This window comes from Amphiura filiformis, chromosome 6 (genome assembly GCF_039555335.1).
Source record: "Amphiura filiformis chromosome 6, Afil_fr2py, whole genome shotgun sequence".
NCBI classification, from domain to species: Eukaryota; Metazoa; Echinodermata; class Ophiuroidea; order Amphilepidida; family Amphiuridae; genus Amphiura; species Amphiura filiformis.
In genome coordinates, this window is record NC_092633.1 from 56,039,812 (window position 1) to 57,074,511 (window position 1,034,700).

The following is a 1,034,700-nucleotide window of genomic DNA, read 5'->3' on the forward strand; positions in this document are numbered from 1 at the left end:
CTTTGCTTTTGTATAGTGGCAAGCTTTATTTTTCATTTCATTTCATTTTAATTCTTTTTGTTATGTCATTAAGCCTATTTAATAGGACAGCAATCATTTGTTCTAATTTTAATTTTGTTACTTCTCTAAATATTACATAAATTATTATTTATCCCTTCTCGGTATAGGGCTATGGCATTTGTTTGTTAAATTTTTCAACTTTGTTTTGATTGTTTGTTACAAAAAGTATTGCTTAAATAGATTATGTCATTTACAAGTAACTACACACTTAATGGTAATAAAATGATAACAAACTTAAGTGAGCATACATGTTCATTTCATACAAAAATAAATTTTATAGTATTTCAAGAGATGTAAATTATGCTATCTACCGAAGATAGCATTTTGATATCAACTGAAAACAATTACACTGATACATACTAATGGTATTTGCAGTAAATAAATACATTCACAGTTTCTAGATAAATTGTATGACATCCGGTGCGGATTACGACTGGTATTTACCAAAATAGTAAATGCTATCTTCAGTAGATAGCACTAACTATTTGATCAAATTAGTCAATGCTACACATGTATCTTCTGAAGATAGTAATTAATCAATAGATAGACTTGGAAAATAAATAAACATATCATGAAGGCTGAATGTATGCATGTATAAAGCAATGATATGCTCCGTATATAATTTACTCATGTGTGTACTACATACGTGCGTTTTAATCCATATTGGTTCAAATCAAAGCAATGCAGATTAGTATCATCCCAATAAAAGCGTAGATCATAGTATTGTGTTACAATCCACATTGATTCAGATCTGAGGCAATGTAGATTAGTATCAAAGTGTAATTCGTATGGTTTCAAATATGACAGACGCGTTTCAATCCATATCGGTTCAGATCTAGATAATGTAGATTAGTACCAATTGTAGATCGTATAGAATTTACATACGTCAATTATTAATAGTCCCTACACAGTTCTTCAACCTCATTATTTAGGCTATATTCATTGAATAACATTAATGGTTTGGGTATACAAACTCTCAGATTTATAATTATTTTAAAACATCTTTTGATTAATTGGAGGCTTAGAGGCCTTTCTTCCTTATTGCTATGTCATAAAACTGAGACTTATTCCAAGCTTATAGTTAGACCTACAGCCTACTTATCTGAATCGCCGTATTCTAAATTAACTACAATTAACTTTAACACCCTCGTAATTCCCGCGATGATGATGATGATGATTATATTATCTTCCCACTTGATCTTCAATTTCATCATACTTCCGTTTCTCCTTCTGATGAGTGACGCCCTGGAGTGGCGCTCCTCTAGATGTATTAGCGCATTCAGTCCACGTGTGTGCGTATACTGGCCCACAGTCAAATCGGCTTCCAAATGTAACTATTGTTTTACTGCGCAAAGAAGACGAAATCAAGTGGATATAGAATGAACTTTTAGAAATTAAAAATAGTATAATTAGCAACGTTACAAAACAAAGAAAGAAACAATTTACAAGCAAAACAATAATACAATAGCTAACCATTTTCACCTTACGCACTGTGGATAAAATTAAATTTAAAAAAAACATTCTTCAGTGGAAAGAATGTATTCTTTTAAGCATAAAAACAAACAGGTTATATTACCCTTCAGGATGCCTTTAAATTTTGCACATGTACAGATGCACATAATTTAAGTAGCTGACATAATTAGCGGGAAAAGTACTTTATGTGTCTACATGCACGAGCAATTTTATGGTTTTACTATCTTCAGTAGATAGCACAAAAGGAGTATAAATAAAAGCTTAAAATATAAATGATTAATTTAACTGTTTTTCACTTTCTCTATTTGTTTATTTTAATTGTGCAAATAATGATGCTTAATACAAACCTGTCATATTAAATTGCATTGTTTTTATTCAACAGGTCGAACACTACCAAATCCCGTACCGTGTAAAGTATGTGGTGACAAGAGCTACGGTAAACACTACGGGGTGTATTGTTGCAACGGTTGCAGTTGTTTCTTCAAGAGGAGTATTCGCCGTAACATGCGCTATACTTGCATCGGTAAAGGCAACTGCCTTGTAGATAAGGCTAGAAGAAACTGGTGTCCTTACTGTAGGCTGAAGAAATGTTTTGGTGTCAACATGAATAAAAATGGTAAATATTTTAATATGTGAATAATGTGTATAGATAAGAAGATGACCGCTTCTGGCCACCCTGGCCGTTTAGTCATCTCCTCCATGTCATTACTTTGTGTTTGTTTTATGTATTTTTATATTTGTTTTGTAACTAAATATATAAGCCTTATATAGTTAATGTCTTTACCTTCGAAATTTAGGTCTCAATTTCTATTCAGTAAGGGTTAGAGACCAAGTTCTATACGTCAATATGAGGGAGGGAGCAAGAGAGAGAGTGGGAGAGGGGGAGGTGGAGAGAGAGGAAGAGGCGGAGAAAGAGAGGGAGAGATAGATAGCTAACGAGAGGGGTAGTTGAGAGGGAGGGGAGAGCGGGGAGAAGAGAGAGATGGAGAAGAGGAGAAACTAAGAGAGGGCCTCTAGAGATTCAGAGAGAGCTGAGATTTATACATTTCAGTTGACCTTTTTATTTGCACTTAAGTCAAATAAATAATAATTAGTCTAGTTTTCTACAAAATTGCACGATTAATCCTCCCTTGTGTGCATTTACAAATACATCAAGCTTAACTCACTATTTGGACAGCATTAATCGAAACAAAAGGCAAAAACAAACTATGGCTTGATTATACAGACCTAGATATTACGCTATTCCAGTTAAGATCCATACACCCCCTATGAAAGACATGGCCTTAATCTCTTACACAAGGGGTGTAGATTTCAAATGGAGTCACCCTTTCAGGCAACCCATTTGAAATTCACACTCCCTGTGTGGAAGATTAAGGTCGTGTCTTCAATAGGGGGTGTATGGATTGTAACTGGAATGTCCCATTGTACAGAAATTGGGACCTGTCAAATGAAATGAAAACAGCTTTATTTACATAGGATTTGTGTAGATTTGCTTATTATGATGTATGAACTAGTTTATGATGAATGATATAAACCATAATTATATTATTATATTCTCATGTCAAACTAATTATTAACTAAGAGTGACATTTGATTTCAACATGACCCAAATCCACTGCTTGAGATGGTACATTGAAATGGTACATTCGAGGACTGAGATGTCGTGATTTCTACAAATGAACAATAGGTTATTGTCGGTTTCCCGATATATTGACGCAGAGCAACTTACTGCATATTTAATATCTATACCGTATCCTACTCATTCTTCTTAATAACAACTATATACCATTGTCAAATGCAAGTGTATGTTTGTTCAAGTAATCAAGCAGAAAACACAGCCAAGTAGCGTAAATAATTCCTCTCATATAAACCCGCAAAATGAGTACGATGCAATGAGTTAAGTCAAACACCATGCAAGCAGAGATTTTATAACCGCATATTAGATCCGGTTAAAATAATGTCAAACAAGAGTAACTTTCAAAGAAAGTGACTGATCAAAAAGGCACTTGTATACCGTTTATAAAAATGTAAAACCTATAATTTTAGAAAGCGGTTAAAATAGTATTGAATTCTGAAATAGAACAAAGCCGTTTTAAGGATTTAATTGTTATCCACCATAAAAGAGTAAATGCTATCTTCAGTAGATAGCAAACACTTGTCGTTTTGAAAATGTTGAAAATCTCATAGGAAAATTGCCAAAAAAACGGCTTGTGCCCTCAATATATTATTGGTCTTAACTCAAGAACGACAGGCCTGGTACCCCCAGTCATGGTCGAAGCCCCCCCACGATGACACACACTATACTGGTACAACCTGCAGAGTTATGAATGTCTTTTCGAATTCTTGGAAATGGAAAGAGAAATGTTAAAATTGACCTTTGTCATTGTTGTTATTGTTATTACTGTTTGAGATCTTGTACAATTTAAAGCAAGTGTTTGCTAGTCAACCAGGGTAATTCATCTAGTTAATTCTGATTTAGATGCACAATGTAATATATTTCAAGATCATATTTAGTTTTATAATAATTGTTGCAGACTTAGTATAAAAGTGATATATCCATAAAATATTATGCATATTCCAGGACAACACAAAGGTTTGTGGTTTGATCTCTCGTATGGTAAGTGATATGAAGCCAAAATAGGCGTGTATAATAACCATAGTTCATAATATCAAACTATCAATATTATAAGGAAACTGCGGAAGCACCTGTAAGATGGTCGCGGCTTATATTGCCATCAGTTGCGTATACTCATGGTGGCATCATATCTCGGGGGTGTCTCTGTCGTGATAAAGTGGGGAATATATTGCATAGATTAGAAAAACCATCAAAATGACGAGGAGATGATTATAAGTATCATCTATTAATTCTGATAAGGGTTTAAGAAAATATGTTTATACTCGAAACGTTCATCTATGTGATGTTAATTTCTCAATAGCACTATTATTTTTCAGCGTTATGACCTTAATGCTCTTCTTGCGGGTGTCAACTGCAGACGAAATCTTTCAATTTTTTTTAATTCAAAAATTTCATAATTGTAATTAGTACAAACAAGCCTAGTATTGGTTTAGTGGTTCTTAAAAAAATACCTCAAAACTTGAACTTAATTATATTGAAGACTTTAGACTAAATGGCTAGCACATAGAGCTAAAGTGGAAGAACTAAAGATTACGAAATGCTTTTAGGATTAATGTCATGAGAAAACACACCAATAAGTGATTTTCAAGATAATTATATACAAATATGCAATGAAATATCAAAACGTAATACACGAATATCAAATTAGAAACCTAGGTAGCTAAAATACAAAATAGTACAGCAGAATAAATACTAAAATAAAGAAATAATGTTTAATTAAATAACAATGAGTAACATTTAATTAAGATTCAGGGTACTAAAACATTAATTTCACTGGTTGAGTAATTATAAAAATGACTTATGATAATTACAATAAAGCTTATCAAAATTACTTGTAAATTCTAACTTGCCATCAATAATTAGAGCATCCATTTAAGATAGCATAGATGAAGCAATATATTCAATCCAACGACTCATTTATTACTTGAAAAAGTAAAACAAGTTTCAATTCCGTCATTGACTACCCCCGGGATAAGTGTTGTAGTCAAATTTGTTTCCAAAGATTTTGAATGACAGCGGAAAATTTAATAAAACTTCAGTAGCTCTCTTTCTCCCCATACTTTCATTGCCAAAAGTTGAACTGCTAAACCCTTAATAGTTCCTTCATTCCGTCGCATGCAAGCTTTTTCCGCTCTTCACTTTTTCCCTCTTTTTTTTTTCTTTCTCTTTCACACAAGTCTCAGCTAATATCAGTGTTGCTGACAAAAACCTTATAAAAATCGCGCCACTCACAACTTGACGTTTCAATTAAACAAATCGTGTGACATTTTGGGCTGTGAAATCTTATCCTTTTTGCCCGAAATTTGGTTTAACTCAGAATGTATCGTCTACGAGCACACCTGTATAGCTAGGAGGGTTATGATGCCGTAGTGTGTTGCCTTCTATGAGAACGAAGCGTCATCTTTTAAAGCACACTGCCTTTGCCTTTTCTTTCCTTCTAAAACCTAGGCAGAGTGAGACGCGCTAGTCTTAAATTAAGAAGTTAGAATTACGCTGATGTTTCATTGCAGGATGTCTTGAAGACATGAGGTAACTTGTCTTATATTAGTGCATGCCATGCAGGGTGTGAGATTGGTTTTTGATCAAGTCGTGCAAGAATTCAACGGTTATATTACGCTGACTTTATAAAGATGTGAAATGAGAGCTTAACCATTTCGGTGGCAACACCAGTGATGTCATGTTGTTGGCAGTTCAGGAATAAAGGAAAAACATTCCGAGGCATTGTTTTAATCATTACATAAGCAGTGGTAGCGCTAAGGGGGAGAGGCATATGGGCATTTGTCCTCCCAAAAGTTGAACTTCCACCCCGTGTTTCCAATGTACAATCAGAACCAAAAATCATCAAAATCCCACGTTGAGGGCTGAAAATGCAAATTATCAGGTTTTGCCCTCCCCCCCCACGTTGCCCCCCCTAAAAATCCTGATGCCGCCACTCCAAATTCGTCGTTGTCATCATCATTATCATCATCGTCATCATCAGCAGCAGCAGCATCAACACCACCATTAATCATCACCATCATCATCATCGTAGATGCAATATATTTGTTGAAAAATATTGCTGTCAAGCCAAACATAACCTATGATAAACAACACACAAAGAACTGAAGTCAAAGTTTTGCTGATGAAAAAACTAATCAAAATTTTCATTTACTAAATTACTTAACCGCGTAAAATTGTTCAACCGGTTTAGACGTCCATAACTAGTTAAGAATACTGCATGCGTGAAACACGAGAAGTATTTCAATAACGTTATATTTCCACATCAATCAAGGATGAATTTACCGATTTTCACAATGAGACAATGATTTATCAAAACACAAGTTATTAAAATTTAGGTCAATAAATAGCTCATTTAAGTTCTATTTCGAAAATAATATGGTGCCGATGGGAGCTTTTATCCCAATTTATGTCACATAGATCATATTCTGTCACGAGTACGTCGTATAATACAAAAAGAGAAATTAGTTTATTCCTATCGTTTTTATGAAACAAAAAAGTGATTCAGTTTATTAGAATTGAAATTCATTGAATCCACAGTTGGCTTCACATATTTGATTTTCTTTTCCTTGCGTTTTAGTGTTTAGTCGCAGAGAGCTGTAAAAACAGTGGGAGAAGCAATTAACGTCAAGCAGATCAGAGGCTTGAATTCTCTGGGAGTTTTGACGCGGAATAAACCAATCTCACCGGAGTTACTAACTTATACTTCTTAGCTCTATGATTGCAGATCACACAGTTAACTTTCATCTACGATTTCACTTTTTTAATTTGACGGGTGTAATTTCCCGAATACTTGCAAAGTATATTTTAAGTAACATGCCTAGTCCTACCAACCGAATCATTAGCTATGTGTTTACTTTTTAATCTATTTGTTGTTTGTTTATTTTTATTTTGTTTCATCTCTGTAAACCACCAAACCGCGTCAAAACAAATTAATTTGAGCAGACGACATTTAATAAGCAAATTTCCCCAAATTTGATATTTTTATAATTTCTATGAAATAAATCAAGCTAATTGCAAGCATGTGGGTCATTGGCTCTTGGGGTGGTCTTTGATATTTAAGAAAGCCATTTTCGTCAAGATATTTTTTGAAAGCTAGTAGCGATACATCCGCGGGTAATGCATTAAAATATATTTGTAATGGTGCGCGCCGCGGTGAAAAGTGCCAAGGTATATAGACGGATGTCACATAAGCGACATCAGTAGGGAGTTCCTCGCAAAAGTGCCTCTTTTGTTATTTGGTTCTTGTTTATCGCGTTAAGATAATGGGGAAAATGCACTTTGCTGACATTTTAGTTTTATCTTGAGTTTAGAAAACCGTCTTAAGGAGTTGGCGCTAGAGGTGTTAGACTGTATTCATATAGGATATGCAAGTATATAATAGCTCATGTAGTATAAAAATCAGGTAAACAAGTAAGTAAGTAAGTAAGTATAAGTAAGTAAGTAAGTAAGTAAGTATAAGTAAGTAAAACATAGCCGATTAATATAAGCAAACAAACTAATTAATGAGAAGATAGCTGAAATTATACTTAGTTCTCATGAACAAATTTTAATCTTTTCCCACACTGTAGCTTAAGCACACATACACGTTAAAATACACGCCTACCCCACAAACACACCCCCCTCCCACACACACAAGTATATATATCAGCTCGGATTCGAACCGGCAACTTGGGAAAGATTGCTATTACCATTTCATGTTCCCGATCTTAGTATATGAAACATTGCAAGCAAAAGAAAGCAAAACATTGAATTAAATTTAAAAAAGCTAAATGTGAATTGCAACTGCCTACATTTGGTGTATTTTTTGTTTAATTTGAGTTTACAAAGGATATTATTAAATTTAGGACCAAAATTCCTGGTTTTGCTATTCAATTTGATTTAATCTGTTGACATTTGAAAGGTAACACATCACCCCTTTAAGTTCATTATAATACACGGCACTTAAGAAGAACTTCATCATCATTAAACTTGATCAATCTTGACGAATCACCATATAGCATTGAGTTTTGGTTCAACAAAGCTGTTGTCACAATCCATCACATTCAGAATGACCTATTCTATATAATAATTTGACAATACTTTGAATTGAAGAAAAATCTTTTTTATAATGTTTTGTTAAATGCATTGAAAGATTTTCCTAATACTTGAGCACTTCCAACAACACAAAGAATATTGGCAATACAACCAAAGATTTATTTATGTATTGGTTGCGGTTGGTAAAATACTTGGTATAACTTTTCGTCGTTGTCTCAAAATTGCATTAAGAAATAAGAGATATGTTCAATGCAAAAGTAATATTTGTTCATATTTATTTTATAAAGAGAAACAATTATCTAACGATGTTTGCATTTGACTATACACTAGAATTGGAGTAATTCTATTATGAAATTTCCTTTAAAAGTATTATAGATACTCCTGAAGAATGAGCGGGTATGTAGAGAGTTAATAATCTGCATAGCTTGGAAGATAGGGGACCTTTGGTGTAGGGGAAAGCGACTACAGGGCAGCGATTTATCAAATGAGAATGTCAGCAATGGTTTGATTTTTTTTTTCTTCGTAATATCGCTAGTAAGACGAACACATGTCGCACCTGGTCGGGATCGCCGTGAGGAATTCGTGGTTTTGTGACCTCATAAGCCGATCCACTCACACGACAGTATCCGATACCCTTGCCTCCAAAAGTCTCTTTGCTTTTATCTAGGTCACCCGCCCGGCGCGGCGTGCGATTTATGCGAATTTGACGGAGGATGGTCGTAGTGGAAACTGAAAGTGATTAAGACAAGAAAATTACTTAAAAATCTATATCGTACTGGTTGTTTGCTGTTGATTAATCACGAAATTTGTGTGATGAGACGCTACTGCTACTCACGTATATAAAACTGCGCCGCGGGTTGGAGCAGGTATAGTCTCTTATGCACAGTGTCACAAAATGCCCCCACTACCCCTTTTTTCTTTTTAATATGAATAATAATCGAAGTGCAAAATTGAAAAACAGTGACGTGCGAAGTAGTTTGTACAGCCGTCACATTATCTAGTATACGGTTTCTTGCTCGCTTAATGTGTACCATGAATTGAGTCAAGAAAAAGCATCGCTGAGGCGTGATTTTTCGTGAGGCTTTTAAGGGGAAAGCATGGAAGAAGCGAGATGGTCTTCAGTTGTTAGTTAGAACACACCAAAGGCATTAAGATGCTTTAAGGAGAGAAAGAGCAAAGATCATAAGCACGCGGGGCAGGATAGGCGCCCGTGATACTTATAGACTCTTGCGAGAGACTCTGTTTGCCTTAACACCGGCTGCATGTGATTTAGATCGAAGTAGAGCCTTGTTAAAAAGCGAGGGAAAATTAGTTAAGTCGGGGCACAGCATTCAGTCATCGATCATTTCGTGCTGAGGAGAGACCGCTGGGTAAACTATAGAACTATGCATGCTATCTACGGTAGATAGCGTAAAAGTACACAAGTCACAATTTTGTGCATATATTTATTATGATCATTTCAGGGCATAAGCTAATCACCCATCTCAAATTCACACATAAAGACACATAATTCTATAGTTGAAAAACTTGAAATTCGCTATTGATCATAATTACAAATTTAACACTTAAAATGAACGAACATTGTAGCCAAACGTTTTGCTCATCTTGTTTCCTTCCTCAGGGTGTTATTGCCCATGTATGTCACCGCAGCTTGTTAGTAATATGTGTATGTCAAAGGCTATCTGGTAATCCATTAACGACTTCTTGATAAACCCTACTAGGAAGGAAGGAAATAACAAGCATAATAATTACATAATCTTAATCAATTTGCCTAAACTGCATCATGTATCTACTCTGAAAAAAGATAGGCACATGAATTATCGGAAACATAATATCATGTGAATAAAACGAAGATACGATTGCAGCTTTATGGAACATAACCTTTGTACATATATAATTATGGCACATATCTTACAATAAAATGTCTTAATTAATATTTTCCTGAAATGCTTTGGTATGCCTATAGACAATCACATAGTGCTGATTACACCAATATACATGAATTTGAAAAGTGAGGATCACAAAATGGACTTAGGTCTCAAACACTGACCTTATTGCTTAAATGATGTAAATTGTGCATCTAACTTGGCTGTTAACATACTGTCAGACATCTATTTAAAAAAACGAATATTTAAACAAAAATAACATCTCAACATCTCCTAAGTGAAAACAATACGCTGTGGTCGGCCTCTATGTTAAAAAAAGTCGGCTTCAAAATACAGAGAACATCAGACGTCAAAAAGCGCGTGCTTTTCGTTCAGAGCCATTGCCAGTAAATAATAACGTATAGCTTGATTTTATCGAGTGCTCTATCGCTTACATTGATCGGCTAGAGCAGCCTGTCACTTGGGACAACATGCCGGGGCTAAACTAATTGAATTTCTATTGGAAAGTCTATTGTTTTAATCAGTTCTGTGGCGATACGAGCGGAGACATCCATCCGACTTACTTACATATATGGACCTTTTTCCTCATAACAAAATATCAAATTGATTTGGAACGATGTCAGTATAATGAAAGGGCAAGATTAATATGAGAAGTAAAAGTCGATGTTTTAACATTGAACCGTTTTGCTTGATGTTTACTAAAGAGAGGACGTCTTCTGGTTTCTTGATTATATAAGGGTATAAAACTTGATTTCAAATATTGAAGAACCATTCCATGTTTAGGATTTTTTCTTAAATTTATGAGAGCAAACGAATTTGTGTTTTTATATAATAGCAATGTGCTGTCTACCGTAGATAGCAGTAAGTCAATGAGTCATTATCAGCTGTGGCTATTGCGATTAGATTTGATATTTTGCCAATAATCAGTATCCTCTATATAATTTAATCTAATAATATAACGTTTTCTTTTTTGTATTATTTTATTTTCATTACAGCAGTTCAAGAGGAACGCGGACCTCGCAAGAAGAAACCCACACAATCTCCAAAAGACAGATCTGGTGAAAATGGCCATCATGAACACTCATCGTCAAAATCCGGCGGCGGAGGAGGAAAACCATCATTTCGTCCATTCCAACCATGGGCTGCTGCCGTCAATAAACATCCGGGTCTTCTGGAACATCATTTAGGATTGGCGGGTTCAAATCCTGGCAGTGCTTTTAGAGTGGTGCAAATGAGAAACGCTTTGTTGCCGGGTGGACTGGCACACTTTTCAGCTCTCCATCATGCGTTAGTCCCCGGAGCTGAGGGGCAAGATAGACTAATGTTACCACCTCTGCCACCCCATCTGCCACCTGGTTTAAGGCTCGATGAATCAACAGGTAGGTCAATCTATATCATCAGCAGTGTAACCTATTTTTATAGCAACATGATTTGGTTTTACTTCCACTTGGAAACTTCTATATATATGAGACGGACAATATCTGAATTTTCAAATGCGAAGTCAACATACAGCAACCAAGAAGAAAGTCATGCTGCATCTTTTTTAAATGCAAAATTCACTATCATTGTGTACAAGCTTATATTGATATTTGTTGTTGATTTTTTGGTGTATGGCCTGCTCATTAATATAATACTGTGACTTTTTTCTCGGAATCCAGGTTTGGTAAAGAGAACGCCAGAAAGGCCGCCATTTCCATGGATGACAACACCCAATTCACCCACCGCACGGTCGCCCCCAGGAGGGGGAGGAGGAGGAGGCCCCTCCATGACAACATCATCAGTCACAAGTACCATAGAAGAAGCAGCAGCGCAGATTCTCCTTCATGCGTTACGGACGTCACGGTCTGTCCAACCATTCAATTCATTAGACTCTTGGGACCAAATTTCACTGCTTCAAGAATGTTGGAATGAACTGTTCTTATTACATGCAGCCTATTGGCCGGGAGTTGATTTCTGTGCACTTCTTAGTCATTCAAATCTTCGTGTTGAGGAAGGGAGCTCGAGTGAAGTCACGGTAAGAAGCTTATTCTCTCCTTCATCATGTTTCCTTTCATTTGTCTTATTCTTCTTGTTACTGTTCCTTATTTGAGCAGTTGTGCTTTATGATGATGACCTTCGTCATGATGTTTTTCCTTCGTGTTGTCGATGCTCTTGCTGTACTTCTTCCTCCTCCTCCTTCATTCGTCTCTTCTTTTTCAACTCCTTTTTACTTTCTTCTTCTTCTTCTTCTGTTTCTTCTTCTTCCTCCTGTTCTTCTTCTTCTTGGTCTTTGTCGTCATCTTCTTCTTGTTCGTTTTCTTCTTCTTGTTCGTTTTCTTCTTCTTTATCTCCATCTCCATCTCCATCTCCATCTCCATCTCCATCTCCATCTCCATCTTCTTCTTCTTCTTCTTCTTCTTCATCTTCTTCTTCTTCTTCTTCTTCTTCTTCTTCTTCTTCTTCATCTTCATCTTCTTCTTCTTCTTCTTCTTCTTCTTCTTCTTCTGTTTCTTCTTCTGTTTCTTCCTCTTCCTCTTCTTCTTCTCATCCCATATTTTCATTTGTTTACGCAATATTTTACGCGTATTTATATTTTCCACACTTGTCTCTTTGCAGGCTTCCATAAGACAGAAAAACGAAGTCATCGATGACATTCAAGAAATAACAGTCAGATTAAGGACACTTAATTTGAGCTCTTACGAATTCGCCTCATTGGAAGCCATCGTTCTTTTTAAACCTGGTAAGTATCTGAACGTTGTAATGAATAGTTTGTTTGTTGTTGTTGATGTGTTTTATTGTTTCTAAATGTATTTTTGTCAACCTGGTTTCTCTAATATTCAGTCTGTATGCGACTGAACACATAGTCGTAATCAGTCTACTACCATGTATTCAGTCTCATAGTCAGATTATGAGTAACGATTCAGTCGCATACAGGTAGAGTTGTCGAGTTGCGTATCAGCCCCACTGTGTATCAAATAAGTAATATAAACACGAGCGTACACTATACAACTGGTATCTTGGAAGAATATTTGAGACATGTCTTGTCAATAGACCTGTCTTCAACAATAGAAATCAAAGAAAATAGAAACAATCAAAACACAATCTAAGACACAGAGACATGTCTTCCGGCAAGTCATTTCACAAAACTGGCTTCAAAGACACGTTTTACAAAGCTGAAGTATCTTACATAAAAACATGACTTGGGTCTTGCATAAAAACGTGACGTTTTATCTTGTTTTGTATAGAGACACAACTTGTGTCTAACTAGACACATGTCTCAAAACTGGCTTCACAGGTCGTGTCTTTCGACAAGACACCAGTTTTGCAGTGTACCTATAAAGATTTGATTGAAATAAAGGAGAGCACTTTGTTAACGTGGACGTTTGTTTGACATTTGTAATACAAGCCTGATATCTTATATAAGTAACTCTTGTGTTATACACACACTATCACAAGACTTCAACTCCAATTGATTGAGTGTACGCTATTGTCAAAAGTATGGACAAGATTCAATATGGCTGCCTGCAGTTGGTCATCGTGTGCATGTATATATATGATGATATATAGCCTTTAGTTTGGAAGTACCGAATAAATGGCCTACCATTATTCTTAATCTTAGCCCTATATCTACACATGGATATTTGCCAAAATCGTTATTCAAGGGCATTCAGGTACAGGAAAACGGACCTTATATGCATGTTATATGTGTACACAAAAATGTAAACTTTTACCATGGAATATTAGCGTTAAAACGCTTATATGCCAATCCTTCATTCATTTACATTTCCTATTACCATACCATTTATTTTGTTCAATTGGGACTTATAAGTGATTTGATTTCATTGTCCGATGTACTTTGTGAATGTTTTTTTTTTGTTGAAACTATGTTATCGTCTGATACAATAGCCTACACATTTTTAACGCGCTTTTTCTGGAAAATCAAAGCGAAATACAAACTACTGCCTTAGGGTAGGAAAATACATACAATACTTAAAACAACAGAAAACTAACACTATACGATACGGAAACAAATGAAACATTTTGTTGAAAATGGCAAGATATAGATATTTGTTTTTAGATTAATCATTAGTCTTAACATTATTGCATGCAAATATTTTAGATGTTCATGCGTAATGTTGCGGAAATATTCAAAATAACATAAAAATATCATTATAATATTATATGATCATTCAATTTATGAAAATAGCAAGTTTGTAAGATTATATTGTTGACAAAATTTCACAGGGCAGCCAATGATGTGGGCTCTTTTGATTGGATATTGCGGTGGAAACCATTGTGAATAGTCAAGGCGCCTTACTCTTATCTCATATCAAACTCTTGTCAAGTTTAGCCGCGAGGTGCAAGATGTTTGGTGCAGTAAACACACTTAGTAAAAGTGAACCTCATATATCTATTTCACGCAATGGATGCATCATGTTTGCTAGAGTCAGCCCAAAAGTCAGTATTTGACGTCTACAAGCTTCACTAGATACATTGCACGCCGAGTCTTTTTTTTACCACTAGATCGTTATGTGGAGAAGTATCATGGTTCCAGTTTCGACGATAATATTGACGTTGATGATGTGCACAACTGTGGGTACAGAGATAAATTGTTGACTAAATAACTCCCTATATGCATGAATTTTGCTGATGATTTGAAGATGATCACCAAGTTTAGTTTAAAACACTGTAAATTGGAGGCCATTGTAATGATATACGTTTGTATTATAAGGTGCGCTTTCCTGTTCCTGGATGCCCTTGAAAACCGATTTTAGTTAATATATCCATTGTCGTTTCATTTAAATTAAGAATGCACCTCACTTCTTCCAACCAACCATTCATCCAATCAATAATCAATTACTTAATCAATCAGTCACAATCAATCACAATCAATCAATCAATCAATCAATCAATACATCAACTTATCAATATTAGCAATCAAGCATATTTCTTCCATTTTAATTGACACACAAATGACTCCCTTGTCATACAATGCCTCTGTGTTAAGTATCTGATGTTTTATCAAGCAACTGTATCAAGCCAAACCAGACTGGGCTTAGATGACTTAGCCTGGGGAAGTATGCTATAGTCAGTCCATCGTTTGCCTATCACTGATGGTGTATGATAATTATGATCAAGCAAATAAACGCGCGTAATCTCGGCTGAATTCCACAACTTGAAATTACAATTTGTGTTTTACAAATTAATGTTTAATAATGTTTTTATAAGTTGGATGTGACAGCAGTTCAAAACGAAACGCGTAGTTCTCGCGAGAAAATCTTTAATATTTTCTTTTTTCAAAACTGCAGCTTGAATGCTTTGTCCACGCGAATGGAGTTAAGGAAAACCTTACCGCCATAGGCGACCTGCGATGTTTTTTCACTTAAATCCTTCATCATATTAGCTCTCGCACTGCAAAACGCAGGTATACTTGATTCCCGATTTATGTTTTGAAATTCAGAGCCTTGTGTATTTTTATGTTTGATCTTTCCCGTGTTTTGTTCAGTTCGCGTGACTTGATTAACAACACTTGATCGAGATTTAAGGTTCACTATAACAAGAAATACCATTGCGACATCTTTCACATTAAATTGAAGAAAACTGTGGGAAGATCTTCGTATAAATGATCAAATCTAGGAGAAACTGCTATTTCATTCTAAAACCGACACATACTAGTAAATTAAATAATGCTAATAAAAAGCACATTTCACGTGGTTTTTTAAAATAATTTTAATACATAATAAAATAGTTTTCAGCCACAACTATCTAGGTTTAAATATCTTTCAGAGTCCGACTGCAAGACTTATCGTCAACACAGCAGTGAAACCGTTAGTATCCGTCCGACAACGTTAATTGAATTTTCCACCAAGTATACATACCAGCCTGTAGTATAACAGGTCCTCTGGCATATTGTACTTGAGAACATTGGAATCTCAAAAACACCTCAGTTATATGCGTGCTTAAAGCAGACACAAAAACACTCAACATTCTCAACGCTCTTCATAACGTCCATCATGTGTATACAAGAAGTCAACAAAAATAGTTATACGAGAATTAAATAAAGAAGAATTTAAAGTAATTACAAATGTTTGTTATCTTTCCTCTCCATATGCTTAAAAGTACACCATTAATAAGCTTTAACATAAATGTTTGATTCCATTTAAAAAAACATATAATCATCTAGATTTATGAACGCTTGTTGTGCATATGATTGTCGTGAGCCATGATGATTCTGGTCTCATGCGTCTCGCAAGAAGAGGTCCCTTCGTCACCCGACCTACCTCTTCGACGTCAAGTTTTTCTAATCATGTTTACTTTTCCTATTCTTGATATTTGATACAAAATTTCCCCTTAGTAATAAAAACAAATCAAACAAAAGAATACTTCAAATTTGACACTTTTAAAATAGCATTTTGACCTCTCCTCTACAGGTTTAAAAGTGACCATGGACTTGGACTTTATACATGTATACGTGTGTCGCGTATGTCTTGAGGCGAGGCGATATCCAGTCCTATGACCCGTGCCCTGGTTTAACTCGCATTTCAAGTCAAAGATTATTATTCTTAAAACAAAATTCAACCACTTGAGCAATAAATCAATTGTTTAAGTCAGTCGTAATTAGTGGCGTAAAATGAGTAGTTTGGCGGTTAGGAAAGTTTTTAATTAATCTGTAGTGCTAAATATTGCTACGCTCTCGTGCGAGTTGATTTTCATTCCATATTAAGGGTTTTTAATTGCAAAAAATCGGGTTTGCGGCATGCAGGTTTTGCCTTTGGGAGGCAAATCTGCAACAGTTGCATACTGATAATATCTAGGACAGATAGTTTGTTTTATTATAATATGTGAAATGTTATTAATGAACACATCCATATTTGTCCCCAAAACTAAACAAAATTCGTGTAATCGCGATGTGGTTTAATTTGTCACGTTTAATAGTTGAACAAATAAATATGACTGATATTAAGCAATATTTAAGGCTGCGAAGGCAAGCCATGTGCGAGTATAATAAATGATGTTGTGTTAATGGGATAAACTGGTTGCATAAAGGAAATATTTTGATTAAATTGATGATCATTATAAAAGTGTTGACATATTTGATTTCATCTTTGATTAAAAACATGTTAGGATACAAACAATTTTTAAACCTTCAAAATGTTTACATTCTGTATTACAACCGGCATGCTTTTGTATTGCATTGTGTAATGTGTTGTATTGTATACTGTATATCGTATTGCAATGTGTTGTGTTGTATATTTTTAATGCTGTATCGTATCGTATCATATCATATCATATCATACGGTATGTATATTGTATTGTATTGTATTGTATTGTATTGTATTGTATTGTATTGTATTGTATATTGTATTGTATTGTATTGTATTGTATTGTATTGTATTGTATTGTATTGTATTGTAACGTAACGTTTCGTATCGTATGTATATTATATTGTATGATGTACATATTTTAATGAAATAAAGCTATATACACAATCGTGGACATTTAAGTAATTCTTTTAGTAAAACACATAATTGCACGTCCAAAATGTAAACATGGCACTAAATGAGCTGTAAGGATTTCAGTAATCTTTCAAATACCAATAACTATTGTTTTACTTTACATGACCTCTCTGTTTCCTTATTTTACCATACATCTGTTTTGTTTCCTTAATTTCCTCATCAATGGTAAAATGGGGCGTTCAGTGGATGAAATGGTTTTTTCGCAACACGTTCTCCCAAGCAGAATATAATCGTTATACCCAAATGTTACATCAGTGTAATTCTTTCTTTTCAAAATCTATACTAATTAAAATATTAATCGTGACTCCTTTTGTTTACTTATATTTTACAGATACAACCAAACCACTCAGAGAAAAGAGCAAAGTGGAGTTCTTCCGCGACCAAGCACAAGTAGTCCTAGCGCAATATGAGAATGTTGTTCACCCGGAGAGCCCGGCCAGATTTGGCAAGCTACTGCTCACGATGCCATCACTCAAACGAATAAGCACGGCAGATTTAGAAGAACTGTTTTTCAAAAGACTTGTTGGGAAAGTGCAAATTGACAAATTAATGGAACGGATGTAACCATAACGTCCATATCATAATGCCATATTTTGGTTTGAGCTTGATTTACAACGAACAATTGCGCTGTTGCTATCTTCAGTAGATAGCATAGCTAGTATGTATTTACCAAGTATCAAGATAAAGCAATACGATTAAGGAGAAAAAAATCCCCGCCGCGTTTGTTTTCAAATGGCGGTACCGATACTTTGAAGGCCTATTTTATGTCTAGTATGAAATATCCCTTAAAGGTGCTTGACCCGATTTCATGCCTAAAATATTTAGGCAGCATAAACAAAAACATACTTACTTTGTCGAACTGAAATAAATTCACCAATCACTGGTTTTCAGGTAGAGGGAAAAGCACATTGCGTTGACGTTCAAATAGCGTTTGTCGCGACATTATCTACCTAGCACACAAATTTGAAATTAAAATAGAAATTAGTATATGTTATGCTATATTTTATAAAGTCTTTAATCTTACATGTATTTTCTTTATTCAGAGAAAATTGACCCCTTTTCAACAAAAGCCTATAGTATATTGGAAGGCACTGGTCTGAACCTGAGAGTAGATTGGTTTACTAGTCTCATTTTGATCGCAACCATTTATTTACATTTAAAAAATTAAAAACAGTAAACTTGAGAAAGGTTAAAGCATTTTGGGAACAGTGTCAACAATATCGTACTCTATACTACATAGCTTTTATCATTGTCACCAAGAGTATACAAGAAGAAACTCTGTGGAGTATTGAACAAAGTGCCGATTTGGAAATGATGAAATTTTCTCACAATTGAGATTTGAAAAGAGAGTTTGAATATTTTCAGTAGATATATAAATTGAATGCAAACACAAGATAGACTATCTTTGTTTGGCTATTTTAGCAATTATTGACACCCCTGAAACAACATCTTTTTCATAATATTATATGAAAGAAGATGGATAGATCGATTTCTCTGCATGCACTCTTAAAAATGGTTCTTGGCTGTCCTGGTTGTAGAACCCTCAAGAGAAAAGGGTCCTTGAAAATTGAAGAACATCAAAATGATTCTGTCTGATCTTTCCAGAATCCTTTTCAGGTCTAAAATGGTTCGTTCTAGCCTTTCCAGAAACCTTTCCAGAACCTTTCCAAATGGGTATCGGCGTTATTTAATGCTAGTAACATATATACTCGCTGTGGACGAGATGTAGCGATCCTTCTGCAGCATCATTATATGGAGGAGTCTGCCCAATTCGCTTCGAAAGAGAAAAGGGCACTCTAGCCTGCGAACACAGATTCGTCCTCTATACCTTTACTTTAAGGTTCCTGATACAAGACGGCTCAAGAACCATGTAAATTCTACTTAAGAGTATACAGACTTTCTCAGATCACTTGTATTCACAATTAAAATGGACGGCACTTCTATAACAACAGCCACCAGAGACACACTGCACAAACGTTACCCAACATTAGTTCAAATATCAACAGTTTAAATAAATGGGCAAAAATTACCCCAATAAACTTAAGCCAACCTTGGACAAAACTTAACCAAAATCGGCTAAATTTCGTTCAATAATTAAAACAGTTGATATTTGAATTAACGTTTTACTCTACGTACCCATGTCTGCTTATAGCCAGGGGGGATCACTCCCATTGTGGCCTGTACACCATCTGCGATAATCAACTTTTGAAAAGCACCCTAAACAACGGATTTAACCCTTGGCTAAAACGATACCCTAAACACGGATTTTCTTCCTTGCATCAAATTTCATACCCTAAATTTCATTTCCGCGTATTAGCAATTGCAATTTTGCTACCCTTTTTTCCAATATTTCATGTTTTTGACACCCTAAACACGTTACCCGCGTATCGTGCCTAACAACGAAAAACTACCCTTTTTACGCGTTTTCATTATCGCGGATGGTGTACAGGCCACAATTGGAGTGACCCCCCCGGGGCTTATAGCTGCTTATTTAGTTACTATACTTTGTATAAGATTATGGTGCAAAAATTGTTAAAATATTTCGTTCACTGTCTTTATTTTATAATGTTATACTCATGTTATTATTCCGGAGATGTTGAATTGTAATTTTGAATTGTACAAAAGGCAGCTATTTGTCATAACAAGAGCTATTGTATTCACACGACGAAACATTAAGTCCAAATTAATCAAGATCATGGTCTGCTTTGCCGGATCAAAGTTGGTGTGAACTCAAAAAGATTTTTATAAACCATTGTTGCTGTGTAAAATGATTTTTCTTTCCAGAAATCGGAATATATATATATGTTGTAAAATAATTATGTACATACGAATTAATTTATGTAATAAATATCTTCATGTTTACACAGGAAAATGTTATTATGATGTGATAATGCTGTGTATATAAATAAACTTGACTAAAAACAATAATAATGCAAAGTGTTTGTGTCAATTATTTCACACCCATTCTCCTTAACCGAGACAATTTATTTATTTATTTATTTAAACTTTCTTTAGGCAGGGTAGCCCCTTCAATGACAAAGCACTGATTTCCAAGGAGGCCCTGTAATGACCCAACCTCAACCTAAATCCTGACCTTGCACCTGACAACCCAACCGAACCCGACCGTCCTTGTACATAATACATCAATTACAAAACATAAAGTGTTTTCCTAGGGAGAACCCTCCATTTGAACCACCAAAACGTTCCTGAAAATCCAACAACTTTTCAGATAACCATTGCAGGTTCCGTAGTCTCTTTTAGAAACCAAACATGCTTCTCAAGGTGACTAAAGATCGTGGTTCCTTTTGGGCACCATCGATGTTTCTCCTGAGAGGCAAATAAAGAGCATGTTGGATCCTTTTTTTTTCAAAGAGGGTGTGGATAGCAGCACACGACTTTTCAATCTAAAAATTATGTAATCGATTATAGCAAATGAATAATCGAATGAATCATTGACAGACTATAATAAAATACACAAAAAAACACCCACCCACACACCTGTCTAAAATAACTCCTAATGCCCAGATAGCAACGTTTTCACGTATTTTCTGTGGGGTCTGAGAGCATTATCAGACACACCAAATTGCATTTTGGATACGAGGAATGTCCTTAATCAAATAATTTTGTTTTGTTTTAGAAATTCGCGATATAATACAAATTTTGTGGCAAAGTATTAAAAATTGATATTTTTGACATTTAAAAGCCCTCGAAGTAAATTTTATCAATCTAGTTATTTTGTTTATAGCTGGGAGGAAAAGCCGTCCATCATTTGAAAATTGTGACCCTTCGTATTAAAGATATATATTTTTTCCCAAAACCACCTAAACTTTTTTAGGTCTTTTGGGGGAAAATTTGTGTCTGCTTCAATACTTTTCATATGATGGACAACTTTTCCTCCCAGCTAAACACTTTAAGTACATATCATCAGATTTATAACGTTTACTTCGAGGACTGTTAAATGTCAACAATATTAAAAAAATATCAATTTTTGATCATTTGCAATAAAATTTGTATTACCGCGAATTTCAAAAAATCTAAAATATTTGATATCACGAAGGCCATTCCTCGTATTCAGAATGCAAGTTGTTGTGTCTTATATGCTCTCAGGAGTCAGGACCCACACAAATACTGTGCAAAGGTGAATGAATTCGAGGCCATAGTAACACGTGTGTAAGGTGCGTTTTCCTGCGTTTGTAGCGCGTGCAAAACCAGGAGTTGAGTGTTTACAAACACAGGAATTCGAGGAGGTTAATCCCAAAAAGCAGTAATTCGAGGAGCTTCTCAAAGTGGAGAACCCTATAGGGGGGTTAGGACCCGGGGTTAGGATGTCTTTTTCTGGCATTTTTGCCTTCAATTCGAGGAGATCCATAATTGTATTTGTGCTAAGTTCTCCTCACACACCTCCTCACATTCCTGTGAAAACTCCTCGTTTTGTATGTAGAGTGTGTACACCAAAACACACTTCACACACTATGTTTTTCTGTCTCCTCGTTTAGACTGCGCTACGAGTATGGGTGGTACCAGGGTGTCCTTGAATAAAGATTTGTTCAAAGTGAATTTCATTTCATGCATAAAATGGATCAGAGTGTTGTTACACTGTTTTAGCGTTGTTTAAAATTTTGTTTCAAAATCGGTTTGTTTTAAGTGACCTGCTTAAACAACTTGTTTAAAAATGTTAAAATATTAAACAAGTTATTTAAGCATGCAGGCGCCCCATTTCACAAAGACTTACGATTGATACCACACTATCACCTATTCAATCAATCGTAAGCATGGTAAGATCGATTGTAAATCTAAACATCCCCGGTTGTTTTTGAAACAGCGTTTTAACAATGTAAGTACAAGGTTCAAAAGAAATACCCCCCTAAAATTACAAAACATTTCTTTGCATAACTTGACGTACATTTTGTTGATTTGAAAAATTAAAAAAACTGTGAATAGAAGAGTCGTTTTGCTACCCTACCAAAGTTGTCCGATTTCCAAAAACAATTGCTATAGTAAAAAATAATCACATTTGTCAAAAATGATGCTTTCAGAAAAAGTTGCGCTTTTCAACATCCCATACATTTAATGTACAAAACGTTCTCAATATCAATGTTATGATTGATTTAATTGGTTTCTTTTCCTTTAACTATCTGTTTCTGATCCCTTGCAGTTACCTGCATGTAACCATCATGCAGTACAAAACAATGATTCGTTGAAATAAATTTTGACACAAATGAGGATTTCTAATTAAGTTTTTAATCAGTAGTTATTTCAAAATTATAAAGTCACTAGGGAGGGGAAATCTTTGCGATACATTTGACCAAAGGGGTGAACATTTACCTGTAAATGGGTAGGCTGAAGCATCTTGCATCTTGATCTAAAGTGATGGATTTCTTGGATAAAGGCGCAACAATCATAATGTGGCCAAAGTGTTAAGGGAAGGGGTATGAACGTTTGGACAGTATTTATTGTGGGACATTAGAGCACATCAGACATATCGAATTACATTCTGAATACGAAGAATGTGTTTCTGATATCAAATAATTTTGATTTTTGAAATTCGCAATGTAATACACATTTTATGGCAAATCATTAAAAATTGATATTTTGATATTTAACAGTACTTGAAGTAAACTTCATAAATCTGATGATTTATACTTAAAGTGTATGTAGGTGGGATGAAAAGCCGACGATCAATTGAAAATTTTGACCTTTCGTATTGAAGATATGGAGTTTTTTCCCAAAACACAAAAAAAAAAATAGGTCTTTTGGGGAAATCTTCAATATAAAAGGTCAACATTTTCAATTGATCGTCGGCTTTTCCTCCCAGCTACATACATTTTAAGAATAATCATTAGATTTATAAAATTTATTTCGAGGACTTTTATATATCAAAATTTGAAAAATATCAAATTTTAATAATTTGTCATAAAATTTGTATTATATCGTGAATTTCAAAAATGAAAATTATTTGATATCAGAAAGACATGCTTCGTATTCAGAATGCAATTCGATACGTCTGAGGTGCTCTCATGTCCCACAAAAATACTGTCGAAACGCCATAAACGCTCATTCTAGATCCCTTAAGAGGTTGGGAGGTCTATTAATTCAAACGATCTCTGGTGGCCATTTCGTCTTTCACTTGCGAAATAGAGCAGTCGTTCTAGATCGTTGCAACTGTCTCAGTCTACCATTTACAAGTAAATTTCGTCTCTTCTTGCCAACAAAAGAACTAAGCATCACACTACAAACCTTATTTCTCCTCCTATAGTGATTTTGCCGTTTTGAAACACCTCCTGAATAAAAATTTCAAAGAAAACCCCATTCGTGACCAAATTCATAACAATAAATCATTATTAATATACTGAAAGAGTTATTGGACATGCACATACAATTAAAGAAAACAAACAAACAATTAAATCAACGTTTTTGTACATATGGATACAGTACTCCTGTGCTTTTATTATTCATTTATCTTTATGACGAATCATACCAAGGCATTAATAGCATAATGATCTTGTAGAGACTGCTGACAGGTTTGCGCACAGCTATTGTGACCTCCTTGCTGAAGCTGGTCCAACGTCTGATAGCAAGGATATGCGCAGGGAGAGCATTCAACATGCGGGCTGTAGATATGGTAGAACAAAATCCTTAGCCAAATCGCAAGTAAATACTCTACCCGCGCGGATATTTCTTTGTTCAAAGAACATGAAAGTACATCCGTAATATTAGAAAATAATACTATTTTCCGCGAATGCTTTTGTTTCAACATTCTATATAGCAGTAGATAAAGCGCTTTTAAATTGATACAGGTCGGGTCATTTACACTCTAGACTTGTAATAATAATACACATAATCATTGCATTAAGGTCAAAACAGTCATCTTCTAATCGAATTGTTTCCTTTTCAAGTCAAAAAGTTGATATTTATAAGCCATAAAACAGGAAATTCTCCTCGATTTGACAATTGTTTTGTTGCAAGATCAAAGGTTGCCATAGGAGGGTGTAACACAACCCACCTGGGACAGCAGATTGGTCTTTGTTTAACGACAACTTGTACCTCCAACTTGACTTTTTTGTTTCGACTTTTTCTCAAATTCCCAAACAAAAAGTTATTAAATATCACGAAAACAATGACTTAATGAATACATTTTGTGTCAAAAAAGTTACAGTGAAACAAGAAAACGCGCAGCTATTACATCCAATGAAACAACGAGTGGCCTGCAGGTTTGTTGACTGTATTTTACCGTTGTATTGTTTGTATGCGTGTCGTGGAGAAAGAGAAGGAATTGGAAAGCAACTGGAGCTTCATGTCTGCCCCCGGCTGGAAGGAGCTGAACTAAGACCCTTTTGGCCATGAATCTAACAAACACGGTTGGTGCTCTAGGGATCTATACAAATAAAGCTAGCCCTTACAGCGTAATTAGTGACAGCAAATTAGCAAAACATTCTTGAAGTTATTGTCTTAACGAAATGGCAAAAGAAAGTTTTGGCACAAACCTTGCGGGAGTATATTTCACGCTAGATTTGTAGCAATATAGAAGGGCTAGTCTACTGTTCTCTATGTTTTCTTAACCAAATATAAAGAGAGGTTTTGGTAAAGAACTAGTTTCACTTTAAACAATTTAAAACAAAAGTATTTAGGATTAATTGTGAGCTGGTTATAACCGTAGGAGCAAACGTGTCAAAAATACAACAAATTGGTTCAATTCTGTGACCTGTTACGCCATTATTTTCTAATTGATTCAAAACATGGCACTGGTTCGATCGACTTGACTTCGCATAACCTCCTTCCATGTGCTGTATAATCTTTTCATGGGGCCTTGTCCGACTGGAATTTGATATTCAAAAATTGTATAGCTGAAATATAATATTATTGAATTGAAATAATTCTCTGTTACAGTACCCGGTACCATATATGACCCTGATATGACACTTTTAATGCTAACTTATTGTAAAGATTTGTTTCCATTTCGCACAAGAAATGAAAGATTATAAAGACCCAGCAAAAATTTCACCATCAGAATAACATATAGGCCTAGGCCTTTTCCTAAACAATCAACATGTTGCGACGGGAAACAATTTCTTTTACACTCCATCGTGTATTTTATGCGTTTTTTTCTCTATAAAAATCTTGAAATAGATGTGAAAGAAAGACTACTGGTAAACCATGCCGTCGGGACCAGATGCATGTCATGTCTGCGATTTCAATACAATTAGAATGCTAGTGTTTCTTTTTGCAGCTTTGAAAATGATACCGACATTTCATACAATGAAATGATATTTTATTAGACTGTTAATTCCAATTTAGCCCATCCTTTGAATGCCTTCATTTCGTTAGTTTTTGTACGCAACTGCATACACGGATTGATTGTGACCAGACAAATATGAACAATTGATTTGTTGACTAAATGTTTAGAATTTCTTTCAATTTTAACATAATTGTCTTATATTTTAACAATATTGCCTCTAAATTCGACTATTTTCCACAAGACCCCTACCGAAAAAACACCCTCATTCAAACAGGTAACTTTTCAATTGGTTCAAAGATGTCAATGAAGTAAATAGACCTTTTACTAGGTCTATATCTGTACTTTCACTGGAAACAAACGAGAAAATGATGTATGAATTGAAACGTAGCTGTTTTCAATAGACAACCACGCTGTATTTGCGTGTACACCAGTGCTACTACCATAACCTCTTTAAATAAATATTTAAAACAAAAACCCGAAACAAAAGAAAAGAAAAGAAAAAGAAATAAACAACAACATTATAATTATCCAACCAGCAAGGACGTCATTATTCTCAGAACAATTTTGCATGCAATGTTCAAAACCGAATTAATTGGAAGAAGTATCAATAAAGTGTCGCTTTGTTGAGGGAAATTTCGATGTCATTTCCAAAGCTACAAAATCGGTATTCATATCTGAATTGAAATTTCAAAAATGACATCTGGGCCCAGCGGCATGGTTTTAGAGTAACTATCCTTCATACATAATTCAGGATTTCAAAAACAAAAGCACATGAAATATATGATGGAATACTGTAGACATTTTCTGTCAAAACAATTAATTACTTTCAAGAGTAAAGAAATTAGAGATTATATTTTCGGCAGCAAACAAAATATATAAAATAAAACATTAGATACGGAAAAGTTTAAATTTGAATTACAGCCCAAATTATGCAGACAATACCAATGATGTTTTTAGCATAATCTTTGGCACATCCTCTTTTTGGCTTGCTCTCGTTTTGTTTAAGCGTTCGTAGAAAGCAGTGGGGGGGAGGACGTCCCGCATGGAAAAAATAGGAAGAAACCTCCCATGCCCCTCCCCCTGCTTTCGACGAACGCTTAAACAAAACGAGAGCAAGCCAAAAAGAGGATGTGCCTCCCCACCCCCAAAATACATAACCCAAATCCGAATAGAAGAAAAAAATAAGACATTTTCCTTTTTAGAGCGGAAAAGACCATGTTTTGGACCAAAATAGGGTAAAATTGCACATTTTTCCGAGCTACGCGCGCACTGGTCTATCAATTAGTAAAATTCACATTGATTTAGAGCTAAACTTGTCTAAAAATTAAATTTGTTTTGTGCCCATCGCGTGCAAATGACCCAGTAGGCCTAACGTCGGACTGACAAAATATGCTCGTACTCCCCCGAAATGTCAATGCTTCTGCCGTCACTTACCATATTGCATTTGAGTGCGATCTGCGCAGATAGAATATCTTTTAATGTCATCTATCGAAGATATCATAAGGGACCATAATATTTTTGTGTTATCTACCAAATATAGCACATTACACCATTATGATCATTCAGTGTGATCTGCCGTAGATACATTTAGCACGCTGGACCATCAGATTTCACACCACCAAATAGTATATATGGTTGTGCGCCCTTGAATTTCACTTCTCAGAAAAACCCATTGATTCTGAATTTACGCATTAAAATGAGCAGAAATTTGCATAATTTTAGCCAAATTTGGATTGGTCATGATTAGTAATATTAATTCCTGCAAGTGTACCACAGATGGGAGAGATCGAATAACTTTTAATGATTTTAAGCAGCCTTTTCTTTACAGAAACACCGGCATGGTTTTGCCTGAAAAATAGGAAATTCCCAGACATCGTAGACTTTGAGGGCCAGTCGTAAAAAATAATGACGGTCAACCTATATTTTTTCCCAGCCAGAGGGATCAGGCAAGGGCTGATTTCAACCATCATAGCTGTCGCTTAAAACTGAGTCGCTCCTGTGAAGAAAAAATGACGTTTTCTTAAGGCAAATTTAGCACATATCTCTATGGGACTCTGATTTGGTGGTGTGAGATCATCATATTTCGGTGTTGTGAGCGCGATCTGCCATATTAGTGCTATCTACCGAAGATAGCACTATGACTATTAGACCATTGTTTTTAGTGCGATCTGCCTTGTATGTATACATTTAGCATACTAGGACCATCATATTTCAGTGTTACCTATCGAAGATAACGCATAGATATTGCATTTGAGTGCGATTTGCCAAATATAGCATACCGGTATATAATGTCTTAGTGTTATCTACTGATGGTATATATTTGACCATTGTGTTTAGTGCGATCTCCCGAAAATATATTTAGCATACTGGACCATCATATTTCAGTGTTATCTATCGGGGCTATTGCATTTGAGTGCTATCTATCAAAAGTTTTAGTGTTGGAATTATTGTAAAATATATTGGAATATTAAGTGACTTGTTATGATAAAAAAAAAAATTACATTAACGGTACGAAACCTTAACAGAAAAAGAGAAAGAAAGAATATATAAAATATAAGAAATAAAGGCGTAAGCTCTAGACAATTTATTGTCAAAGATACACAAAAAATGTGTTAGTGTTATTTCCCGAATATATATATAGCATATTGGTCCATTTTTAGTGCGATCTGTATGCATGCATATATGCATACTGATGGGCCATCATATTTCAGTGTTATCTACCGAAGATAGCACATTATATAGGCTATTACTGCACTTGAGTGCCATCTGCAAAATATAGCATATACTGATGATATAGCATACCGTATTGGACCATTGTTTTAGCGTGATCTTCCTTTGATACATTTAGCATATACAGGACCATCATATTTCAGTGTTATCCATCGACGATAACGCATTATTGGGCTATTGGAATGCTATCTATCAAAAGTTTTAGTGTTATTTTCCGAATATAGCATATTGGTCCATTGTTTTAGTGCGATTTGTAGATGCGTTATATATACTGACCCAGCAAACACAAAACGTTTTACATAAAAGGTTTAAATGTCGGAAGTTATTTAAATCTTGACAAAATATTTTTTTTAAAGTGTTTGCCCAAAAGATTTTACAATAACGTTTTAAAAAGTATTCATGATATTTATATAACCCGATATTTAAATGTTACATAAACGTTTTAAATAAACGTTTTAAGAACATTTTTGTGTTTGCTGGGGGCCATTATATTTCAGTGTTATCTACCGAATATGGCATATTGGACCATTGTGTTCAGTGCGATCTGCCGAAGATACATTTGGCATACTGGACCACCATATTTTGGCGTTATTGTATCTACCGAAGATACACATTAGGCTATACTGTATTTGAATGCGATCTGCCGTAGATATATGTTTTAGTGTCATCTACCGATTATAGCACATTAGACCACTGTTTTAGTGCGATCTGCCGTAGATACATTTAGCATACTGGATCATCATATTTCATTGTTATCTACCGAAGATAGTACATTGGGATATTGTATTTAAATGCGATGCCATATAGATAGCACACGATTTAGTGTTATCTACCGAAGATAGCATATTAGACTAAAAACAAAGAATAAACGGCAGATCTTGATTGGCCCAATGATTTTGGTTCCTAGTTTCTGGTCAGACTACCTGTTTAATTAAGGGTTCCTTCAACCCGCTCGTTCGTTGCCCAGCGAATCAGTTGGTTGACAAAAATACGCCACTGAGTGATTCGAGTGGTGCAAAATGATATCAGTCCAATATACCCAAGCGAACTGAAGGTGGCGCTAGGACACTTCGTGATGTAGATTGAAGTACGTAAAAACTAAAATCGCGATGAAAATCACATCGTCATCTAAACTGATAGCACATTGAGTTGCTATCTACTGCCGATAGCACATTGATTGCCATCTACTGATGATAGCATATTAATTTGCTATCTACTGCTGATAGCACATTGATTTGCTATCTACTGCTGATAGCACATTGTTTTGCTTTCTACTGCTGATAGCATTTTGATTTGACATCTACTGCTGATAGCATCTAAACTATGCCATAGTCGATTTTGATAAATAAAAATATTATTAATCATGATGAACGCATTCAGTTGAACTCGAAATTATACAGATATTTATCACAAGTATTCAATAAATAGTCATAAAACGGTTTATATAATTAGTGACAATAAAAGTAAAGTATACGTATGTTATCGAATGCAACATCATCTTGGCATAATTATTATGATTATAATGAGGGCTCACCAACTGAACAATTCTGATTTTGAGATCTACCAATTTATTGATCGTGAATCCCCGAGTAAAACACTTGGCATGCTTGGGGAGCTTCCAAACAGAGGGAGTACAGTGACTGAAAAGATCAGATGTGAAAATTAATATAAATCAGAGTTAAATGTGTAAATGTTATAGCCAGAGTATGTACAATGGGCAAGTGGACTATACGGAGAAGTCTAATTGTCATCTAGAAATGATCTTCTGCTGAGTATTGTATATAAGCGCGATCTGCCATATTAGTGCTATCTACCGAAGATAGCATTATCAGACCATTGTTTTTAGCGCGTCTGCCGCTCTGATACATTTAGCATACTGGACCATAATATTTCAGTGTTATCTATCGACGATAACGCATTGGCGATTGCATTTTTGTTCGATCTGCCAAATACATAGCATAATGTTTTAGTGTTATCTACTGATAGTAGCTCACCTACTGAACAATTCTGATTTTGGGATCTACCAATAATTATTGTTAGTGAAATATATAATTATTTATACTGCTGACAGAATTTGGATTTGATATCGTGTCTATGCCTATAATTGTTGAATATCTATCAGGTGCGACAGGGGGTGCGACAAGTGTCGATCACAAAATACAGTGACATAAATATCATGACTTAATCAAAATTGGTTTTCTATTGTAGGATCTTTGATATAATGGCAATAGAATTTTCACGATGCAAGTCGCCAAGTGTGGCAGGCGAATGCGTAGGTTATACCAAGCATACATTAATACGGTACTGGTTGGAAATTGGGGATAGCCTACCAATATTATAAAAATATTAGATTATTATCAACAGTGGCGTAGATTTCTTTTTGACATGGGGGGGGGACAGAATAAGTGTGTGGTACAGGTGCGCGCGAAGCGCGCGAACATTTTGACATATTGAAGCTAAACTGGTGAAATATGGTGAAAAAGTGGTTTATAGCCTACTCGCGACGTGCGCAAAATTCTGTAAACGACCTGTTTTTTGGTGTTTTTGAAGTGCCTGACTCTTCCAAACACACCATTGGACCCACTTTACATGGAAATAGTTTTAAATAATAAAGGCCCAACGGATATAGTCTGGTCATTTCAGGAGGACCCAGTGGTGCATTTGGAAGTGACAGGCTTTAAAAAAACACACCAAATATTGGATGGAGAACAACCATTTTGATAAAGCTTTTATAAATAGCTTTCAGAATAGACTTAATGTATAAAAAGCCATTTTTTTTCAAACAAGATTTGTGATTTGTGAGTTTCTATATAGTTTCTCAGTTGTCAAAAATTGTATTTTTGGATTTCAATGTCGAATTGCGTAATCTGGAGTGGAGAAACAAGATTTTTTGCAGATTGCAGGCTTATTTAATTTGGGATGGGGCTGTGATGGGTTTTGGGGTTTTTTCCCCCATAAATTGTTTTCAAAAATCAAAAGGTGGGATGGTCCTAGAGGTGGTTTTGCATCTGTTTGTCCCATTCTTTTCGCTGGCATTTTATTCTATTTACTTTGTCTTGATTAGTATGTGCAATATTTATATATACCGGTAATATATTTGTCTTTGTAATTGTATATGAGCCAGTGATGAAGCATAATAAATAAATAAATAAATAAATAAATAAATAAATAAATAAATAAATAAATAAATAAATAAATAAATAAATAAATAAATAAATAAATAAATAAATAAATAAATAAATAAATAAATAAATAAATAAATAAATAAATAAATAAATAAATAAATAAATAAATAAATAAATAAACACATTTTTTGAAGGAAGTTTATCAAATTAAATGACACGGGCTGCTTATTGTTGGTAAACATTCAAATAGCAAATGTTAAATCAGGTAAGTTAGGAATAATTCTTTGATTTTGAACATTTTCTGTGTGTATTTATTTGAGTGTGGTGATAAAAATTCGTGCAAATTACTATTAATGGCAGGAAAACAGTTTACTGTCTTTTGGATTGTCATGATTAGTAATGTTAAATACTACAAGTGTACCACAGATGGGAGAGATTGAATAATTTGTAATGATTTTAAGCAGCTTTTTCTTTACAGAAACACTGGCATTGTTTTGCCTGTAAAATAGGCAATTTCCGGACATCGTAGACTTCGAGGGCCAGTCGTAAAAAATAATGACGGTCAACCTATATTTTTCCCAGCCAGAGGGTTCAGGCAAGGGCTGATTTCAACCACCATAGCTGTCGCTCAAAACTGAGTCGCTCCTGTGAGGAAAAAATCACGTTTTCTTAGGGCAAATTTAGCACATATCTCTATGGGACTCTGATTTAGTGATGTGAGATCTTATGGGGCGAGAATCAAAACACAAACAAACTATACGGCCTTATTACATTTGATAAATTTGGATGATGTTATAGCAAGCACTATAAACGGGATTACCGAAGTATAGTATAAATATTCCTAATATAATAATACCATACTTATTTGAAATATCACCATAATATATTTCCTAATATACAGAAGCATACATTGCTCAACAATTATTCGCGAAGTGTATAAACTACAGATTGCTGATTTCGCGTGAGGTCGCTATGCAAGAAAACTTCATGCGCAATCTTTATGTGGTGTGTGGAATAGATTGCCTGTGACGATAATGCTTCAGTGTGGATCCAGGAAACGAAATGCTCACTCTCTGCTATTAATGTATAGTTTTAGGATACTTTTAGATATTGTCTCTTAATACATCATTTATGTTAATTACCTAATTTAATTATCAAAATAAGTTAATTATCTAGGTTTTAATATCCACTTAAAACGCGCTGATGAAGAATGTTACCGACTATTAAAAGATTACATGATGATAACCAGAGTTACACGTCACGTCAAAATATAACAGGAAATGTGGTCAAATTATTTGCACCATAAAATTGAATGCTAAGTTAACAATATGCATAAAATCAGGCAACATTATATCCCGCGTGTACATTTAATTCACTTCTAGATAGTTTTTGGATGAGTTTCGGAGTTTAAGGCACACATCACCATCAGCAAACAACTTTATACCAATCACTACAAACAAAGACTGTTTCAAATTCAGCTTCATACCAAGAACTTTAGTTGATTGGAACAATTTACCTAATGACCTAACCATAACCCCGGACAAAGAAAGCTTCAAGGAGGCAGTTAAAGAATATCTCAAGACATCATCAGCAAGAATGTAACAAATAAACAGCAAGCATTACCTTTACAGCAAGCGTTACCTTTACAAAATGTACATAAATCATCTTCCCTTACATTAAATTTTAGCAACAAACTATTTGTTCCTAAAATCCTTTGGTTAATTTTTTGCCCCTTTTAACTTATTAATATTGAAATTTGTCTGAATTGCTCTTATAATACCGTTGTATTCAAGGAAGTTTGTGTTCACCTTATACATTTCTTCAAAATCATCTTTTGAAATAAAAGTCCCATTTTCTCTCAGAAAATCATTTATAAAAATAACCCCTTTTCCTTCCAATGAACATAATGAATTGAACTGCCCCCAATTTTGATTTTATCATCCCACCACAGTACTGCTTTGCAATACGATTAAAATCTAATTCACCATAATTAACAATCCCGGGTTAACAATATTTACCAAAGAGGACCAAGAAAAGAATACGGCAAACCAGAACTTATTGTCTACCTTATTTTTCGTTGCATTAAATCGGAGTAGACCTGTACAGCAAATATCGTTAGTCTTTACATTCAAACATAAATTTGACAATTTTATCCATTTTTTGTCACCTTGAATAACCCTCCGAATCCATATATATTTATATGAGATTCGACCTCTGGCATTTCAACTCCTCCATTCTCACAATCTTGTACAAACTGAGATCTTTTGATTTTGTCCGGCTTCCCATTCCAAACATATTTAAAAATGATGTGATTGTCATTAACTGTTTTGATAAAATCTATGCTCGGATTTGGAAGCATCTGCGCAATATAACTGATCTTAGGAAGAACCAACGATTTTACTACTACAACTCGACCCAATACAGTAAGATTCCTTTTTTTTTCAATTGAAAATCATCTTTTTCATACAAGTGATTTTTCATAATTTTGTTTAACCATTTGCACCAAATGAGTATTGAAAGAAATTCCTAAAAAATCAAAATTGCCCTAAAAATTCCAAGATAGTTTTTTATTCTCACAAATTTTTGTGATTCTATTTTTATGATCCTATCCATACTGCATATGTTGTCATTATTAATTTTCAAACCAGATATTTCACGAAAAATATTCAAAGTATCAAGGGCGCTTTTAGCGACTTTCTGTGCCATCTAATATCAAGGTTGTGTCGTCTGCGTATTGTGTAATTTTAAAATTCGTGTCATTTACTTTTATTCCTTTTAGGTTCTTATTTTCTTTTATCATTAAAGCTAAAATTTCCGCACATAAAACAAAAATATATGGCGAAAATGGATCGCCCTGTCTACAACTACGCTGAATTTGAAATGGTTTTGAAATAATTGCCATTTATTAATACTGACGAAGAAGCATTCTTATATAGGGTTTCAAACCATCTATAAATATCTGTCCCAAAATTAAAAGCTTTTAGAGTTTTAAATATAAAGTCATGTGATACCGTGTCAAATGCTTTTTTCGAAATCTATGAGTAATAGCAGACCAGGTATTTTATGAATATCTGTATAATTTAACAGGTCATAGAGAAGGCGAATATTTTCGCCTATAAATCTGTTTGGAACAAAACCAGTCTGGTCTTCCGAAATTAGATAGTTTAAAATTGATTTTACGCGGTTAGCAATATAATACAAGCAGATGCTAATTTATAGGAAACATTTAAGAGTGATATAGGTCTCCAGTTCTTTAGGAAATGACGAGTATTATCCCCCTTTGGTAGATGAGTAACATGGCTAATTTTTTGTTCTTTTGTAAGAGAACCTTTCCTAAAACCTTCATTTAGTGACCGAAGAAGAAAAAAGGAAATGTCGTCCCAAAACATTTTATAAAATTAATGTGCTATCAGCAGTAGATAGCAAATTAATGTGCAATCAGCAGTAGATAACAAATTAATGTGCTATCAGCAGTAGATAGCAAATTAATGTGCTATGAGCATTAGATAGCAAGTCAATGTGATACCAGCAGTAGATAACATATCAATATGCTATCAGCAGTAGATAGCAAATTAATGTGCTATCAGCAGTAGATAGCAAATCAATGTGCTATCGGCAGTAGATAGCAAATCAATGTGCTATCAGCAGAAGATAGCAAATTAATGTGCTATCAGCAGTAGATAGTAAATCAATGTGCTATCAGCAGTAGATAGCAAATTAATGTACTATCAGCATTAAACAGCAAGTCAATGTGATACCAGCAGTAGATAACAGATCAATACGCTATTGGCAGTAGATAGTAAATCAATGTGCTATCAGCAGTAGATAGCAAATTAATGTGCTATCAGCTGGAGATAGCAAATCAATATGCTATCAGCAGTAGATGACAAATCAATGTGCTATCAGTAGTAGATAGCAAATTAATGTGCTATCGGCAGAAGATAGCAAATCAATATGCTATAAGCAGCAGATAGCAAATCAATATGCTATTGGCAGTAGATAGCAAATTAGTGTGCTATCAGCAGTAGATAGCAAATTAATGTGCTATCAGCTGGAGATAGCAAATCAATATGCTATCAGCAGTAGATGACAAATCAATGTGCTATCAGTAGTAGATAGCAAATTAATGTGCTATCAGCAGTAGATAGCAAATTAATGTGCTATCAGCTGGAGATAGCAAATCAATATGCTATCAGCAGTAGATGACAAATCAATGTGCTATCAGTAGTAGATAGCAAATTAATGTGCTATCAGCATTAAATAGCAAGTCAATGTGATACCAGCAGTAGATAACAGATCAATATGCTATTGGCAGTAGATAGTAAATCAATGTGCTATCAGCAGTAGATAGCAAATTAATGTGCTATCAGCTGGAGATAGCAAATCAATATGCTATCAGCAGTAGATGACAAATCAATGTGCTATCAGTAGTAGATAGCAAATTAATGTGCTGTCGGCAGAAGATAGCAAATCAATATGCTATAAGCAGCAGATAGCAAATCAATATGCTATTGGCAGTAGATAGCAAATTAATGTGCTATCAGCAGTAGATAGCAAATCAATGTGCTATCAGCAGTAGATAGCAAATCAATGTGATACCAGCAGTAGATAACAGATCAATATGCTATCAGCAGTAGAAAGCAAATCAATGTGCTATCAGCATATCAATGTGCTATCAGTAGTAGATAGCAAATTAATGTGCTATCGGCAGAAGATAGCAAATCAATATGCTATAAGCAGCATATAGCAAATCAATATGCTATTGGCAGTAGATAGCAAATTAATGTGCTATCAGCAGTAGATAGCAAATCAATGTGCTATCAGCAGTAGATAGCAAATTAATGTGCTATCAGCTGGAGATAGCAAATCAATATGCTATCAGCAGTAGATGACAACTCAATGTGCTATCATTAGTAGATAGCAAATTAATGTGCTATCAGCATTAAATAGCAAGTCAATGTGATACCAGCAGTAGATAACAGATCAATATGCTATTGGCAGTAGATAGTAAATCAATGTGCTATCAGCAGTAGATAGCAAATAAATATGCTATCAGCTGGAGATAGCAAATCAATATGCTATCAGCAGTAGATGAAAAATCAATGTGCTATCAGTAGTAGATAGCAAATTAATGTGCTATCGGCAGAAGATAGCAAATCAATATGCTATAAGCAGCAGATAGCAAATCAATATGCTATTGGCAGTAGATAGCAAATCAATGTGCTATCAGCATTAGATACCAAGTCAATGTGATACCAGCAGTAGATAACAGATCAATATGCTATTGGCAGTAGATAGTAAATCAATGTGCTATCAGCAGTAAATAGCAAATTAATGTGTTATCAGCAGTAGATAGCAAATCAATGTGCTATCAGCAGTAGATACCAAGTCAATGTGATACCAGCAGTAGATAACAGATCAATATGCTATCAGCAGTAGAAAGCAAATCAATGTGCTATCAGCATTAGATACCAAGTCAATGTGATACCAGCAGTAGATAACAGATCAATATGCTATTGGCAGTAGATAGCAAATCAATGTGCTATCAGCAGTAGATAGCAAATCAATGTGATACCAGCAGTAGATAACATATCAATATGCTATCAGCAGTAGATAACAAATTAATGTGCTATCAGCAGTAGATAGCAAATCAATGTGCTATCGGCAGTAGATAGCAAATCAATATGCTATCAGCAGTAGATAGCAAATCAATGTGCTATCAGCTGGAGATAGCAAATCAATGTGCTATCAGCTGGAGATACCAAATCAATGTGCTATCAATGGTAGATAACTAATCAATATGCTATCAGCAGTAGATAGCAAATTAATGTGCTATCAGCAGTAGATAGCAAATCAATGTGCTATCGGCAGTAGATAGCAAATCAATGTGCTATCAGCAGTAGATAGCAAATCAATGTGCTATCAGCTGGAGATAGCAAATCAATATGCTACCAGCAGTAGATGACAAATCAATGTGCTATCAGTAGTAGATAGCAAATTAATGTGCTATCGGCAGAAGATAGCAAATCAATATGCTATCAGCAGCAGATAGCAAATCAGTGTGCTATCAGCATTAGATAGCAAGTCAATGTGATACCAGCAGTAGATAACAGATCAATATGCTATTGGCAGTAGATAGTAAATCAATGTGGTACCAGCAGTAAATAGCAAATTAATGTGCTATCAGCAGTAGATAGCAAATCAATGTGCTATCAGCAGTAAATAGCAAATTAATGTGCTATCAGCAGTAGATAACAAATCAATATGCTATCAGCAGTAGATAGCAAATCAATGTGCTATCAGCAGTAGGTAGCAAATCAATGTGCTATCAGCTTGAGATAGCAAATCAATGTGCTATCAGCAGTAGATAGCAAATCAGTGTGCTATCAGCATTAGATAGCAAGTCAATGTGATACCAGCAGTAGATAACAGATCAATATGCTATTGGCAGTAGATAGTAAATCAATGTGGTACCAGCAGTAAATAGCAAATTAATGTGCTATCAGCAGTAGATAGCAAATCAATGTGCTATCAGCAGTAAATAGCAAATTAATGTGCTATCAGCAGTAGATAACAAATCAATATGCTATCAGCAGTAGATAGCAAATCAATGTGCTATCAGCAGTAGGTAGCAAATCAATGTGCTATCAGCTTGAGATAGCAAGTCAATGTGCTATCAGCAGTAGATAGCGAATCAATGTGGTACCAGCAGTAAATGACAAATCTATGTGCTATCAGCAGTAGAAAGCAAATCAATGTGCTATAAACAGTAGGTAGCAAATCAATATGTTATCGGCAGTAGATAGCAAGTTAATGTGCCACCAGCAGTAGATAGGAACGCAATGTGCCATCAGCAGTGATAGCAAGTTAATGTGCTTTCAACTGCAGATACCAAGTCAATGTGCTATCAGCAGTAGATAACAATTCAATGTGCTATCAGCTGTATATAGCAAATCAATGTGCTATCAGTAGTAGATAGCAAAAAATGTGCCATCAACAGTAGATAGCAAATCAATGTGCTAATTACAGTGCTATCAGTAGTAGATATCAAGTTAATATACTATCAGCAGTAGATAGCAAATCAATGTGCTATTAGAAGTAGATAGCAAATCAATGTGCTATCAGCAGTAGATAGCAAATCAATGTGGTACCAGCAGTAGATAACAATTCAATATGTTATCAGCAGTAGATAGCAAATTAATATGCTATCAGCAGTAGATAGCAAGTCAATGTGCTATAAGCAGTAGATAGCAAATCAATATACTATCAGCAGTAGATAGCAAATCAATATACTATCAGCAGTAATGTGCTATCAACAGTAGATAGCAAATCAATGTGGTACCAGCAGTAGATAACAATTCAATGGGCAGCAGATAGCAAGTTAATATACTATCAGCAGTAGATAGCAAATTAATGTGATATCAGCAGTAAATAGCAAATCAATCTGTTATCAGCAGTATATAGCAAATTAATATGATATCAGCAGTAGATAGCAAATCAATTATATTATCGGCAGTAGATAGCAAATCAATGTGCTATCAGCATTAGATAGTAAAATAATATGCTATCAGCAGTAGGTGGCAAATCAATGTGCTATCAGCATTAGATAGCAAATCAATGTGCTATCATGCAGCAGCAGATAGCAAATCAATGTGCTATCAGCAGCAGATAGCAAATCAATGTGCTATCAGCAGCAGATAGCAAATCAATGTGCTATCATCAGCAGATAGTATATGGTCATTTTCACAGTAAAGGGTGTAACTTTTGATTTTTAGGGTCAAAATTTCAAACCACTTAAGGGATCTAGAATGAGCGTTTATTGCGTTTCGACAGTATTATTTGTGGGACATGAGAGCACCTCAGACCTATCGAATTGCATTCTGAATACGAAGCATGTCTTTCTGATATCAAATAATTTTCATTTTTTGAAAATCACGATATAATACAAATTTTATGACCAATTATAAAAATTTGATATTTTTCAAATTTTTGATATATAACAGTCCTCGAAGTAAATTATATAAATCTAATGATATATTCTTAAAGTGTATGTAGCAGGAGGAAAAGCCGACAGTAAATTGAAAATTTTGACCTTTCATATTGAAGATATGGATTTTTTTCACAAAAAGACCTAATTTTTTTTGGAAAAAAAAAAAAAAAAATCCATATCTTCAATACGAAAGGTCAAAAATTTCAATTGATCGTCGGCTTTTCATCCCACCTACATACACTTTAAGTATAAATCATCAGATTTATAAAGTTTACTTCAAGTACTGTTAAATATCAAAAATATCAATTTTTAATGATTTGCCATAAAATGTGTATTAAATTGCGAATTTCAAAAATCAAAATTATTTGATATCAGAATGACATTCTTCGTATTCAGAATGCAATTCGATATGTCTGATGTGCTCTAATGTCCCAAAATAAATACTGTCCAAACGTTCATACCCCAGCCCTTAAATATGTTTCTGTTTACTGAAATCATGCATAGAAGCAACTTAAATTCCAGTAAAATAATGTTTCAAGGCTTAAACCTTTTGATTTCTAATAAACAATTTGACATTTCCATAACATTTTGGTTAAAATCTAAGAAAAAATGTATTTTACATATGCTCAGAAAATTATGACATGAAAGCTGAAATACATGTGAAATCCCATTCCAAAGTAAGTCAACAGATATAAGTTAAATTTTACACCATGTTTTGCTATGTTTGTAATTGCAGTTTTGAAAATGTTTAACATCAAGTGTCATTTACAATGGAAATTTCCCAACCTTAAACATATTTTGTAAGTTTTAATTGGGTTCCTAAAATAATTTGAATGTCTAACTTCATGTACAAATACTACTTGATGAAAGGAACCTACCAGCCAAGTTTCACAGAAATTGGAGTTATTTTTTAGAATTGGCAAATCAAGCGATTTGTGTTTCGGAGGCTTCAGTTAACAACACAGGTGATCATAAATGTAAAATATTTGGCTAACTACTACAAGTTGACATGAAAAAATAGGTAAAAAATATTACAATTACCAATTTTCATGCTTTGCATCTAAGTATTGAATTTCAGTTGTGACAAAAATTAAATTATCACAGCAAGTCATTTTTGTTTGTTTCGGAGGCTTCATGTTAACAATGGTTAAACATTGCAGAAGTAGTTTTTTTTAAACAACACTGTTGGGATCAACTAAGCTGTTATTTTCTTGTGTGTATTGAATTAATGATTCTATGCAGCAGATATTGTAGATTAATCACACGTTAATTTTTTCACCCATTTGTTAAGTATGGTGTTAACTTGCATGTGAAGCCTCCGAAACAGGCTTTCTTGAGTATCAGTATATTTTTCAAACATTAACCATAATATCAATTTTTTTTTAAATTTATGACATTCTGCACATATCTTCGCTAACGAAGATTTAAAGGCTGTTGTCCACGTTTGCCGCTACAGGCTCGCTGTTGACTGACGAGGCCGATGCATGAAAGGCAGGTCCGACTGCAGTAGTTGCAGGTAAAAGTCTGATCAGTGGTGAGGGCCCTGTTTCTGTTCTCTTTCCGTCTCTTTTTCTTGTATTCCAACTGGGTTCTTCTCGTAACTTCGAAGGCAGAGACAGCTTGCTGCACGGCGTGTCTCCAAACAACACGATCAGCAGCTAAGGTAGACCAGTGTCTGGGGTCCATGTTGCAGGCCTTCAGATATGACTTAAGGCAGTCTTTATACCTTTTTAGAGCAGTATGTAGCAAATAAATGTGCTATTAGCAGTAGATAGCAAATTAATATGCTATCAGCAGTAGATGGCAAATCAATATGATATCAGCAGTAGATAGCAAATCAATGTGCTATCAGCAGTAGATTGCAAATCAATATGATATCAGCAGTAGATGGCAAATTAATATACTATCAGCAGTAGATAGCAAATCAATGTGCTATCAGCAGTAGATTGCAAATCAATATGATATCAGCAGTAGATAGCAAATTAATGTGCTATCAGCTGGAGATAGCAAATCAATATGCTATCAGCAGTAGATGACAAATCAATGTGCTATCAGTAGTAGATAGCAAATTAATGTGCTATCGGCAGAAGATAGCAAATCAATATGCTATAAGCAGCAGATAGCAAATCAATATGCTATTGGCAGTAGATAGCAAATTAGTGTGCTATCAGCAGTAGATAGCAAATTAATGTGCTATCAGCTGGAGATAGCAAATCAATATGCTATCAGCAGTAGATGACAAATCAATGTGCTATCAGTAGTAGATAGCAAATTAATGTGCTATCAGCAGTAGATAGCAAATTAATGTGCTATCAGCTGGAGATAGCAAATCAATATGCTATCAGCAGTAGATGACAAATCAATGTGCTATCAGTAGTAGATAGCAAATTAATGTGCTATCAGCATTAAATAGCAAGTCAATGTGATAACAGATCAATATGCTATTGGCAGTAGATAGCAAATTAATGTGCTATCAGCTGGAGATAGCAAATCAATATGCTATCAGCAGTAGATAACAGATCAATATGCTATTGGCAGTAGATAGTAAATCAATGTGCTATCAGCAGTAGATAGCAAATTAATGTGCTATCAGCTGGAGATAGCAAATCAATATGCTATCAGCAGTAGATGACAAATCAATGTGCTATCAGTAGTAGATAGCAAATTAATGTGCTGTCGGCAGAAGATAGCAAATCAATATGCTATAAGCAGCAGATAGCAAATCAATATGCTATTGGCAGTAGATAGCAAATTAATGTGCTATCAGCAGTAGATAGCAAATCAATGTGCTATCAGCAGTAGATAGCAAATCAATGTGATACCAGCAGTAGATAACAGATCAATATGCTATCAGCAGTAGAAAGCAAATCAATGTGCTATCAGCATATCAATGTGCTATCAGTAGTAGATAGCAAATTAATGTGCTATCGGCAGAAGATAGCAAATCAATATGCTATAAGCAGCATATAGCAAATCAATATGCTATTGGCGGTAGATAGCAAATTAATGTGCTATCAGCAGTAGATAGCAAATCAATGTGCTATCAGCAGTAGATAGCAAATTAATGTGCTATCAGCAGTAGATAGCAAATCAATGTGCTATCAGCAGTAGATAGCAAATTAATGTGCTATCAGCTGGAGATAGCAAATCAATATGCTATCAGCAGTAGATGACAAATCAATGTGCTATCATTAGTAGATAGCAAATTAATGTGCTATCAGCATTAAATAGCAAGTCAATGTGATACCAGCAGTAGATAACAGATCAATATGCTATTGGCAGTAGATAGTAAATCAATGTGCTATCAGCAGTAGATAGCAAATTAATGTGCTATCAGCTGGAGATAGCAAATCAATATGCTATCAGCAGTAGATGACAAATCAATGTGCTATCAGTAGTAGATAGCAAATTAATGTGCTATCGGCAGAAGATAGCAAATCAATATGCTATAAGCAGCAGATAGCAAATCAATATGCTATTGGCAGTAGATAGCAAATCAATGTGCTATCAGCATTAGATACCAAGTCAATGTGATACCAGCAGTAGATAACAGATCAATATGCTATTGGCAGTAGATAGTAAATCAATGTGCTATCAGCAGTAAATAGCAAATTAATGTGTTATCAGCAGTAGATAGCAAATCAATGTGCTATCAGCAGTAGATACCAAGTCAATGTGATACCAGCAGTAGATAACAGATCAATATGCTATCAGCAGTAGAAAGCAAATCAATGTGCTATCAGCATTAGATACCAAGTCAATGTGATACCAGCAGTAGATAACAGATCAATATGCTATTGGCAGTAGATAGCAAATCAATGTGCTATCAGCAGTAGATAGCAAATCAATGTGATACCAGCAGTAGATAACATATCAATATGCTATCAGCAGTAGATAACAAATTAATGTGCTATCAGCAGTAGATAGCAAATCAATGTGCTCTCGGCAGTAGATAGCAAATCAATATGATATCAGCAGTAGATAGCAAATCAATGTGCTATCAGCTGGAGATAGCAAATCAATATGTTATCAGCAGTAGATGACAAATCAATGTGCTATCAGTAGTAGATAGCAAATTAATGTGCTATCGGCAGAAGATAGCAAATCAATATGCTATATGCAGCAGATAGCAAATCAATATGCTATTGGCAGTAGATAGCAAATTAGTGTGCTATCAGCAGTAGATAGAAAATTAATGTGCTATCAGCTGGAGATAGCAAATCAATATGCTATCAGCAGTAGATGACAAATCAATGTGCTATCAGTAGTAGATAGCAAATTAATGTGCTATCAGCAGTAGATAGCAAATTAATGTGCTATCAGCTGGAGATAGCAAATCAATATGCTATCAGCAGTAGATGACAAATCAATGTGCTATCAGTAGTAGATAGCAAATTAATGTGCTATCAGCATTAAATAGCAAGTCAATGTGATAACAGATCAATATGCTATTGGCAGTAGATAGCAAATTAATGTGCTATCAGCGGAGATAGCAAATCAATATGCTATCAGCAGTAGATAACAGATCAATATGCTATTGGCAGTAGATAGTAAATCAATGTGCTATCAGCAGTAGATAGCAAATTAATGTGCTATCAGCTGGAGATAGCAAATCAATATGCTATCAGCAGTAGATGACAAATCAATGTGCTATCAGTAGTAGATAACAAATTAATGTGCTGTCGGCAGAAGATAGCAAATCAATATGCTATAAGCAGCAGATAGCAAATCAATATGCTATTGGCAGTAGATAGCAAATTAATGTGCTATCAGCAGTAGATAGCAAATCAATGTGCTATCAGCAGTAGATAGCAAATCAATGTGATACCAGCAGTAGATAACAGATCAATATGCTATCAGCAGTAGAAAGCAAATCAATGTGCTATCAGCATATCAATGTGCTATCAGTAGTAGATAGCAAATTAATGTGCTATCGGCAGAAGATAGCAAATCAATATGCTATAAGCAGCATATAGCAAATCAATATGCTATTGGCAGTAGATAGCAAATTAATGTGCTATCAGCAGTAGATAGCAAATCAATGTGCTATCAGCAGTAGATAGCAAATTAATGTGCTATCAGCAGTAGATAGCAAATCAATGTGCTATCAGCAGTAGATAGCAAATTAATGTGCTATCAGCTGGAGATAGCAAATCAATATGCTATCAGCAGTAGATGACAAATCAATGTGCTATCATTAGTAGATAGCAAATTAATGTGCTATCAGCATTAAATAGCAAGTCAATGTGATACCAGCAGTAGATAACAGATCAATATGCTATTGGCAGTAGATAGTAAATCAATGTGCTATCAGCAGTAGATAGCAAATTAATGTGCTATCAGCTGGAGATAGCAAATCAATATGCTATCAGCAGTAGATGACAAATCAATGTGCTATCAGTAGTAGATAGCAAATTAATGTGCTATCGGCAGAAGATAGCAAATCAATATGCTATAAGCAGCAGATAGCAAATCAATATGCTATTGGCAGTAGATAGCAAATCAATGTGCTATCAGCATTAGATACCAAGTCAATGTGATACCAGCAGTAGATAACAGATCAATATGCTATTGGCAGTAGATAGTAAATCAATGTGCTATCAGCAGTAAATAGCAAATTAATGTGTTATCAGCAGTAGATAGCAAATCAATGTGCTATCAGCAGTAGATACCAAGTCAATGTGATACCAGCAGTAGATAACAGATCAATATGCTATCAGCAGTAGAAAGCAAATCAATGTGCTATCAGCATTAGATACCAAGTCAATGTGATACCAGCAGTAGATAACAGATCAATATGCTATTGGCAGTAGATAGCAAATCAATGTGCTATCAGCAGTAGATAGCAAATCAATGTGATACCAGCAGTAGATAACATATCAATATGCTATCAGCAGTAGATAACAAATTAATGTGCTATCAGCAGTAGATAGCAAATCAATGTGCTCTCGGCAGTAGATAGCAAATCAATATGATATCAGCAGTAGATAGCAAATCAATGTGCTATCAGCTGGAGATAGCAAATCAATATGTTATCAGCAGTAGATGACAAATCAATGTGCTATCAGTAGTAGATAGCAAATTAATGTGCTATCGGCAGAAGATAGCAAATCAATATGCTATATGCAGCAGATAGCAAATCAATATGCTATTGGCAGTAGATAGCAAATTAGTGTGCTATCAGCAGTAGATAGCAAATTAATGTGCTATCAGCTGGAGATAGCAAATCAATATGCTATCAGCAGTAGATGACAAATCAATGTGCTATCAGTAGTAGATAGCAAATTAATGTGCTATCAGCAGTAGATAGCAAATTAATGTGCTATCAGCTGGAGATAGCAAATCAATATGCTATCAGCAGTAGATGACAAATCAATGTGCTATCAGTAGTAGATAGCAAATTAATGTGCTATCAGCATTAAATAGCAAGTCAATGTGATACCAGCAGTAGATAACAGATCAATATGCTATTGGCAGTAGATAGTAAATCAATGTGCTATCAGCAGTAGATAGCAAATTAATGTGCTATCAGCTGGAGATAGCAAATCAATATGCTATCAGCAGTAGATGACAAATCAATGTGCTATCAGTAGTAGATAGCAAATTAATGTGCTGTCGGCAGAAGATAGCAAATCAATATGCTATAAGCAGCAGATAGCAAATCAATATGCTATTGGCAGTAGATAGCAAATTAATGTGCTATCAGCAGTAGATAGCAAATCAATGTGCTATCAGCAGTAGATAGCAAATCAATGTGATACCAGCAGTAGATAACAGATCAATATGCTATCAGCAGTAGAAAGCAAATCAATGTGCTATCAGCATATCAATGTGCTATCAGTAGTAGATAGCAAATTAATGTGCTATCGGCAGAAGATAGCAAATCAATATGCTATAAGCAGCATATAGCAAATCAATATGCTATTGGCAGTAGATAGCAAATTAATGTGCTATCAGCTGGAGATAGCAAATCAATATGCTATCAGCAGTAGATGACAAATCAATGTGCTATCATTAGTAGATAGCAAATTAATGTGCTATCAGCATTAAATAGCAAGTCAATGTGATACCAGCAGTAGATAACAGATCAATATGCTATTGGCAGTAGATAGTAAATCAATGTGCTATCAGCAGTAGATAGCAAATTAATGTGCTATCAGCTGGAGATAGCAAATCAATATGCTATCAGCAGTAGATGACAAATCAATGTGCTATCAGTAGTAGATATCAAATTAATGTGCTATCGGCAGAAGATAGCAAATCAATATGCTATAAGCAGCAGATAGCAAATCAATATGCTATTGGCAGTAGATAGCAAATCAATGTGCTATCAGCATTAGATACCAAGTCAATGTGATACCAGCAGTAGATAACAGATCAATATGCTATTGGCAGTAGATAGTAAATCAATGTGCTATCAGCAGTAAATAGCAAATTAATGTGTTATCAGCAGTAGATAACAAATCAATGTGCTATCAGCAGTAGATACCAAGTCAATGTGATACCAGCAGTAGATAACAGATCAATATGCTATCAGCAGTAGAAAGCAAATCAATGTGCTATCAGCATTAGATACCAAGTCAATGTGATACCAGCAGTAGATAACAGATCAATATGCTATTGGCAGTAGATAGTAAATCAATGTGGTACCAGCAGTAAATAGCAAATTAATGTGCTATCAGCAGTAGATAGCAAATCAATGTGCTATCAGCAGTAAATAGCAAATTAATGTGCTATCAGCAGTAGATAACAAATCAATATGCTATCAGCAGTAGATAGCAAATTAATGTGCTATAAACAGTAGGTAGCAAATCAATGTGCTATCAGCTTGAGATAGCAAATCAATGTGCTATCAGCAGTAGATAGCGAATCAGTGTGCTATAAACAGTAGGTAGCAAATCAATATGTTATCGGCAGTAGATAGCAAGTTAATGTGCCACCAGCAGTAGATAGGAACGCAATGTGCCATCAGCAGTGATAGCAAGTTAATGTGCTTTCAACTGCAGATACCAAGTCAATGTGCTATCAGCAGTAGATAACAATTCAATGTGCTATCAGCTGTATATAGCAAATCAATGTGCTATCAGTAGTAGATAGCAAAAAATGTGCCATCAACAGTAGATAGCAAATCAATGTGCTAATTACAGTGCTATCAGTAGTAGATATCAAGTTAATATACTATCAGCAGTAGATAGCAAATCAATGTGCTATTAGAAGTAGATAGCAAATCAATGTGCTATCAGCAGTAGATAGCAAATCAATGTGGTACCAGCAGTAGATAACAATTCAATATGTTATCAGCAGTAGATAGCAAATTAATATGCTATCAGCAGTAGATAACAAGTCAATGTGCTATAAGCAGTAGATAGCAAATCAATATACTATCAGCAGTAGATAGCAAATCAATATACTATCAGAAGTAATGTGCTATCAACAGTAGATAGCAAATCAATGTGGTACCAGCAGTAGATAACAATTCAATGGGCAGCAGATAGCAAGTTAATATACTATCAGCAGTAGATAGCAAATGAATGTGATATCAGCAGTAAATAGCAAATCAATCTGTTATCAGCAGTAGATAGCAAATTAATATGATATCAGCAGTAGATAGCAAATCAATTATATTATCGGCAGTAGATAGCAAATCAATGTGCTATCAGCATTAGATAGTAAAATAATATGCTATCAGCAGTAGGTGGCAAATCAATGTGCTATCAGCATTAGATAGCAAATCAATGTGCTATCATGCAGCAGCAGATAGCAAATCAATGTGCTATCAGCAGCAGATAGCAAATCAATGTGCTATCAGCAGCAGATAGCAAATCAATGTGCTATCATCAGCAGATAGTATATGGTCATTTTCACAGTAAAGGGTGTAACTTTTGATTTTTAGGGTCAAAATTTCAAACCACTTAAGGGATCTAGAATGAGCGTTTATTGCGTTTCGACAGTATTATTTGTGGGACATGAGAGCACCTCAGACCTATCGAATTGCATTCTGAATACGAATCATGTCTTTCTGATATCAAATAATTTTCATTTTTTGAAAATCACAATATAATACAAATTTTATGACCAATTATAAAAATTTGATATTTTTCAAATTTTGATATATAACAGTCCTCGAAGTAAATTATATAAATCTAATGATATATTCTTAAAGTGTATGTAGCAGGGAGGAAAAGCCGACGGTCAATTGAAAATTTTGACCTTTCATATTGAAGATATGGATTTTTCCCAAAAGACCTAATTTTTTTTTTTGGTGTTTGGGGAAAAAATCCATATCTTCAATACGAAAGGTCAAAAATTTCAATTGATCGTCGGCTTTTCATCCCACCTACATACACTTTAAGTATAAATCATCAGATTTATAAAGTTTACTTCAAGTACTGTCAAAATATCAATTTTAATGATTTGCCATAAAATGTGTATTAAATTGCGAATTTCAAAAATCAAAATTATTGATATCAGAATGACATTCTTCGTATTCAGAATGCAATTCGATATGTCTGATGTGCTCTAATGTCCCAAAATAAATACTGTCCAAACGTTCATACCCCAGCCCTTAAATATGTTTCTGTTTACTGAAATCATGCATAGAAGCAACTTAAATTCCAGTAAAATAATGTTTCAAGGCTTAAACCTTTTGATTTCTAATAAACAATTTGACATTTCCATAACATTTTGGTTAAAATCTAAGAAAAAATGTATTTTACATATGCTCAGAAAATTATGACATGAAAGCTGAAATACATGTGAAATCCCATTCCAAAGTAAGTCAACAGATATAAGTTAAATTTTACACCATGTTTTGCTATGTTTGTAATTGCAGTTTTGAAAATGTTTAACATCAAGTGTCATTTACAATGGAAATTTCCCAACCTTAAACATATTTTGTAAGTTTTAATTGGGTTCCTAAAATAATTTGAATGTCTAACTTCATGTACAAATACTACTTGATGAAAGGAACCTACCAGCCAAGTTTCACAGAAATTGGAGTTATTTTTTAGAATTGGCAAATCAAGCGATTTGTGTTTCGGAGGCTTCAGTTAACAACACAGGTGATCATAAATGTAAAATATTTGGCTAACTACTACAAGTTGACATGAAAAAATAGGTAAAAAATATCACAATTACCAATTTTCATGCTTTGCATCTAAGTATTGAATTTCAGTTGTGACAAAAATTAAATTATCACAGCAAGTCATTTTTGTTTGTTTCGGAGGCTTCATGTTAACAATGGTTAAACATTGCAGAAGTAGTTTTTTTTAAACAACACTGTTGGGATCAACTAAGCTGTTATTTTCTTGTGTGTATTGAATTAATGATTCTATGCAGCAGATATTGTAGATTAATCACACGTTAATTTTTCACCCATTTGTTAAGTATGGTGTTAACTTGCATGTGAAGCCTCCGAAACAGGCTTTCTTGAGTATCAGTATATTTTTCAAACATTAACCATAATATCAATTTTTTTTTAAATTTATGACATTCTGCACATATCTTCGCTAACGAAGATTTAAAGGCTGTTGTCCACGTTTGCCGCTACAGGCTCGCTGTTGACTGACGAGGCCGATGCATGAAAGGCAGGTCCGACTGCAGTAGTTGCAGGTAAAAGTCTGATCAGTGGTGAGGGCCCTGTTTCTGTTCTCTTACCGTCTCTTTTTCTTGTATTTCAACTGGGTTCTTCTCGTAACTTCGAAGGCAGAGACAGCTTGCTGCACGGCGTGTCTCCAAACAACACGATCAGCAGCTAAGGTAGACCAGTGTCTGGGGTCCATGTTGCAGGCCTTCAGATATGACTTAAGGCAGTCTTTGTACCTTTTTAGAGCAGTATGTAGCAAATAAATGTGCTATTAGCAGTAGATAGCAAATTAATATGCTATCAGCAGTAGATGGCAAATCAATATGATATCAGCAGTAGATAGCAAATCAATGTGCTATCAGCAGTAGATTGCAAATCAATATGATATCAGCAGTAGATGGCAAATTAATATACTATCAGCAGTAGATAGCAAATCAATGTGCTATCAGCAGTAGATTGCAAATCAATATGATATCAGCAGTAGATGGCAAATTAATGTGCTATCAGCGGTAGATAGCAAGTCAATATGCTATTAGCATTAGATAGTAAATCAATATGCTATCAGCTGGAGATAGCAAAGCAATATGTTATCGGCAGCATATAGCAAATCAATATGATATCAGCAGTAGATGGCAAATCAATATGTTATCACCAGTAGATAGCAAATCAATATACTATCAGTAGTAGATAGCAAATCAATATCATATCAGCAGTAGATGGCAAATCAATGTGCTATCAGCAGTAGATGGCAAATCAATATGTTATCAGCAGTAGATAGCAAATCAATGTGCTGTCAGCAGCAGATGGCAAATCAATATGCTATCGGCAGTAGATAGCAACTCAATGTGCTATCAGCAGTAGATAGCAAGTCAATGAGCTATTAGAAGTAGATAACAAATCAATGTGCTATCGGCAGTAGATAGCAAATCAATGTGCTATCAGCATTAAATAGCAATCAATGTGCTATCAGCTGTGGATAGCAAATCAATGTGGTACCAGCGGTAGATGACAATTCAATGTGCTATCAGCAGTAGATAGCAAATTAATATACTATCAACAGTATATAGCAAATGAATGTGCTATATATAAGCAGTAGACAGCAAATCAAAGTTCTATCAGAAGTAGGTAGCAAATCAATATGTTATCGACAGTAGATAGCAAATCAGTGTGCTATCAGCAGTAGATGGTAAATCAATATGCTATCGGCAGTAGATAGCAAATCAATACGATATCAGCAGTAAATAGCAAATCAATGTGCTATCAGCAGTAGATAGCAAATCAATGTGCTATCAGCAGTAGATGGTAAATCAATGTGCTATCAGCAGTAGATGGCAAATCAATATGCTATCGGCAGTAGATAGCAAATCAATATGCTATCAGCATTAGATAGCAAATCAATGTGCTATCAATAGTAGATAGCAAGTCAATGTGCAGGAGATAGCAGGTCAATGTGATATCAGCAGTAGATAGCAAATCAAGTTGTTATCAGCAGTAGATAGCAATCAGATGGTTTAAATAACCTTTAAATTGTTTATAAAAGTCATGATTTTTTTTTATAAACGTTTTAGATGAAAAAACAACACAATATTTTAAAAAGGTTGTCAAAATGTAGTGGCAAAATATTTTAGGACAAACATTTTCGCGAAATATTTTGTCAAAGCTTAATAACACTATGATAGAATGTTTAAGCAATAGATAGCAAATCAATGTGCTATCAGCAGTAGATAGGAAGGCAATGTGCTATCAGCAGTATATAGCAAATCAATGTGCTATCAATAGTAGATAGCAAAACATTGTGCTTTCTGCAGTAGATAGCAAATCAATGTGCTATCAGCAGTAGAAAGCAAATCAATGTGCTATCAGCATTAGATAGTAAATCAATGTGCTATCAGCAGTAGATAGTAAGTGAATGTGATACAAACAATAGATGGCAAATCAATGTGCTATAAGCAGTAGATAACAATTCAATATGCTTAGAGCAGTACGTAGCAAATAAATGTGCTATCAGCAGTAGATAGCAAATTAATATGCTATCAGCAGGAGATAGCAAATCAATGTGCTATCAGCAGTAGTATAGCAAAATAATGTGTTATCAGCATTAGATAGCAAGTCAATGTGCTATCAGCATTAGATAGCAAATCAATGTGCTATCAGCAGTAGATAGTAAATCAATGTGCTATCGGCAGTAGATAGCAAATTAATGTGCTATCAGCATTAGATAGCAAGTCAATGTGCTATCAGCATTAGATAGCAAATCAATGTGCTATCAGCAGTAGATAGCAAATCAATGTGCTATCAGCAGTAGATAGCAAATTAATGTGTTATCAGCATTAGATAGCAAGTCAATGTGCTATCAGCATTAGATAACAAATCAATGTGCTATCAGCAGTAGATAGCAAATCAATGTGCTATCGTCAGTAGATAGCAAAGTAATGTGCTATCAGCATTAGATAGCAAGTCAATGTGCTATCAGCATTAGATAGCAAATCAATGTGCTATCAGCAGTAGATAGCAAATCAATGTGCTATCAGCAGTAGATAGCAAATCAATGTGCTATCAGCAGTAGATGGCAAATCTATGTACTATCGTCAGTAGATAGCAAATCAATGTGCTATCAGCAGTAGATAGCAAATCAATGTGCTATCAGCAGTAGATAGCAAATCAATGTGCTATCGGCAGTAGATAGTAAATTAATGTGCTATCAGCATTAGATAGCAAGTCAATGTGCTATCAGCACTAGAAAGCAAATCAATGTGCTATCAGCAGCAGATAACAAATCAATGTGCTATCAGCAGTAGATAGCAAATCAATGTGCTATCAGCAGTAGATAGCAAATCAATGTGCTATCAGCAGGAGATAGTAAATCAATGTGCTATCAGTAGTAGATAGCAAACAATGTGCTATCAGCAGTAGATAGAAATCAATGTTCTATCTGCAAATATATTTAATATTTAGTGCTGATAGCGAAGCAATGTGCTTCTACTGCTGATAGCAACACAATGTGATAGGCCTATCTATTTCTGATAGCAACGCACCTATGCTGATATCATATTGATTTGCTGATAGCACATTGATTTGCTACCGTATCTCCTGCTGATAGCACATTGATTTGCTATCTACTGCTGATAGCACATTGATTTGTTATCTACTACTGATAGCATATTGATTTGCCATCTATTGCTAATAGCAACGCAACGCGCTATTTCCTGCATATCGCAACGCCATAATCGCCATTTTGAGAGCAATGCAATGTGATATAAATTGCTGATATGAACGCATTGATTTGCAGCTGATAGCGACGTCATGTGCTCTCTACTTCTACTGCTGCTAATAACACTGATAACAACGCAATGTGCTTTATACTGCTATACTGCTAATGGCAACACAATGAGCTGTCTGCAGTTGATAGCAATACAGTGTGTTATCTACTGCTGATAGCAATGCAGTGCGCTATCTACTGCTAATAGCAACGCAATGTGCTATCTACTGCTGATAGCAACGCAGTGCGCTATCTACTGCTGATAGCAACGCAATGTGCTATCTACTGCTGATAGCAACGCAATGCGCTATCTACTGCTAATAGCAACGCAATGTGCTATCTCCTCCTGATAGCAACGCAATGCGCCATCTACTGCTATTCAACGCAATGTGCTATCTCCTCCTGATAGCAACGCAATGCGCTATCTACTGCTAATAGCAACGCAATGTGCTATCTCCTCCTGATAGCAACGCAATGCGCTATCTACTGCTAATAGCAACGCAATGTGCTATCTCCTCCTGATAGCAACGCAATGCGCTATCTACTGCTAATAGCAACGCAATGTGCTATCTCCTCCTGATAGCAACGCAATGCGCTATCTACTGCTAATAGCAACGCAATGTGCTATCTCCACCTGATAGCAACGCAATGCGCTATCTACTGCTAATAGCAACGCAATGTGCTATCTCCTCCTGATAGCAACGCAATGCGCTATCTACTGCTAATAGCAACGCAATGTGCTATCTCCTCCTGATAGCAACGCAATGCGCTATCTACTGATAATAGCAACGTTGCTATCTCCTCCTGATAGCAACGCAATGCGCCATCTACTGCTAATAGCAACGCAATGTGCTATCTCCTCCTGATAGCAACGCAATGCGCTATCTACTGCTAATAGCAACGCAATGTGCTATCTCCTCCTGATAGCAACGCAGTGTGCTATCCAATACAATGATAACAACGCAGTGTGCAATTTACTGCAATGATAACAACGTAATGTGCTATTTACTGCTGATTGAAACGCTATAGCATCTACTGTTGATAGAAATGCAATATATCTTGCTGATATGAACGATTAATGTGCTATCAGCATTAGATAGCAAGTCAATGTGCTATCAGCACTAGAAAGCAAATCAATGTGCTATCAGCAGCAGATAACAAATCAATGTGCTATCACCAGTAGATAGCAAATCAATGTGCTATCAGCAGGAGATAGTAAATCAATGTGCTATCAGTAGTAGATAGCAAACAATGTGCTATCAGCAGTAGATAGAAATCAATGTTCTATCTGCAAATATATTTAATATTTAGTGCTGATAGCGAAGCAATGTGCTTCTACTGCTGATAGCAACACAATGTGATAGGCCTATCTATTTCTGATAGCAACGCACCTATGCTGATATCATATTGATTTGCTGATAGCACATTGATTTGCTACCGTATCTCCTGCTGATAGCACATTGATTTGCTATCTACTGCTGATAGCACATTGATTTGTTATCTACTACTGATAGCATATTGATTTGCCATCTATTGCTAATAGCAACGCAACGCGCTATTTCCTGCATATCGCAACGCCATAATCGCCATTTTTGAGAGCAATGCAATGTGATATAAATTGCTGATATGAACGCATTGATTTGCAGCTGATAGCGACGTCATGTGCTCTCTACTTCTACTGCTGCTAATAACACTGATAACAACGCAATGTGCTTTATACTGCTATACTGCTAATGGCAACACAATGAGCTGTCTGCAGTTGATAGCAATACAGTGTTTTATCTACTGCTGATAGCAATGCAGTGCGCTATCTACTGCTAATAGCAACGCAATGTGCTATCTACTGCTGATAGCAACGCAGTGCGCTATCTACTGCTGATAGCAACGCAATGTGCTATCTACTGCTGATAGCAACGCAATGCGCTATCTACTGCTAATAGCAACGCAATGTGCTATCTCCTCCTGATAGCAACGCAATGCGCCATCTACTGCTATTCAACGCAATGTGCTATCTCCTCCTGATAGCAACGCAATGCGCTATCTACTGCTAATAGCAACGCAATGTGCTATCTCCTCCTGATAGCAACGCAATGCGCTATCTACTGCTAATAGCAACGCAATGTGCTATCTCCTCCTGATAGCAACGCAATGCGCTATCTACTGCTAATAGCAACGCAATGTGCTATCTCCTCCTGATAGCAACGCAATGCGCTATCTACTGCTAATAGCAACGCAATGTGCTATCTCCACCTGATAGCAACGCAATGCGCTATCTACTGCTAATAGCAACGCAATGTGCTATCTCCTCCTGATAGCAACGCAATGCGCTATCTACTGCTAATAGCAACGCAATGTGCTATCTCCTCCTGATAGCAACGCAATGCGCTATCTACTGATAATAGCAGCGTTGCTATCTCCTCCTGATAGCAACGCAATGCGCCATCTACTGCTAATAGCAACGCAATGTGCTATCTCCTCCTGATAGCAACGCAATGCGCTATCTACTGCTAATAGCAACGCAATGTGCTATCTCCTCCTGATAGCAACGCAGTGTGCTATCCAATACAATGATAACAACGCAGTGTGCAATTTACTGCAATGATAACAACGTAATGTGCTATTTACTGCTGATTGAAACGCTATAGCATCTACTGTTGATAGAAATGCAATATATCTTGCTGATATGAACGCAATGTGCTTTCTACTGCTTATAGCAACGCAATGTTATATCTATTGATGAGAGGAACGATGTACTAGATCTATTACTGATAGCAAAGCCATTTGCTCTTTACTTCTGAAAGCAACTTCTACTGCTGATAACATTAACGCAGTGTGTTATATACTGCTAATTGCAACGCAATGTGCAATTTATTGCTGATAGTAACGTCATGTAGAATCTATTGTTGTTAGCAATGCAATGTGCTATCTACAATTGATAGCAGGGCAATGCGATATCTACTGCTGATAGCAATGCAATGTAATATCTACGAATAGGAACGCAACGTATCATTTACTGCTGGTTGGAACGCAATGTGCTATGTACTGCTGATAGCAACGCAGTGTGTTATCTACTGCTGATAGCAATGCAATGTAATATCTACTACAATGTGATATCTACCTCTGATAGCAACGCGATGTGCTATTTACTGCTGATTGGAACCCATTGTGCTATCTACTGCTGTTAGCAACACAGTATGTTTTCTACTACTGATAGCAATGCGATGTGATATCTACTTCTGATAGCAATGCAATGTGATATCTAGTATCTACTGTTGATAGCAACGCAATATGATATCAATTGCTGATAGAAACGGAATGTGTTATCTGCTACTGATAGCAACACAATGTGTTATAAAAGCAATAGATAACACATTGCGTTGCTATAGTATAGTAGATAACACATTGCGTTGCTATAGTATAATAGTAGATAGCACATCACGTTGCTATCGGAAGTAGATATCACATTGTATTGCTATCAGCAACTATAACACGCATAATATAAATAAATGAACATTTTCATGTGTTCAAGTGTTAAAATAACAAAGAAAGAACAAAAAAGTGCTTCAAAAGTCACAGTGTTCATGGAATCATGCATGTGCCCATGCATGTTCTCATGTTTTGAAGTAGTCAAAACTACTGGTTAAACGGTGTTACCCGCATGTCAGTAACACATAGGCCTACTGCTGCTAGCTATCTACTGCTGATAGCAATGCAACCCAGCAAACATAAAACGTTTTACAGGAAAAGTTTAAATGTCGGGTTATATAAAGGGTATAAAACGTTTTTATAACATTTAGAAAACATTTAATAAAGGTTAATACAAAACATTCTAACATAGTGTTATTTTAACACTTAAAAGTGTTAACAAAATATTTTGCAAAAATGTTTGCAAAACATATTTGACAATAACATAGTAGTTGTTTTTTAGTAAAGAAGCCTCGTATACTCTCTGGATTGTTCGTACTTGGTATTACAGCTCGGTATTGAGCAAGCTCTATCCGATATAGACATGACCATGCACGCCCATATGGTTCTACATTAATCAATAAGCACCCATCAGGCAAAGGGCAGAGTGAATAAAAATACAACTTTACAAAGCATAATTTTTTTGTAATTTTTGACATTTAATAGAAAGCGATGAGAAAAATAATGTATTAGTTTGTTACGTATACGAGTGCACCTTCTACGCTCTCCGAAAAAAATCCAAAAGGTTTTTTGTATTTGAACTCATAAAGGGATTAATGGGCACACATAAGAGGCTGCAGAACCTGTAATAGTTTAGCTGAAAAGTTCTTGAATTTTCAGGAACTTTTGAAGGTTAGAACCCTTTCGGAACTTGTTTGGACGAGTATCACAGGACTATCAGAAAATGAGTTCTTGAATCAAATCATTGTGTGTAGGACCTATATACATTTATCATGTTTTGATTTTGTGCAAATTGTCTTCTGAAACATTAGAACATTAGTGTGTAGTATGGGGTGGATTTTGACAATTTCAAATAAATAATCCTTTTTTTTTAATTCTATATTATTTGAAGAAAAACAATATTGTTCTTTTATTGGAAGTTGGAAATGGTATAGGAGTCTACTTATTTCTGTGAATATATTACATCCGTTTCAGTTTCATTCGTCAGTTCCGTTTTTCTTCATTATATCCTTCCATTTTCGTAACTTGTATTTTTATCAATAAATACCCACGACGGTAGATACACCCCGATTTGCACCTGATATCGACGCGCAACACACACCCGATCACCTCGGCAAACATATCACCAGCTCGCCAACTCATATTGCAGAAAGCTAAATGACTAGCCGTAGATGAGCTTCACTTTGCTACCGTAATACTCGGGCCAGACAAGCCTCAAGCTATGCATTTGGCTTTACCTTTGTCAAAAGGGCGGGCGGAGATGTATTGCCAATACCCTATGTTCTTGTTTGTTATCAAATTTGAGATATGTAATTATTCCACCCCTTGGCCCATCCCTCCAAGGCTTCTCATATACTGATGCTTGTTGTTTCAGGCGTATGAGCACCAAAGATGCAGGTATACCGTCACAACTCATCGGTTTGCTTCCTCGATTCCATATTGAATCTTTTATATACAGGGTGTGTCGACGCGTGTTCAAGTAAATATTTCAGTTTCAGGCAATGTATTTATCATGGCAATTTTATTTTAGCCACGTGCCATTATAAATACTTTTCAAATGCCATTTTGTGTTACGCGTGGCTGCAATTTGTTGCTTAACTGAAATAAGTTTGACTTGGTTGTATTAAGTTAACAAAGATTTAATCTAGCGTGACTTTATTTGACTTTGTTTTACCTTGAACTATTGTTGATAATGTCAAAAAGTCGGTATTTTGTATCATTATTATCAATATTCATCTTCACCATCATTATACCAGACGTAGGAATGCAATTCGTCATGATTATAAAATGAATGGTGCCATTCTAGACCGTGTTAGTTCCATTAAAGATCTTGGTCTTGATATTTCCTCGTCTTTCACTTGGGATGATCACATTAACAGGGTTGTTAAAAAGTGTAACAAAAACTTGGTATGATTAAACGCACCATTGGCTTCAATGCCCCTCGTAATGTATCCAGGACTTTGTACTCAGCCTTGGTTCGTAGTGATTTGGAATATTGCAGTCCCCTCTGGAGTGGTACCTCAAAGCGCAACATCCAGAAAGTTGAGGGGTCCAGAGAAGGGCAACTAAATTCATTTTAGATTATCCGAGGCTGAGTACAAAGAAAGGTTAACAGAGCTAACTCTTCTCCCATTAAGTTTTAGAAGAGAATATGTTGATCTCAATATATTTTTCAAGTGCAATCTGGGATTATATGACATCAATCTAGATGATTATGTAGTTTTTAATGGTATTAACAAAGACCGTCCCACCACCAGATTTTCCTCTGATCCTTTGTTGCTGGTAAATCAGCTTTCTAAAACTGAGTGCCACAAGATGGGCTTTTTTCAGCGTATGGTGCCCATTTGGAACCAGCTCCCTAGTATTATCAGATCTACAAATTCTGTTGCTTCATTTAAGCACCAAGTTTTGGAGTTTTACCAGTCCAAATTTGCTCGCACCTTTGATGCAACTTCTGTTTGCACTTGGACCTCTTCTTGTAATTGTCCAAATTGCAGGCAAATGTAACTTTACCTGCATTTCCCCTCTAATTTATTTTTCCCTTCCCTTCTTTTTTGGTTTTGGTGGGGCGGTCTTAGAGGTGCCTGGCACCTGTTCGCTCCAGCCATTCACTGGACTTTTAAAACAAATGTTCCTTTCATAATATTGTGTAATTTTTGATGTAACTTATGTGCAATATTATATATTTCTTGTAATTCTGCGCCAGTGATAAAGTGTAATAAATAAATAAAATAAATAAAATATAGCAGCATCTTTTTTTCGTCATTATCATCGTGATTTCAGTTTAATTTTACATCATCATCACCTCTGTAATAAAAGAACAAAATGTCGCGGTGCTTTTGTCGCTAAAAATCATCTTAACAGTTAAACAAATATTTCACAACTTTGATGAACAGCTAGCGTACTTTTTATATGTAATCAAGTCTAACCCAATTAATTCCAAGAAAATGCGTTCAATTTTACGTTTTGCAAAAAATAATATTAATAATCTACATTAAGCGAACGAAATAGCAACAAGTTAGAATTGTGCTATCAGCAGTAGATAGCAGATTTATCACAACATTCTGCTTATGTGCCACCCTATGTAACTCTCCACCCCGTATGAATATCAACACCCTGTCCAGAATTAGCCATGATGAGTTATGATTAATACATGGTAATTTACATGGAGTAGTTTTCATTACATACTTAGTAGCATTTATAAACGCCCTGCGTCGGTTATTGAAGTGGATAAATTACATGATGGCGATGATCACTTGATACATCAATGGGCTTTTGGTGTAATAAGGAGGGTTCTAGGTTGTAAAGTGTGTATTTGGTTTCAAGCAATAAAAATTTAGAAAATACATATTTACATTTTAATAGCAACAGTGTAACCAAAGTAGAACAGGATCTTTTGAAGCAAAAAGTCTGATAAGACACATAATAACAAATCAAGCTGCATTACCGCGTAGACTAGTGCTATCTTCAGTAGACAGCAAAAATGAGAACTGGTGCTATTTTCAATCCTATACCGGACAATTAAACAGCCTCCAAATTCATAAATTTGGGACCCTCCGTTTTACACATCGGTCGCTTAAACATTATTATAAATGAACATAATGTTATTCTAAATTTCAAGACGCACGTTTATATATTTGCTATTGGTCATTGTTTTGTTTATAGGGAACATGAAACGCAATTTCCTGTTCCCAAATATGTTGACAATATGTTACGCATTTAATTTCTTTTCTGATAAGCGTCTTCCTTCCATCACGATTGATGGGACCATATAAAGATACATACTTGTCATCTTGACGTCAAATTTGTCAAAACCTCATCCTTTTAATTCTAACTTACCTTCCGTGCTTGGAATGTATACATGTCTCACATTTGATACTCATGCATAGTGGATGTTCGTTGTCACTCATGGTAATAGTGTGCTTTTTCCTGATCTTGAACGTCCTTGAATGAAGACTTATGTTTGGTAACACAAATATGTCCTCTTTTTCTCCATATCGCTATAATCTTCACCATGTTCGTCCCCCTCCTCCTCCTCATCATCATTATAACCATCACCATCATCATCATCATCATCATCATCATCAACATCATCATCATCATCATCATCATCATCATCATCATCATCATCATCATCATCATCATCATCATCATCATCATCATCATCATCCTCATCATCATCATCATCATCATCATCATCATCATCATCATCATCATCATCATCATCATCCTCATCCTCATCATCATCATCATCATCATCATCATCATCATCATCATCATCATCATATCGGGGTATATCATTAGGGCCTGTACGGTATACCATAATTACGTCATCATCGTCAACACATTATCGTCATCTTTGTAATCACATTCATCATACAGTAACATCAACAAGAACTAAAACAAACCACATCAACGTCACCATCATGGCAACGTCAACATGGTCGTCAGGAACAAGGAGAGCACAACAAGCAATATCAACATTGACAGTAAAAACAAACAATTACACAAGAAAAACAAGAACATTCAAACAATTTTCGTAAACAAATGTAAACCAATTCTTTATTTCAGGGTGTTTCAGAGACGGTAAAAGTGGGTTTTTCATCTGTCGTATATAGCTAAAACACACTCCAACTTTAATGCACGGTATATGTAAAATAAACTGGTAATAAAGAAGCGTGTGCGGAAATACTTCATTTTAAGGGGCGTTTAACTAATTACACAAATACTTGCCAGTTAATCAGGATTTAGGGCAATCTGTGTAGATCACGCCTTAAAACACAATGCAACTTTTATTGCAAAATACAGCTGGTATCCGCCACTCTTTGAGGCAAAAATATCAATTAGTTCCTGTGTTTTTGTGGCGCGACAAAGTATCTTCATTGCTTTCCTGGGGCTACAGTGGGGCCAATGCATGGTATAAACCAGCTAACATATAGGCAGAGATAGTGCACCAAAATAGCAGCTCAATTGATCATTCGTACGGCGATTAATCTAAAAGCGAGCAACTCGATCTCGCATGCATTATTACTTTTTTGGGTACAGAGAGGAAAAAGAAGCAGAGAGAGGTCACGAGATCTGGTGATTGACGGAACAATTGAACATCTTAGCCCTGTGTAGTCTGCATAACGATTGGCATCAGCAGACGACCACATTATAACAATTTCAAAAGTATATGAATATTTTTTGAAACAACACAAAATATTGACTCAAAATAAGCTCAACCATGCTTAGAATTACTTTATAATCTTGAAATCATCATTGATACGTTTTTTCTTCCAAATAATCTCGAATCTAATTCACTTTGGTATATAGAGCTTATTGCAGTGAGCAAAGCATTAGATGAAAAGCAGGAGAGTGACTAGAGGCGATTTAGAGGTAAAGTAAGTATGCGATTGGCCAAATAGGGGGAAAGTTCGTGGAGGAATTCCAATTGATATAGTTTGAGGCTATACAGCAATATTGCATACATAGATGCGAGTCTAGCTAAGGCAGGAAAAGTTACTTACTTTCCATGGGATGATCTCAGTAAATGAATCAAGACGAATAAAAGATACCTACTAATAGATTCTGAGCACAGATGCGTTAATGCTTTATATGCTGATTGCAGGTGGTTTACAAATCGGTTAGTTTACAGGTATGAAGGTGTGCATAAAGGTACCCAATGTTTTGGTTTTATATATAAAACAGAGATTAGGACATGCATGTTAGTTCGTATATGGATTTGGGCTAAATATGAATCTATTGTAGTAGCCTATACTATAAAAGTATCCGAAAAGTTTCAGGAAATGTAAGTTTTTGATGTGAACTTTTAAAACTGCTTCTTTGGACTTTGGTTTCAAGAAAATATATAAAAGTTATGAAAGTATACATTAATTAATAACATCAGTATTCTCCTTGAACGTCTTTACTTTCTATATAATAATGGGAACATATGACAGATTTCAAAATTTCTAAAAAATTACATTGACACAAATTTACTTTCCCGTCCAGATCGGACTATTGCAAGTACAAGCGTGGTCCGTTTGCAATGAGTTAAAGAGAAAATCAAGTTGTGTATGGTGAATATATTCATTCCGTTTGTCAAAGAAATTTGCCTGATGAGTCAGATTGATGCAATATAGTTGTTAGATGTAGACCTTTGATTTTGCCTCCAAACCTCGCTAGAAGAATTACTTGAATTGAATGAAACATGCATGTAGTTTTTACAACTATACAATTGGAAAAGACGTGCATCTCAAAGGGAAAAGCAGATAAAATATGAATGCCTGAGTGGTAAGCTTATTGAAATGCCATTATTCAAAGTTGAAAGCATTTCAGATCAAAATAGTCGGCGGGAATATAATATTCGTCATTTTCGACGGATTTCTTTATTAAAACGGAAAAATGATAACAATGAAATCTGCATAACATATTCCTCGTGTTTAAAATGTTTCAGGTTTTTGTGCTTTATTGATATGGAAAATAATTAGTTGGAATTAATGAGCTTTTAGCAACTTTTCAATTACCTAGACACATATATTAAATGTTAAACTTTTGTTGCCATCGGGCAATTTCAAACTGATTTAATTCAGTATGTTTGAATATAACAGAATGATAGCAATTTATCATGAATGTTTAAAAAGGATAACTTTCAATGCCCTACTTGCATTAATTAATAGTTCTGGGTTTATATATAACTTATGTTGTGACGGAATGTGCTGGTAAATTCTTTTGGGCCAACTGTTTTTCTTTGCAATCTCAACATCGATCAGAACGAGTGGTTTAGGTTTTTTGATTACTGTAATACCAACTTAGCTTTATAATAATATTAGTTATAAGCCTACTACTTCAACAATACCGATATCAGTAGTATATAAAGCTACTTCATCGACGCCGATATCAGTGGTAGATAGCTATCTACTTCATCAACGCCGATATCAGTGGTAGATAGCTACCTACTTCATCAACGCCGATATCAGTGGTAGATAGCTACCTACTTCATCAACGCCGATATCAGTGGTAGATAGCTACCTACTTCATCAACGCTGATATCAGTAATAGGTAAAACTACTTCATCAACGCCAACATCAGCAGTAGATATAATTAATTCATCAACGCCGAAATCAATATTATTTAATTGCTCTTATGTGTTGTTATTTATTCTTGATTTGAAATTAAACACCCAGGGAAATTGATTTTATTTGCTGCTTTGTTATTTCATGTTATTATTTAAGGAGACATAGTTTTCGTTTATACTCGCGCGTATATCAGCAGTAGATGTCTCTTCATCCCTGTCGATATCAGTTGTAAATGAAGCTTCTTCATCCACGTACCAATAGACAAGATATAACTCGTTTTCAAGCGCTTATATTAGCAGAAGGCACGGAGCATACCACTTTTTTACGCCGGTATTGCATGAAATAAAGTTACTACATTTTTACAATCTTGGTTATTTTATTCACGCCAACATGAGAGATGCTACATCTACTTTTAAAGTATAGCTGTAACTACTTCATCAACGGCAACATCAGTAGTAGACTAACTACTTCATCATCATCAACGCAAACATCAGCAGTAGATAACTAGTTCATCAACGCCGACATCAGCAGTAGATATAACTAGTTCATCAACGCCGACATCAGCAGTAGATATAACTACTTCATCAACGCTGACATCAGCAGTAGATATAACTACTTCATCAACGCCAACATCAACAGTAGATATACCTACTTCATCAACGCCGACATCAGCAGTAGATGTAACTACTTCATTAACGCCGACATCAGCAGTAGATATAACTACTTCATCAACGTCAACATCAGCAGTAGATATAACTACTTCATCAACGCCTATCAGCATTAGATATAACTACTTCATCAACGCTGACATCAGCAGTAGATATAACTACTTCATCAACGCCAACATCAGCAGTAGATATAACTACTTCATCAACGCCAACATCAGCAGTAGATATAACTACTTCATCAACGCCTACATCAGCATTAGATATAACTACTTCATCAACGCCTACATCAGCATTAGATATAACTACTTCATCAACGATGGGTCGCCGACATCGGCAATAGATGTAACTACTTCATCAACGCCGACATCAGCAGTAGATATAACTACTTCATCAACGCCGACATCAGCAGTAGATATAACTACTTCATCAACGCCGACATCAGCAGTAGATATAACTACTTCATCAACGCCGACATCAGCAGTAGGTATAGTTACTTCATTAACGTCGACATCAGCAGTAGATATATAACAACTTCATCAACGCTGACATCAGCAGTAGATATAATTACTTCATCAACGCCAACATCAGCAGTAGATATAATTACTTCATCAACGCCGAAATCAATATTGTTTATTTGCTCTTATGTGTTGTTTTTTATTCTTAATTTGAAATTCAACACCCATGGAAATTCATTTTGTTTGCTGCTTTGTTAATCTATGTTATTATTTATTAAGGAGACGTAACTAATAAGATATTGTAATGTAACAATTAACTTTACCAAGCACTAACAAAGTTATCCAAAACTTGACAATAATTGGAAACTATTAACTCCTGAAAGAAAGACACTTGATTTATATTTTCCTGCAAATGAAACTGCAACACTCAATATTTGCACCACTTTAAATCACTTTACTCAACCCAGATCATATTACCTAAAACACCAAATATTATGAATAAACAATTAATTTCCCCACCCGTTTCCATTGTGTGCCATTTGTAAGGACATCGTATGCAGGCTATAGCCGGGAGGCTAACGGTTCAATAGTTACATTATTATCCATACATTACCCGTATAATTATGACAGCAGGCGTTCCATTTGTTGAAATATGACGTCTGATATTCGATATATCTTCAATATTACGATAATCTTGCTAAAAAATAGAGAGATGTATATATATATTTGTGTGTGTATAATACAGAACTTACAAATAAGAGAGAAAGGATGCGCATCAAACCGAGGAAACATTAAAGTGCAAAGCTGCCCGGGGCGGCAGCTTTTTACTTCTCGCTCCTCCAATCAGAGATAGATTCTGTGCAAATGATCGCCGCAGTGCTAGAATTCGTTACATTTCACTCAGCCGTCCATTTGGGTCGAATTGAGAGAACAAAATATACAGCGAAGTAAGGGATTCCCTGAGGCAGGTTTGGTTTGAGTTTACCGAAAGTAAGGCAAATATTTGAAATCGAAGTAGTTTTAGGTCACAAGTGCGGCAGGTGCGTAGGCGCCGTGTAAGATTGGTGGTATACGTAAGAAGGAGTATCTAGCTATCGTATGATGCCATCAACAAGGCCTACAGCGAAATCAATCGTTATCATCGAGCCCTCGACGTGTTTTCTTCACTCGCAAGACTTTCAATATAGAACAAAAAATAAAAGTTAAGTGTAGGTTGTGTCATCTTGAAATGCCAGGCAAAGTTAGAAGACAAAATGAAAGGGTAGATCACTGATGAGTGAGAGTCTAGTGAGGAGGATCGCAATGCAACTTGGGTAGATAAAGAAAGAAAGCTGGCGCTTTTCAATTCGATCTACAAAGTTAAAAGTTAGCCCGGGCAAGGACTTAAATGTCAGGAGGAGCTCCAATATCGCAAACTCAGTACGTGGGACGAATACAATTGGATAACGACAAGCTATGTAGCTATATACATCCCTTGCTGCTGTATATAAATAAATTATCTAAAATCTTTAAAACTTATTGCACACGCTTATATATTTCTACACAAATATTTCATCGGTAAGCGCTGGTAAGTATAATCCATTGTTTTGATAACGAAACAATTCAAACGAAAAGTTGCCCAACTTGCAAAGTTGTTTTTTAAATGATGAAATTTACAAAATAAATTCACATGCCATAAAAAGATATATGAAGGTATGGGTAGACATGCTGCAATTAATAAAAGCACTTTCAAAATCGTCCTGCTGGCAACCCGGGCTGGCAACCGTTACCGAAATTGAGGAGAACACGTGTCTCACCAAGCCGTACACTAGATCATGTCCGTGGTATACCTTAATCGTATGCATGCTTACCTGCCGAAGTAAAACCATTAATGAATGCCCATGTATAACATACATACATTAATAACTTATTACACCATGACAAACAATACATAAAACTAACAAAATAATGACGAAAACTAAACTAAATATATCATGATGTTAAACAAAATGAAGGGATATACGTGCAAACAACGCTGACATTTATTCGCGACGTCATAATTATTTGAGGCTAGAAACAGCGGCTGAGACATAAGCGGTAACTCCGCTTCAAATACTCTACCTGAAAGCAGCATGCAGTGCGTACATACAAATTTGTTGTTTCTTACAACATACCGTATTTACTTGAAATGTATTCCATTGGTTTTTGATGTGGAACCGTTTACGGGGTTGTACTAAAGATGTTGACTAACATAACAACTTTTCTGTCCAAATTAACCGTTTTTAACTTCACTTCCTAGAAAGATAGAAACTAAGAGAACGAAAGTGCCGGAAGAAAGAAACAAAAACATAAACCAAGAGAAAGAAAGAAAAAAGAAAGAGAAAAAAATCAACTGCGTGAAGAAAAAGTAGGGATAGGGGGGTGCATGTGAGAGAGGAAGAGAGGACGGAGACAGAGCAGACTGAGACACAGAAAATGAGAGAGAATGCCGGAAAAAACACCTGTATAAAAAAAACCACAGATTGGACAACTCACAACTGGTATTTAATCCGGGTATTTAATAAACTGCTTCCCAACCATTTTTATATTTTATATATTCTAATGCATCACATCAAAAAGGAGGACTTTGCGGAAAAGTGCTTTGCAAGATATTAACCCTGACAGAAAAAATAAAGAAAATAATAAGAATTTGGAATGCTTTTTCACTAATTATGAAATATGAATGTCTTGATCAATTTAAGCGAATGAGGTGTCATTTTTTAGCTTGCAAAATGCTTTTAAAGCAGCAAATTTGAACTCAACATTGCTACCTGTAAATACCCCCCTTTTGATGCGCTGTATCATATTTAGCTATGCATCTTCGGTAAGACGGATGTAAGCTATGTATAGCTATGGAGTTTGACGAATATTTTCTGCCAACGCGATGCCACTCGTCACCCACTCTGCATGGCCGAGAATGATGCCTGCATGGCGATACGTTAACCCTATACCCATCTTCCAATTAAATGTATCTAGTAAACCCGGCTAGTAATGCGATGTAATCAAATGAAAATAATTATGCATCGTGTACGGGTATGGTGTTCTCGGGGACCGTTGCCAAATGATGAAACTCAGTGCCAAGAAAAATAAATAAAATTCAGGTATATTATTTAAGGTTCGGAAAAGAAAGGTGCACGATTGCATATATCCATATACATACTATAATACTAGGGCGGACAAAAATTCCATCCGTGCTTTCGCGTTAGTGTACGTATACCTACCTGCCCCAAATCTGAATCTTTGACCTACACAAAACTGACAATTCAGGTTTAAAGTGAACGATAACTCAATGGTCTGTCTTCCCAAAAATTCCACTGTTATTGTATTATATCTGTATTATATACGACTGTATCATCAGCGATCAATCAAGTGTTTTCGATGACAGCATGAAAATGCCGAACGTGTATTTGAAATTGAACGGATATGGTGATGAGTTGGGAGGCCGTCATAAGTTACTGTTCTGGCGGTGGAAGTAGTTGTAGCTTGAGGTGGAGCATAATGTGGCGGGAGCGGGGCGAGGGGAGGGGCGGCAATAGTAAAGTGACATGCATGTGCGATCGCATGCAACTGTCAACATGGAGGTCTTTCGGTGGAAAATGTGTGAAAATATGGGTCTTTTGGGGGTAAATTTTAAAAAAGTGGATCTTTCTCTGGCAGATGCTAAAGTGATGGGGTCCTTTGAGGTAATATCTTTAAAAATATTGGGTCTTTTGGAGGCAGATGCATGTTAAATGGGGGAAATTGAGGGAAGATCCTAAAATGGATTCTTTCGGGGAAAGATTATAAAAATTGGTCTTTTGGGAGCACAAAATGGACTTTTTGGGATAAAACAAGAAAAATATGGGGCCTTGGAGAAAAAGGAGTCCTTTAGGAAAATAGAAAAATGTGAGGACTTTGGGGCAAATGGGCATCAACTACTTCCCGGACTACTTCATCATTTATCTACCGCTTATCACCGCTTTATCAGTTATCTACTCCTGATAGCACAGTACCTCGTCAGTTATCTACTGCTGTGATAGCACATGCTTCTTTATCTGCTGCTGATAGCACACTACTTCACCAGTTATTTACTGCTGATAGCACACTATTTCATCAGTTATCCGCTGAAGATAGCACACTACTTCATCAGTTATGATAGCGCACTACTTCAACAGTTATTTACTGCTGATAACACCCTGCTTCATCTGTTATCTATTGCTGATAACACGCTACTTCATCAGTTACCTACTGCTGATAGCACACTTCTTCATCAGTTATCTACTGCTGATAGCACATTACTTCATCAGTTATCTACTGCTGATAGCACACTACTCCATTAGTTATCTATTGCTGATAGCACACTAACTTCATTAGTTATCTACTGCTGATAGCACACTGCTTCATTAGTTATCTATACTGCTGATAGCACACTACTTCACCAGTTATCTACTGCTGATAGCACACTGTTAGTACAAAATGCTGATAGGCCTTGATAATCTCTCAGATATCTACACTCATATTTAGAAATATTTAAAAGAAATCCCTAAAGGACCACTTATAAGTAATCTATAAGATTTTGACCTTCAATCATTAAAATTTAAACAAAAGTTTTTAGATTAAATTTTTAATCCAAAATAAAAATTTTCACAGACCACATCATATCTCCGCATCATATCGTTTGATTAGAATGCTCTTGTAATTTTAAACTAGTTAAATTTGATGAGTTTTTAATGTGCCATCAGCAGTAGATACTTCATCAGTTATGATAGCACACTACTTCATTAGTTATCTACTGCTGATATCACACTACTTCGTTAGATATATACTGCTGATAGCTCACTACTTCATCCGTTATCTATTTCTGATAACTCATTACTTCATCAGTTATCTATTGCTGATAGAACACTATACATCAGTTATCTGATGATGATAGCACACTACTTCATCAGTTATGATAGCACACTACTTCATTAGTTATCTACTGCTGATATCACACTACTTCGTTAGTTATCTACTGCTGATAGTACACTACTTCATCAGTTATCTACTAATAATAGCACACTACTTCATTATCTACTACTGATAGCACACTGCTTCATCATTTGTCTATGCTGATAGCGCACTACTTCACCTCCAGCTGATAGCAAAGTACTTCATCCAATATCTACTGCTGATAGCTCACTACTTCGTCAGTTATCTATTGCTGGTAGTACACTGTTTCATCAGTTATCTACCAGTGATAGCACACTACTTCATCAGCTATCTCCAGCTGATAGCACACTACTTCATCTGTTATCTACTTCTAATAGCTCACTACTTCATCAGCTATCTCCAGCTGATAGCACACTACTTCATCGGTTATCTACTGATGATAGCGCACTACTTTGTTATCTATTGCTGATAGCACACTACTTCATCAGTTATCTATGTTGATAGCACAGTAGATAGCAAATGAAGAAGTGTGCTATCAGCTGGAGGTAGCTGGTGAGGTAGTGTGCTATCAGAAGTAGACAATTGATGACGCGGTGTGCTATCAGCAGTAGATAACTAATGAAACAGTGTGCTATCAGCAGTAGGTAACTGATGAAGCAGTGTGCTATCAGCCGTAGATAACTGTTCATCAGTTGTCTATAGCTAACTACTTCATCAGTTATCTATTGCTGATAGCACACTGTTTCATTAGTTATCTATACTGCTGATAGTACACTGCGTCATCAATTATCTACTTCTGATAGCACACTACCGCACCAGCTATCTCCAGCTGATAGCACAATACTTCATCTGTTATCTAGGCCTACTGCTGATAGCTCACTACTTTATTCGTTATCTACTGCTGCTAGCACTGTACTTCATCAGTTACTGATGATAGCACACCACTTCATCCGTTATCAACTGCTGATAGCAAACCACGTCATCTGATGATAGCACAATACTTCGTTTATCTACTGATGATAGCACAGTTCGTCGTTATCTACTGCTGATAGCATACTATTTCATCATTTGTCTATGTTCATAGCACACTACTTCATCCGTTATCAACTGCTGATAGCACACTACTTCATTAGTTATCTACTGATGATAGCATAGTACTTCGTTATCTACTGATGATAGCACAGTACGTCCTTATCCACCGCTGATCGCACACTATTTCATCATTTGTCTATGCTCATAGCACTTTTACATCAGCTACTGCTGATAACACACTGCTTCATCAGTTATCTACAGCTCATAGCACACTGCTTCACCAGTTATCTACTGCTGATAGCACACTATCTCACCAGCTATTTCCAGCTGATAGCCCACTACTTCATTTGCTATCTACTTCTGATAACTCATTACTTCATCAGTTATCTATTGCTGATTGAACACTACTTCATCAGTTATCTGCTGATGATAGCACACTACTTCATCAGTTATGATAGCACACTACTGCATTAGTTATCTACTGCTGATAGCACACTACTTCATCTGTTATCTACTGCTGATAGCTCGCTACTTTATCAGTTATCTACTGCTGATAGCACAGTACTTCGTTATCTACTGATGATAGCACAGTACGTCGTTATCTACTGCTGATAGCACAGTACTTCATCCGTTATATACTGCTGATAGCACAGTACGTCGTTATCTACTGCTGATAGCACAGTACTTCATCCGTTATATACTGCTGATAGCACAGTACGTCGTTATCTACTGCTGATAGCACAGTACTTCATCCGTTTTATACTGCTGATAGCACAGTACGTCGTTATCTACTGCTGATAGCACACTACTTCATCCGTTATATACTGCTGATAGCACAGTACGTCGTTATCTACTGCTGATAGCACACTACTTCATCCGTTATCTACTGCTGATAGCACAGTACTTCATCCGTTATATACTGCTGATAGCACAGTACGTCGTTATCTACTGCTGATAGCACACTACTTCATCCGTTATATACTGCTGATAGCACAGTACGTCGTTATCTACTGCTGATAGCACACTACTCCATCCGTTATCTACTGCTGATAGCACAGTACTTCATCCGTTATATACTGCTGATAGCACAGTACGTCGTTATCTACTGCTGATAGCACAGTACTTCATCCGTTATATACTGCTGATAGCACAGTACGTCGTTATCTACTGCTGATAGCACAGTACTTCATCCGTTATATACTGCTGATAGCACAGTACGTCGTTATCTACTGCTGATAGCACAGTACTTCATCCGTTATATACTGCTGATAGCACAGTACGTCGTTATCTACTGCTGATAGCACAGTACTTCATCCGTTATATACTGCTGATAGCACAGTACGTCGTTATCTACTGCTGATAGCACAATACTTCATCCGTTATATACTGCTGATAGCACAGTACGTCGTTATCTACTGCTGATAGCACACTACTTCATCCGTTATATACTGCTGATAGCACAGTACGTCGTTATCTACTGCTGATAGCACAGTACTTCATCCGTTATATACTGCTGATAGCACAGTACGTCGTTATCTACTGCTGATAGCACACTACTTCATCCGTTATATACTGCTGATAGCACAGCACGTCGTTATCTACTGCTGATAGCACAGTACTTCATCCGTTATATACTGCTGATAGCACAGTACGTCGTTATCTACTGCTGATAGCACACTACTTCATCCGTTATATACTGCTGATAGCACAGTACGTCGTTATCTACTGCTGATAGCACAGTACTTCGTTATCTACTGCTGATAGCACAGTACGTCGTTATCTACTGCTGATAGCACACTACTTCATCAGTTATCTATAGCACAGTATGTCGTTATCTACTGCTGATAGCACACTATCTCACCAGCTATTTCCAGCTGATAGCCCACTACTTCATTTGCTATCTACTTCTGATAACTCATTACTTCATCAGTTATATATTGCTGATTGAACACTACTTCATTAGTTATCTGCTGATGATAGCACACTACTTCATCAGTTATGATAGCACACTACTTCATTAGTTATCTACTGCTGATAGCACACTACTTCATCTGTTATCTACTGCTGATAGCTCGCTACTTTATCAGTTATATATTGCTGATTGAACACTACTTCATTAGTTATCTGCTGATGATAGCACACTACTTCATCAGTTATGATAGCACACTACTTCATTAGTTATCTACTGCTGATAGCACACTACTTCATCTGTTATCTACTGCTGATAGCTCGCTACTTTATCAGTTATCTACTGCTGATAGCACAGTACTTCGTTATCTACTGATGATAGCACAGTACGTCGTTATCTACTGCTGATAGCACAGTACTTCATCCGTTATATACTGCTGATAGCACAGTACGTCGTTATCTACTGCTGATAGCACAGTACTTCATCCGTTATATACTGCTGATAGCACAGTACGTCGTTATCTACTGCTGATAGCACAGTACTTCGTTATCTACTGCTGATAGCACAGTACGTCGTTATCTTTACTGCTGATAGCACAGTACTTTATCCGTTATATACTGCTGATCTCAGGGGGGGGGCACTTCCATGACAGATATGCATCATGTGCCTCGGGATAGACCCCCTTTTTCAAACCGGCTTGTACCCAATGACCCCCTTTTTTGTGTTATGGTCCTACCTATTACCCAATGACCCCCTTTAAAAAATTCATGTACTCAATGACCCCCCTTTTTCTATTTCCTGCTATACCCAATGACTCCCCTTAATTCCCAAATTTAGGTGGTATTTGTGTTGTCCTCCAGAAATAATGAGATTTTTCACATTTCCAAGGTGGCTAAGTTGTTTTTAAGCAGTTTGGCACATATTTATGTGTACTTAATGATACTCTTTTGGCAATCCTGTACTCAATGACTCCCATTTTACTTTTTGTTACCCCAATGACCATCCTTTTTTCAAAGTTTCATACCGAATGACCCCATTTTTATTCAGGTTGTGTACTGAATGACCCCATATTTTTGTAATTGTACATTTGACCTGAATGCCCCCTACTTTTAACATGGCCGAGGCACATCCCTGCCATTTCAGATAGGGAGTGCCTCCCCCGGGCTGCTGATAGCACAGTACGTCGTTATCGTCTGCTGATAGCACAGTACTTCATCCGTTATATACTGCTGATAGCACAGTACGTCGTTATCTACTGCTGATAGCACAGTACTTCATCCGTTATATACTGCTGATAGCACAGTACGTCGTTATCTACTGCTGATAGCACACTACTTCATCCGTTATATACTGCTGATAGCACAGTACGTCGTTATCTACTGCTGATAGCACACTACTTCATCCGTTATATACTGCTGATAGCACAGTACGTCGTTATCTACTGCTGATAGCACACTGCTTCATCAGTTATCTATAGCACAGTATGTCGTTATCTACTGCTGATAGCACACTATTTCAGTATTTGTCTATGCTCATATCACACTTCTGCTGATAACACACTGCTTCATCAGTAATCTACTGCTGATATCACACTGCTTTATCTGCTATCTACCGCTGCATATACTTCATTTGGGTCACTGTGTTTGGGAGTAAGAGGTGTGCTTAGGAGTGAGTGGGGTGAGTGTGGAGTTAAGATTAGACAGGGGGTTTGCTTTCATCATTAATATAATATTTAATGTTTTTCTTATGCTTATTTCTTGCAATAATGTATTTTAATAACGTTTATGTGTAATAATAGTAAATAATTTTGATATTTTAAGATTGTAAAAGGTAACGCAATTTGGCTATTTGCCACGATGTTATTTTGAATAAATATGAAATGAAATGAAATGATAGCACACTACTCCATCAAGCTCACTACTTCATCAGTTCATCAATTATTTGCTGCTGATAGCACACCATTTCATATACTGTCTACTGATGATAGCACACTACTTCGTTATCTACTGCTGATAGTTAAATCACCAAATCACGTTAAATCACCAAATTCTCATTAACAATAACAAGCTTGATAATTATGGTTGTAGGAGAATTGCCAATCTTTGGATTCAAAATTACCTGAATGATAAGAAGCAGTTTGTTGTTTTTAATCAACATCGCTCTTCCACCTTACCAATTGAGTGCGGGGTGCCCCAAGGTTCGATCTTAGGCCCCCTACTCTTTTTATTGTAAATGACCTCCCTAAATGCGCTCCAAATCTCCTTTTTATCATGTTTGCAGATGATACTAATATAATTTATTCAGATAAAGACCAACAACCACTGGAGTCTAAGCTGAATAATGAACCTAATGTTATGTGTGACTGGTTTAAACTAAACAAACTTTCTCTAAATATTAAAAAAACCAATTTCATGTTATTTAAAAATAAACATACCCGCTTTCCCCCTTCAACTATTAAAATTTGCATTGACGATAAGTTAATTGAACAAGTTAATGTAACTGAATTTCTTGGTATTCTAATCGTGGAAACCACACACATCCCATGTTTCAAAAAATTGTCTCGAAATACAATGGTATCATTAGGAAGGTTAGACCATCCCCCTGATTCTTTGATCACTCTTTACAATACTCTTGTTTTCCCCTATCTCTGCTGACAAAAACAATTCACATCCCCATACACTTTTCTTAATGCAGAAGAAAATTATCAGAACATGTACCTATTCAGTTTGGCTCGCCCACACCGACCCCTTATTCAAGTCTCTCCGGACGCTTAAAATCCAAGACCTTTACATTTTTCCAAATAATTGCCCAAATTTATGTTCTACTACCTTCATGACCAACTACGATCTCATACTACTGACCTAGACTATTTTATAACCAACAAAGACATCCACGCCCATGACACTCGTTTTTCGAATGACCTTCATGTAAGCCTTACCAATACCAGGCTGGCTGAAAATATCCTTCACATTCAGGGTGCCCTGCTCTGGAACTCCCTCGATCAATCATTGAAACAGTCTCCAACATTTGCTATTTTCAAACATACATGCATGTAGACGAAAAGATTATTTAATCGAATCTACCACGACTGATTAAACTCCCGTTTTAGGGTATTTTCAAACTGTCCGACTTACTTGGATCTGTCCTGTCCTGTCTTGTACTGTTCAGTCTGTCAATACCTCATTAATTTTGTGGCATAATATATTTTGATTAATGATTTCGATCTTGTCCAAATTATCTTTAAGTGATGGAATCATACGCTTCTCCTTTCATTCAGCGTTGTGTCAAAATATGATTTATTATAATATATATATATTTATTATTGTACTTTTGCGTATCATTATCTGATTTAATGATTCCGTTCAATTAAATTTCATTTATTCTTATTTCGGCCACATGATATCAAGCTATGTCATCATTGTAGTACATATTAATATTGTAACGTAAGTTAAATTTCCATCTTGTTCAAATTGGGTGCCACAAGCTTCACGCTCTGCGTCTTTGCGGCATCCACATCTCTTCATTTTTCATGTTCTTATTGTGTTTCTATAAGTAATTATAAGTATTCCTTATCTTGCATTTCCATTTGTATAACTTTTTTTGTGAATTGAGATGAAAACAAATAAACTTGAACTTGATATCACACTACTTCATCATTTATTTATGCTGATAGCAGACTATTTCATCAATTATCTACTGCTGATAGCACATTGCTCCATCAGTAATCTACTGCTGATAGCACACTGCTTCACCAGTTATCTACTGCTGATAGCACACCTCATCACCATCTGTCTCCAACTAGTAGCACACTACTTCATCCGTTATCTACTGCAGATAGTACACTACTTCATCGGTTATCTACTGCTGATAGCACACTACTTCATCAGTTATCTACTACTGATAGCACATTACTTCATTAGTTATCTACTGCTGATAGCACACTGCTTCACCAGTTTTCTACTTCTGATAACACGCCACTTCATCAGTTATATACTGATGATAGCACACTACATCATCAGTTATATCTATACTGATGATAGCACACTACTTCATCAGCTACCGATGATAGCACAATACTTCACAACATCGTCACAATCATCCCTGCATCTTTCCCCGATAACACAACTGTATTTCTAACACATCAGCAAACTTAAAAATGACATAATGATAGCACACTACTTCATCATTTATCTATGCTGATAGCAGACTATTTCATCAGTTATCTGCTGCTGATAGCACATTGCCCCATCAGTTATCTACTGCTGATAACACACTGCTTCATCAGTAATCTACTTCTGATAACACAGCACTTCATCAGTTATCTACTGTTGATAGCACACTACATCACCATTTGTCTCCAGCTAATAAATAGCATACTACTTCATCCGTTATCTACTGCTGATAGCACACTACTTTATCAGTTATCTACTACTGATAGCACATTACTTCATCTGTCATCTACTGCTGGCACACTACTTCACCAGTTTTCTACTGCTGATAACACGCCACTTCATCAGTTATATACTGATGATAGCACACTACTTCATCAGCTACCGATGATAGCACACTACTTCACAACATCGTCACAATCATCCCTGGCATCTTTCCTCAACAACACAACTGCGTTTCTTACACTTCAGCAAACTTAAAAATGACATGAATGTTTTAATGATTACGCATATAAGCACCGAAATTATTGGGTTTTGTTATTTTGTTCATGTATTTTCTTGAATAGAAATGATATCAGTACAGATGAACGAATATTTCAGAGTGTTTTGTATAGGACTTTTAAGTCTCTATAGTACAATTCATATTCGACGGTAACGCCCAGCTAGCAGCAACGCTGCATCGTGAGGGTTTTCCTGGGATGAGTTACCGATAATCAAGACGAGTTTATCGCCGCGCCATGATGTTCACCGCTGATGCCGTTGATAAATTATGAGCCCCATGGTCGTATATAGAGCAGAACGCTTTTGAGGACCATTAGGATTGCATAAAAAAGGAGGATGTTGAGATTCGAAGTGTAATAGTGATGAAATATTTATTTGTACATATAGTGGTAAGCACCCGGGTAAGCTGTCAATAGAGGTTAGTCCCTTCACGTACAAAAAAGAACCCTGATGATAATATGATTATTGACATTTGTGGTTCCAAACATGAATGGACATTTCACCGGGACATTTCATTGCTCAAGAATGAGATGTTGTCTATATGCTACAGTCATACACGATCATGTAAATTTTTCTTTTTCTTTACAAGTGTATTCACTGTTTAATTTAACGGAATAACCTATATAATCCATTTTTAGAATCGAAATGGCAAATTGTTACTCGCTTCGCGCGCATTAACCTTTTAGAGACGAACAAACGCCACACCTCTAAGGCGAGTCGGAAGGAGCATACTCTAGCGGTACTCAAATATTGAGAAAAATAAAGCTGACACACTAGAGGAATCGTATGGTCTATGCGGTGTTTTTCGGGCTAAAATAGGAATATGTACAGGGTAATTCTTACTTTATTTTTTCTTCTATTAGGATTTTCAGGGAGGACGTCCCCTATGGAAGTAGGGGTGTGTCCCCCTGTCCCCCTCGCTTCCGCTGCCAATGCTTGATATTATGATGGGTGTCATTTTCGCCCCGATGATGTGCACGATTTTTCTCGGGAGAGGAAAAAACGCCCAATGAACTTTCGTTACCATATTATTATTGGCCATTCAAGAACTGCAAGACATTATGGAAATATAAATGCGAATATTGGCTTCTTTGACTCAGTTCCTATAAGATCAATGTAGTTTTGTAAGCCCATTCAGTGATTTGCTCATCATATCCGGACGATGTGCCAACATAGCCTGCTAGTTCAGCCGAAATGTGTGTATTCTCATCTTCTCTGGTGTATTTAAGATAAAACAGGGCTTACATGATTCTTTAATTTATATAGACCTACTGACGGTATATAAGTTAGCTACATGTATTAACGCGGCTTCAACTTTATACAGCTGTTTTCATCGTTTTTTGCCAAATTTTGAATGACTTATCCTTCACTTTTAAGCAATTTATAAACAATTTTAATTTTTTTGCACTTATGCTGGGATCACTGAATGGGACTTTAAATGCTAAAACTGGAAAAATATAGCTCGTGCCATCCATCCCACTCGCCTTCAATACGAGTTGATACAGTATCCTAATCAGTGCTAAACACACAATAAACTTCTATTGAAATTACTCATAATGAATATAATTTGTACACGTGTCACCCTGAAGCGTTTAATAATTAAATCTGCAAGCATTTACCGCCCTTTTTCCTAAATCATTCACTCGATCTTTAATAACGTCACAAACACGGGCAATATTATAAGTGTTGCATATTGACGAGCTGTAAAATCATAAATTTTTATCGCGTAATTGAAATGGGATCATGTTGAATACTTTACAACACATTTCTTGCTGTTATTCATGATGGGATGCTGCTTGTATTTAAGTCACTGGTCATTGAAAATTGAACGAATAAGCTTTCTTATTTCAGAATACAATTATTTTTATTTATTTTATTATTAGACTTTTGTAGTAATAATATTATATGTATGCTTTTATCTGTTCTGATATCTGTTAATGAAGTTACTATTCACTGCTAATAAAAATGCGACAAAGCTGTCTACTGCTGAAATCCGTGTTCATCAAGTAACTAAGTTATATTGCTGATATCTATTGCTGATATCAATGTTAATGTAGTAGGCTAGGTATATATCTATGCTGATATTAATGTAATGATACTGCTATCAATGTGATTAAGGATACTGAATGGATAATAGATTTTATGTATTCCATTTGTTTCACAATTTTTGAACAACATTTACAATTTTTTCGCCCTTTATTTCTTTAATAATTCTTTTTGTCGCCCCTTCTTCTTCTGCCGCCCTTTGCTTTTTGCTTTTACCAAAGCCCCCTCAATATACGCACATGAACAACATAGTCATCTACTGCTGATATTAATGTTGATAAAGCAGTCATCTACTGATTACGAAGTAGCTATCTACTACTGATATATTGGTGAAGTATATAATGTTGATGTTAAATCACTCAAGTCCTGATATAGGTAGATGATGATATTTGCCACATGTAGCTTTCTACTGCTAATATCATTTAAAGTAAGTTCTATCTCTACTGTTGATATCGAAATCCAATATATTCTTGATAATGTGTAGCAGGCATATGGTGAAATTAATTTTGCGACGTGTAGGTATCTTCTACTTATATCACTATGATCATGATGATTATACTGGGGATATTAATATCCCAGCAGACACAAAACGTTTTTGAAAATATTCGCAAACTACTGAGTTATAGATGTAGAAAACGCATAAAATGTTTTAATAACCATTATAACATTTCTAAACATGTCCAAAGTTGCAGGAAAACATATGCATAAAATGTTAAAAGTGTTGGCTAACATTTTTAAATGTTAATTTAAATGTTAAAAAAAATACAACATGTTAAAAATGTTGTTATAAATAGTGTTTTTTCATACAAAATGTTTTTGTAACCTTTATGCACCGGCGCAAAATTGCCAAATCGTCCTAGATACTGATCCGCTACCAAAATGACTTAAATGTGATGTGCGTGCAAGGCGTGTTAAAAGTGACAATTGCTACGCTAAAATGGGCCAAAAATAAGGACAAATGTGGTCGAAAAAGGTCAAAAGGAATATTGCCGAGCTGTAAAATCATAAAATTTATCGCGTAATTGAAATTGGATCATATTGAATACTTTACAACACATTTCTTGCTGTTATTCATGATGGGATGCTGCTTGTATTTAAGTCACTGGTCATTGAAAATTGAACGAATAAGCTTTCTTATTTCAGAATACAATTATTTTTATTTATTTTATTATTAGACTTTTGTAGTAATGATATTATTTGTATCGCTGTTAATGAAGTTATTTACTGCTAAAAATGCGACATAGTAGCTGTCTACTGCTGAAATCCGTGTGCATCAAGTAGCTATCTATATATAGCTGATATCTATTGCTGATATCAATGTTAATGTAGTAGGCCATGTATCTATGCTGATATTAATGTAATGACATACTATCTATACTGCTATCAATGTGATTAAGGATATACTGAATATGAATGGATAATAGTATTAATAGATTTTATGTATTCCATTTGTTTCACAATTTTTGAACAACATTTACAATTTTTTCGCCCTTTATTTCTTTAATAATTCTTTTTGTCGCCCCTTCTTCTTCTGCCACCCTTTCCTTTTTGCTTTTACCAAAGCCCCCTCAATATATGGACATAGTCATCTACTGCTGATATTAATGTTGATAAAGCAGTCATCTACTGCTGACTATGAAGTAGCTATCTACCTCTGATATACGGTATTGATGAAGTAGGCCTATATAATGTTGATGTTAAATCACTCAAGTCCTGATATGGGTAGATGATGATATTTGCCACATGTATAGCTTTCTACTACTAATAGTAATATCATTTATTTAAAGTAAGTTCTATCTCTACTATTGATATCGAAATCCAATATATTCTTGATAATGTGTAGCAGGCATATGGTGAAATTAATTTTGCGATATGTAGCTATCTTCTACTTATATCACTATGATCATGATGATTATACTGGGGATATTAATATCCCAGACACAAAACGTTTTTGAAAATATTCGCAAACTACTGAGTTATAGATGTAGAAAACGCATAAAATGTTTTAATAACCATTATAACACTTCTAAACATATCCAAAGTTGCAGGAAAACATATGCATACTGTTATTTAAGTGTTGGCTAACATTGTTTAAATGTTAAAAAAACTACAACATGTTAAAAATGTTGTTATAAATAGTGTTTTTTCATACAAAATGTTTTTGTAACCTTTATGCACCAGCGCAAAATTTCCAAATCGTCCTATACTGATCCGCTACCAAAATGACTTTATCGTGATGTGTGTGACAATTTCTACGCTAAAATGGGCCAAAAATAAGGACAAAATGTGGTCGCAAAAGGTCAAAAGTAAGATGAACATCATAAATTTGGGACAATTTTGTCTCGTTATTTCGAGCCGGGTGGGTGGGGTCAACTTGTCCCCTAAACGCCATAAGCCGACATTTAATTTTGTTAAAACGTTTTGACCAAAACAATTAATTGATTGATTGATATATCGTTTATATTGGGAACTCTATGTCTATCAACCGTCTATATCAATACACGTGTTCTGGTCCGGGAGGGGGGAGGGGCACTCGAATATGAAAGTGACGTACCTGTGTGGATACCGGAGTATGACACTAGGGGGTCATTCAGTGGCGGCTCCAAGCAAATGGGGGGGGGGGGGGTCATTATGTGTGAGAACACTAAAAATTGGGTGTCATTGACCGTTGAACATAACTTTCTGGCAATATGATGTTGATAGGAAGTAACTAAATATTGTTGATAATGTTGATATCAATGTTCATGAATTTGCTATCTACTGCTGAAGTAGTGATATCGAGTGTTGGTAATAAAAGGTTGATGAAGATAATATCTATTACTGATATTGATGTTGATGAAGTATTATATCGAGTGTGGATAATAAAATGTTGATGACGATGCTATAGTGATATTGATGTTGATGAAGTCATGTTAAAATTGATAATACTGTTGATGAAATTGCTATGAAGTAGCATGGAAACACAATCTGAACGTGTGCGAAATAAATATCGATAACATTTTAAACTTCAAAATGCGCAGAATTCAATTCTTAGAAAGCTGAAAAAACATTTTAAGCATTAATAATAGGTGGAAATAAATTTATCTTTTGTTTTTATTTGTTACCTTTTTGTATTTCTTTACATTGTGCCATTTTGTGTTTCATTTTTGCTAATTCTTTATTGATAGTCATTTTAAACTGTTGATTGAGGCCACATAGCTTGGAATAATCTCCCAAATCACATCCGTAATTCTCCAACAGTAGAAACCTTCAAATCTGCTCTCAAAACTCATTGTTTCAGATTTCCTATGTTTAGTTTCTCTTGCTTTTTTGTTTTTATCATAAGGCCGGAAAGTGAGACCCATTTCAGCAGCAGTGCAGCACATCCTCCCCGTAGTACTGAGTGAGGCAACGCAGAGGACCTAATCTTTAGTTTTTCCGGGAGTTTTCCATTAAAGTGAGAAACCACTATACTAGTCTATTATCATGTTATGGTCTATACTGCACTTTCCTTATCAACCAGATAGACTTGCCAATAAACAACCAGGGTGGTCGCCAGTACTATCGGTTTATTGAAGTTGACGACAGGTTATGAATAGCGATCTCGTCAGAAGGGATGTACGTACCATAATAATGTACATTCCAATGATCCCACTTGTGATTTATGACGGGGTTTAAGATTAATACCTTCGTCAGGTGTTTATCAACCAATTTATCTGACTGTAAACAACATTGTTTAAGGATGAGTTAAAATGGTAAAAATTAGAGGTGCGCGTGAAATGAAAATATTACGGGTTTTCTTCGAGTTTTTTCTATTTAATACCCTAATACATTTTCAGTTTAAACGGTGACTGTGCAGTGCTGAGTGCCCGGCGGAGTGCTGCCGTGTTTGCATGGCATGAGTGCGCACTCTACTTGGCATTGGCTTGCTATTTAATAAAGGAACAATTAATTATATATTTTAGCTCCGCCTTCTGACCTTCCATCAGGTCGAGTCAAAGAGCTTTGATAGGAAACAATATTAACGATTTTACGCATTATGACATAACTAATTATAAATACAAAATTTATTTTTTAATAAAATGCTTATCTAATTGCATCAGAAAAATTAAATCTATCCAAGAACACAAAAAACATGATCAGAATCGTATCGTGCACCGGGAAAACGACTTTTAACACCGGTGATAGTATAGGTTGCTTAATATCTATATAGTATAAAGTGACTCAAATAATCATACTTACCTGGCGCAGGGGTAGCTTTGATCAAGAAGGCAGCTCCCCCAGGGCGAGGCCTTTCCATTGCACTTCGGTTGGGCTGACCCCTGCGATTCCCCCAAACGTGGGGAACTCGGGCGTATAATTTCTGGTAGTGGGGGACTGCGTACGCGCTATCCCCTGATAATAAAATAAAGTTAGATTCCTGAAAAGACAACATTCTTCTGTATTCCATAGTACGATTGTCTTCTATTATCCATTGTATGATATTTTCTATATATTGGGCTATAACTGGCCCATAAAAATATCAAAACACACCAGTTTGGGGACAAAGGAGTCTGAAATTAAAACTTTTCATAGCAAAATAAGTCCAAGTAAAACCGGATCAAAAAATGCTTGTCTCCAGCTCCCGACCACCTACATTAAATGCTGCCATCGCCACTTGTAATTTGGAGTCAACTGTAGCTTAGTAGGCCTACAGGGTGTCCAAAAAAAAAGAGGCCACTCATTGCGCCCTTTTTTTTCTCCTATTTCTGAAAAGTTGATCAAATATATTTTGGTATGTAAGGAAACCTTGAATCGTTAGCTTAAATAAACCAAAACAATTATATCAATCGGCTCACAACTTTTGAAGATATGCTCTTTTAAAGAAATGTACCCGTTTTTCACTCTGTCCACGGAGAAGGTTTGGCTACTTCAAAGATTGAAAAGCGAGGAGTACACATACCATGCATGAATATCAAACATTCCTCAAAATAACTTTATTTATGGAATGGGCTTTACCGGTGGGTTATGGCAATGGATTTTGGTAATAGTGTAATTAATTTGTGGGTAAAATGGATGCCGAACATTGCCGAATGGGACTTCTTTTGCTTTACTTACTTGGTTATTTATGCCTTTTTGTTTTATTATGTTTCTTACTTTGTTGTTTCTTGCTTTTTTTCTTTTCTTTTTTTTCTTTACAACATAAGTCATTTCTCTTTTTAGGATAAAAGTAGCCCTAAAAGGCTGTTTGGTTTATTGGTTCTTCTGAAGTGAGTTTACTGTGCTGCTCTGTCCTCTACCTGGTTGCCTCCTTGGCGAATACAGGTTTCAGCCCTGGTTCTCATTGCATCAATTGCGTTGCGCATCATCCCTGTGCGCCGGATACTTGCGAATTCATTCAGTAATACGTTTGCGAAAATCTTGGATTTTGCCACAAAGGTATAAAATCAAGTGGTGTGAGGTCTGGTGATCGTGCAGGCCACTCCACAGCATGAGCCATCCCAACCACTCTGTTTGCTATCCGTGGACAGAGTGAAAAACGGGTACTTTTATTCAAAAGGGCATATCTTCAAAAGTTGTGAGCCCATTGAAATAATTGTTTTGGTTTATTAAAGCTAATGATTAAAGGTTTCTTTACATACCAAAATATTTTTAATCAACTTTTCAGTAATAGGAGAAAAAGAGGGCGCAATGAGGGGCCTCTTTTTTTGGGACACCCGGGACACCCTGTATATAAGAATATAATTTATGCAATTATGCACAACTAATAAAATAAAATTACGTTTCAGATTTGAAACAGTGGGCATTTTTGACGACAATTAACTTGTGCATGTTGTTAGTATTATTAGTTATTATTACTGTATATGGGTTAAAGATATGGCTGATAAAGGAGATGTTGAATTGAAAGGGCCCCGCACTGCAGCCTTGTCCCTGGGCCCCGAGGCTCTACTACGCCCCTGAATGCACGTTTTTGGTACCTTAATTCTTTTGCGGTCTGTAGTCTGTATCCCGGGGTCTGTATACCAATCCCAAAACAGCAAAAAGTTGGTATAGAGAAAGTCAGCATCCGAAACTCTGCGTGGCACAGCCCCGTACAAAATTTCTCGAAGACCCCCCCCCTAGACTATGCCATAGTCTATTTTTGATAAATAAAAGCATGTTAATCATGATGAAAGCATTCAGTTGAACTCGAAATTATACTGATATTTATTACATCAAAAATATACTAGTATAAAATTGTTATGAAAAAGTTTATATAATTATATTAGTGACAGTAAAAGTAAAGTGTACGTAGGCTTATATTATTGAATGCAACATAAATTATCATAATGTCATAATTGTATTGGCACTTCACTGAACAATTCTGATTTTAAAATCTGCAAGTTTATTAATCGCGAAATTCCAGGTTAAAAATAGACTATGGACTTCCAATTTTAAACGCGATTTTGAGTGGGCAAAGTCCCTGACACTCACACTGTCAATCACACTTGTTTATCAATCAAATTTAACCGCAAGCAAATACAATACGCGCTCATGCACTTAGTGACGCGTTCATGCAATTACACCACACAATGGCGGCAGACTTGTGTATCATGTAGTTATTAATGGTAATGATAGGTACCCGGAGGATTTAAACCATAACGAGATCTGGGCGACCAATCACAAGCCAGATCCATTTAAAGATGCATTACATCATGGCCAATTTTAGTAGGCCAGATTTCCGACAATCTCATCCATAGAAGCTCATAGACAGCCGTGTTAATCATATCTGACCGCAATCCAATGTCAGTAGTCCACTTGGGGATCTAACAAACAGAGGGTGTAGGGTGACTAAAAAGATCAGATGTGAAAATCTATCAATTGTGCACACATTAATTAAATCAGAGTTTTAAGCTCAAATACAATACCCAGAGTATAATGCAGAATGGGCAAGTGGACTACGGGGTAGTCTACCCCCCCCCCCCGATACCAATATACCTCAAGATACAGGTATCAAAGCCATTGCATAAACCTATTAATTGATATAAAGCAAACATCCCAATATATACCAGATCGTTTTTCTACTGTGTTTATCCAATTGATTCTAGAAAAATATATTTAGTTTCAATGACACTTTTACTGCGATGTACCATCAACTGAATGGAACAGCTATGGGAACGAAGATGGCTCCTGCCATAACCATGATAATGTCCCACTATTCGATATCTCATTTAACTTCAGCAATCCATATCCATGTATTTGTAATGCCTATATCACTCAGTTCGGGGGCACTCGTAATAACCGGACGTCTCTGATTTCAAAGACGGGTCAGTGATTTCACATACGGGGTCTGTGTTATCACATTCCTCGAGCTTTGTTGACAGCTCTGCACTCGATGCAGCACATCGGAACGAAGCTGAGTGTATTAGAACATAGATACTAAAAATTTTTAGTATCTATGATTAGAATAAGCTTTCCTATGTTTAGCAAATATCTACCTGTGCACAAATTATTTATATCTATATCTGTGCAAATTCTGACAAATGGTCCCAGAACACACTTAGATTGCAATGGCCAAAATCAAATGTTTTGAAGTAAAAAAAAATCCCAATTTTACTATCCAATTCATGAATTGGATAGTAAAATTAGCAGGCACTCAACATGCTCAACTTGGGCTAGCTACAACCCTGATAAGGCCTATACACAAAATTATTCCCACTGCGCTGGCACGTTCATCAAAATTACTTATATCGTTTTCGTTTGCGACTGGGTTTTGAAACTAGGGAGTATGTGATTTATGAGACGTCTCTGAAATATGATACTGTTATGCGACATGACGCTTCAAGAGTATTTGATATCAGAGACGTCTTTGAATTAGCAGTACCCCCGAACTGATATCAACTGGCCTGAATGATACTCACCATGATTACAAATCCCGGTTACAAATGGAGTTTTGATCAATCAAGCAAATGCTTTATTGCGCTGAAAATAAATGTGAAATAATTTTAAGTTCTTTCATCATTATAGATAAATTTTTAATGTATATAACAGATATGTTTTGAATGACTAACCATGCTATTGAATATGACGCATTTTTAATTTGTCAAATTAGACCACATTTGGACAAAATATGAACATGTGTACAGTGTAATGTCAATAATAGAATATGTTCACAAATATTTCCCAGTATACTACAATCAAGGAAAAATTAGACACCTTGACCCCGGACCTTGACAATAAGGGACACAAACACTTGTTAGAGGGGGGCTGATGCAAAAAGGTGGGGGCTGAAATATTTTGACCCTCCTAAGGGGGGGGGGGGGGGGAAAAAAATGACCACAAATTTTACTGGGAAAATTGAGTTTATATGCTTTTCTATGGGGTTGACCCATAATGTTCATGTCAAAAGGGGCCCTGAAATTTTGAGGTCTGTAAAGGGGGCTCCGAAAAATTTTCACGATGAAATTTTTTTGCATCAGCCCCCCCCCCCCCCCTAACAAGTGTTTGTGAATGGTCCCTAATGTTGGAACTCTTCAATGCCGCTCTGCTACTTCAGTGAAATTAAAACCTTGTTTGACGAAGCTACAAACCACACCCTTCCCTCACTTAAGGAGACTGGTCATGCTGGTGATCCCAATATGCCAAAAGTGCTTTCATCATAATTGAATAGAGGGAGAGGGTGGCGGTGTATACAAGAGTGTTCCAACTTTATTTTCTTTGATTGCAGTATATCGGTATTCATGACTTACCTATAACATAAAATGTCGTCCCTTTCAAACATTCATGCAAAAAGAACACGTAAATGTTCCTTGGAAATGTGACTAATTCCTTATGGAATTATTGCCATTTTATACAGCGTGATTTTGGTAGTCTACAGTGTTTCAAGATCATGTAACAAATTGATATCAAATGAGAGATCATATTTTTCTCATTAACATATTGAAATTAGGAGTTCCAAATCGATGTATTTCCGATATGATTAAAAAACTGTCGAATTAGTCTAAAATATGGTATATATATATTTGATGATTTCTCCGGAAATACACCAATATGGAACGCCAAATTTCAGCATGTTAATGAGAAAAATACAAGCTTTCACCTGATACCAAAATCAGCATTTTGATGGGGTAAAGTGAGGAGATGAGGTTGTCAATCAGGTTACCCACCTTTAATTTGAATTGAACCTATACAATAACCTAAAACCACGCGCCCAAAAGGTCTGTCACGCAAAAGACACTTCAGAATCATCAATGTAAACAAAAGATAACAAAAGAACGGTGCTTCATATCCGCTATTAGAGGTTTTCACAATAAAATCAAACCATCACGGTCCCTTCACAACAACTTAAAAATTTAAAAATGTATAAGGGGGATCTGGGAGACTGGTCTATTTTCAGGGCCCCGCATACCATGTATACAGTGGCTTCAACATTTCAGGTTTTAGTCGTGGAGGGGATAGCAATTTTTGTCAGAATTGTATTTTTCGAACTATTTTTCACCGAATAGCTATTGCGTCATACCACTAACGCACATTTAACAGCTTTTAACATTTATATAGCAATATTTCATTTGAACGGAAACATGCTAAAGGGAAGAAGCCAATTGGCAGATTTGGCAACAAGTAGAATGGCTCTTCCCCTGGACTGTCAGTACACCAAATTTTGAATTGTTGACCTCAATAATCACCAGAGACAAGAGACGTCACCAGACGATAAGGGTGTATGGACAACTTTGAATTGATTTCCCCCAATTTGTAATCCCATTTTTATTAACCATACGTGATCCAAGGTGCACATGGGTGCAAGTCTAATTCGTTAGGTGTCACCATGGTTACTGCAAGTTTTTAAAAATAGTTGTTTTTCACTGAAATTGATAATTACTTTTTGCGATAAAAACCTGAGAATTCAACAATTTTGGAGTAAAATTATTAGTCTATTATTGGCCTGCCTTATTATATGCATGATGCAATTCTGAACACGTCGCCGGGACACGTTGGCATTATTTTCCTATTTTTCACTTTTTTGTCAATATCATGTCAAATGAATTAGCATAGCACATAATTTACATAGCTTTCTGACCATCTAATTAAATGTTTTTCATCAATTTGAATTTTGTTTACTCAAAATAAAAGGTTTCTGTCCGAATCCAAAATAAAAAGGTCAATAAAGTTGAATATGAAGAAACCCTGCTGGCTATATATTTTAACCACGGAGTTAAGGGATCTAAAATGAGCGTTTATTGCGTTTCGACAGTATTTTTTGTGGGACATGAGAGCACCTCGGACCTATCGAATTGCATTCTGAATACGAAGCATGTCTTTCTGATATCAAATAATTTTCATTTTTGAAAATCACAATATAATACAAATTTTATGACAAATTATAAAAATTTGATATTTTTCAAATTTTGATATATAACAGTCCTCGAAGTAAATTATATAAATCTAATGATATATTCTTAAAGTGTATGTAGCAGGGAGGAAAAGCCGACGGTCAATTGAAAATTTTGACCTTTCATATTGAAGATATGGATTTTTTCCCAAAAAGACCTAATTTTTTTGGTGTTTTGGGAAAAAAGTCCATATCTTCAATACGAAAGGTCAAAATTTTCAATTGATCGTCGGCTTTTCATCCCACCACATACACTTTAAGTATATATCATCAGATTTATAAAGTTTACTTCAAGTACTGTTAAATATCAAAAATATCAATTTTAATGATTTGCCATAAAATGTGTATTAAATTGCGAATTTCAAAAATCAAAATTATTTGATATCAGAATGACATTCTTCGTATTCAGAATGCAATTCGATATGTCTGATGTGCTCTAATGTCCCAAAATAAATACTGTCCAAACGTTCATACCCCAGCCCTTAATGCATATCTGAAAACAGAGATCTGAATACGACAATGTCTAGACTTGTTTCAAGTCCTTTGGCGTCCATAGTTAGTGAATGTAAAATTCATGGAAGAACATCTTCCAAAAATGTCTATTTCTTTCCAAAGTTAGTTATCTATTCTTTCAAAATAATTATTTACCATCATCACTTTGTGAAAATCTATTTGACATTTGAATTGCCAGATAGTGGACTTTCTTATCATACTTTACCCCAGGCATACTGTGCACTGCAGGGGTAGTGTTTGAGAAAAATGCACACCATGCCCACAAGGTATACTATACTTCCTCCCTAGCTCATGTTGCCAGTGCAGTCCTACACACAAATTCTGACCTGACTAAAAATCCGAGGGAGTCCAGTATATGATACTTCGACCATGGGTCCTATTAAGAAGAGCATGAATAGAGAAAAAGTAAGAAGAAAGACTTGATCAAGGCTAGACAATGTCAAAATTGTTCTATTGATCTGCCAAACACAACAACTTCGCAGATTTGCTGATTCCATTTAGGTGAAAGTTCTGACATGTGTATACCTAAACATTACAATTACAAATATAGCGACAAATCAGGTTTTAAAAAAGTAATTAATTTCATATTATTAGATAGTACATCTGACATTGTGGCTTTCAAGAAAGGAAGTTCTCCTGGGAAAAGGGAAGCTAATCGTCAAAAAAGTGCCCTTTTAATCATGTTAATTCTTTGTGGATGACTCTTTCATTCATGTAACGCATAACAGAATTATTCAAACATGAAAAAGGATTTCCTCACCGCACATGCAATTTTATTTAATACTAAAAAAAAAAAAAAGTTAAATTAACCCAATTTATGGATGATTGAACCACCCGGTAGATAATATTTGACCTGACACAGGACAACTGGAAACAGCATGGCTAAGGTGCCAAACAGATGAGTCATATTGGGAATTCCCCGTCCCCACATATACAGGGCAGTATAAAATCGGATGTTTTTTTATTATATCACAAGACTGCTCTGTGCTCAACATGCTCAAGGTATAAGGCCCGGGTAAAAGGCATATCCGGCTCTAGCAATATTCCAGCGTTTAACCATATTAACGGCTCTTTTGTAAAAGTAAATAGGCATAGAAGTCAGTTGGTTTCTCTACGTTGGGAGTTATAAAAATATTTCTACTTTCATCCCGGCACACGTGGTATCTTGACATTACACACGTACCGGATACCGGAACAGGTGCCATTTACATATATAAAGACAGAGCGAACATACTAGCTGACACTTTATTCCGAACGATCAAGAACGGGAACATCCGGATTATTTTCACTCTCAAGCCCACATTAATTTTCTCTAAAGATGAGCGTTAAACGTAACATTGACTGCACATTTGACGGTATAGATCACCATGGGTCGCGAGGTACGCTGAAGAAAATGAAATCCATCTCAGACGACATTGGTCCTTTGCTGGACAAATTTCATGTCCAACAAAGTATCGAAGAAGTTGATAACGAAGAAAATGGTGCGAGCACACCTGATGCTACAGATGGCACGGGAATTCCCGAAATAGCTGCAGGCCAAAACCATGTTGACGATTGGCTCGGAGAACTCACAGAAGTGGATGGGTTCAGCAACGATAGTCTTTTTGGACATTTGGCTTCTTCAACTTCAAAGCAGTTGACGAATTTCTTTAAAAAGGTAAACCAAGCTGCTCATCATGGCCATAGTACGAGAACAGATGGTACAAAGGTACGTCAGTATGAAGTTTATGTTTAACATGCATGTTTAAGGTTAGCAACTATTTTAAACTGTTGCGATTTGGTAGTTCACAGTATCTTGCAAATGGTAATGAGCTTTGGCAAAAATTGCATTGATCATTTCATAGCGAGCGTGTAGAAGAATTCAAATATGACAGATATACTTTTGTAGGTCCTGTGGCAATCTTGAGTTACGTTGTAAAGAGGGCTGAACAACAACACTTTTGTAAAACGTACATAATTCATTAACAACAATAAAGCAAGTTTTCAAAAGTATATGATTTGTAGATTGAACTTTTGTAAAACATCAAAGTGTTATTTTTCAATAATATAATTATTGATTTAGATAATGAAAATGGATTTCGACCAACAATACCTATAGTTTACTCTTTAAGAGTAAAATGTTTCGATGCATGATCGGTCCCGGGCACGGGGGAAATCCCTCAATATAAAGGGGTGGGGTACCAAGCTTGACAAAGGGACGGGGAAAATACCCGAAACTTTAATTTATGTTTACGAGTACTAAGCCATTTTATGTCACAAATGATATCCATATTAGTATGGGCATGTATATGCAGCAAATTAATGATCAACCCTTAAGGAATCGGATAGCAACGTTTGCACAGTATTTTTGTGGGACATGAGAGCACATCAGACATATCGAATTGCATTCTGAATACGAATTATGTCCTTCTGATATATCATTTTGAATTTTTGAAATTCGCAATATATTACAAATTTATGGCAAATTATTTTAATAATTTGTTAAAACAATTGATATTTTTTATTTATTTTTTTTATTTAACAATTAATAGTTAAAAGACTAAAATTTTTAATAATGTAGGTCAAAATTTGTGTATGATGGACGGCTTTTTCTCCCAGATCTAACATATCATTAGATCTGAGGGTAGGCCTATGCTGTGAAACTAAGTAGTAACGGTTAGCCTTGCCAGAGGTCTATACTTTGAATTTGTATCATTAGATCTATAAAGTTTACTTTGAGGATGCAATGTTAAAAATATCAATTTTGAATAATTTGCCATAAAATGTGTAGGCCTATATCGCGAATTAAAAAAAAAAATCAAAATTATTCGATATCAGACGGACATTACTCGTATTCAGAATGCAATTCGGTATGTTTGATGTGCTCTTCTTATGTCCTACGAAAAATACTGTGCGAACGTTGCTATCCGTTCCCTTAACTCTATAGCTGTAAACCATGTATACATCATTCTGGATCTGATTTGATCTCTTCTATTTGCAGCAGCTGCAATTGGCCCCGCCTGGTAATAATGTATATGTGCCTCATCCAACCCTGGGGGTGTCACTCATGTTACCCATGGGTATGCATATCCAGCCCATAAATGATCAATTCATCTCTGGCATATCTGGACACAAAGTGGTACGAGTTGAGAAAGGAAAATTGGCAGAACAAGTTGAACTTAGGTAAGTGTAGCAGTCAAAAGTTTGATAATAGAGATTGGAGAAAATGGAAATAAGGCAAAGACAAAAAAAACAACAACCCAAAAACAAACAAACCTGAAGTATTAGTCGGTTCGCCCAGTGGCGTAGGTATTATAGTAGGCCTATTACCCCATAAGGGGACAAGGGAAGGCACGTGCCCTGGGCGCCATCTTACGGGGGTGCCGAATGGGACCAATTCAACGTAAATAGTCATTTGATGATGTTCTAATTTTAATAAGCTTGCTATCTACTCAAGATAGCAAAAAATTTAATTGAAAAAATCTACTGTCTTTTTCAATTTCTCAAATGGGGTATGATCAAGAAAGTTCATTTGGGCATTTCTATACCTTTTATCAAACTTTTTTAGAAAATCCTTTTGGGGTGTTCTAATTTAAGAAGCTTGCTATCTACTCAAGATAGCAAAAATTGTAAAAAAAAAAATATACTGGGTTTTTTTTTAATTTCTCAAATGGGGAATGAACAAGAAAGTTCATTTTGCCATTTTCATACCTTTTATCAAACTTTTTTAGAAAATCCTTTAGGGATGTTCTAATTAAAGAAGCTTGCTATTTACTCCAGATAGCACAACTTGTAATTGAAAAAATATACTGTCTTTTTAATTTCTCAAATGGGGAATGAACAAGAAAGTTTATTTTGACATTTTCATACCTTTTATCAAACTTTTTTAGAAAATCCTTTAGGGATGTTCTAATTTAAGAAGCTTGCTATCGACTCAAGATAGCAAAAATTGTAATTGAAAAAATATACTGTTTTCTTTTTTAATTTCTCAAATGGGGGAATGAACAAGAAAGTTCATTTTGCCATTTTCATACCTTTATCAAACTTTTTTTAGAAAATCCTTTAGGGATGTCTTGCTATCTACTCAAGATAGCACAACTTGTAATTGAAAAAATATACTGTCTTTTTTAATTTCTCAAATGGGGGAATGAACAAGAAAGTTCATTTTGGCATTTTCATACCCTTTATCAAACTTTTTTAGAAAATCCTTTAGGGATGTTCTAATTTAAGAAGCTCACTATCTACTCAAGATAGCACAACTTGTAATTGAAAAAATATACTGTCTTTTTTAATTTCTCAAATGGGGGAATGAACAAGAAAGTTCATTTTGGCATTTTCATACCCTTTATCAAACTTTTTTTAGAAAATCCTTTAGGGATGTTCTAATTTAAGAAGCTTGCTATCTACTCAAGATAGCAAAAATTGTAATTGAAAAAATATACTGTCTTTTTTAATTTCTCAAATGGGGGAATGAACAAGAAAGTTCATTTTGGCATTTTCATACCTTTTATCAAACTTTTTTAGAAAATCCTTTAGGGATGTTCTAATTTAAGAAGCTTGCTATCTACTCAAGATAGCAAACATTTTACATGGAAAATTATACTGTCCTTTTCAATTTCTCAAATGGGGAATGATCAGAAATGTGATTAAAATTATAAATAATCTGTCTTTTTCAATTTCTTGAATAAGGGATGACCAAGAAAGTTTATTTTGGTGTATTGGTACTTTTGATTAACTTGTTTTGAAGTTTCCCATAGTTAATGATAGCTCTATAAAGTGGGACCCATTTCGAAGACCCCCAGGGCTTGAAAGGTCCTGTTTCTCTATATGCTCCCCCTTGGGTGATCTTTTATAGTTTCGGATATAGTTTCACATTAGACATTTTCAGGTTTTAAATTAAGATTCCCCAATATTTGGCATGTGTATGGAGGCTTTTTGGCATGTCAAGGGGGTGGGCAAAGGAAAGACTTTTTGGCATGTCGAAAGAAGTGGGGTGGGGGCAAGGAATGTTTGGCAGACCTTTTTTAAAAGAATTAACTACCCCTGGTACATATAATTATTGCACATCCCCTATTTACAAAGCCTCACTTGAATCTTTATCATTTATATAGAGAGAATGATGTGTTGATTGCCATCGGTGAAACCTGCATCAGAAACCATTCATTGGAGGATGTACTGCGTCTATTTGGTACATTAGATGACACATTCAGAATGGTAAGTAACATATCAAAGGTCCTATCTGCAATAGCTGCCCTGTAGACATATCACAATTATCTGCATATATTAGAGTCACGCGGTAGCATGACCAGCAAGTTTTAAAAAAAACGACTGATAAAGAAGAATAAGAAGATGCACCGCGGGACTATATTTACACGAAACAAAACGCTATTGTTCTATGATATTTTTCGCTGCGTACAAAATATATCTAAAACCATGCTAAATCGTATTTACTATCCAAAGTGTAATATTTTAATAACTCATTAATTCAAAAAGTTACACCAATCATACAGTCAATCCGATTGTTTGATAATAAATAAACATTCTTGCTTTATTTCACGCGGTATTTCATAGCCAAAATTAGTGGAAAATCATAGCTAATCATACTGATATCCACAATCTTTCGTCACTGCTACAGCCATACATGGCTGTCACTGTCGCACTACCTTTTGAGATTCACTTTCAAATATACCCTAGTATATTCCTGGATACCCTACATACAAATTCTGGATCCCATTCGCCAAAAAATCAAGTTTTTCGCAATTCTTTTATTCTTTCCGGACCACAGCATACATTCATATTAATAAATACTCCACTTTCACACGTCGTTATAACGGGTCGTTATAACGGGTCGTCCCCGTGGCGAAGCGGTTAAGGTCCTGGACTTCCAATCCATTTATGAATTTTTGCTCAGGTTCGAAACTTCCCACCACTTTTTTTCTTAATGTTTTATTAACCAATGTATTGTCATAAATCAAGAATAACACCATCTCGAACATCCATTGCTATTATGATATTTTTTTTTTCATCAAACAAACATGTTTGATTTTTTATTCTCATTTAGGCCTAGGCCTAGGCCTACTTTCACCATCCAGATGCTTTCACCATGCCTGATTATCATGACATCTTCGTTATTTAAAACACATTTATCATTGGCTCTGTTCACAGTTCAATCTGAAATTATATTTGCAATAAATATTATAAATTGTCACAAATTAAAATCACAAACCGCGAAAGATCGCCAACAACTGCCGCTGAATATTGATATCCAACTAGATTTCACCGCAGGGCTATAAAGAACCACAAACCGCGACATTTGGATATCCAACTAGATAGCCCAGCAGGGCTACAAAGAACCACACACCACGAAATATGGATATCCAACAGGCTTAAACTACAAATTAGCTCCCGATAGAGGGCAGGGCCTGATAAGGGTAATTAAAATCAGACGATGGTGGACTACATTATTCAATGTGGCAACAGCCAAAAGCGTAAACAAAACAGACAATATGACGGCAACACTGCTTGCACGATGGACGCAATTATTTTTTCCCGGAGCCAAGATCCGTTTTTTAGCTCTATTGGCCGGGTGGCCCCATTACAGAAAAAAAATGCACAAAATATATTTCCCAGTGCAATATATACATTTTCATATGAAAATAAATAATTTTAAATTCAAATAAAGAAGAAGAAGAAAATTTTTCGCCGGGGACGGGAATCGATCTCGGGACCCTCTGCGTGGGAGTCGAGCTGCGTAACCACTACACCACGTAAACTCATTGATACACATAGGGGAAATTTTCAGTATATATCGTAACATATCGTGCGTTATTCATACAAAAAAAATTAAAAAAAACAATACAAATATATATGATAAAATAGTGCTTAATAACATACTAGTCCGACGAGTAGGACCTTTTATTTCTAAGTTACCAGACTATACACATTTCACACTATGATCACTATCTCACATGGCGCAAGAAAGACGAATCGCGAAAGTCCAGTGACCGCGCCCCCCAAAATAACGGGAGGAGCAGTTAGTGGACTTTTGTGGTTAATCTTTCTTGAGCGATCAGAGTTAGAGTATAGTTGGTAAACTAAGAAAAAAACAGGTCCTACTCGTCGGACTATAACATACGTACAGTTTTGGAATAATTTGAGACATTTTTGTGTTTACGTGTAAAACCAATGACAACGTCAAAATTGAGCCAATCTTGGCCGGCCCCCCCTGATTAAAATCACAAACCGCGAAAGATCGCTGACAACCGCCGCTTAATAGGGATATCCAAAGATATTGCCCCGCAGGGCTACAAAGAACCACAAACCACGAAATTTGCATATCCAACAAGATTGCCCGCAGGCTTATCGATTTTAAAGAACCACAAACCGTGAAATATGGATATCCAACAAATTAAGACCACAAACCGCGAAAGATCGCCAACAACTGCCGTTAAATTTGGATATCCAACTAGATTGCCTCGCAGGGCTATAAAGAACCACAAACCGCGAAATTTGGATATCCAACAAGCTTAAACTATAAATTAACTGCCGATAGAGGGCTTGATAAGGGAAATTAAAATCACAAACCGCGAAAGATCGCCGACAACCTCCGCTTAATAGGGATATCCAACTAGATTGCCCGCAGGGCTACAAAGAACCAAAAACCGCGAAATGTGGATATCCAACAAATTAAGACCACAAACCGCGATAAAATGAATGAAATGAAATGAAGAGCCACAAACCGCGAAATTTGGATATGCAACTAGATTGCCCCACAGGGCTACAAAGAACCACAAACCACGAAATATGGATATCCAACAAGCTTAAACTATAAATTAGCTCCCGATAGAGAGCAGGCTTGATAAGGGAAATTAAAACCACAAACCACGAAAGATCGCAGATAACCGCCGCTTACTAGGCATATCCAACTAGGTTGGCCCGCAGGGCTACAAAGAACCACAAACCGCGAAATTTGGATATCCAACTAGATTGCCCACAGGCCTATAGATTATAAAGAACCACAAACCGCGAAATATGGATATCCAATAAATTAAGACCACAAACCGCGATAAACGAAATGAAACGAAATGAAGAGCCACAAACCGCGAAATTTGTATTTGCAACTAGATTGCCCCACAGGGCTACGAAGAACCACAAACCACGAAATATGGATATCCAACAAGCTTAAACTATAAATTAGCTCCCGATAGAGGGCAGTGCTTGATAAGGGAAATTAAAACCACAAACCACGAAAGATCGCAGATAACCGCCGCTTAATAGGCATATCCAACTAGGTTGGCCCGCAGTGCTACAAAGAACCACAAACCGCGAAATTTGGATAGCCAAGTAGATTGCCCCGCAGGGCTATAAAGAACCACAAACATTCAAACACGATTATCTTGCCTAGTCGGGGCATTTAGACGCTTCCGTAGTATAGGCTTAAATATATGCGCATTTACCAGTTCCAACTTGGAAGTAAATCGGACTTACTCTCCGTATCTCTCTCTGGCATTGTCAACATTGGGTGTGTGTTGTTCATATTTACATTTTCTGTACATATTTACGTTGCCTTGAATAATTAAAGTATATTAAAATATATATTGATCATTGTGTACGCCTCAGTCACGCGTGACGAGTAAGTTTTAAAAATAAACGACTGATAAAGTTTTGTTTAATTATTTATTGTCATAAATCATGAACAGCAACTTCAAACATCTATTTTTCGTTTTATGGAGCACTTTGTAACCTGATGACTTTCCAAGCTTGGAGCTGCTTGGTTACATTCATAAAAAGAAAAGAAATCTACCAAAAAACGTTGACAACGTAAAGAAATCAGCAAGTTTAAAAAACCCACCTCGGCTCACTTTTTGAAACTTGGTCCCATTTTGAATACCAACAGCAAATCAGTGTTTTTATTACAAGCCTACTACACTTCTGGAAATGTTTTAAATTTATATAAATATGATGAAGTTTAAATCAATACCTTTTACAAATGGGACCAAGTTTCAAAAAAGTGAGCCGAGGTGGGTTTTTTAAACTTGCTGATTTCTTTACGTTGTCAACGTTTTTTGGTAGATATTGTATACATCTAAAGTATGACACCTAGCTATTACAGATAGGACCTTCATGTGTCAACCCCCTGGCATATACTTTATATTTGGCTTAACAAATAACAAGTTTTGATGGTTTTGATTTAAACTTTTGATCCAAACACAAGGAAATAATTCCTACCTCGGAATTTTCAGATGGTACTCCATCTTTCATCAGCGAGTGAGTGACTGTATCAGGTCGTGATTTTCTTGACCTTTGACCTGATAACAGACTCATAGACTCCTGAAAGCTTGAACCGGCCCCCGTCTTTGTTGAGAGATGGTTGGTTGGCTTTGATGTGAACTGCTTCTTTGACTCCACGTTGGAACCATCTGCTGTCTCTGTCAAGTATGCGGACTTTATCCAAATCCACAAAATGTCCCGGAGACTCGATGTGAATGTGATTCGAGACCTCTGATGCTGTTCTACTGGGTCTCCTGTGTTCATTGAAACGTGTTTTCAGAGAGCGTTCAGTTTCGCCAATATAGGCAAAATAACAAGTTTGTTTCTGGACGGCTGCACAAATTTCATTTACCACAATTATTTGAGAAAATAAAGAAAAATATAGCCTTACACTAATACATGAAAAATATTTTTAAACGAATGTGTTGACAAGCAAGTTGAAATCTATAACACTAATTGGTTGAAAACAGGCCCACCTATACAGGGGTGGAGCAAAACTTCTCACATGGGGGCAGCTTCACCCCTTTGCCCATCCTTTGGCTCCGCCTCTGGTACCGCCCCAAGCTCCAAGTCCCAAGCTCTTTTTCAAGCTCCATTTCCATTCAGGTGACCCCATTTGAATACTTTTGGTTACATTTTCCTCCAAATACCCCAAAAAGCTAATTTTTGGACATTTTCACCAAAAAAGAGGGCAAAACAAGGCCCCAGTTTAGTTCTGCAGACCCCAGAGGAGGCTTAAAGGCATTCCTACAATGCACTATGATTGGGAAATTTGATCAATATAACCTAATTTTAAAGGCAAAGTCCCCATTGCCACACACACAAAATGGTAATTTTAAAACTGCAGCCAACGAGCTAATAGTTGAGACTTAGGGCTGATATTTGATTTTCTTACAGGAAACATTCATATTGTCCCACTGCATTAATTTTATTCCTAAGTCTCGATGTTTTGAATGTTAAATAATAGGATGAAAACACCAGATATTTGCACACAATCCCAATGCAAGGTATGATCAACTGTACCACGTGTGTACAAAAGCCAGACATAACAAGGTCAGAAACCCCATTGGGTTGTGGGAATGTCTTTAAACATCCTCTGTGCAGACCCAGTTTTATGTCCACAAAATTGGATCTGTAGCCGCATTTTCGAGTGGCACCTGCCACTGAATATTATTTGAGTATCATCTGGGCCTTACCAACACCCACCTCATATAATGCAACTAATAAAGAGTTATGAAACGGATTATAGCACTTGAAAACTAAACTCATTTTGAATCTCTGTTTCTTATCCAGACTGTACTTCGTGAGGATGAAAAAGGAAATACAAAGTTTCTCAGCGTCACTATAACAGTGTCAATGAGAATTACAGGTACGTTATCATAACTGTCTATGACAGGAAAAAATCAAAACTAACAATCAAAAACTGAATATGTCGTAATACAGGAAATTATTCTGTCAGAGCAATATTAGATTTCAAAACTAAAACTTTTTACAATTCACAGATCATTTTTGCATAAGACATTCACATATACAGATAACCTTGAACAGTATGTAGATTGTTTAGATATCTATGAAACTGAAAATGTTTCTTGGAAATTGAAAGAAATATTATGTGACCTACAGTCTTTTTGCAAAAAGTCTTGGAACACTTTTGGGTGAAAACGGAAAATTGCCACCCGTCTCCTCCTGTGCAATGTTGAGAAATGCCAAATTATCTTCAGCAGTTTTCCCCAACAATGATTGGTGTGTAGGTGGAAAGGGGTTGGCCTGCTTATTAAACACTGTCTACACCATTCCAAACTACGGAATTTTGACAAAGTGTGCCAAGTGTTTCAAGTACTTTATTACAAGATTGTAGGACGTTTCAATTTGCTTGTCGAATGTTCTATATCAACAAGTCAGACAGGAAAACCAGATTTACTTCAATGCACTCATGTTCTCCGAAATCTAACATCATTATCATTCATATATACATGCAGAAAACCTTGTATGTACTATGTTTGAATGTCTATGAAACTGAAACTGTTTCTAAGAAATTGACTAGATGCAATGATACTTCTTATCCACTGGTTTCATATCCTTTTAAGTAGATAAGAATATTTCTATTATAGTAATGAATTCAAGGGATGGTCATGATTGTTTGCAAAGTTGAAAAGTTTATAAATCTGTAAAAATCTCTAAAATCTCCAAGACTGCATGTAACAGATCTATTGTGTACAGATAATACACACATTGTGAAAGTAGATCAGTGGCATAAGGGGGGGGCAAAGGGGACATGAGAAGTCTTGTCCCCCCTGTGGGATGCTGGCTGCCCTGATATGTAAGATTTTAGCCCTTTTTGTACTTCTTAGCCAATGTAAAAATGTCTTTATTTTCAGATGGAAATGTTGTAAGCATTACTATCATTGATATCTATAGTACACCCTATTACTACACTCAAACAGTGGATAAACTTCAAATATCACAAAAGACCAGTGATGAGAAAGTGCGACAATTTCTCAAGATTGATGAGGATGGAAGAGTCACCATGGCTCCTAAATATGTACCAGATCAATGTAAGGACCAAATCCAGTATTTTTTATAAAATAACACAAAATGTTTTGCATGGTTAAATTAAACTTAATATATTTGCATGACTTGTATAAGCTAAAAAAACCAGCAACAAATAAGATGTTATGGTAATACTTATTCAATTTATTTAGGGGCACAAGTGTGGTATACACAGAGAACTAATAAATGTTTGATAGTGTTTCTTGGTCAATTGGGAGGGTGTGTGCTAATTCTGCATCTTCTACTTTCACAAAATGTACTCAAAATTTGACATTAAACGGTCACACAGAAGGCAAAATTGTTTAATTTCTCTGAATCCTGAAAGAGGATTACTTTGGTATGTGTTTTAACCAAAATTGACCAACTTTGAAATTTGCCCCCGACTGACCCTTTAATGTCAAATTTGAGCACTTTCGACAACTTTTTATGAGAGTTTACATAAAAGATTCGGAATCGGCACCCAAAAAAAAAAAAAACACTCTCAAACCTGTTGTGGCTCTGTGTGGACCTCAATGTTTTTAGATGCTTTTTTGGCAGGCTGGCCTGGCCCTCCCAACTAGTTCTTTGTCAATGAAAGAAAAGATGAGTCTCAAATCTGTAAATCAAGCTAATATGCATGAATAAAATACTGTTGATGTGAATTTGTGAAAACAGATTTGATTTTGATTTACTCAATATAAAAAGTATGAACTTTTTGGTCAACTATTTCAACTGGCTTAACTTGATGATAGTTTTAAAGTAATTTACCACCAAACATCTCCATAATTATTCTATCGCAAGGCCTACTCGTTTACAATAGTTCCTGAACTCAAATTTATATTTAATATTTTCAGGTTTGTTCACAATGAATTTATACCATGCTGGAAAGGATGGCCTGAGGGCTTGCACATTATGTAACATCAGGAACAGCCAAGCATTAGATGCAGATGACAGGGATCAAAATAAGATCATCCTGGTAAGCATTTAGGGGGGGGGGGGTACTCAAATTTGGTTTTGGTAGAGGTGTGCAGCTGAGAATTTGAAAGTGGATCCATCAATATACCACTTTTTCAAGAAATTTGGACCCATCAATATACCAAGTTTAAATTTTCAGCCGAATTTGACCCCAATTGCCTTAGTTCTTACAAATGTTCACCCAAATTTTGGCAAAATTGGGCTATTTTCCGAAAAATTTGAGACAATTTTGAAGAAAAAAAAGGACCCATCTATATCTTTTTGGCCTAGAAAAAGGGTAGTGTTTTTAAAGAAAAATACCCACAATTAAAAGTTGCAGCCATTTGTACTGATTTTAATTCAGTGCAAAGATAATGGTGTGTTTTACATGCCACAAATGCTTGGCTATATCCACTGATCACTGTAAATTGCAACATTAAATTTTTTTTCTTTAAAAACACTACTGTGTTGTTAATATTAAATAACTTCAGACGTATGGGGTATCAAAATGCATAAATAAACCAGCATTCTTTCTGTGTTAAAATATTGTGAATATGACTAATAGTTTTGAAGCTGTAGGTGTATTTATAATAGCTGCATTATTTTATGGTCACTTCAATTTAGTCTACTTATGTCTTCCTTGTAGATTGTACACATTTTCTCCATTCCCACTGAATCCTGATTTTTTATTTAATTTGCCTACAACAAATGGAAAAAGATATTAAAACAAAACTTTCTCATACATGTAAGCTTGATAAACCCCTACACGTAGGCCATGGCTACTCTTTGCAGAAGCTGAGATATATGAGTGGAGGTAGAACTTTTTGAATGACCCTCCTATAAATGCTGACAAATTATTTGAAATTAATATTCTAAAGTGAAAGGTGTTATACACCTCAGTAGCGTACCGTGGCCGCTCCTACCCCGGGGGGCTGAAGAAAATTAAATTTTGCTGCCCCTTCCTCAACAGCCCTAAAAGGTTGACCCTTTTTTTTCCGGTGGTTTGAAAAAGTGAAGAGCAAAAAAAATTTGTTCACAGTTTTTTATACTTTTTCAAAATTTTCAGCCCTTTTTTCTTTACCAATTCTTTTGCCGCCCCTTCTTCTTCCGCCGCCCTTCTTTTTGTCGCCCTTCTTCTTCCGCCGCCCTTCGTTTTGACCGCCCTACTTTGACCCCGGGGCTCGTGCCCCCAAAGCCCCCCCCCCCCAAATACTCAGCATGCACCTACTCTTTGGCTTCTACTTGGACTGTTTTACATTTAGGTTTACAATTTATAGTAAATGAACCTAAAGTTATGAAATAGGACCCTAGCCTAGTTCAGGTTATTAATGTTTGTCACTATTTTGTTTGTTTTTCAGAGCAAGGCTGATGATCTTAGGCCTGAACATGATACAGTTGACTCTGACAACAGGTTCTTTTATGACTTAACCACAGGAGTAACACATGAACACGCTTTTGAGTCTATTGAAAAGAAAGGTACAGTAATGATAAACTGGTAGAACTAGGCTTGTTTCCTGAAGGCTGACCGCATTTCAGTTTTGGGAATTTTACCACATTTTGTCTATTTGAGAAATCTATAAAAAAAATGAAAAAAAATTATGATGCTGCTCACACTTCAGTATATGGAGCCGGGATATGGAGCAATTTTCCCACATTTTGCACTTTTATTGGAGAAATCTACAAAAACATGAAAAAATTATGATAAATGTTTTTACAGATTTTTTTTCTCATACTATTTGTTTACAAGCAATACTATGAAATCACTAAATATCCTATGAAAATCAATCTATTTCTAAAACTATCATTTTTTACATGTAACCTACTCTGCACTGATGACAATAAGTCATACGAGGTTTACCATATGTGTACATCCATATCAAAATGATGCACTTGTCGACTGCTACAAGTGTCTCATTTCAAATAGTAGCTACGAATAAATACCAAAATCAACTCAAGTGGAGGTTACTTCAAATCATCCTAAGTCACATGGTTTACGAATACAGAGAACATTCCTTAACCATGTGACTTGGGGATGATTTGACTGAGTGACCTTCACTTGAGATGAGTCTGGTATTTATTCCTAGCTATTGTTTGAAATGAGACACATGTAGCAGCCGACAAGTGCATCGTTTTGATATGGATGTACACATATTATGTTGATAGTGCTAACATGCCTCTCTGTTTGGGTGCTATCAGAGAGAGCTTAATCTTTAAGAAGAAATTCACCCTTAGGAAAATAAGGGTGCATTTTCATTGACCTGTCCCATCTGAATATCAAGCCATCCTCCTCAAGTGCTTGATGAGAAAATATTCAACGTTTTTCCACATTGTATTCTTTTCTTTCAGATTACTATTTGACCTTTGAAGACGGCACCTTAAATCTAACCCATCAAGATGTCAAGGAAGCCAGTAAGCTACCAAGTGCCTGCCGTTTCACTATGTGTGGCGAGAAATGTAATGTGATCAACGGCGAACACTTTGAGGAAAACCCCAAACAAGCCTAAGCAAGACTCAACTAAAGTTGTTTCTCATGTTTTTATGATGAATGAACTGTCCATTCCATTTTAAACCAAGAACTTCTTGTGAAAATCTGACCAATGTTGACTGTAAATAATACATGTTGCCAAATAAACCCTGGTTTCAGAAGGGAGCACAGTGGCCAAGCGGAACGGGCTCTAACTCATAATCAGAAGGTTGCGGGTTCGAGCTCTGGCGTTGCCATCGTGTTGTGCCCTTGAGTAAGGCACTTTATCTCGATTACTCCTCTCCACCTAGGTGTATAAATGGGTACCGGCATTCTTAAATGCTGGGAAGGTAACAGACTCGCTGTGGAAGAGGTGTAGCGATCCCTCTATAGCAACATTACATGGAGGAGTCTGGCCCAATCGCCAATGCAAGAGAGATGGGCATTCCGATCACTGTTTATACAGGATCGCCTCCTTTACCTTCAGTAGGTCTAGATTTAGAAAGAAAATACTTCACAATAAACATTCTAATCAACTGTTACTACAGAGAATGATGGCAAATAGTAGTTGCTTGTAAATATTCCACTCAATAAGCCATTCCCCCACATTATCTTTTCATTTCTCAATAAATCTTTGAAATATATGATAAAATAAATTATACAATATATCTGCCAGAATCACAAAGTAGTGTGGGAAGAATTCAAAAAGACATATATGCAGTGGTGTAACTAGGGTTGGTACCGCCTGGGGCAAGAAACAAAATTTGCACCCCGAGAATATCTTAGGCGTGGGCAATTCTTGAAACAATTGCGGCGTGGAGGGCGCGAAATTTTGGACAAATAAGGCCTACCACTAATTAATTTTGGACTTTCATCGCTTGGAGGGGCGCAGAATCGATGCTGAATTGATCAATTTGGCGCCCGCCTAAGGGTAGCGCCCGGGGCACGTTGCCCCCCGTAGTTACGCCACTGCATGTATGAATATTACTGTAATAATGGACGATGTTGAAAACAGGCTATTCCGACCATACACACCCTATGGAAGATACAACTTTAATCTTTCATACAGGTGCAGTCTCGGACCAGACTGTATGTGGCTATCACAAACATACATGTTTTTGACACAAACTGGCTGTGTAGGAGACTAACACAGAGGGTGTAGATTACAAATGGGGTTATATAGCCAAACTTATAGCTAATGTTAAGGTGGTAATTTTTGACTGTAATTTTTTACACTTTTTTCAAAAAAGATGTGTTTTTACTTTATTGGCAGTTGTTGAGTGTGAAAAGCATGTACATTGTAGAAATCCTCCCAATAGGCCTCTTCGTGGAAGTGTAAATTACTGTTGTGCAAAAATTCCACTTCTAACAGTAGGGCATTGATGTACACTCCAGGGTATTGTAAGTATATTTTTCCAGTAGCAGAGAGTAGATTTTAATAAATTTTATATTTATATGATAAACAGATTTATCTGTGTGTTATTATATACTGAGTTTTGTATCACATAAAAAATAAAGAAATAAAGGATGCTGCATGTGACTGTATTACCTGCATGTGACTGTATTATCTCCATGACCCATTATTGATGATCATGCACTGTGATTTGTCAAAACATCACATGTCATGTGAAAGCACAGTGTTATTCTGCAATAATGTGTCAAGTGCAAAACATTCTACACATACACTGTAGCATTACGCATGGTTATGTATACATGCTCCACCTTGAATTAACAACTTTGGGCAAAAAATTATCTTTAAATCTATTTTGTGGTACTGGTATTTACATAATAGAAATAAGAGGTGTAACATTATTGTTGAACCCCAAATAATGTGTCCTTGGTAGTACAAATGATTAAATAATGGGTAAGCTGTGCCTTATCATATCCATTACTTACGTTTTACTGCCTCAAACACATTATTTGGGTGTAAAGGTAACTAACTGCATTCTTAAATAATTAGCTGAACCCATTATTTAAATTCTTCTACTGCTAAGGAGTAAAGACACATTAGTTGGGTGTTATGATATGGTGTTATTATGATACTGTAATCTCATTTCTATTATATTACCACAAAATAGTGTGATGTTGAAGAGAAAATATTACTTTTTTGCCAAAGATATTATTGTTGACATTAAGGTAGAGTGTTCATGCATATCCACAGTTTAAGTGACAGCGTGCATCACAAACTTGTTATGTTACATGATTATTATGCTGACATATCAATCAATCTATTTTACACAAACATTTTGTATTAAAACAACATTTCTTTTTATTGTCACAACTTATTTCATCTTCCATGAAGTATTCACTAGTGGACTATAATTTAGGGCCCAATCCCCATTAAATAAGCCAAGGAGAATGCAACCATTCAATATTGTTACACTATAGATGAAAATGTACATGTAGCACCACAACCCCCCCCCATGTTCACTAAAATGTTTTTATTTTTCACCTTCAGGTTAATTTCCCCCATTTCCTGAAAAAAAACCTAATTCCCATTTCATCCAGCATAGAATAATGATTATTCCCCTTAATTACCTACATTTTATACCTATTTATAAGTACGAACATTGTATCACATTTGTGAATGAAGATAATGGCATAGAATACACTAACACTATACATACACATATTTTTTACCCTGTGAATCCTACATTTTCCCTGTGAAATATTAGTTTTTTTTACTACACACTGGTTTTTAATAATTAATGCTTTGCATGCTAGCCATACTAGGTTTCAACATAATTAAAAGTCAAACTTTTGAGGTATTTTCTCAAAATATGTGATATGATCTTGTCCATGGGGCTACAGGGGCAAATTTGAAATTGAGATAAAGGCAAGAATATGGAGTAAAAAACAACAACAATAAAATGCATAAGAAAATAGACATTGCAAAACTTCATACTTTGGAACTTTGTTGATTTGCGTAAGGCGTTTGATACAGTCAATCATGATATGTTGTTGAATAAATTACATGAAATGGGCGCAACTGACCACACAGTTAAATGGTTTCGTTCTTATTTACATGATAGAACACAACGAGTGTCTTTTAAGGGAGCTTTATCAAATGAACTTCCTGTAAATTCAGGTGTTCCTCAAGGTAGCATACTTGGGCCACTATTATTCATCATTTTTATTAATAGCATGTGTAAAGTAATTGAGCATGGTTATATTTCAATGTATGCTGATGATACCACACTGTCTGTTAGTGGAGATGATGCTCGTGATATTGCAAGTAAATTAAGGTGTGATCTTGAAAAGTTTATGATTTGGATGCGTACGAATAAGATGTTCCTTAACTCTGATAAGACAAAAATCATGCTAGTTGGTACTAGTGCTAGACTTAATAATGTGCATGAAAATGATTTTTCTGTTAGAATTGATGGTAATGATCTTGAATGTGTTGATAATTTTAAATGCTTGGGTGTTGTAATTGATAATCAATTAAAATGGCATAAGCAAGTTAATAATGTTGTTGAAATGTTTTTGTAAACTTGCTTTGTTACGTCGTGTTAAACCATATCTTAATGTTGATACTTTAAATGTTCTTTATAAAAGTATGGTTCAACCTCACTTTGATTATTGTAGCTTAGCATGGTATGGTCGTTTTAAAGAAGATTGTCATAGACTTGATGTAATACAAAAGCGATGTCTGAAAGTGATCTTAGGTGTTAATTACTACACTCCATCTAATTATATGTTTCAAGAGCTAAGGTGGTCACGGCTATCAGATCGTAATGATTATTTCAAAGCTCTAATGATTTATAAATGTCTTAATGGTCTCGCTCCACAGTATTTAAATAATATGTTTAATTATGTGCGTGACAATCACGATCGTGTTACGAGGCAAGCTGCAGCTGATTTGCTAGCTCTTCCACCCATTGTTCATGGTACTGACATCGAGTCTTTTAAATTGTCGTTTAGCTATAGTGGCGTTAAGTTGTGGAATAATATTGACCCGCCTACTAGAAATGCCGTCAATGTTCAGTCGTTTAAGACAATGTATAAAAGTAGCCATCTGAAGTAGATTGCATATTCGCTTGATTTGATGTGTTTTTAAAGTTGTATATACCTATGATTATATGAAATTACGTGCCATAATTGTTTGTATATATATCTAAATCATGTGTTTTTATGTATAATTACTATATTTTATAAGAGTGTCTTTTAATATTGTTGTAACTTAATTGTATATTGCAGGGCCCCGGTTAGAACAGCTTTAAGCTGATTCGGGTATACCCTGGGTAAAGATAATAAATAATAATAAATAATAAAAGTATTCTACAAATGTAGACCTTTGGCATTTTCAGTATAATGAGAGCCTAGAATGTTTGTATATTTAGTAATTATATTATACAACATTTGTAATAACTCGATTTTCAAAAATTCCTCCTTTGGCTCCATGGAGCAGATGGTGTCACATATCAAGAGCTACCTCAAGAACCACTGAACCAAAACTAGATTTGTTTGTACTTTAGGGGTGTGATTCAAAGCTTGTGAAATATCCAGGAAGTAGTAAAAAATCCTGAAAAACAGTGTGAAATTGGGTTAAAATACCCCAAAACGGGCTGAGAGTCAATAAAATTGCGTAAATTTTGGGCACAAAAATCCAGGAAATCTGGATAAATCCTAAAGAATCACATTCCTCTCATTTTAATGCATTTGTCATGCTTTTTCAAACATGGTCTGGAAAGGGTACCATTCAGAAATTTGTGAATTTTTTAATTTTTTTAAAAACTTGTTGTCTGCAGTCGACACATGTGTGGAGAGATTACCATACTTCTGGGGTGGTTTCACATCCTCTTTGGATCTGTTCCTCATATAGACAGAGTATGATGCCCATAATATTAGACATTTTTGTCCAGGAGGGGGGGGGGGAGTACTTCCATATGAAGTGTATAGGGATGTGGCACCCAAATGGGTCTGTTTTTCACAATAAATCTCCAGACATCATTGGACAGGGGTAGCCTTTTCATAGAAAACCATAAACATGTGTCCATGTTTGGAACTACAAAAAATGGGGTAGGTTTTTACAAAAAAGGATCCAAGTTCTAATAAAACACCTTAAAAGAGCATGTAATCTAGCTAATTTTTAGTAAATATTTCCCCTTAGAAATGAGGTAGGGTTTTGAAGCTGGGCCATATGGAAGAACAGGGGTATACTTAAATTTTCCCCTGAATATGGACCCAGTATAAAGAAGAAATAAACAAACAAACAAGCTCCGGAGGCACACCTGTCAAAATATAATGCAAGCATCCCCTGTATTTTTGCCCTTAGGAAGACTAATTCATGCTTAGAAATGGGATAGGGGTTTTGAAGCTCGGGCTTTACATTCCATCAAAATATAATGCAAGCACCCCCAGCATTTGTGTCCGTAGGATTAGGAAGACTAATTTATGCACAAATCTACATCAAATCATAAATAATTCCCCCACAAAGTCTTGAATGAGAATCAAAATTCAAATGCAATAAATGCTTTTATTTTAATCATATGGTTAGATTTATAGCAATTATAACAGGAATCAACCAATTCTCATATTAGTTTAAATAATTAATATCCGTTCACTTTTGAAACTTATCAAAACTGATTCTACTGATAAGAATGATTGAATGCAATCACTTAAAATTCCTGATATCATTGAACCTTTGCTTCACTTGTAAAGATAACTGACGCCAAGTGTAACTAATTACCAAAACAAGTATCAATGAAACTTTCATGTTTCGATGGTCTATGGTAGCACGGTACTACAATTAATCGCTTTATCAAAACAGGAAGTTGCAAAATCTTTCTTCCTTTTCTTTTTTCCTCTTTAATAAAACTGAATGCATGCAATCAAAAGTCTGTCAAGGGTAACTATTTTAAAGCTCCCATGTAAGGCCATATAAAAATATTTTCTCAGAGCTTGTGAACTGAGAGTTGACAATCCAATTCCAGTTTGAGGTGAAATGCATTTTACCCCCATTTTTCTGACTCAAGCTGTACCATAGATAAAATAAGCTTGAGATGCTTGAAACTGTTAAATTTAATATGAAATAATTAATGAATTATTTGAGGTACATCTTAATTGAGATGATAGGTTAAAAGGAGAATTTCTTGATCCTAGCATCCTCCTTTTATGACATTTTTCAGTAGATATCTACTACATGTAAAAAAGCTTATTCCAAAAATTTCAGTTCATTCCGATTTTGCTTTTGCGAGTTATGCATGATTATGTGTATTAGGCCACTGTTGTAATTTAGTAGTGGTATACCAAAACGAAATTCAAATTTGACAATATTTTTGGTAAAGGTACAATTGAAGAGCTTTGTTTCAAAACCCCTTACATCCATTTGCCCATTTTTGAGAACACATCAAAAAATCATTGTTGTAAGGTGGTTTGCAACAAAAGTAGTTTTTGGCGGGATGCTTGGGTAGGATGAGCATCCTGCCAAAAACTGCTTTTGTTGAAAAACATCTTATATCAGTGATTATTTTGATGGTTTTTTGATGTGTTCTCAAAATTGGGCAAGTGGATGTAAGGGGTTTTGAAACAAAGCTCTTCAATTGTTTAAATAGCCTAATCAATATTATGTACACTGTATCAAGCGCATTGTGGAAGTTTAGTCAAGTAAAATTATAACAAAGGTTACGAGGACCAATAATATAAAGTTAAAATTATTGCATGCAAGCCATGCATCATTGCAGAAACACAAGAATTCTGGTAATTTCACATTGGGTAAGGCAAAAAAAAGGTTTGTCTCAGAAAATTTAGTAAGGGAGCTACATACACTGTATATGCTATGCATTTTTTGCAGCCAAATTGTTGATTTTTTTCTTGACAATGAAAAAAAAGGACAATTGCAGAAGGTTATGCGGCAAATCCAATTTCACATACCTATGCATGCGAGTCTCCAAGACAATCTTTTTAGGCCTACATGTAAATGTTCAGTTATTACATTTACAAGGATTTATTTCACATACATGTACTGGATATATATTGCACACTACTAATTAAAATTAATTTTATTTACACAAAAATTTTACACAATTGTAAAATTGCAAACCCGGAATATTTACTGTCTTGTGGGAATCTGCAAAGCAAATAATACATAAACTGAGCTCAAAAAGAAACTTATAATTTTTTACAACTTGTGAATCACAAGGTCATATCTTAAAATAATGTCAATCAAAATGAACCAAAATTACACACAGGATTACCTTAATACTCTACTCAAAACACATGCCAGTAACCAAGCAGTTGTCCAACTGACACAACAGCAAAATGCACTGTCATGGGACAGCTTCCTGGACCTTCCTTCACTTTCACAGCCCAACATTTGGCACCCAGGACAAAAAATCTGTGAGAATGCACACGAGATCCTTGCACAGATGATAAAACGGTGCTGCTTTCTGCTTTTCATACACTTTTTTCATGTCACAGTCCTGGGCTGTGAATGTGGTCTAGGAAGCTGTCTCATGTCAGTGCATTTTGCTGTTGTGTCAGTTGGATAACTGATTGGTTACTGACATGTGTTAAGAGTAGAGAATTGAAGTAAATCTGTGTATAATTTTAGTTCAATTTGATGGACAGGATTTCAAGATATGACCTTGTGAAAAATTATAAGTTTCTTTTTGAGCTCAGTTTACATAGGTCTATTTTATAATCCTTTTTGATTTCATCTTGTAATGTGTTTAAAAAAACAAAAAAACTGAGTTCATTTCCCTGAATGAGTCATCCTTATTGAATATAGTATGATTAAGGGGGTACTACACCCCTGACAAATTTGTTGCCTATTTTTACATTTTTCACAAAAATTATAGCGCTTTGGTGACAAGTATTAAAGATATGTATATTATAGGGGCAATGGAATCTGGAAATTCAGCAAATCAAGGCAAGTGGTTATTGATTTATTGATCAAATATTGGGCTTCCCTCATTTTTGACTGTAACTCCACAACTGTTGTCTGTGCTGAAATAAAATTTCCAGTGCAGTAGTTGTAGTCTTTGCCCCTATAAGGCCAATTACAATTGATTCTTAGTTTCCTGTTTCCCGCCCGCGTCCAAAGTAAAGAATTGCAAAATATTTAATTATTTTATTTATATTTTGGATTTTCTCTTTAAAAATAACTTTTAATGACTACCATTTGCTACTTTCTGACTTTGATCATATCATCTATAATGATGAATAAACATAGAACCTAATTGTACCATTACTTATGTATAAAATCAAACATAGTAGTAAAATAATTAAATGCATGCTCCTTGTCAAAATGGCTTGATGTAGGTTGCGACCACTTATTTTAAAATAAAGAAAATAAAAGATAATTAATAATTAATAATTAAAAGTCGCCTCATCCCTGGTTTTCAAACATGATACAGGAAACTAAGAATTAATTGTGAAGGGCCTAATATATACATATCTTACTTGTTACGAATACGCTATAATTTTTGAGAAAAATGCAAAAATAGGCACAAAATTTGCCAGGGGTGTAGTACCACCTTTAAAGCCTACAAATTGTTTGATTGGCATAATTAACCTGACCTACCAGAAATAAACATGTACGGTACTGCATGTTTCTGATTCTGACCAAATAACCTATTTGCTTGAAGATATAATTTCTGGTAGTTAAAAGTATATTTTTTAATGTGAATTTTGACCGCCTCACGATACACTGCATTTAAATATTTAAAGTATTTGAACACAGGAGAAGAAGACCTGAAGAACTGAAACACATTTTCCCCCCATGATACACTTTAAAAAATAACAAATTCTCAATAAAAATGTCAAAATATGGTAATAAAGGTTTATTTTGAATACAAATGCAAAGATACATATATGTACACACTTTTGTAAGATACTCTGAAATTATCATGTCATTCATGTGTCATCTTTTAGAATATGAAGACAAAAAAATCTTGAGGGATTTCGTTTTGAAGATGAGAATAATCAAATCAAAGTTCACAGACTAATATTCATAACTCTATAATTCCAAGCATCCAATGCTCAAAATTCAAAGCCTGAAATAAAATTTATCTAAAAAGTAGTAAAGTGAATTTACACCCACATCTACATCTACATACATAATTTGATCAGCTTGTAATCAGCAGATGTGTAAAGGCTTTACCCCCGGGAGGGGTACTCACATAGTAAAGGCAAACAGAGATGTGCCGCTCCAATGGGTAGGTTTTCCATGCAAAATCCTCCTTTTTAAATTATCTGTGCTGTGTGAAAAACATGTTGCTTTTACTATTTTCAAGCTCAAATCCTTAGATATGGGTCCTTATTTCCTGAAAATCCTTAGATATGGGTCCCTATTTTCGAAAAATCCTTAGATATGGGTCACTTTTTCGGCAAAATTACCCTTGGAAATGGATTTAAGGTGTTCGGAAGCTCGAGCCGCACATCCCCGTTGAAAAATAATCCAAGTAACCCACTCGGGCTTTACCACTACAAGACCAATAATATTTTATGTAGTTGACCTGTCCGGTTTATATTAAAAAGAAAGTACGGTCAAAGTGTAGGACTTCAATAAACGTTAGTGCAAAATATTTTTTGGCAAACCTTTTTACAAAATATTTTTGTCAACCCGTAATAGTAAACATATAATGATAGAATGTTTTGTATCAGGTTTTCAAAAATATTTTCTGAATGTTATTAAAATGTTTTACATTGTACAGTATACCCTTGATAACCTGAAAAATGTTTTCTATAAAACATTTTAATTGTGTTTGCTGGGTTTGATATAATTGGACTCGCCATACATACTTAACACTAAAGCCATAATGTACAATCTTATAATATGAAATTGGACATTTTTTTTTTCAAACCTGATTTTTTGGCATATATTTGTAATTGTTTACATATGTCTCAACTTGCACCTAAATGGAATCTGCCAAATTTGTTGTGTTTGTAGGTCAACAGAGCAAAGAGTTTCTTTCATTTTACCTTGCTATTTCAGCTCAAAATGGACAGTTACCCGACAAATATTACTAGTATTATTTCAGCATTTTGAGTATAGAAGAACAAATTAAAAATTTGAAGGAAATCGTACATTAATTAAGGTTTTAATTGCAGCAAAACCCAAATCCTGAAATCAAACTGTGCAGTCAGTCTTATTTTACACATCAGAACATTGGATCCGAGTCATTTTCTGAATCCCAGCCAGACTCAATAGGAGGACCCTCTTTATCAAAGTCAACTTCAACTTCATACTCAAAATCATTATCACCTGGTTTCTTGCGATTTTTTTCAAATGTTTCGTCCATGACTTCTTTCTTTTTATTCAACGCGTCATCATCCAATTGATTTAGATCCTCTTCTGGGTCAATTGACCTTTCACCTTTGACCTTTTCTAATGTCTCATCCATGCTGAGTCCTTTTAGTCTCTCTTGAATAATCTGCAGTAATTTTTCCACTTGAGATTGTTTGATATTTTCAAGATATTTTTTATGCCTTGGGTTAGTGCACAGGTCTTCTGCTACTCGTGTCACACCTGACCGCTTGGTGAAGTTGCGTATTGGCATAGATCGCTGGCGCTTTTTCCCTGTTGCTTCGTTGATGTAGGTGAGTATTAACGTCGGTGGGTCAACTCGTACACCACACTTTTTTGGGGTGATGGACATCTTGAAGTTTAAAGTCGGTAACTTGTTCTTTGGCAATCTCACTTAATAAGCTGTTAAAGCTGGTGCTAGTTTTCATACATTACTCATTAGCCATTCTAAATTGCTGACACAGCTCAATATGTTCAATCCATTAGAAGATTTGACTTCTGAAAGATAAAGGAGGTACAGAATGGTTTGATCAAAAGAATTACATGTGAGACACAATCATATCCCATAACTCTGTATCTAATGTTTTATAATATTAAAATAGTGTTTATTCTTCTATACCCAAAAAGTATGGATGTGTCACGTTTATTTATGTGACCCACTCTGACAAAACCAGGAACAAGTAGCATTTTTGACTTTTCATGATTTGAATAAAAATGTAAGCACTAGACAATAAGCTTTAAAATGATATCAATATCAGCAGTCCATCAATACTTTTCAAGATGGATAATTTTGTAAATGATAGCTTGATATTTTTGCCAAATTGATATTCTGAGTAATGGGCCAATTTCCTGCCTTCCGCAGGATTGAATAGGGATTAGCATAGTTCAACTGTTATTTATTGATTTAAATAAACCTCTTTTTAAAAATAAGTACATGTACATTGAACTTTCAATGATTTGAAAGTTCACTTTTTTTTTAATTTTCCTAAATTTGATTTTTTGATGGGAATGTCATAGGTCTTTTTAGGCCTGTAACTCAAAAACATACCTGGTGACTTGTTCAGGGTTTTGTTGGAGCTGGTCACAGGAATTGTCCCTTAATATTTAATATAGGTAACAAAAAAAAACCCTGCTTTACTATCTAACTGACTTGTAGCCTGGTTGGTTGGTTGGTCTGGATTTTTTGTGACTTATTTAGTTAGCCTGAGGTACTCACACCTCCACTGATGTTTTAGTACACACAAAATACCACTTTTTCAAATCAACACTTCCTGCCATATCTCACGTGAAGATAAGACTTTTTAAGGGGGTACTACACCCTGGTGTTAAATTTGTGACTATCTTTGCATAAAAAAAAAAAATAATAACACATAATAATTATAGGGGCAAGGAATCCAGTTACTACACTAAAATTGCAGTGAACCAAGATAAGCGGTTCATTTTATATGATAGGAAATGAGGTACATCCTAGCCGTACCTCATTTCTTATCATAAATAACGAACCGCTTGTCTTGGGGTACTGCAAATTCCGGCGTAGTAATTGGATTCCTTGCCCCTATGATATACATAACTTTTGTTACCAGTGTATAATTAGTTTTTGAGAAAAATGCAAAAATAGTCACAAATTTATCGAGGGGTGTAGTACCCCCTTAATAAACAAAACATATGATGCATGTGTGTAAATTTTGAGCACTTTTGAATGTGTAAAATGACCAGATTTGTGACCGTATCGATCATCGCCATGTCGTGTCTCGTGTGTGCCCTGCATTCTTCCTAATTGACCTGCGATATGAGTTCAGGGTGCCCCGTTTCTACATTGTAGATGATAAGTACAGCATTCATGGCCATCATGCGGAAGGAACAAGTAGGGCCATGATGAGTAGTATCAAGTAGGGCTACCCGGTATCTAAACTTATTTAAGTAGTACCGGTACCGTATATACTATATACACATGTACATTTGTACAAGCAGCTAGGGGACGCAGGGGTAACCTTGTCAATCGATGGTTATTCTATTGTCCAACAAAGTTAAGCCCAATCGGACAGTCACCAATACGTTTATCTATGATCATTCCAATCGATAGGCAATTATCCCCGAGGAAAAATACCTCAGCCCAAAACAAAACCCTCAGATTTCACACAATGACCTCAAAATAGATGGTGCAAAGTTATTATTGTCTAATTAAAGCGTGCCGTCCTAGCTTATTATTCTCCGATCTTGATTCTATTTTTATGGATGTACATCGATCACTTATCGGATTAAGTATTGGACACAAATGAAGTATTTGATTGACAAGGTTACCCCTGCGTCAGTGCATCCCCTAGCCACTAGTTAGTGCCGTACTATTACGCTGACTTTCGTATTCGGCGAGGAGGACGATTTCGACCTCCTGGTTTGTTTACAAACAGAGAGGTAGACAAAAGACCGTTCCGCTTGTCCAAACACTCAAGTATCAGAAGGATGGTCCACAATAGCGTGATTCACGTAACATGAATAGGGATTAAAAAGCTGTCAAGTAGAACCATGTGCTTCTCTATTGTCCAATTTGCCATCAAGATTTCATATGGAAACAGTTCAGACCCAGAACAGGATCATGTCAGAAATTAATATTTTGTTCTGGGTCTGATTATTCAGACTAGCCGCTAGTATCTATATTGATATTGCACTGATTTTTGTAGAGAAGAACGGCACTTGTTTACATTTTGAGAGCGTGTCGGGCGTAAACACGGAAGTGGAGTTCTGATTGGCTGAATCAATCGTCTGACAATCATAGCAACAGACCGATAATCTGCAGACAAATCGTTGGTCGGCGCCGTTGAAGTGAACACAAATGTCAAAGCTCCGCGTATGTCGCTCATTGAACAGGGCGCTCGCGTCAATCTGAGCAATGGACTGCCGTTCTATTCTGAAAACAGATGACTGTGATGATTGTACATGTATATATTTAGACACAGACTTTAAGGTACATATTTCGAGGTGCATAACAAACACCAAATTGGTGTCATAACAAACACCAAATTGGTGTCGATGACCTGACATGCATGCATTCTTTTGTCGAGAGTTCACATTTTCTTTCAATTCATGCCGAGTGTCCTTGGCAGACTTGACTATGCTTCAGTGGTCATGAAAGGATTCAATAGATAACCTCTGCCCCACTGAATCCCCAGCTATTGTCTGAAATTGCACCTCGGAAGATATATTATAACAACTCAGTCCCTCAAATGATAGTCATATAACGACCAAAAGATAAATGACTGACTATCATTGAGGACTGAGTTCCGCAGTCTAATGTATATTAAAGTCAAAAAGTTTAGCTTTAAAAACTTAAGCTTATCTCCCCCCTCCCCCACCGGCCCCCCATGATGCATCAGTAACAGTATCCCGCGGGAGATACACACATCACCTCTCCTATAAAAGAACTCACCTTTTTCCTTTGATTTGAATACTCTTTTTCATTCACAATTTCTTTCATTTTGATGTTGTTTTATTGAAATCTACAACTTGGTCAAGAAGTTTATCTGCTTCCACCTTGACCTTTCCATATCTTGGGTCACCTGCGGAAGAAATAGCTGGTTTTCAATTAATGTAAACAACGCAAACAGTCGTTAGAAATAAAATATCGGGAACCACAACTGTGATGGTCACTTCGGAGTGAAAGAGAGAGAATGAGAAACCATCGATTTTAATGGTAAATTATTTGTATTTGGTACTTTCTTTCCTGAAGCATTAGCTCTCAAACGATTAAGTACTTTCATACCTACCTACTGATTCATTTTTGTGTAGTTTGACATTGAAATTAAGTAGATATATCAAAAAAACAAAACAGCCGAAAACTTCTGTTTACGCTGTCGTGGCTGCCGAATTCGTAGGGCTCTAGCTACATGTAGCTCTAGCCTATAGTAAAATGCAGCAAACCTTTGACGAGCGCGACTACCGTGATGTTGCAAATTCGGCCCTAACATCGCGTACGGCGCACAGTTCATTCATAAATTTCCACTCGGCAACAACAGATCGCCTCAGCAGCCAATCACTATGCGTGCAACGCAGAAAATATGTGATGTATCCTTAATACAATAGGTATGCTAGGTGAATTCAAATTTGCCATCAAACTGCATCATTTTACATATCAAGCCATTGAGTAAAGAAAGCCAAAACTGAAAACATTTTTGTCATAGCACTTTCCGTAACAAAGTTACCTCTTGTCAAAGATTGACTTTCATCAAAAAGATTCTGCTAGCAAAATTCCCCAAAAATGGCATTTAGGGGTATTTCTAGATCTTAGTCTCATGGCGATAGCAGCTTTTTTTAATGGAACTGCTATCAAAATCCCTCTAAAATTCCATGTGCGACTTGATTATCACCATAAAAAATCATATATTTGGGTCAAGTGAAGTATAGAAAACATAATTATGTAGGTTTCCTTCACCGGCCTATTCTCGAAAAAAATTCAAATTTTGATGTAAATATGCATTGTGTTTGGGCCCCGGTCTCGGCGAATTTCGCCGACTAGCAAATGTGTTAACTAAGGTTTGCCTGGGATACCTACTTACAATCACTGACAATACGCGCTCGTCAAAGGTTTACTGCATTTTAGTATAGACGTTCGCTTTTCGTATCTCTTTCCTTGTTGGAAACAGTATTCAACATTGGCCTGTAACTTTTTGGCCTGGCCGGTAACTTTTCTGACTGGCATCTAGTTGCCGACCCGGCTGGCGGTAACTTTTTAAGGTCAAGCCGGTTGGCCTGTAACTTTTGAGGCATATTTGAACACTGGTTGGAAAGGTATAACGTTGACGAGATAGGAACATGTACCGAACATCCGGGACCTGTTCTTCTTCTTCTTCTTCTTCTTCCGGTAAAGTGCTGCTTCATCTGGATGAAGATAATCGCACTGCGGAAGCGCACATGCATGGAACCTTATCATGGTGCAAATATATACAAGTGCAAGTAAAAAGTCCTGGTCCTCTGGTGCAGGCTAGGTGGTTGGTCCCAGCAACGCAGTCTTGCATGCGTTGAGGGAAGCTAGGTGAGCAGGATCGAATACCAGGTTGTTCCAATCTCTGCATGTGCGGAAAGAAGAAACTCTGCCGTGTTTGGCTGAGTAATGGTACATGAACACGGTCTTTTGTGCCTATGTAAATTAGTCATTGTGTAAAGCTGTGTTTATACCCATGGGTTGCTCATCATCAGACTGAGTCCTTGTCGTTAACTGCATGCACAAGTTATGTGTGCAATTCTAGAGAACGTTGACCGACAGAGGGTGTCAATATTATAGGCCTACGTGTCGCTTTTGAAAAACAGCGATTCGCGCATGCTCAGCAGGCAAATCGACGGCGATTTGGTACACTGATCATGCGTGCGATTCAGATTTCTGCAAAAGCGATTGAGTATAAATGCATCTTTAGAAATGACTGGCGATTGTTTGTTCTCAAGTGGGTTTTATCATGTTAATTAGTGACCTGTCACACATTTGTATTGGTTCGATCAAGCATTGATTTTTTGTACTGGATCGTTCAAGCATCTCCAACAAATTTTTCAACGTAAGTGCCTCTGGCCCTAGTGGACGTAAAAACGGATACTATGGCCAGAGTTCTAGGGCTACTCTAGCCTGAAATAGCTCGAGATACTCTAGCTAAAATACAGGTTTACATTTACTATCTTACATTATCTTGCTGTATTTCAGCTAGAGCGCCAGACAGCAAGTTTCCGGGTTCTTTTGGAGAATAATACTGTTACGTAAAGATGAAGAAGAAACCCGCCCGGAGCCTGCCCTACTCATTATTTCATTGTACTTATTGCAATTTGCCTCCACACATTACGTAATTAACACAAAGCTTTTGTGAGGAGTAGTGAGTGGATAAGAAATTGACAGCGGAGGATACGAACGACCAGTGTTCGATTTTCATCTATTTTTTTGTGTAGCAAAAATTGCTACTCACTTTCAGATTTGAGTAGCAATTCCAAAATTTTGAGTAGCAGTTTGTTTTCACCATATTTTATCGATTTTTTTGTATTTTCTTATCTTCTCACAGATTACTCAATCCCAGTACTCAATGCTTAAAAAAATGTTATGCAACTGCAGTGTTGCAGACCGAATGTGGTCAAAATTCGGCACCTAAACTTCCTAAGCTGATTATCGTGTGCCCTTTCTAAACGCGAATTTTCCTTCAGTAATCAAGAGAAGTCCTACATTTTTGAGTAGAGGAAACTCACTAATTTATTAGCTGAAGCATTAAAATAATGTGAGGAATCTATGAAATCCTAACAATCTTGTATAATTTTGGAAGATTGTCACCAAGGACACACGATATTTCCATCTCACCACTGAACTATACACCATATAAACAGTGCTACTTCTATGACGTCATAAAATTAATATGCACGTTTTTAGTTATCTGGTAATACATGGAAGTTTGTAACACAACACGTCATGGAAATAAATTTGCATACAAGGGAGGATACTGTATTTACCGTAGTTTAATGGCGTAAACATCACGATTTAGGGACTTTTGAGTCATATTTTTGTGGATTATTTTCTTGGAAATAGAATTTATGGAAACATTTTTGACTTGACAAATGGCAACTTGCAAATGATGGTATATCAGCGTGGTTCACGATCGCAAGTAGACATTTTTCCCCAATTTTTTGGGATCGCATTTTTTGCTACTGTTCTGTGTAGTTGAGTAGCAGTTTGTAAAAAATGACTCGCATTTTGCGATGCGAATCCAGGTAAATCGAACACTGCGAACGACACACTGATTTTTAGTTGTCAATCATGAATTGCTGCAACGTTTTAGTATTTTACTGCATGGCATTCCGCAAGCACCATGAAAAATGATGCCGTATTTTTCCAAAGATCATCTCATATGAAGTAAGCTGAATGCGATCTGTACTTTTGTAACATTCCGATCGCTTTTGATCGCCTATTATCGGCGAATTTGCTTGAAAACATGTGAGTTCATGTTGTGTAAACATAATTAGCATGGACACAAATGAAATCGCGGTGCAATAGAATGCAATTTGAATGCGCAGCAGATCTATAGAAATAACGTTGCCCGGTTTTATGCAGAATTAGACCACGTCTGGCCCGAAACATCATTCATGGCCCTAGTTGTTCCTGCCTCGCCACTTCGTACGGAGAAGGACAGTGGAAATCGTAGTAGGGGCTAATGTAGCTCGCGCTCTGGCTTTCTTGATCATGTAAGGATTGATCGAGAATTGAAATCTATCGTCCTATCCACAACGTCAACAACACTCGCACTCTCGTCAGCCCTGTGTTACACTTCCACATCTTGTCTTGGTACTGTCCAACACCCACTGTGAGGCGAGTCAACCGCACAGGATACTGTGCGCGTGCGTATCTTTCTTGGATTGTTGTGGTTACTGGTTAAGGTGGTGTTGTAACTTGTATGGCTGCTTTAATTTGAAGGCTTTCTTGTCTTCGATGGTTTATATCGACTATGGCAGCGCGTTCCGTTATCAGTGGCCTGGATTGAGGATAGACTTTTCGATCAGACAATGTAGGGATGTATGTAGCCCGAGCCGAGTTGATCGAGAAATCTTATCTGCTATCCACGACCACGACTACACAATATATAGGTATGCCAGGCAAACCTTAGTTAACACATTTTCTAGTCAGCGAAATTTGCCTAGACCGGGGACCAAACACAATACATATTTACATAGAAATTTCAATATAGGTATGCCAGGTGAATTTAAATTTGCCATCAAACTGCATTATTTTATATATTAAATTAAAGCCCTTGAGTAAAGAAAGCCAAAACTGAAAACCTTTTTGTCATAGCACTTTCCGTGGCAAAGTTACATCTTTTCAAAGATCGTCTTAGATCGACTTTCATCAAAAAGATTCTGCTAGCAAAATTCCCCAAAACAGCATTACAGGGGGTGTTTCTAGATCTTAGTCTCATGATGATAGCAGCTTTTTTTTAATGGAACTGCTATCAAAATCCCTCTAAAATTATGTGTGAGTGTCTCATCACCATAAAAAATCATATATTTGGGTCAAGTGAAGTATAGAAAACATATTTATGTAGGTTTCCTTGACCTGTTCTTGAAAGAAAATTGAAATTTCTATGTAAATATGTATTGTGTTTGGTCCCCGGTCTAGGCGAATTTCGCTGACTAGCAAATGTGTTAACTAAGGTTTGCCTGGCATACCTACACAATAGTTACTGTGTGGAGTAGAGAGGGGAACGATAACTCCTTCACTTCAGTCACTTTCAATACGCCAGCTTAACATACATGTACATCATTATCATGCATCAGTGATTGCAGTTCAGTGACCGAAAGGCACAAAGCTCTAGTCCGAGGTTGCTTGGACTGATAACCCTAGTACCGTACCAATTTGGACGTAGATCAGGGGTAGCGCTAGAACAAAGTGCTCCAGAGTCCGCAGGGACCTCAGAACTTGCAGAAAATCTGAAAGTAGAGTTCTGTAGTAGGGTTTAGTGAGTCAATCAATTTTTGAAAAATCAATTTTGGCGCCTTTCTCAAAAACTGCTCATTTTTGCAGAAATCTGCCGTGCTGGTTGGATTCCCTGTATCCTTTACTTTCTGAAAATGTATACTTTTATGTACTTAATACCATCAGTTCCGTACTTTTAAAGATACAATACAAAACAATGTCTAAAATTTCCAACTTTGAGTGATCGTGCCTGCCCCGTTAAGGGTAGACGAGGTATTGTTGGTCGAAGCAACCTAAAAATCGATTTTCATTATTTACAGGTCTTAATGTTTTGCAAAAGTCCATTCTACAAATCGTATACTTTGCAAACTTGCTTAATTTATTGTTGTTTTATGAGTTATGTACGTTTTACAAAAGTGTTGTTGTTTCAGCCCTCTTGACAACGTAACTCAAGAACCGCAGCATCTATAAAAGTATATCTGTGATATTTTAATTCTTCTACGCTTTCGCTATGAATTGAGCAATGCAGTTTTTGCCAAAGCTCACTACCATTCGTAAGATGCTGTGAACTACCAAATCACAACAGTTTAAAATAATTAATAACCTTAAGAAGAACCATGATCTAAAACTGGGTACAAGTTGTTCTTGACTGTCTTCCCTGTATTACCGTAGTCCCGTATTCGTTCCATTGACCACCCAGGGCACTTAACGAAGTCATTTTGGTGGGCGCTTATTTTTTACATGGTTTAAGGTGGTACTACACCCCTTGATAAATTTGTGACTATTTTTGCATTTTTCTCAAAAACTAATAAAACACTGGTAACAAAAGTTATGTACATTATAGGGGCAAGGAATCCAGTTACTACACTGGAATTTCAGTGACTCAAGGCAAGTAGTTATTGATCAAATATTGGTTTTCCCTCATTTTTGACTGTAACTCCACAACTGTTGTCTGCTGAAATAAAATTTTCAGTGCAGTAGTTGTAGTCCTTGCCCCTATAATATACATATCTTACATGTCACCAATGCGCTATAATTTGTGAGAAAAATGCAAAAATAGGCACAAATTTGGCCAGGGGTGTAGTACCACCTTAAGGCTACCGACAATACATAAAAAGGCACAAAATATTAATTATTTATCCATCGTCATCATGTGTGTCATGTTTCAGGCCATGATTCAGATTTGCATGGGCAGTTGATATGATAAACTAATATCATAGTTTGCTTGCAAAGTCACTGGGTGGGCACTTATAGGGGCATAGGCGGTTAATGAAACAAATACGGTAAAAAACCCTGAAAAATTACACTTGATATTGTTTTTGTAAAACTTAAAATCTCCCCACTTTCCTCTTCGCGATCGTATAACATAGGGGGAAAATCTGATTAAAAACTATCTCTGCTTGCCCTGAGAAATTAATGAATGAACCTCCGTCCCTGACCTCCGTAGCTCCTCCTAAAATAATATCATCCAATCTGTGTACAAACCTGCATGGGAGAGACTAGCCAACTTTCTGCAACTATGAATTTTTTTTTCCAAAATCATCCAAATTGTGTAATTTTTGTTCATTGTCCAATAATTTAGCAAAAGGCACCAAAAATGGACAATTATTCTAAAGCGTTTTTCTCATAAAATGGATCTCTAAATATTTTTCCCGTTCCAAAAATCAGAGGAGGTCAGGTTATTATGCCAATCTTTTGGTATAACAATTTTTTGGCTTCATACAATGTACTTGGAGCTCAGTGCAAATTTTGATGTCCATTATTGAAATGCAAGAGTTGTGTATATATCTATTTGACTGTGGGACTAAGTGGACTTTCAAATCATTGAAAGTACTATTAAAAAGAGGTTATTTAATCAATGAATAACAGTTGAACTATGATAATCCCTAGTCAATCCTGTGTAAAACTAATTAGCCAATACTCAGAGTAGCAATTTGGCAAACATATCAAGGTATCATTTTCAAAATGATCTTGAAAAGTATTGATGGTATTTATATAAGTTTGGTACCATTTTAAACATTATTGTCTAGTGCTTACATTTTTATTCAAATCATGAAATGTCAAAAATGCGACTTGTTCCTGGTTTTGTCAGAGCGGGTCACATATTGTATTCCAAAAATGTGTCTCATAATGGTAATATACTGTGAAGGTTGCATCATTTTCCTGTGAAATATAACGTATCACCCAAATTGTTTAATATTTGTTCATTGTCCAGCAAAAGGCACCAAAATGGACAATTAATAAAATGGATCTCTAAATATTTTTCCCGTTCCAAAAATCAGAGGAGGTCAGGTTATAATGCCAATCGTTTGGTATAACAATTTTTTGGCTTCATACTTGGAGCTCAGTGCAAATTTTGATGTCCAGAAATGCAAGAGAATTGTGTATTGTATTCCAAAAACGTGTCTCATAAATGGTAATTATACTGTAAAGGTTGCATCATTTTCCTGTGAAACATAACATAAACTTTTAACCTTGAAAATGCTACTGAGGAGTGTAACAAGTCTCACATCCTGGGGATTGTATACATGTATGAAGGTGATATTGATTTGACATACATCCATGTATCCTGTATTGATATGGGTGATTCCATGGAAAATAGGATATGACCCAAAACATGAAAACTACAAGTGCTACAATGGCAATTTGGTATCAGATGAAAAAGTTCAACGTTCTTTAAAGCCATGATGTACGATCTTATAATATGAAATTGGTTAATTTTTATCGAACCTGATTTTTTGGCATATTTGTAATGTTTACACATGTCCCAACTTGCACCTAAATGGAATCAGCCAAATTTGTTTTGTTTGTACCTGTAGGTCAACAGAGCAAGAGTTTGACATAAAAGTTATAATTCATAATTATGACTTTATGTCCCATTGTCCTCCCATAGAATTGCACATTAAACGGCCAAAATAAGCAGTAGAGTTTCTTTCACTTTACCTTAGTATTTCAGCTCAAAATGGACAGAAACCCTTCCCGACAATTATTACTAGTAGTAGTATTACATTTTTGTATTTCAGCAATTTGAGTATGGAAGAACAAATTTAAAATTTGAAGGAAACCGTACATTAGGCTTTAAATTGAGCCATTTTACAAATTATATTGATGTAAACCATGAAATTTCTTGAAAACCCCTATCTTTGTTCAATGAGGGTTGAATTTCTTACATTCTGTTTTTCATGATTGTCATTTATTGATGTATGGGCAGACAAATTGTAATGCGGGTAACCTTAATGCAAGTAATTAGTAGGTGAACTTGAATGGAGTTTAGTAGGTGAATTTGAATGCTACAAAATTATAAAAAAATGTTTGTCTTGAATATTCAAGATATCAGATGTAAATAATAAAATAAAATAGGTACCTTGAACATTATACTCAACTGGTTATGACACGTTCTGTTTGAGGAAACTTTTGAATTAAAATCATGCCCATTTTTGGCATGTCCTGTTTGCATAATGTATGAGTAATTAATCAATTATCTCATCAGTGTCATGCTCAAAGTAGAGAACATTCGGCCTTTTCAGTGTCATTAGGTCAAAGCCTTTAATATTGGGTTTGTTACCACAAAAATGAAATTGCAAACCACAGTATTCTGATTTATAGTGTAAAAATTGTAATGCAAGTAAGGCCTAAAAAAAATTGCTTGATTGGCGTAACCCGACCGACCCTAAAAATAGGCCCGACCCTAGACTTTTTTTCTTATTTTTTGCAAAAAAAGGAATAAAAAAATCAAAAAAGATTAAAATTAAAAAAGAAGAAAAAATTTGTGATTTTCAGCTTAAAATGGGTGTAAAATTTTTTTTTTTAAATAAAATGCCGACCGACCTACCCTAATTTTGTTTTTTCATGTTACGCCAATCAAACTATTTTTTTTTAGGCCTAACCATGGAATTACTGATGCTAAAAAGCATCCTTTCTCAAATATTATAAAGACAACCTGATTATATCTTACAGATGTGGAAGTAGAATCCACGCAGTCATCATGTGGCCCAAACTATTAGACATGAGCCGTGATGAATGCAAGCGCCTCCTGCGCCGTATGGAGCTGGAGGCGTATGCTGGAATCATCAGCGCCTTTAGAGCACAGGGCGCCCTCACAGATGAGAAAAAGAAGATGCTGAATGATCTGTGTAATATGTTGAGGTAGGTTTTGTAAAATGTTTGTATTAAAGACTACAATAAAAAACCCTGTTTTATGGTCCCAACTGAACCAGATTTTGTATTTTGGGAGATTTTTTTTTAGTTTTGCTAACATCATGTAAAATCAGCTGTTTTTTGGCCAAAATTAATTGGTTTTGACTGAAATATTTTGAAAAAATTCAGAACATTTTTCAGAAAAAAAAATCCTGACTGACTGACTGACCCTACTCGAAAAGTCCAGAAAAGTCTGCCCCTCCCCTGTAAAACTGTTTTTGTTTCATCGCCTTAAATACACCTGTGCAACACTCTAACAGACACTCCTAGCGAGTAAAGACTTTCATATGTTGATATTAGATATCCCATGATGCAAGTTGACTACAATAATATAAATATCAGTACTGGTAAGTGTATAATTGCTAATTAATTGATTAATATTGGTTAAATTTAACTGATACTTGACACCTGTTAATGATTTAGGCGTAAAATAATAAAATTGAATGCTTGTTATGTACTTTAATTACTCCTGGAAAGTTACTGTCAGTTTTGCCATGCATAACCTTTTGGTTTTCCCTGCTGCAGTATATCAACTGAGAGACATCGAGCAGAAATCCGTAGAGCTGTCAATGATGAGAAACTAGCCACGGTTGCAGAGCACTTAGCTGGTAGTAACACAAGTAGTGAATGGGCTATAGAGGGCAGACGTCTTGTGCCGCTTCTACCAAGACTGGTCCCGCAGACGGTGTTTACCATTGCTGCTAATCAGGCTGCTTCAATGGCACAAGCACATAATATGACACTACCACATCCAGCAGACACAGCTAGAAAAGAAGGTGGGCCTATGATATACATGTATTTGGTGAACTGAGGAGATTTTGTCAAATGTCATTTTGAAAGTAGTGATAAAGATCAGGGTTGTAGCTACGCCGGGCTCTGCCGGGCAGGGCCGCCCGGCACCAAAAAAAGAAATACATATTTTTTATTTTTTATATATTTTTTTTAATAAATGATTTTTTCATCATAAGAAGAGCAACAAAATTTTTTAGGGGGGTGATACCCCTTAAGCGGGCCCCTGGACCCCCGGCCGTAAGCGTGAGAGCTCCACGCTCTACGCGCGCTCTGCTTCACAATAATTTGCCACCTGGCATAGAAATTGGCCTAGCTACAACCCTGATAAAGATGCAAATTTTTGTTAACCCCTTTGTTGTTTTATATAAAATCCCCATAACCCAATTTTAACTAGATTTTGTTGATGTTACCATATATATATATATTTTGTTGATGTTACCATATATATATATATATATGACAATGTGTATTAGACGATGAAAAGAAACCATCCTGTTCAGACTGACCCAGATTCTGCATTTTGTTGGATTTTTATTTAGCTGTTTGCAAGTAGAATCAGTCATTTATTTGCCAAAGTGGATTGATACTGATAAACTGAATTCAATTAATTTTGACTGACATTATTTTGAACAAATTTTGAAAATTTAAATATGTTATTGTCAAAATGTTTTTGCCCATTGGGCCAACATAACACTTTTTGTTTGAAGCCAACATAAAAGTTGGTTCTTCCAGTTGGGTGGCTGATTTTTCAAGCCCTGACATGGTATACTGCTTTTCTCTTGGCACATGGGTAATTACAGAAGGTTGACTTTGTCTCAACCTGTCTGTGCATATTATTTTTCCACAGACAAGAAGGCAAGAATTTATCTTCCTTAATTGATAATGTCAAATTTTCAAATCTGATGGATATTGGAATATTCAATATCAACATTAATTAAAGATGCATTGTGGGAAAATGTTGGCAAATTTTGATACAGCTGAACTTTGACCTGTCAGGAAAATTACTCTTTTTGTGATTACAAAATATTGTTTAAAATTGTTTTCCACTAAAATTGTAATCTCACAAATATATTACCGTACTTTAAAACATTGTTAATGATACTATTATTACAATAATAAATAAATAATTAAAGCACTTTTCCTGATGGGTCAGAGTTCAAATGGACCCAAATTGTCCCACAATGCATATGTGTGTGAAACTCCAATATCACTTTAAAATATTGGATCCTTTAGAATTTGAAGGAGCTAAGTTCATTAAGGTCAGATACCCGATACATCTGTGGCATCATAGCCAGCCAGACTGGTTAAATCTGTTGAAAACAACTCCACTGGGTAATGTTGACCTTCTCTTCTTGAGGAGGGCTAATTTGCATGTCTTGGTACTTTAATTTGTTATGTGTAGTTGCCACTCCACCCATGAGCAGTCCATCCAATGTTAAGCCAGCTAGGTGCCCTAGTCCAAACTCAGGAGTTGTGGTTCTACCCAGCGGCCTATCCATTCCAATCAAGTGTAAGTACCGTTATAACTGGTTTGGATTAACAACCTTTAACCTCCACTATAAAGTGAATTTTGATATAGTTAATGACACTATCAATTCTTTTAAATGATATCAACCTCACTAAATTTTTCTTTCATGATTTTCATCTAATGTTTACAACATCTGTGTACAGAAATAAAAAAAATTGTGTTCTTATTTACTACCAGAAAGTTGTTGCAAATACACAGGAGTAACACAAGAAGTCTGTGTTGTGCTTTTTTTTCCTCCTCAACAGCCCCCTCAGATCTTAGCGATAATGAGGCTGGACCTCCACCTGCCAAACGAAAGCGTTCTGAATCGCTGGGGAATACCATCTTGAAATCTGAGACTCAATCCTCTCTAGGTAGCTCACTTATGCACAGTCCCAAACCAAGCTCACCGTATGGTAGCAGTGTACCGGCAACATCCAAGATAACAACGGGGTATGTGACTCAGGCTATGGGGTCATCTGGTCAAGGTCAAGGGTCACCAGTCAAGATTACTTTTACTAAAGGAAGTGCGTCGCCTAGTCAACAGTCGATGCCATTATCATCTGGTCAGAAGGTTGGTAATTTGTGATTAGAACTGACATTGTTTATTTGTAGGAGTACCATTGATCAATATGTTTTTCAAGCAGGATCTTGGATTGGCAAATTCGCCAACGAAGTGGTTACATAACTCCCTGGTAACTGGATCATGCACCTTTTGGAGTTGGTAATACATGCCATAGACTTTGTGTTGCGATCATTTCGATCGTGGTGCAGAACTCAAAAGCGTGATCCAGTTGACTTGGTGATAATCGGATTACACGTAACACTTCGCTGGCGAATTGGCACGCTGCGCTCATGGGTGGTCCTCTTTTAGCACACCTTATTGTGTTTTCATGGTTTGTTTGTGTAAGGTTCCTTGAGACCCTGTTTGGGTTAAAGGCGCTTAATAAATGCGGCTTATTATTATTGTTATTATAATAATGTCACTAGTAGCAGTTATATATTTTGAATTTAACAACCTGCGAATATGAAATTTTGTCATATAATAACATTGACAAGGTATAAATTTTGCAAAAATATCAACACGCCAAGAAGTCTTCTGTGTTGGAAATCGTAAAAATATCTGTATGCAAAAATAATCACTTATAGAGTGTCCGTCCATCCATCTGTCTTCTCAGGTGATAATAGTATCCAGTGGAAGTTCCTCATACCCACCCACTATCTTGCAGAGATCCCAGAGCCTACCAGCCAGTCGTGCCTTATCTACTATGTCAGGTGGTATGCACGGTGGTAAGCAGTCTGTTGTCTTGACAACCATTGCTGGGCAACATGGGATGATGGGAGTACCAGGCAGTTCAGGCATGGGGACAGTGGTGTCATCTGGAAGGACATACACTACTACCAGTAAGTGTTACAATGTCTTGATACTCAGTGGGATGAAGAGGATATTTAAATGACAAAGAAGGTACTTCACACTCAAGGTAGTAGGATATGCAATAACTTATCTTTCTCTCAAGATGACCGACAAATGAAAAAATTCATTCCTTAACGGGGAATTGAACCTGAGTACTTCGTTTATTAAGTAGCTGCTCTTACCACTGAGCTATCAAGGTTGATGTAATGTTTTGATAGTACTCAGTGTGATGAAGACAATATTCAAATATTTGTTATTTGTGTGTGTGACTATGTTGAAAATGTGAATTTTGTGTATATTGGCATAAGATGGATGTAAATGTGTCCAGAATGTGTACAATTTGGTGTGTTGTGCATTAGCTTCAACTTTGGCTTTTAATTTGATTATTTGTAATTCCATGTTTATCTGTTTATGTATGACCATATTTATGGTTTACTTGCATAGCATCTACTGTGGATCCTTCTATGGGCAACTTCCCACCTCACCCGTCCATGCTACCGGTCGGCAGGCCAAGACCAAAGACAATGACAAAACAAAAGGTGGTGAAACCATTTAGTATCATTGGAGGGAACAATGGGGGTGCTCAAGGTATTGCTGGTCCAAGTGGCATCACCATGACAACCCCATCCCCTACAGCAGGTGGCAAGAAACCAACCATACACATCAAGCAAGAGTCAGGTAAGTGTACACCCCCTTAAATAATGGCCATTATTCAAAAACGGGCGATTGTATTACAAATCTGTAAAATTGACTAAATATTGATGTCACAGCGACAGCGTACATTTAAATCAATGTAACCCAAGATTTGAAAGTTGCAATAAATTGTATTGATTTTGTATTCAGTATAATGGAAGGAAATCTGTGTAATGATATCTGAGTGTTTTTGTATTGTATGTAGGTGCAACTTTCAAATCTGTACCTCACTACATTAAATTGACTGGTGTTTTATTGTTTTCTGGGCTATCGTATCAAATGAGGTGTCAAAATGCTCAGAAATCAATTCTGCTTCCAACACATATTAAATTTTATTGTAATACAATAGTCCTTTTTTGAATAATGGCCATTATTTAAGGGGGGTTAGTTACTTTTTTTGAGATGTTTATATTAGTGAATACTGTACCTTCTGGAGAAGTTTGGACTACTCTTGCTCTGATCGACGTGTGCGCCCTGTAAATGAGGGACATATTCCTTTTGCGACCCTTCATGAGGGCTGTACGTAGCTTTGCTGTGTAATAGGCCAAGCTGATGACCAGTGTATGGCTATTATTGTTTGTGGAATGATTGAATTAGCCAATCAGTACCCCAATTTGATGTTTACGCTGCCTACAAGTTAGAATTGTAAACAAAGTCTGTTCTCCTCAGGAAGCAATTGTAATCTTTTCAGTTGACACCACAGTGACACATATTTACACTACAGCTATGACATACAATACATGCATGTTTTATTTAGAGAATGAAAGTATTGTTTTGAGACTCAGCCGTGTCTCTATCACCTGATATAACACAGGAGATAATATTATTCATTCTCATATCTCATTCTTCAGCATATCACCTCTAAAATCATATTTGCATGTGATTTACATCTACTCTTTATAGCTATTTTTATCATGTACAACCATGTACTACAATTGGTGAATCCATTGAGTCCATCACCTATGAACACAAAATATTGCACCATGTTGATGCACAAATTTATATCACTGCACCTATACCATGTTACGCGCAACACAAACGATTCATGCAGTCACACAGTTCAATATGCACCCAGGTGTGCTCTATATTCTTATTTAACATGGTCAAGAACCAATGAAATTAAGGAAAACAATGTTTAAAAATTGTCATCCAAAGCAGTTGAAAGATTACACACGGTATAACTGGATAAGAAGAGAAGCTGGTTATGTTGCATCAATATGTCTTCCATTTTTACCATAGGTCATACCATGTATAATTATATCACTCATACGTAAATTCTAGACAGTTCATTGGTTGATTACCATTTATCATGTTTACCATCACCCTCTCCGTGTGATAGTCTTTACCATCATAGTGCTCTGCCGTAGTGCGCCAAGCCAAGCCGTACGCTGACTCTTGGACTTGCCGATTTAGTTATGGGGTGGACCCCAAAATGTGAAGTATATCACGGCAAAACATGGTGTTATGTTGATGAAAAAATGTATTTCCTACCTTAAATAGTATTTTAGTAATAGAATTTATGCATGAGTGATATAAAACAAATATTAACTGTCTTAAATTTGTGTAATGGTCAAAATATAATCACTCCATGAAAGATGTATTGTTCCATTACACTCGCCGTTCCGGCTCGTGGAATGGAACAATCCATCTTTCACTGAGTGATTATATTTTGACCATTACACTCATAGACAGTTAATATTTGTATAATAATCATCATCTGTTCTCTATATTCCATCTAGCTGGAGTTAAAATCATCACTCAGACCATTGGCAATACTGGCAAGATCATACCCAAACCTATCACCATCCAAACAACAAGTGGTGGTTCTGTTGTCATGGTTACATGTGTACCATCTTCCATGGTGATGTCTGGGAAACCCATAGTTACTAATGCAGGTGTGTATTCATTATGGTATTCACAATAAGGAGACAGACTTTAATTTCATAGTAGATGAATGGCAGTCATTAAGTAATCAAACAAATTCCCCATGTTTGTAAGTTGCTTTTCCTGTCCAGATTATTTCATCATTTCTAAAACTGAAGAATATCATCAGCCAAATATGATCATTGTATAACTCATGTTTAAGGGTATTTCCTCGTCCACCATTCTCGGGACAAATGAATTTATGTTCTGATTATGGATCATGACTGGTCAATGATGACCCAGTACCAATGCATATGGAAATGATTGAGTTGAAGGCAAACATCCAATAGGGATCAAATATGAGTTATGCAAATAAATTGCAGCAAGTATCATATTGATTACTTAGGGTGTACATGTGTATAGATTTCTTTCTCCATGATATTTAGTATGTGAGTTAAAAAAACAGAAAGATCAATGAAGCTGTGTTGCTGAAACTCGTTTTGTGAGGGGGAGCGAGTTTAAATTTCAATTCAAGTATGTTTCTTGTGAATTCTTAAAACATTGATGTTGTGCTTGTCCCAATTCTGGTTTCATTACAAATGGGGAGGGGGAAAGGGGTAAGCTTTGTAGTGAAACTAGATATGTATTTATTAAGGCTCAACCGATAATCAGATTGGATATTAGAACAGCTTGATATTTGTATCGTTGGTAATATGTTGGATCAGCAGAAATTAGTTAATGCTTATCGATAACAATAATGCTTTCAGATATTGTGGTGAAAAAGCAACAACAGTGAGGTTTTAAATGGTGAAATTGAGTCTTTTTCGTGTAAGAGTACTCCATCCTCACAGGTTGCGTTGTTTTGACAGGGGTTTGATAAATATTCATCAGTAGCTCAAGAAAAAACACAGTGTAAACAAACATTGTCACCATAATTGAGAGGCAATAAAATATCAAATCTGATCTGATATTGGCCGATATTATAAATCAATATTGGATCTGTGGGCAAAAATCATTTTGGTAGAGTCTTAATATCTATAGGGGTTCATCCATTTGTTTTTGCCAAGTGTCCTAATATTGTCATTTTAAAATGTTGTTTATATGTGCCAGTGTATGATATTTTGTACCTTCTACCTTACATTGAACAGGGTCTCAAAGTGGAACCACGCGTACCATATATGGCACCGGGACAAGATATGTGACAGGACCAGTTGGTACTGGTAAACCACCTGGTTCTGGAAGTAATGTGATTACTGTGTCTCCAAGAGCCTTACAGACTGCCCTGGCCAAGGGATCAATACCATCTACTGGTAGGTCATATAATATGGCTACTTCACCTGGCCCCTGGTATAAGCCTGGTATATCATGTTCCACCTTGATGTGGCAGTGATGTCAATGCGTCGAGGTAGTTGTTTTGCACACACACATTTATGGGCATGCTAGTGGCATCTTTAAATGTGTACATGTGTAAGCATGTGGAGGGCATGGTGGCTCAGTGGTTACGGCCTTGGACTCATAATCTGAGAGCTTGCTCGAAGTGCGTGGGTTCGATTCCCCGTCCCACCACCGTGTTGCGCCCTTGGGCAAGGCGCTTTGCATCACTTGCCTCACCCCACCCAGGTGCAATGGGAAGCTGTTAGGGGTAGTCACAGTTGTTGTACTGATGGACCATTTGTAGGCTGCAAACGTGGTTCCGACATATTCTAATGACGGCGGAATAAATGTAAAGCGCTTTGAGGCTATTTACGGCATAAAGCACTATATAAATATCTACATGTATTTATTTATTTAAGCCAGCACTCTGAGCGAACACTAGCAATTTGAAGCTGCACCCAATGAAATGCACTGGCGTCACTGCCGCATTGGTGTGGAAAATGGTATAGTAATCTAAAATCAAAGAAATTAATGTTGGCACACTCTGGCATAATAATTGTAAATCGCTGCCCCAGGCTCCCCAGTCCCCCCAACATTGGTTGAGGGGAAATGGGGGAGGGAAAGGGGAAGGTTTGTACTTCTCATCAAACATAGTTATGCTAGTTTCACTGAACTCTCAGAGCAGCAATGAAGAGTTCCCAGTCCAACATATTGTCAAAGTGTGCCAACTATTAATTTCTTTGATTGTAGGCTGAGTTCAATCCAAATAGATTTTAAACAACTTGATCTCACTTGCTTGCCCATCTGCATTTATGCCATGCAATAGCTATACAATAGTGACACTGCAGAAACATCTAAAATAAACGGAGATGAAACTAGCCTGGTAACATGCAGATGCTATTATATAGTAAACTCCCTATATGTGTAGGTTACCTATCATGTTGTGGTAGCCAAGTATTCTAACATGTTCTAACCAATAAGTTCATAAGATGGGCTGGGCTCATATCTGGTTCCTTACGTATGTAATCCCAGCTTACAATCCCTACCAGTGGCCCACATATCCCTGTGGTGAAAGTACTTGAATAGTACACAAGGGGAGGTAGGGTGTAAATGACCTTGTGCATTATCATCTCAAGGAGAACTTGCAACCTTCTCAAAGAATAATTACCGTATTTCGTCAAATAGTCGCCCCCTCAAATAAAAGCCCCCCACCACTTTTTTTGAACCAAGATGTTTAAAAAATGCCAATATTTCCATGCTATCTTGTGTAGTAAGCTTACCAAGTTGACCACATGGTCGGTAATAGCGTTAGTAATTGGCGAAAATCTGGATTGGAAACCCGGAAGTGAACCAGAAGTCAGTGTTTCTAGTTCATAGTTCGTCATTTTAGCATGAGTTTTAAGTTAACCTAATTATTTTAACGGGAATTATCGTTCTAAAATTGACCTTGAATAAACGCCCCCTTGGGGAAAATGTAACGCTCGGGGCGTTTATTTGACTAAATACTGGTTGATTTGTTGACAGATGCTCATTGGTAATTTATCTATAATCAGTCTGTATTGATTATTTCCTGTAGTGGTGGTGACTAAAGCATCAGGCCAAGGTGGACATCTTGGTTCAGGCAAAGCTAATGTAATCGTGGTCCAGAAATCTCAGATGCTTCCAAAGACAGTCAATATACAAAGAAGTCTGTCATCGCCAGAAGTCCAAAAACATCTGCTGGTAAGTTGCCTTTATCTGGTCGCAGTTCAGAGGGTTTCGTTTAACTCTAAATTCACTGCACCTTACAAAACACTACAGCCTTGGTGCATCCCCTTCAGCTGGGCAGGTGCAGGCAACACATAGGGCACCTCCAATCAAAGCAACCCTGACAGAGTTGGGGTTAAAACTATCCATGAAATTAAGTGTTCCAATGGTTGAGGAACTTGTTGTGTTGTAACCTTTATTACATGTCATATTCATGAGCAAATCATGCCACTTTTTTTTCATTTTTTCCCTGTAGTTTTTCCCTATTTCACTACAATGTCAACTCTTTTTAAATCAAAGTAAGGTGTAATAAATAGGCCATTCCATTTTCAGAACATAATACTACAACATTTCATCATTTCATTCCTTCTCGAACACTATTATAAGAATTACAGCGTTGTTGTATGGCTGCATTGTTTATTTTCAGAGTGGGACAAGTTCTCTGTTGACACGGCCCAAGATTTCCATGGTAACAACAACAGCAACCATGACAACAAGCATGATGTCCCCGATGTCACCTACTGTACGCTTTCCCGTTCCACCACATCAGATGGTAAGAGGTCACCAGAGTGGTGTTACTGCGGCAACCTCCATGACAATGACCCCTGTAGCCGGAGGTCAATTTCAAGGGCCCCCTGGTAAAGGACCTATGACTGTTGGTGTCATAGGAGGGCCTAAAGGTGGCCCAGAAGCCACATCAAGGGCTGCTCAGGTATGCACTATTTGACTTAATTAAATGTAGATCATTATTGATATCTATGTGGAATTAATTGCTGTAAACCTTTACTATTGTACATCACGTATTCACGGTGTTGAACGTACTTATTTCTGATTGACTGCTGACGTGATCTGCTGTTGTCGAGTCACTGAACTGTGTTATATGCGTTGTTAATTCCACTTTGTCGACATTACGGAAGTACACACTTGTCAAAAGTTTACAGCAATTTACTATAGTGTGGATTTACTAAGCCTTCTCACTAGTAATACTACGTCTAAGAAATTATAGGTTATCCCATTATCAATTAAAACAAAATCATTACATTTCCTTTTATTTGCACATTTACTTGTAGGTGGTGATTCGATCTAAAACATCGCTATCCCAGCCTGGCCAACCAACAAGGCGTCGCTCAGGATCACCCGCAGCAACGGCTTCTTTTTTAGAGTTCCCGTCACAACTGACCCCCGCTGGCAGCAGCACAGAGGGGAGAGGCTGACACGCAGCGTGACGGTGCAACGTAGATCAGCCTCGGTATCACCGACTTTGGTAGGTCAAAGTTCACCTGGAATGGTTGTAGAAGACAATGGTGCAAGTAAGTGATGTATTTATGAACATGTTATATCCACATACACTCTATGTAATGGTCAAGTTAATAACTCACTATAATAAAAAATTTCAACTTTTTCAACTCAAGATTATATGTACCTCAAGTTTTCAGTCATAACAGATGTATAAATGGGTACCGGCATTCTTAAATGCTGAGAAGGTAACAGATGAAAGAGAGATGGACACTACATCCTGTAAAAAAAGCAGGTTTGACTCCTTTACCTTTTTATATTGATATTTTCAGCTGGAATTGCTAGGTTACCCGGCAAGGAACATCCAGGTCAAGTACCAATGTTATTCCACACAGTATCAGCAAGACAACCCAACAAGGAGTGGATTGATTACGATGGCAATCCACCTGAACAATCAGCTTCTTCTGCAATCAAAGCTTTGCTGGAGTTCAGGTCACAACCTCAAAGTCCCGGTAAGTGTTTAAATTGCAACTCAGGAATAGCGATAATTGAAATTCTTCCTGAGAGTATTATTAAATTACTGTAAAAGTTAAAATTCCTGTGGAACACGCTTTTGTGCTCAACACACAGCTCCCGCAAACACAAAAACACAAATCAGCTCATAGGTCTCTGTAAGAAAACTCAAAATTTTGAATTATGAAGCAGGTGAAGTAACCCAAAATCACAAATTTAAAGCAAGCGAAAAAGCTCTAAATTGACAAAACCGCAAAAATCTACACATGTGAAAACTACAACATCTGTAGTAGCTAAATGGACTCAAATTTCAACAGAACTTTATATGTTCAATCAAAAAAGGTATATCTGCTGAGAAAATCTCCCGAGTATACCAGTGCCAAAGTAAAATTCCCTCTCTATGATACCTAAAAGATGTGCATAATTCATGAAGGAAGTACACACAGACTTTCTGTAGGTATTATTCTTGGCCAAGCGTGAATCCATGTATCAAATAAGAAGTGTGTGTAGTTTAAGGTGCGTGCATGCAATCTTCAGGACCTTGTAAAACTTGCGTTTGTTTATTGTGGGCTACAAGCGTACCGAATATTCCTTCTTGGCCAAGAATTGCCTAATATACCTATAGCTTGGGAATATAGAGTTACTTCTTTGATATAATCACTTCATATCGCTGTGATCACGGCATATTGCCAAATAGAATCCAAGTATAAAACCTTTCACTGATAAAATATCAGTAGCAACGCTTGATCACTACTCGTGCTTGGCAGGGTTGTCGATTTTTTTAAATTTAAATCGGATTTTTTAAAATTTAAATCAGATTTTTTAAATTTAAATCGATTAAAAAAAAAAAATTTATTCCAAGAACTGCTATACCCCATGATAAAGTCAAAAGAGTCAGTGGAATGCTAGTCATATGCACAATCATCCTACCAAGTATTTAGAAAAAAAATCAAAACATGTTTTTACATCATAGGAAAAAACCTGTTGAATTCTGCACCTTGAAAATGAATTTTTAGCAATAGATAAAGTGACATCATAGAGGTATTTTAATTGTATCCAAAAGTTGTAGAAACATTAGGAATGAAGTAAAACAGTCATTTTTAGAAAGAAATTAACTTGCATTTATCAAAAATGGTAAAAAAATGAAATAGTTGATTTAAATCAGTGAGTTAAAAAAAAAATCAAGTGACGCAATTTAAATCAGTGATTTAAATCGGCTTGATTTAAATCGAACAACCCTGGTGCTTGGTGAATCATCTGTAGCATTTCACACGTTAGATAGGACAGTTTGTAGTAAACTGTCATTCGCCACTCTGTTGTATTCATAACATTATTTGCCTAAATGCGAGATGTTGGAATAGATTGATCAAGATTGATACATTAAGAACGTCACATTAACAAGCATACATATGTGATATATGTGTATTTTCGTCTCAAGTTGAGAGTAACGCCATGTTGGATCTTGCAGTAGCAGATTTGAATCGTGTGCACAAGCCTAATCCTGCAGGGTGTATACACATACGTAGAAAGGTGATATCGCATATCATGCACTGGTGACACGCTGAGCCATTCTCAACAGCTCTCAACTTAAGACGAGATAAAGCATATAGAAGTAATAAATCATTATTATTGTGTATGTTACCATCCTTACAGATACTATAAAGCAAAGACAGGCATCACTAGATTTAGGTCAAATAGGCAGACCCTCATCAAGTCAAGCAGTCAAATCACCATCAATGACGACACCAACACATTCTGGTAGCAGGCAACCGATATCACAACATATTTCTATTAAGAAGGGTGCCTTGACCGGTCCATTGCCTGGCCCATCACGTCCTGTTATACAGCAAAGTAGTACACCACCCATGACCACAAGTCCTAGTGTGTTTACTGGATCACAGAGTATGATGACTGCACATCAGTTCCAGAGAAAACAAGGTAGGTTCAATCAAGATATTGCCTTGACTGGTCCATTGCCTGGCCCATCACGTCCTGTTATACAACAAAGTAGTACACCACCCATGACCACAAGTCCTAGTGTGTTTACTGGATCACAGAGTATGATGACTGCACATCAGTTCCAGAGAAAACAAGGTAGGTTCAATCAAGATATTGCCTTGACTGGTCCATTGCCTGGCCCAACACGTCCTGTTATACAACAAAGTAGTACACCACCTATGACCACAAGTCCTAGTGTGTTTACTGGATCACAGAGTATGATGACTGCACATCAGTTCCAGAGAAAACAAGGTAGGTTCATTCAAGATATTGCCTTGACTGGTCCATTGCCTGGCCCATCACGTCCTGTTATACAGCAAAGTAGTACACCACCCATGACCACAAGTCCTAGTGTGTTTACTGGATCACAGAGTATGATGACTGCACATCAGTTCCAGAGAAAACAAGGTAGGTTCAATCAAGATATTGCCTTGACTGGTCCATTGCCTGGCCCATCACGTCCTGTTATACAACAAAGTAGTACACCACCCATGACCACAAGTCCTAGTGTGTTTACTGGATCACAGAGTATGATGACTGCACATCAGTTCCAGAGAAAACAAGGTAGGTTCAATCAAGATATTGCCTTGACTGGTCCATTGCCTGGCCCAACACGTCCTGTTATACAACAAAGTAGTACACCACCTATGACCACAAGTCCTAGTGTGTTTACTGGATCACAGAGTATGATGACTGCACATCAGTTCCAGAGAAAACAAGGTAGGTTCATTCAAGATATTGCCTTGACTGGTCCATTGCCTGGCCCATCATGTCCTGTTATACAACAAAGTAGTACACCACCCATGACCACAAGTCCTAGTGTGTTTACTGGATCACAGAGTATGATGACAGCACATCAGTTCCAGAGAAAACAAGGTAGGTTCATTCAAGAGATGACATTCAGTTTGAAATTGGATATTCATACATATTGATATAGACTAGATTAAAGACTACTAAATCGCTTACCGAAAGTGCTTTCACAGTAGTAACTGTGTCCTCAGATGGATGTTATGGCTCTGACAAAATAGAAACAACTAAGCAGTCTGAGACTCAATTTTTCACCAGGTTCGCCGTCGCAAATAATAAAGGAGACAAGTAGAAAAAGTGATCCCGCCTTGGAATCGAACCCATGACCTCAGATTTACGAGACCTGTCCCTTAACCACTCGGCCACGGGAGCTTCATGATCAGGCTGGTTGAAATTCAAACCCATAAGCGGTCACTTAAACTTATCTCCTCCCCACAAATAGCCGATAGTAGCTAGGGCTGTAAATGCGAGAAATAAATTGCCATCCTCCCTGTGAGGAAATATTACATGGAAAAACAGTGGCATAATTCCCTTCGATCATGCCACTGTTTTTCCATGCAAGTCTGAGACTGTCTATGAAATCTCCTGTTTAGATTGTGATGCTATGTATATTGGTGGAATGGGCAGAAAGTTGGAAAAATGGCTAAACAGAACACAAATCAAAGGTTGCCGTTTCCAAATCTGCTGTACATATCTCCAGGAGTAAATTACTCAAATAGACTGTGGAAATGTGAAAGTGCTGGAAAAAGAACCTAAACAATTTTGCAGAAGGATCCTAGTAGCCATTCACATCAGAAAAAGGACCAAACTTGAACAGAGACACTGGACTGGACTTGGATCAAGTTTGGGACAACCTTCTCATACCCAAGACCGCCAGGTGGGGGGTGGGGGGGGTGAGGAAAACACATTTGACATCATCTAAAAGTGTGATGCCATCCAAAGCTATCAAGCCATACATCAGCAGAGCCATAACATCTGGCTGAGGACGCAGTTAGTACTGTGAAAGTGCTCCCAGTTAGCGATAAAATTTAGTTGTGTTGAAGTTACAAAATTCTTTTGATGTAGTCATTCAGTTTGTTCTTGGGGTTGCCACAAATGTTCAGCCCTTTTTGCATGAGGGACATTTGAAACGTCGCACAAATTTACAAAAATCTGCCCAAAATTAAGAAATTAATATTATTTTATAAGGCATTTGAAGACAATGATTGTCCAAATTGTATTATTTTCTGTGAATTTTTATCCAAAAATCATCTTCAAAAACTTGTTGTTTTATTAGCAAAATTCACTGAAAAACGTTTGCAAGTTGTGGGACAATAGTTCAAAATCACCAAATTGGGCTACCAAATGATGGGTGCAGCAATCCTGATAAAACTGTCAATGGTATGCTTGGTATATTAATATTTCAGTCATATTATTGTTTTCAGTACATTATCATAACTTGAAGTTATACCCTAGTTGTTGGCTTGCTTTAAGTACTTTATGATTTATTTAATAATACATTTATTGTCTTGGGACAAACTTAACCTGTGTGTTATTACTTGAGTGGTTCTAAAAATATATATATATATCATAACGCTATTTACATAATTATTATGTGAAAGAGAGAACATATTTATTAAAGAGAACGATTACTAGAATCGTACCATTGGATGGCATGTGATTCCTTACGTTGCATAAATAGTCGTCACAAGCAATGAGTAGGTCAATGTGAGAAATCGTTATTTAGATCACAGCAGTATGAGGATTGGACCTCTAATTAAAACTGAGGGCATCATCATATGCACTTCAAAACTTGCCTGTTCATGCTTCCAATTTCAAATGATGTTGCACCCTCAACCTCAAAAATTTGGCGACACAAGTTAGACATGTTTTTTGGAGTTGATCGCTGTTGAGTCATTAACAAAATGTGAATATTTATATGTTACTCCACATGCAGTAAAAGAATGTGGTCAAAAATTGCACCTGTTTTGTCAAATTATCTTTCAGATATGCAACGAGTTGGTGCTACATCATTCTTACAAAGTGCCACGATGGAGGTAGAGAAAGCTCTACAAGAACAAAATAAATCCACACATCAAGCAAGAGAACTTTCTGCCACATTACCTCAACTTGTAAACCCTCCAAAGCCGCAGACCACACAAGTGTCTTCACAGCAACAGCAATTGTCACAACAGCGGCTGTCACAACAACAGCAGCTGTCACAACAACAGCAGCTGTCACAGCAACAGCAGCTGTCACAGCAACAGCAGCTGTCACAGCAACAACGGCTATCACAACAACAGCTGTCACAGCAACAGCAGTTGTCACAACAGCGGCTTTCACAACAACAGCAGTTGTCACAGCAACAACAGTTGTCGCAGCAGCAGCTGTTGCAGCAACAGCAGCTGTCACAGCAACAGCTACAGCAGATGTCTCGAGCATCAGGACAGCACATCCTGCCACCCAAGAAACCATCCATAGTAACCATTGAAGACCACGGGGTCATATCAGAACAGGTGGCGCTGAGTCCGGCAGAAGTTAGCTCCTTTATTGATCAATTTGAACGCTTTCTAGAAAGTGAGGGGCTAGAATCAGAAATGGAAGGATCAGAAAAATTGGCTGTTTTGAGAGCTCAAAAAGAAAGAGCTGAACTACATGAATTAATGAAAGCAGCTGCACAAGCATCTAAACCAGTTCAACAAGGCACTAAACCTGTTTTACAGGACAGTAAACCAGGTTTGTTAGACCAGAGTGGATCTAGTGGATTAAAATCAGGATCAGGAGCCAGTGTGGCTGTTGGACAAATGGGATCTGTGTCTGGGTCATCTGTTGGCTTGAAACCTAATAAGAATGTTGACTGGCAGGAGATCTATGCACAGTCTGTGGAAAAGATGCAGCAGGTGAGAATCAACTAGTCCAGTTTTTAAATCCCATTATTTTAATATGCATCATAGAGAGCAGACCAAAAAGACTGATGAAGCTCTATGAACCAGACTAGTTTTGTTATGGAGATAATGTGTTAAAAATATCCATCATATTTCTTATATACCCTTTTAAAATCATTTGATGTTATTTTATACTCTTTTCAAGTTCCATTACAGACGGGGTCATATATCGTAACTACAGTCCTTGAGACAGCAGCATCCGCATGTGATACATGCCTGATCAAAGGCGGTGTATCTGTAGCATGCAGTCATTTCACTCCACATCATGCGCTACAGATGCACCGCCTTTGATTGTGTGTGTATCTCGCACAGACCCTACTGTCTCGAGAAAGCCAAAGGGACTATAGTTACATTTATAGAGTGGATTAATTTTGGAATATCCTTTGCACCACACTAACCCTAACTTTAAGCCCAAGCCTTAATACTAACAGTAACTGTAGAACACAGTGTATTCAGGGTATGCCATAATTATGTATACAGCTTCATGAATCTATTGGTTTGCTCCCTTAATTATTTTCATCATTTACAACATTAGACTAGTGGTAGGTCAAAAATCCAAATACTTTAGACAGATGAAATTATTGTATGTTTTATGTAATTGTTTACACATACCATACAATTAATGCATAAAATTGAATTGACATTAAAAAAATTGTATTCAAAATTATAATTATATTCCAGGGAAGGAATATCAATAAATCTACCGAATCTTTGTATGTTTCTTGTGCTTTATTCCCGACAGAAGTCAATTGGTGGCCAGAGTAGACCGGCTGCACCTGTCATAACAACATTGCCTGCAACTGTAGTGGAATCAACCCCTGCTGTCACTGTAGAGTCGGTACAGAAGCACTCTCAGTTCACCCAATTACATGAGATGCTCAGTAAGGGCAAGAGTGCAGTAGCTGTAGAGGTATGTTGGACTTATCCCAAGCGTATGGGACAGGGTTGGCGCGATTTAAATCAATTCTCGCTATTACGCAATAAGGCGCCGCCAGCGGTTTGCGATAATCGTGATGTATCATGGGAAAAGGTCGACATCAAGTCGCATAATCTGAATATTACCATGCTATTACATAGGAACACGTGACAATATTTTTCTAGTTTGTCAAAATACAGATGTTACACGCAAATCGTTACACAATAATACTTAATAATGTGATTTGAAATGTGCACAATTAATTTTTTTTCTCTATCGATTTGCGTAACATCGTTATATTGACCAACTAAAAAATATTGTCACGTGTTCCTATGTAATAGCATGGTAATATTCGTATTGCGCGGACTTGGATATCGACCTTTTCCCATGATACATCACGATTTTCCCATGATACATCACGATTACATCGCAAACCGCTGGCGGCGCCCTTATTGCGAATAGCGAGAATTGATTTAAATCACGATTTAAATCACGATTTAAATCAAATGATTTTTTTTTTAAATCACTGATTTAAATCAACTTTTTCAGTTTTTACCGTTTTTGATAAATTTAAGTTAATTTCTATATTGAATTGCCTGTTTTACTTCATTTGTAATGTTTCTACACCTTTTGGATACAATTAAATACCTCTATGATGTCATTTTATCTATTGCTAAAAAATCATTTTCAAGGTGCAGAATTCAACAGGTTTTTCCCATGATTTTACCAAATTTTTTCTTTGAAATTTTCATATCTGAAAACATGTTTTGATTTTTTGTAAATACCTGATAGGACTGTGCATATTTCTAGCATTCCACTGGTTTCTTTAGACTTTATCATGGGGTATAGCAGTTCTTGGGATAAAAAAAATCGATTTAAATAAAAAAAATCTGATTTAAATCAAATAAATCGATTTTTTTATTTCTTTTTTTAAATCAAAAAAATCGCCAACCCTGGAACATTTTGTGTGTATTTTTCTGCATTTGAGCCATTCCATGCCATTTCAACAAGGCATCTCACCACACCTCTTAGATTTTACTCACACATGGTACATGGTTTCAGATTATAGTTGAATAAAAGATAACCAAAGGAAAAATTCAGATTCATTTGTGTTGCATGCTTATTTCACATCAAAGTTTAACCAAAGAAAAAATAAATTCAGATTCATTTCTGTTGCATACTTATGGCACATCAAATTTTGCTAGTCTGCATTAAAAGTGCCTCTTTCAAACCTGCTGTTTTTTAAAAGCATGGTTAAAGAGCAATATTTACTCCATCAAGTTTGCTGTTTTCTCCATCAATTAGTAGTTCACACAGTCTTTCATGTTTCTATCTTTCAGCCTGTTGTTTCAGCTGTGCAAGCCAAGCCAGCGACCAGTGTGGTGGTAGAGTCTAGTCGGTTTGACACATCCCAGATGAAGATGGAGGATTTCACCAGTCAGCGTCTGCAAGATGATTTTGATGTTCCGTTGGCAAAGCAAGAAGATATTGCCAGCACTTCAAGCAGTCCAACACCTAGCCAGAAAAGTCCTGCCAGAAATGAAGGTAAAAAGTGACATCAAAACTTACAAATTTTATCCGATATGTACAATAAGAACAAAAATCTATTACTGAAGTCTTTACTTAGTTCTTCAATGTGAGAACTGGGGTAAATGAGAATAGGATAGGATAGGGCAAAATTGAGATTTGTGTTGTGGGGTTTGGTGGTTTCGTATTTTGTATGTTTCTTTCCTCCTCCCCCACCAAACTTAAGTACAGGTAATAAAAACAAAAGAGATGGGGAAGAATTGACATAATTATCAAAATTCTTCTTAAATTATCAAGGAATATTGTGGTATTAGAACAAAAGAACAATTATTGTTTTAGGTTGATTTACATTCAAAATACATTAGAAGTGTAATTACCAACTTCAGACTCGTGTACTGGCACTAGGTCATATATACATTGATTCAGTATTGTCAATTGCTTGTTGTAATAGCTTGAACATTTATATTTTTCGATTATTTTAAATGACAGCAAGCCTTTTGATGTTAATAAAAAAATCATTATTTGTTCCCATCTAAAAATGTGTGTACATTTAACCCACTTTCAATTAATACTCATGCTTTGTGTGTTTATGTACAGGTCCCGATCTAGGACAGGCAGGGAGTGGCTCTCAATCAGAGGAATCGCTGTCTCCGTTTGACTCACAAATGGGAACACGCAGCAGTAAACGCAAACGTAAAGCACCCGTGCCAATCGATGAGGATATAGGACCTATGTGTATGCCTAGCTGGGCAAGGGCTGCTCTCAAGTAAGCAATGACTGCCCATTGAATGTTGTGTTACAAATTTATACAAGTCCCCTGCCAAAATGTTGCAAGAATTGTAGTAAATTTAGGAATGTGATCCTGATCAGCTTGTAGCTTTTAAAATTGATAATCGGTTGCTGGAGCGCATAAAAGTTAACTTCTTTGTTTAACTTGAGGTCTTAAACCTTTTTGTGTTCCAAGCAATCATAATATGATGTTATGTTCTTTAACACATGTGTGGCAGTGCTGATGCACTTAGCAAGTATCTGGGTTTATACTTGTACATAGTAATCCCTCTGCCACTTGAGCTTGGGTACTAGATAATTTGATTCATAAACTACATCCTAAATTACCAGTTTCAGAGTCTTAAAGTCATTTTTCTTGTGACAATAAAATTTGAATCTTAAATTAATAGTCTACTTGATTTATCATCGTTCAAGAGCAATACTCAATTAAAATAACCCACGAGATATTATTTTTACTGCTAAAAAAAGGTTTCCTACAGCGTAGGGAATTTTGCTACTCCTGCATGCCCAGCAGATAATCTTGGCCATGGTACCAACATTTCCCAGTATTTCTTGTGTATTTGGGAAAGCAAAATCCACCCCATGAACGTCTTATATTTTCCATTTTTTCAGCTTTGACTGGTCTTTAACTTAAACTTGACAAAAGATATATGTTGAATGAATTGATTTATTTGCTCCCTCCTCATTTCAGTCTTCTCCATCGAGTGATGCGTTTCCGTGGTGCCAATCGTTCCAAAGGAGATCTCAATGCTGCCTCATGGTTCACTAGACCTGGTAAGATAATGATGGGTTTATTCACACACCTGTTCAGAACACTTATTTGATGAATAGTGCTCATAATATGACAGAGGGCTTTTGTAATTTTGAGCTTGCTGAGCAAGTTTAGGGACAAGCTTTGGCTGTTTGGAAGCATTTTTGTAGGGATCTCTCGGCTTCTAGGCCCAGTTATTTTTTCTTTGCAACAAATGCAGCAGCAAGTATTTCACAGCGGCTCAAATTTTCCGCTACAGAAGAAAACATTGAGAAGGAGAACAAAGCTGTGAACAATGCTAATCACTTAGGCAGGGTTCGCAGAGATACCAACTCTCCCGAATCTGGCGGGAGACTCCCGAATTTTGTGTGTTAAAGAAAATAGACAATGTATAGGCCTATAGGACTTGAATAATTTGTAATGCTTCTGGCGAAATGTCACAAGACAATTCTAGAAATAAAATATAAAGATAATAATCTGTGATGTTAAAAGGCTTGCCGATTATGAGTTGATCAAAGTGTAAAACCCATGAAGTTGTACTTGGCTCTTAGACCTTCAGCAATTTGTTTCTAGGCCAACAGTTTGATAAATGACCCTCTATAAATTATTTCTAAGCCAAGAAAGTAACCAATTGTATAATTCATTTTCATTTAGTTGACCCATCCGAAGCTCCTGGCTATATGCAGCTGATCAAGACTCCCATGGATTTCAGTACAATCAAAAAGAAATTAGAAGTAAGTAAACGCATAGTTTGTTTGCCCTTCCACTTTTTTTGTAAAATCCAATAAACAATCTAAGCCCCATGACTCAATAACGTAAGCGGTGTAGGCTAATATTATACATCTAGATTAACTATTTGAATGTTCTATAAATATTGGCCCACCTATGGGTGTACGCCCACACCTATTTTTCAAAATATTCATGAAACAAGGGTGCATCTGGGTGTAAGTCCAGTGGTATTCTAGGCTTTAGCTTCATCAAATCCACAAAAACATCGTAACCATCAAAAATTGGATTTAGAGGTTTAGTCTTAAAGCAATAATATGTGATTTGCATAAAGAATAGATTCTTATTTAAATGTTTGTTTTCACTGATCACATTATCCCCTTTTAATTTCGAGCCAAACAAATGAGGTATAACGAAGAAAATTGCGATTCATTCCAACGCCTACAATGCGTGTACTACGCTCGCCGATCGTATTACATGGAACTGCACGGAGCATCGCGCTCGACGTGTGTACATACAAGCTGACATCCACGGTACATGTTAGCAAGTACTCGATCGTTGAACTCTGAACCGTGAATAATACAAAAAGTTAAATTTTACTGTTATTAAAGCACTTCAGGCTTAGTCTTTTACGTGGTATTTTAGTATACCACTGGGCATTATAATTATGCAAAAAGCAGAAATCCGAGTAAAATTGAGGGCGTCACTGTGAAGCAAATCACACATTATGGCTTTAATACTTTTGTAGCCAAGTGTCCAATATCCTTCCTTGCTGTTTTTTTATAAATGACCGTTGGATCTGATAGGTTATCTAAATTTCCTCTTAAAATATTTCACATACTATCCCATCCGCTATATTTTGGGCAGATTCTATGATCTAGGGGTGGACTTATAGTCGAGTGGTTACTGTATTAAGTTTGTGGATCATAATGGTTACCACAATAAATCCATTTACAATTGATTTCATTGCTTATGAATTGCTTGACAGAATAACCAGTACAATGACTTATCGGAGTTCCATGATGACATGATGTTAGTGCGTGGTAATTGTCACCTGTATAACCCACCAGGCCATGAGGCACGCAAAGATTGTGAAGAAGTATTCCAGTTTTATACAGCAGAATATGGTAAAGTGTTGGACAGAATGCAAAAGGTATGTATATGTTCTATAATCTGTGTGGTGTGTGTTTGTGTATGATTACCATCAATTGAGGAAATCTTAGGGAATGCATGCTCAACACATGTACAGCATACACATCCTCCTATAATATTTTGCAGTAAACCTTTGACGAGAGCGTATTTTAAGCGTACATCGCGTATTTACTGCGTTGAAACACACTTGTCTCTGATTGGCTGCTGAGGCCATCTGTTGTTAAAGAGTTTGCGCTGTACGCGTTGTTTGCTCTGACTTAGCAACATCACGGCAATACGCACTTGTCAAAGGTTTACTGCAAAATATTATAGTTAGGCACAACTGTATCTACTGGTCCAGACAGAATTCTTTAACTCGTGCTGATGGGCACACCCTGGTTGTAATGTCAGAAGACTCAAGTCAGGCGATGCAACCTTTTAAGAAAAAGTTTTTTAGCTAATAAGCTTTATTTATGCAGCAAACAGTCTACATTTAGATAATAAAAGATAGGAATTTTTGTTTAAGTATTGTCTATTATGTCATAGAGGATATAACCAGGTCCAATATTTTGAGTAGTGGATGCCGACACCCTACCGTAAACATTTGCCTAATTGCGCTATGGGCTCACTTCGCATAACTGGAATGTTAGACACAAATTAAAAGTGCCCTCAAATAAAAATCCCACCAGCGAATGCGGGCACATACCCTTAATTCTTATTGGGATTTTTAGAGGAGGGAGCTCTCTATTTGTACATGAAATTTACTCCCAGGCAAAGGAGCCAAGGTGCGCCATTGGCGAACGTTTACGGTATAACAAAATAATCGGTTTGCTTATACTCTATGACATGAATAGACAATACTCTAGCAAAAAATTGGTATCTTCTAATTCTTTTTCAGTTAAATTTTATTATAAACATTAAAAAACTAATTTAATGTTGCAAAAAATAAAGTTACTGTCATGAGAGATCCCTGCAGTCTAACATGAACAAACCCATCACAGACTTGCTTGCAACTTCAGTCGAGCATACTGCACTCACATAATTATGATGCACACAAGTACTGCGCTTGCATATTATGCACTGTGGTAAAAGACACAAAATACAAAATATGTGAAACATACATGCTGCTATGTGCTAGTGATGGTAATGACCAAGCACTTTTAAGTTAATCTATGTTTATACCACTTTACATCAATATTTTTGCACTGTTTGTTTATCATTTGAGGGGTCTCTCATGAATGCATGGATTGTGGGAGAAGACAATAGTGTAGTATAGCAGCATGTGGTGATTTAATTTGAATGCAACATGATATAAAAAGGTAAGGAATTTTCTCTAGGTAAATTAAAACTGTTCAGCGGACATTCGCTGTGTTTAGCCCAACTGTGTCAAAGGTGTTGATCACACGTTCTGAGTGCGTGCCTCTACAAGGATATTAAAAGGGCATTTCGTGATCCACAGCCTCATCCCCCCCACTTTTCTCAAAAAAAGTTGAGATTTTTATACCACTGGATAGCTCTGGCTACATAATGTTTATGTACCAAAAATTTCTTGCAGATTAATTCGTTTAGCAAAAATATATTTCGTTCTGGTATACTAAAATAGCTCATCTTTGGGTAGCTTTCTGTCTGCAATTCGCTGGACTTTCTTCAGCCCCAATAAAGATGTGGGGGCGCTGTTGGATGTGCTATTGAGACTCGACACTGTCAGACAGTGCAGGAAGTCTCAATAGAAGATCAACATTGACCAATATTTTTACTTGCATTTTACAAACATAATCAGACTTTTTGAACCCATCCCCCAAACAAAAGGACTAACATTTATACGATGTCATCAAACTTTTGATTTGCTCACCAGCCACATAAATCCCAAGTTATATGGAAAGATAGATAGATAGATTAATGTTCTTAAACTTCTTGAAAATGCCACATACATATTGATTTCTTATTCCTATGTTGGCCTTACAGGATGAGATGTGTTTTCACCACAGACTACCACAGACGAATCTTTAACAGTCTCTGCTTTGTATGCTTTGAATTATTGCATATATTCATGAGGGCCGATCATGCGTTTCTAACTCTAACAATCATGCCAGCGTTGTGTGCAATATAGCGCCACGTGACTACATGTTTATGCAAAAGACCGTAAAAATATGTGTTATATGCATAGCAGTTTTGTCTGTTGCACTTCATGGAACAATCGGCCCTCACAAGGTGATGCTGAGACTTTGACTGGTTGTGATATGTCTGTGGTAGTCTGTGGTTCTCACCAACAAGTAGGGGGAAATTTAGTTATTATTATGTTTTTTCAAATTAATTTACAGGCATTGCAGTTTAACACACCAAAGTCACCCAAGAAAACCAAAGATGGCTCCTCACCAGTTCCAGCTAGCCCTACAAAGACATCCAGCTCTTCATCATGACACCCATGTGATAAACATTTGAAGCCTATAAACATGTGACACCCATGTGATAAACATGTGAAATCAATAATTATGATAAACATGTGGCATCCATATGAAACATGTGAAACACTTGTGAAACCCACATGATAAGCATGTGAAACCCATGTGCTAAACATGTGAAACCCATATGATAATCATGTGAAACCCATGTAATAAAACATTTGATACCATTTAAATGGACATGATAATAATGTTGAATTATTCAACACAGCAAAGAAAATCTTGAGAATTATGGTTACTAGCTTTGCATCTTCCACTTATATAAAGAATGACAACATCACATGTCAAGACTAGAGATCCATTGCACATGTACTCGTAACACAGTGCTAGTACCATGGTGAAGTGCATAGCAAACTATCCTCAAACTATTTATGAGTAATCAATACTCAAAAGTTAGGGTGCAGAAAAAATCATCTGTGGTCTTTAATAGATAATACAATGTCAAGTCACTCATATAAATGTCATCCATTTTTTTAAGTTATGAACTTTCTTAGTGTAAGATATTTCTGTTTATATGCTTTACAATCATGCAAATCATGTTAAAGTTGTCATATTTGACATAGTAATTGTAGTACAGATTAATCTAGGCATTTCAACAGTGGAAAAAGGTCATTGAACTTTACACAGAGGGTCAAGTCCAAATTACTCAAACTTGTCCACAACCCACACCACCTTGATCCGCTGGCAATAAGGATTTTAACAAGTATGCTTTCGACTTCTTCTTCTTCTTGGTTGAGTCGGTAGATACAGATTATTAGCTGCAGTTCACCAACTTTTTGGGTCATGGTCGCGGATATATGGTGCGTGTCTGACGGTGTCTCTATCTAATTGTTCTGTTTGGTTGCACTGTTGAGCCGGTTCTTGAAGCTGTCAATTGTGCTTGCCTTGATTGTTTCTTCTCCTGTTGCGTTCCACTCCCTAATTGATCTTGGAAAATAGCTGTACTTGTATGTGTTGAGTCTTGCATAAATTGGTTTATAATTGCTGCTGTTCTTCTTCCTGGTTCTTGTTTCTTTTATTAGCTCCATATGGTCGTTCTTGTTTATGCCCACCATGTTGTTTGTTATCTTATACATCATTGCTAGTCTTGCTTGCTTCCTTCTATCTTCCAATAAATCCCATCCTAACTCCTGTATCATCTTGGTCACACTACTTCTTTGCTTGAAGTCCCCCATGCAAAATCTGGCAGCCTTACGCTGCACGGCTTCAAGTTGATTTATTGCTCCATCCTTGTATGGCCCCCAGACTGTGCTTGCATATTCGAGTATTGGTCGCACTAAAGCCATATATGCAGTTTCTTTAACTTCCTTGGTGCAGAACCATAGGTTTCTTCTGAGACAACCAAGCACCCTGTTTGCTTTAGAGATTGTGTTTTTCCTCTGTGTATTCCAATTGAGCTTGTTATCAATTTCTATTCCCAGGTATGGGTGCGATGACATTTCTTGCAGTTTTTGCTGGCAAAAAGTATAATCCATATCCGGAGGTTGCATCTTGTTGCTAATTTTCATTATGTAGCATTTTGCTGCATTAAAGGACATTCCCCATCTATTCTGCCATTCTTCAAGCTTTCTCAAGTCATCTTGAAGAGTTTGAAGGTCCTGCTGTGTTTTTGTTGCTGTGTAGATGACACAGTCATCCGCTTGAACATTCTTGCCTTGTTTGCAAGGTTATCTGGAAGATCATTTATATAGATCAAAAATCCAGTGGTCCTGTGACTGTACCTTGTGGTACGCTGGAAGTAACTTGCTTGGTTTCAGATGTGATCCCATCGCAAACAACTCTTTGTGTTCTTTCTGTTAAAAAGTGACGAATCCATTTTTGCAGATTCCCTCAGATTCCATAAAAATCTAACTTACTAAGCAGACGTTCGTGCGGCACTTTATCGAATGCCTTTTCGAAATCTAGAATAGCCATGTGTACAGTTTCTCCCTCTTCCATACTTTTTGTCAGGTCATTCAATGTCAGTATTAACTGACTTATCTATATATGACATACAGTTAAGGATTTATGGGCAAAAGAGTAACATTGTGAGGTCACAGGTCTAATTTTTCCCTCGCAGGGGTCAAAAATAAAATTTGCTCTGATTTTGACAAAATGATCTCAAATTATTTAAAAAAAAAAAAAAAATCGGAAAGAATAACTTCTTATCCAGGCAACACAACAATTGTCCAGTGGAAAAGGACTCGGTAGAACTCAATGTGACTCAATGGGTATTGTCCTATTTAAATCTTAAATAGGGCAAAATATTCACCTTCTGATCTATCATGGGAAGACAAATAATTTGAGACCATTTTCAACAAATGAGTAATTTTCATTTTCACCCCCTGTGGAGCCAAAATGGGACCCATGAAATCACAATGTTACCATTTTGCTCATAACTCCATAACGGTATGTCGTAGATGTCAAACTATACTTTTTCTGAATCCTTGTCATAAGGGACAATCTCTGTCATAAGGATACAGCAAAAAGTATAGTTTGACATCTATGACATACTGTTATGGAGTTATGAGCAAAATGGTAACATTGTGATTAATACTTAAAATTATTGTTTTTAACCAATTCACAGCAATTTCAGACTTGACCTTCAACAACCTTTTCCCACCAAATATGAGTGTTATTGAAATACCTCCATAGCCTATATGATGATCTGGCATTACATGATTAAGCACTGTATCTCTGCTAAATAGAGCAAATTTAACATGATTTGTACGATGGTTACTGGTATCTATTGGACTATTTATCTAATTGAGTCAGTAATTAATTAATGGTTATGGATTGTGTGGTATTAGGCCGGCAGCATATTTGCTCTTCATAATGGGGTCAGAATTTCTCACATTACATTTTGTACCTCGCATTGAAGCCTGTACCATAATTATCTGATTAGTAAGTTTTGAGTTATTTGCACTAGCAGTTTTGATGTTGGAAGCAAAAACATGTTTCACAACAGCCCATAGAACAGTACATGGGATCACATGACTAGAATATTATTGATAAATGCTATCACTGCCCTCTTAATAAAGCTCCACATGCAAATGTCAGTGCATACTCTGTAAGTATGCACTGTATCATTTTAAAGATATATTTTGGGAAGTTTATTTTTAAGGATGAAATGACTGGTCACAGCAGCTAACAAGATCTCTACATCAAGATCAAAGGGAGCCAAAATTGCTTTTACCAGTCTTAAAAATTTAATAGTGGTCATAATTATTATGACCACTCAGTTAAGTGGCGACTTAATTTTTGTGAGGCATTTATTTGTATAATGTAATGTATATATGATACTGGTTTTTAGGTCAGTCGCCCTGGAATATTATTACATATTTAATTGAGATATCACATAATGGGAAGCATCTTCCATAATTAGAATAGCTTAAGGGGGTACTACACCCCTGTGGTAAATTTGTGACTATTTTTGCATTTTTCTCAAAAAATAATTACACACTGGTAATAAAAGTTATGTATATTATTGGGGCAAGGAATCCAATTACTGCACTAAAATTTCAGTGACTCAAGACAAGTGGTTCAGTATATATGATAGGAAACGAGGTACACCCTAGCGGTACCTTATTTCTTATCATAAATAACAAACCGCTTGTCTTGGGTCACTGAAATTCCAGTGTAGTAATTGGATTCCTTGCCCCTATAATATACATAACTTTTGTTACCACTGTGTTATTAGTTTTTAAGAAAAATGCAAAAATAGACACAAATTTATTGAAGGGTGTAGTACCCTCTTAATGAACAAGATCTTTATTTTGATATTTTGTTTAAGCACAAACAATAACCAAGTGAAATAAAGTGTATATAGACAATCGAATAGCTAGTTGTCTTGTCTTGTCTCATTGTGATTTCATTTCTTTTTATGGTTTTCTACTTTGTCCAAATCTAGTAAAAAATGTCAGACTGAAAATCAATGAAAAGTAGACAAATATCATGAGAATAAGTAATGGAGAGGTTGATGCTGTCAAACTTGAAGGACATGACAGCGAGGATGCAGATGAATTCAATTATTTGAGTGCATTTATATGAGTAAAGATGGTGATAGAGGGAGTGGCGTAAAAGTAGGCTTAACAATGGCAGGATTAAAAAAATTAAAGAAGTGAAATACTCTAACAGTTATAAGCCTATTACATGTAAACTCATCCCAAAAAGAAAGTATCCAGTTTGATTTTATTCCATAAGTCACAGATGTGGCCTTAAATCAAAACCTACTAAAAGTATGTTATATATAAATTTTTTCCGCACAGTTTGATACCTCATTTGTTCAAATCGATGCAGAATTGATGACACAGTGACCATTTAAATGCAATCACCTCAATTTAAAAAGTTGCAGTAATTCCTATCCTGCTACTCAGTTATGGGCAGCGAAAGATCAAGGGCGCATCAGACTCACGTCTCACTGATAGCATGCGCCGAAGATGTCTGACAGTCATTGATGCAGCAGGAGGACATACCAGATATTGCCTGTGAAGAGCGAAGGGCAAAACATTGAGGAAGGAGTAAAAGAGTATCTGTATTCAATAAAACACATGAAGTGAAATCAAACAGTCTTACTTCGTCTCTGTTATTCTGTACCTTTATGACGAATCTTGAGAAGCAGGAAAACCACATCAATTATGAATTACTGCAACTTTTAAAATTGAGGTCGTTGCATTTAAAAGGTCACTGTGTCATCAACTCTGCATCGATTTGGACAAATGAGGTATCAAACTGTGTGGAATAAATTTATCTGTAATATACTTTTGATAGGTTTTGATTTAAGACCCCATCTTTGACTTATGAACCAAAATCAAACTGGATACTTTCTTTTTGGGATGAGTTTATATAGCTTTGTACGTGGTTTTCATATCATTTCTAAAATCTCTGCATGAAAACAAAGTTATAACAATAAATAGCAACCATCAAAAATGTTTTCATCTGCAGATCACAACACCAGTGACCTAGAGTTCGCCCAACACACATACCCACTTAAAGGAGTATTTCGTGATCCTAGCATCCTCTTTTTATGACATTTTTCAGTACATATCCACGAAAAAAGCATATTCCCAACATTTCAGTTGATTCCGATTTTGCGTTTGCGAGTTATGCATGATTATGTGTATTACACTGCTCCATGGACAATACGTTGTAATTTAGTTCTGGTGCACCAGAACGAAATTCAAATTTCGCGATATCTTTGCTAAATGAATTAATCTGCAAGAAATATTTTGTACATAAACATTATGTAGCCAGAGTATTCCAGTGATATAAAAATCTCAACTTTTTTGAGAAAAGTGGGGGATGAGGCTGTGGATCACGAAATGCCCTTTTAATACCCATCGGATAGCGACGTTTGCACAGTATTTTTTGGCACCTGAGAACACATCTCAAATTGCATTCCGAATACGAGGAATGCCAAATCAAATAATTCAGATTTTTTTGGAAATTCGAGATATAATACAAGTTTTATGACAAACGATTAAAAAATGATATTTTTGACATTTAACAATCCTGGAAGTAAACTTATAAATCTAATGATATGTACTTAAATTGTATGTAGCTGGATGAAAAGCCGTCCATCAGATTTGACCTTTAGACATAGATCCCCCCACACAAAAAACCACCGAAAAAAACACCAACAAAATGTGTATCTTCAATAGAAAAGGTCAACATTTTCGATTGATGGTCGGCTTTTCACGGGGCTTTTCATCCCAGCTACATACACTTTAATCATTAGATTTATAAAGTTTACTTCGAGGACTGTTAAATATCAAAAATAATATCACATTTTAATAATTTGCGTCAAATTTGTACTATTATATCACGAATTTGAAAATAAAAATTATTTGATATCAGAAGGCCATTCCTCGTATTCAAGTGCAATTTGGTGTGTCTGATGTGCTCTCAGGCCCCACAAACAATACTATGCAAAGGTGGGTGACCGACCCACACCGACACCGCCTGGCTAATAATTATTTGGATCGATACACGTGAATTGCTATGCACGATTTTGATATCAGACGAAAATCTTCTGATACCGGGTTAGAAAATGATGAATATCTCCCGTCATGATTTTTTTCTCAAGAAACCAGATTTGGTCTCATAAACTTGGAAATACGTGTTGAACAGATATGATAGTCGCTAGAATGCGCTTTGAAAATTGGCCGTGCGCTTTGAACTCAAAATTTGACCATTTTATATTGCGTTGGTCCTGTTATGGACTACAGCGTGCAGCGTGTAGTACAGCTGCACTCACTGTAGGCAGTATAAAAGTCGATGACCATTGACCTCAATGGGGTATACAAGCTTAATCACGCACAACCAAGATCGATTACCCGGCTATTGTGAGTAGCCTTAGTTATGTCCCTCGACTAATTATTAGTTTAAAAGAGCTTTAAAGGTTTGAACCAAATGGCTAATCGTGGCTGTGGATTTAACCTACCATGGCGATTCCTGCCATGAAGATATAGGGTCGAAGACACTGTGCGACCCCTACCCCTTAAAGCTGGTCAAAAGATCGAGGAGGTTAAAATGTGAATACCTGGGTTCAATGATAAAAAATGATAGACGACAAAGGTGATAGCTCATCTGAGATCAAAAGAAGATTAGCTATGGCAAGGACAGCAAAAGAGTATGTCAAAGATCTGGAAGATTCGTAATTTGTCAATCAACCTCAAGGTACAGTTACTTCGTGCACCAGTCTTCTCAATTTCTACATAGGCCTGCGGCTACGGGTGCGAATCCTGGGCAATTACAAAGAATAACAGGAAGAAGATAGATGCATTTGAGATGTGGTGCTGGAGGCTGCTGGGAGTATCTTTGAAAGACAAACATCTGGGGTCCTGGAAAAGATTGACACGGACTTTTAAGTCCATGCCAATCTTATCCAAAACCCAGATGTTTGTCTGGGTACTTCTTAACACTTCTGGATACTTCTTAATACTTCTCAATGATGGACTTTCTGATGTTTTGAGAGGAAACTGCGCTACTGTGGCCACATTGTAAGAAAGCATATTCTTCAAAGATCCGTGGAAGGGTCCAACCATCAACATTAAAATTGACAAAAAGGAATGCACATGTTTGTAAAAATTATAAAAACGGAATGCAACGGCAACAAAATGTTTGTGGACCAAAACAGATTAACGCTTTTCATCGTAAACGTGTTCGTGAAATAACACATTTCTAGTAAAATCTTCACTTTTAATACAATACTTCTTAAACGAAAAGGCAGAATTTAAAGAAACTGTGTCGCTTTAATTCAACTATTGTCTCCTTTGAAAGCATTTGATTATTGCATTTGTTTGATCTTATTATGCCAAGGTGACAAAGGTCATCTGCTAAGTGCTAATAATAGTGCTCTCTCTCGGTTATTCCTTCATGTAATTTTACACGAAATTAGGGTTAGGGTTAGGGTTATGGTTAGAGTTAGGCCAGGGTTAGGATTAGGGTTATGATTAGAATCAGGCTTAGGATTAGGATTAGTATACACGAAATAATTATTACATTAAGGATCGACCCACTGTTTTCTTCCTCTCTAATCTTCTCCTCTTCGTTTTGTTTTCTTTCCGCTCTCTCTTTTGCTCTTATTCTCTTATAGTCTTATTCTATGCATTATCATCATTCTCGTTGTCACCATCCTAGCAATGATAGCATCTTCATCGTGAGAATATATATGTTTGCTAAATTTATAAGAGAAGCCTTACAAAGCGTTAAATAACATCATGTGAGAACGTCAATTTGAATTACACGATAAAATCCAATTTATATTACTAGTCAGAATCCCAGGGAGATTGTTAATTGATGTATAATTCGCGCCTATACACAAGAGACAGACTGATATTAAATTGCAAGTTAAATCAAATGTCTATCTTTTCTTTTCTATCTTATCTTGCAATATAAACATCTAAAAAAAGTAACTAACTCCCTTAAATAATGACCATTATTCAATAACGGGTGATTGTATTACAAATCTGTAAAATGCGTTGGAAGCAGAATTTATTTCTGTACTTTTTGACACCTCATTTGTAGCAATTGACTAAATATTGACATCACAGCGTACTTTTAAATCATTATACCCCAAAATTTGAAAGTTGCAGTAAATTGTATTGACTTTGTATTCAGTATACGCTGGCGAAGTTACGTAATAAATCCGATTAACTACCATAGCAATAGGTGAAAACAATTTTGAACATATCGCGCTGCACTACAAGCAGATTGAACTAATCACCTGTGTATGTCTGCACTCATAGATTGAACACAATACTGGTCTTTTCAAAGATACTAATCTTACAGGTGCAAGTGATCAGCATGATACGGTTCAATGCAGAGGTACCGCGTGAAAGTATCAGTGCAGCGCGGTATATTCAAAAATTGTTTTCACCTATTGCTATGGTAGATAATCCGATTATTACGTAACTTCGTTATAGTATAGATACTAACGAAGATACGTAATAATCGGATTAAATACCATAGCAATAGGTACAAACAATTTTTGATTATATCGCGCTGCACTACTACGTTCATGCGGCACCTCTGCATTGAACCATAGATGTCAAAGAAATGCTAATCACTTGCACCTGTAAGATTAGTCTCTTTGAAAAGAGCGGTATTGTATTCAATCTATTATATGATTGACGACAGGTGATGAGTGCAACCTGCTTGTAGTGCAGCGCGGTATATTCAAAATTGTTTGTACCTATTGCTATGGTAGTTAATCCGATTAATTACGTAACTTCGCCAGCGTATAATGGAAGAAAATCTGTGTAATGATATCTATAAGTGTTTTTGTATTGTATGTAAGTGACTTTCAAATCTGGCCCTCGCTACATTAAATTGACCGGTGTTTTATTGTTTTCTGGGCTATCGTATCAAATGAGGTGTCAAAAATACGCAGAAATAAATTCTGCTTCCAACGCATTTTACGGATTTGTAATACAACAGCCCCCTTTTGAATAAATGGCCATTGTTAAGGGGGGGTAGTTACTTTTTTGAGATGTTTACATCTCTATAGTAACGTCCCTAATAAACTAGGCTGAAATCATCTATAGCTGTCTAATTCACTTGGTGACATTTTATCATGCTTGTTATCTTATCTTGTGTCACACAGCAATCAACGTATATTTTATCCTTTTACTGATACGCCCATCGTTTCTCAGAATTCTTTTCTGAACAAAATTAATATATCACTAGCGATTCAATTTCTTTTCATGCACGTTTTCCTGCTTACCCAGCAAACACAAAAATGTTCTTAAACGTATATTCATGATATTCGAAACGTTTTAATAACATTTAAATGTCGTGATATATAAAGATCATGAATACGTTTTTAAAACGTTATTGTAAAATATTTTGGGCAAACATTTTTGCGAAATATTTTGTCAGTTAAATAACATTATGTTAGAATGTTTTGTATCACGTTTTCAAAAATGCTTTGTGAGTGTTATTAAGGGGGTACTACACCCCTTGATAAATCTGTGTCTGTTTTTGTATTTTTCTCAAAAACTAATAACACAGTGGTAACAAAAGTTATGTATATGGGGGCAAGGAATCCAATTACTACACTGGAATTTCAGTGACCCAAGACAAGCGGTTTGTTATTTATGATCAGAAATAAGGTACCGCTAGGATGTACCTCGTTTCCTATCATATATCAATCAAATCAATCAAAATATATCAAATATATACTGAACCGCTTGTCTTGAATCACTGAAATTTCAGTGTAGTAATTGGATTCCTTGCCCCAATAATATACATAACTTTTGTTACCAGTGTGTAATTATTTTTTGTGAAAAATGCAAAAATAGTCACAAATTTACCACATGGGTGTAGTACCCCCTTTAAACGGTTTATAACACCACATTTAAGGGATCAGGAATGAGCGTTTGAGCGTTTCGACAGTATTTTTTTTGTGGGACATGAGAGCACATCAGACATATCGAATTGCATTCTGAATACGAAGAATGTCTTTCTGATATCAAATAATTTTCATTTTTGAAATTCACGATATAATACAAATTTTATGACAAATTATTAAAATTTGATATTTTTCACATTTTTGATATATAACAGTCCTCGAAGTAATTTTTATTCTTAAAGTGTATGTAGCTGGGAGGAAAAGCCGACGATCAATTGACAATTTTGACCTTTCATATTGAAGATATGGATTTTTTTCCCCAAAAAGACCTATTTTTTTGTGTGTTTTGGGAAAAAAATCCATATATTCAATACGAAAGGTCAAAATTTTCAATTGATCGTCGGCTTTTCATCTCACCTACATACACTTTAAGTATAAATCATCAGATTTATAAAGTTTACTTCGAGTACTGTTAAATATCAATTTTAATCATTTGCCATAAAATGTGTATTACATTGCGAATTTCAAAAAATCAAAATTATTTGATATCAGAAGGACATTCTTCGTATTCAGAATGCAATTCGATATGTCTGATGTGCTCTAATGTCCCACAATAAATACTGTCAAAACGTTCATACCCCATCCCTTAAAACGGTTTATAACACCACATTTAAACATTTTCTGTAAAACGTTTTGTGTTTGCTGGGTTACGAACATGCAACAGAAGCATTCTGATTATTATGTCACCAAAGATTTTCATTAAGACCAGAGAACATGACCTACTTTAAGGGGGTACTACACCCCTGGCCAATTTTGTGCCTATTTTTGCATTTTTCTCAAAAATTATAGCGCATTGATGATAGGTAAGATATGTATATATATTATAGGGGCAAGGACTACAACTACTGCACTGAAAAATCAGCAACTCAAGGCAAGTAGTTATTGATTTATTGATCAAATATTGGTTTTCCCTCATTTTTGACTGTAACTCCACAACTGCTGTCTGTACTGAAAGAAAATTCCAGTGCAGTAGTTGTAGTCCTTGCCCCTATAATTTATATATCTTACTTGTCACCAATGCGCTATAATTTTTGAGAAAAATGCAAAAATACGCACAAAATTGGGCAGGGGTGTAGTACCCCCTTAACTATACAAAAATGCAAAATTAATGGGTTTGTTTTTTGTTAGAGTATCTATTTAAAATTTCAAACTGGAATGCACATTTTGTAAAAACAATCAAATTAGAAGGAAACCACGTCAAATGTGTGCCTAGCAAAACGGATCAACGTCGGAATCAACGTGTTTCATCGTACGCTTGTCATTTTGGTTCATGAAAAATTACATTTCCAATTAAGTCTCTACTTTTGAATACAACAGTTTATTAGGACCTTCTTAAAACGAAAGGCTAGCATTTAACATGTTTAATGACATTATGTCACCTTAATTAAATTATTACTGAATTGTGTCCGTTGAAAGCATTCGATTATTAGATTCGTTTAGCTTCACCTGTCAATAAGGTGATAAAGTCGTCTGTAAATATATGATTGCTCTCTCCACTCTCTCTTTCCTTCCATTCCCTCCCATCCTCTCCCTCTTCCCCCTTTCCCTCCCCATCTCTCTCTAACCCTCACTCCCTCTCAGTGGAAAAGGGTGACAAGGCAACTTTCAAGAAAGGGGCAAAATTGGACGAAAATGGTAAAAGTAGAGGCCTAAAATCGTATCAAGACAGCCAGTGGTGGGGCAAGGGGCACGACTTTTCACAGCCCACCAGCTGCACCATTGCTCACTCTCTCTTTCTTTCACTCTTTGTCATCCTCTCGTTCCTTGCTTCCCCTTTCTATCTCTTAGTAACTATACTCTCCTGTCTTCTATACTCTCTCATAGTTCTCTGATCTGAAGATGATGATGATCCATGCTCGTTGTCACTATCATCCGCACATATCATCATTGTCATCGTGATAATATCTTTGCTAAATGTATACATGAGAAGCCTTAGAAAGCATATAATACAGCGAGAACGTCAAATTGAATTACATGATAAAATCCAATTTAACTAGCCAGAATCCCAAGGTGATTGTTAAGTTTTCGATCTTTAACTCACGCCCATGCACATAAGATACTATTATTAAATCAAATTTTATCTTGTCTTTTCAATCTTGCCTTACTAATAACATCCCTTAGAAACGTCCCTGGTAACTAAGTTGAAATAATGCATGGTTCATCTGTCTATTCACCATGCTTGTCATTTCTTTATAGTTGTGTATTTAACTGAACGGACATTATTTCAATCCATGGATTTTTTTTTCCTTTTCGCTCATTTGATGCGCATTGTTTCTCAGAAATGAACTCTCTTAGAGTGAAAACCTTACTCTCCAAACGATCATTCTCCATAAGAGTGAAAATCACTGCTAAAGTAAAAATCACTCCTAAAAGAGTGGAAACCACTCTTTCAAAGTATGATATAAGGGGCATTACTTTTAGGAGTGATTTTCACTCCTTCAGAACCGATTTTCACTCTTTTAAAGTGATTTTCATCACCCTTCTCTCTCTTTTGGCTTTTGGAGAGTGAGGTGTGCACTCTTTTACATTAAGAGAGCAAACAAAATAAAATATATATCACTAAAATATATGGTTTTGATTCGCTTTCTGTTAATGCATGTTTTCCTGTTTTACGAATATCGTTCGAATGCTTTTGAATTTGTATATAGCCAATGATCTTTATGGGTTTCTTGCAGATATGCTAGATATGTGGATTCCGAGGAATTTGACAAACGAAACCCTTTCTATAACTTGGATATTCATGTCTACTAGTACTTTCAATGTTACTTTTATATCGTCCCTGGTATAAACTAATCAGAAATAGGCCTAATGCAATTGCATGGTTCAATTAATAGCTGTCTAATTCACTTATATTAACTTGGTAATCATTGCTATCTCTTTATATTATTGTGTGTCACACAACCATCAACATATATTTTTTTATCCTTTTCACTCATTGATACGCTCATCGTTTCTCCTTGTTCTAAGAAATCTTACTGACTGAACAAAATATCACTGAAGTACTAGTGATTCACTTTCTTTTCAAGCACGTTTTCCTGCTTTTCGAACATGCAGCGCGCGCAATAGCATTCTGATGCTTATGATTTCACACCACCAAATTGTATATATGGTTGTGCGCCCTTGAATTTCACTTCTCAGAAAAACCCATTGATTCTGAATTTAAGTATTAAATTGAGCAGAAATTTGCATAATTTTAGCCAAATTTGGATTGGTTATGATTAGTAATATTAATTCCTGCAAGTTTACCACAGATGGGAGAGATCGAATAACTTTTAATGATTTTAAGCAGCCTTTTCTTTACAGAAACACCGGCATGGTTTTGCCTGAAAAATAGGAAATTCCCAGACATCGTAGACTTTGAGGGCCAGTCGTAAAAAATAATGACGGTCAACCTATATTTTTTCCCAGCCAGAGGGATCAGGCAAGGGCTGATTTCAACCATCATAGCTGTCGCTTAAAACTGAGTCGCTCCTGTGAAGAAAAAATGACGTTTTCTTAAGGCAAATTTAGCACATATCTCTATGGGACTCTGATTTGGTGGTGTGAGATCTGAAGTCACAAAAGATTTTTATTAAGACCATAGAACATGAGCTAACATGACCCACTTCAAATGTACAAAAATGCAAAATTGATGGGTTTTTGTTGTTGTTAGAGTATATATCTATTTAAAATTTCAAAACTGGAATGCACATTTTGTAAAAACAGTAAAATCGGAAGGCAATCACTGTCAACGTTGCCGCGCAACAAAACGTATCAACGTCGACGGGATCAATCGTACGCGTGTCATTTTGGTCCATGAAAAATGACATTTCCAATTAAGTCTCCACTTTTAATACTACAGTTTAATATTACAACCTTCTTAAAATAGGCATCCTTTTTGGTGAAAACGACCATAAGTTTGGTCTTGCTGGCATTTGCTGTTGTGAATAGTGTCAATATCGGATTGAAATGAGACAAAGTCACAGGTTTGTAAAGGGTTGTGTCGTATGATTGTAACTCACGGGATTAGTTTCACCTAAAAAAGGGCTTGAAATAATATCACATAATTATACCTATGACAAGTTGGCCTATTCAATCGTTTTAATAAAGTAAAAAAACACAATGGTATTTGTTTTCTTTACCATTTATGTAAGCATGGAGGCACCCATCGTATCCATAACTGTTAAAATTATACTTCGCAAGTATAATGATAGCCTATCTGAATTGATGAGGTATATTTTGCGAGACGATCCAGGAACAGGAAAATCAACTTTAGTGACACATAATTATGTAAATTATATACTGAGAACAGGGCCGTTCCTACCATTAGGCCAGGTAAGGCGGTCGCCTAGGGCGGCAAACGCAGAGGGGCGCAAAAAAGGGGCGAAAAAAAAAAAACGGGAATGGAGAAAGAGAAGGGAAGAAAAAATGAGGGCGGATAAAAAGAAAAAATGGGAGGGATAAAAATACAGAAAAGAAGGTAAACGGTCGTGGACAGCAGTGGCGTAGCGACGGGGGAAGGTGGGGGCACGTGCCCTGGGCGCCATCCTTAGGGGGCGCCGAATGAGATACACGTAGCACCAAATTGAAATACCTATGAATATGACCTTCATGCCCATTTTACACTGTAACTCGGAATACAATTGAGGACATTTACGGCTCATTCGTGCTGTACGGTCACATATTTTAGTTTTAAGCAGTATGCAGACTTTTTATTAGACGTAAAATATTTGATGTAACATATCTACGTTATTTAATTTATTGCTATTCTATTTCCAGTCATGTTTTAGTTCTAACGAATGTTTGATGACGTAAAATCGATAGTATATTTCTACCAGATATTATACGTAACATATTATCGATTTTACGTCATCAAACAATATACTGCTATCACACCTGCCCTGCATACTGATGTTATATTCGAAATCGTTTTGTGTGTATTCACATCAGATTGAGTTAAGGGGTACTACACCCCTGCCCAATTTTGTGCCTATTTTTGCTTTTTTTCAAAAATTATAGCGCATTGGTGACAAGTAAGATATGTATATTATAGGGGCAAGGACTACAACTACTACACTGGAAATTTTATTTCAGCACAGACAACAGTTGTGGAGTTACAGTCAAAAATGAGGGAAAACCAATATTTGATCAATAAATCAATAAGTACTTGCCTTGAGTTGCTGAATTTTCAGTGCAGTAGTTGTAGTCTTTGCCCCTATAATATACATTATATATTACCTGTCACCAATGCGCTATAATTTTTGAGAAAAATGCAAAAATAGGCACAAAATTGGCCAGGGGTGTAGTACCCCATTAAAAATATAAAATCTTTATTGCTCCGAGGATCATTCAAGTTGCAACACTATGTACAGTCGATAAAGCTTGGTCGATGTTTTGCCTTTGGCAAGAAATCAATTTTCTTAAAACCATCCGAAATTGATGATGTTTCCACACTACTGTCTGTTCAATTAGCTTAGATTCTTGAATTTTAAAGATATTTGAAAAAATAAAAAATTGTGGTCAAAGTCATCAAAGAAAAGTGTTAGCACAGCCTTAGACCTAACGTAATTTATACTTTTCAAATTCTAAAGTTCAATCTAAAACCCCTTTCCTTTTCAATTTTGGTCTTTCCCGCGATATTTTTATAAAAATCCGTAGAACGTCGGGTACCATAAACCTTTTTGAATCAATCCATTTAGAGCAATGGGGATGAATGTCATAATGCGATGAGATAGTTTTTATTCTACCATCCGCATCAGGAAGTATTGTCCAACAAAATAGCTATTTGCCAGTAGGCCTACATGAGTATGCCTAAATTGTGTTGAAACCCTACTGTTGAAACATTACGTTATTATTTATTAACTAAGGTTTTCTAAAATAGGCCCACCTTATGTAAATACCTTCCTTGAGTATGTATTTATCTTTATTTACTTTTATTTATTTATTTATTTATTTATTTATTTATTTATTTATTTATTTATTTATTTATTTATTTATTTATTTATTTATTTATTTATTTATTTATTTATTTATTGTGCGAATGGGTCTGAGAAGGTGTAGACCTATAGGCCTATTATAAAACTACACATTTATTTTCAATTTGTTATTTCGTTTTGTTTGTTGAATACAAACTATGAGAAGGACATTTGGAAACAAAAGATCTTTTGTACAAGAAAATATTATTTAAAACAATCAGGTTGCAGAAAACAATTCTGGTAAAGTCACTGTATCTGAAAATGTCAAGCGAATGCTGATATTCTTGGGAAGGAATGATGGTATTAAACAAAACTCAATTTACATTGTAAACCAGTTGAAATAAGAACGAAATCCATGATTTTAATGTCATTGTTTAGGAAATAAATAATGCTCAGAATAATGTTATTCATAAAACGTAATCGCGCTATATAATAATATGTAAAAAAAACCGGTGGACCATCATCAACTATAGAACCTATCCAATAACCGGAACGGTATAACAATTGAAATGGCAAGACAGGTTGGTGGACAGATTGCTTTGCTAAATTAGATAGGGTCTATGCCCTAAGTTGAGAATGGACCGCCCCACTCGATTGGTAAAAGGTCGCGAACCCTTTTGGTGGACCCAAGTAACTGCCTAAAATGAGGCAAAATTGAAAAGAAATGGGGTTTTTACTTGAACTTTGGAATTTGAAAAGTATAAATCACGTTAGGTCTAAGGCTGTGCTAACACTTTTCTTTGATAACTTTGGCCACAATTTTTTATTTTTTCAAATATCTTAAAAATTCAAGAATCTAAGCTAATTGAACAGACAGTAAGATAAATGGGTTAGTAAATGAATTGCAAAAAGCAGCAAACACAGTGAAATAATACCAGCCTCCTTGAAAGTTTAGAGATACACCAAAATTGAAGGCCAAAAACGTGATCTGATTGGGCGTCCAACAAATAAGGTACACGATGAAGAAACTAAATAAAGTGATGGTCACGTTCTTGATTCGTGCTTGTCTGATTTCCGACGATGCTATATTTCCATTAGGAGCCGGATGGACATTTTGAGTTTGTTTGCGAAGCTTTGACAATATCAAAACGTAAGAAATAATCATAATTATACACGGTAAAAAGTATTCCCACATAAATATAAGTAAACCAGTTGTTATAGCAAGAGTTGATGTCCAAGAGTTCTGATCAGTGCACATTCCCGATTCGTTGATGTGATACTGGAATATAGGCTGAATATATTGAGTTATAGGAGCGATTATCCATACCAATATCACATTAATAACTGTATTTTCCTTTGAATATACTCTTGTATATGACATAGGACATGTTACAGCAACGAGACGCTCAATCGACATGGCAGTGAGGTTAAAAGTAGACATTGCAAAACAGGAGAACAAAAAGAACCGTGACCAAACAAATCGACACAAGAATTCCGCCAAAATCAAATTTTCAGTCGTCTGAAGAACTTGGTGGAATAAATGCGACGTGCCCATTTGTATAACAAGAAACACACAAATAATCAAGTCTATGACGACTTGATTCAAAATTAAAATATTGATATTACTGTGTTTTGATCGTAGAAATTTAGCGATGACTATACAGACAATACCGTTACTTAAAAATCCCAATATTCCAATTATGACGGATAAGATGGCAAAAACATCACTTGTCGGTGTTTGTATGTTATACGTCTTAGTTGTGTTAAGTGCAGTCAAATCATCAGTGTTTTGTAGAGGCATTGCATCCATTTTGCCGCATCAGCAGGTCTTTTAAAAGCATTATTGCTTTTGCAGTATTTCAACGAAAATGTCTACTTGTATAGTGCTGCACTTAAAAGTGTATTTTGTATAACGTCACAACCAATCATAAAAGCGTCATTGTAATCTCCGTGATTTATCAAGCAATTGCCAATAAAACGACCCAGGACATTGTACTGTAATCAAATTTAAGTATAATGGATTTGTATAATAATTGAAGAGAGTATTCATTATTCGTTGCAAATTGAACTAACGTTTGACAAGCGATTGATCACAAAATGAATTATTTGGATGAGAATCCTCAAGATTCGAGATAATGCACTAGTCTCTGAGATTGATTTTTAAATTGGTCTTTCGATGTTTAGAAAATATAGCAGTATTATTGCGATTTATGTATATATATAGAGGGAGACTTCACTTTTTTTTCAATTGCCATTACTCACTTTTCCTAGATCCTCCGCATGTGTCCAAAATATGTTTACTCGTTCGCGTTTATATTCATCGTCAGAAGTTATGCTTTTAATCATGTTAAAACATTATGCCTCTCACATGGTTACATTTGTTGCGATGTTCATCATCAGTTGAAGGCACACCTGCTTCATAACTACATTTCCTGTGTGTCATCTTCAGCACATATGCACCCTGTTAACTGCTTTTCTGTATTATCTTCAGTAGACAGCACATGCGCTATAATTATACATTTTCTGTGTGCTATCTTCAGTAGATAACACATCTTCAGTAGACAGCAAACCTGTCATCTGACTACATTTGCTGTGTATAAACACATGTGCCTCATGATAACTACTTTTCTGTGTTATCTTCAGTAGATAGCACATATATAGGCCTATACCTCATAACTACTTTTTCTGTGTATTATCTTCAGTAGATAGCACACCTGCCCCATGATTACATTTGGTGGGTGTTACCAGTAGATAGCACAACTGTGCCATGGCTACATTTGCTTTGTGTGATTTTCATTAGATAGCACACCTGCATCATGGCTACATTTGGTGTGTGTTATCTTCAGTAGATAGCGCACCTGCCCCATGGCTACATTTGGTGTGTGTTATCTTCAGTAGATAGCGCACCTGTCCCATGACTACATTTGGTGTGTGTTATCTTCAGTAGATAGCACACCTGTCCCATAGCTACATTTGGTGTGTGTTATCTTCAGTAGATAGCACACCTGTCCCATAGCTACATTTGGTGTGTGTTATCTTCAGTAGATAGCACACCTGTCCCATGGCTACATTTGCTGTGTGTTATCTTCAGTAGATAGCACACCTGCCCCATGGCTACATTTGGTGTGTGTTATCTTCAGTAGATAGCGCACCTGTCCCATAGCTACATTTGGTGTGTGTTATCTTCAGTAGATAACACACCTGCCCCATGATTACATTTGGTGTGTGTTATCAGTAGCTCGCACACCTGTCCCATGGCTACATTTGGTGTGTGTTATCTTCAGTAGATAGCACACCTGCCCCATGATTACATTTGGTGTGTGTTATCAGTAGCTCGCACACCTGTCCCATGGCTACATTTGGTGTGTGTTATCTTCAGTAGATAAAACACCTGTCCCATGGCTATATTTGCTTTGTGTTATCTTCAGTAGATAGCACACCTGTCCCATGGCTACATTTGCTGTGTGTTATCTTCAGTAGATAGCACACCTGTCCCATGGCTACATTTGGTGTGTGTTATCTTCAGTAGATATCGCACCTGTCCCATGACTACATTTGGTGTGTGTTATCTTCAGTAGATAACACACCTGTCCCATGGCTACATTTGCTTTGTGTTATTTTCAGTAGATAGCGCACCTGCCTCATGGCTACATTTGCTTTGTGTTATCTTCAGTAGATAACACACTTGCATTATGGCTACATGTGCTGTTTGTTATCTTCAGTAAATAGCACACCTGCATTATGGCTACATTTGCTGTTTGTCATCTTTAGTATACAGGGTGTATCAAAATAAAGTATAGTTTGAAAAATGCTACTAGATTAAAAGTATGAGGTATTTGGTCAAAATAATTTAGTTGATAGCTGAATAAACATTTGGTCCTCTCACAACAGTAAAATCACTGGCGTGTGACCATTAATAAGGACTCAATGGCTATATTTATGAGCTGTGTAAAAATGCAGTTGCGCAAAGTCAATTCATATAACCATGATAACAGTTTCACAACTTTTTTTACAGTAATTGACAGAACACCTTACAGAATTGTTTGGTAATCGTGTGATTGATTTGAAACACCAAGTGGAATGGCCCCTATGTTCTGTTGATCGTACACCTCTGGATTTCTTCGTGGGTGGGGCTATCTAAAACCAAAGGTTTTCACAAGTCCTCCTGCAGGCCTTGATGAACTCCAGAGATACATAATTGCACAAGTTGACATCCCCAGGCAGGACTGGCCTCTCACAAGATTGAGCGTGTTTATAGTGAGACAATCTTTCCGTTATTTAGCTAAACTACCGCGTAGTCTAGATTTGCAATGGTTAGTAAAACATAAACAAATATAGACTGCGTGACAGTCCAGCTAAATACCGCATAATCTGGCTCACTATAAACACGCTCACTGTTATGAAAGAAGTTAAACATGTGATATTCATGTTCCTTTGAATTTAATTGACTTGGCGCAACTGTATTTTTACTCGGCTCTTAAAAATAGCCAATGAGTTCTTATTAATGGTCACATGCCAGTGATTTTCAAGTTGTGGGAGGACAATATGTTGATTCAGCTATCAACAAAAGTAATTATCTCCATTGTATATATTATTCTATTAACCCTCCTCGTCCTTGCATCTTCTCTAGGTGTTAGCGGCTTTTATTTGCACAATTGGGCGCTCAAAACACCAGGTTGGTGCTAGCGGGTAACCAAAGATGGCCGACCAAATCCTGACCATGACCTGGCGCGCTCGTTGGATTCGTCAATAAGTTGCTGTTTGTTATCTTAAGTAGCACATGCTTCCGTAGATAGCACACCTGTATCATGGCTACATTTGGTGTGTGTTATCTTCAGTAGATAACACACCTGCCCCATGTCTACATTTGCTTTGTGTTATCTTCAGTAGATAGCACACCTGCCCCATGGCTACATTTGCTGTGTGTTATCTTCAGTAGATAGCATGCCTGCCCCCATTCCTGTATTTGCTGTGTGTGTATTATCTTCAGTAGATAGCACACCTGCCCATGCCTATATTCGCTATGTGTGGGGGTGTGTGTGTGTGTTATCTTCAGTAGATAGCACACATACTGTCTTACGGCTGAATTTGCTGTTTGTAGTTTTCGAGATCCTGTCTGATTTCTTTGGTCCACTGTAAACTGCTTAAACCCGATGGCAACATTGTGGTACTTCTGACAACTACAAAGGCATCAAATATGATGAAAAATACAGTGTGGGCCAAAAACAACAATTTAAAAGGTTCATATCTCAAAATTTAAAAGTCTGCTTCAAATTGTTTTCACATATTCGTAAAAACACATTCTTAATGTATTTGGTGAAAAAAACTGTTCAAAAATGTATTAAAATAAAAACGTGACGCCAGTTTTAAATCAAAGGGTCAAAATTAACTTTGTCCACGCGAAGGCATACAGGCTGTCAACTTCATTCATCCCAAAGTTCGCTTCATCCACGACCACAACTTCTCTAAGGAAGCGCCGGGGCCTATTTACAAGCCAGTTGCAAAATGCCAATCTTCTACCTGAATCTCCTGGCTGAAGTCCATGATGCTTTGTTATCTTGTAAGGATGCCAATTGATGTCATGTTTTACTATTCGCCTGAATATTGTACGTGGTATGTTCGGCAAATTGTTGCGTCGAGAACTGACTCTGGGGTTAGCTGCAAGTTCCCTTTGCACCGCTGCAATATTGGCAGCTGATTGGACGTCCGCTCCGTGCTACTCATCACACTTCCGAAGTTGTGGAAGTTGTTCGTATGTAAAGTTACGGTAGGTTTTGGCGGGACTCTTATTCGGGAAACGAATCCGAAATTGACGCTGCACTTCTAAAAAGCTTTCTGTTCTTATGTATACCTCTGCCATAAAAGTCCTCTCGTGTGTTGTGAATTGCCTTATCTTGACACCTTGCAAAACTTTTTAAATCTAGAAATAAGCCACGCAGTCACAAAATGCACGATGGCGCCAGGTGAAACCTTTGCAATTGTGTAATTGTTATGCTAATCACGATTGAAGTTCGAGTACATGGCAAGTATATGGGGATTAACATCGATTGTATTTCGTTCATGCATGTAAAAGAAGTATCACTTTTCAAAGACAAGCCAAACGTGTTTACCAATTACATGTATGCCTAACGCATCATGCCTTACTCTTAGCAATCGGACATATCCCATTGAAATACGTGTGGACAAAATGATTTTTGACCCTCGGAAGTAAAACTAGCATCATTTTGTTAATTTAGCTTCTTTTGCTTTCATTTCTTCATCAAATACTTTTAGAAAGATACACATTTAGAATATGTAACAATATCATGAATAGCTCTTCTACAATTCGAGCAACTACCCTCTGAAATTGGGTAAAGTTGTTTTTGGCCCACACTGTACTGGAGTAATTTGACTGTATTGTAAGACAAATCAGTCACAATTATGGCCAATATAAGGTTGACCATTTATTATTCATCATGAGATAATCACAATACAGCCAATGTAAGGTTGACCATTCATCATGAGATAAAATGAATTACGACTGCTCAATATTCTGAATGGTTAAAGGAATTTGTGTTATGCAAGAAAATAAATCTTTTCTACCAAACATAACATTCTCTCTATGATATAAGCGTATAACCATGACCATGATTAAGAGTATGAATGTTGCTTTCATTTTGTCCTCAATACTAGAACCAGTATCTTCCATCAACAGGAAGTGGTTTAAAAATTCGCCATAAAGCAGAGTGTTAGATTTGTTTTTGTGTTGATATGATATTCCGTCAACTTCTTCATTTTTCACTAAATAAGGAAAGCTTTGGGAAAACTTGCATCACAACTAATATCTACATAACAATTTCACTATTAATTCTGACAAAAAATATATACTTTAAACTTGGTCGAACTGATAACCTAATTACATCTCTATTTTAAAGGCTGGTCTCATTTTATCATATGTCATTTCCATCATGACATTGACTGCACATGTGGCACATTATTTTTAGATCTGAGAGTCAAATGTGCATAGAATGGAATGAGAGTGACAAACATTTAATAATAGGTTACCATGTGCTAGGCAATGTACCAACATAAACATTTTAAAACAAATTATTTTATTAGAAAATTGGATTTTGAGGAAAAATCATTGCTTGGTTACATGAATCATAATTGCCATTCGACCGCCTCACCTCCTCTTTCCAATCAAAATGGTAATTTTGACATAAAATTAAAGCTCATATTTTTCTCATAATCTCAGTGACATTTTAGGCCTGAAATATGTTCTATTTGAACGAAAAGGTGATAGCCTCTTCCCCCATTGTGGTATACCACACATGCGAGGTACAAAACACAATATGAAAAAATCTGAACATGTCCCTTTAAGTGCCATCCCTGTCCTCTTGCTGTAATCACAATAATATTGTAATACTTTTTTGACTACAAATTTCCTTTTTAGTCAAAAAGTCATAATTTTTGCCTATTTGGTCAATAATGTAAAAAAACAACTAATGCAAGGCCGATTTCCAAAATGGAAAAATAATGTATGTCACCTAGAATGGGAGTCTCAAGAATAAGAATTTAGAATGAGTAACTGCTGTTTAAAAAACTGGGATAAAACACTTCCGTTTTGTGTGTGTATATTCTCCAAAATAGTTTATTAACACCAAATTTGTGTTTAGATTCCCAGAGACCCTTTTTCTTCAGAACTCAGAAGATATACTTTTGTCGTGCATGAATGATAAAGAATTCATAAATGGTATTAATATTATAAAAGCAATGGTAGCGGATCTTTGCTAAGCATTAATTTTTGTCAATGCATGAATACGATTTTACGCTCATGTACTACTGTGTGATATGTGTGCACATCTACGAAACACTGGCTTGGTCAATTTAATTACATGTGGACAATAATTCTGGGCTGCCAATGATGGGCTTTTTATTTTACTTTTGAATTTGGTATTTATAATACCTTAATAGCAAATACCTTCATATACCAATGATGGATTTATGATGTTTATGAACAAGCTTAAGGCGATATAATACCCTGATTTTCATCAGTACCCATCTTCTTTTTTTTGTTGCAAATTTATGAAGTATATAAATATGTTCATCATCTCATGTCCTGAACTTATAAAATATCTCTACATACAAAGTGGTTTTAAACCATTTTAGAAAATCATTTTAGCCCTATATATTTTTTTGTTTACTTTATCCTGGTAACTGAGATGTGTGTTTCATAACAAACCATAATTTATTCTATCGAACATGTCCAAGTAGAATACATGAATAGAATAGCCTTTGCATCGGGGCCTGAGATTGGAATTCCAGTTTCCTTTCTCACGAAGTAAGGGCTAAGAGTAAAATTGCACAATTGTGTTTGGGAGTGGCCTTCTCTCTTTTCTCTTTTTCCTAGCTATTTTCTTCCATTTCTTGCTTTGTTTATCAAAGCTATCTAGGCCAGCATGCATATATTAGCCTACACTGGCTATTCAGGCTTGTGCATTTGTATGAGCTTGGAACGGTCCATGGTTTTCCGTGGATTAGCATGTGTTCCTCACGGACCAACCTGGGTAAACAAACAAACAAACAATACATTAAATCCTTTGTTATACTATCTATAGAAATGTACTCACTGATTATAACACTGAATAAATTAAATAGGCCTAATCTCTTCCACATAGACAATTTAATACTACACCATGTATGTATCTTCTATAATGTGTTGTTAGGAAAAGAGATTAAAAACGGCTATAATCATTATAGGTCAGGTTATAGGTCAATTGGTTCAGGTCAAATTCAGGCATCAATTTTGAATACATGTGATAGTCTGTGATATCATACATGTCATAATGAGGCATCAATTTTGATATTTTGTCTGCAGTGTTACTGGATATATAATGGAAATGTGTGAGGTGGATATACTAAAATACCTTGAGATGTAAATGGTGAGTACAATTTAGATTGCCTAGTTGAGATGGATTGGGCAAATAAATATAAAATAGTTACCAAAATCACAAAAATGAAGCTTACGGAATACTACCTAATATGGTGGTATAGGTGACAAAAAATACAATCTTTTTCAACATTGCTGTAGTGTGGTTGTGGTAACCTGTTACCTATGGCTTAATTAAGTTTCAGTGACATAGTGTCGCAAGTTCAAAATACAAAATATAGCTCGACATTGAAAATAGAAGCATTTTAACCGGTTCGTTTTTTGATGGTTGTGGAGCACCAAGTTCATGAAGTCATAAAAGAAAGCAGGGACCACTTATTCCCATTTTACATATCAACATTATTTCCCTAATGTGTTAGCAACACATATCCAAAATTTTAACGAAATCCATTGATAGTAAGCTTTCCAAAATGAAGTGAATTTAAAACATCAGTGATGTACCACTTTTTGGCTTATACCATTAGAAGCATGTACGCGTCATTGATACTGATGCCACCAATTGAACGAGAAGATATGCCCCTTCATTTTGCATACCACTTTGTCCAATTTCTTTTTCTCATTTCTTCACAAAATGCAAAAAAATAAAAAAAAAAAATACAATGGGTGTAGTACCCCCTTAATGACTGATGTGACAAAAATCACAGCACTTGCCCTTCCAATTTTTTCCAAACATAATGCACTCCCTTTTTTCGGGGCCATGCACTTTTCTGGAGAAAAAAAAATTAAAGGGTGTGTGCATTGATTTTTATCATTTGCACCACAAAAAAAAATCATATGCAGTCATTAGCCTGTCAATGATGACACTTATAGTTTGATCAGCTCTTTAATAGGCGGGAAATGTTAGGCTTTTACCACCACGCCGAAAAGTAGAACCACGTTAACAGTGCTATTACAAACAAACAAACAAACAAATGAGATTAATAAGGCGCCTATTCAATAAGATCTAGGCGCATAACAAAAAGAGCGAACCTCAAACAAGCAAGATGAAACAAAAATGAGCAATGCAAAAAACAATTAATAAGGATACAAATATGATTTTAACAATGATTTGAAAGTGTTGGTGGTTGGTGCTTCCCGGATGGATATGGGCAGTGTGTTCCAGGTGCGTGGACCAGCGACATAGAAGGCCTGATCACCAATTGTTTTGGATGTCTTTGGGATGTGCAGTCGAGTTGTGTCCATTGCAGATCTTAGTATGCGAGTATTGGTAACAGTGGATGAGTGGAGACATATATCATTGTACAAATAAACAGGAGCCTCATGATGGATACTTTGGTAAATGAGAACCAAGAGTTTGAAATTGATCCTCTGTCTGACCGGAAGCCAATGCAGGGTGTGGAGGTAAGGTGTTATGTGTTCACGACGTCTAAGTCCATAAATTATACGAGCGGCTTTATTCTGAATGCGTTGGAGTTTGTGCAGATGAGTTTCTGTAATACCAGTTAACAATGAATTACCGTAGTCCATGCGAGATGTGACAAGAGATCTAATGATATGGTGGCAGGTTTCAGAGTCCAGGTATCTGCGGATGCGAGCAATATTGTGAATCTGATAATTGAGTCTGCGACAGAGTTCAGCAACTTGTTTGTCCATAGACATAGTCTGATCAAAATATATCCCAAGATTGCGAACATTATCAACTGGTTCAACTGTTGTGTTGTCGACCTGCAGCTGGAGAGGAGGCAGATTTTTGAGATGGTGTGATGAGCCAATTATCAGAAATTCTGTTTTGTCCATATTTAGCTTGAGTTTATTGACCGTCATCCATGAGTTGATGTCCTTAATACAGTCTTGCAGCAGCTTGAGTGCGCGTTCATGGTCATTGGGAATCTTAGGATCAAAGGAGATATACAGTTGACATGTCTGGCCTTTATTTTGTGTGTTAAAGAAAGTAGACAAAGTATAGGACTTGAATTAATAATTTGTGATGCTTCTGGCGAAATGTCACAAGACATTTCTCAAAATTAAATATTTTGATATTAATCCGCGATGTTATAAGGTCCGCAGATTACGAACTGATCAAAGTATAATGCATTTCTCAGACTTGTCAACCCCATACCTACAATATACCATCATTTGAAATCTGTGAAATAAGCACTCACATCACTCATTGATAGAGAAACACTGAATTTTTTTATTGTTTCTAAATAAAAATAGTATACTCTGGAATGACAAGAATAATAACACAATATAAAGACAGAGTTGATACAGAATGTTACCCAATAAAATGTACATGGAAAAAACATTGTCATATTTTTACAATACTACACCAGGCTGGCCTTGCTGATATATACATTACATCATAAAACAGCAATATTACATTATATTTTGTCAAACATATAACTTGATTGTTACATGTCCCAAACAATGTCAAATACCAGTAACAGGTTTGTAAAACTTTCCTTACACAATGGGCTATTATGGTTGAAATCCATGTGACCCACTATAGAAGACATGACCTTAATCCCCCACACAGGGGGTGTAGATGTCAAGTGGAGTCACACCCCATTTGAAATTCATACTCCCTGTGTGGGAGATTCAGGTCATGTCTTCCATAAGTGTATGGATTTCAACTGGAATAGCCCAATGTTGTTTCTGACATACATCTTTCCTTTTAGGAATCATAACTACACATTTTTGAGGCTGAATCAAATGCTTGGGCAATACATTTTTTTTCATCATAAAATTAAAGTGGAAGTGAAAAAGCAATTAAAAGATCAAACGGATGCAGTTGACACCACTCCTATGTAAAACCTCAGAGTGGAGAAATCCTGCATTTTATAATATTCTTGTAACTTCACAAAACAATCAATAAAAAGAAAACCAAGCAAAGAAAACATTGCATATAAACACTATCAGCAAACCATGAAACTAAATATGGAAACATATGCGCTTACACTACACAATAAAATTAAACGACCATATGTTATTATTAGCGTCAATCCAACCAAACACCATTAACAATGTAAGCCAGGTGAATGCCATTTCATTAGTAATGTTCTGGCAACATAACACTTCCGCTACCAAGTACTGAAGTTCCATTATCCTGAAAAAACAACACCTTTGTCTGCATAATGAAAACAGCAATGCAAATCAGGATTGCCAATTCTGATCATTTAATTTTGTTGAGTAGTGTAGATTAATACTGTATTCATGATGCATTATCAAGTATATAAAGTAGAGCTGAAGCCTTACAAATTATATGTGTTTCTCTTAATATTGGTGCTCAATGCATAAATTGACTTGTTGCTGCATTACTATTATTTGTCATATGCACTATCTTACAATTACTATGTAAATCTAATGTGTCAAATACAAGTCCAATTCATTATCATTGGTAATATATAAGGCAATATTATTAATTCTTGAACACAACATGTGCATGTGAAAAAGAGTGCTGCCCACAAGGGGACAGTGTAAACAATGCATAACACAAACAATTAATTCAATAACAAAACTTCCAAGTTGTTGTTACTAATAAACTGGTATGTGGCCGTGTGTCCCGAACTCGCCACCCTTAGCGTTACATGACAAATATTATGAATTTTTACACCAACCGGGTTTCTAATTAGATTATCTCGACAATCATCAACCCTAAACTAGCAAAAGTATACATTTTTGGAAAGCTGAAAGCATAAGCAATTCAAATATATACATTTCAACTCATTATACAGGGTGACCTGCAAGTTATACAGGGTGGAATAAAAAAGAAATTGATAAAAAATGGGTCACTCAATGCATTGCTTATTACCAACTTACAGTAATAAACTGGAAGTAAACAACATTCATTTGGTTAAAGGATATGGAGAGCCAACTGACTTTGGAAGAAACCAAAATCACAGCTGTTTGGTAATCTAGGAATATAGGGTGTCCCAAAGTATGTTAGATTTTTTTACAATTCAACATATTTTGAACCTAAACATTTTCCCCCTAACCCATACAGAAAAAATATGTCCATATTTAGATTCCTCGTCAAATTTCCCTTCAGAAAATCTATACTTTGACTATGATAGGATAAGTAATTAAAATTTTACAGTAACTTTTAGATTTTGAAGACATCTGCATTACTTACTACAGTGTTTAATATGACAACGGGTAGTTTTGTATGGAAAAGTTTGTATTTTCTAGACTAAACCAATCATAAATTATTAAAAACAATTAGTAGAATTGTTTAGCTGTAAGGCCATGAGTGTTTTAGATGCTAAATAGAGTCCAAATCCAATTTACAGCCTTTACAGAAGCAGATTACGCACTAAAAATACCAATCCCATAGAGTTTGTGTGTACCACATCCCCCACCACCGCCACCCTGCCCATTCTGAATTCTACGAAGCACAGTGTCAGTATTAAAAAGGTTCAAGTATTTCTTTTTACAGGGTTGAAAGTGCATTTTATTTAGCAATAAAATGAGACCACAAGCATGACAATACGTTTTGAGTCGACTTTGGCAAAATGTAACGTCGCCACCTTTTTTTGGTGGCGAGCTCAAGACACTCGACCATGTATATTACAGATATTGGTACATGTTTGCTTCTGTTGAACTGAGTTAAGCATGCAGGTAAATGTCACATACAGGACCTCTATGGACAACCAAACAATCATTTACCTCCCTTCAAAGGCCTAATTGTTGCCAAATTGATTGTACACTTATTTCTCTAGGCCAACATTCCTTACATAATATTCATTAAAAACATGAACAGTCTATATTAAAATATTCGCACAATGTTAAAACTTGAAATCCAACTTTACCTGAATTGATCAATACACACTGATCAACATCAAAATAGGGCAATGCATTTGGCTCACACATGATTAAATTTGGAACTGTTACTTTTTTCATTTGATCACTATACATAATTACAGTGTCATTTTGGGATTCAATAACATAAAATTGTCCAGTGAACGAAGGACATTAATATCATAATGGAATGTTTGTAATGTTGAATTTCGGATGACATTACACACATATATATATAGAATTAGAATGTTAACAATTAATAGTTTAATAGTGAGTTGTAATAAACTAGGCAAGTTCAATAGGTATTCAAATGCTTATGCCAAAATATTAATTTACTGGCAATCACAAGTTTCGGAACATACTTGTCCAGTTTTGTTTTTTTCACAGCAAAAAACATGTATTTGTGAGAAAGATTTGAAAAAAGCATTAAAATGTGTTTTTGAAACATGTATACCTTTGAAGCTATGGTATAATTTGTCAAGGATTCTTCAGATATTATTATCAATGTAATTCGGAGATATGAATTTGTCAAATACACAGATTTGAATGGAGATTAACAAGGGTCAACAGAAAATTACTTATTAAATATTCTCTTTTTCTGAAAAAACTCCTGTACTTTGATAAGTACCATGGGTATCAAAATTAATGACTCTGAAAGGTCAAATTCAAAATATGAAAATATTTTACATATGTAAGTATATTTTAAAGGCCTTTATCTCAAAATCAAGCCTGCCGACATAACACAGGCTTGGTAGGAATGCATCATATTTCTGCAGGTTAAGCTGGGGTGTGTGTATGTGTTGGGGGGAAGCGGGTGTGTTTGTTTTCACTAATGAATGAGGACCCACCAATGACATTTCTCTCATAAAGTACGGACCCACACAAACTGTGGATGTACACAGTCGTAAGAGAGTGGCAGAGGATGCTTCATAATGCATATGGGGTATAATAGGTCCCCCATCATAGGTGTAATACCAAGCGATTTGACGGTTAAATATCATATCTTACCACACAAGTCCACACTTTCGATAGTGAAATGTCAGGGAAATGTGTCAGTGAAATAGATTATATTAAATGTAGAGGTCCACGGTTATGCTGTTAACTACATAGGAGGCTCATATAGGGGCACATTTGTCGGTGAAACATGTAGGGGTGGGGGAGTGTTTGTGTGAGTATCCTACAAGATGTATATCAGTTGGCAAATCTGATCTTTTCTAATAGAGCATGAGCACCTATCTGCAACTGTTGTCAACATTTCTCACAAGGCAAAATGCTGCTGGGGCGAGATTCATCAAATACATCACAAGATATATCTTAAGTTATACTGTGTCAACCTCCCTATACTGAGTAGCTACTTGTATCGCATTGTAAAACCATGGACTGTAACTGTGGCCACCCTGACCACACTGGCTGTGTAGTGGATGCCTTTACAATCCATGTAAATCTAGGACAGCTTGGTAGGTGTCTTAAATTTAAGATATATTCCCATCTGCCGACTGGGTAGCCTTGGTCCTATACAGTATGGTTCCATACAGCAGCAAAGAGGTCACACGGTACATGAAGGTTGATACACAGCTATAAAATTCCCTCTAAGATGCCCTCAAATATACATGAATCTGCCCCCAGTGACATCCTAACAAGGCAGTAAAGCTATGATACAATGGCATACAAAGCATCTACTCTATATTATTACATTTTCGTACAAGAGCATGAATTTATACAAAAATGCATTTAGTGGCATATAATTATGCTGCTGAAGAACTATTCGTGGAATACAGTTCTGAAAGCAATATTGCACTTCTATAATGTATATACTAAAAGACTCCTAATCTAGTAAAAGCTGTATCTTTAACATAAGTAACTTAAAGGAAGTCTCCGGCAATCACAACATTATTCCTTATATGTTAGAAAAATAATTATCAAGCACGAATCACATGGTTTTATTTAAAACAAACCCATAGTGACCATAAAAACGAATATAAACATCCGTTTCTCAACACGCGATATTCAAAATTCCCGGCGCCGAGTGCAATGACGCCCCAGTAATACAATGAAGGCTGACGACAATTGAACACAAATAACCATTACGCCATTGCACTTAGACAATTTGGTAGCGCGGGAATTTTGAATATCGCGTGTTGAGAGCCGACTGTTTTTATTCGTTTTTATGGTCAATATGAGTTTGTTTTAAATAAAACAATGTGATTCGTGCTTGATAATTATTTTTCTAAAATATAAGGCATACATGTTATGATTGCCGGAGTCCCGGGGCCGGAGTCCCCCTTTAAGTAAAGTTTGTTCGGCTTATATAAGGCGGAAATTATTCGGCTTTTGTTACTGCACGAGTCAATAAAGTCCCAACTCACGCTCGCGTAAATTCACATAAGCGTGCAATGGTCACGCATTACGCAACGCACTATGAGCGCAAGCACTGCACCCAATAGCGTGCACGCCATTCTATATCACTACACGTTATGAGTCTTATTTTTCCGCCTTATATAAACCGAACAAACTTTAACTAATTCTATTTATTACAACCCACCCATCAAAAAATAAAAAGGTACAATGCAAAAAAATTACATGCCAGTCCTTACAAGTTAATGTTACAGACCATATAGACAGGGTCTTAGCTAGAAATTGAGGGTTGCCCGTCATTTGAATAAAATTTCCTGTCCTAATTTGACATTTAAAACATTTACCAGACATCTATAGCCCATTGGGGCTTCAAAGAGTTCCAATATGTGCTGATATGGCCTTGTTCTACAAATTGGGTCTACTAAAAAGGTCAATTAGCTTCTCAAAACATACAATTTATAATATAGCATCTGTCAAAGGCATTAATTTTGCCCGTCCCAGGAGCAAACTGGCCGTCTAAAATGAGGGCCAGACGGGTGGCTAGCTAAGACCCTGCATATAGACCATTTTCTCAATATCCCATCATGCAAACTCACTAAGATTCATGTTCTCTTTTCTTCATACATGAGTTTCATTGAAAATGCACAAAACCTGAGGTTTGAATGGGAATATCGCCAGTGGAAACAGTCCCCTGTAATCATGTATTTTGGGATATGGGGAAAAAGATGTATTCTGAAGCTCTATGAAATTTTTCCAAATTAAAATGGCTATATGTGACTGGACACCTCGAATCAGCCGTAAAGTCGGCCCCGGTCAATTTTGGTTTATTTCGTGTTTAGAAAATATATATCCTAAGCTTTAAAATGGTATATCATTTGACTTCAAATGATATCCAGAAGCGGAGTTATGGTTTGTTGAAATCTGTTCCTTCAACAAAATTTTATCGGTTCTACATGTGTCTCTTTTTCCACATTTCTTGTAATAAATATCAAACAGTCATAAGTGGCGGCCATTTCAAATCATCCCCAAGTCAATGAGGTTCAGGAATGTCCTTTCATTGTTAATTGTTGATTATAAGTACCTAGACAAAATACAATGCTTCGTTATCCACCGCTTGAACAGGATTTAGCCAAAGCAAACAAAGACAAGAACTATTTAAGGATTCTATAAAAATAGGTAGAAGCTTATTATCCTCTTCAGAAATAGGATTATTGATTGGTTTAAACAGTGTTTGATGAGATACTTATCGCGCCGAATTGAGATACCTATGAATATGATCTTCACGCATATTTTACACTGTAACTCAGAATACAATTTGCCGAGTTTACGGCTCATTCAGTAGTGTCCACTCACATATGTGACATGATCAAGGGGAATGAGTCGCATGTCGCTAATATTGTTTTTGAGATATTGGCAAAAATAGTGTTCAAATTCTTTTGTTTTATATTGTTTTTAGCCATTTATAAATTGCTTATAACTGGGTAACCAAATGTCCGATTTTGATGGGGTTTGTATCAAAATGTAGCATTTGCAAACTGCCAGAAAATGATGTAAAAACCTTCTAATTGAAAATTGCCGACATGTGACTCATTCCCCTTGATCATGTCACATATTATTCTTTGACATGACATGTACATTTGGAAGCAATGAGAGCATCACACAAGTATATAATGTTGTAAACTATGCAATCATACTGCACAATGTTGCTACTATGCATGTGGTTGCTACGAAGGTCAGAGCTTCTGTGCAGTTTGCACATGACACAACTCAAGCTACATGTATGTACACCTGTGTCATGTATGTACACTTGTGTGCAAGAATTAATTACAGCAACAGTTCCATGCATGAGAATATTCTAAAATTAATCAGTAATATTTCACTTCATGAATCCTCTCAAAGAGTAACATTTGTTAATTTTTGTTAAATAACATAAAAATATGCATCCCTTTAAACTGCAGACACATAATCATGTAGTGATACACAATCACGGTACCTTTAAAGGAGTACACATAACAGATACTCTTTGATCAAAATAAATCAAGTTACTCTGAAATGATGTACAATGGTAAAAATACTGCCATCTTTTACCATCAAAACATGGTAAAATTCAAATATTTCAAAATGTAAACTGAAAAATAGATAGTGCATACTCACTTTAAAGGCACCCAGAAATGGTTCAAATATACAAACATAGATACCCAAATTGTGTATTAAGGTTCAGCAATCACTGAATATTGGCCAGAGACAGATGAAAAATTAAAAAAACATCTTCTGAAAGAAAAGCTCTTTATCAGTTGTGAACTGCAAGCAAGAATCAGAATTACAGTGGAGATCAAAGTTTTAACATCTTGTCACAACAAGCAGTCTTATGTGACAAGCGAAATATGTACCTGCATCACCATCAACCTAGAGGTAAAACACGGTATGATGGCAAGAAAGAATACATGATGCTATATATAGCCCAAAGATTCAAAATCTTATTTCTGACCCTACCACTTCTTTAATGACGGATTTGAAAAAAAAAAAGATATTAATTCTAGTAAATAAATTTGAGGCAACATGTTGCTTAAAGCTACCCTGTACATTTCCCATAACCCAGTGGAATGCTGAACCTCACTGCAACACACAAGATAGGTATGTATGAGTTATTATGTAATACTAGAGAAACAAATTCGTTGGTAATCTTCGTAATTTTTGCAACATCATAATGGCAGGAGAGTTGTAACACTTTGGACGTGTTTGATGAATTATCCATAAATAAACCAATCTTGAAAGAGAATGAATATTTATACAATATCAAGCATTCTATTACTATTTTCCCAAACAGTAATGACCCTCAATCACCAAGCATAACTACATTTAATTTGACTACATATAACCACCAAGTCAAAATCTGACACTTTCCGGAAAAACAGATGGAATTGTATGGGTACCTACATTTCATTTTTTGCTGGGTGGATAAAACCTTGTGTAATTCTTTTTAAATTTATTTACCTTAAAAGGTCAAATGCAAACAAGTGGGGACCCAGTTACATAAACGCATGTACAATTTTGTTCAAATTCTTTTTTTTTAGTCAACTTGAAGAAAGTACCCTGACATACCTTCTGATGCTTCACCTTTAACTTTAACTGACAACCTACATAAGTGTCTATAAATGACCAAATAACCAACACAATTTGCTACATTATTATGTCTTGATGAATCCAAGTGTGTGAAAATATTGGATCCTAAACATAATAATGATAAAATTGGATGCTTTACGCCCAATATTTATTGGTCTCGCTATGGACCAACATATGGACCAATATTTATTGGACTCGACTACGTCTCGTCCAATATTTTAAAACTCATAGCGAGACCAATAAATATGGACTCAACCGATCCAATTTTATATCATATATGGAAATAAATTTGAATGGTATTTGGCATCTCATGCAATATGATAGTCGTTACATATGAGGTTTATGTAACCGGGGCCCACTTGTTTACATTTGACCTTTGGAATTACATATAAGGTTTACTCCAGCCGCGGCGATGATTTCATTTGTTACAGAGGTTCTCCATGCTTTTTAAACAGGCAGATCAAGTTGTCTTTTCCAGACAATGAATAATTCCACACAACTTGAAATAATAAGGACTACCTTGAGGTACAGGATACAAGCCCAATTTTTCCTTTCCAAGCACAAAAAACCTCTTACCAGTAACATGTTACACCCAGTTCCATCTGGATTTCCAGGTACACCACAATTTGATTGAATAGATTCATCTTGTCAAATCCATGGACTTTGCACTACCATGTGCTCTGACCGTCCATCGTGGTTAACCATCAATGCTCATTTTGCATTGGTCAATGAAAAATTGGCTGTAATGGTCACCGAGTGGTTTTACATTGATCAACGGCAAATTGTACATCTACAGAGTGATGATAAAGGGTGATCCAACTCCATTATAGCCATGGGGCTGCAAATAACTTTAAATTGATTAATAAGGTTGGAATTAATCAACATCACTCTACAGTTGACTGCCATCCAAGCCATATTTACAGAATAAAAGTATTGTTTTGAGACCTAGCTGTGTCTCCATCACCTGATATAATGTGGGAGATATCATTATTTCAAGTGGAACAACGAGATGGCACATCAAGTTCTTCAACGCAAAAATTATGCTATCTCTGTGTTTTAGCTGAGATGAGTAAACCAATACTAGTCTCAGGTTCTAGCAGGCTGCATGGGTCTCAAAACAATACTTTTATTCTCATTCTTAAACAGACCACTCTTAAATCATTTATGCAAGTAATTTATGTCCTCTCCGTGCACAAAATTGGCGAATCCATTGAATCCTTCACACACGGTCTCAAAATATCGCACTGTGCCGATGCGTGAGATCACTGCGTGCTTATCATGTTATGTGCAATGCAAACGATATCACTCAGCCATGTAGTTCAGTATGCACGAATGTGTGCTTTATTGTCTCATAATAAGTAAGAACCAATGAAACCACAGGAAAAACACCAAGAGACCAAGTCCATCCAATAAGAACAGGAACATGATTTCTACATACACTGTCTTAGACTGTGCCCAAAGACTGGATGCCAATACTGAAGACCAGTTGCTATACTTTGTTCAACTTATAAATGGCCAAAATTATTTTTTTGTTACTGTGCAATAAGTAGTATGCACTAGTGAAGCAGTACGAAATGCCCGCCATTCTGTATCAATCTACAATGACGAGTCTTGCCATTTATAAAGTTGAACAAAGTATAAAATAGAAATTTTCACATATAGAAATAAAGTTAGATTAGGTTATAAATCTTTGCAACTGGACTTACTGTTTTAGTAGACTACAGTATCACGTCATATCTCTGACGCTTCATCAGGCCTAGTGATGTGAATTGGCTCTGTGTTATATAGAGATATGACGTGATACTGTAGTCAACAAAAACAGTAAGTCCAGTTGCAAAGATTTATAACCTAATCTAACTTTATTCAACTACCTGGATGATTGAGAATATTCATAGACACATATAGAAATGTTCACATTTGTACAAATTCCATGGTTGTAACAAAACACACTTATTAAACTTGTAGTCGATTCCTACATACCTACTGCAACTCTTTGCAGACACATTCTCTTCTTTTTCTAAGCTACATCTCTGGCAGCTTGTATGTATATAATGAGTACCCTTGTTATACATATACATGATTATGCTGATATATATAAATATCCAAAAGTGGAAATATATACAATAGGGAATGCAGCTCAAATAGTTTCATAAAATAATTTGCAACATAAAAATTACGCGCATTGTCCAAAATTGCTTACAAAGAGAAGAAACAATTCTTGCTATTCAATGTTGGTTGGATTCCACACAAGCCCTTTAAAATGGAAAACCTTCCTTACAGCAGCAAAATACTTTGACCTAGAGAAGACAGGTACCCTACCCAGGTATAAAATATACAGTATAAAATAATAAATATCAGACAGTAAACATTGCTAAAAACATATTGTGAAGGCTGTTGATCAAGAACTGCTTGCATTTTGTATATACGATGTGCTAGGCTTGACTTGTTTGAGCATTTTACTAAGAATATACTGTAAAAGTGGTACTTTTCACACATGTAATTTTTCGTGCTTTGTCGTTTTTGAACTACATTGCTTTTTTTTTAATTTCGCGATTTTAAGTTTTTATTTCCACAGCTATGTTGTGCGCGAAAAGCACAAAAATTAATGTACCGTGAAAATTTCCACTTTTAAAGTAGCCTTCACATTTAAGGTATTTAAACGTGGGTGTACCCATTATTCTATCTTTGATATTTATTGAAAAGACTGCCTCTTCAAAATTCAACACTGATTTTATACATGATCAGTGTGTATAGTTTGAAATGACTTTCCCGCACAATAAATGAGCCACAGATCAGATCAGTTAAAATGGACATGGACCTGATGTTGCATTTGGGCCATTCCATGGTTTTAGGACAAAGGTACTTGTAGGTAACCTGAAACCTACCATTTTTCCTCTCTGTATGAAGCAAATCATAAGAATTCTAATATCATGCCAAAGACAAACCCAAAGTATTGACCTTGATATGATATAAAGTACTTTGTGGTTGCTTCACACAGTGATGGTTACCTACCATTGTCCCAAAAGTGTGGAATGGGCCATTTGTATAGCATCTTGCACAATGGAAACTAATATGTATCAGGTATTTTGAGATATACATTACATTGTTTTTCGATATATATTATCTTTTCAACCTCTTCATTTCACGCTTTTCCAACAAATCAAAAAGCAAGCCTTTAATGTAATTTCTTAATGACACTTTAAAGGTCAGTGACCCAACCAACAGAATCATCTCTCCCATTCTTCATCATCAAAATTGAGATTGGTTTCCATCTTGGGATTTACTGCCAATCCTGCATGCATCGATACTTGTTAGTAATGAATTATTGACTAATCAATATATTTTAATATGTCATAAAGACTTAATGGTAAAACAGGGATTGAGTTTTAAGGCGCTGAGATTGCACACCATCTCACACCTTAAATCGCCTGTCGAGTGCGATTTATAGCATACCTAAATTCCCTAACTTCTTACTGAGTGCAATTTAATAGCATAGCAGATAGCCTGCCTTAATATTTCCTGAAGTGTGGTTTGTAGCAGGCCTGTTATTTTCAAAACTCAACTCCTGGAAAAATTGTATTGGTAAATACATTGCATACAAAGATTATGTTTGCACAATTGATAACAGTCAATTATTTAATATTTCAGATACTGTAGCTACTAGCTAGGCATCGATCAAGTATTGACAGTCAATACCAAGATCGAATCGGTTTGGATGAAGTGGGTTTTTTTTTTACATGGAATGCTCACATTTCAGCAGAGTGATTTGAACAAAATGCCTACCACCACAATCAGTAAGTTCAGTATTATATTTTCATCAGATAAGCAGACAAAAATTATGGAATGGAAAATGCACATTTTACCCTGTTTGCATACCCCTCATAGAGGCACCCAAAAATTCACTCAGAAAAATAATCCCAAGGTCCAAATTAGAATGAAAAATTAAAAAAGGGACCACTTTTTAAAGTTAAAACTCCAAAAAGTTCATTTTAAGGGAGTGAAGTTCATTTTTGTTTGCATGTAAGCAATTGTTTTGTGGAAAAGGTCCACATTTGGGAAATTCTGCATACCTACACAAAAAAACCCGCATAAGGGCCTGCCCTCATGGAAGGGAAACTTCCAGAAAGGTACATTGGGATTAATAGTTATGCTATACACTCATCAAACTTTGCTTTTCATCCCTGTGATATCATATTATAAATGGCAAGCATTATACATTATATGGATTTCAAACAATTTAAATGTTTTGGTTCATGATTAAAAAAACATGTCACCAAAACTTTAGTTGACACAATATGACAATTGCACAGTGCTGAATAGCGACACAATTTCCCTGTTGCATTTTCAGCCCTGTATTTTGCTCTTATTCAATCCTGATCATCTCTATCAAGCACAAATGTCTACTTATCAGAACCCAAAAAAAGATGCCAAATTAATTTGCCTTTCTTTGAATTTGTCAGATTTGTCAGAAACGTACACAAGTTTTGCATGTGTCCGCAACAAGAAAGAGAGAGAGAGAGAGAGTGAAGGAAGGAGAAAAAGATCCAAATCTTTTCATCATGATTATATCATGTATTGTGTGGAAGAATTTTACAATTTACATACCCTTTATACACTGAACATATCTTATAAGATAACTTTGTTTATAGTTTTAATTAACTTGAATTAACGTCATTGCATAAGCAGTTCAACGACACTATTGCACCTTCAACGCCAGTACAAACTGGTTTGATGAGATTCTTTTTTCCCATCATGACAAGCATGTGCTTTCTGGCACGTCACAAACTACAAATCTGATGTTCTGCCAACTACATCTGACGGGCCATCTGATCAGATAGAGATGGTCGGATTACTACAGACAGACAGACGGACTCATTACATTTATATACATACACTGTAAGCTCATTCATCATCAGGTAAATACTAGTCTGTGTTACAGACTGGGAAACTGATTACTACCCACGAGCTACCAACATGTGTAGGAGTACAGCATGGTAAAAATTGAGTTGGTTTCCCAGTCTGTGCCAACATGAAACTTATCGATCGCATTGCCATAAGAAAGTTTCCCCAGTTTCCCAGACCTTATTTGGCATTTCTCAATCCTTATATGGTATTAGAGGTGTGACTTACGTATATCAATCACGCCCGCCAAGAAATTCACTCATGACCATCATGACACCCCGCTGCTTGGGTAACAGGTGGTAATTAGTTGCGGTTTGGACCAGACCTGCATGCAGCTAGCTGGCAATGCAGCATGCATTGCTCTCTAGCACAGCTCAGCTAAAATGGGTCGCAATAATCAAATTTCTTAATAAGAGTTTTGACTTCATTCATAGATTTTTAATACTTTTGGAGTACAAAATTAACAAGACAGGTTTGTTTTCCTCTGATGTAGGCCTAAGTTGTCTGAGTTGGGGTGTAAAATCACGTGTAATAATATGCTTCTAATTTGCTGTCAAATCAGTTCTTAGCCTACTACATGTACTACATGACTAGTTTGAAAAAGGCGACAATTTGTGGAATGACGGCCCAATATTGAAACAATTAGTGTTCAAGTTTTGACCGGGAGTTTTGACTATTAGTCCTAGGCCTATAAATTATTGCTTTAAATGATGTGTCGGTGTCTAAAGCAGAAACGAAAAGGGCAACTTCTTTATGCATACGCATGGGGAAATCTGAGGGAATGTTACCCCTAAGAATTTGGAAAAAATTGCAACATGAAAGCCCGATTGAAACCATTTGGTGGACGAGTTTAGAAAAAGTGAAAATGAAGGCCCAAATAAAGCCATTTTTGGAGAATATTCACTATTATTGTAGGCCTAATTATGAAGTTCCTTCTCTTTTGGTTTGTTTTCCGGGTTGTTTTCCGGTTGTTTTGTGACGAGGAAGAAAACACGGAAACAGTCTCATTTATAAAAACTCGCAGCTTTGTGGTCATATCGATTATCGACGCCGACTGCTGCAGCAGAAATGATTTGAAAAGAGAGTGAATGGTCCAAAGTGATTGGTTTATCACGTTTCAAATATTATATCAGAGAAGATGCGTCATACATGTACCTATATTTGTTTTATATAGGTCTATACTCCAGTATTCATATTAAATATTGGAATTCTAAACTTAACTTCAAGCATCATCACTTCACTTTCCGGGATCAGCTTCCCTGGATGTTCGATTGTACCAAACATCAAGTAAAAGGTCACCTCCGATCAACGTTGACCCAACCCGGACCAAGTGTTGTGATGGGTCATGTTACGCCATGCCATGCCTGATTAGCACAGTATGACGCAATCATGATAATTAGTTGATGATAGACGAAGTTATATTTTGGGTCTATTAATCACTGATTATTTGTGAAAGGGCGGCCCGACTTTGACAGGTAACGTGACTTAGTTGCGATACGAAAACACTGCACATTGGCAAAGACGACTCACCGGTCGCTCTCGCCGCTTCGCGGCGAGCTGGTTCTCACCGCTTCGCGGGGAGCTGTCGCGGCTACGCCGCTCCCCCTCCCTCGGCAAGGATCGTGAGTCGTCTTTGACAAAGACTAGGTAAATACAAGAAGGTCATACATATGTGCCATACATTTGTAACCATTATGATAACCATCAATGGGGTGGGGGTTCTTCTTGGAATGTGGCATGAATCAAAATACTTTTTTTAATTTTGGGGACTACTTTTGAAAAAACTTCCCCCATACTTTAACATTCAGCTCCAGGGTTAAATACCCAAAATCCCATTTACTTTGAGCCACAAGCCTCAAAATAGTTTCCTTTCAGGGGCTACTTTCTATTAAAAATTGCCCCCGTTATTTAATTTTTGAAGGTTATTTTGGCATATTTGGGGCAAGTCGCCCTAAGCCCAGTCTATTTTGAGCGCTGGATTGAGGGTTGTGTTCCAGGTTGACCGGTAAATACCTTGGCGGTAAATATTAAATACCACCAAAGCAAATAAATATCAATCTGCCTTAGGCTTAATCGATTGTATTTTCATATCTAGTTGGTATCTCCAGGGTATTTCCCAGTAATTCCTGGCATTTTTGCAGTATTTCCCAGAACGTTTTCACCCTGCACACCATAATTATATTACCATGTGCATGCAAGGGGTGCCAGAAGTGACCATAAACAGGACTGAATATTGTGAAAGTTACCCCATTCCTGGACCCACAGATGATACAGGAGAACCAATATCCTTCTCTTTCCCGGATTTTTTTCAGAAGAGCAAATGTTTGCCGGGGTTTGATCATTTATGTATGTGGATACTTGTAGTAAAACAATATTTTTCCCTGTTCTTAGACTCCTATGCAGTCTGCACCATTTCCAGCAAGCCATGTAATGCCCACTTTTGTCAATTTCAAGAAGTCTAAACTGACTTTCAGCACCAAAATTCACTAACCTTGAATTTTTGGTGCTGAAAGTCAGTTTAAACTTCTTGAAATTGTTTATCACCAGTACGTATGAACTTACATTCAAGCACTTTTGTCAACTTTTTTTTACATTACGTATACACATAACAATTTTTTATAAGCTTTTAAACATTTTTTTCCTTTGGGCAAAGAGTTCTGCAATTTTCTGGAGTGGTAAAAAATAGGTCAATTGATAGTTATCAATGTTGTAGATGGTACGCAAAGGTATAGCATGTATTGCTTTGCTTGGATTATGTGATAGAATCTGGTCCATGAAGGCCGAAGGAGGCATTTTTGACAATTGAGTTACTATAATTATTACCTTATACAAACATTACGCTATCTATACTGAAAACACCAAAGGTCTAGCATACTTGGTTCTAAAGTTATGAAGTTTTGTGATGTCTATTTACTTATGTATTTTATTGGTTTTTTAACATCATATTTTTGCCTTTATCTCAATTTTGAATTTGCCGCCTTTGGCCTCCATGGACCAGATTGTGTCACATATGAAGTAATTCAATTTTGAATCATTTTAATCATTAAATGCATCAACTTTGAATTCACAATAAGTGACCCAATTAAGCAAAATGATAATGATGTAATGGCCAAAGTCATTTTCAGGTTATGAGCCAATTTACCATTCAAATCCATGTGCTTTCTTGTTTAAGCACCCACTGTTTTCAATTACAGTATGTTCTTATTTCTTCTGTTCCTTTTTGATGACATTTACATCAAATTAAAGCTGATTAAAAATTCTTCATCTGAAAATTGACTTTTCACAACTTTCCAACCCACACAGGTAGTGTGAATTTTAAATGGGGTTTCCATTTGAAATATATACCCCCTGTGTGGGAGACTTAGATTATGTCTTCCATAGGGGGTGTATGGAGTTCAACTGGAATAGCCATTGTCTTCATCATATTGCTTGATCATATCACATGATATGCCATTTGCCTGCTATTTGTAATGAAGACTCCAGACATTTGTAGAACTTCATTGCGTAAGTCTCAATTCTTACTTCAACTTTCAAGGACAAACTTTTATAACCTAATACCTTTGGGAACTTCATTCCATTTGTAAGTCTCAATTCCAACTTCAAGACAACATTTATAACCCAACTGTCATATTAAGCAGAATTTTCACCTTTATACATGTATATATATATATATCTCTTGCTTGTTCTGATATATCAATCCGAAATCACTATACCATTTTTCACCTGGATGTGGCAGTGGAAGTGACGTCAACACGTGAATTGGCTGTTTCGCTTGCGCATCTATGTGGTATTTTTAAACCCTTTTTCACCTGTGCTTTGAGCAAATGCTAGCGATTTGAGGCTGCGCCCAATGAAATGCGCACTGACGTCACTGCCAAATCAAGGTGAATATGGTATAGCATGCCAGCATCAATTCGCTAGCAGTTGACTTCCAAGGCAAAGTTTTTATAAAAAGTTGCTAGCCATGACTGAATATTTTAAATGTACAATTGCTACAGGCATTTGATCACTATACATTTGTAGTCCATATACCTTCCTCGAGGCCGTAAAGTTATTTAAAATCAAATTTCCTGATTTTTTCAAAAACTGCCCATTTTTGCAGGAATCTGTTTTTACTAGTTGGATTTGTGCAATTTCCATTCTGAAAATTTATGTCTTATTACCATCATTACGTTTTAGAGATACAATAAAAAACAATATATTACTGACTCTGGAAAGGTATACGGACTATAGTGATTTTTCTGTCATTCATTACAACTAATATGATACGGCATAGGTCTGTTACCTATGACTTTCTCATACTCATCTGACATTATATTGCACTAAACATCTTTGGATTTCACCACCCCATTTTTCTTTATTATACCATTCTTGCCATTTTTTGCCTTAAAATTAATCACCATCACAGTAATATTATCTAACGATCCACGGTAGTATGCTTGTAATACGATACTTTTGGCACCAAAATGAGGCTCATCTAGACGCTCCTTTATATACATCACCGCTTCCTCGTTACTGAAGGCATCCCATAATCCATCAGTTGCTAAAATTAAAAATTGCGGCTCCACATCACCCAGATTAAATATCTGTATATCGGGATCTGCTATTAAGAAGTTTCTGTCTTTAAGCGGGAAGTCCCCGATTGCCCGTGAGGTGGCTAAGACTCCGGCAACTCGCCACACACCATTAAATGTAATGAAGCCACCAGCTTTTTTGATGCGCTTTCTTTCCTGGGCAAGGTGTGGTTTATGATCGTAAGAGAGCGGTATAGTTCTACCTTCACGGTCACACATGACACCCCGTGAATCGCCAACATTGGCTACAATGAGTTCATTGTCAGCTAGAAGTGCTACAAGTGCTGTGGTACCTGTCAAAATGAAAAGAAACACAAGAAAAAAACACAGAGGGTTATTGTTTTACAGAAGATAAGGACTAAATCAATCTTGAATACCATTCATACAGCTCTGACTCAGTTAACAGTTAATGTCGCAGTCTTAATTAATTTTACATTTACTGGAACACTGTTTATTTATTTTTTTAGATAATAGTCTTATTTTGCAAATCAACATGGACACATAATAATATAAAGCCAAGCACTGACACATGTAATATTGATAGAAGAGATGTTTATTTTTTAGGATCCTCCAAAATAAGCAACCTTATGTACACACTTTCAAAAACCAAGAACAAAATCACAAACAAATCTGTTCACAAAAATAATGACAACATATGGCCACATATTGCCACAGAGATAATTACCGGTAATAGAATTTAACTTGGAACTCATATTACACAGGATCATGAATGCAATTACAAACTAATTGAATATCACTGTACTAGCATGAATATCACTGTGTGTACATTTGCTAAACAGTAGCAAATTTTCACAGGGGTAAATTTTTGTCAAATTCTTAGGGCTCTAAACAATTTTTTGGTTGCTTCAAATTCACATGTTCATCTGATCCAAAATTCTGCTATACATGTATAGGGGTCAAAACAGGTTTTTTATGTTTAACCTGTCACTTGCAAAAGGCATTTAAACCTCATTAACATTTCCCAGCTAATCAGCTATACAGTAATTCTTATAACATTTTCAGTTTCTTCTTCTACCGAGTCAAAAAACTAAGTGACATTCATCCGCTTATCAACATATTTTTGCACCATAATGGTATTTTCAGTGCTTTTGTTCAAATGTCATCTCTGTTAAATTGAGTAACCTTTTCCTGCTGCAGAGAGTATGAAGTGATATTTGATATTGTGGGTGGTCAGATTTTTTCATATTGTGTTTTCTATCAGCGTATTTTCTACTGTGCAAAGATTGACGGTAAATGCGAGGTTATTCGAGAATACACCTCCGTTGTGTGGTTACCACTTTTCACCACATTTTTATTCACATTATCCAAGTGAAACATATCTCGGGCAAAACATTTTACCAGGGGTAATATGTAAAATATATGAGCTTTCTTCTGATATCAAAATCTGTTTTGATGTGGTAACATAGTGGGATGAGGCTGTTACAGGGTCACACTCCTTTAATATTTTCAGTTGAGGATTGAATTTCCATCTCAATACTGTCCGATTTGACATATGTAATATTACTAGATCTCATTTGATGTGCAATGCAACTTCTGAGTCTGTGTAATTCAATAACAGCTGCAAGTACATTTAACTTGTATGTGACAAAATACTTTGAAACCAGAAATACATTTTGTATAAATAGCCTCAGCTGGTACATGCAGTCATTCACTGAAAATGTTTCTTCTGTTAAAACAAAATGCATAGTACATGTACATCAGGCACAAATTTTGTTTCCATTGAATAAATGAAATCATGAAATTAATGATCAATTGACAGTTTAAAGGAGTATTGTGCGATTGTGGCATCCTCATGTTATGGTATGTTTGAGTAGATATCCATGAAAAAAGATTATTCCCAAAATTTCTGTTGATTCTGATTTTGCATGCAAGTAATATATGACTACATGTATGCATTATTACATTGCTCTATAGGCCACTGGGCTGAAATTTTGTTCTGTTAAGGGGGTACTACACCCCTTGCCAATTTTGTGCCTATATTTGCATTTTTCTCAAAAATTATAGCACATAGTTGACAAGTAGATATGTTTATTATAGGGCAAGGACTACAACTACTGTACTGAAAATTCAGCAACTCAAGGTAAGTTAGTTATTGATTTATTGATCAAATACTGGTTTTCCCTCATTTTTGACTGTAACTCCAAAACTGTTGTCTGGGCTGAAATAAAATTTCCAGTGCAGTAGTTGCTGTCCTTGCCCCTATAATATACATATCTTACTTGTCATCAATGAGAAAAATGCAAAAATAGGCACTAAATTGGGCAGGGGTGTAGTACCCCCTTAATACATTATAAATCATACAAATTTATGATATTTTTGAAAAGCGAACTAATCTGCAAGAAATTGTTTGCACACAAACATGTAGCCAGAGGTTTCTTGTGGTATAAATATGTCAAATTTTTTGAAAAGAAAGTGAGGGATGAGGCTGTGGATTACAAAATTCTTCTTTAACAGAGCATGTTGTGTTGTTTTCCCATAACTTTTACACTCTGACATATTAAGTCATTGTCATTCACAGTCAATTCCCTATGATTTTGAATTTTCCTCTCAATTTGATCAAAATATATATTTCCATTTTGGACCCCTTTCTCAATAATGTATGAATCACAAAACCTTCCAACGTTTTCCCCCAAAATGTTAACCTTTTTGAATTTTTCCTTCAAAAAGGGCGATTTCTTTAACCAAAAAGTTAAGATTTTTTCGGATTGACATTTGGGAGGGGGCTGCGTTGCACACCCTGGTTACTGCTCTGATCTGTATCCTGCCACAAGGTAATAAATGCCAACACTTTTCTTGTACATTCAAAATTCTTGTATTTGAATGCTTCAAAGGTTGACTTCAGCAGCATATAAAGCTGTCCCTGATGAATCGCAATTCATGCAGGAGAGCCAATCCTCATGAAATATTCAGCACTTTAATTAATCTGGTTGGAAACATGTATGCATGGGGAGATGATGGGACATTGGATCTGGCTGGGAAACTTGATATTGTAGCATAATACACTGACTGGAATCAAATGCCATTAAATGGCTCCATCATCATTATATGAATGAACACTACATCATGCTATAGGAAAAGATACATGTATGTAAATTCACATATGACATGTTGTAAAAATCTGATTGGTGAGAACAAGGGCAAACAGTTTGCACAAAAATCCCATCTTTCATATTGAAATGCCCTGAGCCTACGGGTGTCTCCCTATCTTTTTCAGGCTTTACCTTTTTACTTGTATATTTAAGCTTACTTCAAATGATGACTTGGGCGATGTAAAAATGCGTCGCCTTTGACTGACTTAACGGACATTGACCTGGAGAGTTTGTTGACCGATCGACTCGCGCATGATCATGACGTGATTGCTTCAGTATGCACAGGGCGCACATCCTGAATTGGCGTTTTCTGGCTATTTTATCTTAATGATAACCAAATTATTCCTTGTTTTATGCTTAATTAATGCTAATTGCGATGTTAATTATCCCTATAATTTCTTTCTACATGGTTGCTAATGCGTTTATCTTTGTGGTACACTTGATTGTGGCGAAAGGTAGACGCATTTATGCACGGCCTGGTAGACGGAAATTTGCGTCGCCCTCTCGTGGCACGTCCCTGATTGGCTGTACTGTTGTTGAGCAGTTGTGGAGGAGGGCAGGCTTTACTTTTTGGCGCATGTTTTGGCGCCTGCCTACGTGCCTCAGCAACAGTCGGTCATCACTTTTGTTTCGGAGCTTGTCATTTGAACACGTACTTTTATTTCTGTGCATCACTGTACGACTTACCAATATTTTAATGACATGACAATTCATAATAGCGGTTTTTGTCACATAGGTTTCATATAGTGTGAATAAATTGTTTTGCTTTGTGATACCGTATTTGATTTGTCTTTTGCTCCACTTTACGTTGTTCGTGTTATTTTATTAACCGGAATCCGTACCAACTTATAAATACCCCTTGGGGAAAAATCATTACACTGGTGGCAGCGGTGGGATTTCGATGCATTTTTCCGAAATCATGGATGAACCTACGGCGCTACCGGAGGTTATAATGGTAATGGATTTTCGTGAGTTCTTAGAACAAAGCAAGGTAAGGCTTGATGAAATAAAAAGCCGAAATGTTCCACAGATGAGCTTAAAACGCTTATAAAAGTAGGCCAAGACCTACAGGAACGAAGTTACCTTGACTTTGATTTGGAGTCTACAAGACCCAAACACACACAACCTGAGTCACCCGTGAATCAGAGGAAGGGTTTTACCTCACATGGCCCGTACAGATCCAGTACGGTAATGCGTTATATAATGAGTGTAGGTCATCAAAACCATTGATGAAACCATCAACTTATGATGGCACAACACCGTTGCCAGACTATTTGACACAGTTTGAGCTAATAACCGAACTAAACAACTGGCAACAAGATGCCAAGGCCATATACCTGGCCAGTAGTTTGAGAGGAGTTGCAAGAGCAGTTTTAAGTGATCTTGATGAAAAATCAAGACACTGCTATAAAGCTATAGTAGGTGCACTTGAAAGACGGTTCTGTTCTGAAAACAAAGCCGAGCTCAACAGAACGCTCCTTAAAAAGAGGATGCGACATAAAGAAGAGAGTCTCCCAGAACTGGCTCAGAACTTACGCCATGAGTATAGCAAAATATGCATATCCAGATGCACCATTTGCATTACAAGATAGCTTAGCCAAAGATCAGTTCCTAGATGCGCTATAAGACACAGACCTTCGCTGGAAAATTTTCCAAGCAAGGCCTAAAACCCTCGATGATGCACTTGAAATTGCAGTCGAGTGTGAGGCTTTTAAAAAGGCCGAAAACCAAAGAGCATCAGGATTTGGTCGTGTTAGGGCGGTCGGAACGGTAGAAACAGCCACCCCAACAAAACTGAAGAGCTGTTAACCACCCTGGTTACAATGGTCCAAAAGTTGGCTATTAATCAATCAGAGAATAAGGCTGCTCAGCAAACTCAACGTGCTGGTGAGAGTACAAATAGCGGTCAAAGATATCGCAACAATTTCAACACACGCAAAGCTATACATGCTATAAGTGTGGCCAGCCAGGTCATATACAAAGACATTGCAGGGCACAGGGTGTAGGCCTACCCCAGAATGCCGCTCAGTCTAATACTGGTATGACTTCAAATAGTTCGGAAAACCGTTAGAGACCGATCTCGAGGGTCAGAGGTCGGTGGAGAAAGATGTGTATGTAAATAAATGTGATGAAAGGCCCAAGCCTGAATTTGAAAAAGGCTCATTGATTATAAATAATGAAGGCATATTTGTCCATGCCGGTGTAAATAATGTTGATGTGAAATTTATGGTTGATTCAGGAAGCCGCCCGACAAGTTTAAGTTGTAAAACATACAATCAAATGTGTAAAAATACCCAACCTCGTCCGCAAGATGGCTCAGGCTTGAAAGCAGCAGATGGCCACCCTCTTCCTAATATGGGAATTGGCAAATTTCAACTAGACATGGGGGTCATAGATGTTGAACATAACATCTATGTCGCTGACATAGATGAGGAAGGCCTATTGGGGTATGATTTTTTACACAAGTATAAGTGTGATATCAATTTAAATTCACAAAAGTTGATTGTACATAGGCCTAACCCTGGACAAACTGAACTGACAGTGAGCACAAAAGATGCCAAAGAAGTCTGTCACCGATTGCTGTGAGGGAGACAACCATCATCCCCCAAACAGTGAAAAACTGGTGCCAGCAAAGTTATTGACAAAACCAGATTATGACGAAATGGGTGTGATTGAGCCGCGTGAAGTTTTTGTAAAAAACACGCTGTAATGATTGCCAGCACACTCATAAACCCACAAAGTGAAATCATACCGATTCGGGTGCTCAATCCAACTTCAACGCCTATTAAAATTCACAAACACACCATAGCTGCCACGTGTCATGGAGTGTCAGAGATTGTGAAAAACAACGCCGATCATGCCGATAGCACATGCTGTCAAAACGTGACCGATGTTGCAACAGATAAAAAGGCGGGAGAAAATAGCGTCCATGTGTCGACGCAAAAGTGCACTCCTGAGGAGGTGCAAAATTGCGCCCCTGACCATCTGCTTGATCTGTGGCGACGCAGTTGTGCAGAGTTAGATGAAACACAAACCGAAAAGGTTACTCAACTACTCTGTAAATATAGTGATGTGTTTGCAAGCTCACCCGATGATATTGGGTTAACTAATCTGGTTGAACACAAAATTAATCTGAATGACACAACCCCAATTAAACAACCCGCAAGACGAAAACCAATTCACATGCGAGGTGAAGAAAACGCCGTGTTGAAGACTTAGCAAAACGAGGGTTAATAGAACCTTCAGAGAGTCCATGGGCGTCACCAACAGTGTTGGTCAAGAAAAAGAAGGGGTCGACGCGGTGTTGCGTCGACTATAGGCGCGTAAATGACAAAACCATCAACGATTCATATCCGTTGCCTCTTATTGGCGATGCACTGGACTGTCTTGAAGGGCAAAATGGTTCAGCACTCTGGACCTAGCCAGTGGTTATTGGCAGGTTCCAGTGGCTGAATCTAGCCGACCTATTACAGCCTTCGTGTCTGAAACCAACGGACACTGGCAGTGGCGAGTCCTACCTTTGGCCTCTCAAATGCTCCTGCTTGCTTTGAAAGGCTCATGGAGAAAACACTTGCTGGTCTGCAGTGGAAAACTTGCCTCTTATATATCTGGATGACGTGATCAGTCACGCTACCACCTTTGATCAAGCCATCCAGAGACTTGAGGAGGTTTTCAGCCGCCTTCGAGGCGCTAACTTGAAACTGGGGCCAGACAAGTGTGAACTCTTTCAAAAGAGCGTCATCTACCTTGGGCATAAAGTATCTGAAAATGGTATAAGCACAGACCCAAAGAAGGTAGAGGCAGTCAAGGACTGGCCAAAACCAGAAAACTTAACAGAGACACGGTCATGGGTAGGATTCACGCCCTACTACCGAAGATTCATTAAGGGCTATGCAGACATAGCTAAACCTCTGTATACCTTAACAGAGAAAAATGTAGCTTTCAAATGGACACAAAAGTGTGACGAAGCTTTTCAAAAGCTGAAAGATGCACTTATAACTGCACCAGTCCTAGCATATCCAAGCTTGAACAGCAGCTATATTTTAGACTGTGACGCTTCAAATATTGGACTAGGAGCAGTCCTGTCAACCACACACGATGATGGCACTGAGCGACCAATCGCCTATTTTAGCAGGACTTTAACCAAGTCCGAAGGCGCTACTGGCGTAACCCGCAGAGAATTATTAGCAATAGTTGCCAGTGTCAAAGAATACCACCACTATGTGTATGGTAGACAGTTCCTAATCAGGACAGACCATGGGGCATTAAGATGGCTGACTAATTTTAAGAACCCAGAGGGCCAGACGGCTCGGTGGATTGAAATTCTGGGGACTTATGATTACGAAATTCGCCATCGCCCCGGTCGTTTTCATCAAAACGCGGACGGGTTAAGTCGAAGACCTTGCACTGCATGTAAGCAGTGCGAAAATATCGAGGCAAAAAGCGCGAAACCCGCCCAATGTACATCAAACAGAGGTCAGGTAGACCCAAGTTGTGTCACGACCACGACATTGATTGTGACAACAATGATTATTCATTGTCGTTGGGTGACAAAGAGTTGCCGGCAGCCCCTAAACCAGCAATGGTTGCTGCAGTTACAGAGGCAACTGAAGATGACCATAATCATGATAATGACGAAAACGATCAATCTTGGATGTGTCGGTGGACACCATCACGTTTAAGGGAAGCTCAAATGCAAGATCTCAACCTTAAACGCATCATTTCTTTGAAAGAATCAGGAAATGAAAGACCAAAATGGCAGCAAATTTCACATGAAAATCCGACACTCAAAACCTACTGGTCTCACTGGGACCAGTTACACGTAGTAAATGGCGTTTTATACAAGCGCTGGGTGTCGGATTGGGGTGATGAAGTTGTGTGGAAATTGGTCGTGCCAGAGCAAATGCGTTCAGTGGTGTTTGACAGTTTGCATAAACACCGCACAGCTGGGCACCTAGGAGAAAAGAAAACCATCAACCGACTTGGTGAGCGATATTGGTGGGTGAGCTGGCGTGATTTTGCCAGGCAAAGAAAAAAAAAGTGCGACTTATGCGCTGCCAAAAAGCCACCAAGTCGGACTCCTAGGGCTCCAATGCAAACTTATAATGTCGGGCACCACTTGAACGCATTGCAATAGACGTGATGGGTCCACTGTCCGAAAGCGAAAAGAGGTAATAAATACATCCTGGTAGTAGGTGACTACTTCACCAAGTGGATGGAAGCCTACTCCATGCCGAACCAGGAGGCGAAAACGGTTGCAAACGTCTTGGCAGAAGAGTTCATATGCCGATTCGGTGTCCCTAGAATTATCCATTCTGATCAGGGACGGAATTTCGAAAGCAACGTTTTCGCCGAGTTATGTACACTATTGGATGTTGACAAAGTCAGATCATCAGCTCTACACCCCAAACTAATGGGATGGTTGAGCGACAAAAATGCGTGTGATACAAAACATGTTATCCATGTTTGTCGCAGAAGAAACCAGAGGATTGGGATGTCCATCTCCCATACATGATGATGGCATACCGAAGTGCCAATCATGAATCCCTCAAGTGTTCCCCTAACGAGATGATGTTAGGGCGAAATGTAGAGCTGCCAATAGATGTCATACTCGGCAAGCCTCCTGGTGAGGGTATAGTGCATAACACTGACTATGCAAATAAGCTCCAAGAAAGGTTGGAGCTTGTTCACAATTATGCCCGGCAAAACTTAACCATAGCTAGCCAAAAACAGAAGAAATATTACGATCACAGGTGTGACAAAAGGGCCCTTTTTAAAAGAGGTGATGCGGTGTGGTTACACAACCCGCAAAGAAAAAAAGGCATCTGCCCTAAGCTCAGCCTCCAATGGGAGGGTCCATACCTTGTGATTGATCAATTGTGCGACGTTGTATTTAAGATACAACGCAACGCTAGGAGTAAACCGAAAGTAGTCCATGCTAACAGACTAAAGAAATATCTGGGCGATGAACCTCCAACATCTTGGTTGGTTCCACCAACCCCCTCCCCAAACATAGAAAATGTTGACGAGGAGGGTGATGACCCCACTGATATAGATGGAGTCTTCCCAGATGCTGTTAGCACAGATGATGAAATTGGTTTACCAAGCACCCCAAATGACAATGACGATGAAATTCATGCAAACTTCGAGCATGATGTCAGTGAAAATGCTGATTTAGCCACTGCACCAGAGGAAATTATCCTGAATTCCTCCATTGATAATGGTGACACTGGTAGTGATATTTTGATTAGGCCTACTCCTGAACCGGCTGCTACAGCTGAAGTAAGGAGAAGTACCCGAACCAGGACGATACCAAAAAGATATCAAGATTTTGTCTTGAATATAGACGGTGTTCCTGAGGAAGAAATTTATGTCTAGTAGGCCTATATTAAACATGTTAAACATGTTATGAGTGAGGTTATCTCTCCTGCAGTATTATATTTTGTTGTTGTTGTTAATGTATACAGATAAAGTATACATAAAAGTGAAAAATTTTCTGATATCATTAATTTAAAATGATAGAAAATTTTAACAAATGTGAGGAAAAGAAGAAATCCCGACATATTCCGTTTTTAAGACGGAAGAAATTTATGTCTAGTACATTAAACATGTTAAACATGTTAAAAGTGATTTTATCTTTCCTGCAATATTAAATTTTGTTCACCGTTGTTGTTAAAGTATACAGATAAAGTATACATAAAAGTGAAAAATTTTCTGATATCATTAATTTAAAATGATAGAAAATTTTAACAAATGTGAGGAAAAGAAGAAAACCCGACATATTCCGCTTTTAAAACGGAATTATTATGTGACTTTTATGGAAAAAGGAGGGTTTATTTTAATGGTGATGATTATGGCTTTATGGTTTTCCAATTAACAAAATTTGTTTTTGAAGATTCTCATTTCTGAAAATGCGTGAGACTGTTTGTGTGTTAGCCTGTAGGCAGTTGATTGTGTGTATTGGTATCCAGAAATGATAAACAGAAGCTCACAGAGAAGCTCTGGTGGATATCAGAAATAGGCCTCACGTATAACAGCTCAAGAGCTGATTTTGGATGAACTAGAAATCCTAGCTAGGTGTTGCTTAAATGAAATTTGGAACATAGAGCGCTCAAAATGTTCCTGATTTCATGCGATAAAAGTGTTTGTAGTTCATCAGTGCTAAATAAGTTCCAATGGTAACTTGCTGGCCGAGTTTACCTTAGTAGGAATGTAAAAAGGCAATTTTGTAATGGAATGACTACCGAAATCACGCATGACTGTTTGAGATATGAGAAAGGTGAAATTATTAATTGTAAGTGGTATCAAATGATAATAATGAAAGCATTTATTTTTTTTACTAAAGCCAGAATCATCATCAATTAAAAAATAGAAATGTTAGAACATTCTTTCCTCATCTTATTGATTTAAAGAAACCAGTGAAGTTTTTCACTGCGAAAGTCATATTGAACATGGTGAAATAATTATAGGAATGTTAGAACATTCTTTCCTCATCTTATTGATTTAAAGAAACCAGTGAAGTTTTTCACTGCGAAAGTCATATTGAACATGTTGAAATAATTATAAAATTTCAATGTATGAACTTGGTAGCAGAGGACGCTATCAGGATGTCAACCCTGTAGTACACTGCAACGCAGTCATGATCGCGCATGCTCAGTACACCTCCCGCGGACTTTCGAGTTGCTTTGCAACATGAAAATGCAGAAAGCCCGGGATAACTGTGGTCTACGCCGATCTGCGTCGACATAATTTTGGCCCAAAATCACAGATTTTGGACCAAATTGTGAGCAGTGGAACTAGTGGTAAGTTGCAATAATGTCTGGTAAGTCCTCTGACTAATGTTTTAAACAAATTAAAACTATGACTTTTTAATTAGGCCCGAATTTCGGCGAGGATGGTCGACGAAATTTGCGGGGCTTTGTCCGCCCGTAATTTTCAGGCCTTACTGTGCATTGCTAAGCTTTGCTACAAGGCCTAGTATATAAGCTTTTTTGTGTCGACGCAAATCTGCCACTTGATTTTCGAATCAGATAACCAAAATGGATCTGTGTGAGTTTAAATGCAAAGAGTGCAGCAAGGTGTACGTCAATCGGAAAAGCTTTTTCAAGCATGTTGCCGATACGCACCGGAATAGACAAAAGCTGCAATGTAAACTCTGTTCCTTTGCTTCAGCCAGAAATGCAGATTTTTCGCCGCACATCCAAGCTTGCAATAGGAGGCATGGCAAGACCACGTCAACCTTGTCATTGCCTAATGGGTATAAAATACCCAAGAAGGCAAAACCAGCACCAAGTACTTTGACAACAGAAACTTTGTATGCTGGGCCGTCAGACCTCCCAACAACTGGAGAGTCCACGACCAGTGAACCAGGGCCAGGCATCACATCTACAACAAGTGCTGTACCCATGACACCAGACCATGACGTCGAAGACCAGACAGACCAGCCTCCAATGACGCGCCTCTTACAGTGACTTTCAACAGCAACCCGACTGAGACAACAAATTCTACCAGCTACATCGTCAAAACCAAACCCACAGCAAATGACCTGGACTTCATGACAACGTTGGCACAACAAGACACCGACCAGACACCCAGACACCCGATTGGACAGCTCTGTCACCAAACACTCAAAATGTCTCGTTTGTTGGGGGAGGAACGCGCTCGCGAGATCGGCGTTGAGCACTTGAAAAGTGGAGTTGTAGTTATCCGGACCATGGAAGAATGTACCTTACCAGACGGAACACACTGTAGATATGGCGAGGAACGTACATACCATCCCCCAGCCAGCGATTACTATAAAAGTTTGGGATTTTAAACAACTAGGCCAAATTGAACTTTCAATTATTCAATTTTAATGCTACCAATTCCATCCAGCGTCATAAATGTTTTTTTTGCATGTTTTCTGTTTTTTTTGCTGCAGGAGGATTCATCTCATTTCATCGACATCGTGTGTTCAACTTCACAGAACTTTTACTTTTTTGTTTATGCCTTCTGAGTCTTTTTAAAGACTAGGGCATAAACTCAGCATCGTCATGAAGATTACCACAGTGCCAGGACTTTTATAAACTGTGAATATTTTATAAATTGTATTATTGTAGGGTAAGTGTAACTCGCTCCCTTTTCTGATAATGTTACAAATTGTATATTGAATGTTTTTGACACTTTTTGGCTATTTCCCTTTAGGCCCGGCTGTTGTTAAAAATGTTCCCTTGTATCCAAAAATTGTGATCGATTATTCTAGGCCCTAGCATTCTAGGCCTAGTGGTTTTCTGGTTTTCATTGGTTTTATCAAAATTTGTAAACAACAGCTAGCGAGTTATATTTACCCAAACTTAGGCACCGCTGACATGACAGAACTCAACGTTAGGCCTTTAGGTTGAGTTTAGGCGTAATTTTAAGATCTATTTAATTGAAATGAAAGCAAAATTTCCAAATTTGTAGGCACCCAAATTTAGGCCCATTTTTCATGAACTGTTTTCGGCACTTTCTTGTTTTTACATGTACCAAAAATTGAAATGCATTGACAGTAAACAATTTTGAAGCTTCTTGAGTAGATGCAAATTTGCGGGGCTTTGTGCCACCGCTATTTTTGATTAATGAAATTTTATATCTTGGCCACTGTGTGAGCTACCAAAATTATTGCTTCATAATGTAAATATTTGTTTCGGTGGAAAAATTTTCAATGCTTCTTTACTGTCGCCAAAATTATATGCATTATTTTTTTTTAAAATCATTTATTGTACAAGATTTGAGTACAAATCTTTTTTTATAGGTGGGGAGAGTGAAATGCCCTGAGCCTACGGGTGTCTCCCTATCTTTTTCAGGCTTTACCTTTTTACTTGTATATTTAAGCTTACTTCAAATGATGACTTGGGCGATGTAAAAATGCGTCGCCTTTGACTGACGAACGGACATTGACCTGGAGAGTTTGTTGACCGATCGACTCGCGCATGATCATGGCGTGATTGCTTCAGTATGCACAGGCGCACATCCTGAATTGGCGTTTTCTGGCTATTTTATCTTAATGATAACCAAATTATTCCTTGTTTTATGCTTAATTAATGCTAATTGCGATGTTAATTATCCCTATAATTTCTTTCTACATGGTTGCTAATGCGTTTATCTTTGTGGTACACTTGATTGTGGCGAAAGGTAGACGCATTTATGCACGGCCTGGTAGACGGAAATTTGCGTCGCCCTCTCGTGGCGACGTCCCTGATTGGCTGTACTGTTGTTGAGCAGTTGTGGAGGAGGGCAGGCTTTACTTTTTGGCGCATGTTTTGGCGCCTGCCTACGTGCCTCAGCAACAGTCGGTCATCACTTTTGTTTCGGAGCTTGTCATTTGAACACGTACTTTTATTTCTGTGCATCACTGTACGACTTACCAATATTTTAATGACATGACAATTCATAATAGCGGTTTTTTGTCACATAGGTTTCATATAGTGTGAATAAATTGTTTTGCTTTGTGATACCGTATTTGATTTGTCTTTTGCTCCACTTTACGTTGTTCGTGTTATTTTATTAACCGGAATCCGTACCAACTTATAAATACCCCTTGGGGAAAAATCATTACAATATTTTGACTTAACTGTCACCCAAAAGATTTGTATTAAATCAAGTATTTTCCCTATTTTATGGGAAAATAGAATTCTAAACAATCTCTACAATTGACATTTTCATTTTACAATTTTATTTTTGTCAAATAAAATTTATTTCCCAAAGCTCTAGGCAGACAGATTGAAATGCATGTATGGTATACACGCCCCATTTCACAGCTAATTCCAAAACAACCCCAGGCAGGCTTTCTCTCACCTCAGCCTACCTCAAATCAGTTCGTGTTTTGCTAGCTAGCTAGTTTCAATGACTACATTTCAGCCATGGATTATAGAAATGTAGGAGGTCTCATTTTCCTCTAACCCCTCTTTCATCTTCAGGTTGAGATTTTAATCTGATCAATGAGGGACAACCAAAGAGTATCAACTCTGCTGTGTGTTGCACAAGGAGTTACAACACAGGGCAATTTTGAGTTGGTATTCTTTGGATACAAGATCTTTGGGTGTGCTGTATTTTCATGAAAGCAAAAATATATGGAACATGGCATTTTAGTTATTTACACACCATGGTGAAACGTTTCAAAAATATCATTAGGATACACAATGTAACAACTAATCAACACAACTTGAATCTGTGCATTTGTTTTAGTCTAGATATTGTTTATTTTCTTAGGGTGCAGGTAGAAAAAACCCAAAAAACAACAAGGAGGAGTGTAAGTTTACTCAAGGGCAGGCAGAAAAGATGAAGCAAAGAGATGAGAAGAGATGAGGAAAGAAAACAAAGCAACCTTTATTTAGCACAAATACTGCTAACCTCAGGTCTTTATCATTTGTTTATTTATCTATAGATATTTTAGGAATAGGAAGGAAGCATTGCAGAAATTCATTTTAAAGAGGCGCTTAATTATATTTCGATGCAACATATAATTTTAAAATTAAAATTTGCGGTTCTCGGTCTTGTATGGTTCTTGGCACAAAGTGTAGGCCACAATGCCTCTACGCAAATTATTATCTGTTCCGGATTCAAGGACTTCTGAATGGGTGTTCGAGTGATTTGCTCCATTGCATTCACACAAAAAAATCTCCTCTGACAGTGAATAAAATGTGTCTAGCGTACAATGTAATGATCGTAATGATGCAAACTTTGGGATTTGCAGGGCAAATGTCACCTATAGTGCTTTAGGCAGTGTTGAAACATTTACAGGTAGTTATGTGCAATGCATTTTAGAATGTTTTAACCCAAAAATGTGTATAATTTTTTTTAACTGGTACATTAAAAAAAAATGTGCGGCATTATGCATCAAATTGGTCATTATCACTGCAAATTAGACAGTGAACTACCAAATCGCAACATTTAAAATAGTTGCTAACCTTAATTGTAGCACTTTGAGTTGTTAACTGTTCAATTTTTCCTAAGTAAGAAAGATTTTAAAACAGATGGTGCTTAAATTTGTTCGGCTTATGTAAGATGGAAATTATTCGGCTTTTGTTACTGCGCGCATCAATAAAGTCCCAAGTCACGCTTGCGCAAATTCACATAAGCGTGCACCAGTCACGCATTACGCAATGCACAACTAGCGTAAGCATTGTGCCTAACTGCGTGCACGCCATTCTATATCAATACACGGTGTTATGAGTCTTATTTTATCAGCCTTATATAAACCGTACAAACTTTAGTTAAGGAAGGTGCAGTAATTAGGTTACATGATGAACATTATAAACAGCCATTTGAAGGCAAACAATGACAAACATGCACACACAAACATTTCATGTGTGGGGTATGTGTAATTGCTCTACTTGTTCACCAATTTATCAAATCAAATGAGGTTGCAGCCACAATCAATTGAATTACCGTATATGCTTTATATTTACCTGCCACATCATTGTTAGAGCGAGCCACTGTGAGAAACTTCTCATCCAATGAAAGAATTTCTTCTATTAGTATCTGTGAATGGTTGACGCGCCCCCGTTGGTTACTCCACGTGATAATCGTGCCATCACCGCCTGAGATAACAACTTCTCACTGAATTCGGCTGCAAACTGTTAAATAATTATAATACAATGAAATAAATGAAAAGATGAAAAATTTATGGGAAAACTTGTAAAAAATTAAGACAATTTGTGTTAAGCTTGGCCGGAAATTTTAAATTTTGGTACATCAATGGGTCTAAATTTCATGAAAAATTGGTATATTGATGGGTCCACTTTCAAATTCGGCACACCCCTATACACACCAAACTTGAGTACCCCCAGGTTTTTGACACCCAAAGTTTTACGATGTATGCACATACATCGCTTGCCAGTGAAAAACTACATGTTTTACAAAAAGTACCTGTTTTTTTTTGCATGATTGATATCCACATTGAAATACAAGTGGGCTCTCCAGGGTTTGGAGGGGCAAACTACTTGTCATAAAGGTATTGGGACTAGCGAGAAGAGAACAAGTTGAGTTGCAACAAGACTGATTTGATACAATTTTCCATCACTTTCAACCATTTTTTTTCGGTAGAAATATCAGCAGGAGCAAGTTACATTCCCTGCCACTCACATGCAGAAATTATGTTTTATGGTGATTTGTCTTATAAACATAGATACATGTCAAAGCAGTGGTTGTACCACGGGGGTGGGGTAGGGGATTGGGTGGGGGTGGGGTAGGGGATTGGGTGCGGTTAGGGCATTTTCAGCAATTTTGCCCCCCCTCCCGAAATTCACTTTGCCCCCCCCCCCCATGCCCCTCCGAGAAAAAAATTCCTGGCGCGTGCAAAGAATTTTCTGTGAAACCTACCCATTGCCTAGACACACAATTTGTCTAGCCTCACTTGGGTAGGTCGACCTGCATACTTTATTATGAAGGCACACATACATGTACATACCTCTGGGGCCCCAATACCATGTGAAACCCTACTGTTTGAATAAAATATTAAATTTAAGCTCCATCCAAATCATTTTATGCCCACACTGGGAAGGAATTAAAACGCCACCGATTTTAACACCACATCTCTACAATAATAGGCCTACATGCTAACATTTATTCCAACCTTCCAAACATCAGTGGAATACGAATACAATATTATGTTTATATGACTCTATAATTTAATAAAAAGTAAGTTTTTAAAATTTAACAGCCTCCAGCAATGTTTCTGAACACGTTCTAGTGTGCCACAAATAGGTTTATCCAATGTTGTTAGTTATTGGTAAATGGTGAGATATTGAAAAAAGGCAGCTTAGGGGTATAATCAGTGGCAAAGATTTCAATAATCTCTAGATAGCATACATGTACATGGTTCACTTCAAAGTTGACTTGTTTTCCTGTTCGTTCTTTTCACTTTGCTTAAGTTTGTATTTATGGCGATCTATTGTTGTTAGGCCCAATCAATTAAAAAGTTTGTCTCAAAGCTCCTCCTATGTTGAAAATCTAATGCAGCTAATACATTTTTTAAAATTTTAACTGAGTTACGACTGACAGGAGCCGGGTTTTCTTGTAACATATTGCCAATGAATGCTCACAAAATAACTCTCATACAAAATATACATGTATTGTGAGTAGTCTTGTTTTCTTATTTCATGCTGTCAGGATAACATGCAAGTGACCTGTTTTATAGGCATCTTTCCATGTTTCAATAACCAGTAAAATAAAATGTAAAAAAAGTAAAATAAAATAAAAAAGGAAAAATAAAATTGCCAATTTTAATTATGTTTAATTAATGTGCACACATTTTTTCTAGTCAAGGCTTATATTAGGGGCCGTCCATAATTTTCGCCATTTTCACTTACATTACAAAAGCGTATGTAACTTTTTACCCCCTCCCTCCCTCGAGTTACATTACAAATAAAATGGCGAAGAATTTCCACGAGTAAGCCTACTACTATTAGCAAAATTGAGATGTTGGGTTGGGTTGGGGTTGAGGTGAGTTTAGGTTAAAGGTTTGATTAGGTTTAGGGGTAGGGTTAGGGTTATATTAGTGTCCAGGAGGCAGGGGTAGTGCTAGGTTTTCAAACAAGGGGTCAAAAACTTTGAATTTTTTGAAACTACTGATCCAAAACAATAGAAATAAGTGGTTTAAATGACCCTTTAGCAACCTCTAAATGGTAATTTTGTGCGCCAAAAGTAAAAAGAATGCGCCTATGACCCCATGGCGCAAGTTAGCGCTACCCCTGCCAGGAGGATAGTTGGTTCTGGATTAATGTTTTTACAGATAAGTTGAGAAATGCTTTAAAAACTTCCTTTTAAAACCATATTTTCATGAAAACAAAAGCCATCAATTAATTAAAATATAGCTTAAAATACAGCCCGAATCTAAACTAAATGGCTAATGCACTCCAAAATCTGCTGAACATCCTATACTCTCTTTTTCACTAAGAACCCCCAGGACCACATCATATATAGAGGGAACATCCCTTTGGTATGTTTGGTGTATGTTCTTGCAAAACTATGGATGTCAAGTCTTTTGTCGCCACAGAGAAGATGAGAATTCTCATCTTCTAGCCTCTGGTCGCAACAGTGACAATCCACACTATAGCCTTTGCTGTCATTGATCCTAGCGCAGATAGAAAATACTTCTTTAAGCATTTTAGTATGAAATAAATTAAGCATAATGCAAAATAGGACTACTGTGCACATCAGACTCAAAATTAAAGAGAAAATCATTGTTTGCATGACATGTTATAGGAATTGTTAAAACGAATTGGTCAATTGGTTATAACTTATGAATAAAATATTGGAAAATACCATAATTTTTCACTTTCATTTTTTGTTTTATTGCTCAAACAAATCGCCATTTTTCTTACGTACACTTGCCCGGGATTTATACCCCCTCCCCCTCTTACGTACCCTTTGTACGTAAGTGAAAATGGCGAAAATTATGGACGGCCCCTTAAGCAGGCACCCAGGCTTTTTTTACCCCATGGTTGCCCAGGTTTGGCTCCTGGTGTGTCCAATATTTTACAGTGTCAACGATAGGACCAGGAGCCATCTTTGGGAACAGGAGCTCTTTTCGCCAGCCCATTCTCGGGCTGGTATATATTTCTGGGATCGGGTCTGTTTGCTCAAGAGATTAACTTTTATTGGTATTGGAATGACTTATTTTTTTAAATTTTTTGCGGTGGAATTTTTAAAAATTGTTGTAATTCGATTTGTCAGGAAAAGTAAGTATGTTTTGCCGTTTCAACGAATGAAAACGCGTGAGTATTACCAAAGTTATGTTTGAATTAATATGACTTTAAAAGTTTTAGGTATAGGCCTAAAATGTAACAATAATACATGTAGTTAATATACAGCATCATATGGTCAGCAGAAGAAAATTACATCACCTATGATCCGGGGTCCTTGACCACTGAACAGCGTGATATCATGTTGATAACAGATCTATCATCTAAGAATCAAAATCTTCATCATATGGACCATATTGATGTCAAAGTAATTATCTATCCTATCCTGTGTCGTTTTATGGATAAAAATGACTCAAAATGCTATTGATGAAATAGTTGCTATCATAAACATCAGTTTTGTCTTTTCAACGGGAAAATCCGATGCAAAATAAAGTTTTAGGGCCTAGCTATAATATGGGCATAATTTATGCATGTGGGCATAATTTATGCATGCAGGCCTATAGTATTGAAAAAATGTACCCATTTGACATGCACTTATAGATAAATAAATTGTCTTACTTTATTAATTTAATAACTTCTATGTTATAAATAAAATGACACATAACGTAAGTGAAGCTACTTTCTATCATTTTTATTTGATTCATAAACTTACAGTCAAAACACACAAGAGTGAAGATTGCAGTGAGTAATCAGTCCTTTATAAATTCAAATTTCATGATTCCTTTGCTAAACGAATTAATCTGCAAGAAATATTTTGTACATAAACCTTATGTAGCCAGAGGTTTCCAGTGATATAAAAATCTCAACTTTTTTTGAGAAAAGTTGGGGGATGATGCTGTGGATCACGAAATGCCCTTGCAGTGAGTAATCAGTCCTTTATAAATGTGCTTGCCACCATCTATCATATAGTAAACTATACATTGCTAATTAATATCAAATTATTTTAAAATAAAATGTACATGTAAGGTGAGTTTAAATTATGTTATATGGCTTAATTAAAGGAGTATTTCGTGATCCTAGCATCCTTTTTTATGACATTTTTCAGTAGATATCCACAAAAAAGCTTATTCTAAAAATTTCAGTTGATTCCGATTTTGCCTTTACGAGTTATGCATGATTATGTGTGTAGACAATGTGTTGTAATTTCGTTCTGGTATACCAGAACGAAATTCAAATTTCACGATTACTTTGCTAAACGAATTAATCTGCAAGAAATATTTTGTACATAAACATTATGTAGCCAGAGGTTTCCAGTGATATAAAAATCTCAACTTTTCTTGAGAAAAGTTGGGGGATGATGCTGTGGATCACGAAATGCCCTTTTAACTAAAACCTGCAGTCAGTGCAGTGTAGTATTTGTGACGTGGTATATTGAAAGCAGACACTTTTGGGCAGGATCGTAAATGGAGAAATAGCCAAAAATCTACCCGGGGTGATTTTTTTCACGATTTGGGTTTATGATGTTATTAATGTTTAAAATATTGTCTGACCGTTTCAGACCAGAATAAAACTGGCATCTTGTATTTTTGAGACATTTTTCAAGGCAATTCCTACTCTCAACATTGTCAATAATATTTTTAAAGGCAGCTTATCTATTATTAATATTAAAGGCCCATTCAGTGATTTGCTCATCCGGACGATCGTAAAAATCATCAAAATGTTGGTACCGTACCTTTGTTATTACATGGATGTGCTAAGTCTGCGAATGGTTCAGCCGAAAGCCGTGTAGGCATATTTAAGACAAAATAAGACATTTTACACGAATCTGTATTTTTAGATCCTGACAGTATCTAAAATTAGCTACATGTATTTGAATGGCGGGGCTTGAACTTCGTCAGTACTGCTGTTTTCTTCGTTTTTTGCCAAATTTGGCATTTCAAAAATACCAAATAACAATTTGAATGACTTAGGCCTATCCTTCTCTTTTAAGCAATTTATAAACAATTTTAATTTTTTTACTCTTGCGCTGGGATCACTGAATGGGTCTTTAAGAAATGTGGCGTATCATGTCAAAAACAGACATCTTTTGACAGCTTATAAATTTGGAGGCTTTCACATAAAGAGCTATTTTGCTCCACAACGCCGTTTTCCCCAATAAAATCGGACATTCCTAAGCGAAGATATTGAGTTCGTAAGTTTGGTATTAAAAAATTGGAAATTGAGATATCGTGGGTAAAAAGCTGAAAAGACAAAAAAAAAAAAAAAAAACAGAACAGAACAATTTAGAGAACAATAATGAATTAATAATAATGAACAATAATGAATTAAAGAGTTGACATGAGATTAGGAGTTAATGTTTTCTGCAGTTTCAGTGTACATGTTCTCACCGTTGATGGTTTGGTGGACTGTCATTAAACATGGATGTAGTAAGCCGTGATCCTAAAAATGCCTTTCACATTGATCAAAACTAATTACAAGACCTCTTCTACATTGAGGCTGGCTTTCCCTTTTAAAGGGAATTTTTATTAGCTCCTGGTCCAGGCATAATATAAGGCCTGTTTCTAATGCATGTGGGAGCTTTGAGACAAAGTTTAAAGTTTATATAAGGGAGGCTTATTTTTGTGTGTCTTTTTGTGTGATCTCAAAGAGAATTTTAAATTTCACAACTTTTGGTTTATAAATTCTTTAGTCATTAAAAAAATACTTCCCTTTTCTTCATCTACCAGCCCAGCTGATTTTTGCTGAACCATGAAATGGTATCAGCCTATAAGTGTGTATGTTACTAACTAACCATTTGGTCTGAAATGGACATATCTCTAAATGCCACGAAGGTATGATCCCATGAGTGGTGTCATATGAAAGAGGAAAACATAAAGAATATAATAAAAATATTTCCAAACGTCAGAGGTCATGCAGGGGTCACAGGGGTCAAAAAAGGTCATTTTAACCAAAAATGCTCCGATTGAGCTTAAATTTAAATGCAATGATCCTTATGACATTCTAAACATGTTGCAAATATTGTAAAATTCATTTAAGGTCATTAAGGGGTCATAAAGGGGTCAAAGGTCAAGTTGTTCAAAATGCTCCAATTGAGCTGAAATTTAAAGCATAATGATCCTTATGACATTCTAAACATGTTGCAAATATTGTAAAATTCATTTAAGGTCATTAAGGGTCAAAGGTCAAGTTTTTCAAAACGTTCCAATTGAGCTGAAATTTATATGCATTGATCCTTATGACATGCTAAACATTTTAAAAACATTTTACGAATCATTTAAGGTCATTGAGGGGTAATAAAGGGTCAAAGGTCAAGTTTTACCAAATGCTCTGATTGAGCTGAAATTTAAACGCAATGATTCTTATGACATTCTAAACATGTTGCAAATATTTTAAAATTCATTTAAGGTCATTAAGGGGCAATAAAGGGGTCAAAGGTCAAGTTTTCAAAATGCTTCAATTGTAGGTATAGGCCTACCACAATATACTGCCGAAGCCACATGGTTCAGCTATGGTGCGGTTATCGCTCTAGTTTTCACATAATTTCATTCCACCCCAAGATATCATACATGTAGACTGTAAAAACACACTGTAAATACACATTCAAACCAAATAAAAAATGTCTAACATCAAATGAATTACTTTCAAATTAATTTAGCACAGCAAATTCAATAACAGTACACATGTTATACCACCTAATTCAATTTATTTATAAATGACACCGCTAATTCAGTGGAATGCAGGCATGCTATATATTTCACAAATCTGTAATACTCAATTGAAGAATGAAGACACCATCAAGTCAGTTGCCCCCTGGGGTGATAAAGATGAGTGTATCAGCATGTCACCTGGATTCCTTAGTGTAATGTCCGCCTTACAGTACATGGTACCGGTATATTAAAAGGCCACATTTAGAGTCAAACATCAAAAATACAATATTTTTAGGATATGGAGCAGAGTGTTTTGGAGACCTTTATTGGTAATGATAACAGAATTAAAACACGCATGTAAAAATTATGAAAATTCAACAACTTTTTTAATGTAATTACGGTAACTTGTTTCTGTTCTGACATTTTACCTGCAATTGTCAAAATGCTAAAATTAAGGGATGGGTTTATATGTGTGTTAATGGAGGAGAAATGGGAGGATTTTGGCATGTTTGCTGTGATTGTTTGCCTAGCAATATTGATCACAAGTACACAATTGATGGTGCATATCAAGGACCAAACTCTATAGTTTTATATTTGAGCACGATCACTTCTGTAAGGTCATGGGAAATTATGTAAATCGGCTTTTATATTTGATGTTGCATATCGGCTCACGCACTTTTATTTTGAACCCAGTATTTCACAAAGTCCCTGTACTCTGATGACCCTATGAATTTTTGCTGGTATGTTGAGCACTTTAAACAATTAATTATAGTACTTACCTCCTACTTTAGGAACATGCGTATGCCTTAATGTATGTCGACCATGTCAACAACCCAGTGTAGTTTTACATGGTTGGAAAAGTCTATTTCCTTCGCTATTTTGCCACTCATAATTCATAAATTGTCCAACTTTTTTGACAAAAAAGAGTTTTGCAACTATTCCGCCAGCAAGGAAACACAAATTTATGTGTATCCAGTGCGTCCTTTACGCTTAAATAGTTCAGTTTATTGTCAAGTTGTGCCTCTATACGCCATATTTACGGAATTGATGATACGAGCTGATACGGAATTTTTGAACCCAAATTTCTTGAAATATACATTACCTTTTTAACTTCTCGCCACGAAATTGGATTCATAAGAAGGTCAAATACAAGCCTTCCATTATGGCTGGTATCATCATCTCGATTGGTGTCTTGTGTTAGTATTATTCCATATTTTGCTGGTAGAAGTTCAATGAAACCCTCCATAATTCACGACTACTGTCACTTGTGTTATAAACTCGATGTGTTTACTATATTGTCGCTCGGGTCCGCGACTAATCGCAGGGACCGGTCTATCATTAGCTATTCTATACACTTTTCAATAGCCTTATTGTGATGTGTGGGAGTTTTAAAAGCCGAGCCATGAACAAAATATAATGCGAGCACCGGGGGCATCAACTTTAGAGGTGACGGTATGTGCCTGTCAATATATGCCTCTCTTTTGAAGCCGACTATACGCGATGACCAGGCACCTTCAGTTTTCAAAATATTATACCCAATGACCCTTTTTCATTTTGATTGTACATAATGACCCTTTTTTTATTAAAAAAACCCAACGTTTGTACTGATATCGCCTACTTAGCGACGCTTGTAGGCACATATACCCATCAATTCTAAAGTTGAGTGCCCTGGGGCGAAGCGCATACTGCGGGCCAATGAACAATGAGATAGTGGCTTTTCTGATATTGCTTTGAGGAACTGTTGAAGTATAAATCAGCCAACGAGTAGGTGTGTCCAAATTGCACATCTTGAATTGAGACCAAGACATGCTGTTATTTCAATTGTTATACCGTTCCGGCTGGTTTATTACCTACCATTGCCCACGAGATGCAGTTCTAAGGTGACAGAGGGACAGGTCTGCAATTCGATTCCACAACCATTCATACCTTTCATCTGTTTTATTGTATTATCGTGCGAATTGTTCGTGGTACCTTACGGGTACCTGAATTTTATTTGAATGAAGATGACTCTGTCATGCTCGACGTCATATTGCATAATTTCTATACAGTATATGCAATAAACCAACCAGAACAGTATAACAATTGAAATAATAGGCAGTTCTAAGATAGGTTAAGAAGAATATAACGTCACAATTCTGTATTATTATTCAAGGTTGTAACGTGTGTCTATGCTGTCATGTAGGCCTACCTGGCAACAGACACGCCCGGTACAAACAGATGAAATTTGTAGAAAAGCGTGATTATGACAAAAACATTAAAATGATACTTTGAGGTATTGTTTTTTAATTTTTGTATGGCAGATCATACATACACATGTGCTGAGGTCAAAAAGGTAAAAATTTTGTTTTTGACCCCTGACTCACCTGTCATTCCAAACAACCCCTTAATTTCATTAAATGTTGTTTTCTTCCAAATATAGCAAGTTGGCAACCTATTCAAGAGCTTTTTCTTGTGAGTTTAAAAGAAATTGTATAAATAGATAAACATGTACAAAATTATGGAAAATAGCCATCTTAATTTTTATCAACTTTATATAAATCTAAGCATACATAGGGCTGCTGAGCAAACACTACTTGCACTATTGCATGTACAGTGTAGGCAAAAAAATATTTTTTCAGTGTGGCCTCTGAGAGGACCAATTAGCTAGGCTGAATCAGTGTAGCACCAGCTCAGTGCCATCTGAGACCCTCTGAGAGGACCAATTAGTTAGGCTGAATTAGTGTACAACCAGCTCAGGGCCATCTGATACCCTCTGAGAGGACCAATTTAATAACTAGGCTGAATCAGTGTAGCACCAGCTCAGTGCCATCTGATATCCTCAGAGAGGACCAATTAGCTAGGCTGAATCAGTGTAGCACTAGCTCAGTGCCATCTGATATCCTCTGAGAGGACCAATTACCTTGGCTGAATCAGTGTAGCACTAGCTCAGTGCCATCTGATACCCTCTGAGAGGACCAATTGGCTAGGCTGAATTAGTGTAGCACCAGCTCATGATGACCAACCAAAAGTGACATCAGACATCAAGAGTCTCCTTGGACAAGCATCACGCTTCGCATAACCATTGATGATTGCATTCCTTTTTACCCACCATGCTGACAAGATTAAAAATGTGTTCATGATATTTTTCCCCGATGAGTGCCCCGTATAAAACTACGCCAAGTGATTGCTTTAAAATTCTTTTTTGTACTGTGCTAGTGACAAACCGAAATAATGTTGCCATTTTTCAGAACAAAATGCAGTACAAATTCAATTTCAGTAGCCTGTTTGGGGGAACATTTTCGAGAATCTTGCATGACAAAAAAAACTGTTTTGTTACATTATTGATATCTTGATTGTGGAATGTTAATTTTGACATCTAACTACCTACATTGTTTCTCAACATTCTGCCACTCGCTTTCCCATCATCTGTTCTAATCTTTACCTCTTCATCTATCACATAAAGATGCACTTGTTTTCCATGCATTTATAATATGTGATAGATGAAGAGGTAAACACAAGTTAATGGTTTGCATATATTATATGGATAACAAACTGTAAGTTTTCGTAATTTTCACAAAATTTCACATAAAAATTAAAATAATGTGCATTATTTTCCACAATAAACAAACATCTGTGAAAGAAATGTTTATTTTTATAGCACTTGCTTTTGTGCCTATTTTTGCATTTTTCTCAAAACTTGTAGTGCATTGGTGGCAAGTAAGATATGGCTAACTCCAGCGTGACAGACGTGACATTTAGATAGGCTCTTTTTTTTTCAAATGCCTCAACAAAAAAATCTACAAGACATATATCCCAAATTGTTATACTCCAAGTCAAAGAGAACATGTCATAATTTAATTTAAAACACACAAGATGAAACCATGTGATTCAATGGCTGTATGGTTGCAAATTGAAATACAGCGTGACAGACGGACGGAAAAAGCACCCATTTAAAAAAAAAAAGGACATTCTTGCAAAACTCTATCTGTTCTCAAGTGAGATTTATTGAAAAATGCTGTCAAAATTAAACATTGGTACATAAACTCTCAGTAAACATCATACTCAAAAAAAAAAAATAAATACAAAGCTGAGATTTTTATACCTGGGCTCGCCAAAGTCGTGACAGACGGGACGTGACAGACAGGACCATTTTTGAACATTTTTTACAGTGATCTTTAGAGCAATGGTGAGTTGCTCAAATATACTTTGTGGGATTTATTTTCATACAGAAATTACAAACAACATCTAATCATGATAAAATATTACCTTAAACATCATTTGAGGCCTCTCATGCAAAGGGAGTCAACCTCAAACAGCCAGTACCCATAAAAATGATCAAATTTTAGTGTTTACAATGGATTGACTGCCAGATGGAATTTTAATTGTCAAAATGAGCATTAAATCATTTTTTATTTGCCCAAATTTAGTGCAGAATATGAATCTGAAGTAAAAAACCAAAAATTTCTGGCTTGAAAATTTTCCCCCCATTTGATTGTACATGGTAAGAATGCTAAAATGTGACAGACGGACACATTTTGAGATGGAATATTTTACTTTGTTTTTTATATGTGGCCTACTTGATATGAATTAAGTTTTGAACAAAAAATATATTAAAATATGGAAAATAAACAACTTTTTGATGTTTTTCTGTGACAGACGGGACATTTCAATACCCACATTTGAAGGCCGTAGTACCGGTATACATTTATAATGTTACTGATGGGTTTAAATTTTGTTCTGGAATTGCAGTAGAGATATCAAAGCTAATATTAAACCACTAATACATATCTTTTGTGCATGTACACTGGGATCAGCAATAGTAATACTCATAAGATCAGCAATTTCCTGCAAAATTAGGGATACACAAACCTATTCCAGTTCCCCAAACATCAAATTGTCATAAAAATATATTAAATTGTGCAAGGCAAAAAACAAAAGTGGTTTCTGAAAGCTTTGTTAGTCTACTTTCCAGGAAACAATAACTTGGAAGCATTGAATGAACTTTTAAAATTTATGAAAATGTACCATTTCTGTGGAGTTAGCCATATGTATATTATAGGGGCAAGGACTACAACTACTACACTGAAAATTCAGTAACTCAATGCAAGTAGTTATTGATTTATTGATCAAATATTGGTTTTCCCTCATTTTTGACTGTAACTCCATAACTGTTGTCTGTACGGTACTGAATTAAGATTTCCAGTGCAGTAGTTGTAGTCCTTGCCCCTATAATATACATATCTTACTTGTCATCAATATGCTATAATTTTGAGAAAAATGCAAAAATAGGCACAAAATTAGCCAGGGGTGTAGTACCCCCTTAACTGAGAAAAAGCTTGAACTGCATAAGAATGAAACTGCTAAATTCGGCATACTTTGTTGAGTATTGTGAGTTTGTCGACAATTGTTGCCGGGAATAGGGCTAATTTTCGGGCAGTTTCGTGCATGCAGAGATATCAGCGGAAATCGTAGTGACAGAGGTGCAAGTACCTGGGGCTAGTTAGAGTTCTCAGACTCTGTCTGTCTGTGTCTTATGACTCTTGAAAGTAAACCGAAATTCTAATCCTACAAACATGCCTGACATTTCTCAACACATAAAACAGAAATAAAAACATAATTAAATATATAGGTATGCTAGGTGAATTCAAATTTGCCATCAAACTGCATCATTTTATATATCAAATTAAAGCCCTTGAGTAAACAAAGCCAAAACTGAAAACCCTTTTTTCATAGCACTTTCCGTAGCAAAGTTACATCTTGTCAAAGATTGACTTTCATTAAACAACATTTGTCAAAAAGATTCAGCTAGCAAAATTCCCCAAAACGGCATTTCAGGGGTGTTTCTAGATCTTTTGTCTCATTATGATAGCAGCTTTTTTTAATGGACCTGCTATCAAAATCCCTCTAAAATTCCATGAGCGAGTGTCTTATCACCATAAAAAATCATATACTTGGGTCAAGTGAAGTATAGAAAATATATTTATGTAGGTTTCCTTCTTCGGCCAGTTGTTTTAAATTTCTATGTAAAAATGCATTGACATTTTCGGCGAATTTGGCTGACTAGCAAATGTGTTTGCCTGGCATACCTAAAATATAACTAATTATTAATCAATTCTTAACACACTTACCTCTCCACCATGTCCATCAAAAATTCCATAAAACCCAACGCCAGTGTGCTGCGTATCATTGACAATATCATAGCGATCCTCCATGCGGGGTCTACGCCCCTGAATTGCATACACAGCTACATGATCTTCTCTGAACTCCTTCTGCACAGGGCCTCTCTCTGCTGAACCAAATGAAAAACTTGGTGATATTAAATCTTGTTGCTGAAGTGGGGCTTGCACTGGTTTACCAGGGGCTAAACGTGACCCATGTCCTCCCCCGGAAGACAACAGATGGGCCCTTTGGAAGACACTGCGTACGAGATCGCGATGAAAAACAAAACTATACACAACAACTAATGCAATAATTACGGCAACTGTTTCATATTTAAAAATTGCACCGCGAACCAGCCGGCTCGCTACTGCTAAAAGAGTCATCAGAAGGGTGATGGTGGTTATCACTTGACCATTTGCTGGGCAAAACTTGCATTTAAATTCTTCGAGTATTGATTGAAATCACCAACTCTTGTTTTTTTTCACACTGCCAGGTGGGTGACCGTGGGTCTTATATTTCAGATCTAGATCGGAATATGAATATTAATTTCGTTGCAGGTACCGTTCAAAGAGACGAGTGACGTCATCTACTTACATATTTAATTTCAACTCAACACTGGAATAGAAGAATTTTATCTGAATTTATTATTGTTTTAAATCTAGAAATTTGAATATTTCTCAAACATTAAAAATCTAATATAAATTGCTTTTTGGCACCAAAAAGCAAGGAACAATCAATTTAATGATTCAATATAAATATCTTGAACTTATTTTCTTCTTCGAATAGCAAACTAGAGAGTAAATGGCGCATTTTATTGTAACAAGTTAAAATTAAAAACGCTTAATTGGCTTTTTAGCAGGTGGCTACATCAGCGCCCTCTGTTTTACTTGCGGATGAGAAGCTACGGTGTTACATATGGGACAATAGAGAAAATACCGAGGACAATGCAGGTATTTATTTTACAATAATAGAACCCCGGAATAGAACCTGATAACTTCAGTTTCAAAACGTCACAAAATTACTAAAAATCAACATAATTAAATATAATAATATTCACATACTTTTAGATCGGGACTTAGATTGGAAACTATTTACTTGTACAGCCCTAACCGACGATGTTAAATTCTTACTGGACGACTTTAAAATAAAAAATCTTTATTATCAAAAAATTGAAACTGGAAAAACGATCTTATAGACCAACTTCATAAAATGATGCGGGTTTGGGGGAGGGGGTGGTAGGGGACAAAATCATCATCATCATCATCATCATCATCATCATCATCATTATTAATTAATTCATAAATAAATAAATTAATAAATTAATATATTAATAAATAAATAAATTAATATATTAATAAATAAATAAATAAATAAATAAATAAATGAATGAATGAATGAATGAATGAATGAATGAATGAATGAATGAATGAATGAATGAATGAATAAATAAATAAATAAATAAATAAATAAATAAATAAATAAATAAATAAATAAATAAATAAATTAATTAATTAATTAATTAATTAATTAATTAATTAATTAATTAATTAATTAATTAATTAATTAATTAATTAATTAATTAATTAATTCATTCATTCATTCATTCATTCATTCATTCATTCAACAATTCATTCAACAATTCATTCATTCATTCGGGATTGTTCAAAAAGTGCTTTGGTGGGGCTGAAAAATATGTAGGTGGTCATGCAATTTTAGTTCTGAATAGTAGTGGGGGGGTTAAAAAGTTTTTGGTGTATGAACAGGGGGTGTAAAAACTTTAGCAACGTTAGTCCTGAAGCCTGAAATTTGAAAAAAAAGTAGGCCTACATAGCAGATTAAGGTATTTGATCAGGTACTTAGATAAATCATTCAATAGTCAGATATATAATTATGTAGTGTTAAAATTGTCTTAACTTAATTTTGAGGTTTGTGTCAGTTCCTTGTTCCTTCAGGTCTGCTCTTTAAATCACTAAACGGCCGGCTGCAATGCAATGTCTTTGTTATTCTTTAGTGTTAACAATTTTTATGTTTCATGATTGTTAATTTATTATCACTGTATTTTGACCATTATATCAAATTATATTCTTTACAATTGATCATCATGTGGTATTCCAATCATTATGGGGGAAAATTTCCACAATTCCACATCAATTAAATCAATGACATGGGTACAATTTGATTGCACTTATACAAGTTTTTGTATCACGTTTCCCCTGTCCTCTGATATAGCTGGTACATGTACATTACAATGGGAGGGGGTCAACATATTTTTGTACCTGCTATAAGAGAGGGGGTCAAAAAATGTTTTAGGTCCATTAAAGCCTTAATGTACGATTTCCGTCCAATTTTAATTTTGTTATTCTTTATTCAAAATGTTGAAATAATATTAGTAATAACTGCCGGGAAGGGTTGCTGTACATTTTAAGTTGAAATAACAAGGTAAAGTGAAAGAAACCCCAATGGTTATTTTGGCCATTTAACATGCAGTTCTATGGGAGGACATATTATCATAATTTTTAAATTATGATAATATGTCGAACTTTGCTCTGTTGACCTACAAAGACAACAAATTTGGCCGATTCCATTTGGTGCAAGTTGGGACATGTGTAAACATTACAAATATGCAAAAAAAAATCAGGTTTGAAAAAAATTAACCAATTTCATATTATAAGATCGTACATTTATGGCTTTAAGAGGGGTTAAATTTTTTTGACATGACATGAAAAAATATTTTCCAGACCTCCCCCACCCCCACCAAAGTATTTCTCTATCTCTATGGTTGAGTCGGCAGGGAAATAAAACATCACCCGCAGTTGAACTTGAACACTCCGAGCTGAATGCGGATTTTAAGAATGTGGATATTGAATGGGTGGTTGAATGGTCTCAATGGGCTTCCGTATTCAATTAATTAAGGGGTAGTCTCGTTCCTACTAAATCTTGCCAACGATACGTACTTCCAACACACCTTTGCGTGCGTAGATAGATGTGTAAGAGTTGCATATTTACAAACATTGCTGCTGCAGTGGAGCGGGAGAAGCTAGTCATGCCAGGTAAAATTAATTTTGTTTTAATTACGATTCTGTTGTCGATTTTAACAAAAACTGTATTACGTATTGAGGAATTTTATAGTGCAAAATTTGATACCAGTAGAAACTGATCTTGCATTCCTCTTTCTGATAAATTAAACCATAGCGTCCGTTGCTATGATGACAGGTGCTTGCTAGCCCTAGAACTCTGGCCATAGTATCCGTTTTTACTTCCACTAGGGCCAGAGGCACTTACATTGAAAAATTTGTTGGAGATGCTTGAACGATCCAGTACAAAAAATCAATGCTTGATCGAACCAATACAAATGTGTGTCAGGTCACTAATTAACATGATAAAACCCACTTGAGAACACACAATCGCCAGTCATTTCTAAAGATGCATTTATACTCAATCGCTTTTGCAGAAATCTGAATCGCACGCATGATCAGTGTACTAAATCGCCGTCGTATTTGCCTGTTGAGCATGCGCATGAATCGCTGTTTTTCAAAAGCGACACGTAGGCCTATATTGACACCCTCTGTCGGTCAACGTTCTCTAGAATTGCACACATAACTTGTGCAGTTAACGACAAGGATTCAGTCTGATGATGAGCAACCCATGGGTATAAACACAGCTTTACACAATGACTAATTTACATAGGCACAAAGGACCGTGTTCATGTACCGTTACTCAGCCAAACATGGCAGAGTAGGTCCCGGATGACGGTACATGTTCCTATCTCCTCAACGTTATACCTTTCCAACAAGGAAAGAGATACGAAAAGCGAACGTCTAGTGCTTGCTGCAGTGCAGAATTTGGCAACCTGAGCTGAGGCTATGTATCAATCATGGTAATGATGGTAAATTGCTGTAAATCTTTACTTCCATGATGTTGACAAGGCTTACGCCACACAGGACGACACAGTATGGCAGCAGAATTAACAATGCTTATGAACTACGTACGAAGCATATCATATATTGGCTCATAAGGCTAATGAAAGTCAATGTTATGTTTAGCGTAACATTTTTTTCAAACCACAATGAGGCAACTTTTTCATTATTTATTATTCATTATTTTGCAACGTTTCATTAATTACAAAATAGCAGCCACTTCATCAACACTTGTCGTCGCACTATATACCCTCCAATATTCTATTAAAACAACTCTAATCAACAGTAGGCCTTTTTTGAAGGCATATGAACCAACAAATTTGTATTAAAAATATTTTTCCAGGTATTTATACCAGCTTTCTACCAGTTAAAAGGCCATAAATTGTTAAATGACTGTCCCCATTATTGGTCCGAAACCAGCCCTCCTTGGGGTAATGGCCAATTATAGTTCAATTTGATAACAGAATCTTGTTTTTAGTTCTTTTTTATGTTGGAATAGGTTGATTTATCATTGGCATTTGTGCTTGTGTCCCCACTGGAAACTAATTGTGTACAAAATACAAAATAATGAACTGTTTTGGGATTTTGGCATCACAAACGTGGCCAGAAAATCCAAACGCGGGCGGGTGACGCTAAACATAACATTGACTTTCATTTAATAGCCTAATCATAAACTATTATTATGTAAAGGTGTTTCTTTACTTTAGGGCGTTTTATTCTTACATGTTATAGCTGCCTTGTGGAAGTACAGTGTTATAACCCTAACCCTAACCCCCTTAAGTAAACGATGATATACTTTATATTAATTTAATATTATACTACGTATGTACTACCTTTCAGCATTATAACCAAAGCCAAGGTACTTGCACCTCCTTCACAAAATACCACTTCCTACCGTTCGTCACATGAAGATGAGACTTGTTATTGTACAAAACGTATTTGGTTTATGTGTGTACATGTCACATACATTAAACTTGAATTTTGAGCACATTTGAAGGTGTAAAATAACCAGAAAAAAATCCAATGCGAAAGTTGTCTCAGTCAGAAATAGCACGGGTTGAAATTGCATTTTTTGCGGTGAAATGCAAGAAAATCATGCAGGGAGTCTTTGTAAAACAAATCTAAAATTTTCTGAAGTCGCTTTCAACTTGTTGAAAATCAGAATAAATATTGTAATACCTTACCTTTTATAAATCATTATAGACAGTGGATCATATACATGACTTAGATTGTAGACTCCCTCATCTCTGTTCATTACTCCTTGCCCCTTCCTCCTGATCTGAATCGACTCTCTTATCAATTATGCTCCCCTTTCACTTTTTTATGTCTCTCTAAGATTTTTAACTTCCCCAATTGATATTTTTTTATTTGCCCTGGCTATTGACTGTAGATAGTATAAATAGCTGAGTTTTTCAGTAAACTGAAAACATGATAGACATGATAGACTATTTTGAATTTTCTTTTCTTGAGAACAGGTCAGCGTTTACTGAGTGTACATGATGCTGTACGTAGTGGGGATGTGTTGGAGTTGGAATCTATGATCAAACGAGGAGCAAGCATCAATGAAGTGGATGCACGCGATAAATTTACCCCCCTCCATTGGGCTTGTCATTGTGGGGCACTAGAGGTAAATATTGAAATATGAAGGGAGAAGTTTGATAAGTCCTGTTGCGCTTTTCTGACTAACCCAAAAATTGGAAAATCTAGGGTCTTGATTTAAATTTTTTTTTACATTTGAATTTTCATATTTTAATAATTTTTGGTATGAAAATGTTTTTCCTGCTTGTAATATGTATTGCATATTAATCTGATATATTCCAAAATATATTAGTCTCAGTGATAAATATTCCGACGTTGACTTTGGAGCTATAAAATGTTTTCAATGTTGTTTTCATTCATTTTCGTTAGTGTTTACATTGGTTATTATGGCATGGAGCTGACCCAACTGTTGTCACACCTCAAGGATGGACAGCAACTCATATTGCAGCTATCAGAGGACAAGATGCATGTATACAAGTAAGCACAGGATATTGATTTGGTACTATGCCATATCATAAATGACTCGGATGGTCAAAATAGTCAATGATTAGTGGAATTACCAAATCTCTACTACCTTCATGGGTAAAGTGTGTAAAAATTAAAAGCACTTTTTTTGATAATTGGAAATGAAAGTAAGAAAAGAAAAGAAATTACCAAAGGTGTAGAAACTGATCTCTCCCTATTCCACCACAAAACAATATAGAGCAAACAAAAACAAGTAAAGACAGCTAGTGTGTCAAAATGTGATTTCTGATGCCAATTTTTGCCCGACTTTCATGGAAAATCGGAAAATGGTTTTAGATTAAAAATGTAATGGCAAGTGGATATACTGGCAGGCAAGTTATAAAACACAGCAACTGGTCGCAGGTCCAAGCTGAAACAGTGGACCAGTTGATAAAAATATCCTGATTTAACCATAAAACAGGTGTATATTCAAATGGTGACATTGCATGCATACCATTTGCAGTGTATGGTCAGTGGGTTTAAATGAAGAAGTATTAAAATATGTGAGAAAATAATATGTTATTAAAAAAAATCTATCAAAAATGTGTAGGCCTAATTAACATGAAAACTGCAATTAGCAATTTTGCTAATTGCAGTAATAAATTATTTTTTCTGATTAATCAATCAAATAGTCATCTGTAACTGATATTGTTGTTATTCTATCCCTTTGGTGCATTATATAGGCATTAGCAGCCAGTGGTGTCAGTATGAATGGTAGAGATCAACGTGGCAACACCCCAGCACATCTTGCAGCTTCACATGGCAACTCTTACACATTGGGCTCTATTCTCAGAGCTGGAACTGTGAGTATTTGTGACCTGTTCTGTCAAAATCTGATGGAACTGGGTACCTACATGTTACTGGTTACAGAGTTTCTGCCTTCCTCAAACAAAAGCACAGAACTTGTGTCCTGTACCAATTAGGCCGTATAAAATTAATGTTTTGGTTATCGTCCAGAGGATTTTCATGAATTGATGAGGGAGGGAGGTGTTTTTTTTGTTGTTTTTTTCAATGTAAAATTAGCATTGTCAGTAGTTTTCGGTCTTCTCCAACAGTGCTCGAGGAAACGATGAGGCCCTTTTTTTTTTTTTTTTTTTTCAAATGTGAGATTCTGAGGATAAACCCCTAGAGTACCACAAAAAGACTTGGAAGTGATGCTTGTTCTCTAATAAACTTATTTATATGTATGAAGATTTCATAAATCATTCCAAAGTCTTAAAAAAATTGAAAAATCTAAAAAAAAAAAAAATCTGACAAATCCCAGAAATTGAGGAGGGAGGGGACGAGAACCAAATTATTAATTTTACACGGCCTTATAGTCAATGGTGCAAACCTATGTGCCCAGCTCCAACAAAACCCAGAACAAGTTGCCAGACATGTTTTTGAGTTGTAGACCTTTAAAGATTGTATTCCCATAAAAAACAACAAATTTTGGAATTCTTAATTTTGTAGTATTTGACTGTGGACTAAGTGGATTTTAAAATCCTTGAAAGTACGTATTAAAAAGAGGTTTGTTTGATCAATTATATATAAACAGTTTAACTATGATAATCCCTATTCAATCTTGTGTAAGAAGGAAGCTAATTGGCCCATTATTTAGAATAGCAATTTGTCAAAAATATCAAGCTATCATTTACAAAATTATCCCTATCTTGAAAAGTATTGATGCTATTATATAATTTTGGTATCATTTTAAAGCTTATTGTCTTGTGCTAACATTTTTATGCAAATTATGAAATGTCAAAAATGCGACTTGTTCCTGGTTTTGTCAGAGCGGGTTACATATATGAATGGACTGGATTGAGGGTAAAAGACAATTTATTCTTTGATTCAGAGCCAAACAAGAACTGCAGAATGTCGGTGCCCAGTTCCATCTGATTTTGTAAGAAGTGGTCACTTTTTTTTCTGGCAAAGTGTTGAGGAGGGGAAAGGAGTTTTAAGTTGGCCAGTTATTACATTAGATTATTCCAGTTGCAATCCATAGGCCCTCTATGGAAGACACAACCTTATTCTCCCACACAGGGAGTATGAATTTGAAATGGGGCTACCTGAATGGGTGACTCCATTTGAAATCTACAATCCTTGTGTGGAAACTTAAGGTCATGTCTTTTGACAGACTGCCGAATCTGGATAAATTTGTCTCTTTCTTAAATTCATGTTACGCATGAATTCGCTTAAAATTAGCAAACAGGAGATCGATCACATGGCAGTGATGGCACTGCATGGTTAACTGACTCTGCATGGGCGCTCTTTCCCTCATATCAAGCATTGTATGTGATTTATTTTATCAATATTGGGATTCGGTTCCTGAAATATCAATTTTTATGTTGCTGACAAAATTGAACACTCTATTTGGCTGCAGAGCTCTGTATTTAGCTGTATCACAAAATAAATCATGTAGTGAAGACTGCTTTTACTTGGTCACATCAAAATGGTTACTTTGAAGAAAATGTGACTTCAGCAGCTTTTAAAGATGACTTGAACAGCCTTTAAACAAGCCTCGAATTTTATCATATTTATTTTTGCTATCTACTTAAAAGGATATACACGCCAAGAATTTGAATGGTTGGACTCCAGTACATGTGGCTTCATACCATGGTAGAGTAGGTTGCCTTCAATTGCTGGTCAAATGGGGAGCAAGGACTGATGAGACAGATAAAAGTGGCAATGTACCAGGTATGTCATAATGATGTTATAATGTCAAAGGCCAACAAGTCCAAAAGCAGTTTGTAAAAAAATAAATCTGATTGATTGATTGATTGCAAAGGGTATCAAGTTACCTGTATACTAGCCCCAAACCTACATAAGGGTATTGTGTGTCACACGACGATTCTTTCACTATGGACAGTTATGCAAGATATCAAATTCTCGATCATGAGAGCCAACTTGGGTACGCTCTACGTACTTACGTACTGTGCAAAAGCACATGCTTACAGCGCGATTGTGTTGTTCCACGAAATGTACCCCTAGACGCTACAGTATGCAGAAGGTACATCCTCTCATGATCAAGAATTAAATATTTTGCCTATAGTAAAGGTAGTATATTGACAGTGGTCATATGCAGTAGGCCTCTGCACTGCTAGCTGGTGTGATCGGCTGGCTGTAGTATAAGAGAGATCAGTCTTGAACAAGTCTACCTGTATACATGAATAGTAAAGTAAACACTAACCATTGAACTGGTTTGTTTCAGATGACTGCACACATAGCTGATCACTTTGAATTAAATTTCAAATTAAATCAGAGCTTTTGTACTGGTTCACCTTAATTGTGTCAACTAGGACCTAGACTCGCTGCAAGTTTTTCTGTTTAGGAACTGTGTAATAATTTATATATATGAACCCAACAGAGGGTAAAATTGGGGTGTTTTTTTTTTGGGGGGGGGAAGCCTAAATGGGGAGGGCCAAACAAGTTTTGGCAAGACGACAGGGAAGGTGGCAAGCAGTTTTCATAATTATTGCACAGCCCCCAAGTCAGATGTGATATTGGTTTGTTATTGAAATCATATGTGAAACCAATGTTTATGATGATTGATGCTTTTGGTTAAATAGGCAAGTTGCCTTCATTCTCTAATTGTCAACTTGATAAAAATAATCATGTCCAGAGAATCTCCAGATAATTGAATAGAGCTCTAGTAACTAATCTATAAAACCTGTTACCATTTCCAGCTCACCTATCTGCTATGGAAGGTCATCTCATCTGTCTTAAATTCCTGGTTAGTCATGGAGCGAGTCTGATGGATACACTAGGTGCCAGGAATGACAATGGAGAAACACCCAAGACATTAGCTACACAATTCTACAAGCAAAACTGTGTAGATTATATCAATGCTGTTGGTAGGTAGTCTGTAATTACTTGTATGATGGAAATAGTCTTGACAATAGGAGCTGTTGTAAAATGATGGATTTGGATGTGATCCATCACCACCACTGCATCTTCCACCAGAAATGATGTTATTATATGATTGCCACAACAATTTATGGAATTTGCGGCACGTTTGTGGTGGCGCGAAAGTTAAACTCTCAGTGGTGCATGGACGTACATTTAGCGTGTCATATACTACCATGCTTAGCACTTGCGGTTAAATTGGATTGATAAACAACTAAAACAAGTATGATTGACAGTGTGTTTTAGAGACCAAAGTCCTGGGGTAAAGTTCTGCTTAAAATCCAATGTAGGGCTTTCGCAATAAAAAAACTGGTAGATTCCAAAATCAGAATTGTTTAGTATTGAAGTGAGCCATTATAATTATGCAAGATATGGTGCATTCGATAATCTTTATTGTCACTTATCATCTAATCAAAGTATTCTATACTTTGATCTAATTATATAAACTCTTTATGACCATTTTACTATTGAACACTTTAATAATTTTAACATGTTTAATAAACATCAGTATAATTTTGAGTTCAACGGAATGCGTTCATCATGTTTAAATAATAATAACATATTTTGTATCAAAATTCGACTATGGCATAGTCTAGGTATGCCTCTGCTTACATGTATGTATACACCCTTCCACATACAAACTAAGAAGCAAGCACATCATCTTTTGGTACCATGTCAGATATGTTTAATGTTGCTACTCTTTCTTTTTTGCACTTGCTACAGAGTGGGAAAGAGATCATCCTGAAGACCAAGAAAGTGAGTCGGTATATATTTTGTTAATACAAAATGCACACAATACTGAAACTGTAATTTACAGCTATTATAGATTAAAGACATGTTAAGTTATCAGTCATTCTCAAGCATGATGTCAAAGGCTGTATGGTGCTGTGCTGAGATCTTCATTACAATTGGACTTGCAGAAAAATTTAATTTTCTTCTTGCTAAAAAAAGACATAGGCCTACTCATTTCATTCATATTTTATTTTGTTCACTGTAACTTCTTTCAAATAAAACTTCAAATTCTCTGACAATGTATCTAGTGATATGCCTACTGTCTCAGGCTGAGAAGAAAGGTGCTTGTTCGCATTTTGAGAGCATGCACAGTGTAAACACGGAACTGTGGTTCTGATTGGCTGATTCAATCGCCTGACAATCATAGCAACAGACCGATAATCTTATTGCCGACTTACGCATCAAGGTATCGGTCGGTGCAGCGCGGTGCTCTTTAACTTTAAGGGAACACAATGCTGGCGTATGCCACTCATTAACAGAGCGCTCGCGTCAATCAGAGCAAAAGACTGTCATGTCATACTTCTGGAAGCTATAGTACACACCGACATCGCCTGGCTAATAATTACTTGGTACAGCAGAGATACTAAAATCAATACCGGGATCGATACACGTGAATGTGCTATGCACGATTTGATATTCAGAGGATAAATGTTTGGATACCAGGGAAGAAAATGATGAATATGTCCCGTAATTTTTTTATTCTAAAGAAGCCATATTTATTTCCTTGCACTTGAATATATGTGTTGAACGGATATGATAGTCGTTAGCTTGCGTCTTGAAAAAGAACCGTGCGTCTTGAACTCAAAAACTGACAAAAATTCTGATTTTATATGTGCGAACTATAGCGCAGTGTAGGACACTCGTGGAGGCAGTCTAAAAGCGGATGACCTAATGGTGCATATCATGCTCACTCACACACAGAGAGTCAGTCACCGGGCTATTGTCAATAGCCTTAGTCGGATGTCCCTAACCCATTATGCATCTCAAAACTATTAAACAGGTAGGAACGAAATGGCCATGCGTGGCTGTGGATTCAACCTACCATGGCGATTTCTGCCATGAAGATATCGGGGCGATGACACTGTGTAGTAGTAGGGCTTCATTTTAAAGAAGACTACTGACCACAGTCATGTCATTATCTAGCTGCTAAGATAACGAATTCAATATTGTTACTTATTACAAGTACTTGGTTTACATGTCACATATTGTTTTCCATAGATCTAGCATTTCCAGCACACATAGCATCTGCATCAGGGGACCTGAGCCATCTGAGGATGCTAATAGAACAAGGTGTTGTCAACATCAATGAGAGGGATGACAAAGGTTCCACTCCTGCACACAAAGGTAATGTGAATTGAACTAAGGACCTTTATTAATTCTATGGATCTGATAACGTGAGCACCCTCAGTAATGCTGTAGAAAAATTATGTTTTATGTAGCCAATTAAATTAGTGAAATATAACCTTACCATATTTGTTCATTTGGTAGCCCAATTGGGCAATTTTGACTGCCTTATAGTATGTATGAGGAGTCTATGAGGTGTATTAAATAATTTAGATTAGCACATTTTGATCCCACCATTTATGAGTTTTAAATATTTGCAGGGCTTGAAAAAATGTTAATTTCCCAGGAATCGAGCCAAATTTCCCCCAATTTATAGCATGTTTTTATATACAAAAAAAAACAATTTCCTCCAAATACCAGAATTTCCTCCAAACACCAACATTTCCTGGGAATGAGCTTCCCAAATTTCCCACTTTTTGGAGCCATTTGTCTGGTGGTTTTTAAAGTGATATTTGCATTTGTTGTTTTGTCTTACATTTGACCTACTCGTTTGAAGGATGGAGTATTCATCTTTTTAACTTCTTTGTGACTTAGATCCTGAATATCATAAATACTTAATTGGATTAATTTTGTGTCTCTTCTAGCTGCTGGAAATGGTAATTTAGATTGTCTGCAATGGCTGGTAGAAATGGGAGCAAATAGTAAGTATTGATTACTTGATTGATTGCTTGATTGATAGTCTGATTGATTGGATTGATTCACTAATGATTGATTCATTCAAGTAAAATGCATTATGACCAGAGCTCTGACTGTGAAACTTGGCTGGTAATGTGTGTTTCCATCATGCTGAATGCTACAGAGCCTATATGATATGGTGCATTGTATCACATATCTGACATGGGAACAATCAACATGTGTGCTACATGATCAGCATTGCGTAAAGTAGGCTGTCCCGGCTGTCAATCACAACATACCTGACCCGGTTGTGTTCCAATTGACCCGGTACGTAACATGATGGTAGCTTGCATAGCATTACCATCTGCTAGGGTCACTGTATACTCCAATATTTCTTTCTCTGTGTTACTTTGTGTTACTTCAACTTTTAGAATGAATATTTTCAACAGTTCTCTCAACAAAATTGAGACTTACCGGTACTTTAATATTTCATCACCACATCTGCAGGACTTCATCAGAATTGTGACAGCAGTAAAGCTGCCACTGTTCACACTAATTTAGAAATAAGATTGATTATTACTCATTTGCATTGTGTATTTGATTTGGCCAAACTTGTAGCTAAATAGTATTGTTCGCTTTACTTTATGGTTAAATTAAATTCTTTGTTTTCCCTTGTTTATTTTCAGTCCATATTGCCAACTCTGCAGGAGAAACTCCTCTTGATGTCGCTAATCGATTTGCTCAATTAGCTTGTGTCAAGCTGCTCAAAGCGGACGAATCAGGTAAGGCTTGTATAGTGTTCAAAATACTCAGGGGAGGGGTGAGCTAATCGATTTGCTTAATTAGCCTGTGTCAAGCTGCTCAAAGCGGACAAATCAGGTAAGGCTTGTATAGTGTTCAAAATACTCCAGGGGAGGGGTGAGCTAATCGATTTGCTCAATTAGTTTGTGTCAAGCTGCTCAAAGCGGACAAATCAGGTAAGGCTTGTATAGTGTTCAAAATACTCAGGGGAGGGGTGAGCTAATCGATTTGCTCAATTAGTTTGTGTCAAGCTGCTCAAAGCGGACAAATCAGGTAAGGCTTGTATAGTGTTCAAAATACTCCAGGGGAGGGGGTGAGCTAATCGATTTGCTCAATTAGTTTGTGTCAAGCTGCTCAAAGCGGACAAATCAGGTAAGGCTTTTAGAGTGTTCAAAATACTCCAGGGGAGGGGGTGAGCTAATCGATTTGCTCAATTAGTTTGTGTCAAGCTGCTCAAAGCGGACAAATCAGGTAAGGCTTGTATAGTGTTCAAAATACTCAGGGGAGGGATGAGCTAATCGATTTGCTCAATTAGTTTGTGTCAAGCTGCTCAAAGCGGACAAATCAGGTAAGGCTTGTATAGTGTTCAAAATACTCCAGGGGAGGGGGTGAGCTAATCGATTTGCTCAATTAGTTTGTGTCAAGCTGCTCAAAGCGGACAAATCAGGTAAGGCTTTTAGAGTGTTCAAAATACTCCAGGGGAGGGGGTGAGCTAATCGATTTGCTCAATTAGCTTGTGTCAAGCTGCTCAAAGCGGACAAATCAGGTAAGGCTTTTAGAGTGTTCAAAATACTCCAGGGGAGGGGGGAGCTAATCGATTTGCTCAATTAGCCTGTGTCAAGCTGCTCAAAGCGGACGAATCAGGTAAGGCTTGTATAGTGTTCAAAATACTCCAGGGGAGGGGGAGCTAATCGATTTGCTCAATTAGCTTGTGTCAAGCTGCTCAAAGCAGATGAATCAGGTAAGGCTTGTATAGTGTTCAAAATACTCCAGGGAGGGGGAGCTAATCGATTTGCTCAATTAGCTTGTGTCAAGCTGCTCAAAGCGGACGAATCAGGTAAGGCTTGGATAGTGTTCAAAATACTCCAGGGGAAGGGGTGAGCTAATCCATTTGCTCAATTAGCTTGTGTCAAGCTGCTCAAAGTGGACAAATCAGGTAAGGCTTGTATAGTGTTCAAAATACTCAGGGGAGGGGTGAGCTAATCGATTTGCTTAATTAGCCTGTGTCAAGCTGCTCAAAGCGGACAAATCAGGTAAGGCTTTTAGAGTGTTCAAAATACTCAGGGGAGGGGTGAGCTAATCGATTTGCTCAATTAGTTTGTGTCAAGCTGCTCAAAGCGGACAAATCAGGTAAGGCTTGTATAGTGTTCAAAATACTCAGGGGAGGGGTGAGCTAATCGATTTGCTCAATTAGTTTGTGTCAAGCTGCTCAAAGCGGACAAATCAGGTAAGGCTTGTATAGTGTTCAAAATACTCGGGGGAGGGGTGAGCTAATCGATTTGCTCAATTAGTTTGTGTCAAGCTGCTCAAAGCGGACAAATCAGGTAAGGCTTTTAGAGTGTTCAAAATACTCCAGGGGAGGGGTGAGCTAATCGATTTGCTCAATTAGTTTGTGTCAAGCTGCTCAAAGCGGACAAATCAGGTAAGGCTTGTATAGTGTTCAAAATACTCAGGGGAGGGATGAGCTAATCGATTTGCTCAATTAGTTTGTGTCAAGCTGCTCAAAGCGGACAAATCAGGTAAGGCTTGTATAGTGTTCAAAATACTCCAGGGGAGGGGGTGAGCTAATCGATTTGCTCAATTAGTTTGTGTCAAGCTGCTCAAAGCGGACAAATCAGGTAAGGCTTTTAGAGTGTTCAAAATACTCCAGGGGAGGGGGTGAGCTAATCGATTTGCTCAATTAGCCTGTGTCAAGCTGCTCAAAGCGGACAAATCAGGTAAGGCTTTTAGAGTGTTCAAAATACTCCAGGGGAGGGGGAGCTAATCGATTTGCTCAATTAGCCTGTGTCAAGCTGCTCAAAGCGGACGAATCAGGTAAGGCTTGTATAGTGTTCAAAATACTCCAGGGGAGGGGGGAGCTAATCGATTTGCTCAATTAGCTTGTGTCAAGCTGCTCAAAGCAGATGAATCAGGTAAGGCTTGTATAGTGTTCAAAATACTCCAGGGGAGGGGGGAGCTAATCGATTTGCTCAATTAGCTTGTGTCAAGCTGCTCAAAGCGGACGAATCAGGTAAGGCTTGGATAGTGTTCAAAATCCTCCGGGGGAAGGGGTGAGCTAATCCATTTGCTCAATTAGCTTGTGTCAAGCTGCTCAAAGTGGACAAATCAGGTAAGGCTTGTATAGTGTTCAAAATACTCCAGGGGAGGGGTGAGCTAATCGATTTGCTTAATTAGTTTGTGTCAAGCTGCTCAAAGCGGACAAATCAGGTAAGGCTTTTAGAGTGTTCAAAATACTCAGGGGAGGGGTGAGCTAATCGATTTGCTCAATTAGTTTGTGTCAAGCTGCTCAAAGCGGACAAATCAGGTAAGGCTTGTATAGTGTTCAAAATACTCCAGGGGAGGGGGTGAGCTAATCGATTTGCTCAATTAGTTTGTGTCAAGCTGCTCAAAGCGGACAAATCAGGTAAGGCTTGTATAGTGTTCAAAATACTCCAGGGGAGGGGTGAGCTAATCGATTTGCTCAATTAGTTTGTGTCAAGCTGCTCAAAGCGGACAAATCAGGTAAGGCTTTTAGAGTGTTCAAAATACTCCAGGGGAGGGGTGAGCTAATCGATTTGCTCAATTAGTTTGTGTCAAGCTGCTCAAAGCGGACAAATCAGGTAAGGCTTGTATAGTGTTCAAAATACTCAGGGGAGGGGTGAGCTAATCGATTTGCTTAATTAGCCTGTGTCAAGCTGCTCAAAGCGGACAAATCAGGTAAGGCTTGTATAGTGTTCAAAATACTCCAGGGAGGGTGAGCTAATCGATTTGCTCAATTAGTTTGTGTCAAGCTGCTCAAAGCGGACAAATCAGGTAAGGCTTGTATAGTGTTCAAAATACTCAGGGGAGGGGTGAGCTAATCGATTTGCTCAATTAGTTTGTGTCAAGCTGCTCAAAGCGGACAAATCAGGTAAGGCTTGTATAGTGTTCAAAATACTCCAGGGAGGGGTGAGCTAATCGATTTGCTCAATTAGTTTGTGTCAAGCTGCTCAAAGCGGACAAATCAGGTAAGGCTTTTAGAGTGTTCAAAATACTCCAGGGGAGGGGTGAGCTAATCGATTTGCTCAATTAGCCTGTGTCAAGCTGCTCAAAGCAGACAAATCAGGTAAGGCTTTTAGAGTGTTCAAAATACTCAGGGGAGGGGGGAGCTAATCGATTTGCTTAATTAGTTTGTGTCAAGCGGCTCAAAGCGGACAAATCAGGTAAGGCTTTTATAGTGTTCAAAATACTCCAGGGGAGGGGTGAGCTAATCGATTTGCTCAATTAGTTTGTGTCAAGCTGCTCAAAGCGGACAAATCAGGTAAGGCTTGTATAGTGTTCCAGATACTCCAGGAACTTTCATAATCCTTCAGATAATTGTTAACTTGGGGGGGGGCAACTTTTAAGGGAAAATTTGACCAAAATGAGCTAAAACATACAATCTTAAAAATCTTAAATATCAGGCAGCCAGCATCCCACAGAGGAGGGCGTAAGAGGGGAAAGACAAGGGAGCAGCTTTTCCTCTTGCCCCCTTGGCTATGCCACTGTTGATATTCAGTGGCTGGTGCAATATTACATGCCAATCTGGTTGGTAGCAAATTAGCCTGCTCATGAGAAGTCTTCAGGCAAGTTCCTGTCAGGCTGGTAATGTTTATTGGTTAATTGCCAACTAGTGTTTAAACAGGTACACGTACCCATGCATTGGTTCCAATAATGTTGCACTTTACACACTTCTAAATAAGATGAAATGCCAGATAGAACATTGGTTGCTAAACTAAAATTTCAAATTCTTTTTAAGCATAGTCCTCACGTAATACATGTGTGACATCAAGCGAATATGATGCGACCACATTTAAAATAATATGGGCTGGACTATAGTACCTGATGTGTTCGAGCTTCTGATTTACAAGATGAGATAAGCTTTCAATAACATTCGTGACTTGAAAAGGGAAATAGAGTACTTTGGCAAAAAAAACCGGGCCTGACCGACTCAGATTTTGCATTTGGGAGAATTTATTTTAAATTTTGCTAAAATCGTGTAAAATCCGCCATTTTGTGGCGAAAGTTGATTGATTTTGACGGAATTTTTTGCAAAATGTTTTTGCAAATATCATCAAATTATTTTGGTAAGATTTTTAAGCTTGCAGTGATGTTTTAAGGTAATTTCAACCTCCAGAAAAAAAATCCAGACTGACCCTACTTCTGTTAACCTGTAAGACAGGATTTCTTTCTTTGTCGCCATAGCTAAATTTGCTAATCTCTGCACGGTACTCCTCATAACATATGCAGACACATCTTAAAATTCAGACCATGTTTTGATATCATTATTTCAGATTCTGACATGGAAAGTGCTGCAGATTATGCAAGTGGTGACGTAGATAATGCAGGTAACTTTGAGGATCGTGAAGATCGCATTGCACGTCTGACAGCTGATCACGGCGTGGAAGGGGAGGCTCTACCACTGACTGGTAAACAGAAGGAACAATCTAGAGGTATGTATGTATGTACAGGGTAACAGGAATGATAACAATAAAGGACAACTCAACTTTCTTGAAATTTAACATTTTCATGTGGATTTATCCAGTACCATTACTTGTATGAGGACAGATAGGGTGTAGACAGGGGATTGATTACACCATATCCCACAATGCAAATTGATTTGGTCCTTGACCCGATCGACAACCTCATCCCCCATTTTTCTTCTATCAAAACTAAGATTTTGGTATCAGAAGAGAGCTCATATTTTTACCACAGAAAAAATTAATGCCTGAGATATATTTTGTTTCGATGGTGTGAACAAAAATGTGATGAATTGTGGTTACCACACCAGAAGTGTATGTATACTATCCTATGGGGCATTGTAATGCATGTTTTTGCTTCTCATATCAAATCCGCAGGAGCAATACACTCAAAATTTGCAAACACATAGTTTAATGGTAGGCCTCATTGTAAGTTAGAAAACAGAACATAGAGAAATTGGACCATTCCATGTCAATCTTCAGGTGCAGGTTTTGTTAACATTATGCAGAAAATGTGCAATGTCACACTGCATGATGGGATCATCTAGGATTTAAATCTCTTGCAATATGACAGGTATAATGTGTTACAACTGGACAGTCCAATAAAATTGATGTTTAAAACCAGATTTCCTAATTGGTATCATATTGAGCATATTATCACAGGCTATATCAAAATTAGTGTTACCCGTTAGTTGTGATATTTATTGAAAAGTCTGCTTATTCTGAGTGCAACATTGGATCTTCTTTAAATGACTGGAAAGTAGTATACAAATACCATATGGTTAAAGGGAAAATAGGGCAAACTATATTTCCTGAGGTAGGCCTACTGTCTACGAGCTTTACTGGCTACGGGCTTATCACCATGAACCTGGAGGGAAAATAGTTTGCCCTATTTCCCTGATATAAACCATGTAGAATTTGTTTTATTACACCGAACTTAGGCTATGGAAATGAGATTATCATGTAGATCAGGAAAACTATCGCACAATGAAGTAATAGGTTCTGTCATTTGCGATTGACCATAAAGTGGGATGATATGCTCATGAATATTTATGAGGTGTAATAATTTATATAGCATTAATCTATACAAATTAGGTAGACCTTGTATAGGCAGTGTTGTTCATAATCACTGGAAACTGTTGGGTGTTTGATACAGCCTATAGGTTATGATGTGAACACAATTTTTACTCCTATCTTTACAACCTTTTGCAGTCAAACTATATAGAAACTTTGTGTATATCATTTGGTGTTGCTCTCCTTATTGAAATCCTCAGGCAGGGCAATCAAGAGAGTAGAGGAGCTAGAACGCCTTCTGCGTGTTGCTAAGCAAAACTATCGTCAACTTGGTGGTCGTCTAGAAGAAGACAGAGAAGAGATGCATCATGAGAGAGAAAGTGACAGGTGAGAATAGTATACATACATGTACACAATACCATGCATATTCACAGCTCTAAGTGACAGGTGAGAATAGTATACATATGTGTACACAATACCATGCTTGTTCACAGATCTAAGTGCCTTATGAACCAGTACGCAAGACACAAATTAAACCAAACAAAAAGTACAAGAAAGAAAAGAAAATGTAAGGTTGTTTTCTTTAATATGAGATAGCAGTGACAGCAAATGATGCAGAAATAACCAAGTTATGAAAATAAAACTGATGAAAGGTACAAATTTAAAAGTTGCATACATCATGCATATCATGAATTTTTATTTCCCATCAATATGGCCAACATTTAGGGATTCAATCATGTTTCACCGTTGTTCATCACCGTTTAACAACGATGCGGCCGCGTCGTCTGCGTGGTTTACTTCGCGAGGGCAGCTTAAGCGAAGTAAACCACGCAGACGCGCCGGACGCGTGAAACATGATTGAATCCCTTTCAACAACGAACAGAAGCTAAAGATTTCACGAGGAATGTCAGTTAATCATTGCCACTCATCTTTACAAAAACATCGATGATTTCTCTGTTGATATCAGCAATAAAACTATGGCCTACAGAATAAAACGGCAATGTTTAGCCGCTACCTAAAATCAACTTCCAAGCTTGCACACGCACAAAAGTTCCGGACATGACGAATTTTACGGCGCTCTCGCGAACGCGTAGTCTCGCTGCGTTCGGCGATACGCTTACAGTAAAAGTGTGGATTCATTATGGATTAACAACGGTTGGCTCCTGTACAAAGGTATAGGAGGAGTTGTTGAATTACCATAGCAAGCCCATTGTCGCGATACTCTCCATGATTGAACATGTTGGAAAAGGTTATTGTCATGTGCATAAACCAATAGGGGGTGCAAATTTTGAATCTGTACTTTGTTTCGGTTTGAGTTTCATAACTTTGTTATTTCTGCATCATTTGCCATCACTGATTATTACAAACTAAAGAAAACATTTTTGCGGTCAATGATTTTTGAAATTATCCCTCAATAAAGCCATTTATGAGCTATTACCTTATTTATTGTACTGATTGTGCATTACTCCAATCAAATGACAAGAATCCTCTCAGGTGTTATATAACTAGTAATAGATAACTTTAACATTATTAATTCTTTTTAGGTTAATCAAAGAATTGGAATCTCAGCTGGAATATGAGCGTCTGCGCCGTGAGAAGCTTGAATCTCAATTAGATGAGTGTCGTCGAGAAATACAACATCTTAACACTCAGTTAGAGAGGTCATCCTATCTACCTGTGGTAAGTTATACGAGTTACTTCCCGTACTGAAAAAAAAGAGTATGGTGTAACAAATTGTGGAAACAAGTAAAACACATAGGGGGACACAGTGTATACTTTAAATATGTGATGCGATCAAGCAAAATCAGCCAGAACTTGAAAATATTAAATTTTCAGTTTCTTATAGGAGAGTAAAAAACATTTACAAAGTTACATTTTGCAGAAAACCCCATTGAAATTGAACAGCCAGTTTCAAAGATATGAGCAACTAAAGAGTTTCAGCAGGAAACAAATGGAAATACTTCCTTTATTTGGCTATATCTCAAAATCAACATTTCCGAGTTCCGACTGATTTCAGGTATCTTGATATTTTGTTTCCTTGATTGCGAGGGGGAAAACCGAAACTTGTTTTGTGTGAACAAACAAGGAAAATATTGCACTGAACCCATTTTCAGTATATTTCAACGATTCTTAAACACAAAAATTATTTGTTTGTCAGTTGACAAATTTCCACACTGACCAAAATGTTTTATATCTCTGTTTAACCAATCACAGCCAGAAGAAGAGATTAAACCAAAGAAGAAGACCAAGAAGAAGTCAAGACCAGGGTCAGCAGGAGGAGCAGGAGGGGTCATTGTGAGGCGCTCTGTTACCAAGACAACACCTAAAACTTTAGACCTCTTTTGATTATGTCCAGTCATACAAATGGCATGGACATTAGACATTGTCGATCTATCCTCCATGTAAAGCAGACACAAGATTAGCCTATTGTCAAGACTTTATTAGCCCAAAATATCATTTAGAAAAATGGGGCACCGGATTCGCGTAAATCCCACAGCCCTCTCTCGCAACTAATCAAACATGGAGATAACCACGCCGTGCCTGAGTATCAAGGACAGGCGGATTTAGACCAGCACCCAATTCTGATCAGCTTTTGCCCCAGGAAAAATGGCGACAATTGATACAGTCAAAACTCTGGTAATTTTACACCTTCAAATGTGCTCAAAATTGACACACATGCACCAAAATAAGTTTTGTTTAAGTCTTATCTTCAATTGAGGAATGGTAGGGAGTGATATTTTGTTCATAATTTTGGTTTCTGTGTGCCCTCAACGGATCCATGCTGTGTGTCTCAGACCTGCATGCATGTGTGCAGAGAAGTCAGTGGAAATGGTAGTGACGGAGGTGTGAGTACCTTGGGCAAAGACTTCATAAGCTGTATACTAGGCTAACTCTGTGAAGGCTTTAAGGTAATACCACATTTGCTTAAGTGTATTAGATGATGCAATAACATATAGGCCTATTTCCTACACAACAGTGGCATACTGTCCAGGGGCAAGTTGGTCACCCTCTAGGTCAAAGTGTTGTGGACTTGTCAAAATATAGGACCAAATGCATCTTGAATATGGGCAAATTCAAGTGAAAATTTGCAAACTTTTGCACAACTAAACCCACTATCAGTGATCAGAAAGTAAAAAAAAAAAAAACTGGATCAACACTGCTGTTTTCTTCCTTTTTCCCCAATTTTTTCATATGAAAAAAAAGTCCTTTTGTTGACTTCAATTTGAAGTTATTCCTACTATGTTTTTAAACACTTTGGCTGGGATCACTAATAGGTCCTTTCACATGTGTTTGTCACAGTTAAGTCATTTTCGGAAAATGTTTGCAGGCCAACTTTGCCCTTGTTGGAAATTTTGCCTGGTAAAAACACTATTGAACACTTCACTGCAGATAGGACCAGCAAACCTTGTTCTCATATACAATTTAAATGCATTAGTTAGAGACTATGAATGATGTAAGATTTATTGTTATGTTGATTATCTACTATCATGTCATAGAGGATAGAGCAGGTCCTATTAGCCACTTGCAGTTCGCCATTATGCACTATGTGCGGGGAGAGCCTCGAACTGGCAGCATACATGAATGGGAATTGAACCAGTCATATAACATTCTGTGTAAGGTTACGTAATTCTTCCTTTCATGTATGCTGCCAGTTCGAGGCTCTCCCGCATATAGTGCATAATGGATGAACTGCAAGTGGCGTAATACAGACTGCCAAAGAATTAAGGTACCAGTTATGAAGAGCTTATTTCCAAACCATGTTAAGTCCACAAACACATATTTCTGATTTACCTGTATGATATTACAATGGGCTGTGATGCTATAGGTATTATAATTTCAGTTGGATGCACCATTACAAAGCAAATTCAGTGGATGGATGCACAGTAACAATACTGTGTGAGGTCTTTGGTTCCCAAATGAGAACAATAGTCTGCATATTGTTATGCAGCATTGTTATGGTAAATAATGGCTTGTTGAGGGTTCAACTCATTGTTGCTAATGTCAAACTTGTCAAAGTAATTGTGATTGTATCACACAAGTAAATGAGAAACATGTGGTTGTGGACTTAACACAGTTTGGAAATAAGCTCTTCATATCCTAAACAGAGACAAATATGTCAAAATTAAAACCAGCCGCTATTACCTGTACCTTTTAGCTACGATTTATATGATAATTAAAGAAACGGTGATCTAAACCCCAAGAAAATCAAAAGTTGCACTTTAATGTTCTAATCAGTGGAAAGCAGTGCACTAGTTGTCTTGTTCTTTGTGTACAAATCAATAGGGCATCCAATGGAGCAATCTGCAACTTTTGAATTTGCATATCTGCCTTGGCATTTTGGATCACTATGTCTTTATTTCTTGACCGATTTCAACAAGCTAACAGATGCAGCTATTGTTTGCTATTTCTAATTATGACATATCTGTCTTTGTTTGGGATATACAGGGCTGAAAATACTACTGTACCTTATTTTTTGCAGTCGGTATTTTGAACACTACGATATTGAAAAGTCAATCTAAAACTAAACTTTCTCAATGAAAAATTATGTTTTATTAAGTTTTCCCCAAATTAGGCAATTTGTACTTTTGACACCTGAAATTCTAGAGAGAGAGAATTTTGCTATAATATAGGTTCAAGTTGTTTGTGCTTTAGAAATGTAATACAAGATTCTTTAGATTCTTTTCAGATTTACAACATTGGAAATCAACGCTAGCCTGTTATTTCTATATTTTTCTTAATTTTAGTAAGTAACTGTAAAGGTTGTTATTACATCTCATGAATATTCATAAACTAATCATGCGAAATCATTGGTCAATTACGGAAGTATTTCCCAACAACCTCATCCACAGAGTCACAGTTTTTAAAAGGTAAGGTGTACTGTAATTTAAAGCTACTTATGTGTACTACTAAATGCACCTTGATTTATAGTTTTGTAACATGATGCTATGCATGTTTTGTAAAGAAAAAATATGATAATTGTTACATAGAAATAATGTTTCATAAAATTATGTATTGTGTGTATATTTTGCTTGAACAGATATCTGGTTAATTTTGTGAACTTTTTATAGTGATATTAAACTAAAGTTAATTCTATAATTATATGTTGTGTTGTTGTGTTAGTCCAACCCAGTGTCTCGACTAAAGTGCTAATATTATGCACTGTACTGTACAAGTCTTAAAGTGCTAATATTGAGCACATTTGTGCAGTGATAGCGCCATTGGTCAGTCAAGAATCGGAGTGAAGCTTTTGTTCAATGCCAGAGTAGTAATGGGCTATTCCAGTTGAAATCCACACAGGGAGTGTAAATTACAAATGGGTATACCTGAATGGGTGACTCCAATTGAAATCTACACCCCCTGTGTGGGAGATTAAGTCATGTCTTCCATAGGGGGTGTATGAATTTCAACTGGAATTGCTGAATGTGCTTTTTACCTACTCAGATTAGATAGTACAGTCAGGGTTTGGGCAAGTGAGGGAACAAACCGAAAGTTTGATGATGTATAAATGAAAGTGCTTACTGAAATGTAAGTGTGAAATGTTGAAAATGTCAACACAATTTTGACCAATATTTTAACTAGTCTTTTACAAATGTAGCAAGACTTTTTACACCCTCCTCCCCTCTAATGAAAAGACTTTCCTTTATAGAACATCATCAAACTCTTGGGTTGCTCCCTTACTGTGAAACATTTGGAAGAACATACAGGAGGAAAAGGAAAAAAGGAAATATCCTAAGATGAAAGTTTATGAAGGGTGTGATGATGAAAAGGGCACAGTAAACAATGCACATTATAGTAAACAATGCACAAGATACCATGTGTCCACTGAAGATCTTTATACAATAAATGGACGTGAAAATTGATAACATCTATAGATTAGAATAGTACAGGCCTTCTCAACTGGCAGCGCGCGTGCCACTTGTGGCGCTTGCAGTCAGTCAAAGTGGCGCACGAAATGGCGCACAGTAATTTTAATAATTTTTTCACATAAATCTTGAACAAAAAAGGGGTAAAAATACCCAATCTGGGCCTTTAATTAAAAACCTAAAAATCCATGAGCTTCGGGGCCGCTGCCCCCTGGACCCCCGATAAAGCACCGTACCCGCTATGCACACGCACTACCTCGCGAAGTCCTACATTGACATGTTGGCACTTCATGATCACTCAAATTCTCCAGTTGGCACTTCAAATAAACAAGTTGAGAAGGCCTGGAATAGTAGATTAGAACTTAGAATTCCGCTCTTTTCTGTTACAGTAGCAACTCCTTAACACAAACTTGTCTGGGCCTAACAATTTAGTTTTTGTCGGGAATTTGTAATATCAGGTTACATTATAATGTAGAATTTAAGCTTGGGACTTTAAAAATACTTCATATTATCAGAAATTTAATGGCAACAGAGTTTGTGTTACCAAGTTGCCACTGTATATATCAGCCAAGTGAACCATGAAAGTGCACTGTCCTTTGAAGGGAACAGCAAGATGTCCGTCTGGAGCAACACCTGGATATGAAACTTGGTCAAGTAGAAAATGTTGAAACCCCTGAAACCCCTGACTGCCAATCCCAACCAGATTTCATAATAATCGAAGACTTCATTATAATTGTGAGGAAACCCAGTGGTGGTGCCAATCGGGTGGTGGGGGTAAAAATGTTAGCATAAGATCGACCGTAAATGCCCCCCCCCCCCAAGAGTGGCAATATTAATACTATTAACACCTGTATTAACTTCCTATTCTTTATAGCGCATAAAGGGAGGTAGAGGAGGAAAGGGTGCAGACGGGGGCAAGTAGTGGTGTATCATTTATACAGGGGCTTTGGAGCATGTTCCTCCAATAAAAGTGAGGAAAATCATTTGAAAATTCCAGGGTCCTTTTGAAATAAAACAGTCTTTATGGAGAAAACAAAGTATTTGGTGAGAACATGTTCGCAACTTCAGTAAATATAACAGTAAATATAAAAAGAACCAGGTCATAAGTGCAGGTTGAAAAAGATATTCCTGCAATTCGAGACAAATATTTTAATACTTATAAGAAAGACTAATAAATTGGGCATCCAATTTCATCATTAGGTTTTAGATCCAATATTTTCACACACTTGGATTCATCAAAACATAATGTTTAAAAGGGCATTTCGTGATCCACAGCCTCATCCCCCCACTTTTCTCAAAAAAAGTTAAGATTTTTATATCACTGGAAAGCTCTGGCTACATAATGTTTATGTACAAAAAATTTCTTGCAGATTAATTCGTTTAGCAAATATATCTTGAAATTTGAATTTCGTTCTGGTATACCAGAACAAAATTACAACACATTGTCAAATATGGAGCAGTGGAATCAACTGAAATTTTGGGAATAAGCTTTTTTCGTGGATATCTACTGAAAAATGTCATAAAAAGAGGATGCTAAGATCACAAAATACTCCTTTAAGTGGACTTTGGGGCATCATCCCCACACATCACGCTTGCCCGACAGAGGGATTGTTTCCGAGGGCCCCATTTGTTTGTTTGTTTTATTTCTTCTTTAACCAGAGACACTCAACCAGTTGAAAACACACTGAACCAGTTGAAAACACAATTTATCATTTGTTCTTCCTTGAGGCCCAGTGTTTCTGTGAAACCCAGAGAGATATGAGCCGCATTGGAAGCCATTTGGTACACATTTACAGTGGCGGCGCCACTGGGGGGGGCATGAGGGGAAAATGCCTCCCAGACAGAACTCTTGCCCCCTGTTTCCCCCGCCGGATATATATAGGGGTGAAAATACTACCTTATTATTTTTTGCAGTCGGTATTTACTATTATTATTATTTCGGTGCCTACTATTTGCTGTTTTTGCCACCCATCGGTATACCAATTTTTCACAAAAAGCATCCAAATTTGCCGTAATTGGGTGCTTTTAGGAGCACTTTTGACCAAATGCTAAAACCCACCCATCGATATACCAAAATCACTGAAAAGGTAACCCCAAATAGTGGCACATCCTCATACCTTGAAGCTGCAAAGTTCTAAAGACACAAAAAATTTCTCATATTTTAGAACTTTTGTTTGCTTTGAAAATATGGGTCTAAAAGGATCAAATTTAACTTATTTTTAATTTTAACCACAATTTGAACATAATATTATGCAGTTTTCTTCAATTTGGAAATTTAAGGCAAGTTGTTATAAGGCTAAAAAAAATAAGTTGACTAATATCAAACGACCCACAAATCTCAAAAAACACAGTCGCAGGTTTTTTGTTTTGTTTATTAACATTAACAAAATGTTTTATTACTTAAACGCATGAAATTGTCAGTTACTCACAAATTCTGACTCTTTTTCTGCGTAAGTTTGTTTAGCAGCGTAAAAACACCCGTTAGTTGTGTTTACAGGGAAATGTGGGACAGAAATTGTGTTCAGTCACGTTTCCTGCATTGATTTGAATCACATTTTCCATAGTTTTTTGATAAATACTTGCCTGAAGATTTTGAGCTCTAGAAAGTTTTTTGCAGAAATTGCATAATAATAATAATAATAATTAAAAAAATCGACTGACCAACCCAGGTGTTGGCACCTAAATGTGAAGTCAACTATTTATTTTTTTTAGCCTAATAGTGGACAAAAATATTGACATGGAAAATCAAATTTAGCGGTTTTCTCAGAATTGTTTTTTTTTTCAAGAAATCTGCTGTGCTTGTTGGATTCCTTGCATCATATTCTTTCTGAAAATGTATACTTTTATGTAATTTTATCATCATTACTTTTAAAGATACAATAGGCCTATCTTTAAAAGTAATATCTGTCAAAATGCCAACTCATGTTTGTGAGGAGGGCATTTGATATTGTGCTCAAGTGGAGGTTTTCTTGCAGTCATCCTGCAGTCGTCCCGTCTGAAAAAGCTTGAAAACCAGGGCCTACTCACAGGCACGGTGCAGCGCCACCGTTTCCACGGGGAGTGAGTTGCATAAATGTAAGCGCAGCAATACTTTTTAATGGACAAAGTTTTCTACAGCCGATCAATTTCACCAGTCGCCGGTTTTGCCCAATGTGGGTTTTGCAAATTGGCCTCAGTCGGTAGGCTAACGCATCCGTGTGTCACATCGTATATTTTTCCCTTCTCCGGAATTTGTCCTACAAGAGGAATCATTGGGTTGCATAAACATTTGTTTCCTGAATTTGAATTTGTTTTATATACGTCGCGTTGAGAAAGTTGTTGTCCTGCGACCAGCAAAGCAACTCGTGTAACGGTTCATAAGCTTTTATTGATGTCCGATTTTAGTGCAGCTGGGATTTCGATGATGATGCAGTGATGACGGTGATCATTGACTGAAGATGATTTTTGTGCGTACATCGAGCAGTGGAAGAGGGGAATTTACGATTGAACTTCAAATTGTCTTTACGGTCACCGGCCCTATCATCAATTGACGCTCCTCCTGTCACCATGAGAGTTTCACCATCTGCAGCCAAGCTTTTGTTTAGGTAACATCACCGCAAGATGATATTTGCTTTTGGCGGAACTTTACCCTAATCAAAGAGACATTTTCTCTGAACTTGGAGTCAAGTAAAAAGTAATTTCTGTGAATTTCTTAGCAGCAGATACCGGCGGCAAATCCCACGAATCGCGTGACTATATGACCTCAAAACATCCACGATGTAGGTCCCGTTAAGCGTTTGCATTATTGGTCATCGTTTATCGGCAGGAGCTGGTAGGACTGTGAGCTTTCCTTAGTCCTGCGGTTGAAGACATTGAAAAGGCTCCAGAAAGCCCATTGAAACATTTGAGAGCCGAAACCCAAACACTTCAGAACTCAAGTACGCATCTTCACCCGCAGCCGCAATGGCTCATTGTAAGATCCAGAAAAGCAAGAATCTTCGAAGATCTGGAAGTTCCAACAAATTGAAGGAGCCCCCGGCTCCAATTCCAGACAATAACAACGATCGAAAAAGACAATATAAATTGGAAGACTTTGAGCTCATGTCAACAGTTGGTAAGTAAACATAATCGTTTTAATCATGTTAATCATACATCAGCATGCAGAATGGATGGCACTTTTGGGGTGGGGTGGGGGGCTGTCAGACTCATTTTCATGGGGGTCCCAAATATATGACCAATCAATTTATATGGCCCACCTATCTTAAAAGGGGGTACTATACCCCTTGATAAATTCGTGTATATTTTTTAAATTTTTCTCAAAAAACAATAACACAGTGGTAACAAAAGTTATGTATATTATAGGAGCAAGGAATCCAATTACTACACTGGAATTTCAGTCACCCAAGACAAGCGATTCGTTATTTATGATAAGAAAAGAGGTACCTCTAGAATGTACCTCATTTCCCATCATATATACTGAACCGCTTGTTGTGAGTCACTGAAATTTTAGTGTAGTAATCGGATTCCTTGCCCCAATAATTATACAGAACTTTAGTTACCACTGTGTTATTATTTTTTGAGAAAAATACAAAAATAGTCACAAATTTGCCACAGGGGTGTATAGTACCCCCTTAAGTAAAATATACATAATTATAAACTCCCCTTTGGGCTGGATCACATCAGTGGCGCAGCATGTATGTAGACATGTGTGCACTGACCATGACCATGATATTGGGGGGGGGGGGGACACATGCAATTTTGGGCAATTTTCCCATGGGATTTTCTAACTTTTCAAATCGATGAGGGGCACTTGCCCTATGACCATACATCACTGAGTCACACACAGCCCGGTGTGTTCTATTTGTTCCCTTTGTGGTTTGAAAAAACTTTTAAAAATTCAGTATAGGGCATGATGTATAATTTCTCAGAATCAGGATGAAGGTTACATATTGTGACAAATAAAACATCAATGTTGCAGTCAATATTTCATATTTGGTTGGGTGGGAAATTGTAATTAATATTATTGATATTTTCATGTCTAACATTTTCAACAAAACTAAGATGTAGGTCTATATGGTATCCCAGTAAACACAGAACATGAACATTTGACAGAAAACATTTATTGTCTGGTTAATAAAGATCATGAAAACATTTTAATAACATTCAAAAACATTATTGAAAACTTTTTTGAAACCAAATTCTTCTAACATTCAAATGTTGACACATAAATTTTGCAAACATGTTTACCCCAAAATATTTCCAATAACATTTTGACAGCATTTTCAAAATGAGGTTGTAGTGTTTTTGTCCTCTAACAAAACATTTTAAATAAATCATTATCTTTCTATAACAACATTTAAAAGTTATTTTAATATGTTTAAAATGTTATTTTGTTAAAATGTTATTTTAATATGTTAATGTTATTTTAAATTTTTTTTAAAAACATTTTGACCACAACAAGACACATTTATAACATGTTTATAACTTTTTTTAAAACATTTTTGTTTTTGCTCCGTAGTCAACATTGAATCAGATCTGGAAAGGTGAACATTTTGAAAGGCATTCAATTAACCCATGCATTGAATTCCATCAATGGTGATATTTGATGATGTATGTAATCTGATATGATAACAAATTACCAAGAAGAATTACAATCTATAATCCCAACTTATTGTAATCCAACTTACTGACTGTGACTGACCCAAAAATGAGAAATGTAGATCAAACATTATAATTTGTATTTATATTTGAGAATTATTTTGCTGCAAGGTTTCATTCAACAAGGTTTCACCATTCTTGCTCATCACTGTTCATGATACAAGTAGGGGAGTACGATGTACATAATTGAATCCTTATATTATTGATGCTCACTATACCATGGCGAAGCCAAGAAGGGCAGCCCACCCCCTTGTGAGAAGTCTTTCCCCTTGTGGGGGGCCTTTTTTTGTAATATTTAGCCCATTTTTGACCATTTACATCAAAGTTTGCCCCCCCCCCCCCTGGAAATTTGCCTTGGCCCCTCCCCCCTCTGAAAAAGTCCTGGCTACGCCACTGCACTGTGTATACACATACATGACAGAAGAAGATTTGAAAAAGGGTGTGTTTTCATGACCATGCAAGAAACTCCTTTATATCAAAAAGTTCCAAGAAAATGGGGTATATTTATATATCAGTGGTCAATTTATTTTGGGTAGTTTTTCAAAAAATTGTAAATTAAAAGGGCATTTCGTGATCCACAGCATCATCCCCCCACTTTTCTCAAAAAAAGTTGAGATTTTTATATCAATGGAAACCTCTGGCTGCATAATGTTTATGTACAAAACATTTCTTGCAGATTAATTCGTTTAGCAAGGATATCATGAAATTTGAATTTCATTCTGGTATACAATGTACCAGAATGAAATTACAGCAGTGTAATACACATAATCATGCATAACTCGCAAAATTATGCAAAATCGGAATTGACTGAACTTTTGGGAATAAGCTTTTTTCATGGATATGTATTAAAAAATGTCATAAAAAAAGAGGACGCTAGGATCACAAAATACTCCTTTAAGTCAAAACTGTGTATATTTTTTAAACAAAAAACTTGCTTAGTTGTTTAGTAAGAAAAAAAAACCCTGTAATTTTCTTTGTTTAATATGGGGTATTTTTGCTGGTGCATGTATGGTGAAACTTGTTTAGGGGTGTGGTGAAAAAGAAGATGGTCATGCATATCATACTTGAAAATCAAATAGAATCTAAACCTCAATTTACCAGGAGGAAATATCATTATTTAATTCATGTGTACATAATGTGGTTACAATGAAACATAGGAATCTGATCAGATTTAATATTCTTTAGGTATTTTTTTTGTCTCAAATGTCCTAGAGAATCATCAAGAAGGTTTAGCCTATATTATTATTAGATGGTAACATAAGAGGATTATTCCAAGCATAATCCATCTCTTGAAATATTTTGGAATAGTTTTGAAGTAGGATGAAGATACTTTTGTCGTTTGGTAATTTCATGCATTATTATACCCAGCAAACACAAAATGTTTTCGACATTATTTGCAAAAGGTTAGAAAAGGTTGCCAGAAAATGTTTAAATGTTTAAATGTCCGGTTATACTTATAGGAGTATATAAAGGGTATAAAACATTTTCATAACATTGAAAACTAAACTGCAAAATATTGTAACATGATGTTATAATATATAGTTAATCAAAACAGCTGAAGATAGTGCTCGATACTATTAGATAGTAGAGCGTGTAATAAAATACATAAAACAGCGTAATAGAGGTTATCCACTTTACTCATGTGTGACTTCTAACAAAAGGCGCTGATTCCCGTAGTATTCCTTATTCAAAACAATTCAATGCATGACCTCGGAGTTACCTACATGACTCTTGGCGGGCTATTTTGAAACAGTCATGGTTGCACATGCAGGTACTTCTTTTGAAAGTCCTAAACAAGGTATAGCAGTCGTTGATAGGATATGCAGCTTATAGAACACGGATAACCTCTATTATGTTATAACAGCATGATTTATTACTCGGAGTTTCACGCCTAAAACGGCGATCAATATCATCAGCTATTTATCTGATGATATTGATCGCCGTATTAGGCGTGAAACTCCGAGTAATAAATCATGCTGTTATAACATAATAGAGGTTTTATGTATTTTATTGTAACATAATGTTACAATGTATGTAACTGTTGACAAAATATTTAAAAAATATTTTACAATAACACACGTTTTCATACAAAACGCTAAAATGTTTTCATGACCATTATAAAACCCGACATTTTATTTAGATTAAAAATGTAAATTCCCCTGACTGACTGAAAGTGACTCTCCGACACCCCTTGGCACATACCACTGTTCGATGCAACAATTACTTGTTATTTTTCAAACCATTTTTATCTTCTAACTAATGTTTTTGCATTTAAGTTTAACATCAATTGGTGGTGACTGTATTCAATGTTAATTATTTGAATGTGAACATTTTTTGTCATCAACATTACAAACATTTGTTGGAAAATGAGAATGATTTGAATTGAACAGATTGAATACTATTTGTTGAAAGTATTCAACATTGAATACCTAAGACAAGTGGAAGGCAGTCGCAGGCCAGAAATTAAAACTTAAAAATTGTCCTTTTAAAATGGAGGTTTTTGGTAAAAAATGCATTTCTCAACTTCACATTCACTATTTTTGTGAGCAAAATACTTTTTTCAATTAAGAATACTTTCTCTTACTCTTAGAACTGTTACTCAGTACAAATAACCATACAAGGATGTGCTGCAACAAAGAGTGTCACTTTGGGCATTTTGTATTACAATGGCACCCTTTTCTGGGTAAAATTTTGGTTTAAAAATTGGTAATTTTTTTCAAATTATTTGAAAACAATGCACAATACTGCAAATGAAGAGATACACAATACAGTCAATACTGAAGCCCAAATTGTTTTTGAAATTTTGCCAAAAATCTTGGTGTCGGGTAAAACAATAATTGTTCCATTTGTCTTTCAAAATTGGTATAACAGCTTTAAAATATTTTATAGTTTTAGATTCTCAAAGCCACATCCCTACCCAAACCAAACTTGAGTATTCCCGGGGCTGAATCCATTGATATCTAATGATAGCTCACTGATTGTCTAGGACATTGTTCACTGACTTGACTTTAATAATAGTGGACTACTGTGCAATGAGACCCCTGGAAACACAACACCAAGTTCATGTACCAGATTTCATTCACATACCATGAATTTGTAGAAAATACAATAAATTGGGCAAACGTGATGGCACGTAGGTAGCACGGCACATCACGACAGGGAGCCTATGCCGGGATCATGTCAATGACATTAAGATAGAGGGATGTCAGTGCAAATGGATAAAAACAATCAAAAAGTTTAACAACTGCGATTTGCCCTTCTGGCAAGTTCAACTGAACAGTCCTAGTTCTAACCATAGCATCCTTAAGTTACATATACCTCATATACATGATATGCAAAGATGATAAGTGTAAGAAAGGAACTATAACAGCCATGTTATTTTCCATCTGCAGTCGGTTTTAGATGGGGGGGGGGGGGCACTGGAAGGTACAAAAGGTCACAATGTTCAAATAATGGTCTGCTTTTCCTCCCAGCTGCACAAATTTAAGTACATATTATTATGTGATGGAGAGTATAATCAATAGAAAATAGATTCATGCCTCACATGTATTACCATGTGGATACACATCAGTTCAGTTCCAGACATCAAAATGAATAATGCAGCATGATATCATTTATTTTATCATATTATTATGTTACAAAAGTGATTATTAGATTCATAAAGTTTACTTTCAGGACTGTAACGACTGTTAAGGCAGCTGTGTACTCTAGACATTGTTTCTTTTGCAAAATTGAGTTTTTTTGATATGTTTGTACTTTGTTATGTTTTTTATAAATACAAGGAATGAAAATCCAGATTTGTAAAAGCTCTCCAACTGCAATATTTTAAGGATTTTATTTCACTATTCCACTCGTGTTTGAAATTGAAAAGGAAAGAAAATCTTTATTGTACCAGCAGGGTACATGTGCGCAATAACGCATCGCGTTGCGTGATCGCGCAATTTGTTAACGCACAAATACGCTACGACACGTTAACGCTTATCTGCATGCGTGGCGCATCTTATGGAAACACCACGAAGCACAAAAACCTAGTGGTCAAATGGCTCCGCTTTTAGCTGATAAAATGTGGGTTTTTTCAAGTTCTTTCCCCGATTTAAATATCAAGTTATGAATGGATTTCGCTCAAACTTCTCAAGGGGCCGTGGATTTACCCGATGTTTATGTAATGTAAGGTAGAAAAATAAAAACTGCTGCATTCTCCTGCGAGATTCGATGAAAGTGCAAAATGTGACCACTTTAAACTTCAACGGCCATTATTTCAATGTTCATTTTCTCGGTAAAATGACGATTTAGTTACACGAAAAACTCAATAAATACAGCATCTATAGGTAAGCAAATATGATCATCGTAAAAAGCATGATCGACTCAAGAAACGGTTTTCTCATTTTTTTATATTTTGGTCTATTTCCGATTTTAGGCATCATTTCGTGCAAATAGGCGTATGTGAATTTTAAAAAGTTCAATTTGATACCTTATATGGTCAATATCTCAAAAAATAAGGCCAATATCAAAAAAATAAAAAAAAGTTTTTGGAATGGGGCCTCAAGATTGAGCTAAAAACAAAATAAAATATTTTGGAAAGAGTGTTTTTTTGTTATGATGTACCTAACAAATATTGCCAAAAACTCACTTTTTGTGATTTTTACCCCAAATCTGTATTTATATTAAGATTTATTGATGTCTTGCCTTCATAAAATGAATACTTTTATATGTCTTGCGCGAATAATTACAAAGTTATTGCACTTTTACTACATGTATGTCTGAGAGTACACAGCCTCCTTAAATGTCAAAAATATCAATTTTTAATAATTTGCCATAAAATGTGTTTTATATCACACATTTTAAATGTTTTGATGGGGGGATGGTCCATACAATCATTCACCCCATTAATGGGCCAAAATAGTGCACATTGTCGTACCGGTAATAAAGCCCTTAATTTTTTATCCTGATAATGGGCAAAAATAGTGTAAAATACAAAAATTTTACACACTAAGATGTGGGCACATTACATTGTACCCCAATAAAGCCTTTGGGGAAGCTCAAAGACATGTACAATCTATATCAAAAACCAGCATATATATTGTATGATACAACTACATTTTTTTCTCGTCTGTGCCCCCTACCAAGAAAGCTGGCTACGCCCCTGGTTGCTATCCGATCCCTAAAATTCATTTGATTTCTGCACTCTTCGCAATATCAATTGTTTGTTATAAATTTTATGATCCATATTATGTAATACTGCAACAAACATTAAATATTACTACGTCATAATTTAAAAGTTTATTGGTAAATTTTGAAGTTCATAGAATCACCTTCATGTGTGGGAGTATGCTTACATCATACCTCATCATAGCATTGGTATTAATAGGGCTTCTTTTCACAAAAGTTAATCACCGAAAAAAGAAATAATGAAAAGAATTGAAAGGCTGGGATTACTGAGACAGAATTTAGTCAATATATGATGGAGAGTATAATCAATAGAAAATGGATTCATACCTCACATGTATTACCATGTGGATACACATCAGTTCAGTTCCAGACATCAAAATGAATGATGCAGCATGGTATCATTTATTTTATCATATTATTATGTTACAAAATTAATGTGACATACATTAAAATAGATATAGTCCTAATTAAAAGGGCATTTCGTGATCCACAGCATCATTCCTCCCCTCCCCCCCCCCACTTTTCTCCAAAAAAGTTAAGTTGAGATTTTTATACGACTGGAAACCTCTGGCTAAATGTTTTATGTGAAAAAATTCTTGCAGATTAATTTGATTAGCAAAGATATCGTGAATTCTGAATTACGTTCAGGTATACCAGAACGAAATTACAACACATTGTCTTTACAGCAGTGTAATATGCATAATCATGCATAACTCGCTAACGCAAAATCGGAATCGGAATCGACTGAAATTTTTTGAATAAGCTTTTTTCGTGGATATATACTGAAAAATGTCATAAAAAGAGGATGCTAGGATCACTAAATACTCCTTTAATATAATAATTTAGAGAATGGTAATGGTCAAAAATTAATATCTGCATGCACTGATATCATAGTAGGATTCTCAGCAATTCTTCTTTTGTCATCCTTGTTTGGCCATGCATCATTTGTTATCATATTATAATGAATGGTATTAACCATTTATCATACATCTATCATTGATAATATTATGCAAATTGCCGTGGCACTTGTGATTTTCTTTGTAGAACTACTTTTGGGGGGCTCAAAAATTGTTCATAATCTTCTGAATGTAGACAGTGGCGTAGATTTCTTTTTAATATGTGACACGATCTGGTCCATGGGGGCCAAAGGAGGCAATATTTGAAAATTGAGTTACTACAATCATTACATTATACTTACAATATGCTATCATTTACTGAAAACACCAAAGGTCTAGCATACTTCGTTCAAAAGTTATGAAGATTTTTGATGTCTATTTTCTTATGTATTAAATCGTTTTTTTACTCCATATTTCGTCGTCCGTATTCCATAGTGGCGTATAGTGGGCGCCCATGAATAAACAACTTTTCGAGAAAATCGGGTTTGAAGAAATGCCAATTTAAAATCGAGTTGTGTAAATCAGACATTCATTATATTTTGTAAATGATGTGAAATTTCTGTAGTAAACTAAATAGATTTTATTGTTATATATTTTTCAAAAGAAATAAATACATACTATTGCTGGCAAACTGAAAATAAAACTATCGTCACTATGGAAAAGCGAACAAAACGCAATACCCTAACCTAACGTTAACCGTCACGCCACCTCGGTCGCCGTGTAATCCCTATGGCGTTACTTTTTAACGTCGTTAAGTATTCCATAGTGGCGTATAGCTCCGATACGTGTACGCCACTATGACATACGATGTTTTTCATTTTTGCCTATATTTCATAATTATAACATGTGTATAAAAAGTGGCGTATGGTCGATACGCCACTATGGAATACAAAAAATGTCACTTTGTAACTATACGCCACATTTAATTAATTAATTACTAATTAATTAGCTAATTATGACTCATGAGACTTAGAAAAAATGAAAGAGAACATCACTAAAAACATATGTGCCAATTTTCAAAAAAATGACCAAAAATCACTATACGCCACTATGGAATACAGCCGACGATTTAACCTTTATATCAGTTTCAAATTTGCCGCCTTTGGCCCCCATGGACCAGATCGTGTCACATATGGAGGATGGGGTCGGAAAACATAAGTTCAATGTATAGTGAATTCAGCACCTTTTGGCAATTGGATAAGTTTGTGGTACATGCGCATGGAAAGTTTAGTTGCCATTATATTGATGCTAAAATGGTGAAATATGGTGCAAAGGTGGAACAAATTTGTGCAAGAGTGCAAAAATTTGCACTTTGTAGGCTAAAATGGCCAAATATAAGGCTTATAACACACATACAGGCCCCAGGCATCAACATTGTAAATGATTGTATGAACTATCCTATTGGGGGAAGATATTGTTAAAGGTATAGGTGACCTGATATTTGGAAAATCAAATTCTTGTGTATAACATAAGATGTCGTCCCTTTCAAACATCATGCAAAAAGAAGATGTAAATGTTCCTTGTAAATGTGACTAACTCATTATGGAATTACTGTCATTTATACAGCTTGATACTGGTAGTCTACAGTGTTTTTTATTCATGATAATCATCACGATCATGTAGGCCTAATAAATTGATATCAAATGCATGCATGATCTATTACATTGAAATTAGGAGTTCCAAAGTTGATGCATTTCTGAAGATATCATCAAAAAACTGTTGAATTAGTCTCAAATGTGGTATACCACAGTCGATACTAATTTGACAGTTTTTTGATGATTTCTTCGGAAATATACCGATTTGACACGCCTAATTTCAATATGTTAATGAGAAAAATATGAGCTTTTACATGTACCTGATACCAAATTTGCATTTTGATGGGCAAAAGGGGGGGTGAGGTGTCAATGAGGTTACCCACCTTTAATTACTCAATTCTTTGCTAATTTAAAGTATTAATTACATAATTACCCATCTCTCTTTCATTGGCGATTCGGCCAGACTCCTCCATGTAATGTTGCTATAGGGGGATCGTTACACCTCCTCCACAGCGAGTATGTTACCTTCCCAGCATTTAAGAATGCCGGTACCCATTTAAACACCTGGGTGGAGAGAAGTAATCGAGATAAAGTGCCTTACTCAAGGGCACAACACGATGGCGTCGCTGGGGCTCGAACCCGCAACCTTTCTCTAGGCCACCGTGCTCCCAAATTCATGGTTTATATTAAAAGTTTATTAATATTCAAACAAGGGGCGAGACCCCGGGGGCGAGACTTGCTTCCAGCAGCCAAATCTCAAGGTAAGAAAAGTCCACAGCTGAAAGTGCGGACTGCAGACAAAAGGTCCTGGGAAAAAAGGTGGAAAAGAGGTGGCCTCACCCACAGGACAAAATCATTCAAATAACCAATAAACATGATAAATAAATGGAGAAAACAATCCAAAACATATACATGTTCAATATTGCACATCAATTTATGAAATACAATATTCAGAATACTCATAACAGTAAAAAGATGTAGTCCTGCTGAGTGGGCCGAGTCATCATGATCCCAGAGGGGTGAGAGAATAAGAAATGGAAAAAGCACCAAATCCCTAATGAGGGCATACAGATGCGTTCACTCGCTCCAGAGCAACAAGACCAATAAAAATATCAAAGCACACTTAGTAAGATACTAAATTGCACATTGAAAATATATATAAGAGGTACATGGTTAAATTGCTGAAAGGCACATCAGGTATGGAAACAAATTTTATGGCAAATTATTAAAAATTGATATTTTTGACATTTAACAGTCTATAAACTTTATAAATCTAATGATATGTACTTAAAGTGTATGTAGCTGGGAAGAAAAACCATCCATCATCTGAAAATTTTGAGCTTTCATATTGAAGATACATTTTGTCCCTCCAAAAGACCTCTTTTGGGGAACAAATGTATATCTTCAAGGTCCGTAACCTGATCAACAGCATCATCCCCCCTCCTGATTTTTCTTATTCTTGATGAGTTTTTGATATCATATATTGGATCATATAATTATATCATGTATTAGGGTGAGCTGGTTATCAGTGCCATGGTGAAACATTCTGTTTCCATTGGCACATGTATTATCCCGTATATACGGCACACAGTGTTGTTTCCGGATGCCTGAGCAGAATGCAAGTATACCAACATATTGGCTTGTAACTTAATTATACTAATTATTCACATTTACGCTAAAAATGTTGCTGCTTTCTCATATAGATCCATAAAGGGGACAATATTTGACATTGCATGTAAGTTTGAAGACAATTAATCCATATCCTAAACCAATAGGGTTACCCCCTCCTCTTTAAGTACATATCATTAGGTTTATAAAATTTACTTTGAGGTCTGTTAAATGTCAAAAATATAAAATATATAAAACATATAAATTGTTAAGAATTTGCCATAAAATTTATATCATATCGCGAATTTCAAAATATCAAAATTATTTGATATCAAAAGGACATTCCATGTATTCAGACTGCAATTTGGTATGTCAGATGTGCTCTCAGGTTCCTCAAAAATACTGTGCAAACTTTGCTATCTGTTCTATTAAAACATTTGTACCAACATTTGATATTTTTTGTACAAAAAACATAAATGCCCCCTGCAGCTTTGAGACTACTAATTTTTTAACCTCATCACATGGATGTATTCAGTCTTCTGAGTAATAGTTTTAGCAGGACTTATGGTTGATTTTCAACAATTAGACACTATATACATGGGTATTAATATTTGACCTTGGAAGTAATCCTACTAATCTTGATGTGATTACACCATACAGGTATCTAAAATGGTTCTTAAATATTTTAATCCAAAAATTGATTTTTGCAGCTTCGTTTGGTATCAAGAGATGGTATGACCCTGGGTATGACACTGGCCTGATTATGCTACATTGTCATTATGTATATTGAAATGAAAAAAACAACCCTCAGTTAAGTTTATCTACTCCTGATTAGGGTTTTCTTTAAGCATTTGGCTGAAGAGGTATATTCCATTTTGTGTCCTTTCAATTGTGAATATTTTTCATCTGAAAGGGTATAACACATTGCGCAGAGGATATTGTTTCTATTTTAACAATGTGTGTCTCAATTTCACTGAATTGTTATGGCAAGAATCCCATGGTTCATTCTCTAAATAAGAAAGGTATATTTTTGTCATCTATCACTACCAGATGAAAATATTGGGTTTTTCTATATCAAATCATTGAATATATGAATGCGTATGTTTTCAAAATTTTGTATGCTTTGGACTTTTCATTTTGCATTTGAAGGGATACGGATAATGTGTGAACGTGTAAATAATATGCATGATTTGTGTGTTAATGTAAACCCTGCCCCTGATAGCATGTGGCTTCATCAGTTATCTACTGCTGATAGCACACTGCTTCATCAGTTATCTACTGCTGATAGCACACTGCTTCATCAGTTATCTACTGCTGATAGCACACTACTTCATCAGTTATCTACTGCTGATAGCGCACTGCTTCATCAGTTATCTACTGCTGATAGCACACAGCTGCATCCGATGTCTACTGCTGATAGCACACAGCTTCATTAGTTATCTACTGCTGATAGCACACACACTAAAAACTACGGGGTTATATTTTCCGTGGTCATTTTGAATTGACCACGTTTGGGGTTGTTTTGACCCTTCAAGGGGGTTGTACTGTTTTAATTTGACCACATTCACGAGGTCATTTTAGCCACGATTTAACGTGGTCAAAAACTTAGTGGTCATTTTGCCGATACCGTCGGCGCATTGATATCAGTTTCAATCTTCCGCTTTGAAAATCTCAATTCATAAATGAGTTTAAACATGAGCTGCAATTAATGTTTGTTGATTAATAAATAAAACTAATTTTTTGACCGAAGTTACCCAATTTGTCAACTTTATAATGACTTGCATTTGAACTATTTGCACACACGGTGTGCATCGGCTCATGGTCACATCAGCGCCATATTTGTTCTGATTGTGCAGCTCAGCGGATTGTCGTGTGTGCTTGTCTGCATGATGGAATATGAAAAGTTAGTTGAAAAGTGAGACTGCAAGGATGCATAGACCCTTGTCTATGCACGCAGATTCATTCCAATTTCATGCTGTCGTGGCTGGTGTCTTGGCTGCAGTTGTTATAAGCTTTAAGGCTATATCATGGTAAGCTTATAATACGTGAACTGTCATAGGCGAGGACTGACTGTGTGTGAGTGTGATACACAGATGCATTTTGCAGTTTGCTGTTTATGTAATGCTTTCTCTGTGCAGAAACACACTTATGTCCTGGTGGGATCAGCATGACCATAGGCCTACTAAAAAAATCCAAACAACCCCTAAATGTGGTTATTGAGTAACCCTATAAAACAACCCTTTCAAATGGGTCATTTCATTTGACCTCGAAATGAGGTCATTAAGTAACCCAATAAGGCAACCCTTTTGAAGGGTCATTGCATTTGACCCCGAAATGTGGTAATATTTTGACCCCAATGGGGTTACTATTTGACCCAAATACGTAGTCATTGCAATGACCCGACCAATGGGGTCAAAATGACCCCGTTAGTGGTATGGTGTTTAGTTGATAACTATGCTGGGGTCAAAAATGACCCCGTTTGGGTCATTTTTTGACCCCGTAGTTTTAAGTGTGCACTGCTTCATCAAACATCTACTGCTGATACCACATTGCTTTATCTACTGCTGATAGCACACTGCTTCATCAGTTATCTACTGCTGATAGCACACAGCTTCATTAGTTATCTACTGCTGATAGCACACTGCTTCATTGGTTATCCACTGCTGATAGCACACAGCTTCATTAGTTATCTACTGCTGATAGCACACTGCTTCATTGGTTATCTACTGCTGATAGCACACTGCTTCATCAAACATCTACTGCTGATACCACATTGCTTCATTAGTTATCTACTGCTGATATCACACAGCTGCATCAGTTATCTACTGCTGATACTACTTCATCAAATATCTACTGCTGATAGCACACTATACTTCATCAGTTATCTACTGCCGATAGCACACTGCTTCATCAAACATCTACTGCTGATACCACATTACTTCATCAGTTATCTACTACTGATAGCACACTGCTTCATCGCTGAAACAAATATGACATTAAAAAACAAACAAAAAAACAACAACAAAAAGAGCGAACATGTTTTTTCATATTTTTGGGGCAGTCAATAAGGGCAAGTCAATTTATATATTTTTTGAGCCTAATTTTCTTTGATGTGGTTTTCTTGCTCCTTTGTTGCCTGCTCCTTTCACTTAACATTTTCGCATTTCCTTATTGTGCTTGGCTCAAAACCTCTGCTAAAATAAGAATTAAATAAAGATTTAAAGGGTATGCCTATTAAATTCCAGCTACCATCTTCAATAACAGTATTCCAAAGATGTGAGTGGCCTTGGATACATGTGTCATGATTCCAAGTGAGACATGAAGACTGGACATGATTAGACAATCAATCTCTGAAATGAATGAAATAAGATTCCATTGTGTTCAGGTGATGTCGCTTCAATTGATAAAACCAATATTTATCATCAAAAATATTTCAATAATATTTTTGTTTGAAGAATTCTGGGTCATGGATTTCCTGGTATTATTATTGTGCTGTACTGTGTGGTCGGAGTATGTAAATAATGTTTTAAGTATGTAAACAATGTTTTAGGTTAATGTGTGGCAGATAAATCGGAAGAATAAAATTTGATTGTCACAAGCAAATGATATAGAATATATTATGCCTAGCGGTACTTGTATAGTGGCCTATATTCTAATGATATGATATATACGTATAGGACAAAGTACTTTTTCTAAGTAAAATTGTTTGAAGAAATATTAAAAAAATTGTCTGTTTCAATCTATGTTAGTTTTTTCTTAAAAAGAATCAATTTTAAATCTACTCCCCTAAAACATAACCGTCAATTTCTCAAAAAAATTCTTGATCCTAGGTGATGAAAAAAAACCCTGTTTTACTGACTCAGCCAACCCAGATGTTGCATTTTGGGATTTTTAAATTTTTTTGTGCTAAAATCATGTAAAATCAGCTGTTTTGGCCAAAATTGATCTTGACTAAAAATTTTTGGAAAAAAATCAGAACATTTTCAAACTATGTTTGCAAAAATTTATCAAATTTTTGATGCTTTAGTTTCCGTGATTTTATCCTCTTTATTGTCTGCCCGTAAAACGTTTTTTTTTCTCACCTTAAATCTAAACTGGGTTTTGTGCCATTGAAAGATTGAACTGTGCAAATTTGAAGGCAAGTTTGAGAAAAGTTTCTCAAGACTATTATAATAATTTGCACGATTTGCAGTTGGTTTGAACTGTTTGTATAATTAATAAATGCATTTATTTTTCATGTTGACAGGAACGGGGACATTTGGACGAGTTGTGTTGGCAAGAGACAAGAAAAACAAGGAATATATGGCACTGAAAATACTCAACATAACGGATATTATCAAATTAAAACAGACGGAACATGTACTAAATGAAAAAGCCATTCTTTCAGCTACCAACCATCCATTTATTGTTCAATTGTAAGTATATAGCGTGTCTTGTCAATTGCGAGCATGCATGGGGCATGCATGTTGCCATAACGCCTAGCGTATACACTAATGCGCGTAGGAGTCATTGTGGTGTGTAACACAGAGTTGTAGAAGTCTTTATGAGCAGTGGCGGCCGCAGGAATTTGGGGGTGGGCATTGGGGACAAAGTGAATTTCAGGGGGGAAAATTGCCGTATATGCATATTGCGTCCACTGGTCCTGGCACGGAAGTTGGCCTATGCACCCTGTGTGTGCGCGTCACATCGCTTGCTGCGTTACGTGAGCGGTGTTAGATACAACCGTTTTGTATGACGTGCGTGTCATAATTAGCAACCGACTACTATTGTTTACCTAGGATAGCAACCGACTACATTTTTGCTGTTTTTGCAGCCAATTCTTGACCGATTTCAACCAAATAAAACCTGAGGGGGTTCTTCGAAAAAAATTTGGATCCAAACTGACGGAGCCTTTCGATCTTCATACATGTATACATACTAACATGTATACATGTATACATACAACACTATTTTTGTCACCTGACGAAGGGCGAGGCCCGAAAATTCGTGTAATAAAATATTCAATTACGACATTTTAATTATTCTTCGCTTCTTTGCTTCCTTCATCAAATGTCGACGCAGTTAATTTTCTACTATACATACTAACAGCCATATAACTTTTCGCTATTTATAGTAAGATATGGGCCCCCTGGATTGCCCCCTTAAAGTCTCAGTTGGATGCACCTGATTGAGTTTGTATGACTCAGTACAATATATGCAGTGATGCCGCGCCTTAGTTGTACAATTGGGCTACTGGGAGATCACTTGCCGCTGCTCAAAAAAACAAAACCCTACATGCCTAAAATTGGGCTACTAAGTTTGCATATGTCAGGCCGCGGCAGTAATATTTTCCTTTCAATCTATAGGTGAATTACCCCTTTTTATGTGTTTTGCGAATCACGTTTCTTCAGCAGAAATCAGGGAATATTAAATATTGGGCTACTTGGGACTCTGGAGTCATTCACCGTGGCCTAGCAATCCAATTCATAGCGCCTTGGCACTGTCGGAATAGTTTTGGCAACATTGAAAATATGAAGCAGTTGTTATTCATGCTAGAGCAGGGGAATCAAAAATCAAAAATGATAGTTTCTAGAAGTTTATAGCATCCAAATTCCATGGAATGCTCCAACCTGTGAAGCTGTATATTCATGGCAATCACTAAATAGTCAATTTGAAATGTAATTGACTTTAAATGTGAATAACATAATAGGTAAACAAGTGCAAGTCAATATTTCATCTTTTTTGTATACAAAGCCAAAAGTGCAGGTGCATAACCTGAGACCCATAAGGTATTATGGTCTCTGGTATAACACCATGTATTGAACACATTGATAAATGTAATAATTACTTATAAATAACAAAACTTATTTTCAACTGTGCTAAACCACAGTATATTGACGTGTTCAGGTTGTCAGAGGGCCAACATTTTGGAAATAATGGGCTATTGAATTTGGGTTATGGACTTTCTGAAAATGTCGGGAACATTATAAATAAAATTTCGTATAATCATTCAAAGACTTTATTTATAATATTCCAGACGTACTGGGACAGAATTATTGTTTGCCGATTATTATTGTACTTTTTGACCCATGATTTAGAACCAAGGCGCTTGAGAATTAAAAAAATCGGGGAGTAGGGACAACTATTTTGTGAGATGCGTGAGATTTACTACCTTGGCATGAGAGCAGGAGAAAGTGCCTGAATGCGTGACTGTCACGCATTGCTGTTTACAGGTATTGCATGTTAACTTTGGAAGGCAGATTTGATAGGTTTTATGAAATGTTATCAGTCCATTTCATATCTGGAAATATTGATCCACTTAGTTATGCAGTCATCACACCTCTACATGTATGAAACCTATCCAGTGTTGCCAACAATTTTTTAGCGAAATTGTGGTCAAATAATCAAAAAGTCACCCAGTTTTTCTCTTAGTAGCAATGGGTTTCTGTGGGACAGGACACTACTATAATGAACCAATGTTAAAAAGTCATATTTTTCTATTAACCATTTGTTTCTATGGGATAAAAAATTGTTATAAGTCGCTAGGAAATCTTCAAAAGTCACCCTATTGGGCTACCAAATTGCAGGGTTGGCAACTCCGAACCTATCAAGCTATGTTATTTCTTTATAGTTTACTTTATCTTCATAACACAACAAAGCAATCAATAATTCCTAAAGTTGATCTCTTTATACATGATATTGATTCCATAATGATAATACACCTTTTACACATGACTTATCTCCTGTGGTTGAATACATGGGATGGAAGTTTTGCTGTATAGGGTATGCCATTTACTGTCATTACTCCCTCTGGAATTGGTAGAAGTTGGCTTATGCTCTTGATTGTGCTCTATTTGCAAAGGGCTTAGATGATTCCTGTTCATATTCACAAAATTGTAAAAAAAGAAGTGTATTGTAATCTGCATAACATAATTGAAATTTGTCAAAACGGGTGTCTTTGAACTATTTGTTTGGATGAGATATTCTGTTCATTTTCATAAGGTATGTTATCACTTTGAACCAACAGCCTTATAGTTTCTGTTTATTTTATCAAAATGAAATTGACAAGATATCAAACTCTCACTACTCATTTTCATTTTGAGGACAAGACAAACTATTCACATTTTTAGTTTGGTCATTGGCTTGTCTACTGTGGTTTATCATTGGGTTGGGCTTGTCCAGCTGGGAGTGAATTTGGCTAAAGGGGGTAATTACTAGTAATTGGTCCTGGATAAACATCCCTTTTTTCATAGAGCAAGAGGACTATATCAGTTCGGGGGCACTGCTAATTCAAAGACGTCTCTGATATCAAAGACTCTTCAGTGCCGAGTCACCTGACAGTATATCATAATTCAAAGACGTCTCATAAATCACATACTCCCTAGTCTCACAACCCAGCCATAAACGATATTGTGAACGTGAACTGGCTTAACGGGAATAATTTTTGAGTAGGCCTAATCAGCATGATCACAGGGTTGTAGCTAGCCCAAGTGCCTGCTAGCTCCTGCTAATTTTACTATCCAATTTATTAATTAAATCGTGGGCTCGGGATACACTCTTTCTAGTGAACGTGAGAAATCGAAGAATGCTAAAAAAAATGTTGCTCTTTTTCATAATTGAGCTTAAATGCTGCAGAATAACTTTGCTCCCTCGACAACATTTTGCAGACTTTCAATTCTCCGGACACATCAAAACTGTTTATTGGTTATTTTCGAGCATATATTTTTTACAGATTTCCAACTGAGCCGCTTAATTTTAGTTTTAGGCTTAGGGAAACTGGGGTAATTGTGGCCCCTTTTGCATTTTTACCATGTAATTCTTTAAGGGGTATAATCCATACAAGATCCCGCCGAACGATTTTTCTTAAACTTCGTACCAATTAAATTTCATCGATATACTTGAATATCTAAAATAAAAAGAGAGGTCACGGAGTTAGTTTTTAGAAATAACCATTTTAAAAATGCTGTTTTTGGGAAAAATTAGTACAGGCGTCTATGGGAAAATGACAATTTTAGACATGTTTTCGATTATAACAAAAAATCTACCCGAACAATTTTGCTTATTTTTTTATATAATATGCGCACTTATACGATATTTCATTAAAGCTAATAAAAAATAGGGTCACGGAGTTACTTTTTTCGTAATTTGAGCAGAAATGGCATATTTTTGGTTCAAAATACCAGTCCGATATCATAGCGCGTCACTCGCAAAAACTTGTCGCAGCTCATACGCAGCTAAATTGTCCGCGTATGCAGGTGATATCGCAAACACCTGCAACATGACAGTGGGTGATTTTCTTCGGTTTTATTAACCCTCTTGATTCAAAAGTTCTTTATAAATCGAAAACCTGAAGTGGTTAAGGGCTGGGGTATGAACGTTTGGACAGTATTTATTTTGGGACATTAGAGCACATCAGACATATCGAATTGCATTCTAAATACGAAGAATGTCATTCTGATATCAAATAATTTTGATTTTTTGAAATTCGCAATTTAATACACATTTTATGGCAAATCATTAAAAATTGATATTTTTGATATTTAACAGTACTTGAAGTAAACTTTGTAAATCTGATGATTTATACTTAAAGTGTATGTAGGTGGGATGAAAAGCCGACGATCAATTGAAAATTTTGACCTTTTCGTATTGAAGATATGGATTTTTTCCCAAAACACCAACAAAAATTTGGTCTTTTGGGGAAAAAATCCATATCTTCAATATGAAAGGTCAAAATTTTCAATTGACCGTCGGCTTTTCCTCCCTGCTACATACACTTTAAGAATATATCATTAGATTTATATATTTTACTGAGGACTGTTATATATCAAAAATTTGAAAAATATCAAATTTTTATAATTTGTCATAAAATTTGTATTATATTGTGATTTTCAAAAATGAAAATTATTTGATATCAGAAAGACATGCTTCAGATTCAGAATGCAATTCGATAGGTCTGAGGTGCTCTCATGTCCCGCAAAAAATACTGTCGAAACGCAATAAACGCTCATTTTAGATCCCTTAAGCCATGCGCCTACAAACAAAATGAGATATTTTACATAAATCTGTAATTTCAAATTGAATTGAATTTGAACTTTGTCAATGCTGCCGTTTTTTCTCGTTGTTTTGCATAGCAAAAATATTTGTAGGCCTACCTATATGACAACTTTAATGACTTATTCTTCACTCCTATGCAGTTTATATACAATGTTAATTTTTTGCAGGCTTTCACTGAATAGGCCTTTAATTATTAACTTAAATATTAGCGGATCCCGTTATTTATCATGTTTAGAATGATATTAATATTACTCAAATATCATCTCAGTATGTACCCAGCAAATACGAAACATTTTCGACATCATTCGCAAAGGTTAGAAAAGGTTGCAAACGTTTAAATGTCGGGTTATTTAGGGTTATAAAGGGTATAAAACGTTTTAAAAACACACAAAAACGTTATACTGCAAACATTCTAACATAATGTTATTTTAGTGTTGACAAAATAAAAAAAAAAAACTATTTGCATAACATATTTTTACAATAACACTTTGAAAACAATAATTTAGAAATATTATTGTAGTGTGTTTTCATACAAAACGTATTAAAACGTTTTCATAACCTTTATATAACCCGACATTTAATTTACTTAAATCAAAATCCAAATGTTTAAAACGTTTTAACGTTTTTTTGTGTTTGCTGGGACAACTTGGTTCGATCTACTTATCATTCTCGTTTTATCATTAAGTTATAAAGTCAGTTGCACGCCAAGTAAGTCAGATGTGAAAATAGCCATTTTATTTAAAAATTAAATTGACTTCATGTGATATATATTTCAAATTACAGAATTTTACCTTAAAATACTATTGAAATAATTTCATTAATCAGTAAAATAAGAAACTACTTTATAATAAAAAAATATAAGTTATATAATACTAGTTAATAAGACAAATAAAAAGGCCGTTTGATATCACCCCTTTTATATATTTTTTCGTATGCCTACTGTGCCTGTTTAAATGGACAGTATGCATAAGAAAAAAATATAAACCTAGTTTTATAATAATTATATATACCTATAAATAAATAAATTTTGGATTTATAAGCCTATATTATTTTTACGTATTATTGATTTCCACTTGCCCAGCCGTTACCAAAATTGAGTTAAATTGTGTTACATTACATTACGAAGTTACACTGTAACCAAATGAGAGATGTGTAACGCTAATACCATTTAATTACATCATAATTTTCTTTTCCATGAAATAATACATTTTTGGGATTTCTGAAATGGGCTCGCCCTAGTCTAATTAGGCCTAGGTCTATATATTTTGTTATCTTGGTTATTATTTTATCTTTATTTTCCCTCATTATTTAATTCTGTCTTCCTTCTTTCTTACCTTTCCTTCTTCTGTCTTTGTTTTGTTTTCGTTTCCTTTCTTATTATTCTTTCTCAATTCTTTCTGTCGTTGTTTATTTGATTGATTACATTAATTTTTTTCAGTTTCCTTTAATATTCTTAAATTTTCTTTTATTTCACTTTGTCTTTCTTTTTTTATCTTCCTTTTATTCCTTCTCTTTTCTTTCTTTCTTCCTTTTATTAGCTTTCTTTCTTTCTTTCTTTCTTTCTTTCTTTCTTTCTTTCTTTCTTTCTTTCTTTCACTCTTGAACTTTTCCTTGATTTCTTTCTTTAGTTATTTCTTTCCTTCTTTGTTTATCTTTCTTTCTTTTACAAAAATCACTGGTACCGGTAAATGGCGATAAAAACATGGTACTCTCGCGTAGCTGAACTTCTTACCAGCGTCTGCCGCACACTCCACGCAGTTTTTAGTTTGATCGCCTGGCGTGGCGCCAAGAACTTCTTGTGGACAAGATTTCACAGAAATTTCAGTTAGAAACGAGTGCGTACTAGACGCGTGGATTATACCCCTTAAATTTTAAATCCATGGAGACAAAGGGGCCACAATTACCCCGGGGCCACAATTACCCCAGTCTCCGCCTATATTTAACACTCGTGTTCAATAATTCCTTCAATTCAGCCTAAGTTTAGGCTTTTCTGTTTTGCTTGAGGGGGATGTGCTATAATAGGCCTATAGTCATTATATCTATGAAAGATAGGCCTATAATTCCTAACAAATTTCCTGCGGACCTGACTTCTGCATGGGTATGAACCTGCTCAATATATGGATAAATGCAAGTTAGCCTTTTCTTTTTTGACGGAGAAGGGTGCCTGAGGGGGATGTGCTCCCTCAGAAGTTGGAGAATTATTTTCAAAAAGTTATGAAAGGCAGAATAAAGTCATTTGGTGTAAAAGTTTACACTTATTATTCGTATTATTTTGGGCATAACAGATTTCAACCGACCCGACTTGTGAGGGAATATTATCCTCAAACTAAAAGCCAATTGGTGCATCATTTTGCATTAGGCCCCTATTATTAACTTATTTTTCCGACCATCATGATTAAGCATAGCCTATAGGCCATATAACCATGTCATGATAATGCATAATATGTATTTTAGAATGGATTTCCAGTGGATGCGACTTCCCGTCACAAATTTCAAGCATGAACATAATTATGATGCGCAATGACTCAGAACGTAGGCCTACTCTTCCTCGTTTCTTCTTGTTTTGTTCCTTGTTTTCATTCCACTTTTCCCCCTTTCGTTTGCCTAAAAATCCCCGGATATTGAAATGAGCCTGGGTGGCTGTGGCAAATACGGTTTTATTTAGCTTGTCTAAATAGAACCAATTTACCCCAGCAGAGAATGGTTGAGCCCTTTGATTATGGTATTGTTGTCAATGCTAATGGGCCTATTCCGTTCATCCAATGGGCGTTCTCTTCTTTGTTTGTGCACTGTGACGTTGGCTGCCGAGCTCATTTGAATCGTCACTTGTTTGTCTGCAATTGATCAGAGTGGATCGAGATGAAATTTGTTCGGAATTATTTAGATGAATTCTTACTGATTTTGCATTATCAACGGTAGTTAATGGCGTATAATCAGGAACTATTTATGATCACTCGTGAATGATTGCAAGGACATGATCAATGGTCATTTATCCATGGTGAGTCGTTTCAAAATAATGTAGACATAAACATAATAATTACATTTATTTACGTGGATCTATATTACAGTTGTATTAATTAGGTAATCAATAGATGGTATACATCCAAGAATAATGCACCGATTTCGCTACATGATAGATAGATAGATAGATAGATTTGGAACTTCACTTTTACTTCACTTTTACAAAAGTGGCACTCATCTACCCGATGGTGCGTCCACATCAATATTACAACATAAAATAAAAGATAAAGCATACAAAAGATAATCAACACAAAATAAGTCGAACTTCTATGTTAACAAATCAATAAGCCGTAAACGCAATGTTATCATAAGTTGTATCAATAAACGAGCGTTGGTATTTTAATAGATAGTTTATCGATTTGGCTTTTGTGTAAATTAAAGCAAGAAAGAAAGAAGGAAAAATTTGAATTAAATGTTTAAACGGAAGGAAGGTGAAATTGCAATATCAGTTCTGATGTAAAATTAGAGCCGGTTTTCTTACTTTCAAATCTTAATTATTATCGCTGAATGCGCTACTTTATGGAAGAATTAATAGTGCATACTTAAAATATTTCCTGAGCTTCAGAAAGTCAAGTGAACGAACATTTTGAACTGTTAAATAATAATGAATAAGGATAATAAATAAATAAATTAAATAATTAATTTAATAATAATAATAATAATAAAATAAATAATAATAATAATAAATATATAATAATAAATAAATAAATAAACCAAAATATAAATTAATGAATCAATAAATACAAATTATTCACAACTCAAATGGTTAAATAATTAAAATATTGGTCAATAGTGACGAATTACTTAAGTAGGGCATATATCATAGTGAATGAAAAGGGCACCATTCAATCGAAAATATAGCAGACTGTGTTAAATTTCACCTAGGGCTTCAGTAAAATATGAATTTTCAGCTGATAACAGAACATCAGTTTCGAGAATGGAATATGGGGGGGGGGAGGATATCGATCAGGCCGAGAAACCGAATATCATGAATATGGAAGAATCGATGATCAGTTAACAAAGCACAAGGAGTTTTACATGATTGTACAGCGGTAATTTTAATTGGATTGAAATCTGTTTACAGCGAGCACGGCGGGGTGGAACATACACAATTTTGTTCCCTTTTTCTGTTCTTTGTTTATGGTTTGTTGCAGGTATACGGGATGATGGGAAATGAATTAGCAGGGTACTGTACATTATATGATCTTCATGGCTGTATATTAAAAAATGACGGGATCACCGATCAAGTCTGGCAGCACGTAATACCGATCATCCTGCCTGTATACAACTGAAATTTGTTGCATATAATACGGACAGTGATCCATTGCCGAGGAATACACATTTATAGAAAAATAAAACATTTCTTCAGCTGTGAACAAATGGACAATGTTATTATATAAAACACGGGTCTGTGTTTGACGTCCTCATCTCGCTTACATTTACGTAGGTAGGGATATGGCAGTAAGATGACGAAGAACGCTAACTAGAAGTATAATGCATTATCAACTTAAATTCCACGCAGATCACAGCTGATTTTCTTCATCTGCAAACAGATGGACAATGTTATGTCTCGTCGTGCTCATCTCGCCTACATAATAAGTAGGTAGGGATATGGTAGTCAGTCGACACGAAAAGTTAGCTAAAAGGATGGTTTATTAACTTAAATTTGTCGCAGATCACAGATGATTTTCAACTGCGAACAGATGGACAATGTTATCATGGTTATGGTTCGTCGTGATTATCTCGTCTACATAAGTAGGTAGGGATATGGTAGTAAGTCGATGATGAAAAGTTGGCTAAAAGGATATGGTTATTAACTTAAATGTATCATAGATCACAGGTCATCTTCTTCAACTGCGAACAGATGGACAATGTTATGGCTCGTCGTGCTCATCTCGCCTACATAATAAGTAGGTAGGGATATGGTAGTAAGCCGATGAAGAAAAGTTAGCTAAAAGGATATGTTATTAACTTAAATTTGTCGCAGATCACAGCTGATCTTCTTCAACTGCGAACAGATGGACAGTGTTATGGCTCGTCTTGCTCATCTCGCCTACATAATAAGTAGGTAGGGATATGGTAGTAAACCATGAAGAAAAGCATGCTAAAGGTGTATGCGTATCAATTTAAATTAGTCGCATATCACAGCTGATAAATCTTCAACTCGAACAAATGGATAATGTAGTTTGATTTGACGTGCTCATCTCGCCTACATATATCGTAGGTAGAGATATGGTATTGGTAACTGATGAAGAAATGATCTGCGCATGAAGAATGTGAACATATAATCTTGAACGTTTTCTTGTGAGGACAATTACTATGCATTCCTGGATTCTTACATTGAGAACAGTAAACTATTTGAATCAAATCAGTATACTATTTGAATCGATTCAAGAATAGCAGTTATTCACCTCAAATAGTGATAACTCAACAATTAAGGTATTTGCTACTTACCATTAAGCTTGGAAGGTTCAAGTAAATGCGTCTTATGAATGGAAATACCAATATCGTAAGATTTCATGAATTCAAATATTTAAGTATAGATTAAAAAATTGTACAATAGTAACAATACATTGAGTGTTCAAAATATACTGCCTAATTTTATGTTACCAAATGTACAACTTCTGTTATAAACAAAAGTGCCTCTTCAGAACTGCATGCAAAATAGAGAAGATTTCAATTGGTCAACAAAAATAATTTGTCTTTGGTTCCATTGTTAGCATTAGATTTTATATCTTGAAATATGTTCATTTGTCTTTAAAATGATGGTAGCAGGCTTATTTAGTATAAGCATGCCAAAACGCGCTGCACTTGTTGAGATGCATGCTCGTTTACCATATAGTTCATTGGTAAGATATAATTGCGTATTCATGCTGCTCTATATTATTGTGTTTAGAATTTCGTGAAGTATAGTGAATAATTCAACAAGCAAAAATAATGAGACATGATCTTCATGGTGAACATTATTGTATAGTTTTAAATACTTTTTATAATTTCAGGCTTTTCACAAAATAACTGTAATATGCTCTATTGCACGCATACCAGTATAGTGAATTGTGGTAGGCCTATAGACATACCAAAGTGTGATGCATCTACTGAACAATTCAAATATCTAAATTGTGCAATACATTGAGCAAGCAAAATAGGCTAATAGCCTACTTTTTTGTTACCAAGGGTTACAACTTCTGTTGTAGGCAACAGTTTGTCTTTGGAACTACGTGCGATAAATAGAGAGTTAGCCAATTTGTCATTGTTTTCATGGTTGGCATTAGTTTCAAATCTTGAAATATGTTTGTAACTTTGGATTGTCTTTGACATAGTGGCAGCATGCTTAATTCAGTATAAGCATACCAAATGTGTACACTTGTTGAGATGCACGCTATTCTACCATCAACAAGATAAAAACTTAGTTAATTGGTATAAGCTTTTAATTATTTATTAAATGCGCATATTTATGTTATAGCTATTTCTTAGATGCAACAAAATGTTTCCAGAATTCTGTGAAGATATATTATGAATAATTCAGCCATATCAAAATCATGGGCCATTCACTTCATTGTTAACATTGGGTCAGTATTAAATATTATTATGCTTTGTTAGTCTTTGAAATAATTTGCAGTATGCTTTATTTCATGAAGCATACCAAATTTGTAATATTGTTAAGATTTCAATTCTGAATCGCTTATCTTAAATTTATATGGCGATTTATTAGATGCAAAAACGTGTTTCTTAAAATTCGTGAAGATGTAATGAATATTTCAACAAGCATATCGAAATTAATGTGGTCTAGTTTTATTGTTAACACTCTTTAGTTTCTAAATATGCTTTGATTGTCTTTTAAATAATGATACCAAAATGTACTGCATCTGTTGAGATGCAAATTCTGTTACCATCAACACGAGTAAAGTGTATAATTAATCCAAGGTTTATGAATATTATTGTATCAGTATAATTTTAGTAACAACTACATGTACGTGTAGGACTGCTTAGGAAGGATTATTGGTTATTCCTACGAGCAGCTTGGTATTTACAGGGATATTAAACTATCTGATCGTGCTGAATCACATTATGTTTCTAACTTTGTTATCTTTAGAAGTTAAATGGTGCTATACAGCCATCTAGAAATAAATTTAGGAGAAATCAATAGGCTGATCAATTGATCACTGGTACATGTATTAAACTAAAACCAGAAACTGACGAAACTTATACCTAAATTAATATGCTTTATACCGCCTCTCTCAAAAAAAAGGGGGGAATAGCAAGTTTCTTTTGCAAAGAAATTTGTTTGGCGGTTTATTGATCTTTATACTATTTCTTAATCATGTTAATGATACCAATTCTGATCATATGGCCTAATAATTAATATTAGGTTAACTTGATAAATATTATGTTATGTTAAATTAGCATTCAGTGGTAGTTTTACCGGGATGTAGTGGCTATCGGTATGATTTACCAGGTCATAATATATACAGTTAATTAGCTTTCAGTGGTATGTTTACCGGGAAGTAGTGGCTATGGATAATGTTTGCTCTCCGATTTATTCAAGCCCTAATATTATATTATATACTGTTAATTAGCTTTCAGTGGTATGTTTACCGGGAAGTAGTGGCTATGGATAATGTTTGCTCTCCGATTCATTCAAGCCCTAATATTATATTATATACTGTTAATTAGCTTTCAGTGGTATGTTTACCGGGAAGTAGTGGCTATGGATAATTTATTCAAGCCCTAATACTGTTAATTAGCTTTCAGTGGTATGTTTACCGGAAGTAGTGGCTATGGATAATTTATTCAAGCCCTAATAATTATATTATATACTGTTAATATTATATAGAGTTTTCTCAGGTCCAAAGATATTTATCCAATTATGTGATGTAAATGATCAGTACTTCAAACTATTGCTTTATGTAGAAATATTGGTATATGTGTATTAAATAAATGATCCTCTCTGAGGACAGACAAATATCGCACATTTTAGTCCAAGTTTGGATATTCTCTGTCTTGGGGTAATACGGTTTTATTTAGCTTGTCTAAATAGAACCAATTTACCCCAGCAGAGAATGGTTGAGCCTTTGATTATGGTATTGTTGTCAATGCTAATGGGCCTATTCCGTTCATCCAATGGGCGTTCTCTTCTTTGTTTGTGCACTGTGACGTTGGCTGCCGAGCTCATTTGAATCGTCACTTGTTTGTCTGCAATTGATCAGAGTGGATCGAGATGAAATTTCCTCCGCCCAGCCCTGATGTGAAAAATGTACTTCTTTAAGGGCGGTTTATTGATCTTTATACTATTTCTTAATCATGTTAATGATACCAATTCTGATCATATGGCCTAATAATTAATATTAGGTTAACTTGATAAATATTATGTTATGTTAAATTAGCATTCAGTGGTAGTTTTACCGGGATGTAGTGGCTATCGGTATGATTTACCAGGTCATAATATATACAGTTAATTAGCTTTCAGTGGTATGTTTACCGGGAAGTAGTGGCTATGGATAATGTTTGCTCTCCGATTTATTCAAGCCCTAATATTATATTATATACTGTTAATTAGCTTTCAGTGGTATGTTTACCGGGAAGTAGTGGCTATGGATAATGTTTGCTCTCCGATTCATTCAAGCCCTAATATTATATTATATACTGTTAATTAGCTTTCAGTGGTATGTTTACTGGGAAGTAGTGGCTATGGATAATTTATTCAAGCCCTAATACTGTTAATTAGCTTTCAGTGGTATGTTTACCGGGAAGTAGTGGCTATGGATAATTTATTCAAGCCCTAATAATTATATTATATACTGTTAATATTATATAGAGTTTTCTCAGGTCCAAAGATATTTATCCAATTATGTGATGTAAATGATCAGTACTTCAAACTATTGCTTTATGTAGAAATATTGGTATATGTGTATTAAATAAATGATCCTCTCTGAGGACAGACAAATATCGCACATTTTAGTCCAAGTTTGGATATTCTCTGTCTTGGGGTAAACAAAATTTTCAACCCAGTTTTGCTAATATTTTGTCCTGATTTTTGTAACATTTTCGTTCCGGTATTATTGGCAGTTATTTTATATATGTTTTCAGTTGTCGGGTTATTTCTTTCAATTTTTGGGAAATCAGACCGAAAAAGTAGACCTTTTCTTTTCCTCCCATTTCCGCCTTCAATTTTTGTAGGGGCACTATACTGCCCCACTGGCTATGCCCAGGCCCGTGCACGCAGAGTGGGGCCGTGCGGTGAGGCAAAAGTCCTCAAAAATCCTAATTTACGACCGTAGTGAGCAAAAAAATATGTTTTTTATGCTTTTTAGTCAAAAAAGGTCCAAAGTTTGTGAAGAAGGTCCACTTTTTACAAAATCGCCCCTGAAAAAAAAAAAAGAAACACTTTTTCAAAATCAGCACCATAAAAAAAAAAGGGCCTGGCTATGCCACTGCTCTATCACTCCCCTTCCTCTCCCTCCCTTTCCTTCTCTCTCTGTCTCCCTCATTTTTTTTTAAGACCGGGGCTGCAGGCCCCAAAGCCCCACTCCCTGGGGCACGCGCCTGGTTTACCGTAATTTGTTTATCTATTTTGAGCCACCTAATCATAACATAACCCTACCCCTATCAATAAAATACAAGTGTCCATATTTCTCCGAATTCATCCCATGCACGTGTGCAAGAGTCAGGCCACGAGGTTAGGCCCAGGCTGAACGCAGGCATGAGACTGCACTTTCCTAAAAAAAACTGAAAAAACTGAAAATGCGCGTGAAATTGGGCAAAAAGTACCAAAAACAGGCTGAAATTAAATAAAGTTGCGGAAATTTTGATTATAAAAAAAACTGAATTCAGTTTTTAAACTGAAAATTCTCATGCCTGTAGAACGTTTCCGTAGGGGCCTACCATTTTTCAAGTCATTTTTGAATATATTTTTGAAAAGTTGCCGCCACAATGCGTGCCAAAAATCGCTCCCTCCCCCCTCGTTGACTGGCCAAAATTCATTGTTCCCTCCTTTTTGCCTTGCCAAAATATTCACTCCCCCATGACTTGGGATTTTTGTTACTTCAAAGCGTTGGATATGGCTCGATTTTGCCAATCTAAGTGTTTCTGGGACCATTTGTCAGAATTTGCACAGATAGATATGATGTTTGCACAGGCAGATATTTGCTAAACATAGGAAAGCATATTCCGATACAGTCACCTTCTTTCCGATATGCTGCATCTAGCCCCAAACTGTAAAAAAAGCCACGACGTATGTGATATCACAGACCCCGTATGTGAAATCACTGACCCGTCTTTGATATCAGAGACGTCTTTGAATTAGCAGTGCCCCCGAACTGATATACTTAGGTTTGTGCACAAGCAACCCTAACCTAAACCATGAATACACCGAGTGTGTGGACCATGATCCTGACTGAACTACGGAAGTTGTAAATCTATCGCATCATGGACCGTATTCAAGTGACAGTTAGGCGTGTAAAATTAATATTTTGGTTCGTAGACCCCGGCGGCCGCTGCAGGGTTTGTCAGATTTTTTTTTTTTTAAATAGATTTTTCAATATTTTTAGACTTTGGAATGATTTATGAAATCTTCATACATATAAATAAGTTTATTAGAGAACAAGCATCACTTCCAAGTCTTTTTGTGGTACTCTAGGGGGTTTATCCCACAGAATCTCACATTTGAAAAAAAAAAAAAAGGGCCTCATCGCCTCCTCAAGCACTGTTGGAGAAGACCGAAAACTACTGACAATGCTAATTTTACATTGGGAAAAAAAAAACCAAAACAAAAAAAAACCTCCCTCCCTCATCAATTCATGAAAATCCTCTGGACGAGAACCAAAACATTAATTTTAATTTTATACGGCCTTATGCAAGATACTTGCAGTATGTGAAGATGTGTCATTTGAGTGGCTAGTGATCCTGGCTAGTGATGAAACATGTTTTGATTTTGTGTTAGTATTGGTTAGACATGACTCGCATGAGGACATGCCTCATTTGAAAATGTGTCGTAGATTGTATCAGACATGACACATTGTTTTTAATATTTTCTGTTAGCTAATATTATGTGATATGTGATTCATATTAATATCTATGACAAAATTTTAATAGTGTAGGGTGCCTATACATTTATTCTTTTATCTTGCTTGGGGACTGAAGTCAAGTGTAACATACGTCAGGCCTCAGTGGCGTAGCTGCCAGGGGGGCAGGGAGGGCAATTGCCCCCCTGGCAAAAATTGCCTATTTGGGCTCCCGCCCCTAGTGCAAGGAAAAGGAGGAGAAAGAGGAAAAAGAGAGGGGAGAGAGGGAGAGGAGGGCAGAGAGATGGGGAATCCATATGATATGCAATACCATATGATTATTATCAATAAGCCTGGCAAAAATTGTCTATTTGGGCGAGCGCAACATGCAAGGCATGATCGCACCTGAGCTTGCTACAGTTTAAGTCACCTACTAACTCATCACCTGTACTGTTTCTACTGGGTATGTTGCGTAGTATTAAACAACCAAGCCAATTTTAGCCAAAATCATGATAATTGTTGTGCTCATTGGTTAGCCCAACTTATCTTTTTCTGTAAAACAAACACTCACTTCAAAAATTACTATATAGAGTTTTGTAGAAAATGGCTGCTAAAGAGCAGGAGCATGCTGAATTGGAGGCCTAAGACCGGGAGTATGCTAAACAGCAGGGTTTCACAAAGGACTGTAGGGGGGAGCAAACTGGGGGACTTGATGCATGGTTGCGTTTCTATATTCATCTTATCAATATTTGTGAATGAGTGCATGGATTTTTGCATGGAACATCAATTAAACCTATTCCAGCTCCAGTGACACCTCATTAATTCACCCCTGGACCTTTGGAAGTATTGTATCAGGTATTAGTGTTTACTGTTTACTATTGAAAATCAATATCTGTAGGCCTATGCACCAAGAGAGAAAGCGATACTAAAGTATTCGCCTATTGCACGGTTCCGCCATATGCGAGGAGAGCCTCGAACTGGCAATAGACATGAAAGGAAGTATTATTTATAGGTTAATAATACATGAGTATCACTTGTTGAGAGTGAAATTGTACACAATAATGCAGCGTACTGAGATGTTGATGCGTCTAATGCACGAGCCCCGAAGGGTGGAGTGCATAAGACGCATCAACATCTCAGTACAAGTGCATTATTTTGTACAATTTCTCGAGCAATAAGTGATCGCATTATTAACCTATTTCATACTAGAAAAAAATGCTGTGATTTTTGCTATTTTTATAACAAAATTGTCACTAAAATGTTGAAAAATACGAGCAAATATAAATGCATCAACCCGCAAGAAAAATGAATCAATCTTACGTGATGTGAACGCGCGCAAAAGCACTGCGCGTAGTACGCGGAGTGCGCGCCCATGCAATTATACAATATTAATGCACTAAGCGTATTTTTCTAACGGCTTTTCTGATTGACTATGTGGTTCTAAGAGTGTATGAAGTAACTTTACGCAATGTTATATGACTGGTTCAATTCCCATTCATGCATGCTGCCAGATCGAGGCTCTCCTCGCATATGGCGGAACCGTGCAATGGGTGAATACTGCACTAGTTTTCCAAGGATATGAGACCATTGTAATAATTAAACAACCGTTCCTGCGCTTTATTCAAAATCTCAGATTTTAACAAAACGTTACAAAATCTTAATTTTTGCAGGGTGTGTTAATTTAATCATGGAAATAGTAGATAATCTACTATTTCCATGATTTAATAAAGTAAAGTACATTACAATCGTGTAAACATGATTTAACATGCGCTTCAGCTAGGCATGACCTAATTATCATGGTCAACCATGTTTTTGAAAAATGGCACCACGGCCAGAGACCATGGTCAACCATGGTCTATCTAAAGTGACCATGGTCAAAAATTTGCATGTTTGACCATGGTTAAGAAACAATTGCAAGGAAGAAACAATAGAAAGAAACAATAGCAATCAAGCTTAAACTTTAAATTAGCACCCGATAGAGGGCAGGGCCTGAAGAATGAGGGAAATTATGGGGTAAATATTTAATGGAATAAACTGCATAATCATATTATTTAGATTTATTCTGTTAAAAATCTTATTTTAACTTATCAAATTACTAGTTTTTATATTCTATGGTGTCAAATATTGATTCACAACGTTGTAAATACGCATTAAATGCGATTAATAACAACAGAGGGCACTTTTTCTCATTCACTACCCAGAGTCAACCATGGTCAGGTGAGGTGATGACCATGGCTGACAATGCTCAGCCATGCTAAAGCATGGTCGACCATGGTATACTTAAAAGTGACCATGGTCAACCATGGTCAGGTGAGGTGATGACCATGGCTGACCATGCTCAGCCATGCTAAAGCATGGTTGACCATGGTATACTTGAAGTAACCATGGTCAACCATGGTCAGGTGAGGTGATGACCATGGCTGACCATGCTCACACATGCTAAAGCATGGTTGACCATGGTATACTTGAAGTGACCATGGTCAGGTGAGGTGATGACCATGGCTGACCATGCTCACCCATGCTAAAGCATGATTGACCATGGTATACTTGAAGTGACCATAGTTAACCATGGTCAACCATGTTTTGACCATGGTTGACCATGGTTGACCATGCTAGCACGGTTGACATTTCGCCTAGGTTGAATCAATTGGGAATTAAGCTATCTTGCTCAAGGACGCAACACATTGGCCGTGGTGGGCTCGAACCTGCAACCTTTCGATTATGAAGCTCGCGCCGTAACCATTGGGCCACCGGTGCACTGTGCTTCTGTAAAAAACAGAATGTTTAAAAAATATTGATGTCCTCTTCAGCAAATGTTACAATATGGCTTATAATGTAAAAGTATTATTGCTTGGTTGTCCTTTCACTTTCTCTGGATTGGCCGGTCACAGCTTATCAAAAACGCCTATTAAAATTTTGTGATTTGAGATTAATACCATGATTACTTCATTTATGTTTTAGAGCAATTTAAAAGTGTGAAAAAATGTTTATAACATTTTCAGTATGTTAACAATTCTGAAAAAAAAAATCCCTCCTTATAATAGTATTTCCAAAATTGGTCCCTATACTTTTGTACAGCAAAAGCTTTTTCCAGATTGTCAAGATTAGGGTCGGTGGGAAAGGACAAGCATTTGTTTTTGCTAACTGCCTAGGCCATGTCATAAAGCCAAAGCGAATTCTTGCCATTAGTAATATAGAAATGCATCATTAATCATGTCATATGAAAAAGTCCATCCGTTGATGGTTGACAAATGGGATATGGCCCATATTTCATAATAATTTGACTGTGAAACTACAGCATCAATTCACACACACTGCATCTTGTTTATTTGAATGAGGATAGTAGGTTGATATTTTGTGTGTCGCCGGCTAGGCCATCTTAATTAAATCCTGTGTCTCAAAGCTGCCGCACGCGTTAGTAAAATCGTGCGTGTAAAAAAAAAAAAAAATCAAGAAATTCATTTTTTTTCTCTTTTTAGTTTTTCTTTAACAAAAAGGCGAAAATAAAACTCAAATTTCGTATTTGATTTCAAGTTTTCGATTTTTTTCGCAAACTTTGGACACGAAAATAATAAAAGAGAAGAATACTACTTTGTAGCAGTGACTTTATTTGTCTACTAAGTACTATTCCAACATTTGCAACATTGGATATTTTTTGCACAAATGCTTGTCCGAAATCCTGTACTGACACATAAAAAAAATTAAAATAAAAAAAAAATACAGTAAAAAACACAGCATTCCGCATTAGGTTTTCAATTTCCCACAAGCTTTGAGACACAGGATTTAATTAAGATGGCCCTAGCACCAACTCTTTTTTTTATCCATGAAAATTGGCCCAGTCAAATATAGTCATGTGTAGGCTACCTCGTCTGGCCGATCTTAATGGTTGTAATTCTAATATTATCACCATGAGTCTTTGCAGGGATGACGTCCCCCATCACCATGCCCACGGGTAGAAACAAAAATTAAACCCATGTTTCCCATGAAAGAAAGAATGTATATTTCATATATTCCTCAGAGATAGAATTTCCAAATGTCACAAATGATATTCTCAATTTCTCAAACAAACTGCCAAGGACTGCACTCAAAAAAACTGTATTTAGCCATTGAATGCATTCTTGCTGTCACTTTGTAAATATGTTTAGATATACATCAATGTTCAATGGCTAAACATTATCATCAATACTCGAAACAAGTATTTAAACATGTTTACAAAGTGAAAACAAGAATGTGTTTAGAAAAGTGTTAATGAAATAATAAACACTGGTTTTTTTTTCACACTTCAATATCAGGCATTTAGTACTTTTTGATCAGTTTTGATTTTTTGTGCAATTAATAAAGCCGTAATTGGCCTATTAATTCCTAGCACTGCTAGTGTACTAGTTCAGAAAACTTGCCAAAAATGATATTGTTGTATTGTACATCACATGACAAATGATAACCATGCATAGCATTTGTTTTACCCATACAATAAGCATTGTGGACAAGTGTCACAAAAAGTGGACCATTTTAACAACACATGACACTAATTAATCTTCCACAACAGTTTTGATCCAAAATTGTTTATTTTTCATTTGAAAATGTATACATTGCACTTTTTTCTGTAACAGGACCAATAGAGCTAAAAACGAACGTCAGCTCTGGGAAAAATATTGCGTCCAACGTCCAGACAGTGTTGCCATCACCTTGTCTGTTTTGCTTAAGATATTGGCTGTTGCCCACATCAAAAACTTTCACAACTTTGGTATTTCCTTTCCTCATACAAGTTCACCAACTTATTCAAGAAGTGTTACTAATGGATTAAATGAACCATTGTTTTCAAGGGAAAGGGTTTGTGTTTTGCTCAGGGCCGCTACAGATTCTGAGTAATCGACATATATATTTGATGTAACATGTCCTCGTTATTTAATCTATTCCCATTCCAATAATGTTTAAGCTCTAACGAATGTCTGATGACGTAAAATTGATAACTTGGTATATAGAATGCCTGATTATCAATTGTTATGTCATCAAACATTTGTTCATCTACAATGCTACAACAAAGACATGTTAATTGAATATTCTGCATCCACTAAAAAGTCTGTAGCGGCCTTTATCATCAGATGTTAGAATTATTTATTTTTCCAACGGCTCAAATTTTTATATATCAAGTTTGCTTTGATTTTGAAAGTGTTTTTCCTTATTTTCACTGGACATGTTTTCACCGCCATCATGGATCATACAAATGTTGCATCAAAGATACTCAATACATTTGGTTGCATACATCATATCTCATATGTGTTGTTAATCATGTTAATGTGTATACAGGAATATTTGTAAATGTCACTCAAATCTTCAGCTGTTTTGCAACATTCTAACATCCTAACATGTTTAACAAAATCTGTTTATAATATTAATGATGTGTCAATATATTTGACCAACCCTCTACTAAAGCCTGGTACATACTTTTTATTTGACTTTGAATATTTTAATATTCTATACCTTACTGTATGGTAAAAGAAGACCTGGAAGGCAAAGGACATCCGAATTGTGTGATGTACAAATATTTGTGGGCAAATTTTTGTGAAAAATATTTTGTCAATACTTTATGTTAGAATGCTTTTCTCATCAAGTTTTTTTTAGAGCTGAAATCATCAAAATCAATGGTCTTTCTGAGCTCTATTTTAGTCAAATTTAGGGGGGTCTTTTTGAGCTGCGAAATCCAAGAAGGGGGTCTTTCCCGGTGAACAGTGGCGTAGCCAGGATTTTGGGGGGGGCACAACTTGTAAATGTACATTGGGCTTAGCCATGTGCCCTCATTCCATTCGCCTTTCACTTTTAGGTTATGCCTCTTGTAAAGTTTGACCCAGTTTAGTAAGCGTTGCTGAAGTTTCAAATTGTTTGAACTGTTCATCTGATCAAGCTGAAATTTAAGCTATTATATTTTTATACAAATTACATTAGTATCTATTTGATTGTCTATGGGTGGTACCTTATTCTTAATGTTTGGAATACCAAAATGCAATATACTTGAACTGGTCATTTTGCATTCTTCATGGATGATTTCAACTGCCCATCACATAGCTACCCATCAGTCTAAATTTAAATTGCTTAAACAAATTATTTATAAGCATTAAACCATATGGATTGCCAACTTTCTTGGTCTTTGCCCACTGTGGGCTTTACCAGAAGATTTCTATTTATTTACTCACTCAGTACCAATCAGCAATGGGTGACTGATAATCGGCAATTAATACCGATGTGATGAACAACTGTGCCTCCGATAATGAACAAATAAATATCATTTTGATTATTGGTATTTCATGGGCACTTTTACAGCATTATTTGTGGCAGCACCACAGGATTGATTTTGTGGGTATGTGTGTGGGTGGTGTGGGTGGGGGTGTGTGTGTGTGGGGGGGGGGTCTATAAATGGGAAAATACTCCTAAGGTTCGGCATGTTTACTATAGATTGTGACTGGACCAAAAGACTACCAAAGTGAAAACCAGCTGTGGTAGTACATTTTGTAAATTGAAGAGTCATTATTTTGATAAGATTGAAACCTATGAATAACCATCACAGTGAAAGAGTATATAATTTTAAATGCCAGTGTCAAATATAATAAATGTATCTGCAGATAAATCTTCATGGAAAGTCATCTAATAAAGTTTGGGATTTAAATTTTTGTAGTGTGTGCCTGTGTTACTTATAAGCTCTTATAGTGCTGGTACTGGAAAATGTGAAATATACCAACAATACTGATGATGTCAATAAACAATTAATCAAATTGAACAGCAAATAAGCAAAATGATACTAACATTTAGTTTAATAACTGTGCATCAGTGGTTTGGAGCATAGACCCTAATGTTTGGAGGGTATTGTGAAAAATCTTCTAAAACATTTCACATTTGGAACTGAGGAACTGAGGAATGTCCCAAGAGGCATAACCCTCCCTCCCGTAGCCCAAGGGATATTCAAAGGTCCTAATGCAAATTCAGGGTCGGATCCAGGAATTTTTAATAAAGGGGGCGCCTTTTGGTCGACGACGAAAAATATGCGTTAAAGGGGGTTACCCCCTCGAAAACTCGACGGTTTTGGCCCATTTGGCCCATTTCTTACAATTTTGTATTTTTAAGTTACGGCGCCCTTTGCTAGTCAAAAATAGAGGGTGGCAGCTTTCCCTAAATCCGCCCTGAAATTGCTTAATTTTTCACAGTGCCAGACATACATCTCTGTGATGGGGGGGGGCAATTTGACCAATTTGAGATGAAAAGGTGATTCCTTTGTTATTTTTTCTTTCTAAATTTGAACCTTCATGGACATTTTACCCAGAAAAATGGAGGGACCTTATGTTTACGGGCCTGAAATTACAAAAAATTATGAGTTTTCTCATTTTAAAAGATACTTACATGATAATTATAAAATCATGCAATGTAATTGGTAAAATGCGAAAGTTGATTGAAATGATAAAAAGCTATATAATGGTCCTTTAATATATTATATGTAATGGCAATGTCACTGTATATCATCATCATGTTCTTACCAGTGTCACAAATGTAATAAATTTCATTTGAAAAAAAAATGAGATGAAGGATCAGATGTAGATGGAATGCGAGTATGGTAGAAACTTTATCATAGCTATAGACATACAAGTATACTAGTGATGTCATTCATGCACATGATAACCCCGGGATGATAACACGCCTGTCTTATTATCATGTTTACAGGGATGATGATTCTCTAAATGTGAAAGAGTTGAATGATAAAGTCGGAAATAAAAGCTAGTTTCTGTTGGTTATTATCGTGTAACTAGGGCAGTGCCCTCGTTGGTTACGCGATACTAACCTATCACAGGCTGTTAATAATTTGATTGACAGGATTGTGAGATGTAAACTAGTTTCTTTATTTATTTATAAAGTAGGGGAGAGTGGGGAGTGTTCGCCCTATTTTTTTCTGACCAGCCTTTTAATTTCAATTTTAAGGTTAGGGATGACCTGATTAGCCCATGTGAAACCGGGATGTGAAAGCCCTATGTATTGGCTATATACGACCACAATCTCAGAACTATAAGCCTTACAATAGCAACAGGATAGAGCAAACAAAAAAGTTTTGCAAAATGGCAAACTTGCCCCATATTGGGGCAGGTTCGCCCGCCCTATTTTTTCTGACCAGCCTAGCGATGTCAATTTTAAGGTTAGGGATGACCTGATTAGCCCATGTGAAACCGGAATGTGAAGCCCTATGTATTGGCTATATACGACCACAATCTCAGAACTATAAGCCTTACAATAGCAACATGATAGAGCAAACAAAAAAGTTTTGCAAAATGGCAAACTTGCCCGATATTGGGGCAGGTTCGCCCATATGGTGGGGTAAGTTTAACCTAATCACAAAAAAAGGTTAAAACATTGCATAACAATAACATATTCAATGCAAACATTTAGCAAGAGTATATACAGGGTATTCATTCTCTTCTGGGGAGTCACTAAATTTATTGCAGGGGTCGGGTCAGGGTAAAATGTAGGGGTCCAAAGTGAGCTTTTAAGCTCACTTTGGACCCCTACATTTTAAGGTTAAAACTTTTAAAAACGTATTAGTTTACAACTTCGGGGGGGATTATGGATTAGGACATAAACAGTGGTATGAGTAATACTGATACCACATAACTTTAAAAAAACATGGTTTTCAGTAGTTTTACCTTGTTTAATTGTATAATTATCAATATTTTGCATAATACGCTGATGGGGCAGGTCCACCCTCCAGTTTGGGGTAAGTCCGCCCGGGGAAGATATAGGGCGAACATGCCCCATCTTCAAAAGGGCGAACATGCCCCTTGTGCACATTTTTTGTAGGGTATGCAAAATACAAATCGAATAAGGAGTTTATAGCTGCATTAAATCTTTGAACAAATCCCATATCGTCAGCTTGCTACGCTAAATGCCTAAGTCATTTTCGCCAGCCCATCGGGCTGGTACCTGTTTTTGGGATGGGGTCAGTTTACTCAAGAGATTAATTTTTATTGGTATTGGAATGACTTTTTGTTAAAACTTTTTGTGGTTGAATTTTTAAAAAAATATTTTAATTTGATGTGTAAGGAAAAGTAAGTATGTTTTGCCGTTTTATTGAATGAAAACGAGTGAGTATTACCAAAGTTATGTTTGAATTAATATGACTTTAAAAGTTTTAGGTATAGGCCTAAAATGTAACAATAATAGTTAATATACAGCATCATATGGTCAGCAGAAGAAAAGTATGTCATTTCAGTGTCTTTGACCCGGGGTCCTTGACCACTGAACAGCGTGATATCATGTTGATAACAGATCTAAGAATCAAAATCTTCATCATATGGACCATATTGATGTCAAAGTAATTATCTATCCTATCCTGTGTCGTTTTATGGATAATAAAAATTCCTTTAAAAGGGAAGGCCAGCCTCAATGCAGAAGAGGTCTTGTAAATAGTTTGGGTCACCGTGAAAGGCATTTTTAGGATCACGCTTACATCCATGTTACATGACAGTTCACCAAACCATCAATGGTGAGAACATGCACACTGAAACAGCAAAAACATTAACTCCTATAACTCCTGTCAACTCTTTAATTCATTACTCCAAATTGTTCTGTATTTTTGTCTTTACTGCTTTTTACCCATGCTTATTATTAAAATCAAGAAATACACTGCAGTTGTTAGTTAATTAGCTATGTTAACTCAACTTACATGCACATTTTATTTTAAAATAATTTTATATTATTTACATAATGTATATAGTTTACTATAAAGTAGATAGTGGCAAGCACATGATATTAAGGAATTATCTATCCTATCCTGTGTCGTTTTATGGATAAAAATGACTCAAAATGCTATTGATGAAATAGTTGCTATCATGAACATCAGTTTTACTTCTATGTTATAAATAAAATGACACATAACATAAGTGAAGCTACTTTCTATCTTTTTTATTTGATTCATAAACTTACAGTCAAAACACACAAGAGTGAAGATTGCAGTGAGTAATCAGTCCTTTATAAATGTTCTTGCCACCATCTATCATATAGTAAACTATACATTGCAATTAATATCAAATTATTTTAAAAAAAAAATGTACATGTAAGGTGAGTTTATATTATGTTATATGGCGAATTTAAGGAGTATTTCGTGATCCTAGCATCCTCTTTTTATGACATTTTTCAGTAGATATCCACAAAAAAGCTTATTCTAAAAATTTCAGTTGATTCCGATTTTGCCTTTACGAGTTATGCATGGTTATGTGTACACAATGTGTTGCAATTTTGTTCTGGTATACCAGAACGAAATTCAAATTTCACGATTACTTTGCTAACGAATGAATCTGCAAGAAATATTTTGTACATAAACATTATGTAGCCAGAGGTTTCCAGTGATATAAAAATCTCAACTTTTTTTGAGAAAAGTTAGGGGATGATGCTGTGGATCACGAAATGCCCTTTTAACTAAAACCTGCAGTCAGTGCAGTGTAGTATTTGTGACGTGGTATATCGAAAGCAGACACTTTTGGGCAGGATCGTAAATGGAGAAATAGCCAAAAATCTACCGGGGTGATTTTTTCACGATTTGGGTTTATGATGTTATTAATGTTTAAAATATTGTCTGATCGTTTCAGACCGTTATATAACTGGCATGTTGTATTTTTGAGACATTTTTCAAGGTAATTCCTACTCTCAACATTGTCAATAATATTTTTAAAGGCAGCTTATCTATTATTAATATTAAAGGCCCATTCAGTGATTTGCTCATCCGGACGATCGTAAAAATCATCAAAATTTTGGTACCGTACCTTTGTTATTACATAGATGTGCTAAGTCTGCGAATGGTTCAGCCAAAAGCCGTGTAGGCCTATTTAAGACAAAATAAGACATTTTACACGAATCTGTATTTTTAGATACTGACAGTATCTAAAATTAGCTACCAGTATTTGAATGGCGGGGCTTGAACTAAATCAGTACTGCTGTTTTCTTCATTTTTTGCCAAATTTGGCATTTCAAAAATACCAAATGACAATTTGAATGACTTAGGCCTATCCTTCTCTTTTAAGCAATTTATAAACAATTTTAATTTTTTACTCTTGCACTGGGATCACTGAATGGGTCTTTAAGAAATGTGGCGTATCATGTCAAAAACAGACATCTTTTGGACAGCTTATAAATTTGGAGGCTAGGCTTTCACATAAAGAGCTATTTTGCTCCACAACACCGTTTTCCCCAATAAAATCGGACATTCCTAAGCGAAGAAATTGAGTTCGTAAGTTATGGTATTAAAAAATTGGAAATTGAAATATCGTGGGTAAAAAGCTGAAAAGACAAATAAAACCAGAACAGAACAATTTAGAGAACAATAATGAATTAATAATAATGAACAATAATGAATTAAAGAGTTGACAGGAGATTAGGAGTTAATGTTTTCTGCAGTTTCAGTGTACATCTTCTCACCGTTGATGGTTTGGTGGACTGTCATGTAACATGGATGTAGTAAGCCGTGATCCTAAAAATGCCTTTCACATTGACCAAAACTAATTACAAGACCTCTTCTACATTGAGGCTGGCTTTCCCTTTTAAAGGGAATTTTATTACATGTTTCTCATTTGCAATTTAGATTTTCTAGGTAATAAACCCATAATTAATAATAATTTCCAGCCGCATTCTTCATTAACTTGTGGAATACATCTCTTTTGATGTATTCGACAAGTTAATGAAGAATGCGGCTGGAAATTATTATTAATTATGGGTTTATTACTCAGAAAATCTAAATTGCAAATGAGAAACATGTAAAAATGACTTAGGCATTTAGCGTAGCAAGCTGACGATATGTTCCCTATACAGATTTCCATTAAAGCCATCTGTATTAAGTATCAATGATATCAAAAAAATTACGTTTTGGTGCAATTTGTTTGTTTTGGCAGCAGTTCGATGAACACATTCTATTCCTATATGTCGCGTAGCTAATATGAGAAGTTTATAATGACCTATGTCACCTAATTTTTGCCACTGTAGATAGACTAGTATCTTAGGGTTGTGTCATCAACAGGATAACAGTTCCTCATGAATGATTGTGTAATTTAGTAATTTGCACCAGGGGTAGTCTCTTTTGCTTCATTTCTTGAGTGTTTTTTAACTTTTCATTTTCTTTATTGTTTCAGAGCATGGTCACATCATACCGATACATTCCTATATATGGTTTTGGAGTACATCTGCGGTGGGGAACTGTTCACATATCTACGCAACATGGGGAGATTCAACGCTGCCACAGCACGATTTTTCGCATCTGAAATCACATCAGCACTAGAGCATCTTCACAAGAATGACATCGTGTATAGAGATTTAAAGCCAGAGAATGTCTTGCTTGATAGGGATGGACATATCAAACTCACAGATTTTGGATTTGCTAAGAAACTTAGAGATAGGTAGGTTTGCATTTGATGGGGGCAAGACTGCAAGTGTTTACAACACAGGTTTACAATAATGCATTTTTAAACCCATCCACATTTTACAATAATGCATTTATTAAAAACCCTAATCACATTAAATTTTGGTATAAAATGGGTCAAAAGAAGAGGCACACTGTGATATTATTCCAATATCTGTCCAGTAGATATTTGCTAAGTAGCTGGCCAACCTGAGATTTTTAGGCCTTTCTTGCCCATATTTTGACCATTTGTATCAAAGTTTGCCACCTTGAATGTTGTCTTGCCTTTTCCTCCCCCAATAAAAAAGGAAAGAAGGAAGGCCACTTCCAAGAAATCATGTGAACAATTTTACTGGCTTTGGGTTGGCGCTAGTCAGCCCTATAAAAGCCACTGGGGAGGGGTTACTATTTTCCCTTCCCCCTCCCCTGCTTAATATGGCACCAGGGTACTCGGGACTCGGGTTTGGGTAGGGATGTGCTGCTGAGAATTGAAAGTGGACCCGTGGAAAAATTCCATCACTTTATCAACACATTTATAATATTTTGGCTACAGTTAGGCCAAAAATGACCCATTACTAAAATTGGCCTAGAAGAAGGGGTAATTTGTTAAACAAAATGGCTGAAAAATTGACCCCATGTTTGTAGCACATCCCCATATGGTCATTTATACTGATATGATGCTGGTTATCGTTGAATCCTGTGCATTGAATTCATTGGTTCATATATTGTTTGTTTTTTAGGACATGGACACTATGTGGAACACCCGAGTACTTAGCTCCTGAAATCATACAAAGTAAAGGCCATGGGAAACCAGTGGACTGGTGGGCTCTAGGAATCTTAATTTATGAAATGCTTGTAGGGTAAGTACTTTAGGTTTGTTTGTCTGTTTGTTTTGTTTGGCTCAAGAGCAGCTATTCTCACCATTTCTAGGTGGATTCAATTTTTTTTGCAGAAAAAGTTTCTTAAAATTTAAGGCATATTCACAATAATTATACATATACCACCCGGATGGTCAGTCCAAATCTTTTGTCAAGTCAACATAACTAATTCACCAAAATTACTCAATATAGGTTCTCCTTCCCATTTCAAAACTATCATCCTGGGACTATCATTCAAATTTGTAAACAGTAAACATCAATTTTGTCCCAAAACTTTGAATCCTTGCACACTTTGTGAAGTTTGATCACATGGGAGGGGGCACTCAACTTTCAACTTTGATTTTGGCAGGGGTGTGCAGCACAGAGCAACAAACTTGTGAACTAAAATTGGGTTAATTTAATTCAATTAAATACCCATACTATGTAAATTATCAACAATTAAATACCCACATACCCATGCCACCTTTGCAATTAATTTGAAATTATAAATAATTCAAATGAAACCCAAAATTAAATGGAACCAACAGTAGTTAATGCAGAAAAATGATCTCAATTTTCCTCTTCTTTCCCCCTTTTTTTAAAGTAAAAACAAGGAGTGCAAATATTCAAATCCAATATAAATTGATTGAAATTGAGACAAAAAGGTGTTGATAGCATTTATAGATATTTTAACAAAAACAGGTCACTGCTCCAAGTTTTGTTCCATTATCTTCTGAAAATCACCTATTTTGACATAATTTGAGATGTAAAAAGCCCCTTGAGGATTTATATAAAACTTTTTTTCCTGTTTGCATGGATAACCTTTAGCTGATGAAATCAAATAAAATCAAATAAATGATCTTACATGAAAATGTTTTGCTAACTGTGAAATGTTAAATGAGGACTTGAATATATCCCACAATGCAACAGTAACTAGTATAAAGTCAAATCAAATCTGTATTATTAACACACAGGGTAAGAGTCTCATAGCTCAATTTATCAGGGATCCCCTGTCACTCAGTAGTTAGAGCATGTGCCCTGCATGCACAAGGTCCCAGGTTCAAGTCCACTCAAGGGTGGATAACTCATGATTTTCCCCCCAAAGTCTGATTACTTCCAATCTGCATGTTATGAGTTTGTAATTTAATGTTTAATATGTTCTATGTGATGTATGTATTTCACCTTACCAGTGGCGAGCGTTAGAGGGGCAGGGGGCTTAGGGTTAGGGGCACGTGCCCCAAGCGATTGCAAAATTAGAAAATCCCATAGGAAAATTGCCGAAAAACGGCTTGTGCCCCCCAATCAGACCCAGTTCCCCCCAATCATGGCCAGTGCCCCCCCCCCAATTTGATGACCCAGGCTACGCCACTGCACCCTACTTCATTTTACAGGTAAGTTATAGGTAATTCTTGGCTAAGCTTGAACACTCGGAATGCTAATGGCTCACACACACGCACATAGCGTGATACAAAAGAAAGCATGCGCCTTACATTGCGTACATGCTAAGTATGCTACATGGACGCAACAGGTATGTTCGAGCTTGGCCAAGAATTACTTAATTTACCTGTATTTATTAGCTTTTATTGTATGTATCAATATGCATTATGGGACTGGTAAAACCTGCTTAGTTGTATGCTTCTGACCACCAAATACCTCCCTCCAGAGAGGAAGCTACAACGTGATATATTGATGATGAACACCACTGATAATGGCATATAATGACACTTGAACTTGTCTTATGAGAGTCAGGGAGTTCCAATTGATATTATAGATGACATCTTGGTTACTGGTACTTATAGACAGTGGTAATGTGTTTTAGTAAGATGAATATGGTGAACTGAAGTAGGTCCCATATGCATGGTTTGTTGGATGAAAGTCTAGTTTTGTGTTGGAAAAACATCTTTGGGAGTGAAGAGGTTTTTAAAGTAGCTGCTGTATAGTATGATTTTCGATTTTGATCATACAAAATGTGAATTTGAATACCATATACTTTATTATTGAAATAAAATATACAAATATTGTTATTACGTGGACATCCAAATCTAAGTATATATGAATAGTTAAGATGCAAAAAGCAATAGGCAAATAAAACGCATATGAAGAACATAGTAAGAAAATGTGTGCTGTTTTGTTTTTATCATAGTTTCAAAAATATGGGTGTCAATTTAAAGCTAACATTATATAGGGCAGATGTTGATGTCCTTAAGGCGATTTAATACCCTTATTTTCATCAGGACCCATCTTCTTTTTTTTGTTGCAAATTTATAAAGTATATAAATATGTTCATCATCTCATGTCCTGAACTTATAAAATAACTCTACATAAAAAGTGGTTTTAAACCATTTTAGAAAATCATTTTAGCCCTATATATTTTTTTGTTTACTGTATCCTGGTAACTGAGATGTGTGTTTCATAACAAACCATAATTTATGCTATTGAACATGTCCAAGTAGAATACATGAATAGAATACATTAAATCCTTTGTTATACTATCTATAGAAATATACTCACTGATTATAACACTGAATAAATTAAATCCCCCCTAATCTCTTCCACATAGACAATTCAATACTACACCATGTATGTATCCTCTATAATATGTTGTTAGGAAAAGAGATTAAAAAAGGCTATAAGGTCATCAAAGGTCAGGTTATAGGTCAATTGGTTCAGGTCAAATTCAGGCATCAATTCTGAATACATGTGATAGTCTGTGATATCATACGTGTCATAATGAGGCATCAAATTTGATATTTTGTCTGTTACTGGATATATAATGGAAATGTGTGAGGTGGATATACTAAAATACCTTGGGATGTAAATGGTGAGTACAATTAAGATTGCCTAGTTGAGTTGGATTGGGCAAATAAATATAAAATAGTTACCAAAATCACACAAATGAAGCTTACGGAAAACTACCTAATATGGTGGTATAGGTGAAAAAAAATACAATCTTTTTCAACATTGCTGTAGTGTGGTTGTGGTAACCTGTTACCTATGGCATAATTAAGTTTCAGTGACATAGTGTTGCAAGTTCAAAATACAAAATATAGCTCGACATTGAAAATAGAAGCATTTTAACCGGTTCGTTTTTTGATAGTTGTGGAGCACCAAGTTCATGAAGTCATAAAAGAAATCAGGGACCACTTATTCACATTTTACATATCAACATTATTTCCCTAATGTGTTAGCAACACATATCCAAAATTTTAACGAAATCCGTTGATAGTAAACTTTCCAAAATGAAGTGAATTTAAATCATCAGTGATGTACCTCCTTTTGGCTTCTATCTTTAAAAGCATGTAAGCTACATTGATACCGATGCCACCAATAAAACGAGAAAATTTGCCCCTTCATTTAGCACCCCACTTTGTCCAATTTTTTTTTGTAATTTCTTTACAAAATGCAAAAAAATGCAAAAAAAAAATCAATGGGTGTAGTACCCCCTTAAATCAAATAGTTTAAAATATCATTATATCATGTTTTGCATGTGAACTCTACATAGCACAGGGTCAACTTTCCATTTCCTCCTGTTTTGTGGCTGGGAAATTTTGCAGGGAGTGCAGAATGTTAAAATATGGATTTTGGCCTCCCCCCCTAAAAAAGTGGATTTAACCCTAAAATGGTCTTTGGGTGCTATTCTGAACTGTTTAAAATAAAATATGGTCTCTTTGTTGATAAGTCTTTCTATATTGGACCTCCTTTACCATTTCTATCATGAGGATGGCCGGACCAAATAGTCCATTTTTGGGGATGCGTCACCCATGGCTAGCCTGTTCGCAGCACAAAGGTGTAGCATATAGTTGTCAAAATCTCTATTTTCTCTATTTTTGCAGCACAAATAGGAACTGTAATTTTTGATAAAATATTTACATAAAAGTTCCTAAATGTTTACAGGCTGTATCAAAATGATTGTGTTTCGGGTTTTTTGAAAAGCTTGCATGCTTCTTGTAAACGTCCCATTGGATCAACTTGAAATGGCAAGATTTTTAAATATAAAGTGTAAAATATAAATTCTGTATCTGACTGATGCAGGCTTTCCAAGAACACTACAAAATGGAGAACAATTTGAAGGTTTAGGACCATAAAGCCCTCTCTGCAATAGCTGCCCCATAGACATTTAGGTAATTTCTGCATTCTACATCTACAAGTATGGCACATGGCAGCCTCATCTTATAATATTTATGCTAAAAATACATAACGAATTAACAATGGTAAGCCCTACCTGCTATAGCTACCAGGTGTCATATTTTTAGATTTAAAATTATAATTAAAGGAGGATTTCGTGATCCTAGCATCCTCTTTTTATGACATTTTTCAGTAGATATCCACGAAAAAAGCTTATTTCCAAAATTTCAGTTGATTCCGATTTTGCGTTTGCGAGTTATGCATGATTATGTGTATTACACTGCTCCATAGACAATGTGTTGTAATTTCGTTCTGGTGCACCAGAACGAAATTCAAATTTAGCGATATTTTTGCTAAACGAATTAATCTGCAAGAAATATTTGGTACATTAACATTATGCAGCCAGAGGTATCCAGTGGTGTAAAAATCTCAACTTTTTTTGGGAAAAGTGGGGGGATGAGGCTGTGGATCACGAAATGCCCCTTTAATATAGAATGCACAAATTGTCAAATGTCTAGCTATTGCAGATTGGCACTAATCCCTCAATTATTTTGATACAACCTGTATCTCTCTAGGAGTTTATAAACCATATCAGTTCCATGAACATCAAAATTAAAAGATTTGATTCTCATTCAAAATGAGTGTTGAAATGCAAAGTACTGAAAACGTTAATTCAACATTGTAACATGTTGTAATGTACACAAATTAAAACTTCGATACAAACATAGCATACCTTGGTTGAGGATTGTATGTTTTCTGATTAATTAATTTGATTATGTTGGATTCGTTTACATCGTTAACCAAATAATCTCTGCAGGGGAGCGGAACTATGCTGTGTTCCTTTCTGGATGATTTCACTTTGTGTATGTTAAGGGTGGTATGACAAATTGAAAAGAAATATACCTGATGTTTTGTGCCAACAATAGCATTTTGTTATGTTGATGGATATTTCATCATTCATGAGGTGATGAAATGTAATGCATTAGGCTATTCCGGTTGAAATACATACACCCCCATGGTAACTTTGTTCCATCCAATAGAAAGAAAAAAGAAACTGCTGAGACGAAGGGATAAAACTCTGCCCTCAGTCTGAAGAACTCCTTGCAATTGGACTTTTGCAGAACTATCCCTCTTGTGTGTTATCTTTATTTGTCCCAATTAAAGCCATATTATAACATTTCTGTAAACATAGATTAGTATTTATTTTCCATAAAATGTTAGCTTTTACTGTCAGATATGTCCCCTTTTAATTTTGAGCTGAACAAGTGAGGTAAAGCATAGAAAATTGGAATTTACTACTAGCGCCCATGCATGTTACTCCCATGGTTGTAATACGGTACGATCCTCTGGGTGTGTGTGTATATGTATCCCGAACGCCGTGTACGTACTGTGCATACGTGTTCGACAAATATTTCCATCTTAATAATAAAACGCCGTGCCGGTTCCATCGTTTTATTCAAAATCTCGGATTTTGACAAAACTACAGCACCTAAAGTCTTGATTTTTGCAGAGTATCTTAATTGACTAAAGTACATTACAATCATGTAAAACCAGAATTTAAATTTTTTTGAGGGGCGTTCTCCTCAGCAAATGTTATAATATGGCTTTAAGTGCAAACACCGCTTGACTCGCCTCTGACCCACATGCCAAGTTGAATTGAAATCCTGGTAGTAAATGAATTTGAAATTGTTGTTCTTGCATGAATCATTAATTTGCATGTTTTTTGCCAAATAGCAAGTTTGAGGTTATGAATATGGCTTAGTTTGTTGGTTTCAGTTCTCAGTCTTTGTTCGAATATATTTCCTGGAGATATTTGAACCAATACCAGCTATCTATGCAGGAAATTATGCATACATGGATACATGCATTTATAATAAGGATTGGTACTGCGGTTCTTTATACATGCTATACTGTTGTATCTTTAGCCTGGTTCTGGTTTTGATTGAGTCAGAATTGGCAGATAAAACATGAATACTAAAGTATCTTGAATATATTGCTGCTGGTTACCATTGCTGTTGTAAGTCATTCCAGTCTGTCGCCGCCGTCCTATGGAAGAAACATATTGTACATCCTTCTTGACCAACTCCCTGGACGGGGACCAACTCTCACTGAATTTTCAAGTTGTTTCAAATTGCATTATTAAAAGTTGCTGTTTTTTGTGTGCAGAAGGTTGCCATGGATGCAATTTCCAGAAAGTGTATCAATCAGGTCTCTATAGTAGCTCGCTACAAACACCTTATTTATTGTGATGATTTCACACTCGATTGAAAAGAGAAAGTGTCTGTTACAGGTGATACTTGTATCATTTTACATGGTGGGTTTAGAGCTGATGGCTGCTGTATGAGAGACTCTTGGCCACGGGGCTCCATCCAGGCCAAAGTTGGAAATCACGGGCAGAAAATTAGATTTGAGTTGAAAGGTTAGGGTTTAGGGCTAAGGTTATAGGTTTAGGATAGCTACAAATCCTTATTATATTAGTGTAGTTTCCTGCCCCACACTATTTTTACGCTTTTATCAGGGCTATTATATGGAAAAAGCTCAAGTTCCAATTGTAACTAATTGTATTTGTTCCTAAATGCACCGAAGTGCATCGGTCCCGGCATCGGTACAAAAGGGAGCCATTATAATCAGTATTTTATTGCTTCATAGTCAACCAAGAACAATTAGACATATCCAGGAGATGTTTCCAAAAAGAATTCAAAATGGCTCACCTAATCTGTCATTTGATATTTATTACCATTCCTCCTGGTGGTTTTATATCAATGTATGAGGGCAACAAAATCTGATTGGTTTACAAATTGATTGTGAACAAATATATAGGACGGTTTATTCTAAAGAAGTAATATAAATAAGAGTAGCTGCCGTGGGTGGTTTTGGATTAAGCTTCATTTCCAGCTTATTTGTGTAATATAAGGCCAAAAAAAAGGTTTGTCTCACGAACCCGTGCGCATAAGTGACGATGTTTCAGTGTATTAAAAGCCAAAAAAAGCTTTAAAGGAGTATTTCGTGATCCTAGCATCCTCTATTTATGTCATTTTTCATTAGATATCCACGAAAAAAACCTATTCCCCAAATTTCAGTTGATTCCGATTTTGCGTTCGCGAGTTATGCATGATTATGTGTATTACACTGCTCCATAGACAATGCGTTGTAATTTCGTTCTGGTGCACCAGAATGAAATTCAAATTTCACGATATCTTTGCTAAACAAATTAATCTGCAAGAAATATTTTGTACATAAACATTATGTAGCCAGAGGTTTCCAGTGATATAAAAATCTCAACTTTTTTGGGAAAAGTGGGGGATGAGGCTGTGGATCACGAAATGCCCTTTTAAAGGATTTTTTTTAAATTCCATGTACTTTCTTTTATGAAAGTTTTAAAGACACCATCAAGCACCAACGATGTTTTTGTCTTAGAATTTCATGATTTTACTGCAAAAAACTAAAAAAGAAAAGAAAAAGGGAAATAGAAAATGAATTTGCCGTTTCAGCTGACATGGACACGCTAAGAAAAATGAACGCGCACATGGGCTTTGAGACATAACAAATTTTTCAGCCTAATACCAAAATGCCAAAGTGATTATATTGAACTGATATGGTGCGTATTTAATTAAAATTAAAGGTTATAGGCTTATACATTTTGTAAAGGTCATGAAAATGATTTTTAAAACTTTTTGTGGAAAAACACTACAAAAGCAATTGTAAAATGTTGTCAAAATGTTATTGTAAAATATTTGTTGGCAAACATTTTTGCAAAATATTTTAATATAAACATGTTAGAATGTTATGCAGCAAGTTTTCCCAAATGTTTTTGAATGTTATTAAAATGTTTTAAATCCTTTACATAACTCAACATTGAAATGTTTTCTGTAAACACTCTGTATTTGCTGGGCTGGAAATTAGCTTATACAGGCATTCTGTCGTTAGAAATCAGATTTATATATTGAGGTACACAATGAAGAAAGCAATAGGATATAAGATGCATCATTATTTGCTTTTAGTAGCTTAACCATGTTAACGTGCTAGCCATTGGCTTTGACATAAAATGTTCCAAGTTTTGAGATAGTTTCTCAAATTATCAAGTGCTTTCTTAAGAACCACTGAACAAATACTACGCTTGTTTGTACTTATTTTAATGCATTTTTCATGCTGATTCCAAATATGGTCATGAAAGTGTACAATTCTAACAAATTTTAATAAAAAAATTAAACACCCACATGGAGAGAGTTAAAAAAAAAAGAAAAGAAAAAAAAAAGGTCTCTATGATGGAACTGGATCAGGTCATCCCGTATAAACGCAATAATAGATCTTGAGGTAGCATGTGATACTATTCCTGGACACTATCTCATAATCATTTATATTGAAAGACCGTAATTGTAACTTTTGTTTTGTTTGCTTTTTTATTTTGTTTTTTAGCTATCCTCCATTCTATGATGAAAATCCATTTGGAATATATGAGAAGATACTAGAAGGCAAGATTGACTGGCCAAAACATTTAACAGCTGACGCAAGGTAAGGGTTAATCTTATTATTGTCATGCTCGAAATCTCTGGTGTTTTTTTTATTCTTCCTTCCTTCCTTTCTTCCATCCTTTCTTTTCTTTTCTTTCCTTTTCTTTCTTCCTTTCTTTTCCTTTCCTTTTCCCTTCTTTTTTTTTTTTTTTTTTTCTTTTCTTTTCTTTCCTTTTTTTTTTTTTTCTTTTCTTTTCTTTTCTTTTTTTTTTTTTCTTTTCTTTTTTTTTTTTTTTTTTTTTTTTTTCTTTTTTTTTCTTTTCTTTTCTTTTCTTTTCTTTTCTTTCTTTCTTTTTTTCTTTCTCTTTTTTATGTTTTATCTTATTATTGTCATTCTCTTTTTCTCCTCTTTTTTTTTTTTATTCTTCCTTCCTTCCTTTCTTTTCTTTTCTTTCCTTTTCTCTCCTTTTCTTTCCTTTCCTTTCCTTTCTTTTCCCTTCTTTTCTTTTCTTTTCTTTCCCTTTCTTGTCATTTTTCTTTTCTTTCTTTCTTTCTTTCTTTCTTTCTTTCTTTCTTTCTTTCTTTCTTTCTTTCTTTCTTTCTTTCTTTCTTTCTTTCTTTCTTTTTCTTTCTTTCTTTCTGTCTTTCTTTCTTTCTGTCTTTCTATTCCTGATTTTGCTCATAACTATAAAATTATGGTAAATCATATTAATGGACCTCCATATCTCTGAAAACATTGTGTCAACTTCCAAATCTATTTGTAGTAAATGGTCATCACATGTGACCTGATAAAATCAAAATGAGATGCAAGCAAGCATCAAAGGGAGGCTTGAATAATAATAATAATAATAATAAACAGACACTTAATATAGCGCATTATTACGAAGAGCCTCAATGCGCTTTACAACAAAATATACAAGCATAAAAAACATTAAAAGAACCAACACGCCTAAGAATACAGTCAGAAGGAGAGCATAACAAGGCCAAAGGCTGAAACTCAAACGTGATGGTTTTACAAAAGCAGGCAAGCAATAAAAGTAAATTACAGTTATAGAACCACAAAATATAGGCAAGCAATATAATGATATAATATGAAAGTAAGCTACAAATATATCAAAGCAAATATAAACATAAAAATATTTCAATTACAAATGGCAAGTAATAAAAAGAGAGTATGGATGACCAGCATCCACGCCCTCGGCAAAAAAGAACATGTCAAACAACATTATTTTAATGCAGGCAAAACCTTATCTAAACAAACATCAGAATACATAACATAAGAGCATATTACATTTCAACAAACTATATGAAACCACTAATGATCAATTATCGGAAAGATCATTAATAATTATGAAAACAAACCAAATAATGTGATCAAGCAATTAACAAAGATACAATATATATGCAAAATATAATGCAAAATGAATCAAAATATGAACCAATATGAGCAACACGCAAAGGCAAGAGTAAATAGGGAACCCTTGAACCTACCCTCCTCAAGCCAGTGGTGGCACCAGGAATTTTTTTCGGGGGTGTGGGGGGGGCATGGGGAGCAAAGTGAATTTCAGGGGGGGCAAAATCGACAAATTTTGTGCAAAATTGCTGCAAAAAGTGGAAATTAATGTAACTATAGGGGTTTTGCCTCAAAGGGGAGGGGCAAACTGGGGGAAAGAAAAATATTGGGGGGGGGCATTCCCCCCTGCCCCCGTAGCGCTGCCACTGCCCTTCACCTTAGTTTGGTTCATCTGACAAACATTCAGTCAAAAACAATAATGTTGTCCATAACTGCAGTCAGCAAAAGACTCAATCAAATTTTTGATTGAATATTTATTCGGAAAATTTTGGAGAGCATATCAAAGAGTAATTATAATCTGGGTACAGAAATACTATAGGTGTGGAGGAAATCACATGCGATGCAATCGAATCAACCTCCTTTAATCACAACAAATAATATGTAGGTTGAATTACTATTTCCAAGAAAATTGTCTGCTTCCTGAGCAACTTGTTGTCTTTGGTACTGTAGGCTTCATGGACAAAACATGAACTATTCAATGTGTTTATTTGTTTCCTGGGGAGCTACTCATGTTTGGTTTAGGCCCAGGGTTTAGGTAGGGATGTGCCTCTGAGGATCTGCATTTTCCAAGAAAAGTGGACCCATTTTATAAGTGGGCCCATATTTTTGGCCAAATTTCACAGATTTAATTGTTTACAAAATTTCAAAAAAATTTGAAGTGGGCTCTAGTTGAGTGAAATTGAGGTGTTTTTAGAAAAATTTGAAACAATTAACCATTTTTATACCATAATTGAGCTAGAAAAGAGGGCCATTGTTATACCAGAGGGCCGCAAATGAGACCCATATCTGCGTCAGATCCCCATAATATAATTTGTACTGAGCATGCCGCAGTCAGTGTGTTTATTTGGTAATAGCAATTTCTATATATACGGTACCGGTAATACAAGTTAGTTTCATATTTTTGATATTTTGTGTGTTTTTTTTATGTGTTGTATCACAAAATAACAAACTTAGATGTGTAAAATAGGGAACATCAAAAATTACATCCTTAAAATAACTTGCACTACATTTAATGGAAAAATTTTCAGGAATTTGTAACTTGCACCCTGGCTTGCAGCTATGTTCACACCAGTCCTATAGGTAACGAATCTTCAGACTTTTTTTGTGTATTTGTTAACACATTTAATAGCGTAGGTAGTATTTGACTGAAATGTTTTTTTTACCATATTTTAAAAATAATATTTTGTAGCACATTAATGTAAAAATAACAAAAAAAGCAAAAATAAACAAACAAATATATTCACTGTTGGGTAGAGTCATCGGGCATGTGCCTCCTCCCCCAAATCAGGGTAGAAATTTGACAAATTTTACAGAAAAAAATACCAAAAATGACCTCTCAATCAGATGACTTATGCTACACATCATGTTTGACAAAAGAAAAGCAACTAAATAAATGGATGAAGAACAAATTATGGGCATATAAGAAAAATAAATGTGACAAAGCTTCTGGGGGGGATGACCGTGATTGGGGCCACCGGGTCTAATTGGGGGGAACAAGCCATTTTCAACAATTTTCCAATGGGATTTTCTATAGTTTGCAGTCGATTGGGGGCACGTGTCCCCGTGCCCCTACGATGCTACGCCACTGATATGAAGCAAAGTACTAGCAACCAGTTTGTCCCATTTTCAAAAATGAAGTGCAAATTTTAAGCTATTTTAAAACAAGTAAATTAGATATTTATTTCAAGAGAATCATCTCTTGAATATGATGTCCAAATGAAAAGAAAATTGAAGTCTGTAGGCGTAGGACTCAAATCATCTGGCTATCTTACAATAACATTGATGAACTCCTTCTGACTCCAGCATTACCCTCCAACATAGCTGCACTAGTTACGGGCTGCAAAAGTGATATTTAAAGGCAACGTCAAAAAGTTTTTAAGACTAATTTTCGTTTTTGAACAAGTGATGTTATTGAACATAAAAAAGGGAGTTTTCAAGTCTTCTTATTGTGAAATGTTAATCAAATAAGTGTCTTAAAATTTGATGATTTACAAAGGCACCAATAATATATTTCTTTGACATACATTCAAAAGATGGCAAGTTATAAAGTCAAAACTTTTTGCAACATATTCATCCTTCATCCTTCCAATTAGTTTGGCTCATGGCTTTGCATGTACCCTACAGCTTACTGCAAGAGTCTTGCTAATGAAAATAAACTGAATAACTTGAGCTAACTTGGATTATTAAAGCTATAAAACATACTTTCAAATGCTTCAAATCAAATAAGTGTCTTCAAATGTGATTATGAGGTTAATGCAAAAATCATTATCAAAATATTTCCTTCACATACATTCAAAAGTTATAAAAATGTTAAAACATTTAATGCTTCACATCATCATTGTTGAACTTTTTGCCCATTCCTGGTATCATGTATCATTTCTCAACTCCCAGAATATCTTTATCTCATCCATAACAGTGAGTGGCGGCACCAGAACATTTTTTTTGGGGGGGAAGTGATTTCAGGGGGTCAAAAATCATGATTTTTTGCAAAATTGCAGTCACATTAAAATTGTTTCAATGTTTTTGGCATTTATGGGGGGCAACTTGGGAGACAAGATCTTTGACCGGGGTCATTTCCCCCACGCCCCCTCCTGTGGCACCACCACTGAGACTGACTATTGCTCATTCATAATGATACTGTTAATGTTTTGTTACCCTTTTATGTCACAGGGATATGATCAAGAGGTTACTTGTAATAGACAGGACCAAACGACTTGGGTGTATGCTGAATGGGTGTAAAGACATCACAGGACACAGATGGTTTATGTCCATTGACTGGGACCAGGTTAAACAACGACAACTCAAGGTAAGACCAGTGGTATAGTAAGTGGGGGCTAGCTAGCTGGTGTCCCCCTAAAATCATAGATCATCGGTTCATCATACGTTGTTGGTATAATACAGTGTCTGAGGCAGTGTGTGCTGAGAGTAGAATATGTATAACAAAATCGTCCAAAATCTGCCATGTACTTTGCCTTTTGGCTGTTTCAGTCTAAAATTAACCAGATTAACCAAAGCAGTTAATGAACAGTCACTCTTAAGTTTTGGCTGGTACAGCACAGGGGTTGGGTAGGAGGTGATCACTGATATTAGCCAGTGCAGCATTGAGTTGTGAGGGGTTTGGGGTAGGGGGAATTTATTGACATGACATGCTTGTCACAATGATAATCATTGGTGATATTATTATGTTTTTTGTTTGAAATTTTGGCTGGTACACCACTGGTTCATGCAGGATTTCCCAATCGGTTTACAAAGCCAATGCGTGTATGCCATTCTCAACTATTGTGTTATTTTTTTCCATCTTGCAGCCACCCATTGTACCTGAAATTTCCCATGATGGAGATACCAGAAACTTTGATGATTATCCAAATGATGATTGGCAGAAAGGAACAGCAGTTAGTGAAGAACAATTGAAAGTCTTCAAGGACTTCTGAAAAAAATATTGATGTCATTACTGAATTTGTATGTAATATGTGCAGTGGTGGCGGAAGCATTCAAATTTAGATGAACGGAGTATTTTGTGCCGGTTTTACTGCACAAAATGTGTTCACTCTCACACTATTTTAGCCCAAAATGGAGGTGAATTTTGGTATTTGATGGACCAGTATGTATGAAGCATGTAAATTTGAAAGTGTTTTTCAGGTTAAAAAGGAAGATGCACAGGGCAATTGTTGCTTTATTTTTACTTTAATTAGGAAGATGCCTATGAATATATTTATGTGTAGATTTGTTGCACACTTGAACCAGAGATTTGTAAAATTAATGTGTATTTGAGTATTCCAGAGATAATCTCTGCTTGAACAAGGTGCTTTACTTCATTTGCCTTCCACCATGGTGGATAGTTCCAGGCATAGTCATGGAATGGGAATCTGATATAAGCTTCTTCACTTGCCTCTCTCCACCAAGGTATAACTGGGTAGCAGCAGAATTTTTAATGAGAGCAAAAATTGAACTAGGCTGGGGAGCTGCTCAAAGTTGAAGCTAAGACATCAGCCAATAGTGTCCCAGCAAACACAAAACATTTTAAATGTTATTCACAAAAGATTTCATAAAATTCAAATTTGCTTTTTGAAAACTTGCTGCAAAATATTCTAACATAAATTTTATGTTAGTTAAGTGTTGATAAAATATTTGGCAAAAAAGTTTGCAAAAAATATTTTTCAATAACATTTTGACAACATTTTAAAAATGTTGTTAACTTATAGTGTGTTTGCATACAAAACGTTTTCATAACCTTTGTATTACCTGAAATTAAATGTTGTTAAAACGTTTTTACCAAAACCAAAACTATAACTGTTAACATGTTTTAAAAAGGTTTTGTGTTTGCTGGTTTATCTCCTTGGATGAGATGGAAGTTTTTAGGAGGAGTCTTTAAAGACAAATAACACACAGTGTGCTTTGTAAGCTTTTGTATGTCATACTATAGTATTTAACTGTAATTGTATGCTTTGTACTTATATATTGCCCCAAAATTTGCTGGTGTCAGGCTCAACTGGCAAAGAATCTTTAAACTTTGACTATTTTTATATAAATTTAACTGTATTTATTAACTTAATTATTCTTCTATGTTTAATATTCATCAGCTTCAGCTGATATGAAAGTATTTGATTGATAAGCAAGTGCAGAGTAAGTTAATTTATGACATTAAAACCCCAGAAGTTGTGAAAATCTCTTTAATTAATACCCAGGCATTGCATTCTCCAAAAGGGGAGGGGGTCCATGGGGGGGGCGTCAATTTTTACAATGATAATTCATTGTCATTCAAAACATCACTAGTATCATCTAGCAGTGCTGCTGTGCTCCACTGTAAACATGGTTGACACCATCCACAAAACATTACAATAGATTGGTCTTACAATGATACTTGTTTGTACAGTCTGCAGCCGCTTAATATATCAGTTATATAGCTGTTCAAACTCCAAATTTTTGTGGAGGCTGCCATTCGTCTCTTTCATCAAAAAGCACTAATTTAGAGGCATGCTTGCATATGGATTTCTATGATGTATATTACACTATTTAATACAAAGTAGGTAATGATGCCTCTAACGGACAAGGTACAAAATACACCAAGGATCAAACGATGATACAAGAGGATACCTAGAATATATAAAAATAGAAAGATTTGAGCCAGGTATACCAACTTGGTGTGGGGAACAAGACAAAGACAAGATAAAAACTAATGCAGTAATGGACTGTATGTAAACCAGAATGGTGTGCACTGTTTCTGCACAAATAAAAATCCAAAACCACAGGGATGGTTAGATAAAGGTAACAAAAATACCACGGATGTTTCGAGCAGATAAACTGCCCTTCCTCAGGGACAAACAACAAATATATATGCGGCAAAGAATTGAATCTAGTTACAAGTGGGTAGCAAGCATAAAAATTAATTAAATCATAGCAAATGAATTAAACCAAGGTAGCAAAAAAAATATCAAAACTACAGAGCCAAAAATATAGGGTCTCTACAGAAAGAGAGCTGGCTTGCTACAGTTATTTGCTATGATTTGATTAATTTTTATGTTTGCTACCCACTTGTAACTAGATTCAATCTGTCCCTGAGGAAGGACAGTTTATCTGCTTGAAACTTCAGTTGTAGTTTTGTTAACTTTGTCTACTATCCCTGTGGTTTTGGATTTTTACTACTGCCTTAGTTTTTATCTTGTCTTGTTCCCCACACCAAGTTGGTATACCTGGCTCGAATCCTTCTATTTAATACAAGTTGTTAAACGTTCAACAGAATATCTTGCTCTATATATGACAAAGATTTTACCTTGATGGTTTTTTCTCATCCATTGCGCTATTCCTGTTCAAATCCGTACAGCCCTTATGGTAGACATGACTTTAATCTGCCACACAGGAGTGTGAATTTCAAATGGGGTTACAGGATCTGTGCTGGAACATTGTGGAATGGGTGATTCCATTTGAAATCTACACCCCCTGTGAGGGAGATTCAGGGGGAGCGTGGCGCAATGGTTAGGGTACTTGCCTTTAGTGCATGAGGTCCCGGTTCGATTCGGCGGTGGCGATTTGCTGGGATATTGACTTGGAAAAAAAAAAAAGTCTGAAATTAATTGGCAACTTCTGTAGATTAAATTCAGACTTTCCCCGCTTCTCCCCATGGTTCATTTAGAATTGGGTAAATGAATCATGAAAGTACTCCAAATCCTTCGGAGGGGCGTTAAGCCGTCGGTCCGTGTACAGAGAGCCATACCTGTACATGTATCTCGCAGCCAGTTTCGAAAAGAGTAGGGTGTTAACCCCTGACTGTCCCCAACCCGGCCCGGTGTTCAAATGGACCCCAATGGAAATAAGCTTCAATAGAGGCTTTCTTGGGTTATCCAGGGTTGTCAAAACCCGAACAAATCAAATCAAAATATAAGGTCATGCTTTCCATTGCAGGTGTGGATTTCAACTGGAATTGCCCAGTAAATATAATTCTAAAAACATGTTTAGAATGATTTTTTTCTGTAACAAATATGTGATAATTTGGGAAAAAGAGTAATTCAAAAGATTGTAAATAACTAGAATTGTTTCCTTTTTAACATCAAAGTGACATCTCACACATTGATGTCCACTATAGTATATTGACTTTATGTGACAAACTTTTTATTATTAATTATATTTTAATTGTATCATACATCAGAGATGCCACTGTTCAGGTTTTTTTTGTTAGTCCAAATTCCCATGTTTTTATTTATTTTCAGCCCGATTTGGGATGTTTTGGTCTGCATTCACTTGCTTTTTCAGGTTTTCTCCCCATTTTCAAGTTTTTTGAGGGAAACTGAGTGGCATCTCTTAGACATATATTCTGCATTTTCTTTGAATATGGCTTTCCGACAGCCAGTGGCAGCGGCAGGAATTTTTGGGTTTTTTACTGGGGGAGGGGGAAAGAGTTCCGACTGGAGGCATTTCCTCCCATGCCCATCCTGTGGCGCTGCCACTGCCGACACCTGCCATTTCAGCGGAACAAAAATGATTTTCTGACAAACATTAATAAAAATGCTTTGAATTGAATGTAAACTTTCAAATAACATTATGAATAACATTTTATGAAACCTTTTTGAAAATATTTTTATAGCCTTGCCCTTTAACATGTTTTGGTAACATTGTGAGGCCCTTTAATCATTGTTAATGATATGATTGGTCACAAATAGTTGTACCAAGCTTATTGTGTGTGCCTCCCAGGTATGATTTAATAATGGAATTAATTCATATTTACTGAGGTTTTAGAGCAAAATTGATTCTTGTCTTGGATTCTTGTAGCCCCGTGTGACACAATTGGACCTCTACAAGAATGAAAATATAGTAGTATTAAGCCATGCAGTCAGGCCCGTATGCAGGGGGGGGTGCAAATTTGGAAAAGTATACAAAAATGTCAGAATTTGCGAGCGTAGCGAGCCAAAAAAATCAGGGTTTTTACGCTTTTTTGGACAAAAAAGATCCAAATTTTAGGAAGAAAGTCCACTTTTCACAAAATTTGGAAAAAAGGTCCACTTTTTCAAAATCAGCACCCCCCCAAATGAAACCCTGCGTACGGGCCTGCATGCAGTAGTAGAGGCTTAATATTGTCGTAAGTTGTATAGTTTTATAGACACATTTTGGGAATTTAAAAATATTAAATGCTATTGACAGTTTAATGTTAAATAGATGTCAGCCAATTTCAATAAAGCAGTCATTTATTGTTGGACTCATATGAAATGGAATTCTTGCTACTGTGAAAGAAATAAACATTTTGTATAGATAATTACTGTATTGTGTTAATGATTATCCAGATAAGTGTCATACATCAATATAAATAAATTATGTGTAATAAAAGTTTATTGAACAATATTAATCATTATTGGTCTATTTGTTAATGTGACAAATTCTTTCATGCAAATTATGTGCTACCTTTTAATTCAACCTAGGTCCATATCAGGCGATATAAATTTATAATCAGACAATAAATAAAAATGCACAGAATAATATAATACAAAAATGGGGACATGAAAATAATGTAATTTACATAGCATTCAAGTTTGGAACGACATGAGCGCATTTGCACAATTTCAGATAACCGGGGAGCTATTAATAGACGGGGTATAAAACCTGGGCATAAAACAATTTGTTTTGTTTTTTGACATTTGACCCCTTGCAAAATTAATCAAGCACACATCCTTGCTCACAAATAGCGATTTTTATTTTGTCTGAAAAAAATATTTAAAAATGCTCATTTTTGCTTAAAAATCCTGATTTTTTCGTAAATTTTGAGGAAATTGGACATGAGCGACTATTATTTCTATCAAATATATTTCTTAACAAATTGACACCAAATATGAATAAAAACAATATTGCTGTACGAAAATATGACCATTTAAAAAAATAAATCTGACCGACCAAAGTTACCCCGCTGACCGAAGTTACCCCAGGCCCATTTTACGGTATACAGGGTGTCCCATAAAAAATTACCGGGCAAATGAATTTGGACGCAAGTCGAGAAATAGACATCAGAATTCAAATATGGGCAAGTTGTTGTTTTTTGTGACATTTGACCCCTTGCAAAATTAATCAAGCACACATCCTTGCTCACAAATAGCGATTTTTATTTTGTCTGAAAAAAATATTAAAAAATGCTCATTTTTGGTTAAAAATCCTGATTTTTTCGTAAATTTTGAGGAAATTGGACATGAGCGACTATTATTTCTATCAAATATATTTCTTAACAAATAGACACCAAATATGAATAAAAACAATATTGCTGTACGAAAATATGACCATTTAAAAAAAAAAAATCTGACCGACCAAAGTTACCCCGCTGACCGAAGTTACCCCAGGCCCATTTTACGGTATACAGGGTGTCCCATAAAAAATTACCGGGCAAATGAATTTGGACGCAAGTCGAGAAATAGACATCAGAATTCAAATATCTAAAAATCAGCGTGTGTAGCCCATCTTATTCTGCATCTTATACGCTAATTTTACTGGAATCGGTTGACTGATTGCGAAGAAATCAGCGATTACATACCGCATGTGTCAATTCACTTCATTCCAAGTTTGAAAGAAAGGTCATTCAATCCCGGGCATTCAACACAATGCGCACTAGTGGTTAAACTGTCAATGGGCTTCATATTTTGATCTATGAAATCCTTTTCGTTCTTTTTAAACAACATGTTGAAAAACATTTAATTAGGTTTTATTCAAGTTTGAAAACCTGAACGATATTGAAAATGAAAGCTTGCATGTAAGATGATGCACGGTATTTGTAAATATCCTCTTTTGTTAATGTTGATATAAATGTTGCATAAATAAAGAATTCGTACATAAAGAATCCCAGCTGGCTTAAAAATTCTCAGTTTCTCACACACATTGTTTTCGGAATATTTCCAAGAAATTGTAATACAAAGTTTAAATTTTTTTAAACTATGTTGCATGGTATCAAAATTCACACGTAAAGCTGTAAGCACTTGATCATTGCCATTCTTGGCTCAAATGCTCTTTGTAAAGTTAAAATATAATATATTAGCACAACCTAAAGAATTAAAGATGGAGAGCTTCCAATTGCAGAAATCAAAGTTTTCTTGGATAAACTGTTATTCATCTTCAGTGTAAGCATGAATTACATAACACCGTCGGATTTGAATAGATAATGTGGACTAAATTTAATGAGATACACAAACTGCAGGAAGCAGTGAGTGAGTATATGAAAAAAGCGCCTGTTGATCAAACTTGTAATGAACTGCATTGATGCACACATTATGCAATCGTTCATTTCTTCGGAACCAGTCAATCGAATCAAAACAAATTTTCGTATGTGGTGCACAACAAAATATTATATTCCCGGTGGGTTCAGTTTGTATTTAAAGGTAGGACGTATGACCGTTCCAGGATTTGAAAATGACCCCTATTTCACGGGGAATCGAGGACATTTGCAGCAATTTTACCCCCTATTTTGCGCGAAATCAAGGAAAATTTGCCCCCAAATACCTACCCTATTTTTATCATTTTGAGGACGCATTATCATTTCACCCCCTTATTACAAGGAATCGAGGACATTTTTCCGAAATAAATACCCCTATTTTTACCATTTCAAGGACGCTTTTGAATTTCCCCCCTATTTCGCGGGGAAATGAGGACAATAACCAAAACTGTAGCGGTAAAACGCGGACGAAAGTCCTAGAAATATACCCTATTTTCCATTTCAAGGACAATTTTGCTTCAAAACACCCCTAATTTGGACAATCGCGAACAATTTTGTCCTCGAAAATTCCGCGGACATTTCTTGAAAAGTACCCCTAATTGGAACCATCATGCGTACACATTTTCAGTGAAGACTGAACCCACCGGGATTATATTGCATCTCTCTTGTCTCATATCCCTGATCTCACAGATGACAAGAACCGGGCCAAGAATATGTAGGAGTCTTGTAGGCCTACATGCAGTTAAGTTTAAATCCATACCAGTGGCGAACCGTGGCCGCTCCTACCCACGGGGGATACAGAAAAAACAGTCTGCAGAAAAAGGTAAATTTTGACGCCCCTTCAGCTCCCTAATTCGTGAGATCAATAGCCGCACGCCCCCATAGCCCCTCAAAAGATCAACATCCGCGCCTTTTTTTTTGAACATGCCGCCACCATTTGATAATTTAATACAAATGATCAGATGATGGCGGCAGATAGATAACATTAACGGCAAAGGCAGGCTAAAGGTATCATTTTTTTGGGCAAATTGCACGTATTAAACAAGAAACGTGTTGCACCACAGTTACAGCGGCACATGCCAATATTTATGCCCATCAATAATTCAGTAGAAGATTTTGATACTTTTCTACGGGATTCCTTAGTTTGTTAATTGTTGACCTCACAACATAGTCAATATAGTATAGGCGTATATAAATCCCTCAATATTTTGACATGGGGGTTGTTCCATACAATCACCCCCCCAATGTTAACACCTGTACGGCCTGTATGTGGGTTTCTGATCAAATTAATCTCATTTCTGGCCAATTCAGCCTAAAAAGTGTACATTTTTGCGCTTCGCACGCATTGTATTCACTTTTAGCTTCGCGCATTTGTAGGCATACCATAAAATTATTCTGTCGCCAAAAGGTGCTGCATTCACTATACTGCAAGAAATGTTTCCAAACCTCATCCCCCAATTAAAAAAATCTACGCACTGATGTACAGGTTGAATAAGTTTGTTGCCATGACACATCCTTGGCGAACTCCAGAGTTAACAGGGAACCAGTCACAGAAAGCTCCTCATGCTCTAACATTCGTCAGCCTGCTACGCTATAACTTCCTAAGTCATTCTTACATGTTTCTCATTTGCAATTTTGATTTTCTGAGTAATAAACCCATAATCAATCAAATTTCTAGCCGCATTTTTTCATTAATTTGTGGAATACATCTCTTTGACGTATTCCACAAGTTTATGAAGAATGCGGCTGGAAATTTGATTAATTATGGGTGTATTACTCAGAAAATCAAAATTGCAAATGAGAAACATGTAAAAATGACTTAGGCAATTAGCGTAGCAGGCCGACGATATAGCTTTTACCACGTTGTTGTAGTGGTGTAGTACTTCACACAGGGTCAGTGGCGGCGCCCCCAAATATTTTTCTTGTTCCCCCCCCCCCCGTTTGCCCCCACCCCACTATTGAGGCAAAAAACCCCAAATTACAGTACCACTTTTTGCGGCAATTTTGCGCAAAATTGGTCGATTTTGCCCCCCCGAAATTCACTTTGCCCCCCCCAAGGCCCCCTGAGAAAAATTCCTGGTGCAGCCACTGCACAGGGTATCTCTACAGATGGTATCACACGCCTTCAATAAAACAGCAGAGTACGGGTTGACTGTATTCCCAATCTAGGCTGCCAGCAGTCTCACTCAAGGTGAAGATTTGATCTGCACGACATCTTTCAGAACGAACCAAACACTAATTCTGCAAGAACTGCTTCAGACCTCGCTCGCTCTCTCTCTCTCTCTCTCTCTCTCTCTCTCTCTCTCTCTCTCTCCCATTAGTCTCAGCTTTAATTGAATCAAGATTTTGGGATATACTTTCTACAAGTGTATGCCCCTGTAGCTGTCACACTAGTCCCGATCTCCCTTCTTGTGTAAGATGGTACCAATCGCCTTTTTGCAGTCTATTGGGCATCTTCCTGCTTTCCAACCCGTAATAATTACTCGACGAAGCCACATCGCTATTTATGTTCCACCGGCTATAAGAAATTCAGCAGTTATTTTTTAAACACCCGGAGCATTTATTACTATTAGTTTTTAAAAGAGTAAAAGCTTCTCTATGGATGATTGGATTTCTGAAAGATTGAGTTCTGACTCTTCATCATTGGGTTCATCGTGGATTTCCACCTCTTGAGCCAGCACATCGTAGTTGTCATGGACCCACATGGACGTGGTTGTAAAGCAATGTAGATTTGGCTCCGTAATCAGTGTACTTCGGTTATATTTATAAATGCGCTTTTATAAATTCGCTCGTGACATCTATAAGTCGCCATACCGTATTCAACGATGTAAGATACCCGGATGTACACAAACTCCACATGCAAAAGTAGGTGAAAATGACAGGTCGCAAGGCAAATTGTTCTTGCAAAATAGTGGCATTTATTACAAAGGGTACAAATTGCATACATTGCACAAATTGCTGACGGCTAGAATAGACTTGGGGATGAATGTCATAATTGCTTATATAGCCGGTACGTTAAAGCCCTTTCCACCAATTGCACAAATAGCATAAATAGCGCTTACTGGAGGCAACTCAGAAATGAAAAAAGATTTTAAGTTGATAATTGCATAAATTGCTGACGGCTAGAAGGGACTTGGGATGAATGTCATAATTGCTTATAATTATAGCCGGTACGTTAAAGCACTTTCCACCAATTGCACAAATATCACAAATAGCACTAACTGGAGGCAACTCCGATATGAAAAAAGATTCTAAGTTGATAATTGCATAAATTGCACAAATTGCTGATGGCTAGAAGGGACTTGGGGATGAATGTTATAATTGCTTATATAGCCGGTACGTTAAAGCCCTTTCCACCAATCAAAAAAAAATTGCACAAATAGCGCTAACTGGAAGCAACTCAGATATGAAAAAAGATTCTAAGTTGATAATTGCATAAATTACACAAATTGCTGACGGCTACAAGGGAATTGAGGATGAATGTCATAATTGCTATAGCCGGTACGTTAAAACCCTTAACCCTTGTCAATTGCATATACTTCTAGCTATTTATGTTATTTGTGCAATTTATAAGTGTGGCAAAATGTCATATTTCCCTATGGGAATTCTACCAAAACAAACAATGCTGCGCCTCGACTTTAATCTTGGGGATGTGCATGTCCAAAATACTATTAAATGTGTGAATAAAGGCAGCATCATAAACATCACCAAACTTTATAATAGCACACAACAACTCATATCTAATTAGATTATTATTATTAGAAACAAAAGTAATAGAATATGAACAGTAGTACAGTATAATAAATTAAAACACGATAAACTTTGTAAGATTGCATTCTAAGCAAGTACTCTCAATTAGTTGGATAATAAACTATAATTAATACAAAATGAATTTTAAATTAATATATCAGTATAATGTAAATGAAGAATAAACAAGTGGAAAATAAATACATTCAGAACAATTGCAAATAATTGACAGCTGCCTTGGAAGGGGAAAACATTAAAGAAGGAGAGGCCAAATAAGACCAAAAGGACTTGAAGGCTGGCCCACCTTTATATAATGAGGGACGTATTAAGAGATGATGGGGGAGAACAAAACATCACAGAACAATACAGGACATGGCGCGAGACAACAAGTCAATATCATATCAGTCGGATAGCAGGGCGGATAGCAAAATATGTAAATCATTGCAAAGGAAAAACTCAAACTGAACCTACATGAGAGTGCGTTCACATTAGGACGATAATACATCGGGAAATACGGTAGTTATGATTAGGAAGTATAAATATTAATTGATTTCAGTGCATTTATTTATATTTATATGCAGTGCCATATGTGCACATGCATAAAAACAGAATAATTTATATTAATCAAACAAAAATCTGTACATTGAAATATATTAACTGTAACTATTCAGATAATTTCTAATGAGATATTCTCCGAGACGCCATATTTGGTCTTGTGTTCATCAAAAAGTGCCTTTAAAGCATCAACGTAAATGCTATGCACATCTTCCACTTCTGTCCTGGTTGGGTTAGAGTTCTTAACCACTGGAATAGGCTTACCAACTGCAACAAAGAAACAATATAAAAAACGGTATTAAGAAGGGTTTTAAGATCATGAATATTTTTTGAAATTGCGAGCAGTCACTTGCGAGGCATAATGAAGGTTCAATATTCATATTTCGAAACATTCATACTGCTGACAGTACCGGTAGTTCGTTTTTCTCCGAAAATCTTGTTAAAATACATTTTTTAATGAAGTATTATTTTGATCTCCTTTCTGACAGCCTAGGTTGTGATATTTGTACGTAATAATGAATCACGATGCAAACTTAAATAAGCAATAGTTTCATCTACCTTTGTCATCGTTTGCAAATACACTGTAAAAATATCTGTATACAGGGTGTATCAAAATGATTGGTACCGGCGACTTTTCATTTTTTGCCGATTTTTAAAACTATTTTTTGTACCAGTTTGGGGTAAATTGTTTACATATTTGAAATTATGGTAGTTTTATCTTCTCTAAGAATTTTAGATCATAAACATAGCACATTTTGTTCAGAAGTTACATGATTCTAAAGGAAAGTAGGTGTTTTTACACTTTTCATCGCAACGCTGAATCAGTAGCGCGCCATTTTCAAAGCTCTATTTTACTACAAATACCTTGTGAGAATGATATGTTGAAGATCATGGAAATGTTTAATTTTTCCTTACCTATTTCTTCATTCATATATATAAATGTTCTAATCAATATTTTTAAATATTATTCAAGTCAATAATATTATTGACTTGAATAATTTAGGTGGGGGGAAATAAGTTTGTAAATCAATACCTTCCAGGGCGGTAATTTAAATTGTAGTATTGAGATTACTATTACATGATTAAGTAGATGGTGTGGCAGAATGGCTATAGACTGTTGACAGTGTAGGTTAGGTTAGACCTGGTAAAAGTATATCAACAGTATTCCACACTTTAGCGTGCATTCATAGTAAAGAATCGCTGGTTGACACGAAGCCTTGGAGAAGTGCAGAGAAGATTTTGAAGACAGTTTTCAAGCGCAAGGAGTATCTCATGCAAACATGCTATAACTTGCAATGTGTCACAATTTGATAGTTACAGAACGGATTCATCCCAGGTGTTAAGTTCTTTCAAGATAGGGCTTCACCTCAAGAGTCGTAAGGCAGGGACTTCAGGAACTATCTTTCTAAAAGCATGTGTAAAGCATTTTCTTTTTTGTTATGTAGACTGAGGTGAGATATTGAAGAGCATGTATGCAATAAATAGTTCAAGCAGTGAACCTATTCATCTTGTGTTGTGTAAGTAAAACCATGATTACATCGATCTTCGTTTAAATGACAATAGCTCCCAGATGCATCAACCAATCATCTTCAGATTATTGGATCAATAAGTTAACATATGCCCCTTTCTATTTATAGTACAAAAACTATATTAATTAGCAATTTTATATTTTTGATATATTTTTGAAAATGTCACATAGCCCGGTACCAATCATTTTGATACACCCTGTATCACGGTTACCGATATTCATAGTTGTATAAATGAATTATATGGTTGTCGATATACATGGTTGTCTTTCTGATGCTTGATTTCTGGCTCAAAGGAAAATAGTCATTGAAAAGTAAAGTTGGTACACTGTAAAAAATATTTTACTCAACACTGAGTAAAAAGGTCACAGCACAACAGTTGAGCAAAAAATTACTCAACATTGAGCTCATTATAGGTCACAAGTAACTTAACTGTTGAGTAAAAAATTACTCAACATTGAGTAATTTTTTACTCATTTGTTGAGTTGTGACCTATATGAGCTAAATGTTGAGTAATTTTTTTACTCAACTGTTGACTTGTGACCTTTTTACTCAGTGTTGAGTAAAATATTTTTTACAGTGTAACAACTTTACTTTTCAATGACTTTTTTCCTTTGAGCCAGAAATCAAGCATCAGAAAGACAACCATGTATATCGACAACCATATAATTCATTTATACAACTATGAATATCGGTAACCGTGATACAATACATTTGTACAACTTTGAAGATCGACAAACATAATATAATTCATTTGTACAACCATGTAGGTCGACAACCAGAGGACCACTTCAGTGAAACGGAGAGATGGTGGACAGATCAACAGTACACATGAGTTTTTATCAGAATGGATAAACTACTTCAGCAGTCAAGTTAGCTCAATCGTTAAGGCGTTCGACTATGGTGCGAGAGGTTGCGGGTTCGAACCCTGGCGGTGCCTAGTACGCTCTCGTGGAAAAAAATTGAGTTAGCTTGAAGTTGAAATTCCCCTGGACAAGGAACTAACTGCTAATTTGTCTCGTTGTAATTCGTACGAAACTCGGAGCGCTGATCCTGGTTGCGGAATTTATTTGTGGAATGTCTAGGGTGTGCGCTCTTGAAGCAGCAAAATCCATGAATTGTTGTTGCCGCAGTGGTTAGCGACAACCTGTAAAGTGTGCTGAGGATCAACGTCTATGCGTTGTGTCTGTGCATAGCGCACTATATATCACTGCGCTTCACATACATGCTTAATGCTGGTAAAAGTTCGTCCGCCTCACCAGCTAAACTATCACACATTGAATCTAACCAAATAACTTTGAAAGAAACGGTAGAAGCCATCAGGACCTGAAACTTGGGAAAGCACCTGGGTGTGACAGCTCCATCATGGCAGAAGTCCTGAATAATGGTAGTGGTTTTGCTTTATGGGTCTGGTATGATATTTTGATGATTTGGAAATGTAAAGGTCATGATATACGAAATTAATTCAGTTAGGTACCAAAAATGATCTCATTCCCTGAATTGTGGCAAAACCGGCTCCAAAAGGTTAGCTACCAAAATGCATTGTCTGCTATGGAAACACTTTTAAGTGTTAAAACAACTTGTATAGTGTCCAACAGGGTACTAAGGTCGGGCAGTCGGTTTGACAGAATCAACGATGCTTCAGCCTTTTTCAAATGCAACCAATGGAAGTATATAGCCTTGGTGAAATAGAATACGTCAACGATATCGACGATTGGACAAAGGAATGCTACCTGTATCTGAACCCCAAGACATTTACACAATGCAAATCATATGCGCTTGCAATAATGGTAAAACCCTTGAGGTTGTCAAAGAAAGTAAGGTTCTTGGGATATATGTTCAAGAGTGGGGCCAAGTGGTGTTGGGACACATGTATCAATTACACTTAAGTATACTGCATAATTTGTAATTTTGTAAACACAGGGGCTCCGGAAGATGTTAGATATTGGGAGCCCAATGGTCTGATGGTATCTGGCTCAAATTGGGGGGGAGGGCAATGGTACTTTTCAATAGCCACCAAAATTATTGGTGGGCGAGTCCCCCGGTTCCGGAGCCACTGCAATTGCAACATCATCCACCATTTGTTGTGTACATATCTATATTAGATTTGAGTGGGGCCAGTGTGGGCGGTCTCACTAGAGTACAGCCGGTTTGTGCTCACAACTGGCTATTAGTATTACCTACATTCAACGTGATGATGATGCATGATGATGATGATGATGATGATGATGATGATGATGATGATGATGATGATGATGATGATGATGATGATGATGATGATGATGATGATGATGTAGCGTGTAGAACTGCAACTGACTTAAGGTTACAGTCAAATACATACGTCAGACACACTGGAAACAATACTTACCAACAGTGTTAATATGTCTCCTATATGGTATAATACCCATTGTATAGTTGAAGATGCCTCGGCCATGGAATATCGGCAGTGAGAATCCTGTAAATTGCATGAGAAATTCTTGCAGTTTCCGCATCTTCGATCCTGGTACATTGCAGGTGGAATCATATATGTCACTTTCGCCAAATGAATACACAGGGACAAGACTTGCTCTATGCAGAAGGAAAATAACGACAAAGAGGTAAGTTTATTGACTTTCTTGATTATATGAATGGTAAAGTTTGAACCCTAACAACCGTATACACTTTGTTTTCCTTTCATATTTGAAATACAGGGTGTCTCAATAAAAATAGGCCCTGTGGTTTGGGGGACGTAACTTAAAATGTCAGCAGTAAAATCAAAACTATTTTATAGATTCAAAAATCATGACGTTTCTTCTTTAAATTGGTGCACAAAACATGAAAATCCGTTCACGCGTCACAGAGATAATTGGGATTTTACAAATAGACCCATTGGGGCAATACACATTAAACACTAATGTTCTGCATTGTAGTTAAAAAGAGATGAAGTTGCTGGGTACGAATTGAAAAGAAATTAATCTCTCAAAGAATGTTTTTCACATCTTTCTGTTTGGGTTAACAATATTGTTTCTCAAGAAACAATATAGGGCCAAGCGGTCACCTAAATTTCATAGTCTACACATACATGACCAGAAATATGGTTCTTTCCTAAGAATGAATCTCACGAATGGCGTTAATTGGCCCAAAAACGCTAGTTAATGCGCGACTAGTGATTTTCAAAACATAGCCTAAATAGGATTTACCCCTTGGAGCAAAAACATCCCTTTACAGGAATTTGGCGCATTTTAACAAAAAATAACTGAAAGGCAGCACCAATACAGGCTTTTTAAAAAGAATACACACTTTATATGATTTCTTTATAACAATCTTCCAATAATAATGTTTGAGTGATGGTCCTGGTGCAAATCAGTTGAGGAAGCACGCTTTGCGAATTATCGGGATTAATAAATAAATCCTAAACCATGTAAAGCTAAAACGCATCAACTATAGCGGATTGCAATTATCCCAATTCATTATCTGAAAGAAGATTTTTTCCTGGTCAAGCATTTTTACATTATGAAATTTGACTGACCCCATGGCCCTTTTGTTGCTTGAGAAATGTATGAACTTCATTTTTAGAAGGTATATTTCCACATACCCAATGAGAAAGGTGTGAAAAATATTCTTTGGGAGATTGATTGATTGGTTGGTTGATGTTTTTAACTCGTACCCGGCAAGACTGAGAGTTTACTTCATTTCTCTATTCCATTCTAACCTACAATGCAGCACATTATGTGCCCCATTGGAACGGTCCAAAATGGGTCTCTTTGTACAATCCCAATTATTTCAGTGACGCGTGAACAGATTTGGTTGGTTTGCGCACCATCTTAAAGACGAAACGTCATGGTTCTTAAATCTACAAAAAAGTTTTGATTTTACTGCAGAAATTTGAAGTTACGTCCCCTAATCCACAGGGCCTATTTTTATTGAGACACCCTGTATATTTAATGGTTTGATATTTTGACACCTACAGATCTTTTCGAGCCTATGCAATAAACCAACCGGAACGGTATACAATCAAAATGGCAGCCATCAGTTCTGACATAACAGAGGAATAGGTCTCTAGATCGATTCCATAGCCAACTTATTCTCCTCCGCAGCCAGTTTGGTTACGCTCCCTCCATACAAATAGTCTGCCAATGATAACGAACTGGTCCTTTTCAATTGGTCGATCGGCTAGACGGCTACTTCATATTCATAAGCAATTTTGACCCGGAAGTAAGCACTTGCGAGATTGCATCGCGCGCCAGCTGACTGAGGTCAATCAAGTTCCCGTATGTACAACTCTAGGTGTACATAGGTGTAGCCAATCAGAAACGGCGTTATAAGTGGCCATTGGCAGACTGTTTGTGTGGAGGGAGCGTAACCAAACTGGCTGCGAAGGAGACTATAGCCAACTGCGTGCCATGACTACCGCCCGCTATTATAAGACTTGAGCGCAAATTTGAATAACAAAAGCGCTATTTAATACCAATGCGGCTCATGCTAATTATGGAGTGCCCTCTCCAAGAGTTACTATATCGAGGCTTCCTGGAGGACATTTTATTCAAATGTGACCCGTTACAGCAAAAGGTACCTTAAGTCGGGAGCTACATATGCCTTATTTTGCTAGTAACAAATGCATTCTAAACCAATCATTAATCCTATTGTTGTAGAGGATAATAAGCTTGTACCTGTCTATAGAACTGTTTGTTATACAGCTCTAGTCTTTATTTGATATGGCTAATCCCTGTTCAAGTGGCGTGAGTGGTGGGTTACAAAAGCATTGTATTGTATTTGTATGTAGCCACCCACTAACAATGAGATAGCATTCCTGAACCTCGTTGACTTGTAGATGATTTGAAATGACCGCCACTTCAGATTGTCATTATTGTTTGATATTTTCTGCCAACATTGGGGAAAAAGAGACACTTGTAGCAGCCGACATAAGGTACCTTTCGCTGTAACGGGTCACAAATGAGGAATGAGGATGAATCTGTCACGAGTGACGCGTCGGATTCCACACCCTCTATAGACGAATCTAAATTCACGCATTCCTACACCTGACTAGCAGCCTTTAGTTGGGTAGCCGTCGGCTACAATGCACTCAAAATGTGAAATGATTCGGCCTTGGCGGAAATTTTAAACTGCATTCCATCACCCGTTTTACACCTTCCGCGAAAACACAGGCAAACAAAAGAATAATACAATACAGTTCCCTTCGACAAAACACACAGCATGGTCTATTCGCTGTTGAAGTGACATAATAATCGGATTAACTACACGCGGTATCTATACATTGATGTACTTGCGAACAAAAGCACTATGTAGGGTCTATGAATAGAATGCGACGGGATTACCTGCGGAATTATCTCCATTATATATATTATTAGCTATTATTCTATTAACCCTCCTCGTCCTTGCATCTTCTTTAGGTGTTAGGCGGCTTTTATTTGCACAATTGGACGCTCAAAGCACCAGGTTGGTGCTAGCGGCTACCCAAAGATGTCCGACCAAATCCTGACCATGACTAGGCTACTTGGATTCGTCTATAATCCAAATGCACCCATTCCTACACCTGACTAGCAGCCTTTAGTTGGGTCCCCGTCGGCTACAATGCATCCAAAATGTGAAATGATTCGGCCTTGGTGGACATTTTAAACTGCATTCCATCACCCATTTTACACCTTCCGCGAAAACACAGGTAGACAAAAGAAGTTTACAACACAATACAGTTCCAACAGTTGTGCAAATAAAAGCCGCCTTACACCTAGAGAAGGTCAAGGAGGGTTAATAGAATAATACAATAGAGATAATTCCGCAGGTAATCCCGACGTATCTATTCATAGATGTACAAATGGATGAACAAAAGGACTATGTATGAATAGATGCGACAGGATTACCTCTATTATATATTATTATTCTATTAACCCTCCTCGTCTTTGCATCTTTTCTAGGTGTTAGGCGGCTTTTATTTGCACAATATAGGGTGCTCAAAACCCCAGGTTGGTGCTAGCGGGAAACCAAAGATGGCCGACCAAATCCTGACCATGACTTGGCTCGTTGGATTCGTCTATAGCGATAGCGTATACATGGGGCAACTGGTGCCCGGAACTTTGGTCGTTTCTAAGAAATCCGTGTATTGATTGAATCTAAACTAAACTAGCAGACTAGTAGCGAGTGTTATTTTCCCTAACATTGATAACATTATGAGGCTCCTTTCAACTTTCAACTAGACTGTTAGAAGAAACATAAAACATACGAGCGTAATAATGGAATACTGCAGTCCCGAGGAATATTTATGTGAAGTGGTCCCGACCGAGAGAATAACGAAACCCGATGGTTTGCGAGTGACGAAATATCCGCATTTTGGATAAATTAGTCCCTGGTATGAATTATTTATTAGGTTTGTCAATGTAATCACCTCGATCCATTTTGCTTGAAATAGCAGTCCGATGAGTTCAATGAACTACGCCCTGAAACCGATGTGGTCATTAATCAACAAGTACAATAGAGGAGGCAGAATGCCATGCAAATTTATACGCTGGCGAAGTTACGTAATAAATCGGATTAACTACCATCGCAATAGGTGAAAACAATTTTGAACAATGTCTGCAATCATAGTTTGAACACAATACTGGTCTTTTCAAAGATAATAATCTTACACGTGCAAGTGATCAGCATAATATTGTTCAATGCAGAGGTACCAGGTGAAAGTGTCAGTGCAGCGCGGTATATTCAAAAATTGTTTTCACCTATTGCTATGGTAGTTAATCCGATTATTACGTAACTTCGCCAGCGTATAGGTATTGCCCTCTCAAGGATCTGCTCTGTGTCAGTGGTTTCGGTAGACCTACCCATGTTCCATGGCCTTTTTAATAAATCCTTTTCGACGATTTAGCAGAACCCGGTGTTTTCCCGGCTCCATATCCAGTGTTTCCCGTGCACCACCAATCACTAAACAAGCTGCATTGCCAACTCCGTTTTTAGATAGTAGATAATCGACACTGTTCTTACTGCTATCACATAATCCTGTAAATATGTCAACGTTGAAAATGATCAGCTTTTAACGCAGCGCAGGAAAGCCCGATCTGACTTACCTACGTTACGTCTTTTTCAATATTTTAACTAATACGGGGAGGGGCTAAAATTATACTCAAAATTGGTCTATAGCGTTACCTCAAAGGTTACAATGTGCCTGTGTTGTAATATGGCAGGATGTCTTGCAAAGTTTAAATTATTTGAAATAATAAAACAAACAATGAAACCCATCAGTTTAAAAATATTTTGTGGCTCGGCCTTCGGCCTTGTTGTTCGGCTTCGCCGAGCCCCCACCCACACAGCCGAGGTCATTCTTGAAGGACTAGTCATGTCCAGTAGCAGCATACAGTTTAGGAACTCTGTGTGTATCAGTCAGGTACCTTGGCGATGGTGTAGCTGTGCAAGAGTGGCCCAATAGGAATCTTGTCGTGTACTTACGACAAATACACGTTTACGGAGCGATTTCAAATGTGCCAAATTTGGAGCGCCGAGGTTAACAAATTTGGCACATTTAAAATATGCTACTACTGGACAGGACCCACCAGCAATGGTACTGCACTGGTAATACACTGGTACGACTCCCCTGGTATTGCACAGTACCAGCTATTTGGCGACGGTGTACCTGAACAAGTAGCCCCATTAGGAATCTTGTAGAGTTTAACAACTGAGATCAACTAAAATGTAAACGCTCTAAACCCTTTAATACCGAAACATTCTAATATGCAGAATGTCCTGCTCACTAATCGCACGCTCGCATGAATATGGAACATTCATTTTAAGATTCAGCGGGTATAACGTTCTTGAGGGTCCGCGGGTAAATTGAGTTCTTTGTAACTACAATATTACCTGCAATCATCACGTAATCTCTCAAGAACGGGAAAAAGAACCAACCACGCAGTATCAACAACGAGGGCTTGATTCCAGGAAATAGCTTGCTAAAACCAGTTGCCTCAGTTCCAAAGTGTATGAAGGCACCCACTGCCAAGATCCCGTGAGGATGAAAGGCGATTATATAATTCTGATTTGGATCTAGATCGGCTGTTTTATGGAGTTCAACAGGGAAGAAATTCCGCATATGTTCCCAAATCTTCCATCGACGGGACCAGCTAAAGCGTCTTCCACCTTGACTTGGAGTCCAGCGATCAATGATTATCCAAGTGTAGGCTAGAAAAGACACCCAGTAATATGAAGTGAACAGAAGATACAACGAGAAGAAGGTCAGTCCAAACCCTCCTATTAAAAATGTGAGAGTCCATTGTAGAATTGCGAAAGTCTCCAGACGGCGATGGAATGGAATACGGAATGGGGCGATTTCGACACCAAGAACTGGCACCTTGTGGCTATGCCTCCTTTCATGGCTGTAAGTGGAGAGAAAACAGTTATACCAAATATTATTTGTTGACATTCTTCTGTAATGTAACCGGTTTGTATATCGATATTACTGCCCCACCACGACCAAAGTGTACAACATGCATTATGTTGAATTACTGTGCTAATGTAGTATTGCACACTGATGTCAAAGCAGGTGTGAACGTAGGGCGTTTAAAATTTCGGTGTTCCAGATGTCACAGGTATCGATATTTATTGCCTGAAGCCAGTGGTGAAAACTCAATATCGGCAAAAATATTAGTTGCTGTCTTTTGTTGTGGTACTTGACTTCGTCAGCGCAATGTTTAATCCGATGGAATGACGTTAAAGCCTTAATGTACGATTTCAGTCAAATTTTAATTTTGTTATTCTTCATTCAAAATGTTGAAATAATATTAGTAATAACTGCCGGGAAGGGATGCTGTCCATTTTAAGCTGAAATAACAAGATAAAGTGAAAGAAACCCTACTGGTTATGTTGGCTATTTAACACGCAGTTCTATGAGAAGACATAAAGTCATATATATTTTTTAAATGACTTTATGTCGAACTTTGCTCTGTTGACCTTCAAAGGCAACACATTTGGCCGATTCCATTTATGAGCAAGTTGGGACACGTGTAAACATTACAAATATGCAAAAAAATAAGGTTAGATAAAGGTTAACCGATTTCATATTATAAGATCGTACATTATGGCTTTGCGGTTACGCAATATTTGACCAATTCTGTCCTCAAATTTGATGCAGATAGCCACATTCAAATTCATTATCTGAAAATATATCGTATGAAGGTCTAAAGGATTCTTATTTTAGTAATTGTTTTATTCTGAGCCAAAGGGAAACCCGTGTTAATTGTGTTCCAACAACATTGCTGCCATAACCATGTGGCTTCCTAATATTGTGTGTGTTAATGCTTTTATACAATGGGAAGCTTTGATATAAGAATGATTATCTATGGCATGATGGCAACCATTAAGCCTTGTATTGAGGTCATTCGTAACGATAGTGATCAAAAGCTATTAATGCACAATAATCACCTTCAAATATTTGGGTCTATTTTTACGATGACACACTGAGGTCACAACTAAAATGAAGCATTTAGTGCATATGTAATTGATTTTGCTGCTACGAATATCATCAGTATTCAGTTATGAATTAATTTATACTATAAGATGCGAACATGGCAAACATGGCGAACGTCAGCTGGTTTTTGTGGGCAACCAGACCACTTTATTATGTACACAGGGGTGTTTGTGTAGCCCTAAAAGTGTTATTAGTCATATATTTGCTTCCAACAAACTCATGACATCCAAACCTGGTGATGATAATCTTTGAGTAGGGGGACAACACGTGAGTGGAATCAGTTTTGATTTAGATTCAGTGATGGGGAAATTGCTCTCCTTAAAGACCCATCCAGTTGACCAGGCAAACTTTCAAGGGCAATCCAATTAAGTAGGCTTAAAATATAATCAAGTCAATGTTCACCTCTATACCACCAAACTTTGCACGGCTCCAAACTTAATGTGTTTTCCATACATTTGGAGCGGCAGATTTTAATGTCAACGTTTTAGTGATAATAAATCTGTGGGTAAGGGTGAATGAAGATGTTTCGAGGTCATCTAGGGGTCAATGTTAACCCGTGACGGGATCCAACTTTTAAAATTGTTCATATTGGGCTTTTAAGATGATGGACGTAAACATGAGGAGGAGTAACAACGTAAAGAGCATAAAAGTATAAGAATTGGAATGGAACTGACGTAAGGAATCCTAACGTGAGTCATCAGAATTTGGGAACAATTGCCCGATTTTAAGATTCACAAAAATGGAATTTTACACCTTGTTTTGAACCACCCTAATTAAAATATTTTGACCATTGCGAAATATATTACTCAGTGTGAACAACTTGGCCCAGCACATCCCTTTTTAAAGGATTTTTATTATCTATGATCTTGAACCAATGATTCTATCACAGGCCTGGAAATGCAAGATGGTACTACCCCTTGATAAATTTGTGAATATTTTTGCATTTTTCTCAAAAAAAAATAACACAATGGTAACAAAAGTTATGTACATTACAGGGGCAAGGAATCAATTACTACACTGGAATTTCAGTGACTCAAGACAAGTGGTACGTTATTTATGATAAGAAATGAGGTACCGGTAGAATGTACCTCATTTCTTAACATATAATGAACCACTTGTCTTGAATCACTGAAATTCCAGTGAAGTAATTGGATTCCTTGCCCCTATAATATACATAACTTTTGTTACCCGTGTGTAGTTGTTTTTTGAGAAAAATGTAAAATTAGCCACAAAATTTATCAAAGGCTGCTATGATATAGAAATTAGCGCGCAAATATGAAGCAAAATTGTTGAATTTAACACATTATACTCCTCCAAAGTATACAGACATCATGACATAATGTTTTGTTTTGAATGTTATTCATCTTGCACTTTTCCAGGGTATGACGTAGACATTAAACTCGTACTCGTGTGCAACTGATCATCATCATGCGGTCTTTGCGATCATGTTTTACTGAATACACGGATCGTAGTAATATTCATGTTACAAAATGTGTAATTAATCTTGAAAGCACTAGCGATAATGTTGTTAAGCGATTCAAAACATCTGTTTACGATCGTTTTTATTCTCATGGACTGGTTCTACTTTGAAAAATATGTGCTTATTTAAAGCCATATTATAACATTTTCAAACAAAATAGATTAGCATTTCCTTGCCATAAAATGTTAGCTTTTACTGTCAGATATATCCCCTTTTAATTTGGAGCCGAACAACTACGGCAAAGCAAAGAAAATTGGAATTTACTACCAGCGCACATGTCGCCAATACGTACCATTCCTTCGGTCATGTTGTGGTACGACCCTTTGTTGTGTTCCATCGTAATAATAATAAAGCGCGGATTCCGGCGTTTTATTCAAAATCTCGGATTTTGACAAAACTACAGCACCTAGAGTCTTGATTTTTGCAGGGTATATTGGTTTAATAAAGTACAATTTAATCGTGTAAAAAAAGGAATTTTAAAAATTCAGTGAGGGCGTCTTCCTCAGCAAATGTTATAATATGGCTTTAAGCATCAAGCGCGAGGGCAAGTTCGCGTAAAAGCGAGCAACCAACTCAATTAGATTTAATAATTCGGGTATGCTGATTTTAAAGATTTTGCCGTCTGCCAAGCTATATTGGAACCCCGTACCTTTAAAAAAAAAGACCCACAGACCCCCTAGCGAACTTAAAAAAATATTACAGATAATAGCGAACTTTATAGCGAATTAGAGATTAAAATTAGGGATAGCGTGCCTTATTTCAAATTAGAGATAGCGAACCTTATTTCAAATTAGAGACAGTGGACCTTATTTGAAATTAGAGATAGTGGGCCTTTCTTTAAATTAGAGGTAGTGAGCCTTATTTAAAATTAGAGATAGCGAGCCTTATTTATAATTTGAGATATCGGGCCTTATTTAAAATTAGTGATAGCGAACCTAAGAGATAGCGGGCCTTATTTGAAATTAGTGATAGCAAACCTTAGAAATACCGGGCCTTGTTAAAATTAAAGACAGCGGGCCTTATTTAAAATTAGTGATAGCGAACCTTAGAGAAAGCGAACCTTGTTTAAACTAGAGATAGTGGGCCTTATTTAAAATTAGAGATAGCGAACCTTATTTGAAATTAGTGATATCGAACCTTAGAAATAGCAAACCTTATTCCGAATTAATGATATCGAGCCTTAGGTATAGTGGACCTTTTTTGTAATGAATTCGAACCTTAGAAATAGCGAACATTATTCCAAATTAGTGATATCGAGCCTTAGGTATAGTGGACCTTTTTTGTAATGAGTTATAACGAACCTTAGAGATAGCGAACCTATAGCGGTCCTTAGTGAATAGTGATAGTGAACCGGTGCCGGAAATGCGAACCTATAGCGGTCCTTAGTGATAGTGAACCGGTGCCGGAAATGCCCATCGAGATCTCATTTTGCTATGATATAATTTGAGACAGAAAATAATTTTTTGGGTATGGCCCATATCGGATGCATGCAAATGGCTACGAGAACTAATGACTCTAATTAAAGGCTAATGTAATTGGCTAAGGATTGTGCTCCGTGAGCACATTGGCTCTAGTTGGACATATTTGGTGTTTTTTTGTTTGATACTATTTTTAGAAGCGCTATTAAAAATCAATACAAATACAATGTACATGGTGATATCTGTGGTTTAAAATTCTCTATTTTTTTAGAATGTACATGATGATTTCTGTGGTTTAAAATTCTCAATTATTCTCAATATTTTTTGGTCATCGTGTCATTGTACATGTTATACAGGGTGTCTCAATAAAAATAGGCCCTGTGGATCGGAGGACATAACTTAAAATATCAGCAGTAAAATTGAAACTTTCTTGCAGATTCAAAATCCATGAAGTGTCTTCTATAGATTGGTGCATAAATCATCAAAGTCCGTTCACTCATCACTGAGATAATTGGGAAACTACAAATAGACACATTTTTGGACCTTTCCAATGGGACAAAACACATTAACAATAGTGTGCTGCATTGTATATAGTTTAGAATTGAAGAAATTAAAGAAGTTAAGGGTTGACTAAGTATTGTTTCTCTAAACAGCCAAAAAGATTGAAAAAAACACCTTGATGTTTTGCAAAACTTCTTACTTTGAAAACAAGCGATTTATCGTTGTTAATGAGCTACGTACATTTTACAAAAGTGATGTTGTTTCATCCCTCTTTACAACATCGAGAACCACAGGACCTACAAAAGTATATCTGTAATATCAATGCAATTTTTTCCAAATCTCACTACCATTCGCAATATAATGTGAACTACCCAATCGCAATAGTTATAAATACTGTCAAACCGGTTGCTAGGTAGGAGATCAGCAACTATGCCTCTTTTCTGTTATTGATGTTGTATCAATTTTTATTTATTTCACCATTAATACTATCACTTGGACATTTCATTTTGAGTGAACCGATTTCTTTTGAATCAAATATTTCAGGCACTATGAGAGCACATCAGATTATCTTTATATTCTTTAGGAAGTTGATTGATTGATTGATTTTGAACTCTATACTCAGCAACACCTGGCGTTTCCTTTTATTTCTTTTATAATAAACTGCGCATTACTGTTAATGTGTATATATGGTTCAAAAATGTGTCTATTTGTACAAACGTAATTATCTCAGTGACGCGTGAACGGTTTTGGATCATTTTTGCGTTTATTTTACTGCCGATATTTTAAGTTATGCACCACTTTCCATAGGGCCTATTTTTATTGAGACACCCTGTATACCGGAGCATGTTGAAAATCCCATGCATATATTGATTTGTACAAAATTGAATATGGGCTAAAAAGGTACGTATCGAACTGTTATATCTCACGGGTCATTGGACATGGTGAACCATGGCAACAGATAATTATGTTCACGTATCGCATGCAGCGTTATTATTCCTAAAACCAATGGCCATGAAACAAGGACAAATGAATGAACACGGACAAAGGTTTGAAGCGTTCTGGAGGTCAATTTTTGTTGGAAAAGCAAACATTCTGTGTTTGGAATATGGTTCAACAGCCCAATAATAGAACTGAAAAAAAATCGTTCAAACTAGTTCCTCTTTATGCACCTTCTGTCCATTTATACCGTTTTGCGGTATTAAAATTACATTTTTTTACCGGAACTTAAGTTGAAAGAAATGGGCCAAAATGGGGACAATTGTGTAAAATCCAGGTCAAAGGATGTTGAATACTAACTTTTGGTCAAATTTTGTTCCGGTATTTCGTAGTCAGTTTGGCAACTCGATATAGAATAAACCCTATCAGTAAAAGGCCGGCTATTCACCCCGGGGGGGGCACTCACATTTCCCAGCTATACGGGTATGTGCCGCGGCGACGACCCCCTTTTTCAGAGCCGCTGGCCGTTCCTTAGACCCTCTGAATTCATTGTTTGCCCGCTCTGAAGCCCCAAAATTTTTCTAGCCGTTCCATAGACCCTCAGATCATCGATTTCCGCTCTCATCGGCATCTTGAGAGGCGTGTTTTCTGTCCTACTATTTCAAGCCCAAAAGCAGACCCAAAAGCTACTTTTGCGAGCCCAAAAACTTCAAAGGGAATTTTCCATTAATTTATTCCCCATTGAAACACATTGTAAAGTGAACTTTGGGTGGGATTTTGGGCTCCTTTTATAGTGGCAACACTGGTTGACTGTTTGTAAACATTGGACAACTGCGCCGGCCGCGATGCCTCCAGCTGGTGAACATTTAGCTAGAAATAAATGATTTTGAGATCTCTTTTGGGAATAAAATTGCCAAATATGAGGAAAAGTACCTTAAATAATTATGTACACATCCTTGCAGCTCTCCATAAACAATGAATTAAAAGGTAATTTACGATCTACTGGTCTAGTGAAATCGGGAGTGGAATGGGTGTCAAATTCTGCACACTTCACTCAATCATCTCATGTTACGCATGGCAGTTCAATGTTGTCCAAATGTTTTTCTTTTCGGCACTGAAAAAAAAATTCTTGTGGGTTTGTTTTTATGGTGGGCTGCTGCTATAATTGTCAGTAGGCTAATAGCATAGATTGTAGGTCTACAGGGTCTAGTATTTTTTGATTTGAATGCTGTTTTGCTTTGTTGAGGTTTCCATCGTAATAGGCCAAACCAGACCTATTTTAAATGCACAATTCAAAGTGAAATCGATTCCTTCAAAAATCTGTGGCAAAAACGCAACAAAATTGAACCCTGGTTTGGCCTGCGGGTTTAGTTTCCGAGATTTTTCGGATTTTGGCGGTCGATCAGTTCCCAAGACCCCCCCTTTTGGTAGGTCAATCAGTTCCCAAGACCCCCTTTTTGTCCGGCCGATCAGTTCCCTAGACCCTCCTTTTTGGCTGTCCGATCAGTTCCTTAGACCTCAAGTTCAAAACTGGCGGTGGCACACCCCTACCAAAAAAAAATTTGAGTGCCCCCCCCGGGCTATTCACAACATTTATTTATTCCAAATTTCAATATTTCCGATTTATTCCAAACATGGCGAGATTTTTATGTCATCAGTCATCAGAACCCTTTACACAAGTACAGTATGTGCCTAATCTTACCTGTAGATTTCGTTGTCCATGGCAGAAATCCTGAATTTGATGTAATTGTTTTAAATTTCGTTCTGTTAACAGAAGCTAACAGAATGTAATCACCCATTGCACGGGAGGAATGAACATTTGTTGGAATGCAGAACCCAGAACTCGGCCCGCTGTTTGAGGGCGGTAGGCATGTTACTCTCAAACGCTGCTCAGCAGTCGCGTTGCAGCGAAACACTAAACCGCCTTTGAGCACAATTATTTTGTCCTGCACCGGTTTACTAAAAATGTTCCGTCTAAAAATTTGCGGACAAGAGAGCATTTATTTAGCTTAGTATATCGTAAAAACTCGATAGTTAGCATAATGTGTTTACTATCGAGCGCTTTTGAAAACATCCGGCGCTTTAAATGGGGTTGAGACACACTTTTGCAGGTTTACTTGTTCGTATAACTATGTGTATCGATGATTTGCGCCGCAAAACCCTTTACACTTTTGTGGATGGGGTTCTTCATGTTTGCATGTTTTAAAAGCGCTCGATAGTAAGCACATATGTTAACTATCGACTTTTTACGATATTCAAAAACATAAGCTGCTGCATTACATGATTTTTACAACTTGATTTAAATAGTATACAAAATATCAAATAACATTAGAAACATTTAGGAATTGTGAAAACATCAAATTACATAAATTAAATATTATAAAAAACATATTTAAAAATACCTAACAAAATAAAAGGAGATCATAGGAACTCCCCCATGTATGGATGGGAGGGGACTTTAACCTTTCAGACATTGATTGCACACAGAAGTACGTTACCAAGGGCTCTCTATGCCATCAACTGCTTGAAATCATTTAGGAGAAAAGTCTAAGTCAAATGGTAACACAACCTACCCACCGTATACGGAAGACTCCGAAAGCCTGATTGATTTGCTCTTAACAAGTAATCCAACAACGGTGCAAGATATTTTCCACATGCCTGGTCTGAGGATATATGCAAGCATGATACTATATTGGTGCTCATCGATGGTCAGCCTCAGCGTACCAGAAGCCCACCCCGTAAGATCTTCCTATACCAAAAATGGACACTGAAGGACTTACTGCTGATGTAAACAACTTCTGTTCATCTTTCCTCAGTTCCAACCCACAGGAAAAATCAGTGGGGCAAAATCATGAAAATTGGACTCAATTTAAAGATAGTATCTTGCAGCCAAACACATCCCCACAAAGATGATAAGATCAAATAGAGATCAGACATGGATGTCTAGAGAGCTCAAGCATAAAATAAACCAGAAAAATCGATGGCACAAAGAGACTAAAAAGTGCAAAGCGCGACGTGTATGGGAGAAATATAGTAAACATCAGAAGGAAGTTAAGACTGAGTTGACGAAGAACTATAGTCATTACATCACGCACACACCGTGGACCGAAAATGGAAGATATTCTGGCGGTATGTGAAAAGCGGAATTGAGAGAGATAATTCCAGTGGATGAACCCTTAGACACCAAGGGCAACTGAAATCTGATGCCAGTGCAAAATGCCCATGAAGGACCCAACATCTGCTCAGCCTACACTGAGCCTGGCGTGGAGAAATTACTTGCTGGCCTCAATCCATCCAAGGCAGCCGGACTGATGGTCTACCAAGCCGCATCTTAACCCCAGCAAATGTTATGTAATGCATGTCACCAACTCCCGTAGCCCTAAACATCAAGACTACAAGTTGTGCAACCAAACACTTGCGGTGGTGAAGTCTCATCCTTATCTTGGCGTCCACCTCCAAGATGACTTGGGCTGGAATTCACATATTGGACACGCGACCTCTAAAGCTCGTCGTATGCAGGGAGTCATAAGCCGCAACCTGTATTCCTGTCCACAGAAACTCAAACAAACAGCTTATTTCAGCCTTGTAAGACCACATATTGAATTTACGTGCACAGTCTGAAATCCATACCAGAAAAACCACAAGACCAAAATTGAAAGGGTCCAGCGCAACGCAGCCCGGTTCGTAAAATCCAACTACGAGCGCACCAAAGGAACAGCGACAAACCTTCTGAAAATATTTCGGGTGGCAATCACTGGAGGACAGAAGAAGAGCAGCCAGATTGACCCTCCGCCTGTTCAAGATCACCAACAACGAGGTGGACATCCCAAGCGATCGCTACCTGACATCAGTAACACGTCTCTCTCGTCGGAACAATTCAAAAAGTGTTCTCCAACATCAAATCCGTCTTAGCAGTCACAACCAATCTTTTTCCCCCCAAGAACTATTATTGATTGGAATTCCTTACAGGAAGACATTGTAAAAGCACCATCTGTACAAGCCTTCAAAAGTCACCTATACCAATAAGCAGCAATAACCCCAGCACAAGCTTGGCTTTAATATTCCTTGGAGTCCAGCCAATATATGAACTGAAGCTGAATATGAAATGACCACTTATATCGCATTTCATACGATATCTCCATACGAGCTTCATTCAATAAGAATGTTATTAATATAGACACTCTAAATAACTGCTGGGACTTTTAAACCTGTTTAAACCTGGGAATCAAAATTGTTATCACTAAAATGAGCTCAAGGGATGAATCTACAATTAACCCGAGTAGTTTGGCTGTAAACACAAGCGTTTTTTTAATGCCTGATGAATACCATTAGGAGGTGTTGGTACATCCCCCCTTCGACGTAGTACTGGGGTTACATTGCACACTAATTATATGAACGTCGTTGATATTAAGGTAGAATTTGTACACATGTAGTTATACAAGCAATAAAATGGTTGACAAACATAATAATATTCAGCCTTGCGAAATTTATATTATTGTGTTCCCTGACATTAAACAAAGATTTAAACACAACACAAATTGTTTCCACACGTAATAATCGTTAAGTTACTTATATCGTGGATTATCTTGATTAAGATGCTGGTTCTATAGTTTTCATTGTTCTATGGAAGCTAAGTAAAGCACACTTCAGAGTGTTTGCCTCATTTCAGATTTGAAAATAGTGAACAAAGATTCGTGTTTACTTCGAGGAATGTTAAATACCAATTTTTAATCATTTTGTAAAATTTGTATTATATTGTGAATTTCAATAAAATCAAAATTATTTGATATCAGAAGGACATTCCTCGTATTCAGACCAATTTGGTGTGTCTGATGTTCTCTCGGGTCCCAAAAAAATACTGTGCAAACGTTGCTATCCGATTCCTTAAGACGAATATAATGATAAGTGTTCTTTGTTCCGAAGGGACGGTTTCTTGAGACAATCCCCTATATTGGTGTTCAATAATTACATTGCACAGTTTCGTTACAAATTCACTATGCCCAACGTTGTGTCTGATACAGTCTAAATTATTAAGCGATATTGAATAATGTTTGGTTAAAATTGGCATAACACCATAAACCAATTGATGCTCTTTACAGTTTAACCAAACTTGATAATGATTTCAGACATTTAATGTTTGACCCAACTATTGTGTTATTCATTTGCAGTGTCATATGTGTACATGCAATTAAAACAGAATAATTTATATTAATCAAACCAAAATCTGTGTAATGGCATTGAAATTTAACATGTTTTACTGTAACTATTCAGATAATTTCTAATGAGGTACCCTCCGAGATGCCATATTTGGTCTTGTGTTCATCAAAAAGTGCCTTTAAAGCATCGACGTAAATGCTATGCATATCTTCCACTTCTGTCCTGGTTGGGTTAGGGTTCTTGACCACTGGAATAGGCTTACCAACTGCAACAAAGAAACAATATACCAAAACAGGATCAAGAAGGGTTGAACTTGGTCATGAATATCTTTTGAAATTGCAACCAGTCATAAAACAAGAAACGTACGGAAGGGAGCAAATTGAGTTCTTCCGAGGCATAATAAAGGTTCGATAGCCGGTTTGTGCCTCAAGGTTACTAGTGAATTACTAGTGACTCTAGGCGTGGTGGCCTAGTGGTTAGAGCGTCCGCCTCACGATCGGGAGGTCGCGGGTTCGAATCCCGGCCGGGCCATACCAAAGGCTTTAAAAAAATGGTACCTACTGCCTTCTTGCCAGGCGTTCGGCATTGAAAGAATGGAGTAGGGAAAGATAAACACATGGCTACCAGTGGACTAACCCCCTTCTGTAGCTTTTCTGCTTGCAGACATGTGGCCTAGGGTTATGAAACGGGGATAGGCGCCGCCCAATGGGCCGAAAGGCTTGGGAAGGATTTAACTTTTAAAAAACTTTTAACAAGGTTATAGACAAATACACACATCAGATATGTTAGACACTGGAAACAATACTTACCAACAGTGTTGATATGTCTCCTATATGGTATAATTCCCATTGTATAGTTAAAGATACCTCGACCATGGAACATTGCCGGTGCGAAGCCTGTAAACTTCATGATGAAATCTTGCAGTTTCCGCATCTTCGATCCTGGTACATTGCGGGTGGAATCATATACGTCACTTTCGCCAAATGAATACACAGGGATAACGCTTACCCTGGGTAGCAAATTCATAAAGAAGGAAAATAACGACAAAGAGGTTTATTTATTGACTTTCTTGATCACATATGAATGTTTTAAGTATGAACACCAAGCAGCCATACATATTCTTTGTTTTCCTTTCAAATTTCAAATACATTTCATTCTTTGGTATCTGCTGCAGGTGTCAACATACCGAAGCATGAAATATATGAGATCTTCTACCTTATCAATGGGGCAACTTTGGTCCTTTCTATTTCGTGTATTAAATTCAAACCAAAATTAGTGGGTGTTCTATTCCCTATTAAGAACATTATTGGTTCAACTAGACTGTACTTGTAGAAGAAATACATAATTAAATTATGGAATAGGCCTACTACAGTATTGATAAACTTGTTTAAGTACATCTTATCATCAGTGCGCACGCTCCGTGGTGTTAGTGTACCTACCCATGTTCCATGGCCTTTTTAATGAATCCCTTTCGACGATTCAGAAGAACCCGGTGTTTTCCTGGCTCCGTATCCAGTGCTTCCCGTGCACCGCCTATCGCTAAGCAAACTGCATTGCCAACTCCGCTTTTAGATAGTAGATAATCGATACTGTCCTTACTGCTATCACATATTCCTGTAAAATAATTATGTCAATGTTGAAAATGATCAGCTATTTTCTAACGCAAGAATGCCCTTTAAAGGCAGATTTTTTATAATACTTTGGCTAAAAGAACGAACATTTTCAGTTATCTTGGTGGAAGAAGGGCCCAACTCCAGCACGAACAAAGACCTCTGGCGTTGCCATGGTAACGGAATGTTTCATATCACATGGATGAATAAATGCAGGTTCATATACTAAGTATATTGAAGGTCCCCTAAAGATTTAAAGATTCTACTTGGAAAACTAAAAATAATAATTATTCACTTTTTTGTGTATTTCTCAAAAACCTCTTTTGGTGGAGTTCGGCCTTTTCTCCACTTAGGTATTCAATTTAGACCATTTGACTTAAAACGCATTTGTAATTCAAATTCTTTTTTCATTCATTGTTTCACCAAATACTCTTAGAAAGATGGTCTTGAAAAAACTGTTTGAAACAGACTTTCCAACTTTGCGAAATTAACGTTTAGACCAATTTTGACCTTAATAACCAGAAGACCCCAGTTGCCCACATGACTTTTTTTGTAAATACAATATTACCTGCCCGGAGGGGGTTCTCCCTGGTTGAAGGTATACGGGGATGTGCCACGGTTTTGGGGTACCTTTTCAGCAATATTTTGGTATATCAATGGGTGGGTTTTCAGTGGAGACCAATGCGCCCAATTGGGCGCATTTGGGCAAAAGTGCCCCTAAAAGCGCCCAATTAGGGCAAATTTGGGTGTTTTTTGTGGAAAATTGGTATACTGATGTGTGGCAAAATCAGCAAAAAGTAGGTATAGAGAAAGTCAGCATCCGAAAGTCTGCGTGGCACATCCCCGTAAATTTTTTTCGAAGAACCCCCCGGGATTACCTGCAAGCATCACGTAATCTCTCAAGAACGGGAAATAGAACCAACCACGCAGTATCAACAATGAGGTCTTGATTCCAGGAAATAGCTTGCTAAAACCAGTTGCCTCAGTTCCAAAATGTATGAAGGCACCCATCACCATGATCCCGTGAGGATGATAGGCGATTATATAATTCTGATTTGGATCTAGATCGGCTGTTTTATGGAGTTCAATAGGAAGAAATTCCGCATATGTTCCCAAATCTTCCATCGACGGGGCCAGCTAAAGCCTCTTCCGCCTTGACTTGGAGTCCAGCGATCAACGATTATCCAAGTGTAGACTAGGAAAGACACCCAGTAATATGAAGTGAACAGAAGATACAATGTGAAGAAGGTCAGTCCAAACCCTCCTATTAAAAATGTTAGAGCCCATTGTAGAACTGCGAAAGTCTCCAGACGGCGATGGAATGGAATACGGAATGGGGCGATTTCGACACCAAGACCAGGCACCTTGTGACTGCGTCTAGTACCTTCATGACTGTAAGTATAGAGAAAACAGTTATACCAAAAATTATTTGTTGACATCCGTCTGTAGCGGTTTGTATATGAAGACTTGAGCGCAAGAAGACCGGAAGTCCATATTTGGAATTTTGAGATATGATCGTTTAAACTTGTTGAAATAAGATAATTTAGAAACCAAAAAAGCCATAATATTGATATTTCTCAGGTACATGGGTATAGGCAATTAGAATCATTTTGAATATCAACCAAGTAAATATCTGTAATATTGATCGATATTGATCGATTTATCATTTTTGGACTTACGGTTTTCTTGCGCTCGGATTGAAACGAAAGCTTATAACTCAAAACTGAATGCAGATGTTGGAAATATTTAACCATAATGGTAATCTATGTGCAAAGACGAGCAATTTGACACCTTGTTTGTTGAATTTGAAGGTTGTTTTAAAATTTGACCTCAGTAAACCTGTAACCGGAAGTGACCCTCTAACTTATTAACTGAGCTCAAAATGTATGATTAACTATATATTTTCGTAATCGTTGTGATGAGACGAGTAATTTGACATGTCTCTTGACGACATTGGACAATTTTTCATTTTTGACCCCTCCTGACCCCTCACGTGACCCCTTTGGGGAGGGCGCCAAATGTAAAAACAAATTGTCAACATTTTTGTCTTCACCCAATAACTTCAAAACCACCTGTAACTCAATTTCGTCAAAAGTGGACTTACAGTCTTCTTGCGCTCAGGTCTACTTTTTATCGACATTATTGCCCCACCACGACTAAAGGGTACAGCATACATTTTGAGTTACCACTGTCCTAATGTAGTATTGCACACCGATGTCAACGCAGGTATGAATTTTAGGGCTTTTAAATTTTTGGTTTTTTAAAAAGATGTCATAGGCCGATACCAACTGCTTGAAGCCAGTGGCTGAGTGGCATAAACTCATATTGGCAAAAATATCAATTGCTATCTCGTTTTGTCGTGGTCCTTTAGCAAAATAGTGTTTCCTCACGAAATGACGTTAAGGGTAGACGAGGTATTGTTGGTCGAAGCAACCTAAAAATCGATTTTCATTATCTAGATCAATATATTATTGAAAAATAACACCTTGATGTTTTGCAAAAGTTCATTCTGCAAATCATATACTTTGCAAACTTGCTTAATTTATTGTTGTTAATTAGTTATGTACGTTTTTCAAAAGTTTTGTTGTTTCAGCCCTCTTTACAACGTAACTCAAGAACCGCAGCACCTATAAAAGTATATCTGTGATATTTTAATTCTTCTACACACTCGCTATGAATTGAGCAATACAGTTTTTGCCAAAGCCCACTACCATTCGTAAGATGTTGTGAACTACCAAATCACAACAGTTTAAAATAATTAATAACCTTAAACAGGTTGCTTTACCATGGCTGTATAAGGCACGGGTACGGGTAATTAAGCACGTTTAAAATTGGTTTGTTGCCGTTTCTTCTTTTTTGTAAACGTGTTTATCAACTGTTTTGGCCTGTAACCATAATTTTGTGGTGTATTCCCCTAAATAATTTCGCTTACATGCAAAATGCGGACTTAATCCGCCTAAAAACTGCCGTTGTTTAAGTGGTCCCTTTGTCCATCTATTTTGACCTTCTTAGGTACATTTCTACACTTTCCCTGAAAAGTGGAACTATTTGTCAACTCTATTCAATTTATTTAAATGAGGCGCCTAAATTAAGGTGAGTGGTAAGTAACTGTACATCGACGCTTCTACATGTTATAATAGCTCCATGCACATTACCCTATTCGTTGTAGAAGTGACGCACGGTTGTTTGATTTTATCATTTATTAAAATTTCAAACACAACATTATATAATGTTCAAGTTAAGACCTGGACAATACTAACAATTAACTATCACACTAATATGTACATATATTTCCTGCTCTTTTTTTTAACATAGATTTTCATTTATTTTTCAACTTATTTATCTTTTCTGCTTTTTTGTGGCATTTTTATTCTATAAACTGTATATTTGTGTCCAAATTGAGGGCGCTATTTACATATGTTTTAAATTTAATTTCGCCAAATAATATAAGTAATTCCTAAAATTTCATGATTAAAAGATTTTTGAAATACCCCTTATAAAAATGTAAACACGATATATGTTCAAAATTGTTTTCACCTATTGATTGCTATGGTAATTAATCCGATTAATTACGTAACTTCTGAATAGATCGCCCTACACTACAACGTTCACGAGGTACCTATGCATTGAACCATATACGTCAAAGAAATGCTAATCACTATTGCACCTGTAAGATTAGTATCTTTTAGCTTTGAAAAGAGCGGTATTGTATTCAATCCGTGATTACAGATATCGGTACACAGGTGATGAGTGCAACCTGCTTGTAGTGCAGGGCGATCTATTCAAGAATTGTATTCATCTATTCATATGGTAGTTAATCCGATTATTACGTCACTTCTACAGCGAATATGCCTGGCTCCAGCCTTGGGAGTGTTGTATTCGCCGTAGAAGTGATGTAATAATCGGATTAGCTACCATAGCAATCATATAGATGATTATAATCATAGATCGCCCTGCACTACAAGCAGATTGCACTCTAACAAGTGCGTGTGATCAGCATAATATGCATTTAACACGATAATATAATATAATATAATATAATATAATATAATATAATATAATATAATATAATATAATTATTTTATCTATTTTATTAGATAAATAGATTTTCTTTAACACTGCACGTGGGGATAATATACCAATAACGGTATATAACGTACACTACTCCCAATCCCCCCAAAAAATCAAAATGTCTTAACGTTTGAGTAGGTTTGAATTTTTGGATATAAGGGCCAAAACCATTCGTTTTCGGGTGTTGTTTGTAAGCTGTGACAATCAAGCCCAAAGACTTCTATTTGTACAGGTAATGCATTATAAATTTTAGAAAACATTTTAATATCAAACTCATAACGCGTTGAAAACTTGAAGCGTTAAAAATATGAACACTTGTTTTGAGCGTGTATAGGCCGCGATTAGCCTAATAGTGAAGATTCAATCTGGGGTATAAATACACAGATCAGAAGAAATGTATATCATGCCGTGATTTGGTCTCTTTGGCAAGGCTGAAAGTCTGGAATAAGTAGTAAGAAAATGTCAGATTGTAAATGTAAATCTGACACATGTAATTTCAGCTCTACCTTCATGTTCAAATATAGAGTATCTCGACATAGACTCGAGCTAGAATAGGCTTAATTGACTTTAATAATATAATTGCAACATTTTTACCTTGATAGAGTTTGTTGTACTTCTTCCGTCATTGTATTGCTGATAAAACTGTTGTACAGCTCGCCCCGATAAATGGATTGAAGTAGTGTAGGTCTAGTACTAGTAATAAACGAAATACAACCGCGGATTATGCAAACATTCTATGATTCACGCATTAGCCTGTATCATAACGGATTATGATGTGATGATATACACGTACAGGCCTACTACACCGATATTGCACTGAAAGGAAAACATTCAAAAGTATCCGTCAAAAGTATTTATAGCATTCATGATGTCATGTGAACTACAAACATAAATGTATATGCATGAAATAAAAGATGTACACAAACGATGTATTCCAATTCTAACAATATGAACAACAATAGAAATCGAATATTCACCAGACCCTAGTATTACCAAGCTTACCACATTCAGACACGCATGCGACAGACACACATTGCACCCTTAACCTTTGATCAGCTGATAGCACGACCTGGATGTGGCGAACCTCGCTGACTGGCCTCAGAACAAATACATTCTGTTTATCATTTTCAAGTATTTAAAATAATCTTTTAGACTTTATTTTATGTCGTAGCCCTACATATATTTTATGTAAACATCTCAAAAAAGTAACTAACCCCCTTAAATAATTACCATTATTCAAAACCGGGCTATAGTATTACAAATCTGTAAAATGCATTGGAAGCAGAATTTATTTCTGCGCATTTTGACACCTCATTTGTAGCAATTTTCTAAATATTGACGTACATTTAAATCAATGTAACACAAGATTTGAAAGTTGCAGTAAAATATATTGATTTGAATTCAGTATAATCATATGAAAGGAAATCTTGTGTAATGATATCTGAGTTTTTGTATATATTGTTAAGTGCAATTTTCAAATCTGGACATCACTACATTAAATTGACCAGTGTTTTATTGTTTCCTGGGCTATCGTATCAAATGAGTTGTCAAAATGCGCAGAAATAAATTCTGCTTCCAACACATTTTACGGATTTGTAATACAATAGCCCGTTTTTGAATAATGGCCATTATTTAAGGGGGTTAGTTACTTTTTTGAGATATTTACGTGTAGTTCACATGAAATCATGCATGTTAAGACTATACATGATGCAGTCATGTCTACAGTAGAATTCATCTCGACCTTTGCAGGACTTAAACCCCATTAAAAGCTATTAAACCAAGATAACACTCATTGAAGCAGCTCAACTGATTAAATCAGATCTTCTCTGGTTGTGCACAAGTGTCTGTTTTACATGTGCGACATCGCAATAAAGCTGGTATTATAGCTTCAGTTGGGTAACCGATTATAAAGGAAACGAAAGGAAACAATGGTATGTGTACCTTTGTTCACGAAATGAGACAAAGACCTGTTTTTGTTAACCAGCATTCTTCAAAATGAGCAACATAATGATTGTTGACTTAACACGGTTTGGAAATAATTTCTTCATATTTTTGGTGTTATCTGTCGTTTACATATCCTTCCTAAAACACAAAAGTGCGACCCTCTCCAAACATCTAAATTAGCTAAAAATTTAGGACATGTTACAAAACTATATTTTCTAGAACCTATTTAGAATAGTTTAAATGTAGCTTGTACCGTTTTTTTTGTGGCATCCTTCAGAACGGAGCGGTCCGTTACCAATATAGCTCAATATTTTCGGTCAAATCTCCATTCAATTAACACGGGGAGTTCTAAATTCATATTATAAGATCGTACATTATGACTTTAAGGGGAGTAGTTGACACTAGTTTTGATGAAATCGGACCATTTTCAAATTTTGACTTCTGATGAAAGTTTTGACATTTTGGCCTATTCGACCTTATAACGCCTGGATTAAGCATCGAGAAAAATATGGCAATCGACTTTTTTTAAATCCCTATGGTAAGAAAAACAATTTGAGATACATAAAGTTACAACATGACGGGACTATCTTTAAAATTTAGATTTTGGCCCCACTGTGACCTTCGACCCCTCGTGGGAACCACAGGGGGCATAGAAAAAATGGAACCAATCAAATTTGTATCCTTTCAGGTTTAAGGATGCCAAAAAACATTGGTTCCACTCATGTATCAAAAGAAAATCGCAAACCCATTGCACCCTGTACTAATACAGGGTGTCCCAGAAAAAATTACAGAGTGAATAAAATTGAACGTAAGTCGAGAAATAGACATTGGAATCAAAAAATTAAAAATGTAACGCATAGCGTATTTTATTGTGCATCACATACGAACATTTTATTTGATTCGGTTGACTAGTTGCGAAGAAATTAAGGATTAAATAAAGCGCGCATCAATGCAGTTCATTCCAAGTTTGATCAACAGGCGCTTTTTCATACTCGCTCACCGCTTTCTAAAGTTTGTGTATCTCATTAACTTTAGTCCACATTATCTATTTTATAATATGACGGTGTTATGTTTTTCATGCTTTCACTGAAGAAAAATAACAGTTTGTCCGAGAAAACTTTGATTTCTGCAATTGGAAGCTTTCCAACTTTAATTCTTTAGATTGTGCAAATATGTTATATTTTAACTTTCCAAAGAACATTTGAGCCAAGAATGACAATAATCAAGTGCTTACAGTTTTACGTGTGTTTTTTGATATATGCAACATTAATGTTTTGCATTACAATTTCTTGGAAATATTCCAAAAACATTAATGTGTGGGAGAATTTTTTTAAACCAGCCGGAATTCTTTTTACAATAATTCTTTATGCAACATTTATATCAACATTAACGAAAAAAAGATATTTACAAGTACCGAGCATCATCTTAGATGCAAGCTTTCATTTTCAATATCGTGCAGGTTTTCAAATTTGAACAAAACCTAATTGGACGTTTTGAAAGAAACAGATTGTTTAAAAAGAACGAAAAGGATTTCACCGAACAAAATATAAAGCACAATGACAGTGTTAACCACTAGTGCGCATTGTGTCAGAGCATTGTGTTGAATGATCTTTCTTTCATACTTGGAATGAAGTGAATTGAGGCATGCGTTATGTAATCGCTCATTTTTTCGCAATCAGTCAACTGATTCGATTGAAATTAAGGGGGTACTACACCCCTCGATAAATTTGTGTCTATTTTTGCATTTTTCTCAAAAACTAATAACACAGTGGTAACAAAAGTTATGCATATTATAGGGGCAAGGAATCCAATTACTACACTGGAATTTCAGTGACCCAAGACAAGCAGTTTGTTATTTATGATCAGAAATAAGGTACTACTAGGATGTACCTCATTTCCTATCATATATACTGAACCGCTTGTCTTGAGTCACTGAAATTTCAGTGCAATAATTGGATTCCTTGCCCCAATAATATACATAACTTTTGTTACCAGTGTGTAATTATTATTAGAGAAAAATGCAAAAATAGTCACAAATTAACCACATGGGTGTAGTACCCCCTTAACATATATCTTTTAAAATAAGATGGGCTACACGCTGATTTTTAGATTTTTGGATTCTGCTGTCTATTTCTTGACTTACATCCAAATTCATTCGCCCGGTAATTTTTTCTGGAACACCCTGTATGAAAAAGTTTAGCCACATGATGAGCAGAAAAGTGGTACCATGAAGAGCAACACTAGTCTTTTTTACTGCAAGGCATGGGAAAACCCATTGTGCTCTCCATTGTTCACTTGTTATGGCTGATCGATTTCAAATTTTTGAAATTCTCTTGCACATTTTGGTAAGATGCGATCAAGCAAAATCAGTCGGGACTCGGAAATCTTGATTTTGAGATATAGCCAAATAAAGGAAATAATTCCTTTTGCTTCCTGTTGTTTTGGAAACTCTTTGAATTGCCGAGGCCCGCCCACGGGGCCCACCTAAGATATTTCTTAATGGGGCTAATTTATAGTTTGAGCTTGTTTAGGTTTTTACCATTGTTACGTTTTGTAGCACTTGCGTGCCGAGATCCATGTCTAAGGGTCACATGATGCAGTAATGTCTATGTACAGTAGAATTCACCACGACCTTTGCAGGACTTAAACCGCATTAAAAGCTATTAAACCAAGATAACACTCATTGAAAACAGCTCAACTGATTAAATCAGATCTTCTCTGGTTAAATCCACACTACACATGTTTCTGTTTTACCTGTGCGGTATTGCAATGAACTGGTATTATAGTTTCAGTTGGGTATCCGATTATAAAGCAAACACAAGGTAACAATACTATGCGGGCCTTTGTTCACGAAATGAGACAATAGTCTGCTTATTGTTAACCAGCATTCTTGAAAATGAGAAACATATCCATGATGGTTGTTGACTTAACACGGTTTGGAAATAATTTCTTCATATTTGTTGGTGTTATATGTCGTTTACATATCCTTCCTAAAACACAAAAGTGCGAATATTTCCAAACTCCTAAATTAGGTACAAATTTAGGACATGTTACAAAACTATATTTTCTAGAATTTCAGAGAATACTTTAAATATTGGCCGGTTATTTTTCACACAGTTACGCTAACTAGGCAATGTCCTATTACCTATAATATACACTAAAACACCAAAGTGCGAATATTTCCAAACACCTAAATTAGCTAAAAATTTAGGACATGTTACAAAACAATATTTTCTAGAATTTCAGAGAATACTTTAAATATTGGCCGGTTATTTTTCGCACAGTGAAGTTAACTAGGCAATATCCTATACTTCTAACATACAATATTTGTAGAGGTCACGCGTCAATGGTGAGAGCACTGTGTATTGTGTATAGGAAAACGGACAGTAACTGCAGTATGATTTTCTTTAAAACACTCTCATGCCCGAACTCATTTCACATGAAAAAACTCACATCCATCCATCCGTAGAGCGTGAAATGTGCAATTTAAAGCTGAATTAGTGAAACATGATGTTAATATTCCTTCATTAACTATGACCAATTTTCTTCCACCATTAACATGAATTTCTCTTTCTGGTCTGATGTGGAGCAATTTTTTTCCAAAATTATCCAGCCCCTTGATATCTAATGGTGCGTCCCTTATCAATCTGGACTGTGTTGACCGTACAAGTAAACCATTTCAAAGGTCATCATTTTGCATTTTATACCAGAATCGTTATTCAAATAGTAATATTTGAAAACAAATAGTAAGCATTGCAATAATATAAGTATATTGCAAAATAAATGGGAGGATTTGGTCTAGATCACGGAACAGAGTTGTATTTACATGGATAGCTCTCCATGTTGTCATTGTGTACTAATTGAATTTGTATTGGTTTCAGTCTTTGGTCCGTTGATATCAACTACTTCATAGTGCACACTCTCTTAAAATGTCGTCGTCATCTCTAACTTCGGGAGAAGGAAGGTAAATGGTTAGACTAGTTTTTTCTTACTATGAAATTGTACTTGTAAAGGGTTCGTCTATTTTCTTTTACTTGTCATGTTAAAATAAAACTTTTAAGGCAGGTACAACGTATATTACTACATGATTACCATTTGTTTCGTAATTATAATTACGTACCTGATTATAATTGGACTCAATGTATATTGTTCTCCTTTTTTTTCTATACAGTGGCCACAAAATACCAATAATAGGTGTAGAGATTGCGCCAATCAATGTTCCATATCATCGACGTGCTGAAACATTCGCTGTGGTGCAATGGTTTTTGTCTTTCTTCTATTTTGGAATGGGATCTGTAATCCTGAGCATACTTCTACTATTTACAGACTATTATTGGCTATCAATATTTGTGTATGTAATAATGATATATGATAGACACACACCACACACAGGAGGTCGATCATGGGACTGGTTCAGACGTTTACAGATTTGGAAACACATGGCTAAGTAAGAAATAAGCTGACAGATAAATATTGTCTCCTTTCCTGACTCACATTGCTTTACTTCTCCTTCATCTTTCCTGGAGGGAGGGGGTAACGGTTCTCGATTTGCACCACTTCACGGGTTCGAGCCATTACAAAATGTAATTGTAAACTATTTTTGCAAACATTTCTTGCCAAATATTTTATCATTTTAACGTTTTCTGTAAAACATTTTGTGTGTGCTGGCCATTAGATTATCAGAAAATGATTTTTAATGTTATGAAAACATTTTATACTGTTAATATACCCTTTATATAACTCGACATTTAAACGTTTTCTGACAACCTTTTTATAACCTTTTGCGAATGATGTCGAAAACGTTTTGTGTTTGCTGGGCCTACAGTCCTACACCATCCACCCACACACATCAGTACCCCCGCACATATCCAGAAAAAAATAGAAATGAAATAGATATAGATGTTGGGCTAACACTTTCATATTAAGGGAATTCGGTGAGAGTAAAATATAAAACATAATGGTTGATTGGGTGAGAGCATGATTTTTGAAGCGAACAATAACATGATAGCAAATCTGAACAATTTCCTTTTCCAGTTATTTTCCTGTACGTTTGTATAAAACAGAGGATTTGGACCCACAACATAAGTATCTTTTCGGCTTTCATCCCCATGGTATTATTGTCTGTGGCGGCTTCGTTAACTTTTGTACAGAAGCTACTGGCTTCAGTCAACTGTTCCCAGGAATTACACCGCACCTGTTGTCATTGAGTGGCTTCTTTCAATATCCATTCGCACGGGAATATATGCTATCGACAGGTAACACTCATTTCATTTTAATGACGATTCAGGGAACTGGAATGAGCGTTTTGAGCGATTTGAGCGTTTCGACAGCATTTTTGTGGGACATGAGAGCACATCAGACCTATCGAATTGCATTCTGAATACGAAGAATGTCTTTCTGATATCAAATAATTTTCATTTTATGAAATTCACGATATAATACAAATTTTATGACAAATTATTAAAATTTGATATTTTTCACATTTTGGAGATATAACAGTCCTCGAAGTAAATTTTATAAATTTAATGATATAGTCTTAAAGTGTATGTAGCTGGGAGGAAAAGCCGACGATCTATTGAAAATGTTGACCTTTCATATTGAAGATATGGATTTTTTCCCAAAAAGACCTAATTTCTTTTGGTGTTTTGGGAAAAAAAATCCATATCTTCACTACGAAAGGTCAAAATTTTCAATTGATCGTCGGCTTTTCATCCCACCTACATACACTTTAAGTAGAAATCATCAGATTTATGAAGTTTACTTCGAGTACTGTTAAATATCAAAAATATCAATTTTTAATGATTTGCCATAAAATGTGTATTACATTGCGAATTTCAAAAAATCAAAATTCTTCGTATTCAGAATGCAATTCGATATGTCTGATGTACTCTAAAGCCCCACAATAAATACTGTCCAAACGTTCATACCCCCTTAATACCATGTTGGGTATTGTCAATTTTATGTGGCTCCACCTGTGAGTAACAATCGTTGTTCGTAAAGGTGTCGTCGAAATTTTGAATTCCTTTCTCTTCGGTTTGCTATGTCAAATATCAGGTAACCATTGCAACTATAGTATAAGTTTACATTTATTCGTGAATCAAGGCATTTTGCCTGACATTTATTCAAATAAGGGAATCTTATGTAGCCAGAGGTTTCCAGTGGTATAAAAATCTCAACTTTTTTTGAGAAAAGTAGGGGGATGAGGCTGTGGATCACGAAATGCCCTTTTAAAAAGTACTTTGCAGGTTTTTAGTTTAATGGTTAAAACTGCCATGTGAACCGCTTTGAAGAGATCACCAGGTCATTTATGTACATAATATTTTCATTTTCATTTGATTTTATAATGGAATAAGATAATGATGTTGACATATCATTGTTTCGTCTTCAGGTTTGTGTGCGGCAAGTAGTGACAGCTTTGATCATTTACTTGGGAAAAGTGCATCTGGGACGGCTGCTATTATTGTTGTTGGAGGAGCTGTAGAAGTTTTAGAAGCATACCCCAACCACTATAGCGTATATCTAAGCAGACGGAAGGGATTTGTGCGCAAAGCTATTCAGCACGGGTATAATTTAATTCGTAGAAATAATGTTATATGATGTAACATTTCATATCATGCCAGTGTTGTAACAAGTCATGACTTGTGACTTGTGGTAAAATAAGGCAAGTGACAATGATTTGGTGACTTGCTGCAACATCTGGTACCAACGGATAGGCAAACAGGACATGAAGTCTAGATCTGGTCATGACTACGCTTTGCATTCTTTGTATAACAGAATAATTTATAGAATAGAATCGCAAAATATTGTACTATGCCGCTAAATCACAGAAGATTTTGCTAAATGTTGCTAAATCGCTACACAAAAGATTTTGCTAAATGCTGCTAGATTGTGCTAAATGCTGCTAACTCAGAGAAGATTGTGCTAAATGCTGCTAACTCAGAGAAGATTGTGCTAAATGCTGCTAGATCACAGAAGATTTGGCTAAATGCTGATAAATCACAGAAGATTGTGCTAAATGTTGCTATATCAGAGAAGATTGTGCTAAATGCTGCTAAATCACAGCAAATTGTGCTAAATGCTGCTAAATCACAGAAGATTGTGCAAACTGCTGCTAACTCAAAGAGGATTGTGTTAAGTGCTGCTAAATCACAGCAGATTGAGCTAAATGCTGCTAAATCACAGCAGATTGTGCTAAATGCTGCTAAATCACAGAAGATTTTGCTAAATGCTGCTAACTCACAGAAGATTGTGCAAAATGCTGCTAACTCAAAGAGGATTGTGTTAAGTGCTGCTAAATCACAGCAGATTGAGCTAAATGCTGCTAACTCACAGAAGATTGTGCTAAATGCTCCTAAATCACAGAAGATTGTGCTACCTCACATGCAACTGTGCTGAATGCTGCTAATAAGTCATAGAACATTCTGCTAATTGTTGCTAAATCACAAAGGAAACTCACAGAAGATTGTGCTAAATGCTGCTAACTTACAATAGATTATGCTAAATGCTGCTAACTCACAGACGATTATGCTAAATGCTGCTAAATGCTGCTAGATCACAGAAGATTGTGCTAAATGCTGATAAATCACAGAAGATTGTGCTAAATGTTGCTAAATCAGAGAAGATTGTGCTAAATGCTGCCAAATCACAGCAGATTGTGCTAAATGCTGCTAAATCACAGAAGATTTTGCTAAATGCTGCTACCTCACAGAAGATTGTGCTAAATGCTGCTAACTCAAAGAGGATTGTGTTAAGTGCTGCTAAATCACAGCAGATTGAGCTAAATGCTGCTAAATCACAGAAGATTGTGCTAAATGCTACTAAATCACAGAAGATTGTGCTACCTCACATACAACTGTGCTGAATGCTGCTAATAAGTCATAGAAAATTTTGCGAATTGTTGCTAAAGGCAATTGTACTGAATCATATGGTCTATGGCTAAATGATGTTACACTACAAAGGTAATGGTTAAGGTTAATGCCTGTATTTTACTAGGCCACCGCTCTCGCATTACCGCATTACATAAGATTGTGCTAACTCACTGAAGATTGTGCTAAATGCTGCTAACTTACAATAGATTGTGCTAAATGCTGCTAACTCACAGAAGATTGCGCTAAATGCTGCTAACTTACAATAGATTGTGCTAAATGCTGCTAACTCACAGAAGATTGTGCTAAATGCTGCTAACTTACAATAGATTGTGCTAAATGCTGCTAACTCACAGAAGATTGTGCTAAATGCTGCTAACTCACAGAAGATTGTGCTAAATGCTGCTAACTTACAATAGATTGTGCTAAATGCTGCTAAATCACAGAAGATTGTGCTAAATGCTGCTAAATATCTCACCCTTCATCTTGGTAATCAGGAAAATCCATCTTCCCCTAGCATCCGTAACCTGTGTGCTGTTTTTGATTATTCCATGACAATGGCAGATCACACTACCAATTTGTCTCGTACCATAAACTGGCAGCTGCGAAATCTCAACCGACACTTGGCATAACATTGTCCGCACTCTCATTTTATCCAAACTGGATTACTGTAACTTACTCTTCAATGGTATTGATAAAAAACACCTAAACCGTCTTCAGGTCTCCCAAAATAAATCTGTCCGCCTTATCTTCAGGCAACCGAGTCGCAGTCATGCCTCCCCCCTTCTCCACTCTCTCCACTGGTTGCCTGTTGCCCAAATAAGGATACAGTTCAAGATTCTTCTCCAGATATTCAAAGCATTTCACACACTCTCACCTGTTTACATCTCTTCTTTTCAACCTCGGACCCACAAAACATCGAAGTGCCTCGTTCCAAGAAACAAGCTGGCGATCGCGCCTTTTTCAACAGCGAGTTACCCACCCGGCCACCACTGTCCGAGGTCAAGAAAATGTTACCACTTTCAAGAATCTCCTTAAAACTCACCTCTTTCCCACTGTTTATAGCCAAAATAATTAATTCTCGATCATGAGAGCCAACTTGGGTACGCACAGCTATTTGCGTCGAGCGTACTACGCAAATACCGGCGCTTACGGCGCAAAACACAGCTTTTGAGAATTGACCAATCACACGGTTGTTGCTAGGCAAGGTCAAGGTTCGGTCATGCAGGTCGCGCGATCGTGTTATTCTATGAAAAGTACACTGACGCAGAAGGTACATCCTCTCATGATCGAGAATTTGTTATTTTGGCTATAGGTCTTTTCCTTTCTTGTATTCTCTCTTTTAGCGCTTTGCCTATACTTTTGTAAAAGGCGCTTTATAAATCGCATTGTTTATGTTTATGTTTAAATTACAGAAGATTATGTTAGTTAAATGCTAATATCCTTCACAGGCGCTGTTGTTAGGGCCCCATCATCTGTAAATCCTAGATTCGTTAGCCCGTCGATGTTGATTCCTTTTCCCTCTAGCATGTCTAGGGTGAACTTTTACAAAACCTCTTCCAGTGCTGCTGTGAAAATATTTTGGTGACAATGTATCTCCCTGTCGCACCCCTCTCTCTATATTCTCATCTCTTTGGAAACATTATCTACGAAGATTGTGCTTAATGCTGTTACATTACAGAAGCTCGTGCTAAAGGCTGCTAAATCACAGAAGAAAGTGTTTACTCACTCATCAGGGTGTTTCACCCACTGCAGACTGTATGAAGCCCTCCTCCAGCATTTTCGTTGACCTCTGTCCCTTGCCGCTGATGCCCAAGCTAAATACTGCTAAATTACAGAAGATTGTGCAAAATGCTGCGAACTCACAGAAGATTGTGCAAAATGCTGCGAACTCACAGAAGATTGTGCAAAATGCTGCGAACTCACAGCAGATTGTGCTAAATACTGCGAACTCACAGAAGATTGTGCTTAATGCTACTAACTCACAGAAGATTGTGTTAAATGCTGCTAAATCACAGAAGATTGTGCTAAATGCTGCTAAATCACAGAAGCTTGTGCTAAATGCTGCACAATCACACTGTTTCTCCCAATGCGGTGTGAAGTCCTCCTCCAGTATTTTCCAGCTACTTCTATTCCTTGCCGGAATTGCCACTGATGCCCAAGCTATTGTACACATGAAGGTGGCGATGGTATCTCTCCAACACCTTTTTTTTGTCTTTAATACTCTGCTATTATGTGAGTCTTTTCGTCCACCTGTTATCGTCATGCAGTTCTTGATAAGTGTTACAAGTATGCCAGATATATTTGACTTCGGTTGCTTTCATGATTTCTGTATGGCCGACTCACGCAATGAGAGGCGGGCGTTTTCTCTTCCATAGCCTTCTAAATAACAAAATACCATACTAAATACTACTAAATCACAGATGCTTGTATGCTTTATAAAAGTGGGTTTTTATTCTTTCACTTATTCATTCTTCTAACCCCGGCTTCTAACTCACAAAAGATTGTACTAACATTTTTGCCGCAGAATTAGTGACATGGGATTCGCCTAATTATCATGCACACCGTTTCATTTCAGGGCTCATCTGGTTCCAGTATATTCCTTCGGTGAAACTGATGTATATGACCAATACACAATGGCAAAAGGCTCCTGGAAACGATGGCTTCAAGTTAAAATGAATAAAGTTATTGGCTATCCTCCCATCATGTTCAAAGGAAGAGGAATATTTAATTATACTTTGGGAATCCTTCCATACAGGAGACCAATCAACACTGTAGGTATGTATCAATCGCTAGCTGCGATATTTCCATATTTTGACATTTTCATTGTACATTGTAAAATCAAATTTGCAATTAGAATCATATTCCCAGGATGCCACGTGTACTATGTAAATATTAATAATTGTTACAAAAGGGGTATAATGCAAGTATTCAAAATTTGCCTTTTTAAACAGTTCAATGGCTGGTCAGTCTTGGAAGAAATAATATGTTATATTGGAAATTTATTTACAAGTCATGAAAGAACTTTTTATAGCAATTTGAATTTATATTCAGCATAGCAAATTATTTTCTTGCCTGATAAATAGTCCACATGACAAATTAATAAATAACATTAAATGACTATTTATTTTGACAAATATCAATTTTTCGTTTAATTTGAAATGATTGGAAGAGTTCTTTCATCATTATAAATAAATTTTCAGTGTAACCGATGATTTTTTTTTTGTATGAATAAACAGCAATTTGAAATGACAAGGGGATGTGATGCGGTTAGAAAAAATCTTGAAGGATAGTAAATCTAGCACCTTAAGTTTATGGTACCAATGCGCGCAAAAATGGGAAATGAGGGGGGGGGGGTTGTCCCCAGCCCCCGGGATTTATGCCTATGGAGAAATTAATAACATCGTTTGTACTAAATTCATTTATAGTTGGACGACCAATAAAAGTGAAGATGAATCCTCATCCAACAAAGGAGGAAATTAACGAGACTCATAAGCTATACATGGATTCACTGACGTCATTGTTTGACGAAAACAAGGAAAGATTCGGACTTGATAAAGACGAGAAGCTTGAAATTATTTAATTCACATTTTCCACGTGTATATATTCGGTACTGAAACCAAACAATGCTGACCAGTTTCCAACAAACGAAACTGACTGTAGCTCAACATGGACATGGATGACGGACATCATTGGGCATGGATTGCTGGAGATTGCTTTTTTGCTCCGATAACGAAAAAGTAATACAACATTGACATTTACAGAGAGAAATTAATCTCCACCTGCTGGGATCTCTATTTTATATCTCGGGGCTTTTTCGGGGAGGGAGGGAGGGAGGGGAGGGAGGGAGGGGAGGGGCTAAAATGGGTGACGTAAATGAACGGCCACACCGACCTCCCATTATTCAACTCCCTCCATGATCCCCTTTTAATTTCAAAACAAATAACAATCTCTCAGCGAATGACCCCGTTTTTTCTCAAAATGGCGAAATATCATTATTTTCAAACTTTTTTGAATTTTGTATAAAACATTTGTCAACTTTCATATTTTGACCCCCAAAAAATCTCAGTCTAAAGACTCCACTTTTTAGTTAACTTTCTTCCCCAAGTCATTGTTTTACCTTCTCACCCAAGGATCCTTTCACCAAAAGACCCCTAGTATGAAACTGGTGTCCGCAAAATCTCCGTCACTTCCAAAGTCGGGTGCCTCCCTCCTCCGATCCCCAAAAATATGTTTTTATCTTCTTTTTGTTTAATGTGTTTTGGCTTTGGTATGACTAAACCAATTATGGATCAATGGATGATATTTCTACAATAAAATAATTATGTGATCAGCTTCTTCCTGAGAATTATACAAATCTGTAGTAGTAGTTTAGTATAGAAATTGAACTATTCCAGTTGATCTCTCATAAAGGGGTTGTATAATGTATATTTCAAACGGAGACACCCATTCAGATAGTCCCATTTGAAATACACACTCCCTGTGTGGGCGATTAAGGCCATGTCTTCCATAGGGGTGTATGAATTTTAATTTGAATAGCCCAATACCGACTGCCTATGAGTGTGATGGTCGAATATAATCACGAGGTGAAAGTTAGATAACAATACATCTTTCACCGATTGCTTTAGCTTATACCATTACACGATATTAAGACAGATAACATTTGTTTTATATCACTAATACCTACATTGTTTACTTAAAAATACTATTTACGGCAAGGAATACATTATTTCATCAACAGAACTCCATGTTTTGATGTGACACACTTCACCCCATAACTAAATCGGCGAGTCCAAGAGTCAGCTCACAGCCTGACGCACGCGTACTATGGCGCAGTACTGTGACCATGGTGACGGTAAGAACTACCACATGGAGAGGATGAAAACTCTTCTTCTCATTTTTAAATGTCACGTACTTGCTCCAGAATATCTCCAGGAACTTGTTTAACTTTATTCTTGAATCTGCTTAAAATATTCATTTCAAGGGTCAGATCCATTTCACATTTTGATGGATCTGTTACTCTTGAAAAGATCACCGCAACAGCGTTAAGCCATTGGGAAAATTAGGGAATATACTTCAAAATATCTCATAGCTGATCTTCATAGTGTTTGTCTCGAATATAAGTCAGGTTTGAAGATCTTGAATAATATGCATACATTATGCATTTGTAATGCGCAATTTCATTTAGAACACGGATTCTTTCTTGTTTTGATGATTTTTTTAATTATCCCATTTTCTGTTCAAATTGAGATGAAAACTTGACTGACAGAATATTATAGTTGGAAGAGTTAATATTAGTTCGTAACTTTTACAAACATCTATTTGAATCCATTTGAGCCCCCTATCGTAATGTGCATTTTCATGCATGTACCATTGTGTTTCATAATTTGTGGCAAAATATTTCAATAAAAATGTTTTATAATGTCGGAAAATCAATACACCCACTTTACGAAAAATGGAACGTTTCAGCGCGTAGCGCGTAGAACTCTAACTATTCAGATAATTTCTAATGAGATATTCTCCGAGATGCCATATTTGGTCTTGTGTTCATCAAAAAGTGACTTTAAAGCATCAACGTAAATGCAATGCACATCTTCCACTTCTGTCCTGGTTGGGTTAGGGTTCTTGACCACTGGAATAGGCTTACCAACTGCAAAGAAACAATATTAATGATTAAGAAGAGTTAAGAAAGAGTTTAAGAGTTTTTAAAATACCTTTATATAAATTGTGAACAGTCATTTACTTAAACGATGCATGTACGGAGGTGAGCAAATTATTAATTTGTACAACTAAGAAGATCGACAGCCATAAACTTCACTTCAATACATCTATGAAGATTGACAACGATATATAATTCATGTGTACAACTACGAAGATCGACAGTCATATATTTCACATCTACATCTATGAAGATCGACAACGATTTATAATTCATTTGTACAATTACGAAGATCAATAACCATATCATTCGATCGGTACATGTTAAAATTAACACAATTCAGAGCCTTGATGAAACTTGCATCTGATCCCCAAGAAATGTAAACCAATGCAAATTTGTTTCAAGCGTGATGCTCCTTTATCAGCTATGCTTGAAATTTGGTAGCACCCTTTAGGTTGTCAAAGTAAACAAGGTTCATTGGATATAGGTTCAAGAGTGGTGTTGGAATGAAGGTATGAATTACACTTGAGTAAATACTGTATGATTTGTTTTGTAAATATCTATACCAGATTTGAGTGGAGCCGGAGTGGGCGGCCTCACCAGAGTGCGGCCGGTTTGTGCTATCATACCTTAAGCTGAAATGATACTCCAACGCGAGTGACGAGCGATTGGTATTTGACCAATGAGATAGCGCGGTAATCCAAACGCAACAAAAGGCGCGCTACCCCATTGGCTAGAAACCAATCGCTCGTCGCTCAGCGATGAAGTATAAATACAGCTTTAGTTTTTTACATGTAAACCGTGGAACCGTGTAGCACTAGAATTACAACTGACTAAAGTTAATGACAAATACATACGTCAGACATGTTAGACAATACTTACCAACAGTGTTGATATGTCTCCTATATGGTATAATACCCATTGTATAGTTAAAGATACCTCGGCCATGGAATATCGGCAGTGTGAATCCTATAATTTTCAAGAGAAATTCTTGCAGTTTCCGCATTTTCGATCCTGGTACATAGCGGGTGGAATCATATACGTCACTTTCGCCAAATGAGTACACAGGGACAAGACTTGCCCTGTGTAGCAAAGTTAACGACAAAGAGGTATGTTTATTGAATTTCTTGAACACCAACAGTCCATGCATATTCTTTCCTTTAAAATTTGAAAAATATTTCATGATTTTCATATTGGTCAAATTTGAAATATATTTCATGATCTGATATGTTGACACCGGGGTTGACACCTACAGATAAACCAACCCGGCAGTATAGACGAATCCAACGAGCCAAGTCATGGTCAGGATTTGGTCGGCCATCTTTGGTTTCCCGCTAGCATCAACCTGGGGTTTTGAGCACCCGATTGTGCAAATAAAAGCCGCCTAACACCTGGAGGAGATGCAAAGACGAGGAGGGTTAATAGAATAATAATATACAATAGAGGTAATCCTGTCGCATCTATTCATACATAGTCCTTTTGTTCATCCATTTGTACATCTATGAATAGATGCGACGGGATTACCTGCGGAATTATCTCTATTGTATTATTCTATTAACCTTCCTCGACCTTCTCTAGGTGTAAGGCGGCTTTTATTTGCACAACTGTTGGAACTGTATTGTGTTGTAAACTTCTTTTGTCTACCTGTGTTTTCGCGGAACTTGAGGTGTAAAACGGGTGATGGAATGCAGTTTAAAATTTCCGCCAAGGCCGAATCATTTCACATTTTGGATGCATTGTAGCCGACGGGGACCCAACTAAAGGCTGCTAGTCAGGTGTAGGAATGCGTGTATTTGGATTCGTCTATAACACAGTCAGCAGATTCCCACGGCCTTAATCCCTTGATGTTAAGGACATTGTATTACGTAAGGCTGACCTGATACTGTGACTGCACTGACGCTGAGCCAGTGCAGTATAAACAACACATTTTGGGGACCAGCAATAAATTTTGATTATCAAAAACTTCAACCCCGAGTTTAAGGGGGTACTACACCCCTGCCCAATTTTGTGCCTATTTTTGCATTTTTTTCCCAAAAATTATAGCGCATTGGTGACAAGTAAGATATGTATATTATAGGGGCAAGGACTACAACTACTGCACTGGAAATTTTATTTCAGTACAGACAACACTTGTGGAGTTACAGTCAAAAATGAGGGAAAACCAATATTTGATCGATAAATCAATAACTACTTGCCTTGAGTTGCTGAATTTTCAGTGCAGTAGTTGTAGTCCTTGTCCCTATAATTTATATATCTTATGTCTCCAATGCGCTATAATTTTTCAGAAAAATTCAAAAATAGGCACACAATTGGGCAGGGGTGCAGTACCCCCTTAAATCATCTCAATCGGCCACACCACGACCGAGATGCATGCGAATACGTTTTGTACACAAACCTGTTCAATTTGGCACAGATACAGTGCCTCAAAGAGCTTTTAATAAACATAGAGTGGCAATAGATTACGTAACGCATTGTTCCTTTGTGCCGATTTGATTTACCGACACGCTATTCATCGAGAGGTACCTTTTGTTCGGGACAAAGGGCTTCCGCCCTTAAATCGGAAACTGACCTGACAGCGTATTAACGGTATGTCAATAAGTGATCAAACGAAAGTCACGTGAAAGCGCCTACACGAGCGAGAGGTACATTTTGTTCCCATACAACCCAAGGGTGTGATTGAGTAGCCGTAAGCACAAAAGGCACACATTAGCCGTCGATGTACAGTTCGTTATCACCCACTGACTTTAGGTGCTTCATTTAAATCAATTGAATGCCCTTGCTGATCGATTGCACATCAGAATGTATTAAGACTGCCATGTCTACATGTCTATAGTACTCTATAATGGTAATAGCTACGTATACATGTAACATATAATAAGTACCGGTATAGGCCTATATAAAAGTTGTTTCACAAATTGACATTTAATTTTGTTTTAAGAAGGAGATTGGCATAAACAGTGGCTTACCTAAGGGGGGGGGGGCAGCTCTTCTGTGAGAGGTCTTGGGAGGGGATGAGGGAGGAAGAGGTGGGAGAGGGGATATGGAGAATGAAAGAGGAAGAAATGAAGAGAAATAAATAAATATAAGTAAATAAATAGAAAGATAAGGAAAATGATAGGAATGACAGGGGACAAAAAGTAAGAGGGGATGGAGAAGGGAAGGGAGAAAAGAAGAGGGAGTGATACTTTAGCAAGGAAAGAAAAAGTACAGAGAAAGGAAAAGAAAGGAATGATAAATAAATGTAGGCCTAATAATGATTATTATAGAAACTAAATGCAGCCCCCACATAGGCCTAACACTAACAGTACTGTAGGCAGCTATTCGATGATGTCAATGCCTTTATGCGTTACGTAATTAAAACGCTCAGTCAGATGTACATCACACCTGCCAAGCACAAGTCACCCAATTTCGAAAATTGGACGTTGAATGAACACTCTCATGAATATTGATTGGCAACATTTTCCAATATGTCAGCGCTCAAATCCGACACAATAGAACAATAGACCCTGCTGGCCTGCAGTGCGTTGCAGTGCAGTGCCTCCTGTTCAATTTGTAAGGTTTGCACTTGAATATATGTGTTGAAAGAACATGATAGCCGTAAGCGTGCGTATTGACAAACAACCGTGTGTTTTGAAATCAAAAACTGACAAAAGTTCGGATTTTATTTGTGCAAAAAAAAAAGAAAAAAGACAGCTGCCCTTATTCGTCAGTGTTCGTCAACCCTGCAGGGTTATAGAACATAACAAGGGCAGTGTAGACTAATGCAGGAGGTAGTCTAAAGCAGATGACGTACCAGACTCACTGACATGATGACATCTACACAGGTCAGTGACTAGGCTATTGTCAATAGCCTTAGTCGGAGATCATTCGGCCCACTGAGTCTCGAAACTATTAAACAGGCCGGAACAATGGTTATGCGTGGCTGTTAGTGGATTCAGCCTACCATCATGGCGATTTCTGCCATGAAGATATCGGGGCGATGACACGTACTGTGCTCCATACCGTATAAATGGGGCAACTTTTTATTAAAAGTAATTCGTATAATGAATCTAAACCAAAACTAGTTAGTGTTTTCTTCCCCTGACATTAAGAACATTATGAGGTTCCTCTAAATTACCTTTCAACTGGACTATACCTGAAGAAATATTTAATATTATAATGGAATACTGCAGTCCTGATGAACTTGTTTAAGTACACCAATAATCAATGCGCACCCTCCGTGGTCTCGGTATACCTACCCATGTTCCATGGCCTTTTTAATGAAACCTTTTCGACGATTGAGCAGAACCCGGTGTTTTCCCGGCTCCATATCCAGTTGTTCCCGTGCACCACCTATCACCAAACAAGCTGCATTGCCAACTCCGTTTTTAGATAGTAGATAATCGACACTGTCCTTACTGCTATCACATAATCCTGTAAAAATATGTCAACGTTGAACATGATCAGATAGTAGTATAAACGCAGAAACGCCTGATCTGACTTATAGGTATGATACGGTCTTTTTCAATATTTTAACACATTCAGGGAGGGGCGTATACCACGCATAACACTAACAGCATCAACAAGAGGAAGTTTTAATCAGATTATTTGACATAATGTTTGAAGTGTTTAAAAAGTCCGGTCCAACTGCTTGCCCAGGAAACATGGCCGGGCCAGTCAGCATGTTGCCTGCAATATTTTTGCCCTGCAATTAAATTATGTCGTTTGACACCAAATACTTTACCTGGACTATTTTCTTTAGCGGGTAAATTTAGTTCTGTTTTGACAATTTTGACCTTAACTGAAGAACCGCAGACCTTCTTGCCCGCATGTCTTTTTTTTGTAAATAAAATGTTACCTGCAAGCATCACGTAATCTCTTATGAACGGGAAAAAGAACCAACCACGCAGTATCAACAACGAAGGCTTGATTCGAGGAAATAGCTTGCTAAAACCAGTTGCCTCAGTTCCAAAATGTATGAAGGCACCCACTGCCAAGATCCCGTGAGGATGAAAGGCGATTATATAATTCTGATTTGGATTTAGATCAGCTGTTTTATGGAGTTCAATAGGGAAGAAATTCCGCATATGTTCCCAAATCTTCCATCGACGGGGCCAGCTAAAGCGTCTTCCACCTTGACTTGGAGTCCAGCGATCGACGATTATCCAAGTGTAGACTAGAAAAGACACCCAGTAATAAGAAGTGAACAGAAGATACAATGTGAAGAAGATCATTCCAATCCACCCATCTAAAAATGTGACAGTCCATTGTAGAACTGCGAAAGTCTCCAGACGGCGATGGAATGGGATACGGAATGGGGCGATTTCGACACCAAGAACTGGTATCTTGTGACTGCGCCTACCTTCATGACTGTAAGTACAGAGAAAACAGTTATACCAAAGATTATTTCAAAGAGATGAGGGTGGGACAAAGCAACTTTCAAAGGAACAAGATTTGACAAAAACAAGGCCTAAAAATCTTAGATATAAGGGCGGTCAACGTGGGAGGGTGGTGGACTTCTAACAGGGGACAGCAGTTGGCAGATAGCAAGTGTCAGAAGCCAGTGGCGAAAATTCGATATCAGCAAGAATATCAGTTGCTGTCTTTTGTCGTGGTAATTCAGCATAGTGTTTCCTAATGTTAAACTCCTGGTTAAACAGATGAATTTATCATAAGGGCAAGGGCAAGTAAACGCTTTTAAAAACTAAACACGTTTAAAGTTGGTTTGTTGCTGATTATTGCAGACTTCACCCCCTAAATTTGGATCTACTTGGGTATATTTTTACATTTTCCCCTGAAAAGTGGAACTGTTTGTCAATAGGGGTGCCGGTATAACCATAGCAACCTTACTGCAAAAAAGGAAATAAATAATAAAAATGATTATACGTTATTCTCACTATAGACGTTTGTAAACAACGATGGGGTCAGTGTCAGAGTCTCAGGTCCGTAAGCACAATAGAGTTAGACCGGGTCTAAAGTTAGACCTAGTCTAAGTGGAATTTAGTTCCACCAGGAATGGTCCTTTACTCTTATTTCTTTCCTAGAGTAGCTAGCAAATTCTAAAGATTTTAATGCAATGTTCAAAAATAATACAAAATACCTTGAGCAAATGTAAAGAAAAAACCTCCTTTCTCCTGGAACTAAATTCCACTTAGACCAGGTCTAACTTTAGACCCGGTCTAACTCTTTTGTGCATACGGACCTCAGAGTACCATAACATTATTATGTTGCCAAAAGGTGCTGAATTCACAATACTTCAAGAAATTTTTTCCAACCCCCCAATGTCAAAAAGAAATCTACGCCACTGATGTTGTGATTGCCGTACATAACGTGATAAAGAGATATGGTTATGTTAGGCCTAAAGTTAAAACTTCAATAAAATAATTGTAACATCTACCTTAACGATGGGGTTTGTAGCACCTCTTCCGTCATTGTGCTTATAACGTTTGTACAACTCGGCCGTGTCATGATATGGTGACGCGTAAGCGTAGGTCTACCGATACTCCCGGCCGATACTGCACTAAAAGGAAAACATTCAAACCTCTCCGTCAAAAGTATTTTGAGCTATAAACATGATAAAACATCCATGAAATTAAAAAAATGCAATGGACAGGTGTCGAATTCTAACAATATGAACAATAACATTATTAATAACGGTATATTCACCAATCCAATACCAATCAGTCACATCAGACACGAGTGCAACATACACAGAAGCAACCCCGCGCCACTGCAAGCGTCAAAGAGAATCGGCAGTCTTGAACCTACCCTCCGTTACACAGGTGACAGAAGAGGTAAAATGATTTTTAGGTAAAGATTCACCTTCTGTCCAAAATGATATATTATTAGTTCACGATTAACCTGATCTGTGAGTGGTGGTTCATAGTTAACAATCAATACCATGTCAATACCAAGGCCAAAGATTAGTCAAAGATTCACCTTTACGATTATTTGTTTAGTTTATTATTAGGTCAAGATTCACCATATGGTTTTGTCCAGCAAGATTTAAGATTAGACACATTTTTCCCCAACAAAATGATGAAGTCTTGAGGTGGGTATAGGGTCATGATTTCTTTTGAAGTCTCTTTGACTCCTGCATCAACCATCAGTGGCCGCATAACAAAAACATTCTGTTATATCAATTTCAAGTATTGATAATAATCTTTATTTCAATATACTTTTAAGGCTTGGGGTATGGGCGAACTTGAAGTACAGATATCTGGAGAGGGGAAGCAACGAGTTACCCCAAATCACAGCGGCAGGTAGTCACTGGGCCGTGCGAATATGTATTTATTTTGGAAGGTTCGTGTTTGTTTTAAATTTTGGGGCGTTTGTCCAAAATTTAATATTAATTTTGATAGTCGTCTTTTGCAGGCAACAGAATGCAGATTGGCTCACGATAGATGCCGTATTCCTCTATGAAGGTCACTTGGTGATTAAATTACTTTGAATTCCTTGTAACAAAATACAAATTTGTGTCTGGCAACTGGGTCTGGAACTGATTTTGGAACAGCTATAGACTTCAGCGCCGTATCAAATCTCATAAAAAGGCTGCGACTGGCGAGTATGTTTTTATGTTTCCCGCCCGAAAGCTTGCGTCAACATCTATATTATACATCTTTGGAAACGTTGACCGTTGACCATTCTTTGTAAATGCCCTGCTATGACCTTGATATGTAGACTTGATTGGGTACTGTAAAAGCTTAAGCATCCACTTTACTGAGTTGCTTAGCATCTGGTCAGTAGATAATCCTACAGGGATACAGTCAGTAGTTTAACATGGTGTGAGCATGGTGAAAGACCCGTTATTGATTAGGCTCGGATATTAAAAGTACATGTCCCTAGCAGAAAATTATAATAGAATGTTTGGAATTTTCTAACTAAAATACTAACTACATTATGTAGCCTATTTATTTATTTATTTCATTTCTTTATTTAGGCTATGCCTATTTATTTATTAATTCACTGATTTATTTATTTGGTAGATTAGCAAGTAATTAGTAATATTCCATGATTCATCGGTTTATTATTGATTGTTGATAACTTGATCGATTGATTGATCGATTGATAGTCATTTCACATTATATTCCTAGTTTATTATCTGGTGGCTGTGTCTGTTACAGGCACACTCCCTCTGGAATCAAAACCAGGTTTTGAATATTAAAGTCACCTACTAGAAGGACCTTCCCCGGTAATAGGTTCGCATGGGCAACAAATTCTTCAAAGTTCTCAAGACATTCAGCCACTTTTAGTTGATTTGAAGTGGATGGTGGGGGTCTATAATGTAATAACTTGATGTCAAGTTTCAGGTATATAGCAATGAATTAAAGACTAGTGTAAAGGAAATTGGGACTTGTCGTATTGCCTTACCTTACCTTACCTATCCTCTTCGGGCCCTGTGGCCCATAAGGCTGCAAGTCTCCTCCTCCAGCTGTCCCTTTCTCTAGCTACTGGCTTGGCTTCGCTCCATGACCTCCACCCTAATTTCTTCCTTTCTTTTTCCACTGTCCGCCTCCATGTTGTCTTAGGGCGACCAACTTTCCTTCTGCCTTCTGGAGCCCAGGAAAGTGCTGTCATGCAGTGGCTATTATCTTCCATCCTTAGCACATGGCCAATCCATTTCCACCTCCTTCTTTTTACTTCTTCACTTGTCCTGATCATTTTGGTTTTCTTTAGTAAGTCATTGTTTGAAATGACATATGGCCATCTAATTTTCAGTATTCTCCTGAGACATTTGAATTGAAAAGTGTCCAACTTCCTGTTATCACTATCATTGATCTTCCAGGTTTCACAGCCGTATAATAATACTGACATTACCAGAGATTTGAACAGCTTCAGTTTGGTTCCTAAAGTGAGTTTGCTTGCATTCCAGATTTGTTTGAGCTTCATGAATGATCCCATTGCCTTGCAAATTCTGTTCCTCATGTCTTCTCCCCCTCCACCTTGGTTGCTGACATTTGCACCTAGGTATGTATACTTTTCTACCTCGTTTAGTTGCTGGCCTGCTAAGACTATCCTGGTGTTGGATTTGCTGTTTATTCTAAGCACTTCAGTTTTCTTGGTATTAATTTTTAAACCAGTTCTTGCTGCAAATTCACATAGCTTTGTTGCCTTATCCTGCATGTGTTGAATGGTAGATGATAGAAGAGCTATATCATCCGCAAAGTCCAAATCCTCTAATTTTGTCATAAATTTCCATCTGATTCCTGTGTTATTTCCCTCTGTTGCATGTTTCATAATCCAATCAACCACAATCAAGAAAATAAAGCCAGACATTACATCTCCTTGCTTCACACCGGTTTTCACCTTAAACCGTTCTGACTCCTCCCCTTCATCTAATACTGCGCACTCGCTATCTTCATACAAGATCTGGACCATTCTTATTATCTTTGATGGAATTCCATAGCTAGCCATAATTTTCCACAGGCTTTCTCGGTGTACGGAGTCAAACGCTTTTTCAAAGTCCACAAACGTAATGTATAAGGTTGACTGCCACTCTACGACTTGCTCAATAATATTCCGCAAAACAAAAATCTGCTCCACTGTACTTTTTCCACTTCTAAATCCAGCCTGTTCATCTCTCAACTTGTTGTCTACTCCATCTCTAATTCTATCAATAAGTACTCTTCCAAATACTTTACTTGGGACAGAAGTCAACGTAATGCCTCGCCAATTTCCACATTCTGTGAGATCCCCTTTCTTCGGTAACTTGACTATGAGCCCCTGCTTCCATGTTTTGGGTACTTCTTCTTTATCCCAGATTGTGTTAAAAAGGCCTGCGAGCCAGTCTACAGTTGTGTCTATGTCTACTTTCAACAATTCAGCCGTAATTTCATCTTTGCCACCTGATTTTCCGTTTTTCATCTTTCTAATTGCTGCTCTAATTTCTGCTTTTGAGATGTGTTGATCACTTATGTCCTCGATTACCGTTTCATGTTCGTTTAACTCCTCTGATACTGGGTTGGTTGGTAGTGGTCTATTTAAAACTTCTTCAAAATGTTCTCGCCATCTTGTTCTCCTTGCTGATTGTTCTGTTAATATGTTCCCAGATTTGTCCTTTACAGCGTTGCTTGTTCTGCTTTTATCATTGCTTAAAGTCTTTGTAATGTCATACAATTCCTTCATTCGCCGTCGTATTGCAATATTGGCATATATAGTAGCACTACCCATTGATTGGAGAAAAGAGTGATTGGTGAAAGAATTAGAGAAAGCAGCACAAGGAGATAAATATTTGGAGAAAGCAGCGCAAGGAGATCATTGTTTGGAGTAAGCATTTTTGTGTGGGATTTTATACGCAAGGATATTTATAAGTGCAAGTGTACAAAGGACTTTGCTACTGTCATGTCTTCCGTAGGGGGTGTATGAATTTTAATTTGAATAGCCCAATACCGACTGCCTATGAGTGTGATGGTCGAATATAATCAGGGGGTGAAAGATAGATAACAATACATCTTTCACCGATTGCTTATATTAGTTTGTATTTATATACCTTTACACGAAATTTATATCACTAATACCTACATTGTTTACTTAAAAATACTATTTACGACAAGGAATACATTTTCTTATCTACATAACTCCATGTTTTGATTTGACACACTAACTAAATCAGCGAGTCCAAGCAAGAGTCAGCTCACAGCCGGACACACGGGTACTATGCCGCAGTATTGTGACCATGGTGACGCTAAAACTATCACACGGAGAGGATGAAAACTCTTATTATTTCTTAATGTCACGGACTTGCTCATAGTGCAGTTACGTCCACGGCAAATTCACCGTGACCTTTCCAGCCATAAACCCGCTTATTGAAGATTAAACCGATATATGCAGTACTAAACCATTATATAGTAATCTATTGGCCAATGCAAATTTATTACCACGTGATAATATTGATTCAATGAGCGACCGAATTGTCCCGCTACGGACGACTAATCCAATCGATAATGACGCTATTGATATGTACGAGCGGAGCTCCACTGACCGAGTTTTGGGGTATTTTTCACTGGTTTGCAGCTGTTTGCTGTCATTTACTCATCAAGGTGGACCACCGTTATTATAAGGACTATGCCAATTATTTAAAGATTGACATGTAGAGAATAAGCCATACTTGATTGACAGAAAGTACTAAATTTGTGCAGTTACGTCCACGGCAAATTCACCGTGACCTTTCCAGCCATAAACCCGCTTATTGAAGATTAAACCGATATATGCAGTACTAAACCATTATATAGTAATCTATTGGCCAATGCAAATTTATTACCACGTGATAATATTGATTCAATGAGCGACCGAATTGTCCGCTACGGACGACTAATCCAATCGATAATGACGCTATTGATATGTACGAGCGGAGCTCCACTGACCGAGTTTTGGGGTATTTTTCACTGGTTTGCAGCTGTTTGCTGTCATTTACTCATCAAGGTGGACCACCGTTATTATAAGGACTATGCCAATTATTTAAAGATTGACATGTAGAGAATAAGCCATACTTGATTGACAGAAAGTACTAAATTTGTACCTATGACGGTTTTATGACACCAATCTTCCCAATACGACCAAGCCATGGCTGCCCGGTGAAACAAAATGTGCATTGGGATAACACGAAGAGTTTGGATAGATGGTAGGATTTCTTTTTAATAAAAATGTATGTTCCCCCGTTATTAAAGGTTGTACCGGGTTGAAGATTGACATATTTGGAAAAGAATAAGTAATTGAAACATAGAGCAAGTACTAAAATCAAAGCTTTTATACTTTTTGATATATGATGCTAACTAGTTCATCCCCTATAGCTACAACACAGCGCTACCAGTAGGGTTCAATTGCCTATTGTGAGTGCCCCTGTGTTGTGTGCATACATGTAGTTAACATAACTGCATGATGTTCAGAATATCTTCAGGAACTTGCTTAACGGGTCGGGTCATTTAAAAACGATCTCCGAAAAGTTTTTGATACGTTCATTAATTTCTCAAGTAAAAATCGCAGTTTAACAAATAACAGTTAAAATGAAAGCCATTATTGGGGGCTAATTATTGAATCATTATGAAAGGCCTGACACCAGTATAAACATTTGTTTCGGTGACTCAAGTTCATGGTCATTTCTGCTCACGCACTTTTTTTTACAGATGGCCTGGAATTTCATATTTCGGTTTCAGCGATTGCCCGAAAAATGTGGTATGTTTTTGAAAAGCGTTTCCGCTTGGAATGTAGATAGTTATTGTTGCTATTACTGTTCGCGATTTTAATTTATGCATTTTTTAGCCGACATTTTCCAATGCATTTGACATACTAGATATTTTTAACAGTGTCGGTTTTTTTAAACCAAAATACCATTCACATTATTTCCCAACACTTTGATGAAACCATAGATACCAAATAGGACTGCGGGTGATTTTAAACTAGAATTAAAAGAACCAGCGTAGGCCCTCTCAAAATGTTCTTTTTTAGTATATCGCGTTGTGATAAAAAGTTTTATTTTGGACTGCTTTTTCCTTGTTTTTTATAACATACCTTAAACTTCTCACATAGTCTTGACTCAGTGTCCGTAATTGGTTGGTATTATTACAATTAAACGAATTTCATTATTTACTTACTTTTTACCGCAATGTTTTCCCACGCAATGTTCGAATATATTCCAAAAATGGCGCTGCTTTCAGTATCACATTAACGACAAGGTTATACTAAAATGTTTCTGACACTATATTCACGGGTTTTCTACTAGCTATTCAAACATATGACAAATTTGGCTGGCTTGCGAATTTCATTAGGCACAGCCTCACTCGCTAGCGTTCAGTCAAAGCGCTGGTGTACACACGCACGCGCTTAAAGACGCCGCATAGATGCGCGAGCGAAAGAGCTGCTTCAACGCGTTGACGTCACTACCACATCGGGGTGAAAATGCTATATGTAATAGATGATTATGAAACCTCAAACTCGCCCCTCGATAAAGGTTGGCAATTGAAGCAGGCGTCAATTTAGCGAACTTTGCCGATTTAATGCGAATGAAGGCTTCCGCATACCGAATATGGGTTTAGCTATTATCATGGCCTCTAGGCCCTATGATTTATTTTTGAAAAGAAAGCCTAATCCGAAGCCTAATCAATTAAGAATGGAATGGATTTTGTCATAATAATATGAAAATGAATACTTGTCGTCCATAACAAGAAGGAATGCATCACGATTTCTTGATATCCAGCTATAGTATTTTATTGATTACACTGAACATGAAGCTATATCTCTACTAGCTTCATGCACTGAACATTTACAGACCCGGCCTTCTACATGTAGTGAGTACCACATTATATTGTGTTTACAAGAAATAATAAGTGCCGTCTCCATGAAATTTCCTATGCCAACAGCTTTGATGATAAAATATTATCTACAACCTCGCACCTGAGTGACTGAAGGCCTTTCTTTTATCTATTGACCTCAAAGAAAGGACTATAATTAATATAATACCATCCCTGACCTGTGTCCACACATTATTAATGAGTCGCTAAGGGACTGAGTAGTACACGGGGTAACGGAGAGACGGAAGTGAGAGCGCCCCCAACGTCGGTCCGGAAGGAAAGGGGGAGTCTAATTAGGTAGAGTGACCTCGATGTCCCCTAGAATCCCTACCCTGGGGAAATTCATAATTGGAGTGACTGTCTGTCTTAGGGATCCATTAATTAAGATGTACTGACTACCTTAACATGGTCCTGGTATAATAATTGGGTGTCCCCAACATCCTGAATCAGAAAATCAATACACCCACTTTACGAAAAATGGAACGCACAGCGCGTAGCGCGTAGAACTGTAACTATTCAGATAATTTCTAATGAGATATCCAACGAGATGCCATATTTGGTCTTGTGTTCATCAAAAAGTGCCTTTAAAGCATTAACGTAAATGCTATGCAAATCTTCCACTTCTGTCCTGGTTGGGTTAGGGTTCTTGCCCACTGGAATAGGCTTACCAACTGCAAAGAAACAATATACCAAAACAGGATTAAGAAGAGTTTTTAAAATACCTTTATAAATTGCGAACAGTCATTTGGGCACCTTGGGAGAACAATGCCAGTGCATTGAAAGGTCAACACAGGTTAAATAATAAATAAATAAATAAATAAATAAATAAATAAATAAATAAATAAATTTACTTAAACAATGCATACGTACGGAAGTGAGCAAATACTTAATTTGTAGAACTATGAAGATCGACAGCCATAAACTTCACTTCTATACATCTATGAAGATCGACAACGATATATAATTCTTTTGTACAACTACGATGATCGACAGTCATATATTTCATATTTACATCTATGAAGATCGACAACGATTTATAATTCATTTGTACAATTACGAAGATCAATAACCATATCATTCGATCGGTACATGTTAAAATTAACACAATTCAGAGCCTTGATGAAACTTGCACCTGATCCTCAAGAAATGTAAACTAATGCAAATTTGTTTCAAGCGTGATGCTCCTTCATCAGCTATGATTGAAATTTGGTAGCACCCTTTACGCACGTCAGACACACTGGAAACAATACGTACCAACAGTGTTAATATGTCTCCTATATGGTATAATTCCCATTGTATAGTTAAAGATACCTCGACCATGACATATCGGCACTGTGAATCCTATACATTTCAAGAGAAATTCTTGCAGTTTCCGAATTTTCGATCCTGGTACAGTGCGGGTAGAATCATATACGTCACTTTCGCCAAATGAATACACAGGAACAAGGCTTGCCCTGTGTAGCAAATTTATAAAGAAGGAATACCGACAAGGAGGTATGTTTATTGACTTTCTTGAACACCAACAGTCCATGCGTATTAATTAAACATTCCTTCTATGCAAGTCCAATCGAAACACTTACTGTATGGGACGTTTCAAAAGCTACGGTCTGCTCTTTTCATCAGCCAGATGATGCACTGATCTGCTTGAGTTGTTGCCAGTTGACTTCTTGTTGGTATTTGATTGAAGTAACACTCTAATCACCAGTGATCAATACATCATAAAGGTGGCTTAATTTTTATGACCTTAGATCTAGAAACATCCCATACAGTAAGTGTTTTAATTGGACTTGCATATAAGAAATGTTTAATTAGTGGAATACTATAGTCCTGATGAACTTAATCAAGAAAGTCCATGCATATTCTTTGCTTTCCTTTCAAATTTGAAACTCTCATGATTTGATATGTTGACACCGGGGTTGACACCTACAGATCTAATATATAACCTATGCAAGTGGTAATAAACCAGTCAGCAGATTTGTAACAAAAAGTTTTGCAAAAAGTTCATTCTACAAATCATTTAAAGTTTGAAAACTTGCTTGATTTATCGTTATTAATTGTAGTTATGTACGTTTTACAAAAGTGTTGTTGTTTCAGCCCTCTTTACAACATAACTCATGAACCATAGGGTCTACAAAAGTATATCTGTAATATTTGAATTCTTCTACACGCTCGCTATGAAATGATCAATGCAATTTTTGCCAAAGCTCACTACCATTCGCAAGATGATGTGAACTACCAAATCGCAACAGTTTAAAATAGTTGCTAACCTTAAGGACATTGTATTACGTAACGCTGACCTGATTGAGCCAGTGCATTTTAAACAACACATTTTGTGAACCAGCAATAAATTTTGCACCGTGTATTGACATAGAATGGCGCGTACGCTGATGGGCGCAGTGCTTACGCTAGTTGTGCGTTGTGTAATGCGTGACTGGCGCACGCTTATGTGAATTTACGCGAGCGTGAGTTGGGACTTTATTGACGCGCGCAGTAACAAAAGCGGAATAATTTCCGCCTTATATAAGCCGAACAAACTTTAGTTAGTGTTTTTTTCCCTGACATAAAGAACATTAGGAACATTATAAACTTACTTTCAACTGGACTATACCTGTTTAGAAGAAATATTTAATATAATAATTGAATACTATAGTCCTGATGAACTTGTTCAAATACACCAATAATCAATGCACACCCTCCGTGGTCTTGGTATACCTACCCATGTTCCATGGCCTTTCTAATGAATCCCTTTCGACGATTGAGCAGAACCCGGTGTTTTCCCGGCTCCATATCCAGTGCTTCCCGTGCACCACCTATCACCAAACAAGCTGCATTGCCAACTCCGTTTTTAGATAGTAGATAATCGACACTGTCCTTACTGCTATCACATATTCCTGTAAAAATATGTCAAATTTGAAAATGATCAGATAGTATAAACGCAGAAACGCCTGATCTGACTAATAAGTATGTATACGGTATTTTCAATATTTTAACCAATTCAGGGAGGGGCGTATACCATGCATAACAGCATCAACAACCTGGGAAGTTTTAATCAGATCATTTGAAATAATGTTTGAAGTAAACAGTCCGGTCCGACTGCCTGCCCAGGAAACATGGCCTGGCCTGGCAGCATGTTGTCTGTCATATTTTTCTTTGCAATTAAATTATGTGGTTTGACACAAAATACTTTGCTTGGACTATTCTCTTTAGCGGGTAAATGTAGTTCTTTGTGACAATTTTGATCTTAATAACCACAAGACCCCAGTTGCCCACATGACTTTTTTGTAAATAAAATGTTACCTGCAAGCATTACGTAATCTCTTATGAACGGGAAAAAGAACCAACCACGCAGTATCAACAATGAGGGCTTGATTCCAGGAAATAGCTTGCTAAAACCAGTTGCTTCAGTTCCAAAATGTATGAAGGCACCCACTGCCAAGATCCCGTGAGGATGAAAGGCGATTATATAATTCTGATTTGGATCTAGATCGGCTGTTTTATGGAGTTCAATAGGGAAGTAATTCCGCATATGTTCCCAAATCCTCCATCGACGGGGCCAGCTATAGCGTCTTCCACCTTGTCTTGGAGTCCAACGATCAATGATTATCCAAGTGTAGACTAGAAAAGACACCCAGTAATATGAAGTGAACAGAAGATAAAATGTGAACAAGGTCAGTCCAATCCACGCATCTAAAAACGTGAGAGTCCATTGTAAAACTGCGAAAGTCTCCAGACGGCGATGGAATGGGATACGGAATGGTGCGATTTCGACACCAAGAACTGGCACCTTGTGACTGCGCCTACCTTCATGACTGTAAGTACAGAGAAAACAGTTATACCAAAGATTATTTCAAAGAGATGGGGGTAGGACAAGGCAACTTTCGTACAAAAAATGCCTAAATATCTTAAATATCAGCGCGGTCAACACTGGTGGGGGGGATGATGTGGTAAAAACTTCTAACAGGGGACAGCTGCCCCCTGGCTACGCTACTGTGTTTCAGATGTCATTGGCAGATAGCAAGTGCCAGAAGCTAGTGGCGAAAATTCGATATCAGCAAGAATATCAGTTGCTACCTTTTGTCGTGGTACTTCAGCATAGTGTTTCCTAATGTTAAACCCCTGGTTAAACAGATAAATTTATCATAAGGGCAAGGGCAAGTAAACGCTTTTTAAAACTAAACACGTTTAAAGTTGGTTTGTTGCTGATTATTGCAGACTTTGCCCCCTAAATTTGGTAGGCCTAAAGTTAAAACTTTAAAATAATTGTAACATTTACCTTAACGACGGGGTTTGTAGCACCTCTTCCGTCATTGTATTGCTTATAACGTTTGCACAACTCGGCCGTGCCCTGATATGGTGACGCGTAAGCGTAGGTCTACCGATGCTGCACTAAAAGGAAAACATTCAAACCTCTCCGTCAAAAGTATTTTGAGCTACAAAACATCCATGAAATAAAAAATGTAATACTGGTGTCGAATTCTAACAATATGAACAATAAAATTATTAATAGGTATACTCACCAATCCAATACCAATCATTCAAATGAGTGCAACAGACAAAGGAGCAACACCGCGTCAAAGGGAACCGGGAGTCTTGAACATACCCTCCGTAAGCTCTTCACCTTGTTTCACTCACAGATGACTGAAGAGGTAAAATTATTTTAGGTAAAGATTCACCTTATGTCCAAAATGATAAATTATTAGTTTAAGATTCACCTGATCTGTGAGTGTTGGTTCAATCATAGATAACAATCAATGCCAAGCAAGGCCAAAGATTAGTCAAAGATTCATCTTTACGATTATTTGTTTGTTTAACGATTAACTTAATCTGAATTTGCATTGTTAGGTCAAGATTCACCATATGGTTTTGTCCAGCAAGGTAAAGATTAGACACATTTCCCCAACAAAATGGTGAAGACTTGAGGAGGGTCAAGATTTTATTTGATTCCTGCATTAACCTTCGATTAGCTGATTAGAGCGACCGAGATTAGACTGCGGAACTCAAAATGCTATTCAGTCATTTATCTATTGGTCGTTATATGACCATCATTTGAAGACTATGTGAAGTTTTGCGCTTCTCGTGGGCGGGCTCGTGGGAAAGCGGCATTTCCTTAAACATCCACTCACCCACCACTTAGTGGCTTGCGCAACATATATGACATACAGTTGGTTATTTGGGTGTCACTATATTATTTCAGAATATGGGGACATGCCAATATGTGTTTCTCTGGGTGTTTCTATACAAAGGTGTAAGACTTTGGAATATATATAATTCCAAAATGTTGACTTATTCAAACCTGATAAATATCGTTTTCGTATTTCTGGCAAACAATGTATTCTAGGGTGTAAGAAACAATAACATTAGGCAATTGGAATAATTTGTACCGCTATGATTCACACAAGCTTTGACCTCTATCCAGTTTATCCATATTGACCAAATCAGTAAACAATTTCAAAGGTCATTGTTTGTGAATCCTTTATTAAATCGTATTGGAGTAATTTGCATTGCAAGAATTGCATGTATTGTAATAACATTCGAATTAGATCAATTGATTTATTTGAGAAAATCCTGTTACATCACTTCTTCTACAGCGAATAGAGCTGTATTTGATATCAGCTCTTCATGATCAAAAGGCACCGGGAAAACACCTGCTGGTGTTTGATTTCAATGGATAATTGCAATCTATTTCGGTCTTGTTCATTAAGATAGGCCTACGCATAAAATGTACGTTTGATACCTACTACTGTATCTCACTACTCTTTTAATTTTATGATGTCTTCTTCCCCAGCTTCAGGAGAAGGAAGGTAAGGGACTATATTAGTTGTCCGCAATCTTAATGGCAAAAGGGTAGACGAGGTATTGTTGGTCGAAGCAACCTAAAAATCGATTTTCATTATCTAGATCAATATATTATTGAAAAATAACACCTCGATGTTTTGCAAAAGTTCATTCTACAAATCGTATACTTTGCAAACTTGCTTAATTTATTGTTGTTAATGAGTTATGTACGTTTTACAAAAGTGTTGTTGTTTCAGCCCTCTTTATAACGTAACCAAAGAACCGCAGCACCTATAAAAGATGCTGTGAACTACCAAATCACAACAGTTTAAAATAATGAATAACCTTAAGGAAGAGTTCTTCGACGTCACCCTTGTCTCCTGACTCTACAAAGGGTACGATTTAAGAGCACATTGAAATTACCCACCGGACTATAAAATGTATACTTAAATCGAAAGGAGAATATCAAAAATACATTGGGCAATAAATTGACAATGATTTTCTTTAATTTATCGCACTTATTTGTCTTTTATATTCCCGACAGTGGATACAAATTGCCAGGACTAGGCATAGAGATTGCGCCAATCAATGTTCCATATCATCAACGTGCCGAGACATTCGCGGTGTTGCTATGGATGTTCACATTCGTCTTTTTTGGAATGGGATCTGTGTTCCTGAGCATATATCTACTATTAACTGACTATTATTGGTTATCAGTCATTCTGTATGCATATATGATTTATGATAGACATACAATACACACAGGAGGTCGATCATGGAATTGGGTTGGGAAACTACAGTTTTGGAAACACATGGCTAAGTAAGAAATAAGCTGGATAAGAAATATTTGGCTTTCTTAAATCTCCTTTTTCATCTTTCGATACTTTTTCTCTTCCTCTTCCTGCTCTCCTACCCTTTCCTCCTTTCTTCTCTACTTTGGAGTGCAAGTTGGATATTGTTTTAATGACATTTAAATCTCTGAATGATAACAATTTCAATATCTCTGATCTTATTTCAGTTATTTTCCTATACGTTTGCATAAAACGGTAGATTTGGACCCGGAACATAACTACATGTTCGGCTTTCATCCCCATGGTTTAACTGTCTGTGGCGGTATCATCAACTTTTGTACCGAGGCTACTGGCTTCAGTCAATTGTTCCCTGGAATAACACCACACTTGCTAGCATTGGTTGGCTTCTTCCAATATCCATTTGCCCGAGAATTGTTGCTATCAATAGGTAATTATTACGGATGTCAATGTCCAGTAGTTACTCCTAACAGGATGTATTTAATAACTTGATGTCAAATGTTATTCTTTGCCAAAAATGATATTAGTAACGATTATCAGGATGTTTTTATGTCCATTTTAAACCAAAATAACGAAGAAAAATGGAAAGAAAACTCAATTTTCTTAGCCGCTTAACACTGGAGCTCTAGAGGGATATAATGTCGTAATTACGAAATTACAAAATTGCTCTGTTGTCCTACAGAAACAATAAATTTGGCTAATTCCATTGTATAAGCCGGGAGTATAAGTTAGGACATTTTTAACACTACAAATATTCCAAAAATCGTGACCGTCCACCACAAACCAGCCGTAAAGTCGGCCTGGTCAATTTTGTTTTATTTTGTGTTTAGAAAATGTATATTATAAGCTTTAAAATGGAATATCATTTGACATCAAACGATTTCCAGAAGCGGGGTTATGGTTTGTTGAACTTTGCTCCTTCAACAAAATGGTACCTTATTTCGGTTCTACATGTGTCTCTTTTTCCACATTGCTGGTAATATATATCAAACAGTCATATTTGGCGGTCATTTCAAATCATCCCCATGTCAACGAGGTTCAGGAATGTCCTCTCATTGTTAATTGTTGGTTATACATACCTAGACCAAATACAATGCTTTGTAACCACTTGAACAGGATTTAGCCAAACCAAACAAAAACTAGAGCTATCTAAGGATTCTATAGACATAGGTAGAAGCTTATTATCCTCTTCAACAATGGGATTACTGATTGGTTTAAAAGGTGCTTGAGTGGCACTAGCAAAAATGAGATACATGTAGCACCAACTTGAGGTACCTATGAATACGACCTTAATGCACATTTTACACTGTAACTCGAATACAATTTGCCGACTTTACGGCTGGTTTATGGTGAACGGTCACATTAAGGTTGTAAGAAACAAAGTCGTCCGACACGCCCCACACCCCCAGATTAAAAGGCATATTTAGACAATATTGCATGCAAATTCAATGACCTTATTTTGTTTTTAGGTATGTGTGCCTCAAGCAGTGACAGTTGTGATGATCTACTTACTAAAAGTTCGTCTAGCACAGCGGTCGTTATTGTCGTGGGTGGAGCTAAAGAGATGTTAGAAACACAACCCCACATCCACATGACGTACCTAAGCAGACGAAAAGGATTCATACGCAAAGCTATTCAACACGGGTATGATTTTTGACAATTCCTCCAAATAGTGCAATGTGGGAGCATGATGGCTTAGCGGTTAAGTGATCGGACTCGTAATCATAAGGTCGCGGGTTCGATTAACATCACGTCCAACATGCTGTGTCAGTAACGTAGCCAGCGGGGGGGGGTATAGGAGACCAGAGTGCCCCTGACAAATCATTTTCCAACAAAATTCACCCCGATCATGGGCCAAAATAGTGTAAAAATACCAAATTCACACATTGTCCCAATAAAGCCCTTTTGTGGAAACTCGAAGATTTTACCGTTTACAGAAGTATCACATCAATAAATAGACATAGAAACCATAGTCTTTCTGATAATAAATGTTACACATTCGTAAGTTAAATCTTCTATTGCTGCCAATTTTAGTTCCTGAAATGCTATAAGGATGTCAGAACTGATAATCTACCCACCGACTCGTTTCAGGGCTCACCTAGTCCCAGTCTATTCTTTCGGTGAGAATGATCTATATGACCACTACATAATGCCAGAAGGCTCCTGGAGACGATGGCTTCAAGTCAAATTGATTAAGGTCGTTGGCTTTCCACTCGCCATTTTCCGTGGAAGAGGAATTTTTAATTATACTTTCGGATTCCTTCCTTACAGGAGGCCAATCAACACCGTAGGTATGTATCGATCGCGAATAGGTTCATGCTCAACATGTTCTATAACATACTTAACATACATAACATAACGTAGGCAGTTATCAATCCGATTAATCATCAGATTGGCTTTAGCTTATATTATCAAGAGCCAAGCTTATAGCTCAGTCGGTAAGGCTTAATTTCTTTCTGCCGCCATAATGGGCTGCAAATAACACCAACCCTAGGGTTTAGCGTATTGTGATCCAGATTGTGATCCATGATTGCATAAATTAAACACACGTCCCGGGCGTAGTTTGGTTGTTCTCATAAAATAATTGAGCTAGCTTGAAGTCCTCTCCGGACCAAGGAACTACCTATACCATGTATACGAGAGCTCGTGGCGCTGATCCTGGCTGCGATGTATAGGATGTGGGCTTCTTAGCTACAAGTCCCTGATTGTTGCTAATTGTTTTCCAGGTCTATACTATGTTGTGTGCTTGTGTCTTAGGCCCGGTCTTAGGCCAAAGTGGTCAGCACAATGAACGAATTCTTGCCGGAGGCGTGTAAATTTATGCTATGCTTTAGGGCACTAAACCACCGCATTTTTACAAATAAATATTTTTATGCATTAAATCCAATTTAATTTAATTTAATTTAATTTAATAATATGTGCACATCACTGTGTCTCATTAGACCATGTCCTAACCTAAATCATGGCTTTACGAAAATGCAAGAGATATGCATGAGATATTCTAAATATTCAAACAAACGTTACGTGGACGATACATCAAACATACGTTACTTATTATTTCTTATGAGTCTTAAAACAATTAGTTTTAGAAAACAACTTCATTACCTCATACACATATGTTTCTACCAGTACCAAAGCTCAGCCGATAATCGGTAGATTACTATAGCCTTATACTATGACCAATAATATATATCGTCAGCCTGCTACGCTAAATGCTTAAGTCATTCTTTCATGTTTCTCATTTGCAATTTTGATTTGCTGAGTAATAAACCCATAATTCATCAAATTTCCAGCCGCATTTTTATTAACTTGTGGAATACATCTCTTTTGATGTATTCCACATGAAGAATGCGGCTGGAAATTTGATGAATTATGGGTTCATTACTCAGAATATCAAAATTGCAAATGAGAAACATGTCAAAATGACTCGGGCATTTAGCGTAGCAGGCTGACGATATGCAATGCATTTCGACTAGAAGCTTCATTTTTATTTAACCATTTTACCATTTCTACGGCATTTGTGTCTGTTACAAGATTTCCAATTTCCTGTTCCTCTACGCGTTATGGTTTCGGGTAAAAACAAACTTAGATGGTCATTGCAGCGATGATAAAGCTAATATAATATTTAAAAAAGAGAAGACCTGATTGTACTTTGTTTGTGATTTATCTATCTTATAGTTGGACGACCAATCAATGTGAAGCAAAATCCTTGTCCAACAAAGGAAGACATTGACGAGACTCATAGGATATACATGGATTCACTGACATCATTGTTTGACGAATACAAGGAAAGGTTCAGTCTTGGAAAAGAAGAGAAACTCAAAATTATTTAATTCACATAGTATTTAGTACAATGTTGACTATATGTTGACTGGTCTCATTTGGAAACTTGCAGGTGCACATTTGACATGTTTGAGTAGACGACGCCAAGACAAAACATTTATTTTTACCACGCGTGCATTCCGTCAAAATGCATATCTATTTGACCCCTCAAGGAAACCTCATTTGAACCCATCTCGCTCAGTCAGTGTTGTCGATGCCTTATAAGCAGTGAAAGAAGCACAAAGGCGTGGCAAATCAACAATTGACCTCCCCTATCCGTGCCAAATGTCAATTGAGTTTTACAATATTACCAAGATTACGTTTAGCCAACGGAGAAACACTCCATTGATAACATATCCAATACCTCTCCATGCATACTGCGCCAATAAAGTATCACTTGCATTATACAATTTAAAAAAATGTATTGTTGCTTCATTCGAAATCTTAATAAAGACTTTTTGGTGAGGTGAGGTGGCATTTTGGTGAAGATTCTTCATGGCTTTACAGGCTTCATGTAAACTGAATCAATGCCCGTTTATTATCATATCTGTAACATGGTCGTGCTTATGGGTCGTGTATTTACAAGATGTGGCTCTGATCGATAAAAATAGATTTACTAAGCATAAAGCAAAATGCATATTTTTGTTTTCCAAATAATATTTATATTAATTTATATATCGGAGATGCAGGTGCTTTATGATTAGCTTCCTAACGCATTAAAAGTGTAATCATATTTTTTTACATGTATGAAATTATTTAGTCGATATTTAGTAATAAAAAATAATGACAGTGCTGCGGAGATACGATATTGTTAAGAAAGTTTCTCAAATCAACAGCTGTCAACAGCTGCAGGCTGTTTGATCTTAAATTTGCTAAATTGCTTGCGAAACTTGCTGAAAACATCCAGAGCTGTATTTCTAAATACCCTATTACGAACGGAATAGATAACACCATTCCACCAGCTATTTGATAAAGCTAACAACTGTGCCAGAAATTGCGCATATTCGGGCAAACGGAAACCCGTTAACGATTCATAAAAACCGATTAAAATCACCGGAATACTTCCGGTTGCAAATCCTGCCGTTATAATGATAAACGTTATGGCAGCTTTCGTGTCTTTTTTCGCTACAGTTGCCGATTTCCCTCCTGGAATAACCATTGTAGCTGCAATTTGAGCTGCTTGACGTCGAGCTATTCTTAGGATTTTGCTGTAGATAATGACTATGATAAGAAATGGTATAATCATGCAAAATACCAGAGAGGTTATTATTCCCAATCCATTGCTGGTTGTAGATAATGTCCAGCACATGTCCGTTGCGTAATCATAATAAACAATAAAATCGTTAGAAATGCATACAAATAGTTCATATATAAAAGATGAAATCCATATGAGAGTAACAATGAGTATGCCGCGAGTTGGAGTGAGTATTTGTGAATAACGCAAAGGTTTGGATATTGCGATGTACCTTTCAACCGAAACGGCCAAAAGCGACCAGAACACTGTGTAAAAGAGCATCCCGCCCAGCAATACGTTCAGCAAACACAAGAATTCCCCAAAAGGCCATCTGTTTAACACAGCAGCGATGGCAGAAGGTAACGACATAAAGATACCCATACACAGATCAGCAGCTGATAAGGAAATCATGAAATATCTCGTAACGTCATTAATATCTGTAGAAGAAATTCGTCTAATAATCAACAGGCATAACGAATTTCCGGTTATTATTAGAACACTGACTAGAAAGAAAGTTGCTCCTTTAGCAATGTCGTGAAAACGTTGCGTTTGGGTTTCATACTCAGAGTGAGAAGTAGATGTCCCGGTAGCGTTGGTGTCGATATTTTCCACGGTTTCCATTTTGGTCAGACTTTTCCCGCTTTCTTACACGTTCTTAAAAAGCTGCATTTATGTTGGTTTTTTTTGCATATCGATATTGACTTGGTTTTCACTTTCCTTCTCCAAAGAGTAGGCGCGTACGTGGGCTATTTCAAACTTCTGCATTATATAGTTTCATTCATTATGAAATAAGCTTGCAGAAAGTAATTGTTCCTGTTGGCAGTGACGACAAATCCACGCGACACTCTAAAATCCACAAAGCTGAATCTTCAATTACGTTACACTCGCCACATCACAATCTGCGTATGGTGCTGCATATTTGAACCTGATACGAAATGCACCTAAAATCCCGAACCAAAATTGCATATATAAATAGAGCCTTTCACACTAAGCTATACGATGACAATTTCTATGTCACCAACGTGTGGTATTCCATAATTGAATTTAAGTTTAAGGAATTGCTTTTCAATTTGTTAACATTCAATTATGTGCGTCAAGGCAGCACGTCATTTTATTATGATAGAATTGAAGACACTACTGATACATCTATGTACCTGTTAGAATCAATTATACCTAGACACTACTGATACATCTATGCATTATTCAGTATCGAAGTTACGTAATGTTACTATGTCAACGGGATCACGCGCTAGAGTAATGAACCACGATCGAAATGATCACCACATAAAGTATATGGCACTCGAAGGCATACCAAAGTAGCGTGATCCGGTAACCAAGAGAATTACGTAACCACTTCGATGCTGAATTGACACTGTCAGGCAAACACACATAGGTAATAGATGGGCAGTGATGGAGCTACTCTAAATCGAACATTATAACTGAGTTCTATTCATCAATCTTATGAAGTGCTTGATTTAAAGGGATATGGTCAGATTTTAGTGAAGAATTTAACTCAACACTATTTTTGGCTCACCTGGAGCGAAAAATAGTGTGTGGAAGTTAAATTCTTTATTTATTTTATATATATATGAAAGAATTTCCACTCGTATATGGTCAGATTTGGTTGACATTATGTATCATTACAACGCCTTTCAAGCCAAACCGACTGCTCATTTAGTCAAATGCCTTATACTTAATATTGAAAGGCTGCCGGGCGAGGCTGTCAACATTTGGACAACCAGATGCCTCAGCCGAAGGTCACTTCCTATATGATCTATTACGTGACTGCACTTATCTTATATAACTCACTGAACTCATATGTGGTCACCACATATCATCAGAGACAGAGAAAACATCCGGGGATCTCAAGTTGTGAAGTAAAAATGTAAAAGGTTTTAAGGCAGAGTAACGTAATGATTTGACACGATTAGATAGATATCAGTCCATATATACGTGACACAAGTGTGATATTAGTTTGATATCGATTGGTCGCATATCAGGCAATACAAATGCATTGACATCAGCTGTACGTCATCACGCGTATCAATCTAAGCGCGGCGTAAATAGAAGACTATATTATAAACTTAAAGTACCAGTACCAAGCCTTGAATATTTGTTAAGATTGCATGACCACAAATTGTTTACAGAAATATTTGAACGGTAGTAGGTAAAGCGCACACACTACGATTGAAATAGACTAGTAACAAATCAATTAATTACCAACACCAGTCCTCCAATTATCAATTAGGTTCAGGTTTCTTTATTCACCGTCCAATTCCAATTTGCTTCAGTGTTTAAGCACCATTTTGATTTGATTTTGAATATAACCAAAATACGTTTTTATAATGCGCTGTATTCAAACAGTTTTTTGGATTGAGATGTTCAATGAAATTGTAATTTGTTGCTTTTTTATAGTTCTATGGCAGTTAAAGCTCGGAGTATAAATTATAGTAACAAAAAATAAATGTATTCATACACGTGGTAGAGTGACAATGAAGAATATTGCATATCAATTGGTATAGGTCTTCTGATTAAAGAAAGGAAATTGAATGGCCTTACTCATTGTTATACTTGGATCCTGTCATATTCGCGCCGGAATGGATGCATTATGCACGTGGTTGTAATGCGCAAACTACCATTCCACATCACGTCATAATTATTGTATCGCAAATAAAAACCGGGAGTAAAATATATGTGGGTGTTACTTACAAACCCGGGTCCGTCACGGTCATTACAAACCGAGTCCGTCAAGGCCATTACAAATCCGAGTCCGTCACGGCCATTACAAACCCCGAGTCCGTCACGGCTATTAGAAACCCGAGTCCGTCACGGTCATTACAAACCGGGTCCGTCACGTCATTACAAATCCGAATCCGTCACGGCCATTACAAACCCAAGTCCGTCACCATGGTCACGGCTATTACAAACCCGGGTCCGTCACGGTTATTACAAACCAGGTTCGTCAATGCCATCACAGATTATAGAAGATGCTATCTCGAATACGAGTCCGTCACGGCCATTACAAATCCGAGTCCGTCATGGCTATTACAGACCCGGATCCGTTTCTGCTATTATTACACTTTGGACCTGCTGATGTTTTGCAACTTTAATTTACAAGATCAATATAAAACCAAAATGTGATGCATGACATTTATCGATATTCAAAGCTATGGAGGCTATGCAATTTTATGCTATGACCATGATAGACCCGGACGGTCCGTAGTTTAATATATTGACCACGCAGCGCAGGTCTGTCACGGACCACATGTTTTCGTGGTAGTTATGGTTATTGGGTATAATTAGGAGGAGCATGACAGCGAAATAAATGACTTGACAGCACCAATATTGTACTTTGAACATCTTTTTGATAAATAAAGCTTTCCCATTTTTCACTAATGGACTATTCTCGCTCTAAAGAGCAAATTAAATAAATCTATTGACACTAAAAAATGAACAGAGCCAGCCTGTCCGAAAAGGTGTCCTATTTTTGGCTAATGGATATTCTTGGTCAAAGAGCAAAGAAAACAAACCCTTCACTTAATATTACCAAGAGCGAGGTAGCCGAATATACGGAAGTAACTAAGGGCCATGCGGTTCGCTTTGTAACTCAAGAAGTCAGGATCTTGTGATCACGAATTCCGACTTCATGTGTTCCTGACTTAGCCAGTTTGACAAAAATAGTAAAGATATAAAAATAAAGAAATAGTTTTAAAAAACAACTCATGATCTCATGAACTCATGAAATCTGTTCAATTTTCACGGCGTCAGTATTTTAATTGTAAGCCCTATTTTTGTGACTTCACGAGTTCTTAACTTAAAAGCCCATTCAGTGAGTTGCTCATCCGGACGATCAAATACCTTTGTCATTGTCATAGATGTACTAACATAGCCTGCTAGTGGTTCAGCCGAAAGCCGTGTACTTAAAACAAAATAAGGCATGTTTCTTAATAAGTGTAAATTTATTTTGGCACATAATATTTACAATAGCAAGACAGCTTATGCCGTAATGTTATCTCTCAAGATTTATTACTGAATCTAAATATAAAAACACCGGATTTATCGTCTCTATTACCAGTCATGGAGCTATGAACTTAGCCAGCTTGGTTACAACGCCAACAGCCGTCAGCGTCATAGTCAGTGATGTGTTAGAGACTGTTTTGCAATTACGATGGTGTAACATTCCGTGATTTAGGTCCAGGAAAGTAGCGTATTATGTGTCACATACGATGGTCTTGCAGCAGATGAAAAACAACAATAAGCGTGCAAGCAGCAAGACTATCGTAAGTGCCACGTACGATAGTCTTGCAGGCATTAATTAAAATTGCATTGCACTTACGATATTTTATTTTATCAATTAAAAATAATTAAGAAAGTTTGAAACTTAAAACATGGTTTAAAATTTGAATCCATGACTCCTATCTCTAAACGGACGCTCTATCCATTAGGCTACCAGCTCCCACTGACACACCAGTAATTATCTCCTATACTTGAGTACTTGTGTAATATTTGTGTGTGTATTGTATACCTCGACTGCTTACATTACACCCAGTTTTAACCATCGTTGAGAGCTGGTAGCCTAATAGATAGAACGTCCGTCGAGAGTTCGGAAAGTCGCGGGTTCGAATCCCATACTGGCACATTCCCCTGCTTTTATTCAAGTTCGGTTGTGTGCCGATCGGGATTTGTGTTTATTTGTTGTCTTGTTTAATATTGTAACACTGTGGGTTTGAAAACTGTTCTTTCTTTCTTATTAATTGTATTCAGTTTCCACTTGTAGCGAGCAATCGCTCCCCATTGTGCTGGATGCGTAGCCCCATTACCTACTTTATTTGTTTTATATAGGAGAAAGGATCAAGCCTGATAAGGATCAAGCCAAAATTTTTCAACTACATCACATGATAGACTCATTAGAATGACCACGATGGGACTTACGTTATGCCAATAGGGAAACAGATGAAGCCATAATACAGTATAACTGGTGGCAGGTGTTTTTTTTTTATATCGATGTTCACTGATCCTCCAGACGTAACCAAACTATATCTACCTCCCATCACCGGCACTAGCTAGTGCCGGTGACTGCCTGACTGGAGGTAGATATAACACGCTTCATAGTTTGCCTCCTTCATGTTTTAAATCGAATTCAGATAATTATATCGGCATATACAAAGCTTTGGACAATTAATTCACTTCTACGAGGGTTGGTCAATAATATCCCGCAACCATTATTTATCTCCGCTCATGCATGACTTAGATGACTGTTACTTACGATCAATAAAGTTTGTACCTTTGTCTTTCAAAACGCACAACAATTAGTATCAGAGTACCTTTAATTACGTAATCTCATTTGCATAAAGTCATTGCTATATGTACACTGACAATTGTCAACATTGGCGAGAAATTTGAATTGGCTTTGAGGAACGTGTAATAAAAAGAAGCAGAAGTAAGGACCAAAGCAGTTTACAAGCCTTATTTTTGGTATGAGGTAATCTGAGTATATTCAATTGATAATTGTGAAAGAAGAAATGTATCCGTCAACAGATGAGGAAAGGGACCGTCTTTGAACTTCACCAGAAATAGGCCTATAACAACAAGCAAAAATGGTGTGAAAATCGCGAAAAAGAGCCCACACGGCAGAAGAAAGAATCCAAATTATCTTCAAAATAAAACAAAACCAAATATGGTTATTGGTATGGTATTAGAGATCATAGTCAGGACAATAGAATTTGTTGCAACAAAAATAGAAATATGCGCATGCGTTGATGGTATGCATGAAAAAAAAAAAAAAAAATGTATGAAAAAAGTATTTTTTCAAAAACGCGCTAAAAATATGACTAATACAAGGTTTGCGGAACAGTAGCTGTGTGAGTGAATTACTATACCAAATCTTATGCTAAAATTAGACACACCTTTCGAAATTCAAATTTCTTATTCAATCCAGAGCCTCTCTATGGTGTGCTACTTTAATTACAAAAACAAGACCTTTTGAAATTAAGGGTTCATTAAGAAAGAAATGTTTATGTTTTCACCACTGGGACCTCCCTTTTTATAATCAGTAGATACCCAATCAAACCAGGTACCATTGGTTAAATTTTGTCATCGATTAATCTTTCTATCTCTTATTATGTAAAGAACAATGGGTGATCAAGCCTACTCAAAATTGGAGATATTCAACACGATTTCTTTTATTTAATAAAATGGTATATGTCTAAAAAGAGTCCAGCATCATGCCTATGTTATCTGTCTATAAAGCTGCAAAAACCGTGCCAGATTCTATACTTTTATTCTCGAGATATTTAGAATTATGTAACAATACCTCAATTTGGCGCGAGATTTTCTTGACTACTTTTCACCATAAATCAGGCAGTGCCCATACGCTATTGTGTTTATGGTAATGCCATTACGTAATCAAGCATTCAGCATCGCTAATACATATTCGTTTTGAAAGAAAAAAGTACAAACTTGAATTTAGCGTAAGTAACAGCCATCCAAGTCATGCATGAGCGGAGATACACCATAGTTGCGGGAACTTATTGACCAGCCCTCGTATATGGTGTATAAAAATAAATCGGACGATACATAATTCGACAGTTTGACATAGTGCCGAATGTCGATTCGTCTCTTGTTAAATTAATGTTACGCATGAGTTCTCTTTAATTATAGCTGAGACTTGATGAATGGGTAGCATATAATTATTTAACAGTGATTCATGGTAATAATTGAGCATAAGCGGGCGATATAGAAAGTTAGGTTATGGTGCAGTGCTGTGCGGTCTGACTTACGAGAATTCATGCTCAACATCAATTTAACAAAGACACAAATCGATATCCGACAGTCTGCTAAATTCATAACAAGTTATGAAATAGTTTCCTTTTCATATTATTCGCAACTGCTGGTTCTCATCAACACCGAATTCGGTTTTATGTTCATCAAAGAGCGCCACCAGTGCTTTCACATATTTCTCATGAAGTTGGTTAATATCTTCTGCGGATGGGTCAGAATTTCTTTCCACTGGAATTGGTTCTCCAACTGTTTGAATTAATACAAAAAGATATACTCAATCTCGTCCTATTGTCAATCAATCAACATATCAATCAATCAACAAAGGTCAATCAATCAATCAATCAATCAATCAACCAATCAAGTTATCTATGCTATATATTTCCCCCAAAAATGTCTGGTAGGATTACGAGAGCAACTGACCAACGTTAGCTTCTGAAACAAATTCTTACTTTCCGACAAGCTTTAATAAATGACATTGTTTTGAATATAAACAATTTACAAAATATATAATAATAAACTTATAACTTAGGCCTATATAAGGAACGTCAATAAGGTAAAATTACCACGGGTTTTGGTCCATGTAAAATGTCTTGATTTCGTTTTACCAATGCCGTGCCTTATTGTCACCACTGTTCATTACGTTATTCTTTAATGGTAAATTTTTAATATAATAATATTATGATCTCAAATGCAACTATCTATCTTCCTTACCAACAGTATCTATACTTCGTCTATAAGGTAAAATCCCAGCGTTGTAATTGAACACACCTCGACCATGAAACATTGCAGGTGGGTAGCCGACTATTTTGTTGACGCGAACCTGAAGCCATCGGATCAAGCCATCTTCTTCGTACGGATGCTGGTCATAAACATCAGTTTCTCCAAATGAGTACACTGGCACAAGATGTGCTCTGGCAATAGAACATATCAAATTATTAAAATAAAAATAAATTGGACGTCAACATGTGAATGGGAGCTTAGATTATCTGAGGTCCAACCAAGAGCTGTAGGCATTCTTGTATTGTTTGTGATATTTGTACAATGTGTGAAATAAAATACGTTTTTAACATATATTATGTGTGAATCTGTCTGATTTTTTTACTCTTTCTGATGTTTTAATAAATTTATAATTAAAAGACACAACAAAATATTGTTAATTCCACCGTAAATGATCGTTTTAAAATGGTATTCATTTACTTGCCTCTCTCCCCCTGAGAAAAATATCCTTCCGAAACGCCACCACTTTTCTGATTTTCGCGACACTATATACACGTAGTAAACGCCCAAAACACGATACGATTCAATCGGATCATGATAACATGCATATTCATGATCGATAAATGATATATTATTCATAAGTAGTGTTTATTTCCGCATATTAAGAGATCAAGCGTTACACCGAAGTATTCTGATTGGTCCGCAATGTGAATATGAATATTAATCTCGAAATGTCATTATGAATATTAAGTAGATTCGGCCGTCTTTCATCTTGATCATGTCAAGTATATAGTGATTTATGAAAGGTTCGATCGGGAAAAGTGGTGGCGCTATATTAATAATTAATCAAACCAGCAGGGACACGATACGATGAATCGATATTTATTGAATATTTTTTTATGATATTTTCTGATTACTTGTAACAAACAGAAAGAGACAAAAATAAGATAAATGAACACATAATATTTTACTAATGATGTATTTTATTTGACAAAACATTTTACAAACAATACAAGAATGCCTACAGCTCTTGGTCCAACCTCGACTCAGAAGGAAACAAAAGTGTTACAGCGAGGAGGATTGCAGAAGCCATGCTGTTTCTGTCACTCCACAAAGGAGGAATATCTTCATTATTGTCATTATATTATTATTTAGAAACTTATTTGATTCTGAAGCGCTAGGTTTACACAGGATGAATCGCTTTATTATCATTTGAATAATGTAAATTTGTCTGCTTCTGTCACTCCGCACGATGCGATGAATATCTTCATTGTCATAATGTACACTTTTATACTTCTGTAGCTCCACACATGATGAATCTCGCAATTCATTGTAATTGTAATGAAAACGAGTCTGGCGACCCGCATTGCCGCATAGGATAAACGTCTTCAGGTATATGACTGTGAAATTATCTGATTTGCACAGACGGAATCATTTTATTATCATTGTAGCACAAATCTACCAGATCCATGAGCTTCACTAGCCTGAATCTTTCGAAGCTTCGTACAGTGCCTTATAGAAGCATGCACAATCCAATACCGTGCGTAGTTGTTGATCGCCCGAAGGATTGGGAAACAGACTTACCCATGCTGCAAGGCTTTGCGAATGAAACCTTTTCGTCTGCTTAGATAAAGTGCATAATGTTTAGGAATAGCTTCGAGGACTTCCACACCACCACCGGCGACAATGACCACAGCACTGCCTGGACCTGTCTTACCCAATATCCAATCAAAGCTCTCTCGACTTGCTGCGCACAAACCTTAAAAATGAGACAAATAGATCTAGAAATACTGTTTGTAATTTGTTGAACATTTGTAGTACACACATACCATAAAATTGGAAATCATTTTGAGCCCAGATGTAAAGTATAACAGTAAACCATACAGCCTGTCTCAAAAAAAATTGTGCAAGTGAAAAGCGCCCTCTATGGCAATTAGAGAATACCGTTGTGACATAATGCTTACATCAACGTCACGGGTGCAATCTTAGCTCTCAAATGCCGTTTGTTCTGTTCAATTTGCTTGTTCCAATTTCGAGATATGTTTATTTAACAACGAAAGGGTAAAATCACAATTGTGCCACTTTTTCTAGGTAAGAGAGCTGTACATGTAAATCAATGATAGCTGACGTTGATGCGTCTAATGCACTCCTCCTTTCGGGGCGCATGCATTAGACGCATCAACATCAGCACGCGTGCATTATGTTTGTCTAATATCTCTCCCAGCAAGTAATACGCGTTCATTAACCTATAACATGTTTAAGTCCGCAATATTTGTTTGTCTTTTAACATGTCTTAAGTGACTGAGAGAACAGCATTTACCATGATAAGATCATTGACATGCACATGTATTTAATTTTTACAGCAGAATGTGAAATATTTATTTATCTTTTAATCTCTTCTTTTAAGTGGAAAAAGAGAATCATCATTCCTGCATCATGATAAAACAGTAAAAACAGTTGTTGTATTGTGTAATTGATGCATTCTTTTGATTTCACGAAGGAACTCTTGATAAACTTGATGCTATCCCTGTTACATTTAAAGCCCTCTTTCCTAGTAAAGGTGGCAAAATTGTGATTTTACCCTTTCGTCTTTAACTAAACATATCTCGAGATTAAAACAAGCAAATTGAACAGAACAAACGACATTTGAGAGCTGAGACTACGACCTTGACGTTGATGTAAACATTATGTCACAACGGTATTTTCTAACTGCCAGAGAGTGCGCTTTTCACTTGCACAATTGTTTTTGAGACAGGCTGTATATGACATATTGGTATTACGTATTTTTTGTTTTCATGAGAAATAAATCTGAAACCTAAATCAAAATTATCAACAAAACTATGGAAGCCAGAAGTAATTCATCATAAATAATGTTGTAAATCGGTATGAATTTGACAGAGTGTCGAATATCGATTCGTCTCTCATGTTCATCATCATCATCATCAGTCGGGCTGCGGGGCAGGCGACTACAAGCTTTCTCCAACTATCATGACTATTGCGATCCAGGGTAAGCGAAACAATTTTGTTTGGCTGCAGCATCCCTTCAGTATCTCTTTATATTACGCATGGATTCTATCGAATTATGCACTAGTTGGGGATCACATTTTGTAGAGAGGATAGCAAGAGGGCATCATATCAATTATGTAACGGTGGTTTAGCGTGATAATTGAGCGAAAGAGGGCGGCATATAAGTACCGTGCGATCGGATATCCCCTGTTTGCTAATTCAAAAGAATTCCTACGTACCATGAATTTAACAAAGAGACGAACCGATATTTGGCAGTCTGCCGAACGATATGTTTCATAGTTTTTAGAATTAATGTGCACTTCCTTCTGTTAATCCATTCCCTTGTCTATAAAATGACAAGCACGTGCCTATAAATGTTAATGCCCCTCTGTATAATATCTGTAAAGAAAAAAATGGTATCGTATAGTTTATTAATGAATTCGTACACTCACCACTTAACATGATGACATCACTGACAATAGGAAACTTAAAGAAGCCGTTCAAACCAAGTAAATAAGGCTTGATTCCCGGAAATTTAGTACTGAAACCTGTTGCCTCCGTACAGAAATTCATAAAGCCCCCACCACAAGAACACCATGTGGATGAAAGCCGAATACATAGTTGTGTTTTGGGTCCAAATCACACGTTTTGTGTAAATTAACGGGGAAATAGTCTCTCATTTGATTCCAAAGTTCTAGGTCTTGACCCCATCTCCATCTCCTACCAAGTTGATGTGGCACGTGACGGGTCCAGATCATCCAGGCATAAACCTGTTAATGAAAGTTTCAAGAAGGTTAGAATATTAAGAATTGTGACGGGAAAAAGCAAACAAACTAAAGCAAAAGGTCTGGATCTGTTTACAATTCGTCAGCCGTATCATATAGTGACGTATTCGACATTTTCATGAATTTTGGCAGAGTACGTAGGTAGGCAACACTCTTCAAAATGACCAAATTCTGGCTGTGGATGCAGCTTAATTGGTGAGATAATTAATTAATTAATTAACATGGTCGTATATGCATTTATTGAAATTGTGCGTTTTACATAGCAGACGTATTTGCTGTCGTATTTGTATTGTTGCCGTTTCACATAAGCCGTATTTTGTCGCAATGAAATACACCGGTGTAATTTAAGATTTAAGATAAATAGCGCCATCATTGTTCAACTTTACGTAAAAATAACGTGCATACACATGTACATCTATGGAAGCGGTATAATTGTTCAATAATTTGCTATTTAGTATGACTTTTTGAAAGAATAAATACTACAAACTTACAAGAAGTGATATCCAGTAGTATCGCGTTAACAAAAGAAATAGAAATAGAAAAACCGATCCCCAACCACATATCAAGATGATGGTTGACCATAACAGCACCGCCAGTGTTTGAATACGTCTCTGTCGTGGAACGTTAATAACTGAAGCTAATTTGATACCAAGGATTCTTGTTGACCTGTTGAAATGATTTAAAAACACTTCAATTGTACGGTTCTATAGGCAAGAATAATTATAGATATCGTTGCATAATACAAGAAAACACAATCTTCCAAGTAAGTACATGACATTCGTGATAATTAAGAATGCATCTTTAATACTTTTTGCCAACACTGCACCCGCGACTGGTGATGAGTATAAAAGAGCAGCGTATAGTCCAATAAATTCCAGTAACAATCGTGCAACTCATGTTAAATTTGCTGTGTTTGGTAGAGATAGAGTAAGAAAGGAAGAACAGTTTACCAACCCAAAGTGTTACAATTAAACAAGACAACAAATAAACACAACTCTCAACTGGTACACAATACAACCCAACTTGAAAAAAGCAAGGGAATGTGCCAGCATGGGATTCGAACCCACAACCTTCCGATTACCAGACGGACGCTCTATCCATTAAGCTTCCTGTCGAGGTATATAATACACACAAGCAAATATTACGCAAATACACAAGTACAGGAGATCATAACTGATGCTTAATCTTTTCCCTAGCATAATACAAGAGATAGAGTACTTATAGCGTTGATCATTTTAATTATAAACTTTTATTCATGTTATTATATCAACAATATATATATTTATGGGGTGATAATAATAATCAGCATAGCGGTATCACCACTAGAGCATGTTTACGGACTATTCAATATTTATGCCGTGGGAGACGGGAATGAGGGAATACGAAACAAATGTCGAGGTTGGGGGTCAAATCCGATTTATCTTATTTAAGCTATAAGTAGGGATGACCATCATAATTTTATGTTGCCCCTATTGCTACAAAAGATTGTTTTCTGGAAAGAACTCATCAACAGAAGTATTGTGGTGGTTAAATTGTCAAAATCGGTCAAAAACTTTTCGAATTATGAATTTTCAAAGTTTCCCATTCTGACCGGTCATTGGAACGAAATAAATTGACAATGTCTAAAAATAGCAACCTTTTTATATTTCTTTATTTTAATATATATGCAAACATGAAACAAGCATATTGTGAAAGTATCAAAGGGGTTTCTTATGAAATGGAACTTTACTAGTCAATAGCATTAAGTATTTCTTCAAACCGAGGCACTGAAATCATGCTTTTAGAAAACATTTGCTCAAAATCATCCATAATGGCCGAAGTGGCACAAAATCAAAAGTCCAAGTGAACTTTTTTCCACAACAATATACACTACACATAAGAAAAATACTAATGTACTGCAAGGGATTTTTAACATAGGAATCCAAACAATCAAGTACCAACATGCACAGCTTTGTCCTGATATCACTTATCAGGTGGGGTTTTAACAAAATGTTTAACCTCTATTGTGATTGGCAGCAGCATAAGGTATCTCTTTGATAGCTGATAATGCCCAGCCATTCAGCAAGTGGCTAATAACTGACCTTGATAGGCTTGAATGAATACTGTCATCTGCTACAAAACCATCACACTCTAGGACCTGGTCACTCCATATGCTACAGGGAGCACAGTACTTTAACAATGGAGTGAAAGACTCATTATTGATTAGGCGCGTATTTTAAAAGTACAGCTCCTGTGCGTGTATAGCAGCAAGTCAGTGCAGATGGTATAAATATAAGAAAATGTTTAGGGTTGAGATCAGGTGAACAATACATCAAATGAGCACGAAACTTCACATTTATGTTCAGAAAGGTGTCTATTTAACATGATTCGAAAGATATATGGAAATTCCAAAGGAAAGCTGGTGATTTAATTTTTAACTCGAGATCTACTTGTCCATTCTTTTAACCTTTTTACAGAGGGTATGATAGAGGTAATAACGACAACTCTGCCAAATTACAGCTCAGTAGGTCAAGGTGTTCACCTGATCTTATTCATCTGAATATTTTGTGCCATTCTGAGCAGTGCTGCATTTGGCCACTGGCAATTAAGCGCACTGTGGCGATGGACCAATTTTGACTTACACTTACAGAAAAACCAAATAAGTTATGTTGCTGTAATTTGCAGGATAGTTACAAAACATAATTGGCATTAACATCTCCAATTTTTACAGAAAAATAATGAAAAATAAAAGAATGAGCTCAATTTATAAATGTCTGTGTAAGCAGTGCACAGTTGAGCTCCCTGCATGTCTATGGGAGTGTTCTAATCAAGTTGATGGTTCATTGGTCATCCCTACAATAAGGAGGAATATTAAATTTTAATTGGAGAAACTTGGGAAAACAAGGGGGGAATCTGATCGTTTGAGCCGTTCGCAAGAGAGGAACGTGAAATCTGTTCTCGAATTTGTTTCGTTTCTCCCATTCCCTCCCCTGGTGTAAATATTGAACGGTGCCTTAGGCCTATCTAACATTTCTAGTGTGATACACATTTTTGCTTCTAATAAAATAAATGATATCCAAACCGCTGAAGCGATATTGCAATGAGAATGTTCTTAGAAACACGCCATACTATGCACCCAGAACCTTACCTTGCTTCACGGTCTTCTGCAGACGACATGTTGCACGTTGACCATGTAGACACCATGCGCCCTATATACCGTAAACAACAGGATCACTACTTTATGTAGGTATACTATTGCACTAGTAGATCATTGTGTAAATAACTGATAGCTGATATTGATAAGCTGTGCAAGCCAACTACTATTGACACATTTGTCTCATATATCAGTATGATAACTGTGATTATGCGCTTTCATAGACTGCGGAACTCAGTCTTAATGATAGTAGATCATTTATCTATTGGTCGTTATATCAGGGAAGTGCCACTGAACTTCCCTGATTATGCGACACACACTGCAGGGTTTATTGTTTTCCTATACACTGTCGAAGTTACATAATAATCGGATTAACTACCATAGCAATAGATGAATACAATGTTTGTTAAGATCGCCCTGCACTACACCGTTCACGCGGTACCTATTCATTGAATCATAAGTCGTGTTCACACAGTCGGACTTAAACCACTTATTAGAGAGATTGCGATGTTCCCTACGCAGCACGTGGACCGTACGTTTTAACGTACGTTTTTACGTACGTTAATACGGTGTTAAATATTGCTAGTCTCGGTTGCAAACTGAATTGTGTTCTTTCGTCACGAAGGAGAACAAGGCGCCTGAAGCAAAGACTATAAGCTATAAGCTGATCTAGGTCAATATAGGGCATAGTGATTGAAAAAATAATGGCTAGCGCGGGCTACCGGGTCTCTGCCTAATTCAAACAGCATGCTTTGATTTTGATTAAAAACCAAGGTTAACATGCTGCTTAAACTTAATTGTATTTTTGTGCTCTCCAAATATTATAGTTGCCCAAAAACATATATTTTGGTAGATTAAGGATCACTTCATCCATATATCATGACTAAACTTTCAAAATGACTTGGTCGCGTTTGGAAGAGGAGTGCCACCAAATTTAGTACTTTCTGTCAATCAAGTATGGTTTATTTTCTATATGTCAATCTTTAAATTATTAGCATAGTCCTTATAATAACGGTGGAGCGTTGATGAGTAAATGATAGCAAACCAGTGAAAAATCCCCAAAACTCAGTCAGTGGAGCTCCACCCGTACATGTCAATAGCGTCATTATCAATTGGATTAGTCGACCGTAGCGGACAATTCGATCGCTCATCGGATTAATATTATCACGTGGTAAGAAATGTGCATTGGACAATCGATTACTATAATGGTTTAGTACTGCATATTTCGGTTTAATCTTCACTAAGCGGGTTTATGGCTGAAAAGGTCACGGTGAATTTGCCGTGGACAAAACTGCACTATGCCTTACGTTTGAAAATCGCAATCTCTCTATTACCGGACTTTTAAGTTACTACTAAGACTGGTTGTTCGTGAAAAATAATGCACGGGACAAGAACACACAACAGTTAAAATAGAAATGTGCACTAGAAGTAGGCATATATTTAAAGGGTACCGATACGTGATTTACCGACAATTGACTCATTTCGGAATGTACTATTGAACAATATCAACGTTGAGTGTTGAACTCCTCAATCAAACGTCCTTGAAAAGCAAGCTCTTGCATCCCAGTACCTAGTACCTCCACATCCTATGTCACTAGCTTCAACAGTCAACTTCAACTATTTCTCAAAATCAGACGCAGTTAGCACTGGTGAACTCATGAGTATTAATTAATTTGGACCTATTTTCACATTGCTCTGACCCTCAGATGACCAAATGAATTTTGCATTCCGTTTCCGCAAATCAGTCATAGGGCTTGCTATATTTGAAAAGTTGGACAGAACTTTCTGTAATAGCCAATTTCGTGAGTGCCTTCTTGTGTATAGTTGTGTAGGGTATTGCTCAATAGTAAACTAAATAGATTTTATCTTTATCTTAAGACACATTATTACTGGTAAATTGAAAACAAGTACAGAACTAAACGTGAGTATGAAAAACACGCAAAACGCAATACCCTAACCTAACGCCACCTCGGTCGCCGTGTAATCCTTATGGCGTTATGCTATATCAAATTCAACCATCTTGACGAAATGCCGTGGTTATTAAAAGATAAATGTTTCGTTGTAGCGCTGTCTACTCACATGTGCACATGCAAGTTTAGAAATTAGACCAGTCAACATTGTCAGACTTGTCCGGCTGACAGAGTCGTTTAAAACTGTTGATATAGTTTAATTATATGTGACGTGTCATGTCAAAAGGAGACACTTTTGGGCATGTCATCAATTTTGAGGTTTTTACATATCTTAAATATAGAGATATTTTGCTCTCCAATGCCGTTTTCCCCAATGAAATCTGACATTCCTAAGTGAAGATATTGAGTTCTGAAGTTATGGTATTATAAAATAGGAAATTGAGATATCAGTCTTTAAAAATATTATTGACAATGTTGAGAGTAGGAATTAATTTGAAAAATGTCTCAAAAAATACAAGATGCCAGTTATATTTCGGTCTGAAACTATCAGACAATATTTTAAACATTAATAACATCAAAAATTCGCAATAAACCCAAATTATGAAAAAATCACCCACCGGCAGATTTTGGGCTATATCTCCATTTACGATCCTGCCCAAAAGTGTCTCCTTTTGACATGACACGTCACATATAGGAACGAAAGCCACAAGTTTTGAGGTTTGGAGATGAACCTTTCAATACCATGAGCATTAAATAATTTTGAGTTTTTCTTCTTTTCCAAGACCGAACCTTTCCTTGTATTCGTCAAACAATGATATCAGTGAATCCATGTAGATCCTGTGGGTCTCGTCAATGTCTTCCTTTGTTGGACAAGGATTTTGCTTCACATTGATCGGTCGCCCAACTGTAAGATAGACAAATCACATACAAAATACAATCACAATTATTTATGCAGAGGTGATCGTAGAATTGAGAGTTTATGCAGACATAGATATTCTCATGTAACTCAACCAAAGTCAATCCGATGATGACTGTCTCTTTTAGATAGGATATGTTGAGCATGAACCTATTTGCGATTGCTACATACCTACGGTGTTGATTGGTATCCTGTATGGAAGGAACCCCGAAGTATTATTAGAAATCCCTCTTCCACTGAAAAGAGCGGGTGGATAGCCAACGACTTTAATCAATTTGACTTGAAGCCATCGTCTCCAGGAGCCTTCTGGCATTATGTAGTGGTCATATAAATCATTCTCACCGAAAGAATAGACTGGGACTAGGTGAGCCCTGAAACAGAGTCGGTTGGTAGGTTATCGGTTCCGACATGTTTATAGTATTTCAGAAACTTATTAATTTGCAGCAATAGATTATTTAATAGATTATGAATGAAAAGTGAAACATCAATTGGCAGAAAGATCAATGTTTTCTATGTATATTTGAAGAGCTTGGTTCCAAACCATGTTAAGTCCACAAACACATGTTTTTGATTTACCTGTGCGATATTGCAATGGCTTATAATGATACGTATAGTAATTTCAGTTGGATGCACCATTACAAAGCAAACAGCGGATGGATGCACAGTAACTATACTGTGTGGTGCCTTTGGTTCCCAAATGAGAACAATAGTCTGCATATTGTTAAGCAGCATTGTTGTGGTAAATAATGGCTTGTTGATGGTACAACTCATTGTTGCTAATGTCAAACTTGTCAAAGTAATTGTGATTGTATCACACAAGTAAATGAGAAACATGTGGTTGTGGACTTAACATGGTTTGAAAACAAGCTCTTCGGTATAAACGGTAATGATTCATGCCCGTGTTTACAGGCCGGAGTGTCACATCTCTCTTTGTAATCGACTTGGAGTCAGAAGCTACCAGACTCCTCCGTGTACAATACACACTCCTTCTGCACTCACCACTCCTCCCATACAACAAATATGCGTCTATTAACCTTCCCAGCATAAATCGGTACCCATTTACACCTGAGTGAAGTGACGCAAACAGGATTATGCGCCTTGCTCAAGGACACAGCACGATGGCCACGATATGACTCGAACCCGCGAGCTTATGATCAGTTAAACCACCATGCTCCCATATAATGACACTATTTGAACATGTTGAAGAAATTTTCAAAAATCATACCCGTGTTGAATAGCTTTGCGTATGAATCCTTTTCGTCTACTTAGGTACGTCATGTGGATGTGGGGTTGTGTTTCTAACATCTCTTTAACTCCGCCAACAACAATAACGACCGCTGTGCTAGACGAATATTTACTAAGCAAATTATCAAAGCTGTCACTACTTGAGGCACACATACCTAAAAACAAAATAAGGTAATTGAATTTGCATTAATGCAATATTTTCTAAAATACACATGCCTCAACTTACACTTCATTGGAATCGGCAAATTTGTTTGTGTTTGTAGGACCCAGAGCATTGAATTAATGTTGTAATGACGATATTAAATGCCAATAGAGCTCCGTAGCTAAGCGGTCGAGCTAAGTGAGGATTCTTTTCTTTTACCTCATTATTTTTTTTCTCAACAGAAAATCGTCCTAACAGTTGTTACTAATATTATTTCATTATTTTTGGCAAAGAATAACCAAATAAAATTTGACCGAAATTATATATTACAATATTACAATATGACTAGTCCTAATTTCCTTTCCACTAGCCTTTAATTCATTGCCACCTGAAATTCGAAATCAAGTTATTAAATACACGATGTTAGGAGTAACTACTGGACAACGAAAGCCGGCGTTTGAATTACCTATCGATAGCAAAAATTCCCGGGCGAACGGATATTGGAAGATACCAACCAATGCCAGCAAGTGTGGTGTTATTCCTGGGAACAATTGACTAAAGCCAGTAGCTTCGGTACAAAAGTTGACGATGCCGCCACAGACATATAAACCATGGGGGTGAAAGCCAAACACGTAATTTTGATGCGGGTCCAAATCTACCGTTTTATGCAAACGTATAGGAAAATAACTGAAATAAGAGCAGAGATATTGTAATTGTTATCATTCAGATACCGATTTAAATGTCATTAAAACAATGTCCTACTTGGACTCCGAGGAGGAGAAGAAACACAGCTGGAAATAGAGAGGAAAACATAGAAGAGCATGAAGAGGAAAAGACAAAAAATAGCAAAAGATGAAAAAGTAGATTAAGGCGTGGGGTATGGGCGAACTTGAAGTACATGTATCTGGAGAGGGGAAGCAACGAGTTGCCCCAAATCACAGCGGCAGGTAGTCACTGGGCCACCGAGTGCCAATATGTATTTATTTTGGAAGGTTCGTGTTTGTTTAAAAAAAAAATTTTTCTTCAAAAAGGCGACATGCCAAAGACAACTCCTTGGACACATAGTTTGTTATTCTTAATGCAGTTCTTTTCCACATATCTACGTTAACATTCGCTTTGGTGATTTAGTAATATTATAAATTTTGTGACTGCAATTTGGCGTTTTCAATGCGTTTTAAGCTGATCATGAAATTAACGCGAATATCTATAGTCACGCTCCTTTCAGAAATTGTTACCTGATCGTCGGCTTTTGCAGGCAACAGAATGCAGATTGGCTCACGATAGATGTCGTATTCCTCTATGTGGGCCTATTGATAATAAAATTACCTTGAGTTCCTTGTAACAAGATGATAACTTACCTCTGTGTACAGGGTTAGTCGCTGTGTCTGGAAAAGCTGTAGCCTTTAGCGCCGTATCAATATCTCAAAAAAGGGCACAACTGGCGAGAGTGTCTTCATATTTCCCGCATGAAAGCTTGCGTCAGAGCCTATACTATACTAATATCATGATGGATACGTTGGTTGCCCATTATCAAACATGAGCTATGATTGGCGCTGCTTGAGATATCTCTTTCCAGAACCTATTAGCAAGCCGCCAATTAGGCGCGGATATTAAAAGCACAGCTCCTTTGTGTGTATAACAGAAAATTATAAATAATAGAATGTTTGGAATTTAGTAAATAAAATACTAACTGCATTTTGCATTATGTATTTATTTATGTATATATTTACGGGTCCTATGCCTATTTATTTATTTGTTTATTTACTGACTTGTTTATTTATTTGGAAGATTAGTAAGTAATTAGTAATATTCCATGATTCATCGGTTTATTATTGATTGCTGATAACTTGAAAACTGAAAACTTGATTGATTGATAGCCATTTCACATATTCCCAGTGTATGTGGAACGTCCAGATTTGAATAACATCGTACATTAGATAAATATCAGTATAGATTTATTCTATTCAGCGATATTCAAGGACTACTATCAAACTTCTCACAGCAAATAGGTAGTTCGCTTAGTGGTAATGCATTGAGTTTCAGAACCGCGAAGTCTCGGGTTCGATTCCCAGCGCTGCCTACCTTTTTTCAAGGCTGGGAAACATATCAATTTCTGAACTGCTAACCTATTTGGCGCGCGATCTGAGCTATTCCTTTTCTGATGGCTGTGTCTCTTGCAGGCACACTCTGGAATCCAAACCAGGTTCCTGCCCATTACACATCCTAGCCTGAAGGAAAGGAAAATATTTCTTATCCAGCTTATTTCTTACTTAGCCATATGTTTCCAAAACTGTAGTCTCCTAACCCAATTCCATGATCGACCTCCTGTGTGTATTGTATGTCTATCATAAATTATATATGCGTACAGAATGATTGATAACCAATAATAATCAGTAAATAGTAGATATATGCTCAGGAATACAGATCCAATTCCAAACAAGACTAATGTGAACACACATAGCAACAGAACGAATGTTTCAGCATGTTGATGATATAGAACATTGATTGGCGTATTATCTTCACCTACGCCTGGTGATTTGTATCCACTGCAAAGAAAACGAAAGACAAAAACGATAAGGACAGAATAATATGAAACAGAATAAAGTTATATACTACCCTACATGTTAAATAAAAGGCCGACTAAAACCTCTGTCGTTTTGTTATTAAACTTATTTTCGATATTCTGATTTTGATTTATAACTGTGATCTCTCTTATCTCACACAGAATGACGGAGACCAAGTATTTTATTTATAAGTTAATCATATGCGTATTACTTGTTGGGAGTGAAATTGTACAAAATAATGCACTTGTACTGAGATGTTGATGCGTCTAATGCACTCTCCCCGATAATTTCTCAGTGAAGCAATAAGTGATATGCATTTATTAACCTATTTCATACACGAGAAAAAAATCCGTGATTTTTATAACAAAATTGCCACAAAAGTGTTGGAAAATGCAAGCAAATATAAATTCGTCCACCCGCAAGAAAAATGAGCGCGTCTGAAAGCACTGCGCGTACTACGCGTAGTGCGCGCCCGTGCAATTATACAACATTTATGAACGGCTAGTAATTTACTAACGATTGCTCTGATTGGTTCTCACTATCTAGGGGTGTATGATAGTCCGATGGGAAACATACCTTTTGGAGAGTCAGGAGGAAACGGTGACAATGAAAAAGAAACTATTCCTTATTAACAACGTCATTAAGATTGAGGAAAACTACAATGTAGTCCCTTACCTTCCTTCTCCCGAAGCTGAGGAAGAGGACATCATAAAATTCAAACGTAGAGATGCAGTACTTGGTATCAAACGGGCATTTTAGGCATAAGTCTATCTGATCAACAACACCGAAATAGATTGCAATTATCCTTTGAAATCAAACACCAGCAGGTGCTTTTCCATGTGCATTTTGAACATTAACAGCTGATATCAATACAGCTTTATCACACAGAATTTTTCAATACGAATAAATCAATTCGACGTTAACACTGCTGAAGGTCGATTGCACCATTCATGCAGCTTGTAGAAGAAATTATCAGCGTACAGCTAGCGTTACCCAGATGCTTCTGAAGTTGAATTGGCCTTCACTTCAGGACAGAAGAACTATTTTACACCTGTCACTGTTTTTCATATTTTACACCTCGCCAAGATCAACTCTGGAGATTCACCACTCACGGTTCCAGGAAAGTTCCTACCAGTGAACACAGACAGACCAGTCACTCGCAGCCATAGACCTAGCCAAAACATAAAATATCCAGCAAACAGATATCTACGAGAACAGCTTCTACCGCGGACCATCAGGCAGTGGAGTCTACTTCTAGCCAGTGTCATCACTCAGTCAACATCATCCAAATCCTTCAATACCAATGCATGGCATTTAATACATGAACGACCACAAGGCACAGCTGTACATGGACAGGCCAGCCAGACGTTTCATCTCTGCAAGCATCTCAACTTGTTAAAAGTTTTACCATAGATGTAGATGTAGTCTAGATGAATGCATTAGTGATCCCCACACATTAAGACTGGAAGAACGATTAGCTAGCTTTTCCAGATAATTCGGATTTAATTCGGATAATAATTCTGCAATTCTTGCAATACGTTAATTTACAAATGACTCCAATACGCATTGAATGATAAAGGATTTACAAACCTTGACCTTTGAAATTGTTTACTGACTTTGTGAACATGACCAATATTTATCAAGTTCAGAGGTTCTGTAAATCCAAGCAGCGGTGCAAACGATTTCAATTGCCTAATTTGATGGTTTCTCATACCCTTGAATATTGTTTGCCAAAAACACACATTATTTATTTGAATAAGGGATATGACACTAAAACTAATGATATTTTTGTTTTTAACATAATATTGTGGTCTTTCAACACTTTCACAACTTGTGTGTACGTTACAAATATTACCGCTACAAATGGTTCTGTTAATTTTAGAAAATAAATTAAATACCGCTCTGAACTTTTTGTAATGATCAGACTATAATGTTCTGATATGATCAGACTATATATTATGTTCTGATAATGATCTGATCACACCATTGTTCCTTGCCCAGAAATATGTTTGTTCAGAGCCCGTGCTTTTGAAACTTTTATTCAAGTTATTTATTGCTCAAAAGAAATGAGAATAGAGAGAGGGTGAGAGAGAGAGAGAGAGAGAGAGAGAGAGAGTGTTTGTGTAGGGGATATAGGGGAGATAGAAAGAGAAACAGAGGGGAGAGAGGATCGGAAGAGTGATCGGAAGGAAGGGGAGAGTAGAGTTCGAGAGTGGAGTGGAATAGTGTGTAGGGGAGGGGTCGAGTGTTGGGGAGAAGTGAGGGGGAGAAGGAGACACTGGGGACTAGGGATCCGGGACAGGTAGAGGAGGAGAGGGAATAGGGGAAGAGGAGGGAAAATAGGTGAGTGGAGAACGGAGGAGGTAAGAGGTATGTGTTGTGCTTTCCGGGGACAACAAACTAATTCATAATTCATCATCATACATCGCTTAGGTTAACTTGGGGGGTAATATGGACCATGGAGCATAAAATGGCAGTAATTACCAATCTGGGCAACTTGATATCAACTCATACTAATATAGGGTTTCAAGAACTATTTATTACCAACACAAACATGATGAAGAAAATATTAAATTACATTTTGCTATTTAACGAGGAAATAAGAAATACGACAAGTGGTCACGGTGACCATATGTGACTGGACACCGCGAATCAGCCGTAAAGTCGGCCCCGGTCAATTTTGTTTTATTTCGTGTTTAGAAAATATATATCATAAGATTTAAAATGGTATATCATTTGACTTCATGGTCAGTGAGCACATAACTCACCCACTAAGTAATGGGCCTTGCAATTGAAATTTCCTCGTGTATGTCCTGCTTTAGTGGGTGAGTTATGTGCTCACTGACCATGAAGCTGAGCAATTGATCAAAATACACGAAGCAATGTGGGGCCTTGCAATTCCTTGAGCGTGGTCATAGGTTTGGGGATATACTCAAAACATAAGTAGTGGTAAATGATTTTCGAAATCATATCAAAATGGCTCATGTGTTGTCCTGAAAGCAAAAGATTGCCATCCTCTCCTGTATATCTATACAATTGTCCATAAAGAAAAGGCTAAGGAAAACTAACATCAAAAGGGCTAAACACCAACAACCTCTTGGTTCTGGACATGAGAGGGTAACAACAACATAGGCCTACAAGTGTATTATAATGTAGCATGGGCACACATTATCATGTTGTGGATGGTGAATCAATTCCCAAATGAATGCAGCTACCAGCCGGTGTTCACTCAGCTGATTGGCTGGAGGAGTTTAGATTGCATGCAACAACCTTGAAAGTAAAGCGCTAGAGCATGTCTCTACTTTTTTGCCTGATGCTTGGGGGATTAAACGTGGTCAAAATACTTTGCATGATCCTCCGCTAGCTTGACTTCCTCGCATCCAAGCCTGTTCCCCAGAGCCCAAGTTTGCGTTATCCATCCGACACCACGTGGAGGTTTGGGTTGGGTTGCCCGCGAGCAAATACTATGCCAGCTCTGCGGGCCTTGCCGGACATCTTCTCTGGTTGTGCACATGTGTCTGTTTTATATGTGCGGTATCGCAATGAGCTGGTATTATAGCTTCAGTTGGGTAACCGATTATAAAGGAAACAATGGTATGTGAACCTTTGTTCACGAAATGAGACAATGGTCTGCTTTTTGTTAACCAGCATTCTTGAAAATGAGCAACATAATGATTGCTGACTTAACACGGTTTGGAAATAATTTCTTCATATTTTTATTTTTCAGTGTTATCTGTCGTTTACATATCCTTCCTAAAACACCAAAGTACGAATATTTCCAAACATCTAAATTAGCTAAAAATTTAGGACATGTTACAAAACTATATTTTCTAGAATTTTAGAAGAGTACTTTTAATATTGGCCGGTTATTTTTCACACAGCGACGTTAACTAGGCAAATCCCCATACTTCTAACGTACGCTATTTGTAGAGGTCACGCGTCAATGGTAAGAGCACTGTGTATTGTGTATAGGAAAACGGACAGTAACTGCAGTATGTATATCTCCAGAAATAGATTTGATAACGACAAACAGTTTTAATTGATTTGAAATTTTTGGTTATTTGACCCATGTATAAAGTTTGATTACTTTTTACCGCCAAAAGCAACCCGGCTCTTTGCCATCATTTTTGTGCACCCCGTGATGTCAAAACCCTGCCCCTAGGTTGGATGGTAATGCACAACACTATGTATGTTAAGAAATGACTTGATTTGATTGGTTGGCTAGACAGTTGGTTTAATTTATTTACGCCAATTAGCGCCATTACCTCATTCTATCCGAGTTTGGCTATTAATAGTAAATATACGAGTAGTTATAGGTAACATCCACAGAAGCAAAATAATTGCCTATCCTCAATATTTGGATTATTGATTTCTGTAACTACAAATTTTGGCAGGGAGTTTTGATTGAAAACATAAGCATGGCAACATTTAAATGGTACGATGTCTTTGATTGCTGTTTAAAACAACAACGAAAAATCATAAAAAGGGAATAAAGCTTAGTTTCATATTCCACCGAATACAAGTTAAATATAGCAATATTTGGTTACACAATATTAGCGTCATACATATTGACTCGTTCAAATGGAGTATTCCGTTTGAAATCCGCACTCACACTGTGGAAGATTGAGTTAAATTCTTCCCATAGACATGATAGAGGTAGCATGCTTTCCAAATGGATTTGACTATGGTTAATTATTTTGAAACCCATACTCCCTTCTGTATTATGGCTTTTATATCTTTGACCAGTGGCGTAACCAGTGGGGAGCAAGCTGCCCCCGGACCTAAAAAACTGGGAAGAAGAGCAAAAAAATTGGGAAGGGAAAAGGGGAGAAAAGAGGGAAGAAAAAGGGGAAGGAGAAGAGAAAAAGGGGAAAAAAGGGGAAGAAGAAAGGGAAAGAAGAAAAGAAAAAGAGGGAAGAAAAAAGGGAAGGAGAAGAGAAAGGGAAGGGAGAAGAAAGGGAAAGAAAGAGGAAGAAGATCTATACTACTTTCATTGTGAAATTTTGTACTCTGAACACTGGATTTTTAGCTTCTAATATGCCAAAACCATGAACTTTACCCCCGCCAGGGCTTTGCCCTGGACCCCCACCAGGCGGGCCCTGGACCCCACACGTTTATCACTTCGCGGCAAACGATGCGCACATAAATAATACAACTTTTGGTCAAAAATTGGGAAATTGTTCAATCTTGCCCCCCGGAAGGTCAGGTCTGGTTACGCCCCTGTGTAAATTGACAACTGGAGTATTTCAAATGGAAGTTACCAAATCGGTCATTCTATTTGAAAACAATACTCCCTTTGTGGACGATTATAGCTTAATCTTCCACTGGATTTGAAATGTAGACTACATACCATTAGGGGCTGTGCAATAATTAGGAACCCGGGGGCATCTATTCCACTTTTGCACCATATTTCATCAGTTTAGCTTCAATGTGGCAAACGTTTTGGCGCATTTGTGCCTTAAACTTATTCTGTCGCCAAAAGGTGATCGTGATCAGAAATCTTAGACATATTTATGAAATTCAGAGTCATCTGCAAATAATGCTACAAAAGCATGTCCTTTTTTGTACCTTATAACCGGTTATGTTTAGAGACAATGCTGCAACATTAAAAAACTCGTCTGTATAGCAAGGACAAAATAGTGTCACATTGCAGGGTCATGTTGAGCCTGAATCCAGTTCCTGCATTATTTTACATCCTTTCACTCTAAACTCATTCAAATACAAAACTGATGCTGCAAAGGGCAATTACTTCTCGTTTAAAACATGGTAACAACTTTGCCCACTTGTGTGTAAATCGAACTTAAATATATTATACTTGCTAAATTTTGCATCCGTTTTCCACGGCGCGCCGCGGCGCTGCTGCTGCGAAAACAAAATTATTAATTTTGCACACAATGTTGTTCGTTATTAAAGTAAACCAAGACAATAATGGCTCTGTCGCATGAGAAACAAACTACGGTATAGTTTTAATGATTTGAATTGTGCAAAAGTTAATAAACTGAACAAAAACAGCAGACCTTTTTGTTTTCTTTTGGAAGTAACGGAGACTATTGTTCTTCAATCAAGCGTACATATATAGATTCAATATTCGGTGTTCAATTACTGATTGTTACACAACTTGCAAGTCATCGCCTCTTTCCTTTCAAAACAATAAATGCAATTAAGTAATATTAGAAAAATATTTCTTAAAATAATTTTATGGTTTTTATAGTCTTTAATTGCTTATAATAGAAACTTTCCAATAAAGCTACAATAAACTAAGGAGACCAAAGATTAAGAAGAAAAATAAAGTAGGCGACCAAATAGAAATGTTATATTCAATAAATGTTTATATTAAATCACGATCTTAAGAAATACGTTTAACAAAAACAAAAGTTCCGACGTGTGTATAACCAGTGAAAATCAGTATACGTGGCCAACAAGTTAAACACTTCCACAAATGATGCCTCCCTTGATACTGAGCAAAAAAGAGCATGGAAGGGGTTGGAACCGTGTTTTGATGTACTTAGGTTAAATTTCAAATTGATATTCAAGGTATGTTTTTTGATGGATTTTTTTTCCATTGGTTAAAATTATGTCAGTCGATTCATTACGCTGCAATTTTAACTCCAAAGCGTCTTTGATCTCATTAAATAGTTTTTTCTATTATCATCAAGAGAATCCTCCAGATCTCTGAACTGTACTCAAAAAAAGGAAGCGCAACCTTAATGATGAAAATTTTATATAAATCTATTCATAATTATTCCTTTTTTCTCGTGTTATTTTAAAATAACTTTGTGTATTTGCGACGTTTTATAATGCAAAATATTTTGTAATGCTATGGGCCAAAGGCCTGACTGTATTTAACAATAAAATTGAACTTGAACTTGAATATTATATAATTATTGAATCCGGGTATTGGATTCTTTGAATTGATTTGTTCTTTGAACTATACAATAGCAACGTGTTTTCAATAGCAAAGACCGCTTCTTTGATTTGATTACCAGCCAATCAGCATACAATCCACCCAACTTACGCCGGCAGACGGTTTTACTCAATTTGCAAGGTTGGTTCATATTGACACGGAACACGTGCCGTAGCAGAGAGAATAGAATTCAGTGGAACTATTTCTCGAAGAATATCAATGTTCACTTGCCAGTTGCACATGAAACTAAGCGTTATAACAGTGCTATCTCCGTACAAGCATTTCAATATTGTGACATTGACTTAAATAATTAAGAATAAACCATGTCAACACTCAATATCTTCAACAGTTCAGTGTCGTCGACAAATGTCACCGATGCTTCAGTCGATGGAGGACCCAAATTTTCACCAAAGACAAGCGCAGAAATTTTCTTGGCATCGCTTAAAATTCTGATAGGGATTGTTGGCGTCTTAGGAAATCTTACTGTTTGCATCGTCGTCGCAAAAATGAGATCTCAAAAAAATTACGCAAACAGTCTCATCGTCTCGCAAGCGGTTACAGACTTAGTAACAGCGCTTGTCCTCATAGCAACAACTTTTACCGAAATATTTCCTGGCTCGCCACCTAGTAATTACGCCATGGGTTATCTCTACTGTGTATTTTGGTATTCCCGCGTCACCATGTTCTGCATGTTTTCTATCTCCACATTCAACTTAGTTGCAATATCTTTAGAGAGATACATCGCGGTTATTCACCCTATCTGGTACAGTCACCATTTTTCGCGCAAAGTGGCGGCCATTTTGGCCACGGCAGCATGGTTGCTTGGACCGCTCATGCAAACCATTTTGGGTTTCACAGAACTTACTTTTGAAGCTGGAAACTGTAAGTTTTTAAACCGTACTCCCGTTGCCCAAGCTATCACGGGAGTCACCTTATTTCTATGGGATTTTTTCGTTCCGTGTATTTTAATGGCGTTTTGCTTTATCCAAATATCAGTGAAGTTTCAAAATCAAAAGAAGCGCGTCGGTGCATCTGAGATGTCTACAACGATGACTTCCGCTCAAACGCAAGCAACGACAATTACCAGAGCCAGATCAGACACAGAAGGAAGAGCAGATAAAAATGACACGGACGCTGATGCTACTTCTGAACCGGCGCAACAGTCTAGGAAGAAAAACAATCGTGGTAGGAACATTACAAAGACTTTGGCGATTGTATTCTTGGTATATGTGATTTGCTGGAGTCCGGATCAATTCTTATTTCTTCAGTGGAACCTTGGTGGCAACATAGATTTTGGCGGTGTTTTACATAGTGTGGTAGTGATCATGGCTATGTTGAATTCAGCTTGTAATCCATTCATATATGCATTGAGATACAAGCAATATAAAGAAGGTCTCAAATCATTGTTCAAATGTTTCTAATTCATTGAATTAAATTTGACCTGTAATCTATTTGTATAAATTATGGAATATGATTTAGAATTTAGATCATTGTTATTATCTTTTCACTCGTTACATGATACAAATAACAATACATAATAAAGAATATTACATAATAAAGATATACATAATAATACATAATGAACAATAAAATGATGAGCGAAGGAATTACAGTTCAGGCCTAGAGGTCTGTAGTTCTGAAGATACAATCAATACAAAGGACAAATCTTTGTTGAAATACTTCTATATAGTTTAATTCAAATTATGACAAAGAGTGTTTCTTATTTATCAAAACATTTTGAACATTGGATTGCATAACAATATATTTTTACTAAAAGGGAAAGAATAGGCTAGACCATGAATCATGACCTTACAGCCAAAGTGAAATTGACTCTCACTTTGACTATTGGAGACTTACTACTACTAGGTCATGATTCACGAACTGCTACCTTATTGTGCTGACTGTACATCATAGACAACGGATGTGTTGAACAGGGGAACTGAACAATGAGATTTACGAGAATCGGTACAGCCAAGTCTTTATTTTATTCGAAACTGGGTATAGACCTACTAGTATTGTACAACAATGATGCAGCTGTCATTGTGCACCGGATAAAAGAAGCCATCTAGGGCTCGAGATGTATATTATTTGTTTTAGCAGTAGACACAAATTCCTCATAATACGTAATATCTCACTCAAGGACATTTCTTTATTTTTGGTTAAAGTGTGGTTTTTCCCCATGCATTAAATTCAATGTTTAATTTAGGGACCCTTCTCCATGGGTTTGATGGAGGACATTGAGTGGACAAATGCTATATGAAGGTGAGACGTCGCCGACAACCTTGGAACTCTATAGCCTATATCATAGATTAAGGCAAAAAAAAGTTTGTTTCGCGCATTACGTTTTTGACGGCTTCCCAGATAGCAAGACTTCTTTGGCACAAACGTTGGCAATGGTCGGCATGATTGCGATCGGTAAGCCGACGTCAGGTCAACGTTGGACCAACTTTGTTGTTATGCCAACGTCAAGCCAACCTAGCCAACCAACCTTAAAATGACGGTCGCCATGCCAACATCGAGCCAACGTTTGCCAACCTTAAAATGGTGGTCGATACACCAAGGTTGGACCAACGTTGCTGTGCCAACCTTAATATGGCGGTCGGAATGCCGACATCAGACCAACATTGGTAAACAGTAGTAGTAGTAGTAGTAGTAGTAGTAATGTTTATTTTATTTCATATCGCAGCCCTAAGGCTGAATTACATGGAAACTTACAATTTTAAAACACATCAAAAATATATGATATTATATACAACAATCAAAATTACAATATTGCACTTGACACATTTCAAAACACAATGCCATATAAAAACAATGACGGGGGTTGAATGAATTAATTTAGCAGGACAGTCCTGGGCAGGTAATATGAAAAACCGCTAATTATTCAATAAACTAATAAAAAATGGGATGGGGCTACCCTGGAAGCGCGAAGTTCTGGCAAAGAGCTGGGACAATTTGTCAGCAATTTGTAGGCTGCGACCATGGACTCTGCCCCTGACAGGGGGAAGTAAATCATTTGTTCTGGAATTATTGGAGAGCCCTTCGGCAAACCTCAGACAATGATCCACCCTCCTGTCACAGAGAGAGTCCAGATTACAATCACTCAGTGCTTCAGAATAAGATGTGAAATTCCTGCCCAGGACTATCCTGCAAGCTCTTCTCTGCAGCTGTTCAAGTGATTTAGATTGACCAGCAGTTAAAGATGAGTGCCATGCTATGTCACAATACTCTAAAAAAAATTGTTGAGTGTCTATTTTCTCTGAAACATCCTCTAGCACACAGTTGGTAATAAAACTCTCACTGACTTTGGCAAAACAATCAGTCAGGGAGACAGGGCGTAATTTGTCTTCCCTGGGTGGGTGTGTCTTAGGGATGGGAACAACCACAGCTCTTTTCCACTGTTTCGGGACCACACCTTCAGTAAACGAGCAATTGAGCAAGTCAGTAAGAGGGGTACTTAATACATAAGAGAATTCTTTGACTAATTTAGGAGATATTCCATCAGGTCCACACCCGGGGGGTCCACATGCCTTTGATGGCTTTATTGAAGTTCAGCATAAACATCCCACGTGTGTAAAGTGGGTGGCGGTGTAGGAGCAGGAAGATAGGCCTCGAGCTTGGTGATATCGAGAGGGCACAAATGATCTGAAACAGAAACAAATCTGTTATTGATCGCATTGGCAATGCCTACATGGTCACCATCTTCCACACCAGGGATGGGTATGTTGACTACAGATTTATTATTGTTAGTCATGAGTTTGACCTGCTGGTGCCATTTGCGAGGGTCAGTCTTTTGCAAATGATGCACACGATTTGCATAATAATTAGTCTTTGCTTTGTAGATCTCCCGCTGAACACGGTTACGTAATCAACGCCATTCTGTAGTTCTTTGCGGTGTGAAGGCTCTTTGTCGTAGCTCAATTAATTTTGTTATTTTGGAGTTAACCCATGGTTTGTTATTGTTATGTATTTTAACAGTCTTCTTTGGATAGAATGACTCGACAGCATCGTCTAGATAGCCATACAGTGCATCAGCCTTGTCTTGTGTGCCTTGGGCATTGGTGACATTATCTCAGGTTTGACTCTGAAGCCAACTACCAAACTCCCTAATCTGAGAGTCCTTCATGGGACGAACCTTTTTAGTGACGGTCTTAGTTTTATCTTGGCGATACATCTTATTAGGCTTCCAGACAATGCATGTGTGGTCACTCTTACCAATGGGACTCACATCAAGTGGGTTTTCAAAATAAGAACTCATGTTGGTCATAATTAAATCTAAAATTGCATCACCACGGGTGGGAAAAGTAATCAATTGCTTTAAGTAATGTGCATGCAAAACATTGTTGACATTCATTCTATTGAAATCCCCAAGCACGACAACTCCTATGTCTGGATACTTTGTCTTTAAGTAGTCCATCGATTCATTCAGATGGTATTGAAGTAGATCTTGGTAGGGGGAGTCGGTTAGAATGTAAACACAGCAAACTGCAATTAGAGACACAGATCTAGGAGTATATTTTGGTCTCAACATAATCCAAAGACATTCAAGTTCGTCAGGGATTTGGATGTCATTAATCACCTGAGCAGAAATTTCAGATCGAACATAAATTCCGACACCACCCCCTTTAGTGTGTTGGAAATAGTTGGTAACCATCAATCTTAGTCTTACTGTCTGGCATGTCAGGGTGGAACCAGGTTTCACTGATCGCTGCAATGTCAATCGAATGGTGATAAAGCAAAATCTGAAACTCATCATATTTGTTGCCCAAAGACTGTGCATTGGTTAGAAAGAATGCTGGAAAGTCAAAACATCTCTGCTGATGCTGTGTACCTTGGGCACTCACAGAGTTATCACTGTCTGCTCTGGGTATGGGCGTTAAAGTTCTAGACCGCAAACGGTCCACTGAGCATTCCGAGTCATTAAATGCATGAGGGGGAATTATATGCACTGGGATATTCTTTCGCATGTGAGATCCGGCTCTGCGACCTCTAACATGTCTTTTGATGCCAAAATTTAAAAGACTACATTTTAGATCAGAGTTGATGGTGTGAGGGGCGTTGAGTTTCCAAAGTTCATTTCTACTGTACGTAATGTTCTGTACAGGTTTGGGACAGATAATTGAGGTAGCATGGGAAGCAGGTTGATGATCATTGCCCATTGTGCAAGTTACTGAGTTCATCGAAAAATTCGAAAGTGGCGAATTCAAAATTCTGCAGTCAGGTAAGCTTAAAGTTACTGCAGCTGCAGTGCCAAGGTTCCGAATTTTGCACTAGTTTGATGTGTCAGCATAAGTTCCATCATTTACTTCCATATTGCCAAAAATATTCTCATTTACCTCAGTTGACAGGTTCCTTGGACTTAAAAGATACTCACTGATGTTGTTATGAGTGATGCTGGTGAATAAAATATGAGACAAAAACATGTAAACAGGAACAGAACTCAACATCTTGGCCACAGCTAGAACAGTGCCATCAACATGATCCCAGTATACTGCACACCGACATCGCCTGGCTAATAATTACTTGGTACAGTAGATATACTAAAATGAATACACGGGATCGATACACGTGAATGTGCTATGCACGATTTGATATTCAGCCGATAAATCTTTGGATACCGGGGTAGAAAATGATGAATATCTCCCGTAATTGTTTTATTCTAAAGAAGCCATATTTAGATCCTTGCACTTGAATATATGTGTTGAACGGATATGATGGTCGTTAGCTTGCGTCTTGAGAAAGAACCGTGCGTCTCGAACTCAAAAACTAACCAAAATTCTGATTTTATATGTGCCGAACTATAGCGCAGCGCAGGCTAGCTGCACTCACTCGTGGGGGCAGTCTAAAAGCAGTCTGACCTCATGGCGTATACATGCTCACTCACACACAGAGAGGTCAATTACCAGGCTATTGTCAGTAGCATTAGTCGGATGTCCCTCGGCTCATTATGCGTCTCAAAACTATTAAACAGGTCGGAACAAAATGGCCATGCGTGGCTGTGGATTCAACCTACCATGGCGATTTCTGCCATGAAGATATCAGGGCGATGACACTGTGTCATAGGAATGGTCAAGTTTATATTTTCGATTTACTAGGCGTATTTAAGTGTGACATCAAATAAAGACTATAATAGCCCCAGTAGATAAACTAATAATAGTAATAATAATAATAATAATAATAATAACACTAATAATAATGATGATGATAACAATGATAATCCTTAGTAGCCCTAAAAATAATAATAATAATATAACCCTAATAAATGTAATAAATAGAATCAATATTTATAGTAAAATAATGTTATCAATATTTACAGTAAATTTGATCAATATCCCTCAAAAGATGCACTTTATCAGGTTTAGTTGTAAAAATATTGCTTATATTAACTTAAAATACTTCATCAAATATAGAAACCCTCTTAGCTAAGTCGGAAGAGCATCAGACTAATAACATTAACATAGAGGTCCCCGGTTTGATTCCCGGTAGATACCCTAAGGTAAGTGACAAGTATTAAATTAACCTAGGTAATTTGTCTTCGTTGTTAAATGGAGAGCCACATAATATGATACAAGCGCTGTTATTCACTTAAAACTAATATTTTTCATTTTGTTCATGATTTTTGTCTCATTTGGCTTCTTTGCCAATGGTTGGATCAATGTTGACAAATGTTTGGCTAAAGGTCAAATTACCATCATCATGACAATGCTGGGCCGACGGACAAAATTGCGTTGGCCCATCGTTCACCTACCAACATTGTGCCAATATCCAGCAATATGTTGTGCCAACGTTAGGCCAACTATGCTTTGCTATCTGGGTTATTTTGCGCATTAGAACTTTTTTCACTTACAAAGAAAAAAAACCCAAAACCGGAAAAAAATATTATGAAACACTTCTGGAGTAAACATTTACACATCACACAACCAACGAGCGCAATGAAAAACTACTGGAGAAAACATCACATATTTTTTTTAATCCTTTTTTAATCTACAGGTTGAAAGAGGATCATAAATATTCTTGAATATGAAGAAATATGATTTTTTTTTTTTTTGTGTGTCGGAGAGACAGACCCACTGTAAATTCTCATTCCAATGCGGCAAAAAAATGCCTTTTTTTTTATTTGAAGACATGAATTATATATATTAAAAAAAACACGTATTTCCCATTTGTCTTTTTTGACCTGCTATAGGAAACAAACACACAAATTGGAATTTGTCATACGCGCGAAGTTTCTTTTGCATACCATGCATACGCTCGCGCTATTTGCGCTATTTTTGAGTTTGCTCACGCGGTACCTGACTAAGCGTCGATCCCCATAGGCAACATGCCAAGATTCCGCGGTATGGTCTATAAGCTTCTATATATCTACTTCGAGTCACCGGCACTAGCTTTTAAGTTTAGCGTTTTCTGCGTTAGCTTAGTTGGTGCGAGAAACCACGCGAAGCCAACGCAGCACACGCTGAAGCTAGTGCCGGTGACTCGAGGTAGATAGACTATTAGCTTCAGCTGTAAAATCCAGCAATATTGTCTCTACCATGTCTACGGCATAGCAGTATTGTCTTTGAGATTGATGGAACTGATAATCCCATCCGTTACATCCTTGATCTTCACCTTTTCATATGATACGATTCACTTTAACAAGTTCATAATTATTCTCATCACATCCTTGATCTTGGAGGTGTTTTTTTACAGAACATCAATGACAAATAAATGATGGTGTCGCGCGCGCCTTCTCCCGGTACATCCCGCTTGAGCGCGAATGAATAAATGTCAGAATCTGCATGTCTATACTATTATAAAAAATAATTTATATAAATCATGGTCTCGTCCGTCACATCCTTGATCCTCTTATTTTTATATTAAACAACGCACTATCTTATCTTATTTTCCATGTCAGTAGATATCACCCAGGACTCGCAGCCATAGAGCAATACTGTAACACAAGTGGTGTGAAACAGCTTGACTTTTGTTGCAACAGTGATTGTTGGACTTCTCCACAGATGCTCCAGTTTCCAAAATGCATAGCAAGCAAGCGCCTTCCGTCGGGAGAGGTCACTGGTGCTAGAGCCCATCATGGAACCAATATATTTAAAATCGGTGACATACTTGATGGGTTCTCCGTATACTTGGAGTGGTGGCTGAGGATTGCAGTTGATGGTCATGTACTCAGTTTTGGGAACACTAATGATGAGGCCCAGGCTTTATGCTGCAGCCGCTGTTCTGGTCAGCTGTGCCTGTGTCCGGGGGATGGAAGATTCAAGTAAGGCAATATCATCAGCGAAATCCAATGGATGGCTAGAACATCCCCCTTCAATACTCCAGTAGTCACTAGGAAGGGATCCGAGATTAGTATACAGTACACGTATTGCCCTTACGATGCTCTCTGGGATACCATAATGCCGCAAAACAGAAAACATCATCTTCCTTATGATTGAATCAAAGGCTTTCTTGAAGTCAATGAATGTTATAGTTAGTGGAAGTTGGTAACTATGGAAAGCCTCCATGATTCTACGGAGGATATGCGTTTGCTGTGCACAGCTTCTGCCTGGTCTAAATCCGGCCTGGTTACTTCTTATTACAGGATCAACATGGTCCCTAATTCTATTCAGTAGGATCCTATTATACACCTTAGCTGCAACTGACATCAGTGTCTGAAGTCTCCTTTCTTTGGAAGAGGAACAATAACATTGGTAATCCACTGTTCTGGTGGCGTAAGCTTTGTAAAAACTTCTACGCAGAATTTATGGATGATGTCTACCATAGCTTCACCACCACCCTGGAGTGCCTCAGTGGTAATCGCACAGTCCAGTCCAGCAGTTTTGTTTGTTTTCATTGCTTGAATGGCTTTTCTTGTCTCTTCCAGAGTAGGGGGATCAGCACAAAATAGGCAAGTCCTGGTCAGCGGGTGGTTGGAGATCAGATGTTGGTGGTCCATTGTCATTGTTCAGCAAGGCACAGAAGTAGTCCTTCCACTCAGCAAGTAGTTCTTTGTCACTTGAGGGGACTGTCCCATCTCTCTTCTTCACTTTGGGATTTGATCTCTTCTTTTTCCCGGAGATGTCATGGATTATTTTTCATGTGGTGTTGTAATTGCCATTTTCATTTGCTACTTGCAGGTCTTCCATCTGCCTGTGTATAGAGGCAAGTTCATCAGCTCTATATGACTCGTTGAGCTGGGTGTTGAGCTTTCTCTGGCGTGGTGAGTTCTAACAAGTAGATATGTCTTCTTGGCTGCATCTCTTTCTGATCTCAACTTGAGGGTCTTGTCTGTCACCCAGCTTGGCATTCCGCAAGGACTACATTTTCCAACAACCTTTTCCGCGACTTCTTCTACTACTTCTTCTACTACAAACATGTCATACCTCTCAGAAATTGGTGACTGGTTGTTGTCGTCACACTGGAGGACCTGGAATCTGTTTGAAAGTTCAATCTGGAAACGGTTCTTAGTAGGAGCATGAAGCAGCTTCTTCCAGTTGTACTTAGGCCTCTTAATACAAGGTTTACCTTTGGTGGTTCGGAGGCTGGTGTGCAGTCGTATGCTGCGTTTTCGATGGTCTGAATCCAGCTCTACAGAGTTATAAGCTCTGCAATTGCGTAGGGAATTAACCCACTTGCTGTTGACAAGGATGTGGTCCAGTTGGTGTTTTGAGCCCGTTGGGTGCATCCATGTCCAGAGACAACTTTTGGATTGGGGAAGTTTTGATTGTGAAGGACGGAGCTTGAATTCCTGGCATAAATTCACTAGTCTCTCTCCATTGTCATTTGTTGTGTCATAAACACAATGAGGACCAACCACAGCTGGATGAGATACATGGCCAATTCTGGCATTGAAATCACCAATGACAAGGTGGATGTTATGCCTCTTCACCTTTTCAAGATGGTCTTCTAGTGGATTATAGAAACTGTCCTTTTCTCCGGAGGTTGCCGATTCAGTTGGGGCATAAATAATTGTAACCGTAAGCTGGGGGTTCCCGTTAAAAGAAACTGTTAGTATTCTTTGATTGATGGTCTGCACGCTCTGAAGACATCTATGGATGTGCCTTGACATCAGAAGTCCAACACCTCCCTGCCTCTGGTCTGTGGCAGAACTGTAAATAAGTACCCAATTCTTGTCGTCTGACCATATCTCGTCAGTGGGGGATGATGTAATAAGACGGTGTTCTTGCACACCGACAATGTCGACGCCTGCATCGCTACAACCCGTAAATAGTTGATGGGGTTTTTCCTTGTTGGTGTAGTGTACGCACATTGTAGGTGGATACTACAAGTGGTTTGAAGGTAGGTAGAGGAGACATATCGGGACCAACAGTCTGTGATGGTGTGCCAGGTTCCCGCTGGCCCGTCATAGAGTCAGAAGAAGACGTCTGCCCAGCTACCTTCGATCTAGTATTTGGATATTGTTTGTAGTTTTCGTAATCATTAGTTTGCCAGACTTATTTTAGTCCGTGTCTGGCAACTGAACGGGTGATCAGCCCTGAACAGCATATTTCCGGAGGCAACAGCAGCCGAAATCCACATATTTTATAGTGGCACGCCCCTGGCCCGGAACATGTTGGCCAGTGAAGTTATTTGACCTATAATGACATGTTCAACACCATCCTGTTGACCGTTGGAATAACATAATCATTCTCATCCGCTCTTTAGCCGTTGAGAGTTGTACTCTTCATCCGCCATTGTAATAGGTGGTTCCAAACTATTTGAACCATAGCTGGATTAGATGAAGGATACTGAGTGGACACTGAATGGATAAAGGCTATAGTAAAGTGAGACATGGCAGAACACCTTGGAACTAAGACTAAACCTACCAGAATACAACACATGATCTAACCGCACTGTTCTCCAGCAGTTTAAGGAACAAGTCCAGCCGGCACATAACTCACAAGGTGCTCTTGAGAGACCAGTATTAACCCTAACCTATCAAAGCCATGAAACACCTCCTATGCTCTTTATACAATATTCAGCATTAAACATGTATCCTCCTGAGAGCACCCAAAGGGAAGTCCAACACCAAGGTAATTTTCAGCTCCCCCGACACTGCAGCAGTGTCTCCCTTTCATATGATAAGATTTCCTAATATTCCCATCACATCCTTAATCTTCTACGTTTTTTATAGAACATCAATGACGAATAATGACTCTCATCAAAGACGAATAAATGATACTCCCATCCATCATATCCTTGATCTTCGAGTGTTTATAGAACAATAATGAGAAATAAAATGATAATCTCATCCGTTCCATCATTGATCTTCACCTTTAACAAGTTCATAATAATCCCATTAAATCCTTGATCTTTGAGTTTTTTATAGAACATCAGTGACAAATAAATGATTATATCATCCGTCACATCCTTTTTATATTATACAATTCATTTTTAGCATTTTCATTTCTATACAATAATAGCACCATGACATCATTGATCTTTGGCGCTTCTATAGAACTTTATCTTTAGCTCAGTACGTTCACAGCCTTGATCTTTGCATTTGTTTTGATCATTTACTTTGTTTACTTTAAAGGTGAACCTCATTGAAAATAAAGTTATATATCAATGGAAAGCTTATGATATTAGGATATTAAAAATAATTTTGTCCGATTTTTTTGATGGCCAATAAAGCTGAAAAATTAAAAAAATGAGAATGCTCGTGACGTAAGCTCAGGGTTCGCAGTCACGTGATCCTACTCGGAAACATGTAAACAAGACTTGCTTCCTGTACTTTGCAAGCTGCCCGGCAAGTCTGATTTTCACAATAAAGCTTGAAATGAGAAGAATCTTCAAGTTGCTGATTCCTTCTATATTAGAAATAATAGAATTATTGTCAACACGAAAATGTTCCGTAAATTTTTGACAAAATCAGTCATAACTGGCTGGGTATAACTGGGTAATTGAGTTTGAATTTCGCGCTGGGATCAATTCCATGCGCAAATGATTGCTGCTACCGTATACCGTTCATGTCATGGACTGAATAAACATGATCGAATAACAAATTAAATAACTTGTTTGTGACATTCCCTATTCTTGATTCATTTAAAATATCGTCTTGTAGTAATCAAAAATTAATTAAAAACCGCCGATTTCATCAAATCCAGCCCATAAAGGTTTTCATATTATAGCGCATTGCGGTAATACATTCTCCGGTACATTCTTTCCACACAATCACGATTGAAAGAAACAGATACTTTATTATAAAATCAATACACTTTAGGCTTAGTAGACCGTTATTTGGAATTCTGAAATCTGAATAAAATTAAAATATTGTCACTTATGTCACGATTCTTTTAATGATACTACCATCACTACTGAAAAAGGGAAACATTCATGTTTTATGGATTACCGAACACGATGCGTAAATTGCTGCTTTTATGCTGAAGAAATTACAGGCAGCCGCGCCGATCAAAGTGGGCAAACACAGCGACTCGCTTCGTCTCTCCGGTAGCACAAGTTCAAGTTGCGCCGTGTTTCAGCAGATTTGATCAATCGTTCCCTTATATTTGGAACATCTACAGGAATAAATTTTGCTGATGAAGTAGCAATAAGTTGAATATCAGAATGTGAATATCAAATCGGTCATTTTGTCTGCAAGTACAGTAGGCCTACGTGCAGTCGCGGATACGGAACACTCGGCGACTGAGTGAGTTCACCCCGCCCCGTATGTATCTACGAGTTCGCCTATCATACATGACCGGTTGTAAAGTTAAGAAATAATTAAAAAATCCCGTACATGTACTTTATTCTATTCCTTCATTTTCTCATTGAGATAAGTTCATCTCAACTTGGTGTGACGATCTGAACTGGTAGCACTAGCAGTTATTTTTTGCAATCTGCTTTCATTCCGGTTCTTCGGCGAATCTTCGCTCTTCGTGCTTTACTGTAATATTCCCTGCATATCGTGGATGGCTTGGCCTATCCCAAATCACCCCGGCCAGCACTTTTCCCATTTTTTAATGCACACACTTTATTCAGGAACTTCATTCTTGATTTGATCATGATGTTTCCTTCATGTTATTCTTATTTTATTGAAGATATTTTTCATGTAAAGTATTAAGTTGGCAATGACTGAGTTCGTGCATTGGCCCGATGCATGCCCACTAATGCATGGACATTGTGTTTACACTCAAACCCGGAAGTAACTGTGTGTCCCCGTGTTGACGTCATCATCGAAAGCGCCCAATTTGAACGATTTCGTTTTGTAATTTAGGGGGGTGCCAATATCAAATCTTTGCATGGAGATTATGTGCGTTAGGCAAATAAAAAATATTCTTTTCTGGCATCATAAGCTTTCCATTGATATATAACTTTATTTTCAATGAGGTTCACCTTTAATGGCATGTCGAACGCAATACGTACTGTACGCTAACCACTACGCGACTGGAGCAGCGTGTCGCGTGCGCCTTCTCGCGGTACATCACGGTTGAGCTCGAATGAATAGATTTCAGAATCTGCATGTCTAGATTATTATAAAAAACAATTTATATAAATAATGGTCTCGTCCGTCACATCCTTGATCTTCTTATTTTTTATGAAACAATTCACTTAAGCAATTGCATGTCAACACATAATATTCCCATCACATTCTTGATCTTCGAGTTTTTATAGAACATCAATGACAAATAAATGATAATCTCATCAGTCCCATCCTTGATCTTCACCTGTTTATATAACACGATTCACTTTAACAATTTCCTAATATTTCCATCACATTTTGATCTTCGATGGTTTTTTTTATAGAACATCAATGAAAAATATATGATAATCTCATCCATGACATCCTTGATCTTCACTGTTTCAAATGATACGATTTACTTTAACAATTATTTCCTAGTATTCCCATCGTTGATCTTCGAGGTTTTTTGTATAGAACATCAATGAAAACTATTATGATAATCTCACCCGTAACATCCTTGATCTTCACCTTTTTACATGATACGATTTACTTTAACAAGTTCCTAATATTCCCATCACATCGTTAATCTTCGAGGTTTTTTTAATTGAACATCAATGAAAAATATATGATAATATCATCCGTAACATCTTGATCTTGATCATTTTAACAATTTCCTATTATTCCCCTCACATCCTTGATCTTCGAGGTTTTTCATAGAACATCAGACAAATATTAATGATAATCTTATCCGTCACATCTTTTATGTTCACCTTTTCATATTATACGATTCATTTTAACAATTTCCTAATATTCCCATCACATCCTTGATCTTCGAGGGTTTTTTTTATAGACCATCAATGACAAATAAATGATAATCTCATCCGTCCCATCCGTGATCTTCACCTTTTCATATGACACGATTCACTTTAACAATTTCCTAATATTCCCATCACATCCTTGTTCTTGGAGTGTTTTTTATAGAACATCAATGACAAATAAATGATACTGTCGTCCGTCACATCCTTGATCTTCACCTTTTCATATGATACGATTCACTTTAACGTACAAGTTCATAATATTCCCATCACATCCTTGATCTTCGAGTTTATATAGAACATCAATGAGAAATAAATGATAATCTCATGCGTCACATCATTGATCTTCACCTTTTCATATGACACGATTCACTTTAACAATTTCCTAATATTCCCATCACATCCTTGATCTTCGAGTGTTTTTTTTTTATAGAACATCAATGACGAATAATTGATACTGTCATCCGTCCCATCCGTGATCTTCACCTTTTCATATGACACGATTCACTTTTAACAATTTCCTAATGTTCCCATCACATCCTTGATCTTCGAGTGTTTTTTTATAGAACATCAATGACGAATAAATGATACTGTCGTCCGTCACATCCTTGATCTTCACCTTTTCATATGACACGATTCACTTTTAACAATTTCCTAATGTTCCCATCACATCCTTGATCTTCGAGTGTTTTTTTTTATAGAACATCAATGACGAATAAATGATACTGTCGTCCGTCACATCCTTGATCTTCACCTTTTCATATGACACGATTCACTTTTAACAATTTCCTAATGTTCCCATCACATCCTTGATCTTCGAGTGTTTTTTTTTAGAACATCAATGACGAATAAATGATACTGTCGTCCGTCACATCCTTGATCTTCACCTTTTCATATGACACGATTCACTTTAACAAGTTCATAATATTCCCATCACATCCTTGATCTTCGAGTTTTTATAGAACATCAATGAGAAATAAATGATAATCTCATGCGTCACATCCTTGATCTTCACCTTTTCATATGACACGATTCACTTTAACAATTTCCTAATATTCCCATCACATCCTTGATCTTCGAGTGTTTTTTTTTATAGAACATCAATGACGAATAATTGATACTGTCGTCCGTCACATCCTTGATTATCACCTTTTGTGATGTGCCCTGAGTAATTTAATTTAATTATTTAACTTTGTTTACAAGCTGAAAGTATTTCATGAGATGGGAAAGCCCCTTGTACTTGTAAGAGTTGGTGTGGAAAGTCATTTTGGAATTCCCCCCAATACTATTGTAAACAAAGTCAGATCTATGTTTGGAACTTGGAAATCCCCAGTTTATTATTGTACCATCAGGAAAAAAAACCCAGGAAGTGATGTAATGTGAAATTAATCTTGGGAAATCCCAAGATTGCAGCAATCTGTTGTGAAAATGTGATTGAAGTAATGTGAGAAAGGTTTTTAACACAAGTCAACACATACATAAATGACAGCCAGTGAAAAAATTTCACTGACTATCCAGGATTTGAACCTGGGACCTTCGGATCACCGGACCGATGCTCTACCAACTGAGCTAATAAGTCAGATGGAGAAGAGCAGTGATGTTATTATCATAGGCCTTCAGTTCAATACCCTGGATATCAATCCTGGATAGTCGGTGAAATTTTTTCACTGGCTGTCATTTATGTATATGTTGACTTGTGTTAAAAACCTTTCTCATATTAATTTACCACATAGATTAAACTTTATTTCTCCGATTGAAGTAATGGTTTATTAACCCTAACACTGACCCATGTTTTTTGCTATCGGAAGTCACAGAAAAAAAAAGGAGAAGAATTTTTGACTTGGCACCCCCGGGATTCGAACCTTTGACCCCCGTATGCCAACCACACGATCGCAGACCGGGAGCTACACGGGTTATTGCTGCCCGGCCAGCAATTCCGTGAGCATTTGACACTTAGGGTGATTGCGTCATCGCAGACCCTGGGATGCATGCATGCGCAGAATTTTTCATCGTGGTATTCAGTGGTATTTTCGGGTGTAAAGGTTAATAGATGATGGGTTTTGCATGAGCACTGGTATAAAAGCTGGAGGCTTTTGTTTGGACTTTACAGAATGTCATGGGAGATTGTCACATGTGTGTGATGGTCTTCGTGCTTCAAAAAAGAAGTACATTTTAACCAGTTTTACCCAGTTTACATAGCCAATAATTGAGCTATTTTTAATACAGCAACGAAGGAGATTTATGAGTACGTGAATGTGCTCTTCCTCATCAAAGGATTAAAGTTCTTCTGTCGTATTGCTGGAGTTTGCTGGGTTTATGAAAACCACACATCTGTCATATACAGCGGAGCAGTATTAAAGAAGCCTGTTCCCTGGAGAAAGAGTGATTGGTGAAAGAAGATATATTTTTGGAGAAAGCAGCGCAAGAAGATAAGTGATTGGAGAAAGCAGCATCATTTTCGTGTGAGGATTTCATACGCAAAGGATATTTATAAACGCAAGTGTACGTACACTGGACTTCGCTGATTTTCGCAGGACAAGTGAAAAAGGATATATTACATCAGTCGTCCAGAACATTGCAAGAACTCTAGGATCACCAACAAGAAAACCGCTGGTTAAGTACTGATAGAATAAAACTGTGATTGTATGATTTTATTGTATATGCAAATTATTGTTGTTATATGTACCAATCATACTTTGTTTTCAATTAAAGACTCAGATTTTGTTAGCTTAATCAAACAGTGTATTTGTGTTGTGCATTCGTGTGAGTTCGGGAAAAAGGTGATTTTGGCCTTGAGTCAGTACGACTCGTAACACTTTTCATATGATATGATTCACTTTAACAATTTCCTAATATTCCCATCACATCCTTGATCTTCGTTTTTTTACATTGGTGACAAATAAATGATAATCTCATCCATCACATCCTTGATCTTCACCTCTTCATATGATACGATTCACTTTATCAATTTCCTAATATTCCCATCACATCCTTGATCTTCGTTTTTTTAGAACATTGGTGACAAATAAATAATAATCTCATCCATCACATCCTTGATCTTCACCTCTTCATATGATACGATTCACTTTATCAATTTCCTAATTCCCATCACATCCTTGATCTTCGTTTTTTAGAACATTGGTCACAAATAAATGATAATCTCATCCATCACATCCTTGATCTTCACCTCTTCATATGATACGATTCACTTTAACAATTTCCTAATATTCCCATCACATCCTTGATCTTCGTTTTTTTAGAACATTGGTGACAAATAAATGATAATCTCATCCATCACATCCTTGATCTTCACCTTTTCATGATACGATTCACTTTAACAATTTCCTAATATTCCCATCACATCCTTGATCTTCGTTTTTTAGAACATTGGTGACAAATAAATGATAATCTCATCCATCACATCCTTGATCTTCACCTTTTCATATGATACGATTCACTTTACCAATTTCCTAATATTCCCATCACATCCTTGATCTTCGTTTTTTTAGAACATTGGTGACAAATAAATGATAATCTCATCCATCACATCCTTGATCTTCACCTTTTCATATGATACGATTCACTTTACCAATTTCCTAATATTCCCATCACATCCTTGATCTTCGTTGTTTAGAACATTGGTGACAAATAAATGATAATCTCATCCATCACATCCTTGATCTTCACCTTTTCATATGATACGATGCACTTTAACAAGTTCATAATATTCCCATCACATCTTTGATCTTCGTTTTTTTAGAACATTGGTGACAAATAAATGATAATCTCATCCATCACATCCTTGATCTTCACCTTTTCATATGATACGATTCACTTTAACAATTTCCTAATATTCCCATCACATCCTTGATCTTCGTTTTTTAGAACATTGGTGACAAATAAATGATAATCTCATCCATCACATCCTTGATCTTCACCTCTTCATATGATACGATTCACTTTAACAATTTCCTCCTTGATCTTCGTTTTTTTGGAACATTGGTGACAAATAAATGATAATCCCATCCATGACATCCTTGATCTTCACCTTTTCATATGATACGATTCACTTTAACAATTTCCTAATATTCCCATCACATCCTTGATCTTCGTTTTTTTTTAGAACATTGGTGACAAATAAATGATAATCTCATCCATCACATCCTTGATCTTCACCTTTTCATATGATACGATTCACTTTACCAATTTCCTAATATTCCCATAACATCCTTGATCTTCGGTTTTTAGAACATTGGTGACAAATAAATGATAATCTCATCCATCACATCCTTGATCTTCACCTTTTCATATGATACGATTCACTTTAACAATTTCCTAATATTCCCATCACATCCTTGATCTTCGTTTTTTAGAACATTGGTGACAAATAAATGATAATCTCATCCATCACATCCTTGATCTTCACCTTTTCATATGATACGATTCACTTTAACAATTTCCTAATATTCCCATCACATCCTTGATCTTCGTTTTTTAGAACATTGGTGACAAATAAATGATAATCTCATCCATCACATCCTTGATCTTCAACTTTTCATATGATACGATTCACTTTACCAATTTCCTAATATTCCCATCACATCCTTGATCTTCGTTTTTTAAAGCATTGGTGACAAATAAATGATAATCTCATCCATCACATCCTTGATCTTCACCTTTTCATATGATACGATTCACTTTACCAATTTCCTAATATTCCCATCACATCTTTGATCTTCGTTTTTTTAGAACATTGGTGACAAATAAATGATAATCTCATCCATCACATCCTTGATCTTCACCTTTTCATATGATACGATTCACTTTAACAATTTCCTAATATTCCCATCACATCCTTGATCTTCGTTTTTTAGAACATTGGTGACAAATAAATGATAATCTCATCCATCACATCCTTGATCTTCACCTTTTCATATGATACGATTCACTTTAACAATTTCCTAATATTCCCATCACATCCTTGATCTTCGTTTTTTTAGAACATTGGTGACAAATAAATGATAATCTCATCCATCACATCCTTGATCTTCACCTCTTCATATGATACGATTCACTTTAACAATTTCCTCCTTAATCTTCGTTTTTTTGGAACATTGGTGACAAATAAATGATAATCCCATCCATGACATCCTTGATCTTCACCTTTTCATATGATACGATTCACTTTAACAATTTCCTAATAATCCCATCACATCCTTGATCTTTGTTTTTTTAGAACATTGGTGACAAATAAATGATAATCTCATCCATCACATCCTTGATCTTCACCTTTTCATATGATACGATTCACTTTACCAATTTCCTAATATTCCCATAACATCCTTGATCTTCGTTTTTTAGAACATTGGTGACAAATAAATGATAATCTCATCCATCACATCCTTGATCTTCACCTTTTCATATGATACGATTCACTTTAACAAGTTCATAATATTCCCATCACATCTTTGATCTTCGTTTTTTAGAACATTGGTGACAAATAAATGATAATCTCATCCATCACATCCTTGATCTTCACCTTTTCATATGATACGATTCACTTTAACAATTTCCTAATATTCCCATCACATCCTTGATCTTCGTTTTTTTGTAACATTGGTGACAAATAAATGATAATCTCATCCATTACATCCTTGATCTTCACCTTTTCATATGATACGATTCACTTTACCAATTTCCTAATATTCCCATATTCATCCTTGATCTTCGTTTTTTAGAACATTGGTGACAAATAAATGATAATCTCATCCATCACATCCTTGATCTTCACCTTTTCATATGATACGATTCACTTTAACAAGTTCATAATATTCCCATCACATCTTTTGATCTTCGTTTTTTAGAACATTGGTGACAAATAAATGATAATCTCATCCATCACATCCTTGATCGTCACCTTTTCATATGATACGATTCACTTTAACAATTTCCTAATATTCCCATCACATCCTTGATCTTCGTTTTTTTAGAAAATTGGTGACAAATAAATGATAATCTCATCCATCACATCCTTGATCGTGACCTTTTCATATGATACGATTCATTTTAACAATTTCCTAATATTCCCATCACATCCTTGATCTTCGTTTTTTTAGAACATTGGTGACAAATAAATGATAATCTCATCCATCACATCCTTGATCTTCACCTCTTCATATGATACGATTCACTTTAACAATTTCCTAATTTTCCCATCACATCCTTGATCTTCGTTTTTTTAGAACATTGGTGACAAATAAATGATAATCTCATCCATCACATCCTTGATCTTCACCTTTTCATATGATACGATTCACTTTACCAATTTCCTAATATTCCCATCACATCCTTGATCTTCGTTTTTTTAGAACATTGGTGACAAATAAATGATAATCTCATCCATCACATCCTTGATCTTCACCTTTTCATATGATACGATTCACTTTACCAATTTCCTAATATTCCCATCACATCCTTGATCTTCGTTTTTTAAAACATTGGTGACAAATAAATGATACTCTCATCCATCACATCCTTGATCTTCACCTTTTCATATGATACGATTCACTTTACCAATTTCCTAATATTTCCCTCACATCCTTGATCTTCGTTTTTTTAGAACATTGGTGACAAATAAATGATAATCTCATCCATCACATCCTTGATCTTCACCTTTTCATATGATACGATTCACTTTAACATGTTCATAATATTCCCATCACATCTTTGATCTTCGTTTTTTAGAACATTGGTGACAAATAAATGATAATCTCATCCATCACATCCTTGATCTTCACCTTTTCATATGATACGATTCACTTTAACAATTTCCTAATATTCCCATCACATCCTTGATCTTCGTTTTTTAGAACATTGGTGACAAATAAATAATAATCTCATCCATCACATCCTTGATCTTCACCTCTTCATATGATACGATTCACTTCAACAATTTCCTCTTTTATCTTCGTTTTTTAGAACATTGGTGACAAATAAATGATAATCTCATCCATCACATCCTTGATCTTCACCTTTTCATATGATACGATTCACTCTAACAATTTCCTAATATTCCCATCACATCCTTGATCTTCGTTTTTTTAGAACATTGGTGACAAATAAATGATAATGTTATCCATCACATCCTTGATCTTCACCTTTTCATATGATACGATTCACTTTACCAATTTCCTAATATTCCCATCACATCCTTGATCTTCGTTTTTTAGAACATTGGTGACAAATAAATGATAATCTCATCCATCACATCCTTGATCTTCACCTTTTCATATGATACGATTCACTTTACCAATTTCCTAATATTCCCATCACATCCTTGATCTTCGTTTTTTAGAACATTGGTGACAAATAAATGATAATCTCATCCATCACATCCTTGATCTTCACCTTTTCATATGATACGATTCACTTTACCAATTTCCTAATATTCCCATCACATCCTTGATCTTCGTTTTTTAGAACATTGGTGACAAATAAATGATAATCTCATTCATCACATCCTTGATCTTCACCATTTCATATGATACGATTCACTTTAACATGTTCATAATATTCCCATCACATCTTTGATCTTCGTTTTTTTAGAACATTGGTGACAAATAAATGATAATCTCATCCATCACATCCTTGATCTTCACCTTTTCATATGATACGATTCACTTTAACAATTTCCTAATATTCCCATCACATCCTTGATCTTCGTTTTTTAGAACATTGGTGTCAAATAAATGATAATCTCATCCATCACATCCTTGATCTTCACCTCTTCATATGATACGATTCACTTTAACAATTTCCTCCTTGATCTTCGTTTTTTTAGAACATTGGTGACAAATAAATGATAATCTCATCCATCACATCCTTGATCTTCACCTTTTCATATGATACGATTCACTTTAACAATTTCCTAATATTCCCATCACATCCTTGATCTTCGTTTTTTAGAACATTGGTGACAAATAAATGATAATCTCATCCATCACATCCTTGATCTTCACCTCTTCATATGATACGATTCACTTTAACAATTTCCTCCTTGATCTTCGTTTTTTTAGAACATTGGTGACAAATAAATGATAATCTCATCCATCACATCCTTGGTCTTGACCTTTTCATATGATACGATTCACTTTAACAATTTCCTAATATTCCCATCACATCCTTGATCTTCGTTTTTTAGAACATTGGTGACAAATAAATGATAATCAAGGGACACGGTGGCTCAGTGGTTACGGCCTTGGACTCATAATCTGAGAGCTTGCTTGACGTGCGTTGGTTCGAGTCCCCGTCCCACCACCGTGTTTGCGCCCTTGGGCAAGGCGCTTTGCCTCGCTTGCCTCACCCCACCCAGGTGCAATGGGAAGCTGTCAGGGGTAGTCACAGTCGTTGTACTGATGAACCCTGCGCCAATTGTAGGCTGCAAACGTGGTTCTGACATATTCTAATGACGGCGGAATAAATGTAAAGCGCTTTGAGGCTGTTTACGGCATAAAACGCTATATAAATATCTACATTTATTTTATTTTTTAATCTCATCCATCACATCCTTGATCTTCACCTCTTCATATGATACGATTCACTTTAACAATTTCCTAATATTCCCATCACATCCTTGATCTTCGTTTTTTAGAACATTGGTGACAAATAAATGATAATCTCATCCATCACATCCTTGATCTTCACCTTTTCATATGATCCGATTCACTTTACCAATTTCCTAATATTCCCATCACATCCTTGATCTTCGTTTTTTAGAACATTGGTGACAAATAAATGATAATCTCATCCATCACATCCTTGATCTTCACCTTTTCATATGATACGATTCACTCTAAAAATTTCCTAATATTCCCATCACATCCTTGATCTTCGTATTTTTAGAACATTGGTCACAAATAAATGATAATCTCATCCATCGCATCCTTGATCTTCACCATTTCATATGATACGATTCACTTTAACAATTTCCTAATATTCCCATCACATCCTTGATCTTCGTTTTTTTAGAACATTGGTGACAAATAAATGATAATCTCATCCATCACATCCTTGATCTTCACCTTTTCATATGATACGATTCACTTTAACAATTTCCTAATATTCCCATCACATCCTTGATCTTCGTTTTTTTAGAACATTGGTGACAAATAAATGATAATCTCATCCATCACATCCTTGATCTTCACTTTTTCATATGATACGATTCACTTTAACAATTTCCTAATATTCCCATCACATCCTTGGTCTTCGAGTTTTTATAGAACATCAATGACCACAGAATTAATTCTGTGTCAATGACAAATAAATGATCTCATCTATCACTTCCTTGATCTTGGTCTTTTTTAATGACTAGCGGGATACCCGCGCTTTCAACCCCGACTGGGCTCACTTCCGTCACTTTTGAGCATTGTACTGTTACCATCAATAACTCCATCAAATTGATATGTATTTATCGCCCATATCTTTCCCGTGTGAATGGCTTTAAAACCTCAGAATTCCTTGAAGAAATTGATACATTTCATGAAGAAATCTGTGTCACACCCCAAAAAGTTGCTGTATTAGGGGATTTCAATGTGCACATGGATGAACCTAACAACTATGATACCAAGAAATTCAACAATAGTCTCACTAACACTGGTTTACATCAGTTTGTCTTAGAACCAACTCATATAAAGGGTCATATATTAGACCTTGTTATTGCTCGCCTGGATGACGATATTATTCAGAACGTCAAAGTTGACAATTTGCATTACTCTGATCATTTTGTTATGTCATGCATTTTCCAATGTGCAAAACCTCCCCCTTTAGTAGTCACCACTACTTCTCGTGAGTATGGTAAAGTGGATCAAAATAAATTAATCACTTTGCTTGAAGCGCGCTTAGCAGAGTTCCCTGAGAGTGAAGATCCTGATGTTCTTGCCGCTTTCAAAGATCAGAAAGACCATGTCTGTAGACTTATAACAAATGCTAAAATCGATTACTTTACTTATAGTAATAAATGTACAAATGCGTCTGTAAAGGAAATGTATAATACAATCAATGTATACTTTTAATAAGACACACAAAGTTCTCCCTAACTTTCAAGAAGATCTTGCGGATGAGTTCCTAAAGTTTTTCATAGAAAAGGTTGAGAAAATACGTGATAATGTGTGCTCAGGTAGTTCTTGTGTAAGATCTGATCAGGATACTGCTACGGACAATGTAGATTTAAGTATGTGTAGTTTTAAGCCACTCACTCTTGAGGATGTTCACAATATCATTATGAAATTTCCTAGTAAGTCATGTCTGCTGGATACTATGCCCTCATGGTTAGTAAAAGAGAACCTTCCTACCATGCTTCCTGTAATAACACAAATTGTCAATGCTTCTCTTGCATCAGGTGTATTTCCATCAAGGTTGAAACATTCCATCATAAAACCTGTTATTAAGAAGAACACCATGGATCCAAACTCATTAAAGAGCTATCGCCCTGTTGCGAATATTACCTTTCTGTCTAAAGTAGTGGAAAAGGCAGTGACATGTCAGGTTACCGACTATGTGGACAGCAATTGCCTTGGTGAACAACATCAGTCTGCCTATAGGCGAAACCATAGTACGGAGACTGCACGATGATTGTTAAAAGTTAAGAACGATGTCCTGCAGTCTCTTGACAAAGGTAATGCTGTCTTCATGGTTCTACTGGACATGTCCGCTGCCTTTGACACTGTGGATCATAATATCTTACTTCATAGGCTTCAGACTAGGTTTGGCATGGGCGGTGCCGTTAAATCTTGGTTTAGTACATATCTTCATAACCGCACCGTAAAGGTCAACGTCAAGAACACAGTTTCCAAAGAGCATTTGCTCACGTACTCACTTCCTCAGGGCTCTATAATAGGCCCACAGGGGTTTACGTTATATACAGCCCCTCTTGGTGACATCATTCGTGCCGATGTTTCTTTTCATGCGTACGCGGATGACATCCAACTTTTTGCTGAATTCAATCCTAAGTTCATAGGGGACTGTGAATGTGTTCTTGATAAATTAACATCTTGTGTTGCTAAAATAAATGAATGGATGGTGGACAATATGCTCCAACTTAATCAACACAAAACAGAATTTATTGTTTTTGCAAATAACCGTGTTTTGCCTACGCTTCAGAATTTTCAACTCAAACTTGGTAATCTGTGTATTCATCCAAAATCATCTGTGAAAAATCTTGGTGTTATGCTTGATTATTTTCTAGACATGTCTGTTCACATAAATTCAATATGTTGTTCTGTTAATTTTCATATACGCAATCTGTGGCGTATTCGCCGTTTTGTATCACAGGAAGCTTGTCACAATGCTGTCAGAGGGTTGGTACTGTCTCGTCTAGATTACGCCAATTCGCTTTTACTAGGTGCACGTGCGAAAGATCTTATGCGTTTGCAGCGCCTCCAAAATAAAGCTGCTCGCCTGGTTTTTAGTTGTGGACGGGACCAGCCCTCTGCCAGGGCCAGCTTGCTTGACGAGCTTCACTGGCTTCCAGTTAAACAAAGGGTTCATTTCAAATTACTTCTGTACATTTTCAAATGCATTAATGCTCAAGCTCCAGGTTACCTGACTGATCTAATTCATCTCTTGAATAGTAGTGTTGCGCTTGGTCTCATATCTCGGCTTCGTTCCTCATCTGATCTCACCCGCCTTTGGTTCCTCACTCTTTTAGAAAGGCTGGGGATGCTTCATTTGCCATAGGTGCTCCCAAAATATGGAATGAGCTCCCTACTGAGATCAGAGAGGCGGAGTCGGTGTCTGGGTTCAAGCGCATGCTCAAAAATCATCTTTATCCAGATTAGTATTGCTGCTTGTTTTTGTATATTTGATTCAATTGTAGGAATTGCTTTGTATATTTGCTTGAATTGATATTGTATATGTTTTCTTGTAAGGCGCTCTGTGCTTTTTGGAGCGCCATATAAATGTTTTATAATAATAATAATAATAATGGCACAAAATCCATGTGAACTTTTTTTCCACAACAATATAGGCCTACACTACACATAAAAAATACTACTACAAGGGATTTTCAACATAGGAATCCAAACAATCAAGTACCAACATGCACAGCTTTGTCCTGATATCACTTTTGGGGTTTTAACAAAATGTTCAACCTCTAGATGTTTAATCTCTTTGATAGCTGATAATGCCCAGCCATTCAGCAAGTGGCTAATAACTGACCTTGATAGGCTTGAATGAACACTGTCATCTGCTAGTATATGGGTAACATCACACTCTAGGACCTGGTCACACCATAATGCTACAGGGAGCACAGTACTTTAACAATGGAGTGAAAGACTCATTATTGATTAGGCGCGTATTTTAAAAGTACAGCTCCTGTGCGTGTATAGCAGCAAGTCAGTGTTGATGGTATAAATATAAAAAAAGTTTAGGGTTGAGATCAGGTGAAAAATACATCAAATGAGCACAAAACTTCACATTTATGTTCAGAAAGGTGTCCATTTAACATGACTCGAAAGGTGTATGGAAATTCCAAAGGGAAGCTGGTGATTTATTTTTTAACTCGAGATCTACTCGTCCTTTTTTTAAACCTTTTTACAGAGGGTATGATAAAGGTAATTACGGCTACTCTGCCAAATTACAGCTCAGTAGGTCAAGGTTTTCACCTGATCTTATTGATGTGAATATTTTGTGCCATTCTGAGCAGTGCTGTATACTTGGCCACTGGCAATTAAGCGCAGTGTGGCGATGGACCAATTTTGACTCACACTTACAGAAAAACCAAATAAGTTATGTTGCTGTAATTTGCAGTATAGTTACAAAACATAATTGGCATTAACATCCCCAATTTTTACAGAAAAATTATGAAAAATAAAAGAATGAGCTCAATTTGGAAATGTCTGTGCAAGCAGTGCACAGTTGAGCTCCCTGCATGTCTATGGGAGCGTTCTAATCAAGTTGATGGTTCATTGGTCATCCCTACCCTAAGATTTTTCTAGCACGCGATCGCTCCTTGCGCATTAAAATATCGTAGCCTATTCGGCCTAATGCAGCGCTATTGAAAACGGTAACAAAAACAGAGAAACGTGTAGGTACGGAACGTGATGAGTCTGTAATATCGTTTTCAAATGTCTGATCGGGACTGACGTATATATACTAGAACGAACAAATTCTCCGCTACATGATGAAGTAAAATATCGAGAAAATAATGTAAATCATGGCTTCTGGAGTAGAAAGAGATGATGAAACGGGATGAGATATGAAATGCTATCTTCAGTAGATAGCGACAAAAACATACTAATCAAAATATACCCTATGGACTTTTAGCACGCGTTCCGTCTACGCGCATTAAAAATATTGTAATTCGGCCTATTGAAGAGCTATTGAAAAACGGTAACAAAAAACAGAGAAACATGTAGGCCTACTAGGTACGGAACGTGATGAGTCTGTAATATCGCTTTAAATGTCTGATCGGGACTGATGTATTAGAAAGAAAAAATTCGCCGCTACATGATGAAATAAAAATATCGAGAAAATAATGTTAAACATGGCTTCTAGAGTAGAAAGAGATGAATCAAGATGAGATGTGAAATGCTATCTTTAGTAGATAGCGACAAATGTTTCTCTGTTTTTTTTACCTTTTTCTTTATAGCGCGGCATAAGGCCGAATTACGATTTTTTACTGAAAAGTGAAGGGTAAGTTGGTGTGGCAGAACACCAACTTACATAAACAAAGGTAATTGCACTACTAACTTCATGCACAAACTATTTAAAATGCCAAACCTCACAACCATTGACTTTTTACCTTACTCCTGAACCTTAATGTCTCTACTACAACTGTACACTATTTCCTTCTACTGGTATCACCTGAGCACCTTTTTACCATGAACTCGCCAATTCTCCAACTATTTTAATCTCACACAATCCTGAACCATACACGACTCTAACATTGTACACAAATGTTAACTCGCAATTTGAGCGCCTCAAACCTTCGCGTCCCTAAACTCTCACAAAAGCTCTCTCACAACTCGCCTAATCTGCAACTCCTAAATGCATAAACTTCAAAAGCGCCATTGCCAACATTAATATTACATTTACAATTATTTCACAAAAATAACATTGCAAGCATCATTTCTGAAACCATATTACGCCTACACACTGAACACATGTTTAACGAATGTCCTCATGGAAATCTATGTTGCGCACAACCTTCGGGAGCTGATGCTGGGAGCCTCATCAACACATTCTGCACCACTGCGCAGATTTCCACTTGAAAGACAATCTTTTTATACAAAACAAGCTTTTTATACAATGACACATTAAGGCCACCACAGACTTCAAAGTGCACGAGGAGTCTGCATGGGCTTAAATAGAAGCTAGTGAAACTTCCGGTATAGCAGTAATACGCCGTAGCCACTCGTCAGTGTTACTAGTATCTCTACTTCGGGTTTCTTCTGTTCTCTACATGTCTTTAATGAAGTACAACCTGCATGATGCAGTCATGTCTACAGTAGAATTCATCTCGACCTTTGCAGGACTTAACCCCATTAAAAGCTATTAAACCAAGATAACACTCATTGAAACAGCTCAACTGATTAAATCGGATCTTCTCTGGTTGTGCACAAGTGACTGTTTTCATGTGCGATATCGCATAAAGCTGGTATTCATAGCTTCAGTTGGGTAACCGATTATAAAGGAAACGAAAGGAAACAATGTTATGTGTGGCTTTGTTCACGAAATCAGACAATGTCGTGCTTTTTGTAAACCAGCATTCTTGAAAATGAGCAACATAATGATTTTTGACTTAACACGGTTTAGAAATAATTTCTTCATATTTTTGGTGTTATCTGTCGTTTACATATCCTTCCTAAAACACCAAAGTACGAGTATTTCCAAACATCTAAATTTGCTAAAATTTAGGACATGTTACAAAACTATATTGTCTAGAATTTTAGAAGAGTACTTTTAATATTGGCCGGTTATTTTTCACACAGCGACGTTAACTAGGCAATGTACTATTACCTATAACATTAACTAAAACACCAAAGTACGAATATTTCCAAACATCTAAATTAGCTAAAAATTTAGGACATGTTAAAAACTATATTTTCTAGAACTTTAGAAGAGTACTTTAATATTGGCCGGTTATTTTTCACACAGCGACGTTAACTAGTCATATCCCCATACTGTTAACGTAGGGCTATTTGTAAAGGTCACGCGTCAATGGGAAAGAGCACTGTGTATTGTGTATAGGAAAACGGACAGTAACTGCAGTATGGTTTACTCATCAACACACATTTTTGAGTTGGTACACAAATCCTGTGTAATTTTATCCAATGCTCAACTTGACAGTCTACAACACAAGTACAAGGTTTCAATAATGGCTGTATCATGTATCACATAATGTAAAATGATCTATTTTTGTCACACAATAACCATCAATTTCAATGCTAATTTTGTCAACAATGGCTTGCCATAACCAAGTTATAAATACACAATCCTATTTACCAGTGTTTTGCCAAAGTACACAACATGGTTTCTTACTTGTACACAAGTTATTTACAAAGCATGAATACACATTTTTATCAACACATATTTATAGGCCTACAAATCTTGATTCAAATGGTGCACTAATATAGGCCTACCTCTACACAAAGCATTTAGCCTAAACCAAAATATGATTACGCAATCAGCATGCACAAATTTGGTAAATTATGCAACTACATGTTATTTAAAGTCGCACATTATTTTAACCTGGCCTACTTTTATGCAAAGTGCACAAAATCTGGACCAATCGCAATTATGACGCTTTTGGCGCACCATACTTTAGCTATAAAATGTCAATCAACATGATAAAATAGCTTATTTACACAAGGTTTGACCAGGGCCGCGACACTCCGGCACTTGTTGGAAGACATGAAGTACAGCAGACAGTTACATGTACAATGTGATTTTCTCATTTATAATTAGGATTACGTCATTGCCAGAATGCCAGAGCTTGTTTCATTTGTTCATTAGAATGATTGACAGCGGTGGGCGGACTTATACTCTAAAAATGTGATTCTCTAATAAATTATAGGTCACTAGGTCAATTCGGACCGTCTCTTCCTCAGATCTCTATGTAGGACTCTATGGTATCTTCTCATTACACGTTCGTAGTAAGACTTGGCCGGCGACGACGCTTGCGAATTGCATGTCTTCAACTGCTGTATAGCATGGTATAGGCAGTTTGTACAGAGTGTCGCTTCTCTATCTCTTTTTCTCGGGTTTGACCCTCTGCACACAAAATGTCATGACAATTTCCAATCATCTGTGCTGCTTGTTTTACAAAACATAATATTTTAACCCAATTTACTTTCCACAAGGTTTTGACCCAATTCCTGCCAAACAATGACCTGAACTTGAACTCTGACCCAATTTCAGATATTTTTGACTCTCAAACAATGTCCAAAACAAATAAAACCCACAACATTGCTCAAAACACATCCCAATTAGGTAAACATTTATCATACTCATTCCTCTCAAGAAGCACAAATTGTTTGTTTACATTTAAATATGCATATCAAAATAATAAACTCACATTAAAAATATACACACAATGTCCAATGTCGTCGCCTGTCGATCATGCTTGTCCGACGTTGTCGCGCAGTGCACTGAATTAAAATCCGACATTTTGCTGGCCAGCTTTTTAATTGCGAAATGTCCATTGCAGAAATACATGTGCTGGAAAAAAATGGCGTCTTCGCTAAATCACTTCGTTAAAATACCATGTCCATTGCGTACGTCATGAGCTGCCCAAAACTCCATTGAAGATATAACTCCAATCTAGGCGATAATATCCACTCAAATAATGCGAATCTTTCCCCATTTCTCTGCATACTACGAAGTAAAATGTCGTCACAATTAAAATTCGTCAACTGGGTAAATTTGTATCGTCCATTCGCTGCTGTCAATTTTGCTCGGTCTTTTACACACGAAAATATTGTCACGGTAATTTCCATCTCTTCCAAACTCTCGTCTTACTCCACCAGAAAACACACAAAGGTAAATATATCTGTCCACCCGTCGAAATTGTCTTCATCTTGGTCGTTCTCCACTTCCCCACCCATCACGTCACACGGTCTGCACTCAGTCGGTCGGTCTCTCGGTCTGACAAGTTTCTCAAATCGTCCACCTGAAACCCACGCCAAAATCTTGATCAGCTGACCCTCATCCAATCAGCGTCCGCGATTGCCAAATCCTCACAAAGGCGTTGCCGCTTCCTGTACAACAGCTCACAACGTCACCAGTACGCGCTGAATACAATGGAAACTTCTAAAATAACTGAAGTACGTACACGAGCAGGGGTTGTATACAACAGAAATACCTTGATGTAGCCGCAAAACACGTGATTATTTGGCTTGCAAAATAATGGAAAAACAAGCTATTTATAGGGGGAAATCCGTTACACAGCCCCCCTCCCCAGCATTTGACCTGGCCTACTTTTATGCAAAGTGCACAAAATCTGGACCAATCGCAATTATGACGCTTTTGGCGCACCATACTTTAGCTATAAAATGTCAATCAACATGATAAAATAGCTTATTTACACAAGGTTTGACCCTCTGCACACAAAATGTCATGACAATTTCCAATCATCTGTGCTGCTTGTTTTACAAAACATAATATTTTAACCCAATTTACTTTCCACAAGGTTTTGACCCAATTCCTGCCAAACAATGACCTGAACTTGAACTCTGACCCAATTTCAGATATTTTTGACTCTCAAACAATGTCCAAAACAAATAAAACCCACAACATTGCTCAAAACACATCCCAATTAGGTAAACATTTATCATACTCATTCCTCTCAAGAAGCACAAATTGTTTGTTTACATTTAAATATGCATATCAAAATAATAAACTCACATTAAAAATATACACACAATGTCCAATGTCGTCGCCTGTCGATCATGCTTGTCCGACGTTGTCGCGCAGTGCACTGAATTAAAATCCGACATTTTGCTGGCCAGCTTTTTAATTGCGAAATGTCCATTGCAGAAATACATGTGCTGGAAGAAAATGGCGTCTTCGCTAAATCACTTCGTTAAAATACCATGTCCATTGCGTACGTCATGAGCTGCCCAAAACTCCATTGAAGATATAACTCCAATCTAGGCGATAATATCCACTCAAATAATGCGAATCTTTCCCCATTTCTCTGCATACTACGAAGTAAAATGTCGTCACAATTAAAATTCGTCAACTGGGTAAATTTGTATCGTCCATTCGCTGCTGTCAATTTTGCTCGGTCTTTTACACACGAAAATATTGTCACGGTAATTTCCATCTCTTCCAAACTCTCGTCTTACTCCACCAGAAAACACACTTGTAGGTAAATATATCTGTCCACCCGTCGAAATTGTCTTCATCTTGGTCGTTCTCCACTTCCCCACCCATCACGTCACACAGTCTGCACTCAGTCGGTCGGTCTCTCGGTCTGACAAGTTTCTCAGTCAAATCGCCCACCTGAAACCCTCGTCAAAATCTTGATCAGCTGACCCTCATCCAATCAGCGTCCGCGATTGCCAAATCCTCACAAAGGCGTTGCCGCTTCCTGTACAACAGCTCACAACGTCACCAGTACGCGCTGAATATAATGGAAACTTCTAAAAATAACTGAAGTACCGTACACGAGCAGGGGTTGTATACAACAGAAATACCTTGATGTAGCCGCAAAACACGTGATTATTTGGCTGCAAAATAATGGAAAAACAAGCTATTTATAGGGGGGAAATCCCGTTACAATATCTAGGCCTAATGGTGCGCCGTCCCTTAATGCGTGAGGTGCTGCTCGCAATTTAGATTAGATTTAGATTTATTTAATTGAACATACGCTTTCATAACAGCGGCACACGCATGTAAAACAGTGGTGCGTTCATAAAACATTCATTTATACAAAAGAAATGGTAAAATTACAATTAAATGTAATACGATAAGCTACAATAGAAACAACGTTTAATTAAATTAAGGCTAAAAAACAATTGCTATGCCTATACCGTACCGTACCGGTATGTCTCAAAAGTCAAAGCCCATGGCAGTTCAACCATGATGCAGTCATGTCTACAGTAGAATTCACCTCGACCTTTGCAGGACTTAAACCCCATTAAAAGCTATTAAACCAAGATACACTCATTGAAAACAGCTCAACTGATTAAATCATATCTTCTCTGGTTAAATACACACAACATATGTTTCTGCTTTACACGTAGGGCCTACAGTGGAGCAATGAGCTGGTATTATCGTTTCAGTTGGTTGAACGATTATAAAGCGAGCGCTAGAGAACAATTCTGTGTGGTCTTTGTTTACGAAATGAGACAATACGTGCTTATTGTTAACCAGCGTTCTTGAAAATGAGAAGCATGGTGGTTTGCAGACTTAACACGGTTTGGAAATAATTTCTTCATATTTTTTGGTGTTATCTGTCGTTTACATATCCTTCCTAAAACACCAAAGTACGCATATTTCCAAACATCTAAATTAGCTAAAAATTTAGGACATGTTACAAAACTATATTTTCTAGAATTTTAGAAGAGTACTTTTAATATTGGCCGGTTATTTTTCACACAGCGACGTTAACTATAGGCAATGTACTATTACCTATAACATACACTAAAACACCAAAGTAGGCCCTACGCATATTTCCAAACATCTAAATTAGCTAAAAATTTAGGACATGTTACAAAACTATATTTTCTAGAACTTTAGAAGAGTACTTTTAATATTGGCCGGTTATTTTTCACACAGCGACGTTAACTAGGCAAATCCCCATACTTTTAACGTAGGCTATTTGTAGAGGTCGCGCGTCAATGGTAAGAGCACTGTGTATTGTGTATCGGAAAACGGGCAGTAACTGCAGTAGGCCTATGTTCAAAAATGATTTTTTTTTTTAAAGATTTTTTTAAAACACAATTTTGAATTAACATGTCATTAAGATTTCGAGTGTTCCTGCATTAAATTGTAGGCTAGTTGATTTACACAATTGAAGTATCAATAATGTTTTTAGGCCCTACCTAAACCCAATGCGAGTATGGAATCAAAAGTAACTTTTCTGTCCAAATTTTTCTCAGAATTTTATGATTTTACGACAAAAAACTATAAAAAAAACTAAGTGAAAAATGAATTTGCCATTTTTTTCAGCTGACATGCCGGACGCGCTAAGAAAAACGAACGCTTTTTGCAGATTGCAGAATTCGAGGAATAAAAAGTTGACAAGCTTGGCAAATATGACGTCACTCTGTCATTATGACGTCAATATGATGTCACAGTAGACTTGTATGATGCGCCCATGTGGTAGATTGTGAGATTGCGAAATTTCACTCTATGACGAACACAATCAGGGAGTAGACCGGGAAACCCGTCGATTCACCAAAGTAAGGCGTCTCAAATATTACTCCGCAACATCAAATTTCTTTAAAATCATTCGAATTAAATTGGAAAAAACTCTAATTGATGTTGCTTATTTTCAAAGATAATTAATTTCCAATGATTTGTCATTCTCTTTTTTAAAGCTGCAGGAATCGTTACAAGAACTACTTCTAATTTAATCACTTCCGGGTTTGCGTAATGTTACAATTGGTTTGAGCCGTAATCTGTCTTTTCATTCATTCTCATATTTCGCGCTAGACGTTGATTAAGAATGTCCAACGATTCTGCAGATTATAGGTAAGTTATACAGAAAAAAATTATTTTGATGGCATATTATGATGTAAAATGTAATTTTGCAATTAGGTTTCCCTTGGATTTCTGTTCTGTCCTTTCCGATCGTGGAAATATCACTTGTACAATTCATTGGGATGAACGTATGTCAAATATGCATGTATGTTGTACACGTGTGATCTATATCGAAAATGCCGGGTGGTGCGATATTTATGTTGTCCATGGAATAAATCTGTTTATAAATGTTATAAATGAACACAATATGTAACTCATATTTTGATTACTAGGAGTATGTATTATTGATGTTACTTAATCACGTATATAGTGCTAAAATTGTGTGGAAAAAGACTCGGGAGAAGTACGGTTTTAGACCATGCACATTGTGCATGCATGCCATGAGACCAGCAATGCCAGTCATTGACATTGTGACGTCACGTACGTGCGTGAACAATGTGATTGCGAAACCTTTGATCTCATGCCAGCCCGAGAAAACTGTCTGAAATAGTGAAATACACTACAGGTTTACATTTTTATATTCTGAAACACTTGAGAATGCGACGTTCTTGCGAATTGCGATTGGTTCTGAATACCATGTTTACCGTACAGTACGCCCGTGTGATATGAGTAGGACTTTTGTAGTGCCGTACTATTACGCTGACTTTCCTATTCGGGGAGGATGTCAATTTCGACATCCTCGTCTGTTTACAAACAAGAGAGGTAGACAAAAGACCGTTCCGCTTGTCCAAACACTCAAGTATCAGAAGGATGGTCCACAATAGCAAATTAGCATGATTCACGTAACATGAATAGGGATTAAAAAGCTGTCAAGTCGAACCATGTGCTTCTTTTGTCCAATTTGCCATCAAGATTTCACATGGAAACTCACATGGAAACAGTTCAGACCCAGAACACGATCATGTCAGAAATTAATAATTTGTTCTGGGACTGATTATTCGGACTAGGACTTTTGACACAATTATTATTACATAACATTATAGGTATGACAGGGAAACCTCAGTTAACACATTTGCTAGTCAGCCAAAATGGGCTAAACCGGCAATACAAATTTACATTGAAATTTAAAAGAACCGCTTGCTCAAGGAAACCTTCATAAACATTTTGTAAATATATTGTCTATACTTCACTTGACCCAAATATATGATAATTAATGATTTTTTTTTGGTGATGAGACTCGCACATGGAATTTCAGAGGGATTTTGATAGCAGTTTCATTAAAAAAAGCTGCTATCGTCATGAGACTAAGATCTAGAAACATCCCCGTATAAATGCTGTTTTGGGAATTTTGCTAGCAGAATCTTTTTGATGAAAGTCAATCTTTGACTAGATGTAACTTTGCTACGGAAAGTGCTATGACAAAAAGTTTTTCAGTGTTGGCTTTCTTTACTCAAGGGCTTTAATTTGATATATAAAATGATGCAGTTTGATGGCAAATTTAAATTCACCTGACCTGGCATACCTACATTATAAACATGATATGAAAGGTGAATAGGCTGGGACGGAGCTACGGCATGATGCATGCGGATTGCGGTGATAGGGATGTTCATAAAATTTTGAAGTTAAATATTTTTAGCTGAAAGTTCTTTCATTTGAAAGAGAATTAAATTACCTAAACAATAAGGGGTCAATCATGTTTCTAGTGCATATACTTTTGAAGTTACAGACAAAAATAGTGTCATCAAATTGCCCAAAATTTTGTGTGTGAAATTGTGACAGCAGGCACATGTACAATGCACACTACTGTATGTGACCCCAGATGACCTCCGATGACCTCCTATTCTTTACTGTAACTTGTAAGAAAGCTGTTTTGGATGGTCTTCATTTACACACAAATTGCTTTTGAGCTAAATCGAGCGTCGACTTGGTGGAACATGGATTGCACTACATGTATGTGATAGTTTATGAATCCAGTATCATGCCAGTACCAACATAAGTCAACATCACTTAGGTTTTGGTTGTCAAAATAAATTTTTAGTGATTTTCTCCATTGAGCCCCACAGTAAAGCCATTTTTGGACCGTACATGCACATTCCACTTCCCTATGGACGAATAGCGCCACCTATAGTGTGTGTAATGAGCTAGCCTACCGGTGAAAACAACTTGTGCAGATCAATCAAATTAGGTCACTGGACACTGCGCATCGCAAGCGTTACACTTTGCGCCAAGTGCGTGCTTGGAATGTTTTGTTTTTGAGCTGCAAGTTGCCAGCCAGGAAATTTGCTAAAAATAATCCCAAGTCCGCCCTCTCTTATTCAAATTTGCCATCAAACCACATCATATTTATCAAATTAAGCCCTTGAGTAAAGAGAGAGGGTAACATTGCCTACGACATATCAAAAAATACTTTTCTAAATGTTTTTTTTTTGTCCAAGGCCACTCACACTCTGACCGTATACAATAACAAAAACAATGAGGATTGTATTTAAATTTTTTTCAGACAACAACCTGATCGGGACGGTGGCGAGCCTGGTCTTGACCGAGGTAGTAAACCTGATCAAGACGATCAAAATCGTGATGATAGACGAGACGACAGAGGACCACGTGAGGACAGAGGACCTCGTGAGGACAGAGGACCTCGTGAGGACAGCGGACCTCGTGAGGACAGAGGACCTCGTGAGGACAGAGGACCCCGTGAGGACAGAGGACCCCGTGAGGACAGAGGTCCTCGTGAGGACAGAGGACCTCGTGACGACAGAGGACCTCGTGACGACAGAGGACCTCGTGACGACAGAGGGCCTCGTGACGACAGAGATTTTGGAGGAAGACGTGACTTTGGAGGAAGAGGTTCAAGAGACTACAACAGGGACAGGGATCGTGATGACCATAGTTGGAGCGACAGGAGGGATCGAGATGGCGGTCCCCGGGGCGGTGACTTCACACAAGAGGTCGGCCCTCGGGGTGGTGACTTCACTGGTCCACCCAAAGATGGCGCACCATCAGCAGAAGGGGATGAGGGTCCACCAGGCATGGGACCAGGCGGTATTATTGAGGTAAGCCAGTCTGTTGCATGCAGATTGCCACTTGCCAGAGTCTTAAATTTTAGAGACGCATCAGGGGCGGATCTAGGAATTTTGAGTCGAGGGGGCACCGAGCCACCGCTGCTGCCACGGCGGCTCAGCTCCCACACACAGTGTCAGCAAACGCTTGCCCCCCCCCCAGTTAAAACCAAAAATTACGAAAAATACCACTTTTTGCGGCAATTTTGTGCAAAATTTATTGATTTTGCCTCCCCTGAAATTCACTTTCCTAAAAAAATTCCTGGCACCGCCACTGCCCACACAAAGTTAGGTGCCACTCTGCAAATGATACACAAAGTCAGGGGCCTCTCAAAAAATTAGAGGGGCGTGCGCCCCACTCTAAATCCACCCCTGCACATCTTCAGAAGTACTTGATTTCCAACGATGGCACTCAAGGGAGCTCTCCTTCCCTTGGCACTGTCAGTGTGGCGTACGGGAGCTAAGTCTTCTTGCAAAGGCCCTGATGTATGTTCCCATTCCATGACGTTGGAGAGTAATTTTGTCCCCAAGTTGGTTGTGCACAAGTCTTGGTGTGGACTAATTCTGGCATATTCCTGAACATTCTCAGAGTCACTATGTGGCAATTACTGAGGAGATAAACCATGCAAGAAACATTTACTATTTAAACTTTGCCGACTAGATGTATGTTGCACTGAAATCTTTCTTGGCCAACTCCTTCCAGCCGAAATATAATTAAAATGTTTTTTTTATATATCAACAGAGCAACTGGGATGAGATAGTAGAGAGCTTTGATGACATGAAACTGAGAGAGGATCTCTTGAGAGGAATCTATGCTTATGGTTTTGAGAAGCCATCAGCTATCCAGCAACGTGCAATAATCCCCTGTTGTAAAGGTAGGTTGGTAGTGATTCATTGTGGGGAAATAGGACAAATGTATCATAATAAATTAATATTGATGTCGATCTACTGTGTCAAGGGTCTGTGTTTCAAAACCGCATCCGGGAAAAACGTTTTCTCTTTTTATTTCTAACTTCTTTCCTTCCTTTCGAGCACCAAAAAGCACCGGTTGGGTTAGGGTTAATAATGGGAGGGCCAGATCAGGATGACAACGGATAATAGTGTGAGAGTTCGACCCACCCCACCCCAGGTTTTTTGTATAACAATGATAGTGTTTCTATCAATTATTTATCGTTCGAGTCCGGACTCTGACTCGAGTCCACTTTTTGTCGGACTCGGACACAAAAAGGCTCGGCTCTGACTCCTCGACACAAAAGGACTTAGACTTGCAGGGCCTAGATTTTGACGAGAACCACAGAATCAATTCTCCTCATGATTCTCATAAGATTTTATGAAATCTAGGCCCTGACTTGGCTCGGACTCGAGATTCAACTCGGCTCGGACGAGCTGGACTCGTACAAGTCTGTTTTCTACACATGTCATTGCTTTACAATATTAGCAAGTTTTTAATGTTTGTTCACCTTTTGCTTTTCTCCATTGGCAGGCAATGATGTTATTGCCCAGGCGCAGTCTGGTACAGGAAAGACTGCCACTTTTGCCATTGCTATCTTAGAACAGCTGGATGTTGAATGCAAAGGCACACAGGCACTGGTCCTTGCACCAACAAGAGAATTGGCGCAACAGGTAAGAAAGACAAATATTGGACTTCTGGTTAGATTCATACCCCACCAAATTTCAGTGATTCAAGACAATTCGTTCATTATATATGTTAAGGGGGTACTACACCCCTCGATAAATTTGTGTCTATTTTTGCATTTTTCTCACAAACTAATAACACAGCGGTAACAAAAGTTACATATATTATAGGGGCAAGGAATCCAATTACTACACTGGAATTTCAGTGACCCATGACAAGCGGTTCGTTATTTATGATAAGAAAAGAGGTACCGCTAGGATGTACCTCATTTCCAATCATATATACTGAACCGCTTGCCTTGAGTCACTGAAATTTCAGTATAGTAATTGGATTCCTTGCCCCAATAATATACATAACTTTTGTTACCAGTGTGTTATTATTTTTTGAGAAAAATGCAAAAATAGTCACAAATTTACCACAGGGGTGTAGTACTCCCTTAAGAAATGAGGTACATTCTAGCGGTACCTATAGAAAAATTATCAAATTCGTGGACATCGTGGAACATACTCTTTGCGTGGTGTGCGTAGTAAGCAGTTGTGCATGAGATAGCCTCGCTAATATGACAGCGTAGAAGTGGCGTTATGCTGGCGTGTAGTTAGCATGATTAGTCGGCGGAGTAACAAGCGTAGTTGAATGTTCCACGATGTCCACGAATTTGATAATTTTTCTATAGTACAAATGTCTGAAATGACACACTCGGCAGTGGGGTTTGACTCCCACCCTTTTTATTTTACCCCCACCCTTTTTATTGAGGCACCCTTTATACTGAAAATTCCTGACCCCCACGCTTTTTACTGAGGCACCCTTTATACTGAAAATTCTTGACCCCCACTACTTTTTGCTATTTGTAAACTGACAAAGTCACACGCAATTTGGTTCGAAGTATCAAGTACGCCGAATTCTGCACCTATTTCACACGCGTGCGAGTCCGATGTTTTCTCTCCATTAAGTTGATACATTACGTGAACAATGTAAATTATATGTGAAAAACTACTACTGTACTGTAAAATAAGCATTTTAATGAATAACTGTACTTTTATGGCGTTCAAATGTTGTTCTTGTCATGAAACTTGGCGACGCTATGTTTAGCGACTATATCCTACTTCTTCCGTGCTGCTTCGCTCAATCAATTATGCATGATAATAGCGTCACTCATATCCGATCAATGTAAAGAAAAATAACACGTCATGGAAAATCGGACATTTACATATGCGTAGGTGTTTTGGCAGGGCTTCGGGAGGATATTGTGTACATTGCACTGGATTCACGTAAACAAGCGCGAGCCTGCATCAAATGGAATTTTATCTTGCGACATAGTGTGCAAGTTTTGGTGATTTTTCTTGGAACTATGATTATTTTATCATTCAATAAAAATATACTGTAAGTTGGAAGAAGCGCCACGCTTTTTATTTGAATCCCACGCTTTATATCAGTCCACGCTTTTTACCCAAAAAGTTTAAACCCCCACGCTTTCACCAATTTTCAGAATTTCGAACCGGCACGCATTATAAAGCGTGGACTGCCGAGTGTGAATGATGCTGACATGATCTGATCCAATCCGACCAAAATTTGCAGTAATAATGTTCAGATTTCAACATCAGTATGGCCGAAGCTATACATTTACTGAGCAAGTTGGTAATGGTGGCATCTCAATTTTGTGTTGAGTGTTTAACGGGTCAGATTGTGTCGCATCCATGCTTTGTTTGATTGATATGTACTTCATATTTCAGACTTAAGAATGTGATCAAACTTTTTTCCCCCATTAGATCCAGAAAGTAGTTATTGCACTTGGTGACTACATGAATGTCTCTTGCCATGCCTGCATTGGAGGCACCGTAGTGAGGGAGGATATAGGCAAACTCAAACAAGGACAGCAGGTTGTGGTTGGTACACCTGGACGTGTCTTTGACATGATCAAGAGACAGGCATTGAGTAAGTAATTTGGCAGTTAGTTGTGTGAGAGTTACTTTTTGGTGTGCAACCATTGAAGTGGGGTCCCGATCAGTGGCGGCACCAGGATTTTTTTTTATGGGGGGGGGGCAAAATTTGTTGATTTGCTGCAAAAAGAGGGAAATTTGTGTAATTTTGGGGTTTTCCCTTAAACGTGGGAGAAAATATTGGGGGAGAAGCTAGTGTAGACAGTAAATTGGTTGAATAAAAGTTGAGCATGTTAACCTATACTTATAGTGTAAGTGTGTAAGCAATTCATGTGTTCAAAACTTTCTCAGTCTATCGATCAAGCAGCCTGATGGTTAACAAAATATAAAACTTGCCATTTTAAATATATTGAGGAATGTATTCATTGTATTTTCAACATTTCCAGCAACAATCACCATTCACCAGCATCTCTTTCTGGGGAGATGTTTAGCATTTTAGTATTTGGGGTGGGCTGAGGAAGTTTTGGAGTAAATCAAGTAATTTCCAACGATGGCATCCAAGGGAGCTCTCCTTCTCTTGGCACTGTCAGTGTGGCGTACGGGAGCTGAGTCTTCTTTGCAAGACCCTGATGTATGTTCCCATTCCATGACGTTGGAGAGTAATTTTGTTCCCGGGTTGATGTGCATTGCACTGAAAACCTGGTGTGGACTAATTCTTGCATATTCCTAAACATTCTCAGAGTCACTATGTGGCAATTACTGAGGAGATAAACCATGCAAGAAACATTTTGAAAAACAAAAAGGTGCTGTGTTACTTTAAACCGACAAACATTAAACTTCTATACATGGAGTCTTTAATATTCAATGTGTACTTCACAACTGGTATTAACTAGATTTTTGTCACAGATTTATTTCTATCACAAAAAGGTGAATTCTGTGTCAACTCATCACGAATCTTTGGTTAAACATCGTAGCACTAAAATTGCGTTTTTCATTTGCTATTGGGAATCAAAGTCCAATCAAATAACCATTAAGACACATTGACTCTTGCAAGACTCTTTTGAGTGTTACATGATGCTTGAGCAAGATTGGGCATATCGGCTAATAGCAACAAGTTTTAACAAGCACATTATTGCATTTTTTCTGAAGTTAAACAAGTACTAATTTATTGATACATTGTTACGCGTATACACAGATCCAGAGTACATCAAGATGTTTGTCTTAGATGAAGCCGATGAAATGTTGTCAAGAGGATTCAAGGATCAGATCTATGACGTATTTAAGCAGCTGAACACCAAAGCACTACAGGTGAGTGAGTGCGACTAATGTAAAGACTCTGTTGAGGAATTAAGCAGCTTACACTACAGAATAAAGCTGTATAATCCTTCAATGGGAGATTTCTGTGCTAGGCTAATCTGTACTTGTAATCTGTAAGGATAAACCAAACAAGTACTGACACCTTGAAATTTAAAGAATGGATCATGTTTTGAAAGATGTTGGTATGGGTTACATCCATGAAGTTTGTGGTTAATAATTCCTGATATGTATTGTGCATTATGTGCAAATGCAGGAACAGCTTGTGAAATAGAATTGAAAAGCTTCATACGAAATGCATTCTTTTAATACCTCAACCAGGACATGCATGTATTGGATATCTATGTAGATTCCCTCTGTTGATATGTTGATGACCAGTAACCCATCCCAGAATTCAGCCCTTTTGTATGAGCAGGAGATGCAAGTTTGTAGGTGTAGGATTTTTTTATCCTTCCATCTCCTATACTAAAAAGAATGTGTTTGTTTTAACTTTTTTGGGGTTTGTACTAGGATTTTCTGTTGATGATACAATGAAAGCAGTGCCAGGTTACAAGAATACTGAAACAAGCAATTCTAAGGAAAAAGTCATGGAATTCTAGAATTCTGACATTTCATGAAGTTTGTTTGAAGAAAAGTAGGTTTGTTGAGAAGCATACAAGATACAGAATTTTGGAAGGTTGTGTCCGCTCTTCCAGATTACTGCTAGCATTAAATTTTGGGTTCCATCGTGGACAAGATCTTAAAGTGCAATATTGTAATTATTATTCCCAAAAAAGCACCTCATTGTAGCTGACTTGTCAAGTAGAAAGCTTGATAAGTCAACCATGACAGTGATGGCCGTCACGGGAAGAACATCAAGTCGCAATACATTGTGGGTGAGGGAGTTAAATATTACATTTTAACTCTCTCAAGATGTTTTGCTACATTGTGTCATCTGCCACTTGTTTGTTTCTCCTGAACTAAAATGCCGCAAGAATCAATTCTGAGCAAGTTCATGGAGGAAGTACATGTACTGCAGTGTTTTTTCCTTGAGTTTCAACTAAATGTCCTACTTAACTTATCATTTGTAGGTTGTTTTGCTATCAGCTACAATGCCAGCGGACGTATTAGATGTAACGCAACGTTTCATGATCGCCCCTGTGAGAATCCTGGTGAAGAAGGAGGAGCTCACACTAGAGGGTATCAAACAGTTCTACATTATGGTAGAACGTGAGGTAAGTCATGACCTAACAATCATTTTACATCATCACAAAACAATATTTGGAGAACTTGCGACTCGACTTCAGATGAAAGAAAATCTTAAAACTGGAGACCTTATTTACGGCTTCAAAAGTTAAATAACAATTTCCAAAAATCAATTTTCTTCATAATGGGATGTGACAAAAATAGAGAAACCATATTAGCAAATCTTATATAAAAAAGACAATTGATTTGCAAAAGCTAGATAAGAAGTCAAACCAGGTCTGGTGAATCTTGCAACGATTCTCCTTAATAGTGGTTAATAGTTTTCGTGAATAACAAAGACAAACTGAAGAATTTCTTATTAAAGGTCATTGATTGTTATTTTTCAGGAGTGGAAGTTGGAGACGCTGTGTGATTTGTACGAGACCTTGACGATCACACAGGCTGTGATCTTCTGCAACACCAGAAGAAAGGTGGACTGGTTAACGGATAAGATGAGAGGTAGAGATTTCACTGTGTCGCAGATGGTAAGTAGTGACTGACTGGCTGCCTTCCTGATGAGTCTAAAAAGCACCTCATCTGCTCTGGCCAATGTTGGAAATAATAAATTTATAGTGCAGGCCAAATTAAGGAGAAGAAAACATACAAAATGGGCTTTTGTCAATACTTAACAACCAACTATGATAGAGATAATGGGGCTGACATTGGTTAGAACGGGATCAGAGAGTCAAATATCCTGTGCAAGAAGTAAGGATTTTGTTGTTGAAGGCTACTTGCATCCCAGTTTGATAAATTAATTAATAGAAGCTTGGGTCAGGTTACAGTTTAGGCTACGGAAAAAAGTAGTTCAGACTACTGAAAAAGGTAGTTCTATTATTCTGTTTTTCTTACAGTTCAATTCATGGTATTCTGTTTGCAGAGAAGCATACATTACATGATGTTAAAGTTTGGAAGGTTGTGTCCAACTGTGCTACCATTAAATCTTCCACACAGACAAAATATTGAATTTGAAATCCTCCCATCACAGACAAAATCTGAAGTTTTAATTTTTTTTCCCAAAAAAGCACCTCATTGTAGCTGACTTGTCGAGTAGAAAGCTTGATAAGTCAACCATGACAATGATGGCCGTCACGGGAAGAACATTAAGTTGCAATGCATTGTGGGTGAGGGAGTTACATATTACATTGTAACTCTCTCAAGATGTTTTGCTACAGTGTCATTGATCTTTTTGGTCAAATCTGAAAACTTTGATATTATAAATCTGTATATACATTCGTTTCATTTGCATTCAAATTTAGCGAGTGACATTGATTTGTGAAATTTGTATGCTCAGAAATCTCATGATAAATTTCGCAAAAAATAACATGATGTTGCAAAAATATGTTCTTTGCCAGGAAATTGTGTTTTAATACAAGAAAGAAGCTGGATCTCAATAAACCAGTGGATATGGATAAAAGAAGCATTTTAATCCAAATGCTACGGTAGTCATTCTAGCTGGGTTTGGTACTGTGTTAATTATCAAAGTAAATTGGATACGTGCTGCGGAGATGCAGCCAGAAACTGAAATATTAATACTTTTGTTTTCTTACAGCACGGTGACATGCAACAAAATGAGCGTGACCTCATCATGCGCTGAGTTCGCTCTGGCTCCAGCCGAAAGTGCTGATTACCACCGACCTGTTGGCCCGTGGTATCGATGTCCAGCAAGTCTCACTGGTCATCAATTATGATCTTCCCACCAACAGGGAGAACTATATCCACAGGTAAGAAATTGTTTAGGAAATGGGGTTCTAGATGCAAGAAAAAAAGCTTTGAATGCATCACTAAATAGATTCATCAGGTTTGTTGGTAGATGCCAAATCAATAGCAAAAGATGTGTACATAAAACTCTGGATTGATGGTTTTGCATTATTTGGACGACAGGTAACTTCATAATGATGGTTGATGCTTACTTCCTGTATGCAAGAAGTTTATGATCCAGCTCCTGGCTGATATTGCATCATCAGTCGGGATTCGTCAGTGGAAGTAAGGATCAACTATTGTCATTCTGAAGATGCCTGTCGTATTGTCCAAGATTAGCGAAATTATCAATTTTTCATCAGTATGATTTATAAAATGTTATAAATACAAATAACATAATGAAAACAAGCAGTCCACAGGAAAAAATCGTTTTTAAGTAGGTTTGCAAGAAGCCAAACTGAATTGAAGTCTGCTAGCAGTTCAAACTTGGCAGGTTCCATCATGGACAATCTTTGGAGTTCAAATATTTTCTTCCCAAAAAAGCACCTCATTGTAGCTAACTTGTCTTGTAGAATGCTTGATAAGTCAACCATGACAGTGATGGCCGTCACGGGAAGAACACTACGTCGCAATACAATGTGGGGGAGGTAGTTAAAATTTTACATTGTAACACTCTCAAGATGTTTTGCTACATTAATTTTGTCATTCATCAAATGCTTTTGGTTGAAACTCTTTATAAAAAAATTGAGCGACCCACAGTCAATACGTTGTTGTCAGAGATGCCACTTTGATAGCAAGAAATGTTCACAGATTATCCTTGGCTACTACATGTACTACTTGCAAGCACCAGACTGCTTTTCTGATCAGAACGTGTTGCAAACAAATTGGAACCTTTATGGATTGTTGTTGAAAATTAACATGTTCTAATGATGCAATGAGAATTAAGCCTAAATTGATCTCGAACTTGTGTTTTCTATTTGCTCTCTTTCGTAGAATTGGACGTGGAGGACGATTTGGTCGCAAAGGTGTGGCCATCAACTTTGTTACGGCAGAGGACAAACGCAACATGAATGATATTGAGCAGTTTTACAATACTGAAGTTGAAGAGATGCCCATGAATGTTGCCGACCTGCTTTGAGACTTTACTGAATTCCGATTCCCTCAGCTGTGCCTCGTTGGCTTTGGGAGATATTTGAATGTGCTTTGTTCAAGCGTTTCTTATATTTAAAACAAGAGATTATATCACTGCGCTAAATGGCTTAGTGAATTGGATGCTATATTAGAACATTGAAGAGGTATAATCCTCAGTATATTATAAACTTTTGGTCCCGTGGATCAAGCAAATATAGCGAGCAAAAGCAAGAAGAAAGACTTAAGGAAACTTTCCCGACTCGGTGAGGCGTGGCCCCTAACCCACACTATTCATAACCGTATTTGTTGTAGTAAACTAGTTAATAACTTATCATTTGTTTTGGGTAAAAAGAAATTAAAAGGTAATCATTACATATTGGTAATTTGTTTCTTGTACAGTGTGCCTGTGAAGAGAAGCTGTTATAAAAACATATTTTGTTATAGTATTAAACTTTGATAAAAAAAAGTTTGCATTGGTTATCAATAATAAATTAATATTGCTAACTGGATAGTTTAGATAGTACTGTTTATTGTATTGTAATTGTATACCTGGAGATATAACAAAGATATCTGTAAAATATTATGGAAACCGTGAAGAATTTCGACATGTACGTCCGTGAACATTTGTGTGTTCTGTGTACAAATATGGTAGTGCCAGTACTTCGGCATGAAACTGAAAGAGGCTATCAGTGTGGGAGAGTAAGGTGGGGTAGAGCAGTCTCACTGTGGGCTCGGAGTAATCGTACACCATTCTTAATTTGTCATTTAGTCATCAATAGAAGAAATATTTACTTGGTCATGTTTAAAGATGGGAGTTAATGTTGAGCCCTTTCAGGACTAGCTTTGCACAAGTCTAACCAAAGCCTATCCAACAATCAAGTGTGTGACTCACTCAAAATGCAAATGCTTTTGTCATATTTTGTGCATATGTGTAATTTATTGTATTTTGTGTATACTTCTCATTGCTAGATGTGTAGTACATTTAGAATTTTTACAATTTGCCTTGCAGTTTGAGGGAAGTATTTTGTCACTTTTAATGGTGCTTAATCTATTAGTCATGTCAGCTCATCATGGTTGACATAAAGGACCAAGTTTTGGTGATATCAGCTACTCAACCCTGCACTCTGTTAAGGGGAGCATTGGTGCACCTGCAACCCTTTATGTCTGGTATTGATACTCCAGGAACAGTTTGTATTTGAGTAGTTAGAAATCTAGTAAATGATATCATGGAAACTGTTATTTGTTCTAGCCTAGTAGTCAAGTAGACTTGATTTATACTGGACCTGAAAGGGATTGATCTGATCATCAAGTATAATGTAGTATTTATAATTATGTAATATTTTGCCAAACTGTGGCACTGTCGACATAAAAGAGGAATAAAAACAAATAACTTGTACAAGTCAAATATTGAGTAAATTGTGCCTAATTTGATGCAAGGGGATGTTACCGGTTGAGATAACACTGCACAAAAAGTATAGCTACACTTCATCATAACAAATATTACAGTTGATAGAGAAATTTGTTCTGCGTATTTTGATGTCATTCGGCATAATGTGACTTTATTACCCGAAGTTGACCCATTTGAATGACAAAAGGACAAGTTTTGAAAAATGACGACTATGGATATTTCTTCCTTCAGGGCAATTTCCGCCGCTGTTGAAATGGGCTCATTGCGCCTTAATCATAATTTGCATGTCATTTGTAATTCAAATTGGCATAAGTTGAGGAAATATAGTTGCGTTGTTCTGATTGAGTTCAAAATTCGCAGGACAAAACTTCACCTATCAACCATTTTGTTTTGAGCGATATAGGAAATGACTACATATTATGCGTTAGGTTTTTGATGTTATTTTCTTGCTGCATGAGGCAGTTTCATGGGAGCAAATAGTGCAATAGTTCAAATGCCCTACAATGGTGCAAATCATGTTACAGTTGTATATATTTGGCAGATAAATAGTATAAATTAGTGCTTTAGACTACGGAGACATTTTAACAGTACCCCTATTTTAGTGGAAGAAGGTCATTAGGTCATTGATCTTTGCACAGAGCATCAAGGACCTGTTCAAAACTTGCACAATCGTGACCTGGCAATACAGATTCAGAAAGTCTACTTTGACCTCTGATGTACAGTGTATAGTAATGGAGTGGATGAGCAGAAGAGCAACATAAGTCGTCTAATTTTGCAGGGCGAAAATGAAATTTGCTCCGAATTTGATCAAGATCTCAAATAAAATATTTGTCTTGTTGCAAGAAATCTGAAAAGGAAAAGTAACTGTCTAGGGAGCTTTTATTCAGGTAACGCAATTGTCAAGATCAAAATTGACTTGATGGGTATTGTCCTATTGTGTTACGGGTAACAAAACATGCCACATAGCGCATAGTATTATTTTCTGACTTGTGGAAAAAAAATTGAGACAACTACAACAAAATCTTGGCTCCCTGTGGAGCCAAATTTAAACCTACCGACATTACAAAACCTTTTTGAGCTTAACTCCACAGTCTCCGTAACTGTACGTTGTCGTTGTAGATAGGTCAAACTACTAAAATGTGAATCCTTATGCCGACATGCCGCTCACTTTAAAACAAAAAAAACCTGATACTGGTGAAAAAAACCTGAAAAGGCACGGGTGTGTAGGCCAAAAAGTCCCAAATATGAAAATATATAAAAACATGCAAATTTGTACGCGCAAAAAACCTGAATTCAGGCCAAAACATGAAAAGTGGCATCTTTGCTTACGACTAGAGGAACACATTGCTTGTGTTTTTCCACCAAGTTTAAAAGGTCAACAACATTTGAATAAATAAGGGTGCTGTTGAAATGCCTCGGCACTACTAAACGCCTACCTAAAGTAATAGAGGTTATCTGTGTTCTATAAGCTGGATATCCTATCAGTGACTGCTATACCTTGTTTAGGACTTTAAAAAGAGGTACCTGCATGTGCAACCATGACTGTTTCAAAATAGCCCGCCAAAGTCATGCAGGCAACTCTGAGGTAGTGCATTGAATTGGTTGAATGAGGAATACTACGAGAGCCAGCGCCTTTTCTTCACGCATGAGTAAAGTTGATAACCTCTATTCAGCATCGAAGTGGTTACGTAATTCTCTTGGTTACCGGATCACGCTACTTTGGTATGCCTTCGAGTGCCATATACTTTATGTGGTGATCATTTCGATCGTGGTTCATTACTCTAGCGCGTGATCCCGTTGACATAGTAACATTACGTAACCCGATACTGAATTACCCCTAATTACAATATAAAACTCAAAAGTAATGCAAATTTCTGAACCGAAATTCCCAAATAGCGAAAACAAACCCAGGTTCTGCAAATTTTGATACCTCATTTGTCTGGATAGCTCAAAGTTGGTGACTCCTTGAATGAAAAAGATGCATTTTCAAAAGTTGTACTAAACAGCTGCTCAAGTCAGTGTACCATTACATTCTCTGCATGACTGGTCAAGGATGACCCTCTCCTCAAATACCTGTGCTGTGACCAGTGACGACCAGGCACACTACATATAGCAATAAATGCTACTTTTGAGTGGGGTCTTTTTCTTTCAAAGGGTCACCATGACCATGGCAACACATTTTGGGCTATAAGACAAATGAGGTATCAAAATTTGTAAAATTGAGTTTCCTTTTACTATTTCAATTGTAGATTTTGATGCATAATTACTTTAGATGTTTATATCTCTACCAAATACAGCAAATTTAACAAGATTTGCATGATGGTTTAATGGGAATTTATTGGACTAAAAGACAAATAGCGGTTCATAGCCAGTAGGTCCCCTGGACATTGTGCTTTGTAATAACACATCTAACAGTGTTGCCTACCTTCTCCTTGTTGTCAACATTTTATAGTTCCGGTTAGGGTTACCTTTGGCTGCAAGTTGGGCACCCCTGTACAAGCATGGGAACCTAGTGGTGATCCAAAAATCCCCCTTAATAAACATGTGCCCGTCCGTCCCTTATAAGGGGACACAGGTCTCCATTCACCCATTAGTGGCTAATTACACAAATGAAAATACATAATGCAATTCAAAAGATTTACTGTCTTTCTTTTATTAAGAAATTTTCAAAACACAAGATACAATGTTATACGTCCACCAAATTCTTTGGTATAACAGATTATACAGGATGCCATAAGGACGTAACTGCACCCCCCCCCCCAATCAACCCATATTATTCAAGCCATGAGACAATACCTTGTGTATACCTTTGCAGACCGATCCACTAGAGGAATGTAGTGTATTCAACCATTTAGTCTCTGGACCCTGCGCGCATAGCTTTTAAAATGAGATTCAAGCAAGGTTTGCACAACCTCTTTTCAACCCAAGACTAAACCACTGGCTTTGTGTTTTGATCATTATGATTGTGCTTCCAAACAAAGATAGCATGAACCAGTTGATCTGACATCGATCATGGGGATGGAATGCCCCGTAAACATTAACAGACTAATCATGCTATCCAAGTGCCATATTTTGGCTACGTCCAACAATGGTCGAACACAGCCTGGTGAGGTGAGGTTGAGGTGAGACTACCTACCACATTTTGAAAAGGCTGTTGCACTGTACAATAAAAATGACATTGGCCATTTTGCTCTAAACTGTCTGTTGATGCATTGTGCACAAAATTCAACAGCATGAGTTTATTAGCAATGAATTCTTTAACTTGCTATTAACTAGGCCTATATATGATATATAAAACAAAAATATATTCAAAAATCAAAATTGGTCATAAACAGTGGCGTAGCGTGGGTCATCAGATTGGGGGGGGGGGGCACCGATCATGATTGGGGGCAACCGGGGCTGGTTGGGGGGCCCAAGCTGTTTTTTGGCAATTTTCCTATGGGATTTTCTCAATTTTGCAATCGATTGGGGGGGGCATGGCGCTACGCCACTGGTCATAAACAACATCTCGCTACCCCCATGTATACATTACAGTATTACATTAAGTAGGGGTGGAGAGGGACTCAAGAAGTACTTTACACATGCATGAACAAAAAATGTGTGAACAAGAGTATTTTGGTGACCAGGCAAGTAACTCGTATGATGCGTTTTAATAAGGCTTTAAAAACTTGATTTTAAGATAACAAGAGTTCAAACTTGGTCCGCAGTATTTAATATCATGAATTTTGGTAAATTGAGTTCATAAAGGTTTTGGCCCAAGCCCAATACTTGCAATGGAGTCCATTTTTCTTTTTCTTGCTTGTAAGATAAACTCATTCAGTGAGTGTTGTGAAAACATTTTGTCCCACTCCCACATCACCCTATCATAATGGCCCCCTGGGGTGAAGTGAGTATATCTTCAGATGCTCACACTTCTGTTAGCGTGGAAATGTTAAATGTTGGTGTATCCTTGGTGTACGATATTCACAAGTTAGATTAGTGTAGACTCCATTGAAGCAGCTTATGTAATAAAGCTGTGTAATCCTTCAATCGATAATTTCTGTGCTAGGCTAATTCCATGCTGTATTACACAAACAATTATCTTAAATTTGGGCATAGTTCACACTCTCTTCACGCTTGTTTATAATGTAGAAAAGCAATGCACTTTCCAAGTACTTCCCCAACCCCCATCCCAGGAAATGTGGGGCACTGGTGTTGATTGTAACCTGGGATTGACTGGTTGGTGCACTCCAGAGGTGGGGCGTGCAGCATTTTGTAACATGTATTATATGTATAATCTCCCGATCCTGCAATCTACACGCCCCATCATTTCTCCAATTCCCTGGAAAAGGGGGTGGGGTCCCCGAGGGGACACTCACATGTAAAAGTGGTATGGGTGGGTATGTGCGGCGGCCAAGGGTCCCTTTTTCAGGCTCTCCGGCAGTTCCTTAACCCACATTTGAATCATGCTCCAGTTCTTTGCGCCTCAACCTCTGACAATTATAGCTCTTTAGCTTAAATTTGGGAAATTTTGGAATATTTTAGCTCAAAGGACTATAATTTGACCCATGGCCCATTTTCAGTTCATCAAGCCCCTATTTTCCCCCAAATAAGTTCTTAGTTCCCAAAGATCGGCACACCCCAACCAAAATTTCAATTGAGTGCCCCCCCCCTCCCCCTCCGTGGGGTGAGAAAGTACTTGAATAGTGCGTAATAACAAGTGCAAGTTATATTGAAATTTGTGCAGACTACAAGGTAAACAATACATCCTGTAACAAATCTGATATGATGATTCTTATCCAACTGTAGTATATCACTCAAACTCATCCCATCCCTAGGTAAGATGAAAATGATTTCATGAACCAAAAACAACATGGATCATTCAATCAATCCAACATGACAATGGCAGAAGCTTCAAGTGGTTCAAAAATCATTTCCCCCTTTAATTCTGGTAGCAGATACTTTGGCACTGTGATATACGTGTGACATGATCTGATCCAGCCTGGCTAAAGCAAACAATTTAGATATTATCATAACAAAGTAACTTTTTAAAAGTTGTTCAGTAACCAAGTGTGCTATTACTGAAATTCTGACATCATTAGCATGTATGAGTTGACCAATGATGTTAACATTCTTTGATGCCCTCTGTTGTTTAACCACATAAATACTAAAGCAAGTTGATAAAATTGTTGGTATTACGGTATTTGCTTTGAAACAAAGTTTATACAAAAAAAATCCACTTACTCCATATAGACTATACACTTTTGCCCTGTATTTTTTTAAATCTCAGACCAACTGAGAGAGTACCAAATGTCAAATCATCTATACAATGCCATTTTTCTTAGGTATTGTAAACCTTCATCTCAATTTCATGATCATGTCACATATTTCCATGGAGTCATTTATGAAGAACAAAACTGTGTCATAACAATAGTAAACAGATCCATTATCTGCAGATATTCATCAGCTCCATCACATAACCTCTTGTCAGCAATAGCAAGCCGCTCACAAATCAAGGATTTCTGTTTGTCGTTCAGCTCTGGTTTCTCTACAATGATGTCATTGACCTGAGGGGGGAAGGGTAGAACAATAAATGTAAGTGTTGCCTCAAAGATGATGCATCTGTTGTTATTGACCCTTTGAATGGTCATCTCAAAAAGAGATTCACCCACAAATTGTGTGTTCTGTGTGCATACCGTATTTCGTCAAATAAACACCCCCGGGGGCGTTACATTTTCCCAAGGAGGGGCGTTTATTCAAGGTCAATTTTAGACCGATAATTCCGTTAAAATCATTAGGTAAACTAAAACACACTCTAAAATGACGAACTATGAACTAGAAACACTGACTTCTGGCTCACTTCCGGGTTTCTGATCCAGATTTTTGCCAATTATTGACGCTATTATCGACCATGTGCACAACTTGGTAAGCTTACTACACAAGATAGCACATGATGGAAATATCGGCATTTTTGAAACATCTTGGTTGAAAAAAGTGGTGGGGGCGTTTATTTGAGGGGGGGGGCGACTATTTGACGAAATACGGTATGTCTTTCAAATGCATGCATTAATTACAGTGTATGCTTTGCAAAAGCGTGTTATAACTAGAAAAGCACAGAAAATATAAATGCACTTTTTGCAAGTGTGTTTGCAGGGAGAACTACTTTTTAGTGGCAACATGGCGGTCAGTGCGAAGGATCAATTACCTCCTCCAGAGACGCTACTTGAATTTGTCAACGCACCAAATTGCAAACTACAATTTAGCAAGTTGGTATATGTATGTGAAACGAATGCTGTGTTTTGTTGGTTACACACAATAAGCTCTAAATCTTTGTATGGTTAAATAGGCTTTTATGACAATTCGCCTAAAAATGACAGAAGTGCAATTTTAGTCCCCATATGACAATCCAATACGGCATATTCCTGCTTTGATAATTAGTAGCAGGTACCGCATTTTATGGGGAGGGGAGCAGACCAAATCCAAATATCTGTCAACCAAATAAGAATGATTTAATTTGATTTTACTGCTTAAGCTGATGGGTATCCAAGAGATGACTTACTTGTGATATCACCTGCATGGCTGAATACCCTTCTCTCAACAAATCCTTAACAGCAACCTCAAGTTGTTCATAAGAATTACTGGAACAAGTTTTCAAAATGGTAGCCACGTAGTCATCTGGTATTACCTGGAAAAGGTCAGAACATGTATTGATTCAAAACAAGTACCATCAAGTTTCAAGCATATTTTGCCAATTCCAATTCTAGTGCAAGTTTAGACTTGTATAAAATTACAAATGTGCCAAAGAATAATGTCTGAAAAATATTAACCAAATTCATTTTAAAAGTTTGTATACAAAATGAAAGTCAACTCTCTGAGAGTAACTATTGGATCCTACAAAAAGCATCATTTTTAAATGAGATATTAGCTTGAACACAGGCAATAAACAAACAGAAACAACTACTTTTCCGAAATATATATATATAATAAATTAATTATATTAGCTATTTAGAGTTCTTTGTCAAGACCAAAGGAAAAACTTATTAGTCCAAAATAAAACACCCAAAATGTGTGTGTTTTTGGGTTGGTTGCTTGTGGGCAAACAAACAATATTTTTTGGCCAGAATCACAGACTCACCCCTGCTATTTCATATATATCCTTGACTTGGATTCCTTCTTCACCTTTGAGTCTGTGTGCACTTTGTAATGTTGTAATAGCCTTACGCAGGTCACCTTCTGATGTCTTGATGATAGCCTGTACTGCCTAATTGAAAAGAATCCATATGGAAAGATTAGAAAAAGAACATCCTACGATACAGGTGACACAATTTGACCCCAGAGAGCATATCTTTCACTTCCCATAATGTGTGTCTTCTCTTTACTGAGATGCTATTCAGTGCAGCATATGGGTTGATGGTAACAAAAAATACCTCAATTGCAAGATCTGGATGAGCTCTGCTAATTGAGGTATTTTTGTCACTATATCATCCCATGTTGCACTGAATAGAAAAATAAGTACAGGGAAGAATTGCATTGTGGGAAGTGTAAGATATCTTTTCTGATCTGATCCAACCAGAATACTTCCAAGTTCCCACAATGCATTTCTTCCATTTCAATTTCTGTACTAAATTTGCTATCTAGTTCAACATGGGTTGATATAGTGACATAACATTCCTGATGTACAGAGCACATCCAAATCTTACAAATTATGTTTATATTTCTTAACAATCGATCCATGTTTAGCCACTATCTATTCTTAATATGAAAACAAAGGAAACTTGTATAAAATAATAGGAGTGTCATTTCATGTAATGAAGAGTTGCATCATGTTGCAAAGGATTCTGGGAAGATATCTTCTGTGATTCAACCAGGCCAAAGGAGGTGATTGCAATTCGGTAAATGTTATCATCTTTATTTTATGTAAACTTATCCAATCCTTACATTCAAGTATACTTGGTTGCCAAGTTATGAATTATTTTAATGGGCTATTCCAGTTGAAATCCATACACCCCCTATGGGAGACATAACCTTAATCTTCCACATAGGGAGTGTGAATTTCAAATGGTGTTAACGGAATAGGCAACTTCATTTGAAATCTACCCCTACCCTACCCCCTCACCCCTGTGTGGAAGATTAAGGTCATGTCTTTCATCAGTGCATGGATTTCAACAGTACTGGAATATCCCAACACCATACTCGCGCGCCAGTCACACACTATGCAATGTGCAACAAGCGTTAGTGCTGCCACCAACTGTGTGCATGCACAATGTTACGAGTCTCATTTTTTGTCAATTAAAGGCTGAACAAATTATAGATGGTGAGAATGTCTAGAAAGGAAGCAGTTTAGCTGCTTACCAATACCAGCAACAGGCACTGTGTTATAACACTGATTGGATACAATCTGCATCTGAAGAATCATACCAATATTTAACACTCACACACTGTAGATATGCTCCATTTCATTCTCAGGGGTTAAGGTTAATTTATTATGTCAAATCGAATATTAAAAAGTGCTGAAACTTGAATTTAATATACGCTTACCTCATCATCGCATTTTACGTTTTCTTTCCCCATTACCAGCCGCACTCTCTGCTCCTGCACATCATTTGCGAGTGGCTTGAATCGGAATTTTGCGCAACGAGAAGTTAAAGGTTCAATTATTCGGCTGACATAGTTACATATCAGACAGAACCGTGTTGTTTTTGTCTGTTTCTCCATTGTGCGTCTCAGGGCAGCCTGTGAACAGATTAAAAACTATGTGTAAGTCACAACATTTGAGACATTTGAACTTTATAATAATGCATTCTGAACCTGGTTGTTCATGGTAAAATACTGACAGAAAGAAGATGACCAGAATTGGAGAAACTTTATTATCATTGTCTTCACCCCACTATAATCCTAATCTCATAATCCAGTTTAGTTTCAGTTTTCAGTTTATCCTTATCCTAATCCTAAACTTTTTGGGTGATAATTAACTTTAGCCCTCTTTTTTATCATTACTATTTTAATTTGAATATGTAATAAACAATTTAATATAAGCAAGTTCCCCTTATATTTTCAAAACGCACACATCATTATAGTGGATCATACCAACAAAATCTGAGAGTATAAAAAAAGGGGAAAAACATGCTTTCGTGCATGAGTGAGGTCATACTGAATGATGGATTGGCCCATTTCAAAAAGGATGGAGTGTGACTTCACTGCCTGATGCAGCATTTGTATGTATGTAATCCTCATCATGTGTGTAATAATGAGTTCTAGGAGGATCATGGTAATGCTTTGGCCAGCAAACTCCCAAGATCTAAACCCCATCAAGCATCTGTGGGATCACCTGAAGCAGACCATGAGCTCACTCATGCATGAAAGCACCTCTTTGGGTTCATATTCAGTGATTTAGTGGTATGATTCTTTTGATGGTGTGTGCCAAGACCAATTTGAATTGAATGATACGTTAGTCTTGCAGATATCAGGTCATATAGAAAGGTGAACTAACTTTTTTGAAGTGTTACTAAGACTTTACAATAGCTGATACCAGTAGAAGCGATTTGTTAAATAGGGTTAGGATTAGGTTATAGATTTTAGGATAAAAGGTAGGGTTAGAGACCAGAATGAAGCAATGGCATATGTATAAGATGGCCTTGAACGAAGTGGCAACAAACCAGCAGTAAGTTTGTAGGCATGAGAATGAATACTTTTAAAAGTGTGTGAAGTTGGCTAAAAAGGCAAAGCACAGCCTAAAATTAAAAGCTATTAAAAGAAAGTGGAAATTTGGACAATCAAAAAACCTGCAATCAAATGTTTTAACCTGAAATTTTGTATGCCTAGGTTTGGAGCAAGCATTTGAGGGTGCATTTTGAGGCTTTTAGGTACAACTTTGGGTCACACTTTACAACTGGTTTACAGATGGGATGTTTTTTTTCTTCAAAAAAAGTGAAGATTTTTTATTGTTTCTTAAAAGATTTTTAGCGTATTTTTTCGCAGAAATAAGCAGAAAGTAGTAATTTTGGGGTTCACTTTCATTAAATTTTGTTTATTTTTGGAGTATATTTTTTGGAAATCCCAGCTGCATATCCCTACCCAATTCAAAATCAAGGATCTCACTGGGAATTTACTGCAGGCCTGCACATGTTAGTCGTTCACAGACCTTTGGTTGGTTGATGGGTTGAAGAATCTGGACCGGACTCCATTGGGCTATTCCATGGAAGACATTACCTTGATCACCCACAAATAAGGGTGTAGATTCAAATGTAGTCACCCATTTAGGTAACCCAAATTGAAATCCACACTCCCTGTGTCATGTCTTACAAAGGGGGTGTATGGATTTCAACTGGAACAGCTGATTTAGCCTCCTGTTTATCTGCCATATATATGGATTGATTTCATAATTTGCTATTGTGATCTTCATTTCTACAAATTCATGGAAGATTGTAGAGCTAGAATGCTTACCTGGGCATCTTTTGTCATTGAATCTGCCTCATCCAATATCACTATTTTATATGGCGGACATGGTCGTCCACTACAAGTAAATCAATATACATATGAGTTAGTACCATGAGCAAATGAATGCAATATTTGGGATTTTTTTATCCTCTTGATTTGAGAAAAAGAAATAAACATACACCTTATGAATGACAGACAATTTTGTGCTCATATCACAGAATCTTGCCTGGATTTTGAATACCATGCTGAAAGTAACTAGTGCTACAAGAATAAGAAGCTACATGCATAAATTCCATCCACAAAAAGCATGTTCTTCCATAACACATACATTCATACATGTATTCCATGTTTATTAAACCACAATAAGCCGGTTATAAACCGGCAATTAGAGATCTGACCCTGCCGAACATCTTGTCAGCTTTTTTTGTCAGTGTACAATCGTTACTATAAATCATTTTATCTATGGTGACACCTTGTGATATCATGCTGGACAAATTCCATTCACTGTCAGAGGAGGTTTGTGGGTGTGAATTCTATGAAGCAAATAATTATGTTATCAATACAGCGCTGATTTGCTAAGAATTGAACAGGACACCTGTATCATACTCTCATCAAATCACTCTAATATCTTTCTGAAAGTGACAGAGGTGTCATGGAAGTTGGAACAGATGTGGTAACTGACCCCTGAAGTCAGAAACTCTCAAGAGAGACAAGTACAGAATTGGTTAAGTTTGTTCGGGTTATAATTGGCGAAAATTATTTGCTTTTGTTGCTGCGGACATCAATAAAGTACATGTACCAACTTTTACTTGTGTACATTCACATAAGTGCATTGCAGTCATGCATTACGCAATCCTTAACTAGTGTAAGTGCTGTGCCCAACTGCGTGCGCACAATTCTCAACACACAATTTTAAGAGTCTCATTTTTTCGCCAATATAAGCCTAACAAATTTGAGCTCTTTGTCTGCAGGGAGGGAGTTAAGTACAAAAGATAGCAATTACTTACTCTGATCTCTTTCCTCCTGCTGCTTGCTGAGAGAAGCCCTTCACTTTGTCTCTTACCACCTGGATACCACGCTCATCTGATGCATTCAACTCCAGTACTCGAGAACGAAACAGATCAGACCTGCAACATACAATTATTTTACGGTTCAGTTATGTCATACGAATCATACAAAAGGCACACCAAATTAGGTCATGGGAGTAATAGAAAAAACTCATGAGAAGTTTATGTACATGTAGCTACACCCCTCTTACATATATGTGACACGATCTGGTCCATGGGGGCCAAAGGAGGCATTTTTGAAAATTGAGTTACTGTAATTATTACATATACACACAATAGGCTATCATTTACTGAAAACACCAAAGATCTAGCATACTTGGTTCTAAAGTTATGATGTTTTTTGGTGTCTATTTTCTTATGTATTTTATTGTTTTTTAACTCCATATTTTTACCTTTATCTCAGTTTCAAAGTTGCCCCATGGACCATATTGTGTCACATAAACAAGTATAATGTGGTACAACACCAGAAAGCATGCATCAGTTTATGTAGTCTTCCTAATCATTTATGATTATTCCATTTAATTTTTCTCATTATCATTTGTTCTTGTGCAAAGATTGGTGAAGAAATATGTTTAAATGAATCATATTTTGTATTTGTACTCAAAATTACAAAAAATGAAAGGCAATTATCGTATCAGGGTGATGATATGCAGAGACTGGAGACACAAAGGAACACGGGTGATAGGAAAAAGAACAAAACAGATCAGCTCTTTATCACTGAATTATGGTACTTAACCACTGTGCCATAGTCATCTCCTTTTCATCTTATATTGTACCTACCCATAGAGTTCTCTAGCTGCAGCCAAGATAGTGGATGTTTTGCCAGTTCCTGGTGGGCCATAAAACAGCATGTTTGGTAACTGTGAAAAGATTGATCATATACAGGTAGCAAAGTAAGTAACAGTAAGTTAAAACTTTTCGTTCCATGTTGAGTACATAGATGTGTTTAATCATTAAGACTATATTCCAGTTTATTCTACTCACATCTGCTCCCTCTATTGATTTCCTAAGAACAGAAACTACTTCCTCCTGGTATGCTACTTCATCTACTGACCTCGGGCGGCTGGAAATTCAAACACAAGAATTGGAGTCAAACGCTAAAGACTATTGATTTTTATGACACATTTTATTTTAATTCAATTAAGGTGGTTCCCCCGGGGTTGACAACCCCTAACACCCCCCCCCCCTCCCATTCACCTAGATCAAAATGCAGATTTTGGTATCAGATGAAACCTTATATTTTTGTCTTAACCCCAGACCCAGTGAAATTATATCATGGTAGACCTGTGTACCCACCACTGCAGGATTTATGTTCTGTGCAACACACAATATTGCTTCTAGCATCCAAACCACTGGAGCAATTTGACTCAAAACTTGGAATGTTTACATATGTAGCCTGATGGGCCTCAATGTGAAGTAGCAAACATTGTGTGCTGCAATTGGACCACTGCTTAAGGGGTACTACACCCCTCAATGAATTTGTGACTATTTTTGCATTTTTCTCAAAACTATAACACACTGGTAACAAAAGTTATGTATATTATAAGGCAAGGAATCCAATTACTGAACTGAATTTCAGTGACCCAAGATGTTGTTCGATACTTATGATAGAAAATGAGGTACCGCTAGGATGTACCTCATTTCCTATCATATTTACTGAACCGCTTGTCTTGAGTCACTGAAATTTCAGTGTAGTAATTGGATTCCTTGCCCCAATAATATACATAACTTTTGTTACCAGTGTGTTATTAATTTTTGAGAAAAATGCAAAAATTGTCATAAATTTACCACAGGGGTGTAGTACCCCCTTAAGAGGCCATTTATACTAATTTACCCCAAGAGTTGTAATGTGGTCCAGTTCATAGCCCCAGCATTCACAGCAACAGCTGCAAACAAACAACTTACTATTTTTCCACCCATGGTACAAGTTTTTCAATTTTTTTGGCTGCATCTCCTGAGGGTCCTGATTTGTCTTTGGTTTTTCCACTGCCTCCTTTTAGAAAAGCTTGCATGGTGATAGTTACTTGCTATGTCCTGTAATAAGCAAAAATAACCATAAAATGTTGGAATCGGAGTCGGACCAGACATAATTTGCATTATGGGACCAGATTTTGTAAAAATACACAAGTCAAGTTTGTACTCCTTTTTAATTTTACTGGTACCATTGGTAACTTAAGTAGTACCGGAGACATTTTAACTTTTTATACATATGTGTATCACATAGGCATACAGTAATAAATTATAAATTAAACCAATGGCTTTTATTTCAACTTGATCCTCCACATACTCCCTCGGGAAAGTCATCCTATGGGGTGGGGGTGGGGGAGTATTAAATTGTCTATAATTTTAAAATGATAAGGTAAGATACGCATGTACAATAAAAGATTAAGACAAGCAGTGTACTGAATTTAACTTAAAGGGAGTCTCCGGCAATCATAACATTATGCCTTATAATATACATGTATGTTAGTAAAATAATTATCAATTACGAATCACATGGTTTTATTTTTTTTTTAAAAACTCATATTGCCCATAAATTGTCGTCAGCCTTCATTGTATTACTGGGACGTCATTGCACGCGACAATTTCGGCGCCCGAAAGTTTGAATATCGCGTGTTGAGAGACGGATATTTTTATTCGTTTTTATGGTCCACATGAGTTTGTTTTAAATAAAACCATGTGATTCATGCTTGATAATTAATTTCCTATCATATAAGGCATAACGTTGTGATTGCCGGAGTCATCCTTTAAGACTCGATCGCTTTTGCAGAAAAGCGATTCTGACCCATGCTCATTGTTTACTTCCGTTTTTAGAGCGTCAAGCCAATCAATCGATACAAATCACTGAGAAAAAAAAAGACATAGCTTTTGCAAGTTGAAGAAATCTCAAGTTCCGAGCGATGTTGTCTGCATGACACATGAACATGGTGAATGCATTGATCAACCAATCATTAACAACCTACTGGATCTTTTATTTTGTTACAACAAGTGAGGTAAAGCAAAGAAAATTGGAATTGCGCCAATTGCATGTTTACTCCAGCGGTTGTAATACGCTACGAACCTCTGATATGATGTGTGTGTATGTGGCATGTGTCCCACACACATTGACACACCGTGTACGTAGACCCCTACTGTGTTATGAACATCGCATACCGGGTACATGTTTGATATAAAATTGGATCGATTGAGCCCATATTTATTGGTCGAGCTTTACTCGAGAACTCTAGCTTCGAATTTGCACACGATAGTTACGCATTCGATGCTACATGTAGAGTACCGTTCTTTACTATGGTTTTTCGGTCGGACAGAGGTGCAGTTTTTTACACCGGAGGTTATTTATTCTGTTAAATGTTGAAATTTGGATGAAAGTTATTTCGATGAGTCAACTGTATCTTTTGAGCAAGATTTGCGTATTTTGGATAGTGTAAAATTTCGCTGAAGTGTAATTTTAGCAACATTTTTGATGCAATCGCCTGTCGTGATCGGCTGTGTTTACTTCTGAACTTCCATTGCTTTACACGGTGTCATGCTTCAGCGAATCCGACTAGATTTTGAATAAAACGGTCTCTAGCCTACAATGTAGAATGTGAAGCTATCGGTGAGCAAATTCTTGGCTAGTAGAGTTCTCGAGCAAGTCGAGCTAAGTTTTAAAATATTGGACGAGACGTAGACTAGTCGAGTCCAATATTTCAAAACTCATAGCGAGACCAATAAATATTGGGCGTAAAGTATCCAATTTTATCATTATTATGTGTTGGATCCAATATTTTCACACACTTGGACTCATCAAAGCATAATAATGACTAATATTTCCATTGTAAATAATAAAACACGGTTTAAACACGGTTTCCTGCGGTTTATTCAAAATCTCGGATTTTGACAAAACTACAGCACCGTCCTAGTCTTGATTTTTGCAGAGTATCTTTTTGTTTGTAAATTACGTAATGTAAAGTACCAGTACATTTAATACTAAATAGTTATTACAATCGTGTTAAATACCAGAATTTTTCTGAGTGCGTCCAAATATGTTATGGCTTAGTGCCGTACTATTACGCTGACTTTCGTATTCGGCGAGGAGGACGATTTCGACCTCCTGGTTTGTTTACAAACAGAGAGGTAGACAAAAAATCGTTCCGCTTGTCCAAACACTCAAGTATCAGAAGGATGGTCCACAATAGCGTGATTCACGTAACCTGAATAGGGATTAAAAAGCTGTCACGTAGAACCATGTGCTTCTATTGTCCAATTTGCCATCAAGATTTCATATGGAAACAGTTCAGACCCAGTACACGATCATGTCAGAAATTAATATTTTGTTCTGGGTCTGATTATTCGGACTAGTTATGGCTAAGGTTTACTGCAAACATGCAAAATATAATTATAGTAAACATAAACATGGACATGGGAAAGGCCACCGGACCAATGTGATCACGGACACTGTGACACTTCTATCATGTCTAGACTACTTCTTAATCATGTTAATCTTGGAAGTTCTTCAAACATGTCAAAATACTTTCCAACGTCCTGTTCTAGCTAGCCTAAAAAATATAATAGCCTTTTTCCTCAGTCGGTATACCCACAAAGTTTACACACAGATAGCTGTGCCCGTGCGCTACGCCAATATGTACATACCTTGAGGTTTAAATCGAGAAATCTCATACGTTTTGACGCTAACTTTTGTTCATGTGCATGTGTGTTTAAGCTTACTTCATTCAGGCTGCAGATTTTCGCGCGGTTACGAGCTGTGCTAAATTGACCCGGAAGTGACGTGTAAAAATCATTGACGGACCTGCAAAGAAGCAAAATTAAGGTAAACAGTGCAGTGATGTCTGTGTTTTACTCGAACAAATGTAGCAAATATTTGATCCCTGACTTCAACGGTCTTTCCTGAACCTTTAAATTATTGACATCTTCTGTTTTATTACAGTAAGCTATTACCATATTTTATATTTATTCTTGTATAAAAGTTGTTAAAAATTTAAGTTAAGCTTAACTAAAAACGAAATCGTGCATGCATGCACATCATCATGATCATGAACTTTACACCCATTCATGTATGTGTGTCATAGGAAGACTGCAGGAACCCATGGATTCGATTCAAGTACATGGACATGACGAATTCACATATGCACATACGCAGCCATACTGGTGTTCATGTGCATGATGAATGCACATCATGCCACATGAACACATACATGTAGTACGGTACAACTACAAGCTCAGGAACTTATACGATGTCCTCATTCACAAACTGATACTAACTGTCCATCGTATAAGGTTATTGCCGTACGGCAATGTGGTGAAGGAATATTACACAGTCAAGAATAGGCTCCGTCATTTTTGTGTTAGGATCCCTCCCAGTCTCCCAAAACATCAAAAGCGTTGCACATTTACTTACTTAAGACTTTCCTTTTTCATATAACGCAGACTAAGTAGGGCCAAGCTACCTAGAAATGGTCAAATTTTGGCAAGAAATATCTCTGTGTAATCCTATGTAAGTCCCATATCACATCGTTATCGGCGATCGTGATTTTTTTTTCTTCTGAAGTTTGGCTGGTACCCACTAGCGTCATGCATGTGATGTGACACAGCTAAAATAATCGACCGGAAATCGGGGATCATTAAAACGTCAACAAATTTCAAAACACAGAAAGCAGTAAACTTAATGGCGAGCGGTCCGAATGTTGAGCCATACAAGTTTACGTGGTGAACTACAATGTAATGAACACAAGTCGTAGTTAACTACAAATTTCGAACGTTTGAGGACTTGTTCTCAAGTTTGAAGTTGTAACTTTAATGTAATTGTAAGCCAGGAAGTGCCATAACTAGGGAATACAGGCAGAGATGTTAGACTCGAGTCGTGTTGTGTGACTTGTACTCGAGTCTGACTCGAGTCATTATTTTTGGGACTTGTGACTTACTCGAGAACTCTAGCTTTGAATTTGCACACGATAGTCCCGCATTCGATGCTAAGTGCGTTGCTATCGTTTTTCGGTCGGACAGCGGTGCAATTTTTTGCACCGGTGGTTATTTATTCTGTTAATGTTGAAATTTGGATGGAAGTTATTTCAATGAGTCAACTGTATCTTTTGAGCAAGATTTGCCTATTTTGGACAAAAATTTTGTTGAAGTGTAATTTTAGCAACATTTATGATGCAATCGCTTGTCGTGATCGCTGTGTTTACTTCTGAACTTCCATTGCTTCACACGGTTTTTTTAATGTAATGGTCTGATTGGTCTCTAGCCTAGAATGTGAAGCTATCGGTGAGCAAATTCTTGGCTAGACTTCTCGAGCAACTTGTGACTTGACTTGCAACTTTTGCAAAATGACTTGACTTACTTGTATTCAAGGCAAAATGACTTGGACTTGGACTTGACAAAAATGACCTGTTACCAAGGCAAGTCTGAGGTTTCTTTCCTGGAAATTGAAATTTATGGATTTTAGTAGGCCTACAATTTTGGGCTACAATTACATTTATCCGCTGGCGGGATTCGTGTCCGGCATAACCTGAACTGGAAATAAATAAATACATAAAATATAAATAGTGCCCTCAATCAGCCACAGGGCTCGGTCTGGGAAGTAAAAGTATGTTGAGTTGCAAACTCGGAGTCCTGTACTGTATAAAAGCCAACTGCTAAAACACACCGTGCATCACAACTCAACTTCTACTTCTACTTCTACATGTACTTCTACTTGGTTACTCAATCGATCTATACTCTGTGAATATGGTGATCCTAATGAAAAGAGGACTTTTCAAACAAGCATAATTATTCGGAATATGGCGATCACCATTGGTGCAAGCGCGGATATGGCTGATGAAAGTTCTTCAACTTCAAGCAGCGGTGCATGCATTATAGCTAGAGTAATTTCATTTGCATATTATAATTACAGTATTTTATACTAAAAATGACAGGAAACAAACACTTGATATACAGTTCTTTTTTAACTATACGGTACTGTGATTTGTAACAGTGTTTTATATATGGGAAATGTCCATTTCCACTTTAAGTGCCAACTTGAAATGACTTCACTTGCCCTGGGTTCTAATAATGAGTGAATGTGGAAACAGTGGAATATGCCACTTTTTAGACACATTTTGCCTCACAATATCCAAATAAATTAAATTTCAGCTCTAAATTTCACAGGGGAAAAGTACATGTAGGTGATTTCCACTGATATTGATGGAGCATGGAGGAAACAGTGTGGATGATGAGGTTGTTGATTGATTGGCCGTCCTATAATTATAATAGTACTTGTTTGAAAAGTAGCCATGATCAAGCGAGACAAAGTCATTTTACAACACATAACATATTAACAAGAGAGATTATGCAGTGATTTTTTGAAGATCATGCTTTATTATTTTAAAATAACTTTATAAATTGTTCAAAAATGTAAATTTCTATTACATTACATTTTTGATCTTTACTGTTGTTACCACAGAAAGTGGTTTTACTGTTACAGGCTGCAATAGTCTTCAAAGGGCTTAAGGCTTATCCCTACATCGATACCACACTCTCTTCACTTTTAAAATCAAACCATACTCAAGTTGTATGGTCATGTGTCATATCGTGGGACCCCAAAATAGTGGGAGGCGTTACATTTTCTCTCCTCTTTCAGATTTAACTTGTTGGTATAGAGCTACATGTATTCTTTGTCCAATTGCATAAAGTTTGGGCTCATTATACAGCTTGATTATTCTACTTTTCAAATATGTTTCACATCATTGCCAAATTCTGTGCTATACATGCAAATCGTATCTCAAATCAAAGCTTGTTCATTCATTATTCATGTTCAACTATTAGTTTGATCTATTTCATGTTTACAAGTACTCACTGAGAACCGCAAGTCACAAGACCCACAATTTTTCCCTATTCCCTACACACAAATGCCAAGATTTTCAGTCACAACATGCGTTTTGGGAATTATACACCCTAAGATAGGAAAAGTGTACATTTTTGGAAAGCATTTTACCCCAGGAATCCAAATATGCAGTTAAAATAAATGTAGGATACACTCTAAAGAAAATATTTTTCAAAAATGTAATCAACATTTGGTGCGCAAAGATACGTACATTTGCACGCCCTGTATCAATCATTTACATAGCAAAAGTAGACATTTTATTTTAAAGCTCATAGTAGGCTATTGCCTGCCACAAAATTAGAGGTATTCCATATCAGTAGCAAACTGCAATAAATTATCAATTTTCTAGTAAAATTAATTTTTTTCATGATATCACCCTATATTTTCTTACACGCCCTGTATACCAACACATATTTTGCTAGAGTTGGGCGACTATCACTTTTTAGTCAGCAGCAAATAGTCGCGACTACGACTATACATGTAGTCGCGACTATCTGTGGTTAAAATTGGACTGAAAATCGGGTGAAAGATTGGTGGCAATTTAGTATTTATAATGCATGATTACAGGACCCGTGATTGCCGGCATCGCATCACAGTTTGCTACACAAACCAGCACTGTTGCGATACAAATTGCTACACTGTATCGCACGTTTGCGATGCAAATATTTGACTGTAAAATGTAATATAGGCCTAACTTTTCTGTTCAATTAAATTCACTTGCCACTTTCCAGCAACAGCACAAGAAACTTCATATAATTTCTCAAACCTTCAATATTCCAATAGCGATCTTCGTTCGTTTCCATGTTTTGCTGTGCATGAAAATATGTAAACATGCCGGTACGGCAGTGCATATTTTCCATGGTATGCTCATAAACGTGTTGCATCGTGCATGTACGATTAACTTTCACCTCCGACCTACGTCACCTGACCTCATCTAGACTACTGCATTTGTCGCTACAGGGGTGGCATTGCAACATTACGACTGTTTGTCAGCTAATTTGTTTATTTTCCTGTTGCTTTCTAAATATTCTGTTACCACAATAAGCATAGCTTTTTGAAATTACGTGAAAAGTACTTCTAATCTAATAATATTTTCCTAAATTTTCCCTTTGGAAAACACTTCTCGGAAGTTCTCGCTGTTTCTTTCCAAAGTTAAAATAATCTCATACCTTCAGTAGTTGGTACAAACACCCAACCTGGGTCTGTACATGCACGCTATGACGCTGCTACACCTGTTATCGCTGCATAAATTATAATCATAATGAGATGTTCGACAGTTCTAAGTAATTTGAGTTTTTTGACGGCTTTTATCTTGTGGGAAAGTAGTTCGACAACAAGTCAATAACACCAATTTAATGATGATTTATGGACTTTATGATTACTTGTTGGTTAGTGTTACTATTGGTAAGACAATGACTAACATTTTTTCACAGTTTATATGTTAGTATTTGGTTGGTTTTGGTGCGAATAACTGGCACTTTTAAAGTAATTTTTTAACACAAAAATATACTTGCATTAGTCGACTTTTGGTTTTCAATAGTCGTAGTCGCGACTATCAGTAATAGTCGCGACTTACGACTATTGGCGATTTAGTCGCCCAACTCTATATTTTGCATTGTTGGATTCCTTGGAACATAAGCTTTCCAAAAATGTATAGTTTTGTTGGTGTGAGATGTATAGTTTTAGACATGTCTCAATTTAAGGGGGTACTACACCCCTGTCCAATTTTGGGCCTATTTTTGCATTTTTCTCAAAAATTAAAGCGCATTGGTGACAAGTAAGATATGTATATAATAGGGGCAAGGACTGCAACTACTGCACTAAATATTAAATAAATATGAAATAAATATTTCAGTATTTGATACTTTTCCAATTTGAAATCCATGCATGCAATATATTTCAAGCATCATTTGTGGTGTGATCAAGCAAAATCACTCTGAAGTCAGACATATTCAATTTTCAGTTTCTTATACATGTAGGATTGTAATTTTTTTGCAAAGCTACATTTTGTAGAAAATCCCATTGAATTTAGACTTCTCCGTAATCCACTTGCCCATGGTGCACCATGCATACTCTGGCCATTACATTTAGGCATAAAACTCTGATTTGTATAAAATTTGTGCACAATTGATAGATTTTCACATCTGCTCTTTTTAGTCACCATACTCCCTCTGTTTTGTTAGCTTCCCAAGTGGGCTATTTACTTTGGATTGCAGTTAACATGCTTAACATGGTTGTCTATGGATGAGATTGTCAAATTTCTGGCCTATTAAAATTGGCCATGATGTAAAAATTTGACGGAAATCGTACATTAAGGCTTTAAAAAGTCTCCAAAACAATAGGAAACAAAAGAAAATACTTCCTTTGTTGGGCTATAAGGCCAAGATTCAAGGAATTTGAGTGTTATAAGTGCAGATTTGTTGCAACAACAATTTTGGAAAAATAACAAAAAAAGAGTACATTTTTTGCAACTTTTATTGTTTGACAACATAAAAAAAAAATAGGCATTCAAAATTTGTATCCCTTCTTGATCTTCAGACACCATTGATTTGTGCACTCTATTAGTTGTCATTATACAAATGAGTTGAATTAAAATTATCATAGAAAGGTTTTATAAAGGACAGCCATTGGGGAGTGCCTTTGAATTAAACATTCACAATATGTCTCATAAAATGGTCAAAAATGAGTTTTACAATATGTTTCTAAGAAGGACATTTAGAGCTTTCAGAAACTGAACACCCCATTTTGATACAACTTTTCTTTGTGAAGTTATGTCAACTTATCAATCGCTGAAAACAATATAAAACAAAAGAATTTTAACACTTTCTTTGCTAATATCTCAAAATCAATATTAGCGACATCCGACTCATTTCCCTTGATCGTGTCACATATGTCTGGAGTGTCAAATTCACTCAGATATTTATGACTGTGTAGCATCAACTTGTCTAAGCATCAACTTACCTAATTTTCTCCTCTTCTGTATTTTCCTCACCAGGTTGTTATCTGCATCATCTCAGGCATTTGCAGGTAATTATGTTTAAAGAGGAGAGACTAGCTTGAAGAGCAGAGCAGAGAGAGTAAGAAAGCATCTATGGGTTAAAGGAAGAATACATGTATTCTATGGTGCTGCTTGTGACATTACTTGGTGCAAAGGAGGATTCATCAGGCTTCAATATGCCCATGATGAAAGAGGTGATATATTGCTGAGTGAGATGATCATTTAGTCTCTAAAGAGTTACTTCACTTCTGCGCATTGAATGTGCTCCTTCATTGATAGCAAAGGCTTTGCTTCATGAACTAATCACATTATTGGTGCTTTTGTGGTCGGCGAGAAAGCAATTTCTTCATTATATTACAATGCGTTTCCACTTCAAATTTTTCGCATGCACTTTAATAGTGGCAGCCTGTTTATGGTTTGCATATTGGGAATCAAATTTGTCCAACAAGTTATCTCCAAAAGGACCCAAACAGGTGATTTACAAGGACCGTGCTTTGTTTGCTTCAGATGATGATAATGCTGATGCGCTAAATGTGCACCAAAATCAATTCAACTCCAGCTTATTGAACACAAGAAATGAATCACAGAGTGGGCTACATGTGATGATATTAGCTCGAATGCGAACAGGTTCCACGCTAATTGGTGAGATATTTAACCAAAATCAAGATTTGTTCTACTTATTTGAGCCACTTCATACTATCGACTGCTACGTTAGAAGAGGTTTCATGGAGGAGGAGGAACGGATATTTAGATCAAAATATTTATTGAAAAATTTAAATCAGTGTCATTTTACCGAAAGTTATTTGGAGTGCATTATGGCTTGGGGTCTCGGAGTATACAAGAGCAAGGTACTTTACGACATGTGTGCTCCACGTGGTAAACATTGCTCTGGAATAACTGTTAATGAGATTGCCCAAGAATGCAAAACATACAACAACCGTTTTGCGATGAAATTCATCCGAGCAGACTTGGAAATAATTAAACCATTAGTGACTGAAAAAGGTATGAATGTCAAAGTGATTCATCTAATAAGAGACCCCCGAGGAACTGCCAACTCGCGAAAGAAATATTACAATGACATGTTAAACTCCAGAAGACCTCAACGGCTTGATAGAACTGTTGATAGATCTATGAAAGCACTAGGATTACTAGATCGTGAGCCACATGTTCCCTATAAAGTAAATACTATTGAAAGTTTATGTCAATGGATGCGCGATACTGTAGGCATAGCAACCGACAGGCCAGAATGGTTGAAAGGTCGCTATAAAATGGTGCGATACGAAGACATGGCATCGGATCCACTTCGAATTGCTCGGGATATATATTCTTTTGTTGGACTTGATCTACCAGATAATATTGTGCAGTGGGTAAAAGAGAACACAGATGTAGATAATAGTGATCCATCAGAAAAGCTACTTGCAGCGCGAGGAGGCGGTGTTTTTAGTACGCATAAGAACTCGACTAAGACAGCGAGCAGTTGGCGCAAATATCTAGGCTTAGATGAAGTAAAAGAGGTGCAGAGAATATGTGGGGATATGATGTCGTTACTTGGCTATCCAGTAATTGAACAGGAAAAGGATTTAAAAAATGAGGATTTTCATGTTACAAAACCGTTAAAGATTGGTGCTGATATTACTATAACATAAAAATAAGTTGACTTGATTTGGTCCACTTAGCTCCAGTAGGAAACTGTACAGGATGCTGTATACGTGTACATGGCAGATTCAAGTTCCTTTGTAAGTTTGTACATAGATTGGGCAAAGCTCAGATATTGATGCTAAAGTAAGAATATGTGAAAGAAATATTAACCAAGGGTGTAAAAATTTGAAAGGCTTTGACTTTTTTAAACAAGTTTGTGAAGGTGAGCTACATATTGCTCTCCTGAGAATTATTAGGAGAGTTGTCAGATCTAGAGAATGATTAAAATTGAATATCATTGGGTTGAAAAATTGCAGATGAGCTAAATTGCTTTCTTGAGAATTATTAGGAGAGCTGTCAGAGAATGATTTAAATTGAAAGTCCTTGAGTTAAAAAATTACTGTTGAGCTAATTGTGCTCCTGAGAATTATTAGGAGAGCTGTCAAAGGAGTCATTAATTAAAATTTAATGTTACTGAGTACAGTTTCCCGAATTTATGAGAGATGCCAGTTTCCCGGCCGAATTTATTAGGTTTTCTGAATTTTTATAAATTCCAAAAAGAGCCAAGTGCCAAATCATTTATGGTTGATTAAAAAAAAGTTGAAAAAAAAACCAATTTTGTATCTAAAATGGACCCCCGGCCATGACGCACTACATTCCCTATGGCTCGCAATTTTCTGTATTATTTCCAGATTTTTTGGAGCAAGTACTGACATCTCTGTGAGTAATGAGTTGGAGTATATTGCAGTTGAGGTACACATCACCCTCCTCGGGTGATTTAGGAGAGTGATTGTTCTCATCACTCACCTCAAAAGTCAAAGCCTGACATTTATAAATATGGAAACTAAAAGTATGTATAAATTAAGACCGGGTTGTTGGAAAATTTAACATAATAACAGGATTTCTGAACATGTATGACCAAAGGCATTTTAAAAATGGATATAAAATATGGGTCTGATGTTCGTCTTTGAGAACTCTTTGATCAACTCGGCCCATTTTCACAATACATTTTAAATTGAGGGGGAAAATATGCCTCATACTGACATTGGGTCATAACCTGCCATGGAATAAGTGGATCAAATCAAGTTGGAAACCATTGTTTATTTATTTGTTATTTTGTTTTTAATATTTATTTTACTTGTTTTATGTATGATAATACCTCTTTTGCAGCAGTTAATTTTTGCATATAATCGTCTGTTTTTCTTGTCTTAAATGTGCCGTACCTCAGTGTACATGTATGAATATTATCGCACAAGCTTAAATACATGCACAGTTTACCCTGGATGGTCCTAGAACCTGCAATCCCAGTCATAATTGTTCGAACACTTTAACATGAGTACTGCAAATACGCCCCCATTCCCCCGGATCAATGTTGGTAGTTGTTTATTTGGCCATGCACCCTTAGAGATATCCAACATTGATTGGTGGGGAAGGGGGGGGAGCTATACATGTAGTAGTAGGAACGGGTTCAGACTTTACACCAAAGAAAGCTAGATTTCAGTACATGTATGTTATAAGTATAACTAAAATACGGGTTATAACAATCCTACTTTTACACAAGTGTTCGAACAACTTATGGCAGGGATTTTAGGATTGATTGCATATCAGAACTGGGGATGAGCCCCTTCTCTTTTTGAATAGCTCATACACATATGTGCACAATCTTCCAGAGGAAAATGCGGCAGCAATATTAAATTTTAACTTACTTTATTAGTTACAAAGTGTGGGATTGGTTTAATTAGTATTGAGCATAATAAACAGTTGATAAATACCCAGCTGCTAAGTGCTAAATTTTTTTCTGAAAATTGCAGCAATTTGATTATTTAAAATTAATCTTCATGTTCAATTTCTTCTTGCTGCCCTGGTTTTGTGCCAAAATGGGTTTTCATTATTTACAACAGGGTTACTATTAATTTTGTAACATTGAATGCGAGTTGTTTCACAGTACTGGTACTTTTTCTGCTGGTTTCTTTGATGTTCTCCTTTGTGCAGTTAAAACTTGCCGAAAACTTGACATGTTTGTTTATTATTGTTTCATACACTGTCTATTTTTATACCAAGGTACAAAATGACAAAAGTATATTATTTTACATTGAGGAAATAGCCACATGTATAGCAGTATAGAAATCACTTTCGTCTTTGCTGCGATATATTTAGCGGGTTGTGTATCAAAGGCTCTACATTGTACAAGACACCAGGAAGCCCTTGTATGATAAGAATGTTAAAAAGTATGATATAATGAATGTATAACTAGGAAAGTATCACTGTACTGCTATACCACATTTATTTTTATGTTCAATTCTTCTAGTGTATGTATATTTTAAACAAAGTATATTTTTGTATAGGCAACTTGTATTTACATATTGTATGAAAATGATTGGTACCCATAGTTTTCATCATTTTTAAAAGGCTGCCTCATCAAAACTACTTGCAAAAATGTGCTGAAAATGCCCAGGATATGTTTAAGACTAGTATAACATTTGCACCATCATACATGATAAAACAGATAATTCTTGCATTTAGGTGTGGCAGTCCAGATGTTGATATATGAAGAGCTTTGTTTCAAAACCCCTTACATCCACTGAGAAAACATTAATAAATCATCAAAAAATCATTGATATAAGGGGGTCTGCAACAAAAGCAGTTTTTGGCGGGATGCCTGGGTAGGATGAGCATCCTGCCAAAAACTGCTTTTGTTGCTAACACCCTTATATCCGTGATTTTTTTGATGATATTTTGATGTTTTCTCAAAATTGCTCAAGTGGATGTAAGGGGTTTTGAAACAAAGCTCTTCATATATGCAATGTACATGTATGTGAAATTGTGCTATTCAATTAGAAATCCATACGCCCCCTATAAAAGACACCTACACACGCCCTGTGTGGAAGATTCAGGTCATGTCTTCCATAAAGTGGGTGTATGGACTTCAACTGGAATAGCTCTATTGATAGGTACCAATCAGACATGTTGGGTTTGAGTTGGACAGTCAGCAATAGATTGCTTCATTGCATTGGTTGTATTTTACCAGGATTTGGCAATAGATGGAATAACCATGACAGCAGGCCTTGTCTTTTGAAAATTGCTTGCAAGTGAAATCACTCTCCTCAAAGCTTGACACAAGGCCTGTGACAGAGAAAGTGTATATACATTTTGTAGCTACCTTGAACTTGCCACCTTTGGTGTCTCTCACCTTTTTTGAAGTCTATTTGCGCAGCCTTTCAAGCTTGAAGTCAACCTAAGTTTATAAATATTTACCCCACCATAACGAAAAGTGTACATTTTATGGAAGGGAAATTGCATGAGGAATCCAAAAGTGAAGGGGGTAGTATTCAAGTTGTCAAAACGATTGTCGACAACAATTTTTTTATATTTTGGGTGACTTCTTTTGAAATCTACCCCCTGTGTGGAAGATGAAGGTCATGTCTTCCATAGGGGGTGTATGGATTTCAGCTGGAATAACCCAATACAAAAATCATCTTGGGATATGAAATGCATTGTTAAGTACTGTGTAAGGTAGGATGCATCCACTATGTGTCATTGTGCTAACCAGTCAGGCATGTATAACCAATAAAAGTAACTAATTAAAACTGAATTGACATTCCACCTGCCCAATTTACTGGATTCCTACTGAGTAGGACAAATAAAAGAAAGAATCTTATTTATGTAAGGAATTGACAGTTAATAATTGCAGAACATTTTAATTTAGAAAACAACAAGAATAGTGTGCAGTATTCAAGATGGTTACAGGCTGTTAGTCCAAAGGGTCATTAGTCTCAGTGTAAATTCAATAAGTATATTTTTTTTTTTAGTTTTCATATTACAAAACCCAAATTTTGAATTCAGGAATCCATTAAAAGTATTATAAACTGTAATCCTTATACTTCACCATGACCCTAACCTTTAAAGCCCTAGCCCTAAACCTACATGTACCATGTGACTCTAATCTCATCTCTGACCCCAAACATAACCTAACCTTTTCCATAACACTAAATCTAACGCTAACCCTACAATGTAATTCTAGCCCTAATCCTAACCTAAAATTCCCTAAACCTTAACTTTTTGGGAGCCAATCACATGCTCCATTACAGAAAACATACATGCACTTTATTGTGTAAAGGTTTATTCAGACTAAAGTCGCTTCACAACCTTTACAGTTTATCCCATATCCCTCATGGTTTAAGAGATTCTCTTTGGAATACCAGCAGTCCTGAGTTCGATTCCCAGTCTAGTCTACAGTAGTAGAACCTTTTCATTTATAATCACTGTTATTTGACCTTCCCTCTCTGACCATGGATACCATGGAAATGCCATCTATGCTGTTCTGAGCCAACAGCTAAATCTTCAAGTTGAGGGCTCACTCCAAAAACTGCTCCCCGCCGAGAACCGCCTCCCATCTTTTTCCCCGGGAGGAGCGGTTCTCGCAGGGAGCTTTCGGAGTGAACCACCAAGGTTAAAGATTAAATTTATTTTAGCTGTGCTGTTGGATCAGAATAGGAAAGATGGTATTTCCCATGCATGAACAGAGGGGACGACAGATAACTGATGATCAATGAGTCTACTACAGTAGACTACTCCCAGTCCTATCCCATTTGTATAAATTATACGAAAGTGGAAGTCCAAGATAATGCTCTGCATGCTAGCCATAGGCACTCATTAAAAAAAGTTTTGAGATATTTTCTCAAAATAACAAGAGCTACATGTATCTTAAAAACCACTGAACCAATTACTAGGCTTGTTTTTACTCATTTTAATGCATTTTTCATACTGATTCCAAATATTGTCATGAAAATTTACAATTCTGAAATTTTTGAATTTTTATTAAAAAATTAATTAGGATCTTGTCGTCTGTAGTCAACACCTGTGGAAAGAGTACATGATATTGGTATATATATAGCTGTTGATTCCCATGATTAGGTATGGACAACTCTCTGTTACAACTGATCATGAGGCGGGTAAATAAATATTGTACAATTACATTGTATGTTTTACTAACCTGTCTAATTGTATCAGATGCTAGCATGTTATATTATTTTATTTGTAAGTATATCGCTGATGTGATAATATTATTATGTTAGTGAAATCCTTTCCTGGTGATGCAAAATGTGATGCATATAACAAAATTCACAATTTACAAGTTTTAGAGAATTTGTGCCTAAAATACATGTAGTGAAATTCTGTATTATAGAAATGTTGCTTCATACATGTACATGTACAATGTATACATGTAGCAATGTTTCATATCAGTTCTCAGATATTCAACCATTTTGAAAGGTAAACAGAATTTGTATTTGGAAAGGTGCTAGGAATCAAAAGTAATGAAGGGCATAGATGTATGGCTTTCCTAGTATTGCTAGCATGCATGTATTTTGTGCATTCTGACATGTATTTACATAGTTTGTTATGTAATGAAATAATTTAGGCTTTCTGCTCTAGACATTCCAAATTAAAACAAGCCAGTGATACATTGACATTGTAAAACTGTTTGTATTTAGAGCTTTATATTAAAGTCATAATATAAATGTTAATTATTTCAAAGAAAAGCAGATTTCAACAGTTAACGAAACTGCTTCTCATCTCGAGATTGCATGGTAGTAACCTCAACCTAACACATTTTGTCATTACTACCAATCTCTAAAGGTGAGAAGCAATATTTTGAACTGTTTCAGTGATCTGCCTTTGTATACTTATTTCAAAAATTCCTACATTAAAATTTTCCTTTTTTTCCCAGTGAAAATATACTTCCCTTTAAATCTGTTTAAACCAATGAGGTAGAACCATAGAGCACCTGCCGACAATGCTGACGCCATTGTGTGTTGTTCATAGAGGATACAATTGTGTAGCTCCGGATTATTTTGCCATGCACAGAGCAGTGGTGTAGCCAGCACTTTCTCAGAGGGGTGGGGGCAAGACAAATTTTAAGGGGAGCAAAAAGTACAAAAAAGGCCTAAAAATCTTAAACATCGAGGTGGCCTCACGGGGGCAAGACTTCCCACCCACCCCTGCCCCCTGACTACGCCCACTGATACAGAGGAAACTGTGAATTGAGGTGATGAGTGGTTGCAGGGGTAGCGCTAACTTGCGCCATGGGGTCATAGGCGCATTCTTTTAGCTTTTGGCGCACAAAATTACCATTTAGAGGTTGCTAAAGGGTCATTTGAACCCTTTATTTCTATTGTTTTGGATCCATAGTTTCAAAAAATTTCAAATTTTTGACCCCTTGTTTGAAAACCTAGCGCTGCCCCTGAGTGGTTGTTTGTATTCTGTGTGTAAAATGTGGTGCCAGAACTTGCACTAAGCACTACAAACACTCAAGCTTAAGTCAGCCAAGTATCTTTCCATTTTGGGCTTTAGCTGATAAATGCTGGCCAGAGGTACACTTTTTGCCCTCCAAGATAGAGGACAAACCAAAATGGCAGATTTACCATATCATTACACAGTGCTACTTTGAGTCGGTACTCTTTGGTCTCAGCCTCATTTTGTTAAGTGTAACACAAGCAATTCAGACTGGCACATGTAGTTTTGGACATTTGGTTGAATAATAAAACAGGATTTTTTTTTGACACCTTTCAAATGTGGTATCTTAAATGTGCTTATATTAACAGATTTGTAAGTATTAATATATTTTGTACATGTATATAATATGAGTTTGGTATTTCATACTTTTGTAAAAATAAGCAAAAGTGCATCTGAAGTTTAAATGTTATAGCCGTTTACTGCATACATTCAAGTTGTACAATGGTAAAGCTGTGTCTGCAGAATTAACATATTTAGGAACTACATTATATACAATGTAACTAGTTGCAAATTTATTTCTGTGTCAAATGCACTCATTTTATGAGCTGTGGTCAAGCTGTATCAGAGGGACTGAAAAAAGTTTAAATGGACATCTGATTTTTAATTATGTGTGCCTGCCATATTTTTATTTGTTTTAAATTAAAAAGGTAGCCAGCTAATATAGAATGGACCCATATATTTGCAGCTGCTCCAGTTGGGCCGATAGACTGCCTCTGTGTTGTTGAATTAAATGTTCATTCAATTTTGCAAGGTATTTAGAAACTTGTTTGAATTGAAAGTGTTAGGTTCAAAGAAATAATAATAGCATAATACATTTCGTTGAGAGAGATATTAGACTCGATAATGCATGCACACTGAGATGTTGATGCGACCAATGCACAAGCCCACGGGGGAGTGCATTGATTGCATCAACATTCAGTACAAGTGCATTATTATGTCCAATCTCTCCAGCAACAATGAATCTGCATTTATCAACCTATTTACATGACAAAGAATCTGTGCAACTTCTGCTATTTTTATAACAAACAAATACTAAAAGTGTTGGAAAATGCACCAACCTTAGAAAAATGAATAAATCTTGCAAGAAGCTAACAGTGCAATTATACAATATTTATGCACTCTGAATACTTTTCTAAAGTTTGTTCGGCTTATATAAGGCGGAAAAATAAGACTTGTAACACTGTGTATTGATATAGAATGGCGTGCACGCTGTTGGGCGCAATGCTTACGCTAGTTGTGCGTTGCATAATGCGTGACTAGCGCACGCTTACCGTATTTCGTCAAATAAACGCCCCGGGGGCGTTACATTTTCCCAAGGGGGGGGCGTTTATTCAAGGTCAATTTTAGAACGATAATTCCCGTAAAATCATCAGGTAAACTAAAAACACACGCTAAAATGACGAACTATGAACTAGAAACACTGACTTCTGGCTCACTTCCGCGTTTCCAATACAGATTTTCGCCAATTATTAATTGACGCTACTTACGACCATGTGGACAACTTAATTGGTAAGCTTACTACACAAGATAGCATGGAAATATCAGCATTTTTGAAACATCTTGGTTGAAAAAAAAAAGTGGTGGGGGCGTTTATTTGGGGGGGCGACTATTTGACTGAAATACGGTATGTGAATTTACTTTATTGACACACGCACTAACAAAGGCCGAATAATTTCCGCCTTAAATAAACCAAACAAACTTGAACAGCTTTTCTAATCGGCTATATGGTTTTAAGAGTGTATGGACAGACAATGAAGCAAATTTTACACTGCTTCAGTTTTTTGAATGCTTAACTACTACCGGTACTTACTATACACACATAATATGTTGATGTTGCAATTGTATACTAAGATATTGTTTAACTTTAAATGAAATACTTTCTTACTTTTAACTTTATATACATGTAGTAGCTATTATATAGTGGCAAAATGTATCTTGTTTGCTCAATGTGTCTGTTATTTCTACAAATTGCTGACTAAAATGTTTTGCAGATTTTTTCCTTTTACAAATTTTGCATACTGCTAACCATCCAACTCGTATTATTTTGCACAAGGTCCTACATGTAAATGTGTGACATTGCATGTGTATATGTGCCGATTAGGCGACGAAAAAAACAAACCCTGTTCTACGGGCGGACAGACCTTTCAAGTAGGGTCGGCCAGCCTTTTTTTTTTGTTTTTTGAAATGACCCAAAAAATCACCGAAATCTGTAAATAACTTGCAATTTGAGAAAATACAAAAAAAAATCTGTTCCTGAAAATTTCCAAAATTTGGGTCAGCATTCATTTGTACAGGAAATTTTTTTTTCCCAATTTGTTCAAAATCTGGGTCGGTCGGGCCCGTAGAACAGGGTTTTTTTTTTTCCGTCGCCTTAGCTCTTACAAATGACCTTATAAAACATTACCAAAAACAGTTGTTGTTCAGGTTAGGTAGTCAGAGAAAACTTGCATCTAGCAACAGCGACATTTTATTTCATGTTGATGAATTTGACATAGTGTCAGTGTTCAGCCACCGCACACAGTGTTTACAAAACACTACCACCATGTCACCATCGCTCACTGGTTATATATTGTCACTGTTCAAATAAATTGCTAGATATTTCCTCTGACTACCAAAACAAAAGTTATTTTTGATGTATTAGGTGCTTAATAATTAGTACACAAGTTAAATTTGTGTAATTATTCACTGAAGGGATGGAAGTCTCAAATGTTTCATTTTGTGGCATTCTGTGGATGAAGAGTGACTCCACCATATTTTGAATTATATTTTAATAAAAATATATTAATATTACTGGAAACTTGAACTACATATCAAACATACCAACATCGACTGCTCAGTGCCAGAAATGCAATGGGTAAGTGTAATAGCAGCCCTGAGAACATTTGGCAATTAACACAGGCCTCTAGAGATCATTTGGCAATTTACACACTTGGCAATTTACACAAAATATGTACATGTAAGTTCTTGACCTGTATCACTCCTCATAGGCTATTGTTCCCTCTAGCTTTTTATAAAAAAAAAATATATGGTACTCATCTACACATGGCAGCTATTGCACTTACCCACTTCTGGCCATAGACCCTATCTATGTTAATTGAATCAGGGCTGTCAACTTTTTGGAATTGCTTGGCGTGACACACAGCCGTACCGGCATTTATCGACTACAATGTTCATTTTGACCCATGATTATTTTAGCCACAGGCTCGAGAATCTGAAAAACAGGGGGGGGGGGCAACAAATCATTTTGACGATGCGTGAGATTTTACTCATTTTCCAAAATTTTGCGTGCGATTTACTACCTAGGAGTAAGATTATACTACCTTACCGTGAGAAAGTGACCCAATGCGTGAGACTCGCGGCCAATGCATGAGAGTTGACAGCCCTGATTGAATCAACTGCTGTAATACTTAGAAGAGCATTTCGTGATCCACAGCCTCATCCCCCACTTTTCTCAAAAAAAGTGACCACCCACCTTTAACTGAAGGAAGAAAAATCTTTTATATTGTGACTTTTTTAATACAAATATGTATCAAAAGGTGTCTAAAAGTAAAGAAAATATAGAATGTGCAGCATAGGCCGAAGCAACAGGGTATTGAGTAGATTGCATTTCAGCTGGGGACGCCAAATGTTTGAAGTCAATCGATAAATGCATGATCATCAATAAGATAGAATTTGATGAAATAGATAACATAATAATTATTATAATTACATATTTACATGTACTTAAGTTCAAGGGTAAAGGTTGACTTAATTTGTATGAATACTAAAATTCAGTATGAAGGGGCTGATGTTAATTTTTGCTAACAGTATCATACATGTTTCAGTGTTTTATAAGACCAGTTTTCATGCCTGAGTAAGTACTTATTATTGCCTGCTATTAATACATCAGTATTACAATGTATTTGGTTGTTACTACATGTAGCAATCTCACTAAATGAATGAAATAAAATGACTAATTCACTAAAATCTTGTGAGCAGTTGTATATTTTTATCGTTCTATTCATACCTGTAGTTACATGGCTTTTAAGCCATTCCTGCACAAGTCATTCAAAATAATGTGTAATACTTAGTACATGAAGCTACAGGTACAGGCCAGCTCATTTCAGGGTGATTAAATCCATTCCAGTGGGATTGATGAATGGCCAATGATTTTCAGAGGCGTTTCAGTCAATTTTTCAGTGTGGTTATTTGCATACAGAATAACAAAATAACTATTTCAGTGTTAATTTCAGTGATGCTGTTTATTGTGTTAAATTTCAGTGTTTATTTCAGGTATCTGTGATTTTCAGTGTAAAAATTTCATAGTGTAATTAAATGGAAGCATCTATGGGGATATGTACGTATAAGTGAAATAAGCTTGAGAGCTCAAATTTGGAGAGATGCTGATATTTATCAATAACTTTGATTTGCTAATGAGAAATTATGAAATTTCAGTAGGGGGATATGTAACAGCTTTTAGGCTGAATAGCGCCCTCGTGTTCCAAATTAACTCTAATTTAACTCGCTAACTTGAAAGGACACACTTCATTACATCACTGTATGAGTCAAAATGTGTAGATACTATGTTAACTTGGGAAGGCAGAAATGTGCAATTCCAGTTGAAATCCACACACCCCCTATGGAAGACATTACCTTAATATCCCACAAAGGGAGTGTGCATTTCAAATGGGGTTACCCAAATGGGTGACTCCTTTTGAAATCTACACCCCTTGTGTGGGATATTAAAGTCATGTCTTCAATTGGGGAGTGTATGGATTTCAACCAGAATAACCAAATATTATATGAAAGACACAATCTTAATCCAGCGCTTTCAAATGCGGGATTAAGATGAAAAATGATGAAAGACGTAAAGAAGGAGACGGCATGTTGTCAAATGACGTGGTCATTATTAATTGCTAATCCTTGATATCAATCAGTGGCGTAGCTGGGATTTTTTCCAGGGGGGCAAGCCTGTATGGGGCGGGGGCCCAAATCCACCAAACGAAAATGGGGGTAGGTGCGAGTGGTGCGACGCACCCCCATCGAAAAGAAAGTGTAGGTCTACTTTCAAAGAAAAGTACACTTTCAAATATATCAAAGAAAAATAAAAAACAAAGGTAAATACGTTTAAATTTGGCAATACAGTGGCCAAAGAGAGAAAATGGTAAACCGGGTTATTACTGAGAAAAATTTGCTTTTTTATTACTAATTTGGTCTTAATAGAAATTAATTTTGGCCATAATTCTTGCTAATTTCCTGGTTAAAGTGCGCTTAAAATTTTCAATTTCAGACAATTTTTGCCCAAAATGAAGGTAATTTTTACCTAAAGGCCAGTTTTTATTTATTTTTTATTTATTTAATGACATCTTTAACGAGGGTAAACCCTGATCAGTGCAAGCACTGCTTTCCACAGGGGCCCTCGATACAATAAAACATAAACAAATGATTTACAAGGAAATAAATGTAAAATACACTTAGAAAGTCATTGCACCAATAATACAAGATATAAAACAAATAAATATTATAAAATTACAAACTACATAATATATACAGAGTAATACCATAAAATATTTAAAAGATTAAAACACATGAGACTATAAACAGGATAGAAGCGCGCAAAATTTAGCAATGTTACCATATTTCGGTCCAAAACATGGTGTTTTGGGGAACATACCTTAGGCTATTTTAGGGGCCTGGACCCGGTACCCATCTGGTCTAATCGTAAATCCGGCCCCAAGTTTGAAATAGCTCAATGGTAAATGACTTAATCGGCCAATTTTGTGTTGATACTGAAAATTTTCGGTTGGGGCATGCTACAAGAAACATGTCGGACACAGCCTTCTTGACCACCTTTTTCGACTTTTCTTTTTGGGTTGACCATTTTATTGTTTTAGTCAATATACTGTTCCTATAGGTGCTTTTGTGCAATTAGCATTTCAAAAGATTTATATTTCTTTGTCTTCAAAAAGTCATTACAAGTATATTGTCGAGTATATTGATAATAATCGTATGGCCCTACATATCGTAGGCCTATGGATTCCCTCTTTTTCTTTCCCTTCTCTTCCCCATCTTTTTCCTCTCTCTCCATCCTTTCTCTTTTTTCCCCGCACTAGGAAGGCGGGGGCCTAAATAGAAAATTTTTGCCCGGCTTATTGACAATAATCGTATGGTATTGCATATCGTATGGATTCCCCATCTCTTTTCCCCTCCTCTCCCTATCTCCCCCTCTCTTTTCCCCTTCTCTCCCTCTCTTTTTTCCTCTCTCTCTCTCTCCTTTTTCCCTTTTTTTCCTTCGCTAGGGGGCGGGGGCCCAAATAGCGCTAGGGGCGCAGGGTCTGAGGGGGCGGGGGCCCAAATAGACAATTTTTGCCAGGGGGGGCCCCCCCTGCCCCCCGGCAGCTACGCCACTGATATCAATGACTCAAATCTGCAAATATTACTTATTTAAATATGCTTTGAGGACACTTTTTATTTTTCACTTCAATGCATATGTCTGTCTTTGATAATTCATTTGGTTCCTTCAGTTCAATTTAATTGTCACTATAAAACATGCACCGTCCGTCCGATCATTTTGAGGTATTTTTATGCTCAGTCTCATATATATCATAAACACAACTTTATGAAATAAGTTAGATTGGATCGACACCACAAATAGTCCAGTTTGATGACCATGCCTCTGGTTGCAGGTTAAAAGTCACTTTATCCAGTGGGTCGTGGACCTCCAAGCTGGATATATTGAGGTTGATAAACGCTGTTTCCATCTCGTTATTTCCATTTACAAGCCCAACCTCTAGGTACTCGGAACTGACACTGATCCAGTAGTTATTTCCTATTGGGCAGGTATATTTTGTGTAGAAAACGCCTTGCCAAGGATTCACAATTTCAAAACCGGTTTCCACTGTGTCCGTTCCGAAACCTGAAATTGAAAATACACATTTCAAAGTTTTGATAAGTTACGTTAAAAATATTTGGGTAATAGTCTCAAATCTTTAGTTTTCAACGCCTGAACACGACCATTGTCTGATAAGAGGAGATTAACATTGAAAGGCCCGTTTATTATCATGCATTTGCACTGATCATTACTTGGAAGTATCAAGAAGAATGTATAAAAATACCAAGGGCTGATTCAGTAACCGTCATCTTTAAATACAACATTTACATTAATAGACAAACCAAAATAGAAGCATACCCTCGATAGAGTAAAACATATCATATGATGCTGATTTTATCTTGAGTACAATAGAGTTAGATGAGATATCCCTGTAACTCAACGCTGATGGATCCCATGAAAATGTAACAACAGATACGTCTGGTAAAATATCCCAAAAAGGAGTCCACACGTCAGTTGCAATAAATGTCCGACAGTCTAGAAGATGAGAAGAATAAGTTAGCTTATGTGTGGAAGCATTTGGTACTGAGTTCACAGATGAGTGCACAGATCCTGGAGAGAAGCAGGGTCTGTGCTCCACCGTTTGAGTACAAAACTCTGTTCTTTAAGGGGGTACTACACCCCTGCCCAATTTTGTACCTATTTTTGCATTTTTCTCAAAAATTATAGCGTTTTGGGGACAAGTAAGATATGTATATTATAGGAGCAATGACTACAATTACTGCACTGGAAATTTTATTTCAGCACAGACACAGTTGTGGAGTTACAGTCAAAAGTGAGGGAAAACCAATATCTCATTATTAGGATTCAGAAAAAGTATAGTTTGCCCTATCTCCAATGTACAGTTCTTGAGTTATAGGTATAAAGGTCAAATGTCAAATTTTGTTCCTCAACAAAATCCACAGGGTAAAAATTTGCTTCAATTTTGATCAAAGTGGTCTCAAATTATTCCGCTTGAAAAACATTTAACCAAAGAATAGTTTGCACTATTTCAGTGTTTCATTACCTGGGTGACAGGGCAAAAACTTCAAAGCCCATTGAAACATGTTAATCTTAACTTATTTTTATGATGTTATCCAGGTAACAAAACACCTGAGATATGCAAACTATTCTTTGTTTAAAATTTTGCTCCAAGTGGAACAATTTGAGACCACTTTGATTAAAATCGAAGCATTTGTGTACCCTTGTGGACAATGGTGGAGCCCGGTGGTGGAGACCAAAATTTGACATTTGACCTTTATGCCTATAACTCAAGAACTGTACATCGGAGATAGGTCAAACTATATTTTGAACCCTAATAATTAGATATACATTGGTATTGGATTTTTTAACCCGGGATCGACCATTTTGAAATTTGAAGCCCTGCATAAGCAGCTATTTTTTAAATTTTAAATTAGCATTTTTCTCCTATTCCTTTTTTGTCCTTTTTGGATATGTTGTTAGGGTGTATTTTAGAGATACTTACAACAACAAAAATGATGTTTTTTGTTCAGCTCCAAACGTAAATGGACTCGTCTACTACAGAATGAGAGAGTTTACATGCAATGACGAATTATCGTCACAGTATGTATAACAACTTACTCCTACCACTCACTCCTGCCAACTTAGGCCTACTTTAGATTAAATGTTATTTGCTTGCGTTCTTACCCGATGACAAAGCACTCATATCCATATCGGTAGTTGTTGGGTCAGTTACTTTCGTTGAATCTTGTTTCAGAAACCTGTTAGGACACTACAAAGGGGGAGATAAATCAGGACAGAACACCTTTAAATATTATATAGTATGTTTAACAAGATGCATAGCGCTGTTATTTAAAAATTTGTTCTCGAATGTTCTATAACAAAAACCGAGAACACAGATTTCACACAATCAAAATACGATGTTCAGTAATCATGCAAAACGTGACTTAAAAATAAAATTTGATGAAAACGCACGGCAATGAGTCAGAATATAATGTAAAGATTGTTCTGCGTACCAGTCTTTGCTCATTTGCAAAAGAATAGTCACGTTTTCAGTTCAGATTTTTGTACCGATAATGAAAAGGCAAGTTGTTTGTTTGGGCACGTACTATACAGGAATGACAGTGTTAATGAGTTCATTTCTGAAAAGCAATAAATGTTCAGACAATAAAATAGACTAGAGTAATAAAATAAAGATAGTAAATAACTGCCCCGTTATTCAAGAAAAACAAGCGGACAACATCAGCAGTAGCATTAGGAACAACATTGAACAACAACATTACATTGTCACTCAGGTTACTTTGCATGAACGCCTTTTAAAATGTGGCATTGTTAGGACTTTGTAAAGTAATGCATTCTGATAAAACTATATTGATGCTTAAAAGCATCAATATAGTTTTATCAGAATGCATTACCTGGTGCTAGATTATAACAATTTCAGATAATGATATGCTATTAATGTAATTTTATCAGGACCGGGTTGCATATTTGCATGACAAGTCCTGGTAAAACTACATTAATGCTATCATACAATGCAACCCGAGTCCTTGTAAAACTACATTAATGCTATCATATAATGCAACCCGAGTCGGTCCTGAAAAATCTACACTAATGCTGTCGTGCAATGCACACCTAACTAGGATATTAATGCTATCATGCAAAGCAGCCCAAGTCCTTGTAAAACTACATTAATGCTATCATACAATGCAACCCGAATCCTGGTAAAACTACATTAATACTATCATGCAATGCAACCCGGATCCTGGTAAAACTACATAATACTATCATACAATGCAACCCGGGTCCTGGTAAAACTACGTTAATGCTATCATGCAATGCAACCCGGGTGTTGGTAAGACTACATTAAGGTTATTAATTATTTTAAACTGTTGTGATTTGGTAGTTCACAGCATCTTACGAATGGTAGTGAGCTTTGGCAAAAACTGCATTGCTCAATTCATAGCGAGCGTGTAGAAGAATTAAAATATCACAGATATACTTTTATAGGTGATGCGGTTCTTGAGTTACGTTGTAAGGAGGGCTGAAACAACAACACTTTTGTAACACGTAAATAACTCATTAACAACAATAAATTAAGCACGTTTGCAAAGTATATGATTTGTAGAATGAACTTTTGCAAAATATCAAGGTGTTAATTTTCAATAATATATTGATCTAGATAATGAAAATCGATTTTTAGGTTGCTTCGACCAACAATACCTCGTCTACCCTTAATACTATCATGCAATGCAACCCTGGTCCTGGTAAAACTACATAATGCTATCATACAATGCAACCCTGGTCCTGGTAAAACTACATAATGCTATCATACAATGCAACCCGGGTCCTGGTAAAACTACATAATGCTATCATACAATGCAACACGGGTTCTGGTAAAACTACATTAATGCTATCATGCAATACAAACCGCGTCCTGGTAAAACTACGTTAATGCTATCATGCAATGCAACCCGGGTCCTGGTAAAACTACATTAATGCTATCATACAATGCAACCCTGGTCCTGGTAAAACTATATTAATGCTATCATACAATGCAACCCTGGTCCTGGTAAAACTACATTAATTTTAGATATAATGCAACCCGGGTCCTGGTAAATCTACATTAATGCTATCATACAATGCAACCCGGATCCTGGTAAAACTACATTAATGCTATCGCGCAATACAACACGAGTCCTTGTAAAACTTCTATTACAATGCAACCTGGGTCCTGGTAAAACTAGAATGCTATCATACAATTACAACCCTGATCCTGGTAAAACTACATTAATCCTAGCATATAATGCAACACGGGTCCTGGTAAAACCACATTAATCCTAGCATATGATATAATGCAACCCGGGTTGATATAGTTGTACCAGGACCCGGGATACATTGTATGATGGCTTATAAATGTAGTTTTATCAAGACCTGAGTTGCATTGTATGATTGCTTAATGTAGTATTACCACGACTGGGATTGCATTGCGCGACAGAATTAACATAATTTTACCAGAACCTGGATTGCATTTAAAGATAGCATTAATGTAGTTTTACCAGGACCCGGGGTGTAGCATTAATATAGTTGTACCAGGGCCCGGGATGCATTGTATTGTAATGATTTACTCAGGGTGTTGTAATATAATATGGATGATGCGTGATTTCCTGATAAATAACTCAGAGAACTGAAAACATGGAGCAAAACGACAATGGAAGTACAATCACAAAATAACACGATTTATTAATAAAACACGAATCCTAACCATACAGAGACTGCCGCTTATATTGAAAGTCATGTCTCTAAACAAATGGTCAAGCCGTCTTTGCACAGAAACAAATGCACGTGTTAACTCAACAAGCTCCAAATCATAAGTGAAGGTGCATCGGATGACTGGCCCACGCGCACGCTCATGGCACGCTCCTCTCACATGCCAGTCGACCCAGCAACAGCACCAACCAATCAGGGCCAGGGAACGGCGACGTAAAAGTGCACGCGAGTGTGGACGCAAAAGTGCGTCGACATAGTCGCCGCATCTCTCCGTCCCCATTGCAGAAATGCGTCTACCTTCCGCTGCATAATGCATACCACAAATGCAGACGCATCCACAATGACGAGGAAGAGAAGTAATGGGACAATTAATATGCAATTAGCGTCAATTAATTAACAAAAGGAATAATTTGGGTTTCATTTATGAAAGTCCGAAAATACGCAAACAATCAGGAATGTGCGCCTTGTGCAAATACAGCAAGTCAACAAGTCAACAAACTCTCCTGGGTCAATGTCCGTTCGTCAGTCGAAGGCGACGCAATTTTGCATCGCCGAAGTCATTACATTTGATGGAAGTTTCATAGACAAGAACCCCGTAGGCTCAGGGCATTTCAGTATGATATTATCAATGTAGTTTTACCAGGACCCGGGTGGCATTGTACGATAGCATTACTGTAGATTTACTACGACCTGGATTGCATTTAATGATAGCATTCCAGCAAACACACAAACGTTTTAAAAACATTTTAAATAAGTTATATTTTGGCTTTTGGTTTAGGTTAAAACGTTTTAATAACATTAAAATGTCGGGTTATATAAAAGTCATGATAACGTTATAAAACGTTTTGTATGAAAACACACTACAACATTATTTTTAAATGTTTTCAAAAAATGTTATTGTAAACTATTTTTGCAAACATTTTTGCCAAATATTGTGTCAATACTTAAATAACATTATGTTAAAATATTTGAACCCAGTAAACACAGAAATGTTCTTAAAATGTTTTTTTCAAAACCTTTTAATAACATTTAAATGTCGGGTTATATAAAGGTCATGAAAACGTTTTTAAAACGTTATTGAAAATATTTTGGGCAAACATTTTTCGCAAAATATTTTTTCAACCCCAAAATATTATTCTGTTTAGAATGTTTTGTATCAAGTTTTCAAGAATGTTTTTGGAATGTTATTAAAACGTTTTTATACCCTTTATATAACCCGACATTTAAACGTTTTCTGTAAAACATTTTTGTTTACTGAGCAGTTGATTATCAAAAATGTTTTTTAAGGTTATGAAAACGTTTTATACTCTTAATATACCCTTTATATAACCCGACATTTAAACGTTTTCTGACAACTTTTTAACCTTTTGCGAATGATGTCGAAAACGTTTTGTGTTTGCTGGGATTAATGTAGTTTTACCAGGACATGGGTTACATTTTATGATAGCATTAATGTAGTTTTACCAGGTATCGGGTTGCAATGAGTTAATGTAGTTTTACCAGGACATGAGTTGTATTGTATGAGAGCATTAAAGGGTATAGCCCGATCGCTAATAGCTTCATCCCCAGAACCCCAGATTTTACCAGAAGTGGTATAAAATTTGGTATCAGAAGAAAGATACTATTTTTCTCATTCACCCTGTGAAATTTCAGGGCTCAAAGATATTTAGTTTGAATGTTATAAATGAAAAGGTGTCCAATTTTGGTCGACCAATTAATTATTACACAGTGTTCCTATGGGGCTAGAAAATTACATTTTTAGTTCTCATATCAAAATGAATTGCAACAGCGGCGTGAAACTTCACAGATGGGAAATTAAGGTCATTCAATCAAGAAGAAAACATTATATAGTTAAATCGGGCTATTCCCCTTTAATGTAGTTTTACTAGGACCCGGGTTGCATTGTATGATAGCATTAATGTAGTTTTACCAGGACCCGGGTTGCATTGTATGATAGCATTAATGTAGTTTTACCAGGACCAGGGTTGCATTGTATGATAGCATTAATATAGTTTTACCAGGACCAGGGTTGCATTGTATGATAGCATTAATGTAGTTTGACCAGGATCAGGGTTGCATTGTATGATATAATTATTGTAGTTTTACCAGGACGCGGGTTGCATGTATGATAGCATTAATGTAGTTTTACCAGGACCAGGGTTGCATTGTATGATAGCATTAATGTAGTTTTACCAGGATCAGGGTTGCATTGTATGATATAATTATTGTAGTTTTACCAGGACGCGGGTTGCATGTATGATAGCATTAATGTAGTTTTACCAGGACCCGGGTTGCATTGCATGAAAGCATCAATGTAGTTTTGCCAGGAGGACCTGGAATGCATTTGATAGCATTAATGTAGTTTTATCAGGAGTCGGATTACATTGCATGATAGCATTAATGTATATAGTTATACCAGGACTCTGGTTGCATTGTGTTATAGCATTTATGTATATAGTTATACCAGGACTCTGGTTGCATTGTGTTATAGCATTTATGTAGTTTTACCAGGACCGAATTGTCTAGTGAATAGTAGTTTTATCAGAACCAAGGTTACATTACATGTTAGCATTATGGTAATTTCACCAAGACTCAGATTGCATTGTTTGATAGCAGTTATGTACATTTACAGCCTACCTGCTTATGTATCACCTGATAGTATACTTTGTTAGGATCTGCAGTGACACTTCCCGGTAAACTGTCAAATGTATCATCACTAAGTTGGCACACACCAGTTGAATTATCAAAGCCAAACGACGAACAACGCGAGTCTGTAAAACACAAACTACTACAAGAGTATACCGACAATACTATTCCGGTTCGGAAGGCATGGTTGGTGAAAACTTGACCGGTCATTAATATTGCCGTATGGGATGAAGATACGAAATCCGTTGAATGTAAGCATGCGGTAGCAGCATATTCTACGTGAAGGTTGATCAGGCTGAATGTATAAGCTACAAGATAAATGGTAATACTTTTTGTCTTCTCCATCATACTCAGCTGGGCTGTGGATTGCGATAATTGTGTCGTTAAGCAGTTTACCATGTAATACATTCAGTCACTATAGAGCCCAAAGACTATTCCTTTCGATTGCAAAAACGTCGATTGAATAGAACAGCTCCATATTGTTGATGATTTATAAAAGTGACGAAAATATCAACTAATTAAGGATAATTACACTTAAGGTGTATTTGGGTCGACTTGTCACGATCGCAAGGCCTCTTGTCTGATTAAAAAAGCCACAAAGTGTAAATTTTTGTACGATAAAAATCAACACAAAAAGAAAGTCCTAATCTGTGATACGATTGATTAAATCCAATAAAATTAGTAAGAACGTTTGAAAACAACTTTTAGCTACAGTTTGATCTGTGGGTCAAATGATTCAAATTTTTCCAAAATTACCAATTTACAAAAGAAAAGTTGCAACGTTTGTTACTGTTGAAAAGACCGCAGTTGGTGTTTATTTTTACTGATCGATGACACACACTAGACGCAGTTCACTTCAGCCCAGTATAAATCTTACAATGCGCAATCTTGCATTTGTAACTTTGCAGCAATTTTTGTCGAAGCGGTAATATTGAGAAGATTTCGAATACTGTGTGTAATCAATCGTATCAAAAATCAAGACCCCTCAAAGCAAAGGGGTGTGGGCTTTCTTTTTGTGTGGTGTTTAATTATGGCCACATTGTCGAATAATTCAATTGGTGAACTAAAATGTTGTCATAGAAATCGTTATAGCTTCAAATAGTGCGTTAATTGAATCAATCTACAAAATTCGTGATTTGGTTGCAATTGCAATGTTTGCTTCCACTTACGCCTGCCCGTATTTCCTGAATGGATACGATTGATTTTTTTCAGAAATACACTAATTATATTAATTTGTTGTTTTCATTGTCGTCCATTACTTCCCCAACCCAATGAAATCAGCACCAAATGTTATTTTGTGACATTTTTAGAGAAAATTGATGGGTGGAGGTGAAGCGATAAACAATCGGTTGCATGCAACATTTTGTTTTTATTGGTTTGCTTCAAACATACTTCTTAAAAGTATCATATTATCCATGACTTTGTGTTCAGGCAGTGATATCTCGTACCTATTCTTTGTACGTTAAGAATCCCTACGATCATAATATTCGTCTTGATCACCACATACTGGCGAATACCATCCAAATATAAATTGTTTGTCACCGCACCCTTTGTATTATATGACTACAGAGGGCAGCATTTATGTTTACAATGCAAAGCAAACGCCAATCGTGCTCGGCACTTCATGTGGTAAATAGGGACGGTTTAGAGTAAACTGTTATGTCATTATCGAAAAATCACGACGGTTTATGGTCGATGTAACAAAGTGTAAAAGACAAAAGGTCTACAAGATCGATACTTTACTCTAATGATGAATAAAGGTTCTGTACAATTCATTCATCAAGCGAATATCGTTTTTTCAAAGCACAATTTTACACTCGCATAACACACCCCAACAAAACAAACACACACCCGCACATCCCCACCCAACCCCTGCACACACGCCGCCGCACCCCCACACACACCCCAATCATTATTATTTCGTAATAGGTATAGAAAACAATGCAATTATTATTATTACTTCTAATTTACATAATTCAAAAACAATTAGGGAAATAAGGATTGCGAGGGCTTTGAGCCAGAAGCAGCTATGTCCATTCGTTTTCTCAATTACATGTTACTCATTTCGGTAACAAATGGAGGGGTTAATTCTGCCGTCCATAAGAAAATGTAAGTGACTTTGGGTATATGCATGGTCACTTGCGTCTAACTAACTGTTCAAGTGACCATGCATATACCCCAAAGTCACTTACATTTATTATGGAGGGCATAATTAACCGTGCATTTGTTGCCGAAATGAGTAACATGTAATTGAGAAAACAAATGGACATAGCTGCTTCTGGCTCTAAGCCCTCGAATTTGGTAGCCATCAAAATGGCGATTCTGGGTATCAAAATATAAATTCATGTCTTCTAATTATTGTCCAATTATCAGCAGTGTAGCCTAACTAAAAACTGTCATTGGGATGAAAACAATTGGGTTGTCTGTTTTTTATATCATTTAACCACTTAAAGGTCTAGATCGTTGTGCGCCCCAAATGGAATGTGTGACTGGTTTATGTAGTTACAATAACTAGTTGAGGATACATATCCACCACAAAGTTGCTAACCCTTGACACTGGCTAATGGATATACATTAATCATTTCTATAGGTAGTATTTATCTCAAGGTGACCACAAAATATACTCAAACAAGTATCATCTGTCATCATGATGGTTCCAAGTGTAGTCTAAATTTGATATTTTCCAGATTTTTACCTGGCGCTTTAAACATTAACAGACAATTGAAAAGAGAACTGTTCGATAAATTTGAAGTCACATACTAATTATGTCTGATCAGTTCGTCCAAAGATGTAGTTTACGTGAATAAGGAGAAGCAATTATTGGTTTCTTTGGTTTATTGTTGGTTTAGTATGGTATGCTCAGGCGCACAGTGATCACTTGTCCAGTATTGTTGATCTGATCCTTAGTTGGTCCCTGTTGTTTTTACAGGTTTTTATACTTGAGTGAAAGTTGCATAGATTTTGGAATTTTTGCCCATTGACCTGACATAGCGCCCATATTTGTTACTTCTCCTCATGCATCAAGTCTATGCTAATGTTTCCCCAAATCTATAGATCATCTATATAGTTGGTATACCTTGCTCTTTCTTTCCAATTAATATTTAATTATTTTTTATCATAAAACTATGACAAGATTACTTCAATCGCTATCTATCTCTTGATGATTAACACTCCCCGGCAGCTGTGTGTTTGTATAATCCATTTCCATGTTGCTAACTGAGCTCTTCTGTTTTCCAAGCTCCTGGTCCTGGACAGTGCTGGGTCCCGGATCGTCATTCGAACCGACACTCGACGAAACTTTTTCCATCAGAATTTGCAATGGGCGTAACTTTATTCCCATGATACCTTTATTTTTGATGTAATGTCCAGATTCAGAAGCGTTTTCGTCACTTTTATCTAAAGACATCGTTAATGTTCCACTAGGCCCAGGTTCTTCTGGGCCCTTATCATCTGCACGAGATCGGTCCATTAAGGATTGGCCCTGAGATTGTTCTTCATTTTGTTTTTGAAAATGTGCAACAAATAAACTATGCAATGTATACAGATAAGGGTTTAGTGATGAATTGATGGGAAGGATAAAAACAACGGACCACGTGTACATTTCGAGTGGTATTACAGCGGCACCAGTCTGCGATAAAATACCCATGATGATTACCGGTGTCCAGCATATAAAATCAGTTCCTACGATTACGGCCATACGGATTGCAAGACGTCTTTCCTCACGTTGGCGTCTTCCTTTACGTCCGTGTAATCTAGCGGATGATTTTTGAAGACTAATGAATACGACAATATAACATATAGCTATTACGAAGAAACATACTAGATTAACACCGAGAAAGATGACAATTGAAAAATACCACGCGGGTTTCGATTCTTCAGGCACGGAAAGAGAGAATTCTTGAGAATCAGAAAGACCCCCACCAACTGCGTCCGTCATGACGCTGTAGCTTGCAGGACGGGTTATAAGAGGCAAGCCTATGCATACATCTGAAAGGTCGTAAAAATCAGACTCGGGCCCTGCTAAAACTGTGGGAACGATACTTAAAATGGCAGATATGGTCCATAGAATTGCGCCTACTAATTTAACCCACTTGGGCGACAGTCGATAGTCACTAAACGGCATCACTACACTAATGAGTCGATCGACGCTAATTAAAGTCAAAAAGAATACAGAGCCTTCGCTGGACAGGAGAGAAACAAACCCTGCGAATCTACACATATTTCCAGTGCGCCATTGATCTGAATACACAAAATATTCGTCGCCGTAATATAAATCGGCTCCGGCTATGATCATCATGTATATACCCATTAAAAAGTCTGATGCAGCTAGATTCCCGATCAAAAATGATTGCACTGCTTGAGTAGGACTTCTAGTCTTTTCTTTCAATCGCCATATCAGAGCGTAAAGGTTTCCAAACAGAGCACTTATACCTAATATCCACATGGAGACCCGTAGGAGGAGATTCTGCATAAGACTGCCACACATGAATAAAGGTGGTTGAGGTTCTAGGGTAGTGCAGGAGTCAAGAGTCTCGAAAAAGCAGCACATACGATGATCATCAACATATCTGAAAATGTTAATTTAAACAATATTGTTAATGTAAAGAAGTTATTAGTTATGAATTATGTATTGTTTAACCCTTTGCTTTGGCTACAGCTCCATCTACAAGAAGTATTTAATCATGTGATATTATGTGCGAACTTTAATGGGACACTAAGGTCACTAAGGTCCTAAAATGGCCTACAATCAGGTTAACTTCCTTTGCAACCTTCTCCAATCATCTTCCCCATAGACTTTACGTGTACAATGGAACGACCTATTGCAAAAAATAACAGAACACACCTTTGTAATGAAATTTAATATGCATAATGCTATTTGATGTATGGAATGCAGTACTTCTTTAGAGGAGCCTATAGAGCCTATGCCATTTGAATTTTTGTGTACTGCGTGTATCTCCAAAACAAAATGAAGAAGATATTTTCAGCTGCAAAATACGTTTATGCATGGGTGCAGGTGTTTCCCTGTTTTCAATTTCTTTGCACTTATGGACAGATCAAGACATTTGATGGCAAGACTTATCGGTCCTCATTTGGGTTTCCTATAGCTGGACATTGATAGACAGATATGGACAAAAATGTAGTTTTTTTGGATCTATACTGTTCCTTGTGCTGTAGTTAGAATATTATGAATGGTGAATGACAGAATTGTGTCGAAAGGAGCTCGAGAAGCAATCTGCTACTTAGAGAATAAAACATATTGTGTGGAGACCCAGTAGTGTCGCTATTGAAATACTTCAATTTACTTACAAAAATGCTAAGCGGTCTAATGAGTTAAATCCATTGGGTTCAACGTCAACTGGCGGCATGCCTTTGTCGTTTCTTATAATCACTCTGGATCAAAACAAGTAATACATTAATTCAAATAAAATGGAGCAGGAATTTACAGAATAACAGCTGCTAGCTGCCCGAGAGATTAAGGTTATTGTTAGGATTGGGGTATGTTTTCTGGTCGGAATTAGGGTTAGATTTGGAATTAGAACTAAGAGATTAGGATTTAGAATTAGGATTATGGTTGAGGTAGCGACTACTAAAAATGATGAAGTTATTCAAATAATGTAGCCTATATCAAACGCAAGACCATTTTGGTGATTGTGGTTTTGATCATTTTTGAAATAAGAAAGACACATTTTAAAGTTTTAAATGGGCTGTCAATATATTATATTTAGTTAATCAAACAAAATATCGTAAGTGCAATAATTATTTGTTAATTTATCTGACAATCTTAAGTCACTTATGATAGTTTAACAGGTCGTATAGCCTAGAGTACAACTTACAATGTTATTAGCATAGATAATCCACGGAATGCGTCGGTTTCTATTTTAGTTATCGGAACATTCCAGAAAAATCTGTAGAAAGAATATCACTGTCTTTTAAGACCAATTTCAAAGTACAAAACAACACAGTACAAGTACAAAATACAATATTTCGTACAGCCTAGATATCTAGCCAATGCGACTCAAAGACAAATTATGACATGTTAATATTTACAAGGAAAATGCCTTCCATACCCCAACACATTTGGTAATTGAAACGAGCCTGTCATATATATACATCAGTATAAAGCCAATATCACTAAGCCGGGAAGAGGGCCGATAACAGTTGCCAAGAAAGTTTTGGGTTCAAATGTCAAAAGGTCACTAATCCTGAACTTGCAAGTGTTGCCAGTCTCCTGAAGGTCAAAGTTGCGCGACCAACAATTTGAGGTACGTCTCATCTTGTGTTAAGATTTTTTGACAAATTTGAACAGAGCAAGTATATTTTTCTGGACTTAACCTGTTACTACTGATAGTTATAACTTTCACGCAGCAAAGTATTATTATTATATTTAGACTCACAAATCTTCCAATGACCCAAGACCATCAAAAACTCCTGTTGGAATTGTCGATATATTTGTGTCTGACAGATCTCTGAAATACAAACAATTTTGAGGGATAATCGTTACGTACAAAATGGACGTAGCTATGTACATAGTGTAAAGTGTCAATCAATCAATCAATCAGTCTTTATTTCATTCAAAATACAACAATACAATAACAGCAAGACAACACATTTGAATGAGGAGATGCTCAGAAGGCCAAAAGGCCTGAACAAGCACCCCTTAACCTTAGCCTAAGTTTCTTAATTTGTCTAATAAAATACAAATACATACATACAAACACCCCCCACCCTCTTTCATACATTCATGTAGAACGAACTAAGCAGGAAAAAAATGATGAATAAAGAACATGCAGAATATAAGTGTACGACAAATTAGGATTTCATAACATATGCTCACGTATATCGCAAAAGAAAGCTGAACATTTTGTGAATATAATATAAATGCTAAGAGATCAGTTAATTTTAATCGATTTTTTGTTTTAAAAGGAGAAAAATAAAATAAGTAAATCAAAGTAAATCAAAGAGATATTAAGTGTACATTTCCATAAGGTTTGTTTTAATTTGGGATCTAAAGAGTTTTACTGATGTAGCCGTTTTGGCGCATCTGTCAATCGAATGCCATTTTCTTGGCCCGGCGGTTCTTATTGTTTTGTTAGCAAACTCTGTTTTTGTAAGACAGATCTTGTAATCTTCAGCGTTTCTTGTGTGATACCTGAGGTGATTCCTCTGCTCAACGAAATAACTATTGAAGGCCTTTGGTAACAGATTGGTATTATACTTGTACATGAAAGTGCTTAGTTCGAGATCATAACTATCATAAACATTAAGCAAATTGTAATTCTTGAAAATAGGGGCTGAGTGACTTAAAAAGTGACTATTCGATATCATTCTAAGGGCTTTTTTTTTAAGTTTGAAAATCTTTTCCAAATATTTTTGACAAGTATTTCCCCATGCTAAGATACCGTAGTTTATGTAAGGAAGTATTAAAGTACAATATAGTGAATACATTATTCGTTCGGGAACAAAATGTTTCAGTTGGTTTATTACACCAACACCTCTAGATATATTCTTTGAGATGTTGGTAATATGAAATTTCAAGTTAGATTCTCATCAATTGTCACTCCAAGAAATTTGGTCTTATTCAACCTTTCCAGGATTACATTATCTAATATAATATTATTAGTAGCATTGTACAATACGCGTGATGTTTTGTGATTTGTACCAAGCACCATATAATTAGTCTTGCTTGCATTCACTGATAGCTTATTAGCCTTAAACCAATTATTAACTTCTTTTAATTCATTGTTGATAAGATCGTATTTGGACACAATGTCCTTATGTGAATAAGTTATAGTAGTATCATCGGCAAACAAGACAAATTTTAGAATGGTGGAAGTATTTATGATATCATTAACATACAAAATGAACAATAATGGGCCTAGGATGGAGCCTTGAGGTACTCCACATATTATATCTTTATATTCAGATTTACAAGAATTGTAATACACATACTGTTTTCTATTATGTAAGTAATCTTTAAACCATTTTAAAACGTTTCCTCTAAAACCATAATGTTCCAGTTTATGTAATAAAATACTATGGTCGATAGTGTCAAAGGCTTTTGACAAATCTAAGAAAATCCCAACAGTTGTCTCATTGTTTTCGACAGCATTACTAATTTTGTCAATAAATTCCAAGATAGCCATATAGGTAGAATGTTTAGATCTAAAGCCAAATTGCTTATCATTTAGAATTTCATATTTATCAATGTAATGTATGCATCTGTTGAATACAAGCCTTTCAAGTATTTTTGAAAAGCATGGCAGGACAGAAACTGGACGATAGTTGGAGAAAACTTCTGGATTTTCTTTCTTATAAATGGGAATTACCTTTGCGATCTTTAATTCATTTGGTACTACACCAGCAGTAATAGACAGGTTGAATATGATAGTTAACGGAATCGATATTTCCTTTGCAATCTTTTTTACCACGTAATTACCAATAGTATCGTGACCAGCACTCTTGTTTTGATTAAATTTATGTATTATTTTTATAACGTCTTCATTAACAATTGGTTTCATGTACATGCTACTGCTTAATGGGCTCTTTAAATAATCATAGTACTTCTTGCCATTTGTTGTAATCTTGGAAGCTAATTTAGGTCCGATGTTAACAAAATATTCATTAAATTCATTTGAAATTTTCTGGGGATCTGACACCGTTTCGCCTTCATCATTTTTGAATTTAGCTTGCATATTTCTTTTGTTGTTACGTCCAATAATACTATTTATTGTTTTCCAAGTTTTTTGTAGATTGTGTTTAACAGATTCAAATTTCTTTTTATAATACTCTCTTTTTGATTTTCGTATTAACGTGTTTAACTTATTTCTATATGTTTTGAATGACTCAAGCGTTTCATCACATGGCTTTTGTATATACCTCTTATACATCTTATTCTTAGTTGTTATACTTTTGAGAAGACCTCTACTTATCCAAGGAAATTTTGGTTCTTTTTTATTATTACTCTTGCATTTATTATTACTCTAACTCTTGCATTTATTATTACTCTAACTGTTTACAGTTAGCCTTTGCAGTGTTAACATTTACATGCACTATTTTGATTTTTATTTTGAAATTATTCTCACTGTTAGCTGTCTATTATAACCGCGTTCAACTGAGCTAATACACTAAGCAAAAAAAAAGGTAAGTGGAATAGTGTAGAACAAACCTGTTTTTTGAAGAAAGTGCGTGAAAAGCAGAAATCAGCCCATTCTACACTATTCCACTTACTCTTTGAAAATTGTCAACAGTGTAAGGATCTTATACGCATATTTCTTGTGCTAGGTGCCAATTGTTGGGCTGTGAATGTTGTCCAGGAAGCTGTTCAATGTCAGTGCATTTTGCTGTTGTGTCAGTTGCATAAGTGCTTGGTTACTAACATGTGTTTAGAGTAGAGTATTGAAATAATCCTGTGTGTAATTTTGGTTCATTTTGATGCACAGGAATTTAAGATAGTTATGACCTTGTAAAAAAGTTTCTTTTTGGGCTAAGTGTATTAAGTTTAACACGACAAGGATACTTACAGCCAGGTCAAGTTCTGAAGACCATTAAAAGCACCCATTTCAATTTCACTAATGTTATTACCGCGTAAAGACCTGTTAAATATCAACAGAAATATCAGAACAATATTGTAAAACAAAATCATACTGTTCACACTGTTATGTAAACGATAATAGTTTCTATTTAACCTGGGCGATTCATTGAATGTCAATCACTGTTCTCCCATGATACCCAGAGTATGTGTACAGACAGTCAGGCGTTATCCTGATCGGAGCTGGCTGCGAGATCTTTGTCATCAGTGTATATGCCCCATAATCCAAATGCAGTAATGGGGAGAGCGGAAGGTTTTTTTTGTTTTTTCTTTAATATTTGCTTCCACCGGGAATTGTACCGGGACCCTTGCAGAGTCAAAGACCTTAACAACTTGGCCACGGTACTCTCATATTATTGCATTAGAAGCCCAGCAGTTGAAACATTCAGAGCTCTGATGAACTATTATCTTACTACTGGTGTAAAGGCTCTTATTGATCTGGTACAACACGACATGTAACTTACAGAACATATAATCCAGATAGCTTTTTGAAGGTTCCTGGACTTAAAGACGATACGTTACTACCAGAGAGTTTCCTGCAATGGTTGGTTAGAAGGAAAATGATCAAAGTATTGCTTTCAGAAAGTAAAGAAGATTTATAACTTAACGCTAATGTACTTGTATTCATACTTTAGAAACTTCCCGTATAATTCATGGGCTGCTTATACTATCAGACATTGGATAAAATCCGGTTGGGTACAACATTGTACCCAACATTGGGTAAATTACTGAAAATAACCCCAGACAAACAAATTCAGAATTCTTTGATTCTTTTTTGTGTTACTCACACTGTATGAGATATCCGGGCCATGTTGCTCAAAGTAATTTCATTCCATCCATTGCTGCATTGTACTTTGAATTCGTCATTTGTTTCATATTTACACACGCAAGCTTCGGGACACCTGTTAATGTCTATTAAAAGAATGACGACAGGAATTACTATTATTATTAAAAATGCTTAAACTTTGCAAAATTGTGCTTGAACAGCACAATGCTAAAGGTAAAATGACACACTATTAAGTAGATCTTTTGTATTTAGAATACATTTCAAAATGATATCGCTCATTACTACGTTTTAGAAGCGAAAAGTACGACGAAAGTACAGGATCACTAGACTGTTCGTTCTTGTAAAAGCAACCCTTTCCAAGAAAGGTTATCATCGGGATCAGGCCTTATAACAAAGGGGCACTTTGCTCCGTAAACTTTACTTCGACACTTGTTTTGATGTAAAGTTTGTACAGAAACAATTAATACCCACAAAGACGAACACCAAATCATTATAAACTATCCCTTGAATTATAAGGACTATAATAGTAGAGATTAACGTTTAGTATCAATTTTGTTTGAAGGGCATACCCGTTGTTTACAATAGCCGCTACGTCACGGGTTACTAGACGGTATATAGTAATATTGCTATTCGTCATTATGCGTAAATCAAGATACAGACAGCTTAAAGTTACGGCTTAGATGTCTTACCACATTCGATTTCATCATCACCAATAGGACAGTCTCTGTATCCGTCACATAATACATCATATGGAACACACTTAGCTACGACTGTAATGTCCTGTGATCTGTCGCAGAGATAGAACCCTGGACATTGAATACTTTCTGTTTGAAGAGAAAGGCAAAGTTTCTGAAATCTGGATATACTTTGAGTCTTCAAGCATGATAACTAACATAATCATTCCTGATCGTAACATATTAGTTTAAACCCCGTTTGAATAAGTGCTCGCGAAAATGGAAGCACCATAACGCATTTTAGAAAGGTTTACAAGTTTTGTACGGTGTTTGATGAAACACATGATCAGATTGATCATGTTGATATTTTTAATCAGGTTTGTTATGCTCTGTATTTTTGTCGTAGTACTCATAATTACCGCAGTGGATTTCATCTGCATTGTTTAAACAATCATCAAACCCATCACACTGAGCTTCGTCTGTGACACATCGATCAGCGCCATAACAAGCAAATTGCGATTGATCACAAATACCTGCCAAGAAAATATTGATAATGGTTATTGTATGCTTGAAGTATCATTACACAATAGGAAAACATTATAATCACATGGGTATATCGATGTCTTGGATATTGGATGTTGGACATTCTGGTGAAGCGAAGAGCATAAGTTAACGTCTCAGCCATTTATTCAATTTTTTTAAAAACTTATTTAAAAATCAAATTTTGGCATGAGTTTTGTTTCTCAAAAGCAGAATTCCTGTATAATTAATGTATTAGAATGACCTTGTCTTTGACCTATACATTTTGTGAATTGAAATTACAATACCTCACCTGTTGTGTTTTCAATATTTTCAAGTCTCAATTGAAACCCAGCATCCACTCCGGAGCTGTCAGTCACCATCTGCATCCACATTTTATCTTGAGAGGAAACCAACACTTGTAGTTTAATTTTACCCGTTAACCGTGCTATGACGGAATCAGACTGTGATGAATAGTCTCCTTCGCCAATCGTTAAGAAATCATAACCTCTTTCCAGTGAAAATGTTTGAATTCGAACCATTATCCTCGGGATATCTTGGGCAATGATTACCCACAAGCAGCGAAGATTACTCGGATAGGGTTGAGGATAATTTGGTGATAAAAATGCATGCGGTGGCTTGTCAGGTGTCACGTAAATTGTTCGAATTCCACAAACACCTGTTAAAAATACACAAGTAAGTGTATACATATGGATTATATCAAATTAATAAATTGCATCGTAGACCTTGTTTCAGTTTCAGTAGAGCAGAGAACAGCCTTTACCATATTAAACTGTTTCTGTTCTACCTCTATGGTTATAATTGCTTGCTGGATTAGGTTGCATGTGCCTTAAACAATACGTGATATTTCATCAATTTATTCAGTCAAATCGGTAACAATCAAATGCCAAGGCAAATGCCACATCCTTGCACATGACTATCCAAAGTTATATTATGTAAATCATTCATCTATCTAGATCTGGGTATACTGCCTCGGGCTATCATGTGATAACCTCTTTAATCTGTAATATGTGATCACCTGGCAGATGGGGAACGGGGAACTCAAGTTATAAAGTGACAATGAAAATATTTATTGAGGCGGCGGTAACGTAATGGAACATAACAATAATGATCTAGCCATAAGTCATTAAAAGAATATTCATTAAGAACAAACAATACCGCAATTTTGTTCATCTTCTAGGTTAGGACAAGTACGAACACCATCACATACACGACCACTGTCAACACATATGAGAATATGAGTCGTATTACACGAAAATTCACCAAATGAACAGTCAACTGAAAAGAAAAAAGTATAAAAGAATACAAATTCCTTTAAAAGGAATAGGGCGGGCAAATGAAAAATTGTCAAGAGAAATGAAAGAATGAGTAAGTCAAGTTCACAATTAAAAACAGGAAAATATGACACAACATCGATTTCCAATGGGGGAATAACACAAAACGTATAAACAAAGTTAAAAGAGTTTTTAACTTTATACGTTTATACGTTTGTTATTCCCCCATTGGAGGTTGTGTCATATTTTCCTTGATTTTAATCTTATCTATTGCTTATCCTTTGTTCTCTGCTGGTCAGTTGGAACAGATTTTCCCTGTTTTTATATTAACCCTTCACATCATAACAGAAGACGTTTTATGTTAACATTTTATATAAAACATTGTTATAAAACTTTTGTAGATAATAGTTATTTAAAACATTTTCGTAATCATACCTAGAGGTTTTTTTATCATCAGATAGAAAGACTTCTGCTCATCTTCTCTGGTGAGACAACAGGGCTGGGGTATCTTTCCATATCAAAGTTTAAAAATCGGTCATATCAATTTCCTCAATATGTTGTTTTGATACTTTGTAACTTTATTATGATTAACATAACTGTATTTCAAAGCGTCAAACTATATCATTATTTTGTCCCAACAAAAATAATCCAGGGAATAAAATATTCATTCATATGTTTATTTATTTTATTCAGCCTGGGCCACTTCTACTGGTGCACATGCATTCTAATAATTTGTCTATAATACCTTATACAAGCATCAGCAAGCACTATTTGTCACAAGATTTGAAAAGTAAATAGCCCATGTACACACTGAACACAATGCACATACAAGCTGTATTTAAGTACATGCAGAATGCAGTATAAAAATATATGACCTTCACGATGCTATTAATTTAGCCCAAAGATTAGGAAAACTAGCAAAACTGGTGAACTGGTACTGTTCAAATAAAAACATCTGCAAATCTTGCTGCAATTTCCAAATAGTATTTCTATTACTTAAATAATTATTTTGTTATTTCTTTTAATACAAACACATTACTGCCTATGACGACTTTATCGTATTACTTACATATCAAAATCAAGTAATAATTACAAAACTCGCCGTAAACTATCACCTCTGTGGGTGTTTGGGATATAACCGGCACAAATATTTTCTCAACACTGCGGCATGTGAGAAAGTAGGTCAATAGTCAGAGAATACATGGAAACATGGAAATATTGATAATCAAGACTGTCAAAATGTGTATGTATTGTTGACGACGACGAAGATGGTGGTAATGATGACGATAATGTTGATAATATTGTCACCGAGGATTTTTTTTTTCGCCATTTACCTGGGGCAGATGAATGTACCCATCGGATTTCTAAATGATACCCCGACCGCTCCTCATTTCCATCTGATGTAAATCGCATCCACATAGCTGGACTCGCAAAGGTTGCCGAATTTGGAACTATAGTTCCAGAAAGAGGTAACAATTCCCGTCTATCATTTGGATTGGTGCCATACCCTATTTCTAACGTATCAAATTGGCGCTCAGTTTCAAATGCTACAAATGTGACGTGGACGCTTCCATTCAACGGAGATGTGATGAATTTAGTGCACTCTGTACTGCGTGGATACTGGTTTGGATAGTTGTATGACGTAAGTGTCAAGGTGGAATTTATCATGTTCAAGAAGTGATTTCCACTCCCACAACATTCTGATCGATGGAAATAAAACAGAAAAAAACATAACACTATCAAGAGAATTTTTACAGCGGTTATATTATAGGTCAATCAACTTACAAAGACTTTACTCATTATATAACTTTGAAAGTGATCTGAAATTAAAAATGCAAACTTAAGCAAGCATGTTAAAGAACAACAACAGTGATATTAAAAATTGTAGTCTAAACAGCTCAACAGATGGTCATTAATGATCAATAAAGAGGGCAAAACATTTTAGGTAACATTTTACCTGATTCAAGCTCATCAGAAGCGTCCAAACAATTTGGATATTTATTACATGCTAAGCTGTGTTGCAAACACACATGTTGATTGTAGCATTGGAATTCATCTTGTAAACAGGGTACTGAAAGTAAGAGACAACATGAGGTATCAAGTCACAGGAATTATTGTAAAGGCATACACTCATAAAAATGACCTGCTTACCTTGTTACAAATACTTATTCAAATAAGTGAGTGCAATTTAAAAACACCCTGGGATAGTCTACGCTACAATACACAATATTCGCTACTTGCATGGTTCTGCCATTATGCACTTTGCGCGGGGGAGAGCCTTAAGGGGGTATTACACCCATGTGGTAAATTTGTGACTATTTTTGCATTTTTCTCAAAAAATAATTACACACTGGTAACAAAAATTATGTATATTATTGGGGAATCCCAAATGGAATCCAATTACTAAACTGAAATTTCAGTGACTCAAGACAAGCGGTTCAGTATATATGCTAGGAAACGAGGTACATCCTAGCGGTACCTTATTTCTGGTCATAAATAGCACACTGCTTGTCTTGGGTCACTGAAATTCCAGTGTAGTAATTTGATTCCTTGCCCCTATAATATACATAACTTTTGTTACCACTGTGTTATTAGTTTTTGAGAAAAATGCAACAATAGACACAAATTTATCGAGGGGTGTAGTACCCCCTTAACTTCAGGTTAGCAACTATTTTAACCTGTTGCGATTTGGTAGTTCACAGCATCTTGCGAATGGTAGTGAGCTTTGGCAAAAATTGCATTGATCATTTCATAGCGAGCGTGTAGAAGAATTCAAATATCACAGATATACTTTTGTAGGTCATGTGGTTCTTTAGTTATGCTGTAAAGAGGGCTGATACAACAACACTTCTGTAAAACGTACATAACTCATTAACGATATTTTGGCTGCTTCGACCAACAATACTGCGTCTTCATTAAACTGGCAGCATAAATGAAAGGAAGAATTACGTAACCCTACACAGAATGTTATGTGACGGGTTCAATTCCCATTCATGTATGCTGCCAGTTCGAGGCTCTTACCGCACATACTGCATTATGGCGGAACCATTCAAGTAGCGAATGAGGTGAGCTTTTTACCATGTTTACTTGCTCATTCACTTACACAATTCTTGAGACCAACCAAGTTGGAATTTAACAAGCGTGCGACTTCTTGTATCTTGACGAATTACTTTAATCCACATCCGGGTATCTTCTACGACAACAGAATTTGGTCCTTCATTAGCATCTATATGCATCAATGTATTCTCCTGGGTGAAGTTATATCCATGACCAATGGTCATCATATCGTCACTAGTGACATCTAAGTTAAAGTACTTCATGTATAGGATTGTAACTCCTTCAGCTAATGGATTGATACACCAAGTGCAGTCAGTTTTGGAACATTCGCTGGTAGTGATATTGGTGAGAACATTGGCGGTGATGTTCAAGTATTGGCATACATCTGTAATGTGATTAAAATACTAGTATTCTGAAACCAATGATGCTTTTACTATGTTACTGAAATGTGATTTTTCCTCAAGAACACTTCACAATATCTACGATGTGGTTATACCATGTAGTGCAATTTGATCCTGCAATGTTCCCCAATGCATCATTATTGTAATGCCAATTGCTATGCTTGCCAAAGACATAAGCATGATAGAGACATTCAAATACATTCACATAATGATCCGATATTATACCTTATCCATGTCGGGTCAGGTAAATCGTCTGATTTAGATCATTAGATTTCTTTTGAACTCCAAGACAAGTGTAAGGTGGCCGGTTGACGCTGAGTATCGGTTGCATCAATGGTGGTGGGAAAGCTGTGTCACGTACCTTCAGTATTAAACATTTAAAGATACTCCCATCAAAACCATGCACTTCTACACACCCAGGCATATCAAACCCATACTTCTAGCCGTTCACCCACCCACCAACAGAGACACGCACCCCAACAAACTCAAACATACAAACAAACATCCACCACCACCAACAAACAAACAAGCTCGAAGTAAGCACAGATAATTACCGCACTGATATTCATCCGTCTCATCAGGACAATGAACAATCCCATCACATTTTTCTGTTTGGTTAATACATACATGTACTGTTTTGCACTGGAATTCGCCAGCTCCACAGGGCACTATAATAACAACAAAATAGCCTATATATTGTCGAGATGAAGACATAATGGCACGTAATGTGTTACTGTCTTATCCAAATTAAGACATAATGACACGTGACGTGAGAGATTTAATTGATTTAATTGAATATTTTAGCGTGTACCTTGACTTTGTAGTTTCCGCAAGGTGAGATTGATTCCTCTACCACTCTTTGAGACGTCAGATTGAAATCGTATCCATAAACTTGGACCATCTGATGTCACTGAAATCGGGGACCATGGCCCGCTGAGATACAGCAGTCGTGAATCCTCTGTGATGTCATTGTGTCCCCCGGGACTGTATCCAAACCCCAAACTGAAGTAATCAAAGCGTATCTCAGTATCGAAGTCTAAGAACTGTACCATAACAAAGCCTTCATTGAGAGCCGTGACCATCCATATACAATCAATGTTGTTCGGGTAAGGATTTGGAAAATTGTAGGATTGTAGTTCCATTACTGTTGTGTCATCGTCAAGGTGTATATCACTTGCGCCGCAACAAACTGTGAGATAATTAAACTCATTAAATTATTGCTATTGTTTAATGCTGATCATGCTCTTCTAAATATTTGATATATTTCACGTATCATAAATCACACGCGGATTAGGAATTTTGTATGCTTGAAATCAACTTTCACAAGAGATCGTGACCGTTCATACTTAAAGAACGCGCAGGCATTAAAATTAGACATGTAATTCTCTCGGCTAAAGTTATGCTATATCGAAACCAGAAAGATTCTTTCTGATATCGACAGAGAATGTTTCTCGGGTTCCTTACAGAACATTTAAATGTTCCACATAGAGGGTAGTTCAAAACCCATTAGTCTACCAGATGTTGTATTAGGTTTATCTGGATTGTCAATTACAACTGTTTGATGGGAATTCATACTATAATATCTATACCTTACAGTTTCATGCTGCTACGCAGCACTTCATCAGACTGGCAACATTGCTTCTTCTTCTTCTTTCCTGAAGCTGCCGCCGTTGGCGGCGCTAGAAGCGACCGAAAATATTCGGTAAGAAATATAGTTCCCTTCATCTCTATTCATGGTGTTTTGCTCTAGTCGTCTGATCCCAATTGCCTCTCTAATCTGCCTTTTGTTCCTGGTGGTCTCCCTTGATCTGATATTAGCGTCCTCCCAGCCTATGCCATGGTTGTTTTGTGACCGGTATGAATTTTATGTGTTGCTTTCTCCGCTTCTCTTTGATGTTCTTTTAGACATGTGTCAAACAAACGTGATATTTCGCCATTGACTGAATATTTGCGCACAGCTTCTAGCGCCGCCAAACGCAGCAATTTCAGGAAAGTAGAAGCAAGATTGCCAGTCTAATGAAGTCCTAAGTGCTGCATAGCAACATGAAACCGTAACAAGATATATCAACAAAAAATTCTTCCAGAGAGTGTAGACTGATATACTAGTACAAGAAGGAATCATTAACAGTAATATTATAATCTACCTGATTTGAAATCATCAGATCCATCAATACATTGATGATAATCGTCACATACTTGTAATTTATCGACACACACAAACCCAGAGTAACATTGAAACTCGTCTGAGGAGCATGGTACTATAATAGAACATAGTATAGATAATGCAACATATCAGCAACAGTTTAGCCATTGTAAAGAAATAAGGTAAGGACAATTATGCAGGATAAAATGTTACATATGAGCAACTTTGGTTATTCCTTCATATATATACACGAAATTAGGGTCAGAGTTATAACTAGAATATTAGGCTACATGAAGGATCGACCGGAACTTTGCGCACTCGACCTGTAAAAAGTTCAATGTATTTTAATTAATAGTATGAACACTATGGTAAGACTATTAGATGCCTGTTAATGTTCCATTCAACATGTTCAACATGAAGATAATGTTACTATGGTACTGTCAAATGTCTACTTACATGCGCGTATTTGGGGGGGGCTTTGGGGGCGCCAGCCCCCCCGGGGTCAAAGTAGGGGGCGGCAAAAACGAAGGGGCGGCGGAAGAAGAAGGGCGCCCAAAACAGGGGCGGCAAAAACGAAGGGGCGGCAAAACGAATTAGCATAGAAAAAAGGGCGAAAAAAATTGAAAAAGCATAAAAAATTTGGAAAAAAGTTGCTTTTAGTGCGCTAGCGCCTAAAATCCATTTTTTGGGTCAACCTTTTCGGGCTGTTAAGGAAGGGGCGGCAAAAATTGTTTCTTCTTCAGCCCCCCGGGGTTGGGGCGGCCACGGTACGCCACTGACTTACGCATAGGTTTGAATCAAGTGTTGGATTTCGATTGAACTGACCAACCCGTTTGTGTCTCCTATTCATAATTACAAAACATTTGGATAATACTTCCACAAATCATGTCAACACTCATCCTTTTAGATGAGGATTTGTCAAAGATTTGTAAGAGACACACTCCAAACAATAGCCGGGAGTTTTATTAGCGGATTAAACCTTAACCTCCAAAACATTATGCTAGTGCATTGAACAACAAACAAACCCAGGCATTATTGTTTTTAAATGTATAGAAAATGTGTAATTCCTGGCATGTATTATAGTATAAGAAAATAAATGCAGGCAAAGCTTGTCCCCCACACCTCCGCCACACACACCCCCACCCCCACCCCACCCCACACATTCCGATCAATAAGCTTTGATTTACAACAGTTTGAGTCACGGTCTGTCACTAGAAACACATCAGCATGATCAGTGGCAGTACCATGAATAGAATTACAAGATAACAAAACCTTTACGAAAATGTCATTTGTTTCTTTGTCTGCATTATCTGAATCAAACCAAGTTATTTTTGATTCGTCCAGTGGAAAATCCTTCGTAAAGAGTTGTGAAAGATGGAAATATCCCTCCATCTCGACTTCGCCTCGATAAATGGAACACTTCGTTTTCTTGATCCTGATTATGAACATTTTATTAATCTATCATCTGTGTTTGTCTTGTCTTTTGGATAACATTTAAATAGCAGTAAAATGACAAGTGGAAAAATGCACACTTGTATTACAAATCATAGAAAAAACCTATTAAATATAATGATCTTACAAACTGTTTCCATCCACTGTAGTAAAAGTTGAAATCCTCTTCTACCAGCAAAATCATTAGAAGCAAACTCAATCCACATTTCACTACCTTCAGAAGTCACAGAATTTGGCGGGAATTTTCCAGATAAATACAACATTTTACTGTCGTCTGTAACCGTATTTCCTTGTCCGATGGAGAGGTAATCATACTCGTACTCGGTGAAGAAGTCATTGAAGGTTACTCTGATGCTTGCTGCATTGATACCATTTGCAATCCATGTGCAGTGAACATTGTTGGGATACATGATAGGGTAATTGAAGGATCCCAATAAGGAGGAATTGGACGCGATTGATAATGTAATTGTAGAATCGCCACAGTGATCTGGAAATAATGAAAAAGTTGCAGACGATTTTTGTCAACATGCTAAATGATTGCATCTCATTGACCATGCATTGCTTACCCTCAGCTTAGCTGCTGAAGCACTGTGACTTAACAATATTGAGTTTAACGTAACTTGAAGAAAATATAATTTTGTTCTTCAAATATTTCCCTCTACTTTCTCTTCCTCTTTTTCTTTTCTTCTCTCTTTCGATTTTTGTCGTTTTAATTTTCAATATTTTGAAGAAATATAATTTTGTTCTTCAAATATCTTTTATAATAATTATTTAGCATTGAAACTGCTCTTATTCTGATTTCTTTTCTTCCAAAAGAGTACAGTCTACAGTCTAATCTGATATTAGTACTTTGTTTATAGTGGGTGCATCTTCAAAGATGTACATAGCTGAACAATAAATGGGTAATGTACGATGAAAACTAGACTAGGTACATTTTATATCCCTGAAGTGTCAATATTGTACATACCACATTCGGATTCATCACTAGCGTCCACACAATGAGGGTGTATATCACATACTTCTTTTTTCGCAATGCAAACATGTTCATGATGACAAGCAAAATCTTCAAAGGCGCACTTAGCTGTGATGAAACCATTTGCATTAGGCGGAGGCGCCCTATTTAGCGTTAGCTTTGGATATTTAATTATATTATTTTCTTTATTTTCCACCAGACTTACCCGGGTGAAAAATCAATAAAATAATTAAATCTCCCAAGCTAACGTTAAATAGGGCACCTCAGTCAAATGGATTAGGAATAATATATATATATTATTATATTTTGTTCAATGAGTTGATTCCACTAAACATTTTGTATAATCTGTAATACAATAACAAGGCAATTTCCCAAGCAATTGCATGTTGCAGACCATCTCAGTACACCTTGCAACAAGATTGTACCGTGCATTTTTGATTTGCAAAGATGAAATTAATACCCCGAGCAACATGCAAAAAAGTAGAGACATGCTCTACTTTCAAAGTTGTTGCATACAATCTAACCTCCTGTAGGGACCAACTTGATTCACCATCCACAACATTATAATGTGTGCACATGCTACATCCTTAGATTTCATTCTTCGCCTTTTCTTTGTGGAAAATTGTACAGATATACAGGAGAGGATGACAATCTTTTGCTGTCTGGATAACACAGGAGCCATTTGGATATGATTATGAAAATCATTAACCACTAAATATGCTTTGTGTATATCCCCAAACCTATGATCACGCTCAAGGAATTGCAAGGCCCAACATTGCTTCGTGTATTTTGATCAATTGCTGAGCTTCATGGTCAGTGAGCACATAACTCCCCCACTAAATAATTGGCCTTGCAATTGAAATTGCCTCGTGTATGTTCAGCTTAATGTATAAATCACTCATTTTAGGAAATGCCAATTTCACCTAAATTATAATTTAAAAAAAATTATGGACAAGCTATAGTAGAAGACCTGAAGCTTGACACAGATGACAATAAATTGTCTACCTTAGTTTGTCAAAAATGAGTTTAGCCATTACTAACTGGCAAACCTCACAAGATCACTATTAGTCATCACTCATAGCAACAATTCATCTTTGATTTTCCTTATCATACGGATACTACAGTGTGTTCTATTTTGACACACTATCTTGTTGCCATATTAGCTTATACAATGGATTTCGCTTTCTGCCTTCGACTGCACGTACCATATCTGCCTTTCTGCTATTTTGTGTGATAACATTTATTCTTTAAATTGTATTTTTGTGTGAAAATTGAGGGCGCTATTTGTATGTTTTAAAGTTGATAGACAAATAATCATTTTTTTACGATAAAAAGTTCTCGAAAATGTCCATGCGTTTTGTTGTTCATTTTTCTGATGTTTTAATGGCAGTGTACAAGTGTCTATACCTCTTGTAAATATAAGATTTAAGATATGGCGCCATCAGTGTTCACATTAAATTGATAATGACTGCATCAGTCACCAATAGCCTACAATTTTCAGCCTTACTTTGATTGTTGACCTCTTTTAAAGACACATGAAATCCTTTCTTCACGACAGTACTGTCAGAGGCGAATCGTAGCCACATGTTAGCTTCATCAACGATAATTGATACAGGAGTCCACGATAGTGATAAAGTAATGATCTCAGTGCTAGAGGAAGCATTTCTGCCATACCCAAGTGTCAATGTATCATGTGTTTTCTCAGTGAAGAAATCAATGAATTTGACCATAATGTACTTCCCCAGGTTGGCCGTTACGAACCAAGTACACATTACTTCTAATGGGTAGTCTTTAGGATACCGTGGTGAGTAGAGATGAAATGTGTCGCCATTATCGATTCGAATATCTGTAGTGCCACAGCATTCTGTATCAAATGAGGTTAAAAACGTGTTCCATAAATCTTTCTCATGTAACCAGATATGTAATAAATTGCAATTTTACAGGGGACTATAATTGAAGACCGAATTAAAAAGACTAGTTTGCGTATGACGTCCTGTAAACCAGACCAAAAATGCTGTGCTGCGCAAGTCAGCAACCAATCACGTCGCGCCTTTGCCCAGACGTCAAACGCAAACTAGTCTTTTTAATTCGGTCTTCAATTATAAAGTTAGGATTGCATTGACAAAGCAGGGAAAGATAACATTTAGTATGATTGGGGCTGTTTATTTTAAGTATGCAAGGTCACATAAGGAAATTGAAGCAGCTAATTATCTGTCTGCTACAATTCCCAATGTTAGCTTGAGCAGGTTATATTGTATCGTTTTAAGAACCGGACCATAACTTCATCTCCGCCGACTGTATTTTCCTTCTCATATTCCTTCCTAACCTGCCTCCTGTTCATACAGTATTTCCTTGTCTGTGTTCGTCCTCCTAATTAAATTTATCTTGTGACCAAAGTTAGAGCTCAGATGATGTTTGCAATGTTTGATTTCCTTTTTTAAAAATCCATTTCATGATTCAATTACCTTGATAGGTCTCATCGGATTGATCTAAGCATTGCGGAAGTCTGTCACATACATCGTCTAACGTCAGACACATGATGCCATCGTGACACGTAAATCCTGACAATGAAGGGCATCCACCTTTGGATAAATATGAAACAAAAAATGAGCTGAATATTAACAAGATTAATTGCATCTCCAATCTTTGCGTGGTATTACATCATAACCGCGCGATGGTCGAATTGTTTATTCTACTTCTTTGGCAGATTTATTTCTTTCGGTAATAAGAAATATACTTTGGTTATGCTGGTGGTACAAGGCTGGAATAAACTGCGCAATCTATACTTAAAGGCATATTCAGTAATTTGCTGATCCAGAGGATCGTAAAAATCATCAAAATTAAGATTTGGGCCACCTTTAATGTTAGTGTCCTGGATGTGCTAACATAGTTAAATGAGTATGCCATGATATGTCAACATTAAAATATTATAAAAGCACACTCACCGTCATATTCACTCCATGACATTTGAACGTGGAAGCCTTTTGCACTGTATGACCCATCTGAATCAAATCTCAGCCAAGCAGGTGTGTCTCTTATTGACACATATAAAGGTGACCAAGACTCGGAGAAACGTGTTAACTCTGTGGTCTGATTACTAGCATCCATTCCTTGACCAACAGCAACATGGTCTTTATATGCGCCCATAATTAGGTCAAGAAATCGAATGATAATTAGACCTGTATTGCGTTGTGGTGGTAGTAAGTACCAAACACATTGAAGGTTGAGTGGATAATGCAGGGGGTAATTGTGTGACGTGATATTTACAATAGAGGTGTCCGACACAAAGATATTTTCTGCACCACACAGATCTGTTAAGTATGAAATAAACTTTACATTATATACAACTAGTTTATCTTTGAGCCCAAGCGTACAGCAAAAGGTGACATCGCTTCATACCATTTACCGTCAGCTCTTTGAGCTGAGGTCAGTGCATGGTATATCAAAACCATTCATGTGGCCACCAAGGAACCTTACACGTAACGTTTTAGTTGCCTCGCGTGGAACCTAGCGAGGAATTCGATCGTGAATAATATCTCTCATATGTTCTCAAAATGTCTTTTCAAACACCCATAGCTTTGGAGGGGGTCGGGTCTTTGGTTTTTGCTGGTCATTAGAGGATATCAAAGAAACACCCTACATCTTCTGTAATGCGGTGGATATCACGTGCTATGGTGGACATTGTACAACTTACCACAGTTAAATTCATCCGAGTCGTCAGGACATTTTACGTAGCCATTACAGTGTTCTTTTCCATGAAGGCAAATAGTAGCAGATTGGCACTGAAATTCCTCAGGTGCACATGCAACTATAGTATATAATAACAAAAATGTGCTACATGTTATGATTTATTAATGAAAGTGGGTTTCCCAATCTATCAATTATTATATGCAAATTAATATGTATCTAAAAGAGCTACCTTTGCTTATAATCCTTCCACTATTATTATGATAAAGTACTAGTAGCTGACAGCTCCTTGACTTAATCCACTAACCTTCGTTGCGTTTCCACTGCAGCTGAACGTGAAATCCTCTTTCTTTTTCCACCACCCATTCGTTAACGTATGGACTTGATTTGAACTGCATCCACATGACACGTTGAGGTACAATAATATAGTTTGGTGTCCACGTACCACTGAGTGTCATTAGTCTACTTGATAATCCTACACTGTCCCCTTGACCGACGCCTAATATGTCTGCCGATTCGTCAGTATGCAGGTCTTTAAAGCTCATTACTATGCTCCCGTTTCTGCTCGGTGGATCTATATACCTATATAAATATTCCGAACAATAAAAAGAGGCCATAATGTATATTTAGCAGCTATTATACTACATGTAGATTTCATACACTCTTGGAAGTTTCGAATTCGGCCACTACCCGAAAAAGGGAACATAATTGACAAAGACTTCTTCATAACTGCATAGCGTGGGTTTACTGAACCCTCCATTGAAAAAACATATTGTTCCAAATCAGTCGTTAGAAACTAATTTAAATTAATAATATTCACATTTCGCTAACGAAAGTTGTATAATTAAAAAAATATTGTTATAACCTACAGAATATACAATTATTGTAATACCGGTATAACAAATCTTGTCTTGTAAAAGAATAACGTACCAAATACAATTCAAATCGTTTTTATACGGTTCTGGATATTTCGGCGATGTGATGTCCAAGATCTGACCCTCTGTAATGTATCGATACTCGGTGCAACCAGATTCTGACAAAAAGAAAGATAAAATTGAACATGGGAAATAAAGTCTTTCTGGAGCCATATTTTTGTGAGTCTAAATAATATTTAAAAAGGTGCCTGTCGACACTATATCTAAATTACCAAATAAAGATGAATAACTTTGTTCTGCGTATTTTGACACCTCATTCAGCAAGATGCTATTTTATTGTCCATTTATTTACCAATTTGAATGGGAAAAGGGTGAAGTTCAAATGTGATACATTTGTGATATTTCTTCCTTCAGGGCGATTCCCACCGGCTTTTTAACGGGCTCAGTACAGTGCAACAGATCAACCCTCTTTCTCTGTGCTCATAATCAGAGAACAGTCTAGATGTATTGTCACTTTGGAAATGCTCTCTTATTCAATTTAAATTGGTATTAGTTGGTAAAGTGATAACGTCGCATCGTACGAATGATTACTTCATTTGGCAATATAGGTTAATACCTTTAACATATTGCTTTTGTTTTAAGTGTAGGAAAGGAAAACTTTTTTGTGCGCAGTATTTCTAGACAATACACAATTGTGTTTAACAATCAATAGTCTTACTTCACTTCAAAGGATTAGGGGTATTGGGTTTTAGGATTGTGAAATGAGGGTAATAGGATTATGGTCTGAGTAACGAGCACTATTCTATAGCCTTGCCCTTCAATATAATTATAGCTGAGCTGATTTGAATCAACAGACGGCCTGAAGATGCATCTAGGATACTGTGGCCTCTCAAAAACGTGGATCAAGTTGAAAAGTTTTATGATTTCAATTTGATATTTGATTTGAATTATTTACACCTACATTTACACTCACCTATTATTGAAGACCGAGTTATAAAGACTAGTTTGCGTCTGACGTCAGGGCAAAGGTTGCTGACCTGCGCAGTACAGCATTTTGGTCTGGTTGACAGGACGTCATACGCAAACTAGTCTTTATAATTCTGTCTTCAATTATAATAGCGATTTGTATTCTATGTTCAATTTTAAAATACTAACTGATAGTTATTCCTACTCACCACAGTTGAGTTCATCAGAATAATCAGGACACCTTGGAACATCGTTACATATGTCATCTACATGTAGGCACAGAAATCCTGAATGACACTCAAACTCATCAGAAAGACAAGAAACTGTAATGACATCAGATGTTAAATTAAATGAACCATGAGAATACTTCGTCATTCGAAGCAATGCTAGGTTAAGCTAGCTGGTGCAGAGTACGGAGAAGAACACCTGTTACACTTGAACCGTGATTTGGCTGTAACTATATAAGCCCATACGGCTTGTAATTCTTAGCTGTTCTAATCCGTTTCTAAATGTATTTTTAGAACCGATATAGATTGCGCCAAAGTAGCTTTGATCTGGCCCAGGGAGTTGGTTTGTAATGATCCCTACACAAATCAATACTTTTGCACAACTTTCATATACACCCACGGTAAGAATTGGCACTAAAGAGGATTGTGCAAGTATGTCTACAAGCTTCTACACCAAACAATTTAGAAACATGAAAAAAGCGATATTTCAGATGTAATTCTTTGTGCATGTCTTTCATCCCATTTCATGAAATTGCGAGTTCTATAATTATGTTTTATAATTGCCCTCTTATCTCAAACTCAAAATTCACCTCATTTACATTGGATTCATTGTGTTTATGAAAGTTTCGATTGATTTTACTCACCAACATTTTCTCTCCATTCTAATCTGAGATGAAATCCCCGTTTTTCCAAAGCATTATCAGTAATGAAATGCAACCAGACTTCAGAGTATTCCACCGTTAATGATTTGGGAAACCAGCCTCCGCTTAGTTTAATGAGCTCAGTATCCAGATTATCACTGTCTTGTCCGTACCCAATGGATAGAATATCGTACAAATGCTCGGTGTAGAAATCCAAGATACGAACAACCACTACAGAGCCGCCTTCTAGAGCAGTTACACGCCATTTGCATTCGAGATCTCGCGGGTAGGGATGAGGAAAATTGAGTGACTTCAGGTCCATTATGTTTTCTTCCTTGGTCAAATTCATATGAACGTTACAAATTTCATCTGTATAATAAAGGTATTCATTTGGTAGTTGTTCGAAGGGTATTACGCCGTTAAGGGCGCGAATAGCAACCAGCTACATACACTTTAAGTACATATTATTAGATTAATAAAGTTTACTTCGAGGACTGTTAAATATCAAAATAAATAAATAAATAAATAAATAAATAAATAAATAAATAAATAAATAAAAATGTATATCTTCAATATGAAAGGTCAAATTTTCAATTGATCGTCGGCTTTTCATCCCAGTTACATACACAATACATATCATTCGATTTATAAAGTGTACTTCGAGTAGCCTGATATCAAAAATTTAAAAAATATCAAATTTTAATAATTTGTCATAAAATTTGTATTATATCGCGAATTTCAAAAAATCAACATTATTTGATATCAGAAGGACATTCTTCGTATTCAGAATGCAATTCGATATGTATGACGTGCTCTCATGTTCCACAAAAATTCCAAACGGTCATACCAGAGCCCTTAAAGGATCCAAACGGTCATACCAGAGCCCTTAAAAGTCTTCGGCAATCACGATTTTATGCCATATAATATGTTAGAAAAATAATTATCAAGCACGAATCACATGGTTATATTTAAAACAACCTCATGTATTGGCCATAAAAAAACCGAATAAAAACAGTACTGTCGTCTCTCAACACGCAATATTCAAAACTCCCGCGCCGAAAATGTCTAGGGCAATGACGTCATAGTTATTTGTGTTCAACTGTCGCCAGCCTTCATTATTTTACTGGGACGTCATTGCACCATACAATTTCGCGTGTTGAGGCTGTTTTTATACGTTTTTATGGTCAATATGAGTTTGTTGAAAAATAAAACCATGTCATTTGTGCTTGATAATAAGTTTCCTAACATCATAAGGCATAATGTCGTGATCGCCGGAGACTTCATTTAAAAGATCACATACAGATTTTGCAAAATATGTTTATTGCTTGACTATCGACCCATGTTTAGCCAGTCTATTTTCAAAATGAAAACAAAGAGACCCTGTGCAAAGTAATGCATACAAACAAAACACCCACAATGACGCCCACCCACTGCCCACATCCATCCCATACATACAACACCCCACTACAATAATACCACACGGTCACCAGGACGCCCCTCCCAACACAATAAATCTTTACAATTCAACTTCACGAGTTATGTTCCCATTTTCCGAATTTTGTTGGTTTTAATTCTGCTACCCACACAAAATAATAGTTTTATAGAGACTCCATAATAAAATCTACAAATTACGATCTAAGACAACGCAGTTGACCGCATCTCTTCTTACTGACCAAATAAAAAGACAAACGGCTTTGTGGCGATGGAAAGGGTGCTTTAAATCTATTGATTGCACATGTCAAAAGTCTTTTCATATTTTGAAAAGAAATACAGTTTTTTGTTAAAGGTATACACATTTATTAGGAAATTCGCCACGTTTTCCAATTTACATGTATTATGTCTTAAAATTGAACCACCATAAATGTAAATTGACATTTAATTGAATTAGTGTTGTACTGCATAAGTTAAAATCCAATAATACTTTTGTCATTATGAAATGTGTATTTGAAAAGGACTTTTAGCTTTTATATAGTGTCGTCATAATATATAAGTAAATTCAGTGAATATATAAAAATCAAGGTGACGTTTATGACAGGAGAGACTATTGAGTTGTATCTAGAAGGTTATTGAATTGAAAATATTGAATGTTCATTTGATTTGAAAGGCGCATTGACTTAATATTGTGATACGACCTATACTCTTTGGGTAAAATGATATCAATACAATTTAATATGTTCGTCGCGTGAATGACTAAATTTATTAATATAACAGTGCACGGTGTTCTTTGGTTAGGGCGTTGGATTCATGAACGCAAGGTTGTGGGTTCCGACATGAAGACACTTGATCTGGTCTGTCCCACTCCACCCAGGTGTAAAATATGGAGCTATTAGGGGATAATCACACTGGTATCTGCTGCTGCTTCTGCTTTGATACTCATCAACACTACAATTGTAACTACACGAGGTATTCCTACTGTTAAATCACCGAATATTTTTAAATTGATCTTACCGCAAACGATTTCCTCAGAACCACTAGGACAGTGATCAACTCTGTCACATACATCTCTTTCATGTAAACAAACATCACCAGTATGACATAGGAAATGTTCAGCCACGCAATCAACTAAATACGAATAAAAATATATAGAATATTAATAACGAATACGATAAATCAAACGTAAGATAAATCTTCGTGAAACGGACCATCTCGCGGTCAGAGAAGTGAAGACTGTTCCCAACCTCTCGCGGTGTGTAGATGGACCCCAACGGAAATGTTCATAAGTTTCATAAGAGGGTTTCTTGGGTTATCTAGCGTTGTCAAACTCGAACAAATAAAGTCAAATCGAAGATTTTGGTTACATATTCGTTATGGTTTTCTCATACCGACGAACGTCAGAATATTAACCGTCCCTTTGTATTCTACTAACTATAGAGGGCGGTGTTATTGAATATTTGCGTTATTCAGGCGGTATAGGACACGCGATACGTGACGTACGATCCGTTCAAAATAGACTTTATACGATCCACATCTTTAGCCCAGTTTATTTTACATCAATGGTTCAATGCATTTGTACCGGGTGAAAGTTATAGTGCGAAATATTCAAAAATTGAATTAATCTATTGTTATGGTAATCCTGATACATCATCACTTCTACGGCGAATACATACCTTGATATGGGAACCATTCCACTACAGCCAAAAATCCTCTGTAATTCACCACGTCGTCAGATTCAAATCTCACCCACATGCTAACGTCATTGGTAACAACTGCTTCCGGTACCCATTTAACACTCAGCTCCAAGATAGTATTCACTAAATATTCACTACCATGTCCGATGGACACAATGTCGCGGTCTTCAGTACGAAAGTCATCGAACATCAGCACAATGCTTCCAGAATTGGTTTCGTTATTTGGGATATCCTTTGTGAATATCCATACACACTCTTCATCATCGGGATAATTGTTTGGGTAATTCAAAGACGTTATATTGACAGGAACATTAGGAAGCAGACTAAACTCTTGTACGCAAGATGGAACTGTGAAACAAAGAATTTGAAATAATTATTTTATTTCGTCATTATGATTATCTTTTTAAAGATTTTAAGACTGATACGAATGTATATTCATTCTGGAAGATAAAAAATCAAATAATTTATCTTCAACACTTCACGTTATTTTTTTGCTCACCTGGAACGTTTACGCTAGGTCAACTAGCGTCTTCAGCATATGGTGATGATGTGATGATATCTGGTCTGCAATCGGGATAGACAAAATATCATCACATGATCATTTACTGAAGACGCTAGTTGACCTAGCGAAAACATTCCAGGTGAGCAAAACAATAGTGTAGTATTGTTGAAGATAAACTCTTCAATCACTTTAAGACTTGTCATGTTATCACAAATGCTGTTAGACTACATTACATTACATTACATCACATTACAGTAAATTACATTACATTACATTACATTACATTACATTACATTACATTACATTACATTACATTACATTACATTATATTACATTACATTACATTGCATTACGTTAGATTAGAGTACATTACATTACATTAGATTACATTACATTAGGTTAGATTACAAAACATTGCATTACATTACTTTACATAAGATTAGATTAGATTATGCTAGATTCCATTAGACTACATTACATTACATTACATTACATACTTCCATCTTGTATGCTGACGATGTTACCCTGATGACCTTTATCGAGTCCAGAGAGGACAGACAAGCTGCTGCTGCATCTCTCAACAAAGACCTACTAGAGATCGAAACATGGGCCTCTACATGGAATGTTCTTTTCGGAGCAGCTAAATGCCAATCCATCACTGTTTCCAACCGCAGAGATTCTGCTGGCAATCATCCTAGCCTCCAATTCTTTGGTATAAAGCTCCCAGAGGCAGATAGTGTTGAACTCCTTGGTCTCACCCTCAGCAGAGATTTATCTTGGAATCCTGTTATAACCAAGATGGCAAAGACAGCAGCCCAGCGCACTGGTCTCCTCCGTCGTGCTGCTCCCTACTTGGTGCCAGCTCAGAGAGCGATAATTTATAAGAGTATGGTGAGATCTAAGATGGAGTATGCTAGCACAGCATGGCATGGAGCAACTCCTACATCACTGTCAAAACTAGATGCAGCCCAGAGGCGTGCTGCTCGCATCATCGATCTCCCTGGAGAAGAACTTTCCTCTATTCAAATTCAGCCTTTGGCTCACCGTAGAACAGTAGGTGCCACCACTATGTTCCATCGAATTTTCTACGGGAATGCCCCTGAATTACTTTGCCAACTACTTCCGGACCAGCTCCAGACTGACCCTCGCCTTCGCCGTTCAGTTAGATCTCACGACCTTGCAGTTCAAATTCCAAGATCTAACCTAGTTAGTCATGAGCGGTCTTTCATTCCATCTACAGCCCGCACATGGAATGCACTCCCGCCTCACATTCCTGGAATTGCGAAACGGAACAGCTTCAAAAAGGAGGTTAATAGCTATCTAGGCGCCAACCCGTCAGCTTTATTGCAACGATAACAGCTGTTAATGCCTTGATATGTCTTGACATAAAAAATTAAAAAAAAATTAGGTTAGGTTAGATTACATTACATTAGGTTAGATTACATTACATTAGGTTAGATTACATTATATTACATTATATTACATTACATTAGGTTAGATTACGTAGATTAGATTAGCGGATTACATTACATTACATTAGGTTAGATTACAAAACAGTACATTACATTAGATTAGATTAGGTTACATTAGGTTACATTACATTACATTAGGTTAGATTACATTACATTAGACTACATTACATTAGGTTAGATTAGGTTAGAATTAGGTTAGATTACATTACATTACATTACATTAGGTTAGGTTAGATTACATTACATTAGGTTAGATTAGGTTAGAATTAGATTATATTAGATTACATTAGGTTAGGTTAGATTACATTACATTAGGTTAGATTAGGTTAGAATTAGATTACATTACATTACATTAGGTTAGGTTAGATTACATTACATTAGGTTAGATTAGGTTAGAATTAGATTATATTAGATTACATTAGGTTAGGTTAGATTACATTACATTAGGTTAGATTAGGTTAGAATTAGATTACATTACATTACATTACATTAGGTTAGGTTAGATTACATTACATTAGGTTAGATTAGGTTAGAATTAGATTAGATTAGATTACATTAGGTTAGGTTAGATTACATTACATTAGGTTAGATTAGGTTAGAATTAGATTACATTACATTACATTAGGTTAGGTTAGATTACATTACATTAGGTTAGATTAGGTTAGAATTAGATTAGATTAGATTACATTAGGTTAGGTTAGATTACATTACATTAGGTTAGATTAGGTTAGAATTAGATTAGATTACATTACATTAGGTTAGGTTAGATTACATTACATTAGGTTAGATTAGGTTAGAATTAGATTAGATTACATTACATTAGGTTAGGTTAGATTACATTACATTAGGTTAGATTAGGTTAGAATTAGATTACATTACATTACATTAGGTTAGGTTAGATTAGGTTAGAATTAGATTAGATTACATTACATTAGGTTAGGTTAGATTACATTACATTAGGTTAGATTAGGTTAGAATTAGATTACATTACATTACATTAGGTTAGGTTAGATTACATTACATTAGGTTAGATTAGGTTAGAATTAGATTATATTAGATTACATTAGGTTAGGTTAGATTACATTACATTAGGTTAGATTAGGTTAGAATTAGATTACATTACATTACATTAGGTTAGGTTAGATTACATTACATTAGGTTAGATTAGGTTAGAATTAGATTAGATTACATTACATTAGGTTAGGTTAGATTACATTACATTAGGTTAGATTAGGTTAGAATTAGATTACATTACATTACATTAGGTTAGGTTAGATTACATTACATTAGGTTAGATTAGGTTAGATTACATTACATTAGGTTACATTACATTACATTAGGTTACATTACATTACATTACATTACATCTACTTTAACAATTTAAAAGGCTTAACGTGGCATATCATTTTTTTTCTAAAGAACATCATACTGCTACAACTGCTACAATATAATTAAATTCCAACAACAACTTTTCCGTAACAAATCTTGCCATTTTATTAGGGGCAAAAAGCTACACTCAAACGCATACTGAATCATAATTGGAATTGAAGTCGTCTGTTCACAAAACAACAGGTGTAAGGGACCGTTCACAAACACTTGTTAGGGGGGCCTGATGCAAAAAAGTATTTCCTTAGGAGGATCAAAACGTTTAAGGGTAACCCTTTTTGCATCGGGCCCCCTAACAAGTGTGTGTGAACGGTCCCTACTTTCCACCGTTTAAAGGGAAATATTAGCATAAAACTCATTTACCACAGGATTATTGTTACCGTATATCTGACCTAATTTAAATGTGTCTGTTTCAATCTCTGCGTTTTTCCTCCTTGTGTAGTTTTAAAGTTGACAATTGAATTTCGACCTACATGTAATTGCATTGTACATAAGTATCCTAAATTGGAGATAATTTCAGGACTGTATTTGATCGCATTGTGGACTAATAATTACTTCATGGTTGTATAGTTTAATTACTCTGTCAGTATTGGATTACATAAGCGGCAAATGTATGCAAGGTAAAATGATAATAATACAAATTATTTGAAATAAAAGGAACTAGTGCTAGCCTAAAATCAAGCAAAATCAGTCGGAACTCGGAAATATTAAATTTTCGGTTTCTCATAGGATAGTAAAAGGCATTTACAAAGCTGGATTTTGCAGAAAATCCCATTGAAATGGAACAACCAGTTCCAAAGATATGAGCAATTAAAGAGTTTCCAAAACAAAATGAAACAAAAGGAAATAGTTCCTTTGATTGGCTATATCTCAAAATCAATATTTCCGAGTTCCGACTGATTTTGCTTGATCGCATCACAAATGACGATGTTCTTGAAAGGCAAAAGACAAATATCTCTACTTGTTATGCTTGTTGTGCGCTAGTTTAATTGATCTAAACCATTAAAATAGACACAGACAACACAGATACAGGCTTAAAGGCCCATTCAGTGATTTGCTCATCCGTACGATAGTAAAAATCATCAAAATTCAGATATTTTGGTACCTATGTCATTGTCATAGATGTACTGCTGTTTTCTTCCTTTTTTGCCAAATTTTTCATTTCAAAAATACCAAATGACAAATTTTATCACTTTTAAGCAATTTATAAACAATTTAACTTTTTTTACACTTGCGCTGGGATCACTGAATGGGTCTTTAACTAGACTACATCGGAAAATAATGAAGAGTTAAAGGTTTCTTCCAGGGGCGTCGCTAGACCCAATATGATTCGAAGGGGGTACAGCAAGTTTTGCCGACGGAAATATTTTTTGAATTGTAGACCCAAATTGTTTTAGCCAGGACGGCGCTCAAGAATCTAAAAATGTTGGGGGGGGGGGTTAAGGCCAAAAAAATTTCGACAATTTGTTTTAATTAGTAACTACTATAACCTTAACAACAGCACAATTTTTGTATATGTCTTTTATTTTTAAATCTTTTATATGACTCTTGCAATTTGCCGACAATCACATAGCTTTGACTACATTTGCCGACAATCACATGGTTTTGACGACAACAGTCACTTTTTACCGACAAAAATTGTGTATGGGGGTGTCACACCCCACATTTTAGCTGGCTAGTAATAGTGACATATCCGCAATATGTCGTCTGTTGCAAACAGGTTCTTGAAGTAGTTGGCCTTGGGTAAGGGTTAGGGTTATATTCAGATTGTCCTTCCACGATAAAATAAACAAGCAAACAAACACACTCACCACATTCCCGTTCATCCGACTCGTCAGGGCAGTTTTCAATTCTGTCACACAGATCAATTGTATCAATGCAAAGGTAACCAGATTCACACTGAAATTCGTGCGAGCCACATTCCACTAATTCAGAAAACAATCAACATTATTAGATATTAATAATCTACTGCCATTTTGTTTAGCTAAAACAACTAGAGAAAAATTGTGCATTTATTGGACTGAATAATGTGAAACACAAATTGTCTGGTTTAGTTTCCAAAAGTTTTGACAGGTGGAAAATCATAATTACCTTTAAATTTAAATTACTATGAATGAGTAATTCGTCATCCCTTTCGGGAATTTTTATTTACGAAAATAATTACCTATTTCTGATTTCAAATATATCTGTAGCTCAAATCCTAGATCGACCATTAGCGGATCAGAAACAAAGGAAAACCACGCAGCCTCTGCATCAGGGATAATGATCTTATTCGGAGCCCAACTTCCAGTCATTCTGACAAACCTACTCTCATCATTTATATCACTTCCCTTTCCAACATCCAGGAAGTCAAAATCTTCTTCAACTTGGAACTGAATGATGTCAATAATAATTGTCCCTATCTGTTCTGTTGTTATATACCAGTTACACTGGATATCGATTGGGTACATATCAGGAAAGCATGGCGATGTCACATGGGTTGCGTTGTCATACATCACAGTGGTGTGCTCTGTTGGACAGTATTCTGATGATGAAGAAGAAGAAAAATGGTCAAAGTAAACAACTATACAACTTTTATATAAAAAAAAGTACATTCCACTTTAATTTCCTGTCTGATTCTCTTTGTCTTAGAGTCCATAGAGGCAACTTTCAAGGGGAACAAATTTGACGAAAATGACCAAATATGGGCTAAAAAGTAGGCCTACAAAATAAGCATCCCACAGGGGGGGAAGACTTCTCACAGGGGGAGCAGCTGCCCCCTTTACCACTTGGCTACGCCACTGAATCATTGACAATAGGTTACAATGTTGCGGTTATAGTGCCAAATTGTGCTAGTTCAGTTTATAACATAAGATCATTTACCACGTTAGATCCCGGTTTTGGATATGTTTTGGATAATGTTTTCTTTACGAGTTTATGGAGCAACATACATCAATAGGTATCGGATGGGTTATCAATGAAGTATTTGACCCCTCAAGAAAACCTCATTTGAAACCATCTCGCTCAGTCAGTGTTGCCGATGCCTTATAAGCAGTGAAAGAAGCACAAAGGCGTAGCAAATCAACAATTGACCTCCCAGTCGGCGCCAACTGTCAATTGAGTTTTAAAATATTACGTTTAGCTAACGGAGAAACAGATGTGATGAAAGGAATAACTCTTATTATTTGGCTAAATTAAATATCAAATATATCTAAATAACGACCTCAATTATCATTTAATTGACAATTTATATAATATAAATGACCACAAAAAATATGAAAAAGATGAATAATTTTCTAAAGAAAGGATAGTCGAAGTTAAAAAACCTAAAATTTGTAATATAAGTGTGCAATGTGTTGGTAATGCTCAGGTCTAGAATTGAAAATCATATGATGTTAGAAAAAATAATAAACACTTAGAATACATCAAACAATCTTGACCCATCGTAACTTGTAAGAGTTTTTTTTATTTTATTGACATCATTCGGTTGACGGTAAATATTTTATATTTATAATCAAATTTAAATAACACACTTTTTGTTTAAATAATCGATGTTGCAGAATGTCACGAAATTCTCACTCATAAAACGTGAGTCCACGATCATTTTGGAATATTCTAAATTATTTCTACATTAAGATGCAGTAAAATCTTTAATGCAGTGACAGCGTCAGTCAAGTTCCTTAGATTTGATAAACCATTGCAATACTGCATCATGTGTCAATATTATTGATAGTGATTCACAAAACAATTTTATATTTTCATAATTTTATTCACCTTGAATCATATTTATCCTAAATGTTTTTGTTTTCTTTATCTTTAGTACCGTAGTGATTCAATTTGATGGCAACTTGGTGTTGGGAGTATCGTGTGATTGATGGCAATCAGATCCATCGATTCATCGGATATCGAATGTGTATTAGTAGCAAATACCGATTGCTTACGACCATTTATTCTCATCTCTTTATTCTCATCTTTTTTATGTTTTGTGATTGCGGATAGAACATTGATATAAAAGTGTTCGTTTCTTTCATGATAACAGATAACAGATATTGAGCCTGATGATCTGTTTACTTTTGAATTGTAGCAAACGATCGTTGCTTTACTTTCAAGGTTATTTCTTACTCCTTTGAATAAAATGATAAATAATGATAATAATAATAATAATAATAATAATAATAATAATGATAATAATAATAATAATAATAATAATAATAATAATAATAATAATAATAATAATAATAATAATAATAATAATAATGAAATTTGAGGCATGAAACCTCACAGGTTCTTAACGTCCATGAACAGAACATTATGTCCTTCTCTGGACAAATGTGATGCGATGAAGCAACAGTTTCTTATAGGATAGTAACAAGCATTTACAAAGCTGCATTTTGCAGAAAACCCCATTGAAATTGAACAACCAGTTCCAAAGATATGAGCAGAGTTTACAAAACAACAGGAAACAAAAGGAAATATTTCCTTTGTTTGGCTATAACTCAAAACCAATATTTCCGAGTTCCGACTGATTTTGCTTGATCGTATCACAAATTACACAAAGGTATCAAACCTGAACGATTTATTTAGAAATGGATGTGATCAAATTAACTTGATACATGACCATTGCATGAGTTGAGCAGAAAATCATTAGAAGTGTAGCCATTTATGATTGTTGCTTCTTAAAATAAATCAAGGTCAATTATGCAAAATTAAGCAATACAAATCGACACAGATAATTACAATATTTGTTGGATCATCATTAATGAAACCTACAAATGAAAGTTGACACACGCATGACACATAACAGGCCTTGTTTTCATTTCTTAACGCCCATGAACCGAACATACGGTTATGTACTCGGATAATATTGCATGAATTTGAAATAGAAAATATGTTGAACAGCTTCATTTTTACGTGCATTTTAAATTGTTTGATGTGATCATTAATTACTTTTTCTAGCAAAACATTATATAATTTTCAATTCTAGACCTGGACAATACCAACAGCTATCATACTATGCACATATTTTTTTAACTATTTGTAACATACATTTTACTTTCTTTATCAAATCTGTCATCTTTTTCTGCCTGTTTGTGGTAATTTTTATCACATAATCTCAGGTTTAAAATTCATATCATTTTAGGAAAATGTAGGTCTAGGTCAAAATTCCAATAAATAATCTGTAAATGCCTTTTAAATTTTAAATGGATCATGAACTGGTAAGTAAACTGAATTAAATTTCGTTCAATACAATTTGCCATTAGTTGCCAATATAAAGTAATATTGACGAAAAACTTGTTATACATTTATTTACACTTCGTTTTACTCCCCGCATTAGAAATCAAATAATCAGTGCATTTTAGATTTGATAATTGTATATATTTTACGAATGAGTTCATAAACAAATATGGCATAATTAACCCGTTATGTTCATTTAAAATACATCAAGGTCATAGTAAGCGACAAGTTCAATACGTGTTTTCGATTAGGAGATAGTTTCCAATTAAATTCTTAAAGTAACACTTCACGTATACAGAAGTATTGAAGAAAAAGAGTAAGGAAAAGAAAGAGCACTCCCAACAAATTAATTGTAAAATTTTGTTCTGAGCCCTTTTTTTTTCGCTAAAAAATTTGAAATTCTTATTGCGTGCTCAGGTACAAAGGCTGATTTTGAGGCTGTGTGTAACATTTTGAATTTATCAGGGATGAGAAGAAAAGGAACCAGACTTTAAATAATGAATGCGTTCATGTGGCATTTTATTGTAATAAGAAAGCTTTTACATGATTGTAGAAGTGCAGAGTAGAAGTGATTAAATTGAGACATTTCTGCAGACAGTGAAGCGAGTGAAATGACAGGAGCCATGGTTTACAGTTTGATCAATTTATCTAGCAATCTACAGTTTTTTCTTTATATTAATACAGCGACCTTATAGGCAAGGAGTCAAGGAATCCAATAATCGCATTTATATTTCCATATGTCTTTCGGTTCGTGGGTTAATACCAATAATATATCAAAATTAAAGTTGTGGATCTTTTCCCCTCCTGAAAAAAATTAAGCTCATGGGGCGCAGATGACACCCTCTTTTTTAGAACCTATACCATTCCTTTTGTGTGTCAGCTTACTTTGTCTCACAGCTTCTCACTATTTGAGTGCAAACACCGCTAGGTCATGCTTCAATCTTACATTGTTATAAATGAAGTGGATTATACAAATCGAGGGTTCAGAACCACAAAGCCATAACTCACTATGGCCAGCTCTCACAAAATGAGCATAAAGTTGGCTCCTTGCTTTGGTCTTCAAAAATCAATATTTCCTGTACAATGTCTTTTGTTTTCTATTACATTTTGTCCTGATTAATGGACTTTATCTTTGATAGTGCCCTGGTGACTTTATGCTCATTTTGTGGGAGCAGGTGATTGTGAGTTGAGGCTCTCAACCCTCGAAATGTATTGAGACAAGTAATGAAGACTCGCTATTTGAAAGGAGATATTGGTTTTATTTCATATTATATCATTAAATTTCCAGCTGATATTTGTTGCGTCAATAATAAAATACATTTTACAATTTACAAATGACAAGCACATAGCAGGAAAACGAATTAAGAAAGTCCAATATGATACATTACAACTTAATACATGATTACAATGTATATAAGAAGTACCTAAAATTAATTATCATTGACGATTATGAACCAAACAGTCTTATACTTTTCTTTGCTTAATTCACCTTGAATCATTATTATGCTGAGATTGTGGTGTTCAAGTTTTTTTTATTTATTTTTTTTGGGGGGGGGTAAATCTTTTGATTATAAGTAGTGATTCAGCTTGATGGAAATTTATTGTTGGAGTATTGTGTGATTGATGGAGATCTGTTATTCATTTAATGTGCACTCGCTTACAGCCAGGAGGGTGAGAGTTCATAAGGGCAACTCTAACCCTCCTGCAACATGGCGCCTATTGTCTAGACTTTAGGATATACGTACAACTTGAATCGTCACGTGATTTCTGTCGCCCATCCCATTATTCAAAATCCCTGAATACAGCACTTTATTTTCAACTTTTTTGGTTTTGTGATTGGTGCTTGAGTATAGAACATTAATATAAAAGTCTTCGTTTCATCAAATGTAATTGAAATTAACAGTAACCATGGTAACAGATATTGATCCTAATGCTCTGATTTATCAAAGCAAACAATCGTCGCCTTTCGTTCAAGGTACTCCTTTGAACAAAATTATACAAATAATAAACATTGTCGTGAACAAAATTTAAAAACACTATTCAACACCATTAATTTGTTGGATTTAAACAAATCATCAATGAAGCTGAAAATATGAAATTTGACGCATGAAATCTCACAGACCTTGTTCTTAACGTCCCTGAACAGAACATTATGTCCTTTGATCAGTTTTATAGAACGATTTATTTAGAAATGGATGAGATCAAATTAACTTGATACATGACCATTGCATGAGTTGAGCAGAAAATCATTACAAGAGTAGCCATTTATGATTGTTGCTTCTTAAAATAAATCAAGGTCGCCGTCACGAGAGCATGCCATCACAGATCGATAAAGCCCATTCAGGTTACAACGTCCAGGGTATATGACAAAATAACAAGTTCAACCAGCAGGGATGGTTCAACGAACATTTTGAGATAAACAACGTGCAAAATAATGAGAAAATAGTAAGTTCAAAGAACATTTTCGGATTAAAAGAGTATACGAGATTAATATTTTAATATTATTAAAATAGTTAATGTAAACGCTCAGGACCAATAATTTTATATCCTGTTCTAATTAAATCACATTTCCCTATTATCCAACCGATTGACCATTCGCTCAGTGTGGGACTGTTACGATAACTGGATAACTGGATAACTAATAAGTTAATAACAGAGGACCTAATATCGAACCTTGGGGAAGTCTTGGGCTAATCCAGATAATGTTTCACTGACAGGGCTGTCGCTACACACCCGCTTGCATACCAATGGCGGGTAACTGTTCTGGCTGGTGGGTAAAAGTACAGGCCCGGCTGGAGGGTTCAGGGGCGTAGCAAGCTTTCTTGGTCGGGGGAGGGGGTAAAAATTTCGGGGGCACAGACGAAAAAAATTGCAGTTGCATCATACAATACATATACCGGTTTTGTTTTTTAGAGAGATGATGTGCGGAAAAATTGTACTTTACATTATTGTTTCCCCTGATCGGGATGAAAAGGGCTTTACTGTGAAAAATGTTGCATTTTACACTTTTTTGGCCACGATCAGGGTGAATTTTGGTGGAAGAGGGGTTCCTTGTCCCTTTTCTTTTCCTTTGACCTCCAGATTTTCTCTTTCATTTTTTGTCAGAGGGGCATTTTTTTCTTTTATTTTTTGTCAGTTTGATGGAAATTTATTGTTGGAGTATTGTGTGATTGATGGAGATTGTCTAGACTTTAGGATACACGTACACTTGAATCGTCACGTGATTCAGCACTTTATTTTCAACTTTTTTGGTTTTGTGATTGGTGCTTGAGTATAGAACATTGATATAAAAGTCTCTGTTTCTTCCAATGTAATTGAAAGTACCAGTAACCATGGTAACAGATATTGAGCCAAATGCTCTGCTTTACATTGCTTTGCTTTCAAGGTTATTTCTTACTCCTTTGGACAAAATTATACAATAAACATTGCCGTGAACAAAATTTAAAAACACTAATCGACAATTTGTTGGATTTAAACAAATCATCAATGAAGCTTAATGCAAATTGACGCATGAAACCTCACAGGCCTTGTTCTCAACGTCCATGAACAGAACATTATGTCCTTTTGTGGACAAAAGTACACAAAGGTATCAAACCTGAACGATTTAATAAGAAATGGATGAGTTCAAATTAACTTGATACATGTCCATCACATAATTTGAGCAGAAAATCATTAGAAGTGTAGCCATTTATGATTGTTGCTTCTTAAAATAAATCAAGGTCGCCGTCACGAGAGCATGCCATCACAGATCGATAAAGTCCATTCAAGTTACAACGTCCAGGGTATATGACAAAATAACAAGTTCAACCAGCAGGGATGGTTCAACGAACATTTTCAGGATAAACATCGTGGGTTCAAGAAACGTTATCGGGTTAAAAGAGTATGATAATTTGTTGAACGAGCTCAATATTTTAATATTATTAATTTATATACAGTCAGTATATAAATATTACAGATTATATGCAAATGCCCTATTTTGTCTTAAATACAGGGCTTTCGTCTGAACCACTAGCAGGCTATTTTAACCCATCTATAACAATGACCAAAGTCTGAATTTTGATAGTTAATGTAAACGCTCCAGGCCAATAATTTTATATCCTATTCTGATCGAATCTTATTTCCCAATTATTCAAACGATTTACCATTTGCAAAGTGATACCGTAATAACTGTAGCGATGAACTGGATCATCTTAAAATATGGAAATTATCTACAAATTAAATTAATATCCAAGGACTAATAACAGAGGACCTAATACCGATCCTTGGGGGACTCTTGGGCTAATCTTATCCAATCTTACAGGACTTATATAGCGCCATTACATAAGATATAGAGCTTATACAATAAAAAGATAAATTAACAGACAAAATTTATTTCAATACCATATGGTAAAAATATATAAAAATATATAGGATAAGGTGATAAGTGATTCTTAGTTCAATTATAGTATCGCTTCCGATACCAGACCATGCCAACAATACACCGAGTAAATGGATTTCCTTTCGGGGTTTTCCTTTCGTGGCATTTAAGACAATCGACCCTAAACCTAACCCCTTACCCTAACCCTGACTCTAACCCTAAAATATCTAACCCTAACCTTAACCTCTAACCCTAACCCTAATTAGCATGGTGACGTTTCTGTCTTAAATGTCACATCTACCCTTTTGGGTCCATTAAAGTTGTCAATTTACCCACGCTGATCTATCCCGTATAAGTAATGTAAGCACACGCCCGGCTGGAGGGTAACTATGTAAGTGCAAAGCTCAACTCAGTCTAGGCTACAAGCTGAGTTAATCCGATCACATCAGAATAAAATAATGCCACAAAGAAATAGTGCTAGGAACTATCAGCAAGAGCATTATGAATTCTGATTTATATTTTTATTGAAAGTATGCAAGCGAAAGACTCGGCGAAGTCGGCAAACATAAGGTCGTGATAATTCCGAAGTTCCCAATAAGAACCACATTTGACCACAATCGACACTCTGGTGGTTCTTTAAAGATTACTTGCGAATGTACCAAACTTGGTCGTTTTCTCTAACAAAAATATAAACATCAATTATCATGACTGACTGCTCAGCCTTGCTGAACAGTTGCAAGATCTCACAACATGTAGTGTTCTTTCTTTTTCTACACTACAGGCTGATATGGAGTGAGGACGTTTTACAGGACAGCAAGTTGTTTTCTGTGCTAGAACAATACCTTCGTACCAATCAAAAGAACTGAAAAATATCTTTTTGACCTATATACAAGTAAACCCGATAAAATTCACTTCGACAATTTAACATAACATAACATTTTTAAATTGTTTACAATATATACATATTATATGAAGACCTGAAGTAATTTGTTTATGCCTGATTTGGATTTATTGGTCCCATGTAAATAAGCTTGCACAAACTGTAAAACCTTTTAGCGGATTTGGGAAAGGGATGTCGTACCTTGCATTTCCTTCCCCTCCCCGGTAATAAGTGTGCCAAACTACAGAGGTTATAACATTATGGTTATAAATACCTGCTCTGACTAATCTTAAGGAATGGGATATTAACGTTTAGCGACGTTTTCATGTATTTTTTGTGGGAGCTGAGAGTACACCAGACCTATCAAATTGCATTCTGAATACGAGGAATGTCCTTCTGATATCAAATAATGTTGTTGTTGTTTTTTAAATTCGCAATATAATACAAATTTTATGACAAATTATTAAAATTTGATATTTTTAAAATTTTTGATATTTAACAGTCCTCGAAGTAAACTTGAAACGACGATCAATTGAAAATTTTGAACTTTCATATTATTGATATACATTTTTTTTTCCAAAAAGACCTAATTTTTTTTGGTGTTTTGGGAAAAAATTCCATATCTTCAATACGAGAGGTCAAAATTTTCAACTGATCGTCGGCTTTTCTTCCCAGCTACATACACTTTAAGTACATATCATTAGATTTATAAAGTTTACTTCGAGGACTGTTAAATATCAAAATATCATTTTTTAATCATTTGCCATAAAATGCGTATTATATCGCGAATTTCAAAAAATCAAAATTATTTGATATCAGAAGGACATTCTTCGTATTCAGAATGCAATTCGATATGCCTGATGTGCTCTCATGTCCCACAAAAATACTGTTCAAACGTCCATACCCCATCCCTTAAAGTAACAATCATCCTATAAATCTATGATTTAATTGATTAATCTATCACATTCTCCAGGAGTTCTGACTATTAAAGAGTGAAATGACTTCATAAAGTAATCCTCTTACCTTGACCGCTACACTGACAAGAAACATTAGGAATAATGAACATCGTGGTGAATATCCAGAAAATAGCATCAACACTCATTATTTCTGCTGTTACTCCCGTAATGATCCCTTTTGTTCTTTTTTCAATGTCGTTTTCTGTACTCGATATCAGATCTGAAAATGCGGCATACATAAACCATGATGAATAACATGCATGATAACAATACTCTTTTACGGTGTACACCAGAGGAAAATACATCAAATAGCACACGAACGAGAAAGTCCGTTTTAGTAATATGACTTCACAAAAGGTGGCGATATTTGCGACGTTTAGAGTATATGGTTGACAAATGAGCAGAGAACTCTGAAACGAGGAGTAATACAAAGTGAGGGCGAGAGAATAGAGAGAACGATAGAACCTTGGTAGATGTGTAATTAAAGAGCCTGCAAGAATTTGCCATGATGAAAACATCAAAAGCAATATTTTACTTAATGGTCATTCTAAGAAGATTTATTATTTGAAAATTCTTCTTTCAATTAATTGCCTATATAATCGTGATAATAAGGTTTTATCGAACATTCTTCAAAGGATAAGCATGGATCGAAGCTTTGTACTTCTTTGAGGTGTGTTATAATATTAATATTTTTGAGATCAGGATCTCTGTCATCCATTTTTTTTCTCTGTCATTTACGTTACCATTTATTTAGGTGTCTTTGTATGAAAATGTTGAAAGTGGTACAAAGAATATGGTTTGTTTAGTTTGGTTGACTATTGAACCATAGCAATACAAACATTTCCTGAAGCACTTACGAGTTTCCTTTAAAAACGACTCTACCATGTCTACGGTAAAAAAAAAAACCCGCTGTAACGAAAATGACTTTCCATAATGAGATTACGTAAATTTGTTGAAGAAAACTACTGAGCCATCTGCTTCTTCAGTTTAAAGGTGTTACAATGTTTACTCAACTTTCATGGGGGAAACATCGTCATTTCAGGTACTTCTTGCCCAAATACCCAAGTGGGGGACAGGAACAACAATCTGGACGTATCTGCTTGTGCAGAGACTTGAACCCCAGACCTTTGGAAGACGAGTCCTATGCTTTAACCACTAGACGCTATGCTGTCTTTGATAAACAAGGCTCAAGAGTAGTGTACATCTTTCAGCATAATTTTCACAAATTGCATGGTATGCGGAAAATACATCAAATAGCACACGAACGAGAAAGTCAGTTTTAGTAATATGACGATATTTGCGACGTTTAGAGTATATGGTTGACAAATGAGCAGAGAACTCCGAAACGAGGAGTAATAGAAAGTGAGGGCGAGAGAATAGAGAGAAAGAGAGAGCCTTGGTAGATGTGTAATTAAAAAGCCTGCAAGTATTTGGCATGATGAAAACATCAAAAGCAATATTTTACTTAATGGTCATTCTAAGAAAGATTTAAATATTTGAAAATTCTTCTTTCAATTAATTGCCTATATAATCGTGATAATAAGGTTTTATCGAACATTCTTCAAAGGATAAGCATGGATCGAAGCTTTGTACTTCTTTGAGGTGTGTTATAATATTAATATTTTTGAGATCAGGATCTCTGTCATCCATTTTTTTCTCTGTCATTTACGTTACCATTTATTTAGGTGTCTTTGTATGAAAATGTTGAAAGTGGTACAAAGAATATGGTTTGTTTAGTTTAGTTGACTATTGAACCATAACAATACAAACATTTCCTGAAGCACTTACGAGTTTCCTTTAAAACGACTCTACGGTAAAAAACCCCGCTGTAACGTAAATGACTTTCCGTAATGAGATTACGTAAATTTAAACATGTGTTGAAGAAAACTACTGAGCCATCTGCTTCCTCAGTCAAAGGTGTTACAATGTTTACTCAACTTTGATGGGGGAAAACATCGTCATTTCAGGTACTTCTTGCCCATATACCCAAGGGGGGACAGGAACAACAATCTGGACGTATCTGCTTGTGCAGAGACTTGAACCCCAGACCTTTGGAAGACGAGTCCTATGCTCTAACCACTAGACGCTATGCTGTCTTTGATAAACAAGGCTCAAGAGTGGTGTACATGGTTGCATGAAGTCTTCTTTACTGATTTATATTGACGCCGCCAAATGCAGTAACAATAACGTCAACACAAAATGAATCAAATACTACGATAGGTTATTGTCAAATGTTGTCTGTATGAATTCGCTTCATAAAAGCAAGATATCTCAGAATAATGTTGCTGTATTGATTGTAACCAAATTAAATAATTCTTACTACCTGACTATATCCACCTAAACAATGAAACCTGTCTGTCACTTAACGGACCGCCATTCTTTAACGATTCCTGAACTAGGCAAAAGCGGCAAATTATTAAAATAACAAATGTGTACAGTTTTGCTACGTAAACATTTAGAGCATTCTTGACATTTAGAGCAGAATACACTTCATTGTCATACACGCAAGGACGAGGATTGTCCAGTGGCGTAGATTTCTTTTTGACATTGAGGAATGGGGAGGGGTGGATTTTTTTTCTTGAACTATAGTGAATCCAGCACATTTTGGCGACAAAATAAGTTCATGGTACAAATGCGCGAAAATATTTGCCATCGTGATGCTGAACTGGTGAAATATGGTACAAAAGTGGAATAAATTCGCGCAAAAATGGGCACTTTTAGGTTTAAATGACCAAATACGAGGTATTTGCCACACTTTACAAGCCTGTTAAGTGTCCTGAGGCTTGTGGATCAACGTCTAAGCGTTCGAATCATTTATGCACATAATATCGCTATGACGTCACAATATGAGCGCCCTATTGCATAATTGGAAAATTCTGACTAGGTACAAAAGTATAGGCAAAATTGATTTTTGGCTAAAATTTCTACGAACATGCGATTTTAACCAAATTTTCTTCTAAATATAAAAGGAAATGACTTAACAAAGAAGTAAGAAGTCAATATCTCTTGAAATGATTTTACAATAGGGATATAAAAATCATGCATTTTACTGTCCGTCTACCCCTGCATGGGCATAAAAGTGATGGGGTAAAAATTTGTCACTAAAATGAGCACAAATGATGGATCTACAATTACCTGAAGTCGTTTGGGCGTAAACACGCGCTTTTTTATGACGGACGAAAACGTGTGGCTCCCTACCTTGTTCCTTCTCAGAGAGCAACGATATACAAGACTATGATCCGATCCAAAATGGAATATGTATGGATGCTCCTCCCACCTCTCTGTCTGAACTGGATGCTAAACAAAGAAGAGCGGCACGGATCATTGGCGTGTCAGAAGAAGATGGAAAGAACTATCAAATACAACAGCATATATAGAAGAGCAGTGGGAGTCATCACTCTATTTCATAGGATGTTCTATAGCGAAGCTCCAGAACTCCTTCAACACCTGTTACTGATCCTTGTCTACGGCGCTCAGTCAGATCCCACGACCAATCTGTCAAACTTCCAAGATCCAACCTGGTCAGCCACCAGAGATCATTCCTTCCAGATCCTCATGAAATGCTCTACCTGGTCCAATTACCTCCAACCAGAATCGGCTGAGCTTCAAGCGGAAGGCTAACAACTATCTTGGCGCCAACCCATCAGCGTTATCACACTGATAATAGCTGTTAATGCCTTATATAGTTCAGACATTAAAAAAATACGCTTACTACGAATGGATATATGCTAACTCTATTCGGAACTTTTCGACTACGATAGATTTGTCCAAAATTGTCCAATAGCATTGTCAACTCTAATATTTGTAATTTCTGAACAATAGAGACACCAAGATATGACGAAAAAACGAAAACGACCTTGGTGGTGTTTACATCGTGTAACGGTCATGCTTGGTGCTTGCCATTAAATATATAAAGAAATGGCCATACCTGCAGATTAACGTTGATTTGTGTAAAATTAAAGCAAATCAAGTTTTGTTTCAATTACTCGTTTTGATATATCACAATAATGTTTGTCCATTCTCATCGTGCTGTTGTTCCCAATCTTTCTTTTGAGGCCATTATCAATACAATGTGATATTTCTCTGCATTTTGAGCAAAGCGACAATGTCTTAAAGCCTTCATTGCCATTACTATACACACAAACTGTAAACTATACAAATAATATTCAAGTACTTACCTTCTTTGGTTGTACACTTCCTTTTCCTTTCTAAGAGTGAAAATGACGTGCGTCTATATACCGTCAACCTATCTAGAAGAGCAACAACAAGCGAGTAGCGTAACCTTTAAAACAGGAAAAATTAGTCGTGTAGAGAAATAACAATAATGGTGCAATGACTCCGGGAAAACAATTATAACAAAGTGTTTATATAAGAATCAAAATGTAGAAACTATATAACTTGCCAGTTATATACACATACCAGCATTGTTATTCTTCCCTGGGACAACAAAAATAAAGTTTGTATTTATTCATGAAGGCGTCGCCAACCAGAAGAACAATTTTGCTTTTCAGAAACGAATTCTTACTGAATTCTTGCTATTTTAACTTTAAGGCGACGAAAAAGAGCTTGTTCAACGAGCCCGACTGACCCAGATTTAAAAAACGGCCCGACCGATGGGCTCTACTTGAAAGGTCAGTCAGCTCGTAGAACAGATATTTTTCGTCGCCCAATACACGGTTTTTTTGCCTCATTATCACAAACCCCGACCATGATTGGGGGCACAAGCCGATTTTCTAAATCTTAATTCTAATTCAGATCGATTAGGTGGGGCACGTGCCCCTATGACGATACGCCACTGATAATGATAGATAATGATAGGGTGCATCAAATGGTGGCGCCAAGTGAGGGAATGGAGGGAAACTTCACCAAGTCAGAGATCTTCCATAAAACCAAACAATCGACAAAACATTTTCGCGGTAATTTTGCGGATATTTCATGATTTTCGACCCCCTTCTGAAATTCACTTTTCCCCCAATGCTCCCCCGGGAAATTTGTGGTGCCACCACTGGGTGCATCAACTAATCAGTAATGAAAATAATCAAAATGATGCACAAAAAGGCACCCACATATTTTAGGGCGTGGATTGTACAATTCAATGCGCAATGAATATTTGACATTTATTACTTACTTGCTCCAAACGTTTTATTTTGAAAAATAATATGACACTTTATCATTTTAATATTGCGCTGTACAATGATACAAAAATAGCAAGTAGTACGACTCCCAGAATAACACTTGGTAAATATTGATTGATAACTTGTCATTGTTCCAGTTTGATTTTTTCTTCCTCGTAGCAGTTTATTAATTACAATATTAAAATAGCCTATGATTTCCTTGCTTTTTAAGTAAATTAAATAAATACATGGTTCAACATTAAATATATGCATATTAATTGTTAAGTTAAATTGCGTATATTCTTTATTAATAATTTTACTTCAAAATGGCAATTAAAATTGAAATATTTCAGGTGGGTGTGGGGTGGTGAGATATTGCGAGATAGTAACAAGATAATGGCGAATGAACTAAACATAATATATATGGAGGGGTGACAATGAAAAGACTATAGTATTATTTAATCCATACATTCGATTTCCTATTTCCGAGATAAATAGAGCTGTTAATGCTACTTTTCGCCGTAGAACTAGTGATGTAACATGATTAATGACCATAGCAATAGGCGAATACATTTTTTGAATGTATTGGCATGCACTACAAGTAGGCTGCACTCATCGCCTGTCATGTCTGTGTATGTGTGCAATCATAGATTAAACATAATACCACTCTTTTCAAAGACACTAATACATGTGTGAGTGCTGTCAGCATAATGTGAAATTTCTATAGTATTACGATCCAGGTCTTTTGCTTTGATAATCCATGGTGCGATTACAGCGTACGTCTAGTGTGGGGCGATAAATTAAAAACAAATTGTATTCACCTATCGCTATGATAAGCGTAAGCGTTCAGTTAGGTAAAGCATCGTCTCTAGGCGTGAACAAAGGACAGTCACAATCATTGCTCCGGAGTTCTAACATCACTCTTAAAGGGGCATTTCGTGATCCACAGCCTCATCCCCACTTTTCTCAAAAAAAGTTGAGATTTTTATATCACTGGAAACCTCTGGCTACATAATGTTTATGTACAAAATATTTCTTGCAGATTAATTCGTTTAGCAAAGATATCGTGAAATTTGAATTTCGTTCTGGTGCACCAGAACGAAATTACAACGTATTGTCAATGGAGCAGTGTGATACACATAATCATGCATAACACTCCAACACAATATCGGAATCAACTGAAATTTTGGGAATATGCTTTTTTCGTGGATATATAAAGAAAAATGTCATAAAAAGAGGATGCTAGGATCACGAAATACTCCTTTAAACACGAAATAAAGAACTGAATACGATTATCAAATTACAACATGCGGTTACTTACTTTGATATTTTTGTATAGATAACCTTGCTGGGAAAAATGGCACGTTATAAGATCTTAAAAGGGAACCATGGTAACAGATCAACAAATGCTCCTCGAATTTGAGAAATATTCTCTACAATTTGACATTAATTAATTGATTAATCGTTGCGTTGAAACCATTCAACCTTTTTGTAGTTAACGACACTCTAGTTTGATCAAATTAAAATCTAGGCATACAAATAACACAAATTTCGTCAAGTTCCTAGATATTTTAACTTGACAAAAGGCAGTCTGGCAATGTCACATTATTTGGTGGATCTTGAAAAGTGTACAGAAAGAAGTCATAGGAACAGTAAAAAGCGATTTTTCCAAGGCGTTTGATTTAGTTGACCACACTATTCTCGTCGAGAAGATAATCTACATGGGAGTCCCTGGGACATGGTTCCTTGGATTTGTGACTTTCATAATAGACAGCAATAGGTTTAACAATGTTCTTTCAGATTATGTTTTTCTTCACTGGAGAGTCCCTCAAGGTACAAAACTTGGTCCATTAGTTTTACAAATTCTAACCAATGACGTAGCTGGCAACTTCTAGATGTTTAAAATATGATTCTATAATCTGTGATGTGGATGTCCTGATATTTGCGAAGAATTGAATTGGTTCACAGCAGGCTTTGCCGGAGGCTGATCTTGGATCAACTCACCAAATGGTCTGAAAATAATTAGCTCAAGTTAAATCCCTCGAAATGTTTTAGTAAAGACAATCAACAAGAATTTGGTTTTGAATTCCAATATATTGTTCACAAGCTCTAGCCTTTATGAGGGTACTTTGAGCGCTGGCAGTTGCAGGGTATAGATAATGTATGTTAAAGAAGGAGCAGATTATATTTTGAATTACAACAGGTATTCAGAAAAAGAGAATTCATCGAAACAATCACCCAAATCCGGCAAATGCACTATTATCGTCCCGCTCACAAAACAAGCTTATAAATATACTGGCATTAATGCATTGGTTATGTAAAGATATAATTTTGTGTTTCTGTCCTGCCGAATTTAAGTATCCGCTGGGTTTTGTAGTCGCTCAGCGACGAGCTACAAATGTTTGACCAGTCATTTTCAAAAGCGGCAATAAAGCAACAAAACATGGTGATGATAGTCAATCGCATCTCGCAAACAGGGGTGCGCTTGGAGTTGGATCATTTTGTATAAACACAGATAAGTCATTGTGTAATTATGCAAACAGAATAATTGTGCAAAATTTCTGAAAAATAAAGCGATATGATTTTCCAATCGTACAACACTGAATACAGATTATCAATTCTTGATTAAATTATCCTTTTTTTCTGAAATAATTTGTACTTAAGTGAACAAAAGATGACTCTAAAAGGTCAATTTCAAAATAACGGTAAATTCAACCCAGTTACTATGGTTACTGTTATAGCCTACGTGATTTACATAGAAAGGGAAGTGACAGTACACGAAATGCCTCGGGAAACAGTATTCTCGAATAATAACTTTGGGACAATTTTAGCCCGGGAATTGTAGGCTCCTTTTCTATAAGTATCCTTTATTAAAAGTACTATCTATATTTTCTTCGCTTAAAATTTTCCCTTTAAATTTGTTAAAACACTAACACGCAAAACAAAATAATAACAATTGCGTCATTAAACGACACTAAGTGAACGAAGTAATCGTGATAGCGCGCGATGTCACGTGATGGCGCTGTAGCCAATCATCACTCTTGCAAAATATACACTGCAAATTGATATCACGTGTTTACCTTGTGCTGTCCATTATATTGCGACAGAAAAACCGATACTACATAATCATTATGTTGAATCATCTTCTTATCTGCTATCTATAGAAAGCATGTCAAACAAAGTTAGAAAACAACCTTCACAAACCTTGGTCATTTTATTTGTAATTTTCCCTCTGATTACGATTCAATGAAATTCAAAGCATTTCATTTTGATAATGATTTATCTTAAAACATAAGCTATGTAATATTATTTGAAAAAACATTGAAAAGAACAAAGAAAATTCAAGTAGAAATAGAATTGAGTTTAGAGATCATGTGGTGTTACATGAAGTGGACAGTGGACTTTGACCTCGTGTCTGGTTCTCAATTCTTGGTTACGCATGCTTGTAAATATTGATATTTCAACAACGATCTGCCAAACATCTGTCAAGGGAACTGGGTTGTGTTATACATACCGCTTATTTAACGGTAAGATAAAAATCTATTAACAAAATATTTTGAAGAAAAAAATAAAGATGTTTTATAGGATCTTCAAATTGCAGTGTATATTTTCTAGTAGGCTATGTTTAAGACCAAATGTAATGCTGAGTTTGGACCAATAGTGTATCATTGCAAACATGCAATTGAGCAAACACGTGCATTGAGCCTTGAAAATTTCACTGCCCCTTTTCAACCAAATCAACTGAACAACTGTATTCTGCGCCAGAAAAGTATCCGAACACTTGGAAAATCCTAATTTTAAAACTAAACTATATTTAGGTAAATTATTTTTTAATAGATGCAATGTCGAATCCTGCACATTATGACACCCCATTGAATCCAAGGAGACCTCAATAAGTAAAGTTACAAGCATTTGATTAGACAAAGGTCCCGTTTTAAAAGTGACGAACTGGCCTATAGACGAATCCAAGGAGCCAAGTCATGGTCGTCCTTGCATCCTCTCTAGGTGCTAGGCGGCTTTTATTTGCACAATTGGACGCTCAAAACACCAGGTTGGTGCTAGCGGCTACCCAAAGATGTCCGACCAAATCCTGACCATGACTTGGCTCGTTGGATTCGTCTATACAACATGTAAAATGCGAAAATGTGCAACAAAGAGACAACACAGGATCAGATAGTGCATCTATTTAAAAACATAAATTTACCCATTATTATGGTTTGTTTTAGAATAAGGAATTTTCAGATACTTTTTACGCTACTGACCACCCTCTATTGTTATGCATGGCATGGTCGATCTGGAAGTCGATCGATAAATGTGGAAATCAACACAATTCTGAGATACACCTCTTTGCTTGAAATTATTTTTCTCCGTTAAATATAAAGCAATAATTGTATTTTTTTTTCAATAATGTCAAATAAAACCTTGGTTTTTGGATATACCTGTTTTGCTTTTGTGTTTTTTGGTTTTTGTTAATCATGGTGTTAAAATAGGCATGAAATTGTGTCGTTGTGTACTGGATTTGTAGTTTTTACAGACCTGTATTGGCCCACGAGCTTTTTTGGAATTAACTTTTTAGCATAGTACATGCTTTTTAAAAACGGGTATATTCGACCATGGAGTAGCAGAGAAGGAGAAAGCTCGCACACATTCTATTGTACAATCATAATTGCCGCCCTTTGAGGTTTTTCAGATCAACGTTTTGATTATGTAACACGATTATCACTTATAATCTTTTGTGTTGTATACTTGCATGGTCGCACACTTGTGTGCGCTATAAATATGATGAAACAGCATAAGTCATTCTAACTTGATGAAAATGATGCACATTATGCGTTACATCTCTTTTATTGGCTAGTTTAAAAGAGGGCTCAGGACGCGGTTTATTTTGAAACCTCGGGGGAGGAACAATTGTTAAAGTTTTGGGTAAACAAATAAAATCGGACCAACCCGGGCAGTACCGGGCAACACTGAGATACATCTCGTTTGATAGGAGTATAATTCAACTCATCAATGCGCAATTTATTTTAATAAGATCTTCGTATTTTTAAAACAGTGGTTAAAACAATTTTACCCGTCCTTAAAATGTGTGTGAACTGCACTATTCCATAATAAACTGTTTAGAAACATTCTGGAACAACATGTTTCAACATATTAATCGTAAAAAACATATATTAAATGAAATATGAATATTCAAGTTCAACAGCTAAGTAAATGTATGCGCATCCATAATACATGTTTTGCGCATACGTGATTTACTTGTTACTAAATATGAACCCCCCATGAGACGGAGTCATTCCAGAAATTATCGGCGATGATCATTAGATCAAAGGTATATCTGTCTCTATTGTGTATACAATAGGATTCACGTAATGAGCTTAACGCGAGCTCACTCCTTCTCTACTACCTTCATGATTCGACAGGCACATCACTCCGAAAGCTGAGTGCCCCCGGATAATGGATTAAATCATATTGCAATGTTATTGAGATATGTAAGGTTATTCTTTTCACAGGTTTGACCTCTATAAAATGGACACAACAAGTAATCATGACGTGGAATCAACCTGCAATCAACACTATGAGAATAAGGTAAAACTGTTTTAAACAGTAAAATATCTTTCTTTCACTGGCCTACATTAAAGGTGGTACTGTGGTACTACACCTCTTGATAAATTTGTTACTATTTTTGCATTATTCTCAACAAATAATAACACACTGGTAACAAAAGTTATGTGGCAAGGATTCCAGTTACTACACTGGAATTTCAGTGACTCAAGACAACCGGCACGTTATTTATGATAAGAAAAGAGGAATGTACCTTATTTCTTAACATGAACCACTTGTCTTTAATCACTGAAATTTCAGTGAAGTAATTGGATTATTTGCCCCTATAATACAGTAAGCCAAAAAATTATGGTATACCAGTAACTGTTATATTCACTCCCTGTATATCCTAAACAAAGACAGATATATCACAATTGAAATTGTTCAAGAAATAAAGACACGACGGTCCAAAATCCAAGGAAGATGCCAAGTTTAAAAGTTGCAGTTTGCTACATTGCATAAGGTACATTCCTCTTTTCTTATCACAAATAAAGTGCCGCTTGTCTTGAGTCACTGAAATTCCAGTGTAGTAACTGGAATCCTTGCCACATAACTTTTGTTACCAGTGTGTTATTATACTCAACTAATTTCAACAAATAAGGTCTTAAATCAGAGCTAAAAAGTACAGGTATTGGCTGCTTGTTTTAATTTTGACATATTTGTCTTTATTTAGGATATACAGGGGTGAACACAACTTGTACCTTAATTTTTTGGCTCACTGTATACGTAACTTTTGCTACCAGTGTGTAGTTATTTTTTGAGAAAAATGCAATATTAGCAAACAAACATCTGTTTATAAAAATGAAACATTATTTGCTCTGAAGAAACATGTACATGAAATTACAACCAAGTTTTGTTCATTAAATATGTCTTTTACACAATTCATTAAATATGTTTGGCGATTCATCATTAATATCATGGAACACAAACACACCAAGTTACTACTCATAAGAGTTTTATAGCATTTTTTTAATTCAAGATAAAAGTTATTCAAAGGGCGATGTCCTAACGCCATGAATAAGTAAAGATAAAAAGGGAACAATGGTTTGCATTAACATTAATTAATCATTGATTTTTGTACACAGCTGGCAACATGTGAACAATTACAAAATGGCAAATTACATCAAACAACAGAAAACAATATGTCAAATACGAATGAGGAGAATATAGGATCGACACGACCCACCCACAAGGTAAGAGAACCCAGAAGAATATGAGATATGAACATGTGAAGCACGGTGGCCTGATTGTCAGGGCGTTCGACGCACGACCACTGTGTCGAACCCAGTCAGGGCCAACGTATTCTGTCATTGGGTAAGACACTTTATCTTGCTTGTCCCACCTTCCCATGTGCAAAATGGGGAGCTGTTAGGGGCTCACACCGGCACGATTATTGTTGGCTCCCAAATGATGTGATATATCTCAGCAGGAACGAAATAAATTGAAAGTGATTTGATATCCATTGAATTACGTGAAGAGATATATAAATGACCACATCTATTTATTTTATTTATAAATCTGAGACAAAGGGTAGGGAAAAGAATTTCATAACGAATTAAATACTCGGACATAATGTAATACAAAAAAATGATAATAATAAAAAATAAACACGGGAGGGTAATATGTAAACATTCTACACAATATTGAAGAGATTCATCAGGATTGTCTATATAAATTACTACTAGAGTTCTCATAACAAATCCAGGTACTCACAATTAGTAGTGACGTTTCGCAACCTTACTTGCTGGTTGCTTCTTCTTGACTGAGCTGTATCTAATACTAGCACTTGCTGTCGAGAAAGGTTGCGAAACGTCACTACTAATTGTGAGTACCTGGATTTGTTATGAGAACTCTAGTAATAATTCTACACAATAGTAAACTGTTCTATAGTTGATATAAAACTTAATACAGATAAGAGATTCCAATTGTTTTGATACGGATATTGCTGTATTATGGTGAAGTTCAATTAAAAATAAAAATAATAATGTTAGCGTTAAGACAAAAATGAATCCTTTGAATATGTTGGAACGTATTCATATTTACAACCAGTATTAACAATTTAATGCAGGAGCTCCAAGGCAAGTTAACTTTATGGTTGGCTCTAAGTACTTTGGCAGTATCGATAGGAAGTGGGAGTCAGATGGGGTATAATGGCAGTGGTATATCTGTACCAGCCCCGGTAGGTATTCACCCAGATATAATACCCCATAATCCTAAGAAACGTTACATCATCATCATCATCATCATCATCATCATTATCATCATCATCATCATCATCATCATCATCATCATCATCATCACCATCCTTCATGCACAGTGATCCTTGGCAAGTGCGGCTATATATATGTGACCGTCCACGGCGAATGAGCCGTAAATTCCTCCCCCGGTCAATTTTGTTTTATTTCGTGTTTAAAAAATAAACACCATAAACTTAAAATGGTATATCATTTGACTTCAAACGATATCCAGAAGCGGAGTTATGGTTAATTAAACTTTGCTCCTTCAACAAAATTATAGCTTTTTTCGTTTCTATGTGTGTCTCTTTTTCCACATTGCTGGCAATAAATATCAAACAGTCATAATTGGCGGTCATTTCAAATCATCCCCAAGTCAACGAGGTTTAAGAAGGTTTTCTCATTGTTAATTGTTGGTTATGCATACTTATACAAATAACCCACCACTTGAAAAGGATTAAGCAAAAGCAAACAAAGACCAGAGTTATTAAAAGTTCTATAGCCATCTAAGGTAGAAGCTTATTATCCACTTCAATAATAGGATTATTGATTGGTGTTGTGACTATCAAAATAAGACAGATGTCGCCGCCAGCTTTAGTGACCGATGAATACGACCTTCGTACACATTTTACACCATAACTCAGAATACAATTTAGGGAATTTACGGCTCGTTTGTGCTGCCGGGTCACATATATCTGTTCTGCTTGAATTCCCTCTTCATACTCAGTGGGGCACTTTACTCCTGGGGGCATTAAGTGAATTTCAAAAGGTGAAATTTTGTAATTTTGGGTTTTACTGGGGGCAACAGGGGCAAGAGTTCTGACTGGGGGGCATTTCCCTCATGCCCCCCGTGGCGCCGCCACTGTTCATACTATGTGCCTGGATGTCCCGGCTTTCTTTTGGCATGAATTGGCCTGTAGAGAGCATACACATCCCAACACGAAAAAATGAAACTGACAAAATCTGAAACACATCCAACACGTATTTGCCGGCAAACGGCGACTGTGTATGTTACTATCCAAACGCGGAAGTGTTTTTTTTTAATTTTCTGTGCCTGTCCGGGGACGTTGACGCGCTTGACACAAATTATGCACAATTGTTGTTGTTGGGTGTTTTTTTTGTGTTTGTTTTTTTAATCATATCAACCGGGGACTGATTTTTAAATCAACAATAGAGGACGCACTTTCAAATGCATTATGCTGTTTGTAGACAATATACTAAAAGTACACATCTCAGCTAAACTGGGACGGTCCCCGGTTACAGTAACGTCCGCGGTTGGCCGGCAAACACATACGCACCCCTAACAACCCACCGCACATACCCCTAGAATACACCCACCTACACACCCCCTACATACACCCACAACCCAATACACCCCTATATCGCGCTTCACTCATCCAACACACCCCCACACACAGTTATAATTTGCACGCATATCTCTTTTTTTCTTTATTCATTATCTTAATTGAACCTGTCCTGTAAAATTAATTACACCCCTTCACACACAACCCTATACACGCATATCATTTTTTTTTTTTAATTAAATATCTTAAGGGAAGGGGTATGAACGTTTGGACAGTATTTATTGTGGGACATTAGATCACATCAGACATATCGAATTGCATTCTGAATACGAAGAATGGCCTTCTGATATCAAATAACTTTGATTTTTTGATTTGTATTATATCGTGAATTTCATAAAATGAAAATTATTTGATATCAGAAAGACATTTTCAGATTCAGAATGCATTCCATAGGTCTGATGTGCTCTCATGTCCCACAAAAAATGCTGTTGAAACGCTCAAAACGCTCATTCCAGATCCCTTAATTGAACCTGTCCTGTACAATAAATTACACCCCTTCACACACATTTCTAATTTACACGCATATCATGCTTATATATTAACTTAAGTGCTGGGATGTGAACGTTAGGACAGTATTTTTTGTGGAAAATGAGAGCATATCAGACATATCAAATTGCATTCTGAATACGAGGAATGTCCTGGCCTCCTGATATCAAATAATTTAATTTTTTGAAATTCTTGATATAATACAAATGTTATGATAAATTATAAATTATTAAAAATTAATATTTTTGACATTTAGTAGTCCTCGAAGTAAACTTTATAAATCTAGTGATATGCACTTAAAGTGTATGTAGCTGGGAGGAAAAGCCGTCCATCGTTTGAAAATTTGGACGACTTTTCTTCCCAGTACATGTCATTAGATTTATAATGTTTACTTCAAGGACTGTTAAATATAAAAAATATATTTAGAATATCAATTTTTAATAATTTGCCATCAAATTTGTATTATATCGCGAATTTAATTGAATTCCTATCAAGTAAAATAAATATCACTATCAATTTTGCCTTCACAGTAAACACAAAACGGGTTCAAAACGTTTTTTACGGGTTATATTTTGGGTTTGGGTTTTGGTCAAACGTTTTAATAAAAATCGGGTTTTATAAAGGTCATGAAAACATTTTAAAACGTTTTGTATGGAAATACACTACAACAACAGTTTTAAAATGATGTCAAAATGTTATTTCAATGTTTTCATTTGGCGCTGCTTTAGGATCCATGTTGTCTGGAACATTGAGCGATGTATATGGCAGGTTAGTGCGAATTTAGTTTAAACATATCTAACAAGGGGGTTGTAGATGCAATTCCCTTTCGGATTTCTTCCTGGCACCGTATGCTCAAGCAAACCGCCAAATGGCTCAATGTAATCATTGTCCGACCACCCGTGTACTCATTTAGCGACAAATATGACCCTACCACTTCCTCGACAAGACTTTCACATTCCTTTTACTACACAGTGGCTCCGGAATCGGGGGCCTGCCCCCCCCCCCCCCCCACCCCAATAATTTTGATCAGGTCCCAAGCTCCAATAATCCGAGGTAAAATTCTTAATTTTAGGGTAAAATTCATAATTTTAGGATCAAATTCATAATTTTAAGATAAATTTCATAATTTTAGGGTATGATTAAAAATGTAAGGTACAATTCATGTAAAAATGTATATATTTCAAAAGCTTCAAGAGGCATACCCCCTCCAGCACCCACCCCTTCAGCGTTTCGCGCCACGGAGCAGGCGAAAAAATCCCCCCCCCCCCCCCATATTCCAAATCTTCCGGAGCCTCTGTTATAGGCTCGTGAATATGAATACAATGAATCATACTTATATAATAAATCTAAAGTCAATTCTATTTAGATTTACCGAGGATTGAACCGGCCACCTGTCCTATCAAACTATACTTTATTTGTAAATTATCTCCTCAGGAAAACGTGTATTCTTTATGCCAATATCTTATCATTGGTAGCTGCCTTATGTATGGGTTTATGTCAAGTCGCAGATATTTACGGCTTGCTTGTCTTAGGGAGATTTATTATCGGTGTTTATGGAGGTAAGTAAAACTACTCGTACTATTTAATAACAAAATACTTTTTAGGGCATTAATCCCATTTTCCCCGTTTGAGTGATTAATAATGTATTGCAAAGTCAAAGGGAAGGCAAACGAATTTAGAATACTCTTGTGCCAAGTATCCTAGATGACTAGTGATTTTGATTGGATGGAGTTAAAATCAGTATGTTCATTTGAACACTTATGGTAGAACAACAGTTAGCATGGCAAGTCGCACAAAAGAAATGTGCGTGCAATCCAAAAACAACTGGACAAGAAATGTTTTTATCCTTCCGTAATTAACATCTGGCTGTCAAACTGAACTAAAAAAAAATATATAAATTGCTACTTTGGTCCTATTGGACTCTTTTGTCAACACTCAAACAATTACAATGTCATGCTCAAGAAAAGTTAACTTGGTCAGACAAATAAACAAATAAACACTCTTAACTACTGACTCTATCCTAAACGTGCTGACGCCTCCAATACTCCCATTCCTCAGTACAACTTCAGTTCCACTCTTTCCTGTTTTTCCTGCTCTAGTTCTGATGTTCTCTCTCTCATCCAAAAGCTTAACAACAATTCTGCTGCTGGGATGGACGGTATCACTAGTCGTATGCTGAAAAACACAGCTCCTTCTATTTGCCCCATCCTCTGCAGACTTTTTAATCTGTCGCTCATCACCGGCAGAGTCCCTGATGCCTGGAAGGTCTCGCGTGTTATTCCCATCTTTAAGGCCGGTGACCCCCATGCTGTCACCAACTACAGACCAATATCTCTCCAACCAATCTGTGCTAAACTGCTGGAAAAAATCATCCACCGTAACATCTTGGATCACCTTGCCAGCAATGACATCCTCACCAAACGCCAGTTCGGGTTCCTTCGTAAATCATCAACATCCGATGCCCTAATCACTGCCCTTCATGATTGGTATGGTTCTATTAAAGACAGGAAGAGTATTGTTATGGCCCTTTTCGACCTATCAAAGGCCTTTGATCGTGTTCCCCACCACCCACTACTTCGGAAACTTGGTGCTGTTGGGTTAACAGGTCCTATTCTCTCCTGGCTCAAATCATATCTCTCTAATAGGTCCCAGCTGGTTGCTGTGCATGGCGTTGACTCTGACCCTGTCCCTGTTATTTCTGGTGTGCCCCAAGGCTCTGTCCTTGGGCCTCTACTATTTCTTGTCTATATCAATGATCTTTGTATTTCTAACTTTTCTTCCAATAGCTCTCTGGCCCTATACGCTGATGATACTACTCTCTATAAGCCTCTTTCTCATTCTTCTGACCTGTCTGACTTCCAAGCTGATATCAACACCATCCACGGCTGGTTCATTAACAACCATTTCTCTGCCAATGTTCCAAGACAAAGGCCATGGTTATCACCACCAAAAAGAACCCCTACCCGGACATGCAACTTTACCTCGACAACCAAGTTATTGAGAGGGTGTCCTCAGCGAAATTTCTTGGTATTTTGATTTCTGACAGCCTCTCCTGGTCTCTTTATATCGACCATATATGTCAGAAAGCTCGTCGCACAATTGGTTTTATCCATAGGGTATTCTCCAGTGCTCCCATCTGCACCCGTCGCATCCTTTATCTTGCGATTGTTCGCCCAATCTTGGAATATGTGACCGAACAGCACGAATGAGCCGTAAATGTCCTCAATTGTATTCCGAGTTACAGTGTAAAATGGGCATGAAGGTCGTATTCATTGGTACCTCAATTTGGTGCTACGTGTACCTCATTTAATGAGATACACGTAGCACCAAATTGAAATACCTATGAATATGACCTTCATGCCCATTTTACACTGTAACTCGGAATACAATTGAGGACATTTACGGCTCATTCGTGCTGTACGGTCACATATGGTAGTGTCACATGGCATCCTTTAAACACTACCCTGACCAATCGCCTTGAGGCTTGTCAGCGTTTCGCCGCCAGTCCTGGAATCTCAGCCACGAGGACCTTCTCCTGAAGTCTGACCTTCCCTTGCTCTCCAAACGCAGGGACTATGCTACTCTCTGTCACCTGTATAAGATCCTCCATCATCTTTCCTCCTCTCCTAACCCTTACAACCCTCACCCCGGCCTTCACTCCGTAACCTGAACTCCCAAGCCATCGTTCCTCCTTTCCGTCGTCTGACCTTGTGCCAAAAATCCTTTTACCCTTATGCTCCGACACTCTGGAACTACCTCCTGAGGACATTATCCAATGTAAATCGCTGTATTCCTTCAAGTCAGCCCTTCGTGCCCATCTTGGCTAGCCAGTTCCGTTTGGTGTTTGTTTATTCTGTGTTTTTGGTTTAAGTTATATATTTATTTTTGTTGTTTTGATGTTTTGGCCTCCCTTTAATTTATTGCTTTTGCAATATTGGGCTGTGCCTGGCCCACGGGCCGAATGGTATAAATAAATAAAAAAATAAATAAAAAACGTTGTTCGGTGGTCTGTGATGGTTTAACTTGGATCATCCAAATCCATTTGGTTATGTCGGTGAAGAACTTTAGAAGGCTCTTGTTATAGCATCCGCTGTCACACCATTTGCTCTTCCCGAGGTCGCACAGAATATCTGCGCGACTCAATTATAGAGCCTCCGGTGTGCTTACAGCACGTAACTTATTAGTCGCCTTCCAATTCCGATTCGCCTGAAAGGCAATTTTCATCGGTTGTATATACTTAGTATGAAAGATTTCCCATTTTATAATTAATTTCGAGAAAATTAATTAAATATAGGAGCAATATTTAATGATTTATTTTCTTTCAATCGTTAGTTCAACAGTCAAATGTTTCTCTTAAATGTTGAAGTCAATGCAGAAAGCTAAATTGAAAAAGGCATCCACATTTACTGACCTTGGACTATTGTCCTAGACGTTGCATGGGACATTCAAAATGTTTCAAAGTTGTAGTCGTTGGCTTTCATTAGCACTCAACAATATTCAACAGGAACAACTTCTTGAACTTTTCTTTTATCAGTTTTGCAAACAAGAACTGCTTCTACGTGGTGGTTCAAACCAGGTTCACCCAATTTCAAAGGTTAATTTCTAATTCTCAAAGTTGAAAAGTCTACTTCAAAGTCTTGCTGCATATTCTAATAGACTATAACCTTATACATTGTTATAAGAGTATTTGGTAAAAATACGAATGAAAAGGAAATTGAATTAACACTGCTGTGCTAGTTTTAAGTCGAATAGACACAATTAAGCTGTCCACACGTAAGCCGGGTCACATCATTTACATTTATAGAGTGTTTTTTATCCCATAGATACGCCAGAATGTTGGAATTTCACATGGAATTGAGGAATGGGAGGTAAATTTATGTCAGAAGTGCTGAAAAAAACTGCTAAAAAGAGATGCAGCTAACATAATGCATTCTATATTAAAGATGGCAGGAGATACAGAAAGTATTCCGTTAATTTGGGGGAAATATATAGAGCCTGCACACACGTTTATGGGTTTTATTACCAAAACTCTCTATTGCATGTTAGCGCACACGTTGTTAATATTCACAAAATGTTCTATGTATGGGGCATTATTTACGTTATAACGCTGTTTTGTTTGTTTGTTGCTTATTTCTAAAAGTCTTACACTAATGCATATGGTAAAATACACATGCATATGGTAATGAAGGCGTGATTTTAATAGCGGGTATTAGTGAATTCTGCACTTACAATAAATTCAGTAAAATAAATCCACGCATTACTCACCAATTTTCTTCACCAATTTCATATAACGCCGTAAAATAGATTAGAAAAGAAAATGATGTATATCGGCCTGACGCCATACTGTTGGTAGTTTCCATAATGACACACTTTGAGATCTGTACATTTGACGAAACTGATAATCGATTCTCGCAACGATTCTCTTAAACTTAGTTTCTAAGGGACGCGCCATTAGATACTCGGGGGGTAGGAAGTTGGGGTCGGGGAAAGAAATTAGTGAAATGAGTTTATGAGAATCAATTTTGATTCACGCTACGTTCGACGAAATTGTACCACACTGATGACACATCCCCCACATCCCATAGGATTACGTGTGGATAAACCCTAATTGTGACCATTCGACTTAAAACTGACGCCATTTTTTCAATTTTTTTTTTTTCAATCATATTTTTACCAAATACTCTTAGAAAGTCGGTCTTTCAGAATATGTAACAACAAGTTGAAACAGACTTTTCAGCTTAAAGAAATTAACCTTTGAGGAGTTTTGGACCACCCTGTATTTGCCATTTTTTATTTTAAACATTCTTCCTGATTGCGTAACCAATCAAGCTTGCTTGTGTAGTTGTGTTATTAAACCAGTTTCAATTTCTTTTGATGCACCTGCCCATTGTGTAGATCATTAATGTTATGTATATGCATGATATTTATGTATTTTCATATCATTTTCTCTGTCTGTGTTTATTTTTCAGGCTTTACATTTACTGTTATGCCATTTTACCTTGCTGAGATTTCCCCGATTAACCTACGTGGTTCCATCGGTGTTTTCAGTTCGTTGTGCAGAGCTCTTGGGAGCCTAATAGCTCATGTAAGTTTAGTGGGATATTCCATTTGAAAAACCGTGCTAATCCTGGGGAAGATTTAGCTATAGTCTTCCAGAGGGAGTATGGGTTTCAAATAGAATGGACAATTGTGGTTTACAGCAACTTTGAAAAAAATTTAGAATGCAGTTACGTTTTATACCCTTTATATAACACGACATTTAAACGTTTTCTAACTTTTTGCGAATGTTTTCGATAACGTTTTGTGTTTACTGTGATTACACGATAGCATTAATCTACTAGTTCTCGCACAAATTAAGTACTACAGAGTATTGACTTACACACATGTATTGACCTTAGCTGCTGCACCAAAGTTAAACTCCAATTTGGGGGTCAAAGATCATTAAGAAGTCGCTTCCGGTCATTTACAAAATATCTTTAAAATGTTCTCGTACAAATTAAGTAGTACAGAGATTGGACTTCCATACATGCATTGACCTCAGCTGGTGCACAACAGTTGAACTCCGATTTGGGTCAAAGGTCATTTAAGGTGTCATTTCCGGTCATTTACCAGATAACTTTAAAAATGCTGTTTCTCACATTTAAGTAATACAGATTTGAGACTTGGACATATACAGTAACCTTAGCTGACTCACGTTATCATCTAATTTGGGGTCAAGGGTCATTTAGGGGTCGCTTCCGGCCATTCACAAAATACCTTAAAATGCTAACCGCAGCACAAATTAAGTACAGAGATGCGACTTGCGTATACATTGACTTTAACTGATGCACAAAAGTTAAATTCCTAATAGGGAACGGCTACGGCTAGGTTCATAGCTATTGCTATATTGTGCTACAAACCGATCATGACCCGGGACAGATACACAGTGCAGCGTCACAAATACATAATTTGTCGGCTGTGTTTGTGCTCTGTGAGCGCAAATGTCCACCTAGTTCTATATTTGTCGCTTATTTATTGTTATAGAAAAATGATCAATCAGTAACGAATTTCTCAATATTTTATAATTTAGGATATATTTATTTTAAGGGGGTTAGTCCGATTTAACTATATAAAGTTTTCTTCTTGATTTGAATTACCTTTACCACCAATTCCCATCTGTGAAGTTTCATGCCGGTGATTCAATTCATTTTGATATGAGAGCTAAAAATGTAATTTTCTACCCCCATAGGAACTCTGTGTATTAATTGGTCGACCAAAAAGGTGCACATTTTCATTCATAACATTCAAACTAAATATCGTTGAGCCCTGAAATTTCACAGGGTGAATGAGGAAAGTAGTATTTTTCTTTTGATACCAAAATTTATACCGCTTCCGGTAAAAAAAAGGCTATTAGCGATCGGGCTATGCCCCTTTAACCAAGACTCTGGTTAGAATTTAGGGGTTACCAAGACTAGGATAATATAACACTCCATTAGTATAACATTATCGATACATTACTCGGTGGTCACTCGATAGTTGGCCCAACAATAACTTAGAAAATATTCTTGATCCTTCACACAGCTCAAAGAGTTTGCCATGATTTGCCATGGATAAGTTCTGTAGATTTAGTCCATTGACTAAGGTTAGTGACCATTGTTGAGGAGTTAAGAAGATAAATAAATGGCAGAAGCTATTCTATTGTAGTGGATATTTAACTTACAGTTATGTCAACATTTGGTTAATAATGATTAGGTGTTTCTGTTATAATCTAATCCACCCCAAAATCTGATTGCTATTATTATATGGGTTAAGGGATCTAAAATGAGCGTTTATTGCGTTTCGACAGTATTTTTTGTGGGACATGAGAGCACATCAGACCTATCGAATTGCATTCTGAATACGAAGCATGTCTTTCTGATATCAAATAATTTTCATTTTTGAAAATCACAATATAATACAAATTTTATGACAAATTATACAAATTTGATATTTTTCAAATTTTTGATATATAACAGTCCTCGAAGTAAATTATATAAATCTAATGATATATTCTTGAAGTGTATGTAGCAGGGAGCAAAAGCCGACGGTCAATTGAAAATTTTGACCTTTCATATTGAAGATATGGATTTTTTCCCAAAAGACCTAATTTTTTTTTGGTGTTTTGGGGAAAAAATCCATATCTTCAATACGAAAGGTCAAAATTTTCAATTGATCGTCGGCTTTTCATCCCACCTACATACACTTTAAGTATAAATCATCAGATTTATAAATTTTACTTCAAGTACTGTTAAATATCAAAAATATCAATTTTTAATGATTTGCCATAAAATGTGTATTAAATTGTGAATTTCAAAAATCAAAATTATTTGATATCAGAATGACATTCTTCGTATTCAGAATGCAATTCGATATGTCTGATGTGCTCTAATGTCCCAAAATAAATACTGTCCAAACGTTCATACCCCAGCCCTTAATGCACAACAAAAGAATTGGATTTTCTTTATTGGGCGAATTATGATCGCGTGTCCACCAGTAATGATTTGACCAAGACCTGTGTAAGGCATCACGTTACGGGTTTAAAATGAACGGTTTATAATCACTTCGATTGGCTGTGTTAATTTTGATGTATTATTCATTTCTTTATTTATAGATATTGGGGTTTGCCTTCTTCTACTCACAAACGAAGTGGCCAATTCAGTTGTCATTGACGGCATGCTTTGCTGTAATTAACCTCATATTATTTCCATTCTGCCCGGAGAGCCCAAGGTGGTTGTTTATTACGCAAAACAGACGAGAGGATGGGATTAAAGGTTAGACCTTTTTGTAAAACCCTAACACCCATAGATACCCGGGTAGATACCACAAAATACCACGATGAAAACCACTTCGCATGCGTGAATCCCAGGGTCTGCGTTGACGCAACCACCCTACAGTTTGAACAGCCCGTAATCGGCGGGCCTTATCACATTGCAGATTAATATCAATATATTTTATTTTGAGAATTGCCTTGTGACATTTCGCCAGAAGCATCACAAAGTATTATTTAATTGAAGCCCTATACTTTGTCTACTTCCTTTGACACGCAAACTATAGACAATACAGGTCAACTATATAACTTTTGACGTCGGTCTACTTTTCGGCGTAGTGGTATAGGCCTAACAATTCCCACCGATTACGAGCTGATCAAAATAATAAGTGTTCCTTCTTTAACTTTCGATATCAAAAAGCAGCGTTGGGTGTTAGGGTTAAAGAAACTGCTTTGTCGAATGAGCGTGGAGAGGGGGTGTGTATGTGGGTATGGGTATGTGTGTCAGTTTGGGGATTGGTGTGAGTAGGGTGTGCGTGCGGGGGATAAGGGGTGGCGTGTGTAGTGATGTTGGGGTAAGTGAGGGATGAGTAGGGTGTATATAGGTGCGTGGGTGTAGATGTGTTAAACTCGTGGGTGTGGCGTGTGTGAGGGTGTCAGTGAGGTTGCGTGGACTAAACAAATTCCACCTAATATTACGCAGAATTTTAATAATTGATATCAAAATGTGGTTAGAAGGCCTTGATATTACAAATGTACAAAGTTTGCTGATGATAAAACAAAGCCTATTTTCTCTTGTCTTAACCCACAGCGTTGCAACTACTCAGAGGTCATGATACTGACATATCTGCCGAAATAGAAGAAATGAAAGCTGAATACCTCAAAAGTATTCAAGTTAGCGGCAATCAGACAATTGACACATTACAAATATTAAAATTCAAAAGACCTGAATGGAAGATGGCGCTCATTCTTGGATCTGTAGTGCAGATGGGAATACAATTTTCAGGATTTAGCTCAGTGAGTAGAATGGACTGTTCTATATATATTCCACACTCCCCCGTGGTAGAATTTGGTAATAGCTTCCATAGATGGCGTATTGTCAAAAACTGCTTTGACCAGCCCAAAAAGTAATTTTAGTTTTAAGTTTAAGAATCCAAGATCTAACTCTCACCATGCTTACTGAAACGTGACATCTAATGCTTGCTTATTGTCATTCAGTGACTTAGGAAGTCCTGTTTATTTTACATTTTAACATCGGGTTTTTTTCTGCACTCAGGTTATGATGTATACAACTGATATATATGAATCAGCAGGACTGGGTATGCGTGAAATAGCTTACGCTACGGTCGGACTAAGTTCGCTGAATGTAGTTATGACGGGGGTATCGGTAAGATGCTATATAAATATCGCAGTTATATGGAAACCTATTAAACTCAACTAACCATACTGTTACGTGCCGAGGTTGTAAAATGTGGTAAATAACATTTTAAGTAAGCAGTGGTAAATCACATTTATTTACAATGAACACAGGTATATTGCAAAGGTTGAGAAATGATACGAGCACCAATAGCTACATCAGTGGAGTGCGCGCGCAAACCACCAAGTAGAAGGAAGCCTGGGAGGTGCAGTCATAATTCCCTGGGGTGATCAATCCCAAGAAACCATGAATGACAACAACCCAGGATACTGAAAAAAATAAAGAAATGTGAAAAAAAAATTTTGTGAAAATTTCAAGACCCAAGTGAACAAATGTCCCCCCTTTAATTTTTGTAAGTGAACACGCTCAAAAATCTGAAGAAAGTTACCCATACCAACAATATGGCAAAAGACCAGGGATGGGTCCACGGGATCTCTTTTTAAAAGCAGAAATACCGATTTTAACCAAGATATTTACAAAGTGCAAACTATGCACCAACATGGAAAAATGGGCAAATTTGAAGTGTCTGTATCATTTCTGAAAAACAAGTTCTCGTACTAGAAAATGATTTACATTATCAAGTATTCCATTTGTACACCATGTTATAGTGTTTGTAGTGACACAATACATTACAAAGATTATTATGAACAGTACCCCAAATGGATTGGTATCTCCAAAAAAGGAGACAATTAGTTCTGTATCATAATACAATAATACATTTCACTGTGTCATCTATCTGAAGAAGAACATCATCCAGTGAAACCGCCACCTGTTGCAAGAACTTTCCATAGAGTATTTTGGAACTCTGCATAAAAGAAAGTCAGAAGTATGCACAAGGTGATTTAGAACACTTATATTATAAGACACTGCCAGAGTAAAAACTTCCATCCCTATTATAGTGTACGCTTTTTCTTGTTTGTGCATCTGCTCGTGCATACAGGTATCTTGTCTGTAGAAGTTTTGACAAACTGCTGACAAGAAGGATTAAGGTCAACAAACTTGACCCAACTATTGTCTTTTGTGGGAAAATTTTGCCATTTAACGCGATACTCTCAGGCATCATCTAGTGATGAGTATCGCTTTCCCACAATCTTTTCAATTTCAAAGTACACATTTGTTTGCGGGGCTGATTCACAATTATCTTTGTGCACTGGCGCTGTAGTGTCCTGATCTGGTACAGAGCTTGTCATTTCCTGGCGCTACCCTATGGATTACTTTGTCAGGTGCAGCGGACACCTGACCTGTACCACTTTGTCGTGGAGAATCATTTTTCTCTGTTTGTACAGGTTGGTTCATGTCAGATGGGTGTGTCATATTGTCCGCAGGCTGTGCCTGCCCACATTCATCTAACTGGTTATCTGGACGTCTCTGAACTGCCGGTTTCAGGCGATTAACATGAATCAGGCCAGTAATTAGCATATTAATTGAAGCGTCTATTGTCGTCCCAATTTGCGTAGTCCACAAAGAGTGTAACCAATCCTCAACATCTTGATGTGAGCCTTTAAAGGGGGTCGGTTTGAATGCGTTTTGACACGCCATTTTGTGGCAGGTAACTCAAGATCTAACTGGACAGTTAATTAATAAGTCATCATCATGGTCATGAAAGTTATATCACTTTAAACACTGCGGGGATAGCTCTTACGGTATCGGTGCATGGTGAGTCCTGCATGCCTGAGTCACTCGCTTGGCTTGGGCTTGGCTGCGTGAGGTACCGTGTACGTACATATATACAACTTAAAAAGTCATAATCGCCGGAAATTCTCCACCATATGTTGCGTGCCGAGGTTCGGGGCCACAACGACAAAAGGGTGATGACCAGAATAACACAAATTGGTTTACGACGGGGTTTCATGGTTTATTTTATTATTTTGGTTTTATTATTCATCTTAATCACTAACACATGCGGGATTCCATCGATCTTTTCTCCTCTTTTTGATCCCGCCTTACCGGGGGAGAACCCAACAAGAAAAATCGGAAGAACCCGCTATGGCTGGAGGGGGCGCACGACCATATATCTCCACAATACTATTTCTACCTATTACATCTATTTACTAACCTACCTACCTACCTACCTACCTATGTACGATGTACCTACCTACCTACCTATCTACCCACCTACCTACCTACTTACCTACCCATACGTACCTATTGTATACCTACCTACATACATACATACATTACCTTCCTACATACCACCTACCTACCACTACCACCTGACAATAGCTACAGACCTCTACAGTAGGACATAGAGTCCTTGTATTTTGATCATGCAACCATAAGATAGTACGTTACATAAATTCGATTTAAAATAGAAATTAATAATTATTTTGACTGCTTGACTTTTGAGCTTTGTCAAATGTTAAATGTGTGCCAACTTCGAGCGAAGTTTGAATAGCACTGCATGCGCAATGCAACTGTGTTTTCACTTGCCCGTCATTATACGAATACAAGTCATACGAATTCAAGTCAAGTACAGGCTGAGTCAAAAAAAGAAGTAAACTCATGTTTGAGGGGCTGTAACTCAATATCTGCAAGGACTGCTAAAAATAAAAAATATCACTGGAAAGAGCAATTTCTACACGTCTAAATAAGAACAACAATTGTTGCAATTGCTCACAGCAAACTAAAGTTATACTTATTTGAATACAACCACCCATTTTTGTAGCTGCACACGGCTGATTGATTTTCATCCATTTCAATTTCGACGAATCAGCAAAGTGCTGACAGGATTTATTGTTGAAAAGACAACTTTTGCTTTTAATTAATATTCAACAAAGTCCATGACGGTACTATAGTTTGTAGGGATACCAATTCAAGTCTAATAACGAACGATCCGGCAGAAGCTTGATTGGGGAATGTTGGGTAAAGGATTGAGCTGATATTTGGTCTTGCTGTAACGCATGTCTAACTCTAGCAATGTTTACTTGTGATTTAGCAGTTCGTGGTCTGCTTGAAACTTCCGGCTGTCTGTTCCTTAGTGTCCCATGCACATGAACTTGTTCACATTCTTTTATACTGCTCCCTTACATGAAACCCGGTTATCTGTGGGAAATTGGAGACGAAATAAACGCTGAACTTCAGTGGGACTCTAAAACGCTGAACTTCAGTTGGACTCTAACTTTCATGATACTTCGTCGACAGAATCTTGCGCTCCCGTGCAGTAAATTGTGGTGCCATGTCCTTATTTGGACCGTTTTATTATAATGTAGTGAAATGAGGTAAAATTCATATTGAAAAGAGCCCTTTAACATGTAGGAATTATTGATTGAAACCACACATGCCACATAAATTTATTTTCATTTGAATATCGCGCCTTACAAATCAATATAACAGGTAGGCCCCTACTTGGGAAGTGATACCGTGTGCAGCTACAAAAATGGGTGGTTGTATTCAAATGAGTATAACTTGAGTTTGCGTTGAGCAATTGCAACAATTCTTTTTTTGATTTAGACGTGTAGAAATTGCTCTTTCCAGTGGTATTTTCATGTTTAGCAAATTTCTTATTGATCTCGAGTTACAGCCCCTCAAACATGAGTTTACTTCTTTTTGACTCAGCCTGTATAAGCAAGTTTGGTGTTGTTTTGTTTGTTTATTTTTACAGGTTTTAATTGTAGATAGATTTGGACGTCGTCCTCTGTTACTGATTCCATTTGCATTTGGAATTATTAGTTTACTAGGTGTAACGGTATTTATTAATCAACAGGTATGTTATCAAATCTTTTTTTTTTTCATCCAAAACTGACATTTGAAACACAATTAAATGATGACGGGTGCCCACGTATAAGGGACCCTAAAATTAATATACAGTAAGCCAAATAATTAAGGTACCAGTTACGTTCACCCCATGTATATCCTAAACAAAGGCAGATATGTCATAATTGGAACCAACAGTCAACTGCTGCATCTGTTAGCTCGAATTTAAGACCTCATTCGTTGAAATTGTTCAAGAAATAAAGTCACGCCGATCCAAAAACCCAAGGAAAATGCAAATTTAAAAGTTGCAGTTTGCCACATTGTATGCCATATTGATTTGTACACAAAGCGTTATCGCACAAGAGAACAAGCGCCCTGCTTTCATTGATTAGCACGAAAAACTAGCGTCGTGCTTTCATTGATTAGAACACAAAACTGCAACTTTTTATTTCATATCTTCATTAGGTTTTGAATCACCTTTTCTTTAATTCTCGACCAATTTCAACAAATAAGGTCTTAAATCAGAGCTAAAGAGTACAGGCATCGGCTGCTTGTTTTAATTTTGACACATTTGGCTTCATTTAGGATATACAGGGGTGAACACAACTGCTACCTTACTTATTTTGCTTACTGTATTGTACTGTTCAGTTCACATCACATCACCCAGAATACAAAATATGTTTGGTATTCAGTCATCTGGACTACAGCACCCAATGTTTGCAATGTTATATGGGAACTTATTCTCGCTTCTTTCTTAAACAAGGAATATTTACAATTCTGTTACAATTAGCAAAGTGGAAAACTGAAAGCGAGGACGATTGTGTAGCCTGGCTTCACTAATTCCGGCCTGTTTGAAGTTATCCGAGCCAAAACGCCATCAACGGCTAGAAGGGACCAATTATAAGAAAAAGCGTCTACCTCGTTTCAAGTTAAAAGGCATTTCGTGATCCACAGCATCATCCCCCACTTTTCTCAAAAAAAGTTGAGATTTTTATATCACTGGAAACCTCTGGCTACATCATGCATAACTCGCAAATGCAAAATCAGAATCAACTGACATGGAATCTACTGGAAAAGAGCATAAAAAGAGGATGATAGGATCACGAAATACTCCTTTAAGAGTAACGCCATGTTGGATACAAAGAAGCAAGAATTTAAGGCCTTTTCTTATACTGCAAAAGATAACATGAAATTAGCTCTGATGTAAATATTTATGATATTTGGTTTTAGGAAAACTATGATTTTATGAAATGGATGACTCTTGGTGTTATTTATCTATATATCAGCACATTTTCTCTTGGACCAGGTAAGTTTTAGATTATCAAAGAATACAAATTCTATAGAAATTTCACATTTTGCTGAGGCCATGTACGTTTCACTCGCGCCTGCACTATTAGTGCCTTTGAAAAGAGCGGTATTGTATTGAATCTATGATTGCACATACACATGCATGAAGAATGGTGAGTGCAGCCTGCTTATAGTGCGGGGCAATATATTCAAAAATAGTTTTGGCCCATCGCTATGGTAGTTAATCCTGTTACCTCGCTACTGTTTGTATCACGAGGCATCAAACTTCAGTTTCATGTTGTTTAATTTTTCGTAAAGATTTTCCCCGTTTGGTTTATCACGAAAATACAAAAGTACGCTATTCGGATACAGTCTATGTTCAACCTGTTCAGTGACTCCGCAGCTGTTAGTTAGCGACGGGGGCCCACGTCCAGGCAGCTTTTTTTTTCCTGCGACCATAACGGGGCGCAAAAATTTTATAACTCATAGGAACACATAGGAAAGGGTTAGGGTAAGTGTTAGGGTTAGGGTAAGTGTTAGGGTTAGGGTTAGGGTTTAATAAAATTTTGCGTCCCGTTATGGTTGCAGAAAAAAATTACGCGTCCGGGCATCCCGCTTATCAATCATTTCCAAAACCAGCTGAATCTTATTTCCTCTGCCGTCTCCTAGGTTTTGATCATTATTCCTGTATTAAGATTTTTTATTGGTTTTTTTACAGTTTCAATTAAAAATTTGATAGCCGCCGAATTGTGGTTACAAGACGCTCGTCCAGCTGCTATGAGTATTATAATGCAAATCAACTGGTGGTCTACAGTGTTTATGAGTTTGACATTTCCCATCTTGGAAGTAAGTACAAATTAAGCAATCTCACTTGCAACACATAAGTGGCTATAATTTACCGGCGTGATTGGTTGCTGACCTGCGCTGTAGGCAAAATTTAATACGCTAACTAGTCTTTTTAATTCGGTCTTGGATTATATGGTGAAATAATTAAATCCTAGAATGTTTTGTGAAATTACACCTCCAGTATCGTACCAAGCAAAACTTCCTGGTTGAGGGAGGAGGAGAATTGCACAATCGACCCTCAACCAAAATGAAATGACTTCATTGTTACAAATTAATGAGCCCGTGAAAATCTTCAGTTTTAATAAGGCGCACAAAACAAATTGTGTTCAATATTCCCGTTATTTGGAGCCAGTAGAGAGATTGCGAAGAGGCGTTCATTGCTAACGCATACGGTTTACGTGTTACGACATTGTGCGGTGGAATGTCATAGTGCTGTTCACATCCAAACTAGTCTTCTACACAGCCAGTTCGTGCCTGTCCTAACGCTCGGCGTTCCAATTATTTTCGTGATAGCCGCATACAGTCTGGTCCGAGACTACATCCAAACACAACTGCGTTAAGCTCATGGTGGCGCTATGCTGAGAAAATATATCTAAAGAGATAAGAAGCATCAAGGAACTTAGATAGGAAGGAGAAGCAATACCGTGGATTACGTAACGCATTGTTCCTTTGATGCAGATTTGATTTGCCGACAGGCTATTCATAAAAGTGGTACCATTGTTTCGAACAAAGGTGTTCATGCTAAATGAATACCTTACGTGAACAGAACCTAGTAGAATAAACGTTAAATATGCATCAATCAATCAACATATTAATCAATCAATCAGTCAGTCAGCCGCCAGTCAATCGATCAAACAATAAAAACAAATCAAATCATACACATATAGACATCAACTATATTAAACTTGTCCGAATTTTGCAAGCCAACCGATACAGCTCGAAACGCAAAGTATGAATAAAACACCTAATAATAAAATCGCCTGATTGTACAGCTGTAGGTGTCGATCACACGACTTCATGAATATTGATTGGCAACATTTTCCAATATGTCAGCGCTCTAATCAGACAGAATAGAACAATAAGCCCTGCAGTGCGTTAGTTAGGACAGCCAGCGAGTAATCCCTTGATTGTTTCGAATATGAAAATGATTTATCATTATATGGCTTTTTTATATATCTAAAAGCACCATTTGATTGGGAAAAGCTTAATTGGGTCGCCATGACCAGGAATTGAGCCCGCGGGGCCTTATGCGCAAGATTAAGAGACAAGTATCCTAAAAACTGCGCCACACCATTTTCAAGAACGTATTCATTTTCATCTCATTATACTATTTATCTTATCTATCTTTGTTGCAGGGTGCTATTGGATCTTACACATATCTGTTCTACACGACGTGTTTGTTGATAGCTACTGTTATACTAGCAATATATCTTCCAGAAACGAAACAAAGAACGTTTGATGAAATAGTTACTAGTATTTTGAAGACAAAGAAATCCGATGATCGGAATAAACCACCTGGTGAAGTCTATGAAATGGAAGTTAAAGACGAAGATATCAGTGTGAAGACGAAACATGAGAAAAGATAACCATTCAATTAGCACAATTTATGAAGTGTTGACCTCACTTCCTATACAAGTAATTAAACAAGTTGTCAAAAACTATAATGGCAAGACGTTGGTATTATATTTACTCCTTCTTTATACATGGCAACAGATGTTACCATCACATAAACCTGGTTTTCCAGTCATGCTAATGCAAATGGAACGAGAGTTGAGTACCACACCATACGTACACGAATCCTTGGTCATTTGAGAGGTTATCTATTCAAACCCACTCTGCCATGAAAGCCTCTGGTTTGGGTAAAAACACACCACATGTGTTTATTCAAACGAAGCGCCTAAGGTAGAGTCTTTTGTCTTGAAGTGTGACTAATAACCCTTTGTCCAAACAAAGGGAGATCTTTTGATGCAGTCGCTACTAACTAGTCCATACAGGACCAACGCAATATTTAGCACTATAATCAACGCCGTCAGGCGTTGGTCCTTATAGATTGGTGCTCTACCCCCAGCAGCGTACTCGAATTACCATAAGAAGTGACCTGAACCAACCCAGTTAATGACAACGTAATAACTCCAAATATGGTTGGAAACTCCGCCCATCATTTAACCGCATCTGTTATGTAACTGAGACGAGTACGCTAGCCATCTCAATCGATTGATTTTGAGATTGCATGGATCAAAACACTTCACACTTTTGAAGTTACTGGGTTTCGATAGACCAGTGTAGGCCTAAATCGTGATATCATATTGATTTATTTTGTAAAATCAGTGTTATTATATTAGTCTGGTTCTATTTTGGAAATGTTCTTATTTAATCATCAAGCGGCAAGTTCGCGTAAAAGCTGGCAACCAAATTGTTCTGTTTATTTCGGGTATGCTGAATTCAAAACTTTTGTCTACCATAAGAATTCCGTGACCCTCACAAAAGACCCTCAAACACCCTACATGCTAATCATATAGGGGGCAAAAATTAAACATGCTCCAAATTCACTAAAAAATGTCAAATTATTTGTCTGGGTCTAAGGATCACAAAAGTGTAACATACGTAGGACATAATTATAGTTACCAAGTTTTGAGGCTCGACAGGTCCGAGGTCAATATGCATGCTAGGGTTAACAAATTAAAAGTTACTCCGATTTTCGAAAAATGGATGCAAACTGTTCTTCAAGTTCAAGGGGTTCTTTGATTAATCACTCAATCGTTGGTTCATTCAACCAACCATCCGTCCAATAAGTATTCAACAAACAATCAAGAAAACAATCAGAATCATTTAATGAATTGATTGATTGATTAATCAATTAATTGATATGGTCATCCAATCAATCAATATCATATAATAATATAATATAATATAATATAACAGAATCACAATCACAATCACAATCGATGCATAGTATAGTTATTAATTAATTAAATTTGAACTACTCATCAAGCATCAATCAATAATCATTCGCTTGATCAATCGATCAATTATTAACAAATTACATTGTAGTCTCGCAATTAATGTACCGTATCTTGGTGTTAAAATATCAATCAATCAATCAATCAATCAAGTAATCGAGTCAAGCAACCACTCAATTTATAATCAGTCTCCATGGTCTTACACTAGGATCCACAACATGCTCATCTAATAAGGGCACAATTCTTTAACCCCAATGCATTTGTATATTCATTGAATGACCTTTGAAAATTTGGGTAGGCCTACAAAAACTCATAATCTGCAACTTGAGGTCAAATTTGCACTATTGAGTATTTAATTGAGGTTATTGAACTATGTCATTGGGATGGGGCCATTGTGGTCCATAGTGTTAGATCTGGCAATCTCAATCAGTCAGCCAAATAGTTATTGACCGATCATAAATGTATCAATATCAAATTAATCAGTCTCTCAATCAACCAATCTACCAATCATTCATTCGTTAATTTAATTACATATTGCATTCGTTTTTAATTCATATGCATGATATTCATTAATTAATGACTGATAAATCATCAAATAGAATGGCAATTCGAGCAATTTTAATTCTCTTTTTCTGATATGATTAGTCTTTGATCTAAAAATCTCTAAACAAAAAAGTAAGCAAGCAAAAATGAAAGAAATCATGATTTCTCGATATAAGCTATATTATTTAGGGAACAAACCAAAAGTTCGATGATGTCATATAATCGATTTTTCAGTTTAGCAGGGGGATATTATAAAATAATATAAATTTAATGTAAATAAATATTAAATAAATATTTTCTTTAAATAAATAAATGGATAAATAAATCAACAAATAATTCGAATAAAATAAATAAAAACCATAAGCCTGATAAACGGCAATATATAAATCAACAAACGAATAGAAAATAAATAAATGAATAATAAAACAAATACTGATGAATAGAAATAAATATATTAACGAATAATTAATGAATACACATTAATAATAAAACATAAATGATAATAAACGAAATAAATACAACTATAGGCCCGTATTAAATAAAGAAAGAAAGAAAGAAAGAAAGAAAGAAAGAAAGAAAGAAAGAAAGAAAGAAAGAAAGAAAGAAAGAAAGAAAGAAAGAAAGAAAGAAAGAAAGAACTTGCTTAACTTATTATTTTCAAGAAAAGGAATTAAAGTAAATAAATGAGTGAAACCCAAAGTTTTTATAAAGCGTGTACTCTCCAATTCTATGTTTTTCTTAAACATGTTAAACGAATAGGCCAACTATTGAGGCTGTGCATATGACGTATCATATAATATATTATATTAATACGATATTATCTGATTATCGTAAATATGGCGGACTACTCAAATCCATTCAACAAAAGCATGATTGCAATCTACCGAGACAGTTCGCTCACACACATAACAAAATGCACTACGATCAAATATGTTGATGACAACATTTGATTAAATGGACTGCACTGCCCCATGATCACGGTGAAGGACACCGGTTCAAATCCTTTGTTTGTAGCCAATCAATAATTTCAAGCACAACCTCTATATAAAAATAGTAACGAATCGTGGTTAACCAGGACAATATTAAATGTAGGGATGACAAAAGGAACTGATTGTGTGCAACCTACAGGTCAGTGAACTGAGGGTAAGAAGAAAACCGAGTATTATAATAGCATTAACATATATCAACTGAAGAGGATTAATAATCAATTTTGTTACGCAATACTTGTGTCAATCCCAAGCTAGAAGCTAGTGTTCTGGTAGCAGGTAGGCAAGCCACACCTACTGACAGCTATTGATGATATTCAGTCAATCGGATTGGCTGAATATCATTAGTTGCTGTCAGTAGGCGTGGTTAATCAGTTTGACATTTCCCCCGACTTTCCGGGAAGGATATGTCTAATGTAGAAGGACCCACGCCTGACGGCGTGGACTATCGTACTAAATGGAGCGTGGTCCTCCTTGAAGGACTACTACTAACAAGCTCTTACACATGCCCTTCTTTTGATCACCCATTGATACACATGTCCCGAGTTTAGGCGACAAGACGCTGTAGGTACAGTAATCAATCAGACGTTCGCGGTAAAGTAAAGTTGAGCAAGAAATACATTTCTGAAGTTGCCGCACATCGTCATCATCCCTATATCTTCGTGTCAAAAATTGCCGTGATAGTACAGCGACTCCTCTCGTTTTTCAACAGCTACGCATCGCCGAGCGACTCAGGCTAAGCATACCATGACTATCATATGAGATACACACAGAGTTTCTATATTCTACACATTATTACGATTTGTCCATGCTCTAGTACCCCATATGATGTTTCTATTACAAGAAAATCGATTTTTTTTCAGGTAAAACCAGGGTTTTGTTTCCAGTACACTCACTCGAAAAGCAGTACACTAATTAGCGGGGCCTTGCAGCTTGCTGTGGATATCTTTTACTGCATTTTATAAAGATTTTTAAATCCAAAGTAAAAATTGTGATATATTTAATTTTGAGAATTACAATTCTACTTTATAGGTATAAAGGAACACGTTTAGCCCATTCAGTTAAGTTCCAGGTGCAAGCCCTATAACACAATGCATATGTAAACTTTCTTTATCTGTGTCAATAATAGAATATTGATTTCAACGGAGTATTGAGCTGTATGGAAAAAATATTTATAATACAGGGTGTTGACACTGTGTGCCGTTGCAGTTAAAGTAAATTTCAACTTCATTTCGCAAACTCTATTACTCTTTACGTAACTGGTAATGTAATAAGACAGGGTAGGAAAGGCGGTGGTGCTTCTATTATTTATCACTCCGTTAATGAATTATCGCGAAAGAAATAATTAGACTGCAAATATTGTGATTCGGTGTTCATAGAGATCAATCACAGTCTCAACACAATTGTTGGTATTCTGAGCCGGATAATGTGATTTTTGACGATTTTATCATTCAGTTGTCTTGAAATCTCTGGACGATGTAATATTTATAACGTCAATCTTCAAAAATACGATCAATGGCCAATGTTGAGACCGTGCCGTTTCATGATTTGAACGATAATGGATTAACTGACTCAAGATGTCTTTCTTAATTTTCACAAATACGGCTGGCAACTTTTCTGTCGGGCAGATAAAATGTCAAAAATATACGCCCGCCTCTAGCGCTTGGCAATCTGAGCTGTCCCGACATTAGAATAGAATAATGAAACAAGGAAATAGTCTGGGATTTAAATAGCATTCGAATAGATCGCCTCTGCTTTTTGTTGAGGGAGAAGATTGTCTTTAAGATGAACAAGCATATACTCCGTATGGTGTGGTTTCATTGCAGTAGTTTTCTAGTGCAATGAAATCACGGGGACAGCACTAACACTGGTGCATACTTTTATATTTGAGAACCCGACCTTTCGGCGTTCGTATCAAAGAACGCAAAATAGAGGTGGATACAATTGAAACTAAGTCATACACATGCGCTAGCCGCTAATCATCTACAGATACCCAGCAAACACAGTTTTCGACATCATTCGCAAAAGGTTACAAAAGGTTGTCAGAAAACATTTAAATGTCGGGTTATATAAAGGGTATAATAAGAGTATAAAACTTTTTCCTAACCTTAAAAAACGTTTTTGATAATCTACTGCTCAGCAAACAAAAATGTTTTACAGAAAACGTTTAAATGTCGGGTTATATAAAGGGTATAAAAACGTTTTAATAACATTCCAAAAACATTCTTGAAAACTTGATACAAAACATTCTAAACAGAATGTTATTTTGGAGTTGAAAAATATTTTGCGAAAAATGTTTGCCCAAAATATTTTCAATAACGTTTTAAAAACGTTTTCATGACCTTTATATAACCCGACATTTAAATGTTATTAAAAGGTTTTGAAAAAACATTTTAAGAACATTTCTGTGTTTGCTGGGTTCAAATATTTGAACATAATGTTATTTAAGTATTGAAACAATATTTGGCAAAAATGTTTGCAAAAATAGTTTACAATAACATTTTTTGAAAACATTTAAAAATATTGTTGTAGTGTGTTTTTATTTTATTTTTAAACCGTTTTAAACGTTTTTACCTAAACAAAAAGCCAAAATATAACTTATTTAAAACGTTTTTAAAACGTTTTTAAAACGTTTTTGTGTTTGCTGGGTATTCACAGAGTCAGCAAACTGATGGAGCTATAAAGCACCGACTATTTGTGTAATTTGTGTAATTAAATTGTGTAAGAAGCCACGGATGATGCCATTAAGCTGGTGGAGGCAAGGCACCTACTATACTTTTGTAACATATTAATCAAAACAACCAAGCCTGCGCCTTTGTTTTAATAATGACGTTGATATTACATTGAAATACACCTTGCTCATGAAGATAAACATTCACCAAATGTTCAATTCCTTGTTATTGGTTTTTAAATTATTTATGCTTGTTTTTGTCTGTTTTGTTGCGTCCGCTTCACGGGTAGATATATTTCCCAGAGTCTTCCACCAATAAATTATTTTGTTTAGCTCCGTATACGTATAGCTTCAATAATCATTATTAATTTAACGTTATAAATTATTATCTACTATGTTAATAACAATCGCCTTTTCACAATGAACTTTTATTAAGGTTGGATATATATAGGCTTCTTTGGTTAATTTATCATCGTTAAATATTTAAACTATACGTAAATCAACAACATGATCCACTTGCATCTTGTGCCTTTTTTCGAAGTTGTTTCTGGAATACTCCATATAGATTACAAAAACAACACCAAAGCCAGCCAATTTTTGGCTTTGTATAGCGTGTTTACAAATATTCCTTGATGATTCTCAAACTGTGTGTTTTTACACCAAGTCAGTGTTTGTATATAGTTTAGATCCTTAATTAATTTCCATTCCACAAACCTGAGGTCGAATTTGCTAGTTTGCCCAATGATCCCATCAAATGTTGTGAATATAAATGACAAGTCTAAACACTCCAATTCTTCCTACACTGGACATTTCTTTTCAGGCAATTTGCCATTTAGTAGTGTTATATAACTATAATCAACATTAAACAGACTGATCAAATAAAAATACGAATCGAGCGAAACAAACACTGGGCTATTCCAGTTGAAATCTGTACCCCCTATGGGAGATATGGCCTTTATCTTGATAGTAGGTGGTTATCTGATGGGTGATTGATTCCATTTAAAATCTACACTCCCTGTGTGGGAGATTAAGGTCATGTCTAGCTATGTCTTTTATAGGGGTTATGAATTGTAACAGGTTAATGTACGTGTAGCCAAAGTTTATCATACATTCTATATGATCCTACATGGGGTTCTTACATCACGAAGGTATGTTTTCATTTCCGAAGTAACTATTTCATGACATATATTTTCTGATCCATTTTGTGCGTTCTTTGTTCGCGTGCTTATAGTCTATTGTCTTGTATATGGACCATTAAGTCTTGCCCGTACAACAGCTTGCCGCATATATTATAATAATTATAAACTTTTTTCCTTCTCCATCATCCAGCCGTACTGTGTAATATATTGGAGAAATATTACATTCTTTTATTGGAAATACCTATAAAATGATGGGAAGAAGGGAAAATTATCCTTGGAAATCAACATGGTTTCAGGGAAAATCCCTTCAATTGATCCAATGTGTCCTATCTAACAGGCAATTATGTGTTATCAAGTTAGCATGAATGAAACTTGTTCAAATTGGCAAAATGTCTTGAAAAATCTGAAATCTGGCCAGTGTCCAAGTATCAGGCTTCAACCTCTTCCTTTTCGGAGTGTTCAAAAATTCCGTTTGCGGGCGGGCGGGCGGGCAAATTATGGGGGTGCGCTAAAACGCTCGGGAGTGCCAACAACGTTGTCAACGTCTCGGGTGAGCTACGTACGCCTATTACACTTATATGGGACTTCTATATACGTCTAGTGATGATTTTTCAGCGCAAAATGTGTATAGACAAAATTAATACAGAATGCACAAATCATTATAAATTCAGGCTTGAACTTTATTGAGAAAAAAACACCACATTCACAGCTATAGAAGAGAACATAAGATATTAATTACACTTCGTCGCTTCTACGCATTTCAATAATATAAATGGTCTGGAACACTGAAATTAAACTATGAATACTGATACCTACCCAGCAAACACAAAACGTTTTCGACATCATTCGCAAAAGGTTATAAAAGGTTGTCAGAAAACGTTTAAATGTCGGGTTATATAAAGGGTATATTAAGAGTATAAAACGTTTTCATAACCTTAAAAACATTTTTTGATAATCTACTGCTCAGCAAACAAAAATGTTTTACAGAAAACGTTTAAATGTCGGGTTATATAAAGGGTATAAAAACGTTTTAATAACATTACAAAAACATTCTTGAAAACTTGTTACAAAACATTCTAAACAAAATGTTATTTTGGGGTTGAAAAAATATTTTGCGAAAAATGTTTGCCCAAAATATTTTCAATAACGTTTTAAAAACGTTTTCATGACCTTTGTATAACCCGACATTTAAATGTTATTAAAAGGTTTTGAAAAAAAAAATTAAGAACATTTCTGTGTTTGCTGGGTTCAAATATTTTAACATAATGTTATTTAAGTATTGACACAATATTTGGCAAAAATGTTTGCAAAACTAGTTTACAATAACATTTTTGGAAAACATTTAGAAATATTGTTGTAGTGTGTTTTCATACAAAATGTTTAAAACGTTATCATGACCTTTATATAACCCGACATTTTAATGTTATTAAAACGTTTTTACCTAAACCAAAAGCCAAAATATAACTTATTTAAAACGTTTTTAAAACGTTTTTGTGTTTGCTAGGTAACCCAATATAACCGAATAATAATAATATACACAAAAGAAATGCAAAACTTGTAATAAACGTGATAATAATAATAATGATAATATATAATATTTATGATATCTAATAAAATCTATGATATCTAACAGTCCTGATGAACTTATTCAAACGTGTATGACATATTATTCAGTATTGCACAAAACATGAACAACGCCTCCTCGCACCTGTATTTGTGTCTCGTGCACAGACAGAGTCTCCGTGCTTTGTATGCTGTGAATTATCGAATATTCATGAGGGTCGATCGCACGTGTCTAACAATCACGCCAACGTTGCGTGCCTTCACGTATATGCAATAGAGCATGATGACGCAATCCCATCACGTGGGATACCCCGGGGGATACCCGCACTTGTAGATTGCAGGGTTAAGTTACTCATATAGGAGGAAAATTTAGGTGTTATTAATCGTAACGCTCAGGTCTGTTTTGGCGAAAGGAAAGGAAAGAAGGAAGGAAGAAAGAAGATAACGCTTTTTTGCTCGAGTGGTGTTTTGCATCAGGGACCCCTCGGGTGAGAGACAGGCGCACGGTCACACCTTGCCACGGGGGTCTACTTTGACAGGCCAAGCTTTCCGTGTCCATGTCCATATGACTGTTAGCATGATGGCGCAATCGGATTACGTCGATTACCCGCGCTTGCAGATGCTTTGTGAATTTAGGTTATTTATGTTTGATTCGGTTAGGGTTAACGGAACAAATAAGTACCTAAATGTCCGGATTGAACAAAATAACATTGGTGTCATCTGCATATATAAAATCTTTCGAAGAATAAATAATATCATTAAGAAAAAAGTACTTAAATGAAATTTACAATTATTGAACACATCATATTGTTTTCTGTTTGTAAGGTAGCTCCTGAACCACTCCAAGTTCATTTCACGGTACTCCATAATGGTGAAATTTCTCAATGATAATATCGTAATTGATCGTATCGAAAGCCAGTAAATATGTAAATGCGTTTGGCAAACTATAACAAACCTCTAACTTCCCCGGACATCCATTTGTAATTTTTAAAGTTGTGAATTGAAAATCTATACTTCACGTATAAGAATCTAACTTCATTCGTGTTTTGTCAGTCAAAATCAATCAGATATTGCTATAAACACCTTAAAGCCACTCACCATGTTAACCAATTTAAATTATACGTCATTTAATATGTTGGTTTTTAGCAATACAAATTTCAAACGTGCATAATGAATATGATTAAAACCCTTCAACAAAAACGTGAAAAAACTACCGTTAAGATTAATACCCGTCAAATTACGGTTGTTTCTAACAGCCCACCTCTATTAATAAATCTTTGAAACATGCCATTTTAATTTCCCTTCCAAATGGCGTTGTCTGAGGCAACACTGTAGCGGCAACGAATCGCCTCTATCAATAATTCTGTTACTGCTTGTTTCCATCTCAGTGAGATAGTGAGGTAACCGTATAACAACTAAGAACTTATAGCTTTGTTTAGCAGAGTAGCAATCGTCATTCCATCTAGTATATCAAATTGCGATATAACCAGTCCAAGCTGCGTTGGATCGGATGCCCAATTGGCGATCTCCATGGCAATCAAAGAATCCACACCATATGCTGTCATTGGTCGCTTTACATCTATTGCCTCTTTGCGCATGCACAGTAGTTCCGCCATTTTGGATTTGATTACATGTTCTATCTGTCGTTTGTTCATTGTTGCACTCCTGGGTTTCTCCTTGGTCACTTTACTACCTTTTGCCAAATGACGAAACTTGATTGCAGAGTTGACACACATCTGCTTCATGGCTCCCCATTCCTAAAATAAACAATGGAAATATCGTGAAAATAAAGCCACGTGGCATTTAAATGTGTATTCCTCTGCCAAGCAGCCCGGGGGGCACTTCAATTTGAAATGGATATAGATGTAGGGCTGGCACTTTCGCACCCAGGGGCATTCGGTGAGAGCAAAATGTAAAAAATATGGGATCATTGGGTGAGAGCATGATTTTTGGCATTCGGTGAGAGCAGAATGTAAAAAATATGGGGTCATTGGGTGAGAACATGACCTTTTTTTAAATGGAATCTTTGGGTGAGAGCCGAAAAAGCTCTACCGAAACCTCGAAAATTGAATTTCTAGTTCTAAATGGCTTCAAATTTCTTTGTTTTTTCAAAATAAGTAACAAAATCAGTGATAAATGAAAGTTGCTGTTCAAATTGAACTTGTAAGGGTCTTTGGGTGACAGATCAAATGGAAAAATAAGGGGTCTTCGGGTGACAGAGCATGTGTTCGTAAAAAAATATTGGGTGACAGCGATGCTGAAAAAGGTGGTCTTAACAGCCCGACATACGCGTCACCTCCAAAGTTGAGTGCCCCCCCGGGCCAAGCAGTTGTGGTGGTCACCAAAACTATCAAGCTGCGGGTTTCGTGAGGCAGGTTTTTCAAAAATACCAAAAAACGGATGGACAATAATAATTTTGATACAGCCTGATGGGGTCTCAGTCTCTTCCATTCGAAGTCCATTGCGAAGAATACTGTAGATTTAAAGTTTACACTTTTCGGCAGTATGCTTCACATTATTAATATTAATTACGTTATACAGTTATGAACAAAAGTTTGGAAAATTGTTGGATAATCCCCTCTAAATCTTAATTTAACAATCAAAATGTTGGTAATATAATTTGATTGTGTATCACATCAAGCTGTCCGCGTATTTTGCCCCTAGAGGTCACCACTATGACCATATTCTGGAGAGGTGGAAACACAATGGAGGCATTTACGGTTTGAGCCCCACGATGGCAAGGTATATATCATGTGAGTAGGATGTTTAGATTCAATGGGTGCAGTTCTGGATATAACATAGCCCTCATAGTACCCTATGGAACACAATTGTACAAACAATGCACTCCCCCACTATCCACGAGTAGGGGTAAATGTAGTGATCCCTGACTGGTAAAGAAAATTGTGTATTTGTTTTGCTACCTTGCACCATTCCAGGATTACAAAAGCGCCCCTATACTAATCACGGATATGAGGTGGGCGGGGTAGGGCAGTTGCGGTGCGATTGTATTCCATGGCATAACATACACCCGGGGCTTCCATATAGACATTATTTGCGGAAACTAGGAACCATTGAAGTTAACAGCCCAGAAAATATATTTAAGTCATATTGTGATATGCATCACTCCATGGGGTTCCCCTAAATTGAACAATATTCCAAACTTTTGTCCATGATAGTGGTTTACCTGATCCTGAGCTCCAAAACACACCACTGGCTGATCTGGTTTCCTTAGTAGCAAACCCAAAGCTTGGAGGAAATCATCTACGTGGATGAGCTTTTGGCGTCTATCAAAGTGCATTTGATACGATTCTGTCTCCGACACACCAAAAATTGTACCCATACATCTTATCGGACCCACCTGTACAGAGAGTGCTGGTAAACCCTGGGCATTGCGTTCCTCAGCAAGAGCGTCAAGATAAGCACTGACCGCCGAGAAAAGGGGTTTGGACGGAATACCAACGACAGAGTTGATGGAAGAAAGCATGACAAATATGTCCAGATTGTCTCGCTTTGTTAGCGTATGCAAGTTTCGTGCTCTCGCTACTGTAGCACTGATTATTTTGCTCGCTCGTCGCGCATCGATTTCAAAGGGATTGTCATCATAAATAACAGTATCAAGATGAAATACTCCTTTTATTGGTTTTGCTGAAGTTGATCGGATGTCATCTAGAACTTCTTTTGCCGCGCCTTCATCCCCTAGATTTGCTATGTATTCTCGTACTTCAACATCATGATTACGCAAAACCTTCTGCGTCTGTTTGGAGGAAGTTGGGAATTCATCGTGAGATATAAGGACGATACTTCTAGCTCCAAGTTGATATAACCACCTAGCTAATGATAGCGCTAAGCTTGTATGGGCAGCAGTGACTACATACGATGCCTTTGCAGAAAACTGTTCTGGTGAAGGTTGAAGGTCTACATGATCTAATGGATTAAACTCATGGGGAATCTCTAGCACCACCTGTTCTGCTTGATTTGCTTTCTTCACATCATAAGAAGTTAGAAAGTCTTCAATTGGGCATTCTATCTGCGGTACTGGGTCGATCTGGTGTTGCTTGAGAAGAGCCATAACTTGGAGTACAATACTACGGAATCGTTCCGGCTGATGTTGCAAAAGAACCCCAATCTGACAGGAATGGAATACTTTATTCCCCATTAGGGAATTGGATGTAATACCAGCAATCTGCAGAACCGTTTCTCTAGAAACTTCACACAACCGTCCCTCAGAAGACAGAACAGACAGAATTTTCTCGTAATTTGGATCAGGCGATGACAGAAAAACAACATCGACTCCGTTGTTGTTGGTCCATCCAAAAACAGATTCTAAGAAGGAACTATTTGAAATTTGAATCACATGTTGAACGCCAACTCTTTCCTTCAGGAAGCCTTCATTTTGAGAATCTCCTGCAATGCAAATGACCTGACATTTGATGTACTTTGCAATCTCTAGTGCTGCTAAGCAAAGAGGGACGTTATCAGAACTGATGAGGAGGGTTTCATTCCATGAGATTCTTGCCCGCTGAAGAAGACTATAATAAGCCGTAACAAGTGGGATTAGACTATTACAGTCTATATCTTGGGTATTTGGTACGACTAGATTGCTATCACAGATAACATGGGAAGCTAAAGCTATCTGCCCAAAGCCTATAACTTCATCACCGACACTTACACCTGAATCCGTACCGTCACTTTCGTCAATAGCCTCAACTGTACCGAGACACTGAATTTCCGAAACACCTCCAACATCTGGCATATCACATGAATGGGGCTGTGGTGGCGTATCTATGTCACACAGCGGTATTGAATCAATTCTGATCTTCACATGACCTGGTGGAACTGGCATTTCATCCACACCAAAGAACACCAATGTTTCTGGAGTTTCCGATTCATTTAGGAACGTAGCCTTCCAATGTTCAGGCATTACAGTTTCAACCATCTCAATCGGATAATTCCCTACTCGAGGAACTTCAAAGAACCGGACTTTGAGATGACGAAATGATGCTCCGCTAACAGACTTTGGCTTCTAAGAACCGCAAATTGCTGAGCTACTCTATTGAAGCCGGAGGTAGAGGCAACGTGTAGTGAGTACAGAGGAACTGATCTTACTCGATTGCAAAGAGATTGAACTAGACCCAGAACCAAACCACTGTTGGATGTAAGATGGTTTTCCTTAGTTCTGACAACAACCCACAAACGACTTATCTTCCTATGGATTGTCCCTGCTATTTGAAGAAGGTCAAGCAGCGTTATTAAACCTTCATCTTCTCCACTGTGTAGGTAGATTACTTCACTTGGTTGCTGGATTCTCTTGAGTGTGTTTGCCAACTGCTGTATCTGTGAGAATGGTTTGATTTTGACTGTTCCTTTCAGAGCAAGTGCCATTTCCTCGCCCAGGGTTTTTGTTTTTGTTGGAACATTCCTCTTGTTGCCTCTGTGCTGAATTGGAGGAGTTACTTTAGTATCATCTTCAAAAACGAGAGTCTGCTCATTAATTCCGATGTTGTTGGTATGTTTTACAGGAGTAGAACTTGGTTTTCGTCCTACCATAACACTGTGATAGAACTCTTTCTCCGTAGATGCAGAAACAACATCTTGTAGACCAACATCTTTCATGACTTGTACCCAACCCTCTCGATGAAACCAACAGCTTTTGTTGAGTATCTGTGTCCGCTCATCTTCGAATACCAGACATACGTCCATAGTGCCAAACCATAATTCCGTCAGGAAGTGAGTGTTTGTACCTTCGATGATGTACAGGTGTCCATTAGGTAAGAGGAGATCATTCATAAATCCAGTACTTCGTCTAGCATCAACAGCAACGTGCAACGTATCAACACATACGACAATGTCAAAACTACCGGGGACAAAACCTTGCTCAGCAACATCTCTATCAACGCTTAGCACTTGATATTGTATGAAGGGACACCCCGGCAACTTTGTTCTTGCCTGTGTGAAGAAAGTAGCACTAACATCCGTGAAGACGTACTCCAATCGGTTTGACATTCCAAATTGTTTCAAAGGCTCAACGACAAATCGTGTAAAACCACCTACTCGTCCTCCAAGCTCCAACACTCTGACAACCTGCTTTGTTTTCAATGACTGTTTCACGGATCGTATGACAGCGTTGGCTGCAGCTTCATAGTAGATTTTCATACTCAAACCATCCCAGAAGTACCTATCTAAGCAGTCTGCTGAGAACATGATCGGAACGCAAGTATGTGGATTACGTAATGTGTCTGGCAATGCTTCGCCAAGACGTTTCGCAAGATGCATTTCTACCTCTAATTCTGGGCAATGTGCAAGAACCTTGTCCATCACTTCAGGTATCCCGTCATACGGAGTGATATCTTGTGTATATCTTGTTTGAACAGCATCGTAGATGGCCATGTACTTATGATATCGTTTTCCTTTGGCTTGTTCTACATCTGGAACTGTATCAAGAGCGTGCTTGATGTAGGAAACACAAATATTCTCGATATCATCTGCCATTTCTTCAGCACGTTTGATGGCACTCGCATCTTTCCCACATATTGCTGTAATGTTAGGTTCTTCAAAATTCTTAGAAACGATTGAAGTTGACAGATTACATGCTTCCAAAGGCTGCAAGTGCATTGTGAAAAAGCATGTCTGTATGTCAAAAGTAGATGTTCTTTTGTCGACATTGTGACATTCCAAGTTTTTGATGATTCCTAAGACGGATCCTGAGTCACTCAGTATAAGAAGATTCGATACCAAGAAATGACCATCACAGTCGACAACGTCAGTGTAAATTATCATTCTGCTTTCTTCAGCTGTGAAGAAGCTTGGTTGTAGGATGATTGATTCTAGGCCAATTGGTCGATATTTGATTGTCGGCTGCTGAACGGTAACAGATGCTGCCTGAAATGCTGCATTTAACGCTGCTAGAAATGCGTGTTGCTTGTTTGTGAGAGATTCCACGTTGACGTAAGTCACGGACTCGCTGTCTCCCAGGTAAACTTCATCAACGACTTGCAGTGCTGTTTCGTTTGTGATTCCTGTCACCTGGAGTTGATGGTAGAAGTCTTCTTTTGACAGATATGTTGAGCACCTATCTAGGACGTCATCTGCATCGAAGTCGGCTTCTTCTTTGGCGATGGCATTGTCATCAGTATCAGTTATTGTAGCTTTGAAGTAGGTGGTATCCTTCTCTGTAATCTCAATGTGATAACCAACTCTTTTCATATCCAGCTTCAGAGCAATTTCTCGATGGCTATCATCTGTGGACCAGCTAAGGGGTTTCAAGAAATGAACGTTTTTAAACGCAGCATTTCTATCCCCAAATACGATCTCAGATGCGTACTTCAGGAACCCACTGCAGGGAAATACAAGAACGTCATCTTCGAAATACTCTGATAGGAAGGCGAACGTGTCTGTGGTAATGTATCCATTTTTGCCCTTGAAAGACCGATCATCCATACCAAGTCTAACGTTCTGGTGATCTTCAGCCTCAATCCACAAACTCTGGTGGTGTTGCCATGGATAAGTTGGAATTGGAGCCCATTGGGCGGCATTGTGAGTTACTTTATTCCAGTTGATGTTAACGCCCAGATTATACAGGTTTCCGAGAGCAAGTAATGCATACATTTGGTCATTAGCATTTCTTCTACCAGACACTACCACGGACATCTGACGCATTGGATCGTTAAAGTGCAGTATCTTTTGGACATCAGATCGCAAAGTTGCAGTGGCAGATACCTCAAGAAAGATAGAAACATCCGTATCGTGTAAAATGGACTCTATGGCTGGCTGAAAGAGAACAGGTCTCCGTATATTTTCCCACCAATAGTCGACGTTAAGAGGATCTTTGTAACATTCACCACTTACTGTCGAATAAAATGATGCAGTGCGATTGCTGCTATCACTGGAGATCACATTATCCATTGACTTCCTGAACTTAGCTTCTATCGGACTCATAAACTGAGTGTGGTAAGCGGCTGTTACCCGTAGTTGTTTAGCTTTCTCGGCATTGCTTTTAACGATAGCACCTATATGGTCACAATTTCCAGAAATTGTTACTGATCCTGGTCCATTGATTGCAGCAATGTGGACGTCTGGATAGCTCTTGCAGAGTGCTTCAGCAGTTTCTCTGTCTGATCTCACAGCCGCCATGCTCCCCGTTCCCGAGAGAGTAGCCTGCTGTGCAGCCCTGTAATAAACAACGGATATTGCCTCTTTTAGGGTAAGAGCGCCTGCAGCATAAGCAGCTGCAATTTCCCCCAAACTGTGCCCTACAACAAAATCAGGGCGAATTCCCCAATGCTTCCACATGTGGAACAAGGCAATCTGAAAGAAGTGGATTGTTGGCTGCAGGATCTCAACCTGTTCAATGATATCTGGAGATTTGGCTTCATTGGGAGAAATACCATTGAAGACACCCGTCCTTTCGATAAGTGACCAGCCACTTAACCTCTTGAAAATGCTATCACATTCATTTATTGTGTCCCGGAACACAATTTCATCCTGATACAGCTGACGCCCCATATTATACCACTGCTGACCTTGACCAGGAAAAACGAAACATATCTTCGGTTTGGAGTGAGCTATATCGTCACCTTTCACTAAGGTGTCTTTGATCTCATCTTGGAGGAAGCTCGTGAGTGTGCTCCGGAAGGTGTCCGATGACTCTGCTACGACAGCAAGCTTGTATGTGTGATGCTCTCGTTTTGTGGCTTGCCAAGACGCTACCTGAAGAGCATCAACATCGCTGCTAAAATGCACCCACTTCTTCGCCAGATCTGTTAATGCTTCCGGGCATTTAGCAGATAACGGTAATATGACATATTTACCCTTCTTGCTTTGGGTTTCTCCAAATTTCCATCCAGCCATCGGAATTTCCCGATCGGTTTCTTGCTTAGGTGCTCCTTCAAATATCATATGCGCCACTGCGCCGGCAAAGCCGAAACTGTTGAGCCCAACTCTGTATGGTTGTTCGGCATCCTCAATTGGTTCGTTACAGGTTTGTACCCTTATGTTGAGACGTTTTAGATTGATAGATGGGTTTATGTTCCTGAAGTTGATTGACGGAACAAGTTGCCTCTTATTTAACATGAGTGCAACCTTGATAGCAGATGTGACACCAGATGCGCATTCGGTGTGCCCAAAATTGCTCTTTACCGATCCTATTTTGATTGGTTCTTTGTTAATGCTACCGAATGTCTCTCCGATTGCTTGGGCCTCAATCGGATCACCGACAGGTGTGCCTGTGCCGTGTGCTTCCACAAACTGTACAGAGGACATTGGAATGTTGAACTTCTCATAAGCCATGCGCATTACCATCTTCTGTGTTTCACTGCAAGGCATGGTAAGACTTTTACTGCTACCGTTACAGGCAATAGCGCTACCTCGTATCACTGCGTATATATGATCATTGTTTTGTAAGGCTGCATCTAAGGGTTTTAGAATGAAAGCTCCCCAGCCTTCGCTGCGTACATAGCCTTTAGCCGTATCGGAAAACGGGCAAGACATACCTTCTGGGGACAAAACGCCTAATGCACTGTAACCTACAGTCACTTCGGGTATGATAACGGGATTTGCACCGCCCGCGAGTACAACGCTACATTCGCCATTCCATAGGGATGAGCACGCTAAATGCATGGCAGTAAAAGAAGACGCGCAAGCTGTATCAACTACCAAGCTTGGGCCTTTGAAATTGAATACATAGGAGATTCGATTGGCTACAACTGAGTGGGCAATACCCGTAAGAGTGTATGGGTTTGTTATGGATGTGTCCATTATCATGATAGGGTAATCCATTCTACCCACTGCGATATAGACACCACAGTCTCCACATGTGGATGGAATAATACCTAGGAATTAAAATGAAATGGACTTACGTCATAAAACTATATACTATATGTGACGTCGGACTGCCGACAATTGCTGGGCAAGTTCATTAGCTTTTATTAGCACTGTGGTTATACTGACACCACGGTCATACATTTATCAAATTAATTAACAAGGTCAAAAGTGATTCTTTGAACTTTAAAGCAGTGCAAGATTTCATCTGGAGAGAGAGTACAGAGTAGTTTACTAAAGAATAATAATTACTCGCGTACTAAGATGCATCGGGAAAGCCTACTGGATTTCCAGCCTACTGAATTATTTAACATAATTATTATAACATTCCTTCTAGAATATAAGAATTTTGGATTTCTATTTTTTACTTTTTTTACTACCTACAATATTGCGTCCTACATATCGGAGAACTTCGTCAAGTTTAAATGATATGGTACAAAATTCTAAAATGTTTATTCACTGAACAAAATTGGTGAATATTCAATGAATGATTCCTTTTAGAACACAGTTGATATGCAATATCAATTAATTTACCTGCATCTTGAAAAGCTTCGTAAGCAACTTCGAGCATGTGTCTCTGTTGTGGGTCCATGGAAGCAGCTTCTCTAGGGGAAATCTGAGGATGAGGATGGGCAGATTTGAACAATATCGTCAATTCTTTGGTTATGTTACCGACGTTAATACTCGCACAAATAGACACTGGCACGTTTATGCCGACTGACTTATAAACATCTCAAAAAAAGTAACTAACCCCCTTAAATAATGGCCATTTTTCAAAAACGGGCAATTGTATTAAAAATCTGTAAAATGTGTTGGAAGCAGAATTTATTTCTGCACATTTTGACACCTTTTTGGCTGTGAAGGGGACTAAAATGTATACTATTAGGTCAATCGGCAAGACAGCCAATCATAACACGTTCCTGCTTTGAGTAACAGATGATGACGTCAGATGCAATGTTCCTAGTTCCGAACTAATTTGGTTTTCTCGGTATTTCAATTCAATGGCACATACATCGGGAAAATACTATGAAATGATATAGTCATAACATACCTGGAAGAAACTATTGTCGAACTTGTCGATGTCATGAATGAATCCACATCGTTTCGTTACCATTTTGCTGTGAACCGATTGATTCTTATGATAGAAAGACTCGATTGACCAACGGTTGGGTGGAATCTCTGATACCATATCACGGCCTTTGACCAACACATCCCAGAACTCTTCAGGAGACGTTACTCCACCTGGCATACGGCATCCTGATTTATTAAAGAAAAGAAAGAAAGAAAGAAGATGTGTTTTGTTTAAATCGTCGCTCCTAATTTTGATTTAATTCACGTGATCAATAATTATTGGTAGGTCCTTAGTCAACAATCTGATTTCTTAATTTTAATCGTCCATCCATATTCACAAAACATACCGTGTCTTAACCAAATACAATCTTAGAATGGTCTATGAAGCATGTTTTCCATTGTTTCGGGCAAAATGCTTCGGCCATTATTAAATTGGTCACTGACTTAACAGCATATTAACACTTTACCTGGCAGGTGACTGTTAATAAATGATGAATAGAAAGTCATGTGTAAGTGTCCCACTTGTGAAAGTGGTACCATCATCTCTGTTACCATTGTTCTCACGCAAAGGTGTGTTTGTGCAGGTCTCGAACCAATAAAGCAGGCTTCAGCTGTCAATGTACACACTTCTTTAATTTGGCGCCCACTAGACTTCTCCGTAGTCCACTTGCCCATTTTGCATACTCTGGCTATTACATTTAAGCATAAAACTCTGATTTATATTGATTTGTGTGCAACTGATAGATTTTCACATCTGTATCTGATCTTTTCAGTCACCGCACTCCCTCAGTTTGTTAGCTTCCCAAGTGGACTACTGACTTTGCCTTGCGGTTAAGATTTTAACACGGGACTCTATGGAGAGTTACGCCAATTTCTGGCCTAACTAAAATTGGCCATGATGTAATGCATCTTTAAATGGATCTGCCTTGTGATTGGTCGCCCATATCTCGCTATAGTTTAAATCTTCCGGGCCCGCGCCAGTACCATTAACTACACCGTACATAACTATCTGTGGTATTTGCGGCGCTTTTGTGTTGACGCGAAAGTTAATCTCTCATCAAACATCTAGCGCGTCTTGTACTATACCATGCTTAGTACTTGTGGTTAATAGACTGATAAACAAGTATGCTCGACAGTGTGTTTTTAGAGAGCAAAGCCCCGGGGTAAAGTTCTGCTTAAAATTCAAAGTCCATAGTCGGATTTTCGGGGTTCGCTATCAATAAACTGGTAGATTCCAAAATCAGAATTGTTCAGTATTAAAGTGAGCCATTATAATTATGCAAGATAATGTTGCATTCAATTACTTTTATTGTCACTAATCATCTGATATTTTTAACTCTTTATGACCATTTCACTATTGAATACTTTAATTTTGATAAACATCAGTATAATTTTGAGTTCAACGAAATGGGTTCATCATGACTAATAATAACATATTTTTAATAAAATTCGATTATGGCATAGTCTAGGCACCCACCTGATTTTAGGCGCTTCATTTAATTAAAATGAATGTCCTTGCTGATCGATTACACATCAGAAGCCCCACGTGGCGTAGCTGGAGTTGTGTCGCCCGGGGATACAGATGCCACCCCCCGTTTCTGAAGCAATTGCATAAATACGTCTAATTTGGTTATAGTCAATTTCGGTCTTAAAATGCCAGCGACTATACACTGTAAATCCAAGTGTTTAGGGTTTCTGTAACCCTTTTTAAACACTGCAAGGTGTTTAGGTGTCCTATACCTTTACTGTGTAAATGAAAAATTCAACACCTTGCAGTGTTTAAAACCATAAACACTTGGATTTACAGATTCAAGTCGTGTTAAAATGCTTACGAAGCGCGCGAAACTGTGACTTTTACCGCTTGGGGGGCGCAGAATCGATCGTGGGGGCTGAATTGGTCGATTCGGCGCTCCTCCTAAGACGCCCAGGGCCTGTGCCCTCCCTTGTCCCTCCCTAGCTACGCCACTGCCCACAGTCCAGCTATGGTGCGAGACCGTTTTTTATGGTTTTAGATGACACTCACCGATCCCAACAATTGCGATGGGGAATTTGCCTCTACTGTCTGAAGTCTGGTGGGAAATTTGTTCCTCCATATTCATGGTGTTAAGAACTGCTTCTTGACATTATAAAAAAGTGAATACAATCCGAATATTTTCTGAAATAAAAAAAAACAAAAAATACATTATGATTAGAAATTGATACCTGGCTTGCCTAAAATGAATCGAATGTATGAAAAAATCACAACAATTAATAAATAGTAGTATTTTTTACACGTCACAATCTAGAAGCATAAAACAAGTAGTTTTGTTCCTATCACGTATAACACATTGTTATCCCGTTATGATAATTTTCACTAATATTCTGTTTTGTTAAAATAAACATGTTGCTGCAACTTTCATTTATCGCAATTTTCCACATCATGAAGTCACAATAACCGGACATGTCAAATATGCGCCGGAATGACAATCCCTACCGTGGGATCCCTACAAACAAGCCAGTGATTTAGGGCATATAAGTTTGAAGTTCGCGCCCGGGGGTACTCTCAGTATATGAGGCAAAGGAGAATGTGCCCTTCAATATGGGTAGTATTTTATGCGAAATTTCCTTAGACATGTGTCTACAGTATAAAAAATTAACCCTGGGACATGGGTCTACTTTTATTTTACACCAATTTTAACCTAAAATAAGTTTTTCGCATATGAACCTGTATTAACAACAACAAAAAAAACCCTTAAATATGGGTTCCTATTTCGGGCAACATTATCCTTTTAATCGAAATTGGTACAGATTCGGCAGCTTGAGCCCCCTCAACACACCCACCACAACCCCACAACCCTGTTTGAACTGAATCCAACCCCGGTATACTCGGTTAATACGCAGTCACTTGGTATATTCGGAGATATTTTGTATCTCTTCGTCGTATACGTGAGGAAAATATTATTATTAATGCTGGTGTACTTCATAAACTTGTGACACTCGCCGTTTCATTTTAAAGTAGCATAGCCTGTTTTTGATTCTTCGATATAGCCAAGCCAAGGTGAGTGTTTTAATTATGAAACGCGAATTCAAATGCATTTGACTGAGCTCATAGGTACATTGAGTGGTAAACCATATTAGAAGCTTTAATATTTGACTATTTTGAAGAGAATTTAAAACTTACTTCTCTTGGACGCAACATACAGGGCTCAATTTTTTTTAAATCACAATATAATACAAATTTTATGACAAATTATAAAATTTTGATATTTTTCAATTTTTGATATATAACAGTCCTCGAAGTAAATTATATAAATCTAATGATATATTCTTAAAGTGTATGTAGCAGGGAGGAAAAGCCGACGGTCAATTGAAAATTTTGACCTTTCATATTGAAGATATGGATTTTTTTCCCAAAAAGACCTAATTTTTTTTGGTGTTTTGGGGAAAAAATCCATATCTTCAATACGAAAGGTCAAAATTTTCAATTGATCGTCGGCTTTTCATCCCACCTACATACACTTTAAGTATAAATCATCAGATTTATAAAGTTTACTTCAAGTACTGTTAAATATCAAAAATATCAATTTTTAATGATTTGCCATAAAATGTGTATTAAATTGCGAATTTCAAAAAATCAAAATTATTTGATATCAGAATGACATTCTTCGTATTCAAAATGCAATTCGATATGTCTGATGTGCTCTAATGTCCCAAAATAAATACTGTCCAAACGTTCATACCCCACCCCTTAACTCTTGACTATTTATGGAATAGTTTGAGTATAATATGGCCCTGCTATACCGGGCTGCTATAGCAAAGATGTTTTGAAATTGATGACCGGAATACGCCTATAAAAGCGATTGAGTTACCATTGCTCCTTTATCGGTCATTATAAACATTACCATGATAATATACAAAAACGCAATTTCCTAATTTTCCGATCGACATTATTTTGTTTGCCTCAATAGGCCATTCATGTATAGGCCGTCGTCCCGGTGTTGTCACTTAACATTGACTATGTGTACCCATGATCGTTCCCAATTTCGCGAAAAAATGGGTTATTTTTAAACTATGTTCGCAGCGATATTTAAAAAATAGGGTTGTTTTTGACGACGGTGTACTCGAAATTAAAAAATAGGGTACATATTTCTGTGAATCATCATCATCATAATGTTGAAATCCCAAGAAATCTTACCATTTCTCGCTCAATTTACTCCCCGATTTCACTTTTGTGAAACTTTTTGGCCTTCCTAATATCCCGGCCTAAATATTCAGCAACACGCTCGACTCGGTTTTATTTGTTTCATGGTTTGTTTACACCGATTACATCACTGGGGACTTACCCAGTTTGGCCGCTGATTCCATGAAACTTTTTTCATTGGCTTTATTAATGACGCACATACCCGGCCTCCGGAGCCTTGACAAACTGGGTACCCACAAACCGAGCCACAAACTCTTCAAAATGGCACCTGATCATAAAGGAATTGTTCCTTCTGAACCTTTTGAAGTTGTAGTCAGCAGGGCGAAAACCGCAAATCGCTCACTATTTGGTGACCGGCAAGCTAGAGGTTTTTCTTGAAAATATCTAAAGATGGTGCTGATATAGTGGTTTGAGTGAGGGAATTCGTGGCAAATGCCAGAGTTCGTAATTTTTGTCAGTCAGTTTATGTATTGGTCACATTCAAGCTTTATTTTGCAAAAAAAAAAAAAAAAAAATGGGAGGAAAGATTACATTGTTGATAACTGTATCATAAAAAACACATGATGCATCCTATTGGATGTATTTGTATATATTTTTCTGTTATTTTCCTCATTTATATATTAAAAGGACAACGGAGTAAAACAATGAATCAGAACAAGTGTTTTTGTGTGTGTTCTTGAAATGTTAAAAAAGGGATACTTTTGTAAAAGTGTACTTGAAATGCAAAAAATAGGGTATTTCTTAAGGCTAATTTGTACGCGTTTTCATGTAAAATAGGGGTAAAAAATGACGAAAATGTTCTTGAAACCGCGCAAAATAGGGGGGTATTTTTGACTTAGGGAACGATCATGTGTTACGCCTTTGACAACACCGGGGCCGTCGTCTTCTGCGTGTTATTCTGCCGGATTCCATAGCATGCATAGCGACGGTGGCACAGCGTCTTCCACACCCAGCTTCGGCCACATTGATTAGAAAACGTCCTAATAAACCCCCTTACCTGGCTAATCACTTAAAATCACAGCCGAAAATCGAACTGAATCGCAGCGGAGAACCTAAAACCCGGAATTCACGCGTTGTCTGTCACATCGAAAAACCGCGCCTGGAAACGCGGGGAAAACGTCGGGAAAATACCGTAAAAAGTTATACGTTTCATCAGAACTATCATCTTAATACTGCTTTAACTAATAGACCCTACTGTTAATATGGATTTTAAAAATTCTACGATTACAATAAATACAATCTGAGATACAATGAGATAAAACTTCCTAAGGTTTTATAATAACGTAAAATTTATAATATTACCATTGATTTGGAGCTGCATCGCCTGTAGAAGCATGGTTTGGAAAAATATCCAATTTTTAATTGCTTTTACTGGCTGTTTACGCATATTTATATTGATATCATGATGATAAAATGACACGTTTTATTGGCATTTAATTAATAATATAATTTATGACCATTGTTTTCGAGGTACAGATGCAGGTGGTTTGAAAAAGTTGTGTAAAATTTCTCAAAAACTGTTATAGAATAATGAAATGGAATGCTTTTGATAAAAGTATTTTTGAAAAACACAAGCATTTCAAAGGAAAAGGTCAAAAGCAATAAAAGATGATAATAATAATATTTATATGACTTACCAAATATAAAACAACATACAAGCAAGTAAATGGTAATTCAGGAAAGAACAATAGACTTGCAAGTCCAAACACAGAGTGCTTTCCTTTCCTGTTACATGATGGAACAAATTTGATTGGTTCCATTTTTATATGCCCCCCTGTGGTTCCCACGAGGGGTCTTAAAAATAGTCCCATCATGTTGTAATGTATCTCAAATTATTCCTCTTATAACACAAAACAAAAAATCAATTGTCATATTTTTCTATAGTCATATGGAAAGGTTTCTATACAAAAGCGATTCTCTTATAATCCATCATCCGCACGGAGTATTAAATTTATATTTATCGTATAGGAAGTCGACACTGTGCAATGCAACCCGGATCCTGGTAAAACTACATTAATGTTATCATACAATGCAACCCGGGTCCTGGTAAAACTACATTAATGCTATCATACAATGCAACCCGGGTCCTGGTAAAACTACATTAATGCTATCATACAATGCAACCCTGGTCCTGGTAAAACTACATTAATTTTAGATATAATGCAACCCGGGTCCTGGTAAATCTACATTAATGCTATCATACAATGCAACCCGGATCCTGGTAAAACTACATTAATGCTATCGAGCAATACAACACGAGTCCTTGTAAAACTTCTATTACAATGCAACCTGGGTCCTGGTAAAACTAGAATGCTATCATACAATTACAACCCTGATCCGGGTAAAACTACATTAAAGCTCTTTTTTTAACAAGTTCATCTGGATTGTTGTTAAAATGGTTTTGAAGGTTCATTATATCAAATCCAGTAGTAAAAGATGGTATATTTACTCACGTATTCAGTGACGTTTCTATGATAATCTATCATCTTCTTCAGACTGGCAACCCATACCACTGCTCACTGTCCTTTTGGCGAACGCCATAGGGGGCGTGGTGATGAGTTGGTCAAAGATCAACACCAAAAATGCTCAGTCTATAATACTGTGACGGGACCGAGCGGCTAGGTACTTAGCAAGTGGTTTTATAGGTGGGTTTGCCGGAGCTAGAATCCGGCTACGCACTGGAGGAGACTGTGATGGACCTCAAAGAACTGCAGTGACACCTCGTTTTACTTCAACAATGTATTACTGTTTTATTCGTGGCACTTGTCTTATCTGTATAACATACTACGGCTTCCAAAATACACTTTATCTCCACAAAGTAATACCATCTCACATATTGATCAACATCAGCTTTTAATCTGGCCAGCAGGCTGCCTCACGCGTCACAGTAACCGGGCAGCAGGTAACAGTAAACACAAGTTGCCTTACCACCAATACACGCTTCACAACGGCAACAGTCTGATTGGTAAACCCGGGCCAAATTAACATGCTAAAATACGCCACACCAGAATCTAGAACGATCATCACCGGAGTGGGGAAATTTCCACTCCGGCGAAACCGCATGGTAAGCAGCCAATCAGCGAGGCTCAGTACCAGTTAATTGATTGATTGATAATGACGTAATGCAATTCGTTTAAATTCGCCTTTAAAAAGGCGCACTACGTGATTTGGATAATAAAATTAAAGGATACTACTTTATAATATTTAATATTTCGAATCCCGTCACACAGCCCCCTCCCAACATTATTGGCGCTCCGTCAAAATGTGATCTTTGAAACACTAACGGGGTTCGAAATTGTCTTACACTACACATATATATATGGGCAATTCCACGGTAACTCGTGCTACACTTTATGGTGTCCTTTTACATACTTTGTGCTCCAGCTTTTTAAAAGTATTTGATTAGAATCTGTATTTTTTGTATTTTAATACCCAACATTCAAGGCTAGATCCTCATAGTATTGCTAAATGAATATATCAACTTTTGTACGTATGGGACAGCTGCGAAAAACGGTAACTCGTGCTACGAGCAGAGGACATGCTAAAAAATCACTCATTTTTATTTTGATTGTGTCCTAAAACAAAAAACATTAAAGCCTAATTGATTATATGATAAGTAACTGCTATGCTAAGGTTTATCTTGGTATAACTTAAAAAGTTTTGTCCCTCATAGTTTTACATTGACTGGCAAAAAACATGGTAACTCGTGCTACGGTAACTCGTGCTACAGTTTGTCCGGCCATATATAAAGTGGTTAATGTTCTTTTAAATGTCAAAGTTTCTTGATAAAAATTCCTCAATGACTGGTATATGATCAAATAACCCAATCTATGTACATATAACCAACATATACTTTGATATTTATGATAACACCAAAAATAACCCAATTTATGTACAAATAACACCAATACAGTGCATGTATCAGCATACAATGTACCACACACATTACATCCCAACATTACATACATGTATACATATATGTACTTCATCCCTTGCTCCATCCTGTTTGGATATTTCATACATTGTAGGGCTTAAATTTCAACAGTTAAATTGAACAGTCAACAATTGATAGATTGATAGGTTATTTCACCCTAAATTAGTTCACAAAACTTGTAATCTTCGTGGTTCTTTACAATGATCGGCTCTGTAAGTTTCTTTAAATTAAAAAACTGCTTTCTGAGGTACCGGTATAGAATGTTTGGTCATCTTTTGGTTGAGATCATTTCCTGTGATTTCCTGATTGGTGCATTACTGAATACAGTTTGCACGATTTCAATCACTTCACCTGGAAAATGAGACCCATTATACTCAACAACATGAACAAATTTTGTATCAATCATACAAATCTCAGTATCAACTTGAAATGTCATTGTGGCTGTTAGCTAGTCTCAGGATTTCCAGTATCTATATTTCTTGGGCTAGATTTGGGGGGGGGGGAGGAACTAAACATTTTGGTTGAATCATTTTGACCATGTATTAGTTAATGGGATATATACTAGAGCATTTTTTTAGAGAGACTGTACAAGTTTAAGTCTTCGAGCTTCAAAAAAAAGGACTTTATTTTGGTAAAAATTTGGTATATTTACACTATTTTGGCGCATGATCAGGGTGGAACCGGCTCCTTGAACCTTTTCTCTATCTTTGCCTTCCATATTTTTACTTTCATTTTTCTGTCAGAAGGGCACTTTTATCTTTAATATTTGGCCCCCACACATGTGTGTTTGCCAGGTTGTTTCTTTGTTTTTTTTCTTTGTTCGGCTGCTCGGGCGGAAGCAAATTGATTAATCCACTGTGCAGCTTCAACACAATAATTGATCAACTTCATACTTCATATACTATGGTAGATAGATAGATAGATAGGTATGGTGATAGGATATGGTGGCTTGATGTGCTGTATAGTTTTGTGTTATGTTATTTGCATATTTATGAATATTAATGAGCTTATTTGCATATTTTGCCTACATTTTCATTAATCCACTCTGCAGCTTAAATGCATTAATAACCAATCAACTTCAAACTTGGTTTGGTGATTGGATATTGTGACCTGATGTTTGTCATGTTATTTGCATATTTATGAATATTAATGAGCTTATTTGCATATTGCATATCATTTGTATTTACAAAACATTGTTATTTACACACTTTTGAGTGAGTGCCACCTTAATTTACGAATCGCGTAATTCTAGTTTGCCAGGGGGAAGTCTGCCCCACCTGCCCCCCCCCCCACTGGCTACACTACTGCTAGAAAGTTGTTACCATGGTTACATAAATGCATATTCATGCAGTTGGGAGATACCTCTATTGCTGCCAAGTGGTATTTTGCATTACCTTTGCTGGTACAGGGGGGGAAGTGGGCTATGGTAACTCGTGCTACATCGGTAACTCGTGCTACTGGTAACTCGTGCTACAGTTTTTAAGGGGTCATTATTATGTGGTGGATAGTGTTTTGTATTTCAATTTCTTATTTTTATTCAAGGTACTACTAGTAGAAGGAAAATAATAAGTGGCATCAATTAAATTGCCCACATTTTGTAAATATATTAAAAAATGCATCTCTCGGTAACTCGTGCTACACCATATTTAGTGTTATGAAAACACAATGAAAGGAAAAAATTAGCGGGGGGGTTATTTAAAATGTGATGGATATTTCTTGAAGACCATATTTCATAGATATAAAATGTACCAAATTAAAAAGAAAAGTGCCCCTGTTTAATAAAGTAGGCCCACTTAGAAAATATCTAAGTTGAACAGGATTTTTCCACTAAAAATACACTCTCCGAAGAAATTATTTTTTTTGAACAAAATGTTAGAAAAATGCAGAAAAAAGTTTAGAACTTGAACATTACATCTGTTTGGAATAATATGAAAGTTAAAAGAAATACCTAGAGGCAATTTTATTTTTTTGAGTCATGTCCACTTTTGCTTGGAATTGCCCATATACAAATTTTACTCTACAACATTTTTAAATATATAGCGTCTTATGCTCCTCCCGGCTCAGTCATGGCAATGGTAGTCAGCTTAATCATCTGGCATGCCTGAAGCCAACAAATTCCTGGCAATGGTAGTCAGCTTGATCATCTGACATGCCCGAGGCCAAAATTATCCTTTGTCCAACATGGAGTCGGTCTTCTGATGACAGTAGATCCCTAGTCTTCTTCAGCCCCTAGCTGCGACCATTCTTCTAGGCTCTGTCGATACTCTCCTTCCTCCTTCTCTTTTCTTTCTTGGTCCATGATTTGCCGCTCGAGCTCTTCTAGTCTCTGTATCTCTTCCTCTGCCTCCTCGATCTTCCTGTCCAATTGTCGCTTCTCATGTTCCTTCCTTTCTACCCGCTCTTGCTGTTTCTTTAACTTCCTTTCTGCTCTTTCTAATTTCCGCTCCAGCATACCCAACTCGTTTTCCTGCGCACTGACCCTCCGTTCTCTTTCCATTAACTCCATCTCCCACTGCCAACGTTCCCGTCTCCTCATTTCCATCCAGTGCTGATAGTACCCTTCCGCCTGACTCATTCTCCTCTCCCTCTCTCTTAATTCTCTCTCCCAGACTTGGTACTCACGGCAGAAATCTTCTCGCCATCGTTCTTTTTCCTTCTCCCATTCTTCATCCACTCTTGCTCTATTAGAAGCCATGTCGATTTCTGTAATATAAGAAAATACAAGGGATTAATACTTTACAATAATCTCTCCTGGTTTACTCTTAGGCTAACGGTACCTAATGGGTCTCTGTCTGACTCGGCTTGGATTCCGACGTCCCACCCACATTTGGGGTCCATATGTGTCTTTCACATTAGGTGTTCCTTTAGGTTCTCCTGCACCTCCAACCTGCTCCTCCATACGTCCACTCCCTGGGACTCTATTGCCTTTTCCCCATCGTGGAACGTGTCGCACTGCTACATCCGGATTGAACTGGACTCTCTTTTTCTCTTCCGCCCTCATTGGGCGTTTCCTCAAGATACTAGGTCTCTCCGTGTCCGGTTTCGTACTTGAGTTCTTCTCCTCAGTTCCTTGACTCTCTGCAGGTTTGTCCACATTTGCTACAGGGTCATCTGGTTTAGGTGCTTCCACTAATCCTTCCACCTCTGGCAACACATCGGTCTCCAACTCGGACTGCTTCTCTGCCGGGACTGGAGCTTCAAACACCCATGGTTCTAGCTCTGGTCCTTCATATGGTTTGAGGCGGTCCGCATGCACAACCTTTAATTTACTTCTGGCCGTTTTCTGTATGCGGAAGGTGACATCCGATAGTGCTGTCACCACTAGATAGGGACCTTCCCATGGCAGTGTGAGTTTCTTTGACAAGCCAGGTCTCCTCTTGACATCAAACAGCCACACAAACTGACCCTCCTTATAGATAGGATCTCGTGTTCGGCGGTCATAGTTTCACTTCTGGCGCCTACTACTCGCTTCCAGAGCATGCCTAGCTCTCTCGTGTACACCTCTCATTCTCTCTCTCAACTCTTCTGCATAGTCAGTTGCACATTCTCCTTCTCCAGGCACTGCACCAAACACTAGGTCAACTGGGGCAGATACTTCACGGCCTAACATCATCATATTAGGGCTTTCACCGGTAGATGCTTGTACACTTGATCTATATGCAAAGCCCACATAGGGTAGACACTTGTCCCACTCCTTCTGGTCTTGTAGTGGCAACAACATCAGCGACACTGCATTGGTTATGGTACGATTGTACCTCTCCACTAAACCATCAGACTTCGGGTTATAAGGGGTAGTTCTTGTCTTGGTGATGCCCAGTATCTTGCACATTTCACTGAAAACTTCTGACTCGAAGTTCCTCCTTGGTCTGAGTGCAGTTCCAGGGGAACTCCAAACCGGCACACAAATTCATGCACTAATTTGTTTGCTACTGTCTCAACACGCTGGTCAGGTATGGCGTATGCCTCCATCCATTTAGTCCAGTAGTCTCCTACCACAAGGACATATGAATTTCCTTGGTGAGTCTCTGTAAGGGGCCCTAGGACATCGATTGCCACTCGCTCTAGAGGGGCTCCAACACGGGTTTGCTGCAACGGGGCTCGACGTTTGCACGGAGGGTTCTTCTTACGGGCACAGTCTACGCACTGCCGCACATAAACTCTGACATCATCGCTCATACCAACCCAGTAGTACCGTTCTCGCAGCCTTGGCAAGGTTTTCTCTCGACCCAAATGGCCTGCAGTCTTCGATGCATGCAGTGCATCAAGTGCCTTCCTCCTTAATGACTTCGGAAGCACTAGTAGCCATTTGAATTCTTTGCCATCGTCACTTTCCCATCGCTTCAGAAGGACGCCCTCTTTCACCGTCAACATGTCCCACTGGCCCCAGTATGTCTTTAGTGCAGCTGACTGATGTGCAACGTCTTCCCATTTGGGTCGTTCCCCCCCCAGATTCCTTCAACACTATAAAGGGTGACATGGTCTCATCAGCCATTTGAGCTTCTCGGATAGAAGTCAGCGAAACTTCAGGCATGGTAGTGATACGCCTTAGCCATACTTCAGTGTCACTGTTCTCTGCTGCTTCTGTCACTGGTGTGTCCAGCATAACACCAACTCCTTCAACCTCAAGAGTGTGCTCTCCACCGCTACCATACTCGTTTTCAGTGCTGACGTGGGCAATCTCAGCCCCCTCATGACTTTCCAGCTCGAGTTCTGGCTCTGTCTGGGTCCCAATTTCATTTGTGGCCATAGGAACCTCGTATGTCTCTACTAACTCAGCCTCCTCAACTTCCGCCTCCTGTCTTTGGCTTTCTTCTGCCTCTTTGGCCATCTGCCCTTCCCATCGACCACACTGTTTACATGGGCGCCTGGACAAGCCATCTGCATTCTGGTGACGCCTACCAGGGCGATACTCAAGGCAGAGATCAAAGCTTTGCACTACTTCTAACCACCGGGCGAGTTGGCCTTCCGGATTCTTGAAGTTCGACAGCCACCTTAAGGAGCTGTGATCTGTCCTCACCTTCACTTGGCCCCCTCCCAAGTAATGTCTGTACTTCTTCAAGAACTCCACAATTGCTAGCAGCTCTCGCCTCGTCACACAGTAGTTCCTCTCAGCTCTCTTCAGGGACTTGCTACCATATGCTATCACCTTCTCTTCTCCTTCTTGCTCTTGTGACAGTACACAACCGATTGCAAAATTACTTGCATCTGTGTCCAGGATGTACTGTCCTGCTGATTTAGGGTAAGCAAGAATTGGCGCCGTTATCAATGCTTCCTTCAATGTGCCAAAGGCTTTCTCACAATTCTCATTCCACTGGAACTTTGCACTTTTCTCCGTCAACCTGTGCAATGGTGCAGCCGTATCAGCAAAATCACGTATGAATCGCCGATAATATGACGCTAGTCCCAGGAAGCTACGGACCTGTGTCTGTGTAACTGGCGTCGGCCAGTCCTTCACGGCTTCTATCTTGTCCGGGTCTGTGTGTATCCCCTTCTCGGACACAATATGCCCCAAATACCGGACCTCTTTCTGCAGTAGGGAACATTTGCTTGGCTTGACCTTTAACCCTGCACTTCCAAATCTGTCAAACACTGAGGACAACCTTGTCAGGGACTCTTCAATTGTACGGCCAAATACAATGACATCATCTAGGTAGACCAGTAACGCTTCCCAACGCAGGCCTGCCAGCACATTGTCCATCAACCTCTCGAATGTGGCAGGTGCGTTGCACAGCCCAAAGGGGAGTACATTCCAGGAATACAGGCCACTTGTTGTCCTGAATGCAGACTTGTCACGGGCATCTTCGTCCAGCTCTACTTGCCAGTAGCCTGACGCAAGGTCCAAAGTAGAAAAGAACTTCGCCTCTCCTAGCGCATCGAGCGAGTCGTCAATCCGCGGAAGCGGATAAGCGCTTTTGACGGAAGCTTCGTTCAATTTCCTATAATCTAAACACAGCCTCTTTGACCCATCCTTCTTCTTTACAAGAACCACTGGACTTGCCCATGGGCTATCAGAAGGTTGTATCAGACCCTTGTCCAATAACTCAGCCACTTGTCTCTCAACTTCTGTCCTCTGCTCAGGTGAAGAGCGTCTCAATGGCTGTCTAATAGGCTGGGCACCCTGTGTGTCAATGCTATGCTGGACCAACTTGGTACGCCCTATGTCATACTCGCCCCTCGAGAATATGTCCTGATACTTGACGAGTAGCTCGAAAATCTGTCTCTTCCCCTCAGGCTCTAAGTCAGTGGCACACCGTTCATACAATTCTTTCAGGTGCTCTGGAAGTTCCACGTCTGCTCCCACTTCTTCACATCTGCGTACCGACTGTTCGCATTCAACTTCCACATCTTCTTCCTCAATCTGGAGCAAACGGGCAACTACCTTTCCCGCCTTAAGCACCTTTTCTTCTGAGCCCAAATTCATAATTCTCACTGGTATGGTTTCCGAGCTAGCGTCTACTACGGCTCGGGCTACCATCAAGTCATCATCTTCTATCCCCTGATCTATGGGTTCCACCAAGCACATCATGCTTCCTCTCCTATTACCAGCCAAGCATGCAGGGACCACCATTTCATGTTCTGCAGGTATACGAATCTCTGATGACGTAACCAGCTTTGAATACAATGGTTTGTCATCTTTTGTGCGACAATCCACTCTCTCGCCACGAATTATCAGCTGCAGACTATCAAAATCTATCTTAGCTCCGCACTTCCTCAGAAAATTCGTTCCCAGCAAGTTATCGCTGACTTGTGCAACGTAGACTGGCACACTCTCAACATGACCACCAACTTGCACTTCCATATAGGCTGACCCCATTATCTGCACTCTGGACCCATCAGCCTGTCGCAAGTATACTTTCTCTTCTTTCAAGGGTGGTCGTCTCGCCTGCGGGATCTGACGGTACTGCACTGGTGTTAATGTCACTTTGGAGGCCCCTGAATCAACACAAAGCATTACTCTCTCTCCCTGTATGACAGTTGAAACCCATAGATCCTTTATTTCCCCGGGCTCATTCTCCCCTATCCCCAAGGCGAATTCTCTTATGTCCGTGAGAAATTCGGTCTCCCCGGTGTCTGCCTCTGGTTGTTCCCCTGTCTCGCAAATTGGTTCGGCACGCCCGCCATCGGTCTCCAGCCTTGGTCCCTCCTCACAGGTGGCCTCCCCCAGGACCATTGGTTTGGCCTCATTTCGTTTCCCTGCCATCTTGCAGGACAATTCCGGTACATGTGTCCTTCCTGATGACACTCAAAACATGCCAACGGGCGTTCACATTGCCACCAAATATGATCACGGCCTCCACAATTGCGACACTCACTCCACTGGTCTACCCTTCCACCAGCTTGCTGGGGACAGGACCTCTGCATATGCCCTGGCTCTCCACATTTGAAGCATCTCCGTGGGAAGTCTTGACGGGCTGGAGAACGCGGACTCACTCTACCATTTGGCGGTGGTTGCTGTGCCTTTGCTGCAGGAGATGGCCGAGGACCCTTATTAACTGGACCTTGGCTCACGCCACTCATCGTCTTCTCCATTCCTTCCACCTTCTCTAGCAAGACCCTCACCATCTCATCTTGGCTCTGGTATCCAAGACTATCACTCCTCTCTACCCTACCAGAGGCAACTTCGGGTCTGGCCTGCTTTACTGACCTCAATTCACGCTCCATCTCGCTCACACGCGCAATCAACTCACTCACTTCAGAATCTCTGGGTGAGTAGTCTCTCTCTTCAGTCGCTATTCTACTATAGCCAACCTGCTTCCCACGACCCCTGGTTTGTTCCGTCTTGCAGAATGACTCTACATTCTCGGCAAGCCCTATCGCGTCCACCAGAGTTTTTGGCTGTAGAAACGAAACAAAGAACGTTTGATGAAATAGTTACTAGTCTTTTGAAGACAATGAAATCCGATGATCGGAACAAGCCACCTGGTGAAGTCTATGAAATGGAAGTTAAAGACGAAGATATCAGTGTGAAGACGAAACATGAGAAAAGATAACCATTCAATTAGCACAATTTATGAAGTGTTAACCTCACTTCCTAGACAAGTAATTAAACAAGTTGTCAAAAACTATAATGGCAAGACGTTTGGTATTATATTTTCTCCTTCTTTATACATGGCAACAGATGTTACCATCACATAAACCTGGTTTTCCAGTCATGCTAATGCAAATCTGGTCAGTCTCAGAGATTATTCATCATTAAGATACACCTGTGACGTCTCGCTTTTGTTTGATCGCTTATTTAGCACGAATGGAACGAGAGTTGGAGTACCACACCATACCAGGAGGGTGCCTGTTCAGGGGCAATGTCGGGAACTACGTCACGCTATTGTTCGACCTAGGCTACATCATTTTTAACGCATGCGTGTTCGTCAATACAGCTTTAGTCTCCTCCACCTTCTCTACCACTGGAATCACACTGACGGCGGAGGAGAATACTAGCTGGTCAGACAGTTTAATTCTATCAAGCATATAATAGTAGTATGGAACGTCACTTTGCGGAGGGCAAAATGGGCAAGTTTCAGGGGCAGATTTGGATGTGTTTGGATATGGTCCCAAATCCTGCCCTCTGATTGGTTTATTGCGTGGGATGTGGGATGACTCATCAAAATCCTGTCCTCTGATTGGTTAGTTAAAGACTAAAGGGGTGTGGTCAGGGATAGGGCAGGAAATCAGGGGCAAGGGCAGGAAATCAGGGGCATGGGCAGGAAATCAGGGGCAAGGGCTGGAAACAAGGGGCAGTAGCAGGGTATTTATAGAATGGTTGTCAGGGGCAACAGGTTAATTATTTGTACTTGTACACTAACGGAAGACAAATAAAATGGTCCAATATTTTTGAAAGGTTACTGTGGAAAGTACTGTAGGGTATTGTAGCCTATGTTAAACTTAAATACTAACTTATGGGTATATCTTGTTTGGTCGTAAAGACCTTAAGACTGAGTGTTATTTAATAAATTTTAACTAATAGTTATACACCTATTATATGCCTATACATATTCTAAACATAAAGAACTCAAGCAAAACCACAATAAATAAGTAACAATACAAGTAGATATATGTTCTGTATTTTTTAAATCTTTTATTATAGACTTTCAAAGACTATTTTGTACACATTACATGATAGTTTCTTGTACAGTATACATTTAATTAACACTGAATCACAATATTTGCAGTCTAATCAATCAGACGTTCGCGGTAAAGTAAAGTTGAGCAAGAAACCCAATCGACATTTCTGAAGTTGCCGTTGCCGTTAAAGTAAATTTCACACTTCATTTTGCAAACTCTATTATCCTTTACGTAACTGGTAATGTAATAAGACAGGGTAGGAAAGGCGGTGGTGCTTCTATTATTTATCATTCCGTTAATGAATTATCGCGAAAGAAATGATCTTAAATTAGACTGCAAATATTGTGATTCAGTGTTCATAGAGATCAATCACAAGTCTCAACACAATTGTTGGTATTCTGAGCCGGATAATGTGATTTTTGACGATTTTATCATTCAGTTGTCTTGAAGTCTCTGGAAGATGTTATATTTATAACGTCAATCTTCAAAAATACGATCAATGGCCAATATTGAGACCGTGCCGTTTCATGATTTGAACGATAATGGATTAACTGACTCAAGATGTCTTTCGTTTTGTTTTGTTTTGTTTTGTGTTTTGTTTTGTTTTTCTTAATTTTCACAAATGCGGCTGGCAACTTTTCTGTCGGGCAGATAAAATGTCACAAATATACGCCCGCCTCTAGCGCTTGGCAAGCTGAGCTGTCCCGACATTAGAATAGAATAATGAAACAAGGAAATAGTCTGGGAACTAAAAAGCATTCTAATAGATCGCCTCTGCTTTAGGATGAACAAGCATATACTCCGTATGGTGTGGTTTCATTGCAGTAGTTTTCTAGTGCAATAAAATCAAGGGGACAGCACTAGCACTGGTGCATAATTTTATATTGGAGAACCCGACCCCCGACCCGCCCGTCCTTTCGACGTTCGTATCAAAGAACGTAAAAAAGAGGTGGATACAATTGAAACTAAGCCATACACATGCGCTAGCCGCTAATCATCTACAGATATTCACAGTCATTAAACTGATGGAGCTATAAAGCACCGACTATTTGTGCAATTTGTGTAATTAAATTGTGTAAGAAGCCACAGATGATGCAATTTGTGACATTTATGCCATTAAGCTGGTGGAGGCAAGGCACCTACTATACTTTTGTAACATGGGTAATTAATCAAAACAACCAATCCTGTGCCTTTGTTTTAGTAATGACGTTGATATTACATTGAAATTCACCTTGCTCGTGAAGATAAACATTCACCAAATGTTCAATTCCTTGTTATTGTTTTTTTAATTATTTATGCTTCTTTTTGTCTGTTCATGCTGTTTTGTTGCGTCCGCTTCACGGGTAGATATCCCAGAGTTTTTCCACCAATAAATTATTTTGTATATAGCACCGTATATACGTATAGCTTCAATAATCATTATTAATTTAATGTTATAAATTATTATCTACTATGTTGATAACAATCACCTTTTCACAATGAACTTTTATTAAGGTTGGATATATATAGGCTTCTTTGGTTACTTTATCATCGTTAAATATTTAAACTTTACGTAAATCAACAACATGATCCACTGCATCTTGTGCCTTTTTTCTAGTTGTTTACTTTTTCTAGAACAACAACACCAAAGCCAATTTTTGGCTTTTGCCTTTTTTCTATAGCGTGTTTACAAAAATTCCTTGATGATTCTCAAACTGTGTGTTTTTACACCAAGTCAGTGTTTGTACATGTAGTTTAGATCCTTAATTTCCATTCCACAAACCTGAGATCGAATTTGCTATACACAGTTTGCCCAATGATCCCATCAAGTGTTGTGAATTATAAATGACAAGTTTAAAGTAGTATGCAGACTTTTTATTAGACGTGCAATATTGTATGTAACATATCTACGTTATTTAATCTATTGCCATTCTATTTCCAGTAATGTTTAAGTTCTAACGAATGTTTGATGACGTATAATCGATAATATATTTCTACCAGATATTATACGTAACATATTATCGATTTTACTTAAACATTACTGGAAATAGAATGGCAATAGATTAAATAACGTAGATATGTTACATACAATATTGTACGTCTAATACTCGGAGTCCGCATACTGCTTAAGGTTACACGAAGAAACGTATAAAAAACGTATAAAAGACGTATAAAGTTGTTCTCTGAAACAGAGTTTTCTCAGTAATCAAATATCGCAGCAAGTGAAATGTTGGTGCATTGGATGTAGCTTAACATTTTTCTTGTGTGTTTATACAAATTTTTAGAATAAATTTGAAAATCCTTCGTTTAAAACCGTTTTACGCACCATGTTCACAAGCTCAAAAACGCGTTCCATGACGTTTTTTTCAAATGTGCGCCCCGTATAAAACTACGCCGAGTGATCGTTTTCCTCTTTTTTTGTATTGTACTACAAATCGATTAAAGAAATAATGTTGCCATGGGGAAGAACCAAATACAGTACCGATTAAATTTTAAAAGCCCATTTTTGGGGAACATTTTCGAGAATCTTGCCTGAGAAAAAACTGTTTTGTGAAATTATCGATATCTTGATTACGGGACGTTAATTTAGACATCTGAATACCTAATTTCTCAACATTCTGCCAATTGCTATCCCATTTGATTTTCACTCCAAATTGAAGCTAGTATTGCAAAAAACGAGTTTTTCCTCCATCAGTTCGTTCAAAATTTCAGCGCCGACATGTGTGTTTATTCTAAGAGCCATTGTGCGGACGCGATTGTAATCAAGTAATTGCATCCAATTATAGTTACATATACCCTTCGAGAATGAGTAATTGCGTAAGCTGATGTATGGCCGAGTGGATAGAGCGTTGGACTGGGAATCTATTATGAACCATTTTTGTGGGTTCGAGTCCCCGTGTGGCTGAATTTACTATTCTTTTTTATTCTCTTTTCTCATTTTTACTTCCTTTCTTTCCTCTTTTCTTTCTCCTTTTCTTTTTTCATTTCTTTTTTTTTCATTTCTTTCATTCTTTCTCGTTCTTTTCTTTCTCTCTCTTTCTTGCTCTTTTTCACTATTTCTTTATTCTTTCTTGCTCCTTTCTTTTTAGTTTTATTTGATTGATTCGCTGACTGTAGTGAATCGTGATTGATTGTTTTTCACTTTATGTAATTCAAAAATTTGTAGGCATGCTAAGTATTTGTCTTGTTGAATATTCTTCCCAAATTCGATTTGCAAATAATTGCTTTTTGATATTGTTGTTGATGTTATTGTTGTACCGTATTACATTGTAAGCAGGGGAATAGCAGCATTGATTTATTTCATCAAAGATATCAAGGCTATAAATTCAAAATCAACACATTTTCCAGGGCGTATCAATTTTCAAATTTATAAAATCCTTATGAAAATTGCCGAAAACGGCTTGTGCCCCCCGGCATCCGACCCGGCATGCCGCCTCTCATGACACCCCCCAACCCCACCCCCACCCGACTCACGAGCTCCGAGCGCGAGCTAAGCCAAGTTTCATAGGTATTTTCGTCTCAGGTTTCATAGCCTTTTCATGTCTTGACCGTGGATCGATATTCTATTGTAAGTATAGCCACGTCCCGGTACGCTTGTTCATTTTCTGCATGGCTGTTTCTGTCATGAACTTACGCCCCTCTGAAATCCAGCGCATGAAAAACTCTCGGCTAACCTTAAACACTCCAATTCTTCCTACACTGGACATTTCTTTTCAGGCAATTTGTCATTAGTATTATATAACTATAGTTTATAATCAACATTAAACAGACTGATCAAATAAAATACGAATCGAGCGAAACAAACACTGGGCTATTCAGTTGAAATCTGTACCCCCTATGGGAGATATGACCTTTATCTTGATAGCAGGTGGTTATCTGATGGATGATTGATTCCATTTAAAATCTACACTCCCTGTGTGGGAGATTAAGGTCATGTCCAGCTATGTCTTCTATAGGGCTTGTGAATTTTACCAGGAATAGGCCAATTGTCCGCGGAGGTTAAATGTACGTAATAGCCTAAGTTTATCATACATAGTTCTATATGATCCTACATGGGGTTCTTACATCACATCCGAAGGTATGTTTTCATTTCCGAAGTATTAACTATTTCATGACATAAATTTTCAGATCCATTTGTGCGTTCTTATATCATGATATTGCTTATAGTCTATTGTCATGTATATGGACCATTAAGTCTGACCCCGTAAACAGCTTGCCTCATATATTATAATAACCTTTTTTCCTTCTTCTCCATGTGTGTTTTTAACAACCTGAAGGCACCCTGTCAGGATTGGACTGAAATTCCCAACCGACGCTAAGCAAAGCCACGAAGCAATAATGTGAACAACAAAGAGACAAAATGATGTCACGCAACAAAAGGATTATAATAAATACTTCAAAAAACAGTTCTCTTATACGCATGAAAAAATAAATAAATATCACAATGGCAATAACGGTTAAATATATTATGACTAGTCAGATGAAACTAATTAATGAGTATACTCAATTTAATCATTCGCGATAAAAAAATATACCAAGTGCACTTGGAAAGGATACGTTTTAAACGTCGTTACACGACTAGAGTTCCATCACAACGTTGTCAGTTATACAGTGCGTTGAATCCATTCTCAATGATGCCACACACGTAGCCACGCCTAGTTCAACCAACGGTTAATTACATGGAATGCAGAATGTCGACGAAAACAACAGTTCCCAACGTCCAAGTCCAAGAGTAGAGTATACACACCCATGTACGGCTGTATAAATACAATTAATGAATCCGTGACTAGGATTTGTTTTCAAGTTCATATGATAAACTTCACACAATATTCTATCTGGAAGACTTTCATATTTCCAAATGAGCCACAGAATTTACTACTGACTTCTTTCTTTGATTAATGAAAGATATGGAACTTCTTTACAACATTCACACACGGCTAGTTCCACAAGATATGTTTTAAATTCCTGAAGTTTATGTCTCTACAGCAGGATGATTTAAATTGTCAATCTCGACACAAAATTACATGATATGTTGAACACCAATTCAACTATGTTTAATTTGGAACTTTATACTGAATGCAGAATTTATCACACTATGAAAATCTAAATTTGATTTTCCCGCCAAAACAATAATTTAAACTATCACAAGCAAAGCTTTCTTTAAATACCTAATTCATCATTAAATCCACTTTATAATTTACAAACAATATTATTTTACTTACACGAACAATGTCTTAAACCAGCATGGTTCTCACAAAGTTGGAAAAGTTAAAGTGTCAGCTTCAACCACGACGACCATTTTAAACTTCGCCAAACCCGACTCAAACACAAGGCACAAATTAGCTTCTATTGCTGATTCTAGCTTCCATAAGACCTGGTATATCTTTCTGTATGAAGCATCGCAAACTGGTAAAGCCTTTTTAGCCATACGATGTTAGTAAAGAGAACTATCCATCATGCTGAATAAAACAACATCTCACTTCCTCAGTGAAATGGGCAGCAGATCTTATCTCAATCGGATGTTAAAATTGAATGCCCAGATTTCCTGTGAACATGCATCCACAAGCCAAAGACTAATTTACATGACACACAAAAAATCTGAATATTGACAATACCTAAAGAATTGTCCACAAAAGAAATGGACTGACCTAGGATCCAGGTCTGACCACTACATACAATACACACACCACATCTAGATTGCAAGCTTCAGTGCACATAACTGCAACTAGATTTAAGGGATCATGACATTAAGGTGAAATACCCAGAAAACAATCCACTTTTATTTTAAGGGATCAACTCCAATTATGACATTTACGTCCCCCTTAAACAAATTGTGGCTACACAATTTTCATATAACACACAATCACCACTTAAAAATAAGTGGATTTACATTTTCCACAACTTACCATCTACCACTTAACCTTAAGCGGATTTACAGTTGTAACTGTGACCCGTCTTCACCAAGAAGATATATACTCAAGATTACTTTTCACATGACTCTTACCTTCTCCAATGTACATTGCACAAATTCTACCTTTGAATTTCCAATGCTACACAAAATACACATCACCTTATTCATGTGAAATCCTGCTCATGTAGTCTGCGCCAATGTTGTCACTTCCCTTGATTGCCTCAATCCTGTAGTGATATGGTTGCAATGACAATGCCCAGCGCATTATCCGACCATTTGCAACTTTGGAACGCTTCACACATAGCAGTGGTTGATGATCTGTTTCTAAGACAAAGTCTCGTCCGTACAAATAAAGTTCTAACTTGCGAATTGCCCATACAACGGCAAGACACTCTTTCTCCATTATCGCATATCCTCTCTGTGCTTTGTTCAACTTCTTACTTAAATATGCAAGTGGAAATTTGACACCTTCAAACTCCTGGAACAGGACAGCTCCGATCGCTACATCACTTGCATCTGTGCGTAGAATGAATTGACGATGGAAGTCTGGTAGATGTAGAATGGGTGCTTTTCCAAGCATATTCTTGAGGGTCTGAAATGCTAATTCTTGGCTTCTCTCCCAGTTGATTTTCGTTGGTTCACCAGCTTTCGTCTTGTCTGTCAATGGTACCGCTATGGCTCCAAAGTTCGGAATGTACTGCCTGTAGAAACCGGCAAGACCCAAAAACGACTTCAGCTGTGTTTTGGTCACAGGACGTGGAGCCTTCTGTATGACCTCCAACTTATCTAGATTTGGATGACGACATCCCTTCTCAACAGTATGACCTAGGAATTCGACACGTTCAAAGCCGATATAGCACTTTGAAGGTTTAGCAGTCAAGTTCGCATCTCTAAGCCTCTTCATAAGTTCATTCAGTTTCTCCAAGTGTTCTTCCCAAGTGACTGTATACACTAATATGTCATCTATGTAGTTTACTACTTTGTCAAGATTGTTCAACAGTTTCCTCATAATCCTAGAAAATGTCGCAGGAGCGTTGACGAGCCCGAACGGCATTCTCCGGTATTGATACAACTGATCAAAAGCAAGGAACGCAGTAAGCGGTTTGGCATTCTCAGTCAGCGGAACTTGCCAATATCCCTTACTGAGGTCTAACTTTGAGAAATACTGTGCATCTCCCAATTGATCAAAGATTTCTTGAGGAGAAGGAATCCCCTCTGCGTCAAATTCGGTAATCGCATTAATTCTGCGAGTGTCACAACATATTCGATTCTTACCATCTGCTTTCTTGACGACAACCAGCGGCGATGCATATGGACTAGTTGATGGTTCGATCACATCCAACTCCAACATTGTTTTGATTTCCTCCTTCACAGAGTCTCGTAAGGCATATGGAATAGGATATGGCTTAGTACGAACCGGTGTACTATCCGTAAGTTTGATATCATGCGAACCTAGATGAGTAAACCCTGGTTTGTCGGTTAGTACACTACTATAGTTACCTAACAATCTCTTCACTTCCAAACTCTGCTCTTCTGTCAAGTCTTGGTTGATATGTACATCAGCTATGGTTTCTTCAGCCTGAAAAGATGGAATCTGTAGAAGATCTTCATTTGTCAAAGACACATCATCTTCCTCTGACATTTCTGACTCTTCTTGTACTTCACTTTCAATGATGGCACTACACGCAATCTGTAAAAGACCAGCCACTACCTTGGATGGTTGATCAGTATCTCTACGAAAATACTTCTTCAGTAAATTTGCATGAAATGTCTTCACCTTGGTACCGAAATCCACCTTGTAATCCATACTACCTACTTTACCTACCACAGGAAATGGACCCTTCCAATGTAATAGAAGTTTGTTATGGTCTGTAGGGCGCAACAACAATACCTCATCTCCGACATCAAATTTCCGAGCCTTAGCCTTTCTGTCATAGTACATCTTGTACTTACCTTGAGACTTCTTCATCTCTTCCCTAGCAAGATCACATGTTTTCTGCAACCTATCCTGCAGATCCAGAACATACTCAAATGTGGTCTTGGTTTCTGGTTCTTCTATCTGACCTGTCCAGAACTCCTTCAACATACCAAGAGGACCTCTCACAGATCGACCATACAAAAGATCAAACGGAGAAAACCCAGTACTAGCATGAGGGGTTTCTCTGTACGCAAAAAGTAAAGCATTGATATACCTATCCCAATCACGAGGACGTTCTTCACACATCTTTCTCAGAGAAGCTTTCAACACACCATTGAACCTTTCACACATACCATTTGTCATCGGATGCCAAGCAGTTGTGGTTAACTGACGGATAGATAACAATCTATTGACTTCAGCCATCACTTCAGACGTGAATTGTCTACCTTGATCACTAAGTACCTCACGAGGAAAACCAACTCTGGAATAAATATCCAGCAGTGCCTCTGCTACTGATATCGAATCTATGTTACGAAGCGGAACTGCCTCAGGAAACCGAGTAGCGTAATCCACTACTGTAAGGATAAAACGGTGACCTCGTTCTGTAGACGGAAAAATAGGACCAACAAGATCCATCGCTATACGACTGAAGGGAACATCGATGATCGGCATACTACCAAGAGGAACCTTTGTTACTCTACCTTTGGGAAATGTTCGCTGACAGATATCACATGATCTACCCAATCTCCCAATGTCTGCTTGTGCACCAGGCCAAAAGAAATGTTTCAAGACCTTGAGAGTGGTTTTATTCACACCAGCATGTCCTCCTAAGAGCGTTTCATGAGCCAACTTCATAACTTGCATACGAAATGGTTGAGGAACAACAACTTGGTTGAGACTTTCACCAAAGTTGACAGATGGAGACTGAAATTCACGGAACAAAATACCATCCTTACACACAAACTTTGATGTACCACCACAACGACTCACCTTTACTTCACCTGATTCTGCTAACTCGCGAATCTTATTCAAACTTGGATCATCAGCCTGAGCCTTTTGCAACTCATCAGCAGAAATAATCTCAGTAACTACCTTTGGTACCTTAAGAGCTTTCTTGAGTTTCTCACTTGCCACCTTTTGACTACGAGTTTGTACAGCGTTCATCACATTACTAACTTCACCATGGTCCTCGTCATCTGTGTTTACACTTGACTGACAACGTGGTTTCCAATCAGGATCAGGATCCTTAGGTTCACGTACCCCACAGAGATTATTACCCAAAATCAAGTCATACACAGGATCATTCATCACCAGAGCATGAACACTACCAGTGAAATATGGTGTATCAACATCCAGACATGCAACAGGAAAAGTTCTCACCGTACCATCAATAAGACGACATTTGTCATATACTCCAGTAAATTTCTCTTCTGGCATAAGTCTCTTCCTTACAGCTACCGCGTCACACCCAGAATCTCTCATCACCTGAACCTCCTTACTACCAAGAAAACCTTGAACGACCGGCATATCCTCTACTAAATTATCACTACACGCAGCACTCGCAAGAGGAAGTTTATGACCACAAGACATCGTTACATACGCATCGTCTGATTTCACACCTTCACCATACATTTCATTTGAGACCAGCACACAAGAAGATGCAGTCTGCACTCTGTTCTGTCCACAAGACTCGCAACTACATGCAGTGCAAAGAGAAGATGAAGTATCAGTCTGATTTAACTTCTTACCTTGTTTACCTGATTTGTGTCCATGTGATGCACTTCCCTGTAAACTAGCAGCTTTCAAAGTAGGTCTAGTGCGGCGATAACAGTCTTTAGCTATGTGGCCTACTTTGTCACAAATAAAACACCTTCGTTGGTTACCTCCAGTATTCGTACTCTGCTTTGGATTAGTACCATGAGTGGGAGGGTTAGTGTTAGTCTTCTTACCTGAAGGTTGTTGACCTTTTTGATGTGGTAACTTACCTCCAAAGGAAGCATTCCATCCACCTCTCGCCTCTATGTACTGTTCAGCCAATTGAGTCATTTCGGCAACATTTTTAGGTTTCCTTTCTTTTAAGAACAACGCCATGTCTTTGTTACAGCCGGCGACAAATTGCTCACGTATTAACAAGTCTGATAACCCAGCAAAATTCTTGGTTACAGCAGCCAGTTCTACCCACCTAATCAGATAGTTCTCCAATCTTGTCGCGAACTGTGGAGCACTTTCTGTTTGTTCGGGTTTAGCTGAACGGAACTTACTTCTAAATCCATCTTCGGTCATTTGATACGCTTTGAGTAATTCAGATTTTAGAACATCATAAGTATCAGTTGGTGCAAGCCTAGCATAAGTATCTAAACCCTTCCCATGCAGCAGTGCACTAAGATTTAAAGCCCAGTCATCCCTTTCCCATTTATTTGATTCCGCGTACCTTTCAAATCTTTGTAAGTAAGCATCAATGTCATCCTTATCCTCACGGAATTCTGGTAATTTGGGAATTTTTGCTTTACTCTGGCCTGTAGATGCATGTTCTGTTTTAATGCCCTTAGCTGCATTTTCTTTCCTTAGTTCCTCAATTCTTAATTGCAATACAAGTGCCTCTTTCTCATATTCGCGCTGTGCTGCACGTTCATCTCGCGCAAGGTCACGCTGCGTCTTGACAAATTGTTTTAGGTCCTCCCTGTATAACCCATCTTTTCTCCTGACAAAGTTAATTTATCAGTATCCATGATTGGTAAAAATGACTGCAATAGAGCGCAACCAGAAATTCAATGCACAAATCGTATATAGAAGCAGAATTGCAAATGAGCCTATTGAACTTGAATACCTTACTGACACTATTTTGACACAACCAAACACTCTTCCAACAATGCGCAGAAATACGGACAAAATAGTCATCAATCCTGTTCACAAAATAACTGGTAACTTTTGCTATTAGCTTTGTTTTTATATCCCGGACGAGCCCCCACAAATGTCAGGATTGGACTGAAATTCCCAACCGACGCTAAGCAAAGCCACGAAGCAATAATGTGAACAACAAAGAGACAAAATGATGTCACGCAACAAAAGGATTATAATAAATACTTCAAAAAAACAGTTCTCTTATACGCATGAAAAAATAAATAAATATCACAATGGCAATAACGGTTAAATATATTATGACTAGTCAGATGAAACTAATTAATGAGTATACTCAATTTAATCATTCGCGATAAAAAAATATACCAAGTGCACTTGGAAAGGATATGTTTTAAACGTCGTTACACGACTAGAGTTCCATCACAACGTTGTCAGTTATACAGTGCGTTGAATCCATTCTCAATGATGCCACACACGTAGCCACGCCTAGTTCAACCAACGGTTAATTACATGGAATGCAGAATGTCGACGAAAACAACAGTTCCCAACGTCCAAGTCCAAGAGTAGAGTATACACACCCATGTACGGCTGTATAAATACAATTAATGAATCCGTGACTAGGATTTGTTTTCAAGTTCATATGATAAACTTCACACAATATTCTATCTGGAAGACTTTCATATTTCCAAATGAGCCACAGAATTTACTACTGACTTCTTTCTTTGATTAATGAAAGATATGGAACTTCTTTACAACATTCACACACGGCTAGTTCCACAAGATATGTTTTAAATTCCTGAAGTTTATGTCTCTACAGCAGGATGATTTAAATTGTCAATCTCGACACAAAATTACATGATATGTTGAACACCAATTCAACTATGTTTAATTTGGAACTTTATACTGAATGCAGAATTTATCACACTATGAAAATCTAAATTTGATTTTCCCGCCAAAACAATAATTTAAACTATCACAAGCAAAGCTTTCTTTAAATACCTAATTCATCATTAAATCCACTTTATAATTTACAAACAATATTATTTTACTTACACGAACAATGTCTTAAACCAGCATGGTTCTCACAAAGTTGGAAAAGTTAAAGTGTCAGCTTCAACCACGACGACCATTTTAAACTTCGCCAAACCCGACTCAAACACAAGGCACAAATTAGCTTCTATTGCTGATTCTAGCTTCCATAAGACCTGGTATATCTTTCTGTATGAAGCATCGCAAACTGGTAAAGCCTTTTTAGCCATACGATGTTAGTAAAGAGAACTATCCATCATGATGAATAAAACAACATCTCACTTCCTCAGTGAAATGGGCAGCAGATCTTATCTCAATCGGATGTTAAAATTGAATGCCCAGATTTCCTGTGAACATGCATCCACAAGCCAAAGACTAATTTACATGACACACAAAAAATCTGAATATTGACAATACCTAAAGAATTGTCCACAAAAGAAATGGACTGACCTAGGATCCAGGTCTGACCACTACATACAATACACACACCACATCTAGATTGCAAGCTTCAGTGCACATAACTGCAACTAGATTTAAGGGATCATGACATTAAGGTGAAATACCCAGAAAACAATCCACTTTTATTTTAAGGGATCAACTCCAATTATGACACACCCCAACACCATCATCCAGCCGTACTGTGTAATATATTGGAGAAATCCTACATTCTTTTATTGGAAAAATGATGGGAAGAAGGGAAAATTATCCTTGGAAATCAACATGGTTTCAGGGAAAATCCCTTCAATTGATCCAATGTGTCATATCTAACAGGCAATTATTTGTTATCAAGGTAGCATGTAGTCTTTGTCAAAGACCTCGCGATCCTAGGGGGGGCGAGTGCCGAAGGCGCGACAGAGCGGCGAAGCCGCGACAGCGAGCGCCGCAGGCGCGCAGAATATGATAGATGGCGCTCTCACTACGGTGCTGGCCCATGTAGCCAAAGCCTTGTTGAAAGGCTAGGTAGCATGAATGAAACTTGATCAAAATGGCAAAACGTCTTAAAAAATCTGAAATCTGGCCAGTGCCCAAGTGTCAGGCTTCAACCTCTTACTTTTCGGAGTGTTCAAAAATTCTTTGTTGCGGGCGGGTGGGCAAATTATGGGGGTGGGCTGAAACGCTCGGGAGTGCCAACAACGTTGTCAACGTCTCGGGTGAACTACGTACGTCTATTACACTTATATGGGACTTCTATATATGTCTAGTGATGATTTTTCAGCGCAAAATGTGCATATATAGACAAATTTAATACAGAATGCACAAATCATTATAAATTCAGGTTTGAACTTTATTGAGAAAAAAACCATTCACAGCTATAGAATAGAACATAAGATATTAATTACACTTCGTCGCTTCTTCGCATTTCAATAATATAAATTGTCTGGAACACTGAAATTAAACTATGAATAATGATACCCAATATAACCGAATAATAATAATATGCACAAAAGAAATGCAAAACTTGTCATAAACGTGATAATAATAATAAAGATAATATATAATATTTATGATATCTAATAAAATCTATGATATCTAACAGTCCTGATGAACTTATTCAAGGAGTTGTAATAAACGTGTATGACATATTATTCAGTATTGCACAGTATTGAACAACGCCTCCTCGCACCTGTATAAATGTGTCTCGTGCACAGAATACCACAGACGAACTACAATCCCGACTATAATCAGTCAGAGTCTCCGTGCTTTGTATGCTGTGAATTCTCGCATATTCACGAGGGTCGATAGCACGTGTCTAACAATCACGAAAACGTTGCTGTTTTGCATCCGACCCGTCGGGTGAAAGACACGCGCACGGCTACACCTTGCCACGGGGGTCTACTTTGACCGGCCAAGATTTCCGTTCCCATATGACTGTTAGCATGAGGTTATTTATGTTTGGTTCGATTAGGGTTAACGGAACAAAGTTCCTCAAAGTCCGGATTGAACATAATAGCGTGTCATCTGCATATAAAAATCTTTCGAAGAATAAATAATATCATTAAGAAAAAAGTACTTAAATGAAATTTACAATTATTGAACACAGCATATTATTTTCTGTTTGTAAGGTAGCTCCTGAACCACTCAAGTTCTTTTCACGGTACTACATAATGGTGAAGTTTCTCAATGATAATATCGTAATTGATCGTATCGAAAGCCAGTAAATATGTAAATGCGTTTGGCAAACTATAACAAACCTCTAACTTCCACGGACATCCATTTGTAATTTTTAAAGTTGTGAATTGAAAATCTATACTTCACGTATAATAATCTAACTTCATTCGTGTTTTGTCAGTCAAAATCAATCAGATATTGCTATAAACGCCTTAAAGCAACTCCCCAGCAAACACCAAACGTTTTCGACATCATTCGCAAAAGGTTATAAAAGGTCGTCAGAAAACGTTTAAATGTCGGGTTATATAAAGGGTACGTATATGTGAGTGGACACGCCGAATGAGCCGTAAACTCGGCAAACTGCATTCTGAGTTAGAGTGTAAAATGTATGTGACGGTCGTATTCATAGGTATCTCAATTCGTTGCGACAAGTGTCTGATCAACCACCGTTTAAACCAAGCAATAATCCTATTGCTAAAGAGGATAATAAGCTTCTATCTATTTCTATAGAATAGTTCTTGTCTTTGTTTGCTTTGGCTAAATCCTGTTCAAGTGGTAGATAACAAAGCATTGCATTTTGTCTAGGTATGTATAACCAACAATTAACAATGAGAGGACATTCCTGAACCTCGTTGACTTAGGATGATTTGTAATGACCTCCAATTATGTCTGTTTGATATTTATTACCAGAAATGTGGAAAAAGACTGAGACGAAAATTTAGGTATATTCGTCTCAGGAAAAAGAGTCACACGTAGAACCAAAAAAGGTATAACTTTGTTGAAGGAAAAAAGTTCAACAAACCATAAACCCGCTTCTGGATATCATTTGAAGTCAAATGATTATACCATTTTAAAGCTTACAATATATATTTTCTAAACACGAAATAAAACAAAATTGACCGGGAGCCGAATTTACGGCTGATTCGCCGTGTCCAATCACATATTAAGAGTATAAAACGTTTTCATAACCTTAAAAAACATTCTACTGCCCATCAAACAAAAATGTTTTACAGAAAACGTTTAAATGTCGGGTTATGTAATGGGTATAAAAACGTTTTAATAACATTCCAAAATTATTCTTGAAAACTTGATACAAAACATTCTAAACAAAATGTTATTTTGGGGTTGAAAAAATATTTTGCGAAAAATGTTTGCCCAAAATATTTTCAATAACATTTTAAAAACGTTTCGATGACCTTAATATAACCCGACATTTAAATGTTATTACAAGGTTTTGAAAAAACCATTTTAAGAACATTTCTGTGTTTGCTGGGTTCAAATATTTTAACATAATGTTATTAAGTATTGACACAATATTTGGCAAAAATGTTTGCAAAAATAATTTGCAATAACATTTTTTGAAAACATTTAAAAATATTGTTGCAGTGTGTTTTCACATTTTCACGTTTTAAAACGTTTTCATGACCTTTATATAACCCGACATTTTAATGTTATTAAAACGTTTTTAGCTAAACCAAAAGCCAAAATATAACTTATTTAAAACGTTTCTAAATCGTTTTTGTGTTTGCTGGATCACCATGTTAACCAATTTAAACTATACGTTATTTAATATGTTTGGTTTTTAGCAATACAAATTTCAAACGTGCATAATGAATATGATTAAAACCCTTTAACAAAAACGTGAAAAAACTACCGTTCAGATTAATACCCGTCAAATTACGGTTGTTTCTAACAGCCCACATCTATTAATAAATCTTTGAAACATGCCATTTTAATTTCCCTTCCAAATGGCGTTGTCTGAGGCAACACTGTAGCGGCAACGAATCGCCTCTATCAATAATTCTGTTACTAGTTTCCATCTCAGTGAGATAGTGAGGTAACCGTATAACAACTAAGAACTTATAGCTTTGTTTAGCAGAGTAGCAATCGTCATTCCATCTAGTATATCAAATTGCGATATAACCAGTCCAAGCTGCGTTGGATCTGATGCCCAATTGGCGATCTCCATGGCAATCAAAGAATCCACACCATATGCTGTCATTGGTCGCTTTACATCTATTGCCTCTTTGCGCATGCACAGTAGTTCCGCCATTTTGGATTTGATTACATGTTCTATCTGTCGTTTGTTCATTGTTGCACTCCTGGGTTTCTCCTTGGTCACTTTACTACCTTTTGCCAAATGACGAAACTTGATTGCAGAGTTGACACACATCTGCTTCATGGCTCCCCATTCCTAAAATAAACAATGGAAATATCGTGAAAATAAAGCCACGTGGCATTTAAATGTGTATTCCTCTGCCAAGCAGCCGGGGGCACTTCAATTTGAAATGGATATAGGTGTAGGGCTGGCACTTTCGCACCCAGGGGCATTCGGTGAGAGCAAAATGTAAAAAATATGGGGTCATTGGGTGAGAGCATGATTTTTGGCATTCGGTGAGAGCAGAATGTAAAAAATATGGGGTCATTGGGTGAGAACATGACCTTTTTTTTAAATGGAATCTTTGGGTGAGAGCCGAAAAAGCTCTACCGAAACCTCGAAAATTGAATTTCTAGTTCTAAATGGCTTCAAATTTCTTTGTTTTTTCAAAATAAGTAACAAAATCAGTGATAAATGAAAGTTGCTGTTCAAATTGAACTTGTAAGGGTCTTTGGGTGACAGATCAAATGGAAAAATAAGGGTCTTCGGGTGACAGAGCATGTGTTCGTAAAAAATATTGGGTGACAGCGATGCTGAAAAAGGTGGTCTTAACAGCCCGACATACGCGTCACCTCCAAAGTTGAGTGCCCCCAGGCCAAGCAGTTGTGGTGGTCAACAAAACTATCAAGCTGCGGGTTTCGTGAGGCAGGTTTTTCAAAAATACCAAAAACGGATGGACAATAATAATTTTGATACAGCCTGATGGGGTCTCAGTCTCTTCCATTCGAAGTCCATTGCGAAGAATACTGTAGATTTAAAGTTTACACTTTTCGGCAGTATGCTTCACATTATTAATATTAATTACGTTATACAGTTATGAACAAAAGTTTGGAAAATTGTTGGATAATCCCTCTAAATCTTAATTTAACAATCAAAATGTTGGTAATATAATTTGATTGTGTATCACATCAAGCTGTCCGCGTATTTTGCCCCTAGAGGTCACCACTATGACCATATTCTGGAGAGGTGGAAACACAATGGAGGCATTTACGGTTTGAGCCCCACGATGGCAAGGTATATATCATGTGAGTAGGATGTTTAGATTCAATGGGTGCAGTTCTGGATATAACATAGCCCTCATAGTACCCTATGGAACACAATTGTACAAACAATGCACTCCCCCACTATCCACGAGTAGGGGTAAATGTAGTGATCCCTGACTGGTAAAGAAAATTGTGTATTTGTTTTGCTACCTTGCACCATTCCAGGATTGCAAAAGCGCCCTATACTAATCACGGATATGAGGTGGGCGGGGTAGGGCAGTTGCGGTGCGATTGTATTCCATGGCATAACATACACCCGGGGCTTCCATATAGACATTATTTGCGGAAACTAGGAACCATTGAAGCTAACAGCCCAGAAAATATATTTAAGTCATATTGTGATATGCATCACTCCATGGGGTTCCCCTAAATTGAACAATATTCCAAACCTTTGTCCATGATAGTGGTTTACCTGATCCTGACCTCCAAAACACACCACTGGCTGATCTGGTTTCCTTAGTAGCAAACCCAAAGCTTGGAGGAAATCATCTACGTGGATGAGCTTTTGGCGTCTATCAAAGTGCATTTGATACGATTCTGTCTCCGACACACCAAAAATTGTACCCATACATCTTATCGGACCCACCTGTACAGAGAGTGCTGGTAAACCCTGGGCATTGCGTTCCTCAGCAAGAGCGTCAAGATAAGCACTGACCGCCGAGAAAAGGGGTTTGGACGGAATACCAACGACAGAGTTGATGGAAGAAAGCATGACAAATATGTCTAGATTGTCACGCTTTGTTAGCGTATGCAAGTTTCGTGCTCTCGCTACTGTATCACTGATTATTTTGCTCGCTCGTCGCGCATCGATTTCAAAGGGATTGTCATCATAAATAACAGTATCAAGATGAAATACTCCTTTTATTGGTTTTGCTGAAGTTGATCGGATGTCATCTAGAACTTCTTTTGCCGCGCCTTCATCCCCTAGATTTGCTATGTATTCTCGTACTTCAACATCATGATTACGAAAAAACTTCTGCGTCTGTTTGGTGGAAGTTGGGAATTCATCATGAGATATAAGGACGATACTTCTAGCTCCAAGTTGATATAACCACCTAGCTAATGATAGCGCTAAGCTTGTATGGGCAGCAGTGACTACATACGATGCCTTTGCAGAAAACTGTTCTGGTGAAGGTTGAAGGTCTACATGATCTAATGGATTAAACTCATGGGGAATCTCTAGCACCACCTGTTCTGCTTGATTTGCTTTCTTCACATCATAAGAAGTTAGAAAGTCTTCAATTGGGCATTCTACCTGCGGTACTGGGTCGATCTGGTGTTGCTTGAGAAGAGCCATAACTTGGAGTACAATACTACGGAATCGTTCCGGCTGATGTTGCAAAAGAACCCCAATCTGACAGGAATGGAATACTTTATTCCCCATTAGGGCATTGGATGTAATACCAGCAATCTGCAGAACCGTTTCTCTAGGAACTTCACACAACCGTCCCTCAGAAGACAGAACAGACAGAATTTTCTCGTAATTTGGATCAGGCGATGACAGAAAAACAACATCGACTCCGTTGTTGTTGGTCCATCCAAAAACAGATTTTAAGAAGGAACTATTTGATATTTGAATCACATGTTGAACGCCAACTCTTTCCTTCAGGAAGCCTTCATTTTGAGAATCCCCTGCAATGCAAATGACCTGACATTTGATGTACTTTGCAATCTCCAGTGCTGCTAAGCAAAGAGGGACGTTATCAGAACTGATGAGGAGGGTTTCATTCCATGAGATTCTTGCCCGCTGAAGAAGACTATAATAAGCCGTAACAAGTGGGATTAGACTATTACAGTCTATATCTTGGGTATTTGGTACGACTAGCTTGCTGTCACAGATAACATGGGAAGCTAAAGCTATCTGCCCAAAGCCTATAACTTCATCACCGACACTTACACCTGAATCCGTACCGTCACTTTCGTCAATAGCCTCAACTGTACCGAGACACTGAATTTCCGAAACACCTCCAACATCTGGCATATCACATGAATGGAGCTGTGGTGGCGTATCTATGCCACACAGCGGTATTGAATCAATTCTGATCTTCACATGACCTGGTGGAACTGGCATTTCATCCACACCAAAGAACACCAATGTTTCTGGAGTTTCCGATTCATTTAGGAACGTAGCTTTCCAATGTTCAGGCATTACAGTTTCAACCATCTCAATCGGATAATTCCCTACTCGAGGAACTTCTAAAGAACCGGACTTTGAGATGACGAAATGATGCTCCGCTAACAGACTTTGGCTTCTAAGAACCGCAAATTGCTGAGCTACTCTATTGAAGCCGGAGGTAGAGGCAACGTGTAGTGAGTACAGAGGAACTGATCTTACTCGATTGCAAAGAGATTGAACTAGACCCAGAACCAAACCACTGTTGGATGTAAGATGGTTTTCCTTAGTTCTGACAACAACCCACAAACGACTTATCTTCCTATGGATTGTCCCTGCTATTTGAAGAAGGTCAAGCAGCGTTATCAAACCTTCATCTTCTCCACTGTGTAGGTAGATTACTTCACTTGTTTGCTGGATTCTCTTGAGTGTGTTTGCCAACTGCTGTATCTGTGAGAATGGTTTGAGTTTGACTGTGCCTTTCAGAGCAAGTGCCATTTCCTCGCCCAGGGTTTTTGTTTTTGTTGGAACATTCCTCTTGTTGCCTCTGTGCTGAATTGGAGGAGTTACTTTAGTATCATCTTCAAAAACGAGAGTCACACAATTCTGCTCATTAATTCCGATGTTGTTGGTATGTTTTACAGGAGCAGAACTTGGTTTTCGTCCTACCATAACACTGTGATAGAACTCTTTCTCCGTAGATGCAGAAACAACATCTTGTAGACCAACATCTTTCATGACTTGTACCCAGCCCTCTCGATGAAACCAACAGCTTTTGTTGAGTATCTGTGTCCGCTCATCTTCGAATACCAGACATACGTCCATAGTGCCAAACCATAATTCCGTCAGGAAGTGAGTGTTTGTACCTTCGATGATGTACAGGTGTCCATTAGGTAAGAGGAGATCATTCATAAATCCAGTACTTCGTCTAGCATCAACAGCAACGTGCAACGTATCAACACATACGACAATGTCAAAACTACCGGGGACAAAACCTTGCTCAGCTACATCTCTATCAACGCTTAGCACTTGATATTGTATGAAGGGACACCCCGGCAACTTTGTTCTTGCCTGCGTGAAGAAAGTAGCACTAACATCCGTGAAGACGTACTCCAATCGGTTTGCCATTCCAAATTGTTTCAAAGGCTCAACGACAAATCGTGTAAAACCACCTACTCGTCCTCCAAGCTCCAACACTCTGACGACCTGCTTTGTTTTCAATGACTGTTTCACGGATCGTATGACAGCGTTGGCTGCAGCTTCATAGTAGATTTTCATACTCAAACCATCCCAGAAGTACCTATCTAAGCAGTCTGCTGAGAACATGATCGGAACACAAGTATGTGGATTACGTAATGTGTCTGGCAATGCTTCGCCAAGACGTTTCGCAAGATGCATTTCTACCTCTAATTCTGGGCAATGTGCAAGAACCTTGTCCATCACTTCCGGTATCCCGTCATACGGAGTGATTTCTCGTGTATATCTTGTTTGAACAGCATCGTAGATGGCCATGTACTTATGATATCGTTTTCCTTTGGCTTGTTCTACATCTGGAACTGTATCAAGAGCGTGCTTGATGTAGGAAACACAAATATTCTCGATATCATCTGCCATTTCTTCAGCACGTTTGATGGCACTCACATCTTTCCCACATGTTGCTGTAATGTTAGGTTCTTCAAAATTCTTAGAAACGATTGAAGTTGACAGATTACATGCTTCCAAAGGCTGCAAGTGCGTTGTGAAAAAGCATGTCTGTATGTCAAAAGTAGATGTTCTTTTGTCGACATTGTGACATTCCAAGTTTTTGATGATTCCTAAGACGGATCCTGAGTCACTCAGTATAAGAAGATTCGATACCAAGAAATGACCATCACAGTCGACAACGTCAGTGTAAATTATCATACTGCTTTCTTCAGCTGTGAAGAAGCTTGGTTGTAGGATGATTGATTCTAGGCCAATTGGTCGATATTTGATTGTCGGCTGCTGAACGGTAACGGATGATGCCTGAAATGCTGCATTTAACGCTGCTAAAAATGCGTGTTGCTTGTTTGTGAGAGATTCCACGTTGACGTAAGTCACGGACTCGCTGTCTCCCAGGTAAACTTCATCAACGACTTGCAGTGCTGTTTCGTTTGTGATTCCTGTCACCTGGAGTTGATGATAGAAGTCTTCTTTTGACAGATATGTTGAGCACCTATCTAGGACGTCATCTGCATCGAAGTCGGCTTCTTCTTTGGCGATTGCAGTGTCATCAGTATCAGTTATTGTAGCTTTGAAGTAGCTGGTATCCTTCTCTGTAATCTCAATGTGATAACCAACTCTTTTCATATCCAGCTTCAGAGCAATTTCTCGATGGCTATCATCTGTGGACCAGCTAAGGGGTTTCAAGAAATGAACGTTTTCAAACGCAGCATTTCTATCCCCAAATACAATCTCAGATGCGTACTTCAGGAACCCACTGCAGGGAAATACAAGAACGTCATCTTCGAAATACTCTGATAGGAAGGCGAACTTGTCTGTGGTAATGTATCCATTTTTGCCCTTGAAAGACCGATCATCCATACCAAGTCTAACGTTTTGGTGATCTTCAGCCTCAATCCACAAACTCTGGTGGTGTTGCCATGGATAAGTTGGAATTGGAGCCCATTGGGCGGCATTGTGAGTTACTTTATTCCAGTTGATGTTAACGCCCAGAGTATACAGGTTTCGAGAGCAAGTAATGCATACATTTGGTCATTAGCATTTCTTCTACCAGACACTACCACGGACATCTGACGCATTGGATCGTTAAAGTGCAGTATCTTTTGGACATCAGATCGCAAAGTTGCAGTGGCAGATACCTCAAGAAAGATAGAAACATCCGTATCGTGTAAAATGGACTCTATGGCTGGCTGAAAGAGTACAGGTCTCCGTATATTTTCCCACCAATAGTCGACGTTAAGAGGATCTTTGTAGCATTCACCACTTACTGTCGAATAAAATGATGCAGTGCGATTGCTGCTATCACTGGAGATCACATTATCCATTGACTTCCTGAACTTAGCTTCTATCGGACTCATAAACTGAGTGTGGTAAGCGGCTGTTACCCGTAGTTGTTTAGCTTTCTCGGCATTGCTTTTAACGATAGCACCTATATGGTCACAATTTCCAGAAATGGTTACTGATCCGGGTCCATTGATTGCAGCAATGTGGACGTCTGGATAGCTCTTGCAGAGTGCTTCAGCAGTTTCTCTGTCTGATCTCACAGCCGCCATGCTCCCCGTTCCCGAGAGAGTAGCCTGCTGTGCAGCCCTGTAATAAACAACGGATATTGCCTCTTTTAGGGTAAGAGCGCCTGCAGCATAAGCAGCTGCAATTTCCCCCAAACTGTGACCTACTACAAAATCAGGGCGAATTCCCCAATGCTTCCACATGTGGAACAAGGCAATCTGAAAGAAGTGGATTGTTGGCTGCAGGATCTCAACCTGTTCAATGATATCTGGAGATTTGGCTTCATTGGGAGAAATACCATTGAAGACACCCGTCCTTTCGATAAGTGACCAGCCACTTAACCTCTTGAAAATGCTATCACATTCATTTATTGTGTCCCGGAACACAATTTCATCCTGATACAGCTGACGCCCCATATTATACCACTGCTGACCTTGACCAGGAAAAACGAAACATATCTTCGGTTTGGAGTGAGGTATATCGTCACCTTTCACTAAGGTGTCTTTGATCTCATCTTGGAGGAAGCTCGTGAGTGTGCTCCGAAAGGTGTCCGATGACTCTGCTACGACAGCAAGCTTGCATGTGTGATGCTCTCGTTTTGTGGCTTGCCAAGACGCTACCTGAAGAGCATCAACATCGCTGCTAAAATGCACCCACTTCTTCGCCAGATCTGTTAATGCTTCCGGGCTTTTAGCAGATAACGGTAATATGACATATTTACCCTTCTTGCTTTGGGTTTCTCCAAATTTCCATCCAGCCATCGGAATTTCCCGATCGGTTTCTTGCTTAGGTGCTTCTTCAAATATCATATGCGCCACTGCGCCGGCAAAGCCGAAACTGTTGAGCCCAACTCTGTATGGTTCTTCGGCATCCTCAATTGGTTCGTTACAGGTTTGTACCCTTATGTTGAGACGTTTTAGATTGATAGATGGGTTTATGTTCCTGAAGTTGATTGACGGAACAAGTTGCCTCTTATTTAACATGAGTGCAACCTTGATAGCAGATGTGACACCAGATGCGCATTCGGTGTGCCCAAAATTGCTCTTTACCGATCCTATTTTGATTGGTTCTTTGTTAATGCTACCGAATGTCTCTCCGATTGCTTGGGCCTCAATCGGATCACCGACAGGTGTGCCTGTGCCGTGTGCTTCAACAAACTGTACAGAAGACATTGGAATGTTGAACTTCTCATAAGCCATGCGCATTACCATCTTCTGTGTTTCACTGCAAGGCATGGTAAGACTTTTACTGCTACCGTTACAGGCAATAGCGCTACCTCGTATCACTGCGTATATATGATCATTGTTTTGTAAGGCTGCATCTAAGGGTTTTAGAATGAAAGCTCCCCAGCCTTCGCTGCGTACATAGCCTTTAGCCGTATCGGAAAACGGGCAAGACATACCTTCTGGGGACAAAACGCCTAATGCACTGTAACCTACAGTCACTTCGGGTATGATAACAGGGTTTGCACCGCCCGCGAGTACAACGCTACATTCGCCATTCCATAGGGATGAGCACGCTAAATGCATGGCAGTAAAAGAAGACGCGCAAGCTGTATCAACTACCAAGCTTGGGCCTTTGAAATTGAATACATAGGAGATTCGATTGGCTACAACTGAGTGGGCAATACCCGTAAGAGTGTATGGGTTTGTTATGGATGTGTCCATTATCATGATAGGGTAATCCATTCTACCCACTGCGATATAGACACCACAGTCTCCACATGTGGATGGAATAATACCTAGGAATTAAAATGAAATGGACTTCACGTCATAAAACTATATACTATATGTGACGTCGGACTGCCGACAATTGCTGGGCAAGTTCATTAGCTTTTATTAGCACTGTGGTTATACTGACACCACGGTCATACATTTATCAAATTAATTAACAAGGTCAAAGGTGATTCTTCGAGCAGTGCAAGATTTCATCTGGAGAGAGAGTACAGAGTAGTTTACTAAAGAATAATAATTACACGCGTACTAAGATGCATTGGGAGAGCCTACTGAATTTCCAGCCTACTGAATTATTTAACATAATTATAACATTCCTTCTAGAATAATAAGAATTTTGGATTTGTATTTGGCTTTTTTTACTACCTACAATATTGCGTCCTACATATCGGAGAACTTCGTCAAGTTTAAATGATATGGTACAAAATTCTAAAATGTTTATTCACTGAACAACATTGGTGAATATACTATGAAGGATTCGTTTTAGAACATAGTTGATATGTAATATCAATTCACTACATTTACCTGCATCTTGAAAAGCTTCGTAAGCAACTTCGAGCATGTGTCTCTGTTGTGGGTCCATGGAAGCAGCTTCTCTAGGGGAAATCTGAGGAGGATGGGCAGATTTGAACAATATTGTCAATTCTTTGGTTATGTTACCGACGTTACTCGCACAAATAGACACTGGCATGTTTATGCCGACTGACTTATAAACATCTCAAAAAAGTAACTACCCCCTCCCCCCTGTTGGAAGCAGAATTTATTTCTGCACATTTTGACACCTTTTGGCTGTGAAGGAGACTAAAATGTATACTATTAGGTCAATCGGCAAGACAGCCAGTCATAACACGTTCCTGCTTTGAGTAACAGATGATGACGTCAGATGCAATGTTCCTAGTTCCGAACTAATTTGGTTTTCTCGGTATTTCAATTCAATGGCACATACATCGGGAAAATACTATGAAATGATATAGTCATAACATACCTGGAAGAAGCTATTGTCGAACTTGTCGATGTCATGAATGAATCCACATCGTTTCGTTACCATTTTGCTGTGAACCGATTGATTCTTATGATAGAAAGACTCGATTGACCAACGGTTGGGTGGAATCTCTGATACCATATCACGGCCTTTGACCAACACATCCCAGAACTCTTCAGGAGACGTTACTCCACCTGGCATACGGCATCCTGATTTATTAAAGAAAAAGAAAGAAAGAAGATGTGTTTTGTTTAAATCGTCGCTCCTAATTTTGATTTAATTCACGTGATCAATAATTATTGGTAGGTCCTTAGTCAACAATCTGATTTCTTAATTTTAATCGTCCATCCATAGTCACAAAACATACCGTGTCTTAACCAAATACAATCTTAGCATGGTCTATGAAGCATGTCTACCATTGTTTCGGGCAAAATGCTTCGGCCATTATTAATTTGTCACTGACTTAACAGCATATTTACACTTTACCTGGCAGGTGACTGTTAATAAATGATGAATAGAAAGTCATGTGTAAGTGTCCCACTTGAGAAAGTGGTACCATCATCTCTGTTACCATTGTTCTCACGCAAAAGTGTGTTTGTGCAGGTCGCGAACCAATAAAGCAGGCTTCAGCTGTCAATGTACACACTTCTTTAATTTGGCGCCCACCTGATTTTAGGCGCTTCATTTAATTAAAATGAACGTCCTTGCTGATCGATTACACATCAGAAGCCCCACGTGGCGTAGCTGGAGTTGTGTCGGAACCCCCCCCATTTCTGAAGCAATTGCATAAATACGTCTAATTTGGTTATAGTCAATTTCGGTCTTAAAATGCCAGCGACTACACTGTAAATCCAAGTGTTTAGGGTTTCTGTAACACTTTTTAAACACTGCAAGGTGTTTAGGTGTCCTATACCTTTACTGTGTAAATAAAAATTCAACACCTTGCAGTGTTTAAAACCATAAACACTTGGATTTACAGATTCAAGTCGTGTTAAAATGCTTACGAAGCGCGCGAAACTGTGACTTTTACCGCTGGGGGGGGGGCGCAGAATCGATCTTGGGCGCTGAATTGGTCGATTCGGCGCTCCCCCTAAGACGCCCAGGGCCTGTGCCCTCCCTTGACCCTCCCTAGCTACGCCACTGCCCACAGTCCAGCTATGGTGCGAGACCGTTTTTATGGTTTTAGATGACACTCACCGATCCCAACAATTGCGATGGGGAATTTGCCTCTACTGTCCGAAGTCTGGTGGGAAATTTGTTCCTCCATATTCATGGTGTTAAGAACTGCTTCTTGACATTATAAAAAGTGAATACAATCCGAATATTTTCTGAAATAAACCAAAACAAAAAATACATTATGATTAGAAATTGATACCTGGCTTGCCTAAAATGAATGTATGAAAAAATCACAACAATTAATAAATAGTAGTATTTTTTACACGTCACAATCTAGAAGCATAAAACAAGTAGTTTTGTTCCTATCACGTATAACACATTGTTATCCCGTTATGATAATTTTCACTAATATTCTGTTTTGTTAAAATAAACATGTTGCTGCAACTTTCATTTATCGAAATTTTCCACATCATGAAGTCACAATAACCGGACATGTCAAATATGCGCCGGAATGACAATCCCTACCGTGGGATCCCTACAAACAAGTGATTTAGGGCATATAAGTTTGAAGTTCGCGCCCGGGGGTACTCTCAGTATATGAGGCAAAGGAGAATGTGCCCTTCAAAATGGGTAGTATTTTCTGCGAACTTTCCTTAGACATGGGTCTACAGTATAAAAAAATCAATCCTGGGACATGGCTGCTTTGATTCACCAATTAGAGGTTAATAACTGCGCATCGGTTATTTGGAGGGCAGTGTGAAAAATCTAAACATTTTGCCTTTGGAACCGAGGAATATCCCGAGGGGCGTAGCCCCGAGGGATATTCCGAGGTCCAAAGCAAAATGTTTAGATTTTTCACAATGCCCGACATATTACCGATGCAAAGTTATTAACCTCATTCATAACCGTCACTTTAATCTCTTCACCTTACAAAATAACACAAAAGTTTGCTCAAAAGTTTATAAAAATAGATGATTTTTACATATTCCCTTGCCAAAAATCGATCAGGCTAAAACAGAACGACCAATAACAAAAGTGCGTATCACAATCTGTGCAAATATGGTAGCGCGCAATCCAAATACGGCAGCCAGCGCGCGCGCAGTTTGTTGGACGCACAATACCGCGCACGCAGAAGTCAATTGTGTGCGACAATTGGAACAATTACGCATTTTGCGGTCAATTGTGAGATATTAATGACCTCGATTTGCGTTCGCGTTTTCGCAAATAGTAAAATATGATTGGATCGCACGCATCGCGTTTATTAATGAGGTTATGAATTTTAACCTAAAACCAGTTTTTCGCATATGAACCTGTATTAACAACAACAAAAAACCCTTAAATATGGGTTCCTATTTCGGGCAACATTATCCTTTTAATCGAAATTGGTACAGATTCGGCAGCTTGAGCCCCCTCAACACACCCACCACAACCCCACAACCCTGTTTGAACTGAATCCAACCCCGGTATTCTCGGTCTCACACACCAGCAGTCTCTTGGTATATTCGGAGATATTTTGTATCTCTTCGTCGCATATACGTGAGGAAAATATTATTATTAATGCTGGTGTACTTCATAAACTTGTGACACTCGCCGTTTCAATTGTGTTCATTTTAAAGTAGCATAGCCTGTTTTTGATTCTTCGATACAGCCAAGGTGAGTGTTTTAAATTATGAAACGCGAATTCAAATGCATTTTACTGAGCTCATAGGTACATTGTGTGGTAAACCATATTAGAAGCTTTAATATTTGACTATTTTGAAGAGAATTTAAAACATGCTTCTCTTGGACCCAACATACAGGGCTCAATTCTTGTCTTCCTTATCATGCTTACGCGTTGACAATAATTGATTTGAGGATGCGTCAGGAAAGTGAAACATACCGGTATGTCACTTGCCATATCTCATTGTAAGTTTTAGTCTATAAAAGCTATAATCATGGTCTTGTAAGTTGCAATCCACACAGAATACAAATAGAATTTGACACGAATCGAACTAACGCCTAAGTTTTACAAGTCTTAGTTTTACAGGTCCTAGGTCTAGTTTTACAGGTTTTAGTTTTTAGTTTTACAGGTCTTAGTCTTAGTTTTACCATGGTTTTACAGACACCCGAATCGGACCAGTTTTAGGAGTCGATATCGTGACAGCCAAATTCCAATGTTTACGGTGGAAATCTTGCTCATAATATGTAACCGACAAAAGGACAAATACAAATTTGCGATTCAGTTGCCAACGTTGCGCCGAGTTTATTCTTTTGAAAATCACTTTTTTATTAGGATGATGTTTTGTGTCATTGCCACCGGCGAGCTTAAAATACATTCGTCTTAACTATTTATGGAATAGTTTAATGAGTATAATATGGCCCTGCTATAGCAAAGATGTATTGAAATTGATGACCGGAATACGCCTGGGCTACAAAAGCGACTGAGTTACCATTGATCCTTTATCGGTCATTATAAACATTACCATGATAATATCAAAAATCGCAATTTCCTAATTTCCGATCGACATTATTTTGTTTGCCTCAATAGGCCATTCATGTATAGGACGTCGTCTTCCGGGCGTTATTCTGTCGGATTCCATGGCGACGGCGCAGCGTCTTCCACACCCAGCTTCCACATTAGAAAACGTCGTAATAAACCCCCTTACCTGGCTAATAACTTAAAATCACAGCTGAAAATCGAACTGAATCGCAGCGGAGAACCTAAAACCCGGAATTCACGCGTTGTCTGTCGCATCGAAAAACCGCGCCTGGAAACGCGGGGAAAACGTCGGGAAAATACCGTAAAAAGCTATACGTTTCATCAGAACTATCATAAAATACTGCTAAAAGACCCTACTGTGTATAAAAATGGATTTTAAAAATTCTACGATTATAATAAATACAATCTGAGATACAATGAGATAAAACTTCATAAGCTTTTATAATAACGTAAAATTTATAATATTACCATTGGTTTGGAGTTGCTTCGCATGTAGAAGCATGGTTTGGAAAAATATCCAATTTTTAATTGCATTTACTGGCTGTTTACGCATATTTATATTGATATCATGATGATAAAAATGACACGTTTTATTGGCATTTGTAATAAAATACTATTTTACTACCTGTAAGAATGGAATTTTAAAACTTTACGATTACAATATTACCAATAAGGTAAAACTTTCAAAGCTTTTATATAATATAATTTATGACCATTGTTTTCGAGGTACAGATGCAGGTGGTTTGAAAAAGTTGTGTAAAATTTCTCAAAAACTGTTATAGAATAATGAAATGGAATGCTTTTGATAAAAGTATTTTTGAAAAACACAAGTATTTCAAAGGAAAAGGTCAAAAGCAATAAAAAATAATAATAATATTATTTATTTGACTTACCAATATTATAAAACAACATACAAGCAAGTAAATGGTAATTCAGGAAAGAACAATAGACTTGCAAGTCCAAACACAGAGTGCTTTCCTTTCCTGTTACATGATGGAGCAAATTTGATTGGTTCCATTTTTATATGCCCCCCTGTGGTTCCCACGAGGGGTCTTAAAAATAGTCCCATCATGTTGTAATGTATCTCAAATTATTCCTCTTATAACACAAAACAAAAAATCAATTGTCATATTTTTCTACAGTCATATGGAAAGGTTTCTATACAAAAACGATTCTCTTATAAACCATCATCCACACAGTTTCCACCTCGATACACCTGAGCACACATTTTCGTCAAGCAAGCAGTGAAATGTCTCCGCACAGTCTTTGATTACACTACACGGTTGAGTGCATAGCAATGTAAGAGCTGTGGAGCTTCTAGCTGAAAGATGGGCCTCTTTGATTGGTTTTTGTCGAAACCTCAAGTGTTCCCTTCATCCAATTAGATTATTTAAAATATCAAACGTAAGCTAACACTTCCTCCTAAAAACACTTTTCGTCACTAGGTCAACAGATACCGCTATTCAATGTTATAGGCAAGGCGAATGTGGAAAATCAAAATGTAGGTTTCTGAACCTTTTCGCGATTTAAAGTTAAGGGCAAATCTTTTTCGATTGAATTATTTAGTAGGGAATCATTTTCATTGTTTTTCAATCTTTTGCCGTCCCGGACTACTAGGGACAAATCCTTTCCAATTGAAAAAAATGAAAATATTCACTCTAAAAAAGTTTGAAATCTCATTCCAAACACATGCAACATATTGGATTGGATAGTGAAATCAGTCTACAAAACGAGGACCACGGAGCAATAACAAAATGGACAAATAAAAGTTGATACCTTCGCAACCATGTATGCCAGGGATTTAGGAATTTCAACATCAGCAAGTTAGTGTTTGGGGATGCGAGTTCGAGCCCTGGCGTAGGCCCTGGCGTAGGCCCTGTTTGTATCGTGAAATAACTGAGCTAACTTGAAATTCGCCTGGGCAAGAAACTTTATTTATTGTATTGGTACACCGAGAACTCGGGAGCCAGGCTATGGTATGTATATGTAAGGTGTGCGCTTCTTAATGACAAGTCCCTCCCTGACAGCCAGAATAGAGTCAAGTGACTCTGACTCTCAAAAGGAGTCAGACTCTAGAATAGTTTGGCTGTTGACACCATGGAATTAATATTCTCCTATTCCTAAGGGATGGTGGTTCAGCCTAAATTTCTTCGTCCGGCAAGGCCCATAGAGCTGACATAGTGATTGCTCGCGGACAACCTAACCCAAACCTCCACACGGTATCGGATGGGTCGCGCTAACTTTGGCAATGGGGAACAGGCTTGGATTCAAGGATTTCAGCTAGCCGGAGGACCATGTTGAGTTTTGTCCACGGCCTAGCTAGGCTTGGCTGACTCAATCTGGTGTGGCTCAGAGAAGATAACGTTTGGTTTGAAAGGAAAGGAAATGAAATCACTGTACAAGTAACTACACAGGAGACATTTACGCGGTCTGGACAATACAATGGAAATAACTAAGGTGCAGTGAACCATAAAATGTATTGCAGTGGAATAAAACTACATACTATTTAAGGTTGGTCTGAACCCTGGAATTATGGAAACTTTCGGGCCTCATAACTTCTAAATTGTTGGTCTAAAGTATATAAAAGTATACATATTTAGAATGGCAAAGACTTGATAAGTTCATCTGTGAGGTCAAATTTGGGCCAAAATGGCACTTTTTTGGCCCAAAATCCCCAAAATAACGGTTTTTGGCCCACTTAATTTTTAAAAACTAGATCAAAATATCTAGGACCCGTTTTTTCTTTTTTTTGAATTTCGACTAACTTTGAGAAATTTGCGCCAAAAATGGTCCAAAAATGCAGATTTTTCAAAAAAATCTTTAAAAAGCCCAATTTTGGCACAAATTTCAAATATTTTTGGTGAAATTGGTCAAAATTCAAGAAAATGAAAAAACGGGTCCTAGATATTTTGATCTAGTTTTAAAAATTAAGAAAAAAAAAAAATTTGGCCCAAAATTTTTTGTTACGGTGCACAAAAAGAAGTGGGCCAAAACCGTTATTTTAGATTTGGGGCCAAAAGTGCCATTTTGGCCCAAATTTGACCTCACAGATGAACTTATCAAGTCTTTGCCATTCTAAATATGTATACTTTTATATACTTTACACCAACAATTTAGAAGTTATGAGTCCCGAAAGTTTCCATAATTCCAGGGTTCAGACCAACCTTAATGGGATGTCTAGCTAAGTGACCAGTAGCAGTCGAAAGCACCATTTACTCTACAAAACAAACAAACAAACAAACAAACCTAAATTACTCATCTGAAACTCAAAGTAAAGTCGCCTACTCCGGTAGGTATATACTTTGATTTTATATCTTGTGTATCATTATTTTGTGATAATGGTATATGGCGTGTCGTGCGCCACACATTACTCAGCGATTCATTGTAAAGTGTGCCGAAGCTTTCGGGTTTAGGCATCTATGCCTTTGCGTACCCACTATAAAATCGATGCGTTTTTTTACACATGTAGTAACTAAATATTCTCAAACATTTCCTTCTTTGGTTTGCGTGATCATAATACATATAGAATCGACATGACCTAAATTCCTACATATATTATATATTGTACAAACAAGTACTAAGTTTAACCTCCTAACTTGAACTGAAAAGAATAAAGATATTGTTTTAGCAAACTTTAATCTCAAACAGCAATCCAACCTTCAACCTCAAACAATCTTGATATTATAAATATTATTGTACCTGGCTGTTATGATATTACGAAACATACACATTTCATAACATACCACAATAATTTATGATGCTTTTGACACCTAAAAGCTTTCTTGCGTTGTGTACAATATATTCTTTTTGCAAGGAATTTAAAAATGCGTCATCAGTGGAAATGCCGATCTTGATTTTGGCACACATTTATATTTATAAGCACCTAGGGGTTGTGCAATTGAGCATCCCGGCCCGGTAATTGTTTTCGAATGGCGTCCAAAAATCAAAAATTGCTTGCCCCCCCCCCCCCTCGCCCTGCTAAAATTGCTTGCAGACGAGATAGGTAGATGGGGGAAACATATTTTGGCCCGCGGGGATCTTCATAGCATACGGGTATATGTGCCACCGTTTTGGGCTCCATTTCCAGCGATTTTGGTATATTGTTGGGTGGGTTTTCAGTTGAGACCAATACGCCCAATCGGGGACATTTGGGAAATGGTGTCCTTAACTACATGAAAATTACAATTTAAAAAACACATCAGAATATTTATGACATTATACAACATTGAAGTCGACACCGAGGCGTTGCTCGCCTCGGTCCGGTTAAGAACCACAACCCCTCGAGTGCTGCCGACAAGACCGGGGATTGCAAGCCACGAGGTAATGGCCCGGTAAGCGTTTTCGTGTGTATGTGTGCTCGGTTGATTGCGCAATCGAATCACGTGGAATGCTTGCGCTTGTGTGCTGTATGGCTTGGGTATACAATAAATAAGGCAAAAAGCAAGCAGAAAACACTCAGCTTTTCTCATCAGGCAGTTGACAATACATGTACCTGAATATGTTATTTACAATCTCAGGAATGTCTACAAAAAAGAATGATATCATTGCATTTTGTAATTATTTTCATTTTTTCACCGTCAAGTAAAAACAATAGTTCCGCAATTTTCTGCATTCATTCTTGGAGAACAAGGATATAATGCTTGTCCATTGTCAGACAAAACTGGTGAAATATACGCTGCTAGTATTATTAAGCAGTTAATTGTCTTTATATACTTCATTAATATATTCTTGTTCATTGATTGGTTAAAAGTGGATCACATGACCAAAAATAGTTCTACCATCAGTACTCCTATCCGTAAATAGTACCTCTAAGCCGTAAATAGTATTTTCAATGTCCCGGATGAGCCGTAAATAGTATAGTACTCCAAGCCGTAAATAGTACTTTTGACCATGCCTTCCGCGTGCGCGCATTCGATGCGACGGAACAGTTCACGCACGCGAAACTGCCATAGCGTGATTTCGCGCTGCTGTAATTGGTTAACCCGATTTTAGCCTATTCGATTTTTTTGAAGGGCAAAATATAGGTTTTGCTTAAATTGGTCGTGCTGTTCACTCAGGATAGAAGCTGGAGAGTCAAAACGTCAAATAAAATTCTTTTAACCAATCACTGAACAAAGAATATTTTAATGAAGTATATAAAACAAATATATACTGCCTTTATTCGAAGTTCTGGTTAAAACTATGGTCCCTCGTTGAGATCAATTAATACTATTTTCCTTCGGGGCTGCGCCCCTCAGGAAAATAGTACCAATTGATCTCACCTCGGGCCCATAGTTTTAACCAGAACCTCTCATGGCAGTATATATTTGTATAATATAACCATGATAACGTAAATGCTATCGAATTGTTTTACTAATCAGACAATTCTTACCTTCTCTTAGCCTGTAATTATTCCATATTAATGCCGATTTTATTCCTATTATTGCTGACAGGTTAGACTTGCACGTCAGTCTGGTAGTAAACGGGTGACCATCAATAACTCGGCGCAAATAATACATCATGAACAAAGGTAAATAATATTAAAATTGTCTAGGTTCCAAACTTCAACTTGACTTACTGTGATTATGTTTATCTTGTTAAATTTTATTAAAGGTACTGCTGTAGGTTTTTAAATACATTTTTACAATGACCCACTCTTGAAGGGGCATTGCGCCATCTGCAACCCCGGATGCAACCGATTTGACATGGTTTCTGAAGATCTTCAGAGCAGATCTGTGAAGCCATAAATTCTACTTCGGCTCATTGTGTGGTTGTCATGATTCGACACATGAATTTCCTGTGTACAGTATTACACGTAGTGCATTTCTTGTTGAAAAATCTCGTGAATACTGAACAATAATTTCGTCCACCTTTAAGAAATGTATGCACTTGAACTTGATAGATAAGCTTTAATGAACTTCGTCCTCATTTAATATTTACGTGTGTGAACTGACCCGTGATCTGATAAGTCATGCAGTGATCGTCCTCATCAATTACGTGCAATATCACCATGATCACGAACATCACGAGATGGATTAACAAAATATATGCAAAATAATCATGTCATAAAAAGCAAATTGAATTTACACTACTAAAAATTGGTACACTCACCGAAGCGCTTTCGCTGGCTCGACCGATGTCTTCAACGGAGGATTGCTCTGAAGATTTATTGCTACTGATTTTTAATATCTTCGATGATGCCAAACAAAGAAATGTTATAGCGGAGGAGGTTGTCCCAGACAGGATCAAGCCCAGGATCAAGGTCTAACTCTTTCACGGTTCAGCCTGGATCTTTTTGTTATAATATGAATTGCCTCCAGAACCCTATGAGGTAAGTCTTCCATCCCCATCTCCAACACCTTTACGCTTCCCATGATCTGGTGTCCTTTGCTCCTGTCAATGTGCTTCTTAATCGCTGATATGGAACTGATTGCTTTAGAGTTATGTTTTTTGCTTGGGCGAGATTTGCCAATGTAAAGGAGTCATAGTCTGGGGATTGAAAGCTGTGCTTAGGCCTACTCCTGAAGAAACTTTCTGAGAGGCCTTTCACAAAGGGTAAGGTGACAAAATACGCCCTTCTTTAAAATTGGTATCTTGTGAGCCATCCTTATTCTGTTCATTTTTGTTTTGGTCGAGCCCTTAACAATGTCCAGTATTGATAGCCACTGTCGTGTAACATCTCTTTATTCAGCTTGTGTTTCAACGGTGGATGGTGCAAGCTAAAATTCAAGTATATTGATCTGTGTTAGTACAGGCTTGCAGTGCACTTGCCGGATTTTTGCTGATCCGTTCAGTTTCCGAGAGAGATTAGCTTATTATCGAGGAAAGGCAGACACCTGTCTCCCTCTTTCTATATTGAGCGTGAATTGAATATAAGAAGACAAAATATGAACCAAATTCTGGACTCACCAACGATTTTTTCAGTAACGGTTGCGACCCGTTGGCCGGTTCTTCATCAGACTGTGCAGAGAATTGACTGGTGGTTTGGTCATGTGATGGTAATGCAGCGAGGAAGTTGTTTCACGGTGGGGTCCCAGGCATGCGATAGCAGGAAACGGAGACCTCCCTTCTTGTTGAGTGCTGGCTGTTCGGCTCTTTCCCGGATGGCTTCTTTAATTCCCCCTCTCAAACCACCTCTCCTCCTTATCAAAGATGATAATGTCGTCGGATTGAATTGCAAGCCCTCCAACAACTTACGGAGCAAACTAGTTCACGTGAAGGACAAAACCCCAAAAGACAAACAATCTAACGTTGTGTATGGTTTAACTTACTCTGAAACCAGTTGCGCCCAGTCTTACGTAGGTGAGACAAAATAGTCCATTAAAGCTCTCTTTAACCAGCACCGGAGAGGAAGCTCCAACGAAAACCAGGACTCTGCAGTCTTCACCCACTCAAAAATCTCTGGCCACCAATGCTTCATCGATTTCAACTAGATTTCGATAGCTTTGAGCAAATTAGACTTCTGGAGCAATGTGAAGGGGATACTCAATGTTACTCTTACGTTAACGATTGACATTCCCTCATTTTAAGTATTGAGTTTTAGTTTTGGTTTTGGTTTTGTTCACGTGGTTTCCTATTATCATGCCTAAGCTCTTGACTGACGTGATTATCGATACCCTTTGTTAGAAACTTAAAATTTGTAGAAAGAAGATTAGGTTTTCATTTCAGTTTCTTATACAATGGTGTGAAGAGGATAATCACTTGGTTTCAAGTTACCAGATGTAAGTATACAAAAGAAATGTTTAAATTTCGCAGTGCAATATTCACGAGGAGAGAAATCGAGCATGTCAATCTAAATTGAACACGTGGTTTAGACAATCCAATTAGCCATTGGTATTTAAGCTGTGAAAAAATATAGTTCATCGAAATATTTGCATTCGACATTACAAAAGGGGCGCATGTAGGAGAATCGATGGAAGGCCATTATATGACTTCCAATATAAGCTAGTGACTTTTATAGGAGGGGAGAGAGAAACAGATGGGAGAGAGCATTGGAAGTGGAAAGGGAAGGGGGGAGGAGAGCTCGAGATAGAGGAGATATCGAATGTAGGGGGAGGCGAGGAGGATGGAGATAAGGAGACACTTAGGGAAGAGGTTATATCGGTGGGAAGAAGGGGAGCCTAGGTAAGCTTAGCGGGGACAATAAACTAATTCATAATCAAATCATCTCCGTCACCATGCATCGTTTATACAAATAAACAACACCCTCCTTCAATATACGCGCATGAGAACTCGGGGTGTAATTATACGGTGACATGAAAGTATGCCACCTACGACAGACTTATCTGAAGTAAGACTAAATCAGATTTCAAAGAGCATCAATTACCGCCCGCGGTGATAGATATCCGATAATACTTATGTTAGCGCAATAGGCCATTATAATACATATGGTTTAATGCCCTATACTGTGTCCTCCCAGCACAATAGTTTTATGATTGCAGACCAGATCTGCTCCACTTTTTAATCCCTTGATTTTAGGTTTCTGAACAAAAGAGAAACCAAAACTTATAATTTGAAATGAGGGACTGCCCTATTTCAAGACATTATTTAAGGTCAGTGTTATTTTACTAATATTAACTTATCTTCACGCTATTTTCAGAATTGCAACATTTAGTAGAATCTCTTCCCGTTGTAGAATGGAAAAAAGGGGAGAACGTTTTCCACGAATTTGAAGGATATTTCTTTGAACGCGCAACAACAACAACGACCTTGGAGCTACTTAAAAAATGGGAGGTCAGAAAAGATGATACGTTCGTTCTTGCCTATCCAAAAGCAGGTACAATATGCAACATCATCCTCATCATCGTCATAGTCATTGTCATCATCATCACCATCGCCGCCATCATCATCGTCATCGTCATCATCATAGTCATCGTCATCATCATCATCATCATCATCGTTATCGTCATCATCATCATCATCATCATCGTCGTCATCATCTTCATCGTCACATCATCATCATCGTCATCGTCACCATCATCATCATCATCATCATCATCATCATCATCATCATCATCATCATCATCATCACATCATCATCGTCATCGTCACGATCATCATCGTCATCGTCATCATCACCATCGTCATCATCATCATCATCATCATCTTCATCGTCACATTATCATTATCATCATCACCATCGTCATCGTCACCATCGTCATCGTCACCATCATCATCGTCATCATCATCAATGTCATCGTGATCGTCATTGTCACCATCATCATCATCATCATCGTCATCGTCATCGTCGTCGTCGTCATCATCATCATCATTGTCATCATCATCATCATCATCATCATCGTCATCATCATTATCGTTATTACCACATACCGTAAAAATTCGTTAATATGCATATGTGCCTATTTATTTTAAAACGAGTGGCTCGGACAAGAACGAATATTTAAGGTAGCTTGTTAAACTTTTTCATTTTTTTTTTTAATTTACAAATACCTGTGTTACATAATTTGTATTTAAAACTACCCTAAAGATCGTTCTTATCCCGGCCGAGCAACACGTTAACAGGCACATGTGCTATACCTGTGTTACATAACTTGTATTTAAAACTACCCTAAAGATCGTTCTTATCCCGGCCGAGCAACACCTTAATAGGCACATGTGCTTATTAACGAATTTTTACGTATATCATTGTTGTTTGTCTATTTCTCAGGTAATACGTGGATGCTTCAGATCATTTCTTTGATCCTAAATAATGGTGATGTGAACAAGGCTAATGGAACAAACATCTCTTTTAGGGTACCATTCCTTGAAATGTCTCCGGTCAAACATTATTCTCAGGTACGATTGCTATAAAAATAACCGTTGACATTGATTTAAATGGCTGTCAATAAAACCTCAAACCTAGATTATTATATAAGTCAGAAGTACAAGTCAGAACAAGATTAAAAGGAAATATTAGCGCTAGACTAACTAGGGCGGTTCTGTTACCATTATCTGGACTATGGTGCTTCGGCAGTATCACGGTGGTCTATACCGGTATTCAACATTGCATGCTGGTATGGTGTTGTCAAGCAGCCACACTGCCACAAACTATAGTCACTATTCGCCGTCGAAGTGACGTCATAATCGGATATCTTGTCCACCATAGCAATAGATGAATAGATCGCCCTGCACTACAAGCAGATTGCATTAATGTCAGCAATAGATTGAATACAATACCGCTCTTTTCAAAGATACTAATCTTACAGGTGCCGCGTGAACGTCGTAGTGCATGGCGATCAGTCAAAATTGTATTCATCTATTGCTATGGTAGTTAATCTGATTAACTACGTCACTTCGACGGCGAATATCAGACATGTGGACAATTTTTCTGACTGAAGATAAATACACAAGGGTCATTCATAAGATTCTTGGGCAGTTGAGACCCTGCAATATAAGTTTGGGCAAAGCTGGATTGGATTGAAGATGGCTGTTGCAAGCTATATTGTGCAAGACCAACAAGCTATTGCGCAACAACAAAAGGTGATTCAGTGAGGAATATATATATATAGAGCTGGTCTTTAGCCCAGCTAAAAAGCTGCGTATTGCATTCATGAGCTCTTTAATCATTGGCAGGTCATTTTTCCTTTCCGCCAGGTGTCAATGGTACCCTCTCCGCCAACAGTCATAGATGACTTGCCATCGCCAAGACTGATCAAGACGCATTTACCTTATCAGGTTCTACCTAAGCAAACTTGGGATATCAAGCCAAAGGTTATCTACGTTGCAAGGAATCCAAAAGATTTGGCTGTGTCCTACTACCACTTTACTGAGTACAATTTAGGTATGCCGAATTTTGCGACATTCGGGGACTTTCTTGATGAGTTCTGCGCGGCAAGAGGTAGGTAGAATCCATAGACATCGCATATATGCCTACCTAAACCTATAGCTAAGTGAACAAGGAATTTAAACGAGCTAGCTGGATGAATGGCGGGTATGTAAATTAAGAGATTGATGCTTATGTCTAAATGCTTTCTATCCATTCAGTATACGGTGGTCACTACCTCGAGGAAGCTAAATTCTGGTGGGAGAGACGAGATGAACCAAATGTTCTCTTCGTTAAATATGAGGACATGAAAAAGGTATGCAAAGTAGGCATATTTCTGATCTAACAAATAGTCATATTTCAACAAATATGTCTTAAACAAGCCTTATGTGGTTAGATGAAGACTTTCAAAATCAAAGAGTGTAATTCCCCGGGCCATAATTATAGTTCAAATTAATTGACGGCATTTCTCCCATTTTGCCGATTTTGGACACATTCAGCTACATTCTGACGCGGGCCAGAGTTGCCGGATCGAGCACCCCATCCCTCATATAATGTATTCAAACCAGAGGACGGATGATTGAGCCTTTCAGACAATTCCATTTTCTTTCACAATTTTGTGATTTTATAGTACAGATAGTGTCTCATTGAAACCATTATTAATTTTTTATTCCCGCTTTTATTATTTCTAGGATTTGACCAGTGTTATTGGTAAAGTTGCCGACTTCATGAGTCGCCCTCTTTCAAATGAAACTATTGAGTCAATAGCTATCAATTCTGATTTCAGTAAGATGAAAGAAAACCCAATGACGAACCCTGACTTAACCAATCACTTTCCACCTCACAAGAAAACCAAATCTTTTATGAGAAAAGGTAAGGGAGCAGTATCAGCTAATATGTACACACTTAAAAATACGGGGTCATATATACACCACTTTTGGGGCTCTTTTTGGCCCCGTACGAGGTGAAATTTGATACAAAAGTGGTTGTTTGCAACGAAACGGGGTCAATTTGGTTTTAGTCGATGCATATTGAATTTATTATGAATTTACATCATCAGACAAACTGATCAAAATACATAATGTGTGTTTTAATAATAAGTCTTACCAGGGTTACATCGCATCATAATAAATAAATTAATTAAATAAATTTCGGTGTTTCATATAGCGCCTTTTCCGGATCTTAGAAGGATCGAAATATAATTGAATATGATTCACGTGCAAGACATGATGACAATATAATCGCCATCATGTTGACCAATCTATCTCGGTTGCAGGGTTAACAAGGAGTGAAGTCTTTATCAAAGCACAAACAAAACATCGCTTCATTCAGTGCAATTGATGCACGGATATAAAAACGTTCACTTGATGAATGGTTATCATGGCTTACTGCACTATGATCAATATTCAATTATCGAATGAATTATCGTCACAACACTTATTACAACGAATGAGAGGTGATTTATTCATCGTTGAATATAAACACACTAAGTAAGCCTATGTTTCAAAACCGGCCATGCTTATAGCTTTTCAAAATTACAAGAAGACCATTCGGAGCGTGGATCGGAAGGTCAACTTCATGTTTTTTACTTGCATTTATAAGTTGTTGTTTACAACTTCAAAGTATAGACCTCTGGAAACTGAGGCAACCGTTACTACTGCTAATACGATCATTGGGTATACCGATCATCAGACGGTTGGTTTCTACGCTCACCTGTAATGGATTTGAGCACTTTTAATTCCAAAGTTAGTCACCTGGAAAATAATACTTGTTATAAGTTGTTGTTTATACAATGAGTAAAATACTCATTGTACAAAAAAACCTAACAACTTATAAATGCAAGTATAATGTTTGTCATTTCTTTTCTCTTGTATAGGGACTGTTGGGGATTGGAAGAATCATTTTACCGTGGCTCAGAATGAAACATTTGACGCATACTACCAAGAAAACATGAAGGAAACTACGTTAACATTTGACTTCGATCTCCGCGCGCAATGCAAGAATTGAACATCTTGTATTAACTTTCATCCATGCATTATGAAATTGACGGTGATCTTGACTGGCTTTTGGAGTGAAATTATTCAGGAAGTTGTCTGCATTTATAAAACTATTTACATCATATTTTAATAACAGTACATGCTATGATACTAATACCCACACATTTATTTATTTACGAACCGGTGTTACCTGTATTTGTATGAGTTTCATGATTCATCTATTGTTACATTTATCGTATAATTCCAGCAATCGGGACAAATTAAAAGGAATAATTATAGAAATGAATAGGGTGATAATGTAACTGATGCATGCTTGCACCATATTGTGTACCTCTGTTAAATTCCAAAAAAAATGACAATAGGCAATTATTATCGTGGTTGGGTGACGATATTACCTAAAGCTGTTTTGCCTGTTGTACCTGTCTTGTACAATTAACCAGGCATACGCCCTCAAGCTTTATGTAACTTTTTTGGTTTGCAATAATTTAAACTGATGATGATGACGCTTTATCGTCACAGGTTCGTGATTTTAGCATCCGAGGGGGGGGGGTCTCAACTTTGGTTTGGGTGGGAATGTGCGGCTGGTACTCCGAAAAACTACGACTTTAAACCAATTTTGACGAAAAAAAAACTAACCAAAAAACAACGACCCAAAATACTAATAATTTTGGAAAACGTTTGATGAAAAAACTATGAAAATTTAGCACTTTGTCGAGAAAATCAATTTGAGAAATAAATTATAAGCAACTTATAAACACCCTTCCCTTTCTTAAATCAAATTTGGGCAGAAATGTGACAAAGGTCAACGCTCTTTTGGCTGGGTGCAATTTTCATACGGGTAAGGGCTAGCAACCTTTGCACAGTATTTTTTGTGGGACATGAGAGCACATCATACATTTCGAATTACATTCTGAATATGAGGAATGTCCTTCTGATATCAACTAGTGAAATTCGCGGTATAATACAAATTTTATGGCAAATTATTCAGTAATAATTGATATTTTTGACATTTACTGACAATCCTCGAAGTAAAATTTATAAATCTAATGATATTTACTTAAAGTGTATGTAGCTGGGAGACAAAGCCGACGAAAATTTGAAAATGTTGATCTTTCGTATTGAAGATCTAGATTTTTTTCACAACCACCTAAGAAATTGTGGTCTTTTTGGGGGGAAAATGTGTATCTTCAATACGAAATGTCAAAATTTTCAAATGATCGTCGCCTTTTCCTCCCAGCTACACTTTAAGTACATATCATTATATTTATAAATTTTACTTCGAGGACTGTTAGGAATAGGCCCTAAATATGAAAAATAAACCAAATTTCGCCAATTTAAAAAAAAAAAGTTTGATATCAGAAGGACATTCCTCATATTCAGATACAATTCGATATGTCTGATCACTGATGTGCTCTCATGCATGTCCCACAAAAAATATTTTGCAAAAGTTGTCAATGATTTTGGTGTTTAGTTATGTTTTCCGACATCAACCGAACAGCAAGTTAAAAAATTCCAAATGACCGCTTATATTTCCAAAAATGTATTCATCCCATCCCCACTTTAAAATTATTACACCAACAGGCGTACTATTAAAGGGTCATTTGGTCTTTAAATCCAAATACATGGCTTGATAAAAGGAATTGTGAGCTATGCATGATTGAGCAGTTTCGTTAGTTCATGAAATACTCTCTACAACACGTAATTGAACGTGATCATGAAATAATGTATAGAGTATGCCCATATAATCCGGGAAGTGAAATAAGAGAAAGCAATTGAAAAATAAAACCAAAACCAAAAACAATAAACTATTTATAACTCAAATCGGGAAATCAAAAGGGCAGGCTATCTGATTTAGCGTGTCTTATTGAACTTTTCTGATTTGTTTTAGTTTCCAATATTTTTTCAATAATTTATAATACGACGAATAACTTGTTTTCAGATGCGTATCAGCGGGTGGACAGGGTGGACGAAGTCTGGGCCCACAAGGGCTGATAAAGGAGATGTTAAAAGGACCCGCACTGCTCCTCATCCATGGACCCCGAGGCTCTTGCTCCGTCCGCCCCTCAGTGGCGTAGCGTGGGTCATTATATTGGGGAACCGACCATGATTGGGGGAGGGCATCGGGTCCTATATGATTTTCTAAAATTTCAAATCTATTGGGGGTACGTGCCCCCCCCCCCTGCGTGCCCATATGACGCTACGCCACTGATGCCCCTGATTGTTTTACTTGTTCATGTGTGTAGAATTTGTTGGGTTTTTTTTTCATTAGGGATTACCAATTGAAGTAAGCCTACTTATATAGAAAAAAAACATTGGTATAATGCATAAAAAAGTAACAGAAATCGAGATAAATACTTCTCTAATATTTATCTATGATGGAATTTAATTTTGGCACATTTGTGGCAGTAATTTTATTTTTGGGGGCCCTGGGTCAGGCCAAATGTGGAGGCCCCCAAACTCACCGTGAGGAATGCATGTCCACTCAAGTGGCCAGGTTATGGTTTAGGTACCGTACCGTATTAAGATCGACAGTGGCTGCAGGAGCATTACATTTACAATTTAGAGTGGGACAAGCAAAATAGATTTTACTACAGGATATTTGCGCGCGAAGCGGGTGGAAAATCTCAATTTCAGACTATTTTAGCCCCAAACAAAGGTGAATCTTGCACTACAACGGGCCAATGTGCGCGAATCGCGCAAAATGTAGCAATTTTACCCTATTATTTTAGCCCAAAACATGCTGTTTTCGGGCAAAATAGGAACATGCACAGGGCAATCATGCGGGCCACAAAAAATTTGGGGGCCTGGGCCCGGGCCCATCTGGTCCAATGGTAAATCCGGCCCTGATGTCATGTGTTTATAATTTAATGTTTCCATTAAAATTGTAAAACATTTTGCGTTTGACCACTGTGGTTTGAGATAATTTTTTTTTACAAATTTCACAGAATATTAAACTCTTGTTATTTTGTATATTGATGAGTTGAATAACTTTTCAACAGCGTACATCGGCGGATCGGCCATCATGAAAAATCTGAAGCATTGGACCTCTGTCTCATATCCCTGTTGTATGTAAGAATCCACAGTGTTAGAAGGGTATATTGTCAGGATATGAGCAGGGGCGTAGCCAGCTTTCTTGGTCAGGGGGGGCAAATACAATTTTGGGGGCACAGACGAAAAAATTGCAGTTGCATCATACAAAACATAGAGACTGTATGTCTTCGAGCTTCCCGAAAAGGACCTTATTGGGATGATGTGCGCGCGTAACGCGAAAAAAAATGGTATTTTACACTATTTTCGCCCATTATCCGGCTAAAAAAGGGCTTTATTGCTACAATGTTCGCGCGTGGCGTGTTTTTTTTTTTTTTTTTTGTATTTTACACTATTTTGGCCCTGAATTTTGCTAGAAAAGGGGCTCCTTGCCCTATTTCTTTTCCTTTGCCCTCCTGATTTTCTCTTTCATTTTTTTTTTGTCAGAGGGCACTTTTTCTTTCATTTTTTGTCGGGGGCACTCTGCTTTTTTCCCAAGCTTTATTGCGTGTTCAATGGTCAAAAGTCGATTAGTCTCGGTTCCAGACGGCCTGTGCGTCTTCGTATTTTGTTCAGTGACAAAGCCCGGGGAATAAGCATGCAACCGAGACTATAGCTAGACATCAGCAAGGCTATCATGAGGAACAAATATTTAAACAATTATCAGTGGGTGTATCATTTATCAATCAGTGTCAATAATATCATCAGTGATATCATGATACTTTTGATCAGTTTCGTCACAGGTCCATTTTTAAACTTTTATTTTCATTTCAGGCGTGCAACCAAATATAAATTCAGTTCATTCCAACGTAGGGCCCTACACGTGACAAGTGGTCATAACAATAAATAGGTAAATAAGTATATATTTTAGGATTTTTTTTTCTGAATTAAAGATTGTTCAAATTCGCTGTCTTCACCCGACCGGTAGGCCTACTCTGGGAGTTGCACAGCACAGTTATTAATGTACGATTACGGTCAAATTTTTATTCTTTACCAAATGTTATGAAATTGTCAAGAAACTGTCAGGAAATTTTGCTGGTCATTTTAAGCTAAAACTATACAATAATATGCCAGAAAACCACGATACTCTCTTTGCTGTTTTCTTAGACATTTGACTGAATTCAAATTTGACCAAATCGTAATATTACTGGCTTCAATGTTGACATTTTTGGGTAAGGTAAAAAATGGCAAAAAATCACACACAAAATGCCAATTTGAACCCGAATATCTTAATGCCCCATTAATTTCTAAGCATGTTCAGTATCAAGTCACATAAAATTCGTTTCACGTCCCCACGTTTTTGGAAAAGTGAGGAGGGAAGGGTGTGTTTACCCCTTTTCTTTTCTTTTGTAGCAAAATTGACATTGATACCGGTACAGCAGTTTTCACGTATAATTGCTTGAAATTTTCAGCATCTTCGAGGAAAACAATGAGGCGCTTTTTTATTTTAAGATTATGAGGGGTATACTTCAGAGGATGATTTAAGCACTTCCCAGCAAGTCTTGCGGTTAGCACAGCTGTGTGAGTGAACATGACATCACTGCCCGCCCACTGCATACACACGTGCATGGTTAAATTTGAATTTGGACAGATATATTTACAGTAAAAACACCTTCAAAAGTTGGTCGATTTCACATTTTATGTTATCTACAGAAGGTGTGAATTATCCTTCATGCATACATCACTTTAGATCTGAAATCGACCGAGTAATAATGACACACGGGCAATTCTAAAACAACATCTTTTGCACAGAGTTCAATGGGATTTGAAAAGTAAAGTGGCAGTTGAAACTCTAGTGATAGGCCTAACACTTTTACAGTGCATGATGGGGCTTCCTTAAATCATCCTCTGGGTATACTTAGAGTGCCACAAAACACTTTAAATTGATTCATACTGACTAAAAACTTGTTTATCAGCATTATCATTTTCAAAAAGTTAAGTGTTTAAGTTAAAGGTCCGTAACCCGATCAAGCGCCACATGAATGTGTCCCAAAAATCGCCCCCCCCCCGGCTTGCCCAAATTTCCCCACCCCCCTTCGGCTCGCCAAAAATTTCTTGCCCCCTCCTCCCCAATTTTCCCTCCCCCAGGGCTCATAATTATTGCACAGCCCCTAACGATTGAACATAAAACAAAAAATAAAGAAATACAAAAGGGGCGAAATAAGAAATTAAAAAAAAACCACTATATTGTCGAGCACGAGGGACATGAAAAAAAAAAAGAATTCGTTAAAAATAAGGCCAAGTAAAATACCATGTATATCGTCCCCACCCACACCGATTTTTTGGAGATTTTCAAATATTTTTGTTATTTTTTTTTCTTTGCTCCTTTACTTTGTTTCTAAAATTGTTTTTGTTTGTTTTTTCTTGTTTTTGTTTTGTTTTTGTTTTTGTTTTTGGCCTATATATTTGAATTGATATTCCATGATTGTGCACTATCTACCACTTCCTGTGGTGAAAAAGACATAACTTTCTAATTGCTTCATATAACATAATAATAATAAATAAACAAATGCATATTTGTCAGTCTTCATGTATAGGCCTACATGATTTCTCTCTTTTCAATCTACTTTCGATACCCCGCCAGTTCCGATTATGTGCCGACAATGAAAATAATATATTTCGTTTGTTTGCGGCTTCTTTTTAAATGTAGGCCTATTCTATTTTACGTTTGCCTGTTTTATAGAAGTATCTAATAATATTTTATAGACATGATAGAACTTAGAAGTCGAACGATTACGAAATATTCACCATTCACGTGGTTCTGGACAATCCCCAATAGTCTAAAAATAGAATTTATGATCAGGCGGATCGCAAATAGTCTCTTCCGCAGCTGGTTTGGTTACGCTCCCTCCACAAAAACATATGTACGGAGGGAGCGAAAACAAACTGGCTGCCGTAGAGACTACACCGGAAATTCCCACAAAACCACAGATCCACCATATGATTCTTGGCACATTATGAGCTGAGTTTGACTCTGAGAACACAATAATAATAGTCAGTTACAAGTCGTTTTTTTTTGGACTACAATCTTTCCCCGCTGTTCTTCCCTATATCAACTATCAGGAAGAAACATTAGGCTAACATTTATAATTCTACAGACACGAATTGAGACATCACTTTATACCAGCGATTGCAGAAATTGAGAGTAAGACCACGTAAGCTTACACAATACATACAAATGGCTAGTACTATGGCCGCATCCTCCTCAGCTCAAGATGTTGTTGATGGACGTAAAGGTGGGCGTTTATTTGAAAGAATAAAACATTTTAGTGGCGATTCAAATAAAGGCAGCGACTCGGCTTACAACTCAGGCACAGAAGAGGTATGTAGCAAAGATTTATCATCTTTTTGAAAATATTTGAAATAATGAACTGCAACCTTTATTTTTTATTAAAACGTATCATAATTTGCACTACCCATTTAATTGTGACAGTGTTTGGTATCTGAAAATTGCGCTAAATATACAAATTGTCTGTAGTTGTTTTAGTTGTTGTTGTTTTGTTGTTGTTGTTTTTTGTTTTTTGGGGGGTTTCAATTTTCTTTTATAGAACCACCAAAAAATTGACATTGTAAAAACTCATTTAAACTGAAGTCTGTATCATTATTTCAGCAATACCATGTTGTTTACTGTGCAAGTTTCAGCGATCCCAGCATATTAAAAGGGCATTTCGTGATCCACAGCCTCATCCCCCCACTTTTCTCAAAAAAAGTTGATATTTTTATACCACTGCAAACCTCTGGCTACTGTACATAATGTTTATGTACCAAACATTTCTTGCAGATTAAATTGTTTAGCAAAAATATCGTCAAATTTGAATTTACACACAGAGACAGTGGTCTATGGAGCAGTGTAATACACATAATCATGCATAACTCGCAAACGCAAAATCGGAATCAACTTAAATTTTGGGAATAAGCTTTTTTCGTGAATATCTACTGAAAATGTCATAAAAAGAGGATGCTAGGATCACAAAATCCTCCTTTATGTGTAAAAAAAATAAAAAATGTTTATAAATTGCCTAAAAGTGAAGGATAAGTCATTCAAATTGTCATTGGGTATTTTTGAAATGAAACATTTGACAAAAAAATGAAGAAAACAGCAGTATAAGGACCTATGCATGGTTGAAGCTTCATTCAAATACAATTGTAGCTAATAGAAATTACAGATTCGTGTAACATGTCTTCTATAGTCTTTAATACACAGCTTTCAGCTTACCACTACATTATAGCAGGCTATTTTAGCACATCTACGATACTAACAAAGGTGCCAAAACCCTGAATTTTGATGATTTTTATGATCCTCTTGATGAGCGACTCACTGAATGGCCTGTCAAAATTACGGTACTCCTTTTGCCTTGTCAGTGAATCAGATCTTGTTGCAATTAGTGTTCAACATCAAAATCTGCTTTTTTGTAACATTTTTTATACAATCAAAATAGATTTATAAATGACAGTAAAATTGCATTTCTTAAGTGTAGTGCAGCTTAATGTCTGTACAGGTGCATTGCTTCAAATGCATTTTGTGACCGTAGTACATACTACTGCGCTATGGGAAATTGTACAGTAAAACAAAACAATTGCTCAATAGAATCGATACCTGGATTTTCCAATCCCATGTATCATGATCACGAAGTCTCCATTCATTCATTCATTTACTTATTGGGTACCTGGGATCTCCCTAGTACCTGCATGCATGAATGGTCAACAAATAAAACAAAATCCAGGTCACATGTATAGCGCTATTCTAGCTACAACAAATCAAAATTTAATTTTGGGAGTTTCCAATATATATGATAAATAAATACAAATTTCTTGAGCGAATATCAGTCTGAATAGAGCATATTCAGTCAGCCAACAGGTCATTTGAATGATAATGGTGCTCTGTAGTCAAAATTTTAGCTTATTGCGAAATATGAGTGACTTTTCAATTCATTCATTGGTTTTTTCCCTGCATGGCTCCATGTCCAGTTTGCAATCAGTCAAAAAAATTTAAATAGATTGTGTGCTTGATGGGTTTTAAAAATCATTGGGTTTGAAGAAAACTAAGTAGAATCTGAGACGAATAAGTAGAATTAATGTCACTTTCTCATTTTTGTGTACCACAAAATTTAAAAGTTAGTGCATGCTGCCTTAGCCTTTCTTGAACCATATGATTGTGGTCTGTAATCTGTATGTGTATAATTTGCAGATCTTGGAGACCAGAGAAGGGACAAAAGGGAGATGAAAGAGTGGGAGAAAGAGAGACAGAGAGGCCAGGAATGAGAGAAAGAGAGGGGGCACTAGCAGAAGAGTGCCTATACTAGGAACCACTAGCCAATTTTGAAATTAAAGTTATAAATTTTGTTCCACTAGCTATATACTATTGAAGTGCTTTAAAAGGGAGAGTTCAACAAAAGTACCATATCAACGTTGTGCAGTATTACACTGTTTATTTTTCCGGGTATCTAGTTGTTTTTCCCATCCACCCAATAGAAACTTGTCCAGGGATGCACCAGGAAATGGTTGACCACAAGATTGAAACCAATTGCCTTTATTGATTGCAATTAACATGATAAACTGGTATCTGAAATTGATCATGCTATATTTGATAGTTATCAGGAAAGTGCAACTTTCAAGTCCTGATGATATTTAATATATGGGGGTGGGTGGGTTTTGGTCCCATGCATGTATGCTAAAAATAGGACTTTAATAGACTGTGATTAAACAGATTCACATTTTGCTGATAAATGAATAAGGGTATCAATATATCTGCACAGGTGAAATCTAGGGAGGGAAACTACTGCACTTGGTTTTTTTTTTCTGGAAATGATCCAACATGGGGAAAGAAACTGATATATTTTACAACTGTACTATGGGGCCTGTTTTTGGATTGTCAGACAGAGTAGGTTCACAGTAGGCCTATAGGCAAATTTCCCTTCCCCTGTTCTTTTTTGGGAACCATTGTATATGAGCACCTCCCCCTGATTTTGATTATATTTATTAAGACGCTTAATTTCAATTTTTGATTTTCATTTTCATTTTGACACATTCTAAAGTTTTATAAGGTATCGCTGTGTCAGCAGGAAATAGAGTAGATGAACTAGTGCGTAGCGATACCCGGGGCGATACCTCATAGCATAAGTTACACATCTTGCAATGCAAGAATAGATATTGAATTTCTTAAAGCACAGCACCTATGAAAAACACTTTTGAGTTTCACTTTCAACAAATGTTGGGACTTCTAAAATCATGGAAAAATCCAGTGAGCATTTAATTGTCTATGTCATTAATGAGTCTCACTTTCACCAAAGGTCGGGACTTCTGAAATCATTGGTGTGGGAAATTCAGTGAACATTTAATTGTTTCTTAATCATTAATCTATGTTTACCCCCATGATCTTAATATAAGGGGATGATTAAAACAACACAAGATAATTAAAGTAATGTCTTTACTACTCTATGATCACCTTCATTATTATTTACAATTTAACAAAACATAGTTCCATTTGGTCACCTTGAATTTGTCGTCCTTGAGCACTTCGTTTTAGAAAAATGTCAATATTGTTTTTTATCTTCTTGTTTCTTGAAATACAGGGCAACCATATAGAAGACAATATGGGCAAAAAGAAGCTTAGAAAGAGCAAACAGAAACATGGGTCAGTTGAGGCCTTGGTTCGCAGCATTCAAAGTATGAACATCCATCTACTAGAGAAAGATGATTCCAACTTGGTACCATATGACATCAATGACAGGCAATGGAGCAGCAGTGAAAGCAGCCTCTCATCCGTGTCTGATCACTCCCAAAATGTTGAACCATTCACTGAATATGCTACAAATGCTGCACCACAGGTGAGAAAGCAAATGTTTGTTTGTTTATTATTTATTTGTGTGTTTGAACAGTTGCTCTTAGTAATAGTACTAGTAATAGTGTACTTGTGTGATGTTGCCCCTATTCAGCACATAAGGCTGCGAGTAAAAAATAAAACATGTTTCTCGTCCCCTCCCAATTCCTTTTGTGAGGCCGCTTCAATTTTTTTTAAATTTAGTTAAAGCTTTTGAAAAAAGATGGCTAAGAAGGTGAGATACTTTCTCTGCTATTAATAATATACAGGAAACTATATGTTTATGTTATGTCATATAAAGGGAGCCTACCTACCAGAACAATAAAATGAAATAGGCCTCTTCCTCTTTTCAGGCATTATTTTAAATGCAGGGCCTAAGTAATATGTGTATTTACACCTATTTTTTCGATAAAAGATAAAAAGCCTATCATCCTCCTTTTTTTTTAAACAGCAGTTTAAATAAACATTAGGCCTATTTCAGCATTTTGTGTAAAGAATAACCAAATTAAAACTTGACGGAAATTGTACATTGTGGCTTAAAATTGAGGTATAGTGAATTAGTGAAATTACTTAGAAACCACTGTTATTCAGTGTGAGTGATCAATATTGAAAGTATAAACTTGACCTTCTTTATTTGTTTCAAAAATCCAGAGATATCCCAGAGAGATATCAAGTTAATATATATGTGTGGGTGGGAGAATGTGGGTGAATATCTACACAGCTAGCCACATGACCAGATACTCACATGTGATGTGAGAAATTGCTATTTCAAGCTAATGGATGCTTTATTTAGCGGTTGTGGAATTTCCAATTGAATTTTTAGTGATGCTATGAATATGTGTATGTATATGCTGGGTGTATGCTTGTGTCTTGTTATTGCATAGTGCTTTTTTAAGTACTACAATTAAACAGAGAGCCCAATACAATTAACTTCTATTCACTATAAATGTTATAAAGTAAAAGTTACTTAATATTCCTATTCCTACACCAAGTTTCTGATCAAGCAACCAAATTAATTATTAATATTTTTCTGTTTTTGGCAGGACATCGGGATCCCGTGGATTTTTGAACAGAATGTAAAAATCCAAGCAGATAATTGCAAGAAAGGAGAGCATGGAGAGTGTCTGTTAAAGATGGGCAAAAAAGTTGAGATACTGTCACAGAAAACAAAATATCCAGTATTCTCAGTTGAATTTGGTGGTTGCTTTGATGACAAAAACAGTAAGTATATTTGGCTTGAAAGGGCAATGCAAGTGTTGTAGAGTTGGGGACCAGTTCATATTTATGTTATTGCTAGGGAAATGGGAGATTTGACAAGTTTCTAGCCATCCCCTCCCATCACACTGTCACCACTGCACTAGTCCTGAAATAGGGGGGGGGGGCAGAAAGAAGTGCCTACTGACAAAAAATAAAATAGAAAATTGGGAAGGCAACAAAAAAGGAAAGAAGCTCTGTCCCCAAAATTGCCTGATGCATCATCTGTGCTGCCTCAGTTAAGTGTTTCCCACCAAAATTCACCCCGATCATGTTCAGCCTCTCCAAAAAAACCGTATGTATACCACTGATAATACCGGGTCAAAATCATGCACCCCCACCAAAACTTGGAAGAAATTTTTATTTGCCCCAGGTATATTTTTATTTTGCCCCACCCCCATCACGAAAGCTGGCATCTGCCTTAAATTACTAAAAAATTACTTTAAAAATTCCAAGGTATCTTTTTGATACTATGATCAAAGTAACACCTATTTTCTTATTATTTTCCCTATATTTGCCGAGTTATATTGCCTATATCTCAAATTGAGAAAAATTGATATATTGGTTTTTGCATCTAAACTCTTCATGTATATATTTTCTTTTCAATCAAAATTAATTAAGTGAAACATTAAGTGAAATAAACATTTATTTCCTGGTCATGATTAAAAGTTAAAAGTGGCTTGAAATCATGTCAGTTAAAAACTTGAATAAAGTCACTCAAAGCTTCCCTGCTCAAAAACATTGAATTCATTGATCTATGAAATTGAATATGTTTCCATTCAGCTATTGAAATTTTTCTGAAAAGTGCAATTCATTAATTGGTTTATAGCAGGTGAGAAACCAGGGTGAGATAAAGTGCAAATACCAAAGCTATAATGTGTCTTGGGGAATTCCCAGCCATAAACTGCCATAGATACATATACAAAAGTAAAAAGATAAGATTGTGCAATCATTAACCAGTTGACGTCAAATTTGACCCGATGTGAAGAACCGAGACATGATTTAATATCATTGATTAGATTCAATTGATCAATCTGTGAAAGATAACAGAGAACTCTTGAACTTTGCATTGCTATTGAATACACAAGGAATGCATGCATATATGGCAAAAGGTTGCCAGTCCTTTGATAGTTAATTTGGTTAATTAAGTTTTCATGGGGATGGGGTCATTGAACAAGAGCATGATTTGTGGCCTTCGGTGTGAGAGTAAAATGTAAAAGAGCAAAATATTTAGGGGTCATTATGTGAGAGATATGTCAGCAATGGCAATCAACCAATAACAAAACAGAACTCCTGACTTTTAAAATTAAAAATGACACTCTTTTAAACAATGATGTGGGTGATGTAAAATGTTGTTACTTATCCTATACTGTAATTATGAGGTCTGTTAGTAGTAAATAATCTCACAGCCATGTCTGGCAAAATGTATAATCCAGGGAAATTTTGGCATTTGGAGAAAAATTTTGTTCCCTAGAATAAAGGAATACATTAGAAATTGTGGGAATATTGCTACTTTTGTGGGAAATTTATCCTATCTTACCAGGAAATGAACTATTACCGGTATATAGGCATATATTATCTGAGCATATCTCACAACTTCTTTTCCCCTTTGCAGCAACACTAAAATGGATGAATAAGGGAAAGGATGAATTTGAAAACCTGCAATTTGGGATGTTAGAGCCATCAAGCTCTGAGGAAATGCCGGAAGAACCCCCAGCTCCTATTGATGAAGACTCACCACCTCCTTTGGAAGAAGAAGAACCCTCAGCTCCAAATGAGGAAGATCAACCTGAAGAAGAAATGCTGAGACGAGACCAAGTTGATGCAAGCATGGAGGAAAATAGTGATGGCCCATTCACCTATCGCCTTGCCACAGTAAAGGATGCAAGCATGCCAGGCAAATTGAGAGTTGTAGCTGTTCATGTATGTATACGTCTATTGTGTTTATGTTGAAATTAAACTTCAGGACTGTCATTCTGTATCCTAATACAGTGGCGTACCGTGGCCGCTCCTATCCCGGGGGGCTGAAGAATATCACATTTTGCCGCCCCTTCATCAACAGCCCGAAAAGGTTGAAGAGCAAAAGTGAAGAGCAAAAAAAAAAAAAGGATTTTAGGCGCTAGCGCCCTAAAAGCAATGTATAGTACCATTTTTTCACAGTTCTTCAAATTGTTTTCGCCCTTTTTTCTTTACTATTTCTTTTTGCCGCCCCGTCGTTTTTTCCGCCCCTGTTTTTGCGGCCCCTTCTTCTTCCGCCCCCCCTTCGTTTTTGCCGCCCCCTACTTTGACCCCGGGGGGCTGGCGCCCCCAAAGCCCCCCCCCCCAAAATATGCGCATGTGATATGAAAATATGAAAAATCTCATTCCAAATCCTAAGCATTACCCTTACACCTAACCCTATGTTGTAACCATTATTATAACTTAAACTGTTTTATGATTCAAACATTGTAGCATAGCTAAAAAAAATGCTTTCACAAGCTTTCACGGAACAAGCTTCCTTCCAATCTTTGCATCAATTTTAAATCAATGAGCTTGGCTGAATTTTAAAATGCATGTTATGACACAAAAAATATTCCCAGTCTCACGGAAAGAACCCCCACCCCCACCGTTTTGGGACCCTAGTCTAATCTCTCATCAAAAGACCCCTAGTTTTGAATTGGTGTCCACACATTCCCATCACTTCCAAAGTCAAGGCTCCCCACTCTGTGGGTCTAAATACAATCATTTTTATAATGTTTGTTTTACCCATTTTTATCTTGCAGATAGATGATACTGAACTGCTTGATGCAACTATCCAATGGAAATTGGCCAAATATGGTGGATTCTTCACCCTTCGAGATCCCAAGGAACGCCCTGAGGAACATCCGGACAGCGAATGTGATTTGCATCTTGCTGTCAGCTGCTGTAAGCCAGAACCATTTTTCGTAAGAAAAGGAAAATATTGGAATTTTTTTGTAAACCCAGAGGTTAAATTATCAATCTGGCCATCAGACACTCAAGCTGATGACTGTGATTATGGTGATGAGTGCTAAGTTGTTCATTGGTTTATTCCATTTGAAATCTACACTCCCTCTGAAGAAGATTTAGCTAAAGGTTTCCAGCAAAGGGAGTATGGGTTTCAAATAGAATAGACAATTAGGTAACCTCTTTTTGAAATACTCACTCCAGTTGTGGAAGATATAGGTATAAAGCCATATACAGGGGGAGCATGGGTTTCAAAATAATTAACAAGAGCCAATTGCATTTGAAAAACATACTCCCTCTGTGGAAGACTTTTTTTTAATCTGTCACAGGGGGAGTGTGAATTTCAAATGTATCAGCCCTTTATAGAATTGTACAGCGTTTATTTTATCCCAAAAAACTGAAATAAGTATTATCGCTATATAGCTAGCATATGTATTCATAACAGCCATTTTAATAATATGGATAATACATTTGTACATTGTTAAAAATGGGATACATTGTGTATTATGAAAGACAAGAATGAAATAAGATGAGTAATCACTTGATCATGTCATGTAAGTCATTATCAATATAACAAATATTGAAAGAAACACTGTTTATTGCTAGGATTTTGGAAAACCATTTATATTTTTATAAAACTAAGAAAGAAAATGGAAAGGGAACACTCAAGACTTATTATTACATGACATATCATTATGCTTTGTTTCTATTAAAAACTAAAAAATACAAAGATTATAAATTGAAACTAAAACAGACATGATGATGACCGGGTTAATTACCCAAGGCAATTGGTATGTTCAAACTATTGCACTATTAGTGTTATAGGTGGAACAATTTATTAACCAAAATTATAAAGAATCATCTTATTTCATCTTTCTCATATTTGAAGGCATGTACGTATAGTATTTTTATGTAGATACATTTTATATATTTAAATTTTGTATAGTTTCACTGAGTGTGAATTAATACATGATCCCATAAAACGGCGTAAAATTAAAATCAAAACTGAAAAAGAAAATTTTATGATAAGTTTGAAATGCCATAAGCAGCTGTGTTCATGGTGTTTGATATTGTCGCACTAATCATGCTTAATATACAAAAAAAAAGATAAAAAGATTTAATTTTATCTGTCATTTTATGGGAACATCTCTCTACTTACTAGTATTCATTCCTTATAGGAACATTGACTCAAACCTTTGTACTGGTTTTCTTTACCAGAAAATGTATTTTGTTATTGTCTAAAGGAAATCATAACCTGTGAAACAGAAGCAATTTCATAGTGTGTATATACCCTCACTAAAGTAGTACTGAGTGAAAAACAATTGATGAAAACTGTGTTTCTGAAGCCTGTGCACATAGCTTTTAAAATTGCTGACCAATTGATCCACTGTAGACCCAGAAAAGATACCTTACCCTTCCCATAATCCTTTGCAACATGCTGCATCACCTCATTACATTAAATAACACTCATATTAACAGGTTCCCTCTGTTCTCATAATGAGAATCAGTGGCGTAGCCAGTGGGGCCGGTGCCGGATATTGAAATGGAAGTAATGCATTGTGGGATAAGATATCTTTTAGTTGTCAGTTGTGGGATCTTTGTGGCAAAACAATGCTTAATTTTACCAACTGAAAAAAAAAGAAGATTTTGCAGACTCATCATTCTTGAAGTGTTCAGCGAAGCTTCATTTTGCCAATTTAAAAAATCACATAACAAGACTGTCATCAATTTTGAAGTGTTTAGCAAAGCTAACGAAGGGTACAATTACGTCGTATTTCCAGGCTATTTGAATTTCCTTGGCAATATGCTGCTATGCAGCTTGTAATATATATAATGTAAGAAACATTGTTGTAGTATATTGGGAGCATTCAACCATTTGGATTGATGGAGTCTTGAAGAGTATCATGTTTGGGGCAGTAGTGACATTAAAAAAGTAGCAGGTATCCAGATCTGGGCCAGCCAAACGACAGAGTTATATAATTACTTGTCAAATATATATATGTAGATGTTACAAAGTATTTAAAAATTAAGATATAATAAAGTATAACAAGTTACCACAAAGTGAAGTGACATGTCAGCCAGAATGTGTGGGAATACATGGTGTCCCAAAGACACCTTAACACTTGGATGGCATGGCGAATAAATAAATTCCATTTCAATCAGTGGTCTTGAATAAAAGTTATACTTCATCCAACAAAGGTGTCAAAAATCAACCTGGGAAGATTTAGCCAAAAATATTATTTGGTCAAAAATTCAAAACATTAGGCCAAGAGTCAAAATTTTGGATTTTTACTTTCACTATAGTGTGGTCCAAAGTTGCAACACTTTTAGTGAATGCAATTCTGAGAGTGCACAGTCCCTATGCATGATGAATACATACCCCCAGTCGATAGAGTTGACCCCTTTGTTTGCTGAAGCGTGTCTTCTGTTCTAAACCACAAATGTATTTTTAAGCTTGATTATTACTCTTGAAGGCACAATGTTTAAATACCCCATATTTTTCTAAATGTATTCTTAATCTAACCAAGTGATAAGATTTGTTTGGGATAACCTGTAGTGTCTTATAGTTTACAGTGACGTATGTCTCTGAATGAGAGAACAGTGGCAGCGCTACCAAGGATGGGGGGATTCCCCCCCCCTCCATATTTTTCTTGCCACCAGTCCCCCCCCCCATTTTGAAGCAAGACCCAAAAAATTATGTACATTTCCACTTTTTGCGTCAATTTTGCGCAAAATTTGCCGATTTAGCCCCGCCCCCATCCCCCCAAAAAAATTCATGGTGCCGCCACTGTGAGTGAATGTCTTTTTATTACATTATATGTCAACTTGAGGCAATTTGTAACTTGTTTGTTTTAGTTATATATAAGTTATACAGATGAATTAAACATCAAATAATTTGGATTTTTAATTGATTTGTGATTTCATTAATGATTTTGAGTATTCAATCATGGAATTGTATAATAATGTTTATGTGCCAATTAACAATTACTATGTTGTACTTTGTGCAGCTGAACATTTGTCATTGTTGTAGCATAGGGAGGACATATGCCCTGGGTGCCATCTTGAGGGGCACTGAATTACCCAATTCAATCCCCAGATTGGTTCAGCACCTCCTCCAAGTGGTGAAAGTGAAACATTTATGCCCACTTCGGTATAAATTATAAATTGAAAAGACAGTTTTAAGACAGAAATTTGATGTGATTATAAATAACCAAATTAGTGGTATTTATGCAAATATTCATGTGCTCCGCACGCAATTGTTCCATGAATTGGGTGGCACCGTTCTGTATCCTTTCCCCGGCAACACTTCACAACCCGTAGCTACACCACTGCACATATGATATTACTTAGTGTGCTTTAGAACTGTATAGTATTATTTTAAGTATTAATTTTTAATATTTTCAATATTACATATTCAAGAATTTTAATGCTCTGTATTATAAATTATGAACTAGAATTTTAGGAAATAAAGTGCCATAATTATATTACTATTGATTCCTTGTGTTTTTACTGTCAGTTAGGATCTGTTGTCCTTTATATTATACTGAATGAGTTGGGTAAATGTTCCATGTCTGTCCTTCGGAGGAGATGCGTCGTTAAGCCATCGGTCCCATATAGAAAGCTATCTCACAGACAGTTTAGGAAAGAGTAGGGTGTTAATCCTTGGCTGTCCCGATCCGTCCTATAGCTTGGATGTATACAGACATGTTGTGCATCACGACTGTACCAGTGGCATAGCCAGGACTTTTTTGGGGAGAGGAAGGCAACTTTCAGGGGCAAAACTTTGATGAAAAGCAAGCACATTCCACAGAGTGGCCAAGTCTTATCACAGGTGAGGGTTAGCTTCCCCCACCCCCACCCCGTGCCTCCTGACTATACTCCACATGGATGGTACTCACGGAGGAAGCTATACTATTCAGCCAATTCCTTAGGCGTGTCTGTCTGCTGTTTCTGATTATCGCATAAAAAGAACTAAATTACATGATGCTACACAGCTTGACCAGCGCATAAGGTGATGATGATGCTGATATTTATAGGCTATCGGGAATTCCCCCTGCATTCAATAAATTGTTTGTTAATATCGGGAATTTCCCTCCAGTAGCAAGTACCTAGACACTCCCAAGCCATGTGATATAAATAATTGACCCAATGGGTGAATTAAACTCGGTCAAATTGGTAGAGCATTACTTTTGTTTAATACCAGGGTCTGTTACTGGTTACACCCTAGTTTGGTCAAAGCATTATGTTCCAAGAAACCATGGAATAAAAAAAAAAGCAAACTGAATTGCTGTATTGCGCAAGTCCCGAAAAAAAAAAAACCCCTTAGTATCAATAACCCCACACATTCACCGTTTCAAAAGACTTTCAAAATTCTGTTGGTGCATAGCCTATAGTGTTGCAGGAGGATCAACTTTGTCGAATTATTATTTTTCGCAGGTGTTTTGGGGTCTCAATATTTATTCGCCTATCGAACAATTTGAAACTTTGAAAATTATTTGAAATTGATCTTCGGTGGAATTTTGTACTGTAACGAACAGCCGAAACAATTATTTATAACATGTTCAAGAGAAACTATACCAAACTTTCTGACGGAAGCAAACACCTGTTGATTTTAACATCGAGGTGGTGTTTTGAGAAGACCACTCTTTGGCGTTATTTCAACACCATTCTTGGTGTTAATTAATCAACACCCTTTTGGTAATAATTAATTAACACCCCATAGTGTTAATTTAACACTTTATTGGTGTTCACACACTCTGGTGTTAACACCAGACTTCAGTGTTGATTAATTAACACCAGAGTTCGGCATAAGCAAATACGAATAAAGCACCTGAAAATAACAGTTTTAATTCTTCAACTGTAATTTATTCAAATTGCAACTGTCAAATATAATCAATTTATTCAAATACAACTGCCAAATGCATGGTACATAATTTGACTTGTTAATTTGAGATTTTGATAATCTTAATTTTTTTTTTTTTTTTGGCATATTTGTAATGTTTACATATAAATCACCATAGAACACCACAGTTAAACGGCCAAGAAACATACATGATGCAGTCATGTCTACAGTAGAATTCAGCACGACCTTTGCAGGACTTAAACCCCATTAAAAGCTATTAAACCAAGATAACACTCATTGAAAACAGCTCAACTATGTTACATCAGATCTTCTCTGGTTAAATCCACACACACATGTTTCTGCTTTACCTGTGCAATGAGCAATGAGCTGGTATTATAGTTTCAGTTGGGTGAACGATTATAAAGCAAACGCAAGGTAACAATTACTGTGTGGCCTTTGTTCACGAAATGAGACAATACTCTGCATATTGTTAACCACATTCTTGAAAATGAGAAACATAATGGCTGTGGGCCGTAACACAGTTTGGAAATAATTTCTTCATATTTTTTGGTGTTATCTGTCGTTTACATATCCTTCCTAAAACACCAAAGTGCGAATATTTCCAAACATCTAAATTAGCTAAAATTTAGGACATGTTAAAAACTATATTTTCTAGAATTTTAGAAGAGTACTTTTAATATAGGCCGGTTTTTTTTCACACAGCGACGTTAACTAGGCAATTACTAGTACCCATACTTCTAACATACACTATTTGTAGAGGTTACGCGTCAATGGTGAGAGCACTGTGTATCGTGTATAGGAAAATGGACAGTAACTGCAGTATGAGCAAGTGGGTTTTCTTTCATTTTACCTCAATATATTGGCTTAACATAGCCAGGAAACCTTCCTGACATTTTGTTACTAAAAATTTTCATAATTCGTTTTGGTAACTTGTGCATAGAATGTTATCTTCAGAAGATGTCAATACTAATTACTTGTTTAGGTAACTTATGCATAGAATGTTATCTTCAGAAGATATCAATACTAATATTACTTGTTTAGGTAACTTGTGCATCGAATGCTATCTTCAGAAGATATCAATACTAATTACTTGTTTAGGTAACTTCTGCATAAAATGCTATCTTCAGAAGATAGCAATACTAACTATATACTTGTTTAGGTAACTTATGCATAGAATGCTATCTTCGGAAGATATCAATACTAATTAGTTGTTTAGATAACTTATGCATTGAATGTTGTCTTCAGAAGATATCAATACTAATTACTTGTTCAGGTAACTTGTGCATAGAATGCTATCTTCAGAAGATATCAATACTAACTACTTGTTTAGGTAACTTGTGCATCGAACGCTATCTTCAGAAGATTGCAATGCTAATTGTTCCGGTAACTTGTGCATTGAATGTTATCTTCAGAAGATATCAATACTAATTACTTGTTCAGGTAACTTGTGCATAGAATGCTATCTTCAGAAGATATCAATACTAATTACTTCTTTAGGTAACTTGTGCAGCGAATGCTATCTATACGAATGCTATAGTATTGCTATCTACAGAAGATACTAATTGCTTGTTTAGGTAACTTATGCATAGAATGCTATCTTCAGAAGATATCAATACTAATTACTTGTTTAGGTAACTTATGCATAGAATGCTATCTTCAGAAGATAGCAATACTAATTACTTGCTTAGGTAACTTATGCATAGAATGATATCTGCGGAAGATATCAATACTAATTACTTGTTTAGGTAACGTATGAATAGAATGCTATCTTCAGAAGATAGCAATACTAATTACTTGTTTAGGTAACTTATACATAGAATGCTATCTTCAGAAGATAGCAATACTAATTACTTGTTTAGGTAACTTATGCATAGAATGCTATCTTCAGAAGATAGCAATACTAACTACTTGTTTAGGTAACTTATGCATAGAATGCTATCTTCAGAATATAGCAATACTAACTACTTGTTTAGATAACTTATGCATAGAATGCTATCTTCAGAAGATATCAATACTCATTACTTGCTCAGGTAACTAACGCATAGAATACTATCTTCAGAAGATATCAATACTAATTACTTGTTCAGGTAACTTGTGCATCGAATGATATCTTCAGAAGATTACAATACTAATTACTTGTTCAGGTAAGTTATGCATAGAATGCTATCTTCAAAAGATAGCAATACTAACTACTTGTTTAGGTAACTTATGCATAGAATGTTATCTTCGGAAGATATCAATACGAACGATATCTTCAGAAGATTGCAATGCTAATTGTTCCGGTAAGTTATGCATAGAATGCTATCTTCAGAAGATAGCAATACTAACTACTTGTTTAGGTAACTTGTGCATCGAACGCTATCTTCAGAAGATTGCAATGCTAATTGTTCCGGTAACCTATGCATTGAATGCTATCTTCAGAAGATAGCAATACTAATTACTTGTTTAGGTAACTTGTGCATTGAATGTTATCTTCAGAAGATTGCAATGCTAATTGTTCCGGTAACTTATGCATTGAATGCTATCTTCAGAAGATATCAATACTAATTACTTGTTCAGGTAACTTGTGCATTTAATGTTATCTTCAGAAGATATCAATACTAACTACTTGTTTAGGTAACTTGTGCATCGAACGCTATCTTCAGAAGATTGCAATGCTAATTGTTCCGGTAACGTATGAATAGAATGCTATCTTCAGAAGATATCAATACTAATTACTTGTTTAGGTAACTTATGCATAGAATTAATTACTTGTTTGGGTAACTTATGCATAGAATGCTATCTTCAGAAGATATCAATACTAATTACTTGTTCAGGTAACTTATGCATTGAATGCTATCTTCAGAAGATATCAATACTAACTACTTGTTTAGGTAACTTGTGCATAGAATGCTATCTTCAGAAGATATCAATACTAATTACTTGTTTAGGTAACTTGTGCATCGAATGCTATCTACAGAAGATATCAATACTAATAACTTGTTTGGGTAACGTATGCATAGAATGCTATCTTCAGAAGATATCAATACTAATTAACATTGATGTTATCTATATTGACGACTATGGGGCCTATCTATTGAACGTTGCATGTATTAATCGGACGTTAGGAATATCAGCATAATTATAAAGGTATCTGCATGCTGAAGATGGCAATTTTACCAACTACTTAAGATATTAGATTGAAGACTTCATGCATGCATTTTGACAAACATTCAGTTTAATGCACAGTCATCATTATTAGCTTGGCAAATACGATATGCGAACATTTTTTTTTGTAGGCTACTGTGACGCACAAAGCACGTATTTTGGTTAAATACCGGTAATGTGCGACATGGCATAGGCAATAGTGTGGAGACATCGTATTACAGAATTTGTGATCGCTATAGTAACTTGAATTGACCCAGCCAATCATTACAGAGAGCCGAATATTACAGAGGAGAACGACCCCCCCACACACACACACACACCACACCCACACAACAACACAACAGCCATGTTTATCAAAACCAAAGGAATCATTGAGTCCCTTTTATATTATCAAAAATTAAAATTAAACTGACTCAAGGATTTCTAATTTCTGATGTCTGTGCTGTTAGAGCTTTGGTAACGTCTGCAAAGGCATAGACTGTGCACGGACAAGCTTCTTATAAATACTGCAGTTTCTTGTGTTATTATTTCAAGTCGTTCTCATGGCAAATAACTCGTTATTGCTGGCGTAATACCGTCATCAAAAATCACTGCGCATGAGCATACGAGTCAATAAATCATGCAAACGTGGATGAATACCTTAATGCACACGTGCTGCCACTAGCACGTGTGCGGTGTCAGTTACAAATAAATGTGAAGAAAACACAATACGGACTGTGTCACAATGATTGGTAGCTTTAAGACATATACAGTCATAAACATTCAGTAAAAGCGCGTATTATACTTTTAGTGTTTAGTGACGAAGGATCGAGCACATATCACCGGGGACCATATAGGCATATAAACAAGATTTAGATGCATAGAATGCTATATTCAGAAGATATCAATACTAATTACTTGTTTAGGTAACTTATGCATAGAATGATATCTTCAGAAGACATCAATACTAATTACTTGTTTAGGTAACTTATGCATAGAATGATATCTTCAGAAGATATCAATACTAATTACTTGTTTAGGTAACTTATGCATAGAATGCTATCTTCAGAAGATAGCAATACTAATTACTTGTTTAGGTAACTTATGCATAGAATGATATCTTCAGAAGACATCAATACTAATTACTTGTTTAGGTAACTTATGCATAGAATGATATCTTCAGAAGATATCAATACTAATTACTTGTTTAGGTAACTTATGCGTAGAATGCTATCTTCAGAAGATATCAATACTAATTACTTGTTCAGGTAACTTGTGCATTGAATGCTATCTTCAGAAGATAGCAATACTAATTACTTGTTTAGGTTACTTGTGCATATATTGCTATCTTCAGAAGATAGCAATACTAATTACTTGTTTAGGTTACTTGTGCATATATTGCTATCTTCAGAAGATAGCAATACTAATTACTTTTGTTTAGGTAACTTATATGCATAGAAATGCTATCTTCGGAAGATATCAATACTAATTACTTGTTTAGGTAACTTGTGCATACCGTATATTGCTATCTTCAGAAGATAGCAATACTTATTACTTTTGTTTAGGTAACTTCCCAGCAAACACAAAAACGTATTTAAAACATTTTAAATATGTTATATTTTGGGTTTAGGTTTAGTTAAAAACGTTTTGATAACATTAAATTTCGGGTTATGTAAGGTCATATAAAGGTCATGAAAACGTTTTAAAACGTTTCGTTTGAAAACACACTGCAACAATATTTTTAAAATGTTTACAAAATGTTATTATAAAATATTTTTGGCAAACAGTTTTTGCCAAATATTTTGTCAACACTTAAAACACATTATGTTAGAATATTTGCTGTAGGTTATTATCAAATGTTTTTGAATGTTATGAAAACGTTTTATACCCTTTATATGTCCTTTATATAACCCGACATTTAAACGTTTTCTGACAAACTTTTGCAAATGAAGTCGGAAACGTTTTGTGTTTGCTGGGTTATGCATAGAATGCTATCTGCAGAAGATATAATAGCATTTAATGCACAAGTAACCTAAACAAGTAATTAGAATTGCAATCTTCTGAAGATAGTACAAAAAGGCTATTTGGAATAACTTAAGAAACGACCTGGCTGCCGTTCAGTGGAATGAGCTTTTGACAAAAGACGACCCGGAGACAGCTTGCTCTAACATCACAAATGCCATCCAGACAGTGCACAGCACAGCAAAATCCCACGAAAGAATATCCGTTCTTTTGTCAACCATCCTGAGTGGTGGAATGAGGAATGTGATGAGGCTTTGAAGAAGAAAACTAGCAAATGGAAAAGATGGAAGGCGCTTCAAAAAGTCTCGCCTTTAGTCAGGCACAAAACACCTACACCTCTATTTCCCGAAAGGTGACAACTAAATCGCATAAATGTAAAAAACATCTCTATGCAAAGTACGAGGGTCATTCAAAAAGTTCTACCTGTTGGGTCATAACTTTTGTTTTGCTACAGGTAGCTACTTGACAATTTGCATACATATAGTTCGTAACGTCACCTACAGGTGGTGAAAAAAATCATGTCAAGACCATTTTCAGATTTTTGTAGGTGACCTGAAAAACACAGTAAGAAACGGTACACCGGAAACGGTGACGCATCTTTGGATATTGCACTTGAAAACATGAGTGCAGCCAATGTACGAACTTCCCTCTTTATACAAAAAAATCATATTAGTAACAATATAAATTTTGAATGAATATACACCTTACAGTCCAAAACATCATCTGTGACTGAAAAAGTGAAATTTTGATGGACAGAAAATTACCCAGAATTCCCATTTTCGGAGGGATATCTTGTAACATCTCAGGTAATGATAATCAGCATAGTGTCCATCCCTACAGCATGACTTTTCTAGCTGCGCTTTTAGATAAAATACAAATGTTAAAGCTACTATAACACATTTTTCAGTCAAAAAAGTAAATTTAATTGCCTTTGTGATCTATTTTGGTATTTTATTCCAAAGAAAGCGCCATAATGCCACCATTTTACACCATGTTTTATTAAAGTCAATACGGTATCTTCATAAACTGTGTTTGTGGTCATTTATACTAATTTTATTACACTGGCTATTTGTTCTATTAGTTGTGTGCATATTAATGTCCATCATTTTCAGTTTGTGGCAACCTTTCAACCAGTACATATAATTTTATGATTATTCTTGTGTTTTATACAGTTTTTACTGTATAACATGACCAAATGGAATAATTATGGGATCTTCAACACACTGTACTTAAGACGCCTTTGTAAATATTGTACATATGTTGACCGTTTCCGGTGAACCAGATCTTACTGTGTTTTTCAGGTCACCAACAAAAATCTGAAAATGGTCTTGACATGATTTTTTCACCACCTGTAAATTTTCAAGTAGCTACCTTTAACAAAACAAAAGTTATGAACCAACAAGTAGAACTTTTTGAATGACCCTCGTATTACGCGGCATGTCATATTTTGCAGAGATTGCAAAAAGAAAATAATAATAATACAAAATTATATATATCGACGGACTCTGGTGTTGGCACCTAAAGGCCAAGTCAACTATTTTTTAGCCTAAGTTACCTAAACAAATAGGCCTAATTAGTATTGTTATCTTCTAAAGATACCATTCTATGCATAAGTTTTCTAAATAAGTAATTAGTATTGCAAAGACCAAAGGTAAAGAAACCTTGCAGTCATAACATACGTGCAGGGTTTATCAGAATATATAATTATATATGTGTAAAACCTTTGGAAAATTTGGCATTAGACTGTCTGAACATAACAAGGACCTGGACAGAGCTTGCTGTTCCATCAAATACACCAGATCAGAAAGTAACGTTTTTAAGAGAGAACAAAATAGGTCAGCTGCTGATGACCAATCAGCAAGAAGTAATCATATAATTAACTGGGAGGAGTCGAGAGTTATTGATAAGGAGGAGGTACGTATCAAGCGATGGACATGATGGATAAGGAAATCCATATGGATCAGGAGGGGAGGAATGAATAACACCATGAACCGATACGAGGGCACCTACAATCTGAGTAATATCTACAACCCTCTGTTACAGAGCGACATAGGGACTGGCAACGCTGGTTCCCGCCGTAGCAGAGCTTCACAACTTAACTCTGAAGAAATACGATTGATCTATAGACGGATGAAACGTCAGTTGGTGAGTTTTTTACCGTCATTTCACCACTTTTGGTTTTGTAAAAATAATCTGTAATATTTAAACAACAACAAACCTGATGAATCTCTACAGTAGCTAATTACTTTTGTTTAGGTAACTTATATGCAGAGTATGCTATCTTCAGAAGATAGCAATACTAATTACTTGTTTTGGTAACTTATGCATAGAATGCTGTCTTCAGAAGATATCAATACTAATTACTTGTTTAGGTAACTTATGCATAGAATGCTATCTTCAGAAGATAGTAATACTAATTACTTGTTTAGGTAACTTTACATTGAATGCTATCTTCAGAAGATAGCAATACTAATTACTTGTTTAGTTAACTTGAACATTGAATGCTATCTTCAGAAGATAGCAATACTAATTACTTGTTTAGGTAACTTGAACATTGAATGCTATCTTTAGAAGATTGCAATCGATGATATCTGGGCAAATACGGTATGCGAGCATTTTTGCGTACGCCCAAGCACGGATTTTGGCTAAATACTGTGCGACATGGCATAGAGAATGGTGTGGAGACATCGTTTTACAGAATTTGTAATCGATCGTAGTAACCTGAATTGGCCCAGCCAATCATTGCGGAGAACCGAAAATTACAGAGGAGAACGAAACAGACACACACACAACAAAACAACAACCCTGATAATCAAAACCAAAGGAATCATTGAGTCCCTTTTATATTGTTAAAAATAAAAACAAAACTTACTGAAAGATTTCTATCTCTTAAAACAGATTCATCAGGATCGTTCATAGTTCATTAAAGTAGGAAAGGTTCTTGTTCAGATCCTAGTAATCTGGTACTCACTCGGAAATATTTCAATTCCTATCAGGAATCTTGATCACTCTGTTGTGATGTATCTAGATGTTTGATGAAACGGCAACACTGTTTGGTCTTGATGATGTTTCCAGACTTCCTGGTTGCCGATTGTTGATGAGTTGATCGTAGATCTTGTCTAGTTTGTAAGCCCCCTCGTCTATGTTTTTTTTAAACTTGATGCAAAACATTCTAATATATTGTTATTATTAAGTGTTGACAAGATATTTGACAAAATTGTTTGCCACAAAATATTTTGCAATAACATTTTGACCACATTTTTAAAATGTTGTTGTTGTGTTTTTCATTTCAAACGTTTTAAAAATGTTTTCATGACCTTTATATCACCCGACATTTAAATGTTATTAAAACGTTTAACAAAAACCAAAAGGCGTTTATTCAACGTTTTTAAAAAAAAACATTTTTGTGTTTGTGTAACATCGATAGCATTGGGTGCATGCTTCTACTGAAAATAGCATTGAATGCTTTCTTAGCACATTATGATAGCATATGCTTTCTACTGAAGATAGTATAGCAGTGGGTGCTTTTTACTGAATATAGCGCAGTTAGCATTTTGATGCTTTCTACCTAAGATAGATTTTATAACTACTTTTTATTAATAGCACTAGCAGTGGGAGCCTTCTTCGAAAGATATCATATCAGTGGGTGCTTTTTACTAAATATATAGCAGAGTTAGCATTGATAGCTGTGTTTGATTTGGAAGACAGTATCAATAGCAGTTGGTGCTTTCTACGGAAGATAGCACAGTTAGTATTTTATGTCGATACTTTCTACCGAATACCGTATATAGACAGCAGTGGTGCTATCTTCGGTAGAAATACCCTATCATTGTTATCTTCAGATCGGTATAGAAACATTGCATATTTGATGCTTTCTACTGAAGATAGCAATTGACATAGGCGTAGATCGGGGGATACCCCCCATATTTTGCCAGGGGGATGGTCCATACAATCCCCCCATGTTGATGACGCCTGTATGTGGGTTTCTGACCAAATTAACCTCATATTTGGCCATTTTAGTCTCCCTAAGTGCAAATTTTAGCGCGCTTCGCGCGAATTTATTCCACTTTTCTATCATATTTCATCAGCTAAACTTCAATATGGGAAATTTTTCGCGCGCTTTGCGCTCATTTGTACCATAAACTTATTCTGTTGCCAAAAGGTGCTGGATTCTCTATACTTCAAAAAAAATCTAACCCCACCCCCCCCTCCCAATGTCAAAAAGAAATCTACGCCACTGCAAATGGGCATATTCGATGCTTTCTGCTGAATATATCACAGTTCATGAGTATAACCCCGATAATAGTTTATACTTAATTCTTTTGTTAGCATATGTCAACATTGGCAGCTTTCCACTGGTAAGGGCCTATGTTCAAGAAAGCATTGTCGGCATTAGATGTTTTTGTTGAAAATTAGCATTAGTAGCACTGAATAATGAAGTCGATACAAAAAAACAATTGACATTGTGCAGGTATGAAACGCTTTTAGATATTACTTTTGCATATTAAAATGCCATTTAGATCTAAGAATACTTTATTCTTTCCTGCTTGCTTCAAATTTCTTTTTAAACGGAAGAAGTATGCTGACACCTAATTCATCAGCAAATCCTCCCTACGTCGATTTATAAGAAAATAAAATGATATAAAGGTAAATTGTGAAATACGAGTAAATTATGATAATATTTTGAAAGCTAAGAGTCGTTGATATGCTATAGAGGTTGGTTTGAATTATTTTAAGGCAGGAACTTACAACAGACAGTCAATTTGGCTATAAGCCGCCCGGAGTCAGGCATGCAAATGGGCAACGTTAATTTTACGATACGTGTGTTTTTCTAATATTCACGTTTCACATGGGGACTATTATAATATGCATGGTAGGGCTCAAACATTCACTTTGACGAAATTTGAAGACGAAATCACGATTGACACCTGTTTACAGTAAGTTGTTGTTGTTTTTGTTATTTCAAACTTATTATATGTTTATAGGCCTACATGCGATACCCAGCTTTCTGGGTTAGTGCATTGGGTCCTAAATTTACAAAAAGTCGGCGTCAATAAAATATTGCGGCAACAAAAGTTTAAATAACCCCCGGTTACCTCCTAAGCAGGCTAATATTGTATTGACATCAGTCTTTTTAATAAAATAAACACACTTTCTGTGATCATCTTGTGACTCCCTACATTTTGGGCATCACACATTTTATGACCCCCCCCCCCTATTTTTCTTTCCAAAAATTTATGACCTCGCGTTTACGTGTTAATGTTGGAAATGTATTTTCTTGTTATTTTGTGATAATAAAGACCGAAAATGTGCCAAATAGCATTTGGATTGAAGTTCAGAAAGTGTTCTTTAGTATTTTACCATTCTAAATTATAGATTAATATTTGACAGTCATAGGAAACATTGATTTAAGGGATGGGGTATGAACGTTTGGACAGTATTTATTGTGGGACATTAGAGCACATCAGACATATCGAATTGCATTCTGAATACGAAGAATGTCCTTCTGATATCAAATAATTTTGATTTTTGAAATTCGCAATGTAATACACATTTTATGGCAAATGATTAAAAATTGATATTTTTGATATTGAACAGTACTCGATCTGATGGTTTATACTTAAAGTGTATGTAGGTGGGATGAAAAGCCGACGATCAATTGAAAATTTTGACCTTTCGTATTGAAGATATGGATTTTTTCCCAAAACACCAAAAAAATAGGCCTTTTGGGGAAAAAAATCCATATCTTCAATATGAAAGGTCAAAATGTTTAATTGATCGTCGGCTTTTCCTCTCAGCTACATACACTTTAAGAATATGTCATTAGATTTATACAATTTACTTCGAGGACTGTTATATATCAAAAATGTGAAAAATATCAAATTTTAATAATTTGTCATAAAATTTGTATTAGACTAGTTTTTAACATCTCCCCCTCCACATGACTACCGAATTAGGACACATTAGGCCAAGGAAAGTCGATTTTGAGTTTCCAGTCACCCGCCCTCACTTCATTTTCTGACCCTCACTTGAATTCATTATTGTGATTTTCCAAAAAATGCCAATGAAAACTGGTTATATTTGCAAAAAAAATATGAATATCCCTAAGTTATTTTTTGTGGAAAAAATCAAAATCAAAACATACATTTTGCTGTCAACCTTGCAGACTCTTTGTAATATACTTTTGAATCTCATTTGGGCTAAACATCCATCTTCAAGTGAGTGAGCGGCAAATAACAACACATTTTACATGCATGTTGGTCATATAATGAAAGGCAGACAAATAATGAATAATGAAAAAGTTACCTCACTTGTTTTCAGAAATTATGTGACGGGAAACTCAAAATTGACTGTTAGGGGCCTTAAGAAAAGTTTCCTGTAAGATTTAGATTACTACACCCCTGTATAGAACTACTTTGGGGCTAACAGTAAAAAAAACCTATCGTAGGACTAACATAGTAAAAAAAAAGTTCCCCCGTATATATGACTACTTCGCTACACAGTAAAAAAAAGCAAACAGATAACATCCCGCACCCTAGGACTACACAATGATCTAGGGACTACTTTTTAAGATCTTCCCCCGGACTACACAGTAAAAGAAAGTCTCCAGTCCCCCTAGACTATTTTTAATACCTATCATCCCGTAGGACTACCAGTAAAAAAATTACACTGTACATAGGACTAGGCCTACTCTGTAAAAAATGTTCCTAGTACAGTAAAGAACATAAACCCGTGCGAGTATGACTCCCGTAGGACTACTTTCTTTTGGGTGGGTGCGGCGTGCCGCACCCACCCTGTATTCTCTGACTATTGACCTACTTTTTTACATGCCGCAGTGTTGAGAAAATATTTGTGCCGGTTATATCCCAAACACCCACAGAGGTGATAGTTTACAGCGAGTTTTGTAATTATTACTTGATTTTGATATGTAAGTAATACGATAAAGTCGTCATAGGCAGTAATGTGTTTGTATTAAAAGAAATAACAAAAATAATTATTTAAGTAATAGAAATACTATTTGGAAATTGCAGCAAGATTTGCAGATGTTTTTATTTGAACAGTACCAGTTCACCAGTTTTGCTAGTTTTCCTAATCTTTGGGCTAAATTAATAGCATCGTGAAGGTCATATATATCATTTTATACTGAGAGCTTCGGCATGTAGGCCTATACTCTGGTTGCTCTACCAAAAAGGAATTACTATAAAACCCACAAATTTATCCAATTACCCCCTGCTGATGCCCAATTATAGAGCTATCAAAATGGTGTAAAAATATCCCATAATACCATTATTACATAACAATTTTCTATCTTTTGGCTTGTCTACTGTGGTTTATCATTGGGGTGCCCTAGTCTAGCCTGGAGTGAATTTGGCTGAAGGGGATAATTACATTTGTACTAGTAATTGGTCCTGGATAAACATCCCTTTTTCATAGAGCAAGAGCACTATACTTAAATACAGCTTGTATGTGCATTGTGTTCAGTGTGTACATAGGCTATTTACTTTTCAAATCTTGTGACAAATAGTGCTTGTATAAGGTATTATAGACACATTATTAGAATGCATGTGCACCAGTAGAAATGGCCCAGGTTGAATAAAATAAATAAACATATGAATGAATATTTTATTCCCTGGATTATTTTTGTTGGGACAAAATAATGATATAGTTTGACGCTTTGAAATACAGTTATGTTAATCATAATAAAGTTACAAAGTTAAAAAATAATATCGAAATATTGTAAAATCAAACATTTCCCCTCATAAGTTGCAATACAACATATTGAGGAAATTGATGACAGATTTTTAAACTTTGATATGGAAAGATACCCCAGCCCTGTTGTCTCACCAGAGAAGATGAGCAGAAGTCTTTCTATCTGATGATAAAAAACTACTCTAGGTATGATTACGAAAATGTTTTAAATAACTATTATCTACAAAAGTTTTATAACCATGTTTTATATAAAATGTTAACATAAAACGTCTTGTGTTATGATGTGAAGGGTTAATATAAAAACAGGGAAAATCTGTTCCAACTGACCAGCAGAGAACAAAGGATAAGCAATAGATCAGATTAAAATCAGGGAAAATATGACACAACCTCCAATGGGGAATAACAAACGTATAAACGTATAAAGTTAAAAACTCTTTTAACTTTGTTTATACGTTTTGTGTTATTCCCTATTGGAAATCGATGTTGTGTCATATTTTCCTATTTTAATTGTGAACTTGACTTACTCATTCTTTCATTTCTCTTGACAATTTTTCATTTGCCCACCCTATTCCTTTTAAAGGAATTTTTATTAAAATATCTCCCTGTATGACTACACGGTAAAATAGTTCACCGTAGGACTACTTTGTGCCCATCAAACACAAAACGTTTTACAGAAAACGTTTTAAATGAAATGGTATAAAAGGTTCATAACATTCAGAAAACTTGATGCAAAACATAATTGCTAACATAATAATTTTGCATATATATTTGCCAGATTTATTTTGCAGTAGGCCTACCGGGTTGCAGTATAATTATGATAATAGCCCTACATCATTTTGACAAAATGTTGTTGTAGTGTCATTTCATATAAAACGTTTTAAAAATGTTTTCAAAATATATTACCCGACATTTAAATGTTATTAAAACATTTCGATCAAAATCAAAACGCATTTGATATTTATAGCGTTTTTATAAAATAGTGTATGTTTGCTGGGACCAATATACAATGCACATGTTTGGTAGTTTTGCATTTTTTATGTAGTGATTTTGTACTGAGTGAACGTGAACTTCGTTCTGTGATTGCAGTGTTTGGATACGTTTGTTAATGAAACATATTTTGTATTATAGGCTATCTCATATGAGTTAAACACAGTAATTGATCATAAATTGTGTTTTTAAATCTTCCGATTGACAGTTTCGTCTATCTATAAAGTAAAAAAAAAGGGTGGGTCTATTTTTACCTTTTAGCTAAAAGAAAATTTGATGCTTGTATAAAATATTATTCTCCTGTTCATTTTCAGTAGGCCAAACCAAAACTACAACAATCATGCCAATTACTAGACCTTTGTTTAAGCGACTTGGAATCCTTGAAAACCGACTAGATTCACTTACCTCCGCCATGAGAAACCTGAAGAACGAAAAGATTCTACTCGAGGCACATCTCAACATGAGGAAGCCAAAGAAGAAAAGGAAACCAAAACGAAAGGTATATAGGCCTACCCTGAGGCGGGGTCGGGGTCAGAGGCGGGGTCAGAGGGTGCATGACCTATAGCGCTGTTTGTATTCAAATATTGAGACAAATAAAGCTGATATATAAGAGGAATGGTAAAGCGGATCTCTATAAGGCCAAGGCTTGATATAAGGGGTGTCACTTTCGCCCATTATTTATATACATGGCATTTATAACTCACGATCTACAAGACCGTATGACAATAGCTGACAATATGCTCATTTCCAAGTGCATGCAGTTTTTGTGTTAAATTGCTAAAACGGGAATAATATGGCTCCTTTCATCCCATTCGTCGTAATTACGAAGAGTGCTTTTCGAAGAATTTGAATACCACCAACATGTAATTGATATTCACATTCATATGTGCATGCGTCCATTGAAGATTGGACTTTTTCATGAAATTGTGAACGGTATACTAGCTATTTTAGAAATACCATTTTAAAAATACAAACATCTGCGTTTTCTTGGGAAACACCGTATAGTAGTTGCATGTAGTATATAACCAAAGTCATAGCATGATAAACGGGGCAAAAGTATTTTGTACAGCTCAAAAACGTCAGAGGAGACCTCAATGCGCTGTGCAATTTTAACTAGAGCGGTTAACGCACCATAGCTGAACTTGGGGCTTTGGCACTATCTTGTGGTATGCCACTGTAGACTTGCTCCAAGTCCTTTGGCGTCCATAGTTAGTGAATGTAAAATTCATGGAAGCTTTGCCACATCTTCCAAAAATTTCTTATTTCTTTCTAAAATTTTGAAGTTATTCTTTCAAAATAGTTATTTACCATCATAACTTTGTATAGTGGACTTTCTTATCACACTTTACCCCATGCATACTGTGCACTGCAGGGGTAGTGTTTGAGCAAAATGCCCACCATGGCCACACCCGGAGGGGGTTCTCCCTGGTTGAAGGTATACGGGGATGTGCCACGGTTTTGGGGTACCTTTTCAGCAATTTTGGTATATCAATGGGTGGGTTTTCAGTGGAGACCAATGCGCCCAATTGGGTGCATTTTGGCAAAAGTGCCCCTAAAAGCGCCCAATTAGTGCAAATTTGGGTGCTTTTGGGTGTTTTTGTGTGGAAAATTGGTATACTGATGGGTGGCAAAATCAGCAAAAAGTAGGTAAAGAGAAAGTCAGCATCCAAAAGTCTGCGTGGCACATCCCCGTAAATATTTTTTTCGAAGAACCCCCCCCGGGTGGCCACAAGGCATAGGCCTACTTCCTCCACAAAAATTCTGACCTGACTAAAAATCTGAGGGAGTCCAGTATATGATACTTCGACCATGGGTCCTAAGAAGAGCATGTCATTGAATAGAGAAAAAGTAAAGGAGGAAGCCTTGATGAAGGCTAATGCCACTGCCACACGTTTCGGACCCAGTGGCGTAGATTTCTTTTGACTTGGGTGGGATGGGGTTGGAAAAAATTCTTGAAATAGTGAATCCTGTACCTTTTGGCGACAGAATAATAAGTTTATGGTACAAATGTGCGCGACTCGCGAGAAAAATGTTGCCGGCATTTGGAATCTAAACTGATAAAATATTGTGCAAAAGTGGAATAGCGCGAAAAAATTTGGGCTTATAAAATGGCCAATTATAAGACTCTTATTAAGAGGTTAATTTGGTCAGAAACCCACATACACGCTAGGCGTCAACATGGGGGATGATTGTATGCACCATCCCCCTGGCAAAATATTGGGGAGATTTACCCCCCCCCCATTCCCCCGGGCTCTACGCCTATGTTCGGACCATTTCTCTTTACTTTCATGTGACACCACCCGGGTCACACTTTTGTTCTGTTTTCGAAATAATTAATATAGAAAAAAAACCAGAACATGAATATTGCCCCGGTTATGAGGAGTGTCAAAATTGCCATTTCCCATCATACATTTTTGGTAATATGTCTTTTGAGCTGTGAACAAGTAAAAGGGGATCTTTTGGAGGCTGCGAACAGTCAAAATCAAGGGTCTTTCTTGGCTTTCTAGTTGAAAATCCGAAAATCAAGCGTCTTGGTAAAATTATATCACAGTTTTATTCTTTTCAGAAAAGTTGTCTGCATTTCTGTTCAATTCTTCACCTAAAGATCACTTATGTTTTAAGATACTTTGTTACTGCACATTCTTGAAGTGAATACCTTTGTGGGAGGTTTTTTGTGACTCTTCCCAAACGGGCAAAAAGCATGCTTGCACTCCAAAATCCAAAGTCTATGGCTTATTATATTCAGCGAAACGAAACGAAACGAAACGAAACGAAACGAAACGAAACGAAACGAAACGAAACGAAACGAAACGAAATGAAGTTCTCACGGCTATTGGACATTATGCAGATTGTCACAGCTCATCTTGTGATACCAGTTGTTCCTCACGGGTGCGCATTGTTGATTAAGAAACACATTTCTCACGGCTATTTCTGAATGAATTATGAATTGATTTCGATTGCAAATTATGCAGATAGTCACTGCACCTGCGGATGTTTTGATACTCATTTCAAAGTTGTCATTCATTCCTAGCAGGTGCAATGAGCCCGTTTCGTTGATTATCTGCATAATTTGCAATCAAAATCAATTCATAATTCATTCAGAAATAGCCGTGAGAACTGTGTTTCTAAATCAACATTCCGGGCTCATTGCACCTGATGGGAGTGAGTGACAACCTTGAAATTGGTATCAAAAGATGCGCTGTGGCAATCTGCATAATTTCCACTCTAAATAGATTCCATAATTGGCTTAAAAAAAGCCATGAGAACTTCATAATTCATTCAAAGTAGCCGTGAGAACTTCGTTTCGTTGATTATCACTTTTGGCAAAAAGTGATAATCAACGAAACGGGCTCACTGCACCTGCTAGGAATGAATTACAACTTTGAAATGGGTATCAAAACATCCGCTGTGACTATCTGCATAATTTGCAATCAAAATCAATTCATAATTCATTCAGAAGTAGCCGTGAGAACTTCGTTTCGTTGATTATCACTTTTGGCAAAAAGTGATAATCAACGAAACGGGCTCACTGCACCTGCTAGGAATGAATGACAACTTTGAAATGAGTATCAAAACATCCGCTGTGACTATCTGCATAATTTGCAATCAAAATCAATTCATAATTCATTCAGAAATAGCCGTGAGAAATGTGTTTCTTAATCAACAATGCGGACTCATTGCACCCGTGAGGAACAACTGGTATCACAAGATGAGTTGTGACAATCTGCATAATGTCCAATAGCCGTGAGAACTTCATTTCGTTTCGTTTCGTTTCGTTTCGTTTCGTTTCGTTTCGTTTCGCTGAATATAATAAGCCAAGTCTATGCTATAGCTCACCCAGTAGACCACGTACACGATCAATTGCCAGGCATGATCATGACGATGTACAGTATAGTCTGTGTTATACAGACCGTGTACTTATATTATCCATAGGGAGAGAAACTACTGGGATCCACACACTTTCGGAAACCATTAAAATTCATAAAATTCTATTAATATTTCAAGAAAAAATGATTAAAATGAATCCTAACCTCAATAAAATTTCTGGAAAATTAATTAAAATGAATCATTGCTAAAGGACATACATGTTCATTTATCTTATTTCACAGGCGTTCACAATAATAGGAGCCCTTAGAATTAAAATGCAAATTAATAATTACATGCAAAGCAAGTAGGCCTATGTGTTTTGTTTGGTAAAATAAATAAAATATAACTATTGGTGCATGTATGCATAACAAAATAACATTATAAAAATGTCTATCATTTGACATTTTACATGTATACATTTTCAAAATGAAGCCATTTAATAACAGGCCCCCTCCCCCTATTTTCTGGGCCCAAATGCAATATTTTTTATCCCTGAATAAATATTTTTTCACCAAAAACTTTCTTGAATTATTCTGCATAGGGTCTGCTACTAGAAAAAATAAACTTGCAAACTCAGTGTGGTGAAATAGTGAAACATATATTGCATAACATAATTATTCGCTGTCGTAGTGCACGTTATAATATAGCCGTTGCTAGGCCAACTGGATCACGCTTTCTTTGTTACGAACCACTGATCAAGTGATCACAACACAAAGCCTATATGGCATATCAAAATTCGGAACAGGTGTATGAACCCAGGCTTGGAGCAGTAACCAATGGTTACTAACGTGCACTACGACAGCGAATTAAGGCCTAAAAGAATTTGAAAAAATAGGCCCGACCCTGGACAAAGGGTCAAAGTTTTCAAAGTTCGCCGACGAGCATGAGTACCCGCGGATACACGGAGTACCGGAACCGGGATTTACTAAAAGGTTACTGAGTTATAAGGAAGTAAATATGTAAGTTATGCTATTTCATGGGTCAGCAAAAATACAAAACGCACAAAATAACAACCAAAAACTGAATGAGTGCATAATACTACCAACCGAAATCTTCAGTACCGCCAATATAATGCTAATCATCTGTACATTGTACTGTAGACCCCCCTTGGGTCCATGGATAACGATTGGTAATGTAGACTATAATATGTGACTGTACACGACGAATGAGCCGTAAATTCCTCCCCCGCTCAATTTTGTTTTATTTCGTGTTTAGAAAATAAACATAAGCTTTAAAATGGTATATCATTTGACTTCAAACGATATCGAGAAGCGGGGTTATGGTTTGTTGAACTTTGCTCCTTCAACAAAATGGTAGCTTTTTTCGTTTCTACATGTGTCTCTTTTTCCACATTGCTGTCAATAAATATCAAACAGTCATAATTGGTGGTCATTTCAAATCATCCCCAAGTCAACGAGGTTCAAGAAAGTTCTCTCATTGTTAATTGTTGATTATACATATACCTATACAAAATACAATGCCTGGTAACCTACCACTTGAACAGGATTTCGCCAAAGCAAACAAAGACCAGAGCTATTAAAATTCTATAGCCATCTAAGGTATAGAAGCTTATTATCCTCTTCAACAATAGGATTATCAAATGAGATAGATGTCGCGCCAACTTGAGGTACCGATGAATACCAAATTCATGCACATTTTACACTGTAACTCAGAATACAATTTAGGACATTTACGGCTCATTCGTGCTGTACGGTCACATATTATAACATTAAAAATCAACCCAATACATGGGTGTGGGGAGCGGTCACTGAATTCTAGCGTTCAACATAGGAGCCTCCTAGTGCAGTTATGCTATCTTCATGATCATCGGTAGTTGGATGTGATGTGCGTGCATGCTGCTATCTTCGATAGACATGGTAGACATCAAATTTTGAGAGCCTTATTTTACATGGTAAATTGTTCAAAAATTAGATTTATGATATTGAAAGTATACCATGGTAGTGATTTAGGTTAAGGGAAGGGGTATGAACGTTTGGGGGACATTAGAGCACATCAGACATATCGAATTGCATTCTGAATACTAAGAATGGCCTTCTGATATCAAATAATTTTGATTTTTTGAAATTCGCAATGTAATACACATTTTATGGCAAATTATTAAAAATTGATATTTTTGATATTTAACAGTACTCGAAGTAAACTTTATAAATCTGATGATTTCTACCTAAAGTGTATGTAGGTGGGATGAAAAGCCGACGATCAATTGAAAATTTTGACCTTTCGTATTGAAGATATGGATTTTTTTCTCCAAAACACCAAAAAATTAGGTCTTTTGGGTAAAAAAATCCATATCTTCAATATGAAAGGTCAAAAATTTCAATTGATCGTCGGCTTTTCCTCCCAGCTACATACACTTTAAGACTATATCATTAAATTTATAAAATTTACTTCGAGGACTGTTATATCTCCAAAATGTGAAAAATATCAAATTGTAATAATTTGTCATAAAATTTGTATTATATCGTGAATTTCATAAAATGAAAATTATTTGATATCAGAAAGACATTCTTCTTATTCAGAATGCAATTCGATAGGTCTGATGTGCTCTCATGTCCCACAACTAATGCTGTCGAAACGTTCAAAACGCTCATTCCAGTTCCCTTAATCAGGTTTGGTAATTAATCAAAACCAATTGAAGAAATTTACTTGCTGACATTTTCGTCAGTGAATCATTGACTTTTTCGAAGCTTGCTGTTGTTGTGATGATCCCTGGCAACAGCTGATGACTCACTCTGGCTTTAATGAAGTTAATCTTCATTACAACATATACGTACACTACCTTCCGGGCACCATTTTACAAACAAAAATTTGGTTGCCCTCACAGCCAATATCAGCTAATATCTTCATGGAATGGTTATAGAGCACTACGCCATGCCATCATCATCATCATTCCCATCAATATCAGTCGGCTGCGGAGCAGGTGACTACAAGATATCATGCTGTTGCGATCTTGGACAGGCGAAACAATTTTGTTTGGCTGCAGCATCCCTTCAGTATCTCCCATAGGAGGTGCTGGACATATATTGCGAGTACAGTGTTTCCGCTTCCCATGTGGTGGAATATAAAGGGCCAGGCATATTCTTTCACAGGCTCGTCGTCTGCCACGCAGTATAATGGTCGAGAAATTTGAGTTGATGGCAACTCTGGCAACCAGTGGAGTGGTGTTGGTCAGATTGTATAGATTGTCTCATTTGGAATCCGATCCACACGCTTGGTGTTTAACAGGCACTGTAGCAAGATGTTGCAAAGGCATTGATCTTGTTGTCCGTGTCCTTAGTGATTACCCATGACTCGCACCCGTACAAAAACACAGTAACACAGGTTGTCTCAAACAGCTTGATTTTTGTTTCGATTGGCAGGGATGGGCTTCTCCAAAGGCGTCCAGTTTCCAGAATACTGACCAGGCTATAGTGTTTTCTTCTTTTTAGGTCTCCAACACTAGAGCCCATCTTGGAACCAAAGTACACTAACCCTGAAGTCTGTGACATGGTTGATGGTACTACCATAGACTTCAAGTGCTGGCTGAGAGTTACAGTTTGCAGTCATATATTCTGTCTTAGGTGCACTGATGACAAAACCTAGATCTGTTGCTGCAGTTGCCGTCCTAGTAAGCTATGACTGGGCCCGGGCTATGGCAGATCCCAACAAGGCAATAGCATCAGTGAAATCCAGGTCATTCAGCATCCTAACAGGATTCCTCCTTGACCGAAACAATAATATTCCAGCGTCAATTCCAGAAGTGGATTTCTTCAGTCGGTAGTCTATCAGGACAATGAACAGGAATGGTGCCAAAACATTACCCTGAAGCACTCCAGTTGTTACTATTTTTTGTGATTTTATGTGATTATATACGTCCATATATAAAATGACCTGTAAAAAACGTGATACCACAATTTGAGACCACTACCTACCTAGCAGTGATCTAGAGGGTCCAACTACCTATGGTGTCAAACCTTGTATGTAGTGGGGGATGAACGAACTCCTTATTTAGGGCCTCTGTGTGACCTTGCTCCTGGACTACCTGGAAAGGCTCGGCGAACTTCCATCTACCATGACAGCACTATATTGGAGTCCTTGTATAGGGCACCTGAATGGCATTGACCCCCGGGCATTGACCACAACCTTTGGTATTCCATAATGCCGCAGCACTGAAAACATGACGGACCCGTAGATGGAATTATTACCACAAAAGTGACTGTCATGGGAAGTTGGTACTCCTTGGAGCCTTCCATGATCCTCTTCAAAATGTGTATTTTGCAATTTGCTGAGCACAGCTGCGTCCTGATCTAAAGCCAGTCTGGTTTCTTATCAGTTAAGGATCAATGTGAGGTCGAATCCTGTTCGGAAGAATCTTGGTGTACACTTTTGCAGCAATAGACATAAACGAAATACCACCGTAGTATGTCATGAGAACGAGGTCGCCTTTCTTTGGTAGAGGAATGGTTACATTTGTGACTCATTGACGTGGCAGTGTCAGCATTGAGAATACTTCCATATTACAGAATACAGAATTTGAGAATCATTATCAATCAGTCCCCTCCTCCCTACAGAGCTTCAGAAATCAGAGCACAGTCCAATGCTATTGCCTTGTTGGCATGGCAGCTATTGCATGTATTGCTTCGACTACTTCTTCACGAGTTAGGGGCTTAGTGAAAATAGGAAGATCTTCAACAGCTGGTGCAGGAAGATCTGAAGCTGCTGTGCCGCTGCCGTTGTAAGGAATGAACTAAAATATTCCTTCCACTCTTCAAGCAGTTCACTGCTTCACTGGTTTCAAGCTGGTGTTCAAGTTCCACCACCTCATCCCTTTCAAGTTTAAGTCTGATGGTCTGATACCCAACTTGGCAGTCCGCGTGGCTCTTGCTTTCCAATCACTTTATCAGCAACTACACGATCCGATGTTTCAAAGGTCTCAAACCTATCAGAGATGGGCGAGGTGTGATCTAAAGACCTGGAATCTGTTTTATAGCTCCAGCTGAAACGCCTCCTTTGAATCAGGATCTTGCAACTTCTTCCAGTTGAATTTTGGTCTCTTGCAAGGTTTTCCTTTGCTTGTTCGCAGACTGGTATCTAGACGGATATACTCACAATACGATTATCAGAATCCACTTCTACTGAGTTATATGCTCCACAGTTGTGGAGAAAATTTGCCAATAATTTACTGTTTATGAGAATGCGATTTAACTGAGTATGGGGAGTATGGGTTGATATAGCTGGATGGGTCCAAGTCCAGAGACGGTTCCTGGGTTGGGGTCATCTTAGTTGGGCCGGTCTGAGATTGTACTCCTGGCGAATGTTGACCAGATGTTCACCATTTTCATTGGTTGAATCATGGTAGCAGTATAGGCCAATGACCAAAGGATCAAAGATGACTATCTGTTCCTATTCTGGCATTAAAATCGCCGAGGATGAGATGGGTGTTGTGCCTTTTTTTTATACCGACCAGGTGATCAGATCATAGAGATGAGTAGAATTCGCCCTTGTTAAAAGATGTTGAGCACTCGGTGGGTGCATACAACAGTGATGCTTCAGTAGCTGAGGGTTACCATGGAATGTTACACAAATAGTACCCCAAAAAACCCGCATTTGGAAGTCTTTTGGAAACGTTATGTGGACGACATTCTTGATTCAGTTAAAAAAGACACTGCCGAAACTTTTCCTGAACACTTAAATCAAGTCGATACCACCGCCAGCATTAAATTCACAAGGAAGAAGAAAACCACCAAATGTTTTTTAGACACCCTTATAGTCCGTAAACCTGACAACTACATCAAACTCGTGGTTTATAGGAAAAAGACCCACACATACCAAATACTTATCTTTCATGTCCCATCATGCACTTCCCAAGAAAAGATGTTCTAACTTTACTTGACAGGAAAGACAGAATAGCAATTGTAACGGAAGAAGTGGATCCGATCATCCTAAAGACAAACAAGATCCATTTTCAAAATGGATATATTTTTTTTAAATTTCTTAAAAGAACTCAGCTATAGCAGAGACCCTATAGAACTAGGGTCTGTGCTATTATTGACCAGTGCAGCCAGGGCTACTATGAAATCATGGGGGAGGGGGTCAAAATTTGTACAGTGAGAGAGAGAGATAGGAAAGCAAGATGGATTAAAGAATCAATTCAAATCTGGAGGAGGGGGCGAGGAATTATGAACAGAGACGAGGGGATCTATAATCTAAGTCATGTGTATGATTCACTGTTGGAAACTGCTAACAAGACTAACATCGCTACCGGAAGTGACATAACTTCCCGCCAGTCATCCGCTGTTGGATCATCACAACAGCAGTGAGCTTCAAAAAAGTCGGTGGTTCACTGACATGACTGACGAGACTGTCGGCGAGAAAATAGTAAGTTTCTAGTTCAATTGGTTTAGACAAATCAAAAACTCTTTAGGATATACCATGAGTTTCTATTCTACACATTATTACGATTTGTGCATGCTCTAGTACCCCATATGATGTTGCTATACGCTGGCGAAGTTACGTAATAATCGGATTAACTACAAAAAAGCAATAGGTGAAATTTTTTTTTGAATATACCGCGCTGCACTGATACTTTCACGCGGTACCTCTGCATCGAACAATATCAGACTGCCCCTTGTCTACAGAGAACTAGCAGATCTCGCCTATCTGCTAATATAAAGGTTTTGGTGGCTCTGAAAAGAGCCGTTTGCTGAAGACTACCCCTTGTCTACAGAAACAAGCAGATCTCGCCTATCTGCTGATTTTGTAAGTTTTGGTGGCTCTGAAAAGAGCCGTTTGCTGAAGACTGCCCCTTGTCTACAGAAACAAGCAGATCTCGCCTATCTGCTGATTTTGTAAGTTTTGGTGGCTCTGAAAAGAGCCGTTCACTGAAGACTGCCCCTTGTCTACAGAAAACAAGCAGACCTCGCCTATCTGCTAAATTAAAGGTTTGTAGGCGATGCCTACACTACCTTGAAATTAAATACACTAATTAGCGGCCATTGCTGTTTTATGTGGATATGTTTTACTGCATTTTATAAGTAACGATTTTTAAATCGTAAATTAAAATTGTGATATATTTAATTTTGAGAATTTACAATTATATAAAGGAACACATTTAGCCCATTCACCTAAGATCCAGGTGCTTGTATAGAATATTCAATCACCGTGTCTATAACACAATGCATATTTATTTATTTATTTATTATTTATTTGGCAAAATTGACAACAATACAGAAAATAACAAATATGCAAACAATCATCATCACAAGAAACACACAACCAAGTCAATGAGCCAGGATAACCCATAAAGTTGGCTAAATATGCCAACTTATTTCCAATGGGGTCCATATGTAAACTTTCTTAATCTGTGTCAATAATAGAGTATTGATTCCAATATAATTGAATACATTTTGAGTTTGTACTTTACCAATGAGCGATCTAGCTATCGATTTCTAGCCAATCAGATAGGACTCCTTTTCTTGCGTTCGGTGAAATACCAATCGCCCGTCGCTCACCAACGGAGTATGGAGCTGTATGGAAAAAATATTTATAATATAGGGTGTTGACACTGTGACTCATATGATAGTCGTATGGTGTAAATGATATGCTTAGCCTGAGTCGCTCGGCCTATCTCGAACAAAATCGCCATGCGTAGCTATTGAAAAACGAGAGGATTCGCCGTACTATCACGGCAATTTTTGACACGAAGATATAGGGATGATGACGCTGTGCGGTATAACGTGGAGAAGCAATAGATTACGCAACGCATTGTTCCTTTGTGCTGATTTGATTTGTCGACAAGCTATTCATCGAGAGGTAGGCCTACCTTTTGTTCAGGACAAAAGGGTTCCGCCATTAAATCGGTAACTGACCTGAGTTTTGTGTATAACGCTTTACAGGGCAGGCTATTGCTACTGTGATCAAAAGAATGTCATGTGAAAGCGTCCACTTGAGTGAGAGGTAGGGTAGACTGGAGTAAAATGGGACACAGGGTAAAATGGGACAGTGATTTTCGGAAATACTTTTATACCTTAAAATAGTCACATTTTGCCCATTTTGCAACAATAGAACTTTATATGATATAATGTCTATTTATATTTCCAACCAATTAAAAGTACCATTCTTCATTAAACAGAAATGTTTTTTCATGTGTAAGCAGTGCCAGAGGTCACGACTTGAGGCTAAATATCTGAATCAATTGCCCGGATTAGTGTTTCTCAAATTAAAAAATAACTTCTAAGCCACCTTCAATTAAATAAGACAAAAATTGTTACCTTTTTCTTCGAAAATTATAAGAAAAGTTTTCTTTTAGAAATGTGCCAAATTGGGGTAAAATGGGACGCCATTGATTTACTGTGTGCTAACTCGCACTGCCCCATCTTGCCCCAACAAAAAATCCCACAATGGCATCCCATTTTGTTTAGCTGTCCCATTTTACCCCAGCTTCTTTACAGCAACAATTTCGCAGCGGGGTAAAATGGGACGCCTTAAAGACTCCTCAATAAAATAATGAAGCCGGAGGCCGACGGGCACCATTTTTTTTTTGTGGTTCCCCCTCAAGACCACAAAAAATTTCGTGTTCCCCCTAAATTTACCCATCCCCCCTGCCATAAATAACGATCGCTCCCTTAGTGCTGCAATGAAGATCTAGTAAAGTAAGGGTCCCACTTACCCCACTGCCCCACTTACCCATCTTACCCTATGTGCTAGCTTGTGCTCCCGGAGTCCAGGCTTGTGCTGTATATTTACATATTGTATTTTTATATAAACCTATATTAATACACACCTTTGTGAGGGCCACCTTAATTTAATACGTAATTCAAACCCGACCGCACTGCGTGTTTTCAGTCTACATGTTTTCTCTATCAACGTGAGACCCGATTCACGTGTACAGAATACTTTCTGGTAACACCTGAAATAACACCCAACTGGGTGTATTTGGCTAATTGATGCGCCGCATGTACTCACGCTGAAATAGCGCAGCAGTGTCTGGTTGGGCGGATATTTTTTATTATTGGGCGTGCATTTGGGGCTTCAAGTACCGACTGATGTTGATCACCGTCATCAGGTAAATTATGTGATCAAGACTGTCCGATGCCATGATCAAGGAAAAACTAAACAATAGTTCAAAATGAGTGCTCGAGTTGATGTTGAAATTACATTGAATCCCAATAGATGATCACAGATCACTTATATTGGATAGCATTATAGCATTCCCGGATAGCATTAAAGGAAGTTTCGATCAAAGTTGGCACGTACTAAAAGTAAACAACAACAAGAAAGGTAAGCTTAGGCCTTAAAATGAATACAATTAGGTATGATATGAATGATACTAGTTAAGTATGTATTTTGATTTACATTTGTTTTAATGTATCGTTTTTTAAAGTAGCATGGGCGCATGGATCAGGTAAGCCTCATTTTCTCCCAATTTTTGAAGGAAAACGGTATGGAAATGTTATTTAAACTTGCTAACAATGTTCAGAATGTTGGGTACATGTATGTATGAATCATACTCGGGCATGATCGTTGATTTATGCAACAACGATCATGCCCTCAATCCTATGAATGAACCCCTAAATTATTATTTAAAAGGGCATTTTTATTTAATTATTACTTGTCTCACACTTCCAATAATTGGAATTCACTTCCGACTGTGAGCCCTGACTGTGCGAGTTCCAAGAACATGATTGAAGAAGTGTTGTATAATATATGTTTATATTTATTTGATGTGTATTTACGTACATTCTTAGCCGTCGGTGTAAATGATTGCAAATTACACATTTGACATCATTTTCACCACAAAATATGATATGAAAACACAAGCAGCACTGGCGTAGTGTGGGTCATCATATTGGGGGGGGGCACCGACCATGATTGGGGCTACCGAATCTGGTTGGGGAGGGGGGCACAAGATGTTTTTTGGCCATTTTCCAATGGGATTTTTATAATTTTGCAATCGAATGCCCCTATGACGCTACGCCACTGACTGAACACAGCTGTTATATAAGCAATCACAGACGACATACAGGCAGTGACACAGGTTGAGGTTTCTGAAGTGAGTATTTTACTAGACTGCAAACTTGCCAAAACATTATACTGTAGGGCACCATGTTGGCACTTTCTACAACTTGAGAACAAGTCCTCAAACATTTAAAATTTGTACATATTGTAGTTATTAAGTGCTTGTCTGAAACATCTGGCTACACACATGCACATACTGACAAAAAATTTCTTGCAGATTGAGATTAGTTTGTGTTGCAAAAATATCGACAATTTTTTTATTTCATTCCGGTACACCAGAACTATAGAACCTAATTGCAATGCAGCAAGCAGAATCTTGGACAACTATACTTTTTTACCACATGGAATAGCTCAAATCTATCATGGTAACAGAATGCTCGCATATAAACTCGCAAACGCAAAACCGGAATCAACTGAAATTTTGGGAATAAGAATTTTTTTCTTGAAAATATCATCATATATCAACTAAATAATGTTAAAAAGAGGATTCTAGGATCATGAAATAATCCTTTTAAAATTTTTATGAGCCTGCTAAAAAAAGTATGATTTGTACATTTTGTAGTATATGTATACGTTCCATAGCATGATTAGCGCCCATGCTCAAATTCTGTCTGTCTGTCGGCATGACGTACGACGTCACTTGCGATAAGGGTTTTCTTTAAGCATTTTGCTGAAGGGTATTTTCAATTCTTTTTACCCTTTCAATTGTGATTTTTTCCTCTGAAGGAGTCAAAAACATTGCCCAAGGGGTATTTAATTTTTATAATATTATTTTTTTTTTTTTTTTAAACAATTATGTGTGTTTTTGGAGCCATAGGCGTAGATCCCGATGGGGGTGGGGGCTTTCCACAATATTTTGCCAGGGGGGATGGTCCATACAATCATCCCCCAATGTTGACACCTATTGGTTTCTGACCAAATTAACCTCATATTTGGTCATTTTATCTCCAAAAGTGCACGTCATTTTTCGCGCGAATTTATTCCACTTTTGCACCATATAATTCAACAGTTTAAAATGGCAAATTTTTTTGTACCATAAACTTATTCTTTCTCCAAAAGGTGCTGGATTCACTATACTTCAAGACATTTTATCCACCCCCCCCTCCCAGTCAAAAAGAAATCTACGGCACTGTTTGGAGCAGTGGTGGATCTAGAGCAGTCGGAAGGGGTTGGGGCAATTTTAGAAGAAAATAATATTTAAAAACGCCCCCTGAGAAGTAAGAAACTTTTGCAAAATGAAGGCCTAATTGAAGCAATTTGGTGGATCATTTTGGCAATATTAATGTGTAAAATGTTAGTTTAAAAAGCCGAACATTTGTGAAATGAGCAGTCCATGGAGTCTTTCGTGGACGGCAAGTTTTCCCTATTATGGTAGGCCTACCCTTACCAAAGGTCGAGGCCTTATCTAAGCCTCGACTTAGCCTCAGAAAATAAGCCTCATGAATAGCCTCATATCCTTAGCCTCGTCTTAGCCTTACCTTAGCCTCACCTTAGCCTGAAAATTAGCCTAATTATGCAAATTAGATAAGCCTCAAATAATTAGCCTCAAATAATTAGCCTCAAATAATTAGCCTCAAATCATTAGCCTCGCATTATTAGCCTCGTAATATTAGCCTCGTAAATATCTAGCCTCGTCTTAGCCTTACCTTAGCCTCACCTTAGCCTGAAAATTAGCCTAATTATGCAAATTAGATAAGCCTCAAATAATTAGCCTCAAATAATTAGCCTCGTAATATATTAGCCTCGTAAATAACTAGCCTCGTCTTAGCCTTATCTTAGCCTCGTCTTAGCCTGAAAATTAGCCTAATTATTTAAATTAGTTAAGGGCGTACTACACCCATATATTGGTTTGATTGGTCTAAAAAAATATTTTATCATTTCAAGCTAGGCGATATATGCACTGATCATGTGAAATAAAAAAAATATGAAAAAACATCGTGAAAGTGTGTCCTTTTCACCTATTTGTCTTAAAGTTGACTGGTTGTTAAGGACGCTACCACGTAGTCTCCGTCACAACCGGTTTCTGCCGTTTCTAACATTCATCGATATTCACGTATACAGTATTAGACTTGCTACCAGTCCAAAATACGACCTGCCTATGTATGTTTAGGGCTGACACGTCAATTTGTATTACCAATAGGAAATACACAGGTCAGACATTTGAGAATAATAATTCTTTAAGATTTGGTAAAAAAATTGTAGCCGCCTCATTAATATGCTACCTAATCAAAAATTTTGTTGAAATAAAATTAAGGATCGAATGCGTTTTAGTGTCAAAAAAGGCAAAATTACCGTCAAACTTTCGCCGAATTCTGCACCCTTGTGAAGCCCTCCGCGGGTGCACAGTTAAATCGGAATAAAAATATCCGACCTTTGCGATCAAAAAAAAACAACAAATTACAACTTTGGACCATGTTTGGACATACTATAGGCAAAAAAAACACTATTGCCAAATAATATAGAATAGAACATTTGACATCAACTTGACAAACTAATGAAGAAAATGTGCTCCATAAACATTAGGTAAGTGCACAAAACAATTCCTATTCAAATGCGTGTATAAAACTGAACAGGGCCGGACGGCTACAAGACTACCGCGATAAGTTCAAAGTTGCCAGATTCAAACATGAGCATGTATGCCTAGCACCTTCTCTTGGTAAAATCCCTGATAAAATCAAGATTGTGACCGTCGTGTTATTAAAATTGAATTTTAAGCGTTGGAACTTAACACAAAAGACCATACTGGTATGCTCTCCCGAAAGACCCCCTCCATTTTTTGGATTCGCAGCTCCAAAAGACCCGTGACCAAAATAGAGCTATAGGCGCAGGCGCAGGCATACGTAAACACGGAAACTTGACAATTTCAGCTCTAAGACCTACATCGCTCGATCATTCTTCACATGTCTGGTTTTTTTTCAGGCGTTATTCACCCAGAAAGCCAAGAAAGACCCAATTTTGACTATTCGCAGCTCCAAAAGACCACCTTTTATATTTATTGGCAGCTCCAAAAATGATCGCTTTCCGGCCTGTAGGCCTACCCCGGTATGCCGTCAGCACCCCCGGGAGCTCAGTCCCCGGCCCCTCCTAAATTCTGGGGAAGCATACCCCAGGAGCATACCCACCAGAAATGTATGTTGTGCCCCCCCTCCCGTGAAGTGGCGTCATGGGGATCATGGGCGTAGCTAGGACTTTTTAAGGGGGGGCAAAGGAGTGAAAGGGTAAACCCTCATTCAAGGGGGAAATCTTTAACTAAACAAAATAGGCTCAAAAGTACAAAAAAGACCCTAGTAAAATTCTTCAGGGCGACCGCATCCAAAGGGGGGGGGGCGAACTTTCCACAGGGGGTGGGGGTAGCTTCCCCCATTGCCCCCCCAATATGTACGGCACTGAACGTATGAGAAATTTGCTCATTTCCGCAAATTAAGACATTTTAAATGGTAGGCCCTAATAAAGTGAGTAGAAAAAGTGAATAATAAATAAGAGTAGACCTATTACACCCCATAGATATTGGCCAATGTCAATGCACATGTGCACGTGGCATCACTCTGCTACCGGTATTTCTTTTGTGCCAGAAGAGGCATTTTAAAGGAGTATATTAATACTTGGCTTTTGCAATAATATAGGCCCACGTGCCAAAACTTGCTTGCCCCTTCTCGGCCTGCCTAAAAGTATACGGTTGCCATGTAGGCCTAGGGGACAATGTTTTGGTAGGCCTATGTCGATAGAGGGGGTTGGCATGTCAAAGTGGGGAGGACAAAGATTTGTTGGCATGGGAAAAGAAGTTCACCACCCCAGATGGCGAGTTGCGATAATATAAACTTAATCAGCGGTGAAAAGCACGAGTATAGGCCTACAATTCCATAAAATAATAGGCGAGGCCTACATTTTAAAGGTAACACGGAAAAATGAAAGTTAAAGGTTATAGCCCGGGCAGTCATATAATTAAAATATTAGATGATGAAATAAGCATGATAAGGGGCTCACTGGGGGATTTCCAAATGGTGTAGGCCTACCAACTGAATTTCTTATAATCTTACCCCTTCCCGGTCCCCGGCCTTCATAATCATAATCGCCTTTGTTGTCCCTGTTTGTTGTTATAGTAGGCCTATTAGTGGTTTAGCCAAACGCTGAGTATTAAAGACAAAATCTCATCCCGGGAAAAAATCATCAGACATTTTACACGAATCTGATTACTAGCGGGATAAGCCTATGATAGGCCACCTACATTATATCGGGCTTCAACTTTGTCAATTGGCCTACTGCTGTTAGGATCCTATGCCAAATACATTTCAAAAATATTAAATGACAATTTAAATGACTTATCCTTCACTTTTAGACATTTATAAACAATTTTAATTTTTCACACTTTGCTGGGATTTGATCTTAAAAATACCTAAATATATACCAAACTCGGCAACTCGTATAACGCAATGGATTGTGGGTGAACACTTGTCAAAATTGTCTTGTGTCAAAATTCGGCTACCGTATATCGTGCAGAACTCTATGGAAATATACACAATATTTGATTTTTTTGCCTTGGATAGCGACAATCATAGGTAAGTTACAAATGATATAACTCCGCTTAAAATATGCTATCACTGTATCAATTTTGGAGTTCCTAGTTGAAATGGGTTAGAAAACAAAAGGTAAAATAGTTACCAAAATCGCAAATATAAGCTTAACGCACTTACGAAATATGGTGGGTATAGGTGACGAGAAATGCAATTTTTTTCAACATTGCTGCAGTATGGTTGTGGTAACCTGTTACCTATGGCTTAATTAAGTTTCAGTGAAATAATGTCGCTTGTTAAAAATACAAAATATAGCTCAACATTGAAAATAGAAGCATTTTAACCAGTTCGTTTTTGATAGATGTGGAGCACTGAAAATCACCAAGTTCATGAAGCCATCAGGAACCACTTATTCCCATTTTACATATCAACATTATTTCTCTAATGCGTTAGCAACACATATCCAAAATTTTAACGAAATCCGTTGATAGCAAGCTTTCCAAAATGAAGTGAATTTAAAACATCAGTGATGTACCACCTTTTGGCTTCTACCTTCAAAAGCATGTAAGCTACATTGATACCGATGCCACCAATAGAACGAGAAGATTTGCCCTTCATTTTGCATACCACTATGTCCAATTTTTTTTTCTCATTTCTTCACAAAATGCAAAAAACCCGTAAAAAAGTGCGATGGGTGTAGTACCCCCTTAAGCCTCGCAATATTTAGAGGCTAAGCTAAGACAAGGCTAATAATTTGAGGCTATTTTACGAGGCTAAACATTACATGCATGCAGGGACGGTTTGGCTATTTATTGATCCAGCTAGGTGATAAGTGTTACTGATATTTTTGGGGTGTTATGAAGTGGGGGTAGGGTTATTTGGTGAGTTGCATTTGGAGAGTTCCAATATGGTGAGTTGTCAATTGGAAAATCCAACTATGGTGAGTCATTTGGTAAGAGTTCCAATATGGTGCAAGTTGTCACCTTGAGCATACTAGTATTGGAAAGTTTTATTTGTAAAGTTGGGATATGGTGTGCTGTCAATGTTATGGGACAGTTGTATTTTGAAGTGGGGAGGGGGTAATTTGTAGAGTTGTCACCTTTAGCGTATTGGAAGAGTTTATCTTTATGACACGTACACCATATCCCAATGTCACCAAACAACTCTTTTAATATGCTGAAGGTGACAACTCACCATAAGAACTCTCAAAATGACCATCCCCCACTTAAAAGTACAAACATCCCCATATACCACATGTCCACATCTCAACTTTTACCAAATAGAACTCCCGCATATAACTCTTTCAAATCGGGTGTAGGTGAAAACTCACCACACTTGAACTCTCCAGATGACCCTCCCCCACTTCAAAGTAGAAACATCTCCAATACATTGACATATTGCATGCACACCACTTCATCCCAACTAATAACATAACACTTCCAATATGACAACCTATCATATTTCATTATTTGAACTTTCCCAACAACATTAACTCACCATATTTGAACTCTCTAAATAACCCACCCCCAATTTAAAGTACAAACATCCCCAAACATCAATTAACATAACACCCTAACAACATCAGTGCAGTAACACGTTTTCACCAGGGTCAGCCAGCATCAAACTGCAGTATACATGTCTGCAGACTACAATACATGCATGTCTGCTGAATTCGACAACCTCAAAAAGCCCATATTTCCTGATGAAAAAGAAGCAATAAAATACATACTTTGAAACTTACGAAAAGCTGATTTTTCTTCCAGAGATATGGTTGCCATGCTCCCCATGAACTAGGCACCAGTAAAAAAGCCTAAAATACCCTTTAAACTGTTAATTTTTCAAAATTATTGGCAATTCTGAGCAGCATACAGTAGTCTGCTCCTGACAGTTGGTGACCTCTGACCTATCATGTGACCATATTTTTGAGGCTAATAATAGCCTCAAAAAGTTGAGGTTAATTTTAGCCTCAAAATTAAAGCAGGCCAAGACGAGGTTAATTTTTTAGCCTCAAAAACATTTCAGGCTAAGACGAGGTTAATTTCTTAGCCTTGTCACCAATAAGGTTAATTTCTTAGCCTCGATGGCTAAGTTGAGGTTAATTTTTAGCCTCAAAAGATATCGAGGCCAAGTTGAGGCTAAGGTAAGGCTTATTTAGCCTCGACTTATGGTAAGGGATATAAATTGTGTTAAACATAAATTGGCAAATGTCGAAAGCAGAAGTGAAAGTGGCCATTTGTTTATCAACTACGCAGGGTGATGTTCCCCCCTAGAACATGTAGAACTTGAAAATATTTGCAAAATGAAGACCTAATTGAAGCGATTTGGTGACAGTTGAAAAGCCGAAAATTGTGAAATGACGGTCCATAAAGCCTTTTGTTGTCACGTTTTCCCCATTAGACCTATAAATTGTGTTAAACATAGGGCCTAAATTGGCAAATGTCGAAAACAGAAGCGAAAATGGTCAGAAAAAAGGACAATTTGCAAGATTTCAAACTGACACTAAACAATTTTAGAGACTCGCAATCACTAAAACATACATGGATCGATGCTGACAAAATGTGATGGGCCCTACATATCGAGAGTAGGTGATCGTAAATGCCAAAAGCCGAGAATAAATGCACAATATCGGTTGTTTCTCTATTCAAATCTTGCAATATCTGAACGTGTACGTTTTCATGATTTTGTACGCCTTGGACTTTGGGACTATGGATTTGAAGGAGTCAGAAAAGGGCCTGAACGCGTAAATACGCGTGTTTTGTGCGTTAAAGTAAACCCTGCTTGCGATAGATCGCTTCTTCCCATTGGTTGCTTTTGCTGAGATTTGGCTGTTCCATCTGGCCCCCTCAGACATGAAGGGGACTCACAAAGGGGAAATCTCGATTTCTTTTCAGGGAAATCAACTTTAAATAATAACCAAAGATAAGGCAAATTGGTATTTTGTGTGCTGAGAAAATTGACTTGAACTGAAAGGCCCTGTACAAACCAATAGGGATTTCGCTAGATGGAACAGCCCAGACCAAGAGAATATTAATTTAGCGTCCACTAGTCACAACTATATTGTCGATTTTCACCCTGATGGGATACGTTGAAGCAGCTGTTTGGCTCGTGTATATATGCGGCTTCTTTAAGCATGTGCATACACCAGCGCTTTGAACAAACGCTAGTGATTTCAGGCCATGTCCATTGAAATGTGCACTGTGCTGATACATCAAAATACATGTACATCAAATCTTGGATCATCTTTCGGGTTAGAATTTCAATCACAGTGTATAGACTGCCTAATCATCCACCTCATGACTTGTACTGGATGCATGAAGTTTTCAATTTTGTATGATTTGGTTGTAATTTTGTTACAGATGGAGTGGCTGATTATGCCAAGCAACAGCCTTCGGGTGACTGCATCCAAAATGGGCTACATGAAGGATGAGGTTTATATCATTGGAGATGAGTGCCAAGGTAAGGAGACTGTATAAGGCCAAGTAAAATAAAAAACATGAATATTGTCCCCACCCTTGGGAACCAGTCCTAGAAATTTTAATTGAATGAACACAGCTGTCAACAGCGTGATGATTCTCTGTGTACACTGTGTGATGAATGCCCGCGTATGCGTAATGCGGAAGTGAATCAAACCTTGCCAACTCACTCATGATTGGTTAGTAATATTTTCATTATTGTATCCATATTGGCTAAGGGAATTGTACTGATACTGAAACATGTTTTGGTCTCAAAGTCTCAAAGCTCTCAAGGCAAGATTTGTAAAATCGTGAGATATGGAAAAAAAAGAAATGCAGAATTTTTTTTATTTCAAATTTTTTTTTTTTTTTTAGTTTTTCCAGAAAATTTCGGCAAAAATCAAGATTTTTTTTCTTCAAATACCATGAAAAAGTCGGGAATAAAAAAAAAAAATCGCATTTCGCATTTGTTTCCAAACCACTCGTGAGCTTTGAGACAAACCATTATTTTTTTTGGCCTTATCAAGCTTATATAATTGATCATTTCACCTGTAGTTGTATATGTATAGAGTAACAATGTTAATGATTTGCAGACACTTGGGAGTAATGAAAATTTATATCTCTTTCGTTACAGCTGCTTTGGAAGAACTTCTTCACAATCTTCAACATGAAGATACCGTCTCTCGTTCATTACGTCGAGAAATTGCAAGCAGTACACTTGTAGAGTGTGTAAGTACAACATATTAATAAGTAGTCACTAAGTGTTAAAATGATTACGTCACAATACACACTTCTAAATATGTGTTCATGAGACCAATATTTACATGTACTGTGAGGAATTTTTGAACACTACAGGCTTGATTATTATATCACAATTGAAAAAAAAAATTAAATTTGCTAATAAAGCCTAACGTATTGTATTCCAAAAATCTGCCAATTTTTATGTCATCTACACACATGCATATTTTTGCAGTGACATGCATTGCCACAGCATTCACTTGATCCACATAAGCCATATTGTTGTTCCAGGAAGTAAAATTGGTAAGTGTTCTATATAAGACACTATTACCATATATCCGTCATATTGGTAATAAATATTCATTAGACACTATTCATTAATATTCATTAGAAACTATATTCATTAGATACTATAAACAATTTGTGAAGTTTGGAATTAAATCAAAATACTGGACTTACTATTTTTAGCAAAGCTTCATGTACTACAACTGGATGACTGAAAACATTCATCAATAAACAATTTGTATTCATGACTCTAAATGGTAATAGTTATTAACATTTGAAGGGAAAGATACTGCTTACATTAATTATAATGATTTGTTTTGTATGATTGAATTTTCAGGACCTGTTTCCAATCTTGAATGCAGCAGTAAATGATGCATCCATCAGTTATCTTGTTATCCAGTGAGTGAGCTCTGAATGCAAAATACCTATATCATGTTGTGACCCATCACATCAAAACCGACCACTTCGCGGCTGGCTTCATTTTCAGATAACAATGAAAGAAGATGAGAAATTTTTTTTTTTTAATCAAAAGAAATTTGAGCTTGTTTTTCTTCTTAAACATTTTTACTGTATCTGATTTCAACAAGTATGGTGTCATTTTAAAGCTAAAAAACAGCAGTTTATCCTAGTGTTTAAATCTCTTTTCATTTCTGAAGCCAAGTGGTTGGGTTCGATTTACTTTGAAAAATTTGCGTAGCAATAAATTTATTTTTAGCGCAATCTTATTTAGGCAATGTTCTTATAATATTAGTATTAACATTGTAAAAAATTGCTATACAAGCTGAAATTTGTGTAGCAGGTTGTCCAAAATGGGGAGCATTTTGCTCCACGACAGCAGTTAAATTGAACCAACTTGGTTTTGATGTGATGGGTCTTATATGTAGTCAAGGCTGAACACAATCTTTGGGGTCATATTCATTCTGAGATAGGAAATCAGATATACTTGTTTTGCTTTTACACATATGCATAAAAGATAAATGCAAAAGGAAAGTGCAAGGCATCACTCATGCGAGTGAACCGATTCTGATGTCTATCATTACAGCAAGGCTATGACATGTGGACTGAAGGCGTCCTGCCCAGGCACATAGTCAGAATATTTGTCCAAAATGTGGACCTTTTCCCTAAATGAATGCACTAACCTGCAAAAAGTGGACTCTCCTAACAAATGACTTTAATTTATGAAGAAAGGAGGCGGCCTGTATGCCTCACCCTAGCAGGGTGTAATTTATGACATGCGAGACACAATCAATATGCAAGGACCAGAAAAATAAATGATGCAAGCGCCTCAATCGGTAATCGGAAACTTCACCAAGTCCAGATTTTGTTGGCTCTTTAAATTTGATTTAAATTGTTTAATGTGAAAAAAGTGATCCCTTTGTTAATTTCCTTCTGTATAATTTGGACCTTCCTTTGTACGTTTTATATTTTTTCCCTGAAAAGTGAACCTTTTGCACCCTTTGACATAATTAACATGAAAATATTATTGATTCGCAATATTTGATATTTCATGTTAATTATGTCACACACCCCTGGCTATGTATCTGGCCTTACTAATTGAAGATCCACTATGCTTTTTATTGATCGGTATGAACTGTTCCATTTTTGGGTAGACAAAACTTTCAGTGCAAAGAAATAATGTAACTTGCAGCTTAATTGTATTTTTTTAAATCCACAGAGTGTTGTCAAATCTGACATTACCAATGGCTGTTATCATGCCAGTCAAGCATCAAATGACACCGCAGGATTGGGCGAAACGTCGCGGAGTTCAGCATATGGAAAGCGCCATCAAGAGTCTATGTGCTGATGCACAGATCACCAACATTCTTGTCAACCATATCAAGAATAACATTAAAAAAGTAAGTATATTTGAAACAACGCTCAAGTATGAGACTTCTCTGCCATTACTGTGAGGTTAGGATAAGGCTAAGAGTTAGGTTTTTGGTTAGTTTTTAGGTTAGGGTGAGGATACTGGTTAGGATTCAACAATCCAAACATTTGCCTAAAATTTGGTATCCTTGTAAAAAAAAGAGGAAATTTTCCAGGCTACAAGAAAATATCGATACAGGAGGTGGGCAAGAGCCCAAGAATGGGGGGATGTACCACAGGGTTTTCATTGGCATAACTGGTGAGTTTTCTACAAATCTCGCTACAGCCCCAATTTTGTTGCATTAGTTATACTGATGTAACATTGAACTGTACACACAAATAGGAGCATGGTTCTCATAACATTGATTATGAATTGGCAGAGTGTTTATTTTCTTGGGGGAAGTAGGGGAGGTGAGAACACAGAGAGTAGTCGACTTCAATTGCGACATCAAATTCAGTTTATAACTAAGGATTAGCATAACACGGTAGTCAACTTCCAAACAAATTATGAATTCAACCTTTACGCCATCACATCTACATGATTCAAATAGCCATTATGAACTCGACTTTTAATTGCATGTTCATTTACACTGCAAAAATCTAGTTTGTATTCGACAAAGTTTGCTCTGGGTTATCATTAGAAACGTTCAAACCATGACGACCCTCTTTACACACTAACAAGGTCAAGTTCAAATTGGACTAAAGTTGACTTCAGGCTCTTTGTACAATAACATTCTTACTAATACTTAAAATCGGCTTTTATCTACAGGCTGGAAAAGTTACAATGCAAAAGACCAACTTAGGCATGATTCTAGAAATCATTGCTTTTATTCGCAATGTCCTTCATGCAGATGATATCCGACCTGGCAGTACCAATGGAGATACAATCATTAGGTAAGTAGTAGATCTGCAACCATATAGAAAACTTTACTCAAGATAGAATCCACCTGTGTTCCATCCCACTTATGTCAGACAGGATTCAATATTTTATTTGATTGATCGTTACGGTATATTTAACAAAATTAACTGGGAAGGGGCACCAATTAATTAGATGCTGCTTAATCTGATTTCAATCATTATTATGTTTTGATGAATCCAAGTGTGTGAAAATATTGGATCCAACACACAATAATGATAAAATTGGATGCTTTACGCCCAATGTTTATTGGTCTCGCTATGAGTTTTAACATATTGGACTCGACTACGTCTCATCCAATATATTAAAACTCATAGCTCGACCAATAAATATGGGCTCAATCGATCCAATTTTATATCAAAAGTTGACAACAGTGTCTTAGCTAACCACCTGGCTGCCTGTCATTTTAGATGAGGAGTTTGCTCTTGGGCAAAATTAATGCCTTTGACAGATGCTGCATTATAATTGTAGGTGTTGGGAGTTTGCTATTGACCTTTTTGGTAAACCAGATTTGCAAATCAAGGCCATAGCAACACATATTATGAACTCTTTGAACCCCAATGAGCTGTTGAAGTCTGGTAAATGTTTTAAAGGTCAAATTAGGACAGACAAGTGTATTTAAATGATGGGCATACCTCAATTTCTAGCTAAGACCAAGGTTGACATATGTAGGGATTTCAGTGTTAAATCCTACAATCTGTGTAACATCAATGTGCATGATTGGATTTCATCAATGTACACAATGTGTACATTGATGAAATCCAAGCATGTACATTGATGAAATCCGGGGGTGGGGGGCACATCATAAATATTTGGTGTTTATGTTCCCCCAGAAAATTTGAGGTGGTGGGTCTTTGGGAGCTGACCGGTAAAAGGGGGTCTTTTGGAGCTGCGAACATGTAAAAGGGGCATCATTTGGAGCTGGGAACATTTACCAGACTTCTTTCTTGGCGTTCTGGTTGAAAATTGCCTGAAAAAACAGAAATGTGAGGAATGAACAATTTATGGGTCTTTTAGAGCTGAATTATCGAAATCAAGGGTCTTCGAAGCTTAATTTTGGTCAATTCAGGGGGTCTTTCGGAGCTGTGAAAGCCAAAAAGAGGGGTCTTTCTGGGGAACATACCTGTATGGTCATTTGTATTAAGCCCCCCCATGAAATCCAATCATGCAAAATTATTTAGCACAGTTTGTACTAATTTAACCCACACCATTATATTGGTAGTTTACATGCAGTTGATGTCAACTGTAATCATTTCAATCAATTTTTGTTTTTGCTTGCTTTCAGTAATCTTCTTGATGCTGGTTTTGATGATGCTGTGGTTGATTTACTGGCCATGGATGAAGGGGTGAGTTATGTTTAGCATTAAGATAAAGGTGCTGGTCTCAAAAGGGCAAGCATTCAGGTATCAATCATTAATGATGAGGATGATTTTGACTGATGTGAGTTAATTATATTTTGGTAAATGTGTGAATTACACAGGGTTGGCGATTTTTTTTATTTCTTTAATTCCAAGAACTGCTATACACCATGATAAAGTCAAAAGAGACCAGTGGAATACTAGACATATGCACAATCCTATCATGTATTTACAAAAAGTCAAAACACATTTTCAGATGTGAAAATTTCATGGGAAAATCATGGGAAAAAACCTGTTGAATTCTGCACCTTGAAAATGATTTTTTTAGCAATAGATAAAATGACATCATAGAGGTATCTAATTGTACCCAAAAGGTGTAGAAGCATTACAAATGAAGTAAAACAGTCAATTCAAGGAAGAAATTAACTTAAATTTATCAAAAATGGTAAAAATTGAACAAGTTGATTTAAATCAGTGATTAAAAAAAAAAATCATTTGATTTAAATCGTGATTTAAATCAATTGATTTAAATCGCGCCAACCCTGGTCAATTACATGACCGATTTTTGAGTTTCACAACAGTTGGACGTGAATACAGTTGCTATATTTAATTCTTGTACTCAGAGTTATGTCAATCTGTGTGTGCACTTCACAAAAGTCCAATCCTATCTACTGGCTGCCTTGTAACAACATTGTGTTGTGTGATTGGTTTACATTTTTCGAGTCATGTGTAGTTTTATAATTAGGGAGAGCAAGTTGGCACAGCAGTAGTTCCCTCGCCTTGCACCACAGAGGTCTCGTGTTCAAGCCCCGGCCATGCCCAAGGACTGTATGTGCAGTTAGTTTATCCCGATTCAATGCTCGCTCTCGCAGGTTTTCTCCAGATCTCCGGTTTCCTCCTGCTTTAAAAAAATCGGTGATTAGTTGTTTGGTTATCAAAAACTTCCTTCACCCAATCGAATTTGTGGAGCTGCACAGATAATTGGTAGATGTTACAATCCAAGTGCGGATAGGTCTGCGCTTTGAATCCTTCAAGATCTGGAAAAAGGCACTATATAAATCTGAAATTTATTAGATTTATTTATATATAGTTTACTTACAAGGTCATGTTTGTGGAATGCTTGTAAGATACACTCATTGCTTTCAAATATATATACCATGTCAGAGAATTAAATATAGGTAAAGTAATTCTATGTGTTTAAGGAACAAAATTGAACAAAAGTAAAAATTGTGTGATATTGTTTTGCTGTTTATTTCAGGCTGTGTGGGTGCCCAATTTGACTCAAGTTCTGGGCTTAATGTTTAGATCACAGGTAAGACTTATTTCATAATTAAATTGACAATTTTGTGTACAAAATATTTTGACTCTCTACTCCACCAAATCAACATACTTGTACCCATATGGGAACATATGATATGGTGTCATTCTTTCAGTAGTGCTTCACCTAGCCTCTGGAATGAATAGCATTTAAGACTGCACCAAATTTTGAACATCTTTAAAATGAAACTGAAAACTTATTTGTACTCATAGGCATTTAGTAAATAATTAACTTGTATTTAATACAGTACTTCTGAACAGTTTTTTCTTAAATGAATCGTGCTATACATGTATAATCTTTTTGATTGATTGATTGATCAACTCATAAATAGGTCAATTTGATCATAATTATAGCTAATGGTCATTTCATAAAACATTGAAAATAGCTTTCCAGCGTCATCTACTTACGTTTGTTATGACTGTGGTTTCTGAATTCAACAACCTCACTTGCATGAACATAGAAATATGTGATGTAACTGAATGTAATTGAAATCCCTATTATGATAAATTAAGAAAGAGCTGAAGTTATTGAAGCCAATGATATTTTGAAAACAAGTTTTGAATTGGGCCTATGTTTTCAAGTTTAACAGCGCTTTTGGAAAATCAAATCAATTCATGCACAACTTTAATAAAATTATAATGATTTTATCATTCCAAATGGGTCATTTATGATGAAATCATAGAATTTTCGTACCATATACCTGAGAATAATTCACACCAAATCAACCTCTTCACATTCACAGAAATCCAGTGAACTGTTGCAGCTTCTCAATACTGATAACAAAGCTGACAAAGAAGACAACAAATCAACGTTGCAATCTGATGGATCAGATAAGAAAGAGGCAACAGACAAAGATGAAGAGGGACCCAAGTTACCTGGAGTGAATGGATACGAAGATGATCCTGTGATGGAAGATAAAACTTATGAAAATAAAAGTCAACAAAATGTTCCAAAAATACAAGTAGAACCTAGCTCAGATGAAGCAGGTGATAACTATAGAGAACTGGACCTGAGTAGTGAAGCTTCTGATCCGAAATCGGTGTCCTCTGAAAGTGGATCCGTTTTGTCTGAAGGTTCCTCAATATCTCCGCTTTGTGAAGCGCTGCAGAATGGAGCACAGGTCATTGCTAGTGATAATTCGAAAGTCGGAGTACTACACCCACAAACGATGTAAGTATGTTGCTGAGGCGACAAAAACACCCTGTTCTACGGGCCTGACCAACCCAGATTTTGCGTTTAGGAGATTAAAAATTTTTAGCTGTATGCAATTAAACAGGTGTTTTTTGGCTGAAATGGCTTGATTTGGATATTTTTTGAAAAACGACTTTCAGATTTTTTTCAGATTTTCAAGCTGTATGTGATTTGTAATTATGGTGATTTGGCTTCTTTGTTTTTAATCCTGACTGAGGCCCTGGACACCACCTGTAGTCATACGCTTGCAGAAAATATTCCAAACAGCAGTTCACGTTCCCAGAAAGGAAATTATTTTTAGCTGCTCTGGGCGAAGCCCCAAAGGGGTTCAGGCATGTCACACGTCACTTACTGACACACAACTTGTGATACCATAATTAGTCTTTTCTTTTGGAAAACATACAAGTTACATATATGATTTATAAGATTTGTGAGGCTTGTTTTTTAATATATCAGGTAAAACATTTTGCAATTTATACCAAACATGAAAATTCAAATATGAACAAATATGTTTTTAAAATGGGAGTGCAAGATGTTATTTTTCAGATTTTTGGGGATTTGTTCACAAGAACTATGATCTAAGACCGCATACAATCATTTATTATTTTTGTTCTTGACTCTTGTCCCCTCCCTCATCAATTTCTGGGATTGCCTGCATGAGAACTGTCAATCATTCAACACCAGTTTTCCACTCATGAATGATGTTGGTTTATATTAGGCCTGCATTTATATTATATTATTATTCAACAAGAAAGAATTTCAGCAGCGGTGTGTATGATCTTCTGGTCTGAATTCATGTTGATGCAGCTGCGTTAGAAACTACAGTGGATTGAGTCATACAAAATTAAAATCAACACATGGCATCTGTTTATTTTGTTTACATAACATTCCTGTCACTGGTGTTCAGTTTTATTTATCAGTTTAATCATTGAAAATTTTTTTACAAGTGGTAGTGTTCACAGAATATTTTGCAGGAAAATGGTATTAAAAATTTAGGATATTTTTCCCGTCTTGATTTTTTTCTGCGAACATCGGTACCACGATACGGTGGATTTTGTGTCCGTGATTGATGGAACAAACTTAACCATCTTTTTACCGTAATGTTTATTTTCAGATCAATGACAATTCATCTACAGGCTCATGCAGTATGGGGAGTGGAAGTAGTTCATGTAGTAGTATGGGCAGTGGAAGTACCTCAAGCACCATAGATGGAGAAAGGGCTGCCAGGGAATTAAGGTAAGTTTACCAACCAATCCTAATAAGGCATTCAAATATTCTGCCTCAAACCTTGTATCTGCTGCTGTGCAATGTAAATAGTAGGCCTTTGATACATCAATATTGGCCTAGGTGCTATGAATGCGAGGGAGGGCGAGTTAAGCGCAGCGGTAGTTCCTCGCTTTGCACCACTGAGGTCCGGGTTCAAGCCCGGGCGCTGCCCAAGGACTTATGTGCACTTGGTTTATCCCGATTTCCATGCTCGCTCTCGCAGGTTTTCTCCGGGATCTCCGGTTTCCTCCTGCTTTCAAAAAATCGGTGATTAGTTGTTTGGTTATCAAAAACTTCCTTCACCCAATGGAATTTGGGGAGCTGCACAGATAATTGGTGGATGTTACAATCTAAGTGCGGATAGGTCTGCGCCTGAGGTTCGGCTGCAACTGGCCTAGATGATGCGATCTGATTGTGATGATTCACCATGGCAGCGAAATTACAGCGCTTTGAATCCTTCAAGATCTAGCTGGAAAAAGGCGCTATACAAATCCGAAATTTATATTTATTTATTAATGAATGGCGCACATGCATGGGCTACTTTGCCTTACGGTCAATTTCATGTACAAATAGAGAGGTTTCTCCTCTGAAAATCCCAACAAGAATTAAGGGTCCTTGCCCTTAGGCCTAAAAAAAATTGTTTGATTGGCGTAACATAAAAAAAAAATTAGGGTAGGTCGGTCAGCAATTTTAAAAAAAAAAAAAAACAATTTTACGCACATTTTAAGCTGTAAATTGCGTAAATTCTTGTTAATTTTTTTTTTAATTTCATTTTTTTTTACATTTTTTTGCAAAAATATGAGAAAAAAAGTCAAGGGTCGGACCTATTTTTAGGGTTGGTCGGATTACGCCAATCAAACAATTTTTTTAAGGCATTATTTGCGGGTGGGATTTTTACGGGTAGGCACTTTTAGTTTGTGCCTTCCAGTTATTTCAATGGAGCCGATCAGTCGAAACTATACGGTATATCATCAATGGCAAATGATCTGAATTTATTCCAAGAAATTGAGATGTTCACTTCAAACTATTGCCTTTTCATCTTTCCAAGTCTTCAGGAAAAAATGTTGGAAAATAGTGAAAGACAAGAACCAGTGAAAAGCAAGTAAATTTTATTGTTGAAAAAAACAACCATGCATATTACATTGATCAGCTCGTAATCAGTGGGAATTGTTTGGCTTTTCCCACTACGCAGAAAGGTAGACCCACATTAAGAGTGAGATATTTGACATGTCTGGTCTATAATGTGCATGTTAATTATAGTGGTGATCAATAGTCAAAGCATTGTTTCCTGCTCTAATCCATGTTATAGAATAATTTAATGAAAAATTTAAAGTAAGGTGGGCTATTTATACCTCTTTTTTATAAAAACAAATGTGGAATTATTTGGGGAGCCGGAGGAAAAGCCTAGTTGTAATATTTAACCAAGAATCCATGCCAGGCTCTTGTGTCTCATGAGTTAAGTAAGCTTTTGAATTATGCATAGTGCATACATTGACTTGATCAAACTTGGTGATAAAATGATTAGATATCTTACACTTCACACAATGCATTTCTTCCATTTCAATTTTCTGTACCGATTTGATATCTAGTGCAACATGGGTTGATAGTAACACAATGTACCACAATGAACAGACACATCCAGATCTGGCAAAATATGTTTATTTCTTGACTATCTACCCATGTTTAGCCAGTCTATTCTTAAAATGAAAACAAAGGGAACCTGTACAAAGTAATGGGAGTGTCATTTGCTGTAATGATGTGATGTATCATGTTGCAAAGGATTCTGGGAAGGGTAAGGTATCTTCTCTGATGATTAGTATTTGTCAGGATCATGAAACAAGTTTTGTAAATCAAGAAATGCATTAAAAAGTGAGTTTTGCCTTGACAACTGAATTTTGTTTCTGGGCTTAGTCATCTATAAAATAGAATATGTACACTTATTAATTTGACATTTGATTTGTTTTTCTATATCAAGATACTCAATTGCCCACTCAAAACCCTACTTCATGATGATGAATAATGCATGAAAAACACGTCCCTCACCTCTGTGTGTGTCTCTCTCACACTCCTCTCTCTCACACTCCTCTCTCTCTCTCTCTTTTCTCTTTGCAGAGATAAGCTGAGTCAGTTTGCGCTCAAATTTGCCAGGAAGGGATTAGATCGGTGTATTCTTCTCTGTCAGGTAAGTAATGCATTCAAACAAACTCACAAGAATCAATTCAAATGATTTCTAATATCTAAAGAAAAATTAATAGAAAGAATGAAAGATTATATGTGACACGGTCATGGGGGCCAAAGGAGGCATTTTTGAAAATTGGGTTACTGTAATTATTACATTATACATGCAATAGGCTATCATTTACTGAAAACACCAAAGGTCTAGCATACTTGGTTCCAAAGTTATGAAGTTTTTTGATGTCTATTTTCCTTATGTATTTTATTGTTTTTTACTCCATATTTTTACCTTTATCTCAATTTCAAAGTTGCCGCCTTTGGCCCCTATGGACCAGATCGTGTCACATAATCCCCCTGTGGAAGATTTAGTTATGTCTTCTGCAGAGGGAGGATGGGTTTCAAATAAAACAGACAATTGGGTAACTTCTATTTGAAATACTCCAGTTGTACAAGATATCAGAAAAATAAAGCCCTGGGTATGGATTTCGAAAAAAATTAATCCTAGTTTATTCAATTGGAAAAACATACTCCCTCTGTGGAAGACTTTAGCTAAATCTTTGACAGGGGGTTGGCAGATTTTAAATGGAATTGCCCAATATTCATTACATGGCTTGAAGGGATATGGATTTACATTGTTTGATCAACACTGCCGGCAGGATGTGCGAGCTTCTTCATATACACACATTCGTTGAGAAACAGTGTATTTCTCCACATAAACATTTGAATGCATGTGTTCAAATGTTTGTGTCAAGAATAAATAAACTGTGAGAGAAGTCTTGCATATATGTTTCTCAACTTTAACAGGCACGTTTTCACTCTGCAGAAGCATAATGACATTAATATTAATATTACAGAATAGCAATAGTCAATACTGATAAATGAGAGTCATCTATAACTCAAGTGTTATAATATTGCTGTGTGTCAAATTAATGGATCCAAGCATCCTGTTTTCTTGTATTGAGTCGAAAAATAGATTTCTGTGAAATGCATTTTGTGCAGTATTTTCACAGTTGCTTTACTAGTAGAATTGATAACAAAATTGAAAATTCAATGAAATGAGATGTGTTTTGAGAACTCAATTAGTCATTTGTACGTAAATATAGATATATTTTACCATCCAAGTGACACTTTCTGGTGCTTAGTGTCTTTCTTGCCTTTGCCCAATGTAGTATTATGTGTTGTACATATAATACTACAATCTTTACAGAGAAGAGACTGCTTCATGGCAACTTGCATATGGGTGTCCTCTTTAAATGACAATTTACTGATGCATAAATTATTTGGCATATTATTACAGCAAAACCTTGTTTTAATATTATAGGAATTCATGTATAAGCGATGTAAAACAAAAGTTTTACAGACTATGTTAAAACTGTTTGAAACTTGTTAAATGAGCAAAATCTAATGATTATGTGAAAAATGTATTGTCCCATTGCACTAATGCACCATGTGAAATGGAATATTCCATCTTTCACCTTGTGATTATCTTTAATCCACCCATTACACTTTTATATTCATATGGTGTTTTTTTTATTTAATGTCTTAATTCATCCCATTACAGGTGGATTTATTAAAAGGATTAGAGGACATGTGTTTCCTTTGGGTGCAGAATTTCTTCTTACCATTTGCTGACCATCCCTCGGTCACTTACGCAGATATCAGGTAAGATTATACACAATGTTCTACATAGTATTTTCTGAAATAGTTTTAGGAGGTTAAGAGTAAAATTTTAAAATACAGGACTGACCTTTTAAACCTAGGATACCATATTTCCTCAAATAGTTGCCCCCTTCAAATAAACGCTCTTCCACCACTTTTTTCATACAAGATGTTTCCAAAATGCTGACATATCCATGCTATCTTGTGTAGTAAGCTTACCAAGGTGTACACATGGTGTCGGTAGTTGGCGTAAATCTTATCCTAAACCCGAAAGGGAACCGGAAGTCATTGTTCCAAAGTTCACAGTTCGTCATTTCAGCGCGAGTTTTAAGCTTACCTAATGATTTAAACGAGAATTATCATTCTAAACATGACCTCTAATAAACGCCTCCCTTTTGGAAAATGCTATTTGAGGAAATACGGTATTGCATTGTGGCAATGAGATACTAAATTACTTTGTTCTCGGATGCTGTCTATTAAAGCTTGGTGGGAGCATACCACTTGGTGTCTTAAAATAGACATGAATGTCTAAGAGACTGACACTGGTTAGTCTTTATTGGAAACACAAGTTTACCCTGTGGCTGGCTGAAATGGCTATATTTCCAGTTGAAATCTACACACCCTCTATGGAAGACATAAGATTAATCTTCTACAGGGGGTGTGAATTTCAAATGGGGTTACCTGAATGGGTGACTCTATTTGAAATCTACACCCCTGTGTGGGAGATTAAGGTTATGTCTTTCTTAGCTGGTTTATGGATTTCAACTGGAATAGCCCAATGCATTGATACAGGGACCAAATAGAATTGTTTAATCTTCTATTTAATGTGCAGATTGACATCATTTAGAAATGGGGCTTTTGAAGTCCAGTTTTCTCTTGTGTTCAATTTGTTTTATTTCAATTTTAAGTGGATGGTCAATGGCTGGCCTTGCTGGGCTTTCAAGCATCTTCTCCTGTATCATTTATTTTTGTATTAATTACTATGTTGTGTGTGATTTTTAAATACTATTGTTTGTTTGATCATAAAGATCACAACAATTCAATTCAATTCAGTTCAGTATAGTTCAATTCAATACAGTTCAATTCAATATGCACCTGATAAAATTACTGTAATCAACTAATTTTTGTACTGTTACAAGAAATTATACAGCAAATTGTTATTTGTTTACAGACACACAGTATCGTCAGCAGTCCTATCTAACCTGACATATCTAGCTTGTCAATCATGGCAACAATTCAAGATGTCAATGGGAAAAGATAGAAAGAAAGGACAATCTAACAGTAAATTTAAAAAGTAAGTATGACAGTGTATCTATCAAAGTGAATAACAACTGTGTCATAGCATTTGTATGTTTTAAATCAAACTTCTTAAATGTTTCCTCACATTTCCAGAGGTTGCATAATCCTTTCAATTATTGAATGCATGGACATGTTTTGTACAGAGTTCATGCATTTGTTTCAAAATTGCTTCAGGCTAGCCATTGCGTGTATCAGATTGTCTGTATTTATATCAAATCTATTTCTAGAATTGCTGCTATCTGTATATTTACTAAGCTGAATTTATACTAGATTGATGCATCATGTATTTGTTAAAGCAAAGCGATGGGCAATCGCCAAATTTTGTGGGGCATCACTCGTCACTTTTGCATTATGCTAATCACTGCCATCGCGATTGCAGATAACAATATAAATATTCAAAAGGCCTCAAAATACACTTTTAGAACATCCATTGCTGTCTATAATTATTGTTTTGAATTACTCATCTCTGAAAATTAATGAGTGAAAAAAGGTAAATCAGTTAGCACAATAATAGATCCAGTTGATAAGAAATGATTGGTTGATGCATGTGACTAGCAACATCACTCAGGAGTTGAAATTTTTTCAAGTCGCAAAGTGACATCGTTTCTACAGAAGTGATGGGTATCAATCAATTGGCTTCATGCTCTTAAAACGGAAGTAAACATAGAGCATACATGAGAATTGCTCTTCTGCAAAAATGATTGAGTATAAATTCAGCTTAAAGAATACGGATGTGAATGGCATCAATCATTTCTCCAGTTATAGGATAGGTTGGGTGAATAAGCTACATGTAAGTATTCTCTGCAATTATTTTGCAGGTTCTAAATTAAACTGTGTTTATCACTTGACAAGAATTGGGTCACACCAGGGTTGTGGTCACACTAAACAAGTGTTTTCTAGATAATAATTAGCCGGCATTCAACTTGGGCTAGTTACAACCCTACAGTTTGTCCACTGAAGTACAAAGTGACAATGCTCGCGTATATATACAGTGCATAAACAGTGCGCAGTGCTGTATGCGTGCCTTCGAAGTCGGCACAATGTGTGCGTCCTCATCGGTACTTTGTACTTCAGAGTAGACTGACTGTAGAATAGCCCCAATGACTGTCATGAGATGAAACCCTAATTTTACAATTGACGTCATGCAAGTTTATGAGTCCGACATCTTCAAAATATTTTAAGACAAAAAGCAGCTATTGAAGTTGTTACTTAACTGTGACTCACTAGTTGATAAGCAGTTGCGATAAGTCAATGAAGGAGAGTCAGTCGTGATAAACCAGTTCAGTCTACTTAATGGAAAGTGTTGCCCAAGGCAGAATGTGTCTATTAGTGATAGGTCATCCAGATCAGCCAGAGGCAGAATGTGTCTATTTAGTTATAGGTCAGATATATCCAGATCATCACGTGGTGATATTGCAATACTGAATATTGAAGTTGTTACAGGCAGATTCTTTCATATTAAGGTGATATACTGCGCCAATAAAGTATCCTTACAGTTGGAAAAATAATCACAATTTCAAAACTGAACAATATTTGGGTAAATTTTTCTAATAGATGCACTATTTAATCCTGCACATTATGACACCACATTGAATGCAATGTGACTTCAAGAAGCAAAGTTACAAGCATTTGATTAGGCGAAGGTCCAGTTTTAAAAGTGACAAACTGGCCTATTCAAAACTCCACAGACTAGACATCTGGTTTGAGAGTGGTGAATGGCTAATTTATGCATTTGGCTTTAATTTAAAAACAAATGGAATAAAAGAAAACTGAAACAAAAGAACTGACAAATAAAATGAAAGTTATGAAAAATATAGAGAAGTAAAAACTGAAAAAAAAAATGCTTTAAATAACATTTCATTGATGAAACTGTGTTGTCTCTTTGTTTTGCTTGTTGGAATCTTTTTACGCCTTGTATAGGCCAGTTTGTCACTTTTAAAATTGGACCTTCGTCTATTCAATTGCTTGTAACTTTACTTCTAGAGGTCACATTGGATTCAATGTGGTGTCATAATGTGCAGGATTAGATATTGCATCTATTAAAAAAACAAATTTACCCAAATATTGTTCAGTTTTGAAATTGTGATTATTTTTCCAACTGTAAGGATACTTTATTGGCGCAGTATATATCAAGTACTAAACATTAAAAGGTGTTACACAGAATTGTCTATTAGAGATAGTTTGATTCATCCATGTGATGTATCAAATCAGTCACCATAGTAACTATATATTGAAGGTGTTTGACAGAATTAACTTTGATTTCTTGTGTTTCCATTGAGTCGCGGATATTTAGGAATACAATTTTAGATTTGATTTGATGAGGTTAAATAGCTCACTTCCATGTTTGAGGACATGTTTGTAGATGTGTTTATGAACCAATGTTGAACCAGTGAGTGCATTTTTGGGTTTGTTAACATTATATATTTTAAACAGTTTATTTTTAGGTAATGATCTGAATTCAATTTTTTTTCTAGCTCACACATGCTATTGGTCAAATATATTTTGACCGGCATTCAAAATTGTGCTGAAGCTCTTTTTATTACTGAGTGTCATTAATAAAATTCACACACTGTATCATATTTCCAGTTCAAATTCATACACCTATAACAGACATGATCTTAACCTTCCACACAAGGAGTGTAAATTTAAAATAGGTTTCCAGAATGGGTGATTCCATTTGAAATCTACACTCCCTTTGTGGGAGATTTAAAGCCATGTCTTCCATAGGAGTGTATGGATTTCAACTGGAATAGCCCATTTACATTGCTTTTATCTCTTCACTTCAATGACCAATTAAAGTGTACCAAGGTTTTTATTTTTATATGTGACATGATCTGGTCCATGGGGTGGGGGCCAAAGGCGGCAAATTTGAAACTGAGATAAAGGTAAAAATATGGAGTAAAAAACAATAAAATACATAAGAAAATAGACATCAAAAAACTTCATACCTTTAGAACCAAGTATGCTAGACCTTTGGTGTTTTCAGTAAATGATAGCCTATTGTATGTATAATGTAATAATTACAATACCTCAATTTTCAAAAATGCCTCCTTTGGCCCCCATGGACCAGATCGTGTCACATTTAATTTCAGAATCATGAATTTGCACAATTTAAATTGTTTGAAACGATGTATACAAGAAACCGCAGACTTTTCAGAACAGTTTAAATTGCGAAAAACTGAATACCGCCAAAATATCCCACTATACGGTATCCCGTTTCTCTAAAGAGATCAATACCTCTATGCTGAAGTCACAATTGTTTATTATCATATCTCTCGTGTATATTCATTTTACTCTTTTATTTTTCAGATTATATCTAATCATGGCCGTGCTCCGGCAACTCCTGTCCCAGCTGCGACGCTATAGCGAGAAAACACTCTCAGAGGAAGAGCAGAAATGGTTCCTGGCGGCCACAGAGACGCTGTGCTGTACTACCAATCTCAGACAGCTCTATCCCATGCTTATCAGATTATTTGAACCAAGGAATGAAACAGTCCAGTATTTGAGAGAACTGATTCATGGCAACTCAGAACTGTTGCAGTTGTTTAACAATACTCACAACAAACATATAGAGAATGGCAAGGAAGTCATGCTGCAACATTTCACTGAGTGAGTTCATTTGTTGGTGGTGATTGTTTGTTTGTTGTCTTTTATATATCAACCAGATCAAAATGATGCCATGTCAGCAACTATATGCCCCTTCTATGTGAGTGACAGCCAAGCATATTTGAATCCAAATCAAAAAATCTTATTGTTGCAATATTGCATGGGAAAATAAACTTGTAGTATACCTCTATAGAATTGTTGTACCATCCTAGTCTTTGTTTTCTTCAGCTGAACCATTTGTTGATGTTACGTTGAAAAGTGGACTTTTTTCCGAGGGACATACTTTCCTTTGTGGTGCTGGAGAGGGGGGGGGGGCTTACATGCAAAAAATGGACTTTACCCCTCCACCTCATCTTGAACAGTGCAACATGAAAAAGTGGAGGGAGGGACTTGTTTCTTGGGGGTGCTGCTGCCTGCCATGCATACTTACCTTATTAGCATTATTCATGCAGCAATGAGGGTATGTAAGTAACCATTGTTCTTTCATTTCCTTCCCAGTTTTGTAGATAATGAGGTGATCAGTACATACAACCATCTTCTCAGTTCATTCAGTCAGAATACTATAGCGGAGAATGAAGCTGTCTTCACATTCTTCTATCACATTGTTATTGACCTCGATGCTGCGGAACAGTTATTTAAGCTCCCAATATTCAACAATTTTGCCAACATATGGGAGGCAGAATCACCACCAGTTTCACAGGTAAGTTTCATCCATTCTAATTATTTTTGCTGTTAAAGGGGCATAGTCACATACTTTTATTTTTTATTTTCTATCTTGCATTTAGGCCTACCATTAAAACAATCAGACATGAGAATTACCTGTCAAAACACTGGAATCAGACTTGTGTGGTGTCAAAATTCAGATTTTTTATTCTGAAGAACATCATTCTACTTCACTGCTAGCATTTGCAAAGATTATGGTATATGTCAGTAACAAAAGCCAAAATTTAACATGTTCATTATTTTGTGGGTTAAACCGTGGTTACTATTTCTCATTGAAAGCGATTGGCTCAACTTCTCCATATAATGTTACTGTAGGGATCTTGTTTTGGAATGTCTAATTTAATCATAATCCATATGATCAAGTTTCATGTTGATCATTTTGATTTGAGAGGTAAAACTATGTAATAACCTTTAACAATCAGTGATGTATTCTTTGTCAAATTACCACTGTGATTACCATTATATTAATTTGTAGGAGTCATTAGACCTTATGGACTACATAATGTTCAAGTACACTGAACTAGCTATGGAAAACCCTGAAGATGGATTGGATATTGCCAAAGATACAGCAGGCAGCTCAAGGAAGAAGCCACAGAAAGGGTAAGGCTTAACATGCAAAACTATGGAAGGTTCACATGCAATATATGATATCTAACAGCTGCCGGGTGTATTAATATTGTTATTTTATGAAAGAAATACCTTTCTAATGCGTAATTAGTGAGTAGGCTCAGGCAATTGTTATAAACACATTTTGATATTATGTTCTTTATATTTGACGAGTAAGTGCTTTCTTTAGTAGGCTGTAATGTAAGTGTGAAATATTGAAAGTCCCAACCTCAAAAGATCAACTTTGACCGATATTTTAACCAGTTTTATACAAACATAATCAGACTTTTTGACCACCCTTCCCCCTAATGAAAGGACTTTTATTTAAAGGATGTCATCAGCTTTTGGTTTGTACCCTTATATATTGTCCCTGTGTTGTTCTTTAATGGTTTGTGGAATGATAATGATATGGGGCCGTAGTGGTCAGTGACAACCTGTAAAGCGTGCTGAGGCTTGTGGATCAATGTCTAGGTGCTGTGCCTGTGCGTAGCGCACTATAAATCACTGCACTTTCTTTTTTTAAAGTCCCAACTTATGCTTGTGTAAATTCACATAAGTGTGTGCTGGTCACAGAAGCGTTAAGTGCTGCACCCAATAAGCCGAACAAACTAGTTATGTTAAAACAACAATAATGCATGATGCACTTATATTATTATACTACATAAAAATAGGGGGTGGTTGCTTAGAAGATGTTATTTTATATGTATACAGTGAAATAACAAAATCCAAATAATTTCCAACTTATTTTGATAAGTAGTGAATAATTTAATTTAGATATAATCTTGGTTGCATTTTTGTCATGTATTTGTGGATTAATAGGTTTTGAATGAAATAGGTATGTTTTTAAGTGTCACATGGATACTATCTATATTCTCTGGTTTTCCCTTTTACAGGAAAAAGCGTAAACTTGTTCAAGTCGAAAGTGATGAGGGTACATCTGTTAAAAAGAGCAAAGTAGCGGTAAGTGCAATTATATGTAGAGATAAATGCATATATCTTTGGTAGCTAAGAAAATAAATTCCTTTTCTGGACCTGCATTTAAAATCAAGTGACATGTGCAAGGAGGGGAAGGAACCTTGGCCGTCACTTTTGTCAACTAGATGGGGAATCTCACATAGTCCAGGGATATTTGGTATTTGTTATGTCATTTTTTACCCATATATGTTTGGGGTAGCTGTTGGTTTTCGTAAGGTCTACAATTGAAAATTATGTAATGTTTTGTTAGAAACATTAATAAATGATCACATCAAACAACCTTGTGAAGAATACACCAGCTGCAAAAGGCATGCATAATGGCGAATTCAATACTGTTTGTTATGCTATGTATCATAGTAATCACTTTTTAAATCTATTTGATTCTTTAAGATCCTAAATAAGATGTTACAAACCAAAGAAGAGATCCGAGGATTGTACTGTGTTGGTAGCTGTACAGAGAGCAGTGATGATGACTTACCGTAATAGAAGCGGACACTACCAATAATTATACTACCAAAAACATTCAGGAATGTGTGGAAGATCTCGAGAGCAGAGGTAACTAGAAAAGATAATGAACTTTGACCTGCACATGGTCATTGAGCTGTGCTGAAGCTAATATCATTGCTGGGCAGGAAAAACCTCATATGTAATTCCAAAGGTCAAATGCAAAATCTCATATGTAAAAAGTGGGCCCCAATTACAAAATCTCATGTGCAATTTTGCTCAAATTCTATTTTTCTGTGTCAACTTGAAGAAAATGTCCAAACACACCTTCTGGTGCTTCCCCTTTAACTGTGAGCAACACCATGTTCTATGTAAATCCTGTTTGTTTTTAAACGTTGTTTTCGTCTCACACAAAATGGCATTTTGTCCCTATTTTTGGCTCTTCTTCCTAGTTTTTTGTGTCCGGGTGGGGCCAGCTTGCCCCCCCCCACTGGTTAAGCCACTGTCAACAGGACTGCTTTAGGTAGAACTCGATTATGTTGTTTCTGTTGTAAATATTAAGTTATTATGACTAGAAAAAGACACAAGGACAGACATTTTTAGTTAAAAACTTTAAAAAATATTTTATTCTTCACAATGTAATTTTTGCTTATAACTATAATTTGAAATGATTTTCATTGCCTTACAGGATATCACTCTCAGATTCTTGGACTAAAGTCACTGTTATTAGAAATAACATATGTCAAACTGAGTAAGTACTAGCTTTATCTCATAATTCGTTAATATCTAATCACAAATTGGAAAAAAAAACATTCTGCCATTTCATCGTGTCATATTAGGTGAATGAGTATACAAATGACTGCATGTACACAGAGATGTTGGTATATCTGCCGGCTCGTGTATTGGACATCATCAATCAATCAGTGAAGTGACAAAGACTTGCATTGATCTATCTCAGCAGCTAATTCATTAAATACAAGACAACGAAATGGCAACAAAATGTCTGTTTATGATCATGCAATGTAAAATCAAAGTAGTTAGACTAGTGCCCCATGTCATTACGCCTCTGGTTTTCAGACACCAATGAATCAATGATAAGAAAACCATGGGTACGTCCATAAAAAACTGATGACCTCAAAAGGGCAAGTCATCTGTGAAAATTACAATGGTGACAAAATGGTCCGGAGAAATTGTACCTTTTGAGTGAAAATACAGCTTAATATCAGCATAAATATTTTCTTAACATATTGGACTAACACCCTATCTATTTGGTACGGGCAGCCAATAGTCTGGTTATTTATATGATTAATATGCATCCACCCCAAAAAGAAAGTAATTCAATCCTACATGACGTTCACACATTTGAAAATACTGCACATAATACGCAGAGTGCAAGTAAGCATATCCGGGTAGACACTTTCAATATTTGTATGACCTTTTCTGATTGTTTGCTAGGATCTAAGACAGGTCTAAGTGTATTCAAATAATTCTAACCATTTTTTAAAAATTTATTTCTTTAGACTGTCCTAAGACCTACCCAGCTGAACCCATTGTGTGGCAGTACAGTGGTAAGTATCCTATCACTAATTAAACACTAATATGACTTTTATTGTTTAAATATATTTCGGTACTTTACAACTGTTTTTTTAAATTACTTCCATGGTTGCTACCAGGAGGGTCAGTCCATGTCAAAACAGACTGAGTGTACACCCACCCGCTTGGATTATGCTCTCCTTTGGCTCAGGGGGACCTTTCATGGACCCCTAGGTGAGGTCTGAAAAAAATTCAAATTCAATTTCGTTTCGAATGGCGGGCCATCTAAGTTTGGCGTCCTTGACCAAAATTGGGAATTTAAGGTGTCCAAATGACAAAGCGCTCTCTTTGAGAGGCATTTTCTTCTTAATTAAATCAGTTGTGACCCTCTTTTTGAATGTGGTCACTCACTGGCTGTGTCTGAAATGCCTAATGCCAAAAAAGATTGATTTGAATTTAGATTTGGGATTTCAGAGGGGTCAAAATCAGCACTTCATACTGTTCAATCAAATTATCTTTGATTTTGAAGGACCCATGATAATGCCACAGTGCACTTATAGGTCCTAATTATGTTCAGAATGGATTAACCATGTGCCAATGTCTATGAGCAATTAAAAAAAAGAGAACTTTCTAGACCCCCTACAGAATTTTAGGCCCCCTAAAGTGGTTCAGCCACAAATGGCGCTTAAAATCGGCAAATTTTGACACCTAATAACTTTAGGTGTACACCAGATATGAATTTCTAGTCTTTTGCATCTGAAAGAATGTAGTCTTAGCTTACTATGAACATAAGATTTGTTTCGTCTTTTTTGTGATTTGAAACTTTCCAAAAGGTCGTTGACCTATGAACATTTTTAAGTCATAGCGCCCTCCTGAAAGGTCTGACACATAACAAACTATACATTTTGGAATCCTCATGACCATACTGAGTAATTTGATATATTACTTGACATAATTGGGAGCATTCTGAAAATTTGACCCCCATAACCTGTACTTTATGTGCATCGTTGCGAGGAAGTGGATTTTTGACCCCCTTAAAAATCCATACAGAGGATTAGAAAGTAGTTTTTCTTATTACTTGACTCAAGAGCAACTTGAAATATCAGGATAAATAATACAAATGGCTATAAAGTGATCAAAAATATAAAAAAATATCATACTAAAATTGGCATTTTGTACCGTATCCTGTATGCATGGTATGTTAGGCAAAAATGACTATTTTTGAAAGCGTCAACTTAATACTAAAACACAAAAAATACAAAACAAATCTTATGTTCCTAGTAACATTAAACTACATTCTTTCAGATGCAAAAGACTAGAAGTTCATATCTGGTGTACACCTAAAGTTATTAGGGGTCAAAATTTGCCGACTTTAAGTGCCATTTGTGGCTGAACCACTTTAGGGGTGGCCTAAAATTCTGTGGGGGTCTAGAAATTTCTCTTTTTTTTGAATTGCTCATAGACATTGGCATATGGTTAATCCATTCTGAACATAATTAGGACCTATAAGTGCACTGTGACATTATCATGGGTCCTTCAAAATCAAGATAATTTGATTGAACAGTACGAAGTGTTGATTTTGACCCCTCTGAAATCCCAACGAAATTCAAATCTATCTTTTTTGGCATTAGGTATTTCAGACACAGCCAGTGAGTGACCACATTCAAAAGAGGATCACAACTGATTCAATTAAGAAGAAAGTGCCCCTCAAAGAGAGCACTTTGTCATTTGGACCCTTAAATTCACAATTTTGGTCGAGGTCGCCAAACTTTGATTGCCCGCCATTACATAAGCGAAATGGAATTTGAATTTTTTTCTTGTGACCTCACCTAGGGATCCATGAAAGGTACCCCTGAGCCAAAGGAGAGCAAAATCCAAGAGGGTGGGTGTACACTCAATCTGTTTCGACATGGACTGACCCAGGATAAAAAAAACCTTCCAGAAAATGTTGCATTTCTTTTTTTTAAATCAAAATGTTTCTGGAAAATTCTTGGGTATTAAAAATGATGCGATAATACATGCTTCTTTTCATGTTCTCAATCAGAAGTCAGAATGTCTTAAGATCAACCATTAAGAAATCTTGAATTTACATACACTAATCAATATAGTTGCTCTTTTGGTTAGAGCATCGTGCTACTAATACGAAAGTTGCCAGTTCGAATCCAGCCAAATGCACTGTTTTGGGTTTGTTTTTTTCAACATTCATGTGCACTGGCTACTCTGGGGAAAGATTAAAAATGTTTCATCCTATTAATCCAGAGAACTAAGTATAATAATTTTCACTAATCAATATAGTAGGCTCCTATTACTATGTGTGGGTGCCCCTAGCTTATAATGTTATTGTAAATTATTATGCCTGTGATAATGATTATGATGGTGAATACTGCTGTTTTTAATCATAATACTTATTTCTGTTTTGTCTCTGTACACAGCTGATCAGAAGTCCATCCCGCTGTTTGCATTCACACTTAAAGACAAAGCCGTCCAATCTCTTAAAGTATTCAAGATTCTTCTTCAGAAGATGGGGCTACATCAAGCCATAGACTCAAGCCACCTGTTTCCTAGTGTACCTGCCTTTATGACCCCTGAAATGACATTTGCTTTGGCAAAGAGTCTGGGTCCTGTGGATACAGGTAAGAACTTGAATCATTAATTAGACTATTCCAGTTGAAATCCATACACCCCTGTATGGAAGACATGCCCTTAGTCTCTCACACAAGGGGTGTAGATTTTAAATGGAGTCACCTATTTAGGTAACCTCATTTGAAATTCACACTCCTTGTGTGGAAAATTAAGGTCATGTCTTCAATAGGGGGTGTATGGATTTCAACTGGAATAGCCCATTCTATGATACCTGAAATGTGTTAGGGCTAGTAATGAGTACATCAGTGTGATCAGCTCGTAATCGGCGCACCTCATAACATCGTAAATTTATATCTGTATATTTTATTTGGAGAATTGGCTTGTGACATCTGGCCAGAAGCATCACAAATTATTCAAATTGTTCATATTCTGTTTTCTATCTTACATCGAGGCCTACCATTAAAACAATCTGTTTCCAAATCTTGATTTGTCTTCCTCCATCTGTTTTGATATGAGAAGCAAAAATACATACAGTATAACAATACTCCCTAGGATAGTACATAATTCTGGTGGTGGTTGCCACTTTTTACTACAATTTTGTTCATGCCATTTTTACAAATCATTTTTCAGGGGTTAAATGGGGTTATAAGAAAATATGAATGTTCCTCTGATATTAAAATCTCTGTTATTATGAGAAAAATTGGAAAATAAAGCTAATGATTTGGTCACATACCTTTAATGCAATTACCGTATTCATGCCATTAACAGCCCAGAGTGCTTAACAATGTCATTTTGGGTGGGCGCTTATTTTTGACATTGTTTACATAATAGCAAATATAAATAATGGCTCAAAATATTGATTTTAATTGTATAGATGGTTCCATGTTTATGTGTAGTTGGTTCTTGCACATAATGATTGGGGATCATGTGTAGTAAAGTCGCTGGGTGGGCGCTTATAGGGGCATGGGCGGTTAATGGAACGAATACAGTAGTTACTGCCTTATATATTCACAGTCATTTTCAACTTTGACATTTCTTGCAGCTACACTCAAATTTGACATCACCGAGGACATGGAGCTTCTTCCCGACCATCTTGTCTATCCCGGTCTTACACAATACAAAGGAACAGATCCACTCTCAGAAGATGACTTGTTTCAACCCATTGCACCACTTAGACCCACTCATGGGTAAGTTACTCTAATACTATAGGGAGATAGGATAAGAAGCATTCCTACTTACCATAGTGTACTCTTAAAAGTAAGCTCTATTAGTAAGGTATTAGATTAGGTACTTTGATCAGCTCGTAATCGGCAGGCCTTATAACATCGCGGATTAATATCAATATATTTTATATTGAGAATTGTCTTGTGGCATCTCGCCAGAAGCATCACAAATTGTTATTTCAAGTCATGTACTTTGTCTACTTTCTTTAACTCGCAAAATAGAGACCCGACAGGTCAACTATGATCACTCCTAACATGGGTCTACTTTTTGCGTAGTGGTAAAAGCCTAACATTTCCCGCCGATTATGAGCTGATCAAAGTATATGCTGTCTTATTGTAGGTCCTAGCCCTGGCCGTCTCGCTTTCTATTTTTGTGAGAAAAAAAAAGAGCTTACTCAAAATTCTCCTAGATAAAGAACTTATTGATAAATGTCACTTTACCAAATAAAAAACTTGGGTTATTCCTTAATGTAATTTTACACAAAATTAGGGTTAGAGTTAGTTTAGGGTTAGGATTAGCTTACACGAAATAATTACATGAAGGATCAACCTAAACTTGGGGAGCTGACCCTAGTTACTGTAGTTGATCTATATGTAGGCTGATCAGGGTATTGATGCTGTATAGAACTGGGTCTCTGTATAATATTAAATATTTTATAAGGTAGTTGTGTCTTTGGCCAATGTGGTCAGCACCTTTCTGTGCAGTACACTACAGTGATCTTATGTAAGTTCAGGGTGGTGTGAGTAACACATAGGCCACCTTCAATCAAACCATCCATAGGGCATTGACAGAAGCAGAGAGTTGCACAGAGCCAAAAGACTATTTCCTTTGAATTATAGAGGAGGTTGATGTATCATCAAACATAGGTTGATGTATCATCAAACTAAGTGAGTTTCATGATAGGATTTGTTTTCAGTACTTCAGTAAAAAACCAATGATTTCATTTTGATGCAATCAATATTTTTTGTAACACACCTGTTGTTCATTGTTTGTGTTTCCACAGCTTGCGGGCACCTGGAGGAATGTGGATGGGTCTCATCAAGGAAGCCAACTCAAAAATGTCAACTCTTGCCAAAGACAATTGAGAAGGAGCAAGATATATCATCAAGTTTAATCCAAATTGGCTTTACTGAAGCTATGCTGCACAGTAGTTGCGGTGCAATTTGTTATTGTGAACTAGTGAATTGTGCTTATTGTATGAATAAAGACTCCGTCAGGAGGGAGACACTTTGTAATAGAAACATATGGATAACTATAACTAGCGCCACCACACAGTTGAAAATTGAATGGAAGCGTTATTACATTCATTTCACCACCATTATAAGTGTTCCAGCTATGGTGATACCTTGTGACATCACGCGGGACAAATTCCATTCATTCACTGTCAGAGGAGATTTGCGGGTGTAAATGCAATGGAGCAAATAAACATGTAATCAATACATCCTAGATTTGCTAAGAATTGAACAGGGCACCTGTCTCATCAAACTACTCTATATACCTCTTTGAAGTGACAGAGGTATCATTGAAGTTGGAACAGATAATAGTCTTTGTGAAGTCAAGATGACATTAATTTGCTGCACAGATTGCCATACTTTGGTCATAGAAGTCTATGGAGAACTAAAACTAGTGCCATAACAGATGAGGGAACTTGTGAAACTTATGAGATACAGGCAAAAATATGGAGCAACAAACAATAAAAGAAGTTAGAAAAAGTGACAGAGGAAAAGTGTACTATTTGTCAACCATTATGCTAGGGATGCAAGGATTCAGTAATGGCACTTACTGAGCAAATTGATGATAATTACAACAATTATATTTACGAAATTACCTCCTTTTGGCTGACCTTATATCAAACCGAGTCACAAGTGAATGATACAATCAATAGTAGCCTTGAGTTCGTTTTTAATTTTGATATTGTTAAATTTGTGTGATATTGTAAGTGCCTCTGTATTCGATGTAGTGATCGTAATGGAACTTAACCAGTTTCTATGAATTGCTTACAAAAATGTTTCAAGATTTATATTTAACTACCAGTAAGGTTATTATAAACTTGTTTCTATGGTTGTGTAACACAGGAATTGCTCCTAAATTTGTTGAACTAAACATGGTTATTTTGTTTTATGCTTGTGATCACTGTTAACATTTCCAGTACATGAAACTGTACGAAAGTTTATCAATGTATTATTAGTATGTAAAAGGGAGCAAAACAAGCTGAATGTACACATAATATAGGCGTCTGAGGCACAAATTTGTCTTTCAATTAAACAAACAAGATGGTTTAAACATGTGCGCCATTGAATTTTTTATTGTATTTTTAGTTGCTGCTTAAATGGATTCCTAACATGCAACCTTTCTACTTATTTTTCATTTTAGGCCAAATTGTATCAAACCATTTTCACATCTTCATTGTTTTTTACCTCTCTCAGTGATAACAGTTTGGATATACCTTCTTACTATATATTTTACAACCATTCGTTTATAGATATAACCTATGTGAAACTTTAAGTGATGACAGTTCATTCTTGATTAACTAATAAGTTAGTAAGTTATCAAGTTGCAGCTTAAGGGGTGGGGTATGAACGTTTGGACAGTATTTATTGTGGGACATTTCAGCACATCAGACATATCGAATTGCATTCTGAATACGAAGGATGTCCTTCTGATATCAAATAATTTTGATTTTTTGAAATTTGCAATGTAATACACAGTTTATGGCAAATCATTAAAAATTGATATTTTTGATATTTAACAGTACTTGAAGTAAACTTTATTAATCTGATGATTTATACTTAAAGTGTATGTAGGTGGGATGAAAAGCCGACGATCAATTGAAAATTTTGACCTTTCATATTGGAGATATGGATTTTTTTCCAAAAAAAAAAAAAAAAAAAAGGTCTTTTGGGGAAAAAATCCATATCTTCAATATAAAAGGTCAAAATTTTCAATTGATCGTCGGCTTTTCCTCCCAGCTACATACACTTTAAGAATATATCATTAGATTTATAAAAAATTTTATAAAAAATGAAAATTATTTGATATCAGAAAGACATGCTTCGTATTCAGAATGCAATTCGATACGTCTGAGGTGCTCTCATGTCCCACAAAAAATACTGTCGAAACGCCATAAACGCTCATTCTAGATCCCTTAAAATCACTGTAAACATTCCCATATACCTTGTAGTATGTTTAACATATGAGTTATTCCATGTGAAATCCATACACCCCATAATCTTCCTTCCACATGTTTGCATTTCTTCAAATATTTTTCAATTTATTCTAATAAGTATTTATGGGGAACTTATATCTTGTGGACCCTATATTTCACTTGCTTGCAACATCTTACGCCCTGCTAAGGTGAAGTATATAGACTGCCTCAGTTCTTCATTATGCAACCTTTAATTAGAAAAGTATATGGGTTTTTTTTTATTGGGGAACAAGATAAGTAGTTCAGATATGTTGAACATCTTCATATCTCATCATAATCAAAAGCATTTCATGTTAGTTACAGAAAGCTTTCAATAAACTGCAACATTACTAGTAGTGAAAAACAAAAAAAAAAAAAGCAACATCTTATTGAATCCAGTATTGAATTCAGTCCAGGATCATATTTTTTGGAATATTTTTTTACTGTAAATATTGATGATGTTAATATTAATAGCCATTTTACATATTTAAGTATTACCAAGTGCAAATGTTATATAGTGTACAAAATATGATTGTTGGTATTTAAGTATCAGTTGAGTACCAGTGTATTCTGTAATTTATATTACATCTGTGTGTGAAATCTCATTTATAGAAAATGTATTGGTCAGTGAGCAAGCACTTGCTTACTGTATAGGTAATCCAGATTTTAACTCTTGATCAGGCCAAAAAAAAAAAAGGTTTGTCTCAAAGCTCACGAGAAATTTAAAAACAAATGTGAAATGCGATTTTTTTTTTTTTTTTTTTTTATTCACAACTTTTTTTCATGGTATTTTGAGAAAAAAGTCTGATTTTCGCCGATTTTTTTTTTGAAAAACTATAAAAAAATTTCCGCATTTGTTTTTTGTCAAATCGTGGGATTTTACAAACACGCGCGCAAGCTTTGAGACGAACCTTTTTTTTTTTTGCCTCACAAGTGCGATTTTACAACATTTTAATAGTTTGGAAATAACTTTCATGTCTAGTTTGATAGACATGTGAATTAATGAACATTGTCACCATGAACATTTTCACATCCATCAGTATTTGACACAACAGAAGAAATGTCTACAACTACATTGTACAACCTAACAGACATGTTTTAGTCCAATCTTATTTTTGTTCATGGATTAATTTTGTTTTGTGCACATGTCTGTAGTTAGGTTAACAAAACGACTGGAGGTCTAAGACTAATTCAATTAGTGTTGACCTGACCATAGGTCAGGTCAAAAAAGGGCACCAATCAGCATAAAGGGCACCAATCAGCATAAAGGGCACCAATCAGCTTGCAGCCGGTTTTTGGAATGACAGACTCGGCCAAATGCCCTCAAATTATCGCGAAATGATGGCAGTCTTGATGGCATTAAAATCTCCGTCATTACCCGTCAGTTGTAGATTCTCTAGCTGTATTAAGGATAAGGCATTACTATATAAAAGTTTCTTCACAAAGCTAAACTTTTATTTGTCAGTGTTTTGTGTCACATAACGTAAGTTTAACTCCAGTAAAGCCTATTGCAAACCTGCAGAACGAACACATGATTGTTTTGAAAATTTCATACAATGTATTTAAATTAGGTTTTGTCAAAAGAATTGCAATGGAATACTTGTTAAAAACTCCATCACTTAAAGCCATAATGTACAATCTTATAATATGAAATTGGTTCATTTTTTTCAAACCTGATTTTTTTGCATATTGGTAATGTTTACACATGTCCCAACTTGCACCTAAATGGAATCGGCCAAATTTGTTGTCTTTGTAGGTCAACACTGCAAAGTTCGACATATTATCATAATTTAAAAATTATAATAATATGTCCTCCCATAGAACTGCATGTTAAATGGTCAAAATAACCAGTGGGGTTTCTTTCACTTTACCTTGTTATTTCAACTTAAAATGGACAGCAACCCTTCCCGGCAGTTATTACTAATATTATTTCAACATTTTGAATAAAGAATAACAAAATTGAAATTTGACGGAAATCGTACATTAAGGCTTTAAGGTACAAAATACAATGTGTATTGTTGAAAATTGCTCCAATTTGTAGGATTCATAATAAATCATGCCATAAACGAGTGAAATGTATACAAATACATGTATTATTACAATCAAGACATTGCTCAGTGGTGCTTGTAGCAATGACTGAATAAGGCCAAGAAAAAAAGTTGTTTGCTTGCCCTCCAGTGGGATTTTTGGGGTGGGTGGGTGGGTCGTTCTGTTTTTTTAATGACTCGCTACTGTATAGGTCTGTAGGCAATGGACATTGGTCATGTGGAAAGATACATCAATACTTCACTTCAGACCTTCAATACGCAAGATAGGCCCTAAACCATAGAAATTGATTCAGTTAGAACGACTGCATTACAGGCATAAGATGCCAAGTTTATTGGAAACATTCATGCATGAATTGATAGTTATAAATGTTATAATGAGTTTACAGAAATGATTTTTTTAAAGAAAATGTTTTTGGTCAAATTTAGCTTTGAAATGAAATTTAGACAGAAAAGTAATAAAAATCCATTGTAATTATAACCTAAAAACCTTAAAAAAATAATGTTTTTAAAGGGCTGACCTTGATTTTGGCAAATTTTTTGGTCTGGCGGTTAGTGGAGGGCAAGAAAACGAAATTTTTTGACCTATGTTTTTGGTCATGTTAAAATAACTGTAATTGTCATCACCTGTAACTTGTGATATTGTAAGAGAAATAAATGCACAATATATTCTATGTGGTCTCTGTTATAGCCTATTTATTAATAAAGTCCGTACTTCATTCTCACCCAGCAATCACAGAAATGTTTTTAAAACGTGTTATTAACATGTTTTAATTTTGATAAAAACATTTATGTTGGGTTATATTTAGATTATGAAGACTTTTAAGTCTTCATAATCTAAATATAAAAATCTTTGTATGCAAAAACAGTGCAACAACAGTTTAAAAATGTGGTCAAAATGTTATTGTAAAATATTTTTTGACAAACCTTGTTGATGTTATTGAAGCGTTTTATGGTGACATGCTTCCAATAACTTATTGTCAAATTAGCAGTTCCAGTTCCTTGAGGGGGTGCGCACAGGATTTAGTAATGTCGGAGAGAGTGCTAGATTGATTTTATATTGCTTGTAAACAAAATATGTAAGAAAAATCTAAATGGGAATTGTGTTTTTTTATTTTTAGAGTCCTGATGTATGGTAACTTGCGTCAAATTACTTCAGCACAGAATAAGTTAGATGTAAAAATTAATAGTTGCAGGAAAATTAGATTGATTTTTATATGAAATTTAGTGGTTTCATATTTCTTGTAAACAACATGTATGAGAAAAACTACACCTATATATTAATAGGCTTCGTCTGTCAGACAGACTCTGTCTGTGTGGGTGTCCGCCCTTATTCTTGGAACTGACAGGTTACATGTCCCTCAAACTTGATGGGTAGGTGTGACCTGGTTCCCCTTGAAAATGTACCAGGAGCATGTCCAATCAACATTGCCCTCATTTTGCTGTGAATTTAAATTTGTAGCAATATTAGTCGTAAGTTAACGGTCATCATTGGTAAAATATTAAACAGCCAATATAAATTCTAATATAAAAATCAATGTCGCTTTCATCCAAGATGACGTTTCCACCACATTGGAAAAAATAGATTTTGATCTTGAAATGAGCTGGATTTTATTAATTTCATTGCACCGGAAAAGATGTTTCTTGATTTGATAAAGCCAACATTTGCCGCATCAATCTTGCTTTTACCCGCACCGCGGTGAACTTCCGAATTTGTTCATTTAATAACTGGTTTGGCACTATTCCCTATTCCAGAAAAATACAGAACTAATTTTTTGGGATTAAAAAAATATTATCCTGTTTTGCCAAATGAAACATGGCTAAATCCTAATCCTTTAGTTAGTCCTAACTGGCAAGAAAAGTCACATTTTAATATTTGGTTAATTTTTTTAAATAAGGGCCAAAAACATGCGTTTTTAGGGTGATTTTCGTATGCTGTGACAATTAATCCCAAAGACCTGTACCAAGACTTAATTTCAGTTTATGCAGTCTAATTTTTGGAAAAGACATGTTTCATTCTGATAACCAATCATTTAATTAAAGAAACACAAAAATGTGAAAATTATAGCAAAATTTCAGCATATACTCAAGATTTTGAATGCTTAGACTTGTCCCAAGTCTTTGATTTTTGTGACTCGATTGTCAGAAAATATGCCGAAAATGCATGTTTTTGGCTCTTTTCAAGAAATTACTAAAATAGTGAACTTTTTCTTTTATCTTCAGTTAGTACTAAATGAATGATTAGGATTGAGCTATGTTTCAAATGGCAGAACTTGATAATATTTTTTAATCCCCCAAAAATAGTGCTGTATTTTTCTGGAATAGGGAATAGTTCATAATAACTTCAGTTTATAGTTTTTCGTTCTTTATTTTTGTTTGTTTTATTTGTTTGTATGTTTGCTTCTTGTTGTTGGTTATACTGGTTTACCATTTTCAATGACTGCATTTTGCTACTTGTCCGGTTTTTTTAAATCATGTACAGTATTTTTGTCCATAGTGTCCATAGTTGATTTGATCAGTGTTGATCTGTTTTTATACAATTTATACAAAATGAGAAGCACAAGATTGTAAGATGATTATACAGACATGTCCAATTGGTGCTCAGAGCCGCGGAATTATTCTAAAGGTCCTCCCGTAGTCCCGTATACTAATGACACTAATGATTCTAAAAGGTATTCCCCTATACTAATGATTGTAAAGGTACTCCCCTATAGTATACTAATGATTCTAAAGGTACTCCTCTATACTAATGACTCTAAAGGTAGACCTCTAATACTAATGATATTAATGATTCTAAAGGTACTGAGATGTGCCCTGAGTAATTTAATTTGAATATCTATCTTTGTTAACAATTAAAATCTTTTTCATGAGAGAATTTTGGGAAACCCCCTCATGCATTAAGTTGATCAAAACAAATTGAATCATATCTAATTTTGGATTGTTGGAAATCCCCTGCTCTCTAGAATGTTCAGTGTATTTGCACCATTAGGGAATCCCTGATAATGTAAAGTGAATATGACATCATTTTGGGAATTCCAACAGGAAGTGAACGTGACAGAATGGGTTATTAATACTGATTAATAGATTGTGGGTTTTTGGGAGTATAAAAGGTGAACGCAATTTAGTTTGCTCTTGGCAGAATATGAAGAGATATTGTAGGCTCTCTATAATGTGTTGGTCGTCGTCGTCGTGTTTCAAAAAGAGGTACATTTTGAAGCAGTTTGTATAGCCAATAATGCGCCTTTTTTAATACAGCAACGAAGGAGAAAGGAGAGTTTGAGTACACGAAGGTGCTCCTCCTCCCCAAAGGATTAACATTCTTCTGTCGACTTGTTAGAGTCTGGTTTATAAAACAACACATCTGTCAATAAAGTGGATCAGTGCAGAAAGAAGCCTGTTTCCTGAAGAAGATAGTGATTGGCGAAAGAATCATCATAGCTGGAGAAAGTATCATCTGTGCGAGGATTTGAGGATTTAGAGAAAGCAGCACCATTTTTGTGCGAGGATTTTATACGTAAAGAATAGATAAATACAAGTGTACAATGGACTACGCTGAACAGTGATTTTCGCAGGATAAGCGAACAAGGATATAAACATCAGCCAGCCAGAACATTATAATCAACAAGAAGAAGACTGTTGGTTAAGCACTGATTAGTTAAAATCGTGATTGTGTGATTATATTGTACGTGTATTTATTGTTCATGTATCTCTCATATTTTACTTTTAATAAAAGACTCCGACTTTGTTAACTTAATCAAACAGTGTATTGTTGTTGTGCATTCGTGTGAATTTGGGTAAAGCTGATTTTGGCCTTGAGTCATTACGGCTCGTAACAGTAGGCATGGTATGGAGAGGCGGAACATGAAAGAATAAGTAAATAAATGTTCTTTCAACATTGCCTTCTTTTGATTGGTTCTGAATTTGAATTTTGGTACAAGTTGTCGTAAGGTATCGGTTATCATTGGTAACAAATTCAGCAGGCAAAGTTAACCAGCCATTGAAAATAACACAATGTCGCTTCCATCCAAAACGACGTTTCCGCCGCACTGGAAAAAATAGATATTGATTTTGATGCGCCGTATGATCTGGATTTATTAATTTCGGTGCACTGGAAAAATGTTTCATCATTTGATAAAGCCAACATTTACCGCGGCCATCTTCAGAATTTGTTTATTAAAAATGATTGGCTTGACACAAGTTCATAATAAGTTATAAACCCAGTTCAGTTGTTAGTTTTATGTTTCTTTATTTTGTTCGTTTGTTTGCCCCTTAACCCGTTCCAATGGTAATTTTTCAATGGTCAGTCGTACGCGTACGCGTACCCCCAGGTAAGGTGCTGCATGGGTAAATAAATACTAAAATGAGCGCAAAAGGATAGATCTACGATTAGCTTAAGTCGTTTGGGAGTAAACGTGTGCGTTTCGGCGTTTGTTTTTATGCTTGATGGAAAATAAATAGTTTTACTCATTGGCAAGATCACTGATATTATATTGTGTGTTCGGAGACTTTTATTATCAGATTATTGATGATCTGTTGGATTATATGGAAGTTATCTAGGCCATCAGCCTTTCAGTATGCCCTCAATATTAAATATGCACGTTGTCTTTGCTTATATTAAAATCAACATTAATGTTTTATAGTAATAACCACTGTTGGCAGTGAAATGAAATTCAGAGTTGAGCCAGGTACGCTTCGCACCTTAGGTGTTACAAAATCACATCGTTCGATAGTTTTAAACCAATACCTGCGTGCGGTTGGTGAAATTTGCACATGTGTTTTGTGGTGTTTGGTTGTACTTCTTAATTTGTTCGTTTTCAAAAGTAAGGATATAATAAAATACACATAGCTTTAGAATGCACTGTCGAGATCGCAGATACTGGATGATGGCAAACGCGCGGTTCTTGATTCCATAAGCATGGTTAGAATTCTGCTTTCTGCATGTGATATGCTCCGTTGATAATTTTTCCCTTATTGTAAGAAGCCCATCGCTCTTACCGTCAAATATAACACATCATGGGCACAATAATGTCATTGCTATAGTCACTAGACATTTATACAGAAATATTCTTGACTTATTATGATCAGACCTTTTTCATGTTGTGGGTTTTCAAACTTGTAACTAAACACACTGACTAAAGCCAATTACGAAACATCAGACATCACATTGGCGCCACACGAGATCCGCATTAAAACCACACATCAATTTGATCTCACGAGATGCCGAGATGCGCATCCTGGATGGAAATGATCGCGTAGTGAAGGCGTTTCTTGTAAGTGCGTTACAGTATGTGCGAGTATGAAGAGCGACTTGGCTTTACTCTGGAGCCCAGGAAAAGTAGGCGAATAGGCCCGCGCACAATCACAGACCTGGATTTTGCAGACGATATTGCTCTTCTAGCTGACAACCTCAAAGACGCGCAAGAACTGTTACATCTTGTTGAAGCTGCTGCACAGAAAGTAGGACTAGGAATGAATGCCAAGAAGGCAAGGCAATGCTGTACAAGGAAACTATACAACGGAAGCGAATTGGAGATTGTGCATGACTTCAAATATCTTGGTGCATGGACTACCAGTAGTGAAGAAGGACTTCAACATCAGAAAGGCACTTGCTTGGAAAGCATGCAACAGCATGGACAAGATCTGGAAAAGTAATCTGCCAAGAGCTCTAAAGATCAAGTTATTTACCACCACTGTAGAATCGGTACTAACATACGGCGCTGAAACATGGACAATAGCAACCAAAATGAGAAAAGCTATGGATGGCTGCTATACCCGTCTCTTGCGGAAGGCACTAGATATCTCATGGCAAACACACACCACCAACAAAGAACTGTATGGGAATCTGTTACCAATCTGAGAGGCTCAGGATCAGAAGGTTAAAGTGTGCAAGAAGCGAAGAGGAAGCAGCTCCAATTGTTCTTATGTGGCAGCCCAAACATGGAAAGCGAACAAGAGGTACACCCAAGAAGGATTATCAAGATGTTGGCAGATGGTACGAGATTAACAGGCCCAGGTATAGCAGTTTGGAGAGCCATTATGGGAGTCCGACTACAAGAGTCGACATAAGCAAGTAAGCAATTAAGCAATGTGCGAGTAGGGCACTCAGTGCACGATTCCATGTGCGTGTATGACGCCCATGACGCGATGCTGCCGGAGATCACATTTAAACGCATCCCAGGAATGCATTTCAATGCGGATCCCGCCTCCCGTATATGACTTTAGAATTGTCTGTACGGCAAACCGCGAAACAATGCCACCAAAAACTACTGAATTTCCCCCTTAGGTTTAAGTTTTATGCATTTGATATCTACATGATCTATGACATGCTACAGATTTATAGATATTCAGCTTTCCAACACTTTATTGCATCTTATATATATATTTGTACAGTTCATTTCACTTCATTGTCTTTATTTATCACAATACGAAAAATAATCAAAATATACACGCCAATTGTCACAAATTGTCATAATTTTGATATTAAAACGGTAATCTTCTTATAGCGTTCATAATCCAGCCTCTTGGCAATTGGATATTACTCTACTGCACTATTTGAGGTGTATAGAATTAAACACTTGAGAGTATACGTAATTGATAGATAATAAGGAATACAGAATATCTTACATATTATGTATCAGCTATCCGCTTACAGATAATGTCTTTTACTTTGGGGATTTTGGGTGCAGACTGATTTAAACTATTTTGTTTCGCAAAAAAAACCTCTGTTATTTTATTTTTTATTTGGAAACATACACTTATACATTGCTTAACCACCCTATTTCTCGTAGCAGCTTTTTATCTAAATTGTAGTTTTTACTCGTCGAGGATCCATAACATGCCCATCTATCAGGGCACAGTTATTTAATCCAAATACATTTGTACATTCATTGAATGACCTTTGACAATTTTTGTACAGAAATGCATACTCTGCAATTTGAGGTCAAATTTTGCATTATTATTGTTTTATTGAGGTTATTGAACAATGTCATTGTAGGGCATCTGTGCATCCATCAACTATTAATTAGTTGATAAATTAGTACAAACGTCACGCACATGTCAAATGCATATAAAAGGCACTTGGAGCCACAATTAATATTTCCAAATGAATTTATTAATTGTTAAATCAATGGCTGGATACCTTTAAGAAGGAAAATAATTTGTATCAAGTTAAAACAATTTAATTTGAGGGTCAACGAAAGGCGATCACATGTAATAGCAGTAGAATATTTCACTCTAAACATAAAATGTCGTTATGCGTCCTTTAGTACATGTCTTATTTTTAAAATGCATAAAATATAGTGCTATATTTTTCTAGCACTGCTATCTGGTGTAAGTAGGTGTAGAATGATCGTTTAACTAGTTTGACCTATTTCTCTAGAGTAGCAGTCCAGCCCATCTAATCCTTTCCTTTTGGATTATTATTGGATTTTACTTGAACCACCTGGTTCGTCTCATATTATATTTCGTTTGCATCAATTCAACTGAGGCAACTTTTAACGGCGCGGAGGCATTCCGACTGAAAGCTTGTAAATGCTTGTAACTTACCAGAATGAGATGTATTAAGGGTCGGATCGAGGATTTGTTTTTAATTGCGCAGAAATAGGAGGATTCGGTCATGTTTGCTGTGAAATTTTGCCTAGAAATATTGATCACAGGTACATTGATGGTGCACATGAAAGAGGGAAGTCTTTGGATTAATATTTTAGCATGCTCAATTTTGTTAGCTGATAGGAAATTCATAATTGGCTTGTATATAACGATGTCTTTTAGCCCATGCTCTTTTTTTGGGAGGAAGTAATTTCGAGCAGTCCACGTTGATCGATTTGGAGCTATTTACAGAACCTTAAAATAAGAATTATGCTACATATTTGCGACGATGGGTTGTTCGAGCCTCGCCAATACAGGAAAATCTACCTGATATCACAGCCTCGCAGACGACACTATTACTAGACCTGGCATCTAGAATCTGCCCCCTTAAAAGTATCAGTCTTGTCCAATTGACCATTTAACATAGTAATTTTAGTTTTAAATGCTGGTAAATTCCCACTCCCCCCCCATCCCTGGGCAAAAAATGCAAGACCTCAAATTCACATTGAATGGTGAGTGAGATGAAAAAGTATTGTTTTGTTCAACAACTTTATACAATAACATGAAGAAAGCCATCTTGAATCAAAAGAGCCAAGATGTTTATCAAAATAACCCTACCCAAAATGTTTTACCCCCCAAACGTTAGCGTATTGTTGACGAGTATTCAATGGACTCTGTAAGTCTAATTACTTCCGGTAGTGCATTTTACATGAATCTGCATCCATTTATTTCAAGTGCATAAGGGACCGATCGTTATTTACGGCAGGGGGGGTGGGTGTTTTGGCAAAAATATCGACACAAAATTTCGCGTTCCCCCCTCGCGTCCGCTCAAAATTTTCGCGTTCCCCCTTGTTTTCCCAATTTTCTCCATTTAAAATTTAACAATCCCCCCTCCTGGTTCAACTAAAAATTTCAGGTTTCCCCCTCAACACCACCAAAAAAGTTCGTGTTCCCCCCTAAATTTACCCATTCCCCCCCCTGCCATAAATAACGATCGCTCCCTAAGAACACTTGGAGCTACAGTCAAGATGTCCAAGTTAATTAATAAATTCATTCTTAAAATTTAAATCAAGGGCTGGATACTTGTAAGCTCTTGTGCAAATTAAATGATGAAAAATATTTGCGTCAATGTAATTTGTAATCGAGGGTCAAAAGCGGTGATGATGTTAAAGTAGAGCAGACTATTATATCACATGTGATAGGTAACCGTAGAATCTTTCACAAACATAAACAATGTCATATGCGTAATTGCGTATAGGGTATGTCCTCCAACGAACCATTTACTCTTATCACTTCTTAAAACAATCCTGTCTATATGACCAGATTTCTAGTTAAATAAGAACTCACTAGATTTTCCCGAGTCAAATTTGACCCGATTCTACACACGATTTTGGGTCGAATTTGACTTGCAAAAACTCAATAGTGAGATTTTATTTCAACAGAAATCTATTGATGAATAAATTGATTTGACAACTTTAGAGCGTTTGATTTGTCATAACTAGATTAAACATGTAAGAAATGCTGAAAAAATCTACTTCATGTCGGAGTAGATTTTCTGGTTTGTGATAGACAGTGCATGTCTTTATATAACTGAACTTAAACGCATTATAATCAGACAAAAGATACTCAATATGACGTTTAACATCCGAAGTGTCCGAAACAGAAGCAATGTTATGGTAATATTGTTACGAGTCGTTAATGACTCAAGGCCAAAAACACCTTTCACCCAAATTCATACAATAATGTTTAAGAATGTTACTTAACCAGCAGCCTTCTTCTTGTTGTTGATTACAAAGCTCTGTTGTTCTTGATGTATATCCTGATTCACTTGTCTTGCAAAGATCACTGTTCAGCGAAGTCCACTGAAGACTTGAATTTACATATCCTTTGCGTATAAATTCCTCGCACACAATGGCAATCTCCAAAATGGTGCTGCTTCCACCAATTACTCTCTTTCTCCAGGAAAGAGGCTTTTTCTGCACTGATCACACTTTATTGACAGATGTGTTGTTTTGTAAGCCAGACTTCAGCAAGTCGACAGAAGAATATATTCACCTTTTGAGAAGAGAAGATCACTTTCGAAATCTCCTTCGATTATATGCTGGAATAATATAATAGCACATGTAAATTGACTGGTTGAGACACATAAACTATACAACACAATTATACAGAAAGCCTACATGAAAACTGCCAAGAGAAAATGTCCCTTCTCTCTTATATATACTAAAGTGGTAAACTGGATTTCCTCGGCTATTAACAGGTCAGGGATTTTCATGATGATGCAATACAGTGAACATTCTGGAGAACCGGGGGTTTCCAAAGATCCCAAATCAGATATGATTGGATTTATGTTTCCCACCAACTTGATTGCATGAGAGGGAATTCCCAAAATGTCATTACACACCAACTCTTGCAAGGGGTTTTCACATCTCTCATGAAATAGCTGTAAATTGTAAATAAAGATAAATAATCAAATTAAATTACTCAGGGCACATCACAATGTCCAATACGAATGCTTTTAATTATGTTTGCCAGTACTTACGACTTGCATCCATCTAAATGCCGCCCCGATTGCAAAGTAATTAACAAGTAGACAATGTCATATTTTTTTTCAGATGAAACATTTTCATAATATCTCCTGCCAGGAGTACGTTAGATCAAGTAGATTCAATTTAATTATGTCTCTTGTGTTTATGTTAAAAATGGGATCGCTTTGCCATTTTGTAAAGAATATTCTGATATTGAAGTACGAAGTCTATTTCGGTATGTTATATACTAAACATTGAACCAACATGATTGCTTGAAGGATTGTAAGAGAGTGGATGTGGTAAACATAATTATGTTATGGAATAGCAACTTATTTTAATTTCCAGCATGTATTTCGGGGCAATGCATTAAAGTATCAACATCTTGGTATAGACCAGTTGAAATTCAGACTTATCTTCTTATATTCAAACAAAGATCAATGCAATATTATTTTGTAAAATCTACAAAATAAAATACGCGACTTGAAGAAAAAGGAACGATTACACAACACGATAACTCTTTCATTAACACTAATAAAATGTAACACATATGAAATTTGTAAGTGAGCTTTGGTTTCAGATTAAACATGTTATATTGGCAAGAAAAGCGAGTAGAAGTTTGCGCAGAATAAGTATATTTAATAAGCTGAATCGGTTCTAAGAAGCACTTCGAAATAATTTCTATAGGAAATCACCGACATCCTCTAAAATAAAAGAGTGCACACAAAAATAAGGGTATCTTAAAGTATAATATAAACCAACTCAAAATTGACCCGATTCTATGACACGATTTTAGGGCGAATTTGACTTGCAAAAACTCAGTAGTGCTATTTTATCTAATCAGAAATTTAAGAGTGTTTGAATTGTCATAACTAGAGGAAACTTGTAAGAAATGCTCAAAAACAATCTACGTCAAGTTGGAGTAGGTGGTTTGTGGTAGACAGTGCATGTTTTTGTATGACAAGATACGGCAATGGACAAATAATAATCAGACAAAAGATAATACTCAATGTGACGTTTAACATCCGAAGTGTCCGGAACAGAAGCAATGTTATGGTAATATCCAATTAAAAAATATTAACGCTTTAAATAATGTTTGCCAGTACTTACGACTTGCAATCATCTAACAAAAGCCGCCTCGATTTCAAAGTACTCAACAAGTAGACAATGTCCTATTTTCTTCAGATCTAAGAATTACTATTATACATTTTCAGCCTCTTTTGCCACGTTGAGTACGTTAGATCAGGTGCATTCAAGTTAATTAAGTCTCTTGTGTCTATGTTAGATAATGGCATCGCTAGCTAGCTTTGCCATTTTGAAAAGAATATCTGATATTGAAGTATGAAGTCTATTTCGGTATGTTGTATACTAAACATTGAACCAACATGATTGCTTGAAGGATTGTAAAAGAGTGGATGTGGTAAACATATGTTACGGAATAGCAACTTATTTTAATATTCACCATGTATTTCGGGGCAGTGCATTAGAGTATCAACATCTTGGTATAGCCCACTTGAATTCAGACGTATCGGAGGAATATTTATATCAAATTGAGATTCCAAAGCTTTCACCACAACAACAAGAGCTTTGTGAAAAGCGTTTGACTTTGCACGAATGTTACAAAACCTTAAAAGATATGTCTAAAAATAAATCTCCTGGGAGTGATGGTGTCTCTAGTGAGTTTTACGTATGTTTTGGGGATTTGCTTGGAAATATTTTAGTTGACGCTTTCAATTTTGGTTACTTAAAGCCATAATGTACGATCTTATAATATGAAATTTCAAACCTGATTTTTTTGCATATTTGTAATGTTTACACATGTCCCAACTTGCACCGAAATGGAATCGGCCAAATTTGTTGTCTTTGTAGGTCAACAGAGCAAAGTTCGACATATTATTATAATTTAAAAATTATGATAATATGTCCTCCCATAGAACTGCATGTTAAATGGCCACTAAATAACCAGTGGGGTTTCTTTCACTTTACCTTGTTATTTCAGCTTAAAATGGACAGCAACCCTTCCCGGGAGTTATTACTAATATATTTCAACATTTTGAATAAAGAATAACAAAATTAAAATTTGACGGAAATCGTACATTAAGGTTTTAAATGGTCAACTTTCAACAACGCAATCACAAGCAATAATTTCTCTTCTACCTAAGCCTGGAAAAGATCCAAAGCTTGTCAAAAATTAGCGTCCAATATCATTATTAAATATCGATTACAAAGTAGGTACAAAGGCAATTGCTAATCGAATGGAAAGTGTACTACCAAGTATTATAGGTAATCATCAAACAGCCTTTGTCACAGGTAGATATATTGGAGAAAACATTCGTTTAGTTGAAGATATTCTGCAGTACATAAATGATAACCACATTCCTGGTATGTTACTTTTTGCCGATTTGGAGAAAGCTTTTGATTCTGTTGAATGGAGTTTTCTTATGGCAACCTTGAAAAAATTTAATTTTGGCCCAAACCTGCTTTCATGGGTAAAATGTTTTTATTCAAATATTAAAAGTTGTGTAATAAATAAGGGGTTTTCTACTGGTTGGTTTGATCTGACACGAGGTGTTCGTCAAGGATGCCCATTATCAGCAGCATTATTCGTGTGTGTGATAGAAATGTTGGCTTTAATAACTTTGAAATGTACGGTTATTAATGGCATAGAACTCCCAAGTAGGGTGGAGCTTAAGTGCTCCTTTTTTGCAGATGATGCAACCTTTTTTCTATCCGATTCAAAATCTGTGGATAATCTTGTAAGAGAAATAGATAAGTTTGGAAAGTTTCCTAGTTTGAAAATAAATTTCTGGGAGGTCTGGATTTCCTGTTACAATGTAATGTTGATGCTTCTGTTTTTCCTGCCAATTTCCCCCAGTTTTACAAAGAAGTCATTTTAAGCTGTTTTTAAAAAGAATGTAATAACAAAGAAACAATCAATTTGGAAGATGTATTGCATATGCCGCTAAGTTATAATAAGTTGTTTTCAAAAGATGTAAACAAGTCTCTTAATAGAGCTCGAACAAGACTAAGAATGACAAAGATTAAAGATATATTAGATGATAAAGGTTCATTTTATTCATACGAAAAGCTTTGTGAATAACATAGACGTTGTATTGATTTTGTAACATATTACGGTGTTATAAATAGTTTACCAAGGGAATGGAAATTAGAAATAAAGAAACTTTCTAAAACAGATATTACAACTCGTGATGTATATCTAAACAATAACATGTCACAATCCACAAAACCCGTAAATCAGAATTATTATGATCGTTTGTTTGATCATCTGGGTAATCTAAATTGGGAATATATTTGGACATTACCTTTTCAAATTACCACTGAAGAAAGAATGAGATTTTTTCAATATAAAATCCTTCATCGAATTATTCCAAGTAATAGTTATTTAAAGCTAGTTAATCTGAAAGAGAACGAAAAGTGTCATTTATGTCAAAATAAAGAAACAATTGATCACATGTTCTGGGAATGCCATCAAATAAACTCTTTTTGGAAGGAGATAGACACATGGTTAAAGGGAAAGATACAGACTCGAATACATCTATGTTACAAAAATATAATTTTGGGACTGGAAGGTCATTCAAGGTTCAAAGTACTAAACTATATTATTCTGAGTCCTAAGTATTACTTATTTAGGAACAGGTTTTCAAATGAGAAACCATATATCGCAGAATAAGCTTGCTTTCAGAGAATAAATAAATTGAATATCTTTCGTATGAAATGGGAAGGTTTTGTGTAAGAAAATAATGTAACAATTATATAAATATAACATATTATTGTCTTTCTCGTGTGCCCACGGACAAACAAAGCATTTAAAAGAATTTAAAAATAATGCATAATATTGTACTAGTCCTATATTATAATGTAAAGAGATGCTTTTGTATTTGTGTTGTGTATGTTGCTTTTATTCTTTCTATCTTTTTTTTCTCAAGTTATTTTTCTTTTGTCCTGTTTAATATAAAAGCAAAATGAATAAAAAAACAATTAAAAAAAACAATGTCCTATTTTCCTCAGATCTAAGAATTACTATTATACATTTTCAGCCTCTTTTGCGTTATATCAAGTGCATTCAAGTTAATTAAGTCTCTTGTGTCTATGTTAGATAATGGAATCGCTAGGTAGCTTTGCCATTTTAAAAAGAATATCTGATATTGAAGTATGAAATCTATTTCGGTATGTTGTATACTATATATTGAACCAGCATGATTGCTTGAAGGATTGTAAGAGAGTGTATGTGGTAAACATATGTTACGGAATAGCAACTTATTTTAATTTCCAGCGTACGCGTGTGCATGTCGGGCCAGTTCATTAGAGTATCAACATTTTGTATAGTCCAGTTGAATTCAGACTTGTCTTCTTGTATTCGAACAAAGATCAATGCAATCTAATTTTGTATTATCTACAAAATAAAATACATGACTTGTAGTAGAAAAAGTAATGGTCAGACATACAATTACTCTGGCATACTAATAAAACGTAACACATATGAAATTTGCAAGTGAAATTTAGTTTGTGATTATATTGGCAAGAAAGGCGAGTAGCAATTTGCGTAGAATGAGTAGTCAGTCTCTCGGTGTATTTAAAGGCCCTTTCAGTGATTTCACAGGAACATTAAAAAAAATGGAAATTTGTCAGAGTTGCTTAGAAATAAAGAATAAGTCTACAGAATTTCATTAAACCACTTTTCCCTGAATACATCGACAAATTAGTCAAAAACAGAAGTTTTAGAAAGGTTTTCTACTTCAACTCAGATCGACTCGAGAAAATCGAGATTTTCGTACAGTGCGCCACCAATCGACTGGAAAAACTTCCTAGTCCAGTGTTTCTAACACGGGGAAGTAGAGTCTAAATTGATTTAAAACAGACGTTTAATTTTTGTAATAGAAAACAAAATAAGCAATTAAAGGTCAGTTAGGTCACCGAGGCAAACTAACGGTCAATTCAAATATGAAAAACAGTTAAAATTGTGTATTTTGTTTAAAATAGTAGCTACTGATGTAATAAGTAGTAGAAACAATACGCAACGCGTGTTGGTACGTGGAGAGTGAGCTTCTTTCGATCTCGAGTCGGACTTTTGTACTGTCAGTATCAAAAGTCCAGAATCATGCAAATGCTTTATTTTGTCTAAAATACACGGCTTTCGACCGAACCACTAGCAGGCTATGTTAGCACATCTATGCCAATTACAAAGGTACCAAAATCTGAATTTTGATGATTTTTACGATCGTCCGGATGAGCAAATCACTGAATGGGCCTTTAATGAGCTGAATCGATTCTAAAAAGCACTTCGAAATAATTACTAAAGGAAATCACTGACATCCTCTAAAATAAAAGAGTGTACACAAGAACCAGGGTATTTTTTTTAAGTATAATATATACCAACTCAAATTTGACCCGATTCTATACACGATTTGGGTCGAATTTGACTTGCAAAAAACTCAGTAGTGCTATCTTATTTCAACAGAAATGTTAAGAGTGTTTGAATTGTCATAAGTAGAGGAAGCTAGCGAACTTATTTTTAACATAGACACAAGAGACTTAAGTAACTTGAATGATCTGAAGAAAATAGGACATTGTCTACTTGTTGAGTACTTTGAAATCGAGGTGGCTTTTATTAGATGGCTGCAAGTCGCAAGTACTGGCAAACACTATTTATGGGTTAATTCGTACTATTTGGGTATTACCATTGCTTCCGTTACGGACACTTCGCATCTTAAACGTCACATTGGGTATTATCTTTTGTGTGATTATAATTTTCCCCTACAGTATTTTGTCATATAAAAACATGCACTGTCTATCACGAACCACTCAGAACACCTACTCCAACTTGACGTAGATTTTTTCAGCATTTCTTACAAGTTAGCTTTGCCATTTTGAAAAGAATATCTGATATTGAAGAATGAAGTCTATTTCGGTATGGTGTATGTTATTGAACCTATATGATTGTTTAAATAGTACTCGGCGCTATGGGTTTGGGATTTTACTTTTCCTATGCCACCTGTGGTTCCCAGGAGGGGTTGAAGCTCACAGTGGGGCCAAAACTAGTAGTCCAATCGTGTTGTAATGCATCTCAAATTGTTCCTCTCATCGCAATGAATAAATAAGTAAATTGTCATATTTTTCTACGGTGTTAATTTCAGGAATTATAAGGTCGAATAGGTCAAATGTCAAACATATCATGCGTACATGTACCCAGAGGTCAAAATTAAAACATGGTTCGATTTGATCGAAACTGGTCTCAAATTACTCCCTTTAACATAAGAAATCTCAAACATAACTTAATAAACAATTTTAGTGCAATTTTGTATTGTCATGCCCCCTTCAGAGTCCATGCAGCCAAAGTCCAATATAGAATATGTACAAGCATAACATTTGACCCATGATTTCATCCGATTCTGAGGTTAAACATTTCTCAAATAAATTATTTTCCTATTTGGTTTGCCGAGAGGAGTAAGCGAAGACAAATATTCGTAAAACTCTTTTTCGTAATTAATTTACATTGACAGCTATTGACAAAACATCAAATGGAAATAGAAGTTTTTGAGCGTGTAAAATCACGTTGAATTGTCTGCACTGATAAGTTCAACAAGCCCTAAGTTGTCCTCAAAAATAATAAATAAATAGCACAATTGTTTCTTAGGGTTTTTTTTTCTTGAAAAAAAAAAAAAAAAAAGTGAACCAAAATCTTACAATTAAATATAGAAGCCTATCTTAAGAATTTCCTATGAGCTTACAAAATTATTATGCTAACATATTAATCTGTAGACTTTCATTTTGCACCATTTTGTACCTGTGATAAATATCTTGGCAAAAACTCATAGTAAACATGGCAGACCTCCAATATCTGGCCAAATTTGTGCAAAAGTGTCTCACCCGTTAAATGTATTGTTAAATATATTTGTACATAGTAATATATAGCAGCCAGATGGTGAAAGAAATATCTATTATGAAACAAAGACTATGTAGAGTTGTATTAAGAATATATATGGTATTATACCATTTCAGGTATTATGCCTTCAAACTTGTTCTGTAATTAATGTAAACCAAGTTGAATAATAAATAGACTCTTGCACAGACTGTTGCCAATATTTCATAAACCGAACTTCAATCATTATCCTCATAATTTATTTCACTTATCATGATTTTTTTCCGGTACATGTACTTCCTTATTTTTAAAATGCAGAAAAATAGTGCTATATTTTTCTAACACCGCTATCTGGTGTAAGTAGTGTAGAATGGTCGTTTAACTAGTTTGACTTATTTCTCTAGAGTAGCAGTCCAGCCCATCTAATCCTTTCCTTTTGGATTATTATTGGATTTTACTTGAACCACCTGGTTCGTCTCATATTATATTTCGTTTGCATCAATTCAATTACAACGACTCATAGGTGTGAAGACTAAAAACGTGTAAATGATGCTTTCATTTCTTTCTGCCCCACCCTCATATCTCAGCTTCTGCATGTAGTAGAATTTCATATCCATGATTGTAGCTTGGGTCTAGTCTAGCTTTTGGAAATGTTTTGTTTTGATATAGTTTTCTATTTGTTGTAGGCGAAGCTAAAATGAAATGATTTGATGTCGCGGAAATGGAGAAATTCTGCACATATACTACAAAGAAGGCATAAGTAGACCAAATGAAGGCATTGATGTGACCATAAAATATCATTTGATCGCTTCAGGTGGCATAAATTGAAGCTGACATAAAGACAAATATTATTGAAAATTATGTTAATGACAAAAAAAAGCTGGTTCACTTCAACAAAAATCGTTGCTATTTAGTAAAGAAAAGATAAAGAGCAGAGAAGAACTGTGATAAATTTTAATGTTTTTCTTCAAAAATGCCCAAAAGACATAAAGTGTAAAGGGCTAATTGAAGCATTTTAAACTTGCTATGGAAATGTCACTTGGTAATTGAATACCAAGGACACTTATTTGAAAATACAAAGTGATAAAAATTCCCTTTAAAAGGGAAAGCCAGCCTCAATGTAGAAGAGGTCTTGTAATTAGTTTTGGTCAATGTGAAAGGCATTTTTAGGATCACGCTTACATCTACATGACAGTCCACCAAACCATCAACGATGAGAACATGCACACTGAAACAGCAGAAAACATTAATTCCTAATCTCATGTCAACTCTTTTAATTCATTACATGTACTCCAAATTGTTCTGGTCTGTTTGTTTTGTTGTTGTTGTTGTTGTTGTTGTCGTTGGGTTTGTTTGTCTTTTCAGCTTTTTACCCACGATATCTCAATTTCCAATTTTGTAATACCAGAACTTACGAACTCAATATCTTCGCTTAGGAATGTCCGATTTCACTGCTTTCGATATATACACTGCCGGTTTGAGTTAACTTACATGTACATTTTATTTTAAAATAACTTAATTAATTCGCAATGTATAGTTTAAGCCTACTATATTATAATAGATAGTGGCCAGCACATTTATAAAGGACTGGTTACTCACTACAATCTTCACTCTTAAACTGTGTTTTTCTGAATGTGCTGATCATGTTGATTGCTAGTCGGAAACTCCTGCGAAGCTATGGACATGGCATCTTACATACTCCATTCTATAACAGTCTGCCTAGTGCCTTGTGTGTTTTCTCTTCAATCATTTTGTTGAATGTAATTTTATGAATCAAATAGTTATGTGTCATTTTATTTATAATAAAGAAGTTATTAAATTAATAAAGTAAGACAATTTATTTATCTATAAGTGCATGTCAAATGGGGTACATTGTTCAATACTATATGCATAAATTATGCCCATATTATAGCTACTAGCTAGGCCCTAAAAACTTTATTTTGCATCGGATTTTTCCGTTGAAAAGACAAAACTGATGTTTATGATAGCAACCATTTCATCAATAACATTTTGAGTCATTTTTATCCATAAAACGACACAGGATATGATAGATAACTACTTTCACATCAATATGGTCCATATGATCACAGATTGTTGAGAATCTGTGATATGATCCGGGATATGATGAAGATTTTGATTCTATAGATCTGTTATCAACATGATATCACGCTGTTCAGTGGTCAAGGAGTAAGGACCCCGGTCAAGGACACTGATATGACATCATAGGTGATGTCAGATTTTCTTCTGCTGACCATATGATGCTATATATATTAACTATTATTGTTACATTTAGGCCTTTAAACTTTTAAAGTCATAATTAATTAGTTCAAACATAACTTTGGTAATACTCACTCGTTTTCGTTCGTTGAAACGGCAAAACATACTTACTTTTCCTAACAAATCGAATTAATATATGTTTTAAAAAATTTAACCACAAAAAGTAAAAAAAAAATCATTCCAATACCACTAAAATATAATCTCTTGAGTAAACTGACCCCAAACCTGAAACAGGTACCAGCCCCGAATGGGCTGGCGACAAAAAGTGGCTGAGTGTCTTTATTTCTAACTTTCAGCTATGAGACAAAGCTTAATAGTCATTTCATACTGATGGTCCCCAAGCAGATTCTCTTGTTCTGGAAGACCAACAGCAGTAAAAGTGGACTTATCTTGCTGTTTGGTTACACATTTAATACTATGTTAGTTACAATCTATTGACATAAAAATAACACATGTATATCGAGCTAATCTCGTAGGAGGGATAGACACATAATTTCATGTAAATGTTTTACGATTTGTTACCGTTTCTGGTGCACCAAAACTTATTTGGGTTCTGAGATCACTATACAAAAATTTGAAAAATGTATCAATATCATTTGTATATAGATAACATTCCAATATACGTGTTGAGTTTTGAAGAATCTACCATAGTTATAAAAGCGGAGGTAGAACTTTTTTTCAAACCAACAGAATAGTAAAATTAAATGCTGGCAGGCACATGCCCATCACTTTCAGAAGTGCATGCCCCTTTCCCACCCAGGCAGAAAATGCAAGACCTCAATGAAACTAACATAATGAAAAACATTTTAGACGCTGAATTCAAATTGAATGGTGGGATGAAAAGGTATGGTTTTGTTCAACAACTTCATACAAGAACATGACGAAAGCCATCTTGAATCAGATGAGCTCAATCATCTCATTCAATAAACTAAGATGTTTATCATGAAAACCCTACCGAAATAGCCTATGTTTTACCTCTGGTCTTAGAAGCGTATTGTTGACGAGTATTCATACCGAGTCTGTATGTCTAGTGACTTCCGGCAGTGAATCCACCTATTACAAACCTCAGGATATAGGAAGAGTCCTAATATTTCAAGTGCTTAAAAAACTTGGAGCTAGTCAAGATTTTCAAGTGAATTAATGTATGCATTATTAAAAACTAAATCAAGAGCCGGATACTTGTAAAAATTAAACGACGAAAAGAGTTTCGGTCAACGTAATTTGTGCCGTAATTGAGGGTCAACGGCAGGCGACGATGTTAACAAAATAGTGGACATAGTATCAGACAAGTTTATATCACATCCCGGTCCCCGCACTCCGTGCATCCGCGGGTATTCATGCTTGTCGGTGAACTTTAAAAACACCCCTTTGCATCTCATTTCGCGAAGTTTTAGGGAAAAACACCCTTTTTAGCGATTTCGCGAATTATTTGCCCTTCGACAATACCCCTATTTTCGCTAAAACGCGAACGATATTTCTAACATACCCTTTTCTGACAGAACACGTAGGCTGCTCCATGAAAATACCCTTTTTTTCATTTCGCGAACACGTGGTTTGAAAAAACACCCTTTTTTTGTGTGTTTCGCGAATCGCATTTCTTCATCTGAAAACACCCCCTATTTCGCGAAATTTTCGACGAGCATGAATACCCGCGGATGCACGGAGTGCGGGGACCGGGTATCACATGTGATAGGTAACCGTAGAATAGTTCACAATCGCATAAACAATATCATATGCATATAGAGTATCCTCCAACGAACCCTTTGAATTGTCATTACTAGAGGAAACTTGTAAGAAATGCTGAATAAACAATCTATGTCAAGTTGAAGTAGGCATACTGCAGTTACTGTCCGTTTTCCTATACACAATACACAGTGCTCTCACCATTGACGTGTGACCTCAACAAATGATGTATGTTGGGAGAATGGACACTTGCCTAGTTAACATCACTGTGTGAAAAATAACCAGCCAATATTTTATTTATTCTCCAAAACTTCTAGCAAATATATTTCTCTAACATGACCTAAAATTACAGCTAGGTTAGATGTTCAGAAATGGTCGTACTTTTGTAAAATATGAGTGAGGGCAAGGCATAGCTAGCCAACTCCCCGTGTTAATTGAATGGAGATTTGACCGAAAATATTGGTATCGGACCGCTCACTTCTGAAGGATGCCACAAAAAACGGTAAAAGCTACATTTAAATTATTCTAAATAGGTTCTAGAAAATAAAGTTTTGTAACATGTCCTAAATTTTTAGCTAATTTAGATGTTTGGAGAGGGTCGTACTTTTGTGTTTTAGGAAGGATATGTAAACGACAGATAACACCAAAAATATGAAGAAATTATTTCCAAACTGTGTTAAGTCAACAATCATTATGTTGCTCATTTTGAAGAATGCTGGTTAACAAAAAGCAGTTCTTTGTGTCATTTCGTGAACAATGGTACACATACCATTGTTTCCTTTCGTTTCCTTTATAATCGGTTACCCAACTGAAGCTGTAATACCAGCTTTATTGCGATGTCGCACATTGAAAACAGACACTTGTACACAACCAGAGAAGATCTGATTTAATCAGTTGAGCTGCTTCAATGAGTGTTATCTTGGTTTAATAGCTTTTAATGGGGTTTAAGTCCTGCAAAGGTCGAGATGAATTCTACTGTAGACATGACTGCATCATGGTGTTCTTTGTGGTTTGCGTTAGACAGTGTATGTTTTTATATGACAAAATACGGCACTGTACAAATTATCTATCAGACAAAAGATAATACTCAATGTGACGTTTAAGATTCGATGCGCCTGAAACAGAAGCAATGTTATGGTATTCAAATACGAAACCTTTCAGAATTGCCAGTACTTGCGACTCGCAACCGGAACTTGCAACCATCTAAAAGCCGCCGTGATTTCAAATTACTGAACATTAAGACAATATATTGTTTTCTTTAGATCAAAGTTAACTATTTTACTTTTTCAAAAGAATGTGTCAGGAGTATGTTAGATTGAGCGAAGGCGTGGTGACAGGAACCTCAGAATCATGTGCAAATGGCCTTAGAGCATATCAACATGTTGGTATAGCCTAGTTGAATTCAATGCTTCTGTATTACGAACAACATTAATACAATACTATTTTTGTAATATCATCTACAAAATAATGTAGACGAAGTAATGATCACGCAATACGACAATTATTTTGATAACACTATTAAAATATAAAACACGTGAAATTTGAAAGTGAATTTTGATTGAAAGCAAATGGTAATTGACTGATTGTCGAGTGGTTAGGGACCATTTGACTTACATTATTTTTTAAATAAATTACATTAAGATCATATTAAATAAGACAAACATAAAATACCGTATTGCACATCAAATGTTTATACAAATTTGGGGGAAATGCGAGAAGAAAAATGTAAATAGATTGGTAAAATTATTACAAAGCTAAAAACTAGGAGTCTTTCTTATTCCTACGGAAGTAACTTAGGGCCATGCGGTTCCTTTTGTAACTCAGAATAGCAGTGCAGAATAATATGCTATCTACTGATGTTAGCAATGCTAGAATAAAATCACAAGATCTTCCTGAGTTACAAAAAGAACCGCATGGCCCTTAGTTACTTCCGTATATTCCACATATATATTGGTCATATATACCAGAAGGCTTTTCTGGCAACGCACTGTTCTGCACCTTGGTACCGACGATTTGTTTTTTAGAACTCTACCATGAATGGTGCTCTTCTTTGGAAACGCTCAAATTTGAAAAGTGAGTTGAAAAAAAAATTAAACATTGTTGCTCAGGTCTTTCACACATGGTTGTAAATTGTAAAGCTCAAGTTCCTCAACATAGGTTGTATACTGTTGCCAACAATGATCCTATGCTCTCTTTTTGATTCGTTCCAAAGCGGCACTTTCGTCGATGGTCAGACCAGGGTTGCCACACAGGGGCAGCATACTCAGCTAATGAAAAGATGGTTATAAGATCATCTTTTGGCAAGTTCTTAACAGAATAATCTTCTTGCCAAAACCAAATATATTTTACTGACCTGACAGTTTCGGCCATCTTGAGCAGTAAAATTGGATTTAAAGTTGAAATGCATTTTTATTACTGGTTATCTTGGTTTTACATTTGATGTTATTTCAGTTAACATCTATTAAAGGTGGGTGACCTGATTGACAGCCTCATCCACAACTTGACCCTATCAAAGTGCAGATTTTGGTATCAGGTGAAAGCTCATATTTTTCTCATCAATATGTTGAAATTAGGCGTTCCAAATCGGTATATTTCCAAAGAAATCATCAAAAAACTGCCGAATTAGTCTCAAATATATACATGGTATACCACATTTTGACTAATTCAGCAGTTTTTGATAATATCTTCGGAAATACACAAATTAGGAACTCCTAATTTCAGTATGTTAATGAGAAAATGTGATCTCTTATTTGATATCAATTTATTACATGATCATGATGAGTATCATTAATAAAAACACTGTAGACTACCAGTCATATGCTGTATTAAATGTCAGTAATTCCATAAAGAATTAGTCGCATTTAAAATGAACATTTACATGACCTTTTTACATGAATCCATGAAAGGGACAACAATTTATGTTATACATCAGTTTTAAAGAATTTGATTTTCCAAATATACCAGGTCACCTTCCTTTAACATAAAAAAAATAACACATGCATTTCGAACTAATCTCGTAAGAGGGATACACATAATTTCATGTAATTTTACAATTTTGTTACCGTTTCCGGTGCACCAAAACTTATTTGGGTTCTGAGATCACTATACAAAAATTTGAAAAATGTATCAATATCATTTGTATAGAGGTAACAGTCCAATGTACGTGTTGAGTTTTGAAGAATCTACCATAGTTATAAAAGCGGAGATAGAACTTGTTTTTCAAACCAACAGAATAGTCAAATTAAATGCTGGCAGGCACATGCCCATCACTTTCAGAAGTGCATGCCCCTTTCCCACCCGGGAAATGCAAGACCTCAATGAAACTAGCATAATGAAAAACATTTTAGATGCTGAATTAATTGAATGGTGGGATGAAAAGTTATGGTTTTGTTCAACAACTTCATACAAGAACATGAAGAAAGCCATCTTGAATCAGATGAGCTCAATCATCTCATTCAATAAACTAAGATGTTTATCATGAAAACCCTACCGAAATAGCCTATGTTTTACCTCTGGTCTTAGAAGCGTATTGTTGACGAGTATTCATACCGAGTCTGTATGTCTAGTGACTTCTGGCAGTGAATCCACCTATTACAAACCTCAGGATATAGGAAGAGTCCTAATATTTCAAGTGCTTAAAAAACTTGGAGCTAGTCAAGATTTTCAAGTGAATTAATGTATGTATTATTAAAAACTAAATCAAGAGCCGGATACTTGTAAAAATTAAACGACGAAAAGAGTTTCGGTCAACGTAATTTGTGCCGTAATTGAGGGTCAACGGCAGGCGATGATGTTAACAAAATAGTGGACATAGTATCAGACAAGTTTATATCACATGTGATAGGTAACCGTAGAATAGTTCACAATCGCATAAACAATATCATACGCATATAGAGTATCCTCCAACGAACCCTTTGAATTGTCATTACTAGAGGAAACTTGTAAGAAATGCTGAATAAACAATCTATGTCAAGTTGAAGTAGGTGTTCTTTGTGGTTTGGGATAGACAGTGTATGTTTTTATATTGCAAAATACGGCTCTGTACAAATTATCTATCAGACAAAAGATAATACTCAATGTGACGTTTAAGATTCGATGCGCCTGAAACAGAAGCAATGTTATGGTATTCAAATAAGAAACCTTTCAGAATTGCCAGTACTTACGACTCGCAACCGGGACTTGCAACCATCTAAAAGCCGCCGTGATTTCAAATTACTGAACATTAAGACAATATATTGTTTTCTTTAGATCAAAGTTAACTATTTTACTTTTTCAAAATAATGTGTCAGGAGTATGTTAGATTGAGTGAGGGCGTGGTGACAGGAAACTCCGAATCATGTGCAAATGGCCTTAGAGCATATCAACATGTTGGTGTAGCCTAGTTGAATTCAATGCTTCTGTATTACGAACAAAATCAATACAATACTATTTTGTAATATCATCCACAAAATAATATAGACGAAGTAATGATCACGCAAGACGACAAATATTTTGATAACACTATTAAAATGTAAAACACATGTCTCCATACGAAGCGACCGTTTAAACAAACAACCGAACAAACATGAAATTGGAAAGTGAGTTTTGGTTTGAAAGATATTGAAGAGAAAGGCGAATGGTAATTGACCGATCGTCGAGTGGTTAGGGACGCACCATTTGACTTTCAGAGGGGGCACACATACACATTATTTTCTTAAATAAATTACATTAAGATCTTATTAAATAAGAGAAACATTACATATTGCACATCAAATGTTTATAAAAACAATTGGGGGAAATGCGAGAAGAAAAATGTAAATAGCCTGGTAAAATTATTAAAAAGCTAAAAACTTTCTTATTCCACATGTTGGTCATGTATACCAGAATGCTTTTCTGACAACGCACTGTTCTGCCCCTTGGCACCGACAATTTGTCAGAGTTTCTTAGAACTCTACCATGAATGGTGCTCTTTTTTTTCGAAACGCTCAGATTTGAAAAGCGAGCTGAAAAACTCAAACATTGTTGCTCACGTCTGTCATACATGATTGGCAAATTCATCAATAGGCGACGTCAACGTGTTGATGCTCTAATGTCGGAAAATTAATGTCTTGAACTGATACGCTTGCAATTCCAAAAGATGAATATCACGTATTATCGTTCACGATCTGTCGGGCTTGTCAGGCAATCGTGTTGGATCAATGATCGTATACGGTATGGCGAAGTAGACTTCACTATACAAAATCAGATATTCTTTACAAAACGGCTAAAGCTAGCGATCCCAATCAAACATCATATACCCAATATATAGACTATATATATAACTTGTACTTGAATGTAAAAAAGAAAAAGGCAACACTAGGAGCGACCACTTCCTTCGATCATTAATTTACTAGGAGTCATAGTTTTTTACACCACAAAAAGCAGGGATCATTATTTTTACACCCAAAAAAAGAGGTGTTGTAAACTAAAATTTCACTTGCTGAGTGTCTCTTTAATCGCATTAAATCATATAACTCGTCCATTTCAGGAAATATGGCATATACATAAATCCTCATCTATGAATACTGTATACAGAGGACTTTCAATGTTATTTCATTTCCCAGTTTAGTTTTCTTCATACGTAAAATGGAAGACCTCAATCAACCTTCCGAATCCAGCAATGTGTTTCTAGACGCTGAATTCCAATTGAATGGCAAGATGAAAAAACTGAATATACAATAAAGCTATCTTGAATCAGATGAGCTAATAGGAAGCAAGGCTTATCATGAAAACCTTTACCAAAATGGACGATGTTTTATCCCTAGTCTTAGCAGCTTATTGTCAACAAGTATTCAAACTGAGTCTATCAAATTCAATAGTGCACGTCTAGTAACTTCCGGCAGTCCGTTTCATCTGCATCTACAAACCTCACGGAAATTGAAAAGATACAAATCTATCTCTAGTTCAAAAGGCCACTGAGCTACTGTCAATATTTCCGAATTCATTCATATTTTATTATTAAAAACTAAAGCAGGGGCTGGATACTTGTAAGTATCAGGCTCAATGATGAAAAGAATCTATGGTCACGTCAAATCTGAGTGTGTTATTTGTTGGGTGTTCAGCTAACTACGAAAAAATGTCACGTATATTTTAACGTTTGATGTCCATATGCCTCAGAATAATGTCACAAAAAATCACAGATTTTGACTGTACAAATCCAACCGAATAAAACGAATGTGTTTACACCCAAATGACTTCAGCTAATCGTCGATACACCCTTTGCACTCATTTAAGGTTGGTCTGAACCCTGGAATTATGGACACCTTCGGGCCTCATAACTGCTAAATTGTTGGTGTAAAGTATATAAAAGTATACATATTTAGAATGGCAAAGACTTGATAAGTTCATCTGTGAGGTCAAATTTGGGCCAAAATGCTCATTTTTTGACCTCACAGATGAACTTATCAAGTCTTTGCCATTCTAAATATGTATACTTTTATATACTTTACACCAACAATTTAGCAGTTATGAGGCCCGAAAGTTTCCATAATTCCAGGGTTCAGACCAACCTTAAGGTAGTGGTACAATTGTTAGCCCACCATCTTACCCTTGCATTTTACTCATTTACTCGGCTTTCCATTGGAGGCAGACATACTCACAACCATTCATATCCGCCTCCCAAATCGAGAGAGTATCTGCTATGTTATTACATACTGTCATTTTGAATTTGGGAGCATACTGATCTAAGAATACATGCCTTCCAAGAAAACAGACAGTGTCTGATGTGATATTTATATACAGATATAGCGGTTTGACTTGAGAGGGTACACCTGCGCATTTTTATAAAAGATACATATCTTTAATATATTCACTGTAAACATGGTAAATAAATAGTTCCTAGAGTTATTTCCTTATACAATACTTTTGATCATTGTTATGTATTCAACTTGGCTTTCATTAGTGTCAAATATGATCAATTGGATTCTATTATCATTTCTTATTCTTTTGAAATTTCAAGAAATAAAGTGGTTTTTTAAGTTAATCTGGAATATAGTGTACGTGAAACAAGAAGAACAGTTTTCACAACATTCTCAACATAATATCATTTCGGTAAAATAGAAACAGAATATAGCCATTCCGTCTTTCAATTTGTGCTTTGCCGCTCTGGGTAATCATTACATTGTCACACAAACACTGAATTTGAATACAAGTAGGCTACATCAACAAGTTATTGCTCTAATGCATCCAAAAAAATTAAATGAACATCGATAGGCCTATATTGTGCCTGATGGGAATGAAATAAATTTCTCGTTTCCACTGATGTTTTCCATATACCGACCATATACAATCTCTAACAATCCTTGGGGCAAGCGTGCTTGGTTCAATGTTTCGTTTATGACATGGCGAAATAGATTTTACTCAATATGAGAATAAGACATTTTTACAAAGTGTGCAAAGCTAGCGATTCCAATTAATAAGCACAAACACAACAGCCTAATACTTGGATTTGAGTGCGTTTGGGGATAAAAGGCACTCATATCAATATGATCTCGGAAAATTAGACATAATTCTACCTATTGTTTTACTTGGAAAAGCGGCGGCGTTCAGATGGTTACAAATTCTACCTGAATCCTATGTTTATGTATATCGGGTGTGTTAACAGTCATTGATTTTCTAAAGCTGTATTCTAATGGAAATTTGAACAGGTGAAAAGCAAGCGGGCGGACTATGGTACACGGCGGAGCAGTGTTGTAGCCAGAACCTTGCCAAAGAGAGAAGTGGGAAAGGGGAAGAAGTGATAAGGCAACTAAATATGGGCTAAAAATTCCAATCATAAACGGTTTTTAGGCCTTTGTGTCATGGCGGCCAGCATCACACAAAGGGGAGGGAACAAGAGGGGGAGACTCCTCACAGGGGACAGCTGCCCCCTTGCTTTCCTTGGGTACGTGACTGTGGTAGAGACCGTGGAGGTGATCATTGTCAGTGGCGGCGCAATGTTCCCCCAGTCAGAACTCTAGCCCTTCTCCATGCCCCAAGCAACAACCCAGAATTGCGAAAATTTACTGTTGTGGCAATTTTGCGCAACAGTGGTTGATTCCCCCTGAAATTCATTTTTCCCCACACCTTCGAATAATTCCCGATTATAATACCCCTGTTACGTTGACGTTGGCACTTGTTTTACTTGCCTTACTTGTCTTGTTGTTACTAGACAGTCCGACAGGTTACCAATAAAAAGTTACCAGCCAGCTGACACTTTTACATGTATACCCAACTTACTGTCACACTTAAAGCCATAATATACAATATTTTAAAATGAGTTTGGTTAATGTTTTCCAAACCTGATTTTATGTCCCAACTTACACCTAATAGGATTCGATTATATAATAAGGACTCAATTATTAACTTTAACGTTAGCATTGTCATTAAACACAAAGCGTAATGAAACACTAATTCTTTCTTTTTCTTTCCCCTCCTTTTCTATCTCTCTCCCCTCCCCTTCGTTTTTCCTCTCCCCTCCCCTCCCGTCTCCATATTCTCCCTCCCCCTCCCCACCCCATCTTCCTTGCTCTCTCAAACTTTACCCTCTCCTATAATACCCCACTCCCATTTCTGGGCACTCCCATTTCTCCCTCCCCGGTGGCGTTGTCAGTGTTTTTCTTTTAGGAGGGCATGGGGGAGGCGACTTTCAATGGAAAACATTATTGACAAAAACGGGCAAAAAAGGCCTAAAAACGTATTATACTAAAATATCACTGCGGCCAGACAGTCCTTCCCGATTAGCTTCTGCCACTGCACCTCCCTGTGCAATTCCAATACCCTCCCTATCCTCCCGGCTCACTACCCATACGAGATGCAACAAATGACAAGTTGTATTTTAAAATGTATGCACCTGGTATACTCTCCCAGAAGTATCATACACTGCTAGCTAAAGCAAAAACAAGCCAATTTTGTTAGAACTTTTGCTTGCCGTTGAAGTTTTCAAAAAACTTCATTTCGCAAACTGTTTTTTTACGCAATGATCACATACAAAATTATATACCAAACTTGACGTTTGGAACCAACATATCTTAACCTAATTCAATCGATAATTTTCAACTGTTTGTGGCGGTTTTTTTACCCAAATCAAAAGTGATTTCATTTGTCTTTTGACAAGATAATGCATAACTATAGTTTTGTACTGCATGAGGAAATAATATTAAAATTATTGTTCTTAAATTGACGTACAATTGTTCTTAAATTGACGTATTTTCATGCATAATTTACTGCTCACTATAGATTTTCGCGTTCATTTCGTCACAGTGGTTTTTAATAGATAATCCTCTAGACGTTCAAGTTAGTGTTTTTGAACCGCATTTCGCAAACTCTCTATTATAGCCGTAAGAAGATACGACTTACCGAAACCTGTTCATATTAGTTGTTTTAGTGACAACAAATTACCAAGAATAGAATACTCCATTACTCAAAAACTTTTTCAGAACGCTTTTTATTCTTCCTTTTCTGTTTCTCGTGGTGTTGACCAAAGTGTTTGTCAGTGTCATGCGACTTCAGTAATTGATAGTGCCTCTGATGCAAAGCAACGGGCAATGAATTTCACACCGTAGTAGCTTACAGTTGAGTTGACGATTCTACGCATCGAGTGCCCGTATCGAGTGTCCGTATTTGTGGCAGTTAAATTCATCTTTAGATTTGGCTCTTGACAACGTTTCCGATTGTATTCATAATATTAATTATTAAAAACTAAAACAAGGGCTGGATACTTGTAAGAATAAAGCTAAACGATGATACGAATCTACGTCAAGTTGAGTACGTCATTTTGGTGCCTGCGTATAATAACAGCTTACCATGCTTACTGAAGGTCAACGACAAGCAATGTTTTATCAACAAAAAAAACGAAATATATAATATAAGAATGTTCAACATTTGTAGAATGTTTCGCTAACAAAAACAATTCCCTGGGCCTCAAGGAAGAACAGATGATTAATTGTGTTTTCAACTGATTGAGTGTCCCGGGTTAAAGAAGAAATAAAATCAAAAAACAATGTCATATGAGTAGGATATAATATCTTCAAACGAACGCTTTGAAATGTCATTAATTATCAGATAACCGTGATACGATGTTTTGTCACAAAATAGTGGACAAATTGTATCAGACAAAAGAAACTACTAAATGTGACGCTTATTATTCGAAGAGCAAAATGTTAAACTAAACTTGGCATTTAACATTCAAAGAATTTGAAACAAAGGTATAATGTCGTGGTAATGTCTTATTTAAACCCTTTACTGTTACTTTACCCACTACTTGCATACAGCCAAAAGACCACTACCACAAATGTACCTCGAAGATCTGTAATACCAGATGGATTACCTTGATATTAAAATTGTGTTTGTTCTAGAACTTCTTTGTTATCATTCCCTAGAATAACTTTCATAGCCATACGGCCTCTATATTTAAGACATTCCTTTCGAAACAAATCCGGTGTAGCTGTAGGACAACTATTGTAATTATAACTCCTGTTAATTTCTTATAATCCTTGCAACATTTTTACGTTTTATAACTCCAAGACGAACATTTGTTAAATTTACGCATCTGAGAAACCATGCGTCTGGCAAAGCGACGCGTCGCGACGCATGGTTTGTTATCCTTCCATATTGGATGTTATCCTTCCATTTTTGCCTGTTTTGACGTTGCTACATTGAGTCTTTTGGTATATAAACATAAAAGCGTGTTGAAAATGTTTCGGAAAATGTATACATAGAAGCACGTTGAAAAATGTTTTGGTAAATTTAGCTCGACACTCTCCCCCCTCCCATCATAAGCGATCATTTGGCATCATAAGCGATCGTCATTGAAGCATGTCTTGTTTCCTTTGGGTACCGGAATTTCAGCTGATGTTGAATTTAAAAGAGAGTGTCATTGACATGCATAGGAGATAAATATGACAGAAATTAGACTACCTCGAAGATCTCTTATCAGATGAATTACATTGATATTCAATTTTGTTTATTCTGAAACTTCTTTCATATCATTTAAATTCCCTCGAAATACGACCTCTTTATTTAAGACATATCTAGCGAAACACATCTAGTGTATCTGTTGGATATTGTTAATCAAATCATGGTAATTTCTCATATATATTTTTTCATATTTTACTTTTTATAACCCAAGACAAAGATTTACAAGAAAATCATTCGTTTTAGGTGAGAAATGACATCTATTAATCTTAGTCAACAGTTTTGCATTAGTGTCTTCATTAAGGCTACATGCTCTTTTTGGTTGAAATTTTTGGCGGGAAATATTGCCGCCAAAACATTAAAGTAATCGTTTCCCTGAATGAAATTGATGGGCAAGTACCCTTAATGTCAACTTTACCAGTGATTGTTTCTCCCGTGCGGAATTGCGCCAAGACAGTGACGTCTAAGGCACTCTCCAATTATTATATCATAGTCTGTTGAATAGAGCTTGCAAAGTCAAACATATATTTTTTGTATAAACCGCTATATAAATTCTTAAATGTAATATTTAATAATGTTAGTTCACTTCCACCAAAGTCCACATAAGTTAACAATGAGTAGAATTACAGAGGCTGATTTGTTCGTCGTCTCACCACTGTCCTTTATGTCAATTTGGAATACCCTTGTTTCAATTTCGGACCTCTGTATGGTCTAACGATATCTTTGAGCGTTTTCAATATTGCTATCTTTCTGTCAATGAGGTTTTTAATGACGATTATGCAATGTAATCCACGCTCTCTTTATTGGGATACAATCCACGTTGTTTTTAAAGCAATATTTTTAACTTGTTTGGTGACGATGTTTAAACCTTTTCTGTCAAATGAAGCCGGTGCGCATATCGGGGAAAGTAGATGTTCCATATTGTATCCGAAATGCAATAAATTACTGTGACCTTGAAGAAAAGAAAGAAGATAATACAATTAATCAACAACCCAATATCTGTATAATTATCTTCTATGGCAGATGTATTGACTTTTAAAGCTTTTTATTCAAGTCAAGTTTCAAATTCAACTTACCTTTTGGTGGGAGCCCTGGCGCCTCTCCTCATATCTCATCCACTTGCGGTTGGAAATAGTATTCAAAAACATTTCTTATATTATAAGATGGATTACCACCACATCCTGGCCAGTCTCAGACTAGATAACTATTGCGCCATAGCAATTGATTGCTTAAAGATTATTGTTGAGAACATCAGCAGTTATCTCGTTGGTATCTTATAAATTCACACTAATATTATGTTTATGAAAGTGTGTTTCAAATCGTCTTGTTGAGATGTTCAGGAGGAGATGGAGGTGTTCAGGCAAAACACATCCATTTCACTTTTAGGGATCAAATCAATAATAATACCATATAAAATCAACACCTCGAGGTCCAGCTTGTTAAAAAGAATGGTGTTGAGGCGATTATATCAAATGCTATATCAATTACAACTTATGAATAGTTGTTATTTAGGCCTATCTACCACAAAGTATGATGTTAAAACACGTTAAAGGCAGCAGCTTAGAGAGCTTTTAACAACCTAAGCAAGATGTAGAAGTTTGCTCTGCCAAACATTGCGGGTCTTCAATGCAACAGTGGTATCTATGTAAACATATTGAATGTGAAGACATGGACTATAATTCTCAAACTATATGAACAGCTGGATGGCTGTTACACCCAAATCCTTAGCAGTGTACAACTTCCACTGGTAACAGCACACAAGTAACCTAGAGTTGTATGGACACCTTCCAAGACTCTAAGAGAAGAGCAGAGAAAGAAGGACACGCTTCACTGGATGCTGCTTCTACTCTTACTTCCATGTTCAGAAGTAACAGCGAATCTGTCTCCAATCTGATCGATTGAACACCCAATTATAGGGGGGAAAGTCTGTTAAACCGTCCCTTACATGTGAAGATGTGCTCAAGCAGGATATTGGACTGGAAGCATCTGACCTATGAACTGCGATGCAGGACAGGAGGATATATAAAGCTGTTGTGGCTCGTGAAAACCACCAGAAATAAAGTATAGACAAGGCATGTAACATACCTGATCTAATACCATGAACAGAGAACAACGGACTGACCGACCGAGGAGGTTTAGTTGCCCAGTGTGCACAAGTTAGGATTTCGACGTTGAATCAACGTTGATACAACGTCGAAGTTTCAACATAACCTGATTTCAACCTGATTTCAACCTAGAGGTTAGTTGAAATTTCAATCTGATTTCAACCAACTTTCAATGCAAAAATTAAGGAGGTTGAAGTAAGGTTGAAATCCATTCGCAAATACAACGTGATTTCAACCTGATTTCGACGTCGAAATTTCAACGTGATTTTAACGTGATTTCAACATCAGGTGTGCCCACTGGGATAGTAATAGTCAGACCGTAAATATATCGTGAGGTTGCATGACTTCCAAGTCAGACATGAAGACATTGAACTATCTGACACTTATGGTCTATAATTATGTACACTTTCTGTCCTTTATTATATACAAACAATGGCCAGATATTTGCAAGATATTTAAAGAGCTAAGAGTACAATAACAGACTTGATATTTTATGCATTTGATCACTTGTTTTGACACGTCTAGCTAACATCTGTAAGACTCATTGAAATTCAACTCTACCACATGATTCTGATTACTTCCATCAGGGTGAATATTCCTTGTAAGGACACGCACCCTGGCAAATGATGTATCTAAAAGAAAACATAGCTCTTCAAAATTCAGCAACATCAAGTGTGTTCATGGTTTTTCCTTTTATAAACTTAAACACAGCTGTCGGCTAACAATGTTGTTGTTTGATCCAATGATAATTTACAGTTTTTTAGTAACGCATGCGTGGGCAAGATGAAGAAGGGGAAGGAGGAAGGAGAAGTAATCGTTGAGAGATATGAGAGAGAGGAAAAAACCACAATAATACGTTTACCAACTTCCGCATCACCGACTATAATACGTGTGCAATTAGGTTATTATCCATGTCATTGCCCAGTATTATTTCCAGTGTCTAATAAAATAACCCTAGAGAGAAACCTAAAATATATACAGAGATATGAGAATGATACGATAAGAGAGACAGAGGGGGATGCAAAGGAAGTAAGGCAGAGAGTGTAGGAAGATAGACAGACATAGAGATGACATCAATCATGTCTACAGCCTGTCTTGTCTAAGATTGAGAGTAATGGCATGTTGCATTTCGCAGTGGCAGATTCGAATCACGCGGGCAAACGTTACCTAATCTCCACGGGGCGTATTCACATCCGTAAGAGTGCGATTTGTCGTACGCTGACGACGCAACCGTGTAAACGTATTGATTTGAATCTGCAAGCGAAATCCAACATATTACTCCAGACGAGACACTCTATAGTAAACATGGACAACTTGTCTATAGAGAACTTTTATTGCTTTGAGTCAGTTTAGCCCTTTGGTAATGCGGATTTAACACTTTGCTGTATGCAATGTGAATGATCATGATGTAAACATGACAATTTCGGCTTTGCTTTAATATAATTCATGGAAGCTTCTATATACAATATTCTTGAGGCTCAATCACAAACAATACAAACTGTAACTGTTTTCATTTTCTGATGATGGATGCAAAAACAAAGAACTACCATAGTCGGGCGGGCACGAAAGGTGTCTGTATCTAATACATCATCCATAATATTTTATCGCAAATATGAGCTAGTAAATCCATTTGAAAGACACGGTAGACTCGAAAAGATATCTTTAAGGTTTTCATTAAAGTATCTCATATTGAACAGACACTTCAAGATAGAGCAAAATATTGTAGGAGGAGGAGAATCAATTAGGTTTTAAATTCAAGAACAATTTGCCACCAGAGGCCATTCTATTTTTCATATCAATGTATGAAAATGCTACGTAAGGTTGTCGAACTACTCAGGTGTATGTAGAAAGCAGATCAAGCCGGTGGGCGAAGGTCTGACTGAATTGCAAATAATTCACAGGTGTTGGTAAGATATATGTATTGAATAGCATCAATGTTATTGTTTATTCAACACAATATGATCTTTTCATAATAACCTAAAATTAGATGCCTGTAGTATTTGATTTTTTTTTCTGTGTGTATTTTGCTGGTCGAAGTGTTGAATCACACACGCTACACTAATTTTGCAAATACTTGCGGCGCAACCAGGTAAAGGTACTGGTGTCACTCGAGGTATAACAAAGTATAGTGACAGTAGAATACAATTATAGAACAAACTACTAGTATAAAAGTTTAGATTTTCAAAGTGTTTAGCTATTTCATGTTATTCATGTTACAGGATGTACTTGTAAATAAAGCCGAGCATGTTGAGTATCTCCTTGATCAATGACCGTATATGAAATCCTAGTATCGTCGCTTTTCCCCGGAAATAGGGCATAGACATAAATCCTCATCTATATATTATACGATATGCAGAGTAGCTTTTAATATTATTCCATTTCCCCATTTACTATTGGAAATGTAAGACCTCAATCAACTTAACCAAATCCAGCAAGGTGTTTCTATACAATATAGTCACCTCAAATCAAATGAGTTGATACAAAGTAATTGACAATGTGTTATTCCTCGTCTTATTGTCGATGGTCTTCGCATCGAGTGTCTCTTGTTACGAGTCGTACTTGACTCAAGGCCAAAATCACCTTTTTCCCGAACTCACACGAATGCACAACACAAATACACTGTTTGTTTAAGCTAACAAAATCTAAGTCTTTAATTGAAAACAGAGTATGATTGGTACATATAATAACAATATCGCATATACAATAAAATCACACAATGACAGTTTTACTATATCAGTACTTAACCAGCTGTCTTCTTGTTGGTGATCCTAGAGTTCTTGCAATGTTCTGGACGACTGATGTAATATATCCTTATTCACTTGTCCTGCGAAAATCAGCGAAGTCCATAGTACACTTGCATTTATAAATCCTTGCGTATAAAATCCTCATACGAAAATGATGATGCTTCCTCCAATCTCCTTTGCGCTGCTATCTCCACAAATATATCTCCTTGCGCTGCTTTCTCCTCAAATATATCACCTTGCGCTGCTTTCTCCAAAAATGGTGTTTCTTTCACCAATCACTCTTTTCCAGGGAACAGGTTTCTTTAACACAGCTCCGCTGTTTTTGACAGATGCGTGGCCTTCACAAACTCAGCAAACTCCAGCAATTTGACAGAAGAACTTTTAATCCTTTGATAAGGAAGAGCACTTTTGTGTGCTCGCTGTCTTCTTCGTTGCTGTATTAAAATTAGCTCAATTATTGGCTATATAAACTGGTTAAAATGTACTTTTTTTGAAGCACGAAGACCATCACACACATGTGGAGTTTCTCAATCTCCCACGGCATTCTGTAAAGTCCCAACAAAAACCTCCAGCTTTTTATATCAGTACTCATGCAAAAAATCCCATCATCTATTAATAAACCATTACTTCAATCACATTTTCACAACATTGCTGCAATCTTGGGATTTCCCAATATTAATTATACACATTCACATTACATCACTTCCTGGGGGGTTTTCCTGATGGTGCAATAATGAACTGGGGCTTTCCAAGTTCCAAACATAGCTCTGACTTTGTTTACAATAATTTGGGGAATTCCAAAATACAAGGGGTTTCCCATCTCATGAAATACTTTCAGCTTGTAAACAAAGTTAAATAATTAAATTAAATTAAATTACTCAGGGCACATCACACCTCCCCTTAAAAGAAGAAAGTTCGAATGTAATGAAAACTTTCTTAAATGTTTTCTTCTTTTACATCAACTTCAACATATTATCAACTTTGAGTATTTAACTCATCATACACAGTGACTACTTGTCACATACAACTTCCCTTTTAAAGGAAATTTTTGTTTGTCAGGTTTTCTTATGCAATTCTGGACAGGGCATCAGCCATTACATTGTCTTTTCCTTAATATGTTTGATGTCCAGATTGTACTCTTGCAAGGTCAAACTCCACCTCACCAGTCTTTGGTTTTTGTTCTTCATCCTGTTGATGAAGGTGAGGGATTGTGATCTGTGAAAACAAGCACAGGGTATACTGTGGTACCCAAATACACATCAAAATGTAGCAATGCTAATAGCAATGCTAAACACTCCTTCTCAATTGTGGAGTAATTTCTCTGGTGCTTGTTGAATTTCCTTGAAAAGTAACAAATGGGGTGATCTATTTGATCTTCACCCTCTTGCATCACAACACCTCCACAGCCTATGTCACTGGCATCAACAGTCAACTTGAACTGCTTCTGAAAATCAGGTGCAGTAAGCACTGGTGAACTCATGAGTATAGATTTGACTCTGTGAAAAGCATTTTCACACTGTTCTGACCAAATGAATTTTGCATCTTTCTTCAACAAATCAGTCAAAGGACTTGCTATCTCTGAAAAGTTTGGACAGAACTTTCTATAATAGCCAACCATTCCTAGAAATCTCATGAGTGCCTTCTTGTTTACAGGTGTGGGGTATTGCTCAATTGCTTCAACTTTGGCTTTGATAGGTTTCACCTGACCTTGACCTACAACATATCCTAAGTATGTGACTGTGGCATGGCAAAACTCACTTTTTACCAGATTGACTGTCAACTGTACTTCAGACAGCTTCTCAAACAATTGATGGAGTTGTTCCATGTGTCGTTCCCAAGTTTGACTGTAAACAATCAAATCATCTACATACGCTTCACATCCCTCTATGTCTGCCACAATTTGATTTACCATTCTCTGAAATGTTGCGGGTGCGTTTTTCAACCCAAATGGCATAACTTTGTATTGGTAAAGACCAAATGGTGTACAAAAAGCAGAAATCTCTTTGGCACGGTCTGTGAGTGGAACCTGCCAGTACCCTTTCAAAAGATCAAATTTGCTAACAAATTTTGCATTCCCAATTTTGTCTATGCAATCATCAATTCTTGGAATTGGGTACGAGTCTGTCTTTGAATGAACATTTGCAGCTCTCATGTCTGCGACCAATCGGTATGAACCATCAGGCTTGGGAACAAGTATACACGGTGAACTCCATTCACTACTACTTGGTTCTATGATATCATTGTCTAGCATATAATTGATCTCATTTTTGAGATGTTCCATTTTCAATGGATTGACTCTGTAAGGATGCTGCTTGATTGGTTTTGTATCACCAACATCTACATCATGAAATGCAGCATTTGTACTCTACTTGGCGTATCAGGAAATATATTGTCAAATTTGTGAATCAAATTTGCAATTTGACTTTGTTGATCTTGAGAAAGATGACCTAACTTTGAGTCAAATTAGTGAGCACATCAGAATTGTTCAATTTTACATTATACTCTTTGTGCTCTAGCTCTTTATCCTGGTCATATGTGACATCAGAATTGTCATCTTTACTCTTGTCTACATTGGTGATTTTGTCTACATCGGCATGTTTGTCTACATTAGCATGTTTTACTGTACACACAGGTTTTGAAATGCCACTGTCACTTCTTTCAACATACTCTTTGAGCATATTTATGTGGCATAACTGCCTGCTCTTGCGTCTACCAGGAGTCTTGATAATATAATCTACTTCACCCACTTTTGACTCTACTTCACATGGGCCATGATATCTGGCTTGTAATGGGTGTCCTGGAATTGGAAACAGTACTAGAACTTTGCCACCTGGTTTGAACACTCTTTCTCTGGCATGTTGATCATACCATTGTTTCATTTTGGCCTGACCCTGTTTCAAGTTTTCTTTGGCGATATCAGTTGCTCTATTAAGCCTATGCTTAAAATTGGAGACATAATCCAATAAATTGATATCTGATTTCTCATTGAGCCACTTTTCTTTCAACAACTTTAAGGGCCGCGCACTGTGTGTCCAAACACTAACTCAAAAGGACTAAATCCTAAAGTTTCCTGAACAGCTTCCCTAGCAGCAAACAACAACAAGTGTACTCCCTCATCCCAGTCCCTCTGAAATTCCAAACAGTATGTCCTGATCATGTTTTTCAATGTTTGGTGGAACCTTTCTAGTGCACCTTGTGATTCTGGATGGTAAGCACTTGAGGTATACTGTTCTATACCTAATTGATACATGACCTGCTGAAATACTCCAGAAGTAAAGTTTGATCCTTGGTCTGACTGTATGGACTTGGGGAGCCCCACAAATGTGAAGAACTTGGTTAAAGCTTTCACTATAGTCACTGCTTTAATATTTCTCAAGGGTATGGCTTCAGGAAAGCGTGTTGACGCGCACATAATTGTCAGAAGGTATTGATTACCTGACTTAGTCTTTGGTAGGGGGCCTACACAATCAATAATAACCCTACTAAATGGTTCATCAAAGGCTGGAATTGGCTTCAATGGAGCAGGAGGTATTTTCTGATTTGGCTTCCCTACTACTTGGCATATGTGACATGTTTTGCAATATTCAGAAACATCTTTTCTGAGAGTGGGCCACCAGAAATGTCTCAGAATTCTTTCATGAGTTTTCTTAACACCCAAATGCCCTGCCATGGGACTATCATGTGCTATGTTAATAACTTCAGTGTGGTAGACTTTTGGTACCACAATTTGGTGCACTACCTTCCACTCTTCATCGGCAGGTGCATCAAGGGGGCGCCATTTTCTCATTAGCACACCATCTTGTTTGTAAAAACAGACAGAATTTTGTTCTGCTTCTTCTAGGGTCAATGCCCTTTGATTGATCTCTTTGAGTTCTGGGTCATTTTGTTGCTCCAGAATCAGCTTGTCATGACTTAATGGGTCTCTCATGGTTTCCCCAATTTGTTCATGCTCAGAGGCTGTGTCATTTTGAGGGGTCTTCTTATCCCCTGGAGAAGGAAGTTTATCTTCTTTCTCATTCAACTGTGACACAAAAGTGTCTTCCAAATTGTAGCCTAAGTCATCAATTTGGTTGTCCTCAATTGTTTCTAATGAGGCTCTCTTACTCATTGCCCGTGTCACTGCACATGCAGGAAATATCTCCTCTTCCTCACTATTATCATCCTGTAAACAGGGCTTATCTGTAACTATTGGGTCAGGAAACACCTTCCCCCTGCCAAATCATTTCCTAGCAACATGGACACTCCTTTGACTGGCAATTCATGTCTAACTCCTATGGTTACCGGACCAGAAACCAAGTCAGATGTCAAGTTAACTTTGTGGAGAGGTACACTAATTATTTCCATCCCAATACCCTGGATCAAAGCATTACCTGCTGAACTATCCTCATTAAAGGGCAAAGTTCCTTCCAGAATCATAGACCGTGCACAACACGTATCTCGCACAATCTTAATGGGCTTTGGACTACCATTCTCACCAAGTGATACTACTCCCTCTAACACAAATGGTTCAAATTCTTCACACACCTTGTCTGTCTCACCTCCCTTTTGTGGGAATTCTTGTTTCTTGATTTGACTGACTTGTTTCTTTGACTCAAGTGACACTGCACATCCCACAGTATTACTAGCAGTTTGCTGCTGTTTTTTGTGCGTCTTGTCTGCCTTTTAAGAAATAACACTGGGTCATCGTATGCCCTGGTCTCTTACAATGAGTACAAGTTACTTTGGCTTTAAATTCAGTCCCAAATTTTGCTCTGTTACCTGAACTCCCTGGGGTCCCTCTACCACCAGCACTATGCTGTGAATTAGACTGAGTTCTCCCTTCTTGTGTACCACCCTGATTTATTCTAGGTTGGTTATGGCTGAACCTGTTTGAATAACTTCTGTTATGACCAAATCTACTCCCATTCAATTTGTGAGTTAAGCCATAGTCGTCCGCCATTGTCGCCGCTTCGTTTAGCGTCTTAATTTTGCTAGCGCTTTCATCCAAATGAGTTTTTATGTCAACGTGGACACATTTCTTGAACTCTTCTATAAGAACTAATTGCTTAAGTTGGCCGAAATCATCTTTGACTTCTTTTGACCCAAGCCATCTGTCAAACATTTGTTCTTTTACTCTAGCAAATTCTACATGGGTTTGATCTGCTTGCTTTCTTGAATCTCTGAACTTTTGTCTGTATGCTTCAGGCACCAGCTCATAGGCCTTGAGAACTGCCTGTTTGACTTCTTCATAATCATTACACTTCTCTATTGGTAGAGCTGAGTAAGTTTCCTGGCCTTCCCCACAAAACTACTTTGTAACAGTAGGGTCCAATGCTCTGGAGGCCATTTCAAATTTGTAGCTACCTTTTCAAAATGTTGAAAGTACTCGTCAACTTCTTTCTCTTTGAATTTAGGCACAAGCTTTACATACTTTGTAACATCAAAGCCTGACTTTGACTTTGAGGAGAAACTTGATGAGTATTTGTCACCTAGCTTAGCCAACTTCTCTTGTTCAAACTCAATTTCTTTTTCTTTCAAATGTGCTTCCATTTGAATTTTTGCTAGTTTTTCCTTTTCTTCCATTTCTAATTTGTGGTGCTCAAGCGCCATCTTTTCTTGGCGTGCTTTTTCTTCCATTGCTAGTTTTTGTTTTTCAATGTCCAGCCGTTCTTGTTTTTCTTTATTTTCATTCTCTAACTTGATCATTTCCAGTTTTTCTTTTTGGTCCATTTCTATTTTCTTTTGGTCCATTTCCATTTTCCTCAGTTCTAATTGAATTTCCAACTCTTTCAATTTAAATGCTGAGTCCCCACCAATTTCAGTTTCTACGTCAAGTTTCTCTGCCAAATAGGATTCATCAAAATGTCCTCCCCGACCAAAACATCAATCAATGCATTTTTGATTATTTGCTTTCTTGTAGCTTGCTTTACTTTCAAGTTATAATGTTTGGCAAATGCTAATAAATCAGGCTTCTTCAACTCATCAAACTTCTCCCAATTTATAGTTTCAAGAAACTCTTCTGCTTTAAACTCTGTCATACTGTACTTTCACGTTCAAGACTTTAGTAAATTAATGTTAACTTTTTTACAGTGTATTTCCCGGACGACGAGCCCCCAATTTTTGTTACGAGTCGTACTTGACTCAAGGCCAAAATCACCTTTTTCCCGAACTCACACGAATGCACAACACAAATACACTGTTTGTTTAAGCTAACAAAATCTAAGTCTTTAATTGAAAACAGAGTATGATTGGTACATATAATAACAATATCGCATATACAATAAAATCACACAATGACAGTTTTACTATATCAGTACTTAACCAGCTGTCTTCTTGTTGGTGATCCTAGAGTTCTTGCAATGTTCTGGACGACTGATGTAATATATCCTTATTCACTTGTCCTGCGAAAATCAGCGAAGTCCATAGTACACTTGCATTTATAAATCCTTGCGTATAAAATCCTCATACGAAAATGATGATGCTTCCTCCAATCTCCTTTGCGCTGCTATCTCCACAAATATATCTCCTTGCGCTGCTTTCTCCTCAAATATATCACCTTGCGCTGCTTTCTCCAAAAATGGTGTTTCTTTCACCAATCACTCTTTTCCAGGGAACAGGTTTCTTTAACACAGCTCCGCTGTTTTTGACAGATGCGTGGCCTTCACAAACTCAGCAAACTCCAGCAATTTGACAGAAGAACTTTTAATCCTTTGATAAGGAAGAGCACTTTTTGTGTGCTCGCTGTCTTCTTCGTTGCTGTATTAAAATTAGCTCAATTATTGGCTATATAAACTGGTTAAAATGTACTTCTTTTTGAAGCACGAAGACCATCACACACATGTGGAGTTTCTCAATCTCCCACGGCATTCTGTAAAGTCCCAACAAAAACCTCCAGCTTTTTATATCAGTACTCAAAAAAAAATCCCATCATCTATTAATAAACCATTACTTCAATCACATTTTCACAACATTGCTGCAATCTTGGGATTTCCCAATATTAATTATACACATTCACATTACATCACTTCCTGGGGGGTTTTCCTGATGGTGCAATAATGAACTGGGGCTTTCCAAGTTCCAAACATAGCTCTGACTTTGTTTACAATAATTTGGGGAATTCCAAAATACAAGGGGTTTCCCATCTCATGAAATACTTTCAGCTTGTAAACAAAGTTAAATAATTAAATTAAATTAAATTACTCAGGGCACATCACACTCTCTTGTGACTTAAGGCTGTCAATTTCATGTATCATGTCTATATCGATCTATTCTTAATGGTTTGGCTCCCCGGGTTTGGCTCTTGATAGACTTCATAGAATGTGTAGGGATCACCATCTATGAAATCATTACCGATTGTATCATATTAGAGACCGTTCACAAACACTTGTTAGGGGGGCCTGATGCTATAACATTTCATCGCGAAATTTTTTCCCGGCTCCCTTTACAGACCTCAAAAATTTCAGCCACCCCCCCCCTTTTGAAAATTTGTGGTCATTTTTTCAGGCCCCCCCCTTAGGAGGGTCAAAAAATTCAGCCCCCCCCTTTTGCATCAGGCCCCCTAACATGTGTTTGTTAGGCTAATGAAGAATCCACGTCAAATTTGTGTAATAACAGCTTACTGAAGGTCAACAAAGATGCAATGTTGACAAAATAAAGGACAAATAATAATAAGGGATAACATCAAATGTGAAATTTAATACATTTGTAAAATATGTAAGAAATAAAAAACAAAAACAAAACAAGTTACGTCAAAAATTAAACAATCTCTTTATTGCAGTCATTATAAATACCTCGAGCATGCAATGTTCTCATCACGTTTACTACAATATATTACAATTCATTTTCAAAATACGCACACTATTAAAGATTTTATTACAACAAAACCAACACTTGAACTCACTATAGAGGTTATCCACTTTACTCATGTGTGACTTCTAACAAAAGGCGCTGGTTCCCGTAGTATTCCTCATGCAAACCAATTCAATGCACGACCACGGAGTTACCTGCATGACTATGATGACTTTGGCGCTATTTTGGAACAGTCATGGTTGCACACGCAGGTACTTCTTTTGAAAGTCCTAAACAAGGTATAGCAGTCGCTGATAGGATATGCAGCTTGTAGAACACAGATAACCTCTATTGATGGTTTCGCCTATCATGATCGGTAGGCTTCATCTGAATGATGGTTGTAGATCCTTTCTTCCGGTTGGACGTATCCCGACTGGAGAGGGTGAAAGCACGTTGAAAATGTTTTGGAAAATGTAGCTCTACATAGAAGCACGTTGAAAAATGTTTTGATAAATTTAGCTCTACACTCCCCCATCCCCCCATCATAAGCGATCATTTGGCACCACGTTGTTTTTAAAGGAATATTTTTAACTTGTTTTGGTGAAGACGATGTTTAACCTTTTCTGTCAAATGAAGCCGGTGCGCATATCGGGGAAAGTAGATGTTCCATATTGTATCCGAAATGCAATAAATTACCATGACCTTGAAGAAATGAAAGAAGATAATACAATTAATCAACAACCCAATATCTGTATAATTATCTTCTATGGCAGATGTATTGACTTTTGAAGCTTTTTATTCAAGTCAAGTTTCAAATTCAACTTACCTTTTGGTGGGAGCCCTGGCGCCTCTCCTCATATCTCATCCACTTGCGGTTGGAAATAGTATTCAAAAACATTTCTTATATTATAAGATGGATTACCACCACATCCTGGCTAGTCTCAGGCTAGATAACTATTGCGCCACATCAATTGATGGCTTAAAGATTATTGTTGAGAACATCAGCAGTTATCTCGTTGGTATCTTATAAATTCACACTAATATTATGTTTATGAAAGTGTGTTGCAAATCGTCTTGTGGAGATATTTAAGCATACACCAGCTTCGTGTTCAGGCAAAACACATCCATTTCACTTTTAGGGATCATATCATATCAATAATAATACCATATATAATCAACACCTCGAGGTCCAGCTTGTAAAAAAGAATGGTCTTGAGGCGATTATATCAAATGCTATATCAATTACAACTTATGAATAGTTAGGCCTATCTACCACAAAGTATGATGTTAAAACACGTTTAAGGCAGCAGCTTAACAACCTAAGCAAGATGTGGAAGTTTGCTCTGCCAAACATTGCGGGTCTTCAATGCAACAGTGGTATCTATGTAAACATATTGAATGTGAAGACATGGACTATAACTCTCAAACTATATGCACAGCTGGATGGCTGTTACACCCAAATCCTTAGCAGTGTACAACTTCCACTGGTAACAGCACACACAAGTAACCTAGAGTTGTATGGACACCTTCCAAAACTCTAAGAGAAGAGCAGAGAAAGAAGGACACACTTCACTGGATACTGCTTCTACTCTTACTTCCATGTTCAGAATCTGATTGATTGGACACCCAATTATAGCAAAAAAAAGTCTGTTAAACCGTCCCTTACATGTGAAGATGTGCTCAAGCAGGATATAGGACTGGAAGCATCTGACCTACGAACTGCGATGCAGGACAGGAGGATATATATAGCTGTTGTGGCTCATGAAAACCACCAGAAATAAAGTATAGACAAGGCACGTAACATATCTTTTCAAATACCATGAGAGAACAACGGACTGACCGACCGAGGAAGTTTAGTTGCCAAACATCCCAGTGTGCACAGGTTAGGATTTCGACGTTGAATCAACGTTGATACAATGTCGAAGTTTCAACATAACCTGATTTCAACCTGATTTCAACCTAGAGGCTAGTTGAAATTAGGTTGAAATTTCAATCTGATTTCAACCAACTTTCAATGCAAAAATTAAGGAGGTTGAAGTAAGGTTGAAATCCATTCGCAAATACAACGTGATTTCAACCTGATTTAGACGTCGAAATTTCAACGTGATTTTAACGTGATTTCAACATCAGGTGTGCCCACTGGGAAAGCCTGACCGTAAAGATATCGTTAGGTTGCATGACTTCCAAGTCAGACATGAAGACATTGAACTATCTGACACTTATGGTCTATATGTACACTTTCTGTCCTTTATTACAAAAAATGGCCAGATATTTGCAAGATGTTTACAGAGCTAAGAGTACAATAACAGACTTGATATTTTATGCATTTGATCACTTGTTTTGACACGTCCAGCTAACATCTGTAAGACTCATTGAAATTCAACTCTACCACATGATTCTGATTACTTCCATCAGAGTGAATATTCCTTGTAAGGACACGCACCCTGGCAAATGATGTATCTAAAAGGAAACCTAGCTCTTCAAAATTCAGCAACATCAAGTGTGAACATAGTTTTTCCTTTTATAAACTTAAAGCCTAATGTACGATTTCCGTCAAATTTTGATTTTGTTATTCTTTATTCAAAATGTTGAAATAATATTAGTAATAACTGACGGTAAGGGTTGCTGTCCATTTTAGGTTGAAATAACAAGGTCGAGTGAAAGAAACCCCACTGCTTATTTTGGCCATTTAACAAGCAGTTCTATGGGAGGACATATTATCATAATTTTTAAATTATGATAATAAGTTGAACTTTGCTTTGTTGACCTACAAAGACAACAAATTTGGCTGATTCCATTTAGGTGCAAGTTGGGACATGTGTAAACATTACAAATATGCAAAAAAATCAGGTTTGAAAAAAATTACCGAATTTCATATTATAAGATCGTACATTATGGCTTTAAACACATCTGTCGGCTAATAATGTTGTTGATTGATCTAATGATAATTTACAGTTTTATAGTAACGCATGTCTGATATTGCGTGGGCAAGATGAAGAAGAAAAAGGAGAAAGAGGGGAAGAGAGAAGTAATCTTTGACAGATATGAGAGAGAGAGAAAAACAACAACATACGTTTACCAACTTCCGCATCACCGACCATAATACGTGTGCAGTTAGGCTATTATCCATGTCATTGCCCAGTATTATTTCCAGTGTCTAATAAAATAAACCTAGAGAGAAACCTAAAATATATACAGAGATATGAGAATGATACGATAAGAGAGACAGATTGGGGATGCAAATGAAGAGAGGCAGAGAGTATAGGAAGATAGACAGACACAGAGATGAGATCAATCATGTCTACAATCTGTCTTGTCTAAGGTTGAGAGTAATGGCATGTTGCATTTCACAGTGGCAGATTCGAATCACGCGGGCAAACGTTACCTAATCTCCGCGGGGTGTATTCACATCCGTAAGAGTGCGATTTGTCGTACGCTGACGACGCAACCGTGTAAACGTATTGATTCGAATCTGCAAGCGAAATCCAATATATTACTCCAGACGAGACACACTATAGTAAACATGGACAACTTGTCTATAGAGAACTTTTATTGCTTTGAGTCAGTTTAGCCCTTTGGTAATGCGGATTTAACACTTTGCTGTATGTAATGTGAATGATCATGATGTAAACATGACAATTTTGGCTTTGCTTTAATATAATATTCATGGAAGCTTCTACAATATTCTTGAGGCTCAATCACAAACAATACAAACTGTAACTGTTTTCATTCTCTGATGATGGATGCAAAAACAAAGAACTAATAGTCTGGCGGGCCCGAAAGGTGTCTGTATATAATACATCATTCATAACATTGTATCACAAATATGAGCTAGTAAATCAATTTGAAAGACACGGTAGACTCGAACAGATATCTTTAAGGTTTTCATTAAAGTATCTCATATTGAACAGAAACTTCAAGAGAGAGCAAAATATTGTAGGAGGAGGAGAATCAATTAGGTTTTAAATTCAAGAACAATTTGCCACCAGAGGCCATTCTATTTTTCATATAAATGTATGAAAATGCTACGTAAGGTTGTCGAACTACTCAGGTGTATGTAGAAAGCAGATCAAGCCGGTGGGCGAAGGTCTGACTGAATTACAAATAATTCACAGGTGTTGGTAAGATATATGTATTGAATAGCATCAATGTTATTGTTTATTCAACACAATATGATCTTTTCATAATAACCTAAAATTATTTTTTTTCTGTGTGTATTTTGCTGGTCGTAGTTGAATCACACGTGCTACACTAATTTTGCAAATACTTGCGGCGCAACCAAGTAAAGGTACTGGTGTCACTCGAGGTATAACAAAGTAGAGTGACAGTAGAATACAATTATAGAAGAAACTACTAGTATAAAAGTTTAGATTTTCAAAGTGTTTAGCTATTTCATGTTATTCATGTTACAGGATGTACTTGTAAATAAAGCCGAGCATGTTGAGTATCTCCTTGATCAATGACCGTATATGAAATCCTAGTATCGTCGCTTTTCCCCGGAAATAGGGCATAGACATAAATCCTCATCTATATATTATACGATATGCAGAGTGGCTTTTAATATTATTCCGTTTCCCCATTTACTATTGGAAATGTAAGACCTCAATCAACTTAACCAAATCCAGTAAGGTGTTTCTATACAATATAGTCACCTCAAATCAAATGAGTTGATACAAAGCAATTGACAATGTGTTATTCCTCGTCTTATTGTCGATGGAATTCTGGTAGACTGTCAGTATGCAGATGTGCTCAAGCAGGACATTGGACTGGAAGCATCTGGAGGAGGATATTGAGAGCTGTTGTGGTTCGTGAAAACCACCAGAAATAAAGTAGACAAGACATGTAACATCTCTGATCTAATACCATGAACAGAAACAACGGACTAACCGATGTAGGGAGTTTAGTTGCCAAACATAGTAATAGTCAGACCGTAAAGATATCGTGAGGTTGCATGACTTCCAAGTCAGACATGAAGACATTGAACTATCTGACACTTATGGTCTATATGCCACATGTACACTTTCTGTCATTTATTACAAAATGGCTAGATATTTGCAAGATGTTTAAAGAGCTAAGAGTACAATAACAGACTTGATATTTTATGCATTTGATCACTTGTTTTGACACGTCTAGCTAGCATCTGTAAGACTCATTGAAATTCTACTCTACCACATGATTTTGATTATATACTTCCATCAGAGTGAATATTCCTTGTAAGGACACGCACCCTGGCAAATGATGTATCTAAAACAAAACCTAGCCCGCCAAAATTCAGCAACATCAAGTGTGAACATGGTGTTTCCTTTTGTAAACGTTAACACAGCTGTCGGCTAATAAATGTTGTTGATTGTTCTAATGATAATTTACAGTTTTTTTAGTAACGCATATCTGATATTGCGTAGGCAAGATGAAGAAGGGGAAGGAGGAAGGAGAAGTAATCGTTGAGAGATATGAGAGAGAGAGAGAGAGAGAGAGAGAGAGAGAGAGAGGAAAAACAATATACGTTTACCAACTTCCGCATCACCGACCATAATACGTGTGCAGTTAGGCTATTATCCATGTCATTGCCCAGTATTGTTTCCAGTGTCTAATAAAATAAACCTAGAGAGAAACCTAAAATATATACAGAGATATGAGAATGATACGATAAGAGAGACAGATTGGGGATGCAAATGAAGAGAGGCAGAGAGTATAGGAAGATAGACAGACATAGAGATGACATCAATCATGTCTACAGTCTGTCATGTCTAAGGTTGAGAGTAATGGCATGTTGCATTTCACAGTGGCAGATTCGAATCACGCGGGCAAACGTTACCTAATCTCCACGGGGCGTATTCACATCCGTAAGAGTGCGATTTGTCGTACGCTGACGACGCAACCGTGTAAACGTATTGATTTGAATCTGCAAGCGAAATCCAACATATTACTCCAGACGAGACACTCTATAGTAAACATGGACAACTTGTCTATAGAGAACTTTTATTGCTTTGAGTCAGTTTAGCCCTTTGGTAATGCGGATTTAACACTTTGCTGTATGCAATGTGAATGATCATGATGTAAACATGACAATTTCGGCTTTGCTTTAATATGATTCATGGATGCTTCTATATACAATATTCTTGAGGCTCAATCACAAACAATACAAACTGTAACTGTTTTCATTTTCTGATGATGGATGCAAAAACAAAGAACTACCATAGTCTGGCGGGCACGAAAGGTGTCTGTATCTAATACATCATTCATAATATTTTATCGCAAATATGAGCTAGTAAATCCATTTGAAAGACACGGTAGACTCGAAAAGATATCTTTAAGGTTTTCATTAAAGTATCTCATATTGAACAGACACTTCAAGATAGAGCAAAATATTGTAGTAGGAGGAGAATCAATTAGGTTTTAAATTCAAGAACAAGTTGCCACCGGAGGCCATTCTATTTTTTATATCAATGTACGAAAATGCTACGTAAGGTTGTCGAACTACTCAGGTGTATGTAGAAAGCAGATCAAGTCGGTGGACGAAGGTCTGACTGAATTGCAAATAATTCACAGGTGTTGGTAAGATATATGTATTGAATAGCATCAATGTTATTGTTTATTCAACACAATATGATCTTTTCATAATAACCTAAAATTAGATGCCTGTAGTATTTGATTTTTTTTCTGTGTGTATTTTGCTGGTCGAAGTGTTGAATCACACACGCTACACTAATTTTGCAAATACTTGCGGCGCAACCAGGTAAAGGTACTGGTGTCACTCGAGGTATAACAAAGTATAGTGACAGTAGAATACAATTATGGAACAAACTACTAGTATAAAAGTTTAGATTTTCAAAGTGTTTAGCTATTTCATGTCATTCATGTTACAGGATGTACTTATGTAAATAAAGCCGAGCATGTTGAGTATCTCCTTGATCAATGACCGTATATGAAATCCTAGTATCGTCGCTTTTCCCCGGAAATAGGGCATAGACATAAATCCTCATCTATATATTATACGATATGCAGAGTGGCTTTTAATATTATTCCATTTCCCCATTTACTATTGGAAATGTAAGACCTCAATCAACTTAACCAAATCCAGCAAGGTGTTTCTATACAATATAGTCACCTCAAATCAAATGAGTTGATACAAAGCAATTGACAATGTGTTATCCCTCGTCTTATTGTCGATGGTCTTCGCATCGAGTGTCTCTCTTGTGACTTAAAGCTGTCAATTTCATGTATCATGTCTATATCGATCTTTTCTTAATGCTTTGGCTCTTAATAGATTTTATAGAGATGGGTAGGGATCACAAACTATGAAATCATTACCGATTGTATTTGTACATATTAGGCTAATGAAGAATCCACGTCAAATTTGAATAATTATGTTATTTGTTTGATACCTGCGTATAATAACAGCTTACTGAAGGTCAACAAAGATGCAATGTTGACAAAATAATTCACAAATAATATGAAGGATAAAATCAAATGTGAAATGCAATACAATTGTAAAATGTTCCACAAATGTAAGAAATAAAAAACAAAAACAAAACATGTTACGTCAACAGAGCATGGACACACGTCAAAAATTAAACAATCTATTTATTGTAATCATTATAAATACCTCGAGCATGCAATGTTCTCATCAAGTTTACTATAATATGTTTCAATTCATTTTCTTTATAAAATATGCACACGTTTAACAAATGCGAGTTACACAAATTTGCGTCATATATTTTGATATTGAAACGTAATGATTGATATAATATTTTAAAAAAGCGTTGATTGTGAAATCTTATGCTGGTAATCAAATAATATTGCATTGACCTACTTTTAAGTGGTTTAAATAGTTCAACTTAAAAGTTGTATGTATAATAATAAACCTATTATGCTTATATTGCAAACAAACAGAACAATTATTATATTCATATTGCTTTTATCAGCCCTCTCTCGTGAAAACGCAGAATCATCTTTACAAAAATTGAATCATTTTCTCTATGTTACATTGGAAGCAGACAGAATCACATATTCAAATATGCCTGTATCCCATATGTTACGTTATGGACTCGTCAATACTGTTCTTTTTAATTTGGAAGCATGCTGATTCAAGAATGCCTATATTCCAAGAAAACAGACAGTGTCAATTGTGAAAGTTATATACAGATACTACAGTTTTACTTAGGAGTATAGACATGCGAATTTTGATACATGATACCACATACATATCAGGAAATAAATATTTCCTTTCATGCTAAAATAATTGAAATAATCGATCATTGTTAGGTATACAACTTGGCATTCATTAGTGTCAAATATGATAGATTAGATTCTTTTATCGTCCTCTTTTTTTTAATCGAAAGTATAGCGTGCATGAAATAAGATGCGTTATCAAGATGTATCTGCTGAACGCTATATCATAGATCCGTTGCCAGAACAATTTCAATTTGTGCATTTACGCTGAGGGTTATCATCGTCTGCAAGCCTTGCAATCTTTTCTCGAAAATATAATACCAAAAGGATTATATTTAATTGTTCTTGTTGCATAAAATAATGAATTCAACTATAGGCTAAACCAACAGGTTGACTCTAAATACCCCCCCCCCCCACATAAATAAACGAATATCGAGATATTGTGCCTAATGGGGATTTGATAAGTTTTTCCTATCCTCAATATGTTTACCATGTTGGTACAATAACAATATGTATACTTTCAGTTATAGGAAATGTTCCAATTGTGAATAATAAAATCATGCCAACCAGAAAAACTCACATTTTGGTTTATGTTATCACCGAAATTGCGGCCTGACGACCCAATGTATTCCACCAGATGAAGGCCATAGAATTTGGCCGCAACGTCGGTGATAACATCCAACCAAAAAGAGTTTTTCTGCTTGACATTTAAGTATTCACAATTTGCGTAAAGTAACTGAATGCAATTGCAGGATTCCCGACATTATAGGAACATTTTGGGAGAGGAAGAGAGTTCTCACCTATTAAAGGCAAGCCCAAGGATCGAACCCTCGCCGATCGTTTTCTCCAGACCAAAACTTTTGTACATAGAGAATTTCCCAAATTTGCATGGGCGCCTTCACATTACGACGTCATAGCGACATTATGTGGGGAATGTTTGTACATAGCTATACATTTGCACCACATGTAATGGTATATGACGTTTATAATTGTAGTCCGAGTTACAAAATATAGCTCAGTCGTTCTAAGTTCAAATGTACACAAACTTAAAGACTTAATGTACGATCTTTTTAAATGTTTAGATTTTTCTTTTTTCTTCCAAAATGATAATATGCAATCATTATGAAAGTTCCCAATACAGTTGGACGCGAAAAACATTGGAAATTTGCACATAAACAACATCATAAACTTCACCTCTATCACTCGAAATATCTCGCACTTTTTGGATTGGGACGCCGAGTACGGCCTCAGAGTTAGTCTCCTACGCGGCCAGTTTGGTTATGCTCCCTCCACATGGGTGGAGGGAGCGTAGCCAAACTGGCTTCGTAGGCGATTAAGATTTGCGATCGTTCCGACATTTTATCATAATCTGAAAAATAATGATAATATGTCCGACCAACAGAAAATCATCCCGTTTCACTACAAATAGGGCGAATTTGACAGTCTGCTCATAGATGTAAATTGGAACATGTGTAAGTATTACAAATATGCCAAAAAATCGGTTTTGAAGAAATAAAGGTATATTCTGAAAAAGATCGTACATTAAGGCTTTAAATGATCAAATTAAATTACTCAGGGCAAATCACAAAGTTGTTTCAAGTTTCAAGTTGTAATCAAGAACCGATTTATTTTCAACAAGTTGATGCTCTAATGCCCCCAAATAAATAAATGAATATCGAGATGCTGTGCCTGATGGGCATGAAAAAAGTTCCTCACTCTCAAAGATGTTTACCACGTACCGAGCACCACGTACACTCTCTTATAATCCTTCGGGCAAGCGCGTTGGTTCGCATACGACATGGTGAAATAGATTTCACTCAATACAAAAATAAGATACTTTTTACAAAATGACAAAGCTAGCGATCCCATAGAAAATAGAAACGCAACAGGCATACTTGTATAAACTTAATGAAACGTACTCTTGCCAATATTCTGACAAAATAATGCAAAATAATCATTCTTGTATGAAAATAAGAAATAATGCTACCTATTATATCGTGTAGTTACTCTGAATCGCGGTGGCGTTCAGATCTTTGGACAGCCTATGTACATATATCGGGGGTGTTAGCAGTCCTTGATTTTCTAAAGCTGTAATCAAATTCGAGCAGGTGACAAGTAAGTGGCCGAACCGTGGTACTCGGTGGAGGTGATCATTGCGCTCACAAAAACATAAATAAATTCTTACACCGGTACCAACGAGGTTCTGCCTTGTACCAGAACTTTTGTTATTGCGATTTTTTTAATTTTCCGCTGCGATTTTTGTTTGGTCCTTTAGGTTTTCTGCTTTTCGACGTAAGGAGCTATTTGAATTTAAGGCTGCTAGTTCGGCGTCTTACGGGATTTTTCTTCAGCTCTTTTGTTGCGGCGTCTTTGTGCAGCTGCAGAAAACGTCACAAAAGAGAATCTTTACATGTGAGCGCAATTGTGTTAGGCATATTGAGTAACACTGATTACCAGGTGTTAATCGGCCTCAAGCCAATCTGTTACGTCAGATCTGTACCTATGTTGAACATTATTAAAACTCCTGAAAGACACATATGGCGTTACGCGCATGCTCTTTCTGTCAAAACACTTTCAGCAAACCACACAAATACATAATAACAATGACACACACTTTTATCTTTGCTTAAACATTTTGCTTCAGCCTAGTCCCATCAGGACTAAAGTGTGTTTTCGCACGGAGCAACCGTTAAAAACAATCCAAACAACAAACATTTCACTCACAATCATATTCAGGTTTATATCATGGTTATATGCCCTGTTAAAGCCATAATGTGAGATTAGCTCACAGCGACTCCCTAATTGTTTACTCGAATTTCTACTTTTTGCACGCTTAGTTTAAAATCCTTTAATTACCCTGAAATTGAAGAGTTTTAAATAAACCCATCGGAATACGATATTTGTAAATGAAATTTGTTGAACTCAGTTTATATTACTATGTGTCTTGTATTACTATGGGTTATTCATCTTATTTATACGCCCATCCTATATACGATGTACGCACTGATATACGATAGGCGCTGGAATGAAATAGAGATTCTCATTGTTTTACCTCATTTGTTCAGCCCGCAATTAAAAGAGAACATATCTGATGGTTAAAACTAATATTTTGTAGGGAAAATACAAATCTATTTTTCATGCAAATCGCACATTATTGCAGCTGTAACAGAACATGGACATATGTAAATTATAACGTCACCTTTTGGCCTCATGAGTGACCGTCATTGAAGCTGAATTTATACTCCACACACTAGTGCCACGATAACCGACGATGAACTTGGAAATTCTTTTCCAAAGATACAATCAAGAGACGAAGGTAGATCAATTCTAGCCGTCAAGTTCATACTTACCCCGTCTTCTGATTTGCTGCTGATAAACTACTTTTTACGCGATGTTCCAAAGGTGACGTTATTTAGAATACAAAGATATTGTCAAATTTACAATGATTATAAAACTATACATCTTCTATGTCCCAACCCGAATTATAAAGGTAAAGAGATAGAAAGAGATAGATTTCTAAGATCTATTAATTGTAGCTAAAATTTTGCTTTTACTGTTTAGCTGCTCAGATAAGTGCAAAATTAGATTCTTCATCACGTATAAAAGAAAATAAGATAAGAATATACGAATTGTGCGTCAGAGATGTAATATCTCAATGATCTAATACAAAACAAAGAAATGACCAACCGAGCAAGTTACAAGTTGCCAAACAAAGTTTAGTCAGACCGTATAAGATATCGTGAGGTTGCATGACTTCCCAAGTAAGATGTAAAGACATTGAACCCTCTGCCCTTACATGATGTCTACTCTTTCTGTCATATGTTCCGACAATGGCTAGCTATTTGCAAGTTGTTTAAAGAGCTACGAGCACAATAAAGGTCTTCATCTGATAGATATTTTATACATTTAATAACTTGTTTTGACACGACTAGCTACCACCTGCGAGACTCGATTGAAATTCTCTCTTACGACATGTTTGTGACATATCATTGACCTCAAATGACAAATGTTCCTTTCTGTCTGTCTATCTACTACTGCCAATTTATGGTAAGGACACGCAATCTGGCAGCATATCGAGACAAAATGCAGTAACGTCACGTGTAAACATGGCTTTCCCCGTTTTGTAAGCATATCTCTGTGATCAAGGCGAACTATTATGGCAAACTTGATCACATTATGTGGTTGTTCCCGGTTAATAATGTTACAAGTTACTGTCGACTGATCAAATGATAGTTGATAGTTTTATAGGTAAGCATGTCTGATATTAAGTGGGAAAGATGAAGAAGAGAATAGGGGAAGGATTAGAGAGAGAAAGAGAGCGAGAGAAAAAACAATGATTATTTACAAACTTCCGCATCACCGACTTTCATAACAATACTTCAACGGTCACATTTATGCTATTATCGATATCAATGCCCCGGTATCATTGCCAGTAACTAGCAGATATTGAACGCGAGAGAAAAAAGTCATAAAATATATAGAGATAAATGAAAGGGAGAATGAGAAGAAATGAGGGACTGAGTAAAGGAAGGGGCAGGGAAGAACTACAAAAGAAGGGAGACAGGGAGGATGAACATATTCAGAGAGAAGGATGAGATCTATCATGTCTAATTAACATGCTGACTTTGTCAACAGAGAACGCTTACTGCTTTGATTCTTATTTCTTTAAGTCAGTTTGGCAACTAACTGCGAATTAACACTTTGCTGTTAGCAATTTGAACGACTGAAACATGGCAATGATTTTCCTTGAATATAATAATCCAAGGAAACTTCTGCAATATTTGAGGCTCATCCACAAACAATACTGTAACCTTTTAACCTTCTCTGATGATAGACGCAAAAACAAAGAACTATTGATAGTATCATTAATATAATCAAAACACTAATAGTCTGGCGAGCCCGAAAGGTGTCTGTCTCTAATACATCATTCATTGCATTGTATTTGAGGAATAACTTACATTGTATCGCAAATATGGGCTAGTAAAATCCATTTGAAAGACAGAATAAACTCAAAGAGATGTCTTGGAGGCTTTCATTAAAGTCTCTCATATTGAACAGAAACTTTACGAGAATACAAAATTGTAGTAGGAGGAGAATCAATTAGGTTTTAAATTCAAGAACAATTTGCTACCAGAGGCTATTCTATTTTTCACTAGAATGTACGAAAATGCTACGTAAGGTTGTCGAACTACTCAGGTGTATGTAGAAAGCAGATCAAGCCGGTGGGCGAAGGTCTGAATGAATTGCAAATAATTCACAGGTGTTGGTAAGATATATGTATCAAGTTTGTCAGTGTTATTATTTATTCAACACGATCTTGTCATAATTAGATGCCTGTAGTATAATTATATATGAATGCAATAATAGTTGCTGTTGTTTGTCAAAATAATTTTTTGATTGCAATTTATTTTATTATTTGAAATTATTATTAGTAGTAGTAGTATCGGAAACGACTCAAATGCTTAGATGACCATATCAGTCATGCCTGATGAAGTCCTCCAATGTGCAGGACGAAAGATTGTAGTAAAAAAGCCACTTATATTTTGTCAAACCATGGTCAAACTAAAATGCTTATTTACTGAATAAACCGGATAGATCTATTAAATGAAAGTTGGAAAGTTGGAAATAAAAACCCACAACTGAGGATAGACAAAAATACTTAAAAACTTAAGCAATCTCGTAATATTATAATCATTATAAATTTATTTCAAATCGGTTTCTTTATCGCACATAATAAACGTGCACACGGTTTCACATATCCGAGGATGGGAAATATTATTCTATTACATCACTTGAGTTGCATAACATTAAACCTTTTAAATATTAAGGAGAAAATAATATTCTTCATATTGCCTTTATCAACCCTTTCTTGTGAAAACACAGTATACTTTTGTTAATTACAAGAACTTACTCATTAAACTCTGTTTTACATTAGAAGCAGATTCACAATCATTCATAAATATCTGCCTACCAAATCGAACCAGTGCCTGCTGTGTTATGTATTTATCAGTACTGTAATTTGCGAGCAGCATGCTGATGCAAGAATACCCGTCTTTCATCTTTACTACTTTACTACCAAATCCAGCAAGTTGTTTCTAGAAAACGTGTATTTTATAGGGTTGACCAAGTATTGTTAGTCGAGGCAGCCCCAATGATCAATTTTCATTGTCTAAATCAATATATTTTGCAGAAGTTCAGTCTACAAATCATATACTTTGCAACCGTTCAAATAAATAAATAAAATAAATAAATAAATAAATAAATAAATAAATAAATAAATAAATAAATAAATAAATAAATAAATAAATAAATAAATAAATAAATAAAATCAAAATGCTTGCAGTTTACGCCCCTGAGACGATTATTTTGAAAAAATAGTGTACAAATTAGACATCACACAAAAGAAAATACTAAACGCGACTCGTTATTATTCGATGAGTCTTTAACATTCGACGAGTCTGAAATCAAAGCAATGTCGTGTCATGGTAATGACAATTCGACACCCAGTAGAGAAACTATAGAAGGTGCGTTTTCGATCCGATGAAATGGAGATTATCATTGTTTTACCTCACTTGTTCAGCCCGCAATTAAAGAATGTATCTGATAGTTAAAACTAATATTTTGTGGGGAAAAATACAAATCTATGTTTCATGCAAATCGCACAGAAATGGACGCATGAAAATCAGAACGTCACCTTTTGGCATCACGAATGACCGTCATTGAAGCTGAATTTATACTCCACACGCTAGTGCCACGCGATTGACCAGATGACCACGTTGACTGACGATGAACTTGTAAATTCTTTTCCAAAGATAAAATCAAGAGACAATTCTAGATCAATGCTAACGGAGAAGTTCATGCTTACCCCGTCTTCGGTTTCGCCGCGGCTGATACATTATTGTCATACGGTTGAAATATCAACAAAAACAGAGCCATATATTGTATAACCGCATTTATTAACGCTTTTTTAGTTAAAACTACTTTTTGCGCAATATTCCATAAAAAAGGGGGCGTCATTTAGAATACAAAGATACTATCTAATTTGCAATAATTATATATAAACTACAGGTATACAGTCTTCTATGTCCCAACCCGAATTCTAAAGGTAAAGAGACAGAAAGAGATAGATTTCTAAGGTCTCTAGGCTATTATTTGTATCTAAAATTTTGCTTCTACTGTTTAGCGGCTCAGATAAGTGCCAAATTAGATTCTTCATCACGAATAAAAGAAAATAAGATAGGAATATACGAATTGTGCGTCAGAGATGTACCGGGGGTAATATCTCAATGATCTAATACAAAACAAAGAACTGACCGACCGAGCAAGTTACAAGTTGCCAAACATAGTTTAGTCAGACCGTATAAGATATCGTGAGGTTGCATGACTTCCAAAGTTAGATATAAAGACATTGAACCCTCTGTCCTTACATGATATCTACTCTTTCTGTCATTTGTTTCGACAATAATATTTGCAAGTTGTTTAAGGAGCTACGAGCACAATAAAGGTCTTCATCTGATAGATACATTTAATCACTTATTTTGACACGGCTAGCTAACACCTGCGAGACCCGATTGAAATTATCTCCTACGATATGTTTGTGACATTATCAATGACCTCATATGACAAATGTTGCTTTCCGTCTATCTACTACTGCCATCTGAATGAGTATTCATGGTAAGGAGTAAGGACAATCTGGCAACATATCGAGACAAAATGCAGTAACGTCACGTGTAAACATGGTTTTTCCCTTTTGTAAGCATATCTCTGTGATCAAGGCGAACTATTATGGCAAACTTGATCACATTATGTGGTTGTTCTCGGTTAATAATGACGTTACAAGTTACTGTTGTCGACTGATCAAATGATAGTTGATAGTTTTATGGGTAAGCATGTCTGATATTAAGTGGGAAAGATGAAGAAGAGAATAGGGGAAGGGGAAGAGAGAGTGAGAGAGGCGATCACTGAGAGAGGAGGAGAGAGAGCAAAAAAAAACCAATGATCATTTACTAACTTCCGCATCACCGACTTTAATAACAGTAGTTCAACGCACATTTATGCTATTGTCGATATCAATGCCCCGGTATCATTGCCAGTGACTAGCAGATATTCATAACCTCATTAATAAACGCGATGCGTGCGATCCAATTACATTTAGTTATTTGTGAAAACGCGAACGCAAATCGAGGTCATTAATATCTCACAATTGACCGCAAAATGCGTAATTGTTCCAATGTCGCACACAATTGACCGGCGTTTGCGTGTTGTTGTGCGTCGAACAAACTTCGCGCGCGCTGGCTGCCGTATTTGGATTGCGCGATACCATATTTGCACAGATTGTGATACGCACTTTTGTTATTGGTCGTCATGTTTTAGCCTGATCGATTTTTGGAAAGGGAAGATGTAAAAATCATCTATTTTTATAAACTTTTGAGCACAATTTTGTGTTATTTTGTTAGGGGAAGAGATTAAAGTGACGGTTATGAATGAGGTTAATAACTTTGCATCGGTAATATGTCGGGCCTGCGCCCCTCGGGATATTCCTCGGTTCCAAAGGCAAAATGTTTAGATTTTTCACAATGCCCTCCAAATAACCGATGCGCAGTTATTAACCTCTAATTGAACGCGAGAGAGAAAAATCATATATATATAGCCGGGATATATAGAGACAAATGAAAGGGATAATGAAAAGAAAAGAGAGACTGAGTGAAGGAAGGGGCAGGGAAGAACTACAAAGGAAGGGAGGCAAGGAGGATGAGAGGGGGAATATATTCAGAGAGACTTTGTCTATAGATAACACATATTGCTTTGAGTCTTATTTCTTTGAGTCAGTTTGGTAACTAACTGCGAATTAACAATTGCTGTAAGCAATTTGAACGTTGCTTGAATATAATAATCCAGGGAAACTTCTGCAATATTTGTGGCTCATCCACAAACAATACTGTAACCTTTTTTCCTTCTCTGATGATAGACGCAAAAACAAAGAACTATTGATAGTATCTTTAATATAATCATAACACTAATAGTCTGGCGAGCCCGAAAGGTGTCTGTCTCTACTACATCATTCATTGTATTGTATTTGTGGAATAACTTACATTGTATCGCAAATATGGGCTAGTAAAATCCATTTGAAAGACAGAATAAACTCGAAGAGATGTCTTGGAGGCTTTCATTTAAGTCTCTCATATTGAACAGAAACTTTAAGAGAATACAAAATTTTAGTAGGGGGAAAATCAATTAGGTTTTAAATTCAAGAACAATTTGCTACCAGGGGCTATTCTATTTTTCACAAGAATGTACGAAAATGCTACGTAAGGTTGTCGAACTACTTGTAGTTCGAAGTGTATGTAGAAAGCAGATCAAGCCGGTGGGCGAAGGTCTGACTGAATTGCAAATAATTCACAGGTGTTGGTAAGATATATGTATTAATAGTGTCAATGTTATTATTTATTGAACACGATCTTGTCATAATTAGATGCCTGTAGTATAATTTTTATCAAATTTATATGAATGCAATAATCGTTGTTCTTGTTTGTCAAAATATTTTTGATAGCATTTTTTATTACTTATTTTATTATTATTATTATTATTATTATTATTATTATTATTATTATTATTATTATTATTATTATTATTATTATTATTATTATTATTATTAATCCACTTGAATTTTGTCAAACTAAAATGCTTATTTACTGAATAAACCTGATAAATCTATTCAATGAAAGTTCGAAAAAAAACCACAACTGAGGATAGGCAAAAATACTTTCACCCCTGCGGCGCTCTCAAAAATTAAGTAATCTCTTTATCATAATCATTATAAATATCACGAACATACAAAATTCATATTAAATTTACTACATAATATTTCGAATCAGTTTCTTTATCGCACATAATAAACGTGCACACGGTTTCACATATCCGAGGATGGGAAATATTATTCTATTACATCACTTGAGTTGCATAACATTAAACCTTTATTAAGGAGAGAACAATATTCTTCATATTGCCTTTATCAACCCTGTCTTGTGAAAACACAGTATACTTTGTTAATTACAAGAACTTACTCATTTACTCTGTTATACATTGGAAGCAGATTCACAAATATTCATAAATATCTTCCTACGAAATCGAACCAGTACCTACTATGTTATGTACTGCGATTTGGGAGCATGCTGATGCAAGAATACCCGTCTTTCATCTCTACTACTGGGAATGCTAAAAATAACCAAATCCAGCAAGTTGTTTCTAGAAAACTTGTACTTTATATTTAAGGGTTGCCTAAAGTATTGTTGGTCGAGGCAGCCAAAAAGATCAATTTTCATTATCTAAATCAATATATTATTGAAAAATAACACCTTGATGTTTTGCAGAAGTTCAGTCTACAAATCATATACTTTGAAACCGTTCAAATGAAAAAATGAATCAATAAATTAATTAAGTAAATAAACATGGTACCGGTTTGCGACCGTGAAACGATTTATTTTGACAAAATAGTGGACAAATTAGACAGAGAAAATACTAAACGTGACTCGTTATTATTCGACGAGTCTTTAACATTCGACATGTTCGACGAGTCTGAAAACAAAAGCAATGTCATGGTAATGTCCTTTTAAATATCATTACACACAAGTTGCATCTTGCGTCAAAAGTTACGCATCTTTAGGGAAATATCTTGATCGAAAACGCACCTTAAGGGATTATCTCCAGGATGTCGATTTGTGCCGAAATTCCTTCCCACAATGCAATATGCGTATTGAATAACAAACGAGATGGAATAACCTCTGAACTATTTCTATTGTTTAGGAATTTAGGTACAAATCGATATCCGGTAGGGAAGCCCTAATGGTGCATATTGCGGTAGGTTGACGTTACACCATACCGGTGTGTTTTACAGGATATACTTAATATTTTGCCCATTGCTCTGCAATATTTTCCCAAATTTCCCCCAATCTGATTGTAATGCAACTCAGAAGCAGGTATCAGCAACAAATCGTTGAGGCAAATCCCCGGGGCAAATCTGAATTTGCATCCGTTTTTCCTCTGAAATATTGTACCTACGTTGCTTAGCATCAACTATCAATGTTTCTGTAACTTAGGAACCAATATATATTCAATGATTTAGGTGCATTTTTCCCTTGCGAGAAAACGTTACATTTTTTGTTTTCTCGCTGCCTCTCCGATGCGATTTTCCAAAAAATGAATAGCTTTGTTTATCTTGGGGATGGATAAATGGCGAGTTAAGTGACGGTAAGTTATGGGCGAGTTACTGTTAGACCATTGGGCGAGTTACTGTTAGACCATTGGGCGAGTTACTGTTAGACCATTGGGCGAGTTACTGTTAGACCATTGGGCGAGTTACTGTTAGACCATTGGGCGAGTTACTGTTAGACCATTGGGCGAGTTACTGTTAGATCAATTGGCGAGTTACGGCTAGACCATTGGGTGGATACAAAATGTATATATGCTAAGATGGTGTGATGGTAGTGCAGGAACAGGGTGGAAAGCAGTTATACTGTATATAGATTGGGGTCTTATGCGTGTGTTAGCTTGCCGATCGTCTTATTATCATGAATATTGGCGTATCTTTATACAGCTAGGACGAACAAACAAGATTTAAGACTAATAGCGATATGCACACAGTTTATATGTCACTGATTCAATGATTCATTAATGCACGCGGTATTTAGCCACCATTCGATCAGTAAACTCTGAATAAAACCGGAGATCTCCGGTTTTATTTCAAAAACTTAAATTTTACTGTAATTAAAGCTCTTCCAGCTTAGTCTTTCACATGTCGTACACTGTTGGGTATTACAATGATGCAAAAAGTAGAAATTCAACAACAATTGAGGGCGTTGCTGTGGAGCAAATCACACATCATGGCTTTAAGTGTGTCACACTGATGTTCCAACTCATGTATTACTATATTGAAGCTACAAATTTAATTTAATACAAGTTAAATTTGTAAATTTAAATTACAAATCAAATTTGACCAATTGTCTAACCATAACTCGCCCAATGGTATAACAGTAACTCGCCCATTGGTCTAACCGTACAGTAACTCGCCCAAGTGGTCTAACAGTAACTCGCCCATTTGTCTAACAGTACAGTAACTCGCCCAATGGTCTAACAGTAACTCACCCAATGGTCTAACAGTAACTCGCCCAATGGTCTAACAGTAACTCGCCCTTAACTTACTGCCACATAACTCGCCAACTAACCATTCCCGTTTATCTTCTGTCCCGGTGTAGATGTAGTCGTCAAATTTTATCAACTGCATCTTTAAGTGGTGTGTAAAGTGTGTAATATTGTGCATCAGTATGATTGTTTTTGAAGCTTTTTTAAGGGGAGGCGATCTTTTGTGCGTAATTATAGAGGGTCAGGGGATTGAAATAAAAATTGTAGTGTAATTCATGCCAGATTTCTTTTAATGACAAAAATGAATTTTTGTAATCGATCAAAAACCAAACGTTTTATACCAATTTTGAATTTAGCCTGAATTCGTAACTATCGCACCTCTCGCCCTTTTTTAGGTCAAGGCTGTTTTGACCATTATGCAGCGAACCATTGTTGAAGCTATTTCACATACATGTTCAAAACACTCTAGAAAAAGAATGTGGCCATATACTGCTGAAATATCTTTCGAATGATAATGTCTTAACGACGTAAATTTTAAGGTCAAATTCCTAAAATCAAAACAAAACATTGCGACGCAGATATTCAGATATTCTCCAACTTTCATCATCGTATCAGTGTCTTTATTATTTGTTTGAGGCCTTTTCCAAACGTTCGTGCTATTTATGCATAAAACGGCCAATCTATCTTTACAAAATGCATCATTTTTATGTAAACAAAAGGCTAAATATAGCATTATGAGATTTATCTTTTATTATTACACGTCTGTTCATCTGCCTCCGTGGCCAAGCAGTAAAGAATGGGACTGGTAATCAATGACGCGTGGAATCGTTGGTTCGAGTCCCATCGAAGCCTGTGGAAACTTCTTTTTCTTCAAAATTCATGATCGCATTCCGAAATGAGTAACTTGTCGGTAAATCCTTAAAACTAAAATCGTATTGGTCTGTTTTTCTGTTTAGCTTTCAGTTTATTACTTTAATGCTTTAAGCTATATCTGTTGCAGCATTACTTACATGGTTGCAGAAATATTGAATACGCTTAAATGTACCATGGAAGTACTAGAGACCCGCGACCGGACAACATGCCAATAAAAATAAGTACTTATGTATAGACTTACTGAGTGACACTGATTACCAGGTGTTAATCGGCCTAAAGCCAACTTGTTACGTCAGACCTGTACCTATGTTGAACATAATCAAAATCCCTGAAAGGTACACAATATGGTTCAATCAGTTCTGCGCATGCTCTTCCTGTCACAACTTTCAACAGAACCAAACAAATACAAAAGTGTGATTACAGTACGACAGCAACTTCGTGACCTCTTTTGTTTGACAGAAATTTTATACGGGTTGGTGAACACGGGTTACGTAACACAATGTTGAAATTTTAGCCGGCAAACGCTTTTTATCAAAATAGCTCCAGAAACGGAAGACACGGGTCGTATATTGCTCCATTTATGTACCCTGACCACATATAAGATATCAAACATTTGTGTAAAGCAACAAATAACGTGTAAAAGTTGAATTAAATGGTAAAAAAAGAAGCTTGAACATGTCCAAAGTAGCTCGGAAAATGAGAAAAATTGCATGTCACGAACACAAATATGTTCATATCATCAAGCAAAAAAAAGCGCCGGAATCAAAAATGGGTGTCATGTTATAGAATAACTAAAGTTAGCTTGCCTGAAAATTTCGTGATTTTTGGTTGGGGTATATTTCTAGTCGTATATTGAACATGTTGAAATGTTTATCTTTGTGCGTGACTACTGTCACGCCATATATATTGTACGGCCGATGTTTTTCCTGCAAAGAAACTTTCATTGTCAATCGTCCATTGTTGGTTATTTAACTTAAAAATAATACTCCCAACGTTCAAACAATTTTAAAAGTCAGCATAAAGGTTTCTGTTACATTATTTGGACGGTGTTAATTCATTCCAGAAATATAATACACGTGTGAGCCACTGAGTGGGAATAACATTGCTATTATTGTCACCGAATTAATCATATCTCTGGTATGGCTTAGTGGTAAATACATGTATTTGGAAGTTCGTTCTTGGTTCGAACCCCGCAAGCACCTCTCTTTGATTTTTGATTTGATTTTAACTCATATTTTTTAAAAAGATATGAATGTAGGATTAGGCTTAAACATGAACAAGAAATAAATCATGAAAAAAGTGGACCTTCAAGCTGACATTCATTAGGCCTATATTATTAAAGATAAAAGGGAGAGGAAAAAAGAAAAGAAAAACGAACTGAAAAATTCCATATCATCGATAAGATAACATGGGAATCGAACTCTCAACCTTCTGCACTGCATGCCTTCGCTCTGTCCACTAAGCCATCGCAACTTGTTCGGGCAAAGGGTATTCTTTTGCTATCTTATTTCTCGTTCAACATGTTCAAGGATCTCACTCAACAACAATCTTTTCAAAACTGCTTGTACTTCAGTTAAATGAGATGATACTACATTCTTTGACGACTACAATATTTTGTTACACAATAGAGTATTTTGCATTAATAAAATATATAACAATAGACGTATTTATTTGCTATATTAATCAATATAACATGCATAATAGATAGCGCCGGCTGGGATCCATTTCGTGAAGTATCGTGACACTTGCAACGTGCGCTAAAGACACGAGACCTCAAAGAACACAATTTTTCAACCTACGACTAGGTTGTTCCACCGCTCATTTTCGATGAAAATTTAATACAAGCTCTGGTTAGTTAATGTTTATCATAACAGAAAAGCATTAAACCGGCGTTTCCTGAAAGCCGTAGATATAACCATTTTAGTGATCGTGACATGCATTTTCTCTCATTTTTTAGGCTATTTCGCGCACCAAAAGCATTCATTTTTTCCACAATAATTCAACATTTACGTTATTCTTTGCCTTATACTCATGTTTCATATCTTATCTATGGGCTCAATATGGAAATGAAGGTAGAAACGACTCGTATATTCCATTTTTTTGATGTTTTCTGAAAAACCGTATTTGCCACCTGATTTTCAACATTGCGTTACGTAACAGCAGAGGTCACGCCGGTAAAAATTACCGGAAGTGAGCTAAGTTGCTGTCGTACTGATTAATGATAATAATAATAATAATAATGATTACAACACTTCTTCCAAAATCACAATCACGCTATATCCTCTGTTACCATAGCTGTCTTTGAAAATGTGCTTCTGTGTTTACAAGGGGTCAATATACGCATTTGAATAGATAAGGAATTGACTCTGCATGTATTTGTAATCAGAACGCCAGCTTCTGGCATCATAAGCGACCGTCATTGAAGTTAAATTTATCTCCACTCGCTTGCAACCATATCCTAGAAGCTTCAAAAGTTCAAGTTAATGCTCACTCCGTCTTCTGATTCGCTGCAGATACAGTCCCCTTACTTGTATATTATCAACAAGATAAACGACCCGAGATACCGAGCCAAGAAATTGTATAGCTGCGTTTATTTTTGAGCTTAGCTACTTTTTGAACGATGTTGCATGGTAAATTATCACCACATTTCATCGATGTTGCCGTCGAATTTTTATGAGTATTAAACGTTTGTTGTTCTGTATATAGGAGCAGATTCCCCTGAGAAATCATATATTTTCCTCGTTCTCTCTATTGATCTTGCAAAAATATCTCCACATCTTACAGGTTTGAGCGATCTTTGAGCCATTCTGGTCTGGAGATTGCTGTGCCGAAATTGTGTCTCATTCGACGACACATTTCGATCGGGAGTTTTAGGAGGATCAAATAATCCAACCCTCCTAAGCGATCTATGTAATGTTTCGTTTCCTTTGGAAACGGGTTTGAAAACAGGTGTTTCAGTGTCGTTCATTGCCACTCATAAGATAAATACGGCGGGAATTTAGCCGTACCTCGAGGATCTCTTACAAGATGAATTACAATGATATTCAATTTTGTTTGTTCTAGAACTTCTTTGATATCATTTAAATTCCCTCGATTAACTTTCATGGCCATACGGCCTCTATATTTAAGATATTCCTTACGAAACAAATCCGGTGTAGCTGTAGGACAACTATTGTAATCAACTCCTGTTAATTTTTCACATATCCTTGAAACATTTTTACTTTTCATAACTCAAGCAGTTATTTTTAGGTGAGAAATGATACCTATTAATCCTAGTCAACAGCTTGACATTCGTATCTTCGTTATCATCCATTAAGGCAAACTTCTCAACGCATATAATTTGTTACACATAAATGTGTAAACGACTTAATATTATCGGAATGGTTGAAAATTTCTCCATTGGTTGCCCGAGCGGCATTGCGTCATATGAATGATGTGTTAAAGGCATTATCTTTTATCTCTGTTGAAAAGTGTTTGCAAAGTCAAACATATATTTTGTATAAACGGATATATGGATTCTTAAATGTTTTAATTGTTTAGTGATACTACTGCTCTTCCACCAAGGTCCGTATGATTAATAATTGAAAATATAGTGCAAGATAATTTATATGCACATCGGCGTTACGTCAAATGACGACATCTCAGGTATACCCGCAAAGGATTAGGGGTTTTACCGATAAGGTCAATACCGCTGCTATTATTCGACACCATTGTCCTTAATGCTAATCTGTTGTAGATGGCAGAAGATAATTTTTTTACCGGTGTTCAGCGTATGATTTGATCTTTTGAAAGGGTACTGGCAGGTTCCACTCACAGACACCATTAAAGACCAAATTTTGGTCTTTACCAATACAAAGTTATGCCATTTGGGTTGAGAAATGCACCCGCAACCGTTCAGAGAAGGGTAAATCAAATTGTGGCAGACATAGAGGGATGTGAAGCGTATGTAGATGATTTGATTGTTTACAGTCAAACTTGGGAACAACACATGGAATAACTCCAATTGTTTCAGAAGCTGTCTGAGGTAAAAATAGGTCGAGGTCACGTGAAACCTATCAAAGCCAAAGTTGAAGCAATTGAGGAATATCCCGCACCTGTAAACAGGAAGGCACTCATAAAATTTCTATGACTATTATATACAGAAAGTCCTGACCAAACTTTTCAGAGATAGCAAAGTCCTTTGACCGATTTGTTGAAGAAGGATGCAAAATTGATTTCGTCAGAGCAGTGTGAAAATGCTTTTCACAAAGTCAAATGAGTTCACCAGTACTCACTGTACCCGATTTGAGAAGCAGATCAAGCTGATTTTGATGCCAGTAACATAGGCTGTGGAGGTGTTGCGATGCAAGAGGGTGAAGATCAAATTGATCACCCTATATGTTACTTTTCAAGGAAGTTTAACAAGCACCAGAGAAATTACTCCACAATTGAACAGGGGTGTCTGGCATTGCTATTAGCATTGCTACATTTCGATATGTATTTGGGTACCGTGATCACAATCCCCTCACCTTCATCAACAGGTATGCCACAAAAAGTGGTACATGAGTGATGTACCATTTTTTGGCTTCTACCTTTAAAAGCATGTAAGCTACAATGATACCGATGCCACAATAGAACAAGAAGATTTTCCCCTTCGTTTTGCATACTTCTTCACAAAATGCAATGGGTGTAGTACCCCCTTAATTAAACAGTGTGTATTGTTGTGCATTCTGAAGTGAACTTGTGTTTTTGGTCTTGAGTCATTAACGACTCGTAACAAACGTCATAGATAAGTGGCATTCAGGATCAGCTAACGGTGTAGCGCAGTACGGTCCACGATTGTCACCGTTAAAAAATTGATATGGTGCCCTTTTGAGCTAAAGCGTTAATTACCAAAAGCCGCATACGGATTCGGCTGTCTGCCAAATTCATAACGAATTATGGCCTGCCGATATCTTTGAACGCCCGGTTTGAACGTTTCGTATAAATTGCTACATTTCCGTCATTGCGGTTTTATAAGCGACGATTATGCAATAAATATTCTTTTAAATGGAATACATTCCACGTTCTTTTTAATGGAATATTTTGGTGACGATGTTTATCAACCTTTTCTGTCAAAGCAAGTCGATGAGTATATCAGGAAAACAGAGTTTCTATAATCTGTCCGTTTTTAATCCACATGTAGCAGATATTATAATTAGTTCAGATTACTATTGGTCAACCTGGCGAAAACAAAGACGATAACAATTAAATATATTGATTAAAATAATTAAATTAATTATCAGATATACATATAAGATCCAGGTAATTAAGATTTTTCTTATACTGTGACGTCCTGGGAAAAACGACTTAAATTGTATTCCACTTCACGAATAAAACAAAATAAGATAAGACTATAAGAATTGTGCATACATTTACAGAGATATGTAACATCTCTCTGATCTAATACCATGAATGCAGAACAACGGACTGTCCGCCCGAGCTAGAAAGTTGCCAAACACAGTTGAGTATAAGATATCGTGAGGTTGCATGACTTAAGGGATCTAAAATGAGCGTTTATTGCGTTTCGACAGTATTTTTTGTAGGACACGAGAGCACCTCAGACCTATCGAATTGCATTCTGAATACGAAGCATGTCTTTCTGATATCAAATAATTTTCATTTTTTGAAAATCACAATATAATACAAATTTTATAACAAATTATAAAAATTTGATATTTTTCAAATTGTTGATATATAACAGTCCTCGAAGTAAATTTTATAAATCTAATGATATATTCTTAAAGTGTATGTAGCAGGGAGGAAAAGCCGACAGTCAATTGAAAATTTTGACCTTTCATATTGAAGATATGGATTTTTTTCCCAAAAAGACCAATTTTTTTTTTTGGTGTTTTGGGAAAAAAAATCCATATCTTCAATACGAAAGGTCAAAATTTTCAATTGGTCGTCGGCTTTTCATCCCACCTACATACACTTTAAGTATAAATCATCAGATTTATAAAGTTTACTTCAAGTACTGTTAAATATTAAAAATATCAATTTTTAATGATTTGCCATAAAATGTGTATTAAATTGCGAATTTCAAAAATGAAAATTATTTGATATCAGAATGACATTCTTCGTATTCAGAATGCAATTCGATATGTCTGATGCTCTCATGTCCCAAAATAAATACTGTCCAAACGTTCATACTCCAGCCCTTAATTCATCCAAAGATAGATATAAAGACATTGACCTCTCTGGCACTTATATGCTGTATAATCTATATACTTTCCGTCATTTGTTTCGAAAATTACTATGGACCACAATGGCCTCATCCCAATGGCATAGTCCAATAACCTCAATAAAACAATCATAGTGCAAAAATTGACCTCAAGTTGCAGAGTATGAGTTTTTGTACCCAAAGTTTCAAAGGTCAATGAACAAATGTATTGAGATTAAAGAACTGTGCACTAACTGTGCACTGCGCAGGCACCACCACGGACGTTTTAAGAAATTGACTTTAAAGCACTAAAGTCTTGATTTTTGCATGTTATGTTAGTTTAATGAAATCCATTACAATCGTGTAAAAACAGAATTTTAAAACATATTGAAGGCATCTTTCTCAGTAAATGTTGCAATATGGCTTTAATAGTTGTATAGCTAAGAATGTCTGAAATTGAGTGGGAAAGGTGATGAAAAGAAAAGAGCGAGAGAGAAAGAAGTGATTGCTGAGAGAAAAAGAGATACGGAGAAAAACAATGTACTGCCACATTACCTACCATTAAAGTTGAAAGCTCGCATGCAGTTATGCTGTCATCGATATCATTGTCCATGTATCATTGCCAATGTCGCAATAACGTCAGAGAGAACCCATAACATATATGATATATGATAGGGAGAATGAGAACAAAGGAGAGAGGGAAAGAGACAGGGAAAAACTACAAAGACAAGCAATTTTTTGCGAGCCGAGAGGGGGAAAAGCAATTTTTGGCACACATTCATCGGGCGCCTTTTAAATGAAAGATTTTCAAGAACAGTATGGAAACACTTGCAATATATATACAGACCATTAAGGTTTGCTAATTGTGATCCCAAAATTTGGCATGCGCAAAGAGGGGGGGGGGCGGGGGCAAGGCAAAGATCTTTTGGCCAGGCGGCATAGGCGTAGATCTCGTGTGGGGAGATGGGGGCGATAACCCCCCAATATTTTGCCAGGGGGATGGTCCATACAATCATCCCCCCCATGTTGACGTCTGTATGTGGGTTTCTGACCAAATTAACCTCATATTTGGCCATTTTAGCCCCCAAATTGTATTTATTCCACTTTTGCACAATATTTTACCAGTTTAGCTTCAAAATGGCAAACATTTGCGCGCTCTTCGCGCGCATTTGTACCATAAACTCATTCTGTCGCCAAAAGGTGCTGGATCGCTATACTTCAAGAATTTTTTTTTCCAACCCCACCCCCACCCCCCCACCAATGTCAAAAAAAAATCTACGCCACTGCCAGGCGGAGAGGGGGCAAGCAGTTTTTGGCACGCGGTTTGGAAATTATATTCATAATTGCACAGCCCCATATAAATTTGAACGCTCAAAATTTTACTAGTAAATAATTTTGCTTGAATATATCCTTGGAAGCTTCTGCAATATTCGTGTTGTCAATCCCCAAACAATACAAACTGTAACTTTTTTATTCTCTGATGATAGATGCAAAAACAAATGCAATCATAAAACTAATAGTCTGACGGGCCCGAATGTCTGTCTCTAATACATCATTTATTGCTTTGTATTTAGGTCGATTGTGGAATAACTTGTATCGCAAATATGAGCCAGTAAAATCAATTTGAAAGACACAAGTCGAGTAGATGCCTTTTGTTCTTTCCCCTTTAGTGTAAAGTTGCGAATGACTAACATTTTCTTGTTTAAAGTTAATGCCTAACATGCTGAGAGATCAAGAATGACAGGTGCCCAGTGGGCACTCTTGAGCACTGAACGAAAAATGAGGTCAAAGGTTATACAGGGGTCAAAACTCAAACTTGCTCCGATTTGGTTAAAAGCTATACTAAAGTATTCCTCAGGTCAAGGATTCAGAAAATATATGATTTGTCCTACCTACGACCAACCAGTCTGGAGTTACTAGCAAAAAGGTCTAAGGTTGAAATTTGGGCTCCGATGGGTGAAACACAAAATATTTATCCGATTATGATAACAAAAAAATGGTATCAATATGTTTGCCTTGTTACAATAATTCAGAAAAAGAATTGTTTTCACTATGTACGACATTTCGTTACCTACACTGGAAAATACATCACAACATTAATTGGACGCACTGGGCAGAAACTCCTCTTGCTGTGTTACCATAGTAACGAAGCATCGTAGGTAGTGCAAACTATTTCTTTTCTGAATTATTGTAACAACATAAACAACATCAAAATCGGATCACTTTCCTGTGTTTGACCACAAATTTCAACCTTTGACCTTTCGCCAATATTAAACTCCAGACTGAGTAGTCGTATGTGGGTTAAATTTCTGAATCCTTGAGGAATATTTTGGAATAAGTTATAGCCAAATTTGAATAATATTGAGTTTTGACCTCTACATGTATGTCGGCTTTGACCGCGGATTTCTCGGAATACTCAAGGCTGGCCATTGGGCACCCAGTTATTTTCTTATTATATACAGATGTCCTATTTTACACTCACAAGGACATGAAGTAAGTTCTATCCGACTACACAGTAGACTCGATGAGATGTCTCAGAGCTCTCAGATGTTTTCATTAAAGTATCTCATATGGAACAGAACCTCTAAGAGAATGCAAAATTGTAGTAGGAAGTAAATCAATTAGGTTTTAAATTCAAGAACAATTTGCTACCAGGGGCCATACTATTTTTCACAAAAATGTACCAAAATGCTTCGTAAGGTTATCGAACTACTCAGGTGTATGTAGAAAGCAGATCAAGCCGGTGGGCGAAAGTCTGACTGAATTGCAAATAATTCACAGGTGTTGGTAAGATGGATGTATTAATATCATGAATGTTATTGTTTATTGAACGCAATATAATCTTGTCATAATAACCTAAAATTAGAGTAATACATGTATTTGAATAGTTTACTCTATTTTATATAATGCTCATAATATTTACACTTGTTTGTCAAAATATTGATTTGCAAATATTGACTTGTTTGAGTGCTTAAACGGTTGAGCCGTTTGCAAGGCTTTATTTTATATGCACAAGTTGTTCTTGTTATTATGATTACTATTGTAAGGAGATTTGCGAGATTCGATGCTTGCATTCATCACGGTATGTATCAAAATGTTTGATGCTCATTAGTTTCCAGTGATATTCAAAATTCAACATAAAATCCACTGAATGTGTAACTTTATTTGTATGAATATAAAGTTAAAGATTGTAAAATTATAAAGTCGGGTCATGTCAAGAGGACCCAATGTTGCATTTAGAAGAAGCAGACTTTTCAATGCAATCAAAGCTTGACCCTCATCCTACGATGGGGACAACACCTTAGATTTTTCAATCCGACACACTAAATCGAATGTGTTTACACCCAAATGTTTTAAGCTAATCGACTCGTAGATCCGAGCTCCGTTTTGTCTGGTATAGGACTGTAATGGTTTTCCAAAACTTTCTGTCCTCCGTTGCTGTTCTGAAGTCTGCTGCCTCCAGCCTAGTGTCATCTCTGTAGTATATAGATCCATTTGCGATCTATTGATCACACGGAATCCTTCGTGGAGCTGTTTTCAGCATTATTATTATCACCACACTCGCGTAAAAATCAAATGGTGGCTGGGAACAGTCTGGCAACTGTTGGCGGCGCATTGTATTGTGAATCGCGAGAACAGGCCTTGCGCGATAATTGACATAAATAATAACACTATTATTATGTTTATAGCACAGTTGTATTTACAATTTAGCTGCCGTTATAGCGGGGATTATACATTTTATAACAATAGAGGTTGTCCGTGTTCTATAAGCTGCATATCCTGTCAACGACTGCTATACCTTGTTTAGCACTTTCATAAGAAGTACTTGCATGTGCAGCCATGGCTGTTTCAAAATAGCCCGCCAATGTCATGCAGGTAACTCCGAGGTCATGCATTGATTTGGTTTGAATGAGGAATACTACGGGAACCAGCGCCTTTTGTTAGAAGTCACACATGAGTAAAGTGGATAGCCTCTATATAGCTACATGTATATGTCAAAGTAAATCTACACGGGTTTAATTGAATCAATAACAATTATTTTTGGTATTAAAAATAACAAAAACTATATCAATTCACAAAGTCATCAGCGGGGTCATCAACCGACACAGTTCATCATCCACGTAGACAAAAAGTAGGTCCAAGCAAATTACGTATTTTCATTGTATGCTGGAGATGGCAAATCACGTGTTTAGTTAGAAGTAACTTTGTTACTTAACAAAGTTAAAACTTACATCAGTGATCGTTCTGGCCGGCGTTTTGGGACACCCTGTATATTGCACTATACTTAGATCCATATAGGAAGAGAGTGTGATTCATAACCTCCGCAGACCGACTGACATTCAAATAGAATTTTTATTCACCCAAATCTTGTCTGTCTTGACGCTTCGTGTTTGTTTAGATTTTTACATGATTTTCCGATTTTAAGTTTTGTTTTTATTTTCATAAATGATGATATTTTAAATCTTTTAAGTTAATACGATGCATTTTACTAAGAAAGATCGATATGAAAAAAGGGTAAAAACATAAAATATAGTACGCGGCACAGAAAAGGGCTAATGTTTCGGACGACTTGGTTAACTGGTGCAATCACTGGTAATAGCTTTTAGCCATATTTTAATCTTTTACCGATTTTTACCAAATGGATAACTTCACCAGAAAAAGAAGACCTGAGATGCATGTGCTATAATATTAAATTGGACGTTTTCTGTATGCGCTTTCGTATTACCGATTCCGGCTTTCTTGTATACTGATGGCTGTACAATTAACTGAATTACCTTATAATAACACTTACGTATATCGCACTGATGTATAAAAGATTTAGCTGTTAGTATGGCGGGTATTGTAACAGCAGAAATATACATGTATATCTACACTGGTTCAACTGAATCGATAATAATTATTTTTGGTGTTAAAAAGAACAAAAACTATAATACTCGTAGCACCTATGTAAGCAATTCACGAAGTCATCAGCTGACACAGTTCTCCATCGATGGAGAAAAAAGTAGGTCAAATCTTTACGTATTGTCATACTGTAATATGCTGGAGATGGCAAATCACGTGCTTAGTTAGAAGGCGTTAATTTACTGAGTACAAATATATATAAGCCTTATGATCAAAGCCAGCAATAATCCTTTTTATCTGATTTGATCAAGTCTTGCCGATTCATATTATGTTACTCCTTCTAGAGATGGAGCAGCTTCAATAATATATCTCTTGCCGTCTACATATAGTCGCATTTCATCTCTTAAATGTCACATTTTATATTATATAAGATTAATTAAGTAGGGCACAGTGTGAATAGGGCCATCGTATTACCATGTACCCTGAAATTACTGAAAAATGCCTCAAATAGAGTCAAGAATAAACCCCACAACATAGGATGGACACATTTTGAAAATTAAAGAATCTCTTTATTATATTATAACAAATACCACCAGCATACAAAATTTTCATTGCGCTTACTACATAATCATTCGATTTGTTTTTCTGATATAAGAACAAGCACTCGTTTCACAATATATACCAGTTACACACATTATAGTAACAATAATGTTGATTGTGAAACAATATTGTATTGCACCACTTGAGTTGCTTAAATTAAACATTTAATGTGAGAATATAATAATGCTTATTATTGCAAAGCAAAATAATATTCTTATTGCCTCTATATTAAGAGTGAATTCCGTGACCAAGTCACGGGAAATAAGTTTAAATGTGTTTCTTGTACTTTGTAGCATGGGGGAAATCATTTAAAATGTATCCAACCTTGTCAAATGGTTGGGTCTCGAACTTCCCGGTCTCGGGACCCCCGACCCCGACAGATACTTAAATCCTAGACCCCAACAGAGTCGTTTCAATAGGGAACAAGTTTGCTCTCCTGGCATGAAACTTACCTTATCTTTGAAACTAATATGCAATTCGTCGGCAGAGTGCTACACTCTCTTAAGTGCAGTTTGGAAAAAATTTACAGGAGGGACATATTTGTGACCAGCTCCAACAAAACCCGGAACAAGTCGCCAGACGTGTTTTTGAGTTATAGTCCTTTAAAGTTGACATTCCAATAAAAATTAAAATGAAATTTTGGAATTCTTAATTTCATGGTATTTGACTGTGGGACTAAGTGGCCTTTCAAATCCTTGGAAGTACTTATTAAAAAGAGGTTTATTTAATCAACAAACAACAGTTGAACTCCCTATTTAATTCTGTGTAGGCAGGAAACTAATTGAGCCATTACTCAGAATAGCAATTTGGCAAAAATATCAAGGTATCATTTGCAAAATTATCCATATCTTGAAAAGTATTGATGCTATTCGTATAATTTTGGTATCAATTTAAAGCATATTGTCTAGTTCTTATATTTTAATTCATATCATGAAATGTCAAAAATGTTCCTGGTTTTGTCAGAGCGTGTCACATTTGTGTACCCGTTTCTTTCCAAGTAGACATAAAATGACATGAGAATGTGAAGCAATTTAATTTTAATAATATGCACTATATAAATGGGGTTAAAGTTAATAAATAGATGAATTATTTACCGGGATTATTTACTGATTTACATGTCGTAAGTGCAACATACGATAGTTGCACTCAAGTAGAAATGAGTGTAGAGTGCAACACTATCGTATGTGCCACATAAGATAGTGTTGCACTCAAATAGAAATGAGTGTAGAGTGCAACACTATCGTATGTGCCACATAAGATAGTGTTGCATCCACTGCTAAATTAGGATATGCGCAATATCGGTTCATGTCCAATATTTGTCATTTTATGTTACTTAAGAACTGTAATTTATTTTGGCACATAATATTTACAATAGCAAGACACATTTTCCCTAATGTTATCTCTCAAGATATAAAACTGAATCTAAAAATAAAAACGCCGGATTTGCCGTCTCTATTACCAGTCATGGGAGCTATGAACTTAGCCACCTTGGTGACAACGCCTATAGCCGTCAACGTCACAGTCAGTGATCTGTTAGAGACTATTTTGCACTTACGATGGTGTAGCATTAAAGCCATAATGTGTGATTTGCTTCACAGCGACGCCGTCAATTTTACTGCGATTCCTACTTTTTGCATAATTATAATGCCCAGTGGTGTACTAAAATACCACGTAAAAGACTAAGACTGAAGTGCTTTAATAACAGTAAAATTTAACTTTTTATATTAAAACCGGGTCGACCCGGTTTTATTCAGAGTTCATCGATCGTCTGCTTGCTAATATCTCCCGTGGATGTCGGCTTATGTGTACACACGTCGAGCGCGATGCTCCGTGCAGCATTACATGTTACGATCGGCGAGCGCAGTACACGATTTTTTTTCTTCGTTATACCTCATTTGTTTAGCTCGAAATTAAAAGAGGATAATGTGATCAGTGAAAACAAACATTTAAGTAGGAATCTATTCTTTATGCAAATCACACATTATTGCTTTAAGTGATTTTGTTGTTTAGGTCCAAGAAAGTAGCGTATGTGGCACATGCGATAGTCTTGCAGCAGATGAAAAACCAAATTAGCGTGTAAGACTATCGTAAGTGGCACATACGATAGTCATGCATGCATTATGGAAAGGTTTCTATACAAAAACGATTCTCTTATAAACCATCATGCGCACAGTTTACCTCGATACACCTGAGCACACATTTTCGTCCAGGAGCTTCCAAGCAGAGGACAACAAGCAGTGAATTGTCTCCACACAGTCTTTGATTGCACTACACGGTTGAGTACATAGCAATGTAAGAGCTGTGGAGCTTCTAGCTGAAAATGGGCCTCTTTGATTGGTTTTTGTCGAAACCTCAAGTGTTCCCTTCATCCAATCGGAATTTTTTTAAATATCAAACGAAAGCTAACACTTGCCCCTGAAAACACTTTTCGTCACCAGGTCAACAGATAACGCAATTCAATGTTATAGCAAGGCGAATGTTGAAAATCTTTTGAAACTACCTATCCAAGCACATGTTTTGACCACTTACGATAGTGTAGCACTCTGCCGACAAATTGGCTTTATGTTCTTTTTGCATTACAGCTATTCCTGTTGCAGAAACAGTCACGAATAAGGTTAGATGCCATGATATGTACATACAACTCCGGCACAGTGTCTTCGACCCTATATCTTCATGGCAGGAATCGCCATGGTAGGTTAAATCCACAGCCACGATTAGCCATTTGGTTCAAACCTTTAAAGCTCTTTTAAACTAATAATTAGTCGAGGGACATAACTAAGGCTACTCACAATAGCCGGGTAATCGATCTTGGTTGTGCGTGATTAAGCTTGTATACCCCATTGAGGTCAATGGTCATCGACTTTATACTGCCAACAGTGAGTGCAGCTGTACTACACGCTGCACGCTGTAGTCCATAACAGGACCAACGCAATATAAAATGGTCAAATTTTGAGTTCAAAGCGCACGGCCAATTTTCAAAGCGCATTCTAGCGACTATCATATCTGTTCAACACGTATTTCCAAGTTTATGAGACCAAATCTGGTTTCTTGAGAAAAAAATCATGACGGGAGATATTCATCATTTTCTAACCCGGTATCAGAAGATTTTCGTCTGATATCAAAATCGTGCATAGCAATTCACGTGTATCGATCCCGTGTATTCATTTTAGTGTCCCTTCTGCACCAAATAATTATTAGCCAGGCGGTGTCGGTGTGTCCGGCATACTACCCACGAATAGGACAACATGCCAATACAAATAGGTACTTATGTATAGATATATTGATTGACACTGATTTTCAAGTGTTAATCGGCCTCAAGCCAACCTTTTACGTCAGACCTGTACCTATGTTGCGCATTAGAAGTCCTGGAAGGCACACAATATGGTCCGGGAATATGGTTCATCAGTACTGTTCCTGTCAGACCTTTCAACAGAACAACAGACAAGTATAACATTTTGTATAATAATGATAATTATAATGATGACAACGTTTCTTCCGCAATCAAAATCACGTTATATCCCCTGTCAACAGGCAAAGACACATTAATAAAACAGGAAGGAATAGACTCTTCGCAATTTTTACGCAATAAGAACGTCAACTTTCGGTATCATGAGTGACCGTCATTTGAAGCTAAATTTATACTGCCATAGCCCAGAGCTCAAAAGGCCCATTCAGTGATCCCAGCGAAAGTGTAAAAAATAACTGAAGGAAAGGTCACTAACATTGTCATTGTTTTTTTGTTTTTTTAATGAACAAATTTTAAAAAAAAGGAGGAACAGCAGTATTGACGAAGTTGAAGCCCCATTCAAATATATGTAGTATATATGCAGATTCATGTAAAATGTCTTATTTTGTCTTTAATACACGGCTTTCGGTTCAACCACTAGCTAGCTGGCTATGTTAGCACAGATATGACACTAACAAAAGTGCCCAAACCTCAATTTTGATGATTTTTACAAACCTCCGAATCATCAAATCACTGAATGGGCCTTCAATGCTTACTCGATCTTCTGATTCAGTTGTAACCCTGGCTGTAGGAGGGTCATTTAAAAGGTTCTGCCTCCACCCTCATATCTCAGCTTCTGCAAATATATAGCCCTTTTATATTTTTATGATTGTGTAACCTAGAGTCTTACCTAGCTTGTAATTTGAAAGCGAATTAAAAATGAAATCAGAATTCAGCAACGAAAAAAGCTAACTGGAATCATAACCCATCTATGGAAATGGCAATTGGTAATTGAAACCCACGGGAAGTAATATGAAAACAGCAAGTGACAAAAAGTGATTAATTTCATTTCAACTTTCAGCACTTAAAGTAATGTCATTCATAATTATAGTCCCCTAGCAGATTCTCATGCTCTGAACAGTAAAACTTGAATGCTGGTATAATATTTTTCAAGTTACAATGCATTATTTGTTTTCAATTCATGTTGTTTCAGTTATAATTTGTTAGCATAATCAAAACATATCAAGCTAATTTTTTTCATTTCCGGTTCTAATATCACCTACAAAAATCTGGAAAAGGTATTAAAGCCATATTATAACATTTGCTGAGGAGGACGCCCTCACTGAATTTTTTTAATTCATTTTTTTACACGATTAAATTGTACTTTATTAAACCAATATATCCTGCAAAAATCAAGACTCTAGGTGCTGTAGTTTTGTCAAAATCAGAGATTTTGAATAAAAGGCTGATTCAGCCATTTATTATTACGATGGAATCGTTAGTCGAACGCATACACGATGTTCATAACACACAGTATGTACGCGGCGTGGGCGACGGTGATATACACAACAAAGGGTCGTACCACAACATGACCGAAGGAGTGGTATGTATTGGCGACACGTGCGCTAATAGTAAATTCCAATTTTCTTTGCTTTGCCGTAGTTGTTCGACTCAAAAATTAAAGGGGATATATCTGACAGTAAAAGCTAACATTTTATGGCAAAGAAATGCTAATCTATTTTGTTTGAAAATGTTATAATATTGCTTTAAGATACCCTTGACAGAATCAAAGATACAAGAGCGGAGGTAAAACTTATTGAATGACCCTCCTTTATTGTCAACATTAACAACGACGACCTCATACCGAGCCAAGAAATAATAGTTGCATTTATGTTTGCGCTTTCATACTTTTTGCGCGATGTTGCATGGTAAAGGTGATGTCGTTTTAGAATATAAAGATAATACTAGTATCAAATTTACTAATTTCCTATAATAGTTCAATATAAACTATACAATAGCTATGTCTGACCCAAGTTTTAAAGGCAAAGTTACAGCAAAATTAGAATTTCTAACATCTGCGTGATGTCTAATATGTTTATAACCCAACATTTTCATCACATCACCACATATACTCTGTACTTGTCTTGCTTCATAATACGAAAAATATTGCCTCCATTTCATCGATGTTGCCGTCGAATTTTTATGAGTATTGAACATTTGTTGTTCTGATTTCACTGTGTCTCTGGTATTTTCGTCTAACCATCGTAGAACATTATTAGGAGCAGGCTCTCCTAAGAAATCATATATTTTCCTCGTTGTCTCTATTGGTCTTGCAGAAATATCTTCATATCGTACAAGTTTGTAGCGATCTTTGAGCCATTCTGGTCTGGAGATTGCTGTGCCGACATTCTGTCTCATTCGACGACACATGTCATTGATGGTAGCTCGATCGGGAGTTTTAGGAGGATCAAATAATCCAACCCTCCTCAGAGATCTAATATGTAATGTTTCGTTTCCTTTGGAAACAGGTGTTTCCGCTGTTGTTGCATTCAAGATAGAGTGTCGTTCATTGGCACTCATAAGATAAATACGGCGGGAATTAGCCGTACCTCGAGGATCTCTTACCAGATGAATTACCTTGATATTCAATTTTGTTTGTTCTAGAACTTCTTTGATATCATTTAAATTCATTCGAATAACTTTCATGGCCATACGGCCTCTATATTTAAGACATTCCTTACGAAACAAATCCGGTGTAGCTGTAGGACAACTATTGTAATTAACTCCTGTTAATTTCTTACATATCCTTGCAACATTTTTACTTCTTATAACTCCAAGACGAAAATTTGCAATACAAGCAGTTGTTTTAGGTGAGAAATGACACCTATTGATCCTAGTCAACAACTTAGCATTCGTGTCTTCGTTATCATCCATTAAGGCAAACTTCTCAACGCATTTGGGTACACGTAAAGGTTCAAACAAGTAAAATAGTGTCGGATTTTGGTTGAAAATTTCTCCCGTGATTGTTGAACCCGTGCGAAATTGCGCCATAACAATGACGTGTAAGGCACTTTCATTTACACTCTGTTGAAAAGCGTTTTCAAAGTCAAACATATATTTTTCGTATAAACCTTTATATGGATTCTTAAATGTTATATTTAGTGAAGATACTTCAGTCCCACCAAGGTCCATATATGTCAATAAGAGTAGAATTACTGTGGCTGATAAAACCACAGCCATTATTCGTCGTCGTCTCACCATTGTCCTTAATGTCAATTTGGTATCTCCTTGTTTCAATATTAGACCTCTGTATGGTCTAACGATATCTTTGGACGTTTCCTATGAATGATATATTTCTGTCATTGCGGTTTTACAAATGACGATATGCAATCCACGCTCTCTTTAAATGGAATACCGTTCACGTCGTTTTTAAGCGAATGTTTTGTTTTGGCGACGATGTTTAAACCTTTTCTGTCAAATGAAGTCGATGGGCATACCGGAAAATAGATGTTCCATAATATATTCCTGTTCAATCCACATGTAACAGATTGTTGTTGGTTCACTTTTGGGTGACCTGGAAGGAAACAAAAACGATAACAATTATTATTAAAATTCTTATTATTAATCTAATATCTATATCTATAAAAGGCAATACTAGAATGTATGATTAATTTTGAAACTTTTTTGATAAAGTGAAATCAAATTCAAATTGCGTTTTAGTGTGAACCTGTGCACCTCTTGTAACATCTCATCCATAGATGGAGGCTAAACATTAATATACCCTACCACAATTTAAAAGCGTCGCCACACCCAAATTCTACGAATATACTATTTTCACAGGATTTTCTGCTGAATATGCAAGAAAAAGACTATTTTAACTACAATGTTTAAATTCCACATCCTTAGAATAATTCCACCAGAGCAAAATAAAAACCATGGATTTTATTGCAGAACCAAAGGTGGACCTCATCCCCCATACCCCACACCCTCTCCACCCCACCCCCGTATTGCCGACTTTGATGGTCAGCCTTACCTACTGAACGCAAAGAATGGATCTACGATTAGTTGAAGTAATTTGGGTGCAAACACAAGGGTTCGGTACGCCGGATGAAAGGGACGCAGAACGAGGGTTTTGTCAAGACTTTGCCTGACTCCACATCGCAGCGTGATGCGAAGCTGCGATTTCATCGCGCGATAAAATTAAAATGTACATTTTAATTTCATCGCGCGATGATGCGATGTTTGAAAAGCATCATATCGCGCTGCGAAGTGGAGTCAGGATCATGAGCTTACATGGCTTCCTAAAAACAATGAATTCTTTGATATGTTTGACGCTTAGTAACGCACCGTTAGATATCATGGGGGCTGGATAGTTTTATTTCGCCATCTGAGCAAAAACAAATTACTCCACCTCGGACAAAAAAAATCTTAGAGAGCGTGGTTATCACAGGTTGAATTAAAATGATTGGGTTATTGAAAAGCCTGCCTCTTCCAAATGCAACATTGAATACTCTTGAAATGTATGGAATGTATAGTAACTTGTTATACTCTTTATCTACACATTATTTGGATCTTGTATGATATATATAATATAGAGGTATCTGAACAATTATTACAAAGGGAGGCAGGGAGGATAAGAGGGAGGAATATATTCATTCAGACAGAGAAGTTAGATCGACCATGTCTAATAAACATGATCAATTTGTCTATAGAGTACTTTTATTGCTTTGAGTCATTTCGACCCTATGGTAATTTTGCTGTAAGCAATTTGAACGATTAAAACATGGCAATGATTTTGCTTGAATATGTCAATGGAAGCTTTTGCAATATTCGTGCAAGGCTTTCCACAAGCAATACAACCCAAAACCTTTTTTCCATCTCTGATGATGGATGCAAAAACAAAGAAATGTTGATAGTATTTTAATACAATCATAAAACTAATAGTCTGGCGAGCCCGAAAGGTGTCTGTCTCTAATACATCATTCATTGCTTTGTATTTGGATCGGTTGTGGAATAACTTACATTGTATCGCAAATATGAGCTAGTAAAATCAATTTGAAAGACACCGTGTAATCGAAGAGATGTCTTGGAGGCTTTCATTAAACTATCTCATATTCAACAGAAACTTGCCAAAATTGTAGCAGGAGGAAAATCAATTAGGTTTGAATAAATTCAAGAACATGCTGCCACAAGAAGCCATTGAATTTTTCATGAAAATATACGACAATGTTATGTTAAGTTGTCGAAATAATTCACAGGTGTTGGTAGCCACTAACATTTATGTATTAATATTATCAATGTTATTGTTTATTCAACACAATACGATCGTGTCATAATAACCTAGAATTAGATGCCTTTTCAAATAAACATTACCTTACATTTAAAATAGACATTTCCTTACATGTTAAGCAGTAAACCTGGCGAAACACGAATGTTCGTGCAATTTTACCATATCCTTTTGTATACATATATAGCGAGAATTTTCGCGAGGGCGCGCTTATATTATGACATCATTCCGATATACGTGGGAATATTTGGTGTTTATTTTGGTATCACAGGATAGAGGAGCCAACCCATGGCTATACATTGGAACCAAATAAGTTTATAACTCAGTATGACAACTTATAGTGCGGTTTAAAATATTATGTTAGTTACTGTAGTATTAAAATTTAAGTCTTACACTATCGATAAAATAATTATATAAATAATATTTCAGCATAACGATTCAATTAGCTTTCCATCAAATTCAATTTTGTCGGTGTATTTTGCTAAATATCATTCTAATTGATGATCCGCAAGAAAGGATCAGAACGGAAGCTAGAGATTTATATAAATTTGTGACGAGTCTTGCCGCTCTTGATTTAGAGCCAATGATCATGATGATGAAACATTATTAAAATGTCAACCACATCCAAGAAAATAAGACTAAAATAACCTTAATTATGATTTGCAGTGTTTGCTGACACTTTTTGTTCTTTTGCAAGAAATAAATACTGACGTTTAGCGTTTTAGTGCAACAGGGGGTGACCGTATTCGCGATGTACGTATTCGCGATCTAGGTGTTGGAATGAAATATCGATTTTATTTTATTTTACCTCAATGGTTCGGATTAAAATGGGGACATAATTAAAAGGGGACATAATTGCTTGTATCTGATAGTGAAAACTAACATTTGTGGGATTTAATTTTCAGAAATTTTAACCTTTAAAGATTACGTTTTCCAGTCCGAGTAGCTTGTTTGATTGTCTAAACGGTCGAGCCATTTGCTACACTTTTACCACAACAAATCCAATACTTATTATATTCATAATTCATATCCTGCCACAAAGGCAAATAACAAATAGATTAGATACAGTTTGTTCAATGAGTATTCAAAGAATACTTCAGAGTATAAAAACAAGTCCAAACAAACAAACAATAATCGAAAAGAATGCTGCATGTTCTACTTAGTAAATTAAGGCGACACTGGGTGACATGCAGTTGAGGTTGAATTTAAAGGCCCATTTAGTGATCCCAGCGGATGAGTAACCCAGGCAAAAGAAGAAATAAAACAAAACAAAACAAAACAAGCGGAGGTGTACAAAAATTGAATTGTTTATAAATTACCTAAAAGTGAAGGATAGGTCATTAAAATTGTCATTTACCCTAGAACTACAAGGGGGCTTGGTTCAACCCCCCCCCCTTAGATTTTTGTATCCGTCATTAAAAAAAACCGCGTGCTTTTACGCCCAAACGACCTAAGCTAATCGTAGGTCCATCCTTTGCGCTTATTTTACCCAGGAGTGGGACCATCCAAAATAACCATAGAGTGGGGGTGGTGAAGCCCAGCATAGTGGTTTCTACAGTAAAATCAATGATTTACATTTCGCTCTTGTAAACTATTCAAAGAGCTACTGACTTTCTCCTTGTTAGGGGCCACAAAAACGTTCTCATCCCAAAACCCAGAACAGAGTTCAAGAAAAGATCATTATCGTATAAAGGTGCAATATGCTGGAATGCTCTTCCTGATTTGACTAAACAAGCGTGCAATATTTCGCAATTTCAAAACAGGTTACTTAAGAAACATTATTTTTAAATGCAATCCATCTCAATATGTTTTATGTTTTAACTAGATATTATTTGTGTAATTTTTGGTGTTATTTTTTGAAAAATTGTAAATTTAACTTTGAATTATTTAAAGATTTATGTATTTTTTTTCTTAAAGTTTTTTACATCTGTAAGATAATTGTTTTTAAAACGATCTCTTATCATGTTTTGTAATAACCTGTATATAATAATGTTCTTTTATATATCTATCTTTTAATCTTGTTTTTATGTTTAATGTTTTACACCACGGACGTGTGGAAGAACAAATATTTTTGAACATGTAACCGTGTATAAATAAAGTGAATGAATGAATGAATGAATGACATAGTCATTTCCTTTTATATTTAGGAGAAAATTCGGTGCAAATCGCATTGCGTAAAATTTTTAGCCGAAAATCAATTTTGGCTATACTTTTGTACATAGCCAGAATTTCCCAAATTTGCATGGGTGCCCTCACATTATGACGTCATAGTGTGTGGGAATGTTTGTACTTATTTTGATATCGCTATCATGTAATTTTGTCCTTAATACAGGGCTTTTGGCTGAGCCACTAGCAGGCTACGTTAGCACATCTATGACAATGACAAAGGTATCAAAATCTGGCTTTTGGTATTTTACGATCCTCCTCGGTTGGATTGAAGTGTCCATTTGTTAATCTAGTATCTAAATCTAGGACTAATTTCATGCAGAAGTCCCAAATATGGTAATGGCCTGATTGCTACTGTACTCGTCAATGGCACCTGTCAATCAAATCGGTAAATTTTCAGTTATTGAGAAAGAGAAAATAACGCGCGATATACGACAAATTTGACACAATTAACCTGATTAACAAGTGGTTTGAAAAGGCTCACGTATACATGTAATTTCCACAAAAATAATAAATAACTAGTGATCAATTTATTGTATTACATGAATGAAGTCATCATATGATTCAAAGGAATTGCAATAATAATTGTTTGTTTCAGTAATAGTAATCCAAGATGTACGCAATCGTCCTGGAATCGTGCTGTCGGTGTATTTTTGCTATATATCATTCTAATTGATGATCCGCAAGCACAACAGCTACAATCCTGGAAACAATATGTTGGGACATTTGCTGCATCATGCAAACTGATTTCCTCGCCATTCACGTATTTTTTACTTGGTGTTGTGTTTTTCACACAATGTTGTGCAAGAAGTTTGAACCCTCCTTGGAGCCAAAATTCTCCCCACCCCCACCAATCAAAGGTGGCAACTTAACAACGAATGATTCCAATCAACATTGTAAGAGGGAGGCAATGAGTCGATTTTAATGCATTATGCGTGGTAGTAAAGTGTCCCAAGACTTTTTTTCTAGGATTGCAGCAATTTTATAACTCATCATGGGGAAATCTTGCAAGGAAACCGTGTTACACTTCGATTTCGTCTATACTTTGATAGCAGTCCCATGTGCATGATGTGGCTTGTGTAACTTGAGGAGAAGAGGGCGTACTGTAAGAGATACTTGATGAATGAATGAGAAATCAGGGTATACTCATTTAGTAAACTGATCACCGATGCCATTGGGCCATTTTCTCCATGACCCTTTACATTAGCACAAAAATTATAATTGAAGACCGAATTAAAAAGACTAGTTTGCGTCTGACGTCAGAGCAAAGGCGCGACGTGATTGGTTGCTACCCTGCGCAGTACGGTATTTTTGGTCTGGTTGACAGGGCGTCATACGCAAACTAGTCTTTTAAATTATGTCTTCAATTATACCACCTTAAAATCTGCGGCTTCCGCCAGAAAATGTTAAATGCCATGATCTATAGCAACATTCATTGCAACCACTGCAATTGGGGATCATAATGCTCGTTAGATTTGGCGTATTGCCATGATTTTAATTGTATTTCAGAACACTTTAGCATATGTGTGTTATTTATTTTAAAGGCTATATAGATATACAATTATATAGTTTATTTATTGTGTCAGCAAAGTGCAATTCACACATGTTCCTGTAGACAAAAATATCATTAATATTCATTATTAATTGCTCATATTAATGTATTCTACTTCATCCATCACGATCCTGCATGTCGGGGATTATCTACCTACATTAGTGTTTGTTAATAACTCTCATATTCTTAACCCTTTAAAAGCGAATTTGCAGATGATCAATACAGACCGCAAAGAATTAATCATGGTAATGTACCAGTTATGTTCACCCTTATTTGTATATCCTAAAGACAATTATGTCAAAAGTAAAACCAGCAGCCAATACACCTACCATTTAGCTCTGATTTAAGACCTTGTGATAATGATGATTGTTGAAAACAGTTGATAATTAAAGAAATGGTGATCAGAATCCGAGAAGGAACAATATCAAAAGTTGCACTTTAAATGTTCTAATAAATGGAAAGCATGACGCTAGTTTTCCTCTTCGACATATTCCCCCGCATATTCCTTGGCATTTTGGATCATCACGTCTTTATTTCTTGACCGATTTCTACGAATGAGGTCTTATATCCGAGCTAAAAGATGCAGCTTTTGTCTGCTGTTTCTAATTATAATCTGTTCTGTCTTTTTTTAGTATAATACAGGTTTAAAAATAACTGGTACCTTAGTTCTTTTGCGATCTGCAAGATATAAATAATATGTATAAATTGTAAAGTGTATAAATAATGTTGGATTAAAACAACTATGTCTGTCTGATGTCAATGGTGTATACTTAATTAGGTTTTATTTGATGTCAAACTGATAAATCTAATTCCTGAAATATATTATTAGACAAAACGTTCCCTTTTCTCACAATTTTATTCAAGTTTATTCCCTTTCAATATAGCAATATTAATGTCATTGCAATGTGACAAATGATTACACGATTTTGTTGATGTCTTGTTGTTGTCTATTTTTTACTTGTACATAATTGTCAAGTTTCTATTTATTATTCTAACTTACATTCATTCAAACAAGAGATTGATATTGCTAATTTTGGATTTCTAAAACATTTTGGGCTAATCTCAAAGATTGGATAAAAGAAAAGATCAATAGATCTTCCTATGACCCCTCGGTTAATTCTTTTTGGATCGAATTTTGATTTTGACAGTCCCTGATCTTGACTATTGCAAAACTTCTTCTGTATAGAGCAAAGATGACAGAAAAACGACCAAACTTAGAAAAAGTGAACTTAAATGTTACTATAATATTTCGAAATATCAAGCAATATGTATGTAGCTTGCACTTGTTGCAGTTACAAAAAATTTCATAAAAAGTGGCAATCCTGGCTACTATTAATGCTATGATAACAAATTTCAGCCCCGTGTATTTTTCTTATAGTAAATTTATTTGCTTGTTTTGAATCCTCGTATAAATAATATTATTTACACTGCTTTGAACACTAATGAATAGAATACAGAATAATGTACATTAAGTGGCAGTAATATTTGAGCTTTGAATAAAAACAGCTGTCAAAAAAAATTGGATTTGTCCCTAATCATAATCGCTTAGATTGATTTTTAATCAGATGAATTGATTTAGAGAATATGTGCAACATTTATATCTAAGACAGGTTAAACTTACATCAGTGATCGTTCTGGCCGGCGTTTTGGGACACCCTGTACATTGCACTATACTTAGATCCATATAGGAAGAGAGTATGATTCATAACCTCCGCAGACCGACTGACATTCAAATAGAATTTTTATTCATCTCAAATCTTGTCTGTCTTGACGCTTCGTGTTTGTTTAAATTTTTATATGATTTTCGATTTTAAGTTTTGTTTTTATTTTCATAAATGACGATATTTTAATCTTTTTTTAAGTTAATACGATGCATTTTACAAAGGAAGATCGATATAAAAAAAACCCGGTAAAAACATAAAATATACAGAAAAAGGCTATTCTTTAAGACGACTTGGTGCAATCATTGGTAATATTAGCTTTTAGCCATATTTTAATCTTTTACAGATTTTTACCTTCGTCAGTAAAATGAAGAGCTGAGATGAATGTGATATATAATAAATTGGACGTTTTCTGCATGCGCTTTCGTATTACCGACATGACTTTCTTGTATACCGGTAACTGTGCACTTTGCTTTGACTCAAGAGTAGAACAAGCTAGACAACACCTAACAGAAGTCAACAAGAGACACGTCAAAGAGAATACCAAAGATACTCATTTAGAATTTGAGCAGAGCAAGGATGAACTAGACCAGGCATATGAAAGAGCAAATAGGGAGTTCATAGAGAACAAGTTGAAGGAATATGATTTGAAGAGGCCAATCTGAACCACAGACATAAACTAGCATGGGGTATCATCAATTGTGTTAGTGGTAGGATAAAGGCAAGGAGTGGAAGACTAAAGGATGACAACAAAGAAGAAAATTTCTTCTTTATTTAATACTGAAGAAATGGCATGACCATTTCAAGAACCTACTAGGGAATCCACCACAAGTGACAATGGAAAATGAGGATATACCAACTATATTTCATGATCTACCCATCAGAACAGATGCTCTTGATATGGAGGAATACCAGAAAGCAAAGATGGCTATTAAGGAAGGCAAGAGTTATGGAGAAGATGGTATTCCACCAGAGGTGATCAAGAGATGCAATATTGACATAATCATACTTGATTTTTGCAATCAAGTACTACTAATCCGACAGAAACCTAACCAGTGGTCCATCTTGAACCTCATTCCAGTACCTAAGAACGGCGATCTCAGCCTAACAGCCAACTACAGGGGAATCAGCCTAAGCTCAATAGTTGCTAAAACATTCAACAGGATGCTCTTGAAAAGGATCCGACCACACCTTGATGATAAGCTCAGACAGAATCAATGTTTAGAGAAAAGAGATCCACCACTGAGCAGATTCTTGCCTTGAGAAGAATGATTGAGGGCATTGAAGAAAAGAACCTCTCTGCAGTGGTAACATTTATCGATTTCAAAAAAGCTTTCGATACCGTCCACAGAGGCAAAATGATCAAGATTTTGAAAGCTTATGGCATCCCAGATATCATCGTGAATGCAATTGAAGACACCTACCAGGGTACAGAGGCTAAAGTGATGACCCGAGATGGTGACACAGATGAATTTGAAATTTTAGCAGGTGTGCCCCAAGGTGATACGCTGGCACCATATCTGTTCATCAGCGTCCTAGACTATTGCCTCAGATCTGCAACAGACGGTAGGGAGTGGGGAGATTAGGCTTCACAATAAAACCTAGAAAAAGCCGACGAGTTGGTCCACTGAACATAACTGATCTTGTCGCAGACGACATTGCGCTACTATATAAGATACTGCCAACCAAGCACAGGAATTGCTCAAAAACGTAGAAAACGCTGCACTTCGTGTGGGATTACACATGAATGCGAAGAAAGCACAATTCATGGTGTACAACCATTCAACAGATGTTGAATTCCAAACCGAGGATGGCAGCTTCCTGGAAGAAGTAAAAGACTTCAAGTACTTGTGGTCGTGGGTCAGGAGTACTGAGCAACACATCAGAGTAAGAAAGGCAATGGCATGGAAAGCTTGTAACAAGCTCAATAATATTTGGAAATCGTCTCTACCCATGCAGACACCTCAAAATACACCTATTCCAAGCTACTGTAGAAAGCGTCCTGCTGTATGGTTGTGAAACCTGGACCATTACCAAGAAAATTGGCAAAGCAATGGATGGCTGCTATACAAGAATGTTAAGATCAGCACTAAATGTGAGCTGGGACATGCATATGACCAATAAGGAATTGTATGGTGACATTCCACCTGTGACCTCGAAAATCAGCACAAGACGGCTACGGTTTGCGGGACACTGTAAGAGAGCCAAAGGGAGGATTACATCTGATCTGGTTACATGGAAGCCCACACAAGGAAAACGAACCAAAGGACGTCCCAAGAAGACCTTTGTGGACCTGCTTTAACAAGACACAGGATACACAGTGGCAGAAATTGAGACCAGCATGCAGGACAGGCGGTTATGGCGAGCCATCATTGATGCCCGACAGCAAGAGTCGACGGAGTAAGAGTAAGCATAGTAACTGTGCAATTAACTGAATTAACTTATTATGTAAGATATATCGCACTGACAATGACTGATGTATAAACGATTTAGCTGCCAGTATGGCGGGTATTGTAACAGTATCACATTTTATATAAACGACGATATCAAGATTGTACTGTTATACTTTTTGTTTTGGTACTGTTATTGTGCAGTGCGTATCAAGGGAAACAAACGAAAACCAATGAAACTGTTTCTTATGCTTTTATTTATTTTAAAACTTTGAGCGCATGACAAAAACACATAGGCGTAGATCCCGGGGGGATGGGGGGATTTACCCCCCCCCCCAATATTTTGCCAGGGGTGGTCCATACAATCATCCCCCCAATGTTGACGCCTGATAATGGGTTTCTGACCAAATTAACCCCATATTTGCCCATTTTAGCCCCAAAAGTGCAAATTTTCGCGCGCTTCACGCGCATTTATTCTACTTTTACACCATATTTCATCAGTTTAGCTTCAAAATAGTACAAAAATTTCGCGTGCTTCGCGCGCAATTGTACCATAAACTTATTCTGTCGCCAAAAGGTGCTGGATTGACTATACTTGAAGAATTTTTTCCAACTCCATCCCCCAATGTCAAAAAGAAATCTACGCCACTGCAAAAACATACTGATACTCCTGGCTCGTAAGTGAACGTAATTTGCAATCACTGTTTTTCCACATGTTTGCACTCAAATAATATTCGATAGGTGGTGAAAATGACATTATGATAAGAAAGAAACAAACTCGCAGATTTTGACGTTTCGACCATAATTGAGGAAAAATATTAATGCGCAAAACTTCTACCGTTTTACTTTGTGAAACCAATAACTAACACTTCCATTAATCCATACGCCAAAAATGTAAAATAAGTAAAAGCAAAAAAAAAATGTCACGACATTATTTATTTTCTTTCTTTGTTTTCGTAGTAGAAACTGATGTTTTTGACGGTGAAAGTTCAAAATGAGCAATATGTCTTATTTAAGAACTCTAAAGTTCAAAATATCAAAATATGAGCAATATGTCTTATTCAAGAACTCTAAATAAATATGGAAATCAAATGTATTATTTATTTTCAGTATTTATCCGGAAATTAAACCATTATTGAAATGATTCTTTGTTTGTTCTCTTTGATGCGTGGGTCTACTGCACAACAAGCTTGTGTAGCCTCGATTATGGTGAAAGTGGTCCAATCCGTTTTCTAGAGCCTTGAGATATTAAATCAGACGGAACTTTTGAACATGAACATTAAATGAACCTGACTAAAGTGCCTCTGGTAGCATAGAATACTTATTGGTTACAGGAAATATTATGCCGTTGCGCTGATTTTTTTTTTTTTTTTGAAACAAAAATGTAATTGTTATTTCTATTTATTTGTTTATTTTTATTTACAGCCTGTACTAGCTTACGAGGTGTTTATGTATTATAAATGCGTACCACTTGAAAAAATGTCTGGCAAAAACACATTAGCGTGGAAGCATGGACACTAATTTAAACATGTTAAAGTGGCCACTATATAAGATAAATATTCTTTATTAAAGTATAATGTCAATGTGTCAATTTAATGATCTACTAAGATTGTTGATTTTAAATACACTCAAAACATATACGCTTGATCACTCTAGTTTTTTATGGATCTATAAAGGAAGTATTAATAACGCAAATATTCATAACTAAATGGGCTTTATTCTCTTGATGAAATCATCATCTGTATTTACAGCATGTCAAAACATTATTGTATTGGTTCGCATGCAATTACATATCAACACTTTCCTGTTTAAGCCCCTGTATTTTTTATTATTATTTCGTGTTGATAGCGATGTGAGGATAAATTATAAATGTCAACAATGGTTTACATGCATCCGAATTAACACATATACACGGTGATAGGACACGGTGTCAGCCGATTCTAATATTATTCTTATAATTAACAAAAAATGATTCAACAAAGCACACATGGTTCAATGGGCTTTTAGTTTATTTTATCATCTGCTTACATGGCATATCTAGATGTATCACAAAAACAAAAAATTAAATTGATGTAAAATATAAAAGCATTTATAAATAACAAACATGGTATTGTAATTATACATTTAATGATATGAGATCCGACATTGGTGCTACCATCGTACCACTTGTATTTACAATGCTATTCTCTTCTCTAATCGAGTTACAGATAAGAAAAAAGAACAGTTTACAAATTACCCAAAGTGTTACAATTAAACAAGTCAACAAATAAACACAAATCCGACCGGCACACACCCCAACTTGAAAAAAGCAAGGGAATGTACCGGCATGGGATTCGAACCCACGACCGTCCGATCACTAGACGGATGCCCTATATCAATTAGGCTACCAGCTCCCACTGATAAACGGTGGTTGAAACTGTGTACTTATGTAGGCAGTCGAGGTACACAATACACGCAAGTACACTAGTACAGGAGAGCATTACTGATGCTTAATCGTTTCCCCCATACAAGTAGGTAATCATGGTAATGGGCCTACGCATCCTTGCAGATGTTTTTTTTAATTGAATCTAATCATAATGATTTTTTCCATATGAAGGACAAGACAATGAAGTTGACCTTAGCATGCTTATCGAGACATCTAAATCTAGAAGACCTACATTTTTAACTACTTAATCGCCTTTTACCTCATCTTGCGATTAATAGTGTCTTTTGTCATATATAGTCTCTTGTTTTGGCCTTGTTCTTTTCTATTGTGTCTAATTATAAAACGGATGGTCAATTACTAGTCTAGTTATTGGGCTTTCGATCATTCCCGCTATAATCGTTTCGTCACTTAAATAGATCAGGTTTTATAACACTGTATTAAAACGTATTCTGTCTGTTTTTTGTTTTTGTTTTTTTGTGAAAATAAAAGTTAAATTAAAATACAGTTTGTATATTCGTCCCGTAACTCGCAAGATCTATAATGCGAATCAAATTTATGCAGTCTGGTTTAATTAATGAAGAAACCACTTTTTTTCGATGCATGGACAATCTATGAAAGTCGAGTGTTAATGCATTTTTGTTGTGAAAAACAACAACAATTTCAGTCAGGAAAATAAGAGTGTCCCATCGCATACGGATCGGTTTGAGTCAGGAAAATAAGAGTGTCCCATCGCATACGGATCGGTTTGAGTCAGGAAAATAAGAGTGTCCCATCGCATACGGATCGGTTTGCGTGTTCTTCTTTAACACGTTATGACAAAAACAAGCCTCAATTATACAAACACAATTTTGCTGGACTATGCATGAAGTCCAGCCTACGGAAGTGAATCTTACTTGCTTACTGTGTAGCTTTTTTGGTAACCTTTTAAACCTTTTTGACTTAAATGAACATTTCTCCAAATGCCAAGAAGGTATATGACCCCTAGCGGTGTATCATGAAAGAGAAAAAAGTAATGAATATAATAAAAATATTTCCTCACCCAGAGTGACACTCATCACATTAGATCTGGGTCAATATTCATAATGTGGGTCCTTTTCCACTCTATTTGCTCAAATGAAGTCAATGCAAATAAAACAATGAATATTTTGCGTGATTAAAATTGAAATAGAAAGTGAAGAATTCACATTCATGACAGTGTACTTCTAAGTGTTAAATTCATGGAAGTACTATAGTACTTCCATGATTAGACATACAAAGTTTGACATTAAAAACATGATTTGTCATCTAACCAATCACTTGTATTGTCACTACTGGTGTGTCACTGCTCGTTGTGGCAGCTTACCATGGTGCACAGCAGTGGTGCTTACTGCTGTAACATAGTTCTAACTTTTTTTGTGTGTTTCATAATTCGATATTCGTACGTAGAATAATAACATATTTCTTAAATTAGGCCTAGACGTACAAACATCTATACCAATAATTCCCAGTTTAGACTTCTCTCAAATTTTATAATTTCATATTCACAGTAGGGGGCCTATTAAATAAACAATACAAACTGTTTTTTGTTTGTTTTATTTTTTGTTTTTGCTGTTCTTTAATTTAATTGAACAAAATCGTGATGTACTTAATATTCCGTTCGTGAAATCAAATTATAACAGCTCTACTTTATAAAAAAAATACATATATATGTAAATAAAAAATAACATTTCTGAAAACAGGGCAGCATATGTCAGAAGGCCTATAGGGCCTACTATTTTGTGCATGAGATGCATGTCAGTTTCCTATAGAAGCTTCTGGGGAAATGTGGAACTCACCTTATTCTGGTGTTAAAGAGCAACAGAATACGATGAAAACACCCTATTTATACATATTAATGGAATTCAAATTCACGTCAAGATATTGCTTTATATACATGAAATCTTGAATTGAGTTATATATTCCAGGCTATTATTACTAACTTTAAGATTTATCGACATGCAGTGGATATCAAATATACACCTTTGTAGATAAGCTAATAGCTTTTAGCGTTGGATCTTTGGGAGAATTAAAAGAATAATGAAAATATGATATGAGAGTAAGCTCAAATATTTATGAAACGCTACATGAATGCATATCTGTTGCTTACGTGCCGTTAGCAAACTTATAATAAGCTTATTTAAATCAACGCGTTGAAATGTCGGTATAATTTTAATATTTCGGTCGCGTATAGCTTACATGAGTATGATAAGATACATTCTTCTTTGTTTTCCTCTTCCATGTCTTCTACTTTTTTTAAAATCTTTTTTCCTTCTTTCTGTTTTATCTTTCAGTCTTTCTTTCTTTCTTTCTTTCTTTCTTTCTTTCTTTCTTTCTTTTTTTCTTTCTTTCTTTCTTTCTTTCTTTCTTTCTTTCTTTCCTTCTTTCTTTCTTTCTTTCTTTCTTTTCTCTTTCTTTCTTTCTTTCTTTCTAGTTCCGTCATTTCCTTATTTCTTTCCTTCCTTTTCTTTCTATCACTGCACACCACAAACCGATAACATTGTTGTTATTCAAATTACTATTATAATTTATACAAAGTCATATCGGGCCATTTAATTAATTACTCGGAACTAGCACATTTATAGGTCACATATGTGAGCAACATTTTTAATTAATTAATTACTGGGTAGAGCGTAATTTAACAACGGGTGATTCTTTGATACGTGGTATACATACCTTTATGCTTAGCATGGAAATATTAATTGAAATTACTCGCAGATTTGAAAAAGAAAATTTCGTTTTATTTCTAAACTTCCAATACAAGTAAATGGCGTTGTTTCTTTTAGCACTTTTTTTTTTTTTCAATGAAGTTTGTCCCTTGTTTTTCATTATTAAAACCATAACCCAGCAAACACAAAACGTTTTACAGAAAACGTATAAAGGTCGAGTTTTATAAAGCATAGACCCTAGAAAGGGTCTAAAACATTTTAATAACATAATTTCAGAAAACATTTTTGAAAATTTACTGCAAAACATTCAAACATAATATTAAGAGTTGATAAAATATTTTGCAAAAATGTTTGCGAAGCAATATTTTACAATTACATTTTGGCAACATTTTTAAAAGGTTGGTGTAGTGTCTTTTCACATGAAACGTTTTTAAAATGTCTTCATAGCGTGTATATATCCCGACATTAGAATGTTATCTAAACGTTTTTAAAATGTCTTCATAGCGTGTATATATCCCGACATTTGAATGTTATCTAAACGTTTTTAAAATGTCTTCATAGCGTGTATATATCCCGACATTTGAATGTTATCTAAACGTTTTTAAATGTCTTCATAGCGTGTATATATCCCGACATTTGAATGTTATCTAAACGTTTTGACCAAAACCAGACACATTTATAACATGTTTAATTACATTACATGTATAAAAACATTTTTGTGTTTGCTGGGAATATACGATTTTATATGAAATTGTTTCAATTTTTGGGGGGGCAAAGGATGTTTGTAATGTTTAAACATGTCCCTTATATACTTGGTTGGTTGTGTGTATCAGATCAACCGTGCAATTCTGACATGATGTTGAATTCAGACATTAACCACCCCCCCCCCCCCATAACTTCACGTGAAACGGCCAAACTAACCAATGTTATTTTAGTGATTGGCAACATTTAATGTGTAAGTCTAATTAACAACAAAGTATTATGTTTCGGGTGGTTTTTTTAAATATAAAATTCTTCATTATGTATAAAAATTGACCATGTGACCCCTACCAAAAGAAAGCTTCACACTTCAAGTATAGTTGTCATATTTGACCAAGTACTATGGCAGGGCTGAACAATTCCATAATTCTACCACTGGTCTAATGTTTTTAACCTCTGTTATTTCGACAGAACCTACTAATATTTTTCAGCATTTTATACAGAAAAGGAATAATCAAATTAAAATTTGATGGAAATCGTATATTATGGCATAATTGTTAAGTCTACGTCCTGGATCATAATTAATTAATTAATTATTATGTGACCTTAGAATAAATTAAATTAACCGTAGATATAAATTAAAGACGAGCAAATATTCGACATGATTTTCAAACATTATATTATCAAAAATTAATATTGAAGTTTGAATGAAATAAACACATCAATGTTCCATGTCTGATGTTTAAGTTCATAACCCCAGTTCAGCCATCAATAGTTCGAATACGATCTCCGTAAATACAACTGATATGGTATGGTATTAGATCGTTGTTTCTGTCTTGTGACGTTATTAGTTAGTATAGTATACTTTGTCTACATTTCATATGCATGCTATATGTTACAAGTGAAACACGAACAAATATTGCGAAGAAAACAAATCGTGCTACTCACGGAGGTAGTTGAAATTAATCATTGCGCTTAAGGCCAGTGTAAAACGAAAAGGAAATATTGAGCAGAAAGTTGATCGAAAGAAAAAAGAGAAAATACGCTCATATTTCAAATCAAATCGATCTATGTAAGAATTGTTTTGGTTTTACAATGTTTTTTAAGAAAGGGTAAAATATGCATAAACAAACTTTTAAGCGTATTATTTTTCAAAATATTCGTGAATTACGAATGAAAACGTCTTCTACACATTTTACATGTTTAACTTAAGTGACTCAACATTTTGCATTAGCGTCATCATTTACGCCAAGTTGTATTAGACCGCTAATTTTAAGACACTAGTTTGAAGTTGACCCGCTATAAATAACTTCTAAACGTCTTAGAAAACTTTTAACCGGAAACCATTCAATATGGCTTCAGATTAGACTACGTTTGATTCAAGTTATAAATGAGTTCATTTTGTATAAATGATCAAAATACTCACCGTTTTATGTATTACCAATATTCCATATCAGGTTGAAGTAGCGACGATTATAAATTACAAAGAAATCTTGAAGTTAAGACAATTCAAGTTAATGAACTTGTTAATCTACACCAAGATATTAATGAACTTGTATTCGTGCTCTTCGTTAAATCCAAATATTGCGTGTTTCGTTGCCAATCAATAAATCACCTGCTATAATATTTCCAAATGCAGTTGTTTTTCTTGAAGGACATCATTAGTTGAAATATATTCGTGTCAAACAGTGAGTAATAGTTGACGAGGATTTAAAATAATTCCTTTAGTAAACTGCAAGTTTTTTGTACCGAGCATAGTACATGTAGTCTGAAGTCGACGTGAATTTGCCAGGATATGGCTCAAGTCTTGTCATTAAATTTACTTGCTTCCTGTGCAGTAATACGCCCTCGCGAGACGGTATGGAAAAAATAACTTGAGCAATTATTAATGGTTCAAAATTGAAACACGAGAATTGAAAACAATTTATTATGATCAGATAATCAGACATCATCTTTTAATATAATATTATTGTATTGAAAACAAAATAGGGTTTAACGAAATAGATCACTGGCGTTTTTTAATATTTTATTTATATTTCGTTACCATATTGCAATCTGATAACTTTGGACGTGCTAGAAAATACAACAACAACAACAACAACAACAAACACAATCAAAACAAAAGTCCAGAAGTGATCACAACTACAACCCAAAAAGAACTCACAAACAAAACAATGCTCCAAATAACACAAATAACAAAAAACAGCAATTAATATTGATATTGGGTCAAGTTGCTGTAATTTCCAAAGAATTAGTCCGCTTATACAGTTTGATCCAAAAAGACCACATTATTATAAAAAAAATTGTACAGCTAGAATCATGTGTGGTATCTTTTATTGACAATAATATCGAAAGTTGATTAAACATGCAACATGTTGAAGGTGATTTCTATATAAATGCCATGACTAATCCTCCAACTTCAAGTTGATAAGGTTCGCAATGATAATGCTCATTATGTATATAGCCTAGTCTTTGAACTTTATATTTTTGAGCAGATGTAGACCAACATATTTTTAGAAATGCTATTAAAATGCGATGTTTGCATGCAAGTATTCATCTATTACTCCAAAGAAACGAAGTACATTTTGTAACATAATCACATTTTTATTTCAAATGAAGAATAAAATAAAATTTCATTTTATGCTCAGGTTCAAAGTTATTGTCTGATTATGGGTTTAGAAAACGCGTTGGGTCACTATCACCATATGTATGCATGTACCTGTATGTATATACCGCATAAATTGATTGGTATTTTTATCGCATCGTCCTGGAGAACAAACAAAAAAGCAACAACAAGGAATTTGAAATGATGCTTTAATTGCCTTACTGTAAATAATTAATGCATTTTCATTTTCATATATAAATACCTAAATTTTTAGGTCTTTTGGGCCGAAAAATGTTTATATATATTATATATGTAAGGTCATGATTTTCAAAATTGATGGGCGGCTTTTCCTCCCAGCTACATACGCATTAAACATATCATTGGATTCATAAACTTATACTTCGAGGACTGTTAAATATCAAAACTTTTAATTATTTGCCATAAAATTTGTATTATATCGCAAATTTAAAAAAAAATCAAAATTACTTGATGTCAAAATGATATTCCTCGTATTCAGAAAGCAATTTGATGTGCTCTCATCATGCTCATATCCCACAAAAATACTGTGCAATCTTGCTATCTGATCCGTTAAGAAAACAGATTAATGTGCAAATTATACTATTTCATTTTGTGGAACCGACATTGAACATACATTTTTACATTAAATCCATTCGTCAAGCTAAAAACAAAATTGCCACGATATTAATTCACTTTCCTTTTTTTGTTTTCCTAGTAAAGCTTAATTTAACGACAAGTTTTAAACCATTTTTTACTGTCAAACTGAGCAATATACATGTATTAACTTTAAAATAAAAATGCATTATTTATTTGCAGTAAGGAAATTAAAGCATTATTTAAGGATTCCTTGTTTTTGTTTGTTCTCCTGCACGATAACAATATCAATCAATTTATAAATGTGGTACAGCAAGCTTGGTATCCCGATTAGGGTGAAAGTGACCAAACGCGTTTTCTAGACCCTTTTATAGATAATCGCACGGACATAACTTTTGAACCCGAGCATTAAATGAACCTGACTAAAGTGCCTCTGGTAGCCATGGTAGCATAATACATTACGAATACAGGAAATATTATGCCTTTGCGCTCTTCATTTTATACTTCGAAACAAAATGTGATCATTAGATATTTTTGTTTCAGCCTAATACTTATAAAATTTATAACACCATAGTACAATAGTAATTGCTTTATCATTTCTACAATAATTATTATTTGCATACGTACACATACAATATTGACGTATTTTGAATTTCCATAAAACGTAAAATGTGTTTTGGTTTTGGTCAAAACGTTTTAATAATATTTTAAATGGTTTCTTTAATAGTTTGACGTATTTGATATATAAATTAGATCCTGTCTGTGTGTATTTCTGTCTATCTTTTTTTATCCAAACCAGGTAAGTGTGCCTCAGCTGAACATTCGTGGATCTATATACCAAGTACCAACTGACCAAAATACGGAACCCGCACTCGTACATATTCTGTATGTGTCACAGTGTGTGGTTCTTGTGAGTAGAACAATACATGCACACTGACTATATATGTCCACATATCTGTCAGTTTGTGCATGTAAGGTCTTGTGGTTCTTGAGTTTAGATTTAAAACGTGTCTGTTTGTTTGTTTGTTTGTTTGTTCTTAATAATTTGACACAGAATGTTCAGAACCACATCCTTGGACCACAATACCATATGAAATAAGAAAATATCCCAAAATATATAGGAGTACACTCTTCATATTTTCACCTGTGATTTTCACATTGCTGTGAATTTTCAACACGACCTTGAAACTTTTAAAACATAAATATGCTGTCCCTTATCGTTTCCGTAAATACATAATTTATGTTGCCTCTTAGAAATCTGTGGATGAATCTCACCATATTCAAGATGCTTTAGATGCATAGGACAAGACGTTTGCAAATCGAGTACCATGAGTACGTGTAAAAAACACCTGAGGTACAACATCAGCACTAAGACAATTTAGTACAGATTAGATTTAGATTCAGATATATATATTGTGCGTCTTACTTAAAATCTACATAATAAAACTCTCATTACATTTTAATAATATTTTGTGTGTTTTCTTTTTAGAAGATAAAGGTTCAAATAAAGTAGATAAAAGTGAATATTTGAAAGAAATATTGTATTGAATACGTGAAAGTAATGTTGTATAATCTGTGATGACATTATGCGTGACCGTGTCAGGCACATATTGGCGACATGACCCGGTCTTTGCCTGTATAGTTGTATAGTAGCAGAATATATGCACTGCCATATAAATCTGAGGTCTTCTATACGGCGGAAAAGCTAGCTATTTTTACAAATAACCTACAACTTACAAGCTATATAACATGATATAACTGGTTGAGCTGTGTCACGGGTCAATCATTTAGCTTCTCTCGAACACACTTGTTTGCTGACGATGCATCTGATTATATGTAAGTGATAAAATTAGTCTATTATATTTTTTGTATGTTTACCATAGGCTACTAGCTAAGCTTAGCTACATTTGAAGCATGTAAGTCCCAAACAAATTCGCTTAAATCAATGATATCCTGAAGTCTTCAGCTCTGTAAGCCTTTCTGAACTGCACGACCATTAGAGGTAGGTGTGCTGCAACGAGCTTAAGCATGTTCTTGCCTTGTAAAGGGCAATTTGAAATATGTGTCAATATATGCAATGCATACTCTATTTCAGCATAGATCGTCAAAAATGTTGACGATCTATGATTTCAGTTGTGAATGTGTTATAAAAAACGGGGTCGTAAACGCTTGCTAAAGATCAGGCATATGCTTTTTGCAAGTGCATGACCCGGCTGCAAGACGGAGAGATGTGAAGGAGTATGTAAATTTCGTATAAGGAACTGAGTGCTTTTAATGTCCTGCATCTGTGCATCCGGCAACATTTTCAAATGAATTTTGCAATCTAAATACGTGTCATTGGTTACTTATAGAACATGAACGTATTTGCTATGTGAGTATTTAGTTGTCATTGAACCAATTGCGCGCGCATAAATCATATAATGTTCAATGCTGGGTTCAATGTATGTTAGCATTAACCATAGCTCAACTAGGTAAGCTCAGGTATGTTGTCGTTTTGCTGTTTACATGTAGCCTATACCTTAGACTCAGTTCGGAAAATGAAAATTAGGGAAATTAAATTAAGTATAGAGACCGCAGTAATCATAGTAATTGGATTTCCACACCGGCCTGGGATGGACTGAGAAGACTTTTTGTCCGGACGGGCAGTCATGACAGTATCCTGTTATCATTCCCATTGGTGAAACACTAAGAGAGTCTCAGTCCCAAGCTCTCATCAAACTGATAAGAACAAAATAATTGACACGATATAATCAACTAGAACTAAATTATGTGTTTCCTTTCACATAATTATTTCGTATTTTAAAAAGGAAAGCTACTTCAAACGGAGACTTCAACATACTACTTACTATGTAGCCATTGATCATACAGGGTGTCCCAATAAAAACAGAACCCTCGTTGCGCCCTCTTTTTCTCCTATTTCTGAAAAGTTGATGAATTTGGGTATGTAAAGAAACCTTAAATCGTTAGCTTTAATAAACCAAAACAATTATTTCAATCAGCTCATAATTTTTGAAGATATGCTCTAGAAAGCAACCGGGTAGAGGGCAAAGCAGCACAGTAAACTCACTTCAGAAGGACAAACCAAACAGCCCTTTTCAGGCTACCTTTTATCCCCAAAAGAGAAAATGTCATGTTGTAAATAAAAAGAGAGCAAGAAACAACAAAGTAAGAAAGTAAAAAAACATATATAAAACAAAAAGGCATAAAAATAACCAAGAAAAAATAAGTTTAATTGCAAGTATAGCAAGAGAAGTCCCATGCACCCCACGTCCATTTTGCCGACTAGTTAATGACACTTAACACCGGTAAAGCCCATTCTCTAAATAAAGTTCGTTATTTAATAAAGTTATCATTGAGGAATGCTTGATATTCATGCATGGTACGTGCACTCCTTTTCAATCTTTGAAGTAGCCAATCCTCCTCCGTGAACAGAGTGAAAAACGGGTACATTTCTTTAAAAGAGCATATCTTCAAAAGTTTTGAGCCGATAGAAATATTTCTTTCGGTTTATTAAAGCTAATGAATGAAGGTTTCTTTACATACCAACAAATGTTTAATTGACTTTTCAAAAATAGGAGAAAAAGAGGGCGCAATGAGGGTTCTGGGTTTTTGTGGGGACACCCTGTAGTATGAGCAATAAAAACAGCTAAAAATGGTGTAGTTCCTTTTGACTTGTTAGTGCAATTATTTGTGTGTGTTGAAATCTTTAATGTCGACGAGTCTATAGCGTAGCAGAATTTACCATGTTAACATTATATTTACTCAAATTGTTTTCGTTTGCTTGCAATATAGAAACTTATTTTCTCCTTCTTCTTCCTGAGTTGCACTACGAATACCAACACTTATATTATCCTTACCGTAAATTGGGCATATATAAAGATGCTAATGTCATGGTTTAAAACATCAGTATGACATATTTAATTGTATACGTATTTGCCAGGATAAAATCTGAAGAGGTTATGTTTTAAACAAACAGTACAGTTCATTCCCTTCATTATTTGGAAACTTATGTATTTTGAATAGTGAAGCACAGCTTCTCTAGCTTTATACAATTAGCGTATCGCTTGCACTTCCGAACCGAAAGACCCCAGGAAAGTGACTGTGTGTTTACAAAGTATGATTGTATTCTTGATAATTAAATGTTGTGGGGCAAAGGGCGAAATAATTGTTGTATATTTTATAATTCTGATAAAAAAGGTTATTCATATTCTTTTCGTGTCTGCCATTTTTCTGGTCTACAAATTATATGTTTCGTGAAATAATGTATGTTTTGCGTTCAATGTAATGATCCTGGTATTCATTCCTATGAATGGATAACATGAAGCCAACGGAGTAAGTGAACCGTGACTTGACATTGCTTCACATCTTCGGTGACTTTTTTTTTCTATTCTGATTTTTAGACCGGAGTTTAGTATGCTACATGCTTGAGTTGATATTCATACTGAAACGACGATACAGGAGTCTATAGTTATATTTAGCGAAATGTTTCAAATCAGTCATACATTGAATATGTGGAATTTCTATTTCCGCTTACAGCTTTGAAATAATGCATGTAGGCTCTGTGCTTATTCGCTGCAGAAGTGACGTAATAATCGGATTAACTACCATAGCAATAGATGAATACAATTTTGACTATATCGCCCTGCACCGTGACAACGTTCACATCACGCGGTACCTATGCATTGAAGCATCATGCTGATTACTCGCACCTGTAATCGCACCTGTATTAGTATCTTTGAAAAGAGCGGTATTGTATTCAATCTATGATTGCAGACATTCACAGCTGTTGAGTGCAACCTGCCTATAGACGAATCCAACGAGCCAAGTCATGGTCAGGATTTGGTCAGCCATTTTCGGGTCCCCGCTAGCACCAACCTGGTGTTTTGAGCGCCCAATTGTGCAAATAAAAGCCGCCTAACACCTAGAGAAGATGCAAGGACGAGGAGGGTTAATATAGAATAATATATACAATAGATATAATTCCGCAGGTAATCCCGTCGCATCTATTCATACATAGTCCTTTTGTTCGCAAGTTCATCCATTTGTAGCGTTTGATATGGTGTATTTTCGGTGGTTTCCTGAAGCCTGATAATCAAGATATTCTGGTAATTGACAATATTTTGATAACAGGCTGAAAGTGACAACAAGTGGAGAAAATTATAATTGGTCATGGTCATATTTACGTCTGCAATCATAGATTGAATACAATACCGCTTTTTTCAAAGATACTTATCGTACAGGTGCGGGTGATCAGAATCTTGATCAGAATGATATTAGATATGGTTCAATGCATAGATACCGCGTGTAGTTAATCCGATTATTATGTCACTTCAACCATGTAGAAGCTGTGTGGTTTGCCGAAGGGAACTGTATAGAGGTTATATCCACATTACCCATGCATGACTTCTAACAAAAGGCGCTGATTCCCGAAGTATTCCTCATTCAAACCAATTCAATGCACGACCTCGGAGTTACCTGCATGACTTTGGCGGGCTATTTTGAAGCAGTTATGGTTGCACATGCAGGTATTTCTTTTGAAAGTCCTAAACAAGGTATAGCAGTCGTTGATATAGGATATGCAACTTATAGAACACGGCTAACCTCTATTGTGTTGTAAACTTTAATCATTCTTTTGTCTACCTGTGTTTTCACGGAAGGTGTAAAACGGGTGATGGAATGCAGTTTAAAATTTCCGCCAAGGCCGAATCATTTCACATTTTGGGTGCATTGTAGCCGACGGGGACCCAACTAAAGGCTGCTAGTCAGGTGTAGGAATGCGTGAATTTGGATTCGTCTATAGTGCAGGGCGATATAGTCAAAATTGTATTAATCTATTGGTAGTTAATCCGATTTATCACGTCACTTCTACTGCGAATACGAGAGCAAAATGGGGATATTAGGTAAATTATGAAATCAAGAGAGGAGTCACCAGTGGTGCATCATTGTTCTCTAATTTGCTAACGATGATATATATTTTCCTCTCTGTTTTCAGATGATACACAGAGCATGGCATAAGGATACCAGAATCTACGATGAAGAAATTTAAGATACTTGTTATTCTTCTTAGTGCAACCATATTATTTGTGCTCTATTTGTCGTTCCGTGATATCGAAGATCATCCAATTAAAGCAGAAAATGTATTGATACTTGACGACCAGGGACAGGAATTCTTGAAACAACTGAAAATCGCAAAACGTAAAAGGCCGTTGGACAATTTCTCACCACGAGTTCTTCTTCTGTCTCAATTTAGAACAGGGTCGACCTTTGTGGGAGAAATTTTCAATAAGAACCCCGATATATTTTATTTATGGGAGCCGCTAGTATGCGTCCCACACAATGAAACACTTGCAAGGAACAGTTTTAGCAAGTATATTCGTGACTTATGTAATTGTGAATTTTCTAAAGCCTCCGCATCTTGTTTAGGTAACCAACGTGAAATCATCCATAGTACAGGTGTGGCGGCTTTATGTAGACGTGTGACGGGAGTCTACGGTGTTGAATGCCCATTGGCAACTCCGCATATCTTTCACAATCAATGTGTCAAAAGCAGCGGTAATATAGCTATGAAAGTTACTCAGATAGGCTTAGATCAAATCAAAAATGTTGTCGAAGAATCCAACATTAATGTTAAAATAATACATTTAGTAAGAGATCCACGTGGAACGGCTAATTCAAGGCATTTCTTTATGATGACTCCAGAAGAAAAACGTAATTTTAAAAATTCAATTGAAAAACAACAAAATGGTACAGGAGTTAAATCTCTAAAAGAAATGGGATATTTTGATGATTTACTACTGATACCTGAAGAACTACGGATAGATCAGCTCTGTGAATGGACTCATTTGAACTTACAGGGTGCTTTAAGGCAGCCTAAATGGTTGCATAATCGATACATGCTTCTTCGAGTCGAAGATTTTATTCAAGATCCTGTGAAAACGGCTCAAGATATTTACTCTTTTATTGGAATTCCGGTGTCATCACCAGTTTTAGAATGGCTGGAAAAGCTTCTAATCGTTACAAGTAGTGAAGAAGTATCACAACTTTCTAACGAAGCGTCCATGTTCTTTCCGCGCAAAAATTTTGCAGATATTGCGACAAAATGGAGGAAATACACCAAGTTTAGTGATGTCTTAGAAACGCAGAGAGTGTGTGGTGACGTTATGAAGATGCTTGGGTACGATTTTATCACATCTGAAGAGGAGCTTAGGAACGTTGAAATTAAGGTCATAAGGGAATTACCCTTTGATATCAAAATGAAGCTTGGCAAGAAATAGTTTATTTGTACATTCCTTGTAATACATATATACAGGGTTCCCAAGAAGTAAGACTATTTTGGTATAATCCAAACACCAATCGGAAATTTCTCTGTGGTTTGAAAGTTTGGAACACACAGACTGGTTATGCATCCAGTGAGCGGGTTTTGTTGGGACCTTTTATCATCTTCAATGAGAAATACAACCGTTTATGAATATGAAATTTGCGGTAAAAAATGCGTGTTTGACCAATTGTTCACTTTAAGTAATTAAAGCGAAACAATTTAATAATAACTTCAGTTAAAGATGTTCCCGATTTTAAGTGTCATGTCACATAGTCAAAAACACGTTTTATGGTTCACTGAATAAATTAAAATGAGTACTGCAGATTATAGAATGTCTCTTAATATAAATGAATATAGGTCTTCTTTCTGCTTCCAAGCATCGTGCGCATTCTGTTGACAAGAGTTCTTTTCTGCCCTTGGTCAAGATGTCAAGCTGGTTCCACGCCCACGCTGCAGGATTTGTTGCACATGCAGTCTTGCAAGATGGTGTTGTTGTCGCTTACTTGTCCGCTTGTATAATCCATAGAAATGTTACGAAAAAAGTTATCGGCAACCATTGAAGACGGTTCGAACCATTCAAGGAATGGACTAATGAAATAAAGGTATTGGTTTCCAGCAAAGGAACTTTTGGTCCATTGATTTAATAACTGAACAAAATTTGATACTGTTACTGTTGTTTCTTCCAAATAAATTAAATTATAGAATGATATTTCTCATTGAACCATAAAACATGTGTGAAACATAATTCATGAACACCTTAACAAAAACCAGAATCATTTTCTGGTTAATTAATTTGTTTTAAGTAAAAGAGGTCTCAAACAAAAACTGATGCATAAAAATACAATTTTTTGGCCGACAATTTCAGTGCTTCGGTGAAAATGATGAAAGGTAGCAACAAACACCGGCTCACTCACTTGATGCATAACTAATCAGTCTGTGTTCCACACTTTAAAACAAGAGAATATAACAGATAAGATTGGTTGTTGGATTTTTGTATTACCAGGACCCGGGTTGCATTGTATATGACAGCATTAATGTAAACATCTCAAAAATGAGCAGCAACTAACCCCCCCACTTAAATAATGACCATTTATATTAAAAAACGGGCGATTGTATTACAAATCTGTTAGAAGTTATTTCTGCACATTTTGACACCTCATTTGTAGCAATTGACTAAATATTGACATCACGTCGTACATTTAAATCAATGTAACCCAAGATTTGAAAGTTGCAGTAAATTGTATTGATTTTGTATTCAGTAAAATGGAAGGAAATCTGTGTAATGATATCTGAATGTTTTTGTATTGTATGTAAGTGCAACTTTCAAATCTGGACCTCACTACACTAAATCATGGAAGTACTAGAGAGGTGTTATATTGTTTTCTGGGTTATCGTATCAAATGAGGTGTCAAAATGCGCAGAAATAAATTATGCTTCTAACGCATTTTACAGATTTGTAATACAATAGCCCCTTTTTGAATAATGGCCATTATTTAAGGTGGGTTAGTTACTTTTTTTGAGATGTTTAATTTACCAGGACCAGGGTTGCATTGTATGATAGTATTAATGTAGTTTTACCAGGACCCGGGTTGCATTGTATATGACATGTAGCATTAATGTAGTTTTACCAGGATCCGGGTTGCATTGCATTGTATGACAGCATTAATGTAGTTTTACCAAGACCCGGGTTGCATTGTATGACAGCATTAATGTAGGCCTTGTTTTACCAGGATCCGGGTTGCGTTGTATGACAGCATTAATGAAGGCCTAGTTTTACCAGGACCCGGGTTGCATTGTATGACAGCATTAATGTAGTTTTACCAGGACTCGGGTTGTATTGTATGATAACATTAATGTAGGCCTAGTTTTACCAGGGGATCCGGGTTGCATTGTATGATAGCATTAATGTAGTTTTACCAGGACTCGGGTTGTAATGTATGATAGCATTAATGTAGTTTTACCAGGACCAGGGTTGCAATGTATATATATGACAATAGCATTAATGTAGGACTCTGGTTGCATTGTATAATAGCAGCTAGCATTAACCCCGGCATTAACGTAGTTTTACCAGGACTCGGGTTGCATTGTATGATAGCATTAATGTAGTTTTACCAGGACTCGGGTTGCATTGTATGATAGCATTAGTGTAGTTTTACCAGGACTCGGGTTGTATTGTATATGATCGACAGCATTAATGTAGTTTTACCAGGACCAGGGTTGCATTGTATGATAGCATTAAGACACTGGTTGTATTGTATGATAGCAACATATTGCTAGGGATACAGTGTATCTATATATAGTTTTACCAGAAAAATAAAGAACAAAGTGAACATTCAGGAAAAATATGAAGACGTTATTTATATTAACATTTAGACATGTATATACATGCCTAGAGCTAGAGGGCACGATATTAAATGTTTTAAAAGTCTTTCCTTCATTGTGTAAACTCTACAAATAATATATATTCAGAGACTCGATTAATATTGCATATTTTTAAGTAAATTGTTGTAACTATAATGTCTTGAACCCACCGTGCGTCTAACTCAAAAATTGATGTAATCAATAACTGTATTTCCTTCATGTGTGAATTGTATGAACAGCATAATATTTAGAGGCTCGATTAATATTTCATATTTTTAGAAGTACTTTTTTGTATAACATGTATAATTTTAATATTATCTTAATCCCTCCGTACGTAATACCTCCATCACCTGAACTAGGATTATTTTGTAAAAGCATCATGTAAATCAGTAAGCAAAAGCTGGCAAAATATTTTTATTTTTATGTTTACATATTTTATCAATGGGGTTTGTAGGATCCATATGTATAAAAATAAAGCTAAATAATTTTTCATTTGATCTGAGACTATCTCAGATTTGATGTTCCTGTGAGCCGGCCCCCAGATTGTCTGCAGCTTGTGAAGTTACTGGTTCAATGTTATCGAATTCCTTAAAAAATACAAAATACTGTGAAACAGTAATATTTTAACAATTATTCCTACAATTATTCCTAAATGCCAAGAACAAGTGATTAAGACATGAGAAAGACCACTGTTGGGGGATGCTGAGACTTGAGCAGCTTTTGAATGAACATAATAGTAGGCCTACTTTGACATTCCCATCCTCAATACCATTGATATTTTTTTAATTTGGTATTTTAATGGTATAATACAAAAATTAAATTGATTGACTGACTGACTGATTGATTATGTTGATTGATTGATTGATTGTTTGTTTGTTTGATTGATTGATTGATGGAGTCACAAATGGAGTCCCATACTATAGGTGTACGTGTTTGTGTTTGTCTATTACTCTGTGCTCATGTCTAAGGATTTAATGTAGGCTATGCACAGATTTTTGAATGTTAAAAAATCACACTTTGTTCTATTTTTTATCAAAAATTCCAAAAAATAAGAAACGTGGGCATGAATCAGAAAATTTGATACCCCTTTGGAGACTTGAAGAGGTGAATTTGATATCCATATAGCGGGACATATAAGAGACTTTTGGAATATGATCTCTGAGTAGAGATAGTCATATTTGATTGTGCTCGGGACTAGCGCTGGTCTCGCTAAAACAGATCCAGGATGGGTACCCCATGAAGACCTAATTAAAGTCATTTAGTCCGGGCATTTGGTGGACCATTTTGGCACTATCATTGTGTACAATTTTAATTGAAAAACCAGAAAATTCGTGAAATGACGGCCCATGAAGCCATTCGTGGAGAAGTTTTCACTTTTACTGTATAGGGCCTACAGTGACGGCGTCAACGCCCGATATCTTCATGGCAGAAATCCCCATGCACTGAAAATATACTTTAGTCAATTGACAAATAAAAAATTGTCATACAGCATGTCTAAAACGACAAACTATAATTTGTCATGCAATTTGTCATTCATATGCACGACAAACTATAATTTGTCATGAACATGCACCGTATGACTAATTTTGATTTGTCATGCAAAAAGTGTCTAAAACGACAAATTTCTGAAATAATTTGTCATGCAAGAAAATTAATTTGTCATGCAAGAAAATTAATTTGTCATGCATGAAAATTAATTTGTCATGCTGAAAAAATAACTTGTCATGCTTGCTTGTTTAATTTGTCACTTAACAAATTAGTGACAGTGATTTGCCACCACGCCGCCATTATCAGCATAATGATAGGCCCTACATGCAATAAGCATGCAGATGATTATTCATGAATCCGTTCGTGAAATTCGTCATCTGATCTATAGCTTGGACAGGTAAGAATTTGTTTTTTTGCCATGTTTCAATTGTAATAATTTGCACAGTGACTTTTGAGCACGGTAAGCCTAAGTGCAGTACGGTGTGCATGTGTGGTGCCGTACATCAATCATCGTGTCAATGTTTTCATGGTTTGGCCCAAAATTCCAGCCTTAGTTGTCACATTTACAGTGCACAAAAGTCACTGTGCAAAATATTATAATTGAAACATGGCAAAAAAACAAATTCTTACCTGTCCAAGCTATAGATCAGATGACAAATTTCACGAACCGGGATTCACGTATATCGTCTGCATCCTCATGTATGCTGGTAATGGCGACGCGGTGTCTTGCACGTAGGCTCGGAAACCCGTTGCTTCTAGCTAATTCGTCAATGGAACTTGTCGGCTATAAAATTTAATTAGTCGTGTTCAACAAAGTTTGTCAGCACGATTCGTCATACGTGTATTAACTTGTCAATTCTTCATCTCCTGACGAACTGGATTCGTCATGACCAATACATATTGTTCACGCAGATTTGTCAATCATTAAAATTTGTCAATCACTAATTTTGATTCGTCATATGCGAATGAAATATTTGTCTGGTAGTTTGTACAATTTGTCGAATAGATGTGATTATAGTCAAACGACAAATTACCTTGAATGACAAATTTATATCCCCTGTTTGACACATTTTTCATCGAATTTGACTAATTGGAATTTTCAGTGTGATGGCAGGTCGAATCCACTAGTTCTTCAGCAGCCACGCATGCATAGCCATTTTGTTCCGACCTGAAGTTGAGACTATGGGCCGAGGGACCTCCGACCGAGACAATACTGACCTCTGTAGAGCGGTGATTAGCCTTGTACGTTTCTTCCCCGCAACGCATGCGCGGGCGGCAGCCCGTGATCTGCTCTTTTTTTTTCTGCGCATAATAAAATCTTGATTATCAATCCCCCAGATTCAAGATTATCATGTTCTTTCAACACATATATTGGCCTATATTCAAGTGCAAGCCTTACAATTGTAGTGACAGAGGTGGCAAATAGCAGAAACGCCACTCTACGCCATGCAATTCATCTCATTTACCATGTGGTCTAATCGTTCAGGAATTCTATAGAGACAGTGAGACACGCATATTTTATTGTCCCCCTCAACAATACGGTTTTTATTCTGATTGGTCGTTATACTAACATTAACAATAGGGTAGTTAACATTGATTAGGAGCGAATTGGACAAGCAACTCTGGCGCATCATGTGTGATGCCAGAATGAGATACACGCCTGTACTGTGATTGTGAATCATTATTTACTTGGCGTTGACGCTGTGCAGTGCCGGGTGTCCAAAGCAGCCGGGCAACTTGCCTGGGGGGTTTCCCTCTTAAGTTCATGCAAAATGAAGGTAAATTGAAGCCATTTGTTGGACGATTTTGACACAAATTTTAGTTATATATCCGCGCTTGCCCCCCCCTCTCGGCCAGCCAAAATCGCTTGCACCCCCCCCCCTTTGCACATGCCAAATTTTTGTTTGGAATACCAATTCAAACCTCCTGCCCCTACTAGTTACATGTTGTAAGCGCAGCGAGCAAAAGTGCCGTTCAGCCTCAGCCTTGTAAAGCTATTTCTTTTGTTTTTCATTGTATTATGAGGAAAATTGTGAGAATTGAAAATAAGCATCTAGAAAGAAGTTATTCGTATGTTTGACTTTGTTTTATAAGGGGTTGTAAATCTAAATTCTCATAATTTTCCTCATAGTACAATGAAAAACAAAAGAAATATATTTACATTTTCTAATAAAACAAAGTCCAACATAAGAATGACTTTTTTTCTAGATGCTTATTTTCAATTCTCATAATTTTCCCCATAATCTATACAATGAAAAACAAACGAAATATATTTACATATCCTAATAAAACAAAGTCAAACATAAGAATGACTTTTTTCTAGATGCTTATTTTCAATTCTCGTAATTTTCCTCATAATATAATGAAAAACAAAAGAAATATATTTACAGATCCTAATAAAACAAAGTCAAACATAAGAATGACCTTTTAGATGCTTATTTTCAATTCTAATCATTTTCCTCATAATACAATGTAAAACAAAAGAAATAGATTTTCAAACCCTAATAAAACAAAGTCAAACATAAGAATAACTTTTTCTAGATGCTCATTTTCAATTCTCATAATTTTCCTCATAATGCAATGAAAAACAAATAAATATATTTATATATCCTAATAAAACAAAGTCAAACATACGAATGAATTTTTAGATGCTTATTTTCAATTCTAATAATTTTCCTCATAATAGGGCCTACAATTAAAAACAAAAGAAATATATTTACAAATCCTAATAAAATAAAGTCAAACATAACAATAACTTTTTTCTAGATGCTTATTTTCAATTCTTATAATTTTCCTCATAATACAATGAAAAACAAAAGAAATATATTTTTATTCTTTTTTAATTATTCTTATGTTTGACTTTGTTTTATTAGGTTTTGTAATGCTATTGCTTTTGTTTTTCATTGTATTATGAGGACAAATATTAGAAATGAAAACCTCATACTAAATTCCCCCTAAATCGTGACATAGCTGGGGTTCATTTATCGAACCTCAATCTTGTATTAATATTATTTATTAATATAACTGTAGGCCTACTTGTTTGTTTGTGATATTTTATTTAATTTAGGGGCGCACCATTAGATTTCCAGGGGGGCATGGGAGTTTTTTGAAGAAAAAAAAACTTCGCCCACTAGTGAGACGAAAAAAAAAAAACTTTGCCCACTAAGGCCGTATAAAATTAATGTTTTGGTTCTCGTCCAGAGGATTTTCATGAATTGATGAGGGAGGGAGGTGTTTTTTTTTTTTTTTTTTTTTTTTTTTTTTTTTTTTTTTTTTTTTTTTTTTTTTTGTTTTCAATGTAAAATTTTTCAGTTTTTCGGTTTTTTCCAACAGTTTTCGAGGAAACGATGAGGCCCTTTTTTTTTTTTTTTCAAATGTGAGATTCTGAGGGATAAACCCCTAGAGTACCACAAAAAGACTTGGAAGTGATGCTTGTTCTCTAATAAACTTATTAATTTTTTTTGAAACAAAAGGAGGCGAAAAAAAAAAATTCTGCCGCCTTCGGCGGCGAAAAAAAAAATTCTGCCTGACCCAAACTCCCATGCCCCCCCTGAGAATCTAATGGTGCGTCCCTTAAGCGTTTTAAAATATTAACCCAGAACACGGCCGATAAAGGTAATTTACTGAGTTTAGAGAATTCGTGGCGCTTACCGCCTGAAAAAAAACCAGGTCTGAAAAAAACCATAAAACAGCGACCTCAGTTGTCGACCACGAGTGGTTCCATAGGTTCGCGTAAGTCGACGGCTTCTTTGCTTCTTTGGAACGAAAGTGTAGAATTAACATCAGGAATCAGCTAAATCCACGTGGCCAATATCAAAACAAAATGGCGACTGAATCAGGTAAGACGCGAAAGCATGCATAGTGATTTTAAATTAGTTCTAATTTACCGTAAATGTAGCCAAGTGGAATATTTGATTCATTATATGGGAAAGCAACATGAAAGTGCAAAAACATACTAGCTCCCAGCAGCTGCCGTCGTCCAGGTTCTTTCTATTTGTTCGATGAAGTCAAGACTGCGAACTCGGGAGTTGGACTCATCAGTCCTCCGCACATGATAATGTATCCAATGCATCACGCACATGCCATATCATATGCATGCATCATCAGATCATTGCATGTCCATGATTCTGATTGAATAGTCTTGGTACTTTTTAGACTCCTAAATACTCCAAAAAGAATTTTAACTGGAGGTGTGTCGGAGAGAGTAGTCTAATTGATGTGAATTGCAGGGTCGGATTTGTTCGAAAATTTCTAACTTTCGTATGAACAACCGATAGCTTGTGATACGAAAGTTAGAATGTAGGTAACCTAGGCAAACCTTAGTTAACACATTTACTAGTCAGCGAATTCGCCGAGACCGGGGCCCCAACACAATGCATATTTACATAGAAATTTGAATTTTTTTCGAGAATAGGTGGGTGAAGGAAACCTACATAAATATGTTTTCTATACTTCACTTGACCCAAATATATGATTTTTATGGTGATAATCAAGTCGCACATGGAATTTTAGAGGATTTTGATAGCAGTTCCATTAAAAAAAGCTGCCATCGCCATGAGACTAAGATCTAGAAACACCCCGAAATGCCGTTTGGGGAATTTCGCTAGCTGAATCTTTTTGATGAAAGTCAATCTTTGACAAGATGTAACTTTGCTACGGAAAGTGCTATGAAAAAAAGGTTTTCAGTTTTGGCTTAGTTTACTCAAGGGCTTTAATTTGATATATAAAACGATGCAATTTGATGGCAAATTTGAATTCACCTAGGATACCATAGAATGTGCAATGATACCTGCCTGAGTCAGAGATTAAATCGACTGTTTTAAAAGCGCTCTAAAACAATTTTTAAATTATCAAATTTGGCTACAAAACAATTTAGTTTGGCTAACATTTATGTATCTTCGCAAGGTAATTTGCTTACTTTTAACCAGAAATACAGGTGCCGAAGTACAAATTCTGACCATTTAAAAAACGGTAATAGGTCCTGTAGTTCTGCGATCTTTCCTGATCGCAGTTGTTTTGACGACTGACTGGTTCGCCGGTCCCCCACAACTTTTTCCCCACCCGCTTCATGGAGCCTCAAGCTTGCAAGGTACCTCAATCTTCTTCTTCAAAGGTGCTATCCCTATGCAGCAACAGCTATACTGACGAAACCAAGACTGGTGATGAACTGAGGGTGCACTATATACAAGGATTGGTGATCTACTCAATCTGGGTTTTTTAACGAAAAAAAACTTAAAATAAAATAATTGTTTGTAAATTCAAAGAAAGGGAAAATACCAATGCTATTTTATTTTAATCACAATATTTTTAATATTTGTAATCAATTACTTCAGAAAACTTGCAATTTAGATAGTGACAATTTATAGATAACACAATTTGGCTGCGCGTCATCAATTGGCAGTGCTGCAAGTATGTATTTAATTACAATATGGCGGCCGCCACATGTTGTTGATGTCTGGCGATCACTCCAGAAAAATTTACACAAAATGACGATTTTAGTAAGTACAATAATGACGAACTGATGCAGGAGTATAGCACAGTGTGTCGGTAATATGTCAAGAACAATATCCTCATATTTTTGAGACAATAAGAAACTTCAGGAAGAAGTTTTTATTCATATACTTGCATGATATTGGGACCTGTATGCCAACCGTGTACATGTACCAAACAAGGTCAGTGAAGGTACGGTACCTGGGCGCAAATCCTTCCACGTTCTAACTTTCGTATCACAAGCTATCGGTTGTTCATACGAAAGTTAGACATTTTCGAACAAGGTCGGATAGGCATGATTATTGCCAAAAAATAATTGCCATGAGTAAGGAGAGCTGACAAAAATGAAAATAATGAATAATGTAGGTATGACAGGCACATCGTCATCATCCCTATATCTTCGTGTCAAAAATTGCCGTGATAGTACAGCGACTCCTCTCGTTTTTCAACAGCTACGCATCGCGATTTTGTTCGAGATAGGCCGAGCGACTCGGGCTAAGCATACCATGACTATCATATGAGATACACACAGAGTTTCTATAATCTACACATTATTACGATTTGTGCATGCTCTAGTACCCCATATGATGTTTCTATTACAAGAAAATCTATTTGTTTTCAGGTAAAACCAGGGTTTTGTTTCCAGTACACTCACTCGAAAAGCAGTACACAAATCAGCGTGGCCTTGCAGCTTGCTGTGGATATCTTTTACTGCATTTTTTATGTAAAGATTTTGAAATCCAATGTAAAAATTGTAAAATATTTAATTTTGAGAATTACAATTCTACTTTTATAGGTATAAAGGAACACGATTAGCCCATTCAGTTAAGTTCCAGGTGCAAGCCCTATAACACAATGCATATGTAAACTTTCTTTATCTGTGTCAATAATAGAATATTGATTTCAACGGAGTATTGAGCTGTATGGAAAAAATATTTATAATACAGGGTTTTGACACTGTGCCAGGCAAACCTTAGTTAACACATTTGCTAGTCAGCGAAATTCGCCTAGACCGGGGACCAAACACAATGGTCACGCGTTTTGAGCTCGCCTCCAAAAAGGGTGGTGCTGTTACGCTTTTTGGTATCAAGCTGTTGTAATTCTTTCTTTTTTTAAAAACTACAAAAGCTATCCCAACATATTTGGTATCATATTAAAGCTCTATCAATATGCCATAGGCCTGCTAAGTGGCATTGGTCTAGCTTATACTGAAATGGAGATATAGCTATTTGAAGTTTGAAGGCCAGGGGTGGTGCAGGAAGCGGCGCCACAGGAAGCGGCGGCGCCTGTACAAACTCAATGGGGAAATTTTATTTTAGCCCTCAAATATGAAATTTGAAATTTTTTTTTATTAATTTGTGGTGCACCCGTGCACTATCACTTTTTGGGTATTAAAATAAGCTTGCATTACTCTTCTTCAAGGTTTGCTGTTTTAGCCTTACTTTAGGTCAAATTAGAGGGACTTTAAATCAAGATACATCACATGACACTAACATTTTCATTGCGGCAACGTATCAGCCCGGATAAATTGCCACATATCTCCAGAGGTATTTATCCTTGGGTAGCAAAAGTATACATTTTTGTAAGGCCGTATAAAATTAATGTTTTGGTTCTCGTCCAGAGGATTTTCATGAATTGATGAGGAGGGAGGTGTTTTTTTTTTTTTTTTTTTTCAATGTAAAATTAGCATTGTCAGTAGTTTTGGTCTTCTCCAACAGTGCTCGAGGAAGCGATGAGGCCCTTTTTTATTTTTTCAAATGTGATATTCTGAGGGATAAACCCCCTAGAGTACCACAAAAAGACTTGGAAGTGATGCTTGTTCTCTAATAAACTTATTTATATGTGGTCGCATGTCATGAGGTGGTCCATTTTGTGTTACATGGTCAAAATGGTCAAAAAAATTATTTTTTAATATGTTATAGATATTGTAAAACTGTAACATCTCATACTATTTTTACCTCAAAAATGTTTATCGTTTTGGCGTAATTGCCTAATTAATAACTAATTAGCCCATAGGCCGCAATGTAGATCAAAATTTTCAAATGCATTTTTCTCAAATTGGACCTTATTCACATAAAATACCCTACAACAAATGTCTAAAGTTGGATTTTGTCCAATGTGCTAGGATATGTTCACAACATAGTGATGCATCAGTCTCACCCTTCAAAAAAAAATTATGTAATCGCATTCACGATATACATGGTGCGCCAAAAAAAGTTGATATTTTGAAATTAAAATTTAATTAATCATTCATATTTTCCCTACACTACTTCCTACCATTTTTATAATGCAAAAATTAGTTTCCTTGTGCAATTTCCTTTCAGAAAATGTATACATTTATCATGATACAGTGAATATTAAAGGAGATATAGACCTTTGCAGTTTTTGCACGTGATTGCATTGACTTCTGTGCATTTAGAGGCAACCCATGGTACAAAATGTAATGAGAAACTAATATGGAATATGAAATTGATCAATTTTGAAGTCAACTTTGTTTCTTTGAGTAATTGGCTCTAAAATGAGACATTAAAAAGCTCAATATGACAAGGAGTTATGAAGATACAATAATTTATTCAAACCAACACTATGGAAATCTTACATTTTCCTATGCTAATACATTACTCCTGACCCACCTGCTCCTGACCCACCTGCTCCTCCACCCCGTCAATTTTCAATTCCAGCTGATGTCATTCATTTACTTTGACTCACTTTTCAGTACTAGTTTACACAGTTTTAGCCCTGTTCTTTAGCTTTAAAATGAGACCCAAAGTAGCTCAATAGGACAAGGGGTTGGTTCACTATGACATTTTTCATTCGTCTACATTCGAAAAATTGTAACACCTCCACCTTTTTTGGGGTACCAACTTGTGACATGCGACCATGTATGAAGATTTCATAAATCATTCCAAAGTCTAAAAAATTGAAAAATCTAAAAAAAAAAAAAAAAAAAAAAAAAAAAAAAAAAAAAAAAAAAAAAAAAAAAAATCTGACAAATCCCAGAAATTGAGGAGGGAGGAGCGAGAACCAAAATATTAATTTTACACGCCTAAAGCTGTTGAACCACAGAATTCAAACATGCTAATCAAATTTATATAGGATGTAATCTAAGTAAGTATCAGTACATAGTAGTTCATTAATATTAAGCATAATCAATTTCATATTTTAACAATTTTTGATTGCTCGGATTTAAATTTTTTAAATCATAAACCTCAAACAATTGTATTTTGCTGTAAGGGTCCACCCCTGGACTGTAAGAAAGTAGCATTACAACTGATATAGGGTCACCACAGAAAAATACATGACATGAAAACCTTGTATACCTTGAAACACAAAATGTTACCCATTTTTGTATATATTTAACTTGAGCACCTTATACCTAGTGTTCATTTTGAGTTCATATTTGAATTCCCTGAGAAATTCCCTGCAAGAAAATGTATACTTTTACTATGCTAGGGGGTATACTTCAGAAAATATGAATAATGAAAGCAAAATTCATGCCGTGAAACCAAAATCGCCTATGTAACGCATAAAAGGAGGTAGTATAAAACACATGACCCAATACATATTTACATAGAAATTTCAATTTTTGTCAAGAACCGGTCGGTCAAGGAAACCTACATACAATGACATATGTATGAGAGGAAAACGTCAGTTAACACATTTGCTAGTCAGCCAAAATGGCCTAAACCGGCAATACAAATTTACATTGAAATTTAAAAGAACCGCTTGCTCAAGGAAACCTACATAAATATGTCATGTATGTTGTCTATACTTCACCTGACCCAAATATATGATTTTTTTTGGTGATGAGAGACTCGCACATGGAATTTCAGAGGGATTTTGATAGCAGTTCCATAAAAAATCTGGAACAAGTTTTGTCAACATTTGATCATTCATGAGATGCAGGTTATAGCTAGGTAAGATTCAAAAATGGCCTGCCCACCTGACCCTTGCTTGAGAAGTCGAGCCACAAATTTGCTCTGAACTGATAGCTTCACATTCAAGTCGAGAGACCATTGCAATTGGATTCAAAATCTAGTCGGATTCGCTGAAGCTAACACCATGTTCAGAAGTTAGTAAACACAGCCGATCACGACAGGCAATCGCATAAAAATGTTGCTAAAATTGCACTTCAACAAAATTATAGGATGTTCAAAATATACAAAATTTACACAAAAGATACAGTTGACTCATCGAAATAACTTTCATACAAATTTCAACATTAAGGGGTACTACACCCTGGTCAATTTTTTGTGCCTATTTTTGCATTTTTCTCAAAAATTATGGCGCATTGGTGACAAGTAAGATATGTATATTATAGGGGTAAGCCCCGGCAAAAAACGCAATCTCGGTTTTCTCGCTATTGAGTAATTATCTCGCTTTTACAAACAATAAAACAAGGTGTTTAAGGCCGTAAAAACTTCCGAAAATCATTGAGTTCCATGCCATGTTGACAATTCATGTCATCAAGTAAGCTTAAAATGCACTCACCGGTGTGTAGTTTCAGTTCTTAATTGGTCTCTAAAATGTCATGTCAAGGTAATTGAATACTAAATTGTAGTAGTTTATAGTTAAATTTATTAAACTGAGAAAGGATTTATTGTGTAAACAACATATTGAGGTGGAAATACTTTAACTTCTGTTTACGTTTTTCATCCTTCGATCGTGAATTGGCACATGTTTACATACATTGGACGGCTTGGACTTCCAGAGGGTAGTATTTTGTTTTTAATATTCAGGTATTTTTCTGTTTTTGCCAGCGATTTTCGGGAAAATCTCGTTTTTTTAGGGGCAAGGACTACAACTACTGCACTGAAAATTCAGCAATCAAGGGAAGTAGTTATTGATTTATTGATCAAATATTGGTTTTCCCTCATTTTTGACTGTAACTCCACAACTGTTGTCAGTGCTGAAAAATAAAATTTCCAGTGCAATAGTTGTAGTCCTTGCCCCTATAATATACATATCTTACTTGTCACCAATGCACTATAATTTTTCAGAAAAATGCAAAAATAGGCACAAAATTGGGCAGGGTGTAGTACCCCTAATACAATAAATACCATCCGTTGCAAAAATGTCAGCGCTGTCCAGGGTCTTAGACAGGATTTGAATGTTTGGGTGCGTAAACTCAAAAAACTGGGTGTGTAAATTTAAGATTTGTGTACAAAGAATAGGCCATGTGGGCAAAAACTGGGTGTGTATTTACAAATTTGGATGTGTAAAACACTCCCTACACGGCTGGTTGCCTAAGCCCTTGGCGCTGTCCGACCGAAAAACGATATCAATGTACTTATTAAAGCATCGAACGCATAACTATCGCACCGTGCAAATTTGAAGCTAAGAGTTCTCGAGTAACCTGTCCCTGGTAACATAATTGTAAGCAGTTTTCTGGTTTTGTTTTGTTACAGAAACTCACCACAAGAAGAAGAAATCAAAGAAAGACAAGCGAGCATCACTTGGAGTAAGTAATAAGAAATTCACTGTTAAGGTGGTTTTAAATGCTAATTAAAGATCTATGGATCGTTTTCATCTTTGGCACAGAAGAAGATAATAATTTTTTTTTAAATTCGGCAGTGTTTTCAGCACCCTACCTCCTCTGATTATTGCTCTCCAGGGACCGAGAAATTTCAGACCTGGATACTGCCCTCATACGGTTGAAATTGCACAAGTCCAAATAAATAAAAAGAAACTAAAGAAAGTTACCCACAAATAAGAACATCACGAATGACCTCTGCTGATTTTCCCGTAAAGAAGACAACAAATAGTGGCCTGAAGATATCGAATTAGTACTCATATTAGTACTCGCTATGAAATGGAATGTAAAGAGCTGGTCTTGAATTGCTACTCGTTTTGAAGTGGATTGTGTAACCAATACAAAGAAGAGACAAAAGATAATCCCTCATTGTTACAAGGAATTAAGAACGAGGTGGTTTGTCCAGTATGAGGTACTTTTTTTCACAGTGATTTTTAAATTTAATTTAGCAATTTTCAAAGCTGCAATTGTACACTTGAACTAAGAAAGCCTAAAAACAGTGCAATACGGAATGACAATATTGTGAAATTTTTCCACCACAAATAGCAATATGGCAAAAACTTGGAAGCGTTCCTTGAATTGTATACATAGTGATTGCTAACCAGCAAAGCACACACGTTGAAATAGTACTGTCCGGCTCCCTTGAATCCTTTGACCTACAAATTTGAAATTTGGGGTCCACAAACTTTTTACATCATCATTTAGATCTGCATAATTTATATTTATTTCTACAGGAGGTTCAACATGAAACGGACTACCTAATTGAACCTGATGAGAAACCAGCGAAGCTTGATACAGCCAGCTGGCCTCTACTCCTCAAGAACTTTGACAAGCTCAACATCAGGACAGGTCACTACACACCTTTACCCTGTGGCAGCTCACCGCTCAAGAGAGACCTTAAAAACTACATTTCGTGAGTAGTAATTAATGTCATGTTATGGGCTAGTAGAGATTGGGAATAGCTTAAACATTGAGTGAATTTTCGTAGTCAATAGTCATCCATTGAAAACAGAATTGTGGAATAAATCTTATACTGGAACTTACTTTTTTGACTGATCAAGTGAAAGGGCATTAGATGACAATGCCTAGCCGTCTGTCACATGTCAGTCTAACGGGTCAGTACAGTTACCTGATGAAGTCTGGCGGTTCCAGATCCAACATAGCAAAGTTTTTACTTACGATTATTATGAATGGTGGACACCATTTCTTAGTGGCACATACTTGCCTTATGGAAAAACATTCTGAACTCTTGCATGAACACTGAAAGTTTGATCAGCTCGTAAGCGGCAGGCCTTATAACATCGCGGATTAATATCAATCTATTTTATTTTGAGAATTGTCTTGTGACAACTTGCCAGAAGCATCACAAGTTATTAATTGAAGTCCTAGACTTTGTCTAATTCTTTTAATGCGCAAAATAAAGACCATACAGGTCAACTAAATCACTGTTTAACGTTGGTCTCCTTTTCGGCGTAGTGGTAAAAGCATAACAAATCTGCCAAAAACGAGCTGATCAAAGTATAACTACAACCCAGGAATGATAAAACATAGTCAGCCATCAAAACATATTTTGTACCAGCTAGGTACAGCAAATGTGGGGAATACTGTTCCTGCACATCCCTGCTATCATATGTCTGACCGGCTCCAGCAAGGAGGTTATAGCTATGTGGGCCCAAAGCTGTCAGCAGTCTTACATGTACTTTACAAGATGCTAGTTTCACGCTATTAATGCCTACTTATAGATATGCCTTTACATCATACTTTATACAAGTTAATAGATTATATTATGTAGATAAAAAATTTATCCCCAATTTGAAATGCTATTATGGTGTTGTAGGTATGGTTTTATGAACCTGGACAAGCCGTCCAATCCATCCTCTCATGAAGTGGTGTCATGGATTAAGAAGATCTTAAGAGTAGAGAAGACTGGACACAGTGGCACTTTGGATCCCAAGGTAACAGGCTGTCTCATTGTGTGCATAGAACGAGCCACACGATTGGTCAAATCACAACAAAGTGCAGGTAAGTTAGCCAATCAGCATATTTATATGAATGTAATATCAAAACAGTGTATTTTGAAACATCTTAAAATGGCAACTGCAAACATGGTGAAGAATCTATGCAAATTCACCACACCGAAAAGTATTGTTAAATTAATTTAAAAGCCATAAGTTTTCTGTGATATGGAAAACAAATTTCACGGAATCGGAGTTAAAAATCGGAAAACAGGATTTCATAAATAAAATTGAAATAATTGAAAGGATTGGAGGTGGCATTGTACATCCTGATGTGCCTTTTAAAACAAACAAAAAATGTCCCAAATAATATATGTGAGGTGCATGGAGAGATTCAACCTTTGTTCCACTGATTTGTTACTGTACGGTATCACAACTATTGAAATATCATGAAATCAGAAATTCAAAATTTTGTAATGAGAAGAGTCTTTACAAACATATTTGTAACTCGAAAATATGTCTGGGAACTTGTTGCAGGTTTTGTGGGAGTGGGTCACATATTGCAAACAGCTACCTGATACCGGTAGTTAATTTGAAAGTGAAAGAGGAGATTAATGTAGTCTTTAAATACCATGATTTGATTTATTATTATAATGTTAATAATGTTGTGCAGCTGATATTAATGTTGTTGTACTCTTCGTCTTATCTTGTAGGCAAGGAGTATGTCTGCATTGTAAGATTACATAGTGCTCTTGAAAGTGAAACTAAACTGGCCCGGGTAAGGCCTACATTTTATGTCATCCATGGTGCTTTTTTGCTACCTCAAGGCACTGATGATGTATGTTGCCCTGGTGACAGATGTCTGAGATGTGCATAAGTGTGTCACCTTCACAGCACACACAACCTGAGGCAGCCATTGATGTCACAACCTTGAGAATGCAAAAAGCATTATGTAGCTAGTAATAGTAGTAGTGCTGTAGATCATTCAAATGTTGAATGGGCAGAAAGGACATTGAAGGCTCTATCAAGACTTAAGTTGGAAGTAACTTGAGTCATTCCCCATGAAAACAAAATAGGTTGGTTTTCTTGTGATTGAAATCAGGGACTGTCTTTTGGAATTTACAGGAGAGCAGTAAATAGCTCTTCTGGGGCCTTCAAGGAGAGCTGTTTTAATAGAGTAAAAATCAGATTTAAGAAGAGCAGTATCGCTTTCCTCAAAAGGCAGTCCCTGTGGCTTAATTCAAACAGAATTATTCTGTTATACTGCCCTGTTTTTATGGTACTTTAATTCACATGCATTTCAATGACTCAAGATACCAAGCATGATTACCATCTATTTGAATAATTTGAGACAATGGCATGCCAATCTTACTTATAAATCTTGATGAGCTTATTTGGTTCAATGAAAATGTCTCTTTGGTAGTCACTTCAATTTTTGAATGTTATAGAGTAGACAGTAGATAATAGATTTAGTAGGTTCCAAGTAGAGTTTCTTCCACTGATTCAGAGACATGCCGATAGATAGATATGTAGATAGATAGATAGATGTTATATGGAAATGTTGAGTTCGCAAGTTCACTAGCATCAAAGTCAAAAGATGCTTTGAAGTTATTGATTAATAATTGTATGACACAAATCAGTACTCTACCATGATAAGATTGACACAAATGGTATGACACAGGCCCTAAGCAGAAAATCTTTTGAGCCCATGATGGTAGAGGCTCTACAAATTTCTAAAGCGGCAAGTCTACCACTGAATAGTGGTGCTGTGAACTCACCATTTGCCATGACACCCATACTTGATGCAAGTCTTTTGAAACAAAGTAAACTAATTTGTAGAACTGATTCTCCTTATGCTTGTTCTTGAAATGATCATCTCATCAAATCTCTAATTCAAAACATTTCTTCTACTATTTTTCAATCAATTAAGGGGTACTACACCTGTGGTAAATTTAGACTATTTTTGCATTTTCTCAAAAAGTAATAAACACTAGTAACAAAAGTTATGTATATTATTGGGGCAAGGAATCCAATTACTACACTGAAATTTCAGTGACTCAAGACAAGCGGTTCAGTATATATGATAGGAAACGAGGTACATCCTATTGGTACCTTATTTCTTATTATAAATAACAAACCGCTTGTCACTGAAATTCCAGTATAGTAATTGGATTCCTTGCCCCTATAATATACATAACTTTTGTTACCACTGTTTTATTAGTTTTAAAGAAAAATGCAAAAATAGACACAAATTTATCGAGGGGTGTAGTACCCCCTTAAGTAATATTTCATCTTGGGTATAATTTGAGCTTTGGATACATTACTAACAAAATTGAATTAACATTGACATGTTAGCACATAGTGTGAATTAATGATATTTGTTTTTATGTTGTTAGGCCATAGAAACTCTAACAGGTGCATTGTTCCAAAGACCACCCCTCATATCAGCTGTCAAGAGGCAACTCAGAGTAAGGACTGTGTATGAGAGTAAACTTCTAGAGTATGATGACAAGAGACATTTAGGTAAGTTAACATTGAAGAAAATTGGTTTTATTAGGTGAGGAGAAGGAAAGAAGGTGTTCCATTGGCTGCCAGACCTTGAAAAGGGCAAATTGGATACAAACTAAAAGCATGAAATATTCAAATCTCTTATACAATCAGCGATTTGCTAGACCAGGACACACTTACCTTCATTAAAATTCAGATTTTAGCATCTTTGGAAATGGCGTAATAACTTTTGCGAAAGCTATCTGAAGAAAATGCATTTGTCCAATACAGAAGTGTTTGAGTTTCTTACCATTCTGGAAGTTGAGGGTGGTTTATAGTTATTTCCTTGTATCAGGCGGCATAGGACACGTGACGTTTGAGGCTAGCGAAAATACAAGCCTGATAGCCCCATTCAAAATACACGGTTAGCAGTTATAAATTGAAAAATAACATACTTAATACAGTGGGGTACATTGTCGTACCCCAACAGTTTTAAAGTAAGATAATTTTTGCTTTGACACCACATAACAAATTTAGAATTGTTTGTGAAGATTTCATGATTACGTGTTAATCCAATAGCGACGTCAAAAATGGCGATATCGCATCCACCACCGCCTGCTTGTATCAGTTTGAGTTCATCCAAATATGCAGAGTCGGGCAACAGCATCGCTGTGTTGTGACTGGTAACCAATGAGCAGCTCACTGAGCCATTCTAGCATTTCCTTTCATCATTGCAAAGAACTATACCAGGACAGTAGTGTGTTTTGTTTGGGCATATGGGTTGATAGTTTGAACCCCTTCTTTGAATCCATAAATGTACAATCATATAAGTGATGTATTGTAAGTCCCTCTGTGTGATAGCACTTAGTGATCAAATAATGTTTTCTCTATTACAGGTATTTTCTGGCTGAGCTGTGAAGCTGGCACATATGTACGTACATTATGTGTTCATTTAGGTCTTCTGTTAGGTGTGGGTGCACAAATGGCAGAACTCAGGAGAGTCAGATCAGGCATCCAATCCGAGAAGGTAGGTATAGCCATTTGGGACATGTTTTTTAGACTAAGCCTTATAATAATAAATGTGATGTAGGATATCAAAAGGGGGACTTTGCAGCGAAGTGCTTTTCAATATGTTGAATAAAGTTAGCAGTCCAATTAACTCAATCGATGTCGATAATCAGCATCTGACTATGGTGCGAGAGGTTGTGGGTTCAAATTCTGGCGGTGGTTAGTACTCATGTTAAAAATTGGGTTAGCTTGAAATTCCACTAGAAACTTGGGAAGCTGATCCTGGCTGCGAAGGTCAATTGTGGAATATTAGGGTGTGTGCTTCTTAGCTGCAAGTCCCTGTGTTGTTGTTTAATGGTTTATGGAATGATATGGGGCTGTAGTAGTCAGCAACATTCTGTAAAGTGTGCCAAGTCTTGTGGATCAATGCTTGGGCATTGTGCCTGAGTGTAAGTAGCTCACTAAAACCATTGGACTTTTTTTATTAAATAGAAAAAAATGAGGAAAATAATAAGAATTTGGGATACTTTTTCACTTATAAAATATGAATGCCATAATCAATTTTAGCAAATGAGGTGTCATTTTACAGGTTCCAAAATGCTTTCAAATCAGAAATATTTAACTTAAAATTGAAATTACCTGCAAAGTCCCCCCCCCCCTTTGATATATCCCATATGGGCTTTGCTTATTTGTTTGTGTATCTGTAAGTACCTTCAAGTGACACCTTTGTTGTGGAGATCACCTTAATTACAAACCAAGTAATTGTTTGTGGCTTTGTGTCTTCTTTCTATGTAGGAGGGCATGGTCACCATGCACGACATCTTGGATGCTCAATGGGTACACGACAACCACAAAGATGAGAATTATCTACGTCGCTGTATTAAACCACTAGAAGCCTTGCTTACATCTCACAAGAGAATAGTACTCAAAGACAGTGCAGTAAGTTGAACCAGCACCTAAATGTTTAGCAAATTGTACAAATGGAACCATTACAGGCCATAATTTTGAACATTTCTGCATGTAGGACGATGGCAGCCATCTTGGATATGTGGGTAGAGGGAAACTACATCTGTATGTACAATAACTCAAGAGAAACTTGCATTGTGAATAATGTAATAGCATTCTCATGGTATGGCAGCATCTTGGACGTTCAGGGAAGGGAAATCCCCAGGGTAGAATCCCATGGGGGCGTATACGCACATGTAAATTTACTGATTCAATTCTGCCAACTCAAAATCCAATATGGCGTAACTCTCAACTTGAGACGAGGCACGCTATAAGTTATGTAACTAGTTATGCTTAAATTTCAAAATGTTGCAGAACTTTTGATAATAAAACATTTACAAATGTATTCTGTTATAGATAAATGCTGTCTGTTATGGTGCCAAAGTCATGCTGCCCGGTGTTCTCAGATTTGAGGATGGCATAGAGATCAACAGTGAGGTTGTCATCATGACCACCAAGGGAGAAGCTGTTGCATTAGGAGTAGCACTCATGACAACTGCTGTCATGGCAACGTGTGATCATGGTATAGTGGCCAAACTAAAGAGAGTCATAATGGAGAGAGACACATATCCAAGGAAATGGGGTCTGGGACCACAGGTAAGAGAAATACTTGCAGTGAATTTGTAGAAATGTACAGTAAGAGGTTGTGGAGTGTGAAATAATTTTTTTAAATATCAAGACGTATCAAGGGATTAACATGTGTTTTCATTGTGATAAAGCTGATGGTTTGGCGCCTAGATAGCTGCTAACTGTGACAACACTTTTCAATACGGAATAAAGCATGACCTTTATGAACATTCTCAAAGTGGCACAGTTCTGGTCCCATTGAAATTTTCACCCCTGTTCAATATAGTAAACCAGTCCAGGATTACCAAATATTTTCAGCCATTTTGTTGTTTTAATTTGTCGCAAATTTCACTGAAACAGGGTTAAAGTTTATATTTTTAAGCTCAAGCTCCAAAAGTATCTGATTTGGCAATGCGTTTAGAAGGGGGGGGGAAATAAAATCTGGGACAGCAGTATAGGAGCATCACTGCTTTTCATTGGTGCTGCAGCAGGCTATTTTACTGATAAATGATTTCAGTACTTTTAAATTACAGTTAATTTGGTTCATAATGTCTGTAAGAAATGGCTGAAATAAGTGATGCTAAATAATATTTTGAAAGGATGCATTGGCACACAAATAATAATGTGTATAAACCTAGGAGGGCTTGTGAGATGTACTTTTGAAATGTGCTTGAAACAAATGAAATGGACCCCCAGTTTGTGATTTGTACTTGGTGCTAGGTACACCACCCACCAGCTGGTATGGCGTACCGTATTGCGCAAGTGTGCTGTAATTTGTCAAAGCGTCTTTTAGCCAATAGCCCAGTTTCATTATAACTTGTGCTTGAATAATTAGGTAATTCTATCTATTTATATTGGGCAGCTCATGATTTTGTGCATGTATAACGAGATGTAATGTCTTTAAGTAAAGAGATAATCATTCCTGGAATTACTCTTTTGATATATTGCAGGCTAGCATCAAGAAGGCAATGAAGAAGGAAGGCAAATTGGACAAATATGGCAAACCAAATGAGAAGACACCAGCAGGCTGGAAGAAAGGATATGAAGATTTTAACAGGTATGTAATGAAATGGAGTAGTAACGGCAAATCTTTTGCATCGAAAGTCTCAAGTCTCTATTAAACGCCCACCCCCAAAATTTTCCAAAATGAAAATTGATAAAGCAATAAATTTACCATTATTAGGTGCAAATTCACATGAGAAGAATGTTAGATCATTCCTAGGTCTCACTGGATAATGGATATTATAGGAAATTCATTTCTCATGATGATAAGCCATTCCTCCTGCAAACAGACAAGTCTAAAAATGGAATGGGTGGTGGTATTTTGGTCATTTAATGTAAAAACGTACACAAAAATTTGATCCCTAATAATGCCTACCCTTCATGAAATATCACAGCCCATGGGCGCTTATTAGGAACAATACGGTACTTTATTTTTACTACCGAACCTCTCTTAGAGGTAAAAGAGTGAATATTGTATTCCCCAGCAGGTGGGGTTACTAAATTTGGTTTGGGTAGGGATGTGCTGCTGAAAATTTGACAGTGGGCCCATAACCAAAAGTCACAATTTTTCGCTGAATTGTTACAACAAATTTTTACATTAACCTGGCTGATTTGCCAAAGGTTATAACTAACATGATATTGACAGATGTGTATATTAAACCAATATATGACACATGAAATGGCATTTTTCTGAGTTCATTTGCATATTCTGCCTACATTTCCATTTATCCACTCTCCAGCTTAAACGCAATCACTGATCAACTTCAAACTTGGTCTTGTGATTGTATCATTTATATTTACCAACCTTTGTTGTGGGGGCCACCTTAATTACGAACCGTGTAATTCTAGTTCTGAGATACTATAAAAAATAGCAGTGGCTATTTATTAGCAGTGAATAACATTATAGACAAAATGGTGCAATTGAAAAAAAAATTAATTCCTTGGCTTTGCATACTTAGCCATGAACAGTTATTTCAAAAATTGGGCAAAAAATAGATATTTTGTTTCCTTGAATAAGTTCATCAGGACTGTTCGGTATACTATTGGTAAATTTTGTTTTACAAGTCCAATTATTTACTTTCATTCTCCGATCCGAAGACTTCATCAGTAATGCTTTGATCTCGCAACACTCCCATCTCATCTCCAGAGTGAGCTGATCGTATACATGATTTAGTGAATATGTTCAGGGGGGGGGGGACATATTCCCATTAACATATTCAACACATATGAAGGAACATATTCACTAAATCATGTATAAGATCAGCTACTACAAAAAGAACAGAATACTTTGGATATGAGAGAGGGAGTGTTGTTAGATCGGCACATTACTGATGGAGTCTTCTGATTGGAAGATGAAATGTCTAAAACGGAAGTAAATTATTGGACTAACAAAATATCCCAATAGTAAGATGGTTATTTGTTTTGATTTTTATGTTTCATAACTAACGATTGTTAACTTGAAAGAAAAAAAATATTCAGAAGATAAATTTAGTCTGTTTGTGCACACTCAAATTATTTGACTTTTCATAATTGATTAATTAGTTTGAATCACTTCTATTTTCAGTCCTAAACCAAAGCAAGAGGAACCAGCAGGTAATGGCACCTCAACTAGTTTTGGGAAACCCCCACAAAGAGGAAACGTGTGGCCAGTGACAGCAGCAGTGCATCAAGTGAAGCAGCAGTAGCAACACCAGTCAAACCTGAAGAAACAGAGGAACAAAGAAAGAAGAGGAAGAAGAAGGAAAAGAAAGAGAAGAAGAGACGAGCTGCGGAGGAAGAAGAGATGGAGACAACACCTGATGCAGGTGGTGATGTAAGTCAATTAAATATTATTCAGCCTGCAGTCTAGAATAGAATTCCCTAATTGCTAAAATAATGTAGGACCATGATGATCGAGGAAATCATTTTGCTGATTTAAAACTATGTTAATGACAAGTGAATTAATTCATCACAGTTACAACATGTGGTGAATGATAGCCATGCTCAAGAATTTTGAGACATTTAGGGTCAATTTTTGGTGTTCACTCTCTTCAACCCTGTTTTTCATGTCAAGACACTTTAAACTGGGCCATGGGAGATGCCTGACCGAGGTTGGGATTACACACTCCCAAAGCTTTTCTTGTTGCAATTTCTTGTTTTCTGCTGTGATTTTCCACTCATATGATTGCCTTCAAGGAGAGCTGTTTAGAGCATTTACAATAGAATGTAAGGAGAGGACGGTCAAATAAGGAGAATTAAAAATCACTCTCCTATATCAGATTTAAGGATAGCAGTAAAGAATGATTGCTCTCGCTCTCCTTAAAGGGCAGTCCCTGGGCAAAATTGTCACTTTATGTCAATATGGCAAAACGTTGAACTTAAATATTATACTGACCCGTATCAAATCTGTGCACTAATGGTGTCTCTGCAATGTGTGTTTTGTTTTATTTCAGACTCCTTCATCGGAAAAGAAGAAGAAAAAGAAGAAGAAGAAGTTAAAAGAAGAATCAGATTAAAGAAAACATGACACAAGACTTGCAGACTGAACATTTTTCATCATCTCAATTTTTTTAAACATTCCAAGTGTAAAATGTGTTTGTTTTTGTATTGAGATGATAATCTGTCCAAGTCAGTCTCTCAAATGTAAGAGAAAGACTTATTGCTTATTTTGAGAAGTGACCATACACCTCATTTGTATAAGATGGAATACCCACTTTGGGTCATTTGGTGATCCTGTCTCCTTTGAAAGGCTTTGAAAACAAAGCATAACTGAAACTTAATGCATTAGTAAAAACTCTCTCTTGCTTCACAAGAAACATGTTTTCAGTTTTGGGTAGAGAGTTAACATCCCAATTATTTTCAGGCTTAAGCCTGAATTCAGGCTTTTGTTTTTTGGTCCAAATTTCAGCCCGTTTTTGGCCTTTTTAGCCTAATTTCACATGCTTTTTCAGGCCTTTCCCAAATTTTCAGGGTTTTTTCATGGTTGATCATTCTCACGCCTGAATTGTAGTATACATGTTACTCATACTTCTAACTGTTAAGATTTAATAGAGGCTGTTCCTGTTTTTTCTTTCCCATGGTGAAATTGACGGGGACACCAAAATGTCATCCATATGCATTTCTACAGTATTCACTCAAATTTTGCAACATAAAAAAATGTTTGTTTTTTTTGTATCAAATTGCCTCTTTTGGGTCACTAGAAGAGTGCTCCAAGCAAATTGCTGCTTAGATGATGGCTCTGGATTGAACAGGGTCAGATGCCCGTGATTACTATCATTGTTTTATTACTTCCTCCAGACAGTAACATAATTGGTGTTTATCAGTGGTCACAATAAACTAGGCACATGACTCATTTGTACCAGTTCAAGCTACAGATAGTGCAGTGTAATTATGTGCAAATCACAAATGTGTCATTAACAGTACTGTCTGGAAGAAGCCAAGGTGCTATAATCAGCCTTTAGACTTGAGGCGAGCTAGAGCGATCATTCTAAATACCCTCTTGGGAGAACGATGTGTATCAGGAGAGTGGTGTCAGCTCACATGCTTTAGTAGACTCATTGTTAAAATTATGTAGCATGCCTGCAACTTTCCCAAGTCAAAACTTCATGCCTAGGAATCCAATGCAAGTACCAAGACTATACCAGTTTTTCCCCCGATGTGGCAGTGACATGAACGTGTTAAGGCAGATGTTTCACTCGCGTATCTGTGCGGCGTCTTGTCTTCAAGCCTGTGGGTGTGTACGCCAGCGCATTGAGCGAATATATAGGGATTTGAGGCTGCACCTAAAGAAATGCACACTGACGTCACTACCACATCAGGGTGAAAAATAGTCTAGTTTGTGTAAGGCAGGCAAGGTTAGAGAATTGAGAGTGAATTTCACAGCTCAACTTAATCCGTTTTATCTGATACTTCATCTAACTTACTGTGAGGGTTTTCATAGATGTGTTGAAAATCTGTGTGGAATTAATACCAGAATAAAATTGGTGTATATCATTTGATTTTAATTGGAGAAACGGACAATGCAATTTGATCTCATCATGCATTAATTCGATGAAGTTGGCCATTGTTAAAAGCATGGGGACCAGCATATATTTTGCAAACTGCAGATTGTTAAGTCCAAATGTGGAATGGTTTAGGTTTGATACCCAATGAATTTTTTTTGTACAGATGTAGCTCTCTATTATTATCTATTTTTACCGCTGGCATTTTTCTGTAAAAGCCAAAATATGTGGGTGTCCTTGGAAGCTTATGTATTAGAAAATTTTGTACATAAAGCGGTTCTTGTGTTAATAGGCTCCATGATTTTTATGTGGCTATTTACTATAATAATGCATTTAACTCCATGTTTACCCAGGTGTGTGGTGACATGTTTTTTGTTTTTTTTCTTTCTTTGTGGTCAGCATGCAAACATGTATTGTGTTCATGATTTGTTAACTCATTGTATGGACATTTTTTGAAGCTGCAAACCCGTTTCATTAGCAGCACAAAGTGTTTTACCAAGGAACTTATTATACTATCGGGAAATTGCCTCTTGACTCAAGATCACACCAAGTCACATGGTCCATAAGCATGATAAGTGGTATGCCATGTCCATTTAGGTCCATTTGTTATATAATGAACAAATTGGCTGTTGGGAGGTATATCATGTTTTTGCATCGACTGTGACCTTCAGTCCCAGACATTGCCCTTAAGGGTAGAGACTATAGAAATTTTTACCAAAGGAACATATTCTTGTTTATACCATGATATTGTTGTATCTCAATACTATCACAACTTCAGCTGTGTAACTTACCTAAAAAGTGGTTCTTTTAATTAAAAATGCAATAAATAAAGTCACTCTGCGCATTTAGTACTGACCAGACTATAGTAATATTTTTAAATCACTCTGCGATTTTGGTACTGACCAGACTATAGTAATAATATTATTCAATACTAGCAGCTATTAATCATGCTTCAGTGGGCAAGTACTTCTAACTTTAAATGGTATTGAAATTTGTCTTGTCCGGGGGGACGTCCATATAGCTCAGTGGCGTTATTTTCTAGGGTCTATGGTGAATATGACTGATGCGTAGTAGGCCTACATGTATGTAAGGCTATAAAAAGCCTGTTCAGTGATTTCATCCGGAGAATGTAGAAATCCATGAATCAGCAAAATTTAGATTTTAGCACCTTGTCCAGTATCTTTGTTAGTTTCGATGTGCAAACCTTAAGCCCTGTATTAAAGACAAAGTAAGTTATTTTACATGAATCTGTAATTTCTCTACTGAGTAGAGAAATCAGCTATTATTATTATTTAATATCGGTATTTTATTTTACACATATCGTGGCCAAACGGCCAAATTACATGTAAAATTACAATTTGAACATACATATAAAATATTAAACACTTTAAGAAAACTTTTAAAAGACATCAAAAATTGCATCTATAGGGAAAAAGTATTAGATCAGAAAAGCACTCGGTCATATTATTGCACGCAAAATATTAATTTAACCAAAATACTATTGCACTATGAAAAACATCAAAATATATATACTAAAATCCAAAAATATCATGCATAGGCGTAGATCCGGGGGGAGGGGATGGGGATTTACCCCCAATATTTTGCCAGGGGATGGTCCATACAGTCATCCCCCCTCGAGCACTTAGCGCGCAATTGTACCATAATTGCCATATATTGTCGCTCGATTGACTATACTTCAATTTTTTTTCCAACTCCACCCCCCCCCCCCCCCATGTCAAAAAAGAAATCTACGCCACTGATTAAATATGTCAAACATAATATAACAGTTGTACCAGACTATAAAAAGCAATCATGGCATTGGCAATGAAGAACAATCCCAAGAGGAGATTTAAAAGATGAACAAAATAATTATGGAACGGGGCTATAATTTTATCAATACTATACTGCTTTCCTCGGTTCTTGCCAAAACGTTTTAAAATATCTAATGACAATTTTAATGATTTAAACTTCACTTTTAGGCATTTTATATAGAATTTAAATTTGTTTTACCATTTTATACTTTCTCTGGGATCAATGAATAGCCCTTAAATTAAGACCCCCCTTTTCGCTATCACCCAGCACATGGTTTGTCATCCACCCCCCACACACACACACACTTGTTTCCCATTGGATCTATCGTCATCATGATTTAGACGCTTTTATTGTTTCATTGACAACTTTTATTATATTTATCACTGATAATTTTATTTACAAATTAGTAGGCGTCATTAGTAGATCTCATATAATTGAAGTGCTCCCCCGATAGCAAAATAATGACAGGCGTATGCTTAGTTTTGACATGTAAGAATACAAAATGATTTCCTGAGTTCTTAATGGGGAGTTATAAGCTCCATTGCAAAGGTGTGTGGATGTGAGGGCCATGTGTTGTGTTTATGGCCCGGGGTTTATATTATTAGGGGCAAGCATCGAAATAAGCAGATCTGGACCAGGAACCACACATTTGGAAAAAGCGGTTCCTGGTCCTGTGATTATTTTAAAGAGCTATGAGTCATTTAATTTTTAATTGTACATGTTACATACAAAAACCGATTTAACTAACAGGCTCTATTTGAAAAAAAAAAAAAGAGGAGCCTGGTTTTGGTGTGGACCAGGAGCCAAAATGTTATGACCATTGGCTCCTGGGTGCCTGCTTATTTCGAGGCTTGGGAGGGGTGGGTTAGGCAATTAACAGCTGCCTGATATCATTCAACATTTCTGATACTGTTACGGCTTGAAATTTAAAGGCAGCGGGACTTTCGGATGCTCTCAGGAACAACTTTTACCACCTGATGAACAATCTCAAATGCTCTAATTTGCACCAACATGACAGTATAGATTAGGCCCATGAAAGTCAATTCCGAGTTTATCGTTACTTTTTTTCAGGTTGGTGAGGTGACTTTTCTTTTCATTTTCATTATTTCATCAGATTTCATTATTGACCTAAAATGCTTGTTGATTTGAAGCCAAACTCATACATGTGATTTATAAACATGTTTTTTTTTTATATGGGTAAGGACTAGAAAAATTAGAAAAGAGCCTGGTTTCATGCTTCCAAGTTATGAATATATGTTTTACAAACAAAAATATATGTTTCCAATTGCTAAAACTGGTGAAAACACTGATACTTTGAAAATAATGAATTATTTTGGCATTTTTGAAAATTTGATGCGGGTATTTTTGGTTTCCAAAAAGTGTCACGGGCGGGGGACGATAAACTCGGAATCGACTTTCACGCGCCTTATAGGAAATATATTCTATCAGTTAATGGTTTTATAGTTTATTATTTCGGTTTACCAAAAATAAAGAAATAATATCAGCAATAACTGTAAAAATGGTTTATGTCCATCTGAAGCCAAAATAATAGGATGAATTAAAAATAAAACGCACTATACTAATATACTATATCTTGGAGCTGTGCATAGCGATAAACTAAACCAACAAATATAATAGAAAACAACAAGAAATAATACAGTTATATAGAAAACAGTCCCAGTACATAACTCACCGATAAATTACTCTCTTATTCATTTCACATTCATTTATCTAATGTGAATTACAATGTGAGCGCTTATTATATCGCAAGACTGAGTCCAGCTGTTACAAATTTGATAACTCAATTCAAAACTTCTGAACACAGTACATTAGGATCAAGAGGCGTTGGTTCGAATCAATTGTTTGAAATCAATCAATGTGAGAAAGAATTGGGATTCCAATGCGCTCAATGCATATGACTTGTATTCTGTCAGAACTGTCAACGCAAGCTATATAGTGCTGTGGTATTTTAAAGTGACTTGGAGGTGTTGTTCTGTAATAGGAATATTTTCGCCATTTTATGGAGGAGAAAAGTGCAAAAGACATTGCAAATAACGACGATCAAGGATTCTAATATATACATAGCCGAACCGGAATAGGTATGTAAACTACATACAACGTTTGAAGTAAATTCTTAATGTTCTTCATAGCAAGAACATATAAAACATTGTCAAAAATGCAACTTCTTACAAAACGCTTATATTCTCCGATAGTCCATATTTGCATGACTTGGCGAACACTTTTGGTTCTCGTTTAAATTCTACCAATAGCACAGTCGATCTAATGTTAGCTGCGGTTAGAGGACAGTTTAGAGAACTCTTTTTGCTGGTTGTTTGGTTTAAAATCCCGATATTTTTTAAATATCGGGATTCAAGCAAGCGAATCAGTATGGTATGAAAAAGACGTTGCAAATTGTCAATGAAAGAGCTTATAAATTAAAATCACGGACATTTAGCTCAACAATAGGCATCTACATTCCAAGCGGAAACGCTTTTCAGAAACATACCCCACTTTTTTCAGCAATCGCTGGAACCTAAATATGCAATTCCAGGCGATTTGTAAAAAAATAGCGTCAGCATATTTTACTATGAATTTGGGACACGAAACAAATGCTTGCATTGGTGCCAGACCTATTATAATGATACGATAATTAGGCCCCCAATAATGGCTTTCATTTTAACCGTTATTTATTAAACTGAGATTTTTACTTTTTGAGAAATTAATGAATTTATCGAAAAACTTTTCGGAGAACGCTACTTTAATGAACCCATCCCTTAAGAACTCACATCCTCCTGGTTTTACAAGATTTGCGATCAGTTTATCCCACATTTATTCTGCATATTTGTTTACCGACTTCAATCAAGTATGTAATGCCATCAAGCAAATTCACTTGTTAAAAAATCTTATTTGGAGTAATGGGCGAAAAGCATTCTTTTCTCTGATTGCATTTCATTGTTCACAGCAATGTGGAAATAGTGTCAAATGTTATGATTACCTATGGTCACCTTTGAATTGAACAACAATGTAGGCCTGTAAAGAAAGAAAATAGTTATGGGTGACCAATGCACAGATTTTTCTTGATTGCATATTTTTGGCATATTTATTAGGATAAAAATTTATTATAAAAACGATTATCACCTGTCATGTAAATTTGAGTAATCGATGTAGGAGGATCATGGAGGTCTATACAAAAATAAAATTTCAGCTATAAATTCAGAAAAGTACTTTTTAAGCATATTTTTAAGTTCAGATCCGTTGATGTGGATTGAATGGTTTTAATTATAATTTTTGCTGTATGTGGATTGTGGAATTTGATACCAAGTTCAAATTGTCCAGGCAATTTTGCTTTGTTTTATATGTTAAAAGTTCAAATCTACATTCTGTGGTCTTGGTGCAAAATTAATTCTTTTGTTTGTACTTGTAGGATTTATTTTTAAAAGAAAATTAAGTAATCCTAAAAATTGTTTTAACATTCAATATTAAAATATTCTACATTTGATATCAAAATTTCACATTTCTTCTCTTTTCTGCATTACTAACAGATGCAGCAAAATCATAATTGATTTTGTTGGTGAATTTGGTTATGAATAGAACAATTTTCATATTTCTTCTCTTTTCTGCATTACTGCTAACAGAGGCAGTATAATTGCTTTTGTTGGTGAATTTAGTTATGAATGGAACAATTGAGTTTTAATGTAAGGAGGAATGTGGCTTAAGTAAGTGAAGCTAAGAAGCAGCTGTCATCAATTTGTACAGTACATTAAAAAAGTGAATAAATTTGTATTCATATCAAGTAAACATGTTCAGAAGTGTCTTGTGTTGTTTTCGTGAGATTTTCTGAATTCTAACTTGACTGTGACTAATTTTACATTCTTCTAACAAAATAACTATACACTGGTATCAAAAATGTATTATAGGGGCAAGGAATCCAATTACTTAACTGAAATTTCAGTGATTCAAGACAAGTGGTTCATTATATATGTTAAGAATGAGTACATTCTAGCGGTACCTCTTATCATAAATAACGTACCGCTTGTCTGAAGTCACTGAAATTCCAGTGTAGTAACTGGATTCCTTGCCCCTATAATATACATAACTTTTGTTACCAGTGTGTTATTATTTTTTGAGAAAAATACAAAAATAGTCACAAATTTATCAAGGGGTGTAGTACCACCTTAAGTCTTACTATTTTGTACGAAAATGGTTGGGACAGTGACACTTGGGTATTTTTAAGATCCAATTCCTGTGTTTAGAGGGGAAATAGATGTTATTATTTTTTGAGAAAAATACAAAAATAGTCACAAATTTATCAAGGGGTGTAGTACCACCTTAAGTCTTACTATTTTGTACGAAAATGGTTGGGACAGGGACAGTGACACTTGGGTATTTTTAAGATCCAATTCCTGTGTTTAGATGGGAAATAGATATTTCATAGTGGATGTACTTGCTTACTCTCCCTCCCTCTGAAGCAATGTTTGAGCGGACATTTAATTGGAACACCCATCACTTTTAGCATTGAACATTGTATGGGATACAAGATAAGGAGTGTCCCAATATTTTCACAGGGCTGTCAACTGTCATGCATTGCGTGTGACACTCATACATTCGGGCACTTTCAGGTAGTAAAATCTCAAGCCAATGTAGTAAATCTCATGCCAAGAGCTGCCGAAGTAGTAAAATTTCAAAATATTATGTGAAAACCAATAATACTATTAATAGTGTAAAAATGATGCACCAAATAGCTTAATTTGTAATTTCATTTCGGAAATTTTTCCACGTCCTGCTCACCGAAGACAAAATTTTTAATCAATTTTAGACAATACCTCACGCCAAGCAATTGATAGCCCTGTTTTCATGCATAAGCAAGACTAGTTGTTTTCCATGTACTTTTGCACTTCATATTCACCCCATGGAAATTTTCATAGGATTTTCAAGTTAAGTTTTCAAATCAATGCCAGAGATGCCACTTTTCCTTTTTAAGTCAAAATTCCTGAATTTGTATGTATTTTCAGCCTATTGTGAGATTTGTTACTTCAATTTATGCGGCATTTCATGCTTTTTCACAACTAGCAGGCTTTGAGTGTTTACTGTGGTACCAAAGTACGTCTTTGGATGGTGACAATGCATGTCAAATATGATGTACGATTCATTTTGCAACAATGCTTTTTAACCATATCTTCCACTCACTGATTCCCATGGTTAAAACGAAGTGCATGATTATTGTTTGTCTATAGTCAGATTATACACGAGACTCAAAATTTACAAAGAAAATACATGACAGAAGAATAGTTCAATTTACTATTTATTGTTCACGTAATAAACATCAACGCACATGGAGTATAACGATTGTCATCACAATTTAATTTGAGGAAAGTCTAGCAATTTGTTACCAAATGATACAAAAACTGGTGCAAGTTTGTTAAGGATAAAGATATTCAGTGATTAGAGAAGCAACTTTTCCGGAAATTCGGATCTATGGACATTTATTTTAAGGGGGGGTTACATTAGCCTATACGCAGACATAGTGGATGTTAGTAATTATTGGTTACGAACTGGTTCAAGCCGGGGCTCATACACCTGTTCCGAATTATGATATGCCATAGGCAGTTGACCTAGCAACGGTCATATCCTAAGCATGCACTATGCCAGCAAATTCTCTGGATGAGCTCCCATAAATGTTTGATGCCAGTCATTTTCATGATTTGGACAAGCACCTGTGTTAATCTGTGGGTGCCCCAAGGGCAGTGAGAGGATATCCCCACATCACTAGCTGGCAAGCACTTGGTGTTGAGGTCTAGGGAATCTAGATCAAGTCACTTGTGCAGCAGCAATGCTAAGTCAATGGACAATTTGAAGCAAATGATTGTCATATCAAGCCCTACGGGCGGACGGAATATTCAGGTAGGGTTGGCTGACAGAAAGCTTGACAAATGAAGCAAACATTTGATTTTCAAAATATGTATTGTGAAAAATTTGTAAGCATATCCAGTCAAAATTAATCAATTTTAGACAAGTTTTTTACATGATTTTAGCAAAAAAAACAAAAAACTGACATTAACCTGTGAACTCCATCTGGCAGCACGTGGTAGAACTTTAAGAGGAAGCCCCGCAAGAGTAGTTCTTCTGGGGTGAACCAAACCTGCCTGGTAATCAAATTAATCAGTGACAAGGTTATCTATAAATATTTGACAGGTGTTAATTGATGTAATAACATTAAAACATCAATAACCACCTGTCAAATTCAGAGATAACCTTGTTACTGATTAGTGTGATAACCAGGCAGGTTTGGTTCACCCCAAAAGAACTGCTCTGGTGGGGCTTCCTCTTTAAGGACAAGACCAAAACAGATCAAAGATCTTATCTTGTGATTACTGTGACTCTGCTTATGTCCGTCGGTGAATCGGGAGTGCTCAATGAAAGCAAGGTAAACTGAGCACCAAAGACCTAGCAGTACCTCCTCCAATATGGCCCAACATGTCAAAGCCACCAAACATACTGGCTGAAACAAGGTCGACGTACATGATCAGGACTGCTACTGGTACAGCAGAGGAGTGAGGGAGGTCATCAATATCCATAGACACCCTAGCAACCTAAACAAGGATAAGGGATGACACACCCTGGCACCAGTGTACAGTAACACCTTGTCACATCGCCATGTGACACTCATCAAGATCAATAACATCACTTTGAAAAAGGTTTGGCGTCCGCATGCCGAAAGCTCACATAAGTGAATATTTTTGTTGTGACGATCGGTCATAAAATTCATCAATAAAAACATGTGTATCAATTCACTCTGACAACAAACATGTGATGTGATGGGGAAACTTCACCTCATCACTCAACATCACTCAACAAATTTATGTAACGTAACATCAATTTGCCTAATATGGACAAAATAACAAAGTGGAAGTGAAAACAAACGATATTGCATATTATTATGTTTTGAAGGATCCAAGTTGTGATAATATTGGATCCAAAACATAATAATGATAAAATTGGATGCTTTACGCCCAATATTTATTGGTCTCGCTATGGGTTGTAAAATATTGGACTCGACTACGTCTCGTCCAATATTTTAAAACTCATAGCTCGACCAATAAATATGGGCTCAACCGATCCAATTTTATATCAATATGGGGTACAAGTCTATGTCATAGAAATTGATAATACATAATTTATACATCTATAGAAATATAAATTACAAAAATAATGCACTTTATATATGATATAATTCTATGATTAATTTTATACAACTATGATATCCAGTAGAACTTGCCAATATGTTCTCATTAACTAATGCCTGGTGTCAATTAAACAGCAAATAGTTTCTCCCAATGCAAACAATTTTGTTGGTGAAATGGAAATGATAAAGACTATAGGCGACAAGAAAAACAAACCAGTTCTACCAACCCAAATTCGGTAATGGAGAGTGGATAATTGAATATAAATTTTGCATCCACCATGGATCGAACCGAGGACCTCTCACACCTTAACACCGGTTCATGCCACTCGCCTCAAATATAATGAGAGGATGATATGACAGGAGCAGCGTACCAGATTCTATAATTACAACCAGGCCTGTACACAGGTGGGGTGTGGCCGCACCCCCAAGATTTGCAAAAGTGTAAAAAAAAAATTTAAAATGCATAATTTGAGAAGATAGCAAGCAACAAAGTCAGATTTTTAAAGCTTTTTTGGTCACAATAGGTCCACTTTTCAAAAAATCGCAAAACCCCCTGGGACCTTTCAAGTAGGATCGGTCGGTCAGCTTCTTCTTTCTTTTTTTTTTTAATGACCCAAAAAATCACCAAAATCTGTAAATAATTTGCAATTTGAGAAAGTACAAAAAAAATTTTGTTCCTGAAATTTCCAAAATTTGGGTCGGCATTCAGTTGGAAAATTTTTTCCCCAATTTGTTCAAAATCTGGATCGGTCGGGCCCGTAGAACAGGGTTTTCTTTTTTCGTCGCCTTAGAGTAAAAAGAATTAGACATTGATACTGAATGAAATTTACATCATGATTTGTCCATGCAGCAGGACTAGGCCAAATTGATAATATCATTACGAATTCAGCAGACGGCCGCCAGATTTGTCTTTTACATAAATCCATGTTACTAAATGCATGAATTATTTTGAATTTGAGAACAAGTGCTTTAGCTCTAGATGGCAGCATATCAATTTTTTCCTGGTGTACAGCGTGATAAATGAAAGAGGACGGCATACAAGATTAGTTAACGGTCCAGCCCAGTACGGTCGACGATTATCACTGTTAAAAAATTGATATGACTGCCCTATTGAGCTAAAGCGATTATCACTTGTTCGCTAATTCAAAATAATTCATGCTTAACATGAATTTACTAAAAGCTGAATCCAGATTTAGCAGTCTGCCAAATTCATAATGATATGAAAAGCACACTTGCATGCTATCATAGCACTCAAAGGAGTGTTCATATGGCATGTATGGTACATGATTACATATAACATAACAGCAAAATTTAAAATTTGAAATTCTCACATCGTGATATTAATTATGGTAAGTCACCTGAATAGAATTGTTTGTGCTATCAAAGTTGAAATAATTATGGAATATTACACAAGAAAATACACATAGCTAAAAAGCTCATAAAATGGTCAACTGGTCATGGTCCATACACACGAATATATAATAAACACACATACATATCCGGAGAGGGTACGGGGATGTGCGGCAGATTCGTGGTACATTTTTAGTCATTTAGTTTAGAGTCTGGGTGTATTTTCAGCCATTTTGGATAATAGCCCTCAATTTCACAAAAATTTGTTTCATGATAATGGTGTTTTCAAAATTTTCTTGAGAAAGTGCCAATTTTTTGTAGATTTTTGCAAAATTGCCAAAAATTGGTATAATTTCAGGTCTGTTTTTCTTGGTCAAATATGGTAGTTAGGTAGTTTTTTGGAGTCGCAGCCGCACATCCCCACCCAAACGAAAGTTCAGATACCCCCCGGGCTTCCATCCCAAGTAAAAAACAGCATATGCGTTTATCAATTATTAGCATATACTGCCTTTTACTTTGAGAGTAAACTAAAATACCCCTAAAAACCCCAGTATAATGCTGTTAACACATGTTTCTTAACCCCATGAGAAATACCTGCCGATTGGCCAAAAAGAAGTTTTCATAATTAATTGGCCCAATCAGCAACATTGTTAGAATAATTTCACCACACGAAAAAATTGGGGTGAATTATTTGCAAAGCTCCATTCTGATTGGTGATTAAAGTGAAGATATCATGTAATTGACCAATCAGAGGCAATGTTAGATCGGCAGGTAGTGCTCTTTGGGTTAAGCATTGAGGTATAATATGCCAGTCCAAAGTCAACATCCACAGCTTAACTACATGCGTAACTTTAAAATACAAAATATAATGTCAGCCTATAATACACTTGCAAATATTACAATTTACTATCTACATAAAGCAGCCTCTAACTCATATACATATAATATAATAGGCATTGTACAGAAATGCTCTAAATTATAAGGTGCATTGAAATCTATTTTTGTGCAATATGTTTCAGACCAATTAAAAAGTTAAAATCCTGAAAACACCCAATATTATTTCAACTGAATGCTATTTATATTTCATAATACCAGAAAATAGTAGATTGTTTGGTTTCCTGCTTTTCACACACACATTTGAATTCCTCGATGTAAACGTTTTTGTACATAATTAATATAAAGAACCCCTGAAACTGTATTGGAAAAATGCTCGAGTACTAAGTATTATTAAAGAAATTCTATTTATAAAATGGTCTTAATGATTTCAACAATTATATAGGTCACAACAATGTTTTTAAAACACCAGGCATAAATGAAAATGACACAAGCACTGTAAGGAGGTACTACACCCTGGCCAATTTTGTGCCTATTTTTGCATTTTCTAAAAATTATAGCACATTGGTGACAAGTAAGATATGTATATTATAGGGGCAAGGACTACAACTACTACACTGAAAATTCAGCAACTCAAGGCAAATAGTTATTGATTTATTGATCAAATATTGGTTTTCCTCATTTTTGACTGTAACTCCACAACTGTTGTCTGTGCTGAAATACAATTTCCAGTGCAATAGTTGTAATCCTTGCCCCTATAATATACATATCTTACTTATCACCAATGCGCTATAATTTTTGAGATAAATGCAAAAATAGGCACAAAATTGGGCAGGGGTGTAGTACCCCCTTAACAGCACAATTTAGTAAAATGAGTACAGTTTCTGTTCCACACCTTTTGTAAAAACAATGACCTACTTTAATCTCATATATAGAACTAAATTTTTGCACTTGAGCAATAGTTTTCTTCCACTGTTTATTTGTCCCATGAATAATAAACTTTTGGCCCTGATCATTTGGTATTAATTTACCAATAATATTGGAAACGAGATAACCAAATTGAGATCACAAAACAGCATGTTTTGTTTTGGGTAATAGAAACAATATCTTTTCAATAATCTTCAATATATTGTTTCTTTTCTTTTTTATACCATCTTAACATGACTTTGCATTCTTTTTCAAAGTATCCTTTTGTGTCCAGATTTGAATAGCAGCAAAAAAAAAGGGGGGGGTTGTTAAATGACCATAAAAGGGCAGGCTGTATCAATCATGTAATGTCTACAATGCCAACTATATGTAAAAAGATATACATGTAACTTTGTTCTCACAATATTACGGTATATTTACAAACACAATCCACTTGTCACAATGCAGATATTAAAGTTGAAATCCATACACCCATAATGTGTGCTTGGGGACCGCTCACAAACACTTGTAAGGGGGGTCTGATGCAAAAAGGGGGGCCCTGAACATTTTTGACCCTCCTAAGGGGGTGGGGGGCCTGAAAAAAATGACTACAAATTTTCCTGGAAAAAATAAGTTTATATGCTTTTCTATGGGGTTGACCTATAATTTTTATGTCAAAAAGGGGGGCCCTGAAATTTTTGAGGTCTGTAAAGGGGGGGCAAAAAAATTTTCGCCATGAAATTTCAGGTTACTCCATCTGGAATTTACCATTTCTGTGGGGAGATCAGGGTCATGTATTTCATAGGGGGCGTATGGATTCCAACTGGAATAACCCATTGTTTCAAATTTTGACTCCATTTACAGTTATCAATGTTTATCTATATATACCAAGGCGTTATAAAAGTGCAAATACAAGGCATAATAGTAGTACAATGTTAAGGTCAAAGTGTACATTGACAATATGATATAGAATTTAATAACTAACATTGAATACTAAATACATAGCTTTTATTGGACGGGGAAGTTTACTCAATTTACCTGGGTATAAGCATGTACAAATATCAATGACTTGAAACTTTAAATCTGAGGTACACATCAGAACACTGACCTACATGGTGACAGGGGTAATGTATCATTACAATGGTAGCTAAACCAATTGCTGACATTTGTCATTACATTCTGATTTTTTTTGGGATGCATGAAAGTTGGAGCATAGTAAAATACACACACCCGCACCTCCCTACGTGCAATCATCTCCAAACGTGCTGTTTTGGACTAACGCGGACGTCCAAATTCGTACTCAATCGACTTACTGAAGACGTTTTCCACCATTTTTGTGTGTGTATTTTTGTGGTTATGGAATTTCTGCGGATGTTATATCTAATATAATATAACGATAGAGGACGTATTTTGCAAATACATTACACATGCATTTGCGGTTGTTTGCAGTCCTCCACAAACCAAGGACCGTCCCCCATTGCCGAGTGGTCTATGGTTGGAATGTGGAGTGTGTGTGTGTGTCCTTGATTGAAGGTGATTGCACACGCACCCCACACACACCATACACCTCCAAACATATGCATACCCACCCCCACATAGCTCACACAAAACATTCCAGAGTGTATATGCACTCAGCAACAACACAGGGTTGCATGTGTAACTGTTTTAAAAAGCCCTGACTCACACCATCCTGTAACACACACACATTTACCCCTCACTCACACACCCCAACTTGTAATAAATATATGCTTGTTCCTATCAAGCAGTGGTGGCCAATCGGGGTTCAAAATTCAACCAAAGCCAGTTACCAGGACCAGTAACTATAAGAAGTTACGTGACCTGATTAAAAGTTACCCGTCCCATTTTTCCTCATTAGAAAATAATGATTGTCGCAGGCATGAAACAACTAGTGCTACAGTATGATAAATGCCAATATTGAATTCTTATTTTATTTTACTTTTTAAAAGAGGATCAACATACTCTTTCAGATTTAATACGAGGCTTTTTCAGGTGAAAATGTAGGTTGTTCACCAAACAAACTTTTTTAAACTACCCCGTCTGACTTGCAAGTTACCCATTTTGGATGGGTGCCATTTTGAATCCTGTGGCCAACCTCTTTGGACCCGAGGGTCATGCATGTTGCGAAGTTCTGACAGTTTGATGGGCAGCATACAGTGTTATTACTTACTTTTGTTTTGTAAATTCATGTCATTTGTTTTGTAAGGAATGGCTTCGTGGGCTGCAATGGACATGATCTAAGGTACCAGGCTGCACGTGGCCTGCAGGTTGGCCATCCCTGCTATAAAGATTTATTTTTAATGGTTATAATCTTGATGAAGATTTGTTATACATGTATTCTGAAGGATGGTTGTTCTATAGATGAGTTGACTTCTGACGTCATTGCCTGGCAGTATAGCATGCATCATCACAATTTCATCATCACAATTGTTTTTTTGCCTGGCAGTATGCGCGCGCATCATATTTCATTCAGGGCCTGTGCTTTTAAAACTCCCGCCACATATCAATAAGGCTATAGAACAGTGTAGTGATTGTATGCAGTTCGTCCAAGCATATTGATATACCAGTCCCCTGCGTTTGTTGATAAACATTGAGGTCAACTCATCTATAGGTTTGTTGTTCTTAAAAGGTTTACAATAAAAAAATATGAGTTTTGTCATTTTATATGACATAATCCTTCTGACATGAAAAACAACCTTCAAGGCTGCAGTTTAAGTGCTCCAATAATGGCTTTCATTTGCTTCCATTCCTTTTATATTTGTCTGTTTGTCTTGTTTTCCCTCTTAAGTTTATTTTTGTTTGCTTTGTCTGTAGGACTTCTCTTTAATTTAGTGCTCTTTGAGCACTGTTGGGTATTGCCTGTGCTTTTTGCCAAAGGTAATAAATAAATAATAAACTTTTAAATCTTTGGAATAATGAATCTTTGGAATAATGAATCTTGACATGATTCACCTTTGGAATCATAAATCTTTGGAATAATTAACTTCTGAAATGGTAAAATTATAAAATAATGAACTTTTGATGTGATAAACACTTCTGACATGATGAACACTTCTGACATGATAAACCTTTGAAATAATGAACTTTTGACACGATAAACCCTTGTAATAACATACTTGCGACATAAGCCCTTGTAATAATAAACTATTGACATGACAAACCTATGGAATAATTAATATAGGTTTAAACCTGGAAGAAGTTCAGAATAGAGAGGTATAATCTATTGACATAGAGCCTAATCACGTAAAATATGGAATGTATTTGTTATTATTGATCAGATACACATATTTTATAAGCAATACTTTTTGGTACAAATATGCCCTTGATACAAATGTGTCATAAAAAGTTCATACAAAATATTGAAAAATTACTGTTCTACATAAAATACATAATTTACGGCAAGCATTGGTCACTTGATACAATTAATAACATCTTATACACAAAAGAGACTTAGTAATACCAGAGAAAATGAACAACAAGTACTTTTGACTCCACATGTAACCCATACATGTATAATGGCATGGGAAATCCAACATGTTAAATTGTCAATTATGGTGCACTTCCAGCAATTTTTGGCTAAGAACGTAAATTCACTTCTTAAAAGGTTTGTGCATGTAGCACTTACACTAACTTCCAGAGAAGTGCACCACTCTTTTGCTCTGATTGAAGTGTACACCCTGTTAATGAGCGACAAACACCAAGCTCTGTGCATGTTCCCATCATGAGTGCCACTGAATCTATCTGCGCTGACCGTTTCTTTGTCGCGTAATCGGCAAATCAGATAACCAGTCGGTTATGATTGAATCATGTAATGAGAACCCCATTTCTGTGTTTACGCTGTGTACGCTCACCACGAGCAAGAGAGTGTCGTTCTTCTCCGGAAGTTGATGTATCTAATCTCATCAGTATACCGTAAAACCCGTCTACAAGCATATATAGTGTTTTTTATGAAAGCTAAATTAATTTGAAGCAAGCGTGAATATACCAATACAATAGATTGGTCTTAAAATAATACTTGTTTGTATATGCTTGGATCCGTAATTTATTTGCTCAAACTCCATAATGGCGACTGGATTAATGTAGCTTTCATCAGAAGCACTCTATATGCTTGTAGACGGGGTTTTATGGTATGCCATTACACACAGCGTGTAAAGCACATAATTATCCTTAACTAACTAAAGTTTGATAGGTGCAGGCCTGCATGGTACCCCGCATGGTACACTTTCTGAAGCCCCCCCCCCCCCATCAAAATGCAAATATAGCTGAATCTGTGTTCCCAGTGTCTATTTCAATGAGACATACACATACAACTTTTCGTTAAAGAGCAATAATTAAAATGGTTCCTTTTTCTTCAAACCACTTTGGAATCTAATATTATACAATGTGATACATCCAAAATAAAGGTTTCATATATATTCCAGCTATTTGTTCTTAATGAATCATGAATATGCTAATAGTAATCTATTATGAATAACAATGAGATTACGCCTATTTATTATCATAATATTTACTCTCCTTATAGCCCTAACCGAACCATGGGTGTTTTGGTGGGGGGAGGAAGAATGAAAGAAGAAGGGAGAAAACTTTTTTTCTCTGATGCGGTTTTGAACCATGGATGCAAACACGTGCATGAGGATCGCTTGCCACAGGGTCTACATTGCCCGGCCAAGCTTTCCGTGCCCATGTGTGTTCACATGATGACACAATTGCATCACATAAGTACCTGCACTTGCAGATGCTTTGTGAATTGAGCTTTAGTGAGGTTTGGTTCGGTTAGTTAATATGTTGATGAGCATACTCATAAAACATATGAAGGATTCACCCAAATTCCTCCAGTGCAGCATATTGTTATTTATTGTAGAGTTACATTTACATATGTGCACAAAAATATCTTCACACTTAAAACCAAAGCAATTTCTTGCAGGCACTACATTTAAATTACCAAACAAAGCGGTCCATAGATGGAGAATATTGTTTTGAATATTTTGATACCTCATTCGGCACAAATATGAGTAAAAATAGACTTTTGAATTGACTACTTATGTTGTAATTTAGTTCAAGCATCGTTAAAGGGGTATTTTGTGATTCTAGTATCTTCTTTTTATGGTATGTTTCAGCAGATATATCCACCAAAAAGCTTATTTCTATGTGCATTACATTTTGTTCTGTTAACTGGACATTAATACCAATTTGACGATATTTTTGCCAAGTGAATGAATCTGCAAGCAACTTTTTTACACATATACATTATGTACCAAGAGGTTTCCGATCGTATAAAAAACTCAACCACTTTTTAGAAACTTGGGGGGATGAGGATGTGGATCACGAAATGCCCCTTTAAGAAATCACTTTTGTTTTAAGTGAAAAGATACTCAATTGAGCAGTAAAGGATAGCTTCAGATTGAGTGATAAGACCAACTCACAATTTACAATGATTCTTTTTTTTATATTACAAATATACATGTGGTATCATTTGAAATGGTAAAAATAGAGGAAGAATATTCAATTGCTACATATTTTGACAAATTTGACTTGATCACATAATCACAGCAATACAAAACATGTACTTACTTTGACCCCTACGTTTAACCTCCATAAGGCTATTCCATGTAAACTCCACACACCCCCTGTGGAAGATTTTGCTGTCATCTCAATTCCAATTGCACTTTATGGTCAATGCAGATTGAAAATTCCAGCTGAAACTTGTTGAAATTTATACAATTCAGTTGAATTTTGCACAATTTGGCCTAAAATAAGACAATTTTGTTTGGCATTTCAAAATCTTCAACATCCTTTCCAATTTTTATGAAAACAATTGTATCTGGAATTATTGAAACTGTTCAATTTGGTTGAAATTCCAAAATCCTCCACAGCAGGGTTGTGTTTTCAAATGGAACAGCCCATATTTTCCACACTCCATGTATTTGTTTACCTGCAGACTTGTTTATATCTGTGATAAATAAATAAGCCTGTGAGACCAGACACTACCGATAGCTTAGCTAGTGATTTGAATAGACCGCTCACTGTTGGGGAATACTTAACCCAAAAGCCGACGTCAAAAGGCCGGGGTTGTACCTCCTGTAAAAATAAAACATAATAAGCAAAATGGATAAATTAATTAAGAAGGCAGGCTAGTAGATGATGTGGCAAAAACAGTCCTAACTGTGATCAAGCTAAATGAGTCGTTGTCTCGAAGGCCTAAATTTTTTTTGTTTGATTGGCGTATGAATAAACATGAATAAAAAGGGTAGGGATTTTTTTTTTACTTTTCAAGCCATAAATTGCATTTGATAAAAGCCTTGGAACTTTTTTTTCTTCTCTGTTTTTAAATTAAATTAAATTTTTCTTTTATTATTATTATTATTCTTTTTTTTAATTTAAAAAAAAAAAAAAAAAAAAGTCAGGGTTGGGCCTACTTTTACACCAATTTTTCTTAGGCCTAATATTGATTTTGAGATATAGCCAATAATAGTATTTGCCTTCTTTTGTGTTTTGTTGTTCTGAGCAACACTTAAATGACAATATCTTATGAACCGTAAGGAGTTTTCATCAAAATAAAGCTCTAAAAACCTTCGCTACAATTGATTTTGGAGCCTTTTTATTTTAGACAAATTTCACAGAAAGTTCATGATTTGGGCTATATTTATCAATGCATTTTGGCCCAATTTTGCTATTTTTTTTACCAAAAGCAGATCTTTAGGTGATTTAGCAGGGGGGTGCAACCCTGAATATGTTAACTTTCAAAACATACTGCTAAAATCATGATATCTAGTTGTGAGACATATTCTGGCAAAATGCAATTAGCAGTTGGAGGGCCATTCAACTTTGACGCGCTATTATTAAACTGTACGCTATGAATACGCACACAACGAAAATTCAAATTTGCTTGGTTTAGGTTGCAGTTTTAAAAGCTTCCAAAATTCTCTCTACGACTCCTAATAGCTATATATTTTATACATAACTAGAAGAAAGGCTTTCAACATTCCATATATGTTCACAAAAAATACTGTAACTTTGCAAGGAATATGATATGAGCACATAAACACAAATTTTTGTCATGAATTGGGATAAAAGAGTAACAAAAACTACTATATTTTAAAACTGGTGTGAGTTCATAAATCAGGAATTTGCATATGATTAGAAACATGGCTTTATCCTCATATTAAAAAATCAAGATTTTTGGTTGGTTAAGACAAAAACCTGCCGGGATGAAAAGGGTATTTTACAAGTCGGAAAAATACCAGTATTCAGTAGGCCATGCGACAACAACATTGAGAAGGTTCATGCGAGCAGTGTTAAACTGCACACGCGTATTTCACTTAACGCAGATGAATGGCGCGCTTGGGCGCAACAACGTCGCACGCGTGTACTCGTTCATGGTGTCAAGTCACGCGGTATTGTTATGAAGTTGTTTACTTAATTTTCGTCGATGGGCCAAATCTGGGTAACCATTTTATAACCATTATTACAATTTGAATTTTTAAGTTCAACATTTGGGACAAAGACTAATCGATAGATAAAGGTTCAAATTACTTGTCTGGCTAAAAATTTGAATGATTAAAGCGTTAAGATAGAAAATATCCGGGTTAGAAGTCCTTAGCAATGAAAATAAATTTGAAGGCAAAGCAAACGCAAAAATCACGAATTCTAACGACAAAAGTATACAAAATGGAAATCAAGTAGAGAAGTGTGAAGATATTTTTAATACAAGTTATTTGTAAATTGCCGAAGATGATTGGCTACACATAATACGATAATTTCAAATAGAAATTTTCCGCGGGAAAGGTAAAAAAGCATACCCAAGAGTGCGACGGTCATTTTTGCAAAGGTCGCGTACGTTAATAATTTGACCTTTAACGGAAAACGCGCATGATGGCCCTCCGACTGTTAGGTACCTTAAAGGCCCCATTCAGTGATCCCAGCATTTTAAATTGTAACAATATTAACATTGCCTACAAATTGCCTAAAAGTGAAGGATAAGTCATTAAAATTCAGGTATTTTTGAAATGATAAATTTGGCAAAAAACAAGAATCAGTAAATAATGTACTAGTCACGTTCATAAAATAAATAACACTTACTTCTGATGGTGGCTCACTTTCCCATATTTCACTTTCTGAAATCATGCCCATATCACATAAGATCTGAAAGGAATGCACAAATAAAAATGCTTTAATTAATCAGGTTTTACACATTTATGGCAACATTAGGGCATATTCACACAAAAAATGACTAACTTTACTTGTGGATAAAAAGGTGTTAAAAGTGATATAGGTGGCCTATCTGGTCTATTTTGTATGTGTTAAATAAAGTTGATAGAGTATAGGACTTTGAATTAATAATTTGCGATACTTCTGGCAAGATGTCACACTACAACTTTTGAAATTAAAATATATTGATATTAATCTGTGATGTTATAAGGCCCGCCGAGTATGAGTTAATCAAACTATAGGGTGTATGAACAACCATGCAGGCATTGTACTCTTCCATTTAAAATCCACACTAAGGTTTTTTTATTGTTTCATATCTTGTAAATGATAAATTTCTACTTATTAAAATTAGATATAATATCATAAATTGTTTGAAGAAGGAAGCAAAGATAATTTTGCTGAAGCAAGATTCGAACCGCCAACCTCTGGTTTTGAGACCGGTGCTCTACCATCTGAGTTATCTAGCCCGCCTATGATGGACAGGAATCTGAATTGTCTTTGCTTGGCCACTGGTCAGAGCCATGAAACCGTGCTATCGTGTGGCCGCGAATCACACCAACATGATACAAACCAGGAAGCGACAGTAAAGGGGATCAGTGGAGATGCGGCTTTTAAATACTTATTATAGTAAACATAAATTAGTTTCTTCTACCTCTCTTGATGCTCTTTCACCAGCCTGAACAGCGCCCTCCATGTATCCAGCCCATTTATGTGAGGTTTCAGTTCCATAAAATGAATCCGACCAATAGGTTTACTGAAGTTCCTGAAACAAACAAGAAAGTAGAATTCATGGACCTTTAATAAATTAAATCAGTGTAGAATGGCAAAACATTTTGTGTCTGCCCACTTTGTAAAAGTGTTGCTATGTCTCAAATAAGGTGCTCTATATCGAATATGAAATAAGGTTCACTATGTCGTAATAAGGTTGGTTAAGAGTAAGTGTACAGTTAGGGTTAGGACTAGGTTTAGGGTATTAAAGTTAGGGTTAGATTCATGAGAGTACTAAGCGAGGTGCCACTCCCATCGCAAAACTTGAGGACAGTGTGAGCTCGAGACCTTTTGTAAGAGCTAGACATTGTATAAGAGTGTCATGCGCAGACTAAAAGGTGACTATGAATACCCGCTGACATAAAGTGATTCTCATATAAATAATGCAGACGAGGTCACAATAAAAACATCTCATCTCATGAAGGTCTAAGAAAGTATCTCTTTCAGAGATTCTTTAATTACCTTTTAAAAACAAAATGTGCGGTAGAGTTACCTATTTAGATTTGCTTTTAAATATTTATTACTGATTTAACCCAGTAATTCTGACTTGTTGGGCATGATGATTGACAGCTACACGACGATGGTAAGAAGAGGTGACTCCCAGGCATTACATTGATGGCACTCTGTTTATACACAGTTCACTGCTTGTCTCGTAAACAGTTAACTGTGTATTTCATAACAAGACTATGGTGTTGTCCTCTGAATCGGTATAGGATATAGGCAATTTGTACAGAGTACCATGGGCATGATTCAACTTAGTAAGCCTTTAATCATATTCCACATGTGACATAGTGTACAAGCTACAACCAAATATTTTCTAAAGACATTTCATCTGCATTTGGCTTCCAATATAATAAATATCAAAATAACTATGGTACCACTTCCGATGCAAGACTTTGGTGGCAAATTTCATCTTATCAAGACAAGAAACATGGGTGACATCATTATTTTTGATGTAAAAAAACTCACGATTCTTGTTGTTTTACTTCAAATAATGATGTCGCCCGTGTTATATGAGACAATAGATGCACCACAGCGGCTAAAAACAATACCTTTATTCCCTATTGCAAACAGGTGAAGTTCCAGCATCACCCGTTAATGAGTTCCATGAAGTGCGACAAAACTGCTACATACATACCACATATTTTTAGAGTCTTTCACGTAAACGCTGCGACACAAACACTCTATCGTGTTTCCCAGAAATCACGCAATGCTGGCATGATTGTTAAACATGAACGATTGACCGATCTGCAGTCATGAATATGCCAGATTTCTCAGCATACAAAGCATGGGATCTCTGGTTGTTTGTTAATAGTCTATAGTATATTCTTTAACACTTAAGAATGTTCTTGCAATCTTATTGGTTCTTACCCGTGAGATATCACACACTTTAGCGTGTCTGTGTCAATGCGATACTCATACGTGCTATTTAAACCAATCGGAGGTGCATAGCAACAACAGGACTGATCGATTTTAAGCCCTAGGTAATTCCTTGTAAAATGTAGGATTTAATTTGACATCATTATTTTTGGCGTATAACAACTTGGCTTCGCCTCGTTGATTTACTTAAAATAATGATGTCACCCGTGTTATATGAGATGATAGATGCACTCCAGCAGCTAAAAACAATACCTTTGTTCTCTATAAGTAGTCTGTGCTGCCTAGTCCAACCTCTTTTGATATTACAGAGATCCTACCAACTCATCTCTAATACTTCATATACCATTCACATTTGTCAATATTCATATCAAATTCACAATACTTTCAATTTCCTTATTTGGTTACTCACCTTCCTCATTTGGTTACTCACCTTCCATATTTGGTTAGCATTCCAGGAGGAAATGTTGTTGTATAGCATCCACCAGAATACTGTTCTTCCATCCAATTTTTCTCCACATAGTTAATTGGCTAGAAAGGCAAGACAAGTATTTCAGTTAGAAGTACCAATACAAATCTCATGTTTCTATAATAAATAAAGGACAATAGCACTTTAACCCCATTTGAGCGTTGACCCATGACACACCTCTGAACTCAACCAGCACCTAGGCCTACTTGAGATATCTCCAATTCTCCATGCTATGAAGACGGACATCAATAACTCATTTAGATCAAAATATATAGCATTATCAGGCACTCAAACAGAGGGATGCATGCATGGACAACACACACACACCCCACCCCCCACCCCTCCCCTGGTAACTGGTTTCTGGACACATTTATGCATCTTTGTCCAGGTTAATTGTAGCAGCACATCTGATATGATAAAAACACTAACCTGCAAGGCTTCTTCAGAGTTGAATGCTATTGAGTAGTACTGGCAAACTCGATCTCTCCTGGAAAACACAAAAAATGTGAGGATTTTTAGACCCATGCAATGATCTAGCCACATGATGATGTAAAGGATGAGTACAATTTAACAATTTACAAGCCTGAGAGGGGTATGTATGGTGCTCTGTTAAATAAGCTATTCTTGAAGAAAATGTAAATACTTTTTTTTAAGTGTATATATAAGTTTTTTTAAACAATACTATGAACTGAAGCAAAAATTTCCTTTGCTCTTAACAGACACACACCCATATGTAACCGCAGCAATATATACCATTATCTAACTGCAGACAAACACATTTTTATTTAATTTGCTTTACCCAGCATGGACCATTTAAGTTTTCACTATCCATCTGTGGTCAGAACCTACAACTACGGTCCTGGTTTATGTGTTTTTCGATCCAGTAACACTGTCCAGGCACAATACACACAGATTTCTCATGTGTGTCCTCATTTGCTGGTGTATAAACACAATTACCTGCCCTTCCCATACACACATGTTTAATCCATCTGTGGCGAATTATGTATGCAGAGGTTGTGTATTCAGTACTGAGGACATTTTGTTTCTGTATATTTTCTTCACACAAATGAGAAATAATTTTTTCACAGGAATCAAGGAAGGATGTAGTGTCAATCACATTTAAAGTTCACTGCCTTTTAAGAAAACGTGGACCATCCACACTTTAAAATCTGGCCTTAGTTTTCATGTTTTGCAATATATGTGTGTTTGAGGGTGAATACTAGCTCGCACACCCCCACACAACCACACACCCCCACGTGTAATCCCCTCCAAATGTGGGACGTTGTTGAGGACCAGTCAAACGTGGTTGTCTGAATCCGTACTCAATCGATATACCGAGGACGTTTTCCTCCATTTTGTTAGTGTATTTTTGTGTGTATAGAATTTAACCTAGCAACTGCGGACGTTATTTCTTATATACCAATAGAGGTCTTATTTCGCAAATACATTTATACATGCATTTGCGGTCGTTTGCAGACCTCCAGAAACCGAGGACGGTCCCCAATTGCAGGGTGGTTTGCGGTTTGAATGTGAAGTGCGAGTGTGTGTCCTTGTTTGCTGGCAAAAACAAACGCATTGATACATGTACGCTACACACCTTAAACCATGATACACACTCATACAAGATGCACAAACACACACCATTGCATCAGATAACCATATAGGATTGCAGCTCAAGCGTCAATGTCAATTTCTTTCCCTCCTTTGTTGGGAGCTCATCAATCAATTTAAATTAAAAGACATTCCAAAAGGAATTTGATATGTAGTGTGCATACACATGAATGTTTCTGGGTTGATCAAATATTTGGTAAGCCAGCTAGGGCACTCAACAAATTGGCCAAACCAGCACTAAGGGGGAATGTCTTGCCATGGATGAATTTGAACTAAAATTGCACATTGATTGGCATTTTCAAATACCTTAAATATCTTATTTAATAATAATAATAATGTGAATTTATATTGCGCACATCTCCACCAAATAAATGGCGCTCAAGGCACGATACAGAGATTTTCTTACACTATAAAATAAAATAAGGTTTCCACATTTATTCTGTCTGCTTCAGTTCACCAACAGCTATGGATTTAAGCTCATAAAATGTGGAGATACACACACTTTGGACATTCACGGTCAAGACCTATTCCAGAGGGTGCTACACGACACAAGAAAGATTTTAGTCTGTATATAAGATTTCCCATTCAAGGTACATGTATAATGTCAGTTCCATGTGAGCACTATCACATTGACATATCAACATATTTAATGAGCCACTGAATGTTTCCCAGGTCAAATAAAGGACAGATATTGATTACTGGTCCTACCTTACCTTTGATCTTTACTTAGATGCACAAAATCTCGGCACTTATCTGCAGCTACAAAACTATACAAGCGAACAGGAAAAACAAAACAAATCTTGTATGAATGCCTTAATAATGGCTATTATTAATAATTAGCATGATGACTTGTTGGATACTTGGCTTCTAGCTGCTTATGGACTGATTAAACCCCACTTCAGGTGCCATTTACATATTTTGTAATTGCTATTATTATTGTTTATAGATTCTATTTTGTTAGCCAGAAAACAGGTCTGATGAATGCCAGCACAAAAAGAATAAGCAAATAAATAGCAGATACTTTTATTTGGGATACACATTATTATTGAGTGCATTTGAATCAGTCTGTTCCAATAGGCTGGACTTGTATTAAACATTGTGGGTTGATATAGATTGGTGTACACACAGCTGATGGTAAGTATGGTGTACAAATTTTGGGATTTTATTGAACATGCATAGCAAAAACCGAACGTTTCTTGCTTATTCTGAGCTTATCACAGTATTATATATGTGCTTATTAATGATTGACAAACTGTGATAGTACCTTGGGAAGGCAGAGTGAAACTTACCATATAAGGGCTGGATGGCTACCATCAGGTTTTGTGTCATCTAATGAATATATAAATGGACACTCTGGATCTACTGAAAGTGTGGAACCACAAAACTCTGTAATAGATTAAAGAGAATAATAAAGTTAAGTAAATGTTTCAGAAATGTAAAAAGTAAGAGCATATGGGTGCACACCAGTAAATAGCTCCCATTGACTTTCTGTACAAACAGGGTCCAGGAAAACGTCATTTTCTTGACTCCAGAGCGACTCAGTTCTTCAAAACTTACTTTTCTGCAAGTCAAAGGTCAGATGAAGTCATCTATTGTAGAAATTATATACTGAGTCCAGCATTTTTTCCAGGAAAATGCCGACTAGATCACCCTATAGCCCATACAGCGTCACGCCACCTCACAAATAGCTTGGTGTTTCTGAAATGTAACACATTTTGAAAGTTTAGCCAAATTGTAATAAAAAGTCAGATCCTGCTCATTTTTCACAGACAATCTATTTCCCAGGCCTAAATGAGGATTAAATATGAATAAGGGCATAATAGTTGGGTTTTAAGCCTTTTCTAATGGATTTAATTCAGTCATATTGCACGTTTCCTCGTTTAAAACACTGATTTTTTCCTCACAGGGTGTAGGAGGCTTGTATTTACTGGTGTGCACTCTAAACAATTTTTATGTTTTTATGTTTATATAATAAATCATAAATTTGGACATTAGTAAACATAGTTAGACTGGTTTCTTTCAGTTTGAAGGGGCTTTTACTATGCAAATCAGCTAATTGACATGGTACTATTTTTAGAATATTTTGCTATCTACTGCTGATAGCAATGACAAAATTAACTAATTTCATGATTTCCCATTTCAATCTCTCTAAATAAGAGCAAGCAAACACGAAGATAAGCCAATTGCATTATAAGCAAATGAGGAGAAAATACATGGCCAGTGGTGTAGCATCATAGGGGTGTGGGTGGGGGTGGTTGCATGGGTGGGTGTGTGGGGGGGTGAAAGGGCATCATGTCCCCTGTCAATTGATTTAAAATTTTGAAAATCCCTGCGGAAAATTGCAAAAAAGTGCTTGGGTGCCCCTAGGGCCTGGTGATGCTCCCCCCCCCATAGTGGTCTGTGCCATGACCCCCCCCCCCCCCCCCCCCATAGGATATATCATGCTACACCACTGTACATGGCTAGTAACTACATAACATAAGCCCTGGGAGTAGAGCCTGGGTACAGTGATGAAAATTAGCTTGCCTAAAACATGTTAAAGCTGACCAAAAATGGTCAGTGTAATTTTTAAGCTTACCAAACAACATAGTGGCCAATGCAGGTTCCAACCAGCCAATCACAGCCTTCTAAATGCATGCTCGAACCATGGTGGGAATGATTTTCTTGAGCTTTTGCAATTCTATGATAGAGCAGGACAGCAGTGCCAAATTCGGAAGTCTCGCGATGCATGATCATGCGTCGTCTTACAATGCTATGTCAGTGATCTGAGTGATCCGAGTATGAATTTCACTGATTTAGGTCCTATTTGTACACAAATCTTACCTTTATACTCCTTCAAAAGTCAAAAATCTGCAGGTAGTTTGCTAAACAAGCTAGAAACCACCTAACTGATATGCTACACAGTCATTTGTAGCTTCGCTTTGAAGTATTTTATCGATAACAATTTAAAACTCGAAGGAAAACATTGTGACCGAGGTCAAAAGGTCAAAATTGTACAGGGTGCACACCAGTAAATAGCTCCCATTGACTTTCTGTACAAACAGGGTCCAGGAAAAGCGTCATTTTCTTGACTCCAGAAGCGACTCAGTTCTTCAAAACTTACTTTTTCTGCAAGTCAAAGGTCAGATGAAGTCATCTATTGTAGAAATTATATACTGAGTCCAGCATTTTTTCCAGGAAAATGCCGACTAGATCACCCTATAGCCCATACAGCGTCGCCACCTCACAAATAGCTTGGTGTTTCTGAAATGTAACACATTTTGAAAGTTTAGCCAAATTGTAATAAAAAGTCAGATCCTGCTCATTTTTCACAGACAATCTATTTCCCAGGCCTAAATGAGGATTAAATATGAATAAGGGCATAATAGTTGGGTTTTAAGCCTTTTCTAATGGATTTAATTCAGTCATATTGCACGTTTCCTCGTTTAAAACACTGATTTTTTCCTCACAGGGTGTAGGAGGCTTGTATTTACTGGTGTGCACTCATATAGGGACATGTTGAGATCAGTAATCACACTTTTTCCAGACTCCTGAAATACAAAAGAAATAAGTAAAACTTCTATAGTTATAAGAACCCCAAAATGAAAAGCAAGTAATACTTTAGGCTTTCAAAATCTTTGAGATTCTGCAGGGTCCAAATTACTTTTTTCATGGCCCTGGGCCAGGCTAACAGTTAGGGCCCCTAGCTATCCCAGGTGTTATGTACGTCACCCTCTCCCCCAACCCCCACACCACCACCCCTGTAACCTATTTCTCATTCCAAACCAATGCTTCACTGTTGTCCCTCTTTCCTTTTTTTTTCAAATTTAAATTATGTTTAATTTTTTGTATCTTCCAAAATTTGCCCCTCCCCTGGGTCTTGGGGCCCTGGGCCAATCTGGTCCTGTGGTAAATAAGGCCCAGTATATCCTTTTCATTTAATATGTTTTACATTGATTTTCATTATTCTGTCATATAAACTGAAATGGAATATGGCAGTGAAGGCTCATATCTTATAAATTTGAAGTAAATAACAAAAACCTTTGAAGCAAAATTATTGACAGAAATATTTTTAAAATTGTTGAAAAAAAAGGTTGGTCACAAATTTCTTTCAATAGTTTCTGCTGACAGTTTCAATTTTTGAGCGTTTTTTTTTCAAAACTTGTCCTTATTTTATTTATTTTTTGCTCAATTTCCTTATTTATTATTTTGTTTGCACAATTCAGCGGATACTATCTGCAGCACAATCTTGCCTAGCTGCAGTGAGTATACTAGCTACTGTGATTAATCCCCACTGTATATTAGTAACACTACATTGAGAACAATTTAGTTAATGGGTACTAGGAATGAGCCACTTGAGGCCATCAAGTATGTCTTACATGCAATATCACATTGCATCACGTTTCATGTGTTCTGTTTAAAGGAACATTGCACAGATTGGAGATTTGTCACTACAGAGTAACACTTTTCCATACTGATCCTGTGTCATATACTGGGATACCCAAAAAGGTGGTTTTGTGACATTTTGATGTGCAGTTGGGATTTCAAAACACTGTCTCTTGAGTATTCCTTCACTTAGAAGATTCAATTAGGTCTTAAATTGAGGCTAATTTATTCTATATTACTCATGTTTTTAACCTGTTTTAAAATAATTTTTGATTATTTTCTTATGACGTTTGGCATGAAATGTGCCAAGGGTGGCTGAGGATTAGGGGGAGGGGAGGGATTTGTATCGTAAATTTGATCTAAAACACCCATTAAAAATTTGAATCTAGTAAAAAAATGTCGAAATGAACTCCCAGACATCTAAACCAAGTAAATAAATACAGAAGGTCATTTAAAAGACTAATACTTGCTCAGAATGATTGTAAATATGGAAAAAAGAGATGGGGTTAAATCCCACCTATACTTTGTGATTGTTTTTGCCCGCACTCTCTCATTTTTTAACCGATTTCCATAAAAAAAGGTGTCAAAATGCTCAGGAGGATGAACCGCTTCAAATGAGACGTGTAGGTAAAATGATTGAAACGTTTCATTTTTTTACTATGTAACACAAAGGTACCCCAGGTTGTGACACAGGATCTACTATAACTATTTTTATAGAGAGCATTACTCCTCTCATGATTGCATGGATAAACAGGAAATAATGTATGATTTTAGGGCTTTTTTTCCAGGTTTGAAAAAATTAAAGCAAGAAAAGCAGTCAAATTTTAGGATTTACATGTACATTCTCAACAAACATGAAAGCAGACGGTGCTATAATAAACCAACAGGGACTTACGTACATAGTTACTGCAGGTTTAATAAAAAAGCATGAGCTATAATCAGATATTGACCACACTGAATGCATGTTCCTTGATCAATACAGAGCGTTTACACAAACATTGTTCCTTTAAAGGAAATGTACCATGCTTCAAGGTAGGTTTGAGATGCTCTTTAATATTCACTTGGACCAATCACATGATGTACAAGAAACGATACTCGAGGAGGTATGTTGGCAGTACTTGCATAAATCACTGCCTCTTTTCCCCCTATATCCTCAATTCAAAGTAGAGGTTCTGGACTTGATAGGCAAAAAAATTATGCTTTTGTATTTTTTTTTTTTTTTTTTGCTTTCCATACTTTTCTGCATAACTGTTTACTATAGTTTCTTACTTCTGCCATGAATAAACTGGAACCAATACTTTCATGTCATAATTACAGATTTCAGAACTCTTTTTCTTTTCCCAGTTTTGAAAAAAAAAAATCAATTCAAGCATGCAAGTTTGGTATATGTATAGTCATCTTTTAGGATCCTGCTTAACATACATGGGAGTACACATGCAGTGCATGAAAGCCGACAGGTACTTTACAGACGGAGTGCCTTAGGTCTTTAATAAAAAGGCATCATCACATTCAGACAGTCGATGATTACTTGTTGATTACCGGTACTTGATTATGTCGCAGTTATAAACTTTGATAATAAGCTTATAGTTAGTGCCTGTGTGGATGCAGTCATGCTTAAAGGAGTATTTGGTGATCCTAGCATCCTCTTTTAATTACATTTTTCAGTAGATATACACAAAAAAAATTTCAGTTGATTCCACTTTTGCGTTTGAGCCTGCGTGATTGTATGTATTACACTGCTCCATAGACAATGTGTTGTAATTTTGTTCTGGTGTACCAGAATGTAGTTCAAATTTCACAATATTTTTGCTAAATGAATTAAAGCCATAATGTGTGATTTAATTGCTTAACAGCAAAGCCCTTAATTTTTCTTGAATTTCTACTTTTTGCATGATTCTAATGTGCCCAGTGGTGTACTAAAACACCAAGTGAAAGACTAAGACATCGACTGGAGTGCTTTAATTACAGTAAAATTGAATTTTTATTATAAATCCGGAGATCTCCAGTTTTATTCAGTTTTATCACTCGTTCCAAAGCAACAACACCAATAAAACATATCAAAGCATACAAAAAGATCATAAGTTCAAATACTATTGCACGTTTGAAATATATATAAAAGATGTAACACAGGCATTGTAAACAAAAGCGACACATGGTTAAATTGCTGAAATACACATCAGGTATGAAAACATAGGCACTTTAAAAATGGTGCTCAATTTGTTGGCTCAAAACTAATATAAAAGGGGACAATGTGATCAGGGAAAACTAACATTTAAATAGTAGGAATCTATTCTTTATGCAAATAACACATAATGACATACTTGTCATTGACAAAAGGATTAAAAGTTACCATCAACGATAAAATATCATCTATAGTAAGGCACCATCTGAACATCACCATCAGTTATAATAAGATATTGACCACATTGACTTTATGCTCCTTGATCAATTCAAGAGCACTTAGGAGCTGTTAGGCAAACCTTATTCCTTTAAAGGAAATGCATAGCAAGCTTCAAGGTAGGATTTAGTGACACTCTCTTGAATATTCACTGGGACCAATCACATCGATGTACAAGAAACAAGACTCAAGGAGATATGTTGACACATTTCATCAGAGTGCTTATCATGCTTATAGAAAAATGTTTTCATATTAAAGGGCTCCATAAAGTATGATTTCCATCCAATTTTAATTTGTTATTGTTGACTCAAAATGCAGGAAAGGTTTGTGTCCATTATTATAAAGACAAAATAACAATATTAATGTGGCAAAAACTGGTCAAAATTGCAGACTGCAAAATGTATTAATAATTTATTCCCTAATTCACTCATTTTCCGCTGCCACCCACTGTATGCCAGGCACAAACCCTTTTATATGAAGCTATGTTACACAAAAGACATTTTACACAAAATTCCCAATTTTTTTAGAGATTTTCACCAAAAGATCTTTTTTGTTGATTTTGCCCCACTCCCTGAAATGAAATTCACTTTTCCCCCATGCCTCCCTGAAAAAAAAATTCCTGGCGCCTCCACTGGTGTCTAACCCACTACAACTATAATTTGTCCACCTCAAATCTTGATGGCATCCCTGATGCACTTTTTAGGTACAACATGATAATGTAACTGCCTTAAATATGATATATGCCTGTGACTTGATAACAAGTAGGATTCACAAGTCACCAAAGCTTTATTTTGTATTTCATAATTCAGAAAAAAGTGTCAAACCTATGCCAACTAACCTCTGCATCAGAATCGATTTGATTGCACAGAAACATTTAACCTTGAAACCCAGGCAGTATAAATGATCTACATGTGCAGAATGAAGGAAAAAACAAACACTAAAACACTGCTTTTTGCTATCGCAAGTTAAAGAAGAAACAAAAAAGGAGAGAAGATGGACAAAGAAGTCACTTAGTACCCCCGGGATTCGAACCTTTAGACCCCAAGCACACAATCACCAACCAGTAGCCACAGGGGTTTCACTGGCCCGGCCAGCGATTCTGTGCGCATGTAGCCCTTAGGGTGATTGCATCATGGCATCATATGGGATTCTTGCATGTGCAGTGGTTATCCTTGCGGTATTTTGTGGTGTTTACTGGTGTTAGGGTTAACATGAATTGTGTTTACACCAACATGAAAAGGCAGCTGATTTCCACTTAAATTCCAAGTATTCCAGAAGTACATGACACCAGGAAAGTTTCTCAACTTTGCTGATAAGACTATAGAGAAATACATAGTACTGTGCAAAGAGCTATCTTTGGTTCCTGAAGGTGCTCCAAAAACCAAAGTTGTAATGCGGTTTTTACAGTATGTTTAATACATTTTTTTTCCAATATTTATGTCACGATAATTGGTACAGTATACTTCAAATATCAAATACTTGTTATCAAGGGTGGCAAAAGTAGGTTCAATATGAAATAGAAGTTTTGGGGAAACAATAGATTGATTTTCAATGGTTTCACCACACATGTAAACAACATATATATATATGAAACTAGGGCGGTTGTTTCACCCCAAAGCTGAACCATGCTAGGGGTTTTATTATTTATTCTTTCTTTATTGAGGGTTATACTGCTTCAGTGACAAGCACTGCTTTTCAAGCAGGCCCTCATTGCTACATGTTATATAGCAACAAAATATATTACGATACACAATATTTACAAAATATCATACAGTATTTACAATGTATTTACAATATATTACAAATAAGTATAATGGTATCATCAACTACAAGACAATTACAAATACCATGATTCAAAATACAGAAATACAATAATTATATTATATACAAAAAATCAAGCAAGTAAATGAATAAAATATAGATAAAGACAGGCCTAAATTTCTTTAATTTTTGATTGAAATTGGCCTAAAGTCATATTTTCCATCTGAGTTTCAATCTGAACAACTACAAACTTTCTAGTAGGCCTTCTCATTTTGTTGCTACGTCCGCACACAAAGTAAAAGTTATAAGTAGGTTTCCAAGTAAAGTTTAAGATATGTGTGGTAAAGACCATGATGCCTTTAATATGGACCCTTAAGTCATGCCACACATAAGTCCTTAAAGTATCATACTTTAGCCTCAGCAGACTTCGCACTTTTACATTACTCATTTAGTACAAAACTAAATACTATTTGCTTTAACCAAATAAGGAACACTTCTGAATACACATAAATCTAGTTGGATGACACAGCAAAACATGCAGCTATCGCACCTCAAAATACCTCAAAAAGTGCTATATATATATTTTAATCTTTTGTGTTATTTGCTTGGGGGACTTTGTTTCTAATGATGTGGTCCATGTGGCTACGTGCTATATATTTTTTTTATCTTTTGTTTTAATTGCTTCATTTGTCGTTTGATTTCATCATATTATAAATTGACATATTTTGTAACATCATATCATTTTTGATTTCTGTCTTTACTAATTACTGCATAACTTAAGCTTTCTTAATCTTAATTCAGAAAGTCTTTTTAGGAAAGACCATTGCACTCTGCATTGGCAACGCTGACATACGCAAGTGTATATCTCGCACTGTGACCACCTCGACTCGCCAATTATAGGTTTGGGTCTGAGCCCTTAAAAAAAATCACCAAGAATCAAAGTTCCATTATCACTATTAAACAGCATATATAGGTGCAAAAGTGAAAACAAATTGACCACAATAAATTGAACAATGCCAAAAATGCCGATAATGCCTTCAATATCTTGCCTTCAGCACATTTGATAACCTTTTTTGACAATTTCCTTCTTCTTTTTGAGCCCATTGAGTGGGTGGACATGTATCGACTTTTGCAATCTGGAATAGTCCCAATATTCATGTACAGATCAATATCTCCGCTATGCACGCTCTGAACTTTTGAACTGAAAGAAGGTAAATGACGAGTCAGTTGTTGATAATGTCTCTATCTTATGTTTACCTACTTGCCTAGATTTATGTCAGAATATCAAAATGTTAAACAAATACAGACATATGTTATTGCCAATGCTATATTATGGAGATCACATTTTTATTGATTGCTCTGATTTTGTGAACCAGATAGTTATTGCCCCAGGAGTTATTTGTAATATTGAAACATAATTACCACAAATCATTATAAGTATTGAGATGTTAAATCTAAGTACCTGAGATCTGAGTATACAAGATATGTCAGTCAGAGACACAGAGTCAGACGGACACATAAACATACAGATACACAAAGAGTATCAAAAGTAAAACTTATCTCTCTGATCATACATTGTGAGTACTACACAGTAGAGGTATTTGAAGGGATAATGCAGGAACAGACGAGACAAGAGTAGCAATGAGGGAGATAGAGAGAAAGAAAGCCAAAGAGGAGAAGGAGAGAGACAGACAAGGTGGAAAAGAGACAGAATGCTGGAGACAATGACTCAAACACACACAGACTAATAATATGATAACTTTATACCAGAGCAAAATTTCAGTATGTCCTTAAAATCTCACAGATGGGACAGTACAAGCAGACAATGAAAAAGGTTCAAATGATTTGTAAATTACAAGGAAAAATTAATTTAATATGAAATTCTGACACCCAATCTAGGTAAATCCTGATATAAAATCTGGCTAACCTCATCTTATTTCACCTGTCAAGCTTGGTGCTGAAATAGTCTATTCCAGTTGACATCCATACACCCCTAGGAAGACATGACCTTAATCTCACACACGAGGGGTGTGAATTTCAACGGGGTACTGGAATGGGTAACTCCATTTGAAATATACAACCACTGTGTGGGAGATTAAGGTTGTGTCTTCCATATGGGGTGTATGGATTTCAACTGGAATAGCCCAATGATAACCCTGGATGATATAAACATAGACTATCTATAGTCTATGATATAAACATAGCGGCAGAATATATATCATCTGGAATATGGGAATAGAAAGATGTAAATATGTAGGCAGTAGGACACACGCATAAGGGAATGGCTCTTAACAGATATAAGGGGATATATGAGGCTCAGCTCTGGGTCAAAAACACAAAAAAAACACTAATTTTTCTCCAATAACATAGAAATTGTTTTGGGTGTCACCCATTCAGGTAACCAGATTTAAAAATCACACTCCCTGTGTGGGAGATGTCTTCCATAGCGAGTGTATGGATTTAAACTGGAATATCCTAATCTAGCCTAGACTGCTTTGCATTCCCTTTTTGATAAACAATTCACACCAGCTATACCATTCCATGCATAAAACATAACACATCCCCGGACTGCTCTGCCCAGAGAAAAAGGTGCGAGGTTCTCAGAGGGGGGGGGGGGGGCAGTGGTTTTGGGAGTGGGCCACCATAGTTGAAGATTTATAGACTAAATTTAGGCTCATTTTGAATAATATCGTATCAAAGTCAAGAGTATACATTTTTGGGTCTCTTTTTTTAAAGTCAAATTATAAAGCTTCGGTATATTTTTTTAGGGGTCAGTTTCCCTGATGTACATCCACATCCCAACAAAATTCAAGATCCCCTCCACTCCACCCAGGGAAACAAACATTCAGGCAAAAAACAGAAAAAAGGAATATAAGAGTGAGATTCTGATACCCTGGATACAATATGGTCATTCCTATCTTGTCTTCACCTGTCTATCAAGCTTGTTGCCATTGGCATGAACATAGTTCAATAAACCACAAATAGAACATTGTCTTCACATTATCACATACTGGACTATTCCACTTGAAATCCATACACCCAGTATGGATGACATGCCTTTAATCTCCCACACAGGGGGTAAATTTTAAGTCACCCATTCAGGTAACCCCATTTGAAATTCACACTCCCTTTGTGGGAGATTAAGGTTATGTCTTCCATATGGGATGCATGGATTTCAACTGAATAGCCCGTATAGCTAGCTACCTGGCTACTGCATACAACTAAAGGTCGTTGAACAGAAATGTCATTTGCTTTTTCTCAGCCATTTCAAATTTTCTGTTGCTATACCTTTCAACAATCATTATTTTTTACTTGAGCAAGCAAAGCCATCTATGATCCATTCATTTGATTTGAAATTATGTTTAACCAGAATTCTGAAAAACAAAGGTAATTTCTAACCAACTTAATACTAGATCATAGAACAAGCTTGTATTGAGAGTGTAGCCCGAATGACTGGGGTAAAATTTGTAGGGAGGGGGTGAACCAATGCTATACCATTTACACCTCAAATGTAACTGCAAATCTAAAATTACTCACGACATTATGTAGATATATGCTTTTTGCTCATGAATCAATACCTTGTTTACTTGAAATTATATAAACTAGGTTGGATGAACCTGTTACTTTATAGATTTCCTCTTTTCTTATTTGCTTTTCTTACTTTTACTAGGTTTCAATCAATCCCCACACCCTGGTTTTGGGTTCACCCACCTTAACCTTTCCTATATTGTTTTATAGTAGACTATACATGAAAGCCTTAGTTCATGACACTTTCTATGGGGATTTCCCACTTTCTTCCCTTTCCCTCTCTTATTTGTCATTTCTTATATGGTTCACTTATTTCTGATGTTTCCAATATGGGGAGTTCAATTGCCCCCTCCCCTGCTACAGGTTTGTTCACCTACCTCTATCTTTCCAGAATTGTTTCTTATAGTAGAGTAGGCACTTCATGACACTTCCCATGGGAGCCCTCTGTATAAGCTGGTTACGTTTGGCTGGTAATGCTGGAGAATAAATGATGCGTTGGCTCATTGACGGTGCCATAGCCAGGATTACATGCTTGCCCTGTTGAACATCAAAGAGACATATTCACTGAACAGGGTGAACATCAATACTGATTTGTTCTCATTTTAAGATTAATTAATGATCTTAAGAGTTTCGTAAGGTGCAGGCATAAGGCCCCCACTCCCCCATGATAAGGACACCTCTAAAAAGATGTTACTCCAATATTGAGTGAAACAAATATTTTGGGACTCCTACACCTGGCTATTTTGCCCCATCCAGAAAGTGAATTAACAAACTTTTATTAATGACTGCTTGAGCACAGGTGTGCCGCAAACTATTTACCAGATATGCAGTATATCAAGCTCCTATGGGGTAAATGCGCACACTGATACTGTGCACTTCACGGCTTTGAAATGCGCAGTAGCGATGTTCACTACACGATGTGTGCATCGGCATGACGTCAAATGACGACATCTCAGGTGTACTCGCAAAGGCTTATGGGATTTACCGAAAAGGTCAATTATTATTTAGTTTTGAAATTTTAGAGATACATTGTGACTACAAGATTGTGCCAATTCATCTCTAGAAAGACATTTTTTTTATCTTTCCACAGTATACACCAGGTACACTGTGCTTTTATTTTATCAACAGGTAACATAACATAAATGACATAATCATAGTAAACATAATGATATATGATAAACAACAATGCATTTGTACTCAATAAACATGACACGGTATAAAATTATTATTATAGAATTATTTTACAAAATGGAGTTCCAATGTTTGTGCCACTCATTTAACTTACTGCTAGTATATGACATGGTTTTTTTTATACCTCAGCAGTCTCCTTAAACCGCCCAGTAAAATAACAGATCTTTAAAGAACCCCGTTTGCAATTCACATCATAAATGAATCTTTTTCCACGAAGAACAAGGAAGATGAACTTGGACAAATCTGGGTCAATTTTGAACATCATCCCAGAAATTACTTGCAACATTACATTCCCAAAAGAGATGCTGCATATTCTCAACTTCATATTTACAAAAATAACACAAATTGGCGTCAACATAACCAAATTTAAACAGATTATTATTGGTACAATGTACCTATGAAGAATTTTAAATTTTAAATATCTAAGTTGAGTCGATCGGGAGGAGGACAACGGAATTTGATAAATATCACACCAATTCATATCTCTAGAAAACCATAAAACCAAACGTAAAATTAACCTGAATCCTTTGTTTATCAATTTATTGACAACACACATATCAGGGCCGTAGCAAGGTTGAAAAATGTGGGGCGGCCATCACAAATATGGGGCAGCCAAATTACAAATTGATGTCCTAATTAAAATATAGATACGGCCCTGACACATATACTTTCAAAACACTGCTTACATCTCCTATATGAAATTCTCTTTTGAACAAATGCCAAAAAAAGAAGCCTTTTAGTTGCTGTGTCCATCACTTATCACAATATCTGCAATGTCAATGTGGGTTCAACTGATTTTCCATTAAACAAAACCTTGCCCATAGCATAGCTGAATCAACCAAATACACAACATTACATCGTTTAGACAGACACACTATGTTCCCACTCTTTTAGGGTGACCATAGAATGACACGCTATGATAGCCAGTTACTTAAGCAGATTGGTATTTGTGGTTTCTGCATTTATTTAGCTGTTAAGTATTAGAATTATCCAGATGTTCACAGTTTATACTTTGAAAGAGGTTTAAAAGAGAATGAAAAATCTGTTTCTGATACTAGGGCTGTTGTTGACAAAGGTGTTGTCGACAAGGCTGATGTCGACAAGGCTGATGTCGACAAGGCTGTTGTCGACCAATTTTCCTGATTATTGACAAGGACTAGTCATTAAGTATTAGAGATAAGCTAAAAATCAGCATTGTTTATCATGAAATAACTTTTAGGAATAAAAAAAGTAATAATTGAGCATAAGATCAAAGATGACAATGATGTATTGCTTTGTCGACAACTTGCCGAAGTCGGATCTTGAGATTTGACAATTGTCGTCAATGAAAGTTCTACTCGACAACAGCCCTATCTGAAATACAAATCTGGTAAAACTTTTTCAAATCTGGTCAATACCCTCAATAAAGCAAGGCTATATGAGAAAATGAATTGAATGTTTAGCCCCAGGGTAGGGGCTTGCAAGCACACAATGCAGAGCAGTAGGAATATCAAGGATGTTCAATGTTTGTGCTATTTGTGCGACTGTTTTGTTCCTCATCTTACGCTAAAACCCAAATATCAGTATATTCAATAAAAATAACAAATATTCTAGATAATCTTGCTTCATAATTCATCTATGTTCAAGTCCTTATCAATGTGATATTATATTTCCCTATAATTGTCTCCTAAAAAGTATTTTTCATTGTAAAAAAAGACATAAAATAGAACTGGTCCAGTCCTGAGGGGGGTGCGTTTGCGGCCAATCTTCAAGCACACGGCACAAGAGGACAACTAGGGATTTTGCTTTGTCAGAGAGGACCTGTCACAGTTCCCTCCGCATTGAACAAGTGCTACTCCAAAATTAAAACAAATTGATATATTCCTCTAGAAGTGGTGCAAAACCACAGTGTAAATGTGAACATGATACAATCATTAGACACATAATGTACAAGAGCGCATAGTGTGTGCTTTAAACTATTGCCAGACACTTAAGTTGGGTGTCACATTACAAACAAAATGGATGGATCAACTTACAAGGAGCAGTTCACTTTGCATTCATTCATGAATTTATCCCCCTTAAGGTTCACACCACTAATACATTCCCATATATTCATGTAAAATGATAGCTGTTCAAATGCAATTTTTCTCAGCTAGTACAAAGAGACTGGCTGCTAAAAATGTAGATTATATCGTGCGACCTACCTCATATTTGTCCCCTTGTACTGTAGTGACCCTCACACCTTGATCATCTTGTTCAATTAGGCTAACAGGACTCTCAAGTTTTACTCTATCTTGTCCAAGCTTCTCCAGCATTTTGATACTTATTTGTTGAGCTCCTCCAACAAACTTTCGCTCCTGTAGTAAAAATGGAATAAAAGAGTAATTAAGAAATGTTAAATAAGGTTTATTTAGTTTGTCAATGTATAATACAGTAGCAGCATAAGTTAGCGGTATTATATTTTGTGAGATTTTAACATTTCTGAACTGTTTTCATGTTTTTATACACCATTTAAAACAGCTGCACATTTAAGCCTGTGGGTCAATCATTTTTGTGGTTTTGAAATTCACCTCAAAAGTTGAAACCTCACAAACATTTCCAGCAACGCAGTAAAATAAGATAGGAGGTGGTGTAGTGACAACAGGGGTAACAGTGAATAAAACTTGCCAATATTAACAAGCCTCAAGCATGCAAAACTCAAAAAATATACTGCTCCTTTTTATGATATATGCCAATAATAAGACTGATGAAACAACCACTACATTGTTTCATCAGGGAACAATGTATAGAATTTCTGGATAGATCTGATGTCAACCATTTTCACTCTATATAGCAACATTAACACAATCTGATATCAGTCATATTCTGTAGATAGCAAACATTAAAACTATATGATATCAACCAACTTCAGTATGTAGCAACATTAACACAATCTGATATCAGTCATCTTCTGTAGATAGCAAACATTAAAACTACATAATATCAACCATCTTCAGTAGATAGCAACATTAAAACTACACAACATCAACCATCTTCAATACATAGCAACATTAACACAATCTGATATCAGCCATCATCTTCAGTAGATAGCAAGCATTAAAACTATATAATATCAACCATCTTCAGCTTGCTTGCTGTATTGAACAGCATAGCCCTGACATTATCATTGGGTCTGAAACCCATCTTGACCCGTCTGTTAATAACAACGAATTGTTTCCCCAAGGTTATACAGTGATAAGGAAAGATCGAGATTTCGGTCCTTCAAAAGGTGGGGTCCTGCTTGCTTTTAAAGACGACTTAATTGTGACCCACCGTGCTGACCTCAACACAAATTGTGAGGCAGTTTGGGCCACTATTCAGATACAAGGGGCTAAACAAATCACCATTGGCTCCTTTTACAGGTCTCAGCAGTTTGGAGCCACCACTGATTACGTTGATCAACTTCGTGATTCCTTGAGTCGCATTAACCACATCAATGGTGGCCAGATCTGGTTAGCAGGAGATTTTAACATCCCGGACATTGATTGGGAAAATTCTTCTGTGAAGCCTAATGCCCGTTATGCAAATTTGTCCAAATATTTCCTGGAATTATTCTCTGACTTCGGGTTTGAGCAGTTAGTCAGAAAACCTACCCGCATCAATAACATACTTGACATCTTCCTCACCAATAACCCAACTTTGGTTGAGGATTCTGCAGTGATCCCAGGTATTAGCGATCACGACGCTATACCAATTATCACCATCAATATTAAACCAAAACTCATCAAACAAACTCCTCGTAAAATCTTTCTCTGAGTAAAGCCAATACTGAGGCTTTAAAAGCTGACCTCAGTGAATTTAGTGCTGGGCTTTCTACCAGAGATACCTCCCAGTCTACAGTAGAAAATCTCTATTGTGAGTTTGTTGACAAAATCAATCTTGTCATGGAGGAACATATTCCTTCCCGCATTGTGAGGGAAAAGAGTTCTTCCCCCTGGATAAACCGTAAAATCAAACGCATGCACAAAAGAAAGCAAAGAGCTTTCAATTCGTACCGCAAGACTCCTAATCAGGAGTCACTTGATCATTTTCATGACCTCAGACGAGTTACTCAGAAGGAAACTAGACGTTCCTATAGGAACTACATAAGTTCCATATGTAATGAATCTTCAAAGAAGTTTTGGACCCACATCGAAAGTCTAAAAAAAGACTGTGGGTATCCCAACTTTGAAACACAATGGTAAGTTAGAATCAGACAACACAGTCAAAGCCAGTATTCTAAACCAACAATTCCGATCAGTATTCACACAGGAGAAGAAAGAGTTACCTCACTTACCACCCACCAACATCCCTCCCATCCCAGATTTTATAATTTCCGTTGACGGTGTTCGTAAATTACTTGCTGATTTGAACCCACACAAAGCTTCAGGCCCTGATGGTATCCCAGCCCGGATCCTCAAGGTAGCTGCCGAGGAAATAGCCCCGGCCCTGACTATATTGTTCCAAAAATCCTTAGAGACCGGCGAGATACCATCATCCTGGCTGCGTGCCAATATTTCCCCTATTTTCAAAAAAGGTGACCGGACCGACGCTTCAAATTACCGCCCCATATCCCTAACATCCGTTTGCAGCAAAATCCTGGAGCATATAATCCACTCCCAAATCATGAATCATTTTGACAAATTTTCTGTTCTCTCCGACAAGCAACATGGCTTCCGTACCAAACATTCCTGTGAATCCCAATTACTCCTCACCATAAATGACCTGGCCCTCTCATTAAACAACAAATCCCAAACTGACATGATAATAATGGATTTTTCAAAAGCATTCGACACCGTCCCCCACAACCGACTCCTTTTAAAACTCAGCAATTATGGCATAAGAAACAACCTCCTCACCTGGATTTCAAACTTCTTTAAGCACCGTGAACAGAGGGTCGTTGTCGGTGGAGAACACTCGACTTGGACAGAAGTAGTATCTGGCGTCCCTCAGGGCACGGTGCTTGGCCCCCTCCTCTTTTTGACCTATATAAATGACCTGCCCCTCAACATCAATTCTCACGCCAGATTATTTGCTGACGACTGTGTCGCTTATCGTCAAATCGTCAATGACATCGACCACTCACTACTCCAAAAGGATCTTGATTCCTTAGTGCAGTGGCAGGAGGATTGGCAACTGTGTTTTAATGTGAAAAAATGTTTCACAATGCGCATCACCCATGTCAGAAATCCTAAAATATTTAACTACAACCTTGGAGGACACACACTGGAGGAAGTAAAAAATTACCCATACCTTGGTGTAAACATCTCAAACAATTTATCCTGGTCTACTCATATAAACAATATCACCTCATCCGCAAACAGATCCTTGGGTTTCATAAGGAGGAACCTGTATGCATGCCCCAAATCCATCAAACAAACAGCATACATGTCTCTAGTGAGACCTCTAGTCGAGTACTCAAGCTCGGTATGGGACCCTCATCAGAAAGACCAAATAAACAAAATAGAAATGATCCAAAAACGGGCTGTACGCTTTACAACAAACATATACGACAGGAAAACTAGTATTACCAAACTCATCAGAGACTCAAACTGGGACACACTCAAAGACAGAAGAACCGCCAATAGACTGTGTATTCTCCAAAAAGCCAGACAGGGCCTCCTGGCCCTGCCAGTGGAACACCTACTTAAACCTAGCCTTCGTCAATCTGGGCACTCTCATCCAGACTCCTATCAAATCATCACCTGTGCCAAGGACTGCTACAAATACTCATATTTTCCCAAAACGGTAATAGACTGGAACCACCTACCCCATTCAATTATTCAAATACAAGACTCAACCAGCTTCAAAGCAGCTGTGCAAGCACACCTAAAGCAAGACTAACACAGAGCAGCAAGCATCTTTTCATGCGCACACCAGTTCCTGTTCGGATTGTTCCACTTGGAGCGTTGTGCAGTATTCACACAGATACAGATACAGAGTACATAGCAACATTAACACAATCTGATATCAGCCATCTTCTGAAGATAGCAACATTAAAATTATCTGATATCAGCCTTCTTGAGTAGATCGCTACATGAACAGGATCTAAAATCGGCCATTTTCAGTAGATAGCAGCATTAAAACAATCTGATATCAGCCATCTTCAGTAGATAGCGACATTAACATGATCTGATGTCAGCTATATTCGGTAGATAGCAACATTAAAACTACATAATATCAACCATCTTCAGTATGTAGCAACATTAACATAATCTGATATCAGTCATCTTCTGTAGGTAGCAAAAATTAAAACTACATAATATCAACCATCTTCAGTAAATAGCAATATTAAAATGACCTGATATCAGCCATCTTCAGTAGCTAACAACATTAAAACGATCTGATATCAGCCTTCTTGAGTAGATCGCTACATGAACAGGATCTAAAATCAGCCATCTTCAGTAGATAGCAACATTAAAATGACCTGATATCAGCCATCTTCAGTAGATAGCAACATTAAAACAATCTGATATCAGCCATCTTCAGTAGATAGCAACATTAACACTACCAACATTCACCAACCTGCGGAACTGGGGTAAGCGAGTCAACGCTAAATGCAAACTGTGCAATAATACTCAAACTCTTCTCCATGTACTCAACAATTGCCAGACTGTTTTGCAACAAGGTCGCTATACATGGAGGCACAACAGTATATTAACTCATATGTTGAACTCTTTTAAAGTACTTGTAGGAAATGCTAAGGACAGTATTGATATATATGCCGATTTGCCTGGATGTACCATCACTGGAGGAACACTACCACCAAATATCCTCCCTACCGCCCAAAGACCAGATATCATCATTATCAACAATACCAAAAAGTCTGTCCATGTCATTGAACTTACGGTGCCTTTCGAAACCAATATCCAGAAAGCCCATGACACAAAAATGTCTCGTTATGAAAACCTTCATTCTGACATCAAACAAGAAGGTTTCAAATGTCATCTGAACTGTATCGAAATAGGGTCCGAGGACTGGTGACGGCTGATAACACAGAGAGGTTGAGTGAGGTATTCAGATTTATCGGTGGTAGATCCAATAGCAGTAAGACTCTTGCTAAAGATCTGAGCAAACTGGCCGTCATCTGTAGTTACTCCATCTGAACGCAGCGCAATGAACCTAATTGGGATTCTGCACCGTATCTGAAGGTCTGATTCAGCCTCCCATTCTGCTGTCACCATCCTGCTTCCTGGTCTCTGATTTCCATTTTGATGTATTTTAATGTTTTAAGAGTGCAATATTTTGGTGTATATTGAACATGTTGAAAAGAAATGTGGATTGTCTACCCTGCCTGTCTGCCGCTCCATGTGGAGTTTGGTAGCGTGTCCTGGGGTAAATGTATTTTCTTTATTTTTGTGTGTTATTTTTGAATAAAGAATGATTGAATCATGATATCAGCCATCTTCAGTAGATAGCAACATTAACATGATCTGATGTCAGCTATATTCGGTAGATAGCAACATTAAAACTACATAATATCAACCATCTTCAGTATGTAGCAACATTAACATAATCTGATATCAGTCATCTTCTGTAGGTAGCAAAATTAAAACTACATAATATCAACCATCTTCAGTAGATAGCAATATTAAAATGACCTGATATCAGCCATCTTCAGTAGCTAACAACATTAAAACGATCTGATATCAGCCTTCTTGAGTAGATCGCTACATGAACAGGATCTAAAATCAGCCATCTTCTGTAGATAGCAACATTAAAATGACCTGATATCAGCCATCTTCAGTAGATAGCAACATTAAAACAATCTGATATCAGCCATCTTCAGTAGATAGCAACATTAACACAATCTGATATCAGCCATCTTCAGTAGATAGCAACATTAACACAATCTGATATCAGTCATCTTCTGTAGGTAGCAAACATTAAAACTACATAATATCAACCATCTTCATTGGACAGCAACATTAAAACAATCTGATATCAGCCATCTTCAGTAGTTAGTAACATTAAAACAATCTGATATCAGCTATCTTGAGTAGATAGCAACATTAACATGACTTAGTATTAACCATTATTATGATCTGAAATATTCAAAGCCATTTTCAGTAGATATCAACATTAACACAATCTGATATCAACCATCTTTAATAAATAAACAGACTACATCAAAATTTCTAAAATTTCAAATGTACAACATTTCCAAATTTGAAAAAAAACATGAGGCTGACACTTGCACAAAGTACCATCATTAGGCACCAATTTGATTGACTCTGGTAGATATTCTATTTGGCAATATATTATTTGACTGGTTTACACCCAGACTTGTTTGGAAAAGCCTATCAATACAGTTATAATCTCTTTAATATATGTAATCAAAACTTGGCATGATCTATGTGACCAGACTATCCAAATAATTACTTCCAATCCACTTCTTTCATTGATGTTTTTATTTGACACCTACAATCAAGGAAAAAAGTCCTTGGAACGCTTGGCACACTCTGTCGAAATTCCGTGCAGAATTTCTTATGTTCATGGAAATGACCTATATTGTGTTTGGGAAGAAACATGACATCTACAACAATGATTTACCCTTCCCTCTCCCCATCAAGCAATGTTGGAACACATTGGGGAACCGCTGAAGACATTGGCAGTTCTCAACATTGCACGGGGAGAGGGGTGACAGTTTTCCGTTATTTACACGCAAGCGTTCCAAGACTTTTTTCCTTGATTGTCTCTACCGAATGCAAAATATTTCATCTAAATTTCGTTTTTGTCTCATAACTCAAAAACGGAATGTCGTATGAGCTTCAAATTGCACACGATTTGAGAGTGGATCATATGCTTTGTAATCATAATAAAATTGTTAATAAAGAATTTGGTTTATTTAGGGAGTGGTCATTGGAAACACCCCTATGCTAAATTACTCACGTTTCTTAATCATGGCTCTAAAATGCTCTAAAATGTCGTTTTTGTCCATAACTCAAAAACAGAATGTTGTATGAGTTTCATATTGCACCAGATTTGAGAGTAGATAATATCCTTTTGAATCATAATAAAATTTTTGATAAAATTGTTGGGTTATTCAGGAGTGGTCACTGAAAACACCTCCTATGCTAAATTACACAAGTTTCAGTAATTATGCCCTCTACTGTAGTCAAATTTCGTTTTTGTCTCAGTAACTCAAAAAACACTACAAATACATTTATTTACAATATCACAATGTTTTGCAGCATGTTTCCAAAATATTTTCAATGTTATTAAAACTTCAGACATTTTGTACCCTTTATGATATAACCCAACATGTAAATGTTTTGTCTAAAACTTGTGTTTGCTGAGTATAGGCATATATAAATGTTTTCTGGAAAACTTGTGTATGCTGAGTATAGGCATATCCGAGCGAATCACAAAGATCATGATGTAACAATTTGAAACAACTCATTTCTGAATATTATTTCTATTAAGACACGCTTTTGCGATGAGAAAAACAAGAAGAAAAAAACACAATTGAATATACTTAAAAAAAAAAGACCACAACTGGGACTCGAACCATTCACATCGGTCAATAGTCAAAAGGTTATCAGTCTGAGGACTAATCCGCTCACGCCACGCTGCCATTTCGCAATCAAGTAACAAGTTTTGTTCTTTTATAGTAATCAGGTATCGGGAAAGTGTAAACTTGTATAGAGTGCTTGCACGAAAGGTCATGAGTTCAAATCATCCTCCAGACACGCTCCATAAGATATGCTAATGCATGGAGTACAAAGAATTACTTTGATCAAAACCAGTTAAACAGGTGATTGGTATTGTACTCCGTGCATTTGCATGTCCTCTGGAGCGTGTCTTTAGGATGGTTTGAACTTTGTGATCTTCCATGCAAGCACCCTATAGTAGAAACCTCAAAATGTATCAGTTTACCATAATGACAAAATGGTCCAAAATCGATATTTTATGTTTTAGGCCGCATCTCACGAAGCGTCACGTTCGTTTACATTTGCTATACCAATTGAAAATGTTTTATTGCAACAGGAATGATATAAAATTTGTTAACAGTTAAGTTTACCAATTTGAATTGAAATAAATACGCATAAACAACTCATTTCTGAATATTATTTATATTAAAATACGCTTTTGCGATGAGAAAAAAAACAAGAAAAGAAAAAAAAAACAACAATTGAATATACTTTTAAAAAAAGACCACCATTGGGACTCGAACCACATCGGTCAATAGTCAAAGGTTATCAGTCTGAGGACTAATCCGCTTCATACGCTGCCATTTAATTGTCGAAGTAACAAGTTGTGTTCTTTTATAGTAGTCAGGTATCGTGGAAAGTGTTAAAACTTGTATATTAGAGATCAAAGTGTATCAGTTTACCATAAAACAAATTGGTCCAAAAAACGAATTTTATGTTTTGAGGCGCATCTCAAAAACTTCACGTTGTTTACATTTTATACCATTTTGTTTTAATGTAAACTGATACACTTTGATTTCATATATAAAGTTTACACTTTACCATTTTGACTATTATAAAAGAGCAAAACTTGTTACTTCGCTATTATCAATTAATAACAAACTGACAACTTTGTTGTGCATCACTACCTTGTTACCAATGGCAGCGCATGAAAGCGGATTAGTCCTCCGACTGTTAACCTTTTGGCTATTGACTGATGTGCATGGTTCGAGTCCAAATGGTGGTCTATATTTTTTTTAAGTGTATTAAATTGTTGTTGTTTTTTTCTTTAATTTTTTTCTCATCGCAAAAGCGTATTTTGTTATAAATACTATTCAGAAAAGCGTTGTTTCAAATTGTTACATCATAATCTTTCTGATTCGCTCGGATGTGCCTACACTCAGTAAACACAAGTTTTAGAGAAAACATAAATTTTACACGTTAGGTTATATCATAAAGGGTACATAACGTTTTAATAACAAAAAAAAACCATTTTGGAAACATGCTGCAAAACATTGTGATATTGTACGAAAAATGCATTTGTAGTGTTTTTGAGTTATGAGACAAAAAAGAAAATTGACTCAGTATCATACAGAAGAGGGCCATAATTACAAAACTTGTGTCATTTAGCATAGGAGGTGTTGTCAGTGACCAATCCCTAAATAACTCAACATTTTTATCAACAATTTTATTATGATTCAAAAGGATATTATCTACTCTCTAATCGTGTGCAATATGAAGCTCATACAACATTCTGTTTTTGAGTTATGGACAAAATCGACATTTTAGAGCAGTTTAGAGCCATAATTATGAAAAGTGTGTAATTTAGCATATGGGGTGTTTTCAGTGACCACTCCCTAAATAAACCAAATTCTTTATCAACAATTTTATTATGATTGCAAAGCATATAATCCCCTCTCAAATCGTGTACAATATGAAGCTCATACAACATTCTGTTTTTGAGTTATGGACAAAAACAACATTTTAGAGCAGTTTAGAGCCATAATTATGAAACGTGTGTAATTTAGCATATGGGGTGTTTTCGGTGACCACTCCCTAAGTAAACCAAATTCGTTATCAACAATTTTATTATGATTGCAAAGTATATAACCCACTCTCAAATCGTGTGAAATTTGAAGCTCATACGACATTCCGTTTTTGAGTTATGAGACAAAAACGAAATTTAGATGAAATATTTTGCATTCGGTAGAGACAATCAAGGAAAAAAGTCCTTGGAACGCAGCACACTCTGTCGAAATTCGTGCAGAATTTCTTATGTTCATGGAAATGACCTATATTGTGTTTGGGAAGAAACATGACATCTACAACAATGATTTACCCTTCCCTCTCCCCATCAAGCAATGTTGGAACACATTGGGGAACCGCTGAAGACATTGGCAGTTCTCAACATTGCACGGGGAGAGGGGTGACAGTTTTCCGTTATTTACACGCAAGCGTTCCAAGACTTTTTTCCTTGATTGTCTCTACCGAATGCAAAATATTTCATCTAAATTTCGCTTTTGTCTCATAACTCAAAAACGGAATGTCGATGAGCTTCAAATTGCACACGATTTGAGAGTGGATCATATGCTTTGTAATCATAATAAAATTGTTAATAAAGAATTTGGTTTATTTAAGGAGTGGTCATTGGAAACACCCCCTATGCTAAATTACTCACGTTTCTTAATCATGGCTCTAAAATGCTCTAAAATGTCGTTTTTTTTTTAACTCAAAAAACAGAATGTTGTATGAGTTTCATATTGCACCAGATTTGAGAGTAGATAATATCCTTTTGAATCATAATAAAATTTTTGATAAAATTGTTGGGTTATTCAGGAGTGGTCACTGAAAACACCTCCTATGCTAAATTACACAAGTTTCAGAATTATGCCCTCTACTGTAGTCAAATTTCGTTTTTGTCTCAGTAACTCAAAAACACTACAAATACATTTATTTACAATATCACAATGTTTTGCAGCATGTTTCCAAAATATTTTCAATGTTATTAAAACTTCAGACATTTTGTACCCTTTATGATATAACCCAACATGTAAATGTTTTGTCTAAAACTTGTGTTTGCTGAGTATAGGCATATATAAATGTTTTCTGGAAAACTTGTGTATGCTGAGTATAGGCATATCCGAGCGAATCACAAAGATCATGATGTAACAATTTGAAACAACTCATTTCTGAATATTATTTCTATTAAGACACGCTTTTGCGATGAGAAAAACAAGAAGAAAAAAACACAATTGAATATACTTAAAAAAAAAAAAGACCACCACTGGGACTCGAACCATTCACATCGGTCAATAGTCAAAAGGTTATCAGTCTGAGGACTAATCCGCTTCACGCCACGCTGCCATTTCGCAATCAAGTAACAAGTTTTGTTCTTTTATAGTAATCAGGTATCGGGAAAGTGTAAACTTGTATAGAGTGCTTGCACGAAAGGTCATGAGTTCAAATCATCCTCCAGACACGCTCCATAAGATATGCTAATGCATGGAGTACAAAGAATTACTTTGATCAAAACCAGTTAAACAGGTGATTGGTATTGTACTCCGTGCATTTGCATGTCCTCTGGAGCGTGTCTTTAGGATGGTTTGAACTTTGTGATCTTCCATGCAAGCACCCTATAGTAGAAACCTCAAAATGTATCAGTTTACCATAATGACAAAATGGTCCAAAATCGATATTTTATGTTTTTAGGCCGCATCTCACGAAGCGTCACGTTCGTTTACATTTGCTATACCAATTGAAAATGTTTTATTGCAACAGGAATGATATAAAATTTGTTAACAGTTAAGTTTACCAATTTGAATTGAAATAAATACGCATAAACAACTCATTTCTGAATATTATTTATATTAAAATACGCTTTTGCGATGAAAAAAAAAAACAAGAAAAGAAAAAAAGAAAACAACAATTGAATATACTTTTAAAAAGACCACCATTGGGACTCGAACCACATCGGTCAATAGTCAAAAGGTTATCAGTCTGAGGACTAATCCGTTTCATACTTTGCCATTGAAAGAAATATATTTATTTCAATTAAAATGGTAAAGTGTTCAAATTTTATAAGAGATCAAGGTGTATTCTTGGAAATTAAAAACATTGTCAATTGGTATAGCAAATAAATAACGTGACGACATTTTGTATGATGAAAATGCCTCAAAAACATAAAATGTCGATTTTGGACCATTTTGTCATTATGGTAAATTGATACACTTTGCCATTTCTACTATACAAGTTTACACTTTCGTTTATACCTGACTACTATAAAAGAGCAAAACTTGTTACTTGCTTGTGCATGGCATTTCATATGAAGCGGATTAGTCCGACTGTTAACCTTTTGGCTATTGACTGATGTGCATGGTTCGAGTCCCAATGGTGGTCTATATTTTTTCTTTAAGTGTAAATTGTTGTTGTTTTTTTCTTTAATTTTTTTTTCTTATCGCAAAAGCGTATTTTGTTATAAATACTATTCAGAAAAGCGTTGTTTCAAATTGTTACATCATAATCTTTCTGATTCGCTCGGATGTGCCTACACTCAGTAAACACAAGTTTTAGAGAAAACATAAATTTTACACGTTAGGTTATATCATAAAGGGTACATAACGTTTTAATAACATTAAAAAACCATTTTGGAAACATGCTGCAAAACATTGTGATATTGTACTAAAAATGCATTTGTAGTGTTTTTGAGTTATGAGACAAAAAAAGAAAATTGACTCAGTATCATACAGAAGAGGGCCATAATTACAAAACTTGTGTCATTTAGCATAGGAGGTGTTGTCAGTGACCAATCCCTAAATAACTCAACATTTTTATCAACAATTTTATTATGATTCAAAAGGATATTATCTACTCTCTAATCGTGTGCAATATGAAGCTCATACAACATTCTGTTTTTGAGTTATGGACAAAATCGACATTTTAGAGCAGTTTAGAGCCATAATTATGAAAAGTGTGTAATTTAGCATATGGGGTGTTTTCAGTGACCACTCCCTAAATAAACCAAATTCTTTATCAACAATTTTATTATGATTGCAAAGCATATAATCCCCTCTCAAATCGTGTACAATATGAAGCTCATACAACATTCTGTTTTTGAGTTATGGACAAAAACAACATTTTAGAGCAGTTTAGAGCCATAATTATGAAACGTGTGTAATTTAGCATATGGGGTGTTTTCGGTGACCACTCCCTAAGTAAACCAAATTCGTTATCAACAATTTTATTATGATTGCAAAGTATATAACCCACTCTCAAATCGTGTGAAATTTGAAGCTCATACGACATTCCGTTTTTGAGTTATGAGACAAAAACGAAATTTAGATGAAATATTTTGCATTCGGTAGAGACAATCAAGGAAAAAAAGTCCTTGGAACGCTTGGCACACTCTGTCGAAATTCCGTGCAGAATTTCTTATGTTCATGGAAATGGCCTATATTGTGTTTGGGAAGAAACATGACATCTACAACAATGATTTACCCTTCCCTCTCCCCATCAAGCAATGTTGGAACACATTGGGGAACCGCTGAAGACATTGGCAGTTCTCAACATTGCACGGGGGAGAGGGGGTGACAGTTTTCCGTTATTTACACGCAAGCGTTCCAAGACTTTTTTCCTTGATTGTAGCTACTGACTAGTTCTGCAGGGCATTTCAATTGAGCTGAATTTCTAGCCCATACATGATATGACTGCCCATTTATCCCAGTGCAAAACGAGGGGTATCGTATATGAAAAAAGGCAGCTCCATCTCATAGAGTATATGGCTGGCAAGTTATTCCAAGGCAAGCAAGGGGTATTGTACATGAAAAAGGCTGCTTCATCATTTTTCAATATTTTGAAGTAAATTACCCACAATCCTTTTGATTCCTGTGTCTATTTTTGTGAAATTCATAATAATTTTACAAAATGATAACTAAAGGAAAGCAGCATATTTAAAAAATATATCAGGTTGATAATGCTTTTACCACCTATATATTTATCTACTTCAATATTTTCTTGTTACAAACAGGGTAATTTTTGAAAACTAAATCGATCACAAACCATTAAGCTTGTTGCCGAGAGTTAAACATTACAATCACAGCACTTGTTCATAGCAAAAGTGTGGGTGCAAACGAATATAGTTTAATTATGTGCTGTTTGTTAGAACTTGCTTACAATGACTCCCTAATCCCAGGGTAGTTGCATTCCTGCGGTGCCTTCCTGTCAGCCAGCCTTATACAGTTATTTTCCTTTCGCACCTCGTATTTCTTTTTCTTTCATTATTCAGATGGAAATAATTGCTAAGACTAGTGCGCTTGTGGTCTCTTTCAGGTTGTCCAAATATTACTATAGGTACTATTAAAGAGGTACTGCATTATAACTACAGGAAGAAAGTAAGAATGTAAGAGAAAAGAAGGAAAGGAGAGAAAGAGAGGGAAAGAAAGAAAGAAAGAAAGAAAGAAAGAAAGAAAGAAAGAAAGAAAGAAAGAAAGAAAGAAAGAAAGAAAGAAAGAAAGAAAGAAAGAAAGAAAGAAAGAAAGAAAAGAAAGAAAGAAAGAAAGAAAGGAAGGAAGGAAGGAAGGAAGGAAGGAAGGAAGGAAGGAAGGAAGGAAGGAAGGAAGGAAGGAAGGAAGAAAGAAAGAAAGAAAGAAAGAAAGAAAGAAAGAAAGAAAGAAAGAAAGAAAGAAAGAAAGAAAGAAAGAAAGAAAGAAAGAAAGAAAGAAAGAAAGAAAGAAAGAAAGAAAGAAAGAAAGAAAGAAAGAAAGAAAGAAAGAAAGAAAGAAAGAAAGAAAGAAATATATCAATATCTTTAAGAAAGTAGTTGGGATTAAATAATTTCATATAAATTTTTCTTCATGGTAATTAAGGTTGAGAATCCACAAATTCAGGGAGAACAAGTCAGTGTAGAGGTCTTCTGACTCGCTTCTCAACTCTTGAGGGCCTGGTTCTATTCCCCCATTTCCACATATATGTGAGTTTGGTTGCCAGTCCATGCTCATCCTTACAGGTTTTTCTCCAGTTGCTCTTCCCATATCCCTGTCCCATCATATTCTTTAGGCATCCCTTTAATTTAGTAGCCTCTGAGCACTAAAATCCTTTTGTCTGAATATTCAATCTAAACAGATTTGTCCCAAGATGGATTAATTGCTAAACTATTGAAAATGACTCCTTTTGATTGATTACATTAAAAATTCAAATCATTTGGTTGAATATTCAGTTGAAAAAGATAGCAATCAGCAAAACATTTTTAAAAAATCAATCTTTTTATTGAACATTGAATCGGGATGTGAGGGGCATCACTATACCAAATTGGCTGAAAATGTACCCAAAACCTGCGCATACCCAGCCCGTATACCATGAAACAGGGAGACCTCCGTACACATCTGATGTCTCAAATTACTTTCATGAAGCCGATACAAATCGGCGATGAACTTTGTCCTTGAAGATGATAATGCTCAGGAAAGAAGTCCTTGTAGGATGGTGATATTAATATTGTCAGATCAGAGTCAATACTAGGGATAAAACACCTGCGTACAGGCATAAGCTATCTATTACTATGGCAACCGATTTGTGCAACTTAATTACGAGTGAGTACATTTAAAATCTTAACTTGCAATATACAATCATGTATGTGTAGGGAAAATCTCAGTGGGAAAAACTTGACAAACTTGCAGGATAATAGGATTTTTTATGCTTTTTGTTTTTATGCTTATTAACAAATTTTTATGGTATTCTGAATGCAATTTGCACTCAGGTCCAAAATACTGTGAAATGGTGGCTACACGAGCCCTTAAACAAGTTGGCATTAATTGAGTAATGGTTGCATTGTATGCAGGCTGAAGACTATAATTGTTTGCCTTCTGACTAAATATATATATAAAGACACCAGGAAAATAATTATGTAGTGTTCATAAAGGTGTATGATTGCTATGCGACAGCTAATTAACAGTGACGACAACCAGATGATGTCATTAGTGCATCTTCATTATTTTTATCATGACATAATGAGCCTTTTTATTGCTTATCTTGTAGTTTAATTTTCATGAAAATCTGTTCACAAATATGGACACAACACAGATATGCATAAATAAACATTGACATATGCATAGAGTAGGTTTAATTTTTAAAGATATCTCAGATTTTAGATTTTACAATTTAACTCTTGTACTTTCCCATTTAAAAGCACAAAATACTTTGAAGAAAATATGTGTTGCATAAACCCGAAATACATTGAATTATCCTAATTATGCATATCAGCATGTGATGATCAGACCATCTGTTACAACTTGCACTTACAGGTATAGAGCCTAATTTCACTTTCACAAGTAGAAACAAACCAAAAAGAACACATCTTCTGCATGCAGCCTTTAAGAAAACAACCTTTTTTTTAATAATTGATGCAAAATCGCCCATTATATCACTATTACTATCAATTGCCCTTAAAACATACCTAGACATTCATTATTTTGACATCTTTGACTCAAATTATACATAATCAAAAAATTCATCATTAACCATCACCTGACCAAATTATCAGATGAACCCATCAATACAGCGCTGGTCTGGGCGATGAGCTAGAGAAATTTCACTTCTGACAAAATATGCCACTGAGCTCATTATGTTAATTTATTTGCAAGTAAAATGAAATGCAATACATGCATGATACTTATAACCAGAAAATACAAGTATATATATAACCAGAACTCATCATGCACAAACACCCTTGGTTCATTTGCTGTTACATTTCAATGACAGATTTGCATGGATTCGTCGCAATTTTAACAAAATCAACGCCCTCAAACATGGGCGCAAATCCTTGTGTCACCGCCTTTGGAGAACATAATTTTTTCAGAAAGGTGATGGGTTATATCAAGACTGACTGTCCTCAGAATCTCTGTGTGTTCAACACACTCCTGACATCTCACATACAATACATACAATCACCACTATAACTCTATCAGTGGTTCTATAATTATCAGTCACTAATAAGAGGTTAGGTAAATGGTAATTAGTTACCAACACCCAAGTCATCATGGTCATTGTAAATTGATATAATGCCCTCATAACATGACATTTGTCAATGGTCGTATTTCGTTTTCAGTACTGACATAAGCAATTTAATTTGTATTATAAGTGTAAACAGATGTAGTCATAATCAATTGCAAGTCCAAAAGTCATAATTCCAATGATTTGGGTCATATTGCATTTAAAGTTAATTTTAATAAGTCATCACTTTTCATTCATTTAAACTAATATGAAACTGAATTCATGTTTACGCAGATTGTAACAAGGTACCCATGGCTGCACGGGGAGCACCCCGTCGGTCCGAAACACCATCAATCCGAACCCTTGTCAGTCTGAAAACACAGATATTGGAATGCTGAAAACCTGTTAAGCTAACCCTAACCCTTACCATAACCCTAACAGGTTTTCGGACTGACAGGGGTTCAGATTAACAGTGTTTTGGACTGACAGGGAGACCCTGGCTGCACTTACGGCCATAACCGGAACCGGCAAACAAAAATTCTTTGAGCTATTCCAGTTGAAATCTATACACCCTCTGGAAGACATAACCTTAATCTCTACACAGGGGGTGTAGATTTCAAATGGAGTCACCCATTTAGGTAAAATGATAAAATACATGTTTAAATCCTGCAATATGTAGATGAAGGTTGCTGACGGTGGATATATCAATCTGTATGTTGTGGAATAATATTTTGTGGCATTTTTGTCAAAAAGCTTGAGATTTTGATGAAATATGTTAGAATTGACTACCCTGGGATTGTAGATGCAAGAGTTGCTCAAAAGTAAACACAAGGAAAGGAAGATCCCTATCAGAGTTGAGATGTAATTCAGCAGGTGTCAGATTGTGCCGCAAGGTATTCCTGACTTACAGGCTTTGATACAGAGATTCATTCAATACACTTGTTCAGACAGGAGCTTACCTCTGTGTTTAGCATAAACACAGTGTTAATACTGATACATGTCCACACGGTCACTCCTTACGCTCATTAAGGGCTCCGTATTAGCTGCAGTGATGGCTTCATGTTAGATTTTTAGTGCGCTACCACACTGTCCACACAGATTTATTGGTGGTAAATCTTTTGTGTTTTGTGTTAAGCTACGGTGTTTGTTAACACAATAGTTGTTCAAACGGGCACTATAATCAAATTAAGTAATTCTTGGCCAAACTGGAACACTGTGAACGCTAGTGGCTCCGCGATAAACACACACGAATATAGCGCGGTACAGAAGAAAGTATACACGCGCCTTACACTGCGTACACGCTTAGTACACTACATGGACGCAACTCGCATGTTCCAGTTTGGCCAAGAATAATTTGCCTAATTTGATTATAACAGTAACACCAAGTGTTAGCCTAACATGAACTTAACTCTGAGCCCATCTGAACATGGCTTATGTCTTCCCAGCATGCCACTTGAATTATTGTGCAATGTGGTCGTCCTCCATTTCAAATAACAGCATATTATATTTTTAACATTTTCATGGATTTTGGCTGAGTAAGCACAAAACTCTTCAAAATTATCAAATCCTGGCTGTGGATGCTGCTTAATTAGTGAGATAATTAATTAACTAATATGGTCGTGTAGGCTTTATTTCAAATTGTCCATTTTGAGTAACAGCTTATGTGCTAACGTTTTATCACAATGTGTATCTTGCCAATTGTAATAATTGTTTTCACATAATGACCTATCTATCGTCATATGTGTGCTTTTCACATAACAATCTATCGTCTTACTTTGAATTACAACAGTATTAATTGTGTCGTATTTCATAATATGCAATTATTGCATATTACATAACGACGTATAAGATTCTTTAAGAATACTCAAATCAAGTGAAGAGTTTTTTACTAAAATATCATTTATATTAATTTATGAACAATAGATATTAGCAAAATTAAAAATTCAATTTTCTCAGAATACATGTTATGTTAGATACACCGTTATGTGAAACGGATGACTAAATGAGCCCATTTCAACAGTCTTTTACATTCAAATTTACAAGAAGAAAGGTTGATATGTCAAAACATTCATCATGACTTTCCTGATTTGATCAATAAATCAATCTTAATACTGTTTTTCAATATGCCTATTGTGACAAAAAAAAGTTGAAATTTAATTTTTAAACATTCGATGTGGTATTACCGTACTGATGCGAGTATAGTCCAACCTTCGAGTAAAGTCCCACCCCCCAAATTGAATTTGTATGCATTTTGAAATCATTAATAGAGTATGACATGAGTACAAATTTATTCAAATTTTAAATCAACCATGAATGGTCCAGGGACACTCCAAAGCCGAAAAAATAAATAACTTTAAAAAAACCCTTTTTTTTTGGTTTTTGTTTTTTAATTTGAGTATAGTCGCACCCCCAATTTTGAAAAATGTTCACCCAAAAAGCGGGTGGGACTATACTCGCGTCAGTACGGTAATAGTCATACCATGTCTGCAATCTAGCAATACATTCTGGGATACCAAACTTTATGTGAAACAAGATTTTAATTGTCATGCCATGTGTGCAATCATGCAATCTGTTATTACACTGAATCAACCTGTTGTGCCTATGTCATCTTGTTGTCAATATAATGACCAGCAATGACCAGGGACTCAGTCAATATTGATTGATCAGGAAATGCATCTATTTGTTATGTCGCTATTTAAATTACTGAGAATATCCTAATACTTGAAGTGAAAAAAAAATCACATTTTAGAAATTAAAGGTGCTGCTTTTGAATGGTGTTTTTTTTTTTTTTTTTATTTATTTATTTTTTTTTTTTTCTTTTGGTAAGGTGATGTTTGCTTTTCAGATCTGCACCTACTCTTACATATATTACAGTATCTATATACTTTGTGAGGTCATTTTTTAACATCATTTATAGAGGTGTCAAGGTTTCAATGTCATTTTGGTTCACTATTCGTGACAGTGATCAAGCTGAAATATAACATTTTGAAGTATTAATTTGGTTAAAAAGTGAACATTTACGATCATTCCAGGATTTTTCCCTTGATATAAAGACTTTTTCCCTTGTGAGAGTGTTAAAATCATTTCCACTGATCCATAGGATTAGTAAACAAAGAAGTGTGGTGCCCAGTGGCGTGGCGACTGGGGACAAGTGGGGCACATGCCCTGGGCGCCACCATCGTAGGGGCACCGAATTGACCAACAGCATCAATTCTGCGCCTCCAAGTGATTTCAGCACAATTAGTCATTTGAAAGATCAATTTAAGACTAAAATTCAACTTCATTACAACCAAAATTCAACTTCATTATAACCAAAATAACTAATGGTAATTGTGCAAATTTTCTCAAGAATTGGGGGGTAGGGGCGCCACTATGTATCCTTAGCCCGGGTGCCACAACCTCTAGCTATGGCACTGGTGGTGCCCATATTCTACAATTACCCTGCAGGTACATAACATGTGAAGCATAAGATAGGTAGCCATCAAATATTTACCTGTCCACCATTGTCTGTCGATGATATTCTCATAAAACCTCCACATTGTTTGATGTACCACAGGAAAAATAACAATGACAACTCATGAGGTTCAGCAGTAACATTTAGCTCACACTGGACACGACAAAAGTTCTTGATAGTTCTGTAAAGATAAATTGTACAACCAATGTAATATTAGACTTTGTGTCATCTTATTTAAAGTATTGAGAACTATTCTGTGTGTTTCTACTGAGGATCGTTTGCCGTACCGTGCCATGCCGTGTCTTGGCGGGTAACAAGCCCAGTAGAAACGATAGCGGGTAATCGGTTGCCGTGTCATGCCGGGTCACGTACACAACTTTCATGATTCACCTCTTAAGATGGATCGTGCCAGGTCAAAGCGTGTAATCCGTGCAGTAGAAACGAGTCACGTGATCGGTTGCCGGGTAAGGATTCGAGGTCATGCGTGATGGCTAAAAGTACGCAGATTATATTCTACTTGTACAGTAGGCCTATAATGTAGTAGGTTCCTTCTTTCTGATATTTTAAATTCTTTAAATTGCTGCATACACTGGCCACAAATAAGTAAAATTGATATGACTTTACTTTTGACTTCTTTATAGTTAATGAAAATTGGTTATATTTTGGCTGTAAATTAATTATCATAATAGCCAATTACTAGATCCACTGGTAAATTAATGCAATGTGGATTAATGAAAACACTAAATTGTGCTTGTAGGCCCTACGCCATGAGCTGCCATGCGTGGACATTTAAATTTAGGATAGAACCGTCATGCCTTGCGCTCTCACTGAAATCTGTTTTCTGTACTTATGGTTTACAGGGGAAAAAATGCAGTACATCGTGCGAGACACGGCTTTCTGGTCTCAGTAGAAACAAGCTGGGTAGCGGTGGTCGGATTATGATCGGTATTTTGTACCCAGAAAATAGCGGGTCAAAAAGGCTGTACGCTCAGTATAAACATGCTGATTGATAGGATGCACCAACTGTTTTGAAAGTTGGCAATGAAAGTATACACCTATCCGACTTCGCCATTACTGCGGTGTCCCCGATGTAAAACTGCGGTGTCCCGAGGTCGGGGGTTCCATCCATTATTTATTTTGTGCTATATAGTATTGTACCGGGAATTGTACACAACAGTGATATTCAATACACAATCATGCGTATTGAATTACGAATTAAATCTCCCGCTCTGGTACATCTGTGTTGCCGTCAATAGAGGGCCAAATACAGTAAACGCTTCTCGGATTGGTGTATATGAAAGGTATGCTAAACCATTTTAACTGTCTGCACTTGTATTTTATGATACCCAGTGATACCTTTTACAGCATAACAATTACTTAACCATTCATTATGAGTTACCTATATATATTTATTATGAGTTCAAAATCTATCAATATGATGGTTTTAAATATGACAACATGTATTTTCCCACAGTGTGATTAAAGAGAGATTGATCATTGCAGGGATAGATACAGGACATTATTTTGAACACAAATACAACCCAATAACATGCATAATCAAAACACACTTCCATCACGCATACACATGCACAGTACATAGAAGAATTACACTTTGCAAAAATCCTCAATATGGCATAATGGGTACAAAGCACTAAATAACCAAAACAAATTGTCATCGAAAAGGTTGGTTTAAGAAAAAGCATTTCTTAATTAAGTGGAAAATATTTTTCTCAGCATTTCTAAGATCTTAACCATGCAAAGTACCACTTTAATTTTCAGATAATTTAAAAAACTCTGCTCTGAAAAGACTGTTCGATTATTTGTATACAATTTGTATCACCTAAGGTATGAACAGAAATGAACAAAGGTCGGGGACCTTTTTTGGAGTCGACTAGTACCAGGGTTGTACTTGACCTTTTTTGAAGCCTGACAGTTGCTATAGTTTGTTCAGCATATAATTGGTGAAAAAATGTGACTCTGATATAGAGTGGCGTGCATGCAATTGGGTGCAGCGATCATGCTAGTTGCATGTGGCGTAATGCTTGACTGGCACATGCTTATGTGAATTTACGCAAGTGTAAGTCGAGACACGCAGTAACAAAAACCTACGCACAGGCACAACGTCTAGACGTTGATCCACAAGCCTCAGCACACTTTACAGGTTATAAGCCGAACAAACTATAGTTGCCATAAATGCACTTAAAGGAGGATGTTTCAATCAAATACAATCTCCATTTCTACTTTTCCTAATCAAAATTGAGATTTTGGTATCCCCAGTTAGACCTACCATAGGGCCTTTCAAACATGCTATGCTCTGAGAACTGCTAAAAATCCAGTGACCGCTGAACCTGGGTTAGCCATTGGGTTTAGCTGCAGTTCTCTGGATATAACATGGTTTTGGGAGATTGCCATGCGCCGCGTCGGTTAAAAGACCCTATAGTAGAACCGGGAGTAAAACTATCCCCAGAATCAACCATGGAAAGCCTTTCTCATTGAATGTCTGGCAATAAAAGGACTGAAAAAATTGGATTTTGTATCAAAATGTGTGTCTAAAGTATCTTATTATAATATAGGGCCTTCCTTCAAATAGGCCGTAGACACAGTACATGTTCGGCTCTCATGCCAGGATTGAAACACCCTCTGAAACATGGTGAGATGTGGGGGAAGGCACATCAAAGAGTTGGAAATAGCTGTTTGATGAATGGATCATCTTCCTTTAAGGATTTTTTTAAAGTAGGCAATGTGCTATTAAAATGGTATATTCTACCACAGCAGGCAAAGTTAATAAATCTAGCTAAATATGCCTCTCTAAAGTCCCTGGGTACAGCTAATAATAGTACACAAATCAACTTTGATTTAAAAATGGTGTGCATTTTAGGACAGTTGCCAAATTTGGGTATTATACGAGCTCAACTGTCAAGGCATGGAAGCGCCGGATGGAAGTGTACTACACTTTCCTGGTCAAAGGTATGGTATCAGAGACAACATAACAAAACAATTCTGCTCTATCTTGGAAGATATAGTTGCCACTGTGACCCCAAATCCTGAGGCCATGATAACTGAAGATACATGTAGTATCATGACAATTGACATAGCAATACTCAATAGAGCAACAGTAGTGAGTAATAACCTTGTGCTGTCATATTTTTACTGAACCATGAAATGGTATCAGCCTATAATCGGTGTATGTTACTTGCTTACTAACTTACTGACTGAGTATACCTTTTGGTCTGAAAGGGGGGGGGGTCACTCCTACCGGGCACTCCTATTGTGGCCTGTACACCATCCGCGATAATCAACTTTTGAAAAGCACCCTAAACAAGGATTGAACCCTTGGCTAAAACGATACCCTAAACAGGGATTTTATTCCTTGCATCAAATTTCATACCCTAAATTGCATTTCCGCGTATTAGCAATTGCAGTTTTGCTACCCTTTTTCCCAATATTTCATGTTTTTGACACCCTAAACGCGTTAGATGCTGCAGATCGTGTCTACCTACCGAAAAACTACCCTTTTACGCGTTTTCATTATCGCGGATGGTGTACAGGCCACAATGGGAGTGACCCCCGGTCTGAAATGGGCATATCTTTAAATGCACGAAGGTATGAAATCTCAAGTGGTGTCAAATGAAAAAGGAAGAAGTAAAGAATATAATAACAATATTTTCCCACCCGGGGTGGCACTCATAAAAAGTCATGGGTCAATATTCATAAGGGTCATTTTCATATCTCAAAATGCCAAGAAGGTATGTACCCCGGAGTGGTGTCAAATGAAAGAGAACAAAGTAAAGAATATAATAAAAATAATTTCCCCACTGGGGGTCACACTCCTCATAAGATCTGGGTCAATATTTATATTTTGGGTCCTTTTCATATCTCCAAATGCCAAGAAGATATGATCCCCGAGTGGTATCAAATGAAAGAGAAACAAGCAAAGAATGTATTAAAATTATTTTCCCCACCGAGGGTGACACTCCTCATAAGACCCGGGTCAATATTCCTACTTTGGGTCCTTTTCCATATTTCAAAATCTCAAGAACATATGACAATCTGAGTGGTGTCAAATGAAAGAGAAAAAGGAAAGAATAGAATAAAATTGATTTTCCTACCGGGGGTGACACTCCTTGTTACACCTGGGTCAATATTCATATTGTGGGTCCTTTTCATATCTTGAAATTTCAAGAAGATATGACCCCGAGTGGGGTCAAATAAAAAAGATAAAAAGTACAGAATATAATAAAAATAAGTTCCCCACCAGGGATGCTACTCCTCATAAGACTCTGGTAAATGTTCCTAACCGCTCTAGTTGTTTGGAAAGAGAAAGATAGAAAGATGTTCCCTGTGTTTGAAGTTTGATTGCATAAAAATTGCTACAAATGTCCAAAATAGTGTAGCAAAGTGATCAAAATTGAGTAGCATTTTCCTCCCCGATACCGGCTGCAATTATTGCAAATGATCTGTCACCCCCATGTGCAGTTGGATTTTGTTTCTTGTAGAAGTAGCATGTTTCCAGATCGAAGAGTATGAGTGGGAACATAATTTGATTGGAGTTCAGATAAATATGACAGAGCAATATCATTATTCACATTTAGGCCTATATACAATCAACATAAGATATGCACATGCATAACTTTGTATATTAACTTGTAAATTTTGTCAATCATTTGGGTGAATACCTTTTTTTTTAAACAAGTTGTAAATCAAGACACTATTCTGCTTTAATATTGGTACCAGTATATAAATAAAATGATTTGACATTGAAAAATGAAAGTTTGCATACCATACCATGGTGGTATACCCACAGAATGTGCCCTTTGGATGCCCTTACATTTTTTCATTTCCTATAATAGAGACCCATTATACTAATGGCTTCTTGTTTCATCAATGTTAAATGTAACAGCAACCATCTGCTATAGCTGCCATTTAGTGTTTCATCAATGTGTAATGGAACAGCAACCATCTGCTATAGCTGCCATTTAACAGCTTTGCCAAACAATTTCAAGGGCTAAATTTGGGAATTTTTGATTATTTTTGTCATACTTTTTTCAATGTTTGTCCAGTATAACAAAAAAAACAACAACTGGGAAACATTTGGTGTTCAGCTTTACTACTTCCTATCCCATACAGGGTGAGTAAAAAAAAGTGCAATAGTGCAAAGAATCCATCTTTATTTTAGAACCAGGCCATAAGTATTTAGGTTTTGAAACGTTATATAAATAATAATTAGTGACCTTGTGTAAAAGGATTAATTAGCATTTACCGTTCTGTATTTATGACACATTTTATAGCGATGCCCAATTTTAATGTTTGTCCATGGGTCATTCAATTTTGAATGTTAGCACACTCTATATAAGGTAATTTCGAACAATTAGCATTTTACCGTTCTGTTTTTTTATGACATATTAGCATAAGTAATAAAAAACAAAATAATTCAATCTACTAATTCAATCGATCCCACATGCATAAGTTGCAAATTTTGTAGAAAATAATAATAAATTGTGTTTTGTTCACACTTTCTTAATTGGCACTGTCCGATTTACTAATGCAGCAGCTATATTATTGATATGTAGATGTACAGTATGATACAACACAATGCAGTATTAAGGATTTTTACAAACCCAGGACCTCCTTTATAATGTGCTTCATGAGCAGCGTTTCTTTAAAAGAATGTTTATCCTACTGCTCAGAAGCTACCCATACTGATGTCCTATGGGAACTTGGTTTCTGTGTATTTGGATGAGTGTGTGTATACTGTAAAAGGTTGACATTTTGTGGGAGGTCTCTTGTAAACTGTGAACAAATCATGAGAGAACTGAGAATGAATCAAACAGAAGTATGTTGTTTACTAGTACTATTTCTACTTGCAGAAATGTGGGGTAGCCAAAATACAAATATATATGTCCAAATTGAAATAAATATATTAAGAAAAACATAAATAAATTTCACAAAAACTGGGGCGGCCATACCATCCCCGCGGCTTGTCAGCTCTTACATAATGCATACATATAGCGCTTTACCATGAAGTTGAGGAAGGTGCTCAATGTACAACTAAACTTATTAGATAACATTAATAATGAATTACGAGAATAAAAGCAGGGTTGTATCCGTAGCCTAGGTTGAAAAAGTTTTTGAAAAATTTAAGGCTTTTGGAACTTAAACTTTATAGGCCTACAGTGCATATAAATAATAAGTTTCTTACAGAACAAGGATCACTTTCAAGTCTATTTGTAGTGCACTAGGCCGGGGGTTTATCTCTCATTTGAAAAAAAAAGCCTCCTTTCCTCCAGCTCTGTTGGAAAGACCGAAAACACTACTTACCAATGCTAATTTTACATTGAAGTTAACAAAATTCCCTCCCTCATCAAATCATGAATATCTACCAGATGAGAACCAAACATTAATTCATATGGCCTTAATGTAGAAAATTCTACAAGATTATTCTTAGCCCTTTATTAGTTGTCAAAGAATTTGTTTGCACTGTGTCTTTTCATCATGCAAAGTTATGGGTTAAGTGTTGACCCCATTTGATCCTTCATTCCCTGGTTGCCACAGGGTATAAAAATAAACCACAGCTTCTGCACTATTTGTTGTGATAGCCATGCTGACATTTGCTTGGCATTTTCCCAGACATGAGTGAGACTTTGTTTTGGTGTGAATATTAGGTTCCCACAACAGAAAAGGTTGAGGCTGATTCTTACAATATTTGTTTGTTTGTTTGTTTCCCTGTTACTTTGTTTGTTTGTTTTGTTTGTTTGTTTGTTTGTTTGAACAGTCACTATGTGTGGAGATACACTTGGGTCCTGATGGGGCCAGAATCAAACAAAATGTTTGTTTGTTTGTTTGTTTGAACGGTCACTATGTGTGGAGATACACTTGGGTCCTGATGGGGCCAGAATCAAACAAAATGTTTGTTTGTTTGTTTGTTTGAACGGTCACTATGTGTGGAGATACACTTGGGTCCTGATGGGGCCAGAATCAAACAAAATGCTCAAGCCAGGCTAAAACGCCTAAGCATGCTGGAAAGAAAAGTGATTTGTGTTTTGCATTGTTTGGCTGTTGATAGTTAGAGAATAAAAGTATTGTTTTGAGCACACTCATGAATTTTGTGATGTCAGAGAGGGTCTATCCTATTCCCCTCTGCATTGAACAAGTACTAGTTCAACCAGTCACTCCCATGCATGAAATCATCCATTGAGTCTTTCACATGCGCACACAAAATATTGTACCGCGCAAACGCACATGATCACTACCTGTATAACATGTTAAGAACAACGCAAATGATACATGGAGCCATGCAGTTCAATATGCACCTGTGCTCTACTGTATCCTATGGACAAGAGCCAATCAAATTTTAAAAAAAAAAAAACTTTGTACGAATCGTTAATACAACCAACTCTTTAAAATGAAAAGCACTAATTGCATGCATCTAAAGTGCAAGAAACTTTACAAATGACTGTCACTTTATTTTCAATTTACATTTTTTTGAATTTTTTGTTGTATGTTATTATTATGCAACAAATAATTCAAATCATAGTATATTTGGCTAATTACTGAAAGTCAAACGTTAGAATAGGGGTGCACACATTTTGTGGAGGGAAGGGGACTCGACTATGAGGGTGCATGACACGTGTAACAAACATTTTCCAAATATTCGGGGTAAGCATGTGTACATGTAGGCTACAGGAGTGACCCCTAACTATCCTGGGCCATTTTGCATACTCACTCTGTCCAGACATTCTTCTCAATCCATTCCTTGACTGTTGTATTGTCTAACATTTCTGCATCTGGTGCACTCCATGGTGCTTCAACAGGTATCTGAGATGTCAGAAAAAACGGTCGATCCTTCATGTAATTATTTTGTGTAATCTAATCCTAACTCTAACCCTAATCCTAACTCTAACCCTAATCCTAACCCTAAGCCTAATCCTAATCATAACCCTAATCCTAACCCTAATCCTAACCCTAATCCTAACCCTAAACTAACCCTAACCTTAACCCTAACCGTAACCCTAATTTCGTGTAAAATTACATGAAGGAATAACCGAAAAAACACACAAGGTATCAGACTTGGAAGTACAGCCCACTTTGGGTTATTTGGTCACATACAAACTTTGACATGAATCGTAAACCTCTTACCACCTATCATATACTAGTAGTGGTCCTTAAATGCAAATTATATTGTTTTGTCAAGAACTGCCAAATATTCTTTGTAAAAAAGGCTAACTTTTCTGTCATTTTAAGGTTGGTCTTAACCCTGGAATCATGGACACTTTTGGGCCTCATAACTGCTAAATTGTTGGTCTGAATTATATACACATTTAGAATGGCAAACACTTGAGGAATCCATCTGTGAGGTCAATTTGAGCAAACATTTGGGAGAAAATCCTTAAACAAAAAAATCTTTGGTGCTTTGGCTTTAAGATTAAATTTTTGTGGCCATGTCCCTTTTTTACCGCCACCTTTTTTAACCATCTAAACACAATGTGCCTGCTCACCCGTAAGATACGGGACCCTCTCAGGAATTTCCCGAGCCCATGCTTAAATTACTTACACGTAAGGTACGGGCCTCTCAAGAACAAGGTGTGGCCCAACTTCTCACAGAGAAGTTAACCCAAATTAATTCCTTGTGAGATACGGGGCCCTCCAGGGAATTTCCCCGAGCACTTAATTTGCACACACACAAGTGTGACCTACTTTTCCCTGTCACAGAGAAGTTAACCCAAATTAATTCCTTGTAAGGTACATAAATGAATGAAATGAAGAAATGAATGATTCCATGAATAAATGAATGAAACATGAATGACCATGGTGCCCCTCCAGGAAATTTCCCGCAACCCCTTTTTCCCACACACAAGTGTGGCCCAACTTCTCAGAGAGAGGTTAACCCGAATTAAATCCTTGAAAGATACATAAATGAATGAAAGAAATGACTACATGAATGAATAAATGAATGAATGAATGAATATGGGGCACACCACGAATTTAAGCCAGCCCTTTTGCACACACACTTGTAGCCCAACTTCTCGCAGAGAAGTTAACCCAAATTAATTCCTCGTAAGCTACGGGGCCCCCCAGGAAATTTGCTCAACCCTTTTGCACACACACAAGTGTGGCCCAACTCTCTTTTGCAGAGAAGTTAACCCAAATTAATCCCTCGTAAGCGACGGGCCCCTCCAGGGAATTTCCTCAGCCCTATTGCACGCACGCAAGTGTGGTCCTTCCTCTTTTCTCAAAGAGAAGTTAGCCCAAATTAATTTATTGTAACTAACAGGACCTCCAGGAAATTTCAAACATGCTCAAAGTGTGGCCCAACTTCTTAAAAGGAAGTTAACAGAAATGTATTACCGGCAAGCTACAAGCCCTTTTCCAAGGATTTCCTGAACCCCTAGATCTGTGTACCCAAATGAGGACTCCCTCTCCAAAAGAAGTTCATGACTTGTGAACTTATTGAATCCACTCCCTTGGTCAATTAACACCCTCTCTTCCTGGCAGTTTGCAATTACCTACATGTAGAGGCTACCATTAAAAACGCATATTATATTTTAATACACTTTTGGTATGTGATCCTCAATATCCCGTACAATATGGGGTCTTCCCAGCCGACTACTGCTCCCCGATAAAATTGAATACTGGAATATGAAAAACAAATTTGGGTGTGGTGGGTGGGAAAATTTTTCCATTACCAAATTTCAGAAACATCTTACTCCTTTCAATACAGATATCCTTATGGCCTATCCTGGAGAAACTAGGCGGGGCCAGGATGTCATTGACCACTTCCCATTGGTCACCGCGAACAATAGACCCTAAACATCACTGGCCATTGAATAAAGCCATTACTAGGCAACCAATCAATAAATCAATTGGATTTGTCCAGGCACTGGCTTTGGACTAGTCTATTTCACCGGAGGTAAATCTGTTTATTGTATAGATACAATAAACTTTATTATAAGACTTACTGTGTCTCCAATCCTGTCCCACTCCCAGATCACATGATTCATATAATTGTGTTATAAGACTTACTGTGTCTCCAATCCTATCCCATTCCCGGATCACATGATTCATATATTGTGTTATAAGACTTACTGTGTTTCCAATCCTATCCCATTCCCGGATCACATGATTCATATATGTGTTATAAGACTTACTGTGTCCAATCCTGTCCCATTCCCAGATCACATGATTCATATATTGTGTTATAAGACTTACTGTGTTTCCAATCCTATCCCACTCCCAGATCACATGATTCATATATTTGTGTTATAAGACTTACTGTGTTTCCAATCCTATCCCACTCCCGGATCACATGATTCATATAATTGTGTTATAAGACTTACTGTGTCTCCAATCCTATCCCACTCCCGGATCACATGATTCATATATTGTGTGATAAGACTTACTGTGTTTCCAATCCTATCCCACTCCCAGATCACATGATTCATATATTGTGTTATAAGACTTACTGTGTCTCCAATCCTATCCCCTCCCGGATCACATGATTCATATAATTGTGTTATAAGACTTACTGTGTCTCCAATCCTATCCCACTCCCAGATCACATGATTCATATAATTGTGTTATAAGACTTAATGTGTCTCCAATCCTATCCCACTCCCAGATCACATGATTCATATAATTGTGTTATAAGACTTACTGTGTCTCCAATCCTATCCCACTCCCGGATCACATGATTCATATAATTGTGTTATAAGACTTACTGTGTCTCCAATCCTATCCCACTCCCGGATCACATGATTCATATAATGTGTTATAAGACTTACTGTGTTTCCAATCCTATCCCATTCCCGGATCACATGATTCATATATTGTGTTATAAGACTTACTGTGTTTCCAATCCTGTCCCACTCCCGGATCACATGATTCATATATTGTGTTATAAGACTTACTGTGTTTCCAATCCTGTCCCACTCCTGGATCACATGATTCATATAATTGTGTTATAAGACTTACTGTGTTTCCAATCCTGTCCCACTCCCGGATCACATGATTCATATATTGTGTTATAAGACTTACTGTGTTTCCAATCCTGTCCCACTCCTGGATCACATGATTCATATAATGTGTTATAAGACTTACTGTGTTTCCAATCCTATCCCATTCCCGGATCACATGATTCATATATTGTGTTATAAGACTTACTGTGTTTCCAATCCTGTCCCACTCCCGGATCACATGATTCATATATTGTGTTATAAGACTTACTGTGTTTCCAATCCTGTCCCACTCCTGGATCACATGATTCATATATTGTGTTATAAGACTTACTGTGTTTCCAATCCTATCCCACTCCCAGATCACATGATTCATATATTTGTGTTATAAGACTTACTGTGTTTCCAATCCTATCCCACTCCCGGATCACATGATTCATATAATTGTGTTATAAGACTTACTGTGTCTCCAATCCTATCCCACTCCCGGATCACATGATTCATATATTGTGTGATAAGACTTACTGTGTTTCCAATCCTATCCCACTCCCAGATCACATGATTCATATATTGTGTTATAAGACTTACTGTGTCTCCAATCCTATCCCACTCCCGGATCACATGATTCATATAATTGTGTTATAAGACTTACTGTGTCTCCAATCCTATCCCACTCCCAGATCACATGATTCATATAATTGTGTTATAAGACTTAATGTGTCTCCAATCCTATCCCACTCCCAGATCACATGATTCATATAATTGTGTTATAAGACTTACTGTGTCTCCAATCCTGTCCCACTCCTGGATCACATGATTCATATAATTGTGTTATAAGACTTACTGTGTCTCCAATCCTATCCCACTCCCGGATCACATGATTCATATAATGTGTTATAAGACTTACTGTGTTTCCAATCCTATCCCATTCCCGGATCACATGATTCATATATTGTGTTATAAGACTTACTGTGTTTCCAATCCTGTCCCACTCCCGGATCACATGATTCATATATTGTGTTATAAGACTTACTGTGTTTCCAATCCTGTCCCACTCCCGGATCACATGATTCATATATTGTGTTATAAGACTTACTGTGTCTCCAATCCTATCCCACTCCTGGATCACATGATTCATATAATTGTGTTATAAGACTTACTGTGTTTCCAATCCTATCCCACTCCCAGATCACATGATTCATATATTGTGTTATAAGACTTACTGTGTTTCCAATCCTATCCCACTCCCAGATCACATGATTCATATAATTGTGTTATAAGACTTACTGTGTCTCCAATCCTGTCCCATTCCCGGATCACATGATTCATATAATTGTGTTATAAGACTTACTGTGTCTCCAATCCTGTCCCATTCCCGGATCACATGATTCATATAATTGTGTTATAAGACTTACTGTGTCTCCAATCCTGTCCCATTCCCGGATCACATGATTCATATCCAAAGTGATGAGAGGATTCCAAAAGGACGGGTAGTAATCATCATGAGCATAGCATTTACCCTGTCATACAATCAAGAACAGAACACACACAAAAACACTTAAAAGTCTATTCAGTGATATTCTGAACCAACCGTAAATTTCATCCCAATTCAGATTTTGCATTATTTATTCAAACAAGCATAGATGTGCTGCTGAAGTGGACAAATAAATTTTCGATTTATATAGCGCCTTTTTTCAGATCTTGGAGGATTCAAAGCACTGTAATTTTGCTGCCGTACAATGATAGCAATTTACACTTTCAGAGCTTAGTCTGATCAAATCAGCCTATTATTGTTGATCACTTTGTGGTTCAGTTAGATCAAATATTTTGTACATGCAAACTCCGAATAAGCCTTTGTGTGATTGGTTGTGGTATTTTTGTTTACTGCATGTGAAATCTTTCTGAACTTAATTATGATGTTCAAGTTTTCCGATCAGCTGCTGAAAAGGTCCCCCCCCCCCCTAATAATTTTTCAATAATTATGAAAACGTGCCCACAAATGGCTTCAATACACACCTTTAAGCTTTCTCTACCAGATGTCGATTTGTACCAAAATTCCTTCCCACAATACAATATACGTATATTTGCATAACAAAGGAGATGGATCATTTGTAATTTTTTTCCATTGTTAGTTATTTTAATGACCCACTTTATCCCTGAAAATTTTCTGTGGGGGAAACTTGCCCACCGTACCCTGGCTACGCCACTGGTTACACACACTCTTACCTTTTCAATCCAGACCATTCGTTCATCTTCATTGATACGGTAATTTTTAACCCCCAGTTCTTTAGCAATTCGTAGGAGTCTGTCTTGAGTTGGTCCTACATATGAAGCACCTAGGTCTACATATCCAACAGATGGATCCTGAAATGACAACATCAGGCATAATAGGTTAGAACCAGTGGTGTACTAGGCAATATTGCCATGGGACACCTACATATCCAACAGATGGATCCTAAAATGACAACATCAGGCATAATAGGTTAGAAGCACTGGTGTACTAGGCAATATTGCTATGGGACACCTACATATCCAACAGATGGATCCTAAAATGACAACATCAGGCATAATAGGTTAGAACCAGTGGTGTACTAGGCAATATTGCTATGGGACACCTACATATCCAACAGATGGATCCTGAAATGACAACATCAGGCATAATAGGTTAGAACCACTGGTGTACTACACAATATTGCCATGGGACAAATTTGCTGAATACCGTATTTCCTCGAATAGCCGCCCCTCCCCCTCAAATAAATGCCCCACCACTTTTTTCAACCAAGATGTTTCAAAAATGCTGATATTTCCATGCTATCTTGTGTAGGAAGCTTACCAAGTTGCTCACATGGTCGATAATAGCAGCAATAACTGGCGAAAATCTGCATCGGAAACCCGGAAGTGAACCAAAAGTCAGTGTTTTCTAGTTCATAGTTCGTCATTTTAGCGTGACTTTTACGCTTACCTAATGATTTTAACAGGAATTGCTGTGCTAGAAATGACCCCTAATAAACGCCCCCGTTTAGAAAATGCAATGCCCCCGGGTCGTTTATTTGAGGAAATACGGTATGCAAACAAAAAATTGCAATATTGATGCTATTTGCTTTGAAATATTAACTAAGCATTATAAAAGAAAACTAATTAATGCACATCCCACCTTTTTCCAATGCATATATTTTGTTAATTTTACCTTTTTATTCAATAAATAAATAAATTTGATTTCATTCATTTTTATAAAGGAACATTGACAAGAAATCGAATGGATACTTTTAACATAGGATCATTAGGAAGCAGGTGGAATTTACTAATCACCTGGTTCCGGCACTCTGTGTATCCGCAGGTATCATGCTCATCGGCAAACATTGAAAACACCCCCTTTTAGATCTAATTTCACGAACTTTTCAGGATAAAAACACCCCTATTTTTAGCGTTTTCACGAATTTTGTACCCCTTTTTTCACTAAACGTGAATATTTCTAATACAATGTATACCCCTTTCTGATGGAAATGCAGAAATTAATACACTGCACAGGTCGTGGTTGTCTGCATCATATTTTTATGTGATGTTATGTAATGTGCGCCAAACGGAATAATGAAACTGGGATTCGTAAATTGAATGATGAAACTACAATGATTTATGTGATTGGTGAATGAAAAGTGTTATGAAAAAAGACCCCTTTTTATTGTGTTTCGCAAATTGCGTTTCTTTATCTGAAAATACCCCCTAATTTCACGAAATTTCCAACGAACAAGAATACCTGCAGATACATGGTATGCCGGAATCGGGACTAATCACTATGTATTATTTGAAAAGCACTTACCACCCATGTGTAAGTACGACCACCAACACGATCTCTGGCTTCCAACACTACCACATCTAGTCCACTGTCAGTCAACAGTTTAGCAGCACACAGGCCTGTAATACACAATAATTGACAATTTATCACCAAACCTTAACCCTAACCCTCCTGTATACTACAAAATACTACTTGATATATGCGCTGTTCGTGCATGCATCCCACGTGGTGTGATGACGCAATTGCCCTAAGTGATATGTAGGCACGGTTTGGCTGGCCAGCGAAGCCCAAGACCCGTGGCAAAGTGTCGCCGACCGAGTGCTTGGCATGCGAGGGGTCTCGGGTTCGAATCCCACCCAGAGCAAACAACTTTCTTTTTTTTCTCTCTTTATTCTTTCCTTCTTTCCCTTCCCGTCGCCAAAAAGCCCCTCTAGCGGTTAGGGTTAAGACAGCAAGTTTGCTCACTTCCAGTAATTATTACCCCAAGACAGAGAAACACAAGGAATCACATCAAACCAAATTTTTTGCCACACTCTCAGCCATTGGATACGGTCCAGATTTATTTGCAAGCATTAATGAAATACACAATTGATTTTAATATAATGTAAATTATAAATTATAGCAAACAAAAGGCTTCAGCAAAGCAATCATAATATTTATGCAAAAAGCTGGTGTGAGTTACGCCAAATACTGAAAGCAAGATACTTTAGAAGCAAAAGCAGAAAAGCTGGATTGTAAATTACCCCAAAAGGCTGGAAGAGAAGTACTTTGTAGCCAATGTAAACAAGCTGGTGTGAATTACGCCAATCGCTGAAAGCGGAAACTTTAGAAGCATGAGCAAAAAGCTGTTTGTGAAATTACCTCAAATACCGGTAGCTGAAAGTGAGATACTTTGGAAGCAAGAGCAAAATTTATTAGCTGAAGCCTTAAGCATTATTAATTAGAAGATTTAATATTTGATGCAATTGGCTGGAGCCCGTGAGAAGTTCCCGAGCTTGCAGACAGGAGAAGTTCCTAGAAAAAATTTTTAATTGAAAGGATATTTTTAATTATTATATTATTCTTTGATTTTTGTACTGTAAATAACATAATATTTTTGTACTGTAAATAACATAATATTACATGTATTTAGAATTATTTTGACATAACAAAATATAAGTCAAATTAAGCACTCCCACCATCTGAAAACACAGATTTTCAATGCCGTGCAACGATGAGCATTGAGCAAACACGCTAACATGCACCCATTTATTGGGGATGGTGGGTGGGTTAAAATTCTCCTGACCGAACCCAATGAAGGCTGATAGTGATGTGATTTCCCTTTTGCGACCTGAGCAACGAAACAAACAAAATGGCCCGCTCTGATTGGCCGAAAAAACGTGATCCAAACAAAGGTTGCTACATGCCAGCCACCAAAACAATGTGATGACCTCTACGAGACATGACCTTTAATACATGGTCTACATTGGACGCTAGCATTTCTCTGTAGGGATAAATCGGATTCTTCATGATGGGCACATTCAGAATCGTTATTATTACCAGCGTGACCTCTGCTATTCGCTGTTGAAGTGACATAATAATAATCAGATTAACTACCATAGCAATGGATAAATACAATTTTTGACTATCGCCTTGCACTACAATGTTCACACGGTTCCTATGCATTGAACTATATCATTCTGATCACTCGCACCTGTAAGATAAATATCTTTGAAAAGGCGGTATTGTATTCAATCTATGATTGCAGACATACACAGGTGATGAGTGCAACCTGCTTGTAGTGCAGCGCGATATAGTCAAAATTGTATTCATCCATTGCTATGGTAGTTAATCCGATTTATTACGTCACTTCGACAGCGAATAGCATATAACACAATGTTCAAAAAACCAATAGCCCAGGAACGCTCAAGTATGAACAAAAATGTTTGAAAGGTTTAACATTGGCGCGGCAGCACCGCTGTCATGCTTGAGCAACAGTTTTGAGAGTGAAAGCCCCAATGAAGCCATTTGGTGCAACATTTTTACACATTTATTGGTTATTTTTGGAGCATTATGTTTTAACAGATTTCCAACTGAGCCGCAAATTTTTGTTTTATATGAATTTTAATTTTGTTTTGTTTAATAATATAAATGATTTTTTCATCATAATAACAAAAAAGCAGATTTGACAAAAAAAGAGGGCCTTTGGGAATAAAATAAGTCCAATTTACTTGTGAAATATGGATCCACTTTTCGACCGCTTTATTCCTTTTTCCTCCCCTTTTGATTTTTAAGGGGGCACTATGCCACCCTGCCTCCACTGCTATGCCAGTCTCACTCACTCTCCCTCTCCCCCTCTTCCTTCTCCCTTCTCTTTCTCTCTCTCCCTCCCTCCTTTTTTAGTTCTCTAAGATCCGGGGTGCTGCAGCCCGCATGTCTGGACATTTGCCAGTTGAAAACTAGTCCCTCTCCATCCCCCCATTGATGAATGATAATCAAATTTACAAGGCATTCTTGTTGCTGGTAAAAGTTGCAGCACCAGTGGACATGGAGGAATGCCCCAATCTTGAACTTTACCCTACCACACTTTCCCCCCTGTCAAAATCAGAAAAAAAAAACAAGGCAGTTTTTGAACAAAAAGTTTGCCTACTTCGTGATTGATCCCACCCTGCCCCACTACACTACCCCACTGCACGCTATCCCACTTACACTACCCTCTCCATGCCACATCCTGCTCCACACCCTACCCCACTCCACCACACCACCCTACCCATTAGCTACCACACAACCTTACCCACTCCACCACCTCTAACACCCTAACTACTACATGCACCCTTATACCCCCCCACCAACCTATCCCATCACACCCTGACCATACTACCCCAATACCTTTAATACACCCACCACACCCTATCCCTATCAGCCTACCTACACAACCACACCATCTCACCCACTACCCTCAGGCCTCAACACCCTACTACATTACCCCTTATTTACCTCCACCACCCTCACACCTTACCCCACCCCACCACCCTAACCCACCAACAGCACACCACTCTGACCCTACCACCCCATCTACCCTATCCTACCCGTATAGTATACCACATCACCCTATACCCCATTATACCCTGACCCTACCACCCTACACACCACACCCTACCCCACCACCCTACCCTACATGTACTACCCCCAACTGTAACTACCCCACCACCTTACCCTGGGGCATAGGCATCAATCCGGGGGACCAGGTCCCTCCACCCTACCTTTCAGGGTAATGACCCATTTTTTTGTTTTTTCAGCTACTTTTTGACAATTCAGGTCGAAATGTCCCCCCTAACATAACATCCTGGGTTACAATAGATCTGTATGATGAGTAAGAGAGTGGAGCCCCCTCCCCCCAGAAGGGGCCCTGTGATAGTGAGTGACGCCCTTAAAATTTCATCAGGTGAGGAGGTCCAATAATCATATGCATCCCAAAAACAATTTTTAGGGGGAATGCTGTCGATGTCGGAGATACATGTAGAAACCATTTTTAAGTATGCTGCCCAAAATTGTTTTTCACGTTTGACTAGACATGGGAGTAGGTTTTTAACAGACAATTTTTCCACATAGGTTCTCTTCTAAATAAAAAAGGATAAAACAAATTTGATAATTTTGTAGACAAAATTTAAAATACACATCAAAAAATGGTGTTTTTTTTACAGTAAATCCTTGAAAAATTACCCCAAAGGAGCAAATGTTGCATTTTTTTGGTCAAATGAGGTAAGAAAGTTGTATTAAAATTTGGGTGGCACACCATCAAAAACATAATTATGAGGAAAGGTCCACATTTTGCAAATTCAACCTCCCCAACAAAGTCCATACAGGCCATTTTTTGTTTTGACTGGGTCACTTGGGGATATGGGTAGGCTGGCAGTGACTCTCCCAGAATACAACTTAAATACTAGCAGGGGAGTCTACAGGATTTTTTTTTACCCGGGGCAGGATTTGTTTTGTGAGCAATGCCGAGTGTTGCGAGCAAAGAGAATGGAGCAACTAACGAGCAATCCCCCCACAAAAAATATTTTCTTGCCCTCCCAGTCCCCCCTCCACTTTTGAGCAAAAAACCCACAATTATGTAAATCACAATTTGTGTCAATTTTGTGCAAAATTTGTTGAACCTCCCCCCGAAATTCACCCCCCGTAAAAAAACCTGGTGCCGCCATTGCTGACGAGTGGGGTCCAGGGGCATGGGGACCCTGATGGGGTGCAGGGCAGAGCCCAACAGCTCCTGGATTTTAGGTATAATTTTGCATACAAAAAATTTAGCATCTCCTGATTTTTAAGCAGACCTTTTTTTACCTCCTGGAGGAGTGTGCGCTCCTTTCACCTTTCATCCCCCTGCTGGATAAGCGCAGGGGATATGCGCCTGACAAGTGCCCGCACTCAGGTCTCAGCCCCCAGCCCAGGTGGTATGCGCCATGCATTTTCTAAATTCAGTAAATTTCCATCGTCAACCATGTAGGCCTAATTGAATAGGATTATTTTGAAATTTTAAAACGCTTGAAATATCACAAGCAAATAGGCCTATGTTAATAAATAATATAAATACAAGCTAAAACCGCTGGGGTTCAATAATGAACCCCACAAAACTAACCGAGTATTATGGAAAATGCCATACAACCGGGCGGTTTCACAAGTTGCCGGCTCTATCATGCCACTCGCAGCCTGCCCCAGCCATGACAAACCGTTCAACCCAAGGGAACGTCCATTATATTATTAATCTCTTTATGGGAAGTCACCAGTTGACTTTGATTATTCCGTGGTATCAAAAGCCACAAGTAACTGAGTACCATCATACCTAAGTAAAAAGACATTTAAAATGAAAACTAAATGAAAATGAATCTGTTGATATTATGATTTCAAAATAAATAAAAATTACAGGAATTTATTTAGTAGGCCTACTAGAGATTTATCATGTAAAATATTAAAGTAACAAATAAAGTCGTCATTTAAATAAATGACAAAATTAAAATCATGCTAGCCTACAGTACCTAAATAAATTTATATTAATTCATAAATGATAAATAAATGAAAGTTAGGGCCTACCTGAAGAAATTTAAAAAAAAAATAATAATAATATAAACAAATAATATATAGCTGTACAAATAAACGTAAATAAATAATAATAAAAGTCCTATAAAAAGAAAAGGATTTAAAGAAAAAATGTAAAATGAATTCAGTATTTTTACAAATTTAAAAATAAAATAATGATAATAATAATAATAGGCCTAGTAAAAATAATAACAATAAATAATAATAATAATAGAATAATAATTAATATTAAATAATAATATTTTTTAATATTAATAAATAAAAATAATAATAATGGATAATAAAAAAAAATATAGTGATGATAAATACGAGTTATATTTATTTTTTATATATAACTAAATATTAAAGGAGTATTTCGTGATCCTAGCATCCTCTATTTATGTCATTTTTCATTAGATATCCACGAAAAAAACCTATTCCCAAAATTTCAGTTGATTCCGATTTTGCGTTCGCGAGTTATGCATGATTTATGTGTATTACACTGCTCCATAGACAATGCGTTGTAATTTTGTTCTGGTGCACCAGAACGAAATTCAAATTTCACAATATCTTTGCTAAACGAATTAATCTGCAAGAAATATTTAGTACCGTACATAAACAGTATGTAGCCAGAGGTTTCCAGTGATATAAAAATCTCAACTTTTTTGAGAAAAGTGGGGGATGAGGCTGTGGATCACGAAATGCCCCTTTAATCGAAAGTGACAGCCAATCGATCAAAACCCATCATAAACATCCAGTCATTCATTGCCAAGACGGCTTAAGAGGATTAGGGGTATATAATAACAAAGAACTAGACAGGACGTTTATGGCAAGCCAAGGGGTCCAAAAGCGTGGAACTGCTACGCGTAGCTTCTTTCTCGTTACGAGCAGCTTATTAACCAATCAGATTCGCGGTTTTAAACATGTGGAGCTGATGTAAACATCCTCTCTCACAAATATTACGTTGTTAATTTTTGTAAATGAAAATATCTGTAGTATATCAGCAAAAAAAATGGTATAGGTGCTATTAAAGTAATATCTGAACAGAATGATGATTGTTCTATATTTAGGGGGCAATCATTTTCTTCGGAAGGGGGTCCCAAATATAGGGGGTCATACTTTTTTGGAAAGATAAATAAGGGGGAGGTGGTCATAAATTGATAATGACAAAATGTAGGGAGTCACAAGATGACTACAGATAGTGTGTTTATTGTATTAAAAAAGACTGATTTCAATACAATTTTAACCTGTTAGGGGGTAAGGTGTATCGGTGGTGGGAGCCGGGGGTCATAACATTTTTGATGCCGAAATAGTGAGGGCCGCAATTTTATTGACGCCCACTTTTGTAAATTTAGGACTCCCCCCTTCCGAAGAAAATTATGACCCATTACTCTCTCCATATTTACACAGTGGCATGTGATAATGATATCGCTTTCCCTGCAATATCTTTACACAGCGCTTTACATCAGAAGTAGTTTTTGTTTGACCTTCATATCCCCTGCACAGCTAATACAGCCCGAGAGTTATTGCTATTAAACACGGTGTAAACTTGGAAACACTAAATAAATATGCTATGTGTCATTTTAGCCAGGCATTAGCAACATGTTCTCTTGACACGTGCTGTGATTTGGCCTCCTTACCCGCTCGTTATCTATGCTAATTCCGTAAATTAATTACACGATATAATAATTGTGAAAGAGGATACCTAGCACTATACCACGCGCAACTAACGACCTAACCACATGATTAAATTGACTATTTTGATTGGTCAAACAGCTGCACGTAGCTTTAAATAAGCTGCGCGTAGCCATCTCCACGTAATGAGCCGCTTAGCTTGCCATAGACGTTCCCTTGGGTTTGAACGGTTTGTCAGCCATGATATAGGCTCCTTCATGAAATATAAAAAATACAATTATTCAAAGGTTGCCACTCACCACTTATACCTGCTCCGATAATGATGGCATCTTTCCTTTGGTGTCCTTCATTCGCCATTCTAAAGTCTTGCCGGTAATGCCAAACGCTATGATATGGTATCTTCACTTCTAGCTCAGTCAGGTCCGGCTGTCGGCTGGAGCTGAAGACGACGGTACGGTGAAACGCACTCAGCAGTTCAGAATCAACAGGTTTGCAAATGCAACAAGTGTTACACCTCACAAAAAATATTATAGTTGAGGATTAATTAATTTTCCGGTTGTTAGCAGCATTTAGTTCAAAATCGTGGTCACAGACCGAGTATCAAAGAATACTCTAGCAGGTAAGCTTAAATTAAACAGTAAAACGTCGCCTTTAGCGATCTCGTGCTATGAATGCCGATGCATGCACTTGCTGCAGGTATGCGTTCGTTCCTCTCTGCATGCACATCACCAGCCAGGATAGATGCATATGAAGATCAGTGAGAGATGTTTTGCAAGATAAATGTAGAGCGACAGTCACGTTCTGTCTGATAGCAAAGTTGCTTGACCAGACACTACAAATGTCACGACAGTAAACAAAGCTGCAATCCAGGGATAGTCTATGTTTGCATTGCATTACACACTCAGCTTCATCATGACTGAAATAAAACAGGAAGTGAGTGCGCATGTTATGTGTGGCTGATCATACTGATGGCGCTATCAGGTGCTCTGATGTGATGCAGGCAAGTGGAGACAGATGGTCACTGTAAACATTACAAAATGCCAGAAAACTTATCAGGTTTGAAAAAAAATTTAACCAATTTCATATTTATTGTAATATCGTAGATTATGGCTTTTAAGGGCCAACAAAATTTGGAGGTATGAGAGAAGAATAGTCCAGCCAAAGTTAGTACGAAAATGTCATACCGATAAATGATGTGTCTGTTTTGCCCGTTATTTAAGTTTGTGTTGCGAACTAAGCCAAAGTAAGTTTTGACTCACCATCACTAAATTGCAACAGAATTTTTTCATCACTATGACTATGAGTGACATGTCCGCTGAACACCGTAGAAAGGTAGAAACGGGGGTAGAAATAGAATAGTCATAGGCCTAGGGTCAAATTTCAAATGGCTCCAATCATTTTAAACACTAGGCCTATAATAGGCCTACCAAATTTCCTCTAGTCATAAGGTTTCAGGAAAAGCGGCCATATTATCTGGGATGTACCGTCACGTACGGTTCTTGAGTTAGGGGCCTATAGGCTTTGAAGCAAACAAAGGTCAAATGTTGGGCTCCACAACGGTCAAAAACTAAATATTGTCTGATTTTAACCAAAATGGTATCAAATTGTTTGTCTTGCAAATGCAATATTTGCCCAATTTAGGGTTTAATTACATAGGTATATCAAAAAGGTCATGGTCAATAGAGATTAAATTTAGACCATTTTTAAGGCGATATAATACCCTGATTTTCATCAGTACCCCTCTTCTTTTTTTTCTTGCAAATTTATAAAGTACAAATATGTTCATCACCTCATGTCATGAACTTATAAAATACATCTACATACAAAGTGTTTTTAAACCATTTTAGTAAGTCATTTTAGCCCTAGTATATTTTTTGTTTACTGTATCCTAGTAACTGAGATGTGTGTTTCATAACAAACCATAATTTATTCTATTGAACATGCCCAAGTAGAATACATGAAAAGAATACATTAAATCCTTTGTTATAGCCTACTATCTATAGAAATGTACTCACTGATTATAACACTGAATAAATTAAATACGCCTAATCTCTTCCACATAGACAATTTAATACTACACCATTTATGTATCTTCTAAATGTGTTGTTAGGAAAAGAGATTAAAAAAGGCTATAAGGTCATCAAAGGTCAGGTTATAGGTCAATTGGTTCAGGTCAAATTCAGGCATCAATTTTGAATACATGTGATAGTCTGTGATATCATACATGTCATAATGAGGCATCAATTTTGATATTTTGTCTGTTACTGGATATATAATGGAAATGTGTGAGGTGGATATACTAAAATACCTTGGGATGTAAATGGGGAGTACAATTTAGATTGCCTAGTTGAGATGGAGTGGGCAAATAAATATTTAAATAGTTACCAAAATCACAAAAATGAAGCTTACGGAAAACTACCTAATATGGTGGTATAGGTGACAAAAAATACAATCTTTTTCAACATTGCTGTAGTGTGGTTGTGGTAACCTGTTACCTATGGCTTAATTAAGTTTCAGTGAAATAGTGTCGCAAGTTCAAAATACAAAATATAGCTCAACATTGAAAATAGAAGCATTTTAACCGGTTCGCTTTTTTTGATAGTTGTGGAGCACCAAGTTCATGAAGTCATAAAAGAGATCAGGGACCACTTATTCCCATTTTACATATCAACATTATTTCCCTAATGTGTTAGCAACATATATCCAAAATTTTAACGAAATCCGTTGATAGTAAGCTTTCCAAAATGAAGTGAATTTAAAACATCAGTGATGTACCACTTTTTGGCTTATACCATTAGAAGTATGTACGCGTCATTGATACTGATGCCACCAATTGAACGAGAAGATTTGCCCCTTCATTTTGCATACCACTTTGTCCAATTTCTTTTTCTCATTTCTTCACAAAATGCAAAAAAATGCAAAAAAAATGCAATGGGTGTAGTACCCCCTTAAGGAGATCGGAGTATGTTTTCTTTTGAGGTTGACCCATGTGGAGCCATGATTTGACCTTTGACCATTTGCTTTAAATAACTTGAGAACCGTACATCACAGATATGACAATATTCTTTTTCTGAATCCTTATGACTAGAGGAATACTTCCGTCTCGTTTTTAAAAAGATTGAAGCAATTTTGAAATTTGACCCCTGTATAACCTATCGAGCTATCCTCACCAAAAAGTACCTTTCGATTTCAGACAATTTTAGCCCCAAATGAAGGTGAATGTAAAAGGCCAGTTTTATCATATTTCGGTCCAAAACAGGGTGTTTTCAGGCTAAAAGAAACATGCATGCATAGGGCAATTTTGGGGGCCCCAAATTTTGGGGCCCTGGGCCCGAGCCCATCTGACGCAATGATAAATCTGGCCCTGCCTGTAGCAAAATATTGTGAAAGGCTTACGTGTATCTCAAACAGCTTGATTTTTGAGTTGATTGACAGGAATGGGCTTTTCCAAAGGCATTCCAGTTTCCAGGAAACTGCCCAGGCAGTTTTGGTTTTTTGTATTTTTTTTTCTCTTTAGGTCTCCAACACAGGAACACATCATGGAAACCAAAGACTTCATGTGCTGGCTCAGGGAGGGGGGATGAGGTTGAAATTTTTTTCTTGAAGTACCGTATAGGGAATCCAGCACCTCTTGGCGACAGAATAAGTTTATAATACAAATGCCCGTGAAAAAATATGGTGCAAAAGTGGAACAAATTGGCACTTTTGGGGCTAAAATGGTTTGATTGGTCACCCCAGGTTAAATAATAAATAAATAAATAAAATGGCCAAATATGAGGTTAATTTGTTCAGAAATCCACATACAGGTGTCAACATTGTGGTGTGGGGATGATTGTATGGACCATCCCCTGGCAAAATATTTGGGGATTTACCCCCCCACCCGATCCCCCAGGATATGCCTATGGACCTAGATCTGTTGCTTCAGTTGGAGTCCTATATAGTATGATGTGACTGAGTTAGCAGTCTTGAAGATTGGAATAGAACAATGTCATTATCAGCTAAATCCAGACCATATCTACCAAAGATAGCAATTAATGTGATGCTATCTACCAAAGATAGCAATTAATGTGATGTTATCTACCAAAGATAGCAATTAATGTGATGTTATCTACCAAAGGTAGCAATTAATGTGATGCTATCTACCAAAGATAGCAATTAATGTGATGTTATCTACCAAAGATAGCGATTAATGTGATGCTATCTACCAAAGATAGCAATTATTGTGATGCTATCTACCAAAAATAGCAATTAATGTGATGCTAGCAAAGATAGCAATTAATGTGATGCTATCTACCAAAGATAGCAATTAATGTGATGGTATCTACCAAAGATAGCAATTAATGTGATGTTATCTACCAAAGATAGCAATTAATGTGATGTTATCTACCAAAGATAGCAATTAATGTGATGCCATCTACCAAAGATAGCAATTAATGTGATGTTATCTACCAAAGATAGCAATTAATGTGATGTTATCTACCAAAGATAGCAATTAATGTGATGTTATCTACCAAAGATAGCAATTAATGTGATGCTATCTACCAAAGATAGCAATTAATGTGATGCATTCTGTATTCTTTGAAGCTTGTTAAGATCTTTGCCCGGAAGACCATACAGAATGCTGTTACAATAATGTCTAATCTAGAAGTTATGAAAGCGTGAACGCCTGAACGGCATAACTTCCCAATTCTATGAATGGCATAAGAGGCATTCCTACAGATGTTGTTGACATGACTACTCAATGGTAAGACTGCTGTCCAGAATGACACCGAGGTTGCGAACTTCCTCAGATGGAGTAATTGAAGAAGTTCCAATTGTAATGTCAATGTTGGATACTCTCTTGGAAAACCGAGAGGTGATGTGCAACAGCTCGGTTTTAGTGTCATTTAACATTAACTTGTTGGCAAGCATCCACTTACGTATGTCCTCAATGCACTTCTCGAGCTTAGCCAAGGCACTTGCGCGATTTGATGGTTTCATTACATTACATACATTACATTACATACAAGGCATTTATAGGGTGCCATTTCATAAAGACCACGGCGCCAAGATGGAACACAAAATATTTGAAAGGCAAAATAAAACAGCAAACTGAAACAAAGCCACCAGATTATTGTGGGAACAGGAAGGTTTTGAGACCTTTCTTGAAACTTGGCAGAGAAACAGCAGTACGGAGTTCAGATGGAAGTGGTTCCAGAGTGCAGGTGCGGTGAGAGAAAACTCTTGTCGAAAGCTGATTGCAGGCCTTTAGGGTTGAATTTTGGTACAGAGAGACGTGTAGTGTCTGTTGCAGAACGCAAGCTGAGACAAGTTTGGTTATACAATGAAATTGATTCAATGAGATAATTTGGTCCATATCCATGCAGACATTTGAACACATAGAGCATGATCTTATATAAAATTCATTACAACATAGAGTTGTGTGTCGTCGGCATAGGAAATACTTGCAAGTCCATAATGATTATCAATGATTTCCTGGATAGGTGAAGAATAGATGACAAATAGTTCAGGTCCTACGACGGAGCCTTGAGGTCATTATCCTTGATGTAACCTTGGAGCTGATTGCTGCACGTTCAATGACTTTCCCGAGAAACGGTAGATTCGACACTGGGCGAAAGTTCTTTAAGTCATCCACATCAAGACTAGGCTTTTTCAGTAAAGGAGTCACAAGTGCTTCCTTTAAGCAATCTGGAATTACACCAGATTGTAGTGATGTGTTCACGATATCAGTTATGGATGGTAACAAGTCAGGTAAGTATTCTTTAATCAGCTGAGCTGGTAACTACCATTGAGATAGCTATTAATGTGATTCTCTCTACCAAAGTTAGCAACTAATGTAAAACTATCTACTGATGATAGTAATTAATGTGATGCTATCTACCAAAGATATCAATTAATGTGATGATATCTACTAAAGATATCAATTAATGTGATGATATCTACTAAAGATATCAATTAATGTGATGATATCTACTAAAGATGGCGATTAATGTGATGATATCTACCAAAGATAGCAATTTATGTGATGTTATCTACCAAAGATAACAATTTATATAAGTGATGCTAACTACTAAAGATATCAATTAATGTGATGATATCTACTAAAGATAGCAATTAATGTGATGATATCTACTACAGATAGCAATATTGTAATGCTACTACCCAATATATCAATTAGTGTGACGCTATCTACTGAAGATAGCAATTAATGTGATGCTAACTACCATTGAGATGGCAATTAATGTGATTCTAACTACTAAATATAGGTTTAATTTGATGCTGTCTATCAAAGATAGCAGTTAATGCGATGCTATCTACCAAAGTTAGCAATTTATGTGATGTTATCTACCAAAGATAACAATTAATGTGATGCTATCTACTAAAGATAGCGATTAATGTGATGCTATCTACTAAAGATAGCAATTAATATGATGTTATCTACCAAAGATAGCAATTAATGTGATGTTATCTACTAAAGATATCAATTAATGTGATGCTATCTACTAAAGATATCAATTAATGTGATGATATCTACTAAAGATAGCAATTAATGTGATGCTATCTACTAAAGATAGCAATATTGTAATGCTGCTACCCAATATATCAATAATGTGATTCTAACTACTAAAGATAGGTTTAATTTGATGCTAACTACTGGAGATAGCTTTAATTTGGTGCTATCTACCAAAGATAGCAATTAATGTGATGCTATCTATCAAAGATAGCAATTAATGTGATGCTGTCTACCAAAGATAGCAATTAATGTGATGTTGTCTACCAAAGATAGCAATTAATGTGATGTTATCTACCAAAGATAGTATTAGTGTGATGCTAACTACTGGAGATAGCTTTAATTTGGTGTTATCTACCAAAGATAGCAATCAATGTGATGCTATCTACCAAAGATAGCAATTATTGTGATGCTATCTACCAAAGATAGCGATTAATGTGATGCTATCTACTAAAGATAGCAATTAATGTGATGCTATCTACCAAAGATAGCGATTAATGTGATGCTATCTACCAAAGATAGCAATTATTGTGATGCTATCTACCAAAGATAGCAATTAATATGATGTTATCTACCAAAGATAGCTATTAGTGTGATGCTAACTTCTGGGGATAGCTTTAATTTTGTGCTATCTACCAAAGATAGCAATTAATGTGATGCTATCTACCAAAGATAGCAATCATATGATATTATCTAACAAAGATAGCTATTAGTGTGATGCTAACTATTGGGGATAGCTTTAATTTGGTGCTATCTACCAAAGATAGCAATTAATGTGATGCTATCTACCAAAGATAGCAATTAATGTGATGCTGTCTACCAAAGATAGCAATTTATGTGATGTTATCTACCAAAGATAGCAATTTATCTGATGCTATCTACCAAAGATAGCTATTAATGTGATGCTATCTACCAAAGATGACAATTAATGTGATGCTAACCTCTAAAGATAGCTTTAAGTTGATGTTATCTACCAAAGATAGCTATTAATGTGATGCTGTCTGCCAAAGACAGCAATTAATGTGATGCTATCTACTAAAAATGGCAATTAATGTTATGCTATCTACTGAGATAGTAATTAATGTGATGCAAACTACCAAAGATAGCAATAAGTGTGATGCTATCTACCAAAGAAAGCAATTAATGTGATGCTTTCTGCCAAAGATGGCAATTAATGTGATGCTATCTACTAAAGATAGTAATTAATGTTATGCTATCTACTAAAGATAGCAATTAATGTGATGCTATCTACTAAATATAGCAATTATTGTGATGCTATCTACTAAAGATAGTAATTAATGTGATGCTATCTACTGAAGATAGCAATTAATGTGATGCTATCTACTAAAGATAGTAATTAATGTTATGCTATCTACTAAAGATAGTAATTAATGTTATGCTATAATAATAATAAAAAGAAGAAGAATAAGAAGAAATTTATTAAAAGCGCACCATGCACACCAAGCGGCCTCTAGGCACCATGGACATAATAATGAAAATAATACAGCATTTATAAAAAGTACCAAACTTATCAATATACAAAATATGAATTTAACTTAAAAATTAAACAAATAAAAACTATGCAAAAAAAGCAGAGCAGGCAAAAAAGCAGCCCAGCTGCACATCTAGCCTGCTGTACATCTATAAAAGGAGGCCAGCTGCTATCTACTGAAGATAGTAATTTGTGTGATGTTATCTACCAAAGATAGCAATAAGTGTGATGCTATCTACTAATATAGCAATTATTGTGATGCTATCTACTAAAGATAGTAATTAATGTGATGATATCTACTAAAGATAGCAATTAATGTGATGATATCTACTAAAGATAGTAATTAATGTTATGCTATCTACTAAAGATAGTAATTAATGTTATGCTATAATAATAATAAAAAGAAGAAGAAGAAGAAGAAATTTATTAAAAGCGCACCATGCACACCAAGCGGCCTCTAGGCACCATGGACATAATAATGAAAATAATACAGCATTTATAAAAAGTACCAAACTTATCAATATACAAAATATGAATTTAACTTAAAAATTAAACAAATAAAAACTATGCAAAAAAGCAGAGCAGGCAAAAAAGCAGCCCAGCTGCACATCTAGCCTGCTGTACATCTATAAAAGGAGGCCAGCTGCTATCTACTGAAGATAGTAATTTGTGTGATGTTATCTACCAAAGATAGCAATAAGTGTGATGCTATCTACTAATATAGCAATTATTGTGATGCTATCTACTAAAGATAGTAATTAATGTGATGCTATCTACTGAAGATAGCAATTAATGTGATGCTATACTAAATATAGCTATTCAATGCTGTTCTAGCATACCAGCGCATCACAAAAAGCAGCGTTTTTGAATAACACTGAAATCAAATGTCACTATCACATAAAATAGGTGTAACTGTAATTAAAAGTCATATGCTGGTATGGGAGATCATAAAAAATTCTATCCTTTCTATTATAGTCATGATTATGCTGGTATGTAAGAACAAAAGGCAACTGCAGCTATACGGTAGTGTTGTAAAAACTATAGCATATCACAATAATTAGTGCAATATTTCATTAAATTACCTTCAGTATCAAAGGCTTTCAAGAATAAAGAGATCGAGTTTATCCATAGATTATGAAGTGCAACTCATTTTTTCACATTTTTTTTATTGTTTACATTGGTTAATGTGTGGGAATTCCCAATTGTTACTTCTATTTCAGCGTGTTAATAACTATTATTGCTAAAGCACCCAAGTGACTGACGGGCGGGTTGAAGGGGAGTATGACATAGCGGTGTTTGCAGTAAAATATTGAGACAATGCTGACACACAAGAGGAATGGTATGGTTTCTTTATAGAAGATCCCAAGGCTAGATATTATGGCTGTTTATACCGCTGATGTGTGATAACCACTTTTATCTGGGGTGCCCTCAATTTAAGGCTAAATTTTACGTAAGCTGTACCTATTGATTTATTCCTGAAATTTATCAGAACTTATTTTATGAATGAGTTTGCAGTGCTATGAGCGGGGCTATGAGTGCATAGTGCATTGTAAGTGTAAAATGCTATAACTATTATAGGTTTACATGTTATTACATGCACATAGATCGTAGACAGCCAGTAGCGGTGCGGGGAATTTTTTTCGGGGGGCATTGAGGGGGGCGCAATTGCTCAAAATTGCCATAAAAAGTGGAAATTTTCGTAATTTTGGGTTTTATATTTACTGGGGGAAACAGGGGGGGGGGGCAAGAGTTTCTACTGGGGGCATTTCTCCCCATGCCTCCCCCCTGGCACCGCCACCTGCATTATTTTGTTTATCAGTTTATGGCTATTAAAAACTGAAAAGCATTATGACTCCTGTTATCCCTTGATGTGGCTGGGTACAATGTAGGTTGGACTCTTAATCTTTGAAACCCTAATTTGAATCAACAGCTTGTCATTGAACTGTAACTGAACTGCGCCACCAGCTATTTTATAGCCTGCCTGCCCATATGTTTGTGCATTACTAGTATTCCAGGGTAGTGGCAAAGAGTAAGTAAAGGAATCAATATCAAGGAGAAAAGGTCACATGCAGGGCTATGTGTTTACTGTTTGATAGTAATTGAGACTGGGTCAACTCTGGGTAGGCTATACATGTATGGTGAAACACAAAGTTAAGCTTGCTGCATATATCCTGCATCAAACTGAATAAAAGCTGTGATTTTCGTATCACCATGACTGCTACTAGGAAAGATGTTGTTATTGTTGGTGCTGGAATCAGTGGTGAGTAAAAAGATATTTTATTTATTTGCATTGTGTGCATTTGCATAGTGCCACCCAATATAGCCAGTGCTACAGTACATCTAATGCTATTAAATTTAACTCGGCTCAGCTAGCTGAATACAGATGTACAATGCATACATTGGTGCAATGTATCTTCTGTACAAATACAAACAATAATAAAAAGCCAAAATTTGGCTTTTGTGTTTGTTTGTTTGTTTAAACGGTGGCTCCGTGTGGAGACACGCTTGGGTCCTGATGGGACCAGGCTTAATCTATACATTCCATTCCAGGAAGGGTTTTTATTTTTTGGATATGTTTGGATAAAAAAGTTTTATTGTTTAGGCCAAATAAAAACAAAAATAATTTATTCAGCCCCCTAATTGCTGGTACCCTAATAGATACTGCACAAAAACAGATGTTGGCTACCTCCGTGACCAGAGTTGTTTTGTTTGTGTTTTTGCTGTTGTTGTTTTTGTTTGTTTTGTTTTTTGTTTTTTTTTCTATTCTACAATACTTCCTCTTTGGGTTGACAAAATAATTTTCAAAAATGTATGGCTAAAATATATTACTAACATTTTCATAACATTGTTAAAATGTCATTGTATTTGGGGTTTTAACGATTTTATGTTCATATCATCCAACATTTAAATAATATTAAACAATTTTATTCAAAACATGTTTAAAACATGTTTATAAATGTGATAACATTTTTATGTTTGCTGGGCTGATACTGTCAGTATTTCCTTGAACCAAATTGCATGGCACATATGCAGCAAATGTGAGCTAAACAGGAAATGAATGTGATATTAAATACCAAAAGTGAGCTTTCAGTCCCAACACAATTGTAGCGTTAAACTATTTGTGTAAAACTAGTATCATTATTTTTTGCAACAAGTTTTTGAACATAACATTTAGCTTCCTCATACAACAGCAGCAGCAACAAAGAAAAAAATTATAATGTAGATAAAATTGTCAATCATCACCACGTTGTATAGATAGTTTTATTTCAATCTCTAGCGACCCCTTCCGGGGTATGAGAGATACAAAGTACATTATGTAAAGCATAGAGAGCTCTGAGGAAAAATATGATAATAAAGAGCTCTTTGTCATAGTAGCAATGGTGCTTAGCAAATTATGATTAACATTTTAAAATTTTTACTTATATAGAATATAAAATGTAATATTCAACTATTTTAGTATGTACAGACAGATTAATATTAAAAAGAAACACACTTTAAATTTAAATAAAAATAAAGAAGAAAGTTACCTGATATTTCAGTTAACTTTACATCCAGAACTTGGATAAATTTACAAAGATTCTTTAGCACAGTGATGTTTTTGAGTTTAAAAGTTCTAACATTTTTTTAAATATTTGGATGAAAAGTATGCACTAATGCATCTAGCTCTATCTAAAAAGAATTGCAGCTAAACAATTGCAGCTTCCTGGCACAAATGACAGATTTTATCATTATCATCATTTATATTAAATCCATATTTGTTATTTGACAGTCTAATGTTACTACAGTCTAATGTTACTACATCTTATAACAAAGTTTTAATCTAGGTTTAAGAGATATTGTTCAAATGAATGATCTACTTTGAAAACTCTATTTGTTGGAATTTTTCTCATGTAGAACCTTAAAATAAGCTATAAAGTTCAGTAATATTTATGACCTTATCTCCCGGGGGGGAGGCACTCAACTTAGGAAGTGACGGTATGTGCCTGTCAATAGGCCCCCTCTTTTGAAGTCGACTATACCCGATGACCCCCTTTTTTTTAAAGCCATACCCGATGACCCCCCTTTTTTTTAGTTGCGGCTACCCAATGACCCCTTTTTTTGGTTGCGGCTACCCAATGACCCCTTTTTTCTAGAATAGCATCATCAAAATGCAACAAAAATGCGAAACTGTCAAATTTTGCTTCATTTTTTCAAAATTATGCGAAATTTTCAAAATTTTGCTCCATTTTTTCAAAATTTTCTACCCGATGACCCTTTTTTAAAAATCTTATACTCGATGACCCCCTTTTTTCAAAATATTGTACCCAATGACCCCCTTTTTTATTTTGTTTGTACCCAATGACCCCTTTTTTTAAATATCTCTTTGTACCCGATAGGCCCCTACTTGGCGACTCCGGTAGGCACATACCCGTCACTTCCAAAGTTGAGTGCCCCCCGGCCTTATCTGCTCCAGAAATTGACCACTCTTTTTGCAATGCACAACTTGTCATTGAAAACCTCCATTAACCAGACTTGCTTGTCAATATCATTGAGTCCAATGCCTGCGCTAACCAAACTAATCTAAAACCACATTGGTCAAGCAAATCTTTGACCTTACCAATCCAACTGAAGTTGTTGGAATTTTTCTCATCTAGAACCTTTATGAAGCTATTAAGTCGAAAGTAATATTTATGATCTTATCTGCTCCAGAAATTGACCACTCTTTTTGCAATTTATGCTGTGAAGTTTAAACTTTCCAACTTCCTCGTAAATCATGCAATTGGTTTTACTCCAAGGAGTCTTGCCATAAAGTAAAATTGGAAAAACTAAATTATTAAACAATTTGGAAGTAATATGGACTGGTAGTAGAAGCAAAGTATCCTTTGGCCTGAGTAACTTGTTTATTGATCATGTTGATTGCCTTTTTAAATTTTCCATTGAAGTTAAAAGTGCCCAGATATGTATAGTCATCACAAACTTGGATTTCATCATTTTCAAAAATAAATTTAGGTTTTCGCCTAGTTTTCCCACGTGAGAAAATAACAATTTTGGTCACAGATGCATTTATCGTTAGATCCCATGTTTTGCAATAATTTTAAAGGGAATTTAGAGCATTTTGAAGATCCGCTACACTCTCAGCTAGAATGTATGAGTCCTCATACAATTAATTAAATTGATAGGAACATGTAGAACTGGTTCCAATTCATGGCATGGTTGCTAGGCAGCCTTTGAGCATGTGGCACAAGAGCTGAGGGATTTTGTAATGCCAGCACTCAGCACTAAAAAAGTGCTAAGAAATTTGTGATGAGCTCTGCAATATGACACCAAACTAGAGTAAAAAGAAATTGAAACAATGGAGAAATAATAACTGAATGAAGTTTAAGTATCTGTGATGAAATTTGTTGCAATCTGAAAAGTTGCACCATTTTTACTGTGTTGAAAAGATTTGCTTTAATTTATAATGAAACTCAAGTTGAAAAGACTGGTCAGTGCGGGTTCTATTTAAACAAGCCAAGATACATCTAATTTGATACTACCTTTTAAATAACTATTTGAAACCTGGCATATTTGTAATGTTTACAGCTTATTGCAATTGTCCTAACTTACACCTAGTTGGAACCAACCAAATATGTTGTGTTTGCACTAAATTGTAGGAAAACGGAGCAACTTTGTTATATTATCGCAATTCGCAGCAATGCGTCTATAGTGTCCTATATAGAGGTCAATATGGTTAAATGGTCAAGAAATATCTCTAGGTGATGTTTCTGTCATTTTGCCGCCCTATTTCAGCCTAAAATGTATGGGATTTTGTAAACCTTCCTGACATTTATTACCAATTTCAATTTCATTATTTGTGTGAAAGAATATAGTAAAATAAAATTTGAAGGAACACGGAAACTAACAACAGACATGCAGATATTCAGTAAAATTACTACAATTTTTGTCTGGAAGATGTGCAGACCTACCAACAACCCCTCACCCTTCTTGCTCATTTACAATTTTGACGTGTTTAAGGGATCTGGAATGAGCGTTTTGACAGTATTTTTTGTGGGACATGAGAGCACCTCAGACGTATCGAATTGCATTCTGAATACGAAACATGTCTTTCTGATATCAAATAATTTTCATGTTTTGAAATTCAAGATATAATACAAATTTTATGACAAATTATTAAAATTTGATATTTTTCAAATTTTTCATATATAACAGTCCTCGAAGTAAATTTTATAAATCTAATGATATATTTTAAAGTGTATGTAGCTGGGAGGAAAAGCTGACGATCAAGCTGACAAACCTAAATTGTTTTGGTGTTTTGGGGAAAAAATCCACATCTTCAATACGAAAGGTCAAAATTTTCAATTGATCTTCGGTTTTTCATCCCACGTACATACACTTTAAGTATAAATCATCAGATTTATAAAGTTTACTTCGAGTACTGAAAAATATCAAAAATATCAATTTTTAATGATTTGCCATAAAATGTGTATTATGTTGCAAATTTCAAAAAATCAAAATTATTTGATATCAGAAGGACATTCTTCGTATTCAGAATGCAATTCGATATGTCTGATGTGCTGTAATGTCTCACAATAAATATTGTCCAAACGTTCATACCCCTTCCCTTAATGAAAGAGAAAAAAGTAATGAATAAAGAGAGAAGATGAACAAGAAGTTGGGGGTTGGATTGGAACCAGAGACCCCTCGCATGCCACACACTAGGTCGCCCACCAGTATTGGTGTTCATCGCTGGCCCAGCCAAAGAATCCATATGACATAGGGTGATTGCTTTCAGCTGCAGTAGTATTTTGTAGTACGCGATGTAAAGGGTTAAGGGTGGGGTATGAGCGTTTGGACAGTATTTATTGTGGGACATTAGAGCACATCAGACATATCGAATTGCATTCTGAATACGAAGAATGTCCTTCTGATATCAAATAATTTTGATTTTTGAAATTTGCAATATAATACACATTTTATGGCAAATGATTAAAAATTGATATTTTTGATATTTAACAGTACTCTAAGTAAACTTTATAAATCTGATAATATGTACTTATTGTGTATGTAGGTGGGATGAAAAGCCGACGATCAATTGAAAATTTTGACCTTTCGTATTAAAGATATGGATTTTTTTCCCAAAACACCAAAAAAAATTGGGTCTTTTGGGGAAAAAATCCATATCTTCAATATGAAAGGTCAACATTTTCAATTGATCGTCGGCTTTTTCTCCCAGCTACATACACTTTAAGAATATATCATTAAATTTATAAAAATTACTTCGAGGACTGTTATATATCAAAGATGTGAAAAATATCAAATTTTAATAATTTGTCATAAAATTAATATCATATCGTGAATTTCAAAAAATGAAAATTATTTGATATCAGAAAGACATTCTTCGTATTCAGAATGCAATTCGATATGTCTGATGTGCTCTCATGTCCCACAAAAAATACTGTTGAAACGCTCAAAACGCTCATTCCAGATCCCTTAATGCTTGAAATATTCTATTTGAGATAGAATCAGCACACAGAAAATAAACAGGTGCAACTGTAGCATTTAGGATAGAATCAAGTTACGCTTCTTGTTTTCTTGTATCAACACCAATTCATCTGTATGTACCACAGGCTGGAAATGGATGAAAAAATCTCTTTAAAATCTTTGAAAGTATCAACTTTAAAAAAAATACATGACAGTAGCCAAATTGGCCATTGATAACTAATTCTGCTATAAGTGATCTGCCCAATCATTTTTTGCTGCAAAATGACACCCCCACCGCCACACATTACTGTGAGCTACATAAGTCTAATATTTATTAGCAACAAAGAGAAGTCTGCATGTAAAGATACAGATTGCTAATTAGGTCGAATACAAGATTTAACTTGCCAGGCCAGAAATAACCACTGAAAAACTGTGCAGGCCACACTTTTTATTTTTGAAGTTCACTATAATAAAGCCATTTTCAAATGATTTTGAAATAAATATTATTGTATTTTCTACCTATATTTGTTTGCATTTGTAAGTTTCTACATGTGATATGTGATTGTATGAGTCTGTGATCCCTGTTCCATATTGTGCACTGTGAATCCCTAGCTGTAACACTTTTAAACATTTTCGGCATTTAGCCAATATTTTTATCAGTATCTTTATGTATCTTTTCAGAAAAAGGTTTGATATTTTGAAACCTATTCTCCTACACATCACACATCCAAAAGAAAACCAAAGGGATGGTGTTGATTTTATTTTTAATTTGTCTTGTGTAGGAGAATAGGTTTCAAAATATGAAACCAAAAGGTATGTAGACAATAATAATAATTTGGCTAAATGCATAACATGTTAAAAAGTGTTACAACTGGGGATTTACAGTGGATAGTAAAGAATTTTGAAATTTTTGATGACTGCAAATACATTGAAAGAACAAGGCATTCCATTTAGTTTCATCATATCGTTGGTCCCAACACATAGTGGCGTAGGGTGACTTTGGTCATTGTTATGACGGTTTTAAATACACCAAGTAAGAAATACTTAATTAATTAATAACTTTAATTAATTGACCTATATTAACAATTCTGTAAGAAAACAATATCTTGTGTTTCACAAACTGATGTACGATCAACATGCGCCACTATGAGAAATCGGATTTGATGACATTTAGGTACAAAATCAGCAGCATCCGTCAATAATGTGGCATATGCTACAGAAACGAGCCGAAAACCCCAAATCTTCCATTTCACATAATGACAAATGATGTGGTACAAAAAGACACTATGCTCTGTTTCACATACATGAATAGTGGCCTACGTGCTTCTAAAACATGCCAAAATCCAGCCCTCGAATTAACACACGGCACCCATGGCATTTTGCCGTGGGTGCCCATCCCCACTGCCGTAATGCCCTCAAAATATGTCCTGTACCCAAGGCAGTCACTTGCCGTGCCCTCTAATGAAGTTGCTGTCGGTGCCCCAGCCCTGCCCCATCATTATAAAATCATCTATCTATCATGTTTGTTTTTTCACTTTTGAGAAATTGCCTTGGTGCCCTTCTCAAATTTTCAAAAGTTGCCATGATGCCCCCTTGAAATATTACAACCTTGCCTTTTCAGTGAAAATCCAAGGCAATTATCAACTTGCCCTAAAAAAGTTGCCGTGCCCCTTCAGATCCTTAATTTGAGGGCTGCCAAAACCCCCAAATCTTCTGTTTCACATAGTGGTGTATCATAGGTTAAGAGCTAGATATACCGGTATCCTATAAAAATTAGTCCTTTTAAGTATTTAAAGGAGTATTTCGTGATCCTATCATCCTCTTTTTATGACATTTGTCAGTACATATCCACGAAAAAAGCATATTCCCAAAATTTCAGTTGATTCCGATATTGCGTTTGCGAGTTATGCATGATTATGTGTATTACACTGCTCCATAGACAATACGTTGTAATTTCGTTCTGGTGCACCAGAACGAAATTCAAATTTCACGATATCGTTGCTAAACGAATTAATCTGCAAGCAATATTTTGTACATAAACATTATGTAGCCAGAGGTTTCCAGTGATATAAAAATCTCAACTTTTTTTTGAGAAAAGTGGGGGATGAGGCTGTGGATCACGAAATGCCCTTTTAAGTTACATTTTAATCCTTTAACTTCAATTTCAAATGGAATCGGTCCACTGCGAGGAAGAGTGCAATGTACTGACTATGTTATTTATAGTAGAATATTCTTCAAATATGTTTTTCACAGAAACATATTTTGCATTTTTCCTGCATGTACACCACTATGTGTGTTGTGACCGACATATGTTTCTATTCCTATGTAGGTCTATACCTGTAATGCACTTAATTGATAGCTACAGAATACATACTCGGGTCATTGAAAACGTACAAAGGAAATTATTTGTGTTATTTCCTCATGGTGACCCAGTATATATGGAAACTTTTGAAAAAAATACAACAATATACATTGAATTGCAGTGAAATTCAAATAAACACTGCATAAAAATTAACACAGCCATTACATGTACACAGTGGCGGCACCAGGGGGGAATGCCCCCAGTCAGAACTGTTCACCTATCTGGAGCCCAAATTTCATATTTTTTATCGAAAAAATGTTGCAAAATTGTGTTTTTAGGCAAACAACTGGGCATTTCAATGGTATAAAAATGGATCAGATTTTCTTAGAAAATTGTATAAAGAGGCCCTATGGGTCCATTTTAGTCGATACTCTGAGGCACTTCCTATATAGTATACCCAAACCAAAGTTGAGTACCACCCCCCCCCCCCTAGTCATGCATTGGTTTGTTGAAGACTGGAGTAGGGGGCTTGTGCCACAAAGTCACTCAACACCCCACTGCATTATTTCTTCCTTTTCATTTCAGGGTTGAGTGCTGCTAAACTTCTCCATGAAGAAGGACTAGATGTAGTGGTTCTTGAAGCCAGAGATCGTGTAGGAGGACGTACATGCACATTGGTGGTAAGAATAAGCTAACAAACGGCTGATTTTACATGATTTTTAACAAAGTGCGGGGGGCTTCAGAGAGACGTGTGTATTAATGGGTGAGTAAAAAAAAATTAAGCACCAATAAATCCAAGCACCCAAACCCAAACCTGCCCCAGACATATAACCTTTACATGGCATGAGGGATTGTGTATATAAACTAGAATCCCATCTTCCACCCGTCTTGTGAATTCATTTACCAATGTATTGATCTGTGGGCTACTTAGCCGCAGTCTGTGGCCCTCACGGACTTAGCGAGCGTAGCGCGAGGAACCGAGCGCGTAGCGCGAGAGACGTTCAATCGAGCGCGTATAGCAACAGAGCCCGAAAGTAGTGCTATGGGCTACTGTGTCAGCTTTGTAGGATTCCCTGAGACCTAGATTCTAGGAATTGGAAGCAACTTACTTCAGCCCTGGGCAGACATAATCATAGTAGGGCCAAATAGTCTCGTTCCCAGCCAGCGCCCATGCAGTAAACACAAAAATGTTCTTAAAATGTTTATTCAAAATGTTTTTAGGGAATATGAAAATGTTTTTACACATTTTTGCAAAATATTTTGTCAACACTTGAATAACATTCTAGTTTTTGAATGTTATTATTTAGGCCCTATATAATCTGACATTTAAATGTTATCTGTGAACATTTTGTGTTTGCTGGGTTTGTGCTCCTTTGTCACTGAACAAACCATCTGGCTACACACTAGTCAGTCAACAACAGGGACATGTGATTTGCGCGGAACTTTTTTTCCGCGCAATCTCCGCGCAATTGGCTATTTTTTTCCGCACAAATCACTTGTCCCTGGTCAACAGTTCTGATTGGTCCAATTATATTTCTTGCACTGAGATAAGAGCGCAGCAGATTCAAAAGCTAACCAACTATCTGGATCATGTGCATGCCTTGGTATTTCTATGCATAGAATGCAATGCATTCTAAGATTTTGGTACAATTGTCAAGTTCTACGTCCATGTTCCTACTTTGATCTGCGTTGAGAATGTGCAAGTGCTACAACTGACTGTGATGTTTTATATATAAGGTCAAGATTTTTCAATCTAGTCAATATTGGTGTTGTCTATAATATTTACAGTGATTTGCTCATCCGGACGATCATACAAAATCATCAAAATTCAGATTAACAATTGTTTATAAATTGCCTAAGAGTAAATGAAAAATTCAGCAAAAAAACAACAGCAGTATTGACAAAGTTGAAGCCCCATTCAAATACATGTAGCTAAATTCTCACAGATTCATGTAAAATTTCTCATTTTGTCTTTAATTACACAGCTTTCGGCTTCACCACTAACAGGTTATATTAGCACATGTATGACACCGCAGAGGCTCCAGAAGATTTTAAATATTGGGGGGGGGGGGCAATGGCACCGTTCAAATTATTGGTTGGCCCAATGGTATTTTTGCCATAGCAACCAAAATTATTGGGGGTGACCCCCCAGTTCCGGAACCACTGAACTAACAAATGTGCCAAAATCTAAATTTTGATGATTTTTATGATCCTCCAGATGAACAAATCACTGAATCCATATGCATAATTTATTTTCAACTGTGATTTTTCTTCTTATTTGCTAATTTACTCACATGAAAAAACCTGATGACAATTTTATAGACTTATCCTTCACTTTAAAGCCTCACATAAAATACACATAATTCTATAATTATTGTAAGAGTACAAGTCATTTGAATTGAGCCTTGAACTTGATATGTGTAGGTCAGAATATCAATATTCTCCCTTTAGTGTGGATTTATGCATGTTTGGTGCTGTGTGGAATATGGGTGGGTAAATATCCACAATTGGAACACAACTAGCCCATACTGCTTTTTGAGTGAGCAGACAGTGCAGACCAGGCCCGTCGGAACCGCTACGGCCGGTACGGCCATGGCCGTACCACTTTTCAGCCAAAAAAAAAAAGAGGAAAGGAGAGAAGAGACAAGAAAGAGGAAAAGGAGAAAAAAAGAAGAGAAAAGGGAGAAAAGGAGAAGGGACTAGGTTAAATTGCCCATGCCTAAATCACAGTCGGGTCAATCTATAGCCTATTAGCCACTTACTTGCAGTTCCGCCATTATGCACTATATGCTTGGGAGAGCCTCGAACTGGCAGCATACATGAAAGGAAGAATTACGTAACCTTACACAGAATGTTATATGACTGGTTCAATTCCCATTCATGTATGCTGCCAGTTCGAGGCTCTCCCCGCACATAGTGCATAATGGCGGAACTGCAAGTGGCTTAATAGGCCTAGGTCTGTGATTATTTTGCTTGAAGGCGGGTCCTCTTCCCAAAAGCATGTGAAAATTACGGTGGGCTCGCCGATATGTAGGGCCCGTCACATTGTCACCAAAGTCAGTATATAGGCCTATTAAGACGAACTCCGTGCTGACTTCAATTCAACATCGATCCATGCATGCTTTAATTGCGAATCTGAAGTATTAGGCTATTATAAAGTGTCAGTGTAACATTTATAATTTTACAAATTGAGTTCGGGCCCTTTTTTGTTTTAAAAAGCAATGATAGTGTAAAAATGATGCACCAAATGGCTTCAATTGGAAGTTCATTTTGCAAAATTTCTAAAACTTCTCAGGGGGTACATCCCCTCAGACATCCCCTGCGTATACAAACTGCCCGTTTTCGTGTCTGTATTTAACACCCACCACTTGATGTTTAAACCAATAATTCATAAAATAACAGTGAAAAAATGGCCTTCAATTGGCTTGTCATTTCAGTAAATTTGATATTTTCGGCTTTTTCAAACTAATACACAATAATAGTGCCAAAATGGTCCACCAAATGGCTTCAATTTGGTCTTCATTTTGCAAAAGTTTCTCACTTCTGAGGGGGGCACATCTCTGCGTGCACAACTTTATGTTTACATGTAAAGCAATACCGGGTAATTTATAAAGGTCAAAACTTGTCCACGAATGGCTTCAATTGGGCCGTCATTTTGCAAATTTTCGGCCTTTTCAAACTTAAAATTTTACACAATAATAGTGCAAAAATAGTCCACCAAATGGCTTCATTAGGTCTTCATTTTGCATCATTTTCTCACTTCTGACACCCGCGTGCGCAACTTTATGGGTACATAATTATAAAGCAATAATTCAGACAATAAAAGTTAAACTTGTCCACAAATGGCTTCAATTGGGCCATCTTTTTGCAAATTTTAGGCTTTTTCAAACTAAAATTTTACAAAATAATAGTGACAAAATGGTCCACCAATTGGCTTCAATTGGGTCTCCATTTTCCTAAAGTTTCTAACTTCTGAGGGGGCACATCCCCCCTCAGACATCCCCACCCCACGTCGCGCAAGCATTTTTTTTTTCTCGAAAATTGGGCTTTCAAATTTACTATCATGTGTCTGCAATCGAGTCTTATCATGAATTAGTAACATGTTTTATGCTTGATCATTTTTATTTTGAATGTCCTAGTTTTGGAGTTTAGTCATATTAACTTACCGTTGAAATTATATTTTTCATTTTCCAAAGTCCTTCAGCTTCCATGGGGCTTCGCCCCCTTGAACCCCCATGAGGGGCTCTGCCCCTTCAAACCCCGCTGGGGTAACCCCCAGACCCCCCCAAAGTGGGCCGTACCACTTTTATTTTGCTTCCGACGGGCCTGGTGCAGACCATGCCTGTTCGCAGGTTCGCAGGGTTTTTTTTTCAGAGGTGCGGATTTTGAAAAGTGGACTTTTTTTTCTAGAACACTGAGGAGAGGGGCAATTTTGTGAAAAGTGGACCTTCTTCCCAAATTTTGGACATTTTTAGACCAACCAAGCATTAAAAAAAAGGGTTTCAGGCGCTAGCGCCCTATAAAAGCAGCACATTTGGATGTATAGTACCATTTTATCAAAAAATTTTATGCTTTATGAAATTTTTCCGCCCTTTTTTATTTACTAATTCTTTTTGCCGCCCCTTCGTTTTTGCCGCCCCTGTTTTTGCCGCCCCTTCTTCTTCCGCCGCCCCTTCATTTTTGCCGCCCCCTGCTTTTACCCCGTGGGGCTGGCGCCCCCAAAATATGCGCATGTTATGCAGACTGATTCAAAACATTCAAATATATCAAATATCGAAGTAAAAACACTGCAGCTATAGTATCTTTTTTTTCTTTTTTCTTTTTTTTTATTTTGCAACAACCTTCAGATACTGCATTTTTATTCTGGGAGCAGATTGATCAAAAAACCAAGTCAAAAGGCAGTATTTTGCTGTATAGTTTGTATACAGATACTGCCTTGTCTATACTTAGGAGGGCAGAACTGATTTCCTTGCATTCACATGAGTGTCTAGCCCCTGCAGTCAACTTTCTCTCATCCTATTTGCTCCAACTGTAAATTTTGTAATTTTCACGCAAGTAATTTTTTTGCCAAATTTGAATTAGTTTGCTGGTTTTTAAATTTTGCGATTTTGAGGTTTTTTGGTAGTCTAGACTGATATACATAAAAGAAAATATTTGCATGTTTTTATTTTCACGTTCGTTGTGTTGAGTGCAAAAAGCGTGAAAATTAATGTCCCCCAAAAATTTCCTTCTTTACAGTTTATGGATATATTTTGCTTAGAGGATATTGTCATTGATTTTTCTATTGGGAAAAATGTGTCATTTCATAATGAACCAAATTGACATAATGAACAGCATCTAAAAATGAACCTATGTGATGTCTTTGTGAAAAATGGTAACATTTGCATGATATTTCCTTTTGTTTTCTTCTTCAACAAAAGAAGGTTATTAAAGTAAAAGAGTTAAATTCTCAGGTATTTTCAGAGCTAACTCAACTCCAATGGAGTGGAAACGGCAGGATTGAAACTCTTGGGTGAAATATGAGTATGTAGGTAGCATTACAATATTCATATTGTCAGTATTTTTAACAAGTACAGTGAGCGATCGTTATTTACAACAGGGGGGGATGGGCATTTTGAGGGGGGAACCTGAAATTTGTTGGGTCTTGAGGGGGAACGCAAATTTTTTTGTTGAACCAGGAGGGGGATTGTTAAGTTTTAAATGGAGAAAATTTTTTTTGTTGATATTTTTATCCAAAACGCCCATTCCCCCACTGCCGTAAATAACTATCGGTCCCTATGAGCCTTAGCACTGATCCGCCATCTTACTACCAACTTATTACCTACAAATGCATGCGCAAAAAGTGCTTTTTGTTTTTTGCACATTTCTAGCCACATGCCAGTGCAAAGCGTATGCGGTAATCAAAGAATGTGTATGAAATTGTATGAAAATAAAATAAAATAAATCAGTGACAGCAATGTCATGTTAAAATTTAATTTTAACTGGTTAAAAACATGACTACTAGTTTTATATCCATGAAGTAGTAGGCCTACACGATTCCCAGACTTTGCTCCATTTTTTTACTGTGCCAATAATTGAAGGTCTATTTGCATCATGGATACAGACTACTCTGTCCATATTTGCATAGTAATCATGATAATGGCCTTGATATTTTGAACCAGTAAATATCAGAAACAGTTATTTAAACACATGGTAGAAACCCACAGTCAATTCAATTTGTATGTATTTAATATTCACATTCATAAGATAGGTATCATGCATTGCTAGGAGCTTACTAGTGAACCCACCAAGTCTTCATTATCATTTCAAGAAAAAATTGTAAGGCCTATTACTTAGGGGGTATTCAAGTTTGGTTTTGGATTCCCCCCCCCATCGCCAAAGGGCCAAAGAGTCCCATTTGCGAGCATAGCGAGCCAAAAACTTTGGGGTTTTTTATGCATTTTTGGTCAATAAAGGTCCAAATTTTGAAGAAAAAAAAGTCAACTTTTTCAAAATCAGCCCCAATATCAATTTGTAAGCGCTCTTTAGCAAAGTCATAGTTCATTGAATTTACAAGCGTATGACAAAACAGGCAAAAATAGTAACTTTTTGCGCAAAATTTGCAATTTAAAGAGAATTGGCCATTGCTCATTCTAATGATGCTAGTGTATGGACAATATAAGTGTGCTTTTCCATTTAATGACATAAAATTTGAAAACACTTGACATGCTTGAGGTTTTGACTTTTAAAACCACATTTTGGTCAAAAAATGTGCTTGGATAGTTAGTTTTCAACAGATTTACCACATTCACCTTGCTATAACATTAAATTGCGTTATCTGTTGACCTAATAACGAAAAGTGTATTTAGGGAAGAAGTGTTAGCTTTTGTTCAAGTTGAGCGTCCCTTTAATTTTAATTTTGTTGTTTTCCATGTACTAGGATCCATCAATTGGATATGTAGATGTTGGTGGTTCTTATGTGGGTCCAACCCAGGACCGACTTCTTCGTATGGCAAAAGAGTTGGGTGTGAAGAACTACAAGATTAATGAAGATGAACGTTTAGTTTGGCTGGATAGTGTAAGTATTGAATCCAAAAACATTATTGTTATTACTGAAAAAACAATCATACAGAGTTTTGTTATAGGCCAATTTTGGTATATATTTATTTTAATGTTCCCAAAAAATAGCACAATTCTGCAGAACTGTAGCCAAGCTTGCCCAAAGATGCCAAAAAATTGGAAAGAGTTGTAAAAACTGAAATAAAGCATTAAATTTGGCCGAAAATTTGACTTCTGGTGAAGCCTCCCTCACCTCAGGTACCATCCTCATCATGGGGGTGGGTTGCAGCCAGTCTTGTGATGAGCCTCCATTTGCATCTGTCTTGTACGGCTTGGGTCGCAGTGTATGTGGTCATTCCCGTCCAGGATTTGATGTTTGATTCCAATGATGTAAGTGTACGTCCTCTGCCTCGGTTACCTTGTGTTTTTCCTTGCAACAGGGTTCTAGCAAGATTTCCTGCACTGCCTCTTGCTACGTGACCAAAGTACTGTAGCTTGTGTTTTCTCGCTGTTGTCAGGAGTCTTTCTTTTGGATCAATCTGGGCAAGGACCCATTCATTGGTGTGTTCAGGGGCGGCAGAACAATTTTGAAAGTGGGGGGCCAGTCAGGGTGATGTAAAAAATCGAAATAATGGCGCGAAGTGGCCATCGTGTCGTGCTTGTCGTTCACTCCACCAATGCTGATACCATTGTGTTGTTCAGTGATTGCATTTCTCATGATGATCTCTGAATAGACATTAAACATGGCTGGTGAGATTTTGGTGTAGCAATGGGTTCAAATTTCTTGAAAATTCTGAGCTGAGCAGTACATCCTACCCAACCCAGATTTTAGTACCCCCCTGGTGTACTTTATACAGAGGCATGATCTGCCAAAATAAGCTGATTTTGGATGTTTTTGCTGAACCATGAAATGGTGTCAGCCTATATAAGTTTATGTTATTTACTTACTGACTAACCTTTTGGTCTGAAATGGACATATCTCGAAATACCACAGTTGTGTCAAATGAAAGAGAAAAATGTAAAGAATATAATAAAAGTATTTCCCCACCCGGAGTGACATTCATCATAAGACCCGGGTCAGTGTTCATATGGGTCCTTTTCATATCCCCCCAGTGGTGTCAAATGAAAGTTAAGAGAGCGAAGAATGCATACTGTGGAAACTTGGTATGTTGCCCATGGGGATCGATGCTAAGTCAGGTACCGCGTGAGCAAACTCAAAAATAGCGCGAGTGTACACATATGAAACTTTGCGTGGTGTCGCCAGGTCTGAACGCTGTACCGGCGTCAGCTGAATTTGAGTACGCTTAGAGGGCATAGGCATAGAAAATTCCAATCTGTTTACTTATTAATCTGAGGAAGAATGTAATAAATATAATTTCCCCGCCAGGGGTGACACTCATCATATATAAGACCTGTGTCAATATTCATATTCTGGGTCCTTTTCATATCTCAAAATACCACAAAGGTATTATCCCCCGAATGTTGTCAAATGAAAGAGAAAAAAGTAAACAGTGATGAGATTCTTCTTCTGATTAGAGGAATTCCTCCTTTTGAGTTTTCTCCCCTGTACAAAAGTATAGGAGTCATTACTTTCCTCTTTTTTGATTGAACACCGCACAAAGTACAGAATATAATAAAAAAGAATCCCCAAGTGGTGTAAAATAAAAGAGGTTTTTTTAAGTAAAGAAAATAAAAAAAAATAATTTCCCAACCAGTGGTGACACTCTTCAAAAGACCTGGGTCAATATTCTAATTGGGTCCTTTTTGATATCTCAAAATCCCATGAAAGTTTGACTTCCCCCCCCCCCCCACTGGTGACGGTGGTATGCCACAATATACTGCCAAAGCCCCACCATGGTTCTTCAGCTATGGTGCGGTAACCGCTCTAGTTATACAATACATGTAGAAGGGTTTATATTAGTGCCAAGTTTTTACATGGGTGCACCACTGTGTATTATATCATGTACACAGGTTGTGTTTCAAAATATCAAGTTGCTGTAGCAGATATAGAGTAAAGAATTAAAAGTTTGTTCTTAACATTAATTCAACAGAAAAAGAAGAGGGTGTTATTTAAAGACATGCCATCATTTTGGAATCCACTGGTGAACCTTGACCTCAACCATTGCATCAGAGAATGGGACCGCATCGGAGAAACTGTAAGTCCAGGGTAGCTTTACTCCAAAGCCAACCTACAATTTTCCACTTTAGACAAAAACCAATTGATACCAAATGCTAGGCCTATAAAATAATCCTGGCTGACAATATTTTGTGGTGGTTGAGGACTTTCCTCCTATCATGGCTTGCTTTTGGCAAGCTATTTACTATTTACTAGAGGCGTAGTTTTGGTGCAAGGTTTTGGTTATTAGGGTTAGCATGGCTGCTGGTACATTTATATCTGCATGCACAGGTCTAACTATAGAGATTAGTGCTCTGGAGAAGGAACTCTTTGCATTTACATACCTTATTCTATATCATTTAAGACCTGTTAAGGGCAAATACATGTAGATTAATATTACATGGCTGCAGCTTAACTTTTGGACTTTGCTAGGAGTAAAGGAGGAAAAGACATGAGTAAAACGATCGCTTCATAAGTCTAACCTTCATAGTTAAACCAGGTCTATTTTTTTTTGTGCATACAGACCTTAGATTTGGTAGATAAGGCCAAAAATAAAATTGTTTGGTTGTCCTCTACCAAATTTTGAAAATCAGGGAAAAAAGTTTTTACTGTACAAAAGAATAACGACCTTAAATTTGGAAAGTCCAGAAAGAGGTTTTGTAACTGGCCCTATTTCACCTCATGAAAATATTCTTACTATTTATTGTACATTCAATAAATAAAGTTGGCTCGATTGTGTACATCATATTTCTTTTCTCTGATGTAGGTACCAGCCGTCATCCATATATGAACAGTACTCTACACCCCCATATGTCATTATTTACTTGGTTACAGATGGGCGGATCCAGGGGGCTACACAGTACACGCGATACGTCAAATGCGAATCTATTGATCATTTTCGGGGTTTTTTCTCTCCAAAAATGGGGGTCAGAATTGACAAACAAATTGTCAACTTTTTATAGGAGGGGAAGGGGCCCAGGCTCCTCCTGGATCCACCCTGGTTACAGATACTAAGAGCAGAGGTGTTGATTGCAGGTGTTGATGCTTTGTGTTGTTGATTTGCAGATTCCTGTAGAAGCACCATGGGATGCACCAAATGCAAAACAGTTAGATGAAATGACTGTCAGAGAATGGATGGACAAAAATATCTGGACACAGTGAGTATTCAAATAACATCCACACCACAATGAGATTTCCCCACATTGAATTGCAAAGACTGATCACACAAGTGGTGTGTAAAATGTCTGGAAATAGTGAGTATTCACATAACATCCACACCGCATCCACACCACTGATGAGGAAACCAGTGAAATTTCCCCACATTGAATCACAAAGACATACCACACACACCAGAGGTGTGTAAAATGTCTACAGACACGTTGGTTCTTTGATGCCTCATGTGGCTCCATGATAACCAAAACTTGGCAACGAGGTGGCACATCAAGTTGATCAACTTTAAATAATGCTATCTGTGTATTATATCAGGGGATAGAGACACAGGTGAGTCTCAAAACAATACTTTTGTTCTCCAAAAAGTAATCCCTTGAGCTTTTTCCTTTCTTCTCTCACCATTTTCAGATCTATGTATAATTTTGCGAGAATGGAATGCCAAGTTTTGGTTACCATGGAGCCGCATGAGGTGTCAATGCTTTTTCTCCTTTGGTACATCAAGCAATGCGGTGGATTCTATCGTGTTCTTTCATCAGATAATGGAGGACAGGTACACTAAAAAATAGCCCTTGTATATTGTTTCTTCTCTCACCATTTTCAGATCTACATATAATTTTATGAGGCAAGAATGCAACCTTTTGGTAACCATGGAGCCACATGAGCTGTCTATGTTGTATTTCCTGTGGTACATCAAGCAATGCGGGGGATTCTATCGTATTCTCATGACAGATAATGGAGGACAGGTATGCTAAGGCTAAAGTACACATTGTTTCCCGGTACAAGTGGTCTGACAACCTTAATGCGAGTTTTCTTTTCATTTTTAATACTTAATACTATTGCTAAATGCTACCTGGCCAAATAGCAAATCACACCATGCACATGTACACAATATCTATCATAATATCTGTGAATCTTGGAAACAATCCATGGTGACAATATTATTAGCCAGTTTGTATATTCTGGGGCCTATTTCACTAACGTAAAATTTGGCGATCATCGCTAAAGCCGTTCATCGCTAAATATCCATCGCGGCGGCGATAGCGATGACTTTACCTTTCACAAAAGTCATCGCGAAGTTTTGCGATTGCGATGACAAACAATTTTGATGAACGAGCCTATCGCTAACAACAAACCAAGATGGCGGACAGTCAACCGGAGGTTATTGCGGTAACCGGCAGCAAAATAAAGCAAAACAAGGTAGGAAATGAAGCTTTAAAGTATTTGTTTTTATTGTAAAAAGCAAGCACGAAAGGGGTGGAACTAGGGAATTCGTTTGCAAAGGTTAAATTAAGTAGTTTCTTGTAGTGTGAGCTTAATTCATGTATGTCCAAGTGGCAATCATCGTGTCAATACAGTTTTACACATAATCCAATGCATGAATTAGTTCCAGTAACTGTAACTCAGTAATCTTTATTACATTCATGCATTATGACATTATCAAAATCAAAATCATGTCGATGCTGCTCTGGCACATCCCAAGGTGTAAATTTGTGAACACGCCACCATGTGTTGACTAATTTGACCTTTGACTTGAAGGCTCTGACCCCCCTTCTCTCGACAACTTTCTCCTTGAAATATTTAACGGGACGAAAAAGTGCTCCTGAAATAATTGCTTTTACAAGAAAACAAAAAATGCAATGAAGTTTCTACAACAGCGTATGGAAAGCTTGAAGTTGAAAGCTACATATTAGACATGATGTAGGTGTTGAGTTTATATAACATATTTTATGGGCCGATGAAGAAGGGAGAAACTTCTTTTCCAAAACAGACCTAAATATTTAGCGCAGCATGTATTTGGGCCCCAGTATAAATGTCAGTATTATGTTAAAGGATAGGACTTGCTCGAGAAACACTAGCTACGAATTTGCTCACCGATGCCCTCGCATTTGTAGCTAGTGTCCTTTCGTATCAGAATGTAGTCTGTAAATAAACATGTAAATAACACTGTATACTTATGCACAAATCAATTGCAGTCCCTTCCCCCAGGGAGTGGGGACCTACCCGGGGATGTAATTTTGGAAACTGTTACAATCATGTTACAGTCCCGACTTAGTCCCTGCAGGGCGGGGCACTATTTCCGTGTACATCCCGGGGTACATCCCCGGTCAAGTCCCCACCCCCTAGCCCCGGGCCCCTAGCACCATGTTCGAAGTCCCCACATACTCCCTGGCCCTAATGGGCCGGGCCGGGACAGGCTCTCAATCTCCTGATTGCGTCGAGCAAGAACATCATCAACTTGCCGATCGCCATAGTTCTTCGCACCGCATTCCATTGTGTCTATCGTTGATGATGAAAATATTTTTAACACTACGGTACTTAAATTGTCTGTACATTGTATAGAAATGAAATTGTGCATGCACAATTGCACATTAATATTTTTCATTATAACATGTAGCCCGAAACATCATGGCCCTGTTCCTTCCTCACTAGGGCCATGAATGCCCTACGTCACGTAAAAAAGCGGGCACCGAGATTAGGCCTATAAGATCGGTTTCCGACATTGTTTTCGGATCGTACATGCACATTAATATTTTTCATTAATGACGGAAATATGGCACGTCCCGTTTTTTTAAAACTTTGCATGGAATGCGGGACTGGGGGACAGTGCAGGTCTGTATTTCGCCAAATACGAGCAGTAAAAATCTCTGAAGAGCCTTTAATATTTTTAATGCATATCGAACTTTTTGAAAAACATACTTTAGGACAAAAATTCATTATCCGTACTCCAGTATTCTTGACCATTTCCGTACGAAATACAGAAAAATCGTAGGCCTACTATGGCAACCCTGGCTGTGTTGTCTGCTTGTCTGCCACTGTCTGAAAAATAAAACCATGTGAATCGGTGCTCCTATTTTGATAGGAAATGAACCAAATGGCGATCGTACGTATTTCACGAGCCCAAAACTAAATTATCGAGAAACGTGTATTCCCCGGGTAAATCGCTAGAACAGACGAGTGTTTTCCCCCGCATACGACCCGGCACAGTTGTGAGTACTCTTCTATTACGTCCCGGGTACACTCAGTGTTGTTAAAAATATTAGATTACAAACTATACCATGTATCACTCACAGTCACATATCCAACCAAATATTTGTTTTTCCAGAGACAGCCAAAATGGGAAGAGGAGGAGGTGCTGATATTGGCGGCGTGTGTGAAGGACAAAACGGGGGAGTTATTTGGGAGTGCAGGGGGTGCGGGGGTGGAAGTGAAGAAGAGGAAAGCTTGGAAGGCGATATCAGAGGTGTTAGGGTCAGCAGGGTACAGCAGGACGTGGGAGGTGGTGAGAAAGAAGTGGGCAGATGTGGCATTTCGAGCGTAAGCAATACAGAAGAAACAGAATAGGAGCAAATGTAACAGGTATGTAAAAAAAAAAAACTTAAACAAAAACAGTGTATAGTATTAGTATAAGGCCAAAGCCAAAAATACTTGGCAATTTGAAAAACATGTTACTCCATTTCCATTTAGCTGTTTGGATTTACGATATTTCTACTTGTTAAAAAGAAACAACAGTCTAAGGCACTACCGTGAGACTTGATCAAAATAAAATATAGGGGTAGTGTGTTGCCATGGTAATTACGAAGAAACAGATGTGATGGAACGGTTTGATAGATTCTGTTTTTTAGTATCAAAGGGCCAGTAGAAATACATGTGTATGTGGAATGTGTATGTGGAATAGCATAAGAGGGATCATGAAATTGTTTGGTCATCAGAGAGGTTACTCTATTCACTTATATATTTGGGTTCTCTGCTTCCAAAAGACAAATGACAGCCATCAATGTTTTGGAACATTTACAACATTAGATCACGATGAGATTCAGAATATCCACTTGTTTACATTGTAAAACCACAAACAAAATAGTTTCCATTAGGCCTACTCCTATCATTTTGAATATGTTCAATCGTATATTTAACGGTCAATTATGAATCTCTTGTCTCCATATAAGCTAGTCATTTATTCAATAAATGGTTTTTTTTATTTTAGGAGGGGGGAAGCAGCCGGCGGAGAATAAGGGACTGCAGGCAGTATTAAACGCTTTGCCTGATGAGGTGACAGAGGGTGTTGTACCCGCAAGAGGCACATGTGAAACCATACCACAAATAGAGGTAAATTATTTATATGAAGTCGAAAACAATTGACCTTCATATGAGGTTAACAATTTACAAATTAATTCACATTATCCATACAGCAAAGACAGTTGAGTTAAGACACACCTTATAATTTATTTAATATTATTCTGGGGAGTACCCTTTTCAGTCAATATGTGTATTGTGAAGGCTTTAGGCTTGAAATAATACACAGGAGACATTCAGTTGTGTTACGCAGTAATGGTTTAATCAGTTCATATCAGAGCATGTGTTGTTACGGTTAGACCAGTTGAGTCAACAGTGATCCAAGTTGGTCATCAAAAGTAATAGGGGTTGGGCACAGAAGCTCAACAGTATTTTGATAATAAACATCGCAGCCAGGATCAGATCCCACCCTGAGTTTTGTACAGGTAATCTGTGAAAATCTGCAGTAACACGCCGCTAGTCCAATTTTCACAAAGTCCCCTATACTTAGGGGTGCGTCAGTCTGAAAATGAAAAACAAACCACTGCAACAGTCCGACACGCAGCTTGTCTGAATCTGAAAACCACAGCTCAGATCTGAAAAATTCTGCGTTAGTCTGAATTTTAAAATCATTACGTTTGTCCGAATTTGAAAAACACTGCGCAGTGTTTCCTAAATTAGTGCAGTGTTTATCAGATTCAGACTAGCGTGTTTTTAGATTCCGACTGGAGCAACGGTTTTCAGTTTCGGACCAGCGCAGTGTTTTTGATTCGGACTAGCTCGGTTGGACTAAAGGTTTGTTTTACAGATTCGGACTAGTGCAGGGATATTTAGTTGCGGACTAGCCCATTTGGTTTCAAATTTGGACTAGCGGCATGTCAGACTAGCAGCATGTCAGACTAGCGGCGTGTCAGACCAACACCCTATACCCACTCAATTCTCCATGAGTATAGAAATAGACACTGCAGAGGCTCAAACTCACACCCTCTATAAAACACTCACCACATAGTCTAGTAACGCCTTACCGATTGAGCCAACTGAAAGTAAAAAAATTATCATATTATTTATTTATTTATCTATGCATCTTTACCAATCCTCTTTTTTTATTTTACCATCAGACTCTGCCTGAAGATCAAGAGATTGACAATGTAAGTTTAACATGCACTTCCCTACCTGTCTTTTTAATAGCTATTAGTTTCCCCGGTTAGTTTCATGGACTTGGTTTATGTGTGGTTTTCAGATGATGGGCAAATAAATGAATATAGTCCCATATGTGACAGGATCTGGTCCATGGGGGCCAAAGGAGGCATTTTTGAAAATTGAGTTACTGTAATTATTACCACTGTGTATGCTCATACGTGTTGGTAGCATTGCTGGGAGTTGAATTCAAGTAAACTCAGAGCAGTACCACTCTGACATATGAGAACAAAATACATCACACCGCTCAGCGGCAAGCAGCGGAAAGTATGAAACCAGCATTAGGCACTTGAAACTTGATTATGAGTTTAGCGTCCGCCGCCCGCGTTATGAATTTTGTGCGCCGTTTGAGATGTGAAATCTGAAAATAATTCATTATTGTGCAAATTACTACTAAACCAGAAAGAAAATTTGTTGTGCAAAATTTTTAAACCCCTTCAAAAACTATAGAATACCTTGATAACTAGTGGCAGAATCCATCTAAATATTTGAGCATTAAAAATATACAGATTTTTGACCCTTGCTCTATCCAATTATTTCAATTATACCTTTGGGATATCAAGGTACAGAAGTGAACTTAACCTATCCATGGACATTGTTTATGTTTATAATTCAAGATAGGAGATACTATATAGGCCTATACAAGACCTATTTTTAACAAATTGGTGCCAATAATATTTATTTCAATGTTGCGCATGATTATTATTTTTGTATAAATGAGTCAACCCCCCATTTTCCCCCAATCCTCAAATGTATACAGAGAGATTAGTACAAATTGGAGTGAAGAAGACTGATATACTTTGGAATACGTTGTGTTTGTTTTAAAACTTGATTTAAACAAAAAGCAAGATAATTATACTTTTATAAACGTTTATGTGTATTCGTGACATTTGGGACCCAATTTATAGAATGAACAAAAGTGCATAAGCATTGGTAAAAGGCCGCGTATAATGAAACCTTGAAAATAATGAATAATGAATAATGAAATAGTTGCCTCATTATGAGCTGAAAAAAAGGGACGCTAAACTCGATATCAAGTTTCAAGTGCCTTAGATTAGGTTAAATCATTGCTCTAAATTGATCCGTAGCCCTGGTCGCCACAACCCACTGATTCATTTTCTGAATCGAAATAACATTACCCCTCAGGTGCCAGACACCTGCATGGCCCTACCCTGCCCCACCCTGTCTCTGTCTTGGCCAGCCAAACCATCTGTGGCCATATGACTGTTCGCATGATGATGTAGTCGCATCATGTGGGATACCTTGCTTGTGCCTATATGCTTTGTGTATTGAGGTGTTTTTTATATTTGGTACAGTTAGGGTTAAATAAGAAATAATAACTTGTAGATGGATTGGATTTTTGTACCACTTCTTCACAGAGCAAAGGATAAGTAGACTAACGAAAAAGAGGAAGGAAATGTTAAAGACTGTGAATGGGCAACTTTGATCTCATTATTTGGATTTTTTTGTATGCACGACTGATTAAGATAAATACTTTAGAGAAATAAACATACTAATAAATCAACATATTATACACTTCACAGGTACTTGAGTACAGAGCAGGTCCATCAACTGAAATTACTAGGAAAAGAATGAGAGTGGTCAAATACGATTCAACAGAAGCTGAGGTGAGTTTCAAAATCAAATCCAGAGAACCAGGACTCAGGACTCAAACGCCATCTTGATACATGCATGGGGCAAATTTGGTTTGTGTTTTGCTCAAAATTCACTCGAAACAAATCTGTGCTTATGCGCAGTACTTGATACCCCTCATGGCACGGCGCACTGCCTGCGTCTAACGAGCAACGCAATGTGTGATAATTACGCAGAATTCTTTTGTTTGTTTACGCATATGGTCAGCAAGGACGCAAATAAGCCTACTCTCAATTTTTCCCCGTAACTGACCGCTCTTTATGTGGCGGTATTCGCCCTTTGCGCGGATCATCCACCATCTTGCTTCCGAAACGAAGGGTATGTTGAAATTAAAAGATGTGTTTGACAGGCATAGGCACAATAAAATTCCCTTTCGATCATGCCACTGTTTTTCCATGAGGCATGGGTACACATAACACACACTTTGCAGGTAGAACCTTGTTTTAAGGTGACCGTGCAAACGGCTAATTGCGAGTCCTCTGGTTTAAATTCTGTGGTTACTAGTCCTTATAATATTTTGCCATGTGTCACAAGTGTCACAATTTTTGATTATGTAACATGTTCCCTTATTTAATACAGCAATATGTTCCTTTGATATTCTATTCTATAAATTCAAGTTTGTGACAAAGGTAAAGTAATGGACAATTGAAAGTTATTAATAGGCTAACCAATTTCTTCATATAATTGATCATTTTAGTGATCAAAACCTTTAATACCATTATTTTACAGTTGACATGGTAAATACATTGAAATTGTTTACTCATATAATGAAGAACCACAGGAAAAAGGCATACACAACTTATGCACACTCTGTTTACACTCCTATAAAAGATGATGTTGTGATTACTGATTATAATTATGACATGATCAAGAGGAATGAGTCGGATGTCGCTAATATTGTTTTTGAGATATTAGCAAAAACAGTATTCAAATTCTTTTGTTTTATATTGTTATCAGCCAATGGTAAATTGCTCATAACTTGGTAACCAGATGACCGATTTTGACGGGGTTTGCATCAAAATGTTGTATTTATAAACTGCCAGAACATGATGTAAAAAATTTCTAATTGAAAACTGCCGACATGTGACTCATTCACCTTGATCATGTCATGTATGTGTAATAATTTGTGCTGTTGTCAAGATTATTTTTCATTTAGAATAATTAAAATACAGATGTTGACAACAGCACTAATATAATCATACCATGCAATTTACTTTTCTTACTTGCAGTCACAGTCATCACAGTATGTAGATTTAGAGACGAAAAAGAAGAAGAAGAAGAAGCAGAAGAATATTTCAAAGAAGAAAGACGAGGGGGTCACCTTATTAGAGATGAACAGAGAAATTCAAGAAGTTGAGAAGAGGAAGCTAGAGGTTCAGGAGGGTATCCTGGGGGCTTTGCTGAGCATTGATGCCACCCTGAAGAAGCGGTTGCCGCAAGAAACAGCCCTTGATCTTTTCAATCAAATGCAGACTGAGCAGTAGAACCATTACCGTATTCTAATGATCAGTCTGTATTTGATTGAAAATAAATAGCTGATTGTTATGGCATAAGCTTTTCAGGGTTGCATCATGCTCAACAGGCTTCCTGTACAAAATACATTTTATTTTAATTTATAATTTGGTATACTTCTGATTAATATATTTATTTGAATTGAAGTGTTTAAGAATGAGAATATAGGTAGTGTTTTTAGCTGCTGTTGTGCATCTATCGTCTCATATAACACGCGACATAATTATTTTTTTTGCGTAAAACAACTTGGCTTAAAATAATGATGTCGCCCGTGTTATATGAGACGATAAATGCACTCCAGCGGCTAAAAACAATACCTTTATTCTCTAATTATTTCAGTGTAATGTGTGTAAATGCTTCTTTGGGCGCTTAACTTCTGCACGATTTGTACTTGCCGACCGCACCATGCTCTTTTCGCGGTGCGTTTTTTAACATGTAGTGCGTGTGACACGAAGCATCGACCCCTGATGCCACAGATTAGGTTTGTACTTGAGGACAGACTGTAGTCCACAGAATTAGAGAAGGAGAACCGGGACTCGACCACCATCTTGATACAGGTATGGAGCAAGAATTGGGGTAATCATTTTCCCTCGGAATGCACTCGAGGCAATCGTTGTCATGCAAGAGCGACATGGATCGTGGGCGAAATTGAGAGACGCACTTGATGCGACCTGCACACGATACCAAGACCCTAAGGATGGAAGAGACGCAGAATTGTTTTTGTTTGTCTCCACGCACCGCTGGCAAAGACCAGAATACCCCAATTTTCTCCCCATAGCTGACAGCGCGATTGTACGTGGCAATATAGGGAGTCCCGCGGTTTTCCTTCTCTAATTCTGTGATATAGTCTGATGTGTTTGCGTATCACTCATGGAGTAAAAGAGTGTACCTCCACATTATTTCGCTATGCACACAGCTTGCAATCTGCATATAACATGTTGTGCCAAAAACATGTGTTTTGAAAACCTTTGTAACATTCAAGCTTATCAGTACTCTTAGAATATTATCTCTTTGATTTCTTGATATCAATATATCTTAGTCTACTTCTCTGATTTACAGCATTCTGACATTGTTTTATATAAATTATACTTTTTCATATTCATAATGGCTTGCTGACATTATGGATATACCATTCAAAGTAATCTTTGAATCCAAGTATATTTAGGGACTCAATCATGTTTCACCGTCACCGTTGTTCATCACCGATTAACAACGATGCGTCCGCATCATTTACTTCGCGATGGCAGCTTTCAGCGAAATAAACCATGCAGATGCGCCGGACGCGAGTTGTTAATCGGTGATGAACAACGGTGAAATATAATTGAATCCCTTTTAACAATGAAAACAAGCTAAAGATCGTATAATTCACATAATAATCATGAGGAATGTCAGTTAATCATTGACAGTCAGCCTTAAAAAAGATCAGTGATTTCTGTTGATATCAGCAATAAAACTGAATAAAACTGCAATCTTTATCCGATACTTCCAAAATACTGAATTCAACTTGTAAGCGTGATACGCACACAGATTCCTATGCTTACTTTACTGTAAAAGTGTGGATTCATCACGGATTAACAATGGGCTATTCCAGAAAATAGATGCACACCCCTATAGAGGAGTTCGAAATCCAGACTTTTAAAGTGTCCAAAGGCAAAAAATCCAGCAGAAAAATAGTTAAAAGCAGAAATCCTCAATTTGAAAGCTCATTTTGGATATTTCCATAATTTTTCCTTCATTTTATTGGATTTCCATGCTTTTTCAAGTGACATTTGCAACTGGAATTCCAGTCGTTTTCAGGAAGCAGACCGGGAAATCCAGACATTTCTTTGATTGAAAAGTTACTCCTCTATAGGGGGTGTGCACTTATTTTCTGGAATAGCCCAATGGTTGGCTTGTATACAAAAGTGTAGGAAGAGTTGTTGAACATCAGATGTAATAATAGAGGCAAACAAAGCAGTGCTATGCGCAATGATTCAAAAAGAGGCCATGTAATTTTTTCTTTGACTAAGAATTTGGACATTTCATATACCTTTATGTATGAATCTATGGAGAATAAGATGTACCAAACTTGGACATTGAGATTTTATTATTGTTCCTATTCATTGTGGGTGGATAAGATCCGTAACACGTTGCCTGGCAATGTTTCCTGGGATGTTGGCTGGACCCTCATACCCGGAATTTCAACTTCCACAATTCGGTGCTGTCTCCCAAGGTATGGGTCTCTGATTGTCTTCGAGATGTTAAATAGCACTACACAGGCTACAATAACATTACATGCACGTTCGGGCGCAATGCACAATCCCTTTCTCAAGCATGGAAATTTCATCTTCAGTTGTCCATTGGTTTGCTCGATGACAACTCGTCCATGGCGATGGGCACTGTGCACAAAAATGTAGAAAACAATTTTAGTTAATACAAGGTATTTTGTCTACATTTGAAAGCACATCCAAAAAATATAAATATGATTTTCATTAACGATGCATATTCATACGTAGCGGTAAACATAAATTGAAAGCAAAATAATACAGTTTCTACGCTACTCAATTTGGTACAACATCTGTGACGTCATCGGAGGTGTCCTAGTACTGCATCACTATCAACAACAATCTTATAAGATAAATAACATCCTCTGAAGATGCCGGTTGACTCAGTGAAAGCGCTCCGTGAGTGTACCAAATTGAGTAAGTATTATTTTGCTTTCTATGATTTCCATTGTAGACAAGACACGTCCCCTAAGGGGTGAGGCACTCTAGAATATACTGTACACATGTAATAAAAGTGAAAGCTTGAGCGTTTTTTTTTTTTTGCAAGTAGGCAAAACATGAACACAAAACACGAACACTAAAGCCATGATTTTTCCGTGTTACAAAATTTAAATTCTGTGTTACAAATCGGACGATTCCGTGATTTTCCGTGTTACATTATACAGCACTGAAAAGTGAATACAAGCATGTTTTAAAAGTGTAATTTGTCTTATATAATTAAAAATGTTGTTAATTCAATTATAAGAGCTGTATCGGTCAGAATCTTGCATCGTAGGCCTAGAATTAATGCTAGAATGGATTGTTTAATGGTTGAATGGTAGACATTTTACACAGTTTTTCACTATTTTGTGGCATTTTCAAATTTCCGTGAGCAAACCCCGAATTCTGTGAGTTTTTCCGTATCACAGAGAAATCATGGCTTTAACGAACACACAGAAAAAATATACAGTATATATTTGGGGCTTTTAATGCATCATCTCTTTGCTAGTTGGGTAACATTCACGCTTCCTAAGCCAGCAAGCTAGCTCTACTACTGTGGATCCATTTCACCGATTTATCTTTCTAGGTGATGTATAATGTGAAATTCCAAGCACTGGAATAAAGGCCTAATTGGGCTTAAGCCTGTTGGCTTAGGAAGCCTGACCAATAGAATAGCCATGTTTCGAGAAATCTGCCCTAAGAGTCAGGACTCTGAATAGGCCATATGTGACATGATCTGCTCCATGGGGGCCAAAGGAAGCAATTTTGAAAATTGAGTCGCTATCATATTCTGAAAACACCAAAGGTCTAACATACTTTATTTTAAAGTTACGAAGTTTTGTAATGTTTATTTTCTTATGTATTTTATTGTTTTTTACTCCATATTTTTGCCTTTATCTCAATTTCAAATTTGTTGCCTTTGGGCCCCATGGACCAGATCATGTCACATATAGAATGATACATAAATCTGTGATCATATTGATATTTACAAATGAGCACAAATATAGAGCATCTATTGCATTTATCACACTGCATTCGATGAAATCAAATGTCAATTGACTTCTTTGCGCCGCAACATTGCCAACATTTTAAAATTGTAATTTCAAAGCCTCACTGCAGAATGCTAACAAGTGCCCACACACTTTGAATGGAAATTTGCAGAGCATATTGTAAAATTATATATAGGTGTGTCTTTGATATTATATTTTAATGGTCTTATTCCAATATATTTAAAGTGTTTTAACATTGTAAATTAAAAATACATTCAAGTTACTCAAGTACCATAATTATATATCAATATCTTTATCTATATCAATATGTTCATCTATTCCAATAAATTTGAAATGTTTTAACATTGTAAATTGAAATACATGTTACTCAAGTGCCTTATATATCAATGTTTTATTAAAACTTTTAATGGTGCTATGTTTATTTATTCCAATAAATTTGAAATTGTAAATACATTCCAAGTTACTCAAGTGCCATATATATCAGTATGTTTTTATGGTGATATGTTTATTTATTTCAATAAATTTGAAATGTTTTAACATTGTAAATTGAAAGTACATTCAAGTTACTCAAGTGCCATATATGTATGAATAGGGAATGATTTTAATGATATTATGATAATCATAATAATATTGACAATTGACTGAAATATTACTTTTCATTTTGAATGTCAGTTAGTGCAATAAATAATAGTAAATAACATGTTGCTGTAGTTAATTGAGCTTTAATTTTGTGTTGCATTTCAATGGAATGGTTATTACAGATGATCTTACTTTTGAATATTGATAAGCCAATACACACCGCTTTGTTTACCATTCATAAATTGGATTTTTATCCCATAGGCTACCATGGCAGGGAAGCACTTATATAGGTGACAAGCTTAAACTTAAGGGCATTTGATGAGAGAAAAATGTTTAAAATTAGGTCTTTGGGTGAGAGATTTACGGAGCCCCAAAGTGACATGGAAGAAAAAAACTATCTCAGGGTCTGACTTAGTAACTCGGGGCCCCGACATAGTAATTCGGGGACCGAAATAGTACCATAGTACCATTTTTATAAACACCCCATAACCTAGTCCTTGCAAAGGTACCTTCCTCCTTGGTACTATTATTGTTCAGGAAATTTTGGCAAAAAGGCATATTGGGGTGCCCCCCCTCGGCTCCCACAACTGCTAATGGCAGAGTTTGCATTTGAAATTGCCATGAAATTTGGACTAGTGAAGGGACAAGGATTGTTAATGAGTGCTCCATCCCCTTTGAATTTGAATTTACTGGAAAATTGTTTCCCAAAAATGCATAATTTTACCTGAAAATATATATCATTGTAACTGAAAATTATGAATTTGACTTGAGAATTATGAATTTTACCTGAAAATTGTGAATTTTGCTGAAAATTTTGAATTTTAAATGAAAATTATGAATTTTACCTGCAAATTTTGGGGATCCTAGAGTACTTGGGTCACTAGGGTACTTGGGGTCCATCAAAATTATTAATTAAAATTACCTGAAAATTTATAGGCCTAATTTTCCCCAAAAAATTCATATTTTTACCTGAAATTTTTAACTGAAAATTTTTAATTTTACCTGGAAGTTATGAATTTTACCTGAAAGTTATGAATTTTACCTGAAAGTTATGAATTTTACCTGAAAATTATGAATTTTACCTGAAAATTATGAATTTCACCTGAAAATTATGTATTTTACCTGAAAATCATTAATTCTACATGAAAATTATGAATTTTACTTGAAAATCATAAATTTTACCTGAAAATAATGATTTTACTGAAAATTGTGAATTTTAAAGGAAAATTATGAATTTTACCCGAAAAATTTGGGGATCCTAGAGTACTTGGGGAACTAGGGTACTTGAGGGTCCACCAAAATTATTATTATCATTATTATACTGCTTAGCCATATATACAAAAAATTTAATTCCATACTTCCATGTCCTCAACTCTCCTCACTTTAAATCACAACTTTAAGGGCTGGGGTATGAACGTTTGGACAGTATTTATTTTGGGACATTAGAGCACATCAGACATATTTTTGAAATTCGCAATTTAATACACATTTTATGGCAAATCATTAAAAATTGATATTTTTGATATTTAACAGTACTTGAAGTAAACTTTGTAAATCTGATGATTTATACTTAAAGTGTATGTAGGGGGATGAAAAGCCGACGATCAATTGAAAAGTTTGACCTTTCGTATTGAAGATATGGATTTTTTTTCCCAAAACACCAAAAAAAATTTGGTCTTTTGGGGAAAAAAATCCATATCTTCAATATGAAAGGTCAAAATTTTCCATTGACCGTCGGCTTTTCCTCCCTGCTACATACACTTTAAGAATATATCATTAGATTTATATAATTTACTTCGAGGACTGTTATATATCAAAATTTGAAAAATATCAAATTTTTATAATTTGTCATAAAATTTGTATTATATTGTGATTTTCAAAAATGAAAATTATTTGATATCAGAAAGACATGCTTCAGTATTCAGAATGCAATTCGATAGGTCTGAGGTGCTCTCATGTCCCACAAAAATACTGTCGAAACCCGATAAACGCTCATTTTAGATCCCTTAATACTTTGATACTCAGGATATAACAATGTCAATCTTTACTTAAATGTTTCATATCAATGCCAATTGGCAACAACAAAAACCCACTCCCTCAATTTTTAAAAACGTGGGGACGTGAAACGAATTTTTAATTTTATGTGGTCTAATCATCATCAACATGATAATAATGATCACTAATAATAATAATCACTAATAATAATATTGATCACTAATAATCATAATCATAATGATAATAATAATTATAATCATCATCATCATCATTAATAATCATAATAATAATAATAATCATACTTAAAATCATAATAATAATAATAATCATACTTATTATAATGATAATAATAATAATAATAATAACACTAATAATAATAATAATTATAAAAATAATAATAATAATCACTAATTATTATATAAAAACTTGAACAGAAATAGCGGGGCATTATTTCCAGAATCGCAGTATTATGCCCTCTTGTGTCAAGTGTAAAGCCAAAAGTTATTTTAATTAGACTTTGCTTCAATTTCGTTCATTGGATGAAAGTTTTGAGATTGTGGAAAAGTCTCAAGAGGCGTCGGCGATGTTGGAATACTGGAACGAGGGCGCGACACGAGGCCACGATCAGAATGACAGGGAACGGATTTCTTTATGGAATCTAGATGCCAGTCAGTATGACAAATACTTAACATAACATAAAGTTATTACTATTGGGTGGGTGCCCCTAGGTAGGCCCTACGTGAACGCATACAAAGATGAACTAACAGTATATGGTTTTATAGACCTATTGATTTCACTGCGAATATTTTAGGCCTGCATGCCATGATGCTGCAGTGAACCGTGATTATCATAATTTGGTGATCGTTTTCCTGCAACATGTTTAATATAAATACCCGGGATAATACCTATGGGTCCTATTAGGCCTACTATAATTATAGGCCTACCAAATGACGTAAGTCCTGCACGCATAAGAATTGTCGAAACTATTATTTGAATAAGCTATTTATTAATTAGTAGGACTACCCAGCAAACACAAAACGTTTTTAAAACATTTTAAACAGGTTACCTTTTGGGTTTTGATTTTGGTAAAAGCATTTTAATAACATTAAATGTCGGGTTATTATAAAGGTCATGAAAACGTTATAAAACGTTTTGTACGAAACCTCACTGCAACAATATTATGAAGATGATTTCAAAAATATTATTGTAAGTATTTTTGCAAACATTTTTACCAAATATTTTGTCATCATATTAATATAACATTAGGCCTCTGTTTGAATGTTTTATTAAGTTAATCAAAAATGTTTTTAATGTTATGTAAACGTTTTATATATACTTTTTATAGGCATAGGCCTATAGCCTAACCCGACATTTAAACAGTTTCCGGCAACCTTTTCTAACCTTTTGCGAATGATGTTGAAATCAGTTTAATGTTTGCTGGGCACGGTAGGCCTATAGCCATGATAGCCTAATTAGTAGGCCCTATTTATATTCAAAGCATTAAAATTGTTCTTACTCATTATATGCTCGCTGGCCATCGTTGATTGGAGTCCTCACTGGTGTCATCAACCACCTGCGTTGTGGATACCCAGAGTCTCCAAGGAGACACCCTTCTAGACGACCTCTCTCCATCATCTCCCAAATGGCGCTATTCTGCAGGATGCGGAATCGTGGGTGGATCCCGCCATCTGGAGATTACATTCAGGATCTTGTAGTTAGCATCACAAACCAACTGAACATTGATGCTGTGGGCGCCATGCCGGTTTACATATACATGTTCGTTTGGTCCATACGGGCAACTGTCGAGAGAGACATGCGTGCCGTCAACTGCTCCGATGACGCCTGGGAAACCGCAAAGGGTGTAGAAGTCCCACTGTTTCTGCCCTATTTCTGCTGCTGTTGTCGGCCACTGGACATGTTCATCTTTGATGTTGATGATTGCGTTGGTAACCCGATGAACAATCCTGCAAGCACTCGCCCGGACACTCCATGATGTTCAGATGTGGTGGTGTAGAAGCACCCTGTGGCATAAAACCTCAGGGCGACGAAGATCTGCGTTGTTGCATCAATGGAGTGACTCCTGGATGTTGCGGGTCGAAGCTGTGGCTCTAGCAAATCGATGACATGCATAACACCCCGTCGTGTAAATCTGTAATATTTGTGCATTTTCTTGTCATGATAACTATCCAATGGATTCGTTCTGTCCCTGAAAACCCTCTCCTCCGTAAAAGCCCTTGCATTGTTAATATAAAGTAGATGAGCCGCCATTAAAACGAAAAAATCCTCCGACTTAGAGCAAGATAACGGATTGTAAACAAAAGCTAAAAAATAAAATGGTGCGAAATTTAACATGTGATACACTTAGCGATCAATTTACCTACCTTTGCGATTACCCAACGACTACAAAGTAGTCATCGCATAAACAATCCATCGCTATTTCAAACTTTGCGATGACAAAAATCATCGCAAAGTGTTAGTGAAACCAATTTGTAAAATCGGTCGCAAAATTGCGACGGATTTGTGGTTTAGCGATCAATTTGGGTCTTAGCGATGATCGCAAGACGTTAGTGAAATAGGCCCCTGTACTGCATAAAGGGTATCAACTGGTAGTAAAGGTGTTATTTATCTAAATTCTACATTACCTGCATTTTTGAGAAATGCATTGCAAGGTAATTACATTAATGATATTGTAGGCTGTAATTGAAACAATAGCTTCACTCACTGAGAGCCTTTGGAGGAAATTGCATCAAATGAGAACCCTTCCACAGCACCTTTAAAGTAATAATGTGTGGTTTGCATAAAGAATAGATTCCTATTTAAATGTGTGTTTTCACTGATCACATTGTATGTCCCCTTTTAATTTCGAGCCAAACAAATGATGTAAAACAAAGAAAATTGCTATTTCATTCCAGCGCCTACAATAATATAAATAATATTAATAATCAATAAATAAATTATAGCACATAAATTACAATGCATGATCTTGTGATCGTATTACATGTATTATCGAGCAGAGCTTCATGCAGCTGAGGCGTTTAAATAAGATGCAAGATGAATAGCGATGGTTTATATGTCACTGATTGAATGATATATTTACACATGAGCTGATATTCCGGAGATGTGTTACATCGGTGAACTCTGAATATAACCAGAGATCTCCGGATTTAATATCAAAACAACTTAAATTTTACAGCAATTAAAGCACTTCAAGCTTGGTCTTTCACATGGTATTTTTAAATAGTTGGGAAAAAGTAGCCATTCAAGAAAAAAATTGAGGGCATCATTGTAGAGCAAATCAAACATTATGGCTTTAAAATGTTTTCAAAGACTAAAAACCACAGTGCTTCCGGGGCTCTGTCCTTAAGTTAAGTGGGCCCTAGTATACAGAAGGCAATCACGGTAAGTACTCCACTGATATGTTTAGTGATGCATTTTATACTTTATTCAAATTTATTTTAATGTATAGGCAAATTTTAATCTTGATTTAAAACGAAATTTTATTTCTTCTTATTACATGTTTGAACATGAATCACCTACATAGAAAAAAAAGTGCAAATTTTAACACTATTGGAACACATCTTTGTGTTTCCACTGTTTCTGTTAAATAAACCGATCACCTGATTTGAATTTGTTTGGCAGGAAAGAAAATTCATTGGTGGCTCACAGCAGATCAGTATCAAGATTGCAGAAAAGATTGGTAATGAAAAAGTGCATTATGAGAGTCCTGTGGGCAAAATAGTACAAGACGATCAGGGAGTCAGAGTTACTACACTACAAGGTGATGAATTTGAGGTATGTTAACACATGCGCATACACACCCACTTATAAATACCTCCAAACGAGGACCTCATTCTGCATATGATTTAATACTATCTAACCGAGGACTCACATACCCGTTCTTAATCGACATACCGTGGACCTCACACACACACACCCCCACACACCAGACCACTTACTATCCAAACGTGGCCCGTCCTATACCCCCCCCCCCAACAGGTGGACATGTTTTAAATGCATTTTTCCGTTATTTGCGATGTCCTTGTTATATCCAACAGACAGAGGACATCCACGGTCGGAGGTGTGTCCTCATTTGTCATGTGTGTATCCTTATGTAGGTCCTCGTTTGGAGGTATTTACAGACGCACCCCAACACCAAGCATACACACCCCCACACCCCATTATGGGAGTCTTGTGGGTAAAATAGAAAACGATTATGATTGGGGAGTAATCCTGGTTTCATGCATTCCTGCTGCTTTGCCGCTCTGATGACGACTTTGCTTCACTGCGCATGCATTGCACCAGATATGCTAGCATGCAGTGACCAGTGGCAAGCTGATAGATCACTCCACTGCTTTGTACAAATCAGCAGATCGCTAAGAGTTGAATTCAAGTCAACTCGGGAGCAGCGCCGCTCTGACATATGAGAACAGGAAACAAAACTTGGCAGTGCTGAGTGGCAACATTGCCTTTCATAGTCATCTGCTGTCACTCAGTGGTGTGTCGCTCCGCTTGCAGAAAAGTACAAGCGAAATGATGAAGCATCACACGCTCAGCGGCAGAAAGTTTGAAACCACAAGCATAAGAGTTACTAGACTACAAAGAGGTACATGTATATGTTGACAAATGTACATATATAGATACACACCCGGTACCCCTAAGCCTACACACATTATATTTTGGGAGTCCTGTGGGCAAGATGGAACACTTTACCATCAGGGAGTAAAGAGTTACTACACACACCGCAAAGAGATAAACATGAGGATATGAGGTATTTGACACATACACATACACCGTACACCCCGGTACACAAGTCAAAAAGCTTTGAAAATATGCACAAAACCTATACAGCATGGGAATTTATTTGCTCAAAAGCAATTTGAGCATGTTATATCCTTTCCTGGTGTGTATGAAAGTTGTGTCATATGTAAAAATCATTGCATTAAAGTGGTACTACACCCCTTGATAAATTTGTGACTATTTTTGCATTTTTCTCAAAAAATAATAACACACTCAGCCTAGGCGAAATGTCAACCGTGCTAGCATGGTCAAAACATGGTTGACCATGGTTAACTATGGTCAGCGATGATCAGCCATGGTGGCTTGACCATGGTCACCATGGTATACCATGGCCGACCATGCTTTAGCATGGCCGAGCATGGTCAGCCACGGTCTTCACCTCACTTGACCATGGTTGACCATGGTCACTTTTAAGTATACCATGGTCAACCATGCTTTATCATGGGTGAGCATGGTCAGCCATGTTCATCACCTCACTTGACCATGGTCAACCATGGTCACTTTTAAGTATACCATGGTCGACCATGCTTTAGCATGGCTGAGCATTGTCAGCCATGGTCATCACCTCACCTGACCATGGTTGACTCTGGGTAGTGAATGAGAAAAAGCGCCCTCTGTTGTTATTAATCGTATTTAATGCGTATTTACAACGTTGTGAATAAATATTTGACACCATAGAATATAAAAACTAGTAATTTGATAAGTTAAAATAAGATTTTTAACGGAACAAATCTAAATAATATGATTATGCAGTTTATTCCGTTAAATATTTACCCCATAATTTCCCACATTCTTCAGGCCCTGCCCTCTATCGGGTGCTAATTTGAAGTTTAAGCTTGATTGCTATTGTTTCTTTCTATTGTTTCTTCCTTGATTGCTATTGTTTCTTAACCATGGTCAAACATGCAAATTTTTGACCATGGTTGACCATGGTCACTTTAGATAGACCATGGTTGACCATGGTCTCTGGCCGTGGTGCCATTTTTCAAAAACATGGTTGACCATGGTTGACCATGGTCAAAAACATGGTTGACCATGGTCGAAAACATGGTTGACCATGGTCAAAAACATGGTTGACCATGGTCAAAACCCTGGTTGTTGAACTATGGTTGACAATGGTTCAACCATGGTCAAACATGCTAAGTTTTAACCATGGTTGACCATGGTCACTTTAGATAGACCATGGTCAAAAGGTTAACCATGGTTGACCATGGTCTCTGGCCGTGGTGCCATTTTTCAAAAGCATGGTTGACCATGGTTTGACCATGGTCAAACCCATGGTTGAACCATGGTTGACCATGGTTAACCATAGTTCAACCATGCCTTTTTCGCATAGGTGGTAACAAAAGTTATGTTTATCATAGGGGTAAGGAATCCAGTTACTACACTGGAATTTCAGTGACTCAAGACAAGCGGTACAATATTTATGATAAGAACAGAGGTACCGCTAAAATGTACCTCATTTCTTAACATATATAATGAACCACTTGTCTTGAATCACTGAAATTTCAGTGAAGTAATTGGATTCCTTGCCCCTATGCATGATATACATAACTTTTGTTACCAGTTATTTTTTGAAAAAAATGCAAAATTAGTCACAAAATTTATCAGGGGGTGTAGTGCCATCTTAAGGGCCAAATTGTTCAAATAAAAATGGCACCTGCATGGAGGTCACATTCAGTTTCAGTTTTATTTCATCCATTCAAAATATTATCCATTCAACATTATAAGGGGATGTGAAATAATAATGAATTAAGGGGGTGTAAAATTTCAAAATAGTGTGCCAGAATTGCCCCTGCCCCCCACCTTTGGAAACCTAATTGGCAAACCGTATAAAATGTTGCACATTCCAGGGACTCGTAGGGGGGAAATAAAATCTGGTGGGGATAGTTGGGACTTTTGGTAATATTTTTTGTTCTGACTGGGAGCAGGGAAAACAGGGAGCCCCAGTTGCATGGGGTCAATTCCCCCATACACAGCTGCATGGGGTCAATTCCCCCATACACAGTTGCATGGGGTCAATTCCCCATACACAGCTGCATGGGGTCAATTCCCCCATACACAGCTGCATGGGGTCAATTCCCCCATACACAGCTGCATGGGGTCAATTCCCCCATACACAGTTGCATGGGGTCAATTCCCCCATACACAGCTGCATGGGGTCAATTCTCCCATACACAGCTGCATGGGGTAAATTCCCCCATAGACAGTGGCACCACCACTAATGTACATTAATGATGTCACGATGGTTCATGTCTATGTGACATATTTTGATGCATTTGATTCTCATTGTTATTATTAAGGCAAGATATGTCATCATTGCTACAGCGCCTCTATGTCCATGCGTATGCATTTTGAACCACCACTTCCACCTAGACGTAACCAGTTGGTCGTACGTTGTCCAGTTGGGTCTGTCATAAAGTGCATGTTGTACTATAGCAAGCAATTTTGGAAAGAAAAGGGTAAGTAATGTAAGACTAGTCTTAATTTAATATTTTTAAAAATTGGTACCACAGATTAAATGAGTTACATGATTTTATTCAGCAATTATGAACAAAGGAATTTCTATAATGGACTAAATGGTTGTAATGTTATGATTATGATGACTATTTGGCTCCTTCGAGGTGAACATTTGAATGAAAAACTCAAGATAACTTCGCTTTATTCAGAGCCAGCGATAAAAAATACTGGTTCGCATCTGACGAACAATTCCCTCAGCCCATGATTAGTTAGTAGTGCATAAAAGGAAGGTTGAGACATCTGGTGCCTTTATCGGAGAAAAGGAATTACAGAAAAGGGTGAGAAATGATAGTACGTTTGCAAAGCAAAACGTTTCAGAAAGAAGGTTGTTATTACTAAGATCTAACTTCCAGATGGTTTGTATGTTTGAAGGTGCAAAATTAACCATGGCATGCTGTTTTACCTCTGCGTTCAGAAATTTCAATCATCACAACAATCAATAAACACACATTGTTTCTGAGTTTGACAGTGACGTCAGATGCAAACTAGTTTAATGATTCAGTCTCAGATTATAGGTATAATGCCCAAAATCCATGAAATTTAAATAACTATGTTAAGAAGTTACAAGAGAACAGAAGGCACAAGCTACACAATGATTATTGAAACACACACAAAATTCATTAACATAATATATAGGCAATTTCAACATTATCAACATGGTCGTGGAACAATGTGTATTGGATATATTTAGCCACATGCTTATAGTTGAATTTGTGACTACCGCTAATAGTTCTGACTATGACTAAAGTCGACTAGGACATACAACCCAAAATGCAAGTAGACATGTCCCCTAGTCATAACTCTTATTTGCCTGATGTTACAATTGATGATAAAGTCTGGATTTCAGACTCATGCAATAACATGTAAAAGTCATTTTGTCACAATTCATAACACAGTTCTTGCACAAGATTTCATTGCTATTACATTAAAGTTTATATAACTTTATTTCAGATTACTGTGGTTCTATTTTGGCAGTTGATCCTGAATGTCCACTGGTGTATGCTCTGGATGACACAAAGCCAGATGGAAGTCACCCTGCACTTATCTGGTAAACAATGTGTGGGCATGGGTGCATTTGCAGGGTCGGATTTATCATTGGGCCAGATGGGCCTGGGCCCAGGGCCCCACAATTTAGGGCCCCCAAAATTGCCCTAGCTGTGCATCTTCCATTTCAGCCCCCAAAACACCATGTTCACCACACACGGGTGAATGGGAGATGTCCTCCAACTTTATGATGTTTAAATGACATCGCTTTATTCAGAATCTCAGATTTTGTCACAACTACAGCGTCTAAAGCCTTGATTTTTGCAGGGTATGTTAGTTTACTAAAGTAAAAAACAGAATTATAAAAAACATTGAGTACATCCTCCTGAACAAATATTACAATGTGTATTTAAGGTTTGTAAAATTGTGTTTTAAAAGAACAAAATATAAAATGAATTCAAAATAACACTTAGACTAAATCCAGTCATATTTTGTACTTTTACAGTTTTGTTGCTGCTGACAAGGCCAAACAGTTTTGTAGTTTGAGTAAAGATGAGCGGTAAGTACACTCAGGCTCCACACTCTACAAATCTGCATGCTGATAGACTTTGCAAAAAACGGTTTTTTTGGTGAATGAAAATGGTTGGGTAAGGCAACAAAAAAAACCCATGCTCAAGTAGATTTGGTCAGGGTTTTTTTCAAATGGCCCTATTTAAACAATCACCAAAATCTGTCAAAAATCTTTAACTGAATGCCATTTGTAAATGTAGAGCCTCCCAGATGTGGCTCTACATCTGTGATCTCCTATAGTCCACTTGGCTTCCTGTATAATTATGTAGGCAGTGATGTCAGTACTTTGTCAAGGAAAAAAATGCATGTGTTTGATCGTGCTTGCAAACATGCCAGTTCTTTGAGTCAACCAATGCATGTGATTTGATACTACACCCACTGTAGCACATACTGACATCACTACCTCCAGGAAACCAAATGTACTGTAATGACTCTTTTAACCTATGCTTGACATTGAAGGTTGGTCTGGGGTCAGGAAAAAGTTCAATATTTTCTTAAAAGAAAAAGTAGCCTACCTAAGGTTTATATGTCGATTTGATTGATTTATAAATCAATCATTTATTCATTCATTCATTTGTTTGTTTGTTTGCTTTTGTTTCTTGGATCCTTGGTTTGTTCATTGATTGTTTGATTGATTTATGAATCATTCATTCATTCATTCATTCATTCATTCGTACATTGATGGGTGCAATAACTTACTTGTGAACCTATTTTGACAGGAAGGACAGACTGTGCGATGCATACAGGACAGCATTCCAAGCAGAGGAAGCAATGCATGTAAGTATACATGTGCCACGATCAAGGGAAATGAGTCGGATGTCGCTAATATTGTTTTTGAGATATTGGCAAAAACAGTGTTCAAATTCTTTTGTTTTATATTGTTTTTAGCAATTGATAAATTGACGTAACTTTTCTTTGCGAAGTTGTATCAACACTGGGTTTTCAGTTTCTGAAAGCTCTAGATGTCTTCTTTAGAAACATTTGTAAAACTCATTTTCGACCAGGGTCGACATGTGACTCATTTCCCTTGATCATGTCACATATGTGGGCTATTCAATAAGTAGGCCTGTTTAGGCCAAACAGAGAAACCTCTAATGAAATGGCTATTCATTCAGTAAATGGTCAAACAGAGAAATTGTTGGCAACTTTGCAGAGTTTATATTCATTCTGGCATTCTGATTAACATTTTTTTTAACATTAAAAAACATTATTTGACATTAGTGAGCCAGGTGTGTACTTTCATCATGCTGTAGCTAAGTAAAAATAATGACAAGTCAAACAGATTTATGTTTTAAATAAAAACCTACCCTTCTAAATAACTCGAAACATATTCTTTTCTGATTAACATTTTTATAGATATTGAAATTGTAGGCACTGTGGGTATTTTATGCAACTTTGCAGAGTTTTTATCCATTTTTTGCATTCTGATGATTAACATTTTTATGTTAACTTGACATTGGTGAAGGCTTTTTTGGTGCCAAACAAAAAGAGAGTTAATGCATAAAGTTACTCCATTTTATGTGTCAGTTACATAAGAATGCTTACAATTTTCATGAAGATGAAAAGGAAACCTCATCATTTTATCAATTTCAACCTACCTGCATTGAATCAATCAGTGTGTTTATAGTGAATATACTGAGTTTTGAGTACATTGTGTATGATATTCCTTGTATGTATACAGAAACTTGCTGTTTATAGTGAGGTATAAATCATGTACCATCTAACATTACTGTACATCTGCAATGACCCGAGATGGCATTTGATGAAAATCTTGCATATTTGGCCATTTGTTGTCAAAATTGATCAAATTCTTGACTAATTCAACAAAATTGTGCAATTTTGTACTCTGAGTGGTGGGCTCCAATGCCAAAATTGCAGCTGAGTGGTGGTATCCAAAACTGAGTGGTCGGCTCTGCCTCCCACCACCGCCCACTGTAGCTACAACCCTGCTAAAATCACAGTTCACCATGTTCTCATTTAATTTTTATAATTCATTTATTGATTCTTTCAGCCAATTAACTACGTAGAGAAGAATTGGATGGAAGAGCAGTATTCTGGAGGCTGTTACACGTCTACATTCCCTCCTGGTGTACTCACAGAACTTGGAAAGTAAGATAATAGTACTGAGTCAGGGTGGGTGTCTTACAATTGGTTTGCATTGCTTTCATTCTCCTTTACGAGGGCTGGTCAATAAGTTCCCGCAACTATGGTGTATCTCCGCTCATGCATGACTTGGATGGCTGTTACTTACGCTAAATTCAAGTTTGTACTTTTGTCTTTCAAAAGCGAATATGTATTAGCGATGCTGAATGCTTGATTACGTAATGACATTAGCATAAACACAATAGCATATGGGCACTGCCTGATTTATGGTGAAAAGTAGTCAAGAAAATCTCGTGCCAAATTGAGGTATTGTTACATAATTCCAAATATCTCGAGAATAAAAGTATAGAATCTGGCACGGTTTTTGCAGCTTTATAAACCGATAACATAGGCATGATGCTGGACTCTTTTTAGACATATACCATTTTTATTAAAGAAAAGAAATCGTGTTGAATATCTCCAATTTTGAGTAGGCTTTATCACCCATTGTTCTTTACATAATAAGAGATAGAAAGATTAATCGATGACAAAATTTAACCAATGGTACCTGGTTTGATTGGGTATCTACTGATTACAAAAAAGGGAGGTCCCAGTGGTAATACCATAAACATTTCTTTCTTAATGAACCCTTAATTTCAAAAGGTCTTGTTTTTGTAATTAAAGTAGCACACCATAGAGAGGCTCTGGATTGAATAAGAAATTTGAATTTCGAAAGGTGTGTCTAATTTTAGCATTAGACTTGGTATAGCAATTCACTCACACAGCTACTGTTCCGCAAACCTTGTATTAGTCATATTTTTAGCGCGTTGTTGATGAATTTTTACTTTTTTCATACATTTTTGGTACTTTCAATCATGCATACCATCAATGCATGCGCATATTTCTATTTTTGTTGCAACAAATTCTATTGTCCTGACTATGATCTCTAATACCATACCAATAACCATATTTGGTTTTGTTTTATTTTGGAGATAATTTGGATTCTTTCTTCTGCCGTGTGGGCTCTTTTTCGCGATTTTCACACCATTTTTGCTTGTTGTTATAGGCCTATTTTTGGTGAAGTTCAAAGATGGTCCCTTTCCTCATCTGTTGACGGATACATTTCTTCTTTCGCAATTATCAATCGAATATACTCAGATTACCTCATACCAAAAATAAGGCTTGTAAACTGCTTTGGTCCTTACTTCTGCTTCTTTTTATTACACGTTCCTCAAAGCCAATTCAAATTTCTCGCCAATGTTGACAATTGTCAGTGTACATATAGCAATGACTTTATGCAAATGAGATTACGTAATTAAAGGTACTCTGATACTAATTGTTGTGCGTTTTGAAAGACAAAAGTACAAACTTTATTGATCGTAAGTAACAGTCATCTAAGTCATGCATGAGCGGAGATAAATAATGGTTGCGGGATATTATTGACCAACCCTCGTATTATGCTCCAAAACAGTGAAGAAGATGAACTCTTTGTGTGTAGTGGTCGAACCAAAGATTGTAAATGTGATGATGGCAAATTTTCAGATTTTCTACCTTGCCACCCCATCCATGCCCACTCTGAAAAGGAGTCTGGTATAAGAGTCTGATTACCTGTACAGCAAAAGGAGAGCATGGTACTGTGGTTGCTAAGATTCTCATCTCTGGTGTTATTAAAATTATTGTAACCATGGTAACTGGCTGGCATATAAGCTTGGAAAAAAGCAAAAAAGTTAATTGATAATATCCAGTGGCGTAGCATGGGTCATCATATTGGGGGCACCAAACATGATGGGGGGGGGGTCATAAGCCATTTTTTGGCAATTTTCCTATGGGATTTTCTAAATTTTTGCAATCGATTAGGAGGTTGAACCTGTCTCCCCCTAAGTGTGAAATTTCGAAATTGTAGTATTTCTAGGGTTGTCGCTAAGGGGCTTTTGCACCCTATATACTCTGATCAACTCCCTGGATCAGGCCGGACTCTTAACATCATGGATTGATATTATGACTTCACAAAAAGTAGCGCAACCGTTATAAATACACCTTTAGCCTCAGAACTGTGCATACATGTACCAAAATGGCTGGTTTATTAACATGGATTTTGATACCACGCTCAATATTAACAACACAGTATTATACATTAGTATTTTTGAAAGAAAAACCCTGAATATTAAAGTTGCAGTTATTATTTGTATTGATTTAATTTGAATTATTAATAAGCGTGGAGATAATGGCGGGTTTTACATGCAACAATGCTTGCGTAAGATATCATTGATCGCTGTAAACTGCAACTTTTAAATTCAGGTATTTTTCTCGAAAAACACTTACTGTTCGACATTGGACAAATGGGGTATCAAAATGTGCGCAAATAAACCATCCCTCTTTATATGTCAAAATATTGTGAATACATTTAATGTCATTCATGATGAGAGTGTCATCCTCATCAATATAAAGCAGGGGTATGCAATCTAACTTATCGGGCTAGAAATAACCAATAAAAAACTGCACAGGCTGCACATTTTTATTTTCAGAGTGCACAATTAAAAGCATTTCCAGACAATTTTGAATTAAAAATAATTTAATTTTCTACCTATTTTGTCTGAATTAATTTTGTAAACTGTGTAAATTAATTGATATGTTTGCATGTTTGCTTAGGTCTATAATCCTTGGCCCAAATCTATGAATTTGATGACTGAGAAGGAAGTAATTCCATATTTTTATTATTGTAACTAAATTTGAATAGTCTTATATCTTCCAGTAGGCGTAATGAACTTAATTGTTAGCTATACAGAATTCATGTGTCATTGAATCTGCAAAAACACAAAGGAAATTATTCAAGTTTCTTCATATGAATTGTGACACAATGTCATGGAAACCTTTTAAAAAATAATGTATAGATAAATTCCGGGATATGAGTCATTCCTCGCTTTTTGGTCTAAAATGGGTATATCTCCAAATGCCAAGAAGGTATAACCACCCGGGTGGTGTCAAATGAAAGAGAAAAAAGTAAAGAATATAATAAAAATATTTTCCTGCCCAGGGCCAGGGGTGACACTCATCTTACTGGATCAATATTCATATGGGTCCTTTTCATACTCAAACTGCCCAGAAGGTATGACCCCCTGAGTGGTATCAAAAATAGGCAAAAAATAATTTCCCACCGGGGGTGACACTACTCATAAGACCCAGGTCAATATTCACATTTGCCCTTATATATCCGGCCCAAAATTGAAATCCAAAACTGTTTTTGATATTAGATAGCAAACATGACAAGTTGATTCTCTTCATTTCATTCAGGGAGCTGCGCAAGCCATGTGGACGCATCCATTTTGCAGGCACTGAGACGGCCACTAAATGGGCTGGATATATGGAGGGCGGTATACAGGCAGGGGAAAGAGCTGCAAGGGAGGTGAGACAATACATTCTATTATATATGTGACACGGTCTGGTCCATGGGGGCCAAAGGAGGCATTTTTGAAAATTGAGTTACTGTAATTATTACATTGTACATACAATAGGTTATCATTTACTGAAAACACCAAAGGTCTAGCATTCTTGGTTCTAAAGTGATGAAGTTTTTTGATGTCTATTTTCTTATTTTATTGTTTTTTACTCCATATTTTTACCTTTATCTCAGTTTCAAATTTGCCGCCTTTGGCCCCCATGGACCAGATCGTGTCACATATTATTATTGGATGTGAGATACATGAAAAAGATTGTTATTATTACTCTTTATTATTTATATTTATTATTATTATTTATTAGGCCTATTATCATTATGTTTGTTATCATCATCATCATTGTTGTTGATGCATTTTCAGACACTTCACAAAATGGGCAAGATTTCAGAGAGTGAAATCTGGCAAGATGAGCCTCCATCTCGGGTAAGTACAATTATTATTATCTTTGAGGTAGCTAGGATTTTTGTCAGGGGGCAAGTCCATTTTGAGGAACAGGGACCCAACTAAGTCATCAAACTGACAAACAAAATAGTCGCATCTATTTAATACAATAGATAGAGGCTATCAACCTTTTCCACAGGATTCGCCATCTTGTGGGTACTGCCATTCTGCATGTCATGCTTTAGACATTACGCCCCCGATTACGCAGAAGTCACAGCGTGTGACACACCTCTTCAGTCAAGCGTCAACGCGGTGATCCTAGCTACAAGGCTAGGATCCTACCCACAAGATGGCGGCGTTGACAATGCTACCTGCATGTACCTCTATAGGCATAATATTGTGGATTAATGGAATCATTAATAGAATGGAGTACATGCAGCACCTCCGATATACCCGCGATATACATGTAGTTACAATTTGCATAATGTGTGACTGGCAGGCACTTTATGCGTAATAAATTTATGTGTTTAGTTTTGACTTTATTGATGCTTGCAGTAACCAAAACTGAATCATTTTTGTCAATTATAAGCCAAACAATGTATAGTTCCCCTATGTAAACATAAAAGTTTCAAAGAAACAGTTCAACAACTGCATAGGGCAGGGGCCAAAATGACAGATTTTCATCAGGGTGGTTGGTCAACTCTCCCCTGGAGCTGTGCTATATACATGTAGTGTGAAATCCTAGCTGGCATCAATATCATAATTATGCATACTTTGAGGGCAGTATTTACCCACAGATTCAGGAAAAGGTAATGAGGAATTTGAGGATAGCACCCATTCCATTTTAAATGCATTGAAAGTGAGCTTTGTATTCCTGTCATGTTTATGAAGTCATTGATATTTTGTTGTCAAACCAACAGATTCACCATATTTTCTTCATTATGTCTTTATTTTTCCAGGATTGTGTAGCCCGTCCATTCCTGAAGTCATTTTATGAGCTGTACGCACCATCTGTTCCAGGTTTGCTCAAGTTCTTTAGACTGGCCACTGTTGTAGCAGCAGGAGCCTTCTGCACCTGGAAAAGGTATCAGAGGACATAGGATTTATGCTCAAAATATATGTTGTCAGGATGATTGTACATACTATGGTCAGTGGTGGCGCCAGGAATTTTATTCGGGGGTATGGAGGGGGAAAAGTGAATTTCAGGGGGGGCAAAATCAACAAATTTTGCAAAAAAAAACTGCAAAAAGTGGAAATTTTCGTAACTTTGGGTTTTTACTGGGGGAAACAGGGGGGGCAAGAGTTCTGACTGGGGCATTTTCCCCCTCATGCCCCCCGTGGCACCGCCACTGACTATGGTCTATTCAAAGACTAGGTATAGAGTTGATTGTATGGAAATTATGTATTTAGATCTGTAGTATATGATATGATCATATGAATAAAAGTTATATATTGTAGTTACAGACATTTACCAGTAGCAATGTAAATATGGTGAAGATATTCTAAAATAACTCATCATTGAGTACGATTTATCAGGGGTCGATTTCACTAAACTGTTAACCTTTGTAACCCATATAATTGTTCGTAAAGTTACGAATGCCCAATACGTATAGGGTCCCAGTAGTAAATCCCTATTACTTATGAAGGGTACCGTTTAGTGAAATGGAACTTACGACTCGGCATAAGTTACAAGCGATTTCAAGACTTATGAAGCTTTGTAAAGTTTAGTGAAATAAACTCCTCGCCCGGTTTGTCAGTCTTCCTAAAATTTCAAGAATTTATTTGCATGTTTCTAATGAGAATGTTTTCCGGCCACGTCGGATACCAGGGATATTAATCCTTTTTGTGAGGATACATATATCCCTTTTTAACCTCTGCCATGCATAGTCTATTCCCTGGTTGAAAGCTTATATATATTCTCTGCTGCAGACAAACGTTCCACCATCTGCCCAAAGGCTAGACTGATTTTCATTTATGTCCTTTGGATTCAGATCAATCTGTTACCCAGATCGGTAGAAACATTGAGTGCAGTTATTTCCAGTACCAATCAATACAAATGCCAAAATCAAACCTTCAAGTAGGTTTTCATTATGTTGTATTAAGGTATACAGGGTACTGATAAAGGGCTCTCAGCAAAAGCAACCTGCCCCAGCAACCTGCATGTCCAGTAATCAGGTAATGCCACCTTTGTTTCATAACCACTATAAGGTATAGGACATTTTTTGTTTTGGCTATTAGTAATTATTTAATTTTATATTCATATTTGCTCAAGTTGCATTTGATGCAAATTTTGTTACTTATGGGGTTCTTTTTTATCCACCTTGAAGTGGATAAAAAAAATTGTAGTGTACTAAATGGTACAAGACAGAAAAGGCAAACAGACAGAAATTTAGAGTTTTAAATTAGAGAGTTGACAGAAAGTTGTAAGAGTTAAATTGTTATGGATATGATTGGTGTAAGCGCGGAAATGTTGAATGTCAGATCAAAGTCATCTGAGGTGAATTCATAACCTCATTAATATACGCGAAGCCTGTAATCCAATCAAAAGAAATTGATTGTCTGACCGCGCACTAATTGCGAGGTCATTAATAACTCACAATGACTCTGGACGCGCAACAATGACTTCTGCGCGCGCGTGCGTGTATAAGCTACGCGTTATGGCAACGCACACGCCTACGAGATGCCGTCGCGCTTCTGTGATTGGTAGCTCTTGTTGTCAGCGCGAATGTTATATTCGCCTGGTTGATTTTTTTTGTAGGGTAGCTTACAACAATGATTAAAACTGGTTATATTTAACAGCGTTTTATGGCATAAAATAACATAAAATACCATTTTGATTTGTTTAAAATATTAGATACGACGGTAATGAATGACAATAATAACTTTGCACCATCTATTTTGAGGTCATTGTGTGAAATTGCCGGGTTTTGTTTTGGGCCTCGGTATTTTTCCTCGGAGCTACCGCTCCTCAGAAAAATACCTCAGTCCAAAACAAAACCCTCCGATTTCACACAATGACCTCAAAATAGATGGTGCGCAGTTATTATTGTCTAATTAAGTAATGTCAATCACAAATTGTTACAGGTCATTTGAGGTGGACTAAGTTTATATTCGGATTGTCAGAACACCTTCCCCAATCAAACACATTTCTCTTGCATTTGATCATCTTCTACTCTTCCCTAGAAAAATCATTATAATACCAAATCTACACACCATGGAATTCACCATATCACGTCCAAGCTCACATTGGGCGCCCCATTCCTTTTTTAAAGGAATTTTTATCCACCTTGAAGTGGATAATGTGGCCTACAATTTTTTATTTAAGCAATAAGGTCAATATTTGTTTGTATGTTTAAATGGTTGCTTTGTGAGGACACACACATGTGATGCTTAAACCAGGCTAAAAATCTATATACATGTTGGCCTGTATGGAAAGAAAAGAGAGAAACGGATTTGAAGAAAAACATCATAAAAAGAAGGCCACAACGAACAAATCAAGTGAATAATTTTAGTGTCAGCTTTTGGGTCAAGAAAAAGGATATTCATTATCCAGGGAATGTAAATTTTAGATATTATTTTGAAACCTGTAACTACTGAAAAATGTGTAAAGGATACAGCTGCTAAGCTAGACCATTGTGCACTTCTAGTAGAAGCATGAGAATTTCCACACATGAAGTACAATTGAAAACCGAAGTAAAAAGACTTGTTTGCGTCTGACGTTAGAGCAAAGGAGTGACTTGTGTGTAATTGGTTGCTGACTTGCGCAGTACAGTATTTTTGGTCTGGTTGACAGGACGTTATACGCAAACTAGTCTTTTTAATTCGGTCTTCAATTATACAAGGTCATATACAGGAGTAAAATATTAAAAATGCTCCAATCTTGTTGTAAGATATACCAAATTACTTGTCTGATCACAAGGATTAAAAAATGTATAATTTGTGCTATCTACAACCTATCAGTATGGAGTTATCGTACAAAAACACATTTTTAGGTACAGGGGTAAACATTTCAACCAGATTGGAGAACATTCAATTTTTTACCCATGTATGACCTTTCATGACCTCAAATGGTCATCAGGGGTCAAATCCAAAATGGCTCCACCTTTTAAAATCAACATTGGATCTTGTGCTTCATGTGTGTAAACTCTCACGCTTCTGACAGAAAGTGCACAATCCCATTTTGTAAGCTTAGCAGCTGTATTCAACATACATGTCAGGCTTATTGTCAGCTGTAAACATATACATCTTTGGACTTCCAATATACATTGCAGTGTTGATTATATTGCATCTGATTCGATGGATGAATGATATATTGTTGTTGATAATAAGTGCGAGTCAATGGATGGTGGTTGTGGTTATGGTAAATGCCCATAATGCAATAGAGGAAAACTTTGGTGTTGAAGAATGAAATGTCTTTTTTAAAGCATTTACCTCGATATATCCTCTGTTTGTCATACTTTTTGTCTTCATAAAATTTACAATAAGGTGTATTCTTATTTAATATTGACACATTATTAAAGCATTAAATATTCCAGTGTGCACCAAAATGCAACTTTGATGGTGTTGAAGATGAAAAAGCATTTACCTCGACAGGGGTGGTGCTAGAGCCTTGTGGGCCCATGGACAAGGACCAGTGCAGGGCCGGGCCCTTTTAACATCTCCTTTATCAGCCCTATCCTTATCCCTGGGCCCGGCCCTGCAGAACCCTTGGGCCCCTGGACTTCGTCCACTCTGTCTACCCATTTGCTATACCCCCATTACCTTGAATCTTCTCTTTTGTTTCTCATACTTCTTGTCTTCATAAAATAAAGGTGTATTTTTAGTTAATATTGTGACACAGCATTAAATATTCCAGTGTGCACCAAATTGCAACTTTTTACCTTTTAATTTGATTAAAACATGTAAATAACATTATAGGAAAGAGTACAGTATTGCATCTATATCATTATGTTGTGTACCAAGTTTAGTGTTTTGAACCTTCAACTGGGGGGGTGAATTGATATGCAGTAAATGTATCTGTGGGACCTATTTGCTTCTCCTGTCAGTTGTGGTTTTATAATGTAAACCTTATGGATCTGATCCAGGTGTTTTATTACTCCTTATAATGGCTATAATACTGTGTATACCAAAATACCAAAAATAAATTTGCCAATTTGTAATCATTTTGCCATTTTGCATTGTCACCTGTAATCAGAATAATCATGTACTGTTTGTGTCAATTATATGATGTAATAAAAATGTGTTGATATAAGGAATATTTGAGTGGAAAATAGTTATTCTGGAGATAATCACAAGAGAGACCCGAGTATGTTATGAGATAAATAACAGTTTAAGGATATTTTTGATAACTGGGATGATGAGAAGACATAAAGAAGTTCTTAAAAAGTTTGTACTCAACTGATATGATGTGGTCTTCTTGTTGGATTGAGGTCATTTCAATTTTGAAGTAATCTCTCTTGTAAAGATATTAAACAAATTCGCTCTCCAATGAGTGAGAATTAAGAGTGAAAATCACCAAAAGACTGAAAATTACTCCTTAAATGATTATAAGGGACGTACATGACTCTTTTTTGAGTATTAAATTATAAGGGACATTACTCTTTTTTGAGTATTAAATGTCCCTTATATCATACCTTGAGAGAGTGGTTTCTAGTCTTTTAGGCGTGATTTTCACTCTTTTGGAGAGTGAGTTCAATTTTTGGGGTGCCCGCTACGGCGGCGGCCCATTATTTGGCTTGACTTTGCAAAAAGCTCTAATTTTGGTCATGCTAGATTTACTTCGCAACTGTTTTGCTTAAAAGTATGCACAGCTTAGAAATAAAAACACAACTTGCTTTGTTTTTATTTTATTATTGTTTAATAATATGCATGGGATGAAATCTTGTGCGTCTAGGCCCGTTATCCTCAGTGTTTAAATATGAAAAATTAATCAAAACACCAACGCTTTTCAAGAGATGGCGCTATTACGATCGCAGAGTATGATCCAGGGATGGATGGTCTCTTATCCCTGGAAAATCTAGCGCGGTAGTTGCAATTGACAATTAAAGGAATTTTCATTATACACTAAGAAAGTATAGTCATCAAATTAATGACCTTCACAAAACAAGTACAAATCATTGAAACAAGGGAAGAGGCTCACAGCTTACCAATATCAAATATCCCTAGCTGGATCTGGGTCAGATGGCGCAGGATTGCGCTGCTGTGGTCAAGAGTACGCCATCTACTTCTATCAAAAGCCAAACGTGTTGCACCATACATTCCGTGTGATAAAACATTCTTCACATCATTTGTCCAAGATGTTGATGGACATCCTCTTCCACGATGGCCTTCCAGGACTCCCTGAAGAATCTACTTCTTAACTCCACCATCCTTTCTTTATACAATGTGTCCAAAGTAGCGCAATTTCCTCTCAATGATGGACTTTCTGATGTTTAAGTCTGTGCCAATTTTATTCAGGACCCAGATGTTTGTCTTCTTGTTTTTCCAAGATACTCCCAACAGCCTCCTACAGCACCACATCTCAAATGCAACCGCACCTTGATGAGGTTGATTGATGATTGAGTTGTTGTCCTTGCCACAGCTAATCTTCTTTTGATCTCAGATGTGCTATCACCTTTGTTGTCTATCATTGAATTCAGGTATTCAAATTGTTTAACCTCCTCAATCTTTTGACCATCTATCAAAAAGTCCTCTCCATTTACATTTCTATCAATAGCCATTAGCCTACTTTAGTCTTCTTGGCATTTAGAAGAAGGCTCTTCTCCTCACCGGCCTCCTTGATGCACTCCAAAAGGGCCAGCAGTTCCTCGCCACCGCAGCACATTAGGGAGGTATCATCTTTATAGATTTGTGATTTGTGATATTGCTACCGCCAAATTTGACTCCACCAGTATACCCGTCCAAAGCTTTTCTCATGATGTCTTCTGAATAAACAGGTTTGGTGACAATATGCAGCCCTGTCTCAGCCCTCTTCCAATCTTGAACCATTCGGTATCTCCTTTACTTGTCCTGACTGCAGATTCCAGGTCCTTATAGGCCCTATAGTTGACCAATGAGATCAATAATGTGACCAGGGAATCCCATCCTTCTCATTGTCTTCCACAATTTGGGATGGCTGACACAATCAAAGGGCTTGCTGTAGTTAATGAAGCACATATAAAGTGGTAGTCTGTGATCTTTGCACTTCTCAATTATATTCCTGATGTTTACAATCTAGCCTTTAGTCCCTCTTCCTTCTCGAAAGCCAGCCTGCTTGTAATGATTGTAATTTGTGTGTGTGTGGGGGGGGGGTGAAACTGATTCCATGCAGAACCAA

The 1,034,700-nt window shown here is 36.6% G+C and overlaps 44 protein-coding genes, 1 long non-coding RNA gene and 5 other non-coding genes across 54 annotated transcripts in view; 23 read left to right on the top strand and 27 right to left on the bottom strand.

Annotated features, from left to right (window-relative positions):
* Positions 1-18,558, top strand: part of LOC140155675 (nuclear receptor subfamily 2 group E member 1-like) — a 23,057-nt gene extending 4,499 nt beyond the window's left edge. Inside the window, exons 2-6 of the mRNA XM_072178599.1 lie at positions 1,916-2,149; positions 11,085-11,468; positions 11,748-12,103; positions 12,685-12,808; positions 17,917-18,558. Coding sequence (XP_072034700.1) covers positions 1,916-2,149; positions 11,085-11,468; positions 11,748-12,103; positions 12,685-12,808; positions 17,917-18,149 — 1,331 coding nt within the window. The 3' untranslated portion in view covers positions 18,150-18,558. The remainder of the gene's footprint in view (positions 1-1,915; positions 2,150-11,084; positions 11,469-11,747; positions 12,104-12,684; positions 12,809-17,916) is intronic.
* Positions 18,559-84,138: 65,580 nt separating this feature from the next.
* Positions 84,139-84,302, top strand: LOC140156110 (U1 spliceosomal RNA). The gene has a single exon (XR_011859477.1). It is a non-coding gene; the product is annotated as a U1 spliceosomal RNA (small nuclear RNA).
* A 7,480-nt stretch (positions 84,303-91,782) lies between these two features.
* Positions 91,783-106,729, top strand: LOC140155676 (uncharacterized). The gene is made up of 8 exons (XM_072178601.1): positions 91,783-92,473; positions 93,746-93,927; positions 95,856-95,958; positions 101,308-101,383; positions 102,393-102,569; positions 103,398-103,519; positions 104,856-104,973; positions 105,844-106,729. The coding sequence occupies exons 1-8, from the start codon at positions 92,084-92,086 to the stop codon at positions 105,999-106,001; spliced, it is 1,326 nt and encodes a 441-aa protein (XP_072034702.1). The 5' UTR covers positions 91,783-92,083; the 3' UTR covers positions 106,002-106,729.
* An 8,089-nt stretch (positions 106,730-114,818) lies between these two features.
* On the bottom strand, positions 114,819-119,776 carry LOC140155682 (centrosomal protein of 19 kDa-like). Its single transcript, XM_072178610.1, has 2 exons — positions 119,638-119,776; positions 114,819-116,711 (listed from the first exon to the last, which is right to left on the bottom strand). The coding sequence occupies exon 2, from the start codon at positions 116,563-116,565 to the stop codon at positions 116,068-116,070; it is 498 nt and encodes a 165-aa protein (XP_072034711.1). The 5' UTR covers positions 116,566-116,711; positions 119,638-119,776; the 3' UTR covers positions 114,819-116,067.
* Positions 119,777-119,780: 4 nt separating this feature from the next.
* On the top strand, positions 119,781-154,719 carry LOC140154625 (uncharacterized). Its single transcript, XM_072177192.1, has 22 exons — positions 119,781-119,901; positions 128,596-128,784; positions 129,361-129,611; positions 131,030-131,137; positions 131,401-131,708; positions 132,313-132,538; positions 132,993-133,226; positions 134,981-135,136; positions 136,253-136,414; positions 138,055-138,200; positions 138,652-138,936; positions 139,295-139,436; positions 139,793-139,972; positions 141,627-142,847; positions 144,765-145,657; positions 146,445-146,612; positions 147,959-148,163; positions 148,743-148,911; positions 149,626-149,708; positions 150,340-150,419; positions 151,400-151,564; positions 153,864-154,719. The coding sequence occupies exons 2-22, from the start codon at positions 128,624-128,626 to the stop codon at positions 153,960-153,962; spliced, it is 5,442 nt and encodes a 1,813-aa protein (XP_072033293.1). The 5' UTR covers positions 119,781-119,901; positions 128,596-128,623; the 3' UTR covers positions 153,963-154,719.
* A 15,927-nt stretch (positions 154,720-170,646) lies between these two features.
* Positions 170,647-171,600, bottom strand: LOC140154626 (galanin receptor 2b-like). The gene has a single exon (XM_072177194.1). The coding sequence runs from the start codon at positions 171,598-171,600 to the stop codon at positions 170,647-170,649; it is 954 nt and encodes a 317-aa protein (XP_072033295.1).
* Positions 171,601-179,733: 8,133 nt separating this feature from the next.
* Positions 179,734-180,483, bottom strand: LOC140154627 (uncharacterized). Its single transcript, XM_072177195.1, has one exon. The coding sequence runs from the start codon at positions 180,481-180,483 to the stop codon at positions 179,734-179,736; it is 750 nt and encodes a 249-aa protein (XP_072033296.1).
* A 17,411-nt stretch (positions 180,484-197,894) lies between these two features.
* On the bottom strand, positions 197,895-227,396 carry LOC140155683 (protein phosphatase 1L-like). The gene is given in 4 exon segments (XM_072178611.1): positions 197,895-198,703; positions 213,949-214,044; positions 214,047-214,116; positions 226,880-227,396. Coding segments are annotated over 4 exon segments (1,125 nt in total). The 5' UTR covers positions 227,294-227,396; the 3' UTR covers positions 197,895-198,158.
* A 2,538-nt stretch (positions 227,397-229,934) lies between these two features.
* Positions 229,935-249,164, top strand: LOC140155684 (ankyrin repeat domain-containing protein 42-like). Its single transcript, XM_072178612.1, has 14 exons — positions 229,935-229,960; positions 232,303-232,454; positions 232,736-232,843; positions 233,554-233,673; positions 235,411-235,546; positions 236,536-236,703; positions 237,479-237,511; positions 238,766-238,891; positions 239,476-239,532; positions 240,193-240,288; positions 244,819-244,977; positions 246,279-246,405; positions 247,563-247,698; positions 248,233-249,164. Exons 1-14 carry the CDS (start codon positions 229,954-229,956, stop codon positions 248,362-248,364), a joined length of 1,557 nt encoding a protein of 518 aa, XP_072034713.1. The 5' UTR covers positions 229,935-229,953; the 3' UTR covers positions 248,365-249,164.
* Positions 249,165-254,948: 5,784 nt separating this feature from the next.
* LOC140155685 (cAMP-dependent protein kinase catalytic subunit PRKX-like) lies at positions 254,949-314,915 on the top strand. The gene is made up of 7 exons (XM_072178613.1): positions 254,949-255,975; positions 270,974-271,142; positions 298,934-299,197; positions 299,940-300,059; positions 308,598-308,693; positions 312,876-313,011; positions 313,511-314,915. Exons 1-7 carry the CDS (start codon positions 255,825-255,827, stop codon positions 313,634-313,636), a joined length of 1,062 nt encoding a protein of 353 aa, XP_072034714.1. The 5' UTR covers positions 254,949-255,824; the 3' UTR covers positions 313,637-314,915.
* A 9,100-nt stretch (positions 314,916-324,015) lies between these two features.
* On the bottom strand, positions 324,016-343,008 carry LOC140155686 (2-acylglycerol O-acyltransferase 2-A-like). Its single transcript, XM_072178614.1, has 5 exons — positions 341,192-343,008; positions 333,552-334,063; positions 332,522-332,696; positions 328,078-328,277; positions 324,016-324,450 (listed from the first exon to the last, which is right to left on the bottom strand). Exons 1-5 carry the CDS (start codon positions 341,209-341,211, stop codon positions 324,296-324,298), a joined length of 1,062 nt encoding a protein of 353 aa, XP_072034715.1. The 5' UTR covers positions 341,212-343,008; the 3' UTR covers positions 324,016-324,295.
* A 946-nt stretch (positions 343,009-343,954) lies between these two features.
* LOC140155687 (2-acylglycerol O-acyltransferase 2-A-like) lies at positions 343,955-347,478 on the bottom strand. Its single transcript, XM_072178615.1, has 4 exons — positions 347,135-347,478; positions 346,086-346,260; positions 345,456-345,655; positions 343,955-344,911 (listed from the first exon to the last, which is right to left on the bottom strand). The coding sequence occupies exons 1-4, from the start codon at positions 347,379-347,381 to the stop codon at positions 344,757-344,759; spliced, it is 777 nt and encodes a 258-aa protein (XP_072034716.1). The 5' UTR covers positions 347,382-347,478; the 3' UTR covers positions 343,955-344,756.
* Trnav-cac (transfer RNA valine (anticodon CAC)) lies at positions 345,105-345,177 on the top strand. Its single transcript has one exon. It is a non-coding gene; the product is annotated as a tRNA-Val (tRNA).
* An 8,722-nt stretch (positions 347,479-356,200) lies between the features above and the next one.
* On the top strand, positions 356,201-363,903 carry LOC140154628 (2-acylglycerol O-acyltransferase 2-A-like). The gene is made up of 6 exons (XM_072177196.1): positions 356,201-356,235; positions 356,443-356,718; positions 357,306-357,526; positions 358,660-358,834; positions 362,715-362,914; positions 363,565-363,903. Exons 1-6 carry the CDS (start codon positions 356,201-356,203, stop codon positions 363,717-363,719), a joined length of 1,062 nt encoding a protein of 353 aa, XP_072033297.1. The 3' UTR covers positions 363,720-363,903.
* A 1,728-nt stretch (positions 363,904-365,631) lies between these two features.
* On the bottom strand, positions 365,632-374,372 carry LOC140154629 (2-acylglycerol O-acyltransferase 2-A-like). The gene is made up of 5 exons (XM_072177197.1): positions 374,155-374,372; positions 370,633-371,144; positions 370,034-370,208; positions 366,678-366,877; positions 365,632-365,786 (listed from the first exon to the last, which is right to left on the bottom strand). The coding sequence occupies exons 1-5, from the start codon at positions 374,370-374,372 to the stop codon at positions 365,632-365,634; spliced, it is 1,260 nt and encodes a 419-aa protein (XP_072033298.1).
* Positions 374,373-379,572: 5,200 nt separating this feature from the next.
* Positions 379,573-383,368, bottom strand: LOC140154630 (2-acylglycerol O-acyltransferase 2-A-like). The gene is made up of 5 exons (XM_072177198.1): positions 383,334-383,368; positions 382,358-382,869; positions 381,777-381,951; positions 380,315-380,514; positions 379,573-379,731 (listed from the first exon to the last, which is right to left on the bottom strand). Exons 1-5 carry the CDS (start codon positions 383,366-383,368, stop codon positions 379,577-379,579), a joined length of 1,077 nt encoding a protein of 358 aa, XP_072033299.1. The 3' UTR covers positions 379,573-379,576.
* A 1,461-nt stretch (positions 383,369-384,829) lies between these two features.
* LOC140154631 (2-acylglycerol O-acyltransferase 2-A-like) lies at positions 384,830-389,477 on the top strand. The gene is made up of 6 exons (XM_072177199.1): positions 384,830-384,861; positions 385,380-385,655; positions 385,854-386,074; positions 387,114-387,288; positions 387,736-387,935; positions 389,323-389,477. The coding sequence occupies exons 1-6, from the start codon at positions 384,830-384,832 to the stop codon at positions 389,475-389,477; spliced, it is 1,059 nt and encodes a 352-aa protein (XP_072033300.1).
* Positions 389,478-390,295: 818 nt separating this feature from the next.
* Positions 390,296-391,069, bottom strand: LOC140154633 (trace amine-associated receptor 8b-like). Its single transcript, XM_072177200.1, has one exon. It carries the CDS (start codon positions 391,067-391,069, stop codon positions 390,296-390,298), a length of 774 nt encoding a protein of 257 aa, XP_072033301.1.
* Positions 391,070-397,303: 6,234 nt separating this feature from the next.
* LOC140154290 (diacylglycerol O-acyltransferase 2-like) lies at positions 397,304-401,880 on the bottom strand. The gene is made up of 4 exons (XM_072176870.1): positions 401,656-401,880; positions 399,782-399,956; positions 398,192-398,391; positions 397,304-397,726 (listed from the first exon to the last, which is right to left on the bottom strand). The coding sequence occupies exons 1-4, from the start codon at positions 401,774-401,776 to the stop codon at positions 397,572-397,574; spliced, it is 651 nt and encodes a 216-aa protein (XP_072032971.1). The 5' UTR covers positions 401,777-401,880; the 3' UTR covers positions 397,304-397,571.
* A 5,900-nt stretch (positions 401,881-407,780) lies between these two features.
* Positions 407,781-411,698, bottom strand: LOC140154634 (2-acylglycerol O-acyltransferase 2-A-like). Its single transcript, XM_072177201.1, has 5 exons — positions 411,605-411,698; positions 409,801-410,021; positions 409,173-409,347; positions 408,119-408,318; positions 407,781-407,935 (listed from the first exon to the last, which is right to left on the bottom strand). The coding sequence occupies exons 1-5, from the start codon at positions 411,610-411,612 to the stop codon at positions 407,781-407,783; spliced, it is 759 nt and encodes a 252-aa protein (XP_072033302.1). The 5' UTR covers positions 411,613-411,698.
* Positions 411,699-419,056: 7,358 nt separating this feature from the next.
* Positions 419,057-420,223, top strand: LOC140154635 (octopamine receptor beta-2R-like). Its single transcript, XM_072177202.1, has one exon. It carries the CDS (start codon positions 419,126-419,128, stop codon positions 420,221-420,223), a length of 1,098 nt encoding a protein of 365 aa, XP_072033303.1. The 5' UTR covers positions 419,057-419,125.
* Positions 420,224-427,905: 7,682 nt separating this feature from the next.
* Positions 427,906-429,048, bottom strand: LOC140154636 (craniofacial development protein 2-like). The gene has a single exon (XM_072177204.1). It carries the CDS (start codon positions 429,046-429,048, stop codon positions 427,906-427,908), a length of 1,143 nt encoding a protein of 380 aa, XP_072033305.1.
* A 5,453-nt stretch (positions 429,049-434,501) lies between these two features.
* On the bottom strand, positions 434,502-434,575 carry Trnat-ggu (transfer RNA threonine (anticodon GGU)). The gene has a single exon. It is a non-coding gene; the product is annotated as a tRNA-Thr (tRNA).
* Positions 434,576-453,541: 18,966 nt separating this feature from the next.
* On the top strand, positions 453,542-466,988 carry LOC140155688 (eukaryotic initiation factor 4A-I-like). The gene is made up of 10 exons (XM_072178617.1): positions 453,542-453,695; positions 456,145-456,697; positions 457,446-457,578; positions 458,187-458,326; positions 460,106-460,271; positions 461,412-461,524; positions 462,601-462,744; positions 463,102-463,239; positions 464,304-464,475; positions 465,446-466,988. The coding sequence occupies exons 1-9, from the start codon at positions 453,670-453,672 to the stop codon at positions 464,346-464,348; spliced, it is 1,458 nt and encodes a 485-aa protein (XP_072034718.1). The 5' UTR covers positions 453,542-453,669; the 3' UTR covers positions 464,349-464,475; positions 465,446-466,988.
* On the top strand, positions 457,103-457,341 carry LOC140156115 (small nucleolar RNA SNORA73 family). Its single transcript, XR_011859480.1, has one exon. It is a non-coding gene; the product is annotated as a small nucleolar RNA SNORA73 family (small nucleolar RNA).
* Positions 460,761-461,005, top strand: LOC140156114 (small nucleolar RNA SNORA73 family). The gene has a single exon (XR_011859479.1). It is a non-coding gene; the product is annotated as a small nucleolar RNA SNORA73 family (small nucleolar RNA).
* A 5,156-nt stretch (positions 466,989-472,144) lies between the features above and the next one.
* Positions 472,145-915,829, bottom strand: LOC140155696 (replication factor C subunit 4-like). Its single transcript, XM_072178628.1, has 11 exons — positions 915,819-915,829; positions 483,107-483,162; positions 480,380-480,508; positions 479,459-479,537; positions 479,255-479,334; positions 478,415-478,534; positions 477,414-477,483; positions 475,509-475,703; positions 474,106-474,231; positions 473,530-473,655; positions 472,145-472,537 (listed from the first exon to the last, which is right to left on the bottom strand). Exons 3-11 carry the CDS (start codon positions 480,484-480,486, stop codon positions 472,373-472,375), a joined length of 1,068 nt encoding a protein of 355 aa, XP_072034729.1. The 5' UTR covers positions 480,487-480,508; positions 483,107-483,162; positions 915,819-915,829; the 3' UTR covers positions 472,145-472,372.
* Positions 483,198-493,506, top strand: LOC140155695 (carbohydrate sulfotransferase 1-like). Of its 2 annotated transcripts, none has more exons than XM_072178626.1 (2): positions 483,198-483,284; positions 489,331-493,506. In XM_072178626.1, exon 2 carries the CDS (start codon positions 489,693-489,695, stop codon positions 490,977-490,979), a length of 1,287 nt encoding a protein of 428 aa, XP_072034727.1. In that variant the 5' UTR covers positions 483,198-483,284; positions 489,331-489,692; the 3' UTR covers positions 490,980-493,506. The 2 variants fall into 2 exon arrangements, with proteins under 2 accessions (XP_072034727.1, XP_072034726.1); XM_072178625.1 differs by having other exon boundaries at positions 483,273-483,400.
* LOC140154291 (G-protein coupled receptor GRL101-like) lies at positions 513,886-517,465 on the bottom strand. The gene is made up of 4 exons (XM_072176871.1): positions 517,402-517,465; positions 516,841-516,912; positions 516,314-516,397; positions 513,886-515,574 (listed from the first exon to the last, which is right to left on the bottom strand). Exons 2-4 carry the CDS (start codon positions 516,852-516,854, stop codon positions 514,146-514,148), a joined length of 1,527 nt encoding a protein of 508 aa, XP_072032972.1. The 5' UTR covers positions 516,855-516,912; positions 517,402-517,465; the 3' UTR covers positions 513,886-514,145.
* Positions 520,529-521,499, bottom strand: LOC140154292 (uncharacterized). The gene is made up of 3 exons (XR_011859297.1): positions 521,384-521,499; positions 521,060-521,131; positions 520,529-520,599 (listed from the first exon to the last, which is right to left on the bottom strand). It is a non-coding gene; the product is annotated as an uncharacterized lncRNA (long non-coding RNA).
* LOC140154637 (CUB and sushi domain-containing protein 3-like) lies at positions 522,052-531,964 on the bottom strand. The gene is made up of 11 exons (XM_072177205.1): positions 531,891-531,964; positions 531,051-531,410; positions 529,473-529,586; positions 528,140-528,517; positions 526,974-527,312; positions 525,828-525,941; positions 525,205-525,570; positions 523,755-523,874; positions 522,889-523,254; positions 522,476-522,589; positions 522,052-522,206 (listed from the first exon to the last, which is right to left on the bottom strand). The coding sequence occupies exons 2-11, from the start codon at positions 531,331-531,333 to the stop codon at positions 522,052-522,054; spliced, it is 2,349 nt and encodes a 782-aa protein (XP_072033306.1). The 5' UTR covers positions 531,334-531,410; positions 531,891-531,964.
* Positions 533,345-536,128, bottom strand: LOC140154638 (tolloid-like protein 2). Its single transcript, XM_072177206.1, has 5 exons — positions 535,891-536,128; positions 535,591-535,704; positions 534,842-535,207; positions 534,362-534,478; positions 533,345-533,760 (listed from the first exon to the last, which is right to left on the bottom strand). The coding sequence occupies exons 1-5, from the start codon at positions 536,126-536,128 to the stop codon at positions 533,345-533,347; spliced, it is 1,251 nt and encodes a 416-aa protein (XP_072033307.1).
* LOC140154640 (solute carrier family 2, facilitated glucose transporter member 4-like) lies at positions 575,930-582,143 on the top strand. The gene is made up of 6 exons (XM_072177207.1): positions 575,930-575,948; positions 576,956-577,071; positions 579,616-579,775; positions 580,583-580,788; positions 581,048-581,158; positions 582,129-582,143. Exons 1-6 carry the CDS (start codon positions 575,930-575,932, stop codon positions 582,141-582,143), a joined length of 627 nt encoding a protein of 208 aa, XP_072033308.1.
* On the bottom strand, positions 598,292-601,812 carry LOC140154641 (uncharacterized). Its single transcript, XM_072177208.1, has 2 exons — positions 600,061-601,812; positions 598,292-598,633 (listed from the first exon to the last, which is right to left on the bottom strand). The coding sequence occupies exons 1-2, from the start codon at positions 601,810-601,812 to the stop codon at positions 598,292-598,294; spliced, it is 2,094 nt and encodes a 697-aa protein (XP_072033309.1).
* Positions 601,830-609,862, bottom strand: LOC140154642 (phenolphthiocerol/phthiocerol polyketide synthase subunit B-like). Its single transcript, XM_072177209.1, has 4 exons — positions 609,787-609,862; positions 607,744-607,949; positions 607,227-607,308; positions 601,830-606,703 (listed from the first exon to the last, which is right to left on the bottom strand). The coding sequence occupies exons 1-4, from the start codon at positions 609,860-609,862 to the stop codon at positions 601,830-601,832; spliced, it is 5,238 nt and encodes a 1,745-aa protein (XP_072033310.1).
* On the bottom strand, positions 619,323-619,706 carry LOC140154644 (uncharacterized). Its single transcript, XM_072177210.1, has one exon. It carries the CDS (start codon positions 619,704-619,706, stop codon positions 619,323-619,325), a length of 384 nt encoding a protein of 127 aa, XP_072033311.1.
* Positions 631,977-635,643, bottom strand: LOC140154645 (uncharacterized). Its single transcript, XM_072177211.1, has 3 exons — positions 635,573-635,643; positions 632,103-635,446; positions 631,977-632,071 (listed from the first exon to the last, which is right to left on the bottom strand). The coding sequence occupies exons 1-3, from the start codon at positions 635,641-635,643 to the stop codon at positions 631,977-631,979; spliced, it is 3,510 nt and encodes a 1,169-aa protein (XP_072033312.1).
* On the bottom strand, positions 640,595-651,254 carry LOC140154646 (uncharacterized). Its single transcript, XM_072177213.1, has 6 exons — positions 651,179-651,254; positions 649,985-650,190; positions 649,525-649,606; positions 646,784-649,007; positions 642,356-646,514; positions 640,595-640,936 (listed from the first exon to the last, which is right to left on the bottom strand). Exons 1-6 carry the CDS (start codon positions 651,252-651,254, stop codon positions 640,595-640,597), a joined length of 7,089 nt encoding a protein of 2,362 aa, XP_072033314.1.
* Positions 660,659-664,663, top strand: LOC140154647 (sulfotransferase 1 family member D1-like). Its single transcript, XM_072177214.1, has 5 exons — positions 660,659-660,857; positions 662,155-662,331; positions 663,223-663,350; positions 664,149-664,392; positions 664,539-664,663. Exons 1-5 carry the CDS (start codon positions 660,659-660,661, stop codon positions 664,661-664,663), a joined length of 873 nt encoding a protein of 290 aa, XP_072033315.1.
* Positions 672,309-683,867, top strand: LOC140155689 (uncharacterized). The gene is made up of 5 exons (XM_072178618.1): positions 672,309-672,663; positions 675,914-676,168; positions 677,205-677,382; positions 679,031-679,338; positions 680,178-683,867. The coding sequence occupies exons 1-5, from the start codon at positions 672,520-672,522 to the stop codon at positions 680,445-680,447; spliced, it is 1,155 nt and encodes a 384-aa protein (XP_072034719.1). The 5' UTR covers positions 672,309-672,519; the 3' UTR covers positions 680,448-683,867.
* Positions 711,964-745,419, top strand: LOC140155690 (protein timeless-like). Of its 2 annotated transcripts, XM_072178620.1 has the most exons (13): positions 728,447-728,586; positions 729,722-729,843; positions 731,986-732,055; positions 733,610-733,710; positions 734,879-735,001; positions 738,316-738,615; positions 739,111-739,312; positions 739,811-739,935; positions 740,835-740,901; positions 741,307-741,471; positions 742,049-742,111; positions 742,881-742,928; positions 745,326-745,419. In XM_072178620.1, the coding sequence occupies exons 2-10, from the start codon at positions 729,755-729,757 to the stop codon at positions 741,397-741,399; spliced, it is 1,170 nt and encodes a 389-aa protein (XP_072034721.1). In that variant the 5' UTR covers positions 728,447-728,586; positions 729,722-729,754; the 3' UTR covers positions 741,400-741,471; positions 742,049-742,111; positions 742,881-742,928; positions 745,326-745,419. The 2 variants fall into 2 exon arrangements, with proteins under 2 accessions (XP_072034720.1, XP_072034721.1); XM_072178619.1 differs by lacking the exons at positions 734,879-735,001; positions 738,316-738,615; positions 739,111-739,312; ... (4 more) ...; positions 742,881-742,928; positions 745,326-745,419 and adding exons at positions 711,964-712,234; positions 720,840-720,939; positions 721,570-721,664; ... (3 more) ...; positions 726,026-726,086; positions 727,357-727,410 and having other exon boundaries at positions 728,159-728,586; positions 733,610-733,677.
* Positions 834,210-853,084, bottom strand: LOC140155691 (carbohydrate sulfotransferase 1-like). Its single transcript, XM_072178621.1, has 2 exons — positions 852,731-853,084; positions 834,210-836,014 (listed from the first exon to the last, which is right to left on the bottom strand). Exon 2 carries the CDS (start codon positions 835,699-835,701, stop codon positions 834,448-834,450), a length of 1,254 nt encoding a protein of 417 aa, XP_072034722.1. The 5' UTR covers positions 835,702-836,014; positions 852,731-853,084; the 3' UTR covers positions 834,210-834,447.
* Positions 844,375-844,692, top strand: LOC140154648 (uncharacterized). Its single transcript, XM_072177215.1, has one exon. It carries the CDS (start codon positions 844,375-844,377, stop codon positions 844,690-844,692), a length of 318 nt encoding a protein of 105 aa, XP_072033316.1.
* LOC140155692 (carbohydrate sulfotransferase 1-like) lies at positions 856,148-863,061 on the top strand. Of its 2 annotated transcripts, none has more exons than XM_072178622.1 (2): positions 856,148-856,357; positions 860,514-863,061. In XM_072178622.1, the coding sequence occupies exon 2, from the start codon at positions 860,554-860,556 to the stop codon at positions 861,793-861,795; it is 1,242 nt and encodes a 413-aa protein (XP_072034723.1). In that variant the 5' UTR covers positions 856,148-856,357; positions 860,514-860,553; the 3' UTR covers positions 861,796-863,061. The 2 variants fall into 2 exon arrangements, with proteins under 2 accessions (XP_072034723.1, XP_072034724.1); XM_072178623.1 differs by lacking the exon at positions 856,148-856,357 and adding an exon at positions 856,401-856,523.
* LOC140155694 (H/ACA ribonucleoprotein complex subunit DKC1-like) lies at positions 869,448-886,542 on the top strand. The gene is made up of 11 exons (XM_072178624.1): positions 869,448-869,527; positions 876,587-876,639; positions 877,446-877,624; positions 878,549-878,733; positions 879,380-879,444; positions 881,063-881,189; positions 882,050-882,180; positions 882,957-883,100; positions 883,524-883,763; positions 884,684-884,790; positions 886,300-886,542. Exons 1-11 carry the CDS (start codon positions 869,512-869,514, stop codon positions 886,418-886,420), a joined length of 1,368 nt encoding a protein of 455 aa, XP_072034725.1. The 5' UTR covers positions 869,448-869,511; the 3' UTR covers positions 886,421-886,542.
* LOC140155697 (amine oxidase [flavin-containing]-like) lies at positions 906,511-909,775 on the bottom strand. Its single transcript, XM_072178629.1, has 3 exons — positions 909,679-909,775; positions 908,898-908,960; positions 906,511-906,896 (listed from the first exon to the last, which is right to left on the bottom strand). Exons 1-3 carry the CDS (start codon positions 909,718-909,720, stop codon positions 906,747-906,749), a joined length of 255 nt encoding a protein of 84 aa, XP_072034730.1. The 5' UTR covers positions 909,721-909,775; the 3' UTR covers positions 906,511-906,746.
* LOC140154649 (amine oxidase [flavin-containing] B-like) lies at positions 910,979-970,637 on the bottom strand. The gene is made up of 13 exons (XM_072177216.1): positions 970,066-970,637; positions 963,104-963,198; positions 961,513-961,650; positions 960,702-960,806; positions 956,061-956,152; positions 948,377-948,518; positions 928,678-928,830; positions 925,681-925,840; positions 914,541-914,637; positions 913,965-914,018; positions 912,070-912,127; positions 911,605-911,702; positions 910,979-911,042 (listed from the first exon to the last, which is right to left on the bottom strand). Exons 1-13 carry the CDS (start codon positions 970,121-970,123, stop codon positions 910,979-910,981), a joined length of 1,314 nt encoding a protein of 437 aa, XP_072033317.1. The 5' UTR covers positions 970,124-970,637.
* Positions 970,638-979,776: 9,139 nt separating this feature from the next.
* Positions 979,777-1,028,559, top strand: LOC140155698 (amine oxidase [flavin-containing] B-like). The gene is given in 16 exon segments (XM_072178630.1): positions 979,777-980,029; positions 988,118-988,212; positions 994,452-994,589; positions 996,622-996,726; positions 997,752-997,843; positions 998,458-998,599; positions 1,016,236-1,016,388; positions 1,019,697-1,019,724; positions 1,019,727-1,019,855; positions 1,020,865-1,020,961; positions 1,021,403-1,021,456; positions 1,022,187-1,022,244; positions 1,023,479-1,023,576; positions 1,026,841-1,026,952; positions 1,027,365-1,027,427; positions 1,028,345-1,028,559. Coding segments are annotated over 16 exon segments (1,554 nt in total). The 5' UTR covers positions 979,777-979,980; the 3' UTR covers positions 1,028,486-1,028,559.
* LOC140155699 (uncharacterized) lies at positions 998,945-1,009,572 on the top strand. 2 transcript variants are annotated; one of them, XM_072178631.1, is made up of 6 exons: positions 998,945-999,053; positions 1,000,960-1,001,213; positions 1,001,839-1,001,960; positions 1,003,025-1,003,054; positions 1,004,648-1,004,731; positions 1,005,986-1,009,572. In XM_072178631.1, the coding sequence occupies exons 2-6, from the start codon at positions 1,001,156-1,001,158 to the stop codon at positions 1,006,238-1,006,240; spliced, it is 549 nt and encodes a 182-aa protein (XP_072034732.1). In that variant the 5' UTR covers positions 998,945-999,053; positions 1,000,960-1,001,155; the 3' UTR covers positions 1,006,241-1,009,572. The 2 variants fall into 2 exon arrangements, with proteins under 2 accessions (XP_072034732.1, XP_072034733.1); XM_072178632.1 differs by lacking the exon at positions 998,945-999,053 and adding an exon at positions 999,303-999,554.
* LOC140154099 (putative nuclease HARBI1) lies at positions 1,014,050-1,014,864 on the bottom strand. The gene is given in 3 exon segments (XM_072176708.1): positions 1,014,050-1,014,280; positions 1,014,282-1,014,576; positions 1,014,579-1,014,864. Coding segments are annotated over 3 exon segments (753 nt in total). The 3' UTR covers positions 1,014,050-1,014,108.
* Positions 1,028,560-1,034,700: the final 6,141 nt, after the last annotated feature.

Excerpts from the sequence above, each read along its gene's own strand:
- LOC140154633 (XM_072177200.1), bottom strand. The coding sequence starts at position 391,069 with ATGTCGTTACCTTCTGCCATCGCTGCTGTGTTAAACAGATGGCCTTTT.
- LOC140154291 (XM_072176871.1), bottom strand. Across the intron at positions 515,575-516,313 it reads TTAGACCGCTTAGCATTTTT|ATATGTTGATGATCATCGTA; the intron begins GTAAGTAAATTG and ends TAACATTTTCAG.
- LOC140154628 (XM_072177196.1), top strand. The coding sequence starts at position 356,201 with ATGTCGTCGTCATCTCTAACTTCGGGAGAAGGAAG. Across the intron at positions 357,527-358,659 it reads GGAATATATGCTATCGACAG|GTTTGTGTGCGGCAAGTAGT; the intron begins GTAACACTCATT and ends TTTCGTCTTCAG. Across the intron at positions 358,835-362,714 it reads CGCAAAGCTATTCAGCACGG|GGCTCATCTGGTTCCAGTAT; the intron begins GTATAATTTAAT and ends GTTTCATTTCAG.
- LOC140154638 (XM_072177206.1), bottom strand. The coding sequence starts at position 536,128 with ATGAGCTTTAAAGACCTGCATACTGACGAATCGGCAGACATATTAGGC. Across the intron at positions 535,705-535,890 it reads GCAGTGGAAACGCAACGAAG|TTGCATGTGCACCTGAGGAA; the intron begins GTTAGTGGATTA and ends TATATACTATAG. Across the intron at positions 534,479-534,841 it reads GTCATGGAGTGAATATGACG|GTGGATGCCCTTCATTGTCA; the intron begins GTGAGTGTGCTT and ends ATTTATCCAAAG.
- LOC140154648 (XM_072177215.1), top strand. The coding sequence starts at position 844,375 with ATGATTGAGGGCATTGAAGAAAAGAACCTCTCTGCAGTGGTAACATTT.
- LOC140155696 (XM_072178628.1), bottom strand. The coding sequence starts at position 480,486 with ATGCAAGCTTTTCTAAAAGGAGGCAGTGGAAAAACCAAAGACAAATCA. Across the intron at positions 478,535-479,254 it reads GCAGCTAGAGAACTCTATGG|GTCTGATCTGTTTCGTTCTC; the intron begins GTAGGTACAATA and ends TGTATGTTGCAG. Across the intron at positions 474,232-475,508 it reads ACGTAAAATGCGATGATGAG|GCAGTACAGGCTATCATCAA; the intron begins GTAAGCGTATAT and ends CTTTTCAATTAG.
- LOC140154290 (XM_072176870.1), bottom strand. The coding sequence starts at position 401,776 with ATGAATTTCTGTACGGAGGCAACAGGTTTCAGTACTAAATTTCCGGGA. Across the intron at positions 399,957-401,655 it reads TGATGTCATCATGTTAAGTG|GTTTGTGCGCAGCAAGTCGA; the intron begins GTGAGTGTACGA and ends CTCATTTTTAAG. Across the intron at positions 397,727-398,191 it reads ACGAAGTATAGATACTGTTG|TTGGAGAACCAATTCCAGTG; the intron begins GTAAGGAAGATA and ends TAATTCAAACAG.
- LOC140155687 (XM_072178615.1), bottom strand. The coding sequence starts at position 347,381 with ATGGAAGATTTGGGAACATATGCGGAATTTCTTCCTATTGAACTCCAT. Across the intron at positions 345,656-346,085 it reads AAAAAGGCCATGGAACATGG|GGTAAGCGTTATCCCTGTGT; the intron begins GTAGGTACACTA and ends TTTGCTACCCAG. Across the intron at positions 344,912-345,455 it reads GAGACATATCAACACTGTTG|TTGGTAAGCCTATTCCAGTG; the intron begins GTAAGTATTGTT and ends TCTTTGTTGCAG.
- LOC140154644 (XM_072177210.1), bottom strand. The coding sequence starts at position 619,706 with ATGTGCAAGATACTGGGCATCACCAAGACAAGAACTACCCCTTATAAC.
- LOC140154635 (XM_072177202.1), top strand. The coding sequence starts at position 419,126 with ATGTCAACACTCAATATCTTCAACAGTTCAGTGTCGTCGACAAATGTC.
- LOC140154642 (XM_072177209.1), bottom strand. The coding sequence starts at position 609,862 with ATGAATATGGAGGAACAAATTTCCCACCAGACTTCAGACAGTAGAGGC. Across the intron at positions 607,950-609,786 it reads CATCGCAATTGTTGGGATCG|GATGCCGTATGCCAGGTGGA; the intron begins GTGAGTGTCATC and ends TTAATAAATCAG. Across the intron at positions 606,704-607,226 it reads CGAAGCTTTTCAAGATGCAG|GTATTATTCCATCCACATGT; the intron begins GTAAATTAATTG and ends TTTAATTCCTAG.
- LOC140154646 (XM_072177213.1), bottom strand. The coding sequence starts at position 651,254 with ATGAATATGGAGGAACAAATTTCCCACCAGACTTCGGACAGTAGAGGC. Across the intron at positions 649,008-649,524 it reads CGAAGCTTTTCAAGATGCAG|GTATTATTCCATCCACATGT; the intron begins GTAAATGTAGTG and ends TTTAATTCCTAG. Across the intron at positions 640,937-642,355 it reads GTTTTGGAGGTCAGGATCAG|GAATGGGGAGCCATGAAGCA; the intron begins GTAAACCACTAT and ends TGTTTATTTTAG.
- LOC140154626 (XM_072177194.1), bottom strand. The coding sequence starts at position 171,600 with ATGGATGCAATGCCTCTACAAAACACTGATGATTTGACTGCACTTAAC.
- LOC140154625 (XM_072177192.1), top strand. The coding sequence starts at position 128,624 with ATGTGGCCCAAACTATTAGACATGAGCCGTGATGAATGCAAGCGCCTC. Across the intron at positions 136,415-138,054 it reads GGGATCAATACCATCTACTG|TGGTGGTGACTAAAGCATCA; the intron begins GTAGGTCATATA and ends TATTTCCTGTAG. Across the intron at positions 139,973-141,626 it reads GTCACAACCTCAAAGTCCCG|ATACTATAAAGCAAAGACAG; the intron begins GTAAGTGTTTAA and ends CCATCCTTACAG.
- LOC140154645 (XM_072177211.1), bottom strand. The coding sequence starts at position 635,643 with ATGACTATTTTGTCCGTATTTCTGCGCATTGTTGGAAGAGTGTTTGGT. Across the intron at positions 635,447-635,572 it reads GTCAAAATAGTGTCAGTAAG|GAGAAAAGATGGGTTATACA; the intron begins GTATTCAAGTTC and ends TAACTTTGTCAG. Across the intron at positions 632,072-632,102 it reads TGTCGTCAAGAAAGCAGATG|AATTAATGCGATTACCGAAT; the intron begins GTAAGAATCGAA and ends TGACACTCGCAG.
- LOC140154649 (XM_072177216.1), bottom strand. The coding sequence starts at position 970,123 with ATGGCGAATGAAGGACACCAAAGGAAAGATGCCATCATTATCGGAGCA. Across the intron at positions 912,128-913,964 it reads CATCTAAGTAAAGATCAAAG|GAGAGATCGAGTTTGCCAGT; the intron begins GTAAGGTAGGAC and ends TGTGTTTTCCAG. Across the intron at positions 911,703-912,069 it reads ACTCTGAAGAAGCCTTGCAG|CCAATTAACTATGTGGAGAA; the intron begins GTTAGTGTTTTT and ends TTGCCTTTCTAG.
- LOC140154629 (XM_072177197.1), bottom strand. The coding sequence starts at position 374,372 with ATGGAAGATAATAGCCACTGCATGACAGCACTTTCCTGGGCTCCAGAA. Across the intron at positions 370,209-370,632 it reads AGATTACGTGATGCTTGCAG|GATTATGTGATAGCAGTAAG; the intron begins GTAACATTTTAT and ends ATATTTTTACAG. Across the intron at positions 366,878-370,033 it reads AAAAAGGCCATGGAACATGG|GGCAAGTCTTGTCCCTGTGT; the intron begins GTAGGTATACCG and ends TTTGCTACACAG.
- LOC140155685 (XM_072178613.1), top strand. The coding sequence starts at position 255,825 with ATGGCTCATTGTAAGATCCAGAAAAGCAAGAATCTTCGAAGATCTGGA. Across the intron at positions 255,976-270,973 it reads TGAGCTCATGTCAACAGTTG|GAACGGGGACATTTGGACGA; the intron begins GTAAGTAAACAT and ends TCATGTTGACAG. Across the intron at positions 308,694-312,875 it reads CATTTAACAGCTGACGCAAG|GGATATGATCAAGAGGTTAC; the intron begins GTAAGGGTTAAT and ends TTTATGTCACAG.
- LOC140155689 (XM_072178618.1), top strand. The coding sequence starts at position 672,520 with ATGGCTAGTACTATGGCCGCATCCTCCTCAGCTCAAGATGTTGTTGAT. Across the intron at positions 672,664-675,913 it reads ACAACTCAGGCACAGAAGAG|GGCAACCATATAGAAGACAA; the intron begins GTATGTAGCAAA and ends CTTGAAATACAG. Across the intron at positions 677,383-679,030 it reads TTGCTTTGATGACAAAAACA|CAACACTAAAATGGATGAAT; the intron begins GTAAGTATATTT and ends TCCCCTTTGCAG.
- LOC140155697 (XM_072178629.1), bottom strand. The coding sequence starts at position 909,720 with ATGGAGGGCGCTGTTCAGGCTGGTGAAAGAGCATCAAGAGAG. Across the intron at positions 908,961-909,678 it reads GTGAAAGAGCATCAAGAGAG|ATCTTATGTGATATGGGCAT; the intron begins GTAGAAGAAACT and ends CATTCCTTTCAG. Across the intron at positions 906,897-908,897 it reads AAAGTGAGCCACCATCAGAA|GAGGTACAACCCCGGCCTTT; the intron begins GTAAGTGTTATT and ends TTATTTTTACAG.
- LOC140154630 (XM_072177198.1), bottom strand. The coding sequence starts at position 383,368 with ATGACGGAAGAGGTGCTACAAACCCCGTCGTTAAG. Across the intron at positions 381,952-382,357 it reads AGATTACGTAATGCTTGCAG|GAATATGTGATAGCAGTAAG; the intron begins GTAACATTTTAT and ends ATATTTTTACAG. Across the intron at positions 379,732-380,314 it reads GAGACATATTAACACTGTTG|TTGGTAAGCCTATTCCAGTG; the intron begins GTACGTATTGTT and ends GTTTCTTTGCAG.
- LOC140154634 (XM_072177201.1), bottom strand. Across the intron at positions 408,319-409,172 it reads CGCAAAGCTATTCAACACGG|GGCTCACCTAGTCCCAGTCT; the intron begins GTATGATTTTTG and ends ACTCTGTTTCAG. Across the intron at positions 407,936-408,118 it reads GATACCAATCAACACCGTAG|TTGGGCGACCGATCAATGTG; the intron begins GTATGTAGCAAT and ends TCTATCTTACAG.
- LOC140154637 (XM_072177205.1), bottom strand. The coding sequence starts at position 531,333 with ATGTATCCCAACAATGTTCACTGCACATGGATTGCAAATGGTATCAAT. Across the intron at positions 528,518-529,472 it reads ATCTGATGATTTCAAATCAG|TTTGTTGCGGCGCAAGTGAT; the intron begins GTAGATTATAAT and ends ATTATCTCACAG. Across the intron at positions 522,590-522,888 it reads AAATATTGAAAACACAACAG|GTATTTGTGATCAATCGCAA; the intron begins GTGAGGTATTGT and ends TTTTCTTGGCAG.
- LOC140155690 (XM_072178619.1), top strand. The coding sequence starts at position 720,840 with ATGGAGTGGCTGATTATGCCAAGCAACAGCCTTCGGGTGACTGCATCC. Across the intron at positions 727,411-728,158 it reads GCTTAATGTTTAGATCACAG|AAATCCAGTGAACTGTTGCA; the intron begins GTAAGACTTATT and ends TCACATTCACAG. Across the intron at positions 728,587-729,721 it reads GTACTACACCCACAAACGAT|ATCAATGACAATTCATCTAC; the intron begins GTAAGTATGTTG and ends GTTTATTTTCAG.
- LOC140155684 (XM_072178612.1), top strand. Across the intron at positions 236,704-237,478 it reads AGATTATATCAATGCTGTTG|AGTGGGAAAGAGATCATCCT; the intron begins GTAGGTAGTCTG and ends CACTTGCTACAG. Across the intron at positions 240,289-244,818 it reads GCTCAAAGCGGACGAATCAG|ATTCTGACATGGAAAGTGCT; the intron begins GTAAGGCTTGTA and ends TCATTATTTCAG.
- LOC140155686 (XM_072178614.1), bottom strand. The coding sequence starts at position 341,211 with ATGGACAACGAAATCTACAG. Across the intron at positions 328,278-332,521 it reads AAAAAGGCCATGGAACATGG|AGCAAGTCTTGTCCCTGTGT; the intron begins GTAGGTCTACCG and ends CCTTCTGCATAG. Across the intron at positions 324,451-328,077 it reads GAGACATATTAACACTGTTG|TTGGTAAGCCTATTCCAGTG; the intron begins GTAAGTATTGTT and ends TCTTTGTTGCAG.
- LOC140154641 (XM_072177208.1), bottom strand. The coding sequence starts at position 601,812 with ATGGTTGAAACTGTAATGCCTGAACATTGGAAGGCTACGTTCCTAAAT. Across the intron at positions 598,634-600,060 it reads GTTTTGGAGCTCAGGATCAG|GAATGGGGAGCCATGAAGCA; the intron begins GTAAACCACTAT and ends TGTTTATTTTAG.
- LOC140154631 (XM_072177199.1), top strand. The coding sequence starts at position 384,830 with ATGTCTTCTTCCCCAGCTTCAGGAGAAGGAAG. Across the intron at positions 384,862-385,379 it reads CCAGCTTCAGGAGAAGGAAG|TGGATACAAATTGCCAGGAC; the intron begins GTAAGGGACTAT and ends TATTCCCGACAG. Across the intron at positions 386,075-387,113 it reads AGAATTGTTGCTATCAATAG|GTATGTGTGCCTCAAGCAGT; the intron begins GTAATTATTACG and ends TTTTGTTTTTAG.
- LOC140155682 (XM_072178610.1), bottom strand. The coding sequence starts at position 116,565 with ATGTCCATCACCCCAAAAAAGTGTGGTGTACGAGTTGACCCACCGACG.
- LOC140154647 (XM_072177214.1), top strand. The coding sequence starts at position 660,659 with ATGGCTTCTTTAATTCCCCCTCTCAAACCACCTCTCCTCCTTATCAAA. Across the intron at positions 660,858-662,154 it reads TTGCGCCCAGTCTTACGTAG|AATTGCAACATTTAGTAGAA; the intron begins GTGAGACAAAAT and ends CGCTATTTTCAG. Across the intron at positions 663,351-664,148 it reads CGGTCAAACATTATTCTCAG|GTGTCAATGGTACCCTCTCC; the intron begins GTACGATTGCTA and ends CCTTTCCGCCAG.
- LOC140154640 (XM_072177207.1), top strand. Across the intron at positions 577,072-579,615 it reads TTGGGAGCCTAATAGCTCAT|ATATTGGGGTTTGCCTTCTT; the intron begins GTAAGTTTAGTG and ends CTTTATTTATAG. Across the intron at positions 579,776-580,582 it reads ACGAGAGGATGGGATTAAAG|CGTTGCAACTACTCAGAGGT; the intron begins GTTAGACCTTTT and ends CTTAACCCACAG.
- LOC140155688 (XM_072178617.1), top strand. The coding sequence starts at position 453,670 with ATGTCCAACGATTCTGCAGATTATAG. Across the intron at positions 458,327-460,105 it reads CAAGAGAATTGGCGCAACAG|ATCCAGAAAGTAGTTATTGC; the intron begins GTAAGAAAGACA and ends TTCCCCCATTAG. Across the intron at positions 461,525-462,600 it reads TGAACACCAAAGCACTACAG|GTTGTTTTGCTATCAGCTAC; the intron begins GTGAGTGAGTGC and ends TATCATTTGTAG.
- LOC140155676 (XM_072178601.1), top strand. The coding sequence starts at position 92,084 with ATGAGCGTTAAACGTAACATTGACTGCACATTTGACGGTATAGATCAC. Across the intron at positions 95,959-101,307 it reads TAGATGACACATTCAGAATG|ACTGTACTTCGTGAGGATGA; the intron begins GTAAGTAACATA and ends TTTCTTATCCAG. Across the intron at positions 104,974-105,843 it reads TGAGTCTATTGAAAAGAAAG|ATTACTATTTGACCTTTGAA; the intron begins GTACAGTAATGA and ends CTTTTCTTTCAG.
- LOC140155692 (XM_072178622.1), top strand. The coding sequence starts at position 860,554 with ATGAAGAAATTTAAGATACTTGTTATTCTTCTTAGTGCAACCATATTA.
- LOC140155695 (XM_072178626.1), top strand. The coding sequence starts at position 489,693 with ATGCGTTTCCACTTCAAATTTTTCGCATGCACTTTAATAGTGGCAGCC.
- LOC140154627 (XM_072177195.1), bottom strand. The coding sequence starts at position 180,483 with ATGACGGTCAATAAACTCAAGCTAAATATGGACAAAACAGAATTTCTG.
- LOC140155694 (XM_072178624.1), top strand. Across the intron at positions 878,734-879,379 it reads CAAATCACAACAAAGTGCAG|GCAAGGAGTATGTCTGCATT; the intron begins GTAAGTTAGCCA and ends CTTATCTTGTAG. Across the intron at positions 884,791-886,299 it reads GGATATGAAGATTTTAACAG|TCCTAAACCAAAGCAAGAGG; the intron begins GTATGTAATGAA and ends TTCTATTTTCAG.
- LOC140155699 (XM_072178631.1), top strand. The coding sequence starts at position 1,001,156 with ATGTGGCATTTCGAGCGTAAGCAATACAGAAGAAACAGAATAGGAGCA. Across the intron at positions 1,001,961-1,003,024 it reads AAACCATACCACAAATAGAG|ACTCTGCCTGAAGATCAAGA; the intron begins GTAAATTATTTA and ends TTTTACCATCAG. Across the intron at positions 1,004,732-1,005,985 it reads ACGATTCAACAGAAGCTGAG|TCACAGTCATCACAGTATGT; the intron begins GTGAGTTTCAAA and ends TCTTACTTGCAG.
- LOC140155691 (XM_072178621.1), bottom strand. The coding sequence starts at position 835,701 with ATGGTGAGACGACGACGAATAATGGCTGTGGTTTTATCAGCCACAGTA.
- LOC140154636 (XM_072177204.1), bottom strand. The coding sequence starts at position 429,048 with ATGTGCGTACACTACACCAACAAGGAAAAACCCCATCAACTATTTACG.